Source organism: Delphinus delphis, chromosome 8 (genome assembly GCF_949987515.2).
Source record: "Delphinus delphis chromosome 8, mDelDel1.2, whole genome shotgun sequence".
NCBI classification, from domain to species: Eukaryota; Metazoa; Chordata; class Mammalia; order Artiodactyla; family Delphinidae; genus Delphinus; species Delphinus delphis.
In genome coordinates, this window is record NC_082690.1 from 27,903,026 (window position 1) to 29,056,458 (window position 1,153,433).

Sequence of the window (1,153,433 nt, forward strand, 5' to 3'; positions counted from 1 at the left end):
GCGCTGAGCAGGACTGGTGTAGGTGTACATTTGTTACGCGTTTTGCAAGGTTCTGACGGCATTTTCAGCTATCAGCTATCTCCTCTTAAAATCTCCGCAGTAAGTTAGACACTCAGGGAGGTTAAATCCGCACCTTTCAAAGATTTCCACCAAAGCGCCCTTCCCGCCAAAGAGGTTTCCCTGTGCAGGAGGAATGGAACGAAGGAAGGTTGGCCAGAAAGGCAATGCAAGGTAGCAGGAGGGCAAAATTGCTTTGAAGAGTCAATGTTTTGCTTTGGTGGACTTTTGTAAAGTACAGTATATGAAAACGTCATGTGAATTTTGCATTGCACTTCATAATTTCTACGAGCTTATTTAAAGTGTAAAATTTTTTCTGACATATTATTTGTTCATACTTATTCACTCAAGCATTTTTCATTACAGTGTGCAATTACCTATTTGTGTGTTCCTGTTTTATGCTACAATAAAAATAGAAGTGAGGGGTTTTCTTCCCTCTCCTGAGAACAAGGAAAATAAAGGGAACAGTGAACAGGCTAGAGAAGAAACATAACCTGGCCTGAAAGAGCTAATCACCCCTTATTTTATTTTAACTGTTACTAATCTGTAGTGTCTGTAACTAGATTTGTACTTCACAAAGCTAACCTATCACTCCCTAACTTTGTGTAAATTACATCCTCCTCCTGGTGTTTACATTTACTATGCTCCCTTGTAACAAATCACCCCCTGTAGCTTTTGGCTTCAGAAAGAAGGTCGCTGGCCTATAAACCAGAGACAAAAGGACCCAATTACCAGGCTGCCTAATGCCAGCTATGACTGTTTTGAAAAAATGCAAGGAGAAAAAGAATGCCAGGGGGGCACAGTTCTTGAGGTGCTAACCTGCCATGTCTTCCCTTCTGCCTGGCAGAGGAATAAAGCCATCTCTCTATCCTCCAAAGTCTCTGTCTCTGTATTCTGTTCAGCATCCGTGCACAGAGAGCCAAGGTTTTTTGGCAACATCTCCCAAACATAGAACTTTAAGTTCCATGAAGAATAAGACATTCTAAAGTATTAATCAAGTGCTTTGAGACTATAAAACACCGAGCTTATATATAATCACAAAGATAAAGAAGAAGGTTGGAGAATAATAACAAACTAGATACTTTAAAAACATTAAAAATAGTTAACATAAAACAGATTGAAGTATATCGACTAAAAAATTATTCACAGCCTAAAAGTTGAGAGTTATGTTTTATTTGGTGGGAATTTTAGGACTTCAAGCCTGGGAGGCAGCATCTCAAGTAACCCTGAGAGAACTGCTCCGAGGAGGCGAAGCAGGGAGCCAGGATATATAGGAGTTTTGCAACAAGGGGCAGGTAGTCTGAAAGTCAAAAGATTATTAATTAAAGAAAACCACATATGTCAAGTTAAGTAATTTAATGCTTTTCTATATATGGGGAGATGCAAGAGTCTGGGCTCACTGAAATCGTTGCTTTGATATGCACCTCAGCTATCTGGGGCCCATATCTTGTGTTTTCATATGCTGTTTCCTCAGGGCTCTCCGTGGGGAGTGGCTATAGTCTGATGGCTGCTAGATGGCAGGTATTCTTTTCCTTCCTGAGTTCCCTCAGGATTCAGCAGCTCACCATAGGCTGTGGCTGTAATCACTGATGACTGTGACATCCTTTGTTTACTGATATGGCAGGCAATATTCTATTTATCAGGTAAGTATGCTTCATTTTAAGTTTTCATAAAACTGAATTTGTGTTTCCAAGAAGCTTTCCCAGGAGTTTCTATTTCACCTATCTGAAAATCTTAACTTCAAACATATAGTGTTTACTTGTTTGATATTCAAAATAGATGTATTCATTGCAGTTTTGTTACAGAAAAGTGAATTTTAATTTATGAATTAACCTTGAAATATTTAATCCACTGTGACTTTGAGACAGGCTGGGACCTGGGACACTTTGCTGCAGTGTTTGCACCTGGACAAACATCTCCTCCAGCAACAAAACACAAAGAAACTACATGGGACTAAAAATAACTGTGTGCATGCACAGTTGGGGCAAATTATGGACAACAAGATACAAAAAGACTAAAACCCAACTGCCACTTCTGAAGAGCCAGGAACAAAAACAGGAGGCAAAAGTAGGGTACCAGTAGCAAAAGCAGGGTAATGAGCATGACCCCTGTACACCATACCCGCAAAGGGGTGGGCAAACCACCTAAACCACCCCTCTGGCCCGACCCCTGGACCCACCCCTACCCTCACCCCATAGATGGAGACAGCTCGCCCCAGACTCAGCAAGCAAACATGGGAATCTGCTACTTCTTTTTGCCCCCTCCTGCTGCAGGAGCCCCAATAAAGCCTTGCCTGAATTTGTCTGGCCTTTTATCAATTTCTATTAATTAAAGAAGTCTAAGAACCCTGGTAAATAACAGACTGTGGGGCATTTGTCCCCTTCCTGGGAGAGAATCTGGGCATCTCTGGGACCACTGAATGCAGCTTTCCCATGGGTGTCAAGCGGCCACCTGAACCTCTTGTTTGGGTGTCACCAAGTTTGGTAAGTCTGCCTTCCTGGCCCCTGAGGACTTCAGTACCTTCATTCAGGCAATGCTTTCCCTCTCCCTTTTGTCCCTTTCCCTCTCCTGATATCTCTCTACTCCTTTCTCTGTCCTCTTCTACTTCTCTGCCCTATCCATCCAAGAGAGTGGACGTCAGGCAGCTACAGCATCACTCCTCTTGGAAATGAGACAGGCTGGGACCTGGGACCTGGGACACTTTGCTGTAGTGCTTGCAGCTGGACAAATACCTCCTTGAGCAACCGAATAAACAAAGGGGTGGGCAAAGCACCCAAGCCACCTCTCCAGCCCAACCCCTGGACCCACCCCTACCCTCACCCCACATAAGGAACCAGCTTGCCTCCCTCCTCAGTGAGCAAGCAAGAGAAACTGTCACTTGTTTTTGCCCCCTCATGCTGCAGCAGGAGCCCCCAAAAATCCTTGTCTGAATTTCTTGTCTAGCCTCATCAATATCTATTGATTAAGGAAGGCCAAGAACCCTCGTTGGTAACAACTTGACAGATTTTTGTCATAATTAACCCAAATGTCACTCCACTCTTTCAGATTCTCTTGGGATTCAGAAAAGCATCTGTTTACCCCTTGCATCAATTGTGGGGTCAAAAAATTGGTGATAATAGCAGAAAAATGCAAAATTATATAACAGAAACTTTTAAATCCTATTTAAGGCACAGAAGAGACTAGAGCAAATGAAGAGGCATACCATGTGCTTGAAGAAGGCTCAACATCATAAAGAAATCAATTGTCTATAAATTACTTTGTGAATACAATAACCAATAAAATTACCAACAAAAAATGCTGGCATCAGGGAGGGGAACTAGACAGGTTGATATAGAAAAGTAAGGTAAAGCAAGTTGTTGTTACCAGTTTGCATTTGGCCACATCAATAGAAATCCATGGTTTAATCAAACAAAGCGTAATGTAATAAGGAGCCTAAAGGTAGCTGGTCCAGGAACCATGTTGTTTCTCCTTTTCTGCTTTGTAACACTTAGTATGTAACTTAAGTCTTTATAGTCACAAGGAGTGTGTTCCATTCTTTCACATCTGTACATTGCATCTATTAAAAATAGGAATAAGGGGGAAGAATAAAGGGCAAGAAGTGTATGACACCTAAGCCTACCCCATTTTTATTAGAAAAATTATGACTTTCCTAAAGCCTGTCCATTTTCTTCTGTTTAAATCTTAATGAACCAGAAGTAGGTTACATGACCACAACTAACCGTGGAAGAGTCATGAAGATTCCAGAACAGTTTTGTTATAGAATGACACTCAGCTTAGATTTGTCTGAGGTTTCTTTGTGGTTAGACTTAGGTTAAGCATCTTGGAGAGAACTATCACAGAAGTATGACTGTGTTCTCATTGTATCCTATCAGGTAACACAGAATTTCCATTTGTTCTATTACTAGTGATGTTAACCCTGATCATTTAAATAAAGTGGCTTCTGCCAAACTTCTCTACTATAAAGTTATTCCTTTTCCCTTTGTAATTAATAAGTATTTTTCAGACAGTTCTTTGAAACTACATGATCAGGTCACCCCAAATGGCTGTTCTCTTGCTCTCTGTACATCCCCAGTTCAACCAGTCCCTGCCTCACCTACACCCTACTCACCCTACTTCCCAATTAATCTTAGATCCTAATCATTAAATGCCTACATACTTACCCCCACCCTAGCTAGTGATTATTCTAATCTTTAGATCAGAACTATTTCCACTATGATAGTTTATCAAAGGGGTGGTGAGAGGTGTGCTCCTCTGCTGGTTTCCCTGGTAATCAATGAGCCAAGCTGAGGTCAATTCCCCCTATAACTGATAACACCTTCTTCCCCAGGTAGCAAAGTTTGCTCCCATATACTGTCTGCCATCTGCCTTCCATGGTGGGGTGTCCCTCCAAGACACTTTTGCTTTTGTAAGATCCTCTATCCATTAAACCATTGATGTCTTTGTCACTGACTTCGGGCTCTTTCCTTGGTCTTGAGGCTGGGTAATTACAGGGCTTGCAGGCCTGCAGGGGGCAGCCCAATAGAAACTATGCTAATTTATTATCAAACTTCCAAATTATGCATTTTTATTAGTATAGACTCATGATTTCTATCTCTATTCAGTAGATTCATAATTTTATTCAGTGGGATAATAATACATTATTATCAGAATTTATTTTGATGCCCCAGTTTGGCCAGTGAGAGCCCCAAGCTGGTTTTTGTGACATTTCCACATACCTCCATTTTCTTTGAGTGCTTCCTTACTTTCTAGTATAAGAAGATGACCTAGGCTCATCATGTCATTTCTCTGCCTATGCCTTGAAATCAGCCCATTCTCCAAGAATCCCTTGTATATTTTAGTTTAATAAGAATCACATTAAATCTGTAGATTGCTTTGGGTAGTATTGCCATTTTAACAACATTAATTCTTCCAATCCAAGAGCATGGGATATCTTTCTATTTCTTTGAGTCCTCTTTTATTTCCTTTACTAATGTTTTATAATTCTCAGTGTATAAGTCTTTCACCTCCTTGGTCAGGTTTATTCCTAGGTTTTCTTTTTTTTTTTTTTTTTGGTGCAATCTTAAAAGTATTGTTTTTTTACATTCCTGTTCTGATATTTTATTGTTAGTGTAAATGAATGCAACCAATTTCTGAACGTTAATCTTGTATCCTGCTACTTTGCTGAATTCATTTATTAGATCTAGTAGTTTTTGTGTGGAGTCCTTAGGGTTTTCTATATATAGTATCATGTCACCTGCATATAGTGATAATTTTACCTCTTCCCTTCCAATTTGGATAACTTTTATTTCTTTTTCTTGTCTGGCTGATGTAGGTAGGACTTCCAATACTATGTTGAAGAGAAGGGATGAGAGTGGGCATTCTTGTCTTGTTCCAAATTTTAGCGGAAAGGCTTTCAGATTTTCACCATTGAGTATTACACTGGCTGTGAGTTTGTCATAAATGGCTTCTTTTATGTTGAGATATGTTCCCTCCATTCCCACTTTGGTAAGAGTTTTACTGTGACTGGATGTTGAATTTTGTCAAATGTTTTTTCTGCATTTATTGAGATGATCATGTTGTTTTTGTCTTTTCTTTTGTTAATGTGGTATATTACATTGATTGAGTTTTGTATGTTGAACCATCCTTGTGAAACTGGGTTGAATCCTACTTGGTCATGGTGTATGATCTTTGTTATGTGTCATTGGATTCAGTTTGCTAGTATTTTGTTGAGAATTTTTGCATCTATATTCATCAAATATATTGGCCTGTAATTTTCTTTTTTGTTAGTGTCTTTGTCTGGTTTTGATATCAGGGTGAAGGTGGCTTCATAGAATGACTTTGGGAATGTTCCCTCCTCTTCAGTCTTTTGGAAGAGTTTGAGAAGAATCGCTATAAGTTCTTCTTTGTATGTTTGGTAGAATTCTCCTGTGAAGCCATCTGGTCATGGACTTTTGTTTGGAGGAAATTTGTTTGTTTGTTTGTTTGTTTGTTTAATAGATTCTATTTCACTTCTAGTGATCAGTCTGTTCAAATTACCTATTTCTTCTTGATTCAATTTTGGTGGGCTGTATGTTTCTAGAGAGTTGTCCACCTCTTCTAGGTTGTCAAATTTTTGGCATATAATTGTTCATAGTATTCTCCTATGGTTTTTTGTATTTCTGCAATATCAGTTGAGAGTTCTCCTTTTTCATTTCTTATTTTGTTTATTTGGATTCTCTCTTTTTTCTTCTTGGTGAGCCTGGACAGAGGTTTATCAATTTTGTTTACCCTTTCAAAGAACCAGCTCTTGGCTTTGTTGATTTTTTCCTATTGTTTTTAAATTTATATTTTATTTATTTCCTCTCTGATCTGTATTATGTCCTTCCTTCTGCTGACTTAAGGTTTTGTTTGTTATTTTTCTAATTGTTTAGGTGGTAGGTTAGGTTGTTTACTTGACATTTTTCTTGTTTTTTGATGAAGGCCTGTATTGCTATGACTTCCCTCTAAGAACTGCTTTTGTCGTGTCCCATAGATTTTGTATGGTTTTGTTTTCATTGTCATTCGTTTCAAGATATTTTTAAATTTCCATTTTGATTTCCACATTGACCCATTTGTTTTTCTGTAGCATGTTATCTAGTCTCCATGTAATAGTTTTTTTCTCATTTCTTTTCCTGTGGTTGATTTCTAGTTTCATGCCATTGTGGTCAGAGAAGATGCCTGAAATAATTTCTATACTCTTAAATTTGTTGAGGTTAGTTTTGTGCCCTAGGATGTGGTCAGTCCTAGAGAATGTTCCATGTACATTTGAAAAGAATGTATATTATGGGGGGATTTTTTGGATGTAGTGTCCTGAAAGTATCAATTAAATCTAACCATTCTATTGTATCATTTAGAACCTCTGTTGCCTTATTGATTCTCTGTCTGGAAGATCTGTCCATTCATGTGACTGGGGTGTTAAAGTCTCCTACTATTCTTGTATTCCTATTGACTTCTCCCTTTTGTCTGTTAGTATTTGTTTCTATGTATTTGGGTGCTCCTATATTAGGTGCATATGTGTTGATGAGTGTAAAATCCTCTTCTTGTATTGATCCTTTTATCATTATATAGTGTCCTTCTTTATCTTTCTTTATAGCCTTTGCTTTAAAGTCTATTTTGTCTGATGTGGTATTACAACTCCCACTTTATTGTCATTTCTGTTTGCATGAAATATCTTTTTCCATCCCCTCACTTTCAATCTATGTGTGTCCTTTGCCTTAAGGTGGGTCTCTTGTAGGCAGCATATTGTAGGCTCTTGTTTTTTTTATCCAGTCTGCCACTCTATGTCTTTTGATTGGAGCATTCAGTCCATTGACATTTAAGGTAATTATTGACACATGTGTATTTATTTCCATTTCAAACTGTGTTTCCCAGTTGATTCTTTTTTCTTCTTTGTTCCTTTCTTTTTCTTTCTGTTTTTCTTTTTGTGGTTTAATGATTTCCTTTTAAAAAGAAGAATGTTCTCTTCTTTTAGGTTTTTGTAAATCTATTGTATGCTTTTGATTTGTGGTTGCCCTGTTTTTCAAGTATGATAACCTCTTCCTATATCTGCTTGCTTTAGACTGATAGTCATATAGTCTCAAATATATTCTTAAAAAAAAGAGAAAGAATATGCATTTTCTTACTCTCCTCCCCCACATTTTATGATTTTGATGTCCCTTTTTACATCTTCATATTTATCCTTTTGCTATTTTTTTTTTTTTTTTTTTGCGGTACGCGGGCCCCTCACCGCTGCGGCCTCTCCCGCTGCGGAGCACAGGCTCCGGACGCGCAGGCCCAGTGGCCATGGCTCACGGGCCCAGCCGCTCCACGGCATGTGGGATCTTCCCGGACCGGGGCACGAACCTGCGTCCCCTGCATCGGCAGGCGGACTCTCAACCACCGCGCCACCAGGGAAGCCCTATCCTTTTGCTATTGCTTGTATTTATCATTGCTTTCACAAATAGATTTTTTTTTCATTTTTGATCTGTATACTGGCTAATTTAAGTGATTTGCTTTCCAATTGTGATTTCCTCCTTCCTATTTTTTCTTGCTTCTTTTCTATTTAGAAATGACATTTCAATATTTCTTTTAGGATAGATGTAATATTGCTGTATTCTTTTAGTTTTTCTTGTCTGAGAAATTCTTTATTTCTCCTCCTATTCTAAATGATAATCTTGCTGGGTAGAGTATTCTAGGTTGCAGATTTTTCTCTTTCAAGACTTTGAATACATTTTGCGACTCCCTTCTGGCCTGCAGTGTTTTGGTAGAGAAATTAGCTGATAGCCTTATGGGGGTTCCCTTGTAAAGAACTCTTTGTTTTTCTCTTGCTGCCTTTAGAACCCTCTCTTTATCAACTTTGCCACTTTTATTATAATATGTCTTGGTGTATATTCTGTTTGGGTTCATCTTGTTTGGGACTCTCTGTGCTTCCTGTATCTGAATATCTGTTTCCTTCTTTAGTTTTAGGGAAATTTAATTTAGGGAAATTTTCAGCCATAATTTCTTCAAATACATTTTCAATCCCCTTTTCTCTTTCTTCTCCTTCAGCAAACCCTATTATGAGTAGATTGGCTCATTTTATATTATCCCATAGGTCTCTTATATTGCTTTCATTTTTTAATTTTGCTTTCTGTTTGCTGTTCTGATTGGGCAATTTCCATTATTCTACCTTCCAGATTACTTATTCTTTCTCCTTCATTTTTCATTCTGCTATTCATTGCCTTTAACTCAGCTTTTGTCTTGACGAATGAATTTTCTAATTTTTCTTGGCTCCTCCTTATAGTTTCTAGTTCCTTTTTACAGTAATCTGCATTTCTGTTGACAGATTTTCTTAATTCCTTCCGTATTTTCATTACCTCCTTTTTGAACTCAATGTCTATTAGACTGAAGAGGTCTGTTTCATTTTTTTGTTCCTTCAGGGGAATTTTCTTGATCTTTGAACTGAGTGTGGTTCCTCTGCTTCTTTGTTTTGCTTATATTTCCCTTAGTCTGGTGTTTAGGAGAAACAGTTATCTACTATAGTCTTGGAGAGCCTTTTATAAGTGGGAGCATCCCTGTGTAGCTTGTGTGGGTTTAATATTTTTTTGGTGTAAGGGCTGTTTTTGGTTTGTATGTTTGCTGTCTCTTTCCCCAGTGTGTGCTGGCTCTTGTCCCCTTGATAGGGGCTGTGTAGGTGCACAGGTGCATGACTTATGCAGGGTCCTAGGCAGCCAGGGACAGAGGTTAGCTCCAGGTCACAGGTCCCTCCACAGCAGCAGCAGCAGGTCACGTCCCCTCGGGGAAGTTGGCCCCAGATCATAGAACCCTAGGCGGCAGCAGAAGTGGTAGCCAGTTTTGCGCCCCAGAGGAGATGGGGCAGTGGTTGGCACTGGGTTGTAGGGCCCTTGGTAGCAGCAGTGGTCCATGCACGTTCCTGGGGATGTTAGCCCCTGATCATGGGACCCTAAGCAGTGGTGGGCTGCACAGGATCCCGGGAAGGCGGGGGCAATGACATGCACCCACAGGATCCTCAGTGGTGACAGCAGCTGCAGAGGTCCACACCCGCCTCTGGAGTCCAAGATGGCAGCCGTGGCTTTTGCCTGCCCCTGGAGCTCATGTAGGTGGTGCCCTGTTACCTGTGAGCACAGGGAGAAACAAGATCCTATGACATGGGCCCTTTTTATTTTAAAATACCCCACATTCTGTGTTTAGCTTATTGCATATTATTTTAAAATTTATTTTAACATGATTCCTTATCTTTTATTTTTAATAAACTAGTGGTTAGATTTAGAGATTTGATTAGATTCAAGATCAAGTTTGTTTTTTTACAAAAATACTTGTCTCTACTTCCTATAGTATCACATCTTGAAGCACATTATAGTTGTTTCACTTTTCATAGAGGTAAGATTGATAAGTGGACTCAAGTGTTGTCACCATGAATTCATCCATTACCAGGGTCCCCATCTATTTACTAGTTTTAGTATCTGCTGATGATCATTGTCAAGACTTATTATTTTACTAGTGCTCATAAAATGGTGATGTCAAATATTATTATTCCTGTACAATCAGTAGATGAAGTTCTTTTATAAAGAAATTTCCCTCATGGCCAAGATGGCAGAGTAGGAAGACGTTGAGCTTATGTCCTCCCACAGGCAAAACGGAGTTACAATTATTTACAGAGCAACTATTTATGAGAAAGACCAAATCTAGCAAAAACTATCTTCTACTACTTAAGATACAAAGAAGGAACAACAACGAGATGGGTAGGAGGGCTGAAGTGCAGTATAGTCAAGACTCATATCCATGGATGGCTGGCATATTAATGGAAGGATAAATACAATTGCAGAGATTTTCCCCAAAGAATGAGGGCTCTGAGTCCCACACTGGACTACCCAGCTGTGGATACTGCACCAGGAAGATGAGCTCCCAGAACATTTGAAGGCCAGTGGGGCTTCCTTTCCAGAGAAGTTGAGGGGTGGGGGAAATAGAGACTCTACTCTTAAAGGGTGCACACAAAATCTCACATGCTCCAGGACCCAGGACAGAAGGGGTAATTTGAAAGGAGCCTAGGACAGAGCCACCTGCTGATCTCAGAGAGCCTTCCAGAGAGACAGTAGGCAACTGGAGTTCACCCTGGGGAAAAAGACACTGGTGGCAACCATTTTGGGAAGCTCGTTCTACCACGTGGACACTGGTGCTTGCAGGTGCCATTTTGGAAACTTTCTTCTAGCTTATTAGTGTCAGTACACAGCCCTGCCCACCAGCCTGTTGGCACCAGTACTGAGATGCCTCAAGTCAAGCCAAGCAGCTAGCTGGGCAGGGAAATAACCCCACCCATCACCAGGCCAACTGTCTTAAAACACACACACATCATAGCTGCCCTGGGACATATCTCTGTCCACCAGAGTGCCCAGGACCCAACCCTGCTCACCAATGCCCAGACAATAAACCTGGGACCCTCAGAGCACTGCATCCAGAGACCGCCAGACCAGCTTGGCCCACCAGAAGGTCAACACCAGCTTCAGGAACCCCCAAGATCCACAGACAGAGACTGTGATACTTGGTTCCACCCAACAGTGGGCCAGCACTAACCCCAGGACCAGCATAACACACCAGTAAGCAGGCATCATCACCAGGACCCCACAGGCTCTAGCCCCACCTACAAACAAGATGACACCAGCTCCAGGACTACCAGGCCCTGGAGACAAACACGCCAGGACCCAGCCTCATTCACCATTGGGCAGACACCAACCCAAGTACCACAGTAGCCCCACTACCTGCCATATCAAGACACATCTCACCAACCAGCAGGCCAGCACAAGTGACTGAACACCCAGGGCCATAGTCTCACTCACCAACATACCAATACCAGCTACAGACCACCAGGTCCTGCAGATAGAAACTCTAAGACCCAGTACCACCCACCTGTGGACTGGCACTAGCCTCAGGGCCCAGCCTCACTCACCACTGGGTGACACCATTCCCAAGACAAACACAACCCTGCAGCCTGCAGTGCCAGGATCCAGCTCACCCAACAAGTAGGCCAGCACCAGCCTCTATGTTCTCTGGGCCCCAGCTACACTCACCAGAATGTTGAAGCCAGATTTGGGACATCCTAAGACCCCAAGCAGCTGTGTAGGGAACCAGTCCAGCCGATCAGCAGGTAGACAATAGATTCAGAACCCAAGCCCATGAACCTCCCACCCAGAACTAGGTTCTGCCCAACAGTGGGCCAGCAGTAGCACCAGGAGCCCCCTGCACTCTGCAGCCATCAATCTCATGTCCCAGCCCCACCCATGAGCATCTGGAAGCCTCCACACAAGGCAGGGCCTAACAACCAACTGAATGAGGGCCAGTCACATCTACAAGACCATCCACAGTAGTCATCCCACCACAACTGAAGAACCTATACAGCCCACATAGGAGGCACCCCTAAAGTATATAGCTTTAGTGACCAGAAAGGAGTGTGCTGCTGTGATGTATAGGCTGTCTCCTACAAAAGGTCAATTCTGTAATGTTGGGAAATAAAACCATCATCAAATACATAAAAATGAAAACAACAAATTAGGAAAAATAAGGTGACAGAAAATTATGTTCCAAATGAAGAAACAAGATAAAATCCCAGAAGAATAACTAAGTGAAGTGAAGATAAGAAATCTACCCAATAAAGAATTCAAGGGATTGATCATAAAGATGTTCAAAGAACTAAGGAGTAGATTAGGTGAACAGAGTGAAAAGTTGTAAGTTTTTCAAAAAGATTTAGAAAATACAAAGAAAAAGTAAACAGATGAATAATACAATAACTGAAATGAAAAATATACTAGAAAGACCCAACAATAGATTAAGTGATCAGAGGAACAGATCAGCAAGCTAGAAGACAGAGTAGTGGAAATCAGTGAAGATAAATAGAAAAAGGAAAAAGAATAAAAAGAAATGAGGATGATCTAAGAGACTTCTGAGACAACATCAAGTGTACTAACATTTGCATTACATGGATCCCAGAATGAGAAGAAAGAGAGAAGTGGCGGAGAACATGTTTGAAGACATAAGAGCTGAAAAATTCCTTAACCTGGGAAAGAAAACAAATATCCAGGTCCAGGAATCACAGAGAATCACAGACATGATCACACCAAGACACATTGTAATTAAATGGGAAAAATTAAAGATTAAAAATAGAATATTAAAAACAACAAAGGGAAAGCAACAAGTTACATAGAAGGGAATTCCCATAAGGCTTTTCAGCAAAAATCATAAAAGCCAGAAGGAAGTTGCACTATATATGTAAAGTGATGAAAGGGAAAAACCTACAGCCAAGATTCTCTACCTGGCAAGGCTTTCACATTTGACTGAAAGATCAAAAGCTTTACAGACAAGCAAAAGCTAAAAGAGTTCAACACCACAAAACAAGTTTTGCAAGAAATGTTAAAGGGACTTCTCTAAGTGAAAAAGAAAGGGCCACAACTAGAAACATGAAAATTATGAAAGGAAAAATCTCATAGATAAAGGCAGACATACAATAAAGGTAGCAAATCAACCACATGTAACCCTAGTAAGAAGGTTAAAAGACAAAAGGAGTAAAACCATCTATATCCACAGTATTTAAGGGATACACAAAACAAACACATATAAAACATAATGTCAAAAACAATAATTGGAAGAGGAAGGGAGTAGAAATGCAGAGGTTTTAAAATGCATGTGAAATTGGACTTCCCTGGTGGCGCAGTTGTTAAGAATCCACTGCCAATGCAGGAGACATGGGTTCAAGCCCTGGTCTGGGAAGATCCCACCTGCCACGGAGCAACTAAGCCCATGTGCCACAACTACTGAGCCTACACTCTTAGCATGTGAGCCACAACTACTGGGTCTGCGTGCTACAACTACTGAAGCCTGAGCACCTAGAGCCTATGCTCCACAACAAGAGAAGCAATCGCAGTGAGAAGCCTATGCACCGCAACAATGAGTAGCTCCTGCTCGCAACTAAGCCCATGCACTACAACTACTGAGTCTGTGCCCTAGAGCCCAGGAGCCACAATTACTGAGTCTGCATGTCACAATTACTGAAGCCCATGCACCTAGAGCCCATGCTGTGCAACTAGAGAAGCCACCACAATGAGTTGCTCATGCACTGCAACAAAGAGTAGCCCCTGCTAGCTGCAACTAGAGAAAGCCCAAGCACAGCAATGAACACCCAATGCAGCCAAACTTTTTAAAAAGATAAATAAATAAGTAAATAAATAAATAAATTTATAAAATGCATGTGAAATTAAGATAAGTAAATTAAAGTAATCATGTTTAGATATAGATTGCTATATATAAACCTCATGGTAGCCACAAACCAAAAATCTATACTAGATACACGCAAAAAAGAGAAAAGAATACAAACATAACACTAAAGATAGTCATCAAATGACATGGGAAGAGAAACAAAAAAAGAAAAAGAAAAAAAAACCCCACAAAAACAACCCAGATACAATGAACAAAATGGCAATAAATACGTACCTTTCAATAATTACTTCAAATGTAAATGGACTACATGCTCAAATCAAAAGACATAGAGCAGCTGAATAAATACAAAACAAGACCCATATATATAATTCCTACAAGAAACTCACTGAAGATCTAAAGACACACACAGACTGAAAGCAAGGGGATGGAGAAAAGTATTCCATGCAAATGGAAATCAAAAGAAAGCCAGGGTAGCAATTCTTATAACAGAAAAAAATACATTTTCTAACAAAGAACTTTGTAAAAAGAAAGAAAGAATGTCGTTACATAATGATCAAGGGATCAGTCCAAGAAGAAGGTATAACTATCGTAAATATGTATGCAACCAACATAAGAGCACCTAAATACATAAAGCATATCTTAACAGACATAATGGGAGAAATTGATGATAAGGCAATAATTGTAGGGGATTCTCACTTGCCACTTACATTAATGGACAGATCATCCAGACATAAAATCAATCAATGAGGATACACTGCCTTAAATGACACATTAAACCAAATGGACTTCATATATACATATACATACACACACACACACACACACACACACACACGCACACATATATATATATGTATATATTCTGTTCAAAAGCTGCAGAATAAACATTTTTTCAAGTGGACATGGAACATTCTCCAGGATAGATCACATGCTAGGCCACAAAACAAGCCTTGGTAAATTTAGGAAGACTGGAATCATATAAAGTATCTTTTCTGACAACAACTCTATGAGCCTAGAAATCAACCAAGAGAAAAAAAATGCAAAAAACACAGACATGTGGAGGTTAAACAATATGCTACTAAACAACAAACAGGTCACTGAAGAAATCAAAAAGGAGATATAAAATAACTGAAGATGAATAAAAACACAACAATTCAAAACATATGGGAGACGGGCACCTTTAAGATGCTGCAGGAGTAAGACGTGGAGATCACTCTCCTCCCAACAAATACATGAAGACTACATCTATATATGGAGTAACTCCTATGGAACACCTATTGAATGCTAACAGAAGACCTCAGACTTCCCAAAATGGTCTTGATGCTCTGGTCGGCTGTCAGGCCTGAGCCTCTGAGGTGGGAGAGCCAAGTTCATGACATTGGTCCACCAGACCTGCCAGCCCCACATAATAGCTAATGGTGAAAGCTCTCCCAGAGACCTCCATCTCAACCCTAAGACCCAGCTCCACTCAACGACCAGCAAGCTACAGTGCTGGACACCCTATGCCAAACAACTAGCAAGACAGGAACACAAACCCACCCATTAACGGAGAGGCTGCCTAAAATCATAAGTTCACAGACACTCCCAAACACACCACCGGATTTGGTCCTGCCTACCAGAAAGACAAAATCCAGTCTCATCCAGCAGAACACAGGCACCAGTCCCCTCCACCAGGAAACCCACACAACCCACTGAACTAACCTTAACCACTGGGAGCAGACACCCAAAACAACAGGAGTTACGAACCTGCAGCCGGCAAAATGGACACACCAAACATAGTAAGTTAAGCAAAACGAGAAGACAGAGAAATACACAGTAGATGAAAGAGCAAGGTAAAACCCCACCAGATCAAACAACTGAAAACAAAACAGGCAGTCTACCTGAAAAAGAATGCAGAGTAATGACAGTAAAGATGATCCAAAATCTTGGAAATAGAATGGAGAAAATACAAGAAACCTTCAACAAGGATCTAGAAGAACTAAAGAGCAAACAAACAATGATGAACAAAACAATAAATGAAATTAAAAATTCTATGGGGGCTTCCCTGGTGGAGCAGTGGTTGAGAGTCCGCCTGCTGATGCAGGGAACATGGGTTCGTGCCCCGGTCCGGGAAGATCCCACATGCTGTGGAATGGCTGGGCCCATGAGCCATGGCCACTGAGCCTGCGCATCCGGACCTTGAGCTCTGCAATGGGAGAGGCCACAGCAGTGAGAGGCCCACGTACCGCAAAAAAAAAAAAAATTCTATGGAAGGAATCAATAGCAGAATAACTGAGGCAGAAGAACGGATAAATGGCCTGGAAGATAAAACAGTAGATAACTACCACAGAGCAGAAAGAAAAAAAGAATGAAAAGAATTGAGGACAGTCTCAGAGATTTCTAGGACAACATTAAACACACCAACATTCAAATTACAGGGGTCCCAGAAGAAGAAGAGAAAAAAAAGGGACTGAGAAAATATTTGAAGAGATTATAGTTGAAAACTTCCCTAATATGGGAAAGGAAATAGTCAAGTACAGGAAGTTCAGAGAGTCCTATAGAGGATAAATCCAAGGAGAAACACACTGAGAAATATATTAATCAAACTATCAAAAATTAAATACAAAGAAAAAATATTAAAAGCAGCAAGGGAGGGGCTTCCCTGGTGGCGCAGTGGTTGAGAGTCCGCCTGCCAATGCAGGGGACATGGGTTCATGCCCCTGTCCAGGAAGATCCAACACATTGTGGAGTGGCTGGGCCCGTGAGCCATGGCTGCTGAGACTGTGCTCCAGAGCCTGTGCTCTGCAACGGGAGAGGCCACAGCAGTGAGAGGCCCAAACACTGCAAAAAAAAAAAAAAAAAAAAAAGCAGCAAGGGTACAAAAGAATCCCCATAAAGTTAACAGCTGACCTTTCAACAGAATCTCTGCAAGCCAGAAGGGAGTGGCAGGACATACTTAAAGTGATGAAGGAGAAAAACCTACAACCAAGATTACTGTACCCACTACGATCTCATTCACATTCGAAAGAGAAATTAAAACTTTACAGATAAGCAAAACTAAGAGAATTCAGCACCACCAAATGAGCTCTACAACAAATGCTAAAGAAACTTCTCTAGTCAGGAAACACAAGAGAAGGAAAAGACTTACAATAAAATCCCAAATCAATTAAGAAAATAGTAAAAGGAACATACATAACAATAACTACCTTAAATGTCAATGGTTTAAATGCTCCAACCAAAAGACATAGACTGGCTGAATGGATACAAAAACAAGACCATACATATGCTGTCTACAACAGACACACTTCAGACCAAGGGACACATACAGAGTGAAAGTGAGGGAATGGAAGAAGATATCCCATGCAAATGGGAATCTAAAGAAGGCTGGAGTAGCAATTCTCATATAAGACAAAATAGACTTTAAAATAAAGAATGTTATAAGAGACAAAGAAGGACACTACATAATGATCAAGGAATCAATCCAAGAAGAAGTTATGACAATTGAAAATACTAATGCACCCAACATAGGAGCACCTCTATACATGAGGCACATCCTAACAGCTATAAAAGGGGAAATTTACAGTAACACAGTAATAATAGGGGACTTTAACACCCAACTTTCATCAATGGACAGATCATTGAAAATAAATAAGGAAACACAAGCTTTAAATGATACATTAAACAAGATGGAATTAATTGATACTTATAGGACATTCCATACAAAAACAGGAGATAAGACTCTTCTCAAGTGCTCATGGAACATTCTCCAGGATAGATCATACCTTGGGTCACAAATCAAGACTTGGTAAATTTAAGAAAATGGAAATCGTATCAAGTATCTTTTCTGACAACAACACTATGAGGCTAGATATCAATTACATGAAAAAATCTGTAAAAAATACAAACACATGGAGGCTAAACAATACACTACTAAATAACCAAGAGATCATTGAAGAAATCAAAGAGGAAATCAAAAAATACCTAGAAAAATATGACAATGAAAACAAGACGATCCAAAACCTATGGGATGCAGCCAAAGCAGTTCTAAGAGGGAAGTTTATAGCAATACAATCCTACCTCAAGAAACAAAAAACATCTCAAATAAACAACCTAACCTGACATCTAAAGAAATTAGAGAAAGAAGAACAAAAACAAAAACCCCAAAGTTAGCAGAAGGAAAGAAATCATAAAGATCTGTTCAGAAATAAATGAAAAAGAAATGAGGAAATGATAGCAAAGATCAACAAAAATAAAAGCTGGTTCTTTGAGAGATAAACAAAATTGGTAAACCATTAGCCGGGCTCATCAAGAAAAAAGGGGAGAAGACTCAAATCTATAGAATGAGAAATGAAAAAGAAGTAACAACTTACACTGCAGAAATACAAAGGATCATGAGAGATTGCTACAAGCAACTGTATGCCAATAAAATGGACAACCTGGAAGAAATAGACAAATTCTTAGAAAAGCACAAACTTCTGAGACTGAACCAGGAAGAAATAGAAAATATAAACAGACCAATCAAAAGTACTGAAATTGAAACTGTTATAAAAGTCTTCCAGGGCTTCCCTGGTGGCAGAGTGGTTGAGAGTCTGCCTGCTGATGCAGGGGACATGGGTTTGTGCCCTGGTCTGGGAGGATCCCACATGCCATGGAGCGGCTGAGCCGGTGAGCCATGGCTGCTGAGCCTGCATGTCCAGAGCCTGTGCTACGCAACGGGAGAGGCCAAAACAGTGAGAGGCCCGCATACTGCAAAAAAAAAAAAAAAAGAAAAGAAAAAGTCTTCCAAGAAACAAAAACCCAGGACCAGAAGGCTTCACGGGCGAATTGTATCACAGAAGATCTAACACATAGCCTCCTCAAACTCTTCCAAAATAGAGCAGAGGGAGGAACACTCCCAAACTCATTCTATGAGACCACCATCACCCTGATGCCAAAACCGGTCAAAGATACCACAAAAAAAGAAAACTACAGGCCAATATCATTGATAAACATAGATGCAAAAATCCTCAACAAATACTAGCAAACAGAATCCAACAGCACATTAAAAGGATCACACATCATGATCAAGCAGGGATTATCCCAGGAATGCAAGGATTCTTCAATATACGCAAATCAATCAATGTGATAAACCATATTAAAATTGAAGGGGAGAAGCCATATGATCATTTCAATAGATGCAAAAAAAAAAAACTTTCGACAAAATTCCACACCCATTTATGATAAAAACCCTGCAGAAAGTAGGCATAGAGGGAACTTACCTCAACATGATAAAGGCCATATATGAAAAACACACAGCCAACATCATTCTCAATGGTGAAAAACTGAAACCATTTCCACTAAGATCAGGAACAAGACAAGGTTACCCACTCTCACCACTATAATTCAACATAGCTTTGGAAGTTTTAGCCACAACAATCAGAGATGAAAAAGAAATAAAAGGAATCCAGATCAGAAAAGAAGTAAAACTGTCACTGTTTGCAGATGACATGATATCATAGATGGAGAATCCTAAAGATGCTCCCAGAAAACTACTAGAGCTATTCAATGAATTTGGTAAAGTAGCAGTATACAAAATTAATGCACAGAAATCTCTCACCTTCCTATACACTAATGATGAAAAATCTGAAAGAGAAATTAAGGAAACACTCCCATTTACCACTGAAACAAAAAGAATAAAATACCTAGGAATAAACCTACCTAAGGAGACAAAAGACCTGTATGCAAAAAACTATAAGACACTGATGAAATAAAGATGTTACAAGCAGATGGAGAGATATACCATGTTCTTGGATTGGAAGAATCAACATTGTGAAAATGACTCTACTACCCAAAGCAATCAACAGATTCAATGCAATCCCTATCAAACTACCACTGGGATTTTTCTCTATGCCAATAAAATTGACAACCTGGAAGAAGTGGACAAATTATTAGAAAAGCACAACCTTCCGAGACTGAACCAGGAAGAAATAGAAAATATGAACAGACCAATCACAAGCACTGAAATTGAAACTGTGATTAAAAATCTTCCAACAAACGAAAGCCCAGGACCAGATGCTTCACAGATGAATTCTATCAAACATTTAGAGAAGAGCTACACCTATCCTTCTCAAAATCTACCAAAATATAGCAGAGGGAGGAACACTGCTAAACTCATTCTACGAGTCCACCATCACCCTGATACCAAAACCAGCCAAAGATGTCACAAATAAAGAAAACTACAGGCCAATATCACTGATGAACATAGATGCAAAAATCCTCAACAAAATACTAGCAAACAGAATCCAACAACACAGTAAAAGGATTGTACACCATGATCAAGTGGGGTTTATCACAGGAATACAAGGATTCTTCAATATATGCAAATCAATCAATGTGATACACCATATTAACCAACTGAAGGAGAAAAACCATATGATCATCTCAATTGATGCAGAGAAAGCTTTTGACAAAATTCAAAACCCATTTATGATAAAAACCCTGCAGAAAGTAGGCATAGAGGGAACTTTCCTCAACATAATAAAGGCCATATATGACAAACCCACAGCCAACATCATCCTCAATGGTGAAAAACTGAAACCATTTCCACTAAGATCAGGAACAAGACAAGGTTGCCCATTCTCACCACTCTTATTCAACATAGTTTTGGAAGTTTTATCCACATCAATCAGAGAAGAAAAAGAAATGAAAGGAATCCAAACTGGAAAAGGAGAAGTAAAGCTGTCACTGTTTGCAGAAGACATGATACTATACATAGAGAATCCTAAAGATGCTACCAGAAAACTGTAAGGCCAACTAACCCGAGGCAGGGGAGCACAATCAGATTCACAGGTTGCATCAGACCGAAATTCTCCGGACCACCCAGTTCCAGAAACTGCCCTGGAGGCATTCCAGACCACCCAGTTCCAGGAACTGACCTGGGGACTTTGCACCCGGCCCAGCCTTCCCGCCTCTCGAGGGGCGGGACTAACGGTCCCCCAGGATACCCGAAAAGACCACCAAATAAGGAATACCCTGTGCCCTCCCAGATTCACCACACCCCTTTCCTTTCTTCCCCTATAAAATCTTGCCCAACCCTTGCCCAGGTGTGACTTCTCTGGCCCATTTCTCTCGGACCAGTGAACCTCGCCCGGGAGCACTCTCTAATAAAGCTCACTTGAAGCTTTCCTCTGTTTCGCGGTGCCGTTTGTTAAGATCCGACCTTACAAAAACTACTACAGCTAATCAATGAATTTGGTAAGGTAGCAGGATACAAAATTAATGCACAGAAATCTCTAGCATTCCTATACACTAATGATGAAAATCTGAAAGTGAAATTAAGAAAACACTCCTATTTACCACTGCAACAAAAAAAATAAAACATCTAGGAATAAACCTACCTAAAGAGACAAAAGACCTGTATGCAGAAAATTTTAAGACACTGATGAAATAAATTAAAGATGATACAAATAGATGGAGAGATATACCATGTTCTTGGACTGGAAGAATCAACATTGTGAAAATGACTCTACAACCCAAAGCAATCTACATATTCAATGCAATCCCTATCAAACTACCACTGACATTTTTCACAGAACTAGAACAAAAAATTTCACAATTTGTATGGAAGCACAAAGGACCCTGAATAGCAAAAGCAATCTTGAGAAAGAAAAACGGAGTGGTGGAATCAGGTTCCATGATTTCAGACTATACTACACAGCTACATTAATCAAGACAATATGGTACTGGCACAAAAACAGAAATATAGATCAATGGAATAGGATAGAAAGCCCAGAGATAAACCCACTCACATATGGCCACCTTATCTTTGATAAAGAAGGCAAGAATATACAGTGGAGAAAAGACAGACTCTTCAATAAGTGGTGCTGGGAAAACTGGACAGCTGCATGTAAAATTATGAAATTAGAACACTCTCTAACATCATACACAAAAATAAACTCAAAATAGATTAAAGACCTAAATGTAAGGCCAGACACTATTAAACTCTTAGAGGAAAACATAGGCAGAACACTCTATGACATAAATCACAGCAAGATCCTTTTTGACCCACCTCCTACAGAAATGGAAATAAAAACAAAAATAAACAAATGGGACCTAATGAAACCTAATAGCTTTTGCACAGCAAAGGAAACCATAAACAAGACCAAAAGACAACGCTCAGACTGGGAGAAAATATTTGCAAATGAAGCAACTGACAAAGGGTTAATCCTCAACATTTACAAGCAGTTCATGCAGCTTAATATCAAAAAACAAACAACCCAATCCAAAAATGGGCAGAAGACCTAAACAGACATTTCTCCAAAGAAGATATACAGATTGCCAACAAACACATGAAAGAATGCTCAACATCATTAATCATTAGAGAAATGCAAATCAAAACTACAGTGAGATATCATCTCACACTGGTCAGAATGGCCATCATCAAAAAATTTAGAAACAATAAGTGCTGGAGAGGGTGTGGAGAAAAGGGAATCCTCTTGCACTGTTGGTGGGAATATAAATTGATACAGCCGCTATGGAGAACAGTATGGAGGTTCCTTAAAAAACTACAAATAGAACTACCATACAACACAGCAATCCCACTACTGGGCATATACCCTGAGAAAATCATAATTCAAAAAGAGTCATGTACCAAAATGTTCACTGTAGCTCTATTTACAATAGCCAGGACATGGAAGCAACCTATGTGCCCATCATTGGATGAATGCATAAAGAAGATGTGGCACATATATACAATGGAATATTACTCAGCCATAAAGAGAAACGAAATTGAGTTATTTGTAGTGAGGTGGATGGATCTAGAGTCTCTCATACAGAGTGAAATAAGTCAGAAAGAGAAAAACAAATACCGTATGCTAAGAAAAAGAAAAAAGGTAATTAAGAACCTAGGGGCAAGACGGGTATTAGGACACAGACCTACTAGAGAATGGACTTGAGGATATGGGGAGGGGGAAGGGTAAGCTGTGACAAAGTGAGAGAGTGGCATGGACATATATACACTACCAAATGTAAAACAGATAGCTAGTGGTAAGCAGCCGCATAGCACAGGGAGATCAGCTCCGTGCTTTGTGACCACCTAGAGGGGTGGGATAGGGAGGGTGGGAGGGAAGGAGATGCAAGCGGGTAGAGATATGGGAACATATGTATATGTATAACTGATTCACTTTGTTATAAAGCAGAAACTAACACACCATTGTAAAGCAATTATACTACAATAAAGATGTTAGGGCTTCCCTGGTGGCGCAGTGGTTGAGAGTCTGCCTGCCGATGCCGGGTACACAGGTTCGTGCCCCGGTCCGGGAGGATCCCACATGCCTTGGAGCGGCTGGGCCCGTGTGCCATGGCCGCTGAGCCTGCGCGTCCAGAGCCTGTGCTCCGCAATGGGAGAGGCCAAAGCAGTGAGAGGCCCGCGTATCATACACACACAAAAAAAAGACGTTAAAAAAAAAAGCAAAGCCCTTTATAACCTGAATACAATGAACAATTTCCCATAGTCACTTCAAGATTTTTTTACCAAGCTACCTACAAGAAGTTTGCCTATATTCTTTCAGTGAATGGAAGTTATACCTAGCCTGTGATGCACATAGTGATTTGTTTCCAAATTCCTGTAAATTGTTGAGATAAGCAAAGTGTGCTGATGTCAAAAGAAGGTAAAGATTTTTCAGACCACATTATTTAACAGATATCTCAATAATGAATATAGTGGATGATTTCTTGCTGTGGGAAAGTAATGCTACACTATATTTACTTATTGAGATGAAGATAAACTTGAAGTTTGATGCATTTAGTGTATAGTTTAAGATTCCTGTAATACTGCTATTTTTACAGGTCTTTTAAATCTGCACTAACAGCTTTCTTGGAACGCTCAATAGGAGTGAAAGCCTTTCAGACTGCATGGAAAAACCTGCGTATAGTTAATGTATGTGTTTTTCACCAGCTACTTTAAAGAAATTTTATTCACCATGTTCTTTCAGTATTTGGAACTTGTACCCAAAATTTGGAGGAAGTAGTGAAACGTTTTGAGAGACCAGCAAACCTATACTATCCAGAGCTTATTAGAAAGCTATGCTAAGCTCTGTGTTCTAAAGGCATATAAGAGTGATAGACTTTCAGATCACATGCAAGTGATGGTTTGCTATATAAGGAAACATATGTGTACTTTATAAGTTAGTGAAAGAAGTTTTTATGCAGTGTTCTTTCAGTAAATGGCACTTAACCGAAGTGGCTGAACCAGGTAACGTTTTATTTCACAGACTTGTAACACTAGTGTTGCTATAGGCTACTTTGAGTCTTTCCTCAATACAGGAACATAACTGAGAATAAAAGCAAAAGCTTTTTCAACACAGATACAATGAAGAGTTTCTTATAGACACAAAAAACCATTTACCAAACTATAAGCAAAAAGTTTTATGACTGTTTTTTCAATGAAAAAAGTTATACTCACTGTGGGATAGGTGTCCTGATTCGTTACAAAACTTGAATATCTAGCGTTTCTAAATTCCTGTACGTTGAGCTAAGCAAAGTGCTCAAGGTGAAAGGAAGGAAAAATCTTTGAGGTGAAACTGTACAACACGAGTCTGAAAAAATTAATGGGATGATATGGTTTCTTGCTATGGGAAAGAAATACTACGCACTGGCTTCTCTCATTGAGTGAAAGATATTTGAAGCGTGATGGATGTCTTGTATTGTTTCAGACGTGTAAAACTGCTATTTCTACAGATCTTTTAAAGGTGCACTAAGCTCTCCCTTGGAAAGTCCAATTGGCATGAAAGCCATACAGACAGCATGAAAAACCTGGATTCCCATATAGAAAATGTATTTATATTTTAGAGCTAGATGAAAGTTTTATGCACAGTGTTCTTTCATTATTTGGAATTTAAAGAAAGTGGCTGACTCAGAAAGGGTATTATCTCAAAGACTTGTAACACTAGTATTTCTATAGGCTGCTGTGAGACTTTCCTCAATACAGGTTCTTAACTGAGATATAAGCAAAGTCCTTTTCAACCTGCATAGAATGAAGAGTTTCCCATAGCCTCAACCGGACCTTGTTATCAAGCCACTCCCAAGAATTTTGCCTCACAGTGCTCTTTCAGTGAAGGGAAGTTATACCTAGGCTGTGATACATGTAGTGATTTGTTTCAAAAACTTGTAAATCTAGCCTTGCTTAATTTGTGCAGGTTGTTGAGCAAAGCAAAGTGAGGTTAAAGACTTTCAGATAGCATGCTTCAACATCTCTCATATACTGAATGTAGTGGATGGTTTCTCTCTATGGTGAAGAAATACTATACCCTGTTCTCTCATTGTGAGGAGATATACTTGCAGTGTGACGTATGTAGTATTTAGTTTAAACCTGTAATACTGCTAATTCTACAGGTCTTTTATAGGTGCGCTAACATCTCTCTTGGAAAGGCGGATAGAAGTGAAAGTCTTTCAGACTACATGAAAAGGCTTTCTTCCTGTATAATCAGCATATGTGTTTTTTGCAAGCTAGATGAAAAAAATTTTATGCACAGTGTTCTTTCAGTATATGGAACTTGTACCCCGAATTTGGAGTATGTAGTAAAAAGTTTGAAAGACCTGGGCACATAGAGTTTCTAAAGTTTATTTTAAAGCTATACTAGGCTTTGTGTTCTAAGGGTGAGTAGGAATGAAAGACTTTCAGACTGCATTCAAGTGCTGGTTTCCCATATAAGAAATGTATGTGTATTTTATAACATAGATGAAAGAAGTTTTTTAGCACAGTATTCTTTCAGTAAATGGAACTTAACCCAAGTGGCTGAATCAGGCAGTGTTTTATTTCACAGACTTGTAACACTAGTGCTTCCACAGTCTACTTTGAGACTTTCCTCAATAAATGTGTCTAACTTAGAATATAAGCAAAGACCTTTTAAACCCAGATACAAGGAAGAGTTTCCCATACAGGTATTTTAAACAGCCGCATACAAGAAGTTTTCTTGACAGTGTACTTTCAGTGAAGAGAAGTTATACCAACATGTCTCATATAATGAATTTAGTGGATGGTTACTGATATGGGAAAGAAATAGTATGCACGGGGTTCACTCATTGAATGGAAAATATACTTGAGGTGTGATGCATGTAATGTATTGTTTAAGAGACTTGTAAAACTGCTATTTCTATGTGTCTTCTAAAACTGGGCTAAGCTCCCTCTTGGAAAGGAAGAAAAAAATGAAAGACTCTCAGACTGCATGGAAATGCTTGCTTCCATTCTTTGAGTATATGGAACTTAACTCTTGTGGCTGAAGCAAGTTTGGTATTACTCCAAAAACTTGTAATACTAGTGTTTCTATAGGTTACTTTGACTCTTACCTCAATAGAGATTCCTAACTTAGATTAGAAGCAAAAACCTTTTGAACCCACATTCAATAAAGGGTTTCCCATAGTCTCCACAGGACATATTTACCAAGCAACCCCCAAGAAGTTTTCCTGACAGTGTTCTTTAACTGAAAGTAAGATGTACCTACACTGTGATACATGAAGAGATTTGTTTTAAACACCGGAAAATCTAGCCTTTCTAAATTCCATTGAGCTAAGCAAAGTGTGCTTAAGCAAAACAAGGTAAAGTTTTTCAGAGGGCATGGTTTAACAAGTGTCTCATATCATGAATGGAGATGATGTGTTTTTGCTATGGAAAAGGAATGGTATGCACTGTGTTCTCTCACCGAGCAGAAGATACACCTGACATGTGATGAATGTAGTGTATTTTTTAAGAGATCTGTAACACTGCTATTTCTACACGTCTTTTAAAGCTGCACTAAACTCTTTCTTGGAAAGGTTTTCTTCTCATACTTCAGTGAAAGAAGCTTTATGCACAGAGTCCCTTCAGTATATGGAATTTTACCCAAGTGCCTGAAGCAGGTATAACTATAAATGAAGTACAACATAAAAAATATTGAATCAGGGCTTCCCTGGTGGCGCAGTGGTTGAGAGTCCGCCTGCCAATGCAGGGGACACGGGTTCGTGCCCCGGTCCGGGAAGATCCTACATGCCGTGGAGCGGCTGGGCCCGTGAGCCATGGCCGCTGAGCCTGCGCGTCCGGATCCTGTGCTCCGCAGCGGGAGAGGCCACAACAGTGAGAGGCCCGCGTACCGCAAAAAAAAAAAAAAAATTGAATCAATATGTTATACACATGAGACAAATATAATATTATAAATCAACAATACCTCAATTTTTAAAATAAATTACTACTTTTAAGTAAAAAATATGACATAATCATATATTAAGTTTACTTTGCAAATACAAATCAGAAAAATTAAATCTCAGTAGATTGTGTCCTAGGATGGCCTCACGAAAAGATAAAACTTGAGTTTGGTCTTAAAGATGGGATAGGTGTTAAAAAACAGAAAGGATAAGAGCAAACATTTCTGACTGGAAGAAAAACTTACACAAAAGCAAACTGATTTACTTTCAATTCTTACAAGAACATCTAAGACTCCAGATATTTCATTGAAAGCTGCATGAAGTTCTGTGTTCAAAGGGCAAATAAGAGAGAAATCCTTTAAGACTTCATAGAAAGCCTTGTTTGCCATTTAGCAAATGGACGTGTTTCTGATAAGCAAGTGGACAGGGACACAACCCAGCTGTGGGCAGGATGGGTCTACAAGCTGAGGGACTGTAGTTTTCTTGCATCTGTTGTCTGCTCCCTGGTAGGTGAGGCTGGTCTAAAGGTTAGTGCAGGTTTCCTGAAGGGAAGGGTTGGTGTCTGCCCACTGCTAGGTGGAACTGGGTCTTGACTGGTGGGCAGGGCCATGTCAAAGGGCATGTCTAGATGTGGTTGTCGGCTCAGGAAGACTTTAGGCAGCATGTCTGTGGCTGTGTTCCCACCAAGTTAGTTGTTTGGCCTGAGGAGTCCCAGCACTGGTGCCTACAGGCTGTTTGGTGGGGCCAGGTCTTGGAATTAATGAGCCAAGATGGCAGCCACTAGCAGCAGTGTTCACAAGGTAGAATGTTCCCAAATATGGCAGCCACCAGTGTTTATGCCTCCAGGGTGAGCCACTGCCCACCCCCCCAACTCTTCAATAGACTCTCCAAGACCAGGAGGTAGGCCTGCTCAGGCTAATCAAGTTACTGCTTTTGCCCTGGGTCTCAGTGCACATGAGATTTTGTCCATGCCCTTTAAGAGTGAATTTTCTATTTCCCCCAGGGGATCCCCAAATTAAGCCCTGCTGTCCTTCAAAGCTAAATGCTCTGGGGATTCATCTTCTCAGTGCAGGGCCTCTGGGTTGGAGAACCCAACATGGGGCTCAGAACTCTCACTCCTTTGGGAGAACCTCTGCAATATAATTATTCTCCAGTTCGTGGGTCACCTACTGGGGGGTAAGGGATTTGATTATAATATAAATACAACTCTCTTACTCATCTCATTGTGGTTTCTTCTTTATGTCTTCAGTTGTAGTAGATATTTTCTTGTAGGCTCCAGTCTTTTTCATTGATGGTTGTTCTGTAGGTAGTTATGATTTTGGTGTGCTTATGAGAGGAGGTAAGCTCAGGGTCTTTCTACTCCACCACCTTGACTGGTCTCTTCAAATTAATGTTTCTAAAAACTGCAAAGATTATGCACTCATCAGTGTACTCTAGTGCATATAAGGGAAATATTTGCATCTGCATATGGAGAATTGTTTCCCATATCAGCAATAAAGATGTATGGAAAAAGTTACAGCATAGAGATGAGCTCAAGATGGTGGGGTAGAAGGACATGCACTCACCCCTTCTTATAAGAACACTGGAATCACAACTAACTGTTGAAAAACCATTGACAAAAAAATGCTGGGGGCTTCCGTGGTGGCGCAGTGGTTGAGGGTCCGCCTGCCCATGCAGGGGACATGGGTTCGTGTCCTGGTCTGGGAAGATCCCGCGTGCCGCAGAGTGGCTGGGCCCGTGAGCCATGGCCGCTGGGCCTGTGTGTCCGGAGCCTGTGCTCCGCAGCGGGAGAGGTCACGGCAGTGAGAGGTCCGCATACCGCAAAAAAAAAAAAAAAAAAAAAAAATGCTGGAACCTACCAAAAAAGATACCCTACATCCAAAGACAAAGAAGAAGCCACAATGAGATGGTAGGAGGGGCACAAGTGTGACAAAATCAAACCCCATAGCCATCGGATGGGCAATCCACAAGCTGGAAAACAATTATACCATAGAAGTTCTCTCACTGGAGGGAAAGTTCTGAACCCCACCTCAGGCTTCCCAGCCTGGTGGTCTAGCAACAAGAGGAGGAGTCCCCAGAGAATCTGGCAGTACTTCCAAATGACTGGGGGAAACAGAAACTCCACTATTGGAGGGCACGCACAGATTCTTTTGCACACCAGGACCCAGGGGAAAAAAGCAGTGGCCCCATAAGAGACAGGGCCAGCCTTACCTGCTAGTATTGGAGGGTGTCCTGCAGAGGTGGGGAGGGGTAGCTGTGGCTCACTGCAGGGACAAAGATACGGGCAGCAGGAGTTCTGGGAAGTACTCATTGGTGTAAGCCCTCGAGGAGGCCACCACCAGCACCACCAAACAACCTGTAGGCTCCAGAGCTGGATTGCCTCAGGCCAAACAACCAACAGGAAAGGAACACAGCCTCACCCATCAGAAGAGAAGTGGATTATAGTTTTACTGAGCAAAGCCCTGCCCACTAGAGGGACAAGACCCATCTCTACCCATCACCGGTCCCTTGCACAAGGGAACTGTTAGATAGACTCATCCACCAGAGGTCAGACAGCAGAAGCAAGAAAAACTACAATCCTGCAGCTTGAAGAACAGAAACCACAATCACAGAAAGTTAGATAAAATGAAATGGCAGAGGATTATGTCCCAGATGAGGGAACAAGATAAAACCCCAGAAAAACAACTAAGTGAAGTGGAGATAGGAGACCTTCTAGAAAAATAATTCAGAAAAATGATAGTGAAGATGATCCAGGATCTCAGAAAAAGAGTGGAGGCAAGGTTCAAGAAGATGCAAGAAATGTTTAACAAAGACCTAGAAGAACTAAAGAGCAAATAAATACAGATAAACAATACAGTAACTGAAATGAAAAATACAGTAGAAGAAATCAATAGCAGAATAACTGAGGCAGAAGAATGGATAAGTGGCCTAGAGGCAGAATGGTGGAAATCACTGCCATGGAATAGAATAAAGAAAAAAGAATGAAAAGAAATGAAGATGGTCTAAGATAACTCTGGGACAACATTAAATGCACCAACATTCACATTATAGGAGTCTCAGAAGGAGAAGAGGGAGAGAAAGGACCTGAGAAAACATATGAAGAGATAATGGCAGAAAACTTCCCTAACATGGGAAAGAAAACAATCACCCAAGTCCAGGAAGTGCAGAATCCCAGGCAAGATAAACCCAAAAAGGAACATGCCAAGACAAATGGTAATCAAATTGACAAGAATTAAAGACAAAGAAAAAATATTAAAAGCAACAAGGGGAAAATAACAAATAGCATACAAGGGAACTCCCATAAGGTTATCAGCTGATTTCTAGCAGAAACTGCAGCCAGAAGGGATTGGCACAATATATTTAAAGTGATGAAAGGGAAGAACCTACAATCAAGAATGCTCTATCCAGCAAAGTGTCATTCAGGTTTGATGGAGAAATCAAAAGCTTTACAGACAAGCAAAAGCTAAAAGAATTCAGCACCACCAGATCAGCATTGCAACAAATGCTAAAGAAACTTCTCTAGGCGGGAAAGAGACCAGCAACTCAAAACAACTTTGTACGCATATAGACTGCCATACCTAAACCTCATGAGAACAGCAAACCCAAAAACTACAATGGATACACACACAAAAAAGAAAAAAAAAAAACCCAAACACACCACTAAAAATGGTCTTCAAACCACAAGAGGAGAGAACAAAAGAGGAAGGGAAGAAAAAAGACCTACAAAAACAAATCCAAATCAATTAAGAAAATGGCAATAGGAACATGCATATTGATAATTACCTTAAGTGTAAATGGATTAAATGATCCAACTGAAATACATAGACTGGCTGAATGGATACAAAAATAAGACCTGTATGTATGCTGTCTACAGGAGACCCACTTCAGACCTAGGGACACATACAGACAGAAGGTGAGGGGATGGAAGAAGTTATTCCATGCAAATGGAGATCAAAATAAAGCTGGAGTAGGAATTCTGCAAATCAATCAGTATGAGACACCACATTAACAAACTGGAGAATAAAAACCATATGATCATCTCAATAGATGCAGAAAAAGCTGACAAAATTCAACACTGATTTATGATAATAATAATAAAAAAAAACCTTCCAAAAAGTGGGCAGAGAGGGAACCTTCCTCAACATAATAAAGACCATATACAACAAACGTGAGAGTCCATGGTGAAAAGCTGAAAGCATTTCCTTTAAGATGAGGAAAAAGACATGTATGTCCACTCTATCCACTTTTATTCAACATACTTTTGGAAGTCTTAGCTATGGCAATCAGAGAAGGAAAAGAAATCCAAATTAGAAAATAGGAAGTAAAACGGTCAGTGTTTGCACATGACATGATACTATACATAGAAAATCCTAAAGATGCTACCAGAAAACTACTAGAGCTCATCAATGAATTTGGTAAAGTTGCAGGGTACAAAATTGATACACAGAAATCTATACACTGACAATGAAAGATCTGAAAGAGAAATTCAAGGAACTATCCCATTTACCATCGCATCAAAAAGAATAAAATACCTAGGAATAAACTTACCTAAGTAGACAAAAGACCTGCACTCCAAAAGCTATAAGACACTGATGAAAGAACTCGAAGATGACACAAACAGATGGAAAGATATACAATGTTCTTGGATTGGAAGAATCAGTATTGTCAAAATAACCATACTACCCAGGGCAATCTACAGATTTAATGCAATCCCTATCAAATTACCAGTGGCATTTTTCACAGAACTAGAGCAAAATACTTAAAATTTGTATGGAGACACAAAAGACTCCGAATAGCCAAAGAAATCTTGAGAAAGAAAAATGGAACTGGAAGAGCCAAGCTCCCTGACTCAGACTATACTACAAAGCTATATTAATCAAAACAGTATGATCCTGGCACAAAAATAGAAATATAAATCAATGGAACAGGATAGGAAGCCCAGAAATAAACCCGTGCACCTATAGTTAATTAATCTATGACAAAGGAGGCAAGACTAAATAAATGGTGCTGGGAAAACTGGACAGCTACATGTAAAAAGAATGAAATTAGAACACTCTTTAAGACCATACACAAAAGTAAGCTCAAAATGGATGAAAGACCTAAATGTGAGACTGGACACTATAAAACTCTTAGAGGAAAACATAGGAAAAACACTCTCTGACATAAATCACAGCAATATCTTTTTTTATCTGTATGCCAGACTAATGGAAATTAAAACAAAAATAAACAAATGGGACCTAATTAAACTCAAAAGCTTTTGCACAGCAAACAAACCATAACCAAAATGAAAAAACAACCCACACAATGGGAGAAAATATTTGCAAATTATGTGACTGACAGGGATTAGTTCACAAAATTTACAAACAGCTCATGTGACTTTATATCATCAAAACAAAAAAACCTAATCAAAAGATGGGCAAAAAACCTAAATAGACATTTCTCCAAAGAAGACATACAGATGGCCAACAAACACATGAAAAGATGTTCAACATCACTAATTATTAGAGAAATGCAAATCAAAACTATGGTGAGATATCACCTTATACTAGTCAAAATGGCTATCATCAAAAAGTCCACAAACAATAAATGCCGGAGAGAGTGTGGAGAGAAGCAAACCCTCCTACACTCTTGGTGGGACTGTAAATTGGTACAGCCACTAAGGAGAATAATATGGAGTTTCCTTAAAAAACTAAAAATAGAGCTACCATAAGTTCCTGTAGTCCCACTACTGGGCATATATCTGGATAAAAACATGGTCCGAAAGGATAAATGCACCCCAGTGTTCATTGCAGCACTATTTACAATAACAAAGACATGGAAGCAACCTAAATGTCCATCAACAGAGGAATGGATAAAGAAGATGTGGTACATGTACACAATGGAATATTACTCAGCCATTTAAAAAAGTGAAATAATACCATTTGCAGCAACATGGATGGACCTAGAGATTGTCATAATGAGTGAAGTAAGTCAGACTAAGAGAAATATCGTATGATATCAGTTATATGCAGAATCTAGAAAGAAATGATCCAAATGAACTTTTTTACAAAACAGAAACAGACTCACAGACTTAGAGAATGAACTTATGTTTACCATGGGGGAAGAGTGGAGAGAAAGGATAGTTAGGAGTTTGAGATTGAGATGTACACACTGCTATATTTAAAATGGATAACCAACAAGGACCTACTGTATACCTACTGTATAGCACAGGGAATTCTGCTCAATATTATGTAACAACCTAAATGGGAATAGAATTTGAAAAAGAGTGGATAAATGCATACGTATAATTGAATCACTTTGCTGTACATCTGAAACTAACACAACATTGTTAATCAACTCTACTCCAATATAAAATAAAAAGTTTAAAAATCTTAGTAAAAAACAATTTAAAAAAGCCACATCATAGCTCTGTATGGCATGTGTCTTCTTCCTGAATTGAACTTCTACCCAGGATTTCATATTTTTATTTATTTTTCTAAACTGGCCTTTGAAGTTGCCCTCAGCTCAGACTTTTGTCAATGAATGTGAAGGAAAGCTTTCTTGACCCACATACAGTGAAGCAATACCCATACTATCAACCTCAATGTGTTTAACTGCTACATATAAGATGATTTCAGACAGTGTTCTCTCAATGAAAGGAATATGTTCTCAGTAATTCATGCCTCTATTGTGCTATTAGCAGTTTGGCCAAAATAAGATCGCACAAGATATAAGGGCGATGCACACCTAACAGTGTTACAGTAGTGCATATAAGAGAACACTTTGTATCTGCTTGTGGAGATTTCTTCCTTTATTAGCAATATAGATGCTTGTAAGGAGCTCATGGTCCTATTGCTTGGCATTGTGTTCTTTACCTGAATTGACTTTGTACCCATAAATTTATGCTTGTAGTGAGTTGCTCCAAAAAACTATTATGATGATGATTTATCACAGTATTATAGCAGTGTATACAAGAGAAATCTTTGTGTCTACATGCAAAGACTTTTTTAATACTAATAATATATGTTTGTAAGATGCTGTTTGATAGTATTACTTGGCACAGTGTTCTTTTTTTGAATTTAACTTATACTCATTATTTCATAATTGTAGTGAGTTATTTAATTGGCTTGTTAAACCTGTGATTCTCTATCTATTAGCAAGCTGTGCTTAGCTAAACTAAACTTCTATCAGTGATTGGCCGGAGAGGAAGATGGTGAGGCCGGAGGGGAAGATGGCGGAGGAGTAAGAGGCGGAGATCACCTTCCTCCCCATATATACACCAGAAATACATCTACACATGGAACAACTCCTACAGAACACCTACTGAATGCTGGCAGAAGACCTCAGGCCTCCCAAAAGGCAAGAAACTCCCCACGTACCTGGGTAGGGCAAAAGAAAAAACACAGACAAAAGAATAGGGACGGGACCTGCACCAGTGGGAGGGAGCTGTGAAGGAGGAAATGTTTCCACACACTAGGAAACACCTTCACGGGAGGAGACTGCGGGTGCGGAGGGGGGAGCTTCAGTGCCACGGAGGAGAGCACAGCAACAGGGGTACGGAGGGCAAAGTGGGGAGATTCCTGCACAGAGTATCAGTGCCAACCGGCACTCACCAGCCCGAGAGGCTTGTCTGCTCACCCGCCAGGGCGGGCGGGGCTGCGAGCTGAGGCTTGGGCTTTGGTCGGAGCGCAGGGAGAGGACTGGGGTTGGCTGCGTGAACACAGCCTGAAGGGGTTAGTGCACCACGGCTAGCCGGGAGGGAGTCCGGGAAAAGGTTTGGAGCTGCCGAAGAGGCAAGAGACTTTTCCTTCCCTCTTTGTTTCCTGGTGCGCGAGGAGAGAGGATTAAGAGGGCTGCTTGAAGGAACTCCAGAGACAGGCACGAGCCGCAGCTAAAAGCGCGGACCCTAGAGACTGGCGGGAGACGCTAAGGCTGCTGCTGCCGCCACCAAGGGGCCTGTGTGCGAGCACAGGTCACTATCCACACCCCCCTTCCGGGGAGCCTGGGCAGCCCGCCACTGCCAGGTTCCCAGGATCCAGGGACAACTTCTCAGGGAGAACGCACGGCGGGCCTCAGGCTGGTGCAACGTCACGCCGGCTTCTGCCGCCGCAGGCTCGCCCCACACTCCGCGCCCCTCCCACCCCCCGGCCTGAGTAAGCCAGAGCCCCCGAATCAGCGGCTCCTTTAACCCCATCCTGTCTGAGCAAAAAACAGACGCCCTCCAGCGACCTACATGCAGACGTGGGGCCAAATCCAAAGCTGAGCCCCTGGGAGCTGTGAAAATAAAAAGAGAAAGGGAAGTCTCTCCCAGCAGCCTCAGAAGCAGCGGATTAAAGCTCCACAATCAACTTGATGTACCCTGCATCTGTGGAATACATGAATAGACAACAAATCATCCCAAATTGAGGAGGTGGACTTTGAGATCAACATTTATGATTCTTTTCCCCTTTTCCTCTTTTTGTGAGTGTGTATGTGTATGCTTCTGTGTGAGATTTTGTCTGTATAGCTTTGCTTCCACCATTTGTCCTAGGGTTCTATCCGTCCATTATTTTGTTTTGTTTTTTTCAAATTAAAAAAAAATTTTTTCTTAATAATTAATTTTAATAACTTTATTTTATTTTACTTTATTTTCTTTCTTTCTTTCTTCCTTCCTTCCTTCCTTTCTTTCTTTCTTTCTTTCCTTCTTCCTGTCTTTCTTTCTTTCTTTCTCTCTTTCTTTCTTTCTTTCTTTCTTTCTTTCTTTCTTTCTTTCCTTCCCTCCTTTAGACAACGGATCATCCCAAATTGAGGAGGTGGTCTTTGAGAGCAAGATTTATGATTTTTTCCCCTATTCCTCCTTTTGTGAGTGTGTATGTGTATGCTTCTGTGTGAGATTTTGTCTGTATAGCTTTGCTTCCACCATTTGTCCTAAGGTTCTATCCGTCAGTTTTTTGTTTGTTTGTTTTTAATTATTTTTTCTTAATAATTGTTTTTGAATTTAATAACTTTATTATATTTTACTTTATCTTCTTTCTTTCTTTCTTTTTTCCTTCCTTCCCTCCTTCCTTCCTTCCTTCTTTCCAACCACTATCCTTCCATCCCTCCATCCCTCCCTCCCTCCCTCCTTTCTTTCTTTCCTTCTTCCTTCCTTCGTTGCTTCTTTCCTTCCTTCCTTCCTTCTGTCATTCTTTCTTTCTTTCTTCTATCTTTCTTTCTTTCTTTCTTCATGCTTCTACTAATTCTTTCTGTCTACTTTTTCTCCCTTTTATTCTGAGCCGTGTGGATGAAACGCTTTTGGTGCTGCAGCCAGGAGTCAGTGCTGTGCCTCTGAGGTGGAAGAGCCAACTTCAGGACACTGGTCAACAAGGGATGTCCCAGCTCCACATAATATCAAACGGCGAAAATCTCCCAGAGATCTCCATCTCAACACCAACACCCAGCTTACTCAACAACCAGAAAGCTACAGTGCTGGACACCCTATGGCAAACAACTAACAAAACAGGAACACAATCCCACCCATTAGCAGAGAGGCTGCCTAAAATCATAATAAGTCCACAGACACCCCAAAACACACCACCAGACGTGGACCTGCCCACCAGAGAGACAAGATCCAGCCTCTAACACCAGAACACAGGCACTGGTCCCTCCACCAGGAAGCCTACACAACCCACTGAACAAACCTTAGCCACTGGGGACAGACATCAAAAACAACGGGAACTACAAACCTGCAGCCTGCAAAAAGGAGACCCCAAACACAGTGAGATAAGCAAAATGAGAAAACAGAAAAACACACAGCAGATGAAGGAGCAAGATAAAAATGCACCAGACCTAACAAATGAAGAGGAAATAGGCAGTCTACCTGAAAAATAATTCAGAATAATGATAGTAAAGATGATCCAAATCTTGGAAATAGAATAGGGAAAATGCAAGAAACATTTAACAAGGACGTAGAAGAACTAAAGGTGAAAAACACATGATGAAAAACACAATAAATGAAATTAAAAATACTCTAGAAGGTATCAATAGCAGAATAACTGAGGCAGAAGAATGGATAAGTGACCTGGAAGATAAAATAGTGGAAATAACTAGTTCAGAGCAGAATAAAGAAAAAGAATGAAAAGAACTGAGGACAGTCTCAGAGACCTCTGGGACAACATTAAACGCACCAACATTCGAATTATAGGGGTTCCAGAAGAAGAAGAGAAAAAGAAAGGGACTGAGAAAATATTTGAAGAGATTATAGTTGAAAACTTCCCTAATATTAGAAAGGAAATAGTTAATCAAGTTCAGGAAGCACAGAGAGTCCCATACAGGATAAATCCAAGGAGAAATACGCCAAGACACATATTAATCAAACTGTCAAAAATTAAATACAAAGAAAGCATATTAAAAGCAGCAAGGGAAAAACAACAAATAACACACAAGGGAATCCACATAAGGTTAACAGCTGATCTCTCAGCAGGAACTCTGCAAGCCAGAATGAAGTGGCAGGATATATTTAAAGTGATGAAGGAGAAAAACCTGCAGCCAAGATTACTCTACCCAGCAAGGATCTCATTCAGATATGATGGAGAAATTAAAACCTTTACAGACAAGCAAAAACAGAGGGTTCAGCACCACCAAACCAGCTTTACAACAAATGCTAAAGGAACTTCTCTAGGCAAGAAACACAAGAGAAGGAAAAGACCTACAATAACGGACCCAAAACAATTAAGAAAATGGGAATAGGAACATACATATCGATAATTACCTTAAATGTAAATGGATCAAATGCTCCCACCAAAAGACACAGACTGGCTGAATGGATACAAAAACAAGACCCATATATATGCGATCTACAAGAGACCCACTTCAGACCTAGAGATACATACAGACTGAAAGTGAGGGGATGGAAAAAGATTTTCCATGCAAATGGAAATCAAAAGAAAGCTGGAGTAGCAATTCTCATATCAGACAAAATAGACTCTAAAATAAAGACTATGAGAAGAGACAAAGAAGGACACTACATAATGATCAAGGGATCGATCCAAGAAGATACAACAATTGTAAATATTTATGCACCCAACATAGGAGCACCTCAATACATAAGGCAAATACTAACAGCCATAAAAGGGGAAATTGACAGTAACACATTCATAGTAGGGGACTTTAACACCCCACTTTCACCAATGGACAGATCATCCAAAATGAAATTAAATAAGGAAACACAATCTTTAAATGATACATTCAACAAGAAGGACTTAATTGATATTTATAGGACACTCCATCCAAAAACAACAGAATACATATTTTTGTCAAGTGCTCATGGAACATTCTCCAGGATAGATCATATCTTGGGTCACAAAACAAGCCTTGGTAAATTTAAGAAAATTGAAATTATATCAAGTATCTTTTCCAACCACAACGCATTGAGACTAGATATCAATTACAGGAAAAGATCTGTAAAAAAAATACAAACACATGGAGGCTAAACAATACACTACTTGATAATGAAGTGATCACTGAAGAAATCAAAGAGGAAATCAAAAAATACCTAGAAACAAATGACAATGGAGACACAACGACCCAAAACTTGTGGGATGCAGCAAAAGCAGTTCTAAGGGGGAAGTTTATAGCAATACAATCCTACCTTAAGAAACAGGAAACATCTAGAATAAGAAACCTAACCTTGCACCTCAAGCAATTAGAGAAAGAAGAACAAAAAAACCCCAAAACTAGCAGAAGGAAAGAAATCATAAAAATCAGATCAGAAAAAATGAAAAAGAAATGAAGGAAACAATAGCAAAGATCAATAAAACTAAAAGCTGGTTCTTTGAGAAGATAAACAAAATAGATAAACCATTAGCCAAGTCATCAAGAAAAAATGGGAGAAGACTCAAATCAATAGAATTAGAAATTAAAAAGGAGAAGTAACAACTGACACTGCAGAAATACAAAAGATCATGAGAGATTACTACAAGCAACTCTATGCCAATAAAATGGACAACCTGGAAGAAATGGACAAATTCTTAGGAATGCACAACCTGCCAAGACTGAATCAGGAAGAAATAGAAAATATGAACAGACCAATCACAAGCACTGAAATTGAAACTGTGATTAAAAATCTTCCAACAAACAAAAGTCCAGGACCAGATGGCTTCACAGACGAATTCTATCAAACATTTCGAGAAGAGCTAACACCTATCCTTCTCAAACTCTTCCAAAATATAGCAGAGGGAGGAACACTCCCAAACTTCTTCTACGAGGCCACCATCACCTTGATACCAAAACCAGACAAGGATGTCACAAAGAAAGAAAACTACAGGCCAATATCACTGATGATCATAGATGCAAAAATCCTCAACAAAATACTGGCAAACAGAATCCAGCAGCACATTAAGAGGATCATACACCATGATCAGTTGGGGTTTATTCCAGGAATGCAAGGATTCTTCAATATATGCAAATCAATCAATGTGATAAACCATATTAATAAATTGAAGGAGAAAAACCATATGGTCATCTCAATAGATACAGAGAAAGCTTTCGACAAAATTCAACACCCATTTATGATAAAAACCCTGCAGAAAGTAGGCATAGAGGGAACTTTCCTCAACATAATAAAGGCCATATATGACAAACCCACAGCCAACATCATCCTCAATGGTGAAAAACTGAAAATATTTCCACTAAGATCAGGAAGAAGCCAAGGCTGCCCACTCTCACCACTCTTATTCAACATAGTTTTGGAAGTTTTAGCCACAGCAATCAGAGAAGAAAAGGAAATAAATGGAATCCAAATCAGAAAAGAAGAAGTAAAGCTGTCACTGTTTGCAGATGACATGATACTATTCATAGAGAATCCTAAAGATGCTACCAGAAAACTACTAGAGCTAATCAATGAATTTGGTAAAGTAGCAGGATACAAAATTTATGCACAGAAATCTCTTGCATTCCTGTACACTAATGATGAAAAATCTGAAAGTGAAATCAAGAAAACACCCCCATTTACCATTGCAACAAAAAGAATAAAGTATCTAGGAATAAACCTACCTAAGGAGACAAAAGAACTGTATGCAGAAAATTATAAGACATTGATGAAAGATATTAAAGATGATACAAATAGATGGAGAGGTATACCATGTTCTTGGATTGGAAGAGTCAACATTGTGAAAATGACTCTACTACCTAAAGCAATCTACAGATTCGATGCAATCCCTGTCAAACTACCACTGGCATTTTTCACAGAACTAGAACCAAAAATTTCACAATTTGTATGGAAACACAAAAGACCCCGAATAGCCAAAGCAACCTTGAGAACGAAAAACAGAGCTGGAGGAATCAGGCTCCCTTACTTCAGACTATACTACAAAGCTACAGTAATCAAGACAGTATGGTACTGGCAGAAAAACGGAAATATAGATCAGTGGAACAGGATAGAAAGTCTGAGATAAACCCACACACATATGGTCACCTTATCTTTGATAAAGGAGGCAAGAATGTACAGTGGAGAAAGGACAGCCTTTTCAGTAAGTCGTGGTGTGAAAACTGGACAGGTACATGTAAAAGTATGAGATTAGATCACTCCCTAACACCATACACAAAAATAAGCTCAAAATGGATTAAAGACCCAAATGTAAGGCCAGACACTATCAAACTCTTAGAGGACAACATAGGCAGAACACTCTATGACATAAATCACAGCAAGATCCTTTTTGACCCACCTCCTAGAGAAATGGAAATAAAAATAATAATAAACAAATGGGACCTAGTGAAACTTCAAAGCTTTTGCACAGCAAAGGAAACCATAAACAAGACCAAAATCACCTCAGAATGGGAGAAAATATTTGCAAATGAAGCAACTGACAAAGGATTATTTTCCAAAATTTACAAGCAGTTCATGCAGCTCAATAACAAAAAAACAAACAACCCAATCCAAAAATGGGCAGAAGACCTAAATAGACATTTCTCCAAAGAAGATATACAGATTGCCAACAAACACGTGAAAGAATGCTCAACATCATTAATCATTACAGAAATGCAAGTCAAAAATACAATGGGATATCATCTCACACCAGTCAGAATGGCCATCATCAAAAAATCTAGAAACAATAAATGCTGGAGAGGGTGTGATGAAAAGGGAACACTCTTGCACTGCTGGTGGGAATATGAATTGGTACAGCCACTATGGAGAACAGTATGGAGGTTCCTTAGAAAACTACAAATAGAACTACCATATGACCCAGCAATCGCACTGCTGGGCATATACCCTGAGAAAACCATAATTCCAAAGAGTCATGTACCAAAGTGTTCACTGCAGCTCTATTTACAACAGCCTGGAGATGGAAACAACCTAAGTGCCCATCATCGGATGAATAGATAAAGAAGATGTGGCACATATATACAATGGAATATTACTCAGCCATAAAAAGAAATGAAATTGAGCTATTTGTAATGAGGTGGATAGACCTTGAGTCTGTCATACAGGGTGATGTAAGTCGGAAAGAGAAAGACAAATACTGTATGCTAACACATATATATGGAATTTAAGAAAAAAATGTCATGAAGAACCTAGGGGTAAGACAGGAATAAAGACACAGACCTACTGGAGTATGGACTTGAGAATATGGGGAGGGGGAAGGGTGAGCTGTGACAAAGCGAGAGAGAGGCATATACATATATACACTACCATACGTAAGGTAGATATCTAGTGGGAAGCAGCCGCATAGCACAGGGATATCTGCCCGGTGCTTTGTGACCGCCTGGAGGGGTGGGATAGGGAGGGTGGGAGGGAGGGAAATGCAAGAGGAAGAGATATGGGAACATATGTATATGTATAACTGATTCACTTTGTTATAAAGCAGAAACTAACACACCATTGTAAAGCAAGTATACCCCAATAAAGGTGTTAAAAAAAATCTTCTATCATTGATTATAAGGGAACCCGACCCGCATACAGTGAAACATTTTCCATGCTATCAATATCAATGTTTTTAACAAGTTAATTACCAGACTGTTTGGGACACTGTTATATTAGTGAATGGAACAGATTCCCCGTACGTTATGCTTGTGCTGCATTGTTTATCAGTAATGTAAATCTATTCTTTCTAAAAACTACTGTGAGCATATATTCATCACAGTTTTCTTGCAGTGCATATTAAGTGAAACCTTTAAGTACGCATGTGGAGAGTCGTTTCCTACATTAGCAATATATTTGTTTGCAAGAAGCTTCTTCTTTAATAATATTAATAGGCACAATGGGTTTTTTCCCTGAGTTAAACTTATACCCAGAAATTCATGCTTGCAGTGCATTGTCTAACAGGCCTGTTAAAGTAGTTATTCTACTAACTATTTGTAAGCTGCACTCAGCTCTGACTTCAATCAGTGAATGTAAGGGATAGCTTTTTCAATCCAGTTACAGTGAAACATTTCTCATTCTATCAATATCAATGTTTACAACAAGCTAATTACAAAACATTTTCAGGACAGTATTATTTCCATGAATGCAACATGTTCTGAATATGTCATGCTTATATTCATTTGTTTAACAGTCCTTTAATATGAGTGTTTCTACAAGCTACTATGTCAATGAATTTTTCCTGTGTTCTTCCAGTGCATATTAAGTGAAACTTTTATTTCTTCATGTGGAGACTTTTTTTTATATTCGCAATATAAATGTTTGTAAGACGCTATATGATAGATGTAATTGGCACAGTGGTCTCTTCCTGAATGGAACTTAAACTCTGAATTTGATGCTTGTAGTAACTTTTTAAAAACATTATCAATGTCAATGTTCATATCAAGCTACATATAAGATGGTTTAGGTACAGTTTTATTTCAATGAATGGAACTTATTCCCAGTTTGACCCTCTTGTATAGCATTGTTTAACTGTCCTGTAACACATTTCTAAAAGCAACTATGATGATGCATCATCACATAGTTCTAGCAGTGCATATAAGTGAAATGTTTTCATATGAACATGAAGACTTATTTTCCATATAAATAATATAGATGTTTTTAAGAGGGTTTATGAGAATATTACTTGACACAGTATTCCTAATTGAACTTATACTGAGACTATCATGCTTGTAATAATTTGTTTGACAGGCTATTAAACCTGTGATTCTTCTACTTACTTGGAATCTGTATGCTCTCAGGCTTCTATCAGTAAATATAAGGGGCAGCATTTCTACTCTCATAAAGTGATGCATTTCCAATATTATCAATTTCAATGTTTTTTAACAATCTACCTACAAGACAGTTTCTAGACAGTATTGTTTGAATGAATGGATTATATTCCCAGTATGTAATGCTTGTATTGAACTCTTTACCAGTCCTGAAATGATAATTCTTCTCAAAGCTGCTATGAAGAGGCATTCGTCACACAGTTCTAGAGATGCATATAAGTGAAATATTTCATTCTGAAATTGGAGACTTGTTACTTAGTTTCATATTACCTGGAACAGAGTTCTTTTCCAGAAGTGAACATAAACCAAAATTTCATGCTAGTAGTGAGTTAACAGAAGGTGAAAAATAAAGTCAGAACTGGAAATAAGAAAATTACAAAATGAGAAAACTCACTGGTAAAGGCAAAACATACAGTAAATGTAGGAAATCATTCACATGCAAAGCTAGTATGGAGGTTAAAATACAAGAGTAATAAAATCATCTATATCCACAATAAGCAGTTAAGGGATACATGAAACAATTAAATATAAAATATGATATACAAAACAGTAATCATGAAGGGAAGAGAGTACAAATATAAGGGTTTTTAAAAATACATTTGAAATTAAGAAATATGCAACTTAAAACAATCACTTATAGATGTTATACCTCATGGTAACTGTAAACCAAAAAGCTATAATAGATTTACACAATGAAAGAAAAAGGAATCCAAACATAAACTAAAGATAGTCATCAAAAGAGATGGGAACAAAAAAGAAAGGGGGAAAAAAGACCTACAAAAACAAATCCAAAACAATTAACAAAATGGCAATAAGAAGATACATATTGATAATTACCTTAAATGTTAAATGGACTAAAGACTCCAACCAAAAAACATAGAGTGGCTGAACAGATACAAAAACAAGACTAACTACAAGAGACCCACTTCATATCTAGAGACACATACAGACTGAAAGTGAGGGGATGGAAAAAGCTACTCCATGCAAATGGAAATCAAAAGAAAGCTGGAGTAGCAATACTTGTATCAGACAAAATAGACTTTCAAATAAAGACTATTACAAGAGACAAAGAAGGACACTACATAATGATCAAGGGATCAATCCAAGAAGAAGATATAGCAATTGTAAATATTTATGCACCCAACATAGGAGCACCTCAATATGTAAGGCAAATATTAACCAACATAAAAGGAGAGATCGACAGTAACATAATTATTTTAGGGGACTTTAACACCCCACTCACATCAGTGGACAGATCATCCAGACAGAAAATCAGGAAACAAAGGCCTTAAATAACACATTAGACCAAATAGACATAATTGATGTATATACAGCATTCCATCTGAAAACAGCAGAATACACATTCTTTTCAAGTGTACGTAGAATATTCTCCAGGATAGATCACATGCTTGGCCACAAAATAAGCCTTGGTAAATTTAAGATAATTGAAATTATACCAAGCATCTTTTCAAAACACAATGCTATGAGACTAAGAAATCAACTGCAAAAACAAAGCAAAACAAAAAAGCCACAAACACGTGGAGGTTAAACAATATGCTACTAAACAACAAATGCTAACTGAAGAAATTAAAGAGGAAATTAAAAAATACCCAGAGAAAAATGAAAATGAAAGCACAATGATCCAAAACCTATGGGATGAAGAAAAGCATTCTAAGAAGGAAGTTTATAGAAATAAAATCTTACCTCAGGAAACAAGAAAAATCTCAAATAAACAACCTTACACCTAAAGCAACTAGAGAAAGAAGAACAAACAACACCCAAAGTTAGTAGAAGGAAAGAAATCATAAAGATCAGAGCAGAAACAAATGAAATAGAAACAAAGAAAACAATAGCAAAGATCAATGAAACTAAAAGCTGGTTCTTTGAGAAGATAATGAAAATTAATAATCTTTAACCAAACTCATCAAGAAAAAAATGGAGAAGGCCCAAATCAATAAAATCAAAAATGAAAAAGGAGAAGTTACAACTGACACCACAGAAATACAAAGAATCATGAGATTACTACAAACAACTATATGCCAATAAAAATGGACAACCAACAAGAAATGGACAAATTCTTAGAAATGTACAGTTTCCAAAGATTGAACCAGGAAGAAATTGAAAATATGAACAAGACCAATTACTAGTAATGAAATTGAACCAGTAATCTAGAAACACCCAGTAAACAAATTCCAGATGTCTTCACAGGTGAATTATATCAAACATTTAGAGAAGAGTTAACACCTATGCTTCTGAAACTATTTTTTTAAAAAGTTGCGGAGGAAGGAACACTTTTAAACTTATTCTATGAGGCCAGCGTCACCCTGATACCAAAACCAGGCAAAGATATCACAAAAAGAGAAAATTACAAGCCTGATACACTAGTGATCATAGTTGCAAAAATCCTCAGCAAAATACAAGCAAACCAAATCCAACGATACATTATAAGGATCATACACCATAACCAAGTGGGATTTATCCCAGGGATGCAAGGATTTTCAGGATACCCAAATCAATCAATGTGATACACCACATTAACAAATTGAAGAATAAAAATAATATGATCATCTCAATAGACACAGAGAAGGTTTTTGATAAAATTCAAAATCCATTTATGATTAAAACCTATCCTTAAAGTGGGCATAGAGGGAGTATACCTCGACATAATAAAGGCCACATATGAAAAACCCACAGCTAATATTATACTCAATGGTGAAAAGCTGAAAGCATTTCCTCTAAGATCAGGAAAAAGACAAGGATACCTACTCTTGCCATTTTATTCAATATAGTTTTGGAAGTCCTAACCACAGCAATTAGAGAAGAAAAAGTAAAAAAGGAGTCCAAATTGGAAAGGAAGAAATAAGCTGTCACTGTTTGTAGGTGGCATAATATTCTACATAGAAAATCCTAAAGATGCCACCAGAAAACTACTGGAGCTCATCAATAAAATCAGAAACATGCAGGATACAAAATAAATATACAGAAATCTCTTGCATTTCTATATGCTAACAACAAACTATCAGAGAGAGAAAGTGAGGAAACAATCTCAGTTACCATTGCATCAAATAAAAATACTTCGGGGAAAGACTACTCAAGGAAGTAAAAGACTTGTACTCTGAAAACTATGACACTGATGAAAAAAACTGAAGATGACACAAACAGATGGAAAGATATACTGTACTCTTGGATTGGAAGAATCAATTTTGTTAAAATGACCATATTACCCAAGGTAATCTACACATTCAATGCAACCCCTATCAGATTACCAATGGTGTTTTTCACAAAACTAGAACAAAAAATTTTTTAATTTGTATGGAAACACAGAAAAACCTGAATAACCAAAACAATATTGAGAAAGAAAAACAAAGTAGGTAAGACAAATCATGGTCTCTGCTTTCAGATTATACTACAAAGCTACAGTAATCAAAACAGTATGGTGCTGGCACAGAAACAGACACATAGATCAATGGAACAGGATAGAGAACTCAGAAATAAACCCATGCACTCAATCTCCAACAAATGAGGCAAGAATATACAATGGAGAAATTACAGTTTTCAATAAGTGGTGCTGGGAAAATTGGACAGCTACATGTCCAAAAGAATGAAATTAGACCATTCTCTAACACCATATACAAAAATAAACTAAAAAATGGATTAAAGACCTAAATGTAAGACCAGATACTATAAAACTCCTGGAGGAAAACAGGCAGAACACACTTTAACATAAATCACAGCAATATTTAGCAATATTTAGCAATATTTAGCTATATTTATTTGGATCTATCTCCAAAAGTAAAGGAAATAAAAGCAAAAATAAACAAATGGGACCTAATTAAACTTAAAAGCCTTTGCACAGGAAAGGAAACCATCTACAAAACAAAAATATAACTGGCTGAATGGAAGAATATATTTGCAAAATATATGATTGATAAGGGATTAATATCCAATATACATATACAGCTCATACAACTCAACATCAAAAAAACAAAAACCCAATTTAAAAATGGACAGAACTGATGTTTTTCCAAAGAGGAAATGCAAAAGGTCAACAGGCACATCAAAAGATGCTCAACATTGGTAATCATCAGGGAAATGCAAGAGACAACCATGAGATATTACCTCACACTTATCAGAATGGCTATCACTAAAAAACAAAAATAACAAATGTTGGCAAGGTTGTGGAGAAAAGGAAACGCTCTTACACTGTTGGTGGGAATGTAAAGTGGTATAGCTGCTGTGGAAAACAGTGTAGAGGTTTCTCAAAAACTCAAAATAGAAGTACCATATGACCCAGCAATTCCAGTCCTAAGTATATATCCAAATTTAAAAAATAGTAATTCAAAAAGATACATGCATCCCAATGTTCATAGAATAATTATTTACAATTGCCAAGATATGGAAACCACCTAAGTGTCAATCAAGACATGAATGGATGAAGATGTGCTACATATTTATACAATGGAATACTACTCAGCCATAAAAAAGAACAAAATTTTGTGATTTGCAGTAACATGTATGGACTTGGAGGGCATTATGCTAAATGACATGATATATACAGATAAAGACAAATACTGTATGATATCACTTATATGTCAAGTCTAAAAAAAAATCAACAAACTAGTGAATATAACAAAAATAAGCAGACTCACAGATAAAAAGAACAAACTAGTGGTTACCAGTTGGGAGGGGGGGACTTTGAAGTGGGGTAGTGAGAGGCACAAAATATTGAGTGTAAGATAAGCTGAAGGATGTGTTCTATAACACACAAATATCGCCAATATTTTGTAATAACTATAAAAGGAAAGTAACATTTAAAATTTATATAAAATTTAAAAATTTTTTTGAAAAATAAAATACAATGTCTATAATTTCAAAAAATTGTGTATAAAATTTCTTTCATCAAGTTTGTGAAAAACAGATACTATCACTATTGCATGCAGTCAGAAAGGATTTCACTCCAATATGCCTCTAGAACAAAAAGATCAGCAAGCTTTCAATTAACCTGTAAAAACTGTAGAATTACAGATTTCTCAAACTTTCACTACATACCCCAAATATTGGGTGCAACACCCTATAATGAAAGATCACCATGAATAAAATTTCTAATGCCTAGCTTGTAAAAAACACATACATTGTAAAAACACATTATATAGGAAACAAGACATTCCATGCTATCTGAAAGATTTTCATTCCTATTTGACTTTATAAGAGAACTTTAGTGCAGATTTGAAAGACCAGTAGAAATAGCACTATTAAAGATCTCTTTAAAAAATACACTACATGCATTCATTTTTTACTTAAAGACAGAATACAGTGTATTTCTTTTGCATAGTAAGTACAACCTTCTACATTCTTTATATGAAACATTTTTAAACATGCCATCTGAAATACTTTATCTTCCATTTGCCGTGAGCACAGGTAGCTTACATCAACATCATACAAGAATTTAGAAAGGCTAGATTTACAAGTTTTTGAAACAAATCACTACATATATCACACTCAAAATAATTTCCCTTCACTGAAAGGACACTATATGAAAACTTCTTAGAGGTATCTGGGTAAAATGATCTTCACCTGACTATGGGAAACTTCACTTTAGGATAGTTGAGGAGGTCTTATATTTTCAGTTAGGTACCTATAGAAACACTAGTGTTACAAGTCAGTGAAATAATACACTACCTGCTATAGCCATGTGGGTTAATTTCCATATACTGAAAAAACACTGTGCATAAAACATCTTTCATCTACATTATGAAAGATACATACATTTCCCATTTGGGAAAGCAGCTCTTCATGGCAGTCTGAAAGATTTCACTCCTATTTGCCCTTAGAACACAGAGATTAGCATGGCTTTAAAATAAACTTTAGAAAATTTAGGCTTTTTGAGAATCTCAAAAGTTTCCGTACATTCTCAAAATTCAAAGTACACATTCTGTGTATTGAAATAATACTGTGTATAAAAATTTATTTACTCTAACGTGTAAAAAACACATACTTTGTATGGGAAACAAGTCTTTCCATACAGCCTGAAAGGCTTTCTTCACTCCTATTGACCAATCAAAGAGAGAGATAAGTCCAATTATAAAAGACCTGTCACAGTGGAATATTACTCAGCCATTAAAAAGAATGACATAATGTCGTTTGCAACAACATGGATGGACCTAGAGATTGCCATACTGAGTGAAGTAAGTCAGACAGAGAAAGAGAAATATATTGTATGATATTGCTTATATGCTGGAATCTAAAAAGAAATGATACAAATGGTCTTATTTACAAAACAGAAACAGACTCACAGACTTAGAGAATGAACTTATGGTTACCAGGGGGGAAGGGAGGGGGAAGGGACAGTTAAAATTGACATGTACACATGGCTATATTTAAAATGGATAACCAACAAGGACCTACTGTATGACATAGGGAACTCTGCTCAATATTATAAAACAACATAAATGGGAACAGATTTTGAAAAAGAATAGATACATGTATAACTGAACGACTTTGCTGTACATCTCAAACTATCATAACATTGTTAGTCAACTATACTCCAATATAAAATTAAAAGTTTAAAAAAATAAAAAATTAGAATAAAATAATAAAATCTCAAAATAAAATGATAAAAAGAAAAGACCTGGGGACTTCCCTGGTGGTCCAGTGGTTAAGACTTCTCCTTCCAATGCAGGGGGTATAGGCTCGATAGCTGGTCAGGGGGCTAAGATCCCACATGCCTCGCAGCCAAAAAATCAAAACATAAAATGGAAGCAATGTGGCAACAAATTCAATAAAGACTTTAAAAACTGTCCACATCAAGAAAAAATCTTAAAATAAAAAATAAAAGACCTGCCAAAATAGCAGTTTTACATGTCTCTGAAAAAATGCACTACATGCATCACAATTCAAAAATATCTTCCACTCAATGAGAGAACACAGTGCATAGTATTTCTTTCCCATAGCAAAAAAACATCCCCTCCACTCATTATATGAGACACATGTTAAACGATGTCATCTAAAAAGCTTTACTTTCCTTTCACCTTGAGCATACTTTGATTAACTTTACAAGTTTTTGAAACAAATCGCTTACTTGTATCACAGCCTAAGTATAGCTACCCTTCGGTGCAAGAACACTGTCAGAAAAACTTCTTTCAGGTAGTCTGAAAAAGGTCTTGTAGGGACTATGGGAAACTCTTCATTTTATGTGGGCTGAAAAGACCTTTGCTTATCTTCTCAGTTAGGTACCTGTATTGAGGCAAGACTGAAAGTAGCCTCTAGAAACACTAGCATTCCAAGTCTGTGGAATAATACACTCTGATTTAGCTACTTGGGTTAAGTTCCATATACTGAAAGAACACTGTGCATAAACTTTCCTTCGACTAGTTGAATAAAAGACACATATATTTCCTCTATAAGAAACCAGCCTTCTCATGTAGTATGAAAGGCTTTAACTCCTATTTGCCTTTAGAACACAGAGCTTAGCCTAGCTGTAAAAGAAACTTTAGAAAGTGAAGGTCTACAGGACTCTCAAGCGTTTCCTTACATACTCCAAATTTGGAGTACAAGTTCCATGCATTGACATAACACTGAGTATTAAGTTACATTCATCTAAACTGGCAAAAACACGTACTTGACTGTATTGGAAACAAGTGTTTCCATGCAGTCTAATAGGCTTTCTTCATCCTATTAGACTTTAAAACAGATAGCTTGGCACAATTTTAAAAGATCTGTAGAAATGGCACTTTTACAGATCTCTGAGAGAACAAACTACATGTGTCACACTTCAAGTATATCTTCCTTTCAATGACAGAATGCAGAGCATAGCAAGAAACAATCCTCTCCTTTCATTATATGTGAAATATATCTTTCATCAAACAAGTACTTAAATAAGAACATAAGAAAGGTCTTTCCAATACAGATACAATAAAGAGATTCTATAGTAAACAGAAGACCATTTTAAATACCAAACAACCAGCACAAGGTTTTTCTAATAGTGTTTTATCAGTAAAAGAAAGTTACACCTTGAGGGTGATATATGTAGTTAGTTGTTCCATAAACATATAAATTGACCATTTGTAATTCTTATGTGATGTTGAGTTAAACTGACTATGCTCAATGCGATTGGAAGGAAAAGACTTTCACATGGCATAGTTAAATGTATTTACCATATTAGGAATGTAGATAATTGTTTACTACCATAAAAAACCAACTACGATAAACTGTGTTCTTTCACTGAATGGAAGATATATTTGTAGTGTGATGCATGTAGTATATTTTTTCAGAGATCTGTAATACTGCTTTTCCTATAGGTACTCTACAAAGCTGCACAAAGCTCTGTGTTCTGAAAACAAATGGGAGTGAAGGTCTTTTACACCGCAGGAAAAGACTTGTTTCCATATAGAAGACGAATGTGTTTCTTACAATCTAGAAGTATAAAGTTTTATAAAGATTGTTCTCGCAGAGTATGGAATTTGAAACCAGGATTTAGAGTAGCTAGTGAAATGTTTGAGAGACCTGCAAACCTACAATTTATCATTTCATTAAAACTGTGTGATGTTCTGAGTTCAAAGACTAAATAAGAGAAAAAGCCTTTCAGACTACACATAAAGTCTTTTTTTCCAATTTAGTAAATAGATGTGTGTATCCAAAACAAGGTGAAAGAATTTTATGCAGTGTTCTTTCAGTGTGTGGAATTTAACACAAGTGGCTGAAGCAGTTAGTGCCTTATTTTATAGACTTGCAAAACTAGTGTTTCTAAAGACTACTTTGACTCTTTTCTCAAAACAGGCAACAAATTGATAATATATGCAAAGGCCTTATTAACCTGCATACAATGAAGAGTTTCCCATAGTAACCAGAAGGCCATTTTACCAAGTTACCAACACACCGTTTTTCTCAGTGTTCTTTCAATGAAGGGAAGTAATAAAATTGTTTGTGATACAAGTAGAAATTTGTTCCATAACCTTGTAAAGCAAGCTTTTGTAATACTTATGTGATATTGAGATGAACTAAATGTGCTCATGCAATTGGAAGGTAAGCCTTTCAGACAACATATTTAAATTGCTTCTTGCCACAAGAACAAATATGCACTATATTAATTCATTGAGTAAAATATATTTGAAGTGTAGTGCATGTAGTATATTGTTCAACAGGTCCATAATACTGTTCCCACTAGAGGTAAATATAATAAGATGTGCTAAACTGTGTTCTAAAGGTAAATAGGAGTGAAAGATTTTAATACTGCAGGAAAAGGCCTGTTTCCCATATTAAAAGAGTATGTGTTTCTAACAAGCAAGGTGAAAGATTTATACAGATTTTTCTTTCAGTGTACAGAATATATACCAAGGATTTGGAATAGAAAGTGAAATGCTTAAGAAACCTGCAAACATACCATTTCTAACATTTAGTTGAGACCATACAGATTCCATAGAAAGGCTTGGTTCCCATTCATTAAATTATGTGTTTCTCACAAACTGGATGAAACAAAGAACTTTTATGCACAGTGTTCTTTCAGTGGATGGAACTTAATCCAGGTGGCAGATGCAGGTAGTGCTTCATTTCAAAGACACGTAACACCTATGTTTCTGTAGGCTACCTTGAGTCCTTTATAAATAAAAACAGGAACCAAACTGAGAATATAAGTAAAGGCCTCTTCAACACGCATACAAAGCAGAGTCTCCCATAGTTGCCAGAAGACTTTCTTTTTTACCAAAAGAATAGCAAAAAATTTTTGTGTGTGACTGTGCTTTTTCTCAAGGGAAGTCATATTTTGTGTGTAATATATGCTTTTTCCCCCATAAACTCTTAAATCTAGCATTTGTGTTTCTTTATGTTGTTGTTTTAATTTTTATTGGAGTATAGTTGCTTTACAATGTTGTCTTAGTTTCTGCTGTGCAGCAAAGTGAATCAGTTATATGTATACATATATCCACTCTTTTTTAGATTTCCTTCCCATTTAGGTCACCACAGAACACTGAGTAGAGTTCCCTGTGCTATACAGTAGGTTCTTAATAGTTATCTATTTTATAAATACATAGTACTGTTTATATGCCAATCATAAGCTCCCAATTTATCCCACCCACACTTCCCCCCTTGGTAACTATGTTAGTTCCCTACATCCGTGACTATTTCTGCTTTGCAAATAAGTTCATCTGTACCATTTTTCTAGATTCCACGTATAAGCGATATTATATGATATTTGTTTTTCTCTTTCTGACTTACTTTGCTCTGCATGACAATCTCAAGGTCCATCCACCTCTCTGTAAATGACACTATTTCGTTCCTTTTTATGGCTGAGTAATATTCCATTGTATGTATGTAACACATCTTCTTTATCCATTCCTCTGTCAATGGACAATTAGGTTCCTTCCATGTTCTGGCTATTGAAAATAGTGCTGCAATGAACATCAGGGTGCATGCATCCTTCCAAATTCTGGTTTTCTCCAGATATATGCCTAGGAGAGGAATTGCTGGGTCATATGGCAGCTCCATTGTTAGTTTTTTAAGGAACCTCCATACTGTTCTCCATAATGGCTGTATCAATTTACATTCCCACAAACACTGTAGGAATGTTCCCTTTTCTCCACACCCTCTGCAGCATTTATTGTTTGTAGATTTTTTGATGATGGCCATTCTGGCTAGTGTGAGGTAATACCTCATTGTAGATTTGATTTGCATTTCTCTAATAATTAGTAATGTTGAGCATCTCTTCATGTGCTTTTTAACCATCTGTATGTCTTCTTTGGAGAAATATCTATTTAGATCTTCTGCCCATTTTTTGATTGAGTTGTTTGTTTTTTTGATATTGAGCTGCATGAGCTGTTTGTATATTTTGGAGATTAATTCCTTGTCAGTTGCTTTGTTTCCAAATATTTTCTCCCATTCTGAGGGTTGACTTTTCATTTTGTTTATGGTTTCCTTTGCTGTGCAAAAGTTTTAAGTTTCATTAGGTCCCAGTTATTTATTTTTGTTTTTTTTTTCCATTACTTTAGGAGATAGGTCAAAAAAGATATTGTTGTGATTTATGTCAGAGAGTGTTCTGCCTATGTTTTCCTCTAAGAGTTTGATAGTGCCTGGCCATACATTTAGGTCTTTAATCCATTTTGAGTTTATTTTTGTGTATGGTGTTAAGCAGTGTTCTAATTTCATTCTTTTACATGTAGCTCTCCAGTTTTTCCAGCACCACTTATTGAAGAGACTGTCTTTTCCCCATTGTATATTCCTGCCTCCTTTGTCATAGATTAGGTGACTATAGGTGCATGGGTTTATCTCTGGACTTTCCATCCTGTTCCATTGACCTATATTTCTGTATTTGTGCCAGTACCATAATGTGTTGATGACTGTAGCTTTGTAGTATAGTCGGAAGTCAAGGGGCCTGAATCCTCCAGTTCTGTTTTTCTTTCTCAAGATTGCTTTGGTTATTTTGGGTCTTTTCTGATTTCATACAAAGTGTAAATTTTTTTGTTCTAATTCTGTGAAAAATGCCGTTGGTAATTTAAGAGGGATTGCATTAAATCTGTAGATGGCTTTGGGTAGTATAGCCATTTTCACAATATTGATTCTTCCAATCCAAGAACATGGTATATTTTTCCAACTGTTTGTGTCATCTTCGATTTCTTTCATCAGTGTCTTATAGTTTTCAAAGTACAGGTCTTTTGCCTCCTTAGGTAGATTTATTCCTAGGTATTTTATTCTTTTTGGTGCCATGGTCAATGGGATTGTTTCCTTAATCTCCCTTTCTGATATTTCATTGTCAGTGTTTAGGAATGCAAGAGATTTCTGAGTATTAACTTTGTATCCTGTAAATTCATTGAGGAGCTCTATTAGTTTTCTGGTATCATCTTTAGGATTTTCATGTCACCTGCAAACAGTGACAGTTTTACTTCTTCTTTTCCAATTTGGATTCTTTTTATTTCTTTTTCTTCTCTAATAGCCGTGGCTAGGACTTCCAAAACTCTGCTGAATAAAAGTTGCATGAGTGGACATCCTGTTCCTGATCTTAGAGGAAATGCTTCAGCTTTTCACCTTTGAGTATGATGTTAGCTGTAGGTTTGTTGTGTATGGCCTTTATTATGTTTAGGTAGATTCCCTCTAAGCTCACTTTCTGGAGAGTGTTTATCATAAATGGGTGTTGAATTTTGTCAAAAGATTTTTCTGCATCTATTGAGATGATCATAGGGTTTTTATTCTTCAATTTGTTAATATGGTGTATCACATTGATTGATTTGCATATATTGAAGAATCCTTGCATCCCTGGGATAAATCCCACTTGATCATGGTGTATGATCCTTTTAATGTGTTGTTGGATTCTGTTTGCTAGTATTTTGCTGAGGAATTTTGCATCTATGTTCATCAGTATTATTGACCTGTAGTTTTCTTTTTTTGTGATATCTTTGTCTGGTTTTGGTGTCAGGGTGATGGTGGCCTCATAGAATGTCTTTGGGAGTATTCCTTCCTCTAATTTTTTTGAAGAGTTTCAGAGTGAAGGTGTTAACTCTTCTCTAAATATTTGATAGAATTCACGTGTGAAGCCATCTGGTCCTTCACTCCTTGTTGGGAGTTTTTAAATCACAGTTTCAATTTCAGTACTTGTGATTGGTCTGTTTATATTTTCTATTTCTTCCTGGTTCAGTCTTGGAAGGTTGTATCTTTCTAAGAATTTGTTCATTTTTTCTAGTTTGTCCATTTTATTAGCATATAGTTGCTTGTAGTATTCCATTCTGATTCTTCGTATTCTGTGGTGTCCATTGTAAATTCTTTTTCATTTCTAATTTTGTTTACTTGCATCCTCTCCCTTTTTTTTCTTATTAAATCTGCCTAAAGATTTATCAATTTTGCTTATCTTTGCAAAGAACCAGCTTTTGGTTTCATTGATCATTGTTATTTTCTTCATCTGTATTTCATTTATTTCTGCTCTGATCATTATGATTTCTTTCCTTCTATTAACATTGGGTATTGTTTGTTCCTTTTTTTTTTAAACAACTTTATTGGGGTCTAATTGCTTTACAATGGTGTGTTAGTTTCTGCTTTATAACAAAGTGAATCAGTTATACATATACATATGTTCCCATATCTCTTCCCTCTTGCGTCTCCATCTCTCCCACCCTCCCTATCCCACCCGTCCAGGTGGTCACAAAGCACCGAGCTGATCTCCCTGTGCTATGTGGCTGCTTCCCACTAGCTATCTACCTTATGTTTGGGAGTGTATAAATGTCCAGGTCTCTCTCTCACTTTGTCACAGCTCACCCTTCCCCCTCCCCATATCCTCAAGTCCGTTCTCTACTAGGTCTGTGTCTTTATTCCTGTCTTACCCCTGGGTTCTTCATGACATTTTTTTTCTTAAATTCCATATATATGTGTTAGCATATGGTATTTGTCTTTCTATTTCTGACTTACTTCACTCTGTATGACAGACTCAAGGTCTATCCACTTCATTACAAATAGCTCAATTTCATTTCTTTTTGTGGCTGAGTAATATTCCATTGTATATATGTGCCACATCTTCTTTATCTATTCATCGGATGATGGGCACTTAGGTTGTTTCCATCTCTGGGCTATTGTAAATAGAGCTGCAATGAACATTTTGGTACATGACTCTTTTGAATTATGGTTTTCTCAGGGTATATGCCCAATAGTGGGGTTTCTGGGTCATATGGTAGTTCTATTTGTAGTTTTGTAAGGAACCTCCATACTGTTCTCCATAGTGGCTGTACCAATTCACATTCCCTCCAGCAGTGCAAGAGTGTTCCCTTTTCATCACACCCTCTCCAGCATTTATTGTTCTTAGATTTTTTGATGATGGCCATTCTGACTGGTGTGAGATGATATCTCATTGTAGTTTTGATCTGCATTTCTCTAATGATTAATCATGCTGAGTATTCTTTCATGTGTTTGTTGGTATTCTGTATATCTTCTTTGGAGAAATGTCTATTTAGGTCTTCTGCCCATTTTTGGATTGGGTTGTTTTTTTGTTATTGAGCTGCATGAGCTGCTTGTAAATTTTGGAAAATAATCCTTTGTCAGTTGCTTCATTTGCAAATATTTTCTCCCATTTTGAGGTGTATTTTGGTCTTGTTTATGGTTTCCTTTGCTGTGCAAAAGCTCTGAAGTTTCATTAGGTCCCATTTGTTTATTTTTATTTCCATTTCTCTAGGAAGTGGGTCAAAAAGGATCTTGCTGTGATTTATGTCATAGAGTGTTCTGCCTATGTTGTCCTCTAAGAGTTTGATAGTTTCTGGCCTTACATTTAGGTCTTTACCATTTTGAGCTTATTTTTGTGTATGGTATTAGGGAGTGATCTAATCTCATACTTTTACATGTACCTGTCCAGTTTTCCCAGCACCACTTATTGAAGAGGCCGTCCTTTCTCCAATGTACATTCCTGCCTCCTTTATCAAATAAAGGTGACAATATGTGCGTGGGTTTATATCTGGGCTTTCTATCCTGTTCCATTGATCTATCTTTCTGTTTTTGTGCCAGTACCATATTGTCTTGATTAATGTAGCTGTGTAGTATAGTCTGAAATCATGGAACCTGATTCCTCCAGCTCCGTTTTTCGTTCTCAAGATTGCTTTGGCTATTCAGAGTCTTTTGTGTTTCCATACAAATTGTGAAATTTTTTGTTCTAGTTCTGTGAAAAATGCCAGTGGTAGTTTGATAGGGATTGCATCGAATCTGTAGATTGCTTTGGGTAGTAGAGTCATTTTCACAATGTTGATTCTTCCAATCCAAGAACATGGTATATCTCTCCATCTATTTGTATCATCTTTAACTTCTTTCATCAGTGTCTTATAATTTTCTGCATACAGTTCTTTTGTCTCCTTACGTAGGTTTATTCCTAGATATTTTATTCTTTTTGTTGCAATGGTAAATGGGAGTGTTTTCTTGATTTCACTTTCAGATTTTTCATCATTAGTGTATAGGAATGCTAGAGATTTCTGTGCATTAATTTTGTATCCTGCTACTTTACCAAATTCTTTTATTAGCTCTCGTAGTCTTCTGGTAGCATCTTTAGGATTCTCTATGTATAGGATCATGTTATCTGCAGACAGTCACAGCTTTACATCTTCTTTTCCAATTTGGATTCCTTTTATTTCCTTTTCTTCTCTGATTGCTCTGGCTAAAACTTCCAAAATGATGTTGAATAAGAGTGGTGAGAGTGGGCAACCTTGTCTTGTTCCTGATCTTAGTGGAAATGCTTTCAGTTTTTCACCATTGAGGATGATGTTGGCTGTGGGTTTGTCATATATGGCCTTTATTATGTTGAGGAAAGTTCCCTCTATGCCTACATTCTGCAGGGTTTTTATCATCAATGGGTGCTGAATTTTGTCGAAAGCTTTCTCTGTATCTATTGAGATGACCATATGGTTTTTCTCCTTCCGTTTGTTAATATGGTTTATCACATTGATTGATTTGCATATATTGAAGAATCCTTGCATTCCTGGAATAAACCGCACTTGATCATGTTGTATGATACTTTTAATGTGCTGTTGGAATCTGTTTGCTGGTATTTTGTTGAGGATTTTTGCATCTATGATCATCAGTGGTATTGGCCTGTAGTTTTCTTTCTTTATGACATCCTTGTCTGGTTTTGGTATCAGGGTGATGGTGACCTCGTAGAATGGGTTTGAGAGTGTCCTTCCCTCTGTTATATTTTGTAAGTGTTTGAGAAGGATAGGTGTTAGCTCTTCTTTAAATGTTTGATAGAATTCGCCTGTGAAGCCATCTGGTCCTGGGCTTTTCTTTGTTGGAAGATTTTTAATCACAGTTTCAATTTCAGTGCTTGTGATTGGTCTGTTCATATTTTCTATTTCTTCCTGATTCAGTCTTGGCAGGTTGTGCATTCCTAAGAATTTGTCCATTTCTTCCAGGTTGTCCATTTTATTGGCATAGAGTTGCTTGTAGTAATCTCTCATGATCTTTTGTATTTCTGCAGTGTCAGTTGTTACTTCTCCTTTTTCATTTCTAATTCTAATGATTTGGGTCTTCTTCCTTTTTTTCTTGATGAGTCTGGCTAATGGTTTATCGATTGTGTTTCTTTTTTCAAAGAACCAGCTTTTAGTTTTATTGATCTTTGCTATTGTTTCCTTCATTTCTTTTTCATTTATTTCTGATTTGATCTTTATGATTTCTTTCCTTCTGCTAACTTTGGGGGGTTTTGTTCTTCTTTTCTAATTGCTTTAGGTGCAAGCTTAGGTTTTTTATTCTAGATGTTTCCTGTTTCTTAAGGTAGGATTGTATTGCTATAAACTTCCCTCTTAGAACTGCTTTTGCTGCATCCTATAGGTTTTGGGTCATCCTGTCTCCACTGTCATTTGTTTCTAGGTAGTTTTTGATTTCCTCTTTGATGTCTTCAGTGATCATTTCGTTATTAAATAGTGTATTGTTTAGCCTCCATATATTTCTATATTTTACAGATCTTTTCCTGTAATTGATATCTAGTCTCCTAGCATTGTGGTTGGAATAGAAACTTGATACAATTTCAATTTTCTTAAATTTACCAAGGCTTGATTTGTGACCCAAGATATGATCTATCCTGGAGAATGTTCCATGAACACTTGAGAAGAATGTGTATTCTGTTGTTTTTGGATGGAATGTCCTATAAGTATCAATTAAGTCCATCTTGTTGAATATATCATTTAAAGCTGTATTTCCTTATTTATTTTCATTTTGGATGATCTGTCCATTGGTGAAAGTGGGGTGTTAAAATCCCCTACTATGAATGTGTTACTGTTGATTTCCTCTTTTATGGCTGTTAGTATTTGTCTTATGTATTGAGGTGCTCTTATGTTGGGTGCATAAATATTTACAATTTTATATCTTATTCTTGGATTGATCCCTTGATCATTATGTAGTGTCCTTCTTTGTCTCTTCTCATAGTTTTTATTTTAAAGTCTATTTTGTCTGATATGAGAATTGCTACTCCAGCTTTCTTTTGGTTTCCATTTGCTTGGAATATCTTTTTCCATCCCCTCACTTTCAGTCTGTATGTGTCTCTAGGTCTGAAGTGGGTCTCTTGTAGACAGCATATATATGGGTCTTGATTTTGTATCCATTCAGCCAGTCTGTGTCTTTTGATGGGAGCATTTAGTCCATTCACATTTAAGGTAATTATTGATATGTATGTTCCTATTCCCATTTTCTCAATTGTTTTGGGTTTGTTATTGTAGGTCTTTTCCTTGTCTTGTGTTTCTTGTCTAGAGAAGATCCTTTAACATTTTTTGTAAAGCTGGTTTTGTGGTGCCGAACTCTCTGAGCTTTTACTTGTCTGTAAAGGATGTAATTTCTCCATCATATCTGAATGAGATCCTTGCTGGGTAGAGTCATCTTAGTTGTATGTTTTTCTCTTTCATCACTTTAAATATGTCCTGCCAGTCCCTTCTGGCTTGCAGAGTTTCTGCTGAAAGATCAGCTGTTAACCTTATGTGGATTCCCTTGTGTGTTATTTGTTGTTTTTCCCTTGCTGCTTTTAATATGTTTTCTTTGTATTTAGTTTTTGACAGTTTGATTAATATGTGTCTTGGCATATTTCTCCTTGGATTTTTCCTGTATAGGACTCTCTGTACTTCCTGGACTTGATTAACTATTTCCTTTCCCATATTAGGAAAGTTTTCGACTATAATCTCTTCAAATATTTTCTCAGTCCCTTTCTTTTTCTCTTCTTCTGGAACCCCTATAATTCGAACGTTGGTGCGTTTAATGTTGTCCCAGAAGTCTCCGAGACTGTCCTCAGTTCTTTTCATTCTTTTTCTTTATTCTGCTCTGCAGTAGTTATTTCCACTATTTTATCTTCCAGGTCACTTATCCGTTCTTCTGCCTCAGTTATTCTGCTATTGATCCCTTCTAGAGTATTTTTAATTTCATTTATTGTGTTGGTCATCGTTGTTTGTTTCATCTTTAATTCTTCTATGTCCTTGTTAAATGTTTCTTGCATTTTCTCTATTCTATTTCCAAGATTTTGGATCATCTTTACTATCATTATTCTGAATTATTTGTCAGGTAGACTGGCTATTTCCTCTTCATTTGTTAGGTCTGGTGGGTTTTTATCTTGCTCCTTCATCTGCTGTGTGTTTTTCTGTTTTCTCATTTTGTTTATCTTACTGTGTTTGGGGTCTCCTTTTTGCAGGCTGTTGGTTCATAGTTCCCGTTGTTTTTGGTGTCTGTCCCCAGTGGCTAAGGTTGGTTCAGTGGGTTGTGTAGGCTTCCTGGTGGAGGGGACTAGTGCCTGTGTTCTGGTGGATGAGGCTGGATCTTGTCTTTCTGGTAGGCAGGTCCAGTTCTGTTGGTATGTTTTGCGGTGTCTGTGCCCTTATTATGATTTTAGGCAGTCTCTGTGCTAATGGGTGGTGCTGTGTTCCTGTCTTGCTAGTTGTTTGGTATAGGGTTTCCAGCACTGTAGCTTGCTGGTCATTGAGTGAAGCTGGGTGTTGGTGTTGAGATGGAAATTTCTGGGAGACTTTCACCATTTGTTATTACGTGGAGCTGGAAGGTCTCTTGTGGACCAGTGTCCTGAGGTTGGCTCTCTCACCTCAGAGGCACAGCACTGACTCCTTGGTCTAGCACCAACAGCCTTTCATCCACATGGCTCAGAATAAAAGGGAGAAAAATAGAAAGTTATAAAGAAAGAGGATAAAATAAAATAAAGTAAGATAAAATAAAGTTATTAAAATAAGAAATTATTAAGAAAAATTTTTGTTTAAAAATAAATAAAAAACAAACAAAAAATGAATGTACAGAACCCTTCAACAAATGGTGATAACAAAGCTATACAGAGAAAATCTCACACAGAAGCATACACATACACACTCACAAAAAGAGGAAAAGGGGAAAAAATCATAAATCTTGCTCTCAAAGTCCACCTCCTCAATTTTGGATGATTCGTTGTCTATTCAGTTATTCCACAAATGCAGTGTACATCAAGTTGATTGTGGAGATTTAATCTGCTGTTCCTGAGGCTGCTGGGAGAGATTTCCTTTTCTCTTCTTTGTTCGCACAGCTCCCGGGGCTCAGCTTTAGATTTGGCCCTGCCTCTGCGTGTAGGTCGCCGGAGGGCGTCTGTTCTTCGCTCAGATGGGACGATGTTAAAGGAGCAGCTGATTCGGGGCTCTGGCTCACTCAGGCCGGGGGAAGGGAGGGGCACGATGCGGGGCGAGCCTGCAGTGGCAAAGGCCAGCAGGACATTGCACCAGTCTGAGGCGCACTGTGCGTTCTCCTGGGGAAGTTGTCCCTGGATCCCGGGACCCTGGCAGTGGCGGGCTGCAGAGGCTCCCCGGAAGGAAGGTGTGGATAGTGACCTGTGCTCGCACATAGGACCCTTGGAGGTGGCAGCAGCAGTCTTTGCGTCTCATGCCCTTCTCTGTGGTCCACGCTGTTAGCTGTGGCTCGCTCCCGTCTCTGGAGTTCCTTTAAGCAGCGCTCTTAATCCCCTCTCCTCGCGCACCAGGAAACAAAGAGAGAAGAAAAATTCTCTTGTCTCTTCGCCAGGTCCAGACTTTTCCCCGGACTCCCTCCCGGGTAGCCGTGGTGCACTAACCCCCTGCAGGCTGTGTTCATGCCGCCAACCCCAGTCCTCTCCCTGCGCTCCTACCGAAACCCAAGCCTCAGCTCTCAGCCCCACCCACCCCGGCAGGTGAGCAGACAAGCCACTAGGGCTGGTGAGTGCTGGTCAGCACCAATCCTCTGTGCGGGAATCTCTCCGCTTTGCCCTCCACACCCCTGTTGCTGTGCTCTCCTCCATGGCTCCGAAGCTTCCCCCCTCCACCACCTGCAGTCTCTGCCCGTGAAGGGGCTTCCTAGTTTGTGGAAACCTTTCCTCCTTCACAGCTCCCTCCCACTGGTGCAGGTCCTGTCCCTATTCTTTTGTCTCTGTCTATTCTTTTTTCTCTTGCCCTACCCAGGTACATGGGGAGTTTCTTGCCTTTTGGGAGATCTGAGGTCTTCTGCCAGCGTTCAGTTGGTGTTCTGTAGGAGCTGTTCCACGTGTAGATGTATTTCTGATTTATCTGTGGGGAGAAAGGTGATCTCCCCGTCTTACTCTTCCACCATCTGCCCCCTCTCCCCCATTCATTCCTTTGTAAAATGATACCTTCCTCATTGGAGTGTTGTCAAGATGATGAAATTATAACATTGTTCTAAGCACTTTACACTTATTACTTCAGTAATCCTTGCAACAACATTATGAGGTATGTACTATGATTATCTTCCTTTCATAAATAAGAAAACTGAGACATAAAGTGACAGGAACTTAACCAAAGTCATAAAGCTAGGAAGTCACAATCCTGAACCTGTACCCAGGCCATCTGATTTTAGAGAGGCTCTTGCTTGACACACAGTTGGTACAAAACATATCATCTTCCCAGATATATGCACTGATTTTTCCCACATCTTCCAGATATATGAGGCAATTTTCCCCTCTTTGCATAAAGTAGATAGAGTTACGTTTCTGACACTTAATACTGAAAAAATCTTAATATATCTGCCAACTGGTTGACTTCACCTTTGGTGGCTGGCTATTAGGGAGGCACAGGAGAGTCTCTGAATACCAACAAAGCAAATTTTCATGCAAAACTTGTCACTTATAAATATATGCAAAACGTTTTGTTTAATGGAACAAAGATAGAAAGCTGAACAAATATATATTACTCTATTATATTTTCTAAGCAAACACTCAAAAACATAGCCATACTAATCAAGAAAAAGGAGATGTCTCAAATAAATAAAATTAGAAATGAAAAAGAAATTACAACTGACATGACAGAAATACAAGGGATCCTAAGAGAGTACTACAAGCAACTATATGCCAATAAAATGGACAACCTAGAAGAAAGGGACAAATTCTTAGAAAGGTACAACCTTCCAAGACTGAACCAGGAAGAAATAGAAAATATGAACAGACCAATCACAAGTACTGAAATTGAAACTGTGATTAAAGAACTCCCAACAAACAAAAGTCCAGTACCAGATGACTTCATAGGTGAATCCTATCAAACATTTAGAGAAGACTTAACACCTATCCTTCTGAATTTCTTCCAGAAAATTGTTGAGGCAGGAACATCCCCAAGCTCATTCTATAAGGCCACTATCACCCTGATAGCAAAACCAAAGATATCACAAAAAAAAGAAAATTACATGCCAATATTATTGATGAACATAGATGCAAAAATCCTCAACAAAATACTAGTAAACAGAATCGAACAACACATTAAAAGGATCATGCACCACGATCAATTGGAATTTATCCCAGGGATGCAAACATTCTTCAATATCCGCAAATCAATCAGTGTTATACACCGCATTAAAAACTGAAGAATAAAAACCATATGATCATCTCAACATATGCAGAAAAAGCTTCTGACAAAATTCAACACTGATTTATGATAATAACTCTCCAGAAAGTGGGCATAGAGGAAACCTGCCTCAAAGTAATAAAGGTCATATATGACAAACCCATAGTAAACATGATTCTCGACAGTGAAAAACTGAGAGCATTTGCTCTAAGATCAGGAACAAGACACAGACGTCCACTATCACCAGTTTTATTCAACATACAGTTGAATAACAGGCAGTATGGTCCTGACACAACATACAGGCAGTATGGTCCTGGCACAAAACAAAAATATAGATCAATGGAACAGGATAGAAAGTGCAGAGAGATAAACCCACACACTGATGGTCACCTAATTATGACGAAGGAGGCAAGAATATACCATGGAGAAAAGACACCCTCTTCAATAAGTGGTGCTGGGAAAACTGGACAGTTACATGTAAAAGAATGAAATTAGAACACTTCTTAACACCATACACAAAAATAAACTCAAAATGGATCAAAGACCTAAACGTAAGATCGCACACTATAAAACTCTTAGAGGAAAACATAGGAAAAACACTCTTTGACATAAATCACAGCAAGATCTTTTTTGACCCACCTCCTAGAGTGATGAAAATAAAAACAAAAATAAGCAAATGGGACCTAGCTAAACTTAGAAGCTTTTGCACAGCAAAGGAAACCATAAACAAAATGAAAAGACAACCCTCAGAATGGGAGAAAATATTTGTAAATGAAGCAACTGACAAGAGATTAATCTCCAAAAGATACAAACAACACATGCAGCTCAATATTAAAAAAACAAACAACCCAATCTAAAAATGGGCAAAAGATTTAAATAGACATTTCTCCAAAGAAGGCATACGGATGGCCAAAAAGCACGTGAAAAGATGCTCAGGAGAGCTAATTTTCAGAGAAATGCAAATCAAAACTACAATGAGGTATCACTTCACACCAGTCAGAATGACCATCATCAAAAAATCTAGAAACAATAAATGCTGGAGAGGGTGTGGAGAAAAGGGAACCCTCCTACACTGTTGGTGAGAATGTAAATTGGTGCAGCTACTATGGAAAACAGTATGGAGGTTCCTCAAAAAACTAAAAATAGAACTACCATATGACCCCGCAATCCCACTCTTGGGCTATACCAAGAGAAAATAATTCAAAAGGATACATGCACCCCAATGTTCATTGCAGCACTATTTACAATAACCAGGACGTGGTAGCAACCTAAATGTCCACAGACAGAGGAATGAATGAAGAAGATGTGGTACATATATACAATGAACTAATACTCAACCATAAAAAAGAATAAAATAATTCCATTTGCAACAACATGGATTGACCTAGAGATTGTCATACTGAGTGAAGTAAGTCAGACAAAGAAGGGCAAATATCATGATATTGCTTATATATGGAATCTAAAAATAATGGTACAAATGAAGTTATTTACAAAACAGAAATAGAGTCACGGATGTAGAAAACAAACTTATGGTTATGGGGGGTGGGTGGGGGGAAGAAGGGTAGGGATAAATTGGGAGATTGGAATTAACATATACACACTACGATATATAAAACAGATAACTAATAAGGACCTAGTCTACAGCACAGGAAACTGTACTCAATACTCTGTGATGTCCTATATGGGGAAGGAATACAAAAAGAGTGGATATATGTATATGTATAACTGATTCAGTTTGCTGTACACCTGAAACTAATACAACATTGTAAATCAACTATACTCCAAGAAAAAGTTTTTTAAAATATGTACAATCTGAGACTCAAAGGAGATTAGGTAGTGTTTCTTTTTTTTTTTTTTTTTTTGTGGTACACGCGCCTCTCACTGTTGTGGCCTCTCCCGTTGCGGAGCACAGGCTCCGGACGCAGGCTCAGTGGCCATGGTTCACGGGCCCAACCGCTCCATCTTCCCAGACCAGGGCACGAACCCATGTCCCCTAGCATCGGCAGACGGACTCTCAACCACTGCGCCACCAGGGAAGCCCTAGGTAGTGTTTCTAAAGTCCCAGTACTAGTAAACAGTGTTGTTCTGATTTTAATTTAGTTCTGATGGACTCAAAAGCCCATTTTCTTTCTTCTACCACAACTGTCATCAAGATGAATGGTGAAATCCATACTTCTCCCTTTTTTGTAAGCAAAACCATCTTTGAAGCAGGTGTCACATTTCAGGAAATGAAATTAAGTTTAGAATCTGAATAATTATATCCACAGTTTGAATTTGAATCTCATATCTATATTTTTTTACTGCTGCAGTTTCTTTTGTCTTTAATGATCATCTAAATTTATTCTTCCCATTATAATATTTAGCAACTAAGAGTATTAAGAAAGTTTGTTTCCTTATTAAAGTAGAAGTGCACAATGAATTCATAATGTCAAGGCAATAGCTGTTATTTTAGTCTAAAATACAGAGGAAAAGGTCATTGCTTTTCTTATGAGCTTAACATATGTTCTTGATGACACACCAGAGTTCTATTGGTGAAAAACTACTGTAGGCTTTGAAAGCCAGTTATTTATATTTAGGAGAATTTCATTCTCCCTTTGGGTGTAGCTGATTGTTTAAAATAGAAATTAATATTTTTATTCATGTATTTTATATTTTAGAATGAGCTTTGCTTTAAACAAATACTACATGTGTGCATTGAAAATTTTAATTTCACTGGATATGAGTTGTGCAATCATGAAATTGACAGGAAAATAGCTGTCAATACTTTTAATTTTGTTATGTAGACATAAATACTATAGATCATAGTGTGACTACTTATACTTGTTTAACTCATTTTCATTTTGCATTTTTCTTTTTAAAATTTAATTAATTAATTAATTATTATTATTTTTTGCAGTACGTGGGCCTCTCACTGTTGTGGCCTCTCCCATTGCGGAGTACAGGCTCCGGACGCGCAGGCTCAGCGGCCATAGCTCACGGGCCCAGCTGCTCCGTGGGATCTTCCCGGACCAGGACACGAACCCGTGTCCCCTGCATTGGCAGAGTGGACTCTCAACCACTGCGCCACCAGGGAAGCCCACATTTTGCATCTTTAAGCCACTGCTTTGAGTTTATGGATATTGATCAAGTGGCCACTTGATGGTCACTTTTAAATTGGCATCAGGGTGCTCTTGAGCTGTGTATGAGGAAGCTGTTCATTAATTTTCTCTTTCTGTGTATGTGTAGCTCCTAAAAATAAAAGACTAGACCATTTCATCCAAACAAACTTAATTTTGTTTAAAGCAAATATATACTGTGAATGATTAGATAATAATCAATGCATTTGAAATCTGCTATTAATTTAGGGACTTAAATATGTCTAAAATAAACTGGCAGACAATAAAATACTTACAATGAATGGGAATTAAAATGAGGAAATATCCTGAATCTGCAAGCGCAAATTTCTGTTGTTTCTGTGGGAACCTCAGATATGTAAATGAGTACAGTTAACAATTAAGTTAAATGAAAATATTAATGTTTTAGTAACTTGGAAGAGATAAGCAAACTGTCTAATAAAGTTTGGTTTGTATCATTGTTGGAAACCTATTTTCTTTAATAATCAAAGAATTATTTTGAGGTCTATCTTTTTAATTTGGATATTCAGGATTAAGCTAAGTAACCGGGAAGCAAATTAATTAAAACCATTTTAGAACTGAGCTAGACAAGAAAAACCAGATCCTAGAGTCTTGATAAAGGTGGTTGGAACATTCTTTTTCATCAGTAAAAAGAAGTACAGTTCTTGGATAACAATCATCATATGGAAGAGGGTTTCTGGGGTTACCAAAAAATGGCATGTGATTTTGGGTTAAAGACACAGCCTTACTGATCTTTCACAGAAATCATGGTTCAAATATCAAATACATTGTCTGTTGAAACTACCTTCTGCAAAACTGACATTCTTTCAACTTTGGGCATGATTATTTACTAGAGAAAAATGTTTAGCTCTTCCTGAAGCTTAATCATATTTATATTTAGAATTATCATTAAAAATAGTATTTTTCAGGATAAAGAAGATGTGGTACATATATACATTGGAATACTACTCAGCCATAAAAAAGAATGAAATAATGTCATTGGCCACAACATGGATGGAACTAGAGATGATCATACTAAGTGAAGTAAGTCAGAAAGAGAAAGAAAAATACCATATGATATCAGATATATGTGGAATCTAAAATATGACAAAAATGAACTTATCTATGAAACAGAAACAGACTAACAGACTGTATAGCACAGGGCACTATATTCAATATCCTGTGATAAACCATAATGGAAAAGAATATTAAAAAAGAATGCATATATATGTTCAACTGAATCATTTTGCTGTACAGCAGAAATTAACACAACATTGTAAATCAAGTATACTTCAATAAAAAAATAATATGAGGTATCTGGAAAAATTAAGAAAGGCACTAAGATAAAAAACTCAGCGAGGTGTCATAATGGGTTCATATTTTCCAACAACATTCTGTTTGGAAATCTTTTACTGACCAGTTTAGTTTCATAAACTATACTTTTTGGTTATAAGAAGGAGTTTTAGATACTTCACATCCATATATTAACTAATAAATTTTCAGCCCATCATGTTCATGCCTACCAGAATTGTCTCTCTGGAAAACCAAATTATATATGCATTGCCCTGATTGAAAAGCAGGATTCCTTTTTATCTTGTAGGGGCAAGTATAATATCCTTAATATAGCTTACAACCCTCTATCACAAAATCCTCCAGATTTTCATTTCTCTACTTATTCTGCCACATTACCCTTTAGTTACAACTGCTCCTCATTGCTCTCCAAACCCTCAGACCATTCATTCTCTGCCTTTTCTGTCCCTGCCTTTTCCAGCTGATTTAAATTCATGAGCACTAATATTAAATTGGTTGCAATCCTACTGCATTTTTCTGATTCACTCACCCAGGTGACTATTCCATACCTTTCCTTCTCTCCTCCAACCTCTAATGCATTATTCTCCATCCTTATTCTCATCTGATTACCTTGTTCCCTATACCACTGAAAACAGCAGAATCATTCAGAAGCTCCCTTTATCACATCCACCCACCTGGATGCATCTGTCCCCTTCACTCTGCCTTCCCTCCTGCTACTAGAGAGAAAGTGTCTATGTTCCTGCCTAAGTTTAGTCCCTTTGTCTGTACATTAGATTCAATTCCTTCTCTCTTATTTAAGATGTTACTTGAGCAATTGCCACCTCTTTGGCACACACATTTCCCCATCTTGACTGCATCATTCACCAAAACATAGAAACATGTCATTGCTTTTCCCACTACAAACACACACACACACACACACACACACACACACACACACACACAATCCTCTCTTGATCCCATCCCTTACCCTTAGATACTGTCCCATGTTTCTGTTCCCCTTTTCTGCAAAAACTTGAGATACTTTCATTATCTCCAATTTTTCTCATCCATTAACTCTAGAACTCACTCAAATGAGGCTTTTGCTCTACTCTACCACTAAAGGTTTTTGTTTGTTTGTTTTGTTTTGTTTTTTGTTTCAAGGTCACCAAGGACCATCATATTGCTAAGTCCTTGGGCAGTAGTAGTGTTCAGTCTTCATTCTCAGTGCTCATCTTACTTGACCTATCAGGAATATTTAACTCAATGCAAATGCTCTGTGTTAAGGGCTGGATTTTTGTGTGCCCCACCCCCATATGTTGAAACTATGCCTTCCAATATGATGGTATTAGGAAGTGGGGCATTTGGAATTAGGCGATTAGCGATTAGAATTAGGTGAGCTCATGAGGGTGATGTCCTTATGGATGGGATCAATGTCCTTATAAAAATCATGAGAGAGCTTGCTTCCTTTCTCTGCTTCTGTCATATTAGGATACAATGAGAAATCTGCAATCCAGAAGAGGGCTCTCACCAAAATTTGTCCATGCCTGCATCTTAGAGTGAGACTTCCAGACTCCAGAACTGTGAGAAATGTGTTGTTTATAAGCCACCTTGTCTATGTATTCTGTCAATAGTAGCCAGAACTAAGGCACTCTCTCTTTGATACAGTTTCTTCTCTTGGCTTCCAGGAGATAATGTCAATCAAGTTTTCCCCCTCCTTCTAATCAGTCAATTTTTCTTAGACTCCTTTGCTGATTCTTTTCATCTCCCCAAACCCTAAGTTTTAGAGGCTCCCAGGTCCTCGGATCTCACCTCTTCTCTTTCTATTACCACTCTCTTTAAATACACTGATGATTTCCAAACCTAAATCTCTAGGCCAGACCTCTCCCCTGAACTCCCAGCTTATATTTCTCAACTTGACATCCTCGCTTGTATGTCTAACACAAAAACACATTATGTTCAACACTAAAATCTTTATCTCTTTAAAAGTTTTCTCATTCCACAGTTATCTCTCCATAGTAGATATAAATTCTACTTTTTAAAATGTTTGGGTTAAAAATCTTGGAGTTCCGTTAACTTCTCACTTTCTCTTATACCCCACATATATTTCCAGTCTTTCAGCAAGTACTGTTGGCCATACCTTTAAAATATATGTAAATCAGACCACTTTTCATTATCTCCAAAATTACCACCCTTGTTGTATTCTTGTTTTTTGCTTATTTTACTCAAGATTTTACTTTTTAACAAGAAGCCAAAATGGTCCTTTTAAAACTTAAGTATGATTATATGCCTCTTTCGCTCAAAACTCCACATGGTCTTCCAACTTTCTCAGACTAAAGACCAAAGTTATTATCATGGCTGATGAGACTTTATATTAACTGCCTCTACCCTTACTACTTCTTTGACCTTATCTTCTATATTCTCTCCCTCTCTTGCTCTGCTCCACCTATATTGACCTCCTTGCTGTTCTTCAAATACACCAAGCAAGCTTCTACCTCAGAAACTTTTCAAGAAACTTGGAAAAAATTTCCCCGGGTATAAACATGGATTACCCCCTTACCTCCCTTTGGCTCTTATGAAAATATTGTCAAGAAAGCCTTCTCTCACCCCCTAACTAAAATTACGCCTTCTTTCCTAATTTTCCATACCCATTTATTTTTTCATTTTACTCATTAAAATCTATATATCATTTTGCTCAGGTTTCTGGTATATTATTTGTCTCCTTATCCCCAGTGAATGAAAAATATTGCCTGCCATATCAGTAAACAAAGGATGTTGCAGCCTTCAAGCCATCACATTGCAACCACCCTGACAGTGAGCCCTGAGGGAACTCAGGAAAGAAGCATAATGCCCATCATCAAATCATCAGACACTGTGGCCACCACACCGACTCCCAACAGAGCACCCCGAGGAAACTCAGGGTGGGAAGCACAGGATACTGGCCCCAAATATCTGAGATGCGTATCAAAGGAGTCATTTCAGTGAGCCCAGACTCTTGCATCTCCCCATACACAGAAAAGCGCTAAATTCCTTAACTTGAGATATCTGGTTTTCTTTAATTAACAGTAATCTTTTGATGTCCTGACTACCTGGTCTTTGTTGCAAAAACTCCTCTATACCCTGGCTGCTCCCTTGCCTCTTTGGAGCAGTCTCTCAGAGCTATCTGAGATGCTGTGTCCTGGGCTTAAGTCAATTTTGTCCACCTAATAAAACATAACTCTCAACTTTTGGGTGGTGCTTTTTTTTTTCTGTCTACATCCCCATTAAATATTAACTCCATGAGGGCAGAGATTGTAGTCTGTTCTGTTAATGGCTATATCCCTGTTGATTTGATCAGAGGTTCAATATGTATTTGTTGAAAGATTGAATACCTTCATAGTTTTATTAACTCTTCATGAGGCTTTATTAATCTTTTTTCTGAGATGTCTTGAATGTTGTTTGTTTACCAAATTGTTATCTTCCATCTGTAGTACAGCATTCTACCAGGGAGATTTTTCTCTCTTATGAAAGCAGCTTCTAGTTGTTTTTTATAAAAATAATAATAATCACTAACACCTATGTTGTGCTTACTCTGATCTAAACGCTTTACCTGTATTAATTACAGGTAGAATAAAAACCCTATGATGGCTGAGCTATTGTAACATCTATTTTACTGATGAGTTAACAAAGTTTAAAATTACACAGGTAGTAAGTGGTGGAGCAGGGATATTTCAAACTCAGGGAATATGGCTTTAAAGTCTGTACTTTCAAGCACAGTGTTTTGCAGCTTAGAGATAGAAGTTCACTGTTAAGTAAGTCTGCAGAAAAGATAAATATCAATAGATACTTTCATTTGACATATGGAAACCAACCCCTCTTAGTGTTGGAGACAGAATGTTCTTGAAAAGGATTGGATACATTTGCATAGAGGAGTATGTGGGCATTCCGGTGGTGGTGGGGAAGTAACTGAGTTACAATTTGATATTCTGGTGGACTGGAATGATAGAAAAAGTTGACTGTTTTTATTGTCATAGAGACTGAACTAGAAATGGCTTTGAGTTGTGGCGAGGAGCAAGGAGAGTGGTTCTGCTTCCATGATGCAGCAAACCGTGGAAGTGATCCTGACTCAGCCAACTTGTTCTTTAGGAAGCAACTGGGCAGGTGAACCAAAAACGGGCTCAGGAAAGCCTCAAAAACTTGGGATACATGAGGGAGGATGTCATCTCAACTGAACCTATAACTCCCTCAAAAAGCCTCTGGAGAGTTTCCCTTGCAGAAGTGCTGTCCCCTACAGTCCTCTCTTCAGTTCTTGCTATTATTTCTGAAAAGCTTCACCTCACAGCTGGAACTCCATAGTCACTAGCTCCTAAGGTGACTGGCACTCTGCACACTGACTTGACCTTGCCACTCTGGGGCTGCCTTATGTCTTATGAATATGCATAGGTGAGGGAATTAAAAAGCATTGATCCTCAGGGCCCTGGCCTCTTCTCTAAGCATCATGCTGGGGAGTGGGTTCTTCCACCCTCAGAGAATCTTTACAGCTGTGATAAGCTGCTATCTTATTTGAGGAACCTCCATATTGTTTTCCATAATGGCTATACTAATTTACATTCCTACCAACAGCACACAAAAGTTCCTTTTGCTCTACATCTTTGCCAACATTTGTTATTGCTTGCCTTTTTGATAATAGGCATCCTAACAGGTATGAGGTGATATCTCATTGTGGTTTTGATTTGAATTTCCCTCATGATCAGGGATGTTGAACACTTTTTCATGCACCTGTAGGTCATTTGTATATCTTCTTTGGGAAAAACCTTTGGAAAAAAATGTTTTTTCAGGTCTTTTGCTCATTTTAAAATTGGATTATTTGTGATTTTTTTTGGCCACTGAGTTGTACTAGCTTTTGTGAATGTTGTGATAGAAGTCCAATTTTATTCCTCTACAATGTGGTTATCCAGTTTTCCCAGCACCATTTATTGAAAAGACTATTTTTTTCCCCATTGAGTATCCTTGGTTCCCCTGTCAAACTTTAGTTCACTGTATATGCATGGGTTTATTTCTGGGCTTTCTATTCTGTCCCATTGGTCTGTCTGTTTTTATGCCCATACCATACTGTCTTTTTATAGCTTTGTAATATAGTTCAAAATCAAGACATGTGATGCCTCCAGCTTTGTTCTTCTTTCTCAAGATAACTTTGGCTATTCCAGGTCTTTTATGGTTCCACACAAACTTTAGGACTGTTTTTCTCTATTTCTGTGAAAATGCCTTTGGAATCTTGAGATTGCATTGATCTATAGATGGCTTTGGGTAATATGGACACTTTTAACAATATTAATTCTTCTGATCCATGAACAAAGAATATCTTTTCACTTGTTTTTTTCTTCTTCAATTTCTTTCATCAAAGTTTTGTAATTTTCAGTGTACAGCCTGCTGTCTCTAGAAATATGGGTGCTACTAGGCCCTGTAGAATATGTAGATTCTCCAATTGCCCCTGTCCCTATTTCTTTGCCCCTCTCTTTTGTGCCCTTTAGAGAGGGAATTGGGGAAATTCCTGCTGACGCCTTGTATACAGATAGGTCTAGTCAGGGCAATCTGCCCAAATAGACTGCAGTCACTATTCAGCCCAACACTGACATCACCTGGATGCAAACAGGAACAAATGACAGCAGCCAGTTTGATGAATTCAGAGCAGTTTGTCCAATCACTCATGAGCCCTGGCCATTGATTCTTTGTACTGACAGCTGGACTGTTCTAAAGGGATTAATTCTATAGCTTGGACAATGGGAAGCCAATTGTGATCAATGGGATGATCATAAATAAGCAATTGTGGGGGGCAAAATATGTGGAAAGACATTTGGGTTTGCCTGAAAGAACCTGAGGTAGTCCTCACTGTTTTCCATATGCCAGTTCATAAGGCATTGACATCCCCTGGCAATCAGGAAACTGATGTCCTAACCTGGGTATGAACACTAGCAACTGATCCCTCAGCAGATATGAGAGATTGAGTGCATAGGAAGAGTGGCCCCTGTAACACCCAGGTGGGATGGCACATTGCTAAGGCTGTTGGATTGCCCTTGAGATACAGTGATTTGTTTAAGTTCTGGTCAAGAACAGCATGTTCTGTGTATTCTCTACAATGTCCAAGGCAACTGGCCAAGGAGTCTGGGGCCATCTTCTGAAGTTCCCAACCAGTGAGGAATTGGCAAATTGATTATATTGGCCCCCTCCCTCTGAGTAAGGGTTCTAAATATGCCGTGATTTTTGTGGTCCCTACATCTGGCCTAACCTAAGCTTTCCCCTCTTGGTGCATAAACCAGCCTGCCACCGTTGGGACATTAGAGAAGCTGAGTACAAAGTACAAATACCCTTGATGAATAAACAGATCAAGGATCACATTTCAAAGGAGAAAGACTATGCAAAATAATACAATATCAAATAGAGGTTCCATCTCCTCTATAACCTACTAGCAGCAAGGTTGGTAGAAAGGAAAAATGGAGTATTAAAGTGACAGATAAAATTATGAACAGATAAAACCACCCTAGCTGGTAGGTCAAAGTACTTTCATAGGCTTTAATACATTTGAAAGATCAAAATCTAGGGCCTGTTGCCCTGTTTTCCAGACTGGGGTCCCCTGATGAGATACCCAACATTGTAAAGGTATGGAATTCTTGGATGATGGCCATTGCCCCTACTCTCGCCGTGGATCAATGTGCTATTCCACTGAGGACACCGAGTCCTATCATGCCTGGGAAAGGCATTATCTACTGCAGTTTACAGTGGGGCATCCCACTGGGATGAGTGAGTTACTTCAAACCCTTGTGCGAGGAGAAACTACTCAGTCACCACTGGGATCCCATTGTCCTGCTGCAAGCCAGATCTATTGAAACACACTATACTGGAATGGAACATGCCTCACTGAAAGAGGAGAGAAGGCGGGGGTTCTGGTCTGGAGTGTCCTGCCCCCATTCATCTCCTCACACCTGACAGTTCTGCCTACCCCCAGCCCTGGTCAACGTGTGTAGTATGCACAACCAGGTCAAGTTCCTTAAGCTGACAACTTCTCTCTCCTCAAGGCCAGGTGGGTACATTCTGTTCTCCACTGAGAGAACAGATGATAATTTGGCTGCTATCTTTTTTCCCTCAATTGCCTTGGAGGAGGTTATGGCACACACAGAAGCCCTTACTAAATTCACCTAGCAAACTTTAAATGATAGTCAATAAAGCCTGTCTTTACTGAACGCTAAAAAGCCTCTAATGAGAAAACCTGTGCTTCAAAATAGGATGGCTTTGGATATTATTACTGCCTTGCAAGGGGGTACTTGTGCTATTATCCAAACAGAATGTTTTGTGTTCATACCTGATGATCTGCTAATGTATCATCTTTATTAAATCACATGAGGAAACAAGAGAAAGTTCTGAGTGATTCTTTTTTTTTTTTTAATTTATTTTTGGCTGTGTTGGGTCTTCGTTGCAGTGCGTGGGCTTCTCATTGTAGTGGCTTCTCTTGTTGTAGATCCCGGGCTCTAGGTGCACGGGCTTCAGTAGTTGTGGCACGCAGGCTCCGTTGTTGTTGCTCATGGGCTCTAGAGCACAGGCTCAGTAATTGTGGCGCATGGGCTTAGCTGCTCCACGGCATGTGGGATCTTCCCGGACGAGGGCTTTTACTCGTGTCCCCTTCATTGGCAGGCGGATTCTTAACCACTGAGCCACCAGGGAAGCCCTGAGTGACTCTGTTGGCCTTAATAAATCATTGGTTTGGGTTGTGGGCTCTTGGTGGAAAAAAAATTACTTATTTTGGGAATCATTATCTTAACCTGCATTTTCTCTTGCATGTGCCTATGTTGTTGCTGTGGTATTTGCTTCCAGAGCAGCCAGATAGCTATAAAATGAGCCACCTCCATGCTAGTAAAACCCTTTGCTGACCATTCAGGGCACATTGTGGAAAAGGAGGGGGCATGTAAGACTGTAAGAGCCAATCATGAGTGTAGAATGTGGGTGGAGGTCATAGAGAAGATGCAACAGTTCGTTGACCTGTGAGTTGGACCCAGACAATCAGAAGATCCTGAGCCCCTCCCCTGTCCTTGGAGTATACATTCCACCCACCCACACTAGGAGCTGTTTCAAGGATGTAAACTTGACAGAATAAAGTTGTTGTAGAGACCATCTGGATGGTTTATGTGACTGAACCCAGTAAATGCCTCTATATAAACTTTTAAGATTCTGGAGTGTGGGTGCAGAAATCTCATCTTGTGGCCATCCAAGACAAGCCTTTAATGAAAGTTCCCTTGTTTATTAAACCTGCCATCCACCAATCTAGTCTGCCTCTTTCTTTGGTCTTTCCTTTACCCTCAGTGTATGGGGGCCAGATTACAGACCAACAAAACTTATTCCTAAGTATTTTCTTGTTTTTAATGCTATTGTGAGTGGGATTGATTTCTTTATTTCTTTTTTTGGTAGTTCATTGTTAGCATATAGAAATGCAGCTTATTTGTGTATTTTGATTTTGTATCCTGCAACTTTACTGAAGTCATTCATTAGTTCTATCAGTGTTTAGGTGGGAATCTTCTAGGTTTCCAATATAAAATATCATGTCATCTGCAAACAGATACTTTCACTTCTTCCCTTCTGATTTGGAAGCCTTTTATTTCTTTTTCTTGCCTGATTGCTCTGGCAGGACTTCCAGTACTATGTTGAATAGAAATGGTGTTTTGCCACTGATCTTACAGCAAAAGCTTTTAGCTTTTACTATTGAGTATGATGTTAGCTGTGGGCTTGTCATAGGGCCTTTATTATGAGTTACATTCCTTCTATATCCAATTTGCTGAGGGATTTTTTTCATTTAAAGATGTTGAATTTTGTTAAAATTTTTTTGCATCTATTAAGATGACCATGTGATATTTTATCCTTCATTTTGTTAACATGGTTTATTTCATTTATTGATTTGTGTAATTTTTTGTTTTTCTTGGTTTTTTTTTTTCATGCAGAAAGTTTATTGAGGAGTGTCAAAATCAACACATATAGGAAAGTCCAGGAAGTGGGAACTGGGCAGAGGGAGGAGTTGAACTGTGATGTGGTTTCCATAAAGGCCTCAGATGACCTTAGGCGGGAGCTCTGGAGCTAGGATCATCTTTCAATGTTGTCCTAACTTGAGGCAAAGGGGTTGAGGTTCAGATTTTTTTTTTAAATTAAAGAATAGTTGACTTACAATATTGTATTTGTTTCAGGTGTATAACATAGGGACTCTATTTTTATAGATTACAAAGTTTTTACAAAATACTGACTATATTCCCTGTGCTATACATTACATCCTTGTTATTTATTTTATAACTGGTAGTTTGTTCCTCTTAATTCTCTTCACTTATTTTTCCCCTCCTCTTCCCCTTGATTTGTGTATGTTAATACATCCTTGCATCCTAGGGATAAATCTCCACTTGATCATGGTGTGTGTTTCTTCTAATGTGCTGTTCAATTCAGTTTGCTAGTATTTTAATCAGAATTTTTGCCTCTATGTTCATCAAGGACATTTAGCCTGTAATTTTCTTTTCTTGTAGTGACCTTGTCTGGCTTTGGTATGAGAGTAATCCTGGCCTTGTAAAATGAGTTTGAGAGTGTTTTCTTCTCTTCAACTTTTTTTGGAAGAATTGGTATTAGTTCTTCTTTAAATGTTTGGTAGAATTTACCAGTGAAGACATCGGTCCCAGGATTTTCTTTTTTGGGAAGTTTTTGACTACCACTTCAATTTCCTTACTCACTGTTTTGTTCATATTTTCTATTTCTTCATGATTGATAGGTTGTATTTTTCCAGGAATTTATTCATTTTTTCTAGATTGTCCAATTGGTCTGATTCTTAAAAGAATTATTTGTTCAGCTAATAGGTGGGGAAGGCAGTGTGAAGTAGCAGCAAATGTAGAGAGATAGAAAACAGCTTGGAACATTGACTGTCAGTGTTGGGTAGGGGTGAATTAGGTGGAATAATAATTAGCTTCTAAGGTTCACAAGTTGGCTGCAAGGAGGGCTACAATTAGATGTGAGTGGTAGGGAGGGTGGTGGTCATCAATAATGTAACAGGCTAATGGATTTGAATTTTATTCTATAGATTATTGGAAGCCATTGGAAGGATTTTAAGCAGTAAATTACTTTGATGGTAATTCTTAACTCTTTAAGAGCAGTATTGTTACTTAAAAGTCTTCCTGCAAGCTTTGCCTAAATCTACTAAAAGTCAAAAAGGGACGTTTAATGGAAAAGTTAAACCAGATGCTTAATCCTTCTGATGGACTTGTCATACACAGATCGGTGAACTAAAAAAATAGCTGATGTCTAAAAAAGAAGATGAATTTATTCATTGATAAAGCAACCCTCTCTTTGTCAGGTTATATGGAAATGACCAAGTTACCTGTTTACTGTTTTCCCCAAACCTGGGATTGAATGTCCCATAGGGCACCTCTGTGGCTCAATTAAAACAAACAAACAGAAACCTTTATAAGTACTTACAAAACTCATAAATCTTGAGACTGACTTCAGAGATGAGAAAAATTTAAATAAAATGTGTGAAAATAAAAACCATCTGGCTGCCCAAAGATTAATTTTAATCCAAACAATGAATCCAGCTCAGCTTTATGCATTCTCTACTCATAACAGCAAAGAATGTAGAAAAGCACTGGTTATACATTAGTGCTCAAACTGCAGGACTTTTTATTTATTTATTTTGTCTTGAGCATTGAAAAACCCAATATAAACTATTAAGATCCTGTAAAATTAGATACAACCAAGTGTATTGATGTTTCATCTGATTTGTATTATACTCATTTCTTTGGTTTATTTTTATACAACATTGTTTTAAAAGCTAGTAAAATGAGTTTGAGAGTGTTTTCTTTGTCTAGTGTTCATTGTCTCCATATACAGAAATTCTATGAGAAACAATTCAAAAGGCATTTCTCCTATGCTGGATTCTTTGCTCATAATGCCAAGCATAGCTTAAACTACTTAACAAAATGTAGCTTCAAAATGAAATTCTTATATAAAATGCAAAACAGGAGGATACAAAAATAAGCCTGAGAAGTCCAAGTGATGGCTCTCAGACTAAGTCCTGTGCAAAGAAGATAACTCTGAGCACGCTCCTTGGGCTGAGCCTTGAGTACCTTCCATGGCTGAGGAGGAAAGGATTTGAGAAGTTAAGTACAGTTCTGGTTTTATGATGGTAAGAGTAATAGACAAAACTCTTATTGAATAAAGTATTTATTTGATAATCCAAAGACATCATGGGCATGATTAGCAACTCTTTGGCAGGTGGCAATGCTCCCTAAAATATTATCAAATACAAAACTTCACCCAAATATTTGACTAATGATTAAATGACCTGAAATGGAAGAGCAAGTATAAATTAACTAGCTATAAAGTTTGAGTTTATTGGCTTAATGACACTTGACACTTTTAATGAGAGACTAGAAATATCAGGGTAAGAGAGGAAGCTCAAACTCTATATACTCTATATACAGCTGATGATTATGCAGAAATTATACATGGTTATTTTTTGGTGGGAGGATTGTAGATTTATTTGCATGTCTAGAATATATACAGAATAGTTTATTATCATTTTATCTTCTTATAGTGTTTTATAATTTACAGAGTACTCCTAAATGAGTTAAAACATAGAAAGTGCTGTTAGCATTCAGTGTTCTCTATATAAATGCTAGATGAGAGAGCTTTATCTCAAAGTACCAAAAATCTATCTTTTTCATTGCTGCCAGGGATCCTAGGCTAGGTTTTTTAGTAACTACTGCCTCTCTCTTTGCCATTGACATGGCTGCTTTCCCCTCCCCTCTTATTTATTTATTTTGCTTTCCCAAAGTTTTTTTTTTTTTTAATTTATTGGAGTATAGTTGATTTACATGTTATGTTACTTTCTGCTGTCAGTGAAGTGAATCAGTTATACATATACATATATCCACCCTTTTTAAGATTCTTTTCCCATATAGGACATTACAGAGTGTTGAGTAAAGTTCCCTGTGCTATACAATAGGTCCTTATTAATCTATTTTTTATATAGTAGTGTATATGTCAATCCCAATCTCCCAATTTATCCCTCCCCGCTACCCCCCACCCCTGGTAACCATAAGATTGTTTTCGACATCTGTGACTCTATTTCTGTTTTGTAAATAACAAAAGTTATTAAGTTCATTGGTACCCTTTTACAAATTTTTTTAAAAATTAATTAATTTTATTTTTGGCCGCGTTGGGTCTTCATCGCAGTGCGTGGGCTTCTCATTGCGGTGGTTTCTCTTGCTGCGGAGCATGGACTCTAGGTGCATGGGCTCAGTAGTTGTGGCTCGTGGGCTCTAGAGCACAGGCTCAGTAGCTGTGGTGCACGGGCTTAGTTGCTCCGGGGCATGTGGGATCTTCCTGGACCAGGGCTCGAATCCGTGTCCCCTGCATTTTGGCAGGCCGATTCTTAACCACTGCACCACCAGGGAAGCCCCTGTACCCTTTTTTTTAGGTCTTCTGCCCATTTTTTGATTGGGTTGTTTTTTTTCTTGTTGAGTAGCACTTTTTAAATTAAGCATTTTATTTTGACATAATTGTAAATTTACATGTAGCTGTAAAATACTAGAGATATCCTGTGTACTCTTTGCACGCAAAACTGTAGAACAATATTACAATCAGCATTTTGATATTGACAATCAAAATACATAACATTAACATCTCAACAAGGATCCCTCATGTCCTACTACAGCCATACCTACCTCCTTCCTGCCCCCACCACCTCTTTAAACCCTGGCAGTCACTAATCAGCTCTCCATTTCTATAATTTTGTCATTTAAAGAATGTTGTATAAATAGAATCATACACTATGTATGCTTTCATAATTGGCTATTTTTTTCACTCAGCATAATTCTTTGGCCACTCATCCAGGTTGTAAAGTGTTTCAATAGTTCATTCCCTTTTATTGCTGAGTTAGTATCCCATGGTATATAGATCTACCGTAATTTAACAATTTACTACATAATAGTAGACTGGATAATGGTCCCCAAAAATGTCAAGTCCTAATCCCAGGAACCTGCAAATATTATTTATATGGGAAATAAATGTGATTTGGTTAGGAAACTTGAATCCTGGATTATCTGAGTGGCCCTAAATTCAATCACAACCATCCTTAAAAGAGAGAGACAGAGGGAGATTTGACACATGCTGAAGAGGAGGCCATATGTTCATGGAGACAAAGAATTGAGTGACATGAACACAAACCTAGGGATGTTGGCAGCCACCAGAAGCTAACAGGCAAGGAATAGATTCTCCCCTGGAGCTCTAGAGCCTCCAGAGGGAGTATGGCCCTGCTGACACCTTAATCTCAGCCCAGTGAAACTAATTTTAGACTTCTAGCCTCCAGAACTGTGAGAGAATACATTTCCATTCTTGTAAGCAACCATGTTTGTGGTAATGAGCAAGTTCACACAGAATAGATCCACATTCCCCTCTCCCTAAGACTCTGGACTCTTCCCTTTATAGTACTCTGGGAAAGTTCTGACATTTCCAACTAGTTGACTGTAGGCAGCTATTGTGTCAATGTTACCATCATTTCCAGGTTCTCAAGCCAATACGTTAAATCACGTTTCCTGTGTGAATACACCAATATCAATATGCCTGGCCTATCTTATGTCATCCTTTTTGGTTTAATAACCTTAGAATCTACTCCCATACTTGTTCCCCAGACTCCTACCAGTGCAATGTGATAATATCCTGTACAGGTGCCTTCTCTTGGGCCTAATCTTGTACTCGTCTGGGATATGCTGGCATCTAATTGATTATTTTCCGGAGTGTAAAGATGGATAGTAGGTGTGGATCCTGATATCCCCTTATGAAAGAATTTTCTTAGGTGAAGTCACTGAAAGCTTTTTTTCTTGGGTGTATGGCAGTTGGGGTAAGACTGTTTCCCTCAGACAGAAGGGGTTGCTTCTGTCAGCTACAAAAGACAAGATATTCCCCTAAAGCTGCCATAATAAGTTTTCTGATGTTTCACGCTTGCTTTCAATTTATCCTTTTTCCTGTGTGTACATCCTGGACATCCAAAATGACTAGCCCGTGACTTCCTTGGCACTCTGGGGGCATGGGTTCGATCCCTGGTTGGGGAACTAAGATCCCACATGCTGTGTCGTGTGGCCAAAAATCAAAAAAGAAACAAAAGAAACAAAACAGAACTACTAGCCCTCACAACAGCCTCTGTAATCCCCATCATGGCCATAGTGACAAAATGCCACATCCACTTGATTTTCCTCACTGTCTTCCAACACCTCACACCACCACTAGTGATAATGTGAGTAAATGTGAAATCACCTCTTGCCACAAGTATCCATTTCCCCTGACAAGGAAGGTATTTGTATATCCACCAAATGCATGCAATTCCAGAATCCTACTTTGAGGCTGTGTTTCTAGGAGCTACTCATGGTACAAATTACTATATTATACAGGTCTGCAGCAGGAAACAGATGGCACACCCAAATTGAGTGAGCAAAGAGTGTAGGCAAGGATAAAGGAAATTACAAGAGATGGTGAAGCAGCCTGGGCTAAGCAAGAGCAAGATGTTTCTACTCAAAAGAAGAAAAGGCAAGGAAAACTGGTTGCTGAACCTATGAGATCTACTTCTGGGCTATGTCAGGAGCTGTGATGTAGAGGAATACAGCTATTTCCAAACCACTGCATGGGAGGAAGGCAAGAAAATACACTCCCTGACCTCTTTCCCTTCCCACCCAGTCTTCTCCTAATGGTTTCTCCCATTTGCAACACTCAACCAAGGAAAAGGGATTCTGGTTAATATTGTGCATAGAAGTCAACTTCCCAGGGTACTGAGCAGGGTGAAGGGTAGAGTAGATTTAGAGGGGGGAGAGCCAGTTTAGCAGGCTTCCTGCTAAGGCAGTACTAGGAAGAGCACAGAAAGAGTGCTAAGTATCAACAGAAATAACATGGTACTGTTAGGACCACCAAACTTCTGGGCTTCTACTAGCCTACTGCTTAAGGTCTAGGCCAGTAGAAGAGTGGCCTTACACCTAGCACATGGGTGCTTTCTCAGAGGTGACCTGCAAAGGTGTGCACTATGCCAAGCGTTAGGCTCTACTTCTGATTAAGTATTCAACAAATTGCACTTTTCATCCCCCTAATGTTGGTTCCCTAATGTTGGTTCCTTTCTAACTTTTCCACTGAAGAATGATCCTAAAAGAACAGTGACTGCATATTCCTAGGCAGGAAAATTCCTTTGCAGTCCCCTGCAACTTGTCTTAAAACTTGGGCAAGTTTGCATTCTATTTTACTATTATCTGTATTGCTTTCATCATATTCTTTCTGAAAATTTAGATTAAAATGAATGCCTCCAGGTGTCCTATTGTAACTCCTAAGGGTGACTGCTAACCCCTAAGGGTATGTATAATGTCCTTTAAATTTCTGCTTAAGTGAGCTGATTATTCTTACACTGTTGTCACTTTTAAGACATCCAATCCTGATGTTTCCATTCTAATAGGAAAATACAGGATATAAGTACATAACACTATGCACAGACTATGGATGCATACACAAGTAGTTAAGTGCATAAAACTACAAGTGATACAAGTTACCTCTGGAGAGGGAAAAAGGAATAGGACTGGGGGTGATGCCGAAACTTAGCCTCTGTGCACTGGCGCTGAATTGAATCTTGGAGACAGAGTTTTGTGTGAAGTAGAAAAGAACTTTATTGCTTTGCCGGGCAAAGGGGGACACAGTGGGCTAATGCCCTCAAAACTGTGTCCCAACCTGGAAGGATTTGGTGAGGAGTTTTACAACAATGGTTCAAGGGTGAGGTTGCTGATAAAGATCAGGGTGTGTGCAGGGCCTGCATTCCTTTAATATGGCCTCAGGTGTTCTCCTGATGAGCTTCTTGTGGTCCTGGATGTTATCCAACTGTGACCTTCTCTCTGGAATAAAGAATGCTTCATCAAGTAGTTAATAACTTCCATTTGTTGGGGGTTTTAGTTCTGCAGAAGAGCTCAAAGATATTGTTATGTGTATTCCTTGAGGCAGAACTAGGACCCTGCACTATTGTTTGACTGCTCCTCCCTTGTCTCTGCATCCCCTCCCTCACCTGATTAGCAGCTGTTTGAATCTGCCCTTTGCAACTCAGGGAAGGTCATGGAGACAAGCCTATTGCCTATTCCCTACAAACAAGAAAGAGGGAACACAGAAAGGCTTCCATGCCCAAGAGCCCCACAGAGTCCTGCTTGGTTTCAGGGGTGAGAGCTATTTAGCAGTATCTTTGGGATAAAAAATTTGACGCAGATATGGCAAAATAGTGTTAAACTAGTTGTTGGTGACACACCTGGCATTATTTCATGAAATCAGCAAAAACTACAAATAAAGGCTCCCAGGCCCAAGCATTCCTGCCCCAGGATTGCTTACATTCATTTACAGCAAATCACTGAATTTAGTAGAGCACAGTTCAGACTCTGGATCTAGGCTATCTGGTTCAAATATGGAGTCCACTGTATAATGGTGGTATGATCTTTATTTAGTAAGTTGCTTAACATCTCAGTACCTTATTTTTCCCACCAGTATACTGAGGATAATAGGACTTACCCTATAAGGTTATAAGGATTGAAGAGCTTGATACATGTGAAGCACTTACAAAGGAAGACAGGTATTCTACTATAAACACTCTCAGACAAAGAATATTAATTGGAGATATGTCCAAAGACTTCTGCCAATCCCAAATTCACAAACACTGATGGCATATTTTCCCCATAAAATAATTATTAGCTCTCTTCACATCCCTTTTAATATGATCTAGTACTAGGAGATGGAACTGTTTTCAGGCATAGTTTTGATCAAAGATGTATGTATATACATGTATGTATAAATCTGTTTAGTTGTTCAAGTTCAGTTGGCAGTCCTTCAGCCAGCGAGGCTATTTAGTTACCCAAATCTAATTAGTTTCTGAGGTTCAGATACTTAGTAGTAAGGATGGTGAATACTTTAATTGAAAAATATATCCAAATCTATTCAGTTCCTGAGTTTGAATAGCAAGGGGTATGTGAATATGTGTATGTGCATACGTACACACATAGATCCACACATAGATCCATCAGAGTTCCTATGCAGGAAACTATTAACAGAAACCATTTTTTTTGCCAGAGCTGAATTATGTTTACTGTACAAAGAAACTAAAACTGTCCAAAATGAGCTCAGGAATAGTGCGAGTGTGGACGGCAGCAAAGGGTAGTGTTGATATGGTGAATGCCATCTGTAGTTAGATCTCCTATACCACTCTGCAAAAAAATGTATCTCCTGTGCCCCATTTGTTCTCAGGAAGCTACTTGAGGATATGATCCACACAAATGAAGGAGTAAATCTAAGACAGACATGAGATATAGGAAATGGGAAATCAGGGAATCCAATATAGGGGAGACACAAGCAATTCCTAGGATGATGGTGAAAAGAGATTCCAAGATGACAGCTGTGCACCAGTCACAGAAGGTAAAAAGTCCAGACTGGACAAAACAGATTATTGCTCCAGAAGCAATTTCTTCAAGATGGATGAAACTGATAAAACAACTGGTATGTCTGAACATAGAGTTTTGGATTTAATTAGCAATAAGTATATAGAAACCTATGTAAACAAAATAAATTATTAAGTCAAGGAAATAAAAATGCAGTACAGGGTAAGAATAACACATCACTTAGCTGTACAGTGTTACAGTAATCTTAATGATGTAAACATTCTTAATCACAGTCAATAATGTAAACACTGAATTACATATGCTGGGAAAAGGGCAGCAGGAAGGGTAAGTGCAATGGTTGGGAAGCAGAAGAACAAAGCTTTGTATCAGGAATTAAAGAAATACCTCAAACTGAAAACAAGTAAAAGCAATGTAAGCATGTTACCTGAAGATATGGTAATAAATAACAACAAAATAAAACCAGTGAAACAGTTTGCTCTGGGGACAGGAAATAGGAGAGGAAGGTCAAGGGAGTGGTATTTTTCATTTAGAAAAAGAATTTTTTATAGATCTATTTGATTCTAAACTATGTGAATCCATTTGACTCTATGTGAAACTTTAAGAAATAACAGAACTCCCCACCCCCACACCTCCAGATATCTAGCATGGTACCTGACTCATAAAAATTCAATAATGTTAATTATTTTATTATTATAATGACAAGAAAGATGACAATTTTTCACATCACCATTACACTCATGCTAGGGATAACAATGCTTCCTCTACTATAAATGCTATTTGATCTTTTTAAAACATGTTATTTACTATGCTTGGAATATATGGGCATGCTTAATGAAATAAAAAATTATAAAACATTCCAAATTTTTTTTTTTACTTAAGCAAAGTATCTAATTTTATACAATTTACACACAACTTTTAACCAATGAAACTATTTCACTTCTTGACATTCAACAATTATAAGACTTTAACTCCCCAAGACATGCACTACAACCACAAAATAGATTCTGTCATCAATATGATGGTCTTGGCATCTTATATATAATGTTTCCACTTTAAATTAAGTCTTATTTACCAAAATAGAAACAGGCTAAGATAATGAACAGGAAGTTTATAAAAAAAGAATACGAACAGCGAATAACAACACTGACATACCAACCTCATTTGTAATGAAAGAAACACAAATTTAAAAAATAAGGTACCATTTTTCACCTATTTTGGCATAGATTAATTTTTTTAAAAAAGATCCTATCTACAGATGACCAGAGAGTATGTAGGTGGGGGGTGAGAGAGTGGTCACACATATAACAATAACTAGAAGTATAAGTTGTACAGCCTTTTTAGAGAACGATTTGGCAATACTTATAGAAGCTCTAAAAATGTTTATTTAATTCCTTTGAACCAATCATTCCATTTCTAGAAATTTACTTTCTTAAGGACATAATTAAACATGTACCTCAAAATGTGGTTACAAGGATATTCAACAAATCACTGCTTATAGTAAAAACTGCAGACATTCAAAATGTCTAACACAGAAGAAAGAATGAGTAAATTGTGGCACACCTCCATTATGGCAGACACTGGGCTTCCCCTAGATGTCATTCCCCCAGACTTTGCCTTAGCTTCTTCCTTACCCAACCCAAAAGTGTCAGAGGTCAACTTTCTCAGTGACCTGATCTGAGTCAACAGAAACTTTGTGGAAATTTTCTGGGGGCTCTTAAGAGGAAAAAATCTTCCTCACTGACAAAACTGAGATGTGAGAGGAAAAACAGCCTTTCCTGCCTTTTAGATACAATTTTTATGAAGATGTGAAGCTGGAAGTTACAGCAGCAGCTCTTACAACCACGAGGGAGACAAGCCTAAGGCAAAACCAATAAGCTGAGGCTAGGCAAAAAAAAGCGTCCTTAATGACACCTCTGAACTGTTTATGTGAGACAATAAATGTCCTTGGTTATTTAAGTCGATTATATTTGAACATTATTACCTCTGGTCAATAGCATCCTGATAGAAACCGTACAACACAATACTTTAGAGTCACTAAAAGTTACGCTACAGCAGTCTATTTATGAACAGTAGATGTACAGTTCAGAGAAAAAAAAATTAAAAATAGTATGTTCCCATTTAAAAAAAGAGTAACTATGTTAATATGGAATCGTTTGCCAAGAAAAAGGTCTGGGAAGATACTCCAGGTTTTAGGGATAGTTACCTCTGAAATAGTTATCTCTGAAAGGTAGGAATTCGAATGTTCCCTTCTTGTGAATTCACATTTTCTGTTGCTTTCTAAAATGAACATATATCACTTTAAGATTCTCCCACCAGTTTCTATTTCTTCAGTAAATCCAATGCGATTTTGGGGAGGAAGAACAGGTAAACATGCATTCTAGTGAGCTATCCTGAACTGGGAGTCTGCCTTTTTAATAGGAAAAGTTGTTTCTTCTTTTTTAAACTGTTTTGTGAAATAAAATTTGATACTCTCAGGCATTTATTTTTTAGTGAATACAGAAGATTACAGTTTTCATTTCCCTTTTTACTTAGAAAATCATATCATGACTTTGTACCATTTCGTATTGAAATTTCTTCTGTGAAGCAAAAACAGTCCCAAAATGAAGGATCTTCAGGGGTCATAGGAACAGCAGATGATATTAAATCATTAAAGGTGAGAATAGTAAACTGCCTCTGGGTTGGTTTAGAATCACCTTGAAATGAAACCTAAAAGGGTGAAAAATTAGATTACCTCAATGTTATACTGCATATTAATCTTATGGTCAATTTTGTAATTAGGAAAATAAGAAATCAGTAATCACATTTCAGCAATATTAAATTATACTTCAATAACATTAAATTACAACACAGTAGCATTTCTAGATAATTGCTACTACTCCTTATATTAGTGTTGCCAATATAACAAATCAAGAAAAATATGAAATAACCTGATTCTCAAACTTTTTGTAGATAAAAATAACCTGTGGTATTTGTTTAAAATGTAGATTTACTGAGCCACACATCCAAAAATTCTGATTCAGTAGATGAGTCAAAAAGGATCCCAAAATATATAACTTTAACAAGCAGGTGGGTTATTCTGATAGAGAGGGACCACCAGGCAAACTTTTGAGAAATACTCTAGAGGGTGCGTCTGATAAAATACCCATAACCACACAGAGATGCAACACTTCATTAGGAAATGACTCATTCAACACTAAATTTAAACTATATCTTATACTCCGTGATAGAGCCCTTGTTCACAACTCAGCCCAGTGTGGACTGTCTTTAACATTCTATACATTCTACTAAAGATAGTACTTTGGTCTTCTACAGTGCTTTTACAAGGTTAATATCTATTTTATATGATGTAATTCTCATAACTATGCTGATATGGTTGTTACCTCAACTCTATAGATGGGGAAATTGAGGCTCAGTAAGATCAATCAATTTATACAAGCTTACAACACAGGTTAAATGGTAGACCTGAGCCTGAAACTCAGCCAGGTCTTCTGAATAGTACCCTCACCCTTTTCTCACTATGCCAGTGCTGCCTAAATAGCCTGTCTCCAGGGAAATAAAAAGAAAGTACTGCCATGTGCAGACATTACAAAAAATATAAAGCTCTATGGAATCATAAGGTATTAGCAGAAAGGGTAATGCTGAGACTTCAGCACACAAGGACAGGTAACCTGGGTTGGAACATCTTCAGATTACAGGGGTCAATTTTAACATGTCATTCTTTTAAAAGAAAATAATCTATGAAGAATTTTAATCTTTTTAATCTGTCAAAGGCATGATCTGTAGACTGAGCTTTTTTCTAAAAGTAATGATGCATACATATTGATCACACTACATTCTCTCATGCAGATTCCCTAAAAATAGTAATAAGCATATAGTTTCAATTATTGTGACATTATCAGTATTCCTTAAATAAATACTTCCACAGAATCACAACTATATGTAGGCTGAGAGTCAAGACCCTAAGGTTTCTTTTTTAAAAAATTTCTCAACTTACCAATTAAATAGCAGAAGAAAGTAAAAATCGATTTTGATTGGAAGAATTGATGTTATGCTAGAATATATCACAAGATCTCTCACATTTTTGACACTTTGGAAATAATTTAGCAGAGTATTATAAAAAGGGGAAGGAGTTCAATTTGACAGATAATTCCATTACTCACTATCCCTCAACTTGGTACCCTTAATATTCAAAGACAGCCCCAATTCACCAGGAAATAAACCACTGTTAAGATGACCAAGACAGTGATTATCTTGAATATCTACTGAATATATGAATACTAGGACAGTACCACCAAAATTTTTTGTCATATTTAAGTGTATTTGAATGTGAAGAAGCAAGTAACATACTTTTAAAACATTTCTGTGAAATCCCAGATGATCTTAAGGATTAGATAATGAACACTTCTAAAGTCTATAATTAAAAAAAAAAATGCCCAAACCTCTAACCTGATATAAACCAAATGATTATTTCCATCAATAAATAACAAATTCAACTTTAATACATGCTTTTTAGAAAAAAATCAGAGAAATCTTAAAATCTTACATCCTGATGTCTAGATCCATTGGGTTTCCTAAGAGCTACTGCAACAAAATGGTGCTCATCTATTTTGCTTTCCTGAAAAATAAAACATAAGTAAATAGAGAATACTAAATATAGAAACATAGATATATTTCTATTTACATTTAAAAAATTTCACTCCCCCCAACCATATACACACATACATACATATATATCTCCACTCCCCCTGACTTGAAGGAATAGTCACATATATTTTGGCCCTTTACTCTGTAATATTTCAATATATATTTCCTAATAGGGACATTCTCTCACATAACCACTGTAGTTAATAACTTTGGTAAATTAACATTAAAATAATACTTAAATCTACTATCTGTACTCCAACTTTTGTGAATTAAGCCAGTAATGTCCTTTTATATCATTTCCCCACCTCCAGTACAGGAGGCAGTCTAGGGTCAAGTATTACATTCAGTTGTCACTGTCTTCCTAGCTTTTCTTTTGTCTTTTATGATGTTAGTATTTTAAAATACAAGCCCCATCCCCCACTTTTTACTAATAAACGTTGGCTATTTTCAGTCTGATGGTTCTTAATGATTACACTTATATTATACATTCTTAGTAAGAATACTACATAGATAAAGTATCCTATCTAGAGGCACATCTAGATAGCCATCTGCCCTCACTGGTGATGTTAGTTTTGTATATGCTTAAAGTGTACATTTAAAAAAATTAGATTGCAGCACTGGTTTATAAGCATTTAGTTAACTACATACTACAGCCAATGGAAAATCATGGTGGAAATTCATAGGTAAGACTTAAAAATAGACATTGAGGCAGTTACCAGAGAAAAGTATGAACAACTGTTAAAAACTAAACAAAATTTCACCAAAAAGCCACTTTACTAAGGCAGTCTTCCATAAGACATGAGTTGAAATAGGAAACTACAATCAGAAATAGTATTACTTAGGGACTTTTCATCCTTCATCCTCTTCCTCATATCTTCATATGTTAAGATAGCCAAATTAGCAATAAATAAATAAATAAATAAAAGAAATTCAAAAGAGATAAATTTAGGAAAACACTTCAAGAGAAGAAAAAATAACTAGCTAAGTATGAGAAAACATTTAATAGGTCAAAGTTTGTTACCGTAAACAAAACTATTCTTTTTGAACATGGTTCTCCCATTCTTTACACTGAATGTATCAATAATATAAACACTAACATACAGAGATGTTTTGGCTATAATTATTTTTGGAAAACAACTTAGATCAGCAGTTTTTGTAGTGTCTGTAAGGCGGAATATTAAGAGGTAACCGTGGGCAATAACTAGTTTTCATCCAGCCTGTCCACTAAAATGCCACTTAAATGCTCAATTTGTTTACTTACCTCATTATAAGCTAAAATTCAATGAGACTGATTTCAAAATATTCACCATATCTACTCGGACCTCATCAACATCACATAAATATGAAATTTGAAAACAGCAAAACTAGGGAAGTTATTTTACAATGACTCCAGTTTATCAAACATTAATATTCGATGTCTCACTAGAATAAAAGTTCTATGAGGTGATCACCTTTCCCTAAATCCTTTCTGCCTAGTACATCTATAATAAATGTTAGTTGAAAAAAGAAATGAACCCAGCAAGCTAGCTAGCTAGTTAAGCTAGTACATTCAATGCTACTGAACTTGACTTAATTTTAAGACTTTATAAATTTTCAAAAGTTTCCTAAGCTTATAGTTTTTTTATCCATAAAACTATTGTGAATAACAAAATTTCCTTAAAATCTCCAACAAACCCAAAGGGAGCAAGAATATTTTACTTTTTCAGGAGATAGTTTAGCATTAGATTACAAAGATTAACCTGCTTTAGTCAAATTTTATGTCATTTTCTTAGTATGTATTTTCACCTTATAAACAAAGTAAAATAACAGTTTAAGGTATAACTTAAATCATTCAACTTTTACAATGTTTTCCCAATGGTAAAGTACTAAAGAAAATCTCATAAATGTTAATATATCTTTTTTTTTTACATCTTTATTGGAGTATAATTGCTTTACAATGGTGTGTTAGTTTCTGCTTGATAACAAAGTGAATCAGTTATACATAGACGTATGTCCCCAAATCTCTTCCCTCTTTCGTCTCCCTCCCTCCCACCCTCCCTATCCCACCCCTCTAGGTGGCCACAAAGCACCGAGTTGATCTCCCTGTGTTATGCGGCTGCTTCCCACTAGCTATCTATTTTACGATTCGTAGTGTATACATGCTCATGATACTCTCGCACTTTGTCACAGCTTACCCTTCCCCCTCCCCACATCCTCAAGTCCATTCTCTAGTAGGTCTGTGTCCTTATTCCTGTCTTACCCCTAGGTTCTTCATGACATTTTTTTTCTTAAATTCCATATATATGTGTTAGAATATGGTATTTGTCTTTCTCTTTCTGACTTACTTCACTCTGTATGACAGACTCTAGGTCCATCCACCTCACTAAAAAAATAACTCAATTTATATTTATGGCTGAGTAATATTCCATTGTATATATGTGCCACATCTTCATCCATTCATCCGATGATGGACACTTAGGTTGTTTCCATCTTCTGGATATTGTAAATAGAGCGGCAATGAACATTTTGGAACATGACTCTTTTTGAATTTTGGTTTTCTCAGGGTATATGCCCAGTAGTGGGATTGCTGGGTCATATGGTAGTTCTATTTGTAGCTTTTTAAGGAACCTCCATACTGTTCTCCATAGTGGCTGTACAAATTCACATTCCCACCAGCAGTGTAAGAGTGTTCCCTTTTCTCCACACCCTCTCCAGCATTTATTGTTTCTAGATTTTTTGATGATAGTTATTCTGACTACCGTGAGATGATATCTCATTGTAGTTTTGATCTGCATTTCTCTAATGATTAATGATGTTGAGCATTCTTTCATGTGTTTGTTGGCAGTCTGTATATCTTCTTTGGAGAAATGTCTATTTAGGTCTTCTGCCCATTTTTGGATTGGGTTGTTTGTTTTTTCGTTATTGAGCTGTATGAGCTGCTTGTAAATTCTGGAGATTAATCCTTTGTCGGTTGCTTCATTTGCAAATATTTTCTCCCATTCTGAGGGCTGTCTTTTGGTCTTGTTTATGGTTTCCTTTGCTGTGCAAAAGCTTTGAAGTTTCATTAGGTCCCATTTGTTTATTTTTATTTCCATTTCTCTAGAAGGTGGGTCAAAAAGGATCTTGCTGTGATTTATGTCAGAGTGTTCTGCCTATGTTTTCCTCTAAGAGTTTGATAGTTTCTGACCTTACATTTAGGTCTTTAATCCATTTTGAGCTTATTTCTGTGCATGGTGTTAGAGAGTGTTCTAATCTCATACTTTCACATGTACCTGTCCAGTTTTCCCAGCACCACTTATTGAAGAGGCTGTCCTTTCTCCACTGTATATTCCTGCCTCCTTTATCAAATAAAGGTGACCATATGCATATGGGTTTATCTCTGGGCTTTCTATCCTGTTCCATTGATCTATATTTTTGTTTTTGTGCCAGTACCATACTGTCTTGATTACTGTAGCTTTCAGTACAGTCTGAAGTCAGGGAGCCTGATTCCTCCAGCTCCGTTTTTCATTCTCAAGATTGCTTTGGCTATTCGGGGTCTTTTGTGTTTCCATACAAATTGTGAAATTTTTGGTTCTAGTTCTGTGAAAAATGCCAGTGGTAGTTTGATAGGGATTGCATCGAATCTGTAGATTGCTTTGGGTAGTAGAGTCATTTTCACAATGTTGATTCTTCCAATCCAAGAACATGGTATATCTCTCCATCTATTTGTATCATCTTTAACTTCTTTCATCAGTGTCTTATAATTTTCTGCATACAGGTCTTTCGTCTCCTTAGGTAGGTTTATTCCTAGATATTTTATTCTTTTTGTTGCAATGGAAAATGGGAGTGTTTTCTTGATTTCACTTTCAGATTTTTCATCATTAGTGTATAGGAATGCAAGAGATTTCTGTGCATTAAATTTGTATCCTGCTACTTTACCAAATTCATTGATTAGCTCTAGTAGTTTTCTGGTAGCATCTTTAGGATTCTCTATGTATAGGATCATGTTATCTGCAAACAGTCACAGCTTTACATCTTCTTTTCCAATTTGGATTCCTTTTATTTCCTTTTCTTCTCTGATTGCTCTGGCTAAAATTTCCAAAATGATGTTGAATAAGAGTGGTGAGAGTGGGCAACCTTGTCTTGTTCCTGATCTTAGAAGAAATGCTTTCAGTTTTTCACCATTGAGGATGATGTTGGCTGTGGGTTTGTCATATATGGCCTTTATTATGTTGAGGAAAGTTCCCTCTATGCCTACTTTCTGCAGGGTTTTTATCATCAATGGGTGCTGAATTTTGTCGAAAGCTTTCTCTGCATCTATTGAGATGACCATATGGTTTTCCTTCAATTTGTTAATATGGTGTATCACATTGATTGATTTGCATATATTGAAGAATCCTTGCATTCCTGGAATAAACCCCAACTGATCATGGTGTATGATCCTCTTAATGTGCTGCTGGATTCTGTTTGCCAGTATTTTGTTGAGGATTTTTGCATCTATGATCATCAGTGATATTGGCCTGTAGTTTTCTTTCTTTGTGACATCCTTGTCTGGTTTAGGTATCAGGGGGATGGTGGCCTTGTAGAATGAGTTTGGGAGTGTTCCTCCCTCTGCTGTATTTTGGAAGAGTTTGAGAAGGATAGGTGTTAGCTCTTCTCTAAATGTTTGATAGAATTCGCCTGTGAAGCCATCTGGTCCTGGGCTTTTGTTTGTTGGAAGATTTTTAATCACAGTTTCAATTTCAGTGCTTGTGATTGGTCTGTTCATATTTTCCATTTCTTCCTGATTCAGTGTTGGCAGGTTGTGCATTTCTAAGAATGTCCATTTCTTCCAGGTTGTCCATTTTATTGGCATAGAGTTGCTTGTGGTAATCCTTCATGATCTTTTGTATTTCTGCAGTGTCAGTTGTTACTTCTCCTTTTTATTTCTAATTCTATTGATTTGGGTCTTCTCCCTTTTTTTCTTGATGAGTCTGGCTAATGGTTTATCAATTTTGTTTATCTTCTCAAAGAACCAGCTTTTAGTTTTATTGATCTTTGCTATCGTTTCCTTCATTTCTTTTTCATTTATATCTGATCTGATCTTTGTGATTTCTTTCCTTCTGCTAACATTGGGATTTTTTTGTTCTTCTTTCTCTAATTGCTTTAGGTGCAAGGTTAGGTTGTTTATTCAAGATGTTTCCTGTTTCTTAAGGTAGGATTGTATTGCTATAAACTTCCCTCTCAGAAATGCTTTTGCTGCATCCCATAGGTTTTGGGTAGTTGTGTCTCCATTGTCATTTGTTTCTAGGTATTTTTTTAATTTCCTCTTTGATTTCAGTGATCACTTCGTTATTAAGTAGTGTTTTGTGTAGCCTCCATGTGTTTGTATTTTTTACAGCTCTTTTCCTGTAATTTATATCTAGTCTCAGAGCACTGTGGTCAGAAAAGATACTTGATACAATTTCAATTTTCTTAAATTTACCAAGGCTTGATTTGTGACCCAAGATATGATCTATCCTGGAGAATGTTCCATGAGCACTTGAGAAAAATGTGTATTCTGTTGTTTTTGGATGGAATGTCCTATAAGTATCAATTAAGTCCATCTTGTTTAATGTATCATTTAAAGCTTGTGGTTTCCTTATTTATTTTCATTTTGGATGATCTGTCCATTGGTGAAAGTGGGGTGTTAAAATCCCCTACTATGAATGTGTTACTGTCAATTTCCCCTTTTATGGCTGTTAGTATTTGCCTTATGTATTGTGGTGCTCCTATGTTGGGTGCATAAATATTTACAATTGTTATATCTTCTTCTTGGATCGATCCCTTGATCATTATGTAGTGTCCTTCTTTGCGTCTTCTATTAGTCTTTATGTTCAAGTCTATTTTGTCTGATATGAGTATTGCTACTCCAGCTTTCTTTTGATTTCCATTTGCATAGAATATCTTTTTCCATCCCCTCACTTTCAGTCTGTATGTATCTCTAGGTCTGAAGTGGGTCTCTTGTAGACAGCATATATATGGGTCTTGTTTTTGTATCCATTCAGCCAGTCTGTGTCTTTTGGTGGGAGCATTTAATCCATTTACATTTAAGGTAATTATCGGTATGTATGTTCCTATTCCCATTTTCTTAATTGTTTTGGGTTTGTTATTGTAGATCTTTTCCTTCTCTTGTGTTTCTTGCCTAGAGAAGGTCCTTTAGGATTTGTTGTAAAGGTGGTTTGGTGGTGCTCAACTCTCTCAGCTTTTGCTTGTCTGTAAAGGTGTTAATTTCTCCATTATATCTGAATGAGATCCTTGCTGGGTAGAGTAATCTTGGCTGCAGGTTTTTCTCCTTCATCACTTTAAATATGTCCTGCCAGTCCCTTCTGGCTTGCAGAGTTTCTGCTGAAAGATCAGCTGTTAACCTTATGGGGATTCCCTTGTGTGTTATTTGTTGTTTTTCCCTTGCTGCTTTTAATATGTCTTCTTTGTATTTAATTTTTGACAGTTTGATTAATGTGTCTTGGTGTGTTTCTCCTTGGATTTATCCTGTATGGGACTCTCTGTGCTTCCTGGACTTAACTATTTCCTTTCCCATATTAGGGAAGTTTTCAACTATAATCTCTTCAAATATTTTCTCAGTCCCTTTCTTTTTCTCTTCTTCTTCTGGAACCCCTATAATTCGAACGTTGGTGCGTTTAATGTTGTCCCAGAGGTCTCTGAGACTGTCCTCAGTTCTTTTCATTCTTTTTCTTTATTCTGCTCTGCAGTAGTTATTTCCACTATTTTATCTTCCAGGTCACTTATCCGTTCTTCTGCCTCAGTTATTCTGCTATTGATCCCTTCTAGAGTATTTTTAATTTCATTTATTGTGTTGGTCATCGTTGCTTGTTTCATCTTTAATTCTTCTATGTCCTTGTTAAATGTTTCTTGCATTTTCTCTATTCTATTTCCAAGATTTTGGATCATCTTTACTATCATTATTCTGAATTATTTGTCAGGTAGATTGGCTATTTCCTCTTCATTTGTTAGGTCTGGTGGGCTTTTATCTTGCTCCTTCATCTGCCGTGTGTTTTTCTGTTTTCTCATTTTGCTTATCTTACTGTGTTTGGGGTCTCCTTTTTGCAGGCTGCAGGTTCGTAGTTCCCACTGTTTTTGGTGTCTGTCCCCAGTGGCTAAGGTTGGTTCAGTGGGTTGTGTAGGCTTCCTGGTGGAGGGGACTTGTGCCTGTGTTCTGGTGGATGAGGCTGGATCTTGTCTTTCTGGTGGGCAGGTCCACAGCTGGCAGCATGTTTTGGGGTGTTTGTGGACTTATTATGATTTTAGTCAGCCTCTCTGCTAATGGGTGGGGCTGTGTTCCTGTCCTGCTAGTTGTCTGGCATAGGGTTTCCAGCACTGTAGCTTGCTGGTCATTGAGTGAAGCTGGGTGTTGGTGTTGAGATGGAGATCCCTGGGAGATTTTCGCCGTTTGATATTACGTGGAGCTGGGAGATCTCTTGTGGACCAGTGTCCTGAAGTTGGCTCTTCCACCTCAGAGGCACAGCACTGACTCCTGGCTGCAGCACCGAGAGCCTTTCATCCACACGGCTTTTTTATGAGAAGAAATTCTGCAGAATCATTTCAGAAACTGAGGGAGGAAAGTGAATGAAGACAAAAAAGACCCTTTTCCTGCAATCCCTGGCCTCCTGGTATGAAGACACTAGGACAACATTCAATATTTCTACTTTTTAAAGCACTTCCTTTCAAAAGCAAAGAATTTCTGTTTCATCTAATTTCATCATTTGAAACTTTTTGTTGGTAAATTTAACTTTCCTAAGAGAAACCAGTTACGAAAATTGAGAGCCTATGAAATCATGAGATTCCTCTTGGCATAAGAATTCATATTTCTTCTAGAGTATTAATTTTCCAGGTGTGAGATACAATACTCAGGTAAGTGGAAAATCCTTTGGAGGATTTGTTGTAATAAATAATGGATTCTTGATGATGTCCACGCTAGCATTTTAGGTCTACAACAGATACAATGCTGAGTAAGATACTGCCCCTGCCTTCAGGGAGCCCTGGGAAAGTAAAGCAAGTAGAGAAGTACAAAGATTATGAGGCAAAATGTGGTATGTTGTAAGAAAGAAAAAAAAAGCTTGGTCTTAAATGAAATAAAGAAAAGGCTCCTGAAATGGATTTAAATTGTTCAAGGAGAAGGCAAGGTGGAGATTGCGGCAGGGTGGATGGGTGGGTGGTGGTGAGAACACAGAAGAATTGAAACAAATATAAATACAAGAGGGTTGGAGATATTTAAAGAATATCAGATAGCAGGTTGTGATTTGGCTGCAATGTGGAGTGTATATAGGGAAACGACGGCCAAAAATGAAGAAGGATGAAGCAAAATAATGGAAGAGGAACCCAGTTAGGAGGCTACTGCATTAGTCTAAGTTGGATGTAAACAGTGCCCACACTAAGCGTTTTCAGAGGGGAGCATGTCACTGTTAATTAGAGGGTTTGGTATAACAAGGGGAGGAGGAGGGGAACTTAAAATGGGTCTGGGCTTTCTTAATCCTGGATGACTGGATGGTGGTACCATCAAAAAAAGTAAAGTTAGAAAAAGAAAATAACTTGAAGGGCAATTATTATTTTGACTTATCTGCAGAATTTGTGGTGTTTGTGTAGTGTTCAAGGAGAAGTACATAGCAGTGAGAAATAGGAGTCTGAAGAGTGAAAGAAACTGAGTTAAAGGTTTGGTAGTCATACGCAGAAAGGTAGTGTGCTTGAAACTGCTAATTGTGAGAGTGGATTCATGAAAACAGTAGATGCCTGGGAAAATGTCTATAATTAGAAGGTAGCAATGAAATGTATTTCTTAAATGTAAGAGTTTTAGGGTTCAGTCTGTTGTCTTCTTTTCTATATACTTCTAGATGGTTTCACAGACTACCTTCCACTAACAGCTCTCTTTTAATGACAAGCCTATTCTTTCCTTAAAGCTCTCAGCTTCTATTTCATAGCTAAACTCTCATCTTGAATGTTATTCAAAACACTAAGCAGATTTTTTAAAAAATACTCATTTGCTTTATAATTTTCATTTCATATTCTTCTTTTGAGTCTCCAAGTAAATAAACACTCCTTTTTCTCCCAGGATGCAGAATTTTACCATATGTCCTATGATGGCACTGTCCTTTAGTTCTGCTTAAATGAGGATAGTATCCTTAGCCTTCTGCACCATTAATTTGTGTGCCAATAGATACCACATATCCACACGTGCAGTCTAGACCCTATTTCTGGTATCCTGCAGGCATTCTTTTAATGCTGCCTGCAGGAACAGGGCTATTTTTTCCACTTAGCTTATCAATTCTCACACTAGGAAGAGAATCTATGAGTCTGAAGTAGTTCAGTTATTCACTGGCTATATGCATTAATTAATGAAAACTACAGTCTCTGACATGTACTATTTCTAGGTATTTGTCCCACCTCCAACCCAGGTAACAGTACTTTCTAAAATACCTTTAAAGGTACTTTCTAAAATACCCTGTGTGCTTACATTTAGTCATCAAATACGTATTTCTCCCATCTCCAACCCAGGTAACAGTACTTTCTAAAATACCTTTAAAGGTACTTTCTAAAATACCCTGTGTGCTTACATTTAGTCATCAAATACTTATGGAGAAAAAACCAAGCCATGGGGCTAATCATGTTTGGCTATGACTCTGTTTCAAGAAGTTGTGTCTACACAGTACAGAAAGGAGAGAAGAGCAAGATGGCTACAAAGTTGTCCTGTGCAGAGGTTTCATTTGGAGTTACCCATGAAAAGTAGGGAAGGGTTGAAACTTCTTCCTACCTTGCTTTCAGTTTACTAAAGCAGCTGGACTCTACAGAGTAGGAACAGAAGGCAACTTATTCTCTCTCACCATTTCCCTTTAAACAAGTTCTGACAATTCATTTTTCTGTTTCCCTGGATGAAATCTTGATCAGATCTCATAAATGACATTTCTGGTCATTCTCAGTATCGAATTTTCTCTGAAAAATGTTTGATCCAAATTAAATTTTATTCTAATTTCATAAGAAATTCTTCCTCCCACTATCCTAGCTCAAACCTAATTCAGGGTTGGAAGTCTCCAATAGGGAAAGGAAGTGATTTCCTCTCTTCCTAACTGCAGATGCTCCCTCATTCACTATGCTGCCACCTCTAGTTCTTCTAGTGTGGGTGAATTTAGTGTGTATGAGTGAGAAAGGAAAAGACTGAATAAAAGGGAGGAAAGGACAGTGAAGATCATTCACGCCACGGTTGTACACTGAAATCATAGCCCTTCCTCAGCTGCATACCTAAAGACTGGTTCTTTATCTTGTGGGGGTACTTGGAGATGCCCAGACAGGAACCTCCCGTCTGTTACTTAACTCTAGGTATGCCTCCCCTGGCTCTACGTTCATCATTCTCCCCTCAAACCCTGGCTTCTGGCTATCCATACCACCAGATTCATTCTGTTAAGTTCACTCTCCCCTTCCAGGCCTGTTTATAGTATAAAAATAATCCACACTTAAATATATGCATCTAACATATATTATTTTTATATTTTTCTAACTGGTACACTGAATGGGTAAAACACCCAGGTACATTCAGTAAAGAATTTAATTTTTCTTCCATAGATGTCTTCAAATATGCCCTGCTGGATCTCCCTTCCCACCTTCTGAACAAGCCCTTAGACAAACCCCATAGCTCTTCAGTCACTTTCAGCTTAAAAAAAAAAATCCCATTTCAATTCTTAGAACACATTCTTCTCCTTGGCCTCACCTTGCTCTTCTGCTCTGGTTTCCTTAAGGTAAGGTGGCAGAGAGGAAAGGGATGGAGGAAACAGGCAAAGTAATGATCAATGATGTTGTAATCTAGTTTTTAGAACTCTGGGTCATATCAAGTATCCAAATGCTGGCTTAGTGAGCATCTGAGGAATTTTCAGAGAACTACTTCCAGTTCCTTTGTCCCGTACCACTGCCTGGAACTAGCAGTGCATTTAACGGCTGACTTCTTGTAATTCTTACCCTCATCAATTAATACACAGTAGAATGCACAATGCCTCTTTTTGGAATTCCTCTTGGGTAGGGTCCTTTCAAGACACTTCAGGCCCATTTTCCACAGCATCTATTTTGGTCCACAGGAACTCAGACATCTTTGTCACCCAAAACGTTTAAGCACAGCTGGCCCAATCACTGACTCTTCCCTCCTCACCCTGCTACTAGGCCTACTCCATCTGGCACCACAAAGGATTTCCCCATGAATGAAATGGCTGACGTTTGCCCCTTTCAGTATGAATTATTTTTTTAAACAAATGTATTAAAAAATACAGTATCCTAATATAATATAATTTACTTTTTAATTCATAGAATCCCTACCTTACATGGTATATTAGCAGTTTTGACACAACTCTCTTTCTCAAGATACTTTCTGCCCTTGGATCCTCCTAACAGTACTTTCGTATTTTACTTCTTACCATTTTGGTCATTCTTTCTTATTCTCCTCCCCACTCCACCTTTAAAAAGTATTCTCAGGACTCTGTCCTTGGTCTTTCTCAATTCTACCTTAGGTAATCTCATTGCCGCAACTGTAAATCCCATGGCTTCAACTACCATCCACGTGTTAATGATTATGATTTTTTCCCTTTAGCCCAGCCTTTCATTCTATTTGCCTGCTTGACAACTTCACTTAGATGTTTTTATGGTATCTCAAACTTAAATCCCACTTGTTCTCTAGTATTCAGTATCTCAACAGATGGTCATATAAGTCACAGAATTGATCATGACATCTTTATCACCTCACTTCCTTAACCTCCATATACCATCATAGACGGAACATGGTTTTAAAATACAATTCTGATCTTACCACTCTCTATTTAAACCTTGTTAAATTCCCTTGAGAAAATTAGTAAACACCTTCTATTTTATCCATTCATCATGAATTCTTTATTCTGGATACTGACTTTCTCTGTACACAATTCTGATGACTATGGGAACAACCACATTATAATACAATCCATTTGCTGGGCTCTGGACACTTGATACAAGTTGTAACACACTTCCTTGGCTACAATGATTGGTCAAGAGATAAGCACCTAACACCCAACCTAAGCCTTTCTCCAGGGCTTATAGGGCTTGAACAGAAAGGGAGTTCACCAATCTCTTAGGGTTTTTAAACTACAAACTGTTACACATAAGAGTGGTAGGCAGTCATGTTTCCTGCCACACAGACCAGATAAAGTTAAGAAAGCTGGTGTACAGAATGAGAAATGTGGGTGGGAGAAAACTAAAGCCAGGAAGGCAAAAGTAAAAGATAAAATGAGTTCTGAGTTTTCCAGTCCCTAATTCTAGCCAATTCTGAAACCTGGTTATATGAATTACTCTAGTAACCTACAATAATGTCTTTTTGGCTAAAATGAATTTGTGTTAGGTTTTTCTCACTAGCAACCAAGAATTCCTAGTGACAAAAACCAAATAAAGAAAGAGACCAAAATATTAACCAACCCATAATGCCCTACATGATATCATCAGCCTAACATAGCATCTCTCTCAAATCCCCTCAACACAGTACACTGGCAAAATGGCATCCTTTAGTTGTTCATACACACAAAGCTGTTTTATTCCAGGGCCTCTTTTCCCTTCTCTTTTACTTAATGCAATATGACTTATCTTTCAAGTATCAGCTTAAATGTTATTGTGCTCAGAGTATCCCTGACTTTACCTTCAGAGCACACAGACTGGATTCCAAATGTGTCTAGTTTCAATGACTAGCCTCCCCAAGTTAAGCGTATGCTCACATGCACAAAATAAGAAAATGCTTATAGTTATAGCAATTCTGATAAATTTCTTACCTCAAATGCCCATTCTTTTTCTTCTTCCCCATCCAGAAACAAACGTGTTTCTTTATAAACTTGGCCTATATCCAGGTTTAATGGGGATATATCAAATTCAAGCCGCTGCAATTCAAATCCTAATCCAACACCTATTGCTTTTATGAAGCTTTCTTTCAGTGCCTAAGATACAGACAGACATTTTCTCTTAGAGCTTTAGTAAACTGTTCATAAAATCTACTGTCCCCAAAACATATGGATTTTTAATTCTTTACTACTTTACAGCTATAAGCTATTTATTTTTACCCTTATAGTAGCATGGAAACAAACCAGTTGTGAGAACTTAAGACAAATCATTTAAGCTCCCTTTGCCTCCATTCCCTCATGTATAACATGTAATAATAGTAGTACCTTACTAGTGGGGTTGTTATGATAATTAACTAACTTATGAAGGGCTTACAATAATGTTTTCTGGCACATAATAAATATTATATGTTAAATAAGGTCTCATGTGTATGAGATCCTTTAAGACAGAAAACCTTATTTATAAATACTGATAAACTGTCTTGTTTTTAGCTTTAAGAGTATCTTCTAGTTGAGCATTAAATATATGTTAAATTTTCTTAAATGTCATTAGAATATAATAATGTGTACATAAAAATCATGAAGTTCCCAAGTAATGACTTATTTACTTCAAACACTGTATGAACTACAGGTTTACCACAGGACTTTTGCTCCTGTTTTTAGCAAAGATAATGGAATCAACACAGGGGCTTACTCTCAAAACTAGAAAGAAATTATACCCAATTCCTATAAAACATATCCAGCTGAGTCCATTCATCCTTAAAGCTTCTGATTGTTTCCCATTCTTTGTTGGTAAACTTTCTTTTCATAATATGAAAAAATTCTGGAATTGAACCACGACCTGTCAATTGAGGAAACAGAGAATTACCAAAATTATTAGACAGCGCATAAAAGAAAACTATAGTCCAACTTTACTTTTGAATACAGTCACAATAACCCTAAACAAAATATCAGCAAATCAAAATAAGCTGAGAGAAGGGTAGCTTAATAGAACAGTGAAATTCTGTGAATTATTAAATAATTAAGGAGAAAAAAACATATGGTTCTATATAGATGCTCACCAAAAATTTGATAAAATTTACCAGCCAAGCTATTATAAATCTTAAATAACTAGGGGAAATTTCCTATATATGAGAGAATATCAGAAATCCAAAACAAGTACTCTTAAAATAGAGCAATAGTATGCTGGGGTTTAAAATTTTGCTTTGCCATTTCACAGGAAAATCAGGGAACAATTTCTTTACTATAATTTTGGGGGAACTGGTAGAAAGCTAAGGAGTGTTCTTTTATCCTAAGTTATTAACATGACTGGAAAGTTAATATACACTTACTTCCTTCACAATAACTGTTTTTAAACATGTTTTCTAATATGACTTTTCCAAACAAAAACAGATTTTAATTTCTGTTCTATTGGCTCATTTTTTAAAAAATCTCAAGTATATCCTTAGCTCCACTGTTCCATAGACAATAAAATTTTACATAGCATCCTAAAAATGAATAGAACTCAAAGGATCTGACTCCCAGAACTAAGACACAAATTAAAATATATGGTATGTCTTTCATATATTTTTTCAAAATATTATAATTATGTGTTTGTCTATCTTTACTACTAAACAGAAACCTTCTATCATCATTCATTTACTTATTGTACAAGTATGTAGAATGTGTACAAATACTATACCAATATGAATTGACCTAATGGTTAAAAACAAATCAGTCATGGTTCTTAGCCTCACACAATTACAGCCTAATTGGTCAATCAGAAAGTCTGGCAACAAGGTAGGTGAATCACAAATGTTTACTATATGAATAAATGTACATTAACTATTATGTGGTAAATTACTCCTAAATGCTCTATTGCCCTGTATCCTTAGTTCATGATTGCATTACTTCCAGTAAGCCTCTTGAAAGTAGTCCCTCTGCAGATTCTGTTAACATAGCTTGTCTACTCCGCAACTCCCATTTCTAAAATACTCAACTCCAAAATCTGACATTCCCAACTGGCTGCAACCATAGCATGTCTGGAAAGAAGAAATATGTCAATTCCCCTACTTAATGCTTTACTGGCATTTAACAACTAACTAACCCCATGAGAATTCAACATTTAGAACGACAACTATATCATTCACTCTAAAAATACCCAAGTGCTCGATGCCAGGAATATCATGATAATCAAAACAGACATGGGTCCTTATGTTCATAGAGAGTTTAAAGTTTCTCCTACAGTAACCAAGTACCTTTTCCATAGTTACCTCAAGGGTAGAAAATATTAAAAACGAGCTCTCCCACAAAATCGTCTACAATTCCCCCACTATCCCTACTTCAAATGGTCAAAACAGTCTCCTCTTGTTTACCTAGGAAATATTTCTAATGACATTCCAGTGATATGTGGTTCTTCACTTCACTTCTTCACTTCCTTGTTTGTTTTCAAGTTCAACAGACTCATTTAATTAATCTGTCTACTCTTTAGTCCTCTACTATTCGTAAGAAAGATAACTTTACAATCCATTTTTATTAATCAACTAATGTTTATTGTTTGTATCTGTTCATATTAATGTTAAAAGGCTATTATTTCCTAAAAGCCCTGCAAAGCTGTAAAGTCATTTCACGCAACAGCACTGAAATATTAAACTGGGACCTTAGGAGTTCCAGGGCAGGGCAGGAGATTCTTACCCTTTTGGGTCTATGAACCCCCTTTGATAGTCTGGTGCTTATTCCTCAAGCCCCTTAAATAAAGACTGTCTTATTAAAATGCAATGCATCACTAGTACATACTGGCTTGACAGATAAAACACTAAAGATAGTAAAGAAAGCAAGCTTGCAAAAGTTATAAAAGTAAATCTGGAGATTTTAAACACTGGGAGCACTATACCTACATAAATTGTAAACTGTTTCCTCTTGAATAGATTAGGGTACAAATAGTATAAATAAGAACAATGAGAAGAACAGCTACCTTGGATTTTGGAAGACAGCATTATATATTTTGAGTGGAATTGTAGTTTTAACAGAATACTATCCAAAAAGCCTAAAATTTAAAAAGATATGCCTGTTGTCATCTATAGTGTCATTATGTTCGTTGGTTTCTTCAAGTTATAATTCCATAACCTTCAAGAAACCCCCTGATTTTTACATAAATATGATGGGGCAATCGAAGAAAAAATTTAAATATTCACACTAATAAAAAAAAACCTCATTTAACATAAAAAGCAATCTAGCACAACCACTGGAAAAGAATCGTAACTGATCATGTACAGCTTAAAAATATCCGATATGAGTGTGTTTTCATATACTTTTGAGAGCATCATATCCCACAAAATAAGAGATTGACAGCAACAGAAAAAGATGACTTTGTAAATATTCAGCCAAAGACAACAGCGCCACATTGTGGCATTATGGTGAAAATACACAGTGAATGAGTACTCTGTTAAGGACTTAGTTTATCTAGGAAATTGGAATTAAAAAAAAATCAGTAGGAAATACCAGAATAGTACGTTTGCCCCTCAAACTAGCTGAGACAGCACAATTATTAGACACAGAAGTTGGCAAAGCCTCCTAATAATACCAACACATATTCATGTCTATTACAATATTTGATTTAATAGACATATAAGAACTTAAGTTAAAAAAAGATAAAGATAAAATAACTGAGAAACTTACATAGAACCACTAACCAGGTTTAGAAAAGCCAGATCCCTCATCTTATAGCTTAATCTTTAGGGAAAGCAGCACTAGATATTAACTAAGTGTTCTGCAATGATCAACTAACCAAGGTCACAGAGCAACTAGAAAGTTTATTAAACAGAGTAGTAACCTACAACAAAATAATTTATAGAGTTGAGCCTTGAACAAGGCGGGTTTGAACTGTGAGGGTCCATGTCTTCCAAAACTCATGCCCACACAGAAACTAAAAATGTGACCTTATTTGGAAATACAGTCTTTGCAGGTGCAATCAAATTAGGATGGATTAAGGTGGGTCCTATATCCAATGACTGGTGTCCTTATAAGGAGAAACATTTAGACACGAAGAGAGAATACAGGGAAAAAGGCAACATAACAATGAAGGTAGAAAGTAAACTGATACAGCTACAACTCAAGGAATGCCAAAGATTGCCAGGACACTAGGAAGAAGCAAAGAAGAATTCTTTCCTGGAATCTACAGAGGTAACATGGCCCTGTCAACACTTTGACTTCTGGCCTTCAGAACTGTCAGAGAATAAATTTCTGTTTTTTTAAGACACCAAGTTTTTGGTACTTTGTTAGGAGCCCTAGGAAACTAATACATTCATGCACACAATTTAATTCATTTATACAGACACACTCATATACTCTTAGCTTTAGTGTTATACCCCTGGAGTCAAATGTTCAAATCCTGGCTCTAACACTTCTTTACTATTATTTATTTAACTTCACTATGGCTGTTTCTTAAGCTATAAAATAGGGAAAAAGAGCTGGATAGTTTAAGAAATAAACATATAAAGGGCCTGGAGCTATTAAGTACCAAATAAATGTTAGCTCTAAGGCTATTGTGGTAGTTGTTTTATATATATATCCTCTTTTGTGAAATGTTTTATCAAGTCTTTGTCCATTCATTACGTAAGTCTTTCTTTTTTTAATGTATTTTTTTTTTTTTTTTTTTGCGGTACGTGGGCCTCTCACTGTTGTGGCTTCTCCCGTTGCTGAGCACAGGCTCCAGACGCGCAGGCTCGGCAGCCTTGGCTCACGGGCCCAGCCGCTCCACGGCATGTGGGATCTTCCCGGACCGGGGCACGAACCCGTGTCCCCTCCATCGGCAGGCGGACTCTCAACCACTGCGCCACCAGGGAAGCCCTAATGTATTTTTTAAAAATTAATTTATTATTTATTTTTGGCTGTGTTGGGTCTTCGTTGCTACGTGCCGGCTTTCTCTAGTTGATGTGCGCGGGCTTCTCATTGCAGTGGCTTCTCTTGTTGCGGAGCACGGGCTTCAGTAGTTGTGGCATGTGGGCTCTAGAGCACAGGCTCGGTAGTTGTGGCGCACGGGCTTAGTTGCTCCGTGGCATGTGGGATCTTCCTGGACCAGGGCTCGAACCCATGTCCCCTGCATTGGCAGGCGGATTTTTAACCACTGTGCCCATTAGGTAAGTCTTAAGTGACTTTTCTATCAATACTTACAAGTATTTTAAATATTAACAATATTAACCTCTGTCTGTCTTATTTGCCCCAGTTTGCGAGAAGAGATTTAATATAAAATCAATTACATATGCTAACTTTGCCCGTTCTTCTTATCTTTGTAAGTTTAAAAGGCATCCTTCTTTCAGAAATCTGGCCAAATATACAATTCTATTGTGTTCTAGTAATTGTTATTAAAATTTAATTCTAATTAATTCTGTTGTACACTGTGTAACAAGGATCTAATGGCTTTCAGACAATTTTACTCATGAAAAAAAAAGTTGATGGGTTACAATCTTTCTTTTTGTTGGCTCTATAAATTACATCTAATATAGTGTTTCCCAAACGCTAATAGGTCTAACAATCACCTGAGAAATTGTCTGAATATAGAATCCTTGGTTGTATCTAAGAAATTCTAGTTGGAGAGGTCTGGGAGGGTTTCAATGAACCTGCATTTTTTTCAAGGAACCTGCATTTTTAACAGGCATCCTGGCTGATTTTAATATCCTGGCCACCATTTCAGAAACACCATTCTATACATATAACAGTAATAACTATCACAACCACCTTAGAGCTAACATTTACTTATTAAGTACTTAATAATTCCAGGCACTTTACATGTTTATTCCCAATCTAGCCAATGCTAGTGGTGGTATGACTGTTGAGCCATCAGTATGTAAAACATATACACACAAGTTTTAGGGGAATTAAAGATTTAAATGTTAAAAAAAAAAAAGTGCAATTTTAGAACAAAATCTAGGAGACTCTATAACCTACAGTTGGAGTAAATCTTTTACCAACTTATTTTTTTTTTAAATGAGACAGAGTTCAGAATTTATCAAGGAAAAGTTAGATATATTAATTAAATAAAAGACAAAATTCATATGGCAAAAAATACAACCAAATTCAAAAGATAAACAAATAATAGAGTGGGAAAATAGTTGTAACAGATTTGGTCAATGAAGTGTCAATATCCATAATACATAAAGAGCTTTTATACATGGATTAGAAAAGATTAATAAGTAGTTCACAGAAGAGCAAATTCAAGTAGCTAACAAGCTACCCTAGTGATTAGTGTAATGCACCATTTAATAAATAATCTTTAACCGCTGAATTGAAATATTATGTATAAATACTGGGCACTAACCTTTAACCCTCCTAGCTGTCTATTCTTTTGCTAACACCACACTCTTTTGTTTACAATGCCTAATATAAAAAATTGTTAAGGCAAGTTCCCTCTCACTAAACTTCGTATACTCTTCTTAGATATCAGTTCCTTCACAAAAACTTTAAATTCATTTAACCCAGTTCCATGGAATTTTTCAGATTTTGTACTTGCAAATCCTTAAACAGGTATCAATAAAATCTAGTATTGAGAGGTCATATATTATAGAATGCAGTGTCTAAAAATATAGGCTTTGAGGTATGGGTTCAAATCCATGATATGCTACTTTTCAGCTTGGTTGCCTTGGGCAAATGTCTTAACCTACTCCATAAAATAACAATAACTTATAACTTAGGCTTAAGAGGGTGAAATAAGATAATGCATAGAAGGCATTTAACACAGAGAAGTTGTTCAATAAATACTAGTTCTATGTTGTGATCCCACTCAAATCCTCTGCACAGTGGAAAAGACCCATCCTGTAACTTGGAAAGGGGGAAAACTACCTGCCAGTAAAGACCTGGTTTTCCAGCAAGTTCAGAGCACAAAGAGAAGTGTGACTTATTTAAGCTGCTTGCTGGCTGTAAATCTCCAAGTTAAAAAAAAACAAAAAACAAAAAACAACATTTTGCACATCCTGCAAAATGCAGATCCAAAAAGAATGTAGATCAGCTTAGAATGTAGATCACAAACAATAGTGGAATACAGATCTTCCTTGACTTACGATAAGGTTACGTCCTGATAAACGCATTACTAAGTTGAAAATAGTTTAGGTCAAAAATGCATTTAATACCCCTAACCTATGGAACATCACAGCTTAGGCTAGCTTACTTTAAATGTGCTCAGAGCACTTACATTAGCCTACAGGTGGGCAAAATCATCTAACACAAAGACTATTTTATAATAAAGTGTTGAATACCTCATGAAATGTACTGAATACTGTACTGAAAGTGAAAAACAGAATGGTTGTACTAGTTGTTTTACCCTCGTGATTGTGTGGCTGACTGGGAGCTATGGCTCACTGCTGCTGCCCAGCATTATGAGTATGGAATGGCATATGGCTAGCACAGGAAAATGTCAAAATTCAAAATTCAAAGTATGGCTTCTACTGAATTGCTTTTAAACCATCATAAAGTTGAAAAATTTTAAGTTGGACACTATAGACTGTAGCAGCAACAAAGTTGGAAACCGAATCTGATGGATGCAAATGCAGGAGAGAAGAAGCTAGGGAGATAAATGCAGGGTGAGGAAGAAGACTCGAAGGAAGAACTATTTTAAATCACAACTCACTGATGAGAACAGTTTATATTCCAACTAGAATCTGATATGAATATCATTTTTCACTGTAGTTGCATAACCACTTTTTAATTTTTCAACAAATTTTAGGAATATTTTGTGTGAAACTGAGAACTCCTATTATTTGTACATTCAATAAATATTTACTGAGCACCTGCTATGTGCTAGACATGCTGCTAAGTACTAGGTATACTGTGGCAAAAACAAAACAAGCATAGCTCCTGAACTTATTTAATGAAGGAGAACAGATAATAATCAAATAGCTAAGTTATAATTACAAATGAGAAAGGCCATGAAGGAAAACAAGATCAGGTGGTCAGGAAAGTCCTTTCTGAGGAGGTACTGGTACTGGCTAATTCTCATCCTTCATGTCTAAGGTACTCACGAAAGAGTGGGGAGAAGAACAGGCAGAGCGATCAGCTTTTCTGAAATGACCTGAACAGGAAAAAGTCTACTACATTCAAGGTAATAAAAGATGAGTATGGACAGAAAATAGTGAGCAGAGAGCAGCTAAAAATGCAAATGGAGAGATAAATGAGAATAAGACGATAAAATCATGTTAAAGGGACTGAATTTTATTATGAACCAACCTAAAAGTTTTAAGAAAATTGCTTTAAGGAAATTTTTAAAGACCACTCTAACTCTGTACCAAGAATGTACTGAGAGAGAACAGAAGTGAAGAGGGGGAACCAAACAGGAAGCTATTAAAATAGTGCTATAAATAGTATGGTGGAAAGAGACAACAAATAGGCTCTACCATAGCTACCATATAATATCACCACTTACTTTATACTTACTGTACGTAATTTACATAACAACTGTTCAAGAGGAGTAGTTCTATGATACAGTCATTTCAAAGTTATTAAATTAGTATTAAATCTCAAAATATTGAGTCATTTTGTCCTGCCAATTAATATCCAGCAAAGTTTATAACAAAAATGTGAACTTGAAAGTATAAACCTATGGGGAAAAATATTTTCAGTCTTTTCCCAAATTTTAATAATTTTTATACTGTATCTCTTATCTTGCCTTGTAAACATGGGAACCAAACTGAACAATTCATACTTTTATACTTTATACAATCCTTACTTTTATACTTCTAACTGCAAAAGCCTTTAGTGGTAGATAAAAATTAGAAAATGAAGGAAAAACAACCAATATTTCTCAATTGGGTACAGCAAATTATAAAGATGACCCACAAAACACCTCACCCCACTCCTGACCACAGGGTTGGGATTGTATTGCACTGGCAATTTATCTATACTAGGGCCCCCAATATCTTATAATCCCTCTTCTCTGGATATCCATTAAACAATTATTTACTGAGTGCCAAGTATGCACCAGTTACTTCTGTATAAGTTTCCTCTCTCCATTAAGTAGAGAATAACGTGGTGGTTACAATAGGGTCCTTCTAGCATCTGGCTAGAAGGGAGAAACCCAAAACTTCTTACATCCATCAATATATTCTCTCCTGCCCTGCCATAGCAGCAATGGGAGAACTGGGAGATGGCGGGAAATGATCTGCACCTAGCAGAAATGTCTAATGTGATAAGGAAAGACTCCACAAGTTCCTACATGATGTTGACCTGCAGACAAAATGGGAGTAATAGAACTGAGTCTTACAATATACTCACGATGCCCCCAAAGTCTAACTCCATCTTGAGAGTTGATAATCTAATAACAATGCCCGAAACAAAGTACAATACTTCCCTTGCTCCTATACTATTTTACCCTCCACCATTTAGCAACTCTTGGAAACTTTCCCTGCTCAATTTCCTCACTTACTCTGATAAGCAGAGCATTTCAAATGAATCGCCAGTGAAGTAAACCAGTGTCTACTTGCCTGAGAAATGATGCTGTGTCCATTAATCTTTCAGACACTAGTGACACAGTAACAATACTAATGGCAACTGGAAAACAGCTCTTCCCCAATGCATTACTGGATATATCAATAGCTTTTTGGCAATGAAAGAGCCAAATAGGAAAAGGCCTGGATACTGTGATTAGTTAAACAAGAGCAATGAAAAAAGATGGTGGATAAAAAAAGTCTAATAAAATATAATTAACAGAATCTTCACTTTTTGCTCAATTACCTTCCTATCATTTATTAAGTTTCAATTAGTACTTACTTGTTTATCTGGTATTGACCATAAGCCAACATTGCCCATTAAGCCAACTGTAATTAAATCTGTGTCTCACAGGCATAATTTCTAAGCAGATATCAACCTGATGAGCCAACCATTACTGTGTAATTGTACTGACTGCATTCTAAGGAGCAATGGTCTCTCCAATAATTTCTGATTTTTAGGGAAAGGTCACATAAGGACCACAGAAAGCTATGAAGTTTATGGGCTCATTTGCATGCTCACTCTGAATCCTCTGTAACAGTGGTTCGTTGATAAGGTTCACAATAAGCCTTCTATGACCCTGCAAAAAACCAGATCCTCTCTCAGAAAAATGTACCTGTGCATACAAAATGTAGCAAACAATTTCAGGAGGTTAAAAAAAAAATGACTTGATGCTTATCCAGGGTCAAGAACCCCTGCTATCATTAGTATAGCCTCCTTCTGAACAAAGTTAAGAATAGAGGTTTAATAGATTTATGAGCAGGTCAGAGAAAAAGCTGTTGGTGGGAAAATTCAAAGCAAAGACACTGACAATAAAGATGAGAGAGGAGATTCACAGCAATACCCTGAGGCCTAACTACTGCAGCACAAAGTGCTTATTCATTCATTTGACAAATATTTATTGCACATTATTTTGAACTAGGTAGGGTGCCAGACGTGATAGCAGATATAGCTACTATCAGAAGTAGCTAACATAGTTCCTGCTCTCATACAGCTTGTAAGGACCAGTGGGAAGAAAATCAACATCCTGAAAAATAATTATAAAATGAAATATATAATTGGAATGAAGGAAATATACTTTATGAGAGCCTAGAACAAAAGAACCTGGCTTAGATTGAAGGTCCACAAAGCCTTCCCTAAAGTAAGACTAAAGTGAAAGCTAACCAGTAAATAAGTTACCTATGCAGAAATGGGGGTGGGGGTAAAGTTATTACAAATATTCCAGTCCAAGGGAAACATAAGCAAAGATCCTGTGGTAGACACAGTGTGGAGATTAGGGAACTGCACTATGAAATTAGGAAAATGTTGGTTCTCTTATTTTAACAGCTTTCTTCTTATCCTGTTACTTATCTTCTGATAAAAATGATAGTATGCTGTGTCCCACCCACCCCATAATATACGTAAGGCACTTAGGAAAATGCCATGGCACACAGTAAGTGCACACTAATGTTAGTGATGATGAAAGTTATAGAGTAGTTGAGAGAACTTGTGTTCTAGTAAAATTACCTAGGTATAGTCAACACCACAATAAATGTTAGCAGTTCCTACAGCCACCAATTACAAATTTCTAAGGCAAAATATAAACAACTTAAAATATTTTAATAATTGCTTGCTCTTCATTTCCATTTATATAAATGTGCTACAAAGAGCTATATTTAGATACAGTACAAATACATGTTATCTCTACTTAAGGACTACAATATACTTTACCACTGAGATTATTCTTTTTTAAACAAACCAACAACTAATTGGTTAATTCTGGGAAAGACTTAAATGAAACCAAGTTCTTACAATACATATAATTACTATTTTTTTAATACAATGATACTCAAAATTGACTCCCTGTTGAGTTCAATTTGATTGAACATCTACTACTTAAATAAAAAATATTGAGCTATGGAAAAACTGTTCTTTAGAAAATTTAACAGTCTTTGAGAATAGTTTCAAATTTAGTCTTACTTAACAAGCTGAGGTATAATTCAAAAAGAAAACCTTTGTTTTCACTTTGCCTCTAGGCAAAGTATTATACGAATCCCCAGTAACGAAGAATCTATCTTTTATGTAGAAGTCTGTTAACATTCAAGAAAATATATAGTAAACAAAGGATATTGGGGCCCTCAAGCCAACAGTCACCCCCAACTGTGCACCCTGAGGGGATTCAGGATGGAGAAAAGCAGGATACTGGCCCTAGACAGTTAAGGTACATATCAAAGGAATAATTTCAGTAAGCCCAAACTCTTGCATCTTCTCATACATAGAAAAGTGCTAAATTCATTAATGAAATGTTTGGTTTTCTTTAATTAACAGTAATCTTTTTATGTTCTGACTACCGGGTTTTTGTTGCAAAAAACTCCTATATATCCTGGTTCCTCCCTTATCTCTTTGGAGCAGTCTCTCAGAGCTATTTGAGAGGCTGCTTCCCGGACTTGAGTCCTCAGAAAGTCTGCAGAATAATTCTCAAGTTTTGGGTTGTGCATTTTTTTCAGTCGACAATACCCTGCTCTCTCAGATATACTACCCTTGAGTACGAGCACATTTTTCCTAAACTTAAATATCTACATCTCCTTGTCTGATATTATTCAACAGGTAAGAACTAAGAGAAAACACTTAATAACTCTTGTACTACAAAAATGCAACATTACCTGGAAAACTAGTCTTCATTATATCAATTCCAACTTGTAGCTCAGACTCCGCAGCAAGTACAGCATAGTCTCCTTGATGAGAGATGTTAAAGTTGAAATTGGGGTAAGGATTCAATGAGTCTTTCGCAAGGATTGGTTTTCCTTTTGCAGTTCTTTGCAAACGAATATTATTCCAAGGTATATTCAATTTCTCTGCAACTAATTTCCTCATCATCAGACGACCAGCCTGTTAATAAAACATTTGTTAAGTATTGATGTCTGTACTAAAGATTTAGGTAACACTGCCTATAATATACAAAGTCTATTTTTGTGGTTTCTAAAATATTCATTTCTTAAAGTTTTTAAAAAGTACCTAAGTATTAAATACCTGCTTTAAGATTTAAGAAATGCTTATGAAGACAGACAACTTAAAGTCCCTCTTTAGCAATTCCCTCCCTCCCCTTAACAAGTAACCAACCAATGTTATCAAGTATTCATCCCTTCAGTCTTTTCTCTAAGTACCCAAAATATGTTCATTTGCTTTTACTATCTATCCATTTATATGAAATCCTACTATATGTACTATTCTACCATGTATAATCTTTTAAATTTCTAAGTGTTGGGGATTATTTTATGTTTGTATAACCATCTGGCCTGTGCATTTCATACTATCAAGGTACCACAACTTGACTATCCCCTATTGTTGGATATTTTAGGCTGGCTCTAGTTTTACTATTATAAAAAAAATTCCCCATTGAGCAACCTTGTTGTACTTACATCTCTGTGCATATGTGCATGTATTTCTAGATCATATATACTTATCACTGGGCTCAACAATTAGCAATGCATGACCTATCTTTTTTCACATATACCCCATCCACTCTCTCCCTCCATTAATTATTAAGAAAGAAATGGGGCTTCCCTGGTGGCACAGTGGTTGAGAATCTACCTGCCAACGCAGAGGACACGGGTTCGAGCCCTGGTCTGGGAAGATCCCACATGCCACAGAGTAACTAAGCCTGTGTGCCACAAATACTGAGCCAGCGCTTTAGAGCCCACGAGCCACTACTACTGAACCCACGTGCCACAACTACTGAAGCCCGCGCACCTAGAGCCTGTGCTCTGCACCAACAGAAGCCACTGCAATGAGAAGCCCGCACACGGCAATGAAGAGTAGTCCCCCAACCCCACCCCCCGCCGCAACTAGAGAAAGCCCGTGTGCAGCAACGAAGACCCAACGCGGCCAAAAAGAAATAAATTAAATAAATTTTAAAAATATATGTATATTTTAAAAAAGAAATGACTAAAATCACACAAAAATACCTAAGGGTATAACAAGGGATATAATATTTTGAAAAATCTTCCAAGTTTTTTTCCCTTCAGTTCTAAACAATGACTTTTAAATACTGCACGAGTTTGAATTTGACAATTTCTTACAAATTACAGAAAGTATAAAAATATTCACCAATATGCCTTCAAAAATCAATCAGCCCATATTTCAAAAGAAAAAGTGCTTTGACAGAGGAACATTTTCAAGGTAACAGTCTTTGATGGTAATTAGAAGCTGTTTCAAACTGCGCTATATACACAGAAGTTGTTTTGAAACCCGTTTCCATTTGTTGCTAAAAATACGTAAGTAAAATAAACAATTATATCTAAAGTACTGTTTCCCAAGCTATTTAGTCAGAAAGGTATGCCTAGGACTGCATCCTTCCTTGACTTAAGTTTCCCTGGTAAAAGGAGGTTGGACTCTTCCAGTTCCACGGCGTGCAAGGCTAAAGTAAGTCATAACTGTCAATATTTCTTAGGGCCTATCACGTGCAGAAGAATGGTAGGATACTTAACAGGCTAAGAATGTGCTATGGGCCCAAGCAAGGAAAAATAAATTTTGATAACTTAAAAATAAGAAAAAAAAAACATTGTGGGTAAAAAGAACTACTTTGTAGGCCTTCTCAACACCTATTTTAGGGTTTAGCACGATCTCTATTTTCAATTACAACGGGGGAGGGGCTAATATTTACAGCGGACGAGGCCTCCGAGGAGACTACAAAGACGGTGGAGACCAGGCCGCGCGCACACACGGTAGAGTCAGCAGCACCTACCACTCTCGCCCTGGGGCGGCCACAAACTGGCGCCGACGCTAGCGTGGGAGGGGGGAGTCTCTACAGCCCGGCCCACCATCCCCAACATCTGCTTCCTCGGCCCTCAATACGAAAGACCTGTAGTACCAAAGCTGCCTTAGCGTCGCGTGCAAAGACGAACTGGCCAATGCGCTCCTTCTCCTCGGGCTGGATCGATCGCACCGCGAGCAGCCATTCGGCTCGGCTCGGCAGCCAAGCGCCACAGGAAAAGGCCCAGCGCACGCCCTCCATTGCTGGCACCAAGCAGAATCGCTTAGCGGGGAAAACCATACACTGAAAACCTCACCGCCACCTCGGGCTTGATGGCGCGGACGCTAAAAGTGCCCCACCCACTTCCTCCCGGCGCTCGGGCGGAGGGGGCGGAGCGTCGCGCTACGTCAACTGCACGTTGCTCACCGAGAGCCCTCACTTCCACGCCGCCTACTCTGCCACCTCCTCCCTCGGGAGCGGAAGTGGAGACCCTCCTCTGCGCTTTGCGGCAACGCGTGACCGTCACGTGGGGCGGGGCTTCGGAGGCGAGCGAAGGGAGGGACAAAGGCCAAGAGCGTATAGAACGCCACTCACACTTGGAGAAGAGATAACGGGACAGAGGTGCAAGCCAATCGCAATCAGGCCTGTGGAGGCAGAGACTGGGGTGGAGACTTCGGAGACTGCAGTTCCAGGTGGGTGATTTCTGAGCTGTGAGAGAGGAGTGGGATGGTAGCGTCTTATTCCTGGGGACCAGGATCGGCCCCTATTATCCACAGAGAAGAGAATTTTCTTGGCTTAGGCTACCAGTGCCGCTCCTTCGTGTTCCAGGGCGGGAGAGGTTTCTGTGGCAGGAAGGGGACTGCATGGTGCCCCCAAGAGTTGTGTTTCCCGCGGCCCTGAGTTGCCTTCCTCCCCTGTCCCCTTAGGCCGAAACTCATCTAGACACTCCAACCCTAGCAGCCCTCCCTGAAACCTGCCTTCTAAGGCTGGGGCAAAGACTCTGCATTGCCTCCAGTGTAGGGCGCGGACCCTGCCTGAATCCAAGGCTGCTACCAAGCAGCTAACTGTGTTGAGGCCATAAAGTGACCCAGGTGCGGTTTTTGTGGCTGCCAAGCCTGGGCCAGAGCCCTAGGGAGAAAACTGAGGATTCTGTTGTTGAGGCACCGGTGGGTGGTCCCATTGTTATCAGAGGTCTTTGCTCTGAAAGCAACAGAACCAAGTTGCATAATTTCAGGAGCCCTTCATAATTAACTCTGTGCCTTTGCTCAGTTATTTGCTTGTGATCAAAGATCCTTGCGGTTTTGGTCCAGGGAAAAGTTGATCTGTGTAGATGAATTTAAATGCCTAACTTTGTGGTAGATTAAATGCGACACTGGGATTCAGCCGACTCCCTTCTTCCTTTGGCTGCCAGGGAATGTCAACTAAAAGCCAGCAGTAGTAATTAACAGTTACTTGCGGCTTATTTCCATCCTCTTTAAGATAGGTTTTATTCTGTTTTCATCTATATTTGTTTCTGTTAACTTTTCGTGATATCATCATTCCCCTCCAATCATTTGCAAGTAAATGAGATCTTGAACATACACAAACACAAATCCTCAAAGGGCTGTAAAATGAAGTACTGGCTTCATACATCAGTTTAGCTAATACTATGTGTCAGGTGCTATATCTGCTTACAATCTGGCAAAGAAGATAAGACATGTACAAAAAGCTACAGTAAGAGAAAATGTAAAGATATGTAAAGTATAAAGTACTGTTACCCATACCAGCAATGATTTTAAGTCATTTGTCCACTTTTAACTTTATGTATCTAAGCACCATATTAACACTTTTCCATTCTTGTCTTTTTGAACTGACTATTACAATTTTGGTATATTTACTTTTCTATTTCTAAAAACACTTCTATGTCCATTATATCCCATGCTCGTCTATGCAGTAATTTTTACCGTTGGAGAAACAGATGAGAAAGAGAATTTGTGGAATTATTTAAACTCAGGTTTAGGAACGTATTGTCCACTCTTTTACCTTTCAGCTAAGCTTTGTGTATTCAATCTATAGAGCCTAATAAATGTAGGTAATGTAGTGGTTTTTTGTACTTGTTTTCTCAGAATGTTCTCTTCTCCTCCCATCAGCACATTCCTTGTTCCTCTTTGTCATTCAGGACTCAGCTCAAATGTCATACGAAAGAGAATGTCTCCACAGACACGTATAAAAAGCTCACTCTTCCCACTCCCTATCCCCCAGCCCTGAGCCTAGTACCCTAGTGGACACTCTTTATAGGTTTGTTTAATCCCCTTCCCTATCTACTTTTTAAATTCTTACTTGTCCATCAGGGCTTAGCTCAAGCCTTACTTTTCCTAAAGGACTACTACAGAGTACTTAAAAAAATATATATATTGTCTATATAATTAATTTGGCAATTAATCTAGTACTGCCTTATTGGCCTGAATTATTTATATGTGTGTTATCTTGCAAATTAGAATGTAACTGCCCGAGGGGAAGTTCATGTGTACCTTGCCTTTTACAAATAGTATACTTCAGCAAATGTTTTTGATGAACTTTTAGAATAGATTTTACTCTTCATGAGCTAATACTGATATTTATATTCTGTCTACTTCATTCCCTTTTTTCTTAAGGCAGTATAAAGTGTGCAGTTAATAGCTTGCCTAACTATATTCAGTAAACCCAAAAATGTATTATAGTATTTTTTATTGCATTGGTTAGGGGGAAAAAGGACTAAAGTGATAGCTCAGCAAGCTTGTAGTAGTCATCTTACCAGATCCTGATCTGTGGCTTCTTAGGATTCTGAGAGACTTGTGTTCCAGTTTCAGTTCTATCACCAATTATCTATGTGACTTTGGGTAAATCACATAACCTCTCCCAGGTATCAGTTTCAATGGAAAAGCATCAAATGAGATCATCTCTAAGATTTGGTGATTTTTTTAGGTAATGTTCATTAGCTTTTTATTCTATTGCAAAACCTTGATTTCCCCTTTTCCTTTAATTCCTGTATCTGTTCTATCGCAAAGTTTTATTGGTTCTACTACTAAAATAGAGCTAAAATCTATTTCCCTCCATCTCCAGTCTCTAGTCTAAACCACCATATTTCTCACCTGAAATACTGATTAGTTTTCTATCTTGCTCAAGAAAGGGAAACATTCTCTTGCTATGTCTGTCCTCCATGCCATAAGCACTCCTGAAACAACCTGTCTTCAGAACTAAGTCTAGAGGTCCATGCTCTTAATCACAGTGCTATAGGCCTCCTTAATTAGACTGAGAAGGAGATAAGAAACTTGAAAAGTGTTGTGGCACAGAAAAGAATGGGGAACTAGTTAACAGTGTGAATACTTCTGAGAGGTTAATAAGATGAGGGGAGTGAAGTTAGCATTTGACTACAAGATGGTAGTGTGGTGACATTGATATGAGCAATTTTATTTATTTTATTTTCATTTTTCTTTGATTATTTTATTCATTTATTTTATTGAAGTATAGTTGATTTATAAAGTTTCAGGTGTACAGCAAAGTGATTCAGTTTTATATATATTATATATATAATATAATATTATATATAATATATATATAATATATATAAAATATAAAAATATATACTATATATGTTATATAAATATATATAAATATATGTGTATATATAATATATAAATTATATAAAGTACATAAATTATATATAAATTGTATATATAATATATATGAATATAATAAATATATATATAATAAACAATATATTTATATAAATATACAAATAAATATATATAAATTTTATATAATATATATAATATATGTTATATAAAATATATATATATTCTTTTCCAAACAAGACATTGAATACAACTCCCTGTGCTATATGGTAAATCCTTGTTGTTTATTGTATATATAGCAGTATGTATATTTTAATCCCAAATTATCAATTTATCTCTCCCCCCTTTCCCTTTTGGTAACCATCAGTTTGTTTTCCATGTCTGTGAGCCTATTTCTGTTTTTTAAATAAGTTCATTTGTATCATTTTTTAGATTCCACATATAAGTGATATCATATGATATTTATCTTTCTGTGTCTGACTTACTTCACTTAGATGATAATCTCTAGGTCCATCCATGTTGCTGCAAATGGCATTATTTCATTCTTTTTTATGGCTGAGTAATATTCCATTATATATACACACACACACACACACACACACACACACACACACACTACATCTTCTTTATCCATTCGTCTGCCAATGGACAGTTAGGTTGCTTCCATGTCTTGGCTATTGTAAATAGTGCTGCTGTGAACATAAGGGTGCATGTATCTCTTCTTTTTTTTTTTTTTTTTTTGCGGTACACAGGCCTCTCACTGCTGTGGCCTCTCCCATTGCAGAGCACAGGCTCTGGACGCGCAGGCTCAGCAGCCATGGCTTGCGGGCCTAGCCGCTCTGCAGCATGTGGGATCCTCCCAGACCGGGGCATGAACCCGTGTCCCCTGCATCGGCAGGTGGACTCTCAACCACTGAGCCACCAGGGAAACCCCTGTATCTCTTCTAATTAGAGTTTTTGTCTTTCCTGGATATATGCCCAGGAGTGGGATCATATGGTGATTCTATTTTTAGTGTTTTAAGGAACCTTCACACTGTTCTCCATAGTGGCTGCACCAGTTTAGGTTGCCACCAACAGTATAGAAGGATTCCCTTTTCTCCACACCCTCTCTAGCATTTATTATTTGTAAATTTTTTGATGATGGCCATTCTGACAGGTGTTTTGATTTGCATTTCTCTAATAACTAGCAATGTTGAACATCTTTTCATGTGCCTATTGGCTATCTATATGTCTTCCTTGGGGAAATGTCTATTTAGGTTTTCTGCCCATCTTATGTTTGTTTTTTTTTTGATATTGTGTTGTATAAGCTGTTTGTATATTTTGGAAATTAAGCCCTTGTTTGTTTGCATCATTTACAAATATTTTCTCCCATTCTGTAGGTTGTCTTTTTGGTTTTTTTTAATGGTTTCTTTTGCTGTGCAAAAGCTTTTAAGTTTAATTAGATCCCATTTGTTTATTTTTGCTTCTGTTTCCATTACTCTATGGGAGAGATCCAAAAAAATATTTCTGTGAATTATGTCAAAGAGTGTTCTGCCTATGTTTTCCTCTAGGAGTTTTACATTTAGGTATCTGGTTTTACATTTAGGTCTTTAATCCATTTTGAGTTTATTTTTGCATATCGTGTTAGAGAATGTTCTAATTTTATTCTTTTACATGTAGCTGTACAGTTTTCTTAGCACCACTTATTGAAGAGACTGTCTTTTCTCCACTGTGTATTCTTGCCTCCTTCATCGTAGATTGATTGACTGTAAGTGTATGGGTTTATTTCTGGGCTTTCTAACCTGTCTCATTTATCTATGTGTCTGTTTTTGTGCCAGTACAATACTGTTTTGATTACTGTAGCTTTGTAATAGAGTCTGAAGTCAGGGAGCGTGATTCCTCCAGCCCTGTTCTTCTTTCTCAAGATTGTTTTGGCTATTTGGGGTCTTTTGTATTCCATGCAAATTAAAAAAAATTTTGTTCCAGTGATATGAGCAACTTGAATAGAGTGAAAAAGAGGAACTTGATTGTAGTGGGTTGTGATGATAACTGGTGGCAAAGTTACTGCAGACAGTTCTTTAAAGAAGTTTTTCTGGGAGTAAAGAAATAGGATGGTAGCTAGAGGAGGGTAAAAGATCAAAGGATAGATTTTTGTTTGATATTTGTTTAAAGATGGGAGATACTAAAATTTGTACATTGATCGAAAATGTTCAATAGAGTGATAGAAATTGTGGATATAGGAGTTTGTGTGTTCACCACTCTAAAGTGTACTCCAGAGTGGAGGACCTTGTCTCTATTGTTTTTGACTGTATGCCCAATATCTGGAATAGTGCTTACTACAATAATAGTTACTTCATAAATTTTCTATTATTTGTTGAATAAATGAATGACTTGGACTCTATTTATCTTACCTTCTCTCAATTCATCATTCACACATCAGCCAGAAAAAAATAAATCAAATCATGTCGCTGTCTAGTTCAGTCTTCCATAATTCCAGTTGCACTTAGAACAAAATTCCAGTTCCTTGTGGCCTATAGGATCCTGCATGAGGTAGCACCAGCCTTCTGTAACCCTATCTCCCCAACATTCTTGCTCTCATTAACTATACTCCAGCAATGCTGGCCTTCGTTCATATCCTAAAACTGAAGGACCCTTTCCCATTCTAGGGCTTTATACATGATTTCTCTCACCAACCCCTTACCTTGTCATTATTCGGGTGTCAGCTTAAATGACACCTTCTCAGAAAGGCTCTTCCTAATATTGTAGTGGATGAGAGCATGGGCTCTGGAGCCAGAGTGCCTGGGTTTACATCCCATCTCCTTGCTTACTTGCTATCTATTATTATCTTTAGGGTTTTGTTCCAAGATACTGAAAACCCATTCTTCACATTTTAATTCACATACACATGTAATGACAAATATGTCATGATTGCTGCCTGTCAAAAGTGATTGTAAGGTATCTATTTATCAATTTCAGATATCTTAAGCCTCATTTTCCCTGTATATAAAATAGGGACAATAGTATTATCTATTTTATAGTAGTTGTTTTGAAAATTAAAGAGTGTGTAAAGCATGTGGTACAGAGCCTGGCACAGAGTAAGCACTACGTAAGTGTTCACTGTTAACATTGTCATTATCTGAAGTTGAATACCACCCGCTGTTCATTTTTATATCTATTTCCCAGTTGTTTCTTCACAGTATTTATTGCAGTTTATAATTTGACAGTCTTCTTTTCTAGATACTAAACATCAGGAAAGGAGGGATCATGTCTGCCTTTATTCTCCATGCTCTCTCTAGTGCTTAATACAGTACCTGGTATATAGTTAGCACTCTGTAATAAGTATTGAATAGAATAGGCCAGCAAAATGCTCTATATTGAAACATCAGTGACCAAACTAATATCAGTGGAAGACCCAATGAAATCAAAGCCCACATCAGTCACAGCACAACTTTAGTTTAATATTCCACTTCTATCAAGTTGCATATGCTCTTTTTCTTCTTTTTTTTTTGTTTTTGCGGTACGCGGGCCTCTCACTGTTGTGGCCTCTCCCGTTGCGGAGCACAGGCTCTGGACGCGCAGGCTCAGTGGCCATGGCTCACGGGCCCAGCCGCTCCGTGGCATGTGGGAACTTCCCGGACCGGGGCACAAACCCGTGTCCCCTGCATTGGCAGGTAGACTCTCAACCACTGCGCCACTAGGGAAGCCCTGCATATGCTCTTCTGTCGTTACTTAATATCAAAGGCTTGGTTCTTAGACTTGATTCTTGTACTTTTATTGAATAATTTTTTAAATCAAATTTTAATGGAACACATTAAAAGTAAAAACAAGAGAATAGTTTTGAAAATTGATTCAATGTTTTCGGCAGGAAGGTATTTCGTTGAAGCTGAGATGCATTCTTATAAAATACAAGACTGTTTTTTGTGCTACTAAGAAAGAAGAAAAGTGCCATTTAAACTATGACACAGCTTTCCATGACTTGGAATTTTTCGTACTTATGGAAAGCCCTTTTAAAAAAAATCATATCAACCTTGTACACACATTAAAAAAAAGTAAGCAAAATCAATTAGCTGAGATGCTCACATTCAGAATCTAACTCTTCTAATTCACCTTCGCCTCAGCATCTCAGTGTCCATGTTTTTCTACATAATGTTGTTCTCTGTTATCAGGAGCATTGATGATGTATCATTTCTTAAATGAGTGTCCATTTTTATCTTTAGGGTTTTCTTCAAAGACACTGATACACAACCTTCATATTTTGATGCACATACATATGTAATGACAAATATGAGTGTTATTTAACTAAAGTGATTATAAGATACCTATCTGTCAATTTCAGATATGTTAAGTGTGAAAGAATGTCTTAAAATTAGTGAAATATAATGTTGAATTTACAGAATATTTTGGAGGAAAAAAATTACCTTACAGATATTTTACCAAGATTTAAGAATTGTTTAACAATTAATAATGTTATTGTCAAAGTATATGTTATTACTGATTTTAAACATTAATATTTTATATACCATTTGACAACGTTAGTTTAACATCAGTATCATTTAAGCATCACAACAGTACAATGTAATTGGCGTGTCCACTTTGCAGATGAGGAAGCCAAAGCCTTAAAGAGCCTCAATAGGGGTCACTACTAAGTGATGGATCATGTAAGACCCTGTTCCTTCAGCTCTCAATCCCAGGTTCTTTGCCATTTGCAAAATATATAAGTACAGACTTACTCAAACCTAATTTAAGAAATGAAAGCTTCAGCTTCTTGGATTTGTCATTCTGTGTAGAGTATACATGGCAGGCTTTATCTTTTAACAACATTTATAAAAGTGAATAGCTGTGTATGATCCTAATATATTTGAGAATACTTGAAAATTTCTAGTAAAGTTTGCTTTTTGTGACTATCTTTGTAGAAGTAAGAATTTCTTTATACTTATATCATTGTGTTTAATTCTTATTCATGAACAGTGAGACTGAATAATTGACTTAATTCAACACAGATCCAAATTACATTCATATTTTTAGTGACAATGAACTTAATATAAAAAATTTGTGGTTGAGTTTTTTAAGTTGATGTTCTCAAGACCTATGCCACTATGAAGAAATATAGTTTTTATCCTTTTGAAAGTCTCAGGTTTGGATACCTTTTAGCTGTTTTGTTTTACATTCAACTTATTTTTAAAAACTGAGGAACCACCAAAAATAAAAGGAAATTTTCTTTGAATGTTCTAAGTGTTTTGAACAAGAACAAAACTGTAATGTCAAAGTAGTTTCTGATTTGAATTTATATATCATTGTCTTTTTCTTTTAATTTTTATTTTGAAATAATTACAGATATACAGGAAGTTACAAAAATAGTACAGAGAGATCACATGTATCCTTCACCCAATGTCCCCAGTGGTTATATCTTACATAATTATTGTCCAAATTCAAAACCAGGAATTTAACATTGATACAGTGTGTGTATAGTTCCATGTCATTTTATCACCTGTGTAGAGTACTGTAACTGTTGCCATAGTCAAGTCTCCTTTGTGCATATCCACCTCCCCCAACCCCCCACAACAAAGTCCTTAATCCCTGGAAACCACTACTTGCTTTTTCATGCCTATAATTTTGTCATTTCAAGAATATTATAGAAATGGAATCAAACAATATGTGACCTTTTGAGATTGAGTTTTTTCACTCATGATAATGTCCTTGTAATCCATCCAAGCTGTTGTGTATACAGTAGTTTGTTCCTTTTTAATGGTGAGTTATACTTCATGGTAAGAATGTTCCACAGTCTGTATACTCATTCATTTATTGAGCAACATTTTGGCTGTTTCCAGTTTTTGACTATATAAATAAAGCTGCTATGAAAAGTTATGTACAGGTTTTTAAGCCCACATAAGTTTTTGTTTCTCTAGGATAAATACCCAGGTCTATGATTATTGGGTAGTATGTTATATGTTTAGCTCCCCACCCTCCAGTTTTTTTGAGATATAACTGATATATAACATTGTATTTTTGGTGTACATGACTTGATATATGTATGTATTGCTGAATGATTACCACAATAAGTTTAGTTAACATCCATCACCTACAGTTACAGTTTTTTCTGATTTGAACTTGTAAGGTCTACTCTCTTAGCAGCTTTCAAATATTCAATACAATATTGTTAACTATAGTCATCATGCTGAATGTTACATTTACAGAACTTATTTATCTTATAACTGGAAATTTGTACATTTTGACCCCATTTACCCAGTTCTCCCTCCACACACACACCCCCACCTCTGGCTAACACCAATTTGTTCTATGTTTCTATGACTTTGGGTTTTTAGATCCCACATATAAGTTAACATCTTACAGTATTTGTCTTTCTGTCTGACTTAACATAATGCCCCCAAGGTCAATACATGTTGTCACAACTGGCAAGATTCCTTATTTTTTATGACTAAATAATTTTCCTCTGTGTGTGTGTGTTGTGTGTATCATATTTTCTTTATCCATTCATTTACCCATGGACGTTTAAGTTGTTTCCATGTCTTGGCTATTGTAAGTAATGCTGCAGTGAAATGGGGGTACAGATAATCTGTTCAGGACAGTGATTTGATTTCTGTTGGATGTATACCCAGAAGTTGAATTGCTGGATCATATGGTACTTCTACCTTTAAGTTTTTGAGGAACCTGCGTACTATTTTCTATATTGTCTATACCAGTTTACATTCACAACAAATGTATACAAAGGTTTCTTTTCTCCACATCCCCAACAGCACTTGTTATTGCTTGTCTTTTTGATAGTAGCCATGCTGACAATTGTGAGGTGATATATTGGGGTTTTGATTAGCATTTCCCTGTTGATTAGTGGTGTTGAGTACTTTTTCATGTACCAGTTGGCCATTTGAATATTTCTTTTGAAAATATGTCTGTTTGAGTCCTTTGCCCACTTTTAATTGTGTTATTTGGAGTTTTTTTGCTATTGAGTTGTATGAGTTTGTTATACATTTTGGAAATTGGTACTTTATCAGATGAGTGGTTTCAGAGTATTTTCTCCCATTCTATAGGTTGCCTTTTCATTTTGTTGATTGTTTCATTTACTGTACAGAAGCTTATTAGTTTGCTGTAATCCCACTTATTTTTGTTTTTGTTGCTTATGTTTTAGGTGTCATATCCAAAACAATCATTGCTATACCAATGTCAAGGAGCTTATTCTCTATTTTTCTTTTGGGAGTTTTATGGTATCAGGTTTTACATTTAAGTCTTTAATCAATTTTGAGTTAATTTTTGTGGATATTGTGAAACAGGGATCTAGTTTCATTCTTTTGCACGTGAATATACATTTCTGCAAACACCATTTATTGAAGAAACTGTCTTTTTACCATTGAGTTTGTGGCTTCCTTGTCAAACATTAGTTGAACATATATGTGTGTGAGTCTACTTTTGGGCTCTTGTTTCTTTCCCACTAGTCTGTGTCTGTTTTTGTACCAGTACAAAACTGTTTTGATTACTATAGCTTTGTAATAGAGTTTAAAATCAGGAAGCTTTGCTCTTTCACAGGATTGTTTTGACTATTTGGCATCTATGGTAGTTCCATATGAATTGTAGGATTTTTTTTTCTATTTTTGTGAGAAATGCCTTGGGAATCTTGATAGGGATTGTATTGAATCTATAGATGGCTTTGTGTAGAACAGACATTTTAATAATATTAATTCTTCCAATCCACAAACGTGGGATGTCTTTCCATTTATTTGTGTCTTCAATTTCTTTCATTAGTGTCTCGTAGTTTTTAGTGTGTAAGTTTTTCACCTACTTGGTTAAATTGACTCCAAAGTATTTTATTGTTATTGATGCTATTGTAAATGGGTTGTTTTCTTTATTTACTTCTTAGTTAATTTGTTGTTAGCATGTAGAAATCTGATTTTTGTATGTTGATGTTGTGTCCTGTAACTTTACTGAATTAATTAGTGCTAACATTTCTTGGTGGAGTCTTTAGAATTTTCTATATATAAAATCATGTCATCTGCAAACAAAGACAATTTTACTTCTTCCTTTCTGAATCTGATGCCTTTTATTTGTTTTTCTTGCCTGATTACTCTGGCTAGAACTTCCAGTACTATGTGAGAGTGGGTATCCTTATCCTGGTAGTGACATTAGAGGAAAAGCTTTTCAGCCTTTCACCACTGAGTATACTGTTAGCTGTGGGCTTGTCATATATGGCCTTTATTATGTTGAGGTACTTTTCTTCTATGCCCAGTTCATTGAGAATATTTATCGTGAATGGGTGTTAATTTTTCAAATGCGTTTTCTGTATCTGCTGAGATGATCATATGATTTTTATCTGACTGTTAATGTGATGAATCACATTTATAGATTTGCATATGTTGAACCGTTCTTGCATCCCAGGGATGAATCATGGGATATGATCTTTTTATTGTGCTGTTGAATTTGGTTTGCTAGTATTTTGTTGAGAATTTTTGCATCTGTATTCATCAGGGATGTTGGTCTATAGTTTTTTTGGGTTTTTTTGTAGTGGTCTTATTTGGCTTTGTTACCACAGTCATCTTGGTCTCGTAAAATGTGTTCAGGAGTATTCCCTCCTGTTCACTTTTTTTGGAAGAGTTTGAGAAGAATTGGCTTTAATTCTTCTTCAAGTGTTTGGTAACTTTCACCAGTGAATCCATCTGGTTCTGGACTTTTCTTCATTGGGGATTTTCTTTTGATTACTGATTTATTCTTAGAGAAATTGGACTATTCAGATTTTCTGTTTTTTCATGATTCAGACTTGGTAGGTGAATGTTTCCAGGAATTTATCCATTTCTTCTGGGTTGTCCAGTTAGTTGGCATATAATTATTAATGGTAATTTCTTATGATCCTTTGTATTTCTGTGGTATCAGTTGTAATGTCTCCTCTTTTACTTATACTTTTATTTATTTAGGTTCTCAATCTCTTTGTCTCTTTCTGTCTCTGTCTCTCCCTCTGTCTCTCCCCTCCCCCTGGATTAGTCAAGGTAAAGTCTTGGCAATTTTGTATTTTTTTTTCAAAGAACCAACTCTTAGTTTTGTCATCCTGTTTTCTATTTATTCATTTCTGTTATGTTTATTATTTCCTTACTTCTGCTAACTTTGGGCTTATTTTATTTTTCTAGTTCCTTGAAATATAAAATTAGGTTGTTTATTTGAAGTCTTTCTTTTTTCTTGATATATGTATATATTGCTGTAAACTTCCCTCTTAGAACTGTTTTTGCTCCACCCCATAAGGTTTGGTATGTTGTATTTCCATTTTCACTTGTCTCAAGATACTTTTTAAATTTTCTTTTTAATTTTTTCTCTGATACATTGGTTGTTCAGGAGTGTGTTGTTTAATTTCCATATATATTATATACATATAATATATATAATATATCCATATATATAAATTCCATATATATTTCCATATATTTGTGTTGTTTAATATTCCATATATTATCAAGGTTTTCTCCTGATACTGATTTATAGTTTCATATGATTGTAGCCAGGAAACATAGTTGGTGTGATTTCAGTCTTCTTAAATTTGCTGAGACTTATTTTGTGGTCTAAAATATATTCTAGCCTAGAAGATGTTCTGTGTGAACTTGGTAAGAATGAGTATTCTGCTGTTGCTGGATGGAGTGTTTGTATATGTCTATTAGGTTCATTTGGTCTATAATGTTGTTCAAATATGCTGTTTCCTTATTGATTTTCTGGGTGATGTGTCCATTGTTGAGTGTGGGTGTTAAAGTCCCCAACTATTACTGTATTCCTATTTATTTCTCCTGTTCGTTCTGTTAGTATTTTTTTAAATATATATTTAGATACTCTGATGTTGGTTGCATAAATATTTACAACTGTTATATCTTCTTGATGGATTGACCCCAATTTCATTATATAATGCCCTTTGTCTCTTTTGATCATTTTTAGCTGAACATCTCTTTTGTCTGATACAAATATAGCTACCCCTGCTTTCTTTTGATTACCACTTGCTTAAAATAGCTTTACCTGTTCCTTCACTCTCAGTTTATGTGTGTCTTTAAAACTAAAGTGAATCTTTTGTAGTCAGCTTATGGTTGGATTTTTGTTTTTTAAATCCATTCATTCATTCTGTGTCTTTTGATTGATGAATTTAATCCATTCACATTTAAAGTAATTACTAATAGTAAAGACTTTTATTGGCATTTTGATTAACAAAATGTGTTCTGACTTCGTTTTTTACCTTTCTGTTAATACTGTTAGCTGTGGGCTTGTCATATATGGCCTTTATTAACAGTATTAACACACATCACATTAACAGTATTAACAAAATGTGTTCTGACTTCGTTTTTTACCTTTCTGTCTTCTTTGTGACTTGATGACTTTTTGTAGTGGTATTCTTTGACTCCTTTATCATAATTGTGTGTATAACTGCTATAGTTTTTTTTCTTTCTGGTTGCCATGAGGCTTACATAAAATTTCTCATGTTTTTAACATCCTATTTTAATCTGATAACATCATTTTGATAGCATACATAAACTTTACATTTTTACTTCTCCCCCTTTTCCATTTTAAGTTATTGATGTTTTAGTTAATATATTTTATATTGTGCATCAAATACATTATTGTAGTTATTACTTCTTTATGTTTTAACTTTTTTTTTTTTTTGCGGTACGCGGGCCTCTCACTGTTGCGATCTCTCCCATTGTGGAGCATAGGCTCCGGACGCACAGGCTTAGTGGCCATGGCTCACGGGCCTAGCCGATCCGCGGCATATGGGATCTTCCTGGACCAGGGCACAAACCCGTGTCCCCTGCATTGGCAGGTGGACTCTCAACCACTGAGACGCCAGGGAAGCCCTATTTTTTAACTTTTAGAGTTATAAGTGAATTATGTACCACCATTACAGTATTAGAGAATGTCACTGTATATTTACCATTGCTAGTTAGCTTTACACTTACATTCGTGTTTTTTTATGATGTGAATTAGCATCCTTTCATTTATGCTTGAAGAACTCCGTTTAGTATTTCATTTAAGGCAGATCTAGTGGTGATGAACTCCCTCAGTTTTTGTTGGGGAAAGTCTTTATCTCATTCATTTCTGAAAGACTGCTTTGCCAGTTACAGTATTCTTAATTGACAGGCTTTTTTTCTTTCAATATTTTGAATACATCACCCCATTCTCTCCAGGGCTACAAAGTTTCTGTTGAGAAATCTGCCTGTAGTCTATGGGGGTGGTCCTTTGTATATGATGTGTTGCTCTTCTGCTCCTGTTTAAATTCTTTCTTGTCTGACTTTTGACAATGTAATTACAATGTGTCTCTGTAGCTCTTTTGGGGTACAATCTGTTTGGTCTCCTTTCGGTCTCGTAACTGTGGATGTCCATTTCTCTCCCCAGGTTTGTACAGTTTTCAGCCATTCTTGCTTTAAAAATATTTTCTGTCCTTTTCTCTTTTCTTCTAGGATTCTCATAATGCAAATATTATTCTTTTGATGGTGTCCTGTGGCTCTCATAAGCTTTTTTCACTCTTTTGCATTTTTTTCTCCTCCGACTAGATAATTTTAAATGCCTTATTTTCTAGTTCATTGATTCCTTCTTCTTCTTGACCAAGTCTGATATTAAGGCTCTCCATTGAATTCTTCAGATCAGTCATTGTGTTCTTCAACTCTAGGATTTCTGGGTTTTCTTTAATAGCATTTATGTTTTGGTTGAACTTCTTATTTTGCTCATGCACTATTTTTCTCATTTTGTTTAATTGTCTGTAAAGCTCACTAAACTTCTTTGAAGGGATTATTCTGAAATCTTTGCACACAATTCAGAGATCTCCATTACTTTAGGGTCAGTTATTGGAGCTTTATTACTTTCCTTTGATGGTGCCATGTTGGCTCAGCTCTCTGCTCCATTGCTGTTGTAAGCAAGGCAGTAGGTTGCGCTGTGCAGTGTCTTGAGAGTTCTGATTAGTTTTTCTGGTTGGGCAGGCATGGAAGCTGTATTCAGCCCTAGGCCAGGCTTTCAGTTTGCTTCCCAACTTGGGGGCCGTGTAACAGAATTCACAGCTGGTATGGCTTGCTGGCCAAGGACCTGAATCAGGCAAAACTGTGCACAAAGTTCCTTGGTCAGACAGGTTCACTAGCTGGGCTCTGCAGATGAACAGAGTCACTGGCTTGGTGCTCTGCAAGTGCTGCTGAACTGCTCTGTTTCCTGGATGCTCTGGCCAGGTTTCCAAGTAAGTGGGGCTGGGATTGTGCTCAGTAATAGGTAGAGCTAGGAATTAGCTTCCCTGCTTGGGCCAGCAGCAGCAGCAAAGCGGGCATCAAAGCCAGCAAGGTGGAGATTTAAGGTGGCAGAGGAGTAGGTGGACCTGGAGTTCATCTCTTTCCACAGGATGCATCAGGAATACATCTATAGGTGCAACAATTCTCAGAACACTGGCTGAAAACTAGCAGAAGACCTTGGACACCAGAAATGACTATAAAGATTCCTGCATAACTGGGTAGGATGGAAAAAAAGTGGAGAGAAGGAGGAGGAGAGGAAGCAGACGGGACCTGAACCCTGGGGTGGGGGAGCTGAAGCAGAGGAGAGAGTCCTGAATTTGGGGAAACCCTCTCTCCAACGGAGAAGTTGATTGGGACGGAAGGGAAGCATTTGAGGCTGTTGGAAGAGGGTGAAGCAGCCAGTCTGTGGCAGACGGGACAGAGTGAGAAATACACAGGTGGTCCGAACCTCAGCCCTACATGCCCCGGACTGGAACATGTGTTCACAGGTGTGCAAGGGGGCTGGGAGCTGCTGCGTGGGGATTGGATAACAGGCCCAGAGTGAGAACTGCTGTTGTCTGTGGGGAGATGGACTGAGGGAATGAGAGAGGGGAAATCTGCAGCAGGGAATGCCTGTGGAAGAAGACTGAACTGCCATGGAAGCAGGGCGCTATTGCTGAGTCATACGCAGGGGAAGGAGCCACTATTGTAACCTCTCTCTCCCCACATGCTGATGCCTGCCAACGGACAATAAAAGAAGCGTGTTTAAGGCTGCCTCTTGTTTGCCGGCTGCCAAGCAATAAAAAAAAACCCCCTTAGAGCTGGCCCTCAGGCGCCGGCTGCAGGACAATAATAAAAAGCCTTCTCAGGGCTGGCCATCGCACGCCTGCTGCCAGGTGCCAGAAAAACCCTGGCCAGGGCTGGCCCCCATGTGCCTTACGCCAGGTGCCAGAAAAGACCCTCAGTAGGGCCATATCTCTTGCACCCTTGGCCGCCAGCTTCCCTGTGCATTTGGTCCTGCTGGGGCTCCTGCAATCCAAGCAGTCATACCACCTCTACACCTGGTCCTCACAGGGGCAGACCCAAGAGTTCCAAGGCAGCCTCAGGACCAGACTCCTGTGGGTGGACCACATGCTGAGGTGGGGATAAAACCAAAGCTGAACCCCAGGGACGGGGTGACTAAGGAAGAATATCGAAAATCTTTCTATTGGCTGTATAAGCTACAGATTAAATCCCTAGGATCAACTATGTAGACCTTGCATCTATGGAATATCTAAGTAGACAATGAGTGTTCCCACAAATGAAAACGGTCTAGCTCTGGCAGCTGTGGATTCTGGGGGCAAGCACACGCAGGAATTGGGCCAGATCAGAGTCTGAGCGGTCCCCACAGGGCCTTCAGCAGGTCCAGAGACCAGCCCAGAAGCAGGGGGAGCCTCTTGGGGAGGCAGAGGTGGGCTGTGGCTCACGGTGTGTGCAAGGACACTTACACTGGAGACCCCAGGGAAACATAATTATTACTATTAACTTTATTATGTCTTGATTCATTCTGTTGTTGGTTTTAGCTTTTTTTTTTTGGTTTCCTTTTCTTTTTTTTGTTTTAGTTTTTTTAGTCTTTTGGGATCTCTGTGTTCTATAACATATCTTTATATATTTTTTTATACATTTTTGTTTTTACTTTTCTCTTCTGTGTTCTTTTCCTTTATTTTCTCTTTCTCTTTTTCTTTAATATATATTTTTAACATTTCCATTTATACTTTGTCTTTCTGTTGTCCTGGGTTGTTTCCCTTTTTTAAAATTTTATTTTATTATTATTATTTTAAATCATATTTATCAGTTCTGTTTCCTTGCTTTATTCTTCACTTGGCACACTGCTTTGGTTTTGTTTTTCGGTTATGTGGTTTTGTTAGTTTCAGTCCTAATTGTTTGATTCCATTTTTGATTTCTTCTATTTGTTTCATTGTTCTCTTGCTTTTTGTTTGATTTGGCTCTGTTTTTGTTTCTTTTACATGTTTTTTTCCTTGTTTCTGTTTTTACCATTTCTTTGGAGTTTTCTGTGTCTTTTTTTTTCTTTAATATATTTTCTATTTTTTAAATATATTTCTGTTTCTACATTGCTTTTTTGTTGTTCTGTTGTCTTTCTCTTTTTTTTAAATACTGTTTTGGTCAGTTTGTATTGTTTTCTGCTTCATTCTTCAGTTGGCACTCTGTTTTGGTTTTGATTTTTGGATTTGGGTTTTTGTCAGCTTTCTTCTTAATTGTTTGATTTCATTCTTGGGTTCTTTTGTTTGTCTGGTTGTTCTCTTGCTATTTGATTCATTTGGTTCTGTTTTTGTTTCTTTTCTGTGTGTGTGTGTTTCCTTGCTTCTTTTATTTTCTACCATTTGTCTGGGGTTTTGTTCGTTTTTTTTTTTTTTTTAATCCAGTTTATTGCTGGGATGAGCCACTTGCGGGGTCTTGATCCCTTGACCAGAAGTCGGACCTGAGGCTCTGGAGTGGGAGCACCAACTCCAGGATGCTGGACCACTAGAGAATTCCCAGCCCCAGGGAAGATTCAACACCGAGAGCTCTCACAAAGGCCTCTATCTGAATCCAAGACCCAGCTCCACCCAACTGCCAGCAGCTCCCAGTCCTGGATGCCTCATACCAAACAACAAATAAGACAGGAACACAAACCCACCTATCAGCACACAGATGACGCAAAGTCATACTAAGTTCACAGACACCCCAAAACACACCAACATGGCCCTACTCATCAGAGGGAAAAGACTCAGCTCCACCCACCAGAATGCAGGCATCAGTCCCTCCCATCAGAAACCCTACACAAGAAAGTGGACCAACCCTACCATGGGTGCAGAGAACAGAAGCAAGAGGAATTATGACCCTGCAGCCTAGGGAAAGGAGACTTCAAATACTGTAAATTAAACAAAATGAGAAGACAGAAATATAGGCAAAAGAGCAAGGTAAAAACCCACAAGACCAAATAAATGAAGAGGAAATAGGCAGATTACCTGAAAAAGAAATCAGAGTAATGATAGTGAAGATATCTGAAAACTTGGAAATAGAATAGAGAAAATACAAGAAATGTTCAACAAGGACCTAGAAGAACTCAATAACTGAAATGAAAAATACTCTAGAAGGAATCAATAGCAGAATGAGGCAGAAGAGTGGATAAGACAGCTGGAAGATAGAATGGTGGAAATAACTGCCACAGAGCAGAATAAAGAAAAAAGAATGAAGAGAATGGAGGACAGTCTCAGAGACGTCTGGGACAACATTAAGTGCACCAGCATTCGAATTATAGGCGTCCCAAAAGAAAATGAAAAAACGAAAGGGTCTGAGAAAATATTTGAAGAGATTATAGTTGAAAACTTCCCCAACATGAGAAAGGAAATAGTAAAGTCCAGGAAGTGCAGAGAGTCCCATACAAGATAAACCCGAGGAGGAACATGCCAAGACACATATTAATCAAACTAACAAAAACACAAAGAAAAAGTATTAAAAGCAGCAAGGGAAAACCATCAAATAACATACAATGGAATCCCCATAAGGTTAACAGCTGATCTTTCAGCGGAAACTGCAGGTCAGAAGGGAGTGGCAAGATATAAAGTGATGAAAGGGAAAAACCTACAACCAAGATTACTCTACCCATCAAGGATCTCATTCAGATTCGATGGAGAAATCAAAAGCTTTACAGACAAGCAAAACTTAAGAGAATTCAGCACCATCAAACCAGCTTTACAACAATTGATAAAGGAACTTCTCTAGGCGGGAAACAAAGAGAAGGAAAGGACTTACAAAAACAAACCCAAAAGAATTAAAATGTTAATAGGAACATACATATTTATAATTACCCTGAATGTAAATGGATTAAATGCTGCAACCAAAAGACACAGACTGGCTGAATCAATACAAAAACAAGACCTGTATATATGCTTTCTACAAGAGACCCACTTCAGACCTAGGGACACATACAGACTGAAAGTAAGGGGATGGAAAAAGATATTCCATGCAACTGGAAATCAACAGAAAGCTGAAGTAAAAACACCCATGTCAGACAAACAGACTTTAAAATACTTTTACAAGAGACAAGGAAGGACATTATGTAATGATCAAGGGATCAATCCAAGAAGAAGATGTAACAATTATAAACATTTATGTACCTAACATAGGTGCACCTCAATACATAAGACAAATGCTAACGGTCATAAAAGGGGAAATTGACAGTAACACAATAATAGTAGGGGACTTTAACTACCCCACTTACACCAATGGACAGATCATCCAAACAGAAAATAAATAAGGAAACACAAGCTTTAAAAGACACATTAGACCAGATGGACTTAAATGATATTTATAAGACATTCCATCCAAAAACAACAGAATACACTTTCTTCTCAAGTGCACACAGAACATTCTCTAGGATAGATCACATCGTGGGTCACAAATCAAACCTTGGTAAATTTGAGAAAATTGAAATCGTATCAAGCATTGAGAAAACTGAAATTGTATCAAGCATCGTTTCCGACCACATTGCTATGAGACTAGATATCGATTAAAGGAAAATAATGTAAAAAGTACAGACACATGGAGGCTAAACAATATGCTACTAAACAACCAAGAGATCACTGAAGAAATCAAAGAGGAAATCAAAAAATACCTAGGAACAAATGACAATGAAAACACAACAACCCAAAACCTATATGGTGCAGCAAAAGCAGTTCTAAGAGGGAAGTTTATAGCAATACAATCCTACCTCAAGAAACCAGAAAAATCTCAAATAAACAACCTAACCTTAAACCTACAGCAATTAGAGAAAGAAGAATAAGAAAAACCCAAAGTTAGCAGAGGAAAGGAATCGTAAAGATCAGGTAAGAAATAAATGAAAAAGGAAGGAAACAATAGCAAAGATCCATAAAACTAAAAGCTGGTTCTTTGAGAAGATAAACAAAATTGATAAACCTTTAGCCAGACTCATCAGGAAAAAAGGAAGAAGACATATCAACAGAATTAGAAATGAAAAAGGAGAAGTAACAACTGACACCACAGAAATACAGAGGATCATGAGAGACTACTACAAGCAACTATATGCCAATAAAGTGGGCAACCTGGAAGAAATGGACAAATTCTTTGACAGGTACAACCTTCCAAGACTGAACAAGGAAGAAATAGAAAACATGAACAGACCAATCACAAGCACTGAAATTGAAACTGTGATAAAAAATCTACCAACAACAAAAACGCCCAGGGGCAGAGGCTTCACAGGTGAATTCTATCAGACATTTAGAGAAGAGCTAACACCCATCCTTCTCAAACTCTTCCAAAATACAACAGAGGGAGGAACACTCCCAAACTCATTCTATGAGGCCACCCTCACCCTGATACCAAAACCAGACAAAGATGTTCAGAAAAAAAGAAAATTACAGACCAATATCACTAATGAACGTAGATGCAAAAATCCTCAACAAAATACTAGCAAACAGAATCCAACAGCATATTAAAAGGATCATACACCATGATCAAGTGAGGTTTACCCCAGGAATGGAAGGATTCTTCAGTATATGCAAATCAATCAATGTGATACACCATATTAACGAACTAAAGGATAAAAACCATATGATACTCTCAATAGATGCAGAAAAAGCTTCTGACAAAATTCAACACCCATTTATGATTAAAACTCTCCAGAAAGTGGGCATAGAGGGAACATACCTCAACATAATAAAAGCCATATATGACAAAACTCACAACCAAGGTCATTCTCAATGGTGAAAAACTGAAAGCATTTCCACTAAGATCAGGAACAAGACAAGGCTGCCCACTCTCACCACTATTATTCAACATAGTTTTGGAAGTTTTAGCCATGGCAATCAGAGAAGAAAAAGAAATAAAAGGAATCCAAATTGGAAAAGAAGAAGTAAAACTGTCACTGTTTGCAGATGACATGATATTATACATAGGAAATCCTAAAGATGCTACCAGAAAACTACTAGAGCTAATCAATGAATTTGGTAAAGTAGCAGGATACAAAATTCACGCACAGAAATTTCTTGCATTCCTATACACTAACAACAAAAATTCAGAAAGAGAAGTCAAGGAAACACTCCCATTTACCACTGCAACAAAAAGAATAGTATACCTAGGAATAAACCTACCTAAGGAGGCAAAAGACCTATATGCAGAAAACTATAAAACACTGATGAAAGAAATCAAAAATGATATACCATGTTCCTAGATTGGCAGAATCAACATTGTGAAAATGACTATACTACCCAAAGCAATCTACAGATTCAATGCAATCCCTATCAAATTACCAATGGCATTTTTCACAAAACCAGAACAAAAAACTGTACAATTTGTATGGAAACACAAAAGACCCTGAATAGCCAAAACAATCTTGAGAAAGAAAAACGGAGCTGGAGGACTCAGGATCCCTGACTTCAGACCATACTAGAAAGCTACAGTAATCAAGACAGTATGGTACTGGCACAAAAACAAATATAGATCAATGGAACAGGATAGAAAGCCCAGCAATAAACTCACACACATATGGTCACCTTATCTTTGACAAAGGAGGCAAGAACAGACAATGGAGAAAAGACAGCCTCTTCAGTAAGTGGAGCTGGAAAACTGGAAAGCTACATGTAAAAGAATGAAATTAGAACACTTCTTATCACTATACACAAAAATAAACTCAAAATGGGTTAAAGATCTAAATGTAAGGCCAGACACTATAAAACTCTTAGAGGAAAGCATAGGCAGAACACTCTTTGACATAAATCACAGCAAGATCTATTTTGACCCACTTCCTACAGTATTGAAAATAAAAAATAAAAAAAACAAATGGGACTTAATGAAACTTAAAAGCTTTTTCACAGCAAAGGAAGCCATAAACAAAATGAAAAGACAGCCCTCAGAATGGGAGAAAATATTTGCAAACACAGCAACTGACAAAGGATTAATGTCCAAAATATACAAGCAGCTCATGCAGCTCAATATCAAGAAAACAAACAACCCAATCCAAAAATGGGCAGAAGACCTAAATAGCCATTTCTCCAAAGAAGACATACAGATGGCCAACAAACTCATGAAAGCTGCTCAACATCACTAATGATTAGAGAAATGCAAATCAAAACTACAATAGAGGTATCACCTCACACCGGTTAGAATGGGCATCATCAGAAAATCTACAAACAATAAATGCTGGACAGGGTGTGGAGAAAAGGGAACCATCTTGCACTGTTGGTGGGAATGTAAATTGATAAAGCCACTGTGGAGAAGAGTGTGAGGCTTCCTTAGAAAGCTAAAAAAATAGAACTACCACATGACCCAGCAATCCCACTACTGGGCATATACCCTGAGAAAACCTTAATTCGGAAAGATACATGTACCAGAATGTTCATTGTAGCACTATTTACAGTAGCCAGGACATGGAAGCAGCCTAAATGTCCATCAACAGATGAATGGATAAAGAAGATGTGGCACATGTATACAATGGGATATTACTCAGCCATGAAAAAGAAGGATATTGAGTTATTTGTAATGAGGTGGATGGACCTAGAGACTGTCATACAGAGTGAAGTAAGTCATAAAGAGAGAAGCAGATACCATATGCTAACGCACATATGTGGAACCTAAAAATATGGTACTGATGAACCTAGTGACATGGCAGGAATAAAGACGCAGACGTAGAGAACGGACTTGAGGACACAGAGGGGTGAAGGGGAACCTGGGACAAAGTGAGATAGTAGCTTTGACATATATACACTACCAAATGTAGAATGGAAGGCTAGTGGGAAGCTGCTTTATAGCACAGGGAGATCAGCTTGATGCTTTGTGATGACCTAGAGAGGTAGGACGGGGAGGATGGGAGGGAGCCCCAGAGGGAGGGGTTATGGGAATATATGTATACTTATAGCTGATTCACTTTGTTGTACAACAGAAACTAGCACAACCTTGTAAAACAATTGTACTCCAATAAAGATATTAAAAAAAAAAGCCAGCAAGCTCATGGTTTGGGCCTCACATCAGGCAGAATTGCACATTGAGTTCCCTGGCCAAATGAGATCACTGTCTTGAAAACACAAACTAAACAGCTTTTTAAGAAACTGCCAAATAATTTCCACTAGCAATGTATGAATGGTCCAGTGTTTTTGAATCCTTTCAAGCTTTTGGTGTGATTATTTTTAATATTATATTAGCAATTCTAATAGTAATAGTTCCCTGTGGACTTAATTTTACATTTTCATAGTGGAATCCTCGGAGATATAGGGGGTTTGGTCCAGACCTCTGCAATGAAGCAAATATTGCAGTACAGCAAGTTATATGGAGTTTTTGTTTTTCCAGTGCATATAAAAGTTATGTTTATACTGTATTATTGTCTATTAAATATGCAATAGCACTATGTCTAAAAAAACAATGTACATACCTTAATTTTAAAATACTTTATTTCTAAAAAATACTAACAGCCATCTGACATCAAAGGGTTGCCACAAATCATCAAAAGTACAATATCTGTGAGGTGCAATAAAATGAAGTATGCCTTTAATGACTAATGATATTGAACATCTCTTAATGTGCTTATTTGCCATCTGTATGTTCTCATTGGTGAAATATTTCTTCATGCCCTTTTCCTATTTCTTAATTGATTGTTTGGGTTTTTGTACTGTTGAGTTTTGAGAGTTCTTTATATATTCTAGATATGAATCTTTTATCAGATTTCATTTACAGATATTTTCTCCCAGCCCATATCTTGTCTTTTCATTATCTTAACATGGTCTTTCACAAAGGAAAAGTTTTTAGTTTTGGTAAAATTCAACCTACCAATTTTTTTCTCTATTCCATGGGTTATACTTTTCCTGTCATATCTAAGAACTCATTGACTGACTCCTAGTCACAAAGATTTTCTCCTATAATTTCTTCCTTCTAAAAGTTTTATAGTTTTACATTTTATATTTAAATTTATGATGTATTTTGAGTTAATTTTTTTATGAAGTGTGATCATTAGATCAAGGTTCTTTTTTCATTTTTTTTGCCTGTGGATGTCCATTTGCTTCAATATCATTTGCTTTAGTACTATTCATTGAATTGCTTTGAACTTTGGTCAAAAATCAGTTGACTTTACTTGAGTGGGGCTACTTCTTAGTTATATTCTCTGTTCCACAGATCTATGTATTAGTCTTTTCACCAGTATCAGGCAGTCTTGATTACTGTAGCTATGTAAACCTTTAAGTCAGGTAGACTGATTCTTCTCACATTATTATTATTTTTCAAAATTGCGTCAGCTATTCTGTTTTCCTTATCATCCCATATATGTTTTAGAGTAAACATCTCTATCTCAAAACAATTTTTTATGGACTTTTCATAGGAATTGTATTAAACTACTATAATCAATATGGGGAGAATTGACATACTTACTATGTTGATTTTTCTAATTCATGAATGTAGCATATCTCTCCATGTATTTAGGTTTCTTTGATTTCTTATATCAGCATTTTGTAGTTTGCAGTGTACGAGTCCTGTACATTTTTGTCAGATTTATACCTGTGAATTTTTCTGTCTCTCTTTCTCTCTCTCCCTCCCTTGCTATTGTAAGTGGTATTATTGTTTAAATTGTGGTTTCCATGTGTTCAAGGCTATTTTATAGAAAAACAATTGATTTTTGTATGTTAATATTATATCCTGTGGCATTGTTGAACTTACTATATATATATATATTTATGGATTATCTGGGATTTTTCATAGACAATTTTATAGCCTATAAATAGAGACAGTTTATTTCTTTCTTTCCAATATGTATGCTTTGTACAGGATTTTCTTGCCTTGGTGTGCTGGCTAGAGCTTCCAGTACTGTGATGAAAAGCAGTGGTAAGAGTGGATATCCTTGTCATTTTTCTCATCTTAGAGTGAAGGTATTCAGTCTCTTACCATTTAGTGTAGTGTTAGCAATAGGTTTTATTGTAGATGTTCCTTATCAAGTTGAGGAAGCTCTTCTCTATTCATTGTTGGCTGAGAGTTTTTCTTGTTAATACGTGTTGGATTTTTAAATGCTTTTTCTGTGTTTATGTGATCATATGATTTTTTCTTTCATAGCATCCTTCATGGTGGTTTATATTGATATTTGAATATTGAACTACTCTTACATCCCTGGATATGGTTGTAGTATATAATTTCTTTTATTTATTGCTGAACTATTTTTGATAATTTTTGAAATAATTTTTACATCATATTTGTCTTTTTTATTTTTGTAGTAGTGTCTTTGGGGTGCTACAGTAAAACTCACTTAATAAAATTAGTTGGGAAGTATTCCCTCCTGTTTTATATTGTGGATGAAATTGTATAGATTGATATTCATACTTTAAACATTTGGTAAATTTAATTTATTTAATAGTAACATGACTATTCAAATTTTATATTTTATCTTGAGTGAGTTGTGGTAATGTGTTTTTTGTGGAATTAGTCTATTTCATCTGAACTATCAAATTGTTATGTATAGAGTTGTTTATAGTATTCCTTTATCCTTTTGATGTTTTCAAGGTCTGTAGTAATTCTCTTGTTTCACTCCTGATATTAATAATTTGTGTTTTCTCTCTTTTATTCTTTCTTTGTCAGCCTTGCTAGAGGTTTGTCTACTTTATTGAACTTTTCAAAGAATAAGCTCTTTGTTTCATTGATTTTCTCTGCATTTTAAAATTTTAATTTCATAGATAATTTGCTATGTATCATTTTCTCTCTCTTGACTACATTGAGTTTATTTTGCTCTTCTTTTAGTTTTCTTGAGGCAGGAGCTTAGGTGATTGATTTGAGACCTTTATACTTGCATAATGTAATCATTTCCTGAGATAAAGTTTTCTCTCAGCATTGTTTTAGCTACATCCCACACATTTAAGTAGGTTGTGTTTTCGTTTTCATTCAATTCAATGTATTTTTAAAAAATTTCCCTTGAGACTTTCTCCTTGCCTCATGAATTGTTAACAAATGTGTTACTTCATTTCCAGGTGCGTGGAGATTTTAATTTTTATTTATTTAAATTTTTTTTGGTTAGAGTATAATTGCTTTACAATGTTGTGTTAATTTCTGCTGTACAATAAAGTGAATCAGCTGTGTGTATAAATATATCCCCTTCCTCTTGGACCCCCTCCCCATTCCCCAGTCCCACCTGTCTAGGTCATCACAGAGCACTAGGATGAGCTCCCTGTACTATGCAGCAGGTTCCCACCAGCTATCTATTTTTCACATTGTAATGTTTTTATGTCACACCTAATCTCCCAGTTCATCCCACCCTCCCCTTCTCCCCCGTCCACATTTCCATTCTCTACGTCTGCATCTCTATTCCTGCCTTACAAATAGGTTCGTGTGTACCATTTTTCTAGATTCCATATATATATGCGTTAATATACGATACTTGTTTTACTCTGACTTACTTCACTCTGTATGACAGACTCTGGGTCCATCCACGTCTCTACAAATGGCCCAATTTCGTTCCTTTTTATGGCTGAGTAATATTCCATTACATATATATGTACCACATCTTCTTTATCCATTCATCTGTCGATTAACATTTAGGTTGTTTCCACATACTGGCTATTGTAAATACAGCTGCAGTGACCATTGGGGTACTTGTATCTTTTTGAATTATGGTTTTCTCAGGTTATATGCCCAGTAGTGGGATTGCTGGGTCATATGGTAGTTCTAGTTTTAGTTTTCTGAGGAACCTCCATACTGTTCTCCACAGTGACTGTATCAATTTTCATTCCCACCAGCAGTGCAAAAGGGTTCCCTTTTCTCCATATCCTCTCCAGCATTTATTGTTTGTAGATTTTTGATGATGGCCATTCTGACTGGTCTGAGGTGATACTTCATTGTAGTTTTGTTCTGCATTTCTCTAATAATTAGTGATGTGGAGCAACTTTTCAGGTGTTTGTTGGCCATCTGTATGTCTTCTTTGGAAAAATGTCTATTTAGGTCTTCCTCTCATTTATTGATTGGGTTGTTTGTTATTCTGTTATTGAGCTGTTTGTATATTTTGGAGATTGATCCTTTGTCCGTTGCTTCCTTTGCAAATATTTTCTGACATTCTGAGGGTTGTCTTTTCATTTTGTTGATGGCTTCCTTTACTGTGCGAAAGCTTTTAAGTTCCATTAGGTCCCATTTGTTTATTTTTGTTATTATTTTCATTACTCCAGGAGGTGGGTCAGAAAAGATCTTGCTGTGATTTGTGTCAAAGAGTGTTTTTCCTATGTTTTCCTCTAAGAGTTTTATAGTGTCTGGTCTTACTTTTAAGTCTTTAATACATTTTGAGTTTATTTTTGTGTATGGTGTTAGGGAGTGTTCTAATTTCATTCTTTTACATGTAGCTGTACAGTTTCCCCAGCACCACTTATTGAACAGATTGTCTTTCTCCATTGTATATTCTTGCCTCCTTTGTCATAGATTAGGTGACCATAGGTGCGTGGGTTCATCTCTGGGATTTCTATCCTATACCTTTGATGCATATTTCTGTTTTTGTGCCAGTGCCATACTGTCTTGATTACTGTAGCTTTTAATATAGTCTGAAGTCCTCCAGCTCCACTTTTCTTTCTCGAGATTGCTTTGGCTGTTCAGAGTCATTTGTGTTTCCATACAAATTGTAAAATTTTTTGCTCTAATTCTGTGAAAAATACCATTGGTAATTGATAGGGATTGCATTGAATCTGTAGATTGCTTTGGGTAGTATAGTCATTTTCACAATATTGATTCTTCCAATCCAAGAACATGGTGTATCTCTCCATCTGTTTTTGTCATCTTTGATTGCTTTCATCAGTGTTTTATAGTTTTTTGAGTGCAGGTCTTTTGTCTCTTTAGGTAGGTTTATTCCTAGGTATTTTATTATTTTTGTTGCAGTGGTAAATGGGATTGTTTCTTTAATTTCTCTTTCTGATCTTTTGTTGTTAGTATATAGGAATGCAAGAGGTTTCTGTACATTAATTTTGTATCCTGCAACTTTACCAAATTCATTTATGAGTTCTAGTAGTTTTCTGGTGGCATCTTTAGGATTTCCTATGTATAGTATCATGTCATCTGCAAACAGTGACAGTTTTACTTCTTTCCCAATTTTGCTTTCTTTTATTTCTTTTTTTTCTCCGATTGCCATGGCTAGGACTTCCAAAACTATGTTGAATAAGTGTGGCAAAAGTGGGCAACCTTGTCTTGTTCCTGATCTTAGAAGAAATGCTTTCAGTTTTTCACCATTGAGAATGATGTTGACTGTGGGTTTGTCATATTTGGCTTTTATTATGTTGAGGTAGGTTCCCTCTATGCCCACTTTCTGGAAATTTTTTTATCATAAATGGGTGTAGAATTTTGTCAAAAGCTTTTTCTGCATCTATCAAAATGATCATATGGTTTTTATTCTTCAGTTTGTTAATATGGTGTATCACATTGATTGATATGTGTATATTGAAGAATCCTTGCATCCCTGGGATAAATCCCACTTGATCCTGGTGTATGATCCTTTTAATGTGCTGTTGAATTCTGTTTGCTAGTATTTATTTGTTCAGGATTTTTGCATCTATGTTTATCAGTGATATTGGCCTGTAATTTTTCTGTGTGTGTGATATCTTTGGTTTTGGTATTAGGGTGATGATGGCCTTGTAGAACGAGTTTGAGAGTGTTCCTCACTCTGCAGTCTTTTGGAAGAGTTTGAGAAGGATTGGTGTTAGCTGTTCTCTAAATATTTGGTAGAATTCGCCTGTGAAGCCATCTGGTCCTGGACTTTTGTTTGTTAGAAGACTTTTAATCACAGTTTCAGTTTCATTAGTTGTGATTGGTCTGGTCATATTTTCTATTTCTTCCTGGTTCAGTCTTGGAAAGTTGTACTTTTCCAAGAATTTGTCCATTTCTTCCAGGTTGTCCATTTTATTGGCCTATAGTTGCTTATAGTAGTCTCGTATCATCCTTTGTATTTCTGTGGTGTCAGTTGTAACTTCTCCTTTTGCAATTTTATTGATTTGAGTCCTCTCTCTTTTTTTCTTGATGAGTCTGGTTAACGGTTTATCAATTTTGTTTACCTTCTCAATGCACCAACTTTTAGTTTTATTGATCTTTGCTGTTATTTTTTTCATTTCTATTTCTTTTATTTCTACTCTCATCTTTATGATTTCTTTCCTTCTGCTAACTTTGGGTTTTCTTTCTTCTTCTTTCTCTAGTTGCTTTACGTGTAAGGTTAGATTGTTTATTTGAGATTTTTCTTGTTTCTTGAGGTGAGATTGAATTGCTATAAACTTCCCTCTTAGAACTGCTTTTGCTGCATCGCATAGGTTTTGGTTCATTGTGCTTTCATTATCATTTGTTTCTAGGTATTCTTTTATTTCTTCTTTGATTTCTTCAGTGATCTCTTGGTTATTTATCAGTGCAGTGTTTAGCCTCCATGAGTTTGTGTTTTTTACAGTTGTTTTCCTATAATTGATTTCTAATCTCATAGTATTGGTGTCAGAAAAGATGCTTGATACGATTTCAATTTTCTTAAATTTTCCAAAGCTTGATTTGTGACCCAGGATGTGATCTATCCTGGAAAATGTTCTGTGTGCACTTCAGAAGAAAGTGTATTCTGTTGCTTTCACCTGGAATGTCCTATAAGTATCAATTAAATCTATCTGGTCTATTGTGTCATTTAAAGCTTGTGTTTCCTTATTTTCTGTCTGGATGATCTGTCCATTGGTGTAAGTGGAGTGTTGAGGTCTCCCACTGTTATTGCGTTACTGTCATTTTCCCCTTTTTTGGCTGTTAGTATTTGCCTTAGGTATTGAGGTGCTCCTATGTTGGGTGCATAAACATTTATAATTATTCCGTCTTCTTCTTGGATTGATCCCTTGATCATTACATAGTGTCCTTTCTTTTCTCTTGGAACATTCTTTACTTTTAAGCCTATTTTGTCTATATGAGTATTGCTCCTTTAGCTTTCTTTTGGTTTCCATTTGCATGGAATACCTTTTTTCCATCCCCTCACTTTCCATCTGTATGTGTCCCTAGGTCTGAAGTGGATCTCTTATAGACAGCATATATACAAGTCTTATTTTTGTATCCATTCAGCCAGTCTATGTCTTTTGGTTGGAGCATTTAATCCATTTTCATTCAAGGTAATTATAGATATATATGTTCCTATTACCTTTCTCTTTATTGTTTTGGGTTTGTTTTTGTAGGTCCTTTTCTTCTTTTTCTCTTGTGTTTCCTGCCTAGAGAAGTTCTTTTAGCATTTGTTGTAATGCTGATTTGGTGGTGCTCAATTCTCTTAGCTTTTGCTTATCCCTAAAGCTTTCGATTTCTCCATCAAATCCAAATGAGATCCTTGATGGTTAGAGTAATCTTTGTTGTAGGTTTTTCTCTTTTATTACTTTAAAAATATCCTGACCCTCCCTTCTGGCCTGCAGAGTTTCTGCTGAAAAAACAGCTGATAACTTTATGGGGATTCCCTTTTACGTTATTTGTTGCTTTTCCCTTGCTACTTTTAATATTTTTTCTTTGTGTTTAATTTTTGTTAGTTTGATTAATATATGTCTTGGTGGTTTCTCCTAGGGTTTATCTTGTATGGGACTCTCTGCAGTTTCTGCACTTTGGTGGCTATTTCCTTTCCCATGTTAGGGTAGTTTTCAACTATAATCTCTTCACATATTTTCTCAGATTCTTTCTCTTTTTCTTCTGGAACCCCTATAATTCGAATGTTGTGTGTTTAATGTTGTCCCAGAGGTCTCTGACACTGTCCTCAATTCTTTTCATTCTTTTTTCTTTATTCTGCTCCTCAGCAGTTATTTCCACCATTCTATCTTCCAGCTCATTATTTGTTCTTCTTTCTCATTCTGCTGTTGATTCCTTCTAGTGTATTTTTTTGCTTCAGTTATTGTGTTGTTCATCACAGTTTTATGTTCTTTAGTTCTTCTAGGTCTTTTTTAAACATTTCTTGTATTTTCTCAATCCATGCCTTCATTCTATTTCTGAGATTTTGTATCATCTTTATTAGTATCATTACTCTGAATTTCTTTTCAGGTAGGTTGCCTATTTTCTCTTCATTTATTTGGTGTTGTAGGTTTTTACTTTGGTCCTTCATCTGTAACACATTTTTTTGTCAACTCATTTTTTTTAATGTGTGGGGCTTTGTTACTGTCTTACTGGTTGTTTGGCCTGAGGTGTCCAGCACTGGAGTTTGCAGGCAGTTGGGTAGAGTGAGGTCTTGGTGCCGAAGTGAGGATCTCCGGGAGATCTCACTCTGATTAATATTTCTTGGTGTCTGAGGTTCTCTGTTAGTCCAGCGGTTTGGACTTGTTATCCCCACCTCAGCAGCTCAGGCCCGACCCTCAGCCTGGGAAACAAGATTCTGCAAGCCGTGTGGCGTGGCAAAAAAAAGAAGAAAAAAAAAGTATGATATCGAAGAATAAAAAATAAAGTGAAAAATAAAAAATATATTGGAAAAACTAGAAATATAAGTGAAACAACAACAACAAGGTAAAACAGAACCAAAACAGGAAAAAAAAAAAAAGAGGCAGGGAAGAAACCAAAAGGAACAGAACAATCACAAAGAGTAAAAGATAAAATAAAATTAGAAAAATGAAAGACTTAATAGAAAAAATAAAAATATAAATGATACCACCACAAGGTAAACAGAACCACAACGTTTAAAAAAAAAAAAGAAAAAAATGAAGAAAAGAAAAAGGGGCTGGAAAAAGCCTTGGCTTGGGTCAAGGACCTTAGGTGGTGGTGGGGGTTTAAGGTGGGGGCGGGCCCCTAGGCTCAGGACCTGCACAGCCGGAAAGGACAACATGGCTGGAGGGGGCCTCAGAGCGTGGATTAGAGTGCAGGGGCAGGGTTTGGGCTCTGCACACCCAGTGGTGGCCTTGGAGTGCAGAGGATCAGGCCCAAGACCTCAGCCGGCTCCGTATGGCCCAGGTGGGCGGGGGAAACACTGGCTTTGTTCCTTTCTGATCCTCCAATCTCCCAAGGGTCTCTCTGCATCCCCGTTGCTCTCCTCACTGTGGGTGGGCCACTCTAGGTGTGGGAACCCCTCCCCCAGCCGCCCCACAGGGGCATCCATCCCATCCTGCCTCCATTTCTTCTCCCCCACGCCACGTCCTACCTGGTTACTTGGGGGTTCTTCCCATCCCCTTCGGTGTCCGTGGCCCCTCACAAGTGCCTGGTAGGTGCCCTAGTTGTAAGGAGATGTGAACTCTGTGTCCTCCTATTTTGCTATCTTGACTCTGCCCCCTCAGATTTTAGTGTTAACCTTTCTCTTAATTGATTTCTAGTCTCATTTCATTGTGGCCACATAACATAATCTGTGTGCCTTCAATTCTTTTAAATCATTTAAGGGTAGGTCAGGATATGGTCACTTTTGCTATATGTTTCATAGGCACTTGAAAATCATGTGTATTCTGTTGATTAGATTCTGTTGGTCGCTGGTGTTATTGAGTTCTTGTGTATCATTGCTGATTTATTGTGTTCTTGTTCTATTAATTTTAGAGAGGACATTCAGGTCTCTAGCATTATAGCTATAATAAATGCATTTGTCTGTTTTTCTTTTCAGGTCTATCAGTTTTTGCTTCCCATTACTGCACCTCTTTTGTTTGATATGTACACATTTAGGTTTGCTATGTCTTCTTGCTGGATTGACATTATGTGATATATCTCTTTGTCCCTGATACTTTTCTTTGTTGATGTCTACTTTACCTGATATTAATATAGCCACACCTGTTTTCTTTTAATTCATGCTTATATAGTATATCTTTATCTTTTGACTTCCAACCTACTTATATCATTCTGTTTGAAGTGAGTTACTTTTAAGAAGTATAAAGTTGGTGTTATTTTTTTTTTTAATCTATTCTGCTGATCTCTGTCTTTTAATTGGTACGTGTGTATGTATGTGTGTGTGTGTGTGTGTGTGTGTGTGTGTGTGTGTGTACCATTTACATTTAGTACAGTTATTGAATATGTTAGTACTGAAGTTTGCTTTTTGGTTGTTTGTTTTCTGTTTCTTCTGGTTTTTTGTTTTTTGGGGTTTTTTTTGCGGTATGCGGGCCTCTCACTGCTGTGGCCTCTCCTGTTGCAGAGCACAGGCTCCAGACTCACAGGCTCAGCGGCCATGGCTCATGGGCCCAGCCGCTCCGTGGCATGTGGGATCTTCCCAGACCGGGGCACGAACCCGTGTCCCCTGCATTGGCAGGTGGACTCTCAACCACTGCGACACCAGGGAAGCCATGTTTATTCTGTTTTTAATTTCTCTTTTTTCTTTTTTCTGCCTCCTTTGGGTTACTTGAACCTTTTTTAGGATTCCATTTTCCGTTTTCATTCTGTTATAATGATTCTGGGTGTATCTCTTTGTATAGATGCTTTAGAGATTGTTCTAGGATTACATCACTTACATATGTACATGTATACATTCAGCCCTCCATATCTGTAGGTTCCACATCTGCACATTCAGAGGACTGAGCGTACTATGCCAGCCATTTAATATAAGGGAGTTAAGCATCTGAGGGGTTTGGTATTGGATGGGGAGGAGTGTCCTGGAACCGATCCCCTGTGGTTACCAAGGGACAACTGTATATAATATATATATGTGCATGTATATAATATATACTTTGTAATTGCTCACTGAGGTTTTTCTGTGATGGCTGCTTAAAATTCTTGGCACATAATTCTGACATCAGTGTCATCTCACTGTTGATGCCTGTTGATTGTTTTTTCTTATTTAATTTGATATATTCCTGGTTCTTAGCTCTATTGAGTATTATATAAGACTCTAGATCTTATTTAAATCTTGCATTTTAGTGGGGATTTTTTTTAACACTGCTCTTTTCGGTTTAGGTTACCACCTCATTGCTGCCAGGTTGAGAAGGAAGTCCAGACTTTCCACTATACCTCTGTTGATACCTAGGAGAGGAAGGGCTCCTTTCTACTGCTGGACAGAATTAGAAGTTTAGGCTCCCCTCTCTGCATCCTCTGATACCAATCTCAGCCTCAGATTATCCGCTGATAACAAGAGGCACCTTGTTATTGCTCCTCACGTGGTCTCCAGTGACATCATTGGGGATGGCCTTGTTGCTGCTAATCGGTAGTGGAAGTCCTGATTCTTTACTTGGCCTCTGACTCTACTCCAGCCAGGAGGGGGTGGAATGCCATGTTACTGCCAGGTGGGGGTAGAAGGTCAGGCTCCCCACATGCCACATGATTGCCACTGATTGGGAGGGTTGTTGGTGGCCACTTGTTACCACCCAGAAATGATTAATGTCCTGACTCCCCACTCAGCCTTCACCAACAGTATTCCTTTGGGGGAATGGGAGGAGGAGAGCTGAGGCACCTCATTACAGTCTGGCAAGGGTGGAATTCTTGGCTCTCCATTCCACTTTTGCTGACATTGGTGGTATAGAGCCCCAGTTTTTTTGTGGTGTTTGTCAAAACTTTTGTCTTGCTAGGTTGCTCTTTTTCCTGGTCCTTTGCCTAAAGAGATCATGTTTTTCTTGGATCTCTTTATGTGTGTGCCCATTGGTGTTCAGTGTTGTCAGCTTCTTCACTATCTATGATATATTAGGCAAAAATAAAACCCAAGGAACTCATCACTGTCTTGTTCCTTGGGTCTGAAGTTCACTAGCCAGCCTGCCTGTTTCTCTCCACTTCTCACAGGCTCTGTATGTTTGTGAGATATATTTTTATATATGTCCAGGGTTTTTAGTTGTGCTTAGCAGGAGATACAGGGAAAAGTATGTCTACTCTACTTTACTAAAGCAGAGGTCTCATTTTTTATAGGAGTAATATTTATAAGAATTAAATTAAATGCTGTGTGAGACCCATGGCCCAGTACCTAACACATGGTACTGGCTCTATAAATGTTAGCTCTTATTTTTGTCATATATGTCTTTCTTATTCAGAATGATCTTAAATTGTCATGGTAGGTTTTGACCAGTACATTTATGGTTGGATCTTTTGAGCACTAAAATTACTTTCTGAGCTTTCATTTGATATTAAAATCCAGGGTCAGAATAGTATTGAAAAGAGCATGGACTTTGAGTGAAACAAGCATGTTTCTGTTAGTTTTGTGTCTTACACCTTATTGTTTGATCTCAGCCTCAATTTCCCATTTTGAAAAAGTCATTATTAATACTAATCTTAAAGGATTATGAGCATTGAATGAAATCGCTGTATAAATTACTTATAAATTCTAATATTTTCAGGTTTGTTATATCACAGATAAACTATGAAAATTGAGTCTCTAACCATTCATTTGCTTATCAGTGTTTACCTGTTAACAGAAATGAAAGTTTTGCCATATAGTATTGTTCTCTGATTTGTTGCTTTAAAGGTCCAAAATGATTCGCTTTGATAGGGATGTAAGTGCTTAATTTAGATTGTTGTAATCATTATCAAAAATTTCCCTCCATATCTCCCCTTTTTTGTCAGTGTATTAACATGCTCAAATTTCTCCCATCTAAAGCAAAACAATATTTCTTAGAATTGCACCTCTAGTCCCAACCTCACTGAACTTAAAAGAAAAATTTATACAAATTTGTTCATTATTCCCTCTTAAAACCACTGTAATCTGGCCTCTCCCCACCCCACCCTCAAATCATCGGTGACTTCAGTCCTTACCTTACCTAATCTCTCTCAGCTTTTGATAATATGGGAACTGCTTCATTCTTGAAATTCTCTTCCTTTGGCTTCCACCATCTTTCCTAATTTTCTTGCATTTCTCTTCCTGTTCTTTGTGAGTTTTTTCTCAGCTGTAAAACTTTTTCACCTGTATCTACTACAGATGTATTTTCCATTATATTTTCAGTTTGTGTAGACCATCACCTGGTATGTAGCAGATGCTGCATAAATAATTCTTCAACTTAAATTGTCTATCCCTTAAGATTAGTTATCCTTGGTGTTCCATCCTTGGCCCTCTTCTCTGCTAATTCTACTTACTTTCCTTGATTGATTTTTATTAATTTCAATGGCTTTAGTTATCTTGTGGATCAGATCCCTCTTCCCCTTTCATATATTTTCCCTTTCTCTCTTTTTTTTTTTTTTAAGAAAGAAATGCAAAATTTTATTTGAGCCAAATTTGAGGATTATAACCTGGGAAGAGCATCTCAGAAAGGTCTGAGAACTGTTCCAACTGATTCACTTTGTTATAAAGCAGAAACTAACACGCCCTTTCTCTTTGATTGTGCTTATAATCGTTGATTAAGTAAAGTCTCCATGTAGAAATTCACTCAAGCCAAATTGACAAAATAGGACATTTCAGCTTCTCTGCTTGACCATTCTACATAGAGTAAACATGGAGGGCTTTAACTTTTAACCACTTTACAAAAGTGAATACCTGTGTGTAATGCTGATGTATTAGTTGATACTTGAAAATTTCAAATAAAGCCATTTTATTTACATTACTAGTTATAGAAATAAAAATTACAATGTACATTTATCGTTGGTTTCACTTCTTATCTGTGAACTATGAGCCTCAGTAACTGACTTAATCCAAGGTCCAAATTATTTATGTATGTATTATAACTTGGTATAAATAATTAGGTATAAATTATATATACACATACAGTGATATTTAAACGTATTGCAAACCATGTTGCTTTTATTCAACGTTGTACAGGAGGTCTTAGCTACTACTGTAGTACAAAAAAAGAAATAAAATTGGTAAAAAATAGGAAAGAAAAGCAACCTTAGTATTTACAAATATGTAATTTTTATGCAGAAAACACGAGAGAATCAACAGATAAATATTTAGATTAATAAATGTGTTTATTGAGTTGCTGGGATTAAAATTAATATTCATCAATTAAGATAATCCTATTTGTTGTAATAGCTACATCTCAGTGGCTTAACAAAATTAAATTTGTTTTTCATTAAGAAAAAGTGTTTGGATTTTTTAAAGTTGATATTCTCATTACCAGTGCCAGTGAACATGCATATCTGTCCCATTAGATAGTAAGCTCCATGAGGATAGGAGCCACATCTTTGTTACTCACTGCTATATTCTTAGCAGAATGATATTTCTAAACTGTAAATCCAGTGGTATAATGCCACTCCTTAAAAGTTTTCTAAATATTCCTCATTACCTATAGAATGAAACCCAAGCCCCCTTGCATGGTATGTAAGACTTTGCATGAGCCATTCCCTATTTACTACTTAAGCTTTTTTTACCCTATCCCCTGTCCTCAACTTTGTATTTCTCCAAAGGGGCCGTAATAACTCTTATCCATGCCTTTGCATTTATAAATTAATTTTTTCTCTTGGAAATGTCTTTCTCACCTTTGGTAACCATTTTCCTTTTTTTTCTTTTTTTTTTTTTTAACAGCTCAAGTACTGTACTCATCAGGATGGCTTCCTCAATCCTCCTCCTCCCCTCTCTATTTTGTCCTTTCCACCCCTGAAAGCAAGTCTGAATGTTGTCCTTCCTCTATGCTTCCATAACACTGCTCATATCTCTATTATGACCCTTATACAGTTTACTTATTTCTTTCCCCACTAGCCTATAAACCTGTAAGAGCAGGGATTCTGTGCCTCATTTATCTTTATATTCCCAAATGTATGCACAGGTTTGAAACCCAGAAGATTTTAAATAAAAGTTTATAGAATAAGAAAGATCAGTGTTAAGGCTGTTGGGGCAATTCAAGTGAGAATGATGAGAGCTTAAACTAAAAGAATAGCAGTAGGGATGAAGAGAAGTGGTTTTAAAATGGATGTATATGGTTGGTGAAAGACGGCTTCCAAGTGTCTAGCTTGGGAAGTGTAGTGGCCGTTCATCTAGATGAGAAATAGAAAAATAATAGAGTTATGGCGGGGGAAAACCAACATGATATTACTTAAATTTTGGTAGTTTCCAGTGGTAATTATGACCACATTAAAGAATTGGAAAGTAGAGGTACCCTTAAATGTCCAATAAGAATGTATTTTAAAATTAAGTTGTAGAAAAAAATTTTATGTATACACACACATACGTAATCAATCACATACAGAATGAAAGTATTATGAAACAAGTATTCAGTATCTACCCAAATCGTTTCCTTCATCTCTCCCTGATTAGACGGCTTAGAAGTCAGGGTAGTAATTTCTGCTGTAGATTGTCCCCTGTGGATCAAAAATCCTTGTCAACACCTATAATCCTAAACTTTGAGGGAACTTTTAAAAACCCAGGAGATAAATTTATTTTTCCATCTTCAGTATCTAACTTCCTCTAATAAAGAAGGATTTAAATACATATCTTTAAATGGATGAGAATTCGGAGCAGTTCCAATGGGTGTGTAGGTGATAAGGACTGAGTCTTTCAACCAATTCTGTGATTCTTTGAGGCAGGCCATGGAGAGACCCTATATTGCTGTTACAGATTATTGATGCTGTAGCCCATTGCTAGACTTGAGAAATAGACCAGGAGTAACACCCTGGCCTCATTGTGTTGTTGAGAAGATGCTTTGATCCTTTTCACAGCACTAACTCATGTCTATCTAGTGTATATCACGCTGGTTACCTGCTCTGTTATACTACCCCTTGTGTAGTATAAATACTCCCTGGCTAGTCCCTTTAAGTATTCCTTTCTATCATTATGGAGTCAGAAAGAGGAGGCTGCCTCAAGTCTCCACCAGTTGTCTCTTCTTTTCATTGATCCTGATACTCCATATAAAACTACTTTGCAATGATAGCTCTTATGTTCAGCTTTCCTCTTAAGCCCTAGGAATTATTAGAGAACTGTTTCTGCTGTCCCTCCCCCTACCACCTTTTAAATGTAAACATTTTGATTAATGTCATTTAAATGATTTCTTTGGCTTTTATGTTAACTTTCTAATAGAAAATAAGTACTAACTTTCATTTATTTAGCACATAGTAAATGCTAAACTATTTATTATTTTTAATCTTCTCAATAACACAACTAGATAGGTAAAGTTTATCCTTATTTTACAAATGAAGAAAATGAGAATCAAAGATCAGAAGTTACTTGCCTCAAATGTATCACAAGTATATTGCTGAGCCAGCATTGGAACTCAAGTCTTATCCTCTTCTAAAGCCCTACTCCTTCTTCTGTTTCATATTACATCATACCCCTGGGAAGATATATGATTTTATAGTTATTAGAAAAGGAGGAAAAACATGTAATTTTATAAACAGTTTTACAGGTGACTTAAGAAGTATGCCTTGTGAGGTGAGGAATTACTGGGATATTCCTTTTCATCCTAGGTCAGATGTTATCAACATTCTTTTGTTGTTGTTGTTGTTGTTTTGTTTGGCCGTGCCACACATCTTGCAGGATCTTAGTTCCCCTACCAGGAATCAAACCCAGGCCCCAGCAGTGAAAGTACAGAGTCCTAACCACTGGAGCACCAGGGAATTCCCTCAACATTCTTAAGTAAAGATTTGCACTGTTGTGATGATTATCTTTGTACCCCACTCTAACTTAGAATATTCTTTTCATCCTAGATCAGATGTTATTAACATTCTTACGTAAGATTTGCACTGTTGTGATGACTAGGCCACAGGGTGCCCAGACATTTGGTCAAACATTTTTCTGGGTGTGTCTGTGAGGCTGTTTCCGGATGAGATTAACATTTGAGTAGATAGACTGAGTAAATTATTGCCCACTCTAATGTGGGTGGGTCTTATCCAATCAATTGAAGACCTGAAGAGAACAAAAAGGCTGAGTAAGAAGAAACTTCACCTACCTGACTGCTGGAGCTGGAACATTATCATTTCCTGCCTTTGGACTTGAACTGAAAAATCATCTCTTCCTAGGTCTCCAGCCTGCCAGCTTTCAGACTAGAACTTATACCATCAGCTGTCCTGGTTCTCAGGCCTTTGGATTCAGACTGAAACTACATCGTTGGTTGTTCTGAGTCTTTGACTTGCCAGCCACGTATCTTGGGACCTCCATAATTTTGTGAGCCAATTATTTATATGTATATACATATATAATATATTTATATATGCACACATATACATACATACACACACACCACACACACATCACACATATACCAGTAGTTATATATATAACAAATAGGCTTATAGCCAAATATATAGCCTACTGGTTCATTGGTTCTGTTTCTCTAAAGAACTCTAATACAACTGTTTTCTGCCTTACTTTTCTTCACAAATGCTCCCAAGCCTCTCATTACCTTTTTTCCCTCCACGACACCCACTCTCATTCTTAATATGTCTGTTTGCTTACAGTTACTCAGAACACTGCTCACAAAATTACTGCAGGTAACTTATTTTTCCAATACTACTGTGAATTGCATCCTATTAATGGCCCCTGCGTGTGCATGCACACACTCTTATACAGGCACATTATTCTTCATATAGTACATCAGCTAGTCAGTAACTTTCTGTGATAATGAAAATATTCTATGTTTGTGGTATACAATATAATAGCCATTAGCCACATGTATTAGCATTCTCCAGAGAAACAGAGCCAATTGGAAGGAGAGATAGATAGATAGATAGATAGATACATAGACAGATAGATAGATAGGGAGATTGATTTACTGTGTGGAGTTGGCTTATGTTATTATGGAAGCTAAGCAGTCCTAAGATCCACAGTCGGAAAACTGGTCCAGGAAAGCCAATAATAAAGTTGCAATCCAAATTTTAGTCCAAAGGCAGAAGTCTGATATTCCATCTCAAAGACAGTGGCAGAGAGAAAGAATTCTATCTTACTGGGCCTTTTGTTCTATTCAGGCCTTCAGTGGATTCAATGAGTCCCACTCACATTAAGGAAAACAATCTGCTTTCCTCAGTCTACTGATTCAAATGTTAAGCTCATCCAAAAAAACCATCACAGACACACCTAGAAATAATGTTTAGCCAAGTGTCTGGGTACCCTGTGGCCCAGCAAGTTGACACATAAAAGTAACCATCATATTACATATGGCTACTGACCGCTTAAAATATGGCTAGACCAACCAAGGAACTAAATTTCTAATTTTTATTTAATTTTAAGTAATTTAAATGTAAATAGGTATACATGGCTCACAGTTACTATTTTGTTTTTTTGTTTTGTTTTGTTTTGTTTTGTTTTTTTATATATGTTCCCATATCTCTTCCCGCTTGCGTCTCCCTCCCTCCCACCCTCCCTATCCCACCCCTCCAGGCTGTCACAAAGCACCGAGCCAATATCCCTGTGCTATGCGGCTGCTTCCCACTAGCTATCTACCTTACGTTTGGTAGTGTATATATGTCCATGCCTCTCTCTCGCTTTGTCACCATTTACCCTTCCCCCTCCCCATAGCCTCAAGTCCATTCTCTAGTAAGTCTGTGTCTTTATTCCTGTTTCACCCCTAGGTTTTTCATGACATTTTTTTCCTTAAATACCATATATATGTGTTAGCATACGGTATTTTTCTCTCTCTTTCTGACTTACTTCACTCTGTATGACAGACTCTAGGTCTATCCACCTCATTACAAATAGCTCAATTTCGTTTCTTTTTATGGCTGAGTAATATTCCATTGTATATATGTGCCACATCTTCTTTATCCATTCATCCGATGATGGACACTTAGGTTGTTTCCATCTCTGGGCTATTGTAAAAAGAGCTGCAATGAACATTTTGGTACATGACTCTTTTTGAATTATGGTTTTCTCAGGGTATATGCCCAGTAGTGGGATTGCTGGGTCATATGGTAGTTCTATTTGTAGTTTTTTAAGGAACCTCCATACTGTTCTCCACAGTGGCTGTATCAATTTACATTCCCACCAACAGTGTAAGAGGGTTCCCTTTTCTCCACACCCTCTCCAGCATTTATTGTTTCTAGATTTTTTGATGATGGCCATTCTGACTGGTGTGAGATGATATCTCATTCGCAGTTACTATTTTGGACAACACAGTGGTAGATTGTCTCAGTCCTAGAATGAAGCTTTGACTGATGCTGCAGGACCATTCAGACTACTTCTCCAGTATCTGGCTTCCACCTGGGCTTGAAACACCTCCTCTGGGAGAACACAGCCACCATGTAAAAAGTCCAACTACCCTGAGACTGCCATGCTATGAGGAAGTATTAAGCTAGTCACATGGAGAGAGTATATCAAGAGAGGGAGAGAAAGCCCTATCTGTTCTAGCCATCCATCCCATTTGAAGGAAATGTGAATGAAGAAACTGTATTGGACCTCTAACCCAATCAGGCCTTCAGGTGACTTCAGCCAGAGCTGCCACCTGACTCAATGAAAACTCACAAGCAAGAAGTTCCATCTAAACCTGCAGAACCATGAGAGATAATAAATTGTTGTCTTAAGCCATTCAGTTTTGGGGTGATTTGCAAGGCAATAAATAACCAGAACAGAAGTATGCTAAGGAATCAAGGCTTCCTATTTTTCTGGCTCCCCTAGATCCCAATCTTCTTTTCTTTCTGTTTTCTACTTTCTTGCTTTTTGTGGTATAAACTTTTATGCTTAGAACTAAATTAGCAGTTTGGGAAAGTCACAGTTATCTGGCCTTCAAGTATCTTGGCTTTTTGACCTCATATTTAAAAGGCTTTCCTGCTTTCAGATAGGCCAAGTTGGACCAATGTTTGCCTTTTACTTCCTTAGTAAAGGCCATAACCAGTTAATACAATCTAATACCCTGATCTTTTTCAATCAGTTGTCTTTTTTTTTTTTTTTTTTTTTGCGGTATGCGGGCTTCTCACTGTTGTGGCCTCTCCCGTTGCAGAGCACAGGCTCCGGACGCGCAGGCTCAGCGGCCATGGCTCACGGCCCTAGCCGCTCCACGGCATGTGGGATCTTCCCAGACCGGGACACGAGCCCGCGTCCCCTGCATCTGCAGGCAGACTGTCAACCACTGCGCCACCAGGGAAGCCCCGATCAATTGTCTTTTAAAAGTCTAATCCCAGAAGACATATACCTATGCTTCAATATTAACATTTTAATCTCTACTTTGCTACCAGAAGAAAATGGATGGGAGGGAGAGGGATGTGTTGGGTAAATATTCAAATGATACCTGCTATATAAGCAATACCTCTTACATATAACAGACTAGTCATATACTCAGATCCTATATAAGTTATTTATACAACTTATAAATTGTGCTATTTAACACAGTTATATAGCCTTGAACTTTATCCCTTAATAATGTACTTTTTATTCCAGTGAGCTCAATATTTATAAAAATTTAAAAGGAATTTATTGCTAAATGTCAGGAAAACAAGTGTTTAGGACACGATTTACTATTATGATTGTTCTTAGTGAGCATTTTTTTGTGATTGACACTAAGAGGGCAAATTTTGGATCTGAAAATTTCATTAGGACTCTGTTACATCAGTGATTTGTTTTTTTCATTCCAGTTCTAAGAACAGATGGAAGTGGCTATGGATAATTCATATGATTTCAATCAACAAGGCTCATGTAATGGAATTCCATCTGAGAAGAAAAACAACTTCCTCGTGTCAGAAGATCATGGACAGAAAATCTTAAGTATACTACAGAATTTTCGAGAACAAAATGTCTTTTATGATTTCAAAATAATCGTGAAAGATGAAATAATCCCATGTCATCGTTGTGTGTTAGCAGCATGCAGTGACTTTTTCAGGTACTTTACCTTGTCTGTTTATCCCTCAGATTTTATGATACCACTAATTAAGTTATTTTTTACGGCTGTACTCAATTTCCCCCCACAGAACATGAAACAGTAATCTTTAATACTTAAAAAAAAAAAATTAGAACCTAGATTAACTAATGATTTTTGAATATGAAAATATAAGAGTACCTTTTTTAAAGTTCAAGTCTTCCCAGGCTAGGATTGGGAAGTTCTGTGGAACATTAGTCCCTTGAATTGTTCTGGAAAAATATTGTTTTGATCTGGGGTCAGTTTTGTTTGGGGGATCCCTGCACTGTATAATTTGGGAAAAGAGGAAAGGACAGATTGAGCAAAAATGGAAGCCAAGTTCAAAGAAAATGAGGAGTCTGAGAAGAAAATACATTTCAGTCATGTATTATATCCCATGATTGTCCAGGAGAGAGGGACTCTAATGCAGAGAATTTCTCTTCACTTTAGCCAAGATAGTCCTACAGTAGGGAAAAGTACTTCCAGAACCATTTCTGGAGAGCACCCAACTTTTTCTGATTCTAATTCTGAATATAATTTGGTTCCCCATGTAGATCGTCCTACAAGGAATATCCTAGTCATGACACTGTAAGAATCCACTGTGATGACAGTGGGTTTCTGATTCTTAACAGTGATTAAGGGTCATGACCTTAGTACTGTGGTAACTGTATCAAGGTAATACCTGTGAGGCCTATTCATCAGACAGACAAACCTCTCTTGCTGACATCTTGACCTTCAGCCCTCCTAGTCATACTGCAATAAACTCAAATCCTAATTGCAGTATTTTGCATTATGTTCAGTTTTAGAAACAATTTTTATTCTAAGTAAGCAGGGGTTAAATCTCTTAACAAAACACCTGTTTCTGTAGGGTTTCCTGCTTTGAATTTGGGAGCAGTGGCTCAGTGCTGCATCACAGTTTACTGGGGACAAGGGGGGCTACAACTTTTACTAGCCTGTTGCCTAACTAGACTATATGTCTTCATGTATTCTTTTCATTTCTTCTCTCATGTATCCTAAGTTATTCTTCTTCAGACTCTACTGGGGCCCTAACTGTTCTTATGTTCTCCCACTCTCAGGTTCCGCTAGTTTCTTCCCACCTCTCTTCTAATCCACTTTTTCTTCCAAGTAACTTTCTTGCTCCCTTATTTTTCATATCACCTCTTCATCAGAGGAAGCTGTACAGTATAATGGTTAAGTACTTGGCCTCTTAATGCACATGCCCTAAATCTAAATCCCAGCTCCACCACTTACTAGGCTTATGACCTTAGGTAAGTTACACAACCTCTTCAGGCTTCAGTTTCCTTATTTGTAAAAATTTAAGATAATAAAAATAGGACCTAACTCATAATGAGTGTTGAATGAAATATTGTGTATATATATATTTTTTGCGGTATGCGGGCTTCTCATTGTTGTGACCTCTCCCGCTGCGGAGCACAGGCTCCGGATGCGCAGGCCCAGTGGCCACGGCCCGCGGGCCTAACCGCTCCGCGGCATGTGGGATCCTCCCGGAGCGGGGCACGAACCCGTGTCCCCTGCATCGGCAGGCGGACTCTCAACCACTGCGCCACCAGGGAAGCCCAAAATAATGTATATTAATGATTATGTCAGTGCCCACTACATTCAATTAATGTTAGCTGCAATTATTATTATTTCCAAACCTAGCCAAAAAATGGAAATAATTTGGTATGAACACACAGTCTTATTTCTCCATAATGTTTTCATGTTAACAAAGTAAGAAATTCGTATAAGCATTTGAACTGGCAGTCCTCTACTCTTTATGTTGAAGTTATTTATTAATTAAATGTATTTGCACATATATTTGTCCATAGTACTTTGTTCAGCCTACTCCTAGCTTTTTAGGGATCTACTTTCAATTTTTAAAAATGATTGTTAAAACAACATGTTTTTCAAAATTCGCATCTGTTTTGAAGTAAAACAAATGACAGTTTTATAATGACCTAGATCCTTTATTATATATAGTATTTTACTAAATGAGTATATAGTTCACATAAAAATATGTACAAATGTAGATAGAAAGTCTACATTATTTACACTCTTGTATGATAAGGCCACTAATTCATAATTTTGTGTTACGATCAAACTCACTGGAGTATTGGGATATAAACTCACAGAAATATTGGGGTATATAAAATTAAAATAGAAAATTACATAGTGCATGGTAAATGCCCTTTAAAATATTTTTGGAAAATTAAAATTATGATTGAGTGTAAAGTCACTGGAGACAAGATTCAAAAGGAATCACACGTATTGTGTAAACACTTTATGATAACATGGTAAATTTGAGATAGAAGTTAACTGGATACTTTAAAGATGAGTAGGATGAAATATAGAAATATATTACTTGTGTTTTCTCAAAGAAAATGTGGAAGTTGGTGGTAAATTAGAAATACATACAATTTTAGAAAACTTTTTTTCTTAAAATGATATTAATAATAGTTTGCATCAATTAACTTAGTTATTTCTCTCACAGCTCAGTGAAATAGGTACTACTAGTATCCCCATTTTCAGATGAAGAATTTGAAGCACAATCAAGTTGTTAACCTCCCCAAGGTCACACAGTTAATAAGTGGTATAGGCTAGATACCCACCCAGGCAGTCCTGTTCTAGAGGCCATGCTCTTATTATTACCCTAAACTGACTATAGATATCTTAATAATCTAATTATAACCACAGGTTAATGTTTCTAAGTTGATATACATTATTGAAATATCCTGCATAATGTGTAACATGTATAAATTTTTGTAACTCTATTTATTCGTTATTGTGTTAAAAAGTATTGAATACTCCTAGTAGAAAGGGGCGTTAGCATCCTTTTCCTAAGGAGTATTCTGTATTTGGAAGGCTCCTCATATTTTTCAGTTGGACACTTGTGCTGTAGTAACTTTAGCTACTCTCTATAGTAGACTTTAATAATGAAGTTTGGTTTTCCCCCAGAGTACTTGGGCGCCTGAGCACTACTCACAAAGGTGTCCTGGACAGTACTGGAACAAATACAAACCAGTATTAAACCAGGACCAAAATCAGATGATCTTTAGTCTTAATGAATGTTCAACTGGCAGTCTTTAGTTCTTTGTTGTAGCTCTTTCCTCTTTATCTTTATTTGCAGTTCTACTGAAAACCATCATAATGGGTTTGTTTAAAGTGTAAAAATGAATAACTCTGGATATGAAATTAATATAAGGATGGACAGCAATATTGATCTTACCAAAGCCAAATGTAAAATATATCTTAGTCTCCTGCCTAAATATTTCCGAATAATTTATATTTTTGCTTAAACTGAGCCAAAAAATTTCCTATTTCCTTAGAGTCTGTCAGCTTTACCAGATGGGGATAAATTAGAACTTATTATGAAGAACTTTCAAGCTGGTCTAATTATTCAGATCTGGAGACCCGTCTCCATCTCTCAGTGGCTATTTCTACAAAAAACTTATTTTTAGCCTTTTTAGTTTGGTGTGGTACACTGTTGTTTAGTTTCATAAAATCATATTCCCTTTTTCCTAAAGTGCTGTATGAAATGTGTTTTTAGACATGTATTCAAGTTTATCTTATTTGGTGGATTTCCCCACACAGACAGAGTCATTGGAAACATCTGATATCTCACTGTATTCCATCTTTTACATATTTCACTGCTGCCAAATTGAAAATTATTTTGAAAAAGACTTTTAAATCCTAAACCCAGAAGCTTTTATATATTTTAAGTAATTTTAGTTATCACCTGCAGAGTTGATACTAAATTAACCCATAAGTAAATAAATTCAGCCATTAGAGAGATTTTACCCTAATTTTATGAATAATATATAAGAACATCGAATCAGATGCAAAATTTGAATCTTTTTGTAGCCTTTGGATCCATTGCTGTGGGTCAGCTATAATGTGTATATTTTGCAATATGGGAGTTATGTAATACGTATATTTTACAGATAAATCATATGGTCTCTAACTATTATAGATATTAAATTAATTTATTAGGATGCTTTAAAAATATATTTTGTAAATGTATTTTACATCAACCTAAGAGTAAAGGAAACCTCTTTAAGGTAATATTGAAAATTATCGTGGAATAAAATATTCCTGTTTATTTGTTCTCCTGTGTTTTTCATTTTTGCAGGGCTATGTTTGAAGTAAACATGAAAGAAAGAGATGGTGGAAGTGTTACCATTACTAATTTGTCCTCCAAAGCAGTAAAAGCATTTCTTGATTATGCCTATACTGGAAAAACAAAGATAACAGATGATAATGTGGAAATGTTCTTCCAGTTGTCATCATTTCTTCAAGTTTCCTTCTTGTCCAAAGCTTGCAGTGACTTTTTAATAAAAAGTATTAATCTTGTGAATTGTTTACAGTTATTATCTATATCAGATAGCTATGGTTCTGCCCGTTTGTTTGATCATGCTTTATACTTTGTACAACATCACTTTTCTTTATTATTTAAATCCAGTGATTTCTTAGAGATGAATTTTGGAGTACTGCAAAAATGTCTGGAATCAGATGAATTAAATGTTCCTGAAGAAGAAACTGTACTGAAAGTTGTCCTTAGTTGGACTAAACATAACTTAGAATCAAGGCAAAAGCATCTGCCTTATTTGATTAAAAAAGTAAGATTATATCAGTTATCTGAGGAGACACTTCAAGATTGTTTACTCAATGAAGAGTGTTTACTCAAAAGCACAAACTGTTTTGACATAATCATAGATGCAATTAAGTGTGTGCAAGGTTCTGGTGGACTTTTCCCTGATGCTCGACCATCCACAACTGAAAAATACATATTTGTTCACAAAACTGAGGAAAATGGAGAAGATCAATATACATTTTGCTATAATATTAAAAGTGATTCATGGAAGATACTGCCACAATCACACCTGATTGATTTGCCAGGATCTAGTCTGTCTAGTTATGGGGAGAAAATATTCTTGACAGGCGGTTGCAAAGGGCCGTGTTGTAGAACAGTTCGGCTTCATATTGCAGAGTCATATCATGATGCCACTGATCAAACCTGGTGCTACTGTCCGGTCAAAAATGATTTTTTCCTGGTATCAACTATGAAAACACCAAGAACCATGCATACATCAGTTATGGCTCTCAACAGATTATTTGTCATAGGTGGAAAGACTAGAGGATCCCAGGACATTAGAAGTCTCTTAGATGTTGAATCTTACAACCCTCTTTCCAAAGAATGGATATCTGTTAGCCCATTACCCAGGGGCATATACTATCCTGAAGCAAGTGCATGCCAAAATGTAATTTATGTTCTTGGATCAGAGGTAGAGATTACAGATGCTTTTAACCCATCACTTGATTGCTTTTTTAAATACAATGCTACAACTGATCAGTGGTCTGAACTAGTAGCAGAGTTTGGGCAGTTTTTTCATGCAACACTAATTAAAGCTGTCCCAGTAAACTGCACACTGTATATATGTGACCTTTCCACTTATAAGGTTTATAGTTTTTGTCCAGATACTTGTGTTTGGAAGGGTGAAGGGTCTTTTGAATGTGCAGGCTTCAACGCAGGTGCAGTTGGAATTGAAGATAAAATTTATATATTAGGTGGTGATTATGCACCAGATGAAATCACAGATGAAGTGCAGGTCTACCACAGCAGCAGGTCTGAGTGGGAAGAAGTTTCACCAATGCCAAGAGCCTTAACTGAATTTTACTGCCAGGTGATTCAGTTTAATAAATACAGGGACCCATGGTTTTCTAATCATTTCTAAAAGTAGTGTGTGATTAGATATTCTAAAACTATTGCAGTTTTAGAAACCTGCAGTAAATTTATTAACCTTAATTATTGGTAAAACCGTCTTTACAGCTTAATACCATAAAATGCACCTTCTATGAGAGAATTACTATGAATGTATACCATATATGAATTAGCAGTTCCCAGAAACTTAAAATACAAAATAAATTTTACCAAAAATTATATTGTATTTAATTTAATCTTGGAGAGTCTAGAATATTACTATTTTCATATGTAAATAAAATTCAGGCTTTGATGTTTTGATTTTTAAAGTACTTTATCCATGAAACACTAGTTAAAAACAAATCAAACTTCACAGAATTGTACAGTTAAGATGGGAGAAATCTCTCTAGGTAAAAATTATTTATTTACACTGTATTATATGAAGTGAAAAATAAATTAGAGTCGAGAATCCTATCTTGTTACTACAGGTATAAGAGTTGTCGAATTCCTATTTTTTCTGATCACTGGTTAGCTGCTTTTAAGCCCTTTCTTTTCTTTCACCATTTTTTAGTCAGAACATTTTCTGAAATGCAGTGTATTTCCCCAGCCTTCTAAACTGTACACTAAACATGGTTTAACTCTTTTCATGATTCGACTCTTCGTTAAGAGCATAATGTACTGTGCTGTATTGCCCTAATGCCATTGGCAGTTACTGAAATGTCTTAAAATTTGCTGATTCTATTAGTTTTCAGTGTTAGTTGGTTTCAGTTTTTAGCAGTATTATACCTTATTTTCTGGCTCAAGCTCAGTAAATTAACATTTTTGATTTAAATAATCAGTTCCAAGTTATACCTGACCTGAGTTTATCTTGACATGTAACCCATTTAGTGAAGTTCTTGGTTTCTGGGATCGTAGTCCTAAAATACTTTTTCTGTATCATTGCCAGTTTCCAATGTAAGTGAGGATGTAGAAAATCTGACCTCTAGATAAGTGGACCACTATTGTTGGCATTTCTTAAACTTTTACATGTACAAATTTGAGTTACAATAAGAAATTTCAGCGTTTAAATTAGTACCATATCAGTTTTCTGTGATGATATATACCAGCTGTAAAGTGCTGTGTATGTTTACTACTTCAGTAAATTATTCACAGTGAATTATTTTCTAAATTTAAAAATATGACTAGGCTTTTGGTATTGATAGTAGTATTTGAAACTTGCGTCTTGTTAGATGTTTAATCATCTTTAACCCAAACAATGAAAGAGTGTTACTCATCCTTGTTTTCAGCTAAGATGATTCTGCCTTGTAAGAGGATATGTTTCTTTATCAGTTTTACAGATATAGGTATTTTAGGTTTTAAGATACCTGACTTATATCTCAGGTAATGTGCAGGTTGTATTTCTGTGGAATCAAATGTAGATTCCCACACACTGTAGTAAATGTTAGTCTGTTGTAAATGTACATATTCTTTAGAAGTGGAAATATACTTAAATGAAGGTCCTTTTATTTTACTATATAAATTTTTGCAATCATAAGTTTCAAATATATTTTTTAAAATAGAACAGAATATTAGACTGAATTATCGTGCAAGTCCAAAATCAGGGATTGTCTGTAATCAGATGACAGTTGCATAAAAAGTATTCTGTAGAATTGGTGGTTTCCTACCTTAGTTGGCTCTGCCCTTTCCTCTGTGTGTGTATTGTGTGTGTAAGAAAAAAAGAAAATTCAATGGAGGCTTTCTTTTACGTGTTACGTGGCATTCTGGAAACAAGTTATTTGAGAAAGACCATAACACAGTGGGGACTAAATTGTTAACTTAAGCATATATAAACAAATATTTCCAGAAAGGGAGAACTAAAGCAAAATAGAATCCATTCCTGATCTTGTTTCATTAATTTTATCTTGATTTCTACCATTCTTGTCATTGGCCATTGATTTCTGATGTTACTAGAAATATCCTTGTTATCAAGGCCTAGGTGACTCCCTCTGTATTTGATTTAATACACTTTCTAACGCACAAGGCTTTCTGCTTTAGTTTCTACAATTGCTGCAGGTTACTTGTTAATCACTTTCACTTATTGCCATCCCTTTACATCTGTACCTGAGTGCTCTTCATCAGTTATAATTGCAAGAAAAGTAGTCTGTCTAGTCATAAAACCCCAAACTCTTCCTTTACTTACTGTTCTTTTTCCTTGGCACCATAGCAATCTGTGCTGGGCTTGGCTCTGTTAATAATTGATCTTGTTCTCTCTAATTTTGCATCATCTGGTAAAGGTAACAGTTTCATTTGATCTATCAAATGGTTGTTGAAAATGGTTCTGGGTGTTCAAAATCCTCAAGGAACCGAATCACATACACACATTGTCAGTGACTGAACTGGTATTATTGATATCTTTCCGATCTTGCCAATCACTGCAGCTTCACTAAGAACCATATATATTATTCTGGCCTTACCCTCCATTCTGGATTTCTGACATGCAAATCTCAGTGCTCTCTCAAGTCTATTCTCAGTACCCAGAAGGAGCCGTCTTTCCTGTCTGTAAGGTTAGGAAATAATATCCCTTTATGACTTCTTCCCTTAGTCTTTTTTTTTTTTTCTTTAAAGTCTGCTTCCCTTTCATTATCATCCTTCAGCCAGTGCTGCAGTGTAAGATACAAAATAATTATGCTCATTATCCAGATTGCTTTCATTCTTGTGGAAAAATTCTAATTAACATTTCTAAATCCTTTATCATTTGTCTGGGTCCACTACATTTGGCTTATGCATGCAAAAAAATTCCAATATTGTAATGTCTTCTAAAATTGAAAGTAGGTATGTGTCACTATTAAATATAAAAAAGGTTAAATTCAACATTTATACGAGATCAAAGTTAATGAACATTTTTAGAGCAATCTTCAAACTTGATTTACAATGTGGAGCACCTTTTGTTCATCTATTGCCTGTGAGACTAAGCAGTATGAAGAATATTTGCCTAATCAAAATTTACTGCATTCCCATAACACTCAACTCTGGTGTGGGGAGGGAAAGAGGTCTTTATCACAGCAGTATTCATTATATGTTACCCTTGAAAGCTAGAATATTATTTGAGAGCAACCACATCCTGTAACATGATTCAATTTTTCCCAGATACCAAGAAGAGCAATTGAATACATGTACAGGGTACCTAGCTCAAGGCATATGATTTGAAAATCAGAGTCAAGTATAGAGGGAGACATCTGTTTACCTTTTGAGATTTGGAAGCAATAAATGTAATGATTAAACATATTGTTGAATACATGATATTACTTTTAGATCATCATTCTCAGTTTAATTGGATCCAATGTTTGGAAACTCGTATGTCTAGAATTAAATGTGTTAAGACTCAAAAATGTCTTCCAATGGGCAGCTCTTGAGAGCAACCTAAAAACAAAAGCTGAAATTTATAAGGAAGGAGATTTCTGTTCAACATAAGAAACAATTTTACTCCACTTTATAAAGCCATATTTAGAATAAGACTAGTTATCAAAGACTGTGGCATATGGCAGATAGATGATTAGCCCAAATAAATTCCTACACAGGAGTATACAACCAAAGATTTCTACATTCTATTTACACATTTTGATCTTAATAGTTTTCTGACTCTTGACTAATTTCTTCCTACTTCAGTTTATTTAGCGTTTAGGCATTCTGAGTAACTTGATTTCAATGATTCTGCATACTCAAGATTTCAATAAGACATGAATCTTAAAATTACATCATTTTAGGAGCATTCTTGTTGAAGGAAACGTGTTCTTTTTTTTTAATCACTCAGGAAGAAGTCTGTAAAGGGTGCTGACATTTATAGTGAGCTGCTAATAGGGATTTTTCCTTCTGTCTACTGTAAGTGCACATTTGTTTTATAGTGAATAGAAGCTGAAAGACCAGTACCTAAATTTCTCCTGAATTGTTCTTATTTCACTGCAAATGGAGCTATATAGCTAAATGTAATGATTCTAATTAAAGATTATGTGATTTGAAAGAATATCTTTACATCTTAAAAATCTATATATGTTTATAAATTATATTTGATGGCACTATGATGCTTAATCAAATTTAATCTATAAATAGGGAATTTAATCACAGTATGATATTACACACTAATCAAAAGATAACTTTTCTAAATCATAGATTCATATTCAAACTTGAAAATAACCTTAGAATCTAATACAGTTTCCAACCTTGTATAGAAAGCCCCTCTAAATTCTAAAATACCCTTGACAGATGATTTTTTTTTCAAAATCTAATTCAGTTCTTTCAGGGTAAAGAGCTCACTACCTCCATTTTTGAACAGTTCTGTTAGAAAGTTCTTCCTACCATTGAAAGCAACTCTGCCTACCTGTAATAACTTTCAATCCCTGGTCCTAGATTGCTGTCTCCAAGTATTGGAAACAGCATGTCTTCCATTCCTCTAAAATCAAGTCCTCACTTTCCTTCTTGTTCAAATGCTTAACACTTTAAAACTTGCCACAATGGCCAGGATTACATGCCTTCACCTTGTACAGTTGCCTCAGAGAATCTATCCTAGCTCTATTGCTTTTTTGGTGTGTTGAGCATAACCAGCATTGCAGAATCTCTTGATAATGCAATCATCTCATTCCCTTAACCAGTTCTCTAGCTCTTATAAATCCAATATCGGCTAGAGCCTTGCTGTATCTCTCTCCTTCTACCCCCTGTCAACATAATCACAAACATATACTTTCTGAGAGAGGAATTCTAAAGCCAAATTTTAGTGTCTTGATCATTTGTCATTGGATATGGTTTTCAGAATTTTAAAAGCGTTTCTAAAAGAGACCCTAAAAAGTATACAAAAAATAGAAACCAAAGCAGTCACATCCTTCGTAGTTAATGAAGGGACAATTTGCTCACAAATGAATAAAAACAATTTGCTCACAAATGAAAAAAACATTATGATAACAATCTAAGTTTGGAGATTCATCTGTGCTGATTGTTCAGTTGGATAGAGCATGATAATTCCATAAAACAATGCCATTATTAAATAACTCTATAGGTCAGTTAGCTTTATTCATCTCATTAACTTTGACAACACTCTCAGTCATATCTAACTAGCTCAACAAATTATGCTATTGGTTCCAAGGGTAACAAGGTTGCTGGAATAACTCCGAGTACATTCTCTGAGTATCACATTGTGGTGTAAATATTTCTTTACATGTCTGACTTCCTTACTTAATTGGAAACTCTTAGGAATAGGGACATATATTTATCATTTCTGGACCTAGCAATTAGCACAGTGCTTGCATATAATAAGGCATTTAATAAACTAACATTCTATTAAGCCAATATATGAAGCAAAATTTATTATAGTTATATTGTTATTGAATGGATTCGATATAAATGTACACTTTGCAATTTATTTTCATGTACAAAAGAAATTAATTTACATTAGGATTTTACATTTAAGAATTCTTCACATTGTACTTTAGTTATCTACTAATGTATGTGTTAATTCTTTTTGTAGTATTTGATATCTTGCTCATGTTCAAAGTCTGGGCTAGGTAATTTATACAACTTTTTGTTAGTATATGTTGTATATTAATTTTTGTTAGTATATGGAAAAGTTAATAATGAAGTATTTTTTATTTGAGAATGAAATTGCATTACACAGCACATTGCCCTCATTTGGAGAACATGTATAGTTGGTTGTATAGTCGTATAGTATATGTATATTTGGTTCTTGAAAGTGAAATTATACTTTAAAATAATTTATTTCCTTAATTTTTTAGTGCTTGAGATTATTCTCTGAATTTTAATTATAATATTTAATTCTGTGTTTCCTTCCAAATGCAATAATAGATAAGACAATGACTGAAAGTTTCATTAGTAAACATGCAACACCCATTTCTCCTACAAGAGCATAATAGCTCTAGTGACTTTTTTCCCACTTGGGGAGACTGTTCAAAGCTACTTACATTGCATACTTAAGTGATTTACTTCATTTCCTGTTAGTAGAATATGGGCTTTTGCCATATGCTGTGAGACATAAAATCAGCATTTTTGCAGGTCCATGTTAACCATATTAACATGTAGTAAAACATTTCAATTATATAAAATAATTATTAATGTATTAAAGTGTATCTCAGAAAAGAATATATATATTCTGTTTGTATTTATTGTTATTAGAAATAAAAAAAGGTAGAAAAAGGTGGATGCTAAAGCTTTCATTTTCTTGCCACCCCCTTCCCCAGATGCTCTGAGTAGCTCTAATGAGTCTCAGAATTCCTGAGAGAGTAGTCGTGGTGGCGGGTTACTGTCAGAAGGGGCTCTGTAGCTATGATGACATATCCAGCAACATAGACTTCAAGGTGGACATCCTGGTCTGAACAAATAGAATACAGCTAGATCTCAAATGAGTCATAGGTGGGGAGAGACCTCGAGGTTCTGACTGAACTAACAAAGAACAGACTAAATGTCCATGAGCCACAAATGAAAGCAGTAGAAGCTAGCTGAAGGTACAGGGTCAGGCACTGTCCAACCCTGCTTCACTGGACATCAGCCTCACAAGAATCAGCCAGCTGCCAGGGTATAAGCCTTGTTCCTACCTCATGTGTCCAAATGCTCGGGGGAAGCTAGTGAAGGGGTCCAGAGTCTGAGAGACTAAGCCGTACCATAAAAAGACTTTTAAAATGTTTACGTTGGACATTTGCTCTCTTAATTCCAGTTCGTATAATTTTTCCTCTTTCTGGACAGGCCCACTTGCTATCATGTTTCTGGTTTTCCCATGCAATGAGTTGTGATTTACTAAACAACCTTGGAGCCCAAGCCCTCTTCTGGACTACTGCTCAGGTTGAAACAGAGTTCATCTTTGAAAACCCAACCCTTAAAAAAATCAACTGTCCCTATCCCACATGCTTGCATAAACCTAGTTACTTTCTCTGAATTTCTTAGGCTCTCTTAGCAAATCCTTGGTCCCACCTTATTGCTCCAGACTTAACCTTTATTACCTCCAATTCTCCATGTGCTTCAGATTTCTGTAGTTTACTTTGCCATCAAATATTGACTCATCGGGCTTCCCTGGTGGCGCAGTGGTTGAGAGTCCGCCTGCCGATGCAGGGGACACGGGTTCGTGCCCCGGTCCGGGAAGATCCCACATGCCGCGGAGCGGCTAGGCCCATAAGCCATGGCCGCTGAGCCAGCACGTCCGGAGCCTGTGCTCTGCAACGAGAGAGGCCACGACAGTGAGAGGCCCACATAACGCAAAAAAAAAAAAAAAAAAAAAAAAAAAAATATTGATTCATCACCTTCTCTTTAATCCCCCTAGACAGAAGCCTTTAACAAAGTTAATTTAAAATGTAAGGATATTGTAGGGAATTTACCTGTTACCAGGTTGTTGGGGATGCTCCCCTCAAAGGAGAAGTCTCCTCTCTTGGTGAACATTTTAACACTTGCTAGCTTTCCTCTCAAGTCAATTAAACAGAAATGTTAATAATCTCGGTCTGATGCATTGGCATTTGAAGTTCTTTCCCTAAATTCTGAACTGCCTGAATTTGTCCCTTTCTCTCCACTACAGGAGAAAAGCCCCTTAATGACAAAATTTAATCTCCATATTCACAGAAAATAAGTTGCAAAACCCATTTAAACTAGCAGTTTGTCCCCTTTCCAACCACTAAGTAACTAAGAGTTAATATTGTGCTACAGGCTCTTATGCAGTTACAGTATGTTACAAATATGTTTTGTCAAAAACTATTTGTAGGGCTTCCCTGGTGGCGCAGTGGTTGAGAGTCTGCCTACCGATGCAGGGGACATAGGTTCGTGCCCCGGTCCGGGAAGATCCCACATGCCACGGAACGGCTAGGCCCGTGAGCCATGGCCACTGAGCCTGTGCGTCCGGAGGCTGTGCTCCACAACGGAAGAGGCCACAAACTATTTGTAGCAATTTAGCCAATATACAGATTTTAATAGATTTATATGTGTATTTTTCAAAGAAAATAATAATCCTAAAAAGTAATTATTCTTTTCACTATGAATATGGAGTTTCAAAATAATGTTTATAAAGTGTTTTGAGGTTTTTGAAACTACAAAATATCGAATTTTTAGGCAATGTGGCACTAAACCAATCTACCTAATGAACATTAATTAATCAAACTTCAGGTTATTTTAATTATTTTTATTTATGTTTATAAAACCCATGGTTCCAGGATAAAGTTTTTTTGCACTTATTAAATTTTGCAATTCTAAAGACTTCTATAAAGCTTAATGAAACTAATCCCAAGATAGCAAACTTAAAATTCATGAAAAACTTAAGAAATTTGTGGGACCTATCTTAAAATAGAATTTAAGCATAAATATTGAACAGATCATCCTAGTATTTACAGTGTTAGATATCACTGGACCTGATAAATATTTTTGCATTTCTTCCAAGTTCAGGGCTTGTTTAAACTGATTTTGCTCTAGTAGTCATTAGTGAATCTTCCATGGGAGGTTATTTACCCTTACCTAACCTTGACCAAAACATATGGTGCAAAATTAGTTTAAAATTTTCAATCAAGAAAAGCCTTTCTCTGGGGCCTTTTCAGATTTAAAAATCCAATTAGCTTAATTTTTTCCTTTTAGAGATTAACCACACTTTTATGCTATGAAACATTAATTGGAATTCAAGCTATAGCTCTTTTTTAAACAAACTTTCAACAAATCAGTAAATTTCTTCTTTTACAAATAGTATTCACCTTGTATCTATTCCTGAAGGAATAAAATATACCACAATATTCTTCCATTTAAATACAATTCACACTTCTCTTACAAGCACAAATTAATGAGCACTCTTGTTTCTAGGAATTTTCACAAAGAGAATTATTCGGTAGTTCAAAGCATCTAAATTTCTTCCCTTGATAAATGAAGTATTGAAGCTCTAACCAATAATTATTTTTATGGGATGTCTACCCAGGAATATATGTGTCAGGCAGTATTGCTTAAACTTGCTTCGAAAAACATATCTGGGAGTCTGTTAAAAATACCGAATCCAGGACCTTACTCGTAGGGATTTTCAGTTAGTAAGTCTAATAGATTCGGGTCCTAGGAACTAATATTTTTAACAAGCACTGCAAAATATTCTTATCAGTAAGCAGGCCTGGAAACATACTGGGGTAGAGATTGAGAGCCCAGCTCTCAAGTCAGGCAGGTCTGGGTTTATATCTCAGATCCACCACAGAGTGGTTTAAAAGCTGTATAAGCTTGAGCAAGTTACTTAAACATTCTGTGCCCCCAGGTTTTTTATTGGCAAAATGGAGATAATAGTTGTACCTCCCACAAAATGTTGTTGTGAGAATTAGATCAAATAATGCAGGTGACATGCTTGGTAATAGGAGATGTTCGATAAATGTCTTTTGTCTCCTCTCTTTTTTCATGTTTGATTTCAGCAGAAGCCATCTTCCCCTAACTCTCCAACATGCTACCATAGCCTTACATTCTACAATTAGAGATAAAATTTTAAATCTGAAAAGTACCCAAATCTACCTTGGCAGAGGGAATTGATGGGACAAAGTAAAACTTTGCCTAATACACAGTTTAGCTTTGACTTGGCCCTAACCATTCCCTCTTAGGCTCAACCATGGGTATCTCATTTATTAATTTATTCATTTAACAACCATTTCTTGAGTTCCTAATGTGTGTCATCAGTATACTAGGCTTGAGGGTACAATAGCAAGAAAATCAGATGTGTTCCCTATTCTCCTTGGACTCACTAAGTATTCTGCTGCTTCTGCAAGTCCCTCCAGATTTGTTTTGCCTGATCTCTATTGATAACAAACACTTTCAGTTTGGCCCCATTTTTGTTTTCCACTCTCTCTTTCAGGGCCTTGTGCCTTAGTAAGTTCTTTGGCTTCCACATCTGCTCTGCCCAGATGAGAATTCCCTTTTTCTCCTTGGCCCACATCTCTCAAGTTCAACAGTGGCTCCTGTGGCTGATGCCAGATGGAGAATGAAGCCCAGATCTCCTGTATACACATGAGCAGAGGGTCAGACAACCAGATTACAGAACCTAAAGCAGTCATAAAATGGGTGAGAGCTCTTAGAAGTCTACAAGGAATTTCAAATCTATTGAATGTTTTATTTTCACAAACTGAAATGTAGAAGAATGTATAAATCTTTGAACACAATTCAAAAAGTTTTTTCTCATTCGTTTCCCACCCTGGTATATGTATTCAGCCCTATGTAACATGTCATGTTGACAGACTCTCATATACCATGCAGAGTACTATTTTAATATTTTTTCACCTGGTAAATTAAGATTACCATTTCTCACCAGTTCCCCAAGCATTCAGTTTCCCCCTCACCGAAATAACACAGACTTAAGAAAATGTGCAGAGGTCAGCTTATTGATATTTAGAAATACAAAATGAGGATGGTCAGTCATGAAAAATTGCACTTATGTATAATGATCCCTCTCATTAATAATTTGAGTCCACCTCGATCTTGCAAATGTAATTAATGCAGCATCAGGGGAGTAAACGAAAGCAGAGGCAAGTAGTATAAATTCCATGTGACCAGGAATACTGATGATAAAATGCAGTCAGGACCTCAGTAGTAAGGGGAGGGCTGAAGGATAGAAACTAGTGATTGTATAAGAAGAGTTCGATCAGCAGCTGCTGTAAGTTGTCATTCCTCAACCCTGTTCTGCTCAGCCAACATCTCTAGCCTTAAGTGGGCTACACTTACATATGGCCAGGAATTATGACAATCTATGTCTTTGAGTGGGGGAAAAAAGGCAGAAGGATATATTATGGGAAGTAAGAGGGGTCTGGACTTACAAGTTTTGTTGAGTCCAAAGAATAGACACTCAAATCCAGTGGCTGGGGCCCAGATTTCCTTGTTATAAACTTCCGTTGTATCATAGAGATCTCTCTGAACAGGGGTGAGAAGCTTGCACATGAAGACCCTAATGCTTAATAAATGAAAATGGTTCTTTCTACTTTGAGTGCCTCAATTTATTTAGCTGGGCCTAGGTGCAGTCCACACTTCTGCAGAATAACAGTGTCATAGTTTGAATGGAAAAGCACATGGCATTAAGGTGTCACATAAAAAAGGCCAGCTGGGGCTTCCCTGGTGGCGCAGTGGTTGAGAGTCCGCCTGCCGATGCAGGGGACACGGGTTTGTGCCCCGGTCCGGGAAGATCCCACATGCCGCGGAGTGGCTGGGCCTGTGAGCCGTGGCCGCTGAGCCTGCGCGTCCGGATCCTGTGCTCTGCAATGGGAGAGGCCACAGCAGTGAGAGGCCCGCGTACCGCAAAAAAAAAAAAAAAAAAAAAAAGACCAGCTGGCTACCCCAGACAGGTCCTCATAGGATGGCAGGACTTTTTTGCCACCATGTCTATATCAGTTACCTATTGCTACATAACAAACTACCTCAAATCTAATGGCTTAAACAATCCTATTGCTCAATGATTCTATAGGTCAGGAATTTGGACAGGGCTCAGAAGGGGCATCTTATCTTTGTTCTACATGGGCTGGATAAATTCACATAGGGATGGAGGCCTCACACATCTGGTACCTTTGTGCTAGCAGTCAATGGGACAGCTCAGTTCTCTTCCCTGGGGCTTCTCTCTTTGTGTAGTCTCTTTCCTCTAGGGCTGCACTGTCTAATATGGTAAGCACTATCCACATGTGGCTATTTACATCAAAAATTATATTAATCAAAATGTTTTAAAATTAAAAATGTAGTTTCTGAATTACAAGTCACACTTCAAGTACTCAGTAGTTATGTGTGGCTAGTGGATGCCACATTGGACAATATAGAGTATTTCCATCATAGCAGAAATTTCTGTTAGAAAGCACTGCTCTAGGGCCTTTCTCTCCATGTGGCTCCAGCAGGATAGCCTGAACTTCTTTCTGTGGTACCTGGCTTGTCTCTAACCTAGCTATGACAGCATAGCTACAGAGCCTCAAGACATGGGCTCAGACGTCCCAGACACCACTTCTATATTCTATTGGTCAGGGCAATTCACAAAACAACACAGATTTAAGAGGTGGGAAATAGACTCCATAGCACATAGCAAAGACATATTGTAAAGGGTACAGAAACAAAGAGGTATGATTTATTGCGTGTCATTTCTAACAATCTACCAACATATCAAATCCAATTCTGAGTTCTCTCTAGGAAGTACTCACAGGTCAGAATCTGGACTCTTTTGAGCCTCTTCTCTCTTTACTCACATTCTCTGCACTATTTTTGGCAGCCGTATTCTCAGACCTCTGCTTCTATATCCTCTCTTTCTCCCTTACCATTGCAAGATAAAATTACATCATACGGTAAAAATTGCTTAAATTCCATTGTCAAAGTTTATGATCACTGCCATGCTTACACGGCATGCTCAAATCCTTTGCCCCTCTCTTGCTTTGTCATACTTACTGCACAAAATCAAAACTGAAGTGATCTGATGAGAACTTCTATAAATTCCCACCACCAACCACATCTACCCACCTCCTGGCATCTTTGTTCATATACTCAGTATTCCCCCTCTTTACGATAGATGAACTGTCCTTGTGGACACTCCCTGCTTGTGAGTAGATCAAATCCCCTCTCACTTCAACAATTCTTCCCCCTTTCTCCTTCAGCATCCCCATTTTCATGCATCATTTCCACCAGCATACAAACATGTTGATTCCATATACCTTCCAGCAACTGCCCCATTTCAACTGCATCCATTTTTTCATCTTTCTTCTCTGAGGATTTTGCCAATCATTTCACCAAAGCTGCTTTTGTTAAGGCCATCAGTGGCCGCATGATACTTCTTGATACCTGAATTATCAGCAGCGTTTTATCCAGTTCATCACTCCCTCCTCCTCGATATACTTTGCTCATGGGGCTTCCAGAATTCCACCCTGTTCTGGCTTTCTTTTTGCCTAACTCCACCTCAGTCTCCTATGCTTCTTCCTTCTCTTCTCCCACATCTCCTAATGTTAGAGTGCCCCAGAGATCAGCTCTTAAGACTTCTTTTCTTTTCCATCTACACTAACTCCCTGGGCAATCCTATCCAACAGCAAGGACTTAAATTCTATCCATTTTGTTGTCAAATCCAAGTTCCTATGCACAACACACAGTGATGCCAAACAAACTGAAATGTTTGGAGCAGAAAGGTATATTGCAAGGACCAAGCAAGGAGTATGGGATGCTCATACTCAAAAGATCTGAACACCCCAATGGATTTCAGGGACGTGTTTTTTTGTTTGTTTTTTGTTTTTTGTGGTACGCGGGCCTCTCACTGTTGTGGCCTCTCCCGTTGCGGAGCAATAGGCTCCGGACGCGCAGGCTCAGTGTCCATGGCTCACAGGCCTAGCCGCTCCGTGGCACGTGGGATCTTTCTGGACCGGGGCACGAACCCATATCCCCTGCATCAGGCAGGCAGACTCTCAACCACTGCGCCACCAGGGAAGCCCCAGGGAAGCGTTTTTAAAGACAAGGTGAGGGAGAGAGTCGCAGGGTACATGATCAGCTCATGCACAGTTCTTTAACTGGTTGATGGTGAAGTCACAGTGTTCTGTCATAGGGGTTAACATCATTAATCCTCAGGTTCAGCTGGTCTGGAGGCTATATGCTGGTGGAGATCATGCAGTTAGCTTTTATTCATCTGGTAGGGGGTTCATTATCTGGAAAACAACTTGGGAATGTGCATCAGACTCTGTTATCTATGTCCTTCAGGGAGAAAATAAAGATTCTGTGACTCAGTTATATGGCTGATCTATTGTTTAAGTTGTTACCAGTTCTCCTGGCCCAACTGCCATTTTTGTTATTACATATTCACAATCTTTCAATCAGAAATTCTTGAACCAGCCTTTTGTGATTCAGGGGAGACCTGGGAGACTAAAGGTTTTCTACAAATGAGAGGCAGGAAGAGGACATGGGGGCAGGGGAGGTCTGTACCAGAAAGGGCCCAAAGGTTCCTGCTTGGTTACACATTTGTTGATGACTTCCAAATGTATAGTTCTAATCGACATGTATCTCAAAATTCCTACAAACTATCTCTTTTTTTAAAATTTTTATTTTATTTATTTTTTTATACAGCAGGTTCATATTAGTCATCAATTTTATACACATCAGTGTATACATGTCAATCCCAATTGCCCAATTCAGCACACCACCATCCCCACCGCCCCGCAGCTTTCCCCCCTTGTTGCCCATACGTTTGTTCTCTACATCTGTGTCTCAACTTCTGCCCTGCAAACCGGTTCATCTGTACCATTTTTCTAGGTTAATATGTGTTATTATACATACATGTGTTAATATACGATATTTGTTTTTTCTCTTTCTGACTTACTTCACTCTGTATGACAGTCTCTAGATACATCCACGTCTCAACAAATGACCCAATTTCGTTCTTTTTTATGGCTGAGCAAACTATCAGCAAAATATACAATATATTTTGTATATATCAGCAAAATATACAATATTCACCAAAACCTTAAGGTTTCCAAAACTAAACTACTATACTCTCTTACAGCTCTGTAATGGCATCTCTACCCTATTTCCTCAGGACAAAGTTTTTTGTTGTTTTTTCTTTTATTTCTTTTTTCCTTTTTTACTTCAAGTATACTTGATTGTGTTAGTTTCAGGTGTACAAAAAAGTGATTCAGTTACAAATATTTTTTGCTTGTTTGTTGTTTTTGTTTGTTTGTTGTGTTTAGGTAAGAATTGGATTTATTTAGAGAGAAACACACTCCACAGACAGTGTGAACCATCTCAGAAGGTGAGAGGCATGGTTAGTTTTTTGTTTGTTTGTTTGTTTTGTATTGTTTTGTTTAACATCTTTATTGGGGTATAATTGCTTTACAATGGTGTGTTAGTTTCTGCTTTATAACAAAGTGAATCAGTTATACATATACATATGTTCCCATATGTCTTCCCTCTTGCGTTTCCCTCCCTCCCACCCTCCCTATCCCACCCCTCCAGGCTGTCACAAAGCACCGAGCCAATATCCCTGTGCCATGCGGCTGCTTCCCACTAGCTATCTACCTTACTACGTTTGTTAGTGTGTATATGTCCATGACTCTCTCTCGCCCTGTCACAGCTCACCCTTCCCCCTCCCCATAACCTCAAGTCCGTTCTCTAGTAGGTCTGCGTCTTTCTTCCTGCCTTACCCCTAGGTTCTTCATGACATTTTTTTTTTCTTAAATTCCATATATATGTGTTAGCATACGGTATTTGTCTTTTTCTTTCTGACTTACTTCGCTCTGTATGACAGACTCTAGGTCTATCCACCTCATTACAAATAGCTCCATTTTGTTTCTTTTTATGGCTGAGTAATATTCTATTGTATATATGTGCCACATCTTCTTTATCCATTCATCCGATGATGGGCACTTAGGTTGTTTCCATCTCTGGGCTATTGTAAATAGAACTGCAATGAACATTTTGGTACATTACTCTTTTTGAATTTCGGTTTTCTCAGGATATATGCCCAGTAGTGGGATTGCTGGGTCATATGGTAGTTCTATTTGTAGTTTTTTAAGGAACCTCCATACTGTTCTCCACAGTGGCTGAACCAATTCACATTCCCAACAGCAGTGCAAGAGTGTTCCCTTTTCTCCACACTCTCTCCAGCATTTATTGTTTCTAGATTTTTTGATGATAGTTATTCTGACTGGTGTGAGATGATATCTCATTGTAGTTTTGATCTGCATTTCTCTAATGATTAATGATGTTGAGCATTCTTTCATGTGTTTGTTGGCAGTCTGTATATCTTCTTTGGAAAAATGTCTATTTAGGTCTTCTGCCCATTTTTGGATTGGGTTGTTTGTTTTTTTCTTATTGCGTTGCATGAGCTGCTTGTAAATTTTGGAGATTAATCCTTTGTCGGTTGCTTCATTTGCAAATATTTTCTCCCATTCTGAGGGTTGTCTTTTGGTCTTGTTTATGGTTTCCTTTGCTGTGCAAAAGCTTTGAAGTTTCATTAGGTCCCATTTGCTTATTTTTGTTTTTATTTCCATTTCTCTAGGAGGTGGGTCAGAAAGGATCTTGCTGTGATTTATGTCATAGAGTGTTCTGCCTATGTTTTCCTCTAAGAGTTTGATAGTTTCTGGCCTTACATTTAAGTCTTTAATCCATTTTGAGCTTATTTTTGTGTATGGTGTTAGGGAGTGATCTAATCTCATACTTTTACATGTACCTGTCCAGTTTTCCCAGCACCACTTATTGAAGAGGCTGTCCTTTCTCCACTGTACATTCCTGCCACCTTTATCAAAGATAAGGTGTCCATATGTGCGTGGGTTTATCTCTGGGCTTTCTATCCTGTTCCATTGATCTATCTTTCTGTTTTTGTGCCAGTACCACACTGTCTTGATTACTTTAGCTTTGTAGTATAGTCTGAAGTCAGGGAGCCTGATTCCTCCACTCCTTTTTTCGTTCTCAAGATTGCTTTGGCTATTCGGGGTCTTTTGTGTTTCCATACAAATTGCAAAATTTTTTGTTCTAGTTCTGTGTAAAATGCCATTGGTAGTTTGATAGGGATTGCATTGAATCTATAGATTGCTTTGGGTAGTAGAGTCACTTTCACAATGTTGATTCTTCCAATCCAAGAACATGGTATGTCTCTCCATCTATTTGTATCATCTTTAATTTCTTTCATCAGTGTCTTATAATTTTCTGCATACAGGTCTTTTTTCTCCTTAGGTAGGTTTATTCCTAGATATTTTATTCTTTTTGTTGCAATGGTAAATGGGAGTGTTTTCTTGATTTCACTTTCAGATTTTTCATCATTAGTATATAGGAATGCCAGAGATTTCTGTGCATTAATTTTGTATCCTGCCACTTTACCAAATTCATTGATTAGCTTTAGTAGTTTTCTGGTAGCATCTTTAGGATTCTCTATGTATAGGATCATGTCATCTGCAAACAGTGACAGCTTTACTTCATCTTTTCCAATTTGGATTCCTTTTATTTCCTTTTCTTCTCTGATTGCTGTGGCTAAAACTTCCAAAACTATGTTGAATAAGAGTGGTGAGAGTGGGCAACCTTGTCTTGTTCCTGATCTTAGTAGAAATGCTTTCAGTTTTTCACCATTGAGGATGATGTTTGCTGTGGGCTTGTCAAATATGGCCTTTATTATGTTGAGGAAAGTTCCCTCTATGCCTACTTTCTGCAGGGTTTTTATCATAAATGGGTGTTGAATTTTGTCGAAAGCTTTCTCTGCATCTATTGAGATGATCATATGGTTTTTCTCCTTCAATTTGTTAATAAGGTTTATCACATTGATAGATTTGCGTATGTTGAAGAATCCTTGCATTCCTGGAATAAACCCCACTTGATCATGGTGTATGATCCTTTTAATGTGCTGTTGGATCCTGTTTGCTAGTATTTTGTTGAGGATTTTTGCATCTATGATCATCAGTGATATTGGCCTGTAGTTTTCTTTCTTTGTGACATCCTTGTCTGGTTTAGGTATCAAGGTGATGGTGGCCTCGTAGAAGGGATTTGGGAGTGTTCCTCCCTCTGCCATATTTTGGAAGAGTTTGAGAAGGATAGGTGTTAGCTCTTCTCTAAATGTTTGATAGAATTCGCCTGTGAAGCCATCTGGTTCTGGGCTTTTGTTTGTTGGAAGATTTTTAATCACAGTTTCAATTTCAGTGCTTGTGATTGGTCTGTTCATATTTTCTATTTCTTCCTGATTCAGTCTTGGCAGGTTGTGCATTTCTAAGAATTTGTCCATTTCTTCCAGATTGTCCATTTTATTGGCATAGAGTTGCTTGTAGTAATCTCTCATGATCTTTTGTATTTCTGCAGTGTCAGTTGTTACCTCTCCTTTTTCATTTCTAATTCTATTGATTTGAGTCTTCTCCCTTTTTTTCTTGATGAGTCTGGCTAGTGGTTTATCTATTTTGTTTATCTTCTCAAAGAACCAGCTTTTAGTTTTATTGACCTTTGCTATTGTTTCCTTCATTTCTTTTTCATTTATTTCTGATCTGATTTTTATGATTTCTTTCCTTCTGCTAGCTTTGGGGTTTTTTTGTTCTTCTTTCTCTAATTGCTTGAGGTGCAAGGTTAGGTTGTTTATTCGAGATGTTTCCTGCTTCTTAAGGTGGGCTTGTATTGCTATAAACTTCCCCCTTAGAACTGCTTTTGCTGCATCCTATAGGTTTTGGGTCGTTGTGTCTCCATTGTCATTTGTTTCTAGGTATTTTTTAATTTCCTCTTTGATTTCTTCAGTGATCACTTCGTTATTAAGTAGTGTATTGTTTAGCCTCCATGTGTTTGTAGTTTTTACAGATCTTTTCCTGTAATTGATATCTAGTCTCATGGTGTTGTGGTTGGAAAAGATACTTGATATAATTTCAATTTTCTTAAATTTACCAAGGCTTGATTTGTGACCCAAGATATGATCTATCCTGGAGAATGTTCCATGAGCACTTGAGAAAAATGTGTATTCTGTTGTTTTTGGATGGAGTGTCCTATAAATATCAATTAAGTCCATCTTGTTTAATGTATCATTTAAAGCTTGTTTTTCCTTATTTATTTTCATTTTGGATGATCTGTCCATTGGTGAAAGTGGGGTGTTAAAGTCCCCTACTATGTATGTGTTACTGTCGATTTCCCCTTTTATGGCTGTTAGTATTTGCCTTATGTATTGAGGTGCTCCTATGTTGGGTGCATAAATATTTACAATTGTTATATCTTCTTCTTGGATCGATCCCTTGATCATTATGTAGTGTCCTTCTTTGTCTCTTCTCATAGTTTTTATTTTAAAGTCTATTTTGTCTGATATGAGGATTGCTACTCCAGCTTTCTTTTGGTTTCCATTTGCATGGAATATCTTTTTCCATCCCCTTACTTTCAGTCTGTATGTGTCTCTAGGTCTGAAGTGGGTCTCTTGTAGACAGCATATGGTTAGTTTTTATGAGTTGGGTAATTTCATAGGCTAATGAGTAGGAGGACTATTTCAATAATTTGGGGGAAGGGCATGGATTTCCAGGAATTGGGCCACCGCCCACTTTTTGGCCTTTTATGGTTAGCCTCTGAACTGTCATGGCACCTGTGGGTGTGTCATTTAGCATGTTAATGTATTACAATGAACATATAATGAGGCTCAAGGTCTACTGGAAGTCAAATCTTTCACCATCTTCGACCTAGTTGGTTCTAACCAGTTTCTGTAATGTCCTATGGCTATGTCATTCTTTTAAAGGTTGTGCCCTGCCCCTTTCCTCCTGTTTCATCCTTCCCTCAGAGATTTTACTCCCATAATCTTATGGGAAGCAGAGGGGCAAAGGTCCATCTTCTGTAACAGCTGAGTAGGGGTGTTGACCCTGCCTGTCAGGGAGTAAAAATCTCTGAATGCCTGACCTAGGTGTCCCAGGGGCAGGAGAGCGATTTGTTTTAAGTTGGTATGGGCTGGAGCCCTCTCATAGCCATCATCTTGATGTGGAACTGTTGTAATTGTTTCCTTGGCCTTCCTATGAATCTTCTTGATGATGAAGCACTTTTTGTAACAGCATCAGAGTAAAAGATAACTATCTATAAATGACAAAAGACTTAAAAGGCACTGTTAAACATCTGATTATAGTGTAATTGATGAACTTGGTTACAATAACCAAAATTACAAATGACTACATTAACATACCAAATAATCCTAGTTAATTTAGTATTTTTCTTCCTGCTGATAAACTCTGTAACAGGAATAACATAAACTTGAACTTCAGTAAACCTAGGTACTATAGAAGTATTATATTTAACACTGATAACTCTAAAGATATGTCTGTATTAATCAAACCAACAAGCTTAAGCCAGCTTTAATAGCAGATATTAATTTAATGTTGAATATTTCCTAGATCACTTGAACCCAAAATTCATTTTGGCTGGTGATCTTCATATTTATGATATTTGTATGAGCACTTAAGTTCCTTTAAGCCAATTAAATAGAGCTCTTTTTTTTTTTTTTTTTTTTTTGCGGTACGCGGGCCTCTCACTGTTGTGGCCTCTCCCATTGCGGAGCACAGGCTCCGGATGCGCAGGCTCAGCGGCCATGGCTCATGGGCCCAGCTGCTCCGCGGCATGTGGGATCTTCACGAACCCGCGGCCCCTGCATCGGCAGGTGGACTCTCAACCACTGCGCCACCAGGGAAGCCCAAATAGAGCTCTTTTATGAATTAATTTTGGCAATATCATACATCTGCAACACACATACAGATACATAAAAACACACAAGCAAACAGAGACCTCATAGTTCGCATTTCAGAATTTCAGCCATGAATCAGGCACAACAACATAAAATCCATCAGTTACAAGGGGTTGGATTCAAATTGGTCTTCTGGCAAATGGAGCAAATCAAGGTTACATGTCTAGATGGCTAAACACTTTTTACTAATGTTTATAAAAAGACACTTAGGATTTCTATTTATCCAAATACTAAATTACTTTACCCATTTTTTCAAATTTTGCATTTTAAAAAGATGGTGGATGTAAGGGTTACTAGAGATGACCAGGTAGAACATTTGCATCTCAAAGGCACAGGCAAATTCCTCCTAGGATGACTTTGTTCCCTTGAGGCCAGAAAAATATTTTTTCTTCTTTTTCTTCTTTCTCAAAGAATTGGGTAGCCACCTCAATGATATCAAAAGACTGACACACCCATTTCACCGATGTTGTAAGGTTTTACTTTCCCTCAAAATTCCTATCAGGCTCTGAATATCATCTATGGTTAGTTTAGTTAGACCAGTGGCCTCCCATTTTAGTAATCTATTTACAAACCCTTTCAAGGATCTTCCTGGTTAAAGAAATTTGTGCCTTATATGTAGACACTCTATAACCCTTTTTAACTTAATAACCACCAACTGGATATCTTTGGCCAAGCCCAGAACCTCGATATTCCACACTCCAGGGTCTACTAAGGCTTCTGTTTCAGCTCCAGATTCAATCTGTTCCTTTCCACTTTCTGTTAGAATCATTTGGTGATGAAGGTGGTTACCTTGCCCCTAGAGAAACAGAGTGGCCCCTAGCTTAGGTAACAAATCTCTTCCCATTAAAGGGATGGGACAATCAGGCACAAACAGAAAGGAATGTAAAAACAACTGGCCATTGATGTTGCACAAAAGGGGTTCCAGGAAAGTGTGCCCCTGCCTCTTCCCTGACACCCCCATTATATACTCCTTATGATTGCTAAGGTTTCCAGTCTTTTTGATTAAGACTGGAAAGGTTGCAATAGCATATATAAAAAATTTTATCAAGTGGACCACCACATCAATGACCACCCAAAGCTCGACATTAGTTATGTAGATAGTATTTCTAGACAGAGTCATTTTTGGGCTCTGGCCACTTCAGTCTTCTGATTGTAAAACCATCAATGGCCAAGGGACCCCCATTGCTCTCTGGCATCTGGGGCATTCCCTCTTTTAATGCCCTAGCTGTTTGCAAAGGGTGCATTGATCACAATCCTTCCTCCATTGCCCCTTTTGTCCACACAGGGTACACTGGTCCTGTCTGGGTACCCATGGGTCTAGTGGTCCACCAGGGCCAGATTGGCCCAGAAAAGCTGACCCCCACCCCCGCCACTGGTGGTCTCTGAGAGGACAAAGCCACTGCAATCATTTGGGCCTTTTGCATATTTCTCTGGGTGCGTTCAGTCTTTTTGGTCATATTCCTATTATTGAAAACCAAATAAGCCAATTGGAGCAAATTATTCATCAGAGTCTGAGGAGCAGTAGTTGCTTTCTGAATTTTGTGCCTGATGTCTGGGGTACACTGGGCTATGAAATGCATAGCCAAAAGGGCCTGTCCCTCTGGGGAGGAGGGATCCACATTTGTATACTTCCTAAAGGCCTCCATTAGTCTCCCTTGGAAGACTGCAGGATTTTCATCCTGTCCCTGTTGGACCTCTTTTGCTTTTTCATAATTAACATGTTTTACTGTAAGTTTCTTCATAAGCTCTATTAAACAGGTGATCATATGGTCCTGTCTATACCTATCAATAGAATTCACCTGGTAATTCCATTGTGAGTTCAACTTGGGACAGTGTTGTTCCCCACCTGGTGTACTGCATGGCCCCATAGGGTGGGTCTGTTAAAATGTCCTCTGTGTCTTTCCTAGAGTTATTCCTCTGAGCTACACATGACTTAGTTTTTAGGGGGGTCCATTGCCTAAATACAAGGCCATGAAAATTTGAACATATGGTACCTCACTCCATTTAAATTTCCTAACTCAGATTGTGGCCAAACCTGATTACATAACCTAATAAGTTTTTTCCTTTTTAATTCCTGTTGTCAGAATTTTTCTCAATCTTGGAATGTGTGGCCCAGGGGGGTATTGGTTGGGAATGATGCAACATGATCCATTTCAGACCCAAGCCTGAGGTGATGTCTCTAAATCCCATGCTATCCAAAATTCCACTTTCATGACAAAACCCACCAGGAAATTTGGTCAAGATTGGCACTTAGGATTTTAGATGCTATCCCTTCCAAAGTAGTCTCCCAACCAGGTGATAGTGCCCCAAAAGTTGATGCAAACAAATGTATAGAAGGTGGCCCCAACAGGATTGACAATGAGTAGGAGTTGGTCTAGCTATAAGTGGGAAATAAAAGGTCAGCACTTATCAATAAAAAGTACATCTTGGCAGCCACACAGGGCTTCTGGGGTTTAGAAAAGAAAGAAAGAAAGAAAGAAATGGTACAGACATGAATATAGAATGTAGGAGAAAAACCTCAGAGTCAAGATGAGTATAGATTATCAAATCCTGCAACAACAATTCTGTCCTGGTCCTGCTGTTGTATGTGCATAAGCATAGCCATTCCACACCATCTTTCTATAGCAAACCATGCCAGTTGCCATCATTCCCCTGGTCTGGACCTAGGTTCCCGATCAGAGTCCCAAAACATTTGGGGTTGACCAGCCTGACAAACATAGGCAAACATTGGCAGAGCAGCCTCCCTGGTACAGCTGGCTCAGTGTCCATTCTAACATGTCAGCTGAAACCGTGCACCTCAGATTGGACTTTAACCCACGTGCAGGGACTAGAACCCAGCCAGAACCCACTCTCTTTTAATTGAGATCACACACTGTCTCAGGACTTAATGAAGCTCAGGTTATTTATGTCTAATCACAGAAAAAATTAAGTGAGAGATAAAGTGTAGGTAAAAAGTGGATTTATTTAGAGAGAAACACACTCCACAGAGTGTAGGCCATCTCAGAAGGTGAGAGGAGATAAATAAATAAATATATATATATATATATGAAAGAATATATATATTCTTTTTCATATTCTCTTCAATTATAGCTTATTATATGATATTGAACATAGTTCCCTGAGTAGGTCCTTGATGTTTATGTATTTTATATATAGTAGTGTGTATCTGTTCATCCTAACTACCTAATGTATCCCTCACCTGCGTTCCCCTTTGGTAACCATCGTTTTCTGTGTTTGTGAGTCTATTTCTGTTTTGTAAAAATGTTCATTTGTATCAATTTTTTGGATTCCTCATATAAGTGATATCATATGATATTTGTCTCTCTGTGTCTGACTTACTTCACTTAGTATGATAATCTCTAGGTCAATCCATGTTGCTGCAAATGGCATTGTTTCATTCCTTTTTATGGCTGAGTAATATTCCATTCTCTCTCTCTCTCTCTCTCTCTCTATATATATATACACACACATATATGTGTGTGTGTGTATATATCTATATCTATATCTATATATATGTATATATACCACATCTTCTTTATCCATTCCTTTGTTGAAGGACATTTAGGTTGCTTCCATGTCTTGGCTATTGTAAATAGTGCTAAAATGAACACTGGGGTGCATGTATCCAATTTTTTTAAAAAAATCTTTATTGGAACGTAATTGCTTCGCAATGCTGTGTTAGTTTCTGTTGTACAACAAAGTGAATCAGCCATATGCATAAATATATCCCCATATTCCCTCTCTCTTGAGCCTCCTGCTCACCCTCCCTATCCCACCCCTCTAGGTAGTCGCAAAGCACCAAGCTGATTGCCCTGTGCTATGCTGCTGCTTCTCACCAGCTATCTCTTTTACATTTGGTAGGGTATATATGTCGATGCTACTCTCACATTATCCCAGCTTCCCACCCACCACCCATGTCCTCAAGTCCATTCTCTATGTCTGCATCCTTATTCCTGCCCTGCAAATAGGTTCATCTGTACCATTTTTCTAGATTCCACATATATGCGTTAATATAGGATATTTGTTTTTCTCTTCCTGACTTAATTCACTCTGTATGACAGTCTCTAAGTCCATCCACATCTCTACAAATGACTCAGTTTCATTCTTTTTTATGGCTGAGTAATATTCCATTGTATATACATGCCACATCTTCTTTATCCATTCACCTGTCATTGTAAATAGTGCAGCAGTGAACATTGTGGTACATGTCTCTTTTTGAATTATGGTCTTCTCAGGGTATATGCCCAGTAGTGGGATTGCTGGTTCATATGGTAGTTCAATTTTTATTTTTTAAGGAACCTCCATACTGTTCTTCATAGTTGTTGTATCAATTTACATTGCCACCAAGAGTACAGGAAGTTTCCCTTTTCACCACACCCTCTCCAACATTAACTGTTTCTAGATTTTTTGATAATGGCCATTCTGACCAGTGTGAGGTGGTACCTCACTGTAGTTTTGATTTGCATTTCTCTACTAATTAGTGATGTTGAGCATCTTTTCATGTGCCCCTTGGCCATCTCTATGTCTTCTTTGGTGAAATGTCTATTTAGATCTTCTGCCCATATTTTAATGGGGTTGTTTGCTTTTTTGATATTAAGCTCCATGAGCTGTTTGTATATTTTGGAGATTAATCCTTTGTTGTTTCATTTGCAAATATTTTCTCCCATTCTGAGGGCTGTCTTTTCGTCTTGTTTATGGTTTCTTTTGCTGTGCAAAAGCTTTTAATTTTAATTAGGTCTCATTTGTTTATTTTCATTACTCTGAGAAGTGGGTCAGAAAAGATCTTGCTGTGGTTTATGTCAAAGAGTGGTTTTCCTATGTTTTCCTCTGTAGTGTCCAGTGTTACATTTAGGTCTTTAATCCATTTGGTGTTTATTTTTGTGTTTGGTGTTTATTTTTGTATATGGTGTTAGGTGGTGCTCTAATTTCATTCTTTTACATGTAGCTGTTCAGTTTTCCCAGCACCACTTATTGAAGAGGCTGTCTTTTCTCCATTGTATGTTCTTGTCACCTTTGTGGTAAATTAGGTGACCATATGTGTGAGGGTTTATCTCTGGGCTTTCTATCCTGTACCATTGATCTATGTTTCTTTTTTTGTGTCAGTACCATTCTGTCTTGATTACTGTAGCTTTGTAGTGTAGTTTGAAGTCAGGGAGCCTGATTCCTCCGGCTCCATTTTTCTTTCTCAAGATTGCTTTGGCTATTCGGGGTCTTTTGTGTTTCCATACAAATTGTAAATTTTTTCTTCTAATTCTGTGAGGAATAACATTGGTAGTTTGATAGGGATTGCATTGAATCTGTAGATTGCTTTGGGTAGTATCATCATTTTCACAATATTGATTCTTCCAATCCAAGAACATGGTATATTTCTCCATCTGTTTATGTCATCTTTGATTTCTTTCTTCAGTGTTTTATAGTTTTCTGAGTGCAAGTTTTCACCTCCTTAGGTAGGTTTATTCCTAGGTATTTTATTATTTTTGTTGCAATGGTAAGTGGGATTGTTTCCCTAATTTCTCTTTCTGATTTTTTTTGTTAGTGTATAGGAATGCCAGAGATTTATGTGCATTAATTTTGTATCCTGCTACTTTACCAAATTCATTGATTAGTTCTAGTAGTTTTCTGGTGGCATCTTTAGGATATTCTATGTATAGTATCATTCATGTTATCTGCAAACAGTGACAGTTTTACTTCGTTTCCAATTTGTATTCCTTTTATTTCTTTATCTTCTCTGATTGCCATGGCTAGGATTTCCAAAACTATGTTGAGTAAGAGTGATGAGAGTAGGCAACCTTGTCTTGCTCTTGATCTTAGTGGAAATGCTTTCAGTTTTTCACCATTGAGTATGATATTTGCTATGGGTTTGTCATATATGGCCTTTATTATATTGAGGTAGGTTCCCTCTATGCCCACTTTCTGGAGAGTTTTTATCATAAATGGGAGTTGAATTTTGTCAAAATCTTTTTCTGCATCTATTGAGATGATCATATGGTTTTTATTCCTTAATTTGTTAATATGGTGTATCACATTAATTGATTTGCATATATTGAAGAATCCTTGCATTCCTGGGATAAATCTCACTTGATCATGGTCAATGATCCTTTTATTACATTGTTAGATTCTGTTTGCTAGTATTTTGTTCAGGATTTTTGCATCTATGCTCATCAATAATATTGGTCTGTAATTTTCATTTTTGTGTTATATCTTTGTCTGGTTTTGGTATCAGGGTGATGGTGGCTTCATCGAATGAATTTGGGAGTGGTCCTCCCTCTGCAATTTTTTGGAAAAGTTTGAGAAGGATCAGTGTTAGCTCTTCTCTAAATGTTTGTTAGAATTTGCCTGTGAAGCCATCTGGTCCTGGACTTTTGTTTGTTGGAAAAATTTTAATTACAGTTTCAATTTCATTGCTTGTGATATCTCTTTATATTTTCTAATTCTTCCTGGTTCAGTCTGGGAAAATTGTACTTTTCTAAGAATTTGGCCATTTCTTTGTGGTTGTCCATTTTATTGGCATATAGCTGTTTGTAGTAGTCTCTTATAATCCTTTGTATTTCTGTGGTGTCAGTTGTGATTTCTCCTTTTTCATTTCTAATTTTATTAATCTGTGTCCTCTCCCTTTTTTTCTTGATGGGTCTAGCTAAGGGTTTATCAATTTTGTTTATCTTCTCAAAAAACCAACTTTTAATTTTATTGATCTTTGCTATTGTTTCCTTCATTTCTATTTCATTTATTTCTGCGCTGATCTTTATGATTTCTTTCCTTCTACTGACTGAGTTTTTTTTTTCTTTTTCTCTCATTGCTTTAGGTATAGGGTTAGACTGTTTATTTGAGATTTTTCTTGTTTCTTGAGGTGAGATTGAATTGCTATAAACTTCCCTCGTAGAACTGCTTTTGCTGCATCCCATAGGTTTTGAGTTATTGTGTTGTCATTGCCATTTGTTTCTATGTAGTTTTTGATTTCTTCTTTGATTTCTTCACTGATCTCCTGGTTATTTGGCAGTGCAGTGTTTAGCCTCCATGTATTTGTGTTTTCTTACAGTTGTTTTTCCTGTAATTGATTTCCAATCTCATAGCATTGTGGTCGGAAAAGATGCTTGATACAATTTCAATTTTCTTAAATTTTCTGAGCGTTGATTTGTGACCCAAGATGTGATCTATCCTGGAGAATGTTCTGCATGCACTTGAGAAGGAAATGTATTCTGACAGTTTCACATGGAATGTTCTATAAATATCACTTAAATCCATCTGTTCTATTGTGTCATTTAAAGCTTGTGTTTCCCTATTTATTTTCTGTTTGGATGATCTCTCCATTGGTGTAAATGGGGTGTTAAAATCCCCTACTATGATTGTGTTACTGTCGGTTTTCCCTTTTTTGGTTGTTAGCATTTGCCTTTTGTATTGAGGTACTCCTATGCTGGGTACATAAACATTTATAATTGTTATATCTTCTTCTTGAACTGCTCCCTTGATCATTGTGTAGTGTCCATCTTTGTCTCTTATAAAATTCTTTATTTTAAAGTCTATTTTGTCTTATATGAGAATTGCTACTCCAGCTTTCTTTAGATTCCCATTTGCATGGAAAATCTTTTTCCATCCCCTCACTTTCAGTCTTTATGTGTCCCTAGGTCTGAAGTGGGTCTCTTGTAGACAGCATGTATATGGGTCTTGTTTTTGTATCCATTCAGCCAGTCTGTGTCTTTGATTGGGGCATTTAATCCACTTACATACAAGGTTATTATCAATATGTGTGTTCCTATTACCATTCTCTTAATTGTTTTTGGCTTGTTTTGGGGGGTCTTTTTCTTCTCTTGTGTTTCCCACCTACAGAAGTTTCTTTAGCATTTGTTTTAAAGCTGGTTTGGTGGTGCTGAATTCTCTTAGCTTTTGCTTCTCTTAAAAGCCTTTGATTTCTCCATCGAATCTAAATGAGACCTTTGCTGGATAGAGTAATCTTGCTTGTAGCTTTTTCTCTTTCTTCACTTAAATATATCCTGCTACTCCCTTATGGCCTGCAGAGTTTCTGCTGAAAAATCAGCTGATAACCTTATGGGGATTCCTTTGTATGTTATTTTTTGCTTTTCCCTTGCTGCTTTTAATATATTTCCTTTGTATTTAATTTTTGTTAGTTTGATTAATATGCCTTGGTGTGTTTCTCCTAGGGTTTATCCTGTATGGAACTCTCTGCACTTCCTGGACTTGGGTGACTATTTCTTTTCCCATGTTAGGGCAGTTTTCCACTATAATCTCTTCAAATATTGTTGCAGTTTCTTATGTCAGGGCTGAGAGTAAGCTCATCACACAAGATGAATTGTGCAGAAACATGACAGTAGAGGGCTGCTGCTCTCTCAGGCAATAACAGCCCCGTCTCATCCTGCTGTGGTGACCTTTATTTAAGCATTATCTAAGTTTACATCTTAAGACTTGTTTACTTAACATTCCAGAAATACCAAAGCAGCCAGATATGCTTTTACTGATTATACAATACAATGGGCTTTCTTAAGAACATGCTGTGTTTCGTCCTTGAATGCAAAAGCAGCACAAGGACATTTCCTTGTGTTCCCATTATTCTGATTATACTGAGGACATTTCATGGATCAGTGCCCAAAGTGGCCAGGACTGTTTGCAGTTCTGGCTTTTTCTCACGCACCCAGCTTGCTGGGGGGGGAGCTCATGGGTCACGTCTCCTTCCATGTCCTCAGTTATTTCTCTACAAATATTTTCTCAGACTCTTTCTTTTTCTCTTCTGCTTCTGGGACCCTTATAATTCAAATATTGGTGTGTTTACTGTTGTCCCAGAAGTCTCGGAGATTGTCTTCAATTCTTTTCATTCTTTTTTCTGCTCCTTGGCAATTATATCTATCATTCTGTCTTCCAGCTCACTTATTCGTTCTTCTGCCTCAGTTATTCTGTTATCTATTCCTTCTAGTGTAGTTTTCATTTCAGCTATTGTATTGTTCATCTGTGTTTTTTTGTTCTTTAGTTCTTCTAGATCTTTATACAACATTTCTTTTATTTTCTCAATCTGTGCCTGCATTCTATTTCCCAGATTCTGAATCATCTTTACTATCACTACTCTGAATTCTTTTACAGGTACATTGCTATATCCTCTTCATTTATTTGGTCTTCTGGGTTTTTACCTTCCTACTTCATCTGTGACTTACTTTTTTGCCGTCTCTCTTTTTTTTTTTTTTATGGCTGGGATTTTTTTCCTGTCTTACTGGTTGTTTGGAGTGAGGCTTCCAACACTGGAGTTTGTAGGCTGTTGGGTAGAGTGGGTCTTGGTGCCAAGATAAGGACGTTTAGGAGATCTCCCTTTGATGAATATTCCATGAGGTCTGAAGTTCTCTGTTAGTCCAGTGGTTCAGACTTGGAGCTCTCATGACAGGAGCTTTGGCCCGACACCTGGCTCATGAACCAAGATCCTGCAAGCCAGATGGGGTGCAAAAAAAAAAAAAAAGGAGAAGAATAACAAAGTGTAAAAAACAAAATTAGACTAGGAAACTAACAGATATGTTAGAAAGAATATAAAAATAAAAATATAGATGAAACAACAACTGGAAGTTAAAACAGAACCATAAGAGTAAAAAAGAGGAGAAGAAAAAAAGTGCGGAAAAGGCCTTGGCTGTGGGGGGCGGGGCTTAGGCAGGGGTGGGTTTATGCCATGGGCGGGGCCTATGCTTAGGACCCACAGGGCTGTAAAAGGCCCTGGGTGGGGGAGTGTGTGGGGGGGGGCTTAGGCTCAACAGAACACAAGGGACCCAGTTGTGCCTCTGGTCTCAGAGGGCTGGGGACGTGACCTGGGATCTCAGCTGGCTTCCTAGGCCCGAGTGGGCAGGGCAAATGTGCTCCACTCCTCTCCCACTCCTCTGGTCCTGGGGAACCCCTCCCACCTGCCTCTCTTGTTCTCCCCCAACCTCCCTCTTACACCCCCAGAACCATGTGGCCTGTAGGAGGCTTTGGAGGGAGGCTCCGACCTGGGAGCCCAGCAGGTTTCCCTGCTGAGTGGGCGGGGCAAATGTCCTCCACTCTTCTCCTCTCCTATGGTCCTGCAAGGCCCCTCCCACCTGCCTCTCCTGTTCTTCCCCAACCTCCCTCCTATGCCCCCAGGACCAACATAGTCTGGAGGGGGTCTCTCAGGTTGTACGACCTGGCCCAAAAGCCGGGCAGGCTTCCCAAGCCAGTTGGTCAGGGGAAACGCTTGGTGCACTCCCCCATGATCCAAGCTCCCAAGGGTCCCTCCAGGCGTGGGCACCACTTACCCCTGCCAGAGAACCCTCAGGGACACTGGCCCTGTCTGGCTTCTACTTCTCATCACTCCTGAATCCCCTCACGTCCTACCAGTTCACTTGGGGGTTCCTCCCATGTCCTTGGGCATCAAGGTCACCCACCAACATCTGGCAGGCACACTAATTGTGGGGAGAAGCGAACTCTGCATCTTCCCACACCTCCATATTCTGATTCCAAATCTTTATGTTCTTTCTGTATGCATCCTTTTTTTTTTGACATCTTGATTGGAGTATAAATGCTTTACAGTGTTGTGTTAGTTTCTGCTATATAACAAAGTGAATCAGCTATGTGTACATATATCAGCATATCACTCCCCCTTTCATCTCCCTCCCAAACACCGTACTCCACCCCTCTAGGTGGTCACAAAGCACAAAGCTGATCTCCCTGTGCTATGCAGCTGCTTCCCACTAGCTATCTATTTTACATTTGATAGTGTATATATGTCCATGCCACTCTCTCACTTCGTCCCAGCTTACCCTTCCCCATCCCCATGTCCTCAAGTCCATTCTCTATATCTCCGTCTTTATTCCTGTCCTGCCCCTAGGTTCGTCAGAACCATTTTTTTTTTCTTTTTTTAGATTCCATATATATGTGTTAGCAGATGACATTGGTTTTTCTCTTTCTGACTTACTTCACTCTGTATGACAAACTCTTGGTCCATTCACCTCACTACAAATAACTCAATTTCATTTCTTTTTATGGCTGAGTAATATTCCATTGTATATATGTGCCACATCTTCTTTATTCATTCATCCTGTGATGGACACTTAGGTTGCGTCCATGTCTGGGCTATTGTAAATAGTGTTGCAATGAATATTGTGGTACATGGCTGTTTTTGATTTATGGTTTTCATAGGGTTTATGGCCAGTAGTGGCATTGCTGGGTCATATGGTGGTTATATTTTTAGTTTTTTGAGGAACCTCCATACTGTTCTCCATAGTGGCTGTATCAATTTACATTCCCACCAACACTGCAAGAGGGTTCCCTTTTCTCCACACCATCTCCTGCATTTATTGTTTGTAGATTTTTTTGATGATGACCACTCTGACTGGTGTGAGGTGATACGATATTGTAGTTTTGATTTGCATTTCTCTAATAATTAGTGATGTTGAGCATCCTTTCATGTGTTTGTTGGCAATCTCTATATCTTCTTTTGGAGAAATGTCTATTTAGGTCTTCTTCCCATTTTTGGATTGGGTTGTTTGTTTTTTTGATATTGAGCTGTTTGTATATTTTGGAGATTAATCCTTTGTCAGTTGCTTCATTTGCAAATATTTTCCCCCATTCTGAGGGTTGTCTTTTCATCTTCTTTATGGTTTCCTTTGTTGTGAAAAAAGCCTTTAAGTTTCATTAGGACCCATTTGTTTATTTTTATTTCCATTTCTCTAGGAAGTGAGTCAAAAAGGATCTTGCTGTGATGTATGTCATAGTGTTCTGCCTATCTTTTCCTCTAAGAGTTTTACAGTGTCTGGCCTTACATTTAGGTCTTTAATCCACTTTGAGTTTATTTTTGTACACAGTGTTATGGAGTGTTCTAATTTCATTGTGTTACATGTAGCTGTCCAGTTTTCCCAGAACCACTTATTGAAGAGGCTGTCTTTTCTCCATTGTATATTCTTGCCTCTGTTATCAAAAATAAGGTGACCATATGTGCGTGGGTTGATCTCTGGGCTTTCTATCCTGTTCTAATTATCTATATTTCTTTTTTTGTGCTTGTACCATACTGCCTTGATTACTGTAGCTTTGTAGTATAGTCTGAAGTCAGGGAGCCTGATTCCTCCAGCTCCATTTTTCTTTCTTGAAATTGCTTTGGCTATTCGGGGTCTTTTGTGTTTCCATAAAAATTGTGAAAGTTTTTGCTCTAGTTCTCTGAAAAGTGTCATTGGTAGTTTGATAGGGATTGCACTGAATCTGTAGATTGCTTTGGGTAGTATAATAATTTTAACAATGTTGATTCTTCCAATCCAAGAACATGGTATATCCCTCCAACTGTTTGTATAGTCTTTAATTTCTTTCATCAGTGTCTTATAGTTTTCTGCATACAGGTCTTTTGTCTCCTTAGGTAGGTTTATTCCTAGGTATCTTATTCTTTTTGTTGCAGTGGTAAGTGGGAGTTATTCTTTAATTTCCCTTTCAGATTTTTAATCATTAATGTATAAGAATGCAAGAGATTTCTGTGCAGTAATTTTGTATCCTGCCAAATTCATTGATTAGTTCTAGTAGTTTTCTGGTAGCATCTTTAGGGACCTCTATGTATAGTATCATGTCATCTGCAAACAGTAACAATTTTATTCTTTTCTGATTTGGATACCTTTTATTTCTTTTTCTTCTCTGATTGCTGTGGCTAAAACTTCCAAAACTATGTTGAATAATTGTGGTGAGAGTGGACAACCTTGTTTTGTTCCTGATCTTAGAGGAAATGGTTTCAGCTTTTCACCATTGAGAACAATGTTGGCTGTGGGTGTGTCATTTATAATGTTGAGGTAGTTTCCCTCTGCCTACTTTCTGCAGAGTTTTTATCATAAATGGGTGTTGAATATTGTCAAAAGCTTTTTCTGCATTTATTGAGAATATCATATGATTTTTATCCTTCAATTTGTCAACCTGATGTATCACATTGATTGATTTGTGTATATTGAAGAATCCTTGCATTCCTGTGATACACCCCACTTGATCATGGTGTATGATCCTTTTAATGTGCCGCTGGATTTTGTTTGTTAGTATTTTATTGAGGATTTTTGTATCTATATTAGTCAGTGATATTGGCCTGTAGTTTTCCTTTTTTGTAACCCCTTTGTCTGGTTTTGGTATCAGGGTGATAGTGGCCTCGTGAAATGAGTTTGGGGGAGTTCCTTCCTCTGCTATATTTTGCAAGAGTTTGAGAAGGATGGGTGTTAGCTCTTCTCTAAATGTTTGATAGAATTCGCTGTGAAGCCATCTGGTCCTGGGCTTTTGTTTGTTGGAAGCTTTTAAATAACAGTTTCAATTTCAGTGCCTGTGATTCGTCTGTTTATATTTTCTATTTTTTTCTGGTTTAGTCTCAGAAGGTTGTGCATTTTTAAGAATTTGTCCATTTCTTCCAGAATGTCCATTTTATTGGCATATAGTTGTTTGTCATAATCTCTCATGATCCTTTGTATTTGTGCCGTGTCAGGTGTTACTTCTTTATCATTTCTAATTCTGTTAATTTGAGTCTTCTCCCTTTTTTTCTTGATGAATCTGGCTAATGGTTTTATCAATTTTGTTTATCTTCTCAAAGAAAAATCTTTTAGTTTTATTGATCTTTGTTATTGTTTTCTTCATGTCTTTTTCATTTTTTTCTGATTTGATCTTTATGATTTCCTTCCTTCTGCTAACTTTGGCGTTTTTTTGTTGTTCTTCTTTTCTCTAATTGCTTTAGGTGTAAGTTTAGGTTGTGTTTTTTAAGATTATTCTTGTTTCCTGAGGTTGGATTGTATTGCTATAAACTTCCCACTTGGAACTGTTTTTGCTGCATCCCATAGATTTTATGTCATCGTGTTTTCATTGTCATTTGTATGTAGGTATTTTTTTATTTCCTCTTTGATTTCTTCAGTGATCTCTTGGTTATTTAGTAGTGTATTGTACAGCCTCCATGTGTTTGCATTTCTTGGGTTTTTTCCTGTAATTGATATCTAATCTCATAGCTTTGTGGTCAGTAAAGATACTTGATATGATTTCAATTTTCTTAAATTTACCAAGGTTTGATTTGTGAACCAAGATATGATCTATCCTGGAGAATGTTCCGTGAGCACTTGAGTAGAAAGAGTATTCTGTTGTTTTTGGATGGAATGTCCTGTAAATATCAATTAAGTCCATCTTGTTTAATGTATCATTTAAAGCTTGTGTGCTCTTATTTATCTTCATTTTGGATGGTCTTTACATTGGTGAAAGTGAGGTGTTAAAGTCCCCTACTATTATTGTGTTCCTGTCGATTTGACCTGTTATGGCAGTTAGCATTTGCCTTATGTATTAAGTTACTTCTATGTTAGTGCATAGATATTTACTATTTTTATATCTCCTTCTTGGATTGATCCCATGATCATTATGTAGTGTCCTTCTTTCTGTCTTGTAATAGTCTTTATTTTAAAGTCTATTTTGTCTGATATGGGAATTGCTACTCCAGCTTTCTTTTGATTTCCATTTGCATGGAATAACTTTTCCCATCCCTTCACTTTCAGTCTGTATGCATCCCTAAGTCTGAAGTGGACTCTTGTAGATAGCATATATACAGGTGTTGTTTTGTATCCATTCAGCTAGTCTATATCTTTTGGTTGGAGCATTTAATCCATTTACATTTAAGGTAATTATCAATATGTATGTTCCTATTACCATTTTCTTAATTGTTTTGGGTTTGCTTTTTTAGGTCTTTTCATTCTCTTCTGTTTCCTGCCTAGAGAATTTCCTTTAGCATTTGTTTTAAAGCTCGTTTGGTGGTGCTGAATTCTCTTAGCTTGTGCTTGTCTGTAAAAGTTTTAATTTTTCTGTTGAATCTGAATGAGATCCTGCAGGTAGAGTAATCTTTGTTGTAGGTTTTTCCATTTCATCACTTTAAATATGTCCTGCCACCCCCTTCTGGCTTGTAGTGTTTCTGCTGAAAGATCAGCTGTAAACCTTTTGGGGATTCCCTTGTATGTTATGTGTGCTTTTCCCTTGCTACTTTTAATATTTTTTATTTGTATTTATTTTTTGATAGTTTGATTAATATGTGTCTTGGCATGTTTCTCCTTGGATTTATCATGTATGGGACTCTCTGTGTTTGCTGGACTTGACTATTTCCTTTCCCATATTAGGGTAGTTTTCAACCCTAATCTCTTCAAATATTTTCTCAGTCCCTTTCTTTTTCTCTTCTTCTCTGGAACCACTATAATTCTAATGTTGGTGCATTTAATGTTGTCCCAGATGTCTCTGAGGCTGCCCTCAATTCTTTTCATTCTTTTTTCTTTATTCTGATCTGTAGTGGTTATTTACACTATTTTATCTTCCAGGTCACTTATCCGTTTCTCTGCCTCAGTTATTCTGCTGTTGATTTCTTCTAGAAAAATTTTAATTTCATTTATTGTGTTGTTCATCATTGTGTGTTTGCTCCTTAGTTCTTCTAGGTCCTTGTTAAATCTTTCTTGTATTTTCTCCATTCTATTTCCAAGATTTTGGATCATCTTTAGTATATTACTCTGAATTCTTTTTCTGGTAGACTGCCTATTTCCTCTTCATTTGTTTGGTCTGGTGGGTTTTTACTTTGCTCCTTCATCTGCTGCGTATTTGTCTATCTTCTCATTTTGCTTAACTTACTGTGTTTGGGGTCTCTTTTTGCAGGATGCAGGTTCGTATTTCACGTTGTTTTTGGTGTCTGCCCCCAGTGGGTAAGGATGATTCAGTGGGTTGTGTAGACTTCCTGGTGGAGGGAACTGGTGCCTGTGTTCTGGTGGATGAGACTGCATCTTGTCTTTCTGGTGGGCAGAACCATGTCTGGTGGTGTGTTTTGGGGTGTCTGTGAACTTATTATGATTTTAGGCAGCCTCTCTGCTAATGGGTTGTGTTGTGTTCCTGTCTTGCTAGTTGTTTGGCATGGGGCGTTCAGCACTGGAGCTTCTGGCCGTTGCATGGACCTGGGTCTTAGTGTTGCAATGGAGAGCTCTGGGAGAGCTCTCCCTGATTCAGATGCCTTAGGGCTGGGAGGTCTCTGGTGGTCCAATGTCCTGAACTTGGCTCTCCCACATCAGAAACTCAGACCTGACACCAGGCAGGAGCATCAAGACCCTGTCAGCCACAAGGCTCAGAACAAAAGGGAGAAAAAAGAAAATAATAATAAATTAAAATTTTATTAAAATAAGAAAACAGTAATAATAATATAAAAGAGAGCAACCAAACAATACACAAATCCACCAATTATTACAAGTGCTAAAAACTAATCTAAGATAAACATAAAATCAGAAACAAATCAGTCACAGACAGCAAACCCCAAGTCTACAGTTGCTCCCACAGTCCACTGCCTCAATTTTGTGATGATTCATTGTCTGTTCAGGTATTCCCTAGTTGCAGGGTACATCAAGTTGACTGTGGAGTTGTAATCCAATTCTCCTGAGACTGCATGTAGAAATTTCCCTTTCTGTTCTTTGTTCGCACAGCTCCTTGGGTTCACATTTGGTTTTGGACCCATCTCTGCCTATAGGTCGCCCTCAAGAATCTGTTCTTCCCAGAGAGGATGGGGTTAAAGCAGCGGCTGATTAGGGGCTCTTGCTCATTCAGGCTGGGGGAGGGAGGGGTATGGTAGTTATATTTGTAATGCAGGGTGAGTCTGCAGTGACAGAGGCCGCCTGACATTGCAAATGCCTGAGGTGCACCATTTGTTCTCCTGGGGTACTTGTCTCTGGATCATGGGACTCTTGCTGTTGTGTGCTGCACAGGCTGCTCCCACGGGGGGTGTGGATAGTGACTTGTGCTTGCACACAGGACTCTTGGTGGCAGCAGAAGCAACGTTAGCATTTCACATCATCTCTGGGGTCCAAGCTGATAGCTCTGGCTTGTGTCCATCTCTGGAGCTCGTTTAGGCGTTTGCTCTGCCTTCCATGCGCAGACAGAGAAGGAATCCCCTCTCCTCATGCACCCCAAAACAATGGCCTCTTGCCTCTTAGGCAGGTCCAGACTTTCTTCCGGACTCCCTCCCATCTAGCTGTGGCACACTAGCCCCCTTCAGGCTGTGTTCACGCAGCTAACCCCAGTCCTCTCCCTGGGATCTGACCTCCAAAGCCTGAACCTCAGCTCCCAGCCCCAACACACACCAGCAGGTGAGCAAACAAGTCTCTGAGACTGGTGAGTTCCGGTCAGCACCAATCCTCTGTGTGTGAATCTCTCTGTTTTGCCCTCTGCACCCCTGTTGCTGCACTCTCCTCCATGGCTCTGAAGCTTCCCCCCTCCCATCCCCCCATCTGCGCCAGTGAAGGGTCTTCCTAGTGTGCAGAAACTTTTCCTCCTTCATAGCTCCCTCCCAGAGGTACGGGTCCCATCCCTATTCTTTTGTCTCTGTTTTTTCTTTTTTCTTTTGCCTTACCTGGGTATGTGGGGATTTTCTTGCCAGTTGGGAAGTCTGAGGTATTCTGCCAGCATTCAGTAGGTGTTCTGTAGGAGTTGTTCCACATATAGATGTATTTTTGACGTATTAGTGGGGAGGAAGGTGATCTCCACGTCTTACTCCTCTGCCATCTTGAAGGTTCCCTAAGCTGCATGTATTTTTTGAATTAGAGTTTTCTACAGATATGCCAGGAGCAGGATTTCTGGATCATGTGGTAACTCTATTTTTAGTTTTTTAAGGACCCTCTGTACTGTTCTCCTTAGAGGCTACACCATACTGTTCTCCTTAGTGGTTTACATTCCCACCAACAGTGTATGGTGGCTCCCTTTCCTCCACACGCTCTCAACTTTTATTATTTGTAGACTTTTTGACGATGGCCATTCTGACTGGTGTGAGGTGAAAACTGATGGTAGTTTTGATTTGCATTTCTCTAATAATTAGTGATATTGAGCAGCTTTTCATGTGCTTTTAGCCATCTGTATGTCTTCTTTGGAAAAATGTCTATTAGATCCTCCACCCATTTTTGGATTGGGTTGTTTGTTTTCTTGATATTGAGCCACATAAGGTGTTTGTATATTTTGGAGATTAATCCCTTGTCAGTTGCTTCATTTGCAAATATTTTCTCCCATTGTACAGGTTGTCTTTTTATTTCATTTATGCTTTTCTTTGCTGTGCAAAAGCTTTTAAGTATAATAGATCCCATTTGTTTATTTTTGTTTTTATTTTCATTTCCCCAGGAGGTGGATCATGAATGATCTTACTGCGATTTATGTCAAAGAGTGTTCTGCCTATGTTTTCCTCTAAGAGTTTTATAGCACCCAGCCTTACATTCAGATTTTTAATCCACTTTGAGTTTGTTTTTGTATATGGTATTAGAGAATGTTCTAATTTCATTCTTTTACATGTAGCTCTTTTCACCATTGTAATTCCCTGCCTCCTTTTTCATAGATTAGGTGACCAACAGTGCGTGCGTTTATCTCTGGGCTTTCTATCCAGTTCCATTGATCCATATTTCTGTTTTCGTGCCAGTACTATGCCATTTTGATTACTGTAGGTTTGTACTACAGTCAGAGAGCTTGATTCCTCCAGGTCTGTTTTCGTTTCTCAGGATTTCTCTGGCTATGTGTGGTCTTCTGTGTTTCCATGCAAGTTGTAAAATTTTTTGTTCTAACAGTGATAGTTTTACTTCTTCCTTTCCAATATGGATTCCTTTTATTTGTTCTTCTTCTCTGATCACTGTGGCTAGGACTTCTGAATCTATGTTGAATAAAAGTGGCGAGGGTGGGCATCTTTGTCTTGTTCCTGATCTTAGAGGGAATGCTTTCAGCTTTTCATCCCTGAGTATGATGTTAGCTGTGGGTTTGTCATAGATGACCTTTATTACGTTGAGGTATGTTCCCTCTATGCCCATTTTCTGGAGTTCTTATCATAAGTGGATGTTGAATTTTATCAAAACCTTTTTCTGCATCTATCTAGATGATCAAATTATTTTTATCCTTCAATTTGTTAATGTGGTGTATTAATTTTCAGATATTGAAAAATCTTTGCATCCCTGGGATAAATCCCACTGGATCATGGTGTATGATTCTTTTAATGTATTGTTGGGTTTGATTTGCTAGTATTTTGTTGAGGATTTTTGTATCAATTGGCCTGGAATTTTCTATTTTGTGTTTTATCTTTGTCTAGTTTTGGTATCGAGGTGATGGGGGCCTCATGGAATGAGTTCACATGTGTTCCTTCATGTGTACTTTTTTTGGGAATATTGTCAGAAGGATAGGTTTTAACTCTTCTCTAAATGTTTGGTAGAATTCACCTGTGAAGCCTCTGGTCCTGGACTTTTGTTTGTTGGGAGTTTCTAAATTACTGATTCAATTTCAGTACTTGCAATTGGTCTGTTCATATTTTCTATTTCTTCCTGTTTCAGCCTTAAGAGATTGTACCTTTCTAAGAATTTGTCCATTTCTTCTTGGTTGTCCTTTTTACTGGTGTATAGTTGCTCGTAGTAGTCTTACGATCCCTTGTATTTCCATGGTGTCGGTTGTCCCTTCTCCTTTTTCATTTCTGATTTTATTCATCTGGACCCTCTCCCTTTTTTTCTTGATGTGTCTGCCCTATGGTTTATCAATTTTGTTTATCTTTTTAAAGAGCCAGGTTTTAGTTTCATTGATCTTTTCTATTGTTGTCTGAGTCTCTATTTCATTTATTATATCTCTGATCTTTATGATTTCTTTTCTTCTACTAACTATGGGTTTTGTTTGTTTTTTCTCTAGTTGCTTTAGGTGTAAGTTTAGGTTGTTTATTTGAGATTTTTCTAGTTTCCTGAGGTAAGCTTGTATCTCTATAAACTTCCCTCTCAGAACTGCTTTTGCTGCATCCCATAGGTTTTGGATTGTCTTATTTTTGTTTTCATTTGTCTTTAGGCATGTTTTGAGTTCTTCTTTGATTTCTACAGTGATCCGTTGGTTGTTTAGTAGCGTATTGTTTAGCCTCCACGTGTTTGTATTTTTTGCAGTTTTTTCTTGTAGTTGGTTTCTAGCCTCATAGCATTGTTGTTGGAAAGGATGCTTGATATGACTTCAATTTTCTTAAATTTACCAAGGCTTGCTCTGTGGCCCCAACATGATGTATCCAGGGGAATGTTCTATGTGCACTTGAAAAGGATGTGTGTTCTGCTGCTTTGAGATAGAATGTTCTATAAATATCAATTAAGTCCATCTAGTCTAAAGTGTCATTTAAGGCCTGTGTTTCCTTATTGATTTTCTGTGTGGATGACCTGTCCATTGATGTAAGTGGAGTGTTAAAATACCCCACTATTATTGTGTTACAGTCAATTTCTCCTTTTGTCTGTTAACATTTGCCTTATATATGAGGGTGCTCCTATGTTGCACACATGTATATTTACAACTGTTATATCTTCTTCTTGGATTGATCCTTTGCTCATTATGTAGTGTTCTTCTTTGTGTCTTGTAACAGTCTGTATTTTAAAGTCTATTTTGTTTCATATAATTATTGCTAATCTGGCCTTCTTTTGATGTCCATTTGCATGGAATAACTTTTTCCAACCCCTCACTTTCATTCTGTATGTGTCTCTAGATCTGAAGTCAGTCTCTTGTAGGCAACATATATACAGGTCTTGTTTTTGTATCCAGTCAACCTGTCTATGTCTTTTGGTTGAAGCATTTTGTCCATTTACATTTAATTATTGATATGTGTGTTTTTATTGCCATTTTGTTAATTATTTTGGATTTGTTTTTGTAGGTCTTTTGTTCCCCTTTCTACTTTTGTTCTCTTTTCTTGTGATTTGGTGACTATCTTTAGTGTTATGTCTGGATTCCTTTTCCTTTTTTCTGTGTATATCTACCATAGTTATTTGGCTTGCAATTGTCATGAGGTTTCAGTATGAGTCTCTCTCTCTCTATATATATATATATGTACACATATATGCACACACATACATGATTGTGTTAAGTTGCTGATCTCCTAATTTCAAATGCATTTTAAATATACACCCTTTGTACTCTCTTCCACTCACAAATACTGTTTTTGATATCATATTTACATCTAATTATTTTGTGTATCCCTTAACTACTTATTGTGGATACAGATGAGTTTGCTACTTTTTTCTTTTAAGCTCCCTACTAGTTTGTGTGTGGATGATTCCCTACTTTTACTCTATGTTTGCCTTTACTGGTGAGCTTTTTCATTTCATAATTTTCTTCTTTCTAGTTGTGCCCTTTTCTTTTTCACCTTGAAAATTTCCTTTAATATTTTTTATAAAGGTGGTTTAGTGGTGCTGAAATCGTTTAGCTTTTGCTTGTCTGTAAAACTTTTGATTTCTCCATCAAATCTGAAGGAGAGCCTTGCTGGGTAGAGTATTCTTTGTTGTAGGTCTTCCCTTTCATCTCTTTAAATATACTATGCCATTCTCTTCTGGCCTGCAGAGTTTCTGCTGAAAAGTCAGCTGATAGCCTTATGGAGTTCCCTTGTATGTTATTTGTTGCTTTTCCCTTGTTGCATTTAATAGTCTCTCTTTATCTTTAATTTTCATCATTTTGGTTATAAGGTGCCTTGGGATGTCCCTCTTTGAATTAACCTTGTATGGAATTCTCTGCACTTCCCGGACTTGGGTGACTATTTCATTTCCCATATTAGGGAGGTTTTCAGCTATTATCTCTTTAAATATTTTCCCAGGCCCTTTCTCTCTCTCTTCTCTTTCTGGGACCCCTATAATGCAAATATTAGTGTGCTTGATGTTGCCCCAGAGGTCTCTTAAACTGTCCTCATTTCTTTCATTTGTTTTTCTTTTTTCTGCTCTGCAGTAGTGATTTCCACTACTCTGTCTTCCAGTTCCATGATCTGTTCTTCTGCATCTTTTAGTCTATTACTGATTCCTTCTAGTGTATTTTTCATTCCAGTTATTGTATTCTTCAACTCTCTTTGGTTGCTCCTTATATTTTCTAGCTCATTGTTAAAAACCTCTAACTTCTCACTCTGTGCATCCTTCCTCCCGATTTTTTTGATTATGTTTGTGATCATTATGCTTTCTTGGGTAGACAGTTCACTTAGTTATTCTTCTGGGGTTTTATCTTGCTCTTTCATCTGGAACATAGTCCTTGCCACCTCATATTGTCTAAGTTGCTGCTTGTATTTTTATGTATGTGGTAGCTTAGTTACATTTCTCAACCTTGGAGCAGTGGCCCTCTGTTGGAGTCATCCTATATGTCACAACAGTGCACTCCCCTCTCATCATCCAAGCTATATGCTCAAGAGGTTCCCTCTAAGAGGGCTTCATGGGTCTTTCTATTGTTGCAGGCTGACATTGTGGGTGGTCTAGTAGGCTTTGTTGAGCCCCTGACTTTTGCTTATGCTTTGGGCTGCCTGGTCACACGTTGGCTGGTTGCAGAATCCGTGGTGTCCTCAGGGATAGTGTTGGCTCACTGCTGGGTGGAGTCAGGGTCTCAAAGGCTCTGGAGCTGTTGCTGACCCACTGCCAGGTAAAGCCAGATTTGGGGGTTATTTTAAGACCGCTGGCCGACAGAACTAGTTCCTGGAATTTGGATGCAGAGTCCTGGGATAGCAGACCTTGTTTCAGATCATTGTTGGAGGGGGTGCCAATTCCTGACACAGTTAAGTATGGGGTGCAGGGTGTCCTGGAGGTGGCATTGGTCTGCTAGTGGGCAAGACCAGGGCCCAGCTGGTCCCAGGGTAGAGACTGCCCTGTATTGTGGAATTGTGATTTTCTTGCTTCTGGTTGCCTCCTGGTAGGTGAGGCTGGTCTAGAGGCTTGTTCAGGCTTCCTGGTGGGAAGGGCCAGTGCCTGTCCAGTGGTGGGTGGTGCTGGGTCTTATACCTCTGGTGGGCTGGCTGGACCTTGTCTAGTGGTGTGTCCAGAGGCAGTTGTGGGCTCTTTAGTTGTTAGTCAACCAGTCTACTTATGGGTGGGGTTGTGTCCCCACCCAGTTAGTTGTTTGGCCTGAGGGTTCCCAGCACTGGCATCTCCAAGCTGTTGGGTGGTGCTAGCTTTGGCAAATATGAATGAAAATGGCAGCTGCTTACAGTAGCAGTGTTCATGGCACTGAATGTTCCACAATATGTCTGACACCAGTGTCTGTGTCCCCAGGATAAGCCACACTCCCCCCTCCCTGCCTCTGCAGGAAACTCTCCAAGACCAGCTGGTACGTCTGGCCTAGGCTTCTATCAAATTATGTATTTTGCCCTGGGTTCCAGTGTGTGTGAGATTTTGTTTGCATCCTTCAAGAGTGAAGTCTCTATTTCCCCCAGTTCTGTGGGGCTCCTGCAATTATTCCCCACTTGCCTTCACATCCAAATGCTCTGGAGGCCTGTCTTCCCAGTTCCAGCTGCCCAAGCTGCAGAGTCTGATGTGGGGCTTAGAATTCTCAGTCTTATGGGAGAACCACAGCAATATAATTATTCTCCACTTGTTGGTTACCCTACTGGAGGGTATGGGTTTTGATTATATTCTGAATCTGCCCTTCTTCCCCATCTCACTGAGGTTTCTTTTTATGTCTTTTGCTGTAGAAGATCTTCTCTGGTAGGTAACAATTTTTTCCATCAGTGGTTGTTATGTGGTTAGTTGTGATTTTGGTGTGCTTGTGAGATGCTGTGAGCTCAGGGTCTTTCTACTCTGCCATCTTGGCCACTCTCCATATAATTATATATATATATATATATATATATATATATATATATATTTTAACACAAAAAGCCCCTCAAAACCGCAGGGAATTTCCTTACTAACTTTTGTGGCCCTTAATTGCCATTAATCTCCTACTTATTTCACTGAAAAACAGGCAAAAATATTCTCCTTTACCTATTAATATTTGATTTAAATGTAACATTTCATAAATTAAAGCTGTTTTTGTACAGGTTTAATGTAAAAGGCTTATTCTTAATAACAAAAAGATTGCTTTACTATTGTTCTACTCTCGTAGTTTCCTGCTAGATATTTTTCTATATTTAAGCATGTTTTTAAGTTTGATTAACATGTAGCAGGAGATTGGTTCAAGATGGCAGAGTAGAAGGACGTGCTCTCACTTCCTCTTGTGAGAGCACTGGAATCACAACTAACTGCTGAACAGTCATCAACAGGAAGACACTGGAACTCACCAAAAAAGATACCCCACAGCCAAAGACAAAGGAGAAGCCACAATGAGATGGTAGGAGGGGTTCAATCACAATAAAATCAAATCCCATAACAGCTAGGTGGATGATTCACAAACTGGAGAACAATCACACGACATAAGTCCACCCACTGGAGTGAAGGTTCTGAGCCCAATGCCAGGCTTCCCAACCTCGGAGTCTGGCAACAAGAGGAGGAATTCCCAGAGAATCAGACTTTGAAGGCTAGCGAGATTTGATTGCAGGAGCTTGACAGGACTGGGGGAAACAGAGACTCCACTCTTGGAGGGAATACACAAAGTAGTGTGCACATCAGGACCCAGGTGGAAGGAGCAGTAACCCCATAGGAGACTGAATCAGACCTACTTGCTTGAGTGGGAGGGTTTCCTGCAGAGGCAGGGGTGGCTGTGGCTCACTGTGGGGACAAGGACACTGGCAGCAGAAGTTCTGGGAAGTACTCCTTGGCATAAGCCATCCCAGAGTCCACCATTAGCCCCACCAGAGAGCCTGTAGCCTCCAGTGCTGGGTTGCCTCAGGCCAAACAACCAACAGGGAGGGAACTCAGCCCCACCCATTAGCAGACAAAGGGATTAAAGTTTTACTGAGCTCTGCCCACCAGAGCAACACCCAGCTCTACCCACCACCAGTCTCCCCCACCAGGAAGCTTGCACAAGAACTTAGATAGCCTCATCCACCAGAGGACAGACGGCAGAAGCAAGAAGTACTACAATCCTGCAGCCTGTGGAATGAAAACCACATTCACAGAAAGATAGACAAAATGAAAAGGCAGAGGACTATGTACCAGTTGAAGGAACAAGATAAAACCTCAGAGAAACAACTAAATGAAGTGGAGATAGGTAACCTTCCAGAAAAAGAATACAGAATAATGATAATGAAGGTGATCCAGGACCTCAGAAAAAGAATGGAGGCAAAGATTGAGAAGATGCAAGAAATGCTTAACAAAAGACCTAGAGGAATTAAAGAACAAACCCCCAGAAGAATTAATTAAAGAACAAACAAACAGAGATGAACAATACAATAACTGAAATAAAACGTACACTAGAAGGAATCAATAGCAGAATAACTGAGGCAGAAGAATCGATAAGTGACCTGGAAGAAAGAATGGTGGAATTCACTGCTGCAGAACAGAATAATGACAAAAGAATGAAAAGAAATGAAGACAGCCTAAGAAACCTCTGGGACAACATTAAAAGCACCAAAATTCACATTATAGGGGTTCCAGAAGGAGGAGAGAGAGAAAGGACCCTAGAAAATATTTGAAGAGATTATAGTTGAAAACTTCCTTAACATGGGAAAGGAAATAGACACCCAATTCCAGGAAGTGCAGAGAGCACCAGGGCAGGGTAAACCCAAGGAGAAACACGCCAAGACATGCAATCAAATAGTAATCAAGTTGACAAGGATTAAAGACAAAGAAAAATTATTAAAAGCAACAAAGGATAAATGACAAATACATACAAGTGAATCCCCATAAAGTTAACAGCTGATCTTTCAGCAGAAACTCTACAAGCCAGACGGAGTGGCAGGATATATTTAAAGTGATGAAAGGGAAGAACCCACAACCAAGATTACTCTACTCGGCAAGGATCGCATTCCGGTTTGATGGAGAAATCAAAAGATTTACAGGCAAGCACAAGCCAAGAGAATTCAGCACCACAAAACCAGCTCTACAACAAATTCTAAAGGAATGCCTCTAAGTGGGAAACACAAGAGAAGAAAAGGACCTACAAACACAAACCCAAAACAATTAAGAAAATGGTAATCGGAACAAACATATCAATAATTACCTTAAATGTGAATGGATTAAATGCTCCAACCAAAAGACACAGGCTTGTTGAATGGATACAAAAACAAGACCCATATATATGCTGTCTACAAGAGACCCATTTCAGATCTAGGGACACATACAGACTGAAAGTCAGGGGATGGAAAAAGATATTCCATGCAAATGGAAATCACAGGACAGCAGGAGTAGCAAACTCATATCAGATAAAATAGATTTTAAAATAAAAAATGTTGCAAGAGACAAGGAAAGACACTACATAGTGATCAAGGGATCGATCCAAGAAGAAGATGTAACAATTATAAATATATATGCACCCAACATAGGAGCACAGCAATACATAAGGCAAAGGCTAACAGCTATAAAAGAGGAAATAATAGTGGGGGATTTTAACACCTCACTTACACATCCAGACAGAAAATTAAAAAGGAAACACAAGCATTAAATGACACAATAGACCAGATAGATTTAATTGATATTTATAGGACATTCCACCCGAAAATAGCAGATTACACTTTCTTCTCAAGTGCACACAGAACAGTCTGCAGGATAGATAACATCTTTGGTCACCAAACTAAGCCTTGAGAAATTTAAGAAAATTGAAATAATATCAAGCATCTTTTCAGAACACAATGCTATGAGATTAGAAATAAATTACAGGGAAAAAAACCTAAAAATAAAACACATGGAGGCTAAACAATACATTATTAAATAACCGAGAGATCAACGAAGAACTCAAAGAGGAAATCAAAAAATACCTAAAGACAAATGAGAACAGAACTGCGACAATCCAAAACCTATGGGATGCAGCAAAAGCAGTTCTAAGAGGGATGTTTATAGCAATACCTCAAGAAACATGAAATATCTCAAGTAAACAGTCTAACCTTACACCTAAAGAAACTAGAGAAAGAATAACAAACAAAACCGAAAGTTAGTAGAGGGAAAGAAATCATAAAGATCAGAGAAGAAATAAATGAAATAGAAACAAAGAAAATAATAGCAAAAATCAATAAAACTAAAAACTGGTTCTTTGAGAAGATAAAAAGATTGATAAATATTTAGCTAGACTCATCAAGAAAAAGAGGGAGAGAACTCAAATTAATAAAATTAGAAATGAAAAATGAGAAGTTACAACAGACATTGAAGAAATACAAAGCATCATAAGAAACTATTACAAGCAACTCTATGCCAATAAAATGGATAACCTGGAAGAAATGAACAAATTCTTAGAAAAGTATAACCTTTCAAGACTGAACCAGGAAAAAATAGAAAATATGGACAGACAAATCACAAGTAATGAAATGAAACTGATTAAAAATCTTCCAACAAAAAAATCTCCAGGACCAAATGGCTTCACAGGTGAATTCTATTAAACATTTAGAGAAAAGCTAACAGCCATTCTTCTCAAACTCTTCCAGAAAATTTCAAAGGAAGGAACACTCCCAAACTCATTCTATGAAGCCCCCGTCACTCTGACACCAAAACCAGACAACGGTACTACAAAACAAGAAAATTACAGACCAATATCACTGATGAATATACACGCAAAAATCCTCAACAACATACTAGCAAACAGAATCCAACAACACATTAAAAGGATCATATACCATGATCGAGTGAGATTAATCCCAAGGATGCAAGCATTCTTCAATATATGTAAATCAATCAATGTGATATACCATATTAACAAATTGGAGAATAAAAAACCATATGATAATCTCAATTGATGCAGAAAAAGCTTTTGACAAAATTCAACACCCATTTATGATAAAAACTCTCTAGAAAGTGGGCAGAGAGGGAAACTACCTCAACATAATAAAGGCCATATACGACAAACCCATAGCAAACATCATTCTCAATGGTGAAAAACTGAAAGCATTTCCTCTACGATCAGGACCAAGACAAGGATGTCCACTCTCACCACTATTATTCAACATAGTATGGAGGCTCTAGACATGGCAATCAGAGAAGTAAAAGAAATAAAAGTAATCCAGAGTGGAAAAGAATTAAAACTGTCACTGTTTGCAGATGACATGATACTATACATAGATAATCCTAAAGATGCCATCAGAAAACTACTAGAGCTAATCAATGAATTTGGTAAAGTAGCAGGATACAAAATTAATGCACAGAAATCTCTTGCATTCCTATACACTTACAACAAAAGATCAGAAAGAGAAATTAATGGAACAGTCCCATTCACCACTGAAACAAAAGAAAAAACATGCCGAGGAATAAACCTACCTAAGGAGGTAAAAGACCTGTATTCAGAAAACTATAAGACACTGATGAAAGAAATCAAAGATTACACAAACAGATGGAGAGATATACCATGTCCTTGGTTTGGAAGAATCAATATTATGAAAATGACTGTATTACCCAAAGCAATCTACAGATTCAGTGCAATCCCTATCATATTACCATTGGCATGTTTTACAGAACTAGAACAAAAAATCTTAAAATTTGTATGGAGACTCAAAAGACCCTGAGTAGCCAAAACAATCTTGAGGGAAAGGAATGGAGCTGGAGGGATCAGATTCCCTGACTTTAGACTATACTACGAAGTTACTTAATCAAGAGAATATGGTACTGGTGCAGAAAACAGAAATATAAATCAATGGAACAGGATAGAAAGCCCAGAGATAAACCTACACACCTATGGTCAACTAATCTATGACAAAGGAGGCAAGGGTATACAGTGGAGAAAAGACAGTCTTTCAACAAGTGGTGCTGGGAAAACTGGACAGCTACATGTAAAATAATGAAATTAGAACACTCCCTAACGCCATACACAATAAATAAGCTCCAAATGGATTAGAGACCTAAATGTAAGACCAGACACTATAAAACTTTTAGAGAAAAACATAGGAAGAACACTTGACATAAATCACAGCAAGATTTTTTTTTGACCCACTTTCCAGAGTAATGGAAATAAAAGCAAAAATAAACAAATGGGACATAATGAAACTTAAAAGCTTTTGCACGGCAAAGGAAACTATAAACAAGACTAAAAGACAACCCTCAGAATGGGAGAAAATATTTGCAAACCAGTCAATGGACAAAGGATTACTCTCCAAAATATATAAACAGCTCATGCACCTCAATATTTAAAAAAACAAACAACCCAATCAAAAAATGGGTGGAAGACCTAAACAGACATTTCTCCAAAGAAGACATACAGATGGCCAAGAAGCACATGAAAAGCTGCTGAACATCACTAATTATTAGAGAAATGCAAATCAAAACTACAATTAGGTATCACCTCACACCAGTTAGAATCGGCATCATCAGAAAATCTTCAAAAAACAAATGATGGAGTGGATGTGGTGAACAAAGGAACCCTCTTGCACTGTTGGGAATGTAAATTGATACAGCCACTATGGAGAACAGTATGGAGGTTCCTTAAAAGAACTAAAAGTAGAGTTACCATACAACCCAGGAATCCCACTACTGGGCATACACCCAGAGCAAACCATAATTCAAAAAAAACATGCACCCCAATATTCATTGCAGCACTATTTTACAATAGCCAGGTCATGGAAACAACCTAAATGCCCATCGACAGATGAATAGATAAAGAAGATGTGGTACATATATACAATGGAATATTACTCAGCCATAAAAAGGAATGAAATTGGGTCATTTGTAGAGATGTGGATGGACATAGAGATTGTCATACAGAGTGAAGTAAGTCAGAAAGAAAAACAAATACCGTATATTAATGCATATATGTGGAATCTAGAAAAATGGTAGTGGTAAACCGGTTTTCAAGGTAGAAATAGAGACACAGATGTAGAGAACAAACATATGGACACCAAGCAGGGAAGGTGGGGTGGGTGGAGAGGTCGTGGGATGAATTGGGAGACTGGGATTGACATATATACACTAATATGTATAAAATAGACAACTAATAAGAACCTGCTGTGTAAAAAATAAAATAAAATTCAAAAATAAGAAATAAAATCTCTATGTTAAAGAAATATTTATTTGAATTTCAACAACAACCAAAAAAAAAAATGTAGCAAAGTGTGTCTCATGTTGTCCATGTCCTAGTGCTAGAAAACATCCTCATACTTCTTGTGCATTAATAGTACTGGCCTTTCCTTCTTCTTGAGGGGTGAAAGGGGCTTTATTTTAATAGAATTTGGAAATGGTGTCAGAATCCAAGATTACATTACTATAGCAACAGAGAGTAATGGAAAGACTAAATGTCAAACAGATTCACTGTTGCCATAGTGACAATCAGTTGCCTTACCAAGTATGTTTACTGCTATGTTCTGGTTCCATTTTTAAAATATGCTTATCTATATGAATGCTCCAAAAGGGGAGAAAAAGTCAAAATGATGAAAGACAGAGAGAAGCTCTTCAAGAGATGAAAGCAATTTGTTTCACTATGCATTATTTAATAAGAAGCCAGAGTCCACAAAAAGCCTACAGGGGAAATAGAAATAACCATTTCTGTTCAAATAAGTATCTTTTCTATTTGCAGTCAGAGAAATTGAAGCATGGAGTCTAAGGCATGTCTGTATTGTCATTTCATGCTATTTCAAATGATTTTTTTCTGAGCTCATGAAAATAGGGAATTCTGCCACCTTGAAATGGAGGAGTTTTTAAGCAGTAGCACCTGAGGACAGCACATGCATGCCAGACAGCTGAACCTGAGGCAAAATCATTAAAGCAAGCAACAATTTATTTTAGCCCCTTTGACTATCTTTTCCTTTTCCTTTCAGCAGCCTCCTCCCCTTGCTGACAAAACATTCTCATTATAGGAACTCATCAAGGCCCTCCCCATCCCACAGCTTCCTAGTGACCCCAATTTGTACCTTTCTCTACCTCTTCCCATAATTATTTCCACTAGACTAAAGCTAGGGAGGGCAGTGCTCACTCTTACCATTGAAAATGCAGTTCCTTTTTTAAAATCAGGTTGTTTTTTGTTTGTTTGTTTGTTTTTGCGGTACGCGGGCCTCTCACTGCTGTGGCCTCTCCCGTTGCGCAGCACAGGCTCTAGACGCGCAGGCTCAGTGGCCATGGCTTACGGGCCCAGATGCTCCGCAGCATGCGGGATCCTCCCGGACTGGGGCATGAACCCACGTCCCCTGCATCGGCAGGCGGACTCTCAACCACTGCGCCACCAGGGAAGCCCGGGTTGTTTGTATTTTTGATGTTGAGTTGTATGAGCTGTTTATACATGCTGGATTTTAACCCCAAATTGGTCATATAATTTGCAAATATTTTCTCTCATTCAGTAGGTTGTCTTTTCATTTTGTCAATGATTTCCTTTGCTGTGCAAACGCTTTTAAGTTTAATTAGGTCCCATTTGTTTATTTTTGCTTTTATTTCCTTTGTTTTAGGAAACAGATCTGAATAGACATTTTTCCAAAGAGGAAATACAGATGGCCAGAGACACATGAAAAGATGCTCAATCACTAATTATTAGAGAAATGCAAATCAAAACTACTTTGAGATATCACTCCACACATGTCAGAATGGCTATCATCATGAAGAACACAAATAACAAATACTGGCAAGGATGTAGAGAAAAGGGAACCCTTGTACACTGTTGGTAGGAATGTAAATTGGTACAGCCACTGTGGGAAACACTATGCAGGTTTCTCCAAAAACTAAAAATAGAACTCCCATATGACCCAGCAATTCCACTCCTGCGTATATACCCCCTCAAAAAAGCCAAAAACACTAATTCAAAAAGATACATGTACCCCAATGTTCATAGCATCTTTATTTACAATTGCCAAGATATGGAAGCAACCTAAGTGTCCATCAACAGTTAAATGTATATGTATACAATATTCAGCCATAAAAAAAAAGAATGAAATTTTGCCATTTGCAGCAACGTGGATGGACTTGGAGGGCATTATGCTAAGTGAAGTAAGTCAGACAGAGAAAGACAAATACTCTATGTTAGCACTTATATGTGGAATCTGAAAAAATAACAAATTACTGAATATAACAACAAAAAAGAAGAAGACTCACAGATATAGAGAACAAACTAGTGGTTACTAGTGGAGAGAAGGAAGAGGGAAGTGACAAGATAGGGGTAAGGGAATAAGAGGTACAAACTATTAGGTATAAAATAAGCTACAAGGGTATATGGTACAACACAGGGAATATAGCCAATATTTTATAAAACTGTAAATGGAGTATAACCTTTAAAAATGGTTAAAAACAAACAAACAAAAAGTAACCAGTAAAATAAATAAATAGATATTTGTTTTAGAAAATGCAATTCCTAGTATAATGCCTGACTCATAGTAGGGCACAATAAATATGAATTGAATGAATGAGCTTCCATCAAATGATATCCTTTTTTTAGTTTTCTAAGATCCACTAGGTGACTGAAACACCAAATCCAAAGTTACATGTAAATAGACGGTAATGGCCCAATAGGTCACTTTCTCAAAGTCTACTTTAGAAATGACTGGTATTTAAAGGTTAATTTTGGAGGTGGTTGTTGGGAAATCAAGATGCATTTATTCTACAGAAGCAATGTGTGAAATGGTAGTTAAGTTTCTGCATTGACCAGCAAAAATACATGTAATGCCAAATGTGCCTGAGCTATAAAAATAATAGTCCCACTTCCATAATTTCTAACCCATTTGTAAAATTGTTTCAATTGTTCAAAATTAACTTTCATTGTCATTTCAGGAGCTTGTCTCCACCAGCAAATAATGGTAGTTCTGGCAACAGAAAACATTCTTAGGTATCAGTAATGTGCTGGCTAGCTATACTTCTGTAGTAGGCAGGGTAATTTCCCATGAAAGATGTCCACATCCTAACTCCCAGAACATATAAATATGTCACATGGCAGAATGGATTTTCCACATGTGATTAAGGATCTTGAGATGGGGAAATTATTCTATATTATCTTGGTGGGCCCAATTTAATCACAAAGTGTACTGATAAGTAAAAGGGAGGATGAGAGTATCATAGTGATGCAGTGTGAGAAGACTTAACAAGACATTGCTGGCTTTGAAGAGGGAGTAAGGAATCATGAACCAAGGAATGTGGGCAGCCTCTAGAAGATGGAAAAGGCAAGGAAATGAATTTAACCCAGTGACTCCTATTTGGAATTCTGACATCCAGAACTATAAGAGAATAAATTTATGTTGTTTTAAGCCACCAAGTTTGTGTTCTTATTAAAGCAGCAACAGGAAATTAGTGCAACTTCCACATCTACATAAAGGAAATGAGCTCTCAGAGAGCAGTGGTTTTGAAATGCTTTTGATTTGGCCCACTTAAATTCCATTTAAAAACTTTTCCTTCACCCACTACAGCTATCCTTACTTTCCAGTGAGCAAAAGAACTCTAATCATACTGAAAATGTACAAAGTAACAATAAAAATGAGAAATAGCCATCATTAAAAGACAAAAAAATCAGCAAAAGTAAAAATTTTATGAATATATTAACAGCAGTCAAAATCCACAACCAGATTAAACCAACACAGATAATTCAATAACAATTTTCCTTCCAGAAAACTTTGGGGATTCCAATGATCTGCATGTGCCCATACCCAAAGAGGAAGTTTGCAATGTTGTCAAGAACTATGTGAAGTCAGACTCTCACTGAACTCATTATGTGGTAGTTTTAGTTTATGAGCATCAAATTTTATTAACCCTTAATAACATACTAGGTAGCCTACTTGGAATTAGCCCTTATCCATATGAAAATTAGTCCTTATCCATATGAATAGGGCTTTTGAAATGGACCCTTAAGAACGAAAAATCAGCCCTTGATTTGGAACATTCTAAGACAAACAGTAGGAGATCAAACTTTGACAATTCTTCCTGCAACTTTTGTATAACGTATTAGAGAGGAAATACTTATTGTGTGCATAAGATAAGGAACTGTGAAGAGGGGTTGAAAGAAGGTGAAAGAAAATAATTTCAAATTTTGAGAGATGATCCCATTCATTATGTAAGTCATTATAAATTGATTCTTTTTCTTGGAACACTTTGGTTTAAACTTTTATTTTTCATTCATCTATTCATGTTTCATAATGTATATCTAGAATATAAGGGATATGATGTTATCACAACTTAATCTAGGTTTAACAATTAACAATTGTTACAGTTTAATCCAGGTATTAGAGTTACCCTACCAGACAAAAATAATTTGGTTGCTATATTTTCAAAAATCTCCATAGAAAACTGATAGCAGATGTTCCAGATATTAAGATGGGAGCCACTGAATCACAAGAGTGAAAGGGTCTCTACAGGTGACCAGCTTCAAATAATTTAATAAATGTTTGAATCTCATCTACCCAGCACCACTAAGAACTTTCTACCAAAACAATCCCAATTCCTTTAAGTAATTTTCAAAACAGGATTTCAAGCCTCGTCACACCTTGGTCCTTTAGAATACTTCTAGTATTCTTTTTTTAAATGTTATATGCAATATTCTAGATATAAAATGGGATCTCCCCATAGCAGATCAAACCATAATTTTCCTTATTAATGAAGGCTAATATTACATTGACCTGCTGTTTATTTTGATTGCCATATTTATTCATTCAACAAAAATGTATTGGGAATCTACTATGTGAACAAAACAATAAAAAAATCCCTGCTCTCATTGAGTTTACACTATATGACGTTGTAAATGTATGAGTCCTAAATTCATTTTGAATTTATTTTAAATCTATCCATCCAGGTTCCTGCCAGCTTCACACCACTTTTAAGCCACTGCTTGTCCATGAGATGTTTGCTTCTGCTCTGTTCAGAAAATTTTCTTCAAGTTTTCATAGCTTACCATGTGTAAGAGTTGCCATTCTTTCACAATAAACAGATCTTTAAATGAAAATATTTTTATTCACTTTTTACACTTATCATTTAACTTAAAATTATTTACTATTTCCTTTCCTTCTTGAAAATTATAATCTCAAGTGAGAAAAAGCAGAATAGTGAAGTATCTTAGAAAACTAAGCAACAACAAAAAAACAAAAGATACAACCTCAGCACTTTGAGAATGATGAAAAGAAAAAGAAATTATGCATAAATACAGGAAGCTAAGCATTACTTTGTAGTTAATTGCCAAAATGAACAGCAGAACACTACTGAGGGCAATTATTAAGAAGCACATCACCCAGTATTCTCTATGTTGGCTATTGGATTACACTTGTTTTCATTCATGCATGTGGACTTTAAACATTATTTTTAATTATGCCATAAAGAAAGCTGAACATGCTTTTTGTTTCATGCAGAAAACAAAATGATTTTGAAGCATCACTGACTAAAGTAATAACTTATTTCAAGGCACTTTTTGAAAACATGAGTCACTACTTTTGCTGGAAAGCAAGACTCCCTAAGGTCATTTGATTCAACATACACTAATCCACCAGGAGTTTCTCACAGCTAACAAAGGAAGGGAACATTCTAACATGACTGGCTGTATTTCTCCTTCAGCAAAACTAATAAGTCTTTTTGATTTTCTTTCTTCAGTGTTTTTTTCAAAACTGTTTCATTCTATCTCCTCTGTGTTGTGGTTCTCAACATCTTTTGCCTATAGAAAATATGGTCTCCTTAATAATCCCCCTGCACCAATCCATCTTGTTCACTGCTATCAAGATTCTTATCTTGAAGCATAGATCCCATCTTGCTACTCTCTTCCTCAAAAAATCTCTACCCTCCTGGGCTTCCCTGGTGGCGCAGTGGTTGGGAGTCAGCCTGCCGATGCAGGCGACGCGGGTTTGTGCCCTGGTCCGGGAAGATCCCATGTGCTGCGGAGCGGCTAGGCCCGTGAGCCATGGCCGCTGAGCCTGCGCGTCCGGAGCCTGTGCTCCGCAACGGGAGAGGCCACAGCAGTGAGAGGCCCGCGTACCGCAAAAAAATCTCTACCCCTCATCCTGCTCCCTATTGTTCTTTTTTATACCAACATCTCATTTATAACTTCTGAGTTTTTACAAGGTAATTTTTATTTTGTTTTCTTATCACTAACAAGCTCTTTACCCTGCCTCTCTCTCTTATCTGGGATTTTATACATGTGGGGATTTTTGTCTCTTTGTATTGTTTGCCTAGGGGAGAAAAAGGGGGTGAGGGAAGGTGAGGAGTCTATGTGTTTTTAGGCTGTGCTACATTCTAATGAATATGTGGATTCCTGTCTTTTTAGTAGGAAGGTAGGTAATAGTATTAATAAAACAAAATTCATATTTTATGGCAAGACAAGAAAAATTTAAACATAAAATTTTCTCTCAGCCCATTTGGGCCTCCGTCCCTCCTCTTTAGTGAGCACTGTACATGCGCATTATTCATTAACCAGACCTTAGAAGACACAGGAATGCCTGCTCTACTGAAAAGAGCAATTTTTCTCCTGGCACCAGCAAGGTAGCTCCTTAGGAGATAACATTCCTTTCTCAATCCTGTAAAGGGTCACAATGACCCCACTACTCGCCTTGTATGTGTAGATCTGGACTATGTAAACTGTCAGTATGTTACTTTGATGTATAATCCTTTTCTCAAAATATATGTAACTGTTGCTTTGAACTCTAGTGGATAGAACAGTCCTAAGAGCTTTCTGAAAGACTGTCTGCTGAATTATAATCCTCAGGTTGACTACAATAAAATTCTTTATTTCTTTTTTAGGTTGACTATTATTTAAGTTTTCATCGACAATATCTTGGACAAGCATTGAAAGTTGGTGAGAAGATTAGACAGGACAGTAAAGTATGCCTGACAAGAAAAAAGTCTTCAGCGACAATACAGAGGAGGGGTTTAAGTGAGAAATGGGGAAAGAACAGCAGGCAGAGTTGGAGCTCTGGTGGCTGGTAGGTGTCAGTATCACAGCAACACAAGGATTTACAGTAGAGGCTGTAAGAGGTTAAAAGTAGTCTTGAGCCATTTCTCTAAGAATAATTAAATCAGCTTGGTGCAAAATACTGTACAATCCATGGTGGTATTAGAAATTTACTAGATGGATATATTTAAAAGTCATTATAATGCAAGTTTAAAACCATATACATTTATTGAATCTGTTTTGTTGTTTTCCTATGGAGCAGTTTGATGTGGTGGAGACATCACTGGATAGAGATTAAGAGAATCTGAGTTTATGGAAGATTATATGTTCCAGAGATGACCACAACAATATCTCCCACCCTCCACATTCTTCTACAATGTGACTTTACCACTACCCATTAAGAGAGGGAGTCTATTTGTCCTCCTCCTTGAATCTGGGCAGGTCCTGTGACTACCTTGACCAAAACCAAAACAAACAAAAATCTCCAACCACAACAATAAGAAAACCAGCAGAAGCAGTGTTATCATGCCAGTTCTAGCCATAACCCTTAACTGGCATGGCAGCTTCCACTTCTGCCTCTTGCAAGGCAGCCACTATATAAGAAGTGTGACCACCCTGATACTACTAAGTGTGTGAGAAGTCTATACCTAGAGAGGTCCTGGAGGATAAAATGTGATGTGGAGATGGAAAGACACCATGAAGCACTGAGGTGGCAGACATGTATATGAAGAAACCATTTTGGAAGTTGAACCCTCACCTGCTGGCCCAGCTGATGCTTCACAGATCAGAAAAAAACCACAAGCCAAACACTTCTGAAATTCCTCATCCACAAAATGGGAGGGGAGTGGCAGATGCAATGGTGGTTCTAAACCGGTAAATTTGGGGATGTTTTGTTACATAGCAATAGATAAACAAAATAGGGTCTTATTCCATTTGTCTTTTAGTAATCCAGTGAATGAAGAGGTCCACCTCTAGAAGATGGGAATACCAATCCTTGTCTATCTACCTCATATACTTGCCTTGATGTTAAAAGAAGATAAATAGGTGAAAGTGTTGAGGAGGCAAGATATTATTATTGTTCCATGAACAATGTCTATGTGTCTATATTACTAGTTTGTGTTTGCCCATGTATATATGTTTTCATTACCTCATGATTGTTCTTTCCAATTATAAGCTGAGATATTTGAGATTTGGTCACTGTATTCCCTTTGTGGTAGCTTTCAATTTAGGTGGAATATCTTTTATTAAACATAGAAATTATCCTATGTTATTTTAATAACAATCTTTTAAGCAATATTAGCATTTTTCATTCCAAATATACATTTTTGTTCTATATGATTAGAAAGCATACTACATTTTTAAGTTATCAAAATAATTTTCTAATTGTTTGACCGAGTCACAAAGCCTTAAAGGAATTCTATGGTTCATTGTTTCTTGACTAAGGTAATTTGAAAGAGGAAATAAAAATCAATTGTGCTTCTCTGAATAATAGAAAAGCAAATGAGAAATCAAAGTAGCAATAAAATTGTATTGGCTGTTTTTCTTTCTATAGAGCAAGCGTATTTCTAATTTATAGTCAGCTGAGTGACTCATTCTGTAGAGTTGGTCAATAGTGTATTTCAATCATTCTCAAACTTTGAGACACTTTAGTTAATGACAGAAGGGCTCACTTTTCAATAATTCAGATGGATAATAACCTTATAATGTTGAACAAAGATTAGATTTTTTCTAGTAATAAAGTAGAAACATTGATCAAATAAAGTTTCACAACTATGCTACTTCCAACTATGGTGTCTTGGAATTAAGTGTTCTAGTCAATTTAATAATCTGATTAATAAAGACTTTTATAGAGAGGCAGTGTGTTTTCAAAAAAATAGTTCTAGGTCCTATCCTGAGCTGCTCATCTTACTAGTTGTGTGTCTTCAGACAAAGTATACAACTGTCTACACCTCAGTTTACTCACCTTTTAACTCATAAAATGAAGATTATGATATCTATATGATTAGAGTGTGATGAATAAGAAATGTATATAGAGTACCTATTATTATTCTTTATGTCTAGAAGTTTTCATTGGAATCTGCTGTTTGATATCTATCTTGGAGGGAGGACTGGGCATTTTGCTGCCTATATCACTAATATCAGCCTTGTCACTTCTATAACTACTGCTATCACCCTTTACTCCCACTACTTGTTATTGCTCATGATGGGTCAGAGGCAGACCCTCTCTTTACCAGAGGGTCCTGAAAAGGATAACCTCATATTTTAACTTTTCTTATAGTCCTTTTTTTCTATATAAGTTTCCCTTGAGCTTGGTTAGTGGAAACTTGAATCCTGCCCACAGTCAGTCACAGTGCCAGAAGAGCTCCCAGAGGTTAGGGCAGCCGTTGTTGTTTCCCTCTACTCCACCCCACAAACACACAACATATTTCTTTGAGACTTTTAATTTTAGTGTCTATTTGACAGTCCCACAGTCTATAGGTGCAGGGAAAAGGACTCCCCATGACTTACCCCTCTTCATTCTGAAATTTCCAGTAGATACAATCTTTCTCCTAAAGCCTTAGGGACATCACATTTAAAGGTTTCTGACTGCCTGTAGATGGTTTTCTGTATGGCAATTCCTCTTTTAGCACTTGCTACTCCAACTAGAGAATCATCTACTATATCAAGTTATAGAACTGGACTTGCCTTGAGAGTATTATATGGCTGTGCTTAAGGCCTTATACAGCCTAAGGGACTGAATAAGAAGTTTCTTCTTTGATTTGCCTTTCTAACATGGTTTAAAAGGAACGAGAATAAAAAGGGAAAGAAAGAAAACAGTGCACTGAGTTTATTCCATTTATGAAAAATATTTCAGCAAGCAGGCCACACAAATTTTCATTAAAAAATTAGATCAATATAGTAATCAAACAAAAATCCACTAAGCTTTGAAACAGCAGAGCTACACATCTATGTTGTCTTTGCATTTAGTTGTTAAGGGATAAAATATTCAGAGGAAAGATGAAGTGAGTCCTTGGTTTTAAATAGATTTAACCTTGCAAATACCATTTGTATATGCAGTCTCTACTACTAGAAAGACATGATGGTCAAAAGTGCAAGTTACTTTACCAAAATATCAGAACAAAACATTAAATAGTGTTTTTGAGAATCCTGAAATATTATCATTAAATGTTTAATAAGCACCCACAGGATGGACTGTATTCTGTTAGGTACTTTGGGACCCCTGTAATTTTAATTAGAGCAGTTCTTGTCCTCAGAAACTTTATTTTTTAATTAATTTTTATTGGAGTATAGTTGCTTTACAATGTTGTGTTAGTTTCTGCTGTATGGCAAAGTGAATTATATATATATATATATATATATATATATATATATTCCCTATATTTTTTTGGATTTCCTTCCCATTTAGGTGACCACAGAGTACTGAGTAGAGTTCTCTGTGCCATACAGCAGGTTCTCATTAATTATCTATTTTATATATAATAGTGTATATATGTCAATCCCAATCTCCCAGTTCATCCCCCTTCTTCCCCGCCCTTGGAATCCATGTTTGTTCTCTACGTCTGTGTCTCTATTTCTGCCTTGCAAATAAGTTCATCTGTATCATTTTTCTAGATTCTACATATAAGCAATATTATACACATATATTATAAGCAATATATATTATAAGCAATATTATAAACATATAAACATATATATTATAAGCAATATTATACATATATATACATATATATGTTTTTCTCTTTCTGACTTACTTCACTCTTTATGAGGTCCATCCGTGTCTCTGCAAATGGCACGATTTCATTCCTTTTAATGGCTGAGTAATATTCCATTGTATATATGTACCACATCTTCTTTATCCATTCCTTTGTCAATGGACATTTATGTGGCTTCCATGTCCTGGTGATTGTAAATAGTGTTGCAATGCACATTAGGGTGCATGTATCTTTCTGAATTATGATTTTCTCTGGGTATATGTCCAGGAGTGGGATTGCTGGGTCATATGGTAGTTCTATTTTTAGGTTTTTTTAAGGAATGTCCATACTGTTCTCCATAGTGGTTATATCAATTTACATTCCCACCAACAGTGTAAGAGGGTTCCCTTTTCTCCACACCCTCTCCAGAATTTATTCTTTCTAGATTTTTTGATGATGGCCATTCTGAACAGTGTGAGGTGATACCTTATTGTAGTTTTGATTTTCATTTCTCTAATAATTAATGATGTTGAGCATCCTTTCATGTGTTTGCTGGCCATCTGTATGTCTTCTTTGGAGAAATGTCTATTTAGGTCTTCCACCCATTTTTTGACTGGGTTGTTTGTTTTTTTGATATTGACCTGCATGAGCTGCTTGTATATTTTGGAGATTAATCTTTTGTCAATTACTTCATTTGCAAATATTTTCTCCCATTCTAGCCCTCAGAAACTTTAGGATGAAATAAGGAAAGAAGCAGGTAAGCATTAAGTATAGTATATATTGATTTATGTAATATTAAGTAATTTACTTGTTAGATCACTGAGCAAAGCTACCATTTTAAAATTGTGTTATGTCATCCTGTTCTCTTTAACTTTAAATCCATACCCTAAGCTAAAAATCCACAGAATTATATTTATAAATAAATATACAACTTAAATTTCAAAATTGGGGTATCAATAATAAAAACTAACCCTCATATGGTGCTATTATAGGCCTAGCACTATTCAATGGGTTCTATATATGTTAACACACTGAATTCTCACAATGATCCTGTGATGGTGACACTACTAATATTTGTATCTTTCAGAGGAAGAAACTGAGCCACTAAGATGCTAAATAGCTTAGTGATTGAGCCCTCTGGCTCCCTAAACCAAATTCCTAGTGAAGGGAATTAAGAGTGAAAGAGGAATGACTTGTTCAAATAAAAATAATTCCACATTGCAAAATTGATGTTTAAATCTCTCAAATATTCACAAACACAAGACAACTAAATGTATAAGACAAAAAACATTTGTTTAAGAAAACTATGAATTTTGAAAATAAAGAAATTATAGGCATTTTCCTGATGAAGTACCTACTTCAAGCCTTTATGGACTAATATGCTAGAAGGAGTTAGTTTATGTAGCAGATTTCTTTCAAAATGGGATATAGGTAAGAAAAATAAGATAAGGAGGGAAGACTAGTAGAGGGAGAAAGGGTAATTAATCTTTCTTGACAATTTGACCTGGAACTGGTGTTAAGATATGATTTACCTTCAGAAAATTAATTTGTCACCTGGAACAGTTAATGTTGATTATCAAACTGTTCTATAATGTATTTAGATTTATTTTGGCATTGGTTCTGACAGCGATACAGGTAAAATATGCAGTTTCTAAAACTTCATTTAATTATTCAAAAAATATCTATTAGGCACCCATGATGTACCAGGTATTAAGTACTTGAGATATATCAGTGAAACAATAGACAAAGAACCCTGGCCTTAACAGAAATTAAAGCATATTAGAGGGAGATATAAAATATAACTATATAGTATGTTAGAAGTTGAGCAGTGCCATGGGTAAAGGAAGAGCAGAGTGTGAGGGGTTGGAGGCTTTAGGGGAAGTGGGATTGTTGTAGGTTTAAACAGAGTATTAGAATAAGTGTTATTGAGAAGGTGACATTTGAACTTAGCTTTGAAGGTGGAGAGGGATATAGCCATACAGAAAGCTTGGGGAAGAATATTCCAACCAAAGGAAACAGCCAGTGTAAAAGCCCTCAGGAGGAACTACCTTTGGTGAGTGAGTGAAGGGGAGAATAGTAAGAGAGGAGGTCAGAAAGATAAGAGGGAACAGGTCCACTGTATGGGCTTTGGTTTTCTTAGAGAAATTTGGAGCCATTGGAAGGTTTTGAGCAGGAAAATGAGATGATCTGATCTATATTTATCTTAATGATGTCACTCTAGATGTTGTATTGGGAAGAGATTGCAGGGGTGGAAGAGTAGAAGCAGAGAGAATAATCAAGAGGCTATTACAATAATCCATATTGGATATGATTGTGGCCGAGGTAGAAGCAGAAGAAGTGGTAATTCTGGTTATTTTCTGAAGGGAGAGCCTACAAGAATTCCTGATGGATGGGACATAGGGTGTGAACAAGAAAAGTTGAAGATGTCAACAAAACATTTGGTCTGAGGAGTGAGCAGCAAAGAAGGTGGAGTAGAAAGACCCTGAGCTCGCCTCCTCCCACGAGTATACCAAGATCACAAAAAGGTGCAGAACAACCATCAATGAAAGAGACTGAAACTTACCAGTAAAGATCTACAACTAAAGACATAAAGAAAGAACAATGAAACAGGTAGGAGGTGTGGACTTGTGATATGATCAAATCCCATAAACCCCAGGTAGGCAACCCACAGATTGGAGAACAGTTATATTGCAGATGTTCTCCCATAGGAATAAGAGTTCTTAGGCCCATATCAGGCTCCCCATCTTGAGAGTCCAGCACCAGGAAGAGGAGACCCCATATGGCTTTGAAGGCCAGTGGGGCTTAATTGGAGGCACTCCAAGGGACTGAGGGAAATAGAGACGTCATTCTTAAAGAATGCCCACGAAATCTCACCTACACAGGAACCAAGAGCAAAAGCAGTAATTTGGTGGGAGCCTGGATCAGAGCTACCTGCTACCGTTGGAGGGTCTCCTGGGGAGTCTGTGGCTCACCCTGGGGACATAGACACTGGTGAGGGACATATTAGGGACATATTAGGGACATATTAGGGAGTGTGAAACCTCCTGGTGGCTGACATACTGGGTCATTAGTACCAAAACCGAGCCACATCCAACAGCCTGTAGTCTCCAGTGCTGGGATGCCTCAGGCAAAACAACTATCTGGGTGGGGACACAACTACACCCATCAGCAGACAGGCTGCCTAAAGACATTCTGAGCCAACAGCCACCTCAGGACATGACCTTAGACACAGCCCTGCCCACCAGAGGGCCAAGGCCAAACTCCATCCACCAGTGGGCAGGCACTGACCCCCTCTAACCAGGAAGCATGCACAAGCATCTAGAACAGCCCTGCCCACCAGGGGGCAGACATCAGAAGTAATAAAAGTACAATCCCACAGCCTGCAGAACACAAAGCAGGCCAGAACCTACCCTGGAAAGAGCTCGTCCCTGGCCCATGTGTGAAAACAAGGGAGTGTACTGCTGGGACACATAGGATCTCCTACAAAGAACAACTTCTCCAAGGTTGAGAAATGTAACTAACCTACCACATACATAAAAATACAAACAGCAACTTGGATAACATGAGGTGGCAGAGGACTATGTTCCAGATGAAAGAGCAAGATAAAACCCCAGAAGAAGAACTAAGTGTCTACCCAAGAAAGCATAATGATCACAAAGATGATCAAAGAACTCAGGAGAAGAATGGATGGACAGAGTGGGAAGTTAGAAGTTTTTAACAATGAGATAGAAAATATAAGGAGCAACCAAACAGAGTTGAAGAATACAACAACTAGAATGAAAAATACACAAGAAGGAATCAGTAATAGACTAAATGATGCAGAAGAATGGATCATTGAGCTGGAAGACAGAGTAGTGGAAATCACTACTGCAGAACAGAGAAAAGAAAAACAAATGAAAGAAATGAGGACAGTTTAAGAGACCTCTGGGACAACATCAAGCACACTAATATTTGCATTATAGGGGTCCCAGAAAGAGAAGATAGAGAGAAAGGGCCTGGGAAAATATTTGAATAGATAATAGCTGAAAATGTCCCTAACATGGGAAAGGAAACAGTCACCCAAGTCTGGGAAGTGCAGAGAATCCCATACAGGATTAATTCAAAGACATCCCAAGTCACCTTATAATCAAAATGATGAAAATTAAAGATAAAGAGAGACTATTAAATGCAACAAGGGAAAAGCAACAAATAATATACAAGGGAACTCCATAAGGCTATCAGCTGACTTTTCAGCAGAAACTCTGCAGGCCAGAAGAGAATGGCATAGTATATTTAAAGAGATGAAAGGGAAAACCTACAACCAAGAATACTCTATCCAGCAAGGCTCTCCTTCAAATTTGATGGAGAAATCAAAAGCTTTACAGACAAGCAAAAGCTAAACGATTTCAGCACCACTAAACCACCTTTACAAAAAATATTAAAGGAAATTTTCAAGGTGAAAAAGAAAAGGTCACAACTAGAAACAAGAAAATTATGAAATGAAAAAGCTCACCAGTAAAGGCAAACATACAGTAAAGGTAGGGAATCATCCACACACAAATTAGCAGGGAGCTTAAAAGACAAAAGTAGTAAACTCATCTGTATACACAATAGGTAGCTAAGGGATATAATTAGATATAGTATACAAAATAATTAGATGTAAATATGATATCAAAAACAGTAATCATGAGTGGAGGAGAGTACAAACGGAGTATATTTTAAATGCATTTGAAATTAAGAGATCAGCAACTTAACACAATCACGTATGTGTGTATACATATATGTGTGCATATATATATATGTGTGTATATATATATAGAGAGAGAGAGAGAGAGACTCTTATACTGAAACCTCATGGTAACCACAAGACAAATATCTATGGTAGATATACACACAAAAAAGAAAAAGGAATCCAGATATAACACTAAAGATAGTCATCAAATCAGAAGAAAAGAGAACAAAAGTAGAAAGATGAACAAAAGACCTACAAAAACAAATCCAAAACAATTAACAAAATGGTGATAAGAACATACATATCAATAGTTAAATGTAAATGGACTAAATGCTTCAACCAAAAGACATACACAGGTTGACTGGATACAAAAACAAGACCTGTATATATGTTGCCTACAAGAGAATGACTTCAGATCTAGAGACACACACAGAATGAAAGTGAGGGGTTGGAAAAAGTTATTCGTGCAAATGGAAATCAAAAGAAGGCCAGAGTAGCAATATTTATATCAAACAAAATAGACTTTAAAATACAGACTGTTACAAGACACAAAGAAGGACACTACATAATGAGTAAAGGATCAACCCAAGAAAAAAATATAACAATTGTAAATATGCATGCAACATAGGAGCACCCCCATATATAAGGCAAATGTTAACAGACATAAAGGAGAAATCGACAGTAACACAATAATAGTTGGGTATTTCATCACTCCACTTACATCAATGGACAGGTCATCCAGACAGAAAATCAATAAGGAAACACAGGCCTGAATTCAAACTTTAAACCAGATGGACTTAATTGATATTTATAGAGCATTCCATCTGGAAGCAGCAGAATACACATCCTTTTCAAGTGCACATGGAACATTCTCACAGATAGACCACATGCTGGACCACTAAGCAAGCCTCAGGAAATTTAAGAAAATTGAAGTCATATCAAACATCTTTTCCGACCTAAACACTATGAGGCTAGAAACCAACTACAAGAAAAAAAACTGCAAAAAACACAAACACGTGGAGGCTAAACAGTATGCTACTAAACAACCAAAGGATCACTGAAGAAATCAAAGAAGAACTCAAAAAATACCTAGAGACAAATGAAAACAAAAACAAGACAATCCAAAACCTATGGGATGCAGCAAAAGCAGTTCTGAGAGGGAAGTTTATAGAGATACAAGCTTACCTCAGGAAACTAGAAAAATCTCAAATAAACAACCTAAACTTACACCTAAAGCAACTAGAGAAAAAACAAACAAAACCCATAGTTAGCAGAAGAAAAGAAATCATAAAGATCAGAGATATAATAAATGAAATAGAGACTAAGACAACAATAGAAAAGATCAATGAAACTAAAACCTGGCTCTTTAAAAAGATAAACAAAATTGATAAACCATAGGGCAGACACATCAAGAAAAAAAGGGAGAGGGTCCAGATGAATAAAATCAGAAATGAAAAAGGAGAAGGGACAACCGACACCATGGAAATACAAGGGATCGTAAGACTACTATGAGCAACTATACACCAGTAAAAAGGACAACCAAGAAGAAATGGACAAATTCTTAGAAAGGTACAATCTCTTAAGGCTGAAACAGGAAGATAGAAAATATGAACAGACCAATTGCCAGTACTGAAATTGAATCAGTAATTTAGAAACTCTCAACAAACAAAAGTCCAGGACCAGATGGCTTCACAGGTGAATTCTACCAAACATTTAGAGAAGAGTTAAAACCTATCCTTCTGAAAATATTCCAAAAAAAAAAAAAAAATACACATGAAGGAACACATCTGAACTCATTCCATGAGGCCCCCATCACCTCGATACCAAAACTAGACAAAGATAAAACACAAAATAGAAAATTCCAGGCCAACTGATACAAAAATCCTCAACAAATTACTAGCAAATCAAATCCAACAATACATTAAAAGGATCACCCACCATGATCCAGTGGGATTTATCCCAGGGGTGCAAGGATTTTTCAATATCTGAAAATTAATACACCACATTAACAAATTGAAAGATAAAAACAATTTGATCATCTAGATAGATGCAGAAAAAGGTTTTGATAAAATTCAACATCCATTTATGATATGAACTCCAGAAAATGGGCATAGAGGGAACATACCTCAACGTAATAAAGGTCATATATGACAAACCCACAGCTAACATCATACTCAGGGATGAAAAGCTGAAAGCATTCCCTCTAAGATAAGGAACAAGACAAAGATGTCCACCCTCGTCACTTTTATTCAACATAGATCTGGAAGTCCTAGCTACAGTAATCGGAGAGGAAGAACAAATAAAAGGAATTCATATTGGAAAGGAAGAAGTAAAACTATCACGGTTAGAGCAAAAAACTTTACAGTTTGCATGGAAACACAGAAGACCACAAATAGCCAAAGCAATCTTGAGAAAGGAAAACAGACATGGAGGAATCAGGCTCCCTGACTTCAGACTATAATACAAAGGTACAGTAATCAAAACGGTATGGTACTGGCACAAAACCAGGAATATAGATCAGTGGAACAGGATAGAAATCCTAGAGATAAATCCATGCACCAATGGACACCTAATCAATGACGAAGGAGGCAAGAATATACAATGGAGAAAAGACAGTCTCTTCAATAAGCAGTACTGGGAAAACTGGACAGCTAAATGTAAAAGAATGAAATTAGAACATTCTCTAATACCATATACAAAAACAAACTCAAAATGGATTAAAAACCTAACTGTAAGCCTGGGTACTATAAAACTCTTAAAGGAAAACATAGGCAGAACACTCTTTGACATAAATCGCAGCAAGATCTTTCATGATCCGCCCCCTGCGGAAATAAAAATCAAAACATAAATAAACAAAGGAGACCTAATTAAACCTAAAAGCCTTTATACAGCAAAGGAAACCACAAACAAAAGAAAACCACAGCCCACAGAATGGGAGAAAATATTTGCAAATGAAGCAACTGACAATGGATTAATTTTCAAAATATGCAAACAGCTCATGCAGCTCAATATCAAAAAAAAAACAACCCAATCAAAAAATGGGTGGAAGATCTAAATAGACATTTTTCCAAAGAAGACAAACAGATGGCTTAAAAAGCACATGATAAGTTACTCAATATCGCTAATTACTAGAGAAATGCAAATAAAAACTACAATGCGGTATCACCTCACACTGTTTAAAACAGCTATCATCAAAATGTCTACAAATGGGTCTTCCCTGGTGGCGCAGTGGTTGAGAGTCCGCCTGCCAATGCAGGGGACACGGGTTCATGCCCCGGTCTGGTAAGATCCCACATGCCGTGAAGCGGCTGGGCCCGTGAGCCATGGCTGCTGAGCCTGCACGTCCGGAGCCTGTGCTCCACAACGGGAGAGGCCACAACAGTGAGGCTCGCATACCCGCCCCCCCAAAAAAAATGTCTACAAATGATAAATGCTGACGAGGGTGTGGAGAAAAGGGAACCCTCCTAAACTGTTGTTTGGAATGTAAACTGGTACAGCCACTATGGAGGACAGTATGGAGGTTCTTTTAAAAACTGAAAACAGAGGTACCATATCATCCAGCAATCCCACTCCTGGGCATATATCTGGAGAAAACCATAATTCGAAAACGTACATGCACCCCAGTTTCATTGCAGCACTATTTACAATAGCCACGATGTGGAAGCAACCTAAATGTCCATCGACATCGATGATGTGGAAGCAACCTAAATGTCCATTCTTTATCACAAATAATGTGATAAAGAAGATGTGGTACATATATACAATGGACTATTACTCAGCCATGAAAAAGAACGAAATAATGCCATTTGCAGCAACATGGGTGGACCTAGAGATTGTCATACTGAGTGAAGTAATTCAGACAGTGAAGGGCAAATATCATATGATATCACAATGGTACAAATGAACTATTTACAAATTAGAAACAGAGTCACAGATGTAGAGAACAAACTTATGGTTACCAGTGGGGGAAAGAAGGGGAGGGATAAATTGGGAGATTGGGATTGATATATACACACTACTATATATGAAATATTGAATAGATAACTAATAAGGACCTACTGTATAGCATAGGGAACTCTACTTAATACTCTATAATGGCCTATATGGGAAAAGAACCTAAAATTGAGTGGATATATGTATATATATATAACAGATTTACTTTGCTGTACACCTGAAACTAACACAACATTGTAAATCAACTATACTCCAATAAAAATTCAAAAAAAACAAAGGAGGGTGGGGAGACAGGCAAATTAGTAGGTAGGTGTGTAGATAATCCTTAATTCCCCGTTCCCCCAGCCTTCATTGTTCATTCCATTTCATGTCTCCTCCAAGCTTTATGCTAAATGTTTAGTATTTTCGGAAGGCATTGTGAATGTGAGCAAATTGAGGATTCAGGGAGGGGAAGGGGAATAATTGGTTGTGAAGTGATACTGTAAGCAGAACTGTGAAGAAAATTTAAATGTATTTATTTCTTTAAAAAAAAAACTTTAAAGATATGAAGAAAAAAAGTGTCACTGTTTGTAGATGACATGATACTATGCATAGAAAATTCTGAAGATGCCACCAGAAAACTATTGCTATTAGAGCTCATCAATGAATTTGGTAAAGTTGCAGGATACAAAATTAATATACAGAAATCTGTGCATTTCTATATGCTAAAAACAAACTATCAGAAAGAGAAATTAAGGAAAGAATTCCATTTACCATTGCATCAAAAATATAAAATACCTAGGAATAAACCTACCTAATGAGGCAGAAGTTTCTGTATTCTGAAAACTATAAGATGCTGATGAACGAAATTGAGGATGACACAAACAAATGGAAAGATATACCATGTTCTTGGATTGAAAGAATCAATATTGTTAAATATACTACCCAAAGGCAATGTACAGATTCAATGCAATCCCTATCAAATTACCAATGGCGTTTCTCACAGAACTAGAACAAAAAAATTTTTAATCTGTATGGAGACACAAAAGACCCTGAATAGCCAAAACAATTTTGAGAAAGAAGAATGGAGCTGGAGGAATCACGTTTCCTGACTTCAGACTATACAACAAAGCTACAGTAATCAAGGCATTATGTTACTGGCAGAAAAACAGGCACATAGATCAATGGAACAGGATAGAAATCCCAGAAATAAACCCACACACCTATGTTCTATTAATCTATGACAAAGGAGGCAAGTATATACAATGGAGAAAAGACAGTGTCTTCAATAAATGAGCTGGGAAAACTGGACAGCTATGAGTAAAAGAATGAAATTGAAATATTCTCTAATACCATATAAAAAAATAAACTCAAAATGGATTCAAAAGCTAAGAAAGACCAGATACTATAAAACTTCTATAGGAAAACATAGGCAGAACAGTGTTTGATACAAATTGCAGCAATACCTTTTTGTATCTGTCTCCTAGAGTGATGGAAATAAAAACAAATATAAACAAATGGGACCTAATTAAATGTAAAATCTTTTGCCCAGCAAAGGAAACCATAAACAAAATGAAAAGACAACCTACAGAATGGGAGAAACTATTTGCAAATGATGTGACCAACAAGGCATTAATTTCCAAAATATACAAAGAGCTACACAGCTCAATATAAACTAAACTAGACTCTATGACTCATTTTCCCTAACTATAAACCCCTTTAAAGAGATAATACATGTGAAGTACTTAATAGTGTCTAGTATTTAGTTAGTGTCCAGCAATTGTAGTAGTTGTTACATTTTATAGCTGGGAATTATGGAAATGGAAGGAATTCAGAAAGGACATAACATGGGTCTATTTTGTTTTATGTTTTTTGTCTTTGATTCTCAAATCATGAAGTTTTCGAGAAACCAAATAATTTGATATAGAAGAACATGCTATTTGAACAGGCAGAACATGACTCTGAAGTAGAACACAATAGAGTGGAAATAACCTAGAGGAGGAGCTGGCAGACTTCTGATGTGGTCTCAGATTAGCTACTAATTAGTTATTAGATAAGCCACAAATAACTCTGGACATGCTTTCTCTTTTGGAAAATGGAGATTAAAAGATAACATCTTGAGAACAGAAATAAAAGGATACACACTATAAATAAAAACATGATAATAAAATAGTCTTTTAATTGATCTTTTCATGAAGTTAAAAGTTATTTTGAAAAATGATTTATCACTAGGATCCCCCTATCTACCTTATTAACTATGGTTTAAATATGTATTTTCATATCTTGTACTTGCATATATATGTATGGTGTAATGTGTTAAATAGTATAAAGACAGTGTTGTATGCTTGTGAATGCGGGATAAGTTAAAATTTGAGGCACTGCTTATTTCTGGATCTTGTGAAATGCATTTTCCCCAAAAAGTCTTGTCAGGAACCACTACTCTTGTCTTTAAAAATTTAAATAAGTTGAGTAACCAAAGGCAAGTTCCAACTTAGGTTCCTATTTACATTTGTATTATTGTTACTGCATATTGATCACAGCCACTATTACTCCCAATAAACAATGTGAATAGGAAAAAGAACCGAGAACAAACTTTTCTCACAGACAATACAGGCTGTGGTGTTTAGCAGAAGGCATTCCATGGAAACTGGTGAAGAAGTGAAGTAAAAGCAATGGGAAATGTAGTATAGAAAAGCTTATATAAAATAGATAACTAATAAGGACCCACTGTGTAGCACAGCGAACTCTACCTAGTACTCTGTAATGGCCTATATGGGAAAAGAATCTAGAAAAGAGTGGATGTATGTATATGTATAACTGACTCACTTTGCTGTACACCTGAAACTAATACAACATTGTATATCAACTATGTGCCAATAAAAAGTTTTAAAAAACCTTTCAGACAGCTGCTAACCAATGATAGATTCATTGACTAAGGCTACTGTTCAGAGGAATTATATGACCGTTGTCCATCCTACAACCTGAAATCTAAATTTGTTTGGGAATAAACTGTGAATTCAAGGTCTTTGCTAGGTGCTGGGGGCAAAAGAAAGACATGATCCCTGCCGTTGAGGAGCTTACAATAGAGCCCAACAAATGTTAGAAGAAAGACAGTGTTTTGTGGGGACACTTTTGTTATCCCTCTACTTCACTAAAATCTTTTCAAACGTTTTGGCATCTTTAAAACAATCTCCTTGCAAGTAGTGCAAGGAGACATTTTTTAAATGAGTTGAGGAAAGAGAACTGGCCAGTGATTTTTGGAGTTTGGAGCTCCCAACTCCAAAAATCTGTGAGATTCTTATAAAAGGAACTCAAGAATACACATCCATTTTGAGTGATGTTATAGCATGGGGTTTAAATGTAGGCTAACTGGGTTTAAATTCCAGCTCTGCCACTTACTAATTCTGCAAACTTGGAAAGATATTTAACATCATTTTGCCTCAGTTTCCTCATCTAAAAAATGTGAGGAATACCAGTAGACTTCCTACTTAGGGTTATCATAATAGTCCAATAGATTAATGTAAATGAAGCCCTTAGATCAGTGCTTAGCACAGAACAGTCTTCAAAACTTATTTTTTAAATGAGTTGAGGAAAGAGAACTGGCCAGTGATTCTTGGAGTTTGGAGCTCCCAACTACAAAAATCTCTGAAATTCTTATAAAAGGAAATAAAGAATGCACATACATAAGCACAACCAAGAGGTTATAAAAAGTCACAATAATTTCTCAAACTGAGAAAACAGTATGATCAATCTTTACTATTAAAATGAAATTTATGCATATGTTTTTCTGTTGATACATGATGTAAAAAAGGCTAGATCAATTTTCACTAAATATTAAGGGTGTATTTGGGATGGGTAGTTAAAATATAGGCTATTTGGCATAAATAAAACTCATTCTGCAGGGGACTCAAAGAAACAGGTGGTCATCCTACAAAAGTGCTAAAATTGTTATTCAACAAGAAGCCTCTGACTGTTAAACAGGAGAGATAAACCAAAAGTGATTTTTAAAAATGAGCTCCAAATAGATAGTCACCAGGGCACATATTCCAAATTATAAGAATAGATTTGCAACTGATCTGATTCTTTCATGGGCAACTCCATGTATAGGTGTACTGGAATGAAGAACAGAATGAGATATATACATATATGTGTGTGTGTGTATGTTTTAAATTCTACACTTTCTTCCTTTTCTTTTTTTAAAATTTATTTATTTTATTATTTATTTTATTTTTGGCTTTGTTGGGTCTTCGTTGCTGCATGTGGGCTTTTCTCTAGTTGCAGAGAGCAGGGGCTACTCTTCATTGCGGTGCGCAGGCCTCTCATTGCAGTGGCTTCTCTTGTTGTGCAGCATGGGCTCTAGGCACACGGGCTTCAGTAGTTGTGGCTCGCGGGCTCTAGAGTGCAGGCTCAGTAGTTGTGGTGCACGGGCTTAGTTGCTCCGCAGCATGTGGGAGCTTCCCGGGCCAGGGCTCGAATCTGTGTCCCCTGCATTGGCAGGTGGATTCTTAACCACTGAGCCACCAGGGAAGCCCCAGAATGATATTTTAAAAAATATATTTTTTAATGATTCTTCTAATAACCATTGACCTATAGTATTTCATAGGCTATTCTAGTAGAAACCAAACCTCCCACCATAAATAAAAATGGCAACCTAACCACAGCTGATGCTGGTTGGAATGCCAGAAACCATTTGACTTCTCAAGATTTGACCAAACTGATCTTTGAAACTAAAATTTTCCATCCCTACCTCTTGCTATAATGATTACCATTTAAAAATAGCTTGTGTTCTAACACTTCCTATTTTTCCCAGTTATAACAAAATCAAAATCTAAAGGAAATTAATTGAAACAATTCTACAGGAAACAAATGGGCTTTCTATTCAATGTAAATTTTTTAGAAACATGAAATTTGCTGGTGAAAAGTTTTCAGTGTTATTTTACAAACCATTATAACTTACCTGATGGATGATGAAAATTGCAAGCAATATTATCACAGAGGAAAAAACAGAGTGAGTTTTCTTTTGTCAGTTTTCAGGTCAATTCATCAAATATAATTTTGTCAGACTAAGTGCCAGGTAATGTGCTACGTGCTGAAGATAAAAAGGTAAAAGGTAATAGCAATACTGAATGATATCTAAATAGAACATGTATAGGTGTAAAACTCATATGAAAAAGGAAAAGATCTGTTCTAACATTGTCAAGGAAGAGTTGGTTTTAAAGGGGAATAAGAGTGTGTCGTAAGGACAAGGAGGAAGCAGTACCTGTGCAAAGGAAGAAGAAACAGCATGTGCAAAGGCAAAAATGGAGACTGAAAACAGCATTGATACAGTTAAGTGCAACTGTTGGTATATAATAAAGGTTATAACGTGTTCACTGGGTTATTTTTTTCTTAACTAAACTGTGTCTGGAAGAAAGAAAAAGTGATTTTTTTCTTTCCCTTTGGTTAAATAATAAGCAATGAAATAGAAAGATTTTTGTTAACAATTATATTCTTATTGTGGCCAGGCACAGTCTAGAACAGCATTGTCTAATAGAAATATAATGCCAACCACATATATGTTTAAATTTCCTATTAGTCTCATTTTAAAAAGTAAAAAATTCACAGGTAAAATTAATTTTAATAATATATTTTCCTTGATCCAATTATGCAAAATATTATAATTTCAACTTATCAATATAATCAATATGAAAATGATCAATGAGGCATTTTACATTTTTATATTAAATCTTTGAAATCCTGTATATACTTTACACTTACAGCACATCTCAATTCACATGTTAATTTTATCAGAAATATTCAATCTGTACTTAGATTTCAAAAAATTTATAGTTGAAAAAGTAGATTCACAAAGCTCAAGTTTCCCAAACATATATAGACATTATGTAGTAACTGAATTGAATATCAGTTTTTAAATTTAAAATTAAACACAACTAAAATTCAGTTATTCAGTTGTCGTAGCCACATTTCAAGGGCTCATCAGGCTTGTTCAAGTGGCTACTGCAGTTGAACAACCCAGTTCTAGAATAAATGTTAGGTCAAATCTCTAGTCTGAAATTACTATTACAAAAATCAAATCAGTAAGCAGACTATCAGGTTGGTAATGAGGTACTAATATTAGGCATTTTGGATTACCTTTCACCTCTCCCTTGTTGGTCCATGTCTACCCAGACAAAATACAGATGAGAAAAAATAGTGAGGGTATCTGGAAAAGATCTTGCAATCAACAAGGAGAATGAGGTTAATTGGAGGAAGCTTAAGAGTTCATGATATAAAAGCAGAACGTTCCTAATACTTACTGACTTACTAGGCCTTAACCCTGTTACTGAAGTAAATAAATAGATTCAAGTAGTAGACAGATTCTGAAAGGGTCAGAGAGAAAGAGTCTGGTCATAATAAGGATGGATAGTTCTCTTGCCTTCTCACTACACTCACCCAAAAAACATCCACTATAAACGAAACCCCAAAACATAAAATACAAGTTCTTATATTTTTCCAAAAGCAAAAAATTTTTTTTGTTCTACTTAGGCAAAGTTATAGACATGCTTCTTTCACAAAGTCATAGGTAAAAATATGAAAGACTAAACTAATTGTTACATTTCAAAGAGGATTATTTCATAAGTACTTCTATTTTATGGAAGAGAGTTCCTCCAGGAATATTGAGCAAGTATTCACGATTCACCTAGAATATTCCATTATTTATTTACCAAATCTTTTTTGAGCGACTATTATATTTTAGGCACTGCGCTAGGCAAAGAAATTTCAGCAGTGAACAAGAAACACCTGCCCGCACAGAATGTGTGGTTAAGAGCTGTCAGAGGAAAGGTACTATGATAGGAGCATGCTGGAGTAGGTTGCCAGATTTAGCAAATGAAAATACAGGATGTCAGATATTAAATGGGACATAGTTATACTAAAAATTATTTGTTATTTATCTGAACTTCAAACTTAGTTGAGTATCCTGTCTTTTATCTGGCAAACCTACATTAGAGGGACAACTTGGAAGTGGAGGTAGTGTGAATGGAGAGAAAGGAAGGCTTCCTTCAGAAAGCAACTTTAAAAACAAATTCTGGGCATAGCAGGGAATAGGCAGGGAGAAATCATTCCAGGTGGAAACAATGCAATGCAAACTAAGTCCCAAGGCCACTGTCAAATCTAGGAACTGACAGAAGGGAAGTAATTGGAGTAAGGAAGAAGGAAAACGAAAGAGGAGGAATGTTGATGAAAGATATGCCTGAGAGAAAAACAGAAGAAACTCTTTTAAAGAGTTTACACTTTATCATAAGATGAGTGCGGTTCCACTAAAGAACTTTAAGCAGCCTGTCTTGGTTGCAGTGTGAACAATGGACTACAGTCGTACTGGCAGGATAACTGCCAGACCAGTAAGAATGCTACTGATGTAATTCAGGATTTCAATAGAGGCCTGAACAAAGGCAATGGAAAGACGGACCCATTAGTAACACCGTAACCTGAGACGGCAGCGAAAGAGGCAACTGCAAAGGGGATAGAGAAGAGGACTGAGAGGAAAACCAGGAGAAGCATTATGTAAATCAAATGAAGAAAGGTCAACAAATCAAATATTTTTTGAGGAGGTAAGATAAGGACAGAGATGTGATGCCTAGATTTAGCCGTAAGACAATCACCAGTGAGCTTTGCCAGGGGCAGTCTCAGAGGAATGATTTTGAGGCCTAACTAGGTCACAGTTGTCTGAGCAGAAGGTGATGCTGGACTAGGAACCAGCTGGGGCAACGCAAGGATCCCACTTCCTCTTTGCCCTTTTAACAGGTAAGGGTCAGGATAGGAGTAGAGTTTGGGGACGGAGTAACCTGTGTCCCAATTTTGTTGAACAGGCAGCGGGCTGATTGCTAGGGGCCAATCCTTTCCTAGAGCTCTTGATTGACAGAGCCGTGCGCCAAAGACTGAGCTTGAACGGGAGGCCATGACTCACAAGGGGGCGGAATTCCAGGGCACTAACCCGGAACGGTTTGGGACTCGCGTTCCTTTGTGAGGAACACCTAGGGCGGGCCCTCTGCCAGAATGGCAGTATCCTCCGGGCCAATGGACGAACCTCGTTAAACGAGCGGCAGCCGCGCCAGCCAATGGCTTGGCGGCAGGAGGCGGGCGAAGTCAGTGGGCGGGGAATTAATGAAGCGTCTTTTTGCCACCCCACCCCCACACACCCCAGAGGCGAGCGTGGGGAGGTTCCGCCAGCGTCGTAGGTGAGCTGTTGCGTTGTGGAGGAGGTTGCTAGGGAAGTGGAGGCTCCGCGGCCGGTGGTTGCTAGCGTGGCAGCGTCAGGTAGCTGCCCCCCCGCTGCCGGCTCTGGACCTGGCCCTGCGGCGTAGCAGACTACGACGTTCAGGAGAAATACCAGTCGCAGCTGCTGCCTGACCTGGGAGGGTAGGGAGGGCCCAAGCCGCTGAAACAAGGCTGCGAAGGTTTTTCGGCCGCCCAGTCGCGACTCTAATTTAATATGCGGAGCGGGGACTCTTCCAGTTTGCCCCACATCCTACCAGGTGCAGCCATTGCTCTGTGGCAGAGTCGTGGGCGCGCCCCCTACTACTGACCTCCCAGGAATTCAGCCTTCCTGGATTCTCCCAAGGGGAGCTGCTCCAAAGGAAGAGGTGGGGAGTGAGAGGTATTTTATTAATATGATAACCGGCGACACTTAAGTAAACTTTAATCATTTACCTATCACAGCTTATAGAGAAGAGCGTCCTATTCGGCAGGAAGGTTAATTTCCTCTAAGAATATGGTGGCGACTGTGGGGTGCGGGGTTGGTGGGAGGTGGGGAGCACACTTCCAAGAGGATTGGGGTGGGGGTTGGGGGAAGTTTGTAGATTTTGTGATGTTTTTCTTCTTGAACAGCCTAATGAGTTTACCAAAAAAAAATTTTGGACCCAGAATTTACTGCCTGATTTAACTCAGACCTCTTACTTCTGTCTTATCATGCAATATTTAGGAACTTCATTCTTAAGTATTAGTCCTTGAAAAAAATTGCCCAGGTATAATATGCCATTGGTGGTACACCATCTTCACAAGGATTACCTAAGTGAACTACTTATACCTATTTCCAACCAGGAAAGAATTATTGTGAAATGGGATTTCAGGAAAATGGCTGTTCTCTGTGATTGGGCATGGAAGAACTAAGAATTTTTAGAGGTTGCAACTACTAAATTCCCTTTTGTAAAGATAGGGAAGAAAACCAATATGAAAGGGATAGTGTTTGACATCTAAAATGGCATCTTTTCATATTTTGTGAGGTGTTTAGCCCCAGCACCAAGAATATGTGCCTGCTACATAGTAGGAGTTTGATAAATATTTGAGTAAATTATTGGGTAATGGATGATGAAAATCTAAGCTGTTACATGAGTACCAAAATGTAAAGGAGAAGAGAGAAAAAAGAAATTCCTGGAAACATAGCTTAGTTTCTTTTCATGCAAGCATAGCTACCAAATTTCAACTCGTTTGCTTTGATTTGGGTACTGTCTTAACACTAATCAGATGTCAAAGATTTTCACACACTTAAGCCATGACTGACTGGAAATCTAAGATACATATTGTTGTGAATTTCAGTGAGCTAAAAAATGTGTGTTAAAGTGCATTTTGTTGAGTTCCCTGATAGTCTAGTGGTTAGGGTTCCGCGCTTTTACTGCTGTGACCCAAGATTCCCTGGTCAGGGAACTCCGCAAGCTGTGCCTCCCGGCCAAACATTTAAAAAAATTAAAAAATAAAGTGCACTTTGTCAATGAAATAGTTCATCAGTTTAGCATAGAACAGTCAGGGACAAAGGGATACCACTTTTGTAGGATAGAGATATGGAGTTACAAATTGTTGGGGGGTGGAAACAGGATATGCACATAAAAGCAACTGCTGCCAAAATTTTAAGAGTGTATTGACTCAAGCATAGTTTTAGAAGGATTGTTATTTTTATCATTACAAAATTGATCTCAGACTCTAAGAGCAGCAAAATCTGATTATGGGTTTCTGCCTAAATTAGGATTCTCTTGACAACTGCAGTCATTGTTTATTATTATGCACTTGTATTTTGCATGTTATAGTTTGTATATTATTACAGTAACATTGCCTCCATATAAAAGGTATGTTGCTTGAATTTCAAAAATATGTGAATTTTCACTGATATATTTGCCTCTTATAGTAAGTTTTTTAGCAAAGAATAAGTTCTTACAAGCCAACATTAAAGATTTGCTGACATTTGGCCCCAGCCTAGCTATCCAACTTTGATTCCTGATACTTCTGCCATTTATTACTGCCCCTCATTATTATATTTGTTTAAGACCCAAATCAAGTGCTAATTCCTTTTCACAACCTCCCTTGATCCCACCAAAGATTTCTCCTTCTGAACACCCAGGGTATTTTGTTAATAACTTCTCTTGTTGCACTTTTCTTACATTCACATTATTCATTGAGTAAAGAAATATTCACTTACTATGTCTAGACTATACTAGGAAATGGATAATAGCTGGTATTTGTTAAGGGCTTATTATATCCTACATATTATAAGCTTCTTGACTGGATTATCTCATTTAATCCTCAAAACATCGTGAGTATTATTCTATTTTTCCCATTTATAAATTAGGAAATAAGTTTAAAAGGTTAAGTAATTTGCTTAAGATCACAGAGCTTCTAAGTGGTGGAATTAATATATAAGCCTAGGTAGTCCGTATTCAAACTTGACATTTACAGTCTCCATTAAAATTTTTTCATGTAAATTTTATGCGTATATGTTTTACTAAATTATAAATTATTTGATAGAAATAATATATTCATCTTTGATCCCTTATTGCGCCTAATGTAAAGTAAGTGATTATAATATAGCCTGATAGTGGAAGCATGTAGCAGGGACATTAGATTTAGATTAATGGAACAATGAAGGTGCTGAGGATGAGTAGTCACTGGCCAGATAAAAGAGCAAAGACCATGGGAATTGGGAGCATGTGCCAAAGGAATACATGTATGATAGTCCTAAGGTAGGGGTCATGAAAGCTAGAACTGGGCTGTCCAATACAGTAGCCAATAGGCATATATTGCTATTGAGCACTTGAAGTATGGCTAGTCCAAAATACTCACTGGATTTTGAAGACTTAGTAGAAAAAAAGAATGTAAAATGTCTCGATTGTTTTTATATTGTTTAAATATTGAAGTAATAATATTTTGGTATATTAGTTTAAATAAAATATATCGTAATTAATTTTTACCTGTTTTTCTTTACTTTTTTTAATGTGGCTACTAGAGGATTTAAAATTATATATGTGACTGTCATATTTGTATGGGACAGCACTGGTCTAGAATTTAGAGGAATTTCAGAATGACATACTGTGTGTGCCCATACTGACGTGTATTGGAGAGGGTGGGTTGGGAAAGTATGTTTGGGGTTAGTATTGGAGGTGATAAAATTGGCAAAGGTAGATACGAATATATATAGGTAGGACTCAGGGTTTGTAATAGGGAGAGAGAGAGAAAGACTAGGGAGAGTAAATTTACCTCCGAAATGTGTACAAAGCCTTTGAAAGGTTTTAAGCACTCAATACATATTTGTTGAATGAAGCATTGTGTCTTAATCGCTCAGTCTTAATGGATGTTTCCAATGTATACTCCTAGTTCAATGCTAATTCTAATAAAGATATGGGTAGCTGTCTAAAGACTTAAAAGAAAGTTTGGTTCTCTAACGAGAGCAGTCCATTTCTACTTAAGTCTAAATTGACTTAGCTTGTATTCCTTTGATGTATTCCCAACACATAGGAGTGTGAATTGGTTCTTACAATTAGACATATTCCTCTTCCACCTAACATGACTTTCTCCTGGGCATATTTTTCCAAAAAGAGTCCAGCTTTGTCTGTTGTTGCAAGTCTTGTGGCAGATGAAGCCTTAATGATCTCTGAAGGGAAATTTCTTAGCAGCTACAACATTTGCACTCCATCTTGCCTCTCAGTACACATTTGAGCAAGTCGACTTTTAACACTGATTCTCTAGCGGGGTGCTTCTCAATCCTGGCTGCAAATGAGAATCACCTGGAGAAGATTTTTTTAACTTTATTGAAGAATAATTGGTAAATATAATTGTATATGTTTAAAATATACAGCATGATGATCGATATACATAATACATTATGGAATGATTACCAAGATAGAGATAATTAACACATCCATCATCTCACATAGTTAACTCTGTGTGTGTGTATGTGTTGAGAATGCTTAATATCTGCTAGAGCACTTTTTAAACTCCCAATGCCTAGCAGTATTTTAAGATTGTTTTAATTGCTCAGAGATAGGGACTGGTTATAAGTATTTTTTAAAAGCTCCCTAGGTGATTTTGATGTGCTGTAGATCTGTACTAATATATGCTATTGAGTTCTTAGAATGTGTTTAGTACAAAATGAGATGTGCTCTAATTGTAAAATATACACTGGATTCAAAGACTTAGTAGCAAAACAAGAATGGAAACTCCCTCATTAATCATTTTTACATCGACCATATATTGGAAAGATAATATATTGAACTTACGGGGTTAAATATGTTAAAATTAATTCTACAATTTTTTTGGTTTTGTTTCATTTTTGCTTTTCTGAGGCCACTAGAAGATTTTAAATTACATGTGTGGATCCCTATTTCTGTTGGTGTAGTCCAAGGACCAGCAACATCGGCATCATTTGGGAATCTGTCAGAAATGTAGAATCACTGGTCCCACTCCAGACCTACTGAATCAGAATCTCATTTTAATAAGCGCTCCAGATGATTCAAATACGTAAGGTTTGAGAGACAACATCTTTAGAATTTTTTCAATTTCATAATTTTTCTTCATTTTTTGTTGATTATTTTTCATTGTAGAGGGTGGTAAGTTTTTACATTCATGATTTCCTCTTTGTCTCTTCATTTGTCCTTTAGAATCATTCATATACATCTCATTTTTCTGTTTTCAATTTTCCTTTCATTTTCTTATAATTTAACATCTTCAACAGTCACTGCTTTTTTTTTTTTTTTTTTTTTTTTTTTTTTGGTGGTACGCAGGCCTCTCACTGTTGTGGCCTCTCGCGTTGCGGAGCACGGGCTCCGGATGCTCAGGCTCAGTGGCCATGGCTCATGGGCCCAGCCGCTCTGCGGCATGTGGGATCTTCCCGGACCGGGGCATGAACCCGTGTCCCCTGCATCGGCAGGCGGACTCTCAACCACTGCGCCACCAGGGAAGCCCAGTCACTGCTTTTTAAATTAATGAATGGAATTAATATGCATTCATGTAATATGTGTAATATATAATGTTTCATAAATACATCTGTACTTTTATATTCATATGATTTTCTGGAAAACATCTCAAGAAATTATTAATATCAATTACACTGGTGGTGGAGAGAGATTTTCACTTAATTTTGTTGCTTTATTTAGGTTCTCTAACCATACCTATGTATTTTACTGTTTTTTTTTTTTAAGTCAACAGAGATTTGTGGGTATTGGGTTTATGGAACTTTAAAAAGTGTATTTTTCTGTAATAAAAATTCCTCATAAATATATTTTTAATATAATGTTAATCATCTCAAAGTAAAATGAAACAGATGTGCTCTAGGCAAACAAACAGCTCTGTGATTGAGACAAACGACTGTATACATGATCCCTAGAACTGGTGGTTGGTGGTGGACAGAGTGAGTGAACCTGTTGTAGAGCATAGCATGTTCTGTCTATAAATGTTCCTAAGTTGAAAACTGAGCTTCTGTGAGTATGTACACACACATAGACATATGTACACATTCCTTTTCTGGTTTTGTTGGCTTGCATTAACATAGTAAAATGTTGTGCTAAGCCATATTCATACTTTAATTGGGCATCATATTCCATTATGTAGCTGTAGTATAGCTTATTCATCTAATCCCTTATTGATGAATATTTATATTTTTACCATGCTTCTACCTTTTAAATATGACAGTGCTTTTTAAATGGTTCAAGAAGCTATTTAAATGGTCTGAAACATTCTGTATCTTTTGGAAACAAAAAGTCTTCCTTAATGCATTGTAAGTAATTTGATATGGAATTTGATGTAACTTTAGCAATCTTCTATTTTTAAGGACATCTAACCTGCTGATTTCATTTTTTAAATATGTCTTTGATAACCTGCTCATCATTGGTTCATACTGCCTAAGTAGTAACATAGCCTATTTATTTAAAATTTCCTTTCAGAATTTTGTATAACTTGTTAACTGTTATATTCTTTGGCATAGTTATAGGGTAGGTAGTTTATCTAAAGTCTTCACTTAATCTCACAAACTGCTTCTTGCCTATATTGACTTGAGCTGCCTTTTCCTTTTAAACATAACGCTTTGCCCATAGCAGTTTCAGTTTTGCTAGCTGACCTTACTTGAGTTATTTTCCATTTCATTTTCTGCTCTCTTTCCCATCCCTCACTCACTGCCTTATTTTAAGTTGTATTTTTACCTCCTTCTGTTTGTTAGGCACAGTGTTATGTGTTCAGGATACTGCCTTTGGAGCAGGTGGGCTACCATCTTCCAGCTCCTCATAGGGGTGGAGCAAATGGTAGAGGAAGGAGAAAGTCAAGTTTGACTGCAGTAATTCCTTGAAATATGCCACAACCACAACATAGGTACTAAAGAGAAGTATATTTGGGCTGGTTTAATAATGTGTAAATCAGTTAGGTTCAGTTCCTTTTTTGTGTTGCTTATAAATATAGTATTTCATGAGTATTCTTCAGTTGCCTCTAGAGAAAAGCAGAATACTTGCCCAGCCCAATTGATAACTTGAATTACATAAGGAATGTTAGGTCAGTGCTAATTAAATGTGATCCTCTAAAATTACAAGTCTTCTAGAATGTTCACTAAACTGTTGTGGGATCAGATGTTAAAACATTGCATTTTCTTAATTTTTATTAGGTAATATTTGAAATATGCAAAAATCATGTAGCTTTAAGTGTGCTAGTAAACTAACTCCCTGACCACTCAAAAGAAAAATGTTCTAGTTTGTAACATTTATCCAGTTCTATGTTATAAATACTGCCATCTTGGCCAGTTTCTATTTCCAAATATGACATTACTGAATGTGGAGTTGGGAAGAGATGTGCACAATGACCTTTGCCAGCTCACATCAGCAGGCTCCAATATACCACTAATGTTATAAAGCATAATGATAAAGACCCACAGACCTACCACTTGACCTACGAACTAGAACAATACCAATATTATTGTGGCCTTTCTGTTTCCTATGTCAAAATTATTTAAAGATTTGCCTTTCGTGCAATAGTAGTAAACCTAATTTGTTAACTGTGTTCCAGGAACTATTCCATATTTTACTAAAACCTTTAATCCTTACAGTATCTCTATGAAGTAATAATATTATTTTACAAGTGGAATTGCACATAGGGAATTTAAATTAGGCCACACAGCTAGGAAGTGGCAGAGTCAGGATTCTAACCCAGGCAGTCTGACTGCAGAACGTGTGCTCATAACCATTACACTACACTACCTCTTTTGATGATATATTTTTTTAATAGATCTTTATTGGAGTATAATTGCTTCACAATACTGTGTTAGTTTCTGTTGTACAACAAAGTGAATCAGCCATATGTGTACATATGTCCCCATATCCCCTCCCTCTTGAGCCTCCCTCCCATCCTCCCTATCCCACCCACCCCTCTAGGTCATTGCAAAGCACTGAGCTGATCTCCCTGTGCTATGCTGCTGCTTTCCACTAGCTAACTATTTTACATTCGGTAGTGTATATATGTCGATGCTACTCTCACTTCACCCCAGCTTCCCCCTCCTGCCCCATGTCCTCAAGTCCATTCTCTATGTCTGTGTCTTTATTCCCGCCCTGCCACTAGGTTCATCAGTACTATTTTATTTTTTATTTTTTTTTTTTTAGATTCCACAGATATGTGTTAGCATACGGTATTTGTTTTTCTCTTTCTGACTTACTTCACTCTGTATGACGGACTCTAGGTCCATCCACCTCACTACAAATAACTCAATTTTGTTTCTTTTTATGGCTGAGTAATATTCTATTGTATATATGTGCCACATCTTCTTTATCCATTTATCTGTTGATGGACACTTACGTTGCTTCCATGTCCTGGTTATTGTAAATAGTGCTGCAGTGAACATTGTGGTACATGTCTCTTTTTGAATTATGGTTTTTGTATGAATATGTTTCCTTATATTCTAGTGACAAGAGGCTTATATTTGACTATAAAGGCAGGATTTGCCTAGGGCAAGATCAAAAGTGCTGCCACTGATGATACATTCTTATTTAGTGGATTCAATTTTATTATTAAATGTCTCAAGAAATTTTGGAAGTCTGCTTTAGGCATAGTTTGCTGCAATCTTTTTTTGTTTTTGCATGCTTTGCCCTTTTTGTGGATGTATGAAATTGACAATGATTTCTTGAGAGTTTATTTTCTACTCTTTTGAACTTTTAGTTCTCTCTAGTCTCCATTTCAGCAGCAAGTGGCAGTTCAGGAGATGGTTATTCTACATCAGAGGTTAGAAACAAAATGACATAGTGGTGGGTATGTTTTTGGTGATGTTATTAGATACACAGTTGAAAAAGATTACTGGAAACTTGAAAAGGAAAAAATGCATAGAAGTTTAGTGAAATCTTAATAAAAATTACCTTTTTATTAGAGTTTAGAAATAAGGGATTTGCATCCACTTTTAAGTCCTAGAGAGAAGAGGCTCAAACAGTGATAGAAAAGATTAGTGCATTTTCTGATTAAATTTAGTTAGCCTTACTCAGTTGATGTATTTTTGCTTCAGTAGAAAATACTATTTATATTTTTAATTACAAGAGAAAAATTTTTCACTCTAATAAAAATTTTAAACTGGCAGATATTAAAGTTTTTAAGAGAAGAAACCATGGTAGAGTGAAACATAACTGGTTGAAACTTCGGAGGGTTTTTCTGCCTATATACAGAAGTTTATCCAAACCTTCCACATAGATAAGGATCTGTTCTTTTTGAAAATTTTCTACTAAAAGGCATCTCAAAACTTAGCAGCACATTTCTAAGATCTAGCTATCACAAGCTGCTAATAAAGTAGAAGGAGATGTGGCCTAAGGGAGCCTGAATTTATATCCAAGTTCGGTCATTTAACTAGCCATGTAATGTGCAAATTATTCAATTTGCCTGAATCTTGTCGTATAAATACAAATGATGGTATCTCGCATTCAGTGCTGTGGTGGGGATTAAATGACAGGACATGGAACTTAATGGATATTTGGTATTTTTTTCTTTGTATTGGCAGGAAATGTGGACCTTAACAGCCTCATCCCAACCCTCTCATTTTGTAAGCAAGGGAAAAAAATCGGCTCTGTAGCAGTGATCAGTATGTGAATTAGAAGTCATAAACCATGGTTTGTTTATATATCCCTTACTCTTTCTGAGCCCTTGTCCCCATTACATACTTTTAAAAATCTCTTTTCCAAGAAAAAGACCCATTCAATATCTTTTCCAGTTTGCTAGTGTGCCTTCCCATAATGCAAAGGCTAGATAGCAGAAAAACTACATTTCTCAGCTATTGTATTGAGGATTTGGATGTGCTTTAGATTCCACCAAACAGATGCACTATTTATAAGACTCGAAATCAGAGTCTGTAAGAGAATCAGGTGTGTGAAGCATTTGTTTCACTGGTGTGAGTCAGCCCCATGGTTTTCAAACTTTAGCATGTATTAGAATCATCTGGAAGACTTATTGAAACACACATTGCTGGATCTTGCCCCCAGAGTTCCTTATTCAAATGGTCTGGGGTGGGGCCTGAAAAGTTTACCTTTCTAGCAAGTTTCAGGTACACCCTCTTTCAGAGTCTAAATTTTTTTGCTTTTTGACATCCCAAACTAATGGTCATTTTGGCAGGTTGACTCATTTATTCATTCAAAAAGTATGCCTGCCATATGCCAGGATCTCTGCTAGACTCTGGGGACGTGATGGTGAGTAGAAATGTTGCTGTCCTCATGAAACTTCTGTTGAAATAGGAGAGACATTCTTAGTTGTATGTTAGCACAAGTGTAACATTTAGATGAAGACAAGGAGTAATTTGACTTGTCAGCAAAGGCATCACTGAGGAGCAGATGTCTAATCTGCAAGTTGAAGGATGAGGAGGAATTAAGTAGGCTAGGCAGGGAACAATCCATTTCCTAGGCAGAGGGAAAAGCGTGTGCAGAAGCCCTAAACTGGGAAAGGGACTGACAAGAATGGGTGACTGAAAGAGGCCTTTGTAGTTAGAGTAGAAAGGATGAATTTGGGAGAGTAGAGTAGAAGTAGGGAGCAAGTCAAGAGTGAATACTGTCAATTAGTTCGGAACCATTACAGCAGCCTAGGTGAGAGAAAACGGTATCTTGGACTGTGGTAATGCTGGCAGAGACACAAATATAGTCAGTTTTGAGCCATATTTAGAGGTCTTTTGTTTTTTTAATTATATAGCTTATTGGGTTGAAGTACATTGCAGAAGTTGCAGGTTGATTGATTTTTACTTTTTTCTCTTTAGGAATCATCCATCCTGCCTGTGCTATTGGATGAATGGAAAACTCTGATTTAAACAAAGTACTAACAAGGAATTGTCCTTGATTTCTGTACTTCGTAGCATTCCTCAGAATTCTTTTTACATCTTTTCTTACTGTAAAAACTGCATTTAAGTTAGAAAATGAAGCAATTGAAAAGGAAAAGGAAAAGCAATTTCAGTGTACAAGAAACTCAGACCCTTTTGAAAGAAATTACAAAAAGGAAAGAAGTCATTTTTTCCAAGCAGCTCAATACAACAATTAATGTGATGAAGCGAATGGCTTGGGAGGAGATTGCACAGTGTGTGAATGCTGTAGGAGAAGGAGAACAGAGAACAGGGACAGAAGTGAAAAGGAGGTACCTTGACTGGCGAGCACTTATGAAGAGAAAGAGGATGAAGGCAAACATTAAGCTAGTTGGTTCGGGGTTTCCCCTTCCCACATCCGATTTAGATGATTCTCTCACTGAAGAGATAGATGAAAAGATTGGATTCCGAAATGATACAAATTTTGATTGGCAAAATGTGGCAGATTTCAGGGATGCAGGTGGATCCTTAACTGAGGTCAAAGTGGAAGAGGAAGAAAGAGATCCACAGAGTCCTGAAGTAAGTATTAGCCTGTGTGAACCCTCTTTTTATTTCTCCATTTCTGATATGAAAGTTTATTATAGACCAGGAACAGTTAAGAAATGCCCAGATTTTCAAGCTAACTTAAAAATAGTACATAACAAAGTCATTCCATTTTTTTCCATCTTAATATCATCAATCTCTTTCTTTTCACCTAAATATACTTCTCTTAATTATATATATTAATGATGTCAGGTAATAGTAAATATTTTTCAAAATTCAAAGTAAATGGTTTTGTGTGCTCAAACAATACAGAAAGCTTTTAAGAAATTCTTAGACAAATTAACAACCATGAAGTATAAATAAATACTGAGAACTACTTTTCTCTTTTAGTTTGAGATTGAAGAGGAAGAAGAAATGTTGTCATCAGTCATACCGGATTCCAGGAGGGAAAGTGAACTTCCTGATTTCCCCCACATTGATGAGTTTTTTACTCTGAATTCAACACCATCTAGGTCTGCATATGATGAGCCCCATTTGCTTGTAAACATAGAGAAACAGAAACTAGAATTGGAAAAACGACGGCTTGATATTGAGGCTGAAAGACTGCAGGTAGAGAAGGAACGCCTACAGATTGAGAAAGAGAGGCTGCGACAGTTAGACATGGAGCATGAGCGGCTTCAGCTGGAGAAGGAGCGGCTGCAGATTGAAAGAGAGAGGTTGAGGTTACAGATAGTCACCTCAGAGAAACCATCTTTGGAAAATGAACTTGGTCAAGGAGAAAAGTCCGTATATCAACCACAGGATATAGAAACAGAGAAGTTAAAACTTGAGAGAGAACGCTTGCAACTAGAAAAAGATAGGCTGCAGTTTTTAAAATTTGAATCAGAGAAGCTGCAGATTGAAAAGGAGCGCTTACAAGTAGAGAAAGAGAGACTACGAATGCAGAAGGAAGGACACTTGCAGTGATCTATCTAGATCTCCATTTATCAATCGTTTGTAAACCATAGGCTTAGATAATATAAAAACGGTAGCAGGATTAGCTGTATTTTTTTTTTCCTGTTTAGTATTAGTATTTTCAGGGCTTCCCTGGTGGCGCAGTGGTTGAGAGTCCACCTGCCGATGCAGGGGACATGGGTTTGTGCCCCGGTCCGGGAAGATCCCACATGCCGCGGAGCGGCTGGGCCCGTGAGCCATGGCCGCTGATCCTGCGCGTCCAGAGCCTGTGCTCCACAACGGGAGAGGCCACAACAGTGAGAGGCCTGCGTACTGCAAAAAAAAAAAAAAAAAAAAAATTGGTGTTTTCAATAGGAAAAAGATAGTTATTTGTGGGTAATTATATGCTTAAGTAGTATATTGTATAAAAACTATGTGCCCTTGCATAAACAGTATAGCAAAAACTATTGTGCTATACTCTTTAAATTAGTAAAATTACATAGTCTTGTCTAATCTGTGCACTCAGAGTTTACAATTATGTCTGTAAAATTCTAGCTCAATAGTTCTCAACTGGGGGTGACTTTGGCTCCCAAAAGATACTTGGCAGTGTCTGGAGACATTTTTGGTTGTCAAAACTGGGCAGTGGGGCATGTTGCTACTGGCATGTAATAAGGAGAGACCAGGGATGCCTACATCCTGCAATGCACAGGACAGCCCCCCACAAAAAAGAATGATCCAACCCAAAATGTCAACATTGCTGAGGTTGAGAAACCCTGTCCTAGCCTGACTGAGCACCTCTTCAGCTTTGTTTCAGTTTCAGAATATTAAAACCTCAGATATTTATGTGGGAGTTACTTAAATGGCCCAGAACTTTAACTATGAAACATTACTGTGTAGTATATTGAATATAGAAAGTAATGAAGATTATAGGTATTTTATTCATATGTTTCCATCTGTAAATAACGTGAGTCAGAAAACAATGTAGGGAACATCAGAGATTGTCTAAAGTGGGTCACTTTGAAAAGCAGTTCATTCGTCTAGCTATTGATGCTTTAGATACCACGCACACTTTTTAAGCTTTAGTTAGTTACCCTTTCTTCTTTGACTTCATTGTCTTAGTTTAGACAAAAATTTTCATTTCAGACATGTACTGAAATCTTAATGTAAGTGGTTGAAGCTAGTAAAAATGTTACCAATTTAAAAATGGTACCCGTAGTCAATGAGCTTGAACTCGGTAAGTGGTAATTTGATTTTTAAAATAGATAATAGCTATTTGGAACTGGGAGTGGGGGTGGGGGGAGAATGTCCTTGTATCCAATAGTAATGATGATGGTGATGAAATAATGATAGTAGCTGTGTGTTTTGAATTAGGGAATCACTGCACACTACCTGACCTAATCTGTAGAAAACTGAGAGTAGTATCTATTATTATTCCTGAATCTGAGGCTTAGAAGTCATACAGTGTATAAATGGCTAATTTCATATATCATGATGTATTTTGTCTTTGCTCCTCCCTGTGCAACAAAGTATGTATCTTTAGTCCCTTTGGTATTTATTCTGAGACCAAGGGCTTGCTTAATTTGGTGATTTGCCTTCAGTCCCCTGAAGGTACTTCTTCCACAATCCAGGTGATTCTAATGCACACTAAAGTTGAGAATCACTGCACGAGATCACTTTGTATTTTCCCATTTCCAGAGCTGATATGTAGCCTTAGTATATCTCTTCTATTGACAGGTACTACCTTGATTCTGCATTTGGTCCTTGTTAATTTAAGAATGTCTTGAAACCATATGTGACATTTGAGTATGGGTATATAAGGAAAAAATATACTTCTTCTTAGTTACCTTGACTTTGAAATAGTGTTATTTTTCTATAACTGAAATAAATGCTTCTACCATAAAAATAAAATTTGCCTATACTAACTATGTGAACGTTTATCATTTCAAGTGATGCTCAGTGATGAGGGTTGAGGTTGTGAAGCCTGGAAAAGAGCTTTATCATGGTGAGTGGGGGAAAGGGGCCTAAACATTTGTGTTAGACATTGTGCTATGTGCTTTTTTATACATTATTTTATTTGTTTCTCAAAACAATCCTGAGCTAAGTCATGTTAGCCCTACTTTTATAAGAAAGGAAATAGTGCCTCAGAATACTTGAAAAATGATATGCCAATACTGACCCAAGATTTTAGCATAAGAGCTCTAAGGAGAAGGAGTATTGAAAGTTTGTAGGTGTAATTATAAGTATTGTAGCTTGGTCACTTGCTACTTGTGAAAGTCATTTAATTTACTCTGTGATTTGATTTCCTCATGTGTAAAATGAGCGTAATGATATCTGCTCTGCCTATACTTCATAGTTCTTTTTTTGTTAATAAAACGGTATTGAAACTATAGGCTATTTTAAAATAGGCTATTTTAAAGGCAAGTTGATATTAGTGTTACATTTAAGATCAATAGATGTTAATTTCCTAGAAGTAAGCATTGAAGATAGCCAATATTATTTATGGATGGAGCATTCTTGGTTACTATAAGTAAGAGACTTAAAAAAAAAAGCATCAGCTTAATATCTTCCAGGGCTTTGGTTGAGGAGCCTTAGGTTTCTTAACCCTGCCCCAGGTATAGATGGATTGGGTTGGGTCACTATAGTAGGAAACTTCATTGCTGCATTTCTGAAGTGGTAGGCACACTGGGAGTGAGTCATTTTGGTTATTTCTGTGTAACAAACCACTCCAAAACAGTGGCTCATGTTGCTTATGATTTTAGAGGCAATTAGGCTGAGCTCAGTTGGGTGGTTCTGATCTTGGCTGGGTTCTCATGGTCAGCTGCAGGTTAGCTAGGCTGTTCAGCTTCTGGGGGTGTTAACTGGATATTGGTTTGGGGTGGAGGGTTGTCTTAGCTCTCCTGATGGTGTTTAATCCTTTAACAGGATTTGTTTTAATGGCGATGGCAGGAGTTCAAGAGCGAAAGAAGTGATTCTCAAAGTGTCTTGAGGTCAAGGCTCAGGACTGGCACTTCACTTCTGCTGCACGATACTGGCCAAAAACAAATCATCGGGTCAGACCAGAGTTGACAGGTGGGGAATCGAGTCCACCTCTTGATATGAGGAGCTGTAAAGTCTTTGCAAAAAATGGGGATACAGAGAGGGGTGAGGAATTGTGTTCATTCTCATAATCTACTACACAGTCATTTTGGTTTGCCTGGGATACTCCTGATTATACCAGTGGTATTGGTAGCTTATCTGGTTTAGCATTTGTCCTAGGTAGAAATACCCCAATATGGGCATTAAATTATATTGTCTTCCTGATCATGAGGAACACCTTCATCCCTTTTGTAAGGATGCTGATTTAGAAGAAGAAAGGGGCCATAAATTTTTTATAAACACTATAGTCTTTGTGATTGAAGAGAATTTTTGCTTAACTTCTTTTTTCTACCTAATTTGTCCATTTTTTATTACTTTGCTTCCTCTTTTCATTTTTCTACCTCTTCATGCTTTGTCACTTATATCCTGAAAATAAAAACAGATCATAGTGCTTCCAGAATATTTTGTTTTAAATTGGTAGCTACCTTTCCTACCTCTCCTTAACTTTTTTTTTGTTTTGAAATCAAAATTGTTTTCACTGGGTTGCTCTACATTTGTTTTAACATTATACTTCCCTCCAAATAAATTAATTTTTTAAATACAGGTGACCCATTGAACAATGTGGGGGTTAGGGGCACTGACCCCCCTATGCAGTTGAAAATCTGCATGTAACTTTTGACTCCCTGAAAACTTAACTACTAATAACCTATTCTTGACTGGAAGCCTTACTGATAACATAAACAGTTAGTTAACACATATTTTGCATATGTATTACATTCTGTATTCTTACAACGGAGTAAGCTAGAGAAAAGAAAATGTTATTAAGAAAATCATGAGAAAGAGAAAACACATTTACAGTGCCATAAACAGTGTCTGTTTACAAGATGAATTGTCTGTCTTGGCAGTATCTACATCAATATTGTGTTATATGATACAAAACACAGTAGATGTTATATGTATTACACCAGACATCAAAAATGAATAAAATATGAAAAATTCATTTATTTACAGGTATGATGCTTCATGCATTGATAATAAAGGAGCAGCAGTATGATTGCTTTATGGTAGCCTAGTGTAATCAATATAATTAATTTATGGTAGCCTAGCCTATACACTAATGAATGAATCGTTATAAAATTTTTATGAAATATAGTATACAATCATATTCATTATAGAGTATTGGAAACATTGTTACATTTAAAAAAATCATTGTGATGATAGGCTGATACTGTTTCTCCAATTATGAGAGAGACATACTGTACAGTAATGTAATACTTTGAAAACAAGTTATAAAATAGCAAGAAAACTAACACATTACTAATCTTATATTAAATATCACTCACCTTATTCCTATATAAGGATAGGCTTTCCACTTATATACAAGTCTTGCACATGATGTTCTACACAGTGAATACTTAGGTGATAATGACTGTGACACAAAAACGTCTCATACAGTTCTTGCTGTACAGTTATTATATTTTCACATACAGACACACAAACACAACAGATAAGTTTATTAACAGTACAGCATAGTGATTATTTACTATTCATTAAGTGGAAGTGGATCATCATAAAGACCTTCATCCTCATAGTCTTCACCTCGAGTAGGCTGAGGAGGAGGAGGAAGAGAAGGAGTTGATCTTGTGGTGGCAGAGGCAGAAGAGGTGGAGGAGGTAGAAGGAGAGACAGGAGAGGCAGGCACACTCAGTGTAACTTTATGGAAATACATTGTAATTTCTGTCTTTTTTGCTTTTTCATTTCTCTAGAAATGTTTTAACATGGTACCAAACCTTCCACTATCTGCTTTAGTTTTGGTGCCCGTATCAGAATGGTCCATGTTGTAAAAGAAGTCAAATGCAGTCTTGCATAATTGGAACACTTCTACCAGATTATCTAATGTCAATTTGTTTTCTGGCACTGCTTCTGTTATATCTCTTCCTCATCATCTGGTTTGAAAGCACTCATCTTCATCAAGTGGTCTTCTGTTAATTCCTCTGGTTGTGGTGTCTATCAGCTCTTGAGTCTCTCCAAGATCCATATCTTGAAACCCTTCCCTCACCCCCCACCTTTTTTGGTCATGTCCACAGTCTCTTTTATGATTTCTTTGATTGGCTCTATCATAAGTCCTGTGATGTCATGTAACACAACTGGACACAGTTTTCTCCAACAGGAATTTACAGTTCCAGGCTTAATGGCTTTCACGGCTTTTTCTAAAATAACCATGACATCTTCAATGGTGTAATCCTTCCAAACTTTCATGATGTTCTGTCAGGGTTCTCTTCCATTGTGTTGATAGTCCTTTCCATAGAGTACCATGTGTAATGAGCCTTAAAGGTCCTTATGACCCCCTGATCTAGGGGCTGAATTAGAGATGTTGTGTTTTGGGGGAAGTAGATCACTTTGATGCCTTTGATGTTGAACTTATGGGGTTCTGGGTGGCCAGGGGCATTGTCCAATAGCAAAATAACTTTAAAAGACAGTCCCTTCCTGACAAGATATTTTCTAACTTCAGGGACAAAGCATCTATGGAACCAGTCCAGAAAAAGGGTTCTCATCGTTCAGACCTTATTGTTGTACAACTAAAAGCCTGGCAGCTGGTGTTCATCTTTCCTTTTCAAGGCTCAGGTGTTAGCAGCTTTATAGATAAGAGCAGTCCTGATTATAAACCCAATTGTATTTGCATAAAAAGTAGAGTTAGCCTGTCCCTCCCTGCCTTAAATCCTGGTGCTCACTTCTCTTCCTTACTAATAAATGTCCTGCATGGAATTTTTTTCCAGAATAGGGCACTTTTGTCTTCATAAAAAACCTGTTCAGGCAGATATCCATTCTCCTCAATGATTTTCTTAATGGTGTCTGGGAACTTGTCTGCTGCCTCTTGGTCAGCAGAAGCTGCTTCTCCTATTATATTGGCATTTTTAAAAAGCCAAACCTCTTTCTAAAATTATCAAACTGTGCTGGCATTAAATTCTCCAGCTTTAGATCTTTCACCTTCCTTTTGTTTTAAATTATCATATAATGACTTTGCTTTTTCTTGAATCAAATTAGAGCCTATAGGTATGCCTTTCTTATAGCCACCCTGAACCCATATAAAAGCTGCATTTTCAATATGAGATAAAAAGGTATTTTGCAAAAGTGCAAGGTTTTCACACCTGCTGCTGGAGCTGCAGTGACAGCTTCATGAATTTCCTTTTCCTTTTTTACAATGGTCCTTATGCGGAATTTATCTTGAAATTTATCTTGAAATGGTGGGCAATCGCAGCTGCAGACCTTAATCTACTCTTCACATCAAGCAATTCAACTTTTCCTTATAAAGTTATGACTTTTCTCTGCTTCTTGGGAGCATTTCCAGCATCACTAGTGGCATTTTGTATGGGTTCCATGGTGTTATTCAAAGTTGATGGTATTGCACTAAACACGATAAAAAATACACAGGAACTGTGAGAGATCACTTTTAACTGTGGTATGCAATTTACTGGAGAGGTAAACTGCTCATACAGAGATGATTAGCATCACATGGCATTTTAAGCTGATACAACACGAGCTCACCACAATAGCAACAAAAGGTGGCTATGAAATTATTATAGTGTTACAATAAACACTACAGTTAATTTATGCAGTTATTTAATACTGGATTTTTATATTTGTTTACATTTCTTTGGACTATGAATGGTGCCATATATGGTCTATGTGTGTGTAAGTTTTGATAAATTGTAATTTTTTATAATAGATTTTTGTATATTTTGATAGTAAATAATGAAATAGACTAGTACCTACGTATATTTTATGCATTCATGACATATCTTTTTCTTATGTTTTTGATATTTCTAGGCTATGCAGTTCATCTGTGAGTTTTTTCAAATTGTCACAAATCTCCAAAAAGTTTTCCAGTATATTTATTGAAAAAATTTGCACATAAGTGGACAGCTCAAACCTATGCAGTTCGAAGGTTCAACTGTATATAACTTTTGTCAAGGCTTTCTAGTTGCTATCCTTAGACCTGAAGTTGTAACTTCTAAAGCTCCCAGAATATTAAACACCTGTTTCATTTTTTGACCTCTAACTTCTTTTTGACACATGCTGAGCCTTTAGAACATACATATCAGGTGGCATTTTGTGCAGTGCCTTAATTAAAACCCAGATGAGAATTGTCAAAGGTATCACTTTGAAATTTCTCCCCAATGCATATCAAAAAGGATTTAGCTTAAACATAGTGGGAAGAAAACCAAAGAACATATCTTCTTGGGGGAAAAAAAAGAGTTGTTGATTAAATCTCAGGAGATTAATTTACCACTGTAGATAGAAGCATTGAGACCATGCTGAATTGAACTGAGACCAGAAGAAATGAGAAATTGACAATGATTATAAAATTTGAATTTTGATAAATATATTCTGAGAAGAACTTTCTTGATATGAATTTTATCAGGGAAAACCCTTTATTATTTACCATTTATTTTCTGATGTGACCCATTCATCTTTAAAAAATTTTAATAAGTTGAAATATAAAATCCATCTACTCTGGTGTCAATTCCTTTCAAATCTAAATTTCCAGTTCCAACATTTGAATTGAACTATAAACCTGTATTTTCAATTGTTATATGGCATTTCACCATGTATAGTTTGCTGTTTTCTGAAATACATGGTATATGCCAGAATCAAATTCATTAACTCCCTTCTCTCATATCTGTAAATTATCTTCCCTATGCAGTTGGTATTATTTGTACCAGATTGTTTGGTTGGAAATTTTAGTGGTGTCTTCTAATCCTTTGCCTTTTTCAATCTGCTCATGTTGTTAAGTCCTGTATTTTCTTCTTTTGATGGCTCATTCCAACCTCCTTCAATCTCACATGTAGTCTTTGGCATCGTGGCATTTGCAGTCTGTATCTCAGGAGTCTCCTGATTCTCAGTTTGCTTCTATTTAATCCTCCCTGTATGATACTTCCAGAATAGATTTCATAAAGTACTGTGTTCATTATGCCCTGAGAATTAACAGGACGTGAACTAGTGGAAGAAGAGCAGAGCTCTGGAAAGACCATAGGTCCAGTCTCAGCTCCACTTTATCAGCTGAGTGATGTGGGGCAGTTGGTGTTTCTTAGTCATGGTTCTTCATCTCTATTACATTGAATATCATGCCCTAACTCTCACTGTGTTTATATTAATAAAATTAATATATGAGAATGCAGTTAGAATTTAGAAATCAGCTTAAAGACATTACACATTTTTCTTCCTTGTAACAAGGATTCCTTCTGAATCAAGTGTAATATCCTCAGATGTTCTTTGCCTACCCTAAGATTGTCTCATACCAACATAAATAGGTTTGTCAATGTTCTTTCCAAATACTCCATGAAGTTTTCTTCCCTTTTCCTTTGATCATGTTGCTTTTACACTTGAACTTTTCAGTTTTTATCCTAGAGTGACAATCAGAAGAGAAAAGCTTTTTCCTATATGGGGACTTAGTCATTTCTACCATTCTCTACCATAATTAAAAATATAAAAATGAATTTCCCTGAATAAAATTGAAATATTTTATCATATAAATTTGGTATCATTTTAACAAGTTGATGTATAGTTGACTTACAGTATTATCTTAGTTTTGGGTATACAACATAGTAATAGTATATAATAGTAATTTGATGTTTTTATAGGCTATACTCCATACAGAGTTATTATAACATATTGACTATATTCCTTGCTCTGTATATTACATCCTTGTAACTTATTTATTTTATACCTAGTAGTTTGCACCTCTTAAAGCCCCTCACCTATTTTGCCCCTCCACCCATCCCTCTCCCCTCTGGTAACCACTGTTCGTTTTCTATATCTGTGAGTCTGTTTCTGTTTATTTGTTTTATTTTTTTCTCTTTTTAATTGGGGTATAGTTGCTTTACAATGTTGTGTTAGTTTCTGTTGTACAACGAAGTGAAGCAACTATATGTATACGTATATCCCCACCCTCCTGGGAACTCTCTCCCAACCCCACCCCATCCCATCCATCTAGGTCACCACAGAGCACCGAGCTGAGCTCCCTGCGCTATACAGCAGGTCCCCACTAGCTATATGTTTTATACATGGCAGTGCACATACGTCAATCCCAATCTCCCAATTCATCCTCCCCTCCCCCCATGTCCACACATCCATTCCCTATATCTGCCCTGCAAATAGGTTCATCTGTACCATTTTTCTAGATTCCACATACATGCGTTAAAATACGACATTTGTTTTTTTCTTCCTGACTTACTTCATTCTGTATGACAGACTCTAGGTCCATCCACCTCATTACAAATAACTCAGTTTTGATCCTTTTTATGGCTAATATTCCATTGTATATATGGGCCACATCTTCTTTATCCATACATCTGTCGATGGACATTTAAGTTGGTTCCATGTCCTGGCTATTGTAAACATTGCAGCAGTGAACGTTGTGGTACATGTCTCTTTTTGAATTATGGTTTTCTCAGGGTATATGCCCAGTAGTGGGATTGCTGGGTCATATGGAAGTTCTATTTTTAGTTTTTTAAGGAAACTCCATACTGTTCTCCATAATGACTGTATAAATTTACATTCCCACCAACAGTGCAAGAGGGTTCCCTTTTCTCCACACCCTCTCCAGCGCTTATTGTTTGTAGATTTTTGATGATGGCCATTCTGACTGGTGTGAAGTGATACCTCATTGTAGTTTTGATCTGCATTTCTCTAATAATTAGTGATGTTCATCATCTTTTCATGTACCTTTGGCCATCTGTGTGTCTTCATTGGAGAAATGTCTGTTTAGGTCTTCCACCCACTTTTTTATTGTGTTTGCTTTTTTGATTATTGAGCTTCATGAGCTGTTTGTATATTTTGGAGATTAATCCTTTGTCACTTGCTTCGTTTACAAATATTTTCTCCCATTCTGAGGGTTGTCTTTTTATTTCATTTATGCTTTTCTTTGCTGTGCAAAAGCTTTTAAGTTTAATAGATCCCATTTGTTTATTTTTGTTTTTATTTTCATTACTCTAGGTGGTGGGTCAAAAAAGAACTTGCTGTGATTTATGTCAAAGAGTGTTCTTCCTATATTTTCCTCTGAGAGTTTTATAGTGTCCAGTCTTACATTTAGGTCTTTAATCCATTTTGAGTTTATTTTTGTGTATGATGTTAGGGAATGTTCTAATTTCATTCTTTTACATGTAGCGTCCAGTCTTCCCAGCACCGCTTATTAAAGAGACTGACTTTTCTTCATTGTATATCCTTGCCTCCTTTGTCATAGATTAGGTGACCATCGGTGCATGGGTTTATCTCTGGGCTTTCTATCCTGTTCCATTGATTTATATTTCTGTTTTTGTGTCAGTACCATACTCTTGATTACTGTAGCTTTGTAGTATAGTCTGAAGTCAGGGAACCTGATTCCTCCAGCTCTGTTTTTCTTTCTCAAGGTTGCTTTGGCTATTCAGGGTCTTTTGTGTTTCCATACATGTTGTAGAATTTTTTGTTCTACTTCTGTGAAAAATGTCATTAGTAATTTGATAAGGATTGCATTGAATCTGCAGATTGCTTTGGGTAATATAGTCATTTTCACAATATTGATTCTTCCAGTCCAAGAACATGGTATATCTCTCCATCTGTTTCTGTCATCTTTGATTTCTTTCATCAGTGTCTTATAGTTTTCTGAGTACAGATCTTTTACTTCCTTAGGTGGGTTTATTCCTAGGTATTTTGTTCTTTATGTTGCAATGGAAATGGAATTGTTTCCTTAATTTCTCTTTCTGATATTTCACTGTAAGTGTATAGGAATGCAATCGACTTCTTTGCGTTAATTTTGTATCCTTCAACTTTACCAAACTCATTGATTAGCTCTTGTAGTTTTCGATGGCATCTTTAGAATTCTCTATGTATGTACCATGTCATCTGCAAAGAAAAGAAGTTTTACTTCTTTGGATCTTCTTTGGATTCCTTTTCTTTTTCTTCTTTGTTTGCCATAGCAGGACTTCCAAAATTATGTTGAATAATAGTTGCAAGAGTGGACATCCTTGTCTTATTCCTGATTTTAGAGGAAATGCTTTCAGTTTTTCAACACTGAGAATGATGTTTGCTGTGGGTTTGTCGTATATGGCCTTTATTATGTTGAGGTAGGTTCCCTCTATGCCTATTTTCTGGAGAGTTCTTTTTATCATAAATGGGTGTTGACTTTTGTCAAAAGCTTTTTCTGCATCTATCGAAATGATCATACAGTTTTTATTCTTTAATTTGTTAATATGGTATATCACATTGATTGATTTGTATATATTGAAGAATGCTTGCATCCCTGGGATAAATCCCACTTGATTATGGTGTATGATCCTTTTAATGTGTTACTGGATTCTGTTTCCTAGTATTTTGTTGAGGAATTTTTTGTTGAGGAATTGCAGAGGAAGGAACACTCCCAAGCTCATTTTCCTCAGCAGTGTTTTGGAAGGGTATGAGGAGGATAGGTGTTAGCTCTTCTCTAAATGTTTGATAGAATTCACCTGTGAAGCCATCTGGTCCAGGACTTTTGTTTGTTGGAAGATTTTTAATTGTAGTTTCAATTTCATTACTTGTGATTGGTCTATTTATATTTTCTATTTCTTCCTGGTTCAGTCTTGGAAGGTTGTACTTTTCTAAGAATTTGTCCATTTCTTCCAGGTTGTCAATTTTATTGGCATATAGTTGCTTGTAGTAGTCTCTTATCACCTTTTGTATTTCTGTAGTGTCAGTTGTAACTTCTTTTTCATTTCTAATTTTATTGATTTGAGTGCTCTCCCTTTTTTTCTTGATGAGTCTGACTAAAGGTTTATCAATTATGTTTATTTTCCCAAAGAACCAGCTTTTAGTTTCATTGATGTTTGCTATTGTTTTCTTTGTCTCTGTTTCATTTATTTCTGCTCTGATATTTATGATTTCTTTTCTTCTACTAACTTTGGGTTTTGTTTGTTCTTCTTTCTCTAGTTGCTTTAGGTGTAAGGTTAGTTTGTTTATTTGAGATTTTTCTTATTTCTTCAGGTAGGATTTAATTGCTGTAAACTTCCCTCTTAGGACTGCTTTTGCTGCATCCCATAGATTTTGGGTTGTCGTGTTTTCATTGTCATTTGTTTCTATGAACTTTTTCATTTCCTCTTTGATTTCTTCAGTGACCTCTTGTTTATTTAGTAGCGTATTGTTTAGCCTCCATGTGTTTGTGTTTTTCACAGTTTTTTTTTTTCCTATAATTGATTTCTAATCTCAGTGTTTTGGTTGGAAAAGATGCTTGATACGATTTCAATTTTCTTAAATTTACTGAGGCTTGAATTGTTACCCAAGATGTGATCTATCCTGGAGAATGATCTGTGTGTACTTAAGAAGAAAGTGTATTCTGCTGCTTTCTGATGGAATGTCCTATAAATATCTATTAAGTCTATCTGGTCTATTTCATTTAAAGCTTGTGTTTCCTTACTTATTTTCTGTCTAGATGATCTGTCCATTGGTGTAATTGGGGTGTTAAAGTCCCCCACTATTTTTGCATTACTGTCAATTTCCCCTTTTATGGCTGTTAACATTTGCCTTATGTATTGAAGTGCTTGTATGCTGGGTGCATAAATATTTATAATTATTATGTCTTCTTGGATTGATGCCTTGATTATTATATAGTGTCCTTCCTTATCTCTTGTAATAGTCTTTATTTTAAAGTCTAGTTTATCTGATATGAATACTGCTACTCCAGCTTTCTTTTGATTGCCATTTGCATGGAATATCTTTTTACATCTCCTCACTTTCAGTTTGTATGTTTCTCTGGGTCTGAAGGTGGGCCTCTCACTGTTGGGGCCTCTCCCGTTGTGGAGCACAGGCTCCGGACGCGCAGGCTCAGCAGCCTTGGCTCACGGGCCCAGCCGCTTCGCGGCATGTGGCATCTTCCCGGACCGGGGCACAAACCCATGTCCTCTGCATCGGCAGGCGGACTCTCAACCACTGCGCCACCAGGGAAGCCCCGGGTCTTTTTTTGTATCCATTCAGCCAGTCTGTGTGTTTTGGTTGGAGCATTTAATCCATTTATATTTAAGTTAATTATCAATATGTATGCTCCTATTGCCATTTTCTTTATTGTTTGGGGTCTGTTTTGTAGGTCCTTTTCTTCTTCTTGTCTTGTGTTTCCTGCCTAGAGAAGTTCTTTTAGCATTTGTTGTAAAGCTGATTTGGTGGTGCTGAATTCTCTTAGCTTTTGCTTGTCTGTAAAGCTTTTGATTTCTCCATCAAATCCAAATGAGATCCTTGATGGGTAGAGTAGTCTTTGTTGTAGGTTCTTCCCTTTTATTACTTTAAATATATCCTGCCCCTCCCTTCTGGCTTGAAGACTTTCTGCTGAAAAAATAGCTGATAACTTATTGGGATTCCCTTGTATGTTATTTTTTGGTTTTCCCTTGCTGCTTTTAAGGTTTTTTCTTTGAATTTAATTTTTGTTAGTTTGATAAGTATGTGTCTTCGTGTTTTTCTCCTTGGGTTTATCCTGTATGGGACTCTCTGCACTTCCTGGACTTGGGTGACTATTTCCTTTCCCATGTTAGGGAAGATTTCAGTTATAAACTCTTCAAATATTTTCTCAGACCCTTTCTCTTTCTCCTCTTCTTCTCGGACCCCTATAATTCAAATGTTGCTGTATTTAATGTTGTCACAGAGGTCTCCAAGACTGTCCTCATATCTTTTCATTCTTTTTTCATTATTCTGCTTTTTACAGTTATTTCCATCATTCTGTCTGCTGGCTCATTATTTGTTTTTCTGTCTCAGTTATTCCTTTATTGATTTCTTCTAGTGTATTTTTCATTTCATTTATTGTGTTGTTCCTCACTGTTTGTTCTTTAGTTTTTCTACATCCTTGTTAAACATTTCTTGTATTTTCTCAATCTGTGCCGTCATTCTATTTCCCATATCCTGGATCATCTTTAGTATCATTACTCTGAATTCTTTTTCATGTATGTTGCCTATTTCCTCTTCATTTATTTTGTATGTAGGTTTGTACTTTGCTGCTTTGTCTGTAACATGTTTTTCTTTGGTCTCATTTTTTTTTTTTTTTTTGATGAGTGGGGATGTGTTCCTGTCTTGCAGGATGTTTGGCCTGAGGCATCCAGCATTGGAGTTTGCAGGCAGTTGGGTGGAGCTGGGTCTTGGTATTGAGATGAGGACTTTTGGGAGTCTGCATACTGATTAATATTCCCTGGGACCTGAAGTTCTCTGTTAGTCCAGAGACTTGGACTTTTGATTGTGTTGTTTGCTTTTTTGATTATTGAGCTGCATGAGCTGCTTGTATATTTTGGAAATTAATCCTTTGTCAGTTGCTTCATTTGCAAATATTTTCTCTCATTCTAAGGGTTGTCTTTTCATCTTGTTTATGGTTTCCTTTGCTGTGCAAAAAGCTTTTAAATTTCATTAGGTCTCATTTGTTTATTCTTATCTTATTATTAATATTTCCTTTCTTCTGCTGACTTTGGGCTTTCTTTCTTCCTTTTCTAATTCCATTAGATGGAAAGGATTTGAGATATTTCTTGTTTGTTGAAGTGAGCCTGTATTTGTATAAACTTCCCTCTTAGAACTGCTTCTGCTGTATCCCATAGATTTTGTAAAGTTTTGTTTCTATTTTCATTTTTCTCAAGGTATTTTTTTTAAGTTTTATTTTGTTTGTTTTTTTGTTGCCCCATTGGTCTTTTAGTAGCATGTTGCTTAGTCTCCATGTGTTTGTGTCTTTTCCCCAGGTTTCTTCCTGTTATTGATTTTTAGTTTCTAATTATTGTAGTTGGAAAAAAGGCTTGGTATAAATTTCAACCATCTTAAATTTATTGACAACTGCTTTGTAGCCTAGCATATTATCTATTCTGGAGAAAGTTCCATGTGCGTTTGAAAAGAATGTGTATTCTGCTGTTTTCAGATGGAATGTTCAATGGATATGTATTAAGTCCATCTAGTCTAAAATATCATTTAAAGCCACTCTTTCCATATTGATTTTGTTTGGATGATCTATCCATTGATGTAGGTGGATATTTGTATTACTGTCAGTTTCTCCATTTATGTCTGTTAATATTTTCTTTATATTTAGGTGCTCCTAAATTAGGTGCATATATGTTTATGAATGTTATATCCTCTTCTTGAATTGACCCCCTTTATCATTATATAATGCCCTTCTTTGTCTTTTGTTTTAAGACTTAAAAAAGTCTGTTTTGTCCAATATGAGTATTACTACCCAGATTTCTTTTCATTTCCTTTTGCATGAAACATTTTTTTTCTGTCCTTTCGCTTTCAGTCTGTATGTGTCTTTAGTTTGAAGTGACTCTCTTGTAGCCAGCATATAGATGGGTCTTGTTTTTTTATCCATTCAGTCACCCTGTGTCTTTTGAATTGAGCATTTAGTCCATTGACATTTAAAGTGATTATTGATAGGTATGTACTTATTGCTATTTTGTTACTTGTGTTCTTGTTGTTTTTGTAGTTCTCTTTTCTTCTTCTTTTAGTGTTTTCCCTGTGGTTTGATGATTTTTTTTTGTTGTATGTTTGGATTCCTTTCTCTTTGTTTTTGTGTATCTATTGTAGGTTTTTGATTTGTGGTTACCATGGGTTCATATATTTTGACCTATAAATATAACTACTTGTTTTAAATAGATAGTCATTTAAGTTCAAACACATTCTAAAAGCTCTATATTTTTTATTTACCCCTCCATGTTTTAGGTTTTGGTGTAATATTTTACATTTTATGTGTATCCTTTAGCTGGTGATTGCAGTTATAGTTGATTTTATAATTTTTGTCTTTTAACCTTGATACTAACTTAAGTGGTTTATCCATTGAATTTCGTATATATTGACATTTATCAGTGAGATTTTTCTTCATATATTTTCTTATTTTTTTGTTTCATAGCCTTTTCTTTTTCACTTAAAGAAGACCCTTTAACATTCTTGTAGGGCTGACTTAGTAATAATAAACTCTTTTTTTTTTTTTTGCTTTTCTGGGAACTCTTTCTCTCTCCTTCAATTCTGAATGATAACCTTGCCTGGTAGAGTATCCTTGGTTGTAGGTTTTTTTCCTTTCAGCACTTTAAATATGTCATGCCTCTCCCTCCTGGCCTGCAAAGTTTCTGCTGAAAAATCAACTGATACCCTTATGGGAATTCCCTTGTATGTGACTCTTTGTTTTTCTCTTGCTGCCATTAAATTCTGTCTTTATTTTTAACTTTTGCCTTTTTAATTATGATATGTCTTTTTGTGGATCTCTTTGAATTCATGTTGTTTGGGACTCTCTGTGCTTCGTGGCCTTGGATATCTGTTTTCTTCTTCAGGTTAGAAAAGTTTTTAGCCATAATGTCATCAAATACCTTTTCTGCCCCTTTCTCTCTCTCTTCTCCTTCTGCGTACCCTATAATGCAAATATTTGTAACTTGATTCTGTCCTAGAGGTTCCTTAAACTATCCTAATTAATTTGTCTTCTCTATGCCATTCTGATTGGGTGATTTCCACTATTCTGTCTCCCAGGTTTCTTACGTGTTCTTCTGTTTCACCTAATCTGCTGTTAATTCCTTCTAGTGTACTTTTACTTTCAGTTTTTGTATTTTTCAGTTATGATTGGTTCTTTTTTATATTTTCTAGTTCTTTGATGAAGTTCTCACTGTGTTCTTCTATTGTTTTCCCAAATTCAGTAAGCATTTTTGTTACTACTGCTATGAAGTCTTTATCAGGTAAATTACCTATCTCCATTTCATTATGTTCCCTCCCACCCCCAGGGTTTTATCTTGTTCTTTCCTTTGGAACATACTCCTCTGTCTCTCATTTTGTTTGACTTTCTCTATTTTTATCCATGAAATTAGGCAAAACAGTTACCTATCCTGGTCCAGAAGGTATGTCCTTGTGTGAGAGCATCCTCATGTGGTTTGTAGCTGCCCAGTGGTTTTGGTTAGAGACTTGGATCTGAAGCATGGATTGTCTTTCCCAGGGTGTACTGGCAACCAGTGGTTTGGTGGAGGGTAGGTCTGCAGTTTGAGGGGCTAGAGCTCAAGTCTGGTGCAAACAGGGGCTTCTCTCAGGGTCAGTGGTGGTCTCTGACTTGGCTGGGGGCAGGCCAGGGCCCAAGAGGCTGGAGCCATAGTTCTGATCTAGTTCCACTTCTCCTCAGGGTGATGGTGGTCTACACCTTGGCAGGAAGCAGTGCCACAGCAGGACAGCCTGTAGTAGGTTGGTGTGGGCTGGGGGCATGCTGGGGTGGTCCTGGCAGGCTGGCTAGAGCACCAATCTGCTGCCTTTGTGCTGGGACTCAGAGCAAGCAAGTCTGTATGCATGTTCTTCAAGAGCAGAGTCTTGGTTTCCTACAACCATCTGGTAAGCCCCACTGGTTTTCAAACCAGCCAAGGAGGTTCATCCTACCTAGGGAGGATCCCTGAGCCCATTATATCCCCCTCTTCTTCTGGGTCACCAAACATGAGTGTGGGTCCTGACTAGATTTCTTCTCCTCCCTTCCTTCCATACTCTGTGTGGTTCTTTCTTTATAACATTGGTTGTAGAAGAGCCATTCTGCTAGTCCTCTGATCGTTCTCAAAGAGAATTACTCTATATGTAATTGTAATTTAGATGAGTTTGTAGAGGAAGGTGAGCTCAGGGTCTTCCTACTCTGCCATCTTGATTGATATTGAAAATCAGTATCTTTATGTCTTCCAAAGTCTTCCTGGGTACCTTTTGAATAAAAATGTTAATATAAAATGAACATCAATCTGCCCAGCTTATAATTCATTCCCCACTAATTTGAGCACTGTTTCCAAACCATAGGTGTGGGCCCTGGTAGCCAAGTGTGTGTTCTGTGATTCTTTTCCTTTGGCTGCACAATACACACTGCAGTAGGAGTGGACTTGGCTTGGCCTTGCATTCGCTGAGGTAACCATACCATTTGGATGATTCTCTTTCCCATTAAAGATGATTTGGTTTTCAAACCAGCCAAGGAGGTTCATCCTACCTAGGGAGGATCCCAGATCTAATGTTTCTTTTAATGATTCTGCAAATGACAGAATGACAAATGTTTCAAATCATACATATTTGCTATGTATTCTGGTGCCCTCCTATGGGATTTGGGATCAGTTGTTTCGTTTAGAGTCCTCTTTGCTCCCCATGCTTTTTCCAGATCATTGCTTCTTCATTCTTTTATTAAAAAAAAAAATGCATCTTTGAAACTAATCCACTGACCAAAACCCAGTGTCGTTCTCTTTTCATTACTCTTCTCTGTCACATTCAGTGACTCATTTTCTCTCTACACTTGATTGTTCTAGGAACTTTCCAGGTAACTTTGGTGTCTAGGTGGAGGATCCCTGAAAGCTTTGACCACTGAGTTCTGTGTCCTCATAACCAGTTCCACCTCTTCCACTTCACCTCAAACACCCATTCTGTCCCACAATATTCTTCTGGGCTAAGCCACCCTGTTCCTCCATGATAATGAATTCAAACACCAGCTCAGTGAGTACAATTCCAAAACCTCCCAGCTTGCTGCAAGTTCTTTTTCATTCTCAGGACTTGTAGTCCAGTGCCCTTTCCAATTTCTCCTCTCTCATCTGTTCTTTCCCAGCTCATATTCTATGACCACCATTTCATTCTTGTTCCCAGGCAGATTGGTGTTACTTTAAATTCACAGCCCCATCTTGGCTCTCAACAGCACTTGACAATATTGCTTTGGTTCTTTAGAATGCACGCTCTTCCATTCTTCAAAACCATGTGCTGTGGGTTGAACTGTGTCTCTCAAAAAGATATGTTGAAGTCCTGACAGGTACTTGCGAATGTAACATTTTTGGGAAGTAGAGTGTTTGCAGATGTAATCAAGTTAAGATGAGGTTATATTGGATTAAGGTGGACCCTAAATCCAATGACTGGTGTCTTTATGAGAGTGCAAGATTTGGAGATGAGAATACACATAGGGAAAGACATGTGACGATGGAGGCAGAGAGTGGAGTGATGCAGCTATAAACCAAGGAACACCCTTGTTGGTAACTATCAGAAGCTAGGAGAAAGGCATGGAACAGATTCTCTTTCAACCTCCAGAAAGAAGTAGCCCTGTTGACACCCTGATGTCAGACTTCTGGATTCCTGAATTGTGAGAGAATAAATTTTTGTTGTATGAAGTCACCAGCTTGTGATTACTTGTTAAAGCAGCCCTAGAAAACTAATACACATGATTTCAAGAGGTTTCCCACAGGAAAGCTCGGACCTTCCTTTGCCTCTCCCTTTATGTTCAGTGGATAACCTTAACTTTAAGGAATTAGAAGCCACCAGACAGTAACTTATTGAACTTCTGGACACCAGAGTTACATATCTACACTTATTCTTTTCCTAATTTTCTTCCTTTTAGAACAAGGACAGTATGATCATATATCAAGCAGTGATTAAGGGTCCAGGGTCTGTAATAAGAATATTTGATTTTAAATTTAGATTCTCCAATTGCCAACTCTATAATTTTGGATAAAATATCTAATTTCTCAGTGACTCATATTCTTTTTATGTAGAATGGTTAATACTTCACAGGGTTGTTGTAAAGATTAAATCCTAAATATCAGAATTAACTGTCATATAGTACTCAGTAAAGGCCAGTTATTATATTTAATTATTACTTGAACCTATGAAATTGTTATACTTGTAAGTAAAAAGTGCTTAAATATTGGCAATTCTGTATAGTTCAGCATATCATTTCAATAAACAGTCCAGAGGTAGTCTGAACTTTTATTAAAAGAGAATATTTTCTTGTATCCTCTTGGTGTTGATCTCATTCCTTCCGCTTTTTCAGACACACACAAGCTATCTCTTTTCCTGTATTTTCAACCTCAGTCTTTATATATGCTACTTTGCATCATTACATAAATGTGCTCTACTCTCTACCATTTAAAATTAATATATGGGCTTCCGTGGTGGCGCAGAGGTTGAGAGTCTGCTTGCTGATGCAGGGGACGCGGGTTCGTGCCCCGGTTCAGGAAGATCCCACATGCCATGGAGCAGCTGGGCCCGTGAGCCATGGCCGCTGAGCCTGCGCGTCCGGAGCCTGTGCTCCGCAATGCGAGAGGCCACAACAGTGAGAGGCCACAACAGTGAGAGGCCCGTGTACCACAATAAATAAATAAATACAATTAATACATAAAAGTGACTGAATAAATGAATAATTTCTAGATGTCCATCTCCCCTCAATGCCTTTCACAGCCAAAGCTTTCTGACTTTTTCCTTTCTGACTCTGCCTGACTCAACTCCCCATTCTTTATCTCACTTGAGCTTTCAGTATTATCCAAACCAGGTGACCACTCCTTTCTTACATTCTTTTTTTTTAATATAAACTTATATATTTACTTATTTATTTTTGGCTGCACTTGGTCTTTGTTGCTGTGCGCAGGCTTTCTCTAGTTGCAGTGCATGGGCTTGTCATTGTGGTGGCTTCTCTTGTTGTGGAGCATGGCCTCTAAGCACATGCACCTCAGTAGTTGTGGCTCGTGGGCTCTAGAGAACAGGCTCAGTAGTTGTGGAGCATGGGCTTAGTTGCTCTGTGGCATGTGGGATCTTCCCAGACCAGAGATAGAACCCACGTCCCCTGCATTGGCAGGCAGATGCTTAACCACTGTGCCACCAGGGAAGTCCCCTTCCTTCCATTCTTCATTTGGCTTCTCTGGTCACACTCTTGATTCACTGTTCTATATCTGACCATTGCTTTTCTCTGTCTTTTGCCAGTTCCTGGCATCTTTTCCCATCTTTTAAATGTCAAATTTTTTAAGACTCAGCACTATGATCTTTTTATTCTACATCAGTGGTTCTCAAAGTGTAGCCCCTGAGCCAGCAGCATCAATATTACTTGTGAAACTGTTAGAAATATTTACAAATTCTGGGGCCCTGCACTCAGACCTACTATACTTACCAGGGTTCTCCAGGAAACCAAGACCAACAGGGTATGTATTTTTTTAAAGAATTCGCTCATGCAGTTGTGGAGACTGGCAAGTCCAGAATTTCTAGTGCAGGGGCAGGTGAGAAACTCAGGCAGGAATTGATGCGTCAGTCTTGAGATAGAATTTCTTCTCTGGGGAATCTCAGTTTTTGCCCTTAAGGCCTTTCAACTGATTGGACGAGGCCCACTCATTTTATCGAGGGTTATTTCCCTTACTTAAAGTCAACTGATTATAATGTTGACAACATCCAGAAAATACCTTCACAGAAACCCCCACATTAGTGTTTGATTAAATAACAGGTACTAGAGCCTAGCCAAGTTGACATATAAAACTAATCATCACACCCACTGAATCAGGACCTCTGGGGTAGGGTCCAGCAATCTGTGTTTTAAATAAGTTCTTCAGGTGATTCTCATGTGCAGTAAAGTTTGGAAGCTACAGGTCTATATTTTCTACCCAGATGCTCAGACATTTCAACGTCTTCAGTTACTATCTATTGAATATATACTGATGGTTGATGTCAACCATTAATGTCAACCATTAAGGATTTAAAGAGGTTGTCTCTCCTTTGTTGAGAATTGTGGGTAGGCATTTAAGTATACAACCTGATTTAAAACAAAAGGTATGGCTACAGAACTAAGCTCATGTTTCACAGTAAATTTATTTGGAAAATATCTGATTTGAAAGCATGGACAGATTTATTCACTAATGCTTTGTATTCTTATTTCTTATCAATTATGTAATATAGAAAAAAATAGAGTTAAGGTTTTTCACCAAGTCCCACATAAATGCCTCTAAATAGCTTCCAGTTTACTCCAAGTGGGCTGCTAAAATGTTAGTGCTTAAAAAAATTTTTATTGAAATATCATTGATTTACAATGTTGTGTTAGTTTCAGGTGTACAGCAAAGTGATTCAATTATACATATATATATATATATATATTCCCTTTTTATAGTTCCTTTCATTATAAGTTATTATAAGATACTAAGTATAGTACCCTGTGTATACAATTGGTCCTTGTTGGTTATCTATTTTATATATAGTAGTGTTTATATTTTAATCACAGACTCCTAATTTATCCTTCCCTCCCTTTCCCCTTTGGTAACTATCAGTTTGTTTTCTATATCTGTGAGTCTATTTCTGCTTTGTAAATAAGTTCATTTGTATCATATTTTTTAGATTCCACATATAAACAATATAATATGATATTTATCTTTGGCTTACTTAGTATGATAATTTCTTAGTCCATCCATGTCAATGCATATAGCATTATTTCACTTTTTTATGGCTGAGTAATATTCCATTGTATATATACAACATCTTCTTTATCCATTCATCTGTTGATAGACACTTACGTTGCTTCCATGTCTTGGCTATTGTAAATAGTGCTGCTATGAACATTGGGTGCACAAAAACGCAACAGGGTAGAAAGCCCAGAAATAAACCTACACACCTATGGTCAACTAATCTATGACAAAGGAGGCAAGAATATACAATGGAGAAAAGACAGTCTCTTCAATAAGTAGTGTTGGGAAAACTGGACAGCTACATGTAAAAGAATAAAATTAGAACATTCTCTAGCATCATGAACAAAACTTAACTCAAAATGGATTAACGACCTGAATGTAAAGCCAGATACTATAAAGCTCCTAGAGGAAAATGTAGGCAGAATACTCTTTGACATAAATCACAGCAATATTCTTTTGGATTTGTTTCCTAGAGTAATGGAAATAAAAACAAAAATAAACAAATGGGACCTAATTAAACTTAAAAGCTTTTGCACAGCAAAGGTAACCATAAACAAAATGAAAAGACAAGCTACAGAATGGGAGAAAATATTTAAAACAATGTGACTGACAAGGGATTAATCTCCAAAATATACAAACATCTTATACAGCTCAATATTGAAAAAACAACTCAAAAAATGGGCAGAAGATCTAAATAGACATTTATTCAGAGAAGACATACAGATGGCCAAAAAGCACATGAAAACATGCTCAGCATCACTAATTATTAGAGAAATACAAATCAAAACTACAGTGAGGTATCACCTCACACTGGTCAGAATGGCCATCATCAAAAAGTCTACAAATAAATGCTGGAGAGGGTGTGGAGAAAAAGGAAACATTCCCATTGTTGGTACAGCTATTATGGAGAGCAGTATGGAGGTCCCTTAAAAAAAAAGAATAGAGCTACCATATGTTCCTGCAATCCCATTCCTGGGCATATGTCTGGAGAAAACCATAATTCGATAAAATTTTAGCACTTTTGATGTGGGCCAAGATGTGAAAGACTGCTTTAGTAAGAGTAACGCTTCAGTTTAACCAAAATGGTATTGGTAATATCTGTCTTCTCTACTTGTTAAAATACACATTAATAAATTGTGTGTGTGTGTTTTCTAAACATTCCCAGATAGTTTGAGTTACTACCAGGTAAAGTCATGCTTTTCTGTCCTGAAAGAAAGAGGAATCTGGCATCTTTTGCTACTGTGATATACGTACTGGTACCAGAAATATGAAAAATTATGACTAACAGGCATTTTTGTTTTGTATGTCAGAATTCATGTCCTCTTCCTGGGTTTATAGATTTTCTTCTAGAAATCACTACGTTTCCCATCTTCACAGTCCAAGGAAGGTTGACTTGACCACAAGCTCTAGGAGTGGGGTATGATGTGTGCAAGCCTATCCCTATATTCCATTCTCTTGCTACAAGGTTGGTTCAGAGACAGGCAGATAACTCATTCAGAGCCAATGAAACAGAAGAAGGTATTTGTTGAAACTTCTAAGAAAGAAACGTTCACTCTTCCCCTTGACATCTTAGCTTCCCATGGAGATGAGATATCTGGAAATGTATAAAACCATTTTGCTATATTGAGTGGCACAGTTGGCAAGTCTCTGTATAGAGCTTATCAGGGAAGATATAAATGAGACGGTAAAGTTGAGCCCTTGATGAGATCACTTGAACTGTTGAATCAAACCTCTCCTGATGTTGAGGCTAATTCTGAATTTTCAATTTTATGAATCAGCAAATTTCTCCCTGTTCTGTACTTTCCTAGATTCTGCATTTGTCTATTTGGCATACATTCATCGCAGGGTCAATTTGTGGCCTCTCTGACTAGGTAGAGACTGCTCCTCTCAGGACTAGCCAATTCTTAGAGATAGCCTGCAGCATGCATTTCATATGCAAACCAACCAATCTTGAGTCTATATGCCCCAGCCACTCCCTTTATCAAACTATAACAAACCAATATTTCCTCAGCCTTAAATCAACCCAGGACCAAGTATGCAATATTTTTTTTCACATCTTTATTGGAGTATAAATGCTTTACAATGTTGTGTTAGTTTCTACTGTACAACAAAGTGAATCAGCTGTATGTATACATATATCCCCATATTTATTAGACAACTTTCTTCTCTTACACCCTTCTCTCCCTCATTTCCTCCCCCTTTTCTTTCCCTCCATTCAATATTTATGAAGTGTTCCTGAGCACCTGTGCTGGCACAAATGTTACAAAATTGTATGAGACAGTTCCTACCCTTGAATGTGTAGCAATGAATACATTTGGAGTAGACAGATGATAAGTAATCTGATAGAAGCATGTACAAGATTTAGTGGGGCCTGAGGAAGGGAGTGATCAGTTTTTCTTAAGAGTGGTATTCAGGAAGTTTCCTAAAAGGAGTGGGTACTAGGTAGATTTTGTTACCAAAGGCAAAAACAGAGCAGAGTAGAGCTTTCAGTCAGAGGGTACTGCATGGACAAAGACTCAGAAGATTAACTCTTGTCATGCTTAGGTGTGGACAAGTGATTTTCTATGGCTGGAGCATGGGATGTGGCACTTGGTATGGTGCAAAATTTAATGGCACACCAAAAAACTAAGTAATAGATAAATTTATTTTAATGCAGTATTTTTTTTTTTTAATTCATGCAGGGCTTCCCTGGTGGCACAGTGGTTAAGAATCCGCCTGCCAATGCAGGGGACACAGGTTTGAGCTCTGGTCCGGGAAGATCCCACATGCCGTGAAGCAACTAAGCCCATGTGCCCCAACTACTGAGCCTGTGCTCTAGAACCTGAGAGCCACAACTACTGAGCCCGTGTGCTGCAACTACTGAAGCCCGTGTGCCTAGAACCTGTGCTCCACAACAAGAGAAGCTACCACAATGAGAAGCCCACGCACCGCAACGAAGAGTAGCCCCCGCTCACCACAACTAGAGAAAGCCTGCGCACAGCGATGAAGACCCAACACAGCCAAAAATAAAATAAATTAATTTTAAAAATAATTTTTAAAAATTAATGCAAAACTCTTGATAAACAAAATATGAAATTTTGAAAACTTAAAAATTGACATAGTAAAACAAATGGTACCTTGCTACCTTGCAAAAGAAGTTTCAGTAAGCTGAAGTTAATCAAAAATTATTGAAGATGTTTACTTATTTTAAAAAAGTGTCAAAAATGTCAATTCTCTCAATTGAAAAGAAGATAAAGAAGTTAATTTTGAAAGTACTATGAGTTTGTTTGATTAAAGCCAAGAAAGTAAAAACGTAATACAGGGGCTTCCCTGGTGGCGCAGTTGTTGGGAGTCCGCCTGCTGATGCAGGGGACACAGGTTTGTGCCCTGGTCTGGGAAGATCCCACATGCCGCGGAGCGGCTGGGCCCGTGAGCCAAGGCTGCTGAGCCTGCGCATCCGGAGCCTGTGCTTCACAACAGGAGAGGCCACAACGGTGAGAGGCCCACGTACAGCAAAAAAAAAAAAAAAAAAAAGGTAATACATTTTGTTTTGATATAAATAAAATATTTAAACCTAAAATAATATTGTTGGTTTAATACATCTATTTTTTAAATTTTCAATATTTTTTCAACTACCTTAATATTCTATAATAAAAGCTAACCCTTACAAACAAAAAACTTATATAGGGACATTTTTTCTTTTACTTCACAGTCTCATGGCTTGATATGGAGCTCTCTGAATATTATCTTTGTTTAAAATTTTGATGTTTTATCAAAATGTTTTGTAGCAATTTTGATTTTTAAAAGAATATTGCAATAAAATATTATTTAACTTGATTACTGAGTTATTTGATTTCCCCTTAATTTTTGCTCTTAAAGCAGTTGTCTCACTGGTCTCACTCTAATATTGGCCTTGGAAAAGGAGTTAGATTCATTTAAAGACGTAACATATTCTTACTGTTTATACCCACTACACATTGCTTTCTGATGAGTGAACTTAAACTGGTAATACTTAACTGAAGCTTACAACCATTGCGTTAGAAAAACTTAGCAGTCTTCCTTCTATGTGTCCCTCTTACTCCTCACACAGAACACTTCACTTCTGACACTTCTGGTCGCCAACTATGTGGGGACTTTTTTCCCCAACACCAAGCAATCCTACACAACACCAGCTGGTGTCCTATAATTTAATTCAAAATTGTAATTTAATGTCTCTGTCCCGTAAGACTGTTCCCACCCCACTTCAGATGCCAGTGGCAAATAGTAGGTTCCCAAGTTATTCACAACTTCTTTTTTTTTTGGCTCCATTGGGTCTTCATTGCTGCACGTGGGCTTTCTCTAGTTGCAGTGAGTGGGGGCTACTCTTTGTTGCAGTGTACAGGCTTCTCATTGGGGTGGCTTCTCTTGTTGCAGAGCATGGGCTCTAGGTATGCAGGCTTCAGTAGTTGTGCCACATGGGCTCAGTAGTTGTGGCTCACAGGCTCTAGAGCGTAAGCTCAGTAGTTGTGGTGCATGGGCTTAGTTACTCTGTGGCATGTGAGATCTTCCCAGACCAGGGCTCGAACCCATGTCCCCTGCATTGGCAGGTGGATTCTTAACTACTGTGTCACCAGGGAAGTCCCAAGTTACCCACAACTTCTGTCAGACTTGGCTACAAATGAGAGCTTCCCATTACCTGCTCCTCATTGGATTTAATAATTTGCTGAGCAGCTCACAGACCTCAGGGAAACACTTAACCAGCTTATTAAAGGATATGATAAAGAATACAGATGAACAACCAGATAAAGAGATACAAAGGACAAGGTCTGGGAGGGTCCTGAGTACAAAAGCTTCTGCCCTTGTGGAAGGTGCATCACCCTCTCAGTAAATGGATGTTCACAGAACTGGAAGCTTTCCAAACACCATACTTTTGGGATTTTTATGGAGGAGTTATCACACAGACACGATGGACTATTAACTCCATTTTCAGCTCTTCTCCCTTCTCAAGAGAATAAGGGGTGGGGCTGAAAATTCTAAGCTTCAAATAATGGTTTGGTCTTTCTGGTGAATGGCCATCCAGGAGCCCACACAGAGTCTCCTCATTAAAATAAAAGCCACCCCTATCACTCAGCAAATTACAAGGGTTTCAGGAGCCCCATGCTAGAAATGGAGATGATGACAAAATATATATTTATTATAAACCATAATATCATACCATTATGTAAAAATCAGGCTTATATACATAGCCCTGCCCTCCAGAGAGCCTGCACTAGCTTCTAGACAAGCCTCACCTACCAGGGGGCAGACACCAGTTGTGAGAAAACAACAGCTCCACAGTCTCTGGACCTGTCCTCCCTTCAACCAGCAGGCCAGATCCTGTACTGAGATGGGTTGGGCCCTGGCCCTACACACTAGCAGGCCACCACAAGCTTCAGGACACACCAGAACCCACACCCAACTGTGTCAGAAACATGCCCTACTCACCAGTGATCTAACATCAACTCAGGGATCCCTGGGTGCTGCAATCAGACTCCAGGACCCAGCTCTGCCTGCCACTAGTCCAGCACTAGCCCCAGGAAATGGCTTTCCCATTAGTGGGTGAGCAACAGCCCTAGAGTCTCTAGGTTCTAGACAAGCCTCAACTACCAGGGGGAAGATACCAGTCATAAGAAAACAACAGCTGCACAGTCTGTGGACCTGCTCCCCACCACAACCAGCAGAAGGATACATGCAGCTCTCATAGGAGGAATCCCTAGAGCATATAGCTCAAGTGATGAGAGTGGATGGATGCATAAGGATGCATAGGACGTCTCCTACAAAAAGTCACTTTTCCAAGGTTGGGAAATGTAAACAACCTACCAGATACATAAAAAGAAAAACAGCAACTTAGGCAAAATGAGGTGACAGAGGAACATGTTCCAAATAAAGGAAAAAGATAAAACCCCAGAAGAACTAAGTGAAATGGAGATAAGCAATCTACCAAAGAAAGAGTTCAGAGTAGTGATTATAAAAGATGATCAGATAACTTGGGAGGAGAATGGATGCACAGAGTGAGAATTTGGAAGTTTTTAACAAAGAGAAAATATAAATAACAATAAAACAGAGATGAAGAATACAATAACTGAAATGAAAAATACACTAAAATACACTAAAAGGACAGTAGACTAAATGGTACAGAGGAGCAGATCAGCAAGACAGAAGACAGAGTAGTGGAAACCACTGATGCTAGACAGAAACAATAAAAAAGAATGAAAAGAAATGAGGACAGTTTAAGACACCTCTAGGACAACATCAAACACACTAATATTTGAATTATAGGGGTCCCAGTAGGAGAAGAGAAAGAAAAAGTGGCTGAGAACATATTTAATAGCTGAAAACTTCCCTAAACTGGGAAAGGAAACAGTCATACAAGTCCAGGAAGCACAGAGAGTTCCATATAGGATTAACCAAAAGAGAACTACACCAAGACACATTGTAATCAAAATGACAAAAATTAAAGATAAACAGAATATTAAAAGCAGCAAGGGAAAAGAAACAAATAGCATACAAGGGAACTCCCATAAGGCTATCAGCTGATTTTTCAGCAGAAACTGCAGGCCTGAAGAGAATGGCATGAAATATTTAAAGTGATGAAAGGGAAAAACGTATAATCAAGAATACTCTACCCAGCAAGGCTCTCCTTCAGATTTCATGGAGAAATCAAAAGCTTTATAGACAAGCAAAAGCTAAAAGAGTTCAGCACTACAACCACTTTACAAGAAAAGTTAAAGGAACTTGTCTAAGTGAAAAAGAAAAGACCACAACTAGAAACGTGAAAATTATGAAAGGAAAAATCACATCAGTAAAAGCAAATATACAGTAAAGGTAAGAAAACATCCATGCACAAATCTAGTGGGAAGGTTAAAAGTAGTAAAATCATCTGTATTCACAATAAGCAGTTAAGTGATATACAAAACAATTAGATGTAAATCACACTATCAAAAACAGTAAATGTTAGGGGAGAAGAGTACAAAGACAGGGTTGTTAAAAATGCTTTTGAAATTAAGAGATAAGCAACTTAAAACAATCATATATATATATATAGTTATATAGTTATATAGTTATATATATAGTTATATATAACCTCATGGTAACCACAAACCAAAAATCTATAATAGATACTACACAGAAAAGAAAAAGGAATCCAGACATAACACTAAAGATAGTCATGAAATCACAAGAGAATACAAGAAGAAGAAACAAAAAGGACCTATAAAACCCCCAAAACAATTAAAAAAATGGCAATAAGAACATACATATCAATAATTACTTTAAATGTAAATGGACTTAATGCTACAATCAAAAGACAGAGTGATTGAATGGATATAAAAACAAGACTCATATCTGTGTTGCCTACAAGAGACTCACTTCAGATCTAAAGACACACACAGACTGAAAGTAAGGAAGTGGAAAAAGATATTCCATGCAAATGGAAATCAAAAGGATGCTGGAGTAGCAATACTTGTCTCAGACAAAATAGATGTTAAAATAAGACTGTTATAAGAGACAAAGAAGAACATTACATAATGATCATGGGATCGATACAAGAAGAAGATATAACAATTGTAAATATATATGGACCGAACATATGAGCACTTCAATACATAAAGCAAATATTAATGGACATAAAGCGAGAAATTGACAGTAACACAATAATTATAGGGGACTTTAACACCCCACTTACATTAATGGACGAATCATTCAGAGAGAAAATCAATAAGGAAACACTGGCTTTAAATGACACATTAGACAAATGGACTTAGTAGATACATATAGAACATTCCATCCAAAAGGAGCAGAATACATGTTCTTCTCAAGTGCATATGGAACATTCTCCAGTATAGATCACATGCTAGATCACAAAACAAGCCTTGGTAAATTTAAGAAAATTGAAATCACATCAAACTAGAAATCAACTACAAGAAAAAAACTGCAAAAAAACCCCACAAAACTCTTGGAAGCTAAATAATATTCTACAAAACAAACAACAGATCACTGAAGACATCAAAGAGGAAATTTTAAAAAACTAGATATAAATGAAAACAAAAACATGATCCAAAATCCATGGGATGCAGCAAAAGCATTTCTAAGAGGGAAGTTTATAGAGATACAAGCTTACCCCAGGAAACAAGAAAAACTCAAATAAACAACTTAACCTTACACCTAAAGGAACTAGAAAAAAATAAGGCCCAAAGTTGGTAAAAGGAAAGGAATCATAAAGATCAGAGGGCTTCCCTGGTGGCGCAGTGGTTGAGAGTCTGCCTGCCGATTCAGGGGACATGGGTTCGTGCCCCGGTTCGGGAGGATCCCACATGCCAGACCCGTGAGTCATGGCCGCTGAGCCTGTGCATCTGGAGCCTGTGCTCTGCAACGGGAGAGGCCACAACAGTGAGAGGCCTGCGTACCACAAAAAAAAAAAAAAAAAGATCAGAGCAATAGTAAATGAAATAGAGACTAAAAAAAAAAGAAAAGATCAATGAAACTAAGAATTGGTTCTTTGAAAAGATAAACAAAATTGATAAACCTTAAGCCAGACTCATCAAGAAAAAAGAGAGAGGGCCCAAATCAATAAAATTAGAAATGAGAAAGGTGTAGTTACAGCAGATACCAAAGAAATACAACAGATCATAAGAGATTACAATGAACAACTATATATCAATAAGATGAATAATGCTAGAAGAAATGGAAAAATTCCTAGAAATGTACAAACTCCAAAGACCAATTACTAGTAATGAAATTCAGTCAGCAATAAAAAAAAAAAAAAAAAAAAAAAAACACAAACTCCTAACGAACAAAAGTCCAGGACCAGATAACTTCAGAGGTGAATTCTACCAAACATTTAGAGAAGTGATAACACATATTCTTCTCAAACTGTTACCCCAAAATGCTTCCCAACTCATTCTGAGGCCAGCATCACCTTGATACCAAAACCAAAGATATCACACACACACAAAGAAAATTTCAGACTAATTTACTGATGAACATAGATGCAAAAATCCTCAACAAAATATAGCAAACAGAATCCAACAATACATTTAAAGGATCATACACCATGCTTAAGGGAGATTTAACCTAGAGATGCAAGAATGACTTAATATCTGCAAATCAATGTGACACACCACATTAAGAAATTGAAGAATAAAAACCATATGATCATATCAAGAGATTCAGAAAAAGCTTTTGACAAAATTCAACATCCATTTATAAAAACTCTCCAGAAAGTGGGCATAGAGGGAACATACCTCAACATAATAAAGGTCATATATGACAAGCTCACAACTAATATCATACTCAATGGGGAAAATCTGAAAGCATTTCCTCTAAGATCAGGAACAAGACAAAGATGCTCACTCTTGACACTTTTACTGAATATAGATTTGGGAGTCTTAGCCATAGCAATCAGACAAGAAAAAGATATAAAAATATACAAATTAAAAAGAAAGATGTAAAACTGTCACTCTTTGCAGATGACATGATTCTATACATAGAAAATCCTGAAGACACCATCAGAAAACTATTAGAGCTCATCAATGAATTCAGTAAAGTTGCAGGACACAAAATTAATATACAGAAATCTGTTGCATTTCTATATGCTAATAAAAAACTCTCAGAAAGAGAAATTAAGGAAACAATCCCATTTACAATCACATCAAACAGAAGAAAATTCCTAGAAATAAACTTTCCTCAGGAGGTAGAAGACCTGTATTCTGAAAACTATAAGACACTGATGGAAGAAATTGGAGATATGTTCATGGGTTGAAAGAATAAATATTGTTAAAATAGCCATACTACCCAACGCAATCTACAGATTCAATGCAATCCCAATCAAGTTACCAATGGCATTTTTCTCAGAACTAGAACAAATAATTTTGAAATTTGTGTGGAAACACAAAAGACCCCAGATAGCCAAAACAATCTTGAGAAAGAACAACAGAGATGAAGGAATCATGCTCCTAACTTCAGATTAAACTACAAAGCTACCGTAATCAAGATAGTATGGTACTGGCACAAAGAAAGACACAAAGATCAATGGAACAGGATAGAAAGCCCAGAAATAAACCCACACAGTTATGGTCAATTAATCTATGACAATGGAGGCAAGAATATACAATGGAGAGACAGTCTCTTCAATAAGTGGTGCTGGGAAAACTGGACAGCTACGTGTAACATAATGAAATTAGAACATTCTCTAGCACCATACACAAAAATAAACTGAAAATGGATTAATGACCTAAATGTAAGATCAGAAAACATAAAATTCCTAGAAGAAATCACAGGCAGAACTGTCTTTGACATAAATTGTAGCAATATTATTTTTGGATCTGTCCCCTAAAGCAACGAAATAAAAGCAAAAATAAACAAATGGGACCTAATGAAACTTAAAAGCTGTTGCACAGCAAAGGAAACCATTGAGAAAACAAAAAGACATACTGAATGGGAGAAAATATTTGCAAATGAAATGACCAATAAGAGGTTAATATCCAAAATATATAAAAGGCTTTAAACTCCACATCAAAAAAAACCCAAACAACCTGATTACAGGATGGGTAGAAGACCTGAGTAGACATTTTTCCAAAGAAGACACACAGATGGCCAAAAGACACATGAAAAGATCCTCAACATCATCAATCATCAGAGAAATGCAAATAAAAACCATGATAAGATATCACCTCATATCTGTTAGAATGGCTGTAATCAAAAAGAACAGAAGGATATATTGTATATCACAGGAATATAGCCAACAGTTTATATGAACTATGGAATACAATTTTTAAAAATTGTGAATCACTTTGTTGTACATTTGAAACTTATGCAATATTGTGCATTAACTATACCTCAATTTTTAAAAAAAGTTAAAAAATAAAAGATTAGGCTTAAATAATTTTTCTACTATTTATTGTATAACAGAATTTTAGAATTTTTGATCCATAGCACAAGTACAGAGAATAAACTATATGAATGAATTGAGAGCCTTTGTTCTTTATCTCATTTATTGTAACTAAGAAGTAGACTTTGAAATTACTGTTGAGCTTGTAAATCCATGGAGAGCTAGGGGCTTACGTAGATAGATTTCAAGGGGTGTTTGTGAACCACCTTAAATTTTAGGCAAACTTTTTTTAGATATGTACATGTCCATGATGTTGATCTGATTCTGTACTCAGTCACCATTTTATTTTTCATATGCTATATTTTTCTGGCAATTATAAATTCCATTCATTCACTCAGTAATTCGAATCAGCATTTTTAATGTGTCAATTATTATATTTGTGGTTATGGTTATATTTTAAGTGGTTTTCTTGTATATAGCTGTGTATAGATAGTATAATGCTGAGTATTGCTTTTTCCTCTGATCCTCAATCTCTCTCTATCTTTAATGGATATATTTAGACCATTCACATTGGCTATAAATATTAGCATGGTCATATTTAAATTTATCATCTTGCTAGCTGTTTTCTATTTGTTGATTGGTTCTTTGTTCCTTTTTATTTTCCTTTCCTGCCTTCTGTTGTATTATATTTTATAATTCAATTTCAGCTCCAGTAATGGCTTATTAGTTATACATTTTTTTAAAAAGTAAATTTTTTTCATAGTGTTTCACCTAGGATTTACAATATATGCCTTCAATTTATCAAATCTACATTCAAATACTATTATAGTATTTCATGTGCAGTGTAAGAAACTTCACATAGTGTACTTTCAATTTTGCCCTCCCTTCCTTTGTCATTATTGTTATTAATTTTACATTTTCATGTATTTTAAGCCCCTTCATTTCCTTGCCACATGGCTATTCACAAATGGCATTCTTTCAGGCCAGCAGCAGTGCATCTCTCTTCTTTTTTTACCTCTAGGCCTCCTTTTAAGAACTCACTTTATTAGGTCAGGCCCACCCATAATAAACTCCCTTTTGATGAAATCAACTGGTTAGGGACCTTAATGACATCTGAAAAAAATCCATTTTCCCATATAATGTATCATATTCAAAGACCTGCACTTGTGATTATACAAGAGCTTGCCTCATTAGGGGCCATCTTAGAATTTTGCCTAATGCATTTATTTAAAGACCCTGTGTTATAGTTCCAGCAGCTGGGTATGTTCTGTTTATTAGTTTATTTCTTGATGATGGGCTTTATTTGTGTGTGTGCCTTGTAATTTTTGATTAAATACTGGAAGTTGTAGGCAGAAGAACAGGAGAGACTGAAGTAAGTAATATTTACATGTGTAAATGGCACTTCTTTTTTTTTGCTCAGGACTTTGTTTTGGGGGTGTTGAGTAAATCTAATTAGGAGTTGTGCTGGATTTTGTTGTCGTTAGCATTACCTTTAGTATACCATAGGTTTCGAAGTCGTCTAGTTATGGGCTGCTGTTACCCTGTGCTTAATGTGGAGACTGAGGTGCAAGAGAGTTTTTCTCAGTGTTCCTGTTCCTCCCATAAGCTTTCAGCCATTCCTTCACACTTTTACCACTGTAGAGACCTCTCTCCACACTCTTATCCCTCTGCTCAGTAGCAGACAGCTGTTGCTTGTTAATCAGTACTAGGCTTGTCATGGGAGCAAACTAGGATTTTCTGTTATGCTTGTCTAGCATCAGTCATAGGCAGGCATTACTTTGGCATTGAGAGTGAGACTTTCTCAGTATTCCTATCCTTCCATCTCTTAGAATCAAAGCTGTAGTCTATTTTGGGTGAGAAATTCCTGCCTCTTGCCAGTAGCAGTAGATGTCTGCAGAGTGTTGGTGTAGAATCTTGGGCCCATGACAGTTTCCTATGCCTCCTCAGGGGGGCTTCAGTTAGTTCAGTTATTCAATTATTTCTCCAAAAGCAATAATTCTTTGTTTGATGGAGAGAAAAGGATTTGCTAATCCTCCTCCAGTAGCTTGAGACTTTTGATTTGTAGAACAAAAGGGTCTGGGAAGTCATGCGGGACATGTTAAGTGTCCCGCAGTAGGTGCTATTCACCTCATGCATACCTGCTTCACCAAAGGAGTCTTCCACCCTGGCCTCAATCTTTCTTCTGAGCACTCAGTGAAGGGTCATGAGAAAGAGATTGCAAGTAAGTTTGAATTCTCGTGGTTCAGGGTCCTCAGCTATTTCAAACTGACCTACTAGCCAATACTTGGCCTTTAAGAATGTCTTGACATTTAAGCTGAATTCTTCTTACCCACTTGTGTTGGTAAGAACAGTGTCACCTCCTCTCTGCTGTACTAAGTGTGTGAAACTGTTTCTGTATCCCATCACTCCCTGAAGGGATTTGTCCTTTTTCCAAATTCAGTTTACTTGGATGCCATGAGAAGTTCCCTGACTTGCACAAAAAAAGTTATGATTTTATTTTTTTGATTATTTGGCTTTTTCTTGTTAGGGTGAAAGTGACATTTTTGCAGCTTTCTATCCTAGGTAGAAGCAGAAGTCGAAGGATATAGAGATAAAATAAATATAGTTTTTTTTATTGAGCTCCTGTTACCAGATGCTGTGATAAGCAATTTATGAACATTCATTCTCCACAGCAACATCAAATGCTAGGTATTCTTGTTTCTATCTTACAGATGAAACAACCGGCTTTTTTCCAGAGGTTAGAGGGTAAATGCCCCCAAAAAGGATTTATACTTAGTTCTGTCTGACTCTAAAGCTAATTCTGGTACTCATTGTTGCCTCTGGAACCAAAGAGTCTAGAAAGATAAACTGAAGAAGTTTATAAAACTAACCATGTAACAGTGGTATAAATGCTGTTATAGAGGCACACACAGTACTTAGGGAAACAAAAAAGAGGGATCTCCAAACTGAGAGAATCAGGAATGTCTACCCAAAGATATGATTTCCAGAATGCTTCTTGTTGGATGAGTAGGAATTAGGCACAAAGGGACAGATGATATATGCCACACTTTGTGCCCACTCAGCTTCTTTTGAATATCTTCTTACATATATTTTCCACAGTATGCTTCCCTAAAGTGGAAGCCAGTATTTGGTTTCCCTGTCTCCCTTGTGCAAAAGGAAGGAGAGAACTGAGTTATCATCTAAAACCACCAGTTAGAATTCATGCCTGCAGTTTTGATTGGAAAGAGGCCATGCATGGAGCCCATTTCCTGAGAAGGTGACAGAGTATGCTGGGAGGCACCCCACCTTCAGAGGCAGTAGAAACAGAAGTCCTAACAGCAGTGTCCCTTGTTCAGTGTCCTTGCTCTGATATATGTGTCCACTGATAGTTAGGGGCAGATCAGTGATATAACTTAGGCATTGTTCTTGGCTGCTTTGGCTTCATGTCTGACTCTCTGTGTTTTCCAGAGATTCTGTGAATTCTCTAGTATTCATTAATAAATTCACTTTTTGCTTAACTGGACTAAAGTAGTTCTGTTGGTTATAGTTAGGAATAATTTTTGAAACAGACACATTTCAGGTAGAGGTAATATTTGGCAAGACTTAGAAGGGAAAGAACATGAAGCATTCTGAAAACTAGAGCTGTGATAGTAATTTGGCATTAATGGAATGAAAAGTGGCTGAGGGAACATACTAGAGATGTTGATAGGCCTCATATAATGGATGTTGAATTATTTTAATCAGGAAGGTGACAGGATCATATTTGTGTTTTAGAAAAATCTCTCTGGCAGCCATGTAGAAATGGACTAGAGGGGGATATAAGTGAGAAAAGAAGCAAGGAAACCTATTAGGATACAACTGTAGTACTTACAGTGAGAGATTGAGTCCTTGATTAAGTCAGTCATTGTATGGATGAAGAGCATGGGACAGAATAAGGAGATATTCAGGACATACAAGAAATTTAAGGGGCTTCGCTGGTGGCGCAGTGGTTGAGAGTCCGCCTGCCGATGCAGGGGACATGGGTTCGTGCCCCGGTCCGGGAAGATCCCACATGCTGCGGAGTGGCTGGGCACGTGAGCCATGGCTGCTTAGCCTGCGCGTATGGAGCCTGTGCTCCGCAACGGGAAATGCCACAACAGTGAGAGGCCTGCGTACCGCAAAAAAAAAAAAAAAAAAAAGAAATTTAAGATGTTGATTAATTATATGTGAGAATGATGAAGAAAAGTGGTTCTGGAATGATTCTCATGTTTCTAATTTGGGAGATTAGGTAAATGTTAGTGCCACTCACTGAGGGAATATAAAAGGAGGTAGGAATGTATAGTGAAAGTTTGACAAGTTGCAATTAAGTCAAAAAGAGATAACCACTAGAAAACTGGATATGTGAGACTAGAATGGAAGATAAAGATTTCTGAGCTAATAATGTATAGATGATTGTAGACATCTTAATGATGGTGAGATCAACCAGGTGGTTTATGTCCTGAGAAGAGAAAGAGGAAGAGGATACAACCCTGGGTATATCAACATGTAAGGTTTGGTTGGAGGAAATAATGAACATAAAATAGACTGAGAAGGAATAAACAGGAGATTAGGGGGAAAACTGAAAAGTAAAGAGATTAATTGGTTTAGATCCACATTAAAAATTTTTAGTTAATACAGCTATAGGATGTTTACTTGTGACCTTGGGATGGACATTTTGGTAAAGTGATGGAGCCAAATAGAGGGGTTAAACAAGGGATAAAAGGCCACTCTTTTTAGTGACTAGGGTATGAAAGGAAGGTGAGAATTGAGTTATCATCTGGAGAAAGATAAGAAGGTAAATAATCATAAGGTCTGCTACATGTCTATTGGTATGGGTGACTTAAATAACATAGGGTAAAAGAACTGCAGGGCTAGGGCTTACATGAAGCACCTACATTGACCTTGAAGTTGTTCAATACGATAAGAGAACTTGGAAAGAATGAATAAGCCAAATGCCATAGTCCTTGATGAATGTGAGGCAATGACAGAGAAGTCAGCAGACAAAATGGACAAGTAGGCAGTCCATTTTGACAGTGTGCTTACATGACATACACTTCAAAGAGGAGAGGTTTTTTAATGCATGGAAGAAGATGTATAATTGTAAGGATTGCCATTCCTTTTCCTTCTAAATTCCACTACTGTATGTGGAGTGATATTTTAGGAGATTGGACCGTGCTCTGGGGAGAGACTGAGGCTATCAGGAGTTTCCTAACTTTATAATGAAGACACTAGGAAGAATGGTGGCAAAGTCAGGGAGAGAGGGAAGCAGTGAGAAGATGAATGGGGAGAAAGATGAGAAGTGCAGAAGAATGTTGGGAGGAGAATGTGGGATGAGAGAGAGAGATTATTGGGATAATTTCGAAGTGTGGCTGTGACCAAAGATGACATGGAGGTAGGCCTAATGGGTTGAAAGTTTCAAGTGAAACTCAAGTCAAAGTATCAGAATTTCCTGTACAGGTCTGAGGCCCAAAGATCTGGAAGCTCTGACCTGCTCTGATGGTGGTCTTAGAAGATTCATGATGCTAATAGACTTTGATTGTGTTTAGAGTTATAAACAAAATATTGTTGTAAAGTATGGCTCTGAGAAAGTCTCAGGCAGGTAGAATTAATCAACCCCCACATTTTAGAAGTTTGGAATTGCACCAGTTTTCAGTGACTAAGGTCATTCTCTAGATGTATACAGATATGGCCTAAATTGTTTCAGATACCTTCTTTGTTAGAAAATGTTAAAAGCATTCACATTTATGCAGAAAATTAGCTCAGGGAGCTGACAGAAATTTCTATACAGGCAATGATCACGAACGTCTTTAGTTGGTTTTCACTCATTAGTTCCTTTATTCATTTAGTCAATCAGCTCATTCAATCATATATTGAAATACTGATTGCCAATGACACAGTTTTCAGCCATTACTAAATGTTTAGGAACTTTAGAAGTGTTGGCCAAGTGTATGAACTCTGAGGGGGAAGTTATAATAATCTTCTACTTAAGCAGATTCTCGTTGTGTTCGGGATTACAGGATTACAAATCTCGTAAATAACTTCATTCAAGCCATGAATTAGACATTATAATTTAACAGATTATTTACTTAATGATCTTATTATATAATTAAATAATGATCTATGTTTTATGATTTATTTTGTTGTTCATGACACTTTGCAGTCAGCACAAGTGGCTAAAAAACAGTTTATGTATTCTGGAGGTCTTCCTAACCTGCCATCTTCTTCAAATCCAGAAAAAAGTAAAATGAACCTTCATTCTTTGCCATGTGGAAGGACAAGTTTCAATCTAGATTTCTGCACATTTTTGTGGGAAGCAGACATATTATTAGGGCTACTTCTGGCATCAACCCAAACATGGGATTTAGAATTTTCTCCTTGACTCCCTCCTTTAATCCAACCACAAATACCAGTCTGTGGCATGTAGGAAATTTTAATCTGCAGGTCATGGGAAAAGGAATACATCAAACATTGCATACCTACAATGGAAAAATCATATGCCAAACATTCCTGTTCCTGTAAGCTCTTTTGGCCACCCAATCCTATTGGCCTTTTACCCAATTTCTGCTCCCTTAATGTCTCTTTTTTCCCTAATCTTTTATTTTTCCTCATTCTTCAGTCCACTTTTTCACCCAAAGAAAATGAAATTAAAGCAAGATAAATAAATGGGTTATTCTTATTTCATGGAAAATAATTTATCTCTCTCTTGTTTTTTGAGATACAATTTCCAAATCTCATCTCTTGCTCTTCATAATTTATCAAAATCTTTTCTTAAAGAGCAGCTCTCTTTTGAAAATATTACTGGTACTAGCTGTTTAGAAAATATATAAACATACTACTGATTACATTTGCATTTGGTTTTACAAATGCTAAGTACTCTAGCCTGCTGGACTATGTGAAATTAAAAACTGTTTATGAATGTGCATGAAAAAGCACACTTTTCATGCAGCATCATATTGATAAATATAAGGCAAATGAATCTGTGCAATTTCAATTTGTCTTTTCAGAAACTCTCCTAGATGTTACTTTTCATTTAGTTCTTATTAACACTTTATTGATTTTGAAAATTGGGATAGTCTATTTTCTGGGAAAGCTATTAGACCATTTTTTTCACTGATACTGACTATATAAAGTTGTGTTTATGCACTGACAAATATATTGAACACCCACTATGTGCTATGCCTTAGGGAAATGGAATGAGTTGACAGTTGATAAGTGGGAGACCAGGGAGCAACCTGAAGCAAGCCTGAAACAAGTGTAGTAACAGTGTGGCATTTTCAATTAGTAGCTATTGAATTGAGTGTAGCAAAGTGGTTCTCCTGAGGGCTCTTTATATCTTTCATATGTGGTCATCATGTACTAGCTGATATAGTTTCAAAATTGGCTTTTCCTAAAATGTTCAGGAAATTCTGCCCTAGATGGTGATCATGCTTGCTTGATAATTAAGTTCTTTACTTTATGGAACTAAGGTTTTTAGCTTAAATGTTTTTAACTTAGACATACATGTTTTAAAATCACATTTCCTAGCTTTATAGCATTTCCTCAGATTAGATAGATATCACTTTTTACTAAAGTCAAATTTAAAATTTTGTTTTTGGCAAAATTATTCTATAAGGAACACAGAAATTTAAACATATAATAGTATTACTAATATAGAAATAAAACTATAAGAAATATAACTTCTTAAATTTATATCACTAATCCACTCTGTGACTTAAATGAAAGCTATTTTTAGAAGCATGGCTAAAACCTTAATCACCTTATGATAGTTTCTCTAGCTAAACAAATTACTTCATAGCTAGATACAATTACATGGAATACCTTCTTATCTGATCAGAAAATTAATCAGATCATATATATTTTTTTAGTGCTGTAGACAATGAGGTAGACAATGCCATGAAATCAGCCAACCTTCACTCTTCACTTTGACTCACTATATACTTAACACACACTGTTAATGAGGAAAAGACTGTTAATGATGAAAGATGTTGTCTTTTTTTGCTTCTATTAAATTAATTCAATTCAATTCATTCATTCATTCAACAAATGTTTATTAAGCACCTACAATATGCCAGGCACTGTGCTGGGTGCTGGGGATACAACTGTGAACAAGATAGACAGTCCCTGCCCTCAAAGAGCTTACAGTCTAGTAGTTAAACAGACAAGTACACAGGCAATTACAATGCAGTATGGTAAGTGCTGTGATGGGGACAAAACATCAAAAGGACACCTTCAGTCTCATGGGCAGGGGCTGGTAGATAGTCATGGAAATCTTCCTGGGGCAGGTAAAATATGATTTGAGTACTGAAGAATGTGTACCAGTGAATCAGGTAAAGAGGAAATAGGGAAGTGTTATAGTTTGAGGAAATAGAAAATGCAGTGTCCCTGCTTTTGAGGTTCATTTATGGGCAGCAGAAGTTGGGTAGAGGGGAGAGAATTCATGGAAGAAATAAGTAAGGGCCAGATTATAAAGCAATTCATTTGCTTTGCTCAAGAGCTTGCAATTTTTCCTGAGGGAACTCTATGTGTGTGTGTGTGTGTGTGTGTGTGTGTGTGTGTGTGTGTGTGTGTAAGCTATCAGATTTGCACTTTTTAAGATTGCTCTTACTGCAGCACAGAAATTGAATGGGGGACGAGAATCTTGAGAGTTGAAGCAAGGTGATCAGTCTTTCAACTTTTCCAATTTTACCTTCCATGATATCACACCCATTTCTCTTCAGCTCATATACTCCTTAAACAATCCATTGACAAGCCAAACTTTGGGTCACTGCTCACCTATAAGGTTTTTAACACCTGTAAAAACTCCACCTATGAAAACTCAACTCATCCTTCAAGGCCAGACTTGCAAAATCATCCTATCTTGTGCTTTCTGCCAAGATCTCTAAGTATTGTGATGTTTATCTGTGTTATGGTACTTATTATTTCAAATGATCTAAACCTCCTTTTGAACCAAGTTAATTTAATCCCTACATAACTAAGGTGATTTTTGTAAATAAACATGTATAATTTTCAACAAAGACTAATTCTTCATACGTTGTCTACCACAAAATATTATTAGTGCCTTCAAATTATTTAAATGGAACAATGGGAATGGGGAGAGAAGCCCAAGAGACACATTATTTTATGCAGCAAAATACAGCCAAGTAAAATTTCAGTACATAATTACCAGGTATGTTGCTGTTATGACAATGATTCATTCCCCAATTTAAATACTCCATCTTTGACAATTTAACTGCTAATGAAGCAAAGATCCGTTAAAAAGAGTAGCTTACTATGCAAAAATAATAAGGGCTTGCTACATTTTTAAATATGGCCCACAATTTACTTCTACAATCCCACCTATAGTCTTACAATTTCTCAAATAACTTTTATAATGATAAGAAAAAACTTTAAGCTCTGTAAATATTTTAAGAATGTCTGTTGTTTATTCTTTTTGGTGGGTACAAAAACCACAATTTTGTACACAGAACAAGATTATAAATAATATAGATAATATGAGTGACCCGTAGTCTCTTCTGAGTCTACATTGTGGACTGATGATTTTACTTTAAAGTTGTCTTCATTTTGTTTTTGTTCCTGGTAGTGAGACAAATGTAATCTGTGGACACTGATTCATGTGACAGAGTGAAGGTTACAGCAAACAAGAAGATGACCAACAACTTTTATTTTAAAAAAGTCTCTAAAGTTTCTTACAGTGGTGGCATTTATTTCAATTATTGCAATGTATTGTTCCCTAAGATGGTTAGAAAAAAGAATTGTGTTGTCCTCTACCGAATTTACGTCAGTTAAAAAGCAAGCATGTTTCAGTATTTGTTTTCTCCAAAGTAAGTGTAAATACTTCCTTTAAATTTTTTCACAGGATTTACATGTTTGTTTATTATTTTCTTATCAGAGTTTAGTGATTTTGTTTTCTTGGCTGGATAGTCTTCCATTGAATATATGGGTGTTCTGGAGACACAGGTTAGCATATTCATTGACTTCTGTAACTATTTTATCCCTTGGAGTGAAGACTGAGGCCTTTCTGAGCAAGAACTTCACAGTTTAATGTGCTAACTCGCATGTCTGATTAGTTTTTAAGTTCACTCAAGTGAAATCTGTTGCTGTTGATACACCCATCCCAGCTCCCCCCACCCACTCCCCCCAAAAAATTCTAAATTTTGAGTTTTCCTGATATAAAATCTGAGTTTGGGTTTCCGAGCTGAGCTCATGCACATGTTGCTGCTGCTGATGTTCAGCGCCTTAGGATGTACTTCCCGCTGTCAGCCAAAGGATTGGTTTGCGAAGACCTGCACTTAGCATGTCCCTCAGGGCTGCGTTTCCATCAGTCACCAACACAGTTTAATTAAGGCACTCAATTATTTTTTTGGTTTTTATGGTAGGTCTGATGCAATGACAGCCAATCCTGAACTTTGTCTAATTGCAGTTCCAGTGTGTACAGCCTTTGGGCAGTCGGGTGTCAAGACGCGGCCATTTTCACCTACACTCCCAGTGATGGATAATCTGGCTTTGTTTCTTATGGCTTCAGAAAAGGTCAGCTGGGTTGCATGGAAAGGAAACAGAAAGAATGTGGAGTGTTACAATATTTCTGTCTTTTCAACAAAATATGACACAACAAACACCAAAATATCAATAATTAGACATCTGCATTTTTTCCATATTCTTCTGGTCATATGAAAACTGCTTATCACAGGAAAGAAAAGCTCAACTACCTGGAAGAATAAATCACTCTAGAGTTTGTGGTCCTATCTGTTTAAGAACTAATTCTGAAATCATAAAACAAGATTTTGTTTGGCAAATCTGGGCAGGACACATCTTTCAACTTGCTGCACTCTACACCCTGGTATTTCTAGTCCAACTTAAAAGCTTCTTTAGGTTTGACAACATTCTTTGTTTGGATCTTTTTTTCTTGTTATAAAATGTCTTAACAGTTAAATGATTGTACTTTTAAAATTGTGATGAATTGTCTAACCAAACTATATATATATAGACTATTTATGACAGATATTCTTGTCTTCAGAACACAGATCTATCCACAGATACTTTCATTCATTCACAGCAGCTATAGATATGACCCAGAATAGGACAATTAGTGACATAAAGTTCATTCTATGCCTACTATGGAAGTTAAAGTTCATATTTTAAGAAGCTTTAAGTGGTTAAAGGGAAGTGCACTGAAAGGGGGCATGTTTCAATGCCTCACTGAACGGTCATCACTGGGGAAGTTCCCGGATTGATGTTATGGGGTCAGGTCTCATTATATTCTTGTTCTGTCATATTAGGTAGAAGGTAACAATACTACACTGAGGAGAAACAGGCAGTGTTATTATGAAAATCTACTTGCTGTTCATTCATTGCCTTTAAATTCTTTCTAGTAGCTGAAATTTAATGTTAAAATCTTTCTAGTAGCTGAAATTTAATGTTAACTCAAGAAGAAATAAGGTAAAGGAGATATTCCCTAAGTTTGTTGTGGCTTATTATAACTTTCTCATAACTCATATTGTGTCTTAATTCCCTGTTGTGAATTTAAGTTTACCTAATTCTTTAGGAAATTCCATCCCTGTATTTATTCTGCCTTGTAACTTAAATATTAGAATAATGATGTATTAAATATGAAATAAAAATTGGATTAGAAACTGTTATAATGAGAAGGTTTTGAGATCAGTTACCCTGATAACTTCAGAAAGTTGAAGTCAAATTGCTACTGATGTATGTATGATAAACACTGAGGTCATTATTATAGTTCACCTTTAGTAAACAGTCTCAAAAATTAAATTTTACTTATCTTTATAATCAGGAGTCAGGAGACAATCTCTATAGAAATTACTCATCCCTAAATTAAAACAAACCAAGATGACAGTCTGACTTTGTTTCTTCAGATTCCCTTTCAACATTTAATATTAAGTAAAATAATTATTTTAAAAAATCTATTAAAGTTTTTTGAAGAGGAAATATTAAAATATAATTAATAAGAGCATTGTGATTTTTTCAGAAAGCTTTTGCCATAAAATCTGTTTTTTTCCCTTTATTTTCTTGATTGCCTTTATGAGGAAAAGAAAATATCAAAACAGGAAGTATTCCATGTACTCTCAAGTAATCTCTCCTTCTCTATGGATTAATGCAACTGAGTGTTAATAAGTCTTTGACAACTTCTTATTCTCTCTTTAAATCTTAGTATTCTTAGTTCTCTGCATTCTTATTTCCTATACTTATATCTTCTGCTTCTTACATAAAATGTCGTTTCTATTAATCTTTGTGTGACCCTGCTGAGACTACTCAAACTGGAAAACTTTCTTATAAATTTACCATATAGTCTGGTTCTGGTTCTGGTTGGATGTTATGGCCAATGGCTGTGACCTTAATTAGGTGTTCCCTTGAGGGATGATCACTTTTAAAGTAGACATTCAGGTTTTGTTTTTGAAATTCTGATACAATATTATCTAAATTATCAGTCATTTTCATAATTATGGTCAATAGAATTTTTGAAAGGAAAAATCCATTTAATATGGGAGTACAGTGGAAAATGCTTGCTCTCAAGTCTTCTCTACAGAATCAGATCATTTCATTTGCTCTGAATGCCATTAAGTCTTTTAAAAAGTCATATGGATATGAATGCTTTATTTATTTATTTATTTATTTATTTATTTATGCGGTACGCGGGCTTCTCACTGTTGTGGCCTCTCCGGCTGTGGAGCACAGGCTCCGGACACGCAGGCTCAGCGGCCATGGCTCACGGGTCCAGCCGCTCCGCCGCATGTGGGATCTTCCCGGACTGGGGCACGAACCCGTGTCCTCTGCATCGGCAGGCAGACTCTCAACCACTGCACCACCAGGGGAGCCTGAATGCTTTATTTTTATTTGAAATTTATTGTCTTAAAAGTTCAGCTCTAAAGGCAATTCATGTGATGAACTGCAGTACTAGGTTCTGACTCCAAAAACATTTATTACATGTGAATTTTATGTACATAACCTGGGAATTCATATCTCTTTCTAGCAATTTCCCAGAACTTTGTATTGAACTAGCATCCATGAGTATTTCTAGAATTTTTCTAGAATGCATTTGCTATGCTAAAGAAAACTTTTAAACGATATCTTATGAAATTCATCACAGAATGAAGTCCAAATAATTGTCTCTGAAAACTTCTCAGATATTGTTTTTTGCAGTTCGGGAAAAATCTCTCCACAATTCTATAAATATTAAGTTGAAAGCATTATTATAATGGCTAAGAAAGCTTGACATCATCATAATTTGTTGTTCTGCTATTAGAAGACATACTCTAAACATTCTGATCTGAGTGAATTGAGGATTTTGTTCTCAATTCTTTTTCACAAAATTTGGAAAGAACCACTTTGGGCTTATCTATGTACAGTTGTACTCAGTCACTGATTTCTAGATTATGGATAAAAGCAATTAGATCTTGGTTAAAGAGGGATGGCTTTTGCTCTTTGCTTTAAGAGACTAACAAGTATTTCAATAGCTTTTTTTTTTTGGCCATGCCACCAGGCTTGTGAGATCTCAGTTCCCTGACCAGGGACTGAACCTGGGCCACAGCTGTGAAAGCCCGTAATCCTAACCACTAGGCCACCAGGGAACTCCCTCAATAGTTTTTTTTACAAATAAATATCAAAATCAAGCATGTTTACCTGGCATAACCTCAGGTATACATCTTATTCTTATAAAAATTATATTGGGTTTGACTCTAGGGTGCCTCAAGCACTAAGTGTCTCTTGGGAGTTCAAAGTTTCATTTATCATTGTTAATAGAATGGCCATTATATATAATTTCAGAAAATGGAATTTAGATACCTGACTTTAAGAAAAGCAACAACAAATGCTTCCAGATCTTATTTTAAAACGATTTTCTATTATCAGAGGGAAAAAGTACTAGACATTTAGTCTTAAAAAAAATGACCTCCATCCTATATTTTATTGAATGCTTATAATTTTTTATTGTCACATGATGAAAGGGTGTAAGTGGGACTGATCTGGCTTACTTAAAAGCAATTGAAATGAAAACAAAAGTCAATAAATACTCACTGCAATTTTTATTTTTACTGTGTCTCTCCTAATGAACATATATTGCTGACATCTTTGATGGAGAAATTGCCTAAAATGCCTGTTCACCTTAGTGATGCTGTGAAAATAAAAGTTGAATTTCATCTAATAAATGTGGATTGTAGTCAATATTCTGATGATCACTCCTGCCTAAAGGTCTGACTCAAGGACTACTGCCAGATGAACAAATAGCAGGGTTTCACTCTTTAAAAATATAGAAAGATGGCTAATATATATAAAACAAATTAGAATAGGAGCTAAAATTCATTGAGTGCTTACTATGTGCCTTGGAGATTTTACATATATTTTCTCAGAAAACAACACAACCTTATTAAAAATAGGCAACTGTCTAGGCTTTGATCATTTGAAACAGGTTTTATGCTTACTTTGTTAGCATTTACCTTAAAACTAGTTTGTTCCAGAGAAGATTAGCCTGTTCTGTGTACAAGGAAACCCAGATCTAATTTCAAATTTCTCCCAATTTTCAGGTAGAATATACTGTTTAAAACATTTTACAGAGCAATTCTGGAAGTTTGTTTTAGTCTTTTGAACACTTTCAATGCAGATATCTATTGGCAACATAAAGTTTCGAACAGTACATCTGCAGCCAGAGAAAACTGAACAGTGCACTGAAGTTTTCAAAAATGTAAAGCTGTAAATTAGAAGCAAGCAATACCACCACAGACAGGTCACAACACTGCATTTACAGAATGCATCACCCACTCACTGTAGTAGGCCCTAAGTCCTACCCCTAAATTTTAATACTTTCGGTTCCATATACGTTGTAACCTTCTCTATAGGTTGCTAAATTCTGGGTATTCTGCGAGGAAGTTGGGTTAAAAGTCTGTGCACTCTTTGCCACCTTCATTCTCTTCGCTTCTGCCCTGGACTTGTAACAGAACTCTATCAAAGCCACCAGCATTGCCAAGCCCAAGCCGCCAACCAGAATGTAGAAGACGCCTGCTACGTTGCTCAGGCTCAAGGCACTCGTCTTGTCCTGGGGGGGATAAAGACACTTGAGTTAACTGTGCAAAGTCACATCCAGAAGATGAAAGAACACATGAAATCCAAACAGCTAATTAAAGTAAATGCTTAATTTAACCTGAAATTATTTAACATGTATAAGTCACTGGTGTAGCTTTATGGATTTAAACATAAAGCTTATAGGTCTTGGCAGAAGTGAAGTTATGATGAGTACCAATAAATTGTGTGTAATTACATTCAATAAAATCTATAACATTTATCATTGCTAAATATACAATGAAAACCACTATACTTAGCCATATATAAGCATAGGCAGAAGTGGGCTTATTATTGTTAAGTTTGAAAATGACATTTTAAAAACCCAATTACATGTGAAGGAAACCTCTTTTGGCTTTCCCTCCATTAAAACATTTTTAATGTTTGATATTTCTTTTGAATAAATTTAACTGCATGCTTCCTACTTAAAGAACTAAGGGACTTTAAGCTAGCAGTTTCACATTTTGTTCATCATGACTTTACCAAATACATGCAAATAATGTGCTAGGGTATATGTTATTTGTTCTTTTAGTCACATCTGTTTAAGAAATCTCCTGGAAAGTGTCAACTTTAACATATTATATACTATTTAGGAATAACTATATATGCAACACATTGGAAACTTTTTAAAAAGGTACTTTAAAAATATACAAATGTTTCCACGGTCAGTTGAGAACTAAATTATTTATGGACAGATTTATAACTATTTTTATTGACTTTAAAATATGATTCCATTTCACTTAAAAATGCTTGATCAGTTAATATTTTAGACATATTATTCTCCAGAGATTTAGAATACATATTATTTCATAATAAATTCAGAAATAGTCTGAAATATGGAAGCATATAATTGCAATTAAAATTGTAACAAGAATTCATAATTTTTCATAAATTGTAAATATATGTTATATAACATTATTTGAATAAGTATTTTGGGTAGACTACCTGAAGGATGCCCCGTGGTCAGCAGTGTGTTTTGTGCAAGCTTAAATAGTTTTATTAGGAGAAGGTTTAATTTTAAAAATTACTATGTACACTGTTCTCTTAGCCATAACATCAACTGATTGGACCAAAAATTTAGGGTAACTTCATTTTAAAAATAATCACTCATTAAGTACTTTTGCTTCTCTAACTTTACATAAGGGCTTGAAATAGCTATTTCATTATTTGGCCAAGCTTTTCTCATTCCACTCTGGTTCAAAGGCAGACAAAAGTGATTAAAACACGGGGAGAAGCCTGAATAGAGATCAGTTAACATTACTTTGTCTCTTTCTTAAATTAACTGAGGTTCTCTTATATATGTAAGTCACTTATTTAATGTCGTAGAATAACCAATAATTTTTTTCTTTCTAAAAGAAGATACAGGAAAAAATAAATGAAGATTTCAAGAATCCTCAACAATGCCTTTCAGGCATTATGTCCTATTAATTTGTGCAGGTGTTTAGATTCACTGATAAATTGTTACATTTTTTTCTTTAAATGAAAATATAACTGTTTGTAACACTATTTTCATTTGTACTCAACATGATCAGGCCTATAGGTTTCTGCATTGTTCTAAAAAAAAATTCATGAATGAGATCTTAGAAGCTGAAGATATTATTTGTAAACATTGATTTATTAAAATAATTTTGCTAGAACAGAATTGGAAGGTTTACTCTGTTTATCAGAACAAAAATATAATAGGTCATCTTCAAACTAAAGTGGAATGCTTGGCAAAATGGTGACAAAAGACTGAACTCCTGAATAAAATATATTTAATATTTAAAATATTCTTTCTGTAGATGACTGCTGATCAATTCCCCATTTCCTGTTCTGAGAATACATCAGTTCTTGAAATAATACATTTCATGGTCTTTGCCTCCAAAACAAACAAAAACCAAATCCAAAAGCACTATTTTTATTAGTGGTACGTATATTTGAGAATAATATAGGAATTTTATTATTTTATATATTTTTACAGTTAATTTGTTTATTTAAAAGCCTTAATATTGAGGAGCAGTTTGCAATTTTCTGAGAAGCTACTCCCTTTGGCTTAAATCTATGACATTAGCTTCTAGTTTAGGCAGTGTATAGAGAAACATTTAGTTTTTACTGTTTCCATATACTCTTGACAATTGCTCCCATTTACTGCTTTGTGAGCACAAGAGGAGGCCCCGAACTGCAGCGACTGACCTTGCTTCCAGAGTCCTTGGGTCCACATTCACCTTTATCGTACCACCATTTGTTTTTCAGCTTGTCTAAGACGCCTGCCTCACTGAGTTTCAAAACGGCAAGGTTTACAGGAGTTCTTCACGTGGAAAATAACATAAATAACATTATATATGTTATTTTATGTTATTCAAGTAAAACTACATTAGAATCGCATGGCAAAGTGACAGAGCAGAGGCCACAGTAGGTGTTATGTCTTGTACTGTAGGCCCAGGTTTCAAATCAGACATAAAACTGGGGCCTGCTCCATCGCTTTAGGTAACAGGCACATACTGCTAGGGACGATTTTTAAATAAAATGTATGCAATTACTGTGAATCCAAAACTATTAGCCTGGATTGGGTTTCTTGAGCATTTTCAGTTTTCCCACCATAAACGTGGAGTCATTCAAAGTCCAGAAGCTCCTTTTTTTCTTTCAAAATTAATGGAAGTGGCTATAGGTTGACAGGCTTAAAATAGAAGCTAGGTAGGACTGGTTTCATTTCTTGCCGGCATTATGATTCAGCTAGTGGAATTTTACTCTATGCCTTAAATGTATGGCTACAGTATCCATCATTAAATTGACTCCTTTGCCACTCTCATCCAAGACCTAATTGAAAGAGGAAGGTGAGTCAGGTGTTACTGACAAAGGGCCACCTCATGCAGAGGAAAGTCCTTATAAGACAAATATGTAAATCATTAGTTTAAAGTATAAGCCCATGCTGATATTTTCCTTCTGAATTGCAGTATTTAACTTAAATAATATCACCAGAAATAATTTTCATCTATCTTGAGTCTACCATATGAATATATTCTAAGTATAAAGTGCAGTAATTATAATATATTCTATAAATTCTTAGAACAAATACATGATAGGTTAGGGGTAACCAAGATTTTTATAAACAGACAAACTCCTCATACTATAAAATTCCATTTTTCTTTTCTACTGTCTTTGAGTCCTTCAATACTAAATATTATACAAGGAGTCTCAGAGAGGAAAGTTTCACTTGTCAGTCAGTGTCAGTGTTCTGAGGAACCTAAGAATTCTTCTGGCTTTCATTCCCATGTTAACCTCTGTGTGTGTAGAATAAAGCCTAAAAAGATGGATGGGAAGCAGTAACGCCTAGGATCTTCTGTTGTTACTGTTTTTGTGGTTGTTTGGTTTTCGTTTCTTTTTGCTTTTACATTCGGAGAGAGACTCCTTGCATTCCTCTTGACATTTTTAAGGCTGCCACAATCATTTTGTCTGGCTGTATCTCCTAATGCTTCACTTCTTCTAGGAAATATTGAGTGCATTTGGAGAAACACAGCATACATTTATTTGGTTACCAAGGGATTAATTCTATGAACCTATCTACACAACTAGGTAATGCATTAATAATTATGGTGATGATGATTCCTAACATTTACTGAGCACTCACTATGTACCAGGGACTATTAAAAATATTTTACATGTTTAGTTACTATTATCACCTGTATTTTACAAATGAGGAAACCAAAGCACAGAGAGGTTAACTCATCTAGTCAGCTAGGAAGTACCTGAACCAGGGTTTGTAATGGTCTGTGTAATTGAAAATATTAACAACAGAAGACATAGGAAATAGGGGTTTCTGGTTAATTGAGTTTTCTGATTAACAGTTAAACTAAAATCCATTTTTTTTTTGATACTGTTTTTCTGAAAAAAGTTTCTAAAATATAAGTTTTTGTTTATCTGGTTTCTGAATTCAATTAAATTTTTGTATCAATGTCAAAGATCTTACAAGGTTTATTGTTCAATTTAAGCATATGCACTTGCCACATTCATAAAATATTATATTGTTTTTTGGATTAAAATCTAATGTCAGCATGATTTAATGCTTTGTACTAAAAACCTGAGTTTGGGTGTGGGGTGAGGATTATGGTTAATTGGGGTCCTTGGTTAGCCCCAGTTAATCTAGATTTTACTGTCTATAACCTCCCCACCCCCACATTACATCCCCCACTTCCATTTATGAAATGATTGTTACAAAACTACACCTGAGGGTTGGTTGGTGAACTGTGAACTCCTTGAGAATAGAAGCCACATCTCATTCATCTTTGTAAAATATTTACAAGGATATCTGACTCAGGGTAGGGGCTCTGTAAAATTATTACATTTAAATTATTCTGAATCCAGAACAAGCATTTTTGTTTAACTGATACTAAGGGTTTTTAGGTCCCCAGGCTAGCTCACCAAAGCCTTTTTAACGCACGTGTAAAGTACCTTATATTAGTCTATATTGTACTTCTTGCATGGGTTGTGCGGGGAGGAGGAGGACTTAATGCTGAAAAGAGAAGGAAAATGAAAGCAGTTTCCTTAAAGTTTCTTATAGATGGGACAGCTATTTTGAATCCAAAAATATGGATTAAATCAGCGGTCCCCAACCATTTAGGCACCAGGGAACAGTTTCATGGAAGACAATTTTTCCAAGGGGTCGGGGGAGGGATGGTTCAGGTGGTAATGCTGGGGAGTGGCAGATGCAGCTTATCACTCGCCCAATGCTCACCTCCTGCTGTGTGGCCTGGTTCCTAAGAGGTTGCAGACAGGGTTGGGGACCGCTGGATTAAATGAAGACTGCCTTTGACTTATCTCTCTTCCTTCTTAAGGACCATTTCTCCTACCTGCTTCATTTTCCCCTTGCCTCTTTGTCCATTCTGCTATTCACTCCAGTAGTCTGGTTTTAGAGGATAAGATTAGATTGGAATTTTGAATAATAGATATTTATTAACAACCAAGCTTAATGGTCAACTGGTGGAATGTCAGGCACTGAGCAAGAAATTCATTACTAGGAGAGTCCTTCTCCAAGGGTTAGCTTCCCTACTGGTCTTTGTTTACAACATTTTTTCTTGCTTATGAATGCATATGTTCCATAATAATCCCTTTATTATTGCATTGGTTTCCATGGCTGGGGAGAAGGCCATTTGCAAGTATAACATATTTTAAAGTCAGGAATGGACTGTATTCTTCAAAATGCCAAATTAAAAACTGGGTATTGTGAGATTTACTATAATTCCTAAAGAACTCATTATTTGGTAACAACATTTACAAAATGACTTAAATATGAATGTCCACATCCATGAGTATGCCTATTTTTATATATATAAGAGGAGAATAAAGTATAAAACAAACAGAAAAAAATCAATAATTTTGTAGATATTATTAGCATTATGGGTCATTGATGATTACAAGTATTGCCAAAATTTCCAACTAGAACCTGGATTAAACAACTCACATAAAAATTGGCATAAAATTCTGTGTATCATTTGTGCTCAGACTAAATCATATCAGATTAATCAAAGGGGATATGAGTTTTAGACTTTGCAATAAAACTTTTAAATTGGTTCATTGCCAATTAGTAAATTTCTCTTATTCACAAGAATGAGTATGAATTTCTTATGACCATAAAAAAGGCCACAGCACAATAACATTCAAAGGAGTAATTTTTCAAACAAATTCATCCCCTCTCAAATCATGCCTTTCCACTTTATTTCATTTAACATACCAGACCTTTTCCCTTATTTCTTCTGTGGAGCCTCTGGCGTAGGGCTGCCTTGGTCATGCTCTGGGAATGGCTATCAGTTGAGTGGAGAGGCTAATTATTTTGTGAACTGGAAGCTGCCACTGTGACTCCAAATAATTCAGTTGTTGATTATATTAAATCAATCAATCAACAGTGGGTATTTCTTCTTTTACCCATAGATATTGGTGCATAGCCCAGGTAAAACAGAACTTTAATAATGTGCTGCTGTATGGAAGGCTGGAGATGTCTTTCCTTGTTATAATCCTGTAAATGACAGGTGGGTCAGTTAGCCCCTCATTGGAACATATTCATGTGTGGTACAGCTTTCCATGCTTTCCCCCCTTTGCCAGATGAATCACTGTTAGGAAAGTTAATTTTTTCCTACTAAGATTCTTTATGTCAAGATCACACCAGATGATTTGTATACTTGTGCTGAGATCACTGAGTGTGCATTTCACACAATGTGCCTTGTAGATAAACTGGCAGTATTTAATTTTCTCTTCTGCTTTGGCTTTATACTTAGCAAAGGCTTAAGAGCCAGCCTCTTCCTCCAATTCAGCACTTTTCCTCCTTTCACCTCTTTCGATAAAGATCAGGCCAAATGGAAGGGGTAAGTTTAAAAAGAAAATCAGTCACCCAAAGGAGCTACAGAACAAAAATTTAAAAGCAGCAACTATCTCCTGGTAATTTACTTTGATTCTAAGTTAGGTCAGGCCATTTAAAATACCACCTTTTAAAATAAATGCAGAGTAGGGTATTATTATTATTACCTATTCTATTGGTGATAAATATTATATCAATATACAACCGACTAGAAATATTTTTCTAGTGTGAAAACAAAATTCCTGAGGGAAAATAGAACATACTGTAATTATATATGTAATTAACATACGTTTTATGTTAATTTTTATAACATTTTAGAAAATGACTCAAAATATGAAATAACATTTTAGAATGTCATCTTATAGTTCATGTTTGGTGAAAGTAACAGGTGAAAGTACAGGAATAAGCAGTTTGATTTTTGAAAACTACAAGGTTATCTTCATATATTTATTTGGTGTCCATTATGTACCAATGTTGTATGCAAACAGATTAAAATTCAATTGAGTTGTCCAATCCCTTATTTAAGTAAAGTAAAATGACTTTTGTTACATAGATTTTTCCATTATGTGTACATTTCTGCTTCTGCTTGCTTATTTTTCTCTGGAAAGAGTCTAAGAGTCTTTAATATACACTAAAACAGGAATTCATTATTCATTTTTTGTGGAAAATTTTATCTGTTAAGCAATATTATACTTTGTTTATATTTGTGATAAAAATAAAAATTTGCAAACAAAGTTTTTCTAATTGAATAGAATATCTTCAGTTTTGTTTTCTCTGGTCTTATTAGAGTACATTTTCTTACATTTCTAATTTGCATAGAGGAGTAGATTATTAGTGTAAATGAGCAATTTTCTATTTATGTGTGTATATTATTTACGTATTCATATTTTTATGGAAATGATCAGAACATTCTAGGTAAGTTGGGGCTCCAAAATATAAAAGAGTTAATACTTCTGAAGAAAACATACGGTTGCTGTCTTGAATGGAGGTGTCTTAAAGGGGAACCATCTCAGAAGAATCCCTGATGACTCTCTCTAGCTTTTCTCTGCTTTTTTTCTCCAGGGACTCAGATTCTCCCTCAGGATAGGAGATGGATGATCAGAATTGGGTCCACACAATTCTGTGTCTCCTCCTTTTTCATGCCTCCTTCTGCGGCCAGAATATTCATTTTGCAAAGTTTATTTTTTCTTCTCCTGCAACAGGGCTGTCTATAAGATGGAAATATACAAGTAAGCTGAATTTGAAAGGCTTTTCAGATCAGGATCCAGGGGGAAGTTACCAGCACTGGAAGAGGTTGAGGTTTGCAGCCTCCTTGACAGATATACCCTTTTTAAACAGAGCATAATTCTCTGGGTTTGGTGGCCAGGCAAGTGAGAGAATTTGTAGCCCAACCAAGAACCTGAAGATGAGCAGGACTACTTGTTTTGGGCAATTCTCTAGAATTTAAAATAAAGAGTGTATATTTAAAATTTTTCAATGTTCTTACATACCAGATGAAGATATGTAAGGAAAGAAAATTCAGTCAGAATATTCCCATCACTGGATTGGTTTTCTTTATGTCTATCCACAGTGAAGAAGAGTTCTGGAACACTAGTTAATAACTTCTGCTTAGAAATAAAAGCAAAACATTATTTTATGAAGCTGGAAATAAGACAGGGATGCAGTAAAGATAAAACTGAGTTGGTCTTATTTTTGTAGCCGGATATTTCTTTAGTTTGGCCCATTATGGAAGGCAAAAACTGTCTAGTTCATATGATTACCTTTGATTTGTTATATAACTTGCTATTTAATGGAAGCCTGAGAGTTTTAAGTGGAGAAATGTCTTTCTGGTAGGTACCTGATTTAGTGGAGTCAGATTATTGTTATTACTTAAAAACATTTCGTGGCAGCTCTTTTCGTGAGGAAAACAAGACAGACTGAACTTCTCTGTTCTCTCTCCTCTTCGCTAATTGCTCTTTCAAAAGCCTGCTTTCCAAAACGGAGGTTCCTAGGACTATGTCTGATCCATAACTTCTTCAGAGCCAGAGATTTTCAGTGACTATTTTAGTTAGGTTTGTTAGTGTGTCCCCAAATTGATATTGTTTGCAAATATTTTTGCTTTGACAGTAATTGCATACTTAAGTTTGTGAAGGGACTTGACTAGCAACTTCAGTGGTATTAGTAGGTCTAAATTATGTCTCCCAGCAGATGCACCTATTACTTTACATACTGTTTACCCGCTTTTGGTGACATTGAGGCTAACCTTGGAGTCACCTCCCCCGCTGCCACATTCTCCTTTGTCGTACCACCATTTGTTTTTCAATTTGTCCAAGAGGCCTTGTTCATTCAGTTTTAAAACTGCGAGGTTAACAGCATTTCTTGAAACGATAAAACATATTTTGTAAGAAACTGCACAGCTGTTAAGATGTTAGAAGGAATGAGGATTTAAGCTCTTTTATAAGCTTCTCCCAGACGCTAAATAAACCTCTCATTTTGTCATCCTGCAGCCCCTTCCACCAGGCAATTGTAGTTTCTTTCAAAGTGTATTAAACCTGTAGCATTTGGTGTTGTTCACTTTCACAGTTCATTTCTTGTCAAGTAACTGACATCAACATCAACCAATTACATGGATTTTTTTTTTTTTTTTGCAAAACAGTAATAAACTTGAATTTACTAGTAATTGACAAAGAATTGTGTCTTGAATTCCTTTACCTCTAAGAATGTCAACCACCGGTAAGAGACAAATGAAAATTCATTCCCAGAAGGAAAAACATAATTGCGTAAACAAATCAGCAAATCAGCCACTAATTTTTGTGTACAGATTTTCTGACAACAAAGAGTATGGCTTAATTATTATTCCTTTTATTATTTGTGTTGGTTCAGTTTCCTGGGCTGGAAGTCATAGAATAGTCAAGAGAAATGTAGTAGAAGCTCTCAGGGAGCTTATATTTGAATTTCGTGTTGATTCTTAAAGTCACTAGATGCTATTTAGAAACCAGGATCATATATCCAATTTGACTGTTTAAATTATGTAATTAAACCACAGGAAGTCATGCTGCATTTGATATGGACTTTGCAAACAAACACTAGATTAGGTTTCCTCCATGTTTATCTCTTTAGGGGAATAAGGGTAGCACATTCTAATTATTCTCTAAAAGGATTAAAAAAATGTGTCATGGGTTTTGCCTCCCATAAAACAAAGCAACCTCATGTTAATGAGTAGCATTTGAACATTGATTTGCAAGTGAAATATCATTTAGTTGATTAATAAAAATGTCACATTTCACCACAAATCAGCCTATTAATGTATTTATTCTTTTAAAATGTTTTTGTAATATTTCAGGTAAATGATGTGCATTTTCCAGTGTTGTAATGGTCTGATCCACTTGGAGAGTAAACATTTCCCATGAGTAAACCACACACTTTGAGAGGATTAACACTTTTTTTTTTTTTTTTTTTTTTTTTTGCGGTACGCGGGCCTCTCACTGTTGCGGCCTCTCCCGTTCCGGAGCACAGGCTCCGGACGCTCAGGCTCAGCGGCCACGGCTCACGGGCCCAGCTGCTCCGCGGCATGTGGGATCTTCCCGGACCGGGGCACGAATCCGTGTCCCCTGCATCAGCAGGCGGACTCTCAACCACTGCGCCACCAGGGAAGCGCAGGATTAACACTTTTTAAAAGTTAGACTACCATTTATTAAATGCTAAGTAAATAATTAGCTGTCCCCACATTTCCAAGTGAGTCCCATGTTAGTGGTGTAAAATAATTAATATACTTCCTGAAGTGAACAATACCAAGTTGTCAGTTTAATCACCAAAAGGACCAGACTGAAATCTAGGGATGAACGAATATTCAGTGAAGCTAGAGTCATCTATTTTTTTAAAATGCTGTTGGGAGAAAAGGGTTGTTTTAATTTATTTTACGTCCATAAGAAGCTAAATATATTTGTCTTTCAATGAAGTGAAGCTAACAACTAAAGTTTTCTATTTTGTAGAAAATTAGTTTTATAATCCACTTTAGTCTTAAACATTTCTATTAGATTTTTTTCCAATAAAGTGGTATCCCAATTATTTTATATGTTGGTTTAGACCATTCCTTTGATAAAACTAAAATCATTTCATGAGAGGGTTATTTAACATGGTTACTAGCCATCTAGTATATCTAAAGACAGTTTCTAAAGATAAACATATCTAAAGACAGTTTCACAGCACAATAGAAAACAGAAAAGCAAAATTAAAAAATGGATAAGGAAAAAAAGCTTTATGTTGAGAAAACTGTTTGGAATAAAGCTTTCTACAAAGTTATTCTAAGACATTGTCTTTCTAACAACATCTAATAGGCCATGTAAAAACAGTTCAGTTTCACACTGCTATCCTTATATATGTGTGTGTATGTATCTATATTTGGTTAATATAATATACTTGACCCGTAGGTAAGTCACCGCCCAGTTCACAATCCACATTTTCCTGTGGTCCTTCAATAGAATTCACATAATACTATCACAGTAAAATTTACTTTTACTTAATGAAGTAAAATTTTACTTTTCTTAAATGAAGGCACTTTGTAATTAATATTTAGAGACAGTCTTTAGGATTTCAAAATTTCTTTGGCAATTAAAAGTGCCTGCTATTTTCTACAATTGTCTGACTAAAGATGTAATTTCTCTATGTAATCAGTTTAAGTCTAAAGGCATCCTTAGATTGCTATTTAAAATGCAGCATAAACCACATCTGTAAGGACTATTTGAACATCTGTTCTATTTTATAGAATGCATCACTTTTACATGTTATTAATAAGAATCATCAACTGACTTTTAAAATATACATAAAGTTACTTTACTCAGTTTTCTAGACTAGTTTAAAAAGTATTTTTTATCCAGGCAAAAAGAAAAAGGAACCCTGAAGGAATAATTACAAGCAAGCTTAAGGAAGTCATAAGGAGTCAGGTAAATAAGGCACATAGACAGCAGATCCTTGCTGCAGCACATTTTACTATTACTTTGGAATCCCCTTCATACATTTCAGACATAGATTTTGAAATCTATGTCAGAAACTCATATTGATGATAAGGATATTCTTGTCCTGATTAAGCACAGAGAAGCCATAATAGTAATCTGCCAAGCAGATAAAAGAAAGAAGAAAAATATTGTGGGCTATTTTTTACATTAATTATTCCTTTCATTCTATTAAATGCAGCTTTTACAGAATAAACTCAATCGAAATGGATTGCTTTCATTTAAAAATGGAAAGAGAGGAAGAAACAACAATAAGTGATCATATTTTTGCTGGAAGTGTAAATAAACCACATTTGAGAGCCCAGGTATGTTGACAGTGACCTTTTATAGACTGCAATAGGACCCAGGTAACATACTTATTTGCCTTTTCCTTTTATAACTTAGGGGAATCCTAGGTAAGAAAAACCCCACTCCAAATAGCTTTTTTCATAGTGGTGAGGTGATGGAGAACTTAATTCAGGCCTGGAACAAAAATGCTCACCTGGACAAATTCCAGGACCTCTGGAAAAAATTCCAGGAGTTTTTACTCCTGCAATCATTCAGTTGAGTTTGAGACTATGAAAATCCATCTCTCCTTGCCCTAGCATCTGGGACCCATTTTTGTTAACTAAACAAAAGCTTTAGAATGGAAATTAACAGACCTAAACTTTTTCCATTTATTAATTTTGGGTAAATTAGTGCAAATTAAGATTTTCTTGTTGAAACCATGCTTAATTTAAGCTAAGATATTTATCTCTTACTCTCTACATTTCCGTAAATAATTTATCATTAAATTCTATAGATTTAGATATGCTTTTATGTTTACTTTATGCCTCACTCATTGTATTTACTTCTAGAGCATAATTCTTATAGTATAATTTTTTCTGTTGGTGAGATATTAAAGTTTACATCTGATGAAATGTTTACCTATATAAACAGAGAAATTTTTAAAAGTTTGTTTAGTAAAGTATTCTTATGATTTCCTGGATTTGAGAATATTATTGTAAAGGACTGATATACAAGCCTTAGACTTAGTCATTGTTTGCACACAAGATATTCAGGGTATATATAATTTGTAGAATAAATAGTTTCCAATATTATATTTAGTCTGGTTAAAACAAATTCAATTACATTTCACTTAGTAGGTTGAACACTTCATTATTGTCCCTGATATCAATAATATATGGACCTAATGGATTTTATTTGTCTAAACTACTGTGTAATTTTGCTAATGCTTTATTATCCTTATAAAAAAGGATCCATTAATTATATACACATGAGAAAGTCTCTTTAGTTTTAGGCCTGTACTCTTTTAACTTGAGTGTTCTCTTCATACTAAACTCTCTATAAAATTTAAAGATCAGGTGTTAAAATGTCCAGAATATTTACCTGAATGATGCTAGAAAGTTTTTTTGTAGTCCTGATACATTTTAATATATTTTTTAAAAACTGAAAAATTATGTGAATCAACATGCAATTGTGTAAAACACATAAGAAAATCCTTTAAAACCTGCAAAGGATATTGGTAGATAATTTATGCAGGAAGAAGTACAAAATCATATAAAAATAATTCAACTTTACTTGGAATTAAACTAATGTGAATTAAAGAAATGCAAATTCTTTTTTTGCTATTCATATTGGCAAAGATAAAAGTAAGGATAATATTCAATACAGTCAAGGATTTAATGTCCTAATACACTGAAAATAGAATTTAAACCAGGAAAGAAAATAATATGGTTTTGTACAACAAAAACTTAAAAACAATTCTTACCCTTGAAAATTATTGACAATATTGAAAATTATTGATAATAATTCCTCTATGAGGAATCAATCCTAAGAAATTAATCAGTGATGTTGACAGAGTAACATAATAAATGTTATAGTATATTTATATAGCAAAAAGCTGAAAGCAATTTATATGCCCAACAGAAAGGGAGAAGTAAGTAGACTTTAGTGTACAGCAGTGGTTTTCAAGCTTGATCTGAGTGTCAGAACCACTTATTACAAATACAGATGCTCAGGGCTAAACTTGCTGTATCAGAATCTTCTGCTGTATCAGAATTAGGGCAGTGTATCTACATTTTCGCAAAGTTCTTGAGGTGTTAGTATTGGTAAGCACCAATAATCTATATGACTGAATGTTTAACAATCATTACGTGATTTTAATGACCAGGGAAATGCTTAATGTTGAGTGAAAAAAAAGAAAAAAATTTGTATATTCATTGTGATCTTCATTTGAGAAAAACATATATAATGTTTATATGTATATATATATATAGATATATATATATTAAAATGTTAATGTAAAAAAACTGGTAAGAAATACAACAAATAGCTATCTGTAGGTAGTGGGATTATGATTGATTTGGACTGCATATTGTTCTTTATGCTTCCGCACTCACCCCAAATTTTCTGCAATGAAAAGTGACACTTTAATAATCAGTAAAGAACAAACAAAAACACTCTCTTAATTATTTTATAATATAATGCCTAATAGAATTATTTCATGAAAATCAAAATATATATTCTATTTTGGATCAAGAAAAATTGAGGAAGAATTAGAATTTAGAAGTTATTCTTAAGGATCTCAGAAAAAACATTCATTGTTCTGATAATATGGTTTGCTTTGGTTCACTTTGTTTTGTGTCTCTAGTCACAGGCTGAATGGAGAAAATGTGATGCATTTGGCTTCTACAAATGTTCTACCTTATTTGAGGGGAACAGGTCAGGAAGAGAGGTATGCGTCTACCCATCAGATAGTATCGGCAGGTGGTTAATGAAACTCTCAGTGGCCTAGAGAGAAGCCTTGCTGTTTCACATGAACTTACATAGACAAGGAGAGTTTTTTCCCTTAGGCCGGATTAAATGAATGTGATTGTGAATAAACTTGAGTCCTGCTACGTGGGTGATTAAAAAAATATAAATATAGCTCTGTTTTTAGAAAAAGAGATTCCATGGCTGGCAGCTTTGTTCTTTTCCAAACAAGTATTAGACACTCTAAGAAAAAAGTCTTTTTCAATGTTTTGCAGTAATTTTTAAAAAGGCAATTAAAACAAATCTTCCATCATATAACATATTCACTCTATCTTTTTTTTGAAATCAAACTAAAATTCCAGACCGGAAAACTCATTTGATTTAAATTTTGTTATGTAGCAGGTAAATATATGCAGAAGTTTTTCTAGGGCTACTCTAATAAGAAAATAGTAATTTCATGAAAAATAAATAATAACTAACTCTGTATAGATTATTCATTCTGATATTTAAATGATGGCCATATTGTCAGTATTGTAACAAGTGTTGCATACATGGAAGTCCATCCCATATACAAGATGAGATAGGTAGACATGAGCAAATATCACATGGGATTTTACTTTTGTGGTTTAATGATGTCCCCCTCCATCCCCTTCCCATCCCCACATAAAGGCAGCTAAAGTAAATTAGCAGGAAAACAGAATTTTCAACAAATCCCAGAACTTTGTATATAGTCAGTTAATAACTAGCTGAGAAAAAGAACTATTTTATCACTCAAGGAAATATAAAAAGTGAATAAAAATCAATAGGCTGTCAAATAATAAGAGGTTAACTAAATATATCTGATTTAAGGAAAGGTATTTGCTTTCACAGTTCTACCGTTTATCAGCTGTTTAGGCCTGGAAGACTAATTCTCAGCATTTATCAATGCTCCACTGTTTTCAATTTAACTTGTAGCTATGCTATTAATTTTTTCCCCAAATTATTCCTTCCAGTAAACAAGCACAAGGCTCTTTTTGCTTCATTGGATTTGTGCACTTTTTTCCAAAGGCAGAATTTGGGCTGAGTTGCTCTCCATATATATATACATGCAAACATTTTTAGAAAAGTTATTAAGTTTTCACTCCAGTTTGCTTATGCAATGACAGGTAAGATTTGCATAAAATGGCACTATTGATCAATAATTTAATATCAAAATTCAGAGGGAAATTTTTTTTTTAAGGGGAAAGACAATTCAGACCCAGCAGGATTTATAATGAGCATTTGAAAACCACTTTGATAATGAGGGATTTATTGTCTTTATTTTGGATTTTGGCTGACATATATGCAGTTAAGTTAGTCTATAGAAATGTTTGTATTTCATACTTCAATTGAAACAAAAAGAACTGAACAAATTGAGTTAATACCAGGCTAGATTCCAAGAACTGTCTCTAAATTGTGTTCTTTGGAATTTGCATGACTAATTCCTATTTGAGAACTAGGTCTGAAGAATGTGATGTTTAGAAGGATCACTATGATATTTGTGAGGATATCTGCCAGTAAATTTAGTCAGCACACTAGCTAGAGATTGTGATAAATAAAACATTTAATTGTATTTTTACTGTTGAGTTTTTTAAATGTTATATTTACAAATATTTCATGCAGTCTAGTTTCTTGACTTTTGTCAATTTTAGGTCACAGAGTAGAATTTTCTATCCTCCTTTGGTCATGGACTTCTTTTAGAAGTCAATGAAAGCATGGATACTTTCTCAGGAAAAATGCACAAATGTACAAAATCCAGATTGATATACAATTTCAGGGAATTGCTGGGGAACAAAATCTGCCACCCCAAAATATCTCTGGACTTCGTGACTCTTGGTTTAAAATTTGGTAGAGTACTACTTTTGGTTTGTTGATCTTTTTTCTCCCAAGGATGGTCACTGTTTTTCTTTGTCTCTGTCTTTTGTGTCATTTGTTATAAGGAGAAAACCATTGGTCTGATCAAGTTTTCTTTTTGTCTTCTATGCCTTGAGAGTTTAGTTTATATACTAATGAGAAAAATCTCTCTGGTTTCTGCCATCCAAAAGGTCCACATACCAGTGTGCATTTGGCAGCCAGTTAAATAGACTGGGATTCTGAGCAGTCTCTTTGTCCAGCTGTGCCAGCTTTCAGAGGAGTTTTGTCATTAGGGGTCCAGTCCATAAGGGGCCTTTATCTTCTCAAACTTTCTTAGAATATTTTTAGGAGTGAGCCTTTGGAAGATGGGAACTACATCATCCATGCCCTCACTTCGGGACGCCTCTTGTGTCCGTGGTACCATGGTCTGGAAAGTTACCTCAGGGTCTTTCCGTAAATTGGCTTATTGGTTTGAATCACTATTAAGATCCTACTCATCAATGGCCAGATGATGGATCCTTTGAATTGGAAAAACTTATAAATTGGTCAATTTTTAGAAAACTCTCATCATAAACAGCTATTTTACTGGTACCTATGGAAAGACCAAATTAAAAGGTGGATATAATGACATATAACAGCTAACCTTAAGAACTCTCTTAGTTTTAAAAATAAAAACAAAAAACCTGTTCAGGAAGCCTTATTAAATTTGTGGTCTCCGCTTCCCCTCAATGGGTCTTACAGATGCTAATAAAAACATTAGATTAATTAATAAGAGAATTGAGGAGAAAGAGGCTCTTCCCAACAAGATGGAAATTTTTAAAGGGTTGTTAAAAAATAAAATAAATAAAGCAAATATTGAAAGTGGTAGAATAAAGAGGAATCAGAAAGGGAAGAGTCATGGAACTCACCACAGCAAGATGGAAATCTTTAGATGGTTATTAAGAGTTGGGATAAATAAAATGAACATTGATGGGATCAAAACAAAGGTTTTTAATACAGCACTACCTAGGACTGTGTGAGCCAAAGGGACCCCCCATTGGTGCTCCCCGACAAGGCCACCAAACAAATCTGCTCTAATTACCCCAGTTTGGATAAATTTTAAAAGCTGGTAGGAAAAAATTACACTGAGAAACCTGACCAGCAATTGCTTGGGGCAAGATTTAGGCCAATTAATCAAATCAAAGATTGACAAAAAGGCTTGGGTCCCTTGGCTCAACCCCTTACTGGGGTCCTCAAAGCCTTTTATACAGGAATGAATAAAATGGCTGGGGGAAAAAAAGGAAAAGTTTCTGGGACTCCTTGTAAGACAGACTTGTTGGTCCTAATGGAAACTAAGGTTAAAAGTATAAGAACTGATAGAACTAAGATGAAAGTTTATAAGGAAATTGGTGTATTTGAATGGGCTTTATGTAAGATGGTTGCATCTCTTTTGCCTGATTGCATTGTGGGGATGGACATTTTGTCTTCCCTTGCCTGGTATTGTAAGACAGGGCAGGTAAATCCACCCTTTAGGCAGTGTTAATTGAATATGCTAAAGGAAGCCAATAGGGTTGCCTGAGCCCGCATAATATGAGAAGGAAATTGGGGGTTGATATTTAGGGGATAAAAGAACCACTAGTGGAAGATTTTGCCCCTAGAGTGAATTGGTATGGGGTGGCCTTGTGCACTCAGAAAGAGGGAATTTATTGAATGCTTTGTGCAGACTTTTTGAAGGCACGATGCCTTGAATCCTAAAGTTCTAGAACATAGAAATCTTTTGGTTTCCATTTTAGTTGGAAATCTTCTCTGTGATATAAAGAAGCAAATTAAAGAAAATGTAGTTGGATGAACAGATCAGCCTTTTGATATTATTTCGGCAGCAGCCCAGTTCTTAGGGGAAATGGAAAGCAACCATCTTTGTCTTGCAAATCTCTACAAAATCAGAAATGTAAATACAGCTCACAATGGTCTGAGACTGAGTCTGGCTGACTCAATCAGATAGAACCTGAAACACCAAAGAAAAAAAAGAGATCTTTTAAAAAGTACAATCTGCTGGAAATGCTCCCTCACACAAAATCTAATCCACAGCCTCCTTAAAGATTTATCAAGGACAAATACAAGTCTTAAAAGTCTTTTCCACATAGTAAAAAGCCTTAGCAATCTGAGCAGATACAAACTTATTCCAATTGTTGTTTATAAACCAGTGAGTTTTGTGTTGTACCTAATTCATGACTAAACTTTTACAATGAAAGCTATGACATCTGTGGTTGTGTCTATGTCTATGTGTGTACATTATAGATATGGTATTTTTGTATCTCTGAATGGTATTAACCAAAATTAATTTGTAAAGAACTCTTTTTAATTGACTTAAAAGTAAGCACTTACAAATTAAACATTTCTAAATGTAGCAGAAATGAATCCAAATAGTTTTCAAGTGTACCTGATCTAGGATTAATCTTTAATAAATAAAAGCAAGTTTAAGTTTGTTGGTTTAATTAAACAGGCTTATCTTGAGAGTTATCAGCATTAAATGTAAATTAAACACATTCTACCAGGTTTACCACAAGTTAAATATATTCAGTTATCTCTGTTACAAAATTTGTCACCAAAAAGGATAAATTTTGTATGATAAAATTTTCATAAGTAATTAAATAAATTTAAATAAAACAAGAGTTTTTAGATGAACTCATTAAGAATAATTATGTTTTATGGCATATCTACTTAAAAGTAATTTCCTTAAATTTTATTGGTAACTTGAAGCTTTAGAGTTTTGCTAAGTTAAATGATGGGAATTCATTGACTGTCTAGATCATTTCTAGAGAAGATAAAATACTGAAATATTAATTGTTAAACAACTCTAAGTCTACTTTTGTCTTCTTATTACAGAAAAACTAAAGATGTTGGGTTTATTAGAAACATGTCATGCATCACATTGAAAAAAAATTATGCCATAAGGAAATGTATGTTTTTGGATATTATAAAATGTATTTATAAGTTTTCCAATAAAAAAAAATACTGGTATAACAGTTTACAGTTGCTTAGTTTTCAGTAGAAATTAAGGTTTCTAAGGGTTACAAATTCTAATTAATCTATATAAGTAAAACTACTAAAACTAATAAGGAAAACATCTTCATATGTAAGGAGAAAAAGGTATGAGTGGAAATGCTTTTTGTTAAGGAAAAAAAGTAATTTTGTCCTAAAGAGGGGTTAAAAAAAGAGGGAAAGAGTAAAAGAGAAATCACAGGATGAAATCTGAAGGTGAAAAAGGAAGTTATAGAAGATTTGTGGAAAAGGAGCCCTGCGAAGAGTTTTGTGCTTGGTCAGGACTGGTTAAGATTAAAATAAATTTAATTGAGCGAATTAATTTTAATGTTAAAAGTAAGCTGGTGCAAAATTAGAATTTGGTTTTCTCTCTTGTTAGGAAGACAAAGTTTTCTTGGAATATTCATCTACTTTGATAGCAGATTGTAAAATTTCTTACCTTTCAAGTAACCTGTTGTAACTTTCTGTATTTACTTTTGAAATCTTTTATTGTCACTTTGATTAAGTGAATAAGTATTGTTTCACAGTGACCTATAATCCTATTTGACCAAGTGTTTTAAAACCTTTTGATATCTTTGACAAACTTTCCTAAATCAAAATTCTAAATAAAGTCCTTTTGACCTCTAGCTAACTTTGGGATGTTTCAGAGGGCCCCTGAAAAAGCTCGAAGAGAGATATTAAACTAACAAACATGGTATGTCAAATTACATGGGAAGCATTGTCAAATGAGAAATGATAAACCTTCTTAGATTATATTGTATGGGTAAATTTTATTAATATAAATGTTCTAGAAGTTATATGAAATTCCTAAAATTCAGATATGTCCTGGTATGTTACCATTTTTCTAGTTATTATCTTAAAATGTTGTATGTCACAGAAATAGCCAAATTTCCTTGTCAATCGCATTGCAATCAGATTTTTAATTTGTCTTTTGTCATTTACAGACAGTTATTGTCTTACTAAAATGCTTTTACAAAATGAAGATCTTCAAGATGATTCATAGAAAGGATTTTTGGACAAATATAAGTTTCTGATAACTTGTAGATCATACCACTAAACTAGTAAGAAATTATAGAATTCTAATGAAAAACCTAATGGCTTCATAAAACTGCTAATAAAAGATCAAGGTCAATAAGAATAATTATATGGGACTGAATGAACTGATGAATTTGAGTTATAATTTTTATGACTTTTTGTCTGAAATTATACTGGCTTTTTAATCTTTGCTTTCCAGATAAAAAGAAATATTTCCTCTTATATTAACTATAGCTTATAGCAATTCGGTAAATTATACCTTTGTAAATAGAATTGAAATAACTTTTTCTTCCTACCTTATCCCTCCAGAATTTGGAAACTCTTAGTGAGTATTCTTATTTTCATGACAATATATTTATTTACACATATTCACTAAGAATCTATTCTCCTTGTATTAGAACACAATTGGAAACATTGGTTATATTACCAAAGCTTTGACTGGAATGTCATCTTTGAGAATATGCATAGAATCAGATATGACCAGACAGCTTTAAGGAACTAAGATTGACTTTATGGAGCCATAAAGCCCTTTGGAAAAACAGCCTGGTACCTTTCTTACAGGGTTCCCAGCAGCCTTACCAGGTGAGTAAGGAAGGTCATTGCCTGGAAGGCACAAGAACCTCAGGATATTTTCGGGACATCAAGAAGAGAAGAATTCAACCAAATCTATATATATTACAGGTAAATTTGATGTCAAGTCCTTGGCATGGCTTCATGGTATAAGAGGCATTTAAAAGTTCAATCTGGAGATTCCTTTGAATAATTCCAGCAAAGCAGATTTAAAAGAGATTATATGGTCAATTACTATTTTTGCTGGACTTAGGTAAATAATCAGGCCAAGTTTAATGACACTAAACTTATTTTGCAAACAAATTAGTCTTAATTTGGTTTTCTTTGATAGAAGTGAGGGTAATTTTTAGAGAAAAAAAATGTGTGTTTCAGCAGAAACTATAATCTATATATATAGATCCAGTCCTGCAAACTGGACTTGATCCTGAATTCGTATAGTTTCCTCAAATATTTGGCTACAGCTCTTCAAACTAATGTTTCCAATTTTTCTCCTGCTGCTCCTTTTCATTTGGAATCATTGAGAACTAAAGCTGCCCTTTTCCTGAAGCCCTGCACACTGAAGCTGAACAACTTGTTATAAACTTTAGAGAGATCACCATAATTGCCTATATTTAGAAAAACCTCTTGACTGTTGCTGTGTAAGCTTCTTGGAAAGTTTGCCTGAACACCCAATGACATCACTGAAGACATTTCAAACTGTAAAAGATGCTTTGACCCTGATATCTAGAAATCTTGATTGGTAGCTCTCAGGACTCAGACACTGGGTTTAGAATTTGCTCCAATAATTAACCTTTGTTTTTCTTTTGTCTCCCCACAAATACCTCTTATTAAATATCTGATTGCTTGCACCCTATAGGCCTAACTTTGAGAGCCTACCTGCATCACAGCCTCCTGAAATGAACTGACTTATCGTCAGGACTATGAGACTGATTGGATAAGATATAAAGCAATATATCTATTCAACTTCTGGACTGTGAAACTTCTCGAAGTTTCAAAGGTGAGACTGTAGGGGAACAAAATCTGCCACCCCAAAATATATCTGGCATGTGAATTATTTCAAGATGAAAACAATCAAGGCCCAAAAGACTCAGGAAGAAACTTTGACCTTCTTGCTAACTGCCTTAAGAATTTAGATAGAGGGCCTGTTATAGGAATAGAGCTATCACCAGAGAAATCTGCAAAGAATATGGACCAGGTGTGGTGGGGGTATCCTTAGAGATCAGAGGCCACTCAGTGTACCACTGTCTCCACATGATCCAAGCATTTGTTTGCTAAATATTTGCTTTTCCATCTCTATGTGAATTGTCTTCCTCCCCCTTTGAGGTCCCAAACGACTACCTCCAACATCCTCTTTTGTCTTTAGCTGAAGATTGTTTTTAAGGTGAGGGCTTGGGCCATTTTGGCAAGTTAGTCAGTTTTCCTGGGTCTCTCCCATGTATACATGTTATTAATCTTTTGTTTGATTTTTCTCCTGTTAATTTGTCTCATATCAATTTAATTCTTAGACCAGCCAGGGTAGAGGAAGGGTATCTAACCCTCTCTGACAATTCTAATAAATCTATTTTTAAATTAATTAATGACAATTTTCATGTATGCCTATTAAAGGTAAGAGAAGTAAAAATATTTCTATGACCCATGGTGGCTCCAGAATTTTAATAGAGAAGAGGTTTTTAGTTTTGTTTTTTTTTGCGGTACGTGGGCCTCTCACTGCTGTGGCCTCTCCCGTTGCGGAGCACAGGCTCTGGATGCACAGGCTCAGCAGCCATGGCTCGTGGGCCCAGCCACTCCGTGGCATGTGGGATCTGCCTGGACTGGGGCACGAACCCGCGTCCCCTGCATCAGCAGGCGGACTCTCAACCACTGCATCACCAGGGAAACCCAAGAGAAGAGGTTTTAAGACTGTGATTTGGCAAGAAAGAATTTCCAAGGTATTAACTCAATTTGTGATCATTCTGCAAGCACATCATATATGGGTTTTTTTTAAAGGACTGTCTGTTAAATCAATAAAAATTAAAAAAAAAACTGTCAAAAGATATTATTTACCCTTACATAGTATTTAGAAAATATAAATTAATCATATTAAATAATTTAAATTTTATTTTATTTGTGGTGGCCTTTGAGTGTGCTATTTGAGATTATATGGGATAAAGTCCCTGCCCTAAGCCACCCTATTATCATTATCTGTTATCAAATTGTACAAAAGGGCTTTATTTCAAGGTGAAGTCACAACTACCAAGATTGTGAAGTGCTTCAAGTTATCTCTAGATATCATTCACTATTTAAGTTGTGATTATCATCATTCTAAAATAAAATTTAAAAAATACTAGGCCTTTCACAAAGATGCTTTGTCTGGACTGTCATTTGCTGTGTGCACTCTGCCCCATCCCTGACTTTAGATTCTTTCATCTCCTAGACCATTCTCCTTATTCTTTTTATACAATTTCCAGAATTCTAAACCATTCCATGAACCATGACCATGTTTCCTTTTTCCATGCTTTGCTGAGTCTTAAAAATGTCCATCGATTGCTTTAAAGAACTAGAATCCTACAATATTTGTGTCAAAATGTGGTTTAGAGGTTGTCTCCAACGTTCTCATTTTACAGATGTGGTCACTGAGGTCTAATGAAAGTTAGGTGACTTGCTCAACAAAGCCCAGTTGGGACACAGGTCTTCTGCCTTCTAGTCCAGTGCTCTTTTCTACAGTACTACGATATCTTTTTTCCTGTCTTCCTTTCTTGTGTAGTTAAACTATTTGCTCATTCCTCCTATGGCTATCTAAGGAAACTTTTCTTTTTCCTGAAAAGTTTTTCAGGGTTGGTAGGGGTTACCCCTTGATTAAGCTTTGACTCATATTCCCTGCACTAGGAAGGTGGTATCTCCTGTTCTCTCTGGCTAAATACTCCTTGAGCTGAGATAAATCTTCAAAGGTAAGTGATCTTGTCAACTGAATTGATCCTTCCCAAATATCCAAGAAGGAAGTATAGTAGATGACTTCCTTTAAAAAACAGTACTAAAAGCCTAAATGATGACTTGATTTCATTAGATGGTAACATTTATTTTCTCTCATGGTTAAAATAAGATAGGTTTATTTTGATACATACAAGGTTCTTAATGATTTAAGTGATAATCGTTTAGGATACCTAATCTTGGATCTCCAAGAACAGTATCATAATAAAGCTTCAGTATAGTGAATTAGAAGGTCACAGAAACTCAATCTCATCTTTGAATTCTCATTTCCCCTCCTTTCCTATAGCCAATTATCCATTAAGAACTGTTTTTCTGAAAAGTGTCTCTTAAATTTGTATTTTCATTTCTATTACACTGGCATCGCCTTATCAAAGTCTTTATCACCTGAGACAAGATCCACTGACTCTCGATCCATTCTCAGATCCTCAGAGTCAGAATAACCTTGTTTCTCTGCTTGTTTGTAGTGCTTTGTCAAAAACCTTCAGTGATTCCCGATTGCCTCCAAGATACTATTCTATTCTAGTTTTTCTGGTATTCAAGGCTTCCCAACAATTCAGTTTACATATATCTTTAAAATATAATTTCATTATATTTTGTTGAGCTAGACTCTGTGTCAAGTTCTCTGTATTCTCACTGAATCCTCATTGAATCCACATGGCTAGTAAATGGCAAAGATGGAAATAAAACCTGGGTCTGTCTAACACAGTAGCCCAGCCTCTTAACACCCCTAGTTTCCCAAACAGAACTTCTCTGCCTCCAGCCAGTCTTGTTTCCTTATAGTCCCAAATATGTTTTATGCAGAATCAATTCCAGTCTCACGATAGAAAGTTTACCAGGAATTCCTTTTTTTTTTTCTCTTAGCTTTTCTAAATTCTTATCATTTTCCAGTAATCACTCATTGACTTATTCATTCAATTAATATTTATCAACTATTACATCCGAACCTATTTTATCAGGTCTTTCCCAAATATTCTAGATTCTAATTATCTCTTGCTTCTTTAAATTATCTATTTATTTTCAGGAGCACTCACATTTGCTCTGAGTCATACATTCCTTTACAATGTTAGCTGTACCATTTTTTCTCCTTCTTGGAGGACAGCAGCTGTGTCTTATGGTACTTTATACCATTCTCAGTCCTAATGCAGGGCAAGAAATATAGTAGGCATTCAATAACTAAATGCAGAATTGATATCTCAGTGAGTTAACTTAAGGTGCTACTTTTCAAGCAACCTACTAAAATGAGAGTATAGTGTGTTAGACAACAAAAGAGAATCAACCATGGAACCTAATGAATTTTGGGAAGACCTGGTATGAAGAGTGTTTTAAAACACACAAAAAAATAAAATAAAACAAAATAAAGCAAAAGGCTTCAAAACTGTCTTTTAAATATTGGCAAGGAGGACATAAAAAATTACTGACACTAGCCGTCTTAATGAATAATGGCAAGCAATTTTGTCCATTGTATAAACAAAATAATCTAAGAAGGTATTCCATATTATAGATAGTTAAAGAGATCACCAGCTCAGTTTGTGTAGCCAAAGAATACTAAAAGATAAAATCATATACAAGTTTGTTTGTGAATATCAAGGGAAATCTGATACTTCCAACTAAACCCAAAGACAAAAATCACAGATACTGGCAATTTTATAGATCAGTTTTAATCTATTTTAGTGTAGCAAATAAAACATACTACCTTTAGAAATTTTTTTACTGCTTAGAACAATATAATTCAGCACATTTTAGAAATTAAAAATTTCATTTATCATAAACAGATTTTAAATGTCAACTGTATTTGTTTTAACTTAAGATTTATTTTATTGTATATATAAATAATGTATTTAATTCACTAAATACATCTACTTAACCTTTATATACAAATACTTTAAATTTCCTATCAAGTTCTTGAGAGAAAATATTAAAGTTTTAATTTTTCTCTTTCATTTAAGGTTGCAGGTTCATTAGTAATAGAATAGTCTTTAAATATAACTCAAAATACATAACTTAAAATGTCTTTTAATTGATCTTGTTTCATCTACCTTAACTTTTGGGTTGGATTTTGGTTAGGTGGGAGAATGGCACAAACAGAAAAAGGAAATTGATTGATAAAAATAGGTCTTAGAGAAATAGAGATTATAAGCTAATGGGATCTTGAAAGGAAGCTATCTGAACTTGCCATACAAACTAGGAGAGCATGTGACTTTTCTGTTATTCTCTGACAATAGCTGAAGACTAAGAATTCTAAATATTTGTCTATAAATATTTTAAGTTTATGCCATTCTAAGTGAAACATAAAGCTCTTATCTTTGACAGCAACAGGGCTCATAATCATATTTCAAACAGAAACATATTCTCTCATTTATTTTTATTAAAATTTAAATAGGAAGAAACGACAAAAAGTTTAAATTATTAAGTCTCGCCTACAGTTGTTCCTATTGGGGTTAATACTAGAACATATCACACAGTCTTTTAGCTATTAGCTCCTCATCAGGTTGGATACTTTTTAAACTACCAGTTTGGGCACTTTCATTAATTATTTTTAATATATTTAATAAATGGAATGCAGTTAATATGAGGTCAATACTTTTCACTTTACTGAGCGACTAAACAAGAAAAAATGATGTTTTATCTCAATTTCAGGTTATCCAAAAGAACTTGAAGTCACTGCAGAACCACCAAACAATTCTTTCTTGGAATTAGATTACCATGATATATTTCATAAGAATTCAAAGTACACAACAGATCTGCCTGACATAACTAATATCTGTGTGGGTGTCCAATTTTAACATATAAATAGCCCACTAAAAATATTATGACTTTTTTTTTCTTTGCTTAGGAATGAATAATGTGCCTCCAATATAGCCTATACCTTTCACTAAAGGAGTCAGTCATTGAGAAACTCGAAGTTAGTTTCTATTAGGTTTCTGGATTTGGTGACCATTGCAATATCATTATCTACATAAATAGTATACGTTGGCATTAAAATCAAATTTCTAGTTCGTATGTGTGCTCTCATGTATGTTCCTAATCACATGACTACTATGGCTCTTACTCAGAAGATAGCAATCTCTAACAAAAATATATCCTGCTGAAATGAATTTCTTTCATTTAAAACCCCAACAATCCAATTTTAAGATAACGCCAAGATTCTAAACACATTTGTAACAAAGCAAAAACTGTGTTTCTGTAAGATGATGATTATTTACTGACAACTCATTACCTGAATTCTCATTCTTTTGGCACATTTCTTCTCCTTCCTAAAATTTCCTTCTTCTTGATCCCCAACTGTCTCAGTTACATGATCCTAAAGCTTTCCTAAAATCCGTTTGAGTCACATTAAGATGTAGCCTCCTTGGAGAACAACAATAACAAAAAGCTATTGCTGGATAGAATCTGGAAGCTGATCCCTCCATAATCCATATGATTTCTTCAAATATCTCAAATTCTGGATGCTTTGTAAATTCTCTCACTTGTTTCCACTTTGGATTTCTCCCCTATGGAAGGACCAATTTGAAATAGAGTACCAAAGGCAGGGAATACTGATGATGTTCATTGACAACAACGTAAAACGTGAGAGGTAACACTGGAAACCATTAAAGAAAATGTAAAAGGCCTGGGAAGTGCTTCTATAAGCATGGAGAAGTACTGCTCAAGACAATATTACCTCCCTTTCATCTTATTTTTCTAACCACAGTTTTCATAGGGTATCTTAAAAATTTCATTAATCCTATACTACTTCACACCAAAAGTCTAACTGACCATATTTCAAATTATGTATCATTTAAATTATATCAGCTGCTTATTTTAATAAAATTTTTTCTTAATGATATATTTTCTATAGAAACACTTTGGATTTTACTTTTAATATTTTTGTAACCTCATTATCCATTATGGTTTGATTGTCAGTTACTATCCATATTTTACATGTAGTGAAATTAACAACTGATGACAATTTCCTAAGGCCTATGTAAAAATCTAATCCTTAATGGAAAACTGGCACTGATATTTAATGATGATGGAAAACCTTTACATATAACTGATAAGACTTGTGTGAAGGTTTTTATTTTTTTCCTATTTCATTTGTAAGTGGATATTCAAATAACTATTATGCATAGGTGGCAAGCTGCTTTCCTAATCCTGTTGGGTTAAAAAATATAAATGTATAAAGAAAAAGGGATTAAAAATAGGTGGGGGAGGGGTTTCCTTCAAATAAATGGAACCCATTCTTTTGAAAGAAAACTCCCCTCTTACCTTGGTCCTGGAGCTGGTTAGTTCTCCTCTGTCCTCCTCCTAGGGGAGAAATACCCAAAGTTAAACAATAATAGAACATGGTCTTGTATTAAAGTCAAGTTCAGTTCTGGTTGATCCCTTCCTCAGGTCTCACAAGACACTACCAACTATCTGATATACTGGGGCATTCATTGAATTGAACTTAAAATACATTTAAAGATTAAGCCAAAGGGGAATGAACATTAGCTGTGTAAGGGAGACAAAACTGTCTGCTCTTTAGTCAGTCTATTTTATTAGAGCTTCAATAAGCTGAAGACTGACTTAGAGCAGAGTAATTTATGGAAGGGCATTGATTGGGTAATTTTCATCAGCTGGAGTGAATCATGAAGGGTGTACCATGGGGAGTACCTAAAGTTCCCCAAGTAGAGAGAGGCATGCTGTGATGTTTCAATGCATTTCCCTGATGTTCTTCATGTCTTTTGAGGGTAAAATGATAGTGCTACAAGCAACACCATGTTTGAAGCAGTACTAAATCTAGTATGAACAAGAATTATTGTGAAAGTGAAAAAAAACCCTAATAGCTCATTAGATGGAAACATTTGGAAAAAGTCTGAGACATGGATATGATCAGAAACTATGTGCTTCAGTTTTTTCAAAACAGGGAATCATAGGTTAGATAAAGAGGGGATTTTTTTTTTTTTCTCAATGTGTCTCTAACTAGTACTCTCAGTGTCTTTGGAGAGAAACAAGGCGGCATAGTGAAACAAGCATGGATTTTGGAATTATATAATAATGGGCTCCTATTCCAGTTCTGTCATTTCTCAGCTCTTTGACTTGAATTTCAGCAACATCATCTGTCCACATGAAGATAGTAGAACCAATGTCAAGGGGTTGTGGCGGAAAATATAATCATATACATGTGCTTGGTATGTAGTACAGTAGTTATTAAATTTTATTTCCTTTTTATTTATATGGTCTCTGATATGGAATATAGTTGATTTACAATGTTGTGTTAGTTTCTGCAGTACAGCAAAGTAAGTTTGTTATACATGATATGGTCTTTTCTTACTTGAATGACTTTATCTCTTTAGAGACCAATGTCTAATTAACTGACCTTATCATCAATTCCTATATACCCCTTGGCGTAATTTCAGAGATAGTGACCAGCTCCCATAAAAAAAAAAAAAAATCAAATACCAGACAATTGATTGAATTCTGTGAGACATGGAGGAAAGTGGAGACCAAGAATGAGCCTGAACCCATACAAGATCATGTGCTATTGTTATTTAACTTTGGGTAACTTATTAAAATTCTTTATCAAGTAAAATGACATCAAGTGAGAAAATGGATGTACTTTTGGAACGTCAGGTTGTCACAGTATATCCCAGAGACGTCAAAATGAAGGATGCTGTAGTCATTACTCAAATGGCTATTATGAAAATGTGCAGGGAAAAAACACTGTATGGCAGATTCTATATTATACATCTATTACTGTTACCATTTATTTAATGTTGGATTCATCCTATGAACTTTAATCACTTTAATGTTACATGATATAAATATGGCACAATAAAACTCCTCCAACTACAAATATACATGTTTTTTCTCATGTTCTTCCTTGGAAACTTTAACTTCATATATTTAATGAATATTCTAAGAATGGCTATTTTGACAAACCAGCCTTTATCCACTATACTCTATAAATTCTAAAGAATATATACAGAAATAGAGACTTTCCTTTTTTTCTGAAACAGATATATTCAAAAATCATAAAGCTGTGCTATAAATAGAAAAAAAGAGTAAATTATATTTTATGAAACACCTACTTCATCCATGGAACCCACTTATCTGATAGAGTTTTTGATGGAATTATCTTTATATTCTGAAATGATCTGAGAATCTATGAATAAGAACAACTGTAGGTACACTGCCAGGCTTGGTTGCAATTACAGTGGCTATACAGTCTTCATGCTTCAGGGCATAAACTGATTGCTATTTATAATGAAGGGAAAAATAAAAAAGAAATTAAGTAGTACTAAAGTTGTTGGAGCTATTATGGTGCTCTTAAAAATCAACCCTCTCAAGTATTACATATTGAACCACCACGGGATACCACATTTCATAGATCAATTTTTATCATATCTAGATATGGATATATATGTTTTATTCTTAAAAAAACAAAGTAAGTCCTTCTACATGTATGTGTATCACCTTAGCTGTTTTATTCCCACTTTAATATAATCCAAAGAATTTTGTCAGATTTGTACGTTGCCAAAAATTTGATGTCAGTATATAATTTTAAATCTCTCTATATATAAATATAAAAGAATTGTGTCTATCTCTAGCTCTGTGGTTCTCTCAGAGAAGTTCTTTCCTTAAATACTTTTCCATTTCACAATGTAGACAGACTATGATAAAAGCAGCTATTTACTTAATTAGTGACTTACTTAATTCCAAAACCTGATGAGTTTCTATTGATGTTCTGGGGATGAATTTTCCCCCAGTGTTATTAGGTGTCCACAACTTCAAAGAGGTATAAGAGAATTCTTTGGTTGTTTTGCTAAAGACAGTTCAGGGCATGACTCAGAATCTCAGACTCTCAAAGTGAGAAGGGAATTTTGATGTCACTGTCACAGTACTCTCTAAGAGATGTGAGAATCCCTTCTATTTCTGTTTGAACAACTCTGATGTCGAGAATCATAGCCAATTTCCCCCCATTTTTTGGACCAGTTTTAATTGTTGTAAAATCTTTCTTTGTGTTGACCCAAAATCTACCTCTGTGTAATTTCCTTAACTTATCAAGAGTTTATTTAGTTTTTAGTATTAATTAGACTTTATAGTTTCTTGAGCTCTTATATGGCTATTTGCAATATGCCTTGAAATTATCAGTGTTGCTGAAACTGCAGCATGGAATAATCATAGAACCTGTTCAGTAAGTTTTCAAAGTAAACTATATTTATATTAATAAGTTTTTTTTCTTTTTTTGTTCTTTTCCTATAAGAGCACTGGAGAGAGTCAGAAGATCTCCGTTCCAATCTCAGCTGTGTGAGACTGTGGGCAAGTCACGTAACGTCTCTAATTTATAATGTCTTCCTCTGTAACAAAATGACATCATAAAAGGGTTAAAAGGAGCAAGTAAAAAATATATATATGTGGAAGTGGTTTGAAAGCTATAATGCTGTACTGCTACTATTATTGTTTCACTTTAGAAATACATTGCTCAGCAATTTTTAGAGCTCTATGTTAAGCTAAATTTAAACATTATGTCTTAAAAGTGAACAAATTAAAAAGCACATTAATTAAATAATAGATTAACTGATTCTTTGCATTATATGATATTATCATTGCTATATCATTTCATAGTAAATAATTCTTTTTTTTAGTCTATGACCTTCATTTTTACTCTGGAAGACAATCAGGTCAGTTTTTCTTGGATCCCATTTACTTCTATTTACCTCTGATTAGCCTAGCCTCAAATATAAGCCAAAAGTTAGGGCATTGATTTAGGGTTCTGGATACTTGGTTTAATTTTAAGTTTTTTATTTCACATTCTTTTTATCTTTTAAATTTACTTTTCATGCTAAAGATGTTAGCAACTTAGAGCAGCTGTACTTATTGATAATACTTTTTTTGTGATCCTAGTTGCAAATTCCTGAAAAGAGGGGAAACTAGGGACCGGGTGTCTGATGATGTCTTCTCTTAGTTACTAACAGGATTCTGGCCTGTTACTATATCTAAAAGGATGTTCAGAAGTTGCAAATCTGTCAGCTCCAAATATGAAACAACTAGGCTTCTATAATAGCAGAGGCCTTGCAGGTAGTTCTTGACAGTTTTTATATAATCTTTTGTGTAGTGAAGCAACAATGGAGAGGGTCCATATACTCTTATGTTGTCTTTGAAAGTGAGTTGCTTGTGTCACATTTGTTTGATTGACTCCAATTTGATTTTTATTTTGGCAAACTCCCAAATAGTTAACACTTAGAGAAAACAGATTGAATTTTTAACATTTCTGTAAAAAATATTTGTGCATTAATTTCTTCATTGAGTACCCTAGAGAAAAAGTTAAGATAAATAAAATCTAGATTATTTCAATATGATGTGATGACTTTGTTTGGTCAATAGTATTTACAGTGATAGATTTCTTCCATATTTTGGTATTGTATACTTTGAAAGGCAGAATTAATGCTAAGAAAATTTTTATGCCTTTAATGATTCTTTCGTTGTTGAGTTGTGTGACAGTAAAGAAACATATTGAAATGGCTTTACGAAGTTTCTGAAAGTGTATTTCATTCTGTGAATGAGTCCTAACAATGAATTTTAGGTTTTCAGAAAGTTTGGAATCTGTCCATTTAAAATAAACTACTTTTAATCATGAAAAAACTATTCCTGGTATTAAGGAGGATAAACAATATATTCACAGTATTTCTAACTTCTGTTTTTATGATTATTATTTTTAAAATGTTCTCATAATCAATATAATGCCCATTTCTGAGAAGGCTTGTGGCCAGGCTAGGTATTTTAAAAACTCGAATGGTGACTTTTCTATTCAGGTGTTGCCAGGTGTGTATGACTATGTTTGTGGCAAAGCTATTTCAAATGTATGTTATTTCATTCTGAAAACAAGAATTATAGGACTGATTTTTGGGGAGAAATAAATATTTAAATAAATGACCTACAGTTTCTTATCCCTACTTAAATTAAAGCAGAATATAATTCTAAACTAGGGTCTTTACTATTTCCCAGTTCATTCCAAATGACTGCCAAACTATTCTATCTTCCTTCTCTTAAATATGAATAATAAACCAGCCCCATCTTGGCTGATATTGTTTTGGCCAAACAGATCCCTTTTCACTTGCTTTGTTGTTCCTTTGTGTCCCCTTTATAACCTGAGCGCTAGCACTGCAATTGCTTCTGGAAACCAATCCTTGTAGTGAGATGATGTGTAAAGATGAGTGACATAATATGGAACCTGTCAAACTATTAGACATATATCAAGAGGAAACACTTAAATACACTACTAATATAGGGATAAGTTCATCTACAGCACGTTTATTACATATCAGATTATGAACTTTATCCTTAGATACAACTATATGTTTCCTAAATACATGTGGCATGGGTAGGTCAAGGCTGCTTGACTTGGTTGGCTATAGGTTCTACACTCACATTAGTTGTGTGTTGCAACTGAATTAACTTGAATTTTATAGGATATAGATATTCTTTTGGGGGATTCTTTACACTTAATATATTTGTTTATAAGACAATTGTGTGGGACCAAAGAACAACAGCTTGGAATTCTGGCTTTTCACAGAACTGTCAAAATTGAGATCTAAACTTAGATCTCTTGTCAAATCAGGTTGTGAAGGCTTAAACTGTTAAACTTCTTTTGTAGCAGTTTTATCTTATTAAATTTAATCCTCTTTGAAGTGGTATAAACTAAAACAGCCACAAATTATCCACGTTTCTCAGGCAAGTTACTAAAATATAGCTTCTAAGTGTAATGGAGAGGAGGCATATACAGGTAAACACTGAATTTAAACTTTCAGATGGTGTTACCTACGGCAGCCACAAAACATCCCCAGAATGAACAACTTGAAAACTCTCTGGTAAATTCTCAGGTGGAACCCAGCAACCATCTGTTGAATAAATTGGCAAATGAATGAAGGCAAATCATATTGGCATTTTTTTCTTTTTACAAGCAGGGAGAATGGAAAATGTATAATACTTGGTGATCTTAAAGAAATGCAGAAAAATGCAGGATTTTTTTCCTTTTCATGGGGAGCTGTAAATTTAATCATCTTTTGACTGCAGGAAAGAGCTAAATGAAAAATCTAAAATTTCAAATGGCAATAGAAAGTGTTATGTTTCCTACTGTACTCAGTATCTAGCAAGAGAAAGATGGGATGCATGAATTCTAAAGGGGATTATTTTCCCCTGGGACACATTTAGCATTGATACCTTTACCATGTGACATCTCAGTTTGTGAATGTAAAATACTTGGTACCCACATCTCTAATAGCAAACTGAGTAAGTGTTTAAGCATATCACAACCAGGGGGATTTGCATGTGTTTGTGTGCGTTTATGCTGAGAGGTGCAAATGATTTTTGTATGAGTGTGTTTTCTAATCCCTAGGCCAACAGACTATGTTCCAAAACATAATGGGATCACAAAAACTAAGTTCAAAAACTAAGTTATCTGTAGCATCTTTTAATATGCCACCTAATAAAATGAGGGATATTCATAAATGAAAACATATCTCTCCCTTTCCATAATAGTTAAAAATAAACCCATACTTGTGTACTAATCTGCTGCAACTCGTTTCCAGAAAATAAGTTAAAAGTATATTTACTTGAGGCCAAGTGCTGCTAAGTAATATTAAGTACTCACTTTAAATTTCTGTACTTTTAAGTTTTACTAGTGTCTACATTAAGTGCTAACAATTGACTTGTTACTAATACCAAAAACAGACTACAACTTTAGTGTCACACACAGCATCCAGCAAATTCCTTCTTTCTAAACTTTCCAAGTATACCTGAACTTATGACTAAATATATCTCAGAAATTTTATGTAGGAAAGTGGTTCCTTCAAGATAATATATTTTTCACACATGAATTTGAATATTAAATTTAATACATCTGCCCTAAAAAAATACTCCCAAGTTGAAGAAACATAATTTGGCCTACAGAGAACTCTACTTACCCTGATACAGATTTAGACTTGAGACAAGTGTCTTATGAGGTCAGTGATTGTGTTAAATACCGAAATAAAAAGTCCAATGAAGATGTGTTATTCTAATTCCCATTCTTAGTACTTCCTCTCCTCTGCCATGATATTGCTGTGGGGGCTCTGAGTTGCCTGTTGTAAACTAAGCATGATGTGCCTGGTTTCAAAGGAGCAGCTCCTGTTGCCACAGGTTCCTGTAACTGGGCATCAGCAAGTCCAAATGGGCCTCACTTTTCCCCAGATTTCAACCACTGATCAAGTTCTTTTGGAACTGCTTTCTCTTGAAAGACCTTTTTTTTTTTTTAACGACAGATCATTTGTCTTATATTAGGCACAGTTCCACAAATATCTTTAGAGAAGGCAAAATTTGAATGGGAATTATCCCTATTGAATAATAAAAGTATAGGAGACTAGCTTTTTTCTTTTTTAGTTTTCTTTTTAAATTTTTGGCTGTGCCACGGCTTGTGGGAACTTAGTTCCCCGACCAGGAATCAAACCCGGGACCATAGCAGAGAAAGTGCTGAGCCCTAAACACTGGACTGCCATGGAATCCCCAGGACACTAGTTTTTTTAATGTGGCTTCAAACATTAGGGTCAAGCATAAAAATCTTTACAAAGGCCAGGAAAATTCTGAAGATATGATCCACTTCTTTGTTTCCTGGAAGTACTTGAAGATACTAGATATCATGAATATTTTTAAAAGGGGTATTTCTCATTTAACAACTATTTAATAGTCAGTAAATCTGTATTAAATAAATTATGATTTACTCTAAACAATCTTTATCAGTTTACTTATTGCATGGTAAAGTTGAGAGTCTAGAAACTAGTGTAATATAGATAATACACTAAAGAAACTACTTTTTGATAGTAAAGTATACAACTTTCCTAGATAATAAATACTATAGTATAGTACGTATCTATACTAAAGTTGCATAGTAAAGTTGATAGTATTGATAGTATAGTCAAAATACACTTCCTCTTTCATCTAAACTTTACATCACATTGCTATGCCATCTAGAGTGTCTATTTTAAAACAACCTTTAAAAATTTCTCAACCAGTGAAGGCTTTTACAAGAGTTTTGGATTGCCAAGGGTACTGGAGAAGGGATGAGAAGGAAGTTCATGTAGAATAAATGGCATTGTGTATGTGGAAAGAAGATTCAGGAGAAATATCAAAGTAGGGAGATAGTGAAACATAAGAGATTTTACCCTTTTATCTCACAATAAGACCTGAAAGTTTTCTTTGGAAGGTAACTTAGAAAAGCAAATAGTAATGCCAGTAAGATTTAAGTTTTTTGACTCACTGATATTTATAGCTTGTAGGTACACTTACCTATAATTGCTTTCCTTTTCAATTTTAAAATTTATAGATTCTAAGTTTAACAACATCAATATACCTGGCATCATTCTATCACCTACAAATTGGAGAATCTATGTCAAATCATAATATACTGATAATTTCTGAGCATACTTACTGGCCTTCTGTTACTGAGAGCCGTTAGTGATAGCTTGATGGTTTTAACATTGTGAAATGCTACGTATGTGTATGCCCAGCAAACGCTAGCCTGAAATAAAGTCTCTCTGAACAATAGGGAGCTTTGAATATCATTCTCTGCCATAAAGATGGGTGCCAGTCATAACTGGTTTAATATTTGTTACCCTAGTCACAGATATATGCTCTGTGATGATCTGATTGCCTGTGTTTTAAAGCCTACATTAAAGACCCAAGTCTTGATTTTCCATCCTGATTATATATCCTACTCTTACTCTTTTCTGTGACATTTATTTTGAAGCATTTTGACCAAACAGCAAGATCTGGAAATAAAAAAACTCCCTAGATCAACAGAAGATTGCTAGTCATTTGTCTGCATTCTCTGGTTATATTTATATAGAAGGAAGATTGTTTTCCTTTTCATAAAGTCTCATATTACCCAATGAATCAAAACAGCAGCGTTTGGAAGAAAGCCATAATTAATGACAGTGAAACAGACCAATCTCAATGTGTCCAGAACTATTAACCTAAAAACTTGGTTAAAAAAATAGATCTTGTGGGAAAACAGACTTAGTCTCAACTGAACAAATGAGGCAGAAAGTTTTCAAAGATACTCTTGATGAAGGTATGCCCTCTGGATCTTTCTCTGATGACTAATTATTTTGAATTTCGTCATTTATACAGAAGGTGCCTATTGGTCCATCTCTATATTAGTTTGCCTCTTTTGAAGCAGAAGGTTACTAGTTGAATAAGAATGAGAATTTAAGCTTAATGAGCCTCCTGCTTAGTTGGGCTGGGTGTGGGGGAGTAAGGAGGTGTGGGTAAGGTGAATGGTGGTTAGCCTTCAGTGCACTTCCAGTATTCTCAAAGACAGGACAAAATGACTGTGGTTTTGGCATGCAGGGGCCAGCTTGCTCAGGAAATTGTGGCATGTATAAAGCAAAGCACATAAACAAACTCTTAACCCAGGAAGCTGAGTTTAACAATTGCCTCATTAACAAGATCCAGGGAAAGACAGGAAAAGAGGGGGAGGCCAATAGCTGATTATTATACAGTTCTAGACAGATGAAGCCCTTCAGCTTCTCCCTAAACAATCCCTGTAGTGTGGATTTGACAAAGTGGTACATTTAAGAGGGAACACTCTTGCTATCAATGGGAGTCAGGCGCACCCTTATCTGAGGGCCAAATTCAGTCCCTGGAACTTGACTTTATCAGTAGACACAAGACAGAGGACAAGGCAGCTACATCCACAGAGAATTAATTAAGAGCAAATGCTACATCCAGTGAATGTAATCAATAGTGTGAACAGTAATCTACATATCACCCTCTGTTGCTGTCTCCCTTTCTATTTACTACTATTTCGATAGAGATTTATTTGCCACATGGCCTCATTGAAATTACATATTTCTCATGTTGCATCAAACAATATATTCCCTTAAAGACCAAATATTCTAATGTCACTTTTAGTTTCTGAATGGCTGAAATCTTTTTGGGTAGAATTTTATCATAGATAATTTATTTGTTTGGCTTTCTCCGTGCACATTTCTCCAGTTTCATATGCGAAGTGTGTTCAAATAAACCTGACTTCAGTATTGCCAAAGTCTACACCCAAATATGTCTTTGCTGGCTAATTTTGTTCTATCTCCTTTAAAAATTGTCCCTTTTGAACATACCATGGAACCCCTCTTGAATTATTACAGTGTTGTTTGCAAACACAAAATACTGTTTTAACACAAACTTTTCAGTACTAGTATTTGTTTCTTATATCTGTCTCAACTTCTCCCCCACCCAGCACATATACCTAAAGTACATTGCAGTTCCCTTTTTGAAACCAATCATATAATTTTATATTGTTTTCACTCCTACTAGGCAACAGTACAGGTCTCATTACCTTCATTTTTCAAAGGCTTACCAGAAGCATCATTTTTCAAGACCAGGTTCTTGGTTAATTCCTTTGGCAAAGATTCTGATTTCTTCTTGAATCTGTGCTTTGTATGAATCTCTCCTAAGCAGCACTGAGACCAGAGTAATTTATCAGTCGTCACTTTTGACCCCAGCTTTGCTCTAACCCCAGCAATTCAACAGCAGCCTTTGTTACTTAAGGAAAATAGGAAACTCTGCCTCCTGGACATAAACATGTGAATTTTCTATGTCCAGGACCAAAAGGGTGAAAAGGGCAGATTTTACCAACATTTCCTTAAGAAACAAAGTCTCACTTTTAACACATGTGGACTACCAACCACATGTGTGATGCTTTGGTCATAAGTCACATTTTAGGGGTCTATGTGTGAACAATTTTGAATTGTTACTGGGTCTAATTTTACAGATCTTACTTACCCCATACTCCCTTTGCAACAGTAGAGAGTGTGACTTGAGTAAGCACAATAAAATCAGAGCCCAGTTTTCCCTCTGATCATAATTGCATTTATAAATAAATGTGATTTACAAAGTTAACATTGATACAACTCAGGATTTTCTAAAATATAATGATGTCATAATAAATGAAACATTGAAATGGAAAAAAAGTGTTTTTCTAGAAGATATTGATTTCTTCTTAGAAACTAGCAGGCAGGCATAATTTTAAAAATAATGAAAAAATGTAGAATTATTACTGACACAATGAGAATGTAGATTTCAGTGACCAAAAAAAGTTGATGAGATATAGAAGCATATGCTACCCATGTTTTAGGCCCACTGGAAGCAGCTAGTGTTCAACCAGTTTGGTTTTTATATGGCCTTAAAAGATATATGTCAATTAAGATTAATTATTCTAAAATTAAAAAAAAATACCTGATTGTTGAGCAAAAAATATGAAATGGAGAAACAGAAAAACAAACAAACATACCATGTTCACACACAAAACAAAATAATTCTCTCAGGGACATCAGGGAAGGTGGAATACTATAACAACACATGTTATATTGTTATACTATTCCACCCACCTTAATGAAGAACCCTTGGGTGTTGCTACTCCATAGCCTTTCGAATCCAGATTTCCTCCCACTTTCATTGTGTCACATGGCTTTCGCTGCTCAATGTATTCATTCATAGTGGACTCCAGGAGAAAGGCAAATTTGCCCTTGGATTTTCGGACACGAGCTACTCCCTCAGCTGTAGTCCTAGTGAACACTGATGGCTCTGCTGATCGCATGTAGGTCCACATCTTTTCATACACTGCTATTTTTGATCTCTGGAGGACATTAAAATAAAATTAAATACAGGAAAGAAGGGAACAAGATGTTAATATTGACTGAACCGAGATAAGGATAAAACCTTCTACGTTACCCTCTAATTGCAATTTGCCATAATAACATTATTCTTTTACAATTAGAAAACTGCCTTTTACAACTGTTTAAGAAAATCACTGAAATGAAAGACATTTAAAAGTGATATTTGGAGAAAAAGGTACCTCATGTCATAATAACTACCTTACTCAACTGCTTAAAGAACAAATTATTATTATTATAAAATGTAGACAGCCATAGAGAGAGTTGTACTGAATTATAACAAACAAGGAGAGTTGTTATATTGTTTTATTTTCATATTTTTCCATGCCTCAAAGTTTTAATGTAAACCATTCTAAAAAAATGTATACAAAATGTGCAGTCCCTATCAAGTCAGTATTTGAACACCAAAGGAGGAGGAGAAATCTGCCCTAGTTTACAAACCAAATATCCATAAAACAAGAATCAAACTAGGTTCACCAAAACATTTTTAGACCTTTTTTAACAAAATCTCCAAATAGAACATATATTAAACTTTAAAGAGAACTAATTCTTGTTTTCCCACTTTATATTTTGGAGAGTTAGTTTTTCTAATCCCTTGACTTCAGCCAAGAAACTTACTTATATTTTTGTTTATTTGGGCTGTATCTACATTATTTGCAGGACTTAATTTATCCAATTCGTTTTGTTGGTATCTGCATTCATATTAGATTTTTTCATCCACACATTTTTTCACACGAAAATATATCCAAATGAACTCAAATGTCCCCAAAGGATATATTTAATAAAATAGAAAAGCCCAAATCCTGTTTGGTGTTTGACAATACAATGATACACACAGACTTTTATCTGGTGCAATTAATTTTGTTCAATAGCAAGATGTGGAAATTTTGCATCTGGATCCAAATTAAAAGTAATGGAGACTTCAGTCAAACCTAAATCTAAGCATGAGGCCAAATCCTGAGTAGCATGTATACTTATTTACACCAACCTTGTTTTGTTTACCAGAAGATAGAATCCAACAAGAAGCAAATCTTCAATAATCAACAAGGTACCCAAATAGCAAATTTAAGAATACATGTTTTGGGTAAAAGCAAATTACTCAGGTGAACAAAGAAACTGATAAAAGTGGTATTCAAAATTTTGGCTTCATAAGGTGGAAATTTAGTAATCAATAAATCTATATAATAAGTCACACAATAAGAGATTTGCATACCTAAACACCAAAAAACCCCAGATATTTTACGTTAATGTATATTCAAATGGTGATAAATATCAGATAGGAAATAGATATCCTGTATCCTCTGAAATGTTTTTATGTTATTAACACTTGAAAATATCTCATGATTCAGAGATTCTGATATGTTTGTGTATGCGTGTTTAGGTAATGACAGGTTACTTCTGGCTACAGAAATCCTCACATTAGGAAAATTCTATGCCAAATATAATTCAGTTGCAAAGATTCTATATTGTACCAGGACAGAAGAGTATCTGGATTCAGAACCCTTAACCATGAGATCCACTAGGGAGGCCATGTTGCCAGGCCTCACTCACTCCATCTCTGATAATGAAGTTCTCTTCTAGAGTATGAACTACTCCATTTTATAATGAGTTCCAATTTCTGAAAATTATCAACTCTCTGGATCACTTGATACTGATTGTGTTTAAACATCTATCCTGATGATTTCAATTTAGATGTGTTGCTAAACAACATCATTTAGGCATATAATCACTTTTTTTAATGTATTGATAACTTCACTTCAGAGTTACACCCCAAAAGGTACAGAGTTCTCTATATATTTTTTGTTTCACTATGTATACTACATTGAAACCAGAGGAAATAAAATCTGAGTATTATTTTAATTAAATTCCTTTTGAAAAATTTTAAGAATATGAGAATCATGCTAGTTACTTGGCAATTTTCTACTTATTTTTTATATCTTATTAAAGGAAAAGAGAACAGCTAAACAAAACTAAGGCAGCAAAATGGAAAAAGAGTATTTTTAGGGCTTGGTAATTATGAAGATAATTTAACTATATAGAATGCAACATAATATTAAAGCAAATGATTTTTTTAAAGGAATAAAATACCTTTAGGTCATTGATATTTTATAGATGTCCATTCCCATAATATTAATGTGAGGAAAATTACTACTGCTTTTGTTTAAATATATTGAATTACATATACCTTAAGTGCAAAAGAAGTTAAATTAATTCCTTTGAAGTCCAGAAGAAAGAGGAATCTGTAGTGTAATTATGCTTAGTTTCTTATGTATAATAGAAATTATAAAATACACACTCTCAGTGGAAAATAGAGGAATGATGAAAGAAACTTTTTTGGAAAAAAAATTTATATGGTGTGTCACTATGTTAATGTTTAGAAATTCTGATTCTGATTTAAAGGGGCATGGTTTAGATAAAATCAAGTCCACATGGTGGAGAGGGTGAGGTTGGGAAATTCAGGAGGTAAAGGACTGGAAATAATATCGCTGTGCCTTACTTGTGACTGTAAGAGGGTGTTTGCTAAGGAATGAGGATAAGGTAATTTTTATAAATTTGATGAGACAGACTAAAATGAGATTTTTGCAGACCCAGTAAGCTCATAAATGTAGTGATAGTGGGACTTTTACATCTTTATCTTCAATTGTGATATCTACTTAAAGATCAGGTTTGGGGAGTGAATATGCTCAAGGTAATAAGCAAAGATAATATGTCATTTTTTTTAAATTATAAAATTGATCTCAGATTTACTTGTTTCATCTTTATTGTGAAACACAATGCATGGGAAACTATTTAAAGCATTATTTCATTACTTATAATAATTCTTGGAGATTTAAAAATGTGCCATCCTTTTAATTTTTCAAAATTAAGTATTTTGCCATTTCTGCTTTTAATAGAAAATATGTAAAAATGTCATGCACTATAGTTGATATTTACATTGTTATCAGGTAAATTATTTCCTGCTTTTAGTAGCTTATGCAGCAAGACTGATGTTCCAGTAAGAGCTTATCAATGTACTATTTGATAATATTATAAGCCCTGAAATACTAATCCATCTCATTTATGCATTCATGATTTCACTGATGACTGAAACAGGTACAGGATAAAATCTGCACTGAAATGAAAATCAGTGTGTTTAAATCAGGTTTATAATAATGTAAAAGTACCTTAAAAAAGCCTGTCATTAAGTGACAAGTACAAAATTCCTTTAAATGCCTCTATGTGTATGCTTAACAAGTGGCACAGAACATGAAACATATCAAGTTTCATAATGGTACAAAACCAAGGCAACAGTTGAATTCTGATGTAATTTTCTCCCATGGCCTAATTCTTTTTCCAGAACAACTGCAACATTTTTTGAAATGCTGAGTATTCATTTCCTGAGGCAGTTTAGTGAAGCTGATAGATGTACCATTACTGTGTTCCTATAAGAAAACATTTTTGACAAGGGCAAAAATACCTTTCACGTTCTGTTTCCTCAACAACCCATCAGACAAATGATTTATTTAAACCAGGTGATCATGTATGAGAGAGGAGGGAGAACATAGGGTAGGAAATGAAGGAGATTTTTATCAGAGAACTCAAATTTATGTATTCCTGGAAGTATGCTTCCAGGGAAAATTATTTTCTTGTCCTATTAGGGTTCAAACTATTCTGCAACATAAATACCTATACATATAACACTCTTTCAATTTTAAAACTATAATTGGGTGGGACAGAAAGGAAACAGGGCATGGTGACTGCACTACTTATATGGGAGGCTCTGTATCTAGGAAGCAGCTTTCCTTATTCCTATATTTCTAATCAATATATTCTCTTACCTACTTCATTAGTTTTTCAAACTTGAGCAGTTTTTAAAAACTCTCTAAAGATTAGAAGTAACATTCTCAATGTATTTGATGTCAAAGAGCTCTACAGTGAGTTATTTTTGAAACATTTCCAGGGAATCAATATGATATTTCTTTTCCCCTTTCTCACTCAAGGCAAAATGATGAACCTACAAATATCTGCTTTATTTACAAGAAAATCAGTCATCATTTTTCAGTAAAATGTAAATGATAGCACAAATTTGTATTCTATTTTGATGCATATACATAATGGTTTTTAGTCAAAGTCACTAAATTTTACCTAGTTTCTTTTGGGTGGAAACACAGATTTCCAGAAAAGTACTGAAATTATGCTGAATTATGTGTAAAAGTACTGAATTATGTGTTACTATATTAAGCTTTAGAGACTGGAATGCACTCAGTAAGTTAAAAAATTTGGCTAATTAAGTTTATCCATAGAATATTGTTAATAAAATATATTGTCATGACTATTATTCACAGTTTTAGAAAAATCTACAAATAGTTTATAATTTACAAATTTTATATCTATTAGTAATGCTCCAAATTGTTGACAAAGGTGTTCACTGCCTGTTTTTTTGAAAACAATGTGCAATGATGGGTTTGGCACAATTTTTGAGTGATTTGTTCCTGATTTAGTGTTACATAAACATCTGTCATATCTAAGAATACTATAATTGAATTTTTTTTAAAAGAAATATTATTGAAATTCAAGTGCATGAAAGTTAAGGCTGGCTTAAGGAGTAGTATCTTTTGTTGTTTTTAATTTCCAAGCTGAGTGAGAAAACAATAAATATACACATTTAAAATGAAAATGTAATCTCCCAAGTACTGTATATAAGTGTGAATTTACTTTAAAGAGCTATCATTAATTTTACACAATAGTTTAGGAAATAGTGAAACATATCTTGTCTTCTAAATTACTAAATATTTAGTCTCTAAGCAATTGATGTTAAATATAAGATGCCACAATTACCTAATGAAATATTTGTGAAAATTTCACCCTGACCACTTTTTAGTTTTTTGGTTCTAAAGTCACAAAATTAACCCTTATCTCTGATCACACATTGTGAAATTTCTGGATTTAAGTAAAAGCAGAGTGAAAGAGATTCACAGATCAAAAAATTCATCCTTATAGTGGTACAAACAGCTAAAAACCCCAAAACCTCCAAAATACCTGCCATCATGATGGCAAGCCAAAGGAATTATATCCATATGTGAAACGCAATTATATCAGTTTGAACAATTTTATCTGCAAAAGCAGAGAAATCAGCAAAAATGCAATATCATACAATGTTTTACAAAGGTGCTAGAACTTAGTAGTTCTTGTTCCCATTATCATGTGAGAAAGCAAATATATTGCTTTGAAATCCATTGTTACAGAATAGATTATAGAATAATAAACATCATATAGGTACTATAACATGAAATTAAGGTTTTGGGATTCAAATGCAGCAAGGTAAATGTATTCTTTGAAAAAAAAAAAAAGCCATGCTTTCATTTTTATGCTCTAAATTCCAAAGCATAGATAAATCCAAATCTTGCCAGATGAAGTATCTTCATAGCATTATGAATATTGGAATCTTTGGGATAAATTATGTTATAAAGTTGCTTTATTTACCTTTTTATTGTTACTTTTCCTTAGTAAGGGTCCCTCTTGCAATGTGAATAAATCAATTAGCTTTTTCATATTAAAGTGATTATAAAATCCAAGTAGAAGTATATAGCATTGCTATGTTTAAACATAACAGTTACCATTATGTTTGCAAAACTTATAATAGCTAGAGCCCATAATATAATAATTGGCAAAATTGCCTGAATTTGAAAGTTATGAACATTTCCTTTTTAGTTTTCCCCTCCACTTACTCTGAAAAATTCTTTTGTTGACCCTGAATCCAATGTTCCATAGGCAATTTCTGTTTGTTTGGCCAGGTCTTCCGCACTTTCTATGGGGGAGACCATTCTCTCGACAGTCAGGAAAGCAGCGAGGTTAGCAGTATAAGATGATATAATGATGAGTGTAAAGAACCACCAAACACCTCCAACAATTCGACCTGAGAGGGATCTAAACATGGATAAGATAATAACATTTTCCTTTCTATAATCAACATAGAGAAAGAAAAGAAATACCATCAGTTCACCGTGTATGTTTAATAATAATTACAAGTATCATTTTATGTTCTGAATAGTCTACTCAGAATGGTTCTAGTATTTCTGTATCACCTGACATCCTTTTTGCTATATTGAATGTATAAATGCCACATTTAGAATACTTTTCCTTTTTATTGCTTACTTGGCAGAAATGTAGAACCAAAAGCCTTTCCTTCAGGTCCAGAAGAGGAATGCTTACTTAAATTCATTGATCCCTTTTGCACTTTAACATCTCTGAAATTAAGATGCAACCTATGTTTGATGAGATAAAACACAGTACCATAGTTTGATTGGCAGCACTGTTTCTCTCTCTGTGGCACATAAAATAGGAATACATCTTAACAATTGGTGAGCTTTTAGATTTGATACAAGATGGCAGATGCTTTTCTGAGAGAACTTGTTTTTACCTTCAGTCAGAGCTATGCCAAGATGGATGGGACATATGCCAAGGTGGGGCTGGACCACATGAAGATCTAGGATTGGTCTCAAAGTAACCATAGTTAAGAATGTTTTGTTTGTTTGTTGGTTGGATTGATATTCCATTTCTTATCTGAATGGAGGATGAGCTATGTCTTAAAGTTCTTTACACACTGGTATAAAAATGTTCTCTCTGCCACTTCCAACCTGAGACCAAAGCATGTGACTTGTTAATATGCAGTGTAACGGCACTGAAAACTGAGGCTAGAGCTCAGAAGAACATTTTCTCTTCACCATTTCTCTGGTTATCAGGGATGTGTGGGTGAGCAGAAGAAAAGTGAGAATGAAATGAATAAAAATTCAGAGCATAATCATAATTGATCTCATTCAACAGGACCATCAGACTATTTTAAATTCCTGTGACAAATTATTTTTAAACATTTTCTTAATATGAGGAAAGATTTCATATTTTCAATGGCATTTCTAGCTTAAAATGCTCCCTTCTTAACCATTATTATATAAGTGACACCTGTTGGTTTTAACTTAACATTTGCTTAATCCTGGTTTTAAAACCATAAAACTGGGGATTTGTTCAAGATTGTGGAGTAGAAGGATGTGCACTCACTCCCTCTTGTGAGAACACTGGAATCACAACTAACTGCTGAACAATCATTGACAGGAGACACTGGAACTCACCAAAAAATTACCCCACATCCAAAGACAAAGGAGAAGCTGCAATGAGACAGTAGGAGGGGCGCAATCATAATAAAATCAAACACCCACAAGGTGGGTGACTCACAAATGGGAGAACAATTATTCCACAGAAGTCCACACACTGGAGTGAAGGTTCTGAGCCCCACATCAGGCTTCCCAACCAGGGAATCTGGCAACGGGAGGAGGAATTCCCAGAGAATCAGACTTTGAAGGCTAGCGAGATTTGATTGCAGTACTTCAACAGGACTGGGGGAAACAGAGACTCCACTCTTGGAGGGCACACACATAGTAGTGTGTGAGTCAGGACCCAGGATGAAAGAGCAGTGACCCCATAAGGGACTGAACCAGACCTACCTGCTAGTGTTGGAGGGTCTCCTACAGAGGTGGGGAATGGCTGTGGCTTACAGCGGGGACAAGGGTACTGGCAGCAGAAGTTCTGGGAAGTACTCCTTGAGCTCTCCCAGAGTCCACCATTAGCCACACCAAAGAGACTGTAGGCTCCATTGTTGGGTCACCTCAGGCCAAACAACCAACAGGGAGGGAACCCAGACCCACCCATCAGCAGACAAGCAGATTAAGGTTTTACTGAGCTCTGCCCACCAGAGCAACAGCCAGCTCTACCCACCACCAGTCCCTCCCATCAGAAACCTTGCACAAGCCTCTTAGATAGCCTCATCCAATAGAGGACAGACAGCAGAAGAAAGAAGAACTACAATCCTGCAGCCTGTAGAATGAAAACCACATTCACAGAGAGATAAAATGAAAAGGCAGAGGGCTATGTACCAGATGAAGGAACAAGATAAAACCCCAGAAAAACAACTAAATTAAGTGGAGATAGGCAACCTTCCAGAAAAAGAATTCAGAATAATGATATTGAAGATGATCCAGACCCTGGAAAAAGAATGGGGGCAAAGACTGAGAAGAGGCAAGAAATGTTTAACAAAGACCTAGAAGAATTAAGGAACAAACACCCAGAAGAATTAAAGGACAAACAGAGATGAACAATACAATAACTGAAAAGAAAAATACACTAGAATGAATCAATAGCAGAATAACTGAAGCAGAAGAATGGATAAGTGACTTGGAAGACAGAAAGGTGGAAATCACTGCCACAGAACAGAATAAAGAAAAAAGAATGAAAACAAATGAAAACAGCCTAAGAGACCTCTGGGACAACATTAAACACACCAACATTTGCATTGTAGGGGTCCCAGAAGGAGAAGAGATAGAGAAAAGACCCAAGAAAATATCTGAAGAGATTATTTGAAAACTTCCCTAACATGGTAAAAGAAATAGCCACCAAAGTCCAGGAAGCACAGAGAGTCCCAGGCAGGATAAATCCAAGGAGAAACATGCCGAGACACATAGTAACCAGACTGACAAGAATTAAAGACAAAGAAAAAATTTTAAAAGCAACAAGGGGAAAATGACAAATAACATGGAAGGGAACTCCCATAAGGTTAACAGCTGATTTCTCAGCAAAAACTCTACAAGCCAGAAGGGAGTGACACAATATATTTAAAGTGATGGAAGAACCTACAACCAAGATTACTCTACCCAGCAGGATCTCACTCAGATTCGATGGAGAAATCAAAAGCTTTACAGTGGGCTTCCCTGGTGGTGCAGTTGTTGAGAGTCCGCCTGCCGATGCAGGAGACACAGGTTCATGCCCCGGTCCAGGAAGATCCCACATGCTGCGGAGTGGCTGGGCCCGTGAGCCATGGCCGCTGAGCCTGCGCATCTGGAGCCTGTGCCCCGCAATGGGAGAGGCCACAGCAGTGAGAGGCCCGCATACCACACACACAAAAAAGCTTTATAGCCAAGCAAAAGTTAAAAGAATTCAGCACCAACAAACCAGCTCTACAACAAATGCTAAAGGAACTTCTCTAAGAGGGAAACACAAGAAAAGGACCTACAGAAACAAACCCAAAACAATTAAGAAAATGGTCATAGGAACATACATATTGATAATTACCTAAACGTGAATGGATTAAATGCTCCAACCACAAGACACAGTCTTGCTGAATGGATACAAAAACAAGACTCATATATATGCTGTCTAGAAGAGACCCATTTCAGACCTAGGGACACATACAGACTGAAAGTGAGGGGATGGAGAAAGATATTCCATGCAAACAGAAATCAAAAGAAAGCTGGAGTAGCAATACTCATATCAGATAAAATAAACTTTAAAATAAAGAATGTTACAAGAGACAAGGAAGGACACTACATAATGATCAAGGGATCAATCCAAGAAGAAGATATAATAGTTATAAACATATATGCCCCCACCATAGGAGCACCTCAAAACATAAGGCAAATGTTTACAGCTATAAAAGAGGAAATTGACAGTGACACAATAATAGTGGGGGACTTTAACACCTCACTTACACCAATGGACAGATCATCCAGACAGAAAATTAATAAGGAAACAAGTTTTAAATGACACAATTGACCAGATAGATTTAATTGATATTATAGGACATTCCGTCCAAAAACAGCAGATTACACTTTCTTCTCAAGTGCATATGGAACATTCTCCAGGATAGATCACATCTTGGGTCACAAATCAATCCCTGGTAAATTTAAGAAAATTGAAATCATATCAAGCATCTTTTCTAACCACAACACTATGAGGGTAGAAATAAATTACAGGAAAAACCCCCATAAAAACACAAACACATGGAGGCTAAACAATACATTACTAAATAACCAAGAGATCACTGAAGAAATCAAAAGGTTTTTGATAAACCACAGCAAGATCCTTTTTGACCCACCTCCTAGAGTAATGGAAATAACAACAAAAATAAACAAATGGGACCTAATGAAACTTCAAAGCTTTTGCACAGCAAAGGAAACCATAAACAAGACGAAAATGCAACCCTCAGGATGGGAGAAAATATTTGCAAAGGAATCAATGGACAAAGGATTAATCACCAAAATATATAAACAGCTCAAGCAGCTCAGTATTAAAAAAACAAAGAATCCAATCAAAAAATGGGCAGAAGACCTAAATAGACATTTCTCCAAATAAGATATACAGATGGCCAAGAGGCACATGAAAAGCTGCTCAACATCACTAATTATTAGAGAAATGAAAATCAAAACTACAGTGAGGTATCACCTCACACTGATTAGAATGGGCCTCATCAGAAAATCTACAAACAACAAAGGCTGGCGAGGGTGTGGAGAAAAGGGAACCCTCTTGCACTGTTGGCGGGAATGTAAATTGATATAGCCACTATGGAGAACAGTATGGAGATTCCTTAAAAAAGTCAAAGTAGAATTACCATATGACTCAGCAATCCCACTACTGGGCATATGCCCAGAAAAAAACCATAATTCAAAAAGACACATGCACCCCAATGTTCATTGCAGCACTATTTACAATAGCCAGGTCATGGAAGCAACCTAAATGCCCATAGACAGATGAATGGATAAAGAAGATGCGGTACATATACACAATGGAATATTACTCAGCCATAAAAAGGAACGAAATTGAGTTATTTGTAATGAGGTGGATGGACCTAGAGTTTGTCATACAGAGTAAAATAAGTCAGAACGAGAAAAACAAATACTGTATGCTAACACATATATATGGAATCTAGAAGAATGGTACAGATGAACCAGTTTGCAAGGCAGAAATAGAGACACAGATGTAGAGAACAAACATATGGACACCAAGGGGGGAAAGCGTGTGTAGTATGGTGGTGGTGGTAGGATGAATTGGGAGATTGGATTAGTGTACATATGTACACTAATATGTATAATATAGATAACTAATAAGAACCTGCTGTATAAAAAACAAATAAATAAATTTTTAAAAACCCATAAAACTATTACTTGATTTGCTTTAATTTCTTTTCATTTCATTATTTGAGGATTATTGATTCAACTTTCTATGTTATTGGAATTTAAGTACATTTATAGTGTTCCTGGTTCTTAAGGAATGCAAACTGCATTGTAACTAAAATGTCTCTTTTTGAGAAAGCATTTCTTTAAAAATACATATATTTGTGATGCTAATATAAGTCACTTTAAATTCAATTCTTAGCTTCTCATGCCTTCAGCTATTTTTCTGAGAGAAATTTGGTATTTTTCTTGCAACAGGAGGTTGGCTGCATTTTTGACAAACATAACTGAAACACATCCTTATGGATATGAGCCGTTACTCCACCGATAAGGAAAACAAATATAGTATTTACGTTGCTGACTCTTTGCCTACTGCTTAGCTTGTTTATGATTATTAGATAGAACAATGTATATCTGGAACCTACTATATTAACTCAGGTTTTAGGTAACTCCATGGTAGAAATCTCCATTAAGCTACATGGGATGTAAATTGAATTCAAAATTAATTTTCAAAAGTGAACAAAACAATAAAAACATTTGATTTTGAAAAGGAGACAACATAAAAATAAATTCCTATTCTTAAGAATTTAGATTTAGTTTCCATCTGTAATCACTGAAAGAAATATTAATACAAAGTTATTTTTGAGCATTCTGATGGGTTCCATATGTTACTTTTCCATTGGGAAATTAATCTTTATTATGTATCCATACTTTGTGCTAATTTGGAAAAATCGGTTATGAGTATATTTAGATTAATTTGGGATTGCAAAGTTTTTCTGTGTTTCAAGCAATGCTCTGCCTCCAGGAAAAGAACATATAGAGAGATGTTATGCACAATATTTAGAATTACTGTGGAATTGGTGAAGAACTTAAGGGTTTTGAAACTAACCTGGGTGAAATGTCACATCCTTGCTGCATAAAAGCACCCAAGGAAAACCAGAGGCTGTTAAAGATGCCAAACTCATTGGGAGGCTGGTCACTGGGTCCTTCCTTTCCATCTTCTGGCTCTTCTGTGTGCCACTCATATGGACTAAACCTACTAACTAGGAACAAGACCACGCTGACACCAATGTAGGCAAAGACTATGCACATCCAAATCTCATAGGCCAGAGGATCCAAGAAGGAAAACACTCCTGGTTTAGATTTCTGAGGCTTTTTGATCATAATAGATATGCCCAAACTCATGAAGGGCTTAGAGAAGTCAATGACCTCCTCTCGGACCAAAGTGATTGTCAGAGGGGCAATAGCAATCTCTGCTTTCTATAAAAGAAAAGACACATGAAAACATGTAGGTTAATAGATTTCATGAAGCAAGTAGTACTGGATTGATCCATTCAAAGTTAACCAGTTATGTATTTATTCTACATTTTTTGGGGAATACCAACAATAAATAAGGCCAGTAATAAATACAAAGATGAATAGATTTGTTTTCATAAAATATTATGTCACTTTAATTGCACAGAATATTTTTATTGGTGCTAGTAATTAGATGAGAGGAAGAGAAAACGAGTAGACATAAGCAAAAATAACTTGAATTCAAATAACTGCCTTAGTCTTTAAGGGTCTGAGATGGCGCAGAGGAGGATATTCGATAGCTTTTCCATATGGCTGAATTTCTGAATTTCTTAGCCAGAATTGCTGCTATTTTGCAGTGTTTTCTGTTTCATTTGGAATGTTGTCACTGATTCATTACTTGGCCATTCCTTAATATTATGAATTTCAAACATCCTTTTCTTTTTTATTCCTTTCCAGTTATGAGTAAACCTATCATAAAGTCTGCGTTTGTGAGATAAAAGAAACCTATTGTTTGACAACATTTTTTGACTCAGCACACACACACAAATCTGGAAACTGACATTTATTTCTTCCTATTCACATACTTTGATTTCTACTTTCAATTTCTAAAAACGATTTTGGAAAACAGTGGATTCAATTCTCATATATTATTATTAATAAGACACCAGCTTCCATTTTCATTTTGTGATTCTGAGTAATTTTTCTGAGCCTTTTTCCATATCTCTAAAATGAAGACATTTTCTTTCCTGTTTACCTCATTGTGTTATTGCAATTATCTGTTAAATAAGCCTTAATAAAACAATAGTGAGCATTTAATGAAGGATTATGTATCTATGCTGATTTAAATATTTGGAATGGCTTTTCACTTAACCTTCTTAAAGAGATAAACAATCTTATGTTTATCATTGTTTTATAGATGATGAAACTGAGACAAATGAGTTTTACACATCATAGCAGCTCTGTAATTTGAGACTGTACTTCTATTAAATCATGCCATCTCTAAGATCAAATGAAATAAAGTGTGGTGAAAAAACTGTAAATTGTTACATGATCTACAAATGAAAAAAGGTTTTTTGATTATTTATTTTAAATGGAAAATATTTGGCATTGAAATGGAATCTGAAACACAGACATATATGCTCTTACATAGTGGCTGCCACTCTTACATTCACTCTATATCTCCTCAGGCCCTGGATTGATACAATGGCCAGCAGCTTGATACAAATGCAACTGGAGGGTTAGCATGGGGAATGTACTCTGGCTGTCACGTTTTCCACTGGGTGACTGAGGATTAACTGCATACACTTTCAAGTGGGAATAAACTTAGTTCACATCACAAATGCCCACATATAATACAAAAGCCAGAGAATCATTGCTGAGAGGTTATTTCCCCATAGTTATTATTATCTGTATAATTTTCATTATACAGTGATATATGAAGTAGATATAGAAAAATTAGTATATAAAAACAGAACCAGAAATTTAGGAAAATTTATCTTCATTTCCTTCACCTACTCTTATTATTTTCTTTATATATGCCCTACTAGACATTGTTTTATGAATATTAGTTTCTTATTTTAAAATGGGATAATATATAACACTATATTTTATAATTCCTTTTCTCAAGAGAATGAGTTATTTCAACATATATAGTAAAAATAAGTTTTAATGATTGCAAATATTTTATCATGTTAAAGCATCAAAATTTACTCAATTTATTATTTTATCAATTTATTATATTGTTTCCAGTTTTACACAATTTATAATAATGGTGATGTGAACACCTTTGAAGACAAATCTTCGCACGTATCTTTATTATTTAAAATAAATTTCTAGAAAGGGATTGCTGATCTAAATGATAACAATCTTTTTAATGTTCGTTACATGTTTTGCCCAACTTTTCTCCAGAAAGATCATGCAAATAGCACTGTGGGAAAGCACCTTCGGCTTTGAACCTTGGATACCCCGTGTATCTTTATTCTCATCTATCTTCACCAATTTGCTAATTTCATTGTATTGATTTGAATTTTTTTTTGTAAAACAAATAGCCACTTTTACTCTTTTTATGTATTACTTGTCATAATCTGCCCCATTTCCATATGGGGTATTCATTTTTTTGCTTACTAATTTATGTGTTTTAAAATAAATATTAAAAATATTATTTTTCATATATGTTTTTAATATTCCCCCAGTCATCAATTTTGGTTTACATTACTTAGTTCATGATACTTTATTGCATTATATACGTTTTAAAATTTTGTTGTAGCCATATAAAATTATCTTTTTATGTTTTCAGCCATTGGTTTCATGCTTAGAAATATCCTTCTCATATCATGATTAATCTCAATCATATATTTTATTCTAGTACCTATGCTCCCTCTATAATTTATCTAGCATTTTGCATGATAATGTATTACAAAATTGTCCTGCTTTCCCAGCAGGAATAAGTGAATAATGCATTCTTTTACTGATTTGAAATACTACATTTCACATACTACAATGTTATGTGTAGTATCTTCTGAAATTTTTTATTTATACAAGTTACCACTAATTAGAGTAAGCCTTAAAAGTAGAGAAGCATGAAGAGAAATAAAGGAGTCTCCAACACATAAAACTAGATGCAATGGAAAGCAAGCATTAGATGATAGTGTGACAGCAATGTTCAATGAGGACACATTTGAAGTTCTGAAATTTGTGATTTGAAAGAGGCCAGTGAACAGAGGATACATCTGAGTTTTCTCTGCTAACATTGGAGATGCTGTGTTTGCCTTGTTCCATTACCTCTCAGTGACTTCCAAAATTGTGAGAAATATCTCCTGTAAGAACCTGATAATATTTGGATTCTCAAAGACCTCTGGAGTAAGGCTCATGAACCAGCATTTTAACACACACCACAGGTAATTCTGGTGTTGGAAGGCCATGGAACTTGCTTTGAGAAAACAATCCCTTGGGTTGTTTATACACACACAAGTACAGCGGGGCCCAGAAGAAGGCGCTGGAGCAGTGTACCACAGAAGATCATATAATGAACTTGCTGCAGTGTGCAGGTGTGACAGGCAGAATGGACCTGAGAGTGTCATGGAGGTTTTGAGCTTTGGGGTAACCATCTGGTGGTGTGCTGAGATTACATATGCCTGTCTCACAGATAATCTATCCCTAAAAATTACAGTAACAAAGTTTGCAAAGAGTAAAGTAAAAAAAAATGGATTCAAAGTTAATCATTTTGCTGGCTTTGTTGAGTATAAGAATATAGATGGAGTTTTATTTAGGGCCCTGCAAACTGGGATTTCATGTAAGTATTAGCAGTAAAAAGAAAAAAAAAGTAGTTGAGAAACAAGTAAAGACTTTGCAGACACCAGAATGGAAAATAACAAATCTGTGGAAAGTGTATGAGACATGGAAAAAGATTCCTTTTGGGAAAAAACTGGACAACTCAAGTGGCAAAGATCAGATTATTTAAACCCTAGCAGGCTGGCTGATGAATGAATAAGCATTAATAACCATTATGTTATCTTCTCTCTCTGAGAACTGCCTGGGACTTTCTGTGCCTGTGACACGAGTACTACTGATACAAATTTTTGGTGTTAATTATGTTACTCTCTTCAGATCACCTGTTTTCATTATTTAAACAATATTCTCCCAATAAAATGTGGTCAGAACCCTTGCCAAGGGGTGAGCCTGGGCTGCCAAATTGGTAAGGACTCCAGAGGAGAGATATGTAACAAATGTCTTAGAAAGTAACTCTGGTTAGTTATCTGGTCCATAATTAATTGGTACTCCAAGAATGAGTTTTTGAGATCAAATACTCAATAGTGTCTTCTGAAGGATATGAATTAGTGTAGTTCTAACATTTAGGTTAATGTTCACATTTAAAGTCTAAAAGTTTAAAATATTACCAATGGACACATGCTTTAGGAACCCTTTTTCTTTGGGACTTAAAACTCAATATCAAACTGTTGATGAGCCCTGTGATAAAGTACTTTTTGATTTTTTAAAAGTGCGAATTTAGTTTTCCTCACTTAGGGCACCTAACTAGTCGGCAGTTCTTTCAAATGAATATAAAACTAACTAATTGCTCTTTAACGTCAAACAATTTCCTCTTGCTGCTGAGGTTATAGCTACCATACTGGACTGTGTGGAGAATGTTCATTGCTTCACGGTCTGAAAAGCAGGATGCAGAATCACAAAACTATTGAATTGCAGTTCTGGCTCGGAAAGTGAACCCCTCTATATATTTCAGTTATGCTCTAACTTGTTCTACCTTTATTCTTTCCTGGTGAAGGATGACTCTTGTGTAATTCTTTATTTTTAAAGGGGTCTTGTGACAATTAATCAGACAATGTGTTTTGAAGGTGAAATTTGTGAAATATGAATTAGCTTACAGAAAGTTTCAGAATACATTTCAAGTGTATGTGACTTATTGGTTACTTGATGAATAGAGCTTACTGTGAGCTCTAGGTTTGTTTTCTGGACTTTGGAAATATCATACCTTCACTAGCATTTGATAACTGTTGGCTTGATTTTAACACTTTGCAGTGGAACCTGAAGAGACCAATCTTGTTCTGGTTCAGGCAGGAATGTCTACATTGAATTTGCCCTTGGCTTTCGATATATACACTCAATATCTTGTGAACTCAAAGGGAAGGGCATGACATGATTTCATGTGAAGCCCATTATGGAATAAATTCTAGCTTTTGTGTTTTGTTGTGTAGGAAAAAATGATGTTGTTGCATTAAGTTTAAATTTACTGTGTTCAGCAGAGTTGTAAGAACTTCACATTATTGGTGAATACTTTAATATATGTTAAAATAGTTTACTGATTGCTTCACCAATAACTTAAAATATATTTACCAGTAAATACAACCAACAGGGATATAAGTAACTCTCAAAATAGTTCTCAAAACAACATGTCTATTGTATAACAGCATCAGGCTTAAGAGAATAATCATGGCAGATACTGAAGTCAGTGTTATTTTTTATAAAATAGGACATTGTATTCTGAATTTTTATCTTTTTGAAATTATCAAGTATTGGTTTCTCCCATTGTTTGGAAATTGCATTATTAATGAAATAGAAACATTTGACATCATATATGCTTCTTTGAATGTAACTGCAAATTTAAAAGACAACAGTAGACATTTAAAAATTGGTATGTGCCCACATGAAAAAAAACTTCAGGTTTATGTAAGTAAATTTTCAATAGATTGATTTGCTTACCCCATAAACAAGTTCCCCTACCATCCCATTCCAGATTTTTGTGTCTGCATCCCTTGCTCCATATTTTCCATCAGGGACAATGGCAATTTTATACTTGATACCAATATGTTTTGCAATTTCAGATGCCAAATCTACACAGTATCCTTCATACTTGTCATTTCCTTCAAACATTTCATGATTTTTCTTGTACATAACATATGGGGATTCCTATAATGAGAGAAGTAGAACTGTAAGGGAGAAATTATAAAACATTCAAAAACTTCATGCAACTTTTCAGTTTCAGAATTTAACAAAATATTATATTTAGTATTAGTACACACACTGATTTTGTGTGGCAAGAAATTGATAGTAAAACAGATGAATGTATAAATGTGCTTAGAAGTATATTAAGTTGCTTTATAAATGTGCTTAGAAGTATATTAAGTTGCTTTACATTGGATACTAAAAATTAAATCTTTAAAATAATTTTCTCTTGAGTGATTATTACATACCTAGCACTGTGACTGTGATAGGAAAAATATACATTAATAATAGACTAGAGAAGCATAAATTATCATTTATGGCAATGAAATTACTATTTCCAAAGTATCTCATGACCTGAAGACTATTTAGGAGTCAGCTTCGTGTAATAAAAGACTCATTCAAAGTCACAGTTCTCCGTATTCTGCATCTTATTTAGCCACATTCAACTGAGACTTTCTTTAGGAAAAGAGCTCTATCATTCTTCTTTGCTCTTTAGCATTTAGCAATATGTCTTTCTCAGAGCAGGCATTATTAGCAAGTTCAAAGAAGAAATGAATTAGTAGTTTTTAAAATTTTATATACTAATTTACATTAAATTGGCTTTCCTAAAATTGTCCTATATTTTGGCTTTAATTAGGGCTGTGTTCCATGAATTTTTATTCTATTATAAAATATATTTCCAATGGAAACTAATAATTTTTCCCCAGTTGTGACAATCACACACTTCAAGTAATATTCCCATTTTGTTTCTGAAGCAAGTAAGACAAAATAGCATGAAGAATTATTGTGAAAATCCTTATAAAATGAAAAAGATTACTGTTAACTAATAATAACTGAACAGTTTTCAGTACACATACACACACACACACACACACACACACACACCTCTAAACCAAACCATTTAAAGTCTGTGAAACTAAAGAAACATGTTAGCAAAAAAGCACTTGATTTTATAAATAAAACCTAATGCCACCAACTCAAAGATAGGCCTGGCGAACACGCAGTACCTACAGAACTCCTGGTCACACTTCAGATTTTTTAATCATTTGCAGACAAGGAGTGACCACTTTTGACCACAGTGTCATTGAAGTAATGATTCATATTTTATAAAATTGTACTGAGACATTTAGTAATTTTAATACAAATCTTTTCTTTTCTCCCAGAAATCTGTAGTTGGGAAAGTTGAACTTGCTCTTAAAACTCTGGATTAGAAGGTAATTTACTTTGTATTACATGGCAGTCTACACTAATTCTGATTTTGTTTTTAAGTACTTTGTAAATGTAGAAACTATTTCTAAAAACTTAATAAAACTGTACATTACATGATATATGATTCACTCATAGAGATGCCTAAATAACTTTATTGTGGGAAATTGCATAGCATTGCTCCTTGTATTGTTTTCTTAAATCCTGCCTTAGGTAGACACTGCCAAGTGACCCGGAAGTCTCTCACTTCTTCCTTGAATTTGATGAATATTCTAACACTGGACTTGGGTAAAGAAAGTTTCTCCACCAACAAAATAAAGGCCGCTAATTGTCTCTTTAGATAGATGAAAATTATTTGTTAACTTACAGAAAACATTCTCCAAATATGAAGCATTTTTCAAATTATGAATGTGGTTATGAAAATCGGTGAGTTGTTGCAATACATTGTTAACTTCTAAGCTATGCTGTGGAATATTAGTAGTTAAAATGAACTAATCCTTTCATTATTTCTTGAAATAGCTAGTTAAAATATGGAAGAATATGTATAAAAAAGCAAGAATCACACATTTGCAAAATGCTTAACATTCTAATTGAAATGGTTGTTAGTATAACAAACGAGAGGTTTTCAAAAGGAATATTGCTAAGGTTCACATTTGGTACTAAGGTTGATAAATTCTAAAGTGTCTGAAATATTTGAACACATGAATTTTAGCCCTCAGATATGTATACTACCATATTAGCTTGTGTACAGAAGTTTCTCTAGCTAGCATTATCATCTAATTTGCAAAATCCCCTGTACATTATATAGTGAACAATTAGCATCATTCAAAGCTGCATTTTTAGTATTTACTTAAATATTTGTTAAACACCCACTGTGTGCCAGGCAGCTTTCTGGGAACTAGGGGTACACAAATAAATAAAATATCCCCTTCGTCCTCTTGTGATTAAGGTTAAATTCTTTTTAATAAAGGTAAAGGAGTGAGAGTGGTAGGGGACAATAATAAAATATAGTAGTAAAAAATAATATTAGCCCTCACTTATTTAGTGCTTACTCTGTGTCAGTTACAGAGTTCTAAGTTCTTAATTGTTCTTTAATTGTGCTCTTTTATTTACTTTTCACACTGCCATTTTAAGGTAGGCATTTCCCATTTTGCAGATGGAAAATTTAAGCTTAGTTTCAACAAATTGCTCAATTTCACAGAACTAGCAGGAGTGAGAGTTGAACCTATATTTTGAAATATCTGGACATTTTTGAAGCTATTGTTGCATCTGTCAAAATATATGCAACCATTTGAGATTTCATATGATTTAACAAGCAAGGTGACAAGATTAGATAAATGAATTTCTATATTTTTAGTGAATGAAATTCTCTATATGAAATCTTGAGTAAACAATGTAGATAAAATCGTTCCATATTTCCTCATTGTGTCTGGTACTCAATAAATATAAGGCATTCAATAAATATAAAGATCTCCTTGTCTATCAGTGCTTCCTAAGTAAGAATATCATGGAAAAGTAATTGTATTGGAACTTCTTATTCAGATCTTCAAAAGGAAAGTAAATATTGACAAGTTCCAGGTCACCTCTTCTGAAACAGGTACATGTATATATAAATACAAATTTATTTAGTGTTTTCATCTTTTTCAGTTTCCTTTTTGGATAGCAGGGGCACATCAGGTCTTTGTTTTCCTGACAAACGAACCAATAAAGGCTAGAGAAACCTTCAGCTTACCGAAGATGTTGATTAGAAATTTAGCTAGGCTTTTTGCACAAACAAGGGCATGCATAATTGTTGATATTCAGATATTGGTGCATGGAAATTAAGAGAAATAAGATGATCACACTCAGGAAGATGGAAGAACAAAGGGAGAGAATTGCTAGGCATTTCTTGCAGGAAACCTCTCACAGTTGCTCAGCTCTTCCCAATTTCTTTGAGTGTGTCTCATTTTCCTTTTCTTCCACATCAAATCCAAATTAGCAGCAAATCCTCAACACTTTCCCAACCTCTTCATTTGCCCCATCTTGAATCTGATAATTTATCCCCAAGTAGCCCTTCAAACACTGCATACTTGAGGAGATTCAATACAAAGTTTGGGGGCTACTACAGGTGAAGAAAATACCAAATCTTTTCAATATAATAAAAAACGAGTTATAGCCAATCATTAAGGGGTATTTGTGGGCCGTTTTTGTTACGCAACCTTATGGAGCCCCAAGTGTTCAACTGTGAATAAAAATGGAATATAACCTACCATCTTTGTTATCAACTACTTTGTTCTGTGGGACAATAATTCCTTAGAAGTTATTTGAAATGCACTACTTCTTAGTGACTATGAGTTTATTACCACAATTTCCATAATGCATAGTGTTCTACATCTGCTCTGCAATTTCAGGAAAGAAAGCAATCTCCGTTTAAAACTACTACATTAGGGTTTGCTTATGAAAATGTTTGTGTAAATGAATTAAGATGATTTTCAATCAGTAAAGTATCATTTTCCTATTGAGGAAATTCTTGTTTGTATTTAGCAAAAGTAAAACTATTGAAATATATATATTTATTAGAAAAGCTTTAAGATTTTCTAAACATCACAAATATAATCATTAAAATTGCTACTTGAAAACAGTTAAAATAATAAAATCAGTAGCATCAACAAAGGTTATTTGCTATGTGGATATTTGTTTTTCTCCAAAGATCTCAATGTAGATAATTTATCCCATGTGTAAAATTCTTAAAAGTGAATATTAAAATGTTATTATTCAATACATAAAAAATGAGTAAATTTAATGGTGGCACAGTTTTAAACTTATTAAAAATAACATTTAAAAACATTGAGTTATAAGCTCTTTGGAGACAGGTGTATGTATGGGGAAGATTAATATCTGGTACAGGAAGAAAATAAAAGTATCTATTTTCTGTATCGGTATATACATATATGTGTATATAAATATGCATGTGTATATTGTATACACACATGCATCTATGTATACTGCATTTACAAAATTCTACATAGAAGAGATAAAATATCAAACAACTCATAAAATGTATAAAAAATATTCCTCTGGTACAAGGAAGAAAATAAAAATATCTGTATTTTCTGTATCGGTATATACATATATGTGTATATAAATATGCATGTGTGTATTGTATACACACATGCATCTATGTATAGTGCATTTACAAAATTCTACATAGAAGAGATAAAATATCAAACAACACATAAAAAGTATAAAAAATATTCCTGGAAGGACTAAGTGGTATAAGTAAAATTGCTTTAAGGTTTATAATGTAATTCTGAGTCTACGGTGAATAAATTTGGATTTTATGCAAAAATTTCCAAAAGGATTGTTATGTTCCTATGATGGCAAGAAGTACATTCTTACTTTAGTAATGCATCATCAACCTCTTTACCTTCAGTGGTAAAGATTTGGGGAAAAATGGGCTTGGCTGAAATATAACTGCATTATCTCTCTTTTTCCAGAGAGTTCAGCCAAAGTAGTGAGATTACAGACGAAATCACCACTACGACGTCTACTGCAAACTGTCTTTTCCTCAATTGCTGCACTTACCCAAACCACATGGCACCGATTTGGCTTCCTTAGGTTGTTTATTTTGAATGTAAAATGTTAAACCACTGTATGGTTACAGTCTCATAAATTTTGCAAATTTTTAGTCACTAAGACTTAGAAAAAATGATGAGCATCTGAATCTAGAACTTTAGACCCTTCAACTTTGTAGTCATGATTCTCATGTGATGATATTGTCAATTTTACTTTTATTTAGATTTAGTTAAGTTATATTCAGTATGACTATATTCAGGAAGAATACATTAGTCATTAAAATGAAGATCACATGTAGATATAAAACAAATAGATTTCAGAAATTCAAAAAACTAAAAACACTTTTTATTTAAGAATGATATCTACTATACTTATTTATCATGTTTCTTGTCTGCTTTCTCTCACTAGAATGAAAGTTCAATTGAGAGTGCAGGATTTTTGTCTGTTTTGTTGGCTAACATATCCCCGGGCTTATAACTGTGCCTAGCAAATAGCAGACGCTTAATAAATATTTATGAATGAATAAATGAATTTCTCAATCAACTTTATTTAACAGTATCATATACTATTACAGTGTATCAACATGTAAATAACAATATACACAAAGGAAAAACAAATGGGAGAACAGCAAGGCCATATCAATTTCGATCAAAATGAGTGAGTTCCAGTGCCACAACACTCTCAGCCTTCTTTTGTGTCTAGATATCTGTCTTGCACATAGTTTAATATCTAACCAATTCCATTGCTGTTGGAAGTTTTCAACTGAATTTGAGGGGTTATTATACACTGGTGCCAATATCTCATTCATTTATAAGGAAGAATATTTCTTTCAAAATGAATGAGATGATGGAGATGTCATAGGTCCTGGAATATCATTTTCAACAAAAGCAAATATAAGGAAGGATTCTAGTTTTTATTTTTTGAATTATTGAAGTTGCAAAGGTCAGAGGCATTATTTATATGGAGACTACATTTTTATACAAAAGACAGATACTAGTATTGCACTATTTTGATTGCAAAAATATTGGTGATATCACTGTCAAAGAACAGATAACTTTACAGAATAGTCATTATGTATATAGGAAACAATTGGATTCTTCAGTAATTTGTACTTATTTTTTGACAGCATGCTTCCTGAAAAACAGCCATGCTTGCAAAACTAATTCAATATTTTGGTTTTAAGAATTATATCTCCAGCTCCTTTAATAACAGAAAAAAAGGAGATTCTCTACATTATATTTATAATGCACATTAAAACACTTTATTTCACATATAACAGGCAAATTTCAAAAAATCTTTAAAGAAAACAACTACGTGTATTCAGAAAAGAAGGACACAAATTCACAGATATTTACTTTTAGAAAATCTACGCTTGGAATTAGAAGTATGATAATTCCATCATTTACATACAATGACCTCATTTCCAGATATGGGAATGGATACATCAGAATTAAGCGACTCTTTTTCAACATCTATTTTCTTGAAAAAGATGAGGATTAATTCTTCTTTTGTTTTAGTATCTCAGGAAAGTCACAGAACTTAAAAACTTTTTTTTCTGGTTGTCCAGAGTTGGTCATCCAAGAAGAATCCCACATGAAAAATTAGCTTAAATTTACTACACAGGAGAAAAAGACTTGAGCTTTAGTTAGGAATGGTCGAACAGCGTGGAGCTCATTTCTTTCTTGATCAATTCCTTAAAATAGGATTCTTCATCAGAGGCTGAAAAGAGGAGGACTGAACTGAAGTATGACTTTCCATTACTGTCTTTTTTAGGAATGTATATATATATGTATATTATATATATACATACATATATATATTTAAGTCCCATGCAAATATTACACAATTAAGTTAGAAGATATATATTTTGCATCCTTACACAAAAACTGCTGTTGGTTGGTTTGCATTCTAAAATTATAAACTTCCAACTAAGTCTTGGCAGATTAACATTAAGTTTCTAGCTGGTGATGCAACACTGATAAAATTAACTGCAACATTATGAAAGCTTTTCTCTGGCATTTTCATGCTTTGACCTCCATGTCAAAATTTTGGAAATAACTTGACATTACTAAAAGCATAAAATTAAAATTACACAAGCTAAAAACTAAATTACATAAAATACTTCTACTTTATTTAGAGTAAGGGCTTCAAAAGTAGTGAAAAATGTGTTCTGCCTAATGAGACAGTGAGCTGAGGATATACAACTTTAAATTAGATAGAAAAGGTTACCGATTGTTGATCTCCTTTGACTAGCATTGACTCTAAAAAGCATGTTTGAATTTAGAAGAGAAAAATATGAGGCATCATATTATTTAAAAGATAAGTTCACGAGAATCTCTTTGAAAAAGCAGCCTTAAAATTTAGAGTATTTTTCATTTTATGATGTGACTGAATGAATATCATTTTTCTTAATTCCTAGGAGAATTCCAGTACATTTTATTGTGTATTTGTCACAGGTCAATGAGAAAAATAATCGGTATAAAAACCCCTTTTTGCATTAAAATTAAATATAAAATAAATTTATTTCTAAAGCATAGTTGTGTAAAGCATACTCATTAAAATCTTCACATTCATACCTCCACTATTATAAACAGACAATGCAAATCATTATTAAATGGATAAAGTACCTGAAAATTGTAATTTTAAACACTATTAACGATTATTACATTGGTGTTTTAAAAACATAATAACAACAATGATATGATGTTTACTACTGGATATTTTTATGTGATTAGTTGTTGATCTTTTTCATGTTTATTCTTTTGTCCTTTGAAATCTTAGCATTTCATACATTTCCAACTAGAGAGCTTCAATTTTTAACACCTGAGCATTTTTCCAAGAACAGTAATGCAACAAAAGATAATACAAATAAAAGTACTAAATGTACTCAAAGTTCAAGACAAACTTATTCAAAGCCTCGATAGACTTTTGTGGAGCAGAACACCCATGCCACCATCACTAAGATGCAGCTTTCATCCTCCCTGTTCACTGTAGCTGGGGAATTAAAATTGCCTGTGGACAAAATGGAACATCATAAAGCACAGACCAAAACTTACCATAATAGTGGTTACAACCACTGTTCTGTTCTCAATAGCTGCTGTGTCATTGCCAAGAGTGGGCATATCTTGAATTAAGACTAATTTATCCATATCATTCCAGTACCCAACCTGCCAAATACAGAAAATTATTGAAAACACATTTTAGAAGAGTTTTCTTTAGTTCTTATCAGAGCAATGAGAGGTATTAATAAGTAAGCAAACAAAACAAATTTATAAAGCACACAGTAATGTGTTTGGGAGTTTTCTTAATTGATAATGAGCCAGTTTTCCTGATGCTAATGATACTGCCTAGTTATACATTTGGCAAATTTGCAATTTACAATCATGGAGTAGCCAAGACATTGAGAATGGATGAGTTCAAAAAAGAAGGTGGATACAGATGGAATACCATTTGTGTTGATCCTCTTGTAGTGAGATTGATTGGCACCTTCTGTAACTAATTTACATGATTTTATCAATAATGTTACAGGTTTTATGGTAAAGGGAAGAGTCAGATTTACATAGGGTACACATACAAGATGTTTTCAAGAAAAAAGACTTGTGTATTTTTAAAGCAATATGGAAATAGTTTTTGGTTTCACATAACCTAGCCACTAGTCTCACCATTTTTAAATGCTAAATACATCAGATGTTAATATTAATGATTACTTAACATTTTCACTTTTGAAATTTTTTAATTTTTTCACTTTAAATCCTTATATTACTTCTCATTTAGATGTGGAACAAACTCCTTTCCATAAAATATATGAAGTAATTAGTTAAACACTTTACAAAGTAAATAAATGGGGTCCTAAAGGAAATTTAAGGTTCTTTTTATCATGCAGACCACTAAGTAATACTAATGGCTACCACTTCTTGCCTGCTTGCTCTCTGGCAGACACTGTAATGAATACTGTTTAAAAAATATATGCATCTTAAAGTTTATACACATAGCAAATGTAAAGGTAGGTGCAATTACCAGTCCATATACTTTGCTATTATGCTACATAAACTCCCAAAATGGGTGTTCGTTTAATGCTTGCCAAACTTCTTTCTTGAATTTCTGGCTGCAGTTGATAAAACTCATATTTCCAATAAAATGTATGTAATTGCTCACTGGTCTGTAATCACTATTTGTCCCAATATGTTTTGAAAGTCTCTCTTGCTTCCTCCAAGTTCTTAACTTTCATGTTAGTATTTGTGAACATTTTAAAATAAAGTAAGCATTAGCATATCAGAAAGAGACACTATATTATTCACAAATATTCAATAACAGAATAGACATAAAAAAGAATTTTCATTAATATGGTTTGCTATATTACTTAGTTTGATCCAAAATTATGAGTATAAATCAATTCAGCAATTATTTTCAATTGCCCATTTGAATTTATTTATAGCTAATATTTATTTAATGAGTCAGTGAAAAATTTAATTAAAACAAAACAAGTATGACTTTGAGACCTATCCTCTCTTCAAATCCTACATGTACTTAAAAAATAACTTAAAAAACATAGTTGCTCCCTGTTAGTTTTCCTTTCCACATGACAGTTATACAACATAAAAATAGGTTTCACAGTTTAGTACTCCGTTACGATGCAGCCACCTTCCAGATCTCAGCAGCCCATTTTCTGGGAAAGCATTTTTTCTTTATTAATGAGTTCCCACAACAGAAAAACTACAGATCTGGGACACATTCTGGAGAGTCTTCAGATGTTGACAAGACCTTGACATTTTGCAGTTAAGAACAACCTGTGTGTTCATGACTATCTCCCCCCACCCAAAGATAAATGATTTAGAAGTACTGGCAAATTAAAATAATAGGCAAAATTTTACCCAACTGTATCTATTTGCCTTATATCTGCTTGAAATTCTGGTGAAAAAGAAAACCATGGTTTGTGTATGGAGTCATGGTTTGTGCATAGATCTCATGTGGGTCATGGACTTTTTGGGAAGTAGGACAGTATGGGGTGAACAGTGATATAAGGGTCACTTCTTAAAGAAAGGAATATTAAAGTTTATACCTAGAACTTCATATGAGATAGAGTTTTTCTCTCCAGTTTTTCACAACATTTTACAATTTACTAGGGACACTTCCCATGCCTGATCTCATTTAATTAGACAGGGAAAGAGGCACTTTTTTCCTAGAGACAGAAATTCGGTGAAAAATAATTTTGTAATGTTAAAGCAAAAACATGGAAGCATTTAAATTGCTAACTGGCAGGAAATGTCAGAGAAGTATTTGTCTTCTTTGGATTCCTAAAGGTGAATTGTGCACAAATATAACCATAATATAATATATGAGTAAATATCTCCATATTTATGGTGGACTTTGCCTGCAATGTAGGGATTATGTAGAGATGGAGGGGCTATGAGAAGCCTCTGTTCTACTCAAAGTTGGTTCCTGGGAGAGCTGGTTTGACCAGACCTGTCCTGAAAGATATGGCTCAGTTCTCATACCAACCCTCAAGGGAAAAGTTATGGGCCCTGGGACTGATGATATTTTGTAACAGTTACGAGAATAGCTTTGAAGCTAGATGAGCATTAGTCTCCACCCCAGCTCCATCTCTTTCTAGTTTAACATCCCTGAGCAGGTTACTTAGTTTCTCTGAGCCTTACTTTTCTCTTCTATAAAATGAGAAAAATACATGTTACTTTCAGGTTGCTGTAAGGATTAAATATTAAAATGCACATCAGTTTCCCTTTACTGTGTCTGGTGTATAACCTGCTCTCAGTAAATACAATTTTTATGATTAAGAATTCCTGAAACCACGCAAGCCTGGTTTTAGAGCATTCTTGAGAGATCACTGGAATGGCAAGAAGATTCCACCATACTTAGGAGCTGAGACTTCAGAAAGAGCTTTGTGGCTTCTGCTTAATGAGACTCTCACTCACTTTCCCTGTTACGGAAGTCAGACAAACTGATGGGTTAACTCTCTGATCTATTTTCAAAGATAGCTCTCTTACTGGCAAGTGTTCAATTTAAAAGAATGGTTGCTAGCTTTTCAGACATATTGCCAAGTCTCACCAGCAGAGTGTTTCTCATGGTAGTTCATTTTTAAGTTTAATATTCCTGACAGAGTGCCCAAGAAAAACAAAGATGGATGAGTCTACACCATTTCACATTTCATATTTCTTTTAAGAGTCTTAGACAAATGTCAGCTGAGTGTGAAGATGTACCGTTCCTCACTTTTCCAACTTATTCTTTAACTTTCTCCTCTAAAAATCTTAATTTTTGTTACCATCATGTTTCAATAGGCCATGAAAAGATTCAGTGCCGTAAGTAGCCCACTTGATGTTACCACTAGTTACCACCAGCTTCCTTTTTCCATTATTCTTTCTTTTATAAAGAGATCATTTTACTTTTTGTACTTACTGTTTTGTGAAATATGGAATTGTCTTTTGCATTTTAGAAAGGTTCTACTTAAATGGCTAATTTTGCAGAGTCTGGTTTGTGGCAGGCTGGTCACCAGTTAGCCAATTATTTTAAGGACTTATGGAATATTCTGTCTGCTCCACAGATAGCAGAGGGACTTTGCTTAAAATGGGCTTCTTTGTTTCTTGTTGCTGGTTGCGTGCTGACAGAGTGGGTGAAATTGGTGTTTACATGGAACCTCCTAACTTTCTTCTTGGGAGCATGTCAGTCCCTTTCTTCGGGTAGTACCCTTAAAAGAGCCCATCATACAGCTTGGCTTTCAAGCTGTCATTCCATCTCTTGCCCTTACTTGATCTGGATCAGATAGGCTCCTGCTTACCCTATATTAGCTGGCAGCCTGCACTAAAGGAGATGCCACTAAAAGGCTGAAAAGCTAGAGATGGTTTGCATGGCAGCTCCAAATCTCTCCTCACACATATGCAGAAGCACATGCTATGACAGACTGGAGCAAAACACAGCTTGGAAAGTCTTTGCCATCTTCCATGTATGACTTTAATTATCCTGCATCCAGCCTATCCTCAGGTTCTTGCCTCTACCATTTCTACCTATCCAAACTAACTTCATGACTAACTTTAAATCTCCACCATGCAGCCTTTGATTTGTTTTCCTCCAGCTGGAAGTGATCTCTTCCTCTTTAGACTTTCCACATGCTTTCTCTTTAACTGTCGTATGGAACTTACTATATTCTATGCTACTAGAAAATAAACTCCTTTACAGCAGAGTCTACTCAGGCAGGGTACTAGGTAGAAGGGTTCTGGAGTCAGACATATCTGAATTAAAAATCTTTGTTTTCTCACTTGTAGGCCTTAGACAAGTAACCATAGCCTATTGCACTGTAACTTTCTCACTAGAAAAAAGGAGATAATTGTACTCTGTTACAGGCTTATTGTGAGGATTAAATTACACCAAGTCCAGTGGTTGGGACATAGCAGGCATTTCATAAATTGTAACTATCATTATTATACTAACAAAGGAAAGTATATTTGGGAAAGTTTTTTTAAACAGCCAAGTGTTGAAACAAATAGTTTTTAGATAATGTAAGTTGAGCATGTCTTTCCTTGAGCATCCTAGCTAATGCTAGAGAAAAGAATGTTAAAAAATTATATGTGTTAAGTATAAAATGTTTATAGTCAATTGCTGTGGTGGAATTATATTGTTCCATTATATAAAGTACTTTTTGGACATTGGGAAAACTATGCTTAGTCACATCATAAGAAGACTTGCAGAGTTACTTTCTGAAATCCAAAAGTCTTTCATCATCAGCTTCCTAAACAACCTCCCTGGCTCCTCAGTTGATGTTCTTAGGTGTTTCTCTCCCTCTTCAACCTAACAATAATCTTAACAATATTATCTTCCATCTCCTCTTTTCTTTGCTCATTTGAATGTTTACTTGCTTATTTCAGGAACATTTAGCTTGTTCTAAATATGCCCTTTAGAAGTAGTCTTCTTTGTTCTCTCTCTAATAGTTTCATAAATGACTACATGGAAGTGAGTAAGTCTCTTACCTACATTGTGTGCTTTCCTGAAGAGTACATTATGGGTTCTGTGGGATTTTTTTGCTAAGCCTTTAAAAATATTGCTTCTATTTTGGATAAAGGATGTAAACAACATGTAAATTAGTTCATTTCAGCTTTGGTACACCACTAAATATCAGTCATAGGACGCAAGAATTTATTTCAGCATGAATTATCAAGAAAGTATTATTTGTAAGTGTAGTTGACCCTTAATCAACACAGGTTTGAACTGCTCAGGTCCACTTTTACACGGATTCGTTTCATAGTAAATACTACAGTACTATACAATCTGTGGTTGGTTGAATCCTCGGATGTGGAACTGCAGCTATGGAGGAACCACATATATGGAGGGCCCACTAAAATTTAGACCTGGATTTTTGACTGTGTGGAGGGTCAGAGCCCCTAGCTCCCACTTTGTTCAAGGGTCAACCATATTCACAATTTTTAAAAAATGTAGACTATCCAGCTACCTTTCACCTATAAGGCTTTAAAAATGTCAAATGAAAACTAAGAAAACAGTTGAAGTGTGGCTCACCTTTCTAGGTCCTGTGCTCTTTAGCTCAAACACATCCATTGTGTAATTGACCCTACGTCCATAGTGGTCAAACTGAACATTTCCTGTCAGCCCTTGAATTTGAACCTATGAATGAAAAAGAAAATCCACACATGTAATCACTTGCCATTTTAATTACAGAAATCTTGACTTCATCTGCTAGGCTTATGACTACACATGGGTATGGAACTATAAATTATAAGCAACTCACTAAAAAACCATGGGATATTTGAGCTACTGGGATAGAATCTGAAAGAGGAATATCAAAGTAATATATAAGCAATTCTGTTATGTGTTTGGGAGATGAACATGTTTTATTTATTTATTTTTTATTATGAAGTTCCCATTGTAACTAACAGAATACTCCCTCAAAATTGTTTATAGGAATGGAAATATGGTTTGTTTTATAGTTACTTTTCTGTTTTATCTGCATATACATATAACAGATTAAATAGCCCTGATAACCACATCGGATCATATTTCTCCTCATTAATATTAAAATTAAGATATAAGAAATCCAGAAAAATAAACATATTTTTGAAAATATTCAAGTGTACTTTATTCCAAATTTCCTTTAATTCATTTATACTTAACTTACGTTCTGAATCCATGACATTTCAGAACATTTAAGATGTAATACTAAAAATACAGACATATCACATTAATCACTTGAAAAATGGTGTTAGTATTAACTATAAAAGACTAAAGTAAACAAACAATCCAAGGTTACAGGCAATTTAAAGATCTACTGAGAAGAGACCTTCAAGATGGTGGAGGAGTAAGACGTGGAGATCAACTTTCTCCCCACAAATACATTAGAAATACATCTACATGTGGAATAACTCCTACAGAACACCTACTGAATGCTGGCAGAAGACCTCAGACTTCCCAAAGGCAAGAAACTCCCCCATGTAACTGGGTAGGACAAAAGAAAAAGGAAAAAACAGAGACAAAAGAATAGGGACAGGACCTGCACCTCTGAGAGGGAGCCGTGAAGGAGGAAAACTTTCCACACACCAGGAAGCCCCTTCACTGTCGGAGATGGTGGGTGGTTGGGTGGAAACTTCGGAGCCATGGAGGAGAGCACAGCAACAGGAGTGCAGAGGGCAAAGCAGAGAGATTCCCACACAGAGGATCAGTGCCGACCAGCACTCTCCAACCTGAGAGGCCTGTCTGCTCACCTACCAGGGCGGGTGGGGTCTGGGAGCTGAGGATCTGGCTTTGGAGGCCAGATCCCAGGGAGAGGACTGGAGTTGGTTGCGTGAACACAGCCTGAAGGGGGCTAGTGCACCACAGCTAGCTGGAGGGAGTCTGGGAAAATGTCTGGAACTGCCTAAGAGGCAAGAGAACATTGTTTCAGGGTGCACAAGGAGAGGGGATTCAGAACACTGCCTAAACAAGCTCCAGAGATGGGCGCGAGCCACAGCTATCAGAGGAGACACCAGAGATGGGCATGAAATGCTAAGGTTTCTGCAGCAACCAACAAGAAGCCTGTGTGCAAGCACAGGTCACTATCCACATCTTCCCTCCTGGAGCCTGTTCAGCTCAACAGTTCCGGGGTCCCATGATCCAGGGACAACTTCCCCAGGAGAACACATGGCACACCTCAGACTGTCATGCCGGCCTCTGCCACTGCAGGCTGGCCCCGCATTCCGTACCCCTCCCTCCACCCAGCCTGAGTGAGCCAGAGCCCCCAGTCAGCTGCTTCTTTAACCCCATCCTGTCTGAGCAAAGAACAGACTCCCTCTGGTGACCTACACGCAGAGGCAGGGCCAAATCCAAAGCTGAACCCCAGGAGCTGTGCAAACAAAGAAGAGAAAAGGAAATTTCACCCAACAGCCTCAGGAGCAGCGGATTATATCTCCATAATCAATTTGATGTACCCTGCATCTCTGGAATACCTGAATAGACAACAAGTATTCCCAAAATTGAGGTGGTGGACTTTGGGAGCAACTGCAGACTTGGGGTTTGCTTTCTGCATCTAATTTGTTTCTGGTCTTCTGTTTATCTTAGTTTAGTATTTAGAGTTTATTATCATTGGTAGATTTGTTTATTGATTTGGTTGATCTCTTCCTCTTATTTTTTAATGGTTGCTCTCTTCCTCTTTTATATATATATATATATATATATATATATATATATATATATATATATATATATATTTCCTTTTTCTCTTTTTGTGAGTGTGTATGAGTATGGTTCTGTGTGTGATTTTGTCTGTAGAGCTTTGATTTTACCATTTGTCCTAGGGTTCTGTCTGTCCCTTTTTTTTTTTTGTACAGTTTTTAGCATTTGTTATAATTAGTGGATTTGTTTTTTGGTTTGGTCAAGATCCAACCTCATCTACCAGAACACAGGCAGCAGTCCACTCTACCAGGAAGCCTACACAGCCCACTGAACCAACCTCACCCACTGGGAAAGGACACCAAAAACTATGGGAACTATGAACCTGCAGCCTGTGAAAAGGAGAACCCAAACACAGTAAGTTAAGCAAAATGAGAAGACAGAAAACAGCACAGCAGATGAAGGAGCAAGGCAAAAACCAATCAGATCTAACTAATGAAGAGGAAATAGGCAGTCTACCTGAAAAGGAATTCAGAATAATGATAGTAAAGATGATCCAAAATCTTGGAAATAGAAGAGAGAAAACACAAGAAACGTTTAACAAGGACCTAGAAGAACTAAAAAGCAAACAAACAATGATGAACAAAACAATAAATGAAATTAAAAATTCTCTAGAAGCAAACAATAGCAGAATAACTGAGGCTGAAGAACAGATAAGTGACCTGGAAGATAAAATAGTGGAAATAACTATTGCAGAGCAGAATAAAGAAAAAAGAATGAAAAGAAATGAGGACAACAATTGTCTCAGAGACCTTTGGGACAACATTTAATGCACCAACCTTCGAATTATAGGGGTCCCAGAAGAAGAATTGAAAAAGAAAGGGACTGAGAAAATAGTTGAAGAGATTATAGTTGAAAACATCCCTAATATGGGAAAGGAAATAGTCAATCAAGTCCAGGAAGCAGAGAGAGTCCCATACAGGATAAATCCAAGGAGAAAAAGCCAAGACACATATTAATCAAACTATAAAAAATTAAATACAAAGAAAAAATATTACAAGCAGCAAGTGAAAAATGACAAATAACATACAAAGGAATCCCCATAAAGGTAACAGCTGATCTTTCAGCAGAAACTCTTCAAGCCAGAGAGAGTGGCAAGACATATTTAAAGTGATGAAAGGGAAAAACCTACAACCAAGATCACTCTATCTAGCAAAGATCTCATTCAGGTTTGATGGAGAAATTAAAATCTTTACAGACCAGTAAAAGCTAGGAAAATTTAGCACCACCAAATCAGCTCTGCAACAAATGCTAAAGGAACTTCTCTAGGCAGGAAACACAAAAGAAGGAAAAGACCTACAATAACAAACTCAAAACAATTGAGAAAATGGTAATAGGAACATATATATGGATAACTACCTTAAATGTAAATGGATTAAAAGCTCCAACCAAAAGACATAGGCTGGCTGAATGGATACAAAAAACAAGACCCATATATATGCTGTCTACAAGAGACCCACTTCAGACCTAGGGACACATACAGACTGAAAGTGAGGGGATGGAAAAAGATATTCCATGCAAATGGAAATCAAAAGAAAGCTGGAGTAGCAATACTCATATCAGATAAAATAGACTTTAAAATAAAGAATGTTACAAGAGACAAGGAAGGACACTACAAAATGAGCAAGAGATTAATCCAAGAAGATATAACAATTATAAATATATATGCACCCACCATAGGAGTACCTCAATACATAAGGCAAATGCTAACAGCTACAAAACAGAAAATCGACAGTAACACAATAATAGTAGGGGACTTTAACACCTCATTTACACCAATGGACAGATCACCCACACAGAAAATTAATAAGGAAATACAAGCTTTAAGTGACAAAATAGACCAGTTAGATTTAATTGATATTTGTAGGTCACTCCATTTGAAAACAGCAGATTACATTTTCTCTTCAAGTGGTCATGGAACATTCTCCAGGGTAGATCATATCTTAAGTCACAAATCAAGCCTTGGTAAATTTAAGAAAATTGAAATCATACCAAGTATCTTTCCCGAAACAACACTATGAGACTAGATATCAATTACAGGAAAAAATCTGTAAAAAATAAAAATACATGGAGGTTAAACAATACACTACTAAACAACCAAGTGATAACTGAAGAAAACAAAGAGGGAATCAAAAAATACCTAGAAACAAATGACAGTGAAAACACAACGACCCAAAACCTATGGGATGCAGCAAAAGCAGTTTTAAGAGGGAAGTTTACACCAATATAATCCTACCTCAAGAAACAAGAAACATTTCAAATAAACAACCTAAACTTACACCTAAAGCAATTAGAGAAAAAAGAACAAAGCAAACCACAAAGTTAGCAGAGGGAAAGAAATCATAAAGAACAGATCAGAAATAAATGGAAAAGAAATGAAGGAAACGATAGCAAAGATCAATAAAACTAAAAGCTGGTTGTTTGAAAAGATAAACAAAATTGATAAACCATTAGCCAGACTCATCAAGAAAAAAAGGGAGAAGACACAAATTCATAGAATTAGAATTGAAAAAGGAGAAGTAACAACTGACACTACAGGAAAACAAAGGATCATGAGATATTACTACAAGCAACTATATGCCAATAAAATGGACAACTTGGAAGAAATGAACAAATCTTAGAAAAGCACAACCTTCCGAGATTGAACTGGGAAGAAATAGAAAATATAAACAGACCTATCACAAGCACTGAAATTGAGACTGTGATTAAAAATCTTTCAACAAACAGAAGTCCAGGACCAGATGGCTTCGCAGGTGAATTCTATCAAACATTTAGAGAAGAGTTAACACCTATCCTTCTCAAACTCTTCCAAAATATAGCAGAGGGAGGAATACTCCCAAACTCATTCTATGAGGCCACCATCACCCTGATACCAAAACCAGACAAGGATATCACAAAGAAAGAAAATTACAGGCCAATATCACTGATGAACATAGATGCAAAAATCCTCAACAAAATACTAGCAAACAGAATCCAACAGCACATGAAAAGGATCATACACCATGATCAAGTGGGGTTTGTCTAGGAATGCAAGGATTCTTCAATATATACAAATAAATCAATGTGATATACCATATTGACAAATTGAAGTAGAAAAACCGTATTATCATCTCAATAGATGCAGAAAAAGCTTTTGACAAAATTCAACACCCATTTATGATAAAAACTCTCCAGGAGGTAGGCATAGAGGGAACTTACCTCAACATAATAGAGGCCATATGTGACAAACCCACAGCCAACATCGTTCTCAATGGTGAAAAACTGAAACCATTTCCTCTAAGATCAGGAACAAGACAAGGTTGTCCACTCTCACCCCTATTATTCAACATAGTTTTGGAAGTTTTAGCCACAGCAATCAGAGAAGATAAAGAAATAAAAGGAATCCAAATCGGAAAAGAAGAAATAAAGCTGTCACAGTTTGCAGATAACATGATACTATACATAGAGAATCCTAAAGATGCTACCAGAAAACTACTAGTAATAATAATTAATTAATAATAATTAATGCACAGAAATCTCTTGTATTCCTATACACTAATGATGAAAAGTCTGAAAGAGAGATTAAGGAAATACTGTCATTTACCACTGCAACAAAAAGAATAAAATAACTAGGAATAAACCTACCTAGGGAGACAAAAGATCTGTATGCAGAAAACTATGTGACACTGATGAAAGAAATTAAAATGATGCAAACAGATTGAGAGATAGACCTTGTTATTGGACTGGAAGAATCAACATTGTGAAAGTGGCTATACTACCCAAAGTAATCTACAGATTCAATGTAATCCCTATCAAAGTACCAATGACATTTGTCACAGAACTAGAACATAAAATTTCACAATTTGTATGGAAATACAAAAGACCCTGAATAGCCAAAGCATTCTTGAGAAAGAAGAACAGAGCTGGAAGAATCACGTTCCTGGTCTTCAGACTATACTACAAAGCTATAGTAATCAAGACAGTATGGTAATGGCACAGAAACAGAAATATAGATCAATGGAACAGGATAGAAGCCCAGAGGTAAACCCACGCACATATGGTCACCTTATCTTCGATAAAGGAGGCAAGAATATATAATGGAGAAAAGACAGTCTCTTCAATAAGTGGTTCTGGGAAAACTGGACAGCTACATGTAAAAGAATGAAATTAGAACACTTCTTAACATCATACACAAAAATAAACTCAAAATGGATTAAAGACCTAAATGTAAGGCCAGACAGTATAAAACTCTTAGAGGAAAACATAGGCAGAACACTCTATGACATAAATCACAGAAAGATCTGTTTTGACCCACCTCCTAGAGAAAGGGAAATAAAAATAAACAAATGGGGCCTAATGAAACTTAAAAACTTTTGCACAGCAAAGGAAACCACAAACAAGATGAAAAGACAACTCTCAGAATGGGAGAAAATATTTGCAAACGAAGCAACTGACAAAGGATTAATCTCCAAAATTTACAAGCAGCTCATGCAGCTCAATATGAAAAAAACAAAGAACTCAATCCAAAAATGGGCAGAAGACATAAATAGACATTTCTCCAAAGAAGATATACAGATTGCCAACAAACATATGAAAGGATGCTCAACATCACTTATCATTAGAGAAATGCAAATCAAAACTACAATGAGGTATCATGTCACACCGATCAGAATGGCCATCATCAAAAAACCTACAAACAATAAATGGTGAAGAAGGTGTGGTGAAAAGGGAACCCTCCTGCACTGTTGGTGGGACAGTAAATTGACACAGCCACTATGGAGAACAGTATGGAATTTCCTCAAAAAACTAAAAATAGAACTACCATACTACCCAGCAATCCCACTACTGGGCATATACCCTGAGAAAACCATAATTCAAAAAGAGTGATGTACCACAATGTTTATTGCAGCACTATTTACAATAGCCAGGACATGGAAGCAACCTAAGTGTCCATCGACAGATGAATGGATAAAGAAGATGTGGCACATATATACAATGGAATATTACTCAACCATAAAAAGAAATGAATTTGAGTTATTTGTGGTGAGGTAGATGGACCTAGATTCTGTCATACAGAGTGAAGTAAGTCAGAAAGAGAATAACAAGTACCATATGCTAACGCATATATATGGAATCTAAAAAACAAATGGTTCTGAAGAACCTAGGGGTAGGACAGGAATAAAGATGTAGACGTAGAGAATGGACTTGAGGACACAGGGAGGGGGAAGGGTAAGCTGGGACAAAGTGAGAGAGTGGCATGGACATATATACACTATCAAATGTAAAATACATAGCTAGTGGGAAACAGCTGCATAGCACAGGGAGATCAGCTTGGTGCTTTGTGACCACATGAAGCAGTGGGATAGGGAGGATGGGAGGGAGATGCAAGAGGGAGGAGATATGGGGATATATGTATATGTATAGCTGATTCACTTTGTTATAAAGCAGAAACTATCACACTATTGGAAAGCAATTATACCCCAATAAAGATGTTAAAAAAAGTAAATAAAGATCTACTGAGGTAGTCAGTAGATTAGTAGATTAATAGTGTTTGCCAATGTTTGAGGTTCTTCCTCATTCTTGGCCCAATGTAGGCTTGTACTTCTTGCACCCTTTTTGGTTAGCTAGGTCTATGTGACTCTTTCTGACAAATGAGTTGTAAACAGATGTGATGAGTGCCAGAGCATTTAATTGCCAATTAGAAAACTGCCCACAACTCTTTGCCCTTTGTAGCATTCAAGATGGTAGCTGCTATGTCAGCTTGGATCCCTGAGTGATTATAATAAACAAAGTGCCCCTACTAATCTGGTGATTGTGAGTGAGAAATACTCTTTTGATGTTTTAAGCCACTGAGACTTGGGGTTGTTTATTACTGTGGCATAACCAACTTATCCTGGCTAAGCATCTACATATCATATAAACATCAGTATTCTATCCAGTATCCTATTTAGAAAAGTCTCAGAAATGAAAATGGTTCAATATAATAAAATGACAATTGTAATATATATTTATTCACAGATAGATTATTCTGTTTTCTTGAATATGCCATTAAAAAATGACTGTGAAATAAATTGAATGTAAATAAAATTGTGTGTTACCTGTTTTAGCGTCCTCTCCATGTCAATCCCCTGGCCCCATGGAGCAGCAGGATTTGCCAGACAATCTCCAGCATTTCCTCTCCTGGAAATATCAATTTTCTGTCTCCTAAGACTTCGGAATGTTTCAGCCATCACAAGGACTCCATCATAAGTCAGAGCAGATGTATACTAACAAAATGAAAGTAATTATAATGGTAAATGTTAAATTCTTATCAATCACCGGAATTGGGGACTAGTCTGGGGACTCTGTTTGTTTATGACATAAAGTACCATGCTGCCAGAAGGGCAGTTAAATTACTGATAATTAATTGCCTCTAGCTTCAGAAATTTCTATTATTACTTTATTACAAAGACTGTATATCAATTCTTAACACTGTGGTTTTAAAAGGAGAAAACACACTCTGAAAAATAGAAATTCTAATGCACAATTTTCCATCAGTTGGGAGAAGCAAGGCCTCTAGGTGTGGTCTTTTTGTTGTGTCCAAGTGAAACAGCTAAAGTATAAAAAAAAAAAGACTAAATGCCGTAATCTCTTGCTGTGTTTGAACCCCTGGAGGGCTGGAATGTCTCACTCTTTCCTCCTCCAAATGCCCATCAGGAGTCCCTGAGATTTAATATATGTTTATTGACTTGGAGTATATAACTCTGTCCAGTTTCTCAGAAGAATGAGTGGGAATGTTTACTGTTACTCAGATATAGAATGCCAGAAATAACATCTATTTATTTAAAAAGTGTGTATACACATGGTTAAATAAGCACAAGTATTGTTATGTCCATGCCTGTTGAGTGTGCTCAGGAAGGTTAAGTCATTTCTCTAAGTTTTTATCATAACTTAGGATACAGTGGAGAAATGAAGTATAGATCATCTGCTTTCTGATGATTGTCCCATGCTTCTCTTTGAGAAAAGACAAAACTCTCAGGAAAAGATTATTAAGGTTAGGAGAGGAAATGAGGAAAATCTGAGAAGAAAATGTGATTTGTTTAAGCTGAAAATAAAAAGAACAGGGAACATTTGTAAAGTTTGATTAGAAAATTCCTAAACATATGAAACATATGGAACAATTCTCTTGTGTGGCAGAGCATCAACTGCTAGTCATAAGAAAAAAATACATTATCTCTTTCAGGAATTCCATATGGTCAATTCTATATGATTAACACATTCTAAGCCTATACGAGAGGTACTTTTGTGCTATGGAATGTGGAAAATGATCCTGAATTGCTGCTTATAAATTAATAAAAATCGTTTGAAATTTAAATCATAGAAAGTAAACTTAGGCAATATACCTGCTAAGCATAGCAGTCAGCGATCCTGGGAAGAGAAGGACTAAAACATGGATAAGATAAAGAATATAAATTCTAACAAAGAACCTTTCAATGTCAGAGAATCTAATTAAAGCTTCATCAGAAAGATTTATGTGTGACTTATAAATTATAAGCCTTGCTATATATTCTTCAAGGACATGACAAAATAGGTTTAATGATAAGCATACACCTTCATATTTGGAATGGGATGGTCGAAGGAAATTAAGGTACTTAACCAAGGTACTCAGCCAAAAATGGACATACCTCCTCCACTGCCTGGAGCAACATACCTTTGAGTAGAGAAAGCCATCAAATCATCTTTCTGGATGGCAAGAAAATAAAAACAAGTAATAAAGTAGAACTTATCAAAGATATAAAGGGCAAGAGAAAATATGCAATGCTAGCATTTTAGGATCAAGGAGAAGAAAAGAAAACTATTGTTGCTTTTCTAATAGGAAGAAAGAAGCTGAGAGATATGACTCCAAAAAAGCAAAAGCACTTGCTGTGTTTTAAAAAGTCCATTCATTTTTATGAAACAAGTGAACTAGAAAAGAGAACAGATATCGTATAGAGTGGAGCAGAGAAAAGCAGACATTCAGCCAGAGTGGCAAAAGCTTTTGACGGGTCATAGAGCTGATAGATGGAAAGAAGCAGTAGTTTAAACTGGTTTTACCATTTTAAAGGATTTCATTCTTTTCCATGTGTCTTATTGTGCTGAAGTCCAAGAAACCATATTTATGGGCACGCATTTCTAGATGGTATCTAGAAATTCTTATTAAACATACTCTTCATTTTGGAGGAGAGTAAAACTAAGTCTTGACCTAGAGCTATTCACTGCTTTAACCAGTGATTAGAATGGTGGGATGAATTCTGTTTATCAACATTTGTATATAAAAATATAGAGTTTGGCAGAATCACAGCACAGTGGCAAGAATTTAGGTTTTGAGAACTAGGTGAATTCTAATTCTGCTACTCATAGTTTTATGGGAATATGTTGTACATTTTTCAGCTATGAAGCAGAACAAAATCAAATAAAATAATGACTATCTTCTGTGGTACTTGTGAGGATTGAATTTCATAGCATATCTGAGAGCTAGATACTGGCTAGGAATGGTGAAGACTACAAAGATGGCCCAAAAGATGGCTGTCTAGTGCTCCTCAGTACAAGAAAGCTGTGATGTGTCTTATGGAAAAAAATACATGTTAGATAAGCTTTGTTCAGGCTTGAGTTATACTGCTATTGGCCATGAATTCAATGTTAATTTATTGACAATGTTTTAAATAAGATATCTTTAAACAGAAACACAGATAAAACAAAGTGTTATGTTTTGATTGTTTGACAAAAATGTAGTGACCTAACCTTGTAATTTCCCCTAGGAGTAAGTGTTCAGTATTCACTCATTCAGTGTTCATGGCAACTTTATAGAATGGGACTACCATGAACAATAAGAACTGGCTATATCTATTTATTAAATGGCCACTGGGTGCCTACTATTACGCTAAGAAAACTCTGAAAGATGAGAAAATTATATGTATTTACATATAAAACAAAGTGCCCAAAGCTTTGACATAGATAAGTCTGGTTGGAGATGATCAAATAGTAAACATTGTGATAGGCTAAAGGCAAGATAGGGAAGGACAAACGACACCAGTGTGTCCAGACAGGAGGACCACAGTGGACACATATTATTACATATTATCACTGAAATGAAAAAAGTCACAAGGTGCTGCAAAACACTGCCAAGAAGTTTGAAGCCCATTCTACATACTAAAACTGTAAGGGTAAAAAGAACTTGAAGAGATGGTTTACAGAAAAAATGCTGAGATAAAATATGGCTGAGAAAAAAATGTGAGGAAGGAAGAAATACAAATAGAGAAGAGAAGGGCAAGGGAGTCTCTACATACATTGATGACAGAATGAGGGGAATATCTGTAAAGCAAACTGTCCCAATGAGTTTAGAAGGAAGCTTTACACTTTTCTCCTTGTGTATTAATACTTGATATAATTGAGCTTTTGGGATGATTTTTCTCTGAACCAGCTTGAAGGCAAAAAGACTAAAAGACTTCTCAAGTTTCTTTTAATCCTGAAGGTGGTTTACATCTTGAAAATTTTTTGGCTTTTTAATATGCTTTCATATGTATTATCTAAGCATGAGAAGTGGTGTAATATAGTGGACAATGCACTTGTCTAAGACTCAGGGAACCCATGACTTGGTCCTGGGCATTCCACAAACCTGGTCCTTGACTCAGGGACAGCCAATTAACATACCATTTAATATCTTGTATTTATTAATCTGTAAAATCAGAGGGTTGGACTACAGTGTTTGAGCATAGTGGATACTCAATAAATGCTTTCTTTTGAAATTCCATGCTTCTATAGAGTAGTGAAAATGTTATGACTAGCCAAATTCCTATATTACAGAGAAGAAATTGACATGGATAGTAGAGAAAGTTTTATAATTAGGAAATGGAAGAACCGACTTGCTCTACCCCTAGATCATAGTTTTCTAGGCTAGAATTTCCAAATTATATTTGAAAACTTTTTACTAGAATACACAGTGAGAGATTAGTAAAAGTTGTTGAAATGATGAAACCTTTTTATGTAGGAATTCAAAACCATGTAGGAGTTGGAGTTTAAGAAACATTATGCCATTATTTACATGATATCTAAGGAAGTCATCTATCTCTTCAGGAGAGAAAAAAATGTGCTTATGATCAGAAATTTACCAGCTTCCTTTGTAGATACCAATAACATACTTCTGTAATGTCTGTCACATAAAATTTAAAAATCTGACATTTTACTGTTAACTTGAAAGAGAAATTTTGCAGAAGCTTATACATTTTACATTTCTACCAATTTCCCAATTTCCCTACTCATTGTAAATCACTTTGCAAATATATTTTTATCTGGGTGGAATAGCTACCAGTGGTTGTTCACATTTGAAATATTTAGTTAACAAAATTTTTTTAAAAAGCATACAATTTCTTCATGGAAATTCATACACAAAGTAATCATAAAATAATATAAAAACATAATATAATATATATAATATATAATATAATATAGTAAACTACTTGAACTAATGTCTAACAACTCCTCTCTTAAATATAGAAATTTAGAAGTTATTAAGGGCTGTGTGACAAATAGTGAAAAAATATTTCTGCCCTATGCCACATTGTGTCTGGCAAAATATTACTAGGAAAACTGCATAATGAGCTTTCTACCTTAAATTTTAAAAAATACTAAAAATTCTAAAAATAGATAAGATAAAAACAAACAAATACCTTTGGAGGTGTCTCGGATCCTGGATATTCTCTCTGATCTAGTTTCTTCCAGCGATCCATTAATTTGGTTACCATAGGTGTATTAAAATCTACTAACTGGAATCCTGTAACATTGGCTCCACCATGTATAAACCTCTCAAGAGAAATATCCTTGAATCCCTATAAAAATCAATATGACAGTTTGTTTATTATTTATTTATTTATTATATACATTTATTATTATATACATTATTATTATATATACATTTATTATTATACATTTTGGCTCTTCAATGGTAACATAAATTGGTAATCAATATGATTTCTAATAAAGTGATGGCTAGAAACAGATGGAAGATCCAATTTAGCTGTTAAATTCTGTCATTCAAAATTTAATATATGACACCACATCAACAAAAGAAAAGACAAAGGTCACATGATCATCTCAATAGATACAGAGAAAGCATTTGACAAAATTCACCATCCACTCATGATAAAAATTCTCACCAAAGTGGGTATAGAGGATACATATATCAACATAATAAAAGCTATTTATGACAAACCCACAGCCAACATAATACTCAATGGTGAAAAGCTGAAAGCCTTCTTGCTAAAATCTGGAGCAAGACAAGGATGCCCACTCTCACCACTTCTATTTAACATAGTATTGGAAGTCCTAGCCACAGCAATCAGAGAAGAAAAAGAAATAAAGTGTATCCAAATTGGTAGGGAAGAGGTAAAATTGTCATTATATGCAGATGACATGATACTATATACAGAAAAATCCTAAAAACTCCACATAAAAACTACTAGATATGATAAAGGATTCAGCAAGGTAGAAGGATGCAAGATTAACATACAGAAATCTGTTGCCTTTCTTTACACTAACAATAGATATCTGAAAGCAAAAGTGTAAAAAATAAACTTTCAAAATCACATCAAAAAAATTTAAAATACCTAGACATAAACTTGACCTCAGAGGTGAAAGACTTATATCCTAAGAACTATAAAACAATGATAAAGGAAATTGAAGATGATTCAAAGAAATGGAAGGATATCCCATGCTCTTGGATTGGAAGAATTAACATTGTTAAAATGACCATACTATCTAAAGTACATACAGATTTAATGTGATGCTTATCAAATTAGCCATGCCAGTTTTCATAGAACTAGAATGAATAATCCTAAAATTTATATGGAACCACAAAGGACCCATAATTGAAAAGCAATCTTGAAGAAAAAGAACAATGGTGGAGGCATAACCGTCACAGATTTCAGACAGTACTACAAAGCTACAGTAACCAAAACAGCATGGTCTTGGCACAAAAACAGACATACGGATCAATGGAACATAATAGAGAGCCCAGAAAAAAACCCACACACCTACAGTCAGTTAATCTTTGACAAAGGAGGCAAGAATATACAATGGAGAAAAGACAGTCTCTTCAGCAAGTAGTTTTGAAAAAGCTGGACAGCTGCATATAAATCAATGAAGTTAGTATATCCCCACACACCATACACAAAAATAAATTCAGAATGGCTTAAAGACTTAAATATAAGAAATGATCCCATAAAACTCCTAGAAGAGAACATAAGCAAAACAATCTCTGACGTAAATTGAACAATGTTTCATAGGTCTCCCAAGGCAAAGTAAATAAAACCAAAAATAAACAAATTGGACCTAATCAAACTTAAAAGCTTTTGCGCAGTAAAGGAAATCATAAATAAGATGAAAAGACAACCTACAGAATGGGAGAAAATATTTGCAAATGATGCAACCAACAAGGACTTAATTTCCAAAATATACAAACAGCTCATACAGCTTAATAGCAAAAAAACCACAAACAACCCAATCAAAAAATGGGCAGAAGACCTAAACAAACATAATAGACATGTTTCCAAAGAAGATATACAGATGGCCAAAAGGCACATGAAAAAATGCTCAACATTTTTAATTATTAGAGAAATGCAAATCAAAATCACAATGAGGTATCACCTCACACAAATCAGAATGGCCATCTTCAAAAAGTACAAATAATAAATGCTGGAAAGGGTGTGGAGAAAAAGGAACCCTCTTACACTGTTGGTGGGAATGTAAATTGGTGTAGCCACTATGGAGAACAGTATGGAGGTTCCTTAAAAACTAAAAATAGAGTTACCGTATGATCCAGCAATTCTACTCTGGGACATATATCTAGAGAAAACTCTAATTTGAAGACATTTGCACCCCAGTGTTCATAATAGCTCTATTTACAGTAGCCAAGACTGGAAGCAACCTAAGTGTCCATCGACAGATGAATGGATAAAGAAGATGTGGTAAATATACACTATGGAATATTACTTAACCATAAAAAGAATGAATGCATGCAGCAACATGGATAGACCCAGAGATTATCATACTAAGTGAAGTAAGTCAGATGGAGAAGGACAAATATCATATTATATCAGTTATATGTGGAATCTGAAAAAATGCTACAAATGAATTTATCTACAAGACAGACTCAACAGACATAGAAAACAAACTTATGGTTACCAAAGGGGAAGGGGTGTGAGGGATAGATTAAGAGTTTGGGATTAACAGAAACACGCTATTACATATAAAATAGATAAACAACAAGAGCCTACCATATAGCACAGGGAACTCTATTCAATATTTTGTAATAATCTATAATGGAAAAAATCTGAAAAAAAAATATACACACATATGTGTGTGTGTATATAACTGAATCACTTTGCTCTATACATGAAACTAACATATTACAAATCAACTATATTTCAATAAAAAATCTAATACCTGAGAAAAGGATATAAGTATTTCTAGTTCAGTTCAACTCAATTTAACAAGTATTTCTGAAATGGCTCTGAGTGCCTTTTATGAAGCATGGAGGAGGATATAGGAGATGAATGAAAGCATCAAAAAGTCTTCTGTTGATAATATAATTGCCCTCTGATATAGATAAGCAGATATGTGTCTCATGTGAAAATGCATCTTATATCAAGGTATAATGGTACCCTGAGTCTGTAATGGGTAAAACTTTTTAGGGAGGTTCAGTTTAATTACAAAGTGGTTTTAAAGCAGACAGAGATGGCGACTTGAACTAGAGAGGGTGAAAGCTTTGATTACATCAGTCACTACAACCCTCGTAGTCCTGGGAAATGGCAGTGGACAAGAAGAGAGCAAATAGGCCATTCATGTGTGATAGGGAAAAATATGGGGCCCACCAGGTGGAGTGAGGAAGGTGGCAGGAAAGGGTGTCATCTCACTTGGCCCAGAAGTAGTTATCTGAGTTTAAAAAATTCTGGAAAGTTATTTATTTTCTAACTGTATCTTTCTATCATCTATCTATCTATCTCACTATCATCTATCTTCCATATAGTTTATTTTAGAACAGGCCCTCTCTTTTCCATTAAGAATTTAAGGTACATTACAAAAATACACACCCAATTTTGTAAACAAATAATTACAGGAAGAAGGCAAAAAGTGTATTACAGAAGTGAATTCATAAAACCAAATATATTAGCTCTGAGAAAAGTAAACCACACACACACACACACACACACACACACGAGTTTGAAGGATCTGTGCTTTCTTTCTTTTCTGTTCCCTCTTAGTATTTAGGAAACTTTCTTTTGAAAATGTGAATTTGATTCAGTCATGTTGAGAAAACTAAGGGAAAGTGTTTTGTCTATCTATCTATCTATCTACCTACCTACCTACCTATCTATTTATTTATTTATTTATTGGTCAAAGTAAAATATGCAGCAGTGACCCTACAGTATAGTAAGATTCAGGGAGAAGAGGAAGACCTATCCTCCTGCATATGTCTCAGCCATGATTTTGGAAACTTCTCTGTGTTTTATTTTAATAACAAAGGAGACTGTCTTACTAGCCAATATATGCACGTTACTTTCTGGCTATCTAAAAAGAAACAGACCAGTCTATTGGCAACTAAGGAAGGTTGCTATAGAAAGACCCAGGAGTGTGTATTCATAGTTAATATTGCTGCTGGGCTTATTAGGTACCAGGCACTGTGCTAAGCACATTTCGCAGATTATCAATCTAGTTTAGTTCTCATAACAAACTTATGAGATAGATCTTATTATTAGCCTTATCTTACAAAAAAGGAAACTGAGAATCAGTGGAGATCTATTTAAGATCTCCCAGCAAATACATATTAGAACCAAAAGACTCTTAAGTTTGTGTTTTTAACCCCATGGTCTTGTGTATTCTTACACAAATATGAGTTTTCAATTTTGGTATTTATCATATCCATAGGAGAGGCAGGGAGAAAGTGTAGAAAACAACCCAGGCTTTGAATCCCACTTCTGTAACTTTCTAACCTTAGGTTTCCCACATGCAAAATAAGAATGATAATGCTAAAGCAGCTAGCATCTGGTTTAAATTCAGTAAATAATAGATATTAATTAATTCATTCAACAAATATTTATTGCATGCTTATTATATCCTAGCTAATTTGACAGTTCATCAGTAATATTCTCATTTCACTGGGAAAGAAACTAGACACCAGAAATTAAATCCATGTTTTTGAAATTGGAAAAACACTGTTTGTCAATTTCTAGCTAGTAAAATGTCAGTTGAACATTTGTTTGTTTCTATGAGAAGATAAGGCAGAGAGAGGCAGGAAAATAATTTCAATTTTCTAAAAGACACAGTGATTCAACTATTGCATTAGCTGCTAATTGATGACATTTTATTTTATTTTAGCAGTGGCTGAAATAAAAGGCCTGCCAAGTTTTCTTTGATAGAGTTATCCCACAGCTGCAATACACACAGGCAAAAAACTGCAGCCTTCAGAAAAGTCATCTGATGTAAAGTCTAACTGATAAATAACAGTTCACATCTCTCTGATTCCATTCTGCTGCTATGCTGAAGGTAAAGGTGAAAATATTACCACATCTGATTACAAGCTCCTTTTAGTTATGATCTGAAAGAATGGTGGGTGGCTCAGTTAATTTTAGCTATGTCTGAGTACAGGCAATATTTTTTCCTTCATATATTTTAAAATAATTTTATACAGCAAATTGATAGGATCTAGATTGTGAAGCAGTTTTCTTGGAAACGGTTACTTTGGTGACTGTTTAGATTTCAGTTTTTACCCAGAGAATATTGTGGAACTGAAAGTTCTGAGAAACACTGTAATAAAATTGTAACTCTACAGTCCTGGGGCAGTGAGGGGAGGTGGTCAGTGGCTAAGTAACTAAGTAAATAATGTCCCACAGGCAGAGGGGAAACCAGGGTAGAGGCCTTCGGCTTGTTGAAATGGGCTATTCAACAATGCTTGCATTTCACAATGGTCAGTGACATCCTAATAAAATATTAATTTCCAACTTGGTTTTCCTTTTAATTTTCACTTAGAGTTCATACATCCTCTGGGAATAGGGGGAAAGTGAAATTAATAAATTATAGAACTTCAGATATCTTGATGATTACTGATGTAAATCTATATACATCCATCACATCATAGGTATTTTATAAATACTTATTTTATGTTTTTTCTAATTAAGATAACATTTCTGCTGTTTTGAATTTCAGGTTCACAGGTTGACTAAATCATACTGAGACAGCTCGGGTGCAGTTAAAAAGAAGGAACCTTAAATAGAATGGGAAAGATTCTGTCTTAACACCTTTTAAAAATTAGGTTAGGGGGGCTTCCCTGGTGGCGCAGTGGTTGAGAGTCCGCCTGCCTATGCAGGGGACGCGGGTTCGTGCCCCGGTCCGGGAGGATCCCACGTGCCGCGGAGCGGCTGGGCCCGTGGGCCATGGCCGCTGAGCCTGCGCGTCTGGAGCCTGTGCTCCGCAACGCGAGAGGCCGCAGCAGTGAGGGGCCCGCGTGCCGCAGAAAGGAAAAAGGGAAAAGGAGAAAAAAAAAAAAAAAAAAAGTCTATTAAAAAAAAAAAAATTAGGTTAGGGCTTCCCTGGTGGCGCAGTGGTTGAGAGTCCGCCTGCCGATTCAGGGGACACGGGTTCGTGTCGCAGTCCGGGAAGATCCCTCACGCCGCGGAGCGGCTGCGCCCATGAGCCATGGCTGCTGAGCCTGAGCGTCCGGAGCCTGTTGCTCCGCAATGGGAGAGACCACAACAGTGAGAGGCCCACATACCGCAAAAAAACAAAAAAACAAAAATTAGGTTAAAAATTGACTTAAAGGATGTGGTTTTGATGATCATGTAGATAGATGGTGGAGTCAGACATGCTCAATGCAGAAAAGTTGAAAAATATAGGAAGCACCAAGCAAAAAGTAAAATAATGTCTCCAAATTAATGGAATCTTTAACTGGGGTCATTGCACTTGAGTAAAAACTTGCTAGACTCCAAATTTCAAAAATTGAGTTTTAGTCTCCATTCTTACTAACCAGACACCTAAATGTGGACATCACTTTCCTCTCTGTATATTAATTTCCTTACATTCTAAATGAAGCATGAATGGTGTGTGCATGTGTGTGTCTGTGTGTGGTGGTGTGGAATAGGTAAGGAATAGATTCTGTTAATTTTTAATGATATATTCTGAACATTCTATAATTTTATACTACTTTATGACAGAGCCAGGCGTTTTCCTAGATGTGATAGTAAATTTTAAATGATAGATTTTAAGAATGTGCCTTGAAGGAAATTGCCTTGGAACAAACATCAACAGTTCCTTATTGCTACTGTTGGCCATATTTAAATCATCTGACTGCTGGAGGAGAGATGAAGAATGCTCTGAATATAAATACAGAGAATGTTTGTAAGGTCAAATTTCCCCTTAAGGGTGGTATAGGAAATGCTTAAATTAATGGTCACTTTGTGGCTATATAACTTATTTACTAATCTGGAGTTTATTTATTTATTTGAATTTATTTATTCTTTGCAACTAGACAGCACAGAGCTTCAATCTTGATTTTGAGACTTAGATGTGTGTGATCTTGGGTAAATTATACTGAACCCCATTTTCTGATCTATGTTTATCTATTTTGAGGATTAATTTGAAAAATTATAGTAACAAAATAAATGCAGTGACATAAGCTGGGTGCTGGAGGATAAAAAGCCATTCAACCCATAAAGAGTAAGGATAATGGCCCTTTTTACAAGGTCAAAAAAGACATTGTTCCTGCCCTTAATGATCTTGTGAGGTGCTAATGTTTCATTTGCCGCTAGGCTACAGGAAGTTGGACAATACCTGGCACAGAGGAAGTATAAAAAATGATTTCATAAAGGAAAACAATGAATGCATTCTGTACTATTAGTGTACAGGGTGATTTGTGAACCCAGAAGAGTGGCTATCTGATTAGGTATATAAGGACAGCTTTCTAAAAGAAGTAACTGTTAATTAAGACTGGGTGGGGTAAGTGCTTCCTGGTGTAGAAAACAGCATAAGCTAAAGCTGCAAACATAAAAGCAACATTAGGTCTGGGAATTAATTTGGTTTTAGGAAGGGACACATATAGGGTGGAGTGGGAGAGAGGCTCTTGGGTTAAGCAGGGATAAATCTTAAAGAGCTTTGTACATTAAGGTAAGTAGTGTAATACTTTATCCTAAAGGATTTTAGTAGTGTGGTACTTAGATTTAGAATGCTTACTCTGATAGGAGATGGTAACAATGGGTGCAATTGCAGTATGTCATTTTGAGAGAAATGCAAGAAGTCAGTGGCAGGATGAGATGGAAGCAGGTAGAGTTGGAAAGACCAAGGGGTCTTTCCCTTTTATGAAGAGCATGAATTCTTTTACTGAATTTACAGCCTGGAGCCAATGAAAATAATTTAAGCAGGGGAATGAAATAATCATACATGTCTTTGAAAAATAACAGGGAGCAAAGTGAACAAACTGGAAAAGAGAAAGTGCAAGGGCAAAGTAGGCAAGTAATTTTCTTATTTAAATCTGAAAAACAGACTACATTGAACCACCAGATAGTTTTCCTGTATCTAATTTTCTTTGAAATTTCTAGAACAGAGCTTAATTGATTGAGATACAATATGCTTTCACCAGTACCTCTAGATGTGTAAATAAAACATACATATACCCACATATTTTGGGCACCCTAGCCCTGGGGTCCAACACTGGGAAGATGAATCCCCTTAGCTGATTTGGAAACCAGTGGCACTAACAGTAGGCCTGTAAGAAACATAGACTGCTCATGAAGAACACAAACACACTTGCTTACCTGTGGGAACAAGGAAGAAGAAGCAAATTGAAACAGCCTGGAACTCTGGCCAGTTACCCATGACTGCCCCAGCATGTGCCCTGGTCTACAGTGAACACCTCCTCCAGCCTCTCTTGCTCCAGCTGCTCACAACTAGGGCAAAGACTACCATAGCTGAGGAGAGTGCACAATTGGTGGGGATGGAGTTGGCATGGCATCTGAAAGGGGTAAATGTGGCCATTACTGGTGTTTGTGAAGGTGGCAGATCAGGAGCAATATGGAACTCTGACTGGTGTGCCAAGGCTGTCCCAACACATGTGCCAGCCCCCACCTGGTACCTATTCTGGTCCCTCTTCTCCAGCACTGCTCCCCTCTGGGGCAAAAGTGCCATTATTTGGAGTGAGGAGGGCACACACTTAGAGGAAATGGAACCAGCTCTGACCCGAACCTTGGGGCATCTGCTCCAGCAACTTGGGACCCAACACCACCCATGATAGGGCAGTGATAGCCACTAAGCATTGGAGAAGCCCCAGATCACACTTGGCTCTGGATGAAGTCTCTCCATCATCAGCACCATCTCCTGTCAAAGTGATAGCTGCCAGTACATTCTGGCATGGGGAAAACATGAAACATGATCACTTCAGATCCAGACCTCCCACAAAAGCCACCGGGCACATATAGACTGCATTGAGATGTTCCCACACAAGGACACCCCTTGAAAATCAGGATGGGTTGCTGTGTCACCCAATTTTATAGAGAAAGAGAAAATTAAGCAAGATGAGAAGGAAGAGGAATTTGTTCCAAATGGAACAATAAGAAAAAACCCTGAAAAAACAACTAATAGAACAGAGATAATTTACCAGATGAAGAGTTCAAAGCATTAGTGATAAAAATGGTAATGGAACATGGGAAAAGAATAGATGAACACAATGAGAATTTAAACAAAGAACTAAAAAATATAAAAAAGAACCATTCAGAGCTGAAGAATACAATAACTGAAATGAAAAATAGAAGGAACCAGAAGGAGAAGAGAGAGAGAAAATGATTGCAAATATATTTTATAATATTGTGGCTGAAAACTTCCCGAATCTGAAGAAGGAAACAGATATCCAGGTACAGGAAGCACAGAGCGTCATAAACAAGATGAACCATACAAGGACATATTATAATTAAAATGGCAAAATCTAAAGAGAGAACTTTAAAGGCATCAAGAGAAAAACAAAGAGTCACATAAAAGGGAACCTCCAAAAGGCTATCAGCTGATTTTTCTGCAGAAACTTTGCAGTCAGGAAGGCAGAATCATGATATATTTAAAGTGCTAAATAGGGAAAAACCTACAGCCTACGATACTCGAACTGGCAAGATTATCATTCAGAATTAAAAGAGGGCTAAAGAAGTTATCAGACAAGCAAGAACTAAAAGAGTTCATCAATACCAAATCAACCTTACAGGAAGTGCTAAAGGGGCATATCTAAGTGGAAAAGAAAAGGCTACAACAAGAAGAACTTATAGGAAAAAAAATCCCACTAGTAAAGAAAAATATATAGTAAACGCTGTGGATTAACCACTTAAATAAGCTAGTATAATGGTTAAAAGACAAAAAAAAGGAAAATCAACTATAACTACAACAAATAGTGAAGAAATAGATATGAAGATGTAAAATATGACATCTAAAACACAAAATGTGGGGGAGGGGAGTAAAAAAGTAGATGGTTTATAACATGTTTGAACATAAGTGACTATCAGTTCAAAACAAATAGATATAGTTAGAGGTCAGCATTTATGAACTTGATGGTAACCAAAAATCAAAAATCTACAACAGATACACAAAAGCTAGAGAGAACCAAACACTAGCATACCACAAAAGAAAATCATCAAACCACAAGGGAAGAAACTAAAAGAAAAGAACAGAGAACTACAAAACAAGCAGAAAACAAGTAACAAAATGGCAATAAGTACATACCTATCAATACTCACTTTGAATGTCAATGGACAAAATACTACAATCAAAAGACTTAGGATGGCTGATAAAAGAACAAGACCAATCTATATGCTGCCTATAAGAGACACACTTCAGATCTAAAGACACACAGACTGAAAGTGAGGGGATGGAAAATATATTCGTGAAATGACAAATAAAGCTGGAGTAGCAATATTCATGTCAGACAAATCAGAGTTTCCAAAAAAGTCTATACCAAAAGACAAAGAAGGATATGATATAATGATACAGGGATTGATACAAGAAGAGGATATAGCAATCATTAACATACACACACCTAAAATAGGAGCACCTAAATATATAAAGCAACTACTAATAGGCATAAAGGAAGAAATCAACAATAGTACAAAAACAGTAGGGAACTTTAACACCCAACTTACATCAATAGACAGGTCATCCAGACAGAAAATCACTAGTGCAACAGAGATTGTAAAATAAATGATAGACAAGTTGGACTTAATAGATATCAACAGGACATTCCATACCAAAGCAGAAGAATACACATTCTTCTCAAGTGTACACAGAATGTTCTACAGAATAGATGACATGCTAGGCCACAAAACAAGCCTCAACAAATTTAAAAGAATAGAAATTATATCAAGCATTTTTTCTGACCATAGCAGTATGAAACTAGTTATCAATTACAGGAAGAAAAATGGAAAAGACACAAACAAATGTTGAATAAATAATATGTTACTAAAAACAAATGTGTCAATGAAGAATTCAAAGAGGAAACCAGAAAATACCTTGAGACAAATGAAAATAAAAATACAAATTTCCAAAAACAATGGGATGCAGTGAAAGCAGTTCTAAGAGGAAAGTTTCTTTTAATTGTTAATGTTTTTTAATTTTTATTTTTTAAAAATTTTTATTTTTTTAAATTTTAGTTTAAAATTATTTTTATTTTTTAAAAATTTTACTGGGGTATAGTTGATTTACAATCTTGTGTTAGTTTCAGGTGTACAGTAAAGTAAATCTGTTATAACATACACATATCCACTCTGTTGTAGAATCTTTTCCCATATAGGCTATTACACAGTATTGGGTAGAGTTCCCTGTGCTGTACAGTAGGTCCTTATTAGTCATCTATTTTATATATAGTAGTGTGTATATGTCAATCCCAATCTTCCAATTTATCCTGCCCCCCTTTACCCCCTGGTAAAAATCAGTTTATTTTCTATATCTGTAACTCTATTTCTGTTTTGTAGGTAAGTTCATTTAGAGGCTTTTTTTAAGATTCCACATATAAACGATATCATATGATATTGTCTTTCTCTGCCTGACTTACTTCACTCAAAATGATAATCTCTAGGTCCATCCACATGCTGCAAATGGCATTATTTTGTTCTTTTTATATAGCTGAGTAATATTCCACTGTATATATGTACCACATCATCTTAATCCATTCCTCTGTTGGTGGACATTTAGGTTGCTTCTATGTCTTGGCTATTGTAAATAGCACTGCAATGAACACTGGGGTGCATTTAACTTTTTGAATTATGGTTTTCTTCAGATATAGGCCAAGGAGTGAGATTGCTGGATCATATGGTAGCTCTATTTTTAGTTTTTTAAGGAACCTCCATAGTGGCTGTACCAGTTTACATTTCCACCAATGGCGTAGGAGGGTTCCCTTTTCTCCACACCCTCTCCAAATTTATTGTTTGTAGACTTTTTGACGATGGCCATTCTGACTGATGTGAGGTGATACCTCACTGTGATTTTGATTTGTCCTTCTCTAATAATTAATGATATTGAGCATCTTTTCATGTGCTTTTTAACCATCTGTATGTCTTCTTTGGGGGAAAATGTCTATTTAGATCTTCCAATCATTTTTTTTTTTTTTTTTTTTTTTTTTGTGGTACGCGGGCCTCTCACTGCCGTGGCCTCTCCCGTTGCAGAGCACAGGCCCCGGATGCGCAGGCCCAGCGGCCATGGCTCACGGGCCCAGCCGCTCCGCGGCACGTGGGATCCTCCCGGACCGGGGCATGAACCCGCGTCCGCCGCATCGGGAGGCGGACTCTCAACCACTGCGCCACCAGGGAAGCCCCCAATCATTTTTTGATTGGGTTGTTGGTCTTTTTGATATTGAGCTATATGAGCTGTTTGTATATTTTGGAGATTAATCCCTTGTTGGGTGCTTCATTTACAAATATTTTCTCCAATTCTGAGGGTTGTCTTTTCATTTTGTTTATGGTTTCTTTGCTGTGCAAAACGTTTAAGTTTTATTAGGTCCCATTTGTTTATTTTGTTTTTGTTTTCATTACTATAGGAGGTGGATCAAAAAAAAAAAACTTCCCGCGATTTATGTCAAAGTGTTCTGCCTATGTTTTCCTCTAAGAGTTCTATAGTATCTTACATAACATATATGCCTTTAATCCATTTTGCGTTGTTTTTTTTTTTGTATGGTGTTAGGGTGTGTTCTAATTTCATTCTTTTATGGCTGTCCAGTTTTCCCAGCACCACTTATTGAAGAGGCTGTCTTTTCTTCACTGTATATTCTTGCCTCTTTTGTCATAGATTAGGTGACCATAAGTGTGTGCTTTTATCTCTGGACTTTTTATCCTGTTCCATTGATCTATATTTCTTTTTTTGTGCCAGTACCATACTGTCTTGATCACTTTGGTTTGTAGTACAGTCTGAAGTCAGGGAGCCAGATTCCTTCAGCTCTGTTTTTCTTTCTCAAGATTGCTTTGGCTATTCCAGGTCTTTTGTGTTTCCATACAGATTGTAAATTTTTTTGTTCTAGTTCTGTGAAAAATGCCATTGGTAATTTGATAGGGATTGCATTGAATCTGTAGATTGCTTTGGGTAGTATAGTCATTTTGAAAATATTGATTCTTCCATTCAAGAACAGGGTATATCTCTCAATCTGTTTGTGCCATCTCTTATTTCTTTCATCAGTATCTTATAGTTTTCTGAGTACAGGTCTTTTGCCTCCTTAGGTAGGTTTATTCCTAGGTATTTTCTTTTTTATGTGATGGTAAATGGGGTTGTTTCCTTACTTTCTATTTCTGAACTTTTGTTGCTAGTGTATAGGGATACAAGAGATATCTGTGCATTAATTTTGTATCCTGCAACTTTACCAAATTCATTGATGAGCCCTAGCAGATTCCTGGTTGCATCTTTAAGTTTTTCTATTAATAGTATCATGTTTTCTGCAAACAATAACAGTTTTACTATTTCTTTTCCAATTTGAATGCCTTTTATTTCTTTTTCTTCTCTGATTGCTATGGCTAGGACTTCCAAAAATATACTGAATAAAAGTGGTGAGAGTGGAAATCCTTGTCTTGTTCCTGATCTTAGAGGAAATGCTTTCAGTGTTTCACCATTGAGAATGATGTTTGCTGTGGGTTTGTCATATATGGTCATCTCTGCCCACTTTTTGGAGAATGTTTATCATAAATGGGTTTTGAATTTTGTTGAAAGCTTTTTCTGTATCTGTTGAGTTGATCATACGGTTTTTATTCTTCAATTTGTTGATGTGGTGTTTCACATGGATTGATATGTGAATATTGAAAAATCCTTGTATCCCTGATTTAAATCCCACTTGATCATGGTGTATGATCTTTTTGATGTGTTGATGGATTCTGTTTGCTAGCATTTTGTTGAGGATTTTTGTATCTATGTTCATCAGTGATATTCGCCTGTAGTATTCTTTCTTTGTGACCTCTTTGTCTCATTTTGGTATCAGGGTGATGGTATCAGAATGAGTTTTGGAGTGTTCCTCCCTCTACAATATTTTGGAAGAGTTTGAAGATAGGTGATATCTCCTCTCTAAATATTTGATAGTATTCATCCTGGGCTTTTGCTTGTTGGAAGATTTTTTTTTTTTTTTTTTTGCGGTACATGGGCCTCTCACTGTTGTGCCCTCTCCCATTGCGGAGCACAGGCTCTGGACGCGCAGGCTCAGTGGCCATGGCTCACGGGCCCAGCCACTCCATGGCATGTGGGATCTTCCTGGACCGGGGCACGAACCCGTGTCCCCTGCATTGGCAGGCGGACTCTCAACCAATGCGCCACCAGGGAAGACTTGTTGGAAGATTTTTAATCACAGTCTCAATTTCAGTGCTTGTGATTGACCTGGTTATATTTTCTATTTCTTCCTGGTTCAGTCTTGGAAGGTAGTGCTTTTCTAAGAATTTGTCCATTTCTTCCAGGTTGTCCACTTTATTGGCATTTAGTTGCTTGTAGTAATCTCTCACGATCCTTTGTATTTCTGCTGTGTCAGTTGTTACTTCTTTTTTTTTCATTTCTGATTCTATTGATTTGAGTCTTCTCCTTTTTCCTTGATTAGTCTGGTTAATGGTTTATCAATTTTGTTTATCTTCTCAAACAACCACCTTTTAGTTTTATTGATCTTTGCTATTGTTTCCTTCATTTCTTTTTCATTTATTTCTGATCTAATCTTTATGATTTCTTTCCTTCTGTGAACTTTGGGCTGCTTTTTTTTTTGTTGTTCTTCTTCTCCAATTGATTTATGTGTAAGGTTAGGTTGTTTATTTGAGATGTTTCTTGTTTCCTGAGGTAGGATTGTATTGCTATAAACTTCCTTCTTAGAACTGCTTTTGCTGCATCCTATAGGTTTTGTGTCATCATGTTTTCATTTTCATTTGTTTCTAGGTATTTTTGATTTCCTCTTTGATTTCTTCAGTGATCTCTTGGTTACTTAGTAGTGTATTGTTTAGTCTCCTTGTGTTTGTATTTTTTACAGATTTTTTCCTGTAATTGATATCTAGTCTCATAACATTGTATCAGGAAAGATACTTTGTATGATTTCAATTTTCTTAAATTTCCCAAGGCTTGATTTGTGACCCAAGATATGATCTATCCTGGAGAATGTTCCAACAGCACTTGAGAAAAATGTGTATTCTGTTTTATGTGGATGAAATGTCTTATAAATATCAATTAAGTCCATCTTGTTTAATGTGTCATGTAAAGCGTGTGTTTCCTTATTTATTTTCAGTTTGGATGATTGGTCCAGTTGTGGAAGTGGGGTGTTAACGTCCTCTACTCTGATTGTGTTACTGTCGATTTCCCCTTTTATGGCTCTTAGCATTTGCCTTATGTATTGAGGTGCTCCTATATTGGGTGCATAAATATTTACAATTGTTTTATCTTCTTCTTGGATTGATTCCTTGATCATTATGTAATGTCCTTCATTGTCTCTTGTAATAATCTTTATTTTATTTTATTTTATTATTTTTTTATTTTTATTTTTTGCGGTATGCGGGCCACTCACTGTTGTGGCCTCTCCCGTTGCAGAGCACAGGCTCCGGATGCGCAGGCTCAGCGGCCATGGCTCACAGGTCTAGCAGCTCCGCGGCATGTGGGATCTTCCCGGACCAGGGCACGAACCTGTGTCCCCTGCATTGGCAGGCAGACTCTCAACAACTGCGCCACCAGGGAAGCCCAATAGTCTTTATTTTAAAGTCTATTTTGTCTGATATGAGAATTGCTACTCCAGCTTTCTTTTAATTTCCATTTGCATGGAATATCTTTTTCCATCCCCTCACTTTCAGGCTGTATGGGTCCCTAGGTATGAAGTGGGTCTGTTGTAGACAGCATATATATGGGTCTTGTTTTTGTATCCATTCAGCCAGTCTATGTCTTTTCATTGGACCATTTAATCCTTTTACATTTAAGGTAGTTATTGATATGTATGTTCCTATTACCATTTTCTTAATTGTTTTGGGTCTGTTATTGTAGGTCTTTTCCTTCTTTTGTGTTTCCTGCCTAGTGAAGTTCCTTTAGCATTTGTTGTAAAGCTGGTTTGGTGGTGCTGAATTCTCATCGCTTTTGCTTGTATGTAAAGTTTTAAACTTCTCCATCGAATCTGAATGAGATCCTTGCTGGGTAGAGTGATCTTGGTTGTAGGTTTTTCCCTTTCATCACTTTAAGTATGTCCTGCCACTTCCTTCTGGCTTGCAGAGTTTGTGCTGAAAGATCAGCTATTAACTTTATGGGGATTCCCTTGTATGTTATTTGTTTTATTTCCTTTTTTTTTTTTTTTTTTTTTTTTTTTTTTTGCATTACGTGGGCCTCTGACTGTTGTGGCTTCTCCCGTTGCAGGGCACAGGCTCCGGACATGCAGGCTCAGCGACCATGGCTCACAGGCCCAGCTGCTCCATGGCATGCGGGATCCTCCCAGAAGGGGGAACAAACATGCATCCCCTGCATTGGCAGGTGGACTCTCAACTACTGCGCCACCAGGGAAGCCCCCTTGCTGCTTTTAACATTTTTTCTCTGTATTTAATTTTTGATAGTTTGATTAATATGGGTCTTGATGTGTTTCTCCTTGGATTTATCCTGTATGGGGCTCTCTGTGCTTTTTGGACTTAACTGTTTCCTTTCCCATATTAGGGAAGTTTTCATGTATAATCTCTTCAAATATTCTCTCAGTCCCTTTCTTTTTCTCTTCTTTGAGACCCCTATAATTTTAATGTTGGTGCTTTCAATGTTGTCCCAGAGGTCTCTGAAACTGTCCTCAATTCTTTTTCCTTTATTCTGCTCTGTGGTAGTTATTTCCACTATTTTATCTTCCCAGTCACTTATCTGTTCTTCTGTCTCAGTTATTCTGCTATTGATTCCTTCTAGAGAATTTTTAATTTCATTTATTGTGTCATTCATCATTGTTTGTTTGCTCTTTAATTCTTCTTGGTCCTTGTTAAACATTTCTTGTATGTTCTCCATTCTATTTCCAAGATTTTGTATCATCTTTACTATCATTACTCTGAATTCTTTTTCAGGTAGACTGCCTATTTCCTCTTCATTTGTATGGTCTGGTGGGATTTTCCTTACTCCTTCATCTGTTGTGTGTTTCTCTGTCTTCTCATTTTGGTTAACTTACTGTCTTTGGGGTCTCCTTTCCACAGGCTGCAGGTTTGTAATTCCCATTGTTTTTTGTGTCTGCCTCCAGTGGCTAAGGTTGTTTCAGTGGTTTCCTGCTAGAGGGGAACTGGTGCCTGTGTTCTGGTGGATGAGACTGGATCTTGTCTTTCTGGTGGGCAGGACCACGTCTGGTGGTGTGTTTTGGTGTGTCTGTGACATTATTATGATTTTTGGCAGCCTCTTTGCTAATGGGTGGGGTTGTGTTCCTCTCTTGCTAGTTGTGTGGCATGGGGTCTCCAGCACTGTAGCTTGCTGTTCCTTGAGTGGAGCTGGCTCTAGCCTTGAGATGGAGATCTCTGGGAGAGCTTTCTCCATTTTCTATTACTTGGAGCTGGGAGGTCTCCGGTGGATGAATGTCCTAAATGCAGCTCTCCCACATCAGTGGCACAGACCTGACACCCAGCTGGAGCACCAAGACCCTGCCAACCATGCAGCTCAGAAGAAAAGGGAGGAAAAAAGAAAGAAGGAAAAAAATAAAACAAAATAAATTTATTAAAATAATTTTTTTAATTTAAAAAGTTAAAAAAGCATAAAAAAGAAGAAAGAAGAGAGCAACTAAACAAATAAACAGATCCACCAATGATAACAAACCCTAAAAATTATACTAAAAAACAAAAAAGGAAACCGACAGACAGAACCTTAGGACAAATGGTAAAAGCAAAGCTATACAGACAAAATCACACAGAGAAGCATACAAATTCACATTCACAAAAAGAGGAAAAGGAAAAAAAATCTATATATATAAAAAAAGGAAGAGAGCAACCAAATCAATAAACAAATCTACCAATGATAATAAACTCTAAATACTAAACTATGATAAACATAAAACCAGAAACAAATTAGATGCAGAATGCAAACCCCAAATCTACAGCTGCTCCCAAAGTCCACCACCTCAATTTTGGGATGATTCATTGTCTATTCAGGTATCCAGTGATGCAGTGTACATCAAGTTGATTGTGGAGATTTAATCTGCTGTCCCTTAGGCTGCTGGGAGAAATTTCCCTTTCTCGTCTTTGTTTGCACAGCTCCTGGGGTTCAGCTTTGGATTTGGCCCCACCTCTCCATGGAGGTCACCTAAGGGTGACTCTTCTTCACTTAGACAGGATGGGATTAAGGTAGCAGCTGATTAGGGGGCTCTGGCTTAATCAGGCCAGGGGGAGGGAGGGGTATGGAATGCGAGGTGAACTTGAGGTGGCAGAGGCCGGTGTGATGTTGCAACAGCCTGAGGTGCGCTATGTGTTCTCCTGAGGAAGTTGTCCCTGGATCATGGGACCCTGGCAGTGGTGGGCTGCAGAGGCTCCCAGGAGGGGAGCTGTGGATAATGACCTGTACTTGCACACAGGCTTCCTGGTGGCTGCGGCAACAGAGTTAACATTTCATGCCTGTGTCTGGTGTCTGCACTGATAGCCATGGCTCGTGCACATCTCTGGAGCTCGTTTAGGTGGTCATCTGAATCCCTTCTCCTAGTGCACCCCAAAACAATGGTTTCTTGCCTCTTAGGCAGTTCCAGACATTTTCACAGGCTCCCTTCCAGCTAGCTGTGGTGCACTAGCTCCTCTCAGGCTGTGTTCATGCAGCCAACCCCAGTACTCTCCCCGGGATCTGACCTCCAACACCCAAGCCTCAGCTCCCAGCCCCCACCCGCCCTGGTGGGTGAGCAGACAAGCCTCTCAGGCTGGTGAGTGCTGGTCAGCACTGATCCTCTGTGTGGGAATCTCTCCACTTTGCCCTGTGCACCCCTGTTGCTGCATTCTCCTCCATGGCTCTGAAGCTTTGCCCCTGCCCACCCCCTGTCTCTGCCAGTGAAGGGGCTTCCTAGTGTGTGGAAACTTTTCCTCCTTCACAGCTTTCTCCCAGAAGTGCAGTTCCCATACTTATTCTTTTGGCTCTGTTTATTTCTTTCTCCTTTTGCCCTACCCAGGTACATGGCAAGTTTCTTGCCTTTTGGGAAGTCAGAGGTCTTCTGCCAGCATTCAGTAGGTGTTCTATAGGAGTTGTTCCAGATGTAGATCTATTTCTTATATATTTATGCAGAGGGAGATGATCTCCACATCTTACTCCTCTGCCATCTTGAATGTCTCCCCGTTTATTAATTTTCTGTCTGAATGATCTATCCATGGGTGTAAGTGGGGTGTTGAAGTCCCTTACGATTATTGTGTTACTGTTGATTTTCCCTTTTATGACTGTTAGCATTTGCCTTTATATTGAGGTGGTCCTATGTTGGGTACATATATATTTACAATTGTTATGTCTTCTTCTTGGATTGCTCCCTTGACGTGATGTCTTTCCTTGTCTCTTGTAACAGTCTTTATTTTAAAGTCTATTTTGTCTGATATGACTATTGCTACTCCAGTTTTCTTTTGATTTGCATGAAATGTCTTTTTCCATCTTCTCACTTTCAGTCTGTGTTTGTCCCTAGGTCTGAAGTGGGTCTCTTGTAGACAGCATATATACAGGTTTGTTTTTGTATCCATTCAGCCAGTGTGCATCTTTTGGTTGGAGCATTTAATCCATTTACATTTAAGGTAATTATCATTATGTATGTTCTTATTGCCATTTTCTTAATTGTTTTGGGTTTGTTTTTGCTGGTCATTTCCTTCTCTTGTGTTTTCTGCCTAGAGAAATTCCTTTAGCATTTGTTGTAAAGCTGGTTTTGCAGTGCTGAATTCATTAGTTTCGTTTGTCTGTAAAGTTTTTTATTTCTCCATCGAATCTGAATGAGAGCCTTACTAGTTAGAGTATTCTTGGTTGTAGGTTTTTCTCTTTTATCACTTTAAATATATCATGCCACTCCTTCTGGCCTGCAGAGTTTCTGCTGGATAATCAGCTGTCAACCTTATGGGGATTCCCTTGTATGTTATTTGTTGCTTTTCCATTGCTGCTTTTGATTTTTTCCTTTGTATTTAATTTTTGTTAGTTTGATTAATATGTATCTCAGTGTGTTTCTCCTTTGGCTTATCATAGATGGGATTCTCTGCACTTCCTCGACTTGGGTGACTATTTCCTTTCCCATGTTAGGGAAGTTTTTGAATATAATCTCTTCAAATGTTTTTTTTCAGACACTTTCTCTTCTTCTTCTGGGATGTTTATAATTTGAATGTTTGTGCATTTGATGTTGTGCCAGAGGTCTCTAATACTGTCTTCATTTTTTTTCATTTTTTTTCTTTACTGTCTTCTGTGTCAGTGATTTCCACTATTCTCCACTATTCTGTCTTCCAGCTTCCTTATTCTTTCTGCTGCCTCAGTTATTCTGCCATTGCTTCCTTCTAATGTATTTTTCATTTCAGTTATTGTATTGTTCATCACTGTTTGTTTGTTCTTTAGTTCTTCTATGTCCTTCTTAAACATTTTTGTATCTTCTGGATCCATGCCTCCATTCTTTTTCTGAGATCTTGGGTCATCTTTCCTATTATTACTCTGAATTCTTTTTCATGTTTATTGCCTGTCTCCTCTTCATTTAGTTGCTCTTGTAAGTTTTTGGATTGCTCCTTCGTCTGCAACATATTTCTTTGTTGTCTCTTTTTGTTTAACTTACTGTGTTTGTGGTTTCCTTTGCAGGGTTGTAGTTCCTCTTGTTTCTGTCCCCTGGTGGGTGAGTTTGGTCCAGAGCCTTGTGTAGGCTTCCTTTTGGGAGGGACTGGTGCCTGCGCTCTGGGGGGTGGAGATGGGTCTTGTCCCTCTGGTTGGCAGGGCTGTGTCAAGGGGTGTGTTTTGGCGTGTCTGTGAGCTTAGTATAACTTTAGGCAGTCTGTCTGCTGATTGGTGGGTTTCTGTCCTGTCTTGCTGGTTGTTTGGTCTGAGGGATCCAGCACTGTAACTTGCAGGCTATTGCATGGAGGTGGGTCTTGGTGCCAAGGTGAGGAATGCTGGGAGAGCTCACACATATTAATATTCTCTGGGGCCAGGAATTCTCTGGGCATCCAGCAGCCAGGACTTGGCACCCCCACCACAGGGCTCAGGTTCGACCCCTGGTTGGGGAACCAAGACCCCACAAGCCATCCAACATGGCAAAGAAAAGAAAAGAAAGCAAGCAAACAGAAAATAAGACAAACAATAAAAACCAAACCAAACAAACAAACAAAAAAGAAACAAAAAAGTAAAGAAAACAAAAACCAGACACACAAAAAGACAACAAAGGAAAATAGAAAAAAATAGAAACAATAAAGAAACAAAAAACCAAAGCAACATCAAACAAAAATCAAAACAAAAAATAAAATAAAAATAGAAAAATAAAAAATTTACTAAAAATTCTTTAAAAATAAAAAATAATAAAAAGAAATAAAACAACAAAACAAAACAAATTCCCTAGTGTCTCCACTATCAGTGTCATTTGCCCCACTGTGAGCCACAGCCAACCTCTACTGCCCCATAAGGCCCTCTTGGTAAATCTCTGGATCTGCTGTGGGTACTGTGGGGGCAGCTCAGACTCTGACTTGCTCCAGCTCCCACGTGTACATGCCCCCAAAGTCCACAGCTGCTGAAACAAGACTGGTCTCAGTTGTGGGAGCACTTGTTTTCCATTCAGATATTCCACAGATGCAGGGTTTACCAAGCTGATCACAGGTATTTAATCTGCAGCTTGTGCAGCTGCATGGAGAGATTTCAGTTCCTCTTCCTTAGTCACATAGGCCCTGGGGCTCAGCTTTGGTTTTGGCCCCTCCTTTGCATGTGGACCACCCTCAGGTGTCTGCTCCCCACCCAGGCAACAGGGGGTGAAGGAAACAGCTGACTGAGGTACTCTTGGTTGCTTAGGAGGAAGGGGCAAGAGGCAGTGACTGATGGGGGCAAGCATGCTTGCTTAGGGGGGTGAGGGATAAGGTGGCAATTACTAGGGATTGTGTGCTCACTCTGCTGGGATCCCCCTCTAGTGCCTGTGGACACAGGGGTTGGCAGGAGGTGGTGACAGAGTGGGGCACACATGTTAACTCAGGCATGAGGGAGGCAAGGTAGCAATGACTGAGGCATTAATGTTCACTCTGGTGGAAGACCCTCTCAGTGCCTATGGAGGGAGGAGCTGGCATGTGAGCAGAGAGGCCGTGATGGCAGCCCCACCCCTTGCACACCACTCAACAATGGTGCCTTGCTTCAATGGCAGTCCATGCTTCCTCCAGGAGCATTCCCAGTTGTGGAGCTCCTCACTCCTGTCCCCTCAGGCTGTCTCCACGCAGCAGAGCTCCTCACTCTTGTCCCTTTGGGCTGACTCCATGCAGCCAACAGCAGTCCTCTCCACAGGTCCACTCTCCTAATCTGACACTTCAGCACTCAGACCCTGCCTCAGGCTGGGGATTGCAGGGCTGTGGCACAGACTGTCTGTGCAAGTCTTGCTCTGTCCTGCCTCTCACAGACTGGCTGCTGCACTTTCATCCAATAACTTCTGAAGACCTCCTCACCATTTCAGCTGATCTTGCTGCTGGTAAGGGGGCCTCCCTGGGTGCAGTAACCTCTCCTCTCCTTCAGCTCTCCCCCAGGGATGAGGGCCCTATCTGTTTCCTCTTTTCTTTATCTCCCCTTTCTCTCCTTCAGCCTACCCAGTTATGTGAGGAATTTTTCTTGCCCTTTTAGGTATCTGAGGTCCTCTGCTAGTGTTCAGCAGGTGTCCTGTGAGAATTGTTCCACTTGTAGATGTATTCTTGATGTACTTGTTGGGAGAGGTGAAACCCAGGTCCTCCTAACATGCCATCTTGACCTCTCTCCATAAATCCTTGTTTAATGACTCTAAGAGGGAAGCTTATAACAATACAGGCTTACTTCAAGAAAACTCTCAAATTAACAACCTAACCTACTATCTAAAGTAATTAGAAAAAGAACAAAGAGAGCCCAAAGTCAGCTGAGGGTGCTAATAATAAAGATTAGAGAGAAAACAAATAAAATAAAGACCCAAGAAACAATAAAAAAGATTAATAAAATGAAAAGATATTTTTTGGAAAAAAAAATCAAAATTGATAAGCATTTAGACAGGCTTATCAAGAAAAAATAAAAGACAGGACCTAAATAAACAAAAAAGAAATGAGGAGAAATTACAACTAATATCATAGAGATAAAAGAATCATAAAAGAATACTATGAACATTTATATGTCAACATTGGACAACCTAGAAGATATGGATAAATTTCTAAATACATATAATCCAAGAGTGAATCAGGAGGAAACAGACAATATGAACCGACCAATCACTAGTAGTGAAATTGAATAGTAATCAAAAAACTCCCAGGAAACAAAAAAGTCCAGGACAAAACTGCATCACAGGGGAATTCTACCAAACATGAAAAGGAGAGCTAATACCTTTCCTTCTCAAATTATTCCAAAAAAATTGAAGAGTAGGAAATACATCCAAACTCATTCTACAAGGCCAACATTACACTGATACCCAAATCAAAGTTACTACAAAAAAAGAAAATTACAGCCAATATCTTTGATGAATATAGATACAAAATTCCTCAACAAAATATTAGTAAACCGAATTCAACAATATATAAAAAGGATCATATAACATGATCAAGTGGAATTTATTTCAGAGATGCAAGGATGGCTCAATATTCACAGGTCAATAGATACGATTTACCATATTAACACAAGGAAGGATAAAAATCACATGATCATCCCAATAGACTCAGAACATTTTTTTTGAGAAATTCGGTATCCATTAATGATTAATTTGCTATGGAGGTAATTTATCTGAAAATAATGAAGGCCATATATGATCATACAAGAGCTAATATCATATTCAGTGGTGAAAAAGTAAAAGCTTTTCCTCTAATATCTGGAATAGGACAAAGATACTTACTCTCAACTCCTATTTAAAAGTGTTGGACGTCCTAGCCACAGCAATCAATAAAAGGCATCCACATTGGAAGGGAAGAAGTAAAATTGTCACTATATGTAGATGCTATGAAACTATATATACAAAACCCTAAAGTTCCCACTAAAAAACTATTAGAACTAATAAATGAATTCATGGAAGTTGTAGAATACAAGATTAATATACAGAAATCTGTTCCATTTCTTTACACTAATAATTAAATTTCAGAAAACAAACAAGCAAATAATCCCATTTAAAATTGCAACAAAAATAATAGAATACATAGGAATAAACTTAACCAGGAAGTGAAAGACCTATACTCAGAAAACTGTAAGATGCTAATGAAGGAAATGGAAGGTGATATAAAGAAATGACAAGATATTTCAAATTCATGACTTGGAAAAATTACCATTGTTAAAATGAACACACTACCCAATGCAATCAACAAATTTAATGCAATCCCTATCAAAATATAATGACATTTTTCACAGAACTACAATAAATAATCCTTAAATTAATATGGAACCACGAAAGACTCTGAATAACCAAAGCCACCTTGAGAAAAAAGAAGAAACCTGAAAGTATCACACTACCTGACTTCAGACTAAAATACAAAGATGAAGTAATCAAAACAGTATGGTACTGGCACAGAAATAGACACATAGATCAATGGATAAGAATAGGGCCCAGAAATAATTCCACAAACTTATGGTCAATTAATGTACAACAAAGGAAGCAAGAGTATAAAATGGGAAAAAGACAGTCACTTCAATAATGGTGCTGGGGAAAACTGCACAGTTACATGTATAAAATAATGAAACTAGAACATTTTCTCACATTGTATATGAAAATAAACTCAAAATGGATTAAAGACATAAAGACTGAAAACCAAAAAATTGAAGAGTAGGAAGTACATCCAAATTCATTCTACAAGGCCACCATTACACTGATACCCAAACCAGACAAAGTTACAAAAATTACAGCCAATATCTTTGATGAATATAGATGAAAAATTCCTCAACAAAATATTAGCAAACGAATTCAACTCCTGAAAGAAAATACAGGCAGACCACTCTATGACATAAATCACAACAATATTTTGGGGGGCCCATCTCCTAAGACAAAGTAAGCAAAAGCAAAAATAAACAAATACAGACTAATTGAACTTAAAAGCTTCTGACAGCAAAGGAAACCATCAATAAAACAAAAAGACAACCTTCTGAATGAGAGAAAATACTTACAAATGCTATGACCAGAAATGGCTAATATTCAAAATATACAGATAGCTGATACAACTCAACACTAAAAAAACAAACAAACCACTTAAAAAATGGGTAGAAGGGCTTCCCTGGCGGTGCAGTGGTTGAGAGTCCATCTGACGATGCAGGGGACACGGGTTCGTGTCCTGGTCTGGGAAGATCCCACATGCCGCGGAGCGGCTGGGCCTGTGAGCCATGGCCGCTGAGCCTGCACGTCTGGAGCCTGTGCTCCACAACGGGAGAGGCCACAACAGTGAGAGGCCCGCATACCGCAAAAAAAAAAAAAAAAAAAAAAAAAGGGTAGAAAACCTGAATAGACATTGTTTTAAAACAAGATGTAAACATGGTCAACAGGCACATGTAAACATGCTCAACATCATTAATCATCAGAGAAATGAAAATCAAAACCACAATGAGATATTACCTCACGCCTCTCAGAAAGACTGTTGTAAAAAAGACCACAAATGACAAATGTTGGCAAGGATATGGAGATAAGGGAAACCTAATACACTGTTGGTAGGAATGTAAATTGGTATAGCCACTATGGAAAACAGTATGGAATTTCCTCAAAAATCTAAAATAGAAATACAATATTATCCAGCAATTCCACTCCTGGGTATATATACAAAAATAAATAAATAAATAAAAGCACTACAAAAACATACATGTGCCTGCCGCCTGTGCCCACCCCATCCTCAACAGCCTCCCGCTGCTGAGTCTCTGCTGTGTCTCGACCCCAGACAGTGGCAAGAGAGACCCCATCACCTCCTTTCTGCTGTGTTTCCCAGCCTGGTCTCTGAATCTCCAAATGACCCTAGTTACAGGAGGTCTGGCCAATAGAGCGGACAAAGTTCTGCAACCTTGAGACACATGGAGTTTGATTTGGAACTGCAAGCAGTACCCTTCGATGTGCCTAGGAGGAGAAAGTACCCCTGCATCCAGACATAGCACCTGGACTAAGAACAACTGAAGACTTAAATAGTGCAGTGTGGCTGACAGGGTCCAGGTGCTCCAACTAGGTGACAGGCCTGAGCCTCTGAGGTGGGAGAGCTGAGTTCAGGACATTGGACCACGAGAAACCTCCTGGCCGCATGTAATATCAACTGGTGAAAGCTCCCCCAGAGATCTCCGTCTCAACACTAAGACCTAGCTCAACTCAACAACCAGCAAGCTCCAATGCTGGACATCCCATGACAAACAATTAGCAAGACAGGAACACAATGCCACCCATTAGAAGAGATGCTGCCTAAAATTATAATTAGTTAACAGACACCCCAAAACACATCATTGGATGCGGTTCTGCCCAACAGGAAGACAAGATCCCACCTCATCCATCAGAACACAGGCACCAGTCTCCTCCACCAGGAAGCCTACACAACCCACTGAACCAACCTTACCAACTGGGAGCAGACACAAAAAACAACAGGAAAAACGAACCTGCAGCCTGTGAAAAGGAGACCCCAACACAATAAGTTAAGCAAAATGATAAGACAGAGAAATATGCAGCAGATGAAGGAACAAGATAAAAACCCAACAGACCAAACAAACGAAGAGGAAATAGGCAGTCTACATGAAAAAGAATTCAGAATAATGATAGTAAAAACAATCCAAAATCTTGGAAATAGAAAGGAGAAAATACAAGAAAGTTTAACAAGGACCTAGAAGAATTAAAGAGCAAACAAACAATGATGAACAGCACAATAAATGAAATTAAAAATTCTCTAGAAGGAATCAATAGTAGAATAACTGAGATAGAAGAACAGATAAGTGACTTGGAAGATAAAATAGTGGAAATAACTACCACAGAGCAGAATAAAGGAAAAAGAATTGAGGACGGTTTCAGGGACCTCTGGGACAACATTAAAAGCACCAACATTCGAATTATAGAGGTTCCCAGAAGAAGAGAAAAAGAAAGGTACTGAGAAAATATTTGAAGTGAATATAGTTGAAAACTTCCCTAATATGGGAAAGGAAATAGTCAATCAAGTCCAGGAAGCACAGAGAGTCCCATACAGGATATATCCAAGGAGAAACATGCCAAGACACATATTAATCAAACTATCAAAAATTAAATACAAAGAAAAAATATTAAAAGCAGCAAGGGAATCCCCATAAGGTTAACAGCTGATCTTTCATCAGAAACTCTGCAAGCCAGAAGGGAGTGGCAGGACATATTTAAAGTGATGAAAGGGAAAAACCTACAACTAAGATCACTCTACCCAGCAAGGATCTCATTCAGATTTAACAGAGAAATTAAAACCTTTACAGACAAGCAAAAGCAAGTTGAATTCAGCACCACCAAACCAGCTTTACAACAAATGCTAAAGAAACTTCTCTAGGCAGGAAACACAAGAGAGGAAAAGACCTCCAATAACAAACCCAAAGCAATTAAGAATATGGTAATAGGAACATACATATTGATAACTACCTTTAGTGTAAATGGATTAAATGTTCCACCTGAAAGACATAGACTGGCTGAATGAATACAGAAAAATACCCATATATATGCTGTCTACAAGAGACCCACTTAATATCTAGGGACACGTACATACTGAAAGTGATGGGATGGAAACAGATATTCCATGCAAATGGAAATCAAAAGAAAGCTGGAGTAGCAATTCTCATATCAGACAAAATTGACTATTACAAGAGACAATGAATGGCATTCCATAATGATCAAGGGATCAATGTAAGAAGAAGATATAACAATCGTAAATATTTGTGCACCTAACATAGGAGCACCTCAATACATAAGGCAAATATTAACAGTGATAAAAGGGGGAATCGACAGTAACACAATCATAGTAGGGGACATTAACACCCCACTTTCACCAATGGAAGATTATCCACAATGAAAATAAATAAGGAAACACAAGCTTTCAATGACACATTAAACAAGGTGGACTTAATTGATATTTATAGGACATTCCATCCTAAAACAACAGCATACAGTTTCTTCTCAAGTGCCCATGGAACATTACCTAGGATAGATCATATTTTGGGTCACAAATCAAGCCTTGGTAAATTTAAGAAAATTGAAATCATAGCAAGTATCTTTTCCAACCACATGCTATGAGATAAGATATCAATTACAGGAAAAAACTGTAAAATATGAAAACACATGGAAGATAAACAATATGCTACTTAATAACCAGGAGATCACTAAAGAAATCAAAAAGGAAATCAAAAACTACCTAGAAACAAAGGACAATGAAAACACGACAGCCCAAAATGTATGGGATGTAGCAAAAGCAGTTCTAAGGGAGAACTTTAGAGCAATAAAATGCTACCTCAGGAAACAAGAAAAATCTCAAATAAACATCCTAATTTTACACCTAAAGCAATTAGAGAAAGAGGACCCAAAACCCCCAAAGTTAGCAGAATGAAAGAAATCATAAAGATCAGATAGGAAATAAATGAAAAAGAAATGAAGGAAATGATAGCAAAGATCAATAAAACTAAAAACTGGTTCTTTGAGAAGATAAACAAAACTGATAAACCATTAGGCAGACACATCAATAAAAAAAGGGAGAAGACTCAAATCAACAGAAATAGAAATGAAATAGAAGTAACAACTGACACTGCAGAAATACAAAGGATCATGAGAGATTACTACAAGCACCTATATGCCAATAAGTTGGAAAACCAGGAAGAAATCGAAAATAAAACAGACCAATCACAAGCACTGAAATTGAAACTGTGACTAAATATCTTCCAACAAACAAAAGCCCAGGACCAGATGGCTTCATAGGTGAATTCTATTAAACATTTAGGGAAAGCTAATACCTATCCCTCTCAAACTCCTCCAAAATATTGCAGAGGAAGGATCTCTCCCAAATGCATTCTATGAGGCCAACATCACCCTGATACCAAAACCAGACAAAGATGTCACAAAAAACGAAAACTACAAGCCAATATTACTAATGAACATAGATGCAATAATCCTCCACAAAATACTAGCAAACAGAATCCGACAGCACATGAAAATGATCATACACCATGATCAAGTGTGGTTTATCCCAGGAATGCAAGCATTCTTCAATATACATAAATCAATCAATGCGATAAACCATATTAACAAATTAAAGATAAAATCCACATGATAATCCCAATAATGCAGAAAAAGCTTTCAACAAAATTCAACACCCATTTATGATAAAAGCCATTCAGAAAGTAGCCATAGAGAGAAATTACTTCAACATAATAAAGGCCATATATGACAAACCCACAGCCCACATCATTCTCAAAGGTGAAAAACTGAAAACATTTCCACTAAGATCAGGAAAAAGACAAGGTCGCCCAGTCGCACCATTATTATTCAACATAGTTGTGGAAGTTTTAGCCACAGAAATTAGATAATACAGAAATAAAAGGAATCCTAATTGGAAAAGAAGAAATAAAACTCTCACTGTTTGCAGATGACATGATACTATGTATAGAGTATCCTAAAAATGTTACCAGAAAACTACTAGAGCTAATCAATAATTTCATAAAGTAGCAGGATACAAAATTAATGCACAGAAATCTCTTATATTCCTATACACTAATGATGAAAAAAATGATAGAGAGGTTAAGGAAATACTCCCATTTACCACTGCAACATTAAGAATAAAATACTGAGGAATAAACCTACCTAAGGAGAAAAATGACCTGTATGCAGAAAACTGTTAAGACACGGACAAAAAAAATTAAAGATGATCCAAACAGATGGAGACATATACCATGTTCTTGGATGGGAAAAATCAAAATTGTGGAAATGAATATACTACCCAATCTACAGATTCAATGCAATCCCTATCAAACTACCAATGGCATTTTTCACAGAACTAGAACAAAAAATTTCACAATTTGTATGGAAACACAATAGACCCCAAATAGCCAAAGCAATCTTGAAAAAGAAAAACGGAGCTGGAGGAATCAGGCTCCCTGACTTCAGACTATACTACAAAGCTACAGTAATCAAAGCAGTATGGTACTAGCACAAAAACAGAAATATAGATCAATGGAACAGGAGAGAAAGCCCAGAGATAGACCCATGTACATATAGTCACCTTATCTTTGATAAAGGAGGCAAGAATATACATTGGAGAAAAGACAGCCTCTTCAATAAGTGGTGCTGGGAAAACTGGACAGGTACATGTAAAAGTATGAAATTATAACACTCCCTAACACCATACACAAAAATAAACTCAAAACGGATTAAAGACCTAAAGGTAAGGCTAGACACTATAAAACTCTGAGAGGAAAACATAGACAGAACACTTTCTGCCATGAATCACAGCAAGATCCTTTTTGACCCACCTCCTAGAGAAAAGGAAATAGAAACAAAAATAAACAAATGGGACCTAATGAAACTTAAAAGCTTTGCACAGCAATGGAAATCATAAAGAAGATGAAAAGAGAACCTTCAGAATGGGAGAAAATATTTGCAAATGAAGCAACTGACTAAGTAGTAATCTCCAAAATACACAGCAGTTCATGCAGCTCAATATCAAGAAAACAAAAAACCCAATCCAAAACTAGGGGGAAGACCTAAATAGATATTTCCAAAGAAGATATACAGATTTCCAACAAACATATGAAAGGATGCTCAACATCACTAGTCATTAGAGAAGTGCAAATCAAAGCCACAATGAGGTTTCATGTCACACCAGTCAGAATGGCCATCATCAAAAAATCTACAAATGATAAATGCTCGAGTGGACGTGGAGAAAAAGGAACCATATTTTACTGTTGGTGGGAATGTAAATTGATACAGCCACTATAGAGAACAGTATGGATTTTCCTTAAAAAACTAAAAATAGAACTACAGTATGACCCAGCATTCCCACTACTGGGCATATACCCTGAGAAAACCATAATTCAAAATGAGACATGCACCACAATGTTCATTGCAGCATTATTTACAGTAGTCAGGACATGGAACTAACCGAAGTGTCCATCAACAGATAAATGGATAAAGAGATGTGGCATATATATACAATGGAGTATAACTCAGCCATAAAAAGAAATGAAATTGAGTTATTTGTAGTGAGGTGGATGGACCTAGTGTGTCATACAGAGTGAAGTAAGTCAGAAAGAGAAAAACAAATACCATATGTTAAAACATATATATGGAATAATAATAAAAAAATGCTCTGAAGAACCTAGGGGCAGGACAGGAATAAAGACACAGATGTAGAGAATGGACTTGAGGACACAGGGAGGGGGAAGGGTAAGCTGGGACAAAGTGAAAGGGTAACATTGATATATATACACTACCAAATGTAAAATTGCTAGTGGGAAGCAGCTGCATAGCACAGGGAGATCAGCTCACTGCTTTGTGACCACATAGAGGGGTGGGATAGGAAGAGTGGGAGGGAGGTACAAGAGAGAGGGTATATGGTGATATATGTACACGTATAGCTGATTAACTTTGTTATGCAGCAGAAATTACCACAACATTGTAAAGCAATTATACTCCAATAAAGATGTTTATATGGAACCACAAAAGACCCAGAATTGGCAAAGCAATCCTGAGGAAAATGATTAAAGCTGGAAGTAAAACCCTTCCACACTTTAGACTATAGTGCAAAGTTCCAGTAAACAATACAGTGTGGTATTGGCACAAAAACAGACATATAAAGCAATGGAACAGAATATAGAGCCTAGAAATAAACCTATGCATCTACTATAAATTAATCTATGACAAAGAAGTGAAGAATATACTATGGAGAAAAGACAGTCTCTTCATCAAGTGCTGTTGGGAAAACTGAATAGCTATATGTAATTCAATGAAATTAGAACACTCTCTCATACCATATACAAAAATAATCTCAAAACAGTTTAAAGACCTAAATGTAAGACAGGACACTACAAGCTCCTAGAAGAGAACACAGGCAAAACAGTCTTTGACATAAATCGTAGTAATATTTTCCTTGATCTGTCTCCCAAAGGCAAAATGTATAAAAGCAAAGATAAACAAATTGGACCTAATCAAACTTAAAAGCTTTTGTGAAGCAAAGGAAACCATAAGCAAAATGAAAAGACAACCTATGGAATGGGAGAAAATATTTTCAAATGATGCAACTGACAAGAGGTTAATATGCAGAATATACCCACAGTTCATATAGCTTAATATCTGAAAAATAAACAACCCAATCAAAAAATGGACAGAGACCTAAATAGATATTTCTTCCAAAGAAGACATACAGATGACCAATAGGCACATGAAAAGATGCTCAACATCACTAATTATTAGAAAGATGCAAATCAAAATCTCATTGAGGTATCATCTCACAACAGGCTATCATCAAAAAATCTACAAATAGGGCTTCCCTGGTGGCTCAGTGGTTGAGAGTCGGCCTGCAAATGCCCCAGTCTGGGAGGATCCCACATGCCACGGAGTGGCTGGGCCAGCGAGCCATGGCTGCTGAGCCTGCGCATCCGGAGACTGTGCTCCACAATGGGAGAGGCCATAACAGTGAGAGGCCCAAGTACAGCAAAAAAAAAAAAAAAAAAAAAATCTACAAATAATAATTGCTAGAAAGAGTTTGCACACTGTTTGTAGGAATGTAAATTGGTGCAGCCACTATGGAAAACAGAATAAATATTCCTTGAAAAACTAAAAATAGAACTACCATAAGATATAGAAATCCCTCTCCTGGGCACATATCCAAGAAGATACATGCAGCCCAATGTTCATAGTAGCACTATTTCCAACAGTCAAGACATGGAAACAACCCATGTGTTCATCAACAGACAACTGGCTTAAAATATATGGGATATATATATATATATATATATATATATATATATATATATATATATACACACACACAATGGAATATTATGAAACCATAAAAAGAATGATATAACGCCATTTGCAGCAACATGGATGGACCTAGAGAATATTATGCTTAGTGAAGTAAGTCAGACAGCAAAAAGACATATACTATATGATATCACTTATATGAGGAATCTAAAAAAGAATACAAATGAATCTATATAGAAAACAGAAATGGACTCACAGACATAGAAAAGAAACTTATGTTTACCAAAGTGTAGAGGGAAGGAGAAGAAACAAATTAGGAGTATGGGATTAATGGATACAAATCTACTATATATAAAATAGATAAGGAATAAGAATTTACTGTATACCACAGGGAATTACATTCAATAATTCATAATAACCTATAATGGAATATAATCTGCAAAAAACCCCACACCTAAATCACTATGCTGTACACCTAAAATTAACACAATATTGTAAATGAACTATACTTCAATTATAAAAATAATATGCTTGTAAATTCATGATATAATTTTAAACATCCCATATTGATGTTTGCCTTGTTTCATTCTTCTCTTTTTGTTAAATATGAATTGGACTTCATACTTTCTATTTTGATTTTCAACTTTATGACTACAGAATATTTGAAACTTTCTAGAATATTTGTAGCCTTCACTAACCAGTAAGAATTTTTATTTTAGGAATCAGTTCTTACTATTCTCATTAAATCAATATTTTTTCAACTGTATTGAGGGATACATGACAAATAAAATTGCGATATATTCAAACTGTACAATTGATGATTTGATATGTGTACACACTGTGAAAGATACCCACCATTGATTTAATTAACACACCCAACACTTCACATTTCTTTTTTTGATGAGAACAAAATTTCTACTCTCTTAGCAAATTTCAATAATATAGTATTAATAACTATAATGACCGTGTTATACCATGTTTTTATATATATATATATATAATATATATTTATCCATTTAGATAATAGCCACCCTAACAAATTTGAGGTTTGAGGTGGTATCTCATTGGGGTTTTGATTTGCATTTCTGTGATGAGTAATTATGTTGAGCATCTTTTCATATCTGTTGATAATTTGTCTTGTTTGGAAAAATGTCTTAGGTCATTTGTCCATTTTTAAATTACTTGAGTTTTGCTATTAAGTTGTAGGAATTCCTAGTATATTTTCAATATTAACCCTTTATTTGATATGTGGTTTGCAAATATTTTCTCCCATTCAGTAGATTGTCTATTTATTTTGTTGATGGTTTCCTTTGCTGTGTAGAAGCTTTTTCATTTGAGGTAGTCTCACTTATTTGGTTTTTTTTTTTTTTTTTTTTTTTTTTGCTTGTGCTTTAGGTATCAGATCCAAAAACTCATTGCCAGGACCAAAGTCAAGGGGATTATCCCCTAGCTTTTCTTCTAGGAGTTTTACAGTTTCAGATCTTATTTTCAATAATCCATTTTATATAGTAAAAAGGTCCATTTTCATTCTTTTGAATGTGCATATTCAGTTTTCCCAACATTATTTATTGAAGAGACTAACCTTTCCTTATTGTATATTCTTCACTCCTTTGTTGAAAGTTAAGTGACCATATATGCTGGGGTTTATTCCTGAGCTCTATATTCTGTTCCATTTATCTATGTGTCTGTTTTTATTCCAATACAATATTGATTTGATTACTATAGCTTTGTAATAGAGTTTGAAATCAGGAAATGTAATGCCTCCAGCTGTTCTTAATTTTTCTTTCTGAGAGTTTGCTGTTATTGTATAGAAACACAACTGAGTTCTATATTAATTCTGTATCCTGCAAATTTACTGAAGTCATTTATTCTAAAAATTTTTTTTGGAATCTTTTTTGGTGATTTTTTCTATCAATACTATAATGTCATCTATATACAGACAATTTTACTTCTTCCTTTCTAAATTGAATCCTTTTATTTATTTATTTTTTGGCTCATTGCTCTGGCTAGGACTTCAGTACTATATTGAAAAATTGTGGTGAGAGATTGAATCAAGATGACAGACTAGAAGGACGTGTGCTCACTCCCTCTTGCAAGAGCACCAGAATCACAACTAACTGCTGAGCAGTCACTGACAGGAGGACACTGGAACTCACCATAAAAGATACCCCACATCCAAAGACAAAGGGGAGGCCACAGTGAGACGGTAGAAGGGGCACAATCACAATAAAATCAAATCCTGTAACTGCCGGGTGGGTGACTCACAAACTGGAGAACATTTAAACCACAGAAGTTACCCACTGGAGTGAAGGTGCTGAGCCCCATGTCAGGCTTCCCAGCTTGGGGGTCTGGCAATGGGAGGAGGAATTCCTAGACAGTCAGATTTTGAAAGCTGGCAGGATTTGATTGCAAGACTTTGACAAGGCTGGGAGAAACAGAGATGCCACTCTTGGAGGACAAACACAGGGTGTTGTGCACATTGGGACCAGGGGAAGGAGAAGTGACCCCATAGGAGACTGAACCGGACCTGCCTGCTAGTTTTGGGAGGTCTCCTGCAGAGGCAAGGGGTGGCTGTGTCTTACTGTGAGGACAGAGACACTGGTAGCAGAAGTTCTGGAAGTACTCCTTGGCATGAGCCCTCCCGGCATCCACCATTAGCCCAACCAAAGAGCCTGGGTAGGCTCCATTGTTGGGTCACCTCAGGCCAAACAACCAACAGGGAGGGAACCCAGACCCACCCATCAGCAGACAAGCAGATTAAGGTTTTACTGAGCTCTGCCCACCAGAGAAACAGCCAGCTCTACCCACCACCAGTCCCTCCCATCAGGAAACTTGCACAAGCCTCTTAGATAGCCTCATCCACCAGAGGGCAGACAGCAGAAACAAGAACTACAATCCTGCAGCCTGTGGAACAAAAACTACATTCACAGAAAGATAGACAAGAAGAAAAGGCAGAGGGCTATGTACCAGATGAAGGAACAAAATAAAACCCCAGAAAAACAACTAAATGAAGTTGAGATAGGCAACCTACCAGAAAAAGAATTCAGAATAATGATAGTGAAGATGATCTAGGACCTCAGAAAAAGAATAGAGGCAAAGGTTGAGAAGATGCAAGAAATGTCTAACAAACACCTAGAGAATTAAAGAACAAACAAACAGAGATGAACAATACAATAACTGAAATGAAAAATACACTAGAAGGAATCAGTAGGAGAATAACTGAGGCAGAAGAATGGATAAGTGACCTGGAAGATAGAATGGTGGAATTCACTGCTGTGGAACAGAATAAAGAAAAAAGAATGAAAAGAAATGAAGACAGCCTAAGAGACCTCTGGGACAACACTAAATGCAAAAACATTTGCATTATAGGGGTCCCAGAAGGAGAAGAGAGAGAGAAAGGACCCGAGAAAATATTTGAATAGATTATAGTTGAAAAATCCCCTAACTTGGGAAAGGAAATAGCAACCCAAGTCCAGGAAGCACAGAGTCCCATACAGGATAAACCCAAGAAGAAACGAACCAAGACACATAGTAATCAAATTGAAAAAAATTAAAGACAAAGAAATATTATTAAAAGCAGCAAGGGAAAAATGACAAATACCATAAAGAAGAACTCTCATAGAGCTAACAACTGATTTATCAGCAGAAACTCTACAAACCAGGAGGGAGTAGCATGACATATTTAAAGTGAGGAAAAGGAAGGACCTACAACCAAGATTACTCTACCCAGCAAGGATCTCATTCAGATTTGATGGAGAAATCAAAAGCTTTACAGACAAACAAAAGCTAACAGAATTCAGCACCACCAAACCAGTTCTAAAACGAATGCTAAAGGCACTTCTCTAAGTGCAAAGCAGAAGAGAAGAACCTACAAAAACAACTGAAAATAAATAAGAAAATGGTAATAGGAATGTACATATCAATAATTATCTTAAACGTGAATGGATTAAAAGCTCCAACCAAAAGACACAGGCTCACTGAATGGATACAAAAACAAGACCCATATATATGCTGTCTACAAGCAACCCACTTCAGACCTAGGGACACATACAGACTGAAAGTGTGGGGATGGAAAAAGATATTCCATGCAAATGGAAATCAAAAGAAAGCTGGAGTAGTAATACTTATATCAGATAAATAGACTTGAAAATAAAGAATGTTACAAGAAACAAGGAAGGACACTACATAATGATCAAGGGATCAATCCAACAAGAAGATATAATAGTAATAAACATATCTCCACCCCCCATAGGAGCACCTCGATACATAAGGCAAATGTTGACAGCTATAAAAGAGGAAATTGACAGTGACACAATAATAGTGGGGAACTTTAACACCTCACTTACACCAATGGGCAGATCATCCAAACAGAAAATTAATAAGGAAACACAAGCTTTAAATGACACAATAGGCCAGAGATTTAATTAATATTTATAGGACATTCCATCCCAAAACAGCAGATTACACTTTCTTCTCAAATGCGCATGGAATATTCTTCAGGATAGATCACATCTTGGGTCACAAATCAAGCCTCAGTAAATTTAAGAAAATGGAAATCATATCAAGCAATTTTCTGACCACAATGCTGTGAAGTTAGAAATCACTTCCAGGGAAAACAAGTAAAAAACACAAACACATGGAGGCTAAAGAATACATTAATAAATAACCAAGAGATCACTGAGGAAATCAAAGAAGAAACCAAAACATACCTAGAGACAAATGACAAGGAAAACAAGACAATCCACAACATATTGAGTGCAGCAAAAGCAGTTCTCAGAGGGAAGTTTATAGCAATACAATCCTACTTCAAGAAACAACAAACTACTCAAACAATCTAACCTTACACTGAAAAGAACTAGAGAAAGAAGAACAAACAAAATCCAAAGTTAGTAGAAGGAAAGAAATCATAAAATCAGAGCAGAAATAAATGAAATAGAAACAAAGAAAACAATAGCAAAGATCAATAAAACTAAAAGCTGAAAAAAAAAAACCCAACTAAAAGCTGGTATTTTGAGAAGAAAAACAAAATTGATAAATCATTAGCCAGACTCATCAAGAAAAAGAGGAAGAGGACTCAAAACAATAAGATTAGAAAGGAAAAGGAGAAGTTACAACAGACACTGCAGAAATACAAAGCATCCTCAGAGACTACTACAAGCAACTGAATGCCGATAAAATGGACAACCTGGAAGAAATGGACACATTCTTAGAAAGGAATAAGCTTCCAAGACTGAACCAGGGAGGAACAGAGCAATCGCAAGTAACGAAATTGAAACTGTGATTAAATATCTTCCAACAAACAAAAGTCCAGGACCAAATGGCTTCACAGGTAAATTCTATCAAACATTTAGAGACGAGCTAACACTCATCCTTCTCAAAGTCTCCCAAAAAATTTCAGGGGAAGGAACACTCCCAAACTCATTCTATGAGGTCACCATCACCATGATACCAAAACCAGACAAAGATACTATAAAAAAAGAAAATTATAGACCAATATCACTGATGAATATAGATGCAAACATCCTCAACAAATGCTAGCAAACAGAATCCAACAACAAATTAAAAGGATCATACACCATGATCAAGTGAGATTTAACCAAAGAGTGCAAGGATTCTTCAATATATGCAAATCAATCAATGTGATGCAGCATATTAACAAATTGAAGAAGAAAAAATATATGATCATCTCAATAGATGCAGAGAAAGCTTTTGACAAAATTTAACACCCATTTATGATAACAACTCTCCAGAAAGTGGGATTAGGGGGAACCTACCTCAATCTAATAAAGGTCATACAGAACAAACCCACAGCAAACATCATTCTCAATGGTGAAAAACTGAAAGCATTTCCTCTACGATCAGGAAAAAGACAAGGATGTCCACTCTCACTACTATTATTCAACATAGTTCTGGAAGTCCTAGTCATGGCAATCAGAGAAGAAAAAGATTAAAAGGAATACAAATTGGAAAAGAAGAATTAGAACTGTCACTTTTTTCAGATTACATGATACTATACATAAAGAATCCTAAAGATGGCACCAGAAAGTTACTAGAGCTAATCAATGAATTTGGTAATGTTGCAGGATACAAAATTAATGCACAGAAATCTCTGGCATTCCTATACACTAATGATGAAATATCTGAAAGGAAAATTAAGGAAACCCTCCCATTTACCACGACAACAAAAAGAATAAAATACCTAGGAATAAACCTACTGAGGGAGACAAAAGACCAGTATGCAGAAAACTATAAGACATGGATGAAAGAAATTAAAGATGATACAAACAGATGGAGAGATATATCATGTTCTTGGATTGGAATAATCAACACTGTGCAAATGACTATACTACCCAAAGCAATCTACAGATTCAGTGCAATCCTTATCAAATTACCAATGGCATTTTTTACAGAACTAGAACAAAAAAATCTTAACATTTGTATGGAGACACAAAAGACCCTGAATAGCGAAAGTGGTCTTGATGAAAAAAAACGGAGCTGGAGGAATCAGACTCCCTGACTTCAGACTATATTACAAAGATACAGTAATTAAGACAGTATGGTACTGGCTCAAAAAACAGAAATATAGATGAATGGAACAGGATAGAAAGCCCAGAGGTAAACCCACAAACCTATGGTCAACTAATCTATGACAAAAGAGGTAAGGATATAGAGAAAAGACAGTGTCTTCAATAAGTGGTGCTGGGAAAACTGGACAGCTACATATAAAAGAATGAAGTTAGAATAGTCCCTACAGGGACTTCTGGGAAGATGGCGGAAGAGTAAGATGTGGAGATCACCATCCTACCCACAGATACACCAGAAATACATCTACACGTGGAACAACTCCTACAGGACATGTACTGAACGCTGGCAGAAGGCCTCAGACCTCCCAAAAGGGAAGAAATTCCCCATACAGCTGGGTAGGGAAAAATTAAAAAAACAATAAACAGAGACAAAAGAATAGGGACGGGACCTGCACCAGTGGGAGGGAGCTGTGAAGGAGGAAAGCTTTCCACATACTAGGAAGCCCCTTCATGGGTGGAGACTGCAGGTGGCAGAGGGGGAAGCTTCAGAGCTGCAGAGGAGAGCACAGCAACAGGGGTGTGGAGGGCAAAGTGGAGAGATTCCCGCACAGAGGTTCGGTGTCGACCGGCACTCACCAGCCCAAGAGGCTTGTCTGCTCACCCACTGGGGCAGGCGGGGCTGGGAACTGAGGCTCAGGCTTCCCTCAGAGCACAGGGAGAGGACTGGGGTTGGCAGCATGAACACAGCCTGCAGGGGTTTAGTGCACCACGGCTAGCCGGGAGGGAGTCCGGGGAAACGTCTGGACCTGCCGAAGAGGCAAGAGACATTTTCTTCTTTCTTGGTTTCCTGGTGTGTGAGGAGAGGGGATTAAGAGCGCTGCTTAAAGGAGCTCCAGAGATGGGCGTGAGCCGCGGCTAACATCATGGACCCCAGAGACGGGCATGAGATGCTAAGGCTGCTGCTGCCGCCACCAAGAAGGCTGTGTGAGAGCACAGGTCACTATCCACACCTGCCTTCAGGGGAGCCTGTGCAGCTCGCCACTGCCAGGGTCCTGGGATCCAGGGACACCTTCCCTGGGAGAACGCATGGCGCACCTCAGGCTGGTGCAAAGTCCTGCTGGCCTCTGTTGCAGCAGGATCGCCCTGCATCCACAACCCCTCCCTTCCCCCAACTTGAGTGAGCCAGAGCTCTCGAGTCAGCTGCTCCTTTAACCCTGTCCTGTCTAAGCAAAGAACAGACACCCTCTGGTGACCTACATACACAGGCAGGGCCAAATCCAAAGCTGAGCCCGGGGAGCTGTGTGAACAAAGAAGAGAAAGGGAGATCTCTCCCAGCAGTCTCAGGAGCGGTGGATTAAATCTCCACAATCAACTTGATGTACCCTGCATCTGTGGAATATATGAATAGACAATGAATCATCCCAAAATGAAGAGGTGGACTTTGAGAGCAAGATTTATTATTTTACCCCTTTTCCTCTATTTGTGAGTGTGTATGTGTATGCTTCTGTGTGAGATTTTGTCTGTAAAACTTTGCTTTCAACATTTGCCCTAGGGTTCTATCCTACCGTTTTTTTTTTAAATTTTTTCTTAATAATTATTTTTTATTTTAATAACTTTATTTTATTTTATCTTACTTTATTTTCTTTTCTTTTACGTTCTTTCTTTTTTTCTTTCTTTCTACTTTTTCTCCCTTTTATGCTGAGCCGTGTGGATGAAAGGCTCATGTTGTTGCAACCAGGAGTCTGTGCTGTGCCTCTGAGGTGGGAGAGCCAAATTCAGGACACTGGTCCACAAGACAACTCCCAGCTCCACGTAATATCAAATGGTGAAAATCTCCCAGAGATCTCCATCTCAACACTGACACCCAGCTTCACTCAATGACCAGCAAGCTACAGTGCTGGACACTCTATGCCAAACAACTAGCAAGACAGGAACACAACCCCACCCATTAGCAGAGAGGCTGCCTAAAAACATAATAAATCCACAGACACCCCGAAACACACCACCAGATGTGGACCTGCCCACCAGAAAGACAAGATCCAGCCTCATCCACCAGAACACAGGCACTAGTCCCCTCCACCGGAAACCTACACAACCCACTGAACAAACTTTAGCCACTGAGGAAAGACATCAAAAACAACAGAAACTACGAACCTGCAGCCTGTAAAAAGGAGACCCCAAACACAGTAAGATAAGCAAATGAGAAGACAGAAAAACACATAGCAGATGAAGGAGAAAGATAAAAACCCACCAGACCTAACAAAAGAAGAGGAAATAGGCAGTCTACTTGAAAAAGAATTCAGAATAATGATAGTAAAGATGATCCAAAATCTTGGAAATAGAATAGAGAAAATGTAAGAAACATTTAACAAGGACCTAAAGAACTAAAGATGAAACAAGCAATGATGAACAAGACAATAAATGAAATTTAAAATGCGCTAGAAGGGATCAATAGCAGAATAACTGAGGCAGAAAAACGGATAAGTGACCTGGAAGATAAAATAGTAGAAATAACTACTGCAGAGCAGAATAAAGAAAAAAGAATGAAAATAATTGAGGACAGTCTCAGAGAACTGTGGGACAATATTAAATGCACCAATATTCGAATTATAGGGGTTCCAGAAGAAGAAGAGAAAAAGAAAGGGACTGAGAAAATATTTGAAGATTATAGTTGAAAACTTCCCTAATATGGGAAAGGAAATAGTTAATCAACTCCAGGAAGCACAGAGAGTCCCATACAGGATAAATCCAAGGAAAAACACGCCAAGACACATATTAATCAAACTGTCAAAAATTAAATACAAAGAAAATATATTAAAAGCAGCAAGGGAAAAACAACAAATAACTCACAAGGGAATCCCCATAAGGTTAACAGCTGATCTTTCAAAAGAAACTCTGCAAGCCAGAAGGGACTGGCAGGACATATTTAAAGTGGTGAAGGAAAAAATCTACAACCAAGATTACTCTACCCAGCAAGGATCTCATTCAGATTTGATGGAGAAATTAAAATCTTTACAGACAAGCAAAAGCTGAGAGAGTTCAGCACCACAAAAACAGCTTTACAACAAATGTTAAAGGGTCTTCTCTAGTCAAGAAACACAAGACAAGGAAAAGATCTACAATGACAAACCAAAACAATTAAGAAAATGGGAATAGGAACATACATATCGATAACTGCCTTAAATGTAAATGGATTAAATGCTCCCACCAAAAGACACAGAGTGGCTGAATGGATCAAAAACAAGACCAATATATATGCTGTCTACAAGAGACCCACTCAGACCTAGAAATACATACAGACTGAAAGTAAGGGGGTGGAAAAAGATATTCCATGCACATGGAAACCAAAGGAAAGCTGGAGGAGCAAATCTCATATCAGACAAAATAGACTTTAAAATAAAGCCTATGAGAAGAGACAAAGAAGGACACCAAATAATGATCAAGGGATCGATCCAAGAAGAAGATATAACAATTGTAAATATTTAAACACCCAAAATAGGAGCACCTCAATACATAAGGCAAAAACTAACAGCCATAAAAGGGGAAATTGACAGGAACACATACATAGTAGGGGACTTTAACACCCCACTTTCACCCATGGACAGATCATCCAAAATGAAAATAAATAAGGAAACACAAGCTTTAAATGATACATTAAACGAGATGGACTTAATTGATATTTATAGGACACTCCATCCAAAAACAACAGAATACACATTTTTCTCAAGTGCTCATGGAATATTCTCCAGGATAGATCATATCTTGGGTCACAAATCAAGCCTTGGTAAATTTAAGAAAATTGAAATTGTATCAAGTATCTTTTCTGACCACAATGCCATGAGACTAGATATCAATTACAGGAAAAGATCTGTAAAAAATACAAACACATGGAGGCTAAACAATACACTACTTGATAATGAAGTGACCACTGAAGAAATCAAAGAGGAAATAAAAAAAATACCTAGAAACAAATGACAATGGAGACAAAACGACCCAAAACCTATGGGATGCAGCAAAAGCAGTTCTAAGGGGGAAGTTTATAGCAATACAAGCCCATCTTAAGAAGCAGGAAACATCTCAAATAAACAACCTAACCTTGCACCTCAAGCAATTAGAGTAAGAAGAACAAAAAAACCCCAAAGCTACCAGAAGGAAAGAAATCATAAAAATCAGATCAGAAATAAATGAAAAAGAAATGAAGGAAACAATAGCAAAGATCAATAAAACTAAAAGCTGGTTCTTTGAGAAGATAAACAAAATAGATAAACCACTAGCCAGACTCATCAAGAAAAGAAGGGAGAAGACTCAAATCAATAGTATTAGAAATGAAAAAGGAGAGGTAACAAATGACACTGCAGAAATAAAAGAGATCATGAGAGATTACTACAAGCAACTCTATGCCAATAAAACGGACAATCTGGAAGAAATGGACAAATTCTTAGAAATGCACAACCTGCCAAGACTGAATCAGGAAGAAATAGAAAATATGAACAGACCAATCACAAGCACTGAAATTGAAACTGTGATTAAAAATCTTCCAACAAGAAAAGCCCAGGACCAGATGGCTTCACAGGCGAATTCTATCAAACGTTTAGAGAAGAGCTAACACCTATCCTTCTCAAACTCTTCCAAAATATAGCAGAGGGAGGAACACTCCCAAACTCCTTCTACGAGGCCACCATCACCTTGATACCAAAACCAGACAAGGATGTCACAAAGAAAGAAAACTACAGGCCAATATCACTGATGATCATAGATGCAAAAATCCTCAACAAAATACTAGCAAACAGAATCCAACAGCACATTAAAAGGATCATACACCATGATCAAGTGGGGTTTATTCCAGGAATGCAAGGATTCTTCAATATATGCAAATCTATCAATGTGATAAACCATATTAACAAATTGAAGGAGAAAAAACATATGATCATCTCAACAGATGCAGAGAAAGCTTTTGACAAAATTCAACACCCATTTATGATAAAAACCCTGCAGAAAGTAGGCATAGAGGGAACTTTCCTCAACATAATAAAGGCCATATATGACAAACCCACAGCAAACATCATCCTCAATGGTGAAAAACTGAAAGCATTTCCACCACGATCAGGAACAAGACAAGGTTGCCCACTCTCACCACTCTTATTCAACAGAGTTTTGGAAGTTTTAGCCACAGCACTCAGAGAAGAAAAGGAAGTAAAAGGAATCCAAATTGGATAACAGGAAGTAAAACTGTCACTGTTTGCAGATGACATGATACTATACATACAGAATCCTAAAGATGCTACCGGAAAACTACTAAAGCTTATCAATGGATTTGGTAAAGTAGCAGGATAAAAAATTAATGCACAGAAATCTCTGGCATTTCTATACACTAATAATGAAAAATCTGAAAGTGAAATCAAGAAACCACTCCCATTTACCACTGCAGCAAAAATAATAAAATATCTAGGAATAAACCTACCTAAGGAGACAAAAGACCTGTATGCAGCAAATTATAAGACACTGATGAAAGAAATTAAAGATGATACAAATAGATGGAGAGGTATACCATGTTCTTGGATTCTTGGAAGAATCAACATTGTGTAAATGACTCTACTACCCAAAGCAATCTACATATTCAATGCAATACCTATCAAACTACCACTGGCATTTTTCACAGAAATAGAACAAAAAATTTCACAATTTGTATGGAAACACAATAGACCCTGATAACCAAAGCAATCTTGAGAATGAAAAACGGAGCTGGAAGAATCAGGCCCCCAGTCTTCAGACTATTCTACAAAGCTACAGTAATCAAGACAGTATGGTACTGGAACAAAAACAAAAATATAGATCAATGGAACAGGATAGAAAGCCCAGAGATCAACCCACGCACATATGGTCACCTTATCTTTGATAAAGGTGGCAGGAATATACAGTGGAGAAAGGATAGCCTCTTCAATAAGTGGTGTTGGGAAAACTGGACAGGTACATGTAAAAGTATGAGATTATAACACTCCTTAACACCATACACAAAAATAAGCTCAAAATGGATTAAAGACCTAAATATAAGGCCAGATACTCTCAAACTCTTAGAGGAAAACAGGCAGAACACTCTATGACATAAATCACAGCAAGATCCTTTTTGATCCACCTCCTAGAGAAATGGAAATAAAAACAAAAATAAACAAATGGGACCTAATGAAACTTCAAAGCTTTTGCACAGCAAAGGCAACATAAACAAGACCAAAAGACAACCCTCAGAATGGGAGAAAATATTTTCAAATGAAGCAACTGACAAAAGATTAATCTCCAAAATTTACAAGACTTCATGCAGCTCAATAACAAAAAACAAAAAACCCAATCCAAAAATGGTCAGAAGACCTAAACAGACATTTCCTGAGAGAAGATATAGAGATTGCCAACAAACACATGAAAGAATGCTCAACATCATTAATCATTAGAGAAATGCAAATCAAAACTACAATGAGATATTATGTCACACTAGTCAGAATGGCCATCATCAAAAAATGTAGAAACAATAAATGCTGGAGAGGGTGTGGAGAAAAGGGAACACTCTTGCACTGCTGATGGGAATGTGAATTGGTACAGTCTCTATGGAGAACAGTATGGAAGTTCCTTAAAAAACTACAAATAGAACTACCATATGACCCAGCAATCCCACTACTGGGCATATACCCTGGGGAAACCATAATTCAAAAAGAGTCATGTGCCAAAATGTTCATTGCAGCTCTGTTTACAACAGCCAGGAGATGGAAACAACCTAAGTGTCCATCATCGGATGAATGGATAAAGAAGATGTGGCACGTATATACAATGGAAAATTACTCAGCCATAAAAAGAAGTGAAATTGATTTATTTGTAGTGAGGTGGATGGACCTAGAGTCTGTCATACAGAGTGAAGTAAATCAGAAAGAGAAAGACAAATACCATATGCTAACACATATATATGGAATCTAAGAAAAAAAATTGTAATGAAGAATCTAGGGGTAAGATGGGAATAAAGACACAGACCTACTAGAGAATGGAGTTGAGGATATGGGGAGGAGAAAGGGTAAGCTGTGACAAGGTGAGAGAGTGACATGGACATATATACACTACCAAACGTAAAATAAATAGCTAGTGGGAAGCAGACACATAGCACAGGGAGATCAGCTCGGTGCATTCTGAACACCTGGATGGGTGGGATAGGGAAGTTGGGAGGGAGGGAGATGCAAGAGGGAGGAGATATGGGTACATATGTATATGTATAACTGATTCACTTTGTTATGAAGCAGAAACTAAGACAACATTGTAAAGCGATTATACTCCAATAAAGATGTAAAAAAAAAAAAAAGAATACTCCCTAACACCATACACAAAAATAAACTCAAAATGCATTAGAGACCTAAATGTAAGACCAGACACTTAAACTCTTAGAGGAAAACTTAGGAAGAACACTCTGACATAAATCACAGGAAGATCTTTTTTGATCCATATCCTAGAGTAATGGAAATGAAAAGAAAAATGAACAAATGGGAGCTATAGAAACTTAAAGGCTTTTGCACAGCAAAGGAAAGTACAAACAAGATGAAAAGACAGCCCTCAGAATGGGATAAATATTTGCAAATGAATCAATGGACAAGGGATTAATCTCTAAAATATATAAACACCTCATGCAGCTCAATATTAATAAAACAAACAACCCAATCGAAAAATGGGCAGAAGACCTAAATAGACATTTCTCCAAAGAAGACACATAGTTGGCCAAGATGCACATGAAAAGCTGCTCAAAATCACTAATTATTATAGTAATGCAAATCAAAACTACACTGAGGTATCACCTCACACCAATTAGAATGGGCATCATTAGAAAATCTACAAACATTAAATTCTGGAGAGGGTGTGGAGAAAAGGGAACCCCCTTGTATTGTTGGTTGGAATGTAAATTGATACAGCCTCTATGGAGAACTCTATGGAGGTTCCTTAATATAACTAAAAGTAGAATTACTATATGACCCAGCAATCCCACTACTGGGCATATACCCAGAGAAAACCATAATTCAAAAAGACACACATACTCCAATGTTCATTGCAGCAGTATTTACAATAGCCAGGACATGGAAGCAACCTAAATGCACATTGACAGATGAATGGATAAAGAAGATATGGTACATATATACAATGGAATATTACTCATCCAGAAAAAGGAACGAAATTGAGTCATTTGTAGAGATGTGGATGGATCTAGTGACTGTCATACAGAGTGAAGTGTCAGAAAGAGAAAAACAAATATTGTATATTAACACATATATGTGGAACCTAGAAAAATGGTACAGATCAACCAGTTTGTAGGGCAGAAATTGAGACACAGATGTAGAGAACAACTGTATAGACATCAAGGGGGGACGTGGCGGGGGTGGGTGGTGGTTGTAGTGTGATGAATTGGGAGATTGGGATTGACATATATACACTAATATGTATGAAATGGATAACTAATAAGAACCTGCTATATAAAAAAATAAAATAAAATTCAAAAATAAATAAATAACTAAATAAATATAAAAATAAAAAAAGAAAAATAGTGGTGAGAGAAGACATCCTCATGTTAAATGAAAAACTTTCAGCTTTTCAACATTAGATATGATGTTAGATGTGGGCTTGTCATACATGGCCTTTTTTATAGTGCAGTATGTTCCTTCTATACTCAGGTTCTTGAGATTTTTTTATCATGAAATGATGTGAATTATGTCAAAAGCTTTTTCTGCCTCTATTGAGATGATCATATGATTTTTATTCTTTTTGTAATGTGGTGCCATCGCATTGGTCAATTCGCTGATATCAAACCATCCTTGCATCTCTGGGCAAATCCCTCTTGATCTTGATATGATCTTCGTTCCATCCTTTTAATGTACTGTTTAATTTGGTTTGTTAATATTTTGTAGAGGATTTTGCATCTATGTTCAACAATCAGTCTGAAATTTACTTTTTTTGTAGTGTCATTGTCTGGCTTTGGTATCAGTGTAATGTTGGCCTTGAAAGTAAATTTGGAAGTGTTCTCTCTGCTTCTATTTATTGGAATAATTTTAAAAGTTTTGGTAATTATTCTTGTTTAAAGGTTTGGTAGAAATTATCCATGAAGCCATATGGTCCTTGACTTTTTTGTGGAGGAGTGATTTGGTTACTGATTCAAACTACTCTCTTGTTATTGGTTAGTTCAGATTTTCCTTTTAATTATAATTCATGCTTGATATGTTTTATGCTTCTAGGTATTTATTCGTTTCTTCTAGGGTATATAATTTGTCAGTATTATTGTTCATAGTAGTTTCTTATGATCTTTAGTATTTCTGTGGTATTAGCTGCAATTGATCTTCTTACCTTTATGATTTTTAAAAGTTTTCTTTTTCCTTTGTCTAGTTAAAGATTTGTCAATTTTGTTTATCTTTTAAAACTACCTTCATTGATATTTTCTATTGTCTTTTTAGTCTCTATTTCATTTATCTCCACTTTGATCTTTGTTATTTCCTTCCCTCACCTAAATTTGAGCTTAGTTTTTTCTCATTTTTCTAGTTCCTTGAGGTATAAAGTTCTTTATTTGATTTCTCTATTTTTATTTAATGTTGGCATCTATTTCTATAAACTTCCCTTTTAGAACTGCTTTAGGTGTATTCTATATGTTCTGGCATGGTATGTTTCCATTTCCAATTGCATTTGTCTCAAGGTACTTTTTTATTTCACTCTTGATTTCTTTTGACCCAATGGTTGTCAGGAGCCTTTGGCTAATCTCCACATATTTGTAGATTCTCCAGTTTTTTTCTTGTAATTAATTTCTAGTTTCACACCACTGTGGTCATGTGGATGCATGTCCCATTGGCTTTTGGACCTAGGTGTTTTTGAGGGGCTCTCTCTTGAGTGGCAGCCTTAAAAACTGAGGTGTTAAACATGTGGTCCAAGTCCTTTGCTCTTCATGTAGAAGCTGAGGGTTGGGGATTCCCTTCCAATTGTATGGCACTATGCTGGGAGTAGTGTTTATGGAAAGAGTGTGCCTCACCCTTTCCAACCCATTTCTGTGTGGGTGTTTGCTCAGCTGCCTGATGTGTAGGAGTCATTCAGCTAGTTTCTGGATTTTTCTCAGAGGAATTGCTCTGTATGTGTGTCTGTGGAAGGAAGGGAGTTTAGGAGCTTCCCTTGTCTCCATCATAATCCCTCCAACTAAATCAGTCTTTTCTACTTCATATGTTGTTACTTAGTCGTTATATAGATGACTTGAATGTGATGCCATCTACTAGGGCTGTTTAATACAGTTATACCCATTAGGATATTATAACTATTAATTCTTTTAATTTTGTATTGGTTTGTCAATGTCAGCAATTCCGTTCTGGCATGATAATCTGTAACATATTGTCTTTTTTTTTCCTTCTGAATTCCATTGTTTGGAAAGAATAGATGGTATTAAAACCTTCTATTTGCTAGAGTCTCCTTGTATAATGTCATTGTGACATTATAAGTCACATCAATAAATGTCTCTCTTTTTCTCTTATGGTGATTAATATCAGGATATATTTGCTTTAAGATTTATAGTTTTATAAAATATTTTGAAACATCCAGACTACAGGCCTACTAAAAGCAATGGAAAAAACAAGTAAAAATTTCTCAGTATTTTCATGATAATATTAAGTAACAAAATTATACTTTATTCAAGAAACACAATACAATAAAACTTTAGAGTTTACTGATGTATTTTAATATCTCAACTCCATAGTGAAACCTAGTTCACTAAAGACTTAAAATTCCTGTCTCAAAGTATGATGGCCCACTTGCCACATGAAAAGAGTGGATGAATATGAATCTGTTTTGCAGCATTTTGTTCTTTCCATGCTTTGAGTGCAAGATCCTCACCAAAGAAATATGTGGTGGGAAAAGAGGAAAAGGAGAACACATTCTTAACTTCTCTAGGATAAACCACTTTTGAGATCAAGCCCTTAGGGAAGATATGATACTGCTCTTTTTATCAGGGTACTCTGATAAATCAAGGAGAATGGCCCTCTGCATGGTCAGTTTTCCCCCGCACTTGCAAAGTTAACAAGAAATACTTGAGCCTTGCCAAGAAATCTAAAAGGACTTGACTTACACCTTTAAGAATTTTATACTAATGCCTGTATGTTGTACAAACAATAAACATCTATATATATGTGAAAAGTTGACAGTATTAAAATAATTTGGATTACTTCCAACAAAAGACTTTCTTAAATAGCCATTTCAAACTTGTTTTTCATAAAATTAAAAAACATGGGTCATCAATTTTAATCATTCTTGTAATACATCTAAGTATTGACAATCTTCATCCATAGAGTAGCACATTTATCATTCACACAGACAAAAGGCCATTATCTAATTTGCCAAGTAATATCATAGTAAAACAAACATTATAATTAGCTTTAAAGGTCACTATGGCAGATATCAAGCTTATCTGCACCAAAATATATTGAATTAGAAATATGATCACTGTGATTAATGAAATACAATTGTTTTAAAGGAAAGACAAGAAAAATTTAACAAAATTTTTCCACCATTTGAGCTACCACCTCCTCCCCTTTAGTGTGCAGTGTGCATCTGCATTATACATTAATATATTACCTAGATTCTCTTAGAAGACCCAGGAATGCCCACTCACAAAAGAAAAGAAAGAAAGAAAGAAAGAAAAAGAAGCAATTTCCTACTGGCACCAGCAAGCTAACTACTTAGGAGATTAGGAGATAACATTCCTCTCTCAATCCTGTAAGGGGTCACAATGACCCACTATTGCCTTGTTGGACTATGTAAACTGTCAATATGTTACTTTGATTCATAACCCTTTATCTCAAAAAATTATGTTTTGACCTCTAAGTTGTGCAGAAAATCTCGTTGCTTTGACCTCTAATGGGCAGAACAGTCCTCAGAGCTTTCTGAAAGACTAACTAGCAGGTTATAATCCTCAGGTAGGCCTAAATAAAATTTTCCATTTCTTTCTTAGATTGACCATTAATTTTTTTGTGGACACATAAGAGTACTATCCTATGTGTTATAAAAAGCTTAGTAAGTAATATAGTTTAATAATAGAGCACTATTTCAAGGCACAGTTAACATAATCTTGAATGTCTGAGCAATTCTTATGAAAAATAGAAAATAAAGAGTTCTTACCAAGTTTGCAATGATATAATGGTAGCCTTTAACATGCTTTCCAACACTCACAATCTGTGAAGATATAAGGAAATATAAGAAAACCAATTTAACTTTACTGAATGATCATATTTTTAAAAACAGAATTTTAACTATTCTAGCATAATGCCATGTGGAAACATGTTGAGAAAATGATATCGTTTCTCTTATGAAAGTGATTTATCCTAATTATAAGAAATTCATAAGCCACACTAAAAATTAAGTGGTTGAAGTAAAAAAAAAAACAAAAACCCTGTAATTTCAATCCCACTGTATAAATGACCAATCATTTCATTATATCTTGTTCAGAAAACTACTATGCTATAATCCCCTCAAAGAGAATGACAATGTTATGAGACAAACCAATAGTTTACATATATTTCTAAAAAAGAATACTTTAACATAAGAAAGAAAATTATTTTCGTTCAAAGAATTTAGATGTACTTAATTTATTGATGATTTATAAGAATTCATGATAGACTGTTAGGTGCCTCAACTGGTGAGAATCATTTTCTATGAGTAGATTGGATCGTTGTCCTGAAAAGCAGGTAAGATTTTTCTAGGCAAAATCTCTGTTTTTAGATACCTCTGATACCACAGAATACCTAGGTAATTCTCACTTTCCTATGGATATAGCAATATTTTATTATGATAAAAAGAATAAGGACAGGGGACCTTGAAGATGGCGGAAGAGTAAGACGCGGAGATCACCTTCCTCCCCACAGATACACCAGAAATACATCTACACGTGGAACAACTCCTACAGAACACCTACTGAACGGTGGCAGAAGACCTCAGACCTCCCAAAAGGCAAGAAACTCCCCACGTACCTGGGTAGGGCAAAAGAAAAAAAAAGAAAAAACAGAGACAAAAGAATAGGGACGGCACCTGCACCAGTGGGAGGGAGCTGTGAAGGAGGAAAAGTTTCCACACACTAGGAAGCCCCTTCGCGGGCGGAGACTGCGGGGGGCGGAGGGGGGAGCTTCGAGCCGCGGAGGAGTGCACAGCAATGGGTGCGGAGGGCAAAGCGGGGAGATTCCCGCACAGAGGATCGGTGCCGACCGGCACTCACCAGCCCGAAAGGCTTGTCTGCTCACCCGCCGGGGCGGGCGGGGCTGCGAGCTGAGGCCGGAGCGCAGGGAGAGGACTGGGGTTGGCGGCTTGAACATAGCCTGAAGGGGTTAGTGCACCACGGCTAGCTGGGAGGGAGTCCGGGGAAAAGTCTGCACCTGCCGAAGAGGCAAGAGACTTTTTCTTCCCTCTTTGTTTCCTGGTGCGTGAGGAGAGGGGTTTAAGAACGCTGCTTAAAGGAGCTCCAGAGACGGGCGCGAGCCGCGGCTAAAAGCGCGAACCCCAGAGACGGGCGCGAGCCGCGGCTAAAAGCGCGGACCCCAGAGACGGGCGCGAGCCGCGGCTGAAAGCGCGGACCCCAGAGACGGGCGCGAGCCGCGGCTAAAAGCGCGGACCTCAGAGACGGGCGGGAGACGATAAGGCTGCTGCTGCCGCCACCGAGGGGCCTGTGTGCGAGCACAGGTCACTCTCCACACCGCTCTTCCGCGGATCCTGTGCAGCCCGCCACTGCCAGGTTCCCGGGATCCAGGGACAACTTCCCCGGGAGAACGCACAGCGGGCCTCAGGCTGGTGCAAAGTCACGCCGGCCTTTGCCGCCGCAGGCCCGCCCCGCACGCCGTGCCCCTCCCGCCCCGCCGGCCTGAGTGCGCCAGAGCCCCCGAATCAGCGGCTCTTTTAACCCCGCCCTGTCTGGGCAAAAAACAGACGCCCTCCAGCGACCTACACGCAGTGGCAGGGCCAAATCCAAAGCTGAGCCCCTGGAAGCTGTGAGAACAAAGAAGAGAAAGGGAAATCTCTCCCAGCAGCCTCAGAAGCAGCGGATTAAAGCTCCACAATCAACTTGATATACCCTGCATCTGTGGAATACCTGAATAAACAACCAATCATCCCAAATTAAGGAAGCAGACTTTAGGAGCAAGACCTATGATTTTTTTCCCTTTTCCTCTTTTTGTGAATGTATATGTGTATACTTCTGTGTGAGATCTTGTCTGTATAGTCTTGCTTCCACCATTTGTCCTAGGGTTCTATCCGTCCATGGTTTTTTTTAAAAATGTTTTTTTCTTAATAATCAATTTTAATTTTAATAATGTTATTATACTTTTCTTTCTTTCTTTCTTTCTTTCTTTCTTTCTTTCTTTCTTTCTTTCTTTCTTTCTTTGCTTCCTTCCTTCCCTCCTTTAGACAACGAATCATCCCAAATTGAGGAGGTGGTCTCTGACAGCAAGATTTATGATTTTTCCCCATTTACCTCTTTTAGTGAGGGTGTATGTGTATGCTTCTGTGTAAGATTTTGTCTGTATAGCTTTGCTTCCAACATTTGTCCTAAGGTTCTATCTGTCCCTTTTTTTTTTTTAAATAAGAATTTTTTAATTCAATAATTTTATTATACTTTATTTTATTTTTACTGTATCTTCTTTCTTTCTGTCTTTTTTCCTTTTTTCCCTCCTTCCTTCCTTCCTCCCTCCCTCCCTCCCTCCCTCCTTTCTTTCCTTCTTGCCTTCTTTGCTTCTTTCTTTCTTCCTTCCTTCCTTCCTTCCCTCCTCCTTTCCTTCTTTCTTTCCTCATACTTCTGCTAATTCCCTCTACTTTTTCTCCCTTTTATTCTGAGCCGTGTGGATGAAAAGCTCTTGGTGCTCCAGCCAGGAGTCAGGGCTCTGCCTCTGAGGTAGGAGAGCCAACTTCAGGACACTGGTCAACAAGAGACCTCCCAGCTCCACATAATATCAAACGGCGAAAATCTCCCAGAGACCTCCATCTTAACACCAGCACCCAGCTTCACTCAACGACCAGCAAGCTACAGTGCTGGACAACCTATGCCAAACAACTAGCAAGACAGGAACACAACCCCACCCATTAGCAGAGAGGCTGCCTAAAATAATAATAAGGCCACAGACACCCCAAACACACCACCAGACGTGAACCTGCCCACTAGAGAGACAAGATCCAGCCTCATCCACCACAACACAGGCACTAGTCCCCTCCACCAGGAAACCTACACAACCCACTGAACCAACCTTAGCCACTGGGGAAAGACATCAAAAACAGCAGGAACTACGAACCTGCAGCCTTCAAAAAGGAGACCCCAAACACAGTAAGATAAGCAAAATGAGAAGACAGAAAAACACACAGCAGATAAAGGAGCAAGATAAAAATGCACCAGACCTAACAAATGAAGAGGAAATAGGCAGCTTACCTGAAAAAGAATTCAGAATAATGATAGTAAGGATGATCCGAAATCTTGGAGATAGAATGGACAATAGAATGGACAAAATGCAAGAATCAGTTAACAAGGACCTAGAAGAACTAAAGATGAAACAAGCAACGATGAACAACACAATAAATGAAATTAAAAGTACTCTAGATGGGATCAATAGCAGAATAACTGAGGCAGAAGAACGGATAAGTGACCTGGAAGATAAAATAGTGGAAATAACTACTGCAGAGCAGAATAAAGAAAAAAGAATGAAAAGAACTGAGGACAGTCTCAGAGACCTCTGAGACAACATTAAATGCACCAACATTTGAATTATAGGGGTTCCAGAAGAAGAAGAGAAAAAGAAAGGGACTGAGAAGATATTTGAAGAGATTATAGTTGAAAACTTCCCTAATATGGGAAAGGAAATAGTTAATCAAGTCCAGGAAGCACAGAGAGTCCCATACAGGATAAATACAAGGAGAAATACACCAAGACACATATTAATCAAACTGTCAAAACTTAAATACAAAGAAAGCATATTAAAAGCAGCAAGGGAAAAACAACAAATGACACATAAGGGAATCCCCATAAGGTTAACAGCTGATCTCTCAGCAGAAACCCTACAAGCCAGAAGGGAGTGGCAGGACATACTGAAAATGATAAAGGAGAAAAACCTGCAGCCAAGACTACTCTACCCAGCAAGGATCTCATTCAGATTTGATGGAGAAATTAAAACCTTTACAGACAAGCAAAAGCTGAGAGAGTTCAGCACCACCAAACCAGCTTTACAACAAATGCTAAAGGATCTTCTCTAGGCAAGAAACACAAGAGAAGGAAAAGACCTATAATAACGAACCCAAAACAATTTAGAAAATGGGAATAGGAACATACATATCAATAATTACGTTAAATGTAAATGGACTAAATGCTCCCACCAAAAGACACAGATTAACTGAATGGATACAAAAACAAGACCCATATATATGCTGTCTACAAGAGACCCACTTCAGACCTAGAGACACATACAGACTGAAAGTAAGGGGATGGAAAAAGATATTCCATTCAAATGGAAACCAAAAGAAAGCTGGAGTAGCAATTCTCATATCAGACAAAATAGACTTTAAAATAAGGACTATTAAAAGAGACAAAGAAGGACACTACATAATGATCAAGGGATCGATCCAAGAAGAAGATATAACAATTGTAAATATTTATGCACCCAAAATAGGAGCACCTCAATACATAAGGCAAATACTAACAGCCATAAAAGGGGAAATCGACAGTAACACATTCATAGTAGGGGACTTGAACACTCCACTTTCACCTATGGACAGATCATCCAAAATGAAAATAAATAAGGAAACACAAACTTTAAATGATACATTAAACGAGATGGACTTAACTGATATTTATAGAACACTCCATCCAAAAACAACAGAATACACATTTTTCTCAAGCGCTCATGGAACATTCTCTAGGATAGATCATATCTTGGGTCACAAATCAAGCCTTGGTAAATTTAAGAAAATTGAAATTGTATCAAGTATCTTTTCTGACCACAATGCCATGAGACTAGATATCAATTACAGGAAAAGATCTGTAAAAAATACAAACACATGGAGGCTAAACAATACACTACTTGATAATGAAGTGACCACTGAAGAAATCAAAGAGGAAATAAAAAAATACCTAGAAACAAATGACAATGGAGACAAAACGACCCAAAACTTGTGGGATGCAGCAAAAGCAGTTCTAAGGGGGAAGTTTATAGCAATACAAGCCCACCTTAAGAAGCAGGAAACATCTAGAATAAACAACCTAACCTTGCACCTCAAGAAATTAGAGAAAGAAGAACAAAAAAACCCCAAAGCTAGCAGAAGGAAAGAAATCATAAAAATCAGATCAGAAATAAATGAAAAAGAAATGAAGGAAACAATAGCAAAGATCAATAAAACTAAAAGCTGGTTCGCTGAGAAGATAAACAAAATAGATAAACCACTAGCCAGACTCATCAAGAAAAAAGAGGAGAAGACTCAAATCAATAGAATTAGAAATGAAAAAGGAGAGGTAACAACTGACACTGCAGAAATAAAAGAGATCATGAGAGATTACTACAAGCAACTCTATGCCAATAAAATGGACAATCTGGAAGAAATGGACAAATTCTTAGAAATGCACAACCTGCCAAGACTGAATCAGGAAGAAATAGAAAATATGAACAGACCAATCACAAGCACTGAAATTGAAACTGTGATTAAAAATCTTCCAACAAAGAAAAGCCCAGGACCAGATGGCTTCACAGGCAAATTCTATCAAACATTTAGAGAAGAGCTAACACCTACCCTTCTCAAACTCTTCCAAAATATAGCAGAGGGAGGAACACTCCCAAACTCCTTCTACGAGGCCACCATCACCTTGATACCAAAACCAGACAAGGATGTCACAAAGAAAGAAAACTACAGGCCAGTATCACTGATGAACATAGATGCAAAAATCCTCAACAAAATACTAGCAAACAGAATCCAACAGCACATTAAAAGGATCATACACCATGATCAAGTGGGGTTTATTCCAGGAATGCAAGGATTCTTCAATATAGGCAAATCTATCAATGTGATAAACCATATTAACAAATTGAAGAAGAAAAACCACATGATCATCTCAATAGATGCAGAGAAAGCTTTTGACAAAATTCAACACCCATTTATGATAAAAACCCTGCAGAAAGTAGGCATAGAGGGAACTTTCCTCAACATAATAAAGGCCATATATGACAAACCCATAGCAAACATCATCCTCAATGGTGAAAAACTGAAAGCATTTCCACTAAGATCAGGAACAAGACAAGGTTGCCCACTATCACGTCTCTTATTCAACATAGTTTTGGAAGTTTTAGCCACAGCAATCAGAGAAGAAAAGGAAATAAAAGGAATCCAAATCGGAAAACAAGAAGTAAAACTGTCACTGTTTGCAGATGACATGATACTATACATACAGAATCCTAAAGATGCTACCAGAAAACTACTAGAGCTAATCAATGAATTTGGTAAAGTGGCAGGATACAAAATTAATGCACAGAAATCTCTGGCATTCCTATATACTAATGATGAAAAATCTGAAAGTGAAATCAAGAAAACACTCCTATTTACCATTGCAACAAAAAGAATAAAATATCTAGGAATAAACCTACCTAAGGAGACAAAAGACCTGTATGCAGAAAATTATAAGACACTGATGAAAGAAATTAAAGATGATACAAATAGATGGAGAGATATACCATGTTCTTGGATTGGAAGAATCAACATTGTGAAAATGACTCTACTACCTAAAGCAATCTATAGATTCAATGCAATCCCTATCAAACTACCACTGGTATTTTTCACAGAACTAGAACAAAAAATTTTGCAATTTGTATGGAAACACAAAAGACCCCGAATAGCCAAAGCAATCTTGAGAACGAAAAAAGGAACTGGAGGAATCAGGCTCCCTGACTTCAGACTATACTACAAAGCTACAGTTATCAAGATCAATGGAACAGGATAGAAAGCCCAGAGATAAACCCACGCACATATGGACACCTTATCTTTGATAAAGGTGGCAGGAATGTACAGTGGAGAAAGGACAGCCTCTTCAATAAGTGGTGCTGGGAAAACTGGACAGGTACTTTTAAAAGTATGAGATTAGATCACTCCCTAACACCATACACAAAAATAAGCTCAAAATGGATTAAAGACCTAAATGTAAGGCCAGAAACTATCAAATTCCTAGAGGAAAACATAGGCAGAACACTCTATGACATAAATCACAGCAAGATCCTTTCTGACCCACCTCCTAGAGTAATGGAAATAAAACCAAAAATAAACAAATGGGACCTAATGAAACTTCAAAGCTTTTGCACAGCAAAGGAAACCATAAACAAGACCAAAAGACAACCCTCAGAATGGGAGAAAATATTTGCAAATGAAGCAACCGACAAAGGATTAATCTCCAAAATTTACAAGCAGCTCATGCAGCTCAATACCAAAAAAACAAACAACCCAATCCAAAAATGGGCAGAAGACCTAAATAGACATTTCTCCAAAGAAGATATACAGACTGCCAACAAACACATGAAAGAATGCTCAACATCATTAATCATTAGAGAAATGCAAATCAAAACTACAATGAGATATCATCTCACACCAGTCAGAATGGCCATCATCAAAAAATCTAGAAACAATAAATGCTGGAGAGGGTGTGGAGAAAAGGGAACACTCTTGCACTGCTGGTGGGAATGTGAATTGGTTCAGCCACTATGGAGAACAGTATGGAGGTTCCTTAAAAAGCTACAAATAGAACTACCATATGACCCAGCAATCCCACTACTGGGCATATACCCTGAGAAAACCGAAATTCAAAAAGAGTCATGTACCAAAATGTTCATTGCAGCTCTATTTACAATAGCCCGGAGATGGAAACAACCTAAGTGCCCATCATCGGATGAATGGATAAAGAAGATGTGGCACATATATACAATGGAGTATTACTCAGCCATAAAAAGAAACGAAATGGAGCTATTTGTAATGAGGTGGATAGACCTAGAGTCTGTCATACAGAGTGAAGTAAGTCAGAAAGAAAAGACAAATACCGTATGCTAACACATATATATGGAATTTAAGAAAAAAAAAATGTCATGAAGAACCTAGGGGTAAGACAGGAATAAAGACGCAGACCTCCTAGAGAACGGACTTGAGGTATTGGGGAGGGGGAAGTGTGAGCTGTGACAGGGCGAGAGAGAGTCATGGACATATACACACTAACAAACGTAGTAAGGTAGATAGCTAGTTGGAAGCAGCCGCATGGCACAGGGATATTGGCTTGGTGCTTTGTGACAGCCTGGAGGGGTGGGATAGGGAGGGTGGGAGGGAGGGAGATGCAAGAGGGAAGAGATATGGGAACATATGTATATGTATAACTGATTCACTTTGTTATAAAGCAGAAACTAACACACCATTGTAAAGCAATTATACCCCAATAAAGATGTTAAAAAAAAAAAAAGAATAAGGACAAAACAACATCAAGAGACTTTTCCTTCTGCTACATTAATCTTTCCTATGAATGTTTTTTAGAAATGTTTAGAAAATTAGAAACTAAGAAAGTTTAGAAAAAAGTAATCAGATATTTTAAAAAGTGCAACTTTATTTCCGTACTAGAAATTAAAATTCTTATTTTGTGAAACTGAAAATTTCTTTAATTAGAGAAACTCTAATGACAGTTACTAATGAGCAGCTTTGTAGCCTCATTGGTGTCCTCAAAGGTAACAACACAATATAAGATTTACATATACTTTTATTATTATTTTTTTACGGTACGCAGGTCTCTCACTGTTGTGGCCTCTCCTGTTGCGGAGCACAGGCTCCGGACACGCAGGTTCAGTGGCCATGGATCACGGGCCCAGCCGCTCCGCGGCATGTGGGATCTTCCCAGACCGGGGCACGAACCTGTGTCCCCTGTATCGGCAGGCGGTCTCAACCACTGCGCCATCAGGGAAGCCCTACATATACTTTTTTCATTAAAGAAAAAATTGAGTTATTTTTGGTATTTTAATATCTTCTAAAATAATTCTTTGTAAATTAGTGACTTGTGTATGAAACACAGGAAAACCATTTTATTTTATTATTATTTTTTTCAAGATAGCAGAAGCAGCTTTATTCTGAAGCTTGCATAGCTTTGCACAAATAAAGCATTGGTGATATCTAGTATTTTAAAAGTTGCCGTATGAGTATTACATGTTTAATTAATAAAACAATTCAATTTAATGAAATGTTTAGATAATCCCAGAAATGTTTCAACAGAACTTCAGTCAGAGACATTCACGGTGAGAATTACTGCTAGTAAGTACCAGCTTATTCCAAACAATATTTGTGAACTAGGGAGCTACAATAGGGTTCTCATTTCCATTCTTATTCATGTCCCATAACCACACTTTCATGCAGGTGCAAATTTTATTCCTGAGAGATTGGAGTTAATTTGTGCAATATTGTCACCTTGCAAGCTGCCCAGCACCAGAAACAACCTATCTTATTTATAGCTGAAAAGGAAAACAGCTGGAGGCCAACAGATGCACTAACTGTCACTGTTTACATTCTACTCCACTCCTTGGTTAGTTTTTAACCAGAGCCAAGTTGGCCTCATGTTAACTCCTCCGTTTTATATGCTCACCTGCTCTTCCCCTTCTACCAATCTATTTTTCCCAAGGGGTCCAATCCAGTTTTTGTTTTTTTTAAATTTTTATTGGAGTATAGTTGATTTAAAATGTTGTGTTAATTTCTGCTGTACAGCAAAGGGAATCAGTTATACATATACATGTATCCACTCATTTTTAGATTCTTTTCCCATATAGGTCATTACAGAGTACTGAGAAGAATCCCCTGTGCTATACAGTAAGCCCATACTAGTTATCTATTTTATATATAGTAGTGTGTATATGTCATTCCCAATCTCCCAATTTGTCTCTCTCCCCTTTTTCCCCTCAAGTTTGTTTTTTGATTGGGTTGTTCGTTTTTTTGATATTGAGCTGCATGAGCTGTTTGTATATTTTGGAGTTTAATCCCTTGTCAATTGCTTCATTTGCAAATATTTTCTCCCATTTTGTCGGTTGACTTTTCATTTTGTTTATGGTTTCTTTGTTGTGCAAAAGGTTTAAGTTTAATTAGGTCCCATTTGTTTATTTTTGTTTTTATTTTTATTACGGTAGGAGGTGGATTGAAAAGATCTTGCTGTGATTTATGTCAGAGAGTGTTCTGTCTATGTTTTCCTGCAAGAGTTTTATAGTATCCAACCTTACAATTAGACCTTTAATCTGTTTTGATTTGATTTTTTTTGGTATGGTGTTAGGGAGTGTTCTAATTTCATTCTTTTACATGTGGCTGTCCAGTTTTCCTAGTACCAGTTATTGAAGAGACTGTCTTTTCTCCATTGTATATTCTTGCTTCCTTTGTCATAGATTAGTTGATCATAAGTGTGTGGGTTTATCTCTGGACTTTCTATCCTGTTCCATTGATCTATATTTCTGTTTTTGGACCAATACCATACTGTCTTGATTACTGTAACTTTGTAGTATAGTCTGAAGTCTGGGAGTCTGATTCTTCCAGCTGTGTTTTTCTTTCTCAATATAGCTTTGACTATTCAGGGTCTTTTGTGTTTCCATACAAATTGTAAAATTCTTTGTTCTAGTTCTGTGAAAAATGCCATTGGTAATTTGATAGGGGTTGCATTGAATCTGTAGATTGCTTTGGGTAGTATAGTCACTTTGATAATAACAATTCTTCCAATCCAAGAACATGGTATATCTCTCCATCTGATCTGCTTGTGTCATCTTTGATTTCATTCATCATTATCTTATTGTTTTCTGAGTATCTCCTTAGGTGGGTTTATGCCTAAGTATTTTATTCATTTTGATGCAAGGATAAATAGGATTGTTTCCTTAATTTCTGTTTCTGATCTTTCATTGTTAGTGTATAGGAATGTAAGAGATTTCTGCATATTAATTTTATATCCTGCAACTTTACCAAATTCATTGATGAGTTCCAGTAGTCTTCTGGTGGCATGTTTAGGGTTTTCTATGTACAGTATCAGGTCATCTGCAAACAGTGACTTTACTGTTTTCTTTTACTTTTCTTTTTCTTCTCTGGTTGCCATGGCTAAAACTTCCAAAACTATGTTGAATAATAGTGGTGAGAGTGGGCACCCTTGTATTGTTCCTGATCTTAGAGGAAATGCTTTCAGTTTTTCACCTTTGAGAATGATGTTGGCTGTGGGTTTGTTGTATATAGCCTTTATTATGTTAGGTAAGCTCCCTCTGTGCCCACATTCTGGGAAGATTTTATCATAAATGGGTGTTGAATTTTGTCAAAAGCTTTTGCTGCATCTATTGAGATGATCATATGGTTTTTATTCTTCAATTTGTTAATATGGTTTATCACATTGATTGATTTGCATGTACTGAAGAACGCTTATCTCCCTGGGATAAATCCCACTTGATCACAGTGTATGATCCTTTTAATGTGTTGTGGTTTATGTTTGATAGTATTTTATTGAGGAGTTTTGTGTCTATGTTAATCAGTGATATTGGCCTGCAACTTTCTTTTTTTGTGATATCTTTGTCTGGTTTTGGGATCAGGGTGTTTGTGGCCTTATAGAATGAGCTTGGGACTGTTCCTCTCTCCGCAATTTTTGGGAAGAGTTTGAGAAGGATAGGTGTTAACTCTTCTCTAAATCCTTGGTATAATTCACCTTTGAAGCCATCTGGTCCTGGATTTTTGTTGTTGGAAGATTTTTAATCACAGTTTCAATTTCATTATTTGTGATTTGTTCATATTTTCTATTCTTCCTGGTTCAGTCTTAGAAGGTTGTATCTTTCTAAGAATTTGTCCATTTCTTCCAGGTTGTCTATTTTATTGGCATAGAGTTGCTTATAGTAGTCTCTTATGATCCTTTGTATTTCTGCAGTGTCAGTTGTAACTTCTCCTTTTTCATTTTTAGTTTTCTTGATTTGAGCCCTTTCCCTTTTTTTCCTGATGAGTCTGGCTAAAGGTTTATCGATTTTGTTTATCTTCTCAAAGAACCAGCTTTTAGTTTCATTGATCTTTGCTATTGTTTTCTTCATTTCTATTTCATTTATTTTTGTTCTGATCTTTATGATTTCTTTCTTTCTACTGATTCTGAGTTTTGTTTGTTCTTCTTGCTCTAGTTGCTTTAGGTGTAAAGTTAGGATGTTTATTTGAGATTCTTCTGAGGCAAGATTCTAGTGGTATAACCTTCCATCTTAGAACTGCTTTTGCTGCATCACATAGGTTTTGGATTGCTGTGTCCCTAGGTCTTTTTTTTTTTTTTTCATCTTTGATTTCTTCAGTGATCCACTGGTTGTTTATTAACATATTATTTAGCTTCTATGTGTTTGGTTTTTTACATTTTTTTCTGTAATTAATTTCTAATCTCATAGGGTTGTCAGAAAATATGCTTGATATTATTTCAATTTTCTTAAACTTACCAAGGCTTGATTTGAGACCCAAGATGTGATCTATCCATGAGAATGTTCCATGCACAGTTGAGAAGAAAGCGTATTCTGCTGCTTTCTGATGAAGTGTTCTATAAATATCATAGTCTGCCTGTTCTAATGTGTCATTTAAGGCTTTTGTTTCCTTACTGATTTTCTGTCTGGATGATCTGTTCATTGACGAAAGTGGTGTATTAAAGTTCCCCACTATTATTGTGTTTTTGTCAATTTCTCCTTTTATGGCTGTTAGCATTTGCTTTTTATATAAAGGTGCTCCTATGTTGGGTGCATATATATTTACAAATGTTATATCTTCTTCTTGTATTGATCACTTGATCATTATGTAGTGTCCTTCCTTGTCTCTTGTAACAGTCTTTAAGTCTATTTTATCTGATATGAGTATTGCTACTCTAGCTTTCTTTTGATTTCCATGTGCATGGAATACCTTTTTCCAACCCCTCATTTTCAGTCTGTATGCATCCTAGGTCTGAAGTGGGTCTCTTGTAGACAGCATATGTATGGGTCTTGTGGTTTTTTTTATTGGAGTATAATTGCTTTACAATGTTGTGTTAGTTTCTGCTGTACAACATTGTGAATCAGCTATATGTATACATATATTCCCTCACTCTTGGACCTCCTTCCCACCCACCATCCCACCTATGTAGGTCATCACCAAGCTGAGCTCCCTGTGCCATACAGCAGTTTCCTATGGGTCTTGTTTTTGTATGCATTCAGCCAATCTATGTCTTTTGGTTGAAGCACTTAATACATTAATATTTAGGGTAATTATCAATATATATGTATCAATATGTAAGTTCCAATTGCCATTTTCTTCATTGTTTGGGTATTTTTTTTTTTGTCCCTTCCATGCCTTTTTTGTTCTCTTCTCTTGCAGTTTGATCACCATCATAAGTTCTGTGTTTGGGTTGCTTTTTCCTTTTTTTATGTGTACCTATTGTACTTTTTTGGTTTCCATTTCCGGTTTGGTTTTGATAAAGTAGTATATATATATATATATATATATATATACACACACACACACACACAAAGTTGTTTTAGGTTGCTGGTCTCTTAATTTCAAATGCATTCCCATTTCCTGCATTTGTACCCTCCTCTTCTTACGGTTGCTTGTTTTAATATCCTATTTGTGTATGGATGATTTCCTTTACCAGTGAGCTTTCCCATTTGTAATTTTCTTGTTTCTCATTGTGGCCTCTTTTTTATCCCTGAACAGAGAGGTTCCTTTAGGATTTGTTGTAAAGCTGTTCTGGTGCTGCTGAATTCTCTTAGCTTTTGCTTATCTGTAAAGTTGTTGATTTTTATGTCATATCTGAATAAGCATCTTGCTGGGTAGAGTATTCTTGGTTGTTGGTTTTTCCCTTTCATCACTTTAAATATATCATGTTACTCCCTTCTGGCCTGCAGAGTTTCTGATGAAAAATCAGCTGATAATATTATGGGAATTCCCTTGTATGTTATTTGTTGCTTTTCCCTTGTTGCTTTTAATATTTTTTCTTTGTATTTAATTTTTGTTAGTTTGATTAATATATGTCTTGGCATGTCTCTCCTTGAGTTTATCCTGTATGGGACTCTCTGTGCTTCCTTGAGTTGGGTGAATATTTCCTTTTCCATGTTAGGGAAGTTTTGGACTATAATCTCTTCAAATATTTTTTTCAGGCCCTTTCTCTTTCTCTCCTTTTTCTGGGAACCATAAAATGCAAATGTTTGTGTGCTTAATGTTGTCCCAGTGGTCTCTGAGACTGTCCTCATTTCTTTTTATTCTTTTTTCTTTATTCTGTTCCACAGCAGTGATTTCCACCACTCTGTCTTCCAGCTCATTTACTCATTTTCTGCCTCAGTTATTCTGCTATTGATTCCTTTAGTGTATTTTTCCTTTAGGTTGTTGTGTTGTTCATTTCTGTTTGTCTGTTTGTTAAATCTTCTATTTTTGTTGTTGTTGTTGTTGTTGTTAATCATTTCTTGTATCTTCTCAATCTGTGCTTCCATTCTTTTTCCAAGATCTTGGGTCATCTTTACCATCATTACTCTGAATTATTTTTCTGGTAGATTGTCTATCTCCTCTTCATTTAATTTTTCTTGTAGGTTTTTATCTTGCCCCTTCCTCTGCAACATATTTATCTGTCATTTCATTTTGTCTGCCTTATTGTGTTTGTGGTCTCCTTTCTTCAGGCCACAGGGTGTTAGTTCCTCTTGCTTCTGGTGTCTGCCCCCTGGTTTGTGAATTTGGCCCTGGGGCTTGTGCAGGCTTCCTGATAGGGGGGGACTGATGCCTTCCCTCTGGTGGGTGGAGTTGGTTCTTGTCCCTTTGGTGGATAGGGTCATGTCAATTGGTGTATTTTGCGGTGTCTGTCAGCTTAGTATGACTTTAGCCAGCCTGTCTGCTGATGGGTGGGGCTGTTTCCCCGGTCTTGTTGGTTGTTTGGCCTGAGGCATTCCAGCACTGGAGCCTGCAGGCTTTTGGGTGGGGTCAGGTCTTGGTGTCAAATGAGGACCTCTTGGAGATCTCACACAGATTAATATTCCCTGGAACCTCTGATACTAGTGTCCTTGCCCCATGGTGAACTACAGCCAACCCCCGACCTCCCAGGAGACCCTCCAAGACCCCTAGGTAGGTATAACCCAGGTTCCTATGGAGGTACTGCTTTGTGCTCAGTCCCAGTGCATGTGAGACCCTGTGTGCACCTTCCAAGAGTGAAGTATCTGTTTCCCCCAGCCCTGTGGAGCTCCTGTCCTCAAGCCCTGCTGACCTTCAAGGTTAAATGCTCTTGGGGTTCTTCCTCCTGAGGCCAGATGCTCAGACTGTCTTGGAGGTTTATTTTTATATGGGAACATCCCTATATAACCTCCATATGTTTAATTTGTGTGTGTGTGTGTGTGAGGGCTGTTTTTAGTATCAATGTCTGCCACCTCTTTCCTCAGTGTATGCTGGTCATTATCCCCTTGATAGGGTGTTTGAGTGGTTTTGTGGTGACCAGGCCTGCCCTGGATAGTAAGCAGGGTCTCCCCTTTACTCTGTGGTTGTCAATGCCTGTCAAGGGCAGGGTCTGCTTCCCAGTTGTTTGAATGGAGGCCCCCAGATTTGTCTCATAGCTGTTTCTGATCTACGGAACGAGGTAGGTGAGATTGGAGCACTCCCACTGGGAAAGAAGCCACTGAGTCTTCCTCCTCTGGAGCAGTTCACCTGTGAGCATGCTGCATTGTATCACCTTTCACCCGTTGTGTGAGCTTACAAGTTATTCTTGTTGTTGGCACTGCTCTCGGCCCCACCTTAACTGTGGGTATGCTGGCAATTGGCCCTGGTGTCTCTCAGGCATTGTTTTCAACAGTCCACCAACATAGATCCACTGAAGTCAGCTCCCAGGATTGCAGTAATTATAGATCTGGACCTACTGTGGGCTCTATGGGGGCAGCTCAGACTCTGGCCTGGCCCATCACCTGTGTATGTGCTCACAAAGTCTGCAGCTGCTAAAGCTAGACCTGTCTTGGCTGCAGGAGCACTCATTGACCACTCAGATATTCTGCAGTCACTGAGTTTACAAAGCCAGTCATGGGGGTGTAATTCTGTGGTTTGTGCATCTGTGAGGAGAGATTTTAGTTCTTCTTCCTTAGTTGCAGTGCCCCTGGTTTCAGCTCCGCCTCTGCGTGGGGGAGCAGGATGCCAAGTGCGTAAGAGAGCTGGCCACAGCAGGGATGAGGCATGAGGTGTGGCCAGGGGCTGCAAGTGTGAGACAGCCAGTCACAGCAGGATCCCTCCCTAGTGTGCTGGGGAGGCAGGGGCTGGAGCATGGGGAGAGAGGCTGCAATGGCAGCCCTGCCCTTTGTGCATCACTCAACAATGACACTTCACTTCTATGGAGGTCTGGGCTTCCTCCAGGAGCATTCCTGGCTGTAGAGCTCCTCTTTCCCATCCCCTCAGGCTGTCTCCTCACATCCAACAGCAGTCCTCTCCCCAGGTCTGCTCTCCAAACCCCAAGTTCCAACACCCAGGTCCTATCTGCACTGGCAGACACATGTCTCAAGCTGGGGTATGCAGAGCTGTGACTTGGACCCTCTGTGTAGATCTCACTCTGTCCTGCCTGCTACAGACTGGTTGCTGCACTCTCCTCTGAGCTCCCAAAGCTCCCCTTCTGTCCCAGCTGATCTCCCTGCTGGTGAGGGGGCTTCCCCAGATGCAGGGACATGTTCTCTCCTTCAGCTTCCCACCAGAGGTGTGGGTCCTGTCCCGCTTCCTCTCCTCTCCTTTTCCCCTTCTTCTTTCTTTCATCTTACCTGGTTATGCAGGGATTTTTCTTGTCTTTTTAGGTGTCCAAGGTCCTCTGCTAGTGTGCAGCAGGTTCTCTGTGAGAATTGTTCCACTTGTAGATGTATTCTTGATGTATTTGTGGAGAAAGTTGAACTCTACATCCTGCTACTCCTCTGACATCTTGACTTCTCAACCCTTTTATTTTAAACCCAGAACATATGAATTGTGTTGGAAAACAGAGTTTTGCATACATAGCTTTTGGTGAAATGGAGTTTCTGTTCATCTAATCTTTTCTTTTCAATTACATCTAAGACATTTTCTTTGTATTAAAGATTCTTCAGTTTCATTACAATGAGTTTGGATTTTTACTTTTTACTTTTTGTTTACTTTGTTCAGCATTTTTGTGCTTCCTGACTATAAGGATTGTACTTCAACAATTCTGGGCAATTCTCAGCCAATATCCCATAACATATCCATTCAAAGATATTTTCTATTTGCTTCTAACAGATACTACAATGTTGGTATCACTGGCCTTAGGGCCACCTTTATGATAATTTTCCAGTTTCCAGATTCCCAGATCACAGGGTATGGTATAAATTCAAACTACAATATGCCTAACAAAGGCTGTGATGACAAATTCTCACCGAAGATATCTCCCTCCCTACACTAAGCCCAGGCCAAGATAGAAAACACTTAAAAGTAGATTTTTTCTACTCTTCCTCTTTATTGAGATGTTTCCTTTCAATAGTCTGGCTTTATGTGGGATCCAAGATCTAACTTATTGCCTTGACTGAACACAAAGTTCTTGTTCTTGAGTGAGCATTAAATCCCCAGTCAGGCTACCCAATCTGACAACTTCCTTCAGCACAGTCATCTTGCATTCTTGACCCCTGAAGATTTTCTTTACTTTCTTTGATGCTCAGCTATACATTTGTAATGTTCTACATAGTATTCTACATGTTTTATATTGCCAGATTTATGTAGTCCATAATTTATCTAAAACTGAAATCCCCTTGACAATCTTACCATAAAGATGAGGACAAGCAATAAATAGATTGCAGTATAAAGAAAGTTTGGTAAATAAGCAGTTTAATTACTCATGTTATTGGGTAATGCAAACCTGAGTGGTTTAGCATGGGCTGAGCAGGCCGGAGCCCTCTTATTCTCTGGGTAGCTCAGTTACAGCTTTTGCAAAGATAATTATCAAAGATGGTTGGTACATATTTGGGAAACTGCATACTCTATTGTTGAATCTTACTAGAGATTCCTGCTATTTGATCTCAGCAAGGATTGTTGCCACTTGGCAATCCATTATTTATCTCTTGCTGATTCACTATAACTTTTCTCTGGTGTGGCTATTTAAGCCTTTTATGCACTCTCTTTAACCCCCTTACTTCTCCTGCCTCTTCTTTCTCAGCTTGCATTTTCTGTGTGTCTGTAGTCAATCACCTCTTATTTCTTTTAAATTCATTTTAAAGTATAAACACTTGTAAATGTTAAAAAGATATGGAACCAATGGAAATTCTGCACTAGGTGTCTCCATGAAGAAACTACTCTTGGTTCTAGATTGCTAGAAAGAACTATAATAAACTAGAGCTTATGTAATACATTTTCAAGAGGTGAGGATTTAACAAAACCACAAAGAACTGAAAGTGATGTAAATCCTGGCAGAAAAGGCCTTGCACAGCTTGATATGTATCAATATTCTGGAAACTGAGAACTCAAAGGCCAGAGGTCTGAAGATTTATTTACCTGGCTGGTTATGCTAGACAGAATACCATTTTTGCTGAGCCAGATCCTGGCTGGGAAAAAACAAATGTGCTAGACAAACTGTTGCAAAGATCTCATTGCTTTTAAACACTCACCACCCTAACCTAGTGTGGCCATGGTGTAAGGTCAGATTTTGGTCCCTCTGCCAAGCATCCACCACTAGATGGAAATTTCTTTGTGAAAAAAACCCTAATTTATACTCTGTAGCAAAGTGTCCTACACCTAGAGGTCATTTGTCTAAGGTTTTTTTTTTTTATGTCTGTGTAAAACTGACAATATCATGAGTATGGTTTTTCATAACTTTCATCATCACAACCAAAGTGAAGACTGTCCCGTAAAACAACCAAATCTGAGTGACTTAATTTTGCATGCAGATCAAACATTGTGTCTCTGTATTTCTGATGTTATTCTTTTATAAAGAGGGAAAATAAACAGCTTGAGGTGAAAGATATGTATAGCTGATTCACTTTGTTATAAAGCAGAAACTAATACACCATTGTAAAGCAATTATACTCCAATAAAGATGTTAAAATAAATAAATAAAATAAACCATTAAGAAAATACAGTAGCAAAAACAAAGAAGAAAGAAAGAAAAAGAAAAATAGCATTACCTTCATACAGTGTGTTTGGCCAAGTCATTAAGAGAAAACAATGCCTAGGGTGAGGACTTGGTTGCAATAATTAATTAAGGCCTTTCATAGAGACAGAAAAATGTAGGAGTAGAAAATCTGCATCTCCATTCTTTTTACCTTCTTGAAAGACACAGAGGATGCAACTAGACAAAGAATAATGATCAAGTGTCTGTTTAGAATTCTAACTAATAGGTTAGGAAAGATTATACAAGTTACATTGATCATTCTCTTTCAAAGGAGTCCATCTTTACAAGAATAAAATACTTACAGAAAGTGATTAATTGATTCCTTTAATTACTTTTTCTTGTTTGTTTTTTAGGAAACAAACAGCTGTTTAGAAGTATCTTTGGTGCTGGTCAAATGAGTCAGTTCTAAAATTAAGCCTAGGTATATTACCATGGTAAACCCCAGATGAGATCCCAACAATTGTTTTATTAACAAATTATGACATAATTGATATTTATGAATGTGACTTCTAAATATTTATTAATTTATTAAAATTAGGGAAAATGGATCCAGGACAGTTCCATCTTGATCTCACCCTTAGATAAATTTAATTCAATAGCTGTTACCTATGTACAAGTTTAGGGTAAGGGGATTCAAGGACTATAAAGTAAGTCAGCGCTGCTGTTATAAGGGTGTTTACTTTCTCGTAAGGGTATAATATTTAAATAGAAATGACTGAAATGCAGAGCAGAGTAAAGGGAGTGTTGTGGGTTTTAAGGAGAAGTGGTATCACTTGGTTAGGAGAATAGGTAGTTTTAAAGAGAGAACCGATAATAAATATTGATTAAAATATAAGGAAGTTAATGAGGATATAAATGTCACAAACACTAGTTTATTAAGATGAACTCAAGACTCCCAAATGAATGATAGTTCAGCCTTCAATCCACAATCTGATTTTGTGTTAATTCTTTATATTTCAATGACTTATAAAGCACTCAGATGTCTTTCTAGATAAGAGCTTATATTACCTCAAATTATTATTATAAAGCTATGACCATTATATTGAGCACTATTTTTAAGCTAAAGATCTGCAATGGCACACTTGAGTATGAATGATTTTGGTTTCCCTTTTAATTTCATAAGTTAGCTGGAAATTCCTCTCCCAGGAATTGTTAATTGTTATTATGTTCCAGAGAATTCAGTGACAAGGAGAAAAGAGTACAACATATTTGGTGGTGATAGGGACATGATGCCTGGTAAATGTTGGAAACATTATTATGAAGGCAGTCACTGTCACTAATACTTTTTTTTTATAGACATTCCAAAGTCCAAAATGTCCCCTGAATGTTGATTTTTAAGGTGTTTCAAAATATATTATTATTGATAAAAACAAAAGCTTTAGTTTGTTTAGTTCACTTCAGTTCCATCAAAGTAAGACATAAGGCAAAGGACTTTTGCAAACAACCTGCAAACTTAAACTACAACTTGTAAGATAACAGCAGGCCCTCAGTATGATGCACAGATGAGGAGAGGAAAAGAAGGAATCCCTGACCAAAAAGGACTAAGGCTGTTTAGTGTGAGAAGAGATTCAGGGAGAAAATAGGGAATGAGAACTCTCTTCATATATTTAAAGATAAATATTTTATTTTCTTCTATACTTGGAAATGTTAAAAATTATAAAAGTTTCTAATTAGGACAAACTCTTTTTAGGGGAAAGGGAGGGGAAGAGAGTTGTCCATAATAAGATGGCTGCCTCTTAAAGTAGTGATCTCTCTCTCACTGGAAGTTCCTAGCAGATACTGACTGACTACAAGTAAAAGATTTTGAGTACCCTTCTTTGAGCTCTAGAATCCTGTAAAAACTTAAATTCCTATGTCTGTATTGTTAGTCAATGTAATAAACACTACTGATGCTCCACCTACGTTTTTCCTCTTACTATTTCAATGCATAATTGCTCACCTTCTAACTGCCAGCCCCTGAATTTCCTTGACTCAGGGTCTTCTCTGATCTCTAGAGCCCACTTTGCCCTTGGTGGTGGGGAGACCAGGTTAGAAGTGCCAGGGAATTAATACATTCCTTCTCAGCAGCCCTCATACAACGATTGACAGAAGCTGGTGCATAAATACTCTCAACTCCTTGCCTCACAAGTGAGAAGATTCTGACATGTATGTTCTACACTAGCTTCTATTAATTAGTTTACGCTAATTTCAAATGAGATTAAGCCACTGTCACTCACATGATAATCTCCTAGATAAAGGCATCTTTTATTGACTGCATTTCTCCAGTCCGCTCTTAGTGTGTTCTTCCCCTCCTAAACCAACTGATTACACATACATCCTTGTCTTAAGATCTGTTTCTAGGGGAAACCAAACAAGACAGTCTCCTAATAAAAAACTTACCAGTGTGGTAGTGAAATCAATAATGTAAAAAACACTTACTTTTTGTTGGCAAATTGTCCCAAACTTTTCATCTCTGTAGTGTAGCACATCTACATTATACTCTGTGTCCCTAGTCTGTATGTATAATCAAGGATTCAAGTTTCATAAAATACTTTTATTTAGATATCTAAAGTTTGTGAAAAAGCTTTATTCTCTTATATAGGGAAATAGGAATGAACCAGTACCTTTATATTCCTGACTCATGATTCCCTCCTTCATATTGTCTTATATACCTTAAGGACACCCATTCTTAGTACTGGTTTGTTTTTGTTTCTTTCCTTGACTTTATTGCAAATGTTAAAAAATTTCTTCACTTTCATCCTTTCAGATCACAGATCACTTTATATACACCTCTCTCTCATTCAGGGCCCTATAAGCAATATAATTTGAGTAGGGTCATAGAACTATGAGTGAAAAGCAAGTGCTGATATGTGGGTGTTTCATTTCCACTCCATGACACTCCATCTCACTATGGTAACTGCCAATAGCTTCAGAAATGCACATTGTAGAGTATATCCTTCTCTCTGTTTATTATGGTGGTTTTAAAATTCTATACCCACAAAGCTTGGCTAAAATGATTCTCATTCATGTTAACTATGAACATCTCTTAGCAGACATCCATTTTAACTGCATTTTAATTTAATGATTTAAAATATTTGCAAAGAGGCAAAAAATATTCTGTGGAATTTGTGGTTATGAATTTGAAATACACGTTATAGATTGAAAGAACCAGTGAGGAGCATGCTCTTTTAATTAACAGCCTTTTTTTTAAGAAACTATATAAAAAATAATTTTAATGAGATGTAGGTGGAGGAGGCAATTCTTTGCTTTCATAAATAGAAACACAGAATAAATACAGTTATTAAGTGATGTAGGTAAGACTCCAGCCTGGGTCTTTTGACTAGAATTTTCATACATTTTTCACTACACCCTGTTGCCTTCCTTAGGCCAAGCAATTCAGAAAAATGATACATTTTTGGCCAATATTAATTTATCTTGTGCAAGAGAAAAATGAATAAAACAGATATTTGTGAGTGACATTTTAAATCATATTAGATATTTGATGAATGTAAAATTTGTTTATGAGAAAAAAACATCTTTCTCATGATGAAACAAAGACACAGTTCCTTTTCTTCAAATAATCTATATGAACATATTGCTTAATTGAATAAGAACATACATGCAAGGTGTTCCTAGTTCCATTTTTCTTCTAGAAGTTTTATGGCTTTGGGTCTTACATTTAAGTCTACAATCCATTTTGAGTTTACTTTGTATATGGTGTGAGAAAATTATCTAGTTTCACTCTTTTGAATATAGCTGTCCAGTTTTACCAACACAATTTAATGAAGCAACTGTCTTTCCCATTGTGTATTCTTGCTCCTTTGTCATAGATTAACTGATCATATGGAGTGGGTTTATTTCTAGGCTCTCTATTCTGTTCCATCGATCTCTTTGTCTGTTTGTTCAGTACCATACAACAGGGGTCCCCAACCTCTGGGCCATAGATACTGGTCTGTGGCCTGTTAGGAACTGGGCTGTGCAGCAGGAGGTGAGTGGTAGGTGAACAAATGAAGCTTCATCTGTATTTAGAGCTGCTCCCCATCACTCGCATTACTGCCTGAGCTCCATCTCCTGTCAGATCAGTGGTAGTATTAGATTCTCATAGGAGCGCAAACCCTACTGTGAACTGCACATGTGAGGGATCTAGGTTGTACACTCCTTATGAGAATCTAATGCCTGATGATCTGAGGTGGAGCTGAGGTGGTGATGTTAGCACTGGGGAGCGGCTGCAAATACAGATTATCATTAGTAGAGAGGTTTGACTGAACAGAGACCATAACAAATCAATTGCTTGTAGACTCATATCAAAACCCTATCAGTAGGGACTTATCTGGTGGTGCAGTGGTTAACAATCCACCTGCCAATGCAGGGGACGAGGGTTTGATCCCTGGTCTGGGAAGATCCCACATGCCATGGAGCAACTAAGCCCATGCTCCACAGCTACTGAGTCTGCATTCTAGACCCCCCGAGCCACAACTACTAAGCCTGTGTGCCACCACTACTGAGGCCCTCATGCCTAGAGCCCATGCTCCACAAAAAGAGAAGCCACCACAATGAGAAGCCTGTGCACCACAATGAAGAGTAGCCCCCACTCTCCACAACTACAGAAAGCCCATGTGCAGCAATGAAGATCCAATGCAGCCAAAATAAAAACCCTAACAGTGAGTGGCAAGTGACAAGCTGCATCTGGTGGAAGACTTTATAGTGACAAGTGAGTTGATGTACTTCAATTGTACAGTTGCATCTGGTGGCAGGCTTTAAGTCAGAATCCAACACTTATTTTAGTCTGTGTATGGCCCATCCATTATTTTATTTACCACTTCTGTCTGCACCTCTTTCCCTCACTGCACACTTGTCTCAGTCACAGTTTTGGTAAGCCCACAAGCTAACCCTAGCCAAAATGAGTTAAAAACAAATGTCGCTGGAGAGGTTCTTTGAAAAGGGGGAAAGACTCAATGATGAGACAGCAGAAGACTCTAAGACTGCCAACAAAAAGAAAGCTGCATTTAAAAGAAAATAGCAAGAGTCCTACTTAAATTATGGGTTCATTGCAACAGGTGATTCACATTCTCCAAGCACCCTGCATTCAAAGACAAGGCTTTGGAGTTTTTCAAAAGAAAAAAGCATGAATACTAAGAGCAGAAGCAATTATTGAAGGCCACCACTTCATCAAATGTGTCTGCCCTGAGAGCATCATTCTTAGTGGCTAACCACATTGCTAAAGCTAAGAAGCCCTTTACTATTCATGAAGAGTTGATCCTGCCTGCTGCTAAGGACATTTGTTGTGAGCTTTTAGGAGAGGCTGCAGTTCAAAAGGTTCAGTTCAAAAGAGTGTTCCTCTTTCAGCTAGCACCATAACTGGATGAACTGATGAAATAGCAGAGATATTGATGTACAATTGTTAGAGAAGATTAATGAGTCACCGTGGCACACAATCCAGGTTGACGAGTCTACTGATGTTGACAACAAGGCAACAATACTTCTTTTTGTGTGATATATTTTTTAGGAGGATGTGCATGAGGATATGTTATGTGCACTTAACCAACAGCACAGCTGCAGAACTATTCAAGTCTTTGAATGATTACATATCAGGAAAATTGAATTGGTCATTTTGTGTCAGTGTATGCACAGACAGAGCAGCTGCCATGACTGGTCAACTTTCTGCTTTCACTACTTGGGTCAAAGAGATTGCTTCTGAATGTGATTCTATGCACTGTGTCATCCATAGAGAAATGCTGGTTAGCCAAAAAATGTCACCTAAACTTAACAACGTTATGTAGGATGTGATTAAAATTATCAACCACATAAAAGTACATGTCCTTAACTCACTTCTGTTTGCACAGCTCTGTGAGGAGATGGACTCAGAGCACACATGTCTTCTCTTACACAAAGAAGTGAGATGGCATTCTAAAGGTAGATCACTAGCCAGAGTTTTTGAGTTACAAGGCTACCTCAGAGATTTCTTTCAGAAAAACAGTCACCACTGGCAGTACATTTCAGTGACATAGAATGGGTTGCAAAACTTGCTTACTCGTGTGACGTATTCAACCTGTGCAACGAACTCAATCTGTCACTTCAGGGGAGAAAGACAACTGTGTTCCAGTCGGCAGATCAAGTGGCTGCATTCAAAGCCAAACTAGAATTATGGGGGCGATGAGTGAACTTTGGGATTTTTGACATGTTTCAAACATTAGCAGAGATTTTGAAAGAGACTGAGCCAGGGCCTTCTTTCTCCTAGCTGGTGCATGATCACCTATCTCAGGTTTCCAGAGTTTGAGCATTACTTCCCAACCACAAAAGACCCCCAAACTGGGAAGGAATGGATCCAAGACCATTTGTGAATAAGCCAGATGAATCAACTTTGTCTTGCTAAAAGAGGATCAACTGCTTGAGATTGCAAATGATGGTGGCCTTAAAAGTATGTTTGAAACAACTTCAAATCTCCATACGTTCTGGATTAAATTCAAGGTGGAATATCTTGAGAGTGCCACAAAAGCACTGAAAAGCCTGCTTTCATTTCCTACATCCTATCATTTTGAAGCAAGGTTTTCAGCAGTGACAGCAACCAAAAAGAGATTATGGAGTAGACTGGACATAAACAACACATTTCGTGTGTCACTGTCTCCCATCACCCCCAGATAGGACCATCTAGTTGCAGGAAAACAAGCTTAGGGCTACCATTGATTCTGCATTATGGTGAGTTGTATAATTATTTCATTATATATTATAATAGAAATAAAGTGCACAATAAATGTAATGTGCTTGAATCATCCTGAAACCATCCTCTCCCCTCTGGTCCATGGAAAAATTGTCTTCCATGAAACCAGTCTGTGGTGCCAAGAAGTTTGGGGACTGCTGCCATACAGTTTGATTGCTATAGCTGTGTAGTATAGTTTGAAGTATGGGAGCATGATACCTCCAGCTTTGTTCTTTTTTTTCTAAAGATTGTTTTGCCTATTCAGGGTCTTTTGTGGTTTCATACTTTTAGGATTATTTGTTCTAGTTCTGTGAAAAATGCCATGAGTATTTTGATAAGGATTGCATTAAATATATAGATTACTTTGGGTAGTATGGACATTTTAACAATATTAAATCTTTCAATCCATGAGCACCATATATCTTTCCATTTATTTGTACTGTCTTCAATTTCTTTCATCAATGTTTTAAAGTTGTCAGAGTATGGGTCTTTTATTTCCTTATTAGATTTATTCCTAGGTATTTTATTATTTCTGATGTAAATTGGATTGTTTTCTTAATTTCTCTTTCTGATAGTTCATTGTTAGTGCATAGAAATGCAACAGATTTCTGTATATTAATTTTGAATCCTGCAACTCTACTCAATTCATTGATGAGTTCTAGGATTTTTTGGTGGTGTCTTTTGGATTTTCTATGTATAGTCATGTCACCGGCAAACAGTGTCAGTTTTACTCTTCCTTTCCCACTTGGATTCCTTTTATTTACTTTTCTTGTCTGATTAGTGTGGCTAGGCCTTCCTATACTATGTTAAATAAAAATGGTGAGAGTGGGCATCCTTGACTTGTTCCTGATCTTAGAGGAAAAGATTTCAGCTTTTCACCCTTGAGTATGAAGTTAGCTGATGGCTTGACATATATGGCCTTATTAAGTTGAGGTATAGTCCCTCTATAACAACTTTATTGAGAGTTTTTTTTTAATCATAAATGGATGTTGAATTTTTTCAAAAGCTTTTTCTGCATCTATTGAGCTAATCATACGATTTTTATCCTTTGTTTTGTTATTGTCATGTATTAAATTGATTGATTTGGGGATATTTAGCCATCTTTGAATCCCTGGGATAAATCCCACTTCGTGATGTATAATACTTTTAATGTATCATGGAATTATTTGTCATTGAGGATTTTTGCACCTATATTTATTGGGAGTATTGACCTGTAATTTTCTTTGTTTTGTGATATCTTTGTCTGGATAGTGTCAGGGTGATGTTGGCTTTGTAGAATAAGTTCAGAAACATTCTTTCCTCTACAATTTTTTTGGAAAAGCTTGAGAAGTAGAGGTATTAACTCTTCTCCAAATGTTTGGTGGAGTCATCTGCTACTGGACGTCTGATTGTTGGTAGTTTTTTTAAATTACTGATTTAATTTCATTACTGGTAATTGATCTGCTCATATTTTCTATTTCTTCCTGGTTCAGTCTTGGGAGATTGTACATTTCTAGGAATTTGTGCATTTCTGCTAGGTTGTTCATTTTATTGGTGTATAATTGTTTGTGGTAAGCTCTTATGATCCTTTGTATCTCTGTGGTGTTGAATATAAGTACTCCTTTTTCATTTCTGATTTTATTGATTTTGACCCACTCATTTTCTTGATGAATCTCACTAAAGTTTTATCAATTTTGTTTATGTTTTCAAAGAACCAGCTTCTCATTTCATTGATCTTTCCTATTGTGTTGTGTGGTTTTTTTGTTTGTTTCTATTTCATTTATTTCTACTCTGAACTTTATGATTTATTCCCTTCTACTAACTTAGGGTTTTGTTGTTCTTCTTTTTCTAGTTCCTTTAGGTGTAAGATTAGGTAGTTTATTTGAGGTTTTTCTTGTTTCTTGTGGTAGGCTTTTACCACTATAAACTTCCCTCTTAGAACCTCTTTTACTTTGTCCCTTAGGTTTTGGATCATTGTGTTTTCATTTTTCTTTGGCTTCAGATATGTTTTTATTTCTTCTTTGATTGACTCAGTGATACATTTGTTGTTTAGTAGCATATTGTTTAGCCTCTAACTCTCTGTGTTTTTTGCAGTTTTTTTCTTGTAATTGACTTCTAGTCTCATAGCATTGTGTTAGAAAATATGTTTGATATAATTTCAATCTTCTTAAATTTACTTCTTAAATTTATTTACTTTAAAATACATTTTAAATTTATTTTGTGGCCTAGCATGTTATCTAACCTGGAGAATGTTCTATGTGTCCTTGAAAAAAATGGATAGAATACTGCTTTTGAATGGAATGTTCTATACATATCTATTAAGTCCAGCTAGTTTAATGTGTCATTTAAGGTCACTGTTTTCTTATTAATTTTCTCTCTGTTCTTTCTGAATTATCTGTCCATTGATGTTAGTGAGGTGTTAAAGTCCCTTACCATTATTGTATTACTGTCAACTTCTCCTTTTATGTCTGTTAATATTTGCTTTATGTATTTAGGTGTTCCTATGTTGGATGCATATATATTTACAACTGTTATACCTTCTCAAGGGATTGATCCCTTGATCACTATGTAATGTTCTTCTTTTTCTCTTGTTACAATTTTTGTTTTAATGTCTATTTTGTCTGAAATAAGTACTGCTACTCTGGCTTTCTTTTTATTTCCATTTGCATGAAATATCTTTTTTCATCCCTTCACTTTCAGTCTGTGTGTGGCTGTGCCTTTAGATCTGAAGTGAGTCTCTTATAGGTAGCATATATATGGGTCTTGTTTTTGTATCCATTCAGCCACTTTATGTCTTTAGATTGAAGTATTTAGTACATTTACATTTAAAGTAATTATTGATAGCTATGTACCTATTACCATTTTGTTAATTGACTTTGGGTATTTTTATGATTTGGGAAGATTTTATTTTTTGGATGTTGTCAGAAATTACAGCAATAAATTCATATATATGCAATTACTACATTCAACAAATAATATTACAATACAATTAATGCATACAAGTACACTTAGAACAGGTTTAATTCCACAGCACCTAAACTGCCCCCAGAGTGACTAAGGCACTCTTCCTCCTCCCTCCCATGTACTGGTTCACTGTTCTAGCTATTAAGCACAGGTACATGCAAAGTAACACAACTGATTAGCATGGTATTCCTCAGGTCAAGGAAGAGTTAAGGAGTTTAGGTTAAGTGCTAGATCAGAAAGTTGGGGATATACTAGTACAAATAGTAAGGAAGTTAATAGCCTAGTTACTTGGAAGAGTATAGAAGCAGCTACTAAGTGGCTAATCTACACTGTAGAAGGAGCAGCCTTTGTGTTGTTTGTGTAGTTCTTTTTTTTTTTTTTTTTTTTGGTTTCTTTCTTCTTCTTTTGTTCTCTTGCACTGTGATCGATGACTATCTTTAGTGTAATGCTTTAACTCTTTTCTGTTTTCTTTTTAATGTGTATATCTATTATATATCTTTAGTTTGTGGTTACCAGGAGGTTTGTATATAGCAATTCATATAGATACATATGATTATTTTAAGTTGCTAATCTCTTAAGTACAAATGCATTTTAACAACCCTGCATTTTTACTCTCCTGTCCATGTTTAGTGCTTTTGACATCATATTTTACATCTTTTTGTTTTGTGTATTCCTTAATTGTTTACTGTGGATATATATGATATTATCACTTTTTTCATTTAACCTTCCTACTAGCTTTATACATGGTTGGTTTTCTATCTTTACTATGTATTTACCTTTACTAATGAGATTTTCCTTTCACAATTTTCATATTTCTAGTTGTGACCTTTTCAGCTTAGAGAAGTCTCTTAACATTTTTTGTAAAGCTGGTTTTGTGGTGCTGAATGCTTTTAGATTTTGCTTGTCTTCTAGTCTCATAGCATCATTTTAGAAAATGTTTGATGTAATTTCAATCTTCTGAAATTTACTGAGACTTATTTTGTGGACTATTTTGTGATCTAAAACTGTTGATCTCTCCTTCAAATCTGAATGAAAGCCTTGCTCAGTAGCGTATTCTTGGTTGCATGTTTTATTCTTTCATCACTTTAAATATATTGTGCCACTCTCTTCTGACCTGCAGAGTTTCTGCTGAAAAGCAGCTGATAGCCTTATGGGAGTTCTCTTGTTCATAATTTGTTACTTTTCTCTTGCTGCTTTTAATATTTTCTATTTTTAAGTTTTGCCACTTTAATTTCAGTGTGTCTCAGTGTGGTCCTCTTTTTGTTGATCATATTTGGGACCTCTGTGCTTTCTGGACCTGGAGGTCTGTTTCCTTTCCCAGGTTAGGGAAATTTCCAGCTATTCTGTCTTTAAATATGTTCCATGTCCCTTTCTCTCTTCTCCTTCTAGGACTCCTATAATGTGAATGTTGGTATGTCTGATGTTGTCTTAGAGGTCTCTTAAACTGTGCTCATTTAAAAAAAAAAATTATGTTCAGTTTCAGTGATAGCTGCTACTCTGTATTTCTGGTCCATTCTTCTGTATCATCTAATTAATTGTTGACTCCTTTTAGTGTATTTTTATTTCAGTTATTGTATTCTTTACTCTGGTTAGTTCCTTTTTATATTTTCTAACTCTTTTTTAAAATTCTTACTGTGTTCATCCATTCTTGTCCCGAGTTCTTTGAGCATCCTTATGATTATTACCTAAGACGCTTTATTGGGTAGATTGCTTATCTCCACTTCACTAGGTTCTTCTTCCCTGGTTTTATCTTGTTCCTTCTTTAGGAATGCATTCCTTTGTAACCTCATTTTGCCTAATTATCTGTTTTTAATTCTATGTATTTGGTAGGTTGATTACATTTCCCAATCTTGGAGAAGTGATCTTTTTTAGGAGATGTCCTATGAATCCCAGCAGCACACTCCCCTCTGGCCACAAGAGCTATATATTTAGAGGTTCCCCCTCTCTGGGCTGCATGGGCTCTTCTGTTGTGGTGGGTTAACTACTATGGGTGATCTGGTTAGCATGGCTGGCACCTGGTCCAATTGGTTGTCAGGCTCTGCCCTTGTTTACAGGCTGCCAGCTGCTTGTGGGTGGGGTCTGGTCATGGGTTGGCTAACTGTAGAGCCCTTGTTGGGGGGGTCTCAGGGCTAGTGCTGATGGGTGGATTCAAGTCCTTGGGTGGGTGGTTTTGGGACCAAGTGTCCTGGATCTAGTTTTGGCCTCCTGGTGGGAAAGGTCAGCTCCTGAAATGGGTGGCTGTGGGATCTGGGATGTCCCAAAGTTGGCACTGGCCTATGGGTGAGTGGGGCTGGGTCCCAGTGTGTGTGGTTGAGGAGCCCAAGGTGTCACAAAGCTGGTGTTGTCCTGCTGATTGCCAGGGCTGGGGCCCAGAGGTCGTTAGGGCTAGTGCTGGCCTGCTGGTGGATGGAGTCTGGTTCCAGAGTCTCTGGCTACAGTACCCTGGAGATCCTGGAGCTGGTGTCTGTCCACTGATGGGCAAGGCCAGTTCCTGACACAACTGGCTATGGCATGCATGGTGTCCCAAAGCTGGTATTGACCTGCTGGTGGGTGGGTCCTGGGGTCTCTGGCTCAGGACTCCAGGGATCTCAGAGTTGGTGTTGGCCCCTTGAAGTGGGGTGCCTGGGGCTAGAGGTGATTGCTGGCAGAGCAGAGTCCTGTGGAGTCCCAGGGTCTCTGGATGCAGGGTCTTGGATGTCCTGGAGTTGGTTTCAGCTGGCTGGTGGTAGAGCCAGGGCCCAGGGTCCTTGGGACTGGGGCCTGCCCAGCGATGGGTTAGGCTGGTCCCAGGGCTAGTGTCAGCCCACTGGTGGGTGGAGTCAGGTCCTGGGGTCTCTGGCTGCAGGGCTCCAGGGATACTGGGACTAGTGCCAGCACACTGGTGGGTGGGTCTTGGTCCTGGGCTTTCTGGTGGGCAGGTCCAGGTCCTAGGGTGGCTGGGGGCTCAGGGGAAGCTATGGCAGTCAGCCTGCTGATGGATTGGGCTGTGTCCCTGCCTTGTTAGCTGCTTGGCCTGAGGCATCCCAGTATTGGTGCCAACAGGTTGGTGGGCAAGTCCAGGTCCTGGCACTATAAGCTGGAAGGAGGATTCCAAAATAGCATTTGCTAGCACCAGTGTCCATGTGGTAGAAGGAGCTTCCCAAAACTGCTGCCACAATTGTAATTATCCTCCTGTTTGTGGCTCAACCACTGGGGGTATGGGACTTGACTATATTGTGTCTCCACCCCTCCTATAAGTCTTGTTGTGGTTCCTTCTTTATATCTTTAGTCGTAAAAGATCTTTTCTGCTAGTCTTCAGGTCCTTCTCATCAATAATTGCTTCATAAATAGTTATCTTTGTAAAAAAATTTCTCACTGTGTTTCTTCATTCTTCCTCTAAGTTCAATGAGCATCTTTATGACCATTACTTTGAATTCTTATCTGGAAGGTTGCTTATCTCCATTTTGCTTAGCTCTTTTTTTTAGGTTTTGTCTTGTTCTTTCATTTGGAACATATTCCTTTATCTCTTCATTTTGCCTAATTCTCTGTGTTTGTTTCTATGTATTAGGTAGATCAACTATATCTCCCTGTCTTGAAAGAGTGGCCTTGTGTAGAAGGTATCCTTTGGGGTTCAGCAGCATGGTCTCCCTGGTCATCAGAGTCAGGTCCTCCAGGAGTACCCTCTGTGTTGGGTGTGTGTGCCCTCTTGTTGTGGCTTACTGTGGGAGAGCTGCTATGTGGGGCTGGCCTTTGGTGAGTCTGACTCTAAGGTCCAGCTGCAACTGTTACAAAAGCTTTTATGTGCAGGGCTGGGCCCTTCTGTGGAGCCACTTTGGGGGGCATCAGTGAAATCCATGGGTGCCTGACAGTACTGGTGGTGTGGGGAGCCACTTTGGAGGGGCTCCAGTGCCTACTGAGGGAGACTGCCAGGTCTGCTTTGGGGGATTACTGGTTGGATCTGGTCCAAAGCAAGTCGAATGCAAGGCAAAGTGAGTGGTGTTGATTAGATAGGGAGAACCAGAAATGACACCTGATAGTGCTGGGCCAGCAAGGTGGACAGTGAGCCACAACCTCCACCCCCCACACCCCCAAATTGGCATCCACCACTTCCTCCATTCCCAGAGAAAGTTCCAACAGATCCCTGCCCCTCAGGCATATGCTCTAAAATTAGTTGATTAATCTCCTTCATGTATGACTGAGGTGCTTTTCAAACTACTGTCTCTGTGCTGGGAATTGGGAGAGGGTAAGTTTTTAAGTGTGAACCCTATAATAGTGGATTCTCAGTTTCCTATAGCCCTCTGGCTCTCCTGGAAATAAACCCTGCTGTTTTTCAAAGTCAGACATTATGGGGGCTCATATTCCCAATGCAGGTTCCCCAGGCTAGGGAACCCAACGTGGGGTTTGGAGCCCTCATTCCTCAGGGACGACCTCTGAGCCTATGATATTCCTTCCAGCAATGAGTTGCAGTGACGGAGTGTGGGTTCTGGCTAGAGCATGTCTCTACCCCTCCTATCCATCTCAATGTGGCTTTTTCTTTTTATATTTAGTTGTGGAAGTCTTTCTATTAGTCTTCAGGTTGGTCTCAGATATAGTTTCTCTACATATAGTTGTAATTTTGGTGTGTTCGTGGGAGGAAGTGAGTCGAGGATCTTCCTACTCTGCCACCTTGTCCTGGTCCCTGGATTGAAATTGATTAACTTTGTATACAATGCTTGGAAATTAGTAGGTATTGGATAAATGTTTGCTTAATAAATGAGCAAATAGATGAGTGTTGTATACATGTTAAGAAAGCAAAATTATAGTGTGGGGTGGGCAGAGACAAGAAAAATTGTTTCTCTTCTGTTAGCTGCAAGATATTTGTAACATATTATTATCTTACACAGAATATTTGACTTTTAAGTTTGCATTATGATAGCAATCAGCAGAAATAGACACAAGTTAATTATAAAAATAGAATTCAAATATATATATTTCTAGTATAGTTTCTATGGTTTTAAAGGGAAAGACATAGGGCAAGTACAGATACAATTTAAGCCTGGACTTTGGAAAAATGTAACAAACATTTGGTTTGTGACCTTGAAAAAAACCTTAAAAAATAGAAAATAAATTCCCTATATCTAATCTTGATCTTTCTTCCATTTGCCAGTGATTATGTGAACCTTTATTTTCTTCCTTCCTTCCTCCCTTCTTCCCTCCCTCTCTTTCTCTTTTTCTTTCTTTCCTCCTTTTTTCCTTTTTGTAAGAACAAGACCACTTTAATTTTCTGCCACAATCTGATTTTAAACTTGGCATTGGTTGTATATGAGCTCAGAGAAAACACAGAAAATCAGTAGGGGAGTACTGAATGATTATATGGTTGATCTTAAAGGGAGAAGTAGGAGTGAATTTGTTCCTTTACCTTTCTGACTGAATCAAAGTGATCAAAAAGATTAATCACTTCATCTACTGGCAGATAGTATACTTTATCACTGAACTATTTAATATACTCTAGGATTTATAAAGAGTAAATATATTTATAGTGTTTACAAGATTCAGAAAAAGTGTCCTCAAAGGTATTGTTGAATGTTTTACTTCTTTTTTGTTAATTTCACTGTCTTTTAAACATTTGAAGAGTAGATGCAAAATTCTACTGAAATAAATTATGAAGTTCTCTTTTCTATTTAAAGAGAAATAGGGGCTTCCCTGGTGGCGCAGTGGTTGAGAGTCCACCTGCCGATGCAGGGGACGCGGGTTCGTGCCCCGGTCCGGGAAGATCCCACATGCCGCGGAGCGGCTGGGCCCGTGAGCCATGGCCGTTTAGCCTGAGCGTCCGGAGCCTGTACTCCGCAACGGGGGAGGCCACAGCAGTGAGAGGCCCGCGTACCGGGAAAAAAAAAAAAAGAGAGAAATAGTGCTTGTCTTTCCCTAAACCATAGTAGATACTTCTATGCAGCTGCTTTCTATTTAAGGCTAGTAAAACTAATTTATTTTATATTTCTAAAATTATCAAGAATATTTTTCTTTATCTTTTTTTTTAAAGCTGAGCTTTTGAATGTTTCTGACAACAATAATAATGGAAACTATTCTAATAAGTGTTCTTGCAGCATCAACTAAAACAAATTAGTTGAACACAATTTAATCCTAGAATTCACAATTCTTTTAAGACAAAAACTATATTTTTCTTTTTCAAAAAAACTTATATTCTTTGCTTGCTTTACTTTTCAATTTATCTTTTTAAAAAATTTTAGAACAAAATTAGGAATAGCTCCATCCATGGCAACAGTAGCTAAGAGACAATTAGAGACCCCTTTCTAATTCCCACAAATTTATACTAGTCTGACTGAGATATGTAAATGTATTTTCATTTTCTATGAAAACAACAAACCCCATAAATTGTAATGGGGCTTGTACATTCAAATCAATTAGGCAAAAAATAAAATGAAAGAAGTAAAATTTTCCTTTTTTTGGACATAACTTCATGTCTTTTAAGTTCCTCTTATTTTGTTGCAGCTCCTGACTGAGCAAAGCTCTATTTGCAAATGCAGCTTTATAATGAAGCAAAAGCAGCAAGCTCTGCCAGTACTGTAGTGTAGGAAATTGCTGATATAATTTCTTTGCTGTAGTAATTTGAGTGCCTGATTTGTTCCCATTGCACCTTATGCATTGTTACTTTAATATATGGAAATGAAACTCTTATGCTTTTTTCAGCTTATACAGCAAACTAGAAAACCCAAATTTCCTATCATCTTTGGTGGGTGATATATTCTGGACAAGAAAGCTTCTCAGGTAACTGAGAGCTTACCTTCAGAAACTCCGGGTGCTATTGGGTGCTCTTCCCTTGAACACATAAAAGAAATATCTCTTGCCTGTGTCTTCAAGTGAAGCTCATTCAGACTTTCATTTATTTAACAATAATTTTTTGATCCTCTTTCATATCACTGGGAATATATTGGTAAATAATTAGAATAGACCCTGCTCTGATGGAGATATGTCAACAGCAAAGACAGATAGCTAAACTAATACAATACAAAGAATTCATTTTCTTGCTACTACAGGTCTTTACCACTTCATCTTAAATTACTGTGCCACTCTAATTCTACATTTGCTCCCGCCTGATTTTTATCAGCTAGAACTATGGGTTGGTCAAGAAGTTTGTTTGGGTTTTCCCACAACAGTATCTGCCTTCTGAGCTTTTACAGACCTCCTTGTTTTCACAATTGTTTCTGTCTGGAATATCCTTACTTTTTTCTGTTCCTGGAAAAATACAATGCATTTTCAATTTAAATGTCTGTTTTCTCTGTGAAGCATTTCTGACTGTCTTGATTATATTCAGTCACCACATCTTCTGGGTTCCTGATATATTTTGTAATACTTCTGTTTCTGAACCAATCAAATTGTTTTGTAATTATTTATTCATGTTTCTGATATCCCAGCTTGAGTGTAAGCATTCTCAGTATAGGGAACATGTTTTGCTCGTCTTTGTACAGCCCTGCAATGCCTGGAATGATGTCTGGCACATAGATGTTGAATTAATACATTAGGAATCAAGGGCAGAATTGTCTAGTCTACTACTGTTGACTCATTCCTACTGTTAGAATGTGTGCTGTTTAATCCTATAGATGATTCAAATAATCAAAGCTATTATCTCCAATTATCAGATTTCTTCTTCAGTGACTACTCCTTATAACCGAAGGTAGCTTTACTCTTTTCTTTGTGCTTCTTTTGTCTCATCTATCCCTTACTCTTGTTTTTGTGTTTTCTTTAAAAATTTTAGTGTGAAAAAATGACTTTATGGTCATTAGCCAGTAACTAAATAAAACGTGTATTTCCTTCTAGATAATGATACAACCAGTTATGGCATAAGAGGCAGGCTACTGAAGGCTTTGGTTGTTTTTGATACTTTATTCAGAGCTAGAGATGTTTTTGGAAGTGGAGGTGATTGGGTAGAGTTCTAGATTTAATGCAATTTTTTTATGTTAGAGAATTCTGAAAATTTGTAAATGCAGGCTCTAAATAAAGAGTCTTATCTGTTGCCATGCATTTGACAACTTGCCAAAAATCCTGTCTGGGATCTGACATCTCATTTAAGTAGTACTAGGTAAGGAGGTGGCCTTGGATTTAGAATAAGTTAGCTGGGGGCTATGTCCACATTTCACCACTTATGTGCAAACAGCCATATTTCTGTTTGTAAGGAATTTTCCTTTTTCTAATTGATCATGCCCTGAGATAGAATTATTGGCTTCCTTTGGTGATGTAACAAACCTCTGAGAGGTCAGTCATGGCTTTTAGGCTTTTTTGATTAATTTTCAAACAGTATGACAAGGTCACTGGGTTTGCCAATTATCTGAGTGTCTAGTGGGACACTGAGTTTCCCTGTCATATAGTGAAAGCAAGAATACTGTTGAAAGGGGCACCGGTTTGAGTATGTATTAGAGGTAGTTTGAGATAACTGTGAGCCACCTGTAGAGCCATTTTTCCCCATTCTTTTGTTAAACATCTATTTCATACTGTAAGGTTCACCCATACCATCTTCTCCTGATAAATACTTGGTTAGACTCCTTAAATACATCCTACGGCCAAATAAATAAATTGTCCTAGGGCCAATATAGTTCCAGTTCTCTATCTAATGCCTTTCATATCATCATGTATTGAATAAGAACTGGCACTCATAGCAAAATTCCTGAGATGCTTGATCATTTTATATGTACTATATTTCTAAAAGAAAGAATATATTTTAGTAGGATTTTAGGAAATGCTTTTGGTTTGAGCCTTAGTTAACCAGATAAGAGTTACTAACTAGAACAGAAATTGCTCATAAATTTATCTTCAGCAGAGCATAATGTCCGACCTAAATAAAGTGGACACTCAATAAATATTTGTAGAATGAATGAATATACAGAAATGGCCACTTGAGTGAGGTTTTACCTCATGCTTCTTTTCAACATATAGCCTATGTGTAAAATTATTTATTGCTTCAGGATCAAATGCAATTATCAGGAAGTCTTCATTGGAAATAACATTATTGACTTTTAGAGTGAGAAGGGTTTTACAAGATCATCTCAGCCCAATGCTTATTTAAAGTAAGGAGAATAAGAGTCATAGGCATTAAGTTACTCCACTTACTTTTTCAAAATTAACAATTGAAGATTTCTTACCCATCTCTCAAAAGCTAAAAACATTAATCATTTTTGGAAACATCATTATTTTGGGAATATGTCAATTGACCAAAGGAAGAGGTAGAAGAAAGTACATGCCATCCCACTGCCCAGACTGTATTCCAGAAAAGGAGGGTTTCACTGACTATAGAACACAGAAATCTAGCTGCATGACTCTTGGGTATTTTTCATGGTGTATTAAAAATATGTGAGCAACCATTAGCCTTAAATGCTATTTTGGTCAAATAATCTTTAATGCCTGAAAGACAGTTAAGATCAAGTTTGTTGCTGCTTTTTGGTATACTGGGTTATACACATGAATCAAAGTCTGACACTTAAATGTCCAACTGATAAGGCATAAGATAAAATCATTAGGGACTTTTTGCAAGCAATCAAAATTTAAAATCAAAGTATATGTGTGAAAATAAATAATATATGAAAAGGTTCCCACTTTATAGTGGGCACTTATTTTGATATAAAAACAACTCATTTGTTTCCAGCTATATTAAGCTATTTTGAGCTACTCTATAAAATAATTGATGAAGAAAACTAGGTAAGATGAATAATGTTAGTGTCCAAAATGGTATATTACTTTAAGTAAAAATTGAAACTCTTTCTATCAATAATTGATCACAAATTCAACAAATACTCAAAAAGTATCTTTAGTTTTAAGTTTCTTTTCGTAGTTTTTTCCTGCAGATGATTGAACCAAATTGCCCATTGGATTTAGAGAGACAAAATGTAATTTGTTTTATTGCAGCATGAAACAAACAATATAATAAATCTAACTTGGTGGTTTTGCTATATTTCTATTGCCTTAAATAGCTCTGTGAGTGATATTTACATAAATTCTTTCATTTTTTTCTGTGGTGTAATTTAAGGTGGAAAAGTCAATATAACTTTAAAACACATTTTCAAATACTTGTTTTGAAATTCATGTTTTGAGATGTTTGAATGAATATGTGGTTAACTGCTATTTTAACTAGCAACACATTTATAAGAACTAATTAATTCATAGCATAAAAATAATTTGGAAAACATGTACAGAAGATAAAGTGCTTTTTGAAGCAGTTGTTCATTAACATATTTTGAGAGAAAATTGTGAGCTATTTCCATTAAGTTTTTGAAAATTGATACAAATTGAAGTGTCAATGAAGTAATTATTGACAGCATGTCACCACAATATGAAGTGTGCCCATCCTTCTAGAAATTTACTAACACATCCCCTTATCCTCATTGTACTAATTTCACTATCTTCTGAGGAAGGGCTACCTTTTGTCAAAGGAATTTTTTGACGGGAGATAAAGATGGCAGAGAAGGAGGACATCAAGCTCACTTCCCCCCGCAAACACATCAAAAATATATCTATATGTGGAGCAACTTTAGCTGTAAACAACTGAAACTGGCAGAAAAGCTCTTCCACTAACAAGACTGTAAGAAAGATCCACACAGGGATGGGTAGAGAGGGAAGAGAAGAAATCAGGTCAGAACCTCCATCCCTAGCAGGGGACACAGAAAAGGAGGAGGATATCATGGGGTTGGACATTCTCCCTCGACCGTGAGGGGTTCGAACCACATATTGTGCACCCCATACCTGGGGTCTTGCACTAAGACAAGTCCCCTTAGCTGGTTTGTAAACCAGTTGGACTTAACACGAGGCTGTAAGAAATTGACACTTTACTTTTGAAGAATGTGCACACACACTTGCTTTTGGGAAAAGGTGTGGGAAGCAGATTGAAAACTCCCTGGGGTTCTGACCAGTTTCCTGTAGCCGCCCCAGAGCACACCCCAGCCCACACTGGCAGCCTGCTCCAGCCCCTCTTGCTCTGCTGCAACTCTCCACTAGGGTGAAGGCAGATGATGGTGCTGGCTGGGACCTAGACCTGCACCTGAACAGGGTGTACTGAGTGCAGAGGAGGCAGTTTGGGATTGGCCTGGGGCTCTATCTGGCAGGCCAGGGCTGTCACAGTGTGTGCCTGAGCCTGCTCCAGGTGTCTGCTCTGATCCCGCTTGATCTTTACTACTGAGATTTTTCCTTTCTTATAAATTCTCACTTCTTGTAACCTTTTCTTTTCCATTTTAACACTTCTTGTAGAGTCGGTTTAGTATTATAACAAACTCACGGGTCACATCATATTCAACAGTGAAAAGCTGAAAACTTTACCTCTAAAATCAGGAACAGGACAAGGATGCCCAACCTTGTCACCTCTATTTTCATAGTATTGGAAGTCCTACCCACAGAAATAAGATGAGAAAAAGTAATAAAAGGCATCCACATTGGAAGGGAAAAAGTAAAACTGTCACTACTTGCAGATGACATATTAGTATATATAGAAAACCCTAAAATTTCCACTAAAAAACCATTAGAACTAATAAAACAATTTAATAAAGTTGCAGGATACAAGATTTATATACAGAAATCTGTTGCTATTCTATACACTAATAATGAACTATGGGAAAGAGAAAGCAAGAAAACAATCCCATTTACAATTGCATCAAGGAGGTTAAAGACCTATACTTTGAAAAATATAAGACATTGATGAAGGGAATTTGAAGCTGACCCAAAGACTTGAAAGGTATCCCATGTTTATGAACTGTAAGAATTAACATTTTAAAAATGTCCATACTACCCAAAGCAATGTACAGATTTAATGCAATCCCTATCAAAATACAAGGACATTTTTCACAGAACTAGAATAAATAACCCAAAAATTTATATGGAACCACAAAAGACCCTGAATAGCCAAAGCAAGATTGAGAAAAAAAGAATAAAGCTGGAGGTATTACACTCCCTGACAACAGACTATACTAAAAAGCTACAGTCATCAAAACAGTATGGTACTGGCACCAAAAAGACACATATATCAGTGGAACAGAATAGAGAGCCTAGAAATAAACCCATGAACCTATGGTCAATTAATCTACAATAAAGAGGCAAGAATATACAATGGAGAAAAGACAGTCCTTCAATAAGTGGTTCTGGGAAAACTGGACAGTTACACGTAAAAGAATGAAATTAGAACATTTTGTCAGACCATATACAAAGAAAACACTCAAAATGGATGAAAGACCTAAATGTAAGACTGGAAACCATAAAACTCCTAGAAGAAAACATCTGCAGAACACATTATTTGACATAAGTCATAGCAATATATTTTGGATCATTCTCTTCAAGCAAAGGAAACAAAAGCAAAGGTAAACAAATGGGACTTAATTAAACTTCTGCACAACAAAGGAAACCATTGACAAATAGAAAGACAACTTAGTTAATGAGAAAAATTACTTACAAATGATATGACTGATAAGGGATTAATATCCAAAATATATAAACAGTCCACACAAGATCAAAAAAACAAACAACCTGATTAAAAAATGGGCAGAAGACCTGAACAGATATTTTCCCAAAAAAGACAGAGATGGTCAAAAGGCACAAGAAAAGATGGTCAACATCTCTATTTGTTAGAGAAATGCAAATCAAAACCACAATAAGGTAGCACTTCACACTTGTCAGAATGGTTATCATCGTCAAAAGCCCACAAATAACAAATGCTGGCAAGAATATGGAGAAAAGGGAACCCTAGTACACTTTTGGTGGGAATGTAAACTGGTGCAGCCACTATGCAAAATAGTATGGAAGTTTTTAAAAAAATTAAACAATAGAACTACCATATGATTTAGGAATTCCACTCCTGGATATATATCTGAAGAAAATAAAAACACTAATTCAGAAAGATACATGCACCCCAATGTTCACAGCCACATTATTTACAATAGTTAAAACATGGAAGTAAAGTGTCCATTGACAGATGGATGGATAAAGAAGTTGTGATATATATATATATATATACACACACACACACACACACACACACACACACGTGTATATATATAGCATGAAATATTACTCAGCCATAAAGAAATAAAATTTTGCCATTTGTAACAACATGGATGGACCTGGAGAGTATTATGCTTAGTGAAATAAGTCAGGCAGAGAAAGACAAATACTGTTTGTTATCACTTATACGTGGAATTTAAAGAATAAATAAGTAATTAACATAAGAAAACAGAAACAGTCTCACAGATATAGAGCACTAACTAGTGGTTACCAGCAGGAAGAGGCAACGGGGGAGGGACAAGACAGGAGTAGGGGATTAAGAGGTACAATATACTATGTATAGAATAAATAAGATTCAATGACATGTTGTACAGTACAGGGAATATTGCCAATACTTTATAACAACTCTAAATGGAAGATAATCTATGAAAATATTGATTCACTATGTTGTACACCTGAAAATCATCTATACTTTAATAGAAAAAAAATTAGAGACATTTTTCTGATCAAGATTACTTAGCATTTTACTTTTTAAAAAATGCTTTGTTTGAGTCTCTGAAATTGTTTTCTATTGTTATTTCATTTTATTAAGGAGGATATTGAAACACAGAGTTATTGAAGTAAATGTACAAGTTCCTGACAAAGTTTGGACTAGCTCTTGTTTTTAGATGAGTCAAGAAACATTAAAAGTGATTTTGCTTAGAGCTACAGGAATTAAAATATAGACAGTTAAAAAATGTTCAGAATAGGAAACAGTTTTTCTTGGGGAGAAATTTTATAGGACAATTAAGAACACAATATATTCTTACAGTAGAGTAGACTTTGTTACAATTTATGATATTTATATTTGAGCCGTATTTTAAATAGACAAAAATCTATTAATAGTCTCATTATTACTATGCAGTCATGATAAAAAATACTTTTAGCATTCTGAAGAAATTAAAATAGAAATGGTAATGGTAAACCTCAAGTTTTCTAAGCTCTGGGGATCTAATGTACAGCATGGTGACTATATTTAACAGTACTGTATTGTACACTTAGAACTTGCTAAGAGAGTAGACCTTAAATGTTCCCACCCCTAAGAAGAAATGGTAATTATGTGACGTGATGGAGGTGTTAGCTAGCCCTACTGTGGTAATCATTTCACAATATATTTGTGTATCAAATTATAATGTTGTATTCCTTAAACTTACAACATGTTACATATTAATCATATCTCAATAAAGCTGGAAAAAATAAAAAAAATAATTTCTTTGAAATCATAACAAAAGTTAGATGCTTGGTTCCCTTAGTGAGAGCTTATTTAAGGTTTATTTATTCAACAAGTTTATCCATAGCACCTGGGTGTACTGATTTTCTTCTTAGAAACCTGCTAAGCCTCTGAAATGGGTCAATATGCTTTAGGCACTCAATTGCCTTCTCCAGCTGTGGTCTTTTAAGCACAAGTCTTTTAGCAACTAGAGGGTCTTTCTGAGCCTTACCCACTGACAGGAAGATGTTAGAATTGACTGTTCTGTGGGATTCATGAAGAGTTATTTACAAAGCTTCAGTTGTTCATGTCAAACAACTCAAACTCTCAACATAGGGGTAGAGTGGGAGGGAGGGAGAATGGGAGTTTGAGCTGAAGTGACCAGGTCTTACTTAAGAAAGTAGGAGAGTTTTTTCTTGGATTCCATAAATGCACACTAAAAGTTTCATATACCTCGTATAATCACAACCTTAATGATTTCTTGGACTCCCTGAGGAATAAACCTGAGTGATGTACAGGTTAAAATTAACATTTTCTAATAGAATAATAACACAATTCATCAATCAAATGTTTTTTTTTTTCTTCTTTTATAAAAGTGTAACAGGAGGAGAGTACTCTTTCATTTTTCCTTACAGTATAGTCTGGCTTCATGAGAACTTTAAAAGAAATACTACATGGTTTTTTTTCTTTAATAATCTTATTTATTCTCTCCTTGTTTATTTCTTTTTTTTTAAATTTTATTTATTTATGGCTGTGTTGGGTCTTCGTTTCTGTGCGAGGGCTTTCTCTAGTTGCGGCAAGTGGGGGCCGCTCTTCATTGCGGTGCGCAGGCCTCTCACTATCGCAGTCTGTCTTGCTGCGGAGCACAGGCTCCAGACGCGCAGGCTCAGTAACTGTGGCTCACGGGCCCAGTTGCTCCGTGGCATGTGGGATCTTCCCGGACCAGGGCTCAAACCCGTGTCCCCTCCATTGGCAGGCAGATTCTCAACCACTGCGCCACCAGGGAAGCCCACTACATGCTTTTTTACTTTTAACATTTACAAATGCTAATTATAGTTGAAGAAGGAAACTTATGGCATCTAGTTCAGCGTCCCTGGATATTAAGGAGAAATCTCTGAAACATATCTTGGCTTTGATATGTATAGTTGAGTACTTAACTTGTTCTCATAAATAAACCTCCAAATTGGTAAGTGAATCAAATCATATTGTTATGCAAATAAACTGTATGTAGCAAACTAACCAATAAAACATGCTACATTATTGTCTAGCTAACCTAACATATTGTAGATAAATAGGAGCAAACATTTATAAAACCACTAGATGGCATTCATTCACTGCAATTTTGGCCAAATACAGCCTTTAAAGCTTTATCATGATATGCAGGATTAGGGGCAAGGCAAGTGTTATCCATTATCTGATGATATTTTTCTTTCATATAACACACTGACAAAGCTCAATTTTATCTTTTCCTGTATGCTTCAAATCAAATCAACAGATACTTACTGAAAGCTTTATTAAATGATTCTTTCTTGTGAGGAGATTTGAAAGCCATCTTCACTGTGGTGGTAATGTATTTACTTACAACATCTAGAAGAAAATATGCTATATGCACTGTGCCACTTAATTTTCTTTTATTTCATTGCTTTATTAATTCATGTTGATATTTCTCACAGAGCTATTTCTCTAAAGGTTATAAAAAGTACAGAGTCACATTTTCTAATATTTTAGATGGAATTAATCTTCAATCTTAATGCTTATGAAAATAGGAGGTCAAGAGCTCTTGAGTCACAAAAAGTCCTTTCTATTGTATGTCTTTAAAATGTGTGAGGAAAAGTACTTCTAACTTCATTGAGAACCACAATGACCTTTGGTGATAAAAGATTATGATTTAGTCTTGGAGATAAATAAATCATGGAATGAAAACTCCCAAACTCCACACTTCAGGCTAAACTGTTGGAAGAAGATATTGATGGGCCAAAAAAAGTCAAATATTTTTGTAGAAGGTCTAGGTTAATAATAACATAAAGTCCAGTACTTACCTGTTCTAATATGTTTTGAAGCCTCTCTATCTCACAGTCTATTACAAATTTCTTTTCTTGTCTTCTATCAAGCTCTTCTAGAAGTTGCCTATAGCTGACATCATTAAAATTTTCCACACATATAGCGCTGACATGCCAACCATTTTGTCCTGCTTTTTCCATGATAGCTTGAAGTATCGAGTATCCTAGTGGGGAAGAAAATCCAGAGGGGTTACTAAAAACATGCCCTTAAATAACATGCAGGCACTGAGTCTACATCAATATTTTTATATTCCAAAACATACAATGAATTATTAGAAATTTAAAAACATGAGTGGTTATTTCTGAATCATTTAATTTTACTTTCTTTACTTAGGGCAAAAACATTCCTTAAAAATATTGCTTGAATGAAGTAGCAACATCATACCTTGAGTAAGCTCTCAAAATCCCTCTACCAAAGACTATTACATTGCTTTGGATATATCTTTGATGAGATAAACCAAAAACAAAATCTAGTACCACCCGTAGTCAAGAACAATTTCATAAACTTTTTGCTAATTTTACTCACTAGACAGAATTAATTTTGAACAGCTGTATTGATTTTCCCCTTGAGCAAAGTAGTAACAACATTTTTGGGTTCAACTGTGTCATAAAATAAACATTGCAACACTATTTATTGAGGACCCATTATTGTAAATGGAGAAGGCATTATTTAACTCTTCCTGTCTTGGTAGGGGAGTGATGTGGATTGGGGGTGAACTGAATGAAAACTAGGTGATGCAATGGGCACTCAAACTCATAATCTAGTAGAGGAAACAGACATTCAAATAAACAAATGAAACTTAGTTTAAAACTGTGTAATGATAGCCGTACTCAAGGGAAAGTGTTGGCCCAAGGGAAAGTTTGGTAAAATCTGCCTTAATGGGACCAGGAAAACTGCCATGAGGAGAAACAACTTGAACTGGGTCTTGAAGGTTTAAAAGGTGCCTTTAAGATTGCTGAAAAAGGAGCATTTATTAGCGGGAAACAGACTTCCAGAGGGAATGGAATGGTCTTTACACTGTTCTTCATTCAGATCTCTCTGCATGTGGAAGGGAAGTCATGGGTCTTAATGTCTGGATTAAAGATGAAGGGGCAAACTCATGAACCCAGCACTTAGAATATTTCTTCATGACAACATTGTCTTGAAATCTTGAATTTTTGAGCTCTCAGTTTTGAGTTGGAATGTGAAAAAAAGGAAAACAGATTCTTTGAATCTATGTATAACATTTAAACGAAGGTTGTTTTGGATCAGAGCCTGTTATTTTTTCCCCTTGTGGCTTAGCATAAAAAAATATGCTAGTCCTCTTTAAGAAGGTCTAACACTTATTTGAGCTCATTCTATGGCAGCAGTTGCCTATAGTTTCTCCCTCCCTTGGTCCCTGGACTTAGAGTGGAGAGCTGGGTGGATTAAACCTGAAGACTTAAAATGAATGCAAAGCATTTGCTAGATAAGAGCACCCTTTACTCAGTTTTCTGTTTGGTATGTGAGTCTCTCAGGTTCAAGGATTTTTATTTTTAGGTATGTTTTCTACAAGTCAGAGTTTCAAACATTACGGATGTTCATTTAATATCAACAGATGGAACTGATGATGAGGTCATATTTGAAATATAAATTACCTGATATCCTGCCAAATGAAATACTGTGGCAGTCAGGATTAATTTTTATCAAAATGAAAACAATTCCCTAAAGAGGAAGAAAGAGGGCATGTTAATTACTATATAATTATTCTAGTATATCTATTGCTTTGTTTAGTCTTTCCTTTTGTAATGTATGCCTGTAATTATCTCTTCAAATCTTACCTAGATCCCCCCTATCCCTGCCCCAAATTCAGTACTCTTTCCCTTGTTTCCTATTATATGCATACGTAACATGATGGTCTGCATTCTATCTTAATGAAATCAAGCAGGACTCTGAGGGTCCTCCTGGGTTCAAAAGTCCCTCAGTGTCCCCCGTTTCTTGTTTTTAGAGAAAGGCTTTAGTCTTCTAGGCCTTCCTTGAGTTCCAAAGAGCATCAGTTACTAATTAGGGAAGTGAGGGAACACACAAACAAAGGTGAAGCAAACTCAAATGGTCTTGGAGAAAACACAAAGCCCAAAAGGTCTTAACAGAAAAAAACATCAGGGGCCAACTGGGAAATGAAATTCTTGACCATCACATAATGCTCTAAGTAAATAATAAAATGTCTCAACTATTGTTTTTGCTCTCTCCTAGAAAGAAGTTAAAGGATCATAAGACCATGATTTACTAATTTGCTTTGTAGGAACAATCAATCAAAATCACCAATGACACATCAAATCATAAGACGGTGGCAGGAAGTCTGCAACTGAGATCTATGGGAAGCTGAAATTACAAGGCCCCCTCCCCTTTTACCCTTTTTGCTTTTAAAACCCTTGCACCCTGGCCAACCAGCAAGATGGATCTGAGACAAACCTACATCTCCCATCTTCTCTGGAGAGCAGCACCCTCTAGATCAGTAAACCTTTCTCTGATCCAAACTCCGACGTTTTTGTTTGTTTGGCCTCACTATGCATCTAGCACACAAACTTGGGTTAAACAACATTAATGTACACTGTACACGTTCATGCCTCATTTATCCTGTTACTGGGATTTGCTCTCTGATAGTGAATTAATGTTCTTTCATTCATTTTTGACACCTATGAACATGCTCTTTTTAAAAATACCAATTGACATCTTATTTTCCGTTTTCTCCTTTTATTTACTGTAGTACCAAAATAATTAAAAAAAAACTAAAAAAAAAAAAAAAAAAAAACAAAAAAAAAAAAAACAAAAAAAAAAAACTTTTTGTTTGATTTTCTTGCATGTTGTAAAAATAATAACTATGTCCACACACATCATCCCTGTGACCAATTCACAGCTTGGCACACTTCTTTAGATACTGCCTTTGTTTGTTATCATCACGTCATGTGGATATGTCAGTGCTAGGCTGTTATTTTCCTACCTACAGGAATTTCACAGAATATAGAGCCACACATCTTCTGATGAAATTTATATACGTTCCCAGTTGCATAACAGATATTGAAAGATTCACACTAATAAAACAAAATTATAATTCAAATTCAACATTTTGTTATCTGAGTTTTCAGATTTAGAAGTGACACTAGAATTGAAATAAAACAAAACCCTAGGACACAATCTTTGTTAAAGGGCAAAGAAAGTTGGCTGCCTAAAAAGAACCATTAATCATAGTCAGAAATAAATGACATCTTTTTAATGCAAAGGACACACAGTTATAGTTTCAGAGCCCAGGTGAAAATTTGAGTTCTTTTACAAGCTGTGTTTGATTTTAATATCCTATCTTATTCATTGCAACTCAGATGTACCTGTCTTATTTATTTGCCAAGATAGTTGGGAATACATTGTAATTCAGAGAAAATACTGCTGTTGAATCTATGATTGTGTAACTTACCTGTTATATAAACTAGAAAATCACAAGTCAAGTCATATTAATTCTACAACTGCCTATGATTTGTATCTCCTAGTTCTTAGAAAATCTGTAGTGCAATATTGTTGGTCAGAAAATGAATACTACAGTTTTAGGTGAATATCACAAGAGTAATGAGGAGTTCACTACTGTAAAGAATTTTTAAGTCTTGCTTTTATTTAAAAGCTGTCTAACATTTTAATCTAATATAATTTATTGAAAACTAAGACATCCGAGATTCTTTAAGATATGCCAGGATAAACAAAGTTATGATTCTTGTCTTGACCAGGATCTAGCAAAACTGATATTTAAGTAACTATTATACAAATTACACTGTATTGTGTAAGTAACTTCAAAAGACCCAAAATAATTTTATTAGAATAGTAGTGAAAATGTATGATGGAGAAGATCACATTGTTGGATTAAAATAAACGATTAAAGGCTTTTTCATGGTTATTAAAGAACACTATCAGTTACACATACAAATATTTTTAAATGTTATGTTATATAATGATATTACTAATTATGTTAAATAGAATCATAGTGATTTAAGCAGTCTTGAGCTACTGTATCCTTACACATCAACACTTTTTATATCACCCATGAATAATGACCTATTTTGGGTGAGTAGTACCATCCAGATATTCAGCTGCTAGCAACACAAACTGGGCTTGTTTATCTGATGTTCTCTTTTGAAAGAGTTATTTGATTCAACTATCTGCACATGGAGGGGCAGGAAGAGAGTCAAGAAATATCTATGTCAGAGTGGATATAATTTCAAAAAGGAGAGAGTTATCTGTATGCTATTAAAAACCCTTCTCTTTGATAAAGATAGAAAAGTGCTTTTTAATTAGAAGGTCACTGGTGCACACAACAGGAGTAGCATCAATGGAATGCTGAATATAGGAGTCATATTTCAGAGAAGTAAGAAATTGAGGAGAAAATGAGAAGTGAAAATGTAGAAATTAGGGAGGAATATCAGAATAATTAATTTAATGAGATGAAGGATATGCCTCTATAAGTATGAGATAGAGAAACATTGAGGCCATGGGAACTCATTTGGGAAGGAGAGGACTGGGTCTGTCCCATGTGGCATCGTTGAGCTTAAAAAGAAGTGACAAAAGGATATAGCAGCAGTTTGTACTTACTCAAATTAAAGCCTCTTTCATTAATTTTATAGATTGCTATGCAGGTACCTACTACTACCCAATTTCTCTGATCTGGCATAATTACTGGCATCCAAAGCTAGTATATTCCAAGAGAAAGGTGTGTATATCTGAAAGTCTACTTTATACTGTATTTTAATCTCAGTCATGAGAGGAATACGATTCTGTAAACCTCACGGCATTTAACGCCATCATAATGGCACTACAGAGCCGATTTAGTAACCATTTGGTTTGGACTCTTTCCAAAGCAGCCTAGGTACTGAAATAACATGTTCAAAGGCTACAGTCTGAACTCTAAGATCTCAGAACACAGAAGGAGTAACCAACATTGTAGCTTGGTTAAAATTATCGGCAGCTGTGACTATAGCATTTATTTATGCCATAGTTCAAGAAGGGCATAGTGAAAATAAGCAAAGATCTGCCAACTTACACAGTTTGAAGCCATACATATAAACCTGAGGTAAGATGGAATGTCTTGAGTTTTCCCTTTTCTACAAAAAATCAAGAGTAAAAATAGAAAATCCTTCTTCAAAGATGGTTATTTTGGGTCTTAGATTTTCCCTAAGTCCTCTTGTATTTTCTGACAATAACATTTATTGTCTCTTGACCACTACATTGTAGTGTCCATATTTAATTCAGAGATATCATACAGGGGAATTTGATACTTTAAAACTTTAAAGTTTTCTGTCAGTTGCAACTGAACCTAATCTTTATTTATACAGGCATATAGAAAATATTTTCAACTATTTGCCACAGGTTCAAGGCACTAAACTCCTCCTCCCAGGCATGCGTTATTTTCTTATTTCTCTTGGGCTTTTCTAGAACTAGACCACTGGAGAATTTTATTTCACTTGTTTACATGGCAACTAGACTAATCTTTGTCTAGTTTGTTTCTGTCTGGAAAGTCTATGGTACTTCCTTGAATGAAGCTTTCAATGTTTTCCTATTCTTTTATGTTACATACCAAAATCTGGTCATACTTGTCTCCTCCCTCTCTTTCTAGTCTCATTTTGTACCATTATTCTTCTTGCTTTCTAACCTCTAGCAGCATTGTCCTTCTCAGATATTTTAAAAGGTAGCATGCATCTCCACCTCATTGCCTTTACACATGCTAGTGTTCCCTTTAAAAGACTATTTCCTTCCATTTTTGCCTTCTATTCATTTTTCAGACCTCACCTTAGACATCACTTACCTTCTAACTAGATCACTTACTCCTCATATAATCTCTTGTAGCTTTCTGTACATTTCTTTCAGAGATTTTTTTTTACCAGTTTCTAACCATATATTTTGAATGATGATCTGATTAGTGTCTTCCCTCTCCTCCCCCCACTCCCATACTGTAGGCTCCATGAAAGTAGTGAGTATTTCTGTGCTCAGTATTTAGTCTAGTGGTTCTCAGTAGATGCTCAGCAAAGTTGTCTGAACACAGAAATAAATTAATGGGAATTTCATAGAGAGGAATCAGGATGTCAAGAGGATCAGAAGAAGCATGGCAGGTCACATTCAGGGACTTCAAATGCTTCAGATTATGTTGTGTGTTTGGAAGAACAAGGAGCGTGTGGAAAATTGGTGTGGACTGTGGGAAGAGCTTCAAAGGCTGGAGAGGTAACAAGAAAGGGACACCTCATAAGGGCCTTCTCTACCATATTATAAAATTTGGCCTTTACTCCTCAGGAACTTTAAGAAGAGACTGACAGAACTGCATGTGTTTTAGAGGGATTGTTTAGCTAAGGTGTGAAGGATACAATGGATGAAGGTAACATAAAAAACAGGAAAACCAGTTGGGAGGCCATATTGAAGTAATCCAGGTGAGAGATAATAAGGAAGGAGAGTAATTTCTAGATTAAAGTGGCAGAATAAATCAACTTGGTTATTGTTGAAACATAAGGAATAAGGAGAAGGAAGATTTGAGCATAATGACAATCTGTTCTTCTGGTGTTCATTTTACTTGTTTTCAGAAGAAAATCTTAGGTCTTTTTGATCTCCTGAAGAAACGAATATTTTTCTATTTGGATTTCAGATGTCAAGTTACTTCTAATGATATGGTCTTTGCAGTCACCTCCCTCATCACCCAAAGCAGTATGCTAAATTCTGAGACAGGTTTGAGAAACCCACTTTTCTCTCTTGCTATAAACATCAATTTTTCAAGAGACCATCTCTGTAGATTTTGAATATTCCCTAAGAATAATTGGATATTTTTTCAAGCTTGTTTGTAGCATTTTTTATCTCCTCAGCACTATGGATATTTATCAATATCTTTTTATAATATAAGGGAATCTCTTTTTATGCAAGAAAAGCATTCTTGAAAAATTTGTGTAATTTTAAAGCCAAATGACTGAAGACCAATTTCCTAAAGAAATAGATATCTAGCATAATTTATATAGTTACTATTTTGCTCATCAACTGAGATTTTATCTACTTTTTATAGTACACTACATAAAATTCACAATTCTGATTTTACCTATTTTTTAATATCACAATATATAAAGTTCACAATTCAAACTTGCATAAAATATAACCATTATATCTTCATAAGGAGATTAAAATATAGATTTATGAATTAACAGTCACTCAAATAATGTTTGTTTCATATTAAACACTTAAAGTACTTAAGACCTAATTTTCTTTTTTTTTTTAACATCTTTATTGGGGTATAATTGCTTTACAATGGTGTGTTAGTTTCTGCTTTATAACAAAGTGAATCAGCTATACATATACGTATGTTCCCATATGTCTTCCCTCTTGCATCTCCCTCCCTCCCACCCTCCCTATCCCACCCCTCCAGGCTGTCACAAAGCACCGAGACAATATCCCTGTGCCATGCGGCTGCTTCCCATTAGCTATCTACCTTACGTTTGTTAGTGTGTATATGTCCATGACTCTCTCTCACCCTGTCACAGCTCACCATTCCCCCTCCCCATAACCTCAAGTCCGTTCTCCGGTAGGTCTGCGTCTTTATTCCTGTCTTATCCCTAGGTTCTTCATGACATTTTTTTCCTTAAATTCCATATATATGTGTTAGCATACGGTATTTGTCTCTCTCTTTCTGACTTACTTCACTCTGTATGACAGACTCTAGGTCTATCCACCTCATTACAAATAGCTCAATTTCATTTCTTTTTATGGCTGAGTAATATTCCATTATATATATGTGCCACATCTTCTTTATCCATTCATCTGATGATGGGCACTTAGGTTGTTTCCATCTCTGGGCTATTGTAAATAGAGCTGCAATGAACATTTTGGTACATGACTCTTTTTGAATTTTGGTTTTCTCAGGGTATGTGCCCAGTAGTGGGATTGCTGGGTCATATGGTAGTTCTATTTGTAGTTTTTTAAGGAACCTCCATACTGTTCTCCATAGCGGCTGAACCAATTCACATTCCCAACAGCAGTGCAAGAGTGTTCCCTTTTCTCCACAGCCTCTCCAGCATTTATTGTTTCTAGATTTTTTGATGATGGCCATTCTGACTGGTGTGAGATGATATCTCATTGTAGTTTTGATTTGCATTTCTCTAATGATTAATGATGTTGAGCATTCTTTCATGTGTTTGTTGGCCGTCTGTATATCTTCTTTGGAGAAATGTCTATTAAGGTCTTCTGCCCATTTTTGGATTGGGTTGTTTGTTTTTTTGTTATTGAGCTGCATGAGCTGCTTGTAAATTTTGGAGATTAATCCTTTGTCAGTTGCTTCATTTGCAAATATTTTCTCCCATTCTGAGGGTTGTCTTTTGGTCTTGTTTATGGTTTCCTTTGCTGTGCAAAAGCTTTGAAGTTTCATTAGGTCCCATTATTTTTGTTTTTATTTCCGTTACTCTAGGAGGTGGGTCAGAAAGGATCTTGCTGTGATTTATGTCATAGAGTGTTCTGCCTATGTTTTCCTCTAGGAGTTTGATAGTTTCTGGCCTTACATTAAGACCTAATTTTCATATTAAAGTTATATACCAACACTTTGGGAAAGCAAAGTGTTGAATTGAGAGGAGGAATAGCGCCCCTCAGAGAGAACTTCACTGCAGAGAGAATGACCTGTACTATGATTTGGTCCTTAGAGGACAGGGAGGGTTTAATCGGTGGAGATGGTGAAGAGGAAGGAGTTACTGCAGCATAAGGCAAAGACAGAGAGGTGGAAGCTTAAAGAATACTTAATAGGGGCTTCCCTGGTGGCGCAGTGGTTGAGAGTCAACCTGCCGATGTAGGGGACACAGTTTCGTGCCCCAGTCTGAGAAGATTCCACATGCTGTGGAGCGGCTAGGCCTGTGAGCCATGGCTGCTGAACCTGCGCATCCAGAGCCTGTGCTCCGCAATGAAAGAGGCCACAACAGTGAGAGACCCGCGTACCGCAAAAAACAAAACAAAACAAACAAACAAAAAAAGAATACTTAATAAATTATTAATAGTTAATAGACTAGTTTTCTAGAGTAGTAGATTCATAAACTATATTATGCTTTATTATCATTTTACAATACAGTTGAATCACCTAAGAGCCTTGTGAAGTAGGTATTATTATCCCCGCCATATAAGTGAAGATATAGACATAAAGATAGATTATGTGATTTATGTCAGATCATTACCCTAATAAGTGGCAGAGCCACAGTTTGAACTCAGGCCTTCCATTTTTAATTTTAGGGACTTTTCCACCACACTTTAGTGAACAGGGAAAGCAGGAGATAAAACTAGGCAGGAAGGTTGAGGCTGTGTTGTGAAGGCCTTTAAATAACAGTCATCATCAACTCTTCTTGTTCACAAACACATCTCATATTTCAGCATATTCTGTCAGTGCTATCTTTAAAATATATCAAGAATCTGACCATTTCTCCCTATAGCCACTGCCAGCATCTAGGTCCAAGTCACATTGCCTCTTGTCTGGATTATTACAATTATCTCCTTACAAGTCTCCTTGCTCGGCCTTTGCCTCCTTCAGACTAGTCACAGCAAGCAAGTCAGATCATATCACTCACAGCCCAAAGCTTCTCACTGATTCTTTACAGTAGCCTGCATAGCCCCACATCTCTGACCTCATTTACTTTCATTCTCAGAAGTCAGTAGCAAACTTGCCTTTTTGCAGTTGCAATAACCGGACAGGTGATACTCTAACTCAGGCTTTTGCCCTCGTGTGCTCTCTCCAATGTGGGTCTGCAAGGATTATTCTTTCATTTCCTGTAGGTCTTTACCCAAATGCTTTCTCTTCAGTGGGCCCATCCTAGGCTACTTTCTCCGAACTTTTGTCCTGAGATTTCCTATTGCCCTTTTTTGCTTTATTTTTCCCTAACATCACCATCTAACATACTATATATTTTTTTCAGTTAGCCTTGTTTATTGTCTATTTCCCGCACTAGAATATAAGCTCATGAAGGTAGATTTTGTTTTGTTCACAGTGCTAGAAGAGTGCCTGGCAACTAAAAAGCACTCAGTGAAACTTCTGAATAATAAACTACTAAAAGTTAAATTTTACTCCATTGTCAACAGGGAAACTCTGGAGATTTTGGAGCAGAGAGGAGACAAATTTATAAAATTGCTTTCAGGGGCTTCCCTGGTGGCGCAGTGGTTGAGAGTCCGCCTGCCGATGCAGGCGACACGGGTTCATGCCCCGGTCTGGGAAGATCCCATATGCCGCTGAGCGGCTGGGCCCGTGAGCCGTGGCTGCTGAGCCTGCGCGTCCGGAGCCTGTGCTCCGCAACGTGAGAGGCCACAGCAGTGAGAGGCCCGCGTACCTCAAAAAAAAAAAAAAATTGCTTTCAGTATATTAGAATTTATAGTATTAGAGGAAATGAAGGATACAGTAGAAAGAGAAGAGAGAAAGATAGTCCAAATGGACGCTACTAAAATTAATATAGGTGTAATGGAATAACTCCTCTAATCTAGATAGGTTCTGAAAAAAAATACAGAGAAAGGAGAATGTCAGTTGCTTGCTTTTCTCTAAATTCTATACATTTTCCCTCATTCTGTATTTATCTATGTAAGAGTCAGGAGATTTTTCATTATATCAGGTGGAACTATAAGAAGTTGTCATTCCTGTTAGTCTAAAATATTCAAATTTTGGCAAATGTCTTATGGTTCAATCTAATTTCTGAATCTATAATAAATAATATTCAGTGGAATTAAAGTGATATGAAAATGACTTAGTTTATATAGTTAGACCCTAAAAGAATGTGACAAGTAAATGCAAAAACTCCCAAACTGGGGCGGAGGGAGGTCATGAGTGGTATGAGCCAAGAGCCCTGCACACCTCAGCAAGTCCTTAGGTTATCCCTGGAAATTGCTCTAAAGTTTTCATGATCAGTCTTCATAGCAACCTTCTTGAGTCATTAATAAAGGCTAAAATAAGTCTCAAAAAACGTAGAATTAAAGAAATTGTGAAATCCATTTTAGAAAGGACTATATTCTGAATGATAAAAACAGGCATACTTTTGGTTCATAAAAACAGATCCTCAGCTAACCCTGAAAAGTTGGTTCATTGGTTAAGGATGCAGGAGAGCCAATGCTATACATAGAATTCTGGTTCTTAAAACAGCAATTAACTTATTCATCAATACACTATGTTGAAGTTTGAGGCCAATATATCTCCTTAATTAATCATGAAAACATCACTAGCAACAAAACATACAGAAGTGTTTCACAACATATTAAATATCAGTTTATTAGATTTAAATTCCAAATTGTGTACTATAAATAATATTAATTTGGATCTGGCTTTTACACACAAAGCCAAAACAATTCATTTGTGTTGATTTGAAAGTGATATTTTAAAATGTTACTTTTGTCTTCTCTTTAGAAAAGGAGTAGCAATGCATAATTTTCTGTGATGATTCTGGTGAAAGAATTTGCATACAATTAGTGAGACAATTTCTGTTTCTAGTAGGGACAAGCACAGGATGAAGTAAGTATTCACCATATGATTAACCTAATTTTTATATCCCACTGAGGCTAGCTCAGTTCCAAGAAGTAATTGTAAACTCATGGCAGGGACCATGAGCATGAATACATTTAATTACTCACTATTAAATTTCTTTAGTAGGGAAATGATACTGAGTTTATCATCTAAATAAAGAGAAACTTCTTCAACAGCATGCCAGGTGACAAATGATGGGTTCAATGGAAGACTCAGTTATGTTCAACTGCAAAAATTTGTTTTTCTCATTTCAACTATATGGTTCTGAGGCAGGTTATTTGAATTTCTCAATTGTCCACTTTTGACTTCCGTGCAATGAAGATGATAATGTAGGGTTTTATTAGTTATAATAGTTTGCTCTGTAGCTGTTAATAAAAATCAGCTTCATTCCTTATGGTAGAATGAATGTAGACTGCTGTTGTACCTTTGAGGGAAATACTTTGTGAATTCTTGATAGGTGAGGGAATTCCTCACTACAACTCTGGGAGAATCATAATGTATGACTCAACATCCGACACCATCACAAAAATGAAAACAAAAACTTAACTCTTACTCTTGAATCCATATTTGGTTATTAGCCATTTACTCAGTCACTTTAGTCAGAAACCCAGGAGATACTCTCAGACTTGGCACTCTTCTCTACCCTTATACCAAGTCAATCCTGATATTTCTTCCTAAATATTATATTTAAGGTCTTTAATAAGCAAATCCCTACTTATTCTTTCATTTTTCATTCAATGAATATTTACTGAGGGTCTACTATATGTCAGGCCATTGCTCTAGAGGCTGCAGGTATTGAAATAATAAAAACAGTAAAAGATGCCTACCTTCATGAAGTTTACACTCCAGTGGCTGAGCCAGACAAACAAATATACAGATACATTTATAGTATAATGACAAGAGATGGTAAATACTTTGAAGAAAAATGAAGGAAGAACAGGACAGAAATGACTGGAGATGACAGTGGGAAGGGTGCTTATCTTTCCAAACCAATCTTTCTTAAGTATGCATCACTCAAGTAATACTAAAGATTGGTAGTTTGCTGAATAAACCAGGTTCTCTCTTGCCTTAATGCGTTGCAATGGCAGTTCCTTGTGCTAAGAGAGTCTGTATTCTTTATCCTCATTTGCAACTTCTAATCCTACTTTAAATCTAGCTTTAGCTTTAGGCCATTTTAGACTTCTCTGACCTTCCTATATTGAGTTGTTGTCTTTTTTCTTTATATTTCCCTAGCTATCTGTACAATAATTATACCTCATGTCTCACTGAATTAATTAAATTTTTTATCAAGTAAGCACTATATGCTACTTTTGAAAGTACTAAGTATACAGTAAGTCACAGTTATTTATCTCAAGGGTTTGAATTACAATAATTGCAATTTCTAGTTTACCTGTCTAGCTCTCATTAAGTATGAGATGAGTTCTTATTCATTTTTGTTTCTCTAGTTTTTTTTTTTTTTTTTTTTTCACACAAAGGAAAGAATATGGTCAGTATGAGTTATATTGAATTGAATGGCAGGGTAAAAATCCTGCCTTTTTATATAACCCCTCCCTCATTTGATCAAGCATAATAATAATAAAGATAATAATAAAAATAACTAACAATTATTGACTGTCTACATAATCCATAATAGACTGTAGTAATTGTTTTATGAGCATGGTGATAGTTTTATTGTCTTCAATTTGTATAAAGAAAACTGATGATAGAGAAGTTAAATTCTTGGCCCAAACTACTTAGCTATTGATTGGTAGAGCCTCATTCTGTCTGATATTAAAGTCTGCCTTTTATTCTCCTCTATGATATGGTCTGTAATACAAGAAACAACTCTATTCTGTTTGGGTTAATTTTATCCCCTTATTAAGAATTAATTTCTGCCACAGAAATATCCCTGAATGTGAAGCACTCTTAGGTACCATGGATATTTCCAAGGAGTGCTGTGTCCTCTATTCATGCTGGGGATATGCTTGCTGCTTTAATTCCAGGTTCACAGAGAAGTGAAGTACCTTCCCTTCAGTACCGACTCCCCAACAATTTCTGGCAGATCTGATCCAAATGTTACAACCACTGAAAAGATTACAATAACACAAAGTTTCTTCTTTGACAATAGCCTGTGAATGCTGTCCTGTGGTCAGGTTTGGTTAATGATGTCGTCCCTGGCACTGCTCAGGACATACCATCAACTGCTTTCTCTCTGTAAGGATATCAAACATTAAATCATAGAATTAGGTAAACGCTGGTGGAAAAGCTTTTGAATTACTATTTAGATCAATCTATATGCTTGCCCAAGTTCTTCCCTTCTAGAAGGAGTCACAAAACCCTACAGCAATATTTCATAAGTTATACTTGAATCACAGTATGGGATGCCTTTTGCTGATGGAGGGATTAATGTCGGCGACTTATTTGAATAGGTATTAAGATAGTAAAACCAAAAAGTACTAGTATTTTTAATTAGAATACGGTTGCCTGAAAATTGTAATGGATTTAGAAACAATTGTATACACTTTTATTATTGTAAGAAATTTGAGCCAAATTTGTATAGTCAGGATGAAAAGTCAGATCAAGCTATTCATTTTTTTCAATCAGCTATTTGCAATATGGCAGTAAGTCAGTAAATCAGTGTCTGCTTTGGTTTCTGAATCAACAATCTATAGATTGTCTATGTACCACTGACATCTTGACTGAAACTCAAGGTTTTCAAGGTTCATTCTGATGAAACTAATAAGTCACTATCAAATTAGTTGTGTTAGTGAATTTGATTTTTATTAGTTTAGTTATTATAAAGCATCTGATGAATTAATTCATAAAGTTGGTACAAATTTCTTCATTATGTGCTTTTAAAATGTAAAATTTGAATTATATTATATACTGACTATTTTAAACACCAAGTGTTCCCTCAAGGCTCATAATGTTATGAATGTAATTATAATACTTGGACTTCCCTGGTGGCACAGTGGCTAAGAATCTGCCTGCCAATGCAGGGGACACAGGTTCGATCCTTGGTCCAGGAAGAACCCACATGCCACAAAGCAACTAAGCCCATTTGCCACAACTACTGAGTCTGAGTGCCACAACTACTGAAACCCGTGCACTCTAGGGGCCCACATGCTGCAACTACTGAGTGGCATGCTTCAACTACTGAAGACCGTGTACCTAGAGCCTGTGCTCCACAGCAAGAGAAGCCACCACAACGAGAAGCCTGCACACTGCAACAAAGAGTAGCCCCTGCTTGCCACAACTAGAGAATCCCTGCACACAGCAAAGAAGACCTAACACAGCCAAAAAAAAAAAAAAAAAAAGAAAAAAAAGAAAGATAATACTTGAACTCAACTATTGTTTTTGTTCTAAAAAGCTTTTAGTGCTGGGATTTGTGAAAATATATTATAGTCCATTTCTGAAATTATGCCCATTTGCAGATAGATACTTAGAATTAAATGAGTCTATATGCAATATTTCCTCAAATAATGCTGACTTCTTTAAACATGGGTTGCATTTTATGATACCCCCTTGATAATTCTAGCAATGTTTGTAGATTGCACTATTTCAGTACAATCTGGGGAAAAAAAATTTTTTTTTTTAATCAAATTGAAAAACTCTAGAGTTCAAAAAAGACTTATTTTTTTCCTGGGACTCACCTCTTTGTAGATGTGGGGTGGTCTTGGGTCCAGAAGAGAGTATAAGTTGGATTTCTGAATTTTGTAACAGAATGTTGATTTTTGCCATCTGTATATATTTTACATGAAGTATATAGACTCTCTCTGCAATTGGGAATGCAATTCTGCTCCCCTAGCAAATCTAAGATCTCATTGACTATTTGCAACCCAAAGAGACTTTAGGGATAATGTAGTCCAAATTCTTGAACTTGAGGGAATGAAGGCCCCCACCCCCCAAAAAAAGGACTTATCAAGATGTAAGTGCTAGGTATGGTAGACACTAAAACAGAGGTCTCCTGACTTCTAAATTAGTATACTTTCCTGCATATCACTGTCTCATATTCCTGTTACAAAATTCCAGCTAGCAGTTACTATTTGAAGAAAGTGATCTAAAGAATATGCTATTCACTAACGATCTAATTATCAGATATGAATCTTTATATTCTACTTATTTATTTGGACCTCAGCATCAGATATTTTGCAAGGTAATAAAGCATACTTAATGACCCTTGTAGAAGAAAGAACCTTGATAAATTCCTTTTATAATGCAAATGAAGAAAGAGTTTGCCTCTCTAAATCAAGATCCGAATCTAGATCTTCCTAATCTAGATCCTTTTGTAAAACAGTATGAATAAAAATTTAGCTAAACATGTCTCCTGTTTTGCTTTGGATCCAAGAAAGATAAGACTGAACGCTAAAATCATGGTATATCTTTCTCTGAGTATACTTCTACTGTATTATGATGCCATGTTTCAAATATTATTGCACTAAATGCAAAGCAACTATTATTATGCTACCAAATGTAAGCTAATGATCACAAGTGACCCAGGTAGGGAATGGGAAGGTGTGTTTGTAAATGTTAGAGGCCTGTAGGAAAATAATTTAAAATTATTGAATATGGCTGAGTAGTTACTGAATGCGGCTGAGCGCTATTTTCATATTTAGCAATCATAAAATTTTAAAGAGAGAAGAAAACTCTCATTTTATAAATAAGGGAACTGAGTCTTAGGTAGAGGAGATGCTAGACACCTCTTAAGAAGTCAATGGCAAAACCAGTAGCTGAAGACTAGAGACTATGAAATATTACACATATAATGAGGATCCAGAAGTCTCTCTTTCTCTCTCCCATTCTTCTCATTCTCTTTCTCCTCTATTTCTTTCTGTTTCTCCCCATCCATCTAACCCTCCTTCCCTTCTTCAGTAATCATTTCATCTTACTACACTTAAGATTATTTACACTAATTACATTTCACTTTACAAAATGATTTACTGTACATATAGACATGATATCCAAAATATTTAACAAATCATGTAATACTGGTCATTCAAAATGATCACTGGTGCAGCATGGTCCTGGAGGGAAGAATATAATTTCTATGCACATGTTTTTTTTGTAACCCTCATTTTTCTTTAATAATAGATCATTTGTATCTTTTCAGGTCAAAACATAGAACTATATCATGATTATTAATGGTAACAGAGTATGCCATTGCATGGTGTGTCAAATTTTATTTAACATTTAGGTTATTTCAACTTTTTTTCTTATTATAAACAACAACATAATTTTTCATTTTAAAATGTAACTCAGATCAAATCAATGTTAATTAATAAATTGGTGAGCAATAAAAAACAGGCTAAAATGTTACAAATCATTTTTGTTTTCAATAAATGTGTAATTACTAAATTGCAATATAGCTTTTTGGCTTTTATAAACAGAAACCAAATAGTATTGGAGTATTCTCTTTCTGGCAAAAATCCTTCCATGTACATTTAAAACTGCACATAAAATCAAACTGATTTCTCTTTTCTTTGCATGTGGCTGTGTGCTTGTGTATGTGTCCACATGCACACATTTACTTAGGTCTTTACATTCAAGCATCAGTCTAAAAACTTTAAAGGCTCCTAAATAATGTAAATGTAAATGAACAAAGAATATCTTAAACTTGAAAATAAACCAAATGTGCCATTTGAGAGATTTAATCATATAAAATAAATGTGCTTTTGCGTATTTGTCTTTCTTTTGCCTCAAAATGCTCTAATCTCAGTTTTAACACACTGTTAGAGCTGAGAGCAGGTAAAGTGTGAGATGAGTTAACTTCTCTTCCATGACAGGGACTGTCTTGGGTCTTTCTTGAATATAAGCCTTGATCAGGTGATTGAAACATTTCTGCTGTCACTCAAAAATATCTCAGATGGCAAATCAGCACAAAATTTAGAAAAAGACTATGCTCAAGTAGGTACACCTTTGCAACTTTCTGATACTGGAAGAAAATTTTAAAGGTTTCAATGGGTTTTTATCAACTGTAGCTATTTAATGTTTTCCTATTTCTAAAAGTAATTCATCCAAATCTCTGTCTAACTATGTAACTATTTGTCTGTCTAACTATCTGTTGAGAGAGAGATAGAAAGAAAGAGATAGCAAGAGATATGTACAAAGTAAAACAAAATTTAAAAAATCAACCATATAGATCCTCAAGATGGCAGAGGAGTAGGAGGATGTGGAATTCATCTCTACTTACAAACACATCAAGAATACATCAACAAATGGAACAATTCTCACAAAGCACCTGCTGAACACTAGCAGAGAAACTCAGACACCTAAAAGGACAAGAAAGATCTACATGTAACTGGGTAGGATGAAAGAAAGGACAAGGGAAAAGGAAGAGGAGAGGAATGGGACAAGACCTGTGTCCCCAGCAGGGAGCTGAAGGTGAGGAGAGGTTTCCACATCTGGGGAAGACCTCACCACTGGGGAGATCAGCTGGGACAGAAGGAGAGATTTGGGGGTTCAGAGGAGAACCCAGCAACCAGTCTGTGGCAGGTAGGACAGAGTGAGACCTACACAGATGGTTCGTGCCACAGTCCTGTGTGCCACAACCTGGATTGGGTGTCCACTGATGTGCACAGGGGCTGGGTACTGGTTTGGAGAGCAGACCTGAGGAGGGGACTGCAGTTGGCTATGAGGAGACAGCCTGAGGGGATGGGAGTGAGTAGGTCCACAACCAGGAATGCTCATGGAGGAAGCCCAGACCACCAAAGTAGTGAAGTGCCATTGTTGAGTGATGTGCAAGAGGCAGGGCCACCATTGCAATCTCTCTCCCCATGCACCAACCCATGACTCCATGGGCACTAGGAAGAGCTCCTGCTGCAGTCAGCTTCTGTGACTAAGGAAGAAGAGCTGAAATCTCTCCTCACAGCTACATGAACTGCAGAGTTACACCTCTGCTGATGGTTTCCTAAATTCAGCATCTGCAGGATATCCAAAAGTACAACAAGGGCTCCTGCAGCTGAGAAGGACCTGGCTTTAGCAGCTGTGGGCTTTGTGGGCACGGACACTGGGGGTTGGGCCAGGCCAGTTTCTGAGCTTCCTCCATAGCTCCCAAGCAGGTCCAGGTGAATGACTACGGCAGTCCTGGGACCTGACCTCAGTGGATCTGCAACAGTGGCCTGGTGAAAACAACATCTGAGGGTTAGCAGGGCCAATTGCTGGCATACCCACAGTTAAGGTGGGACTGAGAACAAAGCCACAGTTAAGGTGGGACTGAAAACAAAACAGTGTACTTTGTAAGCCCACACAGTGGGTGAAAGGGGACACAACAGAGCACATACACACATGAACATGTCCAGAGGAGGAATACTCAGTGGCTTCTCTCCTGGTTGGAGTGCTCCATTCTTACCTACCTCACACTGCAGATTGGAAACACAGCTAAGAAACAGACCTAGGGCCTCTACTTCAGTAACTAGGGAGCAAACCCCACCCTTGACAGGGCATTGACAACCACAGAGCAAAGGGGAAATCCCACTAAATATCCAGGGCAGGCTCTGGTCAATACAACACCAGTTGACCCCCCTATCAAAGGGATACTGGCACAAACCTCTGGACCAAACTCATCCACCAGGGGGCAGTCACTGGAAGCAAGAAGAACTAAGATCCTGCAGCCTGCAGAAAGGAGACCACAAACACAGTAAGTTAGACAAAATGAGATGACAGAGAAATATTCTGCAGACTTAGGAGAAAGATAAAAACCTATAAGAAAAACTAAATGAAAAGGAGAAAGGCAATGTCCCAGAAAAATAATTCAGAATAATGATAGTAAAGATGATCTCAGAAAAAGAATAGAGGCATGGATCAACAATATACAAGAAGTGTTTAACGAAGGCCTAGAAGAGCTGAAGAACAAGCAGAGATGAAATCACAATAACTGAAATGAAAAATACACTAGAAGGAAGCAGTGGCAGAATAACTGAAGCAGAAGAGAGAATAAAAGAGCTGGGAGACAGAGTGGTGGAAATCACTGCCATGGAACAAAATAAACACAAAAGACACTAAATAACCAACGGATCACTGAAGAAATCAGAGAGGAAATAAAATACGTACAGACAAATGACAACGAAAACACGACGATCAAAAACCTATGGAGCACAGCAAAAGCAGTTCGAAGAGGGAAGTTTATAGCAATACAATCTTACCTCAAGAAACAAGAAAAAACTAAAATAAACAACCTATTCTTACACCTAAAGCAACTAGAGAAAGAAGAGCAAAAAAACCCTCAAGTTAGTAAAAGTTAGATAAAAATCAGAGCAGAAATAAATGAAATAAAGACAAAGAAAACAATAGCAAAGATCAATAAAACTAGGAGCTGGTTCCTTGAAAAGATAAACAAAATTGATAAACCTTTAGCCAGACTCATCAAGAAAAAAAGGGAGGGATTCAAATCAATAAAATTAGAAATGAAAAAGGAGAAGTTACAATGGACACCACAAAAGTACAAAGAATCATAAGAAATTACTACAGGCAACTATATGCCAATTAAATGGACAACATAGAAGAAATGGACAAATTCTTAGAAAGGTACAACCTTCCAAGACTGAACCAGGATGAAATAAAATATATGAACAGACCAATCACAAGTAATGAAATTGAAACTGTGATTAAAAATCTTCTAACAAGCAAAAGTCTAGGAACAGGCGGCTTCACAGGCAAATTCTATCAAACATTTAGTGAAGAGTTAACACCTACCCTTCAGAAGCTCTTGCAAAAAATTGAAGAGGAAGGAACACACCCAAACTCATTTTATGAGGCCACCGTCACCTTGATCCCAAAACCCAACAAAGATATCACAAAAAAAGAAAATTATGGGTCAATATCACTGATGAACACAGACACGAAAATCCTCAGCAAAAAACTAGCAAACCAAATCCAACAACATATTAAAAGGATCATACACCATGATCAAGTGGGATTTATCCCAGGGATGTAAGTACTCTTCAATATATGCAAATCAATCAATGTGATACACCACATTACCAAAATGAAGAATAAAAACCATATGATCACCTCAGTAGATGCAGAAAAAGCTTTTGACAAAATTCAACACCATTTATGATAAAAACTCTGCAGAAAGTGGGCATAGAGGGAACTTAACATAATAAAGGCCATATACAATCAACCCACAGCAAACATCATTCTCAATGGTGAAAACCTGAAAGCATTTCCTCTAAGATCAGGAACAAGTCAAGAATGTCCAGTCTCACCACTTTTATTCAACATATTTTTGGAAGTCCTAACCTTGGCAATCAGAGAAAAATAAGAAATAAAATGAATCCAAATTGGAAAAATAAGTAAAACTGTGATTGTTTACAGATGACATGATACTATACATAGAAAATCCTGAAGATCTTACCAGAAAACTATCAGAGCTCATCAATGAATTTGGTAAAGTTGCAGGATACAAAATTAATACACAGAATTCTCTTGCATTCCTGCACACTAACAATGAAAAATCAGAAAGAGAAGTTAAGGAAACAATCCCATTTATCGTTCCATCAAAAAGAATAAAATACCTAGGAATAAAACTACCTAAGGAGGCAAAAGACCTGTACTCGGAAAACTATAAGATAGTGATGAAAGAAATAACAGATGACACAAACAGATGAAGACATATACCATGTTTTTGGATTGGAGAATCAATATTGTCAAAATGACTATACTACCCAAAGCAATCTACAGATTCAATGTAATCCCTATCAAATTACCAATGGCATTTTTCACAGAATTAGAACAAAAAATTTTACAATCTGTATGGAAACACAAAAGACCCTGAATAGCCAAAGCTATATTGAGAGAGAAAAACACAGCTGGAGGAACCAGGCTCCCTGACTTTAGACTACACTACAGAGCTACAGTAATCAAACAGTATTATACTGTTACAAAAACAGAAATGTAGATAAATGGAACAGGATAGAAAGCCCAGAGATAAACCCACACACCTATGATTACCTAATCTATGACAAAGGAGGCAAGAATATACAGTGGAGAAAAGGCCATCTCTTCAATAAGTGGTGCTGGGAAAACTGGATAACCACATGCAAAAGAATGAAATTAGAACACACCCTAACACCAAAAAATAATCAACTCAAAATGGATTAAATATTTAAATGTAAGGCCAGATACTATAAAACTCTTAGAGGAAACCATAGGCAGAACACTCTCTGACATAGATCACAGGAAGATCTTTTTTGATCCACTTCCTAGAGTAATGAAAATAAAAGCAAAAATAAACAAATGGGACCTAATTAAACTTAAAAGGTTTTGCACAGCAAAAAAAAAAATAAACAAAATAAAAAGACAACCTACAGAATTGGGGAAAACATTTGCAAATGAAGTAACTGACAAGGGATTAATCTCCAAAATGTACAAACAGCTCATGCAGCTCAATATCAATAAAACAAACAACTCAATCAGAAAATGGGTGGAAGATCTAAATAGAAATTTCTTCAAAGAAGACATACAGATGGCCAAAAAGCACATGAAATGATCTTCAACATCACTAATTATTAGACAAAAGCAAATCAAAACTGCAATGGAGTATCACTTCACACCCTTCAGAATGGCCGTCATCAAAAAATCTATAAACAATAAATGCTGGAGAGAATGTGGAGAAAAAGGAACCCTCATACACTGTTGGTGGGAATGACAACTGGTAGAGCCACTATGGAAAACAGTATGGAGATTCCTTAAAAAACTAAAAATAGAGCTACCATATGATCCAGCAGTCCCACTTCTGGGCATTATCCTGAGAAAACCATAATTCAAAAGATACATGCACCCCAATATTCATTGCAGTGCTATTTACAATAGCCAAGACATGGAAGCAACCTAATATCCAACTACAGAGGAATGAATTAAGAAGATGTGGTACATATATATACAATGGAATATTACTCAGCTATAAAAATGAACAAAATAATGCCATTTGCAGCAACATGGATGGACCTAGAGATTGTCATATTGAGTGAAATAAGTCAGAAAAAGATAAATATGTGATATTGCTTACATGTGGAATCTAAAAAATGGCTACAAATGAACTTACAAAAGAGAAATAGAGTTACAGGTGTAGAAAGCAAACTTATGATTATCAGAGGGTAAGGCTGGGGGTGAGATAATTTGGGAGATTGGGATTGACATATACACTCTATTATATATAGAATGGACAACTAATAAGGACCTAGTGTATAGCACAGGAAATCTGCTCAATACTCTGTAATGACCTATATGGGAAAAGAATCTAAAAAAGAGTGAATATATGTATATATATAATTGATTCATTTTGCTGTATGCATAAAACTAACAGAACATTATAAATCAACTATACTCCAATAAAAATTTTAAAAAGTCAACCATATATCCACAATCCAAACTATCTTTTAATATTTATTGAATTTCTTCTAGTTCTTCTTATTTATATTCTCACCAACATGAATGCTAATGTTGTATGCATATTTTTGTTTCCTAAAATAATTATTTATCTCTGCTATTAAAAACCTAACAAGCACTATTTTAAAGGCTGCTTAATATTATTTCATGATGGTTTTCTAAAGCTCATTTGTATCCTTATTAAGATTGTTCTCTTTTTTGTTCTTGTAAACAATATTGTAATCAATATATGGCTTCTAATGCTCCATTTCAACTGTTTCAACCCCATAGAGGTAGTTCTGTATTATGTGTCAATAGATATTCGTAATGTTAAACCATTTTATTTGCTTTCTATTTGGGAAAACATTCATTATCATCTCTCTAAAACTGGAAAGTTTAGTAAGGCAATAAGACATATAGAACACAGAAAATACACTGATTTATTAGGTACAAATCCTTTTAGAAACTTTGTTAAAATTTTTTTGAGAATGATAAATTCCAGTAGGAAATCCTAGGGTTTGTTTTTAAGGCTAATTATGAATGTAAATCTTGAGGTATTTATATCCATAACATATCTTTAGTAGTCGAGGTTGCAGAAAGGAAGGGATCGCTACTGTTGTTTGAGGTTCTATTTATCTTAGATTACTAGTCCTAGAACAACTGCTTCCAAGTTTATATAGCTTAGACTCTCCTTATCTGAGGCATGTACACTGGTCCTACATCATTTGATCCATCACTTCACACTAAAACTACTTTGGCTGTGTTGCTGCTGCTGATTTGTTTAAACAGGTAGTTCAGCATCATTGCCAAATTAACCACTCCAATACTCAATTAGCTATTCATTTTTAAAAAGGCAAGCTTGTAAATTCAAAACTATAGACTTATTACCTTGCTAGTTATCTGTACTCAGATTTTATGCTAAGTGTTTCTTTGGGAATTGTGCTGGATTGTCCATCCAGATACACTTTTTAAAAAATTGAAGTATAGTTTACTTATAATGTTATGTTAGTTTCTGTTATACAGCAAAGTGATTCAGTTATACATATGTATACATTCTTTTTAATATTCTTTTCCATTATAGTTTATCACAGCATATTGAATATTGTTCCCTGTGCTATAAAATAGGACCTTGTTGTTTTTCCATTCTACATATAATAGTTTTTATCTGCTAACCATATGATATCACTTATACATGGAATCTAAAATATGACACAAATGAACCTATCTACAAAACGGAAACAGACTCACAGACATAGAGAACAGACTTGTGGTTTCCAAGGGGGAGGGGGAGTGGGGGAGGGATGGATTGGGAGTTTGGGGTTAGTAGATACACTTTTCATTTTTCCCCATCTTGCCTTGGGTTGATGGAAGAGAAGCCTGACCAATGTGGTCTGAATTTATGATATTTGACTTCCAGTTGAGTTGATTAAAGGAAGTCAGTTGCAAGAATACCAAAGAGCTGGAGAAGAGTGAGGTTAGGCTATTCTTTCCATGATTCCTTTCCTGCCAGGTCAATGTGGGGTGACCGCATCCATTAAATAACCTGCCATTCAACATTCTCCATACAGCTACACTCTCCATACAAACATATCATCCACTTACTTGTGCAGTCACACTTATGGATGTAAAGTCTCCATGCTGTTGCTAGCTTGAGGATATAGCACAATCCTTTTTCTTGTTGGTGTCCCTAAACCCTGCCAACAATTTTTCAAGCAGTTCTTGATTACTGTTTCAGTCTGCTCTGGCTGCTATAACAAAAATAACATAAACTGAGTGGCTTTTAAACAACAAACATTTATTTCTCACAGTTCTGGAGTCTGGGAAGTTTAAGACCATGGCACTGGGACATATTAGATCATGGCCCACAGTGCAGGCCAGCTTACTCATTGACAGCTCTTTCCTCACTGTAACTTCACATGGCAGGAGGAGAAGGAGAGTAAGCTAGCTCTCTGGGATCTCTTTTAAAGGCACTAATCCCAATCATGAGGGCTCCACCCTCATGACCTAATCACTTTCCAAAGGCTCCACTTCTTAATACCTTCACACTGGGAGTTAAGGTTTCAACATATGGGAGAGGGGGAAGATGGCAAAAGAGTAAGACATGGAGATCACCTTCCTCCCCACAGATACATCAGAAATACATCTACATGTGGAACAACTCCTACAGAACACCTACTGAACTCTGGCAGAAGACCTCAGACCTCCCAAAAGGCAAGAAACTCCCCACGTACCTGGATAGGGCAAAAGAAAAAAGAATAAACAGAGACAAAAGAATAGGGACAGGACCTGCACCAGTGGGAGGGAGCTGTGAAGGAGGAAAGCTTTCCACACACTAGGAAGCCCCTTCGCGGGCAGAGACTGCGTGTGGCAGAGTGGGGAAGCTTCGGACCTGTGGAGGAGAGCACAACAAAGGGGTGTGGAGGGCAAAGCGGAGAGATTCCCGCACAGAGGATGGGTGCTGACAGGCACTCTCCAGCCCGAGAGGCTTTTCTGCTCACCCGCCAGGGTGGGCAGTGCTGGGAGCTGAGGCTCGGGCTTCCCTCAGAGCGCAGGAAGAGGACTGGGGTTGACGGCGTGTACACAGCCTGCAGGGGTTAGTGCAACACGACTAGCCAGGAGGGAGTCCTGGGAAAAGTCTGGACCTGCCGAAGAGGCAAGAGACTTTTCTTCTCTCTTTGTTTCCTGGTGCGCAAGGAGAGGGAATTAAGAGTGCTGCTTAAAGCAGCTCCAGAGACAAGCGTGAGCCGCGGACAAAAGTGCGGACCCCAGAGACAAGCATGAGAGGCAAAGGCTGCTGCTGCCGCCACCAAGAAGGCTGTGTGAGACAGGTCACTATCCACACCTGCCTTCTGGGGAGTCTGTGCAGCCCGTCACTGCCAGGCTCCCGGATCCAGGGACAACATCCCTGAGAGAACGTACGGCACGCCTCAGGCTGGTGCAACGTCACGCCGGCCTCTGCCACCACAGGCTCGCCCAACAATCCATACCCCTCCCTCCCCCCGGCCTCAGTGAGCCAGAGCCCCCAAATCAGTGGCTCCTTTAACCCTGTCCTGTCTGAGCGAAGAACAGACGCCCTCCGGTGACCTACACGCAGAGCCAGGGCCAAATCCAAAGCAGAACCTCGTGAGCAGTGCAAACAAAGAAGAGAAAGGGAAATCTCTCCTAGCAGGCTCAGAAGCAGCGGATTAAAGCTCCACAATCAACTTGATGTACCCTGCATCTGTGGAATACCTGAATAGGCAAAGAATCATCCCAAATTGAGGAGGTGGACTTTGAGAGCAAGATTTATGATTTTATCCCCTTTTCCTCTTTTTGTTACTGTGTATGTGTATGCTTCTGTGTGAGATTTTGTCTGTATAGCTTTGCTTTCACCATTTGTCCTAGGGTTCTATCCTACTTTTTTTTTTGTTTTTACTTAAAAAAATCTTTTTTCTTAATAATTATTTTTTATTTTAATAAATTTATTTTATTTTATCTTACTTCATATTATTTTCTTTTATCCTGTCTCTTTCTTTCTTTCTTTCTTTCTTTCTTTCTCTCTTTCTTTCTTTCTTTCTTTCTTTCTTTCTTTCTTTCTTTCTTTCTTTCTTTCTTTCTTTCTTTCTTTCTTTCTTTCTCTCTATTTTTCTCCCTTTTATTCTGAGCTGTGTGGATGAAAGGCTCTCAGTGCTGCAGCCAGGAGTCAGTGCTGTGCCTCTGAGGTAGGAGAGCCAACTTCAAGACACTGGTCCACAAGAGACCTCCCAGCTCCATGTAATATCAAACAGTGAAAATCTCCCAGAGATCTCCATCTCACCACCAACACCCAGCTTCACTCAAAGACCAGCAAGCTACAGTGCTGGACACTCTATGCCAAACAACTAGCAAGACAGGAACACAAGCCCACCCATTAGCAGAGAGGCTGCCTAAAAGCATAATAAGTCCACAGACACCCCAAAACACACCACCAAACGTGGACCTGCTCACCAGAAAGACAAGATCCAGCCTCATCCACCAGAACACAGGCACTAGTCCCCTGCACCAGGAAGCCTACACAACCCACTGAACCAACTTCAGCCACTGAGGAAAGACACCAAAAACAATGGGAACTAGGAACCTGCAGCCTGTGAAAAGGAGACCCCAAACAGAGTAAGATAAGCAAAATGAGAAGACAGAAAAACACACAACAGTTGAAGGAGCAAGATAAAAACCCATGAGACCTAACAAATGAAGAGGAAATAGTCAGTCTACCTGAAAAAGAATTCAGAATAATGATAGTAAAGATGGTCCAAAACCTTGGAAATAGAATAAATGCAAGAAACATTTAACAAGGACCTAGAAGAACTAAAGATGAAACAAGCAACGATGAAAACACAATAAATGAAATTAAAAATACTCTAGATGGGATCAATGGCAGAATAACTGAGGCAGAAGAATGGATAAGTGACCTGGAAGATAAAATAGTGGAAATAACTATTGCAGAGCAGAATAAAGAAAAAAGAATGAAAAGAACTGAGGACAGTATCAGAGACCTCTGGGACAACATTAAACGCACCAACATTCGAATTATAGGGGTTCCAGAAGAAGAAGAGAAAAAGAAAGGGACTGAGAAAATATTTGAAGAGATTATAGTTGAAAACTTCCCTAATATGGGAAAGGAAATAGTTAATCAACTCCAGGAAGCACAGAGAGCCCCATACCGAATAAATCCAAGGAGAAACACGCCAAGACACATATTAATCAAACTGTCAAAAATTAAGTACAAAGGAAACATATTAAAAGCAGCAAGGGAAAAACAACAAATAACACACAAGGGAATCCCCATAAGGTTAACAGCTGATCTTTCAGCAGAAACTCTGCAAGCCAGAAGGGACTGGCAGGACGTATTTAAAGTGGTGAAGGAGAAAAACCTACAACCAAGATTACTCTACCCAGCAAGGATCTCATTCAGATTTGATGGAGAAATTAAAATCTTTACAGACAAGTAAAAGCTGAGAGAGTTCAGCACCACAAAACCAGATTTACAACAAATGCTTAAGGAACTTCTCTAGGCAAGAAACACAAGAGAAGGAAAAGACCTACAATAACAAACCCAGAACAATTTAGAAAATGGGAATAGGAACATACATATAGATAATTACCTTAAATGTAAATGGATTAAATGCTCCCACCAAAAGATACAGACTGGCGGAATGGATACTAAAGCAAGACCTATATATATGCTGTCTACAAGAGACCCACTTCAGACCTAGAGACACATACAGACTGAAAATTAGGGGGTGAAAATGATATTCCATGCATACGGAAACCAAGAGAAAGCTGAGGTAGCAATTCTCATATCAGACAAAATAGACTTTAAAATAAAGACTATGAGAAGAGACAAAGAAGGACACCAAATAATGATCAAGGGATCGATCGTAGAAGCACGTATAACAATTGTAAATATTTATGCACCCCACACAGGAGCACCTCAATACATAAGGCAAATACTAACAGCCATAAAAGGGGAAATCAACAGAAACACATTCATACTAGGGGACTTTAACACCCCACTTTCACCAATGGACAGATCATCCAAAATGAAAATAAATAAGGAAACACAAGCTATAAATGATACATTCAACAAGATGGATTTAATTGATATTTATAGGACATTCCATCCAAAAACAACAGAATACACATTTTTCTCAAGTGCTCATGGAACAGTCTCCAGGACAGATCATATCTTGGGTCACAAATCAAGCCTTGGCAAATTTAAGAAAATTGAAATTGTATCAAGTATGTTTTCTGACCACAATGCTGTGAGACTAGATATCAATTACAGGGAAAGATCTGTAAAAAATACAAACACATGGAGGCTAAACAATACAATACTTAATAATGAAGTGATCACTGAAGAAATCAAAAAGGAAATAAAAAAATACCTAGAAATAAATGACAATGGAGACACGATGACCCAAAACCTATGGGAGGCAGCAAAAGCAGTTCTAAGAGGGAACTTTATAGCAATACAATCCTACCTTAAGAAGCAAGAAACATCTCGAATAAACAACCTAACCTTGCACCTAAAGCAATTAGAGAAAGAAGAAAAAAACCCAAAGTTAGCACAAGGAAATAAAACATATAGATCAGATCAGAAATAAATGAAAAATAAATGAAGGAAACAATAGCAAAGATCAATAAAACTAAAAGCCGGTTCTTTGAGAAGATAAACAAAATTGATAAAGCATTATCCAGACTCATCAAGAAAAAAAGGGAGAAGACTCAAATCAATAGAATTAGAAATGAAAAAGAAGAAGTAACAACTGACACTGCAGAAATACAAAAGATCATGAGAGACTACTACAAGCAACTCTACGGCAACAAAATGGACAAACTGGAAGAAATGGAAAAATTCTTAGAAGTGCACAACATGCCAAGACTGAATCAGGAAGAAATAGAAAATATGAATAGACCAATCACAAGCACTGTAATTGAAACTGTGAATAAAATTCTTCCAACAAACAAAAGCCCAGGACCAGATGGCTTCACAGGTGAATTCTATCAAACATTTAGAGAAGAGTTAACACCTATTCTTGTCAAACTCTTCCAAAATATAGCAGAGGGAGGAATACTCCCAAACTCATTCTACAATGCCACCATCACCCTGATACCAAAACCAGACAAGGATAACACAAAGAAAGAAAATTACAGACCAATATCACTGATGAACATAGATGCAAAAATCCTCAACAAAATACTAGCAAACAGAATCCAACAGCACATTAAAAGGATCAAACACCATGATCAAGTGGGGTTTATTCCAGGAATGCAACGATTCTTCAATATATGCAAGTCAATCAATGTGATACACCATATTAAAAAACTGAAGGAGAAAAACCATAGGATCATCTCAATAGATGCAGAGAAAGCTTTCAACAAAATTCAACACCCATTTATGATAAAAACCCTGCAGAAAGTAGGCATAGAGGGAACTTTCCTCAACATAATAAAGGCCATATATGACAAAACCACAGCCAACATCATCCTCAATGGTGAAAAACTGAAAGCATTTCCACTAAGATCAGGAACAAGGCAAGGTTGCCCACTCTCACCACTCTTATTCAACATAGTTTTGGACGTTTTAGCCACCACAATCAGAGAAGATAAGGAAATAAAAGGAATCCAAATTGGAAAAGATGAAGTAAAGCTGTCACTGTTTGCAGATGACCTGATACGATGCATAGAGAATCCTAAGATGCTACCAGAAAACTAGTAGAGCTAATCAATGAATTTGGCAATGTAGCAGGATACAAAATTCATGTACAGAAATCTCTGGCATTCCTATACACTAATGATGAAAAATCTGAACGTGAAATCAAGAAAACACTGCCATTTACCATCGAAACAAAAAGAATAAGATATCTAGGAATAAACCTACCTAAGGAGACAAAAGACCTGTATACAGAAAATTATAAGACACTGATTAAATTAATTAAAGATGATAGAAATAGATGCAGAGATATACCATGTTCTTGGATTGGAAGAATCAACACTGTGAAAATGACTCTACCACCCAAAGCAATCTACAGATTCAATGCAATCCCTATCAAACTACCACTGACATTTTTCACAGAACTAGAACAAAAAAATTCACAGTTTGTATGGAAACACAAAAGACCCTGAATAGCGAAAGCAATCTTGAGAATGAAAAACGGAGCTCAAGGAATCAGGCTCCCTGACTTCAGACTATACTACAAATCTACAGTAATCAAGACAGTATGGTACTGGCACACAAATAGAAAGATAGATCAATTGATCAGGATAGAAAACCCAGAGATAAACCCATGCACATATGGTCACCTTATCTTTGATAAATGAGGCAGGAATATACAGTGGAGAAAGGACAGCCTCTTCAATAAGTGGTGCTGGGAAAACTGGACAGGTACATGTAAAAGTATGAGATTAGATCACTCCCTAACACCATACACAAAAATAAGCTCAAAATGGATTAAAGACCTTAATGTAATGCCAGAAACTATCAAACTCTTAGAGGAAAACATAGTTAGAACACTCTATGACGTAAATCACAGCAAGATCCTTTTTGATCCACCTCCTAGAGAACTGGAAACAAAAAAAATAAAGAAACAAATGGGACCTAAGGAAACTCAAAAGCTTTTGCACAGCAAAGGAAACCATAAACAAGACCAAAAGACAACCCTCAGAATGGGAGAAAATATTTGCAAATGAAGCAACTGACAAAGGATTAATCTCCAAAATTTACAAGCAGCTCATGCAGCTCAATAACAAAAAAACAAACAACCCAATCCAAAAATGGGCAGAAGACCTAAATAGACATTTCTCCAAAGAAGATATACAGACTGCCAACAAACACATGAAAGAATGCTCAACATCATTAATCATTAGAGAAATGCAAATCAAAACTACAATGAGATATCATCTCACACCAGTCAGAATGGCCATCATCAAAAAATCTAGAAACAATAAATGCTGTAGAGGGTGTGGAGAAAAGGGAACACTCTTGCACTGCTAGTGGGAATGTGAATTTGTACAGCCACTATGGAGAACAGTATGGAGGTTCCTTAAAAAGCTACAAATAGAACTACCATATGACCCAGCAATCCCACTACTGGGCATATACCCTGAGAAAACCAAAATTCAAAGAGTCATGTACCAAAATGTTCATTGCAGCTCTATTTACAATAACCAGAAGATGGAAACAACCTAAGTCTCCATCATCGGATAAATGGATAAAGAAGATGTGGCACATATATACAATGGAATATTACTCAGCCATAAAAGGAAATGAAATTAAGTTATTTGTAGTGAGGTGGATGGACCTAGAGTCTGTCATACAGAGTGAAGTAAGTCAGAAAGAGAAAGACAAATACCGTATGCTAACATATATATATGGAATCTAAGAGAAAAAAAATGTCATGAAGAACCCAGGGGTAAGACAGGAATAAAGACACAGACCTACTAGAGAATGGACTTGAGGATATGGGGAGGGGGAAAGGTAAGCTGTGACAAAGTGAGAGAGTGGCATGGACATATATACACTACCAAACGTAAAATAGATAGCTACTGGGAAGCAGCCGCATAGCATGGGGAGATCAGCTTTGTGCTTTTTGACCACCTAGAGGGGTGGGATAGGGAGGGTGGGAGGGAGGGAGATAGGAGGGGGAAGGGATATGGGGACATATGTGTGTGTGTGAGTGAGTCACTTTGTTATGAAGCAGAAACTAGCATACCATTGTAAAGCAGTCATACTCCAATAAAGATGTAAAACACAAAAACAAACAAAAAAAAAACCCCAAAGATTACAACATATGAATTTTGGAAAGGGGTGGAACACAAACATTCAGACCATAGCAATTAGCCAGTTACAGTGCACTGTTTGTTTCCTCCCAGGATCACAACTAACTGAAGTAGTTTGAGTCCAAAGAAATACAAGTTTCGTAGAAGGTATTTATAGGTATGATTATTTTACCTATCCTGTTACATTTCTCACCTTAATATAAATTCCAAAAATTTCATAAGACAGTTCGTTACTTTAGCTGTGTGATTATTTCTTTCTGTGGTCAGAAAAGCCTGTGAGCTAACCCTTTATCCAAGATATCACTACTTCCAAATATGCTACATTTTAATATTGCTTCAAAAATTAAGAAGATCTAATGCAACAGTTTATAATTTCAAAGAGTATAAAAAAGAGCTGTATTCTGGCCCTCCTTATTTTTGGGTTGTACCTTAATGATCTTGTATTCCTTTTACATTTTCGACAAAGGCTATTTTATAATAAATAATAAGCAAACCTTCTCCATTATGTTAGTGATATATCATTTTTATGAAACGGATATGATTTGAAAAGACAAAGGTTTTTGTTATCCAATTGCTGCCACAAAGATTGGCTTACTTGACCAAAAAAATCTGTCAAAATTAAAATTATATTTGTTAGACATTATCCAAAATTAAATTGTTTAATTCTACAAAACTTCATCCAGCAAGTTTTAAATTACATTGAGTATATTTTCTAGTTCACCCAGGCTGGCAGGCACACCAGATGGTTAAGTGCTTCATAGCCAGATAGTCTATAGGGACCTCAATAGGGGATTTTCAGTGACTCAAGTGGATCAGTTTTAATACTTGTTATTAAAGTTTTCCAAATCTAAATATTTCTCCCTTATGATTTGGAACTTTGGGGTTACAGTCAAGCAAGTATACAAATGTTTGACTTGACAGGTACAAAGATGCTTTGTGGGAAACATTCCAGCCTTGTCTACAAATTATTTTCTGCAGGGAGATAGGGATACCTTTTCTGTAATTTTTCGGCATTCAAAATAAAATATCTTATCCTGCCACCTGATCATCTGATTCTCAAAACATATGGATGCTGTCTCAGTCAGTAATAAGAAACAAAAAACAGTGTTTTAGGACCTCATTAAATATACTTGAATAATCTGCTATCCTTTCATTAAGTACAGATAGAGAAAAACAGGTTGATTAGTTTTACCCTTTAGTTGCTTACACATTTTACAGTATAGCCTGTGTCAAAATAGGTTACTGGATGGTACCTGCTTAGCCCCACCTACAGAATTGGATTAACAAATATCCTATAATATTATATACTCAACTTTTATTGAGAAACACTATTTAGACCATTTCTGCATTTGTTGTAAACTATCTCTAAAGAAAATATTTTTTACCCAATGGCCTCCAAATAAGTCTCACATTTAACCTATTTTTATGACTTCATCATCAGGATGATCCTTCTTGGAGAACTTGTAAACTCAATATTTTATGGTAACAGGGATTACACAATCAATACTTTTCCTTTTGTCCCCACTGATTACCAAGCAGTTCAGGACAAATGCTATATTCAATTATTATAACTGTATTAGCCCTTGTGTTTCCATAGTTGTTCTTTCCTTCTTTTTCATGCCTTTGTCTTTTATTTCTTTTAAAATAATATACATGTATGTGTGTGTGTGTGATATTCAGATATATATGTAATGCATATATACATATATGTATAATTACATAAATATGTAATTGCATACATGTGAATTCCATAGTATATTATGTATATACATTTTCATTATCTTTTAAAACCATCTCAGTTCCATTTTGTTAAGAATCAAATTATGAATAGATATGAAAATACTTTCTGAAATTTCATATGAATACATGTAAAAATAATTTCTTCTTCTCTTCTTCAAAACTAACTGCAGATGTCAAAACAATTTACATGCAATGGACATTAGAAAAATCAGTAATTTAAAAATGGGGTTTGTTTTCCAAATTCCAAATACAAGTTTCCTAATTTTTAGAATTATTAACAAAGAACCATTATATATACAAAAGAAGTATGTATATGTAGATTCCCCAAGAATTTAAATATTGTCATCAGGAACTTATTCTTATCATTTATTTTACAGACAAACACATCATGACTAGTTAATGATCAATTATTTTTCTTCTTTTCTTTGACAAATGAAAGCATTCCCTCTAAGAAGAAACTGCATGAACCATAGTTCATGAGTGCTTACTTAATTCTCACATATACTCAGTGGCTTTTGTGGGAGGCCTATAGCTGAAATGAGTGTGGGCTGAGGCTTTTTCTGGGACTCACCAGGATTGCTGCCTTGGTAGGGGTGCTGGAGCTGGAGCAGCTAGAGCTGAAGCCTGGCATGGGATAGGCCCTCTCCTGGGGTGCACTGGGAGTTGCAGCTTTGGCAGGGGGTGTTGGAGCCAAATATGGGCTGGGGATGTGCTAGGGTGGACTTGGCAGGCTGGCTAGAGTACCAGGTGCTTTTCAGTCTGCTGCCTCTGTGTTGGGACTTGGAGAGAGTAAATTTGTGTTTGTGCCCTTCAAGAGCAAAGTCTGGTTTCCTACAGCCCTCTGGCTCTCTCTGTGGTAAACTGGTTTTCAAAACCAGTTAATGAGGCTCATCTTTCTGGTGATGGCCCCTGGTGTTGGGGTGCCCAATGTGGGGCTTGAGCCCCTTGATTCTTAGGGAGGACCTCTGAGTTTGTGATAGCCCCTTTCTCTTTTGGGTTGCCTGCTGGGGGTTGTGGATCCTGATTAGATCAATTTTCTTCTTCTCTTAGCCATCCTGGTGAGGTTTTTTCTTTACATCCTTAATTGTAGAAGAGCTGCTCTGCTAGTCTTCAGGTTGTTTTCAGAGATCATTATTTTATATGTAGTTGTAGTTTTGATTTGTCCTTTGGAGGAGATTAAGCTCAGGATCTTCTTACTTTGCCATCTTGATCACTAGTAATATCCTATTCATCCGTTGAAAAATCTGAAATTTTTTCAAGCATGGCTGGCAGGGATCTGCATCTCAAATTCATTCAGACTGGATTGGTCATTTCTTAGCCCAACAATATTTAACCTTGCTTATAGGTAGAATGATTATACAATTTATCATGCAAACTGAGATATTTTCAAGAGTAAAAGGGGGCACTGTTAATATTACACTAGGGTGTCAGGTGTAAACCAGAACTTTGCAGTCAAACCAAAATATAGGGGTCAGCTGTAAGCCTATGTTCTGGGGACAACAGAGGTAAATAAGGCATTGCAAGCAGCTCATAATTTTTGAATTTCTCTTATGTTGTAATTGAGAACTGATCAAAACCATTGACAGAAAAAAATGATCAATGGGAGAGGTCATGTGAAAGTCCAGAGGTATTATCTGTGAAGTGGTCTTAGTTGTCCAGGCAATCTCTGAGTCTCCTTTATTGTTTTTCTTGTTCTTACTTGGCTAAAGTTTAATTAATCCACGTCTCTGAGGATTTACATGTGAACCTATCAACACTCTTTTTTTTTTTTCAAATCTCAGAAACTTAGGATAATAGAAATTCTGTGAGGTGTCTAGAACTGGGGATCTGGAATAAGGATCCAGTGTTTGAGATCAGAGAGTTCTGGGCCCAATGGAAAGCAATTCAAGCTTTCTCAGTTTGGAAAGATATTAAAAGGGTGATGCACTTGGGTTAATAGAATGGATTCAATGGATTCTATTTCTGAAAAGCCAAATTAACTTTTACACATATAAGAAAATTCAAAAATAGGCCTAATACATTATTTATTGAAGCTTTGTTATTGCATATTATATTTTATACTTTTGAAACCAATTTAAAGATGTTAACAAATAAACATAATAGTACCTTTCTAAACAAAACAACATAGACTAGTAAATTTGAAGATCAAGTGACTTTATCAGGCAAGCAAATTTCACTTCCAATTCTAATCTATGTTGAATCAAAGCATTTTACAGCTGGGAGGAATTATAGTGCAATTTAATCAAACTTCTGATGTGAACACAAAGGCTGAGCCAGTGTGCTTATATGACTTGCCCAAGGCAAAGGGCAAGTTATGGGAAGCTGATTGGTGGCAGAGAAGGATCTAAAAAAAAAACCTTCTCGTGTCTCTGAGAACATTGTCCTTGTCCTTGGGGAAATCTGGATGAGGCAAAGCTAAAAAGAACTCAGCAGTCCTCAAAAGGATTTGGACTTCCATTAGCTTTGGGCGGAATAAAGCAAAAGAGGAAAAAGAGCAAAATAACGTGCCTATTGAGTTCCTATGAAAATAAATATTTTAAGAAGGCTCTTAAGGATTATCAAAGGTTTAGTTTTCTTTTTCCTCAGCTTCATATCTTTCTAGAAATAGATTTGTATCAAGAATTCTTGAATCATTCAATGATTGGTTGGTTCCAGACTCTGTGGACATGAAACTCCACCTTCCATTGTATCTCATTGCTTTCACTCTTTCATTTCTCCTTTAAGAGGAGTGGCTGCCACATCTTTGAAAGAGATCAAGAGAGTATGGGTTGAAAATTATCATGTGATTGTCTCATGGCCTACTTAAGCAAACTTACAGTTAAAGTATTTGCTGGTAGAATGCTCTAGGAAGTCATTTATACATACCTTCCAGGAAAGTATGATCTAATATTGCTAGATCCTGTACTCTCTGCATTCTCTCGGTTCTGCCTTCAAAATTAAGGTGGACACTTCTCAACATATTCACTACTGTTGCTCTGGTCCAAATCACCATAATCTCTCATCTAAGTTATTGCAATAACCTCTTAACAGCTTTTACTGTTTTGGTCCCGGTCTCCTTCCAGTCTATTCTCATCACAGTGGTCAGATTGATCCTGTTCTGATCCTACATCTCTGCTCAAAGTCCTCCGATAGCTTTCCATATCACTCGGGGAGTACATACATAAAATACATACATACATAAAATAAGTAGAAATTTTAAAAAATAAAGTTTTTACAATGGCACTTTCCTCCCACTCTTGGACTTCTTTACCTTTCCTCAACAATTTGCTCACTCTGTTTTAGTTAACTGACTTCATTTATATTCCTTAATTATACAAGGCATACTCTCTCTTCAAGGCTTTGCACATGCCGTTCCCTCTACCTTCCATGTTTTTCCCTCAGAAAGCCACACAGCTTCCTCATCTCTTTCAAGTTTCACTCAAATAATACCTTCTCAGTGAGACCTTCCCTGAGCATCCCATTTAAAAATTAAATTTAAAAAAATGTTTAAAAAGTAAAACCTATATCCCCAGTGGTTAGTATGTGGTAGGCATTCCGTAAATATTAATTCAGTGAATGAAGGACAATCACTTGTGCCCCATTAGCTGTGACATTCACAACTATCAGCACTAAGCATCTCTTCTTGTCTCTAGCTTCTCTTGGGGAGCATAAAATGACATGTGTAGATTTGACGGTTTCAAATCCAGAACTGGAGTGAAATCTCCATGTGACTTCGGAATCAAGACTACAATCTTTGGAACAACAGCAACAATGAAAATGCAGGTACCCACTTGAATTTGTTTTTATTTTAACAAATCAGGATGATAAAAAATACACAAAAACCTTATAACTACCATCTATATCTGCACAATTTTATATGAGAAAACATTTTAATTCTAAAAGAGTAGGAAAGATACAGTTTTAGAATAAGGAACGTTTCTTCAAATTAAAAAAATTAGCTTCACAGAAACTCTCTACAATCTCTTGATTTTGTCTCCTGTGCTCACTATGGTAGGTGGATCCATAAGAGACATGAACTTTGGACTCCAGACTTGCAATCCTGCTGTGAATGAGTCCCAACCATCCACAGACAGAGCAGGCTCCCTCTGCCCACAAGGCTGCAAGACAGAACAATGCCTGTGTCTTCACTTTATTAAAAGACAAAGCTAAGGGTTTAAGAAAAGGTTTTGGGGTTAAGATGTTGTATATAAAAACAAGAGTGAAAATTTTAAGACTTAAGGACTTTTCTTGGGAATACTCATTCTTTGTATGTAGGAACAAGAGTGAAAATTTTAAGACTTGAAAACTTTTCTTGGGAATGCCCATTCCGCATTCCTTTTGCAGTTCAAGTATCTGAATGTTGACTTATTTGACTTTACCAAAGAGAATTGGTAGAATTCTGGTAGAATTTGGGAAATTCTCATACTCCACTGTCTGACATACTCCACTTAGTATGATATTCTTTAGGTCCACCCACATTGCTGCAAATGGCAATATTTCATTTTTTTTATGGTTGAGAGGTATTCCATGATAGATGGATAGATAGATAGATAGATAGATCAATAGATAGATAATAGATTATAGATATAGATAGATATAGGTATAGATAGATATCACATCTCCTTAAACCAATCATCTGTTGATGGGGACTAAGGTTGTTTACATGTTTTGGATATTATAAATAATGTTGCTGTCAGACAGTATGTCAGACAGTGTAGTATGAGAGTTAAAGAGAAACCATTAAAACATATAGGAGGAATGTTAATCATCTGAATTTTGCTTTGGAGCAGATTGGAACCTTAAGAAGCCCAAAACAAAATTCAAATTTTTAAGGCTTCTTAATAAATAAACAGTAATTTCTACACAGGTTGACTCCTTTGCTTGCTTTTAAAGCTTTCCATAAGACATAGAGGTCAACAGTATATGTTTTGAGGATTTAGGATGCTTAATTATGAAAAGGTCTAAAAGGTAAGAAAAGGTCAAACCTCTTGGTTAATAATTGATAATGAACAATGTATGAAACCACAGGTACATTAAAATGGAGGAGCAGTTCAGATTTCAATTTCTTTATAAGACTGGCTTTCTAACTAATACACAGTTTTCACCATATTTTGAGTCTGTGAGATGTTTGTACTTTTTGATGTCACAAGTTAAACTTACAGATGATATACTGAAGTTGAGAGCTTCCTTGAAACAATTTTGGGGTATATTATAATATTGTAAAGAAACTGCATCGTTCAAACCTTCTACATACATGTGAACGCAGCACATCACCACTAGTATTCTACAACATATCAGGATCCATTATGCTGTATTAATAAGGCATTCTAAATGCTGTGGGTATATGCTGCAGGTATATTTGGAAATTTCTATCAGAACAAATTATTTCATGTTCACCTATCATATTATGCTTATTAAGTTCCCCCATGAGTTATGTTGTCAATTTTGAGGGACAGTACTGGAACTTGAAACATAATAATGTACTTATGGACCATTTATTAGTGGCTTATACATTGTGGAAGAATACATATGTTTTAGTGTCAATAACAGGGTGATGCACTTTGTTGTGGGTAATAATTTGGTTATTAAATATTTTAAACAGCTTCAGCGACAAAAAGCTTGTGTTCAAGAGTTTATAATGGAAAAAGAACATTAGTTTAATTTATGAAAAGAAAAATCTATTGACTTAAAATGAATTAGAGTTTTCATCTTTTCCAGATATATCCCTAGGAGTCGGGATTACTGGATCACATGGTAGCTCTATTTTTAAGTTTTTAAGAAACGTAGGTATTGTTTTCTATATGGTCTGCACCAATGTATATTCCCACCAATAGTGTAGGAGGGTTCTCTTTTCTCCATGCCCTCTCCAATATTTATTATTTGTAGACTTTTTAATGATAGCTATTTTGACTTGTGTAATTCAAAAAAATACATGCACCCCAATATTCGCAGCAACATTATTTATAATATCCAAAACATGTAAACAACCTTAGTCCCCATCAACAGATGATTGGTTTAAGGAGATGTGATATCTATCTATACCTATATCTATCTATATCTATAATCTATCTATCTATCAATCTATCTATCTATCTATCCATCTATCATGGAATACCTCTCAACCATAAAAAAAAATGAAATATTGCCATTTGCAGCAATGTGGGTGGACCTAGAGAATATCATACTAAGTGGAGTATGTCAGACAGAGAAAAATATTATATGTTATCACTTATATGTGGAATCTAAAAAGTAATACAAATTTATCTATATACAAAACAGAAACAGAGAAACTTATGGTTACCAAAGGGGAAAGGGAAGGAGAGAGGGATAAATTAGGAATATGGGATTAACAGATACAAACTATTATACATAAAATAGGATTTACTATATGGCATAGAGAGCTATATTCAATATCTTATAATAGCCTATAATAGAAAATAATCTGAAAAATATATGTGTAACTGAACCTCTCTGCTGTATACCCAAAACTAACCTAATATTGTATATCAACTATACTTCAGTAAAAAAAAAAAAAAAAAAGGAAAAAATGAATAAAAGTCTTCAGGGTTTTTAATCTACTATTCAAAGTAAATAAGAATTATTTGAAATGTCATAATGTTATCTATCTATAATAACTTGTGAAATATTAGTTAAATTGTTTTAAAACATAGAACTTTTGTTTTGACAGTAATAACAAAACAATCTAAAAAGACTTATATAGCATTAGCTAATTTAGCACTTGTAAAAAGTTCAGATAAGGTAGGCCCAGGTTTATATTTCCCTTAACTATTAATGAAATTTTGTAAGAAAATAATATTATTAAAATAAAATAATAAATTAAAGCTGATTATAGTTAAAAATATATTTTAGACAAATTTCTTTATAAGATGATTATGGAAATTATAATATTCTGATTAAAATTATATTAGATAAACATTTCTGTATAAGACAATAGTTATGATCATTATAAATAATGGTTATGTATATTATAGAAAACCTCTGAGGAGTTCTATTTGCTCACAGCGGTTGGTCAACAGCATGGTATTGAATATGCTTGATTCACATAAAATTTTATTTTTGTTAAAATGTTCTGTAACACTGATTTATGATTATTTTACATTATTGAAGTTTGAATGTATTAGAAAAAAGCCTACCTCCATTATTTTTACTAGACTTTCAATACTTGATATTTTTAAGATAGATTTTAAAAAAGAAACTAATAATATATTAACTTATACCCACCCATTTATCATTACACCTTTGAATACGAGGGATGGAGGGAGTTATGATTATTCCCATTTCACAAATAGAGAAGTTGATTATAGGAATTATGTATCAACCATTATTAACAAACTAGAGATAAAGCTAAGTGTGTAATTTGGGATCCTTATTTTCAATCTTTCATCCATTAATTCTTATAAATTATTGACTGTGCTTATATAAGATTTTGACACAGTATCCCATACAAACATGTGATACATTTTCAAGGAAGAATGATATCTTTTCTGTTTTATAGCCAAATAAAATGAGATAGAGATTCAATGACTTGAAAAAAGATAAAAAGGGAAACCATTATCAGAATAGAAACAAGAATTGAGAGAATCTTGTTTCTTCGGTATCCATTCTTTCAATAAATATTTATTGAACACCTTTCTATATTTAGATATAGTGATTTAGACTTGAGAAATAAAGAGAAATAAAACTGGCCCATGCCCATGAACAGTTCACACTGTATCAGGAGGGGCAGGAATCCTCCTCTATAGTAGGAAAGATGACATGTATATAAATAACTTTCCTACAAGGCTGAAATTAGTAGATATAATTTGAGAGCTCTAGATATACTACTGTAAAATTTCAGTAACAATAACTTCTTTTTCTAGAGTGAGTAGAATCTTCCATATGTATATCTTTATAGCATCAGAAAGGAAGGAAACTAAGCTATAGCAGTAGATGGCAGGCTGGAGGAAGCCTGTATATGGATGGGGTAGGATGAGGGCCTTGTCTCTCAAAATGGGTATGGGGACATGGGAGACACTGAAGAAGCATATGAAATACAGTTGAGTAGCAAGAACTAGAAAAGTTCCCGAAGAAGAAAGCTGTGCTAGTAGGAGCCTGAATGTCAATTTCATGGAATGGTCATGTTTCAGGGGTCTGTCATTAGTCGCTATCCTGTCCCCAGGAGAGAGGCAATATTTTCTTCAATGCAGTAGTTCTTTGAGTTGGCACAGGAAGCAGTGCTTCTGCTTCAGGTAGATTTGAGACTGTTTCAGGGGTCAGATGAGGGTCAACTCTTCTGTATCTTTTTAATCAATACTCCTTAGATCATTCTGCATAGCCAGAACCAGAACTCCACAGGCAAGCATTTACCTGGGAACCTGGGGAGTATAAGGTATGTATCTATAAAGTAGTGGGCTGGGCCTGTGAGCTCCACAACAGAAGAAAATGCATTATTTTACACAGAATGAAATAGGCCTGTGCCTATTAACACATGCCACATCATCATGTAGAAAAGGTTCATATTATTGCTTAATTTGTAGAAATGGAAATTCCAGGTTTTAATTTAAAACTTAAAACATTTTAACTCACTAAAAGAGAACCGTAATTATTTAGTTAGGTGATTTTTATCTTTATTAGAAAATAATACTCATTTTTTTTACCTTTACCTTTTAGCGAGCATTTTAATCAAAGTTTAATTTATTTTAATGATCAAAACCTAGTGTGATTTTGAAAATTGCCAGAAATTGGTCAATCATTTTGAAAACAATCTAAATAAATTGTCTTCAGTGTACTGGGAAGATAAGTGATTGTAATAGAAACAGAGTGAATTACTCTGTCTTGTTTTCTCACTCAGCACTGCAATTCACAATGATATGTAGTTCTTATTTGGAAATCATAATATGCTAACACTCTAATTTGTAATATTTTTGACTTAATTAAAAGATAGTAACAATAAATATCATACTAGACCTTAAAAATCAGGCAAAATTCAGGAATTCCTGATTGAAAACATTTCTTCATACCATGAGAACCTACTCCATGGCAGTATGGAATGCACTTATTGATTCTGGATTGAGTTCCACAGAATGCTTCTCTTTTCCCTTTTGATTTGTAGATCTAGTCTCTTTCTGTCCTGTATTAATCTCACCTTCAGCAGTTGGACTTACTGTTTTACCTGACTGAGAATATGAAAGACATCTGGAAGGATGTCCTTTAAGCACTCCCTAGCATGTGAATCTAGACTGTGCTCCTTGCCCTTTCCTCAATAATGGAGGGACTACTGGAAGGTGCACCTTCTTCTCTCTAATGTCAATGACGCCAGCTGTGGTCTTGGATATAGCATGTGAAGATCCAAAATGGTCCTAAGGTGTCTCTGGGAACATCCTCGCTAGTGGGAATCACTAATTTTAACTATGTCATCTGAGTCATCCTGCTGCTAGTTCAAGAATACTATGCAAATATTTTTGGAGTATGGATTATCACATATATAAAATATAAAATCAAAGTTATCAGTATTAAAAGTAATGCACACACATAATAAATTCATCCTTGTATATCACTTAAGACTATTTCTCAAAACGTTATTTTCAGATCATCTACATCAATATTACCCAGTGTGCTTGTTAAAAAGAGTATACTTAGGATCTACACCAGACCTACTGAATCAGACCCTCGGGGTGTGGGACTCATAAGCTCCCCATGTGATTATTATGGAAAATAAAGTTTGAGAGTCATTGACTTAATATGATGGCAAAGGTAATATTAGCTATGAGTGCTCTGAAGTTGAAACCTAAGGTGAAGAAAAGTGTCCATAATATGAAGGAATATTTGCCAAAGCAAGGAACCCAGAGTAAACATAGGGCAATGGCCTCATGGGGAGGATAGGAACTCCACCAATCATCTAGTCCATGCTCTTGATATCACTGTACAACCTCACGATTACTTTCAGTTCAATGGCTAAAAGTTTTGAGTCACCACTCCATCTCTTTGGACAGTCTTCTTACTGAAATTAAGTGAGGTGGTCCCAATATTAGCTCCTCCCTCCACCGCTCAGAAGATAAGTAAGTCAAATAGAGCAAGTCAGCATCCAGTACTTTCTCCTTTCTCTTTTATGCTCTGGGTCTGGTGAAAAGGAGGAGGGGAGAGGAAAATAAAAAAAGTGCTGCTTCAAGAGTCCCATGTTGCGATGACTAATTACTTTCCCTTTCTACCAGCCTAGGAGCTTAACTTTTTATTATTGAGAAAACCTAAGAGAATATTATTGAGCTGAAATTCTATTAATTCACAATATATTTTTGTTATCACTTTTATCCCCTTCTTCTCCCTGATACTCAAAATCTCCTTTTAACAGCTCTAACCTTCTATCCTCAAACATACTGAGACCCTTCCATCTTGATAAACTGTTTATCTTTCCCCCCTCTTACCTTAATTAATTACTGTATTATTTTTCTTCTTTCTTTCATTACCAATCTTCTCAAATGCCTAGTGTTTACCTGCTGAACTCATTTTCTTGCAACCCACTTTATTTCTACCCCCCCACTTTAAAGACACCACTCTCAAACAACAATGGTCTCTGCTTTTCTAAATCAAATGACTTTCACTCTTCTTCATGTTGATTAAAAGCTATAAAAGAATTATGCAGTTTAATATGTATCATCTGGGAATCCATTGGCCAAACTGTTAATTGATCACAAGTATTAGTGTGATATTTAATAAAAGCCCATGGATTTGTCAATCATTATTTGGACATAATTGGTTACATTTCATCACCATTTGATTCTGCCCACTGTTGCATTCATAGCTTTATTTCTAACTCATTAAAATGGAGGATGAGAATGCAAAATCATAGTATAGTATAATTTAAATAAAAATCACATCACATACATCTGTGTTTAATAGACTTTGTACAATTTACAATAGTTTTTGTATTATTTGTATATTATATATAAATTTGTAAATATTTACAAATCAAATATTTACTAATGTATTAGTAAAAACCATATCATGTAATGAATGCATCCCTCATGTGTAAATCAAATTTTATAATCTGATTGTGGGATATTTTAATTTATGAAGAACATTCTCCACTTAAAATTTGTCAACATAATAAATCTTTTTGATTTGTTTTGCTCAAATTTTTAAATTTTTAAGTACAATGTTTAATAATAAAGTTAAAAATATTTTTAAAAAATTTAAATATATTATAAAATACATGGAGTAGACAATAACATATTTCAGCTCTTTGGATTTTCAGTTTAATATTAACATTTCTAGAAATAGAAAGTAAGAATTACTTTGTATTTTATGATAAAAGATAAATAATTAGAAATCTTAAATATCCCCCAATTTCATACATATATTGATCAGAAATTCTTGAATCAAATGCACTACACTAATGTATTTATTAGGATGATATTAAAACTTATTGAAGACTATTTGCAGCAAGTTGAAATTTAAACAATCAGCCTGAATAGGTTTTCTGTTTGTTAGAACATCAACTTGATGCAGGTATATTCAAGGACTGCATGTCTGCCTGAACCCCCAGGAAACTGAACTTATCCCTTAAGGTCACACAGCATGGTAGCTAAAAAAGGTCTTTATGTAGCAGGACTATAATACTTACATCTGCAAATTTATTTAAATAACTCTTTAGATTTCACTGCATATTTCTAGGTGAAAACCATATTTTCCATAACTCTTTGATTCACTAAAGATCTTTTCTATCTTCTTATCCTTAAAATGCTAGCATGCTTCCCACAGAGAATATTAGCATTGCTCTCCCCAAACACATTTCATTAGTGGGGACAGCATGCTACCATGTCATTCTCTATTTAGAGACTCTGTACTCAAGCCTGTGCTGATTTTAACATGGAATGGTCAGAGCTTTGTAATGGATAGGGCCATGTGTATAAACAGCATATGTGGGATAATTTGGGCTCTGAGCCCTCATCTGTCCTTAAATACTTTCCCATTGATCTTCCATTACATTTGCACAGATTAATTTACCATGTTAATAGTTATTATCTTGGATAATTTAGATATTATGAAAAGATTGAAAAATTGAGATATGGAAGATGGAGTGTGTGTGTGTGTGTGTGTGTGTGTGTATGAACATAAAGACAGCAACCTCTGGAACAGTGTCAGCTCTTCTGTTCCTCCTCTAATTTTTTCTGACTATGATATGCTCAGATATTCCTACTGGCACATCATAATATCCTGTATTTCCCAAGTCAGGACAATTACAATACTTTATTATAACTATTCTTTACATTAACTATATTGAACTAGTCAATTAATCAACATATGAATTAAAATAAAGTATTTTATAAATGGAGACTTAACAGCCAGGAATTATGTTTATAGAAACACAAAATGAATGTAATAAATATTAATCATGTAAAAATAGTAACATAACAAAAAAATTTGAAGATGGTTGGAGATAGGTAGGAGAAAATGTAAGGGTACTATGTACCATGGCTTATATAGCACAAAGCCAATCAGCACCTTTTAAATAAAACATATAAGGGAACCAAAAAGGTGGAGTAGGAGGATATGGAACTCACCTTCCCCCACAAACACATCAAAAATGCATCTACATATAGAACAATTCTCACAGAAAACAAACTGAAAACTAAAACTGTATAGAAGAAATCCTATACAACTAAAGCTGCAAGAAATATTTCCACAAAACAAGGTAGGATGGGAAAAAAAAGGCATTAGATTGGGACCTGTGCCCCTGGGAGGGATCTGTAATGAAGAAGTAGTATGTATGGACAGATCTGAGCCCCGGGGAGTGAGCAGGTCAAGCCACAACCTGGGCATCACAGTCCTGGGGTCCTGCATGGAGGAGATGAGAACTTTGCCTGCTGGGAGAACCACTGGGATGGAGGAAAGGTCTAGGGAAGCCGAAACTGTATTTGTGAGGAGTGCCTGCAAGCTGCTTTGCCAACAATCAGGGCAGAGAGAGTCTTGCACTGGTGGCTGCCACCTCACCACAACCCCCAATCTGAATGGGGTAAACACACTGGCCCCACTCACTCCCCACCACAGACTTGCACTAGGTCTGGGATAAATACAACAGAGAAAGGGATGAGATTTTGCACTACTTCTGAGTAGAACCAGGACACATCCACAGGCAGTGCATAGGTCCTCTGTGACTGCATGAGCCTTACTTGTTTCAGCAGACCCCTTCTCTGACAGTGCAGCAACAGCCATGGACCAGGGAGGAAGTCTCACCTCACATCCTGAACAAGCTTTAAATTCCCCACCACCAACCACATACTCTGTCAAAGGGATAATAGCCAGCACACACTGAAGAAAGATGCGTCTGGCATCCATAGTAAAACCAGCACTCACAACAAAGACATTAGACACACACAGTCTAGACAGGAATGCTCCCACAGAAAAACACCCCTTCAAGACCACAGTAGACAACTGTTTCTCCAAAATGCACAGAGACAGAGAAAGTTAAGTAAAATGAAAAGACAGAGGAACTACTCTCAATGAAAAGAACAAGAGAAATCCCCTGAAAGAACAGATAATGAAACAGAACTCACCAATCTACCAGACCCCAAGTTCAAAGAGATGGTAATAAAATCCTAACTGAATTAAGAAATATTATCTATAGAAATGCAGATCACTGTAACAAGGAACAAGAAACTATAAAGATGAACCAATCAAAAATAAATAATTCTGTTGCCAAGATAAAAACCAATCTAGAAGCAATGAATAGCTGATTAAATAAAACAGAAGAAAGAATAAGTGATCTGAAAGATGGAATAATGGAAATCACCCAATCAGAGCAGCAGACAGAAAGACAAATGAAAAAAATAAAAGCAACATATAAAATATATGGGATAATATAAGGATGCCAACATATGGATAATAGAGGTTCCCCTAGGAGAAGAGGGGGTCCAAAAGCTATTTGAAGAAATTATGGCTGAAAAGTTCCAAAATCTAAAGAAGAAAGCAGATATCCAGGTATAGGAAGCACAGAGGGTCTCAAAAAGATAAACCCAAACAGACCCACACCAAGACATACCATAATTAAAATGGCAAAATTTAAAGATAAAGAAGATTCTAAAGGCAGCAAGAGAAAACCAAAAACTCAGTTACAAGGGAACTCCCATAAGGCTATCAGCTGATTTCTCCACAGAAACCCTGCAGGACAGGAGGGAGTGGCATGATATTTTCAAAGTCATGAAAAGGAAAAGTCTGCAACATAGAATATTCAACCCAGGAAGATTATCATTTAGAATAGAAGCAAAGAGAAAGAATTTCTCAGAAAAGCAAAAATTAAAAGAATTCAGTCATACTATTCCTACCCTAAAAGTAATGCTGATGGCTCTTCTCTAAATGGAAAAGAAGCAAGAATCTGTAGGAATGGGAAAATTACAGTGGGAAAGGCAAATATATGAAAAGATTGAAGATCACTTAAATACATCAGTACATAGATTAAAAAAACATTTAAAAATTTGTAAAAGTGATTACAACTATGATAAACAGTAACAGGATAAGCATGAAGATATAAAATAGGACATCAAAATCACAATATTGGGGGAGTATAAAAATGTAGATCTTTTAGAATATGTTTGAAATTGAATGACTATCAATTTAAAGCAAGTATGGATCAACATACCTGAACTCCATGGTGACCACAAATCAAAAACATACAACAGATACACAAAAACCAAAAAGAAAGGAACTCAAGCACACTACAAAAGAAAATTATCAAACCACAAAGGAAAAACAAAGAAGAAAAAATGAACAAAGAACTACAAAAACAACTGGAAAAGAAGGATTAAAATGACAATAAATACATACCTATCAATAATTGCTTTAAATGTCAATGCACTAAATGTGTCAATCAAAACACATAGAGTGGCAGATTGGTTAAAAAATAAAACAAGAGCATGAAATATGCTGCCTACAAGAGACTCACTTCAGTGCAAAAGGCACACACAAACTGAAAGTGAGGGGCTTGAAAAAGATATTTCATGCAAATGGAAAATGACAAGATATTGGAGGTAGCTATACTCATATCAGACAAAATAGACTTTAAAACAAAAAATTATAAAGAAAGGCAAAGAAGGGCATATAATGATAAAAGAATCAATATAAGAAGAGGATATTACACTCATTAACATATACATACCCAACCTAGGAGCACCTAAATATATAAAACAAATACTAACAGACATAAAGGGAGAAATTGACAATAATACACTGATAGTAGAATTTAACACTCCACTGACTTCAATGGCCAGATGATCCAGATAGAAAATCAACAAGGCAACAGAAGTTATAAATGACACAATAGACCAGTTGGACTTAATTGACATCTACAGGACACTATATCCCACCAAAACAGAATACACATTCTTTTCAAGCACAAATGGAATGTTATCTAGGATAGACCACATACTAGGTCACAAAACAAGCCTCAACAAATTTAAGAGGATGGAAATTATTTTAAGCATCTTTTCTGATTACAACAGTATGAAACTAGAAATCAGCCACAGAAAGAAAAATGAGAAAAGAATGAACACATCGAGACTAAACAACATGCTACTAAAAATCCAATGGGTCAACAATGAAATTAAAGAAGAAATCAGAAAATACCTTGAGAAAAACAAATATGAAAACATGAATTTATAAAATCTATGAAATGCAGCAAAAGCAGTTCTAACAGGGAGGTTTGTAGTGATACAGGCCTTCCTCAGAAACAAGAAAAATCTGAAATAAACAACCTAACCTAACACCTAAAAGAATTAGAAAAAGAAAAACAAACAAAATCTAAAGTCAGCAAAAGGAAATAATTAGGATCAGAGAGGAATCAAATACAATAGAGCTAAAAAAATAATAAAAAGGATCAATAAAACCATGATCTGATTTTATGAAAAGATAAACAAAATCGACAAACCACTAGCAAGGCTCACCAAGAAGAAAAGTGAGAGGACCCAAATAAGCAAAATAAATAATGAAAGAGGAAGAAATAGTAACAATACAACAGAAATATAAAAAAAAATCATAAGAGAATACAATAAACAGTTATATGCCAACAAATTGGGCAACCTAGAAGAAATGCACAAGATTCTAGAAACATGCAGCCTGCCAAAGTGACTCAAGAAGAAACAGATAATTTGAAAAGAAATCACTAGAAGTGAAATAGAATCTATAAAAAAAAAAAAAAATCCTTGCAAGCAAAAGTCCAGGACCAGATGGCTTCACTGGGGAATTCTACCAAATATACAGATAAGAACTTATACCTATCCTTCTCAAACTATTCCAAGAAATTGAAGAGGAGGGAACACCCCCAAATTCATTCTATAAGGCCACTATCACCCTGATACCAAAATCAGACAAAGACAGTATAAAAAGAGAAAATTATAGGCCAATATCTTTGATGAATATAGATGCAAAAATCTTCAACAAAATGTTAGCAAACTGATTCCAGCAATATATAAGAAGGATCATACACGTGATCAACTTGGATTCATTTCAGAGTTGCAAGGATGATTCAACATATACAAATCAATCAATGTGATACACCACATAAACAAAAAGGATGACAAAACTACATGATCATCGCAACAAACACAGAAAAAGTATTAATATTTGACAAAATTTAACATCTGTTCATGATAAAAACTCTCACCAAAGTGGCTATAGAGGGAACATACCTCAATATAATAAAGGCCATTTATGACAAATCTGCAGCCAACATAATATTCAATGGTGAAAAGCTGAAAGCCTTCCCACTAAATTTGGGGACAAGACCAAAATACCCACTCTCACCACTTCTATTCAACATAGTATGGAAGTCTTAGACACAGCCACCAGACAAGAAAAATAATAAAATGTATCCAAATTAGAAGGGAAGAGATAAAACTGTCACTGTTTGCAGTGACATGATACTCTATATAGAAAACTGTAAAGTCTCCACACAAAAACTATTAGAATTAATAAATGAATTCACCAAGTTAACAGGATATAAGAATAATATACAGAGATCTGTTGCATTTCTTTACACTAATAATGGAATATCAGAAAGAGAAAGTAAAAAAAGAAAAAAATCCCATTTAAAATCACGTCAAAAAAAACACACCTAGGAATAAAGTTAGCCAAGGAGGTGAAAGACCTATACGATGAAAACTATAAAACATTGATAAAGGAATTTGAAAATGATTCAAAGAAATGGAAAGATAGCTTGTGCTCTTGGATCAAAAGAATTTGTATTGTTAAAATGGCCAGAAGCAATCTACAGATTAATACAACTTTATCAAAATATCTATCACATTTTTCACAGAGCTAGAACAAATAATCCTAAAATTTATATGGGATAACAAAAGACCCAGACTTGCCAAAGCAATCCTGAGGAAAAAGATCAAAGCTGGGCTTCCCTGGTGGTGCAGTGATTGAGAGTCTGCCTGCCGATGCAGGGGACACAGGTTCGTGCCCCGGTCCAGGAAGATCCCACATGCCGCGGAGCGGCTCGGCCCGTGGGCTCGTGGGCCATGGCCGCTGAGCCTGCACGTCCGGAGCCTGTGCTCCGCGACGCAAGAGGCCACAACAGCAGGAGGCCACAGCAGTGAGAGGCCCGCGTACCGCAAAAAAAAAAAAAAAAAGATCAAAGCTGGAGGTATAACACTTCTTGCCTTCAGGCTATACTATAAAGCTACAGTAATCAAAAGTTTGTGGTATGGCAGAAAAAACAGACATAGATCAATGGAACAGAATAGAGAGCCCAGAAATAAACCCACGCACTTATAGTCAATTAGTCTACAACAAAGGAGACAAGAATACACAATGGAGAAAAGACAGCCTCTTCAACAAGTAGTGTTGGGAAAGCTGGACAGCTACATGCAAATCAATGAAACTAGAACACTAGAACACTTCCTCACACCATATACAAAAATAAGACCCAAATGGTTTAAATAAAAGACATGACATCATAAAACTCCTGGAAGAGAACATAGGCAAAACATTCTGTGACTTAAATCACAGCAATATTTTTGTAGATCAGTATCCCAATCCAAAAGAAATAAAAGTGAAAATAAACCTATGGGACCTAATTAAACTTAAAAGTTTTTGCACAGCAAAGAAAACCATCAACAAAATGAAAAGACAACCTATGGAATAGGAGATAATATTTGGAAATGATGCAACTGACAAGGGGTTAATATCCAAATATACAAACAGCTCATATAACTCAATATCATAGAAACAAACAACCCAATTGAAAAATGGGCAAAAAACCTAAATGGACATTTTTCCAAAGAAGACATGCAGATGGCCAACAGGCACAGGAAAACATTCTCAACATTGCTAATTATTAGAGAAATGCAAATCAAAACCACAATGAGGTATCACTTCACACTGGTGAGAGTGGCTATCATCAAAAATAACACAAATAACAAATGCTGGAGAGGGTGTGGAGAAAAGAGAACCCTCCTACACTGTTGGTGGGAATGTAAATTGGTGCAGCCACTATGAAAAACAGTCTAGAAGTTCTTTAAAAAACTAAAACTTGAGCTACCATATGATCCAGCAGTCCCACTCCTGGACATATATTCAGAAAACATGAAAACTCTAATTAGAAAAGTTACATGCACCACAATGTTCATAGCAACACTACTTACAATAGCCAAGATATGGAAACAACCCAAGTGCCCATCAACAGGAGACCAGCTTAAGAGGAATGAATTATTACTCAGTCATAAAAAAGAATGAAATGTTGCCATTTGCAGCAACATGTATGGACCTAGAGAATATTATACTTAGTGAAGTAAGTCATACAGAGAATGACAAATACTATATATCACTTATATGTGGAATTAAAAAAATAATATAAATAAATCTATATATAAAACAGAAACAGACTCAGAGACGTAGAAAACAAACTTTCAGTTACCGAAGGGGAGAGAGAGGGAGGGAGGGACAAATTAGGAGTATAGGATTAACAGATACTACTATATATAAAATAGATAAGCAACAAGTATTTACTGCACAGGGAATTATATAGCACAGGGAATTATATTCAATATCTTGTAATAACTTATAATGGAATATAATCAGAAAAAAATAACTGAATCACTATGCTGTACCTCTGAAATACACAATATTTAAATCAACTATACTTCAATAAAAAACTTTTAAAATATAAACACATGTCTCTAAGACAACAAAAATGACCATGATGACTCCAGCCTCTTAATATTTTTCAGTCTTTTTCTCAAAATTAAAATAATCTCTTGGGAAGTAATATCTTTTGTCATAAAGGAATTTATTTAAAGTTTATCAATTGCTTTTTCCTTGTCTTCTAATGAATTCAAGTAGAATAATTATTTATTATATATATAAAAATTACATTATTGCTCAAAGTCAATTATGTGAAATTATTTCCATCCTACCTTTTACATATATTTGTATATCTTCCATTATATTATCGCAGGTTAATTTACAAGGTCAATAATTATTATCTTAATTAAATTAGATATTACACAGAGATGGAAGGATTGAAATATGAAGTAGGGTTATGGAGATATACCTGTCTATCTATCTACCTAGAAATAGTTGAAATAATGTTCATCAAATATTGACACCTGTTATTTTTGGGTAATAACTCTGTTCTGACTCAAGAATCTTATACAATGTCTAACATCTAGTAAGTGCTCAATAAATATTTGTTGCATGAGCTATGAGAAAGGAAACTCTGCTTAGAAATACAAAGTAAAGCAGTGGACACCCTCATAATTAACTTCTGACAGGGGAGTGCTAAAAAGGGGGGTGGTGAAAGATGTAGGAATTTGAAAGAAATAGTACTGTTAAACTCTTAAGAATATGTTTTATAATTACATATAATTATGTAATTATGAATATGTTTTATAATTACATATAATTATGTAATTCATATAATTATGAATTTGGGGGCTGAAAAGATAATGAGAGATGTTTCTATCAGTAAAAAGGCATGCTTGGGGCTTCCCTGGTGGCGCAGTGGTTGAGAGTCCGCCTGTCGATGCAGGCGACACGGGTTCGTGCCCCGGTCCGGGATGATCCCACATGCCACGGAGCGGCTGGGCGCGTGAGCCGTGGCCACTGAGCCTGTGTGTCCGGAGCCTGTGCTCCGCAACGGGAGAGGCCACACAGTGAGAGGTACGCGTACTGAAAAAAAAAAAAAAAAAAAAGGCATGCTTGATTTCCTAGTTGTGAGCTTTGTTCAAGTGCATTTGTAAAGGCAGTGACAACCAATTAACTTTCTTCATCATGTGGAAGAAGTAACATATACTCTGAAATTCACACCACAGAAAGAGAAAGAGTGGAATGCACAGCCACAAAACCATGGAAGGACATGTACCAGCCACCCTAGAAGCCCAGCTGCTGCCACACCTTTCCTGTCAGAGCTGTTAACTCTAAGGCAGGAAATTCTCAGTTTGGATAATACAGGCACCTGCGTAGATGAATGAAAAGCAAAGATTTGATCCTTAATGTAACAGAGCAGCTCAGTGGGAACAGAATTGAATTAGGTGTCAGAGGACCGAGCTCCACTTTGGAATAATCACTTCTCTCTGCTTCAGTTTGCTCCTCTGTAAAATGAAGGTACTAATACTTGCCTTGAGTACTTCTGAGGGTGATGGTAGATCACAAATTAGATAAAGGAAGTGACATGCTTGGTAAACTGTAAAGCACTACCCAAGTCAAACTTATCATTATTTAAGGTTATTTTTGATACTCTGCAGCAGGAAGAAAGTCAGAAAGAAAAAGCAGCTTTACCATGAATTAATACCTTGTCTCAGAGAGTGAGTGTAAAGACAGTGATAGAAAGTTAATTGTCCCTGTTTTAAGCAGAGATCTTTACATTTGTTTTAAGAAAATGGCTTTTACTGATCTATCTCAACTAGCCGATACATGTCACGTCATGTCTGCTCTTTCTCAGAATGCTTCACTGCTCCCATCATTCTGTCTCTTACATTCCAGACTCTTCCTCTTCTATCCGAACCTCTTGTTCTTTGATGATCTCATCTATTCCCCTGCCTTACTCTGCTCCAAATGAACACTTCCTATCATACACATAGACATAGATGTTGAATAGGCACTTCAAACCCAGAATGTCCAAAATGGAATTCATTGTCTTCCTTACTACACTTACCTCTTCTGCTGGGCTTTCTATCTCAGTTGGTTACATTGCTGTTTACCCAGTTTCTCAATTTTGAAATTATAGAACCAAGGATGTGGTAGATAGTTTTGCACTGCATAACTCTAAGGGATGCCATTCATACAGTAGTCTCTGTGAATGCAGCCAATGTTGTGCAGTGTACAACCTGCACAACTGAACATGGCAGTCCTCCCAACAGCTCCCCCACTTGTTCCGTTATCTCAATTGTCATTTATTTCTTGATTTTCTACAATAGAGAGAAGTCTGTGGACAATTCTCAATTTATCGGAGGACCCCACTTAAACATTCATGACACTTTATCACAGTTTATCTTTAGTTAATAAGTCAGAGACAGTATTCTCAGTATGGACTGTTATAGGTGAAAATGATAATGCAGGAACGTTTTTGTATTAATTTAAACATATATATTTTAATACCGCATACAGATGAATGTGGTGTGTATGTGTGTGTATATGTGTTTAGTAGAGAGTATACAAAGATAACCCTCAAAAATCCCCCCTCCCTGTATGCACATGCTGCTCCTCACGTCAAGAGGTGGAGCTTATTTCCCCTTCCCTTGAATCTGTGTTGATCTTGTGACTATCCTTGGTCTATGGGATATTACAGAAGAGATGCAACTGAAGACTTGCCAAGTCTTGAACAGAGTGTGTGAACCTTGTCCTTGTCCTTCTGAAACACTACTTTTTAGAACCAAGCTACCATGTTTGAGAAATATACAAAGAGACATGTTGGTTAATAGACCCAGCTGAGATCCCAACTGACAGATAGTATCAACTTGACAGTCATGTCAATTAGCCATCTTGGACGTTCTCGCTCACTCAAGTCCCCAAATGACTATAGCCCTATCCATTGTCACAGGATTGCCCAGCTGAGCAAGTCACCACAAAAAGTCATTAGGAATAATAAATGCTCCTTTTAAGTCACTAAGTTTGGGGTGGTTTGTTACCCAGGGATAGATAAGAAAGATAGTATATGTATGTGTGTGTACACATGAGTGTGTATTTAATTCATCTCTTTAAGGAGCCTAAGGTAAAGGCACAAAAGGCCATTAGCTAAAAGTGGTATGTATACTTTTGGTGGGAACAGTTTCCAAAACAGTTCTCTCCAATATTCAGTAAAACCACCAGTTAAGGCCATGGGATAAATAATAGAAAGGAAGAGAATGCCCCAGTGATGAGGAGAACAGGGCCTGATCCTGGGTGGAGAATGTAGACAATGAGTCTCATAATCTAAGCTTCTGGTTATCCTTTTGTATGTCATATCTATGCCTAACTGAGTTGATAAAACTTCAAGCAAATGAATAAAAGTGAAGCAAGTGAAGATTGAGGAGTTTCAAACATGTCTTCCACCTTTAAATTCCATACATAGAGACCCTACCATCTGGTGACTTGTCTATAAGACCAGAAAACCTGCTGAGATGTAGCTTGTCATCTATGGGACTAGTACCGTCATCAACTCTATGGGAGCTAGGAACCAGCAGGGAGGAGCTTGCTTCTCTCTTCCCAGTCCTTATCTAATGTAGATCCTCCAGATTTTGTCTAAACAGCCTTGAGACAAAACATTCTGCTTTTGAGAAAACTTAGATAAGTCTTAGCATTCTGAAATTCAAGTCCAATGCAATTCCCATTTCCACTTTCACTATTTTAGTTTATAGCCTTTTCATCTTTGAGACTAAACCACTACATTAGTTTCCTAAATCATTACCCTATAGTTTCTATTTCCTTCCATTAATACTCCATTCTGCTGTCAGTGATCTTTTAAAACACAAATCTGTCACTTTACTGCCCAGTTAGAAATGTGACATCGAATTTCTCAACACACAGAATGGAGTAATTGTTAAGAAAAACAGGGATGGGAGATCTTGGGTTTTATTCAATAGGGAATAGGTATAATGATTTTTCAGGCAGGAGTAAAATAATCAAAGCAGTATTTTGAAAATGTCTTTCAATATCAGATTCATTAATTCCTCTTGATTTTAAGAAGCCTGTTAGTTTTAGTTCATAGCAACTATTTTTTTGTGGGTCTCTTTTTTATCCTTTTTTCCATTTTAATCTGCACATGTCTCATGCTCCAATTCACACTCCTAGTCACACGTTTCCCTAACTCAGACGTCCCTATACTTATCTCTGTTTGAGTCTACAACTTTAAGTTTATATTTACATATAGATACAAAAGCTTTCTGCTTTTCTCCCTTCAATTTCTGTCATCTAAAGAAAATGGAACTAGTCCCAATAGATCAGATAAATATTTCCCTTTCCTTTGAACACCTCCCCAAACAAATATCAGCACCTCTGTTAGTATATGTTGACATGAAGTAGGGAATATATCTTATAACTGGGACATTTTAAGTGGTTTCTCTTGCATGAGGATTAACTTTCTGTGGGTAGTTGATCATGTTTCAATTTAAACTGCCTAGCACAGTCCCTTCACTCTCCACAAAGACAACTGCAGGGGTTGTTCCCAGAAGCCAGCAGTCATTGCTACTTTTGTCACTGGCAGATGAGACTGGTAAATTAAAATGATTCTATAGGCATCCTCTGAAGTCTTCTCAGTTTGTAGCAGATTCACTGAGTAAGAAAATTAAATATTAGGACATATTTCTTGACTCCATGTAGCTCCTGCTAAAGAGTTAGTTATTGCTCTTGCATTGCCAGAAATTTGGACTTCAGCTTAGAAGGGTCTTGATGTTTCAATTCCTCATTTAGACATGTCCACAGTTCAAATCTCTCTCTTCCGTGCAAGCTGGATGGTTTTCCATAAGTTACTAAATAGTTTCAATATTCTTGTCTGTAAAAGGGTTATAATGGTATCTTCTGAGAATTAGAAATTATCAGTCTGTACGTACATGTGTGTGTATGTGTGAACATTACTGACATAGCACACAGTAAATAGAGCTATTATTATTAGGTGATTCTATGACTCTTTTCCCTATTGCAGGTCTGTCTGGGAATACTGGGAACTCTATGTCTTCCTCCCCACTGAGGAGCAGTTTCTCATTTGTAATGTCAGCAAGCTATTCTCTGAGGTAAATCTGAAAATTGTCTCTATACATTTGGAATACTTTAAGTAGCTGAATATAAGCAATCTCATGTCAAAAATCACATCTGTGACACTGCATGGAACAAGAGGTAATCCCCAAAGATATGTTTTCAGATAAACCATTTCTCAAGAATTGTGCTATGGCCCTTGGAAAATTTTGTTACACCATGTATAAAAAGTCAGATCATGGGGTACACAAAAACTGAAAATCTGAAAGCCTTACACTCTTTTTATGAAAACACTGAGATTTGTCTCACCTGTCTTTCATTCTCTAGGAAGTCTGCTGACTGGCAAAATGTCATGTTTAAATCTCTCCTTATTTTGAATTGTGATCAGGAGGTACAAGCTTTCTTAAATATGATTTTCATCTATTTTAGTAGCCTCCGTACCCTGTATTGGCCACCTCAGGTAGGCACTAGCAACAGTGCTTAGCTGCATTTCCAACATATGGAATAATCTGGGTACATACCACATACAAGGTCAGTGGTGGCTACTGTGTCAACCAGTTTCTCATGCGTAAGAAATGCGTGCCTGGCTATGTCATTTGTCCAACTTTAAAAATGTATCTAGACTCAGCATGAATACAGTGGCTCTTAAATAGAGCAAAACAGCTTGGGAGATTTTACTTTCCCTCAACAATGCCCAGAATCCCTTGTTCAGTTAAGAAATAAATTAAATTTTTTGGAGGAGAAACAATAGTATGTTTGAAATATCCATAGCTGTTCCCCTTTACTTATATTTTAAAATGACTAACATTATTTAATTTACATTTGTGATGTCAATTGTCAAGTAGAAATAAAATCTTGTGGACCTATTTTTAATGGCTAAAAATAGTGTTGCAATAAAAATTCCAACTAAAAAAGCAGTCCTGTTTCACTGATGGTATCTTAAGAAAGCACAACATATTGGAAGTGTTTGCTGAATGGTCTTTTCTTATGTGTACTAAAATTCTTTTTTTTTTTTTTCAGTACGCAGGCCATGGCTCACGGGCCCAGCCGCTTTGTGGGATTTTCCTGGACCGGGGCACGAACCCTTGTCCCCTGCATCGGCAGGCAGACTCTCAACCACTGCGCCACCAGTGAAGCCCTAAAGTTCTGTATACCAGAAACATACCAAGTTGTTTGGCAGAACCTGTGATACATTGTTTAATCCTTGTTTATATAAGAAAGCAAATTGATTTTAAAATATTTATGCAGTGTAAAAAAATGTGAGGAGACTTAATAAATGCATATTTTTCCCTTTGGTATCCCCAATAGTTTCTCCTCTGTTCTTTTGATGATGAAAATTATAAAATAATCAGCAGTAATATCATATAGCTCTATTTCCTCTCTAGCTCTATAGCACTGATGATTGGAAGAGAATTTCAACAAATTTTTAGCTCTCATTATCTTTTACTTTTTGAAGACTTTTTTTTTTTTTTTTTTTTTTTTTGCGGTAAGCAGGCCTCTCACTGTTGTGGCCTCTCCCGTTGTGGAGCACGGGCTCCAGACACGCAGGCACAGCAGCCATGGCTCATGGGCCCAGCCGCTCCGCGACATGTGGAATCTTCCCAGACCAGGGCACGAACCTGTGTCCCCTGCATCGGCAGGCGGACTCTCAACCACTACGCCACCAGGGAAACCCTGAAGACATTTTGAAAGTGTTACCAGGACAGCTATGCCATCCTCTTCTCATCCCCTAACTATAAAATAAAATTATACAATATTTTAGTAAACCCATGAGATGAAAGGGATTGATTTTAAGATAAGTTGCTTTAACGTGAAAAATTTTTCTGAAATAGAAATTTAACTTTAGGTTATTTTTCCAGTTTACTGTTTCTTTTCTAAATATTTTATATTTTGCTTCATAGTGTCAACTTTAGTTGACACTCGCCATTGGCACTTGCTATCTACCTCTACAAAGATTAAATCATGTGCTGCTGCAGATGCTGATTTTCAACACCCCCTGAAAAGAGTTCAGGGTGGAGAGCAGAAATGAGGAACTCTGTGCAGAACAGGTCTTCAGATAGTTAGGTATTTTCAGGAGCCAATTTTATGAGGCCAATTCTTGTATCTCCTCATACCTAGAAAAACACTAAAATCCTTCATGATGATGTCTGCTCCTAATGACTAGCAATAACCTTCATGAGACTAGCAGAAACCTTCTACAAAAAATATGTGCTTGATTGCATGTACTCCCCCTTCACCAAAATCACATATATACTGACCTTCCCCCCTACCTCTTTGGAGCAGTTTCTCAGAGCTATCTGAAATGCTGTCTCCTGGGCTGTCGTCCTCATTTTGCCCCAAATAAAACTTAACCCGCAACTCTCAAGTTGTGCATTTTTTTAAGTTGACAATAGTAATCAATTAACAATGTAATTTAGCAAATACAATGTCACTGACATTGGTATCTTGTACTGAATTAAATTACTAGGCCCAAGATGGAGCCAGTCCTGACAGGGGGGCCATGTCAGCAGACTGAAACTTAGATAACTTTTGTGAATGAAAAAATGTCGCCTGCTATATTAGTAAACAAAGGATGTTGCAGCCATCAACCCATCAGCCACTGCAGCTGCCCCTGACTGTGTACCCTGAAGGGATTAGGGATGGAGAAAAAGAGGGTACTGGCTCTAGACCATTAAGATGCATATCAAAGGAATGATTTCAATAAGCTCAGACTCTTGCATCTTCCCATACATAGAAAAACCCTAAATTCATTAACTTGAGATGTCTGGTTTTCTTTAATTAACAGTAATTTTTTGATGTTCCAACTACCTGCTTTTTTTGCAAAAACTCCTATATACCCTGGGCTCCTCCCTTACCTCTTTGGAGCAGTCTCTCAGAGCTATCTGAGAGGCTGCATCCCAGGCTTAAGTCCTTAGCAATTACGCTTAATAAAACATAATTCTCAACTTTTAGGTTGTGCATTCTTTTTTCCGTCGACACTTCTGTGTCCCTGTAAATGCTCTATTTAACCAGAAACTTAGTATATCCAGTCAGCCAGTCTTCAAACACCAAGCCAACTATCGGCTCTATACATATTTCCTTGTTCTTTATTCATTTTCTATTTTTCTCTTTCTTATTTCTTATTCTTTATCCTATAAAAGCTTCCTGCCTTCTGCCTCATTTTGCAGTTCTCTGGACCTTGGGAAGAGAGACTGACTGCTTTAGGAAGTGTTAAATAAAGTTTGCTTGCAAACTGTCTTCTTTAATCATCTTAACAGTTGTATATAACAAAATATTATTTTGCTATGGCAATATTTTATGAATTTTTGATTTAAATGTATATTTTTGGAATCTGTTCAGATTTCAAGTAGACACTAGAATTACACAAGCTTGAAAACTATTTTTATCTCATGTTTTCAAGTGGGAGCCTAGATATTCTGCTAGGTCATTTGAAAGCAATTGCTGAGCTTAAAAACTTCTATTTTGGCATCTTTGCAGCTTTGCAAACAATGATGCTCAATTAACATATGAAGAAGCTCCATTTCATCTATAGGAAGTGAGAGTCTTTTCCTATTTTGCTTCTTTGTATCTCCATAGGCCTTCCCTTCCTTAAAAATCTATCATTGTTCTGGTTAAATATGGCAGACTGAATGCAAATGAATATTTTTTCTTCCTCCTTAAATCCAACTAAAATGACATTGTGAAGGGATAAAACTAAGGTAAAAACCCACAGAAACGCAGAAAATTGGAGAAGATATGAAAGAACACACTTGAGATGTCAACAAAATATTGGAAGCTGAAAAGCAGATGGACAAGTGGTGACATTTAGACAAGCAGAGGCAGATGAAAGGTACTTGTTTGCAGTGAGGGAAGCAAGAATCAAGACAAATAATGCTGCAAAACACCAATGTCTCAGGATTTGGAGGTGTCAGTTACTTCTGAAGGTTAGAAAATCAGTAAGGCTAAATAACAGAAATAGAGTAGGTTAGTCTTCCAGATTCTCTCTTTAATCCTAGCAGGAAACAAGTAGTTTACTGCCTGGAGAGGACACCAGCAGAGATGAGGGTAAGAGTACTGTATTGAGCAGAGGGGATAATGTGAAAGTCTATATGTTAAAAGGTGAAGAATCTCAGTCCCTTTCTCCAGCTCATTTCCAAGAATTGTGGCTGCTAAGGTTACATACAATAAGCAAGAGATTGATGATTCTTCCTGGGGATATTGACTAGTCCAAGAAGAAAGACCTAGGGAGTTGAAATGGCTAGGTTCTTCCCCAGTCATCCTATAATGAGGCCAATCACTTGACAAACTCCAGCCATTGCTACAGAGCTTCTAGTCAGCTTTTTTTGTTCTCTCAATCTTAAATAAGGGTAAATAGGCAAGGAACATCACACATTCAAAAAAAGTTGTAAGATTAAAGATAGAGATCAAAACAAAAAAGAACTTAAAGGGAACACATCAATTCAGGGAACAGAAGAAGACTCAGAAAACAAAACAAAACAAAACAAAAACATTATAATCAGTATGCTCAGAGAACTAAGAGAAAGTACTGTACCCATGAAACAAAAAAGTGTAAGCTTTTGAAAAGAAACATTCAGAAACTTAAAAGAAGGAATTTAAAACTTAAATTTGGAAACTAAAAAAATGACAGCAGAAATGAAAAATTTAGTAACTAAGTTGGAAGAAAAAGTTAAGAAAAATCTCTCATAAAGTAGAACAAAAAAAGAGAGAAAACATAAAAAAATTAGAAGATAAGTCCAGAAAATCTTATAGTTAAATAATAGGAGTTTTAGAAAGGGAAACAGAGAACACAGAGAAGAAGAAATTACCAAAGAAACAATAAGAAAGTTTCCCAGAAGCGAAGGGCAAGAATTTGGAAACAATTTACTCAGAGCAATTAATTCAAGAACAAATGTTTGTCTCACACCTACATTGGGAGATAATTCTTCACGACCTCTCACATTTATGCATGTCTTGTGAGAACTGCCTTTGTTACAGACTATCTTTTCATAGATATTTGTATAGCAAACAACCTTGGAAAATAGAGATAGCATTTACTTCTGGGGCAAATAGTAGGTTTGTTTACAGCTCTGGAAGATGAAGATAGTGTCTCCTCTGGAGCATAGGGTTAGGCATCCTTACTGCCCATGAAAAAGATTCCTCAGCTCAGGGTTCCTTTCCTTAGATGCAATGTACTGTGTATGCAGATGTCACCTGTCCCTTTTTGTTTCATCTTCTGAAAATTGGAGCTTGGGGAATGAACACAAAAATGATTGATACTCTAGCTACTATGATTGCTATGAGTAATAAACTGTCCTTCATCTTTGATCCAGGAGACTTTTGTCTTCTTCCAGCATTCATAAAACAGTATCAGGATAACTAAGCCTACAGATAGGGTAAAATTTCAGACCCATTACAACTCTTGACAGTTTTGGCAATGAGGATGAGATGTGGAGAGATAATGGCTTTCTGAGAGCAGAGGGGTATGTGTCTCACAGGCTGATTGACAGGCTTTAAAGGAAATCCATAGGAATCAGTAGCAAAAATGTTGACTAAACTATATCGTCAAACAAGGCAGTAAATTATCCTCCACTTTATAGCCTGTTAATAAGAAGGAACTGAAGATGTGGTTGCTGACTGAGTAACAGAAAGTAGGTTCAAAGACAGCTGCCCAAATAGTGCCCTATTTATTGTTAACTCTATTCCAGATAGGGAATTTCCTTGCCAGTGTGGTATTCAGTCTCAGGTCTGCCCTATTGTAATGAGCATTACTACTGCTCATTCTGTGTGGGAAGAAGGTTTTCCCACCTTTCACATAATACTTTCAGAGTTGTGCACTCTCACTGAGGGAGAAAGGAGAGAAATTTGTTACAATTTTGTCTGGTTTGCTTAGAAAATGGGGGTGGGGTACATAATGCTTGTTAAGGAATAATGTCAACAGCAAGGCCATCGTTAGGCTTAACCCCCCTTGCAGTCTATGCTGACAAACTCTGATCCATTCAGACACAATAACAAAATATCTAAGAGTTGTTTTTTGTTTTTGTAGTGGGTATTGGTTTTTGAAACGGAGCTTTGGCCCTTTGGGGTAGATTTCCCCCAAAGATAAACTCTAATCAGAAACTACAGATGAGACATTGACTAGTTTGGGGGCTTTTAGTGCCCTGGATCTGGTTGTAACACTGATGCAGTTGACACACTGCAGAATGAGAAACTGACCCAGAGAAGTCTAAAAGTCTAGCAGTAACACAGCTTGAGATGGAAAGCAAAAGCAACACCCAGCTTCTACAGAGCTGCTTTCTTCCTCCAAGTCCTCTCCTGTCTCCACATCTCCTCCCTCCCAACTACCCCAACATCAGCTGCTTTAAGGAGAAAGATGTTTAATGGTGGGGTCAGATCTCCTCAAGGGGAACTGAAGGTTATATACACATGTCTAAGTATGTCAGGGAGGGAAGGGACTCAAACTTTTACAGCACTGTTGGATATAGGTGCCCATTATCCCAGTCTGTCCTGCTCAGGAGAGAAGACACCCACATTTAACTGATAGGATTTGAACAGAGTTCACAGTGGGGACCGGAGCTGAAATGACCTTGTGAGTCAGGCTTTTTGTGCTAATTTGATGTATTATTTTTGTGGCTTCCTCTGTAGAATATATAATTGGTATTGCATGCATGCCTGTACTATGAATGTTCATAAATGCCAGAGGGGGTGTTCCCATATGAAAAGAGCTATAGTTGGAGAGGTGATAGTATCTGCCCACAACCCTAAAGACCCTTTGAGATAAATGTCTCTGTGACTGATGATTTTGCCAATTGAAACCTCTGGCAAAAGGAGGCAATATCTATCCAGAGACACCCTTGGGGTTTGGGACTCTTTGTGTCCTTAGCACAGCTACCAGGTACATCCTTTTATAAAGCAGCTATTAATTTGCTTCTAGGTTCTTGCTGAAATCAAATGTCTGAAGCATAGAAGTTTTTTGACTCTTTGACCTGACATTCCCATTTTGGGGTAAGTCAACTTTCACTCAATGCCTAATAAGGTAAAAGGGCCCAGCAAGCCTCAACTGTTAGACAGCTGTGATGTATTAAAGAATGTATCTGACCTAGACACAGCAGCATATCAATATTAGGTAAAAAATTGCACTGCCTAAACCAAATCTCTGGCTCAATGCTATCTCCAGTTCACAGCAATTTCTCTAAATGCCTGGGCCTAGTTTACTGATGGTTACTGATGATTCAGCTAGGCTGAAGTCTAGTGATATCCACTGAAATACTGCAGCTTTTACCAAACACACAGAATTGAAAATGGATGTGGTTGCTTTGTTTAGTGGGCAGAACTCAAGTCCATTCTCATAGCTCTGGCTAATGCTTCCCTTCATAAACCTCGTTATATTTTTACTGACTCATGGGTGATTGCCACTGGCCTTAGCTTTTTGGCCAGACACTTGGAAAATTATAAATTGGCAGATTAGTGATCTCCTCTTTAAGACCACAAACTGTGGGAAAAAATTGTGACTGCTGATTATACTGAGTCATTCACTTGCCTCAGTGACTAATGGGAATGGGTCCATTCTCTGATAAGACTGGAATCAAGGGCTGATTGAGCCTGCACCACTCAGACTGCCACCATTTCTTCCTGGATGCATCATTGTGCTAGCAATGACAACACATCCATCATAACAGACTGGGAATAAAATAAATGGCCCCAAGTGTTTAAGGAAATGTCTGCAGTAGATCTTGCAGCCTTCAGATGACTCTGGCAATCTCTTCAAAATGAGGCCACCCTTGGTTTATTGGGAGATCTTCTTGGAGAGCTAAATGAGTTGTTATTTGTGCACAATCTGTGAGGTAATTATTAACTCCAGGGAAAACAAAATATATTCCAGTTATAATCATGGTGCTCTACATGACTCAACTATGAATAATATTTCAATAAGCACAGAAATGAAAACATCAAATATTATGATGAATCTATATTGTAAAGATGGGGGAAGTGAAATGTGTATGTAGGTGTGTTTTTGTGTTTCTTCAGCAGAATAAGCCACTGAAGAGCTAAATCCCCATCTTTCTTAGTAGGGAGTCATTAGATATTGTTTAATGAAAAATTTAAGAAATAATGTAAAGTGCTATTTAAAAATATGTAGGTATATAACACCAGGAAGAAAAACTAAAAGACCTGGTAGCAATTGACTTTGTGGAGTGGGAAGTGGAATGTGGGAATTGGAATGAGCAGGGGGTGGAGCAGGAAACTACAGGGTGTTTTTAAGCTTAACTAAACTGTTTGACTCTTAAAACCATATGCATGCTGTATTAGTTTGCTAGGGCTGCCATAACAAAATACTGTACTGGGGGGCTTAAACAACAGAAATTTATTTCTCATATTTCTGGAGGCTGGAAGTCCAAGATCAAGATGCTGATGGGCTTGATTCTTTCTGAGGTGAGAAATGGAATGTTCTCTGCCATATCAGTAAACAAAGGATGTCACAGCCATCAGCAATTGCAGCCACCATGAGCCCTGAGGGAACTCAGGAAGGAAGGAATACCTGCCATCTAGCAGCCATCAGACTTCAGCCACTCCCTATGGTGACCTCTGAGAAAACTCAGGATATGGAAACACAGAATACTGGTCCCAGATAGCTGAGGTACATATCAAAGGAATAATTTCAGTGAGCCCAGACTCTTGCATCTTCCCATACATAGAAAAGCGTTAAATTCCTTAACTTGAGATATCTGGTTTTCTTCAATTAACAATAATCTTTTGACATTCAGACAACCTGCCCTTTGTTGCAAAACTCTTGTATAACCTGGCTTCCCCTCCCCCTTGCCTCCTCGGAGCAGTTCTCTCAGGGTTACTTGAGATGCTGCCTCCTGGGCTTGAAGTCCTAAAAATTTCCACCGAATAAAACATAACTCTCAATTTTAGGTTGTGAATATGTTTTAGTCAACAGAGGACTCCTTCCTTGGCTAGCAGATGGCTGCCTGTCTCTGTGTCCTCATATGGTCTTTTCCTTGTGCATCCTTGGTGTCTCTCTCTGTGTCCAAATTTCCTCTTCTTATAAGGACACCACTCAGATGGATTAGGGCTCATCCTAGAGTTCTCCTTTTAATTTAATCACTTCTTTAAAGGCCTTAGCTCCAAATATAGTTACATTGAGGTTCTGGGGGGTAGGGCTTTAATATATGAATTTGGGGGCAATGCAATTTCAGCCCATAACTTATGCATTAATTAAAATAATTGAAAAAAATTCTATCTCAGAAACATCCTTCAGATTTAAACCATGTAGCACTTGATAGTTATCTGGAGTTTCGAACTTCATTGTTAGCTCTAACAGCAATATCCATAGGTATTAACATACTTTGTAAAATATGTCAGGACTTGAAAAGTAACATTTAATTTTAGATCCATTTATCATGTTTCAAGTAAGATAGCAGTAACCACAATATCTTGGGAGAATGCCACCCTTACTATTTTGTCAGTTGTTTCCACTCAATCTTGCAAAATACCCTTTCCATCACCTGCTTTCTTGAGCTCACACAAGCAGTTCTTCAAGCTACTTATCTATGTTTTTTCAAATTTGTTTATTTTGTCCTCTTTCCCCCATTTTTTGACCTCTTCTCTTTTTTAGCTTAGTACCTTATTTTTCTCCACAAGAACCTAACCACAGAATTCTTGCCTATTCTTAGATGAAATTGGATAAGATGAGAAGAAAAAGAAATTCACCTCTATCGTTTGTAATTAGTTCTGTAATTCAAACTCTATTCTATAATAAGTCAAAACCAACTCTGGCAAATCCTTCGGGAGACATCTGCCAACAAACATTGTGATTCCAAATGAATTTTTGTAAACAGTGATAAGAATCCTGCTTTATCACAATGCATTTGAGAATATCTTGACAGAAATACTAAACAAAATTAATGACGAAACATGAAATGAGATTGAACTGAGAGAGAGTTAATATATTGCTTAGTACCACTGTCATTCTAAAAGAACAGAAAACGTTGGGAATAGCCTATAAATACTGAAAAGAACTGAGTATTTAGCACATTATGAAACTAGGGGTGTTCAAAAGCATCAATTGTACTAAAGGTAGCAGAAAGGAATTGGCCAACAAAATATATTGTATCCAGACCTTGCAAAGTAATGCTCAAATATTATACACTCCCATAAAAAAAAATCCATTTTTGTTATATAATTTTGTGACATATTAACTGCATCTTATTTTTCAGATACTTTTGCTCTTTTTCCTGCCATTATACTATTATTATGTTAAGAAGATATATAATTAAGACATATCATAAGGCTGTGAACTAAGAATGCTGCCAGCCATATAGGTAAACAAAGGGTGTTGCAGCCACCAAGCTACCACATGCCCCATATATAGAAAAGCCCTAAATTCCTTAACTTGAGATATCTGGTTTTCTTTAATTAACAATAATCTTTTGATGTTCCGACCACCTACCCTTTGTTGCAAAAACTCCTCTATATCCTGGCTCCCCCCTTGCCTCCTCAGAGCAGTCTCTCAGTGTTATTTGAGATGCTGTCTCCCAGGCTTGCAGTCCTAAGAATGTCTACCAAACAAACCATAACTCTCAACTTTTAGGTTGTGCATTTTTTTTCAGTCGACAAGGCTAATTAAATCCCAGTTCATCACACTTTAATTAATTACTCTATTACCAAAACACAACAAAATTTAAGTAAGCTTACAAGGACATAGAATAAGAATGTGAGCAAATATGGTAAAAGTAAAATCAGGGTAGAAAAAAATCAATGCATTTCCTGAACACCCTACTGTTTGCCAACATTATGCTAAATGTTATATACATGCAAAAGTGTTTAAAACATGTTTCTTTCCTAAGAGTTTAAAATCTGCTTGGTGACATCAACCTGCATAAACACTTATAGTAGGTATCTAACTTTCCCAAACTTACAAATCATTCTCTAAAATCAACCAAAAGAAAACAGAAATGTCAATAAACCTCAGGTTCTTTTTCTCAAAAAATTTCTGCTTTCCTTTAGGGTAGGCTTCAGGCAGCACTCCTAGCAAAGTCTTCTGGCTGGCATTTAAACTTTATCTTGGTTATTATTGCATACTAGTCATGAAACCATATATTTGTCAAGTGCCTTATTACCTTGAAGTATGAAATGTGCTACAGGAGTTAAAATAACATTATATACCCAGAGGAATGGCTTGGCTTCAAGCTAAGCATTTTCAGTTCCACTTAAGCTTTTGGTATTACTGTCTCTTTGTAATGCAAATTGTTCTACAGCACAAGGATTTTCCCAGTTCTGGGAACCTTTATGGCTAGGAAGGCTTAGACTAGCTCATCTGCAGTTGTAATAGTTCTGTTGCATTATGTGGTACTTAAGAGCAGCAGTGAAATCAGCCTAATATGCTTAATATGATAAGTCATGGTTTGTGTCAGCCTTTGGCCTAATGTGGTGTCTGTGTGTATGTGTGTAGAGTTTTTTTAACATAATTTTTTGGGAAATTATGGACAAGAAATAGAAACTACAGAATTCAAATTAGTAAGATCCTTTGAAAATTTCTTCAGAAGGAGTGGTATTGACAAAATTAAATTACTTCAATACAATTTTAATTAAATCATTCAGATTTTGAGTTTTCCCTTTTTTTAACATATTATTTTCTGAAAACAATTTCTAAAATGCAACTTTTGAGTCTAAGTTCTCATCTCACCATTTTCTTGAGTATTGAGGTAAAGTGAGCTCTTAGTTCAGGGTCTTCTAAAGATTCAGTGAAATTTAAAATTTAACAGAAGGCACACAATAGAGGCAAAGGGGTCAATAGTGGTGTAAATGGAGAGCCAATTAATACACAATAGTATCAGCAACAAACTACTGGAAGCCCAGGCTTCATAATTGTCATGGAAGTCTTCCCTCTGTCCCTAACTGCCTGTTGATCAATTTCTGGATTGGAGAATTGGACAGAGATTACATATGGCATAAGTATACACAGCAAAACCTACATTTAAAAGTTGTGAGTGCCTTAGTTTACGGATCCTGAGTATAAGGAACTTAAAATTCATGAGGTTGACAGCCTACTACAGGTTACTAATCACCTGCAAGCACAACTGAATGAAATGAGAGCTAAATGAAATAATGAATAACGATAGGATGTGGATATAAACAGGAAAAAAAGGAGTAATTCTGACTAGGTAGATGAAAAACATGGATTTGGGGGCGTTTGACTTAGAATTTGAAGGGTAAGGATTTCCATGAAGGGAAAATGGAGGGAAACATTTCAGGTTGAGAGAACACTGCATATGAAAATTGCCCAGTGTGATGCCTGGCATGGAAGAACCAGGCAATAATTACATTTTCCTCCCTTTGACCAAGTACACAGAAAGTGCATGCCTGGCAGTGGGGAAGGATTAGTTGAGGAGCATGGCTGGAGTGGAAGGTGTAAAAAGGAATGATGGAAAGATACAAGGAGTTGGGTCTTAAATCCAAAACATGTGGATTCCTTTACCTACTAATTATGTGATCTTGGATAAATCTTTTACTCTCTGGGCCTGAATTTCCTTATTTGTGAAATTGGGATTGTATTAGCTTCCTAGAGCTGTTGTAACAAAATACCACAAATGTGGTAGCTTAAAACAACAGAAGTTCAGTGTCTCACACTTCTGCAGGCTAGAAATCCAAAATCCAGGTGTGGACAGGGCTCTACTCCTTCTGAAGCCTGTAGGGAAATCTTTCTTTTTCCTTTTCCTAGCTTCTGATGGTTTGCTTACAATTTTTGCTGTCCTTGGTTTGGAGCTGCATATCTTCAATCTCTGCTTTAGTTGTCACACGGCATTTTCCCTTTGTGTCTCTGGCTTCACATGTTGTCTTCTTATCAGGATTCCCTAATAATACTTGATTAAGAGCACCCCACTCCAGTATGACCTTATCTTAAATACATCTGCAATGAGCCTATATCCAAATAAGGTCATGTTCTGAGGTATTGGATGTTGGGATTTCAATGTGTCTTTTTTAAGGTGACACAATTCAATCAGTTGGAGGCATTGTAATGTCTACATATTTCATTGTATTGTTGAGAGGCTTACCTATGATAGTGTATGATAATGTATGCATGTTATAAAATACAAAATTACTCGAGAGCAGGTTATGTGCTGAGCACTGAAATTATATGAAATAATTGTCACCCAAATAAATTCATGACCATTCTCACTTTAACAGATGGGAAAAGTAAGGTACAGAGATGTTAACTGCCTTGCAGAAGGTCACATAAAATAGTAAGAGGAAGAGCCAGGATCCAAAATCAGATATGATGATTAGACCACAGGTTCTCGAACTGTGCTCCATATGTCTCTCAGCAATAGCATGCAGACAAATAAGTAAAGATCCATTTCCACTTTTCTACCCTTGATGCCCTAGTTCTTACTGAAACCATAAAATGGTTTCATAAAAAAAACATGCCTCAAGGGAAAAAATTATATACTAAAATAAACTGACAGTGTCCAAACTTGAAAGCCTGCTTTTTTAGGTCCTTAATCCATGTGCCTTAGAAAGATGAAGGAAAAATTTTCTTCCATTGTCCTGATTTCCTTGTCTAAAATGGATGGTCATGAAATCTAACAATTCACATACTTTGATTTTCTTATACAATCATAAAAATTTGATTAAAGACAGAGGAAGTGTTTAGGTTTAAAACATATGACTTCTAAAATCCCATATCAAAATTGTAGCAATTTTCAGAGGCATGTCAGCATCAAGGAATAAAGGTGACTTATGTATGGCTATTAAGCAGAAGCCCTTCTTGGCTGCATTTTCTGTCCTGCTGTTGCCCTATGGCCATTTGGTTCCCATTATGCTCTCTTCTATGCACGTGAAGGGAAGAGGTCAGCCTTTAAATGTTGCATTTGTCACAAAATTGCTCTCAGCAGGCATTTTGTGCTGTAAGGTGACTGAAGTTTCACTTGGAGGAAGATTGTGACCATTCTAAGAATGTCATCCATCTGAACTACCTCTGTCACTGTTATTATGTGTAATAAATTATTAACTAAATATTTGGAGAAAAATAGCATAACAAGAAAGGAAGATGGAGATTAGCGTCAGTGATTAATAATGGGTAGAACTATCAACAGCCATATATGCAAGTTATTGCTGTGCAATAGGTTACCCAGGCCACTCTCTTAATGTGAAAAAAAATGTTGTGAATTTGCATCCACCTCTCTCCTGAGTAACAGACCTGTACTTCCAACTCTCTATGGGACATCTCCATATGAGGGTGGCACGGGCACTTCTAACTCATTAGACGCCAAACCAAACATCACCTTTTCCTAACAAACTCTTGGGACTATAATTATGCATTGAGTGGATTTACTGGGCCTGTCTTCCATAACTGCAATTTGCTATCTAATCTCTTAAAAGTCTTTAGCAAACCACTTTATTTGGCTCACTTTTGATGACTCATACTGTACTTTTAGCAATGTTAATTCTCTCCTGTCCTTCTAATTTCACCTTTCTTTCTTTTTTTTTCCTTTACTTTCCTGAGCATCTTTATCTTTGCTTTGTGTTCTTTCTTCATTTAAGTGCTTGCATCATTAAATTGAAATGTTTGGCAAACAAACAAACAAACTCATAGTAAAAGAGACTAGATTTGTGGTTACCAGAGGCAGTGTGGGGACAGGGGATATTGAATGAAGGCAGCCAAAATGTACTACAAATTTCCAGTTTTAAGATAAATAAGTACTAGAGATATAATGTAAACGATGATACATAGAGTTAACACTGCTGTATGTTATACATGAAAGTTGTTAAGATAAAAAATCCTATGGGTTCTCCTCACAGACATTTGTTTCTTTTTCTTTTATTTTGTATCTATATGGGATGATGGATGTTAACTAAACTTATTGTGATAATCATTTCATGATGTATGTAAGTCAAATCATTATGTTGCATACCTTAAACTTATACAGTGCTTTATGTGAGTTATCTCTCAATACAATTAGAATAAAAGAAAATAAATTAAAAAATAAATGTTCCAAAAACTTGTTTACAAGTTTTGCTGGATTCAATTTGTTGGTGTATATTCTTTAGTTGTTTGTTTTTTCCATTTATTTCCATCCTTCCCACCTCCCTGCCCCCCCCCCCCGCCACATACTTTTTGATTATTAACCTTTGAAGGAGGTCATTTTCTTCCTTAAGTATCTATTTGTAGACAATATATATTGGGGAGGGATGGGTGGAGCTCTTTTCTAAGGAGACAAATTTTCTTTCTGAACCAGGGTTTTGCCAATGGGTCTGCTTCACTTTTACTTCTCCCCATCCAGTGGAGAAAGACAGATGCTAGATTGCTGGCAATGTAAACCCTTTCTTCTCCCCAGACTCCCTCTACCAGCTATGGGGATTCATCTCCTTGCAAATACAGATTGTCTGTGTTAGTTCTTACTTAGCAATATCTCCTCTACTTCTTGGAACAAAACAGTCCAAGGAAGCTCCTGGCACTATGATCTGTCGCTGTCACAGATATGAAATTGAGGCTTTATATCTCAGGTAGTGCCTCTCACTTTAAGACACATAATTTTCCAGTTCTGAAATCTGTGGCTTCGATGTCTTTTCTAAGTTGCCCTTCTACCACAACCCTGCTTGATAGTGCTTTGGGTAAATTTTTTATAGTTAAATAAATAATTGTTTTGTTTTGTTTTAAGGTTTCTGTTTCTAGTTTGTTTTAAGGTTTCTAGTTTCACCAATGATGGACTTTATGATTGTTTCTAAATTTTCTTATTTGTTATTGTGGAAAAATCCAAGAGGTAAGGTAGCTAACTTTATTTCACCATATTTAAATATGATTTGAATGTGATAAATGTTTTTAAAGTAAAATCTATAGATATTCAACAAGATTTTGGTTATCCAAGCATTGGAGTTGTGTTATTCTTGAATATGCTGTCTTTATAAAAAAAGAATCAAAATGTAATTTTGATTACATATACCATATGTAATCAAATGGTATGGTATATGTAATATACCATAACATTTACTCTTTTAAAGTGTACAACTTAGTAGTTTTCAGTATATTCACAATGTTGTACAATTATTACCACTATCTAGTTCCAGAAGATTTTCATCACTCCATAAAGAAACCTTATACACTTTAGTGGTCATCTCCAATTCCTTCTTCTTCACAGCTCCTGCCAACCACTAATCTACTTTTTGTCTCTATAGATTTGCCTATTCTGAACATTTACTATAAATAGAGTCATACAGCATGTGGCCTTTCGTCTCTGGCTTCTTTCACTTAACATAATGTTTTCAAGGTTCATCCATGTTGTAGCATGTATCAGTACTTCATTTCTTTTTATTTCTGAATAATACTCCATTATATAAACAGACCATATTTTGTTTATCCATTCATTAGTTGATGGGCATTTGTTTTGTTTGCAAGAAAACTGGAATGGGGCAGAAAGTAAAATAATCACATAATATTTACAAGTGTCTATCACTTATATTATGTAAGACCCTATTAGAAATCATACATGTACTATTTCAAAACATAAAATACCTTATAAAGTAGGTATTATTTTACTGAAAGGGAAACTAAAGCTCAGAGAAGTGGCTTGTTATAGACCTAGGATGAGTGAGCAGAGACCCCAGGCATAGGAAATCTAAAGCCTATGCTTTCTCCATTATGCTATGCTACATCATGTTGTATCACACACACCCAGAGTGGTATATATGACATCAGGTGGGCTACTGGACAACAAGGAGGAGTTGCATCTTAATTAATTAATTCCTGGAAATTTAGAAAAATGAATGAATATCTTGGAACATTAGTAAATTCAATCAACCTTAAAGTGACTGAGAAATTTCATAAGAAATTATGACCTTTTCCTATTAAAATTATACACTCCCTGAAGCTATCTGACTTCCTAAAATATTTATTAAAATTTAGATGTAGCAGAAATTATTTCCAAACTCTATCAACTCTGCTAATGCTTTGGAAGTAAGAAAGAAGATATCCTGTTAGGACTCATTCGTACAAGTTTTGTTTTGTTTTGTCATTTTTTGATTATATAAACTCAAATATGTAACTGTCAGTGTATCTAAAAGTTTCTTACTCAGCCTTCAGCGGTAGTAGCTGGAGCAACATCAATAACAGATGGGCTAGGTAACAGAAAGGACACAGAGAGATCTCAGAATTGAGGGTGACCTGGCAGGTGAGGGAGGTCAGGAGTCAGGTAAGAGTACAGATGAATAGTGGGAGTAACAGCAAGGCTCTGGAAAAGGAAGGACATTCCCATTTACTTCTCTGTGAGGCGAAAGAATCTTAGCAACATTTCTTGTCTTAGCTGACTCTATTTCTAAATCCCTTTTTTGAAACTAAGTAAAGGATTTGCTTTGTGTTCAAAATGGATGAATATACTTCCAGAAGTGACCTTAAATTGCATTGGTCTATTAGATAGGAATCTTTGATTCATGACACTGGTTTAAGCAAAAAGGGGGGTTTATTGACTCATGTAACTGGAGATGTCCAGTGGAAAGGCTGGCTTTGTATTGCTTGATTTAGAGACTTACACACTATCATCAGGAGTTTATTTCTTAATGAGCAAAAAGGACTCTTGGTAGCCCCAGACTCAACTTATCTACCTATTCACTCCAACAAAAATTTTTCTTATTGCTGTGGCAGAAAAGTCCCTGATTGGCAAAGCTTGGATCAGATGCCCATCTTTGAACCAATCACTCTGGCTGGGGGTAGGATATTATAATTTGGGCAACCATGAGTTATGTGTTAATGGGGTTAATGGCAAGTAAGATCTACCCCATCCTTGGAAGGGGTTCTCCATGAATTAGTAGAGATATCCCATAGTGAAAGGAATAACAGGAAGAGCTGCCAGGAATATATGACAATAGATGTTCACATGAATTGCTATGCATTTATTTCTGTATATATTGCATGTGTTCTTAAAGATATGAGACAGAAAATGTATCCAGTTTTGTTTTCCCCTTTGTGTATACACTTAAAATAATAATAATGAGCAGCATTTGTTATTTGCCTACTATTTGCCTCTCTGTTAGGCATTTTGTGTTTTTTCATTTGAATCCGAACAGCCTTACCATTGTTACCATTTTACAAATCAAAACACTGAATTTCCAGCGAGATTAATTTGCTCAAGACTACACAGAAACCAACATATGTACAAAATAATCTATCCTACTTAACACCATATCGTTTTAATTTCTGTAAATGGTCATCATGCACATGACACTGTCACTAATACTCTGCTTGTACATTTAGAGTAATATCAACAATAATGATTAGCAGAGGTATTATTTATAAAGTAATAATAAAATATTAATTGATAACATTTATTGGACATTAAGTATGTATCGACACTAAAATTCACTTTCTGTGTAGCAGCCACATGATTTCTTTAAACTATAAGTCGAATAAATCAGATCCCCTATCACCTGTTTAAAAATCTTCATTGATTCATTTTGCTCTTACAAGGAAACCCAAACTTCTTAACAAGGGTTAAAAGACCCTGCTTCTCTCACTAACCTCAAATCATACCCCTTGTCCTCTTGCTAATTTTGCAACACACTGAGTCCTTTTTTAGTTCAGCACATTTGCACTTGCTATTACATCTTATGGAAAGTTTTTGCCCTTTTTTTGTTGTTTTCTGCAGGGCTGATTCTCTCTTATCCTTCAGGTCTCAGCTGAAATGCAACCTGAAAAAGAGGCTTTCCAGGACCACTTATCTAAAGGAACCCCTCACCCCCACCCCTTACTCTCTTGCACATCCTCTTATTTGTTTCCTTCCTTTTATAACCTGTAAATGTCTATCTTGTATTGTTCATGTTTCCTGAGTACTTTGAGCACAGGCAGACACATACTAGGCACTCAGCACTTTTAGAAGAGAAGGTTGTTTTCACAGTCTCCTATGAACAGGACACTATCAGAATCCTAGTTTATACTAATAAGGAAATGAGTTGTTAGGTGGGATTAGGTCGTGTCCAAATGTTGCATAGCTACTAAGTGTCAGAGTCCACATTCAGCCTTATTACCTGACTCCAGAGCCTGTACACTTGCTGTCCTTATTTGTTTGGGGTTTTCCTAGATCCTAATTAAATTTGGAACTAAGTAACAGTGTCTCCATACCATTTTTCCCCAGTCATTTATAAAGTATAAGGCAGGAATGTTTCTGCCTTCAACTCCTTCTAGAATTTTTCTTCATTTTGGAGAACTATTCTTGGCACTTTAGTGACTCAGGATCACACTATGAATTTTATTACAGCTGTTCAATTCCTGAAAATATTTCAAGCTCTACATAACATTGCTAAATGTGAAACAAATTACATAATAGATGAATTCCTCCTTATTGAGGATCTCCAATTCTCCAATTAATCTATTATCTGAATATGAATAGATAAGCTGTGGTTTTATGATTCCTTTTCCTTCTTCCCTTCCAACTTACCCTTATAAAAAATGGCATGTTTCACTCTTCAGGGTAACTTTGGTACTTACTTCTTAACTTAGATGAAGAGAACAGCTAGTCATTCCTAATTTCCTTGTAATCATCCTTTAAATAAGAACGAAAACACTTTTCCCTAATCTTCCTGTCATACCTCTGTCTATGAGCAGAATGATTTGGAGAGAAGGTAAGAATCAGAAGCCTGAAGTTGTAATTTGGGTTATAACATTATGTATTTGTGACAAGATCCTATAAGGGAGAGGAGAGGAAAGAAAGGAACACTGAGTTCTCACTTTGTATTAGTTACTTGATATTCATATTCTTATTTAATTTATTCCAAACACCAATTAGGTTATTATTATCACTGTTTCAAAGAGGAGAAAATAGGTTTGTAAAGGTTATACAAATTTCCTAAAAGGACAAAGGTGATAGTAGGTGACAGAGATGGGATTCAAACTGTGGTGTGACTGAGTCAAAAGTCTGGGTATGGTGTGATCCTTCACGTCACACTAGAAGATGGCACCAGGTAGTGGAAAGGTCAAGTCAGAACTTGCCTGGGTCTCAGTGTTCTAATCTGGAGAATGAGATGGCTGGAAAAGGGTCTCCAAAAGTTCCAATAAATCAAACTTAACGTAATTCTTCATGCCAATTATTCACAACATTTACATGAAGCCTGGTTTATCCATAAATGCTTATCAAATAAATCTGAAAGAATCCTTGTATGCTACTTAGGAAAGGGCAGAGAAAGCAAGTGGGCAATAATCTGGAGAGAACAAAGGAATGACAGTTCACAGTAGAAACTCAAAAGCGTTTGTGAATAAATGAATAAATTATAAAATAACAGAGATAATCCTTGGCAAAATAATGAGATATTCAAGGTTTACTTCAGGTGCTTTCCTTTCTCCTCCTCAATATTTTCCCACCTGTCCAGGTGTCAGTTCTGGGTACATTAATGGAACCATCTTACTCTGAAATCAGAGTCCACAGGTTTCCTTTCTGAAAAGCAAGAGAGGGAAAGGTAAAGCAAAGGATGGTAGGGATAGAAGGGAACTAATGAGTACTGCAAGGATGCTGATCTTTGTGAATTCTAGCCCAGCAGAAGCACTTACTAAGGAGAGTGAGTACAAAGTATAAATGTCCTTGCTTGCTTTGTCATGGCCTAGCTTTGTGATGTGATCTAAGATTGCCAGATATAGTAAGTAAAAATACATGATGCTCAGTTAAATTTGAATTTCAGATAAACATCAACTAATTTTTTAGTATTTTCCATGCAGCGTATAGAATATAATTTTCAAAAAAAAATTCATTGTTTATCTGAAATTCAAATTTAACTTGGTATCCTGTATTTCATCAGGCAGCCCAGTCTTTCATTTTTTAAAGACACTAAAGCATACAGATAATATCACTGTTTCATTCATAAGTGGGCATTAAAAAAATTCCTCCTGAGACTGAACAATTCCAGTCAACCCTTTGTTTACTGCCAGGCTGAGGCTTGGAAGTCGCTGACACCAGAGGCTGCCTTTGGGGACTTGACGTTTGGGACTTGACACACCAAAAGAAAGTGGGAGATAGGGTGAGAGAAAAAGGAACTGAAGAGACAGGTTAAAGGTCTCCCTGCCTCTGGTTCCCAGATATGTTGCCATAAGAATTTGCATTTTATAGTCTAAGACTGTTGAGGTAAATCTGAAAGTCACAACTTGTTTTTAATATAATTCCCTCGCCATTCACTCTCTGCAGTGCCTGCAGTTCTCTCAACCATGGGTCATACTGGCAGCTTCCTTTCTCCTCTTACCACTTAAGACTCCCTGCATGGATAATTTTATAATTGGGAGAAGGGGTGATTGCACTCTAATAAAAATGCAAGTCATCACTTCCAAATAACTCATCCCTCTCCCCTCTCTTCTCAAATATACAAAATCTCATCTTGCATATAATTTGCTAAAAGTTGTAGCATTGCAATCAGTATTGCAGTGCATGCTAGACAGCTTCAGAAATAGCAGGCTTAAAAAAAAAGCAAACAGTAATCAACATTTTAAAAATGCTTAAACACAGTTGCAAATATTGCACTTTCTTATAAAAGTAATTCTGAAGAAGGAGGCCAACAAACATTTGCCTTTTCTTATATTGTAGCTTACGCAAAAATGTCTGCTTACTCTTGTTTTCAGGTGTCAGGTGAAATTCTGAAAGATGCTAGGGAGATAGTAAGGGAAGTTTACCCAAATATCCAGGCAAGCTTTAGCATTTACATATAACCTCTTCTTTAGAGAGTCAGCTAGGCCTCGGGGAGAAGTTTGGAGACAGGTATATTTTGGAAAAGTTCCTTGAGGAATTGCTTTTCCTTCTCACCTTGGCCACCCATACTCAAGAAATGCTACTTGGTTATATTAAGATTTACAGGGGTTGTGACCCATTTTAGCCCCCTTGAGGACTGATTCCTCTAGGACCTAATGGAATAAACTTTTTAAAGATAGGCTTTTACTGTGACAGGTTCACTAAACTGAGTTGCTTGGCAAGTGTCATTGCCTGGGGTCCTTTAAATCACCTTCAATAGGTGTCCAGATGGCTAGTGAGAGCAGCAGATCCTGGCTTTCAGTCAGGTGGAGGTCTAGCTCCCTCACTCTTGCCCTTCCTCTCAGAGGAAAGAAAGAGGTTAACAATTGGCAAGCTGTCTTCCAGAGCTAAAACCAAGTTATATGACTGCAACTGCCACCCCACAACAAGGCTGCTATAATATGACTGTTAGTTAATTCATTAGCCAACAGTGTAGTAACAAATAGAATATGTTCCTTTGTATAAAAGTGTATCTCTTAAACTGTCTTTATGTTTAATATTTTTTTAAAGTGTATTAGTGACAATCATATAGTGCTTCATATTAATTATGTACCTTTTTTTAGGAATCTTATCCCCATCCTAGAACATTCATGGTTATCATTGTTACTGTTTCAGGTAGAAAATAAATATTATTTGTTTTGATTCAAAGAAGACGAAATGTTCTAACATGGAAGCCTCAAACTAAACTCCAGGCTCCACAGATGAAAGCTGTGAGGCAAAGCAAAATGAAAGCTATCCCTAACCTTAGAGGTCAACAGTGATGGATCGTTGGAAGAGACTGAGAAAAAGCAGAAATCAATGAGTTGCACTTTCTTGTAACAGATAGCAAGTTTAAGTTTTTGAAAACTCTTTAAAAACTATTAAAAATGATACTTAGCATTGCCTTTATTTGATTATTATCTGAATAAAAAATTAAATATATGCATTTATTCCATAAATTTATGGAGCTATTTGTTTTTCTTTGGAATTCATTCAATTCTACATTTGCTGTTACATTATGAATTAGCTGCAGATTTTTTTGTTCCCCATTTGTTATTCATATTTTAGTTTTTATTAGTTAACAGACTTTTAACTTAGTCACTTTAAATTTCAGGGGATATAGATTGAATCTGTATTTTACTACTTGTGAGACAGGCTAGATACTGGCATTTATTCATATTTAGGGAAAAGATGTACCTAACTATATTTTTGATCAAAAGTCTCTGTCAGCTAAGTTTAAGTTTGTCTGTTGATCTGCCAGTGATCTTGTTTTATCATCTCTGGGGACAGGAGTGAATTACAAGCAATAGCAAAGATCTTGCCATTCCTGAATTTCTTTATCATAATTAAAATATTTTTACAGCCACTATGGAGAACAGTATGGAGGTTACTTAAAAAACTAAAAATAGAACTATCACATGACCCAGAAATCCCACTACTGGGCATATACCCTGAGAAAACCATAATTCAAAATGAGTCATGTACCACAATGTTCATTGCAGCACTCTTTACAATAGCCAGGGCATGGAAGAAACCTAAATGTCCATCAACAGAGGAATAGATAAAGAAGATGTGGTACATATATACAATGGGATATTATTCAGCCATAAAAAAGAACAAAATAATGCCATTTGCAGCAACATGGATGGACCTAAGATTATCATACTGAGTGCAGTAAGTAAGTCATACACAGAAAGACAAATATCATATGATATTGCTAATATGTGGAATCTAGAAAAAGGGTACAAATGAACTTATTTATGAAATAGAAGTAGAGTCACAGATGTGGAAAAAGAACTTATGGTTACCAGGGGATAAGGGGTAAGGAGGGATAAATTGGGAGATTGAGATTCATATATACACACTACTATATATAAAATAGATAACTAATAAGAATCTACTGCATAGCACAGGGACCTCTACTCAATAATCTGTAAAGGCCTTTATGGGAAAAGAATCTAAATAAAGAGTGGATATATGTATATGTATAACTGACTCACTTTTCTGTACACCTGAAACTAACACAACACTGTAAATCAACTATACTCCAATAAAAAATTTTAAAAATCAAATAGCATAAAAAACCCAAAACTGTTTTTTTTTTGATCAAGCAACAACAATGGAAAAGGACAGGGACTGTTACAAACCCTGAGAGGGTTTACTATCATAAGTTTTTCCAGTGGAAATGGATCTTTATTTTCATCTTTTCCCAGTTTGTCTTCTAATCTTGGATCCAGAGAGAAGGAATTCTGAGCTCCTGAGCCATATGAGAAAAATAATTAAAAGCTTCCTCCCCTTTATTATTTTTCCCCTCCACTCCTGGGTAAGATTTTCTATTTCAACCATGACTCTGGGGGTAAGATATTAAGTAGCCCTTCAAGATTGATTGAGCCCACAATAAAGATCAACAAATTGAACTCAAGGAATAAATAAATAGAAAATAGTAATTAAATCCATGGAAAACATTCTTAGCACATACATTAAAAAATGGACAACACTGTGAAAATGTAGAAAAGGATATATCTCCTTAATTAGATTTAATAGATTTCAAAGAAATGAATGCTAGAAATAGCTATTTTTATTAAATAGAACAAGACAGGATCAAAAGAATGGACCATGATATGAAAACTGAAATAGACCAAATAAAATTAATATTGTAAACAATAAAAAGTAACAGGCAATAGAGATTATCTGAAGTTACACAGATGATAATTGTGAGAAATATCCAGAAAAAGAAAGAGGCAAGTAAAAAATCCAGAAAAATATGAGCAAAGATAATCAGAGTAGGAGATATGGAGATCTATTATATGAATAACTAAAGTCTCTGAAAATAAAGGACAGATATAATCAGTGATAGAGTAGGACAAAAAAAAAACCTTCAACTTTTCAGAACCAGAGAAAGATACTTAAATCAGATATTATGGATCTCACTGAGCTCTACAAAAAACAAATAAGTAGTAATTAATATCAAAACACACACACTACTGCAGAGGGCAAAGCAGAGAGATTCCGCACAGAGAATAGGTGCCAACAAGCACTCACCAGCCTGAGAGGCTTGTCTGCTCACCCACCGTGGTGGGTCAGGACTGGGAGCTAAGGCTCGGGCTTTGGAGTTTGGATCCCGGGGATAAGACTGGGGTTGGCTGTGTGGGCACAGCCGGGGGTGGGCTGGTGTGCTGCAGCTAGCTGGGGCAGAGTCTGGGAAGAAGTTTGGAATTGCCTAGGAGTCAAGAGACCATTGTTTCGGGGTGTGCGAGGGGAGGGGATTCCATGGCTGTCAGCACAGACACGAGAGATGGGCATGAAACACTAATGCGGCTGCTGTAGCCACCAAGAAACCTGTATGCAAGCACAGGTCACTATCCACACCTACCCTCCCAGGAGCCTTTGCAGCCCTCCACTGCCAGGGTCCCATGATCCAGAATCCCTGGCAGAACACATGGCATGCCTCAGGTTGTTGCAGTGTCATGCTGGCCTCTGCTGCCGCAGGCTTGCCTCCCCCTCCCATTACTTACCTCTCCCTCCCCCCAGCCTGAGTGAGTCAGAGCCCCCTAATCAGCCATTCCTTTAAACCCCTCCTGTCTGGGTGAAGAATGGATGCTCTCAGGTGACCTGCATCCAGAGGCAGGGCCAGGTTCAGAGCTGAGCCCTGGCAGTTTTGCAAGCAGAGAGGAGAAGGGGAGGTCTCTCTGGGTGGCCTCGGGACCAGTAGATTGAATCTCCACAGTGAACTTGATGTGTGCTGCATCTGTGGAATACCTGAGTGGAGAGTGAATCATCCCAGGACTGAGGGCATGGACTTTGGGAGCAACTGTGGACTTGGGGGTTTGCTTTCTGCATCTAATTTGTTTCTGGTTTTGTGTTTGACTTAGTTTGGTGTTTAGAATTTATTATCATTGGTGGATTTGTTTTGTTTCTGGTTTTGTGTTTGACTTAGTTTTGTGTTTAGACTTTATTATCATTGGTGGATTTGTTTTTTGGTTTGGTTACTCTCTTTTTTTTTTTTAATTACTTAAAAAATTTTAATAACTTTTTTTATTTTAATGACTTTCTTTCTCTTTCTTCTTTCTTTCTTTCTTTCTTTCTTCTTTCTTTCTTTTCTCTCTTTTCTTCTGAGCTATGTGGCTGACAGGGTCTTGGTGTTCCAGCCAGGTGTCAGGCCTGGCCTCTGAGGTGGGAGAGCTGAGTTCAGGACATTGGTCCACCAGAGACCTCGGAGCCACAAGTAATATCAACTGGAGAGGACTATCCCAGAGATCTCTGTCTCAATGCTAAGACCCAGTACCACTCAACAACTAGCAAGCTCCACTGCTGGACACCCCATGCCAAACAACTAGCAAGACAGGAAATCAATCCCACCCATTAGTGGAGAGGATACCTAAAATCATAGTAAGTTCACAGACACACCAAAACACGCCACCAGACAAGGTCCTGCCCACCAAAAAGACAAGATCCAGACTTAACCACCAGAACACAGCCACCAGTCCCCTCTACCAGGAAGCCCACACAACACACTGAACCAACATTACCCACTGGGGGCAGACACCAAAAACAATGGGAACTACAAACCTGAAGCCCATGCAAAGGGGATCTCAAACACAGTAAGTTAAGGAAAATGAGAAGGCAGAGACATACACAGCAGATGAAGGAGCAAGGTAAAGACTCACCAGACCAAGCAAATGAAGAGGAAATAGACAGTCTACCTGAAAAAGAATTCAGAGTAATGATAGTAAAGATGATCCAAAATCATGGAAATATAAGAGAGAAAAATACAAGAAACATTTAACAAGGACCTAGAAGAACTAAAGAGCAAACAAACAATGATGAACAACACAATAAATGAAATTAAATATTCTCTAGAAGGAATCAATAGCAGAATAACAGGCAGAAGAACGGATAAGTGACCTGGAAGATAAAATAGTGGAAATCACTACCACAGAGCAGAATAAAGAAAAAAGACTGAAAAGAATTGAGGACAGATTCAGAGACCTCTGGGACAACATTAAATGCATCAACATTCGAATTATAGGGGTCCCAGAAGAAGAAGAGAAAAGAAAGGGACTGAGAATATATTTGAAGAAATTATAGTTGAAAACTTCCCTAATATGGGAAAGGAAATAGTCAATCAAGTCCAGGAAGCACAGAGAGTCCCATACAGGATATATCCAAGGAGAAACATGGCAAGACACATATTAATCAAACTATCAAAAATTAAATACAAAGAAAAATATTAAAAGCAGCAAGGGAAAAGCAACAAATAATATACAAGGGAATCACAACCAAGACTACTCTACCCAGAAAGAATCTCATTCAGAATTGACAAAGAAATTAAAAACTTTACAGACAAGCAAAAGCTAAAAGAATTTAGCACCACCATACCAGCTTTACAACAAATGCTAAAGGAACTTCTCTAGGCAGGAAACACAAGAGAAGGAGTGGACCTGCAATAACAGACCTAAAACAATTAAGAAAATGGTAATAGGAACACACATATTGATAATTACCTTAAATGTAAATGGATTAAATGCTCCAAGCAAGAGACATGGACTGGCTGAGTGGATGCAGAAACAAGACCTATGTATGTGCTGTCTGCAGGAGACCCACTTCAGAAGTAGGGACACATACAGACTGAAAGTGAGGGGATGGAAGAAGATATTCCATGCAGATATTCCATGCAGATATTCCATCCAAGAAGATATTCCATTCCAAATCAAAGTGGGGCTGGAGTGGCAATTTTCATATCAGGCAAAATAGATTTTAAAATATAGACTGTTGCAAGACACAGAGAAGGACACTCCATAAAGATCAAGGGATCAATCCAAGAAGAAGATATAACAACTGTAAATATTTATGCACCCAACATAGGAATGCCTCAATACATAAGGCATATGCTAGCAATCATAAAAGGGAGGTCAACTGTAACACAATAATAGTGGGGGACTTTGGCACCCCACTTTTACCAATGGACAGATTGTCCAAAATTAGAGTGAATAGGGAGGCACAGGCTTTGAATAACACATTAAACAAGATAGACTTAATTGATATTATAGGACATTCCATCCAAAAACAACAGAATACACTTTCTTCTCAAGTGCTCATGAAATATTCTCCAGGATAGATCATATTTTGGGTTGCAAATCAAGCCTTGGTAAATTTAAGAAAATTGAAATCGTATCAAGGATCTTTTCTGACCACAACGCTATGAGACTAGATATCAATTACATGAAAAAAAATGTAGGAAATGCAAACGCATGGAGGCTAAACAATACACTAATGAATAGCCTGGATATCAGTGAAGAAATCAAACACGAAATCAAAGAATACCTAGAAATGGGTGACAGTGAGGACCCGATGGCCCAGAACCTACGGGATGCAGTGGGGGCAGTTCTAAGAGAGAAGTTTATAGCGATGCAATCCTACCTCAAGAAACAAGAGAAATCTCAAGTAGGCAACCTAACCTCACACCTAAAACAATTGGAGAGGAAAGAGAAGAGGAAGCCCAAAGTTGGCAGAACGTAAGAAATCATAAAGGTCAGATCAGAGATAAATGAGAGGGAAGTGAAGGAAATGACGGCAGAGATCAATAAAACTAGAAGCTGGTTCTTTGAGAAGATAAACAAAGCTGGTGAACCATTGTCCAGACTCATTGAGAGGAAAAGGGAGAAGACTCAAATCAATGGAATTAGAAATGAAAAAGGAGAGGTGACAGCTGACACTGCAGAAATACAGAGGATTATGGGAGATTGCTACAGGCAACTATATGTCAGTGGAATGGACAACCTGGAAGAAATGGACAAATTCTTAGAAGAGCATGGCCTTCTGAGGGTGAACCAGGAAGGAATGGAAAATATGGACAGACAAATCACAAGCACTGAAATTGAGACTGTCATTAAAACCTTCCAACAAACAAGAGCCTGGGACCAGATGGCTTCACAGGAGAATTCTATCAAACATTTAGAGAGGAGCTGGCACCTATCCTTCTCAAACTCTTCCACGGTATGGCAGAGGGAGGAACATTTGCAGGCTCATGCTCTAAGGCCAAGATCACCCTGGGGCCAAGTCCAGACAAAAATATCACCGGGAAGGAAGGCTGCAGGTCAGTGTTACTGGTGAACATGGATGCAAAAATTCTCAGCAGGGTTCTGGCAGGCAAAGACCAGCAGCACACTGAGAGGGTCGTACACCATGATCAAGTGGGGTTTATCCCAGGAATGCAAGGATTCTTCATTATATACAAATCAATCCAAGTTGTACATCATATTAAAAAATTGAAGGAGAAATCCATATGATTATCTCAAAGATACTGAAAAAGCTTTTGACAAAACTCAACACCTATTTATGATAAAAACCTTCCAGAAAGTAGGCATAGAGGGAAATTACCTCAACATAATAAAGGCCATATATGACAAACCCACAGCCAACATCATTCTCAATGGTGAAAAACTGAAACCATTTCCACTAACATCAGGAACAAGACAAGGTTGCCCACTGTCACCACTATTATTCAACATAGTTTTGGAAGTTTTAGCTAGAGCAATCAGAGAAGAAAAAGAAATAAAATGAATCCAAATCTGAAAAGAAGAAGTAAAACTGTCACTGTTTGCAGATGACATGATACAATACATAGAGAATCCTAAAGATGCTACTGGAAAACTACTAGAGCTAATCAATGAATTTGGTAAAGTAGCAAGATACAAAATTAATGCACAGAAATATATGGCATTCCTATACACTAATGATGAAAAATGTGAAATAGAAATTAAGGAGACACTTCCATTTACCACTGCAACAAAAAGAATAAAATACCAAAGAATAAACCTACCTAAGGAGACAAAAGACCTGTATGCAGATAATTATAAGACAATGATGAAAGAAATTAAAGATGATACAAACAGATGGAGAAATATACCATGTTCTTGGATTGGAAGAATCAACATTGTGAAAATGACTCTACTACCCAAAGCAGTCTACAGATTCAATGCAATCCCTATCAAACTACCAATGACATTTTTCGCAGAACTAGAAAAAAATTTCACAATTTGTATGGAAACACAAAAGTCCCTGAACAGCCAAAGGAATCTTGAGAAAGAAAAACGGAGCTGGAGGAATCAGGCTCCCAGACTTCAGAGTATACTAAAGCTACAGTAATCAAGACAGTATGGTACTGGAACAAAAATAGAAATATAGATGAATGGAACAGGATAGAAAGCCCAGAGATCAACCCACGCACCTATGGTCACCTTATTTTTGATAAAGGAGGTAAGAATATATAATGGAGAAAAGATAGCCTCTTCAATAAGTGGTGCTGGGAAAACTGGATAGCCACATGTAAAAGAATGAAATTAGAACACTCTCTAACACCATACACAGAAATAAACTCAAAATGTATTAAAGACTTAAATGTAAGGCCAGGCACTATAAAACTCTTAGAGGAAAACATAGGCAGAACACCCTATGACATAATCCCAGCAAGATCCTTTTGACCCACCTCCTAGAGAAATGGAGATGAAAATATACAAATGGGACCTAATGAAACTTAAAACCTTTTGCACAGCAACGGAAACCATAAACAAGATGAAAAGACAACCCTCAGAATGGGAGAAAATATTTGCAAATGAAGCAACTGACAAAGGATTAATCTCCAAAATTTACAAGCAACTCATGCAGCTCAATATCAAAAAAACAAACAACCGAATCCAAAAATGGGCAGAAGACCTAAATAGACATTTCTCCAAAGAAGATATACAGATTGCCAACAACCAAATGAAATCATGCTCAACATCAGTAATCATTAGAGAAATGCAAGTCAAAACTACAATGAGCTATCACCTCACACCAGTCAGAATGGCCATCATCAAAAAATGTACCAACAGTAAATGTTGGAGAGGGTGTGGAGAGAAGGGAACACTCTTGCACTGTTGGTGGGAAAGTAAAGTGATACAGCCACTATGGAGAATATTATGGAGGTTCCTTAAAAAACTAAAAATAGAACTACCATGCAACCCAGGAATCCCATTACTGGGCATATACCCTGAGAAAACCATAATTCAAAACGAGTCATGTACCACAATGTTCATTGCAGCTCTATTTACAATAGTCAGGACATGGAAGCAATGTAAGTGTCCATTGACAGATGAATGGATAAAGAAGATGTGGCACATATATACAATGGAATACTACTCAGCCATAAAAAGAAACAAAATTGAGTTATTTGTAGTGAGGTGGATGGACCTAGAGTCTGTCATACAGAGTGAAGTAAGTCAGAAAGAGATAAACAAATACCGTATGCCTACACAGGTATATGGAATCTAAAAAAAAGAAAAAATGGTTTTGAAAACCTAGGGGCAGGACAGGAATAAGACGCAGACGTAGAGAATGGACTTGGGGACACAGGAAGGGGGAAGGGTAAGCTGGGATGAAGTGAGAGAGTGACATGGACATATATATACTACCAAATGTAAAATAGATAGCTAGTGGGAAGCAGCCACATAGCACAGGGAGGTCAGCTTAGTGCTTTCTGTCCAACTAGAGGGGTGGGTTAGAGAGAGTGAGAGGGAGATGCAAGAGGGAGGAGATATGTGGATATATGTATACGTATAGCTAATTCCCTTTGTTATACAGCAGAAACTAATACACCATTGTAAAGCAATTATACTCCAATAAAGATGTTAAGAAATTAAAAAAAAAAATGCTGTGGCTCAAGAAGAAAAAATAAAGTAAAAGTGAAAATTTAAGGATTATAGAGGGCTTAAAACAGAACAGAAGCAAAGAAAGTTGCAATTGCAAAAGACAAGTCCAAGCTATCATTTTTCAATGCAATAAAAATAATCTACCTTTCTTATTTTAAGTTAAAACATTTAAACTTCTAGTTATATAAGAATTGAACTTATTTCTTTATTCAAGACAATGGGAATGGGGGAGCTATGAATTGGGGGACCTGTAAAGTAGTGAGATTCTAAGTATTTGACTTAGCATAATGGAGGAAGCTAAAAGACCTAAGGAGGGACAATTAGGAGCACAGAGCCCAGCAGAAAGGCTCAAGAATGAAGGCACCAATTTCATTGAAAAGAGAATACCTCTGGGGCTAGAAATAGGTACATTGGCTGAAAGTCTACTTTAAAAAACTTTTGAACACCCCACTTCTTTCCTAAGTCAATTAACTGCATTTGCCTATCTCCTACCCATGCAAATCCAGATGAATAATTTATAAAGAGAATAAAGCAAAGGTATTCTAGACTTGAGGACAAGAAGCTGAGTTTAGGGAAGACGTGCCATGATGAAAATAGGCTGTGAAATGAAAATCTGCATGTTGAATCATAATCCTCTCCTAGTTAGTTTTTTAGTGCCTTACTTATACATCTTAGCAGTCACCCCATGGGAAATTTGAAAAATGCCCCAACTGGAAAATTATTCACCCAAACAAAACAAAGTAAATAATTTTCAAGTGAAAAGACGTCAATAAGGAAGCCAAAGAATATGTCAAAACACTTTTGTTAATACATGAGACAATGCTATGTATGCATGAAAAAAGAGCAGGAAGCTATTAAAAAGGACTATTCAGAGAACACCAACAAAAAGCTCTTGAAAAGTAAAAATAAGATAACAACCCCCCAAAACACAGAAAAGTACAACACTGAAGTATAAAATTGGCAAAATCTCTTAAGAGGTGCAACCAAAAGACAAAGAAAGGAAAAATAGGAGTGAAAAATTCAAGTAAATTTGATAATCAGTCCATGACACCCAATGTCCAAAGAGTAGGAATCTCTAAAGGAGAAAACTGAAAATATCATATACTTCAAGGATAAAAATTTCTAAATTGAGGAGATCCACAGATGGTTCAGCACAAGTAATGGGGGGAAAACACTCAGGCTTCTTCATCCTATAAATTAAAAACACTGAGAAAAAAAGAATAGGTTCTAACAGCTTCCATAGTGAGTAACAAAGTGGACTGATTCAAATAATTGGGAATAAAATAACACTGTACATTGATCTTACTTCAAAGGATAGCAATTTTATTAGAAGTAAGAGAATAGAGGTAGGGTACATCGGTGGGTATTAAAGAGGAGGGAGATAGCTCAGTCTTCATCTTTAATGGCAAGAAGGCAATAGATAATATTTAACATTGAAAAAAGGCCAAGAACATAGCAGTTTAAGTATGATATTTAGAATTTATGTATTTAGATATTTAGGATCTAGTCCAAAACTGTCAGGAGTTACAAGTGCTTACCTCTAAGGAATGAAAACTGAGGTTAGAAAGGAAAGATCTTTTTCTTTTCATGCCTTCTGGAGCTAGTTGTCTTGTTAAACTGACTATATGTATAATATTGATTTCTTTTAATTAGTGGGTGTGTCTTGTTTTGTTATGTTTTGGTCTTTTTTTGTTTTTTTTTTTATTTTTTAACACCTTTATTGGAGTATAATTGCTTTACAATGGTGTGTTACTTTCTGCTGTATAACAAAGTGTATCAGGTATACATATACATATATCCCCATATATCCTCCCTCTTGTGTCTCCCTCCTAACCTCCCTATCCCACCCCTCTATTTGGACAAAAAGCGCTAACCTGATCTACCTGTGCTATGTGGTTGCTTCCCATTAGCTATCTATTTTACATCTGGTAGTGTATATATGTCCATGTCACTCTCTCACTTCATCCCAGCTTACCCTTCCCCCTTCCTGTGTCCCCAAGTCCATTCTCTACGTCTGCGTCTTTATTCCTGTCCTGCCCCTAGGTTCTTCAGAGCCACGTTTTTTTCTTTTTTCAGGTTCCATATATATGTGTTAGCATACGGTATTTGTTTTTCTCTTTCTGACTTACTTCACTCTGTATAACAGACTTTAGGTCCATCTACCTCACTACAAATAACTCAATTTTGTTTCTTTTTATGGCTGAGTAGTATTCCATTGTATATATGTGCCACATCTTCTTTATCCATTCATCTGTCAATGGACACTTACATTGCTTCCATGTCCTGACTATTGTAAATAGAGCTGCAATGAACATTGTGGTACATGACTCGTTTTGAATTATGGTTTTCTCAGGGTATATGCCCAGTAATGGGATTCCTGGGTTGCATGGTAGTTCTATTTTTAGTTTTTTAAGGAACCTCCATAATATTCTCCATAGTGGCTGTATCACTTTACTTTCCCACCAACAGTGCAAGAGTGTTCCCTTCTCTCCACACCCTCTCCAGCATTTACTGTTGGTACATTTTTTGATGATGGCCATTCTGACTGGTGTGAGGTGATAGCTCATTGTAGTTTTGACTTGCATTTCTCTAATGATTACTGATGTTGAGCATGATTTCATTTGGTTGTTGGCAATCTGTATATCTTCTTTGGAGAAATGTCTATTTAGGTCTTCTGCCCATTTTTGGATTCGGTTGTTTGTTTTTTTGATATTGAGCTGCATGAGTTGCTTGTAAATTTTGGAGATTAATCCTTTGTCAGTTGCTTCATTTGCAAATATTTTCTCCCATTCTGAGGGTTGTCTTTTCATCTTGTTTATGGTTTCCGTTGCTGTGCAAAAGGTTTTAAGTTTCATTAGGTCCCATTTGTATATTTTCATCTCCATTTCTCTAGGAGGTGGGTCAAAAGGATCTTGCTGGGATTATGTCATAGGGTGTTCTGCCTATGTTTTCCTCTAAGAGTTTTATAGTGCCTGGCCTTACATTTAAGTCTTTAATACATTTTGAGTTTATTTCTGTGTATGGTGTTAGAGAGTGTTCTAATTTCATTCTTTTACATGTGGCTATCCAGTTTTCCCAGCACCACTTATTGAAGAGGCTATCTTTTCTCCATTGTATATTCTTGCCTCCTTTATCAAAAATAAGGTGACCATAGGTGCGTGGGTTGATCTCTGGGCTTTCTATCCTGTTCCATTCATCTATATTTCTGTTTTTGTTCCAGTACCATACTGTCTTGATTACTGTAGCTTTAGTATACTCTGAAGTCTGGGAGCCTGATTCCTCCAGCTCCGTTTTTCTTTCTCAAGATTCCTTTGGCTGTTCAGGGACTTTTGTGTTTCCATACAAATTGTGAAATTTTTTTCTAGTTCTGCGAAAAATGTCATTGGTAGTTTGATAGGGATTGCATTGAATCTGTAGACTGCTTTGGGTAGTAGCGTCATTTTCACAATGTTGATTCTTCCAATCCAAGAACATGGTATATTTCTCCGTTTGTATCATCTTTAATTTCTTTCATCATTGTCTTATAGTTTTCTTCATACAGGTCTTTTGTTTCCTTAGGTAAGTTTATTCTTTGGTATTTTATTCTCTTTGTTGCAGTGGTAAATGGGAGTGTCTCCTTAATTTCTATTTCACATTTTTCATCATTAGTGTATAGGAATGCCATATATTTCTGTGCATTAATTTTGTATCCTGCTACTTTACCGAATTCATTGATTAGCTCTAGTAGTTTTCCAGTAGCATCTTTAGGATTCTCTATGTATTGTATCATGTCATCTGCAAACAGTGACAGTTTTACTTCTTCTTTTCAGATTTGGATTCATTTTATTTCTTTTTCTTCTCTGATTGCTCTAGCTAAAACTTCCAAAACTATGTTGAATAATAGTGGTGACAGTGGGCAACCTTGTCTTGTTCCTGATGTTAGTGGAAATGGTTTCAGTTTTTCACCATTGAGAATGATGTTGGCTGTAGGTTTGTCATATATGGCCTTTGTTATGTTGAGGTAATTTCCCTCTATGCGTACTTTCTGGAGAGTTTCTCTTATAAATGGCTGTTGACGTTTGTCAAATGTTTTTTCTGCATCTACTGAGATTATCATATGGCTTTTATTCTTCACTTTGTTTATATGGTGTATCACACTGGTTGATTTGTATTTATTGAAGAATCCTTGCATTCCTGGGATAAATCCCATTTGATCATGGTGCATGGTCCTTTTAATGTGCTGTTAGATTCTGTTTGCCAGTATTTTGTTAAGGACTTTTGCATCTATGTTCATCAGTGATATTAGCCTATTGTTTTTTTTGTGACATCTTTTTGTGCCTTTGGTATCAGGGTTATGGTGGCCTGCTAGAATGGGTTTGGGAGTGTTCTTCCCTCTGCTATATTTTGGAACATTTTGAGAAGGATAAGTGTTAGCTCTTCTTTAAATGTTTGATGGAATTCGCCTGTGAAGCCATCTCATCCTGGGCTTTCGTTTATTGGAAGATTTTTAGTCACAGTTTCAATTTCACTGCTTGTGATTCATCTGTTTATATTTTATGCTTTTCTATAGTTTATGCTTTTCTAAGAATTTGTCCATTTCTTCTAGGTTGTCCATTTTATTAACATATTGTTGCTTGTAATAATCTCTCATAATCCTTTGTATTTCTGCATTGTCAGTTGTTCTTCTTTTTCATTTCTTATTCTGTTGATTTGAGTCTTCTCCCTTTTTTTCTTGATGAGTCTAGCTAATGGTTTATTAATTTTATTTACCTCCTCAAGGACCAGCTTTTAGTTTAATTGGTCTTTGCTATCATTTCCTTCTTTTCTTTTTCATTTATTTCTGATCTGATCTTTATAATTTCTTTCCTTCTGCTAACTTTGGGTTTTTTTGTTGTTGTTCTTCTTCTTCTTTCTCTAATTGCTTTAGGTGTAAACTTAGGTTGGTTATTTGTGATGTTTCTTGTTTTTTGAGGTAGCATTTTATTGCTATAAACTTCCTGCTTAGAACTGCTTTTGGTGCATCCCAGAGGTTTTGGGTTGCCGTGTTTTCATTGTCATTTGTTTCTAGGTATTTTTTAGTTTTCTGTTTGATTTCTTCAGTGATCTCTTGGTTATTTAGTAGTGTATTATTTAGTCTCCATGTGTTTGTAGTTTTTACAGATTTTTTCCTGTAATTGATATGTAATCTCATAGCATTGTGGTCAGAAAAGATACTTGTTATATTTCAGTTTTCTTCAATTTACCAAGGCTTGATTTGTGACCCAAGATATAATCTATCCTGGAGAATGTTCCATGAGCACTTGAGAAGAAAGTGGGAAGTGTATTTGATCACATATACTGACCTTTAACATTCTAGAAATTTTTGGTTTTGGCATTTATATTGTATTACCTTAATTAAGTCATGAATTTTATGACAATGCTTTGACTTTGGCTAGTGGTTTTACTCCTATTATTCCAGTTTTTGGCTTCCGATATGGGTTTATCTTTTTGTAGGTGTTTCCTTTGGTTTTGTAATTTCTTCCTATTCACTTAAGTAAAGGTTAAGCTTTACACTGCTTGGACATTTTGAAAATTTTGATTAACTTGAGAGCCAATTTAGGGTTAATTGTTTTGTTTCCCCTCTTAACCATCAATTACTGATGAGTGGGCTGCCTTACTAAATCATGGATGATCTCTTCACTCTTTCTGCTTTATGTTCATGATCAATTGTTCTCAGATGAGTCATATTAATTAAACAGTACTCTGAATCTTTGTTCGCCCTCTTACTCATTCCTAAATAAACTTCATATTACAATGTCAACATTGCAGAAATGGAATGGGAAAGACCAGCTTAAAGTAATCAATGTAACAAAGTGTTAATTTAAAATATTAGCAGCTAAATTCTCAATCTCATATAAAATTGTTTTAAATTTAAGAATTCTATGTCTGAAAGGGAAGAGTCCTTGAAATCAGTTCCTTTAACTTATGAGGATAAGATAACCTCTAAAGTGTATTTTTCTACTAGGTACTCACACATATTAAGTAATTATTTTTTAAATAGAGTTATTTTAATGTTCTCTTTGGAAAAAGGCAAACTACTGTGTTCCAATCATTGAATTGAAAATAGCTTTACAATGGTCATATCTGGTACATTTCCCCAGTGGTTTTCACATGAGAATAGTTTTCAAGCAAAGCATACTTTTCATACGTTAAGAAAAGGAAAGTGGTTAAAAAAAGGAAATTCGGGGCTTCCCTGGTGGCGCAGTGGTTGAGAGTCTGCCTGCTGATGCAGGGCACATGTGTTCGTGCCCTGGTCTGGGAAGATCCCACATGCCATGGAGTGGCTAGGCCCGTGAGCCATGGCCGCTGAGCCTGTGCATCCAGAGCCTGTGCTCCGCAATGGGAGAGGCCACAACAGTGAGAGGCCCGCATACGGCAAACAAAAACAAAACAAAACAAAAAAACTGAAATTCGGGATTCCCTGGTGGTGCACTGGTTGAGAGCCTGACTGCCAGCGCAGGGGACACGAGTGCATGCCCCGGTCCAGGAAGATACCACATGCCGCGGAGCGGCTGGGCCCATGAGCCATGGTCACTGAGCCTGCGCGTCTGGAGCTGTGCTCTGCAACGGGAGAGGCCACAACAGTGAGAGGCCTGTGTACCACAAAAAAAAAAAAAAAAAAAAAAGAAATTCATTAACTTACCACTTGCTACTACCATGCTCTCAGAATTTTTAAATTGTGCAATCATCCATGGAAATTTTATTTAGTTTTATAATAGTTTTCTCCTTTATTCCAACCAACTACAGTTAGCCAGTACTTAGTTACCCTCTTGACAACTTTAACAATCCTTATCAGAACCTCCTCATGTCTACTGTCATTTTTCTTTTTGTGCAAGAGTACACAACCAGAATTCATTTTATCTCTTTTTTGATACAATTCATAGTTAAAAAAATCTGTTTAGAAAGTAATTCTGTTTTTTCCTTTAAATTCAAAACACATATCACTTCCTGAGAATGGTGTGTGTGGTGTGATTTGTGTGCATGTTTCAATTAAATGGAAGCAAGAACACTTGATGTTCAGAAAATTGTTATTTATTAGGGGAAGCTAAAGATTGCTTTAAGTCATAATATGACTCTAATAATCAGGTTTATATTTTTCTTTTTTTCAAATTTTTATTAAAGTATAGTTGATTTACAATGTTATGTTAGTTTCTTCTGTATAGCAAAGATAATCAGTTATACATATACATATATCCACTCTTTTTTAGATTCTTTTCCGATATAGGTCATTACAGAATATTGAGTAGAGTTCCCTATCCTGTACAGTAGGTCCTTATTAGTTATCTATTTTATATATAGTAGTGTGTATATGTCAATCTCAATCTCCCAATTTATACCTCCCCCAGGTTTATATTTTTCAAAGTGTAGGTGAAATTATTTTAAGAAGTTATTTTGTCACCCCTACCTGCCCCTGAAAGCTAAAGGATCCTTGCCTTGATTTATCTCTGTGTTTGTTTCAAAAGCCTCCGGAATTTAACAGAGATATTTCACAGCTGTGCTTTAAGAGATATGCAGTGGTCAATAGCCATGAACTGGCTCTGACTTGACCACAGAAACATGCCTGCACAGATTAGACCTGGAGGTGTCCAAAAGTTACCTCTGCATCATTACCATGCTAAGATCTCCGCACAAGGGTGGATTCGTACTCTACTAGGCACAATTCATGCTGTGTGCAAAGTAATGTGGAAGACTGTGCATGCCCCGTCTGACCAGCTTCCCCTGGCAAATCTCTGCCCCTTTCCTAGAGCCCTGATGACATGTCTGCTTCTTACCTCTTAAACTTCCCTCACTCCCTTTCCTTTGGGAAGAAGGTGTTTTTAGAGCATGAGCTCTCCCTTCTTCATGTCTTGGTCAATGGAAAAGTTTCTGCTTTGCTATACTGAACCTGGCTTCATTTGATTTACATTTGTGACTCTAGAGGGAAAATGACCCATTGAGGGGTCACTGACCTGCTGAGGATTGGTAACAATATCATACGAATTTATTAATTAGGATGTTTACTTAACATGTCCTATGTGTGTAATGTAAGAGTGATTCACTAGATTACTAATTTACACTTAAATAAATGTAACATCAAAAACAAGTAAATAACAAAGCATTCTACAATAAAGTTCCCAAATATAGCAAATGAACAGCTTTGCTTATTTTCCATGCTCAAATACCTCATCTTCTTATCTGAAATTTAACTTTAGCTTTTTCAGATCTAGGAAATACGAAGCATACAAAAGAGAGCCAGTCTTAATCGTAAACTTCAAGATATCAATATCTTGATATTTATTTTTTTTTTTGGTATAGCACCAAGTAGAATCACTTATCTATTCAACTTACCAAATATATTGTAAGCCTACTTTGAGACTACCACCATATCTACATTTTTGAAGCCTAAAACAAACCTCATTAAGAGCTTATAAAGTGTTCTTTATCTGGAAGATTTACAATGTGTATTGCTTAACTAATTAAGAATTATGATGGAAATAACACCTCAATTTATTTAGCTGTTCATGAATGTTGCTCTGAAATATTTTTCAGAAAAATCTATGGATTTAATTACCTCAATTATGCCTTAAAGCAGTTAAAACAAATAATTAACTTTTCAGTGTAACTTTGCTTTCACATTAACATGAATACCTAACTTTTGTTATGCTTTATGATGCCATAATATCATACATAAGACTGTCATATATATATATATATAAATGCCTGTATACATCTCTATATGTATATTGAAGATGTGTTTATTTATATAGGTAGACATAAATGTATAATTCTAAAAAAGAATCTAGACTTCAAAGTGTCAATAATCCAAAATCCTAGAGCCCCGGTCTTCTTTATATTATAGAAATAATATTAAACCCAATTAAATGATTAATTAAAAGGATCATACACCATGATCAAGTGGGATTCATTCCACAGATGTAAGGATGGTTCAAAGTCTGTAAACCTATCAGTGTGATACACCACATTAACAAATGAAGAATCAAAATCATATAGTCATCTCATTAGATGCAGAAAACTCTTTTGACAATATTCAACATTCATTATGACAGAAACTCTCAACAAATTAGGTATAGAGGGAACATACCTCAGCATAATAATGGTCAAACATAACAAAACTACAGCCAACATTATACTCAACAGTGAAAAGCTGAAAGAATTTCCTCTGAGATCAGGAACAAGACAAGGATGCCCAGACTTGCCACTTTTATTCAACAGAATATTGTAAGTCCTAGTCACAACAGTCAGACAAGAAAAAGAAACAAAAGGAATACAAATTGGAAAGGAAGAAGTAAAGTGTTGCTGTTTGCAGATGATATAATACTATGCATAGAAAATCCTAAAGATGCCACCAGAAAAACCTATTAGAAGCAATAAATGAAATACATTTATTCAATTCATATATTCAATTTATAAAGTTGCAGTATAAAACTTAATATGTAAAAATCTGTTGCATTTCTATACATTAACAACAAACTATTGGAAATAGAAATTAAGAAAACAAACTGATCTAAAAGTATAAAATACTTAGGAATAAATCTAACCAAGGAAGTAAAAGAATTGTACTCATCTAACTGTAAGATATTGATGAAAGAAATTGAAGATGACAAAACAAATGAAAAGATATACCATACTCATGGATTGGAAGAATTATTATTGTTAAAATGACCATACTCCCCAAGGCAAATCTACAGATTCAATGCAATTCCCATCAAAATACCAAAGGCATTTTTCACAGAACAAGAACAAATAATTCTAAAATTTGTTGGAAACACAAAAGACCCCAAACAGCCAAAACAATCTTGAGAAAGGAGAACAAAGCTGGAAGAACAATGTTTCCTGATTTCAAAATATACTGCAAAGCTACAGTTACTATAGCAGTATGGTACAGATAAAAAAACAGATACATAGATCAATGGAACAGAATAGAGAGTTGAGAAATGAACCCACAGTTATATAATCAATTAATCTATGACAAAGGAGGTAAGAATATACAATGGGAAAAAATACAGCCTCTTCAATAAATGGTATTGGGAAAACTGGACAACTACATGCAAAAGAATCAAACTGGACTACTTTCTCACACCATATACAAAAATAAACTCAAAATGGATGAAAGAGTTAAATGTAAGACCTGAAATCTTAAAAACCCTAGAAGAAAACATGCCCAATACACTCTTTGACATCAGTCTTAGCAATATTCTTTTGGATATGTCTCCTCAGGCAACGGAAACAAAAACAAAGATAAACAAATGGGATTACATCAAACTAAAGAGCTTTTCACAGTGTAGGAAACAAAACAAAAATGATATATCATATATCATTATATCATTACAAATATATGCTGTAAGGGGTTAATATCCAAAATATACAAAGAACTCATATGATTCGATGTCAAAAAAAACCAAAAAACAACCTGATGAAAAGATGGGCAGAGGATTTAAATAGAAATTTTCTCAAAGAAGACCTAAAGATGGCCAATATGCAGATGAAAATATGCTCAATATTACTAGTCATCAGTGAAATGCAAATCAAAACAACAATGAGACATTATCTCACATCTGTCAGAATGGCTATCTTCAAAAAGACAACAAATAATAATGTTGGCAAGGATGTGGAGAAAAGGGAAAAATTGTGCACTGTTGTTGGGAATGTAAATTGGTGCAGCCACTATGGAAAACAATATGGACATTCCTCAAAAACTTAAAAATAGAACTACCATACAATCCAGCAATTTAACCTTTGGGTATTTACCTGAAGAAACAAAAACACTGATTTAAAGTATATAGTGAATACTATTATTAAGAGGTTCTAGTATGTGTGCTTATGCCTGTGTATATATGCAGTGTGTCTATACAGGTACATAGTGTGTATAATATTTACATTCTTAATATAAATTGATATATTAATATATTATAATAATATAAATTAATAAAATATAGCTATAAATAATCTTTTTGAAAGAAGTAAGATAAAAAGAAATGATACTTCAAGGACATAAGCTTTGAAATTAATTAAGTTATAGAATGTGCTTTTGTAAGAAAAATTATATTCAATATGCTTGTAAAGAAAAACAATTCTTAATAGAGACACAGATGTACAGAACAAACGTATGGACGCCAAGGGGGGAAAGAGGGGGGTGGGGGGTGTTGGTGGTGGTGTGATGAATTGGGAGATTGGGATTGATATATATACACTAATATGTATAAAATAGATAACTAATAAGAACCTGCTGTATAATAAAATAAAATAAAATTCAAAAACAAACAAAACAAACAAACAAAAAAGAAAAACAATTCTTGGTAAACATTAAAGAAATTACCAGTATTTTTATTTGTAAGAATTTCTGATTGATTAAATAAGCAATATCCAGGAAAACTTTTAATAGCTTTACTGATGCTGAGAAGAGAGGGAATATCTTACCTATTGTAATAGGCTCAGAAATATTAAAAATAATTACCTTTACTGATAGGCTTGGTTGTGTCACAAACCATTTTTGTCATTTTGTGCCCACAGTTCAATTAGCTAATACTTTCTACATCTTGACAGCCAGGGTCACTGATGAGGTTAACTAACTCCTTGGATTTTATTTGATATTAATGTATGCCTACTCATCTTTATTCTGCAAGTACCTATTTATCTCAGATTGTTCTAAATCTAAGAGTCATTGACTCAGCTCTTAAATAGGAATGCATAGAAGAAGCTCTATTTCAGCATCTTGTCTAGCACTGCCATTCTGGCTTTGCTTTTGATGTTCTACCAGCAGATGGATTCTTGCTCTTGAATTCCAGCCTCCATTTGGCTATTTCTGTTCTTATGCTCCATTTTCCCACTGCCAGTCTCTGGAACTCAGATGTCCTGTGTTTGTAAGTTTGTTTTGGTCATTGACCAAACAGATGAATCTCCTTAAAGTGGAAGCATATTCCCATCTGGACCTAAGCAGGTCGCCTGTCCATCTGAGTCTTTGTTAAGTTATTCTCTATCTTAGATATCCACTAATTGCCTGCCTTTTTCTGCTAGAATTGGCATGCCAGATGCCAATTTTCTTCAACCTTGTCTAATAATACTGCTCTTCTTCATGTCTTTCCTTTGTGACTCATACCTAGGCATCACACTCTTAGCATTAGAGACTATTTTAGTTAGATATTATGAAATATTTTCTTGAATACCTCCAGTGATCAGAAGCACAGTATCTTCTAAGGAACTCAATTCCATTTTCATTATAATTTTGTTAGAAAGTTCTTTCTTATTTTGAGTCAAATTCAAGCTCACTATAGTTTTTTCCCTGGTTGGCCTAAAAATGAGCATAGTGTTTATGCAATGAATACAATAAATCGTAGTGTTTATTATTATTTACAACACAAAGTTTTCAATTAAAAGATATTTCTGCCCATGGATAATAATAGTGGAAACAAAAAGCCACCGTTCAGAAAATGTAAGTAACACGCAAAAAGTTATAGTTAGTAGATTGTGGTCCCAATATGAACAAATGCCATTTTGGTTTTGTTATTTCTTTTTTTCAAGTGATCTTGATTTCACCCAATCACACTGTAGCCACTCATTCCCATGGATATAATCTTGACGTTGACAAAAACTGCAATCGCTACATAATCAATTGGACAACCTTTAAATTTCACTTCCTATGCCTCCAACTAATTCCCTCTAGAGCCATACTCCAACAATTCTTTGACCCCATTAGAATCATCATCCCATTGATCCTACTGCTTTTGTTCTATCCCTCATTGTCCTTATGTGTTTTCTTGTCTCCTAAACCACTTATAATTCATGGTTAATCATAGTTACACTTGTATACACTCTCAACTCCTTTACCTCTCTCCAGTTTATCATATTCATTTGGCAAAATTCTAACCCAGATTAAGTCCAATTCTTAATCAGACTGAGCCTACATCCATATAGCTGAATGTGGCTGGATAAAAACTCACAGTCATACCAACTAGTGTCTTTATTGGTGTCTGGAAACCTAATTCATTCTCTTTCCTACTATCTTAGATGATTATTATATCTTTTCTTTCCTCAAATATGAAACTTTTTCACATGCTCAGTTTCAGCAGACCTTAACTCCTGTTTTGTCTAAAAACTGAAGCTTTCAGAAAAGAACTTCCACAAGCTCTTACCACTATATCTGCCCATGCATCTGACTCTGTGTGCAAATATTCTACTTTCTCTTCTGTTACTATGAGTGAATTATCTGTGTTCCTAGCTAAGACCAAGTCCTTTATGTGTACCTTAGATTCCATCTGCCCTTACTTACTCAAGGACATCTCCTTTCTCTCCAACATCACCATTTTTCTCCTCTCTAGATCATTTATCAGCGTATAGACATGCTATTATTTCTTCCATATCTTGATCTTATTTTTCCTCCAGCTACTGCCTCATTTTTATCATTCTCTTTACAGCAAAACTCCTTGAAAGAGTCATCTACTTTTGCTGTCTTCAATTTCTCTCCTTCTGTTCTTTCTTGAACACAAATTAGGTTTTCACCCCCTCCGGTGAAACTGCTCTTGTGAGGATCATCAATGACCACAATTTTGTTAAATACAATGGGAATTTCTCAGACCTAATCATACTCAATTTATAAATAGCATTTTACTCAGTTGATCACTCTTCCTTGAAACCACTTGATACTTGGCATCTAGAACTACCACACTCACCTCACTTTCCTTCTTTCTAGCCATTCATTTCTCAGTCTCTGTTGGTTCCTTTTCATCTCATCTATGTCTATAGATCACAGTGCCCAGGGCAGAGTTCATTACTTGGATTTCTCTTATTTTTCTACCCTCACTGTCTATGTGCTGACATTCTCTTGTGATGGCGATGACTTTAAATACAACCTTATACTAATAACTCCCAAATTTATATCTTAATCTTGTTCCTCCCTAAATTCTAGACCAACATATATGTCTACTTAACATTTCCACTTGGAGATTGAACAATGAACACCTCAAAATTAGCATGTTAAAACCTGAGTTCTCCTTCACTCCCCACCAATGTTCTTCTGTCTGTCCACATCTCAGTGATGATAATTGCATTTCTAGCTGCTAGAGCCTAAACGCTTGATGTCAATGTTGTTTCCTCCATTTCCCTCACACTCCACAATAGCAAGTTCTATTGACTCTCTTCAAAACATATCCTGAATTTAACCACTTGTGACCACCCCCAGTGCTAGTCTACGCATTTCTTGCCTGGATTATTGCAACAGTCTCCTAAATGGTCTCGTGTTTCTGCCCACTCCCATTCTCAGTCAGTACCATAGAGATCCTGTTAAAAATGTAAGTCATATTATGTCATTTCTCTTTTCATTCAAAACTAGATCCTGCAGGGTCCCATGTAATATAACATCCATCACTTCTCTGAGCTAACTTCCTATTCTTCTCCTTCTCTTCCTGTATTTCCAGCCACTTCATTTTATCACTATTCGTCAAGCACTCTAAGGAATCTGCTTTCTTGCTCAGGTTTTTGCAATTGTTTGTCCTGCCTGAAAACTCTCCCATAGATGTTCTGAGGGCTAAACCTTCAATTCTTTCAAATCTTCCTCAAAATTACCTCCACAGGTGACTCCACCCTTCTACTAACAATTCATATCCCTTTCCCTAGCTTTATTTTTTTCTTTGTCAACGTGTCATCTAACATATCTTTTTATTGTTTGCCTTTTCTCTATTTCAACACAAGCTCCATGAGTATAGCATGTATTGCTGGCTCTGTGTGTGTGTGTGATTTTGTGTGTATGCATATTGTGATTTCATCTGTCTTGCTTATATGGCTAAATCTAGGATAGTTCTTAGTAAAAAGTTGTTTCTACATATATTTTCTAAATAAATGAATACATAGGAGGAAGAATTCAAACTAGGCTTATCTTGTTCAAAAAATTCATGTAATTTCTATTTAAATTGTAGTCAGCAGTCACCTAAACAAATACATTGAGCTCTATGCTGTATACTAGAAGACATGCTGATATAGAGTTTGCATTCTTTCTGGAGAACAGATGAAGCCAACAATAAGTAGCAGAAATTGGCTTATAATTAATTGCTAATGATATAGTACTGATGACAAGTCCCAAGAAGGGGAGATGAATAAGATATAAAGGAATCCATTATGGTTTCAAAAAGGTGGTGTAGTTATTAAGCTGATTTAAGTGATGGGTGATATTTAGCCAGATAATGAGGATAAAGCATGAGTTAGATTGGAAGGATGTTGGAAACCTGACTAATTAGAATGGCTTAAGAGTGAAAGTGGGGAATAAATTTTAATTTGGTGATGGTATTCCAAGAAAAATACAGAAGCATGCAGTGTTAAATTGATAATTAAAGTGTAATAATAGACCCCAAATCTCACTGTATAACCAGGTTTCCTGATTATTCATATTTGTAGAACCAAAACAGTTAAATTTTTCTTTGTTACGCATGTACCATAATTATCTTCTAAAAGGTGCACACCACCCTTTAAGCCTTCATTCTATAACCTTACTTAGAGTGAGCTTTATTTATGTCTTTTTTCTCATCTAAACATAAATTCTTTAGTATTTCTTATATGTCATTGCTCCTAATGTAGTGCTTTCTGTACAGTCTCTGATTTACTTTGGGCTTCTTTCTTCTATTACCAAAATAAGATATTAAGGTTTACAGTGTGTGGAAAAGAAAAATGACAAAAATTTTTATGAACTCTTTATAAGACAAATCATCAGTAGCTATGAAAGTATTAATCTATTGCTCAGTGTAAGTTTGGTACAACTATTTAAAAAATGTTCAGAGGAAAATAAATTCTATTTTATTTATTTACAGAGTCACTTTATAAAGATGATTTTTCTTTCTTATTTTCTTAGTTTCCCGTGTGTTTAGACTCTAGATAACTATCTAGTACCTATTTGTCTTGTCCTGTACCTCACAGGATGATGGAGGAACCAGAACACTGATGGAAATCACCTCATACAACGAGATTGGTTGAAGGTAAATCAAGTAATGACACAATATTTGTCAAATATTGGAAATGTATGACTACAATGAACATTGATATTCATGAAACTTGGTACACTGGAAACTAAATGCTTTAAGAGGCCATCTTATAGTTTCCAGAGGTCACTCATTGTGTCCAACATATATAACTTTAAAAATCATATATAAATGATATACAAAAATCATATATAAAATAATTATATATAAACAAAATTAAATTTGTATCACGTGTCAATCGATTTGAAAGAAAACAATATGTTTAACATTTAATCAACAGAAAATACCCAACTAAATGAGAATGTGCTAGAAAGAGCAAAATTTTGGACAACCTTGCCAAACAATGTACTGCATTTGATTTTAGGAAAACGGATTAGTTGGATGGAATCAATGAAAATATTGAATTGCATCCTGGGGAACTAACAGTACAGGAAAGAGAGGATTTGGCTAAAGATAAAATTAAAATTGAAGCAACTGATATAAATGTGCTTTGAAATGATATAGCTTATCAAAAAATCACTATGTCAAGATTAGAAGCTTAGAATGATGATTAGAAATGGGTTCCACTTCAGGCAGTTGGCTGGCAGTCTTTCTTGCATGGACTCACAGCTAAAATGGCTTTTGTCACCTGCTGAAGCTCCTACCTTACTTCCTTTAACCACTAAAAGAAATGTAAATGGTTGTATTAGGCAAGGGAAATAAGGTTTATGCTACTAATAACAAAATAATTGTAGTAAAGTTGAATATGAAAACATAATAAGCATTGATGTTCTAATACTGTGTTGATTTTATTTCTGTATTTTTCTAATGACAATGCAGGTCTCAGACAATCTTCCTGAATTATTGTAACTATTTTAATTGCTCTCCCTGCTTAATGGTTGCCCCTCCCCAAATCAATTCACTCCAGAGTAATCTTTTACTCTGTTTTTAAAACTCATCAATAGCTTCCCACTATCCTTAGAATAAAGTGCAAATCTTACTTAGCCTAAGTGTATCTCTCCAGCTTCTATCTCTTACCCCCCAAACACCCACCTCATTTACTCACACAGTCACTCTGGTTCCTTTCACAGTAAACTTCCTTCAGTTTCTCAAACATGTATACTCTCCTACTAATGCTTCAGAGGGAGCAGAGGCATGACTTCTCTGGAAATCCTTGCAAGACACCCCATCTATCCTATGTATCTGCAATGATAGCATCATATTCTTCCCCTATCAGCATACTTGCCATATCATTGAATAATAATTACTTTTTAAATTAATTTATTTTATACCCCTAGACCTGGAGTTCTTAACAATTTTTGGTATCATGAACATATTTAGTATTCTGGTGAGGTCTTTTTAAAGGCATAAGATAGATTACTTAAGATAACAAAAGAAACCAGTTATATTGAAATAAAATTTCAAGATATCAAAATTGTATTTCAAGATATTGAAATACAATTTCAAGATATATTGATATACTAATATATTTGCTTTTTAATTATTGCATTGAGTAATAAAACCTAGTGGCATGTCAATAGCAAACAACTTAAAAATTATGATGAGCAAAAATGATACTTTCAGATATCTGTAGCATTGAAAAGTGTTATCTCTGATTTTTAATGGTGACAGAGTCACAGGTATACTAATACCTCTGCGATTTGTGGCCTATATTAATAATTAACTTTAATGCTAATTTTCAGTTACAGGTTAGGAAATATAAAGATGTCAATTTTTTTCCCCATACTAGTTTACAACCCCTCTCTCGCTATCCTAGGTTAAAACCTCTCTACACGTGGGTCAACTCAGTAAGGAGAGGCACCAGATCTATCTTGTCTATCATTGAATCCCCATTTTTTTTTTTACTATATAACCATATAGCAGTAACTATAATATAACTACATATATAACACTTTCTGTTTTAGGTGTTGGAGATGGAGCTGTGAATAATAAGACAAAAACACTCTGTCTTACGGAACCTTCATTCTAGTGGGAGAGGAAAGCACATCATAGACACTCATATTGTTTCTGGAAACAAATGTTCCTCTTTTGCTTTGACCTCTTCTAAGATCAATAAGTGCCTACAAACTGCTACTATAGCAGTTTCTAGTCAGGTATTGAAGTTCTGAATTAATTGGCTGATAATAAAGAGATCATTTAAAAATGGAGAGAAATTCTTATTGCCCTTTAAAATATACATTTTCATAACTGTCTGCTCATTTAGGGTTTCTTGATAGAGAATCATAATTCCTACATCTTCGTGTCCTAGCTTATGCAATTCTCCCTTGAGATCCTACTCTTCTTGGTTAACTACTAACTTTTCAAGACTGAGATACCACTTACTCTGGGGAGATTTCTTTCCAATTCTCCCCACATAGCTTCACCACTCTGGTTTGGAATTCTTCCTTGGTGTTCAAGTAGTACTTTGGGCATATCAATTTTTGAACAGCTGACAGACAGGAGTGAAATTATCCACCTGTGTATTCATAACCTCGTTTGCCTTCCCTTAAATTATGTGACCCTCTGTCTCTGCTAGACTACAAGGCCCTCAGTAAAGCAGGCACATTGTTCTCTCTACTGAAGCACTGCTTCTGAATTCCCTGTGGGGATAAAAACCTTTCAACTCTGAGAACATTCATTCTTGCTTTATTGAGAATGTTTAAAGGTCAATTTTAAGAGAGGTAGCAGAATGCCTGTATTTTGGGGCTCTCAAAACTCCAAATGACATTATATGCACTTTTTGAGCTCCTTACTGTTGGATTCTATGGGCTATCTCCCTGTAGGACAGGGACTCAGCAGGGATTGTGTCTAGATATTGTGATCCTAATACCTGACCTGCATTATACCTCATCCTCTATTTACCTGCGAGGAGGTGTAGAATACGGACTGTGTAGTATCCTTATTACTGTCTATATCTTTAAAAGTATAGGAAATGGCGCTGGCTTCAGGTATACTCCCAAGGGATGTGTCAGACCTCACTTACATCTACTTTGTCTAGCCTAAAATCCCAGGGAGTGGTAGCCCACTCTTATTTTATTTATATCTCCAGGAGTTAGCACAGTGCTCAGCAAGGGCAGTAGTTAGCTAGAAATGTTTCCTGAAGTGAACCAAAATGACTTTAACAAAATTATGAGATTTCTAGCCTGCTGGCACAAGAAAATGTTTTTCTGTTGATAATGCACAATTTTCCTTAAATAAGAGAATAAAGGAACCTGTGAGAATCTGATATGATTTTGGCTGTATTATTTTAAAATCTTAATAATTTAATTTATGGGTAGACAATAGGGATGATATGCCACCTAACTTTGTATTTTGGATCAATCAGTTGATAAAATGGCATAGCCTTGACCAGATGCCTGATTGGTACTTTAAATATCAATTTAAGAAGTTGGTGGATGAGGAAGACCCTGAGCTCACCCCCCACCATGAGCACAACAAAATTACAACTATTTACAGAACATCTATTGATGAGAGATACCTGAAGACTAGCAGAAAAGATCTTCTACAACTAAAGATGTAAAGAAGAAACCACAATGAAATGGGTAGGAGGGGAAGAAATGAGGTATAGTCAAGACCCATATCCCTGGATGGGTGACCCACAAACAGGAGGATAATTACAATTGCAGAGGTTCTCCCCAAGGAGCAATGGGTCCAAGTCCTACATCAGGCTCCCCAGACCGGGGATCATGAACCAGGAAGATGAGCTCCCAGAATGTTTGGCTTTGAAGGTCAGTGGGGCTTACTTTCAGAAGAGCCAGAGGGCTGCAGGAAATAGACTGAACTCTTAAAAGGGTGCACACAAAATCTCACATGTCTCAGGACCCAGGGAAGAAGCAGTGATTTGAAAGGAGCCTGGGTCAGATGCACCTGCTGAGATCTGGAGAAGCAAAAGGCAAATGAACCTCAACCTGGGGACACAGACACTGGAGGCAGCCATTTTTAGAAGCTTCTTCTGCCACAAGTACACTGGTACTGGCAAGCATCATTTTGGAATCCTCTCTTATTAACACTCACACTCAACCCTCCCAACAGCCTGATGGCACCAGTACTGAGATGCCTCAGGCCAAGCAGCTAGCTGGGTGGGACAATAGCCCCATGCACCAGCAGGGTGGCTGCCTCAGGGTACCCCTGAGTGCCCAGATGCTCTGGGACCCAGCCCTACCCATCAGAGGGGCCAGAACCCAGCCCCTCCTACCAGCAGTCTATCACCAGCTCAGGGACCCTTGGTCCCTGCAGTCAGAGACCCCACATCCTAGCTCCATACCCAAGTGGGCTGGCACTAGCCCTTGGTATCTCTAGGCCCCTGCCCCCCCCAACAGTGGACTGACACCAGCTCTGAGAACCCTGTACCCTGCAGCAACAGATCCAAGGAACCAACATCACCCACCTGTAGGCTGGCAATAGGTCCAGGAAATGGCTTCATCCACCAGTGGCATGCACTAACCCTGAGATACACTGAGCCCTGGTCCCACTCATGAGCAGGACAACACCAGCCTTAGCACCCCACTGAGCCCCAACACTTCTCACCAGCAGGCTGCACCCAGTCTGAGAGACATTGGGTCCCTAATCTAGCCACCCAGGGATCTGATACCACCCACCAGCAGGGCAACACCTCCTTTGGAACACTCTGGACCCTGTAGCCAGCTGTGTCAGGAACTGGCCTCAACCACCAGCAGGCCAACACTAAATCTGGGATACCCTGGCCACAACCAGATATTCCAGGACTCTGCGCCACCCACTAGTGGGCTAGTGGGCCAGGAACAGCCTGAAGCTACACAGCCAGCCATCTTGAAACCTGGCCATGACCACAATGGCCAGCATTTGCTGCATAAGGCAGGGCCTGGCAACCAACGAAACTGTTGGAAAGCCACACTTACAAGACCGCCTACAGTAGTCAGCCTGCCACAACAGAAAGGTCCATGCAGCTCACATATGGGGCTCCCCTAGAGCACATAGATCTTGTGACCAGAGGACTGCATTGCTGGGATGCATAGGATGTCCATGGAAAAGGCCAGTTCTCCATGATCAGGGAACATAACCAACACACCAAAAACAAAAAATAAAAACAGCAAATTAGGCAAGATGAGGGGACAGAGAATATATTCCAGTTGAAGGAACAAGATAAACCCCCAGAAGAAGAACTAAGTGAAGTGGAGATAAGCAATCTACTCAAAAAAGAGTTCAAGATAATGATCATAAATATGCTCAAAAGTACTTGAGATAAGAATGGACAAACACAGTGAGAACTTTAACAAGGGGTTAGAAAATATAAAGAAGATCCAAACAGAGCTGAAGAATACAATAATCAAAATAAAAAATATACTATAAGGAATCAACAATAGATTAGATGATACAGAGGAAGAGATCCATGAACTGGAAGAAAAATGGAAGTCACTGAAGCTGAACAGAAGAAAGAAAAAAGAATAAAATAATGAGGACAGTTTAAGAGACCTGTGGAACAACAGAAAGCATACTAACATTCACATTATAGGGGTCCCAGTAGGGGATGAGAGAGGGAAGAGGCAGAGAACATATTTGAAAACAAAATAGCTGGAGACTTCCCTAGCCTGGGAAAGGAAACAAACATTCAGGTCCAGGAATCACAGAGAGTCCCAAACAGGATCAAACGAAAGAGGAACACACCAAGGCATATTGTAATCAAAATGGTAAATATTAAAGATAAGAGAGATTATTGAAGTCAACAAGGGAAAAGCAACAAGTTACACCCAAGGGAACTCCCATAAGCCTATCAGCACACTTTTCAACAGAAACTTTGCTGGCCATAGGGGAATGGCATGATATATTTAAAAGTGACAAAAGGGAAAAATGTACAACCAAGAAGGCTTTCATTCAAGAAGGCTACCTGGCAAGGCTTTCATTCAGATTTGAAGGAGAGATCAAAAGTTTCACAGACTAGCAAAGAGTTCAGCACCATGAAACAAGCTTTACAAGAAATGTTGAAGGGCCTTCTCTAAGCAGAAAAGAAAAAGTCACAACTAGAAATATGAAATGGATTAAAGGAAAAATCTTATTGGTAAAGGCAAATATACAGTAAAGTTAGTAAATTAACCACATATAAAGCTAGTAGGAAGGTTAAAAGACAAAAGTAGTAATATCATCTATATCCACAGTAAGTAATTAAGGGATACACTAAGCAAAAAGATGTAAAATATGATGTCATAACAGTAAATGTGGGTGGGTTGTAAAAATGCAGGGTTTTTAAAATGCATTTGAACTTAAGAGATTAGCAACTTAAAATAATCATGTATATATAGGATGCTATATATATAAACCTCATGGCAACCACAAACCAAAAATATATAATATAAATACACCTATAGAAAAGAGAAAGACATCTGAATATATCACTAAAGACAGTAATCAAATCACAAGGGAAGATAGCAAAAGAAGAAAGGACCAAAAAGAACTACAACAACAATCCAAAATCAATTAACAAAATGGCAATAAGTACATACCTAACAATAATTACTTTAAATGTAAATGGACTAAATGCTCCAATCAAAAGACATAGGGTGGCTGAATGGATACAAAAACAAAACCCATATAGATGCTGCCTACAAAAATTTCTCTTCAAATATAAAGACACACATAGACTGAAAGTGAGATGGAAAAAGGTATTCTATGCAAATGAAATGAAAATAAAGCTGGAGTACCAATACTTAGACAAAATAGACATTAAAACTAAAACTGTAATAAGATGATCAAGGGATCAATCTAAGAAAAAGATATAACATTTTAAATATATATGCACCCAAAATAGGAACACCTAAATACATAAAGCAAATATTAACAGACATGAAGTGAAATATTGACAGTAACACAATAATAGTAGAGGGCTTTATCTCCTCACTTACATCAATGGACAAATCATCCAGACAGAAAGTCAATAAGGAAACAATGGCCTTAAATGACACATTAGAGCAGATGGACTTAAATGATAATAGAACATTCCATCCAAAGCAGCAGTATACACATTCTTATCAAGTGCACATGGAACATTCTCTAGGATAGATCACATGCCAGACCACAAAATATGTCTCAATAAATATAAGAATATTGAAATCACACAAAGTATCTTTTCTGACCATAATGCTATGAGACTGGAAATCAACTACAAGGAAAAAAAAATTCAAAAGATCACAAACACAGGGAGGCTAAATAATATGCTACTAAACAACCAGTGGTTCATTGAAGAAATCAAAGAGAAAACCAAACCATGCCTCGAGAGAAATGAAAATGAAAACACAATGATCCAAAATCTATGGAATGCAACAAATTAGCTGTAAGTGGGAAGTTTACTGTGATAGAAGCTTACCTCAGGAAACAAGAAAATCTCAAATAAATGACCTAATTACATATCTTATTAAAATAGAAAAAGTAGAAGAAACAAAATCCAGTTAGTAGAGGGAAAAAATCATAAATATCAGAGCAGAAATAAATGATATAGGGAGGAAAATAACAATAGAAAAGATCAATGAAACTGAGTTAGTTCTTTAAAAAATAAGCAAATTGATAAACATTTATTCAGACTCACCAAGAAAAAAAAAGACTTTCAAAACTAATAAAATCAGAAGTGAAAAAGGAGACATTACAACTAATACCACAGAAATACAAAAGATCATAAAAGATTACTATGAACAATTATATGCTAATAAAATTGACAAACTCGAAGAAATGGACAAATTCCTAGATATGTCCAATGTCCCAAGACTGAATCAGGAAGAAATAGAAAATATAAACAAACCAATTACCAATAATAAAATTGAATCATTAATTAAAAAACAATTCACAACAAGTCCAGAACCAGATGGCATCACAGATGAATTCTTGTAAACATTTAGAGGAGCATTACTACCCATATTTCTTAAATTATGCAAAAAAATTGCAGAGGAAGGAATGCTTTCAAACTCATTCCATGAGGCCAGCATCACCCTGACACCAAACCAAATATATCACAAAAAAGAAAATTATAGACCAATATCCCTGATGAACATACATGCAAACATTCTCAATAAAGTATTAGCAAACCCAGTTCAATGATCCATTAAAAGGATGATACAACATGATCAAGTGGGATTTATTCCAGGGATGTAAGCATGGTTCAATATCCCCAAATCAATCAATGTGATTACCATGTTAACAAATTGAAGAATAAAAATCATATAATCATTTCAATAGATGAAGAAAAATCTTTTGACAAAATCCAACATCCATGTATGATAAAAACACTGAACAATGTGGATATCAAGGAAACATACCTCAATATAATAATGGCCAAATGAAAAATCTACAGTCAATATCATACTCAATGGTGAAAAGCTGAAAGCATTTCCTTGTAATATCAGGAACAAGACAAGGATGCCCACTCTCAATATTTTATTCAGCATAGTATTGAAAGTCCTAGCCATAGCAATCAGACAAGAAAAATAAGTACAAGACATTAAAATTGGAAAGGAAGAAATAAAAATGTCACTGTTTGTAGATGATATGACACCATAGATAGAAAATTCTAAAGACACCACCAAAAAAATTTAGAAATAATAAATGAATTTGGTAAAGTTGCAGGACACAAAATTAATATGCAGAAATCTGTTGCATTTCTGTACACTAACAACAAACTATCAGAAAGAGAAATTAAGAAAACAATCCAGTTGCAACAACAAAAAAAATAAAATACCTGGTAATAAATTTAACTAAGGAGGTAAAAGATCTGTATTTGGAAAGCTATAAGACAGAAGAAAGAAATTGAAAACCATGCAAGCAGATGATAAGATACAACATGCTCATGGACTGGAAGAATTACTTTTGTTAAAATGATCATACCATCTAAGGTAATCTGCAGATTTAATGCAATCCCTATCAAAAAACCAATGGCATTTTTCACAGAACTAGAACAAATAATTCTAAAATTTGTTGGAAACATAAAAGACCTCAAATAGCCAAAACAATCTTGAGAAAGAAAAAAATCTGGAGACATTATGCTACTGGATTTCAAACTATACTACAAAGCTACAGTAATCAAAACAGTGTGGTACTGGCACAAAACAGACACATGGATAAATGGACCAGAAGAGAGAGCCTAGAAATGAGCCCACAGTTATGTGGTCAATTAATCTATGACATAGGAGGCAAGAATATACAATGGAGGAAAAACAGCCTCTTAAATAAATGTTGTTCAGAACAGCTACATGCAAAATAATCAAACTGGACTACTTTCTCACACCATATACAAATATAAACTCAAAATAGATTAAAGACTTAAATTTAAGACCTGAAACTAAACCTTCTAGAATAAAAATAGGCAGTATGCTCTTTGATATTGGTCTTAGCAATGATTTTATGGATATATCTCCTCAGGCAAGGGAAACAAAAGCAAAAATAAACAAATGGGATTACATCAAACTAAAAAGCTTTTGCACAACAAAGGAAGCTATCAGCAAAATGAAAAGATTGCCTACTAATGGGAGAAGATATTTACAAATGACAGATGCCATAAGGGGTTACTTTCCAAAATATACAAAGAACTTTTATAATTCAACATCAAAAAACAAATAACCAGATGAAAAAATGGGCAGAGGATCTAAATAGACATTTTTACAAAGAAGACAGAGAGATGGCCAACAGGGACATGAAAAGATACTCAACATCACTAATAATCAGGGAAATGTAAATCAAAACCACAATGAAATATCACCTCACAATTGTCAGAATGGCAAAAGGATGACAAATAACAAGTGCTGGCAATGATGTGGAGAAGAGGGATGCACACTCTTGATGGGAATGTAAATTGATGCAACCACTATGGAAAATATTATGGAGATTCCTCAAAAAATTAAATAGAATTACTATATGATCCAGTAATTCCACTCCTGGGTATTTATCTGAAGAAAATGAAAATACTAATTCAAAAAGATATACACATCCCTACGTTCATTTCAGCATAATTTACAATATACAAGATAGGGAAGGAACCTAAGTGCCCATCAATGGATGAATGGATAAAGAAGATGCTGTATATATATATATATATATATATATATATATATACACACACACACACACACACACACACACACACACACACACACACACACAATGATTTATTACTCAGCCATAAAAACGAATGAAATCTTGTCTTTTGTGACAACATGGATTGGCATAGCGGGTATTATGCTAAATGAAATAAGTCAGACCGAGGTATATAAATAGTATATGATTTGACTTATGTGGAATCTAAACAAAAAAGCAAATGAATAAGCATAACAAAACAGAAATGGAGTCACAGATTCAAAGAACAAACAAACAGATGGTTGCCAGAAGGAGGGGGTTAGGGAGAGGATAGAAATAAGTGAGGGAGATTAAGAGGTACAAATCAAGTAAGTGTCATGAGTATAAAATGTACAGTGTGGGGAATATAAATAATTATGTAATATCTTTTTATGGTGACAAATGGTAACTGGAGTTATTGTAGTGATCATTTTGAAATGCACAGAAATATTGAATCACTATGTTGTGTACCAGAAACTAACAAGAGTGTTGTAGATCAGTTATACTTCAAAAATCAGCAAACAAGCAAACATACTCATAGAAAAAGAGATCAGATTTATGTGTACCAGCAGTGATGGCAGGGGAAGAGGCAACTGAATGAAGGCAGTCAAAAGGTACAAACTTCCAATTATAAGATAAATGAGAACAGTTAAGTCCCCATATACAAATGAGTTCTGTTCCAAAAGCATGTTCATAAGTCTAATTTGTTCGTAGTCCAACAAAGTTAGCCTAGGTGCCCAACTAACACAATCGGCTATATAGTACTGTACTGTAATAGGTTTATAATATTTTCACACAAATAATACATAAAAAGCAAATAAACACCAAAAATAAATTAAACATTTTAATTTTACAGAACAGTATCTTGAAAAGTACAGTACAGTACCAGCTACATCACTGCTGCTTTTATGCTTGCTTCCAGACATACTGGGCTTGAAATATAGATACTGTACTACTGTACTCTATACAGTACTGTACAGTAAAGTACACACAAGTACAACCACTTATAGAGGATGCACACATGACAATGTACACCAGACACATAAACTAACTTATGTAACTGGACATGCGAATGCACGTTCACACCTTTGAATGTTTACAGCTTGAAGGTTTGTATGTAGGGGACTTCCTGTACTAGGGATGTAATGCACAGCATGATAAATATAATGAACACTGATGTATGTTATACATGAAAGTTGTTGAGAGCAAATCCTGAGTTCTCACCACAAGGAAAATATATTTTTTCCATTTCTTTAATTTTGTATCTATATTAGGTGATGGATGTTCACTAAACTTATAATGGTAAACATTTCATGATGTATGAAAGTCAAATAATTGTTGTGCACCTTAAATTATACAATGCTGTATGTCAATTATATCTCAATAAAACTGGAAAAAAAATGTAAAATATCACTTTATCAGTGTCTATATCCAGTTCTAGACTATAAACCACTTGAAGGCATGTTTAAATGAACAGTTTAGATAAAGATCCCCCTCAAAAGATATGTATAATCATTAAGTGTCTTCCCTCTTACTTATAATTATTGGAAGAACTAAGGAAATATCTTCAGGTATGTTAAAAATATGTGTTCTTTATTATTTTATTATTTTTTTTTTTGCGGTATGCGGGCCTCTCACTGTTGTGTCCTCTCCCGTTGCGGAGCACAGGCTCCGGATGCACAGGCTCAGCGACCATGGCTCACGGGCCTAGCCGCTCCGTGGCCTGTGGGATCTTCCCGGACCGGGGCAGGAACCCATGTCCCCTGCATCGGCAGGTGGACTCTCAACCACTGCGCCACCAGGGAAGCCCGATGTTCTTTAATTTAAAAAACATACATCGTCAAAATACAGTTAACGTATATAAAATTATACTGGGGAGATTGACCATGTTTGAGCATCAAAGTTTTGATTAAGAGTTGTGTTGGTTTTCCATATGAAAAGGACCTAATTTATTCTTGGCAAAAAATCTTTAGAAGGATTATGATATAAATATAAATATCCAAAGCTTTTAATTGTAAGGTGTTAAGACTGTGTTTTCACTACTAGTAGCAAAAATTTTTCTTTTATAGGAACTCTCTTGACTAAACTTAGGCAAAAAAATTGCATATTTGACTATGGCCACTCCCCTTGCAAATTACTTTTTATATCTGAATATATTTAAAATATATAAAAGATAATTTATGTTCTTACTTTTGATGTTGGTTTGTTTCTTGTACTTTATATCTACTTTTTCAAATTCCACAGCCTGACATTGACTGTCATCCTACAGACTTAATAGTTATATGATGTTCAATAAAATAGTATTTTATTTCTGCTTTTCATATGAGAAGAACCAAGTGCAGTTTTACTCTATGGCCTTCCTAAATATTTTTCTATTTTTTTAACATATGGCATTTATAAATAATATTTTAAAAGCATTCTGCTACCCTTATAAGGGGAAGTGATGGTTCTTCTTCCGTCTATTTTCATTCAGCTAACATTAGTTTGGTTCTATGTAAACCAACTTTCTTACATGACCCTCCATGAGAATCTTTTCAGCCTTCTACATCACCTATTGATCATATGGGGAGAAATCCTTTCACTAAGCTTTAATGTTTTAGAACACAGATGACATTGCCGAAGTGTAATTCATTTTAGAATTAAATCTCTAACGTTAATTTCAAGTGGATATTCAACTAATAGCAAAATTCATATTGCTATGGCATCTCTATACCTCTGAGTGTATCATATTTCTATACTCTCTATGATGACATAAACTCTAGAAGCTGGGCCAGGTCATTCCTTTTGAACAGACGAAAGGATTACTGAGTGGCTAGTATAACTAGGAACAAGTTTTTTGTGTAGATACACGTTACATGTAGTTGATAAGACAGGACAGGGCCAGAATTTGGTGACTGGTGAAGAAAAATAACCACTAAGAATTTAGGAATGAAATGGAGGCACCCTCCCTTAACAATGAAGATGGCAGCCCCACGTGTATATTGAATATGTAATATTTTTAAGCTTTAAAAAGTGAATTAGAAAAACACTTACAATGTCTTTTATAGAAGGACTGTGTGTATGAAATTCACATTGCTTTTTGAGACCAAGCAACAAAATAGAGTATACTTGGACCTGTTACTATTGATACACATAAGCGCATATCACAACTTTTTTTTTTCTTTAACACTGTGGAAAATACCTTTACTGTCTTTAGTTTTTAAAACAGCACTGTAATTCATAATTCAAATGTATTATTTTTTTTGTTGGGTGAGACCAAACTGCATCAGATAAACCCTATATTAAATGAGCCAACTTAGATGGGAAAAAAAGGAAACAAAACAACCCTCAGGCATAAGCAGCAAGAAGGCCATGTGGGGTGAAATTCTTCAACACTTAAAGGGATGGAACACTCAAACTTATCACCCATCCAGTGGGAAGGCAATACTCACAGAAACCATTGGATCTGCTGACACAGACTTTGGGTGATGATAAATAGGGTAGAAGGCTGTCTATGTGAAAAGGTTTTTCAATGGACAGCCAATGTTCTTTAGGGCAGAAAAGCATGCAAATGATCAAGTCACATAAGAAGTAAATGAAAATATACATTATTCTACATGCAACAATCATCATTTTAGTTTGTCTCTTCAGGACTTAGCTCTTCTCACCACCTTCTTCAGATCTAAAAAACTTTTTTAAAAAAAAATACAAACAGTTCATACAGCTCAATATCAAAAAAGCTAACAACCCAATAAAAAAATGGGCAGAAGATCTAAGTAGACACTTCTCCAAAGAAGACATACAGATGGCCAAAAAGCACAGGAAAACATGCTCAACATTGCTAATTGTTAGAGAAATGCAAATCAAAACCACAATGAGGTATCAGCTCACACCGGTCAGAATGACCATCACCAAAAAGTCTACAAATAATAAATGCTAGAGAGGGTGAGGAGGAAAAGGAACGCTCCTATACTGTTAGAGAGAATGTAAATTGATGCAGCCACTATGGAAAACAGTATGGAGGTTCTTCAAAAACTAAAAATAGAGTTGCCATATGATCCAGCAATCCCACTCCTGGGCATATATACAGAGAAAAACATAATTTGAAAAGATACATGCACCCCAATATTCATTGCAGCACTATTTACAATAGCCCAGACATGGAAGCAACATAAATATCCATCGACAGATGAATGGATAAAGAAGTGTGGTATCTATATAAAAAGGAATGAGAGTGGCTGCATCCTAATAAAACTTTATTGATGAAAAATTGGTAAAGGGGCATAACTTGCTGACCCCTGAGTTTTAGAGAATTAACCTACCCAAGATGGTGGAGACGGAGATGGTGATAACAGTTACAAAAGAAGCAGCAGTAGCAACTCACTTGTATACTGAGTTTCTTGGCACAGTTGGCACAGTTCTTGGTAGATTGGGCACAGTTCCAAGGATCTAAAGTGCAATAGCTCATTTAATTTTTTTTTTTTTTTCGGTACGCGGGCCTCTCACTGCTGTGGCCTCTCCCATTGCAGAGCACAGGTTGCAGACGCGCTGGCTCAGCGGCCATGGCCCCCCGGCCCAGACCCTCCGCGGCATGTGGGATCCTCCCGGACCGGGGCACGAATTCGCGTCCCCTGCATCGGCAGGCGGACCCTCAACCACTGCGCCACCAGGGAAGCCCACTCATTTAATCTTGATAATAATTTTATGAAATAGGCACTATCTAGCCCCATTTTATACACTAAGAAACAGTATATATACAGTGGAATATTACTCAGCCATAAAATAGAGTGAAATAATGTCATTTGCTACAACATGAATGGACCTAGAAATTATCATACTAAGTGAAGTAAGCCAGACAAAGACAAATATCATATATCACTTATATATGGAATCTTAAAAAAATGAGACAAATGAACTTATATACAAAACAGAAATGGACCCACAGACATAGAAAACAAGCTTATGATTACCAAAGGGGAAAGGGTGGGGAGGGATAAATTAGGAGTTTGGGGTTAACATATACATACTACTATATTTAAAATAGATAATCAACAAGGACTTAATGTGTAGCACAGAGATCTATGCTCAATATTTTGTAACAACCTGTAAGGGAAAAGAATCTGAAAAAAAATATATATATGTATATATATATCTGAATCACTTTGCTGTACACCTGAAACTAACACAACATTATCAATCAACTATACTTCAATAAAACAAACACACTAAATAAAACTAACTGGCAAAAATAAATAAATAAATCAAAACATTTAAAGTGCCAAGAGTAACACAATAAACTCCTGTGTCTTGCAAACCTCTACTAAGGCCTCCACTGACTGTCACAGTTTTCAATTTATAGCATTACATCTAATTCTTTTAGTTCCCAGACTTGAGACAGAAAGGGGAAATGTAATGGAAGAATGGTATACAAGGGCATTAAGGTTATATTAGGGATGCTTCGCAATTTTATCTTTATTCTCTGTGCTTGACAGTGTAGTTTAAAAACTGGCAAGGGAGTTATAGAGGTAGCATGTCATTTCTGCAGCATGGGAGAAGATAAATAAGCTCACAGATCACCTGCTACCAGTGTCTGAAATTGAAGATGGGCAACACATGTGTTGCTAGTGATTGACACAGCTAAACAGAGCTTCCAGATGAAGCTTAGTAAGATTTGTTGCAGAATGTTGGCATGGAATAACCAAAGCCTGACATACACCAATGTGAGTTGGCTTCTATAAAGGTAACAGATGTCTCTTTGACAGGTTAGCTAGAGAAAACAGTTTTTATAGTAAAAGAATGTAGAAAAGGAGACAGAATAAAGAAATTTGGAGAAGTTCCCACCCAGTCTGTGGTTATTATCCATGCAGGTGGAAGGAAAGAAAAGATTATCTTCTCTCAGATTTTGGTAGTCGTTTTTGCATTTTGAATAGCTAACAGCATTTCATAGCTGTGTGAGAGTGATAGAAAAAAAATTCTGTATTTTTCTCTTCATTTGCAGAAGCATAAAGTCCCCTTGTGTGACTCAGACTGCCTTGATCATCCATCAGTGTTGCTGTCCACTATGTTTTAAAGAGGAGTGCTTCAGAAGAAGCAGCCTATTCTTCAAATTGACATTTAGTACTGTTAAGAATATCACAATGACTTCACTCAGCATTTTTGTGTGTTTGTGCTGCTGCTTTTAGTCAGTAAAGTCATCCTGAACAACAATGAAATTAAAGATATTCATTTAGAGAATCTGTTTATATAAGCTTAAATTTCACTTCAACAGGTCAGAATATTATCTTCTGTGTTTTTCTTTTAAGTAATGTACACACAAGATAACAATTTGAATTGTTGGTGCTGTAATCAGCTGAGGGTATGATTGAATCTAATTATTTTCCAACTGAAAAAAACAAGGGCCAAAGAGATAGAACTGTCAGCATCACAGGGCAAGTTAAGTAAAGGGCCCTTCAGGTCCAGCACTGAGGCAGATTTTGTTGCAAGAACAAAGGAGGCTCCAGTAGGACACACACATCTTGTTTCTGAATACTCCGGAAATTTGTTTAAATATTCATTTTACTTGGCATACATACCTGCTAAAACTGGTGTTAGATTTTTCGTGTTCTAGATGAGTTCAGAGAAAATAAAAATTGGTGGGGGCTTTAGAAGCTTCCTCAGCAGTTTGAGATCTTGAACCATTGGTAAGATTCTAAACTCAATGGCCGTTTATAGTTGCAATTCACCAGACTAGAAGCCTATATTACTATTTTTATAGATCTATATTTCATCATACCATGGAATTAAAATATTAATTTGTCTTGCATACTTTTATGTCTTTTTGGCTTTTATCAGTTATACTTGTAATTATACAAAGTTTGACTTTTTTTTCCAAAAAGTGCTTATTTACCTCTTGGTTCGATTTTACCTTTAGAATGAGGGTAGAAGCCATTAAATGCTTTCATCTACCTGTGTGTGGCTAGAAATGTCTAATTCCCACATTTGACTGTAGATATTTTAGTCATGATCCCTAATTTCCTTTGACTCGAGAATTCCAGATTTCATCATTCAACATTTTTAAGCATAATCTTCATGTCACTGTCTAGTTTTTATATGAATATATTTTATCAGAATTTTTAATTATCAGAATTTTCAAGGGCTTTAATAGATTGTCCTTATTTCATACCTGACTTCCAGTTTTCAATCCAACCAGTCCTGAAGATATTGACTAATGATGGAAAGACTTTTTTCCCCTACCATTTATTTGCATGGATATTTGCAGTTGCTTATTGAAAGTAACAGTGATATGGTAGAACATCTTAATTCTATTAATTTTAGAATGATCACATAGAGTTTTATGGGTTTGTTTAGAATATTTTAATCCCATTTTCATACAGCATATTGCAATTTCTAAAATGATATTTTTGTCGTATAATCATTCAATTTCAATTTTATTTTTATTGAATGTTAATTTATTATCAACAATAGTTTTTGATATTAGTGTTATTAATCAAACATGGAGTAATTCCATGTGCTTTTCTTTCTTTGATTTAGGGGAGTAAATCCGTGTGCTTTTCTTCTTTGTAATGAACAGTCAGTATACTCCTATTCATTAAATAGAAGTATACTATTATAAAAACATTATATTTTCAGTGCTAATGCTAATAAAACAAAGACAAAACAAACACAAAATCCCAAACTAGGGACACTGGCAATTCACTTTTTATATTTTACTACAAACAGTATTTAAACAACATTTAAAAACATTAAACTTGTATGATATCAATAATACTTGCAAGATTCTCCCAGTCTTTATCAGCTTTTCTGTTTCTGAACTTGAGAACAGCTCAATGTATAGAATTGTTCACCTCTAACAGACTGTATAATGTTGCTTACAAAATGTTTCCTTGGTCTTAGATTTGTCTAAACTCCATGACTACATGACCTTTCACGTTTTTTTTGTTTTCTTCAGGGGGATCTAATACAACTCTACACAAACAATGGGGCTTCATGTACTTTTATTGATTGGGGAAAAATAATCACCATTGCTTATTCACTATGTCTGCTCAAATTTACATTATAAAGAGTTATATAATCGTTTATTAATTGTTTTGAGTATAATCTAGTAGAGTCAAATGCCTTTTGACTCCTTTATTCACAGAAAAATAGATTTTGAACGATTCTGAAATTGTCTTTGCCTAGAACTACCAGAATAGATTCTCTCTGGTCTTTTCACCAGAATGTCAAGAATGGAAATCATTGTAATGTTTCAGCTCTGTGTTCTGAGGAGAAGCTGGGAGAGTCAGAGAACAATACCTTCATCTCCATGGGGGTGAGTGCCAGCTCTGATAGCTTTTCCTTTACCTCCTCTCTGAAGGAGATTTCTCCCTTTGCATGAGGGAGTCCATTTCTCTTTTCTCAAAGTCCAAGATGCACCTTAACAGCATGTTTACAGTCTAATTCACAGTGGAACTGCTAGTGATTCGATTAAAACCACTGTTTTGTAGATTAAATCTTTAAATGGAGCTTCTCCTGAAGAGTAATGGTAACATTATTTTTAAGCTTACCTTACAAAAAAAGCAAAAGAACCTCATTTAATAAAAGACCTTGCCATGGGGCAAGATTTTTCCCTCTACTGAATTAGAAGAGAAAGACTAATATGTACTATACCTTATTTATCATTTAATCACCAGAATTTAGCACACTACATGATACTACATCAGCACATGAAAATTTTTGGTTAAATGAATTAATTAACATAACTAATTAATCCAGTCTTAGATTCTGTTTAGTATGCTATCTTTCACCTAAAAAATTCACATAAGTAGAAATTAAAGCATTATAAAGGTAAGTGTTTCACAAATCAATAATATATGGAGAAGTAAAATCTACACTGCTTAAATGATTTTTGAAATTTGTTATAATGAATGATCATAAAAAGAAACAATTTATTGCTTCACTTCCCTCATGAATTGCGATAATCCACTGTAATAGGAGATTCAACTCAATGTGATCTTAACGGCTGTAACAAGGGCAATATTTTATGAAACATTGTCATAAACTGCTGATTAATAGCAGACATTTCATTCTAGGCATGAATACTTTTATCCCAGTCAGCTGATACCATTGGCAAGAGTTCCCCACTATTTTCTTTTGTTTCAATTGTTTGCTTTTAGTACTAGATTAAAAACAGAATACAGCAGTTAGGAGAGATTAGCTATCAGATGTTAAATTGAAACAAGTAACAATTGATGTTATATAACTTTAAAGATGTGAGCATAACTTGATTTATATTGTAAATTTCCTATGAAAGTACTATCATTTGAAAAAATATTAAAAGTCCAAGCTATATCAACACATGCCTAGTTCATGCTTTAGAAATGTCTGAAGATGATGATTAGTTATAACTTCCCAAGAAACAATTTGTGTCTCTTTGGTACTTTATAGCAGTAAATTAAATAACTGCTAATTAATGTAAATATATTTTTTTGCGGTACGCGGGCCTCTCACCACTGTGGCCTCTCCTGTTGCAGAGCACAGGCTCCGGACGCGCAGGCCCAGCGGCCATGGCTCACGGGCCCAGCCGCTCCACGGCACGTGGGATCCTCCCAGACTGGGGCACGAACACGTGTCCCCTGCACCGGCAGGCGGACTCCCAACCACTGCGCCACCAGGGAAGCCCTGCTAATTAATGTTTTATTTGTTAAACATTTTTTTTTCATTCTGTCCTTTTTGCAATGTCTTGCTTATTCCCCATTTGATATTGGAAACAAAATTTATTGCCTTTCAGACTGATATAATTGATCAATATTATAGCAATAATTAATATATGCATACTTTACATATATATGTATTGGTGAATTTCTTCAGATTCCTGGAATCCACCCCATACCCACTAAATCAGAATCTCTACTGAGAATCACAGCTATAGTCTTTCCAATTAAGTGATGCTAATCCTTTTTTAAAAATTATTTTTTCCTTTCAAAAGAGGTTATATTTTAACAGGTCCTTTCTTTTTAACAACACAGATGTGATTTATGCCAGCAAAATGTGTATGGGTAAATCTTTGACTGCAAGAAATACTTGTAAAATTTAAAGTTTACATAATTTATAAATGGAAAATTGATAGTTTATTGTGGTACAGTAGAAAATATGATTTGTACAAAAAAATAAGAAATTTCAAGAAGCCTAAGTCAATCTCCACTATTTACTAAATAGCTTTTATTCATTCAACATGTACTGACTGAGTGCTCAGACATGCCCAGTACTGTGCTAATTACCAGGATTACAAAGATGAGTAAGAGGGGGACAGACTCCTGTAGTCATGCCATTTAAACAATATGTTCAGTTCTAGAATTAATATTGAATTAAATATTTTAATAACAGTAGTGAATTTTTAATAGCTATTTGTCTAGACTCTATGTAAATTATAGAAATGTAGAGATGTCTAACAGACTACAGAAAATGTTTTTTTGTCTTCCAAATTAAATGTCTTCCAAATTAAATCTGATAACAAGTTCACCAAATTATATTGCAATTAATTTGCTAAACCAACATAGGGATAAATTTATGGGATAATAAATAATGCTAATAATGAAAACTATAACTTATATAGTATTTATGATGATTCAGGCACTGTTCTAAGCACTCTTCATAGATGCACTCAATCTTCCAAAACAAGTGTGTGGGGAAGGTAGTATTATTGTCTCCATTTGACATGTTAGGGTGAGATACAGAGAGATAAGCAAACCTGTGAAACCTGTGAAAAAGCAAACCTGTGAAAAAGTTCACAGAAATATAGGAGGTTAAGTCAGCTTGTAAATACAGGTAGGCTTGCATTGAAGACAATTATGCTGTAATAACTTTGCTACATCTAAATCAGCTTGTAAATGATTAATCTATTTCAATGCAACTTCATAAATTTGAGTAATATGAAGCTTAATGCTGGTGCATTTTCTCAAATTAATTTTGTCTCTTGACCTTATACTTTATTGTTTCAATTATGTAATAGACTGGTAAGATATTTTCTCTTTTATACACACACACACACACACACACACACAAAACTAGAAGCTATTTTATCTCTTCTTATTTGAAGGTCTGCCATATTTTGAATAGCACAATTGAGAAAATATTTTAATACTATGCCTGAATAAATAGTATTCAATATAATTTTGGAATTGCAACTGTCAGGAAGAAACATATGGATAATAAAGGAAACTTTGCAGCATTTCTGATGAGCAGCTGTTCTAGTTGGTTGAATCCTTCCTTAGGATGACCGTTATTGAGTCTTTATCCTTCTGCACTGGCATTATGCATCCTCTGAAAGGAATTCAGAATTATGCAAATGAGTGGAAAGAGATCTATCTCTGTGCAATTGGATAATTCCCAGTGTAACAGCTGTGTGGGGCTAAGACTGAAAGTGACTCTGGAAGCGAAAAGATTGTGTGGCTTCGTGTTCCCTTAATTTTGGATTTAAACTTTCCCAAGTGTTTGAGAACTGCATACACTAAATTGTTCATATTAGATGAGTTGAAAATGCCTTTTAATCCACTATAATGATAAAGTTGATACATACATTTTCTTTTCTTCATAGAGTGTTAAATATTTGGGGAAAAAAAGAGCTACAATAAAAGACATTTCTCCCTGAATTATATTAATTTTGAATTTTTTCAAGGGCAGCACAGTGTTATAAAGGTAAAACCATAGAATTCAGTGTCAGAAGATCTCAATTTTATGCAAAATTATGAGTAAAGTGGGAATAACCTTTATTAAGCAACTCATGGGCTAAGTATTGATTTGAGTACTGCTATAACTTTACATTTATTATTTCACTCTATCCTCAGTCCCACTGGAGGTTTGGAAAGTTGAATAAGCAGCCAGAAAATGCTGAAGCCAGAATCCAAACCCGAGCCAGGTCTGTTTGAACCTCAAGTCCTTGACCTTTCCATAGCACACTAGCATTTCTCTTCTTGTTTATGAAGTCAGCTGGGCTTTTGTTGATGAAGAGTGGGGAGTTCCTTGGCATGATCTGAGAAGGACAAAAAGATCTACCTACAACAGTGCTTAATCTCCATCCTGCTGCTTATCCATTTGATTCAGTCTTCAAGTTAAGGCAGCGCTTCTCAAACTTGAGAAATCACAGACTCAAAAGAGTATCTTCAGACCTCTAGGAGTCCGTGAATCCTAATGTGAGAAACACCACCTTAAAAACTGAACCCTGTAACTTTGCTGTATGGTTTGAGGACATGTAAAGGAGAGTAAAACTTCACACATTGATAGAAATACTGAAATAATGCACACTTGGTTATAAAAGGATATTCAATAACCCTTCACTAATTTTGTTATTATTATTGAAATAAAAGCATACATTTTAAAAGTCTCAAAAACTTGAGAATTTTTTAGTATGAAAACTTTGGGATGTGGAATTTTGTTTCTAAGAAACTATGTTAGGGCTTCCCTGGTGGTGCAGTGGTTAAGAATCCACCTGACAATGCAGGGGACATGGGTTCGAGCCCTGGTCTGGGAAGATCCCACATGCTGTGGAGCAACTAAGCTCGTGCACCACAACTACTGAGCCTGCACTCTAGAGCCCACGAGCCACAACTACTGAAGCCTGTGTGACACAACTACTGAAGCCCACGTGCCTAGAGCTCGTGCTCCCCAAGAAGAGAAGCCACTGCAATGCGAAGCCTGCACACCTCAATGAATAGTAGCCCCCACTTGTCACAACTAGAGAAAGCCCATGTGCAGCAATGAAGACCCAACACAGCCAAAAATAATAAATAAATGAAAATAAATAAATTTAAGAAACTATGTTAACATCAAACACATTTTGGTAAGATGCATATTTATTCAGAATCATTCATTAAAAAATTAGTGCTGATGAATTTGTGAGATTAATTAGTAAATATCTAGAACTATCCTGAGGGGATGAGGCAAAAGCTAGATGTTTCCCTGTGGGAAAGAAGTCTAAACTGTGCAGGTGAAGGGTTATTGATACTACAACTGATAGAGAACTTAGCCCCAGGCCAGATACACCATGTGTGACCTGATCATAACTGGTCTTAAATTCAGGAAAGGGGAACAGTTTCCAAGATTATATTTATGATTTAGAAAATACAATGAGTTTATCTTAGGCATCATCTTCTGCTTCTGCTTCAGATTTGTTTATTTTACAATTAACAAAATTCTACCGTCTTCTCTGAATCTTTAAGCAAACATTACTTTAAGAGCCAAATACCCTTTTGTTAATTGTAAAATAAATCTGCAGTGAAGAAATAAATGCTTCTCTTTTTGGAGGTGGGGAGAGATTCTTTTTCCAACCACTTTTTCCTAGGCCCCCTGGGTATAATTTACCCTTGCGTGCGCTGGAAATTTAAAAGTAAGCATCTTTAGGATTTTCTATGTGTAGAATCAAGTCATCTGCAAATAGTGACAATTTTACTTCTTCTTTCCCAATTTGGATTTCTTCATTTCTTTTTCTTCTCTGATTGATGTGGCTAGAACTTCCAAAACTATGTTGAATAAAAGTGGCAAAAGTGTACATCCTTGTCTTTTTCCTGATCTTAGAGGAAATGCTTTCAGTTTTTCACCACTGAGTATGATGTTAGCTGTGGATTTGTCATATATGACCTTTATTATGTTGAAGTATGTTCCCTCTATGCCCACTTTCTGGAGAGTTTTTATTATAAATGGATGTTGAATTTTATCAAAAGCTTTTTCTGCATGTATTGAGATGATCATATGGCTTTTTATTGTTTAATTTGTTAACGTGGTGTTTCACACTGATTGGTTTGCAGATATTGAAAAATCTTTGCATCCCTGGGATAAATTCCATTTGATCATGGTGTATGATCCGTTTAATGTATTGTTGGATTTGGTTTGCTAGTATTTTGTTGAGGATTTTTGCATCTATGTCCATCAATGATATTGGCCTGTAATTTTCTTATTTTGTAGTATCTTTGTCTGGTTTTGGTATCAAGGTGATGATGGCCTCCTAGAATGATCTTGGGAGTGTTCCTTCCTCTGCAATTTTTTGGAAGAGATTTAGGAGGGTAGGTGTTAACTCTTCTCTAAATGTTTGTTAGAATTCACCTGTGAAGCCATATGGTCCTGGACTTTTATTTGTTGGGAGTTTTTAAATTACAGATTCAATTTCAGTACTTGTAATTGGTCTGTTCATATTGTCTATTTCTTCCTGATACAGTCTTGGAGATTGTACCTTTCTAAGAATTTGTGCATTTCTTCTAGCTTGTCCATTTTACTGACATAGTTGCTTGTAGTAGTCTCTTATGGTCCTTTGTATTTCTGTGGGGTATGTTGTAAAAAACTAAAAATAGAGCTATCATATGATCCTGCAATCCCACTCCTGGGCATATATCCAGAGGGAATCATAATTTGAAAAGATACATGCATTCCAATGTTCCTTACAGCACTATTTACAATAACCAAAACATGGAAACAACCTAACTGTCCACTGACAGATGAATGGATAAAGAAGATGTGGTATATTCATACAATGGAATATTACTCATCTATAAAAAAAGAATGAAATAATGCCATTAGCAGCAATATGGATGGACTTAGAGATTATCATACTAAGTGAAGCAAGTCATACAGAGAAAGACAAATATCATATGATATCACTTATATATGGAATCTAAAAAAAAGTGATACAAATGAACTTTTATACAAAACAGAAATAGACCCACAGACATAGAAAACAAACTTATGTTTACCAAAAGGGAAAGAGGGGGAATAAATTAGGAGTTTGGGATTAACATATACACACTATTATGTATAAAATAGATAACTAACAAGGATCTACTTTATAGCACAGAGAACTATACTCAATGTTTTGTAATAACCTATAAGAGAAAATAATCTAAAAAAATAAATATATATGTATGTATAATTGAATCACTTTGCTGTACACCTGAAACTAACACAACATTGTAAATCAACTGTACTTCAATAAAAAATAAAATAAAAGAAGTTATACAAATGGGCAAGATACACTTTAATATATATATATATATATATATATATATATATATATATATATATATATATAAATAGAGGATAAAGAAAGTTCCCCAGAGAAAAAAATTCACATAATCAAATAAAAAAATACTCAACCTCAAAAAAAAGTAAGCGGAAGTTACACTGTGTATTATTGCACTAGGTGATTCCTATGAGGTTTATAAGCGATTTTTAAAAGACTTGTGAGTTGAATTTAAACTAGCTATAAATTGAAAGAATACCAGTGAGAAAACAGTTCTTTTTTCCTGTAGGATCTAATTCTATACAGAAGCATTAATTTTTATTTTCCATGAGTAATGAAATAATCACTGATATAAAATGAAACGTACCCCCAAAATTGTGAAACAAAAATTTAAAAAAATTAGTTATGCAATTTATATATCTAGAAACTTCATCTTTGATTTAAAAAATTAGACTCTGAATGGTGGAATTAAAAAAGAACAGGAATGGGACTTCCCTGGTGGTCCAATGGTAAAGAATCCCCATTCCAATGCAGGGGATGCGGGTTCGATCCCTGGTCGGGGAAACCAAGATCTTACATGCCGCAGGGCAACTAAGCCCATGCATCACAACTACTGAGCTCACGCGCCTCCACGAGAGAGCCTATCTACCGCAGAAACTACAGAGCCCACGCTCTCTGAAGCCCGCGTGCCACAACTAGAGAGAAGCCCGTGCGCCGCAACAAAGACCCGACTCAGTCAAAAAAAAAAAAGGAAAATAAATAAATATTAAAAAAAAGAACGGGAGTTTGTATGGGTGAACAGAGATAGGAGAAGAACTAGAGATCCACAGCTAAGATGTCCCTGTCAGAGTCTAACACCTAGAAGACTTTTAAAGCCTGAGGGAAAGCTACACATGAGGAGACCACTGTAAGCAGGCAGTCAGGGTAGACTTGAGGCACTCATCTCTTTGAGCACTAATCAGTGCTCTGTAATTCCATTATCCTAATACCTTTATTCTCTTAAGTAACCCCTTGAGTCAACTGATGCCCCATTGAAAACAGACATTCCATAGCTTTCAAACAACTGCTATTCAATTGAAATGCAAAGTCCATAAATGTGAGCTATTGAATATAAATGTGGATATTATTCTTACTTGGATAACTTACTATGATAATATAAATGGAGTATGAGCTGAGATCTATACTCTGTAACATTGATGGGACTTTTAATAATGTTTTCCTATGTTTGGTTTGTGTCTTAAACAGCTCCCCTTTTACTTAGTGATTTAAAGATTTTATTTACATTCACTTAATAAAACTAGAAAGGCATTTGTAAAAGATGTGTGCATCTTTGCAAAAAATATATTTAGGGGTTTCCACATGGCACAAATGATCCCCTTTTTTGAACATACAATCTATAAGATGGGTTCCCTGAATTTATGATGAAATAATGTTCAGTAATAGAAACTAGAAGGCTTTTAAAAGCATCAGGGAAACTACATACGAGGAGACCATTTTCTTTAGTTATTTGGACAAGCGGAATTCCTTACCAAATCTGGACCAAGAATTCCCTTTAACAGAAATTTGGAATAAAAACTAAGAGGACCTAACCTAGTTCAGTCTGGCTTAGTCTCATGAATCAGTATCTGTGGAGTGACTATCTTTGACCCATTTTTGAAATATAGGAACTATGATTGAAAACCTGAAGCAGAAGTGAATCCTCCTGCCTGGCCTGGTGATTTTTCAGTTCTTCGTCCCTTTCCCTTACTGAGGCCTCTTTGTATTCCTGACTTTGGGACCAATGAATCACCCGTGCACACTCACTGTCATCACTTTCTGTTACTTTCAAGTGAGGGGTTGCGAGAAGTAACACTTTTGGGACTGTTTTGGGACTGTTATTGTACTTTAATTATTCCTATGAAATTGTACTTTGGGACTGTTATTGTACTTGAATTATTCCTATGAAAATTATTGAGATGAATGGCTGTCACTCTAATATGTAAAATGGGTTCTAGAAGCTGAACTTTCCTGGCCTTCTTTTATATTTCCATGAACTTAGGCTTCATCCTGATGGTATTTGGAATCATAAAGATTTTTTAAAAGACACTATTTGATTAATGTGTTATTTGGGACACCACTGAAACAACGTTAAAGATTTTCCTGAATGATTATGCAATAAAATGAATAAGGACTTATTTTAATCAGATGAATATGAATTTTATTTAAATAAAATATGAGAATGTAAGGTAAGATGTATGAATATTAAATAGAATGTTTCATCTCTACGGGGAGGGAATGGGGAACTATTTAGCAATAAATAGGTAGGTGAAATTTTCTTTCAGTTTTATTAATCACATATATTAATTTCTGCCCTTGACTGCATTATTTATTTTTCTGCATGTTTAACTTAGGTATATAATGTGTGTCTTTTTGTTTTTTAAGCTTCTTGAGTTGAAAGCTTAGTTTATTTGTATCCAATTTTCTTGTTTTGTGATAAATGTCTTCAAAAATATGAAATTTCTTCTCAGTACAACTTCAGTTACATCCCACATATTTTTATAATTTACATTTGGAAATAATTTTAACTTATGGAAAAGTTTAAGAATAAAAATAATACAAGAGGGCCTCCCTGGTGGCACAGTGGTTGAGAGTCCTCCTGCCGATGCAGGGAACACAGGTTCGTGCCCCGGTCCGGGAATATCCCACATGCCGCGGAGCGGCTGGGCCCGTGAGCCATGGCCGCTGAGCCTGCGTGTCTGGAGCCTGTGCTCCGCAACGGGAGAGGCCACAACAGTAAGAGGCCCGCGTACCGCAAAAAAAATAAAAATAAAAAAAAAAAAATAATACAAGAAAGACCCATACGCCTTTTATAAAAATTTACCTATAGTTAACATTTTACACACACAAATATATATATATATATATATATATATATATATATATATACACACACACATGCACACAGACACTTGTATGGGTTATACGTACTTTTTTTTTATACGTACTTTTTTCCTGAAACAAAATGCATACATCATGACCCTTTAATCCTAATTATTTCAGTGCTTCAGGGATTTTGGAATCATTCAGATCAAAATTACAGTTAAGCAATGGTAAAAGCAGCATTGGCTCCAGAGGGAATGTTGAGAGAGCAGAGTTGAGCAGTAAGAACTGAATGTGGAGAATACTAATGGTTAGGATCAGGAACATAAGGCAGAGAACAGGCAGCATGCTTGTCCGTTAGTATCTGCAGAGTATCAGTTCCAGGACTCTTGTGGATACCAAAATCCACAGTTGCTCAAATCCCTTATATAAAATGTAGTATTTGCATGAAACCTAAGCACATCCTCCCACATACTTTAAATCATCTCTAGATTACTTATAATACCTAACACAATGTAAATACTATGTAAATAGTTTTGATTTTTGGAACTTTCTGGAATTTTTTCCCAATATTTTTGATGCAGTTTGTTGAATCTTCAGATGTGGAACCTATGGATATGGAGGGCTGACTGTACTGAAGATGATCATGGGAACATAATGTTTCAAAAGTTAGTGCAAAATAATGTCAGATACCAAAGAACAATTTAAGAGGATAAAGAATAAGAAGCACTTAAGAATATGAAATATCAGGAACGTCTTTGGATTTGGAGAGCTGAAGGTTAATTTTTGAAGAGGTTAAATTCTGTAGAGCTGGTAGGTAGAACCCAAATTGCAAAGGACTAAAGAGTGAAAACGAGGAAGAACTTTGTAGACTGTGTTTCAATGAATGTGATGATGAGAGACTTAGCATAGTGGTTCAGGAGAGCTCGAATTATAGAGGGTGTTGAGTGCTTGTTTACCGTTGGGGAAATTTGGTCTTGTATATAGACAAAGAGAGAGAAACTGAAGGTCAAAGAGGTTGTGTGGATAACTGAAGGGAAATATGAGAGAAAACATTTGGAGGGTTAGCCTTGAATGAAGGCAAAGACTATTTCTTGAAGGCAGAAAGAACATAGAGTATTCAGATCATTTTGATGTGGATAGAATATTGAGGGAACTCATGTTAAATGACCTCAATAAAAGTACCCTGATCTCCAGAGAACTAAGGGAGTAGAAAAAAGTCCAGTTTGATATATGTGAAAATTGGTAAAACTTTGAAATAAGAGCTTTGGGGAAAGTAATAAGGCTTTGACTAGGGATGAGCAGAAATTGCTCAGCCAAAGTGAGGGCCTCGGTCAGTCTGTAATGGCACAAAGTGATCCCATTTTATGTCTTTCTCCAGGACTACTTGGCAGTCTAGAAATAGAAAAAGACTGAATGACTGGGTTTATTTTAAAAATTGTGTTAAATTGGAGGATATTGTTAAGTCATGTATTAAAATACTTAATATTTTAAGTATTCAGGTGTCATCACAGTCAAACTGTCCTTGCTTCAGGATGTTATGTGCATTACAAGGCTGTAGTAAACTAGAGCACTTTATCATCCACATTCTATATGTATATCATGTAAATACACAAAATAGTAATATAAATGATGTATTATGACATAAAGAAAATGTATATATTGATGTTACTAGCATCTTTAGTACATATTGAAATACAGAATTGATGTAAGAACCCATGAGTTAAAGTAATACCTTGTTTTTGTTACTTAAAAGTAACTTAAAAGTTAAAATGGAGGAAACTTTTTAAAAATAAAATCTGGCTCCAAATCCCTAATGATAAATTTTGACTAAAGCCAGCCTACTCTGATGATTCATGTACTTGACACCTTCTTAGCATTTATGTATATAGGTTTTACTATGCTCTTTTTCACTTGTTTATGTGTCACATTCTAATTTTCCTAGTTGCTTTTTCTTCCCTGCAGAATCTTACCACCTTCAGTTCATTGTCTATATTGCTTTAGTGTTCTATTTTCGAAGCATAACCTTTTATCATGTCAACGCTCTACTTTAAAATAACTATTGGCACCCCTTTACCTAGGGCACAGAGTCCAAATTCTCAGGTGGGCGTATACAATCTGACATTATCTGTTCTCATCTGTTCCAGACATCCTCGGTCAGCCCCATTCTCCCTGACAGTCATCTCCCACTCCCTTTTTTATTGAGCCATACTGAGTTACTTACCATTTGCATAACATATCATACTGTTGCCTCTAAGAAACACCATTCTTCTCTCACTTCATCGGGAAATCTCTTAGTCAGTCTTTAAGATCTACCTAGCTCAAATGTCATCCTTTCTGAAGCCTCCTCTTGACTGTCTAGGCAAATTAATCTGGCTCCTGTGTACCTGTGCTCAGTCTTGTATTGTATGTGCCTCAATTAGAGCATGGTTTACATTAAATAATGGTTATCTGCATAAATACCATTACACAAATTGTTGTACTTAACATTTCACCTACGTGTTATCTAATTTCACCTACATTCCAAACACCTGTTATATATCAGCCACAGGTCTGGGGAGTCTGAACAAGACCTAGTACTTCTCCTTTGGCTCACAGTTCTCTTACTAGATGCTAATCTTATCCAGGTTACTAAGCCTGTGCCCCAGAAAATGTGGACAGCTCTCCATTCATGTTGAAACTTTACCTTCCTACCTCTACGCCTTTATTCATTCAATTTCCTCTCCCTGGAATGCCTTCCCTTTCCTGTAGTTGAAAGCATGCATTAACTTCTTAGGCACCAATTCAAATTCTACTTCCTACTTAGGGCCCATCTTAGTCTCAAATCTGATATGGGGGTCTTCTTCCTTTGAATCCCAACATTTTCTTTGTAACTTTCTTATGTTACTTTCTTTTTTTTGCTAGATCACCATTGTATTTATTTATTTTAACATCTTTATTGGAGTATAATTGCTTTACAATGTTGTGTTAGTTTCTGCTGTATAACAAAGCGAATCATATACATATGTATATCATATATATATATGTATACATATATCCCCGTATCCCCTCCCTCTTGCATCTCCCTCCCTCCCTCCTTTATGTTACTTTCTTAATGTACTTTCTATTACAGTGACATGTGTTCTGTTTTCTTTTTGCTATCAAAATCTATAGTTTATGCATATATTCATGTAGCATGGTACACATGGCTAATCATCCACAAACATTTGTTTAATTCAGTTGGATGATTTAACTCATATAAGGAAAGCTCTAGCCCATTTTCACCAAAGCATCATTTATTATGGTCTGAAGCCTCTATTTATAGAAAATACCAGGTTTTTTTTTTTTTTTTAAAGGTCTGGGTATGGCTTATTTATTCACTTTTCTTTTTTTTGAATATTTTTTCCATGAAAAAGTAAGCAATACTTAAACTTCCTAAAATAGAAATATGTAGATTCTGATTGTTCACTTGATATTCAAGTAGTCATTCCTTGATGTAACTGTCTGATTTCATTACTCTGTTATCTTCAGTTTTTAAATAAAATTTTAACTTTTAAAGCCTGCTAATGTTACTATTTTTATGCCAGTATCATCCTTTATCCATCTACAGATGATGCTTTTAGAAGACAACTTTGTTTTTATTAAGTAAAAATGCATTTAGAAGAAAACTGGCACATGCATATCTTTGACTTTCAGTATTAAACTTGGCACATTATCTCTTGGGGCTGGCAGTCGCCACTATGCTTGCCTTGTCATTCTCCATTATGTGCTCTAGTAGTACAGCCAACACCTGTGACCACACAAAAGCCCATACACAGCAGCTGCAGGACTCAGATGTCCATGCTGAAATAAATTTCTAAAGCTGAAATATTTGGATCTGTAACTGGTTCTTCTTTTGAGCCTTTCAGGAATTGTTGGGATTTCCCAGTGCTGCATAGTGTTACATATGAAGTGTCCAGGACCTGCTTACTCTGCTATCTTCTTTGGCTATCTCTGATTCTTTTTTTTTTTTTTTTTTTTGGCCGTGCCACAAGGCTTGAGGGATCTTAGTTCCCCAACCAGGGAACGAACCCGGGCCCTGGCAGTGAAAGCACCAAGCCCTAACCACTGGACTGCCAGGGAATTCCCTATCTCTGATTCAAATTAAAGGTGGAGGTCCTCATTAGTATCATAATGTAGTGTGTTGAGCACAGATTTTGAAGTCCAACTGCCCAGATTTGAAGCCTGGATCTGTAACTGACTTGCTGTATTATCTTGGACAAGTTATTTAACCTCTGTAGGCCTCAGTTTTATGATCTGTAAAATGGAAATATTAATATCACCTACCTCAGAATACTGTGATGAAGAAATGAGTTTATATATGTATAGCTTTTAGAATCATGCCTATACACTGTATGCACTATATAAGTGCTTGCTATTATTACTAGATTATAAATTTTCGAAGAACCTCAGACACCACTTGAAAGCAATATTCCTCTAATACCTATGATTAGCCTTTTTCCTTGTTCATAATTTTCTTTTTCCATTTGCATTTTTGTAGCATATGCTTCTTTTTTATCAAAAAATGCATGAGTCATCAAAAACATATTGGTGGGGGGACTCGCACATGTTTTAGAATATTTTAAGAACGTACTATACCACTTCTTATTTATACAGTCACAAATTGTTAAGTGTTAAAATTAGAAAAATATTTTCCTAGTTCAAGTATAAATAACTTAATAAGTGATAAGATATCAGAAACTCCATGAATCCCATGTCTGTCTTAGAAACCAAGCAATCCTGGTCATTCATTCCTGGGCCTCAGGAACTCCAGACCACCATCTCCTGAAATAACGATTAGATGACGGTACATGCTCCAGTCCTTTGTTTTTTTAATCATTATACTTGCCAATTCTTAATTCATTTGTCAAATTTCATTTGACACATATGTATGGTGTATCTTCTATGTGCCAGGTACAAATCTAGACCCTGAGAGTACAGCACTGAATAAATAAACACAACATCCTGTTGTAATGGAGCTTATGTTAAGTAAGTAAATGTTTAGAATGCAGAGTGGTGAAATGTGATATACAGAAAAATAAAGCAGGAAGGGAGAATGGGGAATACCAGGATGGAGAATGGAGGTGGTCAGAGAGAATCTCACTGAAAAGGTGACATTAAGAAAAGACTTGAAGGAGAGGCAGAGAGGTCTTTTTACTTCTGTAGAAAGAGTATTCCAGGCAGAGCAAAGAGCAGGTACAAAGGCCCTGAGGGTACAATGTACCTGGCATGCCATCATAAGAACTTTGATCTTACACTGAGTGAGTAGGAAGCCATTGAATAGCTTTGGGCAGAGAGCTATGGTCTGCCTATCTTAGAAGGTTCACTCTGGTTATTGCATTATGAAGACACAGATTGGGGTAAGGATGGGAGCAGAGAAATCAGTTAAGAAGCTATGGTAGCAATCCACAACAAGGACCTACTGTATAGCACAGGGAATGCTGCTCAATATTCTGTAATAACCTAAATGGGAAAAGAATTTGTAAAAGAATTGATACATGTATATGTATAATTGAGTCACCTGAAATTAACACAACATTGTTAATCAACTATGCTCCAGTATAATATAAAATTTTTTTAAAAAAACAAAAAAATAGAGACAGAATGCCAGAATAGTAAAGAGCAGAGCAGATAACAACAACAAAAAAGAAGCTATGGTAGCAATCCAGCTTAGATATGATGGTGCCTCTGCCTTTGATCTATTTTTTATTTGAGTTACTAAATATGTAACTAAATATTACTAAATATGTAAGTCATAAAACAAAGCTAAGCCTTATATGCAGGCCCAATTAAGATTTTGGAAATATGTGTAAATGCATTCTAAAGTTAAAATTGCTGGTACTACATCACAGTGGTTCCAAGGTTAATTTCCAAAGTCCATATCTATTACTTAACATAAGTATAAACATAAGCATAAAACAAAAAAACGCTAAATATGACTTGGGATAAGTGACAACATTATTTTATGTTGTTTTTCTTCATCTACCATATATACATAAACAGTAAAAACTTCTATACGCTTGGATGCCTTCGAGAAATAGTTTTTTTCCCCTCCTAGAGAAATCTCATGCATAAAGGTAAACAAACAAATAATCCCTATTTTGATATTTCACATTAGAGGCTTTGATCAGGTTTATGATTATAGGGTATCCTGAAGAATAGGAAATATCATTATTTAAATAGAAAGACTTGAGTTCTATTTATCTAGTAATTGAAAGGAATAGTTCAACTGTGAAAGATATGAAAACTAAAACTTTGTTAGGTCAGGAATGCAATATATCAGGTGTAAACACCTATGTTCACGGTATAATAGATTTATAATAAATACTATTTCCATAGTATTCATACTCCACTCTTGTATAAATCCTGAAATCAGCTGCTCAAATATTTAGTGAGTTACTTTTATGAATAATTTTTAAAAGATATTTTTGTATTATGCAAATTTGGTTACTTAGCAATGTAAGCATACACAAAACAAACAGAAACTTAAACTCTTTCATATAAGATGATTCTATTGACATAATCAATTTTCAATGAAGATTCTAAGTCAGGGGTTAGCAAGCTTCTGTAAAGGGTCAGGTAGTAAATATTTTAGACTTTGCAGGTCATACAGTCTCTGTTGCAACTACTCAGCTCTGCCATTGTAGTGAGAAAGCAGCCACAGATTATACAAAACTGAGTATGTGGCTGTGCTCCAATACAACTTTATTTGCAAAGAAAAGCTGTTGGCCAGAATGGATCCTCCAGATGTAGTTTGCTCAGTCCTGTTCTAGAAGTTAGGAGTGAAAAGTTTCAGACCTATGAAGATTTGTGGTAACTGGGAAATTCTAGTTATTATGGATGCCCAAAGGCACAATTTTCAGACTTGGTCCTGTCTATGCTCTTCAGCATTATCCGTTCCAAATTTATTTCCACTAAGCAGTTCATTTTCTCATCAGTGATTTCATTAGCAATATGTTAGCTCCAGTGCTTCTTTAAACTCATTCTGATTTGTCTAATGTACATGAGTTTTCAGTACCTTAACTCTTGCCATTGTTGTTGATGCAATTCTACTCTTGCTAGTTTTAAAAACATTACTCTGTATTTTAAATTTAAACATCTGTGTACAGAAATACAGTGCTGAATAGGATTATTTCTCTATGTTAGATCAGAAAAATCTTAGCTATTTCATGATCTGTTCCATTTTGAACCCTATGTTAATCTGTATTGAGTTCTGCTGTATCACAGCCTTTGCTAACTTGGGATGCTCTTTCAATCCACTTTTCAAGGTTATACTGCTTTAATGGTCCTCTCCCTCTGAGGGCATATCTTAGAATCTATACAGCCATAGAGCTGAAAACACCATTGGTCACACAATTCTGGGGGCTGATCTGCTTGGCTGTAGTAACATCTGGCCCAATGGGTAGCCCTGGCCTTATTCTGACAACTGCATGACTTTAATAGTCCTCTTGGATCTAGTAAGGATCTACCTTGTTACATGTTTTTGACAAGAAACAATAATTTCCTGCTCAGGTGCTACTAAGAAGACTGTTTCTTAAGAAAATAAAAATTCCCTTTCTTTAAGTCTTCTTTTTCCTCTTCTTCTTTTTAAAAACAACCTGTTTTTCCCTGACTACAGTAATATGCAGCCAACATATGTTTAATATTTAAGAAGACAGCTCACTCTCAAACTTGCCATTCTAGCTGAACAGACATTTTGTCATTTAAAACCTGCTAACTCCTTAATACACTATCCATAGTTCCTATGTAAACCAGTGCAGATTTTCAGGGGGTTTGAGCTGGGGTAGGGGTAGGGAGAAACTCTTTCTAATATAAATTAAATTTAGAAGGGTATTTTTTAGACTTAATAGGAATGCATACTCTTTGATTCTATATATCATTTATTTCCTAAATAACTGAGTGAAAACTTAGATAATGTAAATAGATAATATAAAATTCACAAAATGAAGTAACAGAAATGCTTTAAATAGCATACATTTCAAGTAAAAATTTAAAAAAAATTAACATAAATCATCAAGTTTAATATAAAAGTACAGAAAAATAATCTCTTCAGGATATATCAGTGGCAAATGTTAGTTTTAATTTCATACTCTACTTATTGTTTATTTCTGAATTGACATTTTAAGGTCGTGTTTGGGGGTATTTTAAGATACAAGCACACAAATTTTTTAAATGAGTCGTAGCTCAAATCTTCCCTAAATTTGAATTGATAGAAAGGTACCTTTTAGATATCCTTTTCTAAAATTCATATGAAAAGAGTTAAATGATTCTCAATGAAGTGAGAGAGGAAGAGAGTAACATGTGCACTCATATAAAATACCCTATGACATAGAATCCTTTCTGACAGGGTATGGTAAGCAAAAATGTAAAAGTTTCAGAGAGCAATGTCCCTCACAAAATTCTTTTCTCTACTTTCCAAATTAAAGTGGCAGAGTATTACAAAGGAGGGTATTTATACTAATTTCCTCTAGTAGAGGAAGAATGCTTGTTTGTTATTGATCTTAATCTGGCAACTATCAAAACATAATAAAACCCTAAAATAAAGTTTGAAAAATAGGTAGAATGTAATCTTTTGTATGACAATCATTACTGTGTTTAGATACCAAATATTCTGGTATATTCTGTTTGTCCAGTAGATCTTATCTATTCTGCCATGAATTGATGATTCTAGTTACATTCCAAACTCTCTCAGAAGTTTTAAAAGGTAGCTTTAGTAAATGCACAATGGCACAGGGCCAACGCATAATCTTAGTGAACTCTTAGTGAAACGTAGTCATCACAACCACCTTGCTGGCCTCAACTGGCACCTCCCTGTAAACCTGTGTGCCAAAGGTTTTAACCAAACCAGACTTCTTAGCATCTGCAAAAGTCCATGAGTTTTTCACTTTCATGGCTTGGTTTGTGCTGCCTGCTGTACCTAGAGTGCTCTCTTTTCTCACTCCTATTTCTTCTAGAAAATCCTATTTCTTCAGACTCTTTTTGTCCTCCCCAAAAGAATATTAGAATCTCCTATTACTTTGAACCTGGTATTTACCCATATCCTCTTTTTATTTTGTATTTCTACCCACTGCTCAACTTAGCATAGGACCATGCATATACCACACTGAAACATGGTCCTTAAATTTGATTCAACAGTTGCTCTTGACATTGATCTCAAATAGTTCTTTATGCCATTTTGTTTGTTATTCTGTAATCTGTTGGTATACAGATGAACTATGATGTAAAAAATCTTCAAAGCAAACAAAAATATTTATGGCAGATACATATTTCCCAAACAAGCTAATACCATATAGGTTGGAGATCTGGATTTCAATTTTGGAGATCAGAAGTTTATTCTAGTCATTAACCAATTAGAGACAAAAAACACAAAGAAAATAATTGTCAGAAAAATTATTAGTTTGACTCTAAACAAAAATCTATCAAAGAGTATCTGGTTCATGTCCTATAGAGTTTAAATATCAAGACATCCCAAAGGAGTATGAGTAAGAGCTATCTTGGGAAGGTGTGCAGGCTCATACATGTGTAGTAACACTCCATTTATCTATATAATTGGAGAACCATTTCTAACACATTAATGAGTTTTTAATTTAATACAGTTAACCCTATTAAACAACAACACAATGCTTAAAAATTATATATTTTTTAAAAATGGAGATCTGTACACATTTTGCAAACTACAGTTCATGGACCAGGCCCCCAATTGTCTTGGTATGGCCTATAAGGAATTAATGGTTTTTACATATTTAAATGTTTGGAGGGGAGTGAAACAAAATAAAAATAAATTTTTGTGACACATTAAAATTATATAAAATTCAAATTTCAGTGTCTATAAATAGAGTTTTATTAGAGCACAGATATTCTCATTCATTTATGTATTATGTATTAGTATTATCAGTGGCTACTTTTTCATACAACATCAGAGTTGAGTAGCTGTAACAGAAACCAAATTGTCTGCAAAGCCTAAAGTATCTGCTATCTGGCTCTTTATAGGAAAAGTTTGCTGATCCTTGGCATAGATCATTCTCCCTCATTAAGTAAGGCATAATGAACATAATGTAAACTTTTATTTTGGTACGTAGTATAACATAATGGTTAAAGGCAAGAGTTTGTCGACTAAAGAGGCCTAGCTCTCTCATTGACTGCTCTGTGACTTTGGGCAAATTATTTAAACTCTCTAAGTTTTAATTGTCTCAGGAATAAAACAGGATAATAATTCTACTTATCTTTTGGGTTTGGGGAGAATTAAATATATAACATACATAGCAAATAACCTAGTGCATATGACAGTTGTGGAGCCCAAAAATATGCCTAAAATGCAAGGATACAGGAAAGAAAATAAAACAATGACAAAAGATACACTTGACAAATATGGGCCAAAAGAAAACTTGGGTAGCTATGTTAATATTGAAAAAATAGACCTTAAGACAAAAAGCATCATTGAGGAGAGAGGGGCTCATTACCCCTCTAATATACATTAAAAAAGGTTCAATTTACCAGGAAGATGCTAAAAATTCTAAAGTATTTTATATAAGATATATCAATCACATATAAAGCAAAAATCTATATGAATACAGTTAGAAATTGATAAATCTATGACCACAGTGGGAGGTTTCCATGTACATTTCTCAATTAGGTTAAACAGTCAGAAATTTAATAAAAACATAGAAGATTTGAATAAAAATGTGTAATGATTATATAGAAAAATTCTCCATGAAATATTATAAAAATTGTACTTGTACTGGAACACGAAGAAAATTCTAAGAAGTTTCAAAGAATTAGTATTATTGAGAACACATTTTCTGCTAGAATTCATTAAGCACTTCACACAAATGAATTTTATATATCTTAACAAATGTGACACAAGGACAAATGAAACATTTGAATGAGGCTACCGACTCATGAAAGAAATTGAAGCATGGTTTAAAAAGGTTCTTCAAACTTCATGCCCAAATATTTTAAGACAAGTTTTATCAAACTTTTGAGGAAAAGTTAATTTTAACATTATACAAACACATCCAGAAAAGATAAAAATACATAATATTCTGCAACATATTCTAGAAGGCTAATATAAACCTTGCTACAAAATTCCATTTGTAATTACATGTGTAAAATGACATGTGTCGTAAAGGGGGTGATGTAGTTTTATTTCCCCTCCACTCCTTCCTGTTGACTTTAATACAGATATATGATTGGAGCTTAAGTAGCCACCATGGACCTTAAAGTGAAGCCACATGTTGAGGATGTCATAGCAACAATAATAGAAGTCTGATTGCCAGAAGATAATGGGACTTCCATAGCAGTTATATAGTAGTGCCATACTATATGTACCTCATATATATATACATATCTATGCATGCGTAGGGGTATGCATACATATATTGTTATTTTGTATTTGTTATTATTTGTGGCCTAAACTATTCCTATCTAATACAAAACCAAGATAGAAAACAGTTTGCAGTAATTTTCCATTGTACTTTTCTTAGAAATATCACACTTCACACAAGTGTCTCATGAATTATTCTTTCCAAATATATAGGGGAGTCTTCCTGACAAGTATTTGTAAGTACAATGTACAATTTCTGAATGCTTCTGAAGATTTTAAAGCACAAAAGTGGCATATCTGTGGTTTGTGTTGCAAGTAGTTCACCCTTGCAAGTTAACAGAAGATGAGTTTAAGAAGGACAGTACTGGAGCCAAGGAGAGAAGTTGATTGATGCAGGAGAATGAAGAGGGCCTGAGCAAAGACTTCACTACTCTCCTCCTCAAATTTATCTTCTGTGCACTTACATGGAGGAAGGGATAAATTTGGCATATTTTTATGTGGCACACATTTGGCAGGACTGATGATTGGTTTGAAGAAAAAGGAGCAAGCCTAGCATGCAAGGCAGAGCACTACCTTCTAGGATAGAGAATATATGAAAAGGAACAAGTTTGAGGGGGCAGGTGATAGATTTATTCTTGAAATGCTGAGTTTTCAGATACAAATGGGACACAATAGTTACTATGTAAATGAGTCATACAAGTGAGTATGAGACCATAAGATTCATTCATTCATAATTACTGAGTGTGACTAAATAACTGGTCCAGTCCTTGTTCAGGGAAACTCAGTGAGTAGGACAGAATTCCTGTTATTATAGACCTTAAATAGTCCAATGGCAAACACATAGAATTAAAGAGTTGGAATACCAGGTTGATAGAGATAATACAAAATGCTATGGAAGCACACAGAAGGGGTGTTAACTCATTCGAGGGTAAATGTGTAGAAAAAGACTCCTTGAAGCAAGTTATGCTCAGACCTGAAGGATGAATAGGAATGACTCCAGAGATATATGTTTGAGGTTGAGGAAATGGCATTTGCAGAGCTGTCAAGGCAAGAGAGAACCTAGGGCTCAAAATCTTTAGAAAAGCCATTTTCACTGGGGCTTGGTGTTTCAGGGGAAGTGGACTATATAATGATATGGGAGAAGCAACCAAGAGACGGACTGTAAAGCATCATTTAAGGAATTTGAACATTATAAGAAGGGTAATGAAAAGTCATAAAATAAATTCTAATCAGGAATGGGGTATATGCAGATTTGTGTTTAAGAAATTTACAGAGGCAAAGTTGCTGAGGACAGACCCCAGGGGGAAATGTCAGCATTTTAGGAGAAGTTAGAGGAAGTCTACAAAGGAGATGAAAAATAAGAAATCACAAACTTATGCTTCAGTCTGTTTCTTCATCAATTTAGCATTTATACCCAGAAATGTCTTATGTATTATGAAGGTTTATGTCTCATAAAATATTATCCTATAATAAAAAATTGTCTCATAATATAAAATATTATATAAAATATTAACCAAACACCTTTGATTTGTGATTAATAATACTGAAATGATAAATAGGGCTTCCCTGGTGGTACAATGATTAAGAATCCGCCTGCCAGTGCAGGAGACATGGGTTCAAGTCCTGGTCTGGGAAGATCCCACATGCCGCAGAGCAACTAAGCCCATGCTCCAGCCACAACTACAGAGCCTGCGCTCTAGAGCCCGCAAGCCATAACTACTTAGCCCATGTGCCACAACTACTGAAGCCCATGAGCCTAGAGCCCATGCTCCACAACAAGAGAAACCCCTGCAGTGAGAAGCCTGCACACCACAATGAAGAGTAGCCCCCGCTCGCTGTAACTAGAGAAAAGCCCATGCACAACGAAGACCCAATGCAGCCATAAATAAATAAACAAACAAATAAATAAATAAATAAATTTATTAAAAACAATTAAAAACTCTGTTTAAAAAATGATAAATATTTATTGGAGTTTAAGCATAAATTATTATGGTATTAGTATACTACTACCACTAATTGCTACTACTAATAAATATAGTAGCAACAGCAACAACAAAATAATAGCTATAACTTATATAGTTTATTATATGCCAGGAATTTGATAAGCACGTCATGTATAACTCATAGTGACCCAGTAGATTTGATTATTAATACTATTTTTCAGACTAGAAAACTGAGATCTAACTATGTTAAGGAACACCTAATAAGTAATACATCTGAGATTTGAATTCAGGCACTTAACACTATGGTCTTAGGACTGTCCTCCACGGACAAAATCTGGGCTATAGAACTGAAAGAATGCTGGAGCTATTTCTGTTTAAACATGCAAAAGATTGTCAAGGCTATCATATATTAAACTAAGGAAGTTATATCTAAGAACTCCTTTCCATTGCTTCAAATAGTAAGTTACTGCTTTCCATAGTCCTGATATCATATGTATTATAACATGGTGAATGAACTCTAAAAACACCATTGAGTAAACCTTACCTCTGACATAAGTTTTATGCTGTAAGGATTTTAACCTTAATTGTGCATTGTCACTACACGCACATTTTGTTCCATTTTTATAATAGAATGAAAATTAATTGAGACAATGTAAATTATCTTGAGGCACTGTATTCAATCAGAGCTCTAAAAGAAAGCTTTTCCCCTCAGATCTTCAAATAAGCAATATTATTTTTAAACAAAGAAGCAGTCAGGAAATTGCAAGTCATTTGCAGACTTACTGCTTTTGAAAGTTGTGGGTCACTGAAAAGGTGGAATCATGAGAAAGCTTATGCAGTTTGACCTTTTAGGATAAAAAAAAATTGCTAAAACATTATACTCACATTCCATCAATTTAAGGATTCTCAAGGAACGTGTTCCCTCCCCTTGGTCCTCAGATGTGGCTGAATAACTCTATTGACAGATTCAGCATCTGTTCAGGGCTCTGACACAGCAAAGGCTTTAAAAATTTTTTAATATTTCAAAAAAATCATTAAAATGGTCACCATGAGGGAAAATTAGAACTCTCTTGGACTCCCATACATTTATTTTGTAATTTGTTTGTTTGAATTTTGAATTTCCATTGGGCAGGGCATAATCACCTTTCCAGTGAGTAGGGCCTCCAAAGGTCTCATCCAGATCTGTTCTTTTAATACATTACTTATTTATATATTTCATTGAAGTATGCCTGATTTATAATATTATTTTCAGGTGTACAACATAGTGATTCAATATTTTTATAGATTATATTCCTCTTAAAATTATTACAAAATAATAGCTATATTTCCCTGTGCTGTACCATATATCCTTGTTGCTTATTTATCTTGTACATAGTAGTTTGTATCTCTTAACCTTGTATCCCTATCTCGCCCCTCACCCTTTCTCTCTCTCCACTGGTAACCACAACTTTGTTCTCTATATCTTCAAGTCTATTTCTGTTTTGTTATATGCATTGGTTTGTTTCACTTTTTGTTTTCCATATATAAGTGATAACATTCAGTATTTGTCTTCATCTGACTTATTTCACTAAGCATAATACCCTCTAGGTCCATCCATGTTGTTGCAAATGGCAGAATTCCATCCTTTTTTATGGCTGAGTAATATTCCATTAGATCTTCCTTATCCATTCATCTGTTGTTGGATACTTAGGTTGCTTCCATATTTCTGTTATTGTAAATAATTCTGCTGTGAACATTAGAGTGCATGTAATTTTTCAAGTTAATATTTTTGTTTTCTTCAGACATATATGCAGCAGTAGAATTGTTAGATCATATGGTAGCTCTACTTTTAGTTTTTTGAGGACTCTTTATACTGTTTTCCATAATGGTGCCCCAATTTATATTCCCACTAACAGTGTACTAGGGTTCCCTTTTCTCCACATCCTCACCAACATTTGTTATTAGTGGAATTTTTGATGAAAGCCTTTCTGACACATGTGAGGTGGTATCTTCTTATGGTTTTGATTTGCATTTCTCTGATGATTAGCAATGTGGAACATTTTTACATGTGTCTGTTGGCCACCTGTGTGTCTTCTTTGGAAAAATATATATTCAGGTCTTCTGCCCATTTTTTAATTATATCGTTTGCTTTTTTGATATTGAGTTGTATGAGCTGTTTATATATTTTGGATATTGACCCTGTATTGGTCATATCATTTGCAAATATTTTCTCCCATTCAGTAGGTTGTCCTTTTGTTTTGTTGATGGTTTCCTTTGCTGTGCAAAAGCTTTTAAGTTTAATTAGGTTCCATTTTAAAATTTTTTCTTTTGTTTCTTTTGCCTTAGGAGACAGATCCAAAAAATATAGCTAAGATTTATGTCAAAAAAGTATTCTGCCTATGCATTCTTCTAGGAACTTTATGGTTTCTGGTCTTTAATCCAATTTGAGTTTATTTTTGTATGTTGTGTGAGAAAATGTTCTAATTTCATTCTTTCACATGTAGCTGTCCAGTTTTCCCAGCACCACTTATTGATGAAACAATCTTTTCCCACTAATATTCTTGCCTCCTTTTTTGTAGATTAATTGATCATGTTAGTTTATTTCTGGATTCTCTATTCTGTTCCACTGACCTATGTGTCTACTTTTGTGCCAGTACAATGTTGTTTAGATTACTGTAGCTTTGTAGTATACTCTGAAGTCAGGGAGCATGATACCTCCAGCTTTGTTCTTTTTTCTCAAGATTGCTTTGGCAATTTAGGGTCTTTTGTGGTTCCATATACATTTTAGGATTATTTGTTCTAATTCTGCAAAAACTATGGATATTTTTATAGGGATTGCATTAAATCTGTAGATTTCTCTGGGTAGTATGGACATTTTAACAATATTAATTCTTCCAGTCTAAGAACACAGGATATCTTTCCATTTCTTTGAATCATTTTCAAATTCCTTCATCAATGTTTTATAGTTTTCAAAGTATAAGTCTTTCACCTCTTTGGTTAACTTTATTCCCAGATATTTTATAATTTTGATTTGACTGTAAATAGGATTTTCCCCCTAATTTCTATTTCTGGTAGTTCTTTATTAGTGTATGGAAAAGTAATGGATATTATAGTATATTAATCATGTATCTTGCAAATTTATTAGTTCTAATGGTTTTTTGACAGAGACTTTAGGGTTTTCTCTATATAGAATCATGTCATCTGCAAATAGTGAGAGTTTACTTCTTACCATCCAATTTGGATGCCTTTTATTTCTTTTTCTTTTCTGAGCATTGTGGCTAGGACTTCCAATATTACGTTAATTAAATAGAAGGAGTGAGAATGGGCTTTTTGTCTTGTTCCTGATTTTAGGGAAAAAACTTCTATTCTAAATGATAATCTTGCTGGGTAGAGTATCCTAGGTTGCAGGTTTTTCCCTCTCAGGACTTTGAATATATAATGTAATTGCCTTATGGCCTGAAAAGTTCCAGCAAAAATATCAGCTAATAGTCTTATGAAGGTTGCCTTGTATATGACTCTTCATTTTTCTCTTGCTGCCTTTTAGAATTCTATCATTAACTTTTCTCATTTTAATTATGTTGTGTCTTGGTGTGAGCTATTTCAGTTCATCTTGTTTGGGTCCCTCTGTGCTTCCTGTACCTGGGTATCTGGTTCCTTCTTTAGGTTTGAGAAGTTTCCAGCCATAATTTTACTAAATACATTTCTGACTCTTCTTTCTCTCTTCTCCTTCTGGGGACCCTATAATGTGAATGTTGGTACAATTCATGCTGTCCCAGAGGTCCCTTAAATTGCTCTCAGTTTAAAAATTTGTTTTTCTTTTTGCTGTCCTGATTGGGTGATTTCCATTAGTTTATCTTCCAGATCAATTGTGCATTCTTCTGTATCAACTAGTCTGCTGTCTTTTTGTTTTGTCTTTTTATTTTGTTGATGGTTTCCTTTGTTGTGCAAAAGGAAAAAAGCTTCTAATGTGTTTCTCATTTCAGTTATCACATTGCTCAGTTCTGATGGCTTCTTTTTTATATTTTCTAGTTTCTTGTTAAAATTCTCACAAACTTCCCTATTTCAGTTAACATTCTTATTACTATTCTTTTCCCTAATTCAGTTAGCATCCTTATTACTAATGCTTTGAGCTCTTCATCTGGTAAATTATTTATTTCTGCTTTATTATTTATTTTTCATGGGTTCTTCTTGCTCTTTCAATTGAAACAAATTCCTCTGTTTTCTCATTCTGCTTAACTTTCTCTGTATGAAATTAGGTGAAACAGTTACATACTGCAGTCTTGAAGGAGGGAGTCTTTGTGTGGGTGTGTCTGTATACAGTCTGCATGTGCCCAATGACTTTGTTGGTAGAGCTGGATCTGATGTGAACACAAGACGTGACCTTCCCCAGAGTGTGCTGGTAGCTATCACCTTGGAAGGAGGTGGAGCTTGAGATGGAGTGGCTAGGCCAGAGTCACATGTAGTTGGGGCTTCTCTTCAGCTCAGTGGCCTTCACTACCCTATCTGAGGTGCAAGTGGGTCCTAAGTTGCTAAGACATAGGTCCTGAGGGTTAAATCTGAGCTGGCTCCATTCCATTTAAGTTTGTGTTCTACCACCTTCTAGCACCTGCACCCTCACCCCTGAGGGGAGCAGTGCTTGGGCAAGAGGGGCTGGTGTGGGTGGTCCACTTGGGTCTGCACATGGGCTATGGTGGTCCCACCATAGTTGGAACCCCAGGATGCTTCTGATACACTGCCTCTGTAAACACCATCATGGCTGCCCCTGCCCTGTTCAGATGCAGCTCAGGGTCTAAGCTGCCTTTGTCCCTTCCAGCTGAGCTCTCCCCTCAGCGGCAGCAGCCCTCACCCCAATGGGGAGCTGTGTCCTAAGCAACCGGCTTAGGCTGAAGTACATGCAGGGGTTGTCACGGGAAAATGGCCAGTGACCTGGTGCAGTTTCAATCTGCCCTCTCTGCCCTGCTTCAGGAATAAACAAGTGTGTGTGTGCTCCTCAGGAGTGGAGTCTAGGCTCCCCACAGCCCTCCTGCTAGTCCCACTGGCCCTCCAACAAGCCAAACAGACTTGTTCCCCATGTCAGACCCTGGGTCTGGGAGTCCAATATGTGGCTGGAACCACTCACTCCCCAGGGAGGATCTCTCCTCTTCTGTGTCCCTTCTTGGGGGTACAAGTCCCAACCTGATTGCTTCTCTTCCCTTCCCACTGGATTCTGTGTGGATCTTTCCTACAACCTTGTTTGTACGAAGTCTTTCTGCCCGTCTCCGGTTAGGTGCAGTGAGAATTGTTCCATACGTAGGAGTATTTTTTTTATTTTATTTTTTTTTTGTGGTACGTGGGCCTCTCACTGTTGTGGCCTCTCCCATTGTGGAGCACAGGCTCCGGACACACAGGCTCAGCGGCCATGGCCCACAGGACCAGCTGCTCCGTGACACGTGGGATCTTCCTGGACCAGGGCACGAACCCGTGTCCCCTGCATCGGCAGGCGGACTCAACCACTGCGCCACCAGGGAAGCCCGGTAGGTGTATTTTTGATGTGCTCTTTGGGGAGGTGAGTTCTGTGTCCTCCTACTCTGCCACCTTGATCTCTTCCCCCCAGATATGTTCTTAGTTTTTTTGTTTAGAGACTGAACACTGATGGTGGGAAAGAAGTGAGAAAGGAAGAACATCCAGACAGGTGATCTGTCAGTCAGTCAACAATATGTGTCTAGTGCCTACTAAGTGGCAACTAAATTGACCCAAATATTCATGGAAGGTGCAAACTTATTTTCTCTGCCATCACACTCAGGCCTCTTTAACCTTTCAAATGAATGTTTGAGAGGCTGATGGCACCACAAAAGCAACTGTAGGCTTCTGTATTTCATCACAGAATTTCTCCATCCTGTCAACCCACTGCTTATTTTGCTGCTCCTTACTCTGCTCTCTTCTTTGACTACCCTTGTTTTAGCTTCATGTCATTGTTCTTTGCTAATCTCTGCCTTGTTTGGCAGTCCTGTTCTGATTCATTCTCCTTGTTAGATTTCACGACTCTTTCAGCATACAACTTTCAGCATTTGTCCTCAAATCTTTCATTCTATGACCAGGGAAAGTGGGAGGTGACAGAGAGATGTGCACCTCTCTTTTCCTTCTCTCACCAGGGAAAAAGGATTAGACACAAACCCTCTTTGTAAAAACACCCACCAATAGTCCTTCATCCCATCCACTCACCCCTTAGTACACTGTTCCCCTTCCTAGTCCATTGTGGTAACAGCCTGTAGAATCTGGGATAATAAGGGCAGGGAATAAACATTGCAGTAACAACCAATGGAGATGCTATGAAGGGAGCAGAGAATGCCTTACCTCTTCCTGATTACAGTAGTCCCTGTTATCCAAGGCTTCACTCTCCATGGTTTCAGTAACATTTGGTCAACCATGGTCCAATAATATTAAGTGGAAAAGTGCAGAAATAAACAATTTATGTTTTAAATTGTGTGCCCTTCTGAGATGCGTGATGAATCTCCCACTGTTCCTGCTCCATTCTGCCTGAGATGTGAATCCTCCCTTTGTCCAGCCATCCTGCACCTTAGTCACTTAGTAGCCAGCTTGGTTATCAGATCAACCTTTGTGGTATAGCAGTGCTTGTGTTCAAGTCACACTTATTTTACTTCATTTTGGCCCCAAAGCACAAGGGTAGTGATTCTGGCAATCCAGATATACCAAAGAGAAGCCATAGAGTGCTTCCTTTAAGTAAAAAGGTGAAAGTTCTCGACTTACTAAGAAAAGAAAAAAAATAGTATGCTGAGGTCACTAAGGTCCACGGTTAGAATGAATCTTCTATCCATGAAAGTGTGAGGAAGAAAATGGAAATTTATGCTAGTTTTGCTGTTGCACCTCAAACTGCAAAAGTTATGGGTACAGTGTGTGGTAAGTGCTCAGTTAAGATAGAAAAGGCATTAAATTTTTACAGTAAGATATTTTTAGAGTAAATATCAGTACATGTTTATAATTTTCTATTTTATTATTAGTTATTGTTATTAATTTCTTCCTGTGTCTAATTTATAAATTAAACTTTATCACTGTAAAAACATAACATATAAAGTGTTCAGTACTATCCATAGTTTCAGGCATCCACTGGGTGTCTTGAAACATATTCTCCATGGATAAGGGGGGACTACTGTACTATTTCTTCCTCAATTACAAGTTAAAATCTCTATAGGAAGCTCCACTGTTATTTTTATACCTGTATTTTCCTTTGCTCTCCCACTGGCCTGGATCCAGCAGGAAGACAGTGATACACTTGAAAGATACAGTTAAGTGTTGTTTTCCTCCTGTTGGAATGTATTTTCCTCACACTTAGCAACTGGCAACAAATAAATATTTGGCATTGTCAGACTGACCATAAATGTAATAAAAGTCAGTAAGCAAATAAATTTGGATGAGCTATAAAATATAGTCTAAATTCTAATGGGTTCACTATAAACAGTTACCTGAAAGTTGTCACAGTAGGTTTACAAAAAGGGAACTCTTCTTCATCCTGGTGAGGGTTTTAGACTTAAAGATTTTTTTTTCAGGATTAGAAAATAAGTTGAAAATAGGGCTTAATGTTGTAAAGAATTAAAGATAAATTACTCATCCTTTCTTGGATAATACCCAGTTAGAACCTGAAAGATTCTTACTTCTCCTGAACTGATATGTCAATTAACTCTGTTTTGCTATTGTGTTTGTAATTTTGTTTTTAATAAGAAAAATGGTCCAGAGCATTTTAAGTGGCACAATTAATGGTAGATGTGTGCTAACAGAGTATCAGTATGTGTGGTAATTAGGAATTGGAGATGGGGGGAATGAGGAAAAACAGGTGCTTGTAATTAGCACTGTAGACACTAAGCACTCCAAGTCCAGTTGAGAGGTTGTATAATTACCCCTGATTTTCCCCATCCCACCCCTATCTGAAAGGGATTTCAAAGAAGGAACAGATATCAGTAATTTTACTTTGGTGTGAATTGAAGTCATTAGGCTCTGTTCCTTAGAGTTATCTGCTCTGTCATCCCTCTATATTATTATGAACTTGAGTTTAAAGGGATCCTAGGAGTCCATAACTGGTAATGGATGAGAGGAAGGTTAAGGTTCCCATTGTGCATGAAATCATTCACTTTGCCTTCTCTCTCTAGGTTCTGAGGGAAGGCAGAGAAAGAGGGAAAGAGCAATAAAATGAAACAGTATGAGAAAAAAATAAAGAAGAGAATTGGAACTGAACCCAAAAGGAAGATAGGAGAGTTTTCTGGAGTGATTTATACAGGTTTAATTTTTGGGAAATAAAAGAGATATCGAAAGGTGTCTCATGCCTCTTCCTTTTCATTTACTCCTTTTTCTATTACTTAGATCTCAACTTTTTTGTAAAAGGATTTAAAGCAGTTTTAAAATAAAAGGTATGCATGCATTGAAACCCAAAAAGCAGAAATAAAATAGGAAGATCTCTCCCCTCCCCATGCAAACATACTCCTCTTTCCATCCCCTCATCACTTGCACTGGCTTTAGCATGGGATAGCAGCATATACATATTATGCCATCCACAGCATTGTTTCCTAGACTTCTCAAAATATGTTGTGCAATGTGTAGAACGTATTTTTGTAAAAAATAGTGCTAAAAAGAAAAAAAATGACCAAAGGAAACAAGCCAAACTAGCCAAAGTAAAGTTTTATCCTCTATGCTTTGCCAAATATATCTCTCCTAGAAACAATTTACATAATGTTATAATATTTATTAAGATAATGGACACAAGATATTTAGCAACCTGTGAAACATCATTAGCCTGGAAAGCACTAATGTAGGTAAAACACTGAGCAGTAAATGTTAAAGAGAACCAGGATTAAGTAAAATAAGGTCAGTGTCAGCCATTGCTTACATTAGACACGAGGTCAAAGTTGCTGGTCATCATAACAGTTTTGAAAAATACCGACAGTGATCATTAGAATTTTAAAAAATGTTAGGTTTATGTCTCATCTTTCCCTTGATCATAAATTCACCTTGTTATCAGTGGTGTTAGAAATGGCCTTAAACACATCATAAATACTTAAAATTCTGGGCAACAGACGCAGGTAAAAAATATGTTATTTTGAAAAGATTTATTGAAAAACAACCGTACTTATAAATATTTAAATTAATGTCTCTTTTTCACTCAAGGAAAATGACATATTAATTAAATTTGAAAAAAATTTCAAGATTTTATATAACTGAAAATATTATTTAAATTTTTCTAAATATTTAATTTAATATGTCTAAATTAAGAATGTTATTTTTCAACCTTCTCCATATTTCTTCATCATAATAAAATTGCATTCAATTCAAGTACCATTCTTACAGGAGAATTTTTCATTTTGACTACTCTATGAACTATTTGGTTCATTAAAATATGGTGCCATTAATAAAAAATAAGTTACATGATTAGTTATTAGAGCTCTAAATTTATTTGATACTATTGTCAATGACTTCATTTGATTAATTCATTTATTTCATATTTATAATAACCCCTGATAGTATGCCTATCAGGGGTTACTATGCTAAACATGAAAGGTATAAATATAAAAAGATATAACAATAACTGGAGAAGGACTTACATTTCTAAGGGAAGAAAAGATATGTAAATGTATAAAAAATGCAGTATGAAAATTACTATATAAAGGATTATGTGCAGGATGTTCTCTAAGTTCTTTTCTTACATAGTAAAATATAAATCAAGAAGAGATTTGGACATTTCACTCAAAGTGAAATATTGCAGATGAGCTCTGTGGTTAGATATGCTATGTTGTCCAATACAGTAGTTTTTAGGCAAATGTAGTTATTTAAATTAATCAATTAAAGTTAAGCAAAATTTAAAATTCAGTTTCTCAGGTAGATACATAAGTCACATTTTAAATCATTCAAGAGTATCATATTTATTAACACAAAAATCTTTTCAAAGTTTGTGTTTAAATGATGTTTTATAATTGTTTTTCCCAAAAAGGCAATGATCTTTTTGGAAAATAGTTGTGTTCCAAATTAAAATTGTAAAAACATCAAGCTATGCATCAAAGACAAGTTTCCAGTTGTCAAGTAGAGTGTTGTGCACTATTTTCTAATGAAGTCATAGCAAGAGAGTTAATTTATTTTCAGTAGTAGCTTGCTCATTATTGCATTATTAATATTTATCAAAGTACCTGATGAAAACTGAACAAAGTTTTATTAAATGTTAAATGGATAAATGGATACATTGAAAGAATAAATAAATGAACACATTTTTTTTCTTCTTTGAGAGTCAGTCAAACGCACAGAAGCAGGAAGTCATCTGCTGGTAAAGAGATCACTGATGCCACCTACTACTTTTGTTTTCCACCCACAATTTCCAGGGAAGGAATAGAATATTTGGAATATAAAATATCAAGAAACCTTAAAGATAGTTTTAATGAGCCTTAAAGAAAGTGCAGTTCAACTTTCCTTCCTCCTGCCCCTGCGTCCCCTTTCTTTCTCTTTCTTTCTTCCTTCCTTTCTTTCTCTTCCTTTCTTCCTTCCTTTCTTTCTTCCTTCCTTCCTTCCTTTCTTTCTTTCTTTCTTTCTTTCTTTCTTTCTTTCTTTCTTTCTTTCTTTCTTTCTTTCTTTCTTTCTCTGTCTCTCCCTCCCTCTCTCCCTCTCTCCCTCCCTTCCACCCTCCCTCCCTCCCTTCCTTCCTTCCTTCCTTCTTCTTCTTTCCTTCCTTCCTTTCTTCAGGTGTGGACAAAAATATAGACAGGTTCACAGAGCTCATCAACAGCAGACCAGGACTAGAACACAGGTTTTATATCAGAGGAAATAAAGTATGATTCCTTTTATTGATTGCAATTCAACATTTTAAAACACTACTTAAAGTTATAATAGAGTGAAGCTCTTGTATCTTAAGATATCACTGTATCACTATAGTGATTACAATTTCAGAAATAATTGAGTGGATCAATGAAATAATTTATTCCAAAATAAGAATTTATGAGGCATCAGAAAGTCAGGTTCCACTCAAGTTCATAGAGAAATTCAGGGTCATATTAAGGCAGCTACTTAGAACAGGAAAAATGTTTAGATGAGCAGTTCATGATCACAGTAGAGGATTAGAGAAAAGTACTAAAATGTACCATACTATCTTATTTCTTTACACTTCATTTTTGCATTATATTTAAATATTCTGACCTTTAATGTTGATGTGTGTTCTTTTAATTATTCATGATGTGAAAATATGGATGACTCTTAGACAACTATATTTGTGACAGAAGTTAATCATACTTTCATAACTGTGGTTCACACCTCAGTTGGTGATAGTGATACATAATTTTAAAAACTGTCTCTAAGAGGAGGTAAATTGGGCTTGTGATCCTAAATTCATAAAATGAGCACAATAATTTCAAAGAGGGAAAATTATTCTCGTCTTTTGCAAGTACTTACGTAAGACCCAGAATATTGAGAAAAATGGTAGTATCATGGCAAAGTGAGCCATCTGAACATAAGAAACAGCCATTTTCCTGACATGTTATTTTTCATTCATGCAATTACCACTTGGAATAAAGGTGTATACTCTGTGATTTTTTAAAAATTTATTTATTTGTCTGCATCGGGTCTTAACTATGGCACACAGGATCTTTGTTGAGGCAGGCAGGATCTTTTTTGTGACGTGGGCTCTTCATTGTGGCATGTGGGTTTTCTCTTCTCTAGTTGTGGCATGTGGGCTCCAGAGAGCATGGGCTCTGTAGTTTGCAGTGGGCTCTCTAGTTGAAGAATGAGAGCTCAGTAGTTGTGGCACGTGGACTTAGTTGCCTCGCAGCAGGTGGGATCTTAGTTCCCGACCAGGGATCAACCCACATCCCCTGCATTGGAAGGTGGATTCTTTATCACTGGACCACCAGGGAAGTCCCTAAAGGTGGATACTTTGAAGTTGGATCGAATTACTATAATAGAAGGCAATTCAAAGGACGAGCTATTCATCCCAAAGTAAGTATTGGAGAGAACTAAGAAATACTAGAGAGTGATTTACATCAACTGGTTAAAAGTAAGCAGTTAAATTCTAGGGTGATGACAGGAGAAAGCAGGCTTTTGTGCAGCAAGTTAATAGGTAGATTAAAAGTTACAGGATGCCTTATTAGAAGAAATAGTGCTGGTACCATGATGAGTTTAAGCCTTTGAAGGCAGAAATTTAACCAGGAGAAAGAATCTCTAAATAACCAAGTATTGTCTGCTTATACTAGAGAGATCCCATGGTAAAAAGTAATGGGAGGTGGACCAAGTTTGGATCATCTGACTTGTTATGCAGGAGTGAGGATCCTAAAAAGTACAAACTGGTGCAAAAGCAAATCATTAATTTTAATCCCTGTTTGGTGGGGAGACTGATGCATGAATGCCTAGAATCCTCTCCTTGCCAGAGACTGGTTTGCACAAGGGCAGAGGAAAGTGAGACAGGTCCCACTGGTATTTCAATGAGACCAAGATGCCATAAGATAAGGATCTTCTGCCCAAAGTGGCAAACTAAGCTGTGTCATAACAAGCCACAGGAAGAACCATCTCATCCATATTCCAGTATATATTTCTTGACATTATGATTCAATTTTTTAAGCACTTAAAATCAATTTTATTGAAGTGGAATTTTTTTTTCACTTGACACTCATATTATATAATTGATGAACTTACATTGGTACGTTATTACCCAAAGTCCTAGTTTACACTAGGGTTCATCCTTGGTTTTATACATTCTATGGGTTTGGAAAAATGTATAGTGACATGCATCCACCATTATAATATTACACAGAACTCTTTCACTGCCCTAAAAATCCTCTGTGCTCCACCTATTGATCCCTTCTTCCCCTTCACTCCTGGAAACCACTGATCTTTTTATTGTCTCATAGTTTGTCCTTTCCCAGAATGTCATATGGCTGGAATAATGCAGTGTTGTATCCTTTTCAGAATGTCTTCTTTCACTTAGTTATATGCATTTAAGTTTCCTCCATGTCTTTTTATGTCTTGATAGCTCATTTCTTTTCAGTTCTGAATTGTCTAAATGTATCACTGTTTAATCATCCCTTCACCTACTGAAGGACATCTTGGTTGCTTCTAAGTTTTGACTATTATGAATAAAGCTGTTATAAACATCTCTGTGAAGGTTTCTGTGTGGTTTGGGTGAAAACACCAAGGAGCATGATTGCTGGATCATATAGTAAGAGAAAATCTAGTTTTGTAAGAAACCGCCAAATTGTCTTACAAAGTGGCTGTACCATTTTACATTCCCCCCAACAATGAATGAAAGTTCCTGTTACTCCACTTCCTAACCACCATTTGATGTTGTCAGTGATCTAAATTTTTTCCATTCTAATAGACATGTAGTAGTATCTCATTGTTGTTTTAATTTGCATTATGATTCAATTCTCAGTGTCCCCTAGCTTAAGAATATTTCCAAAAGTTAGAAGTGAGGAGAGTGATAATCTCTCTAATCTGTAATACATTCTCTAGGATGCTTTGGATTGTTAGCTATTGGAAAATGATACCATGAGATATAGATAGGCTCCCAAATTTCAAAATGAGAATTAGAGTATGCTACAACCATGAAGAAAATACACTGATGATATTAAATTTTCTGAGCTTGTTTCCAAATGGAAAATTTACGAAGAATGCCAATATAAACAAAGGACTATCATTGGTGTGACATCTTATATGACTTACATTTCCATCTAATTAAATATGTAAATATAAATGAGAAATATGAATTCATTTAATAAGTTTTTGTCTCAATATAAGATTCTGAATATTTGGATTTTGAAGATAATTATATCTTCAAATGATTTATTTTGTTTATTGTTTTTATATTTATTGTTTTACTCACTTCACAGGTAGAATTTTACTAAGCATGTTCTTGAAATGTTGCCTGTTTGAACTTTTACTATAACTTCTTGTCTGCTTCTAAATCTTACACTTTAAGGAAAAAGAACTGAAAACAAAACCCCACAGGTGATTCCCTGATGTTTATTTTGAAACATAATATGTTGCTATATTCTGGTCACTAAATAAAAAGCAGAACTGAACAAAAATTGGAATTCCTTAAGTTATGTCTCCAACCGAAAGTCCAAGTATATCAACATTGTACAGAACTGTATGGATTGCCAATAATTTAGTGTTAGTTATCCACCTTGTTTCTCCAACACATGGATCATACCACTTATTAATCTTTAAAGACTGATAGGTAAAGATAAAGTGAAAGGTTGCCAGCAAGCAGAAGCCTTACCACCAAATCTTTATTCTCATTATCATGACCCTTCAATTACTCATTTAACATTTTATATTTCAAACTCAATGCTATGCCTCAACCTGATACTATTTAAAAATCTTCCAAATCATGAAATAATTTGCATTTGAGGTAAAGGACATACATATTTTATGACTGCACCTGAAATATCATCATGGAAATTAAAAAAAAATTATCTATTTTAATTTCAACTAAAGAGCATGGTTTGCTCAAGTAACCTTGTGAATTTGAAGTTCATTTAATTAAAAATTTTTCCCCAGAGTCAAGATAAAAACACTGAGAATACACATTGACCATTTTCTGATTTTAGCCACATTAGGGATCAAAATATTTTGCTCACACAAGTGATACAAAGTCATTTCAGATAGCAAATTAGAGTTTTACTTATGTAGATGTGGAATTGCGACTTACCCCTGTCTGTGTCATACAGGAAGACAAAACAGTTCCATTCATAGTGATCCAGCAGACTCAAGAGTGCTCCTCGTAAGGAAGGCCTTAGCTGCAGTACAAACTGGCTCTCCCCCTCAGTAGGGAAACTTGGTGTGATGAGGGAGATGTGTAAGGCGCTGCAGAATGAGGTCAAGGTATGTACTGACCTCTTATCATAGAGTCCAAAAATGGCAAATACTCCTCTAGAATACTGGGAACAGACTGAAACAAAAACAAACAAAAAAACCCATAAACTATTAGCACACTCTAAAACTGTTGACTCCACATCTATAGTTTATGAAACAAACAAAATCTCTGAGTCATTGATATGTCAGGAATATAATATAAGGAAACAGTAAAAGTGAAGTGTGCAATTATTTGTATAATCAATTAGTGAAATGTTAAGCTTGCCCTCAAAGCCCTGCAGTAAATGAGATAACAAGGGGTTTTCTCAAGAGACCAATTTGAATTAAGAAAAATTTGACTAAAATGAAGTAATATATAACATTCCATGATAATGTGACAAATCCTATGCTAGAGACTTTTTTTTTTTTTTAACATCTTTATTGGGGTATAATTACTTTACAATGGTGTGTTAGTTTCTGCTTTATAACAAAGTGAATCAGTTATACATATACATATGTTCCCATATCTCTTCCCTCTTGCGTCTCCCTCCCTCCCACCCTCCCTATCCCACCCCTCCAGGCTGTCACAGAGCACCGAGCCAATATCCCCGTGCCATGCGGCTGCTTCCCTCTAGTTATCTACCTTACTACGTTTGTTAGTGTGTATATGTCCATGACTCTCTCTCGCCCCGTCACAGCTCACCCTTCCCCCTCCCTATGCTAGAGACTTTTAAGTGTGACCATAAGAAGCCTAGGGTGTTGGGTAATCTAGAGGTATTTATCTTAGGAGTAGTTCCTTGTGAAACAAAGAAATTAGATTTTTCTTTGTTAAAGCAGTTATAGTTTCTTGAAAAAAATTAACTGTCCTGATAACATTTATATCTATATTCTATATCTGGGTTTTAGGAAATTATGAAGCATAATTAAATAAGATAAATTAATAAAATCTGGAGGTATTTCATTTATTCTTTTTTATTGTACCTCTTGAAACTGGAGAGAGAGCCTAAGAAATTTAATTAAATAAGAAGAGGGTAACAATTAACAGAAAATAAATTGCTACTGGTTTTCTTTAGATGATGTGCTGTAAGAGATACACACATGTTCTGGAAAAACTAAAGTCCAATTAAGGGACCAGAGTTTACATTCATAAAAAAAGACTAAGAATTGACATTAAGATATAGGGGGAGCTTACCCGGCTCTTTGGTGGGGATAATGGCAGACACTGGGAGGGCTCACGACAAGTAGTACTTCCCAGAACTTCTGCTGCCAGTGTCCTTGTCCCTGCAGTGAGCCACAGTCACCTCCCATCTGCAGGAGACCCTCGAGCACTAGCAGCCAAGTGGCTGACAGAGTCTTGGTGCTCCGGCCGGGTGTCAGGCCTGAGCCCCTTAGGTGGGAAAGCCAAGTTCAAAACATTGGTTCACCAGAGACCTCCAGACCCCACATAATATCAAATGGTGAAAACACTCCCAGAGATCTCCATATCAACACTAAGACCCAGCTCCACTCAACAACCAACAAGTTACATGGTTGCACAACTCATGCCAAACAACTAGCAAGACAGGAACACAACCCCACCCATTAGCAGAGAGGCTGCCTAAAATCATAATAAATTCACAGACACCCCAAAGCACAGCACCAGACATGGTCCTGCCCACCAGAAGACAAGATCCAGCCTCATCCACCAGAACACAGGCATCAGTCCTCTCTACCAGGAGTCTACACAACCCACTGAACCAACCTTAGCCACTGGGGGCAGACACCAAAAACAACGAGAACTACGAACCTGAAGCCTGTGAAAAGGAGACCCCAAATGCAGTAAGTTAAGCCGAATGAGAAGACAGAGAAATACACAGCAGATGAAGGAGCAAGGTAAAAAAACACCAGACCAAACAAATGAGGAGGAAATAGGCAGCCTACCTGAAAAAGAATTCAGAATAATGATAGTAAAGATGATCCAAAATCTTGGATATAGAAGGAAGAAAATACAAGAAATGTTTAACAGGGACCTAGAAGAACTAAAGAGCAAACAAAAAATGATGAACAACACAATAGATGAAAGTAAAAGTACTCTAGAAAGAATTAATAGCAGAATAACTGAGGCAGAAGAATGGATAAGTGACCTGTAAGATAAAATAGTGGAAATAACTACAACAGAGCAGAATAAAGAAAAAAGAAGGAAAAGATTTGAGAACAGTCTCAGAGACCTTTGGGACAACATTTAATGCACCAATCTTCGAATTATAGGGGTCCCAGAAGAAGAATTGAAAAAGAAAGGGACTGAGAAAATAGTTGAAGAGATTATAGTTGAAAACATCCCTAATATGGGAAAGGAAATAGTCAATCAAGTCCAGGAAGCACAGAGAGTCCCATACAGGATAAATCCATGGAGAAACATGGCAAGACACATATTAAACTATCAAAAATTAAATTGAGAGAAAAAAATATTAAAAGCAGCAAGGGAAAAGCAACAAATAACATACGAGGGAATCCCTATATGGTTAACAGCTGAATTCTCAGAAGAAATTCTGCAAGCCAGAAGGGTGTGGCAGGACATATTTAAAGTGATGAAAGGGAAAAACCTACAATTAAGATTACTCTACCCAGTAAGGATCTGATTCAGGTTCGATGGAGAAATTAAAACTTTACAGAAAAACAAAAGTTAAGAGAATTCAGCACCATCAAACCAGCTTTACAGCAAACAGTAAAGGAACTTCTCTAGGCAGGAAACACAAGAGAAGGAGTGGACCTGCAATAACAAACCCAAAACAATTAAGAAAAGGGTAATAGGAACATACATATTGATCATTACCTTAAATGTAAATAGATTAAACGCTCCAATCAAAAGACATAGACTGGCTGAATGGATACAAAAACAAGACCTGTATGTATGCTGTCTACAAGAGACCCATTTCATACCTAGGGAAACATACAGACTGAAAGTAAGGGGATGGAAAAAGATATTTCATGCAAAAGGAAATCAAAAGAAAGCTGGAGTAGCAATTCTCATATCAGACAAAATAGACTTTAATATAAAGAATGTTATAAGAGACAAAGAAGGACACTACATAATGATCAGGGGATGAAACCAAGAAGAAGATATAACAATTGTAAATATTAATGCACTCAACATAGGAGCACCTCAATATATAAGGCAAATTCTAACAACAATAAAAGGGGAAATTGACAGTAACAGAGTCATAGTAGGGGAATTAACACCCCACTTTCAGCAATGGACAGATCATCCAAAATGAAAATAAATAAGGAAACACAAGCTTTAAATGATACATTAAACAAGATGGACTTAACTGGTATTTATAGGACATTCCAACCAAAAACAACAGAATACACTTTCTTCTCAAGTGATCATGGAACATTCTCCAGGATAGATCATATCTTGGTTCACAAATCAAGCCTTGGTAAATTTAAGAAAACTGAAACCACATCAAATATCTTTTCAGACCACCACACTATGAGGCTAGATATTAATTATAGGAAAATATCTGTAAGAAGTACAAGCACATGGAGGCTAAATAATACACTACTAAATAATCAAGAAATCACCGAAGAAATCAAAGAGGAAATAAAAAAAATACCTGGAAACAAATGACAATGAAAACACTACGACCCAAAACTTATGGGATGCAGCAAAAGCAGTTTTAAGAGAGAAGTTTATAGCAATACAATCCTAACTCAGGAAACGAAAACATCTCAAATGAACAACCTAATCTTACATCAAAGCAATTAGAGAAAGAAGAACAAAAAACCCCCAAAGTTAACAGAAGGAAAGAAATCATAAAGAACTGATCAGAAATAAATGAAAAAGATATGAAGGAAACAATAACAAAGATCAATAAAACTAAAAGCTGGTTCTTTGAGAAGATAAACAAAATTGATAAACCATTAACCAGACTCATCAAGAAAAAAGGGAAAAACTCAAATCAATAGAATTAGAAATGAAAAAGGAGAAGTAGCAACTGACACTGCAGGAATACATAGTATCATGAGAGATTACTACAAGCAAAGATAGGCCCAAAAATGGACAACCTGGAAGAAGTGGACAAATTATTAGAAAAGCACAACCTTCCAAGACTGAACCAGGAAGAAAGAGAAAATATGAACAGACCAATCAGAAGCACTGAAATTGAAACTGTGATTATGAATCTTCCAACAAATAAAAGCCCAGAAACAGATGGCTTCAGAGGTGAATTCTATGAAACATTTAGAGAAGAGTTAACACCTATCCTTCTCAAACTGTTCCAAAATACAGCAGAGGGAGGAACACATCCAAGCTCATTCTAGGAGGCCACCAGCACCCTGATACCAAAACCAGACAAAGATAACACAAAAAGAGAAAACTATAGGCCAATATCACTGATGAATATAGATGCAAAAATCCTCAACAAAATACTAGCAAACCAAATCCAACAGCACATGAAAAGGATCATACACCATGATGAAGTGGGATTTATCCCAGGAATGCAAGGATTCTTCAGTATACACAAGTCAATCAAAGTGATATACCATATTAACATATTGAAGGATAAAAACCATATGATAATCTCAGTAGATGCAGAAAAAGCATTTGACAAAATTCAACACCCATTTATGAAAGAAACTCTCCGAAAAGTAGGTATAGAGGGAACTTAACTCAACATAATAAAGGACATATATGACAAACCCACAGCCAACATCATCCTCAATGGTGAAAAAGTGAAGCTATTTCCACTAACATCAGAAACAAGACAAGGTTGCCCACTCTCATCACTATTATTCAACATAGTTTTGGAAGCTTTAGTCACAACAATCAGAGAAGAAAAAGAAATAAAAGGAATCCAAATATGAAGGGAAGAAATAAAACTGTCACTGTTTGCAGATGACCTGGTACTATACATAGAGAATCCTAAAGATGCTACTGGAAAACTACTAGAGCTAATCAATGAATTTGGTAACGTAGCAGGATACAAAATTAATGCACAGAAATATCTGGCATTCCTATACACTAATGATGAAAAATGTGAAATAGAAATTAAGGAGACACTCCCATTTACCACTGCAACAAAAAGAATAAAATACCTAAGAATAAACCTACTTAAGGAGACAAAAGACCTGTATGAAGAAAACTATAAGACACTGATGACAGAAACTAAAGATCATACAAACAGATGAAGAGATATACCATGTTCTTGGATTGGAAGAAGGAACACTGTGAAAATGACTACACTACCCAAAATAATCTACTGATTCAATTCAATCCCTATCGAAGCACCACTGACATTTTTCACAGAACTAGAACAAAAATTTCACAATTTATATGGAAACATAGAAGACCCTGAATAGCCAAAGAAATCTTGAGAAAGAAAAACGGAACTGGAGGCATCAGGTTCCCTGACTTCAAAATATACTACAAAGCTACAGTAATCAAGACAGTATGCTACTGGCACAAAAACAGAAATATAGATCAATGGAACAGGATAGGAAGCCCAGAGATCAACCCGCACACATATAGTCACCTTATCTTTGATAAAGGGGGCAAGAATAAACAACGGAGAAAAGACAGCCTCTTCAATAAGCGGTGTTGGGAAAACTGGACAGCTACATGTAAAATAATGAAATTAGAACACTCCCTAACAACATACACAAAAATAAACTTAAAATGAATTAAAGATCTAATTGTAAGGCCAGACACAATAAAACTCTTAGAGGAAAACATACGCAGAACACTCTGTGACATAACTTACAGCAAGATCCTTTTTGACCCACCTCCTATATAAATGGAAATAAAAATAAACAGATGGTACCTAATGAAACTTAAAAGCTTCTGCACAGTGAAGGAAAATATAAACAAGATGAAAAGAAAACCCTCATAATGGGAGAAAATATTTGCAAATGAAGCAACTGACAAAGGATTAATCTCCAAAATATGCAACCAGCTCATGCAGCTCAATATCAAAAAAACAAACAATCCAATCCAAAAATGGGCAGAAGACCTAAATAAACATTTTTCCAAAGAAGATATACAGATTGCCAACAAACACATGAAAGGATGCTCAACATCACTAATCATTAGAGAAATGCAAATCAAAACTACAATGAGGTATCACCTCACACCAGACAGAATGGCCATCATCAAAAAATCTACAAACAATAAATGCTGGAGAGGGTGTGGAGAAAAGGGAAACCTCTTGCACTGTTGGTGGGAATGTAAATTGATACAGCCACTATGGAGAACAGTATGGACGTTCCTTAGAATACTAAAAGTAGAACTACCATATGACCCAACAATCCCACTACTGGGCATATACCCTGAGAAAACCATAATTCAAAAAGAGTCATGTACCACAATGTTCTTTGAGGCAATATTTATGATAACCAGGAGAGAGAAGCAACATAAGTGTCCATTGACTGATGAGTGGATAAAGAAGATGTGGCACATATATACAATAGAATATTACTCAGCCATAGAAAGAAATGAAATTGAGTTTTTTGTAGTGAGGTGGATGGACCTAGAGAGTGTTATATAGAATGAAGTAAGTCAGAAAGAGAAAAACAAATACCGTATGCTAACACATATGTATGGAATCTAAAAAAAAAAAAAAGTTTCTGAAGAACTTAGGGGCAGGACAGGAATAAAGATGTAGACATAAAGAAGGACTTGAGCACATGTGGAGGGGGAAGGGTAAGCTGGGACGAAGTGAGAGAGTGGCATGGACATATATGCACTCTCCAAAGTAAAATAGATAGCTAGTGGGAAACAGCCGCATAACACAGGGAGATCAGTTTGGTGCTTTGTGACCACCTAGAGCGGGGGGATAGGGACGGTGGGAGGGAGATGCAAGAGGGAGGAGATATGGGGATATATGTATACGTATAGCTGATTCACTTTGTTATACAGCAGAAACTAACACACCATTGTAAAACAATTATACTTCAATAAAGATGTTAAAAAAAAAGATATAGGGGAAAGACTGCAAACTTTGCAAGTAAGTTCAAATTGTTGTGATTTTGCTTATTAGCCAGGTAACCTTGGCTAAATTCCTTAAAATTGCTTGTCTCAACTCTGAATATATAATATGCCAAGGATTATATGAGATAATGTATCTAAAACTGCTATCCTATGAGGCTATACGAGGCAATTAGTAAGTGACAGATTTTATAAACACAAATTTTCTACATGCATGTATAAAGTTTAGTATTTTTATTATTTAATAAGAGAGTAAAATGATTAGAGGGTAAAATACCACAATTGATCCACAACCAACTATTAAGATTCTTATAACAAATACCAGTTATTTTCATGAATATTTAATAAAGAAATACTATCAAGAAAGTACATCCAATTCTAATTCTATGCTCACCAGAAACTGGAATTTGATTACCTGAGTAGATTGACCAAACTGGAAAGCTTGTTCTGACAGTGTGACTGGCTATAATTTTCCTGCAACTTATGAGAAACATCATAATTTAACATATGAATATCTTAGGCTTAAACTCAATTCAGTTCTATGATTTAAGGGACCGAATAAATCAAGTTGCTGAATTGGACCTTAACCTCATGAATGTTCCACCAAAGTTTGGAGATATTTATGTAAGTGCTATACATTTGGCATATAACCTGGAGTTACTCGGTGCTTTTCTTATTTCATATTTTCTTGTTCCTTTGATTTTCATGCAAGTTGAGGACCCACTTTCCATCTTTATGTAGTAGATAATCTAGTTCAATTAATTTTTATTTTACTTTACTGAAAAAATTTTTAAAGAGCTTTAGAACTCAAATCTAAGATACTGGCTTTCAGTTTGGCACTGAAAAATATTGTACTTCATATAAATTCATAAAATTCATAAAATTTTATATAAAAAATATATTTTATTTATATCTTTTCTTCATTCATTCATCCATCAGTGAACACTTAGGTTGTTTCCATGCATTGGCTACTGTATATTAATATATAATAATGATGTATAATGATGCTGAAATGTACACGGGTATACAGATATCTCTTTGAGGTGGTGATTTCACTTCCTTTGGATATATACCCAAAGTGGCATTGCTGGATCATATGGTAGTCCCGTTTTTTAATTTTTTTGAGGAACCTCTATACTGTTTTTCATAGTGGCTATACCAATTTATATCCCTCTCTCCCCACAGTTTGTGAAGGTTCCCTTTTCTCCACATCCTTGCACACTTGTTATCACTTGTCTTTTTGATAATAGCCATTCTAACAGGTGTGAAGTGATATCTCATTGTCCTTTTGATTTGCATTTCCCAGATTGATTGATTTCTCTGATGTTGAGCATCTTTTCATGTATCTGTTGGTCTTCTTTGAAGAAATGTCATTCAGGTCTTTTACTCCTTTTTAAATCAGATTGTTATTATTGTTATTAAATTGTATGAGTTCCTTATATATTTTGAATATTAACTCCTTATCAGGTATATTATTTACAAATATTTTCTCCCATTATGTAGGCTGTCTTTTCATATTGTTGATTGTTTCTTTTGTTGTCCAGAAACTTTTTAGTTTGATGTTTATTTTTGCATTCATTGCCTGTGCTTTTTGTGCCATATCTAAAAATATCAATGCTATGACCAGTTTAAGTCTTTTATCCATTTTGAATTAATTTTTGTGAGTGACATAAGATTGGGGTCCAATTTCATTCTTTTGCATGTGAGTATTAAGTTTTTCCAAAACCATTTATTGAGACTATTTTTCTTCATTGAGTATTCCTGGCTCCTTTGACAAATATTAGTTGACTCTAAGTATATGGGTTTATTTCTGGGCTCTTGATTCTGTTCCATTGTTGTATGTATTTGTTTTTATGCCAGTATCATACTGTTTTAATTACAATACTTTGTAATGTAGTTTGAAATCAGGAAGTGTGGTTTCTCCAGCTTTGGTTTTCTTTCTCAAGATTGTTTTGGTTTGGGGGTCTTTTGTGGTTCCATACAAATTTTTAGGATTATTTGTCTTAGTTCTGTGAAAAATATCATGGGTATTTTTCTAGGGATTGCATTAAATCTGTAGATTTCCTTGGTGGAGGGACATTTTAACAATACTAATTCTTCCAATCCCTAAGCACGGTATATTTTTCCATTTATTTCTTTCATCAATATCTTACAGTTTTTGGTGTACAGGTCTTTCACTTTCTCGGTTAAGTTTATTATTAAGCATTTTATTGTTTCTTAAGTTATTGTAAATTTTTAAAAATTTATTTTTCAGAGAGTTCATTGTTAGTATATGGAAACTCAACCGATTTTGGTATGGTGATTTTATATCCTGAAACTTTACTGATTCATTTATTAGTTCTAATAGTTTTTTGGTGGAGTCTTTAGGATTTTCTATATATGAAAGCATATAATCTGAAAACAGAGACATTTTTTACTTTTCCCTTTCTGATTTGGGTGCCTGTTACTACTTCTTCTTGCCAATTGCTCTAGGTAGGACTTCCAATACTTGGTTCAATAGGAGTGGTGAAAGTGGGCACCTTTATTTTGTTCCTGATCTTTCAACTTTTCACCATTAAGTATGATGTTAGCTATGGGCTTATCATATATGACTTTTATTTTGTTAAGGTACTCTTTCTATGCTTTCTTTGTTAAGAGTTTTTATTATGAAAGGATGTTGAATTCTGTCAAATATTTTTTCTGCATCTATTGAAATAATCATGATTTTTATCTTTCATTCTATTAATATGGTTTATAATATTTATTGATTTGCAGATGTTGAACTATCCTTTCATCCCTGAAATAAATCCTATTTGATCCTGGTATATAAACCTTTTAATGTGTAGTTGCATTCAGTTTGCTAGTATTTTGTTGAGAATTTTTGCATCTATATTTTTCTGGGATATTGACCTGTAGTTTTCTTTTCTTTCATGTCCTTATCTAGCTTTGGTGTCAGGTAATGCTGGCCTTGTAAAATGAATTTGAGAGTGTTCTTTTCTCTTCAATTTTTGGGGAGAGTTTGAGAAGGATTGGTATTAATGCTTCTTTAAATATTCACCCATGAAGCCACGGGTTCTGGGCTTTTCTTTGCTGGGAAGTTTTTGATTACTGATTAAATATCTTTACTTATTATCAATCTGTTCAGATTTTATATTTCTTCATGATTCTGTCTTGGTAGATTGTATGTTTCTAGGAATTTATCCATTTCTTAATACCATCTTAAGAATTGTTTCCTGGCTGTTTTGTAATTCCTTTGCTCCTTTCTTCATCTCTTGCTGTCTTTGTGAATTAATCATTTTCCATAGTGATTTTGATTCCCTTCTCTTTATGATTTGTGTAACAACTGTGGGTTTTTACTTTATGGTTACAATAAGGCTTACATAAAACATAGATATAACAGTCTATTTTAAGCTAATGCCAGCTTAATTTCAATAGCATACAAAGCTCTACCCTTTTACTCCTCCCCATTTTATGTTTTAGATGTCACAATTTCCATCTTTTTATATAATATATCCATTATGGTTATTTTTAATACTTTTGTCCTTTAATTTTTTTTTTTTTTTTGGTCGTACGCGGGCCTCTCACTGTTGTGGCCTCTCCCATTGTGGAGCACAGGGTCCAGATGCACAGGCTCAGCGGCCATGGCTCACGGGCCTAGCTGCTCCAAGGCATGTGGGATCTTCCCATACGGGGGCACGAACCCGTGTCCCCTGCATCGGTAGGCGGACTCTCAACCACTGCACCACCAGGGAAGCCCTGTCCTTTAACTTTTGTACTAGAATTGTGATTAACATACCATCATATTACAGCATTGGAGTTTTCTGAATTTGCCTATATAGTTACTTTTAGCAGTGTGCCTTATAGTTTCATACATTTTCATGTTATTAATTAGAATGCTTTCATTTTAGCTTGAAGAATTCTTTTCAGTATTTCTTGTGAGGCAGATCTAGTGGTGATGGACTCCCTCAGCTTTTGTTTGTCTGGGAAAGCCTTTACTTCTTCATTTCTGATGGACAACTTTGCCAGATAAAGTATTCTTGGTTGAATTTTTTTTTTTCTTTCAGCACATTGAATATATCTTCCCACTCTCGCCTGGCCTATAATATTTCTGATGAGAAATTCACTGATAGCCTTAGAGGATCTTTTATGAGTGGCAAACTTCTTAATTCTTGCTACTTTTATTATAATGTGTTTGGATAAGAACTCTTTGACTTTAATATGGTGACCTGTGAGCCCCATAATCTCAAATATACAAATCTTGCCCCTGATCTGGGAAATGTTCAGCCATTATTTTTTTAAGCAAACTTTCTGTCCCTATCTTCTTCTCTTCTCCTTCTATAACTCCCATAATTCATAGATTGTTTATCTTAATGGTGTCTCATAAGTCCTGTAGGTTTTCTTCATTTTCTTTTCTTTTTTTTTTTGTTTTTTAATGTTACTCTAACTTAGATATTTTCAAATTGGGTGCCTTCACACTCATTGATTCTTTCTCTTGTTTGGTTGAGTCTGATGTTGAAGCTTTCTATTGAATCCTTCAGCCAGTCATTGTATTTTTGAGCTCCAAGATTCCTGTTTGGTTATTTTTATATTTTCTATCTCTTTGTTGAACTTCTTATTTTTTTGTATTGTTTCCTTGATTTCTTTAAATTGCTTACCTGTGTTCTCTTGTGACTCTCTGAGAACCTTTAGAACAATTATTTTGCATTCTTTGTCAGGCAATTCATGGATCATCATTTCCTTAGGGTCAATTACTGGATATTTACTGTGTTCCTTTGGTGGTGTCATGTTTTTCTGATTCTTTGTGATCCCTGTAACCTTGGGTAGGTGTCTGCACATTTTAAGAAAACATCTCCTTTTCCAGACTTTATGGGCTGACTTCTTTATCTGTGAGTTGGGGAATGCTGGAACATTTTGTGACTCCAGCCTAGTCTAATACTACAGAGTGCCAAGTGCAGGGGTGTGTGTGAGTGCTCCAGGTCTTGGGGGGGCATTGTGTCTCATCAGCTCAGGCAGCTGGGGTCTGTGACATTGAAAACTGCATGGTCCTTGGCAAGAGTTATGGGGGTTTCACATTGGCTACTAAGGCTGATGGTGGGGTTCTCAAGAGCACCTCCAGATCCAGCAGCTAGGGACTGGGGAAGGTGGCAGTGGTGGCCAGAACCAGTGGTGTGCATACACTTGGCTGACTGTATACACACACACAGTGGTGAGAGCTGGGACCAAGAGGAGTCAGAGCCAATTGCAGGAGCACGAGCAGCTTCTGGAGCCCTGGTTGTTGGCATGTAGTCATGGAACAGCATGGCCTAGCTGCAAATGCATGTATGGTGGTGGGGGCTGGTGATAGGAATCAGGGCAGGCATCGTGCAGGTTCTTGACTACTAGGACAAGCTGCAGGCAACCAACCGCAGGGCAGGCCAGTGAAAAAGGTCAGGGCCAGATCCAGGCCGACAACAGGTGTGGGGACCTTGTTTGTTGGTGGGCACTGATGTGGCTACAGGGGCTAATAATGGGTGTGCACACAGCAGTGGGAGTTGGCTGCAGGGGTCTAGGCTGGCATCTTGCATGCACATAGTTGCAGAGGCTGGGACTGGCTGCTAGTACTGATCTTGGGTTCTGGCAGGAGAGGAAGGAAGAGAACAGGAAGGGATTCAGGCAACTGGCATCTGTGAATGTGGAAATCTGTAGGACAAAAATTTCAGCCATGAAATAGGCAGGGGATCTGTGATGGTTGTTTTGATTGTTGGTTTCTTCAGCAGAGAAATCTGCCTGTGTCCTTTGTGGGCCAATCTGCTGGGGTCCAGTAATAAAAGCTGTGCTAGTCTGCAATATCTTTAAAGGTTCTGAGATTCTTAGTAGTGAAGCCTACTGGGATCCTCTGACAAGCAGGCTACTGGGAACCAAGGTCATTCCTGCACATGGCTGTTATTGGTAGCCCCTTCCCTTCTTCCTTGTTCCTAGATGTCTCTAGATGTCTCAGCTTTGCTGGTCTCTGGATGGGGTGAAACCACAGTGGGTACTTTGTGCAGTTCCCTAAAAGACTGGGGAAGCTGGTCACTCACCCTCCTCTCCTTTTCTGGGCCAAGAGAAATCTCTTGGGTTGGGAGTTCCCTTTTGGCACTAAACAGTGCCAGTCTTGGGGAAGGGATGATGCAGGCAAAATGAAACTTTTCTTCCTATTGTTTCTGTGTGGTTGTTCTCAGATTTTTGCTCTATTGTGTTGCTGAAGCTTCGTAAGTGGACTCCTGAGCTCTGAGCTATTTTCATTTGTGGATAGCTTCCTAACTGTTGTTCTTTGTGGGAAAACAGAAGCCTGGGTCTCCTACACTGCCATCTTGGTCATAAAATTCTAAATTTATTAAATATCTCCACATTCCATCTGAATAACACAAGGACATTTAAGCATTTTAACCTAGAAATTGTGCTCCTGTCATACATGTTATTATTATTCAATATTGTAGTTCCACATGTGTTTAAATATTTTAAACATATCATAGCCTCTATCCAATGTTATTATTAACTGAAACCCTTGGTAATTTAACACTTCTTTGTGTGGATTATAGTTCTTACTCCAGGTGAATTGTCAACATGTTAGTTTCATAGCTTTGAACTGTGAGCTCATTTTAGCAAAGTCTGTCTGTGAGAATTTAGAGAAACCTGCTTGGATAAACATTTCTCAAAAGTGATTTTGCATTTGCCAAGCATCCCAGTGTATTTGTATATGTGGTGGTGGTGGTGGTGGCAGTGCTGGTGTGTGTGTGCATACATACCTGTAAATCTCAGTTTATGGTCTCTTGGAAAATGCAGAGTGCATAAATTTGTACAGGAAACTTACATGAGAGCAGACCATGTGTAAAAATTCTCATGAGAGACCATCATTATGATTATTTTTGTATACAGAGCTCCTGGCAAGCCACTAAAATTACACTCTCTCACTAAAGCTATAGCCTGGTTTGTATGGTAGTCTTAGCTCCAACTTCATGCTACTTGTTGGTCCAATGTCTTTAAGATTATGTTCTCATTCAGACATTTAGTTCAAATCTCCACAAGGGAAAGCCACAGTGTCCACTCTTGGTTTTAAATTATTATTGTTTTCAGTTCCCCAGTTCTGTCCTTTGGATATATACATTTTTATTTTCTTGTAAACTCAACATACATTTAAAAAAATTTTTTTTTTTTTTTTTTTTTTTTTTGCGGTATGCAGGCCTCTCACTGCTGTGGCCTCTCCCGTTGCGGAGCACAGGCTCCGGACGCGCAGGCTTAGCGGCCATGGCTCATGGGCCTAGCTGCTCCGTGGCATGTGGGATCTTCCCGGACGGGGGCACGAATCCATGTCCCCTGCATCGGCAGGAGAACTCTCAACCACTGTGCCACCAGGGAAACCCTATAACTGTTTTTAAAAAGTACGTTTATGTTATAGAATCAGTAATAATTCTGTAACTGAAAGTCTTTGCTGCATGTGTTACTGTATATGCAGATGTTGTGATCTAAGGTAGAAATTTCATCCAAACTTATGTTTGGCATAGCCTCTAAAATATTTTGCTGTTTCTATGAATTATCAATCCTAATTATGCAGAAATTTCCTTTTCTTGTAAACCTTCCCTGATTCCCTTAGGCTGAATTAGAGGCCCCTTCTCTTTTCTGCCCTCATACTCTGTGCATTTCTTAAAACACTGACCTTCCTTAGCTGTATTTGATATAGTTATTTTTGATATTGTCCATCCCTAGCAATAGCCATGAGATTCCTGGGAGTCTTATTCACCTTACATACCCCAATTGATATTGTGTTGACTGGACAAGTGAATAAATAAAGTACAATAATATTTTAAGGAAGAGTATCATTTTATATAATCTGATATATTATTCTCTCAGAAACTTTATTACTTCCTCTCTATTATTACATTGTAATAAAATTACTTGTTTCTTTCTTATCTACTAGGTTTGTATATACAATTAAGATTAGACATTACATGTTGTACACATATTGCATAAATGTTTATAAACATATTACAGAAATAATTGTTGGGTAATATTAATAAAAATTACATCTATTAATATTGGAGAAAGGGAATGTATTAATTTTATTTACCAGAAATGGAATGTGTTGAGTCAGTAAGTTCAGGGGAAGAGGAATAATCAAGCAAACATTGAGGAGAAGGAGGCAAGCTAAAACAGAGGAGGCTACAGGATATTTCCATTCCGATGATCACAGCAGTGAGGTAACTTAAGAATGTGTTGGAACAAGGCTATGTGGGACAAGAGTCTCAGGATAAATTGAACTACACAGGTCTCATTGCTAGCAGTCATGGTCATAAGCTTCCTCCTTATATTGATGATATTTTACCAATGCAAATAATGTTAAAAATGGCAATTAGAACAACAAATGAAGTAGTAATTACATTTTGCAGATAGAACTAGGGAAGAATTTGTGAGCCAGATATAGGTGAGGTGAGGATTGTAAAATAAAAGGCATTGTTATGCTGGGGATATTGGCTTGGTACTGCAAATCTGTTGTTTCTCCCTTCTCATGGATTAGTCAGTGTAAACATAATAGGTGTTTTGTGCTTATATGTTACTTCACCTGTTTTACCTGATGGTCATTATTACACTGGTGGATACCCAAGAATTAAACACATTCTCCCACTCTGATGGCTTTGGCAAATTGGCTGATGCTGTTAGCATTTGTGAAAATCTATTGCCTTGAATAATTTCCCCAACCTTTTCTACAAGAAGGGTTAGAATGTGTCGGCAGAAGATTAAAAAAATAAAGATAACAACTTATTCCTTTAGATAGATCTTTACATTTTACAAAGAACATTCACATATATTACCTCACTCATCATTATTGATATTCTATTATTGTTACTCTTATCTTTGCATTGTGCAAATACATACTATAGAGATCCTGTACCATTAAAGCCCAACCAGACAAGAGCTGAGGCCTCTCTGGGTGTTGAGGGGCGTTGGCAGCAGCAGAGATCACAATTATCACACTGTTGCTTATTGTGGGGGAGCCAGCTTGCTCTGCCTGGGCTGAGTGGGCAGGTTGTACTGGCTGACCCATGCTCCCTGACTGGGGTGGGCTGGTGGGTATGTCTGGAAACTTCAGTTTTCCAGGAGCCTCTTGAATTTGGGGTTCACAAAGGAGAAGCCAGAGAATGCTGTTTGGTCGATGGGGTTCTTGTCACTGTAGGAGAAACATGGCTTCTGATCCAGGAACTCCTGGTTAAAGTTGCTATACATAACTTCTAGGAGTTAATTAGCAATACTAGTAATAGTGAGTTCCTAATAATACATTTCAGATTCATGATTCCAGTAACAATTGGATTAAATATCAATAAAATGTTGTCTTCATTAATGATCTAATGATGAATTTATCTTCAAAGGAATATGACTTCTCAGAATATCAAGTAGTAATATATATATATATTCGGGGGGTGTTCCTTGAGGGAGGACAGGAGAAATTTGAGCATGTTTATAGGTTGAGGAAATGGAGCCAGTAGAGAGGGAGATATAGAAAAGAAAGGGGGCAGTGATTAAGTAAGGCCCCAGAAAAATAGAATGTTTGGGGTCAGTGATGGGTATAAGGTTGGCCTTGAATGAGATGTGCAAGTGTGTGAAGGGTACCTCTTTCCATAGATTTCACAGATGAAAAGATTAGATAAGATGTATGTGGGCTGATAGTTTTCTAGTTGCACTGATATAAAAGGCAATGTTGTATCACTGAGGTTTGATAAAGGTGTTTGTAAGTGGCACACATTTCAAATGGTTGCAGAGGGTAGGAGAGGAAACTAAAACAAGAACATATAAAATGGCTTATAAATTCCATGATGCTAAAGAACCATGCCTATTTTATCCACAACTGTAACCAACACAACATATTAACACAATACCTGGCATTTAGTAAGTGCCCTATAAAACCTTATTGAATGAATGACAAAACAATATGTATGATTAAATGAATGCTGACAAAAGACAAGATCAGAAAATATGAGTTGGAAGTGGCAGCAACTTAGAAATTCATGATTTTCTTCAGGCTCAACACAAGGATGGTGATCAAAGGGAATAATAAAGAGGAGTTGGTGTTTAGGAGTTTATTACTGTCTTTTTTCTTGAAACACATTATTGTCTTGGCTTACTTAACAGCACACTTTCTTGGGTCTCCTCTTATCTGAACACTGATTCTCAGTTTCCTTGCTTGTATCTCCCTGTCTGACCTCCTTCCTTTCCTTTCTTCTTTCCTTCCTTCCTTCTTTCCTTCGCTTCTTCTTTCCTTCCCTTTTTCCTTCTTTCCTTTCCTTTCTTTTCCAGCTTTACTGAGATATAATTGACACTATGACTTATCTTGAAATAATGACATAACCCTTCTTCTATACTCTTTCTTTAGATAATCTCATCTATTTTTATGATTTCAAATATCATCCATGTACCAATATATCCCTGATAAATATCATCTGTTTTGTCATCTCTGATGAGCTTCTGACTCAAATATCAATGCTTGACATCTCCCTTTGATTGTCTATCCAGCACTGAAAATCCAGCTGGGACAAAACAGAAGAATTTCATTTTTTTCCAGAACGTGGTACCTGTTTTCCCCAATCCTAGTTAAAAGCATGACCATTTATCAAAATGTTCTGTATTTTTATCTTCTTTTTGTCCCCATATTGAAGTCGTGAGCAAATCTTGATGGTTTTACCTCCAATATGTCTAAAATAATATCTAAGTCCCTTCAGTTCTCTATATCCCCATTACGCTGCCATTATCTTGCCCAGTATACTACAAAAGTCTATAAGTATACTACCTATACTTCCTACTTCCAGTTTTCTTCCTCCCCAATTACTCTACAGTCAGCAGAGAATGCAAGTAAGATTGCATCTCATTCCTACTTAAAATTTCAGTGGCTTTTCATCATATTTAGAATAATATTCATGTGGTCTTAAAAACTTCTAATGATCTTGCCTTCACTAGTCTCATTGACCATTGTCCCCTCTCTCAGTACACTCAGCCAAACACTCTCTTTTCATCCCATGGTAGGGCCTTTGCCTTAGCTGATCCCTCTTCCTGGCCTTCCTATGGCTGGAATTTTCCCTGTTCTTGTCTCAGCAAAGATTCCAACTCCTCAGAGAGGAGCTCCCTGACACCTCTATGAAATGAGGCTCCCACAGCTACAGTTACTCTCTATCACATGATCTTTTTAAATTTTTTGTATAGTCCTTACCACTATTTGAAATTATCTTATTTATTTGCTTGCTTATGCATCTCTTTTATCCAGCAGAATAAAGGATCTACAAGAGCAGATAATTTGACTTCCTTGTTCACTGATGTATTCTCAGGTTCTAAAACTGGCACATGGAAAGTGCTCAATTAATATTTGCTAAATGATTGAAATCATGGTCTCTAGTAAAAGAAATAAGGAAATAAGACAGACTAGGAGAGGGTGGAATGACTGACTGGAAGCCACAAAAATCTACTTTCAGGTTGATGAGTTGACTTAAGTAGTTAAAAATTTTCATTTCTACTGTGAGGCTAGACAATTTACTTTCGATGTTTGTGTGTGTTCTCTCTTCCCTTTCAACTGTGTGCCAGTTTACTCTTAGTTTTTAATTAAATTTTAGTCTCTGAAAACTGCCAGCTATTATGACATAGAAATTTAATGATTCTATATAAGGAAACCGATTGTAGTCAAAATTATATATTAATTGTTTAACAATTTAAAATTCAGGTAATAGGACAATCCTCTCCTTCACAATTAAAAAAACATACTTTTTTATTTCATATTTTTATCAGAGCGATGTTATAATTTCATTTTTATGCATTTAATTTTCACTACCTAGAAGATGATGAGGCTATGAGTTCACCCAGCAGCATAGATTCTGGAGCTGCTGGTGAAATTCTATTAATTCCTGGTCCTGCAACCTCTCCTGAACCTCATCCTGCACAGCTCCTGGTCCTAGACTTTCCTGACTACTGTTTTCCACCATGAGTTCATCTAATTTCTACCCGTTAATTTTCAGAATTCTGCCATTTATTTTTCTTCTAAAAGAAGTATTATCACCCATCTGGATCTTTAAAATAATTTCCCTTAAAACACTAACAGTTTATATGAAATCTTTAAAAAGTCAGAAAGTATTCATTAAGCATCTTCCTCTTTCTCCAATTATTTGCTGTTAAAATGATAAGCTCCTCATAGTCAGATTTGAACAGGCTAAATCAGATGGTAGGTAGTGCATGCTGGACCCAGAATTCATTAATTTATGCCTTTAAGGCATTATTATGGGTTATTAATATATAAAAGCTAATTTTCTTAGATGTCTAAATGGTGGGTAGCTACAGTACATAAAGTTACTGAAGTTCTTCACCATAAATGACAAGTTGAAATGCAAATTACACAAAAATATTTCACCTTAATTATATCACAATTAAGTTCTTTCACTTTCTCAGAAATGTCTTCTCTGAAGATGCTCTGCACAAGGCCATCAAAGATCACAATGAAATATAATCATGGGCTGCACTTGTACAGCCCTGTACATGCTCCCCTTCAGTTTTATGGTGTCTCAGCTAGAAAGAAGATTTAAATTCTAAATTAAACTAATTGAAAGCTTAGTAAAATCATACAGACTTGTTTGCACATTTCTTTCTGCAGTCAGGCCATTGTAATGGAAACACATGGCTCATTTTTCTTTCAAGGACTATAAAGGAATAAGCAGAAGCCTATTTGCAATATTCAGCATGAGAAACAAGATTCCATTCAGTGTAAGGTGGCTTCCTTGGCAATAGTTTGGGTGGTGTGAAGATCATATCTTTCTTTTACGCTACTAATATATAACTGAAGGACTCCAACAAGTGAACCTTTAGAAGGAAAGAAGGTGAAGGAAGAGGAAGAAACCAATTCTAAAAAGCACCTAAATCATAGCAAGTATGTTTGGTTCTTTATTTGTCAACTTCCAATCATGAAGAAAGTGTAGAAGGAAGGGCAACCAGTGATTTACTGTTTAGCATTCAAGGATCTGGAGTATATTTTTACCTTTAAGTGGCTCCTTAATGGAAAAATTTGATTCATCATCTGTATTTTATACCATATAACTCGGTTGCATAATTTCAGTAGATTCTTCTTATGCTGGAGAAACACTTTTTCAAGGATCTTAAATAATACGTTGAAAGCTTTTCTTCATCAGAGGAGACACAGCTGTCTTCCTGAAAAGCATTTAAATACATCATGGAAGTGGTGGATAACATCAATTAAAAATGGAATGGAATAATATTTGCCAGATATTTGAGTGGGTTTTAGAAATTGTTCTCATGAATATTATGCTTCCTGAATAACTGAAATGTCATCACTTATTTTGGATGCAGAATTTGTGACATTTGTTTAATGTCTGTTGGTACTACTAGACATAATTCTGTGGCAGCAAGGATCCTGGCACCTTTTTTCCTCCAGCAGCCAGCATAGTTCTTGGCACATAGTTGGTGGTCAGCAAATATTTGCTGAATGAATAACCAAATCAATGGACACAAAGAAGAGGTTATGTGTGAAAGGTATTTGTGATTCATTAAGATATTTGGCCCTAACTAATATTTTGAATGAAGCAAGCAGCCATTTCAAGCAAATCTAACATGTAAAATTGTGTTTGCACAAAGTATAATTATGCCTCATTGTATTTAAGATGACACAATTTTACCAAAGTTAATTTACACACAGCTTGTTTGGAGCTCACAGCTTACATACTATTTTTTAAGATTTTTTTTTTTTTGATGTGAACCTTTTTTTTTTTAAAGCCTGTATTGAATTTGTTACAATACTGCTTCTGTTTTATGTTTTGGTTTTTTGGCCATGAGGCATGTGGCTCTCCGACTTGGGATCGAACCCGTACCCCCTGCATGGGAAGGCAAAGTCTTAACCACTGGGCCAGCAGGGAAGTCCCACAGCTTACATACTTTTAATGGGACTGCCTGCTCTGTGCTTTAGGCTAAGGATACATGTACAAATGTTCTAATGTCATGTTCCAAGCATGAGGGAGCCATCCAGACAGCTAGCTGAAGAAGGGAAAGGGAAGACAACTTGACAATTATTAAACTATTGTGTGTCAGGCTCTGTAATAATAGTCATTTTATATTCATTATCTCATTCAAACTTTCTACAACCCTGCAAGTTATGCATTATTCTCATTTTTCTTTTCCTTTTTTAAAAATGAAATTAGGTAAAGTTATATAACTTGTATACAATTTTACATCTAAGTGGGGAAAGAGCAATTTTTAACCCAAGTCTGATTCCAAAGTTCATGCTTATTCTACTCTACTGCTTGAAAAGAAAATCGCTGGTGAAGCACTTCTTCCATTCTGCTCTGCTGAAGGGATTTTGGCCATTATACCCCTATACTACTGGAAGAGGCACGATAAGTGTACTTATACTTCATGGAAAAAGAAGTAGGTCTTACAGGATTATGGAAAACTGATGTTGTGTTAAAAAGCCACTTCTTAAAGCAAACCAAATTTTAGCTGTCAATTTAAAAAGGACAAACACATACATAACTCAGACAAGTAAGATTGCAGTATCCACTGTTTCAATTTTTTTTTGTAATTGTGCATTTCTAAAACACCCTGCACAAAATCCTGAAAGAGAATTTACAAGTAACAATGACTAGATGGAAATACTAAACATTTGCATGGTTTAGTTGGTTCATCTATAAAAACATCTACTAAAATATTTTTCCCATTCTAGAATATAATATTAGAGCCAGTAGTCAGATGTTAGTAAATATCATAAAATGGTTGGTTTAATTGTGTGTTGTGATACATTATTTTGTCTATAATCAAATTTTAAGAACAATTGTCAAACATCTGGACTGTACACTGAGAAGGAAAACACAAAATAGAAACAATGAGCCACTCTAGTTACTTTTTCAGTCAAAGTTATATTTTTAAGCTTTTTGAGTTCTCAGAACCATTTCCAAAGTTTTCATAGTTAAATAAACTCTGATTTAGAAAGCACTTTACTGCTTTGCTCTAAGCTATTAGGATATTATAGAACAGAATGGTGTCTAATAAAAATGCTATTTCATTCCCTATGATATTAAACCATGATTTATTATTCAAAGAATATTATTTATAATTTGCTTTGACTGTGTTTGTGTGTGTGTCTGAGTGTGTGTGTAATGAAAATAGAAAACACTTTTGGGTTTTGAGAAATTAGAATATGCCTTAGTATAGTAATCACTACAATCACAATACTTTTAAAAGCATTAAAGCTTGAAGTATTTATTTCCTTGCTTTTATACTAAAATAACATTTTTTCTAATAACTATTCTTAGAATAGTTAAAATCCCTCATGACCAATCAGACTTTATATTAGAACATAGACTTTTGAAAAAAATTGAAATTTATGTACATCTGTTTCTTAGCCAATAAAATGAAGAGAAGTTTATTCATTCTATCCAAAGGAAAATAAATTATGCAATATGAGATTTCATTATGTATATAAAGAAATTTATGTCAAGGGTTGAAGAGACTGACAGACATGTATACTGTAAGATATAGTACACAGGGAGATTCTAAAATTTTTCTAAACAACTTATTTGGTACGCTACGAAAGAAAAGAGATTTCAGAAATTATATAACACTAAGATCCACAGTTTTCTGAAAAATCATGAACTTTTCAGACACAATAGTTTTCTAACATAACCAACCATGTTTTTAGAGAAGTGCACAATAATAAATGTTTTTTTCAGTTTGGCTCTCCAGCCACCTGTTTATTCACCTAACATTAATGTCCTCTAAATGACAACTGCAAAATTCAACCACTGCAGGTGCTAGGTGGGGAATGTGGATGGGTGAAACAGGGAAGTGTGGTGACATCAGCAATGAACTTGAGAGGACTTGCCCATTTAAGGGGGCTAGCCACTCTCATCTCCATGTAATTGTGGCAAGAGGGATTAATGGCTCAATGTGGCTGGGAATTCAGAATTTTTGACAAAATATTTAAATATGAATATTTGTGAGTAATCTGCTCGTTTTTAAATGTTGGCCAACAATTGAAACATTATTTATTGTAGACTGGGTCAGGACAACTTTTATTTGTGGTCAGCATAATTCCTAGAACTGACAGTTTTCTGGGACTATTGCTGTCCTCTGTTCATTTAGGTTTGACAATATATTGCCAAACTAAATTTTATGATCTTCACAGTGTTTTTTAACCTGGTGCTCTTAAATTTGAGCTGTTTATTGTCAGTATTAAAAAGTATGTATAAGTATTTAAGTGTGTATATTTCCAGCGCCAAAGAGAAAATATCTTTCCTAGATTATGGAATTTGGTGACTGGAAGAGACCTTAGAGACTACCCTGATGAACTATCTCCTTTGTGAAGGAGGAAAGTGAATTCCTGTTACACAGTTGCTTTCCTATGGCCTCTGGACACTGACAAAGCAAAGCAGACATCCTTAGCTTAGACAAACAGTACAAGTCAAAAGTCCATCCAAATGAGAGAAACAGTAACAAGATGCTAACATGAATTAATAGATATTTTAATTTTATAGAGTGTATTATTTGTTACTGGTAAGGCAGGGAGCTCTGCGAGAAAGGAAAGTGTACACTGTCTTGTGTCATGGTGTTAAACTATATTTCATGAAATCATTGAGCTCAGAGAGTCTGCCAGATACTTCTGTAGATTTTCATTATGGGTCTGAGTACCTTTTAATTACTCAAATATTTAATCAGTGCTTCATTTTGTGTAAACTGTTCTCCTTTTTCTTCTGCTGATCAAGACAAAATGAGTTGCTTATTTCTTCTATTCACTTACAGGCAAACAGACATATAAGCCATAGTGCACTATATTGAGTCTTTAGGCAGATTTTTTTTTTTTTTTTTTTTTTTTTTTTTTTTGCGATACGCGGGCCTCTCACTGTTGTGGCCTCTCCCGTTGCAGAGCATAGGCTCCGGACGCGCAGGCTCAGCGGCCGTGGCTCACGGGCCCAGCCGCTCCGCGGCACGTGAGATCCTCCCGGACCGGAGCACGAACCCGTGTCCCCTGCATCGGCAGGCGGACTCTCAACCACTGCGCCACCAGGGAAGCCCTAGGCAGATTTTTGTTTTTGCAACTTGATTTTTCTTTTCTGAGAATGCTTGCAGATGTCATGGGTAAAATTTCTTAGGACGTTTTATATTAAAATTTTTATAATTTTTTTATGTTTAGAAGTTATATTTTTTATATTTAGAAAATATAAAAGTGAATTATTTTGAATAATAATTTGTGGATGAGGTAGCTATATATTAATTCAGCATATAATGATTGATTTGCATATTATGTTTCAGGTCCTCTATTAGGGGCTGGGAAAATAAAAATAAGTAAAATATGTTCTATAATTTTGAGAATATGCAAAATTAGACATTTATGTAACAGTATTTAATTCCATCAGGGCTAGAATATTCATTCAACAGTATTAAGCATCTATTTTGAGTTTCACAATGTTCTAGGTGCTGGGGGACACCCCGATAAATAATTCACATGTGATCCCTACTCTTACACTGAACAAATGATGACAAATGGAATAAATGCTTTTAAAAGAGGAGAGGAGTAAAGGATGCATATTTAATGAGTGTTAACTAGGAGTATGTCAGTCATAAGGTGAGGAAAAACTTTTTCAGATACAACAAATGAAAACTGCAAAGAGCTATAAAGAAACTAAAGAAAGACTATTTTGTTTCCCCTCCTACAGAGGGTGGGGAAATGGTAAGCTATAAGGCTGAAGAGCAAGTACAAAGCCAGGTCTTGGAGAACAGTGTAAGAACAGTGTGGATTTTGGACTTTATCCTAAGTGCAATGGGAAGCCACTCTCCTATTTGGAAGTAGGACAGTAAAGTACTATGATTTGTGGTTTTTTTTTTTTTTTTTATCGGTACGCGGGCCTCTCACTGGTGTGGCCTCTCCCGTTGCGGAGCACAGGCTCCGGACGCGCAGGCTCAGCAGCCATGGCTCACGGGCCCAGCCACTCCGCGGCATGTGGGATCTTCCCGGACCGGGGCACTGGTGCTAGATCATGCGAATATTTTCTATTGCCAGCTGATGGAATGTGAGGCTTCATCACAGAGGGCACAAGGTGGTAGTAGCAGGCAGATATTGGCTTTAGGGTTTGGTCCTCCATTATTACTTTTCCATGCAGGAATACAGCAGCTCCCTCTGAGGAGCTCCAGCAACATCCCCAGGCCACACTCTCCTCACCAGAGACTTCCAAGCTTCTCCAGCCCACTAGAATACTCTAGCAACACACAGCTGTTCTATAAACCTGTACACGTGAGACAGGCTGGGACCTAGGACCCTTTGTTGCAGTGCTGCAATGCTTCCACCTGGACAAACAAAATACAAAGAAACTATATGGGACTAAAAATAACTGTGTGCATGTGCAGTTGGGGCAAATTATGGACAAAAAGATACAAAAGACCAAAAAACTGCTGCCACTTCTGAAGAGCCAGGAGCAAAAACAAAGTATTGGGAGCAAAAGCAAGGTACTGAGCATGCCCCCTGCAGTCAACACCACCTAAGGGGTAGGCAAAACACCTAAGCCACCTCTCTGGCCCGACCCCTGGACACACCTCTACCCTTACACCATATAAGAAACAAGCTTGCCCCCTGCTGCAACAGGGGCCCCAATAAAGCCTTGTCTGAATTTCTTACCTGGTCTCTATTCAATTTCTATTGATTGGGGAAGGCCTGGTAGGTATCACACCCTCCAAACAATAACAGTTTCAAATGCTTCTGAAGATCTGATTCTGCGAGCTCGAACCCTCTACTCATCAGATCTTCTCTGGCCATTTCTAGAAACCAGGATTGGCCTGAGACTTCCTGCAGGTTTGCCTCCTGCAGGCTGTAATTTCCTATGGTAGGTACACTCTCTTCACAGAAGTCTGAATTTCTTCCCTTGACAGGGAATCTTCTCCTAGTCTTTAATTCTTATTGTTCACTCTTCCTCAGCCTAGGATTGTAGCTATTCTTTTGCATTTGCTAATTTTGGACATGTTGGAGTCCTCTTGCATGCCTTTTAGTACTTAACTTCATTCTACTAATGATTCTTTACATTAATTCCCCACCCCCCACCCCTAGCAAATAAATCATGTGGTTTCTAACTCATGATGAGATTCTGACACAGCTCATGATCTGTATTTTGCTAATCAAAGCATCCTGAAGTAGCAACCACAGGATGCCTTCTGTGGTGGCAGTCAGGTTTATGTCCTAAGCCTGGTGCAAGAGGCTATATGTTGTGTGCAGGGCTGAAGCCAGGCAATGATACACGTGTCCTCACTGGACCATTTTGTGGTCAATTTGTGCAATGTTCGTGCCTTGTTCTTGGATCTAGTTAACCAGTCCTCCTGGCAATTCTGGGAAGTACTTAGTAAATTTTTAATGAATTAGCTTTTGACTTAAGTGAGCTAGAATTAGTTTCCATTGCTTGCTACTAAGAACACTGTTAGAAATAGCTAATATTTATTGAGTACTTAAATTGTTCAAGCACTGTTCTAATTACTTTATATGTATTATCATATTTAATCCTCATAGAAATCCAATAAAGTATCGATTATTCATATTTTACAAATGAGGAAACTAATGTTCAGAGAGGAAAGATTTGTCCAAACTCACAGAAATAAATAGTAGAGTTGACAGTCAAAGTGACATTGATTTCTAAATCTAGTGCTCTTAATTGCACCTACAAACATCCTCTTTATTATTTTTGTGACGACAATGTGTGATCAAACACAGAGTTTTATTTTTCCCAAACAACATAGGAATTACATTTGATGGTCAAGCTAGAGAGAAAAAGCTATCTCTGTATCATTAGTGTTCAATCCAGAGCTCAAATTTTATTGAGTTTGGGGGCCAAACTGAGTCAACATTTCCTTGAGATATTTTCTGATCATTTTCTACCCATTTCTCATAGTTCTGCTAAAAATTGATATATTGGGAAATCTAACATAATTATTAATTTTCTATCCAGTGAATGGTCCAGATTAGGGAGGATAAGGGAGTTGAGGTTAAGATTAATTGCTATTAACAACAAGGTAAATAAAATTAGTAAGAAGTAAGAATCTGATATCCTTTCTTCCTCATAGTGTGAATATTTTTTCTTAGAATTTACATATCCTAACTCTCTAATTTGTTCTTTGGAAAATCATCTTATTAATTTATCATAAAAGCTAACAAATCATTATTGTTTACTAGATATGTTGATATATTTTATTCTTGAGAATGTAAAATTTAAATTTATATTTTTATTTTAAAAGTGTAATGATGTAGTTCAGTCAGTCATTCTTTAAGGATATAATTTAGAAACACAGTTTAGGCAACTAAATGCTCTTGGACCATTTTAGAAAAAACCATGGTTTAAACAATTTAAAGAGCCCATTACACTCAACTACATTTTAAAAATTGCATAATTTGATTAAAATGACATTTAAATGTCAAGTACTTTTCCAGCATTTCCTTTCTCATGATTGCTCACTGCTGAGATATTTGTGCATAATTAGGAGGGTTTTCTCCCCCTCTTTCTTTTTTAAGTAAAAGTCTATCTCTTCAACCTTATTCATTGACACATTTGAGTGTCCATTTGTTTTCTTCCTGGAATTGAACTGTGGGGTAATTAAAACTGAGCTATTATATCTCTAACAGTTTTAATATTTAATTAAGTGAAAATCATTTAAAAGAAGAAATAGTATTTTTAAATAAGTTGACTTATAGAAGTGACAAATTCTAAGTGTGTAAATTATAATATTGGTTTGGTTGTAATATGATTTCATCAGTATAGGGAAACTGTAAACTACCTAATTTCCCAATATTGAAAAATTTCACAGTTGAATATACAATATGATTTCAAATTGGTAGAGTAGAAAAATATGTGCCAAGATATCAAGAAAAGTTGTCTTTGAGAGAAAAGTAAATGAAATTTTTATATATTCTCTTATAATTTCGAGCTCATATCAAGTTTACTATGATCAACATTCATTACGTTTTTGTTGTAAAGCAGAAACTAACACACCATGGTAAAGCAATTATACTCCAATAAAGATGTAAAAAAAATAATAATTTCAAAAACAAACAAACAAACAAAACATTCATTACTTTTATAATTAGGAAAAAAAAAGCTTTATTTTGAATGTTTGAAGATAATGACTGGCTCTTCTTCAAAGTGTAAATGGTCTTTGAGCTCAAGACCAAAGCTTTCCCCAACATTTCTAGTGCAGTTTATCTTGGGCTGTTTTAGTGTTCCAAAATGCTCCAGGCAGAAGGTAGAAAATTATGAAGGTCAGGATTAATAATTGCACAAATAATTTGTGCAATTGCTTGTTTAATTACGTTTTTCTTTTCTGTTTGATTGTAAAACCCACTAGGGCTAGACCTTCTGCAGGGATCTATCTACCGCACTTTTTACAGTGCTTTGCAACATTAATAATACATACCATAATATATACCTCATATATACCATGAGGTATTCATGGTATTCATGAATACCATGGGGTATTATTGCATTGTGGTTTTGATTTGCATTTCCCTAATAACTAGTGATATTCAATAACTAGTGATGTTGAACATCTTTTCATGTGCCAGTAGGCCATCTGTATGTATTTTTTGAAAAATGTCTATTCAGCTCCTCTGTCCATCTTTTTAATTGGGTTGTTTGTTTTTTTCTTGTTGCGTTGTGTGAACTCTTTATATATTTTGGATGTTAATCCTTTATCAGATATATGATTTGCAAATATCTTCTTCCATTCAGTAGGTTGTATTTTCATTTTGGTAAGTCAGACAGAGAAAGACAAATAACATATGATTTCATTTGTATGTAAAATATAAAAAAATACAAACAAAAAACAAAATAAATGAACAAATCAAACCAAACAAAAACAAACACATAGATACAGAGAACAGAGTAGTGGTTATCTGAGGGGAAGGGGGGGGAGGGTGAAATGGGTAAAGGAGATCAATTGTATAGTGACTAATACAACTAAGTTGTCAGTGATAAGCACACTGTAGTGTACACAGAAGTAGAAATACAATGTTGCATATGTGAAACTTACATAATGTTATAAATCAATGTTACCTAAATAAAAAATATTTTAAAAAAATAATTAGGGACCTCTCTGATTGACATATATATTAAGTAAAGGAACAACTGAAATGTTCATATATTGCTGATGGGAGTGTAAAATAGTACAACCACTTCAGAAAATTGTTTGTTCCTTATGAAGTTAAAAATACACCTACCCTGCATTCCAGCAATTCTAGCCCCTAGACAAATGAAAGAACATGTCTACTGAAAGATTTGTACAAAAGTAGTAGGTTTATTAATAATCACCCAAACTGGAAACAATCCAAATGCCCATCAACAGAATAAAGTCATGGTATAAATACTATTCAGCAATTTAAAAGAATGAGCTATGGTACATTCAACAACATGGATGAATCTCATAAACATTATGTTGAGCAATAGAAAGTATATTTCATATGACTCATTTACATGAAATTTAAGAATAAGTAAGTATAATCAATGTGAAAGAAATCAGAGCAGTGGCTGTCTGTAGGGGTGAGGATTGATTGGAAGGAATCATTAAGGAATTTTCTGGAATGATAGGGGGTATAGAGATCAATACAGTTATCAAAATTCATTAAATTGTACACTTAAGATCTGTGCATTTCACTATGTGTAAATTTTACCACAATAAAGAAATGAACACATAAAGAATAAAGAATAAATTTCAATAGTTAGTACTGCTTATGAGGAATCTGAGGATGAAATATGCTTAGTGAAAGACTAATTGGCAATAATGTGAGCAATGCAATTTTAAAGAATGTTATTTGCTGTGAAAAATACAATATAGAACAGGAAACCCTTCACATTTATAGTTTCAATAGTCATTGCTTGGAATATTACCCATGCCAAGTCAGGCTCCTTTTCTCCATCAATGACTTTCTCCCTCCCACTTAGCCAAAGTCCATCTGAGTTATGTGTAAAATAAAAAATTGAAACAAAAACTTTGTGGTATATATTTACATCCCTGTACTCAGGGCCCTCAAGAAGAAAAGCCCCATGAGGGATGAGGGCTTCCTCATTAGTTTTCAGAATAAACTGATCATACATGTTTATTTTAAAAATAAACTCTGTTTTGAGTGCCTATTATGTGTCTGCTGCCTACGGTGCCATGTCCTGAGGACTCCATAAACTCGGTTCCTGCTCTAAAGTGGTTCATAATTATACATGTGTTTCTACCTGCTCAGAATTCTCCAATGACCTATTTCTAATATTTACAAAACTTAAAAGCATACATGTGCACAAAGGACCGATGGTTTGGTAAGAGGTATGTCCACAACAGATCAGGAATCGTAACCTCCCAAAACATAGTGACTCAGGGGAAAACTATACTGTAATTACCTAATCGTTTTGATAATTCCTAATACCAATCACAATTCTCTCTAGCAAACACAATGAGTGGCAGGGAAAATGGAGAATTCTGTTAGTCATTATTACCCTTTGGGTGAAAACGGACTCTTTTTTTTTTTTTTTTTTTTTTTTTTGCGGTACGTGGGCCTCTCACTGTTATGGCCGCTCCTGTTGCGGAGCACAGGCTCTGGACTCGCAGGCTCAACGGCCATGGCTCACGGGCCTAGCTGCTCCGCGGCATATGGGATCTTCCCGGACCGGGGCACGAACCCGTGTCCCCTGCATTGGCAGGTGGACTCTCAACCACTGCGCCACCAGGGAAGCCCAAAAACGAAAACTCTTTATAGCACTTTCTAAACTTAAAATTAAAAAATCGGGTACCAAGACCAGGTACTAATGTCTGAAGAGGTTCAGCTTGTCTGTTCTAGAAATAAATGCCATACAGTTAAACTGTTATCAGTCGACTTTCTTTTAAATTTAAAAATAATTCAAAAAGTCAATTCTTCATATCAAAAAACAGAGAGAGAGCAAGAGGTTGAGAGAGAGAGAGAGAGACTGTAAGAGAGAGAGAGAGAAAGAGAGATAAATTTTTTAAGAATAAAGGCTGCAACACAGTCAATGGCTCAAATATGGAGCTCAACAGACATACCTGTGATGTAAGCTCATTCATGTGTTCACCTTGTGTCCCGTTTATGGTTCCAAATTTCTAAGTAGGCCACTGATTGAAATTGACAAGAATTCTGCTCTAGGAGTTTCAGCAAGCACAAATCTTTTCCATTTCAATACACTGATAGCTCAAAGGAATAAGCTGCCAAGGGAGCAATAGAATGGAATGGCATTCCCTCTCCTTTCATCAGTGCCTGCATTAACAGTAAACTCAGGCTTCCATTTTAGCTCCTTTCAAGAGACATTAGTTTACTAGGCAAAAAAGTTATCACTGCCACCAAACACAAAAAAGAGACCTCATTTAGGACTTTGAATATGCATATCATTTGGTAAGAAAATAATCAATTCTATTTTAGGTGACTGGTCTTTTTAACTCTCTGCTATCAAGTTTCTTTTAATAAATTGCTCTCTCACTGAAGTAAAAAGTATGCAAATTTTCTTATAAAGAGAGTTGCCTACACATTTTTAAATTGAGAATCCCTCAGAGAGACAAATATGTTATCTCTGAAGATTCTACCAATGAATCTTTATGAATAATAGTACTCTGTCATATCACAACCTGTGAGATCTTCCAGACTCTCGTAAAAATGAGGTAGGAGATAGATGGGCCCCAGGCCAAACAGCAAAGTTCGTTCTCCATAAAAGCAGGGTAATGGGGAGGCTGGGCCCCGCCCAGATAAGAAATAAAAGACCACATATACCTCACCCTCGCAGTCAAGAAGACCTCCCCAACTACACATGCACAGAAAGACTCCCTGGAGGTCAAAAAGAGAGGGGGCGCCACCCCATAGTAAGTGATGTCAATTACCCATAGGACTTTTCCCTAGAATACATCTTGGCTAGGAGACGTGCACGCACACATGGGAGGACCCTGAGATATACCAAATACAGATTCAAAACCAGGCAAAACCAGATGATTGGTCAAAGGAAACCCAGAAGACATGCCCCATATAAATGATTCAAACTACCACAAGGGCGCAACTTTCTCTCTCTGAGCCTGCCCATGTGTCTATCCACAAGTACTGTACTCTTTTTCCTCCTAATAAACACTTTATTTGCTTCACTACTTTGATCTCAATGTAGAAATTCATTTCTACACAGCTAACGGGCCAGGGCCTTGTCCTGATTCAGTGCTCTCACTGCCGCTGCCCAACCTCAATCTCTGGCTGGAAACTGAAACCCTGCTTCAAGCAGCTTTAGGCTGAGGCTACCCGAGATCATATTTGGTGCTGAAACCTGGGACTTCAAGGTAAATTGTGGGCTTCGCCCAGCTGTGGCTTGAGACCTCTGACTTTCCCTTTTTCTCGCTTTCTCTTGCTCTCTGCTTCACTTTCTTTTCCAGTCCCACCCCTCAGGCTCTCTGGTCCTGACCCCCATGGAATTTTCCATTGCGGCCAACTCTAATTCCTCCAGGAGTTCCCCCTTCACTCCAGGCCTTGGTAGTCCACACACTGTAATGGACAGCCTATTGGGCTGGCCACTTTTAAGCAGACGACAATGCTCAAGGACAGCCCTAGCAATGCACTAGCAATGGTCCAAACGTCCCCTATTGGGGTCCCCTCGTGCAGGGGGCCTGGTTGATCAGAAACGTCTAATCAGGGGTTCATGGGAGAGTAGAGTATGCTCAAAATCCCATCAAGCACAGGATTCAAAGGAAATTCAGAGGACACTCTGAATCTCCTTCAGGTGTCTCCTAATAATGTTTCCAGGATGCTGGACTTCATTTCTAGGAGTGCAGTTAAGCCAGATGGGCTGAGAAAAGGAAAACTTAGGTTCTGCTCTAACATTTGCCTGGCCTTTATTTAAGTTGGGCATGGAAAAATGACTTGAAAATGGCTTGAAAAACACTTACCTTACCTAGACGATCTCTAATTCTTGAGACTGAGGGGAAAAAAACACCAAAAGTGGAAGAAGCCTTTAAAATTTTTTCTTATTCCAACTGTTATTTATAAACTAGTGAGTTTTATATTGTGACATCTGATTCATGACTATGTTTAGAAAAAGAAGTTAGATCTCTCGTGTCTGTCTGGATATATGTATGTCTCAGTATGTGTCTCTGTGTTTGAATAATATTGCTGAGGTTAATTTGTAAATGAGCTCTACTTAATTGGCTTAAAAAAAGTAAGTGCTTACAAATCAATCAATTCTAAATACAAAAGAAATTAAGCTAAATAAATTTCAGGTTCATGTGAACTGGGAAAAATTCAGTATTAAATTAATATCTGGTATTAATGTATAAGTTTGTCAATCTAATTAATATAGACATGTCTTTAGAGTCATCAACACTAAGTATAATATTTTATTACACATAGGTCTAATATAAGTTAAACAAAATCTTGTTTTGTTACAAATCTGTCAGCAAGGAAAGTAACTCAATATGAAGAAACTTTAAGGAAATAAAATGCAAATGAGGTAAAAACTTTGAGTGAACTTTTAGGAATAAAATAAATACTGACACATAAATTACTGAACATTGGCCTCCTTTTACAGAGAAACAAAAGGTTTAGAACTATTAATAACTATGTTTGGTGTCACGCTGAGATATTTTCTATAAGAAAGCACGTTTTTTTCAAAGAATTATTATTTGGATTTATGTTTACCAACCTACAGAGTGCTGACATAAAGGACAGTTTGTGGTTGCTTAAAGAAAGTAAGATGTGTGTTTTCACAAAAGAAGGTATAAAGAATTAAATTGCATTTTATTAAGGGAAAAGGAAGTAGGTCTGACTTACAGGTGGCTGTTTCTGGATAGAAAAATATGGTGATGAATACAGAAAGTGTTAAAAAGATTTGTGGAAAGTGGACCCTGAGAAAAGAGTTTTGTGCATGGTCAGGATTGACTAAGTTTAGAATGAATTTAATTGAGTAAATGAATTTTAAAAGTAAGCTGGGGTAAAATTTGAATTTGGCTTTCCTCTCTGTTAAGAGGACAAGTTTTATTAAAATGTTGAACTGCCTTTGATAACAGATTTTAAGTTTTTTTTACCTTTTATGTTATCTGTTCTGTATTAGCCTTTGAAATCCTTTATTCTTACTTTGGCTAAGTGAATAATTTTTGTTTCACAGTGATCTATGATCCTAACTGACTGACTGTTCTAAACCCTTTTGATATTTTTGACAAAACTTCCTAAATCAAATTCTAATGAGGGAGATAGATAGGTTCTAGGTGGTGGAGTAGAAGGATGTGCGCACACTCTCTCTTGTGAGAGAACCGGAATCAAAACTAACTGCTGAACAATCATTGACAGGAGGACACTGGAGCTAACCAAACTAAATACCCCACATCCAAAAACAAAGGAGAAGCCTCAGTGAGACAGGAGGAGGGGTGCATTCACAATAAAATCAAATTCCATAACCTCTGGGTGGGTAACTCACAAACTGGAGAACAATTATACCACAGAAGTTCACCCACTGGAGTGAAGGTTCTGAGCTCCACATCAGGCTTCCCAACCTGGGGGTCTGGCAATGAGAGGAGGAATTCCCAGATAATCAGACATTGAAGGCTGGTGGGATTTGATTGCATGACTTCGATAGGACTGGGCTAGACAGAGACACCACTTTTGGAGGGCACACACAAGGTAGTGTGTGCATCAGGACCCAGGGGGAAGGAGTAGTGACCCCTTAGTAGACTGAACCAGACCTATCTGCTAGTGTTGGAGGGTCAAATGCAGAGACAAGGGGTTGCTGTGGCTCACCACGGGGGCAAGGACACTGGCAAGAGAAGTTCTGGGAAGTACTACTTGGTGTGAGCCCTCCTGGAGTCTGCCATTCGCACCACAAAAGAGCACATAGGCTCCAGTGCTGGGTCACCTCAGGCCAAACAACCAACAGGGAGAGAACTCAGCCCCACCCATTAGCAGACAAGAGGATTAAAGTTTTACTGAGCTCTGTCCACCAGAGCAACACCCAGCTCTACCCACCCACAGTACCTCTCATCTGGAAGCTTCCACAAGCCTCTTAGATAGCCTCATCCACCAGAGCACAGACAGCAGAAGCAAGAAAAACTAGATTCCTGCAGCCTGTGGAACAAAAACCACATTCACAGAAAGATAGACCAAATGAAAAGGCAGAGGACTATGTACCAGATGAAAGAACAAGATAAAACCTTAGAAAAACAACTAAATGAAGTGGAGATAGGCAACTGTCCAGAAAAAGAATTCAGAAAAATGATAGTGAAGATGATCCAGGACCTCAGAAAAAGAATGAAGGCAAAGATCGAGAAGATGCAAGAAATGTTAAACAAAGACCTAGAAGAATTAAAGAACAAACACCTAGAAGAATTAAAGAACAAACAGAGATGAACAATACAATAACTGAAATGAAAAATACAGTAGAAGGAATCAATAGCAGAATAAATGAGGCAGAAGAACGGATAAGTGACCTGGAAGGCAGAATGGCAGAAATCACTGCCATGGAACACAATAAAGAAAAAGAAATGAAAAGAAATGAAGACAGCCTAAGAGACCTCTGGGACAACATTAAACACAACAACATTCACACTGTAGGGGTCACAGAAGGAGAAGAGAGAGAGAAAGGGCCTGAGAAAATATTTGAAGAGATTATACTTGAAACTGTCCCCAACATGGGAAATGAAATAGCCACCCAAGTCCAGGAAGTGCAGAGAGCCCCAGCAAGATAAACCCAAGGAAAAACATGCTGAGACACATAGTAATTAAACTGACAAAAATTAAAGACAAAGAAAAATTATTAAAAGCAACAAGGGAAAAATGATTAATAACATACAAGGGAACTCCCGTAAGGTCAACAGCCGATTTCTCAGCAGAAACTCTACAAGCCAGAAGGGAATGGCACAGTATATTTAAAGTGATGAAAGGGGAGAACCTACAACCAAGAGTACTCTACCCAGTAAGAATCTCATTCAGATTCAATGGAAAAATCAAAAGCTTTACTGAAAAGGAAAAGCTAAGAGAATTCAGCCCCACCAAACCAGCTCTACAACAAATGCAAAAGGAACTTCTCTGAGTGGCAAACACAAGAGAAGAAAAAGACTTACAAAAACAAACCCAAAACAATTAAGAAAAAGGTAATAGGAACATACATATCTATAATTACCTTAAATGTGAATGGATTAAACACTTCAACCAAAAGACATAGACTAGCTGAATGGATACAAAAACAAGACCCATATATATGCTGTCTACAGAAGACGCACTTCCGACCTAGGGACACATACAGACTGAAAGTGAGGGGATGGAAAAACATATTCCATGAAAATGGGAATCACAAGAAAGCTGGGTGGCAGTACTCATATCAGATAAAATAAACTTTAAAATAAAGAATGTTACAAGAGACAAGGATGGACACTATATAATGATCAAGGGATCAGTCCAAGAAGAAGATATAACACTTCTAAATATATATGCACCCAACATAGGAGCATCTCAATACATAAGGCAAATGCTAACAGCTATAAAAGAGGAAATTGACAGTAACACAATAATAGTGGGGGACTTCAATACCTCATTACACCAAAGGACAAATCATCAAGATAGAAAATTAATAAGGAAATGCAAGCTTTAAATGACACAATAGACCAGAGAGATTTAATTGATATTTATAGGGCATTCCATCTGAAAACAGCAGATTACACTTTCTCAAGTGCCCACAGAACATTCTCCAGGATAGATCACATCTTGGTTCACAATCAAGTCTCAGTAAATTTAAGAAAATTGAAATAATATCAAGCATCTTTTCTGACTGCAAAACTATGAGATTAGAAATAAATTACAGGTAAAAAGACATAAAAAACAAAAACACATTAAGGATAAACAATACGTTACTAAATAACGAAGAGATCACTGAAGAAATCAAAGAGGAAATGAAAAAATACCTAGAGACAAATGAGAACAAAAACGCAATGATCCAAAACCTCTGGGATGCAGCAAAAGTAGTTCTAAGAGAAAAGTTTATAGCAGTACAATCCTACCTCAAGAAACAAAAAATCTCAAATAAACAATCTAACCTCACACCTAAGGGAACTAGAGAAAGAAGAACAAACAAAACCCAAAGTTAGTAGAAGGAAAGAAATAAAAAAATCAGAGCAGAAATAAATGAAATAGAAACAAAGAAAACAATTTAAAAAATCAATAAATCTAACAGTTGGTTCTTTGAGAAGATAACAAAATTAATAAACCTTTAGGGAGACTCATCAAGAAAAAGAAAGAGGGGACTCAAATCAATAAAATTAGAAATGCAAAAGGAGAAGTTACAATGGACACTGCAGAAATACAAAGCATCATAAGAGACTAATACAAGCAACTCTATGACAATAAAATGGACAACCTGGAAATAATGGACAAATTCTTACAAAGGTATAACCTTCCAAGACTAAAGCAGAAAGAAAGAGAAAATATGAACAGACCAATAATGAAATTGAAACTGTGATTAAAAGTCTTCCAACAAATAAACTCCAGGACCAGATGGCTTCACAGGTGAATTCCATCAAACATTTAGATAAGAGTTAACATACATCTTTCTCAAACACTTCCAAACAATTGCAGGGAGGGGACCACTCCCAAATTCATTCTACAAGGCCATCATCACCCTGATACCAAAACCAGACAAAGATACTACAAAAAAAGAAAATTACAGACCAATATCACTGATGAATATAGATGAAAAAACCCACAACAAAATCTAGCAAACAGAATCCAACAACACATTAAAATGATCATACACCATGATGAAATGGGATTTATCCTGAGGATGCAAGGATTCTTCAATATCTGCAAATCAATCAATGTGATGCACCATATTAACAAATTGAATAATAAAAAACATATCATTATCTCAATAGATGCAGAAAAAGCTTTTGACAAAATTCAACATCAATTTATGATAAAAACTCTTCAGAAAGTGGACATAGATGGAACCTACCTCAACATAAAAAAGGTTATATACAAGAAACCAACAGCAAACAACATTCTCAATGGTGAAAAGCTGAAAGCATTCCCTCTAATCTCAGGAACAAGACAAGGATGTCCACTCTTGCCACTATTATTCAACATAGCTTTGGAAGTCCTAGCCACAACAAACAGAGAAGAAAAAGAAATAAAAGGAATCCAAATTGGAAAAGAAGAAATAAAATTGTTACTGTTTGCAGATGACATGATACTACACATAGGAAATCCTAAAGATGCCACCAGAAAACTACTAGAGCTAATCAATGAATTTGGTAAAGTTGCAAGATACAAACTTAATGCACAGAAGTCTCTTGCAGTCCTATACACTAACAATGAAGATCAGAAAGAGAAATTAAGGAAACAATCCCATTCACTATTGCAACAAAAAGAATAAAATACCTGGGAATAAACCTACCTAAGGAGGTAAAACACCTGTACTCAGAAAACTATAAAACATTGATGAAAGAAATCAAGGATGACACCATCACATGGAGAGATATACCATGTTTATGGATTGGAAGGATCAATATTGTGAAAATGACGATATTACCCAAAGCGATTACAAATTCAATGCAATCCCTATCAAATTACCAATGACATTTTTACAGAACTAGAATAAAAAATCTTAAAATTTGTATGAAGACAAGAAAGACCCCCAAATACTCAAAGCAATCTTGAGGAAAAAAAACAGAGCTGAAGGAATCAGACTCCCTGAATTCAGATGATACTACAATGCTACAGTAATCAAAACAATATGGTACTGGCACAAAAACAGAAATATAGATCAATGGGACAGGACAGAAAGGCCAGAGATAAACCCACGAACCTATGGTCAACTAATCTATGACAAAGGAGGCAAGGTTATACAATGGAGAAAAGACAGTCTCTTAAATAAGTGGTGACAGGAAAACTGGACAGCTACATGTAAAGGAATGAAATTACAACACTCCCTATCACCATACACAAAAGTAAACTCCAAATGGATTAAAGACCTAAACGTAAGACTGGACATTATAAAACTCTTAGAGGAAAACATAGGAAGAACACCCTTTGACATAAATCACAGCAAGATCTTTTTTGACCCACCTCCTAGAGTAATGGAAGTGAAAACAAAAATAAACAAATGGGACCTAGTGAAACTTAAAAGTTTGCCCAGCAAAGGAAACCATAAACAAGACGAAAAGACAACCCTCAGAATGGGAGAAAATATTTGCAAATGAATCAACGGACAAAGGATTAATATCCGAAATATATAAACAGCTCAAGCAACTCAATATTTAAAAAAACAAAACAACCCAATTAAAAAATGGGCAGAAGACCTAAATAGACAATTCTCCAAAGAAGACATACAGATGGCCAATAAGCACATGAAAAGATGCTCAACAGCGCTAATTATGAGAGAAATGCAAATCAAAAATACAATGAGGTATCACCTCACGCAGGTCAGAATGATCATCATCAGAAAATCTACAAACAACAAATGTTGGAGAGGGTGTGGAGAAAAGGAAACCCTCCTGCACTCTTGGTGGGAATGTAAATTGATACAGCCACTATGGAGGGCAGTATGGAGGTTCCTTAAAAAACTAAAAATAGTACTACCATATGAGCCAGCAATCCCACTACTGGGCATATACCCAGAGAAAACCATAATTCAAAAAGACACATGCACCCCAATGTTCATTGCAGCACTATTTACAATAGCTAGGTCATGGAAGCAACCTAAATACCCATCGACAGACAAATGGATAAAGAAGATGTGTTGTATATATACAATGGACTATTACTCAGCCATAACAAGCAATGAAATTGGGTCATTTGTAGAGATGTGGATGGACCTAGAGACTGTCATACAGACTGAAGTATGTCAGAAAGAGAAAAACAAATATCATATATTAATACATATATGTGGAATCTAGAAAAATGGTACAGATGAACTGATTTGTAAGGCAGAAATAGAGACACAGATGTAGAGAACAAATGTATGGACACAAAGGGGGCAAAGCCAGGGTGGGTTGGTGGTGTTGGGATGAATTCAGAGATTGGCATTGACATATATACACTAATAATTATAAAATAGATAACTAAAAATAACCTGCTGTATAAAAAAATAAATAAAATTAAATTCAAAACAAAAATTTCTAATGAAGTCCTTTTGACCTGTAGATAACTTTGGGATGCTTCAAAGGGCCCCTGAAACATCCCAAAGAGCGATATTAAACTACTTAGGTTGATTTGGCATGCTAAATTACATGGGAAGCATTGTCTAATGAATAATAAATATTCTTATGTTATATTGTAAGGTAAATGTTATTAATATAGATATTCTAGTAATTATATGGAATTCCTAAAATTCTGAGATGCCCTGGTAAAATGTTATCAGTCATAATTCTAGTTATTATCTTAAACTGTTGTATGTCACATCAGAAACCAAGTTTCTTTTTCAATTGCATTGTAATCAGATTTTAAACGTGCCTTTTTAAGGCTTTTATCATTACAGACACAGTTTCACTCTAATGCTTCGCAAAAATGCTTCCTCTTAAAGAAGACTCATAAAAAAGACTTTTTGATTAATACAAGTTTCTGACTCTCAGACCATAATGCTGAACTGTGTAAGAAGTTGAAGAATTCTAATGAAAAACCTGATGGCTTCATAAAAAGTTAACAAAAGAACTGATTGAACTGGTAAATATGGTTATAATTTTTATGGCTTCTATCTGAAAAATTACTAGTTTGAATCTGTGTTTTCCAGGTATAAGGAAACCTTCCCCTCAAACTTATTATGACTTACAGTAATTTGGTAAATTATACTTTTGTAAGCAGAATTGAAACATTTATCTTTTTTCTCTATCTGCTCACTCCAGAGATAGGAAACTCTTATGTTCCCAGCAGCTTTATCAGATAAATTAGGAAGGACACCTCACTAACCATTACAGAAATCTCCAGGTATTTTTGAGCCTTGAAAAGGGATGAATTCACCTAGATCTGTTAGGCGAAATCTGTGATAAGCCCTTGGCATGAATTTCCTAGTACTGAGAGGTCTTTTAAAGTCCAGTCTGAGACTCATTATAAAAGTTTCAGCAAGCAAAACACCTGTATGATCAAGTATAGTAGGCTAAGTTTATTGAAACCAGACTATTTTGCAAACAAATTACTCTTAATTTGGTTATGTTTGGTAAAAACAAGGGTAACTTTAGAGAGAAAAAGATTATGTTTCAGTGAATATTAAATTCTAATTTTGTTAATGGAGGTCTGTATTTACTAAGACACACCTCCCAGATAGTTCCTTGCTTTTATGTTATGTTAATGTAAAGTTTAATTGAATTATTTAAAGGACACTCTAAGTTTGTTTCTGAAGCTTATCTCAGTAATCTACCTTTGAATGAAGGTCAGATGCCCCACAACCTGAAACCAGTGGATTATGCACACTGGAAAAGACATAATTTAAAGGACTATCTCCAGCTTAGATGGAAGGACCCTTATCAGGTACTCTTAACTAGCTCATGCACAGTGAAACTAAAGGGAACTGACTCTTGAATTAATTTCCACTCACAAAGGGCCCCTGAATTGGACTGGCCTATAGGGAGGACTGCTGACCTCAAACTCACCTTAAAACAAAGCTCAAACAGAGGAGAAACTACACTCACACTAGGACAAAAAGAAGACGACACCAGAAGTAGACAGCTAGCCCAAGATCCTGGACCTGACTTGTACGATCATTTATAATGTTTTATTTTGTTTCCTTTTTTTGTTGTTGTTGGAGTATAGTTGCTTTACAATGTTGTGTTAGTTTCTGCCACACAGCAAAGTGAATCAGCGATACATATACACACATCCCCTCCCTATTGGACCTCTCCCCCACATCACACCCAACTAGGCCATAACAGAGCACCGAGCTGAGCTCCCTGTGCTATACAGCAGGTTCCCACTAGCTATCTGTTTTACACATAGTAGTGTATTTATGTCAAACCTAATCTCTCAATTCATCCCACTCTCCCCTTCCACCCCTGTATCCACATGTCTGTTCACTACATCTGCCTTTCTATTCCTGCCCTGCAAATAAGTTCATCTGTATCATTTTTCTATTTTCCACATATATGCGTTAATATACAATACTTGTTTTTCTCTTTCTGACATACTTCACTCTGTATGACGGACTCTAGGTCTATCCACGTCTTTACAAATGACCCAATTTAATTACTTGTTATGGCTGAGTAATATTCCATTATATATATGTACCATATCTTCTTTATCCATTCATCTGTCAATGGACATTTAGGTTGTTTCCATGTCTGTCTATTGTAAATAGTGCTGCAATGAACAGAGGGGTACATGTGTCTTTTTGAATTATGGTTTTCTCAGGGTATATGCTCAGTAGTGGGATTGCTGGGTCATATGGTAGTTCTATTTTTAGATTTTTAAGGAACCTCCATACTGTCCTCCACATGGCTGTATCAATTTACATACCCACCATCAGTGCAGGAGGGTTTCCTTTTCTCCACACCCTCTCCAACATTTGTTGTTTGTAGATTTTCTGATGATGATCATTCTGACAAGTGTGAGGTGATAACTCATTGTAGTTTTGATTTGCATTTCTCTAATAATTAGCGCTGTTGAGCATATTTTCATATGCCTCTTGGCCATCTGTATGTCTTCTTTGGTGAAATTTCTATTTAGCTCTTCCGCTCATTTTTTAATTGGTTTGCTTGTTTTTTTGCTATTGAGCTGCATGAGCTATTTGTATATTTTGGAGAGTAGTCCCTTGCTTGTTGTTTCATTTGCCAATATTTTCTCCCATTCTGTGAGTTGCCCTTTCGTCTTCTCTATGGTTTCCTTTGTTGTGCAAAAGCTTTTAAGTTTCATTAGGTCGCATTCACTTATTTTTGTTTTTATTTTTATTACTCTAGGAGGTGGATCATAAAAGATCTTCTGTGATTTATGTCAAAGAGTGTTGGTCCTATGCTTTCCTCTAAGAGTTTTAAAGTGTCCTGTCTTACATTTAGATCTTTAGTCCATTTTGAGTTTATTTTTGTGTATGGTGTTAGGTAGTGTTCTAATTTCATTCTTTTACATGTAGTTGTCCCGTTTTCCCAGCCACATTTATTGAAGGGGTTATATTGTCTGCATTGTATATCCTTGCCTCCTTTGTCATAGATTAGTTGACCATAGGTGTGTGGGTTTATCCCTGGGTTTTCTGTCCTGTACCATTGATCTATAATTCTGTTTTTGTGCCAGTACCATACTGTCTTGATTACTGCAGCTTTGCAGTATAGTCTGAAGTCCGGGAGCCTGATTCCTCCAGCACGATTTTCCTTTCTCAAGATTGCTTTGGCTAATCGGGGCTTTTGTGTTTCCATACAAATTGTAAAATTTTTTTGTTCTAATTCTATGAAAAATGTCATAGGTAATTTGATAGGGATTGCATTGAATCTGTAGATTGCTTTGGGTAGTATAGTCATTTTTACAATATTGATTCTTCAAATTCAGGAGCATGGTATATCCCTCCATCTGTGTCATCTTTGATTTCTTTCATCAGTGTTTTATAGTTTTCTGTGTACAGTTCTTTTGCCTCCTCAGGTAGGTTTCTTTCTAGGTATTTTATTCTTTGTGTTGCAGTGGTGAATGGAATTGTTTCCTTAATTTCTTTTTCTGATCCTCATTGTTAGTGTACAGGAATGTAAGAGATTTCTGTGCATTAATTTTGTATCCTGCAACCTTTCCAAATTCATTGATTAGTTCTAGTAGTTTTCTGGTGGCATCTTTAGGATTTCCTATGTATAGTATCATGTCATTGGCAAACAGTAACAGTTTTACTTCTTTTTTTTCAATTTGGATTCCTTTTATATCTTTTTCTTCTCTGATTGTTGTGGCTAGGACTTCCAAAACTATGTTGAATAATAGTGGCTAGACTGGTCATCATTGTCTTGCTCCTGATGTTAAAGGAAATGCTTTCACTTTTTCACCATTGAGAATGATGTTTGCTATGGTTTTGTCATATATGGCCTTTATTATGTTGAGGTAGGTTCCCTCTATGCCCACTTTTGGGAGAGTTTTTATCATTAATGAGTGTTGAATTTTGTCAAAAGCTTTTTCTGCATCTATTGAGATGATCATATGGTTTTTATTCTTCAATTTGTTAATATTGTGTATCACATTGATTGTTTTGAGTATACTGAAGAATCCTTGCATCCCAGGACAAATCCCACTTGATCATGATGTATGATCTTTTTAGTGTGTTGTTGGATTCTGTTTGCTAGTATTTTGTTGAGGATTTTTGCATCTATGTTCATCAGTGATATTGGTCTGTAATTTTCTTTTTTTATAGTATCTTTGTCTGGTTTTGGTATCAGGGTGATGGTGGCCTTGTAGAACGAGTTTGGGAGTGTTCCTCCCTCTGCAATTTTTTGGAAGAGTTTTAGAAGGATAGTTGTTAACTCTTCTCTAAATGTTTGACAAAATTCACCTGTGAAGCCATCTGTTCCTGGACTTTTATTTGTTGTAAGATTTTTAATTACAGTTTCAATTTCATTACCTGTGATTTGTCTGTTTATATTTTTTAATTCTTCCTGGTTCAGTCTTGGAAAGTTGTACCTTTCCAAGAATTCATACATTTCTTTCAGGTTGTCCATTTTATTGGCATATAGTTGCTCATAGTAGTCTATGATCCTTTGTATTTCTGTGGCATCATTTGTGATCTCCCCTTTTCACCCCTATTTTATTGATTTGAGTCTTCTCCGTTTTTTCTTGATGAGTCTGGCTAAAGGTTTATCAATTTTGTTTATCTTCTTAAAGAACAAACTTTTAGTTTTGTTGACCTTTTCCATTGTTTTCTTCACTTCTATTTCATTTATTTCTGCTCTCATCTTATGATTTCTTTCCTTCTACTAACTTTGGGTTTTCTTTGTTCTTCTTTTCCCAGTTGCTTAATGTTTTCTTGAATTTTTGTACCTTTGTGTATGAATCAAATGTTTTCCTATCATGGACACGATCCCATGTTAGTTGTAAAATCAATCCAATTGTTGGGTTTGTGGCTAATTACTTTTTCTAGGCCCTATGGGTCACCTTGGTGGTTTTCTCCACTCCAAGTCTCTTATTGGCCAGCTGTTAGGGAATTTTTTCTAGAAGAGAGAATTACAGTCATGTTCAGGCCACTACTGCTATTACTAGGTGGGATCCCCTCACCTAGCTGATTAATAATATTTGCTCTGACCCTGGTCATGAATGTGAATTTTCCTCTATTACTCAAGCTCAATCAGAGCAACGAGCAAAATTTCAGCCAATAAATAAAACCTCCCACAATTATGGGATGGATTTATGTAGTTAACACCAGGGTATGGTAATTTAAGTTTAGAGGCTCCTTTATGCTGGGAACAATTAAATCCTTCTAAGGCTAATCAGTCTAGTAACACTAGGAAAGTGAGCTGGATACCTTATGGACAGTGCCAATATATATTTTCCCTTAATGATAAGGATTTGTACAGAACAGACTAAGTCAGACGACCTGAGGATATACTGAGCTACACCTAATGGAAGGTTTTGACTTAAATTCTTAATTGTGAACTTACTAATACTGCTAGATATATTATTTTCTATATTGCCTGTTTCAGAAAATTGTTGTTTCTTAAATTACCAAATGTATGACTGAGCCTCTGATAAAATGATGATATATAGTCCCATATGAGATCAATGATTGTAATATTGTAACTCTAGATGTGAAAAGGAGCAACGAGGGGGAATATTTTCCTGGATCATAAGAGGCTAGTAAGACAGGTGGCCCAGAGAATTTTTGCTACTTGCAAGGCCTAGTCCTGTAAAAGCACATTGAGTCGCCTATCAGTGAAATCTTTGTCAGACTTGGAAATGAGCATTCCTAGCACCATGGGACAAAATGGTCATGAAATATCCCCCCAAACCATGGTCGAATTTATGACCATGAAGGGACCCTGCCAATTGGAAACTGGTACTTGCTATTTAACTCTATGAAGATTAAATCATGGCCATTGAAGCTGCTGACTTTCAACACCCCCTGAAAGGACTTCAGGGTGGAGGTCAGGAATGAGGCACTCTGTGCTCTGGGAAAAACTTGCAGAACAGGCCTTCAGATAGTTAGATACTTTCAGGAGAAGATTTTGTAAGCCCCAATTCTTGCATCTTCTCATACCTAGAGAAACTCTAACATCATTGATGGTGACATCTACTTTGACTATTAAGGAGAAAATTACAACTAAAAGTCAAAATGGAGTAGCTATGGTTTAGATATCCAAGGAAATAACTAGGGACACTATGGGTGTGATTTCAGACAAGTTCTTGTATTGCTAAGAACTTGAGTTTTCTGAGCTATGTCAGACTTGGGATACCACCAGCCACTCTCAAAACAATGTCAGTTGGTGGCTGGTGACTAAAACCTTACTTTTTAAAGCTCTCCTCTTGGAACTATTACGTTTTTTACACAATGAAATTACTTCAGATCATACATTAACAAAAGGAAAGGACATGTATAATGACCAATAGCACTTGTTATCTATGTGTTAATAACCACATTAAAAGTTAAAACCCGCTTAGATAAAACTAGACAACTGGCTACCTGGCTACAAGTCTCTCCAAAGTGCCAGGCCCAGACTGGGTTTCAGCCTTATTCTCCTGAAAAGAAATAAGATCTATTTTGTCTACTAATGTCCAAATTGTCCAACTACATCTAACTGGGTCTGTTACACCTATATCAATCATACTGAGCTAATAGAAGAGTACATCAAAAATGTATATGACCATCCCAAATGGCTCCATTCCTTTGTTCAGCGTAACCCAAGCACTGACTCTATCTGGACCAAGATCAAAATTGCTATCACATGTAACCTGGTTCTTACTCCTGCTTGGCCCCTGCTTACAATAATTCTTTCACTGATTTTTGACCCATGCCTTCTTAATCTACCTGTCTAGCTTGTTCTTTCTAAGGGCACAACAGTTTCCCAGACAAGATGACAGTTAGGCAGAGATTCCAGCCACTCCTTGAAACAGATCCTGCTGGAATAACAACAGAAGTCACCCTGGGCCCCTTAAAGAGACCAAGCGAGAGCTCCGTGACCCAACTAGGTAAGGTCAATAAGCCCCTTGCCAGCCTGAAGAAGCTACGGAAGACAGACCTTTGCCCTTCATCCTCCCAAAAAAGATTTCTTGTGTTCTATGTCTCTCAGGGGAAATTTGAGGTAGGAGATATGTGGGCACCAGGCCAAACAGCTGAAGTTTGTCCCCTGTGGACAGAAACTCCATAAAAGCAGAATGATGGAGGAAGCTGGGTCCTGCTCAGATAAGATATAAAGGACCACATATTCCTCATTCTCAAAGTCAAGGAGACCTCCCTGATTACACATGTGCAGAAAAATTCCTTGGAGGTCGAAAAAGGAGGGGTGTCACCCCATAGTAAGTGATGTCAACTATCCATAGGCCTCTTCGCTAGAATACATCTTGGCTAAGAGATGCACATGCACATTAGCCAGACTCATCAAGAAAAAAAGGGAGAAGACTCAAATCAACAGAATTAGAAATGAAAAAGGAGGAGTAAAAACTGACACTGCATAAATACAAAGGATCATGAGAGATTACTACAAGCAACTATATGCCAATAAATTGGACAACCTGGGAGAAATTGACACATTCTTTGAAAAGCACAACCTTCTGAGACTAAACCAGGAAGAAATAAAAAATATCAACAGACCAATCACAAGCACTGAAATTGAGACTGTGAATAAAAATCTTCCAACAAATAAAAGCCCAGGAACAGATGGCTTCACAGGTGAATTCTATCAAACATTTAGGAAGAGTAAACAGCTATCCTTTTCAAACTCTTCCAAAATATATCAGAGGGAGGAACACTCCCAAACTCATTCTATGAGGCCACCATCACCCTGATGCCAAAACCAGACAAAAAAGTCACAAAGAAAGAAAACTACAGGCCAATATCACTGAAGAACATAGAAACAAAAATCCTCAACAAATACTAGCAAACAGAATCCAACAGCACATTAAAAGGATCATACACCATGATCAAGTGGGATTTATCCCAGGAATGCAAGGATTCTTCAATATACACAAATCAAACAATGTGATAAATCATATTAACAAATTGAAGGAGAAAAACCATATGATCATCTCAGTAGATGCAGAAAAAGCTTTTGACAGAATTCAACACCCATTTATGATAAAAACCCTCCAGAAAGTATGCATAGAGGGAACTTACCTCAACATTATACAGGCCATATATGACAAACCCACAGCCAACATGATTCTCAGTGGTGAAAAACTGAAACAGTTTCCTCTAAGATCAAGAACAAGACAAAGTTGTCCACTCTCAGCACTATTATTCAACATAGTTTTGGAAGTTTTAGCCACAGAAATTAGAGGAGATAAAGAAATAAAAGGAATCCAAATCAGAAAAGAAGTAAAGCTGTCACTGTTTGTAGATGACATGGTACTATACATAGAAAATCCTAAAGATGCTACCAGAAAACTACTAGAGGTAATCAATGCATTTGGTAAAGTAGCAGGATACAAAATTAATGCACAGAAATATCTGGCATTCCTATACACTAATGATGAAAAATCTGAAATAGAAATTAAGGAGACACTCTCGTTTACCATTGCAACAAAAAGAATAAAATACATAAGAATAAACCTACCTAAGGAGACAAGAGACCTGTATGCAGAAAATTATAAGACACTGATGACAGAAATTAAAGTTGATACAAACAGATGGAGAGATATACCATGTTCTTGGATCAGAGGAATCAACATAGTGAAAATGACTATACTACCCAAGCAATCTACAGATTCAGTGCAATCCCTATCAAACTACCAATGGCATTTTTCATAGAACTAGAACATGAAATTTCACAATTTGTATGGAAACACAATAGACCCTGAATAGCCAAAGCAATCTTGAGAAAGAAGAACAGAGCTGAAAGAATCATGCTCCTAGACTTCAGACTACACTACAAAACTACAGTAATCAAGACAGTATGGTAATGGCACAGAAACAGAACTATAGATTAATGGAACAGGATAGAAAGACAAGAGATAAACCCATGTAGGTATGGTCACCTTATCTTTGATAAAGGAGGCAAGAATATACAATGGAGGAAAGACAGCCTCTTTAATAATTGGTGCTGGGAAAACTGGACAGCTACATGTAAAAGAATGAAATTAGAACACTCCTTAACACCAAATACAAAAATAAAGTCAAAATCGATTAAAGACCTAAATATAAGGCTACACACTAAAAAATTCCTAGAGGAAAACATAGGCAGAACATTCTATGATATAAATCACAGCAAGATCTTTTTGACCCACCTCTTACACAAATGGAAATAAAAACAAAAATAAACAAATGGGACTAATGTAACTTAAAAGCTTTTGCACAGCAAAGGAAACCATACACAAGATGAACAGACAACCTCAAAATGGGAGAAAGTATTTGCAAATGAAGCAACTGACAAAGGATTAGCCTCCAAAATTTACAAGCAGCTCATGTAGCTCAATATCAAGAAAACAAACAATCCAATCCATAAATGGGCAGAAGACCTAAATAAACATTTCTCCAAAGAAGATATACAGATTGCCAACAAACACATGAAAGGATGCTGAACATCACTAATCATTAGAGAAATGCAAATCTAAACTGCAATGAGGTATCACCTCACACCAGCCAGAAAGGCCATCATCAAAAAATAAATGTTAGAGAGCATGTTGAGAAAAGGGAACCCTCTTGCACTGTTGGTGGGAATGTAAATTGATACAGCCACTAATGAGAACAGTATGGAGGTTCCTTAAAAAACTAAAAATAGAACTACCATACGACCCAGCAATCCCACTACTGGGCATATACCCTGAGGAAACCATATTTCAAAAAGAGTCATGTACCACAATGTTCATTGCAGCTCTATTTACAATAGCCAGGACATGGAAGCAATCTAAGTGTCCATCGACAGGTGAATGGATAAATAAGATGTGGCACATGTATACAATGAACTATTACTCAACCATAAAAAGAAACGAAATTGAGTTATTTGTAGTGCGGTGGATGGATCTAGAGACTATCATGCAGAGTGAATTAAGTCAGAAAGAGAAAAACAAATACTACATGCTAACACATATACATGGAATTAAAAAAAAATGTTTCTGAAGAACCTAGGGGCAGGACAGGAATAAAGACGCAGACGTAGAGAATGGATTTGTGGACATGGGGAGGGTGAAGGGTAAGCTGGGATGAAGTGAAAGAGTGGCATGGACATATATACCCTGCCAAATGTAAAATAGATAGCTAGTGGGAAGCAGCCACATATCACAGGGAGATCAGCTCGGTGCTTTGTGACCACCTAGAGGGGTGGGATAGGGAGGGTGGGACGGAGTCACAAGAGGGAGGAGATATAGTGATATATGTATACGTATAGCTGATTCACTTTGTAATAGAGCAGAAACTAACACACCATTGTAAAGCAATTATACCCCAATAAAGATGTTAAAAAAATTATTAAAGTTAAGGTAGTTGAGAGTCCAGTGATAAATAAAACCTCTGAAAATCATTTGAAATGTATAGATTATCACATTGTACTGTAGAAGTAAGAAAATTATTTTACTTCTTTATGTAAATGGAAGTCTGTTCTTCCTTCTATGCTCTCAATGAAATCTACATTTAATCAGAGCTATAAAATGTGCTATAGTATAGGCTGGTGTCCTATCAATCTAGCATTTCTTATAGAACCAAAACCTTTGAGAATATAGCTAACATTTTTGCATATGGAAAAAGAAATAGTTGTAATGGATAAGAAATTTACAGAGAAATTATAAACATTGTCTAAGAAAAAATTATGCTTGTTACTACACCTAACTATTTGTATTTTAAATGTAAGTTATTATTTTTAATATTTGTGGCAGAGTCCACTAGCATCTATTCACTTCTTCTTCCTGGCACTCAGTTACACTACATTTCTGGGTCTCGCTTGCAGTTACTGGTGGCTGAGCAAGTAAGTCTTTCCCAATGGAAATCAAGTAGAAATGATATGATGAGCCACTTTCAAGCTTGACACATTTCACCTCTTATGTGTACTTTGTACTTTTTCCTGCTAGCTGATGGCAGATGACAGGGATGGCTTTATAGGATGCCAACACCACAAAATGAAAGGATCCCAGGTCCCCAAACACCAAATAGAGGAAAGCCCTTCTCCCGTTAACTTGAAAACCCACTATTGAGTTACGACTTCTCTTGTCTTCATCTTGAAATGTTTGGGTCTTTTTGTTATAGCAACCTATCATATTCTAGCCAGAACAGAGCTATATTGAGGCCTTTATGCCTGTTTAATATCCAACTATATTCCATATTCTCAGACCTGGCTCAAATTCACTATCTTCTGTGCAGCCTTCCTATTACTTTTATCTTGACGTAAATCGTATCTTCCTGACCAGATTTCTTATACTAATCTATTGACTATTAATTAGAGCGAAACATCTGCCTGTAGGCTTCTTGGCCATCGAATCAGAATAAGTTCCATATTCTTACTTCCAGTGGGGCCAAATCATGGATGGAAAGAAAGATTTCTCTAGTGTTAAATTCTAAAATATGTTTCAAACATGGAACTTCATATAGGGAAGACAGTGATATATAATAGAAAATGCGCTCAACAACATGCCTGCAACAAATGTAATGAATAGATGCAATAGTATTGTAAGTTATAGCATCTTTTGATTGTCATGGTTGGCAGCCCTGCAGGGTGCCTAAGTGAAACATAGTAAACAAGTAATTGATGTTTTCCCGCCTCAATCCAAAGATCAGTCTTATACTTATTTGACAACACATTGTTTAGTAATTCTCCATAAGATATAATATCTGTATGCCAGATTAAAAAAAAAAAAGAATTGAACAGCTATCAATTGTGATTGTCATCAAGTCTGACCTCGAAGACAGCAAGTTCTGAGTTGTTGGTTGATGGTGAATCCATTGCATTTGAGACCAGAAAAGCATATGCTTTGACTGCTATCATTTTGTGGACATTAGGAAACCTAATCTAGACTGTTTATTAATAGAAGGCTTTCAAAGACACCTGATGAAACAGTCAGAATATACACAAACATGCACACACACACACAGATTTCTGGGTCTGTTCCAACTTGCTTAAGATCACAGAGTCATTCTGTGCAGTGTAACTGTATTACATTCTAAAGCAGATATTATCATTGCAGTTGAATAAATATCTGCATTGGCATGTCTAGTTTGAGCAATACAGATTCCTGGTGAATCTGAATAAAATAATTATTTGGAAATACATCCATCAAGATGGGTTTACTAAATATGAACCAATTACATTTTGAAAGACAACTGATGTTATTTTATAATAGATTATACTAGTCTTAGGTCTAATAATATTTAGGTGCCAGGCTCAACTGTTGATTGAGGCCATTGTTAATTTGTGACATATCATTATTTTACTATGGGGACTTGTCCATCATTTATTATAGGGAAATGTCAACAAGGTTATGTAGAAGTGGTATCAGATCATTAAAATGTTAAGAAATTGAACACAGTCTAATTTTGTGACACATATTCTCCAGCACAATATCTTATATATAGAAGTTGCACCAATTACTTTGTCTCAATTATATGTTGATTTGGTTTCTCTTGTTTTTTAGAATTTAAAGTATTTCACAACTAATTTTTGTAACTCTTAGTTTAAAAATTACAAAAATAAGATTGAGATAATGAATTCCTAAAAAAGAAAAAAATATTTAATTTTAGTTTATCAAATATAGCCTCTAAATAATGTTTCTGTAAATTTGAATTTGGAAGTTGAGATATAATTTCTACAATTCTCACATAAAAGAAGCTCAAAAATATTTTGTAAAACCTAAATCATGTAGACTTTGTCTAAAGGCCTTTCTAAGTTTAGTGGTTTCTGTATTATCATTATAACAAAGAAAATTAGCTTAGCATAGCTGTGCTCACTAAGTACCATACAAGTTCCAAAGCCTGCCACTGCGCAAGTTAATTGTTTTACTGACAGCTGTACCTACTACTGGTCCTCTGGGTCAGTTGCTAATAATTGTTAAATTGTTCTTTTGTTACTTTAATGGTCACGAGCTACTTTAAATTTCCATTCTGGTTTCTGTTTGTGCATCTTTAAAATATTTTATGTTCTTAATTAGCATATATTAATTAATAATTCCTGAACTATTTTCCCTGAGTAATTTAACAACAAACCCAATTTTAAAAGCTTCTCATACAAGATAGAGAAACAGGTAGTTGAAAGTTTACTGAAAGCTTGTGTTCCCACAGATCATTCAGGAAAGAAAAAACACTTGCAGTTGATATTGGAATATATAATTCATGATGGTGTTTTTGTAAATTAAGCATGGGTTTAAGTTATTAAAGCATTAGAGAAAAATTAGAAATTTCCCATAATCCTATCATTTTAACAAATAATTTCATTTTATAAATTTCCTTTGAGTATGTGTCCATAGGTACACAATTAAATGTATTCAGAATGTTTTTCTGTACTATGTTGCAATAGTAACCTGTTACTTAGTAGAAGAGTTTTGCTTAGATTTCTAATGATAAACACTATTTTTATATCTCCATCATGAAATTAAACATCTCATCATATACAAAAAAATATTGAGCAATATTTACCTTTCTAAATTGTATTTAAATTTAATATATGGCTTCTGTTTATGAAATCATTTCTCCAGTGCCTTTTTTAAACACTGTTTTCATATTTTTTGAGCATTCACTAGTTATGAGGAATGGCCTGAGGTCAAATGTACTTTTAAATTTGGACTGCAATGATTTATTCATAGGTAATTCACTCAAAGCTTTTTCAGTGTTTAAAAAAACAAAACAACAACAACAAAACTACATGAAAAAGATTCACTAAGTATGGTAAAGGGTACAAGTAATGTGATTTTTAAATTATGCACAAAAATAGGATTGTTTGAAGTGTTGAAATAATCTTTTTATTGAGAAGCAAATATGATTTGACTTTGAAATCTTTATGTCTATGGGAGGAAGTTTGCATTTCCATTTCTATGATATTTTCTCATTCCAAATAAGATAAAAAAACTTAGTGAATTAAATGGTTGACATAGCATGAATAGGAATATGCCTATAGACCTTTACAGTTCCCTTTAGTTTATCTTCGTTATCTGAAGATTTTACTTTTTCTATCTAGATATTCTACATATAAATCTCTTGGACAGTTTAACATGAATTAGATACACCAGTTCTTTATTATAGGGGAAAAAAATCCACCAATACTTTCCAGTGTCCTAGTATGAGATGTTGGCCACAGAGATGAACCGACCAATATGTGTATTCATTTGGTGAGACTGGCTTTCTTGATAAGTGTAAATTGAAGCCATTTTTCTAATTATTCATAATAACAATTATTTACATATATAATGATTTATAACCTATAACATCCATGTATTTTAAAGCTGAATCTTCTCAAAAAATGCTGTCATAAAGGGTAAAGGAAAGAAACACTGACATTTATTTCCAGCCAATTATTTTCAGAATATTTTACATTTAATTCTCACAAGTTTTCAAAATAAGTGTTGTGGTATCCCCATTTTACGAGGGTGAAACAGCAGTTCAGAAAGGTTTTAAACTTGTCCAATAGTACAGCTTTAGTAAAGTGCTGAGCCAGAATAGAATTAAGCCTCAAGGACTATATAGTTCCAAATCCTTAAGGACTGATGCCTCATCTTAAAAAGATTATATCAACAAAATTGCCTATAACGTATGGAACATGCTTAATCAATATTCATTTCATGAAATAACCTCTCTTTCCTGTATCGCCATCCCTGTAATATGTTCTTAAAGTCGCTCTCATAGAAATAGTGTTCCGAGTTAAAGAAGTGTATTTTATTGATATTTTCAAAGAGTGGCTGCTATTTTGTTCATTTTCAGTTTTTTTCCCCAAAGGGAATGTATAGATGAAATCCATATAAATCAAGTTCTATATAATGAGAAAAAGTTTGGACAGACTAAAACACAAGTATGCTGTAACACATGAAGGAATAATTTTTCTTCTCTTCATAATTTTATTTTTAGAATGTTGTTTTGAACTAAATTAGGTGAATAAATTTGAGTTACACAGGTCAGAGGTGTATTGTGTATACTTTGACAATAATCTGTCTGCTTTAGCAATGATTCACTATATTGATATTTATGATCTTCAAATAAATAAACTGATGTTTGCTTAATAGTGTGGCTGATAAATGGAATACTGACTGCCATATCAGTAAACAAAGGATGTCACAGTCATCAGCAATTGCAGCCACTGCCAACGGTGAGTTGGTGAGCCCTGAGGAAACTCAGGATATGAAAATACAGGATAGTGGTCCCAGGTAGCTGAGATACATATCATGAGGAATGATTTCAGTGAGCCCAGACTCTTGCATCTTCCCATACATAGGAAAATGCTAAATTACTTAACTTGAGATATCTAGTTTTCTTTAATTAACAGTAATCTTTTGACATCCAGACTACCTGCCCTTTGTTGCAAAACTTTTATAATATATAACCTGGTTTCTCTCCTTGCCTCCTTGAAGCAGTTCTCTCAGGGTTACTTGAGATGCTGCCTCCCAGGATTGAAGTCCTAAAAATTCCCACCAAATAGAACATAACTCTCAACTTTTAGGTGGTGAATATTTTTTAAGCCAGCAGTAGTATATATTTGTGTATGGTATACAATCAAAATATTGTTTCTGCAAATTACTAAGTGAATTATTTTTTCCTCTATCTCCTTCAAGTATGGTTATGCCATTCATTTGTAACATAGTTAGGTATTTTTGTAGTATTATTATTTTTTGTATTCCATTTTGGGCTCCCCCTACATCCTGGTTTTGTCATATATTTTTGTTTGAGGGTACATCCTATAAGACAGTGCTACACAGAAAAGTATACTTAAAGAAGTATCATCCCTTTTACGTTCTTTCATTTCCATTCCTACCCACATTATATTGGTAACCAATCTCATTATTTTCTGATTTATTTTTCTGATATTTCTTTTGAAGAGATTAGTGGATAAATGTGTTTTATTCATTGCCCTTTTTTCTTACATAAAGGATCGCATACTATAGGTACTCTTTCACATATCCTTTTTTTCATGATTGTACAAATGATTTTTTATTTAAAAATACAAAATAAATGATCTATAAGCATGGACAATGAAAATCATTATATATTGTCAACTGAAACTAGTAATTGAGGATTATAGTGAGTTTCTTAAATATCAGACAGCCTTTTCTTCATTTTCTTCAATTGACTTCTCTGAAATTATTGGTGAGAAACATTGTCTCAAGCATCCTGTCATAGTTCATTAGTAATGGTGAAGCACTGTTCTAGGAATTAGAACTTATCACCCTCTATACCATCCATTCCACTGATTTCCAGGATCTTTCTCTTCTTTAGCATCCAATAAAGAAGTTCTTACAAACTTAGTTGGATCAGTAATTCCCTTCTGCACCATATTCACAAAAGCTCCAAGCATAGCATCATAACCAACTTCTGAGGAATTTAGCATAATTTTCTCAATTATCAATAATCTTTCAACATCTACATTCTTAACAATGATAAGTACAAGAATTTTGAGTGTTCTTTTAATAATTTCTGTATCATTTTTAAAAATCTTCATTAGCTATAATTAGTGAGTCTAAGGCTGAAATGTAGCAAAGCAGAACACAACCCCCTCCCAGAACAATGCTTTGTTTAACAGCAACTCATGGAACATCAAGGGGATCTGTAAATACTTTTTCATTCACTGCAGCATAACTTGTTTAATTAACCTTCAGCACAGCTATTCTACTGAAAATTTTGCTAGAGTCCACTCAGTTTTTCCTTTTCACATTCTTTAATTATGATATCTGACTGCTCATTGATTTCTTGAATATGTTTTTCAATTTGAGACTGCTAACTTTTTCCTTTTAAGAGCAGAACTTCATCTTTGGTCATAATGACCTCTCCAACTTTTCCTAAGTCATGAGTCTGAAAATCATCATCATCATGATTTAGGGTCAATCTCTCTTCTCTGAACACTGAACCACCACTAGCTATTGCCATGTTTTTAAACAGGTTTTTTTCTATTGTCACAAACACCTGGAGCTTTGACTGCTACAATCTGAAGACCAACTTTTAGCCTATTCAAAAGGAGTGTATTTAGAGCCTCTCCATCAACATCTTCAGCAATTAGTATCAAGGGCTACAATGAACATTGGCAATTTCAAGGGCCAGTATAATAGACTAGATACTTTCTTTTCAGTCAATAGAACACAGGCATCCTGAAATACACATTTCTGATCTTTTGATGTATACAAAATATGAAGAAATATAAACTTCAACTTAATAATTTATAATTTCTAGTTCATCATTCGGGGGTTTTCTATCCTTTAACATGTCTACACCATTTATTCCAATCTTTTTCTTTGCATTGGAAATTATATTGCCAATTTCTTTGTTTGCAGAAATCTTAGCAATCAGCAATTTCTTAAAGGGTTGGTACAAGTTTAGACTGTGTGCTAAGTTCAGCAATTACAGCACCTATATCTAACATTACACCTCTTTTGATTTCCACCGGCTAAACACCTTTGCTAATCTTCTCTAAGCCATCTTTGGTAATAGAGTATATCAGTAGGGCAGCAGTGGTGGTGGGCCTATAGTCTTTTTATTTGTATCATTGGCAATATTTTTAACAAATATGCTTTTTCTGTCTCTGTGAATGGCTGCTTAAGTCTTTTTCTTATTTTGCCATTGGGTTTTTGATTCCTTTTTCTTCAGTTTTAAGAGTTCTTTATGTATTAGGGATATTGGCTCTTGTGTTACACATTGCAAATGTTTTCTCCCAGTTAATAAATTGTCTGTGATATTGCTTATGTTACTGTCTTAGCTTCTTTTTTTAAACTTTCACTTTCACGTAGTCAAATTTATCAATGTTTTCTTTCATTTCCTCTAGAGTTTGTGAAATAGAAAGTATTTTCTTATTGTGAGGAGAAAGAGAAATTCATACCAGTGTTCTTCTAGTTCTTGTTTTCATTTTTTATATTTGCATTCCTGATCAATTTGGAGTTTATTTTGGTATATGGTGTGTGATATTTATCAAATTTTATTTTTTTCCAAATGGCCACCCAGTTGTTCTACAACCATTAATTAAAAAGTCCACCTTTGCCTCATTGATGCCCCACAGATTACCTTGATCATATAATAAGCTTCCTTATGTATTTGAATCTACTTCTGGGTTTTCCATTCTGTTCCTCTGTTCTCTTTATCTATTCATGTGCCAGTACCACACTATTTTAATTGCAGCTACTTTGAAGTATATCTTTATAGCTTTCTATCTGGCAGGGCTAATATCCTTTCATAGATTTTCTTTTTCAGTGTTTTCCTGCCTCTTCTTGTATGTTTGTTTTTCCATATAAACTTTATTATTATTTTCTACACCATAAAAAAGGCTGCTAATATTTTGATTAAGATTGAGCTAATTTTATAAGTTAATTAAGGGAGAACTGACATCTTTATAATGTTGAATAGTCTCATACAGGAAGAGGGGATGTCTCTTTACTTGTTCAAGTATACTTTTACTTCTTTCACGTATGTTTTAAAGTTTTCCTTATAGAGGTAGCACATATTTCTTTTTAAGCTTATTCTAAAATATTTAATCTTCTTTGTTGCAGTTGTTAAAGGGGTTTTCTCTACCCATTCATATCTTTCTTAGACTACTTAAGAAACTCCCAGCAATCATCCATATCTTCCTTCAATCCTTTCTCTACACCAGATTCAGGGTGATCTTTTAAAAATGTAAATTTTTTCATTTTCTTTCAAAGTCCTTCAGAAGCTTCTACATTAAGATGAAGACCAAGTTCTTAGCTAAGCTTAACAAGTCTTCCATCTTCTGGCCTATACAGCCACTTCTCTGTGGACTTTGACCACACTGGCCATTTTTCTTTCTGTGGGGCCTTTGCCACCTACTCCCTCAGCCTGAAATGTTCCTCTGCACTTAACCACTATTCACTCACCTAGTGGCCTCTTAGTCACTTTTCATTACTCAGATCAGTTACTATCTTGAGGATATCTTTCCTGATCCCTAAATTCAGCAAACATTTTGCAAGCTCTCATAGAACCTATAATTTTTATTAGCATTCCCTGCAATTGTAATTAAATAGTTAATTAGGTTATAAATTGATTAATAAAAACTTACGGGGAAAGAATTATTTCTTTGGTGGCTGCCAGAGAGTGTTGTGTATTATAGACACTCACTGAATGAAGAAAGTAAACGTGTCTTTTTAAACAAGTATTACATGTTAAGTTGTATTGAATAAGTATTTATTATATTTACAGACCTGGAGATATCTGTAAGCTTTTGAAATAAATTAGATAAAGATATATTTATAATTATAAAATATCAGTGAAGTTTTTGGTCCTCTTCTTTACTTTTTTGAGTATTTGTGCAAAATCAATTAAGTACTAGTAATTTTATTTTATTTTATTTCTTACAGAAAAGCATTGTCAGCACTTAAATGTACTATAACTAAAATATTAGATGAAGTATAATAGATTAATCCTATAAATATTCACAAGAAACTGCTCATTCTTTATACATCCCAGTAGGCTTTGGAATCTAATGCAGAAAAGGCAGAAGGTAATAGGTTTGATAATTTGGTAAATTAAAAATAAAGCCGTAGTCTTAATTTTCTTTTATGTTTGTAAGTGCATCAAAAAGTGAATTTATTTTTTCAGAAATGTAAAATATTTAAAAGGAATCTATCATTTTGTCTCCATTATGGAATAACTACTGTCTCTGCTTACCAATATTTATTTTTTGGTACATATAGGTTTAAAATAGTTCTAAGAAGAGTACACTTAAAAATGGTACTCTGGAAGAGTCATGCAGAGTTTGGGTCAAGAAGGCAGAATAGGAGGACCTGGGGTTCACTTATCCCCACAAGTATATCAAGAATGCAGCTACAAGTGGAACAATTCACACTGAGCACCTGCTGAGCACTAGCAGAGGACCTCAGACACCTAAAAGGACAAGAAAAGATCCTCGCGTAACTGGGTAGGACAAAAGAGAGAAAAGAAAGAAAAAGAAAAGAGGAAACAGGATTAGCTCCTCCTCTTGCAGAGGAGCTGAAGGAGATGAGAGGTTAACATAACTGGAGAGGCCCCCTCACTGGCAGCTCCATCAGCTGAGATGGAGGGAAGCTTTGGGGGCTATCGGAGGAAATTGTAGCAGCGGGCCTGTGGCAAGTAGGACAGAGAGAGAATTTGACGGACAGTCTGTGCCACAGTTTTGGGCACCCCAGCCTGAGACAGGGGTCTGCCAGTGCTGGTGGGGGTTGGGTGCTGAAACATAGGGTTTGGAGAGCAGACCCAAGTAGAGGACTGCTATTGGCTGCATGGAGACAGCCTGAGGGGATGGGAACGAGGGGCTCCACAGCCAGGAATGCTCCTGGAGGAAGCATGGACTGCAATGGAAGGCATCAGTGCTGAGTGGCACACGAAGGGCAGGGCCACCATTGAGGCCTCTCTCCTCACACACCAGCCCCTGCTCCATGGGTAATGAGAGGGACTCCCACCAAAGCAAGCACTCATGCACCAATCAGTCACCACCTTTTGCCCCCCCACCTAAGCAAGCAAGAGTGACCCAGTCAGTAGCTGCATGCCCCATCCCACTAAAATGGGCCATCCTGCTCCCAGTCCCTGCCTTCACCTCATCTCTCCTGGGTGGGGAGCAGATGCCTGAGGGTGACACACATGCAGAGGTGGGACCAAAACCAAAGCTGAACCCCAGGGGCTATGTGACTAAGGAAGAAGAGCTGAAATCTCTCACTGCACCTGCACATGCTGCAGATTAAACCACTGTGATCAGCTTGGTAAACCCAGCACCTGCAGAACATCTGAATGGACAATGGGGTGCTTCCACAACTGAGACTGGTCTAGCTTTAGCAACTGTAGACTTTGTGGGCACGTGTACATGAAAGTAGGGCCAGGTCAGAGTCTGATCTGCCCCTACAGTGCCCACAGTGTGTCCAGAGACCTAATAAGAGGTCTTGGAGAGCCTTCAAGGGAGGCAGGGGTTGGCTATGGCTCACTGTGGGGGCAAGGACACTGATAGCAGAGGACCCAGGGAAGTTTTTAACTTATTCATTTATTATTTTTATTTCTTACATTTTTTAATATATATTGTATTTCTTTATTTTTATATTATTTTTTGTTTTTGGGGGGTTTGGTTTGGGGAGGTTTTTTGGTTGTTGTTGTTTCTTTGCTTTTTTGTTTGGGTTTTTCTGTTTTTTGTTTTTGTTAGTTTTGTTTTTATTGTTTGTTTTGGTTTCTGGTTTTTTTGTTTCATTGTTTACTTTGTTTCTGTCTTGTTTTTTGTTTTTATTGTTTGTCTTGGTTTTTGTTTGTCTGTTTGAATGTTTTGTTTTGGCTGTGCCACAAAGCTTGTGGTGTCTAGGTTCCCCTGCTGGGGGCTGAACCTGAGCTCCCAAGGGGGAGCACCGAGTCCTGGCCACTGGACTGCTAGGGAATTCCCGGCCTCAGGGAATATTAATTAGCATGAGCTCTCCTGGAGGTCCCCATCTTGGCACTATGACCCAGCTGCAACCAACTGCCTGCAAATTCCAGTGCTAGAACACCTCAGGCCAAACAACCAGAAACACAGGAACACAGCCCAACCCATCAGCAGAAAAGCTGGCTAAAGTCATGCTAAGCTCACAGACACACCAAAACACACCACTTGACATGGTCCTGATCACCAGAGGGACAAGACTCAGCTCCACCCACCAGAGGGCAGGCCCCAGTCCCTCCCACCAGGAGGCCTACACAATCCCTGGGACCAAGCTCAACCACCAGGGGCAGACACCAGAAGCAAAAGGAACTACAACCCTGCAGCCTGTGGAAAGGACACCACAAACACAGCAGAAAAAGTAAGACAACAAAGAAATATGCTGCAGAAGAAGGAGCAAGGTAAAAACCTGTAAGACCAAGAAAATGAAGAGGAGACAGGCAATCTACCTGAAAAAGAATTCAGAGCAATGATAGTAAAGATGATCCAACATCTCTGAAAAAGAATGGAGGCAGGGATCCAGAAGATACAAGAAATGTTTAACAAGGACCTAGAAGAACTAAAGAACAAACAGTGATAAACAATACAATAACTGAAATGAAAATACACTGGAAGGAATCAATAGCAGAATAACTGAGGCAGAAGAAAGGCTAAGTAAGCTGGAAGATAGAATGGTGGAAATCACTGCCATGGAACAGAGTAAAGAAAAAAGAATGAAAAGAAATGAGGACAATCTCAGAGACCTCTGGGACAAGAAAAACACACCAACATTAGAATTACAGGGGTCCCAGAGGAAGAAGAGAAAGAGAAAGAGACTGAGAGAATATTTGAAGGAATTATATTAGGAAACTTCCCTAACATGGGAAAGGAAATAGTTATCTACATCCAGGAAGTGCAGAGAGTCCCATACAGGATAAACCCAACAAGGAACATGCTGAGACACAAATTAATCAAACTAACAAAAATTAAATACAAAGAAAAATATTAAAAGCAGCAAGGGAAAAGCAACAAATAAGATACAAGGGAATCTCCATAAAGTTATCAGCTGTTTTTAAAGAAGAAACTCTACAGGCCAGAAGGAGTGGCAGGATATATTGAAAAGGAAAAACCTACAACCAAGAATAATTTACGCAGCAAAGCTCTCATTCAGATTTGATAGAGAAATCACAAGCTTCAGAGACAAGCAAAAACTAAGAGAATTCAGCACCACCAAACCAGCTTTAAAACAAGTGCTAAAGGAACTTCCTTAGGTGAGAAACACAGGAGAAGAGAACAAAAGAGGAAGGGAAGAAAAAAGATCTACCCAAAACAATTAAGAAAATGTCAAGAGGAACATACATATTGATGACTATCTTAAATGTAAATGGTTTAAATGCTCCAACCAAGACACAGACTGGCTGAAGGGATACAAAAACAAGACCCGTATATATGCTATCTACTAGAGACCCACTTCTGACCTAGGGACACGTACAGACTGAAAGTGAGGGGATGGAAATAGATACTCCATGCAATACTCATATCAGATAAAATAGTCTTTAAAATAAAGACTGTTACAAGAGACAAGGAAGGACACTACATAATGATCAAGGGATCAATCCAAGAAGAAAATATAACAATTGTAAATATATATGCACCCCACATAGTGAGCACCTCAATACAAAGGCAAATTCTAACAGTTATTAAAGGGGAAATCAACAGTAACAGAAAAATAGTGGGGAACTTTAACACCTCACTTACACCAATGGACAGATCATCCAGACAGAAAATTAATAAGGAAACAGAAGCCTTAAATGACACATTAGACCAGATAGACTTAATTGATATTTATAAGACATTCCATCTGAAAGCAACACAATACGACTTTCTTCTCAAGTGCACATGGAATATCCTCCAGGATAATCACATCTTGGATCACAAATCAAGCCTGGGTAAATTTAAGAAAATGGAAATCATATCAAGCATCTTTTCTGACCACAACACTATGAGATTATAAATCTATTACAGGAAAAAAAAGAGTTAAAAGCACAAACACATGGAGGCTAAAAAATATGTTACTAAATAATCAATTGATCACTTAAGAAATCAAAGAGGAAATAAAAAAAAAATACCTAGAGACAAATGGTAACAAAACCCCAGTGATCCAAAACCTATGTGACACAGTAAAAGCAGTTCTAAGAGGGAAGCTTATAAGAATACAATCTTACCTCAAAAAAAAGAAAAATCTCTAATAAACATCCTATCATTACACCTAAAAGCAACTGGAGAAAGAAGAACAAACAAAACACAAACTTAGTAGAAGGAAAGAAATCATAAAGATCAGAGCAGAAATAAATGAAATAGAGAAGAAAAAAACAATAGCAAATATCAATAAAACTAAAAGCTGGTTCTTTTAGAAGATAAACCAAACTAATAAAACTTTACTAAGACTCATCAAGGAAAAAAAGGAAGAGGACTCAAATCAAAGATTAGAAGTGAAAAAGCAGGAGTTATAACTGGCACCACAGATGTACAAGGATTATAAGACATTACTACAAGCAACCATATGCCAAAATAATGGACAACCTAGAAGAAATGGACAAATTCTGAGAAAGGTAAAACCTTCCAAGATTGAACCAGGAAGAAATAGAATATATGAACACAATCACTGTAAATACAATAATTTCACAATTACTGAAATTGAAACTGTGATTAAAAATCTTTCAACAAACAAAAGTCCAGGACCAGATGGCTTCACAGGCAAATTCTATCAAACATTTAGAGAAGAGTTAACACCTATCCTCCTGAAACTCTTCCAAAAAAATTGCAGTGGAAGGAACACTCCCAAGATCATTCTACAAGGCCACCATCACCCTGATCCCAAAACCAGACAAAGATATCACAATAAAGAAAATCACAGGCCAATACCACCAATGAACATAGATGCAAAAATCCTCAACAAAATACTAGCAAACTGATTCCAACAACACATTAAAAGGATCATACAACATGATCAAGTGGGATTTATCCCAGGGATAACAGAATTCTTCAATATTGGCAAATCAATCAGTGTGATACACTACATCGACAAATTGAAGAATGAAAACCATATGATTATCTTAATAGATGCAGAAAAAGCTTTTGACAAATTCAACAACATTTATGGTAAAAACTCTCCATAGAGAAGGCATAGAGGGAATCTTCCTTAACATAATAAAGGCCATATATGGCAAACCCACAGCAAACATCATTCTCAATGGTGAAAAACTGCAAGCATTTCCTCTACAGCAGGAACAAGACAAGGATGTCCACTCTCACCACTGTTATTCAGCATAGTATTGGAAGTCCTAGCCATGGTAATCAGAGAAGAAAAAAACATAAAATGAATCCAAATTGAAAAAGAAGATGTAAAGCTGTCACTGTTTGCAGATGACATATACATAGGAAACCCTAAAGATGCCACTACTAGAGCTAATCAATGAATTTGGAAAAGTTGCAGTACACAAAATTAATACACAGAAATCTTTTGTATTCCTATACACTAACAAAGAAAGATCAGAAAGAGGAATCAAGGAAACAATCCCATTTACTGTCCCAACAAAAAGAATAAAATACCTAGGCATAAACCTACCTAAGGAGGCAAAAGACCTGTATTCAGAAAACTGTAAGATACTGATGAAAGAGATAAAAGATGACACAAACAGATAGAGAAATATACCACGTTCTTGGATTGGAAGAATCAATATTGTAAATGATTATACTACCTAAAGTGGCCTACGGATTCAATGCAATCCCTATCAAATTACCTATGGCATTTTTCACAGAATTAGAACAAAAAAATTTTACAATTTGTATGGAAACACAAAAGTCCATGAATAGCCAAAACAATATTGATAAAGAAAAACACAGCTGGAGGAATCAGGCTCCCTGACTTCAGACTATACTACAAAGCTACAGTAATCAAGACAATATGGTACTGGCACAAAAACAGAAATATAGATCAATGGAAAAGGAAAGTCCAGAGATAAACCCACGCACATATGGTCACCTAATCTATGACAAAGGAGGCAAGAATATACAATGAAGAAAAAATAGTCTCTCCGATAAGTGGTGCTGGGAAAACTGGACAGTTTCATATAAAAGAGTGAAATTAGAATACTCCCTAACACCATAAAGAAAAATAAACTCAAAATGGATTAAAGACCTAAATGTAAGACTGGATACTATAAAAATTTAAGAGGAAAACATTCACAGAACACTCTCTGACATAAATCACAACAAGATCTTTTTATGATCCACCTCCTAGAGTAATGAAAATAAAACCAAAAATAAACAAATGGGACCTAATTAAACTTGAAAGCTTTTGCACAGCAAAGGAAACCATAAACAAAATGAAAAGACAACCCTCAGAATGGGAGAAAATATTTGCAAACAAAGCGACCAACAAGGGATTGATCTCCAAAATATACAAATAGCTTATGCATCTCAATATCAAAAAAACAAACAAGCAAGTCAAAAAATAGGCAAATAATCTAAATAGACTTTTCTCTGAAGAAGACATACAGATGGTTAAAAGTACATGAAAAGATGCTCAACGTCACTAATTATTAGAGAAATGCAAATCAAAACCACAATTAGGTATCACCTCACCCCCTTCAGAACGGCCATCATCAAAAAATCTACTAACAATCAGTGGTGGAGAGGGTGTGCAGAAAAGGGAACCCTCCTACACTGTTGCTGGGAATGTAAACTAGTACAGCTACTGTGGAGAACATTATGGAGTTCCTTAAAGATCTAAAAATAGAGCTACCGTATGATCCAGCAATCCCACTCCTGGGCATATATCCAAATAAAACTATAATTCGAAAAGATACATGCACCCCAATGTTCACTGAAGAACTATTTACAATAGCCAGGACATGGACACAAACTAAATGTCCATCAACAGAGGAATGGATAAAGAAAATGTGGTATTACTCAGCCATAAAACAAAACAAAATTGAGTTATTTGTAGTGAGGTGGATGGACCTAGAGTCTGTCATACAGAGTGCAGTAAATTAGAAAGAGAAAAACAAACACCGTACGCTAATCCCAAATATATATGGAATCTAAAAAAAAAATGGTCATGAAGAACCTTTGGGTAAGACGGGAATAAAGCCACAGACCTACTAAAGAATGGACTTGAGGATATGGGGAGGGTGAAGGGTAAGCTGGGACAAAGTGAGAGAGTGGCATGGACATATAAACACTACCAAATGTAAAATAGATAGCTAGTGGGAAGCATCCGCATAGCACAGGGAGATCAGCTCGGTGCTTTGTGACCACCTATAGGGGTGGGATAGGGGGTGTGGGTAGGAGGGAGGGAGACGCAAGGGGGGAGAGATATGGGGATATATGTATATGTATAACTGATTCACTTTGTTATAAAGCAGAAACCTACACACCATTGTAAAGCAATTATACTCCAGTAAAGATGTTAAAAAAGAAAAAAAGAAAATGTGGTAATATATACAATGGAATATTACTCATCCATAAAAAAGAACAAAATAATGTCATTTGCAGCAATATGGATGGACCTAGAGATTGTTATTCTGAGTGAAGTAAGTCATTCAGAGAAAGCCAAATATCATATGATATTGCTTATATGTGGAATCTGAGAAAAAGGGTACAAATGAAATTATCTACGAAACAGAAATAGAGTTACAGATGTAGACAACACAATATGGTTACCAGGTGATAAGGAGGGGGTGGGGGGAGGGATAAATTGGAATATTGGGATTGATATACACACACTACTGTATATAAAATAGATAACTAATAAGGAACTACTGCATAGCACAGGGAACTCTACTCAACACTCTGTAATGGCCTATATGGGAAAAGAATCTAAAAAAAAAGAATGGATATGTATATGTATTACAGATTCACTTTGCTGTACACCTGAAACTAACACAACATTATGAATCAACTATACTCCAAAAAAAATTCTATTTCGTCCTTTCACTTAATGTTATTTCACAAATACTTCTCAGTACTGCTTTATATTTTTGAAACCTATCATTTTTAAATTGTCTTTATTATTTATTTATTTTATTTTTATTTTTCTCTGAATCGGGTCTTAGCTGCGGCACGCGGGATCTTCTTTGACGCATGTGGGATCTTTCGTTGTGGCACGTGGGCTCTTCGTTGTAGTGCACAGGCTTCTCTCTAGTTGTGGTGCATGGGCTCAAGGGTGCGTGGGCTCTATAGTTGTGGCATGCAGGCTCCAGAGCACATGGCCTTTGTAGTTTGTGGCACACAGGCTCTAGTTGAGGCACACGGGCTCAGTAGTTGTGGCACGCAGGCTTAGTTGCCCTGCGGCGTGAGGGATCTTAGCTCCTGACCAGGGATCAAACCTGCATCTCCTGCATTGTAAGGCAGATTCTTTACAACTGGACTTCCAGGGAAGTCCCTGAAACATATCATTTTAATGGAGATATAAGTTTCATTACAATGACATCTCCAATCTCTTTAACAATTTATCAATTTTTGAGGTTTTTTTTTTTTTAGGAATTACTGCAACTACATAGCCCTGCCTACTCAGCTCCCTGTGCAAACATGTTGTAATGTCTTTGTACGGAACTTTTTAATTACTTAAGTTTTGAATTATTTCTTTGGAATAAATTATAAGAAATGGCATTATGAATCAGAAGGTTGAATAAAATCATTTCGTTTTAATATTAAATTCTTCTCCAAGAGAACAATAACAAATTACTATTTAATTGATATTTATTCATAAGTCTCTCTGTTCTATTGCATCTTCACATGTGTAATTTGATTGTCCTTATTTTAAATACATGATTAGATGTGGATAAGAATCCCTGCCAACACCGGGCAAGTCATTTATCCTATCTGTTCTTCAGTTTCCTTAACTTTAAATGGCGATAATATCACATATCTTATAGGACTAAATGCATTAATATATGCAAAATGTTTAGAACAATGGCTGGCATACCTCAAACACTATGTATGAGTGATATCAGCATCATGGTGACGTGAGATGTTTCTACTTTTTGTCCCCTTTTCAACCAAGAATTAGACACCCTTCCATGAACAAAAGCACATTTTCTGGGAGTTGTGGGATCCAACATTACATGACAAGGAACCTAGGAGAAGTCTTGCCCATTTGTGCATCCAAACGAGGCAGACAGACTGTTCAGGCTGTGGAACTGGCAAAGTAGCCAACCTGTCTCAACCCCTGTTGCCAAGGTCAGGAAAAGAACCTGGAGAGTGCTGACCTGGTAAGATACCTACAAATGAGAGAGAAACTGTAGAAGTCCAGCCTCTTAAGGGGAAATTCTAGCACACCGTTGGAGAAAAAAATGTATATGAGTTATAGAATGCAGTGAAGATGGTAAGAATTTTAACAGTGCTGTCACCACTCCCACCCCCTCATCCCATGCAACACCACATGAGGATGACCTATCAAGCAGTGGCCTCCTTTCTTGCAAAGGAAAAGGACAGCAGTAAGCCCATTTCTCTCCAGCAGCACCCAGAGTACTGAGGCAAGATCTCCATGACTGGGAAGAGGGAGCTGATCAAGAAAAAGGAAGATAACGATATCAAAGGGATTAAAGGGATGCAGTTCCTGCAGACTGCACTGCAGACTTCATCAGGAAGCCCACCTGTGAGTTTTTGGGAGTACCTTACCTGAGTATCTCCCTACTAGGTCTGTAGGCACCCCCAATGCCACAAGTGGTAAACACACACCACCCACCACACTGAGGCAGCTTCTTGTGCATGTTCCAAAGTGCAGAGGGAAGATTGAGCTACAGCAGACAGGAAATACACTCAGAAAACAGACCAGGGTCTGTGGGCAAGGGAGAAACCACAAATTTCAGCTATGGTGCCACCTTTTGAAAAACAAAAGAAAGGCTTCCAGTAGCAGTCTGGTGAGTTGTAAGAACCAGATAAGACATCAAAGCTTAAGAATTCTGCCACAAGAGGGAGCAAGAAGAGTAGAATGTACCTATACAAAGGCAGAGAAAAACGCAGTTTTTTTTTCCTTGGGGTCTCATATTGGAAAAGATACAGCAGCAATGAATAGAATAACCTAGCTGAAGGAAACTAGCAAAGATTTAAGCTGTCTGCTATGTCAAATATGAAAGCAGCAATGTAAAACTACAAAGAACATCAAAAAAATCAAGGGAATGGGGACTTCCCTGGTGGCGCAGTGGTTGAGAGTCCGCCTCCCGATGCAGGGGACACGGGTTCATGCCCTGGTCTGGGAGGATTCCACGTGCCACGGAGCGGCTGGGCCCGTGAGCCGTGACCGCTGAGCCTGCGCATCTGGAGTTTGTGCTCTGCGACGGGAGAGGCCACAGCAGTGAGAGGCCCGTGTACCGAAAAAAAAAAAAAAAATCAAGGGAATGTTATTATCAAAAGATAAAAATAATTCTCCAATACTGAGCTCAAGGTCATGGAGGTTCATGATCTAATACATAAATAACTAAAAATAGCTGTTTTTAAAGAAACTCAACAAGCTACAAGAAAACTCAGAAAGACATTTCAATGAAATCATGAAAAAAATACATGATCAAATTGAGATATTTATGAAAAGAACTAAACAGAAATTCTGAAGCTTAAAAAAATCAATGAATGAAGTAAAATATACAACAAAGAGCATCTGCAGTAGAGCAGGACAAATGAAGACGTAATAAATGAGTTAGAGGACATAGATGTTGAAATAACTCACTTAGAAGAGAAAAAAGAATGAAAAAGAACACAGAAAGTCTATGTGATCTATGGGATTCTATAAAAAGCACAAAGAATAATCAGAGTCCAGAAGGAGAAGAGAGGGCAAAGGGGATAGAAAGTTTATTTAAAGAAATAATAGCTGAGAACTTCCCAAACCTGGGAGAGAATTGGACATCCAAGTTCATGAAGCTGATAGCTCACCCTATTATTTCAATGCAAAAAGACCTTCTCCAAGACACATTGTAAGGAAACTGTCAAAAATCAAAGATAAAGAAAAATTCTAAAAGCAGCCAGGGATTGATTGTAACCTACAAAGAAACCTCCATTAGGCTATCAGTATAAATGTATAAATGTATCAGTACCATGTATAAAATCAACATACAGAAATCAGTTGCACTAACAACCATACACAAACAACAAAACAGCTGAAAAGTAAATAAAGAAAACTATCACATTCATAGTAGCATCAAAAACAATAAAATACTTAGGAATAAATTTGACTAAGGATGTATAAGATTTGTACAATGAAAACTACAAGACTTTGATGAAAGAAACTGAAGAAGACACACATAAATGGAAAGATGGCTGGGTTCATGGATCTGAAGAATTAATATTATTAAAATGTACATACTACCCAAAGCCATCTATAGATTCAATGCAATCCCTGTCAAAATTCCAGTGACATTTTTCACAGAAATAGAAAAAGAACTGTCCTAAAATTTGTATGTATTCACAAAAGACTCCAAATAGCCAAAGCAATCTTGAAAAAGAAAAACAAAGCTGGAGACATCACATTTTCTGATTTCATACTGTATTACACACATATAGTAATAAATTAGAACAGTATGGTACTGCCATAAAAATAGACACATAGACCAATGGAATAGAATCAAGAGCACAGAAACAAACTCCCACATTTTCAGTCAACTAATATTTGACAAGGGAGCCAAGAACACTCAATGAGGAAAGAATAGTCTCCAACAAATGGTGTAAAAACTTGATAACCACATGAAGAAGAAATTGGACCCCTCTCTTACCTCACTCTGAAAAATTTACTCAAAGTGGATTAAAGACTTAACCATAAGACCTAATATGATAAAACTCCTAGAAGAAAACATAGGGAACAGTTCCTTGACATTGGTCTTGGCAAAGATTTTTTAGATAAGACACTGGAAGCACAAAACCAAAAATCAACAAGTGGGACTACATCAAACTAAAAAGATTCTGCACAGCAAAAGAAACAATTAACAAAATGAAAAAGAAACCTGTGGAATGGGAGAAAATATTTGCAAACCATATTGGATTAGGGTTAACATCCAAAAATATATAATGAACTCATATAATTTGATGAAAAAATCTGTTTAAAAAATGAGCAGAGGAACTAGACATTCTCCAAAAAAGACATCCAAATAGCCAACATGTACATAAGAAGGTACTTGACATCACTAGTCATCAGGTGAATACAAATAAAAAATCAATGAGGTATCACTGCACATCTGTTAAAATGGCTATCATCAAGTAGACAAGAGATAACAAGTGTTGGCGAGGATGTGGAGATATTTACTATTGGTGGGAATGTAACTTGTATAGCCACTATGGAAAGCAGTATGAAGGTTCCTCAAGAAATTAAAAATAGAACTACCATTTGATCCAGCAATTCAACTTCTGGATATACAGGCAAACCTTGGAGATATTTCTGGTTCGGTTCCAGACCCCTGCAATAAAGTGAATATCACAACAAAGAAAGTCATGCAAATTTTTTGGTTTCTGAGTGCAGATAAAAGTTATCTTTACACTATACTGTAGTTTATTAAGTGAGCAACAGCATTATATCTAAAAAACAATGCACATACCTCAATGTAAAATGGTTTAATGCTAAGAAGTGCTAACCATCACCTGAGCCTCCAGCGAGTGCTAATGTTTTTGCTGGTGGAGGATCTTGCCTTGATGTTGATGGCTGCTAACTGATCAGTGGTGGTTGCTGAAGGTTGGGGTAGCTGTGGTACTTCCTTAAAATAAAACAACACTGAAGTTTGCTGTATCAATTGACTATTCCTTTCACAAACAATTTCTCTGTAGCATGCAATGCTGTTTGCTAGCATTTTACCCACAATAGAACTTTCAAAATTAGAGTCAATCCTCTCAAATCCTCCTGCTATTTCATCAGCTAAGTTTATGTAATATTCTAAACCCTTTGTTATCATTTCAACAATCTTCACAGTGTCTTCACCAAAAGTAGATTCCATCTCAATAAATCACTTTCTTTGGTCATCCATAAAAAGCAACTCTTCATCTGTTAAAGTTTTATCATGAGATTGCAGCAATTCTTTCTGTCACGTCTTCAGGCTCCACTTCTAATTCTAGCTCTCTTGCTATTTCCACCACATATGCAGTTACTTCCTCCACTGAAGTCTTGAATCCCTCAAAGCCATCCATGAGGGTTAGAATCAACTTCTTCCAAACTCCTATATATGTTAATATTTTGACCTCTTCCCATGAATATTAATGTTCTTAATGGCATCTAAAATGGTGAATCCTTTCCTTTACTTTGCCCAGATCCATAAGAGGAATCACTATCGATAATAAGACTTGAAAGGCAAAATTACGCCTTGATCCATGGGCTGCAGAACAGATGCTATGTTAGCAGGCATGAAAACAACATGAATCTCACTGTACCTCTCCATCAGAGCTTTTGGGTGGCAAGATGCATTGTCAATGAGCAGTAATATTTTGAAAGGAATTATTTTCCTGGGCAGTAGGTCTCAAGAGTGGGCTTAAACTATTCAGTAAACCATGCTGTAAACTGATGTGCTGTCATCCAGGCTCTGTTGTTCCATTTATAGAGCATAGGCAGAGTAGATTCAGCATAATTCTTAAGGGGCCTAGGATTTTGGAAATGATAAATGAGCACTGGCTTCAACTTAAAGTTGAAGGTAGCCTCTAACAAGAGAATCAGTCTGTCCTTTAAAGCTTTAAAGGCTTCTCTAGCTTTGAAAGTCTTAGAAGCCATCTCCTTCCAATATAAGGCTGTTTCATCTACATTGAAAATTTGTTGTTTAGTGTGGCTATCTTTATTAGTTATTTTAGCTAGATTTTCTGGATAACTTGTGGCAGCTTCCACATTAGAACTTGCTGCTTCACCTTGTACTTTTATGTTATGGAGATGGCTTATCTCCTTAAACCTCAAGAACCAACCTCTGCTAAGCTTCAAATTTTTCTTCTGTAGCTTCCTCATCTCTCTCAGTCTTCATAGGATTGAAGAGAGTTAGGACCTTTTTCTGGATTAGGCTTTGGCTCAAGGGAATATTGTGGCTGGTTTGATCGTCTATACACACCAGTAAAACTTTCTCTGTATTAAACATAAGGCTGTTTTGTTTTCTTACCATTTCTGTGTTCACTGGAGTAGCACTTTTAATTTCCTTCAAGGACTTTTTCTTTGCATTCATGGCTTGGCTACCTGTTTGGCGCAAGGGGCCTAGCTTTCTGCCTATTTAGACTTTCAACATGCCTTCTTCACTAAGCTTAATCATTTTTAGCCTTTTATTTAAAGTGAGAGGCATGTGACTCTTCCTTTCACTTGAACACTTAGAGGCCATTGTAGGGTTATTAATTGACTTATTCAAACATTGTTGTGTCACAGAGAATATGGAGGTCTGAGGAGAGGAAGAGAGATGGAGCAATGGCCAGTCAGTCAGTGGAAAAGTCAGAACACACACAACGTTTATCAATTAAATTCATTGTCTTATATGGGCATGGTTCACGGTGTCCCAAAGCAATTATAACATCAAAGATCAATGATCACAGATGCCCTTAACAAATACAATATAACGGAATTTTGAAATATTGAGAGATTTACCATGGAGACAGAAAGTGAGCAAATGTTGAAAAAATGGTGCTAACAGACTTGCTCTATACAAGGTTGCCACAAACATTCAATTTGTAAAAAAAAATGCAATATCAATGAAGCGCAATTAAGTGAAGAGCAATAAAATGAGATATGCTAGTATTACACACACACACACACACACACACACACACACACACACACACACAGAGGAATATTATTCAGCCATGAAAAAGAAAGAAATCCTGCAAGTTGCACAACAATATGGTTGGACCTTGAGGGCATTACATTAAGTGAGATGTCAGACAAAGAAAAACAATACTGTATGATATCACTTATATGAGGAATCTAAGAAACTAAATTCATAAAAACAGAGAGTAGAATGATGGTTACAAAGGATGAAGGGTGGTAGAATTAGGAAGATTTTATTTAAGGGTACAAACTAGCAACTAGTAGATAATTAAGTTCTGGAGCTGTAATGCACAGAATAGTGATTACAGACAATACTGTATTATAAATTTCAGAGTTGCTAAGAGGCTATATCTTAGTTGTTCCCACTACAAAAAAGAAATTATAATTATGAGACATGATACAGGTTTTAGCTAATTCTATGGTGGTGATCATATTGTAATATATAAATATATTAAATTACATTGTACACCTTTAACTTACATAATGCTATATGTTAATGATATATCAATAAAAAATTTTAAGAAACTATACATGTTAATATCATTACTGTGATTTGTTAATACTTTAAAAAATATTTTTATTATATGAATTTCTTTCTATTCCTGTTTCCATCAGCCATTAGTTATATGTTTCCCATTCTTTGGTTTTCCTATTATCTTTATTATTATTATTTTTATTTTATTTGTTTTTTTAGTTTTATATATATATACGTGTGTGTGTGTGTGTGTATGTGGTTAAATATCTTACAATTATATTCATCAGTTTACCTTTGTATTTTCCTGTATTACTTCAGAATCTTCTGAATGATCTGTATATTAAATTTTGTTTTCAATTGTTTTATTTTATTTTTATTTAATTTGAACTTATTGTGCTTTGTCTTTGAAGCTGTAGATAGCTATAAGCTAACTTTTCTTCAATGACTAGAAAAAAGTGTGTAAGAATAAAAGTGCCTTGAGAAAAAATTAATATATATTATTGTGGTCAAATATTTCTTCTACAGCACAAAGTAGAAATAAAAAAATTTACAGTTTTAAGTCACACACCTAACTTTAGGGGAAGTCACTTTAAAGTTTGATAGTATTAGGGCTTCCCTGGTGGCGCAGTGCTTGAGATTCCACCTGCCGATGCAGGGGACGTGGGTTCATGCCCCGGTCCGGGAAGATCCCACATGCTGTGGAGCCATGGCCCGTGAGCCATGGCCGCTGAGCCTGTGCGTCCGTAGCCTGTGCTCCACAACGGGAGAGGCCACAACAGTGAAAGGCCCGCGTACTGAAAAAAAAAAAAAAAAAAAAAAAGTTTGATAGTATCAGGTTTGAATGTGTATTATGCTTATTAATTTACTCTTACTCATTTTCTGGTGTTGTCACAAATCCAATAATTAACACTTTTCAGGTAGAAGAGGCTAAATAAAGTGTAATCTTAATCAATGATTTTTCCACACTGTTTAATTGCATTCAAGGAGGTTAAAAATTATGTTTGCCTTACACTTGCTGAAAGTGTTAGCCAATACTTTAAATAAACCTTGTTTCATATTCATATGAACACACGTACTCTCTCCAATAATCGAAGTGAATTTTTGATCAACATGTAATGGATACATTCTGCTTTGAAATAAAGAAAAGCTTTAATTTAAAATCACATTTGTATATATTCTAAAGCCTCTGATTGTCTTGAAGGATCTGTGAACTTCCAAAAGTGACTTCTACGTAGACGTAATATGGAAACATACCATCTCAATGAATATAAATACACTTTCATTGCAGTTAAGAACTTATTCAACAAATAATGCTGAACATTTACTGTGTGTCAAGCACTGTGCTGAACACAGAAGATATACCTGTAGGCTAGTGGGTAAGGAAGAAAGTAAATAAGCAATTTCAGCACCGTTTGTTTTCAATCTTGATAGGGGTGATCACAGAGTGACAAATAAGCACAGATAAAAGACACCTAACTCAGTCTCAGGGGATCAAGAAAACTCTGAATATGATAGTCTCCAAACTGAAATCAGGAAGGGGGAATAAACCCCACTAAAAATGGGAGAGAAGTTTTACCAAGTATAAGGAATAATGTGTACAAAGTCCAGAGTCAAGAAAAAACATGACTTTTTCAGAGATTTTGCAGATAACTCAGAAGGGCTGGAGCTCAAAGGGATTAGGAGTAGTTGGGAAGCTGGAAAATGAGGCAGGTGTCTATTCATAAATTATCTTTCATGCCAAGCTGAAGATTTTGACTTTATTCTGAAGATTAAGAGAAGCCAATATAGATTTGCATTTTTGAAAAACTATCTTGTATTCTGTTAGGAGAATGCATTGGAGAGAAACTAGACCAGAGGCAGGAAACCCAGGGAGAAGGTAATGCATTAGTCTTCCCAAGAGGTGATGTTTTCTTACACTAATTTAATGTCAGTGGGAATTAAAAGAGGTCAGTTTCAAGACAGAGCTGACTTACTATTTTTAATGCTTGGATTTGGGGCTGAAGAAGAAAGAGGGATCAAGGATGCTACTCCAGCTTCTGGCCTGGGCATATGGGTAAATGTAAGCTACCATTAGTGTATAGATATCTTCTGACAAATAACGGAAAAGGGAAAGAGACATTCAGTGCAGGATTAGACAGATTCATTGAAAATTTGCCAGCATCTAACTAATTATCACATGGGATTTGAGCACTTCTGTTCACAGTGAGGCATAAATATGGGGGAAAGTAACAGGACCACATGGGACTGAAACTACCAATAGAAATGATCTACTCTAGTTTAGCAAAATGTGCCTGGCATAAGCTTGCAATTGTCAAAGCAATCATTTCACTAATTAAATAAGAGGAAGATGATATGGTAGAATTCTGGAAATGTATTCACCTATCTATGGTTCAAGTGTTATACCAGAAATGAGCAGACTCATTCTTCTCTTTCTGCAATTATGCAATTATTGTATCACATCAAGTCAATCGTTGTCAAAAAGGTTTTTGCTACTGGGAGTTATGTCATCATCCCAGAGGAACTTTTACAGAAGCATCTACCTGAACTCTTCACATACTACCAGTGTCATACAATAAACCATCATATCTCTATGCTTTGTTAGGCAGTATATGATATGCATGGATTTATATCATTCATTCATTCATTCATTTATTCAACAAATGTTTATTGAGTATTACATTAGGTTCTAGGCATTGTTCCAGGCCTTGGGAATAAAATAGTGAATAGAACAAAGTTCCTACCTTCACAGAGCTTTTGGTAGTTGACAACAGATGATAAACAAATGTGACAGATAGTGATAAATGCTATGAAGAACAATAAATCAGAGTAAGGAGAATAGGATAGGAAGTGTGAGCAGTGGTGGAATAGGAGGTTGTGAAGTTTCTAATTTAAGTAGGTTGGTTATGGTGAGTCTCTCTGATGAGATCATGTTCAAACAGAGTGAAGGGTTGAGGGAGTGAACCATGTGGGTATCCATGAGATGAGTATTTCAGGCAGAGGGAATAGTAAGTGCAGAGGCTGTGCAAAATCAAAGCAGGAACATATTCCTGTAGTCAAGGAACAATAAGAAGTTTTATTGTGCACCAACTATATATATGCCAGGTTATATGCAAGGTTTAACAAAGGAAACAAAGATAAAGAAGCCCTTGCCCCCAAGGAACATATACTTTAATGCAGAAGATAAAAAGTACAAAGTAGAAGGTGTCAATATAAAGAAAACGTTATGGTATTATTTCTGGCAGAATGGATTGGGAAACAAAACACTGATTAAAAACTGGAGTAACAAATGACATAAATGTATTTGCATCATTTGTATCATTGTATCCATATCCAAACATCACAGAAGGTTAACAATACCTGAAGTTATGGGTCTGTTCAAATTTCAGTATTGTCATGTGACATGATTTTGTTCCAGAGAGGGCTACTTGTTTCTTGAGTAATTCTATAAACCTTATTTGTAAGCCATCTTTAAAATTAAGTAGCAGGGGCTTTCCTGGTGGCACAGTGGTTGAGAGTCCGTCTGCCAATGCAGGGGACACGGGTTCGTGCCCCAGTCCAGGAAGATCCCACATGCCACGGAGCGGCTGGGCCCGTGAGTCATGGCCGCTGAGCCTGCGCGTCCAGAGCCTGTGCTCCGCAACGGGAGAGGCCACAACAGTGAGAGGCCCGCGTACCAAAAAAAAAAAAAAAATCAAGTAGCAGGTTTGGAACAGCCAAAAACAGTGTTCAGGGAAAGTATTTGTCTTCTTCCTGCTCTATTCTTCACATAGAGCACATGGAAGGAGATAGGGACATGATAGGTCTTCAAGAATCTTTTCTGAATGAATGGATAAATGAGTGAAGAGAAAAGCACAGACAGATCAAACTGTCATGGTATATTCAGGAATTGGGTGGCTCTTTTGTGCAGAGTTGGGATTGGCTTCACATTTAAATGGATGCCCTTTAAACAGCAGCATGCTTTGCAAATAGCAGCTGCAGCTGCAAAACCAGAGAATCATCCTAGCATGTGCAGCATGAAAAGGCCCATTGTTCACAAATAGGTCTTTCAGTCACACCCGCACATGGATCATAATATGTCATCAAGTATGGTGGATAACAATATCATATACACGTAGTGCTATGCCTTCCTTTCCAAGGTGATTGTTTACCCACATTCTCTCTGGTTTTCTGACAGATTATATACAAAAAGTTTTCTTTGGTTCCACTGCAATTTACTTGAGGCCACAATTACTTCAATGATTTGATCAAAGTTTCCCTTGGTGTCTCATTGCAAAGCAGTTCCATGTTACTAGGAAAACAGACCCAAGCCTGAGTCTCAATGAATGTCACAGAGAATTAAAATTACCTCTAACCCCACCTGAATTTGACTGAAGCCACAAAAACTGTTATGTTAATTTGAGATATCCCTTTGCATGTAAATAATTTCAGGGTAATCAAAAGATGCCATGTTTTCCATTAAATTTCTATAAAAATATTCATCCTATTTTGGGCACTGTTATGATGCTTAAAACGATAACCTTACAATATTACTGCATTGATTATATGTCACATTAATACTTTTCATTCTAGTCATTTAATATTAATATAATTAAATCATATTTTGTGATTCTAGAATTCATTAAAATTTTCATTTATTTGCACATAATATCAATTAGGAATGAAAAATGGCTACTGGGTATAAAATCAGTGTCATAGTAAGCAGAAACTTCCAAACAAATGAATTCATTTTCCTTATCTCTAGCATGATATGCTAGTTTATGTGAGAAACACAGAGAAATTGCCTAGTTTAAAATAATAACTATTCTTCCACAGTTGCACTTCCCCTTCACTCTCTCAGTTCCTAGCACAGCGGCCAATTGAATGGGTGGATGCGTGAATGAGTACAAGTTTTTTTGATTACAAACAATTGAAATCATCTTTTTAGGTAGCATTCAAGTTAGGAAGTATTTCAGATTTATACACCATTGTGCAGCCTTTTCTGAAGCACATACTTCTTGACCATTTTTAACACTCTTGTCCTTCCACCTTTGTCCCACCTCTTGGCTGAGTCCATGTTCTTTTCAGGTTGATTTTAGTCTGGGATTTCTTAACCTATTTTTCTTGAATGAAACACAAGAATCTTAAAATTGTAGGCAAAATTGTTGAGGATATGTGCATTTGGGCATTGTTCTGGAGAGAAAGAGAGAGCCTATAGCTTTTATCAGTCTTCAAAAGGATGTTGTGTTCCAATACAAGAACTACCCTTAAATGACTTTACACATCAACAAAATGTCTCTCACTGGGTTCTAAGTGCTTGTTTCCAGAAAATAATATTTTCCAGAAAGTAATAAAGTAATAAGTATGCTAGAAAATATGAACTATAGTTAGTTTAGAATATAAAATATGTTATCAGGAAAATGTTATTCTTATATTTCTTGGAACTGCATTTTATGCAGAATAAAATACACTTTAAAAATCCTTATCAGGTACAAACATTTAATTAAATTTTAGTAAGAAGTAGTATCTTGCAAACTATTGAGTAATTATTATTATTAAATTTTAAACACCTTTAATAAATACTTCATTTCAATACATTCTGAATGCATTTAGGAAGCCCACAAGTATAATATAATGACTATATACAACAGCAATTCATTTGCACATTAAAGATAGTTCAATTGACTCAGTACATACTTACTGAGGTCCTGCTTTTATGTTGGTCTCTATGGTATATGCTAGACTAGAAGTACAATGAGACTAAGACACCACTCTCTTGTCTTCGGGGTTATAGTGTAGCAGAAGCTTTATTCTGAAGGCATACCCAGGACCCTATAAGAACCAAGGTCAAATGCCTAACAAGTCTTTGGAGCTTAGGGGAAGCTTCAAAGAGGAAGTAACTCCTGTCTTGACCAGTATCTCCCAAGGGAGATGGGATGGGGAGGAGGTAGTGTGAGATCAATGAACCAGCAGTAGGGGCAGCCAACATAAAAAGTCCAGACTGCCAGGGAGGTTGCCACCTTCAGAGAACTAAAGATTTTTTCAGGAGAACTGAAATGCCAAAGGTTTCTGTCTTTTATTAAAAGAGTTTGCTTGCCCCTTATTCAGAGGGCAATGGGGATCCACTAAAGACTTATAAAAGAAAAAAAGGAGATGCAAATTGGAGACAAGAATGCAATGCTATTCAACATTTAAAGCGTTTAGAAGTTAATAGCTGAGCAAAATTAGTTTGAATACTTCAGGCCTCTAGAATTTGTTTTCCATAATCTTCAGATTAAGGAATGGCTCCTAGTCAATAAATAGGTGAAAAAAACCCTAAACTAAATTCTCATTTCCTGTTAAAGAAATAGCTATTTAGCAGACAAAACCAAATACATGTGACTATAAAGAATAAAGGACTTTAAGTCTGTGCTACAAACACAGGTTAGGGAAGAAACACTGATTAACTGGTGTTTTTAGGAAAGGCCACTCTTTTCAAGTTAAAGTAAGAAAAAAGGGAGAACCAAGAAAAGACCTCTCCCCCCATCACTTCCTCCTCTCCCCAGGATGAAAACATAAGAAGAAGAGGAAATAAGAGGAAAGAAGGCAATGCCGCTGAGAAGCAGTGACACTGACTATGGAGCCATTCCATGGATTGAGAAAGACTGACAGTGACTGACAGACACCGTCACAGCAGAGAAGAAAATCACTTGGGAATAGATGGCAGATATGACTGAGCTTTTCAAAAACAAAACAAAATAAAACCAAAAAGCTTGAGATGAGAAATGTAGTGCTCTGCAAGGCTAATACACAAGTGGGAAACGTGTAGTTAATATTTTTCCTAAAGATTTTTAGTTCAAATTAAACAAGCATGTAGACAATGCTTTAGCATGTAAAAGATAAACTAGTTTTCTGAGTATGAAGTTGGAGAAAAGATAATGAGGCAAGATCTTGAGTTCAGATCTGCTACTTACTTGGGCAAGTTACACCCTTGGGCAAATTACTTTGTTAACTTTAACCCCTAGATTCCACATCTGTTTAGGATTTTGTGACATAGTAAGAGGCCCTTCATTGACCATTTTCATACAATATTTCTAATAATCACAATAGCACTGTCAAATAGACCCTATTATCTACATTTTCAAAATAAGAAAAACTTAGTAAAGATTAAAAAATTTACCTAACCTTACATACTTAGAAGTAAAAAAAAAAAAATTCCTGAGAGAAATGTATACATGCGTACACAAATATACATATATATACTGAACATACACACACACATAGTGTCTTTAGGGCATGGTTAATATAATTCCTCAGTTTTATTAATTTAGTTGATGACACAGAAAGATAAAAGAAGTTTCCAAAGTAAATGGGTGCTAGAACTTAAAAATGCTTTATAATTTTAAAAAGTGTTCTCAATTGAATTCAGAAATAAACACCACAGGCAATACAAACAAGAGTTCACTCAGAGTTTGACTCCTCTATGCAAAATATAAACTTTAGGAGACAAGGATTCTGTTTTGTTCATTGCTGTATCTTTAGTACCTCAAAGAATACCTGGCACATAGTTGTCCTTAAATAAATATATTTTGAAGAAAGTTATTTCCACAGGCAGTAAAATTTTAGTTAGATTCTTATATTGTAGGATACTACATTCACACATTGAAATAGCCTAGAGTTAGAGGCAAACTGGGAGTCTCACAGGAACGGATGGTTAACAATAGTGAAGGCACAACACAGAGTATACACAGCACAATAGTGAAGGCACAACACAGAGTATACACAGCACACAGAAACAAGAGAGGTTTAGAGGTTTGGACTAGGTAGACTGTAAGAACATACTTTTGGAGAGAGGAAGGGAAAGGAGGAGGGAAGGAAGGAAGAAAATAAGAAAATAAATATAAAATAATGAGGTAGGAGATAGATGGGCTCCAGGCTAAGCATTTACACCTGGCCTCCTGTTCACACCTCCTGGGGTGAGAAGAAGATGGACTCCAGGCCGGACATTCATTACCAGCCCCCTGTTTACATTTCCCTAGGCAAGAAACAAACGGGCTCCAGGACTACATATTTATGACCAGACTCCTTTCTATATTTCAAGATGTGCACCTCAATATAAGAAACAGCAATAGGAATAGGGTAGATAACCAGACTTTGGACACTTTTATGGCAGGGACAGAGAGGACCTAAACCCTGTTAAAAGATCAAGAGGTCATACATTTCCCATCCTTCGGGCAAGGGAGACACTACGCATGGGCAAAAACGTTCACAGGGTCAAAAAGGCAGGGGATGCCAGACCATAGTAAGTCCTGCTATCTCCCTCCCAGAGGCCTTTGCAATGAAATCCATCTTGACTGAGGAGTGCGTGCATACCCAGGGGAGGGTCCAGAGGCAAATTCGCCATGGGGTCAAAACAATAAGATTGGCCCAGAAGAAGACAAAGACCCAGAAGACTGCCCCCTTAAAAAGGATATAAACTTCCCAAAGGCACAACTCTCACGAGTCTCCCGCTGAGTTTGCCTGTGCATCTTTTCGCATATACTCTGCTTTTCTAATAAATACTTTACTTTCTTCTATACCTTCCAACACCTTGTCAGATTCTTCATTTCAAGGTATACAAAGCACTGGGGAGTTAGGTTCTGGCTGCTGACCCTGTGGTCTAGTGGTTAAGATCCTGGTTTCTATCCAGGCAACCTGGGTTTGATTCCCCGTCAGGGAACTGAGATTTTGCTTCCAGCTACTGCTTGCTGCTGCTTGCTGCAAGCTGCCGCTTACTGCCACCTGCCACTTACTGCCACCTGCCGCTTACTGCCACCTGCGTCCGAAATCAATACTATGCACAGTTTAAGGGTTTACAATGAATAAACAGGTAAGCTAAAAATAATAAAAAAAGAAGAGTGTAATAACACGCTAAAAAGAGTACTGCACTGTGTGAACACACAGGAAGAAATGCCAATTTCTCCCTCTGGCCATTAGGTGCAGCACGTCTCTAGGAATATTTACATCCTCTCATTTTTAGATCCTAGAGTTTAAAAAAATATAGACTGCTCTACAATCAAATATTTTTTAAAGTTATTTTTTTAAAAATCAAAAACACCAATTGAGATTTTTTTAATAACTAATTTTAGAAATCCTAAACCCCAACAATTTTTTCCTTTTCCCTTGACCAGTTGCCATTTGCCAGTTTGCTGATAAACTGCATATTTATCAGGTGCAAGAATGGAGTCATATATACATAACATGCACAAATATTTCAGTTTGCAAGAGACTAAACAGCAGACATTATTGTTAGTTATATTTTCACTCCTTTTTTCTGAACTTTGATTTGATTTGACTCATTATTTTATTTAGTTATGACTTTTTATCTTGGGTGATTGAAAATATTAAAAATACAATCTATTAATATTAATAACATAAAGTCGTATTGGTATAGCTGAAGCTTTCAACTCCCTGCCTTCAGTGAAGTCTCTGGCAGATGATGACCAAGTGACTTAACAGCAAAATACTATGGCTCTAGAGTCTAGCATATTTTTTTTTTCCAAAAAGCACAATCAATATATGCCAAAAGTGCTGTAATTTGCTTTTACATATTTCATATCCATTTATATTTTGCAATGCTCAAATCTGCATCATTTAGCTGAAATAAAGAATACTATAAATTAGTTTAGTAATTTATATTAAATTATCTGCATTAACCCCAAAGGAAAAGTTACCCAATTGATACGTTACAGATAAGATCATTGTAGTTTTCGATGATTACAATTCAGAATTCTATATCTCTCTATGATAGTTCAAATATCTTCCATACTTAAAGCTGAAATAACTTACCAAAAAGTTATGTAAAAGCATAGTTAGACAAGTAGCTCTTTTGAGTTTAGCAGTGAAATGGGTATGATAGTCTATCCTTTTGATTTGGATTTCAAGGGAACATGTTAAGATGAATTTTTTTCCCTAGTTGATTTTATGAGTTATTTACATTTGAGTAGTACTGAATACAGCACTACTTTCCAATCAAAGGAATGAAGCTATGGAAGTTTGGAGCAATTGCAAATATTTCACTGATATTTAATTTGTCCTAGTTCATATCATATCTCTCCAATAGCACTGGGTGCTTTGAGATCAGAGGCACCATTGGAGTCTTTGTGTTCCCAATAATGTTTATTATGGTGCTTTAGTCCTAAAAATCACTCAGTAAATGCCAACTTAAAAAAAATAAGTAATTACATATACGATGTTTCCAGTACAGATCTAACCCATGGAAGGTACTTAAATAAATGGTGAGGTCTTCTCTGGTGGCACATTGGTTAGGAATCCGCCTGCCAATGCAAGGGACACGGCTTCAAGCCCTGGTCGGGAAAGACCCCACACGCTGCAGAGAAGCTAAGCCCGTGTGTCACAGCTACTGACTGAGCCTGTGCTGTAGAGCCCGTGAGCCACAACTACTGAAGCCCGCGCGCTTAGAGCCCGTGCTCCACAAGAGAAGCCACCGCAATGAGAATTCAGTGAACCAAAACAAACAGTAGCCCCCGCTCGCTGCAACTAGAGAAAGCCCAAGCGCAGCAACGAGGACCCAATGCAGCCAAAAAATGAATAAATAAATAAATTTATTAAAAAAAATAAATGGTGATTATTACTCTTTTTCTCACCATCATCATCGTCTTTGTCATCATCAACATCACAATACCATAAAATTTATACAATCCCTGCATTCTGTACATCTTAGGGATCACGTATCTTTCAAATAGGTCAGCACCGTGGGGTTAACTTGTAACTTAGTTTTTGTTGATTTTAGATATTCTCTTAGGTGTATGGTTTTAGAACCTAGCAATTATTTCTATAGCTATTATTTAATATTATGTGATAGCATTTAAAAATACTCTTCAATAAAATTATTCATTTAATCATCAAAACAGTCCTATGATGTAACTACTATCATTATATTCATTTTATAGATGTGGAAACTGAGGCTCAGTTGTTTAAAACTAAATTTTAATTAAGCTAAGCAAAGTATTATTCAGACTCTTATAGAGTGCATGTTTGATTTTCATAAGAAAATTTAACTTCTCCTTCTGGCTAAATTCTACAAAGGAAATAGACTGTATTTCTTTCTAAGAAATTTCTTATTCTGTATTGTTTGTATTTCCTCACTTTTATTTTCTATATTTAAACAACACAATCTGGAAGCTTACATTTCCTTTTGATTGCTCAATCTTGTCATCTTCAGCAGACACACATCAGTCAGTCTGTCTAACTTGGCTGCTGTAACTTACTTACAAAAATCTGTACCAAGGAATCATACCTGCATGCACTTTTCAGCATGCTAGTCTTAAGCTAAAGAACTAACTCATTAACTAGCCAATTAACTAACCTACTGAGTAACAAGAAAAATAAAAACCCTTAACAAGGAGTAGGTGATTTTTCCTCTCATCTTTGTCTTAGCACCGTGATTATTTTCTTCTGAGTCAGTACAAACTATGCAGGAAGCATCTGATCTTGCTTATTCACCTCAGGGTTCTATCACCGCACTTCTTGATTTCCACTCTCTGCCCTTGGCTGTTAAAATGAAGTACTAACATAAGGGGAAGACATGCTTCACCCAAGAAAAGTACCCATCTATATTCTATTTCAAGATTTTTAAAAGTCCTTAATAGTAAAGAAAACTGATACAATCATTTATTTGTATATAAGAGAATGGTAACAAGGATTCCTTCCCCACATGTGTGCACACATACGCAAGCACACACAAACACACACAGCCCACACACATACACACCACACAGAGCATCATAAAAGCCCAGTTCTAACTAATCTCCATGTAAACCTCAGGTTCTTATGACAAGTTCAACCTTCTTATTTTAAAGATGAGGAAATAAAAACTGAATATAAAAGACACACAGAGAAAGAGAAAGAAAAGACATGGACAAATTAATTAATCCACATAGTTTAAATATTTAATCTTGATATTATTGTAATTCTTTAGTAACTTTGCCTTTATTAAATATGAGTGGAATCTGAGATGTGATTTTTAAAAAGTCTCTAGAAAAGGTCACTTAGATGGATCTCCAGCCTTGGCAAGAAAATGACTAACCATGGTGGGTGGGTGAATATTCTCAAAATTTTGAGATAGAGCATGCATACATCTTTTTATTTAAAATACATACATATTTCTGTTATTTAAACAACTTGACCACAGAAGTTGTGAAATAAACTTTATGTTAATTCCCAATCCTTTCATTTCGAATCCTTATTTTAAGAATGTCCTTTCTATGTTAACAGCCCTATTTAGACCCTACTCTCCCCTAACTCTGTTAAGAGTAAACCTATCAGAATTTGTTGATGTCCACTAAGGTAAAAGTGACTGATTAACCTACACAGAGCAAATTTATCCACATGTGTATCGCAGAATGTTCAAATGTTAAAGTTGCCCCCAAACTGTAAGATCCTTTTATTTGTTTATTATTTATTTATTTTTAAAATTTTTATTGGGGTATAGTTGATCTATAATGTTGTGTAAGTTTCAGGTATACAGCAAAGTGAATCTGTTATACATATACATGTATCCATTCTTTCTTAGATTCTTTTCCCATATAGGCCAGTACAGAGTACTGAGTAGAGTTTCCTGTGCTATACCGTAGGTCCTTATTAGTTATCTATTTTATATATAGTAGCGTGCATATGTCAAACCCAAACTTCCAATTTATCCCTCCCTCACCCTACCCCCTGGTAACCATGAGTTTATTTTCTACATATGTAACTCTATTTCTGTTTTGTAGGTAAGTTCATTTGTACCTTTTTTTTAGATTCCACATATAAATGATATCATGATATGTCTTTCTCTGTCTGATTTACTTCACTCAGTATGACAATGTCAGATCCTTTTAAAAAAAAGCAGCTTCTGTCAGCAAATGAACATGAGCTCAGTTAAGAAAAATAATGTCAGTTCTATTAAATATAAGGAAAAATTAAGTATAAACTTGCTAAAGGCCGGAGCAGTGGGTTTGCCATGGAAATCAAGTTATACTCCTTTTCTGAAAGGGCAGAAAAATCATTAGATCAAGAAGGATGGAAACACTGCATTTCTTTTCTCTCTCATACTTCCACTCTCTAATTTTGAAGAAAAAAAATATAAGGATAGGTGTCAGGGAAAAATGCAAGTAAAACGATTTTTCTGCCATGGGTAGCAGAAGGCTGCTCTAGGAAAGGGGGTTACCTAAGGTGTAAGCACTAATTAAGGATAGCTAAGGTGTAAGGATTAGACCAGAAGCTGCTGGCAGGAACTTGAAGGCTTTTCTGCAAAGATGGACTAAGTTTCAAAGTTAAGAAATAATTGTGCTTCTGTTGCAACCTCCTGAGGTCCTACTTCAAAAAAGCTAGTTGCTAGAGAGATTGGAATTTGAAGCACAAAGTTCTGGGCTGACTGCATGAGAGGGATTCTATCACATGACTTGTTGACACTGAAGTAAAAGAGAGAGAATAAAATTGTAATAAAGGTGAACTAGACTGATTAGAAATGAAGTATTCTGCTTGAAGTTTTGAAAAGCCTTCTCTTGAAGGTGGTACTCTTTTGGTATCAATTATGATTTACTTCTGTAAATTATAGGGCAATATTTTGGCAATACAATTTTAAATCTGCTTAAGAAAATAATTATGACTCTGATAATTTTATTTTTTTAATTGAAAAAAATTTTAATACAATTTTGAAAGGTTACTTTCCATTCACAATTATTACAAAATATTGGCTATATTCCCCATGTTGTAAAATACATCTTTGAGCCTATCTTACACCTGATAGTTTATATCTCCCACTCCCCCACCCCTGTATTGCCTCCCTCCACTGGTAACCACTAGTTTGTTATCTATATTGGTGAGTCTTCTTCTTTTTTGTTATATTTTTAGACTCCATATATAAGTGGTGTCATAGAGTATTTGTCTTTCTCTTCCTGCCTTATTTCACTTAGCATAATACCCTCCATGTCCATCCATGTAGCTGCAAATGGCAAAATTTCATTCTGTTTTATGGCTGGGTAACATTCCATTATATATATGTGAGGTATATATATATATATATATATATATATATATATCACATCTTCTATATCTATTCATCTGTTGATGGACACTTAGGTTGTTTCCATATCTCGGCTATTGTAAATAATGCTGCTGTGAACACTGGGGTCCAATTAGTGTTTTTCCCAGGAGTGGAATTGCTGGGTCACATGGTAGTTCTATTTTTAGTTTTTTGAGAAACCTCCATACTGTTTTCCACAGTGGCTGCACCGATTTACATTCCCACTAACTGTGTAAAATTGTTCGCTTTTCTCCACATGCTTGCCAACATTTGTTTTTTTTTTTTTTTTTTTTTTTTTTTTTTTTGCGGTACGTGGGCCTCTCACTGTTATGGCCGCTCCCGTTGTGGAGCACAGGCTCCGGACGCGCAGGCCCAGTGGCCATGGCTCATGGGCCCAGCCGCTCCACGGCATGTGGGATCCTCCCAGACCGGGGCACAAACCCGTGTCCCCTGCATCGGCAGGCGAACCCTCAACCACTGCGCCACCAGGGACGCCCTTGTTATTTTTGATGATAGCCATTCTTAGAGGTTTGAGGTGGTATTTCACTGTGGTTTCGATTTGCATTTCCCTGATGATTAGTGGTGCTGAGCAGCTTTTCATGTGCCTGCTGGCCATCTGCCTTTCCTCTTTGGAAAGATGTCTATTCAGTTCTTTTGCTCATATTTTAATGGGGTTGTTTGTTTGTATGTTTTTGATATTGAATTTTATGAGCTGTTTATATATGTTGGATTTTAATCTCTTACGGTCATATCATTTGCAACTATTTTCTCCCATTCAGTAGGTTGTCTTTTCATTTTGTCAATGGTTTTCTTTGCTGTGTAAAAGCTTTTAAGTTAAATTAGGTCCCATTTGTTTATTTTTGCTTTTATTTCCTTTACTTTAGGAGATGGATCCAAACAACTATTGTTGCAAGTTAGATCAAATAGTGTTCTGTCTGTTTTCCCCAAGGAGTTTTATAATATCCAGTCTTACATTTAGGTCTTTAATCAAAGGAATCCAAATTGGAAAGGAAGAAGTAAAACTGTCACTGTTTGCTGATGACATGATACTATACATAGAAAATCCCAAAGATGCCATTGGAAAACTACTAGAGTTCAACAGCGAATTTGGTAAAGTTGCAGGCTACAAAATTAATATACAGAAATCTGTTGTATTTCTATACACTAACAATGAACTCTCAGAAAGAGAAACTAAGGAAACCATCCCATTTACCAACACATTAAAATAATACAATACCTAGGAATTAACCTACCTAAAGAGGCAAAAGACCTGTACTCTGAAAACTATAAGACATGGATGAAAGAAATTGAAGACGACACAAACAGATGGAAAGATATACCATGTTCTTGGATTGGAAGAATCAATATTATTAAAATGACCATACTACTCAAGGTAATCTACAGATTCAATGCAATCTCTATTAAAATATTAATGGAATTTTTCACAGAACTAGGACAAATAATCTTTAAATTTGTATGGAAACACAAAAGCAATCTTGAGAAAAAAAAATAGCCAAAGCAATCTTGAGAAAGAAAAATAGAGCTGGAGGAATCATACTCCCTGATTTCAGATTATACTACAAAACTACAGTAATCAAAACAGTATGGTACTGGCACAAAAACAGACTCATAAATCAGTGGAACAGGATAGAAAGCCCAGAAATAAACCCATGCACTTATGGTCAATTAATCTATGACAAAGGAGGCAGGAATATACACTGTAGAAAAGACAGTCTCTTCAATAAGTGGTGCTGGGAAAACAGGACAGATACATGTAAAAGAATGAAATTAGAACATTCTCTAACACCACACAAAAAATAAACTCAAAATGGATTAAATACTCTGTGAATGTTAGAGGCCTGTTTACAGAAGGAGAAGTATATGACCAGGTTTAATTTACCCAAAATTCAGTTTAATTCACAGTTGTCTGGTTTTACAATAGAACTGAAATACAAGTTCTGGGTCATAAAAGGGATCAGGAAGGATGCATACAACTCACAGTGTGCTTTTCAGTCAAACACAATACCTTAAATTTTGGCATCGAAGAGCAGGCAAGGGTTTGGAGAAAGCCAATTGAGCCTTTCATTGTTTCCTTTTTTTTTTTTTTTTGTGGTATGTGGCCCTCTCACTGTTGTGCCCTCTTCCGTTGCGGAGCACAGGCTCCAGACGCGCAGGCTCAGCGGCAATGGCTCACGGGCCCAGCTGCTCTGCAGCATGTGGCATCTTCCCAGACTGGGGCACGAACCCATGTCCCCTGCATTGGCAGGCGGACTCTCAACCACTGCACCACCAGGGAAGCCCTCATTGTTTCTTAAATGATAGCAAAAGTTTTATCTCCGAATCTAATACATTATTCCTTTTGCCCACTTACAATGTCTCCAATTTAACCAAATACCACCTCTCCTTTGTGTCCCCTCCAAATAACCATGGCCGTGAATAATTAAACCTCTTCATCATAAAAATACATGTATTGATTTAAAAAGCAAATAATCTTATATTTTGTTTAATTTCTTTTATAAAAGAAAATCTAAACATATATCCTCTCTTACCTTACCTAAACCACTCTCTCACACTTGCTATTCATCTGTCTAGAATATGTTTGTCACAATTAATATACTGGATAAGTCACTCTTCAGTTGTTGTTTTATATGTCCCCTCATCGGAAATACCTTCCCTGATCAACTAGGCTAGGTCAGATCCTCCTGATATAAATAGCATCTGAGACTTTTTCTTTCTAGCACAGCCATCTTTGTTAATGGTGTATTAGCTGTATATTACTATCTACCTCTCTGCTACCAAAATTTCTTTCTCATAGCAGATGTGTGAAATGCAACTGTGTTGAAGGCATGGTGAATAGATTGTAAGTACCATAAAAACGTGACCCTCTATTCCATTAAACATTGTATCTCTAGCACTATGCAATCCTGTTGCATATTGGTAGCTAATATATATTGTTGAGAGTATGGATTTGTTTCCTATTCCACCTTATTTTCATCATATTTTTCTCATTTCTATTTTCCAAGACCCTGAAATGTGTCAGTTACCAGATATTTGAGAAAGACAGAGAGAGAGGGAGAGAAGAGAGAAAGGCAGAGACAGAGACAGAGACATACAGTCACAGACTGAGACTGATTTTGGATGGAAGTAAACCTAATTTCTTCATAAGGCCAGTTTCTTGCTCTCTGCTTAGTGCTGCATATCAAACCATTCTTTGATGGTGATTAAGAAGTTCATTTCTTATAAACAAATGCAGCTGTTGGTGCTGATGATTAAAATGAAGAAAAATGCAGAGAACTAAAAAACTGATTTTATAAACATATGTAGAAACATTAAGGATCAGCCATACATTATTGCATTTTAAGGGGAAAATGATATAGTGATATTGAGTGTCTGGAGTTTTGAGAAGGTCTTAGTATTTCAAGTGTCTCCTGCCTAACTCAGCTCTCTCAATACTCACAACCCTGCACTTGCACTGGCATCTCTCACCTTCAGCCTGGCTATAAACGAAGTCATCATCATTCCTCTGAGAACTATCTCATCCTTCAATCAAAATATCTTTATTTCCCTAGAGAGCACTGTCATTCAGATTTGGAAACCTAGTTATCATTGATTCTTCTTTTTTAATTGCTAACTCCCCCATGTTGAATTAATTGCCAAGTCATCCTGATGTGTCCAAAGTCTACAAATATTTGAAGATGTAAATACTATTTCCCCTTCTTCACAATGCTTTTCTTGTCTCTTCCCCAGAAGGAACTCCCTAGCACTGTCTCTCCAGTAATATCACTTTCTGCCTTCTACCTGTTAGTAGTCTGGCATGTAGAAGGGCCACAAAATTTAATAATACTAATAATAGACACTGAATTGCATCTGTTATACTGTTTACTACACTCTAAGATCCTTGGAGACCAATCTAGATATTTCATAGCATTTAACCATGTCCATAGAAGAGAGTAACGAATGTAGATTAACTCCTCACAGTGCTTCTCAAGTCCCTCTTTTGTTTTCCATTTCTTCTGCCAATTTTGTTCTAGCGTTATTGCCAGATTATTATTGCTAAAATAGTTTTAATTTTATTTCTCAGCTTTGAGGGTCTGCTCACACACCTTTTGTCCAATATACACACCATTGCCTTACCCATCTTAAAACAGTTCAGGACAGCTCATGTGACTTTTCTGAATGAAAAGCCTTTATTACTTTTTCTATTATATACTAGATTCATATATTTTTCATGTAACTGTCAAAGATCTTTAAAATCTGGCCACTGTTGGCCCTTAGATTCTTGGCTCTCTCTATTCTTTCACATGCATCCAATAGAAGTCTACTTTTTATGTTATAACTCTCCCAATACAGTCTACATTTTCCTACCTTCATATATTTGTTGGTATTTCTCTTTTCTCTTAGAATGTCTTCCATCCTACTTCCATTCTCAATCCAATCTAATCCACTTTAAAACTTTTCTGATCATATATAAAACATAATTTTCATACTTGACTTCTTTCTCTTATGTAATTAAGAACTATTAGCAGACAAACATATATTGTCTCCTCATACCCTGTAGTGACTATTACTCTTCTATTAGGTTGAATTATATCAAAGTGCTGACACTTGTCAGTTTTGACATTTAAAATGGCAAATCCATAGGATTTAACATTATATTTTCATGCTGTCACAGAGCCAATTTGGCAGTGATTTCAAACCAGGGGCCAAGTCCAGTAAGTTTGAACACAAAATTTTTTAAAGCTCATGTTTTATTTTAAAATTAGAGCTTTGGCTGAGAATCTCATTTTTATGAAGTGACATCCATTTCTGAAGATAGGCTACAGCCAGTGGGCGTATTTCAGTTTTATAGGTGTGTGAAGAATTTTTCTTTCTTCCTTTCTTTCTTTCTTCCTTTCTCTTTCCCTCCGTCCCTCCTGGCCTCTCTCATTCCTTCCTTCTTTTCTTCCTTCCTTCCTTCCTTCCTTTCTTTCTTTATCTCTTTCTCTCACTTTTTCCTTCTTTCCTTCCTTCCTTCCTTCCTTCCCTCCTTCCTTCCTTCTCTCTCTCCCTCTGTTTTTGTAGCTAGGATTTTGGTGACAAAACCACAGACTCAAAGGAATTCAGGTGACAAATAATCGATAAATAGATGTGTTACCTAATAATAAATGTTATAACCCATATGAAGAATATTCTTTTTTAGCCAGGAGATTAGTCATATTGTTTTTATTCACAAGAAAAATCAGTGCAAATAGTTATTCAAGATTCAAAATCTTTACATGACTTATGGGAAACAAGGCATACACCAAATACTGAGTAATCTTTATAATGAAATTAAGATAAAGGATTTTTTAAAAAATATACTTTCTTTATGAGAACATTAGTCTACTATTTTCTAGTGTATTAAGAAATACTGATGCATCAACTTAAGCAATATTAACAATTCTTGTAAAGTTAATACTATTTCTAAAGTGTCCATCTTTAGAATAGACAGAGTTTAAGTAAGCCAAATTCTTTTCCTTCTCTGCTGAAGTAAGATTAAGCAGGACTGATTTTTTTTCCCCTTAGGTTACATTATTTACCCTATATTTCCTCAGAAAAGAAAATCACCTAAGGTTGTTTTATTTTCTTTTGTTTTAGTGTGGTCAGTCTAAGCCAACAAAATCTTCATATATTTTTATTTTAGCTATTGAAACAAAAGCAACTCATTCATCCAAACAAATGACTGAGACACAGAGCATTAGGATTACATACAGTTGTAACAGATACATGGTATAATGATGAACAAATCATGCAACCTCTGTGTTCCCTATTTGTATAATGTCATCCATGAAATTCTTAAGCTCAGAATATCCTGATGACGCAAAATCTATCATACTGACACTAAGGTTCCCTTGAAACAGTCTGTGTGGCACACCCCCACTCCAATAATATGCATTTATTTCCATTTCCTCTATATCTTCCGCTTTCCCCATTTTCACTCTTTCCATTAGGTTCTTAAGACTTTCATTTTTCTCCTCCTTGCTTTTTTTCATAATTGTATGATACTGAACAACACTGCACTATCTAAATATTATGATCAAATAGTCAAATCAATGTATTGTGTATTATTTGATAAAGATGATGGGGTTTTTTATATGTTATTATTCATACCAGACAAGAGTTAGAAAGTAGTAGCAAATATTTCCATGAGTAACAAATGAAGTGAAATATTTTATATATAAATACTCTTTGATGAAATATTGCATAAATGAGTCATAAATTAAAATCTAAGGAAGTTTCTAAAAAGTTGGTTATATATTATTTTATACTGGAAAAAAACATTCCTTTGGCCTTCAGAAGCCTTGGTTTTAAGCTTAGTTCCAAGTTAAGTAAATATTGTCTGTTATCACACATTTTCCAATCAAACTGTAGATTTTTAAAAGTGTCAAAGATACTAGTTATTTGCTGCTTCAGATTGATTCTGGGTATGAGCAAATAAAAAACAACTAATTAATATTGGTTAATGACATATTATTTTAGGGGCCATCATATACAATGATTCATTTGCAAAATATCAAGTGCAATACAAACTTAAAATATAACATTAAATATCATTGAATGAAATGCCTGAAAAAATAATATATATGTTTAATATACAGAGAAAAAACATAGATTTTTAAATTTCTTATACATCCACTCTATCTTAAGTGTTTTAACCTTAGTTTGTCAATTTATTTCCTTAGAGTTCTAAGACTAGAAAACTCGAAGACCTACCATTATTATAAATAGGTTATGTATTTCAAAGGTACGATTAATATTAGAGGATAGATCTTTTTCCCCTCTGGGAGGACTTGACCTATCAAAAATAAGGGATAGATTATGGGATATTTTTATATGATGGGTGAAGGTTTTGTCATTCTTCACACCAGGAATATGCATCATCAGTTCAAGCATACAGTTTTTGCTAAAGACAACTATAGTCGCTGTCCAATCATTTATTACTGTGAAAGTGACTGTCATTTCCTAGAGATCAGTGTTGGGGTTCCAAACTCTGCTCTTCTTTAAATTATAGTGTTGCTTAATTAATCATCTGAGCCAACTGCAACGCTGGGTTAAAATAACAGTGTGAAACAGCACAAATCTGATCATGACTGCTTTTGGTACACAGGGTTAAGTAATGCCCATGGCTGGAACTGTAAGTAAGAGTAGGTCTGACCACATCTCTAGTCAAGAAGTGCATTATTTGCTATCTGTTTAAAATCCCACTGTTAAGTAGACAGACCCTAAGTATATCTTCTGAACACATTGCTTATACTGGTCTCCAATGAAAAGAGCAGTGTACGACCCTTGAAGTGCTCATTTCACTTGATAGAAAGTCATTGAAAAGCACTAGTTTGTAAAGCAAATAAGTTGATGGAGTTAAATAGTAGTTTTGTATGCACTTTGTTGCTAAAATTACAAATTTCAAAGAAATGTCTTGTCTTTGGCCACTGAGGGATTCCAACCTGAAGAGAGTTGGGGGATGAAATGGTTCAGTATATTTACTGTTTCACCATTAATGGTATTTCCTTTTTAATATTTTGGAAACAGTACTTAAGAAAGTCAAAAATAAATTTGTCTTCAGTTAGAAGCTCCTAGAAAACCTGAATGGTTGTATAATACAACATCCAAATATCTATGTCTCAGGAATGAAGGTTTGGGTCTCCCCACCAAGTAATGAACCATGACCAGCTGACATGCTTGCTCTGACCACATGACCATATAGAAATCAGAACTATAATTGTCATGAATATTTTCTTTATTTTATTACAAATGTGTTTTCACATATGAAAACACATTTGAAACAAATGTGTTTTCTGTCCTCTCTTATCCTCTTATCATGTAACAGAAGATGCATTTACTTTGTATTATAGTATTCAAGTATTGTTAACTTTACATCATAATATTTAAGTTACAGGATGTCAAGGAGAAGAGTAAGCATCACACAAGGACTTTGCATCCTTTACTTGAAAAAGGGTTAGCCATTTTCAGTTGTATGCAGGCTAGTTGTATCATATTAGGCAGAATTATGACCTTATTATTGCCCTTATTGAGAGATTAAGTATAATTTAGGAGATGCATATAGGTGACAAGGTGACAAGGGGTAGGTTTGTAATGGTTAATTTTATGTGTCAACTTGGCTGAGCTAATTGCCCAGATATTGGGTCAAACATTACTCTGGATATTTCTGTGACAGTGTTTTTTGAATGAGGTTAACCTTTAAATTGGTAGACTTTGAGTAAAGCAGATGGCCTCTGCTGTGTGTGAGTGGGCCTCATCTCATCAGTTGAGGCCTTAATAGAACAAAAACTGACCTTCCCGAATCAAGAAGGAATTCTGCCAGGAGAGGGCCTTTGAACTTGAACTGCACCATGGCTCTTCCCTGGGTCTCCAGCCTGCCAAAACACCCTGCAGATTTTGGATTTGCCAGCCTCCATTATTATCATGTGAGCCAATTCCTTAAAATAAATCTCTCTGACTCTCCATATATAAATACACATTCTATCAGTTCTATTTCTCTAGAGAACCCTGACTAATCATTCACTAAACCACAATTTCCTTAGTGGAATCTCCAAATCTTGTCTTTTTCTTTTCATTAAACAATATTCTCGAAGACATTCTGACAATTCAAGGTTGAAATCTCTTCAAGTGGGAAAATTAACTACAGTTCTCTCCTAACTTACCCCTTTACCCCCAAAAAACCTCACATCCCACCCTCTATGATTAAATATCACTTCATTTTATTTACTTCTGCAAATACTATGCTTTTTAAATATGCTTTTAGCTTAAATATATTTTAAAAATTATCTAGAATGACTTATTCAGAGTCTCATCTCATAATATCTTGATGTGCTTCACTGACATCAGTCTGAATGGCAATTTCAGTGAGAAGCTTCTGTGAATAAACACTCAGAAATTAATTTCAAAAGCTGAAATTCAGAGGTGTATTTTGGATGCTAAACATAGAGCTTATTCATGAAGCAACAGGTTATTAGAGTTGCTTAAATAAACGTAGAATACAAATTCTGTGTGGCTTACATAAAATGTCAAAAGCCGTACTGCATTCATGAGGCAACAATTATGAATAGAAAACTGAAATAGAAAAGCATTGGTTTCCCCAATTAAATATAGAATTAAAGTGAATAAGACAAGTGAGAACCATTTTCAGCTCTGACCACTGTCTTTAATCTTCTGACATGCTTGCTCACTAATGATCAAGATAATGGGTAAAGCTCATTAGAGTTCTACGTGAGAAAGGAAACATCATAATCAATGCTGAACTAGATTTAGCTTAAAGCATCTACATAATTGAGACCCCACATGACCTTTACATTTACTCATAGAGAATTTTCTTATTATTGTTAGTGACCCAAATCCTGGCTTAAATATAGCTTGCTCCCAGGCTTTCAAATACATAAATTATATTTTTTAAAGTACATACTTGAATAGAAGTTATATACGGAAGTACCAAATTCCAATAAAATAGGTTGTTCATCTATCATTTCATCCAAAAAATATCTACATATTGTCTACTTAGTGCCAGGCACAGTATGAACCTCAGTGATACACTGGGAGATGAGATGGAATTAGTCTCTGAACAGGCTTATGGAAGATGCAGACAAATAGATGATTACAGTGCAACACATCCAGATTCCTTATCATAATTTACAAATATTTATTTAGTCTATCTGCCTCTGTGACCTCACCTTTTAGGAATACCTCCATTGTTCATGCACACAAGCCAGATTGGCTTTTGCAATGGCTGTTTCCTGAACCTACAATTCTTTTTGTAGATATTTGCTTGGCTAGTTCCCTCATTCAGGTCTCAACTCAAATATTATCTTCTTTCTAGACTGAAATTGTTGTGCGGCTATGCTATTTTTTAAGTGACTACTAGGGAATACTAGGTATGAAAGACAAGAAGGAATCTGAGATGTGGTGGTCTAAAACACATTAAAAAGATAGTTACAATATACAGCACTTTCTGAAGATCTGAACTGAAGTTTTGCTTTGTTTTGTTTAGGGAGGGTAAACTCTTTGTTTGAATTTGTAAATTCCTTTTCAAAAAAATTGCTAGCTGTATTGCATGGCCATTTCCCGTTTTTTGGCATCTTCTTAATTTGTTGATACTTTATTAACTGATCATGCAGTTCATTAGGAATGTTTCCTGCTGAGTAAAACAGAAGAAAGCTACCTCAACTTATTTTTGCCCAGTTAACTTCTTCTTCAGTTAACATTACATGCATCAAGAGTGCGTTGCTTAACTGTGGTTATCACTTTGTCCTTCTCTTAACTTCACCAGAGGACACACCAGAAAGTTACAATGATTGCTCAAAGGCAGTTTATATTTAAGGTTTTATAGCTTAATGATTATCTTTATTTATTTATTCATTCTAAAGATAAATAAAAATTAGAGATTGAATCACTTGTTTGTCACTAATCTGGAAATACTGAAGATAATAATTTTATCTTTAAGTCTGATCTTTTCACATATATGTACTTATTTAACAATAACATTATATAGGGCTACTTCTGTGCTTTACAAATTCTGTACTTAGTATAACTGAATTTTTAAAATTGCTCATTTTTCTTATTAAAAGCGTGTGACCTATGTAATATACTTATATTCATATGTAATTACCAAGTATTCAATAGCAGGTGTGCAAAGGGAACTGTTCACCTCCCTCTATTTCTGCTCCCCAAGACTTCTTTTCTCTAGCAATACTAAAGTATTTTAACATTTCTGTGGTTATTAAAATATATTATCTTAAACTGAATCATTAAGCTCATCCTTCAGGGTCCAGAAAATGCAACATTTGCTCTTTCAATGTTCACTTAAATTTTCACCTTCTCTGTGAAACTTTTTTCCATCCTTTCCATTTAAATTTAACCGTTTATGATCAATGTCCTCTTTACATACTTCTATCTGTACATTTACACAGCGTTAGCACACTTCTTGGTCAACCTGTCTTTTTTTCCCCTCTTAGAAATGAAGCTTCTTGAAGATGAGATTTTACCCAACTCATTTGGTAGGCACAGCACCCACTGCAATGTTTAGCAGATACACTTCATAACAAGGTGAAACATTTCAGCAGCCAGAATTCCAGAGAGAGCTTTTCCTCATGAGAAAAGCAACAGACTAGAGAATAGGATACTTTAATTCCACAGGCACACTGAGGTGGGAGGGTCATGTGTGACATCTAGAAGATTTTGGTAAGAGAGGGCTGCTGAGATTCATAGGACCAGGAAGGAGAACACCAAAGAAGAAACAGCATAGGGTGCAGAGTGGGCAGTGGAGAGGGCGAGGAGTAGCTGCCCTAAGTGTGAGACTTTGGGGTAAACAATATCCAATGCCACTGTAGGAAGTTTTGCCATGGGAAAAGCTGCACAAACCCTATATCATACCTCCATGAAATCTTTAAGATATAAATTGGTAAAATGCACTTTGGAATGTAACACATACAGTGAATGTCTGTTGAACTCAGGAATGTGAACTATTTCCCTGCTCTAGAGCCACCTAAAATTAGTCACTTACTGTTCTTCACTCCTGCATGTCTCTACAGCATGCATCACACTAAATTTTATTTTTGGTATTTATTTTTAATTTTACAAATGTTATATTATGATATGAGAAATAATGCTGAAGTTAACTTTTACCATCACTCACGTACCTAGTTCTTTCCCCACAAGGAGCTACTATTATCAGTTCATGTATACATTTCTGACTTCTTACTATGAATTTATACACACACACATACCCCTGTAAATATCTTGATTTGTTTTTATAGATATTTTAAAATATAAGATATCTAGTGAATATGTTCTACAAACCCAAAGAAACTTTTGTCCTATTCACTCAAATTCTTGCATAGTATTACAATGTAGTTTATTTAGCTATTACTGATGGAAGAACATTGGTTTGTTTCTCTAGTTTATCTAATGCAAACAATTCTGCTGTAAAATAATGAAATGGCCTTCTGTATACTTGTGCAGGTATTTTTCTAGAGCAAATACCAAAAGCTGGTTCCAAAAGAATATGCACCTATTTTTAATAATGCTATTTACTACAAAATTTCCTTACACAGTGGCTATAACAATTTTTTATCTATCAGTAGTGTAAGTGCTCACCTACTTCCTCTTATTCTTTCCAATACTTAACATCCTTATTATATACTACATTTTAAAAAGAACATTCTCTATTTTATTAATTAACATATGCCCTGTGCCTAACATATTTTGGTTATTGGGTGTTTATTAAATACTTGTTGAATAAATTAATACATTTATAAATGTGAGAAGACTACTGTGAAAGGATCAAAGGCATACTGATAATGTCTTTCATGTATTCTTAGAATCACTACAGTTAGTCTAGGAACAAATATTAATAAAACGACTAAATATATCTGGAATATAGATACGTATCATATTTTTTAAATTGGATAATTGAAATAGTATAAATATCAGAACATATAAATACTCACATTTGCCAAAAACCTGTGATTCCATAATTAAAAAAATGATTTTTGGATCCTGAAAATAAGACAGCACTATTATAGGAAATCAAATATTACAGAGAAGTAGATTTTCTGAGTCCAAGATTATAAAAAACACTGAAATTAATTGGATAATAACTCTAATGTTTGACGATCCTTATAGACCTCGTTCTTAAGAAAACAGTTCAAAAATTAAAACTGGGGCTTCCCTGGTGGCTCAGTGGTTGAGAGTCCGCCTGCCGATGCAGGGGACACGGGTTCGTGCCCCGATCTGGGAAGATCCTACATGCCACGGAGCGGCTGGGCCCGTGAACCATGGCCGCTGAGCCTGCGCGTCTGGAGCCTGTGCTCTGCAACGGGAGAGGCCACAACAGTGAGAGGCCCGCGTACCACAAAACAAAAACAAAAATTAAAACTGAATTCCAATTGGGGAAGGGTATGACACCTGAGATAGAGTTTTTAAGTGTCAGGTTATGCTTTCTTTAAATTCCTCAGTGTTTTCTATTAAAAATTAAGCAAGAGAGGAATTCTAAACATTAATTAAATCTACTGGTCAATAAACTGTGCTTTGACTCCTAAATATTAAACTATTGTTCTTTGATTATGTCAATAAGCAGATGACTCAAGTAATTATATTCTTATGGAATTCAAAATGTGCAGAAGATTTCAGTTAAGAGTTACCCTGGGTCACAAATATCATGCATTTTTTAAAAAGTTTCATACAAATAAGTGGCAGATAGCTATTTACAAAGAGAGCATCAGCACAAGGGGGAAGCAATTATCCATAGAAATTTTTATATGTTGACATCAATTCATACCTAATTACCTGAAAACAGAAATCAACTCAAAGTCTGTGCCATTAATTGACTAGCTTTCCTGAGTTTCAGCTATAGTGAAAATCTTGAAAAGAACATAACTCTCTGCCTGTCAGCTACTGTAAGAACATATCCCCAAGGAGCCCATTTAGTACTTTAAAAATGTTCTCCATGCAGAGATTTCCTTTTTTACATAGGCACTTATATCTTTAATTCTCTACAAGTCCCTGAAGATTAAGAGAAGGATAATACTTTCATCTGAGATGATGGCCTAGTGCTACTGAGGTTTTGATTTTATAACTGAGCTTCTCACCTGAATCAGCATTTGTTTTATTTTTCATGGCATAGAAGATTTGTTTCATATTTACAGATAGGGATACTAAAGTAACCCTCCATTTTCTTCTTTCAATACTCCTTTTTTAAACTTGGAAACTAGGCTTTCCTTTTGATGCATACTTTTAATTCCCAGTAGTAATAAATGCGATAATACAATATATATATATAGGCTTCAGAGGCAGTATACATATCTTAATGGAAATGCTGGAATAGCTGGGTTCACTACTTATGCAGACAATTTCAGAATTGCTGACATACTGAAGCCATGTTGTCCACCAGATAGAAATTCATAATTTTTGTCCATGACTGAATTGTAATGTAGCCTGTATTTGGCCACAGTGTTACTACTATCTTCAGAAGTCTACTCCATCCTTTTTCTTTCAACAAAAATCATCCTAGGCAAATGGGTTTCTAAATCATCTAGTAGGTATCAAGTTATAGAGATGTGGACTTGGCTTCTTTGAATAAATTTAAAGATTACCCAATTCTCTTGCCACACACTCACACACATTGTCTACTTTGCTAAACTCATCTTAATCCAACATTGCTAAAATTAATTATAAAACTGATTTACTTGCATGGTAAAATGCTAATACACCATGGAATATACAGGTTATCAAAATACATACATAAACATGATTGCAAGAAATTGGTAGAATATTTCACTATTACATAGAAGAAATAGATATTTCAAGTACTATTTCTCCATTTCCACATATATTTTCACATTCTTCATTCTTCATATGTAATTCAGGTAAGTAACAGATTATACTTCAAATATAGAGGTAACTTTAAATGGATTACATATGCAGGTGGTTGCTAAATAGTCCTTTCCTTGAATCTCACTACATTAAAAAAAAATCTAGGAACACATGAAAATCCACTTACATTTAAAAAACATTAGATATACCCTGCTATTTAAAATTTTTGCCTTTAAAACTATATTCAATTGATCTCATAATTCGATGTAGATAACTTTAAGAAATAGTTTTATCAGTCATAAAGTTTCTGAATGTAATAATAAATAACTCATGCACCTGTTTTGAGTACTTTCTTGTCTTTAATTAAACCAATGTTAATTAATAGTCCAATATTTATTTTTAAGTAAGACTAATAAATACAATAGAGTTATTTCATGAGCGATGATTGTGGAAAAAATGAGAGTGGTAAATTGTGAGCTGACATCTTGTCATGCTCATAAAATTCATAGCAAATGGATAAAAGCCCTTTCCAAGTCCTAACAAAAGGGGGAGTAAAGAGTAAAACTGCTTCTTTTTCATATAGAAGAAAACATTTATTTTATTTGTATCAATTTACAAATAAATTTGTATCAATTTATTTTATTTGTATCAATTTATCAATCCCTTCTACTTTTACATTTTGCCAACTCCAGTGTAAAGGTCAGGAAACTTATTTGGATTTGTACACCCTATTTTACATATGAATAGTTCTATGTTAATGTCACTTGCCATATAACACTTTAATCTGTGTTTTCAAGGTGACTTCGTTTTTTTTTTCCATTATTTTGTGAGCTACTTGGAGCCAGGAACCTAGTTTTAGTCTGGAGAGGGGAGTAGGAGTCAGATGGTGTTGACCTTTTCAGCCCCCTTCAGGTGGTTAGAGTTATTCTAAGAGCAAAGGGGATAGATTAGAATAGGTTAATTAGAAAAGTTAAGTGAACTATCCAATCTGATTTTCAATTAGGAAAGTTCAATTCAGCTACAAGGAAATATGTGACCTACCTAATCTAAAAATAAATTGTTAAATGAATGCTGGTATTTAATAAATATCTGTAATATGTATGAAAATTGATAACAAAACTATAAAAGTAGAAAACAAGTTTTAGATTGGTAAAAATAATCAGAAATTAGAAAAATAAATTTTTCTAATAATCCTTTAATTAACGTATATTTTTTCTTATAGTACTCATAGGTTAACTAACTCATGGAGATGACTGCATCTCTGGGTTAAATAACAGGTGGTAATTCAGTAAAATAAAATTATACCCAATTATTTGGCTCTGAGGATACCATTATCATTGTCACTACAAAGCAATATTAAGCTCTGCATCAGAAAGTCGTTCTCAATTTTATGTTAAAATGTCAATCTATTTCTGCTGGACCACTGTACTTCTCTTTCTGGGAAAGTTCCATAGTTGGGCTTTAGTATTAGAAAGTGTCCTTCAATTTGTATTATATTTATAGTAAACTAAATACAGTAATAGTAAAACTAATATTTTCTTTGGTAATTTATGAGCTACAGTAACTCTATTTTTCCATTAACATTCCATTAGAGAAATTATTTTCTCTTTAGCTTTAAAGCAGAATGGGTAAGATCAAATATGCTTTCTAAAGTTGTGACTACAGAGAATACTCCTTTGATCCTCACAGAGCAGTTGGCCCAGATTTATGTGTAGAGTGGCCAATCAATGAATTTATTTTGATATTCAACTCATTTTAATTGTACACAATCCTTAAATGATAAAAGAATTGTAGTAACTGATTAAAAAGCTGTATTTTTCATAAGCCCCAATCATTCTTTTTCCATTAACTTAAAATTCTTTACTGTGCTATTCTATTTCATACTAAATGTCACTTTTGAATAATATATGTTCTCCAGAGTCAGCAGTTCAAAATTCCAGTTAGAGCAATTAAGCTGTTCTAGCTCCAGTGGTAAAGAAATAAATACTACAGCATCATTTATTGAAAGATGGTAGTAAATGGACACAGTCATCAGAAATCACCTGATATGCTTGTTAAAAAGCAAAATTCTGCACCTCAGCAAAGGCCTCCTGAGTCAGCATCTGTGGTGGGTGGAGTCTGTGATGTACATTTTAACAGAATCTATAAATATCAGTTGTAATAATGGAATAGAACTTTACCAGTATTAATAGATATTTCCTTAAGAGTAGGTGATATTATAATAATTATCTAACTTTTCTTCCCCTAATATGATATTGACCATACAATTAATTCCATAAGTACTTAAATTCTTATTTTGAACTTCATTTGATTTATTATCTACATCAGAAATGAAACTTCTGTTAAACACCTCCTCTGTATGGTCCTTTTAACTCCCTCTCATACTTCCTCAAGCCATTCTCTATTTTGAAAAGAAGGTATGGTAGGTAGAAAAATGGTTCCACAAAGACATCCATGTTTTGATCCCTGGAACCTGTGAATACAGGTTACAGAACTAAAGGGACCTTGCAGAAATGATTAATGTTAAAGACTTTGAGATGAGATTATCTTGTATTATCCAAGTAGGCCTAATCTAATCACATGAACAAATGAAAGCAAAGGAGCTTTACCAGAAGTGGTCAGAGAGGGAGAAGTATCTATGGAAGAAAGGCATAAGGATGCATCTGCATGTTGCAAATGGCTTTATTTCGTTCTTTTTTATGGCTGAGTAGTATTCCATTGTATACATGTACCACATCTTCTTTCTCCATTCATCTGTTGATGGACATTTAGGTTGTTTCCACGTCTTGGCTATTATGAATAGTGCTGCTATGAAAATAGGGGTGTATGTATCTTTTTGAATTACAGTTTTGTCTGGATGTATACCCAGGAGTGGGATTGTTGGATCATATGGTAATTCTATTTGTAGTTTTCTAAGGAAACTCCATACTGTTTTCCATAGTTACTGTACCAACTTACATTACCACCAACAGTGTAGGAGGGTTCCCTTTTCTCCACACCTTCTCCAGCATTTGTTATTTGTAGACTTTATCACAGCCATTCTGACTGGTGTGAAGTGGTACCTCATTGTAGTTTTGATTTGCATTTCTCTAATAATTAGTGATGAACTATATCCAATAGCCTGTGATAAACCATAATGGAAAAGAATATTAAAAAGAATGTATATATATATATATATATATATACACACACATATATATATACACATATATATGTAAAACTGAGTCACTTTGCTATACAGCAGTAATTAACACAAAATTGTAATTCAACTATACTTCAATTAAAAAAAAATCACCTCGAAAAAAGAGATACATTGTTGTTATTTTTTAAGCTGAAAGAAAGGGACCTGGAGCCAAGGAATGCAGATGGCCTCTAGAAGCTGGAAAAGGCAAGGAAACTAATAAAACAGACCTGGGCTGCTAGAAAAGGATGAAGCCCTCCTGACATTTATTTTTAGCCAAGTAAGAGGCCTACCAGGCTTCTGATCTCCAGAATTATAAGAAAAAAAGATTGCTGTTTTAAGCCACTGAATTTATGGTAATTTATTTTGGCAGAAATAGAATATAGAAGGCATTGGCTATGTTTATTTATTTAGGATACAAGTACCTGTATGACTGGTATCTGTCATGAGAAAAAGATATTCTAGTTATTATCAATTTAGTTTTCAAATTTTAGCTAAAGTTGTTAGAGGTTTACAAAATACACAATTGCATGTAACACACAAAGGTATTTAGAACTGAAGGCTATCACCAAAAATATCTTTGTTGCATACACTTTTAACTGCTGAAATGCTGAAATAGATTAATAGAAATAATCTTAAATTTGATCTAGATCATTTACCACTTCTTAGCTCTGGTTGTCTTAGACAAACAGTCCCCCTTTCTGTGTACATCATTCTTTATCTGGAAAATCCATATGATAATGCCTGGCCATCATCCTTAGGGTCTCTGTTTGCAATTACGAAAAAGCCAACTGATGAACTTTAAAATGTCCTGAAAATATATTTGAAAATATTATAGTAAAATATCCATGGGAATTAAATTACCTCAAAATAAATCAATGTAAAAGGAAACAACAGAAGGATTTTCTGTGCGTCCTATACTTGAATACATAGGCACAATAGATCTTAAGTTTCTTGGTTGCTCCTAGAATCTAGAAGTAAATTTACTAAATAAATGATACTTTTAGTAACTCATTTTTTCTGGAGGTTGTCTTAAATTTTTATAATGCCTCGTATTTACTATGCCCATCGAATCTAAAGCGAAGAAGTGGTGGCTTGGGAGTCCATAAAGTGTTTTCTGAACAATTCTTTCACTGGGTTAGAAACACAGATATCTATTTAAAATATGTAAAACAGATGTACTCATATAGGATCAGCAGCCTGTAGAAACAATTCTGGAAAATGTACATCTTTGGTCCCACTTAAGGGGGACTTAAGGGAGTTCTTTGGGAAGGACTAAAGACTGACAATATAAGATCATGTGGATATGAAACACATGATGTTCACTCACTCACAAACCTCCTTAATGTCAGCAGACACTCTGCTGGGTACCTGATATACAGGAAAATATACACATATATTTAAAGTCTCTGATTTCTAAGTTTGATAAAGGAATAGGGTTGGGGAGACCAACAAGTTAATCATGAAGTGCAATGCATTGTGATTATCCTGTGATAAAGGATCAAAATAGATCTGTGAGAAAATAAATCATAGCATTTTACATTCTGGGTGAAAAAGTGAAGCTGGGCTTGTGTGAGAGATTGTGAGATTTTATTTGTTTGTATAAGGGTTTGGTTAAAGTATTCCCAGTCAGAAAGAGCAGCATGAATAAAAGCACAGTGACTGCACATCCTGTATAACTGAATTTGAAGGTAATAAGGAAAGAATTTTGAAGGTGATCATAAGGCAAAGATATTGTTTTTTGTTTTAAACAAACGAATAAACAACATATATATGTATATGGCTATATATATATATATATATATATATATATATATATATATATATTATACATATAAAATTAGATGTTTTTATTCTGGTATGGAAAATGACTGAAGTCCAAAGAGATTAGTGTAAAGGTGGTACATGTGAAAAAGGTTATTGTAATAATTCAGCGAGAAGACAAAAGTAGAACAGAGGCTATAAAAGTGGAAGAAAAGACACAGAATAAGAGAAATTCTGGGGGTATCATGGGTTTGGTGATTAATGTGTAGGAAGTGTGGGAGACATAAAAATGACTCCCAGTTTTCTGGCATATGTGACTGAAATATATGTACTCTAAAAAAAGCAGCAAATGATGGAGGAGTAAATTTTTCTTGGACATTGTGCCAGGGGCATCTAATTGGCAATGTCCAGCAGAAGAAGGTTAGAAACAGATGAACAAAGCTCAGGAAAGATACTGGGATTAAGAATTCAGGTTTTATTCACTTAATTTTTTTTTTGGCCATGCTGTGTGGCTTGTGGGATTTTAGTTCCCTGACCAGGGATTGAACCTGGGCCACAGCAGTGAAAGTGCTGAGTCCTAACCACAGGACCACCAGGGAATTCCCTTTATTCACTTTTTAAACCAAGCTCAAAGGAGACTATTAGTTCTTTAATATTTTCAGATTTTTCAAATTGAAGTATAGTTAATTCACAATGTTGTATTAGTTTCAAGTGTACAGCAAGTGATTCAGTTATACATATATATACAGACATATATATATATATATATATACACACACACATTCTTTTTCAGATTCTTTCTCATTATAGGTTATTACAAGATATTAATATAGTTCCCTGTGCTATACAGTAGGTCCTTGTTGTTTTACCACTATCCCTTTTGGTAATAATCAGTTTGTTTTTTATCTCTGTGAGTCTATTTCTGTTTTGTAGGTAAGTTCATTTGTATAATTTTTTTTTTTAGATTCCACATATAAGTGATATCATATGATATTTGTCTTTGACTTACTTCACTTAGTATGATAATCTCTACTGTGTGGCAAAGGATTACTTGTGCAATTAAAAATAGTAAAAATCAAACAAATAAAACAAGAGGTCATTTATTTCTGAGATATTTTTCAAAACAGTCTAATGATATGGGTTATGCCAGTCCTTGACACCCTCATTTTCATTTCCATTCTACACCACTTTGATTTCTAGGCATTGACTGCCTTTTGCAGTTATCAATTCTCTATGTTTATCACCATAGTAGTTTATATCATAATCTCTAATAAACATTAAATCCAGAGAAGATAAATGTAGGGTATTTTCATACAAGGTACTTTGCCATCAAATCTGCTTTATTTGGTGGAAGCAAACAGAATCCAGCACAAGGTACATAGCTACTTGGCCTTTGCTTAATTAAAAAAAAAGAAGTATGAAAGTTGAATTACCCTGCCTGCAATATGTGCATAAATGGCTCTGAATATGGGTAGTTACGTTGTGTGGCTTTGAAAGTATTTTCACTATAGCTAGAGAGGCCTGTTTGTAGGAAGTATTTAATGCCTTTTGTTTCATGCTCCACTTGAACAACTGAAGAGACTGAGCAATCTTGAGACCATGTGTTTCAATACTCAGTGGAGAGAGTAGATAATCAATTCAGGAAGATGCTTAAGAAATTGACAGTTTAAGCTTGACCAAAAAGAAGCATGACTTTTTTTTTTAAGTCAAAAGGGGTGTTCAGAAGCAAAAGCAAACAAAGGAAGAAATTAAATAATGTTTCATATAAGGCAGATGCTGATCAGGTTAAGAAGTTAAAACCAAACAGAAAGAAAGCCAGTATAATTTAGGTAAGGTAACCACAACATCTACTTAGCTTTTCTTTTATGAATAACTAATTCAAAAATGATCAAAGTAACACATACCAGGTACTAAAGATTCTCTTCAGTAACTTAATCATACAATTTGAATAATACCAACAAAAATAACAATAAGCATCTATGCCAAACACTGACTCAATTAGGTATAATCATTATCTCATATTTTAAAAAAGAGATTAAGTTTTCCAGAATATCTGCTTAAACCAGTTAATTCAGAAGTCATGAAGGAGTACTTTCATGTTAATATCTACATGAATGAATCTTTGATAAAATATAGTTTATTTCTTGTCATCTTTCCCCCATAGTTTTCCATAGAGAGTTAGGAAGGACATCATAAACATTTATGGAAATATATATTAGCACTAACATAGTACACAGCACATAATAGATATTCAATAAATATTGTTTGAATGGATCAGTGAAAAATAGGGTACAAAGAAATTAAAATAAGTTGTTCTTTGAGATTTATATAAAATAAAATGGTTTCTTTCATTTTTTGTCCCTTGAGAGAGCAAAACAATGGTTATTAACACACTGTCATTAATAACTACATTTTAAGAACTCTCAGGTTGTGGTTTAAAGTATTTAAGTACAGAGTCTCACCTATTCACAGCCCTCACTTTGCCTCTAAACAGAAAAACATTAAAATAATGCAAATTGTTTTTTAAAAAGGTGGAAAGACCCTTTGTTTTGTTAAATAACTGAATTTCACTTGATTATTCCTAGTTGTTATTCCATGTTCAGGTGAAAACTATGACTAGGATCCTTCTTGGCCAAAAGCATCCATCTATCACATACCTGCATGCAAGTAAGCATAAACGTTCTTCAAAAAATGGCATGGAGACCAAACTTTGTGTACTATTTTTCTGTGAAAATACTTTATCAGCATTAAATTCATTGTAGGAAGTGTCTCACAAATAGATGTGCTGTATTAACATATTCCTAATTTCATCTGAATACTTATGAAGTCATTTTGACATAAATTGTTCCCCAAAGGAGAGTTTTTGAATTCAAGTAAGAGTTGAGAAATTAGCAGTGCTTTATATATTTTATTTTGGCTCTGTAAAAAACAAGAATTAATTAATAGCTTGGTTTATATGCTACAGTCAGATAAATCACTTCACACTTGTGCTTCCTACTTTCTGACCTCCTTTCATTTCCAGTTCCCAGTACCTTGTATTATGCCCTAGTTCCTTGCAGCATCCCACCTGGTCTTGTGCCAATGCCTTTCTCCATGGACAGTGCTACAACAATAAAGAGTAATGGTTAAAAACCTGAAGTGAGAGTCAGCATGGGTAGGTCCAAATAAATGGAGTTGCCTTTTTGTTTTGTTTATAGTTTCTTTTGCTATGCAAAACTTGTAAGTTTGATTAGGTCCCTTTGTTTATTATTACTTTTATTTCTATTGCATTGGTAGACTGACCTAAGAAAACATTGTCACAATTTATGTCAGAGAATGTTTTGCCTATGTTCTCTTCTAGGAGTTTTATGGTGTCATGTCTTATATTTAAGTCTTTAAGACATTTTGAATTTATTTATGTGTGTGGTGTGAGGGAGTATTCTAACTTCACTGATTCACATGTGGCTGTCCAGCTTTCCCAACACCACGTGCTGAAGAGACTGTCTTTTCTCCACTGTATATTATAGCCTCCTTTGTCATAGATTAATTGACCATAGGAGTGTGGGTTTATTTATGGGCTCTCTATTCTGTTCCATTGATCCATATGTCTTTGTGCCAATACCATGCTGTTTTGATTACGGTGGCTTTGCAGTATTGTCTGAAGATGGGGAAGGTTATGCCTCCTGCTTTGTTCTTTTTCCTCAGGATTGCTTGGGCAATTCTGGGTCTTTTATGTTTCCATATAAATTTTAGGATTATTTTTTCTAGTTCTGTGAAAAACCTCAAGGGTAATTTGATAGGGATCACATTAAATAGGTAGACTGCTTTGGGTAGTAGGGCCATTTTGACAATATTAATTCTTCCAATCTGAGAGCATGGGATATATTTCCATTTCTTTGAATCATCTTCAGTTTCCAGTATCAATGTTTTACAGTTCTCAGCATATAAGTCTTTCACCTACTCGGTCAGGTTTATTCCTAAATATTTTTTTTGGATGCAACTTTAAAAAGGATTTTTTTTAACTTTCCCTTTCTGATATATCATTGTTAATGTAAAGAAATGCAACTGATTTCTGTATGTTAATCTTGTATCCTGCTACCTTTCTGAATTCATTTTTCAGTTCTAGCAGTTTTTGTGTGGATTCTTTAGGGTTTTCTATATAGAATATCATGTCATCTGCATATAATGACAATTTTACCTCTTTCCTTCCAATTTGGGTACTTTTTACTTCTTTTATTTGTCTGATTGCTGTGGCTAGGACTTCCAATTCTATGTTGAATAGAAGTGGTGAGAGTGGGCATTCTTGTCTTGTTCCAGATTTTAGCAAGAAGGCTTTCAGCTTTCCATCAGTGAGTAGTATGCTGGCTGTGAGTTTGTCATGAACAGCTTTGATTATGTTGAGATACGGTCCCTCTGTACCCACTTTGGTAAGAGTTTTTATCATGAATGGATGTTGAATTTTATCACATTTTTTTTTTTTGCATCTATTGAGATGATCATGTGGTTTTTACCTTTTCTTTTCTTGATGTGGTTTATCACATTGATTGATATGCATATGTTGAACTATCCTTGACCCTGGGATGAATCAAACTTGGTCATGGTGTATGATCTTTTTTATGTGTTGTTGGATTTGTTTTGCTAACATTTTGTTGAGAATTTTTGCATCTATATTCATCAAAGATATTGGCCTGTAATTTTCTTTCTTGGTAAGTGTCTTTGTCTGATTGTGGTATCAGGGTGATGACAGCTTCACAGAATGACTTTGGGAGTGTTCCTTCCTTTTCAATCTTTTGGAAGAGTTTGAGAAGGATTGGTGTAAGTTCTTCTTTGTATATTTAGTAGAATTCCCCAGTGAAGCCACCTGGTCCTGGACTTTTGTTTGTAGGGAGTGTTAATAATGTAATAAACAGTGTAATAATGTAATAGATTCTATTTCACTTCTAGTGATCAATCTGTTCAAATTATCTGTTCCTTCTTGATTCAGTTTTGGTGAACTGTATATTTCTAGAAACTTGTCCATTTCTTCTAGGTTGTCCAATTTGTTGTCATATAATTGCTCATCATATTCTTTGTTAATTTTGTTTACTCTTCCAAAGAACCAGCTCTTGGTTTTATTGACTTTTTTCTATTGTTTTTTAATCTCTATTTTATTTATTACCTCTCTGATTATTATTTCCTTCCTTCTGATGACTTTAGTTTTTGATTGTTCTTTTTTTTCTAATTCCTTTAGGTGGTAGCTTAGGTTGTTTATTGGAGATTTTTTGTTTTTTGAGGAAGGCCTGCATCACTATGAACTTCCCACTAAGAACTGCTTATCCTGTATCCCATAGATTTTGTATCATTGTGTTTTCATTGTCATTTGTCTCAAAGTAGTTTTTAATTTCCTCTTTGATTGCATTGCTAACCCACTGGTTTTTCAGTAGCATATTGTTTAGTCTCCATGTAACTGTTTCTTTTTTTTAATTTTCTCATATCTTTTTCTGTGGTTGATTTCTAGTTTCATGCTGTTGTGGTCAGAAAAGATGCTTGAAATAATTTCTATCTTCTTAAATTTGTTGAGGCTTATTTTGTTTCCTAACATGTGGTCAATCCTAGAGAATCTTCCATGTGCACCTGAAAAGAATGTGTACTCTGGTTTTATTGGATGTAATATCCTGAAAATATCAATGAAGTCTAACTGTTCTATTGTATCACTTAGGGTCTCTGTTTCCTCTTAAAAGGCAAGTCCTGTTATCTCTATTGATTTTCTGTCTAGAGTATCTGTCCATTGATATGAGTTGGGTGTTAAAATCTCCTACTATGATTGTATTCCCAACAATTTCTCCCTTTATGTCAGTTAGTATTTGTTTTATATATTTGGGTACTTCTATATTTGGTGCATATATATTAACGAGTGTAATATCCTCTTTTATTGATACTTTTATCATTATATAGTGTCTTTCTTTATCTTTATGGCCTGTGTTTTAAAGTCTGTTTTGTCTGATATGAGTGTTGCTACCGCCAGTTTTTTGACATTTCTGCTTGCATGAAATATCTTTTTCCATTCTTTCACTTTCAATCTACATGTATCCTCATCCTAAAGTGGGTCTCTTGTAGGCAGCATATTGTAGACTCTTATTTTATTATCCAATCTGCCACTCTATTTCTTTTGATCGGAACATTTAGTCTATTGACTTTTAAGGTAGTTATTGATAGATACATATTTATTGCCATTTTAAACCTTGTTTTCCAGTTGTATTTCTTTTTCTATGTTCCTTTCTTTTTCATTTTGTGGTTTGATGGTTTTCTTTTGTATTATGTTTGTGTTTTTGTGAAATTATTGTGTTTTTGAATTGGGTTACATAAAAACACATTACACTGTTTTTCAAGTATGTTAAACCCTTCCTATATCTACTTGCTTTAGACTGATAGTCATATAGGCTCAAACACATTTTAAAAAAATCTACCCTCCACATTTAATGATTTTTTGATGTCCACTTTTACATCTTTATGTTTATCTTTTTTGCTGTTCATTGTGGTTATTTCTTTCACAAAAATGTTTTGATTTTTTAAAAAAAATCTTTGTTCTGGCTTATTTAAGTGATTTACATTACATTTGGGATTTTCTCTTTCCTACAGATTTTTGCTTCTTTTCCATTTAGAGAAGACCTTTTAGTGTTTCTTTTAGAATAAGTTTAGTATTTCTGTATTCTTTTAGTTTTTGCTTGTCTGAGAAATTCTTTTTCTATCCTTCTATTCTAAGTGATAATCTTGCTGGGTAGAGAATCCTAGGTTGCAGGTTTTTCCCTTTCAGGCCTTTGAATATATCTTGCACTCTCTTCTGGCCTGCATTGTGTCTGTAGAGAAATCAGCTGATAGCCTTTTGGGGGTTCCTTTGAAATTATTTTTTTTCTCTTGCTGCCTTTAAAATCCTCTCTTTAACTTTTGCCATTTTAATTACAATATGTCTTGTTATAAGTCTGTTTGGGTTCATCTTTTGGAGGACCCTCTGTACTTCTCATACACAGATATCTGTTTTCTTCTTCCAATTTGGGAAGTTTTCAGTCATAATTTCTTCAAATACATTTTTGATATCCCTTTCTCTTTCTTCTCCTTCTGGGATCCCTATTATGTGTAGATTGGCAAGTGTTATATTATCCCATAGTTCTCTTGTATTGTTTTTCTTTCATTTGTCTTTCTGTCTGCTGTTCTGATTGGATGATTTCCATTATTCTATCTTCCAGATCACTTATCATTCTTCTGCATTATTCAATTTGCTATTTATTGCCCTTGCTTGGCTTTTGTCTTGGCAAATGAGTTGCCTAAGTTTTCTTGGTTCCTCTTTATAGTTTCTCATTCCTTTTTATAGTAATCTGCTTTTCTATCAATAGCCTTTCATAATTCCTTCAGTATTTTCATTTCCTCCTTTTTGAACTTGGTATCTATTAGACTGAAAAGGTCTCTTTCATTGTTTGTTCTTTCAGGGGAATTTTCTTGATATTTTAATTGGGAGTGGTTCCTCTGCTTCTTCATTTTACTTATATTTCACTGAGTCTATGAGTTTGGGGCAAACAGTTATCCATTGTGGTCTTGGAGGGCTGCTTTTATGTGCAAGCATCCCTGTGTAGCATGAGTGGCTTTAATATTTTTGGTGTGAGGGCTGTTTTTAGTATGGATGCCTGCTGCATCTTTCCTCAGTGTATGCTGGCCTTTATCTCCTTGATCGTGGGTGTGACTGGTGGTGTTGTTACCAAAGCCTGTACTGGATACTAAATGGAGTCTCCTCTTTGCTCTGTTGTTGTCACAGCCCTGCCAGAGGCAGGGTCTGCTCCTTAGTTGTTGGAGTAGAAGCCCCCAGATCCATTTCTGAGCTGCAGTGTGACGTAGGTGGGATTGGAGCACTCCTCTTGTGAGAGGAGCCACTGAGTAATCCTCTGCTCTCCACAGAGGACTGCATTCTGTGGTGTTGCCTGTCACCCATTGCACAGGCTCACAAAGTGCACTGTTGTTGGCACTGCCCTTGGCCCTGCCTCAACCATAGGAATGCAGGCAATCGGCCCTGGTGTCCCTCAGGTGCTGTGTTTACAAATCCACCAGAGATTGTAGGTGTATTTCCACTGAAGTCAGGTACCACGACAGCAGTCATGCACCTGGACCTGCCTTGGGAGCTATGGAAGCAGCACAGACCCTGGCATGACCTCCACATATTGGTGCCCACTCAGTCTATGGTTGCTAATGCTAGACTTGCCTCAGCCACAGTAGTACCTGTAGACCACTGGGATGTCCAGCAGAAAGCTACAGAGGCTGTAAACCTGTGGATCACACACCTGCAGGGAGAGGGCTCAGATTTCATCCCTGCTTCCTAAGCTCTTGGTCCCTGGAAATCAGCTCAGATTTCAGCCCTGCCTCTGCATGTGGGCAACCCACTGGCATGTGCAGGATTCCAGAGCTTGTATAGGTGGTGCTGTGCTTGTATAGGTGGTGCTGTGCTGGCTGAGAATGTGCTGAGAAAAAGGCTACTATGGGGGGCTCTTTCCTTCCCTTCATGCGCCTGTTAACAATGGTGCTTCCCTTCCTTGATGGGCCTGGTCTTTTTCCATGTACACCCCTAGATGCAGCCTGTATCACACTGCAGCCACTTCAGGCTGTCTCCACACAGTCAATCCCAGTCCTTTCCCTAGGTCTGTCCTCTGAAACCCAAGTTTCAGCACTGAGCCTTTGCCCACACTAGCAGATGCACGTCTTGGACTGGGGAGTGCAGGGAGGTAGCAGGGACCTTCTGTGTGGTACTGCCTGCTGCAAACTGGCTTCTGCACTCTCCTCTGAGTCTCTGAAGTTACGTTTTTGTCCCAGCTGACCTCCCTACTGGTGAAGGGGCTTCCCTGGATGTGGGAACCTTTCATCTTTCATAGCTCTCTCCCAGGGGTGCAGGTCCCATCCAGATTCCTCTTTTTATTCCTTGTCTTTCATCCTACCTAGTTAGGTGGAGATCTTTCTTGCAATTTTGGCTGTCTGAGATCTTCTGCCAGTGTTCAGTAGGCATTCTGTGAGAACTGTTCCACATGTAGATGTATTTTTGATGTATTTGTGGGAGGAGGTGAGCTCCATGCCCTCTTATTCCACCATCTTGATTGGAGTCCCCTTTGACATCACAAAGATTTATCCTCTGAAGACAGACCAGAATATTGCTGCCTTGTACAGAGGGGTAATGAAATCACACTAGTTTAACAAAATAAGATTTTAATTGGTTATTTTAGCAAGTTATTTTACAGAGAGAAAAGACGACTCGTTCTGCCACAGAAGTGCCAGATAATATTTGTGGCAATGTGCATCAAAGCTACAAAATACATATAATATAGCTAGAGTTATCATTTTAATATATACATCAGATTATGTTGCTTTCCTGCTTTACTCCAACTTGAGATAAAAATCAAAGCTCCTTATTCTGGTTTTCAAAGTCCTTACATGCCCATAGCTCTTGGATCTCACCTGTTTCATTTTCTTTCTTACTTGCCACCCTGTCTTCATGCTGGAAACACTGGTTTTCCTTCTGTTTCAAAACCAACAAGCTCATTTTTATCACAGGGCCCCTAGTTTGGACTTTCTTTTTCCTAATCTTCACTTGTCTGACTCTGAGTCATTCATATCTTTGTTAAAAATGGACTTCAGGGCTTCCCTGGTGGCGCAGTGGTTGAGAGTCTGCCTGCCGATGCTGGGGACACGAGTTCGTGCCCCGGTCCGGGAAGATCCCACATGCCGCGGAGCGGCTGGGCCCGTGAGCCATGGCCGCTGAGCCTGCGCGTCCGGAGCCTGTGCTCCGCAACGGGAGAGGCCACAACAGTGAGAGGCCCGCATACCGCAAAAAAAAAATTAAAAAAAAAAAAAATTAAAAATGGACTTCAAATGAGAGACCTCTCCTAACCACTCCCATCACTAGAATCTATAAGCCATGGAAGCAACACCTTGGCTACCTTTTCTCTAAGGTATCCCCAACATCTTGATTAGTTCACTCTGTACACTAGACACTCAATACATTATTTGTTGAGTAGTGAAATAATCACTTACTATGTGATAGTCTCTGTGCTGCTAGTGATACATACAGCATTTCATTCAGTCTTCCTAACAACCCTACCAGGTAAATATTATTATTATGATTTATAACTAGTAAGGGCCCAGATTCACCATCTGGTGTGTCTGGCTCCAGAACTCTTATTTTTTCACTAACCTACTAGCAAAGATGAATGAAAACTTGAACACTGTGAGTACTATTATCATCTCCACTTTCATGTCATATTATACAGATGTCTATTGAAGCAATTGTCACTTTAAAGCATATTTACAGGGACTTCCCTCGTGGTGCAGTGGTTGAGAATCCTCCTGCCAATGCAGGGGACTGGGGTTTGAGCCCTGGTCCGGGAAGATCCCACATGCCGTGGAGCAACGAAACCCGTGCACCACAACTACCGAGTCTGTGGTCTAGAGCCCATGAGCCACAACTACTGAGCTCATGTCCCACAGCTACTGAAGCCCATGTGCCTAGAGCCCGTGCTCTGCAACAAAGAGAAGCCACCGCAATGAGAAGCCTGTGCACTGCAACAAAGAGTAACCCCTGCTCGCTACAACTAGGGAAAGCCTGTGCATAGCAATGAAGACCCAGCACAGCCAAAATAAATAAATTAATTAAGTAAATAAATTTATTAAAAAAAACATATTTACATGTTGATTTTCCACATGTGACTATGAGTTCCTTGGGAGTAATGACTGTGCCTTATTTATCTATATAACTCTTATGCCTGGAACATAGATTTGCAATGAATATTTGTTGAAGAAATAGATGAATTTAGACAATTTCTATTACTAAAATGAGATCTTTTTGTTGAATTTATGTATTGAAGAGAGCTTTATAATATAATGAATTTTCTTAGCCAAGTAACTTTTGAATCAGAAATCTTATGCACTTAAGATATATAAACTTCTCCATATTGAAAATTGGTTGAGTAAGTTGATGTACTTGATATAAAGGATTTATGGTTTTCAAGACAATTATTCTTTTAAAGATTTTTCATTCTCAGAGACATGTTTATAATAATTACTGGTATTCGATAACAATGTTTCTTCATAAAGGTATAAGGACACTTTGTATTACCTGCTATGTAAACATTTTTGACAAAATTGCTTTTGTTCACTAATTTCTAGAAACTATTTTATTATGTAGTATTTTGCTTTCTGTGTCATAGCTGTAAGCAGCAGAGGATTTAGTGTGAGAGAGAGTGTGAGTGCCACTACAATGATACCTCCATCTGTAGTTTAAAGAACATAGATATGTCCCTCCATCATTCTTTTCACTGACTCTGAGGAAATCTCAGCCTCAGCCTGTAACTTCTTTTTTTCTGACTTCAACCATTATCTTTTCTGAAATGTTCAACTTTTTCCTACATCATTTACTTTCACCTTTCTATGAATCCCTTTTTTATTATGTAGAATTTGCTTTGCCATGTAGTATTTTCCATCTTTCTCAAAATTCTACTTCAGAATAAGTATAGAGTAAAATTTTTCTCTCTAAAAATTCAATACTTTCACTTTACTATGGACTTGTTTACTATGGTTTAGTCCTATTGATCTGACTGATCCCCCTTTCCTTCATAACTTAACTTCCTCACTTTGGTCTATTAGCATTCTCAATTCCCATCCTATCCACCCTATGAAATGGATATTTTATAAGGGTTATATAAGATGATATGGTGGACTGCCAAATTTCTAATTGTGTATAGAGTAGCTTAAATGTACATGACCCATTATTACTCTATGACAAATAAAATCTCATCTGCTTTGTTAAGTCTTGCCTGATTTGCCACATCACATTCTTTTAACCTTGTCAAATACTATTGAGTTCATATTTTTAAATACATTTGGTGTGCACACACACACATACAGCCACACACACTTTGCATAGTTAAAAGTCTTATCACCTCAAATTTACAGTTCCTTAATGGTTCTATTAGAATAATATATGAAATATATGAGTATGATTTTCAGAAAAATCAAGTGGTATAGAAAGTCCTATAATGACAAGAAAATCTCTTGTCTCATCTTTCCTTAACCAAGTCTTCTCTAGGGGCAACTATGCTTGCAAAAAATATTACTTAACCCCCATATCCTGTCACCCAAATTTCATAATTATCAAGAATTTACCATACTACTTATATATTCCCCTTCTTTTGCTCCTCCTGTCTCAGCTGGATTATATTTAAAAGCAAAGCCCAGACAAAATGTTATCTCATCATTTTTATACATCAGTCTGTACAAGGAATTAAGGATAAATTTCTTTAAAAGTATGTAAATTTTCACCATCTAATATGATACCCTTATCTTACCTACACAGTTAATTCCTTGATTTCATCTAATATCCAGCCCATATTCTTATTTTCCTATTTATCTCAAAATGATTTTTTCCCTAAAAAGGCTGTTTGAATCAGAATCTAAACAGGATACATATATTACATATTACATATAGTTTTTTTGTGACTTCAGAAGTTACTAGGGACAAGGAATGTTCTGATGATATAATTAGTGGTTTTAGTCTTAAATTTATGTTCTTTTCACTGAATTATCTTTTTTTCTTGTGGTATTTTTTTCTGATATTCTTTTAATATTATGTTATAGGCTTTCCTCAAAAGTCTGGTGCCTATTTGTTCATATTTTAGAATAAAGCAATAAAAAATTGACTGGGACTCTGGACATGGTAGGAGTTTGTCAATTACAGGTTTTATTTGAGGCTGTATGTTGGGAGAATTTTGGCCTGAAGTAACACAATAATTAAATAAAATGCCTTAAACAGTGTGGAACAACTAGAAATATGAAGGTAGGTTATTTCAGGGTTAATTCATAAGTTCATTGATGCTATTTAGGGAAGAGGTCATAGGCTTAGCCCTTAGTCCCAAAAGGCTGTGGCAATTCCAGGTATCCTAGGTAGACATGACAAATATGATAAAGAAGAAAGATGTTTTCTCCTAACACTCTTTACTTTAGTGAGAAAAACCTTCCCCAGAAGTCTCTCAAGACTTCCTCCCATCCAACTTATCAGGGCTGGGTCAAATGCTCGTGACCAAGATATAAGGGATTCTTCAAAAGTGGGTATTTGGCACTTTTACCTTTGATGGTGACAGCCATCTCTTCCAGTAAGGGAAATTGTGGGGGTTGACATAGGTGACATTTGGGTTAATAACCCAAGCAGCTGTCACATGGGGGTGAGGAACGAACTAATATTATGGAACTTCCAGGTATTTTTGTTTCATGAATCTCCTTGGAGTTTGGCTAAATTCATTGGTTCCTTTTTGACTTTGTTTCTGTGAACATTTGGGGATCTACTGATGGCCTTTCCCCACTACCTCCATCAATGTGGATTTATATCTTTTAATTATTTGAATATCATTTTTAGGGTTTTGGAAGAAGAGATTAATGTGCGAATTCAGTCTATCATCTTGACCTGAAAGTTTAAAATTCAAATTTTTTAAATTTTTAATTATCAACCTACTTTTCAAGTCACAATTAAGGAGGAAATTATGAGTTTATTACATTCTGCTACTTTTCCATAGACAACATATCTTAGAAACTTCCTTCAAAAATTCAACAAAGATTTGTGGAAGTCGTTGTTCATTTCATACTTGAATCCTATATCCTTCTAAATTTTTTCTTGACAATATGAAATATCACAGCCCAAATAATTTCTACTACCTGTTGTTTTATTTGTCAATAATTTTCCCTTCAGACCCTTATTTCTTTCTGCATTAATTTACACATATTGAATTCATAGACCTCCACCAGTTTGTTCCCACAGAAATCACCCCTCTTAATCCCACATCTTTTTATCTAAAATAGTGAACTTTCTCTTTTCTTTTTCTAGACACACTTCAGATTTTCCTTTGTAATACAATAGATCATTTTATGAATTCCAGGCCATTTAAAACACTCTGTTTAAAGATCAGTTACTTATTTTTCTGAGCCTTATTTTTACAATGTAGACTACAGGTTTTAAAAGAAGAAATCTATTCAGTAAAAAAAATGAAAATTCAGTTCTTTCATTCTTTATCCTATAAACTCATGGCATGTAGCATATTCATCTAGAGACAACTTAAACCTAAAAGAGATGCACTTAAATGCACTAAGAAAGACCAGACACACAAACATTTTGTAAGTTGAGACTATATGACATTTATATGAATAGTCTTCAACTTTTAAATTTTCCTATATTTATGAAATATGCTAGTTAATAGTTTCTCTAAAATAAAATTTAAAATGAGGCATTTAATGATAAAATAATTGTAAACACAAATATTTAAATTAAAAGATATAATAAAAATCTAAAGTTATTTTTGATGACAGAGAAAATGCCTTCCATCTGTACTTTCTTTAAATATATAAATCTTATTTTTCCTTTTCATATTTAAGTTAATCTAATTTTGCATAAACAACAAAACACATTCCTTTCAAATAGACAACTTTGATTTAGACTCTTAAATTAATGTACTTACTAAATAAAATACAAGATTCATGCCAAACTTCAATCAGAAAGTCCAATACACAGTTGTATATTTTTGTATATGTTGTTCACTTATCACATAATATACATGTCACTATTTAAACCATTAACCCCATAATCATTGCTTTAAGTTACAACCTTTGAAGGTGAAATTTCCATATAGAGGAAGAGTTTTATAGCAGCAAATAATAAACAGATTCTAATATTTCTAAGAATAGAGTCCACATTTTCTCTATGTCCTGTAATCCACTGCTTCTTGCTTGTCACTTGTCTTTACTTTGTGGCTGTCCAAGACACACTGAAGTGTTATGTTTATGATGCAATATATGTACTCTTCAAGAATTTTCCATACCTTCTAAACATAGATTTTACAAAACTGAATGACTATAAAGTAACTCTATTGATGAGATATCAGTATTTACTAACTCTAAATAAAGGAAATATTTTGCTCTCCAAATACAGATATAAATCCAGAAGAAACTTGCTGAGTGTTGAAAAGGGCACATATATTCAAAGGAAAATTTTATCTTTCCTGAAGAAGAGAGCTGTCTTCTCAGTACTGAACATGAGATACATTTTTAATTCCAGTTCTCAGTTCACATAGCCATTGAGCTACATGAGTGACAACATCCACTGTTCCAATGAAAATTAAGTCTCTTGTTCAATAGAATAGATGAACCAATTTTCTGAGAATCTGAATTACTATTTAGTAGAAAGTCTCAAAAATATATCAAAGTTGTATCAAATAGATCCTTATGAAGATGAACAATATTTGAAAGTGGAAGGGAACAATGGAATGCAATTCTACTTACTCTGAAGTATCATCCTAGTCAGGCAAATTGACAAGGTCAAGGGTGAAGACTGTTGACTCTTACAAGTTCACAATAAATATGTCACGTCAATTGATTGACAATACCAATAAAGCCACAGTGAAAATGTACTGGATATGTCCTAGGTAACAGAATCCATTTTTAAGTTTTCATCCTTAAAGTATGAGTCTATTTATTGCTATTTATTTGCACAACACTCTTCTGTTTTTTTTAAGTTTAGTTCAGTTTTTTTTAACTATAGTGGCCTTTAAATTCAAAGTGCTACATTACAAATAAAAAGCCTTGTGCTGTTCCTTTGATTTGACTTCAGGTTGCTGTGTCCACTTGACAAATTTATGAGCAGTGTACAATCATGTAGTTTATGTCTCAGGCAACTTGACAGTTGAGTATACTACCATGAGCAGATGAAAATTGGAAACATTGCTGGATGCCATCAGTAGGTAGCTGATTATGAACCTGAACCTAAAAGGTATTACAGCATTCAGAATACTCTGAGACACATTGGAGCAGATTTTCCAAGGGATCTGGAAAGACAGTTTTGTAGTAACTTATAGAGGCTTAGAGATGACTAAGCTGGTTATAAACCAGCCCCTGCACCTATTCTTCAGATTTTGGTATCACTTTTAATATTAGGTTAGCAGTTCTCAACCAATAATACTAAGGGTAAATCAATGGAAGACCAATAACACATCTAAGAATCATGCTATTTCCTTTGTTAACTAAGGAAAAGAAAAATTTATTCCAATATTTGTAAAATATTTTTGAATACTATGAGTAACTTTTGAAAAGCTTGATTGTTGCCCATAAAAAAGGTGGGAAAAGCTTGAGCTTACATCAGTTAACAATAATTATTTCCTTAGCACAGATTTGTTTATTCTGGAGTTAACTGCTGGAAGCTCCAAAATATGTTAAATGTAAAATGAATGTAAAATGGCTTACTTTGTATGTGAAATTTAAACCTGTTTCATCAGCAATACTTAATTACTACCTTGGATGTGAAGTGACAGAGTTCCATTAATTAGCTCAGGGATGAGCATTACTCATTCTTCTGGCACTGAAGCAATTCCTACTACAGCAAAGCTGATGTGGGAATGATAAATGACAACAGACTACTATAATTGTTACTATCTATTGAGCCAAATTAATGTAACCCCAAACGGAAGTGTGCAGAGGAAAACACTGCAGTGATATGGAAAATTTTTGAGTCTAACGAATATCTGTGCATTTTCATAAATACCTCAGGTAATTGTGATGCAGGTTTGCTTCAGTTCACTCAGTGTAGCTGTATGTTGCAAAGACACTGCATGCCAAATGAAACTGTAACATTATTTGAGGAAAATAGCATTTGAAATATAATATTTATACTGATTGTCATTTCAGAATAGTATTTTCATGAACTATAAATTAGGCATGAAAATGCATATTTTGTGAGTTTTTATGTTTACCTAAGTTAGGTGGAATTATTTTTTCTTGTTTAATCAATTGCTTGAAAATTCATAAGAAAAATCCATGCTGAAATACTGATCTGCCTGAAATTTCATTTTTTAACATGAATTTACAAAACTTGGTTTCCTTATAAATGTCCAATTTCAACTGATTACACTGCAAAATGTTTGCTCAAATAGCCACTACTTTAAGATTGGATCTACCCTACTGACTGATCTGATTTTGCTATAACAGGGACCTATTGAAGATAATTTGTATATTATTTAAACACTGCTAATTTTTAGTGAGAATATTTATATACAATCTTCCTTTCTGAGATTTCTACAGGAAAAGCCAGCTTGTCATTTGAAAGTCTAAAATGAATGTGCTGGGCTTCCCTGGTGGCACAGTGTTTAAGAATCCGCCTGCCAATGCAGGGGACTCGGGTTCGAGCCCTGGTCCAGGAAGATCCCACATGCCGTGGAGCAACTAAGCCCGGGCACCACAACTACTGAGGCTGTGCTCTAGAACCCGTAAGCCACAACTACTGAGCCCGCACGCCACAACTACTGAAGCCCGTGCGCCTAGAGCCCGTGCTCTGCAGCAAGAGAAGCCACTGCAATGAGAAGCCCACGCACCACAACGAAGAGTAGCCCCCGCTTGCCCCAGCTAGAAAAAGCCTACGCACAGCAACGAAGACCCAACACAGACATAAATAAATAAATAAATAAATGTATAAAATGAATGTGCTTCATGGACCTTCTGAATAAATAGTCTGAGAACCCTCATAAAAAATTTTAGTTCCTGGGACTTCCCTGGCAGTCCAGTGGTTAAGATTTCACCTTCCAATGCAGTGGGTGTGGGTGTGATCCCTGGTTGGGGAGCTAAGATCCCACATGCCTCAGGGCCAAAAAACAAAAACATAAAAAAAAACCCAAAAAACCAGAAGCAATATTGTGACAAATTCAATAAAGATTTTAAAAATGGTCCACATCAAAAAAATTATAAAAAAAATTCTAGTTCCTGTGCCCTACTCTAGATCAACTGAATCAAAATTTGAGAGGCTAAGTCTAGGAATTCTTTTTTTTTCTTAAGTGCCTTTCCACCCCACTCAGAGATTCTAAAGTTTTTCTTTGTCTGGATGTTTAAAAGTTTCATGTTGGTGTAGTCTTTTTCAATAATGGAAACATTCTTTCATACTCTTTAGTTGTTATACAACAAAATATTTAAATCTTATAAGTAATTATAATTGGTATCCTATTTTCCATTCTCAGGAAGCTGCTTTAAGTATAAGGAAGCCTGAAGGGCTGTGTAAATGCTAGGGATTACCACTACATGGAAACAGGACAAACTTTTATTTATCTGGCAGTCCCTCTCTTCTGAGAAAATACTCTTTGAGAGATTTGTACACTCCAAGGCTTCCCTTATGAAGACGATGAATGGAAAAGTCCCCAAATAGGTGAGACTTGCAAAACAAATAAAAGGAAGTATTCCCACCATTTTCAAATTATAATTTGGAACATTTGTAAATGCAGAACAGTTTAATGAATCATCATTTATTTATTCTCCCAACACTCAGAAAGACTCAGTGAATATTTTGGCACTTTTTTTTCTTTTTTCTTTTTTTTTTTCTAAATGTCTTCTCTTTATACACAGATCTTCTTCCACTTGCAATAGGGTTACACCCAGATAAACCCAACCCATCGCTAGTTGAAAATATCATAAGAAAAATGTATTTAATACATCTAACATACCAAACACCATAGCTTAGCTTAGCATACCTTAAACATGCTTGGAACAATTTCATTAGCCTACAGTAGGACAAAGTCATCTACCACAAAGCCTATTTTATAGCAAAGCATCAAATATCTCATGTAATTTGTTGAATACTGTGCTGAAAGTAAAAAACAGAATGGTTGTGTGGGTACAAGAGGGTTATATTATCTTGGTTGTTTATCCTCATGATGACATGGTTGACTGGGAGCTGTGGCTGACTGCTTCTGCCCAGCATCACAAGAGAGCACCATACAGCATATCGCTAGCTCAGGAAAAGATCAAAATTTAAAATTTGAAGTACCGTTTCTACTGAGTGTGTATGGTTTTTGAACCATCATAAAGTGGAAAACTCTTAAGTCGAACCATTGTAAGTGGGGACCGTTGAGATCATATAGTATACATGTCTTTGAGGTTCTACGTTTTATACTATCTTCTTTCATAGCTATTTTCTCAGATAGTTCAAAATTATTGGCATTATCCTTTTAATGTCTTCATATGAGTTGACTGTGTAGGTGACATTATTTCAGTAATCATTACCTTGTATTTGTACATTTAGTTTGTATTTGAATTTTCAATATTATATATAATGCTGAAATCTACTTCTGTGTTGCTGAAATATTTATTAATTTACAGGTCAACAGTTATGAGTATTTAAAAGTTCTTGTTAAATAATAAAAATAATAATAAAATTGCTTTTCAGAATAAGTAAATCAGGGACTTCCCTGGTGGTTCTGTGGTTAAGACTTCACCTTCCAGTGCAGGTGGAGCAGGTTCTATCCCTTGTGGGGGAGCTAAGATCCCACATGCCTTGGGGCCAAAAAATCAAAACATAAAACAGAAGCAATATTGTAACAAATTCAATAAAGACTTTAAAAACGGTCTACATCAAAAAACAAATCTTAAAAAAAAAGAATAAGTAAACCAATTTAAACTTTCACTAGAAGTATATGATAAACCCCATGTATGAAATCTCACACAGTTTAACTTTTATCCTTCTTTGAATTTCTCTAATTTGTTATGAATTGGCATGCTGTTTTTGCATAGGTGATTTTTAGTTTATATGACAAGGAAAAAGGTCACATTTACAAGCCAATGCTAATACATAACAAAAAAAAGCCGAAGTTCTTGATTTTTCTACCTTAAATCTTGTCTGTCAGATAGAACTGTCAGAGCAATACAATAATAAACAACATTTTAAAGATATAATTAAAGGCCAAGAATGGATGAAATAATTTAATAACATTATTTTCTAAATGAATTTAAGTCCTATACTGAAGTATTCAAAGACCTTATAAGTAAAAATGCTGAAACATTCTCAGAGATATTTTGCTGAGGTAAACTGGAGAATTAATTATATATTCAATCCATTATAGCTCTATTTCTTATCTCTCTGATCTATTATGCTCTATTATTAATATTGTATTTATATTTTCTTCCTAATCTATTTTGGAGGGTAACTGGTAGTTACCTTTATAATTCTAAATAATATGCTTATTTCCTAATGTATTTACTTTAACTGTTAACAGTGTATGTTATCATATCTCACTTCACTCTGAAATTTACTTTCTAGTGTCCACTTTTGAAAAATATCGTTTTCTGGTAACAATGAATTATATTTAATTTAACATTATTTTTATACTTTGTTTTAAGAATTAAACCTGTTTCCAGTTTTCAACAATAATTATTAGAGTTTTATGACTAATTACTATTTAAATAATTATACTTACCTCCAGATCTACAACGCCATAAATTTCCTACTAAGTTTAAGTATTTGATAAAACTTTCTGTTTATTGAAATACATTCTCTAATATTATTTTTAGAAAGAGCAAATTGGTGGTTTACGTCCTGATTTATTGCATTTTTGATATTGCTTTTATATTTGAGTAACCATATAATTGGTAACACATGCTTAACTAACAGTTTTCCCCTTAATACCTGTAGATAACATCACATTGCCATCTCTCAGCTAATGATGGTGAGAAGATGTCTGAGAACAGCCTGATTTTTTTTTTTTTACCTTGTAGGTGATCTTCCTCTTTTCCCCTCATGGCTTGTGGGAATCTTTCTTTCTTTCTTTTTTTATCGTGTTAGTTTTTTGTTTGTTTGTTTTTAAATTTCTTTATTGTTTGGTTGCGTCAATCTTAGTTGCTGCATGTGGGATCTTTCGTTGTGGCCCGTGGGCTCTTAGTTGCAGTGCCTGGGCGTCTCTCTAGTTGTGGAGCGTGGGCTCCAGAGCACACGGGCTCCAGAGTTTGTCGACTCTGTAGTTGCAGTGTGCGGGCTTAGTTGCCCCACGGCATGTGGGATCTTAGTTCCCTGATCAGGGATCGAACCAGGGTTCCCTGCATTGCAAGAACGATTCTTAACCACTGAACCCCCAGGGAAGTCCTTGTAGGAATCTTTCCTTACCCTAATTTCAAACAGTACACCAGACTATGTCTCAGCCAATCTTTGATAATTTTCCTTAGAATTGTCAACAAAAAAAAATAATCCATCTAAGAAAGAAACAGAAAATTTAATTCAAGCCAAATTGAGGATTATAACCTGGGAATAGCACCTCAGAAAGCTCCAAGAACTGTTCCACCAGTTAGAAGTCAAAGCACAATTATGTAAGTTTTTTGAGACAGAGAGTTGTATATATATTTTTTTAACATCTTTATTGGAGTATAATTGCTTTACAATGTTGTGTTAGTTTCTGCTGTATAACAAAGTGAATCAGCTATAGGTATACATATATCCCCATATCCCCTCCCTCGTGCCTCTCACCCATCCTCCCTATCCCACCCCTCTAGTTGGACACAAAGCACCAAGTTGATCTCCCTGTGTTATGGAGCTGCTTCCCACTAGCTATCTATTTTTCATTTGGTAGTGTATATATGTCAGTGCCACAGTGCCACTCTCTTACTTCATCCCAGTTTACCCCCCTCCCCTTGTCCTCAAGTCCATTCTCTACATCTGCATCTTTATTCCTGTCCTGCCCCTAGGTTCTCCAGAACCTTTTTTTTTTTTTTTAGATTCCATATATATGTGTTAGCATACAGTATTTGTTTCTCTCTTTCTGACTAACTTCACTCTGTATGACAGACTCTAGGTCCATCCACCTCACTACAAATAACTCAATTTCATTTCTTTTTATGGCCAAGTAATACTCCATTGTATATATGTGCCACATCTTCTTTATCCATTCATCTGTCAATGCACTCTTAAGAGTGCTTCCAGGTCCTGGCTATTGTAAATAGAGCTGCAATGAACACTCTGGTACATGACTCTTTTTAAATTATGGTTTTCTCAGGGTATACGCCCAGTAATGGGATTGCTGGGTCATATGGTAGTTCTATTTTTAGTTTTTTAAGGAACCTTCATACTGTTCTCCATAGTGGATGTATCAATTTACATTCACAACAACAGTGGAAGAGGGTTCCCTTTTCTTCACACCCTCTCCAGCATTCATTGTTTGTAGATTTTTTGATAATGGCCATTCTGACCGGAGTGAGGTGATACTTCATTGTAGTTTTGATTTCCATTTCTCTAATGATTAGTGACATTGACCATCCTTTCATGTGTTTGCTGGTAATCTGTATATCTTCTTTGGGGAAATGTGTATTTAGGTCTTCTGCCCATTTTTAGAATGGCTCGTTTGTTTTTTGATATTGAGCTGCATGAGCTGCTTGTAAATTTTGGAGATTAAACCTTTGTCAGTTGATTCATTTGCAAATATTTTCTCCCATTCTGAGGGTTGTCTTTTCATCTTGTTTAGGGTTTCCTTTGCTGTGCAAAAGCTTTTAAATTTCATCAGGTCCCATTTGTTTATTTTTGATTTTATTTCCGTTTCTCTAGGAGGTGGGTCAAAAAAGATTATGCTGTAATTTATGTCATAGAGTGTTCTTCCTATGTTTTCCTCTAAGAGTTTGATAGTGTCTGGCCTTACATTTAGGTCTTTAATCCATTTTGAGTTTATTTTTGTGTATGGTGTTAGGGAGTGATCTAATTTCATTCTTTTACAGGTAGCTGTCCAGTTTTTCAGCACCATTTATTGAACAGGCTGTCTCTTCTCCATTGTATATTCTTGCCTCCTTTATCAAAGGACCATATGTGCACGGCTCTATCTCTGGGCTTTCTATCCTGTTCCATTGATCTATATTTCTGTATTTGATCCAGTACCATGCTGTCTTGATTACTGTAGCTTTGCAGTATAGGCTGAAGTCAGGGAGCCTGATTCCTCCAGCTCTGTTTATCTTTCTCAAGATTGCTTTGGTTATTCGGGGTTTTGTGTTTCCATACAAATTGTGAAATTTTTTGTTCTAGTTCTGTGAAAAATGCCACTGGTAGTTTGATAAGGATTGCATTGAATCTGTAGGTTGCTTTGGGTAGTATAGTCACTTTCACAATGTTGATTCTTCCAGTCCAAGAACATGGTGTATCTCTCCATCTGTTTGTATCATCTTTAATTTCTTTCATCAGTGTCACATAGTTTTCTGCATACAGGTCTTTTGTCTCCTTAGGTAGGTTTATTCCTAGGTATTTTATTCTTTTGGTTGCAATGGTAAATTGGAGTGTTTCCTTAGTTTCTCTTTCAGATTTTTCATCATTAGTGTATAGGAATGCAAAAGATTTCTGTGCATTAATTTTGTACCTTGCTACTTTACCAAATTCATTGATTAGCTCTAGTAGTTTTCTGGTAGCATCTTTTGGATTCTCTATGTATAGTATCATGTCATCTGCAAACAGTGACAGCTTTACTTCTTCTTTTCCAATTCCAATTCCTTTAATTTCTTTTTCTTCTCTGATTGCTGTGGCTAAAACTTCCAAAACTATGTTGAATAATAGTGGTGAGAGTGTGTAACCTTGTCTTTTTCCTGATCTTAGTGGAAAGGGTGTCAGTTTTTCACCATTGAAGATGATGTTGGCTGTAGGTTTGTCATATATGGCCTTTATTATGTTGAGGTAAGTTCCTCTATGCCTGCTTTCTGGAGGGTTTTTATCATAAATCGATGTTGATTTGTCAAAATCTTTTTCTGCATCTATTGAGATTATCATATGGTTTTTATCCTTCAATTTGTCAATATCAGAGGGCTGTATACTAAATGGGATATAATATTATTGACAGTTGATACGATCCACATCTAAATATCATTGTGGCCCCTTACAAGATCAAGAATGTATGTTGTCTTTTAAGGAGTTGCCCTTTGATGCTAGGAGAATGTTGCTCTTTATGGTTGAGCAGGTGTTTCTGCTGATGGGAGAGATTTGGTCAATGCATAAGAAGATACACAATTCACATTAGGAGGGAGAGAGGAGGCCAAAGGGCAGAGAAATTTTTTTTTTTTTTTTTTTTTTGTGGCTTGCGGGCCTCTCACTGCTGTGGCCTCTCCCATTGTGAAGCACAGGCTCTGGATGCGCAGGCCCAGTGGCCATGGCCCACGGGGCCCAGCCACTCCACGGCATGAAGGATCCTCCCAGACTGGGGCATGAACCTGCGTCCCCTGCATCGGCAGGCAGACCCTCAGCCACTGCGCCACCAGGGAAACCCCTGAGAAAATTTTTTATGTTTAAATATTTTTTGTCTTACCATAAAATGTGAGCTTTATCTCACAGGATATAACAAGCTCTTTCTACACAGAACTTCAGATGAACGTTGTTGCATTATCTGGAACTTCCTTGTACTCCTTCTTGGATTTTTTTCCCCGTCTTCAAAAATTCCAATTATTTATATATTTGATCAACATTATCTTCCATAGCTACAATAGCTAATCTATCATTACTTCGTAATCTATCATTACTTGGGTTCTGGTTCTGTAGCTCTACAGTGTGTGATATTTTCTCCACTGTATCCTTCTTATTTTAAAATTGCTAATTCTACTTATTGATGTTGCTAAAGTAGGTTTAAGTTTTGAGATGATTTTACTTTTCTAATCAAATGCTTTACTTAATTTTGCCAGCTCCCTTTCATCTCTTGAGGTATATTCCTTCTTTACTCATAATTCTTTTCTTAGATCTCATGGTCTCTTAAATTTTCTTAAACGGTCAAACACCTGCTTTTTAATTTTCTTCTAATTTCTTAGGATATACATTTAATTGAATACTCCTCATTTTTCCTTTGCATGCTATATTCTCTTTTGCCAATGTAACAGAAATTTTAGAGTTACCATGATATTCTTTGTTGCTTTTGTTGTTTTTATACACTTTATTTCTGACTTCTAGAAGTTCCATCCATTCCTGTTAACTGTCCAAAATAGTGCTGACTGCCCCCAAATAGTGTCTTTTATTTCCCTTCCCTGTTTAAACAGATGCTATTGGAATCTTCTCCTTATTCTTTGAACTGGGTGCTTTAGTTATTCACTTGCTTGAAAGAGGGTGTAAACAGGGCCTGAGGCAATGGATAGCTGCATTCTGCATTTGTTATTTCTTCCCACTTTCTTTCCAAATCAGTTGACTCCCTGCCAAGGAGCATATCTGGATTTTGTCATTCTTCAGCTTTGGCACAAGCAATAAGGTTTTCAGTAATTTCCTTTGAAAATCTTTATAAGCAGAACTCTTCTCATACTTACTTTTATATCTGACATCAATCATATTTGTAACTCAGTTAAACTGCAGCAGGAATAACTGTGTGCAACACAATATTAGAAATAGTCTTACTTTTAATTCTATAACTACTAGTATTACCTATGTTACTACAGTAAGGACGATCTCCACCAGTTCCACTGAAGGAGACCAGGGAAACAAGGTACACCTAGTTTATTGGTACCTCAGCAGAGCTTATTGTAGAATCTCTTTAAAATCTCTAAGTAAATCATAAGGAAACATGGGATCACAATAGAAAAGACAGGGGCTTTGTAACTGGTTAAATGACTGTTGACAATTGGTAGACATCAACATTTCCTAAAGGGAAGAATTTTTAAAGAAATTTTACAGTATCTTATCTTTTTCATGTTCCTATACTACATTGATATTACTATCATTCCCTTGAATATTTATCACAATATTTTCAGAAAGCAAGAAGCAGATAAAATGGTAAATATATCAAACATATTGTATTGAACTATGATCTGTATTCAAAACAAAAATCATAGGAAGAAATATAAAATGCTGTACTTTAATTTAAATAAATTACCTAAATATTTATAGAATATGAAGGATGTGACTTTGCATCAGAATTAAAATAGACAATATTTTAAGCTAGATATGTCTGATTCAACAATATAATACAAACTTATCTGGAATTAATAGAAGTCTGATAACCTAAACCTAGGATCTAGGACATGTGGTCTAGATCAATTTAGACACATCTGTTCTTTTCCAGAACTTTTTAGGAACTGGCAAAGTAGGTGGGGAGGACTTCTGCTGCCAGTTATGTATTTGCAGAAAAATTGAGAATATTGATGATATAGTCTGGTTAATACCTTTGAGGCTTTTTTATGACTGTCAAGGTTGAGGGCCCTACTTAGGAACAAGGATCACCCCTTAATTTTCCAAGGATTGTTGGATGTGACCCAACGGCAGGGACAGAATTTCACCATAATAGTTAACACAGTCAAAGTGTGCAATTTCGTTTCATGAATAATTGGTTTCCATCAGGATGGATGGATGACTTTGTTTGATGCAATGTGTGTTCTTGTCTGCTGCCCACTCCTCCTCCCTCAAATGTGGATTCCTGTGAAAGAAGGGTTGGAAAGGGCAATTTTGTATCTTGCAAGAAATAGAATACAGGTAACACTGCTTTGTGGACCAGTAACACAACACGCACTGGAGAACATTTTTCCTACTATAAGGTACAGAAGGATAGAGAGGTGGCTAACTTTCTATGGACTGGAAGTGAAATTGGTGAATGACATCACAACAGGGCCCATAGGATCCACATGATCAAAATCATGTGGACATAGAATGATATCATATGCTGGCCCATATGTTTGTTAATGTATGTTCTCTCTTGTTGTATTCAAGGATTCTTTGGAGATTAAAAAAAAAACCTCCCATATCAGAGATTCTTACCTGCCATGTGTGTTGCCATTTAATTGCTCTCATTACTAGTCTCAGCTAAACCATTAAGCAGAAAAATTCCTCTCAATTTTCTGCTCATTTAACTGCTAAAATAAACATTAGTGACCAGATTGAATTGGGAAACAAATTCAGAAGAGACAATAATGGCTAGGGTGAGTAGAGAGCAAAAGCCTAATGTAATACAGCAATTTAGGTTAAATGACCACTAGATCTAAATTCCATAAAAATTAAATTCTGATTAAAAATTAATATAGTTACTAATTTCAGAATTGTATTAAAAAAAGAAGTGATAATTATTTTATGTTACTTACTCATTAAATGCTAATAAAGTTTTAGATTTAAATGATAAATCAAAGTTCTATTTTATTTTACTTTTAGTTTCTTCGATATTATCATGACAAATACTGGATAAGTAAACACACATAAACGTTTGTAAGTGCTCATTGCACTTACAAAGCAAAGTTGCATAATTTTAAACATAGTAATTTACAATAAAAATAATAATTAGGATAAGAACAATGCTAGAAAATATGTTCTGTTTGAGGTTTAAAAACACATTTATTTTTACATGTTATATGAAAGAAAAAATTAAGCAAAAGAAATGTAATTAAAAATACATTACAAACAAAGCAAAACAAAATAAAAATAATTAGCTATGACCAGTCATCCATCTAATTAAAAAATGAATAAAAATTAATATGCATTATGATGAAAAGGGTATCATCATACACTGTTGATGGTCATGTTTGTCTATTTGGAAAGCAATTTCACAGTATGTATCAAGATCCTATAAATGTGTATGCTCCTTCATCCAGTAGTTCTTCTAGAAATATATCCAATGGAAATAAGTAGAAATATGGTCAAATTGTTATTTATATTCGTTAATACTGGAAAAAATAAAAACATTTAAAAATAAAACATTAGTTAAGTACATTATTAACTTCCATAGACTAAACTATTAGTTGGTCATTAAAACAGTATCTTTGAATATTTATTGAGAAAATGCCTAAAATAAAATGTTAATTCAAAGAAGCACAACATAGTTTACAGATAAGTGTTTTTAAAACAGTAAAACTAGTATCCATAGATTTATTATTAGGTAGTCTAATTACTGTGATTTTAATTGGTTTAGTTGTTATAACTGTATTTTTCAAATTGCCTAACAGACACATTACTTTTGTAATTTAAAATATCTGTCAATTGGAAAGGAGATCAAGATGGAGGAGTAGGAGGATGCTGAGCTCACCTCACCCAATGAACACATCAAAAATACATCTACATGTGGAGCAACTCTGAAAACAACCTAGGGACTATAAGAAAAGCTCTTCTACAACAAAGGCTGTAAAGAAAGAGCCACACGAAACCAGGTTGGAAGGGAGGAGAAGCAATCAGCTTGGGACCCATGCCCCTAGAAAGGGATACAGAAGAGGAGGGGCATATGATGTGCTCAGGGAGTGAGTGGTTCAAACCACGTATTGGGCACCCCAGACCTGGGGTCTGACACAGGGAAAATGATTCTCCTTAACTGGTTTGAAAATAAGGGACAACTGGCCAGGGGCCGTAAGAAACCAAGGCTATACTCTTGCACGTGCACATACTTGCTCATTCCTGGGAATAATGTAGAGGCAGTAGATTGAAAACTGCCTGGGCTCTGACCAGCTTGCCAGGACCATTCCAGCCCAAACCTTAGCCCACACCAGGCACATGCTCCAGCCCCTCTTGCTTCAGCACTGCTCTCAACTAGGGCAGAGTTGCCATTGACAATGGGAGAATGCACAATTAGAAGGAACGGAGCTGGCTTGGACCACACCATGCCTCTGAATATGGCAAACACAACCATTGGCAGTGCTTGCATAGAGGCAGTAGATTGGAAATTGCCTGGGACTCTGAATGGCTTGCCAGGACCATCACAGCTTGTACCCCAGTGTGCATAGGGCATCCACTCCGGTCCCTCTTGTTCAGGCACAGCTCTCCACTAAGGAGAAGGCTGCCATTAGCAAGGAGAGTGCACAATTTAGAGGAAACAGAACCAGCTCAGACATGACTTTCAGGGTTTCTACTCCAGCACCTTGGGTGCTGCCACCTCCCCTGATAAGGCGGTGATTGCTACTGAGCATAGGAAAAGCCCTGGCTCAAACCTTGCTCTGGCTCTAGCTCCTCCTTCTCCATCCCTGCCTCCCAACAAAGTGGTAGCTGTCAGAACACTCTGGGGGAAGATGTGACCTGTCCTCACTTCAGATCCAGATCTCCCACCGCAGCCACTGGGCACATGCAGACAGAGAAGGAGCCTCCACACAAAAAGATATCCCTACAAGATCAAGATAGGTAACTGTTTTACCTTATTTCATAAACAGGGAAAGTTAAAAAATGAGAAGACAGAAAATACAGTTCAAATGAAAGAAGAAGAAAAATCCCTGAAAAAAACCCTAATGAAAAAGGATAATAATTTACCAGATAAAGAGTTCAAAGCACTTAGTAATAAGAATGCTAACACAGTTAGAATTTTAACAAGGAACTAGGAAATATAAAAAAGAATCAATCAGAGCTGAAGAATACAATAACTGAAATGAAAAATACACTAGAAGGAGTTAACAGAAGAGAAGGTGATACCAAAGAATGCATAAAAGAACTAGAAAATAATAGAAGTCACCCAATCAGAACAGCAAAAAGAAAAATACATTTTAAAAAATGAGTATATTTTAGGGATGGTTTGGACAACATCAAACATACAAACATTCTCATTATAGGGGTCCAAGAAGAAAGAGAGGAAAGGGTCAAAAATGTATTTTATGAAATTATGGCTGAAATTTCCCAAAGCTGCAGAAGGAAACAAATTTCCAGATATAGGAAGCAAAGAGAGTCCCAAACAAGGCAAACCTAAAGTGACCCATACCAAGACATATAAATAAAATGGCAAAATCTAAAGATAAAGGGAAAATTTTAAAGGCAGCAAGAGAAAACAAAGAGTCATATACAAGAAGACCCCCATAAGGCTATTAGCTGATTTTTCTACAGAGACTATGCAGGTCAGAAGGGAGTGGCATGATATATTCAAAGTTCTGAGAGGAAAAACCTGTAACCTAGAGTACTCTACTCACCAAGATTATCATTCAGAGTTGGAGGAGAGATAAAGAACTTATCAGACAAGCAAAAACTGAAAGATTTCATCAATACTAAACTGACCCTACAGGAAGTAATAAAGGGTCTTCTTTAAGTGGAAAAGAAAAGGCTATAACAAGAAGAATTTACAGAAAAGGAAAAATCCCACTAGTAAAGAAAAATATATCATAAAGCCTGTGGATCAACCACTTAAGTCAGCTACTATGATGATTAAAAGACAAAAAATGTGAAATAACCTGTAAATGCAATAAATAGTTAAGAGTTAGACATGAAGATGTAAAATATAATGTCAAAAACACAAAATGTGGGGAAGGAGAGCAAAAAATGTATAACTTTTAGAATGTGTTTGAACTTATATGACTATCAATTTAAAACAAGTAAATATAGACCAACACATAGTTATAAGTCAATGTAACAAGTAGATATATTTATAGATCACCATATAGTTGTTTGTCAACATACACATTCAGATCTGGATCTGAAGTGAGCATGAGTGATGTCTTCCCCTGGGGTATTCTGACAAATCAAAAACATGCAATAGATACACAAAAACAAGACAGAAAGGAACACAAGAAAAACACTAAAGAAAACACTCAAATTACAAGGGGAGAAAGCAAAAGAAGAAGAAAAGAACAGAGAAGAAATACCAGAAAAAATATATATATAAGTAACAAAATGGCAATAAGCATATACCTATCAATAATCACTTAATATGTCAATGGACCAGTCAAAAGACATAGGATGGCTAATTGGGTAAAAAAACAAAAGTCATCAAGATGCTGCCTAAAAAAGACTCATTTTAGTGCTAAAGACACACATGAACTGAAAATAGAGGATGAAAAAAGATATTCCACACCAACGGGAATAAAAAAAGCTGGGGAGGGGGGTGGCTTCCCTGGTGGCACAGTGGTTGAGAGTCCGCCTGCTGATGCAGGGGATGTGGGTTCGTGCCCCAGTCTGGAAAGATCCCACATGCCGTGGAGTGGCTGGGCCCATGAGCCATGGTCACTGAGCCTGCGTGTCTGGAGTCTGTACTCCTTAACAGGAGAGGCCACAACAGTGAGAGGCCAGTGTACTGCAAAAAAAAAAAAAAAAAAAAAAGAAAGCTGGGGTAGAAATTCACATATCAGACAATATTCCTTAACCTATATGCATCTAATATAGGGACACATAAATATATAAAGCAAATATTAACAGACATAAAGGGAGAAATTGACAATAATACAATAATAGTAAGGGACCTAAACACACCATTTAACATCAATGGACTGATAATCGAGACAGAAAATCCATAAGGAAACACTAACCTTAAATGGCACATGAGACCACTTGGACCTAGTAGATATCTCTAGGACATTCCATCCAAAAACATCTAAATACACATTCTTTTCAGGTGCACATGGAATGTTCTCCAAGATAGATCACATGCTATGCCACAAAACAAGTCTCAACAAATTTGAAAGGATAGTAATTATATCAAGCATTTTTTCCAAACACAACAGTATGAAAGTAGAAGTCAATTACAGGAATAAAAATGCCAAAAACACAAAGACATTGAGACAAAACAACAAGCTACTATAAAACTAATGCATCAATGAAAAAATCACAGAGGAAATTAAAAAATACCTTGACAAAAATGAAAATAAAAACAAAACTTTCCAAAATCTATGGGATGCAGGAAAAGCAGTTCTAAGAGGGAAGTTTATAGCAATACAAATCTACCTCAAGAAATAAGAAAAGTCTCAAATAAACAACCTGACCACCAGGAATTAGAAAAAGAAGAACAAAGCCCAAATCAGCAGAAGGAAGGAAATATTAAGGATCAGAAAGGAAATAAATGAGACCCAAAATCAATAGAAAAAATCAGTGAAACCAAGAGCTATCTTTCTAAAATAATAAACAAAACTGACAAGTGTGTAGGCTGGCTCATCAACACAAAAAAAAAAAAAAATAAGAGAGAGAGAAAAGACACAATCAAAAAAAATGAAAGAGGAGGTATTAAAGCTGAGATACAAAAAGATACAAAATTACAACTGAGATACAATCACAGAGATACAAAAAGTCATAGGAGAATACTATGAACAGTTATATGCCAACAAACTGGACAACCTAGAAGAAATGGGTAAATTTCTAGAAACATGCAACCTTCCAAGACTGATTCAGGAAGAAACATACAATCTGAACAGACCTATCACTAGTAGTGAAATTGAAAGAGTAATCAAAAAACTCCCAGCAAACAAAAGTCCAGGACCAGATGGCTTCACAGAGGAATTTTACCAAATATATAAAGAACAGCTATTACTTATCTTCTCAAACTATTCCAAAAATCTGAAGAAAAGCATCACTCCCAAATTCATTCTATGTGACCATGATTACCCTGATATCAAAACCAAAGACACTACAATAAAAGAAAATTACAGGCCAATATTTTGACAAATATAGATGCAAAAAATACTCAGCAAAATATTAACAGAGTCCAACAATATATAAAAAGGATCATACAAGGTGATCAAATGGGATTTATTCCAGGGATAAAATGATGGTTCACTATCTGCAAATCAATGTGATACACCACATTAACAAAGAGAAGGACAAAAATCATCTCAGTTGATGCAGAAAAGCATTTGACAAAACTCAACATCTGATCATTATAAAAACTCTCATCAAAGTTATTATAAAGGGAAAATATCTTAACGTAATAAAGGCGGCTTATGAAAAACCCACAGCTAACATCACACTTAATGTTGAAAAGTGAAAAATTCTTCCTCTAAAATTAGGACAAGACAAGGATGCCCACTCTTGCCACTTCTTTATAACATAGTATTGGAAGTCCTAGCCACAGCATTCAGAAAATAAAAAGAAATAAAAGGCATTCAAATTGGAAGGGAAGAAGTAAAACTGCCACTATTTGCAGATGACATGTTATTACATGTAGAAAACCCTAAAGTCTCCACCAAAAAACTATTAGAACTCATAAATGAATTAGGTAAAGTTGCAGGATCCAAGATAAATATACAGAAATCTGTTACTTTCTATACACTAATAATGAATTATCAGAAAGAGAAAGCAAGAAAACAATCTTGTTCAAAATTACATCAGAAATAATAAAATACATAGAAATAAACTTAACCAAGGAGGTGAAAGACCTATACTCTGAAATCTGTGAAATAATAATGAAGAAATTTAAAGATGATACAAAGAAATGGAAAGATATCCCAAGTTCATGGTTGGAAGGATTAATATTGTTAAAGTGACCAATCTACAGATTTAATGCAATTCCTATCAAAATACCATGACATTTTGCACAGAACTAGAACAAATAATCTGAAAACTTATATTGAACCACAAAAGACACAAAATAGCCAAAGTAATCTTGAGAAAAAAGAAGCTGGAGGTATCATATGCCTTGACATCATACTATAGTACAAAGCTACAGTCATCAAACAGTATGGTACTGGTACCAAAAAGATACATAGATCAATGAAACACAATAGAGAGCCCAGAAGTAAACCCACACACTTATGGTCAATTAATCTATGACAAAGGATATATATCTATTCAATGGAATACTACTCAGCCATAAAAAATGTTTGAAATCTTGCCATTTGTGACGACATGGATGGACCTAGACGGTATCATATCAAGTGAAATTAGTAAGACAGAGAAAGACAAATACCATAAGATTTCACTTATATGTGGAACCTCAAATATAAAACAATGGAACAAACATAAAACAGAAGAAGACTCATAGATACACAGAACAAACAAGTGGCTGCCAGAGGGGCAAGGGGTGGGAGGTCGGAGCAGGGGTGAATGAAATAGGTGAGGAAGATTAAGAGATACAAACTTTCAGTTACAAAATAAATGAGTAACAGGGATGAAATGTGCAGCATGGGGAATATAGTCAACAATATTGTAATATCCTTGTGTGATGACAAATGGTAACTAGACTTATGATGATTATTTTGTAATGTATAGAAATATCAAATCACTATGTTGTGCATCTGGCACTAACACAGTGTTGTAGGTAAATAATACTTTAATAAAGGAAAAAAGTGAATCAGTGAACTTAAAAATTAATATGATTAAGTAAATATTCCCTTTCCAAGTAAGTGTGAGATAAGGTGTATTTGCTGCTTTATTTATGATGATTTGTTTTCTTTCTTTGTTGCTTTATTGTTTTAAGGGAAAATGAAGGCATGTTAGTGAAATATTGAGTGTTTATGCAAATATTTTCTAACTATCTATTATGTGTACTACCCTAATTTGAGAACTGAGAATACATATTAGGAAAGGATATGTGGACAACTTCACTAATAAAAAAGGTAAAAGATGATGGAGAAGAAAAACGAAGAATGAATGTTATCCTGAAAAAGTTAGAGAAAGTGAGTTCAAATAATTCAAAGAAAGATGACTAAAGAAAGAAAGCACTTCCCTCAAGGAGGAGAGATAAAGTGAAAATGGTAGCTCACAGTAAGTTTTCTAATGGAGGCTAAAGTGTGAAAACCTAAGGTCCATGAAGAGACTTTGAAATATTAGAGTAAATGAAAATAGTGAGTTTTTACTAAAAAGAAAGTCTGAATAATAGAAGACTATTTAAAAAGGGGTACAAATAATATGAATTAATCATATGTATGATTACTGAGTAATCATATTTTTTCTCTATATGAGTATGGAGAAAAAAAAGTACCCCCTAAGGTGCAGATTCCTGAAGAGAAAAACTATTTGATAATATCACCACTTTGTACTTATGGCATTTGTTTAAAAATGAATTTATATATTATTTATGGAATAAAATAATAAGATTTAGAGCAACAGGTGTTCAGCAGATTCAAGGCAGCTGCATTTATACTCTGTTTATTGGGTATTGTTTGTGGATGCCCCAGGCCTTGATAGCCTCTGTTAACACAATGTTTCTGAACCGTCTCTTCCACCACATCCCTCCCTGTTCATATCAGCATGATCTGTCTGATGCTCTGGTTTCACAAAAATCACCATCAATATTGCACAGCTTCCATTAGTGTTTCAATTAGTGTTTCAACTTCAGGATTTCCTTGGGAGAAGTACTTCACAATTCCACTCTTGCATAAGAACTCGGCATAAGAGCTACTCTACTTCTTTCAGAAAAAGCAACCTATATCATCTATCACGTGACAGTGAAATTAGTTCAATGTTATATGATGTATATATTGGTAACAAAAATATACCTTTATAAGAATTCAGGATCTCAAATATCCATGTTAATTGGAACTAGAACTCCATTGGTGAATCATTTTCTTCTTTCACGATCATTCTCACTTGGGTTGGCTTTTAAAAACTTTCATGTTCAAATGCATTTTATTTTACCTAGCTTCTAAATTAACAGTATGCTATAATGACTCTAAAATATGAGTTACCCATAATATGCCTAGCTTTAAGACACAATGCCATATTTTCCTGGCTAAAAATTTTTCTGTCCTTCCTTAGAACCTGCAGAGTACACTGTGGTATTTACCACTATCTAGTTTGTATGATGGTCATCTATTTACGTCTTATTTCTCCTTTTAGACTTTAAACATCAGGAGGTCAAGCTTTTCTTTGAATCCTCTAGTGTCTAGTAGGGTATGATGCACTGGGTAAACACTCAGTAAATATTTATAAATACTTGTTTTAACAAATGTAAGTGTTTTATCTGAGATGATTCATATCACATAGTATGCACAAAATCCAGAGATTCTATTCCCCAGAGATATTCAGTCTAATTAAAAGTATTACTTTTAAAATGGCAATGATATTAGAATAAGATTTTATATAATGCTGTTGTAAGCAAAAGGAGTTTTTAAATGTGACAGGCGTAGAACTCATAGAATTCTATTGTTAATATCATGAAATGCATTAATTTAATTATATATTTCCATTTCTAGTGTTAAAGGCAACAAAGTTTCTATTCAAACCTCACACCATTAAGATTATCTAACTTCACGGGGAAATATTTTCAAATGATTGATTATTCTCAACAATAACGTGGAGTACAAATATCAAAGTTAAACAGCATTACATAGAGTTTTAATCTTATAAATGTTCAAATTCTTCTGTCTCTATAGTTAATATTTTAGATGCCAAAAAAAAGTCCCACCATTGTTTTGTATTGGTACATGCTGAGGTCATTTTTTTATTAATACCAACTGAAAAGTCAAGAAACTGAACAATCATGTGGTAAGATTCAAACACATCAGACTGAGGGGACCTGGTTGATTTGATGGTCATGACAGATAATGCACTGATTCAATTCTAGCCAAGTGCAGTTAGAACTGAGCACCTCTGCCTCTGTGATTTATTTGAAATGATTCATTGTTGAGAGATACTGTCATCCCATGTCATCATTTTAGGATTTTTCTTTACAAAGAGTTCATGGATTAAATAAGCATCCTTTTTCCAAAGCATATGTTTACAATGACATTGTCACAACAGTGGGGAAGCATTACCATATAGTGTGCATTAAGTGAGGGTAGACTTTAGACCATGGACTTCCAAAACCTGGGAACATTAGGGAAAATGGAGGGGGCACTCTTTTCCATGTTAGCCTTGATAATGTATAGGCTACTTATTGTACCTATAAAGAAAGGAAAAGGATGAAAATATATGATGTTCTGATTTGGTAAGTGGGTCAGGCGGGGTAAGGAAAGTAAATAAGATTCTGAATAAAAAGTCACTTTGAAATTTAAAAATGAAAAATGGCAAAGTATTCTTGAGGGATAAAATGAAGAGAGCAGGATATTAGAAAAAAACATAGAAAATTATACTATTTACACTTCTGCAAATTTTGTTCACCATTGCCTTAAAATATATATTTCATGAACATTATCTACTTTTAATAAACATGAAAATTTTATACTGTTAGACATTCCATGTGGGGAATCATCTAATAAAAACAAATGATGGAAAGCAAGAAGGCATTTGTCTTTTACTTTCTCTGTATTGGAAGCTGCTCAGTTTGTATTCCAAAACTGTCTGCTTCACATTTAACGGATTCCAAATATACTCGATAATTAAGAGTCAGTGTTTAGCATTACACACACGGATGGTAACAGAGATGTGAGGCAGAGATGTCTCTGGGTTGATGTGGAATACTCAGCTCTCAGGTCTTCCAGTAGCATTCCATGTCAGACTACAGAGATCATCTTCTATACCTTCCTGTTTCTAAACCATCTTGAGTATATACAATAATGTATATATGCTTTTTTTTTAGGATTTGAGTTTATGGTGAATAGTTGAAATAAATAAGGTTAGAGTTTACTGTGATATTGAAATTGTACATTAAAAATGTAAGAAATAGTTCATATTGGTCTGTATTCAAGGCCGTTAGCCACTAACACAGTTTCAAGTGCAATGATGGTGAGGGTCACTCGAGGAGATTGTTTGGCTGGGACGCTCTGTATGGAATGCTGTCACAGCCCAGCCAGGCAAGAAAGAGCAGCCTCTTCTCATGTCTCTTATGACCTGTGAAATGGCATGAATCCAGGACAAGACTCACCTCTGTGAGTCCTACAGAAGTTACAAAATGTCCTTCAAGTTTTTCCTTTGCCAAAAATATAATTTCCACAATTCATATTTCAATTTTACTTAGCCACTTCTCCTAAAGTAAAACCAAAGAAATTTATAACGTATATTATTATGCTTGACATTTACTGTGGAACCATCATTCATCAGCACTATCACAAATCTTCTTTATATTGTCTTTCCCCTTAAAATACTGGTTTGGCTCCTAAGTCACAAATTATATATTTCTTAGTATGGCTATAATTCAAATAATGACATTTTATTTTACTTTCAGCAGTTAATTTCCTACAAAGAGGTTAATTCCCTGGTTCTATTTTGTGTTCCAAAGAAACTTAGAGATAAATTATTTCTGAAGTCTCTGATAGTGTTATTTTAGAGAATATTTAAATATGATTCCTGTATTTGATTGTAGATATTTAAGAAAAAGACACAAGTTGTAGTTTTAACTGACAATACTGTTGTCAGAAATTCTGTATATCATCTAATTTCTAAATACCTTATTTTTGAAACACTGTGAATACTATACATGTGTGAGGTATTATTATCACAGCTATACAAAAGTATTCATATTCTTCAAGTCTCAGCCCAAAAGTACACACCCTAAAATCATTTAATAAAAATATTGGTGCATGGACTACAGAGTGCGCACTTTTTACAATGGAATTTATGAAAACTTTTCCAACATTCACGTATACCTAGAATATCCGACAATGTTTTATTTTCACAATCAGTCAGCCAGTCCAGAAGATTATTTTCTATATACTGTATTACATAATAAGTTCACACAGGCAACCTAGGAAATCCAGGGACTGCCAGAGTCTGAGATATTAAAGAGTGGCAACTTTCAAGCCTGTGTAGCCTTTTGTGGAATAGGAAACACAGCCTGGAATCTGGAGTCAAAAGCTTTCAGTTTGGAGTCCACTTACTGGCTGAGGGACCTTGGGCAAGTAGCAAAGTAGTCATAGTCACAGTTGGACTGATCCATGTGGCAGGCACTGTGTTAGGCACTTTACAAGCAAAATCTCCCTCAAATAGTTACTCCATCAATAGTTACTACTATTTTCCCTGTTCTGCACATCAGGAAACTGAGACTCAAAAAGTTTCAATAATCTGCTTAAGGTCATGATGTCTAGGAAGTGGCAGAAACCATTTGCAACCTAAGAGCACTAAGCACCAGGCTAGTGCTAGGAGTCTCAGGTTCCAGACTAATATTTCTAGTTATTTCTCGGGGTTGTATTGAAAACCAAATGACATAAGCTGTATGAAAGGTTTTGTAAATGATGTAGTTGTTATTTACGTGATTTCAAAAGATATCTTCCAGGTCTTGGATTCTGATTTTGTTATTGAACTAGGTCTGGAATACAGCCCTTTGACCTATATAGTCTGGATTTCTGTGGTGCAAGAGATTTCCAAACTTGGCTTCAAAACTCCAGTGCAATTACACTTGATTTGTGGACTTACAGCTTGAACAGCTTGAAAAATAATGCAAATTTACATTAAAAAATATTTCCTGAGAGTTTATTACAATTTATACACTGTGCTATGTTCTAAGTTCAGGGGATAAAACAGAAACATAGCTGGAGACTCTGTCCCTGAGGAGCTTACTCTACTGATCAGATTTACAACTTGTGCATAATTTGTAAATTTGTACTTTGGAATCAGTTTCTTTGAATCTGACAACCAGAAAAATAAATACTTTAGATAGACATATATAAAAATCTTCTAAGAAATGGCAATATTGTCAGTTGTGAAAACCACTCCTGACAAAAAAAAATCAACCTTGACTTTAAGGTAATTTTCAAACAGAAATCCACATATGTGGAAGAATAAAGTTCATCTATTTAAATTGTACATTTTGTTAAGGTCATTTAGGAATTACTGAGCACCTACAGAACTAATATTTCCGATAATATATAAAATACAACATAGAACACCATGGGGTAACTACCTTTAAGGAGTTTCTATGTTTATATTCTGATTTGTTCTAAATACTGCAAGGTATTGGGGAGGTTGCCTTCTTAAATGATCTTAAAGCAGAGAAGTCTCTCCTAATCACAGATATTTCAGTTTTACTTCCCATGCCTATCTAAGGCATATGCCAGGGTTGTAATTCTCTGTGGCTTCTGAGAAACTGTTCTCGCTTATTTGTTCTTTATCTCAGGGGTCATAAAGTCAAATGCCTATAAAGCCTAGATGGGAAGTAGGCCCTCTGGGTTTCTAAGACCCAACTAGAGAGAACAGACCTTTTTAAAATGGGGGCCACTCACTAAGCTCCAGATCATTGTTGCCATTAGGAAATTCTGATACATTGTAATGAGGATTTTGTAATTTTCCAGAGAAGTCAGAAATCCAAAATTTTATGTACAATCCACTGATTTTTAGGTTTGCAACAAATTAAATTTTTAAATTCTTGTGAACCAAACAAGACAGTTTGCTATCTTCTTTCTCATGATGTTGCTCTTCCCCAGGATCCTTTTTGTTATAATGCTAGCTAGATATTTTCCAGCAATCTGCTTCTTGTTCATGGTTTTAACTGTCACCTACCTGCAGAGTATTCTAAAACCCGTATCTTCATCCCAGATCTTTCTACAGCTACTTGAATACTCAACTGCCTCAGAGCTCCTCAAGCAGACAGAAATCCCTAATTGGATTAGCTCCAAAATGAAAGCATAAATTGCTTTAGGACCTTTTTATTCTAACTTCATTCCATATCCTACTTAACAATACCCTCCACTATCTTTTAAGTCATGATCCTAGAGACACCTTCCCCTTCACCTCCATCAGCCATTGAAGTCTGCATTTTATTTTGTTCACATGAGGCTGAGTGAGTGATACATATTATTATTTCAATGATTACAGCAGGTACACTAATCCTCAGAGGACAATACCTAACACTTCATGTGACATATTTTAATACACATTGTTTTATGTTTCCAATTAAAAACAAAGTAATATTTCCCTTAATTTATAATTTATATTCCTGAAACTCAAAGAAGTTGATTAACCTGTCAAAAATTCACACAGTTTCCCTGGTGGTTCAGTGGTAAAGAATCTGCCTTCCAATGCAAGGGACGCAGGTTTGATCCCTGGTCGGGGAAATAAGATCACACATGTTGCAGGCCAACCAAGCCCGTGCGTCACAACTACTAAGCTTGTGCGCCTCATCTACAGAGCCCATGCGCTCTGGAGCTCACGTGCCACAACTAGAGAAGAGAAAACCCTCACACTGCAACTAGAGAGAAGCCCATGCGCTGCAATGAGCAGCGCAACAAAGATCCTGCATGCCACAACAAAGACCCGGCACAGCCAAATAAATAAATATTTTAAAAATCAATCAATCAATAAATAAAATACATGTGGCAAAGTCCATCAATGTGCTGATGACGACTTTGATACTTTCAGAAATATTAAATTCTTTAAAAAAAAAGTCACACAGCTAGTGAGTAACAAAGATGGGAACTGAATCCATGTTTGCCTCCAGAGCCTATGCTTTCTCCCTTCACGGGGATTGGAAGGATGGAAATGTTTCTACATATGCAACAAAAGTGGAAATACATTTAAGGCAGTGCTATTTATTGTCTTTGAAGCTGGGTAGAAGTGAGAGCAGAGGCTAGAAATTGAGAAGTATAAGTAAACAGACGTGTCTAGAGTAGATCCTTATGAGGAGAGAAGAAGTCAGTTTAACCTATAGATTGAAGGGAACCCAGAACAATGAAGGGTGATAGAGATGAGTGAGACTTTGCCCTGGTTCATTTTATGTTCTTGCATCTATCCTCTTTTCTCTCTGGTTGATACTGCATATCATACCAGAACAATGGTCCCTGAATTCCACTTTTCATAATGCCAGTCCCCTGCCCAAACCTTTAGAAAGTCCTGAATTTACAATGGGCTCCACCATCTCACTCCCTTCACTGTAACTCTACTTGGATCCAACAAGACATTTTCCTGGGCTGTCCTACCACCTTTTCAAGGTCAGCGTGCTTGCTTACTCTGTTCAGCCCTCTTTTATGCGTCTCCCTTCCCTTCCCGTTACTTTCATGACAAGATTAAATTACACTTTATTAAGGTTTATGTTGATAAAGTCTTGCTTCTTCTGATATTCCTTTTTTGGTGATTATTAGACAACAGTATTCTAATTTAACACCTTCTTATTCCCTTTTTTCACATTAAGTTATTTCTACTTTTCCAGCAGATTATAAGCCTTTTATGGTAAAATATCACATCTAGTATTTCTTTTCAATAAAATGTGTGGTACAATGAAGGAAGCAAGACAGTTGCCAAATGAATATTCAATTAACTAAAGTGACAACTGAACACTTAAAAAGCTGCCTATTAACAGGGGCATAATAATATAACAGGGGCATAATAGCAAACACATACAGATGCTTAAGGAATATAGAATATAGAAGTGATAAGCAACTTGATGTCTCTGAGACAATAGGGTGGTTCAGATTCATAGGTGTTGAGTCAAATCTGGAGCTGACAAAGAATTTGGTTTTATTCTTTCCATATAAATTCTGGCATCTAAGTAAATCAATCCAATCTTACTTCATTAATCAAATTAGTGTTTATAATATAGAATCCTTTTCTTGAGTCTATTATCTTGGCCCTATAAGAAACAGTCAAACTGTCTTCTCCCCTTGAGGAGAAAAAAGAGAAAATGGCTTTTAAAGTACATTATAAAAACACTAAGGCAGGCAGAGCTAGCTGCCTCCTTTCTAATGTAATCATAGTATTTGTCACATTGCATTGAGACTTTCAGTAGTCATCACTAAATTGTGTGCTGCTTAGGAGCAAAGAGCCTGTGTCCCCAGAATGGAATATGGTTTGGCACACTAGACACACAAAAAGTTGTCTTGGGGGCTTCCCTTGTGGCGCAGTGGTTGAGAGTCCGCCTGCCGATGCAGGGGACACGGGTTCGTGCCCCGGTTCGGGAAGATCCCACATGCCACGGAGCGGCTGGGCCTGTGAGCCATGGCCGCTAAGCCTGCACGTCTGGAGCCTGTGCTCCACAATGGGAAGTTGTCTTGGAAACCAGGTAGAAATGTGAGAATCTTTTGGAGTCTAAATTTTTATGGATGCTGTGTAAAAAAGTCTGGGGTAGAAATGAGAATGAACCATTGATGCTTGGATCAGAATTTTAAATGGAGAGCTGAGACATCCCTGTCCATGGGCAGGCATCCTGGCAGTATCAATAATTCAGGTGAAACAATCCTCATGAGACATAGGAACACAGAGGGAGGGCAACTTGTAAGACTGTCCCTTCTTACATGGAGACTCTAATTATAGAACTCTTTGCCTCTAAATTCTGAAGGCAATGTGTTTATACAATTATAATCATTGTAATAATATTTAAAATCCTTCACCAGTCATCTATTCATATGGGGATGTCAATAAAGAATTGTTTTTCATGTTTTTATAGTCTCAACAGTCACTAACACAGAATCTGCCACAATTCTGAACTGGATGCTCAAAAAATTGATTTAAAACACTAGTATCTAACCATCAACTCCCAAATCTCTCCATTCTCATATCCATAATCTCAATGGGTAGTAATTTAGTGTTATGTGCCAGGCATTGTGCCATGAGCCAAGCACTAGGGATTCATTCACAAATACAACGGCATCCCAGTCATCCAGAAGTTCACATTCCAGGGGGAGAATGTACAGCTAAATAATAATACAGTGTAAAAAGGGAAGCTCAGGATGCCACAAGGATCATAGCAAAGTGGAGCTAAACCAGCCTAGGGTGATCAGAAAAGACTACCCAGAGACAGTGACCAGTTATCCAAGAGCCATCAACTCACTCATGCAGCTACTGTGCTTTCTACAGAAGTGAAAATAATATATGCAGTTAGACTCAGTAAGTTATATATTTCAATTGGCAATGAAAAATGCTTGTAATCACCAACAGTTCTCTTGGCTCTTTTAAAGTAAACATAATGACTTAATTTAATACTTTTAATTAATTCAAGCTGATCTTTTCATTTTAAAATAATGAACGTGTGTAAACAAAGAGATCAAACATGGCAACTGCTAAGTGGACATGATATTCTGACAACAAGACCTATATTGGCTTAAATGTCTAAAGAGCTCCTTAGGTTATCTGTCCCATTTGAACAGAGCAAGACAAACACAATACTTACTGGTAAGATCACAACATTTTCCTTTATTTAAATATTGTTAATCAGAAAACTATAAATGTATGCTTTTTTGTAAACATATAAAAAACTCAGAAATATGTAAATAAAAATTCTGCATAGTAACATTAAAGAAAAATAGTCACTACCAAATTTTGGTATGGTAGTTTTCAATCTCTTGTATATATTATGGTTCTTATGAAATTGGAATCAAAAGACAGTCTATATTTTTTCACTGACATTATAGCTTTTATATTTCCCATATATTAAGTGTCTCTAAATTATTAACAGTTATACTATTCTGCCAAGTAGAGGGCACATTGGCTGCAGTCTATTGATTTAAAAGCACTAGAGTATTACTATCACTAAATGCAAAATTACCCTTTGAAATAAAATAAAGTGTAGAGGAGGTAAAGACATTGCTATTTTTTTTTAATTTTAACAAGATTTCCTTCTCAATAAAATATTCACACTTGGTTTCTAATCTGAGATTTTATCACTTCTGTAAAATGAGGCTTATTTTCACAGCCACTTATGGTTTCATAACATACAGTCATTACCAAATTTTGTGAAAATAACAAGAATTAAATGCTAAAGGCATGTATATATTATATATGTACACAATACATTGTGATGTATATGCTATATATTTTTATATCTATGCATAACAATATAAAATTACTTACAAAGTTATTTGTAACTGTACTAATTATTATTCTCGTCTTACAATTATTCAGCTTACTTTTTTTTTAACATCTTTATTGGGGTATAATTGCTTTACAATGGTGTGTTAATTTCTGCTTTATAACAAAGTGAATCAGTTATACATATACATATGTTCCCATATCTCTTCCCTCTTGCATCTCCCTCCCTCCCACCCTCCCTATCCCACCCCTCCAGGCTCAGCTTACTTTTTTAAAACCTGTTCTTAATACTCTATATGTGATTGAGTGACAAATCACAATTTTAGTACAGATGCTCATCTGTGACAAATAAATTAAATTATACACTTCTACGAAGGTCGATAACTAAAAAAAAGGGAGAATAGTCTGAAATTTAATCTGGAATGCATATGCTGTGTTCTATAACCATCTATACCAATCTGTAAGGAGACTTAATTGCCTTTAAACACATTATTAATGATGCCTGTTTGTTCATTTTTTTCCCTCCCACAGATCCCAACAGATACCAACTCCCACAGATACCAACTCTTTTCCAACCTGCCTATTATCATAAATGGCCTGGTTTGCAGTCTGAAGATACATGGTTGAGATAGTAAGCTGAACTCAAATTCCTGAACTCAACTGCTGGGACAAGTCAGATAGAGGACTGTCATGACTGACATTCTTCCTTAAACAGTCTGGCTAGACTTTAATTAATTTAACCATTCCTCCAACTAAATACTGCCAAGTAATGCTTTAATGAGCATTTTCATGGCTAGAGATTTTCCTGTATTCCTGAGTTCAAATGATTCACAATTTGTAATGTTTTTGATACATTGTGACAAATTGATTTTCAAAAGCATTGTATCAATTTTAAATGCCCCAGCCATCTTGAGTAATTTGAAATTTTCTTTTTCAATTAAATTTGATGGCCTTTGTGTTTGTTTTAATGTTTAAAAAATACAAGTGCAATGAAATGACAATCTTTATAAACAACATGGAAAAATTTGATCAATTATTATAGGATAATTCACATTTAACTACCACACATACCTAAAGAGTATTGGTTCATGACCTGGTATCACAGCCTGTTTTTAATTTTAATCATCAATAAGGATAATCATATAGTGAAGAGTCACATGGAATTTAAAATAGTTTATAGCTAACTTAATTATGACTCAAGATGGTCTTGATGTTTCCAAACAAGTTGAAATTTAAGAGTGTACATGTAAAATCTTTCATTTTGAATTTTAAAAAATGCCTATGGAGAAGTTGATTTGTAGCAATTCATGTGGAAAAAAGGGCAAAGTGTTAAGTTTTAATTGACTATGAATTTAACAAGAACAGAGTGATGTAACAAACTAATTAAAACTCAAATAATCTTGGTCTACGCTTTATATGTAAAATGCCTAAATAATCGGAATTAACATTCTCACCTGGACAGATCATGTCAGATCATAATCATGAGTGTCAAAAATGTGGTTTAATTCTAGACAGATCATGACAGGAGAATCGGGTTAATTCAGGTCAATATATTTTAATAAAATTATGATAAATCCATGGGATATTCAGAATGCCAGAACTAGGTTGTTAATGGTTTTAGAAACTATGTTATACAAGGAAATGTTATTTAGCTTGGGGAAGTACAAAGGGGACTTGTGTTATCTGTTTTCAAAAATGTGAAGTGTTTGAGTCATATAGAGAAGAAGTTGATTTATGTTATGTTATTCAATTCTGGCTAAGAATTAGTTGTTATAATACCCAACTAAGAAATGGATTCCTTTCCTCCTTTTCCTCCTCTCATAATCAGTCAGCAGACATTTATTAAGTATGGAACATAATTGTTCCTGGCACAGTGAAAGACCCTCAAAATAGAGGTACTAATAAGGTATCATCCTTGTCCTCAAGGAACTCGCAGTCTAATGGATTTGACAGATTATCTATCTATCTATCTATCATCTTCCAAGGTATACACAATATACAGAAAGTACTATACAGGAAAGTTAACTATTCAAGCAAAAGCTGATCAACATCTTTGTTAAAAGGGATATCATTTATACTTTTAATTTATAACTGCTGTACCTTTGTGTTTCCTTCTTAAAATGATGTGCATAGTCTTTTAAGGTATATTTATAAACATAATGTTTATATCGTACTCATTTATTATTGACATATATTATTTAAGAAAAATCCAAATATAAAAACAAAGCTAATTTTTAATGGGATCAATGTTGTTACTGCTCAGTAAATGTGAAATTGAGCTCCTTGGTTATCAGAGGAAAAAGGGAAACATTTGGACTTACAAGTGTTCCATTAAGAAAAAAGAAAGCATGCATATGTTTTTCAGAAAAAAAATATTTATCTTGATTCTAAGTCTTTGGAGCAGAGAAGTAGTGAAATATCTTTCAAACTTGCCAAGGTAAGATTATATACATAGTTTAAAATTTAAGTAATTTACACAGGGTAAACTAATTTCAAAAGAGGGAGGGATAAGGGCTATAGAAACAAGCAAATTGTGAAATTTACTATAGAAAATGCAACGTGGATAATCAAGAATTGACAGGTTTTCATCGTATGTTTGACTCCAGATGCCTTCTTTCACATCTTCTAGTTTCATGAACTTTAAGAAGTGCTAAGGAAGCAGTCAATGTCTGAACAGATGGTTCTCCTGAGTATGCTTACTAGTACACCTGGTATGCTTACTGGTACACCTGGGCTTCCCACATGGGCTTTCTCCTATTCTGAAAGCAGATTGTATCAGCATTTTCTAGTTCTTTTGTCAGCAGACACCACATGTTATAAGTACCTAGAAGTTCTCTTCTACCAGATTTAAATTTATCAAAGTGCTCTCTGGCCAGCACAATGTACGTCAATTTGCATTAACTGTCCCACTTTGTTCTTTATAGGACTTACTTTCCTCCTTTTTTAACCCATCCCATCAATTGACTCTAATGAAAACAAATGAGAAAAAAACATGCTTAAGATAAGGAAGACACATAACATTTATTTTGGATCCACTACCTCATTGTTCATTTTGGATCCACTACTTCTGTTCATTTTTTTCTAAGATAACACATGAAAAGTCTTAGCTATCTTAAGGATGCCCCAAGGATGAGTGGAGAGAAAACTCATCACATATTGTTCATTCTTATATTCAAAGATATTTACTGATCCTTGCTTTGTACCAGGTATTGTGCAAGGCTATGAGGATATATTGTTTAACAAGGCAGATAAAGGCCTTGGTTCTGGGAGTTTATTTCCTAGTGGGGAATTATAGATGATAAATATGTAAACAAATGAAAATAATAATTACAGATTGTAATAAATGCAAAGATTATCATATGGTTGGTAATGCAATATAAAGTAATTGGAGTTTGGGAGTGGGAAAGCTTACTCTAGAGAGGCTGGCAAGGAAGGTTTCTTTTAGGTGATGACTTTGACCTGAGTCCTGAAGATTCAGAAAAAGCTAGTCAAGCAATAACTGGATTGGAGGAACAGCCCCTCTCCAAAAAAAGGTAATGGAAAGTACAAAGGTATAGAAAAGAGAATGAAAGGGTTAAAGGATGTTCAGGAAACAAAAAGAAGAATGAGAAAACTTCAGCATGGAGAACAAGGCAAAAAGATGGGCAGGAGTCAGATCATGCTTATAATCAGAGCCTGTTAAAGAGTTGCAATTTTACTCTAAGAGACTGAAAAGCCATTGGAGGGTTTTAAGTAATGAAAAATGTCTCTTCTTTCAATTCTGAAGGGAACCACTGGCTCCTGTATGTAAAGTGGATGGGAGAGGTAAGGTAGAAGCAGATTAACTATGAAATTATTAGAAAAGTACCATTAACTTGGACTAGAACTGTGGGATAGAAATGGAGAAAGGTGGAAATACTTGTAATGTACTTTGGAGATAGGAGCAAGAGGACCTGGTCAGATGTTAAATGACAACAGGAAAAAACCTAGGAAAGTAATAGATGGAGCAAGAAAGCAGATGAGAAAAATATCAAAACTAGAAATATGACCACTAGGGACTGTCAGGAAAGGTAGATGAAGAAAAGCAAATAGGAGAACTTGAAAAGAGGTAATATGCAGAACTTCTGCTCAAGCTCAAATTCAGTCATGATAACGGAGATCTGCACAAATATATCAGTTCAAAGAAGTTGTAAAAGAATAGCTTATTCAAATAATTAGAGCAGAAAAAAATAAAGATCAATTCCTAACACACATAAGAAAATAAATTCCAAAAGAGTTACCATTATAAATATAAAATTTTAAACCATAAAGTATACTAGAAAAATGTGGAATAATATTATATAGTTTTAAGGACAGGAATACCTTTATAAGCAAAGCATGAAACCTAGAAGCCATAAAGAAAATGACTCACAGATTTGAGTACATAAAAATTTAAAATGTCTGTACAGTAAAAGGCATCATAAATGAAGGTGGAAGCCAAAGGCACAGTAGAAAAATAATTTGCTACATACATGACAAAGGGTTCATTTCTTAGCATGTAAAACACTCCCTCAAATAGAAAACACTGGCAAAGTAAAAGAACAACAGTTCACACAGAAAGATATACATGGTCTTATAAATATAGGAAAATATTCTCAGCCACACTATTAATCAAAAACATGCAAATTAAAGTAGCAATTAGATGTCATTTTTATCCATCAGGACAAGTGAAGATTCAAGAGACTGATAATGACTAGTGTTAGCAGGTCATAGAAAAACAATTATTCTCACATTTAGGTGGCTGTAAATTTAAATAATACTTTGTTTTTGAGGAGAAGACACTGACAATATGTACTAAAAGCAATAATCCACATTATTTGATATAGTAATTTCATTTCCAGGAATTAATCCTACAGGAATATTCACACAGGTACTCAAGTAGTTTTACTGCTATTCTGTTTGTAATATAAAAAATGTGGAAACAACCTAAATGTTGATCCAGAGTGTACATTTATCATAGTAACTTTGCACAATGACATTATGTAGCAGTAAAAGAAAATAAGATAGCTCTATATAAGTATAGTATATAACTGACAGAAAACATTTTATGATAAATGAAATAAAATAATAAAATATAGGTATAAATTAATATCATTTTTATTAAAAAGTTTCATTTATTCAATAGATATAATTAGTACCTTATGTTTATAATACTCTTTATCTCTCTACCTAGGTCTATACAGATAAGAAAAGAAGTCTGGAAAGATCTATAAACCCTATTTACTGTGATTATCTCTATGTGGTGAGACTGCAAAAATATTTTGCCTATTTAAGACTTCTAAATTATTTGAAATTTTTGTGTCAGTTTAAAAAGATAAAATATGAAAAATGGAAAGATCACAGGGTATAATATATTTAAAGTTACTGATGAGAAACTGCCTATTTTAGAAAAAGCAGATAAGCAACAAAAGTAAGCAAACAATGATTACAGCTTATGGTGTAATTTTTGCTGTAACTGGAGAAATACAATGGCTTATTCAAGGAAAATACTACATCTCAATTTTTTTACCCTTTATTTTTGAGATAATGTTGAACTTTTTATTTATGACACTAGTAGTTTTATTAAGTTGGAGACAAGTGATGATGCTATGAAGACTGCAGAAAATTTGACTTAGGGTGATGATCTTTAAGACAATCCTCACTATGTTTATTGGAATCCAAAAACGTGTAAAGGAAAACTGAAATGAAATCCCTGACAGCTAAGCAAATCTTTAAAGCACTGGGGAAAATATGTTTCGATTCGAATAGATGTAGTTATTCTGAAATCAAATAACATTCCTATAAAACTTATGTAGGTTGGCCAACTAATGAAGTATCCAACACTGTTTGTGTAACATATAAAGACCCACTTATTAATTTTTACACCTGGTGGTATTTATAACATGAATTTGGAAATATAAAGTAATGAGAGCATTATCATTTAGAATACTCAAATTTCTGTGCTGCATTACAAATCACATAGAAAACTCGATGTCCAGTGTAAAATGGACATATTCACTGGAGTAAATGAAAATTGTTAAAGAACTAACTTTGAAGAAAACATCTTTCTATTTAAATTAGGAGTTATCTAGCTACTGTCACAGAGTGATGGCTATCTTGTGAATACTGTACTAACCAAGATACTATAGTGTGAATGGCAGGCAAAACTGACTTCAAGATCTGATGCCCTGGATACTTGTCATTAGGCAAATTTTCTTAACAACAGATCTTCAGTTTCTCCACATAAATAATTAAAATAATAATGATGCCTGCTTCTAGAGTTGTGTAAGAATTGAGGTAACTAACACAGAGACTTGGCACATAATCAGTAGCTATTATTGTCGAGGAGAAATGAGTTTCAAAGAACAGGGAGTTATCAGCTATGTCAAATCCTGCAAACTACAATATTAAAAGACAATGACTAAGGAAAAATGGGATTTACTATTCTGTAAGTCACTGATGACCTTCAAGAACACTGTTGCAGGAGTGGTGATGGTTAAGGGAGAAGGTAAATCGTGATAAAAATAGGAGCTGATGTGGAATATGTAGAACTTTTGATAGTAAGAGAAGGAATAAAAATAATATGATGACAGTTTAAGAGGCAGGGGACCAAGTCAAGCATTTTTCCAGCTAGGACACACTGATTATTTTCTATGACAAGGAAGAAGCTACTGGAGATGGAGTTTATGGGAAAATTCCAGGTTAGTTTCAAAGATAAAATCCAACTGGCTTTCTTCTTTTTTTTTTTTTTTTGAAATGAAGAAGGTAGAGAATGAAGTACTGTGCATTTATCTAATATATGTGTAGCTCCTGTAGGGCTGTGGGCTTTTTTTTTCTTTTTCTTGTAACTGGAATTCATTGAGAAGCTGTTCAAAAGTTTAGACTGTCTCTCTGTAAACACACACACACACCGTGCTCATGAACACATAATTTTGCATGCAATTACGAGAATTCATCAATCTCTTTAATCCATCCATGAACCAGTTCTCTCTCCAAATGGTCCATAGATCCCAGACAAAGTTACCCTCTCATAGGACTTAGAAATAATTTTAAAAAATATGCATTTAGATTTGTGTATATAAACTAAAATTAACAATTCAGTTAGAGGTCAAAAACATTCCTATGAAATATCAACAAAATATATTTATTCAAAACATAAATTGCTTTTTCAAAATATAAACAGAAAATATAAATAAACTCGAAGTTTTAGCATTGGTTTTGAAATAAATGTTCTATATGACAAAGAATGTAATACGACTAAATTTAATTGAGTTATAGGCTAAATATTTTCCAAACACTTTTCTAATATTCATAAAATTCATGTGTTTTGTATGTTAATGAATGAAGAAACTGTGGCTCAAAAGTGTTAAGTAACTTACCCACTATCAGGTTGTAAATTGAAGCTTATCTGGCTCAAAAGTCCAGAAAATACTCTCCCTACCTCTAAATAAAACATAAGACTATTCTAGGCCAACATACATGAAAGAGTATATATTAATAGAATTTATGTGGGATTAATAAAGGTTGTGTTTTTTCTGGTCAAAATACAAAAGAACACTAAAGAATAAAGAAGGAAAGACTTGTTAAAGATCAATTATCCATGCAACTCATTATTAAAATTCTGCAGCCAGTGACAAGGTTGATGACTATTTACTTGAAATTCTTCCCATTTCTTGGCTCCCGTGAAATTACTCTTGCCTCATTTTCATCTGAACTCACTGACCCATTTCCTTCAGTCTCTTTTTCTCTCTCTGTCCCTCAAGTACTGTATTTCCTGGATTTATGTCCTCAACATTCTGTTCAATGTTTTTGCTCTCTCTGTATGATTTTGCCCACATCCATGGTTTCAGCCATTATCAAATGTCTCTCTTTAGTTCAAACTGAGCCCAAGAGCCCCAGATACACATGTCCAACTCTCTACTGCATTTGGATGTCTCTTAAACTCCTCAAAATCAGTACATCCACACCATACTCATCTTCCCCATTCAAATCTGCTCCTGTGTGTCCCTTCCTAGTTGATGGTACTGCTATCTAATCATTTTTCCAGACCAAAAATTGAAGAAATCATCTTTAATTCTTACCATACTTCCTTTCCATTCTCCCACACAGACATCCAATCTATCACTAAGTTCTGTCAACAGTTCTGTATTCTTAGATCTATGTACTTTTCTCTCTCCTTAGTGCTTCTACTTTTATTCAAGCACTTAATCATCCTAAATTGCATTACTTCAAGACTCAACTGTTTTTTTCTTCCCATTTTGCCCCCTTCTAATATATTCTCTTTCTTGAAATCATCCTGTTCTTTGTAAAACATAAATCTCATCATGTCACTGTTGTTTTTAAATCATTTATGGGTCCCCCTTTTTATTCAGAAGAGTCTCCTTACAAGAGCTACAAGATCCTGTGTGGATCTACAAAGCCCTGCCCCTTAGCACACCTCTCCTTCCCAGTACAATCAATACTCTACAGCCAGACTAAACCATATCCAGTGGCTCAATCACACCTGGCCCTGCCACACCTTGGTGCCTTGTCATGTTCTGCTCCTTTGGCCAGGCGTGCCTTCCTTCCTCTCTATTTTTCAAATAACTCAACTAGAGTCTTAACACCCAGATCAGATAACATTTCCCCTAGGATACCATGCCAAGTTTGATGGTCCTTCCTGTGTTAATGTCTGTCATAGCACTGTTTCTTTGTCATAATACTTTGTCTTACTGTACTGTGATAACTGGCTTGTACATCTTTCCCCCTAGACTATTAGCTTCTTGAGGGCAACAACTACTCTTATAAGTTTCTGTATGCTCATTTCTAGTATAGTGTCTTAAATACAGTTACCCTTGATAAGTATGTTTCATGAATAAATGGATATGTTTATTATCTAATCTACTGAATGAATGGACAAATTCACTACACAATATGGCTTCAGTCTTTGTTATATCACTCACTGCCATCTGATTAATGAATAAGTTGCCAGAAATGTCTTGCCCTATTTTCTTCAAAATGTTACAATTAAATTAGAAAAAAAATGACAATTCTTTTCTTTCTTGGTTCAAGTAATCTCAATACAGATGTAGTTTTCACATCCTACGGTCTCCTGGTTAAAGTACTAGGATAGTAATTAGAAGACATGAGTTCAAACTCAGGCTCTGCAACTTATTAGCTACATGGTCTTTGGCAAGTCAAGTAACTTCTTTGAGTCAAAGCTGGCTTAACTAAAAAATAATAACTAAAAAATAATGACTATCTTCTCAGACAGTCTCACTCAAAGACTAGCTTGAGGTCAAATAAAATCATGTACATAAAAGCAGTTTAAAAACTATGTGTTGTAGTAAAATGTAAGGTGTATGGTATTTATTCTTCATTTTAAATTCCTGAACTATAGTAAAATTCTGTAAATAAGACATATACATATTTCCCAATGTCAGAAAGTAAAATTTTTTTCCTCTTTGAGAAATAAAAAACCCTTGGGAGAATCCACAAGAAAAAAAACAGTTTAGAGAGTTTTTCAAATGGCTTTAAGAAAGCTTAGTACTGTGACAATTCTGAAATACATCAATGCAAATTGTGCATCATTTAAGAAAGGGACAAGCCATAGAAATGTGACTCATCTTTGTCATCAATCTCATGGGGAAAATTAAGAAAAAGAGGGAAAGAATATTATAAAACTAAAGAATTATTTCAAATCAACATAGAATCTTGCTATCAATTCAAAATAAGGAAATCTAATGACAGTCACTCATTTTCCTAAAAATAATCAAAAGTCAAATAGTATTTAATGTATTTCTGCGAACAACTTTGCAGGTCAAACCATCAGAACTTATTTTCAGCATTTTTAAGATTATTATATCAGTCCAATATAAACTCTTAGAATGTCTTTTTAGGACTACATGTCCTTGAGAAGGAAAATGTACAAAACTTAAACATTGTTGAATTAAAGTCAAAAGTTTGTATTATTTAGTACCCTTAAACAAGTTTGAATTAAGTCCCTATTATATAAGCTCTGCCTGCAGAGTCTACCGGATATAATGTCACATTTTCAATGTATTTAGATTAACTAAACAAGTATATTTTACATACCAACCTACTTTTACAAGTGGCACACAACTGGGTATTTAGAGTTGATAACTAAACCCATCACAAATAGAACTAATATTTAACTTAAAAAGAACAACTTTCTCATCATTACTAGGGTATAATATGCATTCTATTTTTGACTTACAACTTTCCTATCCATCATGTTGTAAACTACTGAATAGACAGATTTTAGACAGAAAAGGAGAGTAAGATAAACACATTATTTGTAAAAAATAAAACAAAAATATTAACCAGTTGGTCTTTCCTATCCAAGTTTAAAAAGTTGGGAATATTCCACAAAATTCTCTTATTATTTCACCTAAGGGACAATACATGAGTACTTGATCTATTTCACTATGTTTTTCCTACTACCCATATGAAATTAAAAGAATCATTTGAGAAACTGAACATCTGTGGATTATATTGTAAAGGGACTGCCTTACTTATTAAAGACTGATTCTTTTACAGGATAGCTAACGTAACTGGACTAAATTAATAATTGCAATGTCTCATCTTTTTATCTTTTAGAAAGCTTGGGATAGATTATTTTAGTATTTTGGTTATTACTTCTTTGGCAAAATTTAAGATACATCATCCTCCAAACCAAAATATCTTTATTACTTAACTATTAGAAAAATATAAGAACATAGCCTGCTTTTTCAGGTTGTCTCAAATGTTTTGTAAAGAACATATTCAATTTAACTAGCATGTTTGTTTGCAAGGATAGCTATTTTGGGTCAACTGTATAGTATTTTATTAGAGGACATTCCATATTGAATATTTAATATTTTATTAAATTAATTTATTAAAGGACAGTCCGTATTGAATTTATTATTTAAATAAATTTATTTTGCCATACACCATACTTTGAATAGATTACAACAAAGAAATGTATACCTTTAATTACATTTTGAAATTTGACTACTTGGGCTATTTATTACACCTATACTTTGTTATTGAAATATGTCATAATTCTATATTATCTGTATTTCTTATAATTTCAGTTTTATACTTAGCAAAGTGTGATTTTTCAACCATGTGAATAGTTTAAAATGAGAACAATATTTTAATTTAATCTTACACAAATATTGTAAAAAAAATAAAATGAAACTATAAGCCAAAATTATCCCCACCCTCTCTCAGCAACTTGGGATTTATACCAAACGTGAAAAATTTGAGTTAATTGGATTTATACTTATGCAGTATGTAAACTCTATACACAGAATGTTTAGATTGTCTGAAGTATTCTTAGAATGCTAAATTAATTTTGAGGCAGAAGAACCAACGTTAAATTACATCTGTCCAATAGATGACCAATAATACTCTTTATTCTTTAATCTGTCTTTTTTGTCTTTAAGTATACATTCCGTAAACTAAACATATCCTGTTTAGTGGCCCTTATTCACAAAGACACTAGATTATGAAGTTTTACAAGGGCACACTGCAGGAAAATCGTATTTAAGATAAACCTAGCCAGACACATATATTTTTTTATATTTAAAAAATATATGTATATTTAATCCAACATGAAAAATTTTTAAATCTAGCCTGTATCACTGTGAGGAATAAGTTCCATGTTAATTCTACAGAACACTATTTTTATCCTTTTGTACCCAAAGGCATACAGCTTGATATATGAGTTTGCCTCATACTTATTGCTTACGTGTCACCTTTAAGTAGACTGGAAAATCACGCGTCTACATGCTCTAGGTCAGTCCATTTAACAAACACCAATCACCTGACCCACACTCTCTGACCATTGATTTTTCCCAAATTCTGCTTAGATTTGCCTTAAGGACATTTGGCATACTCATTTGTCAAAATTTTTTCCTTTTCTTCACTAGAAAATGGGTTTTTTCCTTATTTACAATTTATGTTTTTTAAAAATATTTTAAGCATGTATGCAAAGTCAGTTATATGTGATTATGAAAAACATGACACCATTAACATTGCCTTACACTTGGAATCAAAATAAGTGGACTTAGTTTACTTAGCTTTAATTTTCTCAATTCTAACATGTTAAAGAATAGCATATTACCTATATTTTATATCTTTTTTTAAACTTTTTCATTCTGTGTACAGATTCTTAGCAATTTCTTATGTTTACAGGTTCTTTACCAGTACACTTTATTTTATACAATATTTTTATTACATAAATAATATAATACTAATTAAAATTTTCCTGAATGAGATTAACATATGATATGGAAGAAGAAAGAACTATCACTTTATAGTTTATATAGCTGGAAGCCATAACATAAACTTTAAAATACTGAAGCACTTAGTTAGAAAATATAAAACTAATATAGCTCCACTTTTAAGACAGTCTTTCATTAACTAAATAATAAAAATGAATACTTATATAGCAATTTACTGTAGACAAAGTACCTTCAAATATATCTGAATCATGAATTATCTGTAAACTTAGAAATGGTTTTGTTGACAGAATCTCAAGAGAGACACAAGAAAAATTTTTAAATCAGCAGATAATAATCACACACTAAGAATATTTTATACCTAGAACTGTTTGAAATGTTAACATCTCTATCAAAACTTGGAACAAAAATTAATAACTTAAGACATTTTCAAAAATGACTATCCACAAACTTAGCTCTAATTTATGTTCATTTCTGCTTAAAAATAACTCTCATATAATTATCATTATAATGAATATTGACTTTATTACTAAATACAACAAATGATTTTTTTAATTAAGTAGTACCCAAAGGAGCTAGAGAATTCCTGAAAATTAATACAATTGTAGCAGTTAAAAAAAAAGTCAGATCTTTAACCTCCTTATGAAATCAAGTTCTAAAGTAAAGTAATTAGATGCCAAAAAAAAGGAAACGTAATCATGTCACTTGTTAGATGAATTAATGGCAAATATATATGAATTAAAATAATTAATGAAACAGATATCCTCCTAACACAAAAACTCCTTGTTTTCAATTTCAGTAGTTTGTTCAGTATACACTTGTACTCAGAAAGAGGACTTTCAAAATTAAAATATACTCAACTTGATATAATAAAAATATCATACAAAGCAGATTGAATATTTTATTACTGCTGTGCAAAATTTTATATAGAAACTATTCCTATATGTCTTACATAATCTATAACCATTATCTTAACATGTAAATTTTGAGCAGTAGTAAATTAGCATGTAAAAATAAGGAGGTATGTGAAACATGTTTCCCTCAAGAGTGAAAATGCAATCTAAATGTTCTATTGACTGATCATATTTTAGTGATTTTTAAATTAATACACAGTTGATTATATTTTTACTTTGTTATACAGTATTTTGGCAGGGGAGCTCTGTACAACTGTTTAATTACAGTGTTAGGTAAGATCACCAAATCTCAATCTTATTGCATAAAATAACAGATCCAGCTGGGTTGGTTTGTAAATTCAGTGGATTGGAGACTAACATGATTTGCCACCAAGGTAAGGATTCATGGCGTTATATTCACAGGATATATGCATTACCTGATAGCAGGAGACATTCACAACCCAGAATATAAGAGCAGGGCAGTCTCAAGTGACATCACCAGATCATCTGCAGCGTCAGCCAACCGACTCAAATATATATCCTCCACACCACCGCTCCCCTCTTTCTAACTGTTAGCAAACCTTCCATTGCCTTTACCAGTGTAAGAGAGCATGTGTCTTCTTTAAAAGCAAGACATATGCTTACTCAAGTGAAAAGCAAATAAAAACCAAGGAACAGAAATCAAAAACTAGATTGAGTACAATTTTCACTAACTTGATATTCAGGTTGTAGAAATAATACTGAAATGTTAAAGGAGAAAGTAACTTCAATTAATTTCAAGAAAAAAGAAAGATGGAAGAAGGGAGTGAGGGAGGCGGAAAAGAAAGAGGGAGGGAGGGAGGAAGGAAGGAAGAGAAAGAAAGACCAGCTAAATATCCCTGAGACTAAATCTTACTTTTAACTGATTTGCTCTGTAACCAGCAAACTGTGGAGGTCTTGAATGTCTTTCTTAAAAATATAATAATAATAATAGTAATAATAATAATATAGAGGAAGGGGACTCTATTGCCCCATTTTAATTCTCTTCTCATTTACCTACAACTTATGTTTTACTTACAAGCATTTGTTACAGCGAAACTGTTGGCTGTCTCAATGTTGTCCACATGAGGTACCAAATTAAAGGGAGCTTCTGACGCATTGGGGCTGGTGTTATGAAGAAAAATTGCTAATCGAAAAGCAGTGTATTCCTGATCTGTGTTTCGGATGAAGAGACCACCTATTAAAAACAGCAGAAAAAGCACATTCAGTGTCTCCTCTTGTAAATGTTACTATACCCACCCCAAGAACTGTCAAATTCACTGCCATTCACCAACACATACAATTAAGGAGCTATTCCTGCCACATCTTGGGAGACTGCCCTTTGTCCCTAAGGTGTATGCTTAATATTTTAGTCTTTAAGGCAGCTCAGCCTTTTCCTGTCCCAATTTGTCATGATCACCGTGACCTCTGAGACAGATCATTTAGTGTGCTTTCCTTTCTCTCTCTTGCACTCCCCATGATTCTCAGCACACTGCTACAGAAGCCAGCTCCAGGGCATTTCTAAGATGCATGCAGATGGGAAGAAAAGATAATTTGCATTAAAATACAGAAATCAAGGGATGTGGTGAAGTGCAGGTTAGAGGGAAATCAGAAAGGAGACATGAACTTTGTCTTTATGCAGCTCTTGGACTCAGCCTAATTAGCACCGTTTTGTGCACTGTCTACGAGAAATGATGCAGTCTGAGGCTGGGCTTAGCTGGAAGAAATTCAATTGCTGCGTCCCATTAAAAGACAGGAGAGAATAGCAAGAAAAGCGAAGGACGGATAGGGTCCCTGGAAATAGAGTCGAGAGGGAGGATTAAGGGCAAAAGATTCAAGAGGAAAACAAAAGAAGAAAAGGTTCCGGGAAAGGGATCTAACTTTGGAATCCGTTAACTGGTAGCAAGCAAAGACAAGGAGGTGTGGGTGTAAATGCTTTTTTGCACAGTGTCTTTCTGTAATAGAGAAAGCTGCTGCGTACAGCACGGGAAGAAGGGGGGGGGGGTGTTTTGTTTTGTTTTGTTTAAACAAACTCTACATCCCTTCATGCTTTAGAGAAAGAAATGAAAAGAAATATCAGATAAAATGCTACCAAACCCCACGGAGGTTTTTTTCCCCCAACTTATTGCAATCCTACTTAAGCGACATGATCCAAAGGTGGAAACAGGAGTATAGACTGAGGATGGACGGGTGGGCAGCTCTGTGCTGTTCTAACTGAACCTGCACCAAAGAGGCAGTCTTTTTATAAAGGGGAGAAAGGAAGAGGGAAGCAGAGGGGAAAGGAGCCGCCGAAGGTTCCCCTAAATTGCTTATCAGTAACTCATTTGATTCACTTTCGGATATCTGCTACAGCCACCCACACGCATACCCCACCGGAGCAAAGCTTACCTATTTGCACGCTGCTCGGAAAGGCTCCCATGGCGAGTCCCCAAAATCCAGAAAATAACAAGACTATCTGTCTGCAAATAATCCTCATCTTCTTTTCTCCTCTCCCTGGCGCGCTCTCTCTTTCTCTCGCACTCTTCCTAAAGGCTGTTCAGAGACACATTGAGGACTATGGCGCTAAAATTAAAAACAACCAAAAAAGAAAAAAAAAAAAAAAAAAAAACAGAGGAGAGAGGTTTGGGTGGTTTGGGGTTATGACTATTTCCCTTTAGCAATCCATCCCGAGCTGCCAGATTTTTCCCGCAGTCTCCATAGCCCTGGGAGAGGTTTTCTGTCCGGCTGCAAATGTTACACATGCAAAAGATGGTGGTGGAGCGGCTACTGGCTGCTCGCAGAGATGAGACATGCGCTCTCTCTGTGCCTAGCTCGCACTAGCTCTCGGCCCTCGCTTTCTCACCTACACACACACACTAGCGCCGCGGCCGCCGCACGCGCTCTGCTGCTCCTTTCAGCCAACAGCCACCTAAAGCCTACACCAGCCCGGAGCCTCGCGCCCCCTCCGCGAGCGCGCAGCACTCCCTCCGCACGCCCCTCGCCCACTACTCGGCAGGCTTCATCCCTTGGGTGCTCACCCGAGCGCCTCAGTCTCTTCGACGCTCCAGAGCCAATCTGGAGACAGGTTTTTCCTTTTCACGACTCCCGCCTCTCTTCTTCCCGCGTTCGCAGTGGGTCCTACTCTGGGGATGGGCACCCCCAGCGTCCCTCTCTGCTTTCCGGGCGCCTCTGCTTCGCGGCTGCACTTGGCAGGAAATTTACCCGCGGGCCAGGTCCTCAAGCCCCGAACAGGGCCTCGGGGGGTTAGTACTTCCCCATGCCCCCGGCCCCCTGCCGCATTCTTGCAGGCTCTCGGGGAGGACCGGCTGCCTCCCTCTCCTTCAGCTCAGCCTTTCTCTCAGCCTCGCCCTCTTCTGCCACTGGGCTGCGCGCGGGGGACTCCGGTCCTCGCTGCAGCAAAGATTTCTCACCAGCAAACAGCCCGGGAATCTGGAGAGCCTGAGACGGGAATGGACGAGATGAAGGGGCTCAAGAGAGAGAGAGAGGAGGATGAGAAAAGGGGGCAAAGGGCAGCCTCAGGCAGGTTTAAGAAGCTGGAACCAAGGAGGAAAGAATTGATGGAGTTCAGGCTGGAGAAGAGACACAGAGAGGTCAAACCATTTTAGGAAAGAGAGGAAGGAAGAAAAAGTTAATTTAAATAACAAAATAGGGTGATGAACGGGGTGGGGAAGAGACTGAGAGGTGAAAACTGAATAGGGGGTCTACTTGTTCTTTGAAAGGCTTGGAACTAGGAGTAGGAAAGGTAATTAAAGAGTTCTTTCTCTCCAGTCACCTTTTCAAGAGACACTTTGCCTCTGTGCTAGACACACTTCAGGAGTAGCAAGAACATAGTTCAGGGACTGATGAAGAAGAATGGGAAGGGCAGTGCTTGGAGCAGTGGGCACAAGTTGGTATTTGTGCCTGATAGAAAAATGGGGTATTTTACATGCACATAGTTTCTTAGCTGGAGCTCCAGAATACTCACTCTACTCCATGTCACTCCAAGAATACTTAAGCACTGCCTTGATGATGTCAAAAGTTGTTTTAAATGGGTAGAAGAAATTTATTATTCTAGAAAGTTTTAGAGCTATGGTGTCATTGCCTCTCCAAGGGTCACCTTTAAGACTTCATTTCACTTGGCTGTATTGGATGGAGTCTGTACCACACCCAGAGAGAGTGACTGCAGTAGCAGTGAATGAAAGGTTTCTGATTTCCTCTTTATGGTTTGAGGTCTTCTGACCTAGACAGTATATCTAATCCCCTAATTCCATTAAAATGTAAGAGGAAATGTGTTTTAAATCTTTACAGTTCTTTGGGTGCCATTGGTTGAATCATATTATTTTAGAGCCTCGAAGGCTGGATCACATCAGCTAAAGCCAAGTTTTTGACGAATTATTAGAGGGAGGGATTCTCCTTAAAGGTTAACTGTAAGAAATTTTAGAAACCTTCTGGTATCATACCTTCATATTAGTGTCTTCTACACCTAAAGTACTGTCTTCCATTACATTTTACAAAAGAATATAGTAAGTGCCTATGCTTATCTGATGTAACATTTGGGAAAAGAGGAGAAAGAATTGATCAGTGTGGCCCACCCGGTAAAGACTTCTTGAAATATGTACTGCCTTTACTCCTTCAAGTCTCCTTTCATTAGATATCACTAATTGCCTACAGTTGGAATTTGAGGATGACATTTAATAATCCTCAATTAATCCTCTGTTAAATCTTCAGAGTGCTTTTCTTCAGAGTGCTTCTCTAAGTTCTGAATTTTGCTTTTAAAGTCACATCTTTTTGTTGTTGCTGTTATTTATCCACTTTTCTGTTACATTTCACAACAGATTGTTATGACAAAAAACATCTTAATTGTGAGTAATTGGATACCACAAATCATACATTTGTCATTTCAGTTTATAAGGCTTTAGTCTTACAAGTCAAGTGGGATTTGAAATGTTTTCCTTTTTGTCTTTTCTGTCAATGTAAAAACCAAGCTGTAATAATATTATTCTGCTTCTCTTATAAGAAGATAATAAAATAAGCCACATAAAATTCAAGTTGAATTTAACTGAAATTAAAATTTCAAAACCCACCAAATCATTAAATTCATAACCTAGTTGGGCAACTAGTCTAGCTCCCCCTAATGCACAGAGGCAATAATTAACTTTTGTTCTTCTCAAAATCAAAAGATTTGAGGTTTCAAATAATGTAATGCCACCATCACTATAGGTGCAGGACAAGTTTTATGTTTTTATTTTTTAACAGAATCTAATTTTTATTTAAATGGAATGGCATTACTTTCATATAGAGTATTAATCAAGGTTAACCAATGCTTATCTTGTTCATCTAAATTTCTACATGTAGTACGGTCATTTTATTTTTCATCTAACCACGATAATGACACCTTGACTAATATGACCACAGATGACACAACTATAGTTTTCCAAAATAGTAATCTGGTTTTTTTTAATTTCTATTTTTCCAGTTAATTAAAACCTCCATTTTACTTTATGCATCTAAATTATCTTTCTCTGTAGGATATCTCTATTTATCTCTCTATATATCTATATCTACAGGGATATACTTATAGATATATCCTCATGTCATGCTTGTCTTTAAGATGTACCAAAATGGAACAAGTTTTAGAGTTGACTCGGAAGGAAGGCAAGTGGAGGCTGTGGCAGACGTTGTGCATTCATATATAATAGAAATTATAATCAACAACACTGAAGACAAAACAGTGAAGAATAAAAATGTAGCTAGTAATGGTACAGCTAACACCTGCACTTTTAATCTTGAGTTTCTGATCCTCCAGTCATATGTATAAATATGACTCATGATACACTTCTTATTATCCTAAGTATGAATTTACATATAGAAAACAATTACTTGAGACTCTCTTTGGAGCACTTGTAAAGGCAGAGGTAAGATCCTGCTATATCTCTGCAAAAAATTTGAAGAATTATTACCAGCTGAGAAAACCAAAGATACATATGTTTGATCTTATTGCTTTTGTGTTATTCTAAGTAAATATTTTCACAGTTTTCTGAAATTCAACTTACTAATATATTAAAAGAAGGTATCATACTAGAAGGTTTCTAAACTTTCTTATAGTTACCCAAATCTCTGATCCTATGAAGTAAATTCAGCCAGCATTTGGGCAGTTCTGCTATGGGAAAGGCCCGATGCTGTGGGCAATCCACAGATGAACATGCCACAGCCTCATACACAAAACATTCACATGGTGTGGCAGGGAAGGCTTTGTGGAGAATTTTCTGTGAGAAGAGATAGATATTGATAGATAGGTATAGCTCTCTAAGTAGAAAAATGGTGTCCAAGGGCCTGATGATATAAAGCACATGCTGCCGAGCTGTTTTGGGGTATAAACTTGGGGTCGTAGAGGATGATAAGAACAGAAAGTTAGGTTAGACTGTCAATGGAGCATACTGAATGAAGTGCTTGGGATACTGAACCTTATTCTGTGAGGAGGTATCTGGTATGTGTATACAGAGAAAGGGAACATTGGTGATAGTGAGGTGGTTTGGTGATGTAGACCAGGAAAGGCAGGAGCTGAGACTAGTTTATAGACTGCCTTTCAGAAAATCATGTGAGGTGGGACAAAGATCTGGAGCAGAACCATAGAAAAGCAACAGGATAAGGGAAATAGGAAAGTTATTGCTGAGATAAAACTGACAGGGCACACTCATCACCTGGTGGGGAATCATGGGTGTGCCATATATTTAAGAGTTAGGATCAAAGGTAACCTCAAGTTTGAAACCTGAGTGTTCTAAAAAGAAGCTGTGGTAATCAGCAGGTTGGTGATATCTTCAATTGGGAAAAGAAATTTAGGAGAAAGGGCAAGTTTGCTGGGAAATAGGCTTTTCATCAAATTATTCACACTCAGATAGTTATATTTTGAACACCTACCATGTCTAAGTGCTTGAGATATAGTGGTGAACAAAACAAAATTCTGGCTATTACTGGAAGATTCCTAATATCTGTGAACCTTCACTATTTTGCTAAGGCCTTTCATATATCATTTGATCTACAGAAAAATTTAGATATCATTAAATTGATTAGGAAACCCATCTAAAGGTTAAAATTCTTACATAAATTTATATTCTTAGTAACTGATAAAACCAAGAGCTAGGGATAAAACTCAGGTCTGTCTGATTTCAGAGACCATGCTGTCCTCATTAAAGCCTGCTGAGTTAATGAGCTCAAGGTGCAAAGAGGGGTCTGGAAGATTAAAAAGTAAACTGGAAGAATCCACAATATTTAGAAAAGTAGTATGGTCTTCGAAGACCTCAGGTTTTTACAGTAAAATAAGTGAGTTCAGATTATAGACCCCTAGTGCCTTGGTTACGTTAGCATGGATACATTACTTAACCTTTCTATTCTGGTAGAACATATGTAAATTTTCAGCACAGTTCTGGCACATCATAGGCAGTTCTTATTAATAAAGAGTTGCCAAAAATGTGATCAAGGTTCCAATAGAGGGAGGCACAGGGTACCACGTGAGCAAAATAGGAAGTCTAATTCTGATTTTGAGGGAACCCAGGAAGAACTCACAAAGAGAATTTGAACTGAATTTTTATGGGTGTGTTTTATGGATTAGGTAAAGAGAAAAAATTATGTGCATTACATCAGTGGGCATATGCCTTTCTGTAAGCTACTAGAAGTTTGGTAAAACTGGACTTAATGTTGTATTAGGGGGAGTGCTGGAAGTAAGGTTGGAAAGCAAAGCAAGGGATGGTTATGAACTGTTTCATTCAGTTCATATGAACATTTCATGTCTGAATCTCATAGACATAGAGAAAAAACATTATCAGCAAAGGGGTAAAAAGATAAGATTTTCATTTTAGATCCAAAATCTTGAAATGTGTAGTAAATGCTACACAGTGAGGCTGGAGGCAGGAGAAATTTGAAAGCTGTAGAAATAGTCTAGGTGTAAAATGATTGTGTGAACAAAGCTAATAACAGTCGAATTTACTTGAAGTTGTACTTTTAGGTTTCTATACACTAGCAGAATTATAAAAGTTTCATGTACAAAACTATGTATAACAGTACTATTTATCACAGCAAAACCCCAAACAACCCATATGTTCTTTGAGAGGAGACTACCTTACAAGCTATTGTATATCTAAACATTGGGGTTATTCAGTGAAATAGAATTGCCTCTATATACCACTGTGGAGTGATCTCAAGGATATGTTATGTGAGAAAAACGAAGGTAGAGACAAGTACGTGCACACTAGCATTTATCTAAAAGAAGGAGTATTTTCTCTAGGGACAGAAAATCAGAGTAAAGAGAAAGAAGCAATAAACCTTCCATAGATACTCAGAGTTACATTATCTTAATTTATTTAAAAACAGATAATTCTGGCATCCTCTGTAGTGGGATATCTCCTAAAGACAAAAATAATTGCAAAAAGCAACTTACACTGTTTTCACTGATCATATTGTTGATGCTAGTATTGATATTGCTGTTCTGAGAATGTTTTGTATATATTGTTGCATAAAACCAATGAATTATTATGCTGGTGTTGTTGGAAAAAGCATCAGAGAAAGGTGATACATGTTTAAGATCAAAGAGGGTAAGTAAAAAACCTGGTAGTTTTGAATTTGAATTGGAAGTTTCAGTATGGATTAATGATTTATTTTATATTTTCAATGAAATATGTATTTTCTAGTTCTATACACTACTGGCATAGAAATAATGACCAACCTATTAAAAATCAACACTTCTTGTACTCATTTTGTGGTATCTAATACTATACCCTACTAAAAGACATTCCAAGTCTAGGAAAAGGACTCATTCCAGGTCTATGGAAGGAACTGTACAAAGTGCACTTGGAACATTGTGTCATAACAAAAAGATATGAAGCTATTATAATTACTGAGTTCATGTCAAGAGTTTTCAGCAGCCAACTGGAAGATCTTTCCATTGACTGAAGATATCAAAAGGAATAATGCTTGCAACATATTATAACACATCACTGTTAAATCCACAGCATCATAGTGATAATTTTGAAAAGAGATAGAAGCCTCATCAATCTCCTTTATGTTAGTTAGGAAACCAACTCATAAATATTTTAACATAAACTTTTCATTTTGGCATATTTGATTTACAGAATAGTTGGAGAGATATTACAGAGAGTTTCCCTATACCCCTCACCTAGTTTCATTTTTCTTTAGTGTTACCTTACATTACTCTGGCACATTTACCAAAATTAAGAAACCGACAGTAACATGTTACTGTTAACTAAACTCCAGATTTTATTTGGATTTTATCAGTTTTTCCATTAGTGTTTTATTCTGTTTCAGAACCCAATTCAGAATACTTCATTGCATTTAGTTGTCATATCTGTTTGGGTCTCTTCTATTCTGCAACAGTTTTGTCATCTTTGTTTTTCATGACCGTGACAGTTGGATGAGTACTAATCAGGAGTTTTGTAGAAAGTCCCCCAGTTTGGATTTGTCTGATGCTTTTCTCATGCTAATTGAGGTTTTGGACTTTTGGTAAGAATACCATAGAGTATCACATCATGCCAGGCTTTCCATGATATTCCCATTGACATCACTAGTGATAACCTTCATCAACTGGTAAAAGTGTATTTTCAAGGTTTCTCCACTGTAAAGTTACAATTTTTCCATTCCATAATCTATTCCATAGAAGTGAGTCAAGAAGTATGGCTCACTCTCTAGGGTGAGAGAATATGTACATATATTACTTGGAATTTTGTAAGGAAAATCTGTCTCTTCTTCCCTCATTTTTTAATTTAATCATTTGTTTATATCAGTATGGATTTATATTTATTTTATACTTTGGGTTATAATCCAATGTTAAAGTATTTACTAATTATTTTTGTTGCTTAACTTACTCCAGCTTTGGACATTTGGAGCTACAATTATTCCCCCATCCTTTTGTTTTTTGAACACTTCCATGCTTATTGTAATTACAAGATAATCCAGGATCATCTTGTATATTTTCTGTTGTAGCCTTAGTATAGTACATTTCTTCAAGGAGTCCTGCTTGCTCTTATTAGAAGATGATACGTAAAAAGCAAAATCTGGACAGTGGGTTTGCTCATTGTTACTGGGTTGTCATTGTTTCCAGGTTTCCATGTAGGATAGAGCTTGTATACTAACCTATGTATACATACATATCAAAAATTATTTCTCTAGCTATCCATCTATATATGTATTAAGCTAAATATGAGTTCATACTGATTTCTCCACTTCAAATGCAGCACTGCCGAGTTTGTTCTAGCTTCCATTCTTCCGTATCTTGCTTAGATATCAAAAGAAATGATATCTTCCATATATTATAACATATCAATATTAAATCTATGACATTATAATGATGAGTTTAAAAAGACAACAGTCTCATCAATCTCCTTTATATAATGTTAGGAAAGCAACTCATAATTTCTCTCCAACTATGAGAAACCTGGTTCCAACAATCAAGTAAGATACATTTACTTATGATATAAACCTAAATTTAAGTTTTACAAAACAATTTAATTTTTATACCATATTTTTTTAATCCACTGGTGATTACTGAAAACCCATATATACTATTGTTGATTATCTGCATGCCTGGAACACACTGAATTCTATAGACATTAATATAAATGGATGACATTGTTTATGACATTCTGTCCTATAAGAGGCAGGTGCATTATCCAGACTAATACCAACAATTTAATAAATAAATTTATTTATGTATTTATTAGCTAAATCATTTCTTGACAGGGCCTAGATTTTTCAATATGTATGTATTTTTCCCCAACTAAACTGATACTTTTTGATTTTCATATAGTTTGATGCAATCACTTTCCAGCAATAGGAACAATACCCTAGTGCCTCATAGAGTGCATTGCTGTACCTTTTTATCTATCTGTTAAACGTGCTTGAAATCAGCACACTAATCTTGCCCTATAGCAGTTGCTTGATTAATCTTTTTCCAATCTATCTACCTCACATGGTCTCTCCATGAAACTGATTGACATTGTGCATGATTTAAATGCTGATAAGTTATCTCTCTTTCAAAACCACAGAATCCTTATTACACCAAAAAAAATTACTTTCCTTGTTTTATGTTCCTCATTCCTCTCTGGAGTCACTGCAATTGAAAGGGGTCACCAAGTAAGACTAATTCACTCATTCATTCACCATTTATTTATAGAACATTTACTATGGATCATGGTATCATGAAGGAATGAAAAAGTTTTTTAGCCTTTATGGCATTTGTTCCTTAAAATTAAAAGATCCCAAATACAGACACATATACATAAACACACATATCCAAGTGAGTACAAAAAAATATGTTGTAAACCTTACATTAGTGGTAGAAACCTGATGTGATTGATCTCCTTCAAGGCGGGAATTATGTTGTATTAAACATGAATCTACCCCTACAGCAGCACTAGCTCCTCATCTTAATACCTATTCAAGGATAGGAATAGCTAAGTAAAGTATCGTGGGAAAGTTAGTATTTGAGCATGATTATAAAAAACTGGAAGGTTATCATTTGTTGAGAAATGGAGGAGCATTTCAGACAGAAGAAAGAAGTGGGTGCTCACTAGGAGCAATGAGTAGCCCAGAGATGGGAATCATGATGGGGATTAGTAGACAGTAGGACTCAGGAGTTTAATAAAAGCCAGATTCTGAAGAGCTTGGCATATGTAGACATGAAATAAATATTTTGTAAACAAATTGGAAAATGTTACAAAATGGGGTGTTGAGACATACATTTCCCCTTTACCTTGTTTATTAACAAATACTATTGTATTTCTTTTAATAATGGAGTCACGGATTGTTTGTTTAACTTGATTCATATACAGGCAGTTGATGGAGAATTGATGAAATTACTTTGATAATCAAAGTCCTCCAAAATGATATTTCAGATTTAAAAAGTGAATATTATATTGTGTTTTCCAGTTTAAACAACTACACTGAACACATTCACAAATTATGTGTTTAGTATTTTAAAATTTAATTTGACTTTGGACAGTTTAATTGCGATGACTATAATTGTTCTTTATTAGGCAACTACAATGATTTAAGAATGTAATTTTTAGTTCTTGAAACAATCTTTCAATTTAGTTACTACTAGGCTTGTTTTTAAAGATGAGAAGATTAAAGCATAGAGTGTTTAAGTAACAAGCCCAATGTCACATAGCTAGTAATGATACAGCAGGATTCAAAGAAATAGTCAGTTCCATAAATACCACATATATTTATAAGAAAAGCCAAGTGTTTTGTTTGCATCAATTGTCATGGCTCTGATTTAAGCTGAAGCTTATGCATCATTAATGAAAGAAAAATTATGTACTTTCTAATATTGTAGAAATATAAGTACTGAGTAAGTCATTTAACACAAATGCCATGGTAGCAAAGTTAGATCAATAATAATTATTTCTTCCAGTTTAACAAATATAAATATTTGATTGGTTAGGAAGGAAAAAATCTAAAGAAAGGGAAATAAGCATACTCACTCTAGTTATATAACCATCTGATACTTGAAACAACTCAAATGGTTGATCTATAATAGAGTTACCTCTCCCTATTATAAATCATATACATCCCAGTTTATTACATTTAAGTTCTAAACATTTTTCTGATTCCATTTTTTTCCTCCTTTTTTTATCACCTAAGAAAATTTGAGTTGTACGTATTTAGTCACACCATATCCAACTTCTTTCCCTTGAAAATATCCTTGGCTGTGACTGAATACATTTTGCATAGCATTTTTAACAAAAATAACATGGAACCATACTGACTTCACTTCTAAGATGATTCTACTCACAAACTTGTCTGGTTTCCTGAATGTTCAAAACAGTCTTATGCAAAATGTTTATCAGCCAACATACTTCTTAGTCCAATGGACAGATTATGGATAAGCTATTTATGAAAGTGATCAATTACTGCTATCCCCAGATAAACTCTTTTTATTTATTTATTTTTATGGTGGTAACTTTATTATTAATTTATATATCTATTGATCTATTTATTTATTTATTTGTCGTAACTTTGTTTATTTATTTATTATTGTTTTTGGTGTGTTAGCTTCTACTTTATAAGAAAGTGAATCAGTTATACATATACATATGTTCCCATATCTCTTCCCTCTTGTGTCTCCCTCCCTCCACCCTTCCTATCCAACCCCTCCAGGTGGTCACAAAGTACCGAGCTGATCTCCTGTGCTATGCAGCTGCTTCCCACTGGCTATCCACCTTACGTTTGGTAGTGTATATATGTCCATGCCTCTCTCTCGCTTTGTCACAGCTTAACCTTCTCCCTCCCCATATCCTTAAGTCCATTCCCTAGTAGGTCTGTGTCTTTATTCCTGTCTTACTCTTAGGTTCTTCATGACATTTTTCTTCTTAAATTCCATATATATGTGTTAGCATACGGTATTTGTCTTTCTCTTTCTGACTTACTGCACTCTGTATGACAGACTCTAGGTCTATCCACCTCATTACAAATACCTCAATTTCATTTCTTTTTATGGCTGAGTAATATTCCATTGTATATATGTGCCACACCGCTTTTATCCATTCATCCGATGACGGACACTTAGGTTGTTTCCATCTCCAGGCTACTGTAAATAGAGCTGCAATGAACATTTTGGTACATGATTCTTTTTGAATTATGGATTTCTCAGGGTATATGCCCAGTAGTGGGACTGCTGGGTCATATGGTAGTTCTATTTGTAGCTTTTTAAGGAAACTCCATACTGTTCTCCATAGTGGCTGTACCAATTCACATTCCCACCAGCAGTGCAAAAGGGTTCCTTTTTCTCCACAGCAGTGCAAGAGGGTTCCTTTTTCTCCACAACATTTTTTGTTTCTAGATTTTTGGATGATGGCCATTCTGACTGGTGTGAGATGATATCTCATGGTAGTTTTGATTTGCATTTCTCTAATGATTAATGATGTTGAGCATTCTTTCATGTGTTTGTTGGCAGTCTGTATATCTTCTTTGGAGAAATGTCTATTTAGGTCTTCTGCCCATTTTTGGATTGAGTTGTTTGTTTTTTTGTTATTGAGCTGCATGAGCTGCTTGTAAATTTTGGAGATTAATCCTTTGACAGTTGCTTCATTTGCAAATATTTTCTCTCATTCTGAAGGTTGTCTTTTGGTCTTGTTTATGGTTTCCTTTGCTGTGCAAAAGCTTTGAAGTTTCATTAGGTCCCATTTGTTTATTTTTGCTTTTACTTCCATTTCTCTAGGAGGTGGGTCAAAAAGGATCTTGCTGTGATTTATGTCATAGAGTGTTCTGCCTATGTTTTCCTCTAAGAGTTTGATAGTTTCTGGCCTTACATTTAGGTCTTTAATCCATTTTGAGCTTATTTTTGTGTATGGTGTTAGGGAGTGATCTAATCTCATAATTTTACATGTACGTGTCCAGTTTTCCAAGCACCACTTATTAAAGAGGCTGTCCTTTCTCCACTGTACATTCCTGCCTCCTTTTTCAAAGATAAGGTGACCATATATGCGTGGATTTACCTCTGGGCTTTCTATCCTATTCCATTGATCTATATTTCTGTTTCTGTGCCACTACCATACTGTCTTGATTACTGTAGCTTTGTAGTATAGTCTGACTTCAGGGAGCCTGATTCCTCCAGCTCCGTTTTTCATTTTCAAGATTACTTTGGCTATTCGGGGCCTTTTGTGTTTCCATAAAAATTGTGAAATATTTTGTTCTAGTGCTGTGAAAACTGCCAGTGGTAGTTTGATAAGGACTGCAATGAATCCGTAGATTACTTTGGGTAGTAGGGTCATTTTCACTATGTTGATTCTTCCAATCCAAGAACATGGTATATCTCTCCGTCTATTTGTATGATCTTTAATTTCTTTCATCAGTGTCTTATAATTTTCTGCATACAGGTATTTTGTCTCCTTAGGTAGGTTTATTCCTAGATATTTTATTATTTTGGTTACAGTGGTAAATGGGAGTGTTTTCTTGATTTCACTTTCACATTTTTCATCATTAGTGTATAGGAATGCCAGAGATTTCTGTGCATTAATTTTGTATCCTGCTACTTTACCAAATTCATTGATTAGCTCTAGTAGTTTTCTGGTAGTATCTTTTGGATTCTCTATGTATAGTATCATGTCATCTGCAAACAGTGACAGCTTTACTTCTTCTTTTCCGATTTGGATTACTTTTATTTCCTTTTCTTGTCTGATTGCTGTGGCTAAAACTTCCAAAACTATGTTGAATAAGAGTGGTGAGAGTGGGCAACCTTGTCTTCTTCCTGATCTTAGTGGAAAAGCTTTCAGTTTTTCACCACTTGAGGATGATGTTTGCTGTGGGTTTGTCATATATGGCCTTTATAATGTTGAGGAAAGTTCCCTCTATGCCTACTTTCTACAGGGTTTTTATCATAAATGGGTATTGAATTTTGTCAAAAGTTGTCTCTGCATCTATTGTGATGATCATATGGTTTGTCTCCTTCAATTTGTTAATATGGTGTATCACGTTGATTGATTTACATATATTGAAGAATCCTTGTATTCCTGGAATAAACCCCACTTGATCATGGCGTATGATCCTTTTAATGTGTTGTTGAGGATTTTGCATCTATGATCATCAGTGATATTGGTCTGTAGTTTTCTTTCTTTGTGACATCCTTGTCTGGTTTTGGTATCAAGGTGTTCATGGCCTCATAAAATGAGTTTGTGAGTGTTCCTCCCTCTGCTACATTTTGGAAGAGGTTGAGAAGGATAGATGTTAGCTCTTCTCTAAATGTTTGATAGAATTCGCCTGTGAAGCCATCTGGTCCTGGGCTTTTGTTTGTTGGAAGATTTTTAATCACAGTTTCAATTTCAGTGCTTGTGATTTGTCTGTTCATATTTTCTATTTCATCCTGAAACAGTCTTGGCAGGTTGTGCATTTCTAAGAATTTGTCCATTTCTTCCATTTTGTCCATTTTATTGACATAGAGTTGCTTGTAGAAATCTTTCATGATCTTTTGTATTTCTGCAGTGTGAGTTGTTACTTCTCCTTTTTCATTTCTAATTCTATTGATTTGAGTCTTTTCCCTTTTTTTCTTGATGAGTCTATCAATTTATCAATGAGGTTTATCAATTTTGTTTATCTTCTCAAAAAACCGGCTTTTAGTTTTATTGGTCTTTGCTATCATTTTATTGGTCTTTGCTATCGTTTCCTTCATTTATTTTTCATTTATTTCTGATCTGATTTTTATGATTTCTTTCCTTCTGCTAACTTTGGGGTTTTTTTGTTCTTCTTTCTCTAATTGTTTGAGGTGCAAGGTTAGGTTGTTTATTCGAGATGTTTCCTGTTTCTTAAGGTAGGATTGTATTGCTATAAACTCCCCCCTTAGAACTGCTTTTGCTGCATCCCATAGGTTTTGGGTCATCGTGTCTCCATTGTCATTTGTTTCTAGGTATTTTTTTATTTCCTCTTTGATTTCTTCAGTGATCACTTCGTTACTAAGTAGTGTATTGTTTAGCCTCCTTGTGTTTGTGTTTTTTACATATCTTCTCCTGTAATTGATATCCAGTCTTATAGCATTGTGGTCGGAAAAGATACTTGATACAATTTCAATTTTCTTTAATGTACCAAGGCTTGATTTGTGACCCAAGATATGATCTATCCTGGAGAACGTTCCATGAGCACTTGAGAAGAATGTGTATTCTGCTGCTTTTCGATGGAATGTCCTATAAATATCAATTAAGTCCATCTTTGTTAATGTATCATTTAAAGCTTGTGTATCCTTTTTTATTTTCATTTTGAATGATCTGTGCATTGGTGAAAGTGGGGTGTTCAAGTCCCCTACTATGAATGTGTTACTGTCAATTTCCCCTTTTATGGTTGTTAGTGTTTGCCTTATGTATTGAGGTGCTCCTATGTTGGGTGCATAAATATTTACAATTGTTATATCTTCTTCTTGGATTGATCCCTTGATCATTATGTAGTGTCCTTCTTTGTCCCTTGTAATAGTCTTTATTTTAAAGATATGATATGAGAATTGCTACCCCAGCTTTCTTTTGTTTTCCATTTGCATGGAAAATATTTTTCCATCCACTTACTTTCATTCTGTATGTTTCTCTAGGTCTGAAGTGGGTCTCTTGTAGACAGCATATATATGGGTCTTGTTTTTATATCCATTCAGCCAATCTGTGTCTTTTGGTGGGAGCATTTAGTCCATTTACATTTAAGCTAATTATCGATATGTACATTCCTATTCCCATTTTCTTAATTGTTTTGGGTTCATTATTGTAGGTCGTTTCCTTCTCTTGTGTTTCTTGCCTAGAGAAGTTCCTTTAGCATTTGTTGTAAAGCTGGTTTGGTGATGATGAAATCTCTCAGCTTTTGCTTGTCTGTTAAAGTTTTAATTTCTCCATCAAATTTCAATGAGATCCTTGCTAGGTAGAGTAATCATGGTTGCAGGTATTTCTCTTTCATCACCTTAAATATGTCCTGCCAGTCCCTTCTGGCTTGCAGAGTTTGGCTGAAAGGTCAGCTGTTAACCTTATGGGGATTCCCTTGTGTGTTATTTGTTGTTTTTCCCTTGCTGCTTTTAATATGTTTTCTTTGTATTTAATTTTTGACAGTTTGATTAATATGTGTCTTGGCGTATTTCTCCTTGGATTTACCCTATATGGGACTCTCTGTGCTTCCTGGACTTGATTAACTATTTCCTTTCCCATATTAGGGAAGTTTTCAACTATAATCTCTTCAAATATTTTCTCAGTCCCTTTCTTTTTCTCTTCTTCTTCCGGAACCCCTATAATTCGAATGTTGGTGCGTTTAATGTTGTCCCAGTGGTCTCTGATACTGTCCTCAATTCTTTTCATTGTTTTTTCTTTATTCTGCTATTCAGTAGTTATTTCCACTATTTTATCTTCCAGGACACTTATCTCTTCTTCTGCCTCAGTTATTCTGCTATTGATCCCTTCTAGAGTATTTTTAATTTCATTTATTGTGTTGTTCATCATTGCTTGTTTCATCTTTAGTTCTTCTAAGTCCTTGTTAAATGTTTCTTGCATTTTGTCTATCCTATTTCCAAAATTTTGGATCACCTTTACTATCATTATTCTGAATTCTTTTTCAGGTAGACTGCCTATTTCCTCTTTATTTGTTAGGTCTCGTGGGTTTTTATCTTTCTCCTTCATCTGTTGTGTGTTTTTCTGTCTTCTGATTTTGCTTATCTTACTGTGTTTGGGGTCTCCTTTTTGCAGGCTGCAGGTTCCTAGTTCCCGTTGTTTTTGACGTCTGTCCCCAGTGGCTAAAGTTGGTTCAGTTGGTTGTGTCGGCTTCCTGGTGGAGGGGACAAGTGCCTGTGTTCTGGTGGATGAGACTGGATCTCGTCTTTCTGGTGGGCAGGTCCACGTCTGTTGGTGTGTTTTGGGGTGTCTGTGGACTTATTATGATTTTAGGCAGCCTCTCTGCTAATGGATGTGGTTGTGTTTCTGTCTTGCTAGTTGTTTGGCATACGTTGTCCAGCACTGTAGTTTGCTGGTCGTTGAGTGAAGCTGCATGCTGACATTGAGATGGAGATCTCTGGAGATTTTCATCATTTGATATTACGTGGAGCTTGGAGTTCTCCTGTGGACCAGTGTCCTGAAGTTGGCTCTCCCACCTCAGAGGCACAGCCCTTACTCCTGGCTGCAGCACCAAGAACCTTTCATCCACACGGTTCAGAATTAAAGGGAGAAAAAAGTAGAAAGAAAGAATTAGTAGAAGTAGAAAGCAAGCAAGCAAACAAGAAAGAAAGATGAAAGAAAGAATGAAAGAAAGAAAGAAAGAAAGAAAAAAGAAAAGAGGAGTGAGAGAGCAAGGGAGGGAGGGAGGAAGGAAGGAAGGAAGGAGAGAAGAAAGGAAAAAGGAAAGAAAAATAAGATAAAGTAAAATAAAATAAAGTTATTAAAATAAAAAATAATTATTAACAAATATAAAAAAAATTTAAAAAACGGACAGATAGAACCCCAAGACAATGGTGGAAGCAAAGCTATACAGACAAAAAGCTATACAGACAAAAATATATTTTTCTAAATTATACATTGTTATATGTAATAGAATATTGCATGTAAATCAGATGTGCATCAAAGAAAATATTATTAGTGGTTATTTGGAGAATGTGGGATCATATGTATTTTAATTTTCTTTTACATATTTTACGTACTTTCAAAATTTTCTAAATTGGTCTTTATTGCATTTATTTATTTATTATTATTATTATTATTATTTTGCAGTACGCAGGCTTCTCACTGCTGTGGCCTCTCCCACTGCAGAGCACAGGCTCCAGACACGAAAGCTCTGTGGCCATGGCTCACGGGCCCAGCCACTCCGCAGCATGTGGGATCTTCCTGGACCGGGGCACGAACCCGCGTCCCCTGCATTGGCAGGCGGACTCTCAACCACTGTGCCACCAGGGAAGCCCTGCATTTATTTTTATTTATTTATTGAGGTGTAGTTGATTTTCAATATTATATCAGTTTCAGTTATACAACATGGTGATTCAATATTTTTGAAGATTTTACTCCATTTAAAATTTTATAAAATATTGATTAGATTCCCAGTGTTGTACAATATATCCTTGTTCCTTATTTATTTTATACCTTGTAGTTAGTACCTCTTAAGTCTCTACCCATATCTTGCCCCCTCCACCCTTCCCTCTTCCCACTTCCCACTGGTAACCACTAGATTTTTCTCTATATCTGTGAGTCTTTTTCTCTTTTGTTAAATTCATTTGTTTATTTTATGTTTTAGATTCAACATATAAGTCATAACATACAGTATTTGTCTTTCTCTGTCTGACTTATTTCACTCAGCTTAATACCTTCTAGGTCCATCCATGTTGCTTCAAATGGCAAATTTTCATTCTTTTTTAAAGCTGAGTAATAGTCTATTGCATATATATATATATATATATATATATATATATATATATATATACACACACACACACACACACCACATCTTCTTTTCTTTTCTTTCTTTCTTTATTTTCGGTACATGGCCTCTCACTGTTGTGGCCTCTCCCTTTGCAGAGCACAGGCTCCGGACGCGCAGGCTCAGTGACCCTGGCTCATGGGCTTAGCCACTCCACGGCATGTGGGATCTTCCCAGACTGGGGCACGAATCCATGTCCCCTGCATCGGCAGGCAGACTCTCAACCACTGCGCCACCAGGTTAGCCACCACATCTTCTTTATCCATCACTTGTTGATGGACACTTAAGTTACTTCCATATCTTGGCTTATAGAAATAATGCTGCTAATGGATTTTGGGGTGCATGTGTATTTTCCACTGAGTTTCATTTTATTTGGATATATACCCAGGAGTAGAATTGCTGAATTATATAGTAGTTTTATTTTTAGTTTTTTTTTGAGAATCTTGTACACTGTTTTCCACAGTGGCTATACCAGTTAATATTCCCACCAATAGTGTACAGGATTCCCTTTTCTCCACATACTCGCCAACATTTGTTATTTGTGGTATTCTAGGTAATAGCCATTCTGACTGGTGTGAGGTGATATTTCATTGTGTTTTTGATTTGCAGTTCCCTTATGAATAGTGATGATGAGTGTATTTTCATATGTCTGTTGGCTGTCTCCATGTCTTCTTTGGAAAAATATCTATTGGGATCTTCCCTCCATTTTTTAATCGGGTTGTTTGTTTTATTGATTTTGAGTTATATGAACTGTTTATATATTTTGGATTATAACCCCTTGCCGGTAATAATATTTGAAAATATTTCCTTCCACTCAGTAGTTTGTCTTTATGTGTTTTTGATGGTTTCCTTTGATGTGCAAAAGTTTTAAAGTTAAATTAGGTCCCATTTTTCATTTTGCTTTTGTTTCTTTTGCCTTAGGACACAGATCCAAAAAATATTGCTATGATTTATGTCAGAGAGTGTCCTGCCTATCTTTACTTCCATGAGTTTTAAGGTTTCTGGTCTTACATTTAGGTCTTTTATTCATTGTGAGTTTATTTTTGTATATGGTACAAGAAAATGTTCTAATTCCCTTCTTTTATGTGTAGCTGTCCAGTTTTCCCAGCAGCACTTATTGAAGAGACTATCCCCCATTGTGTATTCTTGCCTCCTTTGTTATAGATTAATTGACTGCAAGCGTAGGTGCATGAGTTTATTTCTGGACTCTCTATTCTGTGTTATTGATCTACATGTCTTTTTTTTTTTTTTGCCAGTACCATGTTGTTTTGATTACTGTAGCTTTGTAGTATAGTCTGAAGTCAGAGAGCATGATACCTACAGCTCTGTTCTTTCTAAAGATTGCTTTGGTTATGCAGGGTCTTTTGTGTTCCCATACAAATTTTAGATTTACTTGTTCTAGTTCTGTGAAAAATGTCATTGGTATTTTGATAGGGATTGCATTGATTTGTAGATTGCCTTGGGTAGTATGGTCATTTTAACAATATTAATTCTTCCAATCCATGAACATGCTGTATTTTTCCATCTGTTTGTGTCATCTTCAATTTCTTTTATCAGTGTCCTATAGTTTTCTGAGTAAAGTTCTTCTACCTCCTTAGATTAATTCCTAGATATTTTATTCTTTTAATGTAATTATAAATGGGATTGCATTGTATTTTTGATACTTTGCTGTATAGAAATGCAACAGATTTCTGTACATTTTGTATCCATTCTTAGACTGTTTATTCTATATGCATAAAGAAAGCTAGAACATAGGTAAGATAGATGGTAGACAAAGGAGTCACATGGCATCAACAGCTATGTTATGAAAGGCTTTTAATATTGTGTAGAGATGATAGTGGTATCCAAATTTTTCTGCATCCTTCTATCAATAAATAATTGTAATGTATCTTTAGTGGTATTTATAAATAATTTGCATTTATTATCACCCTAACATATCTTTGAACATTAATTTAATATATTATTAGTTTATATTTGGACATTAATCAATTGGTAGAGAAAAGTGGCTGTGCTTCCTTTGTAACTGGAAGAAATAAAATGTATATAATGAAATGAACCAAATACTTCTAGAACAAGAATAAAAGCATGTATAATATCTTGGTTGGAGTAGAATCCATATCAAATAAGTGAAATCCCTGGTAAGACAGAGAAGGAACATATCAAATGGGTAGAGAAATTTGAGTAACAGTCAGGCTAATAAAAATGTGTTGAAGAGTGATTATATGTTTTCTAATGGCAGACTTATGTTCATTCTTAGGTAAACCATGAAAATACAGACATTAAAAGGTAGAAATAAAGAATATTTCAATTTCATTTTATTCCCATAAGTGGAAAATCTTTTGATTTTTCCCTAAAATATTGTTTTTATAATTTGTTAATAAAATCTAATAACATCATGTTCTTTGTTTTACAGTATGTTTTTATTTATTAATAGTTTGTGAGAGAGAAGTGTGATCAAATGTGCTTCATTAGCTTTGCTTTAATTCTTTATGATACAGACATTTGAAGATCTGGTTATAATTTTGGTTTGTTTTAGTACTGGTTTTAATGGCTATCAAAGTTGAAAATGCGCCATAAAGATATACAGGTTCAAATGGAACAGGTTTACTGTATTGCGTTATCCAGTCACCATATTTATTTTTCAATCCAACCCACTAATCATTCAAACTCTATGTGTTGAAACCTTGTATTCAATTATTATTATTTTTTTTGATGAGAACTCTTAGGATTTATCCTTTTAGCAACTTTGACATACAACATAGAGCAGTGTTAATTATACTTATCATGTTGTACATTATATTTCTAGCACTTATTTATCTTGAAACTGGAAGCTTGTACTTTTTATTGCCTTCATTCACCTCCCCTCCCCTTAACCCCCTCCTCCCTAGTAACCACAAATCTGATCTTATTCTATGAGTTTGTTTGTTTGTTTTTGCAGTATAATTGACCTACAAAACTATGTCAGTTCCTGGTACATAATATAGTGACTTTATATTTCTATACATTTCAAAATGGCCATCTAGTTATGATAAGCCTAGTAATGAACTGTCACCATACAAAGATATTACATGATTATTGACTGTATTCTTCATGCTGTACATTTCATAACCATGACTCATCTATTTTGCAATTGAAAGTTTGTACCTCTTAAACTTCCTCATCTATTTATTTCCTCTCCCCTTTCCCCTCACTTTTGGTTACCATCTGTTTGTTCTATGTATCTATGAGTCTGTCTCTTTTGTTACATTTTTTCCATAGTATTGCTTTTTAGATTTCACATATAAGTGAAATCATTTAGTGCTTGTCTTTCTCTGTCTGAATTATTTCACTAAACATAATACCCTCTGGGACCATCCATGTTGTTGAAAATGTCAAGATTTCATTATTTTTTATGGCTAAGTAGTATTCCATTGTGTGTGTGTTTGTGTGTGTGTGTGTGTGTGTGTGTATAAAATATTATACATATATAACATCATATATATATAAAACATCTTATTTACCTATTCATCTATTGATGGGCACTTAGGTTGCCTCTGTATCTTGGCTATTGTAAATAATGTTGCAATGAACCTAATGGTTAATGTATCTTTTTGAACTAGTGTTTTCATTTTCTTTGGATAAATACCAAGGAGTAGAATTGCTGGATCTTACGGTAGTTTTATTTTTAACTTTTTGCCTAATCTCCATCCATATTTTCCACAGTGGCTGCACCAATATACGTTCCTACCAACAGTGCACTAGGGTAGCATTTTCTCCACATCCTTGCTGACACCAGTTGTTTGTGGTCTTTTTGATAATAGAAGTTCTGCCAGGTGTGAGGTGATATATCTCATTGTGGTTTTGACTTGCATTTCCCTTATGATTAGTGATGTTGACTGTCTTTTCATATGCCTCTTTGCCATCTGTATGTCTTATTTTGAAAAATGTCTGTTAATGTCTTCTGCCCATTTTTTAATAGGATTTTTTTCCATGTTGTGTTGTATGAGTGCTTTGTATAGTTTGGATATTAACCCCTCATGGGATATATTGTTTGCAAATATCTTTTCCAATTCAGTAGGTGGCCTTTCCTTTCTGTTGACAGTTTTTTTCACTGTACAAAACCTTTTTAAATTGATGTAGTCCCATTTATTTATTTTTGTTTTGTTTCCATTGCCTGGAGAGACACAACCAAAAATATTAATAAGACTACTATAAAGAAGTGTACTGCCTATGTTTTCTTCTAGAAGTTTTATGTTTTCAGGTCTTACATTTAAGTCTTTAATCCATTTTGAACTGACTTGTGTGCATAGTGTCAGAGAGTGCTCCACTTAGATTGTTTTGCATGTAGTTGTCCAGTTTTTTCCAGAAATATTTATTGAAGAGACTGTCTTTCCCTGTTGTGTATTCTTGCCTCCTTTGACATAGATTAATTGCCCACACAAGTGTGGGTTCATTTCTGGGCTCCTGTTCCATTGATCTATGGGCCTGTTTTTGTGCAAGTATCATATTATTTTTATTATTGCAGCTTTGTAGTATAGTTTGAAATCAGGGAGCATGATATCTCCAACATTGTTCTTTGTTCTCAAGATTGTTTTGGTTATTCAGGGTCTTTTATGTTTCCATACAAACTTTAGAACTATTTGTTCTAGTTCTGTGAAAAATGTAATTGGTATTTTGATATGGACTGCATTAAATTTGTAGATTACCTTGGGAAGTATGGTGATTTTTAAAAATACTGATTGTTCCAATCCAGGAGCACAGTATATCTTTTCATCTGTTTCTGTCATTTTCAATTTCTTTTGTCAATGTCAAAGTTTTCTGAGTGTACGTCTTTTACCTTCTAAGTGAGATTTATTCCCAGTTATTTTATTCTTTTTGATATGATTGTAAATGAGATTTTTCTCTTAATTTCTATTTCTGCTACTGTGTTGTTAGGGTATAGAAATGCAGCAGATATATTAATTTTGAATACTAAAGCTTTACTAAATTCATTGATAAGTCCTAGGAACTTTTGGGTGATGTCTTTGGGATTTCCTATGTATAGTATTATGTCATGTGCAAAAAGTGATAGTTCTACTCCTTCCTTTCCAATTTACAGTGTTTTTATTTCTTTCTCTTTTCTGATTACTAGGGCTAGGACTTTCAAAACTATGTTGAATAAATGTGGCAAGAGTAGGCATCCTTGTTTTACTCCTGATCTAAGAGGAAATGTTTTCAGCTTTTCACTGTCAAATATGATAGCTGTGTGTGTCATATATGGCCTTTATTATGTTGAGGTATGTTCCCTCTGTACTCACTTTGTTGAGTTTTTATCAGAAATGGATGCTGAATTTTGTCAAAAGCTGTTTTTGGCATCAGTTTGAGATTATCATAAGATTTGTCTTTTAAAAAAAAATTACTAGAGTATAGTTAATTAAGAAGGTAGTTAGTTTCTGCTGTACAGCAAAGTGAATTAGGCATACATATACATATATCCACTCTATTTTCAATTCTTTGCCCATGTATGGCATTACAGAGTACTGAGAAGAGTTCCATGTGCTAAACAGTAGGTCCTTATTAGTTATCTATTTTATATATAGTAGTGTGTATATGTCTATCCCAATCACCCAATTTATCCCTCCCTACCCACCCCCACTTTTCCCTCTGGTAACCATAAGTTTGTTTTCTATAGCTCTGTTTTTTAAATAAGTTCATTTGTACCATTTTTTAAGTTTCCACATATAAGCAATGTCATATGATATTTTTTTTCTTTGTCAGACTTACTATACTCAGTATGACAATCTCTAGGTCCATCTATGTTGCTGCAAAAGGCATTATTTCATTCTTTTTTATTGCTGAGTAATATTCCATTATATGTATGTATCACATCTTCTTTATCCACTCATCTGTTGATGGACATTTAGGTTGCTTCCATGTCCTGGCTATTGTAAATAGTGCTGCAATGACAACTGGGGTGTATGCATCATCTTGAATTATAGTTTTCTCTGTATATATGCCCAGTAGTGGTATTGCTTGGTCATATGGTAGTTTATTTTTAGTTTTTTAAGGAACCTCCATCCTGTTCTCCATAGTGGCGATTTACATCCCCACCAACAGTGCAAGAGGCTTCCATTTTCTTCACATCCTCTCCAAAATTTATTTATTGTTTGTAGATTTTTCCATGATGGCCATTCTGACCGGTGTGAGGTGATACCTCTTTGTAGTTTTGATTTGCATTTCTCTAATAATTCGTGATGTTAAGCATCTTTTCATATGCCTCTTGGCCATCTGTATGTCTTTTTTGGAGAAATGTCTATTTAAATCTTTTGCCCATTTTTTGACTTATAAATATCAATTAAGTCTATTTGGTCTATTTTGCCATTTAAAGCTTGTGTTTTCTCATTGATTTTCTGTCTGGATGATGTGTCCATTGGTGTCAGTGGGATATTAAAGTCCCCCACTATTATTGTGTTACTGTAAATTTCCTCTTTTTGGTAGTTAGCATTTGCCTTATATGTTGAGGTGCTCCTATGTTGTGTGCATATATATTTACAATTGTTATTTCTTCTTCATGGATTGATTCCTTGATCATTATGTAGTGCTCTTCCTTGTCTCTTGTAACAGTCTTTATTTTAAAGTCTATTTTTTTCTGATGAGTATTGCTACTCCACCTTTCTTTTTATTTCCATTTGCATCAAATATCTTTACCCATCCCCTCACTTTCAGTCTGTATGTGTCCCTAGGTCTGACATGTATCTCTTATAGATAGCATATATACGGGTCTTGTTTTTGTATCCATTCAACCAGTCTATGTCTTTGGTTAATCCATTTATATTTAAGGTAATTATCAATATGTATGTTCCTTTTGCCATTTTCTTAATTGTTTTGGGTTTGTTTTTGTAGGTCTTTTTTCTTCCCTTCTTCTTCTGTACTCTTCTCTTGTGGTTTAGTGACCATCTTTAGTGTTGTATTTGGGTTGCTTTTCCTTTGTTGTGTGTGTATGTATTGTAATTTTTTTTGTTTGTGTTTCTCATGAGATTTTGATATAACAGTCTATATAAATATATATATATATATACATATATATTTATATTTATAGACACACAAGTTTGTGGTTATTTGCTGATCTCTTAATTTCAAATGCAATTCCCATTTCCTGCATTTGTACTCTCCTCTTCTCATGGCTGCTGGTTTTGATATTATATTTGTGTGTGGATGATTTCCTGCTTTTACTGTATTTTTGTTTTTACCAGTGAGCTTTCCCATTTGTGTTTTTCTTGTTTCTAGTTGTGGCCTCTTTTTTTCCCCCTGCCTAGAGAATTTATTTTAACATTTCTTGTAAAGCTGGTTTGGTGGTGCTGAAGTCTCTTAGTTTTTGCTTGTCTGTAAAGTTTTAGATTTCTCCATCAAATCTGAGTGAGAGCCTTCCTGGGTAGAGTATTTTTGGTTGTAGGTTCTTCCCTTTCATTACTTTAAATATATTGTGCCATTCCCTTCTGGCTTTCAGAATTGCTGTTGAGAAATTAGCTGATAACCTTATGGGTATTCCCTTGTACATTATTTGTTATTTTTCCCTTGTTGATTTTAATATTTTTGTTTATCTTTAATTTTTGTGTATTTGATTACTGTGTGTCTTGGTGTGTTCCTCCCTGGGTTTATCCTGCGTGGGACTTTCAGCATTTCCTGGACTTGGGTGAATATTTCTTTTCCAAGGTTAGGGAAATTTTCGTCTATAACTTCTTCAACTATTTTCTCAGGTCCATTCTTTTTATCTTCTTCTTCTGGGACCCCTGTAATTCAAATGTTGGTGCATGTAATATTGTCCTAGAGGTCTCTGAGACTGTCCTCATTTCTTTTCATTCTTTTTTCTTTATTCTGTTTTCAGAAGATATTTCCACCATTCTGTCTTCCAGGTCACTTATTTGTTCTTCTGCCTCAGTTATTCTACTATTGATTCCTTCTAGTGTATTTTTCATTTCAGTTATTAAGACAATAATATCTCTATTCATCTGTTTCTTCTATAGTTCTTCTAGGCCTTTGTTAAACTTTTCTTGTATCTTCTTGATACATGCCTCCATTCTTTTACTGAGATCTTGAATCATCTTTACTATCATTACTCTGAATTATTTTTCAGATAAATTGCTTATCTCCTCTTCATTTAATTGTTCTTGTAGGTTTTTATCTTGCTCCTTCATTTGCAACAAATTTCTCTGTTGTCTCATTTTGTCTGACTTACAGTGTTTCTAGTCTCCTTTCCACAGGCTGCAGGATTGTAGTTCTTCTTGCTTCTGGGGTCTGCCACCAGGTGGGTGAGTTTGGTCCAGAGGCTTGGTCCATTATCCCCTTGATAGGGGGTTTGACTGGTGTTGTAGTGACCAGAGCTTGCTCTGGATATTGAGTGGAGCCTGCCCTGTGCTTTGAGGTTGTCTGTGGTTGCCCCTTTCTGGGGCAGGGCCAGCTCCCTACTTGTTGGAATAGATACCTCCACATCTGTTTAGTAGCTGTGCTTCTGATCTGCAATGCGAGGTAGCCGGGGTTGGAGCATTCCCACAGGGAGAGTAACCACTGAGTATTCCTCCTCCAGAGCTGTTAGCCTGTGAATGAGCTCTGTTGTGTCACTGTTCACCCATTGTGAAAGCTCACAAGTTACTCTCTTATTTGCACTGCTCTCAGCCCCACCTTAACTCTTAGTATGCAGACAATTGGCCCTGGTGTCTCTCAAGCATTGTTTTCACCAGGCCACCAGTGTAGATCCACTGAAGTGAGGTCCCAGGATTGCAGTAATCCTGGACCTGTGTCCACTGTGGGCACCATGGGGGCAGCTCAGACTCTGACCTGGTTCAACTCCCACGTGTACCTGCCCACAAAGTCCAGAGTGGCTAAAGCTAGACCCATCTCAGTGGTGGGAGCACTCATTGTCCATTCAGATGTCCTGCAGGTGCTGAGTTTATCAAGCATGTCATGGGGTTTAATCTATGGTTTGTGCAGCTGCAAGGAGCTGCTTTCTTCAGCTTTCTGCTTTCACCTCTTCTTCCTGAGTTCCACAGCCCCTGGGTTTCAGCCCCACATCTGCATGTGGGCAACCCACAGTCACCTGCTCCTTGCCCAGGTGAGATGGGGTGGAGGTGGTGACTGACAAGGGTGCACGTGATTGCCAGGAGTGGGGAAGGAGGCAGCCACTGACTGAAGTGTGCAAACCCACTCCAGAAGGAGCCCCTAATGCCTTCTGGGGGTGGGGGTTGATGCATGGAGAGAGAGGCTGTAATGGCAGCCCTGCCCTGCATGCATCACTCAACAGTGGTGCTTCAATGACTTCCCCCAGGAGCATTCACATTTGTGGAGCTCCTCACTCCTGTCCCCTCAGGCTGTCTCCACACAGCCAACAGCCGTCCTCTCCCCAGGTTCCTCTCCAAACCCCACAGTCTAGCATCCAGTTCCCATCAGCACCAGTGGACACATGTTTCAGGCTGGGAATGCAGGGCTGTGGCATGGACCATCTGTGTCGGTCTCTTTCTGTCCTGCCTGCCACAGACTGGTTGCTGCGCTCTCCTCTGGACCCTGAATCTCCCCTTCTGTCTTTGCTGATCTCCCTGCTAGTGAGGGGACTTCTTGCGTGTGGGAACCTCTCCTCTCCTTTGGCTCCCCATCAGGAGCACAGGTCCTGTCCAACTTCCACTTTTCGTTTTTTTCCTTTTCTCTCTTTCATCCTACCTTGTTACATGGGGATCTTTCCTTGTCCATTTAGGTGTCTGAGGTCCCCTGCTAGTGTTCATCAGGTGCTCTGTGAGAATTGTTCCATTTGTAGATGTATTCTTTTTTTCTTATTGAAGTATAGTTTATTTACAATGGTGTGCCCACCTCTGCTGTACAGCAAAGTGACTCAGTTATACACATATAGACATTCTTTTTTTAATATTCTTTTTCCATTATGGAACTATTATATATAGGATGGATAAACAACAAGGTCCTACTGTAGATGTATTCTTGATGCCCCTGTGGGAAGAGGTAAATTCCACCTCTTGACCGCTCCTGATTGTATGATTTTTATATATTTGTTTTGTTATTGTAGTGTATAAAGTTGATTGATTTGGGAATACTGAACTATTCTTGCATCCCTGGGGTAAATCTCACTTGTTCATTTCTTCTTTTGCTCTTTTCCTTTGTGATTTGATGACTAACTTTAGTGTTATGTCAGATTCATGTCTTTTTGTGTTTGTGTATCTATTATAGATTATTGATTTGTAGTTACTATGAAATTTATATACAGCAATCTATATAAATGTAATTATTTTAATTTGCTGATCTCTTAATTTCAGATGCATTTTAAGAGCCCTGCATTTTTACTACACTTCTGCAATGATTACTCTTTTTGACATCATGTTTTATATCTTTTTGTTTTGCATATCCCTTAACTACTTATTGTGGATATAGGTGATTTATTGCTTTTGTCTTTTAACCTTCATACTAGCTTTATAATTGTTGATTTACTACCTTTATCATATATTTGCCTTTACCAATGAGACTTTTCTTTTTATAATTATAATATTTCTATTTGTTGCCCTTTCTTTTTCTTTTAGGGAAGTTCCTTTAACATTTCTTGTAAAGATGGATTGGTGATGCTGAACTCTTAGATTTTTCTTGCCTGTAAACCTTTGATCTCTTCATCAAATTTGTATCCTTTTTTTTTTTTTTTTTTTTTTTTTGGTTTTTGGTTTTTGATTGTGGTACGCGGACCTCTCACTGTTGTGGCCTCTCCCGCTGTAGAGCACAGGCTCTGGACGTACAGGCTCAGCGGCCACGGCTCACGGGCCCAGCCACTCCGCGGCATGTGGGATCTTCCCAGACCGGGACACGAACCTGTGTCCCCTGCATCAGCAGGCAGACTCTCAACCACTGCACCACCAGGGAAGCCCTCTTCATCAAATTTGAATGAAAGCCTTGTCAGGTAGAATATTCTTTGTTGTAGGTTTTTCTCTTTCATCACTTTAAATATACCATGCCACTCACTTCTGGCTTTCAGAGATTCTGCTGAAATAGCAGCTGATAACCTTATGGGAGTTCCCTTGTAACTTGTCGTTCTTCCCAGGGTGCTTTTAACATTCTGTTTATTTTTAATTTTTGCATTTCAGTTACAATGTATCTGGTATGTTCTATTTGGCTTGATCCTGTTTGGGGCTCTCTGTGCTTCCTTGACCTGAATGTATGTTTTCTTTCTCAGGTTAGGGAAATTTTCAGTCTTATGTCTTCAACTGTGTTCTCTGCTTCTTTCTCTTTTCTCCTGGGACCACTATAATGTGAATGTTAATACTCTTGTTGTTGTCTCAGAGGTCTCTTGAACTGTTGTCATTTTTAAAATCTTTTTTTCTATTCAGCTTCAGCGATTTTCACTACTCTGTCTTCCAGTTTGCTGATTCATTCCTCTGTATCGTCTAATCTTTTGTTGATTCCTTCTAGTGTATTTTTTCTTTTAGTTATTTTATTCTTCATATCTATGTGATTCTTCTTTAGATTTTCTAACTCTTTGTTAGAAATATCTGACTTCTCATTGCGTTCCTCTTATCTCAAACTCTTGATCATCTTTACAATCATTACCTTTAACTCTTCTTCAAGTAGATTTCTTATCTGCACTTAGTTCTTCCTCTTGAGTTTTATGTCATTTCTTCATTTGGAATAGATCCCTTTGTTGTCTCATTTTGCCTAATTCTCTGTTTTTATTTCTCTATATATGGTAGGCTGCTTACTTTCCCCAAACTTGAAGAAGTGGCTTTATATAGGAGATGTCCTATGAGGCCCTGCAACATACTTCCCTCTGGTCACCAGAGCTATATGCTCTAAGTGTTCCTTCTATGTAGCTGCTGTGGTGGGCTGACTATTGTGGGTGGTCTGGTAGGCTTGGCTGGCCCCAGAACTGGTGTCAGCACACTAGTTGTGGGGTTGTATCCCAGGGAAGTTAGCTGAGAGTTCCAAGTTGTCCCAGAGCTGGTGTTGGCTTGGTGTTGGGCAGGACCAGGGTCCAGGGAGTCCTGGGGCTGGTGCCAGCCTGTTGATGGGTGGGTTGGGTCCTGGTGTCTCTGGTTACAGGGCCTAGGATTCCCAGAGTTGATATGGCCAGCTGTTATGTGGGCCTGGGTCTGGATGGCTGGCTATGGAATCCTGGTGCCTCCCAGGAGTAGTGTCTGTGCACTGGACTGTGGGGCTGGGTCCTGGGCCCTCTGGTGGGTTCTTACCCTCTTATGTAAATCCATATATTAACCCTTCATATAATGTATTTTTCTCATTTTTAGATAGAGAAGTGGCATAAAGAAACATACAGATTTCCAAGAGAGCATTAATAGGACTACAAGATAGGCTGGACTAAGGGAATAGAATTTAGAGATCAAGAAAAAGAAAGATGGTTGCTGATTTCCAGCTTGAGTAAATGGGTTGATGATTATGTTATGCAATATAGGAATTAAAAAATGAAAAGATTTGAGGTAAGACATGTAGTGTATTTGTGGCTTGTTGATTACCTCAAGATACATAATGGAGACCTCTACTTGGCAATACAATATATGGATCCAAGGCTCAGCTGAGATCTGAATCAAACATGTGATAGGTCACACCTTGGATGTGACAAGGAAACTAAGGGAGATGGTGTATAGAGAGAAGAGAAGAGGAGCTAGGAAACCTGTAGAAATGGAGTGGGCAAAGGAAAGAATTTCATGAAAGATGAAGACAAGTGATACTAAGAACACTGCAAGGAAAAAATGGTGTCATAGATTTCAAGTGAAAAGAGAGAATAATAACTGTGCCACACACTATAATGTGCAGACAAACTGTAATCTGAAAATTGGTCATTAGAAATGAAAAACTGATGATAGAAGTCCAAAAGCAATTTCAGTTTATGAGTCAGTGAAAGAGCCCAGTTTTAGCGGGTTGAGGGAAAATAGGAAATGACAGCAAGAACATCAGTGGAAATTAACTAAGTTGACAACCGCTTCTGTGTTTTTGAGCAAACCATTTTTTTTTTTATCTAAAGCAAGCTTTTTCCTTTACATTTGTGTCTTTGCTTTTCCTTAATTTCTTTCCCCCAATCCTCATTCTTTTCCTGATTTTCCAGCTAAATACAATTGCTCAATTGTTTGCATTTCTACAGCACCAGGTACTACTAGCATCATACTTTATTGCAGACATTTCAGTTCATGTTCATGTAACTTGTGAGAGGTGAAGGTCCTCAGAGCTAGTGGTGCATCTATGACTGATCCTGTTTCATTGAGGCAGGATCTCCCACCTTTTGAAGGCATCTCTATGGGGCTTGGTGAAAAGGCTAATTAACTCTTCAATATATTGAATAATTATAATGAGTAATTAACTGCAAAGTAAAAAGGAAAATACTAAATTATGAATTCGTATCCAACTTCAAAGTAATGTTTTCCACTTTCTAAGGAGAAACTTGAGCTTCCTGTGAACATTAATTTCTTTTAAAATCAGGTTTTATGCTTTGAATGGATAAGTGAATTCATAACTTTTTAGTTGTGATCTATTCATGTGTTTGTGAGTTTTCATCTATGAGAAACTTTGTTCAGAGTTTGGTGATAAAAATATTAACCCTTTATTTAATAATAATTTAACACTTTTCCTGAGTTAAAATGATTAAATAATTTAAATCTTCTTTAATTGATAACTTTATATTGAACTTTCTTGAAACAATAGGTATGGATATAATCAAAGTTTTCATATTAAGTATTTCAAAATAATTATCTTTGATTTATAGAATTCACATACATTCTTGGGCATCCAATGTAAAGCCAGTGCAATGAACATCAGCTGCAAAGGGACAGAAATATTCAGCATATGTGAAGACAAAATTTGGGAGTGGCTACCTGAATAGTCATCTGTCAGGAACCTCGTTCAACTTTTTTGTTCCCTAGGCCCCAATTGGCAGTACTTTGGGCTGAGTGAAAAGCTAAATGGACACTGGGAAAAGGAATTCCTCCAAAAATCCCACCCCTCTGTAATAGACAGTAGCTGTTCTGTAGCTAGCTGCTGAGGTAGACCCTCATGTGGTCGAACACCTTTGTGGTTGTCCTCTGTACCTGGTATAGGAGCAGTGAGTGCTCATTATCTGTAATATGCTCAATGCCTGCAAGATAGAAGGGATTGACTCCATTTCACCCAGACCTCTCCCACAAAAGCCAGGGAAAAGTCCACTTTAATTTGGAGGTGACCAGCAAAAGACTCTGGAAGCTCTAAGTTCCAACTGTTCATCCCAAGGACTGAAGTCAGTATCTTATGACATACCTATAAGCCTTCTACAGTGCACCATTGAGCTATTGGAAAGCTCTGCTCTACAGCATATAGCAAAATGTTTTATCCATAGAATGAAAGGAAAGAGATGGAAAGGAAATAACAGTCAGCTCTAAGAACACACACTGTCCATTACAGAATTCAGGAGCTTCTCTATAGAGAATAGAACCTAAAGAATAAAGAGTGATAGCCACTGTCAAACATAGTTGAGAGGTACAAAAGTTTGTATCATTATTAACCACCTTTAACATCAAGATGCCGTGTTTTGAAGAAGGATTCCAAAATATATAAGAATGCTCTGCTTGGAGACATACATATCTCAAGTAACTGTAGTACAAAATGGAGTACAGTAAACCCAATAAGGGTAAGAACACAACACTGTGAGAATGCACTGATTGAGAGTGATTATTCTATATCCGCAGGAGTTAAATCATTTCAAATATGTAATAAGCTCATAAGTCTTTAAAACTTGGCAGTTTCTTCATCTTTTACATAGCAATATCAAAGCAATTTGCAAATTTTCAAAAATCTAACATTTTGTTTATGAAAGATAAATGACAGTAAAGCAATGCCTGAAAAATAAAAATATAATTTGTATTTCTTTCTGATTCAGGAAAACTTTTGATTATATTCACTAATTTGGTAATACTCCTTGAATAACAATAATATGAGATGAGTCTGATCTATGAAAGAATTCTTAATTCTTGCAGCGGATTGTAAGAGCAGGCAAAGATTGAGATTCTTTAATAATTCACATACTCAAAGTATTCTAGGAAGATACATGTACTAGAAGATAAAATAATGTCCCAAATTATTAAGTGTTAAATTATTTTCATGGAAGCGTAATCCTAACTTATGTTCTCTGCATGAAAGACTGTGCACCTTACTCCCTAGAACGTAGCTCTAAGGATTTGCTGCAATGTTATTATCAGTTGTCAGCAGGAGACCACTGACTTTTGTCATGAAATAATTATATTACCATTATATTAAATAGTTTATTGACTAGCTTCTTAATGGCTTGCAAAAAAATTGAAATGTTAGGTGACATTTTATGCAATGATTTTTTTCTTGTTGAATACATTTTAATAGTTAATGTTAAATGCTTCATAATGCTTTGTAGTAGCATTTGATACTCATGAAACTGACTGTTACTATTAATGAATGTTGATATCAATCTTTAAAACCTTCTGTTCAGGAAAGCATCAAAAGAAAATTAAAAAATGAAACAAAAATATTTTCTCAGATTAGTTATTTCATTTATAAATAATAGATTAAATGTTGAAATATATTTCATATGAGTAAACAACATGATGTAATCAAAACCATGAGCTTTGCTAGTTAAACATATACAAATTTGCTAATATGAAAAATAATTTTAATATCTTAAAATTTAATTACAGTTCTTCCTAAATATGTAACAAATTAAAAATGTTAACTTAATGTTTTGCACATTTTTTTAGAAATTTTAAATGCAGTTATGATTTTTCAATGCATATGTATCTAAATATTATATTAAAAACTCTAAATATACTTTTTAAATACATATCTATATTTTTAATATAATTTTTACTTTAGAGTAGTTTTATATTAATAGGAAAATTACAAACATAGTATAGACAATTCCCATAACTCCCACACCCAGTTCTCTACTATTAACATCTTTCACTAATATGGTACATTTTTGTCTGTCCTGGTTTATGTTCCATGCGATTCTGTGAAGAATGTGCATTCTGCTCTGATGGATAGGGTATTTTATAAATACTAGTTAGGTCAATTGATCCATAGTGCATGATCAACTTTATCCTAATTGTCTTCCTGCTGGATTTATCGGTTACTGACAGAGGTGTTGAAGGCTCCAACTATAATAGTGAATGTCTATTTCTTCTTGCAGTTCTATAAATTTTTGCCTCATGTACTTTCATGCTCTGTTAAGTGCCTACACAGATAGAACTTTTATGTCTTTTGGAGAATTGCCCACTTTATCATTACTTTGTGTCCCTCATTACCCCAATAACCTTCCTTGTTCTGAAGTCAAATTTGTCAGGTATTAGTATATCAACCCCTGCTTTCTTTTTATCAGCATTAGCATGGTATATCTCTCCATCCCTTCACTTTTAACTTATCAGTGTCTTTATAGTTAAAGTGGGTTCTTATAGACAACACAACATGTGGTTGGGTGTTTTATAAAAACATCTATTCTGACACTCTCCATCTATAATCAGTGCATTCAGATAAATTACAATGAAGTTTATGATAATTTATTTTACCACCTATAGTTTGTAAAGAACTTTCAATGGAGCTAAAGCTAATATTTAAAAGATGGGTATGTTTATACATACATTAAATGTTTATGATAGCAAAATACTATAAACAAAGTGAAACTATATAAGTTTGAGAAAAATTATTGTGTTACTTAAAGGATTAATAGCCATAATATTTTGAAAGTTCTTATAACTGATAATTCTAATGGAGCAACAAGGAAATGATAGGAATAGACAACACAGAAGAGTAAACAAAATGGCCCAAGAAATATCGTGTGGTGCTCCACTTCTGTAGGGAATACAAATGAAAGTAATGAAGAGCGAGGACAATTAAAGTATAACATTTACACTTAGTAGTTTGACAAAATGTTGGAGAAGGTAATAGAGAGGACATGACCGGTGGTTGACAAGCGAGATGGACCCAGGCAATTAGAGGCTTCTCACACCTTCCCCTGACCTTGAAATGTAAGTTCTGCCCACTGTTCCCACAGATGGAGCCATATTCAAGGACACAAACTTCCGAGAGCAATGTGTTGTAGAGACCACCTGGACTAAATACGTGACTGAACCCAGTTAAGGCCTCTATATAAACTTTTCAGATTCAGATGCAGCCACCCAAGATAAGGCTTGTAAGTACATTCCCTTGTTTATTAAATCTGCCGTGTACCGATCTAGAGCGGTCTGCCTCTTTGGTCTTTCCTTGACCTTGGTGTACAGGGATCACTTTCTGATTTCACCAGGAAGCTTCCAAGTTTGCAAATTAACACAAAAGTTAAAGAATACTAACATTTTGTACTACAAAAGCTAAACAGTACTAACACTGTACTGACAAAAATATGGCACTTATATATTAATTGTGAAATTAAGTATTGCTACAACCATTTTCAACAGCAATCTGGCCACATCTATTATGGTGAAAAGTTCATGTATAATTTGATGCAACAGTCCAAGTCCTATGGATGTACCTCATAGGAAAAAGTGCATCAATACATAAGATTATATATAGGAAGATATCAATTGTGGCAGTTTTAGTAGTAACAAAAGGGAGGAAGAAAGGAAGGAAAGAAGGAAAAAATGAGGAAGAAGGAAGGAAGGAAGGGAGGGAGGGAGGAAGGGAGAAAATGAATGGTTTCATAAATTATGATATATCCCTACCATGGAATTTCATGTAATTACTAGAAAGAAAGAAAGGTGTGGAGGGGTTTCTAGTCTGTTTTGTAAAGTGAGAAAAGCAAGATTCACAGGCATTTATAGATAATTATCCTATTTATGCATTACAAACTCTGAAAATGGCCTACATGTGTATATGTGCTATACATGTATATATAGACATGTACACTTATATACATTTATATGTATGTATATATTATATACTGTGCATGCACATACACACATATGTATATATGATTGAGTGCATATTTAGAGAGAAGATAGAAGGGTTTACACCAGATTATTGACCATTGTTATCTTGGGGTAGAAAGTTGGAAGTAGGGGATGTGGGAAAGAGGGAGGAAGGGGATAAAATATAATTGTCTATGATAAAAACAGTACATATGATATATAGTTACTTAAAAGTATGGGTTTATATATAATTCATATGTATAATTCATAAAGATGTTTATGAAAGGATGTTCACCAAAGTGTTGATTATTATGTCAGTAATAGCCTAATTTTAGGTGATTTTAAACTTTTTTCTTTTATCTTTTATTATGTAAATTCTTTACAAAAATTCCTTTATAAATTTTAAAATATAATTTTAAACATAAAGATAATGAGCTATATAAACTATAATCCATTTGTAGTGCATACCATTAAATTTTGGATTGTAATTTGATTTCTTTGATTATCATGGACAATATTTTTAACTTTTAGATTATATGGCTAATGTTTTATTGTAATAGATATTTTATGATTAAAATTTTTTTTAATTAAATCTTTCTACTTACCTTCTATTTGGATTCATCTGTTCATTTGGTGATATTGTAGCATTGTGATATATATTTTCTGGCTTAGGTTTAAAACAGGTAAGATAATTCCACATAGCTTAAGTACATTACCATTAGCAAATCAACTCTGTATTTTACAGTATATTTCAATTTTATAAATCTTTATTTTATAGAGAAAATAAGGTAAACTAATATTTTAGAGTTCTGTTATAGTCTCAGAAACATTAGCTTTGAGAATAGAAGGGCACATGAAAATATGAATCGTTATTTTTCTGTCTTGTTCTAGTCTCTACTTTTTCCTGTTGTAGTGTTTAATCCTAACATATAGGTGCCATCACTAGACTTACGATTCTGTTTACTGATATTTCTTTTTCATCTGTTTCCTTTAAAATTTTGTTCCATGATCATATCATTGGCAACAATATATTTCAAAATATTCCACCTTTTTAATTGCATAATATTATTTAAAGGGTTAAAATGATGGTTTTTCTATATTTGAGGAGGTAGAAAGAATTATAACTACGACACCAGGTCAGATCCATATTAGATTTTAATGTCCGTGCTATCATAACTAGCACTTGAATATGAAACACTGCAGTATAAAAATGATTTGATGTAATTAACTAAATGAAAAGAGGCCACAGAGTTGAAGCTATATCATTCCATCTTAAAATCTGATATCTTTACATGAACACAATGATCAGTTTACCGAGCTCTTGCAGTCCCAGAGTGACCAAAGCTCAACCAGTGGGGAGATAAATGTTTTCAATTATTCAAGGATTCACTGGAGACCCTGTGAAGCAGTTAATAATTAAGAAATAGATAGATTTAAAGCATAAAATAAAGAACACTAAGCATCAAGGATAAAAATGACAAGGAGTTAATAAATGCCAAGCACTAAAAATCTCTCCATTTTATCCCAGCTTGGTTATCTTTTTATATGTGATCTACTAATTCCTATTTTTAAACTTTGAAGTCACCAAATACTGATGCTGAGTATTCAATACTTATTGATTCCTTGATGCCAGAGATGTCTAAGCTAAATACTGTAAACCTGTAAAACCTTATAAATACCTGAACAAAGATGGGTTAGTATAGTTATTTTGTTTATGTATGGTGAAACTGTGATGTAATCATATTTTGTTCTGGAAATGGAAATGAGCCACCCATATATTACTATCGTGATGTAGAAATACTACTCAATTTTTCTCTGTATGTTTGTGTAACTACAATCATTTTAATGGTTGTCACTTTTAAATATTCTGCTATGATTATTTTGAGTTTCTACTGGAGTTCTTTTTGGGTTGGTATTGGTTATACATACTGAACATGGTCAAAATAATGGAATCCTAAAGAGAAGAACTTCTGCTTTTTAAAAAATAAGAGCAGAAAGCCAGCATTGTATGCCTGGCCAGAGCTTCTTATTCAATTCTATTCTCAAACTCTGATTTACATGAAAGGGACCATTTTCTGTCTAATGAAATGGCTTAGGAAACTATTTCCTTCTAATTGAGTATGTGATCAATACTCACATATCCATCCTGAGCAATTTCTCTCTTTCTTTGCATTGTTTTTCTCCAACCAATACTAAAAAATGAATATCAGTGAGATGATGAAATGAAACTAAACAGAATAAAATGTAACAGAATAAATACAATAAAGATTCATTAAAACATATGAATAAAAATTTTAAGTGGTAATTTTAGAGATCTCTAACCTTGGAGGAGCTTGTAGAGATAGTGGAAGAATACATGTGTGTTTGTGTGTGTGTATAACTCTAGTTCTTACCATGTTTACCCATTACTTCCAAAAGCAAATACAATTTCTACTATTAGATGAATGCCTGTGTTCTTATTTTGATCAATAGTGACTCCTGATCATATACAGAAAATTTATCACACATCAGTATCAATAACCACAATAAGCACGATCAAGTAATTGCCTTTGATGTGGTGTTTAGACCATATAAAACTGCTTTCTTTGAGCATTGATAGCTGTAGCTAATTTCCCTCTCTTACTTTCCTTCATTCTTTTTATACAACAATCATACCTTTCAAATTCCAACAGTTATTCATGCTTTCGATAATTTTCTAGTGTAAATTTAATTGGTATTGTTTAATATAGCTCTGGTGGATTTATGCAATCTAACATTACTTAGACTGCATAAATCCAACAGGGATATAATTTTCAAGAAAAGTCTCTTCTTGAATAAAATATCATAATAAAACTCCGCTAAATCCAGAGAAAATCACTGTATTAACACTTGATTTTTATTTGTGTCATTATCTTTCTATTCTTGAAAAAAATGTTTCCAAAGTTGGCATTTCCTCCTTACTTTCAGTGTGCCTTTAACATGTTATATTGTCATAACATTTTATTTAATTGCTGAAAGAGTAACAAAAATTATAGTTTATTCCTATGACATTTTTATAAAGTAATTTAAGGAGTATAATTTTAGAAGGATGATTATTATTAACACAATGGTATCTACAGAACAAAATGTGTTATTAATACCCTTGTATCATATACATCTTTTCAACACAGTGACTAGAAATAGATTTATCCTGGGCTTTATAGGATCATTTGATGGGAAGCTCAAAGATTTTGTAGTCTGTCTCCCTACAAGCATGTTTGGATGATTACTTCATAAAGATGAGAAGAAGAGGTGAAATAGGAAATTTAAATTATAGCTCTATAGAATAAGCAGTAGAAAGCTGATTGTTAAATAAATTTTATTTTTATAGGATGTCAGATTTGTTTTCTTCATATTCCAGATCAACTTTTTGATCCTTAGTATTTTTAAAGTCTACACTATTTTAAGTGTTCAACATTTTATATTTGTGAAACATAACCATAACATTTTTATTGAGCTAAGTAAATAATATTAAATGCAGAATACTCATTTTGTTTACTCTAAGGAAAAATAAATTTTTGAGTTGATGGTATAGAGTTAATCTAACAATCCTGAGAAGTTAGCACTATTTAACCAATGTAGTCAATATAGTCATTTTCATACAATATTTATTAGAACTATCCTATATATTTAAAAAGTTTTTATATATGATACATATGTTATATAGCATATATTCAGTTGAATGTATATTTGCAGAGGAATGTTCTGATATCTACTTACATGAAATGTTTTTGGACAACACTGAATGTATAAAATTTGTACAATAAAAAAATAAACACAAACAGTCTAGCAGAGGGAACAGCAAATGCAAAGGGCCTGAGTTCGGAGGAATCAGGGTAACTTTGTGGAACTAAACTAAAGCCCATTTAGCTAAACCCACACAAAATGTAGTTAAATTATTTGGGCTTGTGTATTGGGAAGGCATATCACATAAGACTTTATATGCCATACTGAGCCTTTATCCTCAGCGAAATACAGGGTTTCTAAAAGGCATTATGAAAAGACTTCATAGAATCCTATTTGCATTTTACAAAATCACTGTGGTTGCAATGTGAAAAATGTGTTAGAGTTGGGGAATCAACATGGGTGTGGGGACACCAGTTGTAAGGCTATTGCATTTGTGAAAAGTAATTTTTTAGGAGAGGGTACTATCTCATAAAACATTATTTAGGAGGTAAAAATCACTGACAGAGTGATGGATTGGATATGGAGACTGCACCAGAGGTAACATAGGTAATTCCTATGCAAGTTTTGTCCTATGCATCATTTAAGTCTCAGTGTTAGAAACTACTGTGAATCACGTTTTTCTGTTTCTGTTGATTGCTCCAATATTAAAGGCAAATTGTGGCCCAGCTCCAAAAAGTGCATAAGACTTGAAGGCATGAATTTTTTGTACTGACCTCATTACTTTCTCCATTTGCTTTTGCAAATTTTTTTTTTTGCAGCATTATTCTAACTTATATTAAACATACATTATGGCTTCCTGAGTTCTTTGAATTCTTGTAAGGCACATTAATCATTTTTTAAATAATATATGGCAAAACTAAGAGATACAAATTACATTTAAAAATTTTAATGAATTAATTGAATTTCCAATAAAATTGTAGCAGGTAAAATAGAATACTTATTAAAATATTAGTTAGTTAAACTGGAAAATAAAGGTAGTAATTCAAAATACTTATCAAATGATTGACACTTCCACTACTCTCCCCACCATATTCCTATTACTAATAAATCCTGACTCTTGTAATTAGATTGCTATAGCAGTACCATTAGGACATTCCAACATATATTTTAGTTTAAGAAATAGTTAATGATTATACATTACATGCCATGGACTTTCTGGACACTGGAAATTTAGAAATTAACAGATTATGGTCTTATTATTTAGATATTTTAACACCCATAGAGAAATTTTAGAAGGACACTCTAAAATTAGTGATAATAATTACCATAGTAGCAGCAGTGACAGCAACTTCCTACCATGACGTACGCTGGTAGGACACTATTAAAATTGGCTAAAAATAAGCAGAATTTTGAAGTCCTGTAGACCACGAAAATCTTCTTGATACTTATAATTTAAAAGTTGGTTAATCAATTGATACCTACCTGATGGGAACTTTTTACTGGTATTCTAGAAAGCTCTGTTCTCAAGTTTATTACCAATGTTTTGGATGAAGAAACATAGGAATGCTCTTTAGCAGTGGAAAACATGTAGCTAGGAAATATAGAAAAATGCAGGATGATAGGTCAGTACTCACAAATGTTTCCATAGAAAATAAATAAATATCAATCTAGAATAGAGTATACACAGTTTAGTAGTAGTATGTGTGGAACAGGCTTGAAGGTTTTATGTGGTAGTTAATTTGATAGAAATAACTATATGATATGATTACCAAAAATTTGGTGTATTCTTTGGCTACCTTAAGGTGAAATACAAGATAGAGTATTGTTTTAATCTGCTCGGACTGCTATAAAAAACATCATAGACAGGGTGGCTTAAACAACAGAAATTTATTTTTTTCACAGTTCTGGAGATTGGAAAGTCCAAGATCAAGGTGTTGGCCAAGGTCATTTTGGTTCCAGGTATATGCTTCTTTGCTGTGTCCTCACATGGCGGAGAGCAAGAGAGAGAGCTTTCTCCTGTTTGGTCTCACAAGGATACTAATCCTAGTGGATTGGTGTCTCATCCTTATGACCTCATTTAACCTTAATTGCCTCCATAAAGGCCCTATCTCCAAATAGAGTCACATTGGGGGTTGGGCTTCAACATATGAATTTGGGGTAGGGATATAAACATTCAGTCCATAACAAGTATTTTGCTTGAGGTCTGTAAAAGCTTATGTGGTTGTGTTACAGAAAATATTGTTTCCAGTTTTGGACCCCACACTTTAAGAAATATGTAGATAAGCTTGCTGTGTTAATAAGAGAGCAACTGAGATGGTGATTAGGATAGAAATTGGAACAAAAGTGGAACAGATGCAGACTAAGTGAAGTTTAGTTGAGAAAAGTGATTACTGTTGAAGAGAAGCAGCAAATGATTTGGATGGGCTGTCATGAGGAAGATACATTTTATTGAATGTCCCCACTACGTTCTAGGAAAACATCAGTGTGCCAGATGCTTCAGGAAGACAAGGTCACTGAATACAGAAATCTTCATTTCTATATGCAGAGCCATCTGAAGAAAAAATGTCCTATCTTGAAAAGTATTGTCCTTCCAGTAATTTGAGATATTTGAAAATAGGCTGGATAATTATTTTGTCAGAATGATTTAGTAGAATTAAAATATTGGAGGAAAGTTCCCATATTTTGAAGTTTGGTTTCCTGATGCTGGCTTTATCTTTATTAATATCTTTGAAATTTTCTCTGAGCTATCTACTCATTAAAATTTTAAGATTTTTGAGGACAATTATTATATTCATAATTAAAATTTTATACCTATACAGGATGCATTATAGTGCTAGGTATATCTATATATACATATTTCATTTAAAAACTCATTTGCAAGTAAATTGAGGTGAAGTTTTAATTTGTAAATAAAATAAAACAAATACTGAGAATTGATCCAAGTTGAAAAGTTTCATTAATGTTAAGGTCATTTCATGAAGGTTATTAAACTATTTCAAAAGAAGATTTATTTCAAAAATTTTTAAAGAATGATTAGGATCAGATTCCCCATGAAATGTGAAATTCTTTCTTTCAATCTAGTTACTCAAGAGTTGATAGTGACTAACACACCATTATAAAGCAATTATACCCCAATAAAGATGTTAAAAAAAAAGTTGATAGTGGCAACCTTCTTGATTAGAATTTCATTTTCAGACATTTTGAAACAAAGTGATTCAATGAAATAAATATTTGTATAATTGGATGTAGAAATAGATTAATGTTTAGAATGTCAATTTTCTCCAGTTCATGTTTCCCTGCTTAATAAGACACCTGAAATGAAGCTGCTGATGATAAAGATTAATACTTTTAAAGTTCTAAGAGATTCAGTGAATGAACATGAGAGATTATCTCACTAATATAAGCCACTTAACCAGTCCTAAGATAATTACTTTAAATGTTCATATATAAGCATTTATTATTTATGGTATACTTTATTTTCCCAACTTTATCAAGGAATAATTGACAAATACAATTTTATACTTTTAATGCATATGATTTCACCATTTATCTATATTTAAATAGATAGATATTATATAGATATTCCCTTTCATATATAAATATTTATGATTACCAAGATTAAGATAACATATCTATCACTTTAGTTAACTATATTTTTCTTTTTTTGGTGAGAATGCTTAAGATCTACTCTCAGCAGCTTTTAAGTATAAAATACCATGTTATTTATTTATTTATTTATTTATTTATTTGCCGTACACGTGCCCCTCATTGTTGTGGCCTTTCCCCTTGCGGAGCACAGGCTCCGGACGCGCAGGCTCAGCGTCCATGGCTCAAGGTCCCAGCCGCTCCGCAGCATGTGGGATCTTCCCGGTTCGGGACACGAACCCGTGTCCCCTGTATCGGCAGGCGGACTCTCAACCACTGGGTCACCAGGGAAGCCCTTAAGTATACAACACCGTGTTATTAACAATAATCTCCATGCTGTGTATTTGTGTATTAGATCCTCTAAGTTTATTTTTCTTATAATTGAAACTTTGTACCGTTTGACCTGTATCTCCTCATTTTCCCTTTTACCCAGCTCCTGGAAACCAGCATACTATGTTTCTACAAAGCCAGCTTTTTTCCATGTAAATGATTACAATGCAGTATTTTTCTTTCTCTACTTGTGTTATTTCACTTGGCATAACACCCTTCAAGTTCATCCACGTTGTCACAAGTGGCAGAATATCCTTCTATTTTATGGCTGAAAAATATAACACATTTTCTTTATGAGTTCATCCACTGAAAGACAATTAAGTCCATATCTTGGCTACTGTGCATAATGCTGCAGTGAATATGGGTGTGCAGATAACTTGAGATCATGATTTAATTTTCTTCAGATATGTACCCGGGATTGGGATTGCTGGGTCATATGGTATTTCTATTTTTAAATTTTTGAGGATCTGCTATACTGTTTTCCCTTATGGCTGTACCAATATACATTCCACAAACAGTGTATAAGGATTCCCTTTCTCCACGTCCTTGCCAACATTAGTTATCTCTGTCTTTTTGATAATAGCCATCCTAACAGGTGAGATATGACATTTTATTGTGGTTTTGGTTTGCATTTCCCTTCTGATTAGTAATGTTGAGCACTTTTTCATATACCTATTGGCTAACTGCATGTCTTCTTTGGGAAAATGTGTATTTTGGTACTTTATTCATCTTTTAATTGGATTATTTGCATTTTTGCTATTGACTTATATAAGTTCCTTATCTATTTAGTATTTTAACCCCTTATCAAGACATATGGTTTGCATATATTTTCTCCCATTCTATATGTTGCCTTTTCAATTTATTGACTGTTCCCTTTGCTGTACAGAAGCTTTTTAGTTTGATGTAGTCCCACTTGTTTACTTTAGCTTTTGTTACCTGTACTTTTTGTGTCTTATCCAAGAAATCTTTGCCAAGACCGAAGTCATGGAGCTATTTCCCAAAGTTCTCTTCTAGGAGTTTTATGGCTTCTTACATTTCAGTCTTAATCCACTTCAAGTTAATTTTTGTGAGTAGTGTAAGATAGGGGTTTAATTTTATTATTTTCTATGTAAATCACCAGTTTTCCCAGCACCATATATTGAAGAGATTATTCTTTTCCTATAGTGTGTTCTTAGCATTCTTGTCAAAATTAGATTGACTGTATACACATTAGTTTATATCTAGGCTCTCTTCTGCTCCACTGGTCTATGTTTCTATTTTTATGCCAATAACACACTGTTTCAATTACTATAACTTTGTAATATATCTTAAAATCAGGAAGTATGATGCCTCTAGCTTTGTTATTTTTTTCTGAAGATTGCTTTGCCTATTTGGGGTCTTTTGTGTTTCCATACACATTTTAGGATAGTTTTTTTTTTCTATTTCTGGGAAAAAGGCCATTGGAATTTTGAATAAGGATTGCATTGAATCTGTAGATCACTTTGGGTTCTATATACATTTTCACAATACTAATTCTTCCAATATAAGAAAATGGGACATCTTTCAATTTATGTGTATTTCCTTTTTTTGTTTGTTTGTTTTTTGTTTATTTATTTATTTATTTTTAACATCTTTATTGGGGTATAATTGCTTTACAATGGTGTGTTAGTTTCTGCTTTATAACAAAGTGAATTGTTTATACATATACATATGTTCCCATATCATTTCCCTCTTGCATCTCCCTCCCTCCGACCCTCTCTATCCCACCCCTCCAGGCGGTCACAAAGCACTGAGCCGATATCCCTGTGCCATGAGGCTGCTTCCCACTAGCTATCAACCTTATGTTTGGTAGTGTATATATGTCCATACCTGGCTCTTGCCCTGTCACAGCTCACTGTTCCCCCGCCCCATATCCTCAAGTCTGTTCTCCAGTAGGTCTGTGTCTTTATTCCAGTCTTACCCCTAGGTTCTTCATGTTATTTTTTCCCTTAAATTCCATATATATGTGTTAGCATATGGTATTTACCTTTCTATTTCTGACTTACTTCACTCTGTATGAAAGACTCTAGGTCTATCCACCTCATTACAAATAGCTCAATTTCGTTTCTTTTTATGGCTGAGTAATATTTCATTGTATATATGTGCCACGTCTTCTTTATCCATTCATCCGATAATGGGCACTTAGGTTGTTTCCATCTCCGGGCTATTGAAAATAGAGCTGCAATGAATATTTTGATACATGACTCTTTTTGAATTATGGTTTTCTCAGGGTATATGCCCAGTAGTGGGATTGCTGGGTCATAGGGTAGTTCTATTTGTAGTATTTTAAGGAACCTCCACACTGTTCTCTATAGTGGCTGAACCAATTCACATTCCCACCATCAGTGCAAGAGTTTTCCTTTTCTCCACACCCTCTCCAGTATTTATTGTTTCTAGATTTTTAATGATGGCCATTCTGACTGGTGTGAGATGATATCTCTTTGTAGTTTTGATTTGCATTTCTCTAATGACTAATGATGTTGTGCATTCTTTCATGTGTTTGTTGGCAGTCTGTATATCTTCTTTGGAGAAATGTCTGTTTAAGTCTTCTGCCCATTTTTGGACTGGGTTGTTTGTTTTTTTCTTGTTGAGCTGCATGGGCTGCTTGTAAATTTTGGAAATTAATCCTTTGTCAGTTGCTTCATTTGCAAATATTTTCTCGCATTCTGAGGGTTGTCTTTTGGTCTTGTTTATGGTTTCCTTTGCTGTTCAAAAGCTTTGAAGTTTCATTAGGTATCATTTGTTTATTTTGCTTTTACTTCCATTTCTCTAGGAGGTGGGTCAAAAAGGATCTTGCTGTGATTTATGTCATAGAGTGTTCTGCCTATGTTTTCCTCTAAGAGTTTGATAGTTTCTGGCCTTACATTTAGGTCTTTAATCCATTTTGAGCTTATTTTTGTGTATGGTGTTAAGGAGTGATCTAATCTCCTACTTTTATATGTACGTGTCCAGTGTTCCAAGCACCACTTATTAAAGAGGTTCCATGACCACTTGAGAAGAATGTGTATTCTGTTGTTTTGGATGGAATATCCTATAAATATGAATTAAGCCCATCATGTTTAATATATCATTAAAGCTTGTGTGTCCTTATTTATTTTCATTTTGGATGATCTGTGCATTGGTGAAAGTGGGGTGTTAAAGTCCCCTACTATGAATGTGTTACTGTCAGTTTCCCCTTTTATGGCTGTTAGTGTTTACCTTATGTATTGAGGTGCTCCTGTGTTGGGTGCATAAATATTTACAATTGTTACATCTTCTTGGATCAATCCCTTGATCATTATGTAGTGTCCTTCTTTGTCTCTTCTAATAGTCTTTATTTTAAAGTTTATTTTGTCTGATATGAGAATTGCTACTCCAGCTTTCTTTTGGTTTCCATTTGCATGAAATATCTTTTTCCATAACCTTACTTTCAGTCGGTATGTTTCTCTAGGTCTGAAGTGGGTCTCTTGTAGACAGCATATATATGGGTCTTGTTTTTGTATCCACTCAGCCAATCTGTGTCTTTCGGTGGGAGCGTTTAGTCCATTTTCATTTAAGGTAATTATCAATATGTATATTCCTATTCCCATTTTCTAAATTGTTTTGGGTTCATTATTATAGGTCTTTTTCTTCTCTTCTGTTTCTTGTCTAAAGAAGTTCCTTTAGGATTTGTTGTAAAGCTGGTATGGTGGTGCTGAACTCTCTCAGCTTTTGCTTGTCTGTAAAGGTTTTAATTTCTCCATCAAATCTAAATGAGACCCTTGCTGGGTAGAGTAGTCTTGGTTGCAGGTTTTTCTTCTTCATCAGTTTCAGTATGTCCTGCCACTCCCTTCTGGCTTGCAGAGTTTCTGCTGAGAGATCAGCTGTTAACCTTATGGGGATTCCCTTGTGTGTTATTTGTTTTGTTTTCCCTTACTGCTTTCTAATTAGCTTTGTTTGTATTTAATTATTGACAGTTTAGTTAATATGTGTCTTGGCATATTTCTCCTTGGATTTATCCTGTATGGGACTCTCTGTGCTTCCTGGACTTGATTAACTATTTCCTTTCCCATATTAGGGAAGTTTTCAACTATAATCTCTTCAAATATTTTCTCAATCCCTTTCTTTTTCTTTTTTTCTTCTGGAACCCCTATAATTTGAACGTTGGTGCATTTAATGTTGTCCCAGAGGTCTCTGAGACTGTCCTCAGTTCTTTTCATTCTTTTTTCTTTATTCTGCTCTGTAGTAGCTATTTCCACTATTTTATCTTCCAGGTCACTTATCCGTTCTTCTGTCTCAGTTATTCTGCTATTGATCCCATCTAGAGTCTTTTTCATTTCATTTATTGTGTTGTTCATCCTTGCTTGTTTCATCTTTAGTTCTTCTAGGGCCTTGTTAAATGTTTCTTGCATTTTTTCCATTCTATTTCCAAGATATTGGATCCTCTTTACTTTCATTATTCTGAGTTCATTTTCAGGTAGACTGCCTATTTCCTCTTCATTTGTTAGGTCTGGTGCATTTCATCTTTCTCCTTCATCTGCTGTGTGTTTTTCTGTCTTCTCATTTTGCTTACCTTACTGTGTTTGGGGTCTCCTTTTTGCAGGCTGCAGATTGGTAGTTCCCATTGTTTTTAATGTCTGTCCCCAGTGGCTAAGGTGATTCAATGGGTTGTGTAGGCTTCCTGGTGGAGGGGACTAGTGCTTGTGTTCTGGTGGATGAGGCTGGATCTTGTCTCTCTAGTGGGCAGGTCCACGTCTGGTGGTGTGTTTTGGGGTGTCTGTGGACTTATTATTATTTTAGGCAGCCTCTCTGTTAATGGGTGGGGTTGTGTTCTTGTTTTGCTAGTTTTTTTGACATAGGTTGTCTAGCACTGTAGTTTGCTGGTCGTTGAGTGAAGCTGGGTGCTGGTGTTGAGATGGAGATCTCTGGGAGATTTTTGCTATTTCATATTATGTGGAGCTGGGAGGTCTCTTGTGGACCAGTGTCCTGAAGTTGGCTCTCCTACCTCAGAGGCACAGCACTGACTCCTGGCTGCAGCACCAAGAGCCTTTCATCCACACGGCTCAGAATAAAAATGAGAAAAAGTAGAGAGAAAGAATTAGTAGAAGTATGATGAAAGAAAGAAAGAAAGAAAGAAAGAAAGAAAGAAAGAAAGAAAGAAAGAAAGAAAGAAAGAAAAGAGAAAGAAAGAAAGAAAGAAAGGAGGGAAGGAAGAAAGGAAGGAAGGAAGAAAGAAAGAAAGAAGAAAAGAAGGAAAGAAAGGAGGGAGGGAGGGAGAAAAGAAGGAAGGAAGGAGAGAAGGAAGGACAAAAGAAAGAAAGAAAGAAGATACAGTAAAATAAAATAAAGTATAATAAAGTTATTAGATTAAAAAATATTTATTTAGAAAAAAAAAACGGACAGAGAGAACCTTAGGACAAATGGTGGAAGCAAAGCTATACAGACAAAACCTTACACAGAAGCATACACATACACCCTCACAAAAAGAGGTAAAGGGAAAAAAAATCATAAATCTTGCTCTCAAAGTCCACCTCCTCAATTTGGGATGATTTGTTGTCTTAAGGAGGGAAGGAAGGAAGGAGGGAAGGAAAGAAAAATAAAGAAAGAAAGAAAGAAAGAAAGAAAGAAAGAAAGAAAGAAAGAAAGAAACAAAGTATAATAGTTATTCAAATTAAAATTAATTATTAAGAAAAAATTAGAAAAAAGCAGATGGATAAAACCCTAGGACAAATGGTGGAAGCAAAGCTATACAGACAAAATCTCACACAGAAGCATACACATACTCACAAAAAGAGGAACAGGGGAAAAAATCATAGATCTTGCTCTTGAAGTCCACCTCCTCAATTTGGGCTGATTCATTGTCTATTCACATATTCCACAGATGCAGGGTACATCAAGTTGATTGTGGAGCTTTAATCAGCTGCTTCTGAGGCTGCTAGGAGAGATTTCCCTTTCTCTTCTTTGTTCTCACAGCTCACAGGGGCTCAGCTTTGGATTTGGCCCTGTCTCTGCATGTAGGTCGCTGGAGGGCGTCTGTTTTTTGCTCAGACAGGACGGGGTTAAAGGAGCCGCTGATTCGGGAGCTCTAGCGCACTCAGGCCGGGGGTGGGGGGGGGAGGGAGCGGCACAGTGTGCGGGGCGAGCCTGCGGCGGCAGATGCCAGCGTGACATTGCTCCAGCCTGAGGCCTGCTGTGCGTTCTCCCAGGGAAGTTGTCCCTGGATCTCCGGAACCTGGCAGTGGCGGGCTGCACAGGCTCCCCGGAAGAGGACACACAAGCCCCTTGGTGGCGGCAGCAGCAGCCTTAGCGTCTCCTGCCCGTCTCTGGGGTTTGCACTTTTAGCCGTGTCTCGTGCCCGTCTCTGGGGTCCACGTTTTTAGCCACGGCTCACGCCCGTCTCTGGAGTTCCTTTAAGCAGCGCTCTTAAAACCCTCTCCTCGCGCACCAGGAAACAAAGAGGGAAGAAAAAGTCTCTTGACTCTTCCGCAGGTCCAGACTTGGCTCCCTCTCGGCTAGCCGTGGTCACTAATCCCTTCAGGCTTTGTTCACAAAGCCAAACCCAGTCCTCTCCCTCTGCTCCAACCAAAGCCCGAGCCTCAGCTCACAGCCCCTCCTGCCCCAGCGGGTGAGCAGACAAGCCTCTCGGGCTGGTGAGTGCCTGTCGGCACCGATCATCTGTACGGGAATCTCTCTGCTTTGCTCTCCGCACCCCTGTTGCTGTGCTCTCCTCCGCGGCTCCGAAGCTCCCTTCTCCACTTCCCACTGTCTCTGCCTGCAAAGGGGCTTTCTAGTGTGTGGAAACCTTTCCTCCTTCACAGCTCCCTCCCACTGGTGCAGGTGCCATCCCTATTCTTTTGTCTCTGTTTTTTCTTTTTTTCTTTTGCCCTACCCAGGTACGTGGGGAGTGTCTTGCCTTTTGGGAGGTCTGAGGTCTTCTGCCAGCATTCAGTAGGTGTTCTATAGGAGTTGCTCCACATGTAGATGTATTTCTGATGTATCTGTGGGGAGGAAGGTGATCTCCGCGTCTTACTCTTCCACCATTTCTCCTCTGCTATGTGTATTTTCTTTAATTTCTTTGATCAATGTCTTATGGTTTTCAGTGTACAGGTCTTTCATCACTTTGATTGTTGCCTTCTTAATTTCTCTTCCAGATAGCTCAATGTTAATATATAGGAACAACTGATATTTGTATGTTTATTTTGTAACCTACAACATTACTGAATTTATTTAGTAGGTTCAACAGTTTTTTTTGTTTGTTTATTTTGTTTTATTTTTTTGTGTGTGCATTCTTTAGGATTTCCTGTATATAAGATCTGTAATCTGCAAACAGAGATAATTTTACTTCTTCCTTTCCAAGATGGATGCCTTTTTTTCTTGCCTGACTGCTATGGCTCAGACTTCCAGTACTATGTTCAATAGAAATGGTGAGGGTGGACATCCTTGTCTTGTTCCTGATCTTAGAGGAAAAGCTTTTAACTTTTCACTGCTGAGTTTGATATTAGCTGTGAACTTGTCATATATGACCTTTATTATATTGAGGTACATTTTTTCTATACCCAATTTGTTGAGGGTGTTTAATCATGAAACAGTGCTGTATTTTGTCAAATGCTTTTTCTGTATCTATTGTGATGATCATATAACTTTTATCCTTTATTTTGTTAATGTGGTGTATCACATTGGTTGATTTGCATATATTAACCCATCCTTGCATCACAGGGATAAATCCCACTTCATTATGGTGTATAATCCTTTTAATGTGCTTTTGTGTGTGTGTGTGTGGTACACGGGCCTCTCACTGTTGTGGCCTCTCCCATTGCAGAGCACAAGCTCCGGACGTGCAGGCTCAGCAGCCATGGCTCACGGGCCCAGCCGCTCCGTGGCATGTGGGATCTTCCCAGACCGGGACATGAACCCGTGTCCCCTGCATCAGCAGGCAGACTCTCAACCACTGTGCCACCAGGGAAGCCCTTAATGTGCTTCTAAATTCAGTTTGCTAGTATTTTATTAAGGATATTTGCATATATGTTCATCAGGGATATTGGCCTGTAATTTTCTTTTCTTGTGTTATCCTTACCTGGTTTCACTATCAGGATAATGTTGGTCTTGTAAAATGAGCTATATCAGAAGGCAAAAATAGACAACAATGAAATAATAGTAGGGGGTTTCAATACTCCACTCTCAACAACAGATAGATCATTCAGACAGAAAATCAATAGGAAATAATTGACCAGAACTACACTTTAGACCAATTGTGTTTAACTGACATATACAGAATATTCCATCCAGCAATAGCAGAATACACATTTTTTTCAAGTGCATATTCTCCAGGATAGATCTAGATCACAAAACAAGTATTAACAAATTTAAGATGATTGAAATAGTATCAAGCATATGATTGATATGACCAAATTAAGCATATGATTTTCCAACCATAATGATATGTAATAGAAATTGATAATGGGAAGAAAGCTGGCAAATTAACAAATAATGTGAAAATTAAACAGTACACTTCTGAACAAGCAATGTGTCACCAAAAGGAAACAAAGGAAAATTTTAAAATCTTCAGTTGTACAGAAATGGAAACACAGCATACCAAAACTTATGGGATTCAGCAAAAGCAGTTCTAAGTAGGAGGAAATTTATAAATGCCTTTATTAAGAAAAAAGAAAGATCTCAAACAATCTGTCTTTACACCTCAAGAAACTAGAAAATGAAGAACAAACTAAGCCTAAATTTTGCAGAAGGAAGAAAATAATAAATATTAGTGCTGAAGTAAGAGAAATAGAAACAAAGAAAGACAATAGAAAAGATCAACAAAACTGAGTTGGTTTTTTAAAAAGATAAATAAAACTGACAAACTTTTAGCTAAATTAAGAAAAAGGGAGATTTCTCAAATTAATACAATTATAAACATGTGAGGAGACATTACTGATGCCACAGAAATACCAAGGATCATGGAAGACTGTTATGATCAATTATATGCCAACAAATTAGATAACTTAGAAGAAATAAATTCCTAAAAACACACAACTCACCAAGACTGAATCAAGAAGTAATAGGAAATTTAAACAGACCAAAAATGAGCAAGGAGATTAAATCAGTAATCAAAAACTTCCCCCAAAAAAAGTCCAGGACAAGATGATTGTATAGGTAAATTCTATCAAAATTTTAAAGAAGAATTAATATCAATTATCCTCAATCTCTTTCAAATAATTGAAGAACTCCAAACTCCAAACTCCAATACTTCTAAACTGATTATTTAAAAATCTATTTATGTATAGGGTTAGAAAAAGCATAGTCTATACATTTTGTATGCATGGGCTATGTGCTAAAGTTGTCATATGCTACTCTGAAAACTATAAAACATTGATGAAGAAATTTGAAAATGATATGAAGAATTGAAAAGATATCCTATCCCATGTTCTTGGATTAGAAGAATTATATTGTTAAGACTTCCATACTACCCAAAGCAATCTACAGGTATAATGCAGTGCCTCAAAAATACCATGACATTTTTCACATAACGAGAACAAACAACCTTAAAATTTATATGGAACCTCAAAAGGATCTGAATTGCCAAAGCAATTTTGAGAAAAAACAATAACCAAGCTGGAGGTATTCTGCTTCCTGACTTCAGAGTATATTACAAATCTATAGTAATAAAAACAGCATGGTACTTGTACAAAAACAGCCACATAAATCAATGGAACAGAACAGAAGGCCCAGATATAAAACAATACAAAAAGAGACTCACAGATATAGAGAACAAACTAGTGGTTACCAGTGGGGAGAGGAAATAGGGGAGGGGCAAGAAATAGAGGTATGGGATTAAGAGGTACAAACTACCCTGTATAAAATAGATAAACTACAAGGATATATTGTACAGAACAGGGAAATGTAGCCATTGTTTTGTAATAACTTTAAATGGAGTGTAATCTATAAAATATTTAATCACTCTATTGTACCTGAAACTGAGATAATATTGTACATCAACTCTACTCAATAAAAAGTAAAATAAAAAAATAAAATTATGACCCACTTATAGTAAACTAATAGTAAACTAAACTATATTTATGTCATTCTAATACCTTGCTCCTATTATTCATGTCTTACTTTATAGGCATTAGACTAATTCAATTTATTGGAAAATGTAATTTATAAACTTAGGTTGTTTGTAAGAAACTATACTGCAGTAATTTGGTACTTTTTTATGCCATATATGTAAGACAGTTTTAGAGTCTGATTGTGATGAAGGCATATAATTTCTTTAAATTGTGAAGAGAATCATTTACATGTTTCAATAAATCAATCAAAATATTTATTGAGTCTATTATAATTAGTTCTTAGAATACTATAATCAATTTCCTGACAATGGTATTTCATTTTGGAAACATGTTCAGGAAATATTGTTGCATGAATTTTGGAAGATCAACCTCTTCCTCATCAGGAGCATAATATAGATGAGATCAATTAATCATGTATAGAGCAATTATTTTAAGAACTAGTTTCTCTGGGGTAACTATTTGTAAGCTCTAGGACAGGAAACTGAAATATATAGAGAACTTATATATAAGAAAACCATATTACCCCAATAGCACATATACATAATTAATACAAGAGTATATAAAATACATACATAAAAGTGTTTCACTTCACTAGTGATAAAAATGTAAATAAAACTGATAAAGTTGCTTTCATGCTCATAAAATTGGCACATCTTTTAAATTTAATATTCAATACTGGTGATTTTATGATGAGAAAAATATATCACAAGAGAGAATATAACCAGTATAGGTTTCTTAATTATTCAATTATTTATTATCCTTTCATGATCCCCATTCTCTTTTATAGTAGATAAAGAATTGGAAGTCAATATAACTTATGTGCAGAAATGCTTTTCTGTTTTATCTGTGATAAAAAATATTGGAAAAAATCATCCAAATGTTTAATGGATACATAAATTATTATATATCAATTCAAGTCAATATTATGAAGTCTTTGAAATTATATTTATGAAAGTCATTAATGATGAAAAAGTGTTTATGATATAATGTTAATTTTTTAAAAAAGAATAATTTGATAGGTCACAAATAAAAATAAGGTGCATAAGAAAAAAGAGACAGGAATTAGAGATTGTCAAATTGCCAAAAGAGTTGGTCCAAGTGATGAGACCACAGGTGTTTATTTTTTTCTGAGTCTTTAAATTTTTATGACATTTGCAACATCCTAAGGTGAACATTACTCTACCAATCAGGGGGAAAAGTCACAGTATAAACAGATAGTTTATACCAGGTTTATACTTGATAACAAGCTTCCATTAAGAAAAAGGTGATTTTGCAATTCAGTCTGAAAACTGAAGTATTTCTTAGTTTAATCTAGATAGCAGAATTTCTCAAACTAATACAATGGCTATATGTAAAGAAAAAGAATGAAACATGAAAATGAACCTCTACAAATGCATAAGTTAACTTGTAAATATATTCTAGAGATAATAATTTGTTAGATTTGAGGGGGGATCTGCTAAAAGTCTTGAAAATCACGACCTTCCAGATAGAGTAATTTTCTCAGTTTATTCAACTCTCTTCAGAAAGAAATTGCCTGATTTTGGATGACCAGCTTGGATGATTGTGGATGACAGAAACGTCTGTCTTGAGGAGACTCCAGCTTTTCTGTTTTTATCAGCAAAAAACCTTTTGATTTACAATTTCTTATCCTGAGATCCCTTACTTAGTGGAAAAATGTGAGGCCCAGTATTCTTCTAAAATATATGTTAAACCTGAGATACATAGGGAAAAATGACATAGTACTTTTCCTTACAGTGTTCTTAGGCAAGATACAGATGTATAAAGTTATAAAATATAACACAGTATGATGACTACAACATTGGATTCATGTGTAATACAAGGACTGTAAAGAGAGGAAGTGATAAAATGTGTTGAGAGGACATTACATTACAAGGGAATTTTCCAGAAGAGAGATTTTCTAAGTTGAACTTTAAAAGAAAAGTGGAAGTTTATCAGAGGATGGGTGATGTCAGTGGCATTCTCTGCCAATAAAGCTGATGTTTGTAGACATGTATAATATGCAGAACTTTCAAAGCTGAAAGAAAGAGAATCATCCTAGATGGAGTTATTCTATACATATCCCTACTGGTAATTTAAAAAACAATGAGTAATATCAGGTAATACAAGGTTGACTGGGTAGCCAATGTTAATCTTATCAAATGTGCAGAAATACAGATCAAATACAAACTCAAAAGATAATTTGGTTTTCTGTCTCTCTGAAAGTGACACTTTTGGTAAGTAGGTCAAAATAATTATTTTTTTTCATTTACTTGATTAGACAACATGGATATTTTAATGTTATGGACAATATGAGAGGAGATGAAATGTCATGTGAGTTTATAATACTGTGTCCAAGAATATTCTAATTAACTAAAAATAGAAACAACAGGATTTTGATCAGAAATATTCAGTATTTCATACTTTTCTTAATGGTAGACTATTTTTAAAATTTAATTTAATTTATTTATTTTTGGCTGTGTTGGGTCTTCTTTGCTGTGCATGGACTTTCTCTAGTTGTGGCAAGCAGGGGCTCCTCTTCGTTGTGGTGTGTAGGCTTCTCATTGCAGTTGCTTCTCTTGCTGCAGAGCATGGGCTCTAGTGGGCAGGCTTCAGTAGTTGTGACACGCAGGCTCAGTGGTGGTGGTTCGTGAGCTCTAGAGCACAGGCTCACTAGTTGTGGTGCATGGGCTTAGTTGCTCCATGGCATGTGGAATCTTCCCAGACCAGGGTTCGAACCCATATCCCCTGCTTTGGCAGGCAGATTCATAACCACTGCATGATGAGGGAAGCCACATACTTTTTTTAAAAGTAATTTTCTCTCAATTTTATTACCCATTTTTGGAATAAATGCAGTAATTTCCCACAAACTTTCCTTTTATCTTTCTTGAAAAAAACCCACAGCTGTTAAATATAAATTATGAACCATAATTTGAGTTGATTTAAATGAATATGCCATATATCAGGGGAGTTTATGATAATTTCCCACAAATTTTAAAACTTTTCTGAAACTCCCTGTAATGATACCTCAAAGAGATTCCTAATAAAACTCCAGAATTACAATGAATTTACTTTTTAAAAAAACCTGTTATTGGAGTATAGTTGACTTACAATGTTGTATTAGTTTCAGGTGTACAGCAGTGATTCAGTTATACATATACAAGTATCCACTCATTTCTTTCTTTTTTCTTAGATTCTTTTCCTATACAGTCTGTTACAGAGTATTGAATAGAGTTACCTGTGCAATACAGCAGATTCATATTAGTTATCTATTTTATATATACTAGTGTGTATATGTCATTCCCAATCTCCCAATTTATCCCTCTCTCCCTTATTCCTTCATAACTATAAGTTGGCTTTCTACATCGTAACTCTACTTCTGTTTTGTAAATAAGTTCATTTATACCTTTTTTTTTTAGATTCCACATGTAAGAATGTCATATGATATTTATTTTTCTGTGTCTGACTTAGTCCACTCAGTTTTACAACCTCTAGGACCATCCATATTGCTGCAAGTGACATTATTTTGTTCTTTTGTATGGCTAATATTACATTGTATGTATATACCACAATTTCTTTATCCATTCCTCTATTGATGGACATTTATGTTGCTTCCATGTCCTGGCTTTTTTAAATAGTGCTGCAATGAACACTGAGGTGCATGTATCTTTTCAAATTATGGTTTTCTCCAGATATATGCCCAGGAGTAGTATTGCTGGATAACATGGTATTCCTGTTTTTAGTTTCTTAAGGAACATCCACACTGTTTTCCATAGTGGCTGTACCAATTTACATTCCCACCAACAGTGTAGGAGGGTTCCATTTTCTCCACACCTTCTCCAGTACTGACTGATTTTAGATTCTTTGATGATGGCTATTCTGACCAGTATGAGGTGATGCCTTATTGTAGTTTGATTTTCATTTCTCTAATAATTAGTGAGGTTGAGCATCTTTTCATGTGCTTTTTAGCCATCTGTATGTTTTCTTTGGAGAAATTTCTATGTAGACCTTCTGCCTATTTTTGATTAGGTTACTTGTTTTTTTGATATTGAGCTGCATGAGCTGTTTGTATATTTTGGACATTAATCCCTTGTCCATTTCATTGTTTGTAAGTATTTTCTCCCATTCTGAGGGTTGTCTTTTCTTTTGTTTATGGTTTCCTTTACTGTGCAAAAACTTTTAAGTTTAATTATATTCCATTTGCTTATTTTTGTTTTTATTTTCATTACTCTAGAAGGTGGATCAAAAAGATCTTGCTGTGATTTATGTCAAAGAGTGTTCTGCCTATGTTTTCCTCTAAGAGTTTTATAGTGTCTGGGGTTATGTTTAGGTCTTTAATCCATTTTGAGTTGATTTTTGTGCATCATATTAGGGAGTGTTCTAATTTCATTTTTTTTTTTTTTTTACATGTAGCTGTCCAGTTTACCCAGCACCATTTATTGAAGAGACTGTCTTTTCTTCATTGTGTATTCTTGCCTCTTTTGTCATAGATAAGATGATCATAGTTGTGTGGGTTTATCTCTGGGCTTTCTATCCTGTCCCACTGATGCATATTTGTTTTTGTCCCAGTACAATACTGTTTTCATTACTGTAGCTTTGTAGTATAGTTTGAAGTCAGGATTCCTGATTTCTGATTCCTCCAGCTCCGTTTTTCTTTCTCAAGATTGCTCTGGCTATTTGGGGTGTTTTGTGTTTCCATACAAATTGTAAAATTTTTGTTTTAATTCTGTGAAAAATGCCATTGATAATTTGATAGGGATTGCATTGAATTTGTAGGTTGCTTTGAGTAGTATACTCATTTTCACAATATTGATTCTTCCAATCCAAGAACATGATATATCTCGCCATCTGTTTTTTTCCATCTTTGAATTCTTTCATCAGTACCTTATAGTTTTCAGAATACAGGTTTTTGCCTCCTTAAATAGGTTCATTCCTAAGTATTTTATTCTTTTTCTTGATATGGGAAGTGGGATTGTTGTCTTAATTTCTCTTTCTGATCTTTCATTATTGGTGCATAGGAATGCAAGAGATTTCTGTGTATTAATTTTGTATCCTGAAACTTTACCAAATTCATTGAGGAGTCTTAGTAGTTTTCTGGTAGCATCTACAGGATTTTCTACATATAGCATCATGTGATCTGCAAACAGTGACTGTTTTAATTCTTCTTTTCCAATTTGGATTCCTTTTCTTCTTTTTCTTTTCAGATTGCTGTGGCTAGGTCTTCCAAAATTATGTTGAATAGTAGTGGTGAGAGTGGACATCCTTGTTTTGTCCCTGATCTTAGAGAAAATTCTTTGTTTTTCACCATTAAGAATGATGTTTGCTGTGGGTTTGTCATATCATGGCCTTTATTATCTTAAGCTAAGTTTCCTCAATGCCCACTTTCTGGAGTTTTTATCATAAATGGGTGTTGAATTTTGTCAAAAACATTTTCTGCATCAATTGAGATGATCATATTGTTTTTATACTTCAATTTGTTAATATGGTGTATTCCATTGATTGATTTGTATATAAAGAAAACTTCTTGCATCTCTGGGATAAATATCACTTGATCATTGTGTATGATCCGTTTAATGAGTTATTGGATTTGTTTACTGGTATTCTCCTGAGGATTTTTGCATCTATGTTCATTGGTGATATTGTCCTGTAGTTTTCTTTTTTGGGATATCTTTGTCTGATTTTGATATCAAGGTGAGAGTGGCCTGTAGTTTTCTTTTTTGGGATATCTTTGTCTGGTTTTGGTATCAGGGTGATAGTGGCCTTGCAGAATGAGCATTGGAGTGTTCCTTCCTCTGCAATTTTTTGGAAGACTTTCAGAAGGATAGGGGTTAGGTCTTCTCTAAATGTTTGCTAGAATTCACTGGTGAAGCCATCTGGTCCTTGACTTTTGTTTGTTGGAAGTTTATAAATCACAGTTTCAATTTCATTACTTGTGATTGGTCTGTTTATATTTTCTGTTTCTTCCTGGTTCAGTCTTGGAAGATTGTACCTTTCTAAGAATTCGTCCATTTCTTCCAGGTTGTCCATTTTTTTGGCATATAGTTTCTTGTACTAGTTTCTCATGCTCCTTTGTATTTCTGTGGTGTGAGCCATAACTTCTTTTTCATTTCTAATTTTATTGATTTGAGTCCTCTCCTTTTTTTTCTTGATAAGTCTGGTTAAAGGTTTATCAATTTTGTTTATCTTTTCAAAGAACTGACTTTTATTTTCATTAATCTTTGCTATTCTTTTCTTTATTTCACTCATTTCTGCTCTGATCTTTATGATTTCTTTCCTTCTACTAACTTTGGCTTTTGTTTATTCTTGTTTCTCTAGTTGCTTTAGGTGTAAGGTTATGTTGTTTATTTGAGATTTTTCTCTTTTCTTGAGTTAAGATTGTATTGCTATAATCTTCCCTCTTAGAACTGCATTTGCTGCATCCCATAGGTTTTGGATTGTCATGTTTTTGTTGTCATTTGTTTCTAGGTATTTTTTGATTTCCTCTTTGATTTCTTTAGTGGTCCATTGGTTATTTAGTAACATATTGTTTAGCCTCCAGGTGTTTGTGTTTTTTTACATTTTTTCCTGTAATTGATTTCTAATATCATAGCATTGTTGTTGGATAAGAAGCTTGATATGATTTAAATTTTCTTAAATTTACTGAGGCTTGATTTGTGACCCAAGATGTGATCTATCTTGGAGAATATCCCATGTGCACTTGAGAAGAAAGTGTATTCTGCTGCTTTCAGATGGACTCTCGTATAAAGAGTAATTAATCTTTCTGGCCTAATGGGTCATTTAAGGCTGTGTTTCCTTATTAATTTTCTGTCTGTTGTAAGTGGGATGTTAAAGTCCTCCAGTATTAATGTGTTACTCTTGATTTCCCATTTTATGGCTATTAGCATTTCTCTTAAATATTGAGGTGTTCCTATGTTGGGTGCATATATATTTATATTCATTATATCTTCTTCTTAGATTGATCCCTTCATCATTATGTATTCTCCTTCCTTGTCTCTTGTAACAGTCTTCGTTTTAGAGTCTATTTTGTCTGATATGACTATTGCTACCCCTGCTTTAGCTTGATTTCAATTTGCAGGGAATATCTTTTTCCATCCCCTCATTATCAATCTGAATGTGTCCCTAGGTTTGAAGTGGGTCTCTTGTAGGCAGCATATATTATATATGGGTGTTGGTTTTGTATCCGTTCAGCCAGTTTCTGCCTTTTGGTTGGAGTATTTAATCCATTTACATTTAAGCTAGTTATCTACATGTATGTTTCTATTGCCATTTTCTTAATTGTTTTCAGTTTGTTTTTGTTGGTCTTTTTTCTTCCCTTCCTCTTTTGTTCTCTTCTGTCATCTTTTTTGCCTAGATAAGTTCTTTTAGCATTTGTTGTAAAGCTGGTTTGGTGGTGGTGAATTCTCTCAGCTTTTTCTTGTCTCTTAAGCTTTTCCTTCTCTGTCAAATCTCAGTGAGAGCCTTGATGGGTAGAGTATTCTTGATTGTAGGTTTTTCCCTTTCATCACTTTAAATATATCCTATCACTCCCTTCTGGCCTTCAGAGTCTCTGCTGAAAAATCAGCTGATAGCCTTATGGGGATTACCTTGTATGTCATTTGTTGCTTTTCCCTTGTTGCTTTTAATATTTTTTCCTTGTACTTAATTTTTGTTAGTTTAATTAATATGTGTCTCAGCATCTTCCTGCTTTGTTTATTCTTAATGGGACTCAGTGCTTCCTGGACATGGGTGACTATTTCCTTTCCCATGTTAGGGAAGTTTTCTACTATGATCTCTTCAAATATTTTCTCAGGCCCTTTCTCTTTTTCTTCTTCTTCTGGAACCCTATAATTCAAATATTGGTGTGTCTAACATTGTTCCAGAGGTCTCTGATACTGTCCTCATTTCTTTTCATTCTTTTTTCTTTATTCTATTCTGCAGTAAATATTTCCACCATTCTGTCTTCCAGGTCACTTATCCCTTCTTCTGCCTCAGTATTTTTGCTATTGATTCCTTCTAGTGTATTTTTCCTTTCAGTTATTGCCTTGTTCATCTCTGTTTGTTCTTTAGTTCTTCTAGGTCTTTGTTAAACTTTTCTTGTATCTCCTTGATCTGTGCCTCCATTCTTTTTCTGAGATCTTGGATCATCTTTACTATCATTACTCTGAATTCTTTTTCATGTAGATTGCCTATCTCCTCTTCATTTAGTTCTTGTGAGATTTTACCTTCCTCCTTCTTCTGTAACAAATTTCTTTATCTTCTCATTGTGTCAAACTTACTGTGTTTGTGGTCTCCTTTTTGCAGGCTGCAGGATTGTAGATCCTCTTGCTTCTGGTGTCTGTCCCCTGGTGGGTAAGGTTGGTCCAGAGGCTTATGCCATTATCATCTTGATAGGAGGTTTGATTGGTGATCTGCACCTGGCCTAGGTATTGAGTGGTGCTTCCCCTTTGCTCTGTGGTTTTCACTGCCCTGTCAGGAGGAGGTTCTGTTCCCTAGTTGTTGGAGTAGAGACTCCCAGATCTGATTCTTAGCTGTGATTCTGATCTGCAGTGTGAGGTAGGTGGAATTGGAGCATTCCCATGGGGAGAGAAGCCACTGAGTAGTCCTCCTCTTTAGCTGTTCACCTGTGAATGTGCTCTGTCATGTTTCCTTTCACCTTTGTACCATCTCACAAAGTATACTGTCGTTGGTCCTGCTCTTGGTCCCACCTTAACTGTGAGTATGCCAGAAACTGGTCCTGGTGACACTCAAGTATTGTTTTCACCTGGCCACTGGTACAGGTCCACTGAGGTCAGGTCCCAGGACTGCAGTAGTTGTGCACCTGAACCTGCTGTGGGAGCTATGGAGGCAGCTCAAACTGTGATACACCCCTACCACGACAGTACCTGCCCAGAGAGCCCACAGCTGCTAAAGTCAGACCCATCCCAGCTGCAAAAGCACTTGGGTCTTTTCAGATATTTCACAGGCACTGAACTTAGGAAGCTGTCAGCCAAGGTGCAACTCCTCAGTTCATGCAGCCATGAGGAAACATTTCAGCTCTTCTTCCTTAGTCACATAGACCCGTGGCTCAGCTGTGGTTTCAGCCCCTCCTCTGGGTAAATTTACTAGTGGGGAGGAGGTATCTGCACCCTCCTGGGACACCAGGGCAGCTCCTGGCACCTGCTGACAGATTTCCTAGTGGGGAGAGTTATCTGCATCCTCCCAGAACATCAGGGCAGAGCCTGTCACCCACTGGCAGATTTCCCAGTAGCAAGAGCTTTCAGTGTGACAGAAGGGTGAGTTCCAGCACCCACTGACAGATTTCTCAGTCATAGAAGCTATCTGCACCCTTTAGGAGCAGGAAGAGCAGGTCCTGGGGACCACTGTCAGAATTCCCAGTGGTTGAATCCTTCTAAGCCCCTCTGGGTCAGCAGGGGTGGGTCCTGTTACCCACTGGTGGAATTTATAATTTCAGGAGCTGTCAGCACCCTTTCAGGTCAGCAGGGGCAGGGTCTGGAGTCTGCCCATAGGCATGGAAAGGGCAGGCAGTGACCATTTCTGGAGCCCAAGATGGTAGCAGCACTTGGTGTCCATCCACTGAGCTCCTGTAGGCAGAGTCCTGTTGCCTGGGGGTGCTCACAGTGAAAGAAGCTTTTATGGTGGTCCTGCTCCTCTCCTGGTGCCTCTCCTAATAATGGTGCCTTATCTCTCTGGTGGTCCCAGACTTCTTCTTAGTACACCCTCAGTTGGCACAGCCTGATCTCTTCAGGCTGCTTCTGCACAAAACCCTTGTCCTCTCCCTGGGACTGAGCTTCAGTGTCTGGGCTTCAGCACCCAAACCCTACCTTCACCAACAGGGGAATATCTCATGTTGGGGAGAGCAGGGTAAAGGTTCCAACCCGCTGTGCAGGTTACTCTCCATTTTTGCCTTCCACAAACTGGTTGCTGCTCTCCCCTTTTATGCTCCAAAACTCCCCCCTCTGTCCAGTCTAATTTCTCCACTGGTGAGGAGTCTTCCCAAGGTGCAGGGAACCTTTCCGCCTTCACAGCTCCCTCTTTGGGGCATAAGCCCCATCCTGATTCCTTTTCCTTTTGTCCTACCCATGGAGGTTTTTTAATCTTTTTGGACACCTGAGGTCTTATGTCAGTGCTCAGTAGCTGTTCTGTGTAAATCGTTCCACTTGTAGATGTATTTTCAATGTTTCTGTGGAGGGAGTTGAACTCTGTTTCCTACTCTGCCACCACCTTGATCCCTCACCTATTTTGTAATAACTTTAAATGGAGAATAATTTATAAAAATATTGAATTACTATGTTGTACATCTAAAACTAACATAATATGGTAAATCGATTATACTTCAACAAAAAATTTTTTTCATGCTTATGTAAGAGCACAGGACACATAGTTTAAGAAAACATAGTTGTCTTTTCACTGCAATCTTCTGGAACCCATATCCCAATCCAAACGAATGGTTCTAATAATGCAATTTAAGCAAATTAGCAGGTAATAAAGAGATCCTTTTACACAGGGAGACACTTGCTCTCTCTCAAATTAAACACATTTTCTGTCATATTTATTCACAGGAAGTTTTTTATTATAATGCATATTTTCAGTACTGATTTGTATTTAAAAGTAAAGAGAACACCCAAATGAGTAAATTATAATGTCTTTTTTATTTTTCTTTGTCAGTGAAATGATCCCACCCTGAAAATTTTGAATTCATTGGCAAAGTTATTTTGTATTACCTTTAAATTTATCATTTAACATAGCAGAAAAGACACGTCAACTCACCTGGCAGTAGGCACTGCAATATTTTTAATAACATTTTATAAGTAATGTCATATTCAATTAGTAATTTCACCATGCCACCTCAATAATTACTGAACTAATCCATAAAATGTCAACAAAAATCACATCAGGTGATTGTTTCCTCAGCCATTTAGAAGTTATTAATATGCTGTCAAGTTTAGAACTCAAGCTGAATTCAAAGCAAGTCCTTGATCTTCAGATTTTCTCAGTGACATTATAAACTGGCGATTTAGGTGAAAGGTTCTATTTTCTTATTCCCTTTTATCTAAATCATAGTCTTAATTTCTCTGTGTGTCTCCTCTGTTCTCTCTACACAACAAGACTCATGAGTTGTGTTGGCACTGAACTGAGTCTCCTAATTAACTCAGCTTCTGTCTATTTCTATATTCCAGTCAGAAGATGATGGATTTGGCTGAAATTTCAAAGATAGAACATGTCATTAACATTGATTTTTTGTAATCTGTAATAGGGTATTATGTTGGCATCCCTTCACTGAAATTCTAAATATGTGGATTAATCACAAAACGATATTCTTCAGAAATACTGAAATTACAATATTTTTATGTTTTTCATATATCAAACTGCATTTGTGCTGTGTTCTTTCATTAAAAATTTTTTTTCTCTTGTAATTTGCTAAATTTCAGGCAATTCCTGGTTGTTTCTTTTCATAAATTTCAAAATAAAATTAAGACCTGCTTTTTTCTAGGGCATTGTTTCAGAATAATTGTGAAGTTAGATATATCTCTGACACTGGGATATAAATTAAGCTATTTATTAACCAACTAATATTTTGAAATTTCTACTTTAAGAAGACCTTAGAGGGATACAAAGAGATGCCAACTTTTGGTCCTCAAGGAGTTTATAATTTAGGTTGGAAGGAAATGCTCCATCAAATGAAAAATCAATTAATAATAATGAGTTAAATTAGAATGCAATACTGGTTCAAAATGTGTAATTAGATATTATACAACTGTTAAATTAATAGTGAAAATAAGGTATATGTTGTCCAGTGAAGCTTCAAAGCACTTTAGCTAGACTTTGAAGGACAGCATTAAAATTTAGAGATTTTTGTAGAACATCCAGTCCTATGCTTCAATATCAGCACATAATAAAATAAATCTGATTCCCTCTTGGGGTCATCTCATTTTAATTTGCCCTTAACTGGCAATCCCAGGATACTTAACACCTACACGTAGCATGGACAGTCCCTAATCCTGACATTAGGAGCCATACCCAAGATGAGCTATTGTGTTGTATCACTGACCAATTTTGCCCTTAAACATCAATTCAAATTAAGCAATGGCTATCTGTCAAACTTTGTGATGGATAATTCAGGGGTTATAAAAATAACTATTATATGGTTGTTATTTATATTTTCGTGTCTGGGAAAGATATTCTCTCAGATTTCCCCTCCCTCCTCCTGCTCCTTTATAAAATGGTAACTGACTATATGGTGGAGGAAGTATGGGTTGAAATAACTTTGGGGATTTACAGGAAAAATGATGCTCATAGTCACAGGGCTCTTCAGGAACCACACAGGTTACAATATTTGAGTAGTTTGTCTGGGTGAAAACTGAATCAGTGACTGATGAGCTGCAAATGGTTCTACCTGGCTCCTTTGAGAAATTAAATATTATGGCTACTACCCACTGCCATGGTCCTGATCATTTATTCCTGGTCCTCAAGCCCAAACCGTCAACAGCTTCTCATCCCAATCTATATTCCTGCCTTTATACCTCTGTTCTCAAGGCAGAGAGGAATAACTTTGGACAACCAGGACCTCTGTTCTAGGACCACCTGTTTGGATACCTCCTATCAATGAGTCTGTACCATCTTAAAATTTTATGCTTTTAGGGATATCCCCAGAAACTTACAGACTCTTTCTAGTGTCCCGAGAGAAGCATGAGACAAGTTCCATACATTCTTGAGCTACCCATCCCTCACTGAATATTTATAAAACATTGGTAATTTCCCAAGTAGAGAACTTGAGGTCCAAACATGAAAAGGTGGCATAAGCATCTTTCTTCCTTTACCATATATTGTTACTACTCTTAAATAGAAAACTTCATAACTACTATTGGCAGAAAGAATTTCTTCTCTACACTTATAGAAGAAATTCTGTAACCTAAGATTTTAGACTTGGTTATTATTATTTTAAAGGATTTTGGAAAATTCTTTTGTTTCTTTTCCAAATCTAATGATAAAGCTTGGTATTTTGACACATAACCTTATGTTAATTGTCAAGTGCTTACTGTTAACTCTATCTGACTTTATTAATTTTGAAATGATCCCAATTAATAAACATTTCGATCTATTCACTTATGCAGATAACTCAAGCTAGTTATAAAGTCTTGCATAGAGAAATATAAACAAGAAATTAAAGCAATATTTAACAAAATATTACTCCAGTTAAATTCTGGCAAAAGGTGATAAGGATCTGTATCAGTTAGAGTTCCACCAAACAGAACCAGTAGTATATGTATAATCATCATGATATATAAGAGAGAAAGGTATTTGGCGGGCAGGAATATGAACTCTAGGGTAGAAGCTAATGCTTCAGTCCACCTACCAGCAGAATTTCTTTTTCCACATTGAAACCTGTTTTGCTGTTAAAGGCCTTTCAACTGACTGGTTAATCCTTCATTTACTAAATATCAACTGATTGCAGATATTAAGCACCATCTACAAAATATCTATGTAATGCCTAGGTTAGCGTTTGATTGCAGAGATGGCTACTATAGTATAGACTTGTTTAAAAAATAAAACTAACCATTACAGGGCCTAAATTAAGCTGGAAGTAATGGAAACAGAATATAAAGGATCAACTATGAGGGAAAACAACTAATTAGATAATAGAAGCAAAGGTGATGGAGCACTCAAGGATAACTTGGAAGGTTTTATTTTGGGTAACTAAGAAATGATGTACATGTAACAAAACTATAGGAAACTGATTTGGAGAAAATACTAGTTAATCCAGTTTTAGATATTGATGGATGCAAGTTGAATGGCCAAATAATTGGAGGTTATTTGCTCAACTGACATAATTTAATTGAATTGCTGAAAGGATGGCCACATATCTCCACTTCTCTGCCCTGGAAAAAGTTGAATAGACTAGTAGTGCACACTTGACCCAATCCAAAGGGTAAGCCTAAACACATTTAAATACCATGCACGTAAGCTAGTCAGATGGTCACGGGTTTTACAACAAGCATAGTATTCTAGAGTTAGAAGTCATAGAGTTGCAAGAGTATTCAGTATAGCCCAGGCAAGAGAAGAAAGAGTCACAGAAAGGCATAGATGAGAGAGATTAGGCAACCCTTAAAGATGGAGGATATGACTTTAGTTCCTGTCTTCCTAAACACTGTTTTCATGATACCTGGCTTTACTTCATTTTAAATTTTACTTCATTTATTATACTATTTCTAAGTTTTATTATTATTACAATTCCCATTTTCTAAATATATTTGAGTTAGATTGAGTGGATTTCTGTTCTTGCAACCAGGAATAAAACCATGTACTGGGAAGAAATCTAGTTAGAAATATCAGCACTATTTATTTTCAAACATTCTACTACCTCAATAGTTAGTGTGTTTGGTAATGGTAAAAAGGAGAAAGAGAGAATTTTAAAACCTAGACCAATATGAGTGTGATATAGTTGAACTGGAAAATAATGGACTCCATTAATAGTTGTATTTGGTATAACATGGCACTTGCAGGATTGAGACTAAATGTTTATGAATGTTTATGATATGTTCTGATGCCTTCACTGCAACAATTATTCAACAACATGTGTAGTTATAATCCATTGACCCTACCATATTTTCACTGCTCATGTCCTCAGTTCCCACCTTATCCAGCTTAAATTCCTTGATCCATCATAATCTTCACTTTCTTATGTAAGTAAAGTCCCTAACTTTCATATCATTTTTTGCTTTGCTATTCTAATCTGGTAAAATCCCAACCACATTTAGTTCCAGTTCTCTGACTACTTCATACATCGCCATCCAGAACATCATTGGAAAAATACTTCAACAATGTTTTTGGTCAAAATTGAAATTTACAATCACTAACCTCAAATGGGCCCTTCATGTTAACCAACAATCATGCTACATTTGCTTAATTCAGTCACATCTGCTTTTCTAGGCAATGATTTTATACTTTCTTCTACTCTCATTAAAACTCTAGCACTCCCTTCTTCCCCTTTCATTCCCTTTCTTATGGTGATGATCATGCTTATTAGTTTACTAAAAGTATAGAACTACATAAATTCATTACCATATCTTTGTTGTCCATTGGTTAGATAGTATGACTTTCCCAGAAAACCTCTGTTATCACTTCTATAGTTCAAATTTCCCCCTTTTGCTTTTGATTCCTATCAGCAAGAGCTGGTATTGGAGAGAAGGAGAATAAGAATTGACCCTTAATGGATGTGGGGTTCTTTTGGGGTTGATGAACATGTTCTATGATAATGGTTATACAAATTGGTACTTATACTAAAAACTAATACATTTTACACTCTGAACAGGTAAACTTTTGGCATATAAATTATATCTCAATAAAGCTGTTTTTTTTTAAAGAACATATAAAGGAATATCTTTATGACCTTGTGGTTTGCTAAGGTATCTTTGACAGTAACACAAACACAAACACACACACACACACACACACACAAGTGTATAACCATTGAAAATTAATAAGCTGGTCTCTTTCAAAATGAAAAATTTCTGCTCGTCAAAAGTCATCATTAAAAAATAGACAAGCTATAGCATAGGTTAAAATATTCACAATACAAATGTTTAACAAGACACATATGAAGATGTGAAAAGCTCCTAAACCCAATATTAAAAATCAAATAACCCAATTAAATAGTGAACAAAAGACTTGGACATTTCACAAAGGAGGATATACAAGTGTACAGTAAGCAAATTAAAATGTGCTCCAACTGTCATTAGAGAAAGAAAATTATTTGATACCACTCTACTAACTTAGTAAAAATATAAAGAAGAAATGAAAACATGAATATTAGTGAGGATATGAGACAGTCAGAACTTTCATTCACTGACAATGGAAATATGAAATGGAACCAAGTTAGAAAATCATTTGATAGTTTCTTATAAAGTTCAGTATCACCTTCCTATGACTTAATAATTCCATTTCCTATTTCTTTTTACAAGAGAAATGGAAACATATATCCACAAAAAATTAGTACAAGAATGTTCAAAGCCCCAAATATTTCCAAAAAACTGGAAACATTCCAGTTGTCTATAAATAGATGAGTAATTTAAAATGTATATTTATACAATGTAACACTACTCTGCAATTAAAATTAGTTAGCAACTGATATATTCAACAAAATGGATTAAATAAAAACAGTACCTAAAACAAAAGAAGCTTTATACAAAAGAATACATCATATGATTTGATTTATTTAAACTCCAAGAAAAGACAAAACAAATTTGTGATAATAAAAATCAAATCTGATGCCTCTTGCTATAGGGGCATTGACTGGAAAGGGATATGAAGACATTTTCTGGGATGGTGAAAAAGTTCTAAATCTTGATTGCAGTATTTGTTACACAAGTTTATGTATTTTTCAAAATATACTAAACTATTAAGGATGATCTATGCATTTCTCTACATGGAAATTATACATCATAAAAATAAATAAAAAATTAACATACCTCATTTAGCTTAGTTAGCAGGTGGCAGTCAGTGAGGAAGCTGTTATCAAACACTGGAAAGTTGCCAATGCATATTATGGTGAAAGATAAATATTTTGTAAAATTGTTTCCTTTGAAAATCTGGATCGCTGCAGAGGAAAAGGGCTACACACCAGAGTATCAGTTATGTGTGCTGAGTATCAGTATGTTTTTAAAGTGATTCTTAGAGCAAAGCATTACAACAAAAAAGAGATGAGCCTCAGGAAGAATTGGTTAGTTTGAGAGCAGAAACGAATTCAAACCAGAAGAAATAAAAAATCTGAGACTTGCAGATTGAAAAAGTCAACTGCTTCTACATCCCCAACTGGGAAAGGCCGATAAAGATATTTTAGTTGAACAAAGGACTTAGCCTTTGTACGCAGAGGTTTAAGAATGGGGAGGACTGATTAACAGGGTTCAAATCATATATCATTAATTTCAGAGGGAAAGAAAGAAAATCAAGGAGGTAAGACTCAAATAAATAAATCATGCTAGATAATTACATCTAGCAGAGAACTTGAGTATAGTTACAGATATGTGGTACTGACTGAGGTGATAAGGTTAATTTATTCAAGAACTTATTGCCAAATAAACCATAAGCTTGGCCTAAAAATACTTGTACTTGCAGGATTTGGCTACAGAATATGAATTCTCCAAGGAGGAATACTCCCTAATGCCCATTACAAATGTTGCCATAGACCACAGAAAAAAGAAGTGGACAAAAGATTTGTTCCCAGAGAAGAAAGTCTACTTAAGTAACTTTCTCTATTACCAGGACAGAGAGTTGTTACAAAGTCAGTCCCATAGGATTTTGTCATTACTATCGCTTTCCCATCCTTCCCTTCCCCAAATGAGACTTTCATTGAAGTTTGCAGCCCATCCCTGCTTCAGGGCAGGGCAGATCACCTGTCTTTTGTCCACTGATTGTTAGAGTAGGATGTCATATCTGATGAAGAGGATTGTACAGCACCCACAAATCCCTCCTGGACTATGAGCTGGATACATTTCCTGGGTGAGGGAGTGGGTATTTAATGAGACTTGGGAGGCAAATCATGCAGGGATTCATAGGCTGACTCAGTGAATTTAACTTAAAAACAATGGTCAGCCATTGAAGGATTTTAGCTTACATGACATGACCTGATGCGGGTCTTGAGAATGCCTCTCTAGCTGTATGTAGTATGAGTGGATTGGAAGTGGATCCAAGTGAAAAATAGGCAGTAAATTAGGTTCTACAGCAATCAAGATAAGAGAAGATGATAGCTCGTAGTAGGCTTGCAGCAGAGGAGATTTAGAAGCATGGATCAGTATGAGAAATATTTAAAATGTAAAGTAAACTGAAATTGGTGATGCATTAGAAATAGTAGGTGAAAGAAGGGGGATAGCAAGAGGGTCTTTAAAATTTTGACCTAAAAATGTAGTTGGATGATGGTGTTATTTGCTGAGTAAGCAACTAAAAATTAACCAGGTTTGGAAGAAATAGATTGAAATTGGACCAGTTGGATAAGAGGTGTTTACAGTCACCTGGAGACATTTAACGTCTTAAATTCAGAAGAAATATCATCCTTAAATATACATCTAGGAATAAGTAAGATATAAAAAATGATTGAGGGCGATCGGGAAAATGGCAGAAGAGTAAGATGCGGAGATCACCTTCCTCCCCACAGATACACCAGAAATACATCTACACGTGGAACAACTCCTATAGAACACCTACTGAATGCTGGCAGAAGACCTCAGATCACCCAAAAGGCAAGAAAGTCCCCATGTACCTGGGTAGGGCAAAAGAAAAAAGAATAAACAGAGACAAAAGAATAGGGATGGGACCTGCACCAGTGGGAGGGATCTGTGAAGGAAGAAAGGTTTCCACACACTAGAAGCCCCTTCACGGGCAGAGACTGCGGGTGGCAGAGGGGTGAAGCTTTGGGGCCATGGAGGAGAGCGCAGCAACAGGGGTGTGGAGGGAAAAGCAGAGAGATTCCGGCACAGAGGATTGGTGCAGACCGGCAATAAGCAGCCCGAGAGGCTTGTCTGCTCACCCACCGGGGTGGGCGGGGCTGGGAGCTGAGGCTCGGGCTTCCATCAGAGCGCAGAGAGAGGATTGGGGTTGGCAGCATGAACACAGCCTGCAGGGGGTTAGTGCACCACGGCTAGCCAGGAGGGAGTCTGGGGAAAAGTCTGGACCTGCCGAAGAGGCAAGAGACTTTTTCTTCCCTCTTTGTTTCCTGGTGCGCGAGGAGAGGGGATTAAGAGTGCTGCTTAAAGGAGTTCCAGAGACGGGCGCGAGCCCTAGCTAATAGCGCAGACCCCAGAGATATGCATGAGATGCTAAGGCTGCTGCCACCGCCACCAAGAAGCCTGTGTGCGAGCACAGGTCACTATCCACACCCCTCTTCTGGGGAGCCTGTGCAGGCCACCACGGCCAGGGTCCCGGGGTCCAGGGACAACTTCCCTGGGAGAACACACGGTGCACCTCAGGCTGGTGCAATGTCCCACATGCCTCTGCTGCCACAGGCTCACCCCGCATCCGTACCCCTCCCTCCCCCCAGCCTGAATGAGCCAGAGTCCCCGAAGCAGCTGAACTTTTAACTCCGTCCAGTCTGAGCGAAAAACAGACGCCCTACGGCAACCTACACGCAGAAGCAGGGCCAAATCCAAAGCTGAGCCCTGGGAGCTGTGCAAATAAACAGAAAGAGAAGTCTCTCTTAGCAGCCTCAGAATCAGCGGATTAAAGCTCCACAATCAACTTGATGTACCCTGCATCTGTGGAATACATGAATAGACAAAGGATCATCCCAAATTGAGGAGATGGACTTTGAAAGCAAGATTTATTATTTTTTCCCCTTTTCCTCTTTTTGTGAGAGTGTATGTGTATGCTTCTGTGTGAGATTTTGTCTGTATAGCTTTGCTTCCACCATTTGTCCTAAGGATCTATCAGTCTATTTTTTGTTTTCTTTTTCTCTTTAAAAAAAAATTCTTAATAATTATTTTTTATTATAATAACTTTATTTTATCTAACTTATTTTATCTTCTTTCTTTCTTTTCTCTGTTCTTTCTTTCTTTCTTTCTTTCTTTCTTTCTTTCTTTCTTTCTTTCTTTCTTTCTTTCTTTCTTTCTTTCTTTCTTTCTTTCTTTCTTTCTACATTTTCTACCTTTTATTCTGAGCCGTGAGGATGAAAGGCTTTTGGTGCGGCAGCCAGGAGTCAGTGCTGTGCCTCTGAGGTGGGAGAGTCAACTTCAGGACACTGGTCCACAAGAGACCTCCCAGCACCATATAATATCAAATGTTGAAAATTTCCCAGAGATCTCCATCTCAACACCAGAACCCAGCTTCACTCAACGACCAGCAAGCCACAGTGCTGGACAACCTATGCCAAACAACTAGCAAAAAATGAACACAACCCCACCCATTAGCAGAGAGGCTGCCTAAAATCATAATAAGGCCACAGACACCTCAAAACACACCACAAGATGTGCACCTGCCCACCAGAAAGACAAGATGCAGCCTCATCCACCAGAACACAAGCACTAGTCCCCTCCACCAGGAAGCCTACACAACACACTGAACCAACCTTAGCCACTGGGGACAGACACTAAAAAAAACGGGAACTACAAACCTGCAGCCTGCAAAAAGGAGACCCCAAACACAGTAATATAAGCTAAATGAGAAGACAGAAAAGCACACAGCAGATGAAGGAGCAAGATAAAAACCCAATAGACCTAACAAATGAAGAGGAAATAGGCAGTCTACCTGAAAAAGAATTCAGAATAATGATAGTAAAGATGATCCAAAATCTTGGAAATACAATAGAGAAAATACAAGAAACATTTAACAAGGAGCTAGAAGAACTAAAGATGAAACAAACAATGATGAACAACACAATAAATGAAATTAAAAATACTCTAGATTGGATAAATAGCAGAATAACTGACGCAGAAGAATGGATAAGTGACCTGGAAGATAAAATAGTGGAAATAAGTACTGCAGAGCAGAATAAAGAAAAAAGAATGAAAAGAACTGAGGACAGTCTCAAAGACCACTGGGACAACATTAAATGCACCAATATTCGAATTATAGGGGTTCCAGAAGAAGAAGAGAAAAAGAAAGGGACTGAGAAAATATTTGAAGAGATTATAGTAGAAAACTTCCCTAATATGGGAAAGGAAATAGTTAATCAAGTCCAGGAAACACAGAGAGTCCCATACAGGATATAGCCAAGGAGAAGTATGCCAAGACATATATTAATCAAAATGTCAAAAATAAAATACAAAGAAAACATATTAAAAGCAGCAAGGGAAAAACTACAAATAACACACAAAGGAATCCCCATAAGGTTAACAGCTGACCTTTCAGCAGAAACTCTGCAAGCCAGAAGGGAGTGGCAGGATATACTGAAAGTGATGAAGGAGAAAACCTACGACCACGATTACACTACCCGGCAAAGATCTCATTCAGATTTGATGGAGAAATTAAAACATTTACAGACAAGCAAAAGCTGAAAGAGTTCAGCACCACCAAACCAGCTTTACAACAAATGCTAAAGAAACTTCTCTTGCAAGAAAAACAAGAGAAGGAAAAGACCTACAATAATAAACACAAAACAATTAAGAATATGATAATAGGAATATACATATCGATAATCACCTTGAATGTAAAAGATTAAATGCTCCCACCAAAAGACACAGACTGGCTGAATGGATACAAAAACAAGACCCATATATATGCTGTTTACAAGAGACCCACTTCAGACCTAAGGACACTTACAGACTGAAAGTGAGGGGATGGAAAAAGATAGACCAGGCAAATGGAAATCAAAAGAAAGCTGGAGTAGCAATTCTCATATCAGACACAATACACCTTAAAATAAAGACTATTACAATGGACGTGAAGGACAGTACACAATGATCAAGGGATCGATCCAAGAAGAAGATATAACAATTGTAAATATTTATGCACTGAACATAAAAGAACCTCAATACAAAAGGCAAATACTAACAGTTTTAAAAGGGGAAATCAACAGTAACACATTCATAGTAGGGGACCTAACACTCCACTTTCACCAATGGACAGATCATCCAAAATGAAAATAAATAAGGAAACACAAGCTTTAAATGCTACATTAAACAAGATGAACTTAATTGATATATATAGGACATTCCAAATGTCCTATATTTGAACATTCCATACAAAAAAAAAAAAAAGAATACACATCTTTCTCAAGTGCTCATGGAACATTCTTCATGATAGATCATATCTTGGGTCACAAATCAAGCCTTGGTCAATTTAAGAAAATTGAAATTGTATCAAGTATCTTTTGCAAACACAATGCTATGAGAATAGATATCAATTACAGGAAAAGATCTGTAAAAAATACAAACACATGGAGGCTAAACAATACACTACTTAATAATGAAGTGATCACTGAAGAAATCAAAGAGGAAATCAAAAGTACCTAGAAACAAATGACAATGGAGACAAAACGACCCAAAACCTATGGGATGCAGCAAAAGCAGTTTTAAGGGGGAAGTTTATAGCAATACAAGCCCACCTTAAGAAGCAGGAAACATCTCGAATAAACAACCTAACCTTGCACTTAAAGCAATTAGAGAAAGAAGAACAAAAAAACACCAAAGCTAGCAGAAGGAAAGAAATCATAAAAATCAGATCAGAAATAAATGAAAAAGAAATGAAGGAAACAATAGCAAAGATCAATAAAACTAAAAGCTGGTTCTTTGAGAAGATAAACAAAATAGATGAACCACTAGCCAGACTCATCAAGAAAAAAAGGGAGAAGACTCAAATCAATAGAATTAAAAATGAAAAAGGAGAGGTAACAACTGACACTGCAGAAATAAAAAAGATCATGAGAGATTACTATAAACAACTCTATGCCAATAAAATGGACAACCTGGAAGAAACGGACAAATTCTTAGAAATGCACAACCTGCCAAGACTGAAACAGGAAGAAATAGAAAATATGAACAGATCAATCACAAGCACTGAAATTGAAACTGTGATTAAAAATCTTCCAACAAACAAAAGCCCAGGACCAGGTGGCCTCACAGGCGAATTCTATCAAACATTTAGAGAAGAGTTAACACCTATCCTTCTCAAACTCTTCCAAAATATAGCAGAGGGAGGAACACCCACAAACTCCTTCTACGAGGCCACCATCACCTTGATATCCAAACTGGACAAGGATGTCACAAAGAAAGAAAACTACAGGCCAATATCACTGATGAACATAGATGCAAAAATCCTCAACAGAATACTAGCAAACAGAATCCAACAGCACATTAAAAGGATCATACGACATGATCAAGTGGGGTTTATTCCAGGAATGCAAGGATTCTTCAATATACACAAATCAATCAATGTAATACACCATATTAACAAATTAAAGGAGAAAAAACATATGATCTTCACAATAGATGCAGAGACAGCTTTCAACAGAATTCAATACCCATTTATGATAAAAACCCTATAGAAAGTAGGCATAGAGTGAACTTTCCTCAACATGATAAAGGCCATATATAACAAACCCACAGCCAACATGATCCTCAATGGTGAAAAACTGAAAACATTTCCACTAAGATCAGGAACAAGACAAGGTTGCCTACTCTCACCATTCTTATTCAACATAGTTTTGGAAGTCTTAGCCACAGCAATCAGAGAAGAAAAGGAAATAAAGGAATCCAAATCGGAAAAGAAGAAGTAAAGCTGTCACTGTTTGCAGATGCCATGATACTATACATAAAGAATCCTAAGGATGCTACCAGAGAGCTACTAAAGCTAATCAAAGAATTTGGTAAAGTAGCAGAATAAAAAATTAATACACTGAAATCTCTTGCATTCCTATACACTAATGATGAAAAATCTGAAATGGAAATTAATGAAACACATATAAAATAAAAACATAGGCAGAACACTCTATGACATAAATCACAGCAATATCCTTTTTGATCCACCTCCTAGAGAAATGGAAGTAAAATCAAAAATAAACAAATGGGACCTATTGAAACTTAAAAGCTTTTGCACAGCAAAGGAAACCATAAACAAGACCAAAAGAAAACTCTCAGAAAGGGAAAAAATATTTGCAAATGAAGCAACTGACAAAGGATTAATCTCCAGAATTTGCAAGCAGCTCATGCAGCTCGATAACAAAAAAAACAAACAACCCAATCCAAAAATGGGCAGAAGACCTAAATAGACATTTCTCCAAAGAAGATATATAGACTGCCAACAAACTCATGAAGAATGTTCAACAACATTAATCATTAGAGAAATGCAAATCAAAATTACAATGAGATATCATCTCACACCAGTCAGAATGGCCATCATCAAAAAATCTAGAAACAATAAATGCTGGAGAGGGTGTGGAGAAAAGGAAACAGTCTTGCACTGCTGGTGGGAATGTGAATTGGTACAGCCACTATGGAGAACAGTATGGAGGTTCCTTAAAAATCTACAAATAGAACTACCGTATGACCCAGCAATCCCACTACTGGGCATATACCCTGAGAAAACCATAATTCAAAAAGAGCCATGTACCAAAATGTTCATTGCAGCTCTATTTACAATAGCCCGGTGATGAATACAACCTAAGTGTCCATGATAGGGTGAATGGATAAAGAAGATGTGGCACATATATACAATGGAATATTACTCAGCCTTAAAAGGAAATGAAATTTAGCTATTTGTAATGAGGAGGATGGAACTAGAGTCTTTCATACAGAGTGAAGTAAGTCAGAAAGAGAAAGACAAATACCATATGCTAACACATACATATGGAATTTAAGGGAAAAAATGTCATGAAGAATCTAGGGGTAAGACATGAATAAAGACACAGACCTATTAGAGAATGGACTTGACGATATGGGTAGGGGGAAGCGTAAGCTGTGACAAAGTGAGAGAGTGGCATGGACATATATACACCACCAAACGTAAAACAGATAGCTAGTAGGAAGCAGCTGCATGGCACAGGGATATCAGCTCGCTGTTGTGACCACTTACATGGGTGGGATAAGGAGGGTGGGAGGGAGGGAGATGCAAGAGGGAAGAAATATGGGAACATATGTATATGTATAACTTATTCACTTTGTTATAAAACAGAAACTAACACACCATTGTTAAGCAATTATACTCCAATAAAGATGTTAAAAAAAAAAAAAGAAAACTTAAAATAAAAAAATGATTGAGGATTTTTACTCAAATTAGCCTAGGAAGAAACTATAGAATTAAAACAGAAGAAAGCCTAGGTCAATGGAAGGGGCAGCTCCATGAAACAATTATGTCTAATACAAGTTTTGTAGCACTTAGATTAAGTTCAAATTAAATTCCAAATACATATCATATTCTACAACTCTGAAAGGAATATGCTGCAGTGGCAAGAATTTGAGCTCTTGAGTCAAAATATTATTTTGTCACTTAATAGCTGTTGACCTTGGGCTAATTATTTAACAAGTTTGGGCTTCAGTTTATCCATGGGAAAAGTAAGGATAAGATTGACTTGAAGAACTACTGTGGAGGGTTACAATTTTTTTTTAAATGTGAAACATTTGATATGTATCAGGAGTTCAAAACAAAAGTAGCTCTTAAATTATTAATTCTGTGACCTTAGAAATACTGGGAAAAAATAAGTACCTGTGTAATATTTTATTTTTTTTTAATTTATTTTTAATTTATTTTTTTAACATCTTTATTGGGGTATAATTGCTTTACAATGGTGTGTTAGTTTCTGCTTTATAACAAAGTGAATCAGTCATACATAAACATATGTTCCCATATCATTTCCCTCTTGCATCTCCCTCCCTCCCACCCTCCCTATCCCACCCCTCCAGGCTGTCACAAAGCACAGAGCCAATATCCCTGTGCCATGCGGCTGCTTCCCACTAGCTATCTACCTTACTACGTTTGTTAGTGTGTATATGTCCATGACTCTCTCGCGCCCTGTCACAGCTCACCCTTTCCCCTCCCCATAACCTCAAGTCCGTTCTCTAGGAGGTCTGCATCTTTATTCCTGCCTTACCCCTAGGTTCTTCATGACATTTTTTTTCTTAAATTCCATATATATGTGTTAGCATACGGTATTTGTCTTTTTCTTTCTGACTTACTTCACTCTGTATGAAAGACTCTAGGTCTATCCACCTCATTACAAATAGCTCAATTTCGTTTTCTTTTAAGGCTGAGTAATATTCCATTGTATATATGTGCCACATCTTCTTTATCCATTCATCCGATGATGGGCACTTAGGTTGTTTCCATGTACTGGCTACTGTAAATAGAGATGCAATGAACATTTTGATACATAACTCTTTTTGAATTTTGGTTTTCTCAGGGTATATGCCCAGTAGTGGGACTGCTGGGTCATATGGTAGTTCTATTTGTAGTTTTTTAAGGAACCTCCATACTGTTCTCCATAGTGGCTGTACCAATTCACATTCCCACCAGCAGTGCAAGACTGTTTCCTTTTCTCCACACCCTCTCCAGCATTTATTGTTTCTAGATTTTTTGATGATGGCCATTCTGACTGGTGTGAGATGATATCTCATTGTAGTTTTGATTTGCATTTCTCTAATGATTAATGACGTTGAGCATTCTTTCATGTGTTTGTTGGCAGTCTGTATATCTTCTTTGGAGAAATGTCTATTTAGGTCTTCTGCCCATTTTTGGATTGGGTTGTTTGTTTTTTTGTTGTTGAGCTGCATGAGCTGCTTGTAAATTTTGGAGATTAATCCTTTGTCGGTTGCTTCATTTGCAAATATTTTCTCCCATTCTGTGGGTTGTCTTTTGGTCTTGTTTATGGTTTCCTTTGCTGTGCAAAAGCTTTGAAGTTTCATTAGGTATCATTTGTTTATTTTTGTTTTTATTTCCATTTCTCTAAGAGGTGGTTCAAAAAGAAACTTGCTGGAATTTATGACATAGAGTGTTCTGCCTATGTTTTCCTCTAAGAGTTTGATGGTGTCTGACCTTACATTTAGATCTTTAATCCATTTTGAGTTTATTTTTGTGTATGGTGTTAGAGAGCATCTTAATTTCATTTTTTTTTTTTTTTTTTTTTTGCAGTATGCTGGCCTCTCACTGTTGTGGCCTCTCCCGTTGTGGAGCACAGGCTCCAGACACACAGGCTTAGCGGTCATGGCTCATGGGCGCAGGAACTCCATGGCATGTGGGATCTTCCCGGACTGGGCATGAACCCATGTCCCCTGCATCAGCAGGCAGACTCTCAACCACTGCGCCACCAGGGAAGACCCTAATTTCATTCTTTTACATGTAGCTGTCCAGTTTTCCCAGCAACACTTATTGAAGAGACTGTCTTTTCTCCATTGTTTATTCTGACCTCCTTTAGCAAAGATAAGGTGACCATCTCTGTGTGGGTTTGTCTCTGGGCTTTCTATCCTGTCCAATTGATCTATCTTTCTGTTTTTGTGCCAGTACCATACTGTCTTGATTACTGTAGCTTTTTAGTATAGTCTGAAGTCATGGAGCCTGATTCCTCCAGCTCCATTTTTCTTTCTCAAGATTGCTTTGGCTATTCGGGGTCTTTTGTGTTGCCACACAAATTGTGAAATATTTTGTTTTAGTTCTCAGAAAACTGCCATTGGTAGTTTCATAGGGATTGCATTGAATTTGTAGATTGCTTTGGGTAGTATAGTCATTTTCAAAATGTTGAGTCTTTTAATCCAATAATATGGTATATCTCTCCATCTATTTGTTTAATCTTTAATTTATTTCACCAGTGTCTTATAATTTTCTGCATACATGTTTTTTGCCTCCTTAGGTAGGTTTATTCCTAGATATTTTATTCTTTTTGTTGCAATGGTAAGTGGGAGTGTTTCCTTAATTTCACTTTCAGATTTTTCATCAATACTGTATAGGAATGCAAGAGATTTCTGTGCATTAATTTTGTGTCCTCTTACTTTACCAGATTCATTGATTATCTCTAGTAGTTTTCTGGTAGCATCTTTAGGATTCTCTATGTATAGCATCATCTCATTTGCAAACAGTGACAGCTTTACTTCTCCTTTTCCTATTTGGATTACTTTTATTTCTTTTTCTTGTCTAACTGCTGTGGGTAAAACTTCCAAAACTATGTTGAATAAGAGTGGTGAGAGTGGGCAACCTTGTCTTGTTCCTGATCTTAGTGGAAATAGTTTCAGTTTTTCACCATTGAGGATGATGTTGGCTGAGGGTTTGTCATATATAGCCTTTTTTATGTTGAGGAAAGTTCCCTCTATGCCTACCTTCTGGAGGGTTTTTATTATAAATGGGTGTTGAATTTTGTCAAAAGCTTTCTCTGCATCTATTGAGATGATCATAAGGTTTTTCTCCTTCAGTTGGTTAATATGGTGTATCACATTGATTAATTTGTGTATATTGAAGAATCCTTTCATTCCTGGGATAAACCCCACTTGATCATAGTGTGTGATCCTTTTAATGTGCTGTTGGTTTCTGTTTGCTAGTATTTTCTTGAGGATTTATGCTTCTATGTTCATCAGTGATGTTGGCCTGTAGTTTTCTTTCTTTGTGGTGTGTTTGTCTGGTTTTGGTATCAGAGTGATGGCAGCCTTGTAGAATGAGTTTGGGAGTGTTCCTCCCTCTACTAATTTTGGAAGAGTTTGAGAAGGATAGGTGTTAGCTCTTTCCTAAATGCTTGATAGAATTTGCCTGTGAAGCCATCTGGTCCTGGACTTTTTTTTGTTGGAAGATTTTTAATCACAGTTTCAATTTCAGTGCTTGTTACTGATCTTTTCATATTTTCTATTTCTCCCTGGTTCAGTCTCAGAACGTTGTGCATTTCTAAGAATTTGTCCATTTCTACCAGGTTGTCCATTTTATTGGCATAGAGTTGCTTGTAGTAATCTCTCATGAGCCTTTGTATTTCTGCAGTGTCAGTTGTTACCTCTCCTTTTTCATTTCTAATTCTATTGATTTGAGTCTTCTCTCTTTTTTTCTTGATGAGTCTGGCTAATGGTTTATTAATTTTGTTTATCTTCTCAAAGAACTAGCTTTTAGTTTTATTGATCTTTGCTATCATTTCCTTCATTTCTTTTTCATTTATTTCTGATCTGATCTTTATTATTTCTTTCCTTTGCTAAATTTGGGGTTCTTTTGTTCTTCTTTCTCTAATTGCTTAAGGTGTAAGGTTTGGTTGTTTATTTGAGATGTTCCTTGTTTCTTAAGGTAGGATTGTAATGCTATGTACTTCCCTCTTAGAACTGCTTTTGTTACATCCCATAGTGTTTGTGTTGTTGTGTTTTCATTGTCATTTGTTTCTAGGTATTTTTTGAACTCCTTTTTGATTTCTTCAGTGATCTCTTGGTTATTAAGTAATGTGTTGTTTAGCCTCCATGTGTTTGTATTTGTTACAGGTTTTTTCCTGTAATTGATGTCTAGTCTCATAACATTGTTGTCAGAAAAGATACTTGATATGATTTCAATATTCTTAAATTTATCAAGACTTGATTTGTGACCCAAGATATGATCTATCCTGGAGAAGGTTCCATGACCAATTGAGAAGAATGTGTATTCTGTTGTTTTGGATGGAATGTCCTATAAATATCAATTAAGCCCATCATGTTTAATGTATCATTTAAAGTTTGTGTTTCCTTATTTATTTTCATTTTGGATGAACTGTCCATTGGTGGAAGTGGAGTGTTAAAGTCCCCTACTATGATTGTGCTACTGTTGATTTCCTTTTTTATGGCTGTTAGTATTTTCCTTATGTATTGAGGTCCTCCTATGTTTGGTGCATAAATATTTACAATTGTTATATCTTCTTCTTGGATTTTTCCCTTGATCATTATGTAGTGTCCCTCTTTGTCTCTTGTAACTGTCTTTGTTTTAAACTCTATTTTGTCTGATATGAGAATTACTACTCCAGCTTTCTTGTGATTTTCATTTGCATGGGACATCTTTTTCCATCTTTTCACTTTCAGTCTGTATGTGTCCCTAGGTCTGAAGTGGGTCTCTTGTAGACAGCATATATATGGGTCTGGTTTTTGTATCCATTCAGCCAATCTATGTCTTTTGGTTGGAGCATTTAATTCATTTACATTTAAGGTAATTATCGATATGTATGCTCCTTTTACCATTTTCTTAATTGTTTTGGGTTCACTATTGTAGGTCTTTTCCTTCTCTTGTGTTTCTTACCTAGAAAAGTTCCTTTAGCATGTGTTGTAAAGCTGGTTTGATGGTGCTGAATTCTCTTAGCTTTTGCTTGCCTGTAAACTTTTAATTTCTCCATCAAATCTGAATGAGATCCTTGTTGAGTAGAGTAATCTTGGTTGTTGGTTTTTCTCCTTCATCACCTTAAATATGTCCTGCCACTCCCTTCTGGCTTGCAGAGTTTCTGCTGAAAGATCAGTTGTTAATCTTATGGGTATTCCCTTATGTGTTATTTGTTGTTTTCCCTTGCTGCTTTTAATATTAGTTATTTGTATTTAATTTTTGATAGCTTGATTAATATGTGTCTTGGTGTGTTTCTCCTTGGATTTATCCTGTATGGGACTCTCTGTGCTGCCTGGAATTGGTTAACTATTTCCTTTCCCGTATTAGGGAAGTTTTCAACTATAATCTCTTCAAATATTTTCTCAGTCTCATTCTTTTTCTCTTCTTCTTCTGGGACCCCTATAATGTGAATAATGTTGTCCCAGTGGTCTCTGAGACTGTCCTCAATTCTTTCCTTTCTTTTCTCTTTATTCTGCTCTGCAGTAGTTACTTCCACTGTTTTATCTTCCAGGTCACTTATCCGTTCTTCTGCCTCAGTTATTCTGCTCTTGATCCCTTCTAGAGAATTTTTTAATTCATTTATTGTGTTGTTCATCACTGTTTGTTTGTTTGCTCTTTAGTTCTTCTAGGTCCTTATTAAACATTGTTTAAGTCCTTGTTTCTTGTATTTTCTCCATTCTATTTCCAATATTTTTTATCATCTTTAGTATCATTATTCTGAATTCTTTTTCAGATAGAGTGCCTATTTCCTCTTCATTTGTTAGGTCTGGTGGGTTTTTACCTTGCTCCTTAATCTTTTGTGTGTTTGTTTGTCTTTGCATTTTTTTTAACTTACTGTGTTTTGGTTTCCTTTTTTCAGGCTGCATGTTCATAGGTTCCATTGTTTTTGGCGTTTGTCCCCTGTGGCTAAGTTTGGTTCAGTGGGTTGTGTAAGCTTCCTGGTGGAGGAGTCTAGTGCCTGTGTTCTGGTGGATGAGCATGGAACTTGTCTTTCTTTGGGCAAGTCCAAGTCTGATGGTGTGTTTTGTGGTGTCTGTGGCCTTATTATGATTTTAGGCAGCCTCTGTGCTAGTGGATGGGGTTGTGTTCCTGTTTTGCTAGCTGTTTGGCATAGGGTGTCCAGCACTCGAGCTTGCTGGTCATTGAGTTGAGTTGGGTCTAGGCGTTGAGAAAGAGTTCTCTGGGAGATTTTCTCCATTTGATATTACATGGAGGTGGGAGGCCTCTTGTGGACCAGTGTCCTGAGCTTGGCTCTCCCTCCTCAGTGGCACAGCCCTGATGCCTGGCTGTAGCACCAAGAGCCTGTCCTCCATGCAGCTCAGAATAAAAGGAAGAAAAAAGAAAGAAAGGAAGAAGAAGATAAAATAAAATAAAGTTATTAAGATAAAAATAATTATTAAGAAAAATAATATTTTAGTAAAAAAAAAAAAAAGTGGACAAAATGAACCCTAGGACAAATGGTAAAAGCAAAGCTATACAGACAATATCACACACAGAAGCATACACATACACACTAACAGAAAGAGAAAAAGGGGGAAAATATATATATATATATATATATATATATATATATATATATATATATATATATATATATATATATATATATATATATATCGTTACTCCCAAAGTCCACCTCTACAATTTGGGATGATTTGTTGTCTATTCAAGTATTCCACAGGTGCAGCGTATATCAAGTTGATTGTGATGATTTAATCCTCTGATCCTGAGGCTACTGGGAGAAAGTTCCCTTTCTCTTTGTTCACAGAGCTCCCAGGCTTCAGCTTTGCATTTGGCTCTGCCTCTGCGTGTAGGTCGTCTGAGGGCATTTGTTCATTGCTCAGACAGGACAGGGTTAAAGGAGCAACTGATTTGGGGGCTCTGGCTCACTCAGGCTGGGTGGAAGGGGGGTACGGATGCAGAACTAGCCTGCGGTGGCAGAGGCCAGCGTGACGTTGCACCAGCCTGAGGTGCACCGTGCATTCTCCCGTGGTAGTTGTCCCTGGATCATGGGACCCTGGCAGTGGTGGGATGTGTGGAGAGTGACCTGTGCTGGCACACAGGTTTCTTGGTGGCGGCAGCAGTAGCCTTAGCATCTCATGCCCATCTCTGTGTTCCCCGCTGATAGCTGTGGCTTTCGCCCATCTCTGGAGCTCCTTTAAGCGGCACTCTGAATCCCCTCCTCATGCACCAGGAAACAAAGAGCCAAGAAAAAGTCTCTTGTCTCTTCAGCAGCTCCAGACTTTCCTGGACTCCCTCTTGGCCAGCTGTGGCACACTAGCCCCCTTCAGGCTGTGTTCACATAGCCAACCCCAGTCCTCTTCCTGCGATCTGACTGAAGCCTGAGCCTCAGCTCCCTGCCCTGCCCACCCAGGCAGGTGAGCAGCCAAGCCTCTAGGGCTGGTGAGTGCTGGTCGGCACTGGTTCTCTGTGCAGGAATCTCTCCGCTTTGCCCTCCACACCCCTGTTGCTGTGCTCTGCTCCGTGGCACCAAAGCTTCCCGCCCCCCCCGCCACCCACAGTCTCTGCCCGTGAAGGGGCTTCCTAGTGTGTGGAAACCTTTCCTGCTTCATGGCTCCCTCCCACTGGTGCAGTTCCCATCTTTATTCTTTTGTCTCTGTTTATTATTATTATTATTATTATTATTATTTGCCCTATGTGGGGAGTTTCTTGCCTTTTGGGAGGTCTGAGGTCTTCTGCCAGCATTCAGTAGGTTTTTCTGTAGGAGTTGTTCCACATGTAGATGTATTTCTGATGTATTTGTGGGGAGGAAGGTGATCTCTGTGCCTTACTCTTCTGCCATCTTAGCTCCTCTGAAAGGGTATTATTATTTATTTATTTTTTGTGTTATGTGGGCCTCTCATTGTTGTGGCCTCTCTCATTGCAGAGCACAGGCTCTGGATGAGCAGGCTCAGCACCATGGCTCATGGGTCCAGCCTCTCTGCGGCATGTGGGATCTTCCCGGACCAGGGCACAAACCCGTGTCCCCTGCATCGGCAGGCGGACCCTCAACCACTGCACCACCAAGGAAGCCCCAGGGTATTATTTTTATAAGTTCAGAGATATAGAGAAAAAAGCTCATGACTTTGCTGTTGCAATAATGGAACAACTATAATATTGATATTAAGCTGACTTTTTTTCAGTAGTCATCAATGTCATTTTGCTGTCACATTATTTCCAAGATAAGGGAAAATTAGCAACTCGGCTGCAGTTACTCTGAAACATTTCATTAATGCGGCCCCTCATATTTACTTGTACATTTAATCATTCTCATTTTTTCCCTTCTTGAAGAAGAGCAATTAATCTGTTGGCTGGGAAAGGACTTAGATACCAAATACCCACAAGGAGAAAATGTTCTGTAGTTCCTGTTAATATCATTATTCTATTGCCATGTTAGAAAATAAACTCTCTGAGGGTGTAAAATGTCTTTTACTTTGTTACAAAGTTCTCATCTCTAAAGAGATCTCTAACCCATAAAGTCCTCTACATCAGTGGATACATAATAAAAATTGCTGATTTAAACCAGGAAAGAACATATAAAAACACTGTCTGTTAGATATTTGATCACTTTATTTTCTATTAAGTATTTTATTTATGCTACATCTATGTAGTTCTGTGTATGAAATTTAATTTTGCAGAACTTCCCTGATGTGGCCTGTGGTGTGCAGGTAAGGGGGATGGTCAGGCTGGAAATAGACTTAAGAAAATGTAGTGTGCTATCCATTGACAGAGAGCAATATATTTAAAATTAACAGTTGCTATGTTACCATCACAGCAGGGTCAAATGAAAGGGAAAGCTACTAGGAGCAAAACTTCAGGCAAACTGTGGAATCAAAGGCACTAATTAGTCTTGTCAAACAAACAGCTACAGTCATCACTTTGTGACCAACATGAGAAAAAAATGCAAGTAAGTTTATTGTTGCTAGCTTCTTCACAAAGATTCACTTTTTGTGCAAAGCTATACATTCAAGCCTGTAGGTGTGCTTAGCTCAGAATTGTGTTTCATTAGCTTTACTTTGAAATATCCAAGGTTTTTCAATCTGGTTCTGCTACTCAGCACTCCCCCCATTCCTAGCCTGGCCATTAAGAGCATGGATTACATTTTTTATTTTCCAACAGGAAGAAAGCATTTCCGTTTGAATTTCATCTTGTCAGAGAATAGTCACTAAATAAGTGGCATTTAGAACACTTCAGGGGTGCTAATTACCCATTATATATACTTTAATGGACGCATGAGTTCACAAACATTTACTTTCTCAGTTAATCTATTTTCTCCCCAGATTTGTTTACCAAAATAAGGAAGATTAAACTTATCTCCCATTTGCATTCTTGTAGAAAAATAAAAGGTTAGAATAGTCCTAGTTTTGACATGGTGTTAATATATTTATGTTTCTTGGTTCAATTTAGATTTGTTAACTCTTGCCTTAAGAATTAAATATGAAGGTTGGAAAGCTTTCATTTTACCCTTTGTTTTCATTTTTTATTGCCATTTTCTTTTCCTCCTTTCAAATTCTAAATTCTGTTTAAACTGTATTTGCTTGTCTAATTTAGGCATCCACTTTTTTGTTTGTTTACTGTGGTCCTGATATTAGTATAACTGGTTAAGAGCAATTATACTATTCATTCATATTTTTTCTCTTCAGTGACACCAGTGTATCAAGGAGATTTGACTCATAAGACTGAAAACCAACCTTTCACTTCTTTGTTCTCAATTCCCTGCTCCCTTTCACCACAGGGGACTCCTCCTGTGTTCATCAAGGCTGGCTGAACCCAGCTGGCTATGCTGAGTTTTCAGAGTGACTCGGGCACTGGGGACAATCTGGCTCATTTATTAGCATCTGACTTTTTGGCCCAAAGAACAACATCTTATAAACAACACATAAAAGTCTGTTTTTCAGGATGTCAAGTTTTGTGAAAACCATCTTCTTGGAAAAAAATATATTCTTTTTCCTTTAGTCCTTACATTTACAACATTTCTTTTTGGAAAGAATAGCTGTGGAATTTAATTGAAAAAACTAACAACAAAAAACAAAACAAAAACCCCTGAAAATCCTAAATGATCCAAACGGGAGTGCAGGTAGGGCTAAGTCAGCAAATCATTCAATTTCAACATCTACTTCTCAAACCAAATATTCTAAAATATATATGGTATAATCTATGGGTATTTAGTGAAGTTGGCTTTTGATCTCACTTAAGTCATTTTTCAAAAAACAAACAAACAAACTCAAATATCCATTGCTTTAAACTCTTAACTTCAAGTTGTCAAGAGAGCTTTGTGTTAACAAAAGTCTATTGCAGCTCAAACACAAAAGATTATTTCCCTAAAATTTACACATAATTACAATATCAATAAGCTAACATTAAACAATTTAATAGCTTTCAGGTCTTGTTCTAAACAAGTGACAGTTTCTTTATTTATTGTTAAAGGGATAAGGCACAGGTGAAGTGAGCTGAAATTAAGATGGTATAGTGGTTATATCCAAAACTTATCCATAGTAATTATTACTTAAAAGCTCGAAGGTGAACACAGAAGGGCAGAAGTCAAGGGCACAGGAGACCAGCACTGAGTCAGCAGCAAATAAATACAGACATGGCCACGGCAGAGTCCAGGGTCAAAACCAGAGTTAAACAGCAGATATTACACAAAGGACAGAAAGTCCAATGGGTAAGATGGCAAAGTATAGGCTGAATGACTAAATCAATAACCAGAAAGGTAAATGGGGTAGCAGAAGATGAGGCCCTCCTAAAAGAAAGCCAGATGGTACTTGATTCTTCTAATAGACATAACTCTGTCTCAGGGTTTCTATCTAAACATTGGGTTTCAGCTTTAAAGACAAATAGTTGAAACTTTAAGGCCAAATAAGTATTCTCTTGAATTAATTATCCTTAAGACTCTGTAGTCACCAAGTTAATTTCCATACCTGAGTGTCCATATGTATATATTATTGGATGGTATTTTTAAAAAAATATTGTTAGGTATTTATCCATCTTTTATATCTTGCCACTAAAGTGGAATAGGAAGAGCATCCTTTTCTATCATGTTCATGGCTCTATGCCTAGCAGATGGCTTAACACTGTCATGTAAAAGTTGCTTTATAAATATTTGGTGAATGGGTCAATCAATAGCTATTTTTCTTTTACATTAATGCTTCATTCTTAAAATTATGAATTGTGTCTCCTAACATTCTTTTTCCTACAGTTTCAATCTGTTTTATTACATATGAAAATTGAACATCTTTACTCTAGATAGATTAGCAGTGCTCAGTAGCAACAGAAGTTAATCCAAAATTCCATTTTTCTATTGGAAATACATCCAAAATTCTAGGAGCTTATAAAATGAAACTGTGGCATATGGTGTGATTGGATCAAAGAGGACAAAAGTATAAATTCATAACATCATCTCTTTAAAAAAACAAAGAAAACAGTATTTTAAAGAGCAATGTTTCTTTCATAAAACATCATGAGTGCCTAATATTAACAATATTTATTAGTTGTTAATATAACTTATAAGAATTTCTATAAATCTTGAAGTCCAGTGTTTTTAACCTATATAAACTTTGTAATTTCTAGAGGATTATATATTTTGTAAAACCTGTTGTATAATGAGCAAATAATAAATATGAAAATTGGGATTTAGAACTTTATTTTAGTTCTATATTAGTTTATTATAAAGTAGAGAACTTCTTAAAGATATCCTCTCATAGTTGACTATTGCCTATGTCAGGGCAGATTCCCAAACCTGGCTTCAAGATTAAAGCCAAACCAGTCTAGTTGTGTGTTGTCAAGGGGTTATACAATGTGATACAAAACATGGCATAGGAATCACTGTCTCTCCAACAAGGCCGAATGGAACAGTTCACTTACAGGGTGTTTGTTGGGGGTGGGAGGAGCGGTGGGACTGGGCAGTTCCCATTGACAGGCTCTACCATCCAACTAAGAAAGTTTAGATGGAAGTCAAAAACTCCCCATAATACACTCCACTGTTTACTTTTGGAGTTCTATAATCAATAAGTAACTTCCCTATTTTCTTGGCAAATATAGAAATAATGGAGAGAGAGAAGCAGGAATCACACAAATGGAAATCAAAATGCCAGCTTCATAACAGGTAAGACTGTTTGAAGAGCTTGGCTTAGTTCTATGGCAACAGTGGCTTCTTAATGCTGTACTCCAGAATTAAGTTTATCCATCTAGTCATTAACCATGCTGAAATACTCCAGAGTTTCTCCAAAAGGGCTGTGCCTCTAAAACTAATGTCATGTAGACGCAAAGCAAATGCAGTTGGCAATGGGCAAGAATAAACAATTCATTTTCTCAAATTCATCAGTCACCTAAATATACCTCTATCCCAGGGAGTAGAGACAAAAAGGCATAGGGAGACAGGTCAGGATTACACTAGAGAGTCCTTCCTCATGAGAGGCCAAGGGGTTGGAACTAAGCATCACTCTCCAACACCATTATTTTTTGGTCTCCCACACTGGTTTTCTGTCCTAATAGATAGCTATATATTGTTACAGATTAATTCTTCCTTTTTTGCTCCTTTACTCTTTTCTTAGTTTTCTTTCCCATCTTTTTCATTTCATGTTTTCTTAGTTTTACAATATAAATGGTATTATTAAATAACTATTCAAAAATAAATCTGCTCTGTACAGAAATACATTAGGGTACTTGAAAGAATGGGAAATCCCCAACACAAATGTCTCAATCAAAACAAAATTGGAAGAAAGCAAAATCACCTATAGTTTAGTGAAAGCAGAGAGGTTTCATTAAATGTTAACATGAACTGAATTGTCATGGAGGGCAGAAGTATATGAAGAGCCACAGAGAGGTTACTGGGCAAACAAATGCTGAGTAAACACTGAGAGAAAGATCTTGTCCCTAAACACCTGTCTTGGTGTTACAGCCAGGAATATAAAAAATGTATGGTCAAGGGTAATGAGGATTTTTTATGCTTAGCTATAATGGGATATTTCATAAATGTAGTTCTTCATTTTTAATACAGAGTATCTTCAAATAGTATAAAGCATTAGACATAGAAAACTTGTAGCTTTGTAACATTTTATTAGCAAAGATTTCAAATGATAATAAATCATTTAAAAACTCAGAGCAATCTTAAAATATCAAGAAAAAATTTAACCTACTTTAAAATAACATCTCATCATCTACACATTTCTTACAAAATATGATTTTAAGGAATCGTGAAAATTTATGCTCCTTTGTATACACTTTATGTAAAAAATAAATTTGCTTACTGACTATAAAACATACTTACCTTTGTAGACTCAGCCATCAGACAATAAACAAAATCTATGCTACTCCAGCTGTGCTACATATCAAGTTGTGCACTACAAGAAGAAATGACTTCAAAAATTCTTCACCTGAATTCAGAAGTAGCAGGAGACTTTTCTATTGTTTGATGTAAGCATAAAAATCCAATCTCACTTTTATATTCTAGACTTGAAGAGCAGATGAATAAAGCTGGTCAGCAGTCAAACTGGGCAGTAGCTCAGGCTGAGATGAACCGGCTAAGGGTTAAGGACTTCTGCAAGTCATAAACAGCCAGAGATCTGGACCTCAAGTTCTTGAAATGAAGCTTACACAATTTCAGTTCTGACTAAATTGGAGAAAGCTGAAAACACAAAAAGTAGGAATATAGCAAGAGAAGGCAGAAATGGTCAAGGCAGGAAGATGTCTGTAGATGTAAAATTTTAGCAAACTAAAATCCCAAGTGTGACTGACTCTAGGTCTAGATTATCTTTGCTTTGATTATTTTAATATATTTTGTCAAACACAGGAGCCCATGACTCATAAATAACTATGGGAAATAGTTATAGGTAAAGGAAAAGTCAGAAATCCCAAAGAAACTGTCTAGCCAAGCTCTTTCTTTAAACAGCCAACAGGCACACAGGCACACATGTGACCTACAGCTCCATTTTTTCAGAAATCAATGAAATATTCAATTTTAATATCTGTACTCCTTTTCTCAATGTGTTTCACTGACTTCATGGTCTCTAGATCTTCTAACTTTGATTCAATTTTGGTGTCATATTTGAAAATAGAATCCAGCTTCCATAGATTTAGTCCTTGATTGCTATAGCAGTTTGCTAAGACTACCATAACAAAGTATCACAAAATTGAGTGGCTTAAACAATAGAAATTTATTGTCTCACATTTCTGGAGGCTAGAAGTTTGAGATCAAGGTAAGGTGCTGGCAGAGTTGGTTCCTTCTGAAAGTTGTAAGAGAGAATCAGTTCCATGCCTTTCTCTTAGCAGTCTTTGGCACTACTTGAACTGTAGATGTAACAATTTGTGATTCATGTTTACATGGAGTTCTTCTGTGTATCTGTTTCCAAATTTCACCTTTTTATAAAGACTCCAGTCCTATTGGATTATGGGTCTAGCCCACTTCAGTATGACCTCATCTTAACTAATCTACTGCAATAACTCTAGTTCCAATAAGGCCACAATCTGAGGTACTGGGAGGTACCTCAACATATTCATTTTCAAGGAACAGAACAAATCTATAACAATGCTTCTGATCATAAGGCTTCCATGCAAACCTTGTGCATTAGTCTTGTTTTAGACCCACTCTTTCAAAGAGTTGATTGTGATTGGTACAGTCACTATGGAAAAGAGTATGGAGGTTCCTCAAAACATAAAGAAATAGAACTACCATATGGTCTAGTAATCCAACTTCTATGTATATAACTGAAGGAATTAAAATAACTATCTCAAAGATAGTGCACCCCCATGTTTACTGTAATATTCACAATAGCCAGATGTAGAAACAGCCTAAGAATCCACTGAAGGATGAATGCATTTTTAAAATGTGGTATACATTTACAGTGGAATACCATCTAGCCATAAAAATAAAATCCTGCTATTGTAACAACATGAATGGACCTTGGGGGTAATATGCTAAGTGAAATAAATCAGATAGAGAAAGAAAAATACTGCATGATCTCATCATATGTGGAATCTTAAAAAAAAATCTAACTCATAAAAACAGAGTGTAGAATGGTGCTTGCCAAGGGCTATGAAGTAGAGGAAATGAGCAGATGCTGATCAGAGGGTACACATTTCTAGTTACAAGATGAATAAATTCTGGGGAGCTAATGTACAGCATGGTGACTATAGTAAAAAATACTGTATGATATACTTGAAAGTTGTTAAGTGTTCACACACACACACACAAATGTTAACTATGTGAGGTAACAAATGTGTTAACTAACATTATAGTGGTAATCAATTCACAATATGTACATAAATCAAAACATAAGGCTGTACACCTTAAACATATATAAATCTATATGTCAAATATACCTCAATAAAGCTGGAAATTTTTAAAGCAAATAAATCAATAATTGATTATGAAGTGGGATGGAGAACATTGAGGAACCTGTATAAGATCAATAAAAGTGATCATAGCTGTGTTATAACCATTTAAAAGTTCATTTCTTAAAATAGTACTGTATACTCACTTTTTCCATTTTCTTACCACCTACTGATACTTTACTCACTTTTTTTCTGGCTTTATACTTCACACTTACATTCTCACAACAGTGATCATTTGAAGGCTGCCTTCATGTGACTTTAAAATCTCCAAATTGGAAGCTCCATTCTTTATCTCAATTTCCTCTAACTCTCTGCAATAATTTTCATTAGAACCTCAGCCAGACTCTCTCTGCTCCAGGATTTTATTGTACCCAATCTCTGGTCTCTTTATGTCTCTGACCACATACTTTTTATTGTATTGTCTTTCTATCCATCTTTCTTCTGCTTTTAAAATACTTGTTGAATAATTGAGTGTATAGATAAATGGATGGATGGACAGATGGATAGATGAATAAATTTTGTATGTAAGAGCAATGGAAAGGCAGTGTAAAGTTTTAATTAACAAAATTACATAACTAGATGTATACTTCCTTTTGATAATAAAAATTATATGTAAGGTGAACATGATGATACACATACATAGTGAAATGAATACCATACTCAAGCTAAAATATCATGCCCTCACATAGTTAACATTTTTTGTATGTGTGATAAAAGCATATGAAATCTACCCTCTTAGCTAATTTCCAGTATGCTATGCAATATTTTTAACTAGAGTTATCATGCTGTACATTGAACCTATAGACTTATTCGTCTTACATAACTTCAACTTTACACACTTTGACAAACATCACCGAATTTTTCCCACCTCCCCACCCCTGGCAACCACCAGTCTACTCTCTGCTTCTAGGTATTCAACTTTTTAGATACAAAATATAAGATATATCATACAGTTTCTTTTTTTTTTCTTTTTGTGTTTGGCTGATTTCACTTAGCATATTTCTTGATGGCATTCCCACACTTTTTTTTTTTCTAACTTCAATTTTTCCCAACAGTTCTTTGCCAAATTATTTTTTTCAAGAACTCTCTTGTTTGAGAACTTCATTGGTACTCATTATCTAATGAGTGATAACAATACATTACCCCAGATCAAGGTCTTTTAATTTTCTATCAGCCCCAAACCCACTACTTTCATACAGGTTCTCTAAGATAGTGATCAAGTATTTCTGAAGCCCAAACTTTTCTATTTCAGTGATTTTGCTACTGCCACTCACCCTGCCTAGAATATCTTTTGGAAATGGATTTTTTAATTATGTTAATAAATTACCTTTAAGTGTGTTATCACATTTCCTGGAAAAAATGTTTTGCATATTATCTGACAGTTTTGTTTCCCAGAAATGGAAAAGTCATTTAACTTTCTTAGATTACAATAATTCTTACAACTATTTAGAAGGAATAGTATTACTTCTTATTCTCAGAAGTTCTGTGGTGGTTCGTTTCATACTGTTCGTTATATAGAATTTTACCTGTAAAGCTTATAGAATTCTACAACTTAAAAAAGCTTCTATTTCTGAGTTATCTGGATTTTGCTATTAGGCCAAGAAGAACTAATGTATATTAGGTTTATTAAGTTATAAATATTGTTTATTTGAAGATAATGAAAATGTTTAGATAACAGACACATACAAAGTTGGATAAGAGATCAAAATCTTATCTTTTTTTTTAACATCTTTATTGGAGTATAATTGCTTTACCATGGTGTGTTAGTTTCTGCTTTATAAAATAGTGAATCAGTTATACATATGGCCCCATATTTCTTCCCTCTTGCATCTCCCTCGCTCCCACTCTCCCTATCCCACCCCTCTAGGTGGTCACAAAGCACAGAGCTGATCTCCCTGTGCTATGCGGCTGCTTCCCACTAGCTATCCATTTTAAGTTTGGTAGTGTATATATATGTCCATGCCACTCTCTCACTTTGTCACAGCTTACCCTTTGCCCACCCCATATCCTCAAGTCAATTCTCTAGTATGTCTGTGACTTTATTCCCTCTTGCCCCTAGGTTCTCCATGATCTTTTTTTTTTTTTTTAGATTCCATATATATGTGTTAGCATACTAGATTTGTTTTTCTCTTTCTGACTTACTTCACTCTGTATGACAGAAAATTGCTCCATCCACCTCACTACAAATAACTCAATTTCATTTCTTTTTATGGCTGAGTAATATTCTATTGTATGTGTATATATATATATATATGTATATATATATATATTCCATTCTTTTTATGGCTGAGTAATATTCCATTGTGTATATATATATATATTCCATTCTTTTTATGGCTGAGTAATATTCCATTGTGTATATATATATATATATATATATATATATATATATATCTCACATCTTCTTTATCCATTCATCTCTGATGGACACTTAGCTTGCTTCCATGTCCTGGCTCTTGTAAATAGAGCTGCAGTGAACACTGTGGTACATGACTCCTTTTGAATAATGGATTTCTCAGTGTATATGTACAGGAGTGAGATTGCTGGGTCATATGGTAGTGTTATTTTTAGTATTTTAAGGAACCTCCATACTGTTCTCCATAGGGACTGTATCAATTTACATTCCCACCAACAGTGCAGGAGGGTTCCCTTTTCTCCACACCCCTCCAGAATTTAATGTTTGTAGATTTTTTGATGACGGCCATTCTGACCACTGAAAGATATCTCTGTAGTTTTGATTTGCATTTCTCTAATGATTAATGATGTTGAGCATTCATTCATGTATTTGCTGGCAATCTGTATATCTTCTTTGAAGAAATGTCTATTTAGGTCTTCTGCTCATTTTTGGATTGGGTTGTTTGTTTCTTTGATATTGAGCTTCTAGTAAATTTTGGAGATTAATCCTTTGTCAGTTGCTTCGTTGGCAAATATTTTCTCCCATTCTGAGGTTGTCTTTTGGTCTTGTTTATGGTTTCCTTAGCTGTGCAAAAGCTTTTAAGTTTCATTAGGTCCCATTTGTTTATTTTTGGTTTTATTTCCATTTCTGTAGGAGGTGGGTCAAAAAGGATCTTCCTGTGATATATGTCATAGAGTGTTCTGCCTAAGTTTTCCTATAAGAGTTTTCTAGTGTCTGGACTTACATTTAGGTCTTTAATACAATTTGAGTTTATTTTTGTGTATGGTGATAGAGAATGTTCTAATTTAATTCTTTTACACGTAGCTGTCCAGTTTTCCAGGCACCACTTATAGAAGAGGCTGTCTTTTCTCCATTGTATATTCTTGTCTCCTTTATCAAAGATAAGGTGACCATATGTGCGTGGGTTTATCTCTGGGTTTTCTGTCCTCTTCCATTGATCTATATTTCTGTTTTTATGCCAGTACCATACTATCTTGATTACTGCAGATTTCTAGTATATCTGAAGTCTGGGAGCCTGATTCCTCCAGCTCCGTTTTTCTTTCTCAACATAGCTTTGGCTATTCGGGGTCTTTTGTGTTTCCATACAAATTGTGAAATGTTTTGTTCTAGTTCTCAGAAAAATGCCATTGGTAGTTTCATAGGGATTGCATTGAATTTGTAGATTACTTTGGGTAGCATAGTCATTTTTACAATGTTGATTCTTCCAATCCACCCACATGGTATATTTCTCCATCTCTTTGGATCCACTTTAATTTCTTTCATCAGTGTCTTATAATTTTCTGCATACAGGTCTTTTTTCTCCTTAGGTAGGTTTATTCCTAGGCATTTTATTCTTTTTGTTGCAATGGTAAATGGGAGTGTTTCCTTAATTTCTCTTTCAGATTTTTCATCATTAGTGTATAGGAATGCAAGAGATTTCTGTGCATTAATTTTGTATCCTGCTACTTTACCACATTCATTAATTAGCTCTAGAAGCTTTCTGGTAGCATCTTTAGGATTTTCTATGTATGGTATCATGTCATCTGCAAACAATGACAGCTGTACTTCTTCTTTTCTGATTTGTATTCCTTTTATTTATTCTCTTTTCTGATTGCTATGGCTGAACCTTCAAAGACTATGTAAATAATAGTAGTGAGAGTGGGCAACCTTGTCTTGTTCCTGATTTTAGTGGAAATGGTTAATGTTTTTCTCCATTGAGGATGATGTTGGCTGTGGGTTTGTCATATATGACCTTTATTATGTTGGCTGTGGGTTTGTCATATATGGCCTTTATTATGTTGAGGTAAGTTCCCTCTATGCCTACTTTCTGGAGGGTTTTCATCAAAAATGGATGTTGAAATTTGTCAAAAACTTTCTCTGCATCTATTGAGATGACCATATGCTTTTCCTCCTTCAATTTGTTAATATGGTGTATCACATTGATTGATTTGCATATATTGAAGAATCCTTGCATTCCTGAGATAAACCCCACTTGATCATGGTGTATGATCCTTTTCATGTGCTGTTGGATTCTGTTTGCTAGTATTTTGTTGAGGATTTTTGCATCTATATTCATCAGTGATATTGGCTTGTAGTTCTCTTTCTTTGTGACATCTTTGCTTTTGGTATCACGGTGATGGTGGCCTCGTAGAATGAGTTTGGGAGTGTTCCTCCCTCTGTTATATTTTGGAAGAGTTTGAGAAGGATAGGTGTTAGCTCTTCTCTAAATGTCTGATAGAATTCGCCTGTGAAGCCATCTGGTCCTGGGCTTCTGTTTTTTGGAAGATTTTTAATCACAGTTTCAATTTCATTGCTTATGATTGGTCTGTTCATATTTTCTATTTCTCCCTGGTTCAGTCTAGGAAGGTTGTGCATTTCTTAGAATTTGTCCATTTCTTCCAGGTTGTCCTTTTTATTGGCATAGAGTTGCTTGGAGTAATCTCTCATGATCCTTTGTACTTCTGCAGTGTCTATTGTTACTTCTTCTTTTTCATTTCTAATTCTATTGATTTGAGTCCTGTCCCTTTTTTTCTGATAAATGTGGCTAATGGTTTATCAATTTTGTTTATCTTCTCAAAGAACCAGCTTTTAGTTTTATTGATCTTTGCTATTGTTTCCTTCATTTCTTTTTCATTTATTTCTGATCTGATCTTTATGATTTTTTCCTTTTGCTAATTTTGGGGGTTTTTTGTTCTTCCTTCTATAATTATTTAAGGTGTAAGGTTAGGTTGTTTATTTGAGATGTTTCTTCTTTCTTAAGGTAGGATTGTATTCCTATAAACTTCCCTGTTAGAACGGCTTTTGCTGCATCCTATAGGTTTTCATTGTCATTTGTTTCTAGGTATTTTTTTATTTCCTCTTTGATTTATTCAGTGATCTCTTGGTTATTAAGTGGTGTATTGTTTAGCTTGTATGTGTTTGTATTTTTCCAGATTTTTTCCTGAAATTGATATCTAGTGTCATAGCATTGTGTTCAGTAAAGATATTTGATAAGATTTCAATTTTCTTCAATTTATCAAGGCTTGATTTGTGACCCAAGATATGATCTATCTTGGAGAATGTTCATGCACATTTTAGAAGTGTATTCTGTTGTTTATGGATGGAATGTTTTATAAATATCAATTAAGTCCATCTTGTTTAATGTATCATTTAAAGCTTGTGTTTCCTTATTTATTTTCATTTTGGATGATCTGTCCATTCATGAAATTGGGGTGATAAAGTCCCCTACTAAGAATGTGTTACTGTCAATTTCCCTTTTTGACTGTATTTGCTTTATGTATTGAGGTGCTCCTATGTTGGGTGCATAAATATTTACAACTGTTATATCTTCTTCTTGGATTGGTCTGTTGATCATTATGTTGTGCCTTTCTGTTTCTCTTGTAATAGTCTTTGTTTTAAAGTCTATTTTGTCTGATATGAGAATTGCTACTCCAGCTTTCTTTTGGTTTCCATTTACATGTTATATCTTTTTCCATCCCCTCACTTTCAGTCTGTATGTGTCCCTAGGCCTGAAGTGGGTCTCTTGTAGACAGCATATATATGGGTCTTGTTTTTGTAACCATTCAGCCAGTCTACGTCTTTTGGTTGGAGCATTTAATCCATGTACATTTAAGGTAATTATCGATATGTATGTTTCTATTACCATTTTCTTAATTGTTTTGGGTTTGTTTTTGTAGGTCTTTTCCTTCTCTTGTGTTTCTTGCCTAGAGAAGTTCCTTTAGCATGTGTTATAAAGCTGGTTTGGTGGTGGTGAATTCTCTTATCTTTTCCTTGTCTGTAAAAGTTTTAATTTCTTCATCAAATCTGAATGAGATCCTTGCTGGTTAGAGTAATCTTGGTTGTAGGCTTTTCTCCTTCAACACCTTAAATATGTCCTGCCACTCCCTTCTGGCTTGCAGAGTTTCTGCTGAAAGATCAGCTTATGGAGATTATGGAGTTTCCCATGTGTGTTGTTTGTTGTTTTTCCCTTGCTGCTTTTAATATTTTTTCTTTGTATTTAATATTTGATAGTTTGATTAACGTGTGCCTTTGTGTGTTTCTCCTTGGATTAATCCTGTATGGGGCTCTCTGTGCTTCCTCGAATTGATTAACTATTTCCTTTCCCATATTAGGGAAGTTTTCAACAATAATCTCTTCAAATATTCTCTCAGTCCTTTTCTTTTCCTCTTCTTCTTCTGCAGCCCTATAATTCTGATGTTGGTGCATGTAATGTTGTTCCAGTGGTCTCTGAGACTGTCTTTAAATCTTTTCATTCTTTTTACTTTATTCTGCTCTGCAGTAGTTATTTCCACTATTTTATCTTCCTGGTCACTTATCTGTTCTTCTGCCTCAGTTATTCTGCTCTTGATCCCTTCTAGAGAATTTTTTAATTCATTTATTGTGTTGTTCATCACTGTTTGTTTGTTTGCGCTTTAGTTCTTCTAGGTCCTTGTTAAACATTGTTTAGGTCCTTGTTTCTTGTATTTTCTCCATTCTATTTCCAAGATTTTTTATCATCTTTAGTATCATTATTCTGAATTCTTTTTCAGGTAGACTGCCTATTTCCTCTTCATTTGTTAAGTCTGCTGGGTTTTTACCTTGTTCCTTCATCTTTTGTGTGTTTTTCTGTCTTTTCATTTTGCTTATTTTACTGGGTTTGGGGTCTCCTTTTTGCAGGCTTCAGGTTTGTAGTTCCTGTTGTTTTTTGTTTCTGAACCCACTGGCTACAGTTGTTTCAGTGGGTTGTGTAGGCTTCCTGGTGGAGGGGATTACTGCCTCTGTTCTGGTGGCTGAGACTGGATCTTGTCTTTCTGGTGGTCAGGTCCACATCTGGTGGTGTGTTTTGGGGCATCTTGTACCTTATTAAGATTTTAGGCAGCCTCTCTGCTAATGGGAGGAGTTATCTCCCTGTCTTGCTAGTTGTTTGACATAGGGTGTCCAGCACTGTAGCTTTCTGGTCATTGAATGGAGCTGGGTCTTGACATTGCAATGGATATCTCTGGGAGATTTTTGCCATGTGATATTATGTGGAGCTGGGAGGTCTGTGGTGTACCAGTGCCCTGAACTTGGCTCTCCCACCTCTGAAGCAGAGCCCTGGGACCTGGCTGGAACACCAATAGTCTGTCAACCACATGTCTCAGAATAAAAGGGAGAAGAAAAGAAAGAAAGAAAGGTAAAATAAAATTATTAAAATAAAAAAAATATTAAAAAATAATTTAAAAATTAAAAAAAGGAAAGAAAAAAGAAGAGAACAAACAAACCAAAAATCCAATCCACCAATGATAACGTGCTAAAATCTATAATTAAGAAAAAAAAAAGAAAAGGAAAGACAGAACCCTAGGACAAATGGTAAAAGCAAAGATATACAGACAAAAGCACACACAGAAGCATATACTACACACTCACAAAAAGAGAAAAAGGGAAAAAAATATATATATATATAATTGCTCCCAAAGTCCACCTCCTCCATTCATTGTCTATTCAGGTATTCCACAGATGCAGCGTACAGCAAGTTGACTCTGGAGATTTAATCCACTGCTCCTGTGGCTGCTGGATGATATTTCCCTTTCTCTTCTTTGTTTGCACAACTCCTGTGGTTCAGCTTTGGATTTGGCCCTGCCTCTGTGTGTAGGTCGCCTGAGGATGTCTTTTCTTTGCTCAGACAGAAGGGGATTAAAGTAGCAGCCGATTAGGGGGCTCTGGCTCACTCAGGCTGTGGGGAGGGAGGGGTATGGAATGCCTGTGGTGGCAGAGGCCAGCATGATGTTGCAACAGCCTGAGGCATGACATGTGTTCTCCTGGAGAAATTATCCCTGGATCATGGGACCCTGGCTGTGGTGGGCTGCACTGGCTCCCAGGAGGTGATATGTGGATAGTGACCTGTACTTGCACATAGGCTTCTTGGTGGCTGCAGCAGCAGCCTTAGCTTTTCATGCCCATCTCTGTGGTCCATGCTGGTAGCCATGGCTGATGCCCATCTCAGTAGCTCTTTTAGGTGGTGCTCTGCATCCCTTCTCCTTGCACACCCTGAAACATTGTTCTCTTGCATCTTAGGCAGTTTCAGACTTTTTCCTGGACTCCTTCCTGGCTAGCTGTGACACACTAGCCCTCTTCAGGTTGTGTTCATGCAGCCAACCCCATCCCTTTTCCTGGGTCTGTACTGCGAATCCAGAGACTCACCTTCAAGGCCCCACCCGTCCCAGGTGGAGGGTGAGCAGACAAGCCTCTTGGGCTTGTGAGTGCCACCAATCCTCTGTGTGGGAGTCTCTCCACATTGCTCTCAGCACTCCTATTGCTGTGCTCTCCTCCGTGGCTCCAAAGCTTCCCCTCCACCACCACCCCTCCCACCCAACTCTGCTAGTAAAGGGCTTCCTAGTGTGTGGAAACATTTCCTCCTTCACAGCTCCCTCCCAGAGGTGCCGGTCCCATCCTTGTTCTTTTGTCTCTGTTTTTTCTTTTGCCCTACCCAGGCACATGGGGAATTTCTTGCCTTTTGTGAAGTCAGGTCTTCTGCCAGCATTCAGTAGGTGTTCTGTAGGAGTTGTTCCATGTGTCGATGTGTTGTTGATGTATTTGTGGAGAGGAAGGTGATCTCCAAGTCTTACTCTTCTGTCATCTTGAAGGTCTCCCCTCTGTGCCATTTTTTTTTTTAGATTCCACCTATAAGTGATGTCATGTGATATTTATCTTTCTTTGTCTGACTTAACTTCACTCTGTATGACAAACTCTAGGTCCATCCATGTTGCTGTAAATGGCATTATTTCATTCTTTTTAAGGTAGAATAATAGTCCATTATATATATGTACCACATCTTCCTTATCCATTCCTCTGCTGGTGAACATTTAGATTGCTTCCATGTCTTGGCTACTGTAAACAGTGCTGCAATGAACATTGGGGTGCCTGTATCATTTTGAACCGTGTTTTTGTCTGGACATATGTCTAGGAGTAGAATTTCTCAGTCATATGACAACATTATTTTTCATTTTTTAAGGAACTTCCATACTGTTCTCCATAGTGGCTGTACCAATTTACATTCCCACAACACTGTGAGAATAGTTCCCTTTTCTCCACACCGTCTCCAGCATTTATTGTTTGTAGATTTTTTGATGATGGCCATTATGACTTTTGTGAGTCGATAGTCATTGTAGTTTTGGCTTGTATTTCTCTAATAATTAGTGATGTTTAACATCTTTTCATGTGCTTTTTGTTCATCTGTATGTGTTCTTTGGAGAAATGTCTATTTAGATCTTCTGCCCATTTTTTGATTGCATTGTTTGTTTGTTTTTTTGATATTGAGCTGTATGTGCTGTTTGTATATTTTGGAGATTAATCCCTTGTCAGTCACTTAATCCCTTGTCAGTCACTTAATTTGCAAATATTTTCTCCCTTTCTGTGGGCTGTTTTTTGTTTTGTTTGTGGTTTCCTCTGCTGTTCAAGAGCTTTTAAGTTTACCCCATTTTTAAATTTTTGTTTTTATTTTCATTACTCTAGGATGTTGATCAAAAAAATCTTGCTGCAATTTATGTCATAGAGGGTTCTGCTTATGTCATAGAGGGTTCTACTTATGGTTTTCTCTAAAACTTTAATAGTATCCAGCCTTATATTTAGATATTTAATCCATTTTGACTGTATTTTTGTGTATCATGTTAGGTAGTGTTCTAGTTTCATTCTTTTACATGTAGCTGTCCAGTTTTCCCAGCACCACTTAATGAAGAGACTGTCTTTTCTCCATTGTGTATTCTTGCCTCCATTGTCATAGATTAGGTAACCATATGTGCTTGCATTTATCTCTGGACTTTCTATCCTGTTACATTGATCTATGTTTCTGTTTTTGTGCCAGTACCATACTCTTTTGGTTACTGTAGTTTTGTAGTATAGTCTGAAGTCAGGGAACCTGATTCCTCCAGCTCCATTTTTCTTTCTCAAATTGCTTTGGCTATTCAGGGTCTTTTGTGTTCCCATACGAATTGTAAAATGTTTTCTTCTAATTCAGTCAAAAATGTATTTAGTTAGGGATTGCATTGAACCTGTAGATTACTTTGGATATTATAGTCATTTGCCAATACTGATTTTTCCAATCCAAGAACACAGTGTAACTCTCCATCTGTTCGTGTCATCTTTGATTTCTTTTATTAGTATCTTATAGTTTTCTGAGTACTGGTCTTTTGTCTCTTAAATAGGATTATTCCTAGATATTTTATTCTTTTCAATGAAATGGTAAATGGTATTGTTCCTTAATTTCTCTTTCTGATCTTTCATTGTTAGTGTATAGGAAGTGCAAGAGATTTCTGCATATTAATTTTGTATCCTGCAACTTTACCAAATTCATTGATGAGCTCTAGGAGTTTTCTGGTAGCATCTTTAGAATTTTCTATGTATATTATCATGTCATCTGCAGAGTGACAGATTTACTTCTTTTCCAATTTGGGTTAATTTTATTTCTTTTTGTTCTCTGATTGTTGTGGCTAGGACTTCCAAAACTATGTTGAATAAAATTAGTGAGAGTGGACATCCTTGTCATGTTCCTGATCTTAGAGAAAATGCTTTCAGGTTTTCACCATTGAGAATGATGTTTGTTGTGGGTTTGTTGTATATGGCCATTATTATGTCTAGGTCGGTTCCCTCTATGCTCACTTTCTGGAGAGTTTTTATCATAAATGGATGTTGAATTTTGTCAGAAAATTTTCCTGCATCTATTGAGATGATCATATGGTTTTAATTCATCAGGTTAATAATGTGGTGTATCCCATTGATTGATTTATGTGTAAGAATCCTTTCATCCCTGGCATAAATCCCACTTGATCATGGTGTGTGATGCTTTTAATGTGTTGTTGGACTTCAGTTTGCTAGCATTTTTTTGAGTATTTTGTGTCTATATTCATCAGTGATATTGGCCTGTGATTTTCTTTCTTTTGTGGTATCTTTGGTTTTGGTATCAGGTTGATGGTGGCTTCGTAGAATGCATTTGTGAGTTTTCCTTCCTCTTTAATCTTTTGGAAGAGTTTGAGAAGGATTGGTATAAATTCTTTGCATTTAGTAGAATTCCCCAGTAGAATTCTCCATCCAGTCCTCAACTTTTGTTTGTTGGAAGTTTTTTTTTCACAGTTTCAATTTCAGTATTTATGATTGTTCTGTTCATATTTTCTACTTCTGTTTTCTATTTCTTCCTGGTTCAGTCTCGGCAGCTTGTGCATTTCTAAGAATTTGTCCATTTCTTCCAGGTTTTCCATTTTATTGGCATATAAGTTGCTTGTAGTAGTCTCTTATGATCCTTTGTATTTCTGTGGTGTCAGTTGTAACTTCTCCTTTTCCATTTCTAATTTTATTGATTTAATTCTTCTCCCTTTTTTCCTTGATGTGTCTGGCTAAAGTTTTATCAATTTTGTTTATATTTGAAAAGAACCAGCTTTTAGTTTCATTGATCTTTGCTATTGTTTTCTTTGTCTCTATTTCTTTTATTTCTGCCCTGATCTTTATGATTTCTTTACTTTAGGTTTTGTTTGTTCTTCTTTTCTAGTTGCTTTAAATGTAAGGTTTGGTTGTTTATTTGAATTTTTTCTTCTTTCATGTGGTAAGATTGTATTGGTATAAACTCCCTTCTTAGAACTGCTTTTGTTGCATCCCACAGGTTTTGGATCATCATGTTTTCATTATTATTTGTCTCTAGGTACTTTTTAATTTCCTCTTTGACTTCTTCAGTGATCCATTGCTTGTTTAGTAACATATTATTTCATCTTCAATCCCTTTATTTCTAAGCTATTAAAAATTATTCAAACTCCTATATTTATTAACGGAGTAAAGTAGTGAAATGAATGAAGTTTTACATTGAGGTGACAATAGAGAAGAAGTGCTCTTCATAGGACATGTGCATTTTGAAAAAATGTGAAAAATGTAAAGACAAAGCAAGTACTCAAATTACTGTGTTTCATCTACATTTGGGCTCTGCAAAATGACTTTACCATTTCAGGATACCTCTTTCCTTTAAATATTTTACTGTTTAGGTTAATTTAAAAGAGATGGCTTTCATGAATATTAAAGATGTATGTTGAACCTAAGCATATATATTTACATGAATTCTTATTCTTACTATATTTTGTCTTTAAATTATGAGGTAAAATATTTGAAAAATTGATTCTACAGAGTATGTTGGTAAATTCTTGGCAGCTTTGTGCATGGAGAAGGATCTTATTATATATTTTATAAACATAAGTCATTACATATATTAACTTTTCTGAGAGATATTTTTTTAGTGTGTGCAACTAAGACATGAATAACTGCAAGATTTTGCTTTAGTGTTAGCTGTTGTTATCAGAAAGTTTAATCTATTACATTTTTTCTTCAACACACAGGCTTACATAGCTGAAGATATCATTTAAGATATAGAATATAGAGCAATAGTTCTGGCTTGCCAAGCTCAAGAAAAATGTATTTCAAAGGAGTAAATCTTCTTTCTTGAGAGGGACATTTTATCTTCTGTTAATTAAAGAAAGTGATCTTGAGATGATAAAATAAATTTATAACTAAGATGATACTAAGGCTAAATGTACAAATACCTCTGACATTCTAAAACTGTAAAAGTAACATAAGCCCCAAAGAAGTGTGAAATGCATTTTAAAGAATAGCATAACTTTGGAAGAGAGTAAATAGTTACATTCAGGTAAATGAAGTAAAGGTATGAAATTAACTTAGCTCTAGAGATCTTTCCTGGAGATCTCATCAGATATTAGAGAAAAATTATGCTAAACCATACATATGCATGCATACAAGTCTGGTCACTTTCTGTTAGAATCACCTCTAATGAGTACAGAGACTGTGACAGTAATACAAATGGAGTCCACAAAACATATGTCAAAATATTTAAAATTTATAAATTAATTTTTCAAATTGCTAAAATATCTTAAAAAATTAATTATATAAAGTATGCTTTAAACTCCTGCCCTGACAAACATAAATTTGTTATGATCTTCAACATGTTGATTCAGGGAGAACTAGCTCAATCAGCTCTCAGGGCCCTGATTCTGCTACCCCCTCAATTCTTTTCCTATCCCTGACTTTATCTTTCACTACAAGAGGTCTTAAATCCACATGTGTGCACAGATGAATCAGTTCCACCAGTTTCCTTAAAGAGTCACCACTTGGTCCCCTCCTCCTGTAAGTTTAGGCTTGGGTACAGTGGCTATGCAGTCTACTCTTAGGAAGACAAACCAGGAAGTGTTCCAAACAGATTCAAGATGGAGCTTAGGGCCATTCAAACAAGCATTCCAATTACCCAGAATGTTGTGCCAAAGGGAAATTCAGAATCCATATGCTTCCACCTGTTGACCCTATAAACTCCTAGCCATGGGTTGAGGTCCACTGGTGGGGGCCTCTCCTGCCAGGATTTTTAAGGACAATACTGCTTTCCACAAAGGAAACAAGCACACCTTTTTCAATAAACACTTCAATACTATACATTATTTATACTGAGTATGAACAGAAAACGGAAATGTCAAAATAGTATTTCAAGTATATTTTAAACATAGAATACATGTGAATTTTATATGATGTCAATGTTTCATAGCTTTAGCAATGTCAAAATGTATATAAATTCTGTTTTCAGTCTCATAAATTGTTATTTCTATTGCTTCTGCTATGTGCACTCTGTTAATCACTGTAGATATAAAATTGAACAAGACAGTCACAACCTCAACAGCCTTGGGGGTAAATAGATAATTAGTGTAAAATAAACATTATAAGATGTCAAACTTGCAATGGATGCAAGTTTGACAGTTTAGGGAAATCTTCCTGGAGATGTGATTTTAAGTTGGGATCTGCAGAATAAATAGAAATTAGCCAGACAAATGGAACCTGTGAAAACTATAAAGTTAGAGAGAATAAGACAAATTCCAGGAACTAAAAGAAACTCATGATTCTATATAATTTGGGTAAGTATATGAGTGTCAGAGCTAAACCCAGAAAAGTAAGCTTGGACCATGAGGGTCCTTGTGTAACAAGATAACAGTGTAGACTTGAGCCTGAAAAAAATAACAAACCATTGAACAGTTTTAATAGACATATACAAGATCAGATTAGATTTGTTTGCTCATTTGTTTGTTTTTAAAGTTTGCTTTAGCTTCTGTTCTTTTTCTAATAGATCTTTACTGGAATGTAATTGCTTCACAATACTGTGTTAGTTTCTATTGTACAACAAAGTGAATCAGCCATATGCATACATATATCCTCATATCCCCTCCCTCTTGTGTATCCCTCCCACCCTCCCCATCCCAAGTCTCTAGGTCATTGCAAAGCACCAAGCTGATCTCCCTGTGCCATGCTGCTCCTTCCCACTAGCTAACTATTTTACATTCGGTAGTGTATATACGTCAATGCTACTCTCACTTCACCCCAGCTTCTCCCTCCACCACTCTGTCCTCAAGTCCATTTTCTATGTCTACATATTTATTCCTGCTGTGCCATTAGGTTCATCAGTACCTTTTTTTTTTTTTTTTTTAGATTCCATATATATGTGTTAGCATACGGTATTTGTTTTTCTCTTTCTGGCTTACTTCACTCTGTATGACAGACTCTAGGCCCATCCACCTCACTACAAATAACTCAATTTTGTTACTTTTTATGGCTGAGTAATATTACATTGTATATATGTGCTACATCTTCTTTATCCATTCATCTGTCGATGGACACTTATGTTGCTTCCATGTCCTGGCTATTGTAAATAGAGCTGCAATGAACATTGTGGTACATGTGTCCTTTTGAATTATGGTTTTCTCAGGGTATATGCCAAGTAGCGAGATTGCTGGGTCATATGGTAGTTCTATTTTTAGTTTTTTAAGGAACCTCTGTACTGTTCTCCATAGTGGTTTTATCAGTTTACATTCCCACCAATAGTGCAGGAGGGTTCCTTTTTCACCACACCCTTTCCAGAATTTCTTGTTTCTAGATTTTTTGATAATGGCCATTCTGACCGGTGTGAGGTAATACCTCATTGTAGTTTTGATTTACATTTCTCTAATAATTAGTGATGTTGCTTTAGTGTCAATACGGGAAAATGAATACATTGATACAAGATTGAATATAGGGATCTAGGCAAGAGAGTACGTTGGGACTACAGTGGTATTTGTAAAGATAAAGAGAAGTGGAAAGTTGTAAGGGGTATCTGGAAGGTATAATTGACAAGGCAGCTGATTCATGTAGTATAAGGAATGGGAGAAAGAAGGAATCAAAGATGATAAGCTTAGGGCTTCCCTGGTGGCACAGTGGTTGAGAGTCTGCCTGCTGATGCAGGGGACACGGGTTCGTGCTCCGGTCCGGGAAGATCCCACGTGCCGCCGAGCGGCTAGGCCCGTGAGCCATGGCCGCTGAGCCTACGTGTCCGGAGCCTGTGCTCCACAATGAGAGAGGTCACAACAGTGAGAGGCCCACATACCCCCCCACCAAAAAAATGATGATAAGCTTAAAGCAGGTGTCTGCTAGTCGCATTCACTGAGAATAGAACATAAGAGGAAAAAGATTTGGTAGCCATGTGTGAAGAGCTGTCCTGTCCTTAACATGGGTGGGACCCAGTACAAAAGTGTAAATAAACCCTTCTTACATATGTCTGCATATATGAAAGTTCTGAAGCAAGCAACAAATGCTTTAGTAAAGGTATTCTACTCCCTCACCTACATAACCTGGAAGGCCAGTTTTAGGTTTAGAACTCTTGAACTTCCCAAAGTTTTGTACTAGGACATGGTGACAGAGAGATAGCTTGTCCCCACCTCCCCTCTCTTCCCACCCATGACCCTATGTTCTTTATGTGAAGACTCCAGCCTGCATGTCCAAATCCCTTGGAAACAGACATCCATTGAACACCCACCCCTCAGGTGCAAGGGTCAGTATACCTGTAGGTGAGGTCTGCTTTCAAGGGAACAACCCCTGGGAAGAAATCCATGCAGGCTCAAGAGAGGGAATTGAGAGGTCCTGGAACAAGAAGTGTGGTGCAGAAGTAAGGATCAAGCCACAAGCGGGTACATCATTAGTCCTGCCAATCTCTTAACCTGAGTAGAACCGTTCAGTTGGAGAGTAACAAGAGAGGAGAACTTTAAAGCACAAGGCCCAAGGCATGCTTCCTTATACCCTGTCTACTGGGAAGGTGGTGTGCTGAAAGTTGGATGCAGACAAGAAGTAATATGAGTTCATTTTGAGACAGGTTTACTTAAAATTGCTGGTAGAATATCTCAGCAATAACATTCCATAGTCAGTTAAAATACAGGTACAAGTTTTTAGAAAACCAATGTACCATGTTTCCAGTACTGCCATAACAAAACACCACAGACTGGGTGGCTGAAACAACATAAATTCATTTTCTCACAGTTCTGGAAGTTGGAAATCCAAGATCAAGATGCCAGCAGACTTTCTTCTTCTGAGTCCTCTTTCTTTGTCTTGCCAATGGTCACCTTTTTGCTGTGTCCTCACATAAATGTCCCTCTGTGAACATGAGCCCTTGGTATTTCTTTGTGTGTCCAAATAACCTCTCCTTCAAAGAAATTCTTCTGTTTAGATTACATTAGTACCCACCCTAACAGCCTTATTTTAAATTTAGCTTAAAATCTTAACCACTTTAAAGGCCCTATCTCCAAATACAAGTTAGTACTTCAAAATACGAATTAAAGGGGGGAATACAATTCAGATCATAATAGTCATTCTGGCCAAAATATAGACTTGGATGCTACCAATTGCTATGGGCTGAACGCATCCTACCCAAAATTCGTATAATGAAATCCTACTTCCCAGTCGACGGTATTTGGAGGTGGGACCTTTGGAAGGTAATTAGGTTTAGATAAGATCATCAAGATGTGTCCCTCAAGAATTAATGCTCATATAAGAAGACATACCAAATAGGCTGCTCACTTGCTCTCTTTGCTAAGTGAGGGCACAGCAAGAATACAGTCATCAGCAAGCCAGGAAGAGAGGTCTCTCCAGGAACTGACCTTGTTTGTCCATTGATCTCAGACTTCCAGTCTCCAAGACTGACTGTGAGAAAATGCATTTCTATTGTTGAACTCTTCCAAATCTATTGTATTTTGTTATGACAAAACATCAGTGAACAGAAGTTGAAGCCATGTGAAAAATGAGTTTACCTGGGAAAGAATGTCCAGGAAGAACCCTGATTTACACCACAAGCAGAAGCAGAGGAGCTGATAAAGAAAATTAGAAACAAATAAAATAAGGTTGAAGAGGGAAAAAATTACTTTGATCTATTAAGGTGGCTTGCATAACTATGATTAAAAAACACAAACCTAAGTAAATGAAAAATGAACCTGTGATGGTTAATTTTATGTATCAACTTGATTGGGCCATAGGTGCCCAGATATTTAGTCAACTATTTTTCTAGGTGTGTCTTGGGGTGCTTCTGGATAAGAGTAACATTTGGAATGGTTGACTGAGCAAAGTAGGTTACACTTCCCAGTGTAGGCGAGCCTCACCCAATCAGCTAAAGGTGTAAATAGAACAAAAAGGCTGACCCTCCTGTGAGTAAAGGGAAATTTCACTTTGCCTGGCTGCTTTGAGCTGGAACATTGGTTTTGTTTTTGCTTTTTTTTTTTTTTTCCTGCCTTCAGACTTGAACTGAAATATTGACTCTTCCTGTATCTTGAGAATGCTGTTTTTTTTTTCTTTTAACAACTTTACTGGAGTATAATTGCTTTACAATAGCGTGTTAGTTTCTGCATTAAAACAAAGTGAAGCAGCTATATATATACATATTTCCCCATATCCCCTCCCTCTTGTGTTTCTCTCTCACCCTCCTTATCCCACCCTGCTAGGTGGACACAGAGCACTGAGCTGTTCTCCCTGTGCTATGTGGCTGCTTCCTAATAGCTATCTATTTTACATTTGCTAATGTGCATATGTCCATGCCACTCTCTCACTTCATCCCAGTTTACCCTTTCCCCTCCCCGTGTCTATATTGCATTCTTTACATCTGTGTCTTTATTCCTGTCCTGCCCCTAGCTTCTTCAAAACCATGTTTTGTTTTTTTTAGATTCCTTATATATGTGTTAGCATACAGTATATGTTTTACTCTTTCTGACTTACTTCACTCTATGACAGTCTCTAGGTCCATCCACCTCACTACAAATAACTGAATTTTGTTTCTTTTTATATTGGAGTAATATTCCATTGTATATATGGCCACATCTTCTTTATCCATTCACCTATCGATGGACACAGGTTATTTCCATGTCCTGGCTATCATAAATAGAGCTGCAATGAACATTGTGGTACATGACAGTTTTTCAGCTATTGTTTTCTCAGAGTACATGTCCAGTAGTGGGATTGCTGAGTCATATGGTATTTTTACTTTTAGTTTTTTAAGGAACATCCATAATGTTCTCCAGATGACTGTATCAAATTACATTCCCACCAACAGTGCAAGAGGGTTCCCTTTTCTCAACACCCTCTCCAGCAATTATTGCTTGTAGATTTTTTGATGATGGCCATTCTGACCAGTGTGAGGTGATACCTCGTTGTAGTTTAGATTTGCATTTCTCTAATGATTAGTGATGTTGAGCATCCTTTCATGTGTTTGTTGGCAATATGTATATCTTCTTTGGAGAAATGCCTATTTAGATCTTCTGCCAATTTTTGGACTAGGTTGCTTGTTTTTTATTGACATTGAGCTGCATGAGCTCTTTGTAAAGTTTGGAGATTAATCCTTTGACAGTTGCTTCATTTGCAAATATTTTCTCCCATTCTGAGGGTTGCCTTTTTGTCTTGTTTATGGTTTCCTTTGCTGTGAAAAAGATTTTAAGTTTCATTAGTTCCCATTTGTTTATTTCTGTTTTTATTTACATTTCTCTATGAGGGGGGTCAGAAAGATTCCTGCTGTGATTTATGTCATAGAGTGTTCTGCCTAGGTTTTCCTCTAAGAGTTTTACAGTGTATGGCCTTACATTTAGGTTTTTAATACATTTTGAGTTTATTTTAGTGTATGGTGTTAGGGAGTGTTCTAATTTCATTCTTTTACATGTAGCTGTGCAGTTTTCCCAGCACCACTTATTGAAGAGGCTGTCTTTTCTCCATTGTATATCCCTGTCTACTTTATCAAAGATAAGATGAACATATGTGCGTGGGTTTACCTCTGGGCTTTCTATCCTGTTCCATTGATCTACATTTCGGTTTTTGTGCCAGTACCATACTGTCTTCAATACTGAAGCTTTGTAGTATAGTCTGAAGTCAGGGATCCTGATTACTCCAGCTCCATTTTTCTTTCTCAAGATTGCTTTGGTTATTCAGGGTCTTTTTTGTTTCAATACAAACTGTGAAACTTTTTGTTCTAGTGTGGTGAAAAATGCCATTGGTAGTTTGATAGGGATTGCATTGAATATGTAGATGGTTTTTGGTAGTAAAGTCATTTTCACAATGTTGATTTTTCCTATCCAACAACATGGTATATCTCTCCATCTGTTTGTTTCATATTTAATTTCTTTCATCAGAGTCTTATAGTTTTCTGCATACAGGTCTTTTGTCTCCTTAGGTTGGTTTATTCCTAGGTATTTTATTCTTTATGTTGCAGTGGTAAATGGGAGAGTTTCCTTAATTTCCCTTTCAGACTTTTCATCTTTATTGTATAGGAATGCAAGAGACTTCTGTGCATTAATTTTGTATTCTGCTACTTTACCAAATTCTTTGATTAGCTTTAGTAGCTTTCAAGTAGTATCCTTAGGATTCTTTATGTATAGTATCATGGCATCTGCAAACAGTGACAGCTTTACTTCTTCTTTTCTGATTTGTATTCCTTTTATTTATTTTCATTTTCTGATTCCAGTGTCTAAACCTACCAAAACTATGTTGAATAATAGTGGTAGAAGTGGGCAACATTGTCGTGTTCCGGATTTTAGTGGAAACGGTTTCAGTTATTCACCATTGAGAATGATGTTGACCGTGAGTTGTCATATATGGCCTCTATTATGTAGAGGTAAATTCCCTCTCTGCCTTCTTTCTGGAGGGTTTTTATCATAAATGGGTTTTGAATTTTGTCGAAAGCTTTTTCTGTATCTATTGAGATGATCATATGGTTGTTCTCTTTCAATTTCTTATATAGTTTATCACATTGATTGTTTTGCATATATTGAAGAATCCTTGCATTCCTGGAATAAACCCCACTTGATCATGATATATGATCCTTCTAATGTGCTGTTGGATTCTGTTTGTTAGTATTTTGTTGAGGATTTTTGCATCTATGTTCATCAGTCATATTGGCCTGTAGTTTTCTTTTTTTGTGTGACATCATTGTTTGGTTTTGGTCTCAAGGTGATGGTAGCCTCATAGAATGTGTTTGGGAGTGTTCCCCTCTGTTGTAGTTTGGAAGACTTTGAGGATAGCTGTTAGCTCTTCTTTAAATGTTTAATAGAATTCACCTGTGAAACCACCTGGTCCTGGGCTTTTGCTTGTTGGAAGATTTTTTTATCACAGTTTTAATTTCAGTGCTTGTGATTGGGCTGTTTATATTTTCTATCTCTTCCTGGTTCAGTCTCTGAAGGTTGTGCTTTTCTGAGAGTTTGCCCATTTCTTCCAGGTTGTCCATTTTGTTGGCATGTAATTGTTTGTAGTAATCTCTCATGATCCTTTTCATTCCTGCAGTGTCAGCTGTTACTTCTCCTTTTTCATTTCTAATTCTATTGATTTGAGTCTTCTCCCTTTTTTCCTTCACTTGTCTGTCTAATGGTTTATCAATTTTGTTTATCTTCTCAATGAACCAGCTTTTAACTTTATTGTTCTTTGCTATCATTTCCTTCATTTATTTTTCATTTATTTCTGATTTGATCTTTATGGTTTATTTCCTTCCTAAATTTAGGTTTATTTTTGTTCTTCTTTCTTTAATTGCTTTAGGTCTACAGTTAGGTTGTTTATTTGAGATGTTTCTTGAGGTAGGATTGTATTGCTACAAACTTCCCTCTTAGAATTGCTTTTACTGCATCCCATAGGTTTTGTTTTGTTGTGTTTTCATTGTCATTTGTTTCTATATATTTTTTTATTTCCTCTTTGATTTCTTCAGTGATCTCTTGGTTTTTTAGTGGTGTATTTTTTAGCCTCCAAGTGTTTGCATTTTTGCAATTTATTTCCTGTAATTTATAACTAGTCTCACAGCGTTCTGGTCGGAAAAGCTACTTGATACAATTTTAATTTTTTAAAAATTTACCAAGGCTTGATTTGTGACCCACGATATGATCTATCTTGGAGAATATTCCATGAGCACTTGAGAAGCGTATTCTGTTGTTTTTGGAAGGAATGTCCTATAAATATCATTTAAGTCCACATTGTTTAATGTGCCATTTAAAGATTCTGTTTATTTATTTATTTTCATTTTGAGTGATCTGTCCTTTGGTATAAGTGGGGTGTTAAAGTCCCTTACTATGATTGTGTTACTGTCAGTTTCCCCTTTTACGGCAATTAATATTTGCCTTATGTATTGAGGTCCTGCTATATTGTGTGAAAAACTATTTACAATTTTTATATCCTCTTCTTGGATTGATCCCTTGATCATTATGTAGTGTCCTTCTTTGTCTATTATAATAGTCTTTATTTTAATGTCTATTTTGTCTGATAGGAGAATTGCTTATCCAGCTTTCTTTTGATTTCCATGTGCATGGAATAACTTTTTCTGTCCCCTCACTTTCTGTCTGTATGTGTCCCTAGGTCTGAAGTGCATCATTTGTAGATAGCATATATATGGGTCTTGTTTTTGTATCCATTCACAGTCCACATCTTTTTGTTGGAGCATTTAATCCATTTACATTTATGATAGTTGTCAATACATATGTTCCTATTCCAATTTTCTTAATTGTTTTGGGTTTGTTATTGTAGGTCTTTTCCTTTTCTTGTGTTTCCTGCCTAGAGAAATTCCTTTAGCATTTGTTGTAATGCTGGTTTGGTGGTGCTGATTCCTCTTAGCTTTTCTTGTCTGTAAATGTTTTAAGTTCTCTGTCGAATCTGAATGAGATCCTTGCTAGGTAGAGTAATCTTGGTTGTAGGTTTTTCTCTTTCATCACTTTAAATATGTCCTGCCACTCCCATCTGGCTTGCAGAATTTATGCTGAAAGATCAGCTGTTAACCTTTTGGAGATTCCATTGTATGTTATTTGGTACATTTCTCTTGCTGCTTTTAATATTTGTTTCTTTGTTTTTTATTTCTGATAGTGTGATTATTATGTGTCTTGCCATGTTTCTCCTTGGATTTATCCTGTATGGGACTCTCTGGACTTCCAGGACTTTACTGACTATTTCCTTTCCCATATTAGGGGAGTTTTCAACTATAATCTCTTCAAATATTTTCTCAGTCCATTTCTTTTTCTCTTTTTCTTCTGTAACCACTATAATTTGAATGTTGGCACATTTAATGTTTTCCCAGAGGTCTCTGAGACTGTCCTCAATTCTTTTCATTCTTTTTTCTTTATTCTTCTCTGTGGTAGTCATTCCCACTATTTTATCTTCCAGGTCACTTATCCGTCCTTCTGCCTGAGTTATTCTGCTATTGAATCCTTCTAGAGAATTTTTAATATTGTGTTGTTCTTCTTTGTTTGCTTGTTCTTTAGTTCTTCTAGGTCCTTTTTAAAAATTTATTGTATTTTCTCCATTCTATTTCCAAGGTTTTGGATCATCTTTACTATCATTACTATGAATTGATTTTCAAGTAGACTACCTGTTTCCTCTTCATTTGTTTCATCTGGTGCATTTTTACCTTGCTCCTTCATCTGCTGTGTGTTTTTCTGTCTTCTCATTTTGCTTAATATACTGTGTTTGGGGCCTCCTTTTGCTGGCTGCAGGTTCATAGTTCCTGTTGTTTTTGGTGTCTGCCCCCAGTGGGTAAGGTTGGCTCAGTGGGTTGTATAGGCTTTCTGGTGGAAAGTACTGGTGCCTGTTTTCTGGTGGATGTAGCAGGGTCTTGTCTTTCTGGTGGGCCGGACTGTGTCCAGTGGTGTGTTTTGATGTGTCTGTGCCCTTATTATGATTTTAGGCAGACTTTCTTCTAATGGGTGGCATTGTGTTCCTGTATTGCTAGTTGTTTTGCATACGGTGTCCAGCAGTGTAGCTTGCTGGTGTTTGAGTGGAGCTGGGTCTTAGCGTTGAGGTGGAGATCTCTGGGAGAACTTTCACCATTGGATATTATGTGGACCTGGGAGGCCTCTGGTGGACCAAAGTCCTGAACTCAGCTCTCCAACTCAGAGGCTCAAGCCTGACACCCAGCTGGAGCAACAAGTCCCTGTCATCGACACAGCTTAGAAGAAAAGGGAGAAAAAGAAAGAAAGAAAAATAGGAGACAGGAGAAGATGGCAGAAGAGTAGGGTGTGGAGATCACCTTCTTCTCCACAGATATATGAGAAATACATCTACACGTGAAACTGCTCATATAGAACACACACGTAATGCTGGCAGAAGACCTCAGACCTCCCAAAAGGCAAGAAACTCCCCACATACATGGGTAGGGCAAAAGAAAAATCAGAGACAAAAGAATAGGGATGGGACCTTCACCAGTGGTAGAGAGCTGTGAAGGATGAAAGGTTTCCACACAGTAGAAGCCCCTTCGTGGGAGGAGACTGTGGGTGGCGGATGGGGGGAAGCTTCAGAGCCATAGAAGAGAGCACAGTAACAGGGGTTCAGAGCACAAAGTGGAGAGATTCCCACACAGAGAAACAGTGCCGACCAGAACTCACCAGCCTGAGAGGCTTGTCTGCACACCGACAAGGACGGGTGGGGGCTGGGAGGTGAGCCTCGGGCTTCGGAGTGTAGATCCCAGGGAGAAGACTGGCATTGGTGGCATGAACAGAGCCTGAAGGGGTTAGTGCACCACGGCTAGCCGGGAGGGAGTCCGGGAAAAGTCTGGAGCTGCCGAAGAGACAAGAGATTTTTTCTTGCTCCTTGCTGCCTGGAGCATGAGGAGAGGGGATTAAGAGTGTTGTTTAAAAGAGCTCCAGAGTTGAGTGTGAGCTGCGACTATCAGCGTAGACCCCAGAGACGGGCATGAGATGCTAAGGCTGCAGCTGCAGGCACCAAGAAGCCTGTGTGCGAGCACAGTTCACTATCCCCACCTCTCTTCCCTGGAGCTTGTGCAGCCTGACACTGCCAGGGTCCCGTGAACCAGGGACAACTTCCCTGGGAGAACGCATGGCATGCCTCAGGCTGGTGCAACATTACGCTGGCCTCTGATGCCACAGACTTGCCCCGCACTCTGTACCCCTTCCTCCCCCTGGCCTGAGTGAGCCAGAGCCTCTGAATCAGTGGCTCCTTTAACCCCATCCTGTCTGACAAAAGAAGAGACGCCCTAAGGCGACCTACACACAGAGGCGGAACCAAATCCAAAGCAGAACTCCGGTAGCTGTGGGAAAAAAGAAGAGAAAGGGAAATTTCTCCCAGCAGCCTCAGAAGCAGTGCATTAAAGCTCCACAATGAACTTAATGTACCCTACATCTGTGGAATACCTGAATAGACAACAAATCATCCCAAATTGAGGTGGTGGACTTTGGGAGCAAGATAGATTATTTTTTCACATTTTCCTCTTTTTGTGAGTGTGTATGTGTATGCTTTTGTGTGACATTTCGTCTGTATAGATTTGCTTTCACCATTTGTCCTAGGATTCTGTCTGTCTGTGTTTTTTTGTTTGCTTGTTTGTTTTTTACTTTAAAAAAATTTTTCTTAATAATTATTTTTTACTGTAATAACTTTATTTTATCTTACTTTATTTTATTTTTTTTCCTCTTTCTTTCTCTGTATTTTTTCTCCCCTTTATTCTGAGCCGTTTGGAGGACAGTCTCTTGGTGCTCCAGCCAGGCGTCAGGGCTGTGCCACTGAGGTAGGAGAGCCAACTTCAGGACACTGGTCCACAAGAGACCTCCCAGCTCCACATAATATCAAATGACAAAAATATCCCATAGATCTCCATCTCAACACAAAAACACAGTTTCACTCAACGACCACCAAGCTACAGTGCTGGACACCCTATGCCAAACAACTAGCAAGAGAGGAACACAGCCCCATCCATTAGCAGAGAGACTGACTAAAATCATAATAAGGCAACACACACCCCAAAACACACTCTTAGATGTGGACTTGCCCATGATAAAGACAAGATCCAGCCTCATCCAACAGAACACAGGCACTAGCCCTCTCCACCAGATAACCTACACAACCCACTGACCAAGCTTAGCCACAGGGGACAGTACCATAAACAATGGGAATAATGAACCTGCAGCCTGTGAAAAGGAGACCCCAAACACAGTAATCTAAGCAAAATGAAAAGACAGAAAAACACACAGCAGATGAAGGAGCAAAGTACAAACCCAACAGACATAACAAATAAGGAAATAGGCAGACTACCTGAAAAATAATTCAGAATAATGATAGTAAAGATGATCCAAAATCTTGGAAATAGAATAGAGAAAATGCAACATTTAACAAGGACCTAGAAGAACTAAAGAGGAAACAAGAAATAATGAACAACAAAAGAAATGAAATTAAAAATTCTCTAGAAGGGATCAATAGCAGAATTACTGAGGCAGAAGAATGGATAAGTGACCTGGAAGATAAAATTGGGGAAATAAGTACTGTAGAGCAGAATAAAGAAAAAAGAATGAAAAGAACTGAGGACAGTCTCAGAGACCTCTGGGACAACATTAAATGCAACAACATTCGAATTATATGGGTCCCAGAAGACGAAGAGTAAAAGAAAGAGACTGAGAAAAATTTGAAGAGATTATAGTTGAAAACTTCCTTAATATGTGAAAGGAAATAGTTAACCAAATCCAAGAAGCACAGAGAGTCCCATACAGGATAAATCCAAGGAGAAAATGCCAAGACACATATTAATCAAACTATCAAAAATTGAATGCAAAGAAAACATATTAAAGCAGCAAGGGAAAAACAACAAATAACACACAAGGGAATCCCCATAAGATTAACAGGTGATTTTTCAGCAGAAACTCTGCAAGCCAGAAGGGACTGGCAGCACATTTTAAAGTCATGAAGCAGAAAAAGCTACAACCAAGATTACTCTACGCAGCAAGGATCTCATTCAGATTTAATGGAGAAATTAAAACCTTTACAGACAAGCAAAAGCTGAGAGAGTTCAGCACCACCAAACCAGCTTTACAACAAATACTAAAGGAAATTCTCTAGGCAAGAAACACAAGAGAAGGAAAAGACCTACAATAACGAACCCCAAACAATTAAAAATGGGAATAGGAACATACAATTGATAATTAGCTTAAAAGTAAATGGATTAAATGCTCCCACCATAAGACACAGACTGGTTGAATGTATACAAAAACAAGACCCATATATTTGCTGTTTACAAGACACACACTTCAGACCTAAGGACACATACAGACTGAAAGTTAGGGGATGGAAAAAGATAGTCCATGCAAATGGAAATCAGAAGAAAGCTGGAGTAGCAATTCTCATATCAGACAAAATAGACTTTAAAATACAGATTATTACAAGAGACAAAGAAGGACACTACATGAGGATCAAAGGGATCGATCCAAGAAGATGATATAACAATTGTAAATAATTATGTACCCAACATAGGAGCACCTCAATACATAAGGCAAATACTAACAGCCATTAAAGGGGAAATCAACAGGAACACATTCATAGTAGGGGACTTTAACACCCCACTTTCACCAATGGACAGATCATCCAAAATGAAAAAAAAAGGAAACACAAGATTTAAATGATACGTTAAAAAAGATGGACTTAATTGATATTTATAGCACATTCCATCCAAAAACAAAAGAATACACATTTTTCTCAAGTGCTCAAGGAACAGTCTCCAGGATAGATCATATCTTGGGTCACAAATCTAGCCTTGGTAAATTTAAGAAAATTGAAATCAGATCAAGTATAATTTCCAACTACAGTGCTATGAGATTAGATATCAATTTCAGGAAAAGACTTGTAAAAAATACAAACACATGTAGGCTAAAAAATACACTACTTAGTAATGAAGTGATCACTGAAGAAATCAAAGAGGAAATCAAAGAGTACCTAGAAACAAATGACAATGCAGACACGATGACCCAAAACCTATGGAATGCAGCAAAAGCAGTTCTAAGTGGGAAATTTATAGCAATAAAATCCTACCTTAAGAAACAGGAAATGTCTCAAATAAACTGCCTAACCTTGCACCTAAAACAATTAGAGAAAGAAGAACAAAAAAATCCCAAAGTTACCACAAGGAAAGAAATTAAAAAGATCAGAACAGAAATAAATGAAAAAGAAATGAAGGAAACAATAGCAAAGATCAATATAACTAAGATCTGGTTCTTTGAGAAGATAAACAAAATTGATAAACCATTAGCCAGACTCATCAAGAAAAAAAGGGAGAAGATTCAAATCAATAGAATTAGAAATGAAAAAGGAGAAGTAACAACTGAAATGGCAGAAATACAAAAGATCATGAGAGATTACTGCAAGCAACTCTATGCCAATAAAATGGACAACCTGGAAGAAATGGTCAAATTCTTAGAAACGCACAAGCTGCCAAGACTGAATCAGGAAGAAATAGAAAACATGAACAGATCAATCACAAGCACTGAAATTGAAACTGTGATTAAAAATCTTCCAACAAACAAAAGCCCAGGACCAGGTGGCTTCACGGGTGAATTCTATCAAACATTTAGGGAAGAGCTAACACCTATACTTCTGAAACTCTTCCAAATTTTTGCAGAGGGAGGAACAGTCCCAAAGACATTCTATGAGGCCACCATCACCCTGATGCCAAAACCAGACAAGGTGTCACAATGAAAGAAAACTACAGGGCAATATCACTGATGAACATAAACGCAAAAATCCTCAACAAAATACTAGCAAACAGAATCCAACAGCACATTAAAAGGATCATACACCATGATCAAGTGGGTTTTATTCCAGGAATGCAAGGATTCCTCAATGTATGCAAATCAATCAATGTGATACACCATATTAACAAATTGAAGGAGAAAAACCATATGATCATCTCAATAGATGCAGAGAAAGCTTTTGACAAAATTCAATACCCATTTATGATAAAAACCCTGCAGAATGTAGGCATAGAGGAAACTTGCCTCAATATAATATAGGCCATATATGACAAATCCACAGACAACATCGTCCTCAATTGTGAAAACTGAAACCATTCCCACTATGATCAGGAACAAGACAAGGTTGCCCACTCTCACCACTATTATTCAACATAGTTTTGGAAGTTGTATCCACAGCAATCAGAGAAGAAAAAGAAATAAAAGGAATCCAAATCAGAAAAGAAGAAGTAAAGCTGTCACTGTTTGCAGATGACATGATACTATACAGAGAGAATCCTAAAGATGCTACCAGAAAACTACTAGAGCTAATCAATGAATTTGGTAAAGTAGCAGGATACAAAATTAATGCACTGAAATCTCTGGCATTCTTATAGACTAGTGAAGAAAAATCTGAAAGTGAAATTAAAAAACACTCCCATTTACCATTGCAACAAGAAGAATAAAGTATCTAGGAATAAATCTACCTAAGGAAGCAAAAGACTTCTATGCAGAAAATTATAAGACACTGATGAAAAAAATTAATGATGATACAAATAGACGGAGAGATATACCATGTTTTTGGATTAGAAGACTCAACATTGTGAAAATGACTCTAATACCCAAAGCAATCTACAGATTCAATGCAATCCCTATCAAAGTACCACTGGCATTTTTCACAGAACTAGAACAAAAAAATTCACAATGTGTATGGAAACACAAAAATCCCAAATAGCCAAAGCAATCTGAGAATGAAAAATGGAGCTGGAGGAATCAAGCTCCCTGACTTCAGACTATACTACAAAGCTACAGTATTCAAGACAGTATGATAGTGGCACAAAAACATAGATCAATGGAACAGGATAGAAAGCCCAGAGGTAAACCCACGCACATATGGTCACCTTATCTTTGATAAAGGAATCAAGAATACACAGTGGAGAAAAGACAGCCTCTTCAATAAGTGGTTATGGGAAAACTGGACATGTACATGTAAAAGTATGAAATTAGATCACTCCCTAACACCATACACAAAAATAAGCTCAAAATGGATTAAAGACCTTAATGTAAGGCCAGAAACTATCAAACTCTTAGAGGAAAATATAGGTAGAACACTCTATGACATAAATCACAGCAAGAACCTTTTGGACCACCTTCTAGAGAAATGGAATAGAAAACAAAATAAACAAATGGGACCTAATGAAACTTAAAAGATTTTGCACAGCAAAGGAAACCCTAAACAAGACGAAAAGACAACCCTCAGAATGGGAGAAAATATTTGCAAATGAAGCAACTGTCAAAGGATTAATCTCCAAAATTTATAAGCAGCTCATGCAGCTCAATAACAAAAAAACAAACAACCCAATCCAAAAATGGGAAGAAGCCCTAAATAGACATTTCTCCAAAGAAGATATACAGACTGCCAACAAACACATGAAAGAATGCTCAACATCATTAATCATTAGAGAAATGCAAATCAAAATTACAATGAGATATCATCTCACACTGGTCCAAATGGCCATTATCAAAAAATCTAGAAACAATAAATGCTGGAGAGGGTGTGGAAGAAAGGGAACACTCTTGCACTGTTGGTGGGAATGTAAATTGATACAGCCACTATGGAGAACAATATGGAAGTTCCTTAAAAAACTAAAAATAGAACTCGCATACGACCCAGCAATCCCACTACTGGGCATATACACTGAGAAAACCATAGTTCAAAAAGGGTCAGGTCCCAAAATGTTCATTGCAAGTCTATTTACAATAGCCGGGACATGGAAGCAACCTAAGTTTCCATCAACAGTTGAATGGATAAGAAGATGTGGTACATATATACAATGGAATATAAAAAAGAAATGTAATGGAATATAAAAAAGAAACATAATTGAATATAAAAAAGAAACATAAAAAGAAATGAAGTTGAGTTAGTTGTAGTGAGGTGGATGGACCTAGAGTCTGTCATACAGAGTGAAGTAAGTCAGAAAGAGAAAAACAAATACCGTATGCTAACACATATATATGGAATCTAAGATATAAAATGGTCATGAATTACCTAGGGGTAAGTGGGAATAAAGATACAGACGTACTAGAGCATGGATTTGAGGATATGGGGAGACGGAAGGGTATGCTGTGACAAAGTGAGAGAATTGCATGGACATTATACACTACCAAACATAAAATAGATAGCTCGGTGTAAGTAGCTGCATAGCACAGGAAGATCAGGTAGGTGGTTTGTGACCACCTAGAGCGGTGGGATAGGGAGGGTGGGAGGGAGGTATATGCAAGAGGGAAGAGATATGGGAACATATCTCTTCATATCTAACATTATATCATATGTATAACTGATTCACTTTGTTATAAAGCAGAAACTAACTCACCATTGTAAAGCAATTATACTCCAATAAAGATATTAAAAAAATTAGAAACTAAAAAGTAAAACTAACAAAAAACATTTGTTATTATAAATAACAATGGAATTTAGTATGTTATTATACCCTCAGACTTACTGTAGGACATGCTGTTCTTTGCTGTTCCACTTGTGGCAGGATTCATAGTTGTTCTAACAGGTACAGATCTCTATGCCTGATACTGTGAGGAAATGTTATACTTGAGCTCCACTCTTATCTCTCTCAGGCATTTTTTGGAATTGTCTAAAATGTAAATACATACTGTCAACCTCCAGCATGATACCAAGCACAAAATAGAAACCCAATAAATGTTTAACTGTCAAAAAAAAAAAGAAAGAAAAATAAATCAAATAAAATGAAGTTATTAAAATAAAAAATAAAAAAAATATATTAAAAATTAAAAAAATACAACAGTACTTAAGAAAACAAGAAAGAAAGAAGAGAGCAACTAAACCAAAAACCAAATCAACCAATGATAACAATAGCTAAAAACTACACACAAAAAAACCCCAGAACCCTAGGAAAAATGGTAAAAGCAAAGCTATACAGAAAAAATCACACAAAGAAGCATACACATACACCCTCCCAAAAAGAGAAAAAGGAAAAAAATATATATATATATTAAAAAAAGGAGTAGAGTAACCAAATTATTAAACAAATCTACCAATGATAATAAGCTCTAAATGCTAAACTAAATAAACAAAACCAGAAAAAATTAGATGCAGAAAGAAAACCCCAAGTGTACAGTTGCTCCCAAAGTCCACCACCTCAATTTTGGGATTATTCATTGTCTATTCAGGTGTTCCACAGATACAGGGTACATCAAATTGATCGTGGAGGTTTAATCCTCTGGCCCTAGGCTGCTGGGAGAAATTTCCCTTTCTCTTCTTTGCTCACATAGGTCCTGGGCTTCAGCTTTGGATTTGACCCTGCTTCTGCGTGTAGGTCGCCTGAGGGCCTCTGTTCCCCAACCAGACATGATGAGGTTAAAGTAGCAGCTGATTAGGCAGCTCTGGCTCACTCAGGCCAGGGGTGGGTAGGGAGGGAGGGGTACTGTATGCAGGGTGAGCCTGCAGCGGCAGAGCTGGTGTGATTTTGCAACAGCTTGAGGTGCACCATGCGTTCTCCTGGGGAAGTTGTCCCTGGATCACGAGACCCTGGCAGTGTCAGGCTGCAGAGGCTCCTGGGAAGTGTGGTGTGGATAGTGACCTGTGCTTGTACACAGCCTTCTTGGTGTCTGTAGCAGCAGTCTTAGCATTTCATGCTCGTCTCTGGTATCCGCACTGATAGCCGTGGCTCACGCCAGTCTCTGGAGCTTGTTTAGTCGGTGCTCTGAATCCCCTCTCCTCCCGTACCCTGAAACAATGGTCTCTTGACTCTTAGGCAGTTCCAGTCTTTTCCCTCAACTCCCTGTCAGCTAGCTGTGGTGCACTATCCCCCTTCAGGCTGTGTTCATGCAGCCAAACCCAGTTCTCTCCCTGGGATCTGACCTCCAAAGCCTGAGCCTCAGCTCCCAGCCCCTACCTACACTGGCGGGTGAGCAGACAAGCCTCTCAGGCTTGTGAGTGCTGATTGGCACTGATCCTCTGTTTGGGAATCTCTCTGCTTTGCCCTCTGCACCCCTGTTGCTGCTCTCTACTCCATGGCTCCAAAGCTTCTCCCCTGTCCACCCCCCATCTCCACCAGTGAAGGGGTTTCCTAGTGTGTGGAAACTTTTCCTCCTTCACAGCTCCCTCCCAGAGATGCAGGTCCTGTCCCTATTCTTTTGTCTCTGTTTATTCTTTTTTCTTTTGCCCTACCCATGTACATGGGGAGTTTCTTGCCTTTTGGGAGGTCTGAGGTCTTCTTCCAGTGTTCAGTAGGTGTTCTGTAGGAGTTGTTCCACGTGTAGATGTATTTCTGGTGTATCTGTGGGGAGGAAGGTGATCTCTGCGTCTTACTCTTCCACCATCTTCCCCTCGTCCTTGAGCATGTGTTTTATAGCTAGTACTGTGCAATCAAAATATTTAGCTGGATAAGGTTTAGTTCAGACATTTTACAAATATTTTCAAAGTTATTTTAACCAAATATAATGTCTTAGAAAAGACATTATACAACTATAAAAATCCTTATAATTACACTGACCATAAAAACTAGTAAAACATTTCATCAAAGCAGAGTAAACAATAACAAGAACTGTCTGGTCATGGGTAATTGTTAAACATGAATTTTAACTCAATCCTTTATACAACAATTTGTCAGAGGAGCTATTATTATCCTCCTCTTTTTTCATAGATGAGAAATTTGAGAAAAGAGCTTATGAAACAACTATTTCCAAACTAGAGAGTGATGGGGAAGAGATGGAACCCATTCAATTCTTCATCAGAGGCTGCTCTCTAAAGCAATTTATTTAAAAACAAAATACACTACACACACGCACTCTATATAACTGTTAACTTTAAATGAATCTCCCATATTGTTAAGACAATTAGTCAAACTGAATGGAAAATACTTTTAAATATTTTTTACTCTAAAGGCTAAAATATATCTCAAATGGATTTAAAAGTTAAATTCTATGAAAATCAAACCATAAATATATAAGTGATATCTACACATATATATGAATAGTGATCAAGCCTTTGAAGAAGAGAAAGATTCCTAAGTTTAGGAGTAAAGGCATATTATGAAGGATGAGATAAACATATTTCACTCTCATAAAAAACTGAAATTCTTTACAATGTTTGATTAAAATGGTGCTGTAATGAGCAAAAACAAAGTAAGAATATATCTGAAATAAATGAAAAAAGCAAAAGGTACAATTAGCTGCTAAAATTTTTTATAGGTTTATTTCAAAGAACTAAATGATAATATTATTATCTATAAAAAGAGGAACAGACAGAACATTTGAATTGTAAAAAAACCCAAACAAACTCAAATTCCAATATATAAATGGATAACAGGAATAAATGCAAAATTCACAAAAGGATAAATAAAATAGACTTAAAATTATAGAAAAATATTAATTTCCTTTTGTATTACCAGAATTACAAATTTAAGATATTAATGTATGTATTTTTTCACCATTTAAATTAAGGAATATTTTTAAGACAGTAAATGCTGCAAAAAATGAAATAAAAAAGATATTCTCATGTATTGCTCATAAGATTATAAATCTAATATCAGATATTGATACACAGATTTTCACTCATAGTAATAGTCCATAAAAAAACATTAGGAATAGAACATTATGAACATCATGAAAAACTGAAAATAATCTCTTTCCAATTTTTTGGTGGAATACTAAGAAATCTAAAATGTACCTACTCAGAGGAATATTAGATATTTCATTCTTTATATATAATAATGTAGAAGGTATGTTGATATAATATTAAATGGAAAGTACAGGACATGATATTGTACATTTAGTACAAAAATGTTATGGTCTTCAAGACAAGGAACCCGCTCTCAACATTCCTGTTCAATACAGTCTTAGCAAGAGCAATTAGACAAGAAAGAGGAATAAAAGGCATCCAAATTGGAAAATTAAAACTGTCACTATTTGCAGTTAACACGATTGTATATATATATATATATATATATATATATATATATATATATATATATATATATATATAAAATATGGTAAAGACGCTACCAAAAACTATCAAAAATAATAAACTAATGCAATAAAGTTGCAAGGTACAAAATCAATATACAAAATTCATTGTGTTTTTACACACTAACAATGAAATAGCAGAAAGGGAAATTAAGAAAATAATCCCATTTTAAATTGCAATAAAAAAGAAGAATAAAATACCTAGAAATAAATCTAACCAAGGAAGTAAAAGACCTATACTCAGAAAACTATAAAACTGTTGAAGGAAATTGAAGACACAAAGAAATGGAAAGATATTTTGTGCTCATGGATTGGAAGCATTAACATTGCTAAAATGTCCAAATAGCAATCTACAGATTCAATGCCATCCCTATTGAAATCCCCACAACATTTTTCACAGATATAGAACAAACATCCTAAACTTTACAAGGAATCACAAAAGGCACCGTATAGCCAAAACAATCCTGAGAAAGTTGGATATATTATAGTCCCTGATATGAAACTATATTACAAAGCTATAGTAATCAAAATTTCATGCTACAGGCAGAAAAACAGACATGTAGATTAATGAAACAAAAACGAGAGTGCAGAAATAAACCAACACATACATGGACAATTAATTTATGACAGAAGAGCAAAGAACATATAATGGAGAAAGTATAGTCTCTTCAATAGTGTTGGGAAAACTAGACAGCTACATTCAAAAGAATGACACTAGACCACTATCTCACACCATATACAAAAAATCAACTAAAAATAGATTAAAGACTTGAATGTACAACCTGAAAGCATAAACTCCTAGAAGAAAACAGAAACAGTGCACTCTCTGACATTGGTCTTAGCAGTATCTTTCTGGATATGTCTCCTCAGGAAAGGGAAGCAAAAGCAAAAATAAACAAATGGGACTTCATTGAACTAAAACGTTTCTGCACAGCAACAGAAACCATGAACAAAAAGAAAAGACAGCCTAATAAAAGGGAGAAAATATTTTCAAATTATATATTTGATAAAGGGTTAATATCCAAAATATATAAAGAACTCATTCAACTCAACAACAACAAAAAATCCCAATTCATATAAGGACAGAAAAGCTGAATAGACATTTTTCCAAAGAAGGCATACAGATGGTTAACAGACATATATATTAAAAAAAATCAAAGCCACAATGAGATATCACCACATTCCAATTAGAATGGCTATTATAAAAAAAAAGACAAGAAATAACAAGTGTTAGAATATGGAGAAAACAGAATCCTCATACACTGTTAGTGGGAATGTAAATTGGTACAACCACTATGAAAAGCAGTATGAAAATTACTTTAAAAATTAAGAATAGAACTACCATAAGATCCATCTATTCCACTTGTTATTTATTCAAAGGATATGAAAACACTAATTCACAAAGATATATGCAGTTATGTTCATCACAGAATTATTTACAGTAGTCAAGATATGGAAGCAACCTAAGTGCCCATTGATGGATGGATGGATAAAGAAGATGCAGTATATATACGCAATGGAACTCTACCCCGCCATGAAAAAAAGTGATGAAATATTGCCATTTGCAACAACATGGATGAAACTTGAGGGTATCATGATCAGTAAAATAAGTCAGACAGAGAAAAACAAATAGTGTATGATTTCACTCATTTGTGGAATATAAAAATAAATAAAGAAGTAAAGAAGCAAAACAAACAAAAAAAGCAAAACAAAACAAACAAAAAAACACATAGATACAGAGAACACAGTAGAGGTTATGAGAGTAGTGGGTAAAGGGAATCAAGTTTATGGTGACAGATGGAAACTAAAATTTTGGTAATGAGAGCATGCCATAGAGTATACAGAAGTCAAAATATAATGTGTATACACAAAACTTATATAATGTTGTAAACCAATGTTATGTCAATGAAAAATATGTGCTCTTATTTATGTCAATAGGTATTTACCAAGATATAGATATATGTCTCTGTGTGTGTGCTTATACAGAGAGAAAGAGAAAGAACCTAAAAAAAATTGACCAAAATGCCAAGGAATTTGTGTGAGTGACTTTTTGAATTTCCAAAACACATTTATTAAGTATAGATTACTTTTAGAGTGAGAGGGACAAAAAGTTAATAAATCAACAGAAATGGGTAATATAATGAATTATCAAAAAGCTTCCTAATGAAAAAATATCAGAATTTAAAATACATGCTATTATTTTCTCTAATACTTTGTTATTTATATATATGAAATATCTTACAGAGATCATGAGTTTGGGGAAGATGTCATCATAAAGCCACAACTGCTTTTCATCATTTAGAAATGTGCTTTTCAGATGATCCAAAAAGAAACTCAATTTTTAGTTTGCTTTTGTGAACTGTTTCCTGAAACAAAATCTTCAGGTGACAATTCAATGAAAAAATCTGAGAATACTCTCCTGAGCTGAAAATTAAATCCTGGGGGACTAATAGGTAATAAAATCATCAAGCTGCTCATGGAATTCTACTCTTTCCTTGAATTCTTGTCTTCCCTGGCTATTCCAGAGTTATTCTTGTGGGGAGAAAAATGACAGTCATAATTGCCCATTGTAAGGCAGCATGTTTCCCAGAGATCATGAGCAATGTGATAGGCTGCTGAAAAAAATAACTCTCTCTAGAGTCAAGTGGGTAGCCTATGAATTCCAGGGGATAATAGAATTTTGGGGGAATTCCTTGGTGGTCTAGTGGTTAGGACACCACAATTTCACTGCCAAGACCAGGGTTCAATCCCTCATCAGGAAGCTAAGATCCTACAAGCCATGTGGTGTGGCAAAAAAAAAAAAATCATTTTATATACTTCTCAAGTGGACAACTGTATTCTAATACATTATTCTTTTTTTTTTTTACTATGCTATATTAAAGGAATAATTCTGACAAACATTGTAAAGTCAATATTTTCTTAACCTGTCTTAGAATTTATAAAGTCAAGCTGACTTCATAGTTCAGATGATTCTTACCTTTAAGGGATTATATTAATTTAGTTTTGCTCAAGAAGCTAAATTACATTTATTTAACAAGGCACAAATTATAGTATACTAGTAATCTGTATTCTCTGAGACAGTAGAGTTAAATCTAAAATGGCATATTTATAGGAACAGAGATAAATTAAAAAATATAATTTTAACATGATATGCAAAAAAGGTCATTCTTCTATTTTTTGGGTATTTTAGAAAATTCTCATTTCATGAAGTCTTAAAAATTTCTCTCACTTTTAAAGAATTTGGTGAAACTCCTTTCCTTTCCCCCTGTCCATTTCTAATCAATCCTATCTCCACATTCCCATTAAAGTTATTAAATTACTTAATTGAGCAATAGCCTCATTCATTATCTCTATAACAATGAATTTCAGAGTCTTAGGCCACAGCCAGGACTAAATTTCCTATCCTGAGGTAACACCTGAAAGTCTGTTTTGCCACACAAATTCCCTGAAAAGTGGAAGATAATACTTAATATTTTTCTTTCATTTTCATGTGGTCTTTTGCATTTTGTTGGATGTAATTCTGTTTAATAATTTCAGGTCCAAAAAAACACATATCGCTGAAGTTGTTTCATACCATATAATGTGCAATAAATATATCATTTAAAAATGTTAAAAAGTACTTTCTTTTTTAACATGTTTATTAGAGTATAATTGCTTTACAATGGTGTGTTAGTTTTTGCTGTATAACAAAGTGAATCAGCTATACATATACATATATCCCCATATCTCCTACCTCTTGCGTCTCACTCCAACCCTGCCTATCCCACCCCTCTAGGTGGTCACAAAGCACCGAGGTGATCTCCCTGTGCTATGTGGCAGCTTCCCACTAGCTATCTTTTACATTTGGTAGTGTATATATGTACATGCCACTCTCTCACTTCATCCCAGCTTACCCTTCCCCCTTCCCATGTCCTCAAGTCCATTCAATACGTCTGCATCTTTATTCCTGTCCTGCCCATAGGTTTTCAGAACCATTTTTTTTTAAGATTCCATGTATGTGTGTTAGCATATGGTAGATGTTTTTCTCTTTCTGACTTACTTCACTCTGTATGATAGTCTCTAGGTCCATCCACTGCACTACAAATAACTCAATTTCGTTTCTTTTTATGGCTGAGTAATATTCCATTGTATATATGTGCCACATCTTCTTTATCCATTCATCTGTCAGTGGACACTTCATTTGCTTCCATGTCCTGGCTAATGTAAATAGAGCTGCAGTGAACATTGTGGTACATGGCACTTTTTGAAATATAGTTTTCTCAGGGTATATGCCCAGTAGTGGGATTGCTGGCTCATATGGTAGTACTATTTTTAGTCTCTAAAGGTACCTTCATAGTGTTCTCCATAGTGGCTGCATCAATTTACATTCCCACCAACAGTACAAGAGGGTTCCCTTTTCTCCAGACCCTTTCCAGAATTTATCGTTTGTAGATTTTTTGATGATGGTCATTCTGACTGGTGTGAAGAGATACCTCATTGTAGTTTTGATTTGTATTTCTCCAATGATTAGTGATGTTCAGCAGCCTTTCATGTGTTCGTTGCCAATCTGTATATCTTCTTTGGAGAAAAGTCTATTTAGGTCTTCTGCCCATTTTTGGATTGGATTGTTTGTTTTTTAATATTGAGCTGTATGAGCTGCTTGTAAATATTGGAGATTAATCCTTTTTCAGTTGCTTCAGTTGCAAATATTTCCCCCTATTCTGAGGGTTGTATTCACATCTTGTTTATGGTTTCTTTTGCTGTGTAAAAGCTTTTAAGTTTCATTAGGTCCCATTTGTTTATTTTTGTTTTTAATTCAATTTCTCTGAGAGGTGAGTCAAAAAAGATCTTGCTGTGATATATGTCATAGAGTGTTCTGACTAGGTTTTCCTCTAAGAGTTTTACAGTGTCTTGCATTACATTTAGGTATTTAATCCATTTTGAGTTTACTTTTGTGTCTGGTGTTAGGGAGTATTCTAATTTCAATCTTTTACATGTACCTGTCCAGTTTTCCCAACACCACTTACTGAAGAAGTTATCTTTTCTCCACTGTATATTCTTGCCTTCTTTATCAAAAATAAGGTGACCATATGTGTGTGGCTTTATCTCTGGGTTTACTACCCTGTTCCATTGATCTATATTTCTGTTTTTATGCCAGTACCATACTGTCTTGATTACTGTAGGTTTGTAATATAGTCTGATGTCTGGGAGCCTAATTCCTCCAGCTGTGTTTTTCTTTCTCAAGATTGCTTTGGATATTGGGGGTCTTTAGTGTTTCCATACAAATTGTGAAATTTTTGATTCTAGTTCTGTGAAAAATGCCATTGGTAGTTTGATAGGGATCACATTGATTCTGTAGATTGTTTTGGGTAGTATAGTCATTTTCACAATGTTGAGTCTTCCAATCCAAGAGCATGGCATATCTCTCCATCTGTTTGGATAATCTTTAATTTCTTTCATCAGTGTCTTATAGTTTTCTGCATACAGGTCTTTTGTCTCCTTAGGTAGGTTTATTCCTAGGTATTTTATTGTTTCTGTTGCATTGGCAAATGGGAATGTTTCCTTAATTTATCTTTCAGATTTTTCATCATTAGTGTATAGGAATGCAGGAGATTTCTGTGCATTAATTTTTTATCCTGCTACTTTACCAGATTCATTAATTAGTTCTAGTAGTTTTCTGGTAGTATCTTTAGGATTCTCTATGTATAGTATCATGTCATCTGCAAACAGTGACAGCTTTACTTCTTCTTTTTCAGTTTGGATTCCTTTTATTTCTCTGGTTGCTGTGACTAAAACTTCCAAAGCTATGTTGAATAATAGTGGTGTGAGTGGACAACCTTGTCTTGTTCCTGATCTTAGAAGAAATGGTTTCAGGTTTTCAGCATTTAGACAAATGTTGGCTGCCTGTTTGTCACATATGGCCTTTATTATGTTGAGGAAAGTTCCCTCTATGCCTACTTTCTGGAGTGTTTTTATAATAAATGGGTTTTGAATTTGTTGAAAACTTTTTCTGCAACTATTGAGATGATCATATGGTTTTTCTCCTTCAATTTGTTAATATGGTGTATCACATTGATTGATTTTCATATATTGAAGACTCCTTGCCTATCTGGGGTAAACCCCACTTGATCATGGTGCTATGATCTTTTTAATGTGCTGCTGGATTCCGTGTGCTAAAACTTGTTGAGGATTTTTGCTTCTATGTTCATCAGTGATATTAGCCTGTAGTTTTCTTTCTTTGTGACATCTTTGTCTGGTTTTGGTATCAGGGTGATGGTGGCCTCATAGAATGTGTTTGGGAGTGTTCCTTCCTCTGCTATATTTTGGAATATTTTGAGAAGGGTAGGTGTTAGCTCTTCTCTAAATGTTTGGTAGAATTCACCTGTGAAGCCATCTGGTCCTGGTCTTTTGTTTTTTGGAATATTTTAAATCACAGTCTCAATTTTAGTGCTTGTGATTTGTCTGTTTATATTTTCTATTACTTCCTGGTTCAATCTTGGAAGGTTGTGCTTTTCTAAGAATGTCCATTTCTTAGAGGTTGTCCATTTTATTGGCATAGAGTTCCTTGTAGTAATCTCTCATGATCCTTTGTATTTCTTCAGTGTCAGTTGTTACTTCTTCTTTTTCATTTCTAATTGTATTGATTTGAGAATTCTCCTTTTTTTCTCGATGAATCTGACTAATGGATTATCAATTTTCTTTATCTTCTCCCAGCTTTAATTTAATTTATCTTTGCTATTGGTTCCCTCATTTCTTTTTCATTTATTTCTGATCTGATCTTTATGATTTCTTTCCTTCTGCTAACTATGGGGTTTTTTGTTCTTCTTACTGTACTTGCTTTAGGTGTAAGGATAGGTTGTTTATTTGAGATGTTTCCTGTTTCTTGAGGTAGGATTGTAATGCTATAAACTCCCCTGTTAGAACTGCTTTTTCTGCATCCCATAGGTTTTCTGTCATCATGTTTTCATTGTCATTTGTTTCTAGGTATTTTTTAATTTCCTTTTGATTTCTTTAGTGATCTCTTGGTTATTTAGTAGCATCTTGTTTATCCTCCATGTGTTTGTATTTTTTAAAGATTTTTTTTTCCCTGTAATTGTTATGTAATCTCATAGTGTTGTGGTTGGAAAAGATACTTGATAGGATTTCAATTTTCTTATGTTTACCAAAGCTTGATTTGTGACCCACGATATGATCTATCCTGGAGACTGTTCCATGAGCACTTGAGAAAAATATGTATTCTGTTGTTTTGGATGGAATGTCCTATAAATATCAACTAAGTCCATCTTGTTTAATGTGTTATTTAAAGCCTGTGTTTACTGATTTATTTTCATTTTGAATGATCTGTCCATTGGTGTAAGTGGGGTATTAAAAACCCGTACTATTATTGTGTTACTGTCAACTTCCCCTTTTATGGCTGTTAGGATTTGCCTTACGTATTGAGGTGCTCCTATGTTGGGTGCAGAAATGTTTAATTGTTACATATTCTTCATGGATTGATCCCTTGATCATTATGTAGTGTCCTTCTTTGTCTCTTGTAATAGTCTTTATTTTGAAGTCTATTTTTTTCTGATAGGAGAATTGCTACCCCAGCTTTCTTTTGATTTCCATTTGCATGGAATATCTTTTTCCATCCCCTCACTTTCAGTCTGTATGGGTCCCTAGGTCTGACGTGGGTCACTTGTAGACAACATATATATGGGTCTTGTTTTTGTATTCATTTATGCAGTCTATGTCTCTTGGTTGGAGCACTTAATCCATTTACATTTAAGTGGTTGTCAATATGTATGTTCCTATTACCATTTCCTTAATTGTTTTGGGTATGGTATTGTAGGTCTTTTCCTTCTCTTGTGTTTCCTGCCTAGGGAAATTCCTTTAGCAATTGTTGTAAAGCTGGTTTGGTGGTCCTGAATTCTGTTAGCTTTTGCTTGTCTGTAAAGCTTTTAATTTCTCCATCGAATCTGAATGAGATCCTACTGGGTAGAGTAATCTTGGTTGTAGGTTTTTCCCTTTCATCACTTTAAATATGTCCTGCCACTCCTTTCTGGCTTGCAGAGTTTCTGCTGAAAAATCATCTGTTAACCTTATGGGGATTCACTTGTGTGTTATTTGTTGTTTTACCCTTGCTGCTTTTAATATTTTTTCCTTGTATTTAATTTTTGTTAGTTTGACTTACCTGTGTCTTTGCATGTTTCTCCTTGGATTTATCCTGTATTGGAATCTCTGCACTTCTTGAAGTTGATTGACTATTTTCTTTCCCAAATTAGGAAAGTTTTCAACTATAATCTCTTTAAATATTTTCTCCATCCCTTTCATTTTCTCTTCTTCTTCTGAGACCCCTATAATTCGAATGTTGGTGCATTTAAGGTTGTCCCAGAGGTCTCCGAAACTGTCCTCAATTCTTTTCATTCTATTTTCTTTAATTTGCTCTGCAGTAGTTATTTCCACTCTTTTATCTTCCAGCTCACTTATCCATTCTTCTGCCTCAGTTATTCTGCTATTCATTCCTTGTAGGGTATTTTAAATTTCACTTATTGTGTTGTTCATCATTGTTTGCTCATTAGTTCTTCTGGGTCCTTGTTAATAGTTTCTTGTATTTTCCCCATTCTATTTCCAAGATTTTGTATCATCTTTACTATCATTGCTCTGAATTCTTTTTCAGGTTGACTGACTATTTCCCCTTCTTTTTTCTTGTTCTTTGGGTTTTTACCTTGCTCCTTCATCTGCTGTGTTTTTCTCTGTCTTCTCATTTTGCTTAACTTACTGTGCTTTGGATCTCCTTTTCACAGGCTGCAGGTTTGTAGTTTCCATTTTTTTTGGTGTCTGCCCCCAGCAGCTAAGGTTGACTCAGTGGCTTGTGTAGGCTTCCTAGTGGAGGGGACTGGTGCGTGTGTTCTGCTGGATGAGGCTGGATCTTATCTTTCTGGTGGGCAGGACCACATCCAGTGGTGTGTTTTGGGGTGCATGTGACATTATGATTTCAGGCACCCTCTTTGCAATGGGTGGGGTTTTGTTCCTGTCTTGCTGTTTGTTGGCATAGGGTGTCCAGCACTGTAGCTTGCTGGTCATTGAGTGGAGCTGGGTCTTATCATTGTGGTGGAGGTCTCTGGGAGAGCTTTTGCTATTTGATATTATGTGGAGCCAGGACTTCTCTGTTGGACCAATGTCCTGACCTCAACTCTCCCATCTCAAAGACACAGGCCTGACACCTGGCTGGAGCACCAAGACCCTGTCAGCCAAACGGCTCAGAAGAAAAGGGAGAAAAAAGGGAAAAAAAGATTAAAATAAAAAAATAAAATAAAATAATTATTAAAATTTTAAAATGTAATAAGAAAAAGAAAGAAAGAAGAGAGCAACCAAACCAAAAAACAAATCCACCAATGATAACCAGCACTGAAAACTATACTAAAAACAAAAAAAAAAACAAAAGATAAAAATGGACAAAGAGAACCCTAGCACAAATGGCAAAAGGAAAGCTATACAGACAAAATCACAGAAATAAGCATACGCATACACACTCACAAAAAGAGAAAAAGGAAAAAAAAATATATATATATATAAAAGGAAGGGAGTAACCAAATAAATAAACAAATCTACCAATGATAATAAACTCTAAATACTAAACTAAGATAAACATAGAAACAGAAACAAATTAGATACAGAAAGCAAACTCCAAGTCTATAGTGGCTCCCAATGTCCACCACCTCAATTTTGGGATGTTTCATTGTCTATTCAGGTATTCTAGAGATGCAGCATACATCAAGTTGATTGTGGGGATTTAATCTCTTTGTCCTGAGGCTGCTGGGAGAAATTTCCCTTTCTTTTCTTTGCTTGTAAATCTCCTGGGGTTCAGCTTTGTATTTGGCCCTGCCTCTGCATATAGGTCACCTGAGGGCATCTGTTCCCCAGCCAGACAGTGTTAAAGTAGCAGCTGATTAGGGGTCTCTGGTTCACTCAGGCCTGTGGGAGGGAGTTGTACAGAATGCGGGGGGAGCCTGAGGTGACAGGCAGGCGTGACATTGCAACAGCCTGAGGTGCTCTGTGTGTTCTCCCAGGGAAGGTGTCCTTGGATCATGGGACCCTGGCAGTGGTGGGCTGCACATGCTCCTGGGAGGGGAGGTGTCTATAGTGACCTGTGCTTGCACACAGGTTGCTTGTTGGCTGTAGCAGCAGCCTTAGCATTTCATGCCCATCTCTGGTGTCCGCACTGATAGCCACGGCTCAAGCCCATCTCTGGAGCTCATTTAGGTGGTGCTCTGAATCCTCTCTCTTCACGCACCCCAAAACAATGGTCTCTTGCCTCTTAGGCAGTTCCAGACATTTTCCCAGACTCCCTCTCAGCTAGCTGTGATGCACTCACTAGCCCCTTTCAGGCTGTGTTCATGCAGCCAACCCCAGTTCTCTCCCTGAGATCTGACCTCTGAAGCTGGAGCCTCAACTCCCAGCCCCCACCTGCCCTGGAAGGTGAGCAGACAAGCCTCTCAGGCTGGTGAGTGCAGGTCGACACTGATCATCTGTGCAGCAATCTCTCCACTTTGCCCTCTGCACCCCTATTGCTGCACTCTCCTTCGTGGCTCCAAAGCTTCCCCCCACCACCCACCCAGGCCCCTGTCTCCACCAGTTAATGGGTTTCCTAGTGTGTGGAAACTTTTCCTCCTTCACAGTTCCCTCCCAGAGGTCCAGGTCCCATCCTTATTCTTTTCTCTCTGTTTTTTCTTTTTTCTTTTGCCTTACCCAGGTACAGGTGGAGTTTCCTGCCTTTTGGGAGGTCTGAGGTCTTCTGCCAGCATTCAGCAGGTGTTCTGTAGAAGTTGTTTCACATGTAGATGTATTTCTGATGTATTTGTGGGGAGAAAGGTAATCGCCACATCTTACTCCTTCGTCATCTTGAATGTCTCCTCCTAAAAGTTACTGTTTTAATTTAATTCCTTTAGCAGCCATTGTAAATGGCAATTCATTAGGTGCTAAATATATATATTATATATATATTTATATTTCAATATATATTTTAAAATATATCAACAAATTTTCCATTGTCATGTTACTATGACTGACTGATTTCTTCAGGTATAAATCACTTTGAAAAATGTACATAATCACTTTTTAAAAGTTTTAAACATATCATCCAAATAGGAAGTTAATATTTGTTCAGCAAAAACTATGTCAGTTTGACTCTATTTTCATTGGCTTTAAAATATAACAAATAAAGTTAATCTTAGCCATACTATATGTTAAAGCCAAAATTATACAATGTGATTAATGAGGAAGTAATGGAAGATAAAAAATAGAGCTGACAAAGATCCAGGCTGATGATTCAACAATCATAGTGTTAGGTAGGGAAAGACAAATGAACAAACCACAGATTTGAGAGTGAGTTTTCCGTTCCCCTTATTAGTAGTGGTAACTTAATCCTTTCTGTGTTCTCAGAAAAAGAAACCACTGTAAAGATGTTGAGGGGATAATTGATGGTAGAAAGATTCAGAGCATTCTGGCAGTAGAGCATACATGTATAGTAAATTTCACTGCTTATTTAGAGGCTGGGATAAGAGAAACAATATTAAATTGCAATGCTCAGTAGGCACAGAAACACATAGTGCTTGCTCTCTGCTAATTCAAAAAGAAAAACATATTAAACCTAACAATACATCTAAATGTTCACAACAAAAAAATTCTTCTAGAGGCTGACTTTTAGAATATATTGCATAATATTTTCTGGACAGAACTTATTTATAAGTAAACATTACTTTAGTAAAACTCTGTACCAACCTAGATCATACTATGTCGTGTTTATGATAGTCTCTGCCTCTTATTTAAACTTTATCACCAAGCTTCTGCAAGCTATGTTATTTCTTCCACTTTTATTCTTATAAATTTTTAAGTTTATTTTATTCCAGTAAGTTTAACTGTCATATCTTTTTAGTTATTATTTCTCTGACTCTTAGCCTACATTTATCCATTACTAATGTCTACACTAGTGTTCCATTGGATAAATTTGCTTCCTTTTATGATTCATGCTAATAATTATACTTAAATATCTATTATTCACAAAAAATATAATATACATATTTAACTCTCTCAACAACTCAGTGGGGTAGTATGGTCTATTGAATTATTGCTTCTGTCAATTTTCTTCCTTCTAGTAGACAAAGAACAGTATATCATCAACCTCAGACTTTTAGTTGGATCGTGTGACTCACCTTGATCACTAGATCGTATGTACAAGTGTCAGTGTGTCAACTGTGAACATAGGCTTTCAGAGCTTTGATGTTTCAAATTGCCCTCAGAAATTCTCTTGCTCTCATGAAGACAGTGTATTCCAAATAGTGGTGCCTTTTTCTGCCTATGTTTCAAAAAAGACTGCAGGTGTCATGAAACAAATCTCCACCAATCTCAGATGAGCCCAACAAAATCTAGATGACTTCTAAGGTAACAGGATTGTTCATTGCCAAAGAAAATCTATCTAATGTAAATATGTATTTTAACAGGAAAAAAGGTCTCACAGAGTTCACATGAATTAGTAAATCACCATTTACTCTGTGACAAAAACTTAGGCCTTCTGAAATGTACACAAATTTTTTTTACTCAACATCAGAGTGACTTCTCAACTAAAGAAGCCAAGTTCCTTGAAGACGTCATTCCTAAATATACAGTAAAAAGGGCAGGTATTTTCCCTCAGCAAGCTTCCTGTCTCCCAAAATCCATCAAGAGCAAAAAAACTCTCTCCATTCTCCTTCCCACAAATACATTTATCTTTATGATGTACATAATGTAAGTGCTCTACTTATTCCATGACTTTATTTTGTGTATATGAGATAATCTGTATCTCCTCATATCAGTTCCTTTCTGGGTTAGAATTTCATTTCAATGTAATTAATATAATTACAACAGTGGTTACTAAATGGTAAAAAGAATGAACATGCTGCGTTTGGTAGTAGTAATATGTCAACAGACAGACACATAGTTCTTCCTAAATCAAGCTTGAAAAATAACTTTCTAACATAAAATCAAAACCCTTGTTATAAAATAGGAGACCTGGAGGTGAGAGGCATTATATCATTGTTTAAGGAAAGGTCCATTACTTCTTATTGTTTAAGGGAAGAAGAAAAGTGAGCAAATATAACATATATAGACTCCAAGGTATCAGGCCAACTAAGACACCAAAGTGTCCAGGGGTCATAAAATAAATATATTAGCAACAAATCACCCAATCACTCATTTGTTTACCTATTCATTTAATCACTAAGCTTGGGCTGCTATAACAAAATACCATAGACTGGGTGGCTCAAACAGGAGAAATTAATTTTCTCATAGTTCTATATGTTGGAAGTCTGATTTTAAGATACCAGCATGATTGGATTCTAGGGAGGACCCTCTACCAGTTTGTAAAATGAGGACATCTCTCTGTGTCCTCACATGGAAGACAGAGACAGACAGACAGGAAGAAAAATAAAGTTATTTAGTACCTTCTCTTATAAGGGAACTAATCCCATCATGAGGGCCTTACCTTTATCATTTCATCTAAACCTAATTATCTCTCAAAGAATCCACCTCCAAATACTATCACCCAGGAGGACTGGGATTCATCATAAGAATCTGAGGAGGGCACAATTCAGTCCATAGCAAACATGTATTGATCATCTATGTGCTAGATACTTTGCTAAGCCCTGAATATATATTGATAAACAAGAGTGTCATATTCCCCACTCTCATGGAGCTTTTGGTCCAGAAGGAGGATAGAGAAAATAAATAATATAGTTCAAAAGAAATATTCTTGGGAAAATGTAGGCATTATAATGAGACATCTTAAGTACCTGGAGTTGGGGAAGTTTTCCTGAAAAAGTGTTCTAAAGTGAATATGTTCCAAGTGAATGAGTACACGTTATCCACATAAAGGAGGCAGGATCAAGGCCTACAGGCAGATGGAATGTTATGTATAGAATTCTTGAGTCCAGGTAGAGTAAGGTGAAATTAAGAACTTGAACTACAAAGTAGCTGAAGCATAGTTTTTTTTAATCACACACTTTGATAGGACAGACTGATGAGAGATGATGCGGAGGTTAGCAAGTACCAGATCATTCAAGAACATGTAATGAATGTTAAGAACCAATTTATACACTAAGAACAAAATCATAGCAATCAATTTTAATTTCCTGGAGAAGACAGACTGTCTGTAAAACCCATTGTATAGAGTACCTAAAGCAAATTCATTGTCCATAAAGGTGATGAGAAATACAAAAAATATATAATTTCCCTAAATTTATAACATTAATTCAGTTTGAAAATTTGCATTGGTATTATAGTTTCATGGTTCCCTCTTAATTTAGTAATAATAATACTTGAATTCAACATTTTGTGAAAGCAACACAGGTACCTGACTATGTATGTAATTGGACAAGCAATAAGAAAAACTCAAATACAACTACTAACATATAAATTGCCACACTTAGATTGTGTCATTCATTTATTGGGCCATTTAATGTATTTATTGAAAATCTACTCTAAGCCTGGCACTAAATAGATGTGATATGTTTGTGAATAAAAAAATCATCTCCACCCTCATGGAGGTTACATTTTGGGGGGGCGGGCACAGAAAGAGTAAGCATACTAAACAAATAAATTAAATAGTATGTTAGAAGGTGATGTGTACTTTGGAGAATAGAAATAGAACAGGAAAAGAATATTAGGAGTACCTAGATTAGGAATAGGTGATGGTTGCCATTTTAATGAGATATTCAAGGTAGTCTCATTCAGAAAATGGCATTTCAATAAAACTTGAAGGAGGGAATTAGCTATGCAGATATTGAAGGAAACAACATACAGGCAGAGGGAAAAATATTTCATGCAGAGGAAGAGCTAGTGTGAAGGTCTTAACAAGGGAGCATTCTTGTATTCAAGGCACTAGAAGGAGGCTGATGTGGTTGGATTGAGTAAATGAGAAGCAAAGAATAATAGAAGATGAGGCTTAAGGAGGATCATCTCATGGAGGGCTTTATAGGTTATTGTAGAGGATTTGGCTATTACTATGAACAAAATGCAAAGTCATTGGAGGGTTTTTGAACAGAGAAGTGATAGGATCTAACTTACGTGTAAAATGAATCACTTTAGTTACTGTGGTTGGCAAAATAATGGGCGCTCAGAGATGTCTACATCCTAATACCTGGTATCTATAAATATATTGTACCTTACACGGCAAAAGGGAATCTACAGATGTGATTAAGTGGATCCAATTTGATCACCTAAGTGAAGAAATTCAGAAATGGAAGAGGGAAGCAAAAGGCTGGATCAGAGATGCAACATGAGAAGGACTCTATTTGCCATAGCTAGCTTTGAAGATGATGGAAGAGGGCCAGCACCTGAAGAATGAGGTGGCCTCTAGAAGCTAGGAATTGCTCTCAAGTTATAGCCAGCTCTCAAGATAATGGGGACCTCTGTTCTAAAACCACAAGGAACTGAATTCTGCCAACAACTGGAATAAACAGGAGACAGATTCTCTACTAGTGTCTCCAGAAAGGAACATAGTCTGCCAACACCTTGATTTTTGTCCAATGAGACCTTTACTAAGCTTCTGGTCTGTAGAACCATATAACAATAAATTTAATTATTTTATACCACTAAGTCTACGGTGATTTGTTACAGCAGCAACAGAAAATTAATACAATTAGTGTGTTGAGAAACCGCTTTGGAAGGTGGGAGGAAAGGTGAAACAAAGAGAAGAGTTAGGAAGTTATTGCAGTAATCAGATGAGAAATGATAATTTGGATAAAGGTGGTAGCCATGAATGTGAAAAATGATCAGATTCTAGCTATCATCTGAAGGTACAGACAACAGGATTTCCTAACAGATTGGATGTAGAGGATGAGGAAGAATCATGTATAGCCCCAAGACTGATAGCCTGAGTAAATGAAAGGATAGAGCTGTCATCAGTTAATACTGAGAAGACTGTAAGAAGAGCAGGTTTGGGGGAAAGCCCAAGAGATCAGTTGAGGTGTATATTAGACATAAGAGTAAAGTCTGAAAGTAAGAACTTGAATATGCAAGACTGAGCACATGAGAAAGGACAGGGCTGGTTATAAAATTTGGGTGTAGGTGGCACACAGACTGTTATTAAGATATAGACAGGATGGAACACACATGGAATAAGTGTTGATAGAGCTCCCTTTGGCTAAATATTCTTCTCCAGAAATATTTAATTTTAAAATATATACATTTATTATGTTGCTCAATATTCTGTAATAACCTAAATAGGAAAAAAATTTGAAAAGGAATAGATACATGTATATGTGTAACTGACTTTGCTGTACTTCTGAAACAACTAACATAACATTGTTAATCAACTATGCTCCAAAATAAAATAAAAATTATATATAATGTATATATATATATGTATATATATACACATTTTTTAAAGTAGCCTATGATATATTTGGAGATATCATCCTTCCAAATTATTTTCTTTCATCACAGGAAGGACACAAGACCCACAGAATATGTGGAGTTTTAAAAGCAGGGTGTTTAAGATAGATATAGAGAATACTGTGAGTATCTAGACAGAAGGGACCTAGATAAACAAAAATAAACTTTTCTTACTGGGCTGTTCTTCCTAATTCCTTCTCTGATTACATAAGCACATTTAAAAAAAAATTCTGACACCATTCCATGTTAGAAACTGAATCATGCTCAGCACATTAGTCTCTGGGTCATTGCTTGCTTTGCCTCTGGAAAAATGGCTACATTACTTTGTCAAACTTCATTTCTTCAATTGCTACAGTTCCTTGAGAAAGACTGGTAATAGGTAAACCTTAAATAAGAAAGTCAATCTGAAACAGAAATGAGCAGACTCAGATGTCTTTTTTCCCCACCAAAAAATGCTTAGAATGGGCCAGATGCCATGCTAAATGCTCTGCATGTGTTATTTCACTTAACTTCTCACAACAGTCTCATGAGATGGCATTATAATTACAGGTGAAAAAATTTGGGAGAGATTAATAAGTTGCCAAGTGTCATTCACAGAGTTAAAGAATGTTAGAATCAGGATTCAAATGCAAGTAACACCATCTCTAAAGTTTTCTCTCTTAGCTTTCTTGCTATGGTATTAGTCCATCACACATTCTTCTAATTTTAACTCTAATATTATCTTTAAATCTTCCCATTATCTCCATACCTACCACTAGTGCTTAGCTCATGCCCTCTTTATTTTATTTATTTTTCTTAATTTATATCACATGCATTGTTTTTCTTGCTCCTTGTTCTGTTTTCTTCCAAAACATTCTCAATGAGCTACCATAATATTCTATCTCAAAAACAACACTTTAATAATTCTCTTGCTTAAAATCCTTTTGTGATGGCTCCCTATATCTTACAAGATGAAGTGCATCATCCTTAATATGCTATAGAAATTCTTCATTTTATACCTTCAGCCTCACATCTCACAAGCCGTTCCTGCCTGGCATCTTATGTTCCAGCCACACAAACAAAATGTACATCCCTGAATATCCTTAAGCATCTGGCAACTCTGCCACAAACACCACCTGATGCCCCCTTGAATAACTTCTATTTAGCATTAAAACTTCCCCTTATAGGGCTTCCCTGGTGGTGCAGTGGTTGGGAGTCCGCCTGCCGATGCAGGGGACATGGGTTCGTGCCCCGGTTCGGGAGGATCCCACATGCCGCGGAGCGGCTGGGCCCGTGAGCCATGGCCGCTGGGCCTGCGCGTCCGGAGCCTGTGCTCCACAGCGGGAGAGGCCGCAACAGTTGAGAGGCCCGCGTACCGCAAAAAAAAAAAAAAAAAAAAAAAAACTTCCCCTTATAATACTTTCCTTATACAAAAAGAAACATTTATTGAGCATTTACTCTGTGCCACACACTATACTAGACACTCTTGAAATAATAGATAGAGAATATGACTTTTCTTAAGAAATTATGGCATATCTTGGAGACAACCACATAAAATGTAAATGTGATGTTCAGAGTAATGAAAGCTGAGCCTGGGAAATCCTAAGTACACTCAGTAATCCTCTCTGCACTCACAACTTTCTTATCATATCACATTAAAATTACTTGCTAATGATTCTGAAAAAATATTTATTATTTTAGATTATGAAATATTTTTCTAATATGCTGTTAATATCACACCAGAACTCATTTGAAATGAATTTAAATACATGGATTAATTTACATAACAAATTTGATTTCTCTTTATGAAAAGAATGTTCTTAATCTATACAAATAAAATAAAAGTGCAAATATAAAAATAAAGAATAAGAATATAACTATTTTTAGAAAACATTTCTTAACATTTAAAATTTAAAACATAAGTCTCTACAAAACAAAGTGTTATTCTGAATCAATACGTGTGATTTGGATTCTTGTCTAGCACTTATCCTGAGAGCTGGCTATAACTTGAGGGCAATTCCTAGCTTCCAGAGGCCACCTCACTGTCAAGGATTAATCAAGGACAATCTGGCACAATTAACTTTTTCACATTAAATAGCCTAAAAATGGCAACAAATGGAAATTTGTGAGTGCTATAAACCTTTCAAGTTTGTAAATTACCAAATCTTTCAAAATTGTATTTTTGCAGGTAAAATTAAACCCTAAGGGCTAGTAGTTAAAATTCCTTAGCTGTAGTCACTTTATTACACCAAATGTTTTGCTTATATGTGAATATACACACATTATGCCTCATATGAGGCATATTACCATATTATTTATATTCACACTTCTATATTCACAATATATATTCTATATATTTTCACATATTGTATTAATATATTTTTTTAAAATCTATATTTTATGTCTATATTCTCAATATATCATATTTCTATACACATTTTATATATTTGAATTTAATATTGTAAGAAGCCATGGCTCAGAAAATTTGAAAACCTTTCTAGAACTTCAGAGCTAACAAACAGAGCTGGAATCATGTCCTCAGGTTTATCTGACACCAAATGATTCTTTGATCCTAACAAAAAACATGAAGAGCTGAAAGGATTTGCCCAAGAATTAATCATCTAGTTGATGTTGCAACCTTGATCAGAAAACTAGTTTCTTAAACTAATTGATGTTCTATTATACTTTTTCATATTAATATGTTGAGAAAAAGGTACCTATTGATCAGTATTCTAGATTCTAGCAACATGACTGACTAAGCTATCATAGAACTACCTTTCATTATAAAAAAATTAAAATGCTGGAGAAAACATGACAGTTAAATAATAATATTATTTTACATGTATCTGTCCAGTTTTCACAGCATTACTTATTGAATAGGCTGTCTTTTCTCCATTGTATATTTTTGCCTCCTTTGTCATAGATTAGGTGACCATAGGTGTGCGGGTTTATTTCTGGACTTTCTATCTCTTTCCATTTATCTATATTTCTGTTTTTGTGCCCACACCATACTGTCTTGATTGCTTGGAGCTTTGTAATATAGTCTGAAGTCAGGGAGACTGATTCCTCCAGCTCTGATTTTCTATCTCAAGATTGCCTTGGCTATTCAGTGTCTTTTGCATTTCCATACAAATTGTAAAGAGTTTGTTCTAGTTCTGTGAAAAATGTCATTGGTAATTTGATAGGGATTGCATTGAATTTGTAGATTGCTTTGGGTAGTATAGTCATTTTCCCAATATTGATTCTTCCAATCCAAGAACATAGTATATGTTCTTCTGTGTCATCTTTGATTATTTTCATTAGTACGTTAAGTTTTCTGCATACAAGTATTTTGCCTCCTTAGGTAGGTTTATTCCCAGGTATTTTATTATTTTTGTTGCAATGGTAAGTGAGACTGTTTCCTGAATTTCTATTTCTGCCCTTTCATTGTTAGTGTATAGGAATGCAAGAGATTTCTGTGTATTAATTTTGTATTCTGCAGCTTTATCAAATTCATTGATTAGCTCTAGTAGTTTTCTGGTGGCATCTTTAGGATTTTCTATGTATAGTATCATGTCATCTGCAAACAGTGACAGTTTTATTTCTTCTTTTACAATTTAGATTCTTTTTAGTTCTTTTTCTTCTGTGATTGCCATGGCTAGGACTTCCAAAAATAAGCTGAATAAGAGTGATGAGAATGGACACACTTGTCTTGTTCCTGATGTTAGAGGAAATGCTTTCAGTTTTTCACCATTGAGAATAATGTTTGCTGTGGGTTTGTCATATATGGCCTTTATTATGAATGTTCCCTAACACCATACACAAAAATAATCTTAAAATGGATTAAAGACCTAAGTGTAAGTCCAGACACTATAAAACTCTTAGAGGAAAACATAAGCAGAACACTCTTTGACATAAATCATAGCAAGATCTTCTTTGACCCACCTCCTAGAGTAATGGAAATAAAAATAAATAAATAAATGGAACCTAATTAAACTTCAAAACTTTTGCACAGCAAAGGAAACTGTAAACGAGACAAAAAGACAACCCTCAGAATGAGAGAAAATATTTGCATATGAAGCAACTGACAAAGGATTAATCTCCAAAATACACAAACAGCCCTTGCAGCTGAATATCAAAAAAACAAACAACCCAATACAAAATTGTGCAGAAGACCTAGATAGACATTTCTTCAAAGAATATACATATTACCAACAAACACATGAAAGGATGCTCAACATCACTAATCATTAGAGAAATGCAAATCAAAACCAAAATGAAGTATCACCTCACACCGGTCAGAATGGCCATCACCAGATAATCTACAAACAATAAATGCTGGGGAGGGTGTAGAGAGAAGAGAACCCACTTGCACTGTTGGTGGGAATGTAAATTGATGTTCTCCACTATGGAGAACAGTATGGAGGTTCCTTAAAACACTAAAAAGAGAAATACCATATGACCCAGCAATCCCACTTCTGGATATATGCCCAGAGAAAACCATAATTCAAAAAGACACATGAACCCCAATGTTCAAAGTAACACTATTTACAATAGCCAGGACATGGAAGCAACCTAAATGTCCATCAACAGAGGAATGGATAAAGGAGATATGGTACATATATAAAATGGAATATTACTCAGCCATAAAAAAGAACAAAATTGGGCCATTTGTAGAGACATGGATGGACCTAGAGAGTGTCATACAAAGTGAAATAAGTCAGAAAGAGAAAAACAAATGTTGTATATTAAAGCATATATGTGGAATATAGAAAAATGGTATAGATGAACTTATTTGCCAAGCAGAAATAGAGACACAGACATAGAGAACAAATGTATGGATACCAAGGGGGAAAGGGGGGGTGGGGGTCGGAGGAATTGGGAGATTGGGATCAACACCTATATGCTATTGATACTATGTATAAAATAGATAACTAATGAGAACTCACTGTATAGCACAGGGAACTCTACTTATTGCACTGTGGTGACCTAAATAGGATTAAATCCAAAAACGAGGGGATATATATATATATATGTATATATATATATATATATATATATATATATATATATATATAGCGCTGATTCATTTTGCTGTACAGTAAAAACTAACACAACACTGTAAAGCAACTATACTCCAAGAAAAATTAATTTAAAACAATAAAAATTAACAATACAGAGTTAGATAATACAGAGGTAAATCCCAATTGTCAGAATAAAGCAGGAACTAAAAGTCATACTGGTAAAAGTGGTCTGATATCATTTGGTATCATATCTGAGAAAGAGCCCCCCAAAACAGTATCTAGTGTTTTAATAACCACACAGGGAAATAATAAATAACATTGGACTTGGTCAAGTTCAGAATTGTAGTTGAAAAGACTGCATCAAGCTGGGACCGAAAAAGGCTATGCATCCATGAAAAGCACCTAAAGCAGTAAAAATGTTTGCTTTTTCTGGGACCCCTGGTGACGGAGAAACAATTTCCTGTGAGAAATTAAGACTCCAAGCATATAAGCTATGCATGTTAAATTCTCCTGAAGATGTGAGACTCCCAAGATAAAGGAATTGACCAAAATAATTTGTTTAGGACCCAAGAAACCCAGAGAGCTCTAGCAGAAAAAAATTAGAATTACACCATAAGGTCACTTCAACAACACGAATGTATGAGATTCTTGAAATATAAAAAGCAAACTATCCCTAAAAGGGAGTTTTCAATAAACATTTTAAGACAATGTGGAAACCACTATGAGGGAAACTCACCCAACACAATCAATAAGAGAACTGGGACATCAAGAACTAGAAATTATAGACTTATCTAAAAGGTACCATGGTACATTTAAAATATTTTAAGAGATGGAAGGGAAACCACAATGAACAAGAATAAACACAGGGAACAAAGTGTCACCTAATTTGAAAATATTAAGAAAATAACATCTTAAATATGAAAGCTAATGTAATAAATAAAAGTAGATTCTAAGTGGATTAAAAAGCAGATAACTCACAACTGGATAATTAGAAGACACAGCTAAGAAAATTGCCCAAAAGAGAGAGAAAGAGATACAAAGATTGCTTATATGAAAGAAATATTAAAAAACTCTGAAGACAGAAGAAGTTCTAACATATGTCTAATGAGAGTTTCAGTGAGATACAACAGAAATAATGAAAGAAATGTAATACTTGAACAGACAGTGCCCTTGGTCTTCTAATTCCAGCAATAATAGATTAACATAGTTTGACTATTAAGTCTTATTGAGGAAAACCACCATAGCAGGGCAAAATAATTTTTAAAATTATATGGAAGGCAGAATACAAATAAAATAGTAAGTAATGAGGTTAAGGGAAATTCTGAGAATGAACTCTGCGTTTTGAAATGCTTTTCCCTGGGAGTATTTGGCACAGCTTTGTGCAGGACATCTGATAGACTCAGGTCTTGGAAATAAAAGTGGAACCTAGATACTGGCAAAGGCAAAAGCATGACTCTTTTCCCATCTGAAGGGCTGCATGCTAGGAGTAAAGATAAACTAGACATAATTCAGAAGTTGTCCAGCTTTAGGCAAGTAAATTTCTAACTCTCAAAAATTCTGACTCTCTGACTTTGGATTAAAGTGACTTTAGATTGCCAGTGCCACCAAATAAGGAAAATAAAATCGTCTCTGAAAACAGATTCCTAGAACTCAAATTATTGCAACAATTACTTTTCCAAATATAATTTCCAATTTGAAAAGATAATGGCTTAGAAATTTCTTGAAACAATCCATAAAATACAAGAAACCATGAATTAAAGAAGTCCTATGAACCTTAAGACTGAAAAATTTTAAAAGAAGTTTAACATAGAAACATCACCGGGAAATTTCTGAAAACCAAAGTCACTGAGGAAAAAAACATAATACTTTTAAAGGAAAAACAATTAGACTAACAGTTAACTTCTCACCAGAAACAACAGAAGCAAGAAGAAAATGAAATAAACATGTTCAGTCCCTAATTACTTACACAGTAAACAAAATATAAATAAAAAGTTCAGAAAAAAAGTGAAACAATATTGTTCAGAAATGGACAAGCAATAAATAAAATACCAAAATATTTCCTTTGGGCTAAAGAAAGATGATTCAATATGGAAGATAGAAAAGTGAAGAAGAAATAGCAAACAGTACAATGATAAATATATAGATAAATGAAGAGTTTATTTTATCAATCAAAATTTCTTTAAAAATGCATTATTTCCCTAATTGTATTGAATAGATAATTGGGAAAAATCAGATGACTGTATGTGTGTCTGTCTATTTCTGAATTCCATTCTTCCACGGGTCTAATTGTCTTTCTATTCCAATACCATACTCTATTGGTTTCTGTTATTTTACATATGTCCTTAAATTTTCCTTCTGAAGGTGATTTGACTCCTCCAAGTTCTTTTCATTCCAGCTAAATTGAGCAATCTTAGTGTCAATTTTAATCTTAGTATCATTTTACAGCAAAAATGTTTGTTGGAGTTTTTATTGTGATTGTATTCAATTTAAAGATCTTCACATAGCACAGGGAGATCAGCTCGGTGGTTTGTGACCACCTAGAAGGGTGGGATAGGGAGGGTGGGAGGAAGGGAGACGCAAGAGGGAAGAGATATGGGAACATATGTATATGTATAACTGATTCACTTTGTTATAAAGCAGAAACTAACACACCATTGTAAAGCAATTATATTCCAATAAAGATGTTAAAAAAATGATCTTATGGGAAAGACGATAACTTAAAATATCCATGACCATCATATTTCACTTTCAGTTTGTCTTTCATTTCTCTTAGAAATTTTGGGGTTTTCAGTGTATAGGTCTTTACACATTTTATTTATTTCGATGTATTTTTGGACTTTGATTTTTCTCAGAATCTTTTTTTTTTTGCAATTATCATCATAGAGATCTTGGATGTCAGTCACTGAATTTATTTCTAAGTATTCTGTATTTTCTGATTCTATTAAAATGGCATTGTTTATTTCTTTTTCCAAATATTTGTTGCTGATATATAGAAATTAACATTTTTGTATGTTGACCTGTATTGAAAATAAATCACTATTAGTTTTAAGATTTTTTTCAATACCTTCCTTAGGATTTGTTTATATACACAATAAGACAATCTATGAAGAAAGGTTTATTACTCTTCCCAAACTTTATGTCTTTTATTTGAGCACTTCATAAGTATTATCATTTTTTGTATAAGGCTGGATTTAATTTACTAATATTATGTTGAGGATGTTAGCATCTGTGTTCATGAGAAATACTAACTTTCTCACCTTCTAATATCTTTATCTACTTTTGGTATTAGGATTAAACTGATCTCATAAAAAAGGTTGAGAAGTTTTCCATTTTCCTCCATTTTCTGCAACAGTGTGTATAATATTGCTGTACTTCCCTGGTGCCAATGCAGGGCACACGGGTTCGATCCCTGATCCTGGTAGATCCCACATGCCGCAGAGCAACTAAGCCCATGCACCAAAACTACTGAGCCCGAATGCCACAACTACTGAAGCCCCCACACCTTGAGCCTGTGCTCTGCAACAAGAGAAGCCACCACAATGAGAAGCCCGCTCACCACAATGAAGAGGAGCCTCTGCTCGCTTCAACTAGAGGGAGCCCATGCACAGCAATGAAGACCCAACACGGCCAAATAAATTTATTTTAAAAAAATTGCTGGTATTTCTCCCTAATTTGTAGAAATCACCAATGAATCAATCTGAACTTGGGATTTTCTTTGTGGAAAGATGTTTAATTACAAATCCAATTGTTTTCACAGATACACGGCTATTCACATTGTTTTTTTTTTTGGCGGTACGCGGACCTCTCACTGCTGCGGCCTCTCCCGTTGCGGAGCACAGGCTCCGGACGCGCAGGCTCAGCGGCCATGGCTGACGGGCCCAGCCACTCCGCGGCACGTGGGATCTTCATGGACCAGGGCACGAACCCGTGTCCCCTGCATTGACAGGCGGACTCTCAACCACTGCGCCACCAGGGAAGCCCAGATTTGGACCATTTTTAAAGTCTTTGTTGAATTTGTTACAATATTGCTTTTGTTTTGGTTTTTTGGCCACGAGGCATGTGGGATCTTAGCTCCCCAACCTGGGATCACACCCCCTGTATTGGAAGGCGAAGTCTTAACCACTGAACCACCAGGGAAGTCCCTGGTCATATGTTTTTCAAATAACTTATCTGTTTCATCAACATTTTCTAATTTATTGGGATAATTTACTCATAAAATATTGTTATTCTTTTAATTTCTATAAAATTTAATAATTCATTTATGATATTGGTTATTTGAATTTTCCCTTTTTTCTAGAGATTTAACAATTTTATTAATATCTTAAAAGAGCAAACTTTTGGTTTTATTGATTTTTCTCTATTGTTGGTTTGTTTTCTAATATACTGATTTCTGTTCATGTCTTTATATACCTTTATTATTTCCCTCATTCTACCCTTGTTTGGGTTTGATTTGCCCTTACTTTATAGCTTCCTATTGCTGATTGATTTTAAACCTTTATTATTATCTAATATAAGCATTTAAAACTACAATCTCCTTTGAACACTATTGGTACCTCACACTTGTAAAATGTTGTAATGTTATTTTCATTCAGTTCAAAATGTTCTATAAATTCCCTCATGAAGTTTTCTTTGACTCGTGGATTAGAAGTATGTTGTTTAATTAGAAGTATGTTGTTAGAAGTATGTTGTTTAATTTAGATGTATGTTGTTTAATTAGAAGTATGTTGTTTAATTTCCAAATATGTGGGTATTTTCTAATTATTTTATTATTCTTGATTTCTAATTTAATTCTACTTTGGTTTGGGTATACTCTATAAATTCCAATATCTTAAAATTGGAACTTGTTTTATTGTTCAACATATGGACTTCCTTGAGAATATTCCATATGCCATTGGGAAAATAATATGTATTGTGCAGGTATTAGGTATAATGTCTTAAAAATGTCCATTTGATAAAGTCAAATTTTATTTGACTGATTGGTCATGGTACTGTTGGAGAAGATTTTCAAAGCTATATCCTCAATGTTTTTTTCTAACAATTGTTCTATCAGTTACAAAGAGGGGGGCTTTCAAATATCCAACCATGCTTGTGTACTTGTCTATTTCTCCCTTTATTTCCATCAGTTTTTATATCATACATTTTGAAGTTCTCCTTATAGATGCACACATATTTAGATATTTATATAATATTCATATAGTTGGATTTAACTCACTGTCTTGTTATTCATTTTAAACTAATCAATTATTTTTCTTTCTTCATCCTCATTTTCTGCCTTTTTAACTGATCAATTCTTTATTGTTATATTTGATCCTCTCTGTTAGATTGTTTCATATAATTTATTAATTTATTTACAATTGACATTTATTATAATATAAAATAGTCATAGCAGGTTTCCTTTTTGCAAAAATATTCAAAGCAATTCAAATATTTATCAACAAGATAATGGATGAATATATATTTTTACAATAAAATAATATAAAACATTGAAAATGAATGAACCAAACTTACATAAGACTTCACAAATATTAAGGTGGAAAAAAGGTAGTATAGTTCAACAGTTCAACTTCTATATAAAATATTAGAAGAACAAAAATATTTGCTTTAAATATTAGCACATATAGTGCAATTAAATAAAATCAAAAGAATAATAAACAAAATATTAAGAATAGTGGTTACCTGTGTGGAAGAGGGATGGTAACAAATAGATCAGTAAGGGTATAATACAAGATAGCTTCAATAAGCATATTAAAGTTCTAATCTTGTAACTAGATGGTAGGTACAACTATGTTCATTATGCTACTATTACTATTTACAATTGCTTTGCATTTAAGTATATATATTCTTTAGCAGGCATAACATTTCATAATAAAATAAAAAATGATAAAAATTGATAAGCATATTTATATTCGGTGAAGAGTAGATTTCAGAAGAATATATAAAATGTGATGACATTTATGTATATTTCAAAAAATAAGTGAAAATACTATATTTTGGGATACATATAGATATACGAAATCATTGTGCAAGATTACACACACCTCTTTCAGTTTTTTTAGTGCTATGTAACAAATCACCTTAAAACTTGATGGCTTGAAACAATTTACTAATTTTGTCATGTTCTGTGAGCTGATTGGGCTCATTTGGATGGTTTATGCTTGGACTTTTCTTAGGGCTGCCAAAGTACAGCACCTGGGTTGGAGTCACTAGAAAGTTCTGTGCCTGGATACTCTTTGTTGTTTTTCTTCACATTCCAGGGCCTCTCCATGGAACTTAACTTCCCACAACGTGGCAATCTCAATTGTGTTATACTTCTTACATGGTGGATGGCTTTTATGAGTCAGGAGACAGAAAGTGCAAGCCAGTTGAAGACTGCTCAGAACCGACCTAGCATCACATCTGCCATTGGTCAAAGCAGTCTCAGCAGTTGCTCTGATTCAAGGGGAAGAAGCAATAAGCTCCATCTCTTATTGCAAGATTTTCACAGCCACATTGAGAAGCACATGTGAGATGCTGGATATTACTGTGGCCATTTTTGTAAAATACAATCTGCCACAACACGCATTTCAGGCTAATGGTAGCCATAGCAGAGGCAGGGAGAGGAGAAATGAAATAGATAATGTTACAAGGAGAACTTTAACCCCACCTGCATTCTTTTATCTTTTAAAAATGAAATATCTGAAGTAAATGTGACAAAGCAGCTTGTGAGTACACAAATATTTATGATGTGGTTCTCTATACATTTTTACACTTAGAGTATTAAAGCATTTTGTAATTTTCCAACAACGCATATGATATTTCAGAAAAAAAAAACATTCTAGGTTTCAGAAGATGGAAGAAACTTGTTATATCTTAAGTTTACCTTTATCTAAGGTGTCACAGTACTACGAGTCAGAAATTTTAGTTTCGGATATTTTAAAAATATTTCAGTTCTAGATTATTTTTTGAAGAAGCTAAAAGATCATTTTATCTTCAAGATATATAAGTATCACTGTTTTTTTCCCAAATAAAATATTGTTGAATAAGTCTTGATTTTAAATTCTTTCATGAAGTTATATAAAAAGTACGATGACATCTCTGTAAGGTTTATAGCATGCTTTTATAAAGTTACATGCTTTTATACTTTTATTATAAAAATAGAGCTGCAATTTAAATATGTATTCCATTTTAGAACATTAGGTAATTAACTGATTTTACTGTTTTCTAATACTTTCATTCACTAATCACTGCAAGAATCTGAAGAATATTACAACTCTGTAAGAAATGAAAAATCATGGGAGTCAGCTAAGGATAGTCATAGAACATGGCTTGCATTTTAGTATAGCATTGGTTTGGAAAAGATCTAAAAGTATTCAATCAAAAATACTTCTAAGTGTCACTGGTTCTAGGGGAAGGATTTAGTCATTTTATAAGTTGTTTTTCTGATATTCACTGCTATACTTTATTCTCCACATAATCTAAAATCAGTCTTATGGACACAGAATATGGTTTTTGTGTCAGGCATGCATAGTCCTGAGAACTCTGGTTAAAGAAGGACCTGTGTAGGTCACTATTTCCCTTTTCCTAGTATTCCTTGAATAGATATGCTACATTTATTGGTCAAATGAAAACGGAATCTTTTGCTTCAATATGGGGAAATCCTGTTTCTCCTCCTTTGCTACTTGCATGCAGTCACAAGACTCTTGGTGACAAAGACAAAAAATTAGCAGCATTTTGTCTTTTAGCACTGTAACTTTCTCAGCCTGAAATTTGATTTAAGCCAATACATGGATTGCAATTTGAGAAAGAAGCAATGAAATAATATAAACTCCAATAAATATTAAAATTTAAATTAAAAATAAAAATTATGAAAATGAAATCTTCTTTGAAGAATGAGAATATCATCCAGTTTTCTCTACAATTTTATTCACAAATTCAAGTGAGCAGGAAATTTAAGTGTATTTTTCTGATTTAAATTCATTCTAATTTTGAGAGCTTATTCTGTTGGATAGGAGAAACTTGATGTTATTCAGTTTCCATCTCCCCTTTCCTCTGCTTTTGCCTAAATTTTGGTGGTCTTATATAGAGCTGAGGTGTTGGAGGAGGGACCATTCTGCATTCAAGTCATTTATACTCAAAGGTATCTGTGGAGATGCCTGTCCTCCCATCTGGACTGGGATATTTACAGGTTGCCTCAGTGATGCCCCTCATTTCCATAAATATCCTTCAGGTCTGAGAGATCTTTCATATATTTCTCCTTCACCATTGAGGGCTAGAACTTAATTCTGGTGTTTTTTCCTTTGCTCTGGACCATGGATATCTCTGTGAGACCATCTGTTGTCTTCATCTTCCTAGACACCCCATATAGACAGTCCTTATATCCAATAAATAGACGAAGAAGTCCTATCAATTAATAAGAAAAATACAGATAAACCAGTATAAAATTGAACAGGTCTTAAAAGGGTACTTCAAAAGAGGATATTTAAATGAAGCATGTGCCAATATATTCAATACTATTAGTTATCAGAGAAATACAAGTTAAAATCATGAGCTACCATTACATATATAGTGTAGATAAATTTTTTTTTTTTTTTTTTTTTTTTTTTTTTTTTGCTGTACGCGGACCTCTCACTGTTGTGGCCTCTCCCGTTGCGGAGCACAGGCTCTGGACGCGCAGCGGCCATGGCTCACGGGCCTAGCCGCTCCGCGGCATGTGGGATCTTCCCAGACCGGGGTACGAACGCGTGTACCCTGCATCGGCAGGCGGCCTCTCAACCACTGCGCCACCAGGGAAGCCCAATAAATTTTTTAATGTAAAAGCTGTTACATGTATAAAGCAACCAGGTCTCCCTTTTACTGGTGGGATTACAAGTTAGTGGTACTACTTTTAAGCTTTCAGACAATATAATATATGAATAAATATATGCATAAACCATGACCCTATAATTTTTATTTATCTATTAATCTATCTACCCACCCAAGCAAATGTACAAATGTGACCAAATATGCATTATTCATAATATCCAAATTTATATCGGCAGTATAATGTATAAATAAGTATGGTATATTCATTGAATAGAGTACTATAGATCAATGAGCTTCAAAATGTGATTCCTGGGCCAAAAGCATCAGTACCAATTGAGAATAGTTGAGACTCAGTACCACTTGTTATAACTGCAAATTCTTAGTCCCCACCCCAGACCTACTGATTTGGAGACTCTGAAAGTGGGGCTTCAGATTTCAGTTTCTGACAAACCCTCCAGGTAATTCAGATGCATGCCTAGCTTTAGAAGCACTATTCTAAGTATATATATATATATATATATATATATATATATATATGCAAAAAATCAATATATGAAAAAAATCTGCTACATGCCATATACTGAAAAAAAATCTATCCTTAAAGACTGAGAGGGAAGATGAAGGAACTTCTGGGGTAATATTCTATTTGGATGCTAGTTACAAGGTATTTACCTTGGCAATATTCATAAATATATGCACTCATAATTTGTTAATTATATATAAAAAATAATAAAATGGCAAAAATATCATGCCCCAATCCTCAGTTCTTTTTATATCACATACCCAATAATATGTGATTATTATCTCCTTTAAATTGAATACCATCCTCCCACATGCATGTTAAAATTTATTTGTATTTTTAAAAGACAGTTTACTTTAAGAAAATTCATCTAACCAATTATTTATATTGTACTTTGAGTGTTTGCTTGTATATATGTTAGATTTTAACAAAAACTTTACTGGAAAATAAATTATTTTCTCTCAGTAGTCTTTCATGTCAAAATCAGATGGTACTGATGGCTTTATTTGTTGACCACTACCACGTGGTAGGTACTTCACATATTTCACTTTATTAAAACTTGCTATGAAATGAATAGTATTCCTATTTTAGAAATAAAAGTACTGAGGCCTAGAGAAACTGCACAATGTCCTCAAAAAGTAAATGGCAAACTCAGGATTGGAAATCAAGTCTGTTTAATTTCAAGTTCATAATCCTTCTACAGTATCACATCATAACAGTAGATGCACAAAATAATAATTAACTCTACATGGAATAAGATTATAAGAAAGGTAAATGAGGTTGATAATGCTAGGAACATCATATATTCTCCATGAACTAGCCAAGATTATAGATTTTCAGAGTTGGATGGCATCTTGAATGTCATCTAATTAGATCATTTTGAATTCCCTTTGAAATCACCTCCAGGTACGGGGAACTTGGTTCTTGTAAGCTTGCCCTTCCTTTTACAACTCCTTTTATTAGAAAAATATTTCTTATATTGAGGCCAAATACATTTCTCTGTGCCTTATAACCAATGGTTACAATTCTGCCTATTATAGTCGTATGAAAATGTTTATTTACATGACAGAATATCAAATATTCAAAGAAAGCCATTGTTTTTTGTTCCTTGAGTCTACTTTTTCCTTGGTTCCTCCCACTTTTTTCAGTATTACCTCCTTTCAGTCTCTTCATGATCCTGATCTTTCCCTTCTGACTGCTTCAATTTGTTTATATCCTTTTAAAAGAATCTTCACACTTAGGTGTTGCCTAAGAAGAAAAGCAGAGCAAGAACACTTCTTTTTCCAAACCTCAAGTGCTTTTCATTACACCAGAGAATTGTAAGAACTAAAAGAAAGAAACTATTAATTTTTTGATTTAAGATATACTTCATAGAATTCCAAGAACTAAAAGGAAAGGAACTACCCATTTTTGTTTAATATATACTTCAGTTTGGATCACGTCCTTGTAAGAGTTTCAGCAGAGGCAAGATTTTACTAATTATGATTATAGATATGGAAATATGTCATCCTCAGTTGTTCAAAACAGTTTTATCAGAGTAATGATATGATCCAATATAACCCATGTTAGAGTCCTAAATAGAATGCCTGACAGTTAGCGTGTGCACTAGATAAATGTTTTCCCTTCGTTAAGTCAGCTTCCTTACTAATAAAAATGGCCTGAGTAGATTAAGTCAAAAAATTTTATGAAAGTAACAGTACTTAATACATAATGGTTTCATTTCCCCTTTCCACAGTTTCCAAAAAGACACAAATACAGGACTAGCTTATTCAAATGGAAAACATCACTATCATTATCATAACCATCACACTACCATCATTATCATCACTATCACACACATTTGTTACATGCTTACTGTGTGCCAGACACTTTCCCAACCCTTTTCATGTTTTATCTCATTTTATTAAAATCCTATATTAATGTCCTACAGTAGCTATATGTATTAATCCTGTTTTATATGTGAGGCAACTAAGACACAGAAAAGCTAATAATGACACGTTATTGTTTATACCAAGGTAGTAAATGATGACGTACTGTTCTATACTACAGGTTCTAAGACCTTTATTAATAAAAGAAAGCTCTAAATCTGTCTTCATTACCAATACATTTGGCCATGCATGCTCATTCCTAATCAAAGAGATATGGAGCACATTACTATAGGCCAAGCCTTTAATAACTAAACAGAACTAAGACACAGTCTGTTCTTCTATGGAGCTTTCACCATAGAGGTGACAGTGATATTAATGCAGTTGAACCAAGAGAACAAAAGGAAATTGTAATATGCCATGATATATTCTATAGAATAGTAGAAAGCTAATAGGAGTTAATGGTCAAAATGAGTCAGGAGGCAAAAACTTTCCAAGAAAGAAAAACATAAAATGCAAATACCTAAAATCTAGCAAAAAACTTGTGATTTTAGGTAACTTTTAAATTAGTTTTATGTAAGCAAAACATGGAATTAAAAAAGGGCTCTCACATGTGATGAGGCTGGAAAGGTAAGCAGGGGCCAAATCTAGACATAATGACTACAAGTTTTGGACTTTACCCTAAAAGTGATGTAGAGCTTCTGAAAGATTTTTGTCATGGGAATAATGTGAGTAGTTTGAGGTTTTATAATATCTTTCAGACAGTGTTTCTGTTTCAGACAGAAATTGATGAAGAGGGAGAGTTAAAAGCATTGGCAAAAGTGGTCTCAAGAGAAAAAGACTAGTAATCTGTGGAAGTTCTGCAAATTAAAAAAAAAAAATTCATGAGGTACTAAAGAGGGAGGATAGAGAGAAGGGGGCCAGTATAAGGCACATTAACAAAAGTGAACCTATAAGACGTGACTGGATTTGTGTGTGTGTGTATTTGGGGTGTGAGGAGGTGAAAAAATGGAAAAAAAACAAAGGATGAGTCCCATTTTGTTAAAATGCACCTACCTTGATGACGCCTTTGTTTTCCTTCTTAAATGTAATAACTTGTAGATATTAGCAGCCCTTGTCTTATTTTCTCCTACCTATGCTTGTCTCCTCTCAAAGGTAAAACCCTATTCTCCCAACCAGAGTTTCACTAATTTTCAGAATAATTTCCCAATTTTCAAAATAAAACAAACTAGAGAAGGGAAATACGTAAGCAACTTCAAATTCAGATTTAAATCACTTTCCCAGGCATACAGAACCCCTGTTAACCAGCAATGAACTGGTTTTCCTGAGTCAACCCCCTCTCAGGCCAACTAGGGACATCAGGCCCCAGGGCTCATCACTGGGCTTTAGGAATTTTATCTGCTTCCCTCTAACCTGGAGCACAGCCATTGCTGACCAATGACTTCTCTCAGGTCACATTTTTCATCTTTATTCTCTTATTCCAATAATGAGGTTCCTGCATCTACGATCAGGTGCCTATGTTAACACATAATTCTTCCTATCTGGTTTTGATTTTGGCTCCCTTTTTCACATGATTATTTTCGTAACCTGCTTAGTATTTCAGACCTCTCTTAAGACAGTCACACTTCTGCTAGGTCCACACCCCTGGAACTAAAACACTGTCAGCAATTTCTCATCCTGGAGCAAGGAACTAGTTACCTATTTTTCACATGTCCCCAAAACTGTCTTTCTGGAGCTCTGAATATCTCCTGATTGCCTTTTCAAGGATCACTTTTCCCTGAGGGAGCATCTTGGTATAGTTTCACTATTGATGCTGATCATATACCTGAGAAATAATTTGGGATTAGAATGCTCCAAGGACACAATAATGTCCATTGGCAGCTGACCTAGAATCTAGCCCTAGGCCCCAATCTTATTCTGTTTCACCTTTTTGTGACCATGCAGTTATGCCCTGTCAATCCACTCTGAGATGTGATAGGCATCATCTGTAAATTTTCCTCTCCTTTGGATAAAATATCAAACACATAAAATGTCTCTGGATTATAAAAAAAGGAATAAAGTGTTATTCTGAATATATTACAGACTAAAATACACTATCATAAGAATCAATAATAGCACACACATGCCTGGCTTTGCAATTATCTTAAAGGAGACTAACTTTATAAAACAGCTACAGTAAAGAGTGTTTGTTTGCAAAACAGTTTATTTAAAATTTATTTAAATTTGAATTACTCTATATGTGATCTGAAAAAAATTCCTATCTCCTCTCTCTTCCAAAACACATCCATTGATTAGTCCAAAAATATGCTGGAGTGGCAAGGATGTGGAGACACTGGAACCTTTATACATAGCTGGTGGGAATGTAAAATGGTGCAGCTGCCTTGGAAAATAGTTTGGCAGTTCCTCAAAAAGTTAAGCATAGAGTTATATGATCCAGAAATCTACTCCTAAAAACCATATGTTTACACAAAAACTTGCATATAAGTTCATAGCAGCATTATTTATAATAGCCAAAAAATAGAAGAAATGTAAATGTCCATCAACTGCTCAATGGATAAATAAAATGTGTCATATTCATACAATGGAATATTATTCAGCTAAAAATGAATGGGATACTGATACATGCTACAATGTAGATGAAACTTGAAAACCTCATGCTGAATGAAAGAAGCCAAGCCAAAGAAATGCTACATGTTGTATAATTTCATTTATATTAAATGTCCATAATACAGAAATCCATAGAAACTGAAAGCAAGTTAATGTTTGCCCATGGAGGGGGTAAAGGGGGAGGAGAGTAACTACTAAGGGGCACAAGATTTCTTTGGGGGTTGATGAAAATATTCTGGAATTAAAAAGTGATGAAGGTAGATAGCTAGTGGGAAGCAGCCGCATAGCACAGGGAGATCAGCTCGGTGCTTTGTGACCGCCTGGAGGGGTGGGATAGGGAGGGTGGGAGGGAGGGAGACGCAAGCGGGAAGAGATATGGGAACATATGTGTATATATAACTGATTCATTTTGTTGTGAAGCTGAAACTAACATACCATTGTAAAGCAATTATACTCCAATAAAGATGTTTAAAAAAAAAAAAAAAGTGATGATGGTCACACAACCTTGTAAATATCCTAAAAACCAATGAATTTTATACTTCAAAATGGTGAATTTTATACTTCAAAATGGTGAATTTTATAGTATATGAATGACATTTCAAAACATAATAAATCAGAAGAGGGCCAGTGTGCAATATAATGTGTGAAATATTTGGAAATGTCATAAAAAATTCACTTGATTAGAGAATTTGAAAAATTAGATACAAATTGACCCTTAAAGCCCTAAATCAGAATATATTAGACTTCTGTGCTTTACTTTTTCTTTATGATCATATTATTTCCTGAAACCTAAAAGTAGTTGCAAATTCCTAGGGATTTTCAGAGCATTTCAGAACGTCCTCATCTGAAAGATAATTTAAAAATTTAAAGAACACTATGGTTCCACTTATTCCTTGTTTATTTCTTTTTGCTGGATTTGGATTGTTGTTTCATTCCATAGGAGGAAAATTCTCTAAATCAGTTTTCAGAGTTGAAAAAAAAGTACAATAATGTAATCCAATCCTCTTATTAAAAAGATAGAGAAACTAAGGTCTATTATATAAGTTAACTGAGCTGCTGCCCACTAGTATAAAGTTAGTTAGTGAAACAACTAAGATTATGTTATTAAATCACAATGAATTATTATTTTGTCCTTTAAGATATAGGAAGTCTTTCTTATCTCTTGAAATGTTAAAATTTGATAACTATTTATTATAAAGTTCCCTTATCCTTGTTGTTAATTATATATTATGATTAGGTCAAATATGCCAGGATGGGGTCAGTCAACATGCTCTGGCCTTTGTCCACTTCTCTGACCTCCTTCCCTAGTGTGTCCTCCCCCTCATTCATTCTCCAGCCCATATTGGTCTTCTGTTTATCTTCTAGTATCTAAGCATTTTCCACCTTAGAGAATTTGCATTTAATAGTCCCTCCATCTGGAAAGTTGGCTGCCTAGACCTGTGTGCAGTGTGTTCCTTCATATCATTTATATACCTACTCAGAGGCCTTCTCTGACCACCTAACTAAATTCAGTCCCTCACCTTCCAGACCCCTAACTTTACCTGTAATATTTTTCTTCATAGAATTTACATTTATCTGAAGGTTTTTAAATTGAATTCGTTAGTTAGCTTTTTCTTTTTTTTCTGTACTGCCTTTCTTTCTCACTAGAACATAAGTTCCAATAAGGATTTTACCTCTTTATCTCCAGCACTTTATTTCCAGCACTTAGGACAGTGCCTGACTCATCTCAGACCTAAATATATATGTGTTGAATGAATGAATTAAATGGAAGTGGTCACTTTTATCTTATAAATAGAAGCCTAAAGGTTGAGATTTTAAGTTCATTTTCTGGCAAAAATGACTATTTTGTGTTATAAATTTAGTTTTTTCCATTCTGAAGGGGCAAGAAAAAGAAAGGTACTTAGGTTAAGATCCAGATATTCCTTTTTTTAAATTTTTATTTTATATTGGAGAATAGTTGATTAACAGTGTTGTGTTAGTTTCAGGTGTACAGCAAAGTGATTTAGTTATACTTATACATTTATCTATTCTTTTTCAAATGTTTTCCCATTTAGGTTTTTACAAAATATTGAGCAAATTTCCCTGTGCTGTACAGTAGGTCCTTGTTGATTATCTATTTTAAACATAGCAGTGAGTACATGTCAATCCCACACTCCCAATCTATCCCTTCCCCCAACCCTTCCCACCGCTCCACCAGTAACCATAAGGTCATACTCTAAGTCTGGGAGTCTGTTTTTGTTTTGTAAATAAGTTTATTTATATCATTTTTTTTAAAGATTCTGCATATAAGCTATATATGATATTTGTCTTTCTCTGTCAGACTTACTTCACTTAGTATGATAATCCCCAGGTCCATCCATGTTGCTGCAAATGGCATTATTTCATTCCTTTTAAGTGCTAAGTAATATTCCATTGTATATATGTACTACATCTTTATTCATTCATCTGTCGATGGACATTTAGGTTGCTTCCATGTCTTGGCTATTGTAAACAGTGCTGCAGTGAACATTGGGGTGAATGTACCCTTTCAACCAATGTTTTTCTCTGGATATATGCCCAGGAGTGAGATTGCTGGATAATATGGTGGCTCTATTTTTAGTTTTTTAAGGAACCTCCATACTGTTCTCCATAGTGGCTGTACCAATTTACATTCCCATAACAGTGTTAGGAGGGTTCCCTTTTCTCCACACCCTCTCCAGCATTTATTGTTTGTAGATTTTTTGATGATGGTCATTCTGACTGGTGTGAGGTGATACCTATTGCAGATTTAATTTGCATTTCTCTAATAATTAGTGAAGTTGAACATCTTATCATGTGCCTCTTGGCTATCTGTATGTCTTTGGAGAAATGCCTATTTAGGTCTTCTGTGTATTTTTTCATTGGCTTTTTTTTTTTTATATTGAGCTGCAAGAGTTACTTGTTGCATCATTTGCAAATATTTTCTCCCATTCTGTGGGTTGTCTTTTCGTTTTGTTTATGGTTTCTTTTGCTGTGCAAAAGCTTTTGAGTTTAATTACATCCCATTTGTTTATTGTTGTTTTTATTCCCATTACTCTAGGAGACAGCTTGGAAAAGATATTGCTACAATTTATGTTAAAGAGTGTCCTCCCTATGTCTTCCTCTAAGAGTTTTATAACCAGTCTTACATTTAGGTCTTTAATTCATTTTGAGTTTATTTTTGTGTGTGGTGTTAAAGAATGTTCTAATTTCATTTTTTTTTACATGTAGCTGCCCAATTTTCCCAGTACCATTTATTGAAGACACTGCCTTTCTTCCATTGCCTCTTTGTCATAGATCAATTGACCATAGGTTCATGGGTTTATTTCTGGGCTTTCTATCCTCTTCCATTGATCTATATTTCTATTTTTGTGCCAGTACTATACTGTTTTGATTACTGTAGCTTTGTAGTGTAGTCTGAAGTCAAGGAGCCTGATTCCTTGAGCTCCAATATCTTTCTCAAGATTGCTTTGACTATTCAGGGTCTTTTGTGTCTCCATACAAATTTTAAGATGTTTTGTTCTAGTTCTGTGGAAAATGTTGTTGGTAGTTTTATAGGGATTGCACTGAATCTGTAGATTGCCTTGGGTAGTATAATCATTTTGACAATATTGATCCTGCTAATCCAAGGACATGGTATATTTTTTTCCATCTACTTGTGTTATCTTTGATTTCTTTCATCAACATCTTATAGTTTTCAGAGTACAGGTCTTTTTTCTCCTTAGGCAGGTTTATTCCTAGGTATTTTTTCTTTTTTGTTGTGATGGTAACTGGGATTGTTTCTTTAATTTCTCTTTCTGATCTTTCGGTGTTAATGTATAGAAATACAACAGATTTCTATGTAGTAATTTTGTATCCTGCAACTTTACCGAGTTCATTGATGAGCTCTAATAGTTTTCTCATAGCATCTTTAGGAATTTTCTATGTATAGTATCATGTCATCTGTAAAGAGTGACAGTTTTACTTCTTCTTTTCCAATCTGGATTCCTTTTATTTCTTTTTCTTCTCTGATTGCCATTACTAGGACTTCCAAAACTATTTTTAATAGAAGTGGTGAGAGTGGACATCCTTGTCTTGTTCCTGATCTTAGAGGAAATGTTTTCAGCTTTTCACTGTTGAGTGTGATGTTAGCTGTAGAAAATCCAGGAGATTTCTGATGGTTGAACTTCAAAATGACTTCAAAATTGGTTAGTGAGTGCCATTGTGGAATCTCTATCTGTACAAATGTTCATGCATAAATCAGAAGTCTACTTGTATGTTTCTTAGTTTGATAAGTATGTTTATCATCTGATATTATTATATTTTCAAAAGTCCTGTTTCATGCTGTTAATTTAGTATATGTATTTTGACCCTTTCTAATAAATTAATGTGACATAATGAAGCTATTAGATACACAAATAGTGCTTGATAATTTCAAATAAGAGTAAACCAAAAGTCACCTTATAAAACATATTATTCTCAGGGTTTTCCATAATACATATATGTCAAATGCTAATTACAGCTACTATTTCCTTATTATTCAGTTGGCTCAGCCATGGTAATTTAACTGTTTATAGGAGAGCAGCAGTATGTACAGTCTTTTTGTCAATTGTTTTTACCATTAGTGACAAAATGGATTATTTTTTGGTTAGAATTAATTTGTTCCCTAGTTTGTTCCAACTGGATGTATTTTAAATTAATATGCTAGCATCAATTTTGTATTATAAAGAGATTTCTTTGCCCTGCAAACTAAGCCTTGAAATATTCCTTCAAAAACTGAGGTCCTAATCAGCACCTCAGTACTGATCATAAATTTTTATTTGAATTGGTTGAGGATTACCAGGAGCCTTTTTTTCATAAAAATATTCTGATGATCAGTGACATTGACAATTCTTAAAAATAATGTTTTTCAGATGATCTATTTAGAATAAAAAATTTCCTAAAATAACTTGTTATAAATTACTAGCTTGTAGACCATTTTTCTGAAGTGAGAGATTCAGGTTGAGTGACTAATAGGATACCTGTGGGAAGAATTGTCACTATGAATTTAGAAATGGAAACAACAATGCTACTATATATTAGCTTGCTAGAGCTGCCATACCAAAATACCACAAACTGGTGGCTCTTAAAAAGCAAACTTACTCTCTCATCACTCTGGAAGTTAAAAATTTGAAATCAAGGTGTTGGCAGAGTTGGTTATTCCTGAGGCCTTTGATAGAAGGACTTGCTCTAGGCCACTCTTTTTGGCTTGAACTGGTTTTTTCCCTATGTCTCTTCACATCGTCTTCCCTCTACCATGCATCTATGTCCAAATTTTTCCTTTTTATAAGAATATCAGTTGTATTGGATTAGAGGTCTACCCTAATCCAGTATGACTTTAACTTAACTAATTATAATACATCTGCAACAACCCTATTTCCAAATAAAGTCACATTCCCAAGTACAAGGGTTAACATATGAATTTTGAGGAACACAATTCTACTTATAACAACTACTAATAATAATTATATCTTTTGTGTATAATATTATATTTAATCCTTTATGAGATAGGTAGTATTATTCTTATTTTGTAGATGAGGCTAAAAGAATGGTTTGTCACAGACTTTATTATATGCTAAGGTTGGAATTACTTCTGACTCCAAACTCATTGCTGGATACTTTTATTGAGCTTCACCATCATCATCATTTTGACCAGGGCCACTTGTTGAACAAATTGAGATAAAATCTGATAATAAAGTGATGACTTTATAATGTATTGAATCATTTACCTTTAGAATTGTTCATTTATCTGTTTCTGTGTAACTACCCTAAAACCTAGAGGCTTAAAATAGCACTCTTTTTATTATATCTCATTATTTGGTGGATACTCAGATGGCTGATTATTTTGTTCCACATAATGGCAACTGGGTTTACTCAATAATATTTAGCTGATAGTTGGTCTAATCTGGAGAGTCCAAGAAGACTCCATTCACATAGCTGGGATCTTAGTGGGGCCACTGGAAGCCTGAGCTGAGATTCTCACCCTCTGGTCCTCAGAATTTCTGTTCAGTGGGTAGTTGGACTTCTTCCATGATGCTCAGGGCTCTAAGAGTGAGTATACCAAGAGGCCTGACTGAGTCACATTCAATTTGTTAAAAGGACTGTCTCAGAATTAGGGAAGAGAGCTACAAAATTTCTTGGAAGTATAGTTCATTTGGGAGCCCTATTTGAAGACTAACTACTAAAAAACTATAAGGGCTTAAAAACCACCTAATTTAGTTTTCAATCTTGTTAAAGATATCTGCAAATGAAAGTTTTAATGCTCTTTGTATATTTGTAATATCACAAATACTGTTATAAATTAAAATAAGTATTTGATAATGAGTTCAATAATATTTCATCTGCTCTTAGATTCTAGTATTTATAATTAGAGAATTAAGAAATAAGAATTTGCTATACATTCACTTATTTTTATTTCAGTAAATTAAGATCTATCTTAATTATTTGATTACAGGCTTCGAGGACCCAACTATTAGATACAAGCCATCTTCTGAAAGTGTAGAAGAAAACAAGATGAATTATTTCAGTTCCTAAATCTTGGTTTTGAGATATCTGAGACAGGCCTGAGAGATGATATGACCTCTCCAAGATCACCTCTAGTCTAAAGAATAGACCTCATAACTCCTGTATTGGTTCTTAAACAAACAATGCTGTTCTCTCTGATGCTTCACTAGTAAATTTTGCAGCAATAAAACATAGTATAGTAGTCAAGTGTAGACACAGGAGCACAAGTATTAAAATTCATAATTCTGATTGTGATCATTAGAAAGTTAAGTTATTTTATCTCTCTATGTCTCAGTTCCTTCATTATTATCTAATGTTAACATTAGTACCTCCTTTGAGGAGATGTGAGAATTTAGAGTTAATAAATGAAAAACACTTAAAGCAATGTCTAGGACATGGTAAGTATTGTATAAATGTTTACTGTCATTATTACATTCACAAAAAACATAATAATCATTGACACATATCAATAGAAAGCACCTTTCTTTTTGCTCTTAGAAAAAGCTTGGCATTTGAAATTATGTAATAGTATTAATTAAATAACTTTTATATGTAAGGTAGTTTATATACTTCACTCACTTAAAATCTTAGATAAAGATTAAAACATATACATGGACTTTTAATTCTAGAACAACTTTTTAAAAATTCTATACAAATTTTTCTGAATTCTTATTTAATAGATTGGGAAAATGATGTCCAAAAAGGATATGTAATTTTCCAAGTCTACACTGTGCACAAGTGAAAAATATATCAATTTCTCTTACTAAATCAGTGATATTTCATCTCTAGTGTATTTCAATTTCAAAATCAAATCATAACTTTCTCTATTCACATTTAAGTGGAAACTTGCATGTCAAATCTACTCCTTAATTTTTGTGGCTATAATGAAATGCATAATATCTTGAGTAATTGATAAAACTTGCAGTAGGCACATCAGCAAACAAAAGGATATTAGAAGTGTGGAATATATTGAGAATGCATGCCAAAGCAAGTGACAGTTCAGTATATGCTGATGCTGTGCTTTCTGCCAAACAAGCATGGGATGCCAAACATGCATACCATACACTCCCTAATCTTCAGTCTTAACACATCGTAGGCTTTTTGCCTCGAATGCTCTTCCTTCCCAGTTTTCATTAAATTCATTCTTTAGGCCTAAGGCTGTTTAGCAGGTACTTCAGGAGCCTTTTCCTAACCTCCCAAACTAGGTAAATTCCCTATGTCATATGTTTCTGTGGTTTCATTATACTCCTATATTTATTTGTTGAGCTTGTATCTTTTACCCAACTCTCTTAGATATAGAAGAGCATAAACTGTACCTATCATGTTCAATGCCATGAGCCAAATACCCAACACACTGTCTGTAGAGATTACAGACATTAGGTTGCCAAAAATGTTTGTATTTCTTTTAAGAAATTCTCCTGAAATCTGTTATCATTTAATGTAAAATGAATCAAATAATCACCTTAAAGGTGATTTAAAGTTTTTGAGACCAGAAACCATGTGATTTGTTATTAATTATATTTTCAGTACTTAACATGCCTGTACACAATAGATGTGCAAGAAGTCAAGGTTAAATGACAGTGCTCAATACATTAGACAATTTAGAATGCTAAAAGTATGAACTGGATTGAAGACCTTTGTTCTAGTTTGACTCCCATCCTTATAAACTGTGACCAAAGACAAGTTGCTTAACTTCTCTAGGTCTCATTCCTTTTGTCTATAAAATGAGAGAAGAGGGGAATAATACCTTCCTCATAGGATCAAATGAGGAGAAAAATTCCTAATACATTTCAAACATCTAAGACAGAAGACAAAATAGAAGTTACTTTAGCCCAGCCTACAAAACCCCACATTTGGGCTTCCCTGGTGGCGCAGTAGTTGAGAGTCCGCCTGCCGATGCAGGGGACACGGGTTCGTGCCCTGGTCCGGGAAGATCCCACATGCCGCGGAGCGGCTAGGCCCGTGAGCCATGGCCGCTGAGCCTGCGCGTCCGGAGCCTGTGGTCCGCAACAGGAGAGTCCACAACAGTGAGAGGCCCGCGTACTGCAAAAAACAAAAACAAAAACAAAAAAGACCAAAAAAACTCCCACGTTTTCTCCTGCTGTCATGTGAAATAAGAAGCAAAACTATCCCATGATAAATTCAAGCTACAAAATTACAAGAATATTGACTTTGGTTAAATATAAGGAACATAGTTCTAATAATTATTGCTGTCCATCAGGAGATGAGACCGTCTCAAAAAAAAAAAAAGAAAAAAAAAAGTAGATCCTTTCCTGCACCTTAATAGATTTAGAGAATGGCTGATTTAAAAAAAGAAATTCCTACCTTGTAAAGCAAATGAGACTGGACAGTCTCCAAACTTATTTTAATTTGAAAATTACATTAATCTAATCTTCCCTGATGGGAGCTCTTTTTATCCCTTATTTCTGAATTTTGATGCTTTAATTAACTTAGCTATTTGAACTAAGGGCATTACAAATTAGCCTTGAAGTAACCCAGAAATATGTTGTAATATGGTTTTCTGTGGACTATAGTTTGTGATTAGGCATGTCTCTTTTGGATACCAGTCAGTAGATTTAGATGCTGAATTACCAAAAGTACTTCATTAAAAATCACTTTATCTTGTAAGGTAATATTCCAGATTGTGTTCTTATGTCTGTTGACATCAGGGTGCCTGAGAGATCCATTTTTAACAAGGAGTTAACTAGAAATTATGTAATACAGTGATTACAACTAGCTTATCAATGAAGTCTTTAACATTGAAAAGTATGTTATATAAGATTGTGAACAATTTTATGAACATTTCGACATGATTTCATAATGCAATATTCAGCATATAATTTTGGGTTGAAAGAGGGCATCTTTATAATCATAAAAGTATCATGTCATTGCACACAAAACAATTTCTAAAGTTAAAACAAATTCTGTGATATTTGATATTTTCTGGTAAAATTAAATTATTCAGCATGAAAAGAGTTATCAAGAGTAAATATTAAGGAAGAATCAACAATGTGAAAATGACTATACTACCCAAAGCAATCTACAGATTCAATGCAATCCCTAACAAGATAGCCATGGTAGGACTTCCCTGGTGGCGCAGTGGTTGAGAGTCTGCTGCCGATGCAGGAGACATAGGTTCGTGCCCCAGTCCGGGAAGATCCCACATGCCATGGAGTGGCTGGGCCCATGAGCCATGGCCACTGAGCCCGCGTGTCCGGAACCTGTGCTCCACAAAGGGAGAGGCCACAACCGTGAGAGGCCCGCACATTGCAAAAAACAAAACAAAACAAAAACAAAAAATAGCAATGGCATTTTTCACAGAACTAGAACAAAAAATTTCACAATTTGTATGGAAACACAAAAGACCCTGAATAGCCAAAGCAATCTTGAGAAAGAAAAATGGAGCTGGAGGAATCAGGCTCCCAGACTTCAGACTATACTACAAAGATACTGTAATCAAGAAAGTATAGTAGTGGCACAAAAACAGAAATATAGATCAATGGAACAGGATAGAAAGCCCAAAGACAAACCCACGCACATATGGTCAACTTATCTTTGATAAAGGAGTCAAGAATATACAGTGGAGAAAAGACAGCCTCTTCTCTTCAGTAAGTGGTGCTGGGAAAACTGGACAGGTACATGTAAAAGAATGAAATTAGGATATTCCCTAACTTCATACACAAAAATAAACTCAAAATGTATTAAAAACCTAAATGTAAGGCCAGACACTACAAAACTCTTAGAGGAAAACATAGGCAGAACACTCTATGACATAAATCACATAAAGATCATTTTTAACACACCTCCTAGAGAAACGGAAATAAAAGCAAAAATAAACAAATGGACCTAATGAAACTTAAAAGCTTTTGCACAGCAAAGGAAACCCTCAACAAGACGAAAAGACAGCCCTCACAATGGAAGAAAATATTTGCAAATGAAGTAACTGACAAAGGATTAACCTCCAAAATTTACAGGCAACACATATAACTCAATATCAAAAAAACAAACAACCGAATCCAAAACTGGGCAGAAGATCTAAATAGACATTTCTCCAAAGAGGATGTACAGATTGCCAACAAAAACATGAAAGGATGCTCAACATCACTAATCATTAGAGAAATGTAAATCAAAACTACAATAAGGTATCACCTCACACCAGTCAGTATGGCCATCGTCAAAAAATCTACCAACAATAAATTCTGGAGAGGGTCTGGAGAAAAGGAAACCCTCTTGTACTGTTGGTGGGAAGGTAAATTGATGCAGCCACTATGGAGAACCATATGGAGGTTCCTTAAAAAACTAAAAATAGAACTACCATATGACCCAGCAGTCCCACTACTGGGCATATACCCTGACCAAACCATAATTCAAAAAGAGGAGTCATGTACCACAATGTTCATTGCACTTCTATTTACAATAGCCAGGACATGGAAGCAACCTAAGTGTCCATCGACAGATGAATGGATAAAGAAGATGTGGCACATATATACAATTCAATATTACTCAGCCATAAAAAGAAACAAAATTGAGTTATTTGTAGTGAGGTGGATTGACCTAGAGTCTGTCATACAGAGTGTAGTAAGTCAGAAAGAGAAAAACAAATATCGTATGTTAACACATATATATGGAATCTAAAAGAAAATAAAGGTTCTGTAGAACCTAGGGGCAGGACAGGAATAAAGAAGTAGACATAGAGAATGGACTTGAGGACATAGGGAGGGGGAAGGGTAAGCTGGGATGAAGTGACAGAGTGGCATGAACTTATATATACTACCAAATTTAAAATAGATAGCTAGTGGGAAGCAGCCGCATAGCACAGGGAGATCAGTTCCGTGCTTTGTGACCACCAGGACGGGTGGGATAGGGAGGGTGGGAGGGAGATGCAAGAGGGAGGGGATATGGGGATATATGTATGCATATAGCTGATTCACTTTGTTACACAGCAGAAACTAACACACCATTGTAAAGCAGTTATACTCCAATAAAGATGTTTTAAAATAAAGAGTTAATATTAAGGACCAGAGTTTCTCAAAGTTTGTTCCAGAAAAAAAAAAAATCATATTAGCAACATCAGAATTGCACGGAGTGCTTATTAAAAGTTGAAACATCTCAGTTTTCCCCAAGAACTAATAGCTTTTGGGGAAATAGATAGATAGATAGATAGATAGATAGATAGATAGATAGATAGATAGATAGATAGATAGATGATAGATAGATAGATAGAAGGGAGGAATAGAGACTAGGAACATGCATTTTTACATCCCACATGAATCTTACAGACACCAAGGTTTTGAAATTCACTGTAATAAAATATGACTGTGGGCAATATATGAGAACATAAACAAACAGACTGTATTTTCAAACTGTGGTTCATATGGCCAGGTTTCTAAGATAAAGTAATAACTGAAATAGTTTTATGGGATAATTCTGAACTGAAAATATTACTTTCAAGGTATATACTCTTGTGACAGAAGTGAAGTAGAGGTTTGTCTGGACAGGAGACAGTGTAGGGGGAGAGGGTCTATCATCTGAGGGATTAAATAAATGTTAATTAGTATAAAGATAATGAAGAGACTGGCAAGTTGCAATGTAGAGCTTGCTACATCTGAAAGTCATCAAGTTTAATCCAGAATTTAAGTTTTGTTGAATACTTAGCCTCTAGTTATAAAAATGCTACATTAACAGAATCACAGGATCATAGAACTGGAAGAGTCTTCAAAAGTCACCAAGTTCAATCATTTATTGCTATTGAATCAACATCACAAATCCTTAATATATTAAAGTCTATTTGTTCAGAAATTAAAAATTTTCTCATCTCAACTCAATGTCCATACTCAAGTGTGTTTTATACAAATATGAAAATCTAAAGGTAGATGATGTTAATTAGATAGATAGATAGAAGAGAGGACTAATTTTCTTTATGTGCTGCTATTTATAAAATTCTTTCTTTGCTTTTTAAATGTAGCAAATGATGAATTTTATAGAAAAGTATGAGTCACATCTGGCAAGCTATTTTTGATTTACTGAGCTTGGAATAGCTGCAAAAACACTTCCTTTTATAGACTTGTATAGTCAAGCATTTGTTGCTTTCCTTGCAAATCAGCATTAGTTTTATATTACTAAGATTTCCCCCCATTTTACAGCATTAAAATGGGTCACAAAGCAATTCAGTTCAACTTTAAATTCAATCAAATTAAGAATATATTTATTGAGCAGTAGTTCTCTGCTAGCACTTTTCTATGTACTGCAGCAAAGCCCAAGTCTTTAACCACCACAAGCTTCTAACTTTACTTGAGGTCTCCCCCAAGCAAACTAAGAAATGATGAAGTAACAAAATAAAGCATTCTAGAATTTGGGCTGAAAGAAAATGGTTTTAATGGTTCAGAACTGGGAGGTGGCACTCAGTATTAGTAGGAAGATCTAAAGAGGGCTTCATGATAAAGATGAACACATGACTTAAGTTTTGATAGGCATTGAATAATTCTTCACCACTTCCATGACAAAAAATGTTTGAAAGTTGGAATGGGCATGATTACGCAGGGATCAGTGAAGGGGTAGTTTATGACTTAGATCTTTGAATCTCAGACTTTTATATATGTTATGTAGCAAAAAATGTAAGCCCTTTGAGCATAAAGACTACAAAGGTAAAATTGATAATGGAAAGGTTATAAATTATGGAGTTAGAAAAACCTCAATTCTCAATCTTGTTTTTGCAATAACGAACAGGGTTATCTGGAAATTTTACTTACATTCTTTGCGCTTGGCACTGGGTTTCTTTATAACAATGGGAATAATGAACCCTTTTTTTTTTTTTTTTTTTTTTTTGGTGGTACGCGGGCCTCTCACTGTTGTGGCCTCTTCCGTTGCGGAACACAGGCTCTGGACGCGCAGGCTCAACGGCCATGGCTCACGGGCCCAGCTGCTCCGCGGCATGTGGTATCTTCCCGGACCGGGACACGAACCCGTGGGCCCTGCATCGGCAAGTGGACTCTCAACCACTGTGCAACCAGGGAAGCCCAATGAACCCTTTCTTGAAGGGCTGTAGTAAAGATTTAATGAGAGTAATAACACTGTACAGCAAATAATGAGTCAAAAATATAGACGGTCTTGTTGTAAGTATATGACCTGCACATAATAAGAGCCCAATATGTGTGATGTGGCTGATAGGAAGATGATTCTGTAGGTAGTGGGACATCATTATGTTTTTTCAAGAATGTTAGGTACTTAAATCATAAGCATGGATAAGGTTACACAGGGAGAACATGTGGAGGAAAGTAGATTAAGGATGGAAACACAGGAAGAATCACAGAGTGGGAAAAGGAGGAGAATTTCACCAAGAAAACAGAGAATAAGCAGTCAAATGTATGCAACGATATGCTTAGGAGAGCATGGGGGTATTGAAGGCAAGGGAATAGAAAATGCCAAAACATATAAGGTGTTCAACAGAATCTAATGTGTTAGAGAAGCCTGAAATTGTAAATACTGAAAAGTTTCCATTGGGTTGAGGCCATCATTAAGCTTCATGAGAACAGGTTCACCTGCTTGGCTGGGGAGAAAATCAAACTGCAAGAGGCTGAGGAATGAAGGAAAGTTGAGAAAATGCAGACAGTGAGTTCCTACTGCTTTTCAAGACTTTGCTGACAGTAGAAGAGAAAAAGCAAGGTAATTAGAAGGAATGCTGTATGAAGGTGGAAGGAGACTCAGGAGCTTGAAAGAGAAGTGTAGAGCAAAAACTGGTCTCCATGGAGTGAGCTGAGAATGGTTAGAAAGAATTAAGTAAAATGTAAATTGAGATATTTACAATCTACATTTAGTGTTAGGAAGTACATAAGATCTTTACCACTAATCATAGAAAACATGACAGAATTTTCTTAGATAAACGATGATTGAGGAGGGATGTAGGAAGAAGAATAAGGAAGAAGAGAGGGATGCAGCTTTTTTTCTTTGCTTGAATAAATACCAGCAAAAAATGTATTACACTGATATTAATTGTAAATATAAACTCTATTAAAATCTTTTAGTGCCTGCATAGTATCCATAGCAAAAATCAAGAAACAGAATTGAAGAGAGAAGGGGATCAATATGGAGAAGTAAGAGGACGTGGAGTTCACTGCCCCCTACAAACCAACAAATATATCGAAAATACATCTACATGTAGAAAAATTCTCATGGAAAATTAATCGGAAACTGGCAGAAGTATTCCTAAACAACCAAGCTTTTTAGAAAGACTCCATTTCCAGATAATCTGGTAGGACAGGGGGAAAAAAGCATCAAGTTGGGACCTTTGCCCCTGGGAGAGAACTAAGAGGAAAAGGAAGACCACCCGGGTAGAATGGGTGGGTCTAACCACAGACTGAGGTGCCGAGTCCTGGGGTCCTAAGCAGAGTAGACAAGACCCTGTGGCTGCATGGAGAACCACTGGGGCAGAAAGAAAGGCTGGAGAAGCCTAAACTCCACTCAAGAGGAGCAGTGCATGGGTGTTGGCTTGCCACCAGACAGAACAGAGAAAGGTCTGCCTTAGTGGCTGTGGCTTCACCACACTCCCCAAACCAACCTGAGTAAAAGTGAGGCCTCACTCACTCCACACCACAGCTTGGCACTGGATCTAGAAAGGCCAGTTCCTGGGAAATGATTCAATCTAGAAATGCGGAGGCTGCCCCTGGGCTCTGGGGTGTGCTCTAAGAGGGGCAGTGGTGGCCATTTTTGGTGATTACTGAAACGTGACCCAGAAGCTCAAACTTTTGAGGGAAGCACAGCCTCTTCAATTCCCGTGACCACAATGCCCTGATGCCCAGTCCCAGCCAAGAGAATGCTCCAGCCCCATCTGCTCCATGCCATAACTTTGCACTAGGTCTGGAATGTCCACAACAGGGGAAAAGATGCTACCTTAGACTATGTCTGAGAGGAGCCACAGACACCTACATCAGACCACTGGAAGCACACAAACCTCACTTACTTCAGCAGTCTCCTCCTTCAGGACAAAGGCTCCAGTGCGGGGAGAAGGAAAAGGAAACACTTAAAGGGAACAGAGCCACCTTGAGCCCAAACCTCAAGGATTCTGCTCCAGCAATGTGAGAGCAGACCCCACCTCTGACAAGACTGTGACTGCCACTGAGCAGAGAGCAAGTCTCACCTCACACCCTGTAGAGGCTCTAGCTCCTCCAACATCAACCACACTCCCTATCAAGTTGACAGCTGCCAGCACATCCTGAGGAAAGAGGTGACTGGCATCAGCATCAAATCCAGCCCTTGCACCAAAGACATTGGGCAAATGCAGTTTATGTAAGGATGTTCCCACATAAAAACACCCCTTCAGGACCACAATAGGTAACTGTTTCTAAATTCATAGAAACAGAGAAAGTTAAGTAAAATAAAAGGCAGATGAGCTACTCTCAATTGAAAGAGCTAGAGAAAAACCCTGAAAAAATAATGAAACAGTCTAGCAGACAGGTAGATAATCAGTCTACCAGACTCTGAGTTCAAAAATCTGGTAATGAAAATGCTAACTGAATTAAGAGAGAGAATTGATCTAAACACATATTTTTAAAATTCTTTTCCATTATGGTTTATTACAGGATATTGAAAATAGTTCCCTGTGCTATACAAGAAGACCTTGTTGTTTATCCTTTCTGTATATATAATAGTTTGCATCTGCTAGACCCAAACTCATAATGCAACCCTTCCCTAAACTCTCCTTCCCTTTGGTAACCACGAGTCTATTCTCTATGTCTGTAAGTCTGTTTCTGTTTCACAGATAAGTTCATTTGTGCCATTTTTTAGATTCAACATATAAGTGATATCATATGGCATTTGTCTTTCTCTTTCTGGCTTACTTTACTTAGTATGATAATCTCTAGGTCCATCCATGTAGCTGAATATGGCATTATCTCATTCTTTTTTATGGATGAGTTTTATAGCTAACTATCTAGCTAGCTAGATAGCTAGATAGATAAAGAAGATGTAGTATGTATGACTTACCACATCTTCTTTATCCATTCATCTGTCGATGGACATTCAGTTTGCTTCCATGTCCTGGCTATTATAAATTAAGCTGCTATGAATATTGGGGTGCATGTAACTTTTTGAATTAGAGTTTTTATCATTTCCAGATATATGCCCAGGAGTGGGATCACTGGATCATATGGTAACTCTATTTTTTTAGTTTTTTAAAGTAGCTCCATACTGTTCTCCACAGTGGCTTCACCAATTTACATTCCCACCAACAGTGTAGGAGGGTTCCCTTTTCTCCACACCCTCTTCAGCAGTTGTTATTTATAGACATTTAAAATGATGGCCATTCTGACCAGTGTGAGGTGGTACCTCATTGTAGTTTTGATTTGTATTTCTTTAATAATTAGCAGTGATGAACATTTATTCATGTGCCTATTGGCTATCTGTATGTTTTCTTTGGATAAATTATATGCAGATCCTTTTAACAGGAACTAGAAACTATAAAGAAGACTCAATCAAAAATAGATTAATTCAATTTCTGAGATAAGAAGCACTCTAGAAACAATGAATAGTCAACTAAATTACACAGAAGTATACATAGGTGATATGGAATATAGAATAACGGGAATCATCTAATCAGAGCAACAGAGAGAAAGACAAATTAAAAATGAAAGCAACATGGGAGTATATAGAATAATATAAAATATGCTATACACATTATAGAGATCCAGGAAAAGAGAGAGAAAAGGGGATCAAAAATGTATTTGAATAAATTATGGTTGAAAACTTCTCAAACCTAACAAAGAAAACATATCCAGGTGTAGGAAGCACAGAAAACATATCCAGGTGTAGGAAGCACAGAGGTTCTTAAGCAAGTCCTCTTGTCAGGCTCACCAAGAAGAAAAAAGGGAGTACCTAAATAAAATAAGTAATGAAAGAGGAGAAATAACAACTGATACCACAGAGATAAAAAAAATCATGAGAATACTATGAACAGTTATATGCCAAAAAATTGGACAACCTAGAAGAAATGGACAAATTTCTAAAAATATACAGCCTGTCAAGAATGAGTCAAGATGAAGCAGACAATCCAAGCAGATCAATCACTAAAAGTGAAATAGAATCTGTAATTTAAAAAAACTCCCAGCAAACAAATTACCAGGAATGGATAGCTTCCTGGAGGAATTCTACCAAACATAAAGAAGAACTTATACCTATCCTTCTCAAACAGGTCCAAAAAATTTAATGGGAGGGAACACTACCAAATTCATTCTATGAGGCCACCATTACCCTGATACCAAAATCAGACAAAGACACTACAAAAAAGAATATTACAAAGACACTACAAAAAAGAATATTACAGGCCAATATCTCTGATGAATATATATGCAAAAATTCTTAACAAAATATTAGCAAACCAAATCCAACAATACATAAAAAGGGTCATACACCATAATCAAGTTAGATTCATTCCAGTGTCACTAGGATGGTTTAATACATGTAAATTAAACAGTGTGATACACCACAGTAACAAAAGGAAAAACAAAAACCACATGATAATCTCAATAGATGTAGAAAAAGCATTTGACAAAATTCAACATCCATTCATGATAAAACTCTTATCAAAGTGGGTATACAGGGAACACACCTCAACATAATGAACATATTGTATTTAATTAAATTAATTAATTTATTTATTTTTGGCTGTGTTGGGTCCTCATTGCTGTGCACAGGCTTCCTCTAGTTGCAGAGAGTGGGAGCTACTATTCGTTTTGGTGGATGGCCTTCTCATTGCAGTGACCTCTCTTGTCATGTTGCACAGGCTCTAGGCACATGGACTTCAGCAGCCATGGCACGTGGGCTCAGTAGTTGTGGCTTGCAGGCTCCAGAGCGCAGGCTCAGCAGCTGTGGCACACAGGCCTAGTTGCTTCGTGGTATGTGGGATCCTCCCGGACCAGGGATCAAATCCATGTCCCTTGCATTGGCAGGTGGATTCTTCACAACTGTGCCACCAGGGAAGTCCCCATATTGTATTTTGAATACAATAAGCTCAGAGGAAACATAATACTCAACAGTGAAAAGTTGAAAGCCTTCCCACTAAATTTGGGAACAAGACAAGAAAACCCACTCTCACTGCTTCTATTTAATGTAGTATTGGAAGTCCTAGCCATAGCAATCAGACAAGAAAAAAAAAAGTATCCAAATTGGAAGGGAAGCAATAAAACTGTCACTATTTGCTGATGACATGATACTCTATATAGAGAACAATAAAGTCTCCACCTAAAAACTATTAAAATTAAAATGAATTCAGCAAGGTAGCAGGATACAAGATTAATATACAGAAATTTGTTGCATTTCTATACACTAATAATGAAATATCAGAAAGGAAATATAAAAAAGAAATCCCATTTAAAATCACATAAAAATACGTAGGAATATATTTAACCAAGGATGTGAAAGACCTATATGATAAGACAGTAAAACATTGATGAAGGAAATTGAAGATGATTCAAATAAATAGAAAGATATCCTTTGCTCTTGGATTGGAAGAATTAATATTATTAAAATGGTCATAGTACCCAAAGTGACTTACAAATTTAAAGTAATTTCTATCAAATGCCCAGGACATTTTTCACAGAACTAAAACAAATAATCATACAATTTATATGGAAACATAAAAGACCCAGAATTGCCAAAACAATACTTAGAAAAAAGAACCAAGCTGGAATTATAACCCTCCCAGACTTCAGACTATACTACAAAGCTGCAGTAATCAAAACAGCATGGTATTGGAACAAAAACAGACACATAAATTAATGGAATAGAATAGAGAACCCAGAGATAAACTCACACACCTATGGTCAATCAAACTTTGACAAAAGAGGCAACAATATACAATAGAGAAAAACCAGTTTTTACAATAAGTGGTGCTGGGAAAACTGGACAGCCACATGTAGAACAATGAGATTAGAACATTCCCTCACACCATATACAAAAATAAACTCAAAATGTTTTAAAGAACTAAATTAAGACATGAAACCATGAAACTCCTAGAAGAGAACATAGGTGGAGCACTCTGTCATAAATTGTAGCAGTATTTCCTTGAATCAGTCTCCTAAGGCAAAATAAATAAAAGCACAAATAAACAAATGGCATGTAATTAAACTTAAAAGATCTTGAACAGCAAAGGAAACCAGCAACAAAATGAAAACAAAACCTATGGAATGGGAGAAATATTTGCAAATGATGTAACAAATAAGGGGTTAATATTCAAAATAGAGGAACAGCTCATACAACTAATTATCAAAAAAAAAAAAAACCAAACAATTCAATGAAAAATTGGCAGAAGAATAGACTTTTTCTAAACACATAGAGATGGCTAACAGGTACGTGGAAATATGCTGACCATTGCTAATTATTAGAGAAGTGCAAATCAAAACCACAATGAGTTATTACTTCACACTTGTCAGAATGGTTATCATCAAAAATTCTACAAATCACATATGTTGGAGAGGATGTGGAGAAAAGGGAACACTTTTACTCTGTTGGTGGGAATTTAAATTGGTGCAGCCACTATGAAAAACAGTACAGAGTTTTCTTAAAAAAACTAAAAATTGAGCTACCATATATTCCAGCAATCCCACTTTCAGTTATATATCCAGAAGAAACAAAAACACTAATTCAAAAAGATACATGCAATGTTCATAACAGAGCTATTTACAATAGTAAAGATATGGAAGCAACCCAAAGCCCCACTGACAGATGATTGGATTAATAAGAGTGGTATACAATGGAATATTACTCAGCCATAAAAAGAATGAAATACTACCATTTTCAGCAATGTGGATTGTCCTAAAGAATATTGCACTTTGTGAAATTTCAGACAAAGAGAAATACTATATGATATCACATATATGGAATCTAAAAAAGAAATAAATGTATATACAAAACAGAAACAGATTCACAGACATAGAAAACAAACTTGTGGTTATCAAAGTGGAGAGGGGAGGAAGGGATGGACAAACTAGGGGCATAGGATTAACAGAAACAAACTTCTATATATAAAATAAGTAAGCAACAAAATATACTATTTACCATAGGGAATTATACACATTATCTCGTAGTAACCTATAATGGAATATAATCTGCAAAATACTGAATCACTATGCTGTACACCCAAAATTAACAAAATATTGTAAATCAACTATACTTCAATAAATAATAAAAAGCAAATTTCAGAAATTTAAGTACCATATAAGGCTCTGAAACAAGCAAAATTAAATTATTTTGTTTAGGCTTCACATATGGTTTCAAAAATGCAAGGGAATGATAACTCACCATTCAGAGCAGTGGGAAGGTAGGAGGATAGGATAGAGGAATCACACACGAGTCATCTCAGTGGTATTAATAATTTTCTAGTTAAGTTGGGTGATGGGTTTACTGATGTTTATAATCTTGCTCCATAACTTACATATACTGCTGTGTCTATGAAATACTACACAGTATGAATATACTTAAGGGCCTTTTTTTTTTTGCAGTAAGCGGGCCTCTCACTGTTGTGGCCTCTCCCATTGTGGAGCACAGGCTCCGGACACGCAGGCTCAGCGGCCGTGGCTCATGGGCCCAGCTGCTCCGCGGCATGTGGGATCTTCCCAGACCGGGGCATGAACCTGTGTCCCCTGCATTGGCAGGCAGACTCTCAACCGCTGCGCCACCAGGGAAGCCCTAAGGGCCTTTTTAATAACACTAGCTCCTCAGAGTAGAACCTTTCCTCTGTCCAGGTAATTAGAGTTCCACACATGTTCAGAGCATTAAACCCTTGCATTTTCTGCAGTTCCCTTTGCCTAGAAAGCACAGATTGTCCCTGTGACTTTTGTTCCCTGATGTCACTTGTAACAATCAACCTATTTGTTAACATTTCTTGGTTAATAATTCCAGTTACACTTTTTACTATCCATTCTCTTCCAGGGAAAAGGATTTTAAATGTTTTTGTGTATCTTCTATTACCGGATATTTCCATTTAGTTCATTTAAAGATTAATGTTATGAAAACATTTTGAATGTAATATTAATAACTCCTGGGCTTAAGGATTAAAAGTTTTGGTTTTGAAGCCAGAATTCTTGGTTCAAACTCCATCTTCATCATTAACTAGAGTTATGACTTTGGGCAAATTAGCCTCATTATACTTCCATTTTCTCATTTATAAAGTGGAAGTAATAAAAAACCTATTCATAGAGATATCCTATATTTAAAGTAATTTATAAACTTTAACCACTTAAAAGAGTGGCTGGCATCTAGTAAGCTTTTAATTCATGCTAGTTATTATTTTGTGCATGTCACTCATTTGCTAAAATAAAGCTTTTAAAGAGAAATTCTTCCTCCCACCCCAATTTTGAATCCTTTTAAAAACATTTGAACAAAAGAGAATAGTTTAAAAATTGTTACAAAAATGGATGAACCTAAAAATCATTATGCTAAGTGAAAGAAGCCCGTTGTGACAGACTACATGTTATGATTCCACTTGTATGAAATGTCTAAAAGAGACAAATTTGTAGACAGAGAGCAGAACAGTGGTTCCCTAAGGTTCTGGGTAAGAGCAAGAAATAACAAAATGGAGGTGATGAAAATGTTCTAAAGTTGGATTATGGTGATAATTGTACAACTCTGTAAATTTACTGAAATTATTGAATTGTACACTTATAAATTTTTTAAGGAATATTTTCAGAGTTTTTACTTTAACAGAACCTTTATCTGGATGGGTAAAATCTGATTAAACTCTCATATTTGAATGTAGTCCAAAATCCAGCCACATACTGTTATGTGTGCAATGCAGAGACTAAGTCTTACGTTACTTGGGGGAAGGTTGATTTTATTAAGTCTTACTGTTCAAGAATATACTATAACATTTGAATTAAAAAATAGAATTGGAGAAAGGGAGTTATTTAAGTTTAAATGGGGACTATATTAAATTTTTTTCAATATATGTTTTCTTCTTTGCACAACTAAGTTTACAAAACCAACAACCTTGTCCTCCAGGGAAGAAATACTACACTATTTCTTTGAGAAAAAAATGTTTAGGCACAGTACCCGTGATATCTAAGAGAATTTAGAAAGAGCCATGAAACACAGAAGAGAATTCTATCCTCTGAATACTAAAACACACACACACCCCAAAATCCTAAAATAAAACAAATAAGAGAACAAAGGAAAATAAGCATCATATTTGTAACTTCTGTCACATAAATTGAAAAACAAAATTTCTGACCATTCATTTCCATTAAGGATCCAACTTCTCTATTAGAAACAACTTTGACCTCAGGCAAGATTCCACTTGGTTTATTACAGTCCTCTTTCCCATTCACTAAAATCTATTCAAATTTCTTCCCTTTCTGACATATGCTTTGCAGTATGTTGATATTCACTTGGAAATAGCTGTTTTCCTAGATTCTAATGATGTCTAAGCCAGCAGCTGCAAGCTCACTGAGAATACAGCAAATGTGTGTGCACAGTACAAAATTCTTCCAATTAGGACTGCTGCTTAATTGGCAAGTTTGATGTCACATAGCATGACCACTGCATTATATTTAAATCTGAATTCCATGGAAATGTAGATATTTAAGAGCTTATTAGAGTATTTGATGGGAGATGAAAGAAAAAAATAGTTCATGTGTTTGACGGAAACAAATATGACTTGATTTTAACATTATTATTTTCTTAAACTACTTGAGCAGTGTAGCAAACTGGTTAAGGGTGTCAGCTCTGGAGTTAGAAATGGATAAGAATTCTAGCTATTCATCTTGGCAAGTCATGTGATCTTAGACAAGATTCTTAACCCATCTGAGCTTTAGTTTTTCTATAGGTAAACTAGAGATAATGAAAGCATATAACCCTTAGGTTGTTTAAAGTTTAAATGAAATGATAAATATCAATCACTAAGCATAGCAACTATTAGATAGGAAGTTCTCAATGAATTATAGCTACTATAATTATCCAGTCAAGGACAAGGAAAATATTCCAGGTTTTTTTTAAATTCAATGCTATACATTACAGACTCAATAAATACTATTAAATTTAAATTTTTTCTCTTTTAAAATTTATTTCAGTTGATTTTAATGCCAGCTTGGAATAAAATATGTATTTTTGAACTTATGAGCACATATTTTTGTGTCTGGCTTCAGAATCCCTTTATTCCCTCTATAGATATAACTTGCAGTCTTTCTCTTCGTCCTTTCATACTGACTCCTCTTTGTGCCTTTGTGGATGTGATGGTGCTGATGGTGGTCAGGGTTTTTAGAAGCAGGAACATCCACAACATTTCCTCATACAGTGGAAGAATCATCAGTTTTTCTCATTAGTTATGATGAAGGACCATCTGCTGCCACAAAACTGTCATGGTCTGATTTTACTTTACTAGTCTAATCAAGCTCTCAGTGCCTACATTGGTGCTCCTTCCCTGACTAGGAGTTTATATGATTAGCTAATACTCACACAGACAACAGTCAGACTTGATGGCAATTACTAGTCATCCCCTGACAGGATCATATTTCTCATCCAGCTGTTCAGACTTGGTGACAATGTTACCCCTTGAAATTTCTAGTGACCTTTGTTCCAATATGTACAATCTTAGCTGTCCTTAATATCTGTCTCTGAACTCTACAAGTACAAATCCTCAACGATCAACCCCACACCAACATCACTACACACACTGTTACCATCCTCACTATGGCAAAAGAAGAAATAAACAAATTGAAATGGCTTAAAATGAAGGTCTTCATTTGCTTAGCCGTAAAGGGGATGAAAATCCACATTATTTGCTAATATAGAGCCCATGTAAGCCAAACAGCAAGACAAAACCCCACAAGTTAATAAAAAACTTGGCAGAATTTTCCAGAAATGTTGCCTGTTATGTCTTATGATCCCAGGACCATTCCCATTATCAAAATTGTTGTGACTCCAAAGAAATCAGGAAGACTGAGAAACCATCTTCCATGCCTATCAGAGGAGGGAATAGTCCACTTGCTGCCTCATTCAAATATTAAGAAGAATAGATAATCATCCAAGATCTTTTTTATATATATAAATGTTTATTTGTCCTATATCGGCTAAAACTGTAGAGAGATCTAAATAAGGATTAAAACTCTATCATAATAAAGAGAAAAGAGCTAATAAATTGATCTCAAGCAGAGGGTGGGTATTGCCGGATAGAAAGTCTGTGTGAAGAATTACTGCACTCCCATTTTCTGTCAACAAGAGTGTTTCTCAAGACTCCACTTACCTTCAATAATTTAACAATGTTTATCTTCTCTATAAAACTCAATGTCAGAGAAGAATAGAAGAAAATGTGAGTGGAAAATACGTATATTGGATTTAGATCCTAAAAGTACTGTGTGTATTGGCTATGGTTACAAGATTGATTTATAACTACAATGATAGATTAATAGTGGGTAGATAGGTAGGTAGAGAGAGAGATAATTATTGCTGGAATAATTGAAATGTTTTTCTTTGCTGTAATTTTTAAATGAATTATTTTTTAAAATTTCCAAATCATATATTTGCATGTTGGTGCATTTACCATCATTTTACCAAGTGATAAATGACACTCTTCATGAACAAGCTTGAAAACCATTTTTAACTTAGTCTACAGTGACCCGGAATCTTCAGACCTTCCTGCAACATTCCTACAACTGTCACCAGATAACATTATAAATAAAGTATGCAAAATGTAATCCTTTAAAATGTACCCTGGAATATCATGTGATACTCTAACATGGTTCTGAGTTTATTATTTGTGATAATTGGCCTTTTGAGATCTGAGGGTTACTCTTAAGGAAATTTTAATGATTTATATTATTTCTTAACTTCATCATATATAGTCTTACTTCACATAATATATAGATGCAATTAGCTTTAATTTTTGCACAAAACTAGTTAAGACTTTTCCCCAAAGAAAATTCTTCCTTTTGAGAAGTTAACATTGTAGAACTTCTAGAGTTCACACTATTGGTTATCCTCTACACTTCCGTGTTTTCCCTTCTGCTTTCTAAAATCACCCAGATTTTATTCAACTATCCACCCTTTTCTCCACATGAATAAGGAAAAAAAAAGAACCCATTTAAAATATCAGACAGGGCTTCCCTGGTGGCGCAGTGGTTGAGGGTCCACCTGCCGATGCAGAAGACATGGGTTCGTGCCCCAGTCCGGGAGGATCCCACATGCCACGGAGCGGCTGGGCCCGTAGGCCATGGCTGCTGAGCCTGCGTGTCCAGGGGCCTGTGCTCCACAACGGGAGAGGTCACAGCAGTGAGGGGCCCGCGTACCACAAAAAAAATAATAATAAAATAAAATAAAATAAAATAAAATAAAATAAAATAAAATAAAATAAAATATCAGACAGTGGGTTTTGATGAGCCCAAGATAATCATGGTAATCTCACTGTGCTTTGCCGTAATTGATTAATTGATTTAGGCTTGAATGTGTGATTCTGATGGAGACATAAGGACAAATCTGTTAAGGGATGGCAAAAAGGAGTCCCTCCTTCTTAATAAAGAGATAAAGTAAGAGACAACCCTTCTTTGTACTTTGGCTATTATGCTTTTTATATGTGATACCTGCAACTGCTGAAATTAGTTACAGGTAAACCCATCTAATAGAGGTTAGGTCTCTGACGTGCTGGACCTGGGGCCTATATATCCTCCTATATGAGATAACAAATTCCTACATTAATTAAATCAGTTTCAGATGGGCTTTTATTATAATTTAAAAATCCAATTCTTTGACCTTTAAAATTCAGTGGAAAGGCTACTCAAATTGCAAACACTCAAGAAATTACACTTAGGTTAACTGCAGCAGAAAACAAATTGGATGATGGAAGTGAACATTAGCTATAATTAGGAACTCAAAGCACATTTGGCAAATTCAGTAAAGCTACCATTTGTAAGTGTTTCTGTCACTTTGATTTCAAGTTAAAAGTTAAAAAGCTACAGGAATACCTATATTGTGGTATGTTGATGATACATTATTTATTTATATTCATTAATAAAGATTGATTTAAGTGCAACTCTCATTCAATAAAGTATATCAAAAATTAAATGACTGGATTCAGCATTCAGATAGAATTTATAAGTTTTTAGCACTCAGAACTTATAATCTAGTTGGAAAATATATGAGCCATTCATTTAAAACAACAGCAATCAAAATGCCATCAGATTATAATTACTCAAAAATGTGTCAAAGACTATAAAAGCTATGGGAGTACAGGGTTGTCAATGAAAGATGCAGAAGTCTCTGAAAATGCCATGTAAGGGGTAGATATTAGACACTGGAAAGTGAAACACTCACTATAATTTGTAATACATGATATGAAGGTGTAAAAATCAGAACACTGTTACAGAAACTATCTCATGGTACAGGAGTGCTTCTTGTCAGTTTCTATAAATAAAATCAATATTCTCCCAGTCATATAGCCTGGGAATCACTTCTCTCTTTACTTGGTTTACTACAGTCAGTTTACTGAGCTGTTTCAATTCTTCCTGTATGGTGTTTTTCATTCTTCCTCTTTGTTTCCACTACAGAAAATTTTCCCACTGCTTTTGCTTCCTAACTAGGATTGATGTATTTACTCCGTATGGTTTTCTGTCCTTCTTCTGGTCACCTTCAAATTAATATTTCTAAAATACTGATGTCAGCTTTTTTACTTCTCCTCAAAACCTCCTATGAATCCTTGTTGCCTGCAGGAAATGATATAGAATGAAAATTATTATCCCTTCTATTAAATTCTTTATAGTCTGGTAGGAAATTACAGAAAAACACAAACATAAGTACAACAAATTATTAAAGAATTTCTGATAGAAGCTTGCGCCTAGTAGAAAATATCTTTGTGATTGACCACATTAAAGTCCTTATCCAGGCAAAACTATTCATTAACCCTCTCTAGCCAAATAACTTTGCACTTCTTCATCAATACATTTTTCCATAAAACATTTATCTTCTCTGGAAAATTCACTCTACCTAATTTATTCACTAATCCTTAACAATTCTTCAATGCTTATTTACAATTTAGCTTTCTCCTCATTTTGAAACCTCTTATTCTTAATATGGATTCAGCAAACCTCTTTCTAGTCATCCCCTGTGCTAGAGAGCATTGCACTTTAGAGAACAGCTTGTTCTATTTATAAACAGTTTGAATTATCAGCACGAACTTGTTTAATGGAACCAAAATTTACTTTTTTCTGTCAGTTTTAGTGGACTATTACAATGTAGCATTAAGTAAAATAATTTTTCTTTTTTATAACAACCATTTAAATATATGAAAATATCATTTTGACAGCCCTATATTTTGTCTTTTCTAGGCCAGCTATCAATAACAGATTTGTTTCTCAAATGATGTTCTTTCTAGACTCTTCACTATTTGATCGTTTTTACTTCAGGAATTAATTATGGAATTGTTAACATATCTCCTAAAATAAAAATAGTGTCCAGGATATCTGCTTTTGACTATGACAGATGAGCTTATAATACCACAACTGTTCCAAATATGAAAAGTAAGAAAACTTAGCAAAGTAGTTTGTATGCCACTTATTTTAAGAATTCTGTTTCCTAAGAAAGCAAAGGACTTAAGGGAAAAGATCAAAGACAGAAAGAAAATATAAAGAGATGAACCAAAACTTTCAAGTGTTACTTCCCATCAAGGAAATTGTCACTACTGAGTTTTAGCTGAGAAGCCAAATTCTGAGAAAAGAAAAGGCTTCCTGCAGCAACATGGACCTAGAGATTATCATAATAAGTGAAGTCAGAGAGAGAAAGATAAATATCATATGATATCACTTATATGTGGAATCTAAAAAATGATACAAATGAACTTATTTACAAAATAAGAAATAGACTCACAGACATAGAAAACAAACTTATGGTTACCAAAAGGGATAGCAGGGAGTGGGAGGGAGATAAATAAGGAGTTTGGGATTAATATATACATACTACTATATATATAATAGGTAAAAAACAAGGATGTACTGTATAGTACAGGGAATTATACTCAATATTTTGTACTAACCTATAATGAAAAAGAATCTGAAAAAGAATATATATATATATATATATATATATATATATATATATATATATACACACATATATGTAAAGAAAAAAAAAAGCTTTCTAAGAAACTGAATCTGTGCAGGGCACTAAGCAGTCACATGGGGCTGCTGAGAGAAATTTGAGTTCAGAGCTAGCCAAAGAGGAGATGTCCTGGTAAAATGCCAGCCTCTCAGTTGAGACCTCTGAAGGTCCACAAACAATAGTAAGAACAAAGTTCAAATAGAATGACTTTCAAATAATCTGAAGTGAATAGCTTCAATCTAAGCATATATTATAGTGATGTGCCTCTTCTTTAAATGACTGTCAAGAAGAAAAAATAAAATTTTAAAAAATCATCTTTAAATAAAAATAGTGATACCAAGACTAAAATAATAGTAAACTAACTCTATATGTTTTCATACCAAATGACTGGCATTTAATAAAAATTCACCAAGTCCAGCAGAAAACAAAATGATGAAAAACTAAGAGAAAAAAAATGAAATAGAAACATGAGATTAAAGATATTTCTGTATCCAGAAGCAGACTTTAAAATAGTTTTGATCAATTTGTTCCTGAAAAAGAATAACACTGTGAAGAATTTAGGCAAAGTGAAATCTTTAAAAAACAGACTGAACACAAACACTGAAATTAAATATATAATACCATTTAAAATCACTCAAAAGCTTAAAATATTGTATAAAATATGTACAGTACTTGTATGCTGACAATCTCTAAATGCTGATGAAAGAAATCAAAGAAAATCTGAATAAATGGAGAGACATACTATGTTCATGGATTGAAAGGCTCAATATGTAAAAGATGTCTATTCTCCACCCAAATTTTATACACTTAATGTAATTCCTATCAAAATCCCAGCACATTTTTGTAGATATAGACAAGTATTATTCTAAAATTTATATTGAAAGGCAAAGGAACCAGAATAACTAAAATAATTTTGAAAAAGAAAAGGAAGAATCAGTCTACCTAATTTTAAATTTTATTATATAGCTACAGTAATCAAGACTGCATGACATTGTTAGAGAAATAGACACTTTGATAAATGGAACTGTAAAAAGAACTCAGAAATAGATCCAACCAAATATGCCCAACTGATTTTAACAAAGGCATAAAAACAATTCAATGGAGAAAAGATAACCTTTTCACCAAATGGTACTGGTAGATATGGACATCCATAGGCAAAAAACAACCTCAATCTAAGCCTCACACCTTATACAGAAACTCAAAATAAACCACAGAATTAAATGTAAAAGTATAAATCAATATGGAAAAAATTAGGAGAAAATATGTGGGCTCTAGGGCTAGACAAACAGTCCTTAGACTTGGCATCAAAAATATGGTCCATAAAAGGAAAAAAAAAAAGATAAATTGGACTTCATCAAAATTAAAAACTATTACTCTGCAAAATACCCTGTGAGAGTATGAAAAGACAAGCAACAAACTGAGAAAAAAAATATTTGCAAAATACATATCCAAGAAAGTACCAATTTCTATACAATAAAAGAATTCTCAAGCTCAACAGTTTAAAAAATATCCAATTAGAAATTAGGCAAAAGACATAAAAAGACATTTCCTTGAAGAGGATATACTGATGGCAAGTAAACACATGAAACAATGTTCAACATCAGCAGCCATAAGAGAAATGCAAATTAAAACCACAATAAGGCCCTACTGTATAGCACAGGGAAGTCTACTTAATATTCTGTAATAACCTATATGGGAAAAGAAGAAAAGGAATGGGTATATGTATATGTATAAATGAATCACTTTGCTGTACACCTCAAACTAATACAATATTGTAAATCAACTATACTCCAATATAAAATAAAAAATTCAAAAAGAGTAAACGACTCTTTTTTCTATGAATTTATATACATAAATATATTTTATATAAATGAGAATAATTTTCAATTAAGAAAGACAACAACAAGTAAGGTGTCACTACACAACTATCAGAATGGCTAAAATTAAAAATAGAGGCAACACCAAATGCTGGAGAAGATATAAAGATAATGGATCACTCATACATTTCAGTAAGAATGTAAAATGGTACAGTCATTCTGGAAAACAATTTGGCAGTTTCCCAAAGGTTACATACTATATTATTCCATTGGTTGACACTCTTGAGATTAGAAAATTATAGAAATGGAGGTTAGATTACTGGTTGCCACGGGGGAAGGAGAGGATTGAAGTGGGAAAGAAGTGGATATGGCTACAAAAGAACAACATGCAAGATTCTTGTGTTGATGGAAATACTCTGTATCTTGATTGTATCAGTGTCAATATTGTGGCTGTGATATTATACTATTGTTTTACAAGATATTACCATTGGGGGAAACTGGGTAAATGGTACACTGAACCTCTCCATACTGCCTTTTACAACTGCATATGAATCTATGACTGTCTCAAAAAAGATATACTAATATCAATATAAGTGTAATTTAAGGCATAAAGCATTATTTGAGATGCTTAAGATTATTTGAGATAAATAGGGTTACAAGCGAAAATACAGCATTTCTAATGGTGCATGATTCTGTTAAGTTAGTCTCAAAATACACAAAGCAAAAACTTCAGTCCTATAAGGAGAAATAACTAACTCACTCACAATCATCGTTGGAGATTTTAACATGCAGTTCTCAATAACTGATAGATCAAGTAGATCATCATGCAGAATACTACATGATTAAATAATATAATGTAATTGACATAGAACACTACATAAATGAACTACAGAAACATATTTTCTCAAATGCACGTGAAACATTTATGAAAAACTATATTATGCTGCCATAAAAATGTCTCAACAAATGTTATAAAATTACATAGAATGTGTACTCTGACCATACAATAATTATTTTAGAAATCAATAACATAAATTGAAAATCTCTAAAAAATATAACCAATAACTTATAAATATCTCATGAATCAAATAAGAAATCACAATAAAACATAGTAAATATTTTGGATTGATTGATGTAAATGGCAATATTGTCCACAAGGGTAATATTTAAATATTTGATATAATTTTTATATAGCAGTTATATATGTAATACATTTTAAATATAAATATTTTAAAATATTAACAACTATAGCACTAAAAACATCAAATATCTTAGAAGAAACATAACAAAAGAAAACCCAACAAACAGTAAAATATAACACATTAAAAAAAAAAATCAGTGAACTGCTTCCAGTCTATCAAGTTTATTGATTGGAACAAACAATATAAAAATATTCTCCCAAATTTATATCAATTCAGTGCAGTTACAATAAGAATCCTAGACAACTTGGGTTTATGGCATGTCTGAAAATTGACAATTTTAAAATTTATTTGGAAAAAAGAGAGTAGGCAAGATAGCAGAGTAGGAAGAGCCTGAGCTCACCACATTCCACAAGCACATCAATATTACAGCTATTTACAGAGCAACTTTCAATAAGAACAACATGAATACTAGCAAAAAAAAAAAAGTCTTCTAAACTAAAGATATAAAGAAAGAACCACAATCAGACGTCTAGGAAGGACAGAGGCATGGTATAGTCAAAGTGAGTCAAAGCTCTAAGTGAGAAACCCTCAAATGGGAGGATAATTACAATTACAGAGGTTCTCCCCAAAGAGCAAAGTGTTTAAGCCCCACATTCCTTGGCCTGGGGCTTCTGCAGCAGAAAAACAAACCCCTACAAAGTTTAGCTTTTAAGGCTAATGGGGGTTACTTTCAGTAGAGCCAGAGGGCTGTAGAAAATAGAGACTTTACTCTTAAAGAATGTACACAAAATCTCACTGTCAGACCCAGGGAAGAAGCAGTAATTTAAAAGTAGCCTGAGTCAGACCTCCTTGCTGATCTTGGAGTGCCTGCCAGAGAGGCAGGAGATAACTGGGACTCACCCTGTGCACATAGATGCTGACAGTAGCCTCCTGGGGGAGTTCATCCTATTGTGAGGACACTGATACTAGCAAGCAGCATTTTGGAATGCTCTCTCTAGCTTATAAGCTCTGGTGCCAGACCCACCCACCATCCAGTTTCTACCAGTCCTTGGACATACCAGGCCAGGCAGTTAGCTGGGCAGGGACACAGTCTGACCCAATAGCAGGCAGGCTGCAATAGGGACCCCAGAGACCCCAAACACCCCAGGAACATGCTCCACTCACCAGAAAACAGACACTAAATCTGGGAGTTCCAGGGACCTTGCAGCCAGAGGCCCTAGGACCCAAGCCCATCAACCAAAGGGGTGGCACTAATGCTAGGACACACTGGGTTCTAGCCTAACTCATCAGGGTGCTGACACCAGCTCCAGGAAACTCCAAATACCACAGTTACATACCCCAGGACCCTGCTTCACCCACCAGTGGGTGGACACCAGCTCAAGGAACCCATGGGATGAAGCCCTTCCTACCAGTGGGCCAATATCAACTCTCAGACTCCCAGGGCCCTGCAAACAAAGACCCTCGGCCTGGCTCCTCCCACTAATGGGCATACAGAAGTTCTGAGATACCCAGGGCAGACAGATAAAGACCCCAGGACTTGGCTCCAGAAAGCAGTGGGAAGGTACCAGCTCCAGGATCCCCTGGCCCCTACTCTGCACATGAGCAGGCCAATATCAGCTCTGGGAACATTGAACCCCTCAGCCAGCTGCCCCAGGAGCAGGTCCAAACCATAAGTGAGCAGAAACCAACTCTGAGACTTCCAGCCATGTCAGGTACCAGCCTCGCCTACCAGCAGGCTGTCACCAGCCCTTCATTAAGACCTAACATGTCATGGTTCTGCCCATAAGCAGGCAAACACTAACTCTGGGAACTCCAGCAACACAGCCAGCCATGCCAGGACTAAGCTCAGCTGACCAGTGGGCCAACAGTAGCCCTGTGAACCCACAGGGCCCCACAACTGACTGCTTCATGATCCAACCCTGCCCACTAGCAGGACTGCACCACCCAGCACCCCCTGAGCTGTGCAGCCAGGCTTGTCAGAACCTGTGCCTTTCCACCAGCTTCCAGCAGCCTCTGCACTAGAAACGGCCTAGCAACCAACAAGACTGGGGGACAGCCATGCTTACCAAAACAGCCATAGTAGTCGGCCTAACAATACAGAAGGGCCCATGAACTCCACAGAGACAGAACCCTAGAGCATACAGCTCTGGTGAGGAGAGGGGGTGCAATGCTGGGCCCCATGGGACATCTCACACATACTGCCACTTCTCCAAGATCAAGAAATGTAACCAAACTACCAAATACATAGAAATAAAAACAGAATTAGGCAAAATGAGGTGACAGGAATATGTTCCCAATGAAGGAACAATATAAAACCCAAGAAGAAGAAGTAAATGAAGTGGAGATCAGTGATCTATACAATACAGAGTTCAAGATCGTAAAGATGCTCATAAAGATCATAAAGATGCTCAAAGAACTCAGGAGAAGAATGGCTGAACAGAGTTTTAATAAAGAGTTAGAAAATATAAAGAAGAACTAAACAGAGCTAAAGATAAAATAAATGAAATTAGAAAATATACTATAAGGAATCAATAGATTAGATGATGCAGAGGAAAGGATTCATTCAAAAACTGGAAGACAAGGTAGTAGAAAACACTGAAGCTGAACTAAAAAAGGGAAAAAGAATTTTAAAAATGAGAGCAGCTTAAGAGACCTCTGAGACAACATGAATTGTATGAATGTTCACATTACAGGAATCCCAAAGGAAGAGGAGAGAGAAAGGGACAGAGGACATATTTGAAGACAAAGTAGCTGAAAACTGTCCTAACCTTGGAAAAGAAACAGACATCTAAGTCCAGGAAGCAAAAAGAGTACTAATCAAGTTGGACCCAAAGAGTACCACACAAAGGCACATTGTAATGAACATGGCAAAAATTAAAGATAGAGAGAGGTTATTTAAAACAACAAGGGAAAAGCAACAAGATGCCTACAAGGAAATTCCCATAAGATTCACAGCTGACTTTCCAGTAGAAATTCTGCATACCAGAAAGGAGTGGCATGATATTCTTAAAGTGATAAAAGAAAAAAACTGACAACCAAGAATACTCTAACTGACCATGCTACCATTCATTTTTGAAAGAGAGATCAAGTTTTACGGAAAAAAAAGCTAAAAGAATTACAGCTTCACAAGAAATGTAGGGACTTCTCTAAGTGGAAAAGAAAAGACTGCAACAGGAAATATAAAAATTATGAAAGAAAAAATCTCATTTGTAAAGGAAAATATATAGCAATGGTAGTAGATCAACCACTTATAAAGTTAGAAGGATGTTAAAAGGCAAAATAATTAAAATCATCTATATCCATAATTAGTAGTTAAGTAATACACAAAACAAAATGATGTAAAATATCATGCCTAAAACATTAAATGTGTGGGGAAGTAAGTAAATATGCAGGATTGTTAAAATGCATTCAAACTTAAAAGATCAGCAACTTAAACATATATATCTATCTGTATATAGGTAGATAGATAGAGAGATAGATAGAGTTATATATAAACTTCATAGTAACCACAAACCAAAAATCTATAATTGATACACACACAAAAAAGAAAAAGGAATCCAAACATAACACTAAATATAGTCATCAAATCACAAGGAAAAAGAGCAAGAGAAGAAAGGAAAAAATAGAACCATAACAACAACCATAAAACTATTAACAAAATGACAATAAGTACATAATCAATACTTACTTTAACTACAAATGAATAATGTTTAAATCAAAACACATAGACTGGCTGAATAGATACAAAGCAAGAACCATACATATGCTGCCTAAAGAGACCCACTGCAGATATAAACACACAGACTGAAAATGAAGGGGTGTAAAAAGGTATCCAATGCAAATAGAAATTAAAAGAAAGCTGGGGTGGCAGTACTTATATCAGACAAAATAGACTTTATAACCAAGAGTGTAACAAGATAGAAAGAGCAATACATAATGATAAAAGGGTCAATTCAACAAGATATACCAATTGTAAATATATATGCATCCAACAGAGTAACACCTAGATACAAAAAGGAAATATTAAAAGACTTAAAGGGAGAAATGGACAGTACCACAGTAACAGTAGGGGGCTTTAACACCCCACTTGCATCAATGGACAGACCACCCAGGTAGAAAATCAATGAGAAAACACTGTCCTTAACAATTTATTAAACCAAATGAACTTAGTAAATCTTTATAGAACATTTCATCCAAAAGCAACAAAACACACATTCTTTTCAAGTGCATATGTAACATCCTCCAGGACAGATCACACGTTAGACCAAAAACCATACCTTAGTAAATTTAAGAAGATTGAAATTACATAAAGCACCTTTCCAGACACAATGCTATGAGAATAGGAATCAACAAAGAAAAATCTAAAAAACAAAACAAAACCCACAAACACATGAGGACTAAGCAATATGCTACTAAACAACAAATGGATCACTGAAGAAATCAAAGTGGAAATCAAAAAATACCTGGAGACACTTGGAAACAAAAACACAAGTTCCAAAATCTATGGGATACAGTAAAAGCACTTCTAAAAGAAAAGTTTATAGCAACAAGAAAAATCTAAAATAAACAACCTAACTTTATGCTTAAAGGAAATACAAAAAGAAGAATGACAAAACCCAAAGTTAGAAGGAAAGAAAATAAAGATCAGAACATAAATAAATAAAATATAAACTAAAAAAATAAATCAATGAAACTAAGAACTGATTCTTTGAAAAGATAAATGAAATCGATAAACCTTTACTCAGAGTCAACAAGAAAAACAAGGAGGGCCCAAAATAATAAAATCAGATATAAAAGAGAAGTCACAATTTAATCCACAGAAATACAAAGGATCATTTGAGATTACTATCAATAATTATACACCAAAAAAGGGACAATTTAGAAGAAATGGACATATTCCTAGAAATGTACAATCTATCATTACTGAATTAGGATGAAAGAGAAAATATCAACAGATGAATTGACAGTAATAAAACTGAATCAGTAATTTAAGAACTCCCAACAAGCAAAAGTCCAAGATCAGACAGCTTTGCAGGTGAATTTTACCAATCATTAAAGAAAGGTTAAAGTCTACTCATCTCAAAATATTCAAAATAACCCAAAAAAATTACAGAAGACTGAATGTTTCCAAACTCATTCTACAAGGCTAGTATCACTCTTATACCAAAACCAAAGACATAAAAAAAGAAAATTACAAGACAGTATCACTGATGAATATAGATGAAAAATCCTCAACAAAATATTAGCAAACTGAATTCAAAAATACATTAAAAGGATAATACACCATGATAAAATGAGATTTATCCCAGGGATGCAAAAATGGTTTAATATTTGCAAATAAATCAATGTGATACACCAGATTGACAAATCCAAAAATAAAAATCATATGATCATCTCAATAGATCCAAAAAAATCACTTGACAAAACTCAACTCCTGTGTATGATAAAAATTCTCAACACAGTGGGTATAGAGGGAAAATACCTCTGCATAACAAAGACCATATATTGACAAGCCCACAGCTAACATTAAATTCAACAGTGAAAAGCTGAAATCATTTCCTCTAAGATCAGGAACAAGGTAAGGCTGCCACTCCAGCCACTTTTATATAACATAGTATTGGAAGTCTTAGCCCCAGCAATCAGACAAGAAAAAGAAATTTAAAAATCTAAATTGGAAAGGAAAAACAATGGTCACTGTTTGCAGATGACATGATACTATACACAGAAAATCCCAAAGATATCACCAAAACACTCCTAGAAACTACCAATTAATTTGAAGAATACAAAATTAATATTGTATTTTAATACAATATTTAATACAAATTAATATTGTATTAATATTGTATTGTCCATTGTATTTCTATACACTAAACACCAAATACCAGAAAGAAAAATTAAGAAAAAAAAACCATTTACATTCATATCAAAAAGAATAAAATACATGAGAATAAATGTAACTAAGGAGGTAAAAGACCTGTATTCAGAAAACTATAAGACACCTATCAAAGAAATTGAAAATAATACAAACAGATGGAAAGAAATATCATGCTTATGGATTGGAAGAATTAATACTGTTAAAATGGCCATACTACCCAAGGCAATCTACAGATTCAATGTAATCCCTACAAAAATACCAATGGTGTTTTTCAGAGAACTAGAACTAATAATCCTAAAATTTGTGTGGAAACACAAAATTTCATGACATGAACAGTCAAGTCAATCTTGAAAAAGAACAACAACAACAAAAAAACTGGAAGCATCAAGTTCCCTGATTTCACACTTTACTACAAATCTGATATAAACAAAACAGTATGGTAATTTGGCATAGAGGGAAACTACTTCAGCATAACAAAGGCCATACATAACAAACCCATGGCTAACAACATACTCAACAGTGAAAAGCTGAAAGCATTTCCTCTAAGATCAGGAATAAGACATGGATGTCCACTCTCACTACTTTTACTCAACATAGTTTTGGAAGTCCTAGCCTTGGCAATAAGAGAAGAAAAAGAAATAAAAGGAATGAAAACTGGAAAAGAAGAAGTAAAACTGTCACTGTTGCAGATGACATGCTATATATAGAAATTCCTAAAGACACTACCAGAAAAATACTAGACTTCATCAATGAATTTGGTAAAGTTGCGTGATACAAAATTAATACACAGAAATCTGTAGCATTTCTATACACTAACAATGAAAGATCACAAAGAGAAATTAACAATCTCATTTAACATTTCACCAAAAAAATAAAATATATAGTAATAAACCTACCTAAGGAGGTAAAAGACCTGCACTCCAAAAAGTATAAGATGCTGATGAAAGAAGTCAAAGATGACACAAACAAATGGAAAGATATATTGTGTTCTTGAATTGAAGAATCAGTAGTCAAAATGACTATACTACCTAAGGCAATGTACAGATTCAATGAAATTCCTATCAAGTTAACTATGGCATTTTTCAGAGAACTAGAGGAAAAAAAAATTTAATTTGTATGGAAACTCAAAACACCCCAAATAGCCAAAGCAATCTTGAGAAAGAAAAATGGAATTGTAGGAATCAGTCTTCCTGACTTCAGACTATACTACAAAGCTACAATAGTCAAAACTGGCACAAAAATAGACTTAGAGATCAGAGGAACAGGATAGAAAACCCAGAAGTAAAGCCAGGCACATATGATCAATTAATCTATGACAAAGGAAGCAAGAATATTTAATGGAGAAAAGACAGTCTCTTCAATCAGTGGTGTTGGGAAAACTGGACAGCTACATGTAAAAGAATGAAATTAGAACATTCTCTAATGCCATATACAAAAATAAACTCAAAATGGATTAAATGAATTAAAGACCTAATTTTAAGACCAGATACTATAAAATTCCTAGAGGAAAATATAGGCAGAACAATTTTTGACATAAATTGCAACTATATCTTTTTGGATCCAACTCCTAGAATATGGAAATAAAACCAAAAAAAACCAAATGGGACCTAATTTAACTTAAAATCTTTTGCACAGGAAAGAAAGCCATAAACAAAATAAAAAGACAACCTAGGGCTTCCCTGCTGGCGCAGTGGTTGGGAGTCCGCCTGCCGATGCAGGGGACGCGGGTTCGTGCCCCGGTCCAGGAGGATCCCACATGCTGCGGAGCGGCTGGGCCCGTGAGTCATGGCCGCTGAGCCTGCGCGTCCGGAGCCTGTGCTCCGCAACGGGAGAGGCCATAGCAGTGAGAGGCCCGCGTACCAAAAAAAAAAAAAAAAAAAAAAAACCTACAGAATGGGGAAAAATGTTTGCCAATTATGTGACTGACAAGGGATTAATCTCCAAAATATACAATACAAACAGCTCATACAGCTTATTATCGAAAAGACAAACAAACCAATCAAAAAATGGACAGAAGATCTAAAAAGACATTTCTCCAAAAAAGACTTACAGATGACCTGAAATCCCTTGAAATGATGCTCAACATCACTAATTATTAGAGAAATGCAAATCAAAACTTCAATGAGATATCACCTCACATTGGTCAGAATGACCATCATTAAAAAGTCTACAAACAAGAAATGCTGGAGTGGGTGTGGAGGAAAGGGAACCCTCCTACACTGTTGGTGGGAATGTAAATTTGTGCAGCCACTATGGAAAACAGTATGGAGATTCCTCAGAAAACTACAAATAGAATTACCATATGATCCAGCAATCCCACTCCTGGGCATATATCTGGAGAGAACCATACTTCCAAAAGATACATGTTCCCCAATGTTCATAGCAGCACTATTTACATTAGCCAAGACATGGAAGCAACCTAAATGTCCATCAACAGATGAATGGGTAAAGAAGATGTGATTATATATATATATATATATATGTATATGTATACATATATATCACATCTTTTGTATATATATATACTGGAATATTACTCAGCCATAAAAAAGAATGAAACAAAACCATTTACAGAAACACGGATGGACCTAGAATATCATATGGTATTCAAGTATCACATGATATCATTTGTATATGGAATCTAAATAAATAATATTAATATAAATACAAAAGAAATTATTTACAAAACATAAATAAACTCACAGACATAGAAAATAAACTTATGGTTACCAAAGGGGAGGGGGGAGGGATAAATTAGGAGTTGGGATTAAAATATACACACTACTATATATAAAATATGTAGTATGTGTAATAGATAACCAATAAGGACCTACTGTATAGCACAGAGAACTATACAAAATATCTTGTAATAACCTATAATGGAAAAGAATGTAAAAATATATATATATATATATATATATGCATATATGTATAACTGAATCACTTTGCTGTACTCTTGAAACTAATGCAAATTTTTAAATCAATTATATTTTGAAAAAATTTTAAATGCAGTATGGTAATGACCCAAAAATAGACACATAGATCAATGGAACAGAATAGAGTGCCCAGAAATGAACCTTCACTTACATGGCTATTTAATCTATTATAAAAGCAATAACAATAGACAATATGGAAAAGACAGTCTCTTCAATAAATTGTGTTGTGAAACTGAACATCTACACATAAAAGAATTAAATAGGACTAGTTTCTCATATACAAAAATAAACTCAAAATGGATTAAAGACTTAAATGTAAGAACTAAAACCATACAACTTCTAGAAGAAAACATAGGCAGTACCTTCTTTGAAATGCCTTAGCAATATTTTTTTGAATATCTCTCTTCATGCAATGGAAACAAAAGAGAAAATCAACAAATAGGATTACATCAAAGTAAAAAGATTTTGACATGATGGATCTTCACTAAACTTCTACTGTAATCATTTCATGATGTAAGTCAAATCATTATGCTGCACACCTTAAACTTATACAGTGCCGTTAGTCAATTATATCTAAATAAACTGGAAGAAAAATAAAATAAATTTTATTTGGAAAATGTAAGGTCCAAGAATAGCCAAAAAGTTCTTTAAGAAGAAAAAAATGGAGGACAATACTGAATAGCAACAATCATTATAAAACTACAATAATTAAAATAGCATGGTATTAGAACAAGGCTAGACAAATAGAGTAGAATCTAGAAACCCTAATAGGGATATATACATATAGATATCATATGTGACAAAGATATGACTCTTGAGCAGTAGTTGAAGGTCAATCTTTTTTTAAAAAATTTATTTCATATAGGAGTATAGTTGATTAGGTTTGGGTGTACAGCAAAGTGATTCAGTTATATATATACACATATTTATTCTTTTTCATATTCCTTTCCCATTTAGGTTATTAAAGAATACTGAGCAGAGTTCCCTGTGCTATACATTAGGTCCTTGTTGGTTATGTATTTTAAATATAGCAGTGTGTACATGTCAATCCCCATTGTTCTGGGTTAATTTGCTATCCATGTTGAACAAATATTTTCCAATATTTCACACTACAAAGGATACTCAGTCTAGGTGGATTGCAGATCCAAATGATAATGGTAAATAAGCCAATCTTTTAGAAGATAATTGTTTTTAAAAAACTCAACTTTTCAAGGTAGGCACATATTTCTTAAGCACTAATCATAAAGGAAAAGTTTGATAACTTGGGCAACATTAATACTAAGAACTTTCAAGACAAAGTATCAATAAAAATAAAAATGAAGGTCACAGATTGAGTAAAGACATTTGCTATATATATAACTAGGAACCCTTATCCAGGATATAAATTTTAAAACTCATCCAAGTTAATTTTTTTAAAACAACAAAACGAAAAATATGAAAAAAAAGACTAAACACTTCAGGAAAGAAAATTTCCATACAGTCAATGAACAGGGAACCCACTTTTCCTAAAATAGTCCTGGTCTACATCTACTGGCATTGCTTCCAATTAGTGACCATTTCATTCTCAAAAGTGTTCTGATTTGGATGATAAATTATAGGATCACTCTGATAGATTTTTTAAAAATGCTTACAATATTTCCCATCTCTGTACTCACATCTCATTGAAACATGACTTTGCCCTCCTCCTTTCAGTAGGAGCCATAGCCATATTAACCTATTTCTCCATCCGTCCCTTTGAATTTATCTGGACTTGTGATTGGAGTTGACAATTAAAATGCAACAGAAGTCACTTCAGAGGAGTACCAGTGAAAAGCCTAAGCTAGCCCCTATGAGAAAGAAAGACCACATTAAGAGAGAGGCCCAGCTGACAGCACAAATGACCAGACAGTTCAGTGCTGCCATCTTAGATCCAGCCCCAGTTGATCTACAAGATGACTACAGCAACAGGACCAGCTCCAGGATGGAACAGCTGACTATTGGCTGCTGGCTACATAGTTCTGCTCAACTTGTGATATTTCAGGCAGCTCCAACAATTTGCCATTTTTTTCTGTGTACGTTATATTTCAGTAAGAATTTATTTTTATAAATATAGTCCTGAAATCTAAATTCAAAGCTCTTATAAGATCTAATCATCTAACTGTAACTATTATGTTCATTATTTTGGACAAAGTCCTCATAAAATTCAGACTAAAATTTATTTAATTTTAAGCATCCAGCCCATTGTTTCACTTTGAAGTCACCTTAAGCCATTTACATTTTACCTGAACACAATGACTTTTTTCCTTCTAATTCTATGTTGAGAAGTTTTTTTTTTTAGACCCAAGTGTAATATATCGCCGTTAATGCTCATTTGGTTACTTTTATTATGTAGGCATTACTTTAACCTCTTAAGGTACATTTAAATTTTTGTTCATAGTCAAAAATCAATCATCACTGTTTCCAATTGCTAATCTTCTGAGCATATTATTAGTTATACCTCTTACATTTGAGTAATCTGGAAACTTCATTAAAATACTGGATAAAGGGGGCTTCCCTCCTGGTGCGGTGGTTGAGAGTCCGCCTGCTGATGCAGGGGACACGGGTTCACGCCCCGGTCTGGGAAGATCCCACATGCCGCGGAGCGGCTGGGCCCGTGAGCCATGGCCGCTGAGCCTGAGCGTCCAGAGCCTGTGCTCCGCAACGGGAGAGGCCACAACAGTGAGAGGCCCGCGTACCGCAAAAACAAACAAACAAACAAAAATACTGAATAAAATGTTAGGTGATCAATATATGTGAGTTTATTGATAAATATAAATAGTTACAATGTTATGACTTGAGTTATATACATATATTGATAGGAAATGAGTGGATATACAAATGAAAACATGAGAAAATTATCTTTCTCTTTGTATATTCCAATTGAGTGGCATTACAGTATAGAGATAAAGAAGTTTAGATTTAGAACCAGATGAGGTGGTTTAAAATACTACCTGTGCTATCTCCTCACCACAGGACATCAGGCAAGTTACTTAAACTTTTTCTGTCTAGGTTAGTTCATCTGTAAAAAGTAGAAAATAATGGTACCTACTTCAAACTGTTTTTGTGAACGTTAACTATTGTAATACATATAGATCATTCAGAGAATCGTTCTGCAGTATGGCAGTTCTGCCTTTATACAGTAAATGCTCAATAAACGCTAGATAGTAGTTTTTAACTTGGTGAACTTATTCAGAGGAAAAGCAAACCTGCTGAAACAAAGGGACTCAATAATATAGTGGCTCAAAGAACATAAAATTGAATTCTCTTTTGTACAACTTTTCCAAGGTGAGTGGTCCAACCTGATCAGGATATTCAGGGACCCATATTCTTTCCACCATGTTGCTTTACCACCTCTTAGGGCCTTATTTTTGTCTGTAAAGTCGAACAAGTCACAGACATGGCCATGCTCCACCTGACTGGAGGACAACGGTGCATGGAGGCCAGCATGTTCAAGGCCTTAAAGCTCATAATTTCATATCCTCTCCATTCACATTCCATGGTCAAAAAATGTAGTTAAATCACCACATCTAGCCCTAGAGGAGTCTAGTAAATGTAGTCTATTATTCTCTTTCTCTGGAAGAAGGGGAGAGTGAATCTGGATGGATTAAAGCAGCCTGGATCATACTTGTTATCTGCCATATAAGGTTGTTAAGAAAAACTTGAAAGTTAGTTAAGGCTTGTCACTGTTATGATATTTCATATCAAAATATGATACAATATAAGGCTATTGTTTTTCTCTGTCCTGAAAAGATTCAGTGTTCTATTTTTTTCTCCTTAGGAAACATCTACACATTATATACATAGTTAAGGTAATTAATTGATGTTAAACAGTATCTATTCTAAGTTGTGTTGGTGATTAAAATTAAACCTTTTTATTCAATGTGAATAAAGAAATAGGAACATGAACAGATAATAGCACAACACTAGGGAGGGTTGTGAACTGGAAGGTGAGACAGGGTATTCTCCAACTCTAATTTTCTGAAGTTAAATTAGGAACTTAAATATGTACAGTAACCTCAAAAAATTCAGTAATATTGTGACAACTGTGTATGTAGGAAAAATTTGATGTGATGGTTCTTTTCCTGCAATGGTGAAATTAATTTAAGTGTGGCATTGGAAATCATGGATTTTGTAGTAAAGGAATAAAACTGCCAAGGAAGTTCCTATAGATGAGGTTAAAAGCAAGGCCATCTCTAAAGACACAGCATAGTGGCCTAGTAATAAGATACCAAAAAAGAACCCACCCACAAATAGCATTTGCTTTATTTCAAACACTTTCCTGTGTGGAACAAATTTTGAATGTAAATTTATATAACTGGTGACAAAACATGAAATGTTTTACCCCAAAAATGAACTTTTATGATAAGGCCCATCTGCATTCCTATTTTAAATTTTCCAGGGGGAATATTTAAAAACCTCCACCTTTTCTTTCCTAAATATGAGGATTATTCATGATTTATTAAACTTCATTAATAGTGAAAAAGCTGAGCTTATGAAAACCAAACCATAAAGATAATCAATTTATTTTACTAAGCAGGTAATTGACCTTGAACAAACTGATACAAAGGGCAGATTTAGAGCATTCTGGTAGAGAGGTTGATTTTAGTAAAGTTTTTCGGTTATATTAGGAATCTCTAAATATCTGGACTTGGGATTTTCCAGAGAAGCAGCAAAAGCAGATCAAATAGCTTCCTTTCATATTTTATAGCTTCTGGGTCCCCAAAAATTAGGAGACAATGTGGGTGATCAGCACAAATTTTTCATAAAATGTCCACCTTCAATTTGATGAAATAAAATTTATATTTTAAGGCAGTACAAGAAAAATTAAAATATAAAATTCTCTCTTTGTTCAGGCATGTTCGTTCCCTCCCTCCCTAATGTGCAATGTGTATCTGCATTACACATTAACCAGAGCTCCTCAAAGATGTTAGTGCCTGCTTGACCCTAAAGATCATTTTTTCTTCTTCTGACATTAAAAATGTAACTTTTTAAAAGAATGGTGGTCTTTCCCAACTCTGTAGGGAGTCATGGTGACTTGATTCTTGCTTTGTATGTGCTTACCTGGACTATGTATTCTTGGTGAAATTTATGTAAAATATCAATACTTCATTTTGATGTACAATCATTTGTCTCAAAAATGTATATGGCCATGCCTTCAACGTCTAACAGGCAGAACAGTTATCAGCACTTCTGAGAGTCTATTTCTCAGTTTATATTCCTCAGTTTGGCTTGGAATAAAATTTTCTTTTTTCTTCTTAACTTGATTATTAACTGAATGTTCATAGACACATTACAATTGACAGAATTAGAGGATGCACCAATCTTGGTCAAAGAAGTCTTAGCAGAGAAAATATATCAGGATTCACTTCTATCTCCCTTTTTTCTGCACTGCTCTTCTGTATGTGGCATTCCTTTCCTGGAAACTTAGTGAAATGTTATGCAGTGGAACAATTATGTAATGGAAAACTATTTACTACAGTAACCTAGTTCTATTAGGACAGAAATATCCTAAAATTAGATTTCAGATATATCTATGTCTGTTTTTGAAATTATGCATTAATCAATCTTTTAAAGTGTTACTTTTTAAGTGATGTTTACAAATCTGCTAGTCAAATAAATAAGTGATTTCCTAAGAGGCAAATCTGCCAACAATTTAGGTAAGCTAATTATCATACTTTAATATATGACTAAATGCATCACCAAAAGGCATTTTCTGAACCTAAAAAGATTGCCATAGGAAAGTTTATTATAAAAAAAGAGAGAGAAAAATCAGATGTTACTGCTTAGTTAATTGATAAAAATCCAAATACACTTAAGTAACAGATTTTTATATAAGGCTTTTTAACAAAAGAAGTATAATGCATTCATTTAAACAATCTCTAAAATCAAATAGTGATTTAACAATTTAACAATCCTATGGCACATTACTTCTGGAATGCTCAGAACACAAAATGAAATGCTACTTATGTCACAGAAATTACATATATATAAAAATGCATATTAAAAATGCTTGACCTACAAAAAGTATTTAACTCAGGAGAAAGGGGAGGTATTGATGTTTTGCATAATCTGTTTTGGGACACAACACTGTACATAACATTGCAGCAACAAAATGCATAATTTCTATATCAAGTACTTACCTTCTGTGAAGCTTTTTATTCAGAATAATCACCCTAGTCATTGAAGTAGCACTCCCAGGGACACACATGAGTATATTTCCCAAATATGGAAGCATTTTTTGATCCTGGTTTAAAACAATTAAGCAGCTATGAAAAATGTGAGAAAGCAAAGACTTGGAAATAGTGGCTTGCCTTTGAGCTATGTGATCTTGGACACGAATATAACTCTCCTGAGCCAAAATTCCCTCATTTGTAGCAATAGAATAATAATAATAATATTTGTGTGAAATAAGGATCCAATTGTCTATCATTAAGAATGTCCATTGCGTATGTAGTGCCCAAAATTTTTAGTTACTCATAATATTATCAAGATATAAACAGAATCCAGAACGACACAAATTCTACATTATTTTCTTTCATGCTTAAAGTCACACACTACACACTCAAGTGCTTTATAAAGTTTCAGTGCACTAAATGATAAATGTTTATAAACCTCTTTTTAGGTTTATTAACTAGTCGTGAAAGACAAAAACACTCATTTTTTCTGCTGCAATAAAAATGGCTGAAAGGACATACTGAAAATATAATGCTTTCTTTTCTCTGCCAAGAATGTTGGAAATTTCATAGAAAACATTACTAAAGGTGTGAAAAACAGGTATTAAGAAAAACATGCAGTGTGAAGTTTTGATATACAATTAGATTAACTTAGAGCCTTTGTAACATCTCTTTGCTTATTATATTTACTAGACTACAAATCAACAATAAGAACAAGAATAAATTTTGTGTGTTTGTGAGCCTGCCAAGTGTATCAGGTCAAATGACATGGACCAAGTAGTATGTACACAAGTTTCAGAACAGCATTTACTGAGAAAAACATACAAAGCAAGAAAGTAGCAGGCACTGAGTTTCCCCATTGCTCATTTTGCTCTGTGGCAATGAAATGAGCTCTAACAAAGCTGGATGCCATATTTTGGAAGAAGGATCCTAGTCTTTGGACTATGAAATTTATAAAATCCATGGTTAGAGAAACACCTGGCCCCTCTTTGGCAGTGATTAGGGACTGGGATCCATCACATATTTGTTGCTGTGACCAGTGAGACCATAGGCCTTTTTTGCCACTTCAGCATTCTTAGTTGGGATACATCCACTCCTCTGGTGGTGTAATTTGAGACTGGGTTCCAAATTTTCTGGATGAAGCTGTGTCCCAGTGATTTCAAGCCTTGATGCACCACCTCATCATTCTATTAGGATTGATTATTCCTTAATTTAAAGGAAAATGTTTTATGGTAAAACTTTTATTTTCTCCATTGATGGACCATCTCCTTTAACTGAAACAAGAATGGTGAGAGACTTAGCACCAATAGACAATTTTAATTTCAACCTCTGCTACACAATCACTTGAAAATGAATGGTGTAGATATTGTGTCATCTATAAATACATTATGAATTTTTTCTTATGAACATTTTATTTAAAAAATTTAATAAACAGCAAAGTTGAAATAACATTACAGTAAACACCTGTATACCCATCACATATGTTTTATCATTGACAAATTTTATGGTAGCCTTATTGAGATAGGATTCACATGACATACAAGTTACCTGTTTAAAGTATACAATTTGATGCTTTCTAGTATATTCACAGAGTTGCACAACCATTACCACAAATGATTTTAAAATATTCTAAAATGGTTTCTGGTGGGGACTGTCAAATTATTTTTAATACAATTTAACACACAAGAGAATTGTAACAAATATTTCTAATAAGAAAAATACGGATTAAAAGGGGTGTTTTGGTACCACACAAAGATTTTTTAATTATCTGGGGCAAACGCTTATAGGCTATGGTTACATATTTTTCTTCTTCAAAGAAAAAATGTTCAAAAATTTTTAGCTTTTTTCATTAAAAACAGTGTTGAAAATAGTATGGTACTTGGTTGTTTCAGAAAACTAAACAAACAATTATGTAAATAGTACTTTTAAGTAACTATTACTTTTAAAATATATATGAGCACATAACTATGCTTTGGAAAACATGTTGGAAAAAGAACATCTTTAAAATATTTATATTTGCATAATTTTGATGCAGAAAAATCAACCTATAAAAATTCTCAAGTGTACATTTCAAACAAACTTTAAAAAAAATCCTCGGGCTTCCCTGGTGGCGCAGTGGTTGAGAATCTGCCTGCCAAGGCAGGGGACACGGGTTCGTGCCCCGGTCCAGGAAGATCCCACGTGCCGCGGAGGGGCTGGGCCCGTGAGCCATGGCCGCTGAGCCTGCGCGTCCGGAGCCTGTGCTCCGCAACGGGAGAGGCCACAACAGTGAGAGGCCCACGTACCGCAAAAAAAAAAAAAAAAAAAAAAAAAAAAAAATCCTCAATACAAAAAAATTAACTCAAAATGGAGTATACACCTAATTATGTAAATAAAATTATAGAATTTCCGTAATAAAATACAGGAGCAAATCTTTGTGACTTTAGATTTTGCAATAATTTCTTAGAGATAACAGCAAAACACAAGCTATCAAAAAATATCAAGATACTTCTTTCAGATTAGAAGTTTTTTTTTTTTTCTCAAAAGGCACAATTAAGAACATGAAAAGAAAAATTACAGACTGGGAGCAAATATTTGCAAATCACATATTTTTAAAAACTTGTATCCAGAATACTGCTCAATTAGAAGACAATAACCAATTTTTTTAAACTGGCAAAAGACTTGAATAGATATTGTACAAAAAAGATATATGCAAATAGCTAATAAGCACATGAAATCATACTCTACATCATTAGTCATATGATAAATACAAATTGAAAGTGTAACAAGTTACCACAAAATGACTATTATCAAAAGTCTAATAATACCAAATGCTACAAAGACTATAGAGAAATGAACACTTCTGCTGGTTGGACTAGGGAATGGCAATCTACTTATTTAAAAAAAATTATTTTATATTGAAGTATACTTTATTTTACAATGTTGTATTAGTTTCAGGCATACAGCAAAGTAATTTAGTTATACATATGCATGTATCTATTACTTTTCAGAGTCTTTTCTCATATAGGATATTATAGAGTATTGAGTAGAGTTCCCTGTGTTATATATTAGGTCCCTGTTGATTATCTATTTTATAGATAGTAGTGTGTATATGTTAATCCCAACCTCCTAATTTATCCCTGCCCCCCAACCTTTCCCCTTTGGTAACCATAGGTTTGTTTTCTAAGTCTGCGAGTCTGTTTTGGTTTTGTAAATAAATTCATTTGTAATAGTTTTTGGATTCCACTTACAAGTGATATCATATGACACTTATCTTTCTCTGTCAAATGTACTTCACTTAGTATGATGATCTCTAAATCCATCCATGTTGCTGCAGTATATAAGGACCTACAGTTTAAAAAAACAAACAAACAACAACAAAAAGAAAAACAACTAATACTAAACTTTCTTTGGGTTATTTGTATGGAAATATGTAATATAAATTTTTCAGACATTACATGAAATTTCTAAAAATCTTGTATGTTCTGGTATAATGAGTCATAATTCTAATTATTATTTTAAAATATATATATATCAGAAATACTAAATTTCCTTGTCAATTGCATTATTATGAACTTTCATTAAATCTTTAACCATGGTCATTTTTAAATCTTTTGTCATTTACAGACAGTCCTGGGTGTACTCTGATGCTTTTGCAAAAATGTTCCTATAAAAGGGTTTCATCTTCAAGGAATTCATGAAAAAGTCTCTGAAAAGTACAGGTTTCTGGTAACTGACTATACTGCTGAACTGAATGAATAAGCATTTTCAGAAGTCTAATAGAAACTGATTAATTCATAAAAGTGCTAACAAAAGATCAAGATGAAAAAAAAATAATTACATGGGATTGAGTGAACTGATGAGGATGATTATAATTTTTGTGACTTACTGTTTGAATATAAAAAAAAAATCCCACAAGGACTCAGAGGCAAAAATGTACAAATCAATTTTCACTGCCAAGTAAAGGAGCTGTTACAGTGGAGGATTACTGGACTGAATGTCAATATTATGACATAGTATGAGAGTGTTTTGTGTTTGGTAATTGCAATCATTGTTGCTTTTGTTGTGGTCATCCATTTACAATGCTTGGTGTCAGTTTATTTATCTCTTGTAAAAATAAAATACAGTGTGTGTGTGTGTGTGTGTGTGAGAGAGAAAAAAATGATGATGATGAGAGATAGATGATAGATAGATAGATAGATAGATAGATAGATAGATAGATAGATACAGATAGAAATTCCTTATTGTCTGTTTTTCCTACTAGAATGTTTTGTTTCCTGATTAAACTTTCAAATAAAGAAAAGCCAATGAGATTTCAGTGATTTGAAATTGACTTATGAATGGCAATCTATCTTCTTTTCCCATTTAATCAAAGAAAGTGTGAGAAGGTAAAATCTCTATAAGAATAAAAGAAAGATTATCAGTGAATAAAATATGACAGAATTTACTTCAGAAAAATATAATATTCTTAAGCATTGATAAAAATAGCTCTTTCATTAAGTTTGGATTATAAAAAAAAAAAAACTACTTTGAATCAATATAAGGATTACTGTTTAATTTCCTGACTACTGCCGTTAACAATAAATGTCTAGATGAGTATATTAAATATACAGTGATATAAAATATTTTAGGATTCAAAGTTTTTACTGTCTTTAAAATACATCATATTTATGACAGAATGTCATTTAAAGCGTGCTAAATATTTCCAATGAGGTCTCTGGAAGCACTGACCAAATATTCAGCATTTGAATTCAATGGTTTTTTTATAACATTAGAATATCTATTACAGAAACTCTGTATATGTATATATATGTTACATGCATATTTATAAAACTATGCACAATTACAATAAATATACATACATATAACTATATTATTTTTCTGAAGAAATCTTTTCTTCATTCTGCTATCTACCATCTTTGGACTGCAGTTATGTCATAATAGGAACAATCATAATCATAATTAACTAGTTAACATACATTGAGTGCTTGTTATACGCCATAAACTGTTTCATTTCTTCTAAATATATTCCAGCTATAGTCTTTGACAGATGTAATGTTATTCATGATATAACTGAGAAAGAAGCCATCTTTGGTTAGGTAATCTGCCCATGATCACAGAGTAAGGTGGGAAGGTGAGATTTCAACTCACAAAATCTGGTTCCAGGGTTTAAGTTCCAGCAAATAAGCAATCAAAGGAGAGAGATTTTAATAAAGTGCAAAATATTTACAGATCAATAGCAAAGGTAATTATAGTAATGTGACCTTCCACAACGAGATCAACATTTTTTCAGATTCATCAAAGCATACATATATATTTGATCTATATGTTAAATTTGCATTGTCATTGCCTCTTACTTGTGGATTAATGACAGTATAAAAATAAAATCCTCACCATCTCAGGATGGGTTTAGTAAGGTGAGAGATGTGCTATATACCTAAAGCAACGTTTAAAGGTTTTTTTCCTCATTTTTAAATGCATTTTGTTATAAATAGTAAGATAATATAATTTTTATTTAACTGTTGTGCACACTGGCATTAATACAATATTTAATAGCATAAATTTATTTCTGCTTGGTCACATCATAAGTCACCAAACATTTTATTTTTTGAAAGATATGATATAGAACAACTTGTCACTTTTTGTTAAATTTAATATAGAAATCAAAATTAGGGATTTCCTGGTAGTCCAGTGGTAAAGAACTGGCCTTCCAATGCAGGGGACATGCATCCATCCCTGGCCGGGGAACTAAGGTCTGGCATGCCACAGGACAACTAAGCTCGTGTGCCTCCGCTACTGAGCCCACGTGCTCTGGAGCCCACGCACCACAACTAGAGAGAGAAAACCTGCATGCCACAGAGAGGAGCCTGCGTGCCGCGACGAAGAGCCCATGCATTGCAACAAAATATCCCGCATGCCTCAATGAAGATCCCGTGTGCCGCAACAAAGACCCAATGCAGCCAAAAAAATAAAAATTAATTAATTAATTAAAACAGAATAATAAAATTAGCTCAAATATCCATTTATTATGTCTAATTTTTCTTCAATTATATGTGTACAAGTCCTCTTTTAAATCCAGCATTTATGTTGATTGCAAGACTGATATCATTCTTCTAATGGAAATCCTAAAAAAGCTAAATTAAAATGGAAAAATTACTTTTCCCTAAATATGTTTTATTTAGTACTTAAATTATTTTTTAAATATTTTGCTGTATTTTTCTTTTTACTTTCCCCAGGAAACAAAAGGAAATTCTAACAAATATATGTTTGTACTTGAAATTGCACTTGACAAAAGTGATTAAAAGATCTTAGTAAAATATTCAGAAAATTTTATGGCAAATTCTTTGACATTATATTATTTCAATATTGAATTACTATTATATTTTAGTTTTTATTTAAACAGTATTACAGAAGAGACGGATTTCCCATGCAGAAGATTTCCAAATATACTTTGTATAGATACTCTGCCATCAAGATGGAACATAACTTTCCCCTCCTTTAGAGTAGGCTATGCATAGAGACTTCCTTCCAAAGAATACAGAATGGAAAGGTGACATTGGGAGGAAATATTTTACAGTGGAGAAATCTGGCAAACACTAGCTCACACAGATGATCAAGGTCAACACCAACAGCTATAAATCATGTTGATAGTATGTACCCTTGTTATGATGTGTTGAAAATGGCACTTTACCTCTATGGTTTTCCTCCCAATACTCATGGCACCCATATAATCATGAAAAAAATCAGACAAATCCCAACTGAGAGCATTTTACAAAATACCAGACCAGTACTCCTAAAAATTTTCAAGGTGATCAAAAACAAAGAAAGTGTGTGAAACTGTCACAGCTGAAAGGAGATTAAAGAGAAATGAATGCTAAAGGTAAGGTGGTATACTGGACAGAAAAGAACACTAGGTAAAAAGTAATGATATCTGAATAAATTATAGACAATTAATAATAATGAACCAATATCAGCTCATTAATTTTAACAACTGTAGCATGCTAATGTAAGCCACTATAATAAGGGAAACTGTATGTAGAGCATATGGGAACTTTCTGTACTATCTTTGCAATTTTTCTGTAAATTCAAAACTGTTACAAAAAATACAAGTTATTAAAGTACATCCCCAAATTAAAAAATAACAAATAAATAAATAAATACTATTTTTTGAAACTTGAAAATGTATAAAAAGAGTTAAAAACATATATTATCTGTAATCTCACCATCCAGGTATAACCACTGTTAATGGTCCCATGTGTTTCTTTCACAATCTTTTATTTATAAATAAGCATATATATTTTTACCCAATTTGGATCTTGAATCCAATACTTAATACTATTTGACCATCTTACCTTTACACCTAACCTTATAATCTAAATATTTTATCATGCCATTGCACAGCCTTTAAAACATAATCTTGGGCTTCCCTGGTGGCGCAGTGGTTGAGAGTCCGCCTGCCGATGCAGGGGACACAGGTTCGTGCCCCGGTTCGGGAAGATCCCACATGCTGCGGAGCGGCTGGGCCCGTGGGCCATGGCTGCTGAGCCTGTGCATCCGGAACCTGTGTGTCTGGAGCCTGTGCTGTGCAAACGGAGAGGCCACAATAGCGAGAGGCCCGCATACCACAAAAAAAAAAAAAAAAAACCCATAATCTTAATAACTGCATAACACTGAATTGGGTTCATGTATTATAATTAATTTCTTTTTTAAATAATATCAGACAAGAGAATTTTTTATAATTTCCATTAATTTTTAAGAGGATAATTATTATTGTAGCACATAGATGTTTACCTAATCTACAATTATTTCTTCAGTACAAATTCTGTTCTGTGTTACTACATCAAAGAGTAATAACATTATTTAGACATTTGATAGTCATTGCCAAATTGCTTTTTAAAAATTTTATTTCTACATTTACTCTTGAGGTTATGAGCTTTGTGCTATTCTCTCTGTACTTTTTGCTAATGAGATCATTAAATAACAACATCTATAGATTCAATTTTATTTCTTTGATTATTAGTAACATTTGTATATTTTTCATATATGTTTTTATTTCCTCTGTACAAGTCCTTTGTCTTTTGTTCTTTGTGTTTTAACTGGAAATTCACATTTTTCATTTAGGCTTTAATAATCTTTTATGTATTAAAGAACTTAACTCCTGAAAAGTCATGTTTATTTCTAAAATTCTAAGTGTTTTTTCTATTAGATTTATTTAATATTATATTTGTATGTAGTAAAATCTAACAATGTTTTCCACTAACACTATATCCACTGATTTTTTTAAGTTGCTTTCTTATCAATGTCATATGCATTCATATTTTTCTTTCATCTATTTTGTTTGTCATTTATTATTTTTTTGTTTGTTGATTTTGTTATTTGAAAGCTCTAAATTATATGTAGATGCTAGTAAATATTTTGAGAGTAAGGCCTAATGTTTTACATAGCTGTTTTTTTTTTTGCTCAGAGAATCTAGACCAAACTAAGAATGGGACAATTTTTACTAGCTAAAAAAATTAATGTTGATTAGAGTAGAAGGACAGTGGGGAAATTGTTAAAGTTATATGAACAACTTTCTTTGAGCTATCATCATTCATGAGAATTGGCCCAGTCATTTGGGAGGACTTGGTGAAGCTCAAGAGTTTGGATTATACTCTGTAGGGAAGAGAAACAAAGGACTGATAGGATTTGAGGTGAGAAATAGGGAATGCTTACTCATTTGGAACTTGGAATCCTTACTTCAAGAATTTGCATTAAATTTCCATTGTCTCTTTGTCCTATAGATCAATTAGATTTAGCCTTTTCATCCACTTGTTCCTTCAGAACAGAATGGGCAGAAATTGTCCCATCCCCCAAATCTGTTTTTTTCCTTATATCATTTTCAGCCTCTGACCTAAAATTGTGAAACAACTTTTCAAACTTGGAGGATGCTTCCAGCATTAAATTTTGCTTCCTGGGACCTTTTCACATTCATTTATCTCTGAGTTTGTCCTGCCTCTGCTTGGTCCTGGCAACTTGGTCCTGGGAAATGGGATGTCTCCACCTTCAGTCACAGATTCCAGTCTTATCGTCCTCCTACTAGGACCTATCATGATAGCCGAGAACCTCACCTGTGCTTTAATTGGTGAAAATTCTCCTGGTTTTCATAAATGACAGACTGCTACAAAATCTGATGTAACATTACATTTAATCTCTAATCTTTATAAACTTTTAATTAGGAAGAAAAATGAGAGAAAATCAGACAAACTCAATTCAGAAGTTCATATTAAATTTTGAAAATATTTAAAACATGTTTACATAAGTAATTTGGTGCATATAAATGGAACTGACATGCAAACATTATACAGAAAATTAGAATGTTTCTATATATGGTATTTGAATTATAAAATAAAATCTGCAGTATCATGATGTTAAAAAATTGAAATGTGAAAAGAATAACTAAAATTTTCATAGCTGAACAATCCAAGAAATATTCTTATAAACATTATAAGATGCCCAGTTAGGTTCTCAGCTTTATTAAAAGAAGGGACCACTCAGACTAAAATCTAGAACTCTTTTAGAAGATGAAAAAAAATGTTATATAAATTCACCCCTACTTTATCCCCTTCAATATATCCCCTTATGTCTGGAGTCTTTTATTAATTTAAAAGTATGGAGTTGGGATCAAGATGGCAAAGGAGCAGGAAGCAGAGCTCACCTCCTTTCACAGAAACAGTGAAAATACATCTACAAGTGGAACGATTCACACAGAACAGTTACTGAGCACCAACAGAGGACCTCAGATGTCCAAAAAGACAAGAAAGCCTCCACATAACCAAGTAGGACAACAGTGAAAAGAAAAAGAAGGAATCAGGATAGGGCCTGTGACCCAGGGAGGGAGCTGTGAAGGAGGAAAGGTTTTCTCACCTTGGGAAGGTTCCCCAACAGCAAAGAGATTAGACTGGATGGAGGGAGAGTTTCAGAGCCTAAGAGGGGAGAGTAGAGACTGGTTTGTGGAAGGCAAAATGGAAAGTAACCAGTACAGAGGGTCAGCACCACCAGCCTGCATTCTCCAACCTGAGATACTCCTCTGTTGATGAGGGTGGGGGTTGGTTGCTGAAGCTCAGACTACAAAGCTCAGACCCAGGGAAAGGACCAGGGTTAGGTGCAGCAAGAGCCTGAATAGGTCATGCCATGGCAACTGAAGGTGTACTAGGAAGAAGCTTGGGCCTGCCACAGTGACAAGGCACCATTGTTAGGATGTGCAGGAAGAGAGGGGAGGGACTACCAAAGGAACTTCTTTCCATGTAGGCAACAGGACATCACCTGCAGGAGCTCTGGGGGCAGACGTGAGTCACCACCGCCATCTTGGGCTCCAGAGGCAGGCACTGGCCGCCTGTTCCAGACCAACAGGCAGACACTAGGACTTGCCCCTGATGACCTGGAAGGGCGAAGACTGCACCTGACACTAGGAATTCTGCCAGTGGGACACATGTCCTACCCCTGCTGAATCAGAAGGGCACGGACAGCTCCAACCACTAGGAATTATGCCAGCAAGTCCAAGGACCTGTCCACCCTGTGCTGGGGTCACATGGATAGCTGCGAATACTAGGAAATCCATCAGTGGGTGCCAGAATCTGGCCTGTTGTCCTGGGAGCATGTGGCTAATTCCCCCCACTAGGAAATCCACCAGTGGGTTCCAGGACCTGCCCCACTCTCCCAGGAGCGTGCAGATAGTTCTTGCTACTAGGAAATCATCAGTGGGTACTGGGACATACCCTGCTGTCCTGGGAGTGCACAGATAGCTCTCACTACTAGGAAATTTACCAGTGGGTGCCAAGACTTGCCTCACTGTCCCATTAGGGCACAGATAACTCTCCCCATTAGGAAGTCCATCAGGAGTTACCAGGACCTGCCCTACCATCCTAGGAGTATGTGAAAATCTTTCACTTCTAGGAAATCTGCCAGTGGGTGCCAGGACCCACCCCATTGCCCTGGGAAGGTGCAGATAGCAACCCTCACTAAGAAATCCTCTCAGAGATGAAACCACAGCTGAACCACAGGAGCTGTGTGACTAAGGAAGAAGCATTGAAATCTCTCTTCATGCCTATACAAATTGTGGAGTTGCACCTCCACTGATAGCTTCTTAAATTCAGTGCCTGTGAAATATCTGAAAGGAAAAAAAGTGCTTTTGTAGCTGGGACAGGTCTGGCTTTAGCAGCTGTGGACTTTGTGGTCATGTATATGTAGGAGTTTGGCCAGAACAGAGTCCAAGTTACCTCCATATCTCCCACAAAGGGTCCAGGTGCATGACTGCTGCAGTCCTGGGACCTGACCTCAGTGGATCTGTACCAGCAGCTGGGTGAAAACAATGCCTGAGAGTCACAAGGACCAATTGCTATCATACCCACAGTTAAGGCAGGACCAAGAGCAGTGCCAACAACAGTATACTTTGTGAGCATGCACAATAGGAAAAAGTGGACACAACAGAACACATTCACAGCTGAACAGCTCCAGAGGAGGAATACTCAGTAGCTTCTCTCCCTGTGGGAATTCACCAATCCCATATACCTCACATTGCAGATCAGAATCACATCTAAGAAACAGATCTGAGGGCCTTTACTACAAAAACTAGGAGCAGACCCTGTTCCTAACAGGGCAGTGAACACAGAGCAAGGGGGAAGCACTGCTCAATATCTATGGCAGATGCTGATCAGCAATCAAACCACCTATCAAGAGGATAATGGCACAAGCCCTGAAGCCTGAAGAAAGGCAACCACAAACACAGTAAGTTTGACACAATGAGAAGACAAAGAAATATGTTGCAGAAGAAGGAGCAAGGTAAAGTCCCACAAGAGCTAAATGAAGAAGAGATAGGCCATCTTCCTGAAAAAGAATTCAGAATAATGATAGTAAAGATGATCCAAGATCTCAGAAAAAGAATGGAGGCACAGATTGAGAAAATTCAAGAAAAGTTTAACAAAGACATAGAAGAACTAAAGGACAAATAAACAGAGATGAACAAGAAAATAACTGAAATGAAAAATACACTAGAAGGAATCAATAGCAGAAAAAGTGAAGCAGAAGAAGGGATGTGAGCTGGAAGACAGAATGGTGGAAATATTTGTTGCAGAACAGAATAAAGAAAAAAGAATGAAAAGAAATGAGGACAGTCTCAGAGATTTCTGGAACAACATTAAACACACCAACATTCGAATTATAAGGGTCAAGAAGAAGAAGAAAAAGAGAAAGGGCCTGAGAAATTTTTGAACAGATCATAGTAGAAAACGTCCCTAACATGGGAAGGAAAATAGTCACCCATGTTCAGGAAGCAGAGAGTCCCATTAAGAATAAGTAAAACAAGGAAAATGCCAAGACACATATTAATCAAACTAACAAAAAGTAAGTACAAGGAAAAAATATTAAAATCAATAAGGGAAAATAACAAATAACATACAAGGGAATCCCCATAATGCTATCAGCTGATTTTTCAGAAGGGACTCTGCAGGCCAGAGGGAGTGGCAGGATATGTTTAAAGTGATGAAAGGGAAAAACATACAACCAAGAATACTCTATTCATCAAGGCTCTCATTCAGATTCGCCAAAGAAATCAAAAGCTTAGGAGAAAAGAAAAACTAAGAGAATTCACCACCACAAAACCAGCTTTACAACAAATGCTAAAAGAACTTATCTAAACAAGAAAGATGACAGAAGAGAACAAAAAAGGAAGGGAAGAAAAAAGACCAACAAAAACAAACCAAAAACAGTTAAGAAAATGGCAATAGAAACATACATGTAGATAATTACCTTAAATGTAAATGGATTAAATACTCCAACCAAAGACAGAGACTGGCTGAATGGATACAAAAACAAGACCTATATATAATATATGCTACCTACAAGAGACCCACTTCAAACCTAGGTGTGGGAAGCAGTCAGCCTTGAGAGCAGGCTGCGGACATGCCAGGCATGCCTCTGCTGCTCGAAAGGACTGTCCCTACTTGTTCCCCTCCTTGTTCCATTTCATGGGAGCTAAATCACCAGGGCCCAGAAATCAGAAAGAATGTAAAATGAGACAAGCAAAGCTGTCTCTTCCCTGCACATGCAGGTTATTTTTTATGATTCTGGGTTTATGGGTTTTCTCCCAGGGAAGTTAACCTTGAGCTGAGACAGTCTGTAGATAATGTAAACCACCATCTGGCAACCTTTCTTTTTCTAGTCTATATAATCTGCACCTGTAGCATAATAAAATTTGCCTTGCAACCATCAGTTGTCTTGGTCCTTCTGACCCCATTCGTCAGTGCTACTTCAGTTCCTTACCCCTTCCCTTCTGACCCTGGGCAGTGAACTCCTCTTTCTCTGGCTGGTCCGTGACACCTAGGGACACATACAGACTGAAAGTGAGGGGATGGAAACAGATATTCCCTGCAAATTGAAATCAAACTAAAGCTGGAGTAGCAATAGTCATATCAGAAAAAAAGAGACTCTAAAATAAAGACTGTTGTAAGAGATGAGGAAAGACATTACATAATCATGAAGGGATCAATCCAAGAAGAATATATAACAAATGTAAATATATATGTCCCCAACATAGGAACACCTCAATATATAAGGGAATTTCCCTGAAATTAAGACTGTGATTAAAAATCTTTCAATTAAAAAATGCCCAGGACCAGATGGCTTCACAGGTGAATTTTATCAAATATTTAGAGAAGATCTAATGCCTATCCTTCTCAAACTCTTCAGAATATAGCAGAGGGAGGAAGAGTCCCAAACTCATTCTACGAGGCCACCATCACCCTGATATCAAAATCAAAGATGTCACAAAGAAAGAAAATTACAGGTCAATATCACTGATGAACATAGATGGAAAGTCCTCAACAAAATACTAGCAAACAGAATCCAACAGCACATTAAAAGGATCATATACTATGATCAAGTGGGGTTTATCCCAGGAATGCAAGGATTATTCAATAAATGCAAATCAATCAATGTGATACACCATATTAAAAAACTGAAGAATAAAAACCATATGATCATCTCAATAGATGCAGAAAAAGCTTTTGACAAAATTCAATACTGATTTATGAAAAAAAAAAACCTCCAGAAAATAGGCATAGAGGGAACTTTCCTCAACATAATAAAGGCCATATATGACAAACCCGCAGAAAACATCTTTCTCAATGGTGAAAAATGAAACCATTTCCACTAAGATCAAGAACAAGACAAGGTTGTCTACTCTCACTGCTATTATTCAACATAGTTTTGGAAATTTCAGCCACAGCAATCAGAGAAGAAAAAGAAATTAAAGGAATCCAAAACAGAAAAGAAGAAGTAAAACTGTCACGGTTTGCAGATGACATGATACTATACGTTGATAATATTAAAGATGCTACCAGAAAACTTCTAGAGCTAATAAATGAATTTCGTAAAGTAGTAGGATAAAAAATTAATACACAGAAATCTCTTGCATTCCTATACACTAATGATGAAAAATCTGAAAGAGAAATTAAGGAAACACTCCCATTTACCACTGCAACAAAAAGAATAAAATACTTTGAATAAACCTACTTAAGGAGACAAAAGACTGGTATGCAGAAAACTATAAGACACTGATGAAAGAAATTAAAGATGATACAAAGAGATGGAGAGATATACCATGTTTTGGATTGAAAGAATCAACAATGTGAAAATAAATCTACTACCCAAAGCAATCCCTATCAAACTGCCCAATGCAATCCCTATCAAACTACCAATGGTATTTTTTAAAGAACTAGAACAAAAATTTTCACAATTTGTATGGAAACAAAAAAGAGCCCAAATAGCTAAAGCAATCTTGAGATAGAAAAACGGAGCTGCAGGAATCAGACTCGCTGACTTCAGACAATACTGCAAAGCTACAGTATTCAAGACTGTATGATACTGGTACAAAAACAGAAATATTGATCAATGGAACAGGATAGAAAGCCCAGAGATAAACCCATTCACATATGGTCACATTATTTTTGATAAAAGTGGCAAGAATATACAATGGAGAAAAGACAGCCTCTTCAATAAGTGGTGCTGTGAAAGCTGGACAGCTACATATAAAGGAATGAAATTAGAACACTCCCTAACACCATACACAAAAATAAAGTCAAAATGGATTAAAGACCTAAATGTAAGGCCAGACACTATCAAACTCTTAGAGGAAAACAGGCAGAACACTCTATGACATAAATCACATCGAGATCCTTTTTGACCCACCTCCTAAAGAAACGGAAATAAAAACAAAAATAAACAAATGGGACCTAATGAAACTTCAAAGCTTTTGCACAGCAAAGGATACCCTAAACAAGATGAAAAGACAACCCTCAGAATAGGAGAAATATTTGCAAATGAAGCAGCTGACAAAGGATTAATCTCCAAAATTGACAAGCAGCTCATGCAGCTCAATATCAAAAAAACAAACAACCCAATCCAAAAATGGGCAGACCTAAATAAACATTTCTCCAAAGAAGATATACAGATTGCCAACAAACACATGAAAGTATGCTCAACATCATTAATCATTAGAGAAATGTAAATCTAAACTACAATGAGATATCATCTCACACTGGTCAGAATGGCCATCATCAAAAAATCTGCAAACAATGAATGCTGGAGAGGGTGTGGAGAAAAGGGAACTCTCTTGCACTGTTAGTGGGGATGTAGATACAGCCACTATGGAGAACAGTATGGAGTTTGCTTTAAAAACTAAAAATAGAACTACCATGTGATCCAGCAATCCCACTACTGGGCATATACCCTGAGGAAACCATAATTCAAAATAGTCATGTACCAAAACGTTCACTGCAGCTCTATTTACAATAGCCAGGACATGGAAGCAACCTAAGTGTCCATCGACAGATGAATGGATAAAGAAGATGTGGCACATATATACAATTGAATATTACTCAGCCATAAAAAGAAACGAAATTGAGTGTTTTGTAGTGAGGTGGATGGACACAGAGACTGTCATACAGAGTGAAGTAAGTCAGAAAGAGATAAACAAGCACCGTATGATAACACATATATATGGAATAAATTTTAAAAAAAGGTTCTGAAGAACCTAGAGGCAGGACAGTAATAAAGACATAGACGTAGAGAATGGATTTGAGGACACAGGGAGGGGTAAGTGTAAGCTGGGGTGACATGAGAGAGTGGCATGCATTTATACATAATACCAAATGCAAAATTGATAACTAGTGGGAAACAGTGCATAGCACAGGGATATAGCTTGCTGCTTTTTGACCAACTAGAAGGGTAGGATAAGGAGGGTGGGAGGGAGATTCAAGAGGGAAGGTATATGTATATGTATAGCTGGTTCACTTTGTTATAAAGCAGAAACTAACACACAACTGTCAAGCAATTATGCTCCAATAAAGATGTTAAATAAATAAAAAAATAAATAAAGAGGAAAAAGTAGAATATCAAGGTCTGGGCTCTGAGTAGAGACTTCAAGAGCTGGGAATATTTGTTTGAAAGACTGTTGAAGAGCAGCATGAGTAAATCTCCCTCTTTTCCACTCATATCTCCATGATGCAATGTAATTGCCTTTGGGATGAAACAAAGCAGATATTGTCCAAGAAATTTAACAGTCTCCTTGAGATGATCTTGGGCCCCTAATGTGGAAACTATTTTCCCAGATTTGGCCCATACAAAAATTTGGCATACTCTTTATTAACATGTACAAAATAAATCCACCCACTGCATGCCTGGGTTAGATGCACAGAACTGGTAGTTAGCTACCTCCTTCATGAGAGGAGCCTACAAGGGAAAGAAAAATACAGGTTAGCTCAGTGAGTTATCTCATACAAAAATAAATACTTACAAACTATAAAAATAAATAAACTTGGAGTACCAAGCTTACCAGATGTTTGGGGTAATTTAGCAGCACAATAAGAATTTCTAATATTAAAACACAATGTTTGCACATATAATTGATAACATAGAGTATTTGTCTTTCTCTGTCTGAATTATTTCACTAAGTGTAATAGTCTCTAGGTTCATACACATATTTGCAAATGGCAGAATTTCATTCTTTCTTATGGCTGAGTAATGTTCCATTTTATCTATCTATCCACCTTCTTTATCCATTTATCTGTTGAAGGATATTTAGGTTGCTTCCATATCTTGACTATTGTAAATAATGCTGCTACCAACATTGTGGTTCATGTATCTTTTTGAATTAGTGTTTCCTTTTCTTTGGTTATATACCCAAGTGTATAAATGCTGGATCATATGTTAAAACTTATATATGGAAACTAAAAGGTAAAACAAACAAATGTATATAACAAAACAGAAACAGACTTATAGATATAGGAAACAAAATCCTGGCTACCAGTGCAGAGAGAGAAAAGGAGAGGGGCAAGATAATGGTATGGGTTTAAGAAATACTAACTACTATGTACAAAATAGATAAGAAGCAAAGATATATTGTATAGCACAGGGAAATATAGCCATTGTTTTTTTAATAACTTTAAATTGAGTATAATCTATAAAATATTGAATAACTATGTTGTATACTAGAAACTAATATAATATTGTAAGTCAATTATACTTTGTTTTAAAACATCACAATTATTTATAGTAGAAGACACAAAGTTAATTTAAGGAAGAGAAAGAACTTTAAAAATTATTGACCATAGAGAGTTTTAGAGGATATATTGCATCCATGAAAGTAATTGATAACATTCACTGTTTATTTTTTTGTGCCACACACTGTGCTAAAAGGATTACATATATCATCTTATTTAGCCCTTTGTGAACTAAGAATGCTGCCTGCCATATTGGTAAACAAAGGATGTTGCAGCCATGAAGCCACCACATGCTCCAATGGCAAGCCCTGAGGGAACTCAGGAAGGAAACATAGAATGCCCAACATCTAGCAGTCACCAGACTTCAGCCACCCCCTATGGTGCAACCTGAGGAAACTCAGGATGAGAAAACAGGATACTGGTCCCAGATAGCTGAGGTTCATATCAAAGAAATGATTTCAGTGAACTCAGACTCTTGCATCTTTGTACTTTAATAAACTAGAACTGATTAAATAGCCAATTTATTATGGAATAATTGCCAGTACTTTTTGGAACTAAGAGGGAAAAATGGATAAAGATTCAAAGCAGTGTATTGTATATCCAATAAATGTAATGAAAACCATTCAATATCTCCCCCCACTACATGGAAACTCAATTGTAACTTAAATGCATATTTTGATTGTTAAAAGCATATTCATAGCTTTTAATAGTATCAATCATTTCAAATCATTTATTAACATAATTAGCATGCAGTTTTTGAAACTATTCATTTGCTTTGAGTTTCATCACAGTCTTAAAGAACAAACCAAGCATTAACTGCTGATATCAACTAAATCTTTAGGAAAGCAGAAGCATGGTATCAATGAAGACTGGAATTAGCATTATTAATTGAGAAAAGGGGAAACTTGCACTCTCACTTTTTAGTTGAAAGAGTTGGCCCATATAAAATTTAGTTGACAACACTGTATTTTTAAATTACTTTTATTGCTAAGCTGTCTTACATGTTAAATTAAAATTTCTATTTTTTGTTATCAAAAATTGCTAATGTTTAATAACTGAAAATAAACCTTGGGTCACTAGCAGGGAATTTTCATACATATGAAAAACATGAAAACACATCATACAGACTTTGTCACTGTCAGTGTGTGCATATTCCTATAAAGTAAGCACTTTAGGAATTTTTTTATTGGGGTACAGTTGCTTTAAAATGTTGTGTTAGTTTCTGCTGTACAATGAAGTGAATCAGCTATATGTATACATATATCCCCTCTTTTTAGGATTTCCTTCCCATTTAGGTCACCACAGAGCACTGAGTGGAGTTCCCTGTGCTATACAGTAGGTTCTCATTAGTTATCTATTTTATACATAGTACTGTACATATGTCAATCTCACTCTCCTAATTCACACCAATTCTTTTCTCCCCTTGCTATCCATACATTTGTTCTCTGCAGATGTACCTAGAGTCTGTCATACAGAGCGAAGTAAGTCAGGAAGAGAAAAACAAATACCGTATATTAAAGCATATATGTGGAATCTAGAAAAATGGTACAGATAAACCTATTTACAAAGCAAAAATAGAGACACAAACACTTTAGGATTTTGCATAATCTAGTTTTATTCTCCACAACAAGATATCTAATGATTTTTCAGAATTTAATTATATTTAAGCTGATAGGAAATGAGCTTCCTGTAATCTTGATAGAATTTGCCAATTTTCAGGCATGGTTACTTATTTATTAGTTTTTCTGAGAGCAAATTTCTCAAATTTGGTGTTTAAGACATCCAGTTCTATTCAATTATATTATTAAAAATTTATTACTTATTGAAACTGTAAATGCTAAGATACAGCATATTCCTTACACTGAAAAAACAATTAGATTTTTTTTCCTGAGTTCTATGAATTTATCTCCCTAAATTTTTCTCTTCTTATTTTCAGACAACAGAATATTTTTAAACAAATTTTAATGACTTCTGAGATATATCTGCATCTGTTTATATTAAAATTATATATTTAAGAGCATAATACAGGTACCTTCATTTATCAGTTTATATTTTCTCTGCATTCAAATACTTGTTGACTGACTGAATGAAAAAATCAACTACTGACTGACATGATTTTTATATTCATGTTTAAACCTATTATATTTTACCTTTTATAATTTTAACAACAGGTTTATTAATTATAAAGTAATTCAGAAGAGGTTGAATGTTCATGAGCAAAATGAATGTGTGCTCAGTGAAAACAGGTATTTATAGAAAACGTTGTACCAATCATCATGTTACCATGTTCATTTTCTTTTTCCTAAACTGTTTACTAAGATTGTACAAGAAAATAATAGTACCATATAGTCAGTTTCTCTGAACTGAACTGCATCTTGGAATCCTAACTTTGTTTTCTTGCTAGATTTCAACTTCCACTGTTAGATAATTAGTTCCTTCCATACTATCCTTGAAACATAAAACATTTCTTATGTTTAACCACCTCCCCACTGTCCCAGTCCTAGTTCAAAACATCATTTCTCAGTCAGAATTTTAAAACAGCCTCTGTACTCTTCTCCCTTTCTTTAATCTTATCACTTTCCAATACACTTGAATTCTATATCAAAGTGACTTTTCTAAACAAATTTTATTCACTTGCTCAAAATTCTTTATTCACATTCGAATACCTACAGAATTATATCTTACTTCCTTAACATGATATGTAACATCTTGTATACTTGGTGAGCCTTATTTTTCATTATTCTCTGCTTTCAGTAAATGGTTTGTTGTTATCTAAACCCACTGTATAATTTCATGTACCTGTTTCATGTTTCCACTATCTAGGATGATTTTTTCTCTTAATATTTATCTGGAAACTTATTGCTTATGCTTCAAAATTCCTGCAAGTATATTAAGTCTTCTGGAATGGTGGAATGAGGACCATGGCAAATCCTCTCCCCCCAAAAGGAACAATTAAAATCCTCAAGTTATCAGATTACCAAAAATAACAACTTCAGAACTCTGAAAATTAACTAAAGGCATAAAACAACTTAAAAATATATGCAAGATAAATGACTCAATCTTGGTAATGACAGCAGGATGTGTGGTGCTTTAACTTGTAACTGTACAATTTTGTCAGGGTTCATTTTGTCTGAGTCTCCATGGAGAAGATCCACTCCCAGGGGCATTGTCAAAAACAATAACAATTGGTTGCAAATAATGGGGGAAAAAGCATCATCTCAGCTGACTAATAATGTGATGTTAGTTGGGGCAAGAAAGGGATCAGCAAAAAACTTAACAGGGAGATCTAGGGAAAAGCTTCAATGCATTCCTAGTAATCTAGAAGGCTGTGTGCATGTGCAACATTATGTTTATGTACAGGGCTGAATACATGTCCAGGAAATAAGGGAGATGATCACAGTTAATCATACCTAGCAGACCATGAGACACTTTACAAGGAGAAAGGAAAAGTCAAAGCAAACGACTGAATTGCCTAAACTTTGAATGTGTGCCACAATGCATACACAGATTCCCTCAGCAAATAGTGGAAGCATTACTGGCTTATAATGTTTAAAGAAAAAGTTTTTCCCAATCACTAAGTGACCACTAAGCTCTATTTAGGAAACAGTATTTTTAAAAAATAATAATAAAGAATTTTTAAAAGTAGTCAGAGATTTTAGTGTTTGTATACTGTAGGGAAAACATTTTCTACAGAACTAGTCCAGGCAAGTCACTAACAAACAATCAAATTAAGACAAAAAATGAGGGACATCAGAATCCTGAGTTGCTACAATAACTTACCTAAAATGTCGAGTCTTTACCTAAAATTATGAAACAAACAGAGAAAAAGGAAACTGACCTATAGGGAGAAAAAAAGCAATCAATATAAAAAGTTTCTGGCTTTCAGTCAACTATTATAAATATCTTCAAAGAACAAAAGAAAAATAATTGTAAATAATTAAAACAATTTAGAATACCAAAGACCCACCAAGTATAGAATAAACAAAGAGATATGAATTATTAAAAATAGAAATTATGAGGTTACAAAGAACAGCAACTGAAAATGAAAAATTCACTAGATGGTCTTGACTGCACGTTTGAGTTGGCAGAAGAAAGAATCAGATATCATCTCACACCGGTCAGAATGGCCATCATTAAAAATCTAGAAACAATAAATGCTGGAGAGGGTGTGGAGAAAAGGGAACACTCTTGCACTATTGGTGGGAATGTAAATTGATACAGCCAAACAGTATGGAGGTTCCTTAAAAAACTACAAATAGAACTACCATATGGCCCAGCAATCCCACTACTGGGCATATACCCTGAGAACACCATAATTCAAAAAGAATCATGTATCAAAATATTAATTACAGCTTCTTTTACAATAGCCAGGACATGGAAGCAACCTAAGTATCCATCAACAGATGAATGGATAAAGAAGATGTGGTGCATATATACAATGGAATATTACTCAGCCATAAAAAGAAACAAAATTGAGTTATTTGTAGTGAGGTGGATGGACCTAGAGTCGGTCATACAGAGTGAAGTAAGCCAGAAAGAGAAAAACAAATACTGTATGCTAACACATATATATGGAATCTAAGGGAAAAAAAGGTCATAAAGTACCTAGGGGTAGGATGGGAATAAAGACACAGACATACTAGAGCATGGACTTGAGGATATGAGGAGAGGGAAGGGTAAGCTGTGAGAAAGTGAGAGAGTGGCTTGGACATATATACACTACCAAATGTAAAATAGGTAGCTAGTGGGAAGAAGACCCATAGCACAGGGAGATCAGCTAGGTGGTTTGTGACCACCTAGAGGGGTGTGATAGGGAGGGTGGGAGGGAGTTATAAAGCAGAAACTAACACACCATTGTAAAGCAATTATACTCCAATAAAGATGTTAAAAGAAAAAAAAAAGAATCAGGGAATGTAAAGATAAATCGATAGAAAATATCCAATCTGCACAACAGAATGAATGAAGAAAAAAAATGAACAGATTCTGAGAGACCTGTGGGATACCATCATTATACTGATATACACATAATAGGAACACCAAAAAGAAGAGAGAGAAAGGGGCAGAAAAATTATCAGAAAGATAATAACGAACAATGTCCCAAATTTGGTGAAAAATATTAATTTATATACCTAAGAAGCTTAATGCAATCCAAGAAGGATAAACTCAAAGAGGTCCAGAACTAGACCCACTATGATCAAATTATCAAAAACAAAGAGAAAATCTTGGGTGAAGCAAGAAATAAAATGACCCATCACATACAAGGGAACCACAATAAGATAGGTAGCTGCCTTCTTATCATTCACATTGGTGAATGAACCAATGAGGTGATATTTTTAAGGTGCTGGAAAAAAATTTAAAAAAGAAAACTGCTTACCTACCAAAATAAAGATATTCCCAGATAAACAAAGATTGGGAAAGTTCGTTGCTTGCAGACTTGCCTTACAAGATACACTAAAGGAAGTTCTGCAAGCTGATATGTAGTAGCTCAAATAAGCACAAAGAAATAAAGTAGTAATGAAGATAATTACACAGAAAAACATAAAAGACAGTATTTTACTCTTAATTGATTCAAAAGGCAGCTACATAAAACACTGTAACATTGTATTGTTGGGCTTAAAACATAAAACTGCCATTTGTGTCACAATGATAACATAGAAGAGGGGCAGGGAAGTGAAGAAAGTTTCTATATACTATTTAAATTAAGTTAGCATTCAGCAGATATAAATTTTTAAAAATTACAATGTATTTTTCAATTTCAAGAACAACTTAAGAGATGCTAAGAAAATGAGAGAATAATTAAAAAATGTAAAGTGAAAACAAAAAGCGATTAAAAAGACACACTAGAAAATATCTATGTAACATAAAAAAAGGCAGTAGAGGAAAAACAGAGGAACAAAAAAGAGATGAAAAGAAAATTGATAGATAAATGATATGTAAATCCAATAATGACATTAATTACATTAAATATAAAATGATTAAATACTGCAATCAAAATGTAGAGCTTATCAGACTGGAAAAAACATATATTATATATATATTATAAAATATACACATTGTGTATGTATGTGGATAAAGTGTCAAAGAAACAAATAGATTAAAATGAAAGGAATGAAAAAACATGCCATACAAACAGTAGCCATAAGTGACCTGGAATGGCTATGCTAATATCAGACAAAATAGATTTTAAGACAAAAAGGTGTTACTAGGAATAGACACATTTTATAATGGTAAATGGGTCAGTTCATCACAAAGATAGCATAATTATAAACATACATAAACTGAACATAGAGCCCCAAAAAACATGAAACAAAAAATTAGCAGAATTAAGGAAGAAATTGACAATTCATCAACAGTAGTTGCAGACATCAGTACTCCACTCTCAATAATTGATAAAATAACAACTAGAAAATAAGCAAGAATATGGAGGACTTGAACAATACTGTTAAACAACTTGATCTAATTTGTATCTATAGAATATTTTACTCACCAACATCAGAATTTACTCTTCTCAAGTGCATATGGAACATTTTTTTCAGACTATATCATATGTTAGGCCATAAAACAAGTGTTAATAAATTTTGAAGGATTAAACTCATGAAAAGCATGTTCTTTGACCAAAATGGAATTAATTAAATTAGAATCCAGTCACATAATTAAATTAGAAATCAATAACACAGATGTTTGGAAATTAAACAATACTTGTGATACTTGTGATGCAAGGTGATTTTGAAGGTTAAATCAATATGTATATAAAAGAAACTTGCACCACTAATTCACTTATTTATTAGTTTATTTCACAAATATTATTGATTGTCCATTATTTGTCAGATGCTGTGTTGAGCATTGGGAATACAATATGATAAAAATAGATACATTACCTAGTATAACATATATTACACCCCAAATTAAATTCTCACAGTTGTATAACTGCAGAAGTTTCCTTGGAAGAATGTGGAAAGAACACAAAGTAGGGTCTTCCCTGGTGATGCAGTGGGTAAGAATACATCTGCCAATGCAGGGGGCACGAGTTCGATCCCTGGTCTGGGAAGATCTCACATGCCGTGGAGCAACTAAGCACATGCACCACAACTACTGAGTCCGTGTGCCACAACTACTGCAGGCTGTGCACTTTTGTTGTGCTCCACAACAAAGAGAAGCCACTGCAATGAGAAGCCCACCGTTTGCTGCAACTAGAGAAAGCCTGCGTGCAGCGACGAAGACCCAATGCAGCCAAAATAAATAAATAAATAAACACAAAGTAGGTAGTGGTAGGAAAGGAGTGAGTACATGTAAATTAAAGCTTCTTAGAGGAAACTGAGGTCTGAAGAATGAGAAGAGGTTGGAATAATTGGAGGAATGTCAAGAAAACTATTCCAGGTACAGGGAATAAGATACGTGGTGAATTTCTCACAGAAACAAGTATGACACATCCAAAGAACTGAATTCATAGTACACACTTACTGTGTATCTGTGGTGATGAGAATAGTGGGGAAAAGATGCTACAGAGAACAGATTCTTGAGAGATTTACAAGATATGTTAAGGAGTTTGTATTTTACTGTAATGTCAAAGGGAAACTTTGGGGATATTAAGCAGAAAAATAATATTATATTTCCATGCTAAAGGATCATTCAAGCTTATTAGAGAACATATGAGAGATGTGCAAGACCAGAGATAGTCATGGGTAATCCAGGTGACATCTGACAGCTGTGCTGCTGGAACTGGCTCATACCGGATCATGAGAGGGGACTGTTACATAGTTTAATTGTATAATTTCAATTCTTCTCATGTGAGGTATCCAAGAAGAGATTTCTTTCAGGAAGCATCATATGTATGGATTCAGAGCTTAGAAAACAGAGCTGAAGTAGAGAAAGCATATAGATGTAAACTGAAGCTATAAGAGTGAATGACATCACTCAAGGAGTGTATATAAGGTGAAAAGATGAGAGGAAATCCTAAGTAACCACAACATTTAAGGTATTGTCATATAAGGAAAGCAGAAAACTGTGGTCAGACAAAAAAGGGGGGAAACCATGAGAAAGTCATATCACAAAAACAAATGTTTTAAAAAGGAGCAAGAGCTTGATAAATACAGGTGATCTAATCACAATAATTACCTATTTATGCCTTTCCATTAGTTAACTGGTAGAATCAATTTATGCACTAATCAACTTGTCCATTTGTCCTTTCTCTTTGTCATTTGCTTGCTTAATATCTTCTCTCAAATCTGGTAACCTATGGCATTTTAGCATATTCAAGGAAAAGCTCCTCTGATTATATGTACATACTATTGTGACAATACTATAAAATGAATAGTCATTTGTAGTCTAAAAGTGTGCATTAAATCCTTTGAAAACTCTACCTCAAATAGATTGAGATTGTGTGAATTTTTAATTTTCAAAAAATTTAATTAAATTTGTCTAAGAGCCACAGTTAATTTAATATTTATTCAGTACAAAAGTTATCAGTATGTTGTATGATCTCAAGGTCAAAACACTACTTTATTCAAGGTAAGGAAACTATATAGAACTAGCTACTTGTAGTGGTTTATATTTTTATTAACCAGAGTCAGAATGAATGTCAAACTGGACAACGAGAAAATAGCGCTTCTAAAGATTATACCTACTGTGGTATTTTTTTCCTTCAACAGAGTACTTATAAACAAAATTCATCATTATTTGTTTTGTATTGTCATATATGACATACAACTGTAAATTAATATGACTGATTTCTTTTAGTCAACTATTTTAAGTTTAATTCCCAATAACAATATATCATTGACTAAAAAAAGTAACTGTAGAAAAATTTTTACAAAACAAAACAATACTAATCATTTTCTTTGGACACATATGTATGTTTTTGAGGAGAAAAATATCTAAATGTATATATAACTAACCTAATATTAGAAATGACTTCTAGGCCGTTGAGGTAGAGGGAAGGGAGAACTGGATTGGAAAAGAAATGTCCAAGGGAGATTTAAATGCATTTGTCTTTTAAGTTGGAAAAGGTAAATGCATTCATGTGTTATTTCTACAATTGTCATTAATTTTTTAAATTAAATTTATTATGACAGTGATAGACCATGTGCAACCAAGGTGTCAAGACATTTAAGACACTGTTGTTCTAGCTCATTATTATAGAAAAGGGATCAAGGCAAGGTCCTTTATTTTCATTTCTATCAAGGCACACACTACATTTGTAGGTGTTTTCTCTTTAAGAGACACTTTAGCTTTTACTATTGTCAGTCTTTAGAACAACCTTAGATATTTAAGCTTAGGACTATAACCATTTTACAGAGGCAGAAGCTTAGAGAAATGCATGAATTAGCAGCAAATCTTGGTTTACATACCATTCTTTCTTTTTTTACTTTGGCTAACTAAGAGTGTCCTTAAAAGCAGAAATTTTATCTACCAAAGAAAAGAAATTCATGATTGGATAAATCACACCTAGTAAAGTGCTATGAATATAGCTGGTGTTCAATAGATTCTTGCAACTGAATTGGTGTTGAATTAACTATATCAGTACATCATTTGAGTAATTTTTCTTTTATTCCCTGAGAGCAAAGACAAAAAAAATGTTGTGCTGTTTTTAGTTCACAGAGTCCAAGATTGTTTGCACTAAAGTGAAATTCACAATTAATCACCTTCCTGAATGACTTTATTTTGGAGATGGAGAGCTGAGATCAAAAGTGAAAGAACTAATTTCAATGATAATGATAATAGTTCCTCTTATTCAGTGTGCGTCCAGCCACTTTATTTGAGTTGTGGTTGATTCTTTCAATAATCAAGCAAGGCACATACTATTTTTTTCTTTCTCAAGCAAATAATAAGACTAAGAGAAGTTTAATAAATTACTGAAAGCTTTTACCTTTAGTCCTGGGAAAACTTCACTTCTTCTAGAGGTCCTGTCTTTTCCTGACTACCTTAAAGACCTCTCCCCTCAAGTCTGTCTTAGGACACTTCCCCAATTTGTTTTTACTTTAACATTTATCTCTACCTATTCTTTTGCTTAACATCTGTATTCCCATTTAGAAAATGTATAAACTTATGAGAGAAGGAAACTTCCTGTTTAGGGTTTTACTCATGCCTTTAGGGAGAAGGAACTCTGCAATTGTTAAATTGTTTTCTCCACTGTCAAATTTCTTGCCCTTAAACTTAGACTGTCTCTATCTTACTCAGATGTTGTACCAATTCAAGTACATGCATGAAAAATAACAATAAGAAAATATGTTCAATGTTGGTCACATTAGGTACTTGATGCATTTTTACAGAAATGGAAGTTATGATATTTGGAAGTATTATCTCAAACATTTTTATATTTATCATTAAACAATCAACATCTCTCAAAATGGATGCTTCCACTGCTCATTTATGAAAAATTTAGCAATGTTTAGAAATAGTCTTTGAAATTTTAGATCTATTATGCTATTTTCTATTTTACCAATTTGAATCTATCATAATATTTCTGATTGTAAAATGAACAAAAGTATCAAGAAATTGAAATTATCTCTCTTAATATTGTTCTATCTTGACATTTTTCCTTGCTTTGAAATTTGGGCTGCCATTATGCATGTATATTACATTTGTCTTTTCATATGAGCAAAAATGGTTTGTGTTTGTATCTTGAGAAAAACAAGTAGCTTGTTCATACTTCTAGAAACTCTACTGTTCTATTTTTTTGTAGAAAAATATAATATCTCATTAGCAGAATATCACTGAGATCCTGTACCAGGTAAACAGTCCTGATTTTAGTTTTAAGATGTGATGAATCTACTATGATATAGTTGTGATACTGAAAAATCAACAAATTGTAATTCACTTGTGTAAGTTTTTATGAGTACTGGGGAGGTCTTAAATCACTGGAATACATCACAATCTACAGTAGCACCTACAAGAATAAGGCTATGTTTCTTGTTGCTGTTGATGCATTATTTTGCTACTGAGCTGTTCGAGATGTTGGTCTCACATGATCACATCTTTTTGGTACAGTTACCCTAAAAGTAGACAGAAAAACCCTGTCTACATTAAATTTGAAGAGGCACAGAACTTTTTAAGCACAATTTATCTAATATACAGAGAAAGCACCAGCTGCAATAGCTATTTTTAAAGCATACAATTAATTTTAGTTTTCCCTAAACAATCCTGGTAAGAACTTGAATATATGTTGTAGATGCCCAATAAGGAATTCTAAGAACTTCAGTGTGCTAAGTAAAAATGGAAAATATATAGAATAGATTTAATTATAAAAAGAGGACAGTTTGACTTCTTTGGACACCCTAAGAACAATGGTCAAAAGAAAAACACTGTGGATAATTGTTAAAGATGCTAAAATTTATTCTCCATTTAAAATTTTAGGTAACTCTTTGGAGATCTTATTAAAACTATCTGTGTTATAAGAAAATTATAAATTTATTTTACAGTAAGGAGAGATCATTATTTATTTATTGCAAAATTGTAGACAACTTTCATCCTTGACTCAAGGACATCATGTGGCTGGGGGACTGGCAATGAGATATTGCTACAATAAGGAACCTTAGCCTAGAAGTGCTATCCTTTCCTGATGGACCTGAAGCTGTCTTTCTCCACCTGAGTTACGAGGCAGCTGGCAGAGGGATGGGGGAAAAGCAAGAAAGAGGATTCTGAAGCAAAAAGCACTCAATTAGAAAGCCTCAGAAAGAGAAAAACAAATACCATATCCTAACACATATATATGGAATCTAAAAAAAACAAAAACAAAATTGTCCTGAAGAACCTAGGGGCAGGACAGGAACAAAGACGCAGACATAGAGAATGAACTTGAGGACATGGGGAGGGGGAAGGGTAAGCTGGGATGAAGTGAGAGAGGGGCATGGACATATATACACTACCAAATGTAAAATAGATAGCTAGTGGGAAGAAGCCGTATAACACAGGGAGATCAACTCGGTGCTTTTTGACCACCTAGAGGGGTGGGATAGGGAGGGTGTGAGGGAGACACAAGAGGGAGGAGATATGGGGAGATATATATATATATATATATATATATATATATATATATATATATATATATGTATAGCTGATTCACTTTGTTTTATAGCAGAAACTAACACACCATGTAAAGTAATTATACTCCAATAAAGATGTTTAAAAAAGAAAACCTTTTTGTCCCTGTGGGTCTGAAGTTACCCTCCTCTGCCTAGGTATTAGCAGCCTGCAACACCAGTACTTGCCTAGGAATCACTTATGTTCATGGGTTGGAGACTCCATTTCACCATCAAGAGGCACCAGCTTTCCCAGACTGGGCAAACTCTCTTTAATCCTCAAGCAGCACCAGGAGGAAACATGGGAACCCCAATGACATGAGATAAACCACAACATAGTAGCACAATGACTCTAAAAAGTAGCTCTCAAAGGAAGGCCAATACCTGTTTATTACAGGTAAACAGTGTAACTGTCTCCTAAAATAACAATAACAAGAACAAAATTAAATAGGACTCTGAGTTTCCCAACATAATAGCTAAAATGTCCAGAATAAAAAAAATAATAATAATTACTCATCATACCAAGAATCAGGCAAACAATTTAAGTGAGAAGAGACAATTAAGAGACACAAACATTGGGGTGATGGAATTATGTGCAAAGGATTACACAGTAACTGTATGCAAAGAATTATAAAGTTATCATGAAAATAATCCAAATAGCTAAAATTCTTATTAAACAAATTTTTAAAAATAGAAAACTTTGACAAATAATTAGAAGCTATAGTAAAGAGCCAAATGAATATTATAAAACTGAAAAAAATAATAACATAAATTAATAAAAACTTGTTAGATGAACTACAGAGTTGAGTGACAGTGAAAGTAATAAGTGAACTGAAGGACAAGTCAAATGAATTTACTTGGTTTGAACAAAAAATAAATGAACAGACCCCTAGGGATCTAATAACAAATGATCCAACATTTATATCATTGGATCCTAGAAGGAAAGGATAAGAAGAGTGGAGCTGAAAGTATTTTAAAAAATAAAGGCTGAGCATTTTTCACATTTGCAAAAGACATAGACCTACAAATTGAAGAAGCTGAGAAAATGAAAACATGAAAAACAACCCTTCAAATTCCACCCCGAGATACATTATAATTAAACTTCTGAAACCTAAATCCAATGAAAAAGCCTTGAAAGTAGCCAGAGATAAATGACACATTACCTCTAGGGGAACACCTATTCAAATGACAACATAATTCTTATCTAAAACCATGGAAACCTGAATGAAGTGTCACAATATTTTCCAAGTGCTGAAAGAGAACTGCCCATTATTATTTCTATGTGAAGTGAATGGAATGAAGGGGAAATAGACACATTTATCAATAATTTCTTTCATTACAAATGGTCTAAATATACCACATAAAAGGCATAGATTGGAAGAGAATATACAAATATGGCACAACTATATTCTTATAAGAAACTTGATTCAAATTCAATTACATAGATTCATTGAGAGTAAATAGGTGGAAAAATATACCAGGCAAACATTAAAAAATAAGGAGGGTTATATTATTATCTGATAAAATACACTTCTGAGGAAATAAAGTTACTAGAAACAAAGGGAAACTGCATAATGATAAAAGGATTAATCAAGCAAGAAAACATGACAATTCTAAATTTATATAAACGAAACAAGAGAGTCTCAAAGTACAAGAAGCAAAAATGAATAGATCCAAAAGGAGAAATATACAAATCTGTAATTATAGTTAGAAATTTCAGTATCTCTCATTCAAAACTGAAAGAGCTGGAAGAAGTGGAAAATCAGGAAGAATATAGATGATCTGAATAACACAATTAACCAATGGGATATAACTTACATAATAAACACTCCACCCAATATCAGCAAAATAAACATTTTTTTTCAAATGCCTACAAACATTCATCAAGATAGAACATATCCTTAGCCATAGAAGCACCTTTGAAATATTTAAAAGGATCAACATAGCTCAAAGCATATTCCCTGACCATAATGGGATAAAACTAGAATTTAATAACATAAGAACAAAAGGAATATCTCTGTACATGTAGAAATTAAATATTCCATTCCTAAATAAAACACACATCCAAGAGGATGACTGAGGAAATAAAAAATATAACTAAATGAAAGAGAAAAACAATATATCAAAATGAGAAGGAAATACACAACACTAAAAGCTTACATTAGGAGAAAAGAAAAGATCTCAAATCAATAATCTACTTTTCTAACTCAAATAAGGATTAAAGAAGAACAAAGAAAGCCCATAACAAGCAGAAAGAAGGGAAAATAAAAGGCAGAAGACAATAAAATTAAAAACAGGAAAACCACAGATAAAATCAATGAAACAAAAAACTAGTCCTTAATACAAAATCAAGAAAGTTGACAGAGGGGAGAGATCAAGATGGCAAAATAGAAGAAGTGGAGCTCACCTCCTCCTGCAAATACAACAAAAATACATCTAGACATAGAACTATCCTCACAGAATGCCTACTGAATGCTGGCAGAATATCTCATACAACCAAAGCTGCTAGAAATGTCACCATGTAACTGGGTAGGACAAAAGAAAAAAAAAGGAATCATGGTAGGACCTGTGCCCCTAGGAGGGAGCTGTGAAAGAAGAAAGGTTCCCTCACCCTGGGAGACCCCTTCACTAGTGGGGAGATCAGCTGGGACAGAAAGGGAGCTTCAGAGGCTCAAAGGAGAATGCAGAATCTGGCTTGTAGCAGGCAGAACAGACAGAAAACAGCACAGATAGTCCTAGCCGCCCTGTTTCACTCCACAGCCTGAGATGTACATGTGTTGTTGCACACAGGGGCTGATTGTTGAAACTCAGGTCTCAGTGGAGAGACCTGGGGAGAGGAATAGGGTTGGCTTTACAGAGACAGCCTGAAGGGGCTGAAGAGTGGCCCAGGTTGCAGCTAGGAGTGTGTGAAAGATGGAGCCCAAGGCTACCATAGGAGCCCCAACATTAACACATACATTAAAGGAGGGATAGGGCCCAGTCACAGCAGCCTTATTCTTGGCGTGACTCTACCAGTTATGGGAGTACACAAACACAGGTGGTTGACCACATGCTGAAGGAGGCAAGGTTACAATCTGAGCCAAGCCCCAGGGACCACATGCCTTTTGAAGCTGGGCTAAAATCAGAGCAGCTTTGTGACTTTGGTGGATTTATGCCACCTTTGTAAGCTTAGTGCCTGCAAGACATCCCAATAGATTACTGGTGTTTCCCTGGTTGGGATGGGTACTGAGTTAACAGCTGCAGGCTTGTGGGTACATGAACAGAGAGGCAGAGCCAGAGACTTTACTAATGGCTTTGGGAGCATAGCACCTGAGGGATATCTGGGATGACTGCTTGCATTCTCACAGATGAGGCAGGGCTGAGAACAACACCAACAACAGTATATTATGTAAGCATGCACAACAGGTAACAGATGACACCACAGAGTGCATCTCCTGTGGAGGAAGACTCAGTGGTTCCTCTCCCAGCAGAAGTACTCCAGTCCTGACTACTCCACACCACAGCTCAGAAACAGATCTGGGGGCTTCTACTCCAACAACTGAAGAGCAGACCCTGATCCCAACAGGGGTGTGACAGCCACAGAGAAAAGAGAAGAGTGTGTTCAACATTCAGTGCAGGTTCTGGTCATAACAACACCAGTCACAAAACTTATGAAGGGGATAATGGCCAGCACACACTGAGAAAAGAGACAGCAGTCACCATAATAAAAACAGCCGTCACACCAAAAATATTGGACTCAAACAGTCTACACAGGGAGGTTCCCACATGAAAAGAGCCCTTCAAGATCACAATAGATAACTCTTTCTGCTAAATTCGTAGGATCAGAGAAATATAAGTAAAATGAAGAAGCAGAGGTACAAATCCTAATTAAAAGAAAAATAGAAATCCCCTGAAAGAACAATGAAACCAGATCCCAAATTCAAAAAGGAGGTAAGAAAAATACTGAAGGAATTAAGAAAGGCTATTGATGGAAATGCAGATTACTGTTATAAAAAACAAACAAACTAGAAACTATCAAGAAGACCCAATTATAATTAGATAACTAATTTGCTGAGATGAAAGCTGACTTAAAGGTGGTAACTGGCAAACTAAATAATGCAGAAAAATGAATAAGTGATCTGGAAGATAGAATAATGGAAATCATCCAATCAGGACAGCAGACAGAAAGCCAAATGAAGAAAAAATGGAAGCAATATAAGTGACCTATGGGATAACATAAAGCACTCCAATCTATGCATAACAGGGATTCCAAAAGGGGAAGAAAGAGAAGAGGGGATCAAAAATGTATTTGAAGAAATTACGGATGAAAGCTTTCCAAACCTAAAGAAGGAAACAGATATGCAGGTACAGGAAGCCCAGAGGATCCCAAACAAGATGAACCCAAACATATCTACACCATGACATATCATAAATAAAATGACAAAAGTTAAAGAGAGGATTTTAAAGGAAGCAAGAGTAAAACAAAGAGTTAGTTACACAGGGACCCCCACAAGGCTATAAGCTATTTTCACTACAGAAACAGTCCAGGACAGAATGGAGTGGCAAGATATATTCAAAGCCCTGAAATGAAAAACCTGCAACCTAGGATATTCTACCCAGCAAGGTTATCATTTAGAATAGAAGGAAAGAGAATTTTTCAGACAAGTGAAAACTGAAATAAAACACCCCACTGACATCAATGGACAGATTTTCCAGACAGAAAATCACTAAGGCAATAGACATCCTAAATGAAATAATAGAATAGTTAGACTTAATTGATATTTTCCAAGACATTACATCCAAAAAAAAAAAAAAAAAAAAAAAAAAAACCCTGAATATGCATTCTTTTCAAAAACGCATTCTCTAGGATTGACCATATACTAGAACACAAAACAAGCCTCAACAAATTGAAGAGGATACAAATTATTCAAACATCTTTGCTGGTACAATGACATGAAATGAGAAATCAACCACAGAAAGATAAATGAGAAAAAAAAATCACATGGAGACTAAATAACATGCTACTGAAAAACCAATGGATCAATGATGAAATCAAATAGAAAATTAAAAGACATCTTGAGATAAATTAAAGGAAAACAAAACCATACAAAATCTATGGGATACAGAAAAAGCAGTCCTAAAAGGGAAGTTGATAGCAATATAGGCCTTCATCAAGAAAACAAGAAAAATCACAAATAAACAACCTAAACTTCTACCTAAAGGAATTAGAAAAAGATGAACAAATTAAATGTAAAGTCAGCAGAAGGAAGGAAATGTAAAGTTCAGAGAAGAAATAAATACAATTGAAATTAAACAAATAGTAGAAATAATCAATAAAACCAAGGGCTGTTTTTTTCCAAAGGGTAAAAAAAATTGACACACTTTGGGTCAGGGTCACCAAGAAGAATAGAGAGAGGACCCAAATAAGCAAAATAAGAAATGAAAGAGGTGAGAGAACAAAGGAAACTGCAGAAATACAAAAATATATATATATACTATGATAAATTTTATGTCAACAAATTGGAAAACCTAGAAGAAATGGACAAGAAACATACAGCTCACAAAATCTGAATCAAGAAGAAATAATTTGAACAGACCAATCACTAGAAGTAAAATAGAATCTATAACAGAAAAATAAAAAAAAAATTAAAAATTAAAAAAAAAAAAAAACTTCCTGCAAACAAAAGTCCAGGACCAGAAGACTTCACTGGGGAATTCTACTAAACATATAAAGAAGAACATATACTGAGCTTTATCAAACTATTCCAAACGATTGAAGAGGAGGGGATAGTCCAACATAAGTAAATCAATAAATGTGATACACCACATCAACAAAAGGAAAGACAAAAAACACAAGATCATCTCAATGGATACAGGAAAAGCATTTGATATAATTGAACATCCATTCATGATAAAAATTCTTTTTACCTTTTATAAGATATAAAAGATAATTATATTTTTATCTTTTATAAGATAAAAATTCTTATAAAAAGTGGGTATAGAGGGAACATATCTCAACATTATAAAAATTATTATGAAAAACCCACCTCCAATATGATACTCAGCTGTGGAAAGATGAAAGCCTTCCTGCTAAGATCTGGAGCAAGAAAAGAATGCCCACTCTCACCACTTCTATTCAACATAGTACTGGAATTCCTAGCCACAGCAATCAGACAAGAAAAAGAAATAAAATTATCAAAATTGGAAGGGAAGAGGTAAAATTATCATTATGCGGAGATGACATGATACTATATATAGAAAACTCCAAAGACTCCACATAAAAACTACTAGAATAGAGAAACGAATTCAGCAAGGGAGAAGGATACAAGAATAACATACAGAAATCAGCTGCATTTCTTAACCCTAACAATGAAATCACATAAGTGGAAAGGAAAAAAAAAAAAAGCCGTTTAAAAACTCATCAAAAAATAAAATACTTTCAAAGGGAGCAATCAGGATGGCAGAGTAGTAAGATGTGAAACTCACTTCCTCCCACAAATACATCAAAAATACATCTGCATGTGGAACGATTCTCACAGAATATCTACTGAATGCTGGCAGATCTCAGACTTCTGAAAGGGCAAGAAAATCTCCACATAACTGGGTAGAAAAAAAAAAAAAAGAAAGAAAAGTGTGAAAGGAATTGAGATGGAACCTGTGCCCTTGGGAGGAGCTGTGAAAGAGGAAATGTTCCTGCAACTGTGGAAGTTCCCTCATGGACAGGGAGATCAGCCAGGACAGAGTGGGACCAGAGCCTTGGAGGAGAATACAGCATCTGGTTTGCAGCAGATTGAACAAGAACCCCCATAAGCCTATAAGCTATTTATATCTACAACCTAGGATACTCTACCCAGCAAGGTTATTATTTAGAATAGAAAGAAAGATAAAGAATTTCTCATACAAGCAAAAACTAAAAGAATACAGCAATAGTAAATCCACCCTACAAGAAATACTGAAAGGTCTTCTCTAAATTAATTTTTTTTAACATCTTTATTGGGGTATAATTGCTTTACAATGGTGTGTTAGTTTCTGCTTTATAACAAAGTGAATCAGTTATACATATACATATGTTCCCATATCTCTTCCCTCTTGCGTCTCTCTCCCTCCCACCCTCCCTATCCCACCCCTCCAGGCTGTCACAAAGCACCAAGCCAATATCCCTGTGCCATGCGGCTGCTTCCAACTAGCTATCTACCTTACTACGTTTGTTAGTGTGTATATGTCCATGACTCTCTCTCGCCCTGTCACAGCTCACCCTTCCCCCTCCCCTAAATTAAATTTTTATAGTAAAAAATCTATTGTAAAAATGTATACAAAAGAGAAAACTGAAATCAGAAAGCAAATAAGCCAGTACACAGATTAAAATTTTTTTTTTTTTAATTTCTGTGAAAGTGATGATAACCACAATGAACAGCAGAAGAATGAACGTGAAGATGTAAAAGAGGACATTAAAATCATAAAAATATACTGGAGGATAGTAGGAAAATATAAATTTTTTTTTCATTTCCTAAAATGTGTTTGAGCCTATATGACTACCAGTCTAAGGCAAATAGATATAAGAAGGGGTTAACATACTTGAAAAACAGAATAAGCACAAATCAAAAATATGCAATACATTCAAAAAAAAAAGAAGAGAACATAACTATAATACAAAAGAAAACAAACATCAAACAACAAAAAGGAAAAAAAGGGACAAAGAAGAAATATAAAATCAGTGGGAAAACAAGGTTTAAAATGGCAATAAATACATATCTATCAATAATTACCTTAAAGGTCAATGGACTAAATATTCCCATCACAAGACATAGAGTGGAAGATTGGATAAAGAAACAAGAGCCTACAATATGCTGCCTACAAGTGACCCACTTTAGGGCAAAGGACACACACAGATTGAAAGTGAGAGGATGGGAAAAGATATTTCATGCAAACAGAAATGAAAATAAAGTAGGGGTCACTATAGTCAAACCTGACAAAATAGACTTTAAAACAAAGGTCATAAAGAAAGATAAAGAAGGGCACTATGTAATGATAAAAGGATCAATATAAGAGGAGGATTTTACACTCATCAACATATATGCACCCAATATAGGAGTGCCCCAAAACATAAAACAAATACTAACAAACATAAAGGGAGAAATTGACAGGAATACAATAATAGTAACATCCACTAATATCCCACTAACATCCCACTCACATCAATGGACAGATCCTCTAGATAGAATATTAATAAGGCAACAGAGATATTAAATGACAAAATTCAACAGACTTAATTGATATTTTCAGGACATTACATTCCCCCCCCCAAAAAAACCAAACAAACAGAATATACATTCTTTTGGAGCACACATGGAACATCCTCTAGAATTAAGCACATACCAGGGTACAAAAACAACCTCAACAAATTTAAGAGGATAGAAATTATCTCAAGCATCTTTTCTAACCACAATGGCATGAAACTACAAATCAATGACAGAAAGATAAACAAGAAAAGAACGATCATATGGAGACTAAACAGCTTGCTACTAAAAAACCAATGAATCAACGATGAAATCAGAGAAAATTTAAAGAAATATCTTGAGACAAATGACAGTGAAAACACAACCATACAAAATCTATGGGATTTAGAAAAAGCAGTCCTAAGAAGGATGTTCAGAGCAATACAGGTCTTCCTCCAAAAACAAGAAAAATGTCAAATAAACAAGATAACCTACTACTTAAAAAATTAGAAAAAGAAGAACAAACAAAACCTAAAGTCAGCTGAAAGAAGGAATAATAAAAATCAGAGAGAAAATAAATAAAATAGAGATTAAAAAAGAGAAAAAAATAAATAAAACCAAGAACTGGTTCTTTGAAAGGATAAGATTGACATACCTCTGTCCAGGCTCACCAAGAAGATAAGAGAGAACATAAATTAAAAAAAAAAAAAGAAATGAAAAAGGAGACAAAGAAACCAATACTGAAGAAATACAAAAAAACAGTAAGGGAATACTATGATCAAAGATATGACAAAAATTTCGACAACCTAGAAAAAATGGAAAACTTTCTAGAAACATATAGCCCACCAAAATTGCATCAAGAAGAAATAGATAATACAAATAGAACAATCGCTAGAAGTGAAATAGACTCTGTAATTAAAAACCTCTCTACAAACAAAAGTCCAAGACCAGATGGCTTTACAGGTGAAGTCTACCAAACATACAAAGAAGAACTTATACTGATCCTTCTCAAACTCTTCCAAAAAATTGAAGAGTAGGGATCACTCCCAAAGACATTCTATGAAGCTACCATCATCCTGATACCAAAACCAGACAAAGACACCAACAAAAAAGAAAATTACAGGCCAATATATTTGAAGAATATAGATGCAAACAAAATATTAGCAAACCAAATCCAACAACATGTAAAAAAGAGCATACACTATGACCAAATGAGATTCATCCCAAGTTCACAAGGATAGTTCAACATAGGCAAATCAATTAATGTGATAAACCACCTCAACAAAAGAAAAGACAAAAACCACATGATCCTCTCAACAGATGCAGAAAAAGCATTTGACAAAATTCTACATCCATTCATGACAAAAACTCTTGCCAATGTGTGTATAGAGGGAACATATCTCAAGATAATAAAAACTGTTTATGAAAAACCCACAGTAAATATAATACTCAATGGTGAAAACCTGAAAGCCTTCCCACAAAAATGGTACAAGACAAGGATGCCTATTCTCACCTGTTCTATTTAGCATAGTACTGGAAGTCCTAGCCACAGCAATCAGAGAAGAAAACGAAAGAAAAAATATTAAAATTGGAAGGGAAGAGTTAAAATTATCATTATATGCAGATGACATGATAATATATATGGAAAACCTTAAAGACTCTACACAAAGAGTAGAACTAATAAATTTAGCAAGGTAGCAGGATACAAGATTAACATACACAAATCAGCTGCATTTCTCTACAGTAACAATGAAATATCAGAAAAAGAATGTAAAAAGAAAAATACCTTTTAAAATTGCACCCTGAAAAATAAAATACTTAGGAATATATATGACCAAGAAGGTGAAATACTTAGACACTGAGAACTATAAAACATTAATAAAGGAAACTGAAGATGATTCAAAGAAATGGAAAGATATCCCTTGATCTTGGATTGGAAGAATTAATATTATTAAAATGGCCATACTACCAAAAGCAATCTAAAGATTTAATGTGATCCCTATCAAATTACCCATAACATTTTTCACAGAACTAGAACAAATAATCTTAAAATTTATATGTAACCATAAAAGATCCAGAATTGCAAAAGCAACCTTGAAGAAAAAGAACAAAGCAGGAGGTATAACCCTCCTAGACTTTGGATAATAGTACAAATCTACAGTAATCAAAACAGTGTTGTATTGGCACAAAAACAGACATATAGATCAGTGGAAAATAATAGAGAGCCCACAAATAAACCCACATACTTAAGGTCAATTAATCTTTGACAAAGGAGGTGAGAATATACAATGGGAAAAATACCATCTATTCAGCAAGTAGTGTTGAGAAAGTTGAAAAGCCACATGTAAAGAAGTTAGAACATCAAAGGAGTTAGAACACACCATCTCACCATACACAAAAATAAATGCAAAATGGCTTAAAAAGTTAAACATAATACATGACATCATAAAACTCCTAGAAGAGATCATAGGCAAAACATTCTCTGACATAAATCTTACCAGTGTTTTCTTAGGTCAGTCTCCCAAGGCAATAGAAATAAGAACAAAAATTTAAAATGTGACTTAATCAAACTTATAAGCTCTTGCACAGCAAAGGAAACCATAAACAAAATGAAAAGACAACATACAAACTGAGAAAATTTTCTGCAAATGTTGTAACCAAAAAGGGCTTAATTTCCAAAATATACAAACAACTCATACAACTCAACAACAAGAAAAAAACAAAACCCGATCAAAGAAAGGGTAGAAGATCTAAATAGACATTTCTCCAAGGAAGAAATACAAATGGCTAATAGACACATGAAAGATGTTCAACATCACTAATTACTAGAAAAATGCAAATCAAAACTACAGTGAGGTACCACCTCACACCAGTCAGAATAACCATCATAAAACAATCTACAAATAAAAAACACTGGGGAGAAAATGGAACCCTCCTACACTGTTGTTGGGAATGCAAGTTGGTACAGCCACTATGGAAAACAGTATGGAGGTTCCTCAGAAAACTAAAAATAGAATTACATATAATCCATCATTCCCACCCCTGAGGATATATCCAGACAAAACTCTAATTCTAAACATATATGCATCCCCATGTTCATAGCAGCATTATTCACAGTAGCCAAGACATGGAAACAACCTAAATGTTCATTGACAGATAAATTGATAAAGAAGTGTGGCACATATATACAATGGAATACTACTCAACCATAATAAAGAACAAATTAATGCCATTTGCAACAACATGGATGCAACTAGAGAATTTTATACTAAATGAAGTATGTCAGAAAAAGACAAATACCATATGATATCACATATATGTGGAATCTAAAATATGACTCAAATGAACCTATCAAAAAAGAGAAACAACCTCATGGACATAAAGAAAATACTTGTTGTTGCCAAGGGGGAGGAATGGAGTGGGAGGATGGGGTTAGCACATTTAAGCTATTTTATACATAGAATGGATAAACAACAAGGTCCTATTGTATAGCACAGAGAACTATGTTCAATGTCCTGTGATAAACCATAATGAAAATGAATATTAAAAAATATATATTTTTTATATTTGTAAGTATATATGTATAACTGAATTACTTTTTCTGTGCAGCAGAAATTAACACAACATTGTGAATCAACTATACTTCAACTTAAAATTTTTTTTAATAATTAAAAAGTACTTAGAAGCAAACCTCACCAAGGAAGTGAAAGACATATGTTGAGAAACATAAAACATTGATAAAGGAAATTGAAGATGATTCAAAGAAATGGAAAGATAAGATGTTCTTAGATTGGAAGATGTTCTTAGATTGGAAGAAATGGAAATGGAAAAAGAAATGGAAAGATAAGATGTTCTTAGATTGGAAGAATTAGTAGTGTTAAAAAGGCCTTACTAACCAAAGCAATCTACTAATATAATGTGATCCATATCAAATTACCTATGACATTTTTTACAGAACTAGAATATATAATTGTAAAATTTATATGGAACAATAAAAGACCCAGAATTGCCAAAGGAATCCTGAGGTAAAAGAACAAAGTAGGAGGCATAACCCTCCAGACTTCAGCTAATACTACAAAGCTACAGTCATCAAAACAGCATGGTATTGGCATAAAAACAGACAGATGGATCAATGGAACAGAAGAGATACCCCACAAATAAACCCACAAACCTACATTCAATTAATCTTCAACAAAGGAAGCAAAAATATAGAGTGGAGAAAAGACAGTCTCTTCAGTAAGTGGTGTTGGGAAAGTTGGACAGTCCCATGTAAATCATTGAAGTTAGAAATTCTTCACACCATACACAAAAATAAACTCAAAATGGCTTAAAGACTTAAATATAAGGCATGACTCCATAAAACTCCTAAGAGAGAACTTAGGCAAAACATTCTCTGAAATGAATTTTTGCAATGTTTTCTTAGATCAGTCTCCCCAGGCAATGGAAATAAAAGCAAAAATAAACAAATGGTACTAAATCAAACTCATAAGCTTTTGCACTGCAAAAGAAACCACACCTGAAACCAAAAGACATCCTACAGACAGGGAGAAAATATTTGCAAATGTTGTGACTGACAAGGGCTTAATTTCCAAAATATAAAAACAGCTCCTACAATTCAATAACAAAACAACAAACAACCCAATCGAAAAAAGGGCAGAAGACCTAAATAGACATTTTTCCAAAGACTAGAGATGACCAATAAACACATGAAAAGATGTTCAGTATCACTAGTTATTAGTGGAGAAATAAAATCTACAGAGATGTATTAGCTCACAATTGGCCATGATTAAAAACACTAAAAATATTAAATGCTAGAGAGGGTATGGAGAAAAGGGAACCCTCCCACACTGTTGGTGTGAATACAAATTGGTGCAGCCACTATAGAAAACAGTAAGGAGGTTCCTTAGAAAACTAAAAATAGAGTTGCCATATGATCCAGCAATCTCATTACTGGGCATATATCCAGAAACGAAGAAAACTCTAATCAGAGAAGATATATGCACCCCAATGTTCATAGCAGCACTATTTATGACAGCCAAGACCTGGAAGTAACCTAAATGTCCATTGACAGATGAATGGATAAAGAAGGTGTGGTATATATACACACTGGAATAATAGTCAGCCATAAAAGAGAATGAAATAATGCCATTTGCAGCAACGTGGATGGACTTATAGATTACCATACTAGGTAAAATAGGTGAGACAGAAAAAGACAAATATCATATGATATCACTTATATGTGAAATCTAAAATGTGATACAAATGAACAATTTACAAAAGAGAAACAGACTTACAGACATTAAAAAACAAACTTATAATTACCCAAAAGGAAAGCTGGGGGATAAATTAGGAGTTTGGGATTAGGAGATATAAACTACTATATATAAAATAGATAAACAACAATGTTCTACTGTATATAACACAGGGAACTGTATTCAATGTCTTGTAATAAACTATAATGAAAAAGAAAACCTCTGGCAAGATTACAAGAATTGAAAGAAATGACTTAAGTTATTAATCTTCAGATTGACACAGGGTTATCACTACAAATTGTGCTACCATTAAATAGAATAAGAAAATAACTATGAAAATGTTACACTCATAAATCAAAAACTTAGAGTAAATGTACTAATTCCTCAATAACGAGAAACATTCCAAACTCAACCAAGACAAAGTACATAATGTAAATAATTCTATAAACATAAAAGACATTGATTGATTGAATGGCATTAACAATTATGACTTCTTAATCTTCCTTGATTCTGAAGAAATTTTTTCTTCCTCTGAGTCTACACACTTTCCTTTTACTGAAATCTTGTCCTGTACCCATCCGTCTAAACCTTCCCTTAGCCTAGTTAAGATTTACTCATCTGTTAGGTCAATTGAAGAAATGATTTATTGAAAAAGAAGTCTTTCCTAAGACACAAAATAAGTTAGGTTCTTGTAGGGGTTATTTTTTATCTGTTTCCACTTGTGCAGCATTAACTTCCATTCCCCCTAGTATCAGCTCCTCACTTTTCCAGTATTTACTCAATTTCAATCCATGTGGTTTCAGTAGAACTGACTCCACAGCTTGCTACAAGGTATTTATGTCATAGGCCTGGTCAATCAGAAAACTGCATTATTTGGCATCAGTGGCCAAAATGGATGGACATATGGCTGAAGCCATGACAATTGTCCCAAAGACACAATTCCATACCTTTGTTTTGAACCATTGAGAATAAAAACACTCTTGCTATGAATTTGAAGTCAGTAGGTTGTAAACTACATATTTTAGAGATATTTATCCTACCACCATGGACACTCAACATTAGACCAAAGTCCACAAAGAGGGAAGCAAAGTTTAATGGTGGAGACTAAGTCCTGATAACATTGCTTTAATATGTAGGTAAAGGTTTAATTTTTTTCAACACGAGCTAGTTAATTCCTTCTTGCCTTAAGTCATTTTGGATTTGGATTTGTGGCACTTCTAACTTAAAGGGCACAGATTAATATAGACCCTCTATTAATTGTGGGCTATGATTTTATAACATTACAATTGTGATATATTTGTCTCTTGTACTAGACATGTGTAAGTTCTATGAGGGAAGGCTCATGCTTGTTTTGTTCCTGATTCTCCCATAGCTTTAAGCACATTATATGTCCATTAAGTATTTTTCAATGAATTAATACAATTATTCAAGTTTCTATTGAGCCTTTTGTTTTCATATCCAAAAATATCTTGTTCATTTGTCTTAGATTTTTCCATCATAGATATTTAAAAAATATTTGATGCATTACTTTGCCTCTCAATTGTCATACATATTGTTTTTATATTTCCCTTTTACATACACATTAAATTTCTTATTAATATTATACCTAGGTATTTTAAGTTTTGCGTTTCTATTAGAAATCAGATCATCCACCATAATTCTCCAATTGTCTTTGGTATATAAAGGAAAGCTCTTGATTTGGTGTTATTCATTTCACATCTACACATTACAGTGACCTCTCATTTCAACTATAACAAAGTTGCTTATCTTTGGTTTTATATGAGGAAACAAATAAGGATATTTTTGTCCCTGTCCATATATTTTACTGCATTAACAATAAAGTTTAGTATTTAAAGAGTAGAATCTTTAACTTCTATATTGATTTGCCACATGTTTTTTTAAACTTTATTTTCACTTTCTTGTCCCTAGGTTTTCTTTCTTTTTTTAACTTTTCATTTTGGAGTAATTAGACTTAAAAAATTAGCAAAAGTAATACACAGAATTCCCATGCATCCTTCACCCAGCTTCCCCTAATTGTTGATATCTTATATAATCATAATATTATTATCAAAATCAGGAAACGAACATTAATACATCACTGTTACTGTTACTAATTACAGACTGTAATCAAATGTTACCAGCTAATGTGCTCCATTTTAGTTCTCTGAGTTGAGATGCTAACAAACTTTGGAGTTGAAGGTTACATGCATAACAATTGGGACATATTGCCAAATTGCTTTCCCAAAAGGCTGAACAAATTTGAAGTACCCTATAGGAAGATTCCATCACTGTAAATTCACAAGATCATAGTTATCTCTTATGTTGCTGTTGTTCATATGTTGGTCATTGATTACTAGTGAGCATGAAACCTGCTTTATCCTCCAAAATTTTTATTGCCTAATTATGTAGGGATATCTTTCTGATCATTTGTACATACTTGATGTATAAACTATTGACTTCTCTGTCTCTCTCTGTATATATATATATATATATATATATATATATCAACATATTGTTACATATACTTTATTTGTTGAAATATTTTTTAAGTCTACTTCGTGTATTTTTATATTGTTAATTGTAATCAATTTCACACTATATATTATGAAAATGTAATTTTAGAGTCAACGTATTTTAGCAAATCAGATTCTTCTCACTGAGGGAGCTTAATCTTTCCCAGTAGTTCTATTTCTGGCTTTGTATCAAGGTTTATGACCACTTCTAACATGACTTGTGGGCTTTATTATGCTAAAAGAGTGTGTCTCTTGCCTACCCTGTGTTCTATTAAGTTAGACTTGGGCGACACAGCCAGGCAAATTGCACTTTTCCAGTCTAGGAATTTTTTCCAAGGATTGACCTAAAGGAAGAAGGGGACACACTTGGATTCTTTTTTTTTAACTGAAGTATAGTTGATTTAAATGTTGTGTTAGTTTCTGTGCAAAGTGATTCAGTTATATACATATATATATATATATATATATATATATATTCTTTTCCAATATGGTTTATTACAGAATATTTACTATAGTTACCTGTGCTGTACAGTAGGACGATGTTGTTTATTTCATATATAGTAATATGTATCTCCTAATCCCAGACACCTAATTTATCCTTCCACCACCCCTTTTCCACTTTGGTAACCATAAGTTTGTTTTCTATGTCAGTGATTCTGTTTCTGTTTTCTAAATAAATTCATTTGTATCATATTTTAGATTCCACTTATAAGTGATATCATATGGTATTTGTCTTTTTGGGTCTAACCTATTTCACCTAGTATGACAATCTCTAAGTTGATCCCCATTGCTGCAAATGACATTATTTCATTCTTTTTTATGACTATTATTCCAGTGTGTATATATACCACATTTTCCTTATCCATTCATCCGTCAGTGGACATTTAGGTTGCTTCCAGGTCTTGGCTATTATAAATAGTGCTGCTATAAACATTGGATGCATATATCTTCTCTGATGAGAGTTTTCATAGTTTCTGGATATATACCCAGTAGTGGGATTGCTGAAGCATACGACAACTCTATTGTTAGTTTTTTAAGGATCCTCCATACTGGTTTCCATAGTAGTTGTACCAACTTATATTCCCACAAACAGTGTAGGACGGTTCTTTTCTCCACACCCTCTCAGCCCATTTGTTACTTGTAGATTTTTAATGATGGCACACTTGGATTTTTATCTTAGTTTGCATGAGTTGTGGGAAATCTCATATCTTAAATTGAATTACTGACTCTCAAACCTTATAATATTTCTATCATGAACATTTCTTTTCTGCTTCTTTGAAACAAATTATTGACTAGCAGTTTCTTAACATGTAAAGATAGTTTCCTTTTAGAGAGATGAAACAATTTTGCAAAGCATGTCAAGTAGTGTCTGATATTTTTCTCTTAGAAAAATAAAAGTCAAGGCTTATGCCTGAAGAGTGGATGTTCCACTGTTACATCTAATTGTACAGTTTCTCTGTGCAAGTTTGGTGATCTTATTTAAGCTTCATCTGATTGTGAATTCTTATTAATCATTGAGTTTATTTTTTCCAATCTGTGGACTTAGAAACATGAATTTATGATGATATTCAACCAGAACTCCCTAGAGTACTAATATAAATGTGACTCTCCTAACTTGTTATTACCACCATTTTGAACTATTAAGACCTGTGCTGTAGTTGTTGTTAAGTATTTTTTGAGGCATACTTCCTGAAACTAGCATTGATTCTCACTTAAAAAATCAGTATATTTGTATTGTTCTAGATTGTATTGTTCTCATTAAAACAATTTTAAATGGCTTTTTAATTATTTACTTATATAGAAATTTTATATGCATTAAATATATATTAAATAAATAAATATACGTATATATAACAGAAACATAAGCTATCAATAATTTCAACAAATCAACATTTCAAAATATTTTAAGTGAAATTTACTATTGAGATAATTGTAAATTCTCATACAGTTGTAAGAAATAATAAAAAAAGATCCCATGTATATTTTTTCCAATTTCCCACATTATCATTTACAAAACTATAGTACAATATCATGACCTCTATTTTGACATTGATATAATCCACTGATATTATTCAGATTTACCCAACTTTACCTTATTGATTTGTGTACGTATATGTGTATGCATATTTTGTTCTATATAATTTTTAGGACATGTATAGTTTTATGTATGCACTACAAGTCAAGATACTGACAGTTCCATCATCACAAGAACCCCTCTTGTTGCCCTTTTATGACAACACCCACCTCCCTTCTGTCTGCCCCTCTCACTCTCATCTGTAATGCCTGACAAGCATTATATTCTCCACTAGTGAAATTCTGTCATTCCAAAAATGTAATATAAATGGAGTTTTATAGTATGTAACCTTTTGAGACTGGAGTATTTTCACTATGCACAGTTATCTGGAGATGCAGTCAAATTGCAGTCAAATGCAGTCAATAATTCATTCCTTTTTTATAGCTGAGTAGTTTTCTGTGATTTGGATGTACCACACTTTGTTTAACCATTAGTTTGTTAAAGGACATCTGGCTCTTTTCAGCTTTTGACTATTACAAATGAAACTGCCATGAGATTTTTGTGTTGAACATAAAGTTTTATTTCTCTGGGATAAACATCCAAGAGCACAATTGTTAGGTTATATGAGAGTTGCATGTTTGGTTTTATTAGATCTAAGAGATTCCAGAGGGGCTGTATCATTTTAATTTCCCATTAGCAACATATAATTGATCCACATTAATTTTTTAATTGATCCCAAGTTTATATTTGTGTTTTAGAAAATATCCATTTCTTTATATTGTTCTTACCAACATCATTAATATTATCATTTTGTGTTTCTTTTAGAATCCATACAATAATAGATACAAAGTTTCTTCTGAAGGTAGTTGAATGAAAAATGATTAGTAGGAGAGACCAGAAGCTGTAGAGAGGCAGGTACTGGAGTTTTCCTAAGCCCATGTGCTATTATATGTCCCCCGCACTAGATGGTTTTTCCCTCACACACAGAAACCTCGCCATATGAACAACTTAAATTCTGCCTCAAAACAAAAACAAAACTGCAAAGTACTGCATGTCATGGTTACTTTCAAAGAATCAAAAGAGCTACAATTAATGTGACTGCCAAAGGTGTACTAAAAAGGTTATATTAAAGGAAAAAGGAGCAGTGATCTGTAGTTAAAATCAACAACACTAGATTATAGAGTCCTGGGTTCTAGATCCACAAGTGACACAGATTGCTGTGTGGGCTTGTATTTTTCACTCACAATGCTTTGTCCCTCAGACAACTCTGAGCCACGTGTATAAGATCACATATTTATTTTCCTGGAAATTAAAATGAATTGAATGATTTTTCTCATTTACATTCATGTTATATAAAATACATATATTAATAAATTGAAATAATTGGTAGTCTTTCTTTGGGATTGTAGAAGAAATTCTCTGTGAGAATTTATTTTAACATGTTACACAGCCTGCAAGTAGGAGTGGCTTACACATTGCTATTCGAATTCTAAGAGGACAAAGTTTTTCACATCTCATCTCCAGTACAAATTCTGGGGGAAAGAGGAAAAGCACAGATTATCACCAGATCACTATTGGTTAAATTCTCTAGTAACCTATGGAAATCTAAACTTACCTGTGTCCTAAAAAGTGACCAATTAGTACATAACAAGGATATATATTTTGTAATCATGACTTGTAGTTCTGATGATTGAAATTTAATGGAAATAGATTATAGGAAATTAATAGAGTATTGTGAAGCTTATTTAAAAAGAAAACTAATGTTCAGGGAAATTCAATTTTTTCATGTGTTAAACATATCTTAGTGTTTCAAAACGCACTGTAAAAAGTTTAACTCGGACACATTCATTAAATTGCATTTGTTTGCCTTAACAAACAGCAGATGGTGAGTCATTGTTCGAAAAGTAACATGTGTTACCTTTACCAAATAGAGTTATTTCAGACAATTGTTTTGAATGTGCTATTGAATTTTTTATTTTCAGTGTGGAAACAAAATAAGCACACAAAAACTTCCTTGGAGTTCTAGCCTTAGTTACTTGCTAACATTTCAAGGTTATCCTATCTCTTGTCAACAACTGGTTATTGACCCCTGATGCATACAAAAGGAAAGCTCTGAAACCATATTTGTGGCAACTAATCTATTTTTTTTAACCATGAAATCAAGAGCCTTAATCACATTAGTAATGCCTGACCGTTCTGTTTCAATTCCAGGGCTGTCTAGTGAAACTAATGAACTGTCTTGATGGCTCTAAAGCAGAACCAGGGTCTCACAGGCCAGTTGTGAATTATGAGTACATTTCTTTCTATTGCCCATAAATATTTTCTAGTTTTATATTCACAGTAGCTTAAAACACCTAAATTCACATCACTGAGAGTGTAGCAGTGCTCTGCATGTTTGGGATTAATAGTTGAGTTAAGTATATCCCCTATATTTAAAAAATTCATTTTCAGTATAGTCCAATCTTAATTACCATAAATCAGACCTTATCTGGTGATAAGGTTGATAAATGTCAGCACCTTTTTTTTCCCTGTGTGTGTCATAATAACTTTCACACTGCATCATGAAATAGTATTTTGGAGAGAAATAGACCTAGAGTTAAATACTATAACGTCAAGTTTGAAAGGTAATATTGGTTTTGACATGAGACCATCGCATGGCTGGTAGGACCAAAGAATGGGTGTGGAGAAGTTGACTTGGCCATTATGTGTATGGAGGTAAGACTTTGATTATAAATGGAATTTCTCAGGAAGGTGATGCAAAAAAAAGGTTGGTTTTAACATAGAGATTGGGGAAATGCCTGTAAAAGAAACAAAGGAAGGGGAAAAATTTCAATTGAAGGTCAGCAGGACTTAACTGAAAGAAAGGCAAGTGACGTAGATGCAAATGGAGGTGAAAGACACAGAAGTAGTGAGGGCCTTTCATGAGGCAGCCATTTAAATATGTCAGAAGCAAGGTGAGTGTCCAGGAGGAGGCAAGTATTAAATTTAATGAAAATCGATGAAAACAAAAAGTGTCTGGATTCAAGTTCTAAATGTTCAAGGGAAACCTGAGAAGGGCGTTACACAGAATGGTAACTAGCTCATGCTTAACTCTGCTGAGTGAAGAAGAGGCAGATGGAATGAAAGTAAGTTGTAAGGGCACATATGCAACACCGACCTGACTGCACTGTACAATTTGCTGTGTCCCTTATTTTTCTCTAAGGTGCCATCGACTAGCTCAGGAATCTTTGCCTTAGTAATATTTGAATGTATTCTCCAACCTTCTACTCCCACACACACATTCTGGTTTTTGGCTGGAAGAGTCATTCAAATACAAATCACCGTTGTTTACTAAATACATTTTTCTCTAGCTCTAACAATTTATAGGAGTTTTTTACTAAGTTCATTCATTGTCTTTAATAAATCCTTGAAAGTAGACTTACAACTGTGAAAAGGATGCCTGGTATAACCTCTAACCATTCTGATGTAAACTTACCCTGTGATAATCCCAGGAAGGAGAAGACCAGGCTAATATAATGCAGAGATAGTGTAAAACTGTAGCTCCAATAGAGCACCAGTACTAAGATTTCCCTAAAATACAATCATATTTGTAACAATGGCCATTTATTTAATATATCAATAATAATAATAATAATGACAGTAACAATAGCCCCTATTTTGTGATGAGCATTTGTTATATGCCAGGAATTCTAATATGTGCTTTGCTTATTTCATTCTTTTAAATCTTCTCACCAACCTTATGATTTAAGCATTATTTTCCCAATTCACAGATGAGCACTTTGGAGCTCAGAGAGATTGAAAAACCTGCCCAAGGTCACTCTCAGTAATTAGAAGAGTTGTGGCTCTAGTCAGATATGCTCTAGTGCAGAATCTCAGACAACATGGATTTATTTCATGGGATTAAGGATTGTCTTACCTTTTGTTTTTTTGTTATAAAAATACTCTAAGACAAGGGGTAATTTAAAATTCCATAACTCCATAGTTTAAGTGAATGCCTCATTTATTTTTTAATTTTTATTTATTATTATTTTTTTTGCGGTACTAGGGACTCTCAATGCTGCGTCCTCTTCCGCCACGGAGCACAGGCTCTGGACGCGCAGAATCAGTGGCCATGGCTCACGGGCCCAGCCGCTCCACGGCATGTGGGAGTCTCCAGGAATGGGGCACAAACCCGCGTCCCCCGCATTGGCAGGTGGACTCCCAACCACTGCGCCACCAGGGAGGCCCCTTCATTTATTTTTAATTCAGAAGACATGGGCCCAAAAGAGTGTGAAAGCATAAGACATTAGTAAAGGAACAATGTGCTTAAATGTTTGCTGAGAGAGAGGAAATGTGTCAGGGGCATGAAAGGAAATTTTCTCCTATATTACACTTTTGTTTAACCTTGTTCCTGACTGGAAGAGTTTAAGATTAACTCATTTCAACAAGATGTGCAGTTTCATGAGAGGATAAAAGATCTCCAGTAGAGCCCTAGTCATGAAATTTCCCCAAAATATAATAATAGTACTAATGATCATTTATTTGTTTGATATACTCTTAATAACAACAATAATAGTCTTATTTTGAGTTGAACATTTATTATATATGAGGGATTCTAATATGTGCTTTTCTTATTTTATCCATTGAGATCCTTCCTGCAACCCTATAATAAAAACTGACAAATATTTCCAGGAAGTGTGAGTTCCTACACACTAATGGATCAGTGCCACAAGTGATGGTATCAGTTCTGCTTCCAAATAAAATTTGGGACTTCAAAAGAATGAAAATAATAGGAAGTAATGAATGACAATAAAGGCCTTGAGTAAAAACAGGATTGAAATTAAGACCATGGGTTAAGCCTAGATAAATATTAAAGTCCTGTTCAGATGTGAGAAATTAATTGCTTTTCATGTTTCTAAAGTAGGCTCTTATAGTTTTAAGTCAAGATAACTGTATGCAAATATGTCAGATTAAAATCTAAAGGCACTTATTTATAGTTCCACCAACAACAGTATACAAGTGTTTCCTTTTCTCCATACCCTCATCAGCACTTATTATGTCTTGTCTTTTTGATGAGTACCATCCTAAAAAGTGTGAGGTGATAACTCATTGTGGTTTTGATTTTCATTTCCCTAATGATTAGTGATGTTTAGCATAGTTTTATATACCTTTCAGTCACTTGTACATCTTTAGAAAAATATCCATTCAGGTTCTTTGCCTGTTTTTTAAATTGGGTTATTTGTGTGTGTGTGTGTGTGTGTGTGTATTGTATAAGTTTCTTATATTTTTGAATATTAACCCCTTGTCAGATATATGATTTACAGATATATTCTCCCATTTTGTGTTAGTGGGAATGTAAATTGGTACTGCCACTATGGAAAACAGTATGGAGTTTCCTTAAAGTATTAAAAATAGAACTATCACATGATTCAGCAATCCCACGTCTGGGTATGTATCCAAAGGAAATGATATTAATATCTTGAAGAGATATGTGCACTCCCATGCTCATTACAGTTATTAACTATAGCCAAGATATGGGAAAAAACCTGTCTCCACCAATGGATAAATAGATAAAGAAAATATGATGTATGGAATATTATTCAGCTTAAAAAGAAGGAAATTCTGCTAATTGAGACAACATGGATGAACCTGGAGGACATTATGCTAAGTGAAATAATCCAGACAGAAAAAGGCAAATACCATATAATCTCACTTATATGTGGAATCTAAAAATATTGAACTAGTAGAATGGTGGTTTCTTGGGGCTGGGGGTGGGGTGGGGGATCAATGGGAAGATGTTGGTCAAAGGGTACAAACTTTCACTTATAAGATGAATAAACTCTGGGATCTAATGTAAACATGGTGATTATTGTTACTAATGCTATATTATATAATTGAAATTTGCTATGGGAGTAGATCTTAAGTGTTCTCACTGCACACATGCATACACATAAATAGTAACTACATAAGGTGAAAAGGTGGGGAAAAATAGCTAAAAGCACTAGAACTTGGGATTGCTATTCCAAGAGGTAGTTGCTTTAAAGGGAAACCAGGGAACCAGAAAAGAATCAGAACTTTGTATATCTGTGATTGAGGGGGCTGGTCAAGTAATTAATATAACAATGTTAATGAGGCCCTACCATAATCTGTGAAGCCCTTGAAGGAAGAGATATATGTCATGATTCTTTCCCAAGAGGATCAACAGTCTAATGGTGGCAGAGATCATATAGAGAATAATTTAAATATAAAATGGCAATATTTAAGGTACATTTGGAGTACAAGAACTGTTCTTAATCTGGACTGAGAGGAAAGATTTCCTGGAGGAAGCATGATGCCTGAACTAAGTCTTGAAATAGGAGAAAGAGTTACCTTGTAAAGAAAACTAAGGTCTTTCATCTCTAGCAATATGGCAAATGACTTAGCATCTTCCAAATGAAAGAACTAAAATGCTCAATAAAATATTCAAAACCTTTTAAAATGCATTTCTGATCTGACATTGCAAAAAAAGGATTTTTTCTTTATGGAGTTCATAAAGTGAAAGAAAAAATACTACTGTTAGTAGTGCATATCAAAACCATCTTTCCAATGAAAAGTTTCTGTCACACTCTGGAAACCTTGAGCTTAAGGGAATAGTACTTAAAGCTTACTCTCTGCTAAAGATGGAGCATCTTAGAAAAGACTTTTATAGAAAGGTGAGACCTCAAGGGACCAGTCTCAGTGTAAAATTAAATACTAAGTAAAATCCCTATTCAGAGGGAATAGTAAACAAATGAACTGGAGATTGATATTGAGTAGGTGGGAGTAAATAGTCTCTCCTGATAAATTTTTATGAGCCAGGTGACCCCTGATTTATGTCTGAAATCATAGTAATTGTTTAGTCTGAAAAATATGAAGCAGATAATTGAATTTAAAATGGTCTGTAGATGATAAGCTTTCAAATAAACTCATAGCATCAACAAAAGCATAAAAATGTCCCACAGATGCAATTCCAATGAGAATATGCTGCTGACAATAAAAAGTTACATAGTACATATTGAAATAATGCCCCTGGAATGAGACCTACAAAAGTTTCAGAAAATATGTTAACATATATTTCAACTGGAATTATCAGGTGGCAAAGAATACAATATATTTACATTAAATGCATCTCAGAAAACGAAGAGCACGATATAAATAAAAGCAAGGAACAAAAAACTACAAAGAATAAGAGAGTTAAATATAACAAAATAAGACTTGTAGAAATATTATAAATACATGTGTGTGCACAATATATTATACACCTAATTGAATTTTAAAACTCAAAGGATAGACTAAATTCCAGAGTTTAATAGAGAACTTTAAGACAGAAAATACATTTTAAGAATTATCCAGAATGCAGAGAGATTAAGATACAACAGAGTGTTTAAAAGTCAGGGATGAGAGAGTGAGAAGTTACACCATATAGCTTTTCAGAGTCCCAGAAGAAGACAAGAACAAAAATGGAGAGAAGCAACACTTGAAGTGAAAAAATCAAAAATCTAAGAAGCTCCATATATCTCAACAGATTAGTGAAAAGTGAAGAGAAATCCAGCCTGGGCCTGTAATATTGAAACTGTACATCAAGAAGGAAAAATAGCCTGAGAAGAAACAGAAATCACTGCCAAAGTCACCATAATTAACTTTGATGGCTGCTTCTTAACAGCACCAATGGAAACCAGAAGACAGTGGAGTATCTTCCAAATTCTGAGACAAATGAACACTCAAGAATTCAATATTGAGAGAAGCTTTCTTCAAGAATGAGGATAAAATAATGATACTATAAAGGGAAAACCTGAGAGATCTTACAGCCAGCTGACACTCACAGGATAACATATCAAGGCAGGAATTGAGGAAGAAATAAAATCATCCCATGGGGAAGATCTGTGGTTGATGAGAGAATATTCTGGTTGCAAAGATATTGGCAAATGTGTGGGTAAATTTAAACAAACTTGTGAAACAATAATAATACATATGTTTGTAAGAAGAAAAGAAAAAAACATAAAGCTTATAAGTAGGGAGTAAGGTGAGCATAGTTGAAAACTTTGGCAAACTGTTGTCACTTTCTTAAAAAGTTAAACATGCATCTACCCTATGACTTAGTAATTCCACAACTAGTTATTTATCCAAAGGAAATCGAAACTCTGTGCCCACACACCCCCACATAGGCTTGAAAAAAAACATTCAGAGCAGTTTTTTTGTTTTTTTGGTTTTTTTTGTTTTTTGCGGTACGCAGGCCTCTCACTGTTGTGGCCTCTCCCGTTGCGGAGCACAGGCTCTGGACGCGCAGGCTCAGCAGCCATGGCTCACGGGCCCAGACGCTCCGCGGCATGTGGGATCTTCCCAGACCGGGGTACGAACCTGTGTTCCCTGCATCGGCAGGCAGACTCTCAACCACTGCGCCACCAGGGAAGCCCCAGAGCGGTTTTATTCACAGTAACCTAAACCTATAAATGGCTCAGATAGCCATAAATAGGAGAATGTATTTTAATAAAACAAAACCCAAAATACAAATTATAATACATTCATACAATGGAGTACTACTTATCAATTTAAAGCAATAAACATCTGATACATGGGTACTGATGGATGAGTGAAAAAAGCCCAGTATAAAAGAGAGTCTACCGTATGATTCAATTTATATGAAGTTCTATAACAGATAAAACTAGTCTGTGCTATCTGTAATAGATATCAGATACATGGTTGTTTCAAGGGGTGGAGATGGTTTGACTGAGGAGGTGAACAAAGGATCTTTCAGGAGTGATGGAAAAGTTCTATATATTGATTTAGTATAGATTATACAGGTGCATTTTCAATATGATCAAATTGTACATGGAAGACCTGAGATATTCATTGTATGTAAATTATACATCAATAAAAGGAGACATAGACTACATAGCTTCTCAACAAGTAGAGGGAAAATAGAATGAGAAAATAAAACTACATACTGAATAATTGCAAAAAAGGCAAGACAGACAGAAAAAGAAAAAGAAAGTGAAAAAGAGGGACAAATAGAAAGTACATAATAGGAAGATAGGAAAAATTCTAAAAATTGACTAAAGTCTCAAAACACAAACGGCAGATCATCACCCTATATATGTTTAGAAAGTGTAGCTATATGGTGTTTACTGCTATATATGGACAATATAGAAAAAGGGAAAGAAAGATTGAAAGTCAAAGGGTAAAAAAGATATACTAGAAAAAAAGCAACTTGGAGATGGTAAGAATGCATTAATATCTGACAAAATAGACAATAAGGCAAAAAACCATACCAGAAATAAAGTAGGGCTCTATAAAATGATACAAAAGATAAATTGAGCAGATGTCCATAAAAACTCTATGAATAGGAAGAATTTCAATCTTTAACATTTTAATTATTTTTATAATTTTTACATATTCATGCAGTGGTTTGGTCAGGCATGGGTAATGTATCCACCCCTGTATTGGCTAGAAGTGCTGTAATTAAAGAGAGGAGTGAGAGCTACTTATGGAGTTGGAGTAGGTAGCTCTGTTGGAGTGTATTTCCTTTCCCAGGTAAGAAAAGGGAAGATTTACCTTAGGTTATCTGATTGGTACTGGTAACCTTTAATCATGTTAAGTTTTACAGGTGTCAGAAGGATAGTAAATTCATTTCTGCACATTTAAATTTACTGTGAGAATTTCAGGTAAAATATTCAAAATTACCTGGTTATATGGGTATGGAGTTAAACACAGAGGATAAGATTGGAGTTCCAACATTGTTAGCCTTCAGTATAGAAGTGTATTTGTAACTGTGAGGTGAGATGAATTAAGAGAAAGTCATGACAAACAATTATGGCCAGCACAACAATTACATGAAATAAATGTAGTATTATGCTTTAGTGTGATAGGTGTATTTCCAGGAGTAGAAAGGAAGTACATTTACAATTACAGACTCTGAATTTTATTTGAAATTGACCTTGTAAAAATAAAATGATTTACACACAACTTTTAGTTATGTTCTTTTCTTAAAGTAAAACTCTATAATTTCCTTTTGCCAGAGTTTGTGGTTTGTCACAAGTCTCTGCATAATTTGTGTTTATTTTTAAAACATCCATACCACATTCCCACTCACTTGTTCAATAAGGAATTTGAGGCAAGTAAATCCTTAATTTTATTTTGAATCTTACACAGATTTCAATTTAATGATTTCAAATTTGCAAATAAAATGAAATTTCTTATTCAATAAAAATTTGTACTCACTGTTGCTCCTTAATATTTGATTTAAAAACAAGAACAAAATGATTTTACTGTAACACAAACTTCGATTAGATGGCAAAATTGACCTTATAGGCTCCTTATTATTTCCAGCATCCTTCATTTCTAGCATCTCTGTGATTACATTTTTAGCCCTGAACTGTGTTTTGTACATGAATCACTTCTGTCATTGCTGTTTTAACCAAAGGACTTTTCAAACCTTCAGTGGGTGTGGTATTCATTCTATTTTTTTCTAGTTAAAAAGAAACACGGACAATATAAAACATTAAGTTTTGGAGAAAAAAACAGCTTTTATTTCACTGTACTGTATCATAATTGTAACATACCACCAAAAATGAGATTGTCCAGGACTTAATCTTTTAATAAGTGGGCAGAAGGTAATACTGGTCCTCATAGTATTTAACTTTCAAATCTCTTCTCAAAATAGGTTCTTCTTTAAAAATAAATCATAAAACTTAGTTGAGAGTGTTGCAGTGTGTAGAAGTAGCAATTAGTGTTAGAAACATAAAAAGCTAAAATACCACCTTTCCAAAGCTTTTAGTGTAAAGGACCATGTAATAGCTAAGGCATTTCTATAGGAAAACTGCATTTGCTTGTGGTTCCTCTTTACTTTTAGACTCACCTAGTTGGAAAAAAAAAAATACAAAACAGATAACAACCAGAACTTCTGAATTTGCATTAATGCGTGCAACAGAAAATGCTATGCAATATAAAGGTTAGGCTGATTTTTTTTTTTTTTTTTTTTTTTTTTGCAGTACGCCGGCCTCTCACTGCTGTGGGCTCTCCCGTTGCAGAGCACAGGCTCTGGACGCTCAGGCTCAGTGACCATGGCTCACGGGCCCAGTCGCTCCGCGGCATGTGTGATCTTCCCGGACCGGGGCACGAACCCGTGTCCCCTGCATCGGCAGGCGGACTCTCAACCACTGCGCCACCAGGGAAGCCCTCAGTTTATATTTTGAATTTCTTTCACACTTACTCCTTTAAAAAATCTGACATGGTAATAAGGTAGCAATAATATTTTAACTATTAAGTATTCCTTAACATAAATTTTCAATATGGTTTTAAAATGTTAAATTTTTTAATATAGATCTTTTATTCTCTGCAGTATTTAAGATGCAGGTACCATGCTGGTTTTGGTCATGTACGGTAAAGAGCTGGGCATAGAATGATTACTATCCATGTCTGCAACTTATCTGTGTACAAGTGAAGCTTGTAATTGAGCGGGCTCCTCTTTCCTTCCATTGTAAAGTGAGACATTATATTTCTCCCTTTACATGTAGTTATAATTTTTCTACTAAAGATCCTATTATCTGCTGTAGCACACAGTAGCCTACAGGATTGATGATGTGCAAGAGCGAAGGGGCTAACACATAGCTCAAGGTTACCAGTCTGTGTGGCTCCAAGGTAGTTGTTAAAGGAACTCTTTTACTATTACCATTATTATTGTTTTGTTTTATTATTGAAATATAGTTGACATACAATATTAGGTTAATTTTAGGTGTACTACATAATGATTTGACATTTACATAAATTATAAAATGAGCATCATGATAAGTCTAGTAACCATCTGTCTCCGTAAAAACTTATTACAATATTATTGACCTATTCCTTATGCTATATATTATATACTCCTGACTTATTTATTATGTAACTGGAGGTCTATACCTCTTAACACGCTTCACCTATTTTGCCTACACCCCAAACCCTCCCTTCAGGCAATCATCCATTTATTCTCTGTATCTACGAGTCTCTTTTACTTTGTTTTCTTTGTTTGTTTTGTTTTTTAGATCACACATATAAGTGAGATGCAGTATTTGTCTGTCTCTGTCTGACTAATTTCACTTAGGCTAATACCCTCTAGGTCCCTCCTTATTGTTGCAAATGGCAGGATTTCATACTTTTTATAACTAATATTCCATTGTGTGCATCCATTTGCCTATCAATGGATAAAAAGGTTGCTTACATTATCTTGGATATTGTAAATAATTCTGCAATGAACATTGGAGTGCATATGCCTTTTTAAATTAGTGTTTTTGTTTTTCAAGTAAATATGCAGAAGTGCAATTGCTGGATCATATGGCAGTTCTATTTTTAGTTTTTTGAGGAACATCTATATTGTTTTCTAGAACTGTTGAACCAAATTACAATCCCAACAGTTCTTGAGGGTTCTTCCTTTTCTCCACATTCTGCCAATATTCACTATTTATTGACTTTTTGATGATAGCCATTCTGACAGGTGAGAGGTAGTATCTCATTGTAGTTTTGCATTCCCCTTACGATTAGTGAGTTGAACATATTTTCAAATGTCTGTTGGCCATCTGTGTGTCTTCTTTGGAAACATGTCTATTCATGTCCTCTACCCAGTTTAATCAGGGTTTTGATTTTGAGCTGTATGAGTCCCTTCTATATTTTGGATATTATCCCCTTATCAGGTATATTGTTTGTAAATATCTTCTCCCATTCAGTAAGTGGCATTTTAATTTTGTTGATAGTTTACTTCACTGTGGGAAAGCGTTTTAGTTTGATGAAGTCCAATTTGTTTATTTTTGCTTTTGCTTTCCTTGTCAGAAGAGACAGACCCAAAAAAGTATTGTTAAAACAAATGTCGAAGAGTGTACTGCCCATGTTTCCTTCTAGGAGTTTCAGGTTTTACAATTAAGTCTTCAATTCACCTTGAGTTTATGGGGTGAGAAAGTGATTCAGTTTATTTCTTTTACATGTAGCTGTCCAGTATTCCCAAGGTCATTTATTGAAGAGTCTATCTTTTCCCACCTGTGTATTCTTGCCTACTTTGTCATAGATTAATTGACCATAAAATATGTGTTTATTTCTGGGATCTCTATTCTGTTCCATTGATCCATATATCTTTTTGGTGTCAGTATCATACTGGTTTGATTACTGTAGCTGTATATTATAGTTTGAAATCACGAAGCATAATACCTCCAGCTTTGTTCCTCTCTCTCAAGATTTTCCTGGCTATTCAGCGTTCTTTTGTGCTTCCATACAAATTTTAAGATCAATTTTTCTAGTTCTGTGAAAATAGTCATTGGTATTTTATAGGGATTTCATTGAAGCTGTAGATTGCCTTAGGTAGTAAGGTCATTTTAACAACATTAATTCTTCCAATCCATGAGCACAGTGTATTTACACATTTGTTTGTGTCATCTTCAATTTCTTTCATCAATGTCTTATAGTTTTCTGAGTACAGATCTTTTACCTCCTTGGTTAGATTTATTCCTAGGTATTTTATTCTTCTTGATGCAATTGTAAATTTGATTGTTTTCTTAATTTCTCTTCTGATGGTTTGTTGTAAGTGTATAGAACTGTAACATATTCCTGTATATGACTTTTTTATCCTACAACTTTACTGAATTTATTTATTAGTTCTAATGGTTATTTGTTCGCACCTTTAGGGTTTCTACATATAGTATCCTGTCATCTGCAGACAGTGACTGTTTTACATCTTCCTTTTCAATTTGGGTGCATTTTTTTTCTTTTCCTTGTCTGATTACTGTGGCTAAGACTTCCAATACTATGTTGAATAAAACTGGTAAAAGTGGACATCCTTGTCTTTTTCCTGATCTTAGAGGAAATACTTTCAGCGTTTACTGTTGAGTATGATGTTGGCTGTCGATTTGTCACATACGGTCTTTATTATGTTGAGGTATGTTCCTTCTATACCCACTTTGTTGAGAGTTTTTTATTATATTTGGATGGTGAATTTTGTCAAAAGCTCTTTCTGCAGGTATTGAGATGATAATCTGATTTTTATTATTCAATTTATTAATGTGGTGTATCATGCTAATTGTTTTCCTTATAGAGATACTGAACCTTCCTCATGTTGTAAAATCCTTTTAATTTATTGAATCAGAAAAGATGCTTAACATGTTTTCAGTCTTCTTAAATTCATTGAGACTTGTTTTGTGATGTGATGTGTCCTGCATAATGTTCCATGTTTTCTTGAGAAGAATGTGTATTCTGCTGCTTTTGGATGAAAAGTTGCAAATATACCTATTAATGCTAACTAGTAAAATATGTGACTTAAGGCCAGTGTTTCCCTAATTGATTTTTGATCTGGATAATCTGTCCATTGAAGTAAGTGGGACATTAAAGTCCCCTACTATTCTTGTATTACTGTCAGTTTCTCCCTTTATGTTTGCTAACATTTGCTTTATGTATTTAGTTGCTCCTAGGTTGGGTGTATATATTATTACAATTCTTATATCTTCTTGTTTGTTTGATCCCTTTATCATTATGTAATGGCCTTCTTTGTTTCCTATTAGTCTTTGTTTTAAAGTCTACTTTGTCTAAGTATTGCTCCCCCAGCTTTTTCTTCATTTCTGTTTGCATGGAATACCTTTTTCCATCCCCTCATTTTCAGTCTGTGTGTGTCTTTGGATCTGAAGTGAGTGTCTTGTCGGCAGCATATTTATGTATGCTTTTTTTTATTATTATTCATTCAGTCACTTTATTTATTTTCATTGGAGAATTTAGTCCATTGACAGTTAAAGGGATTATACAGCCACTATGGGAGACAGTATGATGGTTCCTTAAAAAAATAAAAATAGAGCTACTGTATGATCCAGCTATCCCACTCCTTGGCATATATTTGGAGAAAACCATAATTCAGAAAGATACATGCACCCCAGTATTCATTGCAACAGTATGTGCAATAGCTAGGACATGGAAGCACCTAAATATCCATCAACAGAGGGATGGATAAAGAAGATGTTGTACATATATACAGTGGAATATTACTCAGCTATAAAAATGAACAAAATAATGCCATTTGCAGCAACATGGATGGACCTAGAGATTGTCATACTGAGTGAAGTAAGTCAGACAGAGAAAGACAAATATCATATTATATCACTTATATGAGAAATCTAAAAAAAATGGTACAAATGAAATTATCTACAAAACAGAAATAGAGTTGCAGATGTAGAAAACAAACTTATGGTTACCAGGGGATAAAGGGAGGGGGGATGAATTCGAAGATTAGGGTTGACATATACACACTACTGTACATAAAATAGATAACTAATAATGACCTACTGTATAGCACAGGGAACTCTACTTAATATTATGTAATGGCCTGTATTGGAAAAGATTCTAAAAAAGAGTGGATATATGTATATGTGTAACTGATTCACTTTGCTGTACACCTGAAACTAACACAACATTGTAAATCAACTATATACCAATAAAAATTTTTTAAAAAAAATAAAGAGATTGTAAAGTAAGTATAGGTATGTACTTATTAGCATTTTGTTAATTGTTTTCTGGTTGTTTTTGTAGTTCTTTTTATTCCTTTTTCTCTTGTTTTGCTGTCTTCCTTTGTAATTTAATGACTAATGCTATGTTTAGATTCTTTCCCCTTTTTGTGTGTGTGTGTACCTATTATAGGTTTCTGTTTGTGGTTATCATAAGGTTCATATATACCAAATATATATCTACATATACCTATATATATGATTATTTTAAGTTGATATAATCTTAAATTTGATTTCATTCTAACAACCATGCATTTCTCTCCCTCTCCCAAAGTTTAATTTTTTGACATAATATTTTACATATTTTTTTATTTTGTGTACCCTTTAATACACAAAACATATAATTGATAGATGGTAGTAGATATGGATAATTTTACTACATTTCTCTACTATGTTTACTGTATGTTTGTCTTTACCTATTATTGTTTCTGTCGTATTTTTATATTTCTAGCTGTGGTCTTTTCTGCTTAGAGAATTCCCTTTAACATTGCCTATAAAGCTGGTTTAGCTGTTCTGAGGCCTTTTAGATTTTGCTTTCTGTAAAACTATTTTCTCTCTTTCAAATGTGAATGATAGCCTTGCTAGGTAGAATATTTTTAGTTGTAGGAGTTTTCCTTTCATCACTTTGAATATATCATATCATTCCCTTCTGGCCTGCAAAGTTTCTGCTGAAAAGTCAGTTGAGAGTCTTATGGGAGTTCCCTTGTACATAACTAGTTGTTTTTCTCTTGCTGCACTTAAGATTCTCTCTTTATCTTTGCCATTTTAGTTTTGATATGTCTTGATGTAGAACTCTTTAGTTTCATTTGTAGGGGGACTCTCTGTGCTTTCTGGATCTGGAATTCTGTTTTCCTCCCCAGACTAAGGAAGTTTTCAGCTATTATGTCTTCAAATAAATTCTCTTCCGCTTCTCTCCCTCTTCTCTTTCTGGGACCTTTATAATGTGAATGTTAGTACACTTGATGTTGCCCCAGAGGCCCCTTAAAATATCCTTACTCTTAAAAATTATTTTTTTCTTTTTTTCTATTCAGCTTGGATGATTTATACTATGCTTCAAGTTTGCTGATCTGTTTCTTCTGAATCATCTAATCTACTGCTGATTCCTTCTAGTGTATTTTTTATTTCAGTTTTTCTATTCATCAGATCTGTTTGGTTCTTCTTTAAATTTTCTAACTCTTTGTTGAAATTTTCACTCTGTTCATCCTTTCTTCTCTTGGGTTTGGCAAGCATCTTTATGATCATTACCTTGAACTCTTTTAAATTGCTTATCTACACTTCTTTTAGTTCTTCTGAGGTTTTGTCCTATTCCTCCTTTTGGAAAATATTCCTTTGTATCCTCATTTTGCTTAATTCTCTGTGTTTATTTCTATGTATTAGGTAATTCAGTTAAGTTTCTTGATCTTGGAGAAGTGGTTTTATGTGGGAGATTCCTTATGTGGCCTAGCAGCACACTGCCCTCTGGTCACCAGAGCTATGATCCAGGTGTGCCCCTTATGTGAACTGCATGGGCCCTTCTCTTGTGGGAGGACTGACTACTGTGGATGCTCTGGTAGGTGGAGCTGGCCATTGGCCCAGTTGGCTGCCAGGCCCTGATTCATGTGGTGGCTGCCAGCCAGTTTGTGCATGGGGCCAAGTCCCAGCATGGCTGTTTGCATAGCTTGGGGTGTCCTGGGGTTGCTGCTAGCCCACCTGAGGTTGGAGTCAAGTCCTGAGACAGTTGACTTCATGGCCCAGGGGGTTGTGGGGCTAGTTCCAGCCCTCTGGTGGGCTGGTAAGTTTCTGGCACTAATAAGCTAGAGGGAGGACTCCAAAACTGCCTTTTGATCTCCCAGCCTCCTTTGCAGCTGGTGTGATCATGTGACTGGGCTCTGGACCAGGGAAGACCAGGAAAGACCAGGGGAGTGTAGATATGCTTTATCCCACCCTCCTCCACACTTTTGTCTCCTGAGGAGCCAGGACACAGACCTGGCTGTAACCTGGACTGACCACAAAGATGAGGATGATGCCCTGGGTGGAGCCTGAGTCCTGAACAACCCAGTGGGCAGGGACCCCACCTCACTGCTGGACTTTCATGAGAATCTGAGACTGTAAAGAGAGCTCCATCGACTCAACCGCATGCCTTGGACTCAGGAAAGTCACCTGCAGCATCAGAAGCTCCCGGTGGTAAAGGGGGCCCTGGGTTAGAGGCCACATGTACAGAACAAGCTGAAGGGTCCCCTCCCCTCTAGGCAGCTGCCCTCCTGGGATCCCAATCCTGCTTGGGCTGGGGGACCAAGGTCCCTGGAGAGGACCCAGATGGCAGTGGTCAGACTCCTGCAGCCCTGAGTGAGGTAGAGGAACACAGAGGTCAATAGGGGCAGCCAAGCAATGGGTGGCAGGGGTAGGGGCTTGTTGTGCCCCCGCCACAGGTCCTGTGACAGGATGATGTGGCAGCCGCAGGGTGTGGAAAGAAACATGTAAACAAAGCCCCAGACCCCTTCTGAGACTGAAAGCAAGTCACTACAAGTACTTGCTGAAAAGATGAATCACAGGAAAAGAAGTGTGGTTCCTGCTCATAGGGACAGATCAAATGAGAAGGGGGGCACTGGGGACCAGAGGTGAGAAAGAGAGAAAGGGTGGGAGCTGTCACGGCAGGCAGGGAGGTGACAAGCTTCAGGGTGAGGGGCCGGGTGGGCTGGTCCAGGGAGGAGGGTTGAGGATGTGAACTGGGGTAGTCTTATCGTTTCAGCTGAGCTGCCCCCGAACATTCTCTGGGCTTCGATCCACCAAGGCCTCCCATGTGTCACATGGGGAGCTGAAAAGCCCAGGGGCTTCTCTATTTCCCGTGTGACTTTGGTTTATAGAAAGCGTGATTTGGCATCATCTGAAATGCACATCTGACCAATGTAAAGAACCTTGCAAGTTTCCACAACATATGCCACAGACACAAACGCCTCTGAAGAATGCTGGTGCCCAGTAGTGATTGATGACCCAGCGATGAACCTACTTGGATCTCTCACATCAGAACATGGCACAATGGGTGCCTCCGAGGCAGGTCTTGAGGGAACTCTTTAGACAGAGCCTTCCTCCTGCCCCACAGCCAACCTCCCTCCCTGATCCCCTTGCCTCCCTAAGGTTTGACCCAACTCCTTCATCACCCACCCCTTTCCCCTTTTTTCTTGACCATCCAGTTTCCATCAGACCCTCAGCGAGAAACAAAAATAATTCATGGTGCAAACTTGGGAGAAGCAGCTCACCTGGTAAAAAATAAGTCCCTTTGTACTTAAGAGGCCCCACCAAGTGCTGACTGCACGGAAGTCCCAGGAAGCTGAGTGGGGGGCAGCAGGGGATGGGGGGTGGGGTGGGGCTAACTGCCCCTCCCCTACACAGGGTACTGGTTTTCGGTGCATGCGTAGATGGTGCTCAGCTGGCTTCTCCTCCGGATCCGCTCAGGCACTTTGGGGAGGATCTGGAAGGTCTGAGGCAGCAGCTCCAGACAGGCCTCACAGAACTTCTTGATTCACCAGCAGTAGATGATGGGGTTGAAGACGGACTTGAGGTAGCTGAGCTCTAGGACGCAGAGGCTGGTGGTGTAGAATGTGTGTCCGCAGTAGAACCTCCAGTTGAACACGGGACAGCAGGCTGTAGACAGAGTGCGGCAACCAGCACAGCGAGAAGCCCACGAAGAGGATCAAGATGGTGGTGAAGGCCTTGGTTTTGAAGCTCAGGTCCAGGCTGACCTGCTGCTGCCGTTGGAGCCGCCGCAGGCCGGTGCAGGTTGGCAGCTGCAGGTCCAGGCTGTAGGACTTGTTGTGCACGTGCACGGCGTCCTTGCACACTGTGTGCAGTATGCCCAGGTAGGAGCTGAGCATCACGGCGAAGGTCGCGAAGAAGGTGGCCCCCACCAGCGTCAGCACTTAGGCGCGGCCGGCCAGCAACTCGGTGTAACCCAGCATGCATTGTGGTGCCCGCGCTGGCACCTCCACCTGCGGCCAGTCGCCCAGCAACAGGGTTGAGACACAGAAGTACAGAGCCCAGGACACGGCGGTGATCACCTTGGCCCTGCGGGGGTTCAGCCTTTCCTGACGCTGGACGATGATGAGGAAGTGGTCCACACTGATGATGAGTAGGATGGCCACGCCCTCCAGGACGAAGGACCAGTAGAGCGCAGCCGAGAGACTGCAGAAGGAGTCCCCGAAGTGCCAGGAAACAGTGATAAGGGTTACGACGGTGAAGGGCATGAAACACAAGGACAGTATGATGTACGAGAAGGCCAGCGTGGCCAGCAGCAGGGTGATGGTGGAGTGCATGGCCGGCCTCTGGTACACGATGATGCAGACCACGGTGTTGCTGAGGAACCCCACCACGATCATCAGCATCATGAGGACTGCCAGGGACATCCTGAGGGGCGCAGGTGAAGGGGGTGCCCGAAAGTCTGCCGCGTGGCTCCCTTTGGGCAGCAGGTATTCGTAGGTCTCAATGGACGAGCGGTTAGAGGCCATCATGGAGGAAGTCCTGGAGCTGGGGCAGAAAGGAGAGGAAGGGGCCTCAGCGCTTCAGGGGCTGCTGCATTCTTTCTGCTGGCTGCATTTTCCTCCCGGTTTTCTTGTATCTAGAGGGCGCTGCAAGGGCTGGGAGGAGCCTGCCTCTTTGGGAGCAACTGGCTGGGATTTGCGATTCATCACAGCCTCATCATCTCCGTGACAATGACTGTGTCCGCAGCTTTCTACTTGGACGCTCTCACTGGTCTGTTGCAAAGAAGCATGAAAGAGAAGGGGGTTAGACCTTCCAAGCATGGGTTGAATAGAGCAGTTTTTACCTTTTACAGGTATTTTAAACATCAGAGTGGAGCTGACTCACTTATTTACCACGTGGGGAAAAGGCTTGGTCTTCACAAATACGACGAGCCTTGTCATGTAACCCAGGAAACCTGATCAGACCTACCTTGTGGGGGACCAGAATTTGTAATCAACATTTCCATAATCAGCATGTATTTTATAACTTGAATTACAAACATCCTGATCCAGTGAAGCTTTGGCTGAGGCAACCCCCAGTAGAGAGCCAGCTCCATGAGGGCAGGGTTTTGTCTGTGTGGTTTGTTGTGTCCCCAGCAGAGAAGATGTTCAAAAGAAATTCTGTTGAATGAATAAATGGTAGTTGATGCCGCTGCTATTTGTTTAAGTGTGGAGTCACATGCAGTTTTAAAAAATAATCCAGCAAGATCCCATGTACCCTTCCCCCAATTTCCCTTAATGGTAACACTTTGGACAACTGTAGTGCTGCTAGAATGTTAGTTTTGGAAACACTGATGAAAAGGAAGACACTATCCCCCCAGATAAACTCTTTTAAAGGATGCTGTTGGGGCTTCCCTGGTGGTGCAGTGGTTAAGAATCCGCCTGCCAATACAGGGGACGTGGGTTTGAGCCTTGGTCCAGGAAGATCCTACATGCTGCAGAGCAACGAAGCCCGTGTGCCACAACTACTGAGCCCACGTGCCACAGCTACTGAAGCCCACACGCCTAGACCCCATGCTCCGCAACAAGAGAAGCCACCACAATGAAAAGCCTGCACACCACAATGAAGAGTAGCCCCTGTTCGCTTCAACTAGAGAGAAGCCTGCGCACAGCAAGGAAGATCAAACACAGACAAAAAAAAAAAAGAAAAAAAAGTTGCTTTGTCAGCACCAGTGTCCTCATGGTAGAACAAGCTTCCAAAAATGTCTGCCACTAGTGTTTATGTCTCCAGTGGGAGTCCTAGTAGCTTCTTGCCTCTCCAAGTCGTTCTCCAAGGTCAACTAATGGGTCTGACCCAGACTCCTTTCAAATTATTTCCTCTGTGCTGGGATTCAGAGCATGTGAGATTTTGTGCATGCCTTTTAAAAGCAGAGTGTCTGTGTCATATAGTCCTCTGTCTCTCCCACATGCAAGCCCCACTGTCTTTTAAAGCCAAATGTTCTAGGGACTCTTCTTCCCTGTGCAGGAACCCTGGACTGGGGAGCCTGATGTGGGGTTGAGTCTCACCATTCCTTGTGAAGAACCTCTGCAATTGTGATTCCTCTCATTTGAGCATTGCCTATCCAGGGGTGTGGGTCGTCTTCTCCCACACTTCTAGTTGTGGTTCCTCTTTTATATCTTTGGCTGCGGAAAATCTTTTCTGCTAGTCTCAGCTTGTTTTCATGGATAGTTGCTTTGTAAATACTTGTAATTTTGGTGTGCATCCATTGTAAGAAGGGAACATTTTCTTTCGCTTGGATTTTCAGTTGCTTGAAAAAGTAATACAATATCATTTTTTTCTATAAAAATTGAGAAAAATCAAATGCATAGATATGTTCAACTTTAGAAAAGTAGGTATTTGGTAAAAGATACTTAATAATTGGTATATTACCCTCACACACACACACAAACATAATTTAACTCCATATGCATACTACATTTATTTTTCCATTCCTATATATTTCATATAGATCACACATTTTGTAAACTAGCAGGGGCCATACCAAATGGCTCACTTTTTCTATTGCCCTATACATTTTCTGTACAAACCATCTAACTGTGATGTTGCTTATTTAATAATCTGAAATTCAATACTGGCAAAGCCAAGAATTTATGCTGATAATAAATCAATTTCTCTGAGGGGTGTGGAGTTGGGTTCTTGCTTTCCGTTCCTGGAAGGAAACGTTTAAATACTGACAACTGTTACTTTAAACCCACCTTGGTATTACAGGGGCTTGAGTCTAACCTCCCTTTAAATGCATACAAGTTTTCAGAGAATTCAACCTAGGCATTCAAAAGAAAAGGAAAACTGGCTCAACTTTGTTCCATTTTCCTTCAGATAATGGATAGGAGAATGTGAAAGAGAAGCCATTTAGTCTTAAGTACACATTATATGGTATTTTCAAGGATGTAACAGTCCTTAGTTCTTGGGCAAAAAATCTTAAGTCTCAAGAGAAGTAAAACATTGACTTGTGAAGAGTTAGGAATTATATACACTAAAACCAAAACTTTTATTTATCTAGAAAGAAAGTTGACAAATACTATAACATAACACATGATCTTACAGATTTTGAAATTTTTAAATGTGGCATTACTATTAAATAAATCATGTGGAAAGCAACTATATTGACAACGATAGCAAAAATCTGTATTTTGTACATCCTGCTGACAGTTGATAGCATGACTGAATTGATCAAAATCTATTATTTCTTTCAACCTTCAAAATCTCTCCTTGCTTAAAACTGATGAAATCACAACATCATTAATCCAAATAAGTGATTATAATTATCAAATTAATTATTCCTATACTATCAAGTTCTGGTTATTTTGATCAGTTTAAGTACTATGATCTGAAGACTGATTTCTGAATACTAAACATATATTTAGGGGCTTTTACTTTGATTTCTGGTAAAGCTTTGCATATTTGATAATAACAATGACAGATTACATTTGAATTTCAACCCAATACACTGATTTTATTGTTTCTGTATTTCAGATAGTCAAAAATCAATTACCTTGACAATAGTGCTTATTTCATATGTACAAAAAATATTTTAAGATTAGACAAGGAATTTTCTTTTTCTTCTTCTAATATTAATATTATTACTACTACTACTACTTAGGACTGGCTTGCCTCACCTATATAGAGAGTAAAGGAATAGTTTATTATAAGACCATCTGGTGTCAATATGAATGAATTGAAATTAACAGATAGATAACCCTCTTCATTTTTAAAGAAAAGTGTTATTTCTCAAGTGTTAGTGTGATTATATTTTCTGTCTTCCAAGACTTCACAAAATGAATTGCTGCTGAAATTTCTATGACATTCGTCCTTTTCTTAAGAAGAAGAAGCCTATATCAGTCAGGACAGCTGATTTGGTTGGATCCCATTTCCACCACGGAGAGGGGGAAGCTTTTTACTGAGGCATTGTGCTGTGTTACATATAACAAAACTCTGAGAGAGTTGCCTATACCCCATTTCTTCTCCTTCCATTCACTTTTGAACCCACTTCAATTAGGTTTTCATGCCCATTCTTCTATTTGCTATTCTCAAAGTAACAAATAACTTGCACATTGCTAAATACATTAACCAATTCCCAGTCCTCAGTGTATTTGATCAACAGTGTGTTAATCAATCTAATTCTTTTTAAAATTTTTTATTTTATATTGGAGTATAGTTAACTAACAATATTGTGTTAGTTTCAGGTGTACAGCAAAGTGATTCAGTTATACATATACATGTACATATTCTTTTTCAAATTATTTTCACATTTAGGTTATTACAGAGTATTTAGCAGACTTCCCTGTGCTATACAGTGGGTCCTTCCTGGTTATCTATTTTAAATACAGCAGTGTGTATATGTCAATCCCAAACTCCCAATCTATCCCTCTCCCCTAGCTTTCCCCTTTGGTAACCATAAATTCATCCTCTAAGTCTGTGAGTCTGTTTGTTTTGTAAATCAGTTCATTTGTATCATTATTTTTAGATTTTGCATGTAAGTGATATACGATATTTGTCTTTCTGTGTCTGACCTACTTCACTTAGTATGATAATATCTAGGTCCATTCATGTTGCTGCAAATGGCATTATTTTATTCTTTTAAATGGCTGAGTAATATTCCATTATATACAGGTACCACATCTTTATCCATTCCTCTGTTGATAGACATGTAGGTTGCTTCCATATCTTGGCTATTACAAACAGCGCTGAAATAAACATTGCTGTGTGTGTATACTTTTGAACCATGTTTTTCTTGAAATATATGTCCAGGAGTGGAATTGCTGGATCATATGCTAGCTCTATTATTAGTTTTTAAAGAAATCTCCATACTGTTTTCCATAGTGGCTGTACCCATTTAATACTTTCCCACAAACAGTGTGGGAGGCTTCCTTTTTCTCCACACCCTGTCCAGAATTTACTGTTTGTAGATATTTGGTAATGGCCATTCTGACTGGTGTGTGGTGATATCTCATTGAAGTTTTGATTTGCATTTCTCTAATAATTAGCAGTGTCGAGCATCTTTTCATTTTCTTCTTGGCCATCTGTAAGTCTTTGGAGAAATGTCTATTTAGATCTTTTGCCCATTTATTGATTGTATTGCTTGTTTATTTTATATTAAGTCACACGAGCTGTTTGTAATTTTTTTATATTAATCTCTTGTCTGTTGCTTCATTTGCAAATATTTTTTCCCATTCTGTGGGTTGTCTTTCATTTTATTTATGGTTTCCTTTGCTGTGCAAAACTTTTTGAGTTTAATTAGGTCCAATTTGTTTATTTTTGTTTTTATTTCCATTACTCTAGGAGGTGGATATAAAAGATATTATTTTGATTTATTTCAGAGAGTGTTATGCCTATGTTTTCCACTGAGAGTTTTATAGTATCTGGTCTTACATTTAAGTCTTTAATCCATTTTGAGTTTATTTTTGTGTATGGTATTAAAGAATGTTCTAATTTCATTTCTTACATGGAGATGTCCACTTTTCCTAGCTCCGTTTACTGAAAAGACTGCCTTTCCTCCATTGTCTTGCCTCCTTTGTTGTAGATTAATTGACTTTAAGCACTTGGGTTTATTTTTGGGCATTTTATCCAGTTCCATTGACCTATATTTCTGTTTTTGTGCTAGTACCATAGTGTTTTGATTACTGTAGCTTTGTAGTACAATCTGAAGTTAAGGAGCTTGATTCCTCCAGCTTTGTTTTTCTTTCTTAGGATTGCTTTAGATATTTAGGGTCTTTTGTGTCTTCATACAAATTTTAATATTTTTTTATAGTTCTGAGAAATATGCCATTGGTAATTTGATAGATATTGCATTGAATCTGTAGATTGCCTTGGATTGTATAGTCATTTTGACAATATTTATTCTGCCAATCTAAGAACATGGTATATCTTAACATCTGTTTCTGCCGTCTTCAGGTTTTTTCATCAGCATATTATAGATTTTGGAGTACAGGTCTTTTGTCCCATTGGTAGGTTTATTCCCAGGTATTTTATTCTTTTTAATGTGATGGTAAATGGGATTGTTTCTTTAATTTCTCTTTCTGATCTTAGCTGTATGTTTGTCATATATGGCATTTATTATGTTGAAGTATGTTCCCTCTATGCCCACTTTCTTGAGAGCTATTATCATAAATGGGTGTTGAATTTTTGTCAAAAGATTTTTCTGCATCTATTGAGATGATCATAAGGTTTTTTATTCTTCAATTTGTTGAGGTGGTGTATCACACTGATTAATTTGTGGATATTGAAAAATTCTTGCATCCCAGGGATAAATACCACTTGATCATGTTATATGATCCTTTACATGTATTATTGGATCCAGATTTCTAGTATTTTCCTGAGGATTTTTGTGTTGATGTTCATCAGTGATATTGGGCTGTAATTTTCTTTTCTTGTGATATCTTTGTCTGGTTTAGGTATCAGGGAGATAGTGGCCTCATAGAATGAATTTGGGAACGTTCCTTCCTCTGAAATTTTTGGGATAGTTTCAAAGGATAGGTGTTATCTCTTCTCTAAATGTTGGTTAGAATTCACCTGTGAAAACATCTGGTCCTGGACTTTTATTTACTGGAAGTTATTTAATCACAGTTTCAGTTTCAGTACTTGTGATTATTCTCTTCATATTTTTCTATTTCTTCCTGGTTCAGTCTCAGAAGTTAGTACCTTTCTAAGGATTTGTCTATTTTTTCTCAGTTGTCCATTTTGTTGGTGTATAGTTTCTGGTAGTAGTCTCTTATGATCCTTTTTATGTCTGTGGTGTCCATTGTAACTTCCTCTTTTTCATTTCTAATTTCATTGATTTGAGTCCTCTCCCCCACACCTTTTTTTTTTTTTTTTGATGAGTCTGGCTAAAGGTTTATCAATTTTGTTTTTCTTTTCAAAGAACCAGCTTTTAGTCTCATTGATCTTTTCTGTTGTTTGCTTTCTTTCTATTTCACTTATTTCAGCTGTGATCCTTATGATTTTTTTCCTTCTACTAACTTTGGGTTTTCTTTGTTCTTCTTTCTCTAGTTCCTTTAGGTGTGAGTTTAGATTGTTTACTTGTGATTTTTCTTGTTTCCTAAGGTAAGATTTTATTGCTATAAACTTTTGTCTTAGTACTTCTTTTGCGGTGTCCCATAGGTTTGGATCATCATGCTTTCTTTCTCATTTGATTTCCTCTTTGATTACTTCACTGATCCATTTGTTGTTTAGTAACATATTGTTTAGCCTCCATGTGTTTGTGTTTTTTTACAGTTTTTATTTTCTTGTAGTTGATTTCTAATCTCACAGAGTTGTGGTCAGAAAAATTGCTTGATATGATTTCAATTTTCTTAAATTTGCCGATTCTGGCTTTGTGGCCCAACATATGATTAATCCTGCAGAATGTTCCATGTGCCCTTGAGAAGAATGCATATTCTGCTGCTTTGGGATGGAATGCTCTATAACCGTCAATTAAGTCCATCTGGTCTAATGTATCATTTAAGACCTGTGTTTCCTTATTGATTTTCTGTCTTGAATATCTGTCCATTGATGAAAGTGGGGTGTTAAAATCCCCCACTGTTATTGTGTTACTGTCAATTTCCCCTTTTATGTCTGTTAGCATTTGCCTCATATATTGAAGTGCTCTTACTTTGGATGCATATTCACAATCATTATGTCTTCTTCCTGGAATGATCCCTTGATCATTATGTAGTGTCTTTCTTTGTCTCTTATAACAGTCTTTATTTTAAAGTCTATTTTGTCTGATATGAGTATTGCTAATCCTGCTTTCTTTGATTTCCATTTGCATGGAATAAATTTTTCCATCCCTGCACTTTCAGTCTGTATCTGAAGTGGAGGTCTTGTGACTGCTTATATACAGGTCTTTTTTTTTTTTTTAACATCTTTATTGGGGTATAATTGCTTTACAATGGTGTGTTAGTTTCTGCTTTATAACAAAGTGAATCAGTCATACATAAACATCTGTTCCCATATGTCTTCCCTCTTGCGTCTCCCTCCTTCCCACCCTCCCTATCCCACCCCTACAGTCTGTCACAAATCACAGAGCCAATATCCCTGTGCCATGCGGCTGCTTCCCACTAGCTATCTACCTTACTACGTTTGTTAGTGTGTATATGTCCATGACTCTCTCTCGCCCTGTCACAGCTCACCCTTCCCCTACCCATAACCTCAAGTCTGTTCTCTAGGAGGTCTGCGTCTTTATTCCTGCCTTACCCCTAGCTTTTTCATGACATTTTTTTCCCTTAAATTCCATATATATGTGTTACCATACGGTATTTGTCTTTTTCTTCCTGACTTACTTCACTCTGTATGACAGACTCTAGGTCTATCCACCTCATTACAAATAGCTCAATTTCGTTACTTTTTATGGCTGAGTAATATTCCATTGTATATATGTGCCACATCTTCTTTATCCATTCATCCGATGATGGGCTCTTAGGTTGTTTCCATCTCCAGGCTATTGTAAATAGAGCTGCAATGAACATTTTGGTACATGACTCTTTTTGAATTTTGGTTTTCTCAGGGTATATGCCCAGTAGTGGGATTGCTGGGTCATATGGTAGTTCTATTTGTAGTTTTTTAAGGAACCTCTATACTGTTCTCCATAGTGGCTGAACCAATTCACATTCCCACCAGCAGTGCAAGAGTGTTCCCTTTTCTCCACACCCTCTCCAGCATTTATTGTTTCTAGATTTTTTGATGATGGCCATTCTGACTGGTGTGACATGATATCTCATTGTAGTTTTGATTTGCATTTCTCTAATGATTAATGATGTTGAGCATTCTTTCATGTGTTTGTTGGCAGTCTGTATGTCTTCTTTGGAGAAATGTCTATTTAAGTCTTCTGCCCATTTTTGGATTGGGTTGTTTGTTTTTTTGTTATTGAGTTGCATGAGCTGCTTGTAAATTTAAGAGATTAATCCTTTGTTGGTTGCTTCATTTGCAAATATTTTCTCCCATTCTGAGGGTTGTCTTTTGGTCTTGTTTATGGTTTCCTTTGCTGTGCAAAAGCTTTGAAGTTTCATTAGGTCCCATTTGTTTATTTTTGTTTTTATTTCCATTACTCTAGGAGGTGGGTCAGAAAGGATCTTGCTGTGATTTATGTCATAGAGTGTTCTGCCTATGTTTTCCTCTAAGAGTTTGATAGTTTCTGGCCTTACATTTAGGTCTTTAATCCATTTTGAGCTTATTTTTGTGTATGGTGTTAGGGAGTGATCTAATCTCATACTTTTACATGTACCTCTCCAGTTTTCCCAGCACCACTTATTGAAGAGACTGTCCTTTCTCCACTGTACATTCCTGCCACCTTTATCAAAGATAAGGTGTCCATATGTGCATGGGTTTATCTCTGGGCTTTCTATCCTGTTCCATTGATCTATCTTTCTGTTTTTGTGCCAGTACCATACCATCTTGATAACTGTAGCTTTGTAGTATAGTCTGAAGTCAGGGAGCCTGATTCCTCCAGCTCCTTTTTTCGTTCTCAAGATTGCTTTGGCTATTCGGGGTCTTTTGTGTTTCCATACAAATTGCAAAATTTTTTGTTCTAGTTCTGTGAAAAATGCCAATGGTAGTTTGATAGGGATTGCATTGAATCTATAGATTGCTTTGGGTAGTAGAGTTATTTTCACAATGTTGATTCTTCCAATCCAAGAACATGGTATATCTCTCCATCTATTTGTATCATCTTTAATTTCTTTCATCAGTGTCTTATAATTTTCTGCATACAGGTATTTTGTCTCCTTATGTAGGTTTATTCCTAGATATTTTATTCTTTTTGTTGCAATGGTAAATGGGAGTGTTTTCTTGATTTCACGTTCAGATTTTTCATCATTAGTGTATAGGAATGCCAGAGATTTCTGTGCATTAATTTTGTATCCTGCCACTTTACCAAATTCATTGATTAGCTCTAGTAGTTTTCTGGTAGCATCTTTAGGATTCTCTATGTATAGGATCATGTCATCTGCAAACAGTGACAGCTTTACTTCTTCTTTTCCGATTTGGATTCCTTTTATTTCCTTTTCTTCTCTTATTGCTGTGGCTAGAACTTCCAAAACTATGTTGAATAAGAGTGGTGAGAGTGGGCAACCTTGTCTTGTTCCTGATCTTAGTGGAAATGCTTTCAGTTTTTCACCATTGAGGATGATGTTTGCTGTGGGCTTGTCATATATGGCCTTTATTATGTTGAGGAAAGTTCCCTCTATGCCTACTTTCTGCAGGGTTTTTTATCATAAATGGGTGTTGAATTTTGTCAATAGCTTTCTCTGCATCTATTGAGATGATCATATGGTTTTTCTCCTTCAATTTGTTAATATGGTTTATCACATTGATAGATTTGCGTATATTGAAGAATCCTTGCATTCCTGGAATAAACCCCACTTGATCATGGCGTATGATCCTTTTAATGTGCTGTTGGAATCTGTTTGCTAGTATTTTGGTGAGGATTTTTGCATCTATGTTCATCAGTGATATTGGCCTGTAGTTTTCTTTCTTTGTGACATCCTTGTCTGGTTTTGGTACCAAGGTGATGGTGGCCTCGTAGAAGGAGTTTGGGAGTGTTACTCCCTCTGCTATATTTTGGAAGAGTTTGAGAAGAATAGGTGTTAGCTCTTCTCTAAATGTTTGATAGAATTCGCCTGTGAAGCCACCTGGTCCTGGGCTTTTATTTGTTAGAAGTTTTTAATCACAGTTTCAATTTCAGTGCTTGTGATTGGTCTGTTCATATTTTCTATTTCTTCCTGATTCAGTCTTGGCAGGTTGTGAATTTCTAAGAATTTGTCCAGTTCTTCCAGATTGTCCATTTTATTGGCATAGAGTTGCTTGTAGTAATCTCTCATGATCTCTTTTATTTCTGCAGTGTCAGTTGTTACCTCTCCTTTTTCATTTCTAATTCTATTGATTTGAGTCTTCTCCCTTTTTTTCTTGATGAGTCTGGCTAGTGGTTTATCTATTTGGTTATCTTCTCAAAAAACCACCTTTTAATTTTATTGATCTTTGCTATTGTTTCCTTCATTTCTTTTTCATTTATTTCTGATCTGATTTTTATGATTTCTTTCCTTCTGCTAGCTTTGGGTTTTTTTTGTTCTTCTTTCTCTAATTGCTTGAGGTGCAAGGTTAGGTTGTTTATTTGGGATGTTTCCTGCTTCTTTAGGTTGGCTTGTATTGCCATTTACTTCCCCCTTAGAACTGTTTTTGCTGCATCTCACAAGTTTTGGGTCGTTGTGTCTCCATTGTCATTTGTTTCTAGGTATTTTTTGATTTCCTCTTTGATTTCTTCAGTGATCACTTCGTTATTAAGTAGTGTATTGTCTAGCCTCCATGTGTTTGTATTTTTTACAGATCTTTTCCTGTAATTGATATCTAGTCTCATGGCGTTGTGGTCGGAAAAGATACTTGATACAATTTCAATTTTCTTAAATTTACCAAGGCTTGATTTGTGACCCAAGATATGATCTATCCTGGAGAATGTTCCATGAGCACTTGAGAAAAATGTGTATTCTGTTGTTTTTGGAAGGAGTGTCCTATAAATATCAATTAAGTCCATCTTGTTTAATGTATCATTTAAAGCTTGTGTTTCCTTGTTTATTTTCATTTTGGATGATCCGTCCATGGGTGAAAGTGGGGTGTTTAAGTCCCCTACTATGAATGTGTTACTGTTGATTTCCCCTTTTATGGCTGTTAGTATTTGCCTTATGTATTGAGGTGCTCCTATGTTGGGTGCATAAATATTTACAACTGTTATATCTTCTTCTTGGATTGATCCCTTGATCATTATGTAGTGTCCTTCTTTGTCTCTTTTAATAGTCCTTATTTTAAAGTCTATTTTGTCTGCTATGAGAATTGCTACTCCAGCTTTCTTTTGGTTTCCATTTGCATGGAATATCTTTTTCCATCCCCTTACTTTCAGTCTGTATGTGTCTCTAGGTCTGAAGTGGGTCTCTTGTAGACAGCATATATATGGGTCTTGTTTTTGTATCCATTCAGCTAATCTGTGTCTTTTGGTGGGAGCATTTAGTCCATTTATATTTAAGGTAATTATCGATATGTATGTTCCTATTCCCATTTTCTAAATTGTTTTGGGTTCATTATTATAGGTCTTTTCCTTCTCTTGTGTTTCTTGCCTAGAGAAGATCCTTTAGCATTTGTTGTAAAGCTGGTTTGGTGGTGCTGAACTCTCTCAGCTTTTGCTTGTCTGTAAAGGTTTTAATTTCTCCATCAAATCTGAATGAGATCCTTGCTGGGTAGAGTAGTCTTGGTTGCAGGTTTTTCTCCTTCATCACTTTCAGTATGTCCTGCCACTCCCTTCTGGCTTGTAGGGTTTCTGCTGAGAGATCAGCTGTTAACCTTATGGGGATTCCCTTGTGTGTTATTTGTTGTTTTTCCCTTGCTGCTTTTATTATGCTTTCTTTGTATTTCATTTTTGACAGTTTGATTAATATGTGTCTTGGCGTATTTCTCCTTGGATTTATCCTGTATGGGACTCTCTGTGCTTCCTGGACTTGATTAACTATTTCCTTTCCCATATTAGGGAAGTTTTCAACTATAATCTCTTCAAATATTTTCTCAGTCCCTTTCTTTTTCTCTTCTTCTTCTGGAACCCCTATAATTTGAATGTTGGTGTGTTTAATGTTGTCCCAGAGGTCTCTGAGACTGTCCTCAGTTCTTTTCATTCTTTTTTCTTTATTCTGCTCTGCAGTAGTTATTTCCACTATTTTATCTTCCAGGTCACTTATCCGTTCTTCTGCCTCAGTTATTCTGCTATTGATCCCATCTAGAGTACTTTTAATTTCATTTATTATTTGTTCATCGTTGCTTGTTTCATCTTTATTTCTTCTAGGTCCTTGTTAACTGTTTCTTGCATTTTGTCCATTCTATTTCCAAAATTTTGGATCATCCTTACTATCATTATTCTGAATTCTTTTTCAGGTAGACTGCCTATTTCCTCTTCATTTGTTAGGTCTGTTGCATTTTTATCTTGCTCCTTTATCTGCTGTGTGTTTTTCTGTCTTCTCATTTTTCTTATCTTACTGTGTTTGGGGTCTCCTTTTTGCAGACTGCAGGTTCATAGTTCCCGCTATTTTTGATGTCTGTCTCCAGTGGCTAAGGTTGGTTCAGTGGGTTGTGTAGGCTTCCTGGTGGAGGGGACTAGTGCCTGTGTTGTGGTGGATGAGACTGGATCTTGTCTCTCTAGTGGTCAGGTTCACGTCTGGTGGTGTGTTTTGGGGTGTCTGTGGCCTTATTATGATTTTAGGCAACCTCTCTGCTAATGAGTGGGGTTGTGTTCCTGTTTTGCTAGTTGTTTGGCATAGGTTGTCCAGCACTGTGGTTTGCTGGTCATTGAGTGAAGCTGGGTGCTGGTGTTAAGATGGAGGTTTCTGGGAGATTTTCGCCGTTTGATATTATGTGGAGCTGGGAGGTCTCTTGTTGACCAGTGTCCTGAAGTTGGCTGTCCTACCTCAGAGACAGAGCCCTGACTCCTGGCTGGAGCACCAAGAGCCTTTCATCTACACGGCTCAGAATAAAAGGGAGAAAAAGTAGAGGGAATTAGAAGTATGAGGAAAGAAAGAAGGAAAGAAGGCAAGAAGGAAAGAAAGGAGGGAGGAAGGAAGGAAGGAGGGAAAGAAGGAAAAAAAGAAAGAAAGAAGATACAGTCAAAATAAAATAAAGTATAAAAAAGTTATTGAATTAAAAAAGTCTTATTTAGAAAAAAGAAAAAGGGACAGATAGAACCTTAGGACAAATGTTGGAAGCAAAGCTATACAGACAAAATCTTACACAGAAGCATACACATACACCCTCACTAAAAGAGGTAAAGGGGAAAAAATCATAAATCTTGCTGTCAGAGACCACCTCCTCAATTTGGGATGATTCGTTGTCTAAAGGAGGGAATGAAGGAAGGAAAGAAAGAAAGAAAGAAAGAACGAAGGTAAAGTATAATAACGTTATTAAAATTAAAATTGATTATTAAAAAAAATTTTTTTTAAAAAAACCGCGGACGGATAGAACCCTAGGACAAATGGTGGAAGCAAGACTATACAGACAAGATCTCACACAGAAGCATACATATACACACTCACAAATAGAGGAATAGGGAAAAAAATCATAGATCTTGCTCCTAAAGTCCACTTCCTTAATTTGGGACGATTGGGTGTCTATTCAGGTATTCCGCAGATGCAGGGTATGTCAAGTTGATTGTGGAGCTTTAATTCACTGCTTCTGAGGCTGCTGGGAGAGATTTCCCTTTCTCTTCTTTGTTCTTACAGCTCACCGGGGCTCAGCTTTGGATTTGGCCCTGCCTCTGCGTGTAGGTCGCTGGAGGGAGTCTGTTTTTTGCTCAGACAAGACGGGGTTAAAGGAGCCGCTGATTCGGGGGCTCTGGCGCACTCAGGCCGGCGGGGAGGGAGGGCCACGGAGTGCGGGGCAGGCCTGCGGCGGCAAAGTCCAGTGTGACTTTGCACCAGCCTGAGGCTCTCCGTGCGTTCTCCCAGGGTAGTTGTCCCTGGATCCTGGGAACCTGGCAGTGGCGGGCTGCACAGGCTCTGCGGAAGAGGGGTGTGGAGAGTGACCTGTGCTCGCACACAGGCCCCTTGGTGGCGGCAGCAGCAGCCTTAGCGTCTCCCGCCCGTCTCTGGGGTCCGTGCTTTTAGCCGCGGCTCGCGCCCGTCTCTGGGGTTCGTGCTTTTAGCCGCGGCTCGCGCCCATCTCTGGAGTTCCTTTAAGCAGCGTTCTTAAACCCCTCTCCTCACGCACCAGGAAACAAAGAGGGAAGGAAAAGTCTCTTGCTTCTTCGGCAGGTGCAGACTTTTCCCCGGACTCCCTCCCGGCTAGCCGCGGCGCACTAACCCCCTGCAGGCTGTGTTCACGCCGCCAACCTCAGTCCTCTCCCAGCGCTCCGACCAAAGCCCGAGCCTCAGCTCCCAGCCCCGCCCGTCCCGGCAGGGGAGCAGACAAGCCTCTCGGGCTGGTGAGTGCCGGTCGGCACCGATCCTCTGTGCGGGAATCTCCCCGCTTTGCCCTCCGCACCCGTTGCTGTGCTCTCCTCCGCGGCTTCAAAGCTCCCCCTCCACCTCCCACAGTCTCCGCCCGCGAAGGGGCTTCCTAGTGTGTGGAAACTTTTCCTCCTTCACAGCTCCCTCCCACTGGTGCAGGTGCCGTCCCTATTCTTTTGTCTCTGTTTTTTCTTTTCTTTTGCCCTACCCAGGTACGTGGGGAGTTTCTTGCCTTTTGGGAGGTCTGAGGTCTTCTGCCAGCCTTCAGTAGGTATTCTGTAGGAGTTGTTCCGTGTGTAGATGTATTTCTGGTGTATCTGTGGGGAGGAAGGTGATCTTCACGTCTTACTCTTCCGCCATCTTCAAGGTCCCCGTACAGGTCTTGTTTTTGCATGCTTTCAGCCAGTCTGGATCTTTTGTCTAAGCATTTAATTCATTTGCATTTAAGATACTTAACAATATGTATGTTCTTATTGCCATTTTGTTAATTGTTTCGGATTTGCTTTGTAGTTGTTTTTTTTTTTTTTCTTCCTCTTCTGTTCTCTTATTTTGTGATTTGGTGACTAACTTGTGTTTGAATTTCTTTTCTTTTTTAATTTGTTTTATTTTTTATTTTATTTTATTATTTTTTTTTGCGGTATGCAGGCCTCTCACTGTTGTGGCCTCTCCTGTTGTGGAGCACAGGATCTGGATGCGCAGGCTCAGCGACCATGGCTCACGGGCCCAGCTGCTCCATGGCATGTGGGATCTTCCCGGACCAGGGCACAAACCCGTGTCCCCTGCATCGGCAGGCGGACTCTCAACCACTGTGCCACCAGGGAAGCCCTAATTTGTTTTATTTTATTTTTTGGATGTGCCAAAAGGCTTGCAGGATCTTAGTTCCCTGATCAGGGATTGTACCCGGGCCCACGGCACAGAAAGCACCAAGTTGTAAACACTGGACCACCAGAGAATTCCCATGTTTGGATTTCTTATTTTATTTATTTATTTTTTTTAATGTGTGTAGATTTTGAGTTTGCTGTTAGCATGAGGTTTTAATATGTTAGTCTATATATAAATAAGATTGTTTTAAGTTGCTGGTCTTTTAAACTCGAATCCATTTCCAATATCCTGCTTTTATGCTCTCTTCTTCTCACAGTTCTTAGTTTTGATATCATATTTTTGTGCAGATGACTTACAGCATGTTTGCCTTTACTGGTGAGCTTTTCCATTTGTAATTTCTTATTTCTAGTTGTGGTCTTTTTTTCTACCTAGAGAAGTACCTTTAGCATTTGTTGCAAAGTTGGTCTGGTGGTGCTGAATTCTCTTAGCTTTTGATTGATGGTAAAACTTTTGATTTCTCTCTAAAATCTGAATGAGAACCTTGCTGGGTAGAGTATTCTAGGTTGTAGGTTTTTCCATTTCATCACTTTAAATATATCATTCCACTCCCTTTCGGCCTGCAGAATTTCTGCTGAGAAATCAGCTGAAAACCTTATGGAAATTCCCTTGAATGTTATTTGTTGCTTTTCCCTTGTTGCTTTTAATACATTTTTCTTTGTCATTAATTTTTGTCAATTTGATTACTATCTGTCTCCATAGAATAGAATAGAATAGAATATGAATGTTGCTGCATTTAATGTTGTCCCTGAGGTCTTTGATACTGTCCTCATTTCTTTTCATTCTTTTTTTTAAATTCTGTTCCACGTCAGTGATTTACAACATTCTGTCTTCCAGCTCACTTATCCATTCTTCTGCCTCATTTATTCTGCTATTGATTCATTCTAGTGCATTTTTCATTTCAGTTATTGTATTGTTCATCTCTGTTTGTTCTTTAGTTCTTCTAGGTCCTTGTTAAACATTTTTTGAATATCTCAACTTGTGTCTCCGTTCTTTTTCTGAGATCTTGGATCATCTTTACTACCATTATTCTGAATTCTTTTTCAGGTAGATTGCATATCTCCACTTCACTTAGTTGTTCTTCTGGGGTTTTATCTTCTTCCTTCATCTGGGACATATTCCTCTCCTGTCTCATTTTTTCTAACTTTCTATGATTGCATTTTCTGTTTGCAGCCTGCAGTGTTGTAGTTCTTCTTGCTTCTGTTGTCTTCCCCCAGTGGATGAGGCTGTCTAAGAGGCTTGTGCAGGCTTCCTAGTGGGAGCAACTGGTTCCTGCCCCCTGGTGGGTGGGAGTATGTCTTTTTCCTTTGGGCAGGGTCATGTTGGGGTGTGTATTTATGAGGCAGCTGGTTTTCAGGAAGACTTTAAGAAGCCTGCCTGCTGTGTTCCCTCCCTGTTCATTTTTTGGCCTGAGGCATACCAGCACTGGAGCCTACAGGCTGTTGGGTGAGGCCAGGTTTTAGTGAGAAAATGGCAGCCTCCAAGAGGGTTCCAGCCAATGAGTACTCCCCAGAACTAATATAACCTGTGTCTTTGTTTCCACTGTGAAACACAGCCATCCCCTGCTTCCATGGGAGACCCTCCAATACTGGCAGGTAAGTCTGGCCCAGTCTTTTGAAGTCACCACTTTTTCCCCATTGGTCCTGTTATGCTTGTGAGCCTATGTGCATCCTCTGAGAGTGCAGTTTCTGTTTCTCCCAGTCCTGTGGAATTACTGTGATCAAACCCTGCTGGCCTTCAAAGCCAGGTTCTCTGGGGACTCCTCCTTCCCTTGCCCAGCACTGAGGTTGGGGTGCCTGATGTGGGTCTCAGAACTTTCACTCCTGTGGAAGAACTTCTGTGGTATAATTATTTTCCAGTTTGTGGGTTGTCCACCTGGCATGTACGGAATTTGATTTTATGGTGATTGTGCCCCTCTAATAGTCTTATTGTGGATTCTTTGTCTTTGGATGTAGGATATCTTTTTTGGTAGGTTCCAGCATTTTTTTGTCGATAGTGGTTCAGCAGTTAGTTGCAATTTTGGAGTTTCCATAAGATGAGGTGAGCTCATGTTATTCTACTCTGTCATCTTCAATCTTTAATTCTTGAAGCATTTATTTTACTTGGCATCCAGGATACCAATCTGTGTTCTCCTACATTATTGACAATATTATTGCAGATTCTCTTCCTGATTTATCCAGACCTCTAAATCAGGAGTGCACAAAGCATCAGACTTCTATGCTTTTTTTCTATGCTTTCCTTCTATGCTTTCACTTTCTTGTTGATCTAATACAGACTTGTCTTTAACTAGTGTCTTTAGACTGATGATGCCCACATTTACACACCAACAATCCCTATGGTAGATTAAATTATTATTCCCATCTTCTCTAGATGAGAATTAAATATCTCCCCTCCAAAAATGTCAGATTTAACAATGTGACTTAATTTGGTCAATAAACTGAGAATGGAAATTATATTGTTCACCTGTAGGAGAAGATTTATGAGCCAAGGTATGATTCATCATGTTGCCTTTCCTTTCTGCTGTGGACTGGTAAAGCGTTAACACATCTATTTTGTTGGACCAGGTCTCAGAATCAAGGTAACTTGGAGCAAATCCTCAGCAGCCCCAAGGTAACCATTGGAGCATGAGTGGAAAAAATGTTTCCTGTAGGCCACCAACATTTGGGTGTCATTTGTTACTGTTGCATAATGAAGTACTTTATCTGATGCAAACCCGTCTTTTTCCTCAGATCTCATATACTTACTCTTTATTGAACTCCTGTATGTTGGTATTTAACATGTCATAAATAAACTGATCATTTCCCTCCAAATATTTTCCTCCTACAGTTGTCTTTATCTCACCAAATTGCAATTCTATCCCTTCTGCTGATCAGACATTGACTTCTCTCTTATCTCACAGTCCCTAATCAATCCTTTGACAGGTCCTGCAAACTTCAAAATTAGCTGTAGTTATATCTATAAATATATGACTGCTTTTAACCATTTCCGCTCTAAAACATTTAACCATCATCTTTCATTTGAACCAACTGCAATAACCTCCTAAACAGTCTCTCTGTCTCTACTTTGGCTTTTTATATTCTATTATTTCTACTGCAGCCTGAGTGATTAAATTTTTTGGTCAAATATCTCCACTGGTTTTCCATTTCACTCAGATAAAGAAATATTTTTACCATTGCCTAGAGCACCCTTATAATCTACTCTCTGAATTTACCTTCTCCCACTCTCTTCCCTCCTCACTTTATTTCAGTCACATGAGCTTCCTTGTGGTTCTTCAAACATACTAAACACAGTCTTTCCTCAGGGCCTTTACATTGCTGTTCCTTATGTCTTGTATCTTTTCCCCGATACCATGAAGGTTAAGTCTCTTACTGTCCTCACATCTTTTCTTGAAATATCACTGAATTCATGAGGCCATCCTTAATGATTGTATATAAATCTCAACACTGACTATCCCAAGCTGCTCCTCAACTCTTCCAAATACATTTTTCATAATTTTTCTCCAAGGTACATAACATTATATGACATATTACATATACACTAGTTTATTGACCCCCTCACATAAATATAAGCTGTATTACAGCCAAGATTTTATCAGTTTTCTTCACAGCTGTATCTTTCGTACCCAGATCAGAGTCTGTCATATAGTATGTGCTCAATAATATAAAGAGATCTGAAAGGTCCTGGCTCTCCCTTTACCTTTGTGACCTTGGACAAGTTAATGACCTCTGTGCCTTAGATTTTTTTTAATATCTGAGACCAATTTGAACCTATCTTATATGGTTTGTGTGAGGATTTTAAAAGAGAAAATATAGATATAACACTTAGAGCAATGTCTGGCACATAGTAAGTAATCATCAACATTAGCAAAAAAAAAAAAAAAAGGTGATGTATAACTTATTATACAAACTGGGAGTATATTCTATACCAGAAACACATGGTTTCAAATCCTTACTCTGTTATTGAAAGCTGGGTTGACCAACATAAACCTCACCTTCTATGCTTCATTGTTCTTATCTATAAGTTGATGATAACAGAATTTATAAAATTAGAGATAATGTAAATGTAATGTCCAGACTGTGTCTTAATTATAGTAGCCATACATATAGTTACCATTATAATGGAAACAATTTATTGAGTGATTGATCTGTACCAGGAAATGAGTACTTGGACAATCTTATAATGTAGCCATTGTTATTTTCTCACTTTTCCAAATAAAGAAATTAAGTTGTTGAGAGTTTTGGGAACTTTATCAGAACTTATAGCTAATAAGTGGAGGGGCTGGAATTTGAACCCAATTTTTGTTCTTGAACTCTAGCCTACCCTTCTTTATTTATATATTGACTTACTAATTAATAAACATAAGTGTTAATCCTCAAAGAATTTAATACCTATCTTGTAGACTAGTGGTTCACATATAAATATAGTAGACACTGATACAGGATGTAAGTAAGAACTGGAGCCAATATTAAAAGCTTCTTGTCAAACATTTGAAATTATTACACCCTGAATATTATTAACAGGAATTCACATCAAAGAGGGAGAAATGAAAGAAGTTTTCAAGAGGAAAAATAACTTTACCTGTGTGTTGACATAAGTAAGACTGAGGAGGACTCTATTCTGATTGGCCAATAACATTGGATTTTATTATTTCTGAATTTTCCACCCCCCTCTGTAGAAGAATGGTCCTCTGAGGCTTCTTTAGCTACTTGAGAAGCATAGTGGTACTTTAGGTTTGGTCTTGTTATATGTCTGTTCTAGAAAAGAGGCCAAGAATGTTCTTCTGGGCAGATTTGTAATAATAAATATGAAAAGATAAGCAGTTTGTCTTACTTCTTAAGCTTATAAAAAGTCTAATAACTTATTTAAAAAGTTTAGTTTTCATAAACAAGGAAAAAAAGGAAATAATAATTAGGAAAATAACAATTATCTCACTTAATCCTCAGAAAGCTATTTAAGGTAAATGATACTATTGCTATTTTATACATGAAAGAACAGATGTATAGAGAAACAAATAAGTTGTTCAAAGTCATGTAGCTTTGACAAGTACTGAGTGTCACAGGAGTGTAGGCCTCTGAACAAGCACTCTTTTCTCCCTTAGACTCTTCATTTTACTAAATACACCTTAATGAGATTGAGGAGGGGGAATGAAATGTAGAGCAAACATTTCCAAGTTTTAGCTCTTAAAGTTTAGCTGCCATTTTAACTCATCTCTTTAAAACCTATATTAACTTTAAACTCTGAAGCTCTGTTAGAAAAGAAAAAAAGATTCATAACATATTTCAACACTTTGGAAAATTTACAGTGAAAAGTTTCAGAAACTTAAAAAGGATTTGAGACCAGTGAGATCTATATCTGTATCTATATCCATATCAATATTCATACCTATGTCTGTATCTACAACTGTATCTATCAATTCACCAATGAATCTATTGACCAGTCTCTATCAGATAAGAGGATTCTTCCAATATATCACTATGCCTTTTTTCCGATGTTGAAATAAATGACTATGTGCTTACCAACATACCTTTAAAAACTAGAAACTATGATCCATATCTGGTGCACGCAGTTTTCCTAGAGCATAGAATACTTTTTACTGTGTAGACTAAATGTAAAATAAGGCTCAATGAAAGGCAGAAGAAAATCAGAGATGAACATTCAGCTATTGGCAAATATTGTTGCTCTCTTTCCTGATAAAACCTGCAAAATGTTTTGTAGGGAGGTTGCTTGGGTTCTTTGGGTAGGGGGTTTCCCCAGAGTATTGAAAAAGAGATAATGAAGGAAAGGAAATGCCAAACTACAATCAGAGAAAAGAGTTAAAAGACTCTCTCATGCAGGTGAAACTAGCTCCGTACAATGTACCTGCAAGTTAATAAAGTGATGCTCCACGTTCACACTTTTGCCCTCTTTTTCCTGGAGGGTTGCAGAAAAAAGTCTTCCCTAACTACACAGACATATCATGGCATAAGGTTGGTCCAAAGACAGTATTGTCAGATTTCTCTCAGCAATCTGAGCCTGAATCATATTCTCACTGTCTGTTTGAATTTGTGTTCCAAAAGAGCAAGTTGTCATTGCCTGCCAGAAGCAAGCCTGGCCTGTCTGCCTCTGTTGTTTCCTAGTATGGTTAAGACACTCTGCTAAATGCTGTTTTCAGTCGGTTTGAATGTATGTTTTCAGTTTTAGCTGCAACCCTTACACTTCTGTCCCTAAATTTTTCCATTATGTGTTCAAATACTAAGTGATGCCCCAGTCTATACCATGTCACACGTTCTTTTTAAAGATTCTTCTTGGAGACCTCATACTTGTTAGTCTTATGTAACATGCTGAGAATTTTTTCAGAGAAACAAATTGAGTAAAATCCTGGCTTAGTGTAGTTTAAGGCAGGCCCAAAGGCTGGAGTAAATCATACTACATATATATATATATATATATATATATAAAATGTGTATATATATATATATATTTAAATACATCTTTTTTTCACAATGTTATATAGAATGTGGCTGCTTGGTTATTTCATCTGGAGGCACAGCTCTTGTCAGATCACGGTCCTACTCAGGAACCTCAGTGACTCTACATTGCCTACTGAAAAGAGAAATACTATGTTGTGTAGTCGAAGGCATGCTAAGGACTTTAGACAACTCATTTAATCCTCATACACTTGCTACTCTATTTTACCAATGGGATGGATTTTACCTGAGCTTTAAGTAGATGGACCACAAGCTCAGCTTTCTGGTGCCCTTTGCAGCATCAACGTTATATCTCTCTGCTCCTTCATGGACTCTCCCTTCTAGCCAAAACAATCCTCCATTGACTTTATATTTTTCATATAACTGAGCTTTGGCTTATATGGTTCCTCCCCCCGTCCCAAGCAATATCCTTCTTCTTTTACTGCACATTCAGATCCTGCAATCCTAGCACCTCCCATTTTGTCCAGGTAGCTTTCTCTTATTCCTCTACTACTTACTATGGTCCTTTCTCCAAGCATGCTATGATAACGTTTTCTTCTGAATGATCAAAATAATGTATGTGAAATTCTTCAACACACTTTCTACCTGTGTATTTTATCATATGCATTTTACTTCTTTCTATAATACTCTAAGATCCTATGAAAATGGAAGCTTCCATAATTTCTTATGCCATGATTTTATTAAAGGATTAATAGGTCAAAGGCTCTAATATCCAGGTTTTTTAATGTGAAAATTTAAAAGTCTAAATTTTACTCTAACTCCTATTTCTAATTAAATTTGTATCTTTCTTTTTTTGCTCTGAGCATTCATTTATATTGCTTAACTTGAATTTAGCTTATAAATGAGATGGAACCTCAGCGTTAAAGAAGATCAAAGGAAGAGGTGAAGATGAAGAACAGCAAAAACAAAGAAGGGATGAAGATAAAATAGTGTGTTTTGAGTATATAGTGACATTACAGAAATGGTAGTCTCATTAGTTTATCTGCTTTGCTTATAAGAAAACTAGTAGTGCCATTTTTTAAATAATCAGAATTTCTTCAACCCCAAACACTCATAGGAAAAGTGAAAATAGTTGCTTAGACAAATACAATTGACTAAGTAAATGTACGTATATGTCATACAGAAGTATGAGATCAAAATTCGTATCAACTTTTTATAGATGAAGAAGCTGAGGTTGAGAGGTTTTTTACTTGCCTAGTGTCATATAACATCTAGAAGACAAAGCCAAAATAACAAGACTTCTTTATCTTGAAATCTCATGCAACATAGCTTGGCTTCACAGACTTTAGTAGACCTGGATGGAGCTACCAAATCCTATATCGTTGAGTCTATCTGATTTGCATCAATCATCCTAATGCACTAATCCCTACTACTTGCTGCTTTCAGCATATCCTACAAGTATAGTGCTCCCAAGTTGTTTTGGACACCTTTGCAAGCACCATCACTCCAAATTCACACCAAGACATTGAGAAAGGAATGCTCTCCTTCCCAAGAAGTTTTGCATTTTGAAAGGCTAGATCCATGTTAGAATGAATATTAGCATTGGTTAAATGATTTTATAGAACTAGAAGACTTCTTGGGAAATTCTAATCTAGAATGAGCATTTATGGTACAAAACAGAACTCTTAAGAGTATCCTTAGACATTCTTTCAGACAAATCAAAATAATGGTGTCACTATTTAAAACACACTTGCTCAACTATGTATGAGTACCTGCCTTTGATTTTAGATATTTTGAAGCAAGAAAATTTGAAAAATTGATGTTAATAAAAGCTTTCATACCTTTCATTGGGCACAGTCTAAATATAACCTATATCCTCAATGTAGTGAACTTGAATGTGATAGTTGCTTAAATTCCAGAATAAGAGATGTTCTTTCAGTTTGCTGGTAAAGTAAGTTACTGCAAACTTTAGTTTGTTCAGATTGTAAAGAGAACATGCAACTGTCTTATAAAGGATTAACTTATTTTTACTCAATTGTTCATACACGTAGGGTTTTTGGCACGGTTCATGTAATGAAAAACAATAGTTCTTATTGTTGCCAGCACTGTAATAATTAAATACTTTTTTCTGCATAAAAATGGAACACTTTGAAATTAGTGTGAAGACTAGGGTAAGAGAAATCTCAGATAAAATGTCAGTTTAGAAAAATAATGAGCTCTTTTATAAAATATCTAACACTTGAAGAATAGTTGACCATTAAATTATCACTTTAATTTGGTATTAATTGTGCTCTATGAAATTTTCTACTTCTGTCGTTCACACAAACCTGTTTGATTGATTTACTGAATATGGATATTTGTTTCTATTTCCCATCTTCAGTCTGATTTTTGTAGCTATTATATTTTAAATTATTGTTAGAAAATGTAAAGCATAACCAGGAAATGTGCTGGGCTAATTCCTTGAATATCAACATATGAGACATGTTTCTTGACATGTATTTGTATGTTATACCAATATTTGAACATTTACTATTTGAAAATCATGGTTATATTTGGTGAGGACCAAAATATTTAAAAAATAAATAATGTCCCAATGGCTTGTCAGATTAGTTTCTTATTTACTCCTAAATGTTCCATATTTCTATTTGCAAACATAAATGGTATTTTTCAATTCCAATTTCCATTTCTTCATTGTTCAAATATAAAAACACAGTTGAATTTTGTATATTGACTTCATATACTTCATATACTTCATGTGACATTACTAAAGGCATTTATTAGTTCTACTTGCTTTCTTGTATATATGTTAGAATTTCCTTCATAAACAATCATGGTATCTGTGATTAAAGAGAATTTACTTCCTCCTCCCTAATCTGTAGGCCTTTTATTTCCTTTATTAGCCATTTTATTTATTTATTACATTGACTAGGTCTTCTATTTCAAAGTAGAATAAAAATGGTGTGAGCAGACATAATGTTTTCAGTCTTGGGGGATAGCATTCAGCCTTTAACAATTAGCTATGACATTACCTGTAAATTTTTCATACATGCCTTTGATTAGTTTGAGGGAGTTCCCATATATTTCTCATTTGCCAATAGAGTTTTTTTTCTTTTAATCATGAATGGGTATAAATTTTGCCAACTTATCTTTTACATCTATTGAAATAAATATTTTATTTTCCTTTTCAGTTCACTAATTTGGTGAATTACATTGCTCAGTTTTCAAATGTTAAGTCAACCATACATCCTGGGGTGAACCACACTTGGTAATTGTCCTTATTCTTTGTATACATTGCTGTATTCAATTTTCTAAAATTTTGTTGAGGATGTTTACATTTAAGCTAATGAGGGATTTTGGTGCCTAGATTTTTCCTTGTAATGCCTTTGGATTTTGTATCAAGATATTTCTGACCACATATAATAAGTTGGGAAGATTATCTTCTGGAGAATTTGTATAAAATTGATATGATTTCTTCCATAAGTGTTTGGCAGAATCCACGGTGAACTCATCCCGGCCTAGAATTTTCACTGGGGGAATAATTTTAAACTTAGATCAAATTTGTCTAATAGCTAAAAGGATATTAAAGTTATATATTTTTTTTCTTGTGTGGGCTTTGGAAATTTGTATCTTGCAAGTATATATTTGTGCATATGACCTTCACTGTTGTCTTATTAACATATAATTGTTTATAATATTTTATATTAATACTTTGTTCCTTGTAGGATCTTTAGTGATTGTTCCTTCTCTAATTTGTAGCATTTCTCTTCATGTCCTTTCAGTATGATTAGAGTTTATAAATTTTCATACTCTTTGCAAAGAACCAGTTTATGATTTCACTGGTTTTCTCTACTGTTACTGCTTTTATTTCATTCTTTGAGTCTTTTAAAAATTGTAATATTTTTCTTTCTGATTACTTTGTGTTTAAATTATTTTTTACTCCCTAGTTTCTTATGGGAGAAGAAATGATCACTAGTATGAGACCTTTCTTCTTTTCCAAAATATTTAAAATTATAATTTTTCCACTGCTTAACTGCATCTCACAAATATTGACATGTTTGATTTTCATTTTATTAAGAATATTTTTAATTTTACTTATAATTTTTTCTTTAATTCATGGACTATCTTTAATCCATGTTGTGTTTATTAATTTTCAAATATTTGGGGATTTTCCAGATTTTATCTTTTTTCTTTTAGTATAATTTTACTTGATCAGAGAATATATTTTGTACAAGTTCTATCCATTTAAATTTATTAAGATTTGCTTTGTGGATCAGAATGTGGTCTATCTTGGTGAATATTCCACATTACTTGAAAGGAATGTATGTTTAATGTGGTTTTTAGGGGGAGAGTTCTCTAAATGTAAACATGTACAAGTTGGTTGATAGTATTGTTCAGGTTTTTTATATCGTTTCTGATTTTCTGTCTACTTGTGTAACAATTATTGAGAAAGAAGTGTTCAAATCTCCAGTGATATTTATAGATTTGACTAATACTCATCTTATGAAATTTTGCTTCATATATTTTGAAGCTCTGTTTTTGGATCAATACACAGTTGGGGTTATGTTTTCTTGATAAATTGACTCCTTTATCTTTATGAAGTTTCCCTCTTTGTTGTTGATTATATCTCTTGTTCTGTGATCAACTTTTTCTAATATTACCATAATCATTCCAGTTTTTTAAAAAAAGTTTGCTTTCATAGTATTAAGGGGGCTCAGGGAAGGGTGTCCCTAAATATGCCAAAGTGGCACATTGATTATTTTGTATTAAAGTTACTTGAGAAACAGCCAGTGCAAAAAAGGAGACTCTGACCCTCCTTTTGGTCCCCCTGAAAGCAGAAAATAAATTTCCCATGTGAAAGGTATCCTCCCTGCATCAAGAGGTAGAAAGACATCTTTATGACCAGAGACAGGGTATTCAGTGCAGAGAAGGCTGTGTAAACAAAGTCTGCCTAGTTTTTTTACTAATTACTACCCAAACCTAAGTTTCTTGTCTTGTCAGTTCTTTACACATTTGTTGCTTCTTTGTCTAAAAGATATATAAACAGCTTGCTTTGGTCACTTGAGTTTTATATGAGTGAGACCTCTGTGCAAATGAAATTAAATGTGTTATTTTTCCTGTTAATCTGCCTTGTGTCAATTTAATTATTAGATCACCAAAAGAACCAAGAAGGGTAAAGGGAAAATTTCCTCTCCCTGACAATATTTTTTTAATCCTTTTCCTTTAAATTCCCTGTATCTTTATATTTAAAGTAGATTTCTTATAGACAGCATATAGTAAGGTCTTGCTTTTTTATACAATCTGGCAATCTGTACATTTTAATTGGAATATTTAGACAATTTATACCTAACATAATTATAGATAGGCTGGGTTTTAAACTTACTGTCTTTAAATTTGTTTCTATTTGTCACCACCTGTTCCTTTTTATCTTTTCTTCCTATATTCTTATAAATTGTGTATTTTTTATGATTTCATACCATCTTCTAAATTGCCTTAAGAACTATACCTCTTTTTTTGTTAGCAGTTGCTTCAGGTTTTACAGTAGTCATCTTTAACTTATCACAACATATCTTCAAATCTTATAACACTTTATATATAATACAAATACCTTATCAGAGTGTATTTCAACTTCCCTCACCATTCTTTATGCTACAGTGATCATAAATTTTGCTTCTGCTTATGTTAGAAACTCCAAAATATATTGCTATTATATTTGCATGATATACTCAATTAAAGAGATTTTAAAATAATAATAATTTTAAAATATTTGCCCATATATTTACCATTTCCAGCACTCCTCATTTCTTTGCACAAAGCCAAATTACCTTCTAGTATTATTTTTCTTTTGCCTGAAGAACTCTCTTCAACACTTTTTTTAGTGCAAGTTTGTTGATGATGAATTCTCTCAAATTTGTCTATCAGAAATGCCTTTATTTTGCTTCCTTTTTGAAAGACAGTGAGATTATTTTAGTCTGTGGATAAATTTAGGAAAAATTGACATCTTAAGAACTCCTAGGGCTTCCCTGGAGCTGCAGTGGTTGAGGGTCCACCTGCCAATGCAGGGGACACGGATTCATGCCCCAGTCTTGGAAGATCCCACATGCCGCAGAGCGGCTGGGTCCGTGAGCCATGGCTGCTGAGCCTGCACGTCCGGAGCCTGTGCTCCACAACGGGAGAGGCCACAACAGTGAGAGGCCCGTGTACCGTAAAAAAAAAAAAAAAAAAAAAAAAAGAACTCCTAGAAACTCAATATATGATTTATTTATTCTAATAGTACATTTTTGTAGATTTAAAAATATATACTCCTAATTTTTCTTGTTGTTTATTCTTATCTTTTTTATCTTTATGCAATTATTTTTTAAAATTATCTGTTTTTTGGCTTCTATGAAGCTACATTTTTAATATTTATTTTTCATATGGCCACTCTTCTCAAGGATGTGAGTGAGTCTAAGAATTGTATAAGTCATGCCACTTGATAAAAGCAGGGGAAATGACTCTCTTTCTGAAACAATTCCCATTTCTGATTGGCACAAATCTTAGATCTCTGAGCCAGTAATGAAATAGCACTAACCAGATGTCTCCCTATTGATTGGGTAAGAGTGCAGTACTTTGTGAGTTAAAATATGCATGTGTCCCCAAAATATTTCTTTACTTTGTTCTATGGACTATTTTTATAAGATTTATAGGAGTTTGCTAATTTCTTGAGTGGAAGATTTGGCTTTCCAAGTTATGTTTTTTTGTTTTGTTTTGTTTTTTCTCAGTCTTCATGGATACTTCAAAGAAAATTGAGTAAGGAAAATTTATAAGCTTTTAATTAGATACACTTTTAAAGGGGAACCCAAATTACCATTGTTAAAGTATCATTAAATTAAAAAAAGTTTCAAAGGAAAAGCGTTAGTACACTATTTTCAGGAATTGCATTCAATTAACAGTAGAATACTCTAATTCAAGTCACTTTTTTTAGGTGTTATGTATTTCATTGTGTAAAACATGCATGCTCTGGGCTCTTGCTCTTGATAAGCTCTTAGCTTTACATAAGAACACTTCCCTGAAAACCCACTGTAAAGAATATTCTACTTTTATTGCATTATTGTTTGGTCTTCATTATCATTGCATTTTTCCCTGTCTATACTGATCTAGTACACTAATTTGTCTACTTATACTTGTCATGTCTCCCGTCACTAGAATATAAGCTCCATGAGAGCAGAACCTTGTGTGTTTTTTTCATTTTTGTACTGTTAGTGCCCAAAATATTTTTGCACATGTAATAGGTATTCAATAAACAATTTTGTATGAAAATATATGCAATGAATTAACTTAATTTAAATGCTATGTTTTCCATTAAAGTACAGAAGAAAAAATCAATTTTTGCCTGGGATATTAAGATGGAGGAGCTATACTGAAAGACTTCAGAGGAAATGTATTTCAACTGGACCCTGGAGAATAATAGTAATTTACGGGGTGGAAAAGAGTGAGAACGGTAACTTCTTAGTTTGGGTTCCATAGAAATCAAGCCTAAGGCAAGGGTTGAGGTACATGTGGTTTATTAAAGGAGTACTCTTCAGGAAAATCCTTTAAGGGAATCAGTGGAGCAGACTAGGGAAAGGAAACTTGCTCATCGGGGGTGTGGTCTCAAGTAAAGTCTAGCATTAATTGACTCCACCCTTGGGAGCTCTGGAGTGTAAAGTCTCAATATGTCTCTTGATAACCAGCGAGATTCTCTGGAGAAGGGTCCAGGTATAAGCTCTTATTTTCAGACATTGCAGCAACTTGAAATAACTATACCAGCTAATTAAGGGAATCTGAGTGAAGTACGGACATGTCACAACTCAAATTCAGCAGCACATGCACTAACTAACTAAATAAATGATAAAGAAAACAACATTTAGTAAAGCTGTTTTCTTTTTTGGAGAAATCAACCATTTGGGAAAAATTCTAGGTTTCATAAATAGCCCAGGAGTTTCACTCCCCTAGCTCGCATTTTAATTGAATGATTTTCAATAGCTGCTGCTCCAGAAGGCAGAAATCTTTTGAGAATCACCAAATACATCTCTAATCATAACAAATGCTACTCTTCTGAGTTATGATTGTCACTTTAAAATTACAATTGTAAGTCTCCATAAGTAGATTTTTATTTAAAATGCCTCCCATAACTTCAAATTTAAAGAGATATAATTTGGGGATTTGAAAATTATAACAGTAAGACCTAAAATTCACAATATTAATATTAAAAAATGTTTGATAAATTGTTTTGGGCTACTTATTAGGATAGGTTGAGCCAAGAAAGGTTAGTCTTGATATAAATTGAGAAGGTAGAAACAAATTCTGTTCCTTTTTTTTTTCAAGAGGAATGAGCATTCCTGAACAAGGGACCCTGCAAAGAAAATGCCTGTCATGATTTCAGCAGTTTTCAGAGCAAAGATAGATTGTAATTGTGTCATCACTGAAAGATGCTATCAGGTTAGATTGAATGAGAGATGATGGTTTCACAGTCAAGAAATAGCTATCTCCTAAGATCATTTTTTTCATTTAAATTCTCTGTGCAAGATTGTTCTTATCTTATTTGGGCTTATTATCTACACTGTTTTCATTTCAAAGGAATTTAATATTGAAACACTGAGAATGAAAAACTGTGAAGCTTTTACTAACCTTCCAGATCTAAATTTTCTGGGTTTTTCCTTCGACATGAGTAAAATGGTGTGTAATACCTACCTACGTGGGACAGACACAATAGTCATTACCATCTTTTAGAAATGGATTTTTCTGTCCATTTCTCTCCACCTGCCTTCCCTGCCGAACAACCTCTGTTACTTGTATATATTTCTTATATTAAGTATTATGAGATAAACATCTTTTATTTAAGTAAAATTCCTGTGTATCACATATTAATGCATGAATATCAATCAAGTGCAGCATGCTCATTAAGAACAAAGACACTGGAGGCAGACTTTTCAAATAACAGCTTCACTATTTACAAGCTGTGTGACATTAGGCAAGTTATTGACAGACACCCATTTCTGGCTCTATAAAATGGAGTAAATAATAAAACCAATCATTCTGTGTGTGTGTGTTTGTGAAGATGAATTAATTAACATTTGTAAAGTACATCAAGAGAATTTCCTGGGCTAGGATTGTAAAAGACCCATCCCTAAAGTCTTGTGATGTTGTAATTTTCATTGCATTGACTGAGTTATGCTAGAGAGTAAGGCATCATTAAAAGTGTCTGATCCTAAGTAGGTGCCTAATAAATATTTGGTAAAAGAAGAGACGAAAGTAAAAAGAAAATAAGCCCACCTATTTCTTGTTTGGGTAAGCTAGGAGAATTGAGTTAAATTATTTCTGACCGTAGAATTATTCATTCACAAACATTTTCACATCAGTTTTACATGATTTCACAATCACAGCCACCACAACTCTTTGACAGTTATTGATATAGAGGAAAATAATTAGTAACAGGTTTGTAATTGTGTAATTCATTATTTTCCTTTCCAAGGGAGAGGATGTGGTGGTTCTCAAAGCAAAGGAAGGGAGGGAGGGAGGAAAGAAAGAAGGGAGATAGAAAGAGAGAGAGATAGCTTTCTTCTCTCCTGTCAAACTGCCCTCTTAGGTCCTGGTATCCTTGCCCTATACCCATTTACACTTAGCCTCATATAGTCCTTCAGTCAGCCTGAGGAGACCAGTTCACTGACTTTTGCCTAACCAACAGAAATAGATCTTGCCCAGTGTCCCTGAGAGAGCATCTGACATTCTGTCTACTCTGCTCACCCAGATAACACCTTAAAAAAAATTCCACATTTATCTGTTTGGGTATTAGTTTTCACATGGGCAAACCCTTTGGAACTGCAGTAGAAAATGATTTATCAAATGGGAGACAGATAGTGCTGCAGAGAGGAAGGACTTCAGAACTTTATATAAGTCAAAATTGCTGTCTCTTGCTGTAGCAATTGTGGCTAAATACAGTTAAGAAAGTGCCAAAAGATTGAGCCAGACATGTGCCTTTCTCCTTTGAATCTCCTTCTGCCTCTCATACAATGTGTAAACCCAGGCTTATTGTTCCAGCCTGAGAGAGCTGAGAGTTTGTGGCTTAGACAGATCTACAACAGACATTAAGATATTCTGTTTCTTTCTTTCTTAAGCTTGTGTGTGCGTGTGTGTGTGTGTGTGTGTGTGTGTGTGTGTGTGTGTGTTTGCTACAGGCATGCTTTCACACAAGCTCATATCTGTACATTGACTGCTGCACTTTGAATTGACTCTTTCATTCATGAGAATGTTGAGATGTGAAATTTCACCCTGAACATTAAGGAAGCATGAGGCAGGTCTTTTTGCTGACTTTAGTTTGAGGGTTAATTGTAGTGTGTTCTATACTGGGCTTTGTGGCCAAACATTTAGTTAATGTATAGGTTTACTTTACTCTGTTTCTATTATTTCCTACACATATGTATTTCTTCTGGAAAATATGGCAAGTAGGTTTTCTGGTTGGGTCAGGGCAGAATCTAAATAATCTTGGTGATTTGTACAAAATCTCAGTATCATATAACACTTTAACGGCATTTAAATCCAACTGTTACTTCTAGCAAAAGTAACTTCTTATAATTCCTTGAACATGGGCTTCAGAATGTTTTCTTGCCTCTTCTTTTCTCTTAAGGTAACCCTGAATTTGTATTCACATTATGAATTTTCCCTTAACCTCTTGATTTGTCCAAATCAATTTTTACACAGGGCTACATCAATCAATTCAAGGACAACAAGTAAACACTGTCAAAGAAAGTAAACAGCCTCGACAGGACAGAAGAAAAAGGTTCACAATATATAACATAACTATAGTGACTTGGTTCTTCCCACACTAAGAAAAATAATGCATAACTTATATTCAAGCCTGGCAAGTGGTTAATATTTTAATTCCCCTCAACAACCTGAAACTTGAAAAATAAGGAAGTCAAGACTGACTTTTTCCTGAATTATGATCAGACAGGGACATACTTTTGTTACATTAGTAGAAAAAAATCCATGTATGGATTTGGAATGATTAAAAACCAGATATAGAAGGGAGTTCTTAATGCATTTCACTAGTATTCATACAACAGATTTCCTCATAAATCTCCTACGCTTCTGTTTGGCTTCAGAAGACAGGATAAGTCTCTAGGGTTTCGTCTCAATGAAAGTTTAATTTATCTCATTTCCACCTCTGTGAGAGAATTTCTGATGGTTGTCTAGATTTTCTAAAACATCTATTTTAGAATGATAGCCCATATTTTCATTTGACACTTAATATGTCTGCTTCTTAAAGAAACAGTGGGAAATTTTTATCTGGCTGTAATGTAAATTCAGGTGGGGAGTTCTGAGGGTTTATGCCAATTACTGAAGGAAAGAACATCGCTAACCAAGATTTTAAGGTAAAGAAAATCCTCAAAATTTGATGTGCATGTATATATCAGAAATGAAGAATTTTACCATAAAAAATGGAAAGCAAAGTGTTTAATCTAGATGATGTAAGAATGTTTCCACTGTGCATAAGAAGCAAAAGAACAATTTTCATTGCCCTGCAGCGTGTGAGTGTTGTATTTAAAAAGAACTGTGAATAATGAAAGAATATCACTTCATATACTGGAGCAGAACTGATTTTCATTTATGAATTCTTTCCTAGAAAGCTCTGGGATTTGGAGGTGAATACCCACAGGTTAAAGTGAAAGCAATTTGCATAGGCATTGAAGAACTCTCCAAGGGACAAGTGAAACAAAATAAACATATAAGAACGTAACTGTATAATATTGTACACAGTACTTATTCAGTTATCTACACATAATTTAATTAGAATTTTTTTCTGAGGTGGAATTCAAATATATTAATCAACATTTTCAAAAATAACTTAAAAGTTTCATTTATTTTTCTTCATTAGCTAATTTATTTCACTTTCACTACAATTATCCATTATTGTCTTTAGGCCTCATACATTTACAGCTGTGTCCTTAATATACAGTGCCCTTGCTGCTCAGGCCCACACTAACCTCCATGAATAAAATGTGGTAAGCTACGTGGTCTCTATTTTACAGCTATGATTCAGTCACATAAGAATAAAAAAGGACAAAGATCAACAGCAAGCACTTAATCTGGTTTTGCAAAAAGTCTGAACAGCTGACTTTCTGTCAGCTTGAAGTTCATTTTTATCTGGATATAAATGCCCAGCAACTTAAATGCATGGGAATCAAAATCTTTCTGAGACGGTTTAAATGTGGGCATGCTTTAATTAATGATTGGTTTCACAGTACATACAAATACATGATTTAATAAGTTCTGAAAGTCTCTTGTCAACCTAATTCCCTGAAGATAGGGAAAACTCCTAGAGTTTAGTCAAGATTTAATTGTAGGCACCTTTATAAAGACCTCATTGCCTCCTTGTCTACTGGGGTATTTGGAAGAGATATAGTCTGGAAATTCAGGCAATCTCAACCACATTAGTTTCTTCTGTTTCTTAAAAACTAAAATCTAGAATGGGGAATTGAAAATAAATACCATTAAAGTACTAACATTTAATTTCGTTCACCTCTCTCTTTCTTTACATACAAATACTTATTAGTTTAATTAATGCAATTATGAGTACCCCCAAAGTCTATCATAATGGTACATAATGATATATACAAATTAGAAAAAAATGAAAAAGATGTTGGTAGATTAGAAGTTTAACTTTAAACATTTAATAGATGTCTGTGTATATAACCATGCAGTTGACCTTATCCTGGCTGTATGATAGGTTTGATTTTTAAATTACTTTATGCTTGGTATTTAGTGGATAGTGACTTGTTTTTTGCCTCATGGATTTGAAGACCAAACTGTTTTTCCTCCTTGCCTCACAAATTTGAACATCAGATAATATTTACAGCCTCCTGTAATTCAGTTTATAACACCTGCTCTCCTGTGAAACTACTGAAGGCTCACTTCAACACAATCCACCTATCTATTCCTCACCTTGTCCACCGCTCAACTCCAAATAACCAACATAATGATGTGATTCATATGTTTTATTTTTCTTTGAGATACCAAATCTAAAGGTAAAATACTGTATTTTACATATATACATACAATCCTATTCATACACTCCTTTTCTAGAAAACAATGGTTGAAAAAAATAAGGCTATTATATGAAATACAACAATTATGTTCAATTGTCCAGTCACATGCAAAATAAGAGTAGTATTTCTCCCAAATTTGATGAAACTCAATCTGCCGGAAAACACCAAAAATACCATATGGATGATATAAATGACAATAAACCTAGTTTCTTTTTAGTAGATATTAGCTTGCAGAAAACAAAATGAGTTTTAGTAATGTGTATTATTTGTATTACTTTCTACCAACGACTATTCTTAGTAAAGAATGAAGTAGTTACATGATTCAATCCAGGAACAACTAAATGAGAAAAAAATAGAATTTATATTTACTATTGACAGAGAGTTTTATAAATATTAGAATTCTAAAGAATTTCTAGGCTTACTGAACAAATGTTTTCTTTCTAACAAGTTTTGTGATTCTATTAAGTTTGAGAGAAAATTAGCCAATGAGTGTGGCTACTAAGGGAAAAGTGGCAGCCAAACTTTTGGAAGTAACTCTGAATTTTCTTCTTTCAGGAAATTTTGTTTTCAGAAGGCATACACAAAGCATGCTCTTGATTTACACTTCTGTTTTGTTGAGTCTTAAACCTGCATGAAGTGCAAGATCAGTGTACTGGATGTCTGTTGACAGATACTCTTAAAAAAAGGAACATCATGCAGCAGGCTGTCTGAACTCTCACACTGTATTAGCATTGTCATCTCAGGGTTATATTTAAATACCTTTTCTGCCCTCATATATCACATGCCTTACTTGAAAGTTGCCATGAGTGTAAAAAGTTACAATTACGTACAGAAATATGAGGAAGCTGTGACTACATTTGAAATATGGCCTTAAGAATTATGTCTAATCCTGGTAAATTTTATTATATACATATCAATTCTGAGCCTTATGTAAGTTGATTATACAGTACATAATCATTTCCATCTGGTTTCTTTTGCTCAAAATAATGTTTTTGAGATTCAATCATGATGTTGCCTTTATCTGTGGTTAGTTCTTTTTTATTGCTTATCAATATTTCATTGTATAAATTTACCATAATTGTTTATCCATTCACCTGTTTTGGGATGGTTTGATTGTTTTCAATTCTTGATGTTTAGGAATAAAGCTGCTGATATCATTCTTGTGTAAGACCATACTTACATTTCTCTTGTGTGAATGCCCAGGATTGACACTGATGGATCATATGAGAAGTGGATACTTCACTATGGAGTGGCTGTACACTTTTGCATTCCCACTAGTAACATATTAGGGTTCTAGTTATGCTGCATCCTCACCAGCACTTGGAACTGTCAATCTTTTTAAATTTGGACATTTTGTTAGTGATGCAGTGTTATCTAATTTGGCTTTTTACTTGGATTTCTCTCGTAACTAATGATATGGAGTATCTTTTCCTGTGTCTATTGGTCATTTATTAATCTTCTTTTGTGAGGTTTCTTTAAGTTTTATATATATATATATATTCTATATATTCTTTTATATTCTAGTTTCAAGTCCTTACCAGAGATCTGTATTGAAATGATTTTTAATTGGTCTAAAGCATGCTTTTTCATGTCCCTTAATAGTATTTTTTAAAGTAAATTTTTAACTTTGCAAAAGTCACATTTTACCTTTTACATTTCTTGCTTATTATTTTCAGAAATATAACCTTACAACAGCTTAATTTCACTTACCCAACTTCCTCCTTTGCACTGTTGTTTTCATGTATTTTCCATCTGCATATGTAGTAATCACCACCTGATACTGTTATAATTTTTTAACTAGTTATTATTTACAAAGAAATTAACAAGAAAAAGCTTAATTTTAAATTATTTTTGAAGCTCTTTATTCCTTCTTATAGATTCAAATTTTTACTTGATATCATTTTCCTTTAGCCTGAAGAATATCTTTTAGCACATCTTGTAATGAAACTTTACTACTAATCGATTCCTTCAAGCTTTCATTTATCTAAAAATGTCTTTATTTCAACATCCTTTTTTTAGGAATGAGGTTATCATTTGAAATAATATTTTGGCATTTTCATTTTTTCTCAAAAAATTTCAGAAGCTTCACAGTTATGTGTCTATAAATGAGGTTTTGTTTGTATTCATCCTACTTGGGCTTTTCAAGTTTCTTTAATCAATTAAGATGATTTTTTAAATCAAATTTAAGACTATCATGCTTTATCTCTTCCAAATATTTTTCCTCATCCTCACTCTTTTCTCCTTCTGGGTATCTAATTATACTTATATTCATCCACTTAATAGTTTCCCACAAGTTTCTGAAAATCTGTTATTCTTTAATCCAATTTTGTCTGTTCCTCATATTGGATCATTTCTATTTATCTCCCTTCTATGTCACTGACACTTATTATTGACTTCTTCAAGTTACTTTTGAGTTAATTTAGGAACATTTTCCCATTAATCTGGACATTTTAAATAGTTTTTTAAAAGGATACACCCTGTCTGTTTACTGATTATCATAATATTTTAAGAATATGTTTTCCTTTAGTTCATTGAACTAGTTGCTTTAAAGTCTTTGTCTGCTAAATGCAAAATATATGTGATCTTGAGGCTGATTACTATTAAGTGATTTGGTTTGTTGATGTAGATGCATGTTTAATTGTTTAAGAATTTCCACACTCTGTTCCAAAATAGTACCCTTTTACATGTTCATCAATATTGTATAAAAGTTCCAGTTCTTCCACATCCTTTTCAACACTTTGTGTTTTGTATTTTTAAATTTTAGCCTTTCTAATGGTTTTCTAGTGGTGTCTCATCGTAGTTTTAATTTATATATCCCTAAAGAAAAATGATGTTGTTGAGCAATTTTTTCATGTACCTATTTGCTATCCATATATGTTCTCTGCTGAAGTATCTGTTCAAATCTATTCCAGTTTTTAAAATTGAGTTGTTTGTTTCCTACTGAGGTTTAAGATCGCTTTATATATTCTGGATAGACATCCTCTATCAGATGTATTATTTACAGTCATTTTCTCTCAGACTTGTCTTTTGATTCTCTTAACACTATCTTTTGAAGAGAAGAGCTTTATAATTAGATGAAATTCAACTTATCAATTTGTTATTTTGTCTATCATGCTTTTATTTTCATATCTAAAAAATATTTTCTATCTCAAGATCACAAATGTTATTTCCTATATTCTTTTAGACATTTCAGAGTTCTTCGTTTTGAATTTTGACCCATAATCCATTTTGAGTATTTTTTTTTTTTACATCTTTATTGGGGTATAATTGCTTTACAATGGTGTGTTAGTTTCTTATATGTGGTGAAAAATATAGATGGAAGTTGTTTTGTTTTATTTTTCTTTGTTTTTGCCAGTGGATGTCCAACATAATTGGATATTGTGTTGGATAGCCAACAAATTGGCAGCACAATATGTTGAAAGGACCTGACATTTTTCACCAAATTGTTGAAAATCAGTTGTTCATAAGATGTGGGTCTATTTCTGGACTCTACCATCAGTTGATCTATTTATTGATTTCTATGCCAACATCATGCAGTCTTGATGATTGTAGTGTTGTAATAAGTCTTGAAAACCAGTAGTGTTAGACATACAACTGTGTCCTTTTTCAGAGTTGTTTTGGCTACTCTAGGTCTTTTGCATTTCCATATGTATTTTATAATCAATTTAAATGACATGTTAATTGAGATTACCCCAAATGTTTATCTCAATTTGAAGGTGAGATGACATCCAATAATATAGAGTTAGGGCAATTTATTGATCCATGAGCATCATACATATGTCTTCTTTGATATTTTCTAGCAACTCTTTTGTGCTTTTCAGTTTGAGGCCTTTTACATCTTTTGTTAAGTTTATTCAAAAGTAATCCATATTTTTGATATTTGATTTTTGTGTATTGATCTTGTATGCTGAAAGTTTCCTAAACTCACTAACTCACTATTCTAGCTTTTTGACTTTTTTTTTAAATAGATTCCATCAGACGTCTTTCATGTTCTTTTCTTATTTATTTATTTATTTATTTATTTATTTATTTATTATTTTTGCCTAATGCCCTAGCTAGAACTTCCAGGACAATGTTGAACAAAAGTAGGGAGGGAGGGAACACTTACTCTGTTCTTGATTTTAAGGGAAAGAATTCAGTCTTTCAGCTTTAAGTATAGTTGTAGCTATAAGTGTTTTGTAGATGACTTTTCTCTGGTTTAGAGAGTTTTCTTCTATCTTTCTGGAAGTTTTTATCATGAATGGGTAGTGGTTATTGTGAAATGTTTTCTCTGTATTATTGAGGCAATCACATGATTTTTCTCTTTTAATATGGTGTATAACATTAATTAACTTTCAGATGTTAAATAACCATACCTTATCAAGATGCATTATTTCTTTTCTATATTGTTGGATTTTGTTTACTAAAATTTTGTTTAGAAATTTTACAACAATATTTATGAGGCTTATTGGTCTGTAGCTAGGTTTTGGAATCAGAGCATAAAATGAGTTGAAATATGTTGCACTATTTTCAATTTTCTGGGAAAGTCTTTGTAGAATAGGTTTTTTTTCACATAAATGTTTGTAGAATTTACTTGTGGTAAGGCTTTAACTATAAATTCAATTCCTTTGATAGATACTGGGATTTCAGGTTACCTATTTCTTTTTGAGGGAGCTTTGGTGATTTTTGTCTTTCAAGTAATTTTTACATTTTATATAAGTTATCAGATTTATTGGTATAAAATTTTGTAATGTTCCCTTGTTATCCTTCCAACATTTCTGGAATTTATAATGATGATATTGCTTTTATTCCTTGTATTGGTAATTGGTACCTCTCATCTTTTTTCCTGAACTGGATAAACATTTATCAATTTTAATAATTTTATTAAATCATTTAGTATTCATTTTTTCTTTATTTTCTGTTTTATACTTTATTACTTTCTGTTCTTATTTTTATTATTATTTTTTCTTTTACTTAGTGTGGGTTTCATTTGCCCTTATGTTTTCAGTTGTTCAAGGTGGAAGCTGAGGTCATTAATTTGGGAACTGTCTTCTTATACAGTTTTTAGAAATACCATAAGTACTGCTATAGCACTGAATCCTGGTATTTTAATCCTGTATTATACAGATGTCCTTCTACTTTCACTGGACTAGAACACCAAAGTTCCTGGTATAACTTGACCTTTTGTATCTCTTTTGTGTTCATAATGTCAGAACAACTGATCTCTGGTAAACTTGAATAGTCTTACCATTAACCCTTAGATTTCTGCTTCCCTTCCCCATCTGCACATCTTCTTCCTTTCTAATAATTTTATCCAGAAATTATAACTGCTTCAACTTCCCTGACCTCTAATCTTTGTCTACTCAGGTTAACTTGTTGGCTTGGTTTCCATTTCATTGTGCTGTGCTCTGGAAATTGTTCCCAAAGTGCCAAGATGTCCATGGGGCTCACCTCTTAGGTGTTCCTTCTTTGAGGTATCGCTGTCTTGCACTGCTCATTTTCCAATGCTGAAAAATAGTTATCTTTTATATTTATCTACTTTTATGTCAAGATAGAAAGAGAGAGAGAAAGAGAGAGAGAATGTAAGGTGACAAATTTCTTTCAAGGATCACTATTCGAGACCATTCAATCACCCAGGTGAGACCATCATCTAAGAATGTCTAAACGTCCTGATTCTGTGCCAAAGAAATTCTGCCATATTTAAGTGTTGAAGTAATTTTGCTGATTCATCAGGTAAGTTAATTAATTATTCATTTACCTTAATGAACTAAATTAATATAATTAAATAATTAATAATAATAAACTAAATAATTAACCAGTAAATTAATTATTAATTATTTTTTTACTTTATCACTTGATGCTTAGATTTTCCTTGTGGTTCTTAAATGTGAAATCCCAGGGAAGGTTTTTGTATGTGTTAAAAAAAATGCAAATTATAGATTAATACTAAGCAAAAAAGAGACTGCACTTTCTAGTTCCACTAATTGACAACATAGCAAAAGACAACCCACCAAAAGGGGGAAAATATTCACAAAATGTAACTGACAAGAGATTAGTCTCTAAAATTTACAAACAGCATAAGTGGCTCAATATCCAAAAACAAAAAACCCAATCAAAAAATGGTCAGAAGGCCTAACTAGACATTTCTCCAAATAAGACATACAGATGGCCAAGAGGCATATGAAAAAATGCTCAACCTTGATAATTATTAGAGAAATGCAAATCAAAACTACAATGAAATATCACCTCACATCAGTCAGAATTGCCATCATCAAAGAATCTACAAACAGTAAATTCTGGAGAAGGTGTGGAGAAGAGAACCCTCCTAACACTGTTGTGGGACTGTAAATTGGTACAGCCACTATGGAGGACAGTATAGGTTTAAAAAAAAAAAAAAACCCTAAACATAGAGCTAGCATATGATCCAGCAATCCCACTCCTGGGCATATATCCAGATAAAAATATAGTTCAAAAGGATACATGCATTCCAACGTTCACTGTAGCACTGTTTACAATAGTTAAGACATGGAAGCGACCTACAGGTACATCACCAGAGAATGAATAAAGAAGATGTGGTACATATATACAATGAAATATTGCTCAGGCATAAAAAGGAACAAAATAATGCTATTTGCAGCAATATGAATGGACCTAGAGATTGTCATACTGAGTGAAGTAAGTCAGACAGAGAAAGACAAATATCATATGACATCACTTATATGTGGTATCTAAAAATATTGGTACAAATGAACTTATTTACAAAACAGAAACAGTCTCACAGACAGAGAATGAACTTATGGCTACCAGGGGGCAAGAGTGGGGGAGAGGGATAATTTGGAAGTTTGGGATTGACATGTATACTCTGCTATATTTAAAATAGACAACCAACAAAGACCTACTATAACAAAATAAAAATTAAACATAAAAAAAGAGAAAACATGACATTCCAGATTCCAAATAGATGAGATGGGAATGGTATTTATAGTTGGAAGAAAAAGACAGAGGTATTCAAAAGGGAGTTGACGATCACATATTTTGGAGTAGCCAGGCTAACTGAATTGGGAGTATAAGATGTACAATGGAAAAAAAAATGTGTAGTTTATACAATTGAGAAAAACATATTGTGACTGTGGGTAGGAAATTATTAATAAAAACACAATCAATATTTCTTTGGGATCAATACTGTTTTAGACCAGTACAAAGAACTATTGTAAAAGGAAGTTTTACTAAATTTGACTTCTAAATATAATAAAGGTAGACCATGGATGGTGATCAAAATCACTATTAAGGCCTTTCTCTATCTAATTTTAATATCATAACATTTTTCAAATTTTTGAAGAAATTTTGTTAAAAACATAGCTTTGAGGTAAGAAAGGTGTGGATTCAAATACTTGTTCTAGCAGTTAAAAGAACTGTTATATTAGGAAAATTACATTTGAGTTTCAGCATCTTTTATTACATGGGTGGTAGAATAAAGGATTGTGGTAGGAATTAAAGGAGTTAATTTATACATTGTTAACATAATGTTCATCATTTAAGAGCATCAATTAAGAATAATTTATTATTTGTTATTAGTAACATTGTTATCATCATCTCCATTAGTCAAGAAATCTATACTGAGAGTTGGTTGCATCTGTGATTATTTAACAAAGAAAGGGGATGTAGTTATACAGAGGAAGACGGTTCTTAGATGAGAGATACAGGGAAAGCTTAAGCCCTTAGAAATAGGCAAGATGAGGATGTAGACTGAAAATGTGAGAAACCTGTTATGCTGACAGTGAATATGAAACTTAGAGCATCCTATAGGGTCATAGCTGTAATAGATTATCTTGGCTGTATTTATCTTTACAAACACTAGTATTATTTTTACTTAATTTTTAGAAAGGTAAGTTTAGAAATAACTATCCCAGTGTTAAAAACATTTACAAAAAATACATTAAAAAGTAGCCACTGTATTTTTGAAATTAAAATCAAATTGAAAGGTGAGTAAAAAGATGCAGCACATATGGAAAGCAATTTAGCACTCTATACAATGAGGCATAAACTGCCCATAACTTGTGACTTAGTATGACTACCTCTGGCAGCCATTCTAGAGCTAATCAATAAATTTGGTAAAGTAGCAGGATACAAAATTAATGCACAGAAATCTCCTGCATTCCTATACACTAATGTTGAAAAATCTAAAATAGAAACTAAGGAAACACTCCCATTTACCATTGCAACAAAAAGAATAAGATACCTAGGAAGAAACCTACTAGAGGAGAACTGTATGCAGAAAACTATAAGACACGGATGAAAGAAATGAAAAATGATACAAACAGATGGAGAGATATACCATGTTCTTGGATTGGAAGAATCAACATTGTGAAAATGACTCTACTACCCAAAGCAATCTCCAGATTCAATGCCATCCCTATCAAACTACCAATGACATTTTTCACAGAACTAGAACAAAAAATTTCACAATTTGTATGGAAACACAAAAGACCCCGAATAGCCAAAGCAATCTTGAAAAAGAAAAGTGGAGCTGGAGGAATCAGGCTCCCTGACTTCAGACTCTACTACAAAGCTACAGTAATCAAGATAGTATGCTACTGGCACAAAAACAGATATACAGATAAATGGAATAGGATAGAAAACCCAGAGATAAAGCCACACACATATGGTCACCTTATTTTTGATAGAGGAGGCAAGAATATACAATGGAGAAAATACAGCCTCTTCAATAAGTGGTGCTGGGAAAACTGTACAGCTAATGTAAAGAATGAAATTAAAACACTTCCTAACACCATACACAAAAAATAAAGTGAAAATGGATTAAAGACCTAAATGTAAGGCCAGACACTATAAAACTCTTAGAGGAAAACATAGGCAGAACACTCTATGACATAAATCACAACAAGATCCTTTGTGACCCACCTCCTACAAAAATGGAAATAAAAACAAAAATAAACAAATGGAACCTAATTAAACTTCAAAGCTTTTGCACCGCAAAGGAAACCATTCACAAGATGAAAAGACAACCCTCAGAATGGGAGAAAATATTTGCAAATGAAGCAACTGACAAAGGCTTAATCTCTTAAATTTACAAGCAGCTCATGCAGCTCAATATCAAAAAAACAAACAACCCAATCCAAAAATGTGCAGAAGACCTAAACAGACATTTCCCCAAAGAAGATATAGAGATGGCAAAGAAGCACAAGAAAGGATGCTCAAAAATACTAATCATTAGAGAAATACAAATCAAAACTACAGTGAGGTATTACCTCATACCAATAAGAATGGCCATCATCAAAAAATTTACAAACAATAAATGCTGGAGAAGGTGTGGTATAAAGGGAACACTTTTGCATTGTTGGTGGGAATGTAAACTGATACTGCCACTAAGGAGAACAGCATGGAAGTTCCTTAAAAAACTACAAATAGAACTACCTTATGACCCAGCAATTCCACTACTGGGCATATAACCTGAGAAAACCATAATTCAAAAGAGGCATGTACCACAACGTTCATTGCAGCTCTATTTACAATAAGTAGGACATGGAAGCAACCTAAGTGTCCATTGGCAGATGAATGGATAAAGATGTGGCACAATGGAATATTACTCAGCCATAAAAAGAAACGAAATTGAGTTAGTTGTAGTGAGGTGGATGGACCTAGAGTCTGTCATACAGTGAAGTAAGTCAGAAAGAGAAAAACAAATACCATATGCCAATACATATATATGGAATCTAAAAACAAACAAACAAAAAAGGTTATGAATAACCTAGGGGAAGGACAGGAATAAAGATGCAGACATAGAGAATGAACTTGAAGACACGGGGAGAGGGAAGGGTAAGCTGGGACAAAGTGAGAGAATGGCATGGACTTATATATACTACCAAATGTAAAATAGATAGCTAGTGGGAAGCAGCTGCATAGCACAGAGAGATCAGCTCGGTGTTTTGTTACCACCTAGAGGGGTGGGATAGGGAGGGTGGGAGAGAGACACAAGAGGGAGGAGATATGGGGATATATGTATATGTATAGCTGATTCACTTGCTATAAAGCAGAAACTAACACACCATTTTAAAGCAATTATACTGCAATAAAGATGTAAAAAATAAACCAATATATGGAGGAATCCATTAATGTTTTTATCTCAGTATTATTTGTAATATTAAGCTTCCAATTTACACTAAATATACAGCAATAAGGAAATTATTGATAAATTATTAAATATTATTTATAAAACCATTTAAATAATTAAACTATGTAATAATAGAAAAATGTATTATATATATCAATTTTATATATATATATTTAGTTTAATTTTATATATTAAACTCAAAATGTCACATTATAGAATGGTTATATTAATGTGAAAGAAACAGTCATATAATGGAGAAATGCACTAATGAATTAGCATATTAACATTGCACAAGTAGAGAGATAGGAATAATATTTTGTGTTCTAAAATTTGCCAATAATGGAATAATTCTCTCTTATGGAACAAATATTCTCTCTTATGAAAACACAAGCTATGTAATTTTAAAAGAGAGATTGGTTGTGCCTTTTCAGAGATAATTAACATAAACTTGCATAAGCTTTAGTGGCATTATAGATTCTCTGGCTTAGGTGAAACTTAAAGTTCATACCATTTAAATTCTAATCTGATGGCTATTTCTCCTAGGGTCTTCTCTATTATATACCCCTTTGTAGCTGGACTTTCAGCTTTAGCACCTTTTTATGAAAATGGTTATTGGTTCTGTTTTTGTTTTCAGTCCATCTTTCAAAGTGCTGAGAACATTCTTTCTTCTGTTGCTTCAAAATTTGTCTTCCTATTGGTTAAACTCATTTTTTGAAAGTATAATCCCTCTTCTAAATGGCAGTCTTTCAAATGCATAAATACACTAATCATACAGAACCAAAAAACCCAAAAAACAAAAAAAATCAAGCCAAACCAAAAAGAAGAAAGAAAACCCCACAGAGTCTCATTTACTTAGCATTGAGACCTTTCAATATTTTGGTAACACTATTCCTAATGCATTTGTAATTTATTTGTAGTCTTCCTTAAATTTTAAAATTACTCAGATTTGAATACATTCTGCAGTTTTGTTCTTACTAGCTCAGAACAGAAAGAGACATCACCTTCTTTCTTTCCATTAATGAAGCTTGATCTAATTAGCTTCTTTTGGCTTCATAGGGAAAAGAGTTTTAAAGGGGCATAGTTTATAAACAGAGATTTCCTTTGAGTTTTAAGCTTGTCACAACTAATTTTTAATGAAAAAATAAAATAAAAAAACATTTCTATGCTCCTCACCTTCTCAACTTTCAGGGAATCAATAATACTACCTAAAACATTCCATAAAACATGCATTCCACATAATAAGGTGTTAGCAAATCAATACCAGCAAAGAAAAATTATTTTATGGGAACAGAAACTTACACCCTATTAATTTAACTGCTTAAATATACTGTGCATTACATTTTAAATATGTCTTCATAGAATGGGAACTGTATTCAAGGCTTTTCTTTGTTATGCTTCCATATATATCTTACAGCTAAAATTATACATATATTTAAAATACATTTTTAAATGTTCTGACCAATTGATTGTGGCATATTTGGTTTGTTGAACTCATCTCTTCTTAAGATGCTCCCTTGAATTAGAGTTGACATAAATTGATTTAAGTGAATACTTTAAAAACTTGTTTTCAATTTTCTGTAAGTTCTCACTGATGACTTTTTCTTGAATGGAATCCCTAGGATGATATATATCACATTCAGTGTATAACTCTTTCAGTGCACATCAAAAAATTGTTAGTGTACTATGCTTACTATAGTTCAGTTTTTTTTTTTAATTTAAGTAACTTTTATTTTAGAGCCAAATCATCCTTGTAATCTTAGGTTGGTCATTTTGTCTTTATCTATAGCTTGTCTATATTAAAAACTCCTGGCAATGATTTTACATACTTTCCTGGGAATTTTTATACACCATAATCTCAGCTGAGTTATTCAGCTATGCAAAAAGACCATTTGGTACAGGGAATTGTGTCTTCTCACAGTTTATTGATATACAGTGAGACTGTAGAAGAGTGATAACTGGTCAGAACCACATTTTAAATTGTGGATTAAAATTGCACAACCACTGGAGAGGAGATCCAGATGGCAGAGTAAGAGGTTTCTGAGTTCATTCCACCACCAAACACATCAAAAATACATCCACATGTGGAGCAAGCAACTTTCACTGAAAACAAACTGGCAACTGGCAGAAAGACCCTTCTATAACCAAAGCTCTAAAAAAAATCCACATGGGTGGGGTAAGAAGGAAGGAGAAACAATCAGGTCAGCACCCAAGACCCTAGCGGGGGCCACAGAAAAAAAGAAAGATATCGTGGTCTCAGAGAGCCTCCCTGGGGAATGAGGGGTTCAAGTTACATATTGGACACCCCAGCCCTGAGGTATGACACTGGAAAGATGAGTTCCCTCAGCTGATTTGAAAACCAGTGGAACTTACAAGAAGGCTGTAAGAAACTGAGACTCTGCTTATGGAGAATATTTGTACATGCTTTCTTACTCCCAGAAACAAAGGGGAGGAAGCAGATTGGAACTGCCTGGGACTCTGGCCCATTTCCAATGACTGCCCCAGAATGTGCCCCAGCCCACACTAGGTGTTTGCTCCAACCCCTCTTGCTCCAGTGTAACTCCACACTAAGGTAAATGCTGTCATTGCCAAAGTGTGCACTTGGGGAGAACAAAGTTGGCAAAAACCTGGCACAGGATCTGAACAGAGTAAGGGTGGCCATCTCTGGCATTCATGGAGGTAGAGGATTGGGAACAGTCTGGAACTCTGACTGGCATACTGGAACTTTCCCAGGCATGCCTCAGACCACACTAGGCACCCACTCCAGCCCTTCTTGCCCCAGCTCTGCTCCACACTGGGCAAAGTTGCCACTGTTGGGAGGGGAGAGAGTGCACACTTAGAATGGAAACAGCTAGGACCCAAACATCAAGGTTTCTGCTCCAGCACTTAAAGACCTGACCCCACCACTGATAGGCCATTGAGCATAAGAGAAACACTGGCTTAATCCTGGTTCCAGGTCTACTCCCTCCATCTCCAGTCCTACCTCCCATCAAGGTGGTATCTGTCAGTACACCCCAGGGGAAGATGTGGCCCATGCTAAATTCAGTTCCAGCTCTTTTATCAAAGCCACTGTCTACACACAGACTGCATAGGGACACTATCACACAAGGACAGCCCTTCAAAAACTGGATAGGTAACTTATTCACCTAATTTTACAGAGACAGAGAAAGTGAAACAACATTAGAAGACAGAGGGACATGTTTTGAATGAAAGAATAGGAAAAAAATAACCCTGAAAAAACAACTAATGAAATAGAGATAAATAATTTACCAGAGAAGACTTCAAAGCATTAGTAATAAAAATGCTAACTGAGATGTGGAAAGAACAGATAAACATGGTGAGAATTTTAACAGGGATCTAGAAAATATAAAAAAGATGAGCCAGAGCTGAAGAATACAATAACTGACATGAAAAACACATTAGAAAGACTTAATGGCACACCAGGTGATACAAAATAACACATAAGCAATCTGGAAGGTAAAATAATGGAAATCACTCAACCAGAACAGAAAAAAGAAAAACAAATATTTAAAATGGGGGCAAGTTAAGAGACCACTAAGACAATATCAAGCATACTAACATTCATATTACAGGGGTCCAGGAAGGAAAAGAGAGAGAGAAAATGGTCAAAACTATATCTGATAAAATTTTGACTGAAAACTTCTCAAACCTGAGGAAGGAAACTAATATCCAGGTAAGAAAAGCACAGAGAACCCCAAACAAGAGAACCACACACAGACATATTATATTAAAATGGCAAAAGTTAAACATAGAGAGTTCTAAAGGCAGCAAAAGAGGAAAAAAAAAAAAAAAGGAAGAGTAAAATACAAGGGACCAATGCCCCCCCACATAATGCAGATTTTTTTTTCCAGAAACTGTGCAGGACAGAAGGGAGTGGCATGATATATTAAAAGTACTGAAAGGGAAACTGCAACCTAAGATACTCTACCAGCAACATTAATATTCAGAATTGAAGGAGAGAAAAATAATTTCTCAGACAAACAAAAACTAAAAGATTTCATCAATACTAAATTGACCCTATAAGAACTATTAAAGTGTCTTTTTTTAATGTGGAAAAGAGAAAGCTACAGAGAATTTATAGGAAAGGAAAAATCCCACTAATAAAGGGAAATATATAGTGGAGTCTGAGGATCAACCACTTAAATAAGCTCGTATGAAAATTAAAAGACAAAAAGTGTAAAATCAACTATAACTAAAATAGACAGTGAAGGGATAAACATGGAGATGCAAAATATGACAGCAAAAAAAGCAAAACTTGGGGGGAATGGGGTAGAAAATTTAGATCTTTTCAAATGTGTTAGAAACTAATGACTACCAGTTTCAACAAATAGATATAGTTACAGGTCAACATATATGAACCCTATGGTAACCACAAATTGAAATCCTAAAATAGGTACACAAAAACTAGAGAGAAAGGAACACAAGCATACTGATAAGGAAAATCATCAAACCATGAAGGAAGAAATTAAAAGAAAAAGAAAACAAGAAAAATAACTACAAAACCACCACAAGACAAGTAACAACATGGTGATAAGTTCATACCTAAAAATAATTACTTTAATTCTCAATGGGATAAATGCTCCAATCAAAAGACATAATGTGACTGACTGGATTAAAAATACCCATCTATATGCTGCCTACAAGAGACTCATTTTAGGACTAAAGACAGACAGACTGAAAGTGAATGGATGGAAAGAGGTATTTCATAAAAATGGAAACAAAAAGAAGACTGGAATAGCAATACTCAGACAAAGTTGACTTTAAAATAAAGTCTATAACAAAAGATAGAGAATTATAATAATATAGTGATCAACAAAAGAAGAGGAAAAAACATTCATTAACATATGCACCTAATATAGGAGCACCTAAATTTATAAATAAAATATTAATAGATAAAAATGGAGAAATTGATAATAATACAATATTAGTAGGGGACTTTTAACAATATACTAACATCAAAAGACGTATCATCAAGATAGAAAATCAATAAGGCAATAATAGTTTTAAATGTCACAATAGGCCATCCAAAAACTGCAGAATACACTTTCTTTTCAAGTGCACATGAAATGTTCTTGAGGATAGGTCCCATGCCAGGCCACAAATCAAATCTCAACAAATTAAAAATTAAAAATTTTATCAAGAATTTTTTTTTCTGAAATGAAAATAAAACACAACTTCCCCAAATATGTGAAACACAGCTAAAGAACTTCTAAAGGGTAAGTTTATAGCAATATAGGCCTACATCAATAAACAAGAAAAATCTCAATTAAACAACTTCACTTACCATCTAGAAGAATTAGAAGAAGAACCAAAGCCCAAAGTCAGCAGGAGGAGAAGGAAAGAAATAATAAAAAATCAGAGAATAAATAATTAAAATAGAAACAAACAAACAAAAAACAACAATAGAAAAGATCAATGAAACAAAAAGCTTGTTTTTGAAAATATAAACAAAATTGATAAGGCTTTATCTAGGCACATTAACAAGAGAGGAGACCCAAATAAACAAAATAAGAAATGAAAGAGGAGAAATTACAACTGATATCACAGATATACAAAAAAATCATTAAAAACGTCTATGAACAGCTACATTTCAACAAATTGGACAACCTAGAAGAAATGGATAAATGTCTAGAAACTTACAGATTTTCAATAATAAATCAGGAAGAAACAGACAATCTGAACAGACCTATCACTAGTAGTAAAATAGAATTAGTAATGAAAAACTTCCAGCAAACAAATGTCCAGGACTGACAGTGTCACAGGAGAATTCTACCAAACACATAAAAACAAATTTACAGCTATCCTTCTCAAAGTATTCAAAAATATTGAAAAGGAGGGAACACTCCCAAATTCATACTACAAGGCATACTACACTGATACCAAAACCAGAAAAAGACACTATAAAGAAAAATTGCAGACCAATATCTCTGATGAATATAGATACAAAAACCCTCAAAAATTATTGGCAAACCAAATTCAATAATATATAAAGGGGATCATAAACATTGATCAAGTGGAAATTATTCCAGGGATGCAATGATGGTTCAATATCCACAAACCAATCAATGTGATGCACAACATTAACAAAATGATCAATCACATCATTTCAATAGATCTAGTAAAAGCATTTGACAATATTCAAGATAAATTTATGAGAAAAATCTCTCATGAAGGCTGGTATAGAGGGAACATATAGATGTATTGTCATACTCAGTCATGAAACCTGAAAGCTTTTCCTCTAAAATCAGGATCAAAATATAGATGCCCACTCTTGCCACTTCTACTTAACATAGTATTTGTATGCCTAACCATAGCATTCAGGCCAGAAAAAGAAATAAAAGACAACCAAATTGAAGGGAAGAAGTGAAACTGTCACTATTGCAGATGACATGATATTTTATACAGAAAACAATAAAGTCTCCACCAAAAAACAATTAAAACATAAATGAATTCAGTAAAGTTGCAGGATACAAGATTAATACACAGAAATCTATTGTTTTTCTATACTATAATAACAAACTACCAGAAAGAGAAAGCAAGAAAACAATCCCTTTAAAAATCACTTTAAAAAGTATAAAATATCTAGTAATAAACATAACTAAGGATGTGAAATACATGTACTCTGAAAACTATGAAATACTGATGAAGAAAATTGTATATGATACACAGAAATGGGAAGATATCTAATGTTCATGGATTGAAAGAATTAATATTGTTAAAATGTCCATACTACTCAAAGCAATAACAGACTTTATGCAATCCCATCAAAATACCATGGCACTTTTCATATAACTAGAGCAAATAATCCCCAAATTTACATTTTATTTACATTACATTTGGGATTTACAATCCCAAAGACACTAAATTGCCAAAGCAATCCTGAGAAAAAAAGAACAAAACTGGAGATTTCATGTTTCCTGATTTCAGACTACCCTACAAAGCTACAGTCATCAAACTGCATGGTACTGGTATAAATACAGGCAAAATGGAACAAATAGAGACACCAGAAGTAAAGCCACTCACTTACAGTCAATTAATTTATGACAAAGAATGAAAGAATATACAAGGGAGAAAAGACAGTTTTTTCAAAAGTTGTGCTGGGAAAACTGGACAGCTACATGTAAAATAATATAATTAGAATGTTTTCTCACACCATATACAAAAGTAAACAAAATAGATTATAAACCTGTAAGACTGTAAACCATAAAACTCCTAGAGGAAAACATGAACAGGACACTCTTTGACATCAATCTTAGCAATGTATTTTTGGATTTGTCTCTTCAGGCAAAAGAAACAAAAGCAAAAATAAACAAATGGGACCTAATTTGATTTAAAAGCCTTTGCACAGCAAAGGAAACCATTGGTAAAATGAAAAGACAACCTATTAAATGGGAGAAAATGTTTGCTTGATAAAGGATTAATATCCAAAATATATAAATATTTCACACAACTTAATATTAAAAAAACATTCAGATTAAAAAATGGGCAAAATTCCTGAATAGAAGTTTTCCAGAGAAAACTTAGAGATGGCCAACAGGCACACGAAAAATACTCAACATTGCTAAACATCAGAGAAATGTAAATCAAAACCACAAAGAGATACTACGTCATACCTGTCAGAATGTCTATTGTCAAAAAGACCACAAATAAAAATTGTTGGAGAGGATGTGCAGAAAAGGGAACCCAAATACACCATTGGTGGAATTGTAAATTGGTGCAGCCAATATGGAAAACAGTGTGGAGGTTCCTCAAAAAGCTAAAAATAGAACTAGCATGTAACCTAGCTATTCCATTCCTGGATACATAGCCAAAGAAAATAAAAACACTAATTCAAAAAGATACATGCACTCCAGTGTTCATAGCAGCATTATTTACAATAGTCAAGACATGGAAAAAACCTAATGTCCAAGAAAAGATGAATGAATAAAGAAAATGTGGTATATAAAGCTATATATATACAATGGAATACTACTCAGCCATAAAAAGGAAAGAGTTTTGCCTTTTGCAACAACATGTATGGACCTGAAGGGTATTATGCTAAGTAACATAAGTCAGATGGAGAAAGGCAAATACTTTATGTTATCACTTATATGTGGAATCTATAAAACAAAACAAAACAAATGAATATAACAAAAGAGATACAGACTCACAGACATAGATAACAAACTAGTGGGTTTTAATAGGGAGAAAGAATGAGAGAGGGCAATATAGGGTAAGGTATTAAGAGATACAAATTACTATGTATAAAATAAATAATTTGCAAGGATATATTGTACAGCATAGGGAATATAGCCAATATTTTATAATAACTTTAAATGGAGTATAATCTATAAAATACTGAATCTCTATATCACTGTATACCTGCAACTAATATAATATTATAAATCAATGATATAATTAATTAAAACTGAACAACCACTAATGTTTAAATTCTCATTCTACAACTTTACACATGGGGTACAAAAGAAAGTAAGTGAGCTTGAAAAGCCTATCTGGAGGAGAAGTATATTATATTGATGTGTGAAAAATATATTAATCACCACTTAAAGCACTGTGAGATAGGCAAATGCATTTCATATGCACAGATCAGAAATCAGCCTGTCTTCTCAGTAGTACACAATAGATTACATTAGCACACTCTCAAATAATTCCTTTTTCTCAGATGTTGTTAACAATACTTTTATGACGTTTTGCCCCAGTATTCTACTTCATTATTCAAATTTGTATGATTCCATAAGAATTCAATCCCTTTTAAAGCAAAGATGGACTATGTGGCTAAAAGTGAGCTTTTATATTTCTCAGTCTTTTGGTCTACAGATAAGGACTTCTCTTTTGACAGAAATGTTTGACATTGTCAAGAGATTCTATTAATTGTTGTAGCAATTAATTATACAAAGAAGCACTTAATGCTTTCAGAAAATTGAAATGATTTTCTATAGTGTCACCTACAACACACAATTCCACCCCCCCACACACCCCACATTATGTTTCTTAATATCTTGAACCAAAATGCCTGTGTCTCTCCAAGCAGAACATAAAGGAGAAGTCTTTATTTGTTCAATTGCTGAAGCCACAGTGTTTAGTAGGATGCCTGAATCATAGTAGACACTCTTAATTTTTGTTAAATAAGCTAAGTAATAATTTGTATGATTATTTATTTTCTTATTAAATGAATAAATAATAGAATGTATAAGTAATTGAATAACTAAATTAATAACTGTGATATTAGGAGTCATGTCTTCATTTAACAAATATAGGAAGAAATAATAGGGTTTACTTAAATATTGAAATGAGTCTATAAAGAAAACATTGGCTCCATTGGCTCCAGATTTTCTGGTATTTTTGTATCAATGATTGGAGTGGGGACTTTTATAATGGCAATTGGTTAGTTGGATTGACTTTTTAGCAGTGAATATGAAGCAGCAGCAGGAAATCTAAAGGGAAATATTTTTAAGAAGTTGGAAATAATAGTTTTAATGAAAAGTGAGACATCAAAGATAAAGAAATAAATGGTTGTTGTAAACACTTAAAATACTCCTCAACACTTTTCAATGCAACACACCATATAAAAATTTCCTCCATGCTCTTCTGTGTACAACTCTTGTGAGATGGTTGAGCTATCTTATTAATCCACAAAATTTTTCAAACTATTTAATATGAATATCATAATTATTTTACTTTTGAAATGAGTTTCTGGAATTCATTTATCTACCTAATGAAAAGAACAGAATAAAAATTTTGTGACATAGAATCCCATGCTCTCTTTTCCATTTTTAATTTCACCTTTTGTAAAACAGGCAGAATCTAACAACTTTTAATAACATTGTTTCTATAAGTAATTTGTTTGGGGATAAAATTAAAATATATGTTGTGGGAAGAAAAGTTTTATCTAATTCGTATTACCCATAATGTGTGCAATAATTTTTACTATAGGAGTATTGATTTTTGATCAACAGCTTTTACTTAAAGGATTCCTGTGGTAAGAAATAATATTTTCTATGGAAAGTAACATAGAATATATTAAGAAAACCATTGCTGGATATCAATAGAAAATTCTTTGTATAAAACCAAATTTCCTTCCCTATAGCTTTTAAATATTGGTCTTAATATTGCTTTATAGAACTAAGTGAAAAAGACAATTTTCTTTAGTCCTTTTGTTGAATGCATTATCATGTTCTTTGTGGACTAAATTGTGTCTACAAAAATTCATAGATTGAAGCCCAAATGCTCAATGTAATTGATAAAGATAAGGCCTTGAGGAAGAATTAAGGTTAAATGAGAGCCTAAAGGTGGGGCCCTAATCCAATAGGACTGATGTCCTTATCAGAAGAGGAAGAGACTCCAGAAGAGCATATTCACAAAGAAAAGGCCATGTGAGGACAGCGAGAAGGCATGGGTCTACAAGCCAAGGAGAGTGGCCTCACTAGAAATCGACCCTGCTGGCAACTGGATCCTGGACTTCCAGCCTCCAGAACTGTGAGAAAATAAATCTGTTGCCTAAGACACTCAGTCTGTGGCATTCTGTTATGCCCTAGCTGCCTAATACAATATTGAATTTTTTTTTAATTAATGACTATGATTTGTTGAACATTTATTTAAGTGACATGTAGTTCAGGTTATCTACTTATTTGCTACAAGTTCTCAAAAATATGATGCTCAGAACCAAGCACATATGTATCTTTGTTATTATGTGTTATTTTCTCAGTGAATCCTTCAGGTAAAACATACAGTTAACTAATTCTTTTTTTCAGAATGACCTAGTATTTATGCATTTCTATTTTCACATACCATATATATATATTTTATTTCTAGAAATTTCTTTTTTTCTTTTTGAAATATTCCTGACAAGAATCACTCATTTATTTGTCACAATGTTTATAACATCATATATTACTTTAAACCTATTAAATATAATTATTTATTTTATGTGATAATTCCAAAAGGTATCATATTTGTGACTTTGATTCTGATGACCTTCACTAGTAATGGCTTGTTTCCTCAAGTAATTTTTTTTTATGTAACATGTGTGTGTATGTGTGAGCTAATATTGTTTGGAGTTGTATATATGGTTATTTTTTCAGCTATTTTTGTTTTTCCAGAAATGATTTGTGTTTGCCTCTGCCAAGTATTAGGAGCAATGACAAAACATGAGAATTTGATGATTTGGAACTAAGTATTTGTCTTGAATTTCTTTGAATAACAAAGTAATGGGAAGTGTAGACTGAACTCACACTATATGTGAAAAAAACTTTTAAGTTTTAGTGTTTTTTCCTCTTATTTATCCTAGGTAAATGATCAATAAGATAAGTAAAGTCCTGTTTCTCTTTTCTGGTAACACTTTGGTTTTGTCCCTTCTGAGGATGTCACATTTTAGCAGTTTCAATTTTATGTGGAAATGAACAATCTATCTATAAATATTTAATAGTCTGCTTAAAACTCATTCTCTAAACCAAAATGAATAGAGAGATGTTCCAAGGATAATTGTAGCTTTAACACGTCTCTGGATTTTTGTCCTCTTGTTATTTCTTTCTCTTGATGTTTTTCTTTACCAGGTGGGAAATTTATTCAAGCACTTAAAAACATTTGTAGGTATACATTTTATTCCAAATTTTCAGTATTCAAAGCAAAATTCTGTACACTTCTATTGTCTATAGTGTGAAAATGGAATTTTAGAGGACTTTTTGTATTTAAATTTGTGTTTAAGCAAATCTCCCCTTCCTATATATTACTTTACTGAACAACAATTTGTGATTGTTCATTTATTCCTGTTAAATTTAATACTGTTGAGTCTCACCAGTTGGAGAGAGCATCAAGATTTATTTTAAAGTAGACATTTACAAGTCTGTTCAATCTCTTAGACTCAAACTCAAAGGGATTGCACCAATGACCCCAGGTTAAGAATGATCTTGAGATGAAATCGAAATATAATCTATATTCTAAAGTTGCTATCACTTTAAACACAACATATAAAAATAAATTAAACATTGAATATCTAATATTATTGAATTAGACCTCACAATTTAATTGGCAGTGAATTCTGAAGAGAATTTAATTTTAACCACTCAAAATACTCTTATTATCTGGCCTGAAAAAAGAGTACTAAACATTTGCTCTGTAATGGAAATATGAGTTCACAAAATTGGCCACTTTTACATATCTCTAAATAAGAAACTGTCAAAAATGTTTTAAAATGTTTCAAACCACTCAAAAACAAGTTGGACATCTTTACTAACCATAAATAGAATAGGAAAGTCATATTAGGAGGGGGTTGAAGTCAATGTGATGTTGGTTTCTAGGGAAGAAAATGGAAGAGGCAGCCAGGAATTCAAATTTTAAAGGAAAATGGATTCTACTCACTTTATAAAATGTGGAGTGTACAGAGCATAATCCACCAAAACTGACAGAATTGTGGCTTGTAGTGAGTTATTATTGCTGAGGAGGACAAGTTCACTGACAGACAACCAAGTAACCAGGTCCTGAGCTGGAGCAACAATACACTTGAATTTCTATATATATATATATATATATATATATATATATATATATATATATATATATATATATATACCTCATTCTGAACAGGTGGTCACATGATTCTGGAGGGATCAATCAAAAGCTATCAGTCAGTGAAGAAAGATGACAGAGAGATTAAAAAAAAAAAAGGGAACTGAAATTATCACATAAATTCCTTCTTATACTTCACAAAAAAAGGTTAAAGCATGAAAAGAAAATTAACAATTTAAGAAAACTAATTTACTTAACAAACATAGGAATTTGTCACTTGAGATTTTCAAATAATCAAGAAATCTACTATAGAGGAAAAACAACTTAAAAAAAAACAACAACATATACAACAGTGTTATAGAGATACAGGGAAGAATGATATCCACAAAATAAATAAAACATTACAAAGGAATATAATGATAACGAATTGCTGGAGATCAAAATAATAAATTATAAGTAATAGAAATTTTTAAATGTCAAAAGAAAATAAACATAAGACAAATTTTAGACTTTCTACAAAGAAAGAATAATTATTTCAAGATAGTTTTGAAATTAACCCATAATTCTGCACTAATAAATATGGAAGTTGACATGATGAAGATACTGAAAGACATTGAACTTAATATACAGTGTGAACATATGATTTTACAGAAACAAAATGAAACAAAAATATTTGGAAGCATGATGGAGACAAAATCTTGAAAACCATGACTGAGAATTTTCCTGGATTATAGAACACACAGAAAATTCCTCATATGAAGTGTATCAAGAGTATATTTAAAGTGCCAAATAGGAAAAATAAAAATCTATGCACTAAAAGTTTATAAAAATAATGAAGCCATGGGATTTCAAATACATAAAGAAAAATATTAAAACAACTGACAGAAGAATGGGAGATTATTCACAATGGAATTTCAATTATCTTGACAGTGACAATATCTCACTAGCAATAGCAATTGAGTAAAAACTAAACATATTTTCAAAATGCAAAATAACTAAAAATTATCATTTTAAAACTGAGAACAAAGAAGTATTTTAAATCTTCACAAATAAAGAAAGTTTACTACCCACATGTCCTCCTTGAAATAAAAACTAAAAATGTATTTCAGCAAGTGGAAACATGAACAAAGAGGAATGAGGGAATCACAAGAAGCAAAAATTAGCCTAGATATTGACAAAATATCTTGATAAAATTAATCTCCCTATTGTTGTAAAAATAAATAATTACATCTAAATTTGATCTTTGGATAAGTTATAAGTAAAATAAAATGTTAGCTAATTGTGTCATGTAAAATGGAATAAGATATAAAAATGTATTTAAAGTTCTGGTCCTGTTTTGTTGGTCAATACAGGTACTGAGAAATTTTAGACTCATTTAGGTAAAATAAGTCAAGAAAAAATATAATAATTTACCAAAACAAAACTGGTTTCATAAATTAATTTCTTAAAAATTATTTAATTTTTAAATAAATTTATATAAATTATTTATTTAAAAGTGAAATATTAACATAAGAGAGAATTATGTATGTAAAAGAACTATTCAATTAAAAAGATATAAAAATCATAATCTTGTATAATTAAGTAGTGTTATAAAGATAAACCTGATAAACCTGATGGGATATTTAGAAGTTAGAATATCCAAAATTATAATCAGAAAATTTAACATACTCTTCTCAAAAACTGACATATTAAGAAGGCAAAGTGTACTAAGAATACAGAAATACATAACACTACAATAAGAAATAAGTGTTTATTAGTGGGAAATATGAGTTACCAAATTTACTTACTTGTAAAGGAAAATAAAACAAAATATGAATACTGAATGTTAATACACCAAATGATCAAATAAAGATAAAATACAATGAAAATAAGGGAAAAGCTAAAAGCTATAGTGGAAGCATCAAGGTGGTGGAGTAAGAAGACCCTCAACTCACTACTCCTACAGACACAACAAAATTAAAGTTATTCACAGAACAACTATTTATGAGAATGACCTAAAAAACTAGCAGAAAATATCCTCCATTGCCAGAGACATAAAGAAGGAACCACAATGAAATGGGTAGAAATAAGGGAAACATGGTATAGTCAGGTCATACACCCTGGTTTGGCAAACAACAAATGAAAGGAATATCACAGTGATAGATGTCCTCCTCAAGAAGCAAGAGGTCTGAGCCCTACACTGAGTTAACCTGGCCAGGGGTCCAGGCCCAGGAAGACCAAGCCCTCAGAAATCTGGCTTTGAGAACTAACAGGGCTTATATTCAGGAGAGTTGGAGGGCTGTAGGAAATAGACTCCACTCTTAAAGGGTGCATGCAAAACCTCACATAATACAAATCCCAGCTCAGAGGCAGTTGTTTGAAAAGAGCCTGGGTCAGACCCACTTGCTTATCTTGTAGAGCCTCTTGAAGAAGCAGTAGGCAACTGGAACTCCTGGGAATATAGATGCTGGAAGCAGCCAGCTTTTTGGAGCTTACTCTATTGCAAAAAAAACCCTACCCTGGTAGACACTGATTTGGAATTCTCCCTCTAGCCTATTAATGCTGGGGACATGGCCCCACACTCCAGTGTGTCAGTGCCTACCTTGAACCTCCCTGGGCCCAGCTGACAGCTACTTGAGTACTCAGCTAGGTCCACCAGCAACCTGGCAGCCGTCCCTTGACTCCTGGACTGTGCAGCAAAGCACACAGGAGGTCAGCTCCATCTACAAGTGTATCCACAGTAATCAGCCTCACCACAACAGAAGGGGACTCATAGGAGGCAACCCTAGAGCATATATCTCTGGTGACAGAAAGGAAGCATGCTGAGCCCTATAGGACTTTAGCATAAAGCCATATAATCAACATATCTAACACAAAGAAATAAACACATAAAATAGGGCAAAATAAAAAGACCGATGAATAAGTTCCAAATGCAGGAACAATACAGAACCCCAGAAAAACAACTAAACAAAGTGGAGATAAGTACTCCACTCAATAAAGAGTTCAAGGTAATGATCATATATATGCTCAGAAAACTCAGAAGAAGAATGAATGAACATAGTGAGAATTTTAACAAAGAGTTAGAAAATATAAAGAAAAAACAAAGCTGAAAAACACAATAACTGGAAAAAATACACTAGAAGGAATCATAAGTAGGTTCAATGATACAGAGGAGTGGATCAGTGATCTGAAAGACAGAGTAGTGAAAATCAACCAAGCTGAAGAGAAAAAAAGAAAAAAAGAAGAATTTAGAAAATGACGATTTTTAGTCTAAGAGGTGTCTAGAACAACATCCAGCCTACTAATATCCACATTATCAAGGTCTCAGAAGAAGATAAAGAGTTTTGCACTAGCTTTACAAGAAATGTTAAACGGACTTCTCTCAGCAGAAATTTTTTAAAAAATGACTAGAAATATAAAAATTATGATAGGAAAAATCATAGGTAAAGATAAACAGTAAAGGTAATGGAGACAAAATAATAAAATCATCTATATCCACAATAAATAGGTAAAGTATACAAAAATTCCCCCAAAAGATATAAAATATGATGTCAAAAAATTTGGGAGACTGAGCAAGAATGGGAGACTGAGCAAAAATGCAGGGTTGTTAGAATGTACTCAAACTACTTAAAATAATCATTCATATATATAAAAATATATATATATGAATATATTTATATATGAACCTATGGTAACTACAAACATTTATAATAGGTACACAAAGAAAAAAGAGAAAGGAATCTGAATATAATATTAAAGCTACAAGGGAAGATAGCAAAACAAGAAAAAGTGAATAAAAAGAACTACAAAAACAACAAGAACACAATTTTTAAAAATACTAATAAGTACATATCTATCAATAATTACTTTAAATGTAAGTGGACTAAATACAGAGAGTAGATGAATGGATACAAAAATAAGATCCATATATTGCTACCTACAAGAGATTCTCTACAGATCAAAAGGCACATAGACTAAAAGTTAGAGGATAAAAAAAGATATTCTACTCAAATTAAAATTAAAAGAAAACTGAGAAGAAATACTTAGACAAAGTAGACTTAAAAAGAAAAAAAAACTAACAAGAAACAGAAGGACACTACATAATGATAAAGGGATCTATACAAGAAAATATAAAAGTTGTAAATATATGTGCACTAAATATAGGAGCAACTAAATATATAAGGCAAATATTAGCAAATATAAAAAAAGAAATTGACAGTAATACAATAATAATAGGGGACCTTTCACCCCACTTACCTCAATGGACAGATCATTCAGTAGAAAATCAATAAAGAAACACTGGCCTTCTGAAGAACCTAAGGGCAGGACAGGAATAAAGATGCAGATGTAGAGAATGGACTTGAGGACGCAGGGAAGGGGAAGGTAAACTGGGACGAAGTGAAAGAGTGGCATTGACATATATACACTACCAAATGTAAAATAGATAGCTACTGGGAAACAGCCACATAGCACAGGGAGATCAGCTTGGTGCTTTGTGACCACCTAGAGGGGTGGGATAGGGAGGGTGGGAGGGAGAAACAGGAGGGAGGAGACATCGAGATATATGTATAGCTGATTCACTTTGTTATAAAGCAGAAACTAATACACCATTGTAAAGCAATTATACTCCAAAAAAGATGTTTAAAAAAATAAAGAAATATTAAATCCGTGAAAAAAAAAAGAAACACTGGCCTTAAATGACACATTATATCAGATTGAGTATATACACACACACACACACACACACACACACACACACACACACACACACAATTTTATAGATAACTTTCCATTCAAAAGCAGCAGATTCTTCTCATGTATATTTGGAACTGTCCCCAGGATAAATCACATGTTAGGCCACAAAAAAGATCTCAATAAATTTAAGAAGATTGAAATATATTAAGCATCTTTTCCAAAAACAAGAGTTTGAGACTAGAAGTCTCTGCTACTAAACAACCAAGAGTAACTGAAAAAGTCAAAGAGGAAATCAAAAAATACCTGGAGGCAAGTGAAAATGGAACTAATGTTCCAAAATATATAGGATGCAACCAAAATTTCCAGGAGGGAGGTTTATACCAATACAGGTCTACTGCATGAGACAAGGAAAATCGCAACTAAACAATCTAATATTATGCTTAAGGGAACTAGAAAAAGAACAAGCTAAACCCAAAGTTAGTAGAAGGAAAGAAATAATAAAGGTCAGAGCAGAAATAAAGAAAATAGAGACTAAGGAAAAATAGCAAAAATTCATAAAACTAAGAGCTGGTTCTTTGAAAAGGTAAACAAAATTTATAAAACTTTAGCCAGACTCATAAGAAAAAGAAGTCTCAAATAAATAAAATCAGACATAAAAGAGGAGAAGTTACAACCAATACCACAGAAATACAAAGGATCATAATAAATTACTACAAAGAATTATATGCTAATAAGATGGACAACCTAGAAGAAATGGATAAGTTCCTGAAAACGTGTATCTTCTGAGACTGAACCAGGAAGAAATATAAATAGAAAGATGCATTGCCAGTAATAAAATTGAATGAGTAATCAAAAAATTCCCAACAAACAAAAATCTAGGCTCAGATGACTTCACAGATGAATTCTACAATGCATTTAAAGAAGAGTTAACACTTATCCTTCTTAAACTACCCCAAAAAATTAAAAGGAAGGCATGCTTCTGGACTCATGCTACAAGGCCAACATCATCCTGATACCAAACTCAGACAAAAATACAACAAAAAAGAAACTATGATGAATATAGATGCAAAAGTCCTCAACAAAATATTAGCAAGCCAAGTTCAGCAATATATTAAAAGCATCTTACATCATGGCCAAGTGGAAATTATACCAGAGAAACAAGGATGGCTCAGTATCCACAAATCAATCAACTTAATATACTACATTACCAAGTTGAAGAATAAAATTCATATGATAACTTAATAGGTGCAGGAAAATCTTTTTTAAAAAAATCAACATCAATATATTATAAAAACACAAGTTGTGTATAAGAACATTCATCAACATAATAAAGGTCAGATATGACAAACCTAGAGCCAACATTATACTCAACAATAAAAATCTGAAAGCATTTCCTCTAGGATCAGGAATAAGACCAGGATGTCCACTCTACCCATTTTTATTCAACATAGTATTGAAAGTCTTAGCCACAGCAATCAGACAGGAAAAAATGAAATGCATCT

General features: G+C 35.9%; 4 protein-coding genes, 1 non-coding gene and 2 pseudogenes across 11 annotated transcripts; 2 read left to right on the top strand and 5 right to left on the bottom strand.

The window, feature by feature from the left end:
* Window positions 1–84,350: 84,350 nt before the first annotated feature.
* On the bottom strand, window positions 84,351–118,135 carry AASDHPPT (aminoadipate-semialdehyde dehydrogenase-phosphopantetheinyl transferase). 2 transcript variants are annotated; one of them, XM_060018022.1, is made up of 7 exons: window positions 117,895–118,135; window positions 115,688–115,913; window positions 104,312–104,433; window positions 103,530–103,691; window positions 90,668–90,739; window positions 88,680–88,830; window positions 84,351–84,585 (listed from the first exon to the last, which is right to left on the bottom strand). In XM_060018022.1, the coding sequence occupies exons 1-7, from the start codon at window positions 118,075–118,077 to the stop codon at window positions 84,461–84,463; spliced, it is 1,041 nt and encodes a 346-aa protein (XP_059874005.1). In that variant the 5' UTR covers window positions 118,078–118,135; the 3' UTR covers window positions 84,351–84,460. The 2 variants fall into 2 exon arrangements, with proteins under 2 accessions (XP_059874005.1, XP_059874007.1); XM_060018024.1 differs by lacking the exon at window positions 117,895–118,135 and adding an exon at window positions 117,769–117,835.
* Window positions 118,136–118,227: 92 nt separating this feature from the next.
* KBTBD3 (kelch repeat and BTB domain containing 3) lies at window positions 118,228–168,488 on the top strand. Of its 2 annotated transcripts, XM_060018026.1 has the most exons (4): window positions 118,228–118,469; window positions 158,303–158,447; window positions 161,846–162,090; window positions 166,235–168,488. In XM_060018026.1, the coding sequence occupies exons 3-4, from the start codon at window positions 161,858–161,860 to the stop codon at window positions 167,835–167,837; spliced, it is 1,836 nt and encodes a 611-aa protein (XP_059874009.1). In that variant the 5' UTR covers window positions 118,228–118,469; window positions 158,303–158,447; window positions 161,846–161,857; the 3' UTR covers window positions 167,838–168,488. The 2 variants fall into 2 exon arrangements, with proteins under 2 accessions (XP_059874009.1, XP_059874008.1); XM_060018025.1 differs by lacking the exon at window positions 158,303–158,447 and having other exon boundaries at window positions 118,230–118,469; window positions 166,235–168,486.
* Window positions 168,489–245,019: 76,531 nt separating this feature from the next.
* MSANTD4 (Myb/SANT DNA binding domain containing 4 with coiled-coils) lies at window positions 245,020–282,866 on the top strand. Of its 3 annotated transcripts, XM_069540914.1 has the most exons (6): window positions 245,020–245,047; window positions 255,325–255,942; window positions 256,297–258,073; window positions 258,787–258,841; window positions 259,762–259,908; window positions 281,738–282,866. In XM_069540914.1, the coding sequence occupies exons 2-3, from the start codon at window positions 255,481–255,483 to the stop codon at window positions 256,870–256,872; spliced, it is 1,038 nt and encodes a 345-aa protein (XP_069397015.1). In that variant the 5' UTR covers window positions 245,020–245,047; window positions 255,325–255,480; the 3' UTR covers window positions 256,873–258,073; window positions 258,787–258,841; window positions 259,762–259,908; window positions 281,738–282,866. The 3 variants fall into 3 exon arrangements, with proteins under 3 accessions (XP_069397015.1, XP_059874010.1, XP_059874011.1); XM_060018027.1 differs by having other exon boundaries at window positions 256,297–258,841; XM_060018028.1 differs by lacking the exon at window positions 245,020–245,047 and adding an exon at window positions 254,734–254,767 and having other exon boundaries at window positions 256,297–258,841.
* A 15,050-nt stretch (window positions 282,867–297,916) lies between these two features.
* On the bottom strand, window positions 297,917–813,653 carry GRIA4 (glutamate ionotropic receptor AMPA type subunit 4). Of its 3 annotated transcripts, none has more exons than XM_060018030.1 (16): window positions 813,200–813,653; window positions 811,851–812,009; window positions 645,485–645,724; window positions 484,258–484,442; window positions 439,448–439,501; window positions 387,955–388,113; window positions 383,368–383,535; window positions 375,149–375,253; window positions 369,685–369,795; window positions 361,625–361,831; window positions 356,001–356,371; window positions 349,844–350,042; window positions 343,851–344,098; window positions 307,120–307,234; window positions 304,790–304,924; window positions 297,917–300,410 (listed from the first exon to the last, which is right to left on the bottom strand). In XM_060018030.1, exons 1-16 carry the CDS (start codon window positions 813,285–813,287, stop codon window positions 300,246–300,248), a joined length of 2,709 nt encoding a protein of 902 aa, XP_059874013.1. In that variant the 5' UTR covers window positions 813,288–813,653; the 3' UTR covers window positions 297,917–300,245. The 3 variants fall into 3 exon arrangements, with proteins under 3 accessions (XP_059874013.1, XP_059874014.1, XP_059874015.1); XM_060018031.1 differs by lacking the exon at window positions 307,120–307,234 and adding an exon at window positions 313,518–313,632; XM_060018032.1 differs by lacking the exons at window positions 297,917–300,410; window positions 304,790–304,924; window positions 307,120–307,234; ... (2 more) ...; window positions 356,001–356,371; window positions 361,625–361,831 and adding an exon at window positions 367,169–368,347.
* On the bottom strand, window positions 701,972–703,296 carry LOC132429335 (60 kDa heat shock protein, mitochondrial pseudogene; annotated as a pseudogene).
* On the bottom strand, window positions 754,235–754,306 carry TRNAE-UUC (transfer RNA glutamic acid (anticodon UUC)). Its single transcript has one exon. It is a non-coding gene; the product is annotated as a tRNA-Glu (tRNA).
* Window positions 813,654–1,088,700: 275,047 nt separating the features above from the next.
* Window positions 1,088,701–1,090,000, bottom strand: LOC132428986 (probable G-protein coupled receptor 45; annotated as a pseudogene).
* Between the last annotated feature and the right edge of the window lie 63,433 nt (window positions 1,090,001–1,153,433).

Bases quoted from the DNA above. Each gene is read 5' to 3' on its own strand.
- AASDHPPT (XM_060018022.1), bottom strand. From the start codon at position 118,077: ATGGTTTTCCCCGCTAAGCGATTCTGCTTGGTGCCAGCAATGGAGGGC. The intron at 104,434-115,687 runs GTAATGTTGCAT...CTCAATTGACAG, and splicing joins AATGAAGACTAGTTTTCCAG to GTCGTGGTTCAATTCCAGAA. The intron at 103,692-104,311 runs GTATAATTTCTT...TCTGTATCTTAG, and splicing joins ATATGTTTTATAGGAATTGG to GCACTGAAAGAAAGCTTCAT.
- KBTBD3 (XM_060018026.1), top strand. From the start codon at position 161,858: ATGGAAGTGGCTATGGATAATTCATATGATTTCAATCAACAAGGCTCA. The intron at 162,091-166,234 runs GTACTTTACCTT...TCATTTTTGCAG, and splicing joins GCATGCAGTGACTTTTTCAG to GGCTATGTTTGAAGTAAACA.
- MSANTD4 (XM_060018027.1), top strand. From the start codon at position 255,481: ATGAAGCAATTGAAAAGGAAAAGGAAAAGCAATTTCAGTGTACAAGAA. The intron at 255,943-256,296 runs GTAAGTATTAGC...TTTCTCTTTTAG, and splicing joins GAGATCCACAGAGTCCTGAA to TTTGAGATTGAAGAGGAAGA.
- GRIA4 (XM_060018030.1), bottom strand. From the start codon at position 813,287: ATGAGGATTATTTGCAGACAGATAGTCTTGTTATTTTCTGGATTTTGG. The intron at 645,725-811,850 runs GTAAGTAAAACA...TTTTTGTTTCAG, and splicing joins TTTCGCTGTAACAAATGCTT to TCTGTTCCCAGTATTCTAGA. The intron at 300,411-304,789 runs GTGGCAAAGAGT...CATGCAACCCAG, and splicing joins CAGAAGCGAAGAGAATGAAG to CTGACCTTTTCTGAAGCCAT.